The following is a 1,153,433-nucleotide window of genomic DNA, read 5'->3' as shown; positions in this document are numbered from 1 at the left end:
GACATTAATGGAGTAGATGCCAAATAAATGTAATTCACACGTCCATTAGGATTTCTTCGTTAATTATATTAATTTACAAATTTAAAACAACAATCATACTCATTCACACAAAATGAGTATTTTAAAAGTTGAAATAATCAAAGGGGGTCTCCATTCTGAGGACAGAATGTAATGGATTAACCTTATTTTCCGTCCCCACCAGAGGACAGTGTAATTAAGGACAAGAAATAACCTGCTATACTGCAGGCCCGTCCACAATGGACCCATCCAACCCTTTCGTAGGCATAATTTGTTTCCAAGCTAACTCGCCTGCTGGTATCCAGCAAAGCAGAATTGTTCTGCAGCTGTGATGCATGTGCTCTTCCCTGGGTCTGAGTCCTGTGTTGACCTCACAACATGGATTCTCAGTGGAACACATGGAAACATCAGGTGGGCACACTTTCAGGCCAACCCCTTGGCTGCCTGGCCTGGAACCATAGACGTAGCAGATTTGAAGGGACTCTCATATCCACTGACATTCACGGCAACATTTCACAGGCCACAACTGCTCCCAAGATCATCACAGTCTGTTTCTGAGGATAATGACCCAACCATTACTGCAACTGGGGCATCTCTAGTGTCTGCTGAGCCACTGACACATGAAACAGCCCCATTGAGGGGCAGCCTGGTCCCGGGAAAACCTTGGATTGGCCATTTCCACCACTTAGTAGCTGGGGGGTTTTGGACAAGATGATATGCCTCAATGTTGCTGAATGTGTAAAATGGGGATAATATATTATTATCTACTTCATGGAGTTATTTTGAGGATTGAAATGAGATCATCCCTTGAATGTTAATTCTTTTCCACTGTTTCGAATGTTTTTTAAGCCCTCAGTATTCAGGCAGCTGCAGCATGAAAATTTAAATCTAAAGGGAGGGAGGGAGGGAAGAGAAACCTAAACTTTAAGTTCTAGAGCTGACTGCTGCACAGATCTGCAGTCACCAACGGAAGAGGGACTTGCTGTAAGGCTAAAGGTCAGGATATAAATATATCAGGCAATATATGGGAAGTGAATAGGGCAAGTGACATTTGGAATCTTCTCCAGGAAGCCTTCCCTGGCTACACCTCTCCCTCAATATGTGGTTATGGGTCTTCCCTTCTGGGGCTTCCATTATCCTCATCACACTGAATGTCACATGTATCTTTGAGCCTCTGCACCCCTTAGTATACCAAGTACCTCCAGACAGACACTGGGTTTTGATCTCTGTACCCTAATGCATCTCCATGCCCAGAACTAAATAGGTTCACCCCCCAAAAAATTGTCATAATCTGGTCAAGATGTTAAGGTTCCATGGAATCTATACATGACTTCAGCAGTCCAGACAAGAGATTGTTGGAGGAATCCCAGCCCATCCTCATTAGGATGGACACAGAGGAAACAAGTCATTAACATGTACCAGCCACACTTTCTGGAAGAGAATGAGATCTATTTAGAGCAGGCAGTTTAACCCAACTCCCTTCACTAAGTTCATCAGTAGCCACAGGGAATGGGAAGGAAGGTCAGCAGTTGTTCCATAATTTAATCAATGCAAGAGCTCATCTTGGCAATTCATACTAAAGGAACAACCTGTTTATCAATGGTCTTTTGTTTGGATCTCATTACAGTTCAGTCTGAAAGTGAAATTTCCCTTTCATTCCTGTCTTCTGTTCCTCAGCATTTTGCCCTGCGCTGGAACAGCACTTCTCAAATTTTCATGTATCTAAGATCACCTTGAGATGTTACTAAAATGCTGATTCTGATTCAGGAGTTCTGGGATGGGACCTGAGATTCGGAGCTTCCATCAGACTTCCAGGCTAAGCGCTGCTGCCACAGGTCCAGGGAACACACTTTGAGTAGCAAGGGTTTAGAGATGTAATTTTCAGCCTCAGCTGTGCATTCAGATCACCTGGGAAGTTTTATTAAAGTGTCAGTTCCCAAATCCCACCTCAGACCATATAAATCAGAATATAGATGAGGTCTGAGTGGTATTTTGTAAAATGTTCTCTGGAGATTCCAGTTGGACATGGGATGCCAAGGTTGAGAACTGCTGGCCTAAATCAGTGGTTCTCAAAGTGTAGCCACCAGAACAGCAGTGGCTGTTCACCTGGGAACTTGTTAGAAATGCGCATTCTCAGTGAATAGATAAACAAATTGTGGTGTAGCCAATGAATAGAATATTATTCAGCAATAAAAAAGGAATGAAGTACTGAAACGTACTATAACATGGATGGACCTCAAGAATGTTACACTAAGTGAAAGAAGATAGATGCAAAAGATCACATATTGTATGATTCCAGATAGGCCAATTATAGAGACAGAAAGTAGATTAGTGCTTGTCAGGGGCCGAGAATGGCGAACAGGTACAAAGGATCTACCTGGAATGATGGGAACGTTCTAAAACTCGATTGTGGTGATGGTTGTATAAGTAGGTCAAGTTGTTAGAAATCACTGAATTGTACGCTTAAAACGGTTGAATTTTACAGTATGTAAAGTCTGTTTCAATGAAGCTGTTAAATTTAAAAAAAGAAAGAAAGAAAGAAATGCAAATTCTCTGGCCATTCCCAACCTACTTAATTAGAAGACTCTGGAATAGGGCCCCCAAATGTGGTAACTCTGAGATGGACTCCCACTTGAGAACTCCTGGTCTAGGGTGCTAGGGTCTTGAGATCTGCTTGCTGCTGAGGTAGGGGTCCTGGTAGGAGTTTTAGGGTAGAACCTCTAGGAAAGTGCTCTGGAGAATTGCAAAAATGGAAGCAAAACAGTATTCCAGAAACCGTGGAATAAAAAACTCAGTCATTGGAGGAAAGAGCCTGTGTTCCACATCTCAACTGCACTCCTTATGGCTGTGTGAACCTGGGAAAACCACTTCCCTTTTCTCAGCCCTGGTAGCCTAACATGTAAATGGGAGTAAAATAGATACCCATTAGGGTTGATGTGTAGATAGAACTGGAGGGCAAACATGAAAGCTCTTCAGAGTAATATACTCATATCAGGCATTGGTACAAGAAATATTGAGGAGAGTAATGGATATGGGTCCATTTTTCCTTCATATAAAATGCTATAATCCAGCCTCTTCTGAAAAGCTCATCCTGGAATTTTCTGTTGCATTGGGGAAGCTTTGTGTTGCTATATTTAAAAGGTTATTATTACAGTAAATGCATACTCTTCTGGATTCTTTCTTGACTCTAGGGTCTTACTTATTTAAGGCTGCTTACTTTCAAAGTCATATATATATGCTACTTGGAAAAAGCTTCAGGACAATGCCCTGGATTCAGTTTTCTTCCCTTTGTTATCACTAAAGCAGAAATAGTGTTTCTACTGGGGAAATTGACACCCTGAAAGAGTTCCCATCCTTATCTTGGAACCAAGGAATTATTCTTTGCACTTGCTGACCTAGTAAGTGGACTGAATGTTACAAGAGACCATGTGTTTGTTCCCCACAGCTGTCCCTTAGGTGTGCTAAGAGAATCTCAGCCTAGCCTGAATACAACAAGAAGCAAATGGAAATAGTCTTCAGTGGAATATATTTTAAGGTGACATATAGCACTTAATAGCAATTGGAGCTCAAGTCAAGACATAATCAACTAATCATTGGTAATTCAGATGTGAATCAGGCTAATTTCCAGACAAACAGCCCTTTAGATGGTCCCATCAAATTGCAGGCACAGGGCTTCCCTGGTGGTGCAGTGGTTGAGAATCCGCCTGCCGATGCAGGGGACAGGGGTTCGTGCCCCGGTTTGGGAAGATCCCACATGCCGCAGAGTGGCTGGGCCCGTGAGCCATGGCCGCTGAGCCTGCGTGTCCGGAGCCTGTGCTCCACAACGGGAAAGGCCACAACAGCGAGGGGCCCACGTACCGCAAAAAAAAAAAAAAAAAAAAATGCAGGTACAGATGTTTATGATGAGTAGCGTCTGGACTCAGGGAAAAAGGCAAAGAGCTGCACTGTGGGGCAGTCATACTAATCCTCAGTCATCTTCTGTTGCCCCTACACACTTCAGCCCACAAAAAGACAGAGCCACTGTCCTCTTTCCTGAAACCCTGCCATATCCTTTAAAGGCAGTCATTTCAACTGGCTTTATCTTTCGGTTGCTCATTAATGCTTAGTGATTCAAATAGAAAAAGTTTCATCCCAGCTAATATAATCTTGTTGGCCGTCTACAACACACTGTAAACCTCTTTAAGTGTCTTTATCTTGCCCACTGATGTGTCCTACCCAGAGAATACTACCCATCACAGTAGAGCACTGTGCATTTAACATGTTCTGTTAACAGTTAACATCCGCACTGCTCCTGGGAGTGGGAATTGTCGTTTGGCTGTATCAGGAAGTACGTGGTAGAATTGGGGCATGAACATAACATTTCAAACTCCAAAGCCCGTGCTTTACAGTTCGTCCCTCTTTGCTTCATTTCATATTTATATCTAGGAATGGGCAGCAAGTGTGATGCACTGGAACTTGACCCTCCAGTTCATCTCTTGGTTTCTGGGTTATCTGAGACAACAGAGGCTTAAAAGCCTTACATGTCCGTGCAGTGACAAGAGAACAAGTCCATGCTCCCCGCTTGCTGTTTTCTGAGGCAGCCCTGATTGTTTGAACCAAATCCATCTCTGCCAAAACCTCTGAGTCCATTTCTGCCCATAAGCTCTTTAAACAGCTTGCTCATCCTGTCTATAACAGTAAAAATCCCTGGTACAACAAGCGAGGAATTGCTTGAAATTCCAATTAAGCCAAGTCTTACCAAGGCCTTTTCCATTATCTCAGTAAGCTGCTTTTTACATTAAAAGGATCTCCTTAATTAATTCTTCTGGCTGGTCTGTGGACATGCAATGCCTTATTATGACCTGCAAATTCAAAAGCAAGAAAATAAAGTGTAGATAAGCAGGGCGCTGAGCTCCCATCATCAAATGAGAACAGCATCGTAACTCCCAGTAGCTGGTCATGGAAAGCTATTTCTCACATCTCAAGAAAGAAAGCACATCTCAAGAGAGGGGTGGGGAAGGCTCAGTAAAAGGGTCTCTGGGGTCTTTGGTCTGAACAATGGCATCTTCTGGAGGGCTGCTTGGATAGCTGTGTCATGCCCTTTTTTAAATGGGAAGCTGAAAAAGGAGAAGGATGGCACTTTCCCACATTTCTTGCCCAGCAGTGAATGCACATGAAGGGTTTGTTGCATGAATAAATGCACGGTGGTGACAGTTTCTGCATGCTGGGTACTGACATTGTACCATCAGATGCCCACCTGCCAGGGGACCTGTCACGTAGAGCACACCTTACTGAGGTACTTTTTATCTTGTGACTGCTCCGTTCTGCCAGTGCCCCAGCTATCCTAGTTGCAGAGGCCTGATCCCTTTCCAGGGAAACCCACAATAAAGATATTGAGGCAGTGGACCTCCTGCCCAGCTTAACCCAGTCTTGTCCAAAGCCACGTTGGGGTCTAAGAAAGGGGCATTACCCTTACAGGGCATATAGCACTTTCCCTGGTTCTATGTGGATTTTGTGTCTCTCTGCTCCTCTGATGTTTGTTTATTTCTCTCTTCGCTGCTGAGTTAGTCTCAACACAGGGTTATATATATATATATATATATATATATATATATATTTTTTTTTTTTTTTTTAAACTAAATACCCTGGGATCTACCACCAATCCCTAGACTGAAAAAAAAAAATTCTTCTCAGACTTTGCAATGTTTCCACTTCGTGTAGTTGTTGCTCTAGTGCTAGATTTGCCCAAACTCTAGCCTTCGATGTGAGAGCCGATGTCCCTCTAACCTAGAGACTTTCTCTGGGCAGAGGAGCCAAGGCAAGCAGTCTTGGATTTGGAGTTAAACAGGATCCCTGGGGACCAGGGGTCTGGCTGCACGTGGGTGCCTACGATGTCAAAAAGTGATGGTGACGCTATAGGAGAAGAGGCATCTCCACTGAGTCTGACAGCAGGTTTAGATTTTAGTAATGCCAGGATAAAGCTTTAATAAACTTGGCACCATACCCACCAATATGTCTACTTCCCCCAAAAGTGTCTGTTTCATTCTCTGTGGCAGCAGTACTGGGCCATGTAGACCTGGGCCAGGGTCCTCACTTTAGTGTTTATCACTCACTAAGCAGTGTGAGCAGGTGACCGACTATAGGGTCGAGTGGTTATAGTGACATCAGTTTCTCCTGATTGTGCACAGGACAGCCTCGATTTTGATGAGGAAGACAGTTTGAAAGTATGTCTAATTGCCTTTATTGAAAGGGATGAAAAGAAACAACTCTAGCAGATGAAGTGAGATGGCTTCTGGAAATTCTGTCTGCCTCTCAAGATTATGCCTGAGTTATTGTTTTGCATGACTGGAGGCTAGGGTTCTGCCTCCACCTTTCTCTCCAAGCCAATTCTTTCTCTCCATCCCCACGGATCTATTGTCTTAGGTCAAACAGGGGTCTTTTCTCATAGGGCCTATCACAGCAGCCCCCTGTCTCCCAGCTCCACGAAGCACTTAGAGCCATTTTTCTAAGATACAAAACTGATCATATCAGCCCTTGAAGGAAACCCTACCATGGTTCTCCATCTCCCTCTTCAGGATGAAGGGCGTGTGCCCACATCATGGAGCTGCAAGGGCTAGTGAGATGCCACTCAGCATGACGTAGGCCTCCACGGAGCTGACCACCAACACCTGCCCGCTCCCCAGCCCTTTTCTTCCACTTACCTCCTCCTCTAGACTGTGATGTTTTCTTAGTACATAGTGGCTTCCTCAGCATCTGTGTGGTTTCTGATTCCTAACCTGTTCTTAGTAAATGTTTTGAATGAACTCATCTACTCCCCCACCATTTAAGGAGAACTGCCTCAGGACAGGTAACGTCCTGGACACTGAAAATACAGCCACGAACCCAAGAGAGCTCCCTGCCCTCATGGAGTTGACCTAGACAATGGCAGAGGGCAGTTGCATATAAGTTATCCAGGATGGCCTCCCTGTTAAACAGAGACCTGAAAAAAGTGAGGAAAGGAGTCTTACAGATACCCGGTGAAAGAGCACTGCAAGCTCTTTCAGGGAGAGGGAGGGGACCGCGAGGGACCGGTGTGGCTAGAGGAGGGGAGCTGTGAGAGACAAGGATGCCATGGTGTCAGAGAGGAGTATAGGAGGCATGTGGACAAACTCAAGGTGTTTGGGTTTTATTGTCAATACGATGAAAAACCGCTGGAGGATAGTAAGCAAAGAAGTAACGTGACCTGACTTAGGTTTTCAAAGGACTGTGTAGGCTGCTATATGGAGATGAAGCAGATTGAAAGGGGGAAAGGACAGGAAAGGGGGGAGCAACTGGGAGACTACAGGATGTGGGTGGTTGTTGTGCAGGAGGTAAGGAATTGGATTCCGGGGACATCCTGAAGGTAAAGCAAACTGGATCTGCTTATTGACTGGATGAGTGGTATAAAGAGAGGAGTTGGGGAACAAGGAAGGATGGCTCCAAAGTCTTGGCCTGGATAACTGCAGTAACGGAATGGCCTCTTACCCCAGAATCTTTACTCTTGTCTCCCGCAGTCAGGATCGCATTACCTATGATCACATCTTCTTTATTTTGCTGGCTGACGCTACACATAATGTTGCCCAAAGCCCTCCTCACCCTGGACCACTGTCATAACCTCCCAGCCAACACAGCCAGCGGCGCCCATCCCTCCACCCGGTCTGCCTCCAGGGTGAACCAGATGCTGTGTTACCTCCAAAGGCTTGTGTCAAATTAGAATAAAAACAAACTCTTTGTCCTGGCCTAAGTCCACCACCACTTTTCATACCACTCAGCCGCTGCTGTCTCCTTTCCCTTCTCGTAATACCACTAACCACTGTCTCCTGAGGCTTGATACCTTCTGTTCCCGTGGTCTCCACACCTTTCTCTCAATACTTAAATTTAACCTCATCTTCCAGGTTCCATTTCTACTATTGCTTGCTCAGAGAAATTACTTTATTGGAAGGAGTACCCCGTTACTCCTTACATGTACCTCTAGAGCTCCTGTATGCATTTGTAACTAATGGCCTTACCAACTGGTTAGTTTATCTGTTTCCTGGCTACCCTCCCTGAGATGGACAGAGGGCACCTGTTTTGCTAAGCACTGTATCAGCAGCTTCCATAACGCCTGGCACCTAGTAGGGAGGCCATGACTAGAGGGTGAGTGGAAGATCATGGCTCACATTAAAATGTAATTATAAACACCAAAGACATAAGAAAAAATGAAATTTTACCCATGTCTCCAAATAAATTGCTGATATAATTTTGGTGCAAATCCTTCTGAAATCTTTCTTACCAGGATGCTTTCCCCACAAAGATGAAAACATACTGAATGTGAAGTTTCATAATTTTTAAAAATGTAGAATTAAATTGTGAGCACCATCACATGAAGAATATGCTAGCAATAATATACTAGTAATCGTATATTTCCATTAACGTACACATCGCATTTTGTACATTATGTGTAATATAGAAAATGTGATAGTATTCTTAATGTGTCGTATAACATTGTGTACCATAACTTAAAGTACAGATACTTTTAGATGTTTAATCTCTACTTCCCCGATTTTGGAGTTTATAAACAGTATTTCACAGAACAAACTTACCTAAGCACACATTTCTAGTTTTTACCTGGCGTATATACCTAAAAGTAGGTTAGTTTGATTATTCCATATTAGACTTTTACTTATTAATTTGTAGGAGTTTTTGTTTTAATTTTAAGATTAAAAACATAGACTCTTAGCCTGTATTATACACTGTCTTCAGTTTTCTGCTTCTATTATGATTTATAGTGAGTTTCTTTGCATATAACTTTTCTATTTTTATTTAGTAAAATCTATTAACGATATTCGTCATTTGCCTTTGATGTTATTCTTAGAGGGTTTCCCCAGCTTGATATTTAACATATATTTGCCATTGTTTAATTATATTCATGTTTTTATTTATCACTTAACTCATAATCCATCAGAAAATTTTTGGTGTGTATCATGGCGTGAACATCTAAATTATACTTTTCTGTAGTGGTGTACCAATTGCTTAATTTTTCTTTTAATCTTCTTCCAGTGACTAAAAAATATCATATGTATTATTCAGATGCTTTGTTGAATGTCTTGGGTTTCTGTTGATTGCCTGTTGTCGTCTTTTCTTATTTTACTGCATATTTTATATTATTTTATGATCCCTAAATAAAATGTAATATATGATAGTTCAAGTCTGTGAATTTGGGCAAGTTACTGAATCACAGTATTCTTGTCTGCAAAATGAAGATAATTATGTCTACCTCATAGTCTAGTTATGAGGATTACATTATATAATGCATATAAAGTGTTTATTTCCTTCAGTGAAAATTATGGCTTTGCTCAGAACAATTCTGCAGATCACTTACTAAATTTTTATAATACATATGATACTGGAAAGGGAGTTTTTTTTTTTTAAATCTTTTCCAAATGGTTACTTCTGAATGGTAGGATAAATCTTTAAACATGACTGTATGTAAACTAGCTTCCTTAGATTATTTCACTCTTTCTAAATTTGTTGAATAAATTCTTTTGATTTGCCAAGTAATCAGTCACCTCTTCCATTTTCCTATAGGTATGTTTGTCATATTTATTTCTCTTGGCTTCTTGCATTGACCTTAGCAATGCTAAATAAGAGCAATGCCCCTGAGACCCTTTGGGGCTCTAGTGGTGGTGTCACTAGTATGTCCCTTTAACATAATGATGGCTGTTGACTTCAAGCAGAGGGCTTATTCTTTTTTTAAATTATTTATTTATTTATTTTATTGGCTGCATCGGGTCTTAGTTGTGGCACTCAGGAGCTTTGTTGCGGCACGTGTACTTCTCTCTAATTGTGGTGCGTGAGCTCTCTAGGTGCAGTGCATTAGCTTAGTTGCCCCTAGGCATGTGGGATCTTAGTTCCCTGACTAGGGATTGAACCTGTGTCCCCTGCATTGGAAGGCAGATTCTTAACCACTAGACCACCAGGGAAGTCCCTGAGGGCTTATTCTTATCTTCCTAATGGTCTACATTAAAATAGTATATTTGATGCAAATCTTCATCAAATACCTTTTCTGCTTATCTTTCTGATAATCATATTGACCTTTATTTTCTCTATTAAAGTAATTACATATTAGGATTTCCAAAATTTTTAAATTCCTTTGACTTGTTGCTTTATTGGGATTAACACTTACATGTCTATAGTATATCATTTTAAACGTTTTGAAATATTTTATTTATGATTATACCCACACATATTCATAGTGAGATTAAGTTGCAAGTTTTCTTTTGGTGCTATCTTTTTTTCAAGTTTTGCATCAGTTTTACCCTAGCTTTATACTGCTCATTGGGAAATTTGCATTAATTTCTTATATGTTGACAGTTTAAATAGCATTGGATAAAATTCTTTCGAAGAATGATTTGGTTTAAACATTTATTTTGGAGGAAGTTCTTTTGACAACTTTTGTCATTTTCTAACATAGTTAATGGCCTATTTCCCATTTCTAACTTTTCATGAATAAGTGTTGGTAGTTTACATTTTTCTAGAAAGTCATGCATTTATCAATGAACTGCATGTTGTTAAGCTTATAATGACATTTTGCATCCCATTGTAATTATTTCACCCATTCTTATTCTGTGTGTATGTGCTACTTTGCATAATGTAATAAATTTTTGTGTTTTTATTTTTACCTTTTTTTTTTTTTTTTTTTTTTGTACTGCCAGAGACATATCCATCTTATTTCTCTTTTCTCGGAATCAGGTCATTAACTTTTTACTTTTATTACATCTTATTCTAATTCATTAATTTTTTGTGTTTTTTTGTTTTGTTTTGTTTTGTTTGCGTTACGGGGCCTCTCACTGTTGTGGCCTCTCTCGTTGCGGAGCACAGGCTCCGGACGTGCAGGCCCAACGGCCATGGCTCACGGGCCCAGCCGCTCCACGGCATGTGGGATCCTCCTGGACCAGGGCACGAACCCGTGTCCCCAGCATCGGCCGGTGGACTCTCAACCACTGCGCCACCAGGGAAGCCCTGGTTTTATTTTTATTACCTGTTTTCTATGCCTTTTCTAGGAAGGTCTCATTGTTCTTTGCTTCTATAATTGAATAAAAGTTTATTTCCGGGTTTCACTGGTGGCAAACCCAAGTGAATCTGATAATTCAGTTGTCTAATCTGTAGTTTCTCTTCCCTTCTGTGTTTCTTTTCTCAGCTTTCTTGAGGTATAAATGACAAATAAAATTGTAAGGTATTTAAAGTGCGCAACATGATAATTATGTATATATCTATAAATACACACACACACACACACACAGTGAAAGAATTCCCCCTGTCAATTTCATTAACACATTTAACACCATATATATTTACTTTTTTTTAAAAGTGAGAACATTTAAGTTTTACTCTCTTAACAAGTTTTCATTACACAATACAGTATTTTCAACTATAGTCACCATGTTATACATTAGATCCTCAGACCTTATTCATTTTATAACAGAAAGTTAGTACTCCTTTACTAACCTCTCCCTGTGCCCCCGACCTCCCAGCCCCTGGCAAACACTTTTCTACTCTCCCTTCTGTGATTTTTGTTTCAGGCTTGCTTATCTTTTGTAAATAGCTCATCTTCTAGTTTGCTGTTGTGTTTTGACCCTACCCAAGAGATTGCTCTTTAATCATTTGCATTATTTTTATAACTGATATATTTTGGCTTACTACAAATGTCTTACAATTCCTTACTGTCATCTTTCTTTTTCCTTCCTTCTTGATTTTTTTTTTCCTCTAAGTGATTTGGAAGTTGTAGCTTTCATGGGTAAATCAAAACTGTGCTGAAGCATTCTATACAATTAAATAAAAATCGATTTTATGCAGTTGATGGGCAAATGCCATGGCTGGGAATGTGACAGTGGCCTGGGATCTCCCCTCTGGGAGCTCCCTTTATTATCCACTGGAGTCTACACAATTGCTCCCCCCAGTACAGAGGGAAAGATGTTCTTCATTCTCAATCTCACTTCTTTACTGTCCTCCTGACACTCTGTTCTATCTTATGTGCCAAGTAATATAGATCCATCATTATTTTAACCTCCTATTTAAAAAAAAATTAAACCTACCCAAAAGTTGTAAGAATAATACAATGGACACCCACATACTGTTTACCTAGATTGGCAAAATGGTAACATTTTCCAAATTTACATCGTGTGTGTGTGTGTGTGGGCCAAATCATTTGATATGTGGTAGTTATAATGACCCTGCATCCCTAAATACTTTAGTACAAATTTCATAAGAACAAGGACTTTTTTAATATAACAACATCACAATGATCAAATAATGGAAATTTAATATGCCAAAATTTCTGTTACCAAATATACAACCTGTATTTGAATGTTACTAATCTTCCAGATAATGTCCTTTAGAGCAAAATAAAATATTTTTGCTTCTGGAGGACACCACCTTAGCCAGCTGACCAAAGCTACCATCATCAATATTGGGATAAAACCATTTTAAGAGTTCTCATCACAAGGAGAATTTTTTTTTCTTTTCTTTCTTTTCTTTTTACTGTATTGAAGATAGATGTTATCTGAACCTATTTTGATAATCATTTCACAATATATGTAAATCAGACCTTCATGTTGTATGCCTTAAACATATACAGTAATATATATCAATTATTTCTCAATGAAACTGAAAAAAAAAATAAACTCATATGTCTCTTGATATGAGGTATTGAAAAGGATGCAACATCAATCTATTCTTGCCAGAAATGCATAACCTGAATCTCATCATGAGGAAACATCAGATAAACCCAAGTTGAGTGAAATTCTACAAAACAGACCTGTAGTCTTAAAAAAATGCCAAGGTTAAGAAACACAAAGAAAGGGTTAGGAGCTAATTCAGACTAAAAGAGATGTTAAGGACCTGACAACTGTGTACAATATATTACCCTGGATGAGACTGGAATAAAATAGCTCTAAAGCAGGGGTTGGCAAACTATTTCTGTAAAGAGCCAGATAATAAATGTTTTAGGCTTTATGGACCATATGGTCTCTGTTGCATCTACTCAAGTCTGTGGTTGTAATGCAAAAGCAGCCATAGACAACATGTAAACAAATGGGGCATGGTTTTGTTCCAATAAAACTTTACTTATGAAAACAGATGGCAGGTGGGCTGTAGTTTGCAAACCCCTACTCTAAAGGGCATTATTGGGACAATCGGCAAATTTGAATATGGACAGAGAGCTAGATAATATTTTTATTTTATTTTATCAGTGTTAAATTTTCCAAAAATTGATAACTGTGTAATAGTTATGTGAAAGAATGTCCTTCTTCTCTTCAGATATACACACACAGATATAGAGGAAAAATTATGTATGGATAAATAGATTAGATTGATCAATAGATCTTTAATCTATATCCAAGTGCTAATCTAGGGTCATGACTTTAATGGGAAATGATTTCTCCCCTCTTCCTTCTTTTTTATGGCTTTGATGTTTTTGAAGAATCAAACTGGTTTTTTTTTTTAGACTATCCCTCAATTTGCATTTATCTTGGGATTAGATTCAAGCTATACATTTTTGGTACAACTACTTTAAAAGCAATATTCTGCTCTATTCAGCACATCAAACCAGGAGGCACATGATGCCAATTTATGCCCTTATCAGTGAGGTTAGTGTTGATCACTCGGTAAACAAGGGGTTTTCCAGGTTACTCCCTGTAAAAGTAATTTGGTTCCTCATTCTTATTATTTTAAAATTTATTCAAACAGCCTTCCTAGTGAGATCTGACAACTTCCTCTGTTCAGAGGAGCCATCATTTTTTGTATTTCATACACTTGCATAAAAGAACCATCTGCATGGTGTCGATGATCTTCAAACTCTATAGATGCTTGTGGAATCTTCTTGTAAGAGTTGACATTCGTTTCTGCCACATTAAAAATTCTTTCCATTATATTTTCACATAACAGTGCAACACAGAGGCCAGGCCTCTTCATCGTGTGGGTGGGCCCCTTGATGAGGCCCATATGCTTAAGAACACACTCTTCTATTTAAAGGTTATTATGTGAATAGCAAATAACTTCCACAGCTGGGTGTGAGGTGATGGCATTGATTCATAGAGCTTTCAGGGTTGCTATGATTTGCATTACTATAGTTGGAAGGTTTTATTAAAACTTATACATTATAGGGCTACCCTGGTGGCGCAGTGGTTGAGAGTCCGCCTGCGGATGCAGGGGACGCGGGTTCGTGCCCCGGTCCGGGAAGATCCCACATGCTGCGGAGCGGCTGGGCCCGTGAGCCATGGCCACTGAGCCTGCGCGTCCGGAGCCTCTGCTCCTCAACGGGAGAGGCCACAACAGGGAGAGGCCCGCGTACTGAAAAAAAAAAAAAAAAAAAAAAAGTTATACATTATAATAACCTAGTTTTTTTTAAATGAATATGGGTCTTAAGATATTGATGTACCAGCTATACAGCTAATTAAGAGTCCTGAAAATCAAAAATTTAAGTTAAAAATTTAAGTTAAACTTGGTTTAACCTTAAACCAAGTTTGAGGTTTTCAATGTTTTAAATGACTTTTAGAACCGAGAATGTATAGGTTTGGTTACGAATGTGGTCCACCAAAATGATTTTCTTTGCTTCAGCTGCACACCTCAGGGAGCACTAATAAGCAAGCTGGGATCCAGAGAGCTCAGGCACATGCAAATCTGTCATCATATCTCCTTAACAATTGGGAATCCTGGCACAGTGATGGACATATGATAAGTTGCATGTGAAATGAACAAATGAATACGCTCATTAAAAGAGAGGAAGTCTTAACTCCAAACAGAGCAATGGGGTTAGTAGTGTGGGTACAGCCTTCCTGAGGAATTAGGCAACATGATGTGCTTAGCTGTGATGGAAAAGGCCAAGCACCTTGCAAAGCCAGTGGGTTAAGAGAATTCTCAAGCTCAGCACATTGGAGTTGAAATAGGAAATCATTTGAGGTTCCTTCACCTTGATGGATGGGATCATGTAGTACATCTTGGCTTTGAAAACAAATATACCCAGAGGAGTGAAAGGGAGGTGACTACTGAAAGAGAGTAAACGCAGAAGTCACTGTCCTTCCAATTATCTTCAGAAGGGAGAAAGATTTATTGAAGGAGGTTTGTTCAGGATGATCAGTGGTTTCCTGTCCGGCTCTGGGTACCCAGCAGAAAATTTTCATTTTCTGTAGTGAATGGAGGATACCAATTTACCTCTTTTTCCAGAGGCTGCGCTTTGCTGGAGGGGCAGAGAGCGAGCACACCTAACTCAGGCTCTTCCATCATGATCTTCATACAGTGGGGTTTGATAACTTCTCCTCATGAAAATATCCTGCAGTGCATTGGCTTCCTACAGGAAGTTTTGGTGGTTGTTCCTCTCAGACATGGGCCAGCAGAACCCTTGGGCAGAAGTGAATGTGGAAGGAGTGGGCAAGGGTGCTGAGGTACAGCCAGAGCACACACAGTTACTTGTCCGGCTCTGAGATCTGTGGGACAGAATCATTGCTGATCACAGTTTAACCTGAGAAGCCCAGAGCCACTCCAACAGTAGCCAGGGAACCAAAGCTTCTAGCTGGAGCTGAGTTGTAAGATGAGGTTGGTGGGACAGGACGCAGTATAGCTGTTTCTTTTGCTCTCATTGGCCAGCCATGTGCTGACTAGCTTTCATCCCCAGAGCAATGCTCATTCCCAAATGCCCGCTCTGTTTCTGCAACCCACAGAGGCCCAACCCAAGTCTAGGCAGCCATCCTCACTGTGGTCTGACAGAAGGCGGGGACTTTCGGCAACTACTTGTGGTAGGAAACGAAAAAAGGTTTTTCCAGCTGATGTTCCTGGTGCTGATGGGGATTTCCACTCCCCTGGGAGCCTGCATCCCTTCCTCGTTCCTATCTACGCACCCACCTTCGCTGTTCTTCCTTCCTCAGAGACCCCGCTACGCTGTAAAAGTGGCCCTGGGTAGCTGCAGCTCTTCTCCATGTATGTGATTTGCTTCTAACCCAATTTTCCGTCTGAGTTAACAAGACCATGTGAGGTGAAGCAGTTTGACTGTGATCCCCAGTGAGCCTGGGACTGAGTCTACATTTAGCAGAAAACTCACCTCTTGCCTCCCAGGGCTGCTCGCAATAGCCACTGTGTCTCTGAGCCTTTCAGCTGCACTGGGATGTGGGTGAGATTAATATCTGCTTAAGCACCAGATGGGTGTTTGCCAACCCATATCACCTGCCACGCCATGCTGAAGAGTCCTTCATCCCTCCTAAGCCAGGACCATCAGTTCTTCCATCCATCCATCCATCCATCCATCCATCCATCAACTTTTGTAAGTTAGTAAGACAAAGTTTCCAGAGGGCATGCTTGTCCCTCACAGTGCAGTGGGAGGTGGTCTGTGGCTCAAGGCAGTTCATTCAGTTCGGCAGAAAACCTCTGGCAGAGACTGGAGTTAAGGGGACAAGGATTTCCCCTAGAAAGCAGGAATTTCAGACCCCGGAATAGTATGGAGAGCAGGAAAGCAAAGTAAGAAATGAGGCAAAGGTACAAATGCATTGCATTGGGAATATATGGTGGAGATCAGTAGAAGCTTGCACTCTACCACGGATAAAGCAACAATGCAGGGTTAGAGCAGTGAGACAAATCCAGTCCCTGTCTGCAAAGGCCTGGCCTGCTGAAACTCAGCTGGCTCTACTTAGGGCCCGGATGGCCTGGATGTGAAGGTTCCAAGCCTCGAGGACTCAGAGGGAGTGTGATTGCTGAGGTCAGAACCCAACACAAATATGCAAAGATAAGCGCAAAAGAGAGTCATCTGTTCCAGGGAGGGGAGAACAGACGGCAGGCAAGTGGTCCCGGCAAAAAGCTGAGATGGACCCAAGCATCCAGAGTGGACATTCAAGTAGAGGGTAGGCAGACAATTGGCAGATGGGTGGCAGCTGGTGTCCGGCATTCATACAGGTGGGCAGCCAGACGGTTCCCATTGTAAAGATAGCTGACAATGCGTTACTGTGGTCTACGTGAGGTCCAGGCATGTCACTGATGAGATCTGAGCTCAGCAGAGACTCACTCAGGTGAACTGAGAGGTGGCACCACAGGATGGCCAGGCATTCAGAGAGCATCGTGGAATCCCACCAAGTCCATGTATCCCTCACTATCCAAGTTGTCTGCTATCCAAACTTGAGTATTGAATAGAGTTGGGTGGGTAGGAATTCTTGTATCAGGGACCCAGACTTATGAAGACTGAGTTCCATAGAGTAGATTATCCTGAAACTGGAAAGACTGGGAAAGACCTCGATGCCAGGTTAGTGAATATAGATTTCCTAAATAAGTGCTACATGGCCTTTGCTGGTAAGGTCTCCGTCCTGTGAGAGGTCAGACAGGCTATAATGTCTGGCACCACTGGACAGTGTACCATTTAAGATTCCAGTTCCTTGTACACATGTCCCCCATCCTGTAAGAGGCTCTGTTTGTGACAGAGCAAACAACAAGGGCTGGGCGTAGCTGTGAGTCGAGCCATCACCAACTCTGTGGTCTCACGTGGCTCGGCCAAGCCTGGCTTCCACACAAACTCCTTGGCCTCACGTGGCCCTGTGGCTCCCCCTCTGCTCTCTTGCAGCTCCTCAAATGGGTCACACTCTCTCCTTCCACAGGGTCTTCATACTTGCTTTTCTATCTGCCTAAAACCATCCTCCCTCTCCCCTTCACCACCTGTGCATCCTTTAGACCTCAGCTCAACCATCCCTTCCTTTGGGGAGCCCCCTCTGACCTCCTGAGGAGACATACACTCCCTCTGAGAGCACCATGGTGAGCCCTTACTTGTGACACTGTAACCATATATCCATCCTTGTGACTGTCTGATTAGTGTACAGCCCCCTCCCTGACCTGTAATGTCACTTATTTCATTCACTCCAGCTTCCAGAACAGGACACGATCCCCTGTATGTGTCCAGTGAAGGGCTATTGAATGAATGAATGAATATCCTTGGGGAACACACAGCCTCAAGCTTATATTTACATACATGCACAATGTGGGCAATGGAAGTAACCTGCCAGCATGATTGTGGTGAGGGTTCAATCATAAAGCATCTATATATACCCTCCCAGGGTGCCTGGCACACGGTGGCACACCCCTTACCTTCCAATTCTTTTGTTCTGTTCTTCCCATTACCCAAGACAGATGAGGCCTCCTTCCCCCTGCCTGGGGCTCTAATCTGCACGTAGGCTTGAGAGAGACACAACCTGATAAGGGTACTGATTAGGGTGCCAAACTGACCTATAGCGTGGCCATGACAAGGCTTTATTTCTCTTTGTTTCTCTTAAGGCTCACTTTTCTCACCTGTGAAGTGGGGATTTTAATTATACTTGCCTCACAGGTTGTCATTGATGATACATGGCACAGTGCTTACAACAGTCTCTGACGTGAGATTCGGGAATTGGTGGTGGTTGTTACTCTATATATCTTTATATCTCTGTCACAGGGACCCAATTAGACACTCGTGGGAAAGGAATTCTTTGGAAAGACTCTTATCAGCAGCGCTGCCCTGCATATGGATTTAACGTCAGGTGACCTCTACAGGTCTGGAATTAGAATCAGGACAATTACTGAGCCTCCTCTGAGCAGGACGGGATTAAGCTCTGCCTTACTCCAGTGGAGATGGAATTTGCTTAAGCTCTGTCTTATGATAGGGCATGGTCACCTGCTCTGCAAGCTTCATGGTACATGGGTCCCAAAGACTTCAATGATTCTTCAGTATTACTAGGGTCAAAGAGGAATATTGAGAACAACTTAACCATATATACTATGCAATGAATGATAGGCAATTATACATAGCTATTTTGGGTGCGCACACACATACATACTCATCAAGCTATAATTAGTATGCTTTGGGATTCTGTATTATCTCTGATCATTCCCTCAACACCAAATTGAAGAGCTGCTTGATCTTCTTGGTCAAGTATCTCCAAAGGAAATCTCTCTTCCTTAGTGATGCTGTCTTCCTCTTCTCTGCTTCTCCCTAGTTCACTCACTTTTCCATTTTCACTATTGCAGATTAAAAAGATACTGTAGCTTTTGAAACCACCGGGACCAGAGCTCAGATGACTTCTGTGCCATTTTTGAAGTCTATAGCCTCTGGCTAGTTGTAAAGCTTTCTGAGCCCATTTCCTCCATTAGAGAACCAGAATAACAATAATCGCCCTAATAGTATTGGCATAAAGATTAAATGTCCTCATTAAGGTAAAACACCTTTAAACATGCGTGGCAAGAGGAAGCAACGTAAGTGATAATTCTCTGTTTTTTCTTCCATATTTTAGTGCACTTTGGACTCATCTCATATTTACTTCAGGGTTTTACACTAACTACAGAAAACTTTTCAACCGCCCTTTCTCAAAGTTTGGATTTTAATCTAGAATCTTCATCAGCCACGTAAAAAGCTCTCACTGCTGCTGCTCCTATTTTGCTATTCTTCAGAACTGTGCACTTCTTGAATTTGGGTACATCCCCTCTGCCTTAGTTCTAAATTGATCATTTGAAACAGATTTGCTTTCTCTTTTTCTCTCTGCATCATTTTGGGAGGAGGAGATTTTGGATTGCCATGGCTTTTTGTGGCAAGAGAACCACTTTCAAATTAAATGCCCATTAAAAATTTCCCTCTAGTTGGCAAAGTCATTGCAAATTTCAAAGATGGCCCTAAGTAATTTAACCATCTCTTGCATTGCCATAGTGATACAGACAGAGCAAGAAGTAGCTACTATTCATACTGTATTTGGACCTGAACCCTCTTGTGCTTAAAACTGAGAAGAGGGTCCATATGTTTGGCCTGGAGTGGCAGGGGCTTTGGAAATCAACCATTGTAGTTGGCTGGGGTGTGGATCCCTGGGCTGGTCAGGGTAGAGTGTTCATATAATTGAGAGTAATTATGTTGACAAAATGGGAAAGTGTAAGGGCACCTCGTAATTACAAACAGATGTGTTTGAAGAACGGCAACCAGTCTTTCAGGGGCCCCACAGACTGATGCTTCATCACGAACTCATATCCCCAGTGGGACAGAGAGGCTTCAGCACCTCTGATGACCCAAACATGGCAAGCCAGAGTGATTGAGCTATTTTCAAAGAAAACTGTACACCAGGAAATCAGATGAGGAAGGTAGTATAGTAATAAAAACATCAGTTTTGGAACCAAATGGTTTAGTTTAAATAGAAGATATACTACTTAATAGCTGGGGGATCTCACAGTAGCTATATGAACAATCTGTCTTGCTTTCCTTATCTCTAAAATGGGTAGAATAATACCCACCTTGTGGAGTTGTTAGTAGAACTTATACAGTATAGGTAAACTGTCTAACACATAACAGGCACACAACAGTTGCTAGTCCAACCAGCGTCATCTCTGTAGTCTCCTACCTGATCTCCCTGCTTCTATTCTGACCCCAGGATTTTCTGTTCTCTGGAGGAATTTTTTAAACGTAAGTCAGAACACACAACTGCTCAAAACTTTCTAATAGCTTCCCATTACACTTGGACTAAAATCCAGGATCTTCCTCCTGTAAGATCTGGGCCCAGCTCTGGGGGCTCTCCAACCTCCTCTGTTTCCACTTTCCCTCTTTCTAGTGCCTGCCACCCAAGATTTTCTCTTGGTTCTTTTTTTTTTTTTTTTTTTTTTTTTTGTGGTATGCGGGCCTCTCACTGTTGTGACCTCTCCCATTGCGGAGCACAGGCTGCGGACGCGCAGGCTCAGCGGCCATGGCTCACGGGCCCAGCTGCTCCGCGGCATGTGGGATCTTCCCGGACCGGGGCACGAACCCGTGTCTCCTGCATCAGCAGGTGGATTCTCAACCACTGCGCCACCAGGGAAGCCCTCTCTTGGTTCTTTAAGCACATAAAGTTTGTGCCACAGATGTTTGCATTCTTGGCTAATTCTCATCACTCATTTCCCAGCTTCAATATGGTAACTCAAAAGAGACTTTCCTCGACCACTGTCTTGGCTGTGTTTCCTAGAAATAGAGCCTGAGAGCAAGGTTTGGGAGCACACGCTTTGTTTAAAGTGTATACTTAGGAAAAACCTACAAAAGGGTGAGGGCAGCAGGGAGGGGAAGAGAAAAAGAGAACCAGGACATGGTCTGAGATGTGATCTTAGGTAATGTCTAGCTTGGCCTGATCTATGGGTTGTGATGGTCGTGGGGGATCTGGAGGGTAAATCATTCCTCATAGGTGGCTGGCCTTGAAGGAAGGAGCCAGGCTTTTGTACCACTGTATCAATCCATCACTGGCTGACTCCAAGGCATCTCCTACCAGCCAAGGACAATTTTCCTGAGAAGGTCTCACATTTAAGCCACTGGCCACAGGATTATCCTCCAGCTGGAGGCTATGTGCACTGGCTTGACAGTAGGATCTAGCAGGGCATCAGCTCATCTGCTGCAACCACCTGCCCCAGCATTGCCATCTACGCACTGTCACACAAACCTAGCTTAACTTTTGGCTTACATTTATTCTCTGATATTTTTCTTGCTTAATTACTCGTTGATTTTCTGTCTCCCTGACTAGAGCATAGGATCTTGAAAGCAGTTACATCGTCTCTTTTGTTCATAGATACATCTCTAGACTCTAGAACAAAGGCTGGTTTAATGAGTGACTGTTGATTGCCATCTACCTTCTCCTGGAATGGGGAAAAAAAATTGTGTTCAGACAAAGAATGTGTTAAAAGCAAAATGAGAAGACCAACTTGTCCATTGTCCTTGTCATGGTTACCTGCTCCCTGGAGTTCCTTTGTTTCTTTGGCCATTTTCATGTTCCATCAGTGAAAAGTAAAGTTGGCTGCTTTTTTTAAAAAAAGAAAAACATTCCACAGAAACTTGCTTATAAACCATGTTTTCTGAAACAATGATATGTGTCACCAGGGAGGCAAAGTCAGCTCTCAGCACTTATCCTGAAATATTTACAGAACAGATTTGAAGAAAGGGAAGGAAAGAGCTGTCCCCAGAAGCTTATTTCCATAGTTTATTTAATATGACTCACCCTCCCCCCGAAAATATTCCCCAACCAGTTAATTGCTACTGGGGCCAAATTTTATGGAGTAAGTATTTTCTGTGGATGAAGTGATTCTACCCCCAGATCATTCATGGGTATCAAAGCACAATCTGTTATGCGCGGTGCTGTTGTTGTCTCCCTCTCCCTTTTCGTCTTTGGGGAAAGGAGATTATGGCCAAATAGCAACATGTTAGAGGATTAATAGGATAATGAGATGTGTACTTCTGTCTCATGCTGTCTCTACACAAATCACACACACACAACCCCCGCTGAAAGATGATGGCTGCCAACAGCTTTTGTAGCAGCCTTTCTGAAAGTTCCAGCTTCCCATGGACCCTCTGGCCATCAAAAATTCAGATTGTCTAACAAATTCCGGACCATTTAAATAAGGAGCCAGAGGCATGAGGAAAATACGGCAATACAGTTGCATGTAGGAAGGCATGAGAAGAGAGCCATGAGGCCTGGGGCAGTGTAATGTAAAATAACTCAATGCTATTGCATGTAGAAGTCATGAGGCCTGGGACATTGTAATATAAAATAATACAATGCTATTTGGAGGCCTTGCAAAGCATCAAGCATTGTGCTAAGCAATTTCAAACATTATATCATTGGATCCTTTTCAAATGCTGTGAGATACACAGTATGTTTGTTTTACAGATAAGGAAACTGATATACATCTAGGGTACGCAAGCTATCCTATATCACACTGTTGGTTTGGTGGTTATTTATTGTTTTTGCCTGTCCAGCAATCATTTGCCATTATTCAGGTCATAGTACCCTGATTTGCCTTTGAAAATGCATTTTCCCAATTTTTTAGTACATGTTGTATGGAAATGGGGCTGACTCCATTTCACAACCTGGGTCTGGCTAAGCAGATTGTTCCATTATCCTGACCATTTTGTGAATTCAGTTTGGGCACATGTCCTTGGCCAGGCCAGTGAGACTGAGATCCTGCATTTTCCTGTATATGTTAGGAAACATAATAGCTCTTTCTTGTGATTGCTCGGGTAAGGTAAGTGTAGCTAATTGTGATGCTGATATGAAAGAAATTAGAGACGCATGATAAAGAGAGTCATATTCCGAGTGCCATAGTTTAAGCACCTGTGTTCCACCATTGCTGAAGTTGGTGCTACCCATGTGACTTTTTAGGAGGCCAACACTTTTCCTTTATTCCTTAAGACAGTTCAAGGTAGATTTCTCTCTTTAGCGGTTGGATGAGTGTTAAGATTGAATTAAATAAGTAATGGTTGACCTTGGATATTAACTAAAGAATGGCTGACCCCTCAATGCTTATGTACATAGCTGGAGAGCAAATACACTCCAAGGATCATGCAAGGGGAAAGGATTGGATATTTAATCTGCTTTTTCTATTGAACCTTTGACTATTTTAAACACAGTTCTTATTCAACTGGCCACAGAAGTAACCTAGAAGAGAAAGAATGAGACTAGGAATACAGATTGAAACACTAAAGAAACCTGAGCTTGGAATCAGTCAGTACCTGGTTCAAATCTCAGCTCTGATGCTACATATCAAATAGAGAATTACTGAACCTCTCTTCACTGTGGTTTTCTCATCAGTAAAATGTGATGATAAAACCTGTCTCACAGGGTTATTCTGAGAAATAAGGAGCTGTATTTATATAAAGCCCTTGGCCAGTGTAGCCACCCTATAAATATTAGTTCCCCATCCACCCTCAAGTGCAACCTATCTGACTCTGACTGCCGAAGCTTATAAATACCGACTTAGGGAAGTGGTTAGGAGCTCTGCACCATGTCCATCCACAAATAGTAGTTCCTGGACTTAGGACACGTTTGGGCTCATTCTCTAGGGATTTGAATAACTAAGTATATGTGTACTTTATAGAGTCTTTGAGAGAAGGCACGTTTCTAAACAAAATCACCCTAACTGATAGAAAAGTCTTGTTTCAGCCAAATAACTGAAGTGTCTTTGACACCTTGTCAAATAACTGATTTGACTGATTTGTCTCTCCCCTCTGAATAAAGGTTGTCTGGATGGATCAAGCCAAGGAGATTTCTTGACAACTTATAATAATAGCAGGACCATCCTTCATCTCCACACTGGCCCCTGAACAGGAAACAGGTGTGTACAAGGTCATCTGCACTCCAAAGCGTCCTTTAAAGTCAATGACACGTGGTAATGAAAAACTAGTTAGAGTTAGGGCATAGATAATGACTGGAAAAAAGTCTAGATAGATTTGTTTCCTGAATAAAGGGGTGATGGCTTTATCATCTTCCTGCTGTGGGTCTCTGGGTCCAGTCAAAGGCCATGTGCATAGCAGTGAAGAATAAAACTGAGAGGGGATGGATGGAGAGATGACCAGATCCCAGACCTGGCTGCAATTATTAGAGACCACTTAACCAACATGTATTTATTGAGAGCCCACTATGTACCAGGAAGTGTTCTAGGTGCTGGGATGCAGATAAAACTCCCATCCTCATAGAGCTTAAAATGGAATGTGAGGAGACAGACCAAATAATTAAAGTATGTAGTATGTTAGAACATGATGAGTACTGTGAACAAAACAATACGGCAAGGAAGGGGAATCAGAATGATAGACGCCAGAGTACAGGAGGCAAAAACTGCAGTTTAAAATGGTTTGCTGAAGACCTCAATGAAAAGGCGGTGTTTGGGGGGGGGGGGGGAAGGAAATGAAGAAAAAGATAAAATGCTGGATTTCTGGGAGAAGAGCCTTCCTCGAAGTAGAGGCCTGCCTAGTATGTTGGCAGACAGCAAGGAGTCCAGGGGCAGAGAAGACAGTAGGAGGTGGGGTCAGGTCGTGGGGAGCCTGGGATGGAAAGGGGAGAGGCTGGGATACTGGAAGCCTTTTTCTCCTTGGAAGAGAGGAAGACATAAGCCAGTTCTGAGCAGCTCTTACTTCCGTTTAATGAGTCCCTCTGTTGTCGCTGCTTTGAGAATAGACTCTGGAGGCACATGAAGTGGGGGAGTAAAACATGGGCAGGGAAACAAGGCAGGCAGTTATTACAGCAATGCAGGTGACCCACGAGAGTGACTTAAACAGAGAAGACAGCCTTGAGAGGATGAGGCGTGGCTGGTTTACAGAGCGTTTTAGACTGTGCTCAGCCTTCACCTATAGACAGGGGTAAAATAAGTGGTCATCCTGATGGAACAGACCCGAAAGAAAAGTTCTAGACTTGAATAAAATTGACAGTGTCTCTGGTCAAAAACCTTAAGGCCGTTTGGCAAAGGGGCCATGTTGGAATCCTAGGCAAGAGTACACGTTTATAATTCCTCCAGCCCTGGAAGTGAGGCAAAAAGGAAACGAAGGAGGTGGGGACATCTGTGAGCGAGGCATGGCCCAAGGCGGTGACTGGTGTTTGGGGGCGGGGGTGTTACAGAGCCCCCCTTGAATGTCCTCTGTGCATGGGATGTGGAAACAAGAAGCTTCACAGAGCCCCAGCGGGTGAGAATGGGTGTCAGCTGTGGAGCACCTCCGAGAAACAAGGTGGAAATGGGGTCTACAGAGAAGGGCAGTCTCCCCAAGTCTGTGGGCTGCACTTTGTGCTCTTCGGGAGGCGTTTCAGGTGGGGGAGGTGTGAATGGGGAGGACGGTGGATGCCAAGGGCTGGCCTCATCCCGGTTTTCTTTTTGTGGGAAATCAGAAGGAACATATAAAGTGGCTCCTTCTCCTCCGGAGAGTGATACTGATTGAAGATGATCCTCCCAAATTTCATTGCAGAAATGAAGAACGGCTCCCAGTGAGTGTGATTTTCTGCCTTCCTGACCCAGTGCTGAGGCAGGAGAAGGCTCATCCTTCATGCTGCTTCCTCCGTGCCAGAAGGCGGCACTCACCTCAGGGCACTGTGCCTCTTTCCCCTGGACGGAGTCCTGGATCTGACGAGTCAGAGCTCATTTTGTTAATCTTCCAAATCCTATCAGAGATCAACCCCTGGCAGAGGTCTGAGTCTGAACACGGAAGGAAATACAGGAGACAAGAGAGCGTGTACAGGGCTTCCCTGGTGGCGCAGTGGTTGAGAGTCCGCCTGCCGATGCAGGAGACACGGGTTCGTGCCCCGGTCCGGGAAGATCCCACATGCCGCGGAGTGGCTGAGCCCGTGAGCCATGGCCGCTGAGCCTGTGCGTCCGGAGCCTGTGCTCCGCAACGGGAGAGGCCACAACGGTGAGAGGCCCGCATACCGCCAAAAAAAAAAAAAAAGAGAGCGTGTACACACACTAACCATTTCCTCTCAACGAGGCATCATGCCAAGTGCTTCTCATGTGTCATCGTATATAACTTTCAAACACCCTCAGAAGCAGGGTCTGGAAGGTGACTTAATCAACAAACTGAAAACAGTTAAGTGACTTGCTCCAGGTCACCTCTACCCCAAGTTTCTCACCCCAACTTCATGATCTCCACGTTTCGGGATGCTGCTTCCTGTACAGGCTCTAGAAGAGGGATATTCAGCCTGTCCCTCTCTCTGACCATGCCACCGGGAAATGTCCCACATGAAGCCGTGCCACTTGGCTGCTGCTGTCCGTGAGTCTGCCTGGCACGAGCCTGCAGATTACAGAAGAGGGAATGAGGGGAGGCACTTAACGTTTTCCAAGCACATCGTTTCTGACAGGTTTTGTACTGTCTTTTACATACAAGATTTCATTTATCCCCCATCATAGCTGCTTGGGGAAAATACTACCTTCCACGAAGAAGCTCAGTGTTTACCCAGCTCACGGGTAGCTTTTCTGGGAGGCTGGGGCAGCCCCCAGTAGGTTTCCAAATTCCATGCTCATGGGTGCATGAGCCCTGGGGACAACTCTCTGATTCTTTTCATCAAGAGTCACAGAAATGAGGGCTTCCCTGGTGGCGCGGTGGTTGAGAGTCTGCCTGCCGATGCAGGGGACACGGGTTCGAGCCCCGGTCTGGGAGGACCCCACATGCCGCGGAGCAACTGGGCCCGTGAGCCACAACTACTGAGCCTGCGCGTCTGGAGCCTGTGCTCTGCAGCGAGGGGCCGCGGTAGTGACGGGCCCGTGCACTCTGATGAAGAGTGGCCCCCGCTTGCCACAACTGGAGAAAGCCCTCACGCAGAAACGAAGACCCAACACAGCCAAAAATGAATGAATGAATGAATTATTTTAAAAAAAGAGTCACAGAAATTAAATTCAGAAGATCAGACTTGTCAGAATTGCTGAGGTCAGAGTGTACCAAAGAGGCACTGTGGATGTTCTGCTCTCATGGGTAAGTGATCAACGGGGAGGGTGGATTGTAACCTGCTCCCCACTGTCATTATCAAGAGTGTTGAAGGGCCTGGGGCTCCAAAACCTGGCATTGCCACTCACTAGCTGTGTGACCTCATACCTGTTACCTGGCCTTTCTGTTTCCTCAGCCACGAACGATATTGGGTATACAAATTTGCTCCCTCCCAAGTTTCTTGTGAGGAAAAATGAGACACCGTTTAAGAGCGTTTAGTGCCATGCTTATCGTGTGCTGGATAAGTCCTAGCAGTAGTACTGGTTGCCGAATAGCTAGTACTTGTAACCAAAGCCTTTTCACTGTCAACAGCAGTTTGCTCTGCAGGGTCACGTTCACTTGAAATTATTTCGAGGCACCATTGCAAGGAAGAGATGAGAAGGAAAAATAGGAACAGGAGACAAAGGACAGGAAAGCTGGTGGACAATGCTTGAGAATGCTGGGGGGGACCACAGTACCATGTGTAGGAACACTTTAGCCCAAGGGGCCACTGGTGGTCAGGATCGCTTTCCCAGGAGGCAGTAGGGCCCCACGGAAGAGGGAATGAGCATCCAGACCTGGGCCAGTAGCGATAGGTAAAGGAGGAAAAAAGGGGCCTTATCTTACCTGCTAGGTCATTTTCTCATGAAAGTGTTACAAGCCCTGTGCTTGGCAGGGCTCAGGCATGGTTGGGGTGTGACTCCATCTTCACTTTTGCTTTATCAAAATTCCCAGCCATCTCCTGTCTGACCAGCCAGCCTTTCATTCCAGTGTGTGTGGTACAGACAGGCTGCCTAGATGTATTCATCATGCAAATGGTTGCAATTTTTCTGCTTGGCTTGCTTCAGTCCCAGCATCCCACCCACACATAGTCACACACTTCCATCCCTTCTGGGCAATCTTATTTTGCTCTGATGGCTTTAAGGATCATTATTTCTCGTGTGTTTTCTACTGAAAAAGACAAAGGAGAGAGTTGTAATCCTCAACTCAGGCTGTGGCTTCTAATTATCTTATTAAAACCATTTGGGTTCCTTAAGCCTTTTATGTTGGTGGTCCTAGGACAATCTTCCTAATTTGTGATGTCATTTTCAAGGATGTCTTAATACCTGCTGATGAATTCAAGGTGAGGGAACTTTGCTATAATTTTTTTTTTTTTAATCAAAACATGATTCTCACACACAAGTAGTCTTGGCTTTAAGAGGTCTGTGCAGGGAAAAGGGTCATTTTGGAGTGTTTGCTCTTCACAATGAAGACCCACCTCTAAATCTTCCTGTTTCATAGATTTAGGAAACAGGAAGACTTAGAGAAGTCAAGTTTATTTTAAAATATAATAATTATTTTAAATGCCTTTGTTGTTAGGCTGAAGGTAGCTTACCTGTTCATTTGTCAAATCTGTGATTCTTATTGCCAGCAGAATGAGAAACAGGTATAGGACAAGAGAGGACAGAAAACATTTATTTCAAAGGGGAAAATAAGGATCTTCTTCTAACATGATTACCAATGCTCCATCTCCCTGGTGGAAGATAATGCATTAGATATCTGAGTCATTGTATGGCAACCTCTTTGGATACAACAAGTTTTCAAAATTATCTAAGTAGTTGTGGGTTAAGGATAGGAAAGTCACATCATTAGAAGCTTCCATGATCCACAAAATAGACCACCCTGAGAAGAAGCCCAGCTACCTGCAGGATGTCACTAACCCCTTATCTGCCCTTTAAGATTACCATGTCTCCTCGTCTATGTAGCTTGGTTTCTTGTCCCATCAACCTCTTCTCTCTCAAAATATGTGCTCACATCATATCTAATCACGTCTTTGAGTTCCCCAAACCATCCTGCCCCTAACACTTCCAGATTGACTCTACCCATGCTCTCCACTCTCACCTCCTGCCTCAATGAGCCTCTACCCCTTGCCCACCTAGCACAGGGGTCCCCGACCCGCATGAGGAACCAGAGGTGAGCGGCAGGCAAGTGAGCGAAGCTTCATCTGTATCTACAGCCGCTCCCCATCACCCGCGTAACCACCTGAGCTCCGCCTCCTGTCAGATCAGCGGCGGCGTTAGATTCTCATAGGAACGCGAACCCTACTGTGAACCGCGCATGCGAGGGTTCTAGGTTGCGCGCTCCTTATGAGAATCTAATGCCGGATGATCTGAGGGGGAGCTGAGGCGGTGATGCTAGTGCTGGGGAGTGGCTGCAAATTCAGATTATGATTAGCAGAGAGGTTTGACTCACAGAGACCACAATAAATCAATTGCTTGCAGACTCATATCAAAACCCTCTCAGTGAGTGGCAAGTGAAAACAAGCTCAGGGCTCCCTCTGATTCTGCATTATGGTGAGTTGTGTAATTATTTCATTATATATTACAATGTAATAATAATAGAAATAAAGTGCACAATAAATGTAATGCACCTGAATCATCACAAAACTATCCCACCTCCCCCGCAGCCCCCCAGTCCATGGAAAAATGGTCTTCCACGAAACCGGTCCCTGGTGCCAAAGAGGTTGGGGACCGCTGACCTAGCAAATTCAGCAGAAATACCACCTTCTCTGTGAAACCTTTCCTGACCCCCCACAGGCAGCCTTATGTCCTTCCTCCTGCTGTTTCTACCTGGCTCCACTGAGTTTCAGTCATCGTCAATCAATGTCAACAAGTGGCAGAAAGAGTAGTATCACAAAATATCCTATCTTTATGTATCTTCAAGTACATATCATTTAGGCTTATGGGCTCCTGGGGATTTCTTTTGTACATAAGGAGAAACTGAGGAAGTGCACTGTTTTAGCCTCAAGAAGTTATATACCACAGGGAATACAAGTTAAAAATGTTCGTGTGCTGGGCAATCCTTATCTGTGGATTAACGATGATGAGTGAGGACGAAAAGAATTGTGTGAAAAACTGCCACACTGGACACAAATCAACACCAAAGCAGTGAATCCACTTAATTCAGTTCATTGCACAATTATCCATCTCCTACTAGGAGCAGGCACTGTACTGGCTACTTGTTTGGGGATCAACCCAAAGCTCCAAGATGAGGTCTGGACATCACAGAGATATAAATTGAATGAGATCATAGACAAGGCAACGATATATCCCCTGTGGGGTAAATGCTAATATTGGAGGGATTTTTTTTTTTTTTTCCTGATAGGTAGACCAGCGGCATTTCTTGTAGTTTCCATCCACTCTCCCTAGTTCTGCCTCCTGGTGGGACGCATAAAAAGTTCAAAGTTCTTTATAATACAACCGTATAACTTTTTTTTTTTTTTAATGAGCATTCTTAGGCTACTCTCTCCATTTTGCCTCAAGCCATCTCTTCTTTTATGAAACAACTGTCTTCCTGGGACTTCCATGGCGGTCCAGTGATAAGACTCTGTGCTTCCACTGCAGGGGGCATGGGTTCAATCTCTGGTCAGGAACTAAGCTCCCATAAGCCTCTCAGCATGGCTGAAAAACAGAAAAAGAAGAAACAACTCTCTTCCAATTGTTTCCTGTTCTGAAACGATGGCTTCTACATCCTGGCGAGTCTTTCCTTGACTCCCCCTGTCAGTATTGCTCTTAGAGTAGGCCGGCCAGCTCTAGACCCAGTGTGCAGCTGTGGTCTGAACCATGCTGCCATGTGTCACCAGCTACTTCCATAATCTATCTCCTGAAGACACTGGCAAATTTTTTGGAAAGTTTTGGATCGTGATTCAGCATATTAGATATCTACATATTAGACCCCTTTCCTATTCCTGTCATGCAGAAACTTGATTGGAATATCATCATTGCCTTTATAAGTCCATAATAATCATTTGAACAGGATAAAAACAATGTGCAGCCTCTGTCATGAAGCAGTGATTTCTACCCTGGAGTCACAGACCAGCGAGGGAGGTGGGGTATTCACATAAGGTTGCCAAGTTAGGACATTATTTACTTATTTTAAAAAGGAAAGAAAAGAAAGTACTGCCATCACCATCATTTTATAAGGGAAAGGACAGGAACACTCGCATCTCTACCACCATTAATGTTCTATATATCATGGTGCCACAGCCCACACTTAACCGATATTTGTGAATACATGGATTTAAATATATGTGTGTGACATGGTGTCCTGAGTCCTGCAAATACCCTGTCCTCCAGAATGCCTTAAGCCCTGACCCTACAATCTCGACACCCCACTGCCACCGACAGGATGGCACAACCCTTGCCCAGTACCTCCCATGCCCACAGCTGTGAAAACTCAGAGATACCTGCAGTCGTCCCAGGATGATGCATACCACTGAGGCTCCAGCTCCAAGGAGATTCATTTAATAAATCAGTAATAGCTCACCTTTCCTCAGCCCCTAACTGATAAGCCTAACTCTAGTCATCTTCATCTTCTCATCCTTCTTCAGCATTACCTGATACACTTCCCTAAAGCTCAACTCTCACTATAGCCTTCTCCAGCTCAAAGGTCTTTAATGATTTCCCATTAGGCACAGAAAAAGGCCGAGTCCTTAGACAAACATTAAAAGACTCTCATAATCTGACTTTAGTGTATCTTTTCAACCTTCCAGTAGTTTGTCTTCAACTCCCCTCTGGCCTTTTCAATATCTACTTTAGCTATTAGTAAGTGTCTCCTGTCCTCTGCCAGAGAATGAGCTGGGTGCCTCCCTGACCCCAGCACAAAGTCCTGCAAATGTTATCTCAAATTACAACTGTTAGATGAATGAGTAAGGTAGGCAGGCACAGATAAAAGAAGCTGTACCTTTACTCAATTACTCAGATGGTGACCTGCCCCAGCACCTAGCACCGTGTTAGGTACATCATAGGTATTCGATGCATAGAACTTGCATAAGGAAAGGATAGAAGGCAAGAAGGCAAGATGAAAGGGAGGGAGAGAGGGAGGAATGAGCTCAAGTGAGGTCAAGATTTAACTGCATTACAGTCCCATCAATTAAAATTTCTCTCTTGGACCAGAAGGCAACGGTGGGGTTGGATAATGCTGGGAGAGTGCGAGTGCTTCAGACTCTGTGAATCAATTCTGTCCACAAAGAGTTAGGGAAGGGAGACACAGTCTCCTGCCATAGGAAGTGGGAAGCACTGTCCTCAGCAAAGGAGAGAAAAACTGAAACTGAATGTCTGAAGTAAGGGCAAGTGTGGCAGAGATTTGATGCAGGTCAAGTGCATCGTGCCCCATGGCTTCCAGCTGGCCCTTATGCTCATCTGCTCTGTGTCCTGATCTTTTTCCAGATGCTGGCTCTGCTCACCAATAGTGGTCCTTGGCCATTATCAGAAAGTTGTTTGCAGGCCCCCAAAGGCAATAGTCACACAAAAACAACAGCTTTCCATAGATGTCTTTCCAGACCCTCTTCCCCAACCACTTTGGTGTTTTCTCAGCCAGCTTCTACTTGTCCGCTGCTCCATTTCTCCAGGACACCGAGTTTGTGACTTTCCTATGATCTTGTACCTTTTCCTTCTAGACCTTGACTGACCCAGCTCCTTCCACAAACTGTGGAAATTCTAATTACTGTAATAAATCCCCTATTCCACAGTGCTTTTAGTGATCTCCTTCATGGTTGAACCCTGACAATAGGAAATGAGGAAGCTTCCATGCTCGCAATCTTCTTTAGACAGGAAGCAGCCTGAGAAAGCTACTGTACTGTAAACATGAACTATTTCTTTTTTTTTTTTTTTTTTTTTTTTTTGCGGTATGCGGGCCTCTCACTGTTGTGGCTTCTCCCGTTGTGGAGCACAGGCTCCGGACGCACAGGCCTAGCGGCCATGGCTCACGGGCTTAGTTGCTCCGCGGCATGTGGGATCTTCCCGGACCAGGGCACGAACCCGTGTCTCCTGCATCGGCAGGCGGATTCTCAACCGCTGCGCCACCAGGGAAGCCCAACATGAACTATTTCTTATGTAAAAGAAGATGTATTAAAATGTTCCCAGGGTTGGTTTTAATCAAATATGGTACGACAGCAGACACAGAAATGACTGTCACGAGGGAAGAAGTTTATACTCACAGATCCCTAAAAGCTGAAGGCATGCCATGCCATGCAGGGCCTTATGGGAAAGGACCAGGGAAGGTCGGGAGGCAGAGAGGGCCGTGTATGATCCAGAGACAAAAACCCAATTAAGGGTTTTTGTAGGAAGGAATGGGTGAGGCAGGGTAGAATATGCTAGGTTTAGGATTAGATAGTTTGAATAATTTCAAGTGGACTCTAGGTTATAGGAGTAATTCCCAGTTTTCAAGTGTCTTTCCCCTGAGGTGAGTTAGGACAGAGGAATCATTGGCTTAGTGTGTGAGAGTTTAATAAAGGAAGTGGTTGGATGTGTGGGCTCTGGATTGATTGATATCAAAGGTGTACTATAAAGGGAGGTGTTTGCTATCTCTAGGAATTAGCTAGCCTTGGGAGGGGCATTCTCCTGCAGATGAAGGCCCCAAATGTCAGAGCATCAAGAATATAGAAAATAAGAAAATAAAGCCAATACAGGAAAGATGATTCAGATAGAACCAAGGGCCTAAACTACAAACCAAGACTGCAGGAGAACCAGATCTAACAAAGCTAAGATCGGAGGGAGCAAAACCAGGCCCTACTCAATATACATCCCTTGCCCCCAAAGGAGGGGGAGTTGTGACATGTGCCCAGCTAGATTTCAGATTTCTATGGAATAGTGATGTTTATATACCTCATATTTCCTCCCTTTGTGAACATGAGTTTCTCTAGTAGTTATTCTTTGCCTGTTCCATCATTGCATGTTAAATTGTATCTCTTCAATTCCTAGGTCATCAAATTGAGAAGAACCATACTAAAAGGACCTACCCCCAAGGAATGACACATCAGGGTAAGTTTCTCATACACTCTTGAACATGATTAAATGACAAGATCCTGGACTTCAAAGGTAAGTTTGATGCTATAATTGAATAAGACTTTTATGGTTCCTGGGGTGTAAGGGAGTATATTTCCATGTGGGAGGAATGTAAATAATCTGTGGCCACAAGATGAACTGTGGGTAACGAAAGATGGTGGTCATTTTTTGCCACCTCCTGAATCTAGAGGTGAGACCTATTCTTCTCCACTTGAATGTGGGCTGTCTTTGGACCTGCTTTGACCAGTAGAGTGTGGTGGAAGTGACCTTGCATATTTTGCAAGTCTGGACCTTAAGAGACGTGCAGCTTTTGTGCACTAGGAACAGTTTTTCTTGGATCCCAGCGGCTGCACTGTGAGAAGCTCAAGCAGTTAGAGTGTCTGGGTAGAGGACCAGCAAGCTCTCTAGTTGACAGCCCCTGGCAAGCTCCTAGCCAACAGTGCTAATAAACATCAGCCATTCGAGTGAGTCATCTTGGTTGTTCTGGCCTAGCCAAGCCTACAGGTGATAGTGTTACCGAACCAAAGTTGCGTCCACTGTCCGTACTCGCAGTAAAGCCAATCTACTAACATCATGTTGTAGTAAAGGAAAGAGCAGTGTTTGTTGCAGGGCACCAAGCAAGGAGTCCAGGCAGCTATTGCTTAAAAGGCCCAATCTCCCAAAGGCTTTCAGGGAAAGGTTTTTAAAGACAGGGTGAGGGAGGGGGATTGTGGGGTGTGTGATCAGCTGGTGAACATTCTTCTGATTGGTTGGTGGTGAGGTAATTGAGAGTCAACGTCATCAACCTTCTGGTTCCAACTGGTCTAGGGTCTCTGGCCTGTGGGCAGCATGCAGTTAACTTCTTCCACCTGGTGGGGCTTTCAGTGTCTGCCAAACAGCTCAAAGGACCTGGCTCAGAATATTATCTGTAGTCCTTGAGGAAGAACTAAAGGTTCTTGACTTTGCTTAATGGCTAAACTATTATTATTTTGTCTTGCTAGATTGTTTTCCTTTCCTTCTGCATTTTCTCACTTCTCTGATTAAATCTATTCATTGACTGAAGTTTTTCTACAGACAAAAGGCAGGCGGAGGACATGGGGGTGGGGTCTATTCTGGGAAAACCGCATAGAGTCCTGCTTGTTTAGCACAGCAGTCCCAGCCAAAAACATGAGGAGCAAAAGCACCCTAGCTAAGCCCACGTGATCTGCGGAATTGTGAGAGATAATAAATGGTGCTTATTATTTTTAAGTAAGCGTGTGTGTGTGTGTGTGTGTGTGTGTTGTGTGTGTGTAGAGGGGGCGTGGTTGGTACACGGCAATAGACAGCTGAAACAAGAGAACAGCAAACTTGGAAATGCCTCAACACATCTAGATTATGGAATCTAGCCTATGATCTCAGATTTTCCCAATGCACATGCTTCTAAGAGTCTACTTGCCTGTACCCCTCTCCAAAGAACCACCTTCCTCTAAAAGAAGGAGAGCCACAAATCAGGCATTTAGAAGGACACACTGAATCTTCTATCTGGACAAATCTTATCTGTCCTTTGGAAAGTTTTCGTCTCCTATTTCTTATGTTAGCACAGACAAAGAAATATTCTTAAGACCAAAAAAGTTAAAATTTCTTTGGAGATCGATGCTCCTGGATGGAGAAGTAACAAGCATTCTACGGGTTCTAGCCACTCTGTTCTCATTTTGCTTTTATACTGCTTCTGGCAAATCTACATATCATAAAAATATATCTCCACACTCTTATGACAAAACTTAAATTTCCCTTATAGATTGCTGCCTCTGAACAAAGAAGTAACGTGTTTTATCTGGTTCTGCCTGCTCTGTTTTCATTTTGCTATTGTATTGCTTTTGACAAACCTACATATTATAAAAAAGATATTTGTGTCTACTTGCCTGAAGCTTGTTAATATCTTTCCAGTGTTGCCTAAAACATGGTTAAGATTATGCAGGACAGTCATCTTGGCTTGGGATCCAAATTAGGGCAACGTAATTTGACTAGTGCCCTTGAGCTCTTAACATTGCTCAACCAGGTAAGGCAAATTGAGAGTCGTGAGACACACGTACAAGTAGCTGCCAGAATTAATGAATCAAAAATACAGGACAGACCATTAAATTTAAAATTCAGGTAAGCAATAAATAATTTTTTAGTACGAGTGTATCCTACACAAGTTTGGAAATACTTAAACTAAAACCATGTTTAACTGGATAGCCCATATTTTACCTGACAACCCTATCATAGGTCTCAGTAAGGTATAAGGATTCCAGGTATGTTTCCTATGGTTATACATCCTTTTAAAAATGTGTCTTTTTGTCTGCTTTTGTGGGATCCACAGTAATGTGGTTATACTTTAACACGAGGCACAGAAAAGGTGATATAGACTTCTGGGAACCCAGAGCAATGGGGAAGAGCCCTCTCATCTATTGGACACTTATAATACATCCAGTGTTTCACATGTTTTATTTCACATGAACCTATTGACAACCCCAGCAGATATGAGTGTCACTGCTTTGAGGACGTAGATACTCAGAGAGGACTTGCCCAGGGTCACGTGGCTGGTAGGTGAGGCTCAGCTCTCTGATCACAGCTACCTGGTTCCTAAGCCTGTGTGTCTCTAGCTCCACAATGTGCTGGTCTCTAGGGCGATACATCAGGAGACTGGAGGGTGTGAGGAGGGGCGGAGTTCTTGCTATTTTTCTGCTACTCTTGTGTACCCTTGTCGCATGGCATTTGAAAGGCTTGTTGGTAACTATATACTTTATTGAGGACAAATGAGGGTAAGAGATAACAGGGAAGGTGTGGCAAAGACATAAATGTGCTTCTTTTTTCATCTCTGAAGGAGGAATAAATCCTTATTCAGTGACTCAGTCCCCTAGCCACTTGCTCTTGTCACATACAGATGGTAGCAGATTCCTCTTCCATGGGATGGGAGCCTAGTGGCGGGATTGCTCGGCAGTAAACTTGCAGTTAAGTGATCCCTCTTCGGTCCCTCGGAGTCTGAGTGGAACAGAGTCTATTTTTACATGGAAGAGCCCCTTGGCACAAAGTAGATTTAGTACGACTCCTCTTCTGAAGCCTCAGAACACAACTCTCTGTCCCGAAATATTGCAGGAGGGAGGAAAGGGAGAAGAAAATGAGGACACAGGGCAATGTCAGGTTAAGTAATGGGTCCCTGTGCTGTGTAGTTCTGGCTTATGCTGCTTGGTAGGGAAGCAGTACCTTAGCAAGCCAAGTTTAGGAATTCAGTTATGAAAAGGTGGTGGGATATTATATCACCCACATGTAGAGGTTTCCTTTCCCAAAAGGAGCAGATCAAAATTCAGATCCAAAATTTCAGCAGATTGGTATATTTTCCATGGAAGACTGACGTCTCTTAGCCAGGTTAAGTAACTCCAAACTTGGCTTGTATTTTCCATCACTCTTCTGCTTATACTTGAGAGCTTGGAATAAACCAGTCAGCAATTATGCTACAGCTTGACCTAAATCATTTTCTGGAAGGACATTGACACGAAGGGAAACCAATGGCCCAAAGCCGAACTGAGCAAATGATTCACAAAATGCTTCTGTCTCTGCTGAAACATGTGGTCCTGATGCTGCTGGGAACTGGGATACAGAATAAGGGTCCTAGCTGGCCCTCAGCCATTCAGAGACACCATAAAGGATGTTTTCCTTCTAAGAGTCCACACAGGCTTACATCACTACCAGGATTAGGACTAGGGAATGCTCATAGTCGGCAAAACCCAGCAAATTCACTAACTGTACTTGTGTTTACATATTGATTCCCCCAGATAATTGTGGAAGTATCTCTTTCGCCTTCTGCAAATTATCTTTTTGTATCTTCTGTGTGTATTTCTGGGATGGAGCTGGGAGATTTCAATAGATTTTCAAAGAAATCCATGACCCCTTGGACAGAGAAGTTACAAGTTACCCTTTAGAGGTAACTTTACTCTTTAGAGGACCTATCTGAAGAATGATTTGATATTTTGGCTAGACCAGAAATTGCCTTTTATTGTTTGGTTTTAAGGCAGTTTTCAAGGTGCAGGTGACTTACTATCTTGAGCAGCAAATGTCTGCCAGATAAGTACAGTGTTGGGATCGGACAGGTCTTATCCCTAGAATCTTCTAATCCACTCTGGATGTGTGCATCAGTCTCCCTGGCTCATGTGTGAGTTGATCTAGACTGAATGGAACATGGTGAGCACATTAGCCCAGGTCAGTCACTGCCAGAAGATGATACAGCAAGCAGACCTAAGCAGGTCTATCTCATTCCAGAGCTATTCTTTCTGTTGCCTCTCCTTTGCTTCCTGGTTCATTGAAGATGAGTTTGTTCCATTACTGTTGAACTGGTCTTTACCACTTGCGCCTGAATTCTTTTGCTGAAGGCCTTCTCTTGCTCTGGAACCTATTTTGCTATCTTTGCTGTAAGTTGAAAGCATGGAAGGATTAACTCTCCCACCTCCGGATCCCCCAACTATGACTGCTGAAGTCAATAGATGAATACCCACCCTGTTGCTCTGCAGTGAGTGCTATGTGTGATCTACACTGTTTTCTAGCTTCCCGGTGAGGCCGTACCCAGGCTCTAACATTGCTAGCTGCCTTGCTAACTTATCCTTTCTTGGCTGCCTTACCTTCCTTGTGCCATTTCTCCATCCCCCTGGTGCTTCTTAGGGTATCTCTTGTATTGTTGGCTCACGGCCTGCTTTTGAGGGAAACCCCAAAAGTGTGGCTTCAGCTACTTGAAACTAGAGATGGAGGGACAGAAGAAATGTGGTATGTGGGGTGTGTGTGTGTGTGTGTGTGTGTGTGTGTGTGTGTGTGAGAGAGATGGGAAGTGTAGGAGCGGGTGATAGTCCAGAACAGGAACTTCCACCATTCCTGTTGATTTCTACTTTTTCATTTGTAAATGTGATAAAATGCACCTACCCAATGTACCTGTTGAAAGTATTAAATCACATGATGTGTGGAAAGCCAGTGCCTAGAGTGGGTACTCAATAAATGTTGAGCAATTGTAGAGTTAAATGGTCATGAACTTTGAGCTTGACATAAAGTAAACCCATGGATTTAAATTCTGGATCTGTCACTTACTAGGCTATATGAGTTTGGGTAAATTACTCCAAATCTCGATGCTTGTATCTATGCATTGGGTGTAAAGATATGCTCTCCACAAAGCCGTACTGAGGACTGAAGTAAGTACTATGTAAAAAGCAGCTACAGACAGAGCATTGTAAGTTCCCAGACCATGGGAGCACCTTTGCTTCTTTTTCCACTTCTTCAAGGACACAGACAGAGCCTTCTGGGCAGAGTGGTTTCCCAGCCTTCTTAGTCCTACTCTAACAGGAATTAAAATCATACTTGCAATTTCTCTGAGTGATTGATAGGCATTGAATGATGATTTTATCACTTGGTAGAGGGTGAAAGTCACTCAATGATTAGCAGGATTCCTCCATTAAAACCCACCACCCAAGACACACTCTAATTACCCACAAATTCCTGTTAGGCTTTATAGCGTAATTGCTATTCATGGTCCAATTAAGGGGCAATTGCCAGCCGAGAAAAAAAAAAATGTGCTTTATTGCTTCGATTTTGAAATTCGTGTATCTTGGAGCCTTAAACTACTCTTGGTCTATAGGGTTCGACATAGAACGATGCCCATGCTGCTGCAATGAGGCTTGTGGGACTCCCTCCCTGTGTCCAGCCTCCTGCAGGAGAGCTCTGTGGCCGACAGCAGAACTTCCACAGGCTCCGATGTTTTACATTTTAGAAGGCTGAGTGACAGATGGACAAGGGACTAACTTTTTCTTTCTTGAAAGAAAATCATCATGTCCTTTTAGAGTTTGAGCTACCAGGGCGGGTGGGGCTCTGCTGGGTTGGAGGCTGGCCCTTCCCCGAGGGAAGGCAGGCTGCCATTGCTTAGGAGAAAAGCAGGCACCACCCAGGGGCTGAGAATTCGGGTGGGTCTGGGTTCAAATTCCTGTTTTACCATTTCCTAATAGTATGACCTTTGGCAAGATAGCTCTCAAAATCCCAGTGTCCTCACCTACTATGAATAGGGATGATAATAACACTCACCCTTTACCAAAATTGTCAGACTTAGATGAGATAATACATGGAAAACACCTAGCACATGATAGGCTCTCAGTAAATACTATCATCACCATCACCATCACCACCACCAATACTACTACTCCAACTTCTACACGATTGTCCTCTTCTGAACATATAGGTCAGGAAGGGACGTACCTGCTGATAGTGGCAGTGGTACCTGGAAAAGCTTTACAAAGCTCTCCATGTTATTTAAGATGAAGCAAAATTAAATAATGTTCTTTACTGAGTACACCTCAGGGCATTCAATCCTCAAATTTATATTGTATATCTGAAAATAAAGGAGTTTTGAGGCAGCACAGAGCATAGTAGTTAAGGAAAAGACTTTGAAGTCAGAGACATCTGGGTGTAAATACCTGGTTCTGTACTATTGGCACCTTGATTCTCAGTCCCTATAAAATGGGAATGAGAGTGTTTTCTTCATAGATGGATGTGTGGTGATTAGATGAGATAATTTATGAAAAGTGCTTAATACAGTACATGTATTTAAGCATGCAGTAGAAGTTAATTCATCATTATAATTCTTATTTTTATTTTTAAGAAGAGATGGGATCATACTATTTCATGGAAGCTGCCCCAGAGCCTCTCTTCTATAAAATTACTGAATCCTAATTAGAGAACAAATATCTGTCCTGAAAGTTCCTCTCCGAAAACCTTGGTGCCATTATACAAAGTGAGGATAGATGGTGGGCAAGGAAAAACAAATTTCTCTGTATGATTCACACTTTCCAGTGGCTGCATTAGGACCCTGAGGGGGAGGGGCTGTTCGTTTGGTACTAATGATCAATCACATCTTCACGAGGAAGACACTTTTCTGAGGAAAAGCAGAATGGGATTCCCAAGTAGACAGAGATTTGGGGGAAACTTGGACCATGCCCAAGTAGGGACAGAGTGAAAATTTTGGCCTAATGATCAAACATCCCCCCGATCAACTAGGAACTGTCCCTTTGTAAGAAAGGACCCGGGCTTGCTGAACAGATTTTGTTCTGAGAGGCATCATGTTGGATGCCGTGTCCAACTTCCTGGAGTGGCCTTAGCTTCCAGCTGCCATCTTTAGAACGAACCTGAGGAATGTGGAACAAGCCCTGATCTCCAAACACTGCCAAGTCTGCAGGGCCATGGCCAAGGGGCTTTAACCCACCTGCAGGAGAATCCACCGAGCTTCTGTCCACATGCCCAAAGGAATATGCTTTAGCATTCCTTCATCTTCCAAAAGACAAAACCCAGATCCATAGATCTTACAGTTGAGAAACAGGTGGTTAAGCTGCCTTTCCTCTATTTTGCCAGAGAATTCATTTCATGCTGAAAGGAATGGATCATTTTGCTGAGAGCTCGGCCTGATGGTTCCCAGGTTCCCATTGGTGAAGCATTACCCATTCACACTCTGGCCCATATGTTTCCACTGCAAACTCCCCAGAGACTTATGGATATGACATTCATAGATTTTTCCATTTATGTTGCTTCCTCGTGCATAACAATGATCCACTGGCTTTCATTTCCATTAATGATCCTCTGAATGGGGGAAATGTTCCCTTGTCTTGTCACATGTCTGATGCTGCCTGATTTCAGAAGTTGAAACATGATGCTGACATAAAAAGGGTCACCCTCCACCACTTAGCAAGTCCTCATCCAAAAAGGAGGGTGTCAGAGAAAGGCAGGCTGGGGTAAGGTAAAGAGTGAGACCTTTGGAGTCAAATAGGTAAGAATTTGATTTAGAGCTCTGCCACTTTCTTGTTGTCTGGCCTTGAGAAAGTCATTTAACTGCTTTAAGCCTCAGTTTCCTTGACAGTATAATGGAACTAGTGCTTACAGATACTTGAAGATCACAGTAAGGCTTGTAATATTATTGTCACTCTCAGTAATAACATGAGATCCCTAGGAATTCTGAGTCAGATGCTCTATTCCACCCTGGCATCTCCAGAGGTGAACACATATCTGTAAATGCAAACATCTCCAAACTACTGAACTTATTTGTTTACATCTTTCTCTTTCCACTAGATTGTGGGTTTCTTATAGGCAGGAGCTATGTCTTTTTTTCATTTGTATCCCCACTAATCACTAATCAGTAAACATTTATTGAACTAATGGAAATGCCAGCTGTGTACTGAAGCTCAAACGGGGACGGTGGTCCCTGTCACGGTAAACAGTGCAGCCTTGAATGGATGCTGTCTTATGCTGGAAGGGCGGTAATCTCTGGGGAGAAGATGATAACCTATTCCAACATAGGCCCTGGGAGAAGGGGCAAAGCAGCTCTGAGAAGGGGGGACCCAATCCAGGCTCTGTTCCTGTGGAGATCCAGGACCTCCTCTAGGGTTCAAGGTTTCAGTCTGAGAGAAGGTGAGAGCAGAACTCCTAGGAGCTGAGCTGGGATAGACAAGATTGCTCATCACTTGGGGAAGGGAAGGAGAGAGAATGGATGAGACTCATGACTATGGATGCAATCTGAGATTGAGCTATTTTGCTGTGGCCCTTGTAGGAGTCTTGATATAAAATCCTTCACAGCAAATGAGTCTGCTGATGTTTGCAGATTCTTTTGGAACCTCGGGGGCCTCACAGTTCAAGTAGCCACCGTGCTCTGAGCAAGTCCCCAAGATGCTTGGCTGGAGCGAGAGGACAGGAGGCGACGCTGGGCCACAGTGCACACATGTGTACACACAAAAGGATGGGAAAGCCACGTGTTCACCTGTGCATCACATTCCAAGGGACAGAATCAAGTGTATGTGTGACCACAGGCTTCCCACAATTCTCCCCCATAGCACCCACGCAGAGAAGCTCTGCAGGTGGTGCCTGGCGCTCCCACAGACGCCCCCATCACTAAACTGCTGAGCTCCAGATGCGGCAGGGTACATGCCTTGGGGGTTACTTCCCAATGTCACAGTAGGAGATGGAAAGACCTGAGGGACAGGAGGAGGAAGGGAAATAGAGGTGGGCGGGAAGAGGAAAGAGAGGAAACGAAAGAAGGAAGGGATCCGTTATGAGTAAAATGACTTCCACAGTGTGTTGTGTCACGCGCAGCCTTGCCCTAAATAGGTTTCCATTCCCAAAGCCCAATGAAGAGGAATTTATCTTAAGTTCTCGTTAGTGCTTTGCACAGGGAGCCCCTGCTGGGAGTGCCTGTTTGCATCCAGAGCCAGCTGCCGTGCAGCTTAATCATGGGAGGATGCTTGGTAATCATGTCATTGCTGTCTTAACCCCCATTAGAGTTGATGGGGATTATTTCTTTGCAGCCAAGGGATTATTTCTTTGCAGCCACTGAATCATCCGAGGCTGCCACCTTTCCTCTGATGATGTACACAGCTTTGCCTAGCAAATCATTTTAAATGAGAGGGACATGAAGGGCATTGCCGGGAAAGGTGGGCCCCTGGGGAGTTAGCTCAGGCCATGTCCGGAGGCTCTGGCAGGTGGGACCCAGGGCCTGCCATCGCCTCCTTTGTTGCTGCCTCTGGAGCAGCCAGACACTGTCATCCAGTTATTGGGTCACATTCTATACAAGGAAATGAAGGGTAATAAAAATAGCACCTCACATTTGACACAGTGTTTTACAATTGCCCAAGTGCTTTTCATACCTGCCTTCTGACTCAGTCCTCACAATACTCTTCTCCGGGAAGCAGAAAAATATCCTGTTTGACAGAAAGAAGGCCCACATGGCAGAGTCACCTGCCTGACATCCCTCAGCAGGTTCCCCAAAACCCTGCCTCCTCATAGTTTGAAGGGAGGTTGGGGAGAGGCGCGTCCTGCTCCCACGGCAGGCTCCCTCCATGGCCCGAGCCCCTTTGCCATCTAGGCCAATCCACGGCTGTTCATCGCCCCTCCTAAATACCTCTGTCACCACCTGCCCCACTGGTCCTTCCCGGTGTAGACTGCTGGCGTCTCCCTGTCGCCCACAATCTTGTTGACCCCCGTCCACTCCCCATATCGCACACAGGAGAAAACGAGATGACAGGTGCTTTTCCTAAAACACAAATAGGAACATGTCACATTGCTACCCAGATTTCTCCCCTGGCTCCCAAGGACAACGTCCAGGGTTTGGCCAGCTCCACAGATCTGTTACTGGATCTCAGGTGTTGTCATGCATGCCCCCTGAATGCTCTGTGCTTCAGTGCTGCTGACCTATGACCTTTCTGAATGTACCTGGGAGGGCACGCTCCTCTGGGCCTCACTCATATGCTTGTGTTCCTGGCACTATAGTCATTGTAATAACTGTAAGAATAACAATGACAGTAAGTGTAATAAAGAGAAAGATGGTGATAATAATAAGCATATTTTATTGATAGTTGACCATCAGAGTTATTGAACTCACATATCTACTCAAAGTCCACCTTATATGGAAAATACAGTCTTCTTCTTATCATCCACACCTCAATTCAAATGTTATCTGCTCAGGGAGGCCTTTTCTGACAACCTTCTATAAAATCATCTGTCCTCCTTCATCTCTCCCTGTCCTGGCTATCCTGTTTGTACTTTGTCACAGCTTATCTCATTTATGCATCTACATGGTAGTGTCCTGTCCCCAGTCCCAATGCCACTAGCAGTGTGAACTCCTTGGGAACAGGGACAGGCTGTCAGGCTTACTCTCTATGGCCCTGTGCCTAGAACATGCCTGTGGCCATGGTGATCAGTGACTATGGACCACTTGGCTAACGAGGAATCTGAGGCTCATAGAACCTAATTAATTCATCTAAGGTCAACCGGCTACCAAGGGCAGAGCCAAGAGCTGATGCAGGGTTTTCTGACCTTAAAATCAGCTTCCAGTTTCAAGGTCGAGTGGTTCGAAACTTTCTCTAGCGTCCCAGGACTGTATGTCTCAGTACGCATGTGCACACAGGCTCACCATCACCAGTAATTACTCCTGTCTTGGCAGTACTCTGCCTCGTAACTGCCCATTCCTGTATCTCTAGATAATAAGCCACTGACACCAGGGGTTCTGTCTTGTTTATTGGGATATCTCTAGTTCTTGGCATCAAGACCAAGCGCCACTTTCCTGGGTACTTTTTCCTTAGTATTACTTTAGACTAGAGCTACTCAAAGGGTGGTCCCTCGACCCGCAGCACCAGCAACCTTGGAAACTTCTTAGACGTGCCGATTCTCAGACCTCATCCAGACCCACTGAATCAGAAACTCTGGGGATGGGTCTGGCCATCTGGGGTTTAAAAAGCCATCCAGGTGATTCTGACACATGCCAAACTTTGAGAATCGCTGCTTTAGACCAAGGACTGACGCTCTAAGTACACTTAACACAACTCTGGCTGAATCCCAGATTCCCTCAGGCCATGGGACGCTGTGGTCTCAGAATGGAAGGCAGTATAAGGTTCAATCATCCAGTGCCTGCAGGGAAGGTCAGCTCCTGCTTGCCCTGCCTCAGTGGGTGTAGACACACAGGCCCTTCCCTGGGCAGTGTCACGCTGACCTTCCGTAGGAACCTCATGCCCCATGGCAGGATCGCGGAGCAAAGGAACTCTCCCTGCCCCCAACACTCCCTCCCAGCATCTGCGTCTAGGGCACATCATTCCGCTCCTCCAGAGTTCTGGACACCCGCCTGGACCGTAGCGCCCCCTCGGTGGGATCTGTGGGACTTGACCTTGTACTCTGTAAGAAAGCAAAGCTGGCCCTCCTCTTTCAGATGCTGCCAAATGTCCCACCTGGCTTCATTCATTCCTCTGCTCCCTGCTAAGCTGGATTAATGCCAACACCCAGCTCCCACACAGTCCAAATTGGAATGCCGCATAGAGAGGATGGGATGGGGCTAACGGCTTCCTTCATGGTCAAGCACTTCAACTAGTTATTTCCAGAACTCTGTCCCCATTATGCAGGCCTGGGGGGCAGGTTTTCAGCGGGGGTGAGCGCTTCCCCTGTACCCTTAAGTGCTGCTACAGCCCCGCTCTCAGTGACAAGAAGCTCTCTGCCTTCCAAAATGGTTCACTTCATCCTCAGACAGCTCAGGCTATTAGAATGTCCTCATGTGACCACAGTCTACTTCTCTATAACTTCTTCCCACAGCCTCCCTGCCCTGCATGCCGCCTCCCTGCCCTGCACCACTGCCACTCATTCACTGCTGGCTCCCAAGCTCCCACCATTGCTCTAGGGATGCTTAGAGCATTCTGTGCTTTGATCCTCACTGAATATATTTTATCTTTAATGAAATGGAGGCCTAGAGAATCTGCACTGGTCGTACTGGACCACAGAAGCAGGCTGTAGTATTTCGAGGCCCGGGGAGTAGATGACAGTGCTGTAGGAGATGGAACAGGTCTCTATAGATGTGTCGGTGACTGCCTGCAGCTCCCCAGAAGCTTAGCTCTGAGCAGATGAATATTCCTACTTCAGAATAGCTGCATTTTATTTTTAGAGCATGCCCTGTAGAATAACAAGCTTGGAGGGACACGGGAAAGCATGTGAACCTTCTCAAATCACTGCAGACGCATTATGGGGGCATGAGAGAGAAAGCCTGTAAGGGGAGTAAGATGTCAAAGAGTGGGGAAATAAGGAGGGTGCTAACCCCTTATCCACGTGTGTGAGCTCCTGCAGTACCAGCCCTGTCTCCTTTGGCCATAAGGGACCACAGTCACCTGAGTAGTACCATGGCGAAGCAATCTGACTGGGCAGTACATCAGTAACGTCCCGCCCCATCAGTTCTTTAGGTTCAGAGACCATCTTAATTTCCATGGATGATATTGAAGTGTAGCTCCTTAAATACAGTATCTCTGGAAAATCAGTGTGAGTTCTGGAATCAGACAAATCAACATCTAAATCTTGGCCACCCATTGTCTCTAGAACATTGGACAGATTACCTAACCTACTTGAACCTCAAATTTCCCATCTTTAAAATGGATATTACAAATATATACCAAAGATCTATTTGGAAGATGAAAAGAAATAACATCTGTAAGGTGCTAGCAACTCTTTTCGTTAGTATCACGTGGCAGGCTAGACCTTTCCTGGTCTAACCCCTTTTGCCTCCATCTGTAGGATTCTCTATCACTGCCTTCCAGAGTCATGATGCTATTACCCTATTCTCCAGTCACATGATCTGGATTCAGGGTCCTGCTTCATTTCCTTCTACACTCATTTCCCAGTGTCTGGCCCCAGATGCATTTTTCCTGCCTCCTTTTGAATCCAGATCAAAGGGTCAAATACCTGGCAGTTCTACCATCTCCACCCAAGCACTTTGGGACCCACTCTTGTTTTGTAAACCTAGACTGGGCTCCGTCCACCTGCAACTGGGCAGGGCTTGCAATGACCCAAGTGCTATTGAAAAGAGAAAGCTTGAAGGTTTAAAGTAGCAAAAAGTCAGTGGAAAGGGAGCTGAAATATTTTCCGTTTGTAGGAATATGTATGCTGTTAAATTTTAAATCTCAAGAGTGAAGCATGATGCTACTTTGCAAAAGAGAGGTGGAGAAGCCAGGTTCCCACAGCAGTTTAGAGTTTGACTAGACCACCTGGCAGGCGGAAGCTGAGAAGGGAGCTGAGACATCAAAGCCCTCCGTGTAGCAGGAGGGCAAGGAGGGGGTGTCCTTGTGGGGCACAGACCTGAGACTCAAAACAAAACATCCACAGAGAACCAGGCTAGACCTGGAACCATAACATAAAGAGGATCCTCAGAGGGACCAGAGCAGGGAATGGGCGCCACACCTAAGCGGCCAAGAGCTTATTTGGAACAAGAGCTTATCTGCACATAATGACTGGGCTTTAGGGCTAGAGAGGAATTCTTGCAGCCCAGGTTTCTCCCCTGATTGCCGTTGTGAGCACTCACATCTCTGCTCCCACAGTACTATACACCTGTACCATGAAGTATGGGCTCTTGAAGACTTTACATCTTAGCCTGATCTTTTGATACCGCACCAGGCTGAGTTGCCACAGTCCTATGACGGGCGATGTGCAGCAGTGCAGTCAAGTCAGAGGGGCTAGGTGTCCAGCGTAATCAGACCTGGGCTTAAGGACAAAGCCCACCACTCACCCGCTGAATGACTTTGCAGTGAGTTCTTAGCATCTACAAACCTGTTTCCTCATTTGTAAAATGAGAAGGGAGCCATACCTTTGCTCACAGTGTTAGATCAAATGAGAGTATAAACAGAAATCACATAACACAGTCTCACATGTAGTGGGGTTATTAGATGATGCTTGTATCATTAATATATTCCTACCCATAGTTTGGGGATAGGAGTATCAAAGTTATGACATTTTGTACAGCTATGAGTCATTGGCTAGGGCCCCTCAGGCACTGTGCTCAGCTCCATGGGCAATAAATAGAACCAAAGCATGATTCATAAGCTCAAGGGATTTATGAATGAATAGAAGAGATAAAAGTAATGGTCATATAAGAAGTAAAGTGAAGGGCTTTCCTGGTGGCGCAGTGGTTAAAAATCTGCCTGCCAATGCAGGGGATAAGGGTTCGATCCCTGGTCTGGGAAGATCCCACATGTCGTGGAGCAACTAAGCCCGTGTGCCACAACTACTGAGCCTGTGCTCTAGAGCCCTCGAGCCACAACTACTAAGCCCACGTGCCACAACTACTGAAGCCCGCGTACCTAGAGCCTGTGCTCCACAACAAGAGAAGCCAGCGCAATGAGAAGCCTGTGTACCACAATGAAGAGTAGCCCCCGCTCGCTGCAACTAGAGAAAGCCCACACACAGCAACGAAGACCCAATGCAGCCAAAAATAAGTAAACAAACAAATAAATTTATAACAACAACAACAAAAAGAAATAAAGTGAGACCTAAAGAAAGAAATCTGAACATGCTGTGCCACTGGAGGAGGAAAAGTGACTTGTGTCTGTCCCAGGCACTATGTTAGAACTTTATAGACCTATTTTCCGTAATCGTCTGAACTCCATCGTGGGGTATGTAGGTCCACTACTATCCTTATTTAATAGTTGTGAGAAATGAGGCTCAGAAGGGCCAAATGACTTTCCAGGAAGCCCCAGCTAGCAGATGATGAGAGGAATTTTACACCGTTTTACATTCTCTTTCTGGAATACCTCCTTGACTCTAAGGAAAGAGAAAATAGAGGGGAAAGATGTTTACACTGCCCTTAGGAAAAAAGAGAACTATGTTATGCTGCAACTTTCTATTGGGTAATAGGGAAAATATAAGTAATTCTGCAAAAGAGAGATGGGGATCATGGGCATTTTTTTTTTCCTGAAATAACTGTGAAAACACAAGCACAGTTTTTTTCCATCAGCACTGAGTGTGAATAACGTGGGTTGTACTGGCAAAGTAACCCCATGCAGGATCTCTGATGGTTCAATAGGGAAACATCCAATGATGATTAACTGAAAACCAGCCCAGAATATCATCATGAGTCAATGGGCTATGGATCTTTTCCAAACTATGGCCTCAGAAGATAGATCATAGATTAAAAATAAAAACATAAAAAATAAATAATTTTTAAAAATTAAAAAACAAAGAAAGGAAACAACTTGGTTGTCAAGCATAAGTGATGCATCCTTGTAGGTGGACGGTGGAAAGAGAGGACATTTACGTAGCAGCTAACGTGCCAGACATTTTGCTTGGTGCACTCTGGATTTTACGCAAGAGAATATGCTGAGATGGGATCATAATTGACCGAGAGGAGGAAAGGTAGTACCGAGAGCCCTTGGTCTTGATGCAGTGAGGATATAACCATGGAGCTGCCAGGGGTCACCATATTGAGAGAGTTTGCTTGAAAGGGAAGCCCACACAGAGGTGAGGAGATGGGATGGAGAGATAGTAAGACTAGGTCCTGATGAAACTCTAATAGCCTCTGATTCCATATGCATGTGAAGTCAGATCCATCCCTAGATTCTGTGGTTGTGCAAGCCATTGCATCTTCTCTTTGGTTAAGCTAGTTTGAGTCAAAGTTACTATTACTTACCACTAAAGAGTCTTGACTAATATGGAAATGAAGTCATTCTGTATCTCCAGCAATAACGACAATGCAGGACATATAGTAGATGCTCAAAGACATTATCGGAATGAGTGAATAATACGCTTGATCCTTATAAGCAGTGACTCAGAGATTATTGTTACAGTGACAAATAGAAGTAAAACTCATCTCCTGATTTCTAGTTCAGTGCTTCTTCAACTTCTTTCCATGGACCTTTACTAATTTGAGGAAAACCTTATGCCTCTAATGCATATGGAGGAATGCTTCTTTTTTTAAAATTATCTTTCTGTTTTGCATGATTTAAAAAATTCTACATAAATACTACTTTTCCATCATAAAAGAGCTACCCACTCTACTGCATCCTTATTCTATTCTCAATTACAAATTGATATGTACCTAATAGACCTTCTTCTATGAATTTATATCAAGTTAATTATCAAGTTGATGATAATCTTTGAATTAAAAGTAACATTTTAATTGGCTTCAAAATAACACAGGAGCATAAGGGTGAGGTTCAGATGAAACAGAATAGACTGTGCTGATAACTGTCGAAGCAGCATGATGGGTGCATGGAGGTTTGTCACTTTATTCTCTCTACTTCGCATTTGTTTGACATATACAAATAAAATAATATTGTAAAATAAATATGTGTACAGTGTAAAGAATTGAAAAAAAAAGAAAGAAAAAATGAGAAAATAGAAACATCATCTATTACCCAGAATTTAATTAAGAGCATGTTCTTATATTTTTATGTCCTTCCAAATCTTTACATATGTGTAGACACACACACACTTGTTATTTTTAAAAATTTAACCAAAATTAGATAAAAGTATACATTTTTTTTTTACATTTTTAATTACTTTTTTTTCTGTTGTTAATGTGTTTATTTTATTATTTGGGAGAAGCAATGTCTACCTTTATGCTTCCATGTCAATATTCAATGTTCTTTGTCTTGATAATGTCCGTTCCATATCCAAATTTCTGTAACCGTCTTTAATAATTCATTTATTTGTTTATGAGCATCCATTACAGAACCAGGTATTATATCCAGTTTTTATGCCCTTTAAAACTCATGGGAGAAAAACACCCCTAGCTTTATTGTGATTTAATCCACATAACCTATAGTTCACCCGTTTAGAACATACAGTTCATTGTTTTTAGTATATTCATCAACTTGTACAACCATCACAACAATCTAATTTTATAACGTATTATCACCCCCCAAATTAGGAGTCACTCCCCCTTCCCCACTTGCCCCTCCCCAGCCCTCAGCTATTTTCTATCTCTATACATTTGCCTGTTCTGGACATTTCATATAAAAGAAATCATACAATTTGTTGTCTTTCTTAATTGGGCTTTCTTTCACTGGGCATAATGTTTTCAAGGGTTACCCATATTGGAGCACATGTCCGAACTTCACTCCATTTTATTGCCAAATAACATTCCGTTGTATGGATATAACATGTTTTGTTTATTCATTCATCAGCTTATGGTCATTTGAGTTGCTTCTACTTTTTAAGAATTTATGAATAAGTTTGCTATGAAATTTATTGTTCAAGTTTTTCTGTGGATTTGTGTTTTCTTTTGGGTGGAATTGTTGGGACTACGGCAACCCTACATTTAGCATTTTGAGGAATTGCCAAACTGCAGTCTAAATGGATGAAATATATGGTATGTGAATGCCATCTCAATAAAGCTGTTAAAAATGTTGACCATTCTCCTTCCAGGTTTGATAGTTTAACCCTCCTAGTAAGATTCCCTACTGAGCTATTTACTGAATATTCCAGGTGTTCAACAAGGCCTCTCCACACTGGTTGGTTGGAACTAGAAAGTTTCTTACCCCTGTGTGAGGTCTGACAATTTCTCAGTTTATAGGTAAGGTCTTTGATCATTCTTTGCCTGGCCTTGTGGGGGAATCATTGTATATATGAACAGACAAAGATTAAACAGAAACCTATGAAACTTATGAATATTTCCATTGCTTTTTCTTCATGTGACTTCTTCCTCTCTGGTATCTGCCCTGGAAGTTCTAGCTGCCTTGGCCTCCATGAATCTCTGTCCTCAGTGAAATGAAAACACATTTGTATGTTTGGGCTCTCCTTCTCTCCCACTGGAAAACCATTCTCTGGAAAGCAGCTCAGAAATGTAGGGTGTATAGGGCTCACCTCCTTTGTTTCTCTTCACTCAGAGATCACAATCTTGTCATACCCGTCAGAAACTATTCTTTCATATATATTTTGTCCAATTTTCTACTCATTTATGAAAGGAGAGTAATCTAGTATTTACTCAATCTTGGTTGGATATACTCTTTAGCCTTTTAGTCCCACCTCCCCAAATGGATTTTATGTAAATTTTACTAACAAAACTAATTGTTGGGCTTCCCTGGTGGCGCAGTGGTTGAGAGTCCGCCTGACGATGCAGGGGATGCGGGTTCGTGCCCCAGTCCGGGAGGATCCCAAGTGCCACGGACCGTCTGGGCCCGTGAGCCATGGCCACTGGGCCTGCGTGTCTGGAGCCCATGCTCCGCAACGGGAGAGGCCACAACAGTGAGAGGCCCATGTACCGCAAAAAAAAAAAAAAAAAAAAAAAAAAAACTAATTGTTAATTCTTTTCCTTCCATTTCAAATTACCAATAAGATTTCACAAAGTTACTAGAACTTGGATCATTATCATTCATAACCTTTTAACAAAGGAAGGAGCATACTGTGTAGTGACTGGCTTTCATGTGAACATTGGGTTAAGAGGCCTGATCAAACAGTGACAGATCTGCTCTGATTTTTAGATGTCCATTTGGGTTTCAGAGTTGCCTGCTTTTACTTAGAAAAAAAGGCACAAATTAGAATATTGTCCATGAATTTATTGAGAGAAGACAAAAGTGTATGTTGCTAAAACTGCTAACACTCTCTTGCTAACAGAAATCATGGCTGTAGGTTAATAGTTTGCACTTCTCTTTAGGGTGAATCTTTTCCCCACAATTACATAATGATAGACTATTTTGATCTGGAACCCAGCGTCTGCTGCCAGTGAGGTATATGAGGGTAGGACCACACATTATTCCTCCTTATCTCCCCAGTTCCTGGCTTTGTCCTGGCATAGGGTATGTGTGAAGTTATTGTAAACATTGAATGAATAAGTATTAAGGATGATATACATGCCCCAGACCTGCCTCCAAAATAGTCTCTCAGAGATCACTAGAAAGTTAAAAGTCACATTTTAACAAGCCCTATCTGAGAGGAGGAGGAAAAGGCGAAGATGAGGCACAGAGGTATGTGCACCCCAAGCCAACATACAAGTAACTTTCTCAGTCAACGGTTGGATTCTTTCCCCTGTGATCAGAGTTGTTGTGTTCCTATGAGGCCAGCTCAATGAAACCTAATCAATGTAGATGGAAGATCAGAAATCCTTTTGCCCCAGAAGTAAAATTTCTCTGGAAGTAAATACTCCTCCATAATTAACACTCAACATTGCTCTCTATTCTGCTCAAATTGGTCAGAAATATGGATTACAGGGGATTACCCTGGTGGTCTAGTGGTTAGGATTCATCACTTTCACTGCCACGGGCCGGGTTCAATCCCTGGTTGGGAAATGAGATCTCGCAAGCCATGTGGCATGGCCAACAAACAAATGCAGATTACAGCATGGGCTGTATAAACAATATCATGGTGAGTTCAACAAATGTGAAATACGGAGCTCCAAGACTGTCCATCTAGATAAACAATCAAGAAGCTGGCAAAAACTGTCAGAATTAACTTTTATAGAACTCTGGAATTTAGTAAAAAATTTACAGTAGCCAAGGAAAAGTTTAATGGAGATAGAAATTGATTCACTATGGTAAGAGAGAGCTGTGGCATTTTGCATCACCTATCTACCTTTCCCCACTCTCCAGAATGTCAGAAGCCATGAAAAAAGCAGTCTGAACACTTGGTTCATGTTGCAAGTACCATAGGAGCAATAAGTATCTTATTATTAAAAAAAGATTGTGGTTTTAGGATTCAACCTGGCTGGCAGCCTCCTTGATGATGGGCACAAAGGCTGACATTGGTTTTGCCTGGCTTGGAGCATTCCCAGGGCTGGGCAGCTTTTAGTGAAAGTACTTAAAGGCAAAAGTATTGAGTGCAGCATCTTGGGGCAAGGGAAAACAGCCAGAACAAGCACAATAGACAGACCAAAACTCCTAGGAAAGAAGAGGCTGGGAAATGAGATATATGAGGAGAAGAAGGGCTTTAAAAAGCTCCTGTGGCCACTGGCGAATCGAGAAGGTCAAACCCATTCCCACAGATAGATATATTCTTAGTAAGTAACTAAGTCTGAAAAGACTAACTTTTCACCTCTGGCTGATCTTCAGGCTCCACACAGCAGGAAGCGAAGGTTAAGGCAAAGTTGTTAATGTCCTGGCTAAGCATTGAAAAAGTGCGCCAACGCAGAGCCAATCTACAAAGATTGGGAGAATTTTCTTTTCTTGTCTCCAGGAATTTAAGAAAATTCTGTCAAAACACTGGTTGACTTCTAATTTCATAGAACAGAGATTTCAGTGACCACATATGGTAGAGAATATAGACTTTAGAAGAATAATTTAGAAGAGTCATTAACAAACAAACAACCCCCATCAAGCAAGAGCACAAACCCAGGGATAGAGAAGAGTATGTTTTCTAGAGTTGCCACAGTAAAATATTCAGAAGAATATTTTCAACAAAAAATGATAAGGCATGGGCTTCCCTGGTGGCGCAGTGGTTGAGAGTCCACCTGCCAATGCAGGGGACACGGGTTCGTGCCCCAGTCCGGGAGGATCCCACATGCTGTGGAGTGGCTAGCCCCGTGAGCCATGGCCGCTGAGCCTGTACATCCGGAGCCTGTGCTCTGCAACGGGAGAGGCCACAACAGTGAGAGGCCCGTGAACTGCAGAAAAAAAAAAAAAAAAAAATAAGGCATGCAGAGAAACAAGGGAATATGTCCCAGCCACAGGGGGAAAAAAATAAATTAATAGAAACCATCTCTGAGAAAGCAGACATTGGACTTACTAGACAAAGACTATATTAACTATGTTCAAAGAGCTGAAGAAGAACATGGACAAAGAACGAAAGGAAACTATGAAAATGATGTCCCATCAAGTAGAGAATATTAATAAAGAGACAGAAATTGTAAAAAGGAACTAAATAGAAATTCTAGAACTGAAAAGTACAATAACTGAAATTAAAAATTCAGTAAAGTGGTTCATATCAAATTTGACTATGAAGAAGATAGAATCAGCAAACTTTAAAGATAAGTTAATTGAGATTATACAATCTGAGGAGCATATGGAAAAAAAATGAGGAAAAATGTACAGAGGCTAACAGACTTGTAGGACAACATCAAGCAAATGAACATATACATAATGAAAGCCCCAGAGGGAGAGGGTAGAGAGAAAGGGGCAGAAGAATCTTTAAAGAAATATTGGCCAAAATATGATGAAAGATATGAACATACATGTTTAAGAAGCTCAAGGAATTGCAAACTAGATGAACTCAAAGATATCCACAATAACAGCAAGTATAGTAAATTTTCAAAAGCCAAAGATAGAGTTTTGAAAGCAGCAAGAAAGAAACAACTTGTTATGTATAAGGGAGCCTCAGTAAGATTAACAGTTAATTTCTCTTCAGAAACCATACAGTCCAGGAGGCAGTGGGATGTTATATTTAAAGTACTTAAATTAAAAACAAAAACAAAACATGTCAACAAAGAATTCTATATCCAGAAAAAAAATCCTCCAAAAATGAAGGAGAGATTAAAATAGTCTCTGATTTTTAAAAAATGGAGTTCATTACTAGTAGACCTGTCCAACAAAAAATGCTAAAAAAAAGGCTTCCCTGGTGGCACAGTGGTTGAGGGTCCGCCTGCCGATGCAGGGGACGTGGGTTTGTGCCCCGGTCCGGGAGGATCCCACATGCCGCGGAGCGGCTGGTCCCGTGAGCCATGGCTGCTGAGCCTGCGCGTCTGGAGCCTGTGCTCTGCAGCGGGAGAGGCCACAGTGGTGAGACACCCCACGTACCACAAAAAAAAAAAAAAAAAAAAAAAAAAAAAAGCTAAAAGTCTATTAGACTGAAGTAAAAGGACATTAGACAGTAAGGCAAAGCCATGTGAAGAAACAAAGGACATTGGCAAAGATAGCTACAGAGGTAAATATAAAAGCCAGTATTTTTGCATTTTAGTTTGCATTTCTTCTTTTTTCTCTCCTATACAATTTAAAGACAAAGGCATAAAACAATAATTATTAATGTTAATGGACAAAAAATGTTTATAGATGTAACTGGGACAATAACACATAAAGGGAGGAGGGATAAAGCTGTAAAGGAACACAGTTTTTGAATATTACTGAAACTAAGTTGGTATAAATTCAAATTTGACTGTTATAAAGTTAGATATTAATTGTAATCTCATGGTAACCACTAAGGGAAAAAAAACTAAAAATACACACAAGGAGAAGGAAATCAAAATGATGCACTAGAAAAAAATTTATAGATTATCAGGAAAGGCAATAATGGAGGAACATAGGCATATAAAAAGACATGATACACAAAGAAACAAATAGCAAAACTACAGAAGTCCTTTACCAGTAATTAGTGGTTGGCAGGAGCTGGGAGGAGAGAGGAATGAGAAATGACTACTTAATGGGTATGGGGTTTCCATTTCCTATGATGACAATGTTTTGGAACTAGGTAGAGGTGGTAGTTGCACCAACATTGTGATTGTACCAAATGCCACTGAATTATGCACTTTCAAATGGTGAAATTATCTTATGTGAATTTTACTTGGCTAAAAAAATCCTGATATGATACTTTTCCCCAACTCATATAGGTTCTAACTTTAAATCTTGAATTCATTTATTTCTGCTTCCATTTGGGCTAAAACATTTTGAAAAGCATAAAATAATCTGCACACATCATATAATCATATATATATGACTATGTATATATATGCAAATATTAAAATATATACATAAAACCATTGGATTGATATCATTTCCTTAATCTTATTCATAAATAAGTTACTTCACAGGTACAGCAGCACTCATTTTCCCCAGCATATAAAAGGCACATATATTTTCATACACTATCTTCATTTTTTATGGTTCCTCAGTGTCTACAAGATACAGTTTCTGCTTCTTACTATGCCCTTGAACATCTGGTCTGTGCCTTCCCTGGTTGTCACCTGTCATTGATTTATTCATGGTTCTGCTTCATCCCATGACACCACTGTAATTACTTAAACATAATGGACTGTGGGCATGCTAGTCTCTCTGCCTTAAATGCCTATAACCCCTCTAGATCAGGATGGAAACAGCGACGTAGCTGTCAAGATGTGGTTCAAGCCTTGGAGCCTTTGGGAAGACTATTCTATTCACACACTATATGAGGATACACTTCCATTTCCCTATGTTTCCAGCTCCTAGTTATTCAAAGAATGGTTCCCGGACTAGTGTATCAGCACCATGCGAGAGCTTGTTACAAATGCAGAATCTCAGGACCCATCCCAGACCTACTGACTCAGACCCTGCATATTATCGAGTATCCCATCTGATTTGTACGTACATTAAAGTGTGGGAAGCACACAGGGCAGACCTCTATTTTTATATTTACACCATTACATTTTTCTCTTTACTGGTCTGCATGAATTCCCAGACTGTTAAGCTCCTTGAGGATGAGAAATCTGTTTTATTTATCAGTGTATCCTCACATGCACAGTTCTGGGCTCCTACCTCCTCAGAAAATATTTGCAGAATTATTAGAGAAAGAATGGTTTCTACAGTCCCCTAAGAAGCACTTCTTTTCCCAATTCACTAGTGAATCACTTTGGGGGCTTTGGTAGAGAAAATGCTAGAGTTCAAGCTCAGCTATCTGTAGATTTTCATCATCAGGTTCTACCCAGCATCATGAAGCTAATAAAGCTAACAGTAATGAGAAGCACATGATGACAGAAGCTAGGCTTCTGCTATCCCAGAGCAGAGGATAATTTGACAATTCAGTGCTGCCGATTAGCCAAAATGCTTCCGTGGCCCATTTCTCATTATGGAAAGTAGCCCTGGGGGGGCATGTCACTGCACCTGGGTGACAGGGGTCCACATGGGAAAGTACGGCTCAACGTGTTTGCTGCTGGGCTTGGCAGTGAGTGACGAGGTGTTGGGAGCATTCCCCATTTAAAGGCTCCTCAAATCCTACACACTCTGCTCAAGCCTAAGTAAAGACACTGCTGGAAATGTACTTCTGCTACTCAAGGCTCAGTTCCTTCTCTCCCTTCATCACTTCTTGACTTTCCTAAAATGTCTGTTATCTCAATTAAAAAGATAATTGAGGCATAATACCTTCCTTCAAAAAGCACCCTGTGCAGAGTTAAAGAAGCTTGTCATAAATAATGGAAATATACTAAGTACTATAGTGGAAGTATATTCAAGGGGGCAGAGAGGTGGCAGTGAATCACCTTTGCAGGGAATGCACTAGAGCTGGGCATTAAACGAACTGTAGAAACGCAGTAGGTGGGTGAGTTAGGGAAGGATTCTCGTTTGCAAACACACAGGACCTGAAATGATACAGTGCATTCTAAAAACTGCAATTTGTTAAATAATGCTAAAAAGAAAGATAAAAGAAGTGTGGAACAGGAGGATCGAGGCAGGTAGAGGGTAGGCAAAATCAGGGTTAAGAAAGCCTCCTGTAACTTACAAAGCTGTTTGGACTCTGTTCTGTGTGGTGTTCCTCATACTTCTGTGATGTGAACCACAACAAGAAATAGGATTTGTATCATGATTCAGTAGACAATACGTAGAATTGGAGCAGAAGTTTCATTAAACCTCATTAAGTACCTAAATTCCTGTTATTTCCATTTTATCCTGTTTTATGTTTCAGATATTGGTTACGCTTTAATCTCAGTGTCTGTTCTTAAGAGAACCTGATCTGTGATAGTGAGTATCCTTGTCTTGCTCTAGATCTCAAAGGAAAGCTTTCAACATTTCATCACTAAATGGGATGTTTGTTATGCGTTTTGTAGATTTCCTTGTCAAATTAAGGAAGTCCTATTCACATTTCAGTAAGAGTTTTTAAAATGAATGTTAAATTCCGTCAAACATTATTGAGGTGATCATGTTTTTCTTCCCTCTATTAAGTTGTTAACATCTACATTAAATTGTTTGATTTTTCTAATGTTAAAAAAAAAACTTGTATTCAAGGAATAAACTTAATTTGGGCATGATGTACTATACTGTTTATATTTCTAGATTTGGTTTGCTACTTTTTGTTTAGAATTCTTTAAAATTTACATATAGAAAAATTTACTCTATTTGGTGTACAGCTCCATGAGTATTGATAAATGTATAGAGTCAAGCAGCCATGACCACAAGGCAAAAAATAAGACAATGTTCAAGTTTCCAGTTGTCTCATAAATATCATTTTTAAAGTTTCTTTGACTCAGTATTCAACTAAGTTCCATATTTTAAGTTCCTTTCCATTTTTCTCCATCCCCCTTACAATGTACTTGTTGAAGAAACAGGATTATTTATCTTGTAGAGCTTCGTACAAGCTGAATTTTGTTGATTACAGCCCTAAGGTTGTTCTTTAGCATCTGTTATTTAACATAATATGTTGTTCAACATATTGTTCTGTCTTTCATATTTTGCTAAATTGAATCTGGAAGGCTTGGTCAGGTTCAGGATTGATCTGAGTGAGGACAAGGGTAGTTTGCATATAGATTTGTGTATTTCATCAGGGTATATGGAATATTTGTTTGCCACTTTTTGTGATGTTAGCAGTAGTTAATGACCAGTGCTTCGATATATGAATTCACTATGTGTTACACAGTGATGATGTTCTAATTTTTTCATTTCTTCCTTATGCATTAGCTAGAATACTTCTGTAAAGAGAAACTGCCCCCTCTACTTTTTGGTGACCTAATAGTATGGGAAGATATGATAACATGCTGAATTCTTTACCTTTATTTTCAAGTTTCCAGTGGTCACCAAGGTTCTTTTTCAGTATCATATTGCACCTTACAGTTTTATACATATTTTATGTGTTTAAAGCATAGCAGAAATGAGTGCTAGTGATGCTTAAGTTGTACTACTTTTGCCAATAACAACTTACTTGGGTTGACTTCCAATTTGTTTACATATGACCCTCCCAGGAGATAGAGTTCTTTTTTTTTTTTTTAAATTAATTTATTTATTTATGGCTGTGTTGGGTGTTCGTTTCTGTGCGAGGGCTCTCTCTAGTTGTGGCATGTGGGGGCCACTCTTCATCGCGGTGCGCAGGCCTCTCACTATCGCGGCCTCTCTTGTTGCGGAGCACAGGCTCCAGACGCGCAGGCTCAGTAATTGTGGCTCACGGGCCCAGTTGCTCCGCGGCACGTGGGATCTTCCCAGACCAGGGCTCGAACCCATGTCCGCTGCATTGGCAGGCAGATTCTCAACCACTGCGCCACCAGGGAAGCCTGAGGTAGAGTACTTGTTATCCAGTATAAAAAGATATTCCATGATCATCTTACACTGCCCCAGACTTAGAGGCAGTCATTCTTAAAGAAGCTCTGGCTACTTTGGGTATGAAATGGCATTACAAGACTATAATCTGTGAGCCGTGAGTGTTCCTTGCTATTTGATTTGTTATGTTTTCAAGGCATTTTCAGGGAACAGAGCTAGAATACACACAGACACATATATATGTATTTATATATGTAATCTATGTATATACTTGTGTGTATGTGCATGTATATTTATTTCTATCTGCACACCTATCTATCTTATATATCTATATTGTGTAATAGATATAGAAATTATAGTTTGAATCTCAGTACTCCAGGACACAGGGATGATTGAATTAGAATATCATATAATTACTCATTCAATGAATCCCAAAATATACATACTCAATAGTCTCACAAACAGACAAATACAAATAACTAACAGCAACAATATGTTTACTGTAAAAAAAAAATTGAGATTTTTTTGTTGTTGCAGTATTTCTCTTTGAGAATATATCTCACTAGGATATTAGGGTAAAATGATTGGCATTTTTGAGTCAGTTGTAACAGTTCCACCCTGAATGATTAGCCACCAAATAGACAAACATTTAATTTCATTTTTCCATATCACTTCTCTCATTTTTTATTTTTAAAATTGGGGCATAGTTGTTTTACAATGTTGTGTTAGTTTCTACTGTATAGCGAAGTGAAGGTGAGTCCCCTGGGCTATACAGCATGTTCTCATTGCTTAACTATTTTATACATATTAGTGTATATATGTCAATTCCAATCTCCCAATTCATCCCACCGTCCCCCCTTTCCCCCCTTGGTGTCCGTACGTTTGCTCTCTACATCTGTGTCTCTATTTATGCCTTGCAAACCAGTTCATCAATTTTTCAAGTATCTGATTCCAAAATTAATCTTAAAAAAAGTACATTCAAAGATGTCTAGTTTCTAACTCTGTCCCTCCTTGAATATTTCTGCTTCATCCCCCAACTATATTTAAGCTCACACACACACACACGCACAATTTGGTATTCTCAATTTTCTTGTATAAGTGATAGCAAGCTATACACTCTTCTCTCCTTTATTATTAGTCAATAAGTTATTCTAGAGAACTCCCCAAATTATCAATAAGATATAGAGATATTCCTCATTACTTTTTTTTAACATCTTTATTGGAGTATAACTGTTTTACAATGGTGTGTTGGTTTCTGCTTTACAACAAAGTGAATCAGTTATACATATACATATGTTCCCGTATCTCTTCCCTCTTATGTCTCCCTCCCTCCCACCCTCCCTATCCCGCCCCTCTAGGTGGTCACAGAGCACCGAGCTGATCTCCCTGTGCCATGTGGCTGCTTGCCACTAGCTATCCACCCTACGTTTGGTAGTGTATATATGTCCATGCCACTCTGTCACTTCGTCACAGCTTACCCTTCCCCCTCCCCATATCCTTAAATCCATGCTCTAGTAGGTCTGTGTTTTATTCCCGTCCTACCCCTAGTCTCTTCATGACATTTTTTTTCTTAGATTCCATATATATATATATATATATATATATATATATATATATATGTGTTCGAATACGGTATTTGTTTTCCTCCTTCTGACTTAGTTCACTCTGTATGACAGACTCCAGGTCTATCTACCTCATGACAAATAACTCAGTTTCGTTTCTTTTTATGGCTGAGTAATATTCCATTGTTTATATGTGCCACATCTTCTTGATCCATTCATCTGTTGATGGACACTTAGGTTGCTTCCATGTCCTGGCTATTGTAAATAGAGCTGCAATGAACATTTTGGTACATGACTCTTTTTGAATTATGGTTTTCTCAGGGTATATGCCCAGTAGTGGGATTGCTGGGTCGTATGGTAGTTCTATTTGTAGTTTTTTTTAAGGAACCTCCATACTGTTCTACATAGTGGCTGTATCAATTTACATTCCCACCAGCAGTGCAGGAGGGTTCCCTTTTCTCCACACCCTCTCCAGCATTTATTGTTTCTAGATTTTTTGATGATGGCCATTTGGACTGGTGTGAGATGATATCTCATTGTAGTTTTGATTTGCATTTCTCTAATGATTAATGCTGTTGAGCATTCTTTCATGTGTTTGTTGGCAATCTGTATATCTTCTTTGGAGAAATGTCTGTTTAGGTCTTCTGCCCATTTTTGGATTGGGTTGTTTGTTTTTTTGTTATTGAGCTGCATGAGTTGCTTATAAATTTTGGAGATTAATCCTTTGTCAGTTGCTTCATTTGCAACTATTTTCTCCCATTCTGAGGGTTGTCTTTTGGTCTTGTTTATGGTATCCTTTGCTGTGCAAAAGCTTTTAAGTTTCATTAGGTCCCATTTGTTTATTTTTGTTTTTATTTCCATGTCTCTAGGAGGTGGGTCAAAAAGGATCTTGCTGGGCTTCCCTGGTGGTGCAGGGGTTGAGAGTCTGCCTGCCAATGCAGGGGACACGGGTTCGTGCCCCGGTCCGGGAGGATCCCACATGCCGTGGAGCGGCTGGGCCCGTGGGCCATGGCTGCTGAGCCTGCGCGTCCGGAGCCTGTGCTCCGCAATGGGAGAGGCCACAACAGTGAAAGAAAGAAAAAAAAAAAAAAGGATCTTGTTGTGATTTATGTCATAAAGTGTTCTGCCTATGTTTTCTCTAAGAGTTTGATAGTGTCTGGCCTTACATGTAGGTCTTTAACCCATTTTGAGTATATTTTTGTGTATGGTGTTAGGTAGTGTTCTAATTTCATACTTTTACATGTAACTGTCCAGTTTTCCCAGCACCACTTATTGAAGAGGCTGTCTTTTCTCCACTGTATATTCTTGCCTCCTTTATCAAAGGTAAGGTGAACATATGTGTGTGGGTTTATCTCTGGGCTTTCTATCCTGTTCCATTGATCTATATTTCTGTTTTTGTGCCAGTACCATACTGTCTTGATTACTGTAGAGTTGTAGTATAGTCTAAAGTCAGAGAGCCGGATTCCTCCAGCTCCATTTTTCATTCTCAAGATTGCTTTGGCTATTCGGGGTCTTTTGTGTTTCCATACAAATTGTGAAATGTTTTGTTCTAGTACTGTGAAAAATGCCAGTGGTAGTTTGATAGGGATTGCATTGAATCTGTAGATTGCTTTGGGTAGTAGAGTCATTTTCACAATGTTGATTCTTCCAATACAAGAACATGGTATTTCTCTCCATCTATTTGTATCATCTTTAATTTCCTTCACCAGTGTCTTATAATTTTCTGCATACAGGTCTTTTGTCTCCTTAGGTAGGTTTATTCCTAGATATTTTATTCTTTTTGTTGCAGTGGAAAATGGGAGTGTTTTCTTAATTTCACTCTCAGATTTTTCATCATTAGTGTATAAGAATGCCAGAGATTTCTGTGCATTAATTTTGTATCCTGCTACTTTACCAAATTCATTGATTAGCTTAGCTCTCATAGTTTTCTGGTAGCATCCTTAGGATTCTCTATGTATAGTATCATGTCATCTGCAAACAGTGACAGCTTTACTTCTTTTCCGATTTGGATTCCTTTTATTTCTTTTTCTTCCCTGATTGCTGTGGCTAGAACTTCCAAAACTATGTTGAATAAGAGTGGTGAGAGTGGGCAACCTTGTCTTGTTCCTGATCTTAGTGGAAATGGTTTCAGTTTTTCACCATTGAGGATGATGTTGGCTGTGGGTTTGTCATATATGGCCTTTATTATGTTGAGGAAAGTTCCCTCTATGCCTACTTTCTGCAGAGTTTTTATCATAAATAGGTGTTGAATTTTGTCAAAAGCTTTCTCTGCATCTATTGAGATGATCATATGGTTTTTCTCCTTCAGGTTGTTGATATGGTGTATCATGTTTATTGATTTGCGTATATTGAAGAATCCTTGCATTCCTGGAATAAACCCCACTTGATCATGGTGTAGGATCCTTTTAATGTGCTGTTGGATTCTGTTTGCTGGTATTTTGTTGAGGATTTTTGCATCTATGTTCATCAGTGATATTGGCCTGTAGTTTTCTTTTTTTGTGGTATGTGGTATCAGGGTTATGGAGGCCTCATAGAATGAGTTTGGGAGTGTTCCTCCCTCTGCTATCTTTTGCAAGAGTTTGAGGACAGGTGTTAGCTCTTCTATAAATGTTTGGTAGAATTCGCCTGTGAAGCCATCTGGTCCTGGGCTTTTGTTTGTTGAAAGATTTTTAATCAAAGTTTCAATTTCAGTGCTTGTGATTGGTCTGTTCATATTTTCTATTTCTTCCTGGTTCAGTCTCGGCAGGTTGTGCACTCTGAAAATTTGTCCATTTCTTCCAGGTTGTCCATTTTATTGTCTTACAGTTGCTTGTAGTAATTTCTAATAATCTTTTGTATTTCTGCAGTGTCAGTTGTTACGTCTCCTTTTTCATTTCTAATTCTATTGATTTGAGTCTTCTCCCTTTTTTTCTTGATGAGTCTGGCTAATGGTTTATCACTTTTGTTTATCTTCTCAAAGAACCAGCTTTTAGTTTTATTGATCTTTGCTATCGTTTCCTTCATTTCTTTTTCATTTATTTCTGATCTGATCTTTATGATTTCTTTCCTTCTGCTAAATTTGGGTTTTTTTTTGTTCTTTCTCTAATTGCTTTAGGTGCAAAGTTAGGTTGTTTATTCGAGATGTTTCCTGTTTCTTAAGGTAGGATTGTATTGCTTTAAACTTCTCTCTTAGAACTGCTTTTGCTGTATCCCACAGGTTTTGGGTCGTCGTGTCTCCATTGTCATTTGTTTCTAAGTACTTTTTGATTTCCTCTTTTATTTCTTCAGTGATCACTTCGTTATTAAGTAGTGTATTGTTTAGCCTCCATGTGTTGGAATTTTTTACAGATCTTTTCCTGTAATTGATACCTAGTCTCATAGCGTTGTGGTTGGAAAATATACTTGATATGATTTCAATTGTCTTACATTTACCAAGGCTAGATTTGTGACCCAAGATATGATCTCTCCTGGAGAATGTTCCATGAGCACTTGAGAAAAATGTGTATTCTGTTGTTTTTTGATGGAATGTCCTATATATATCAATTAATATCAATTAAGTCCATCAATTAGAGCTTGTGTTTCCTTATTTATTTTCATTTTTGATGATCTGTCCATTGGTGAAAGTGGGGTGTTAAAGTCCCCTACTGTGATTGTGTTACTGTCGATTTCCCCTTTTATGGCTGTTAGTATTTGCCTTATGTAGTGAGGTGCTCCTATGTTGGGTGCATAAATATTTACAATTGTTACAGCTTCTTCATGGATCGATCCCTTGATCATTATGTAGTATCCTTCTTTGTCTCTCGTAATAGTTTTTATTTTAAAGTCTATTTTGTCTGATATGAGAATTGGTACTTCAGCTTTCTTCTGATTCCCATTTGCATGGAATATCTTTTTCCATCCTCTCACTTTCAGTCTGTATGTGTCCCTAGGTCTGAAGTGGGTCTCTTGTAGACAGCATATATATGGGTCTTGTTTTTGTATCCATTCAGCCAGTCTGTGTCTTTTGGTGGGAGCATTTAATCCATTTAAATTTAAGGTAATTATCAATATGTATGTTCCTATTACCATTTACTTAATTGTTTCCGGTTTGTTCTTGTAGGTCTTTTCCTTCTCTTGTGTTTCTTGCCTAGAGAAGTTCCTTTAGCATTTGTTGTAGAGCTGGTTTGGTGGTGCTGAACTCTCTCAGCTTTTGCTTGTCTGTAAAGGTTTTAATTTCTCCATCAAATCTGAATGAGATCCTTGCTGGGTAGAGTAATCTGGTTGTAGGTGTTTCTGCTTCGTCACTTTAAATATGTCCTGCCACTCCCTTCTGTCTTGCAGAGTTTCTGCTGAAAGATCAGCTCTTAACCTTATGGGGATTCCCTTGTGTGTTATTTGTTGTTTTTCCCTTGCTGCTTTTAATATGTTATCTTTGTATTTAATTTTTGATAGTTTGATTAATATGTGTCTTGGCGTGTTTCTTCTTCGATTTATCCTGTATGGGACTCTCTGTGCTTCCTGGACTTGATTGACTATTTCCCTTCCCATATTAGGGAAGTTTTCAACGATAATCTCTTCAAATATTTTCTCAGGCCCTTTCTTTTTCTCTTCTTCTTCTGGGACCCCTGTAATTTGAATGTTGGTGTGTTTAATGTTGTCCCACAGGTCTCTGAGACTGTCCTCAGTTCTTTTCATTCTTTTTTCTTTATTCTGCTCTGCAGTAGTTATTTCCACTGTTTTATCTTCCAGGTCACTTATCCATTCTTTTGACTCAGTTATTCCTCTATTGATCCCATCTAGAGTATTTTAAATTTCATTTATTGTGTTGCTCATCATTGCTTGCTTCCTGTTTATTTCTTCTAGGTCCTTGTTAAATGTTTCCTTGCATTTTGTCTATTCTATTTCAAAGATTTTGGATCATCTCTACTATCATTATTCTGAATTCTTTTTCAGGTAGACTGCCTATTTCCTCTTCATTTGTTAGGTCTGGTGGGTTTTTACCTTGCTCCTTCATCTGCTGTGTGTTTTTCTGTCTTCTCATTTTGCTTACTGTGTTTGGCGTCTCCTCTTTGCTGGCTGCAGGTTCGTAGTTCCCGTTGTTTTTGGTGTCTGTCCCCAGTGGGTAAGGTTGGTTCAGTGGGTTGAGTAGGTTTCCTGGTTGGGGGGACTAGTGCCTGTGTTCTGGAGGATGAGGCTGGATCTTGTCTTTCTGGTGGGCAGGTCCACATCTGGTGGTGTGTTTTGGGATGTCGGTAGCCTTTTTATGATTTTAGGCAGCCTCTCTGCTAATGGATGGGGCTGTAGTCCTGTCTTGCTATTTGTTGGGCATAGGATGTCTAGCACTGTACGTTGCTGGTCATTGAGTGAAGCTGGGTCTTGGTGTTGAGATGGAGATCTCTGGGAGATTTTTGACGTTTGATATTACGTGGAGCTGGGAGATCTCTTGTGGACCAGTGTCCTGAAGTTGGTTCTCCCACCTCAGAGACACAGCTGTGGTGCCTGACTGGAGCACCAAGAGCCTTTAATCCACACGGTTCAGAATAAAAGGGAGAAAAAATAGAAAGGAAGAAAGGAAGGAAGGAAGGAAGGAAGAGAGGAAGAAAGGGAGGAAGAAATGAAGGAGGGAAGGGAGGAAGAAAGAAGGAATAAAGAAAGAAGATAAAGTAGGATAAAATTATTAGAATAAAAAATAATTAAGAACAAGAATCTTATATTTAAAAAAAAGAAACAGGAAAAACGGTTTGGTTAGAACCCTAGGACAAATGGTGAAAGCAAAGCTATACAGACAAAATCTCACACAGCAGCACACACATACACACTTACAAAAAGAGAAAAAGGGGAAAATAATAATATATCTTGCTCCCGAAGTCCACCTCCTCAACTTGGGATGATTCGCTGTCTATTCAGGTATTCCACAGATGCAGGGCACTTCAAATTGATTGTGGAGCTTTAATCCGCTGCTTCTGAGGCTGCTGGGAGAGACCTCCTCCTCTCCTCTTTGTTCGCACAGCTCCTGGGTTTCAGCTTTGGACTTGGCCCCGCCTCTGCGCGTAGGTTGTCGGAGGGCGTCTGCTCTTCGCTCAGACAGGACAGGGTTAAAGGAGCAGCTGATTCGAGGGCTCTGGCTCAGGCCAGCGGGAGGGAGGGGCACGGATGCGGGGCGAGCCTGCGGCGGCAGAGACCAGCGTGATGCTGCACCGGGCCGAGGAGTGCCACGCGTTCTCCCGGGGAAGCTCTCCCTGGATCCCGGGACTCCGGCAGTGGCGGGCTGCACAGGCTCCCGGGAGGGGAGGTGTGGAGAGTGACTTGTGTTCTCACACAGGCCTCTTGGTGGCGGCAGCAGCAACCCTAGCGTCCCACACCCGTCTCTGGTGTCCGCACCCACAGCTGCGGCTAGCGCCCGTTTCTGGAGCTCCTTTATGCGGCACACTTAATCCCCTCTCCTCGCGCACCAGGAAACAAAGAGGCAAGAAAAAGTCTCTTGTCTCTTCGGCAGCTCCGCGCCCGTTTCTGGAGCTCCTTTAAGCGGCGCGCTTAAACCCCTCTCGTCGCGCCCCAGGAAGCAAAGAGGGAAGAAAAGATCTCTTGCCTCTTCGGCAGCTCCAGACTTTTTCACGGACTCCCTCCCGGCTAGCCGTGGTGCACTAACCCCTTCTGGCTGTGTTCACGCAGCCAACCCCAGTCCTCTTCCGGCTTCTCACCGAAGCCCGCTCAGCTCCCAGCCCCCGCCCGTCCCGATGGGTGAGCAGACAAGCCTCTCGTGCTGGTGAGTGCTGGTTGGCACCGATCCTCTGTGCAGGAATCTCTCCGCTTTGCCCTCCACACCCCTGTTACTGCGCTCTCCTCCGTGGCTCTGAGGCTTCCCCCTCTGCCACCTGCTGTCTCCGCCCATGAAGGGGCTTCTAGTGTGTGGGAACCTTTCCTCCTTCACAGCTCCCTCCCACTGGTGCAGGTCCCATTCCTATTCTTTTGTCTCTGTTTATTCTTTTTTCTTTTGCCCTACCCAGGTACGTGGGGAGTTTCTTGCCTTTTGGGAGGTCTGAGGTCTTCTGCCAGCGTTCAGTGGGTGTTCTATAGGAGCAGTTCCACGTGTAGATGTATTTCTGATGTATCTGTGAGGAGGAAGGTGATCTCCACGTCTTACTCTTCCGCCATCTTCTCTCCGCTCCCCTCATTACTTTTCACAGCTGCTTAGTACTCCACTGTGGAATACTACAGTTTATTCATCCTTTCTCCTATCTGGAGACTGTTGGTCACCTGCATTGTTTCTAGTCTGTTGATATTTCAAATATTCCTGCAAAGAATGCTGAGAGCATATAACTTTTTATATTTTTGTCTGTGCATTTTGGTATCAGTTCCTAGAAGTGGAATTGCTGGGTCAAAGGGTAAATTACCATCTATGCCTTGACTGGGATTGGGGGAGTGAGGCAACTAGGGTGCAAAATTTGAAGGGTACTTGCTCACATGATCTTACAGGTACAAGCCCTGCCCCAAGAGGGACTGCCTCCTGGATTTTTGTGTCCTAAGCACCTTACTCACCTCAGGGTTGAGCCTTGAAACTGATGCCCATGGAGAGGAAGTGCTTGGTCAGTTCATGTAGTTAGTTGGTGGCAGAGCTGGAACTAATACAGGTTCTCTAATGCAGGTCTGGAATCCACCTCCCCCCACCCCCACCCAACACACACATTAGGCTGCCTTTACTTTTGCCACTGCTCCAAGGAAACACTCTCAAGACAGGGTGGCCAGCCCCTTAGCCTGGATAAGACCTTGAGCTTCAATTCTGCCAGACATGGCACAATAACCAGCAAGAGCCCTGTGAGACCTCACCCACAATTAGATAATCACACTGTTCAAATGGGAAAATGTTTACAAGGTGAATCAACAGTAAACAAGGGAAGAGTTTATCCTTTATCATGAAAATCAAGAAATTTTCTTTAAATGCTAATGAAATTATTAAGAAAAAAGCCATTATCAACAAACAGTGACTTTGCTAATTTATAAACGTCTCCTCCCGTTGATTGAAACGCATAGAAAATCCTCCAAGGAATGAAATAGTTTCACCTTTTAAGACAGTACGTGTTAAGGATTTGAAAGAAAGAGTTCTGCATTTCTTCTATATACTCTAAAACTTTGGGTTTTCGATAAAACAGGTAGACCCAACACTTTTTTTTTTTTTTTTTTTTTTTTTTTGCGCAGTACGCGGGCCTCTCACTGTTGTGGCCTCTCCTGTTGCGTAGCACAGGCTCCAGATGCGCAGGCTCAGCAGCCATGGCTCACGGGCCCAGCTGATCCACGGCATGTGGGATCCTCCTGGACCGGGGCACGAACCCGTGTCCCCTGCATCGGCAGGCGGACTCCCAACCACTGTGCCACCAGGGAAGCCCCGACATTTCTTATTTATCCAAGAGAGGTGAAAACGTTCACACACACATAAAACCTGTACTTAATGTTTACAGAATCTTTTTTACTAATCATAAAAAGTCTGAAAAAACAAAATGTCCTTCAAGGGGTGACTGGATAAACAAATTGTGGTACATAAATACCGTGGACTACTATGCAGGAATAAAAAGGAGTGAATTGTTGATATACATAACTTAGATAGATCTTGAATGCATTATACTGAGTGAAGGAAATCTAACTCGGAAGACTACATGCTATAGGATTCCATTTATATGACATTGTAGAAAAGGCAAAATTATTCAGGGAGAAAACAAACCAGTGGTTGCCAGGCAGGGGTTTAGTGGAGGGGTTGACAACAAAGAGACATGGGGAATTTTTTGAGGTGATAGAACTGTTTTATATCTTGTTTGTCACTGTAGTTACTGGAATATATTCATTTGTCAAAAATCATAGAATTACACACTAAAAAGAATAAATTTTTCTTCAAAACATACTTTGATAACTGCTTTTCCATATAACTGGTTTCTTTGTAATCCTAAGTATTTCATTACAATGTATTAAAAAATTGTTCTGAGAAGGGGTGTATAAGCTTCATCAGGCTATGAAAAGGGGTCCGTGAGGAAAAAAACAAAAGATTAAGAACCTCTGTTGTATGAGGTGTTACTCTTGGCTTCTGCCTTTGGTGGATCTGAGCTCCCATCCTGTCAACCCCAGTGTCAACCAGAAGCTCCACTCACCTCTCAGATGTTTGTCAGGGAAGCACAGATGGGGGAGGGGACAGGATTTCAGCATGTGTGCACGTGACAAGAGCAGAGTCTCTGTGGTCCCTGCCATGTAGTGCCCTGGCTCAACGCTGCCCTGCCTCCCACCTGCTCACAGAGCTCTACCTCCTGGTGGCCTCCCTCCTGACTCCTAGGAAAATGTCCATGCAGGGCATTTTGTTCTACACTTTCTGCTCCTATTTTCAGCCAGTGACTTGGTCCAATAACCTTCAATATCTTGTTTGGTCTTTGATGTCATTAAGACAAATCTTTCTGCATGTTCCCAGCCTTTTTATTTGTTGTTAGTGAAATAATTAGTTTGAAACACCCAACCTGTCATTGCATAATGACGTTTTAAGGAATTGGAGCTATCTGGTATTTTTCTCTTGAGTTAGTGCATGATATTTTATGTAAATGGACTCTTTATAGGAGCAAGGCTGTGTCATCCTTCCTTTTGAATGAATGGACACCAATGATAGAGAATGCAATAACTTCTCTGATGGATTGAATCTCAGATTTGCTGACCAAGTTCTGAATATTCATCCAACTTCATTTCTATTTGATGTTTCAGTCCTGAGTAGATACCATGACCCTTCAGAACAAAAAAAAAATTTAATAAATCATGGTTATAAATCTAAGATTGGACTTTTATATTTTATCTAACAATTATTTCTATGGTGACACCTAATTCTATTCATCTATGAGGTTCTTAATTACACTTCCAGTCCAATTAAGAAAGAAATAAAGGTAATTCTATGCCTCACAGGGCTTTTGTAAGCTGTAGAAATATGGTTTTGTGTTGTAGAGTAAGGTTGGGAGATTGAAGGAAGATCCTTTATCCAAGCATTCCTAAGACAGTTAGCATCATGACAATGAAGATTTAAATACAAAGAAAAATGTTCACATCTATGGTGTTATGTTGAGACTATAACGAGGCAGAGGAAATCAGGAAAAGGGAAACCAAGGCCTAGAGCCAGCCAGGAATCTTGAGGAGACAGATTTTCAATCACATTTTGAAGGAGAGCCTTCTAGCTGTCACAGTACCCAAAGACAGCATTGTCTCTGCTGTAGGTGACTCTGAGCTCTTCACCACCCAAGTGCTCTGTCCCAAGCTGCACACACACTTACTAGTGAGGTCTGGGAGGATATTCAGTATCATGAGGTACATTGGGCCAGTGACCTCAAGGGACCGCTCCAATGCTAAGAATTTGTGAATCTCTCACCCTGGAATGCTTGATTTTTTTTTAAATTGTCTAAAATAATCTAATTAGATATTAGATGATATCAGATTTTCTTTATTCCTTTTAAAGTACAGAGTTAAGTTAATCATACTACTTAGTTCTTGGTATATTATTTCTGCTGGCCTATGTAAAGCTCTCCTCTCATTTGATTATTAATTTAATTATTTAATCATTTCCTCTTATTTCCACACAGTCTGCTCTCATTTCTCTCACCTGCATTAGGCAAAATTCTAATATATTTACCGTATATCTTTCCATTACTATAAAAAACTGTATCCTTGCTAAACAGGCATTTGTTTTACAAAATGTATACTATTGTTTTACACACATGCATTTTCAATTTACACTAATGATATTGTGTAATATATCTAATTCTGTTTCTAACTTTTCATTAAGCACTCTGTCTTCATTATCCCTCCGTTTCAGCTCTATTTGGTTCATTGCTTCTGACTAATGTATAGCCCTCCATGATGTGAATCACACCACATTTGACCTAGCCACTCTCTACCTCCACAGATAAAGGAGCACCCTTATCTATGTCCTCTTACGGACTGGTAAATAAAGACTTTGGCATGTGTATTAGTCATGATTTCCTGAAAAACAGATCCAATAGAGTGTGTGTGTGTGTATATGTATAAATATATCAAGAAATTTATTGGGACTTTCGTGGTGGTCCAGTGGTAAAGAATCAGCCTTCCAATGCAGGGGACACAGGTTCGATCCCCGGTCAGGGGACTAAGATCCCACATGCCACAGGGCAACTAAGCCCCTGGGCCACAACTACTGATCTCATGCACCTCAACTAGAGAGCCTGCGTGCCACAAACCACAGAGCCCACATGCCCTGGAGCCCGCATGCCACAACTAGAGAGAAGCCCATGCACCACAACCAAAGATCCCACATGCGTCAACAAAGATCCCGCGTGCTGCAACTAACACGTGGCGCAGGCAAAAATAAATAAATGTTTTTTAAAAGCCTTAAAAATTTTTTTTAAAGAAATTTATTATAATGAATTGGTTGGCATGATTATGGAGGCTGAAAAGTCCCAAGTTCTGCAGGGTGAATCACAAACTGGAAACCCAGGAGAGCTAATGGTGTAGTTCCAGACTGAAAAGCTTCAGGCTTGAGACCCAGGACGAGTTGATGTTCAATTCTAGTTCAAAGGCAGAAAAAAGCTGATGTTCCAGTTTGAAGGCCAACAGACAAGAAAAATTCTCTTACCTCAGGAAAGAGCTAGGGTTTTTTTGTTCTATCCAGGCCTTCATCTGATTGGATGAGGGCCACTCACATTATGGAGGATAATCTCCTTTATTCAGTATATCAATTTAAATGTTAATCTCATCCACAAATACCCTTACAAACACAGCCAGAATGTATGACAAATATCTGGGCATCCCATAATCCAGTCAAGTTGACACATAAAATTAACTCTCACGGCATGTAAAACCAGGGGCATAAATGCTGGATCTTGGTACTGCCAGCTTACTCTCCTTGTTGGTAGCCCTAGTCTTCTCCCACTCACAATGAATCAAGGTTCTTACTCCCAGAGTTCTTAATCCCTGTTAATAACTTAGCACCATCCAGCTTTCTAATTTTCTAATCTACACGGTTTAAAGAGGTAGTCCACTGTTGTTTTAATTTGCATTTTTCATATTACTAATGAGTTTGAACAGCTTGTCTTATGCATGCTATCTGGTTTTTGCTTCTCTAATTGTTGCTTTAATATGCTTAAATTTCTAATGTGTCTAATTTATTACCCTCTTTCACTTGGTATTTATTTGTACTTTCTGATTTTTCTTGTTTAGTCTTGCCCGAGGTCTATCTTGTTAATCTTTTCAAAAAACAAATGTTGGGCTTTTAAAATCTTCTCTATTGCTTTTGTGTTTTATTTCCAAATTCCCCTCATCTAATATTCCTCTTTTTTTACCCTCTTTGAGAAGAGTGATGATGGTTTATTCTACATAAGATCCCCCTAAAAGCATAGTAAAGAGTGTGGCACATATTATAGACACAATATAAGTTTGTCAAATGACTGAATTAAAGAGAAAATACATCATCTTTGAGGTATTTTGATTTATTCTCTTTTTTAAAAATTGAGTTTTCTGCAGAGAAATGAGGGTAGAGTGACATAGGTATGACCAAAGGAGAGAAATAGGATGAGTTAAGGGGACAAACAGCTTATATTTAACTTGCCTCTCTACCAAGGTTTGATTATATCCACTGGATGCAAACATGCTTAGGAATGTGGGAAGTGAGGAGGGCAATTCTCTCTCCAAATACTATACCAAAGGATCAGCATACAGAGGTTTTTATAAAACTATTTTTTAGAGCAGTTTTAGGTTCACAGCAAAATTGAGGGGAAGGTATAGAAATTTTCCACATACCTCCTACCCTACACATGCATAGCCTCCCCCATTATCTATCAATATCTCCCACCAAAGTGATACATTTGTTACAATTATTGAGTCTAAATTGACACATCATTATCACCCGAAGTCCATAGTTTATAGGTCACACATGGTGTACATTTTATTTTATGGGTTTGGACAAAAGTATAATGATATATATACATCCTTATGGTATCATAAAGAAGAGTTTCACTGCCCTAAAAATCCTCTGTGGTTTGTATATTCATCCCTCCCTCCCCACAACCCCTGGCAAACACTGATATTTTTACTATTTCTATAGTTTTGCCTTTTCCAGAATGTTATACTGTTGGAATCATATAGTAAGTAGCCTTTTCAGATTGGCTTCTTTCACTTAGAAATATGCATTTAAGACTCATCCATAGTTTTTGTGGCTTGACAGCTTATTTGTTTTTAGCACTGAATAATATTCCCTTGTGGGTATAGCACAGTTTATCCATTCACTTAAACTGAAGGACATCTTGGTTGCTTCTAAGTTTTGGTAAATAAGAATAAAGCTGCTATAGATATCCATGTGCACGTTTTTGTGTGGACATAGATTTTCACCTTCTTTGGGTAAATACCAAGGAGTACAATTGCTGGATCATACAGTAAGAGTATGTTTAGTTTTGTAAGACACTGCCAAACTGTCTTCCAATGTGGCTGTACCATTTTGCATTCCCAGCAGCAATGGATGAGAGTTTCTCTTGTTCTACACCCTCACCAGCATTTGTTGTCAGTATTTTGGATTTGGGTCATCCTAGCAAGGGTATAGTGGTATCCTGTTGTTTTAATTGGAATTTCCCTCATGAAATATGATGTGGAACATCTTTTCAAGTGCTTATTTATCATTTGTATATCAGTTTAACAAATTTGGAAGAGAAATTTCTTTGCTGCTTCAAAAAATTCACTCATCAGGAATTGCTGTTTTACCAAGTGCAGTCTACATCCTATACAATCCTTAAAGCAATGGCTATTTCTTAAAGGTAATTGGAAAGAATAATTAGCTCCATGTTTATATCATCCAAATTTGAATTATTTCACAAAGGCAGGTGATTTATTTTGTAATTCATCAAATTTAAAGCACTCAAAGCATCAAGTGTTAAAGTGTTAAAGCCTTGCCATTTCTAGACATCTGAGCACTCTTGTATACATATTCAAACTTCAGAAGATGTATTGGCTATAGGAATGAATCATAATTGAGATGTTAATTCTTAGAAATCATAATAATTCTTTTACTTTAAAAACTTTGGGAATCAAATGAAATTTGGGAAAATTTTGACAATTTGAGCCCAGTTGCTGTAGTGATTTATCAACACTTTAACAAACTCATCCCTACTTACCTAAGTAATGTATAAAACTTGGCATTTTTCTTTCTAAATTAATCGGATGGTATTGATACATCACCTGAAGTTGGAATCCAAAGAGCAAATGGGAAGATGATTCAGTAAAAGATAAAGAACAGCAAAACATTTTCCCTATTATGGGGGTAATACAACAAGGCATCATTTCCCAGGGAAGGCATATTTTTCATAGTGCTAAACAAGGTGAATGTCTATCAGACCTCATAAGCTGAATGAAAAACTGCTAGTACCTCACTTCATCCCTGGCTCTTTACCTGAAAGTCATTGAAAGAGAAAATGAATTGACCTCCCTGTCTCCCCTTCAACGCAGACAGAGTCACACACACACACACACACACACACACACACACACACACACACACACACACACACACACCCTGATCAATGGAAAAGTGTTTGGGTCTATACTGAGGGTCAGCCCTGAGTTTTGCAGACACTGAATAACTGACCACAGGAAGTGAAATGTTTGTGGCTCTGGGATCAGGAACTCTAGCTTTCCATGCTCACATCCTCAGCAAAAACTAGCTTCTGATTGTCATGCTTTAGCTGTGCTGTTTAAATTAGTTGGACCCATGACCATGTGAGTGCAAGAGAACAGAGTGCTCTGGCAGCCCAGAAAACGTGCTGAACAGTGGCTATGGCCTAATCCATGATTGATGCCTAGAGGGTTAGTCTTTGGAAACAGATACCCATTTTGTCCTCAATAGTGATAAAATTAATCTCAGGTGACATGTATTTTGAATTGTAATTTTTTATTTTGTCATATTCATGAAAAGAAAATGCAAACTCACTTTGCATGTCCAGGTGGGAATAGGTCAAGCAGTTAGTAAAGACCTAGTCCCATAGCTATAGAACAGGAGCTAAGCAAGATTGTCTATAATTTTGAATAGAGACAATTTTGGGGTGCCCCAAAATTGACCAAAAAGAGAGAAACTAATAAATTCCTTATCTCAGAAAAGTAATGAAAACTCAAGAAAGATGGAAGCCATCGAAAGGACAATATTACCTTGAACATTCCATTTAAAAAATAAAAATGTGGCACACTACAGTATGTTTGCACAGTTATTGGACAATGGAGAATGTGGATGCAGTTGTATTCTGCTACATGGTTGTATGGTCTGTGCTGCATATAAAATTGCCACTCTGATGCTTAAGAAAGTCTCAAGTTCTTCTAAGTGAACCACAGGTCAGCCTACTGATCCATAAGCAAGGTCGGAGAGCGAGCAGGGATATCCACATCTGTGCTATGTCATAGACCACCAGCACCATACCCATATTAAAATAAAGATGACAAAAACAATAAATTCAACACACACACACACACACACACACACACACACACACAGAATGGAATATTACTCGGCCATAAAAAAGAATGAAATAATGCTATTTGCAGCAACATGGGTGGACCTAGAGATTGTCATACTGAGTGAAGTAAGTCAGACAGAGAAAGACAAATATCATATGATATCGCTTATATGTGGAATCTAAAACAATGGTAAATGACCTTATTTACAAAACAGAAATAGAGTCACAGATGTAGAAAACAAACTTACAGTTACCAGGGAGGAAAGAGGGGGAGGGGTAAATTGGGAGATTGGGATTGACATATACACACTTCTATATATAAAATAGATAACTAATAAGGACCTCTTGTATAGCACAGGGAACTCTACTCAATACTCTATAACGACCTATATGGGAAAAGAATCTAAAAAAGAATCTAACAAAGAGTTATACATATACACATATGTGTATATGTATGTATGTATGTATAACTGATTCACTTTGCTATACACCTGAAACTAACACAACATTGTATATCAACTATACTCCAATTAAAATTTAAAATAAATAAATAAATATATATATTGAATAGAGGAATTCTCCAAAATGTAAATCAGAATACCAGATATACTGATTATAAAAGTGGTGAGTATCAGAAATCTCAATATCATAAATACTAAAAGATGGAAACAAAGAGTATCCGTGTTCTTTTTTTTTTTTTAAATAAATTTATTTATTTTATTTTCATTTATTTTTGGCTGCATTAGGTCTTTGTTGCTTCGTGTGCTCTTTCTCTAGCTGCAGCCATTGGGGGCTACTCTTCGTTGCGGTGCACAGGCTTTTCATTGCGGTGGCTTCTCTTGTTGCAGAGCACGGGCTCTAGGCACACGCACGGGCTCAGTAGTTGTGGCTCGCGGCCTTAGTTGCTCTCCGCGGCATGTGGGATCTTCCCAGACCAGAGATCGAACCCATGTCCCCTGCACTGGCAGGAGGATTCTCATCCACTGCGCCAGCAGGGAAGCCCTGGGTGTGTTCTTGAAAAGTCCTTCCCACCTACAAGGACTTGTGCACAGGATAAAATCGACAAAGCATTTGTGAGTCTTCCTGAATAATGTGAAGTACCCTGTTAGTCATTTTATTATCATGGAAATCAAAGAAGCCTGCTTCTCCTTAACCTTTTACTAAATCCTCTTTGTCACATCTCTTGTGGTGATACTGACCACCTGGTTTTCCGGACGAAAACCTCTTTTAGTAGATGGCTTGCATTGTTTTTCAAGAACAGTTTAAAAGCTGAAACATCCCCTCCCATTTTCACATTCATTGACATGTCACTCTTTCAGAGATGCTCTCTAGTTTTCAAGATGAATAAAAAGAGTAACCAAGATGCACATTCTTAAAAATAATAATTACAATTAATTTTCTCATTTGAGAGAATCCATGACCCATGGATGAAATGAAATGAGAAAGGGACTGAGCAGTTTGGAGTCTTAGTGAAAACTTGAGTGATCTACCCCATGAGGTGCCCAAGGGTCCCTAATCCAGCAGAGCAGATGGGGGATCAGAAAAACGAGCACTGCTTAGACCCTTAAGCACTGGAGATTCTGGGCTACCTGAGAATTCTGCTCCTTTGGCTTGTCTGTTTCTTTTTGTGACACTGTGGCTCCAGGGTCCTTCAGCAATGTCTTCGGTCCTTTGGTACCTTGGATAAGTGTCGTCTGGTAATCTGTTTGAACTGATGAAGTACAGATAATATTTCAGCACCAGCAAATGAAAGATAGTATTTGGAATGGACAAAGGCAAGCGTTACTACAGCCAACTAACTCTTCAGCCTTTAGGGAAGTACTTCAACATTCTGAGCCTCGGTTCCCTGGTCTCTTAAATGAATACATAATACCTGCCTTGTAGATTATTGTCATTATTATTAAATGGGGATAAAAGAATACCTGGCAGGTCCATCATATAGCATAAATGCTCAGGTGAGGGTTGTGTTTCTGCCTTGTAAGCCCCCAGCCTGCCACTGCAGATCTTGCCTGGCCTCAGATCCTGAGAATGCTGCTCTGGGTGTTGTCTGCCACTTTCCTGCTTCAAGCTTGTAATTACTCATGGTGTGAATATGCTTCTATTGGGCCACACACCATGGAGATGGTGCACTCTTAAAATAGGTTTGGGAGTCACATAGCCTAGAGTTTAAAACCTGGATCCATTCAGTACTAGCTTCATGGCTTTAAGCAAGTGATTTAACCACTCTGAATCTTGTTTTTTTTCATATGAAAAAAGAAATAGGTGGACTTGGTACACGGTAAACATCAAATAAATATTGGCTATTTTGCATTATTAGTAGGAGAGGTAAATAATTGTTCAGTTTTTTTAAAGACTATTTTTTAGAGTGGTCTCAGTTTCACTCTAAAAAAATTGAAAGGAAGTTACAGCGAGTTCCCATATACTCCCTGCCGCTGCACAACTGTCCCTTCTATCAACATCTTGCACCAGAGTGGAACATTTGTTACAACAAATGAACCTACACTGATACATCATAATTGCCCAAAGCCCATAGTTTAGAGTTGACTCTTGGTGTTGGGTTTTGACTAATACATGATGAGATATATCCACCATTGTAGTATCGTATAGAAGAGTTTCGCTGCCCTAGAAATCCTCTGTGATCTGCATATTCATCTCTCCTTTCCCCCAGGCCCTGGCAACCACTGATCTTTTTACTGTCTCTAAAGTTTTGCCTTTTCCAGAGTGTCACATAGTTGGAACCATGCAGTATGTAGCCTTTTCAGACTGGCTTCTTTGACTTAGCAATATGCATTTAAAGTTCATCCATATTCTTGGTGGTTTGATAGCTCATTTTTTCAGCACTTGAGAAAAATTCCATTGTCTGGATGCACCACAGTTTATTCACTCACCTACTTAAGGACATCTTGGTTGTTTCGAAGTTTTGGCAGAGTTATAAATACAGCTCTATAAATTTCACATGCAGATTTTGAGTGGGTATAAATTTTAACTCCTTTGTGTTATATAAATACCAAGGAGCATGATCATTGCATGTTAATGGTAAGAGTATGTTTAGTTTTTCAAGAAACTGCAAAACTGTCTTCCAACATGGCTGTGCCATTTTGCATTCCCACCAGCAATGAGTGAGAGTTTCTGTTGTTCCACATCCTCACCAGTGTTCCGTGTTGTCAGTGTTTTGGAGATTGGCCATTCTAACAAGTATGTTGTGGCATCTCATTGTTGTCTTAATTTACAATTCCCTAATGACATATGATGTTGAACATCTTTTCAAATGCTTATTTACCATCTGTATATCTTCTTTGGTGAGATTTTTTTCAAGTTTTTTGCCCATTTTTAAGTTGGTTCTTCAGAGAGGTTAAGTCACTTGCTGAAGTCCATTAAGTTAATACATAACTGAGCCAGGGGTTTAAACTCAAGTCTCTGTGAATCCCAAACCCATTCTAGCAGCACACAATCTCCATGGTGTGTGGTCCAACAGAAGCACACATATACATGCTATGTCAATTATGTATGTATATGCATACATTATGAAATGGATAGATAAAAATATCATGCACATGTATATATATATCATATACTATTTACTACTTTATTGTTATCTCCTCCACTGAAATGTAAGTTCCATGAGGGGAGGGATCTTGCCTTGTTAACTACGCTACTCCCAGCACCTAGAGGACCACCTGGCCAAATGTGCAAGATGTACTTTATATTCTTCTAATAGTTCTTCTAATGGTTTTTTTTTTTTTAGGTGTTAGCCATAGCTGTTCTAGGCTTTTCTACAAATGCTTGCTGAGTAAATGAATGAATACATGGACATATAAATTAAGATATAATTTTGCAAATTACAGTGGCATAGATGCTATGTATGCTTCAGAGGGGGACAGTTTGTCCTATGACAGTACTCTGTTGATGTTTTGTCCTTCTCAGTGGTATTAAAAGTTACCTTATTGACCATGGAATATTCAAATGGCGTATGCAGGTCAGAGGCATTCATTCATGAAGAAGTCTGACTTTCCAGGGTAATGTGTGCTGTGTGCGGGGACAGAAGAAGAGGGAAGGTATTATTATAATGCAAAATAATCACCACCTTTTTTGAGAGATCAGCTTAAAAACTCTGTCAGAATGCTTGCTATTTTAGACTATATTGATGGACCTCCAATAACTCTAATTAAGTGTTTTCTTCCCTAAGAAGAAACAAGTGATCAATGACATTTTTCTAAGGTTTCTTGTGATTGTGTAGCAGAATGCATCTCTCAAATGCTGTAATTTGTGAGGATTCAATAGAAGAGTTAATGAGGGTTTGGAGGCATGCAAACTGAGTAATCATCATTTAGCTGACAAAAAAAGTGTTAACATATCTAAAAAGGCCTAAGGTTAATTGAAATTTGGCAAAATGAAAGCCCGGTTTAGGATATTGTCCTTGCCACAAATTGGAGTACACCAGATTTATTTCTTAACCCCCTATCAGTGTAACTCTGCTCATTGTGTCCTCCATTCACATGTCTTGGTTTATGTTTCCAAGAATATGCAGGAGATAAAATGGAAGAGGAAGCCAGAAGAGTTCTCTTAAAAACAGTTATAGGACTTAGCATAAATTTTTATTATAAAATAATATACACTCATAATACAAAATTTGTAAAAACACGAAACTTTAGAGAAAAAAGGAAGAAAAATGCAGATCTGTATACCAAAGCCACCAGATGCAAACATTTTTTATATTTTGTATATGCATACTCTTAGCATATTTTAGATTTTTCTGTATGTACTATTGTGAATCTTACTTTTTTTTTAACTAACTCAATGGATGGTCATCATGCTTATACATTGTGATGGTTAAATAATACATCAGAAGCAGATTCTAATTTAAGTGATCATTTCCTTATTACTGAGAATTTCTTTTCCACTTTTATTAATGCTTCATTGAACATTTTTGTGACTATTTGTTTCCAAATTCACTATAAGGTTCTTACATGACACTCCCACCAGTAGAGTATGTAGATCAAAGATTCCAAGCAAATTTAAAACTCTGTTCTCAAATTTCTGAAACTTTTCAAAAAGTTTGGACCATGTGCTTTTACCTCCTTTACTAGAAATGCAAATCAGTCCTCTCCAGCCTGAGTCTTTCATGGCATATATGTCACCACCCTGACCTTGAACTTAACCCTCTCCACAGTAGATGGGGCCTGGGCCAATATAAAAAGAATCTCTCTTTTTTTCTGCATTATATTTTTACTCTGAGAAACTCAAGTGCTTTAGACTTTTGTTCTGAAAAGTAAGTGGTGTTGGGACCAGAGGTGATGCCAGGAATGGCTGGAATCACATCACATGTAAGTCAAAGTCGGGGGAATGAGTATAAAGAAACCATGAGAGAAAATAGGGAGCTTGCAGAAGAAGTCAGTTTCACTGTGACAGGAAGTTGCGTGGCCCCTGGAACAAGAAGAGTGTGAGATAGAAGATCATGTTGGCCTAAAGGGTTTACGCTCCCATGAGGTCTGGCTGTACTTTCCTCTCTTCATATAAATTGACCTCCTATTTCCTTAAGCTTTTCTGAGTGTGTTTCTGCTCCTTGCAACAGAAAATTCCTAACAAAGCACATGTCAGTGCCAAAGGGGACAGCATTTTGTATATAACTGTTTCCAATTTCTCAAGAGCTTCCAGAGAAGCCAAATATACTGGATATGGGTTTATTGTTTCAGGTCTCACATCGACTTGAGTCACTTATTTGATCTCTTTCTATGTATAAACTAACACACACTCATACATATATTTTATGTATACATATATGTACTTATATATGTGTGAGCATGTATATATACGTGTAACACACATATATGCACGTACATGTATATATCAAAAGATATATATATGTGTGTGTGTGTGTGTGTGTGTGTTTTGGGACTGCTTTTTGGACAGTAAGACTCAACAAAGATTTGAAGAACAGTGTTGGTTTCCTGCAGGCATGACTCAATGCCATCCTCTAATCTCCCAAAACCTAAAGAGAGAAGAATATGGGAAGCAAATCTATAACTATCAGCTTGGGAAATTTACTGTAAAAGAATGTAGAGGATGTTTGTAGCAAACCTATAACCAACCTAGAGGAATTTAAAATTAGCTTCCCAGGAAAGAGTCAGGGAGGGTGATGTCATGACATTAAAATAATAAGCATGCCATAAACCATTAACATGCTATGCGGTAGTATTTCTGCATCTGAATTAGCAGACCAGTGCTAATTACAGGGAAGGAGGAACTTATCTGTTGTGATTCCACAGTGTGTTTGCATGTGTCAGGGACAGTCTCTGTGTCCTGTCATGTACAGTAGCCACAGCCATAGAGGAGATGAACGTACTTCTGCAAGGGACGTTGAGGCAAGGCTGGCTGGTACCTTCCCATCCCTCTGTTAGCAAGTGATAGAGCTGAGACGTGAGCCTGGGGCCACGCTGACCCCAGGGGCCATGCTCCTTTCTCTCCTCTATTGGACTTACACATGCTTCTATTTCCATTAAACCTGGAAACAGAAAATGTTTCTGTACTTAGGGTCTTTTTGGCCTTTTAGGCCAAACATATTTCGTAGGGCTTGTTTTTCTCTGGTCAAGGATTGAAACCTGTTCCTCACTCACCTTGTCATTATTCCCTCAACTCACCTCTTCCCAGACTTCCTAGCTTTTGAAATTACAGATTTTTGCAGAAGACATACAGATGGCCAAAAGGCACATGAAAAGATGCTTGATATCGCTAATTGTCAGAGAAATGCAAAGCAAAACTACAATGAGGTATCACCTCACACCAGTCAGAATGGCCATCATCAAACTGACTACAAATAATAAATGCTGGAGAGGGTGTGGAGAAAAGGGAACTCTCTTGCACTGTTGGTGGGAATGTAAATTGATACAGCCACTATGGAGAACAGTATGGAGGTTCCTTAAAAAACTAAAAATAGAACTACCATACAACTCAGCAATCCCACTACTGGGCATATACCCTGAGAAAACCATAATTCAAAAAGAGTCATGTACCACAATGTTCACTGCAGCTCTATTTACAATAGCCAGGACATGGAAGCAACCTAAATGTCCATCGACAGATGAATAAATAAAGATGTGGTATGTATATACAATGGAATATTACCCATAAACAAGAATTAAATAATGCCATTTGCAGCAACATGGATGGACGTGGAGTTAATAATACTAAGTGAAGTTAGACAGAGGAAGACAAATATATGATATTGCTTATATGTAGAATCTAAAAAAAATGATACAAATGAACTTATATACAAAACAGAAATAGATCCACAGACCTAGAAAACAAACTTATGGTTACCAATGGGGAAAGCAGGGAGAGAGATAAATTAGGAGTTGGGTATTAAACACATACACACTACTATGTATAAAATAGATAACCAACAAGGACCTAGTGTATAGCACAGGGAACTCTACTCAGTATTTTGTAATAACCTATAAAGGAAAAGAATCTGAAAAAAAAAAAGATATATATGTATGTACAACTGACTCACTTTGCTGGACACCTGAAACTAACACTACATTGTAAATCAATTATACTTCAATAAAAAAGAAATTACAGAATTTGGAGACTAAGATACATAATGACTAAGATAAAAGGCATACTCTTAAAATAGGAGTTTTATGAACCAGGTACACCTTAGGGCAACCTCATGCTGAAAGTGAGAGAAGTAAAGCAGAAGGACGAAGAAGAATAAGTCTTCCAATTGTGTTTCCTTGTTCAGGCTTCCCCTCCCTGCCCTAGGAGTTTCTTCCACTCCCCCAGATCCTGTGGCATGTTTTTCTAGTATCACTACTTAGCCTCATCCATTCATCTACCTCTGAGTTCAAGGGAAGATTCACATTACTGATTTTCCTTACCATGAAACTTTTATTCTCAGGTCCAGGTAAACTGATGTTCATCTTCAATTCCCCACATAATCTCCCAGGCACACTCATTCTATTCCATGTGCTCTACAAGACATACAGCTCCGCTGTGGGTGAAAGGGGTTATAGTTACTGAAATGAAATTTAAAAACCAAGAAGAAAAAAAAGAAATCTCTGCAGCCCTCCCTCACCCTATTTCCAAAGGGTCAGACTGCAACTTATCCTCCAAAGTATTCTCTTAGGCTTTATCTCACCCTGGAGCAAGTCTTAGATGGTGCTGTTCAGAGATACCAGAAAGAAATGGCTATCACTAATAACATTCTACTTTATTATACTTATGAACTCATTTATTCACTCAATGAGCAAACCTTTATTGAGTGACCTTTATGTACTGGGCTGGGCGCTGTGCAAGTTGTTTAGGGAAAAGATGCAGAATTTGTAAGATACAGATTCTGTCTGTTGCAGGAAGCATGAGAGTAAACAATCATAGAGCAGTGAGATAGAGCTTCTGGTGGCAACCCTAGAAGGGCACCCTCACTCTGCCCAAAGGGTATCAGAAGAGAGTTAGCCAAAGAAGATACTGTTGATTTAGCACTTGCAGAAATAAATGGAGAGGGCACGTGCAAAAGCGAGCGTGTCTGCAGAACCAGGGGAGATGGGGATGCGTGATTCTTTTAGCAATAGAGACTGGTGCCAGAGGTTGTGGGAGCAACCATGGGGAACAGCACAATGACCCACCATGCCCCAGGAAGCAGGGGGCCATGGCCACATCACAGAGGGCCTCCTAAGCAGTGGTAAGATCTTAAACTTGACCTCCCTAAAAACTAACAGAGGTGGGGCAGTACCAACACAGCTGCATCACTGCTGGCTGCTGTCAGGGATGTATCGTCCCTGGTCCAGGGCTCATTATAGGCAGCAGATGTTAAATTCCAGATCCTGCAAGCTCCAGGAGGGGGCTTTAAATTCCTGGTTTCAAGGAGGAAATAAGAGTTAGGAGAAAAGAGAAACCCTGTTTTGCTGTTTATTAACTGTGAGATTAGATACTTTGTTTACTTATTTGCATAATGAGGGTGAACTGGGCTACCTTCATGGGTAAATATCCTAGGGTATAAATCACCTTGCTCACCATCTTCGTGGAGATAAAGCTCGCTGTGATATTTACCAAGATCCCCTCATTGCTGCCTCGTACCCAGGCATTCCACTTTCACCACCTACATCAATTCTGAGCTTTGGAGTTGCAAAAGCCACATCTAGGGCAACAGGCTAAAGATTTAAGAGTCAGAGTCTGAAGGGAAGGCAAGAGTCAACTTTGGTATGTGTGGGTGCAAGGTCTGTGTCCTTCTATCCTATTCCATGTTTTGGGGCATGATGAGAAGCATCCCAGATGGTTTGGGGGAAGCCAAGGGTAGAAGGAGCTGGGCTTCTGATTCATTTCCCATGACTGCTATAATAAATGACCCCAAAGTCGGTGGCCTTAGAAAACAAAAAATAGAACTACCATACAACCCAGCAATCCCACTACTGGGCATATACCCTGAGAAAACCATAATTCAAAAAGAGACATGCACCACAATGTTCACTGAAGCACTATTTACAATAGCCAGGACATGGAAGCAACCTAAGTGTCCATCGACAGATGAATGGATAAAGAAGATGTGGCACATACATACAATGGAATATTAATCAGCCATAAAAAGAAATGAAATTGAGTTATTTGTAGTGAGGTGGATGGACCTAGAGACTGTCATACAGAGTGAAGTAAGTCAGAAAGAGAAAAACAAATACCGTATGCTAATGCATATATATGGAATCTAAAAAAAAAAGGTACTGATGAACCTAGTTGCAGGGCGGGAATAAAGAGGTAGACATAGAGAATGGACTTGATGACATGGGGTGGGAGGGGGAAGCTGGGGCGAAGTGAGAGTAGCATCGACATATATACACTAACGAATGTAAAATAGTTAGCTGGTGGGAAGCAGCAGCACAGCACAGGGAGATCAGCTTCGTGCTTTGCAGTGACCTAGAGAGGTGGGATAGGGAGGAGAGGAGGGAGGCTCAAGAGGGAGGGTGTATGGGGACATGTGTATGCATTTGGCTGATTCACTTTGTTGTGCAACAGAAACTAACAGTGTTGTGAAGCAATTATACTCCAATGAAGATCAATTTAAAAAATACACATTTATTTTCTTACAGTTCTTAGTAGGTCAAAATTAAAGGGATCATGCTTCCTCTGTGGACATCTGTTTCCTTGCCTTTGCCTAATTCTGGAGGCTGTCCATATTCCTTGGCTGGTGTCTTCTTCCATCCTCAAAGCCCATAGCGTAGCATCTTTAAATACTGCTCACTCTGCTATAGTCATGGCGTTGCCTTCTCTCTTCTGTCTCAGTAGTCAAATGTCCCTCTTATAAGGACACTGATCACATTTAGGGCCCAAGTGGATAATGCAGGATTACCTCCCCCATCTCAAGATCCTTAAATTAATCAATATCTACCAAGCTCTTTTTGCAGTTTAAGGTAACATATTCACAAGTTCCAGGGATTAGGACCTGGACATCTCTGGGGATCACTCTTCAGCCCTCCAGAGTTCCTCTAATGAGTAAATCCTGGAGCAGAGCAGGGACTAGGGTGAGGTGGACGAAGCACTCAGGGCCTGAGACTTAAGGAGTCCGTCACTTTCAGGATTATCCTGGGTGAGGGATCAGCTCCTGAAATGAGTGCGCCTTTCAGTTTTGTGCACCAGATGCCTTGCTCACCTTACCCTAGTCTGGATCCTGTCTTGGAGTGGCAGAACAGAGCTGGAGCAGAAATAGGTGGGGCTATGTCTAGGCAGCAGGCCTGAGACAGTCCAATAGAGTTCCTGCTGGTTCCGGGAGCTGGGGTGTGTTTGCCTGAATGACTGTGTGTGTGTGTGTGTGTCCTGGGTATGGGGTGTGTGTGTGTGTGTGTGTGTGTGTGTGTGTGTGTGTGTGTGTGTGTGTGTGTGTGTGTGGACACTGAGTAAGAGACAAGGAGGAAGAGATAGAGCAGTAGAATGATTCCCCTTGATCACAAGAGTAAGTAACACCCCAGAGTGGACTGGGTTTCATTCAGATGGAGCCAGTCTTGGAGTGGCCTTGCCTATTTGAGAATGGGATCCCAGGCCAGAGAGGGAATGAACTTGTCTGAGTTTGCCAGCATGGACACCACCGAGGACCAGATGAACACCCCCTGTAAGGTACCCCCTGGAAGGCAGCAGGGAAAAGTGATGAGAAGATCACTGACATCTATTAAAACAACTCCTGGGGACTGAGGCCTCGAAGAGGAAGTGAAATGCAGACATGACACATCGTGGACATACTTGCAGAAGGTCTTGTCTATAAGTTCCATTGAGCAACGATGTTTCTTTCCTCCTGGTACCCCACTAGGACCAGATGCTTTTTGTGTACCATTTGTTCTAGAGCTCCAGTCTCTCTGGGAAACTCAACGAAGAATAGCTCCTTCCCCAGTCCTGGGCCTGGCTGTCTTCCTCCACACCTCCTCCTTCTCTCCCTCATACACTTCAAGCCGGGAGGACAGTGACTCATGCTAATTATATAGTGACCAGAGAAGAAAAAAAAATACAGACTTCCCCCCCCACCATGAGCATCTGGGACTTTCTAATTATTTGTCCGCTATTTATAAATCACTCGGACAAGGAGGTCTTATCTCCTCCCACCACCATTTCCCCAAGTGAAATTTCCCTAGGGTGTATCCAGTTTTATCTAAATTGGTTGGACAGAAGAGCACAGCATATAAAATCCATACTGAAAGAGATAAGGTTTTCTCATTGTACTTGATATAAAAATAACCAACAAGCAAAATGAGCATGATAGGGAAAAATTAATTTACTTCCCTGCCTAATTAGTAGATGCAGGATAAATGTATCTGCGTAGCTCCCTAATTATAATAATACTTAGCAGTTACATGAAACTCTTCATCATCAGAAATACCACCCTCTTCTGACACTAAATAATTAATCTTCATCACTCCTATGTGAGCATCTTATCTGAGCAAGAGACGTTCCATGAGATTGGAGGAGAGCAGAAGATCAGGGTGAGGTGCTAAGTTCACCCCTTATCGTTAAGGCAGAAGCTGCTCCCTGTGTGCAGGTCCCCTGGCATCAGGACCTGGGGCGTCAGGGACAATCTGTCCACCTCAGACAGCTCAGCGCTCTGCCAGCTGCAGCAGGAAGTTCACCACCCAGTCCCAGAGTCTGCGGATTCCAGCCTGACTGACTGTGTAGCTAGAATCCTCCTCCCACAGTGAATGAGGCCACAGTGGATCCAAGCGGAGGGAGCTTCCGGGTGCCATGCTGGAGCAAGGAGCAGTCCCAGATGAGCCCCTCTGGGCGCCTTCAGTCTGTTAATGGGCTTTCTGCCCAGTTCCTGGTTTGATGTGCATTTGCTCAGCCCTACGTTTTCCTGTTTCTTGTGGTGGGATCCAACTCCTGGCACCTCTTGTGTCAACTCAAGAGTTCCTGCTAATGCCTGTGACTCTTACCTTCACCATGTAACAGAAAATTCTTTGCCTCCAAGCCCTGTGGCCTCACAGCCCCCGAGCCTTAGATCAGATACCTTCAGGAGATATAATTTCAGCCTCCAGTAGAGTCAGGTTTGCTGCTCCATCCTCCTGAGTTACAAGGGTGTTGCCTACTTGCCATCCTGGGGGGTGGACACAATCTTCTCCCCACCCCCATCTCCTGCCTTCCTCACCCTGCTCCTCCTCCCGCTGGGAGCTCTCAGCTTGCCCCTAGCCTGGACCATGCCAGCCAGGGCAGGAGCCTTTGTCCAGGACCAGGACTCAGGTCGTAGATGAAGCAGAAGTGTGCCGTGTCTCCCTGCCCCTCATGCTTGAAACTTGCCAGCAGCTGCAGAAGCCCCTATTGTCTCCAGACATTGGAAACACATTAGTATTATGAAAGAAAGAAAAAAAAAAAATCCAATACAATCATCATTGTGTTTGGTACTTAATAGACCCTCAGTGAAGTTTGTTTTAAAAACTACATTTCAACTGATTTGCTAAGGCCTTATTTTTTGTGACTTTCAGAAAAAAGGAAACACATAGCCAAGTGATGAAGAGTATCTACAACTATGAGATCTTGCCTTTATCCTGTAGACAGGGGTGGGGAAAGGGAGATCAAGAAAAACAATAATTACTTAAATTGCAGCTTCACTGTATTTTTGTTTTTTTCCTTTTATAAACATAATAGGCCATAAAATATCACTTACGTTTAAAATTTGTTAAAGCTTGAAGCTACTATAATGAGATAAGAATTATAAGTTCTAATTATGTGCTTTGAGGCAATGTAATTATGCAACGGTTTGGGGGGGAAAAATGAATGCAGCATAACAGTCTCCTTCTTTCTCGTTTTCTTAATTTTGGGCTTTATCTGTAACCAAGGAAGAAGATCTAACTCCTACCAATTATTCCTCCACAGTTCAGCTAACAATGTATTTCTGGTTCAATCATATGGGTACAGAAATGGGAGGAGGCAAAGAAATGAACACATTTTCTACGTCTTCTCACAATGTGCCTGTGAGGTGGTAACTCTTAATGCCACTTCTTAAATCAGAAATCTGACCCCATAGGTTCCGTCTGATGTCAAATGCCACTATCTATTTCTGTTTGTCACACACTGGGCTAGTTCAGAGCATCAGTCAGGGTGGGAAAGGTGACAGTAGAAGGTTCTGACAAAGGAAAGAGTCAGCAGGGCATGATGCTGCCAAGAAATCACTGAGGCACCAGCACGTGGGAGGGTCATCCTCATTCTTCAAGGAACCCAGGTCTGCAATGAGAGTGAAAGCTTTAGGAGGTCAGGTTTCCATTTGATACTAAAAGGAAACTGCTGGACCATCCGAGCTCTTGCTCTGGACTAGGCAGTTTTCTGGAGATGAATAAGCAAAGGAAAGGAATAGACTCCTCAGGGATGTAGTGGAAGAAATACAATCTGCAATCAGATAACCGCTTCTCTTGAGGTCATTTCCAACTCTGAGGTGCTCTGACTCTGTATTTGAACTCTCTGTGGCTCAAGGTCCTCATCCCCAAAGTGAGAGAAGTTGGATTAAAGCCTAAACAAATGCTTCCAGTTTTATAGATGTGTGTATGTGTGTGTCCTTAAGTGAAACCTACTCTTAAGTCAAACTTGTGAAGACTCCACATTGCACAGCTGTATTCAGCATGCTAACTACATTTTTTTGGAAGAAAGAATAAAGAGATTATATTTCCTGACCCATGATTGGTTGATTAATAAAAACAATGGGGGAGAACAGAATTGTTATCCTACTTAGACTGATAGAAAATGACAATCAGGGATGATGATTACTCAGAGGATGCCTATCTTATTTTCATAATAAAAATAGCCAACATATAATGTAACTTGTACCTTCCGCTTTCCAAGTGTATTCTATGCATTTCCCATATTTAATCTGCATGGCAAATTATTATTATTGATTATCCTTCCCATTACACAGAAGGAGAGAATGAAGCTCAGATAAGATGGGTGGTATACCCCAAATTCCCAGTCTTTCTGAAGCCCCTGCATTCTTCACTGCACCCCTCTGCCCAAGGATAATCAGAGAAACCAAAACTCAAAGAGTTAAAACGTGATCCATTCTCATAAGTTCATAAGAAATTATTTGTAAGTAATGTGGGCCTATAAACGAGGAGGCACAAGCCCTCTGTTGTCTCTGAGTCTGTGGTGTTCCGTGTGGCTTGGACATGGGAGCCCATGGCTTTGTAGGCTGCCTTTGTTAGTGATCATGCCGCAGAGCACCCACTAGAAATTATGCCAATCGCACTTCACACCCAGACCCCCTGTAAAGAAACCTCCACCTGGGTTCTTCCCACACAGCTTCCTTACTCATCCACAAAAGCAGCTTCTCTGAGATCCCCAGCACCACTATCTGTCCTCGGCTATACCACCTTAAAAGGTTAAAGACAAACACATTCTCTTTTTCAGAAAATTAATTCTGCTTCACACTGACATATGCTGTATTGACAAAGGACCGCAGGCCTTTCTCTCCCCCAAATTTTCAGAACAGAAGGTCTCTGTCCAAAATAGAAGTGTATGTTACACTGTTCCCATAAAATAAGGAGACAAGAAGAGTCTCAGAGCCACAAACATTCTATTTCCAAGTTCAGAGCAAACAAAAAATATGTCAGCCCAGAGGGGATGAATTTGGAGGGAAGGAGGAGTGAGACATGCAAACTTTATTCTATGTTTAAATCCCAACATATGGGCCATTCCTATTTGGGGATGACAAATACTGACTTCCATGTTTTGTAATTAATGATATAAAAAGAAGAGCTAAGCTACATTTGAAGGTCCCAGTGGACTGTCCGCCTACCAGTAGTGTGGAGACCCTGTGCCATCTTGCAGGTTAGATTTGAGGAAGTCAGTTGGCATTGCCCTGTTTGAGAACAGAGTGCAGATGAGAATCTGGACCAGGGTACTTATTTCTCCTGATAAATCTCATTTCCTGGGATCCACTTTTAACAACTTATTGTATCCCTGAGATGCAACCTGCCAGGATCCAGGGTTGTTGGGAGGCCCGTTGAAGGTGCTGGGCTGATGGACAGATGTTTCTGAAGGCTAGTGATGGGGACGTGGCACCTGAGCCCTAGTAAAGGAGAGCAGTGAGTGCTCTGTATGGGCCAGACTCAGGTCTCGGTAGATCTCTGGGCCATTCCCATTTGTCAGGCTAATTGGAAAAGCACTTGAGAAGTCAAATGAAATAAATCCTCTACTTCTTTCCCATGAATGGAAGTGGGCTAGTTCTCACAGTCCATGTACATGGTGCTACTAACACCAGGATCCATGTCCCTGAACCCCAGAGTGTAGCCCTTCTCTGTGCGCAAGCTGCATCCCTATTCCTCACTTTGGCTAGCCTTTGACCTAGACCATGTTCCTAATTACGATTGCAGACTATAGTTCTACAGTGATTCCCGGCTGCTCCAAAATTCCATAGCTAGATCTTTCATCCCAGAATGCTCATTTAGCAGTTCACCAACTGAGCTGTAGGAAATGTGTAGCTTCCTTTTTTATTTTTATTTTTTTCTCTAATGAGACATGATACATCAGTAGCTTGGAGTTGAAAACAGAATAGTCCACTCAGGGCTACCCACCAGCCTTGCTCAGAGTTCCGTCTAGGTTTCCAAAGTTTTGCATATGTCAGAATTTTCAGGTGGTGTGGGAAGTAACTTGTTTAGGTCCTTGTTTACCATGCTGCCTATGCTCAGACTCATGGCTCGCATTTGGTTTGGGGCTGTCAGTCCACACAGATGACCACAGTCTCCGGTTTCCCGTCCTCAGGCTCCTGGCTGTGCAGCTCTCCCTTAGCTCACTCAGGCACCTTTTTATGATACAGGAGACTTAGTGCCTGTAACCACATCACCTTGGACTTGAGAAACCATCCTTTCCCCAAGGCCATGTTACTCCTGGTGCAGAGGGCTGTTTTCCTTCTCTGGAAGCCTCCTGTGCTAGAAAAACTCCGAGCCCCTTTCAGGGCTGTCTGCAACTGACATGCCTGCAGCCATTTCCATTCTGAATTTTGATCACTTCCCTGGGCTCCATCTGAGGAAAGAGGCATAGTGTCACTTAGAATTTTATTTTGCATCCTATCAAAAGTAGCAGTTTACCCAAAAGTTTAGCTCAATACTCACTCCCCCACCAACATCTACTTTGCTCTGGCAAGTGGATTCTCTTTTTTACTGTATCTTTGAAATCATTGTTTCTAAAGGCATTCCAACAAATTTTAGTATTTAAATTTTCTTTCTGCTAGGACTTGGACAATTCACATATGAAATAAAGAATTCATGAGTGGCGTGTGTGTGTGTGTGTACTCATGAGCACGCATGTTTTATAATGTACTAATTAAATCTTTACCTCAACCGATCTTTTAAATATGATCATGTGGTTGCTCGCCTTTATTAATGTGGTAAATTATAGTAAATTATTTTCAAATGTTTAATCAAACTTTAATTCCTGGAATTAAAAAAAAAAGAACTTAGTTAAGAGTACATTTGCTTTTCTGTAACTCTGGATTTGGTTTAACAATGAGTGCTCAGGAATTTGGCTCCTATGTTCCTCAAGAGATTGCCCTTCCTTGCAAACCCCTTGTCAACTTTTGCTGTCGTTATACTGATCTCATAAAATGAACTAGGCAGAATTCCCTCTTATTCTATTATCTGGACAAGTTCATTAACATCTGTATCTTTTCTTTCACAAATACTTGGTAGAGTTCACTGGTCAAAGCCTTTCAGCCTGCAGTTGTTCTTGTGGTTGGGCTGTTGTCTGGTGGGAAGTGTATCTTCTAGAGTTTTAATTTCTTTAATAGATCTAGGAATTGGCAGTTTATTTATGTCTCTTTGTGTCAGGTTTGGTTAAGTAGTATTCTCTAGGAACTTATCTCACCAAAATTTTCAAAATTATACAGTGTCCTCTTATTATCTTTTAAAAGTGGCTATGGATTCTGTTGGGATGGTTTTCATTTCTAACAGTGGAGTTTATGCCATCTATCCATTTTTGCTTGTTCATTGCTTCCAGTAGTTTATCAATTACATTAGTCTTTTCAGATAACTTTGTGCCTTTGTTTACTTTCTGTAAAATGGATATGTTTTGGATTTTAGTAAGTTTGCTAGTTCTCATTGTGTCCTTCCTTCTACCATTTTTGGGTTTAATTTGATACTTTCTTTTAACTTCTTGAAATGAAGACCTTGCCTATATTCTACATGTTTAAGGTTATAAATTCACCTGGAATCACAGATCTAGCGAGGGATCACAAATTTAAATATATTTGCATATTATTTGCATAATACCATAAAAGCATACTTTATTACGATTCAGTTCATTATTTTTGTTTTTGTTCCAATTTCCAGTTTATATTTTATACTCTCTCTCTCCCTTTTTTTTTTCTGGTATTTGTATTAGTATTTTCTTTTCTACTGCATCTTTGAAATCATTGTTTCCAAAAGCATTTCAACAAATGGTAGTAGCATCTAAACTGCCTTTCCACTCAGTTTTGAAAATTTCAGTGATTTGGAATTTTTATTTATCCCAGCAATTGGTCAATTTTGGTTACTAGCCAATGTGTTCTTAAAAATAAATGTATATTTTATTGCTGTTGGATACATGGTTTTAATCAAATTTCTTGCTGATGTTTTTGTCTTCTTATTCTTTTTTTTTTTTTTTTGCGGTACGTGGGCCTCTCACTGTTGTGGCCTCTCCCATTGCGGAGCACAGGCTCCAGACATGCAGGCTCAATGGCCATGGCTCACGGGCCTAGCCGCTCCGCGGCATGTGGGATCTTCCCAGACCGGGGCACGAACCCGTGTCCCCTGGATCGGCAGGCGGATTCCCAACCACTGCGCCACCAGGGAAGCCCCTGTCTTCTTATTCTTATCGGTGATGAATGGTATGTTAATATCATCACATTCATCTTTCTGTAATTTTTTAATTTTAGTTCCTTCAATATTTGCTTTACATATTTTGAGGCTATTGTGGGTTGAATTGAGTCCCCTGGAAAGATACGTCGAATTTCCAACTCCTGAAACCTGTGAATATAAACTTATCTGGAAATAGAATCTTTGCATATATAAATTAAAATGAAGTCATACTGGATTAGGGTAGGCTCTAACCAAAAATGGCTGTTCTTATAAGAAGAGAAAGTGGAGACACAGGGAGGAAAATGCCATCTGAAGACACAGAGGCACACAGTGGCCCTATCATCACAACATCATGTGATGATAGAGGCAGAGATTGGAGAGATGCAGCTGCAAACCAAAGAATTCCAGGGATTGACCATCACTACCAGATGCTAGGAAAAGGCAAGGAAGGATTCTACCCAGAGTCTCAGAGGGAACATGGCCCTGCCAACACCTTGATTTCAGACTTCTAGCCTCCAGAATTGTGAGAGAACAAATTTCTGTTGTTTTAAGTCACTCACTTTGTTACAGCAGCCCTTGGAAAGTAATGGAGAGGGTATGTTATTAGATACATAGAAATTTAAAGTTTGTATAATTTCCTGGTGAATTAAAACTTCTATCATTATTGCATATTCCTGTTTATCCATGGTTTTTGCCTTAAAGTTTACTTTGATATTAATATTACTATTCCTTCTTTCTTTTTAGTACTTGCCTGGTGTTATCCTTTTGGATCTTTTAATTTTCAAACTTTGTGTATTCATTTGTCTCCTATATATATATCTTATAAGATTTTAAACTTAAAGCCCTTTAATCTTTGTCATTTAACTGAATTATTTAGTTTTCTTACATCCAGTGTCCATTTTTGTGTTTAAATCTATCATTTTCTTATATGCCACTTTACCATCTCATTTTTTTTCCTCTCCCTTCTTCCTTTTTTAGGAATTATCATTAATATTATTATTATTACTATTTACCATTTTCTGCATCCACTTGTCATTAACTTGTTACCCTAGAAAATCCATCATGCATCCTTGAGTAATTAAAGTTCAATGTACATCAGTACTTTTATCATTTATTAGACAAGGCAAAGGCATTATAAAACGCAGTATCTATTTTTAATCACCTTCTACCATACATGGTCTTTGTGTGTGTGTGTGTGTGTGTGTGTGGTACGCGGGCCTCGCACTGTTGTGGCCTCTCACGTTGTGGAGCACAGGCTCCGGAAGCACAGGCTCAGTGGCCATGGCTCATGGGCCCAGCCACTCCACGGCATGTGGGATCTTCCTGGACTGGGGCACGAACCCGTATCCCCTGCATTGGCAGGCGGACTCCCAACCACTGCACCACCAGGGAAGCCTTGGTCTTCTTTTAATTATTTGAATTCTATAGCTTTAACCCCCATAATACATTATTATTGTTTTAATATACTTAGCATTAATTTATCTTTTATCTACAGTTTTACCCTTTCCATTGCTTTTTTCCTTTATGCTCTCTTGAGCTTCTATATGGGATTATTTTTTCCTTCTTCCTGAAATATATGCTTCAGTATTAGATTTAGTGTGGGCCTGCTGGTGGTAAAGTCTCTAGGTTTTGTGCATTTGTATGAAAATATATTTATTTTTGTTTCATATCTGAAGGCTGTTTTGCATATAGAATTCTAAATTTACAGATTATTTTTTCTTTCAACACTTTGAATATATAATACAATTGTCTTTTCCATTATTTATGGTGAGAAATCACCTACTAGCCTTATTATTGCCATTTTTTATTAATATATCTGTCTACCCCTGGCTCAAGGCTTCTTTTAAGATATTTCTCTTTGTCTTTGGATTGTAGTTGTACTATTATGCATCTGTGTATGATTTTCAAATGCTTCTCCTGTTTAATATTCAGCTTCTTGACTATGTGGCTTTGTAATACTTTCCAGTTCATAGAAAACACTGAGCCATTATCTGTTAAAATATCTTCCATTTTCTTTTTCTCCTCTCTTCCTGGGAGTTGAATTACACATATGTTATATCTTTTCACCATACTTCATATGCCTTTAACTCTACTTTTCTGTATTTTCCTTGCTTTTACCTCTCCATTCTTCAGTATGAATATTTTTCAGATTTATGTTTCATTCACTAATCCCCTTTTAATTGTGACCAGTTGCCTGATAAGCCCTAAAATGAGTTTTAAAAATTCAGTTATTTAAGTTCTAGGTTTTGCATCTCCCCTATTGCCTCTTGAGATTAAAAGCCTTATTTGCAGTGAGAGTAGATCACAAAGTTCTACCTATAAGCACTGTTGGGCATCCATTACAGCTGGGTAAAGCAGACAGAAAAAATAAAATAAAAATCAAAAAAGAATCTAACTCTGTGTGCAGGGCAGGAATATGTGCTAGGCATAGCCCAAAAGCTAGAGGAGGTGCCAGATGGCTAGGAAGGGATATAATGTCTACCTAAGATTGATGCTTAGTCAAAACATCAGGTACCACCCCTCCACACACACACTTGCTGTCCTCCAACAGGCTAATAACTATAGAATGGAAATAACAGTGGAGTACTAACTGTGAAACTGCCAGAGACAAACTCCTTCCAGAGCACAGAGTAAAGGGAAGATACAAAGCCAAGACGGAAGCAAACATTGAGAAATAACTTCTGGAAAACAGCCAACAGTCTAAACCCAAGGAATCACCACAAAGGGACGAGGGACTGTTTAGGGGCAAAACTATTCTGTTACTTTATTGTATCGGTGGTTATGTGAATCTTTTTCTTTTCTTTTTTTTTTTTCTTTTTTCTTTTTGGCTGTGTTGGGTCTTTGTTGCTGCATGGGCTTTCTCTAGTTGCAGTGAGATGAGGCTACTCTTCGTTGTAGCATGCAGGCTTCTTGTTGTGGTGGCTTCTCTGGTTGTGCAGTACGGGCTCTAGGCACTCAGGCTTCAGTAGTTGCAGCACACAGGCTCAGTAGTTGTGGCTCGCGGGCTCTAGAGCACAGACTCAGCAGTTGTGGCTCATAAGCTTAGTTGCTTCGCTACATGTGGGATCTTCCCAGACCAGGGGTCGAACCCATGTCCCCTGCATTGGCAGATCGAACCCGTGTCCACTCCACTGTACCACCAAGGGAGTCCCGGTTATGTGAATCTATACATTGAAACATACACCAAGAAAAGGTCAGTTTTGCTGTATGGTAACTAAAAAAAAATTTTTTTTTAAAGAGGAACAGGAAATAAATATATTCTCTCACAAACAAACTCTGAGATAATACATTGCTAACAGATCTAATCAACAAAAAATATCAACAGAAATTCCTGAGGCAAAAAGAATATGATATCATTTGAAAATTTGGATCTAGAAATGAGGATCACTGGAAATAGACTATATCGTGGTGAAATAAAAGTCATAATTTTTATTTATTTTTAATTCCTGTAGAAGATAATTGATATCCTAAGGTAAATTTAATATAAATGTATTGTGTGTATATAACAAGTTTAAAAGTAAAATATATGATGACATGATCACAAAGGATGAAAGATTGGGAATATATGCTTGCATGATCTTTACACTTACTGTTATTTGAAGGTAGACTCAGATTATTTAAAAATATATATTGAAACTCTTGGGCCACCCCTAAAATATTTAAAGTGGTATAAATAATAAGTCACTAAAGGAAATAAAATTCCCAAGTAACCCAACAGAAGTTAGAAAAAGAAGAAAAATAAATAAAAAACAGATGGAAGAAATAGAAAAGAGCTAATAAGGGGGTAGGTATAAATCCAATACTATCTATAATCACATTGAAAGGAAATGTTATAAAAAAAATTATTTAGAAGACTGAGACTGTCATACTGAACACAAAGCAAGACCTGACTATTGCTATCTACAAGAAATTACATTAAATAAAAAATAGATGTTAAAAGTAAAAGGATGAAAAACTATATCATGCAAACACTGACCAAAATAAACTGAAGTAGCTATATTAATTTCACAGAAAGTACATTTCAAACAAAGAATATTTTCAGGGACAAAGATGAACATTAATTAATGATAAAATAGTTTATCTAAAAAGATACATTAATCCAAAAATAATGCATTTAACAAAGAGCTTCATAATACCTGAGGAAAAACTGGTAGAAGTAAAATGAGAGATAGAGCCATGATTAGAATCAGAAGCTTCAACACTTCTCTCTCAATTGATAGTACAAGTAGGCAGAAAAATCAGTAAATCCCAGCAATTCAAAATGTAATCTAAACTGACAAATGAATCTAACTGCATTACAAATGTAAAACATAACCACACTAAGGAATGGGAAAGAAAAGACTTACCTAATTATCTTTGTGAAACAGTGATTTCAACCAGGTATCATATCATAAGGCTAAGGACAAAAAGAACTGTACGTAAACACTATTGTGTTTGTAGTCTGATTGGTAAATGTATTTCTCACAGGAGTACAGGTTAGTTATGCTAAATTACTTTACATATACACTACACTTGGACAAAATCATATGTATTTATACAGTGAAAGCCAGGTTTTTCACTGTCAGAGAAAGATGTAACAAATAAGCAAAGAGGTAATGCTAGAATGAACCCATGATGTTGGATTGGAGTCAAATATATCAGTATGAACTTACATTTTTTAATGTATGTATGAATATATAGAAACAGAAATAAGAATATCTTGATCTCCAACTACCATTGTGGCCTCCTTGGAGAAATGGACCATTTTAAGGCTGGGACAAGATGAATATAAGATAAGCTTGGAGTATCTTTTGCTGCCAGAATTAAGGAAATGCTTAAAAAAGAAGAAACATAAAAGCATGGGGGCATGTCAGAAAGTCACAGGAACCAATCTGTAAGAGCTCCTGGTGACCAATGTGGGAATCATTTGAGCAACAAAGTGAAAATAATAGTATTGGGTTATAACCCAAAGAATCAATATATAAATGCATAACTGAATAAATAAATAAATGAGGTATATAAAGGGCAACTTGTCCTTACAGAAGAATCCCAGCTAAAAAACACAGAGGGCTTCCCTGGTGGCGCAGTGGTTGAGAGTCCGCCTGCCAATGCAGGGGATGCGGGTTCATGCCCCGGTCCGGGAAGATCCCACATGCCAGAGAGCAGCTAGGCCCGTGAACCATGGCTGCTGAGCCTGTGCGTCCAGAGCCTGTGCTCTGCAACGGGAGAGGCCACAACAGTGAGAGGCCTGCATACCGCAAAAAAAAAAAAAAAAAAAAAATACAGGAGAATAACAAATGAAAAGTCATCACTAGAATGCCACAGTAATAATTGCTCAAACAAAATCCACTGATAAATGCCAAATTTAGTAGAAGAAATATTAATGAGAAATAGGATATTTGCATGTCTTCAAAGTATCTCTCTTGAAATATGTTAACTACTATGATGATTTTATTTTTATTATTTTTTAACATCTTTATTGGAGTATAATTGCTTTACAATGGTGTGTTAGTTTCTGCTGTATAACAAAGTGAATCAGCTATACATATACATATGTCCCCATCTCTTCCCTCTTGCGTCTCCCTCCCTCCCACCCTCCCTATCCCACCCCTCTAGGTGGTCACAAAGCACCGAGCTGATCTCCCTGTGCTATGTGGCCGCTTCCCACTAGCTATCTATTTTACGTTTGGTAGTGTATATATGTCCATGCCACCCTCTCACTTTGTCCCAGCTTACCCTTCCCCCTCGCCATATCCTCAAGTCCATGTTCTAGTATGTCTGTGTCTTTATTCCCATCTTCTGTTCACAAATTCCTTGATATTTCTCCCAGGTGGTGAGGCATAATTCCTCACTTCTTAGGCATGGGTTGGATTTAGTGGATCTAACAAATAAAGTAAGGAAAGGGAAATAATAACTTTAAAGTACAGAAACCTGGCAGACACATCTTTAACCAAGTGATCAAGGTTAACATCACCTGTCATATTGATATTACATGCTCCTGATTATGATACAGTATAAAAGGGCCATCACCTCTCAAGTGTTCTTTCCAAAAATGTATAACTTCAGGCCAATCATGGGAACATATACAAATATAGATCAGGGAATGTTTTATAAAACACCTGACCAGTATGCTTCAGAAGTGTCAGGGTCACCAAGACAAAGAATAATTGATGACGCATCACCACTTAGATTAAGAGTACATGACAACTAAATGCAACGTACAATGCAAGGGTGGATCCTAGAATTTTTTAAAAAGTGGGAAAACTGAGGAAATGTAAATAAAGTCTATAGTTTAGTTCTTAGTACTTTTCTGACATTAATTTCTAAGTTTTGATCATTGTACCACGGTTATATAAGATGTTAACATGAGGAGAAACTGTGCAGGGTATACAGAAACTAGCTTTGCAACACTTCTCTATGTCTGAAATTATTTCAAAAAAATTAAAGAAAAAGTGATATGGAGTTAAATAAGATTCTACTTTGGAAAAAGATGGCCTACATAGCTGTCCTGTTTTGAATTATCACCAACCTTCAGTCAATCCTAGTGGTTTCCATGTCCTAAGACTATAGAAATTGTCTCCTCACTGTGAGTCACTTTGGTGTCATCCAGGTAGGGGTAGATTCGATTTGTTATTCCTTTGGCCCACCTGGACATAGTTTCGTTCCTGCAAATGCGAATCATAAGTCCTACCAATTTAAATATAAAAAGTTAGTCTTGCAATCGTTTTTTAAAAATTATTCATGCCATTTTGCTGGCTGTCTCACAAAAGGGTATTTTTTTTCCCTAACTTGTTTAATAGTTATTCTCTACAAAACATTTCACACACAGGTTAAGTCTCATTAAAACAATTTTGTTTTATAATACTATAAGGCAAAGCAGGATTTGTATATTAAATAGTGTATATATTTACATACTATATTGTATATTTTATTGTATATGTGTATACCTTTTGTTTTACTTGTGATTTATCCTACAATTAACAATTCCCAGTACATGTAGATAAATACAGTGGCCTTTTTTTTTTTTTTGGCTTCTTTCACTTAGTAAATTTTTCTCATGTCTGTTCATGACTTGATAGCTCATTTCTTTTTATCTTTGAATAATTTTCCATTTTAGGGTGTAACACAGTTTGTTCATACATTTCTTTTCAAAGACATCTTGGATGCTTCCAGTTTTGTTTTGTTTTAAACATCTTTATTGGAGTATAACTGTTTTACAATGGTGTGTTAGTTTCTGCTTTACAACAAAGTGAATCAGTTATACATATACATATGTTCCCATATCTCTTCACTCTTGGCGTCTCCCTCCCTCCCACCCTCCCTATCCCACCCCTCTAGTTGGTCACAAACCACCTAACTGATCTCCCTGTGCTATGCGGCTGCTTCCCACTAGCTATCTGTTTTACATTTGGTAGTGTATATATGTCCATGCCACTCTCTCACTTCGTCACAGCTTACCCTTCCCCCTCCCCATATCCTCAAGTGCATGCTCTAGTAGGTCTGTGTTTTATTCCCATCCTACCCCTAGTCTCTTCATGACATTTTTTTCCCTTAGATTCGATATATATATGTTAGCATATGGTATTTGTTTTTCTCCTTCTGACTTACTTCAATCTGTATGACAGACTCCAGGTCTATCCACCTCATTACAAATTACTCAGTTTCGTTTCTTTTTATGGATGAATAATATTCCATTGTATATATGTGCCACATCTTCTTGATCCATTCATCTGTTGATGGACACTTCGGTTGCTTCCATATCCTGGCTATTGTAAATAGAACTGCAATGAACATTTTGGTACATGACTCTTTTTGAATTATGGTTTTCTCAGGGTATATGCCCAGTAGTGGGATTGCGGGGTCGTATGGTAGTTCTATTTTTAGTTTTTTAAGGAATCCCCATACTGTTCTCCATAGTGGCTGTATCAATTTACATTCCCACCAGCAGTGCAAGAGGGTTCCCTTTTCTCCACACCCTCTCCAGCATTTATTGTTTGTAGCTTTTTTGATGATGGCCATTCTGACCAGTGTGAGGTGATATCTCATTGTAGTTTTGATTTGCATTTCTCTAATGATGAATGATGTTTAGCATTCTTTCATGTGTTTGTTGGCAATCTGTATATCTTCTTTGGAGAAATGTCTATTTAGGTCTTCTGCCCATTTTTAGATTGGGTTGTTTGTTTTTTAGTTATTGAGCTGCATGAGCTGCTTGTAAATCTTGGAGATTAATCCTTTGTCAGTTGCTTCATTTGCAACTATTTCCTCCCATTCTGAGGGTTGTCTTTTGGTCTTGTTTATGGTATCCTTTGCGGTGCAAAAGCTTTTAAGTTTCATTAGGTCCCATTTGTTTATTTTTGTTTTTATTTCCATTTCTCTAGGAGGTGGGTCAAAAAGGATCTTATGTGATTTATGTCATAGAGTGTTCTGCCTATGTTTTCCTCTAAGAGTTTGATAGTGTCTGGCCTTACATGTAGGTCTTTAATCCATTTTGAGTTTATTTTTGTGTATGGTGTTAGGGAGTGTTCTCATTTCATACTTTCACATGTACCTGTCCACTTTTCCCAGCACCACTTATTGAAGAGGCCGTTTTTTCTCCACTGTATATTCTTGCCTCCTTTCTCAAAGGTAAGGTGACCATATGTGTGTGGGTTTATCTCTGGGCTTTCGATCCTGTTCCACTGATCTATATTTCTGTTTTTGTGCCAGGACCATACTGTCTTAATTACTGTGGCTTCATAGTATAGTCTGAAGTCAGGAAGGCTGATTCCTCCAGCTCCATTTTTCGTTCTCAAGATTGCTTTGGCTATTCGGGGTCTCTTTTGTTTCCATACAAATTGTGAAATTTTTTGTTCTAGTTCTGTAAAAAATGCCAGTGGTAGTTTGATAGGGATTGCATTGAATCTGTAGATTGCTTTTGGTAGTAGAGCCATTTTCACAATGCTGATTCTTCCAATCCAAGAACATGGTATATTTCTCCACCTATTTGTATCATCTTTAATTTCTTTCATCAGTGTCTTATAGTGTTCTGAATACAGGTCTTTTGTCTCCTTAGGTAGGTTTATTCTGACGTATTTTATTCTTTTTCTTGCAATGGTAAATGGGAGTGTTTCCTTAATTTCTCTTTCAGATTTTTCATCATTAGTGTATAAGAATGCCAGAGATTTCTGTGCATTAATTTTGTATCCTGCAACTTTACCAAATTCATTGATTAGCTCTAGTAGTTTTCTGGTAGCATCCTTAGGATTCTCTATCTATAGTATCATGTCATCTGCAAACAGTGACAGCTTTACTTCTTCTTTTCCTATTTGGATTTCTTTTATTTCTTTTTTTTCTCTGATTTCTGTGGCTAGAACTTCCAAAACTATGTTGCATAAGAGTGGTGAGAGTGGGCAACCTTGTCTTCTTCCTGATCTTAGTGGAAATGGTTTCAGTTTTTCAACATTGAGAACGATGCTGGCTGTGGGTTTGTCACATATGGCCTTTATTATATTGAGGAAAGTTCCCTCTATGCCTACTTTCTGCAGAGTTTTTATCATAAATAGGTGTTGAATTTTGTCAAAAGCTTTCTCTGCATCTATTGAGATGATCATATGGTTTTTCGCCTTCAGGTTGTTGATATGGTGTATCATGTTTATTGATTTGCGTATATTGAAGAATCCTTGCATTCCTGGAATAAACCCCACTTGATCATGGTGTATGATCCTTTTAATGTGCTGTAGGATTCTGTTTGCTAGTATTTTGTTGATTTTTGCATCTATGTTCATCAGTGATATTGGCCTGTAGTTTTCTTTCTTTGTGACGTCTTTGTCTGGTTTTGGTATCATGGTGATGGTGGCCTCATAGAATGAGTTTGGAAGTGTTCCTCCCTCTGCTATCTTTTGGAAGAGTTTGAGAAGGATAGGTGTTAGCTCTTCTCTAAATGTTTGATAGAATTTGCCTGTGAAGCCATCTGGTCCTGGGCTTTTGTTTGTTGGAAGATTTTTAATCACAGTTTCAATTTCAGTGCTTGTGATTGGTCTGTTCATATTTTCTATTTCTTCCTGGTTCAGTCTCAGCAGGTTGTCCATTTTATTGGCATACAGTTGCTTGTAGTAATCTCTAATAATCTTTTGTGTTTCTGCAGTGTCAGCTGTTACGTCTCCTTTTTCATTTCTAATTCTGTTGATTTGAGTCTTCTCCCTGTTTTTCTTGATGAGTCTGGCTAATGGTTTATCAATTTTATTTATCTTCTCAAAGAACCAGCTTTTAGTTTTATTGATCTTTGCTGTCTTTTCATTTCTGATCTGATCTTTATGATTCCTTTCCTTCTGCTAAATTTGGGGGTTTTTTGTTCTTCTTTCTCTAATTGCTTAAGGTGAAAAGTTAGGTTGTTTATTCGAGATGTTTCCTGTTTCTTAAGGTACGATTGTATTGCTATAAACTTCCCTCTTAGAACTGATTTTGCTGCATCCCATAGGTTTTGGGTCATCATGTCTCCATTGTCATTTGTTTCTAAGTATTTTTTGATTTCCTCTTTGATTTCTTCAGTGATCACTTCGTTATTAAGTAGTGTATTGTTTAGCCTCCACGTGTTGGTATTTTTTACAAATCTTTTCCTGTAATTGATATCTAGTCTCATAGCGTTGTGGTCGGAAAAGATACTTGATACGATTTCAATTTTCTTAAATTTACCGAGGCTTGATTTGTGACCCAAGATATGATCTATCCTGGAGAATGTTCCATGAGCACTTGAGAAAAATGTGTATTCTGTTGTTTTTGGATGGAATGTCCTGTAAGTATCAATTAAGTCTATCTTGTGTAATGTATCATTTAAAGCTTGTGTTCCCTTATTTATTTTCATTTTGGATGATCTGTCCATTGGTGAAAGTGGGGTGTTAAAGTCCCCTACTATGACTGTGTTACTGTCGATTTCCCCTTTTATGGCTGTTAGTATTTGCCTTATGTATTGAGGTGCTCCTATGTTGGATGCATAAATATTTACAATAGTTATATCTTCTTCATGGATCGATCCCTTGATCATTATGTAGTGTCCTTCTTTGTCTCTTGTAATAATTTTTATTTTAAAGTCTATGTTATCTGATATGAGAATTGCTACTCCAGCTTTCTTCTGATTTCCATTTGCATGGAATATCTTTTTCCATCCCCTCACTTTCAGTCTGTATGTGTCCCTAGGTCTGAAGTGGTTCTCTTGTAGACAGCATATATATGGGTCTTGTTTTTGTATCCATTCAGCCAGTCTGTGTCTTTTGGTGGGAGCATTTAATCCATTTAAATTTAAGGTAATTATCGATACGTATTTTCCTATTACCATTTTCTTAATTGTTTCCGGTTTGTTCTTGTAGGTCTTTTCCTTCTCTTGTGTTTCTTGCCTAGAGAAGTTCCTTTAGCATTTGTTGTAGAGCTGGTTTGGTGGTGCTGAACGGTGTCAGCTTTTGCTTGTCTGTAAAGGTTTTAATTTCTCCATCAAATCTGAATGAGATCCTTGCAGGGTACAGTAATCTTGGTTGTAGGTTTTTTTCCTTCATCACTTTAAATATGTCCTGACACTCCCTTCTGGCTTGTGGAGTTTCTGCTGAAAGATCAGAGGTTAACCTTATGGGGATTCCCTTGTGTGTTATTTGTTGTTTTTCCCTTGCTGCTTTTAATATGTTTTCTTTGTATTTAATTTTTGACAGTTTGCTTAATATATGTCTTGGCATGTTTCTCCTTGGATTTATCCTGTATGGGACTCTCTCTGCTTCTTGGACTTGATTGACTATTTCCTTTCCTATATTAGGGAAGTTTTCAACTATAATCTTTTCAAATATTTTCTCAGTCCCTTTATTTTTCTCTTCTTCTTCTGGGACCGCCATAATTCAAATGTTGGTGTGTTTAATGTTGTCCCAGAGGTCTCTGAGACTGTCCTCAGTTCTTTTCATTCTTTTTTCTTTATTCTGCTCTGCAGTAGTTATTTCCACTGTTTTATCTTGAAGGTCACTTATCCGTCCTTCTGCCTCAGTTATTCTGCTATTGATCCCATCTAGAGTATTTTTCATTTCATTTATTGTGTTGCTCATCATTGCTTGCTTCCTCTTTATTTCTTCTAGGTCCTTGTTAAATGTTTCTTGCAATTTGTCTATTCTATTTCCAAGATTTTGAATCATCTTTACTATCATTATTCTGAATTCTTTTTCAGGTAGACTGCCTATTTCCTAGGTCTGGTGGGTTTTTACCTTGCTCCTTCATCTGCTGTGTGTTTTTCTGTCTTTTCACTTTGCTTACTATGTTTGGGGTCTCCTTTTTGCAGGCTGCAGGTTCGTAGTTCCCGTTGTTTTTGGTGGCTGTCCCCAGTGGCTAAGGATGATTCAGTGGGTTGAGTAGGTTTCCTGGTTGGCGGGACTAGTGCCTGTGTTGTGTTCTGTTGGATGAGGCTGGATCTTGTCTTTCTGGTGGGCAGGTCCACATCTGGTGGTGTGTTTTGGGATGTCGGTAGCCTTTTTATGATTTTAGGCAGCCTCTCTGCTAATAGATGGGGCTGTAGACCTGTCTTGCTATTTGTTGGGCATAGGGTGTCCAGCACTGTAGGTTGCTGGTCGTTGAGTGAAGCTGCATCTTGGTGTTGAGATGGAGATCTCTGGGAGATTTTTTCCATTTGATATTACATGGAGTTGGGAGGTCTCTTGTGGACCAGTGTCCTGAGGTTGGTTCTCCCACCTCAGAGACACAGTCCTGACAGCTGGCTGGAGCACCAAGAACCTTTAATCTACACAGCTTAGAACAATAGGGAGAAAAAATAGAAAGGAAAGGAAAGGGAAGAAACGAAGGGAGGAATGGAGGAAGAGAAGAAGGGAGGAAGGTGGGAGGAAGGAAGGAGGAAGGGAGGAAGACAGGAAGGAAGAAAGGAGGGAAGACGAAGGGAGAAAGGAAGAAAGAAAGAAGATAAAGTAGGATAAAATTAAGTTAGTAAAATAAAAAATAATTATTAAGAAGAAACATTTTATTAAAAAAAAAAACGTTTGGTCCAAACCCTAGGACAATTGGTGAAAGCAAAGCTATACAGACAAAATCTCACACAGCAGCACACACATACACACTCACAAAAAGAGAAAAAGGGGAAAATAATAATATATCTTGCTCCCAAAGTCCACCTCCTCAACTTGGAATATTTCCCTGTCTATTCAGGTTTTCCATAGATGCAGGGTATTTCAAGTTGATTGTGGAGCTTTAATCCGCTGCTTCTGAGGCTGCTGGGAGAGACCTCCTCCTCTCCTCTTTGTTTGCACAGCTCCTGGGAATCAGCTTTGGACTTGGCCCCGCCTCTGCGTGTAGGTCGTCCGAGGGCGTCTGCTCTTCTCTCAGACAGGACGGGGTTAAAGAAGCAGCTGATTCGCGGGCTCTGGCTCAGGCTGGGGGGAGGGAGGGGCATGGATGCGGGGTGAGCCCGCAGTGGCAGAGGCCGGCGTGATGCTGCATCAGCCCGAGGCACGCCGCGCGCTCTCCCGGGGAAGCTGTCCCTGGATCCCGGGACTCCAGCAGTGGCGGGCTGCACAGGCTCCTGGGAGAGGAGGTGTGGAGAGTGACCTGTGCTTGCACACAGGTCTCTTGGTGGCAGCAGCAGCAACCCTAGCGTCTCACACCTGTCTCTACTGTCTGTGCCGACACCTGCGTCTCGCGCCGGTTTCTGGAGCTCCTTTACAGGGCACGCTTAATCCCCTTTCCTCGCGCACCAGGAAACAAAGAGGCAAGAAAAAGTCTCTTGTCTCTGGCAGCTCCGTGCCCGTCTCTGGAGCTCCTTTAAGCAGCGCACTTAATCCCCTCTCCTTGCGCCCCAGGAAGGAAGGAGGGAAGAAAGGTCTCTTGCCTCTTTGGCAGCTCCAGATGTTTTCCCCGGACTCCCTCCAGGATAGTCGTGGTGCACTAACCCCTTCAGGCTGTGTTCACGCCGCCAACCCCAGTCCTCTCCGGCTTCTGACCAAAGCCTGAGCCTGAGCTCCCAGCCCCCATGAGTCCCGGCGGGTGAGCAGACAAGCCTCTTGGGCTGGTGAATGCTGGTCGGCACTGATCCTCTGTGCAGGAATCTCTCGGCTTTGCCCTCTGCACCCTGTTACTGCGCTCTCCTCCACGGCTCTGAAGCTTCCCCCTCTGCCACCCGCAGTCTCCACCCGTAAAGGGGCTTCTAGTGTGTGGGAACCTTTCCTCCTTCACAGCTCCCTCCCACTGGTGCCGTCCCTATTCTTTTGTCTCTGTTTTTTTCTTTTTTCTTTTGCCCTACCCAGGTACGTGGGGAGTTTCTTGCCTTTTGGGAGGTCTGAGGTCTTCTGCCAGCGTTCAGTGGGTGTTCTATAGGAGCAGTTCCATGTGTAGATGTATTTCTGATATATCTGTGGGGAGGAAGGTGATCTCCGCGTCTTACTCTTCCGTCATCTTCTCTCTGCCCTCATCAATGTTCTTTTAATACTCTCTGGATAATCAAATCACTTATGTAACAACAGCAACAAAAATAATAATATTGTTACCAAGAATCATTTCTTGAATTTCCACTAATATCCAGTTTTAGTTCTTATGTGTATTAAGATTACTCAGCCATAAAAAGAAACAGAATTCAGTTATTTGTAGTGAGGGGGATGGACCTAAAGTCTGTCATACAGAGTGAAGTAAGTCAGAAAGAAAAAAACAAATACCATATGCTAACACATATATATATGGAATCTAAAAAAAAAAAAAAAAAAAGTTTCTGAAAAACCTAGGGGCAGGACAGGAATAAAGACGCAGATGTAGAGAATGGACTTGAGGACATGGGGAGGGAGAAGGGTAAGCTGGAACGAAGTGAGAGAGTGGCATGGAAATATATACGCTACGAAATGTAAAATAGGTAACTAGTGGGAAGCAGCTGCATAGCAGAGGGAGATCAGCTCAGTGCTTTGTGACCACCTAGAGGGGTGGGATAGGGAGGGTGGGATAGGGAGATGCAAGAGGGAGGAGATATGGGGATATATGTATATGTATAGCTGATTCACTTTGTTATAAAGCAGAAATTAACACACCATTGTAAAGCAATTATACTCCAATAAAGATGTTAAAAAAAAATTTTAAACCCTTCAAAAAAAATGCTTTGTATCTCTGAGATTTGTAGATGAAAGAGAAATGCTACGATTTGTCCATAGTCTGGCAATCCTGGCTTCAAACCCTGACCTTATAGGGAACAGGTTCTAGGACTTTTAGCAAAGGTAATGAGCACAAAAAACCAGACAATTCATAAGAAACAGAAACTAGTAAATATAAGCAAAGACAGGAAAAAAAGTTCATATTTGCCAGTAATCAAAGAAATGCTCATTAAGGCAATCAGTACTTTTTTCATTTATGAAACTGGCAAAATATGAATAAGGTAAATATCTGATCCTAGGAAGAGTAATAAAAATGTTTTCTCTTGTATAATGAAGGTGACAGTGAAAATGAGTACAGAAAACATCAAGGAATAAAAATGACAACATTGTGTTAGGAAGCATAGTTTTTTAGTTCTTGACAGGATTAAATAAATTGTCCAGTATTTGGGGAAATAATTATTATATTAAATAGACTCCCATGTATGTAGTACTCATTGTAGTGGAAGATAGGAAAGCAATGTAGTGTTTCTGTAATAGTGGAATGGTTGAGTAAGTCACAGTTGATTCACTAAATTGAGTGTTACATACAACTGTTAAAATTATGTTTTCAAAAACCATATAGGAACTATGATATACATTAATTTTAACTGAAAAAAGGTAAAAAATATAATGAATACTTTGATATGACAAAGATACTTGCACATGAAACCTACCATGACATTGGGTATAGAACAATTAACCAGTGAAGCCCTTGAGCTGTGGCTTTTGGAGAGTCATTCAATGGTAGAATGAAAAAGACCCCAATGTTCTGCACAACGGGGATGTGTTTTCATATCAGCCTTTCTCTACTAATGTTACTGTAAAGCACTACTTTTATTCCAAAGCTTCAGCAGAATGCTGATGATGCCAGAGACCACACAGAGATAATGCTCTCAGTTTAAGGAGACAGAGTTGCTGTTTCATCCAGCCATTAACAGATGAGCAAGACACCAGCAAGTTATACTGCGTGTGGTAGGAGAGCCAAGTATTGTGGGCATGGCTAGAAAACAAAAAGGCTGAAGTTTGAGCAAAGATTAAGAACTGAAGGATAAAGACTTGAAAAAAGTGAAAAAATATAAAGCAACAACTCATAAAGGTTTATTTTCTTGATAGAGGTGTGATACTCATTATATGCTGATCAGGAATGTTTATTTACCTAGAAACATGAAAAAATTTCTAATTTAAATAATTTCATTATTTATTGGACTTTAAGAAAGGATTTGTTAAATTTGGAGAATGATGTCGCTTATAAAAATCTTTGATTTCTTAGATGTAAAACATGAATTTTCAATTCAAAAATAGTGTTTAACATAAGCAAATAAAGAACTTTACACTTCCAAAAAAACACAAAAACAAAAAAAACTTGAAGCAAAGCTGAGCAGTTCAGTGAAAATAATTCCAACACACTGCCCCAAAGGACATCTCCATTATATAGAAGAATATGAATCCAGATGAAACAGTATTTTTCATTAGTTACTCTGATTAGGAGTTAACACCTGTTTTGTAGTAAAGATGAAGCTGGTACCTGAGGATTATATCTATAGGTAGATACAAGTGAGATGCATCTCTGGAGAGTAAATTTCCTGAGTGAAAGGATTTGTTGTGTTTTGGATGGAGGTGATTTGAATTGTACAGACAGGGGAGAACTGTTGCATGTGTGTGCATATGTGTGTGTGAACATGAACATGTGTCTTCTTTTTAAGCATAGAATGCAGAAGACCAAGATGTGGGTTTGAAGAAGAATAAGCCTCTGCTTGAGCAGATGGGAGATTAGAACCACTACGTTTTGGCATATATGAAGGGTCATATATGGTGTTTTTCACCACATTTGGAAAAATTGGGGCATATTGATTTCAAAGGTTTGGAATGTAAACATCCCAACATACATAGCTTTTGTTTCAGTTATTTTGTTTCACTGCTTCACAACAAATACCCCTTACAAGAATAACACTTATTTTGCCCATAAATCTACAATTGGAGTAGAGCTTGGGAAAGTTTGGATCCTACAAGCACCACCTTGAAGTAGCTCCAAGGCTAAGGGCTGTAAACATCTTTATATGTCTGGTTTGGTGAAGGCTTCAGCTCAGTTTCCTCTCCACGTGGTCTGTCAACAGAGGCTAGTTTGGACTTTCTCAGAGAACAGTGTTTGCCTTGCCCAGAGAGTGAGTGTCCCAGAGAGAAAGAGAAATTCAGAGGGAGAAGGAGATTCAAAGAGCGAGAAAGATATTCAGAGGGAGAGAAATCCAGAGAGAGAGAGAGATTCAGAGAGAGCAAGAACAGAGAAGAGAAAACAAAGAGAAGACCAAGTCAGAGTCACATTGCTGTTTGTGACCTAGCCTGGGAAGTCATAGTATTACTTCTACTGCATTCTCTTAGGCTGGCCAAAAAGTTAATTAAGGCGGTTGTGAAACTCAGCTCCTGATGGAGGAGTGTCAGCACCACACTGTAAGAAAAATATGTGGGATCAGATAAATATTAGTGCTTCCATCTTTGAAAAATATCATCTACCACAGTTCATTCTCTGGCTTCCATAATTCCACCTCTCTTATATCCAAAATACACTCATTTCTCTCCCCCAAGATCCTCAAAGCCTCATCTCAGTAAGACATCGTTTCAAATTCAGGTTCTTAGCATTCAGATACTGTATAGTTGCCAATGAGGCTCCTCAGGTGAAATTTCTCAAGGACAGCTTTTCAAGTTAAATTTTTTTAGATCTGAAGATCTGTGAGCTAACAAGGCAAGTTATATGCCCTTTACACACCCAACATACAGTGGTAGAGCAGCCATCCGTTAACTGCTCTGGAGCTTCCTGTTCAAAGAAGAGAAAAAGGGAGGCACACAGTAGTAACTGCTCCAATTCTGAAATCCAGTTGGACAATGATATCAGTTACCAAATTAGAACCCTGTCCTACTGCCATGATTCTCCATGATTCTCTTTTCCACCCTCTGACCCACTGCTTTTGCCCTCTAAATCATCCTTTTTTCCATGAGAAGTGACAGGTGTTTGTATCTGTGTAGTTTACCCAGAGTACATCCTGACAGAGGTAATTTGAATATCCAAAGGTCTATTTTCATTCTGTATTATCTTTGGCTGTTTCAGTCCAAAGTGATAGAATTATTTTTACATTTTTGTGAATCTTTTATGAATCAATCTATGATCCTCTCTAATAGACAAAGAGCCACATCCACAAACCTGTTCAAGAACAGCTGTTGTTGTTTTTCCTACTTTAGACTTTTTAAGTCAGCTGTGTGGTATGGCCCTTATAGGGTCTTTTGTTTAATGGAAAGATTCTTTAAGTAATGCCTATTCTGATTGAATGACTCTCTAAGACACTACCTTATATCTTTCTGAGGACTTTATAAGGCATAATTTAGTCCCACCCTGGATTTTATTATTGCTCTGAAGCTTTTTTTTTTTTTTGAGCTAGGAAACTGAGAATGAGAGAGAGCTGTATTTTTAAACCCAGTAAGCCCTGGTCCCTTTATATTTAATAGTTATTTCTTCAGCTTGCCTCTCTCTTTTGCATTTTATTATAGGCAGATAAAAGAAGCCAGATAATACCTTTAATCCTTTGCCTGGAAAACTCTCTAGTGAGACCATATAGTTCATTAGGTACATTTTTTACTTTCCACATTATAACATATAACAGTGTTGCTAAACTTCCTTAAACTAGTTAAAGGATCCCCTTTCCTTCAGTTTTCAAGAGTATTTTCTTTCCTTTAAGTCTTCACCAGTAGCCTCTAAAAGGGCCACTATGCTTCTTGTAGGTTCTTCCAAATACTGTCTAATCACTTAGTCACAAAGCTACTATCATAGTTTTAGGTTTTGTTTATGGCAGCATACAACATCCAGGTCCCAATATGTGTACCAGTTAGCTAGTGCTGCATAACAAACCATCTGCAAACTTAGAGACTTAGAACAATAACATTTAATCGGGGCATGAATCTGCAATCTGTGCAGGGCTCAACAAATCCCACCCTCCACTCTCTCAGCTGGGCAACTCAAGGCCAGCAAGCTGGGATATACCATAGGCTTGCTCACTCTTAAGTCTGGCATAGGATTTTGGCTGTCAGCTGGGGCCTCAGCTTCTCTCCATGTAGTCTCTCAACATGGGCTAGTCTGAGTTTTCTCATGGCATGGTGACTGGCTTCCCACAGAACAAGCATCCCAAGAGAGAGGGGGGACAGACAGAAACTGTTTTGCCTTTTACAACCTGTCCTTGATTGTCATGCAATGTCACATCTTTCTACAATTTTATTAGTTGTGCTAGTCAGAAAGTTCTACCCAGGTTCAATGGAAAGGAAGATAGACTAAACCAGCTAATGCAAGGGTATCAATATTGCACTTTAAGATGAATGTGTGGAACGGAATATAAATTGGTGTAGCCATCTTTGGGAAATACAAAATGGGCAGTTGTTACTATAGATTCTGGGCTTAGTCATTCTGAATACATCATTTTGTATTCTTCATATACCATGTCATTATTATAACAATTCTTAAACCAGGTGGGCCCAATTAAGTAGAAAAAAATTCTAGTTTGGTCAAAATCCTTACTGAATGCTTAATCAGGGTTCACTTTGAATATGTAACATATTGTACTAAGAACGTAAAAATAAAGTTTGAAGAATGCTTTCATCAAAAGTTTGATAAAGGGATATATCATCCAGGTTTATGAGTCCCTCTTCTCTGGTAACTGTTCCTGAAACAGTGGGGAATCTTTCCCATCCCCATCAGCCATGTCTATATTATATTACTTGGCACCATCAGGCAGTTCTGATTGGTTAAGAACTGGGCACCACATCCATGATGAGCTGATCGGATTGTGAGCTGAATCATATTTATACTAACAGTTGGACAGAAATTTGGTGAACTCCTGATATCAAAGACTGGGTTAGATAAGCTGTAGCTTACCTACATGATGTTTGATTCACTACTTTTTTGGATTCCATGAGACAACAGAATATAATTCCAAAAGTTTCCATTCATACTTAAACTAGTTACAATCACTTAATGTTGTCTGAAACAAAATGATCTCTCTATATATATGTGTGCGTGTATACATATGTATATAAATACATGTAAAGCTATGTATATATATAATATGTATATCTATTTAATAACAGGTAGAAACCAAATATATAATTAAAACTGAGTAGTCCAAATCTTATTATAGACAGAAAAAACTACATGTGCATAAAGCTTTATCATTATTTGGAGGCTATCGAGTTGGCAAATTAATTGATATCCTGCCAGAGAGAGTGAGGTTCCTATAACTTTGGATAGCAAATCCAATCTAGAAATGCCTTAAATGGATTCATACTCCAACTACTGTCAAGTGACCAACAGTTGAACTGTGTGACTTCCTTGACAACTTCATTCATCCCCAGGAAATCTTTCCCTGTATTTTCTCAGCTGTGTTTCAAAATCAAGCCTGTTTTATTTAAGTAAACACCATTATCAAAAGGTACCATAACACCTGCTCTGACTTTTCTCATGGTTACTGGCAACTGAAAGGTTCACTGTACATTTTAGAGGCTCATCTCTTGTAGGGAATGACAATATTGCAGGCAGCTTATTTTGCTTTTAAATTTGACATTATTGTATAGTACCAAAGAGAGCATACACTTTGGAATTAGATGAAGGGTATAACATTAACCAGGTTTGTGACCTTTGCCAAAGTCCTTAAATGTTGTAGACTTCATATACATATGATATGATATTATCATTGTCAATATATCAAGGTTGGTGAGTGAATTAAATGCAATAAAAGGTGAAATAATCTAGCTAATACCTTTTGTAGTGTAATCACTCGCTAAATTTTAGGTTCATGATCCCTCTCCCTCCTTTCTTTGTTCTCTTCCTCACTGGTCCTAGAAACAAAAATCAGATTTGATTTTTCACCTTTGGAAGCACACTGTGACTTTGCTTTGCTTCCTTGACTTGGGGGTTGGGGGGTAGTGGGTTGGTAAACAGACATAGAATCTAGGAAATGATATAAAGGAGAAATGAACAAAAAGTTTATGAACTCAGAAGTAGAGAATATTTTAAATACCCAGAAAACTACAAAAAAAATGTCCATTTAAGTTAAAACTTATATAATGAATACGAGTTTTTCTGGTTAAGAGTGAGGCTGGATGAGGGTGGAACCCCTGTGAAGGATCTAGCTTCAATCCAGCTTTTAATCTCTGTGTAGATCAAAGATCTGGAGAGGCTTTACTGCATTGCTCTCTACTTCTTTAGAAAGAAAAAGCTAAGCAAACTTCTTTTTGATTAAAAAAATAAAAAAGAAAGGAAAAGGTCCAGTAGTAGTTAACTGTACTTCTACTTTAGCATGTATTTCATAAGTAAAGCATCTTTAATTTATATGTCTCTATTTTTAATCCAAGAAGACAGATTTTCATAGCATCTTTCTACTCATAGGGCACCCAAAGGGTTTTGTTTATAAAAATCAATAAGCCCAATGCTCTTTGGTGTTTTGGGTTTTTTTTAAACCAATCTATTTCATCTTTCACTGTCTGCTGAAGGAAACCATGTATCTTCCAGCAAGCAGTTGGATTTTGTCAATTCTTTGTGGTCCATTATCAGCCAGCCAAGATTCAAGGTCGCTGTTTTAGAGTATCTGCTTCCTGGCAGAGCTCCCTGTACCTGCCGATGGCTCTTTAAGTTGTAAATGGGATAAAACTATTTCGGGCTGTATGAAAGTCAATTTATCACCCTGCCCAATGCTCCCCATCTAGTCTTGCCTTGCGTCTGATTGTTTGGCATTTTCAGCAGGTGAATGGCACTCGTCAATTTCTCTGGTCTTCTCTGAAGGTAGGATTTTTCAGATGGTTGGGATTATCTACTATAAAGGAGTCAACTTCTGCCAAGGATTAGGTAACACAGTCACTTCCCTGAATGTCAGGTCACTAAGAAATAACACATTGATTTCCTTATTCAAACACATTGATATAAATTTCATAAATATGTATTAATATAATTAAAACTTCCCTGGGCTTTTGGTTCATTCCATGTTTTACCTTTTTATATCATTTTGACTGTTTTTTAATTTATTATTTCTGCTTCTATTTTTAATCACTGGATTGGCCTAGTCTAGTTTTTAATTAAAAGTTCAGTTTATTTGTTTCCAAAATTTCTTACTTTTCTAATACTTTATTTTAAGGCTATACATTATTCACTGTTTACTGTTATTTTAAAAAAATATCTAGGTGTTGCCTTTGCTATAAGTTTTGAACAGTAATTTCTAACTTTACATTTTCTCTAACTCAGTTCTCTATAACTGTGGGTTTTATGTATGCATATGTTTTACTTTTTAGTGAGTGCAATCATTCGCTTCTATTTTGTTAATTCTTAATTGTTTTGTGTTTTGTTTAATGGATATAGATTGCATTATATCAGCTTCTTGTAATTTGTTGAGATTTCCTTTGGGCCCTAATTCATAATCAATATTTGTGAATGTTTCATTTGTGTTTTTTAAAAAGCACAGTTTTGTGAAATTCAAAGTAACCTAGTTATTTGCTCAAATAAATTTATATTATTCTTCAAATTCACAAAACAATGTGCAATTTCTATTGAATTCAAATTCTGTTTGTTCAAACATTTTATTATTCAATATACTTACACTTATTTTGATCTACTTATCTGTTCTGTCATTTTTGAGAGAGGTGTAATAAACTCTCTCACTAGGTTTGTGGCTTTGTCAATTTGTCCTCCATGGCTAATCATATTTCTTTTATATATTTCAAGCAATGTTGCTGGGTACATAAATATTATTGAATATAATAATTTCATAGTGGATTGTTCCCTTTATCAGAATGAAAAAATATTTTTTATGCTTTTAAATCTTTTCATCTTGAATTCTGCTTGAACCTGCTTCCTTTATTTTGCTGGCATTTAAAAATCTGTTTCTACTACATGAATTTTATTCACTCATCTTGGTAATGATTATTCACATATTTGGGCATTCTCCATCCTTTCAGCAATTTATATTTATTCTGAGTTCTAATTACTCCTTCCTCCCACTTTTGAATTTTCGTGTATGTCTTTATTACATATTTTCCAGGGACTTTTTGTTGTTTCCCTTCCTCTAATGATCCGCAAGTTATTAATTCTATTTCCATTTTTCAAGTGTTTCCCCTAAGGTGTTAACACATGTACTTAAAGTATATTTGTCAAACAAAAGCTTGCTAGCATTAATCCATATCTATATCACCTTCCTCCCACCAACGTTTTAAATTCCTTATTCAAAAAGAAAAATAACCCCACATATCCTTTTATTTTCTCTACCGGATATGAGGTTTTGCATTGGTTGAATATGGTTTCTGTCTAACATGGTACAGATTTTTCTTAACTAGTTGGTGATTGTATTTCTGAATGTATTTTTGTATTTGAGAGTTACTTGGATTGATAGGGGACACTTGTGAGTCTATGTAGTGTTCCTAGGGGAGAGCTGGGATGTACCACATCTTCCTGTTGATTTTTGGGATAGTCCCACCATGTTGACATCAGTGCCCAAACTCACTGCTCCTGCCCTTAGTGAGGTTGATTTGTGGCTTTGCATATGCTGCACAGGATAGATGGATTGCATGGATGTCAAAAAGCTGCTGTAGCTGGGTGTTGCTAATTATACTGTCTGTGTAGGGACACTGGAGCCCCTTCTATTTCCAGAATCATCCATTATCAGGCTTGGAGAGAGTCTAGAAACACGTTCACCCGCGCGGCGCGCCTCAGGCCAGTGCAGCATCATGACGGCCTCTGCTGCTGCAGGCTTGCCCCGCATCCGTGCCCCTCCCTTCCCCCAGCCTGTGCCAGAGTCCCAGAATCAGCTGCTCCTTTACCCCATCCTGTCTGAGCGAAGGGCAGATGCCCTCAGACGACCTACACGCAGAGGCGGGGCCAAGTCCAAAGCTGAACCCCAGGAGCTGTGTAAACAAAGAGGAGAGGTGGAGGTCTCTCCCAGCAGCCTCAGAAGCAGCAGATTAAAGCTCCACAATCAACTTGAAGTGCCCTGCATCTGTGGAAAACCTGAATAGACAATGAATCATCCCAAGTTGAGGAGGTGGACTTTGGGAGCAAGATATATTATTATTTTCCCCTTTTTTACTTTTTGTGAGTGTGTATGTGTGTGCTGCTGTGTGAGATTTTGTCTGTATAGCTTTGCTTTCACCATTTGTCCTAGGGTTAGACCAACCCGTTTTTCTTTGTTTTTAATAGAAATTTTTCTTCTTAATAATTATTTTTTATTTTAATAACTATACTTCATCCTACTTTGTCTTCTCCCTTTCTTTCTTCCTTTCTTCCCTCCTTCCCTCCTTTCTTCCTTCCTTCCTCCCTTCTTTCCTCCCTTCCTTACTCCCTTTCTTCCTCTCCACCTTCCTTCCTTTCTTGCTTTCTTCCTTCCTTTATTCCTTCCTTCATCTCTTCCTTTCTTCCTTCCTCCCTTCCTTTCTTCCTTCGTTCCTTCCTTCCCTCCCTCCCTCCTTTCCTTCTTTCCTTCCTTTCCTCTATATTTCTTCTCCCTTTTATTTTGAACCGTGTGGATTAAAGGCTCTTGGTGCTCCAGCCAGGCACCACGGCTGTGTCTCTGAGGTGGGATAACAAACCTCAGGACACTGGTCCACAAGAGACCTCCCAGCTCCACGCAATATCAAACAGCAAAAATCTCCCAGAGATGTCTGTCTCAACACCAACACCAGCTTCACTCAACAACCAGCAACGAACAGTGCTGGACACCCTATCCCCAACAAAGAGCAAGACAGGTCTACAGACCCAGCCATTAGCAGAGAGGCTGCCTAAAATAATAATAAGGCTACCAACATTCACAAACACACCACCAGACGTGGACCTGCCCACCAGAAAGACAAGATCCAGTCTCATCCACCAGAACACAGGCACTAGTCCCCCCAACCAGGAAACCTACTCAACGGGAACTACGAACCTGCAGCCTACAAAAAGGAGACCCCAAACATAGTAAGCAAAGTGAAAAGACAGAAAAACACATAGCAGATGAAGGAGCAAGGTAAAAACACACCAGACCTAACAAATGAAGAGGAAATAGGCAGTCTACCTGAAAAAGAATTCAGAATAATGATAGTAAAGATGATTCAAAATCTTGGAAATAGAATAGACAAATTGCAAGAAACATTTAACAAGGACCTAGAAGAAATAAAGAGGAAGCAAGCAATGATGAGCAACACAATAAATGAAATGAAAAATACTCTAGATGGGATCAATAGCAGAATAACTGAGGCAGAAGGAGGGATAAGTGACCTTCAAGATAAAACAGTGGAAATAACTACTGCAGAGCAGAATAAAGAAAAAAGAATGAAAAGAACTGAGGACAGTCTCAGAGACCTCTGGGACAACATTAAACGCACCAACATTTGAATTATGGCGGTCCCAGAAGAAGAAGAGAAAAATAAAGGGACTGAGAAAATATTTGAAAAGATTATAGTTGAAAACTTCCCTAATATAGGAAAGGAAATAGTCAATCAAGTCCAAGAAGCAGAGAGAGTCCCATACAGGATAAATCCAAGGAGAAACATGCCAAGACATATATTAAGCAAACTGTCAAAAATTAAATACAAAGAAAACATATTAAAAGCAGCAAGGGAAAAACAACAAATAACACACAAGGGAATCCCGATAAGGTTAACCTCTGATCTTTCAGCAGAAACTCTACAAGCCAGAAGGGAGTGTCAGGACATATTTAAAGTGATGAAGGAAAAAAACCTACAACCAAGATTACTGTACCCTGCAAGGATCTCATTCAGATTTGATGGAGAAATTAAAACCTTTACAGACAAGCAAGAGCTGACACCGTTCAGCACCACCAAACCAGCTCTACAACAAATGCTAAAGGAACTTCTCTAGGCAAGAAACACAAGAGAAGGAAAAGACCTACAAGAACAAACCGGAAACAATTAAGAAAATGGTAATAGGAAAATACGTATCGATAATTACCTTAAATTTAAATGGATTAAATGCTCCCACCAAAAGACACAGACTGGCTGAATGGATACAAAAACAAGACCCATATATATGCTGTCTACAAGAGAACCACTTCAGACCTAGGGACACATACAGACTGAAAGTGAGGGGATGGAAAAAGATATTCCATGCAAATGGAAATCAGAAGAAAGCTGGAGTAGCAATTCTCATATCAGATAAAATAGACTTTAAAATAAAAATGATTACGAGAGACAAAGAAGGACACTACATAATGATCAAGGGATCGATCCATGAAGAAGATATAACTATTGTAAATATTTATGCATCCAACATAGGAGCACCTCAATACATAAGGCAAATACTAACAGCCATAAAAGGGGAAATCGACAGTAACACAATCATAGTAGGGGACTTTAACACCCCACTTTCACCAATGGACAGATCATCCAAAATGAAAATAAATAAGGGAACATAAGCTTTAAATGATACATTACACAAGATAGACTTAATTGATACTTACAGGACATTCCATCCAAAAACAACAGAATACACATTTTTCTCAAGTGCTCATGGAACATTCTCCAGGATAGATCATATCTTGGGTCACAAATCAAGCCTTGGTAAATTTAAGAAAATTGAAATCGTATCAAGTATCTTTTCCGACCACAACGCTATGAGACTAGATATCAATTACAGGAAAAGATTTGTAAAAAATACCAACACGTGGAGGCTAAACAATACACTACTTAATAACGAAGTGATCACTGAAGAAATCAAAGAGGAAATCAAAAAATACTTAGAAACAAATGACAATGGAGACACGACGACCCAAAACCTATGGGATGCAGCAAAAGCAGTTCTAAGAGGGAAGTTTATAGCAATACAATCATACCTTAAGAAACAGGAAACATCTCGAATAAACAACCCAACTTTTCACCTTAAGCAATTAGAGAAAGAAGAACAAAAACCCCCCAAATTTAGCAGAAGGAAAGGAATCATAAAGATCAGATCAGAAATGAAAAGACAGCAAAGATCAATAAAACTAAAAGCTGGTTCTTTGAGAAGATAAATAAAATTGATAAACCATTAGCCAGACTCATCAAGAAAAACAGGGAGAAGACTCAAATCAACAGAATTAGAAATGAAAAAGGAGACGTAACAGCTGACACTGCAGAAACACAAAAGATTAATAGAGATTACTACAAGCAACTGTATGCCAATAAAATGGACAACCTGCTGAGACTGAACCAGGAAGAAATAGAAAATATGAACAGACCAATCACAAGCACTGAAATTGAAACTGTGATTAAAAATCTTCCAACAAACAAAAGCCCAGGACCAGATGGCTTCACAGGCAAATTCTATCAAACATTTAGAGAAGAGCTACCACCTATCCTTCTCAAACTCTTCCAACAGATAGCAGAGGGAGGAACACTCCCAAACTCATTCTATGAGGCCACCATCACCCTGATACCAAAACCAGGCAATGACGTCACAAAGAAAGAAAACTACAGGCCAATATCACTGATGAACATAGATGCAAAAATCCTCAACAAAATATTAGCAAACAGAATCCAACAGCACATTAAAAGGATCATACACCATGATCAAGTGGGGTTTATTCCAGGAATGCAAGGATTCTTCAATATACGCAAATCAATAAACATGATACACCATATCAACAAACTGAAGGATAAAAACCATATGATCAACTCAATAGATGCAGAGAAAGCTTTTGACAAAATTCAACACCCATTTATGATAAAATCCCTCCAGAAAGTAGGCATAGAGGGAACTTTCCTCAACATAATAAAGGCCATATGTGACAAACCCACAGCCAGCATCGTTCTCAATAGTGAAAAACTGAAACCATTTCCACTAAGATCAGGAACAAGACAAGGTTGCCCACTCTCACCACTCTTATGCAACATAGTTTTGGAAGTTCTAGCCACAGCAATCAGAGAAAAAAAAGAAATAAAAGAAATCCAAATAGGAAAATAAGAAGTAAAGCTGTCACTGTTTGCAGATGACATGATACTATAGATAGAGAATCCTAAGGATGCTACCAGAAAACTACGAGAGCTAATCAATGAATTTGGTGAAGTAGCAGGATACAAAATTAATGCACAGAAATCTCTGACATTCTTATACACTAATGATGAAAAATCTGAAAGAGAAATTAAGGAAACACTCCCATTTACCATTGCAAGAAAAAGAATAAAATACGTCGGAATAAACCTACCTAAGGAGACAAAAGACCTGTATTCAGAACACTATAAGACAATGATGAAAGAAATTAAAGATGATACAAATAGATGGAGAGAAATACCATGTTCTTGTATTGGAAGAATCAACATTGTGAAAATGGCTCTACTACCCAAAGCAATCTACAGATTCAATGCGATCCCTTTCAAATTACCACTGGCATATTTTACAGAACTAGAACAACAAATTTCACAATTTGTATGGAGACACAAAAGACCCCGAATAGCCAAAGCAATCTTGAGAATGAAAAATGGAGCTGGAGGAATCAGGATCCCTGACTTCAGACTATACTACAAGGCTACAGTAATTAAGACAGTATGGTCCTGGCACAAAAACAGAAATATAGATCAATGGAACAGGATAGAAAGCCCAGAGATAAACCCACACACATATGGTCACCTTACCTTTGATAAAGGAGGCAAGAACATACAGTGGAGAAAAGACAGCCTCTTCAATAAGTGGTGCTGGGAAAACTGGACAGCTACATGTAAAGTATGAAATTAGAACACTCCCTAACACCACACACAAAAATAAACTCAAAATGGGTTAAAGATCTAAATGTAGGGCCAGACACTATCAAACTCTTAGAGGAAAACATAGGCAGAACAGTCTATGACATAAATCACAGCAAGATCCTTTTCGACCCACCTCCTAGAGAAAAGGAAATAAAAACAAAAATAAACAAATGGGACCTAATGAAACTTAAAAGCTTTTGCACAGCAAAGGAAACCATAAACAAGACCAAAAGACAAGCCTCAGAATGGGAGGAAATAGTTGCAAATGAAGCAACTGACAAAGGATTAATCTCCAAAATTTACAAGCAGCTCATGCAGCTCAATAACTAAAAAACAAACAACCCAATCCAAAAATGGGCAGAAGACCTAAATAGACATTTCTCCAAAGAAGATATACAGATTGCCAACAAACACATGAAAGAATGCTAAACATCATTCATCATTAGAGAAATGCAAATCAAAACTACAATGAGATATCATCTCACACCGGTCAGACTGGCCATCATCAAAAAGTCTAGAAACAATAAATGCTGGAGAGGGTGTGGAGAAAAGGGAACCCTCCTGCACTGCTGGTGGGAATGTAAATTGATACAGCCACTATGGAGAACAGTATGGGGATTCCTTAAAAAACTAAAATTAGAACTACCATACGACCCCGCAATCCCACTACTGGGCATATACCCTGAGAAAACCATAATTCAAAAAGAGTCATGTACCACAATGTTCATTGCAGCTCTATTTACAATAGCCAGGACATGGAAGCAACCTAAGTGTCCATCAACAGATGAATGGATAAAGAAGATGTGGCACATATATACAATGGAATATTACTCAGCCATAAAAAGAAATGAAACTGAGTTATTTGTAATGAGGTGGATAGACCTGGAGTCTGTCATCCAGTGTGAAGTAAGTCAGAAGGAGAAAAACAAATACCGTATGCTAACACATATATATGGACTCTAAGAAAAAATAAATGTCATGAAGAGATTAGTGATAGGACAGGAATAAAACACAGACCTACTAGAGCATGGACTTGAGGATATGGGAAGGAGGAAGGGTAAGCTGTGACAAAGTGAGAGAGTGGCAGGGACATATATACACTACCAAATGTAAATTAGATAGCTAGTGGGAAGCTGCCGCATAGCACAGGAAGGTCACCTCTGTGCTTTGTGACCACCTAGAGGGGTGGGATAGGGAGGGTGGGAGAGAGGGTGATGCAAGAGGGAAGAGATATGGGAACATATGTCTATGTATAACTGATTCACTTTGTTGTAAAGGAAAAACTAACACACTATTGTAAAACAGTTATACTCCAATAAAGGTGTTAAAAAAAAAAAAAAGAAAAAGAAACACGTTCACCATTTTAGCAATCTTCTTTTGCACCTGCTTTTGCTGGTGGTTTCTTTCTTTCCTTTTTTTTTCTTTTTTAATATAAGAGTAACAGTTTTATGTGTACAGGTTATTTGTTTACTTTCTACCAAAAATAACCCTTTATGCTTTCAGTGGCTTTTGGGATTTACTGTATTTCTTTTCCACTTTTTTGTTGTTGAGGTGTTACTGCTGCTGTTCTTGTTAGGTTTGGTTTAGTTGGTTTTTCATCTAATGTGAAGCCATTTATGGTGGGGGTGGGATAAGGGGGTGGCATAAAGCTCATCCTGCCATCTCGAAATATGGAAATTTCTTTTTTGCTAGGAAATTATCCATTTTTACCTGACTGTCATATTCATGGTGTTAAACTTAATAATTAAAAAAAAAAAAGATTTCCATGCTCAAAGAGTTCAAACTCCAATAATAAAACATTCCAGTTACTAAGAACCACTGAAATATGTGATGCTTGCCATAAAAAAAATAAAACTCTGCAAAAACACACTATGGGAATGGGACCATGGAGACTACCGAACACAGGAGTGTCACCTGAAGGATACATAGGTGTCTTGCAATAGACAAAGAGGCCAAAGGCACTTCAGATGGATGGAAGAATCTGTACAGTGCCACAGCCACCTGAGAGAAAGAGGTGATTTGGTGAACTGTAAATAGTTTCTCAGAGCAAATCTGTCAGAATCTTGGAGTGGGAGGAGGTGAGGCTGAAAAGGTGGATGAGAGCCCAATCACAAGGGAACTTTGTGTCCTTCCAAGGTGCTTAGCCTACAGATATGGAAGTGTTATAAACAGAGAAGGTCCAAAGTGCCCCAGAAAGGGGATAGCCCAGAAATTAGGAAAATAGAACCTTTCAAACTTCAAAAACAAACTTTCAAAAACAAAGGTCTGCAAAATGGAGCTCAAAGAGTGGATTAAAGAGATTCTCAGGAAGTAGAATTTTAGGACTTATTTAATAGAATATGAAAAGTAAGAGGGAGGAGTCCAGCTTTCTGCGTTGAGCATGTGCCAGGCCCGGACTGGAAAGAGAACTTCAAGGAGGTAAATATTTGGAGATAGATAGATGAAACACACTGTCATAGTCAAGATACTCATCTGTTGGTGGTTTATCTCTTCACCCCTCACCAGAGAGGTGACAGGGAGGGGACAAGTCTGACAACAGAGTCCTAGGAAATCCCAAACTTTAAATGTCAGGTGGAGGAAGAGAATCCTTGTAAGACTGACTCAGGAATAACCAGAACATACAGTGGATTTAACTCAGTGGTGTCTCAGGATCCAGGGCAGGACCAAATTCACAGTGAGTGAGTGGTCAGTTACTAAAATCAAAGGTAAAATAATATTCAAATAATGTTCATCTAATCAGAAACATAGGGACACTTGAAATGCTTTAATTTTGGGGGGTGGAGTGGGATGGGGAAGGAAGAATCTTAGTTAAATATTTATTAGTCTGACACACTCCCAGAATATTCAAGAATATGTCAGTCATTTGACTGCAGTCTTCTCTTTGGTAGTTTTGCTTCATAATTTATGTTTTTCTGTATAATAAAGGTATTTTTATTAACAGTCAAAAAATAAATAAAATAAATCTTCTAATTTGTTTGTATTGGGGCTTATCCCTCCCATGTCATTCCTAATGTTTTGTATTGTTCTAGCCTCTCTTTATCTCCTAAACTGACCACCTTGTTGGGAATTTATTTATTTTACTATTCTTGGAGGAAAAGGGATTTTGTTAATTGTTCTCTCTCACCATTTAGTTGCTTTCGATTCCTTCAATTTTTGTTCTTAATCTTGTATTGTTTAATTTTTAAAATTATTTAATTTTTTCTGTATTTTGTAGGCAAATAATGTATGTTTTATTGTTTATTAATAATAAAAAATGCCATTATAAATTTCCTATAGGTAAATGTGTTGTTGTATGATATATATTTTTAGTGTGTGGTTTTCTCCTTTTCATAAAGTTTTAATTTCAATTATGATATCCTTTTCGCTTCATAGATTATTTGAGAAGAGTGTTAGTTAATTTTTATTTAAGTTTGACAGTTTTTATAGATTTATGAGCAATGAAGGAGGCTAATAAGGTCTCAACTTTTTAAAATTTTGAATAGTATTTAATTTTGTAAATGCAAAACAATATAAAGTCTATATAAGAAAATTATCTTTGTATAAATCCATCAAATCTTTTATTTCATTATCTAAACCTTCTTTATCTATGTACATAGTCTACTTATCAGTTTTTTTCATCCTGATAAATTTTATTAATATCTTCCTCTGTTAGTTCATATTATCAAGTCGATCTTCTACAATATTTACTTTATGTACTTGTTTTCCATTTTGCTTTTTCATAAAGAAATATATTTTCATAATTCTTTACACGTAAGACCTTGTTTCTTCCTGTATGATGTGTTTGGCTTTACATTTAGCCTTGGCTACTTTCATTGTATTACACTGGTTTGATGTATCTTTGCTAGAGTATTTAATTTCAAATTTTTCCTTGGTAGCTTTCATTGAGCATACTACTTTAAAATAGTGTGCATGTGTATGTGTATTTATGTGTAATATTGTGAAAATCAACATCATGACAGAGGATATCAATTCATTTGTGTTTATTGTTCTGGCTAACATGTGGTCTTATTTCTTCCATTCTAATTTGTATTTTCTGTTTATTAAACTGTCTACTATTTGTTGTTATTTGTTCTTTTCTTTTCCTTATTTTTCCTGCCTTACACCATTTTCTCTTCCAACATCCCCATTAATTTTGAATATATATTTTTAAATTACCTTAAATATTACTCTCTCAAATATTAACTTGCCTTGTTTATCAATTAATATATCAATGGTTAATGATTATATAGTTCTAATAAAAGATTTTGTTCACTCATTACTACTTCTCCTTACCCCACCTTCACAAAAATGAAAATTTTGAAAAAGTTCAACATCCATTTCTGATAAAAACTCTCCAGAAAGTGGGCATAGAGGGAACATACATGCACATAATAAAGGCCCAATATGAAAAACCCACAGCTAACATCATACTCAATGATGAAAAGCTGAAAGCATTTCCTCTAAGATCAGGAACAATAATATAAGGATGCTCACTCTCACCACTTTCCTTCAACCTAGTTTTGGAAGTCCTAGTCACAGAAATCAGAAAAGAAAAATAAATAAATAAATAAATAAAAGGAATCCATATTGGAAAGGAAGAAGTAAAACTGTCACTGTTTGCAGATGACATGATACTATACATAGAGAATCCTGAAGATGCCACCAGAAAACTACTAGAGCCAATCAATGAATTCAGTAAAGTTGCAGGAAAAAAACTGAATACACAGAAATTGTTGCATTTCCATACACTAACAACAAACTGTCAGAAAGAGAAATTAAGGGAATGATCCCATTTACCATTGCATCAAAAAGAACAAAATACCTAGGAATAAACCTACCTTCTTATATCTTCCCTCACTCCACCAACAATATATCCTATGTATCTTCCCTCCTTCAGCTTCTCCCTCTCATGTCTCTCTTTCCCATTATCCTTCTCTCCATTAGACTTTTCCTCTTTCCTTCTTTTCTGTTATCCCATTTTTTATCCACCATTCCATATTTTCTATTTTCCATATCCTTCTTCCTTAGAGGGAGGTAGAAGTCAAAAGGGAGAAGAAAGCAGTGTAAAATTATCCAAGTTCTCCTGTTGTACACTTATCTTTTTAGAAAGGAATTTCACTGAGCTCCACCACTTGCCTTGAGAAATCAATGAACATAAACAACATTCCAGCAAAGATTCTACAGAATAATAGGAACAATGCATGGTTCAGAGTAACCCAGCCACAAGAAAGCCTGAGTTCGGCTGCAATTCTGCTACATCTACTGACTCTTGATCTTACTGGAAGTGCTACTCCATTAAGGAGTTTCTCAGAATGGAGCTCTTAAAATGAAAAGATTTCTCTCAAAATGCACAACTCCATGAAGAACAACCGAATACACAGGACTGAAATTCTGCAAGTTTCCTTGCAGAATTTAAAAATATAGTAAATACAAAGACTGTACAAGAAGCCAAATAGGGTAAACAAAAAGCCAAGATACGCTAAATTGAATGCTGACTGTTGGGAAGTTGCAGCCAAGTGTTACCTTTAATTGTGCAATCCCTTACAAATTTTAAATAACATTTGGCTTTTGGTCAAGGGATCAATCTGGGTTGAAGAGCTCAGTTTACCTTTTCATGCTTCCTATTTTTGCTATTTCCCAGCAGTTTGAAGAACTGTAGAAGTGTCATGCCTTGGAGAGGACTCTTGAGCAAGATACTAGATATGGCACATTCCTCAACTGTCTATGAAGGTTAGAAAAGGAAAATAACTGAAATGGATCATATTTTAATTTATATTTTGTGACCCAAGCCATACATGGAGGAAGAGAGAAGGATACCCATGACAGATTTTACCCATAATCACAGAGCAGAGAGTGAAGAGGAAATCAGGAGGATATGACAGACTAGAGCAAAGCAGTGTTGCAAGTAGACATTCAAGAAGGGAACTCGGTTTTGTAAAACAGGTAGTGGGAGATCAAGGGACAATTAGAATTAATTCTGCCGAAAAGTGTTCCCAAGTGGGTGGGTTTTCAGTCACATTAAATTTAAAGGTGGTGTTAGTGATTCCCACTGGGAGAGTTTTTAAGGGACCACTGGGAAGTCTAGCCAGGCATGATGAATATCTGGTCTCTAGCTTTGCCCTTGAAGATGAAACCATGTTTGTGAAGCATCACTTACACTTAGAATAAAATCTATACTCCTGACTATGACCCTTCATGACCTGTCCCTTTCTATTCTTCGAGCTTCATCCTATACCATTAAGACACTATTCATAACACTTCCACCCTATCGGCCTTCTTTCTGTTTCAAAAGCAGAGTAATCTGAAATCACATATTGATTCAATTGTTTGTATCTTCTCACACTCTCCTGGAGTTTAAACACCAATGATTTCCAATTTAACCTGAGCTCTCTCTTATGTCCACGATAAAGTGGTGAATAAAAACAGAACAGACCATTTTTCTGCCCTCATGCAGTTCACCTTCTAGTTCAGGAAAACAGAAAATGAACAAATAGGCAGATAAGATAATTCTAGATAGGGAAAAGAGTTAAGAAAATAAATTGGGGTAATGGAGTGGAAAGTGGTTAGGGAGAGCATCTTCTTTGGCTAAGGTGGTCAGAGAAACTCTCTTTGAGGAGATATTTTAACTGACACCTTACTGATGAGTATTTTTTAATTAGCTTCAGTGTGTGTTCAGTCATACTAAAGAGTTTCCATGTCAAAGACTGAACTGGCATCTTCCTCCCTACTCCGGATTCTTCTCCTGTTAAGTCTCAGTAATGTCACTATCCGATTCACCTCCCAACCAGAAATCTTCCATTCCTCCCTTTCCTTCACTTGCAACATTTACTTGTCTGCTAAATACTCTTGAGTCTACCTCCAAAATATCTCAGTGATCCCCAACATCTATTGTCAGGACATAGGACCACAGTACCTGGGCACCTGCTCAGTACCCTGTAAGCACCCCAAGGGCAGAAAACATTTCTACTTTCTTCACTACTGTATCGCTAGGGTCTTGTGTAGTGCCTGGCATAGGATAGGCTTCATTCATCATATCTTTCTTTTTGACCCAAAGAACAATCTGATAATGGAAATTACCTTTATTGGATTCTTGTATTCTATAGGATAAAATCTAAACAATTTATGAACAAACCCCAGCTTGTCCACCCTCACCTTAACAACAACTAGCTCCAGTTACTCTGAACTAGCTGTTTCTATGCATGCCCTACTCTTTCACAATCTGACTTCTTTTAATTCCTGCTGTGTTGAATGCCTAGTTCATATGAGGAAAAAAAAATTTATCTTGAGAATGCAGTTGAAATACAGTCTCCTTTATGGAGACCTTCTTGAATCCATAACTGTATTCCCATTATCTCTAGCTATACTAACACCTTTAACTGTGTATTGTCATTATCTTCTTGCAATGCTCTCTCACTTATTGTGAATTGCTCAAGACAAGAATTTTGATACCTCCCATTGCTAGCTGCCCAACAGTGCTAGGCACAAAAGTAGGTGTGCAATAAATGCTAACTGAAAAGAGAACGTAGGCTTTTGCTGCTTTGTTTCTAACAATGAAGGTCATAGACCATTGACCCAGTGGATCTATGCCTTTAATAAATCTTTGGCTAGAGAAACACTAATTATTAAAGCTAATAGGAATCAAAACAATCAGTCACATAGTATACCCAAAGGTGTCTTGAATATCTTCATTTGTATCTTGCTTATATGTATAGAGTGATTATATTTTTCCATCATTGAGATCAAAGAAAGGTTTCTCAGATCGTGTCATAATTAGCTCTGTTAATACACACACACACCAGCTGGCCTTAATTTATTTTGGATTTAATTTTTGATATCAAAGACCAAATATTTCCTATATTACATAAACCATTTCAAAGTAGATTTAAAAGATTAGAGTTAATTTGCTCACTTGTTTTTATGAAGCAAGTGTGACTCTGATTGTCAAATATGATGTTAAGGGCAAAAAACCAATAACATTATATTCTAATCTAACTTATGACAATCCATGCAAAACTATTTTTTTCAGACCTCCCTGGTGGCGCAGTGGTTAACAATCCACCAGCCAACACAGGGAACATGGATTCGATCCCTGTTCAAGGCACATCCCACATGCCGTGGAGCAACTAAGCCTATGTGCCACAAATACTGAGCCCGTGCACCACAACTGCTGAAGCCTGCGCGCCTAAAGCCCCTGCTCTGCAACAAGAGAAGCCACCGCAATGAGAAGCCCACGCACTGAAACAAAGAATAGCCTCCACTCACTGCAACTAGAGAAAGCCAGAGTGCAGCAACGAAGACACAATGCAGCCAAAAATAAATTCATTAATAATTTTTTTAAAATCTTTAAAAAACACTTTTTTTCAAGCTTACCTTAACCAACCTAATGCCTTATTTATCTACCATGAAAAAAAATGACTTATTCTCCAAATAGAAGGCTACTTTAAAACACACACACTATAATAATAAAAGTTAACTACGTGTATGCCAGTTTGTTCATCTCTAAAGTAGGACTAGACTAATACCTCATGCATATCCACCTTGGTTTTTTTAATGAGGGTTAAGAGAGTTAACATATGTAAAATATGTTAAAATAGGCCTTAGCACTTATTCAAAATGCTATATAAATTTTAGTAATAATTAATGGTAGCAGTAACACTAATCATAGTTGTAAACACTAATGTGTCTCATGCACTATTTGAATTCATTTACATATGCTAATTACACTGTTAATTATTTTACAAAATTATTTAATCCTTTCAGCAACTTATTGAGGTAGGTATTAATACATGCTCCTTTTCATAAAAGGGGGAAATGAGGCTAAAAGTGAATTAAAGGCACTTTCTGAATTAAAGACATGAAAAGGCACTTTCTCATAGTTAGAAAGTGCTAAAATGATCTCAACCCATGCAAGTCTCTTTCTGGAAGTTTTTGCTTGTCCATCCATTTGCATTGTCTCTCAGAACAGACAAGACTGGGCTTTTAGAACTGAACCTCCCATTCATTGAAACCTCATTATGCTTATTTGTTTTACTCTCCAAATAATTAATATTACATGATAATAACTCCTACAATTAGTAATATGTATGTTATATTTCACATGTATTTTATATATGTATCATATATAAACATAATTATTACAATAAATAACATGTAACAGAATAAATTGTAATTGTAAAATTTGTAAATAGATATTACATTAGATGGTGTAAAATTATAAATTAATTAAAACAATGAGATAAAGATGAAATAATCAATGTTTACATTTTAATATTTATTTTGCATATTAAATATACAAAAAAATTTTCGCACAGTAAATATTCTCATTAATAATAAAGTGTTAATAGTGACAATGTGTTTGAATATGCATCATTATTTCTGAATAATATTTATTTCACTCTTGGTGATATAGAAATTCCAAAGTCTGGTTCTAAGTTTAGTTCATTTTGATTCTTGGTTTAATGGCTATAGGATCTGAAAAAGATGGCTCACAAAAATTCATGAATCTAAATGAAAATATCATCATCGGCTGTGCATAGTTCATCAGAGTATCATTTTTCATTACAAATAGGGGTTAGTTTTTGCAGAAATTGGACTTTTATATTGAATATTTCCACAATTCTTGAAGTCAATCAGCAGTCCCTACCCACTAATGAGGAGCTATTTCACTTAGTTGTTTTAACACATTTGCTCTACACCCATTGAACTTCTATACTTGGAAAATTTCTGAACATGGAGAAATTCCAATTCTGAGTTTTGTATGTGTATGCCAATGTTCAGACATAATAGATTTTATGACTTTATTTCATTTCTTTAATTGGCTTATTAGCTATTTATTTTGTGTTTTTAGTGGTTGTTTTGGGGTTTACAACATGCATCTTTAACTTAGCACAATCCACCTACAAGTAACATTATACCTCTTCACATGTTGTGTAAGAACCTTATGCAGTCCAATTCTATTTTCCCTCTGCTGGCCTTTCTGATATTGTCATCATACATTCTACTTCTACACGTGTTATAAACTACATAAGACATTTGCTTTGCTTTAAATAGTCAATTATCTTATAAAGAGATTTTTATAAAAGAAAATTGTTTTATTTTTATCCATATATTTGACCATTTCCAGTGGTATTCATTATTTTATGTAGATCTGATTTGCATCTTATATAATTTTTTCCTTCTGTCAGAAGGACTTCCTTTAACATTTCTTATAGTGTAGGTCTGCTGCTCATAAATTCTTTCAGCTTCTTTATGCCCCCCAAAAGTCTTTATTGTACCTTCATCATTGCAGACTATCTTATTGGGCATGGAATTCTAGGTTGATGTTTGTTTGTTTGTTTTTTCAGTTCTTTAAAGATATTTCTCCACTGTCATCTGCCTTAAATTATTTATAAAGAGAAGTCTATTGTATTTTTTTCCTTCTTTTAAGGTTCATGTTTTTGTATCTTACCTAAGAAATAGTTGCCTGATGTAGGTCACTAAGATATAGGTGTAAACACTACACCTATATACATTTTGGAAGAAAACATGGGAGAAAATTTTGTGATTGGATTTCCTTTGCCTCTCAAGCAACTACTAGTCAGGTAAATTAGGCGAAGGTATTAGTAACACAAATATCTTTATCCAGAATATATAAAGAATATTTAAATCTAAATAAAACAAGCAAATATAAAAAGAAGAATTTTAAAAATCAGGCCAAAATATTAATAGAAATTTTACCAAAGAAGATATATAGTAAATAAGCAAGAGAAGTGATTAACAGTGTCATTAAACATTAGGAAGAGCTTCATCCACCAGAGGGCAGACAGCAGAAGCAAGAACAACAACAATCCTGAAGCCTGTGGAACAAAATCCACATTCACAGAAAGACAAGATGAAAAGGCAGAGGGCTATGTACCAGATGAAGGAACAAGATAAAACCCCAGAAAAACAACTGAATGAAATGGAGATAGGCAATCTTCCAGAAAAAGAATTCAGAATATGATAGTGAAGATGATCCAGGACCTTGGAAAAAGAATGGAGGCAAAGATCGAGAAGATGAAAGAAATGTTTAACAACAATCTAGAAGAATTAAAGAACAGAGATGAACAATACAATAACTGATATGAAAAATATACTAGAAGGAATCAATAGCAGAATAACAGAGTTAGAAGAACAGATAAGTGACCTAGAAGACAGACTAGTGGAATTGAATGCTGTGGAACAAATTAAAGAAAAAAGAATGAAGAGAAATGAAGACAGCCTAAGAGACATCTGGGACAACATCAAATGCAACAACATTCACATTATAGGGGTCCCAGAAGGAGAAGAGAGAGAAAAAGGACCAGAAAAAGTATTTGAGGAGATTACAGTCAAAAACTTTCCTAACATGGGAAAGGAAATACCCACCCAAGTCCAGAAAGTGCAGAGTCCCATAAAAGATAAACCCAAGGAGAAACACACAGAGACACAGAGTAATCAAATTGGCAAAAATTAAAGACAAAGAAAAAATATTGAAAGCAGAAAGGGAAAAACAACAAATAACATACAAGGAAACTCCCATAAGGTTAACAGCTGATTTCTCAGCAAAAACTCTACAAGCCAGAAGGGTGTAGCATGATACATTTAAAGTGATGAAAGGGAAGAACCTACAACCAAGATTACTGTACCCAGCAAGGATCTCATTCAGATTTGATGGAGAAATCAAAAGCTTTACAGACAAGCAAAAGCTAAGAGAATTCAGCACCACCAACCAGCTCTACAACAAATGCTAAAGGAACTTCTCTAAGAGGGAAACACAAGAGAAGAAAAGGACCTACAAAAACAAACCCAAAACAATAAAGAAAATGGTAATAGGAACATATATATCAATAATTACCTTAAACGTGAATGGATTAAATGCTCCAACCAAAAGACACAGGCTTCCTGAATGGATACAAAAACAAGACCCATATATATGCTGTTTACAAGAGACCCACTTCAGACCTAGGGACACATACAGACTGAAAAGTGAGGGGATGGAAAAAGATATTCCATGCAAATGGAAATCAAAAGAAAGCTGGAGTAGCAATACTCATATTGGATAAAATAGACTTTAAATAAATGATAAATATAAATATCTTTTATTTTAAAGATAAAATAAAAATAAACGTTACAACAGACAAGGAAGGACACTATGTAATGATCAAGGGATCAATCCAAGAAGAAGATATAACAATTATAAATATATATGCACCCAACATAGGAACACCTCAATACATAAGGCAACTGCTAACAGCTATAAAAGAGGAAATCGACAGTAACACAATAATAGTGGGGGACTTGAACACCTCACTTACACTAATGGACAGATCATCCAAACAGAAAATTAACAAGGAAACACAAGCTTTAAATGACACACTAGACCAGATAGCTTTAATTGATATTTATAGGACATTCCATCCAAACACAGCAGATTACACGTTCCACTCAAGTGCGCATGGAACATTCTCCAGGATAGATCACATCTTGGGTCACAAATCAAGCCTCAGTAAATTTAAGAAAATTGAAATCATATCGAGCTTCTTTTCTAACAACAGTGCTTTGAGATTAGAAATCAATTACAGGGAAAAAAACGTACAAAACACAAACACATGGAGGCTGAACACTATGTTACTAAATAACCAAGAGATCACTGAAGAAATCAAAGAGGAAATCAAAAAATACCTAGAGACAAATGACAATGAAAACACGATGATCCAAAACCTACGGGATGCAGAAAAAGCAGTTCTAAGAGGGAAGTTTATAGCGATACAAGCCTACCTCAAGAAACGAGAAAAATCTCAAATAAACAATCTAACCTTACACCTAAAGGAACTAGAGAAAGAAGAACAAACAAAACCCAAGGTTAGCAGAAGGAAAGAAATCATACAGATCAGAGCAGAAATAAATGAAATAGAAACAAAGAAAACAATAGCAAAAATCAATAAAACTAAAAGCTGGTTCTTTGAGAAGATAAACAAAATTGATAAACCATTAGCCAGACTCATCAAGAAAAAGAGAGGACTCATCAATAAAATTAGAAATGAAAAAGGAGAAGTTACAAGAGACACCGCAGAAATACAAAGCATCCTAAGAGACTACTACGAGCAACTCTATGCCAATAAAATGGACAACCTGGAAGAAATGGACAAATTCTTAGAAAGGTATAAGCTTCCAAGACAGAAACAGGAAGAAACAGAAAATATGAACAGACCAATCACAAATAATGAAATTGAAACTGTGATTAAAAATCTTCCAAGAAAGAAAAGTCCAGGACCAGATGGCTTCACAGGTGAATTCTATCAACCATTTAAAGAAGACCTATAACCCATCCTTCTCAAACTCTTCCAAAAAACTGCAGAGGAAGGAACCTCCCAAACTCATTCTATGAGGCCACCATCACCCTGATACCAAAACCAAGCAAAGATACTACAAAAAAATTACAGACCAATATCATTGATGAATATAGATGCAAAAATCCTCAACAAAATACTAGCAAACAGAATCCAACAACACATTAAAAGGATCATACACCATGATCAAGTCGGATTTATCCCAGAGATGCAAGGATTCTTCAATATACGCAAATCAATCAATGTGATACACCATATTAACAAATTAAAGAATAAAAACCATATGATCATCTCAATAGATGCAGGAAAAGCTTTTGACAAAATTCAACACCCATTTATGATAAAAACTCTCCAGGAAGTGGGCATAGAGGGAACCTACCTCAACATAATAGGGCCATATACAACAAACCCACAGCCAACATCATTCTCAATGGTGGAAAACTGAAAGCATTTCCTCTAAGATCAGGAATGAGACAAGGATGTCCACTCTCACCACTATTATTCAACATAGTTTTGGAAGTCCTAGCCACGGCAATCAGAGAAGAAAAAGAAATAAAAGAAAAAAAGAAGAAGTAAAAAAAAAGAAAAGAAGAAGTAATACTGTCACTGTTTGCAGATAACATGATACTATACATAGAGAATCCAAAGATCCCACCAGAAAACTACTAGAGCTAATCAATGAATTTGGCAAAGTTGGAGGATACTAAATTAATGCACAGAAATCTCCTGCATTCCTATACACTAATGATGAAAAATCTGAAAGAGAAATGAAGGAAACACTCCCATGTACCACTGCAACAAAAAGAATAAAATACCTATGAATAAACCTACTTAGGGAGACAAAAGACCTATATGCCGAAAACTATAAGACACTGATCAAGGAAATTAAAGATGATACCAACAGATGGAGAGATATACCATGTTCTTGGAGTGGAAGAATCAGTATTGTGAAAATGACTATACTACTGAAAGCAATCTACAGATTCAATGCAATCCCTATCAAATTACCAATGGCATTTTTACTGAACTAGAACAAAAAATCTTAAAATTTGTATGGAGACACAACAGACCCTGAAGAGCCAAAGCAGTCTTCAGGGGAAAAACAGAGCTGGAGGAATCAGACTCCCTGACTTCAGACTCTACTACAAAGCTACAGTAATCAAGACAATATGGTACTGGCACAAAAAGAGAAATATAGATCAATGAAACAGGATAGAAAACCCAGAGATAAGCCCACACACCTATGGTCAACTAATCTATGACAAAGGAGACAAGGATATACAGTGGAGAAAAGACAGCCTCTTCAATAAGTGGTACTGGGAAAACTGGACAGCTACATGTAAAAGAATGAAATCAGAACACTCCCTAACACCATACACAAAAATAAACTCAAAATGGATTAGAGACCTAAATGTAAGACTGGGCACTATAAAACTCTTAGAGGAAAGCATAGGAAGAACACTCTTTGACATATATCACAGCAAGATCTTTTGTGATCCACCTCCTAGAGGAATGGAAATAAAAACAAAAATAAACACATGGGATCTAATGAAACGTAAAAGCTTTTGCAAAGCAAAGGAAACTACAAACAAGACGAAAAGACAACCCTCAGAATGGGAGAAAATATTTGCAAATGAATCAACAAAGGATTAATCTCCAAAATATATAAACACCTCATGCAGCTCAATATTAAAAAAACAAACAACCCAATCCAAAAATGGGCAGAAGACCTAAATAGACATTTCTCCAAAGAAGACATACAGATGGCCAAGAAGCACATGAAAAGCTGTTCAACATCACTAATTATTAGAGAAATGCAAATCTAAACTACAGTGAGGTATCACCTCACACCAGTTAGAATGGGCATCATCATAAAATCTACAAACAACAAATCCTGGAGAGGGTATGGAGAAAAGGGAACCCTCTTGCACTGTTGGTGGGAATGTAAATTGATACAGCCACTATGTAGAACATTATGGAGGTTCCTTAAAGAACTAACAATAGAATTACCATATGACCCAGCAATCCCACTACTGGGCATATACCCAGAGAAAACCATAATTCAAAAAGACACATGCACCCCAATGTTCATTGCAGCACTACTTAACAATAGCCAGATCATGGAAGCATCCTAAATGCCCATCGACAGACAAATGGATAAAGAAGATGTGGTACGTATATACAATGGAATATTACTCGGCCATAAAAAGGAACAAAATTGGGTCATTTGTAGAGACGTGGATGGATCTAGAGACTGTCATACAGAGTGAAGGAAGTCAGAAAGAGAAAAAGAAATATCGTACATTAACACATATATGTGGAACCTAGAAAACAGTACAGATGAAACAGTTTGCAGAGCAGAAATTGAGACACAGATGTAGAGAAAAAACGAATGGACACCAAGAGGGGAAAGCGGCGGGAGGTGGGGGTGGTGGTGTGATGAATTGGGTGATTGGGATTGACCTGTATACACTGATGTGTATAAAATGGATGACTAATAAGAGAAAATAAATAAATAAAAAATAAAGCAAAACAAAAATACTGACTTTGCTCTAGGCAACACAGTTAAGATATTGCAGAACTGGGATGCAAATCCCATGTCATCTGGTGCCATATCCAGTGTGCTTTGCCCCCTATGTGTTATATATCCTTCATATGGTCAATTAAATTTACTAAGCTCAAATACATAATATAGTTCAATTAGACCCAAGATACCATTAACAGAAAAAAAAAGGAATATTAAAATTATGACCACAATGAGACACTGCTACTACACAGTCACTAAAAATGCTGAACTTAAAAAGAATTACAATACCACATGTTGCTGATATCTGGAATAACTGGCACTCTCATATGCGGCTAATGGAAATAACAAGTTGAGAAGTTCTTATAAAGTTAAATATGCACTTATAGTAGTAGACTCAGGAGTTCTACTCCGAGATATTTATCCAAAATAAAAGAAAACTTGTGTCCACACAAAAGCTTGCAGGCAAAAGTTTATAGAAGCTTTATCAAAAATAACCCCAAGCTGGGGACTTCCCTGGTGGTGCAGTGGTTAAGAATCTGCCTGCCAATGCAGGGGACAGGGGTTTGATCCCTGGTCCAGGAATATCCCACATGCTGTGGAGCAACTAAGCCCGTGCACCACAACTACTGAGCCTGTGCTCTAGAGCCTGTGAGCCACAGCTCCTGAAGCCCATGAGCCATAACAACTGAAGCCCGTGTGCCTAGAGCTCATGCTCTGCAACAAGAGAAGCCACCGCAAAGAGAAGCCCACATACCGCAACGAAGAATAGCCCCTGCTTGCCTCAACTAGAGAAAAACCTGCGCACAGCAACAAAGACCCAACACAGCCAAAATAATTAATTAATTAATTTTTTAAAAAACCCAAACTGGAAATAACTCAAGTTTCCATTCAAGTGGTAGATGCATAATCACATTGTGCCATATCCACATAATAAAAAGGAATGGACTAATGACTTGCAGTCAGATGAATATCTCTCAAAAGCATTATTTTAAATGAAAGAAGCCAATATGAAGAAATAATTTAAATGAAAATGATAAAACTTAATTTGTTGATATCAAACTCAAGAGAGAAAGAGAGTGTGTGATGAGGGGAATAAAATGAAGATCTAGTTTCTGAAATGTCTTCCAATTTGGGTCACATGTAATAAAGAGTGACTCCATTTTTGATGTTTGATTGCTGATTGCTTTTAAGCATCACCCCTCCTCTTCTCTTTCTGCCTCATCTGGGAAAGCAAATAAGAAAGCCCAGATGTAGTCTCAATTTGAACCAGTGGGAAGTTCATACCATGCAGCTCTGGCTTACAGGAAGCAACACTCATCCTGATCCTAAATCCTAACCACCATAAAAACCCTATGCCAATCTCCTTTCTCTGCTCTCTCAGTCCATTTTGGACCTGCTTGGGAAACCCACCTCGCTCTCGCCATAAATCTTCATTATGTGAGTAATAAATCTTTACATACTTTCTTGGTGTGTGTGTTTGGTGTTATCAGGTTTGATATTTGTACCAATTTTTTTGGTGGGTGGGGATTCCAGACCATTTCTGTGGGATTACCAAAATAAGACATTACAAATTCACAAATTAAAAAGCTCTTTGAATTCCAAGCATGTTTAAAACACACACACGCACACACACTCCTAAGAACATCAGTTAGCGTGCTGAAACAAAAACAAAAAAGAGAGAGAGATAGAAAGAGAAAATCTTAAAGGCAACAAGGGAAAAAACACAGCATTCAGAGGTATAATGATTTGAATTATCACTGCCTTCTCATCAAAAACTACAGAGTTCAGAAGACAGTGAAAACACATCTTCAAATTAATGAGAGAAAAATAATCTCAATCCAGAATTCTGTATCCTTAATTTTATATATCTTTAAGAGAGAGTGAAAAATAAATACATTTTTAGATAAAGGAAAATTAAGAAAATCCTTTGTCCCCAAACTATAAGAAATGCCACAACTATGAGGAGGGTGCTATTAGCATTTTGTGTTTAGAACACAAGGATGCACCTAAGCATTCTACAATGCACAAGACAGCCCAAAGCAATGAAAAATTATCCAGTCCAAAATGTCAAGAGCGGAAAAGCTGAGTATCACTAAGTTAAAATATTTGTGACAAGGTAGTTCTGACATAAGAATTGACAAATAGATCAATGAAATAGACCAAAGGCACCGAGTTAAGTTAGGTCATAGATCTAAATGTAAAAGTTCACCCTGAGTATATTTTAATGGAAAACACAGGAGAACCTATTTGTGATATATGAGTATCCTTAGGTTACAGAAAGTAATAACACCTAATGAAATTGATAAATTTGACTTCATTGTTATTTTAAAAAACACTGCTCATCAACACTAAAACTCTGTTTAGTTTATAGGGAAGCCCAGTCTGGAGGGAAATTAAACAGCACGCTTCTAAATATCCTATTGATCAAACAAAACAAAAGAGAAGGGGCTTCCCTGGTGGCGCAGTGGTTGAGAATCCACCTGCCGATGCAGGGGACACGGGTTCGTGCCCTGGTCCGGGAGGATCCCACATTCCGCGGAGCGGCTGGGCCCGTGAGCCATGGCCACTGGGCCTGCACGTCTGGAGCCTGTGCTCCGCAACGGGAGAGGCCACAACAGTGAGAGGCCCCCGTACCACAAAAAAAAAAAAAAAAGAGAACAATCGGAATATGTATTTAACTGAATGATAATGAAAATACATGTTTGGATCAGTGAGATACAGCTAAAGCAGTGCTTAAAGGGACATTTATGGCTTTAAACACCTGTATTAGAAAGAAGGAAGGTCTCAAATTATTGACCTAAACTTCAGCCTTATGAAACTAGAGAAATAGGAGAAAAGTAAATACAAAGAAAGCAGAAGAAAGGAAATAATATATTATATGGAAAATCAATGAAATAAAATACAGAAAAGCAAAGAAGAATATCCATAAAACCAAAAGTTCTTTCTTTGCAAATATAAACAAAATGGATAGGGCTTCCCTGGTGGCGCAGTGGTTGAGAATCCGCCTGCCGATGCAGGAGACACGGGTTCGTGCCCTGGTCCGGGAAGATCCCACATGCCGCGGAGCAACTAAGCCCGTGAGCCATGGCCGCTGAGCCTGTGCGTCCGGAGCCTGTGCTCCGCAACGGGAGAGGCCACAACAGTGAGAGGCCCGCATACCGCAAAAAAAAAAAAAAAAAAAAAAAAAAAAAAAAAAAAATGGATAAAGCCTTTACCTAAATGGCCAAACTAAAAAGAGAGAGGAGACAAATTATCAAAAATCAGGACTGAAAGAAAAACTATCACCACCAATCAAACTTTTAAAGTTTTTTAAAGGGAACATTATAAATTACCATATCAACAAATTAGACAACTTAGATGAAATAAAAATTGACACAAGTTATCAAAACTGACTCAAGGCACCTAGACCCCATGCTCCGCAACCAGAGAAGACACTGCAATGAGAAGCCCGCGCACCACGAGGAGTAGCCCCCGCTCACCACAACTAGAGAAAAGCCCACGTGCAGCAACGAAGACCCAGTGCAGCCAAAAATTAATTAATTAATGCCTATTAATTAATTTTTTAGAAAAAGAATATAACAGAGCAGAAACCAAAAAATTAAAAAAAAAAACTGACTCAAGGAGAAACAGAGATGAGGGAGATCATTGGTTCATATATAAAAAACAAGTGTATTTATATATTAACAAGGGACAATTTGAGTATTAAATTTTTTAAAAATCCTATTTACAGCAGCATTATAAAGAATAAAAATCCGTAGGAAAAAATGAACAATTTCTTGTACACTGAAAACTATAAACATCGCTGATAGAATTTGAAGGAGAGCTAAATAAAGTCATTCCATGTTTATAGATTGGAAGACTCAATATTGTGAATATGGTGATTCTACCCAAATCAATCTATGGATTCAATATAGTCCCCATAAAATCTAGCAGCCTTTTTGTGAAAAATTGGCAAGTTGATTGCAGAATTTATGTGGAAATGCAAAGGACCCAAAATTGCCAAAGCAGTTTAGAAAAAAATAAATCTTGGATGCATAAAATAGATTCTACTAAAATGGCCTAAATTGATACTGAATTTGTTCACACATACACATGTGTGTAACAAAGAGGCATACAAAAGAAAACAAATTCATGTCCAAACTGTGTGATTGAATAGGTGTTTGTTGAGAATCTAGTATGTGTCACTTATTCTTCTAGGTGCTAGAGTTACAGCAGTGAACCAAACAGGCAAGATCCTCAGAGCAAAGAGATGAAAGATAAATAACAGCTATGTCAGATTGTGATAAGAACAATGTAGAAAACTGAAGGGGAGCAAGAGAGACGGGATATTATTTAAATAGGATTGTCTGCGAAAGTCTCACTTATAAAGAGATATGTGAGAACAGAATTGAATAAAATGAGAAAAGGAGCCGTTGAAATATGTGTGTGTGGAAGGGAAGTATCCCAGGCAGAGAGAGAAGAGGAAAATTCCCAGTGGTGATAGTCTGCTTCCAGTGGCTGAAGAACAGGAAGAGATCCCAGCTGCTCAAGCCGAGCAAGCAAGGAACGTGCAGATAGGACATGAAGAGGGCATAATATACTTCCTAGAGTGTGGTTCAATCAACCTCTGAGAATGAGTTTCAGAGAACATAAAAAGTAACCTGGACACAATATTTAATTCAGGCAATCTAAATTCAATGGCTTTCAAAGCTGAAACCTACGAATTTCCATTGTGTTTGGCTTTATGAGAGTTAGGTTACTGGATAGGGGATCCTCACCTTGGATTTTATCAGAGAACTCAGGAGTATCCAGGCACTGCTCATAAGAAAGGAGCATCCTCGTCAAGAGTCCACAACTTCCTGGCCCCCTTGGAGTCTCTGACCGGTACGGGCGATGGTGAGATAAGCCCCCAAAGCTTTATGATACAGGCCATGAAGAATACCCAGACTTGTTTTATTGCTCCATTTTTTAAGTGGACTTTTTGCTTTACATGCAGTTAGCTTGCAGGGAGAAAATGCTTTAGGTATTTAACATAGCATTGTCCCCTTGGCAGTGCTGTTTCTCATTGTAAATAGTAATCCATTGGTATCTCTGTCTCTGTGAGTTTGGTTAATGTGAGTGCGATTATATTCTAGTATTTTGTTGGAAATTGTTTACCCAGCATCTATTCCCCTCTCCTAATCGTTCTGTTTTTATTCATGTGTTCTCCTTTTCCGAACACCTCATTCCGAGCTCTGCTCCAGGGGCTTGGGTCTAATTGGCTACTCACCATACAATTGCCCCTTGCATGGATTGTGTGGGAGAAGTATAGGAATGCAAGCCTAAGATAATACCCGCATTTATTGCTGGCACATAGTAATTAGTTCAGAAACAAGCAAGGGACCCACTTCAGTACAGTGGGACACAGGGGATGTATCTGGGAGGGGAGAGAAGTTATTTTTGAAAAGCTTCCTCAGTGGTAAAAAGAGTCACGAGAAATTGTTTCATTCCTTAGCTGGGTGTTGTCATATGCAGAAGCGGGGCTTGGAATTGCGTTAGCAAGTTTTCCTCCAATATCAAGTGGACACCAAGAGGAAAGCAAATCCAAGAGAATGGTAGAGATAGGAGCCACAGTCCTAACGAACAGAGCAGTTACCTGCCAATAAATCTGCTTCATATTAGCCAGTTTGAATTTTTTTTTTCTGTTTTCTGTTGCTGAAAGCATTCCAAAAGATACAGGCTCTGATAAAATCAAGTTTCTAGAATTGCAGAAGTGAGTGCTTCATGCTAGAACATAGTGACTCTACCATGTGATTCTGCCCTTGTGCAATTTTCTATGGTTGCCTCCCAACATGCCTAAATTAGCAAAACAAGGCTCAAGTGATAAAAAGTTTAAAGTCAATTCTGACAAGACTATGGGGAACCAGGCACAGTTGTACATTGCTTTGGGCACAGCAAATTGGTTCCATCTTTCTAAGGAGAAATCTGTTGCTATGTAATAAGACTTCTAAAATTGTTCACAGTTTTGACCCAGAAATTCTACTTCTGTATTTATATCCCAAAGAAATTCTCCTGGATACAATAAACAAAAATTTATGTACTCATAGAAATACAATTGAAAATAGAAAAAAAAAACTGGTAAATAATCCAATTACCAAGCAAATGGAGAGCTTGATAAATCTCAACATGAAGAAACACTATGTTGCCTTTCCAAATAAATATTAGGGCTATCTCCAACTAGGAATGAATATGAATAAAGTGGAATGAAAATAGTAGAAGACAAAGGGATAAGGACATATTATTTTCTAGGACATTAGCCCTCCTCCTATGCTCATAAACTATCAGATCAAATCATCTTCAGATGTGGGGAAGTTACTCCGCTATACACACACACACACACACACACACACACACACACACACACACACTCTCACAATAGAGTGTGGAGCACAGCAGATCAGCAAAAAATCACCTGAATGAATACGGTATTCATTGGTCATAAGTCTGGTGGATGTAAGCATGGCAATGGCTAGCATGTAACTGGTGGGGTTCCTTTGGATTGGGGGTCAAGGGAACAACTTGTCTGAGGAAGATATATTTAAGCTGAGATTTGAAGAATGAAAGAAGCCTTTAAAAGAGCTAGGAGAAGACATTGTATGTAGGGCCATCAACTAACGTGATGGCCTGAGGTGAGGAAGGTTTATCATGTTACAGGAACAGAAAAAGGACCAGTGTTGCAGAAGCATGTGCTGCTCCAGGATGAGACTGACACATGATGACCTTTGAGATGAGGTCAGGGGACATATCATGCAAGGCCTTCCCTGCCAAGGTAAAGAACTGGATTTATATTGAGTGTAATGGAAGCCACTAAATGGTTCTGAGCAGGGAAGGGGAATGATCAGATTCTTTTTTTTTTTTTTTTTCTGGGTTGCACCACGCAGCTTGTGGGATCTTTGTTTCCCGACCAGCGATTATTGAATGCTGACCATGACAATGAAAGCACCAAGTCCTAACTACTGGACTGCCAGGGAACTCCCAGATTCATTTTTTAAAGGGATCAATCACTCTTGTTGCTGTGAAGGGAGTGTGTTATGGGGGCCCATGTATGAAAGCAAGGAGATGGTGAGGAGGCCATGGTCCCAGTGAAACATGGTGGTTTAGACCAGAGTAGTAGCAATGATGCCTAGAGCAGCAGAGGTATGTTTTGGAGGTAGTATCAATAAGACATATGAATGGATTCAAGATGGGACAGAGCACAGGAGACTCACCAAGGCCAGATCCCAGGAATGTGGACTGGACTTCCTGCTACTTCACAACAGGTACAGAGCATGGAGTCTAGGGCACATTCCTAGTGAGTGATCCCATGTGATCTTCACATGGATAGGATGAGAAGCATAAACCAAGGTGTCAAGCTAACTGAGTCTGGAATTGGGGAGTCAAAGCCTGGATGAACAGGAAAATCATGGAGCCTCTGAGCCATGAGTAAGGACCTGCAGTCAGTTTGTCTGTGGTTCCTGCTGCAGTGAGCAGAGACACAGGTTGAGGAAATTTGTTTGTCCTTGGACTGAGGTCCTTGCTTCTGACTGCAACTCCCACCTTTGTGCTGAAAACTTCCAGATCCACACCTCTAGCCCAGATCTCTCTGAAGACCTGGATTAGACAACAGTTCTCCTGGACATCTTTATCTGGCTGCCCTACTGGCATCTGATAATCCACATGTACCAAAAAGAATTAGCATCTTCTCTTCTCTTACCCCCCACTATTCCTCCTGTGGACCCCACTTCATTGAACAGGGTTGTCTTGCACTGTTAGATTTGTTTGTTTGTTTGTTTCAAAGAATACTCATGTCTGATGAGCTTGTCAGTTAAGGCCATTGCTTATCTCTCTGTGAAGTCCTCCCTGATCTCAGGTCTTTTCTAGGAAGTAGTAGTCATTCTTTCCCATTTTCCATCATGAAAATTTACCTCTCTTTGTTACCCCACCACCACATGGTAATAGTTATCTGTAGACTCTCTCTACCAGCATCATTCATCTCTGTAGTCCCAGAACCTGATAAATGACTGAGATACATTAGATAGTAGATGTTCAGCACCTATTTGGTGAATTAATAGGTGTATGCAGATCTGTTCACTAGCAGACAAGGCCATGAGTCAGAAAAGAAACATCGGGCTTCCCTGGTGGCGCAGTGGTTGGGAGTCCGCCTGCCGATGCAGGGGACATGAGTTCGTTCCCCGGTCTGGGAAGATCCCACATGCCGCGGAGCAGCTGGGCCCGTGAGCCATGGCAGCTGAGCCTGCGCGTCCAGAGCCTGCGCTTCGCAACGGGAGAGGCCACAACAGTGAGAGGCCCGCATACCGCAAAAAAAAAAAAAAAAAAAAAAAAAAGAAAGAAAAGAAACATCATGTTGGGAATATCACACTGGCAGAATAGAGCATTCTGGGAATTGAGCTGCCCAAGAAGGATCTGGAAGAGGCACTTACTGCAGACTCCTTATCATGTGCTGTGTGCGTCCATCCCAGTGCACTTCTCAACTGGAGCAGAACTACAGATGTGTGCATGTCCTGCCAAAGCCAGGGCCCTGTGTTACAGAACTAAATACACACCTGGCCCAGGAGTCAGAGAAGCTGAAGGAAGCACCAGGGGAGGGTGAAGCAGTTGAAGGCCCAGCTGCAGCCTCACGCCCACAGGGTGAGTCAGCTGAGCAGCAGCAATGTCTGTGAGCTTCAGGATGTCCGCCTCTTCCTTTCTGCCTCCACATCTAAGCATCACCCTGTGGTTTACTCAGACCAAAAACACAGAGGAAAGGGGACTGAGGGAAGTGTAGTTCAGCCTAGCCAAGCTGACTCCTTGTTACAAAGCCACCACACCCAGAAAAGTTGATGCTGGAGTTAAAGAAGAGGATCTTAGAAGCTCTGAGTTTGCGTTACTCTTATCGGAGCTAGATTCCTGATGCATCTAAATGATGTTGGATTTCCTGAGACAATTCCACAGTTAACTCATCTCTCTTAATAAAAGGCAGTCAAATCCTGAGCCGCAGCTGTAACAGCCTCTATTGATCCTTTTAAACCGAGACACAGGCTCAAGGTGAAGTTGGACATAGCTCTTCCTCCCAAGATGGAAAATTGAAGGCCTGCCAGCCCTGGCTCAGAGAACAATCCAGTGCCCCAAAGACTGTGGAACAGGAATAGCAAGTCCAATCCTATCACTAGGTTTTGCTTTACTCTATGCACACTGAGGACTGCTTCATTGATTAATGATAGGTAGGTAGATGGATGGATGGATTCACATCTAATTATTTGTATAGCACATGGTATCTACAATATAAAAACAAAATAATTGCTCACAATTTCAACCATTCTAAGTTCAGAGTTTCACCTGAGTATCTTCACACAGAGACCATATGTGATAAAGTCAACAGTCCTCAGCAACATTCTGACAGAACTCACAACAATACATTTCACAGAGCTATTCCTTATGGTGTCCTTCAACTTAATCCAATGGTACCACACAAAACACAGTTTAATAAAGTGGTTTATAGGTGCCCAGTATGATGTACCTGAGCTGGAACAACATTTTAATATATTAAATGGTGTGTTACTGCTTTTCTTGATGGTATTTTTTATTCCCTGGCCCTCCCCAGTGAAACCTCAGAGAAAGGTTATTAGATCCTTTTAAAGCTTTAAAAACCCTAGTCCTGAGAGGACACACAACATCATAAAGAAAAAAAAAAAAAAAAGCACGTTGGGGCAGAACACGGCTCCACTCTCAGCCACATGCTAGACAAAGTTCCCCAGAGCACAGAGAGCAAACAGGCCGAGAGGGACAGGGCATGGAGCAGAGGTTGATAGAGTTGAGGTTGAGGTGACCAAACCTCAAGGGAATAAAGAGGCAGAAAAGGAAAAAGTTAATCAGTCTGAACAGGCTAGGACATGCTTCCGTTAACAAACAACCTCCAAATCACAGAAGCTTCAAATAGCAAAGGTTTATATCTATTTTTTATATATGCCTGTCAAGGGTTATTTGGAGAACTTTGCTCATTTCAGTTATTCAGAGACCCGGGCAGATGGAGCAGCTACCTTCTTGAATGTGGCCAGCTGCTTGTCCAAGGAAGAGAAATCACTGTTCTCAATCTGAAGATTAAATACTCCAGCCAACATCATCAAAAACTCTAGAAACAATAAATGCTGGAGAGGGTGTGGAGAAAAGGGAACACTCTTGCACTGCTGGTGGGAATGTAAATTGATACAGCCACTATGGAGAACAGTATGGAGGTTCCTTAAAAAACTACAAATAGAACTACCATACGACCCAGCAATCCCACTACTGGGCATATACCCTGAGGAAACCATAATTCAAAAAGAGTCATGTACCACAATGTTTATTGCAGCTCTATTTACGATAGCCAGGACATGGAAGCAACCTAAGTGTCCATCAACAGATGAATGGATAAAGAAGATGTGGCACATATATACAATGGAATATTACTCAGCCATAGGAAGAAATGAAACTGAGTTATTTGTAATGAGGTGGATAGACCTGGAGTCTGTCATACAGAGTGAAGTAAGTCAGAAAGATAAAAACAAATACCATATGCTAAAACATATATATGGAATCTAAAAAAAAAAAATGTCATGAAGAGATGAGTAGTAGGATGGGAATAAAACACAGACCTACTAGAGCATGGACTTGAGGATATGGGGAGGGGGAAGGATAAGCTGTGACGATGTGAGAGAGTGGCAGGGACATATACACACTACCAAATGTAAAATAGATAGCTAGTGGGAAGCTGCAGCATAGCACAGGGAGTTCACCTCTGTGCTTTGTGACCACCTAGAGGGCTGGGATAGGGAGGGTGGGAGGGAGGGTGACACAAGAGGGAAGAGTTATGGGAACATATGTATATGTATAACTGATTCACTTTGTTGTAAAGGAGAAACTAACACACTATTGTAAAACAGTTATACTCAAATAAAGATGTTAAAAAAAAAAAAAAAACCCAGCCAAGCTGATATATAGCCCATCTACTCAAAACCCACTGGCCAGAGGTGGCCATATGGCCCTGCCCAACCTCAAGGGTCCAGAGGTGCCATTCTGCATGTGCCTAGAAAGAGGAGTATCTGTGAGCAGCACTGATGAGAAACCCAGGCATCAAGAAATGCCCTGGCCACCATCTGAATGAGCAGCGTGAAAGCACATGCACTTCAAAAATTTATGGTATACCCATTCAGTGAGATACTGTACAGATTTTAAGTTAAGGTTTAGAATATTTAGTTATGGGAAAGGAAGACCCTCTCCTCTTTCTGCCTCTATGAAACCACGCCTTCATACTGCCTTCCGTCCTGACCCCACCAGCCTCTCCTTTGTTTTGCCCCCTTCATTGACTTTTCCTTCTCTTACCAACTGTAGAATTTCTTCCAGGGTCTCTGCTGATCTTTCATATACATACCCTATCCTCCAACACCAAGGCCAAGGCTGGTTTGAGAGCAATATTCTACCTTTGTATCCCAAGTCTAGACCTCTCCTCTCCAGATGAACAGATCTAACTGACTACTTAAGACCTTCAATTGGGTGTTTCACGGCATCTCAAATAATAACAAATGCCCAAAATGGATCTCTTGACTTTTCCATACTCACCTCCCCCAAAAGAAAGTGACTCGAATGTAGTCTTCTCCCAACCTGATGCACGTTAGTAACTATCGTATCCTTTTAGAAACCTTGAGGATATAACTGACCACTCACATCCAAGTCAGTAGCATAGATAGTTGATCTCCTCCCAAAGTATCTCTCAGAGGCATGTACTTTTCTCCATCTCTGATGGTACCGAGCCAGGCCAAGCTACTGTGGCATGTTGCCTGCACCACTGCAATAGCTTCCTATTTATCAGTCTCTCTGCTTCTGATGTGCCCCTTTACTATGTTCTCCACACAGCAGCCATGTCTTAAAACAATTTATAAGATTATATAATAAACACTCTTGCTTTAAATCCATTTGTGGCTTTTCAGCTTGATTTAAATGAAAATCCTCCCGTGGCTCACAAGGCCCTGGCCTCCCCCTCCAGCTTGACTGTGTATCCATCCACCTGGAACACTCTCCTGGCCGTCCCATTCTCAAACAGCTCTCAGGTGTCAGATCACCTGGCTACAGAAGCCCCGCTCTCGTCCTGCTAGGCTCTGGGCCATCACCTCATTCCCATCAGAATACTTGATGGTGAGGTCTAATCTTGTGTTTACGGGATGCTGTATCCTTTTACACACTGTCAGCTCCAGAAGGGAATGGAAACTGTTGATGCCACTGCATCCCCAGGCCTAAGAAGGGGCCTGTACAAAAGGAGGTGTTAATATTTGCTTTATGTATGAGTTATTAATGAATGCTACTAATCAGATTTCTAAATGGTACCATTCCATTATAATGGTCAAACATGAAGTACTAAATGAGTATGTATGGGTGTGGGGGTGTTGGGGGAGGTGGTGTGTGTGTGTGTGTGTGTGTGTGTGTGTGTGTGTGTGTGTGTGTGTGTAAAAAGATTGGAAGGATTTAAACCAAAATCTTAACATTGGTATTGCTGAGTAAGGTATGTGGATGATTTAAATTTTTTTTCTATTTCCCAAAGGTTCTACAATGCATATATTTTTTGAAGAATAAGAAAAATAAATTTTTTTAAAGGCCTCAAATTTAAATGGAAGTTTTCAGTAGGCAGGGGTGACCTAGCTGATCTCTTGAGGTCGTTGGTAAATGCTCTGGTTCCTGAGAATTCCTGTCTCAAGCAGAGACAAAATGAGCATATCCTTGAGTTTGGCCAATTGGTTGATTTTAATTTGCTCAGGAGTGAATCCACTTCGCCTCGCATTTCCTTCTTACTAAGGCAAAGAGGTGCTGGCCTCCTGCTTCTCTCTCATTTGGGCTTTTTCTTATCTCTTGCAGTAACTGAAGAAAGTTAACCCAGGATCAGAGGACAGAAAGGAGATAAAGCTTCGAGCTTAATTCAACCTGCATTTTAACAAGCTGGATACGCCCCCACCTGGGTGATTATAGACGCCTGCCAGTCCCGCCTGGCTTCCTCCCACTGAGCTCCCCAGATCTCCACCTGCAGGAGCTGTTCTGTCCTAATTCCCGGGGCAGTCAGATGGCAGGGCACCAAGTCTCCCTCCCTGAGGGCTGACCTAGAACACGGAGATTCAATGCTGATGGCCTGACTCCTTCTTCAGCAGGAAGTAGGGAAGGTGCCCTGAGGACCAGGTCAGCCCCAGCTTCACATTTCCAGTTTCATCATGGGCACTTACCCCCAGGTTAATTACACCAGGAATGTTTGAATTTCTCTGCCAGGCTGCCACATGGGACCATGTTACTTTTTTGAATGCTTGCTTCTTCTTGTAATATGCATAAACTTCTCCCTGTTCTTGACCAAATTAAAATTCTTTTCATGCTTAGGGCTCATTTCAAGAACCACCCCCATGGGAAGCTTCCTGGGTGCTCTCTTAGGTATCCTCCCAGTCCTTCTTGTATGCCCACCTCACTTTGTCCTGGACCAGTGGGGATAGCAGGCTTTCTCCCAGACACAGTAGCACTTGCACAGAAAAATCAGCCACCAACTAATAAAGAAACATCATGCCCCCGCCCCTGCCCAGCCTCGCACAAGATTGCTCTGCAATGTGCACAGCTCCTCTGTCATCTCCCTGGAGTTCCACTCCCTAACTCTCTACCCTCTTTCCAGTATTTGGAGTTATCTCGTTCCCAACATCAGCTTTGGCCTGTCGGATCTGGGGGATTGTTTGGACTTGGTGGATATGACTCCCAACTAGACACTCAGCGGTATTTGCTCTCCAGAGTTTGGAATTACACACTGGCTGACAGAAGCTCTCTGTTAAAACCAACATTCTCCCTCTCTCTCTTGGCCGGAGGGGGGAAATTTGGTACCTGGTGAATTTTATCTGTTTACATTTTTGATTCCTCCAACACACTGAGTTCCCCAAGGGCAAAGACCTGTCCCCATGGTTTGTGTATCCCATGCTGGGCAGAGAACTTTGCAGCTGACAGCAGAAGGCTAGGGAATATTTGGCTCCATTGAGGAGCAAAAGGGAGTTGACAGTCCCTAGAGTCCTCGAACCCAGAGGCTAGCCCTGAATCTCTGTATGGGACCTCGCACTCTGAGAGGTCATCTGCTTCACCACCATGACCCTGTGCAGGATGGAGCCCCTTTGCAGGGCCCTGCAGGGCCCTGTGCCTGGCCTCATGGAAGTGGACGTTTGTCTTGGTTCCAGTGCTAAGATACCATCCACCACAATGTATGCATGTGTATATGTGCGTGTGGTGTGCATGCGTGTGTGTGTGTGCGCACGCGCGCACACGCGCATCAGAAGGGTGGGACCTGAGGATGGAATCCCAGGTTTCCTGCCTCGACCCAAGTTATTGGGTGCCTGCATTATTTTATTTGTTTTTGTTTTTGGTTTTTTTGGTGGTACGTGGGCCTCTCACTGCTGTGGCCTCTCCCTTTGCGGAGCACAGGCTCCAGACGCGCAGGCTCAGCGGCCATGGTTCACAGGCCCAGCCGCTCCACGGCATGTGGGATCTTCCCAGACCGGGGCACGAACCCGTGTCCCCTGCATCCGCAGGCGGATCCTCAACCACTGCGCCACCAGGGAAGCCCGCCTGCATTATTTTAACCTGTACACACCTGTGGGCTCTCCCCTCACCTTTTCCCTCTAAATCCCCAATGTTAACTGCATTCCTGGAGCTAAAGATCATCATGCATGGACTTTTATTTTTTTAGCACCCTCATCCTCTTTACTAAGTTATTTTCAGTATTAAGCATATGATAATAATGACCAGAAATTTTTAAAAATATAGACAGTGAAAATTTTATATTGAATGTCAATTAATTACGAATTTCTGGAGATAAGAATAAAATAATCATTTGTTTCACTGTTTTAAACACAAACTCCAACTGAAGTAAACTGAATTCTGTTTGTCTTTAACATTACCTTTAATTTCTAATCAGTCATTTAAATGAAGGTGTATGAAGTAAACACAGGGGTTGGAGACATGAACTCTACCAGATACAAGCTTCAATGATTCCAAACTTTTTAAGAACTTACTCTTGAAATGGCCATGTGTAGCTAAGTCATCCCATGCAGGGGCCAACTGTATAACCCGTATTTGTGTAAACTAATTCCAATGTTAAATATAAAGTTTATTAATGTAGAAGTAATAAAAATTCAACAATTAGAGCAACTGCTTAGAACTTAGATCACAAAAATATCTTTCAGGGGAAGAAAATGTTATTACTGAAGTTTTTTAGAATTTCTGGAACATGAGAATATTATTGTTATGGACTGAATTGCATCCCCTCAAAATGCATATGTTGAAGTCCTAACCCACAGCACCTTGGAATATGACTATATTTGGAGATAGGACCTTTAAAGAGGTAATTAAGTTAAAATGAAAAATTTAGAGTGGGGCCCTAATTCAACCTTACTGGTGTCCTTATAAGAGGAAACGTGGACACACAAAGGAGACCCCAGGGATGTGTGCACACAGTGGAAAAGACCATGTGAGAACACAGCAAGAAGATACCATCTACAAACCAAGGGGGCGAGGCATCAGGCCAACCAACCCAGTCAACACCTTGATCTTGGACCTCCAGCCTCTAAAACTGTGAGAAAACAACTTTCTGTTGTTTAAGCCACCCAATCTGTGGTATTTGCTATGGCAGCTCTAGCAAACTAATACAGATATAAAGCAGATTAATATTTAGAAAGTTTCAGTATTGTTTCTAAATTCTCTGCAGGCCAGGCAGCCCCTTATTTCTACACCAAGGATGGACTAGGGCACCTGGCTGACAAGGGTGACTGAGCATCTTCTCCCTGCAGGGCTTGCCCAGGGTCCTTCCAGACCGAACTGACAGCTCTAGTGCCAGGCAATGCTCCTCCCCTACTGCAGGATACCATGATTCCCTGAGAAATCCTAAAAGATGACTGGCACATGCAGGTGTTCCAGGGTAGAAATCCACCACAGTCACAAGAGGCAAGGAAAGATGCTTCCCAGGAGACGCCAGTCCAAGGATCACGGTGGCTTGGAAGGCCGTTCTATGGAAGATGCAGGGACCCCAGGACCACAGGCAGACACTTGACAGATCAACAGAGGTCACAGAAGCAAAAACAGAATTTTCTACAGAGATATGTCATGTCTACATGGAGACATGGACTGATGTTGCAGAGAAAATGCCCATCTCTGCAATCACAGGAACACCTAGGGATTTCTCTCAGATCCAACCCTGGACAGGGACCGTGACAGGAGTGTTCTTTAGACACAGGTGGGTACTTCAGAAAATACATTCTTGCCTGGAGATCAAAGAGGCCCAGCAAATGTTTCTAAAGATGTCCTGCAGAGATGACCCCCAAAACTCGGGAAAATGACAACCCAATGTCAGATAAAGGAGCAGGGAGACCCCAGAAAGCAAGCCTCCTAGAGCCTCAATCTAGATGCCTGTCCCTGTACCTCCCCTCTTAGCCTAGTACCCAACTCCTCATCTGCCAAGAGATGGGGTGTGAGGCCTTCCAAGTTTCCCTGCCCTCTGCCAAAAGAGCTCAGGATGCAGACACAGCTTCTGGGTATATTTGGGGATGCTATCCTCATGCCACTGTGCATACATTGGAAGAAAGGAGCATTGTCACAGGGTGCGGTGCTGAGGACATTTTATGAAAAATAAAGGTTTACTGAGGACAGATAAAAGCCCAGCAAAGCACTCCAAGGTTAAAAGGGCCAGAGACACTTTGCAGCCTTCAACACATTCCCTGCTTTCTCTCCTAAGCAAGTTAATACTTCTCTAAAACTGAATAGGGTTAGGAATTGTAAGTAGTGACCGAAGTAAGGACTGGCTGCTGAGAAAAGCAAAGGACAGAAAGTTAAAGCCACAGTCGATCCAGGGGTGAGAGTTGGACGACAGGGTGAGCTCACAGCCTCTCTCTCTCTCCCTCTCTCTCTCTCTTTTTCTCTTATTCCCAATGCTATAGCCATTCGCATCCACACTCACCCACTCCCTCTCTCTCCCTGTCTCAAACCACCGCCCCCCACCCCCACCCCCGAGTACCCAACTGAGAGTCACTCTCTTATTTTCACTGTCTCTCTCTTTCTCCCTTTCCAGTGCTGCAGTAGCAATAACCACATTTACAGTCTTGGGTCACTATGCTTCCCCGGGGGGTCCCACTGCTGAGCTCTTCTTGGCTGGGAGTTGCTTGGGGGAGGCAAACAGCCCAAAGGGAGTGCAGACAGTTTGCAGTGATAGATCAGTAGCAATTTCTTTGCTGAGCGTGCTCCTTCAGAGCATCTGTGGGCAAGCTCGGGAGGGGCCGGGAGCGGCGGGGAGAGTGGGGTTTCAGCTGCAGTAAATGCTAAGTACTGGAAATTTCTATTCCGCTCCCCCTGGCCTCTATTCGTCCTACCTGCAGGGGTATATAAAGGGTGTGGTGGTGGGAGCAGTTACCCCTCTGGGGAGAAGGATTTTGTCACTGACACTGAGTTTGGGAACACAGTGGTAGTAAAAACCAGATCAACTTTCAGTCAATTTTAGTATTGTTTTTAAATTCCCTGAAGACCGCCTCCTCCCTTGCTACGTGCAGCCAGGGCAGACTTCCACATGACTCCACCTTCCATACCTGGGCATCACTGACCTTGCTCACTAGTAAACATAGCCAATCCTAGATCCTAAAATCCTAGTGGTCTTAGGATCAGACCACTTAGATTGGCACATCCTCGCACTAAGCTGTGAATCAATGAGGAACTGCAAAAATAGAGGTGTTGCATGAACAAAGGGAGAAGCTAAGAGCTCATCTTCCTCATAGTCTTATAAAAATCCTTCAGAAAAGCAAAAACACTTTAGGGCCAACAGAGATTTCTGGCGGACCCAGAGTTCTCACTATGGTAGCAAATGTGGTTTGGGGGGTAATGCTGGTTTTCAAACCTTCATAGATGTTCATCTACTTACTTCTAGACCATTTCACTTGGCTTTTCCCCTCAGGACCAATAAAGAAATCTGCCATATGCATCCTTAGGGTTTCACCCTGTTCCTCAGGGGGCCTGTCCTTTGCAAAAGAAATCATAAAAACAAAGAACTGGAGATGGTTGAAAGGACTCTGAAATAAAAGAAAGGAGATCCAGTTTCTAATCCTGGCTCTCCATTTCACTAACTGGGTGACTATGGGAATTGTCTGCTTTCCTCTTAGCTTCAAAGATATGGGGACATAAATACTTGCTTAAATCATCAGCAAGTGAGAAAATAATCGATGGAACATATTTAGAAATTTATACCAATTAACAAAATATGATACCAATTAACAAAATTACTATCATCATCACCATCATTGTCATCGTACAAGATTCAGAATATTAAAATTAGTATACTTTGAGAAACCAAACTCTAAATTTTCTGAATCCAATCTCCATAATATAGCCACGAGGAAAACTGAGCAAGAGAATTTAGTCCAAAACATGGAATATGGAGTCAGAAAGACAAGGACTCAAACCATGATCTATTAATTGTACAGTATCATAATATTACTACACTTGGCATCAGTTGCCAAATTTGTGTAAGAAACATAACTCTTTTTTCACGACAGTGACATAAAGAAGAGAAATTGGAGTAATTATATCTCTTGTTGTAGCATCCAGATTTTTCTCTTTCATGTAGTTTAGGTGGGATTGTTCCCAGTCCATCTACCAGAGATAGTCAGAGGCACCAAGCCTAAACCAATCACTGCTGTTTATATCCTACGTCATAATGACCGGATCAAGTATGGACATATAACCTGACTTGACCCAATGAACAGTGCATCCAAAACTTGCAGTGAGAAAGAGACCTTCCCCTTCTTCCTTCTGTCGTTTCTGGGAGGTTGATACTCTATAAGCTCGCAACTATGACTACCATCTTGCCACCTCAAATGGAGAGCCTACCTGAGTGTGGAGGTAATACAAGGAAAATGGAGCTGGGAGATGAGACATGTGTTTTGAATGATCTCACAGATTCAGCCATCCTAAGTCAGCTCTTCTCTGGTATTTTCAGCTGTATGTACTATTGCTTCCCATCTATTTAAAATTTAAGATATTTTAGATTGGATTTCTCTTAATTGCAACAGAAAGAGAAATAACTAATGAAGTAACTAGAATTAGAAGTAGACTGTTGAAAGGGATAACCGCTAATATAGTATTGGCTGTATCACTGGAAGATCATGGGAACCCCTCCATCACCTGATGGAAAGTTGTCTACTCGTATCATGCAGATGTGAACCATTCAAGCTCACTTATATCCTGGGAATTAGGCTATACACCTACACAGGCTAGAGGGTTAAGTGATCTCGTGAGAAAAAAAATAATAAATTGCAAGACATTAGCCTCTATGTCTCTCAGTCTTCAGTAAGGTTACATTTGTTTTGAATATCTTAGAGAAGAAACCAAAATGGAAACGATTAAGCTCAGGCATAAGAACACTGAAGGCTAAAGCTTAGGAGGCAGAAATCCCTAGTGAAAGCGTTATATTCAAGTAGTTACATGGAGAGAGGGCCAGGAGCAGCAGGTACAAGTTTGCAGTGGCTCAATTCCTAAGTCTGATGTTGCTCAACCTGCAGCCTCCATGCCTACTTGGGGTGGTGGGAGGAGGGGGGGTTCCCCAAACTTTTCCCTGCTCGGTTATCTGCTGAAGTGCTTTCTAGACAGGCCTTTTTCTAAATCCCAGTTGATGAAAGTTTTGTCTTCAAAATTACCACCTTAGCAGACACACATCATATAGACACACACCACTCTGGGGTCCACTCAGGACCCATGGAAACAGACCAAGACAAGTACAGGGAGCTCATTCCCTTTCAGGAATTCAGCCAGGGGGTCACCAGGGAATTGTGCTGAACTCCCATGTGCCACAAACATTCAGTCTAAATCACTGATGAATTTGAAATACAGGCAGTTGAAGTAAGTTTACTGAAGCATCCAGGGACAGGAGAAAACACATTCATCTTCCTTTCATCCCTGTTTAGCTTTGGAGGACTAAACCAGCTTTGTCCAAGACTGCAGGAGCCAGGCCTGGACTCCAGGTGCTCTTGATTGCTAGCTCAGTGCAGTTTGCATCGTGTTGTCATGAACTCCTGCTACAACTGTCTTTAATAACAATGCTTATGTAGGGTCATGCTGCTCCCCGTCAGGAAGAAGTTCCAATCACGCTCTCCAGGCAAGGAGGAGCCCGGGCTCGGGACCTGTGCTAAGTCTCTGGGTCAACAGTGGGGACTGGACATCAGGCCCAGTCAACTGATGTATCTGAAGCTGAGGGGACTACACAGGGAGAAATCAACCCCAGACCCCAATCCTGAAAGGCTCATCAAAAAAGGGAAATCTTGGGCTTCCCTGGTGGCGCAGTGGTTGAGAGTCCACCTACCGATGCAGGGGACGCGGGTTCGTGCCCCGGTCCGGGAAGATGCCACATGCCGCAGAGCGGCTGGGCCCGTGAGCCGTGGCCGCTGAGCCTGCGCATCTGGAGCCTGTGCTCCGCAGCGGGAGAGGCCACAGCAGTGAGAGGCCTGCATAAGGCAAAAAAAAAAAAAAAAAAAAAAAGGAAATCTCGCTGCTGATAGTAGTTTCTAGAGAAATCCGACAGGGGTCAGTGGATCCTTTGATGCTTTCATTCACTTTCATCTGTGAAGTGAAGGAGACGGATCAACAATGAGGGGGAGATGCTTCTAGGAGACCCCTTTGGTTACCATGGAAACAGCTGTGTGAAGCCGAGGAGTAGATAGCACACTTTAACTCAGTTTAAATGCAAATTCTACAGGTAATTAAGAGGCACACCACAGTAAGAACATTACAGGAGATATATAGTCACTAGAAAGCTAATAAATGCCGGCCTTGAAATGGATCTAATGAAAAATTTGACAGTTTGTCTCAGCAAGAGATTCCTCTCCATAAAACCTCCGCTGTTTCTATCTTCCCTCCAGTTTTGGAAACTGTCATTCTAGGGGTGTCTTTTTTTTTAAAATAATAAAAATCTAAGACTTGCAATGGTTTAAAAAAAAACACAAAAAAACCCTCTTCTCATAAGCAGGTGTCTCCTATCTTCCCCAGAGCCCTCACTGGAGCCTTTCATGAGCTGGAGTTCCGTCGACATTTCAGCTTCAATTTTCCTGTTGCTGCTGAAGAATCAATTGGTTTGACGGGGAAATTTTCTCTTCTTTTTGTTTTCCCTCAGACTTGTTCGTTGGTGTGAACATGCACGTGGGCTCCTCAATGAAGAGGCCCTAGATGTTCAGCTCACCTGTCCCAACAGCGCCTCCATAGTACCAGGCTTGGCAGGCTCATCTCAATAAGCTCAAGTGAGACAGGAGGAGAGGGTCCAATCAGGGCATACTGGGGCTGGGAATGGAAACTGTCCCGACTTGCTCCCCTCCAGATGAATGGTCTGAATTAGGGCTGAAATGGCAGCATGCCCGGCCTGTGTGGCTCTACTTGAAAAAAGCAGCAGCTCCTTAATTAGGGTTTCATTGCCTTTTGATGCCTACACACCTAATGAGGGCCACTTGACTCCAAGTGGAAGGGGCTGTGATTGCTGAGAGAACAGCTCTCGGCACGTCGGCTCCCACCCCTATGCCCGCTTTGCACAGGTGTGAGTCTTGCTTCTCCTGATGCCTCTCCCAGTGGAGACCTTGGCCAGTTTCTGCCCCACTGTTGTTAAATCCACATTTTAAATTTCATGTATTGGAGCTGGCCACTTTTAGAGTCAAATTGAAGAGGTTGGGTTTTTAGAGTTGAATATGTTGTAGGGATGGAGAGGAATGCTTTTTTTTTTTTTTTTTTAAACTCCCTGCTTAGCAATCTCATTATTTATATCTGCATAATTAAAATTAAAAAGGAATCACAGGAACTAAGAGCTGGAAGAGACATTGGAGTTTATCTAGCCTATGGTTTCTTAATTTGGGACCCATATATTAGTGTCAAGGTAATCATAAACACCTTGCGAAGGAGGAGGCTGCCTGCTGCTGATATCAGGAGCTAAAATCAATTTGTAACATTAAAAAAAAATTAAGAAGGTGAAGAACAATGCTATGTTATGACATTTAGTGCAAACAGGTGGTCCCTGCTTGTGAACTCTTGGATGAATGAATGACTCAGACCATGCGACTTTAGTCCTCTAAAGACACTTTTTGTCTAGTGCCATCTCATCGCTCCTCACCCCTATCAGGCAGAAAAATGAATAAATACATTAGTAAATGAAAAGAGAAAAGGAAAACAAAATGACAAATAAGCAAGAAAACTAAAAATATGGATTTTGCTTTGGCGTACCATGGATGCCCTTCTATGATCATGACAGTTTGGGACAAAACTCTTCTCATCCACAGGGCACACTGTGACTGGGAGAGTCCACATGACAAATTCATGGACGAAAGACCCTAAGTGAAATATTCAGAGCTGGCCCCAGCAAAGATGTTTCCTTCTCCCCAAGTACCAAACAATGTCTTGAATTGACAGATCTCACAACCGTGTGTACCTGAGGTTTCCCACCCCTGTTAGGCCACGGGTACTGGGAAAAGAAGCATCCTTTGATGGAGCTGCAAATGCACCCCAGGGGAATCAGAGCTCCCCCACTGGAGCCTCCAGTCTGTCTCCAACAACAGGGGGGCATGCTCACCACTACTACGCACCCCAGAGCCTGGCTTGGAATTTCTTTTCTCAACTTCCTGACCCTTTTCCTAATATGACCCCAAATACTTTAATCACCCTTGAAACAAATAAACAGTTCCCCATTTACTTGATATCTGTGTAATCCAAGAGGCATGAGCACATACTGAGTCTCCTGCTTCCTAGAGCCAGTCCCCTCTAGGGCATGGCTGTATAGTTCAGCCACCATCATCTGTGCAAGTAGTGGGATGCCTGCTTTAAAGATCCTTTTAGGAAGAAAAATGGACTGGTAATGCATCTGAAAGTGTAAAAAACGGTTCCAAGTAAGTAATGACAATGGAAGTTAAGGAATAATGACAACTTATGACAAGCCTTAATGACAGAGGAACATCCTAAACCCAGCCTGCCTGCAATCCAGTTCCAGGATGAGGAAGGAATAGCCAATAAAGGAGCTTTGATTTGGGAGGATGGGGGTGTGTGAAGGCTCTTACTTCCTTGCCCCCCAATGACCCACCAAGCCCTAATGGTAAAGGGCCTTGATGCAAAGCCAGGTAAAGCAAATGGAGAGAAAATGGACACTGTGTCATCTGTGCAGGTGAGAGGTAAGTTAACCTTTGAGAGATGAGTATGTTTCTAGGAATAGTAGATTAGAAACTAATGAAACTCCTAAACCTCATTCAAGCATAGATCTCTCAACCTCACCTCTACTTCAGTCTTGCCATCTGCCAGATGGGGATACTATTATTTGTCAGTTTGTTTTATGGACCAAATAAAATAACACAGGTAGAGACTTGATCCCAGTATCTAACACTCACTTAAGTACTCAATAGAGGGCAGTTCATCTCTTTCTCTGCTTAGATCTCTTGAAATACCCCACTAAAGAGCACTGGAAAGCAGTAATTGGGAAGGATTGCTTTTTTGACTAAGAAGATCCTCTCTGGAGGCTCCAATTATGTTGAGGGTTTTTATTTTTATGACAAAAATTAATTTTCAATTACCTCTATTTGAAGATAAACTGGTGAAAGAATTCTGAAGAGATGGCAGAAAAAGATGAAAAACAAGGAATCTATTCCCCCTAATGCTCATCATTATTACTGTTAAATCATCTAATTCAAGGAGTTTTCAACAGTAACAGCAGTAGCAGCAGCAATCACAGGGAATAACAAGGGCTCCCAGGAATGGAAGGCACATGACATCTTCCTTTCATCTACGCTGCTCCCACAGCATCAGAGGACTGTCTCTGTGTGCAACCACGCCCCATCGTTGTAGTTAAACCTGCCCCTGTACCTGGTCTGTGCTACCACTGACAGTCTAGGAGACCATCTAGAAACACCTGAGCCCCTGGGGCAGGTGTCAGAAGCAGCCCCCACCCCTCGTCCATCTGTGATCTGAGTAGAGTTCCCAGTGCAGCCAGACAGTGATGATGTCTCTGAGGCTTTCTCCTTGAGGCTTCCAGAACCATCTCTCCAGCCCCAGTCCTGGGAAGTACCCTATGCTTCCAGCCACACTAGATAGGAGAGTGAAAGCACTCAAGCTTCCACCTGCTACTTTATGCCATCTGTGTCAAGGTGAGGCACTGTCAGCCCTGAGGTGTAGGAGAAAGAGAAAAATGCACCTACTCCCACTCACTGCCTTCTCTTTTAGGCTGGGAACAAGCTTTCAAGCAGCTCCTTAAGACCACTAGGGAAGGATGAAGATCAGCACATCACACAGAGTACAAAATCCTGGCACTTGTCAACAAAATGTGAATGCATGGGCAATGCAACCAACCAAATAAAAATGGGATTGAAATAATTAGAATGTGGCTTTGCAGAGAACCAAATGCTGGCATAAAAGACAAACTTAAGAAAAATAGTTCACAGACAAGCCCCTCATCACTCTAAAGATCCCCATCCTTTGTGTTCCCTGGTATGGTGGGCAGGCCTCCATTAAAGCCCTGTTGTTCTGGGGATTTGTGCACATGTGTTTTCACTATTAAGATCCTAAACACCAACAATAACCTTAGTTATTGTAATGGACTGAATGTTTGTGTCCCAACAAAATTCCTATGTGGAAGCTAATTCAAGTGATGGTATTTAGAAGTGGGACCCTTGGGAGGTAAGTAGATTATGAGGGTGGAGCCCTCATGAATGAGATTAGTGTCAGTATAAGAGACCAGAGAGCTAGCTAGCTCTGCTCTCCACCATGTGAGGTTACAAGAAGATGGCCATCTGCAAAGCAGGAAGTGGGCCCTCACCAGACACAGGAACTGCTGATTCCTTACTCTTGGATGTTCTGGTCTCCAGAACTGTGAGAAATAATGTTTGTTGTTTACGCCACCCAGTCTACGGTAATTTGTTATAGCAGCCCAAAATAAGATAGTTATTTTTGAATCTCTAGCATCTGGTAGTGCCCCTAGTGGGTATGGATGTTTGGGACTGTTTATTGAGTAAATGAACAAATTCCTGACTAAATAAATGAGTGAGTTAGAAAATGAATGACAAGACAGAACATGGAAATCTAGCCGCCAAATTGTCAGTATTACCAAGGATGAATATCAAAAATTACAGATCTAATAGAAGAAAACTTTGTAGAACTGCCAAGAAAATACTAAAAAGATCTGAGGTAAGAAATGGAGAGGGAGCATCACATGCTAGACAAAGTTAATAATAAGAAAATATGCCAAGGCATATCCTAGGGGGAGGAGGGAAAAGCTTTCAATTTCAAAGATAAAGAAAGACTCCTGCAAGCTTTCAAGCCAAAAAGAAAAAAAAAATCTTACATGCCATTCTTCAAAAAGATCCTTTGACTTACAAGAATAAAACCCTGAGTGTTCCTAATTCAAAGAAGAAAATGGAGCAGCTGATCTTACAGACAGAGAAGGTTCTGAGAAGAGATTGTCTTTGTTTAGGCATAACCTGTTATCCCTGGGAATCATGGTCCTCTCCCACAGGACCTGCATCTTCAAAGGCTCCAGGCAGAGTGGCTGAGAACCAGCTGTCTCTGCCTTTGTGGGAGGAATGGGGGCCCCAAGGCACCTTGTCACAGCTCTGGAGTCTGGACTCCCAGTGAGTTGCCAGTTGCCCCAGGGAGGACAACGAGAGGAACCAGCACAGGGCCCATGACTGTGCAGAAACAGTTAACATCACAGGTCACCACTGTGATCCCTGCAAAGGCCTGTTTGCAAGGTGGGACCTTGACCAGTGTCTGGGAACTTAGATTTCAGGAAAGTTCCCACCATAACCAGGTAAGAGTGGCTCACCGTGCCTAAGCTGTTTGTGTGAACAATGTGGTGTGTGCTGAACAGCTGCTTTTCTTCTGGAAGTCTGGAATTTGGGTACAATCCAGGCAGAGCCTGCCTATGTGATCAGTAAAAAAATACTCTTTACTAAGTCTCTAATGAGCTTCTCTGGTTGGCAACTCTTCACACATGTTGCTTGGGGGATGAAGTGTATCCCGTTTGATTCCAATAGGCAAGGACTCTATAAGCTTGAGGCTGGTCTCTCCCAGACCTTGCCTTTTGTGCCTCTTCCCTTTGCTGAGTGTGCTTAGTTTCCTTTCCTCATAATAAATTATAGCCATGAGTAGAACTATGTGCTAGTCCTGAAGTCCTCCTAGCATATTCAGTCCCAAATGCCTGATCTATCTACTCTAATAGATATGAATTATCTATTCATATGAATTGATCTAATAATTGTCTCCATCCAGGCAAATATAAGAAACTTTTAGAGTAACTTTTCATGAAATTCTACAGGCAGGCAGACAGGCTGCAGAGCAGCACGGTAAGTGATAGGGGAACCAGGAAAAGGCAACCTCTGGGCCCCAGGGCTATTATGCAAGATAATTTGGCAAGAGCGAGACCTGGAGATGATTCCTGAATGCTCCACCAACACGTCAGACAGATGCTTAACATTCTTCTTGAGCACCCCGGTGTCCTGCCGGGTCCTTGCCCATTCCTGCTGGGATGATAAAGAGCTTTACTGACCCTCTAAAGCACAGACATTTTTTTTCCAGCTGTGCCATCTGCTTGTTTTTCTTTTTACAGGCAGGCCGCAGAAAGACGCATCTGTTGAGACATAGATGGGGCAGTGTATGTGTGTTGCAGGGGACCGTCTGTGTGTGTGTGTGTTCATCTGCTTATGTGATGGGCAGAGGAGTTGCAGGGCGGGTGTGGGAGGGGAAGAACATAGGAAGAGTTTTCTGAGACACATGGAGAGATTAAGCCTTGGATGTTGCCTGAAGTGCATGTACACCAGTGCCAAGAACGGTCAGCATCGGCCTGCTCCTGCCCCATCACCCCTGCTAGGACTTCCCTACTGGGTTAGCTTTGCTCCAGTTCTAAGAGAAAAACCAAGGGAAGACCCTGAAATCACCAGAAGTGGGATTCTGCATACTCATGCTTTTGCAGGTCAAAGCCGTGTGCCTCTGAGATGACAAAACACTGTTGCCCTTGGGATGGTCAAAGACACAAGTACCCAACTCTCTCTGTCGACCGGCCATTATAACTTGTTATTTTGTGAGAACAGCTGCTGTCAATATCTGCCCAACAATGGGTATTGAAGGACCATTTTATCTTAGAAATCTAATATTACAGATTCAAGAGACAGTCTATGCCCAGGGTTTGCCTGTATAATCTGAAGCATCTCTGAAACATTCAAATTATTGATTTATACAATAATAGGTACTCAATTATGGTAAGTGCTTTTCTATAGGTCTACAAGGAAAGGCAGTTCTTTTACCTTCTTTTAATTGACAACAAATATTACTGAACATTTACTGCATATCCAGGCCTCTTCTGCTGATCCTAGTCAGGCAGTTCTCCAAAGAACTGACACTCACAGAGTACTGTAATGGTTACAGCAATTAAGTGGAATGGTCATGGGTGGACCTCAAGTAAACCAGACTGCAGATCTGTGTTTTTTCCCCTAGAGCAGAATTTCTAAACCTCAGCACTGCTGACATTTTGGGCCAGATAATGCTTTGTGTGGGAACAGTCTGTGCCCTGTTGGATGTTTAGTAGCATTCCTGGCCTCTACCATGATATGACAGTAGTAGCATCTCTCTAGTTAAGACAATCAAAAATTTCCCAGACGTCACCAAGTATCCTCGAGGAGGGGAGGTAAGCTCTACCCTCCTCCCCTCTATCCCTACCTTACTGACAGCCCTCTAACAAGTCACCTCTAAAGCCTTGCTACTCCAAGTGTGTTCCAGGGACCAGCAGCTTGAGCATTAGTATCCCCTAAGAGCTTATTAAAAATGCAGAAACTCATGCCTCTTCTCAGTCCTACTGAATCAGAATGTGCATTTCAACAAGATCTCCGACGTGATCCCAGTGCACATTAAAGTTTGAGAAGTACTGTTCCAAGGTACCTTGTAGTCAGTTGTTCCCCCAGCTTTTCCTGGACAAATTCAGTCTCTGAAAGTGAGGTTCCTAGCAGAATGTGCATAGATTGAATTATACTGTTTCAATTCAAAGACTGAAAGATTTTTGTCAAAAGATCATAAATTTTTAAACTACCCTTGGTCACCACAGTATTCTTCTAAAAGTAACCACCCTGGGATAGGGTAAATAGGGCCCTAGGCTTTAATCAATGTATCCATGCATTTATTAATTATTGTCAAGAAAGTTTACTACACAGGGCACTATGCCCAGCATGAATCTCAGGTGCTGGATGCAGATATTTCTCTGCTTTTCTGTGGCCTCAGCCCATTGTTCACAGTCTACACATTTCTGAGAGTGCAATCTGGATTCATTGTATCTGCCGGAACCTTCCGTGCAGGAATCTTGACTTTGTCGATTAATCTGCTTGAAATGCACAGTAAGGGCCAGACAATAACCTTAAGGCCAATGACTGTCTGATTCACAAAGAGAAAGGTTTAGTCCACCATCCACTGCTCTAGAAAAGTGCTGGGGAGGGCTTGGGTTTGGAAATCAGGGCTGTTCTCTTTCCCCTACCAATAATTTGACAGCAACATGTTGAGCCTGGTAACTTCACTATCTATTAATGCCAGATTATTTTAAAATTTTAAAATGACACTTAAAGAGAAAGAAACAACGCCCGTAGCATCATAAGGCCACTGTTACCCTTTCTACAGCATTTAGGACAAAGATAAGGCTAGATGGTGTTCAGAATACAATTTACTCTCATAAAAAAATTAATATTTTCAGGCACAGCCCATGCTGTGGGCTTAGAAGTCCCCCTGACCACTACCAAATTTCCTGTCCAGAGCTCAGTTAAGAGTCAACAGAACTAAGACAAGAGACCATTCTCTCCCTGCCACGGACAGAAACTGAGTAGACTAAATTCTGAGGCTCTGGAACTTACAGGCCATAAGAGGAGCTGAAGACGAGAAAGAATTGCTGTCATGAACCGGAGGGATAGTGTGTGTCAGGGCCATGGGAGACAGAGCACCAGACAGGGAGGACTGCAAGGAAGGGAGATCCAGGGAAGGACGGGGCATTTCAGGGTGATGGCAGCGAAGGTTTCTGTCCCTTGGGAAGTTCAAGGCAGAATACAGACACAACACTCACCTTGCATGGCCATGCAAACATTTCACTACGTGAACTGGGCGTGGAGAAAAGGGAACCCTCCTACACTGTCAGTGGGAATGTAAATTGGTTCAGCCACTGTGGAGGTTTCTTAAAAAACTAAAATGAGAACTGCCGTACAACCCAGCAATCCCATTCCTGGGCATATATCTGGAAAAGACGAAAACTCTAATTCGACAAAATACCTGCACCCAATGTTCGTAGCAGCACTATTTACAATAGCCAAGACATGGAAGCAACCTAAGTGTCCATCAACAGATGAATGGATAAAGAAGATGTGGTACACCTATACAATGGAATATTACTCATCCATAAAAAAGAATGAAATAATGCCATTTGCAGCTACATGGATGGACCTAGAGATTATCATACTCAGTGAAGTAAGTCAGACAGAGAAAGCCGAATATATGATATCACTTATATGTGGAACCTAAAAAAAGGATACGAATGAACTTATTTACAAAACAGAAAGACTCACAGACATAGAAAACAAACTTATGGTTACCAAAGGGGAAAGGGTGGGGAGGGATAAACTGGGAGTTTGGGATTAACATATACACACTACTATATATAAAATAGATAACTAATAAGGACCTACTCTATAGCACAGTGAACTATACTCAGTATCCTATAATAACCTATAATGGAAAAGAATCTGGAAGAGAATATATACCTTTAGCATTTGAGCTAGACTTTCAGAGGTAGTTAGGAATGTGTTGGGTGGAGAAAAGGACAAAGGGCCTCTAGGCAGTAGAGGCAGCATATACAAAGGCACAGAGGTATGAGAAGAATATGGGGGCTGAGGAAGCAGTGAGTGACAATGAAGAGCTATAGCACAGGGCCTAGGGGAAACAGTGGGTGACATGTCTGTAAAGTACATATAGTTATGATATCCTAAATAATAAGTCACTCTGGGAGTAAAGCGAAGGATGAACTAGAGGCAGGGAGACAAATAGGATGCTATTCAAATAATCTCGGGGAGTGGGGGGGCCTGGGAAAAGACAGTGGCGAAGCAAGCTAAAGCTTCGAGAGACAGTTCTGACATTAGAGCAGTCTTCTCTATGACAGCAAGGTTACCAGTGGTTAAAGAGAAAGAGGAGGTGAGAATGCCCTGTAAGACTATTACATTGATTTAACTGAAATTTGACAAAAAAGGGGACGACAATCCACCCCCCACATATTAATAGGACTTTAGGTCTGCAAGTGGGAAAGTCTACGGGATTTTGCCTCAGTTAAGGCCGAGGCTGTTTGCCCGTTGGAATCTAGAACGTTCTTCTCAGTCAAGGAAGATGCCAAGATTTTGGAGAAACCAGCAAAGGAATGATTCATCTCTCCATAGAAGAGTGCTGGGTTCTGATATGCTATATGCTATTCCACCAGATCTGGGGACAATTGTCATAAAATGACTTTTTCTTTTTTTTTAGAATTGTCATGGGATATTTAATGTCAACTCTGTCCCCTCTTTATGCTTACGATGTCAACTAGGCCTGACATGGACTTCTTGGATGGTCAATATTTATGAAGTCAGGCCAAGACATCCAGCTGCAATGGCAAAGCAAGCTGAGCAGTGAGGGCAGGCTGGATTCCATTCCATTTGGGTCTTTTGTGCCACAGCTGTTGTCCTATCTACACGGTGGCTGCTGGCAAGTAGCATCCCCAAATACTCAGTTGCAAGGTTGTAAATTTCAGCGAGTCTATTCAATATTCATGTAATTACCCTGGAAAGCACATTTGACATTTCATAAATACAGCAGAATATTTACCATTTGTCTCTCTCTCTCTCTCTCTCTCTCTGCTACCTAAGCCTACATGGAGAAATAATCTGCAGGGATCCCTGCTGTCTGAAATGGCAGCAGTTATTGAATCCATAAATTTGATGGATCAAAGTCTTCCTTCTTCATGCCTTTCATAATTTACAAGTGGAAGTGAGACCACATAAATGAGGCAGCCTGATGTCCTTCTGCATGGAGCTTTGCCTGCATCTCCAGTCCCTTAGGTTTGGGTGTCTTCCCCAAAGTGAGATGCACAAACCCACAAGTCCCAAGCAGACTGGGGACTGGGCGTGAGGCCCCCAGATGCCCAGGCAGCAGTAGGCAGTGCTGATTACTGCCTGTGCTCCAGCCCCAGAGCCACTGAACCCAAATTCAATTTCCCAAGCTCTCTGGGACTGTGCAGATAGATCGAGAGGAGGTTGGTGCCCTGCACACAGCACCCCCACTGCACACACATGCTCAGGAATACAAACTGCAGCTCTCCAGCAGCTCACCTATGAGCATATCACTGACGGAAGAAAGACACCTTGTACTAACCAAGCCCAGCCTTCTGTGAGCCAGCGCCGAAGACAGGACTTCTGTATGACAAAAGCCCATCTCATGGTTGGCTGGTGGTGCTCCAAATGCAGACCGGCTCCTCTCCCCAGGCTGGGAAGTGGGTGTCTCTCCTCCACGCCTGACGTGGAGTGGTGACCTTCTCCACCACCAACAGGCTAATGAAGATCACAGAGTGCATGTCTGCAGCCTAGGTGTTCCCCAAAGGAAGCAACAGAAGTATTTTGTCATATGTGAGGCAATAAGATCAGCAGACCAGAGGGATATTTTCAGAGCTATGAACAACTATCCTGACTTGTTAAGTATTAGAGGTGAATTCTTACTATATAAAATGTGTAAAATATATATATATATGTAATATATAATATATATGTAATATATATGTAATATATATATACATACACACACATATATAATTTGTATATATGTGTGTGCTATGTATTAGATGTATATACATATATGTCTAATGTTGTGGGTGTGTCTAAGAATAAGCTGATGTATGCTTACACGTGTATGTTTACATATAAACATACACATGTATGTGAATGGTTATAAACATTAGTACTATCCACAGATGTGTATAAAATCATTGTGTATGTTGGTATTTATGATTATATGTTCTTGTATATATACGAAGATGTATGTGTACAGAAATACAAGTATGCATGCATATAAATGAGCATGTGTGCACGTGGGTCTAGGTACATATAGTTGAATAATAATTTATATTTTGTTTCAATTTATACATGGCTAAATATGTGGTGGGTGCTTAGTTTTTTACATATATTATCTGTTTATTTTCACATCACCACTGAAAGTCTATAATTATTTTCATTTTATTGAAGCAGAAAGTGAACATCAAAGATATAGAAAGATTTTGTCCAGTATCACAGAGGTAGCAAGAGGCGAAGTTGGGATTACATCTTAAATCCCTGGTCTGACACACTATAGATGCAGTGTACCCGATGCATGTGTGTGTGATATATATCATCCCCGTGCATGTTGTGTAGGGGTTTGTGTGTATGTGTGTATGTGCATGCATGTGTATGTGAAAGGCGTCCCCTGCACAGGGGTCTCCGTGTACAGAGAGCCCGTGACAACTGCATGCAGATAGGCTTCCCCTACATGCCCATGTAAACAAAACCACCTCTGATAATTTCTCTTTCTCAAAGCCCTTCCTTCACCAAGCAGTCTTCACAGGATGATCGTCCACCTATGGCCCCTTGGCCCTTTTAAGTGCTGCTACTGTAACAGAAAAAGCAGGAACCAGGTGTAGGGCCAGCTCCTTTGGCAAAGCCACCCTGACTCCTCCAGCACATCTGGAGGCCTGCAGAGCCAGGGTTAGGAGGGCCTGGGATGCCAAGGAATGAGCTCTGGTGACAGAGTAGCCCTGTCAGCTTGCTACTATTCATGAAGAAAGGGGCTAAGCCTCAGGTTAAACTGTGATTCCCACCCGAAAGTGGTTATGAGGTTCCAGGCAAGTCACTAATTGTAAACTGGGGACCACCGCATCTCCTACCCAAAGTGGCTGATAGGAGAAAGTGAGATAAGGGCAGAGTGTCTGGCATGAGGCCGTGCAGACGTGGTACTCTAAAAGCCAGTGTCCTGGGCTTCCCTGGTGGCACAGTGGTTGAGAGTCCGCCTGCTGATGCAGGGGACACGGGTTCGTGCCCCGGTCCGGGAAGATCCCACATGCCGCGAAGCAGCTGGGCCCGTGAGCCATGGCCGCTGAGCCTGTGCGTCCGGAGCCTGTGCTCCGCAACGGGAGAGGCCACAGCAGTGAGAGGCCCGCGTACCGCAAAAAAATTAAAAATAAATAAATAAATAAAAGCCAGTGTCCTTTCCTTGTGGGGGAGACGTTCTAAATGGCAGCAGTTCTCCCCAGCAGGCAGGAGGGTATTTTCCTATTAATCTGACTTCTTTGAAACTACTCCATTTCAAATGTGAGAATCCACTTCCCTGCCACCTGCCTCCACTCCCAGGTACAGATGATCGTAAGGGAGGGAGATTCCCAAACCGGCAGCCGATCCACAGGGACAAACTAGTGAGATTTGGGCTCCTGTGAATCTGAACTAAGGTGAGAGGTGCCAGCCTCCGGGGAACATTTGACTGGAGAACCCGTCCCCAGTTTATCTAGAGCAAGGCTGGGGATCCCATGCATGCTGCAGTGGAGGAAAGAAAGACAAAATGCAGCTGGAAGAAACAGAATCAAGACACCACTTGACTTCCCAGTTCTGTGCTTGTTCCTGGCTCCATGCCTTGCCTCGGGTTCCTTGAGCTAACTGTAATTGCCTTCCAGAAGAGCTCCCCTTCTGTTCCTGATATTTGGAGTGGGTTTCTGTCCCTTACTACTCAGTGATGCCTGAATTAAAAAAAAACAAACACGCAGTCATTTCTGAGGCACTAGGAGTTTTAGAACGTTTCTCCCATTCTCTCCTGCTGTTAGTGGAGACACGTCAGGTCTTGGCAGCCCTATGCTCTGTACCATCTATTTCATGGGCTTAGTGAATAAGAGGCTGTAGATAAACTTGAAAGGTCAAGATGCCCTCATATCACTGAGCAAGAAAAATGGCTATGAAAATTAAATATATAGTTAAGGATCCCAAATTTAAAATATTCTCAAAATCTACCCTCTTCATTTCTCCTGAAGATACAATAGCTGCATGCATGCTGTGTTCGAAAAAGACCTCATACCTGCAAAGATCATGGGTGACATACGACATACGTGTGAACGCAAGTGACAGCCAGTGTCTCCCTGTTCTATAATATATAAATAAGTTCTGCAGTTTAATACTGCCTCCACATTTTTTGTGACTTCCTGGAGGCTTCTGTGTTTATGTCACCTAATTTCTACTCTATTTTGATACCTTACCTCTTATTTCTGCCTTGGGCTGACCTCAACTTGGAACTCAGCCCCTGTTCCTTCATTTCTCACAAACACCATTTGTGCAGGCTGTTTGGCGGTACAGCCACTTTTCCTGAAGAGAAATGACAGCACTGCACAGCCAGCAGCCTAAAAGCGAGTGATAGACAGCTCAAGTGACAGACAGCTTGTCCTCTTCTCTTCTCAGCAGCCTTGAAACCTCCTCCTCACCTTCCACTATCTCCCTGGCAGCTCCGTGCTCCCTCCGTCCTCCCCCTCCTCTCCGGGTTCTGCCCTGCCCTGCATCTCCCCTCCCGCTTCTTGTTCATCTCTTCCATCCACACTTCCTGAAATTCCTCTGCTCCACAGTTCCCTCCCCTTGATGCACCCCAACCCACTCCAACAATCCCCAGGGCCTCCAATCATACTCAAAAGGCCCATTAAAGCTTCTTTTTTTTTTTGGCGGTACGCGTGCCTCTCAGGCTCAGCGGCCATGGCTCATGGGCCCAGCCGCTCTGCGGCATGTGGGATCTTCCCGGACCGGAGCACGAACCTGCGTCCCCTGTATCAGCAGGCAGACTCCCAACCACTGCGCCACCAGGGAAGTCCTAAAGCTTCTTTTTTTTTTTTTTTTTTTTCTTTTTGTGATATGCGGGCCTCTCACAGTTGTGGCTTCTCCCGTTGCGGAGCACAGGCTCTGAACGCGCAGGCTCAGTGGCCATGGCTCATGGGCCCAGCCACTCCACGGCATGTGGGATCTTCCCTGACCGGGGCACGAACCCGTGTCCCCTGCATCGGCAGGTGGATTCTCAACCACTGCGCCACCAGGGAAGCCCCTAAAGCTTCTTTTTAAACAAGCATATTCTCTCCCTGAGTGGAATTATGCTCCCAACATCCAAAATAACATTATTTCCCTCCCTCTTGCACAGGCAATTGAAGGAAACCAGACCCTCTTGAAGAGTTCTGGGACTCTCCTGTATAGCTCCATCCCCCGGCACTTCCCTCCTGAGAGCCTCCACGTGAACTTCTCCATGTTCCCCAGATCAAAACACAGGCCCTGCGTGGCCCAATTCCTTCCCACAGGCCTCTCTCTCTTCCTGGAATAACTGACCTTTTCAACTGTCAAATTCCCCCTCATCCTTCTAAGGGCAACCCAAATATCGCTTTCTCTGCGACTTTTCCCCAATTTCCTGGACCAAGAAGGAATTAGATGCTTCTTTCCCTGAGCTTCCTCAGACCTATGTTCTCATCTGCAGAACAACTGCCCCCCTCACCCCTGTATATCATAGCGCACTGTTTATCCTCATTTCCCTCTTACAGCTAGGTGAGCCTTTCATGGAGGAGCCAGGTCTCTTCCATCCCAGTATCTCTGCATATTTTGCAGCTGGCAAATTATTGCTGCTCTGAAAGTGTGATTTAAATGGAAGTATAAATGGACAGTAGGGGCTATGTATTTAGTGCTTACTCTATGACAGGCAGTGTTCTAAGCATCATACATGCACCATCTCATTTAACTACCTGTGTGTACTTCCTCATCAGGACACTATAAATATTATGGGGTATTTTACTTACATGTGAGCATCCCGAGGCTCATCAGTGTTAAAGGGCTTATGCAAGATCACTCAAGTAGAAAGTGCTGGAGCCGAAATCTGAACCCATCCATGCATGGCTCCTAACGATTACGCTGGACTCTAAGAAATGAACATTTTGTTTGAGGAAGTACAGGGGAAGGTGACAAAGGCGTTCCTTATAGACCATGAATTCAGATTCATTTAATCACTAGGGGGCTGTGTTGACACTGTCCTGGAATCAAAGTATACAAGGGAACTGTGCTTACTATAGCTGGAACTGTTGGGCTCTCTGGCGTCAAGCAGCTGTGGTGGGAATTCCTGATCCATCTTTCAACTGGGGTAGAAAGGATCTATTATAAATACTTAGGACTCCATAAAAGACAGCCATTTTTAATTTCACTGCTGTGTAACACAATGTGGGAGGAAGGCACACATACATGCCCACAGGTACACACATGCACATACACACAATAATTACATTAGGCCTGATAAGTGCTACAAGCCCTGCAGGCTCATGTGAGGCCACTAGTTTTATAGGAACTTGGGGTGTGCCTTGGCCATCCAGGCAAGTACCCTAGTGCTTTGGCTATAGCCATGGAACAGAAGGCACAACAAGGACACGGAACCATGACCGTGGCCCTTGGGCCCTGTTGGATTGGCCAGTTTGGGAGAAAGTGGACCCTTTCCCTAACGCTTTAATGTCATTTGAATTATGTTCTCTTCACCAAAAGAAGTGTCAGCCTCTTTGCTAAAATCAAACTCTAAAGGCCTCATAAAAAGATCCCAGCTCCATATGCCAATTCTGACACAAGGAAAATGAGAAACATGTGCAAATACAGTTTATTGGAGCCCATGGAAACAAAGGTTTACCACTCTCATTTGTTGTTAGAATCATCATATAGTAGCCTGTATAGATCTTCTATTATGAACACATGGGGAGAATATAAGTGTGTACATGAGAGTACATACAAGAAAGGGGATGCTTCTCTGGGTAAATTTGAGCATGTTTTTGAGGTTTTTCTAGAAAGTACTGATACTATGAATATCTGGCTGTATCAGTCAGCAATTGCTTCATAACAAACCACACCAAAATCAATAATTTAAATGACAACTGTGTCTTATTTCTCCGGAGTCAACAGGATGGCAGGGTGGTTAGCTGATCTCAGCTGGGCTTGTTCATGCATCTGTGGTCAGCCGGCCAGCTGGCTGAGACTTGCCAGTCTAGGATGGCCTCAGCTGCGATGACTCTGTCCTGCACCATATGGTTTTTCATCTTCCAGCTGGTTAGTCCAGGCTTGCTCTCATGGGGGCAGTAAGAGTCCATGAGACAAAGTGGAAGCATACAAGGCCTCCTGAGACTTGCAACTGACACACCATCACTTCTGCCACTTTCTTTTGGCCAAAACAAGCCCCAAGGCCAGCTCAGAATCCAGGGTAGGGAAGGGAGTGATGGGGAGTGATCTCTTGACGGGGAGAACTGCAGAGTCATGTTGCTGCAGAGCCACGTTACCATACTATTCACCGGGGACAGGGTGAGTGGGTTAACTACCATTTGCTGAGCATTTAAGATGCACTGTTACCCAGTTATATTATCCTCACTTTTTTGAGACTCAGAGAAGTTAAGTAACTTGGCTAAGACCACAGAGCTGGAAATTAGGAGAGATGAGGTTTGAAGCAAGTTTTGCCTGACTCTAAAGCCTGTGCTTTCTCCATTTTCCCAAAGGGACCTGATGGCACTCTACACTCTGCAATATTGATGTGAAGTGACTGTGCTTGGTTCTGGGTGTTTCTGAGGGATGTGTGACAGGAGGGGAGGATCAGGCCTAGGCTCTGGGGAACAGACAGTGTCCAAGCAAACAGACTGGCACAGCGGAAAGAAAAATGGTTTTAGAATTAGAAACCCCTGGGTCTTACCAGCTATAAATCTCTTTCCTCATTTGCAAGATGTGAAAGCAAATACTCCCTCACAAGGCTGTGTGAAGAATAGATATGCTCTGGAATACCTGGTTTCAGGTACAGGCTCCACCACTGGCTGGGTGTTTGACCTCAGGCCGCTCTGCTCCCTGAAGCCTCAGTCTCTTCAACTGTAGAAATGTGCATAATAAAGACCCTTGCTTCCTAGGGTTACTGTGAAGATTAAATGACTTAACATCTGCAAAACACTTAGAATACCTGGTAGCAGGTATGTAATCGTGGTATGTAATAATCAACATGCAAATATGCACATATACCTATGGTGAGAGAGTTAGAAGGGGTCAGACAATGTCAGTGAGCTAAGTCCTATAAAGGGCCTGGTGAAGGGCCAGCCTTAGAGTATCTCATAAATGATGCAGGCATCTTTAGGGTATGAGCTGACTGAAAGGGTGGACGATCCAAGTCGGATCTCGAGACAGATCCTGACCTCAAGCCCTCTTTAAGGAGGCAGTGCTTCTGCCTAGCTCAGGGAGCAGTGATGAGCTTTGGCTTCAAAGCTGTACAATGTGGACGGGCTTGGAGATACCTTGTCCCTCTGAGGGATATAACTGTCATGTTTCTTGGAGGTACACAGCTCAGGGGGCTGACTATGCATAGTGTTGAAAACTGGAAGAAATAAAGTATCATTAGGGAGGAGAAGTATCATTTCACATTCCTACATACACACTTACACATTTCTAACTGGGCACCTGATTTTATTTGAGGGGAAAAAAAATGGAAAGAGGCAATGTTATGGGCTGAAGTGTGCCCCGCCCACCAAATGCAGATGTTGAGGTCCTAAAACCCTAGCACTTCAGAAATGTAGCTGTATTTGGAGACAGGGCTTTTAAAGAGGTAATTAAGTTAAAATGAGGTCATATGGGTGAGCCCTATCCCAATATGAAGAGTATCCTTAGAGAAGAGGATGTTAGGACACAGATACACACTGAGGGAAGACCATGTGAGGACTCAGGGAGAAAATAGCTATCCACAAACAAGGAGAGAGGTCTCAGAAGAAACCAACCCCGCTGACACCTTGATCTCACTTCTAGCCTCCAGAACTGTGAGCAAATTAATTTCTGGTTTTTAAGCCACTCAGTCTGTGGTACTTTGTTATGGCAGCCCTAGCAAACTAATATGGTCAATCACTGGCCATGTTTCAGTGAAGAACCTGGAACTCCCAGGTGCAGCCTGCTTTTCCCAGGTTGGGAGAACTGTGGGTCCTTGACCAAAGGGGCAGAGGGTCTGTCCCAGAGAACTGTGGGGAAAACGCTGGGCTGCAGGCACATTTCCATCCACCTCCCCCTGTGCAGCCCTTCTGATGCAGCCACCCTGCTCCTGCCAGTAGAACCTTGTTTCTGGGCTCCTCCCCGGGTCTGTGCTTGTGGTCAGCCTTTGGCTTCAGCCTGTTCCATGGATTTTTCACTCCAGTACCAGTCCTGCCCCTCCCAACCCTGCCTTCCTTCTTTTCTCCTACTGGATACAGCAGATCGGACAGGGACAGACTGTGGGTTACTCCCTGGTCTGCCCCTCTCTGGCTTCTGGCCTGAATAAACATGAAGATGGAATGTTATGTGCACGTCCATAATACCTGCTGGTTCTGCGGGGTCCCTTGGCTTGTCACTCACTTCACATTAACATGAACAAGTTGACATTTTTAAGGTTAATGATCCAGTTGCATATAAGACAGGAGGGGTTTGAAATCAAACAGCTCCTATGAACTGGAAGCCTGTGAAACAGCCTTTATTATGCTGCTCAGGAGCCTCTGAGAAAACTAACTTGTCTTTTGGCACCAATACAACCATCTAGGACCCATGTCCTCCATCTAATTTGCACTTTGAAAAATTTTCCCCAAGTCTTCTCACTTCAGCAAGAGTCTCATGTTTTTTTAAAATGATGTATCTCGTGACCCAACTTGTTGCAGCTGCTGAAGGTGAGCTATAGGGACTTGCTGAAACTGATATAAATAAATTGCTCTACAAAGGATGGTCTGCAGTGGACAACAAAAAGGAATTATGCTGAGTTACGACAAAGATTTAAAAAAATACGTATTTTTGACCAATTACAATTAAAATTGGAATCTTTTCAATCACATTACAACAATACAAGCTGCAAATCATGTTTTCTCATTTCTCCTTAATGTTACGAGGTTGTGAAATGTGAGGGTCTCTTACACATGTCTCCCCACCCCTGCCATCTGTGGATAGCCAGTCGCCTTTCCTGTCTCTGAGGTGTGTCCTGAGTCAATGCAGCACCCCGATAATGAAATAACCATGCCGCACTGAGTTCTGTAAAAGGCCAAGTCATCCTATGCCTGGCCTCAGCTAACCATCTACTCTTTGTTAATGTAAAGGAGTATGCTGAATTTTACCTCCATATTTGATTTTCTACGCTCTCCTTATGTAAGTTGCTTTCCTAAATAAAATACACTACTTGTATTCTTTCACTTGCAATTGAAAGAGACCTAACTAATGCATTATGTATTTCGCTATATATAGTATACATATTTTTAATATATAGTTTGAGTTTTCTTCTCTAAAATGTGCCTCCATCCAACAATTCTACAATTATTCTCCTAAATTTTCACCTAGAATTTTTGTTTCCTAGGTAGTTTTTCTTTTGGCATATTGGGTTAGATATTAGTACCCTAGTAGTTTAAGATTTTCTCTAGAGCGGGAAGGCACTGGGCATGTTTTCAGGTCTGTATGACCCTCAATGCCCTGTACTCTATATTTCACATAAGAAAGGCTCAGGAAACATTTGTAGGGAAAAAAAGAAAGGAGGAGAGATGAAAGGAAGGAAGGGAGGAAGGAAGGAAGGAAAAGAAGGAGAAAGGGAGGGAAGGAAAGAGAAAAAAAGGAATAAATTAACTCAAGTTGAAAAGAAGGAAGGAAAGATGGAAACATGTCTCTAATCCTTTAGGAAAAAAAAAAACTATATTTTTCTATATTACCAAAGATGGTGATGTTAGTTCCTGAGTCTATCATAACCTTTATATTTGTTAAATTTGGGGGGCAGCCTCTACTGACGATGACTATTCTTCTATATTCTCACTTCTTTTTTCAAAAGTTCTAACATGAGAGTCGGGCATATTTGAATTTAAAATCCTAACTGTACACTTATTAGCCGGTTTGCCTTGGAAGAGTCGCCTAGCATCTCTGGGCTTGTTCCCGTCAACGTAAAATGCAGCTAACTTCATCACCCTTTAGAGGTTATCCATGAAACTCCAGTGGGATTATAGAGGCAAAGGGCTGATCCAAAGGATGCAGCAAAGACAAACCCATGGCAACTTTGTTCATTCTTCCTGACCCCCCCACCCCCACCCCAATATCTTTTGATGCCGATTCTAGCACAGACATTTCCAGAAAGAGAAAACATCAGAACCTGAGGAGGTTCCCGCACACCTCCCCACCCTCTCTCCTTTTTTAGGAGATGTTTATTGGAGCCTACGGTGTGGCCAGGTACCAAGCTGCTCCCTCCATGTCATGGATTGTCATCTAGGATTTACATTCCTTTAATTTTTCTGGATCACAGAGCTCCTTGAGGAACTGGTGAATGTTTTGGATCCTCACCTCAGGAAAAAATGGATATAAAACTTCTCAAACGATGTGCATGCAATTCAGGTATCAGAGACGCCCCATATGAGCTCATCCTTAGACCGCAGTTAAGGAAAGTCGTGGACATCAAGAGAACCTAGTCCCTGCATCTTCCATGTTTACAATAAAACACAAGCTTCCATGGCAGCAGTGTGTCCCATCAGCCCCCGACATCTGAACTGTAGGGCCTCATCCCACAAGATGAGTGCTAATGCCTGTGCTGGGCCTGGCAGAGAGGACCACCTGCTCTCCATCAGCCGGGACTGGATGGAGGATTCTGTCTGGGGCAGGCGGGGAAGGGAAGTGCCCAGGGAGTTTCACATGCCCTCTTTTTTGCTGACTCAGAACATTTTCAATTAGTCAGAGAAAATGCCAAGTGACTCTCTCTCTTAAGTGACTATCTTCTTTAAAGCCCACTACAACCTTGAGACGGAGGCTGTTGTTCTTTATTCAAGATTATGGATGTGCGGGGCTAAGAGAGAATGTGACTTGATCAAGGTGACATCAATGGAAGGACAAATCAGGAACCAAATCCATACCCAAGTCACCAAATTTGGTGGTGTAGCCAAAACCAGGTTGTGATGCATGTCCTAAGACTTCACCGCTGTGGAAACACCCCAACCAGCCTCTCCACTCTCAGGCATGCACCCTGCTGTCTGTTCTCCCTACCTCACTGGAACAAAAGCCACAGAACATGGTGGCTAGAGGGATGGGCTTCAGAGTCACACTCAAGCCCTAGTTATTTAACTTCTTTGGGCCTCAGTTTCCTACTTTTCTGAAAAGTAGGGATAATAAGGCCTACATTATTAAGTTGTTGTGATCGCTAGATGCAATGATGTATAGATCACTTAGCACAGTCCCCATAAAAGTGTAAGTGTTCAACATAGTTAAACCACCATCATCATCATTATCACCACTGTAGACCCCCCATGCTCCAAAGACCAATCATCCCAGCTTCTCGTGGTAATTGGCCACAAAGCATCATGAACCTCCACGGCTTCTCGCACCACAAGTTTAGGAAGGAGATGATCTTGCTCCAGGCTCCTGTCAGTGACCCCACACTGGCATATCAGCCCTTGAGACCGGGACCATCATGATCAGTTAGCAGGTTGCACGGCAATGGTTGGAAATCGGAATTCGCAATGTGGCAGAGAAGGCCATTCCTGGGAAACCAGAAATTGCACACACGAGTGAAACTGAGTTAAAAAAATCAGGAGGAGCAAGTAGGTATCAGAGACAAGATCTAGGTACTCAGACACACAGCAGCCAAGACAACAGCACAAACCTCCACAGCGACTGTAATGTGCAGTCCACTCCCTCGGCATCACGCATTATCTTAGAGACACAACTAACTGCAGCCCTGGGTCTGCAGAGCTTCTGAATCTTTCTTTTTCAGATGGATAAAATCCTTGGCAAAACAGAACGCAGGGGAAAGTTTTGAATCCATATTATCTCTGCCTTTACCACAACCACTTGATTCAACAGAACTGGTTTTGTGTGCTTACTCCTTGCCCTGGGGATAGAACATGAACAAGGGATGAGGGCCCTGCTCTCATGGACTTGCCCATTAGCGGGAGAGATGGATCGTCAACAGGCAGAAACATAAATAAGTAATAGAAGTTCAGCAGATGGTAAGCTCTACAGACAAAATATAACAGGCAAATGAGATGGAGAAGCCTACGGGAACAGGGGCTTGTTCAGAATGTGGAGGGAGTAGTATGTGGCCATTGGGAAGATGAAAACTATTGTTATCCAAATCCTGTGTGCATGGGATAAGGACACACAAAAAACAGGGCAGTGTGTGTGTGTGTGTGTTTGTGTTTGTGTGTGTGTGTGTGTGTGTGTGTGTGTGTGTAGGAGTTCCATAATTTATTGGTCAGAATCTATTAGTGTCATCAAGGGCGGCTCAGGAACAGAGCTTCTGGCTGGGGGGGGGGAAAGAGCCAGATAATGATGCCAAATTGCAGGCACCCCCTCCCAGGGGATGGAAGTACAAGCAAGCCAGCGACGGCCGGGCCGGCCCCTGCATTCAAAGATGCTGCTGCCACCGCTGCCCCTGCGGCTGCCTGGACTGCAGTTTCACGTGTATGGGGCTGGCTGGGAACCAAGGGACCCTTTTCGCATGAAAGCACAGTGGTCTATTCTGTTAGGTCATAAATAAAAGAGCATTGATCTCAGAAGATGGGCGTCTCTGGCTTTGGTGTGAGCAAAGTGCCTGAGGACAGATGACTGTAACTGCACAGGGTAACTGAGAATAGAGAAGGACGGCCACCTCAATCGACCAGGGAGTGTTCTGGAGAGGAGCAACTGGCAGCCTTCAGTGTGCTCCGGGAAGCGACATGAAAACAGCCAGGCCGCAACATCTGGTGAGGTCAGAGCCCAGTCCAGGTGCCTCAGAGCCTTTGTTCTTCCTCACTAATTATGCTCCTGCTGGTGTCACAGCTCAGAGAGGAGGTGCTAGGGCCATGGGCTCAGGAAGCACAGATTAACAAGTGCACATTCACATGCAGAAAAGCAATTAGGAGAGGCCAGCGGGCAACCCACTTGGCTTTCCACTTCCTCTCTCACTGTCTTCCCAGGATCTGGGACAGATTTTCCTGCTTCCTGTGAACTGAATCGCAGGCAGCTCCACGGATTCTCGAAAGATATGACAGAGGACACATGGACCCTTCCAGACCCCTCCCTTCTACGAGAGCAAGGATGCCACCTGGAGTGCATGGCTGAGATCCCAGGGAAGGGATTCAGAAAAGTGTGAGCTAACATTTATGGCTCACGGTGATTCTTTTCTAGGAAAAAATTTCACAAATTTCATGTTGTCTCAAAAGGGCCTGTGACCCTAAATATCTTAAAGAGTCATCGCCATCACAGATTCCCTGGGCCCAATGAGATCGAGAGCCTGTGAATCACCTCTCAGAGGAGGAATCTTTCTATTGAAGGCACGCGAAGTAAATAAGGGCAAAGGACACCAGCACTGGGCCAGCCACTGGGCCAGCTGCTTCACACCCGGTATTCACTCAATTGTTCCTTTAGCTGCAAGGTTGCATCATTTCCCCCAATTTACGGACGAGGGAACTTAGGCTCCAAGCAGTTGAGCAGGTTGCGGAGGATGGACCACACTATGACAGGATTTGGACCCAGAGTTTTCTGATTCCACACCTTGCTTTTCCCACCTCATCACAGTGATTCTTTCATATAACTGGTACAGAGGAGTTGGACCTCAGGGAATGACCACACCAACTCACCAGGTCCATTCAGGCCACCCCCAACTAGCTCACATGAATGTCTGTCCTCTCCTTAAAGGAATCTTTGGGCCTTGAAGTTCTAGCATGGGCTCCTGACTCACTGCGGGTCCTTTTGGAACCTGCAAGTGCCAGGATGGATCCATGAGTAATGATCTCTTGCTGGCATAAGATTTTAGCACAGGGAACCCAAAAAGCAGAGCTTTCATCCCATTCAAATCCCCATTTCACAGATGAGGAGTTGGGGGCAGAACTGGCAAATAACCTACCAAAGTCATACATGTTTCTGGTGCCTACTCTAGGCCAGGCTGGAAGGGAGATCCAGCCTTGAGCATGGCAAGAAGGGCTTCTTCCTTTTTGTATATCTTCCCTTCTCACACCACCTCTTGGCTCTGGGACAAGTCTAGAAGGCCTTGTCTCACAGTTCAGGTAGTTCAGGTGTTATCCCTACCCCTATTCCTAGGGTACTGTGGACAGAACATGGCTTTGAAGTCAAGTCAATCTGGATTGAATTCCTCCCTGCCAAGGCTGAGCTATGTGACCTTGGGCAAATGTCTTAATTTCTCTGAGATGTTGAGTCTCTTCCTATAGAAAATGGGGGGAAGATATTCATCTTACACAGTAGTTGTGTAATAGAGCATATAGAGCAACCAGTAGGTGCTCAATAAATGTTAAATATCTCTTCTTGTACTCCTGCATTACATGCAGCTGCAGCTGAGTCAGCAGGGCTGACCTGGACTCAGAGAGACTGCACTGCTGGCCCCAGGTGGAATTCCCAGCCCCTGGGCTGGTCACATGCTCTTCCTTTGCCAGTTGTTCGTTAAGAGGAACCAATTTCACACTTCCAGAGAGATCCATACTCCAAATTGTGTTTGTTTTAAAATAATGAATAGTGGCATTATTATCCCCACCGCTCTCCAGGGAGCTCTGGGCTGAATGTATTCCTTTTGCACTAGCAGAGCTTCACTGCAGCAGATAAACGGACCAGTGCCTGAGCTGAATGCACTGAAGAAAGGACAGCCCACCCCATCTCTCTCTCCCCACCCCCCACCCCCCAAGGAGGCTGCCTGCAACGCTTCTGCTGCCTGGGGAAGCAGTCAGTTTTCGGCAAGCTCCAAGAGCACTGGGCAGACAAAAAAGGAGGGGACAGCCAGGTCTCTGTCAACTCTGGCTTCTCCCTGACTCTCAGGTGACAGCCCACAGTGGATGGAAGTATTGAGGAAGCCCTAAAGGAACTGAAGGAAAAGCAAATAGTATCTTTCATAAAGCAAACCAACAAAAATGTTGCCTATGTGTTGAACACCAGAGAAACTCAAATTGCTCAAATGGACATTTAATCCCAGACAGGAAGTTGGGGAGAGGTAGAGAGAGACCGTAATAAATGACTACTCAACATGGTGTCCCTAATACTCTTGCAAATGAAAGATGTGGCTACAAACTTTAAGGATGACAAGACATAAAATTATACCACATGACTATAATTCTCATTACCACAGGAGCTCCACTACCATATTCAATACCAGGAAATGGGAGAGAGGGACATTAATTAAGAAGATAAGTAAGGAAATCTCATAAGGGTTTGCAAAAATGTTAATATTTCCTGTAGGTCTGGAAGAAAGGGAAAGCAATAGGGAGAAGGTCACAGCATTCAGGGTGCAGTTTGAACAAAGGCACAGAATCTGTAATGACCTAGCTGGGTGGGATGTGGGGGGAGTGGGAGGGAGATCCAAAAGGGAGGGGATATATGTACACATATAGCTGATTCATTTCGCTGTACAGCAGAAACTAACACAGCATTGTAAAGCAACTATACTCCAATTTTTTTTAAAAAAAGAGGAATACAGGTGCATTTAAGGATTAGGGAATTGCCAGGAAGAGTGCAATGCACAGTACTCTGGGAGGGAAATGTGGTAAGATTCATATGAAAAAGTAGACTAGTGCCACTGCTATATAAAAAATGGATAACCAGGGAGGACCTACTGTACAGCACAGGGAACTCTGCTCAATGTTATGTGGCAGCCTGGATGGGAGGGAAGTTTGGGTGAGAATGGATACATGCATATGTATGGCTGAATCGCTTTGCTGTTTACCTGAAACTATCACAACATTGTTAATCGGCTATACTCCAATATGAAATTTAAAGTTTTAAAAAATCAGCATTAAGGGGCTTTCCTGGTGGCTCAGTGGTTAAGAATCTGCCTGCCAATGCAGGGGACACGGGTTCGAGCCCTCTGGGAAGATCCCACATGCCGCGGAGCAACTAAGCCCATGTGCCACAACTACTGAGCCTGAACTCTAGAGCCTGCAAGCCACAACTACTGAGAGCCCGCGTGCCACAGCTACTGAAGCCTGCGCGCCTAGAGCCCCTGCTCCGCAACAAGAGAAGCCACTTCAATGAGAAGCCTGCGCACCGCAACAAAGACCCAACGCAGCCAAAAATAAATAAATAAAGTTTTTAAAAATCAACATTAAAAAAATATCTGACATCGCAGACTGATTTGAAACTATTGTGAAGCATAAAAATCTTCCAGCTTAAAAAAAAAAGTAGACTAGTGCCAAATTGGGAAGATTTGGGAATGCCAAACAAAGAAAAACATTATTATGTATGTGAGGGGAGTGTTTGAGAAGGCACTGACTTGCTCAGTCTGAGATGTGCTGGGGCACCAACTCCACTAGGTAACTTGGGTGTAGGACAGATTGGAGGACACCAAGGCTGGATGCAGAAGGTTGGTCAAACATAAAACAGTAAAGAGGGAAAATAACATAGACAGTGGGAGCGGGAGGAAGGGGCAGCTGCAAAAAATCATTATGAGGTTAGCATCAAAGCACACTGGCACCTAGACATCAAGGTGGGGTGGAGAAGGAGAAACCAAATACATCTCTATAATTTCTCGACTGTCTCTCTAGGAAGATGTTTATGCCATTCATCAAGATAGAGCAGGGTTATTGGCGGGGTATGTTTCAGTTATAAAATTAAGTTGCTACAGGACATCCAAATTGCTATCTGGATATCAATATCAAAAGATATTTGATATCTGGAAGAATGATCTGATCTGAGAAATCACAAGGTGATGGGTTTTTTAAAGGAGTGACAAGTGAGACAAGAGGTTGTAGTCTGGGGCCAGTTAAGGGTTTGAGAAGTCTGGCATAAAGTAGCTCTGGTTTGGGAATGGTTCTTTGGATGGCCCGATGAATACAATAGTGAATGTTGAGGGAGAAGTGAGGAAGGAGGGCTCTAGTAGTGAAACTGGTTTAGAATTAAGTAACCAGGGTTTTAGATGTGTCTTTTGCTAGATGCTGAAATACTCTGAGATAAAAGCAGAGGGAAGGAATAAATGTCCCTGGATTAAAAGGTAGAGTTGCCTGGAGGACCAAGCCCTTCTCAGTTTGGAGTTCACTCATCTCTCTGGATCCAGTTCGCTGTTCCTTGCTTTGGGAATGAGAATATATTAGTTTCCTATTGCTGCTAGAAAAAATTCCCTCGGGCTTCCCTGGTGGCGCAGTGGTTGAGAATCTGCCTGCCAATGCAGGGGACACGAGTTCGTGCCCCGGTCCGGGAAGATCCCACATGCCGCGGAGCAGCTGGGCCCGTGAGCCATGGCCGCTGAGCCTGTGCGTCCGGAGCCTCTCCCGCGACGGGAGAGGCCACAACAGTGAGAGGCCCGCGTACCGAAAAAAAAAAAAAAAAAAATCCCCTCAAACTTAGTGGATTAAAATAATACAAAATTATTATTTTACACTTCTGGAGGTCAGAAGTCTGCAATAAGTCTCATAGGGCCAAAATCAAGAAGTTGGTAGGGTTATATTCCCTCAGGAGCCTCTAGAGGAGAATCCATTTCCTTGCCTTTTCCAACTGGTAGAAACTACCTACATTCCTTGGGTCATGGCCCCTCTCCTCCATCTTCAAGGATAACACAAGTGGAATATTCGATTTGCACCATGGCCAAAGTGTGGAGTTTGGCAAATGTGTGGATACTCCATAGAAAATTAAAGACCCAGGCTCAGTGTGTATAGGTATTTTGTTTCCTGATGGCCGGCTTAATTCTGGTCCAAATGAGGGCTAACATTTTGAAAAGGAGGGTCATGTGGTCACAGACATGTTTGCGCAGCCAGGCCAGTCTGGGCTGCATAGCCATATGCTCTGCTGCTCACCAAACTTCAGCAGATCAATTACTCTCTCTGACCCCAGTTTACTTCCTCATATAATTAAGATGATAAATTCTAGTTTCCAGAATTTCCCTGAATGTGCAATTAGAGAACATATTTAAATCACCAGATACTTAGAAAGTGCTCAAGAAATCTTAGTTTTCCTCTTCATTCCAGCTTCCCTAACTAGCTTGGACTCAGTCTAGTTTTTTTTGCAAAATGTGCTGAAATGTTTTTATTCTCAGTAATTTCTTTAAACTTCAGGGTTGGATCTAAAGATTATTATTGTCTCCTTCAGTTGTCCCAGGGGGACAGCTGTGTTTTAATGGAATCACATTCTTCCACTGAGCCTGCCCTGAAGGGCTGTAACTGGGGGCAGCCATCAGCCCCTCATGCGACCTTAGGGAAGAAGGAGGGCATATGGTTCCCTTGGGAATCGGATGATGTGAGGCCAGCCTGAATTTGGCTTACTGTCAGCAAGTCTGCCACCGGCACCCATCCTCTCCCCACAGACCAAATGTGCCACAGTGGAAAAGGATTCCTACAGAACCATGCAGGCCCTTGGGTAAAAAGCTGATACCCTACAGTGTTCATTACAATGAGAGAAATTAGAGCTGGGAGGGTCCCACAGGCTATCCAGAACTTCCTTCTCCCCTTTCCTAAAAAGGGTCACTCCCACAAGCAGCCTGCAACGATAGCTTCTGAGAAATACACAGAATAACAAATTTTATCATGAAAAAGTCCATTTCAAGAAGTCCAGCTTCAGTCCTTTTCCCTGATTTGTTCCATCACTCTGCTGTTCAGCTGAGTCACCTGAAAGAGGTCAAAGTAGATGCTGGTGTGACTTCTGACTTATGAGGGCAGACATCTAGTCCCAGACCACAAAACTCAGAGAAAGATATAACTAAGCCACTGTTGCTTATGGAGAATCTAGCCCTCTAATACGCCTGGGGCTCCTGCTTTCCCCAACTTTCTGAGCATCAGAGAACATCAGGAGATGCTCTTAAGCAGCTGTTCTCACAGTGGGGTTCCCAGGCCTACAGCATCAGTCACTGGAGAATTTGCTCAAAATGCAAATTGTTGGGACCCAGTATAACCTAATGGTTTCAAAATCCTGAGGGAGAAGCCAAGCTGTGTTTTAACAAGCCTTCCAGATGATTCTTAGGCGCATCCAACTTTGAGAACCACTGGTCTAGAAATCCTAGCTCTTTGCAAAGCCGCTAGGACCCTGGGGGGTGGGGGCTGAAGTGAGGAAAGGGAAAAGTTGTCCAGGAAAGTACACAGAGAGAAAGATGAGACCTTATCGGTGACTTAGGACTGAATGACCCAGGACAGATCAGTGGCTAAACCTACCCTGAAGCTCACTGATCACAGCTCTAACCACAAAGATCTCAGAAAGGAGATAATGCTGACAGTCTGGTCCTAAGTCACAATTAATCTCTTAGCATACCTAGCACTCGGTTTGGGGATGATAATCATGACGCAAAATCACCCTTGTGAGGACCCTCACATTTTCTCAATACTGCATTAACCAGATCATAGAGGGGAAGATGGAAAATCCTAAGCAGCCTACCTGAGGTTTACTTGGCTTTTCCCTTTGACTGATATTTGTTTCAGTTCTTTCTGCCTCCATTTCTTTCAGTTTTAGCTAAGTCAAGAGACTACAATATCTTCATTTAAGAAACCAAGGGCCTTTTACCTATTTTATATCTTCTCTTACTTCCTTAATTAATTAAAATGAATATTATTCTTTTAATATCCACTATGTCCTTGGCATTTCACTACGCCAGTAACACACATTATCCCACGTAATGCCCAGACAACCCTGTAAGGTAGTTACTTTATTCAATTTTTTAATGAAGCAACTGAGGCTCCAGGAAGGTAAGTTATTTGAATAAGGAGCATACCTACTATAGAATGGAACTGTAAGTGATCCTGCCCCTCACAACTTCTCTCTCCAGATTTGGTTCCAAAACATGAGCTTAGTTTTTATATTGGGAAATTTATTATATGCACAAGGATAACTAAAGAAATCATGTAAGTATGTTGCATTCGATAGGAAAGCCTAGTTTATGCTGCAGTAACAAACACCTACATCTCAGTAGCTTTTAGCACATAAACTATAGTTCTCACTCACACAAAGTCCACTGACGGTCCAGAGATTCTCCAGGGCACCCCCTCACAGAAGGAAGACATCTAAGACTCAAGAGGTCTAAGCAGTCTCTGTCTCAACATGAAGCCAACATAACAGGAGAAGACAGTGCCAGAAAGACCATGTGGTATCTTTCTCTGCCTCAGACTGGAAGGGATGTGCATCACATTTCATTAGCTAAAATTGATGCCATGGGATTACCTACTGGCAAGGGGCTAAGAATTGCTGTGTTCCTATGTACCCAGGAAGAGGAAAAGGTTTGGTCAACACAGACGTAGTCTTTGGTAAATATGGTTTAAGGAAAACAATTAAATGATGATGTATATACCTACCACTCAAGAAACAAATAAGAGGAAGGAGTCAAGATGGGGTACTAGGAGGGTGTGGAATTCACGTCTCCTCACAACTAGGGCAACTACCAGGCACTGGTGGGTGACCACGGACACCTAAGGGGACGGGGTGGGGGAACCCCCAGAGACCAGGTAGGACGTGGGGCATGGGCGTGAAGGGGGAGGAGAAGTGGAGGCCGGAGGGGACTGGCACCCCTGAGGGGTGGCTGGGGGAGGGAAAGGGATCCCATGCCTGAAGGCGGAAATTGGGGAACCACTGGGAGGGCAGAGGATCACAAGGGAGCATGGTCAGGTTTCCCTTGCCCACCTGGACCCCCAGGAAGCTGTTGAGATCCCGGGCCTGATCCTCTGCCCACTGAGGCCCCCTTCAGGCACGCGGGTCCTGAAGGAGTGGGAGGGAGTGAAGGGGGAGCAAAAGTGAAGGCCGGACCTCCGGGACCAGCACCCCTGAGGGGTGGCTGTGGGAGGGGAGGAGTTCCTACGCCCAGTGGTAGCCACCCACGGTTAGGGGTCCAGCAGGGATGGGGGAGACCCTGGGGGAGATGGTGGGGGAGGGGCATGAAGGAAAGGAAGAGAACAGGGCCAGTGCTTTCCCTGTCCACTTAGGCACCGGGAAGGCTGCTGGGCTCCTGGGCCTAATCCTCTGCCCTCAGAGCCTCCCTCTTGCTGCACAGAGCCCAAGCCCCGCCCCTACACCCACACTCAGGGCCCCAACTCTACACTCAGGGACCCCCTCCAACTCTACACTCAGGGACCGCCTCCAACTAGCGGGGCCTAAACCCCACCCACACACCCTCACTCAGGGCCCTACCTCCAAACTCCGGAACTCCACTCTCCAGAGGTCCTCCTTTCCACGTGCTGCCTCTCCCTTTTCGATGCAGGTCCTAAGCAGAGGCCTCGCCCCACACTCAAACGTCACCCCCACCCCACCCACCAGAATCCCTCCTCACCCTAAACCCCGCCCCTGCCTAAGTTCCACCTCTTCCTAAACTTTGCCCATATAGCCAAGGGTTTTTCTTGTTCTTTGTTTTTTGGGGGGTTTTTTCTTCTCTTTTCTTTTTTCCTGTTTTAGATTAGGGTTCTGTTTTACCTTGTTAATTCATTGTTGTTGATACTTTTATATTTTTATTTTCCCTAATAAATCTTCTATTTTTCTAACTTTATTTTATTCTTTATACTTTGTTAGTGATCTCTCCTTTTGGCTTGTTCCCCCATCCCCCTTTTTTTTCATTTTTCTGTTGTGGTTTTATTTTACCTTGTTGCAGTTGTTTCAATTACAGTTTTATTTTTCCTAATATATTTTTTATCTTTCTAATTTTATTTTGTTTTTTATTCTTTGATATTGTACTGCTCCTTTTTTTCTTTCTTTCTTCCTTTTTTTTTTTTTTACCATGCCACAAAGCTTGTACAAGACCTGTACATATGCTGTCTACAAGAAACCCACTTCAGACCTACAGACACATACAGACTGAAAGTGAGGGGATGGAAAAAGATATTCCATGCAAATGGAAATAAAAGAAAGCTGGAGTAGCAATTCTCATATCAGACAATATAGACTTTGAAATAAAGACTATTACAAGAGACAAAGAAGGACACTACATAATGATCAAGGGATCAGTCCAAGAAGAAGATATAACAATTGTAAATATTTGTGCACCCAACATAGGAGCACCTGAATATATAAGGCAAATGCTAACAGCCATAAAAGGGGAAACCAACAGTAACATAATAATAGTAGGGGAGTTTACCACCCCACTTTCACCAATGGACAGATCATGCAAAATGAAAATAAATAAGGAAACACAAGCTTTAAATGACACATTAAACAAGAGGGACTTAATTGATATTTATAGGACATTCCATCCAAAAACAACAGAATACACTTTCTTCTCAAGTGCTCATGAAATATTCTCCAGGATAGATCATATCTGGTGTCACAAATCAAGCTTTGGTAAATTTAAGTGAGAGAGTGGCATGGACACATATACACTATGAAATGTAAAATAGATAGCTAGTGGGAAGCAGTGGCATAGCACTGGGAGATCAGCTGGGTGCTTTGTGACCACCTAGAGGGGTGGGATAAGGAGGGTGGGAGGGAGGTGCAAGAGAGAGGGGATATGGGGTTGTGCATATGCATATAGCTGATTCACTTTGTTATATAGCAGAAATTAACACAACACTGTAAAGCAATTATACTCCAATAAATATGTTTAAAAAAAGAAACAAATAGACTTTTACAGTATCATAGAAGTCCATATGAGCCCTACTCCATTTCATCAACCTACCACAGGAAAACACTACCTTAAATTTTGTGTTAACCATTCCCTTTCTCTTTTTTATAGATTCTAACACTTGTTAAAATATATACATAGAGAGAATGTCTCTTTTTGAACTTTATACACATAGAATCATAAAGCGTATATTCTTCAGTTTTGACTTAATATTATGTTTTTGAGATTTGTTCACACTGAAACCTATAACTCTAATTCATTTATTTTCTTTGCTTCCCAGTATTGTACTGTGTGAATAAGCCAATATTTATTTATCTGTTCTACTGTTGATGTACATATAGATTGTTTCCATTTATTTGTTATCATGAATGATACTGATACGAACATTTGTATATGTACCTTAGCATAAACTTTCTCAAATATTTTAGAGTATATATTGCTGAAATGATTTGCTAAGCTATAAGGTATTCTCACTTTCAATTTCACCAGAAAATGACAAACTGTTTACCCATAAATGGAGCTGAACAATAGCCAGTGTTGATGAGGATGTATATCAATGGAGATTCTCACCTACTTTCAACAGGAGCATATATTGATAAAACCACTTTGGAAAACAGGATAGAAATAGTTCCTTGACAAGAGGCAACATTGTTTGGGATAAAATGTTAGTGAATAAGGCATTCCATAAATCTATGGATGGTGATGCTGGCAAAAATATTAGGATATTAAGGCAAGTCCATATCTAAAGCAAAAGGCTTTCTACTGAGTACAAATACATTGATGATAGAAAGCCTACTCATCATGGAGGAGGTCATTGAAATTAACCCACCACTAGGTAGACAACTGATTCCCGTGTAGAATGTGGTTGTATTGGAAGCTCAATATTGGTCTCTATCATTAGCAGGTAGACACATAAAATAGAAGATGGATAAGTAAGTTTTGGTCAGGGGAAACCTACATTGTTTAGCCCACATATAATCTTTCATCCCTGCTACTCTGGTTACTTTATTCTTGAGTCCTGTGAACAAGTACTTTACTGACTGAGGGAAGTGGTCAACTACAGCCACGATTTTGTAATTTTGTCACCCTGATTATTAAAAGACCCCTCTACAAAGGATTACTTTGGTGTACATTCACACAAAGAAAACAAAGATCCTCCATTTTGAGAGAGCTTTCCATATACAAGGATACCTTAAAGATATTGGGGGTTTGGTTCCAGACCACTGCAATAAAGCAAATATCACAATAAAGCACGTTACACAAAGTTTCTGTTTTCCCAGTGCATGTAAAAGTCATGTTTACACTCTCCTGTAATGTATTATGCGTGCAATAGCATTTTGTCTAAAAAAACAATTTACACACCTTAACTAAGAAATAACCTATGGCTAAAAAAAAAGTTAGCCATCACCTGACAATGCAGGGTTGCCACAAAAGTTTAATTTGTAAAAAATGCAATACCTGCAAAGCACAATAATATGATGCCCAACAAAACAAAGCACACCTGCACATCTTTTCCAGACTCCTTGTACCTCCAAATTTCTAACCAATAGATATAACATTAGCCATTGCCCATGAAGCAGTGTACATCTATACCTCTATTTCTTCTTTCAAAGTGAGAAAACAAATTCAATGGCCAAAGATTTGCCCAATGAGAGAATATATTTTCCCTACCGTAATTTATGGCTACTCCGGATTGGGGTGATGAAAACTGGCTGATATGGGCACATTATCAGAACCATTTGTAAACCAGGAATAAAAACCTTTTTTTTAATTCCTCTTAGGTTGAAAACGTGAGTTTAAAGAAAGGTGTCAACACAAAACAGGTAAATGCCATGGAAATCTGAATTACTTCATTCAACTCACTTGATTTTTTCAGGACCTGGGGCAAAAGATTACAGTTTAGACACACAATAGATCACCTAAATCTTGGAGGAAAAGCTGGAGAGGGAATTCCTTTAGAAAATTAAGACATTCAAAAGTAACATATGCATGACTGGATGTATGCTCAGAAAATACCTGAGAAGACCCTAAACTTCCATCACTGGCTGATCTTTATGCTCAGTAAAAGCAGTTTGACTGTGTTGAAGGAGTGGCCCAACACAGAACCAATCCAGAAAGTCTAGGAGAAGTGGTATTGTTTTGTCATTTTTGTTTTATTTGTGGTTTCTGGCATTTGAGAAAATTTCTGTCAAAACACTGACAGAAGCTAAAAAAACAAGGACTTCAGGGACTACACACAACACAGAATATAGTTTGGGCAAAAATTGCCTGGAAAAGTCATTAAACAAATGGATACTTGCAGCCTCCAACAATCAAAAATAGAAAACCCTAGTAAAGGAAGAGAATCTGATTTCCAGTGTTACCACATTATAATATTGTTTAATATAAAATACTTAAATGTTCAGTTTTCAACAACAAAAATATATCACAGAGATAAAAAGAAACAGTAAAGGATGCCCCATTCAAAGAAAATAAATAAATAAATTGACAGAAGCCATCCCAGAGGAAGTTCAGATATTGGACTTACTAGGAAAAAGAAAAGTCATTTTAAAGTGACTTTCTTAAATATTATCAAAAAGCTAAGGAAACTATGTAGAAATAAAGGAACCAAATGGAAATTCTGGAGTTGGAAAGTACAATAACTGAAGTAAGAATTTCATTAGAGGGGTTGACAGTAGATTTTAGCAGACAGGAAAAAAAAAAAAGACTCAATGAACCTGTAATTGATTTTAACCAGTCTGAGGAGCAGAAAGAAAATAGAATAAATAAGTTAAGAGAACTTAAGGAATCTGTGGGGCACCATCAAGCAGACCAGGTTATGTATTAAGGGAGTCCCAGAAATAAAAGAGAGAAAGAAAGGAGGAGAACAAATATTTGAAAAAAATCGTAGCCAAAAACCTTCCAAATTTGATGAAAGATATTAATTTACAAACCCACAAAGTTTCATGATGTCTAAGTAGAACAAATTCACATAGATCTACACTGAGACAATTGTCATCAAATTGTCAAAGGACAAGACAAAAGGAATCTTGAAAACAACAAGAGAAAAACAATTTACCATGTACAAGAAATCCTTAATAAGAATAATAACCCATTTTACAAAAGAAAACATAGATGCCAGCAGGATGGCATATTCAAAGAACTGAAAGAAAAGCAAAACTTAAAACGAAGAATTCTAATCTGGCAAAATGATCTTTCAAAAATTAAGGAGAAATTAAGGCATTCCCATATAAATCAAAGCTGAGGAAAGACCCACCCTACATGACACACTAAAAAAGGCCTTCAGTTTGAAATGAAAGGACAGTAGACAGTAACTCAAAGTTGTACAATGAAACAAATATTTCTGTAAAAACTGTAATCAAAATACATAAACTATAGTCAAGATACACAAAGTAACTGAATTACAGAATCACTGTGACAAAAATGTTGACTACAAAAATTCAGCCTGGCGACACATGCTTTCACTGTTGCTTAACATCAGTCAAATTTTAGAAATGTTTGAGCTTTTGAAGAACTACTTTGTAAATTGACTAAAATGCCCTACAATGGTATTAATCATTTTAAAATGAATTTTCTAAATCTGCCATGCATTTTATTAAAAATCAGCTGTAAATCTTTAATCAGTATACTCAAAAAATGGGGTACCAAAAAAATCCAGCCTTTGTGCTTTCAGCAAATTGAGACTTGAAAGCAAAGCTTGCAAACAGGAAGGCATTTAAATTTAATCCTGCAAAAGTGAACATGAGGCTGAACAAATTAAACAAAGAGAATTCAAATGATGTTGAAGATTTACTTTTTAAATTCTGTAATTACTCTTTCAAATATCTCAACTGTGGGAAGAATCTTTTGATAGAGCTCCTATTTTTATTTCAGTAAATTGATATTCAATGCCAGAGAAGAATGAAATTGAAATGGTCTCTGGTTTTACAGTATCTACATTTGGTGAAACACTCTAAAGAATTTGATGTCCATTTCTCCAATGATTAATGATGTTGAGCATTCTTTCATGTGTTTGTTGGCAATCTGTATATCTTCTTTGGAGAAATGTCTATTTAGGTCTTCTGCCCATTTTTGGATTGGGTTGTTTGTTTTTTTGTTATTGAGCTGCATGAGCTGCTTGTAAATCTTGGAGATTAATCCTTTGTCAGTTGCTTCATTTGCAACTATTTTCTCCCATTCTGAGGGTTGTCTTTTGGTCTTGTTTATGGTTTCCTTTGCTGTGCAAAAGCTTTTAAGTTTCATTAGGTCCCATTTGTTTGTTTTTGTTTTTATTTCCTTTTCTCTAGGAGGTGGGTCAAAAAGGATCTTGCTGTGATTTATGTCATAGAGTGTTCTGCCTATGTTTTCCTCTAAGAGTTTGATAGTGTCTGGCCCTACATTTAGGTCTTTAATCCATTTTGAGTTTATTTTTGTGTATGGTGTTAGGGAGTGTTCTAATTTCATACTTTTACATGTACCTGTCCAGTTTTCCCAGGACCACTTACTGAAGAGGCTGTCTTTTCTCCACTGTATATTCTTGCCTCCTTTATCAAAGATAAGGTGACCATATGTGTGTGGGTTTATATCAGGGCTTTCTATCCTGTTCCATTGATCTATATCATCTCACAGCGGTCAGAATGGCCATCATCAAAAAATCTAGAAACAATAAATGCTGGAGAGGGTGTGGAGAAAAGGGAACCCTCTTGCACTGTTGGTGGGAATGTAAATTGATACAGCCACTATGGAGAACAGTATGGAGGTTCCTTAAAAAACTACAAATAGAATTACCATACAACCCAGCAATCCCATTACTGGGCATATACCCTGAGAAAACCATAATTCAAAAAGAGTCATGTACCAAAATGTTCATTGCAGCTCTATTTACAATAGCCAGGACATGGAAGCAACCTAAGTGTCCATCGACAGATGAATGGATAAAGAAGATGTGGCACATATATACAATGGAATATTACTCAGCCATAAAAGGAAACGAAATTGAGTTATTTGTAGTGAGGTGGATGGACCTGGAGTCTGTCATACAGAGTGAAGTAAGTCAGAAGGAGAAAAACAAATACCATATGCTAACACATATATATGGAATCTAAGGAAAAAAAAAAAAGGTCATGAAGAACCTAGGGGTAAGATGGGAATAAAGACACAGACCTACTAAGAGAATGGACTTGAGGATATGGGGAGGGGGAAGGGTAAGCTGGGACAAAGTGAGAGAGTGGCATGGACATACATATACACTACCAAACGTAAAATAGCTAGCTAGTGGGAAGCAGCCACACAGCACAGGGAGATCAGCTCGGTGCTTTGTGACCACCTAGAGGGGTAAGATAGGGAGGGTGGGAGGGAGGGAGATGCAAGAGGGAAGAGATATGGGAACAAATGTATATGTATAACTGATTCACTTTGTTATAAAGCAGAAACTAACATCATTGTAAAGCAATTATACTCCAATAAAGATGTTAAAAAAATAATTTGATGAGATTTTAGTTGTAAAAATATTTTTCAAAGAACAATAAACTTGGGCTTCCCTGGTGGCGCAGTGGTTGAGAATCCGCCTGCGGATACAGGGGACACGGGTTCGTGCCCCGGTCCGGGAAGATCCCACATGCCGTGGAACGGCTGGGCCCGTGAGCCACGGCCCCTGGGCCTGTGCGTCCAGAGCCTGTGCTCCGCAATGGGAGAGGCCACAGCAGTGAGAGGCCCGCGTACCACCAAAAAAAAAAAAACAGATATCAATTTTATTACAAAAAATAGAATTATGAATAACTTCCATTTAGACTACTAAATGTAAACATTATCTTTGTAATTACCAAGTATCTCAGCACTTATAAATACAATACTTTTTCATTTAAAAATATTATGGTCAACAGAGAATGATTAATTGAAATGTCATATCTTGAAAATTATTAATCATAACATGCAACCTGGAAATAAGTTTCAAACAGTTTTATTTGAAAAAATAAGATCACTATAAAAAATACAATCTTAAAAATACCAGTGAGGGGACTTCCCTGGTGGTGCAGTGGTTAAGAATCCGCCTGCCAATGCAGGGCTCATGGGTTCAATCCCTGGTCCGGGAAGATCAACTAAACCACATGCCACAGAACAACTAAAAGCAAGTACGTTACAACTACTGAGCCTGTGCTCTAGCACCTGAGAGCCACAACTACTGAGCCCACGAGCCACAACTACTGAAGCCTGTGCACCTAGAGCCTGTACTCCACAACAAGAGAAGCCACTGCAATGAGAAGCCCTAGCACTGGAACGAAGAGTAGCCCCCGCTCGCCACAACTAGAGAAAGTCCACGCACAGCAACAAAGACCCAATGCAACCAAAAATAAAAATAAATAAACAAATTTATTTAAAAAAAAATACCAGTGAGCTACACAGGCTACAAAATTGATTAAGATGCATGTGTATGCCAAGACTGCATTATTTTGTTTAATGTTTTTTTATTTCAGATAATCAATATAAATTTTTAAATGTTGTTTTAAGGTACATAGAAATATATCATTATTTTGCCTTAGAAATAATTATGGAAAGCTTTATTTAAAAGAACAATTTTATACATCTAAAAATAAATCAGTTGTTGATCAGTATAGAAATATTTCCAAATGATATAATTATAATTCAATAAATTATATGGTCAGCCTAGCCATCACCCTCCACGATTCCTGACCTTGAGCTAGTAGTCACAGGTGGCAAAGATGGATCATATGTTATCTCCATGACCAGCTAAACAAATACAAATAAACATAAAGTGTGAGAGAGAATACAGCTTGGGGGTTGAAAGAGTGGATCCTGGGGCCATGCCATTGGAATCTGTGGCCCCAGAACTGCCACTTACTAACTGTGTGACCTTGCTTCAATTTCCTCATCTGTAAATGAAAGTAACAGTCCCAGCCTTGTGACAATCAAATGTCAGTATATGTAAAGCACTTACAGCAGTGTATAGCACATTGTAAGAACATAGCCCTGCTGCTCTTAGTTTTGCAATCTAACTACATTGTTACAGCTTCACTACAGTTCTCTGCTATACTTAATTCCCTTTGCATTCATATTGATGCCCGTAAGTCCCTCGTTTCCAGAAACATGGGAGCCGCCACTATCCAGCAGCTTGAATTCCACTAACTTCCTTCCCTTCCTTATATCCCTAGGTGTTTTTCAGTTGCTCTCTTTGATCCCTTCCATATTTCAGCCTGCCTGTGGCAAACCAACCTCAATTCCTGACTTTCTCTTTGCTTGGCTTTGCCAAATCTGTGCCTCAACAGTGGCATATCAGCAGTGAGGAGACGCCTGAGCCCAATCTGCCAACAAATGAGACAGTGATGTGAATGAATCACAACTCCCAGGTGGGATTTTCAAAGGCTCAAAGGGAAATTATGATGGGTTTCTCCTGCCACTGATCCTCAAACTAGAAAACGACAGATTCTTGGATAGTATTGTCTTCAACAAGACTACCAGGTTCCAGTGCAGCAGTCCTCTTGTTTTGCTTGAATCCATGGGCTGCACTAATTACTGAGATGGCTTCATGTTTCATTATGCCAAAGAGCATCTTTTATTTGTTTGGATTTAGGATTCTAGCAAAAGGAAAACAAGAATGGCTTTTAGCTCAGGGATGCATTTGTAAAAAGATGAAGCAAACAAAAAGAGCAGAAAAATGACTGGCCAGCAGTTCCAAACAAATGCTTCCCTTTTAATAACATCTGCTGGTAAAATAGGATGGTAGTGTTTGGCTCTCAAGGCAAGAAGAGCTAAGTGTTTTTAGCCAAATTCTCATCTGAATTAGAGAGGTTAAGCTTTTCTGGGTGCCTAGACGTGAATTCTCATTCACTCTGCAAGTTCCCCAGGACCCTGGGTCTAGGTCATTGAATCACAATTGGCGCTCAATTTTATGAAGGCTAAGGCCCTAAAATAATAGAAGCTTAGAGTGTTTCTCCAGTTACAGAATTCTGGGAACTCCAGTAACAAATTCTTTCTTGTCTTTGCTACATTTTCCTGACATGATTGTTTTATCTGTGTTGAAATATATTCACCTTGTGGCTAAGAATTAGCAAACTTCTCTGCTCTCCCTTATGCTGGATCCCTGTTCTCCATTGGTGATGACCCTCCTACTCTCCCCTCCTAATACTTGGCTTGAAGCTCAAACTCTGGTCTTCCACCAACGTCAGGCATTGGCCATATTACTTTCTAGTTTCCTGTTCTGATGCTCCATCTCTTCGGTCCGTATATATGAATCCACCCAACTAGATTAGGATACAAAAGTCAGGAAAGTTTCTCTCTCTCATCTCCCAAAGGCCCCTTAAGCAAAGGGCCACAAGCAGGGCTGCCAAGTACTCTTTTTAACCTAATGTTTGGGGCTCAATCTGCCTTATACTCAACAAGCTAGACTAGTCAATCCTAGTCCTAGTAGCAAGCTTGCATGTAAGATCTCCCTTTTGCTTTGATCATTCCTTCAACAATCATTTCCTAAGAACCCACCTTGTGCCATGCTCTGAGGTAGAAGCTAAATGTATGGATATAAACGACACTGTCCCCGTTTGTACTAGTTTCGTTGGCTTCAGTATTTGCTTAAGCAATAGAAATTTATTTTCTCACAGTTCTGGAGGTCAGAAATTCGAAATCAGGATATAGCAGTGTTGGTTCCTTCTCGAGGCTCTGAAGGAAATCTGTTCCATGCCCCTCTCCTAGAATCTTCTTGTTGTTGGCAATCCTTGGCATTCCTTGACTTGCAAATTCATCACTTTAGTTTCTACCTATGTCATCACAGAGTCTTCTGCTCTGTGTGTCTTTATATGGTTTTCTTATAAGAATACCAGTTTTTAGATTTGGAGTCCATCCTAATCCAATATGACCTCATCTTAAGTTAACCAGTTATATCTGCAAAGACTATTTCCAAATAAGTCACATTCTGAGGATCCAAATGTATATGAATTTTGAGACAACACTATTCAACCTAGTACACTGTCCTTAAGGAGCTCACAGTCTAGTGGGAGACTGAGATAATTAAGGAAGAAATTACCACCCAGTTTGATGTGAGCTGTGATAGAGATAAAGTAGGATACTATAATAGCATGGAGGAGGAACATCCAACTAGCTTGGTATTAAGGAAAATTTCTCTTAATAGTTATATTCTTAAATGAGAATGGAAAGAAAAATAGAAATAGGATAAAACAGGACAATTTGGAAAGGTTATCAGGAAATACTAATGCCCCTATAGACAATGGTGATCATGTACCTAAAGTAGCACCAAATTTCAGGTTTGTCTAATGTTCACTAGTAATATTCAATAGTCCCAAAGCAATATAAATGAAGGCAGATGTTTGTATTTATCCAGCCTCATGGAATCATTTAGGGGCAGAGGGAGAAAGGAGATGAGGGTAATGGCCAGAATGCTCTATATAAAAAAAGGTGAATCTGAAAGCTCATTGATATGGGAGAACATAGAAAAGCAAAGGTCTGTTGTCTTAACAAACTGAAGGATTAAATGAAGGGCCTAAATTACAGAAGGCATAGAAGGTTAAGTTCAGAGAGTAGTAAGATCCAGAAATGGGAAGATCCCAGGGGCAAAGATGTCAGATGGATATTTCTGCATGTGACCAGGAGTGAAAGCAGATATTAGGGTAAAGCAAAGACCGTGGATCAGGTGGCCAAGTCACTCAAATTGTGATGAGTGACTAAACAGATGTTGAAAAGAGGGCAGGGGAAAGTTTTATTGCTGGGCATCATAAGCCTCAAACAATAACCATTGTAACTGCTAACATTTATTAAGCACTTTCTGTGAGCCAGGAACTAATACATATATAATAGTAACTTAATCCTCAAATGTCCCTATGGGGGATATACTGCTCTTCTCCCCAGTTTACAAATGAGCACTGAAAGGTCAAATAAACTTTCAGTAAGCAGTACAGCAGAATTTTCTTCCATGCCATCTGACTATTTGTTGTGCACATTTAACCCCTGCTGTAAATGAAAGGCCGGGTTTAAGTGAGTGTAGAGTGATAGTTAGAAGAGGTGCCTAGGAGGAAAAGGATGAAGAAACTGACTTCCTACCTTAAAATAAGCATCTGCTAAAAAGGATTACCAGAAATCAGTGTCTATGGGGATATGGAATCTTAGTTTTATCAGGTAGAGGGAAGATTCAGTCAGGGTGATAATGGCATGTGCTGATTTAACATTTAGTGAGATCTTAAAGGCCCCAGAGTTTGAGGAAAGACCACAGTGCAAAGGTGGATTTTGGAAACAGAGGAACTCTAAAATAACATGGGGTTAAGGAAAGGCTTGTGTTTTATGACAGAATAAAGAGTAGTGTGGACATGAGGCAGGATGGTTGGCTATTTTTAAGATTTCACATAAGACAACTTGGATGGTCAAGATCTTCAGGAAGCTTTCTGGACCCACTATCTACCTGCAAGCTCTGGAAGATAATCTATTTGTTTTTCAACAGTACTACACTATTTATTTTCTGTTGCATCCCTGTCTCTAATGAAACTGTTGTTTACATTAAACTACAAACTCCTTAAGGGCATACTGCCTACCTCCTTTTCATTTGCTCTGCCTGTGTTCAATGAAGAATCTGAGTTTTTATTTCAACCAGTGGTGTGCCTGAGCTATGGTCACCATACCAAGTACCTCTTGATACTCAAGAGGGATCTCAGGGTATCTTCGGCAGGATTTCTGACACTTATGGGTCAATAGGAAGGGCCAATTATTCCCAGAGTAACTTCCAAACCTAAGATTACGAACCCTCACAGTTCATCTACTTGAAATTAGTCTTCATAGGTAAAAGTGTAACATCAATTATGAATAAATATTAATTTAGAAAATGCAAACCCAGGGGCTCTCCTTTATTTATTAAAAGAGATAAAATATTTTTACATGACAATGAAAATGTAGGTTTTTGTGTTTTGTTACATACATAAATATTGTGTTCTATATCTCATTTTGTTTGAATAATATGACTCACAGAAACAGCAGTATTCAGAAAGCAATGATATGTTATATTCAAAGAAATGAAGGAAAACAATGGTCAAACTAAAAGTCTATACCCAGAAAAAGTATTCACTAATAAAGAAGGTAAAATAAAAATATTCTGAGACAAATAAAAACTAAAAATATGTCTCTAAGAAATCTTTAAAAACAAGATTAAAGAAAATCATTCTGGTAGATTTTAAAAAATGATCCAGGAGGGAAGAGAGGTGCAGAAACAAATGCAGAGTAATGAAAAAGAAAATATGTAGGTAAAATAAGTGCACTTTTATATTGACTATATAAAAAACCATAAGAGATGCTGTGAAGTGGCATCTAATAGTGATTCTGATTTGCATTTTCCTGGTAACTAATGATGTCAAGAATCTTTTCAGGTACTTATTGGCCATTTGTATATCTTATTTAGAGAAATATTTATTCAGATCCTTGCCCATTTTTTAATTGGGATATTTACTTTTTGTTGAATTGTAAAAGTTCTTTATATATTCTGGATATTAAATCCTTATCTATGATTTCCCAATATTTTTTCCCATTTGGGGGTTGTCTTTTCACTTTCTTGATACTATCCTTTCATTCAAAAAGGTTTTTAATTTTAATGAAGTCCAATTTATATATTTGTTCTCTTGTCATTCATGCTTTGAGTGTCATATCTAAGGAACTATTGCCTAATCCAAGACTGTAAAGAGTTATACCTGTTTACTTGTAAGAATTTTAGAAGTTTAGCTTTTATATTTTGGTCTTTGATCCATTTCAAGTTATTTTTTTATATGTTGTAAGGTAGTAGTCCAACTTTATTCTTTTGTGTGCAGTTATTGAGTTGGCCCAGCATCATTTGTTAAAAACAAAACAAACAACTGTCCTTTTCCCCATTAAATTGTCTTGGCAGCTTCATTGAAAATCAATTGACCACTAATATATGTGATTATTTATGGACTCCAAATTCTATTCCATGGATCTACATGTCTATCTTTGTATTAGTATCACCATAGAGACTTGATTACCATAGATTCGTAGTAAGTTTTGAAATTCAGAAATATGAGTCTTCCAACTTTGCTCACCACAGTCAAGATTATTTTGACTATTCTGGTCTCTTGCATTTCCATATGAATTTTAGGGTCATCTTGTTAATTTCTGCAAAGAGAGGCAGTTGGAATGTTGATAGGGATGTATGATACTGACTCTAGATAAATTTGAGGAATATTTCCATTTTAATGATATTAAATCTTCTAATCTATGAACAAAAGATGCCTTTCCATTTATTTAAGTCTTTTTCATTTTATTTTTTTTTGGGGGGGGGAGGTGGCAATATTTTGTAATTTTTTTTTTTTCTTGGCAGCACAATGGGGCTTTCGGGATCTTAGTTCCCTGATCAGGGATCGAAACCAGGCCCATAGCAGTGAAAGCACAGAGTCTTAACCACTGGACCGCCGGGGAATTCTCAATATTTTGTAGTTTTAAGTGTACTAGTTTTACTCTTCTTTGTTAGATTTAATCCTATTATTTAATATTTGTGATACTCTTGTAAATGGAATTGCTTTCTTAATTCCATTTTTGGAGTGTTATTTCCTACCATATAGGAATACAACTGATATTATGTATTGACTTTCTATCCTGCAATTTTGCTGAACTTGTTTATTAGTTCTAATAGGCATATTTCATTGATTGTTTAGACGTTTCTACATTTAAGACCATGTCATCAACAAAGATAGTTTTACTTCTTCCTTTCCAATTCGGATGCCATTTATTTAACCTTGCTAGAACCGTTAATACAATGATGAACAGAAGTAGCAAGAACATCCTTGCTTGCTCATGATTTCACAGGGAGAGCTTTCAGTCTTTCACTATTAAGTGTGATGTTCACCATCGGTTTTTCACAAATAACTTTTATCAGGTGGAGTTAATCCCCTTCTGTTCCTAGTTTGCTATATGTTTTTATGATGGAAGGGTGTTGCATTTTTTCAAATGCTTTTTATGCTTCTTTTGAGATGAGCTTGTGTTTTTTCACTTTCATTCTATTAGTATGGTGTATTACATTGATTTATTTGCATATTTGAACCAACCTTGCATTTTCTGGATTAAATGCCATTTGGTCATGGTGTACAATCCTTTTTAATATGCTGCTGGATTCAGTTTGCTCATTTTTTTTTTTTTTTTTTTTTTTTTTTTTTAGCGGTATGCGGGCCTCTCACTGTTGTGGCCTCTCCCATTGCGGAGCACAGGCTCCGGACGCGCAGGCTCAGCGGCCACGGCTCACGGGTCCAGCCGCTCCGCGGCACGTGGGATCTTCCCGGACCAGGGCACGAACCCGTGCCTCCTGCATCGGCAGGCGGACTCTCAACCACTGCGCCACCAGGGAAGCCCAGTTTGCTCATATTTTTAAAGAGGATTTTTACATATTTGTAAGGGATAGTATTCTTTACTTTGTTTTCTTGTATATATTTTATGATTTTGCTCTCAGGGCAATGCTGGCCTCATATAAGAAGTTAGGAAGTGTACCTTCCTCTTCTATTTTTATGAAGAGTTTGTGAAGAACTGGTATTAACTCATCTTTAAATGTTTGATAAAATTCACCAGTGAAGCCATGTGGTCCTAGGCTTTTCTTTGTGGTGAATTTTTTTGATTTCTAATTCAATCTTTATTTATTTATTTATTTATTTATTTATTTTATTTTTTTTTTTTTTTGCGGTATGCGGGCCTCTCACTGTTGTGGCCTCTCCCGTTGCGGAGCACAGGCTCCGTACGCACAGGCTCAGCGGCCATGGCTCACGGGCTTAGCTGCTCCGCGGCATGTGGGATCTTCCCGGACCAGGGCAGGAACCCGTGTCTCCTGCATCGGCAGGCGGATTCTCAACCACTGCGCCACCAGGGAAGCCCCAATCTTTATTTTTAGTCTATTAAGATTGTCTATTTTGTCTTGAATCATTTTTGATCATTTGTGTCATTCTAGGAATTTGTCTACTTCACCTAGGTTGGCATACAATTGTTTCTTTACAATCCCTTTTTTCTGTAAGGTTGTTAATAATGTCCCCTCTTTCATAGTAATGTTCCTTTTTTCATGGATGTATTAAAAGGTCATAAGAGCCAGCCTGAAGGGCTCCTATTAGCCAATTGTCAGATAAGCTGAGCACCAAAATATTTAAATGGAGTAAGAAATCATGAGGCATACTAATATAACTAAATAAATGAATAAATTAATAAATATGGGAAAACAGGAACTCTTCCTTACAGGAGCATTCCAACTAACTATAGACGGATGATAAAGTTAGAAAATCTTCATTGATCCTAAACCAGTGATTTAATGGGGAAAAGTATATTTATATGGTCTCAAAGTATTTCCCCACAAATTATTTATTATAAGAGGGGAAAATAGTAATTTCACAGTGGAGAAGCCTGGTAAACACTATATTACCAAGTGATCAAAGTTAATATCACTAATACTGAGGATATCTGGAATCACGTGATTCTTGATTTGATACACTGAAGAGAATACAACACTCCTGTTCTATTATTTCCAAACAACAAAAACAAGAACATGAAAATAACCACAAGGAGACATCAGACAAACACAAACTGATAGGCATTCTACAATGGGCTTGGACTCTTCAAAAACATCAAGGTCGGGCTTCCCTGGTGGCGCAGTGGTTAAGAATCTGCCTGCCAATGCAGGGGACACGGGTTCGAGCCCTGGTCTGGGAAGATCCCACATGCTGCGGAACAACTAGGCCCGTGAGCCACAACTACTGAGCCTGCGCGTCTGGAGCCTGTGCTCCGCAACACAAGAGGCCGTGACAGTGAGTGGCCCCCGCTCGCCGCAACTGGAGAAAGCCCTCGCACAGAAACGAAGACCCAACACAGCCAAAAATAAATAAATAAATTTAGAAACATCAAGGTCAACAAACATGAGGAAAACCTCAGGAACTATTCCATATTAAAGCAGAATGAAGATTCATGACTATGAAATGCATTGCAAGGTCTTCAATTAGATACTGGACTAGAGAAGAAAATTATATAAAGTTTATTGTGGAACAAGTGAACATGTCACTTAACCATTCTGTGTCTCATTTTCCTCAACTGCCAAATGGGGGTAAACCTATGCATCTCCTAAAGCTATTAGTGTATGAAGTGAGATATCATTGTAAAATATACGTTCAGACACCATAAATGTTTAATATATGCTTATTGAAAATTTCCTTATCTTCTATAACCCTCTTATTCCACTCCATGATTTATTTTTACCTAGTGGTTAGGCTCATCCTGACAATTTAATCTATATTTACCACTTAATTATAGCCTTAGGGTCACTTTTGCAACTGTCCTACCAGTGTCAGGTTGTAACAACTTTGCTTTTGGCTTTTCCTTCTAGATATTACCACAAGATGTGCAGCTCTGATACCACTGTTTCCAAATTGATCCAGATCCTCAGGCCACACCTTTTGATAATATTAGAATTGTACCTCCCTCTCCTACCTACCTAGAGTGTGTGTGTGTGTGAGTTTGTGTGCCTGCACACATTCAAGACTTCTGATATTAGGCAAATTTGTTCTCAAATGTCAAATGTCACTTTCTCATTAATATCCTCTCAAACTACATTTATTATTATGATTTTTTCTCTTTTTTTTTGGCCGTGAGGATCTTAGTTCCCTGACCAGGGATCAAACCCCGGCCCATGGCAGTGAAGGAGCCGAGTCTTAACCACTGGACTGCCAGGGAATTTCCCCTCAAACTGCATTTAAAAAGGCAATCCGCTACCACCTAGCAACCTCTAGCCATTTTAATTTTTCTTTATTCTCCCTCATAGTACTTTTCACGCTTCAACATACTATATGTGTTTACTTGGTTGTTTGGAGTATTTTCTGTCTCCCTTCGCTGGAATGTAACCTCCGTGAAGGCAAGCTATTTTGGCTGTATTTTCAGTGATATATCTTCAGCATCTACAACAGTGCCTGACGCTTGATAGATACCTGATAGCATTTGTGAATAAATGAAATTTTCTCATTTGTTGGGCAGGTGCACTTGTGCTGCCTTTGATGGAAACTGAGAGCCATCCACACGGCAGCCACTGAGGGAACCCACGTTCCTTCATTGTGCTGAACAGTATTTCTCAAACTGGGCTTCACAAATGAAAACTCAGAATTTCATGTGGAACTTAAAAGACTTGGCAAAAATTCTTTAAGGTCTTATTTGAGACAAAGAATTATAGATATAACAACAAACATTTGGGACTATGAGGAATATAAGGAAATGAAACATGCCAGAGGAGTTTCTGTCTTACAAAACTGGATTTGCTTGTTACCAAGAGAAAAGGGACCACAAGACAGTCTCCATTCTGATGCCAGGAACAAAAGGGAAATAGCAAGTAAAGCGATTTTAAATGTGGGTGATAGTCGGTGAGGAAGTCTCAAATTAGACCTGAAGATTGATGTAGGGTGTCACAACAATTTTCTAAATATTTCAAAATGAGCAATATCTAAATGCTTACTTGGAAAGAAAAATATGAAGAGCTGATTGTTTTTCAGGATAAGGAAACTTTCATTCATAATCTCACAATTAAACTCTTGTTGGGAGATTTCTCCCATTGCAGGAAGGTTCATGTATCATACATACATCACACAATTGGAACAGACTCACTTGAAGGATTGACATTCTGGTGATGCTTACACCAAGAATATTTACCCTTTTTCTCCCCATTTTCTACTTTATCTACAAGTCTCTGGAGAGCATTAGGCCCCCATTCTAATCTTTGATTTACAACAGCAGTATGACTCCAAATTAAACTCTGTACTGTGGTCCAGGAAAAAAATATACTGGAAATATAAGAAACTTCCTTATGTTTTCGAAGTCTTGGTGCGTGGGGCAGACACTGTGATTCTTACGTGATCATGTGAGCTGTTCACAAATGTGGAGAATAACAGGTTTAAAAATGGATAACTCAACTTTGGAGGTGCTAGCAACATGCACTGTGTGTTGCACCTTCCTTGGTGTTCTCTGTTGGGCAATATGTCTGGACTTAATGTGGGACAGGAAACAGAATCATGGGTAAACCATTTGCCAAGGGCAAAACTTGACCTTAAAATTTAATTTAATTACCTGCCCATTCTAATCCATTTCAGAGTCTCCTGGGTGGAGGAGCTGATCTGAGCTTCCACCTCTAATCAAGAGTGACCTCAAGAAAGGAAAGACAGGCCTGCTCTGAAAAGTCACAGACCTCCAGCCTCAAAAATGACAGAATACAACAAGATTAGTATTTTGGAGAATGTTAGAAGAGATCCAGTATTTCCCTGTGTTCACTTTGTCCATAGAAAGGGGAACTTTATTTAACCCCCCAGAAGGAGAAAATACTGGAGTAAATACTTTCCGCTCTTCTCTGCACTCTTGAATTTTCTTTCTGTATGCAATTAGAGTCCAGGACACTCACTGGCTTAGAGGGAGCACTGAGTTGGCTGCAATAATTGAATCATATCACCCCTGCTCTCACTTCCTGATACCTGGGTCTATTATATGGGCATTAATTGTTTTCTCATCTCATACACTGAAACCAGGGCGTGTCTCTGCCCCTCACCCCCTCTTCCTTCATAGCAGAGAAAACTGGTGCCCTTATTTTGGTTTTAATTAATTGGAACCTCTATATATAAGGTTTACAGGTGCATTCTGGAAACACATTAGTCATATAGATATTCATGCTTTTTGCTTTTGTTCTGTTAGAACTCCAGAGAGATGGAGAGAGTCTCTTAGTCACTCCCTCCCAACTTCAACAGAAGCAATTCCATAATTCAAGCTTTCAGAGATTCCAAATCAAATTTAGGTCGGCAACAGTATTTTAATTTAGAAACACATCCCCATAGATCAGCTTTGTCTTCTATCAAAGATAGAATGGGGAGAGTGGGGGAAGACCTAAGAAAGAGCTGGGAGAAGGGAAGGGGTGGGGCATCAGAAAACCTCCCTTTTTTAAGCTGGTGATGCTGCCTAGTCCCAGCTGGGCCAGCCCTGGAAGGAGGTGTGTGGGCTTGCTGTAGAATTAATTGAATTTCACAACTTGCCTCACATTCCTGCTGACACAAAGTGCCTTGCAAGGAGGGAAGCAACACAGGAGGCCAACACAATGGCAAGACCAAGGCTGGGCACTGCTGTGAATCTTCCTTTATGCAACTCCTGGCACAAAATAGCTTGCCTGTTAGCACCCCAGCCGACAGCTCCTACAGGAAGGGAAGAAGTGTGCCGTCTCTAAGATACAGGCTGCCCTCTGCTCCAAGATGAAGCCATCGACCTGCGGTAGCCCTTCCCCTCTCAGAACTATAGAGGCCTCACCTGTAGAGAAGGCATTCTGACTACATGAATTTTAAGTTCCTTCCAGCTGGGACACTCTATTTATCTAAGGATCTGAGGATCAACTCAAGACCTCCTTCAGCATCAGTCCCCCGTCACCATTGATGTGCAGAATCTGACTCAGGGCATAACCTTCCTCCTCATTTCTCCACCTAGATATGAACCAAGGGCAGGACACAGCACTGCACCAGACATCATATGAGTGTTTGCATAGGTTACCATATGCCATCTTTACAAAAATAATGTAAAAGCTGCATGAGGAGTCCTATTTTACTATTAAAGAGACAAAGGCTCAAAGAATTTAGGGGACTTACGCAATGCAAAAAAAATTGTAGGAAAAAGAGCTAGAATTAAAATTCAAACTATAAACTCCAAAGCCAGGGGCTGTTCCCACAGAAAAATTTTACCTACATGACACCTGAATTGTTTCTGTGACCGTTCCCATTACATCCTTACTAAATACATGTTTATTAATGAATGGCTGTCTAAAGGAAAATATGATTTATTAGGTTAAATATATTAAAGTGTTTGATCAGTGAGCAGAAACATTATTGCTAATAACATTTCTTGTGAACAAATTCTGACTTCTTCAAGTAATATTTCTAAGAATATTTTGCACGACCTTCATTTATTCATGGTTTCATGCATTTAAAAAATGGCACCTACAAGATGTTAGGCACTGTGGCAGGGGTGGGTCTAAAGAAGAAACAATCCCTGAATACATAGCACATACTGTTTTGTGGGAGGACAGCTTACATTAAACGAATATGAAGTCACAACAGGGATGTGTGCTGTGAGAGAAGTTTGCCCTGGGAGCTGACTGTGTACTGGAGAGTCAGGTCAAGCTTTCCTGCACGCCTGGTGGCTCAGCTGCGATTTACAGGACGTGCAGGCATTAACCAGGTGGAAGGGGCCAAGAGTAGAATCACTCTGCAGCAGACAGCATGTGCAGAGGTGCACATGAGGTAGGAAGGAGCAGGATCTTCTGCAGGAATGGAAAGAAAGCTGCCGAGGCTGAGGTGAGCCTGCGGGGATGCTTGAGGTCCACAGCTCACTAAGGAAGAGATGGTTTTCTAAGACTCATATCTGCAAACCTTGCTGCACTTGCACTCATCTCCACCTCCTTCAAGACCCTTTTCTGAGGAGCTCCTTCTTTTCAAGGCTGATCCCTTCATTCATGTTCTGCAGCTCACTCCCACCACCTTCAAGGGTGTCATGTTTTGTCACTTTCTCTGGGTTCAACCTCACTGATGTCCCTTTCCCTTCTGCAGGATTATTGTTAGTATGCAAAAGTACTTAATATCTTCTATCTTAAAAAACAACTGCATTGATACCCACATTCCCTTAGCATCTGCCATGATGCTTCTCTTTTTCTTTTTATAGAAAAAATTCTTTATAAAGTTGTCTTCATAAGCAGTTTCTCACGTCTCATTCTCAATCTCTCTCACACACACAGATGTGCAATTTTTAAATTAGTAAATATAACACACATTTACAAAAAGACAGAAACCAATGAATTGCCACACTGGTCAATAAAAGAAAAATAGAACAGTGTCAGCACCTTAGAAGCGCCCTCATTTGCTCTTCCTGGTTCTTCTCTAAACTCCAAAGTTAACTATTCTTAATTTTACTTAAGCACCTTTTAATTTTGCTTTGTAATTTTACCACCTATGCTTTCATCCTTAAATGCTATACTTTATCTTGCCTGATGTTTTATTTAATCTTATAACCATATGGTGTGAAGTAATTTGGATCTAGTTTCTTTGGATCAACATCACGTTTGTGAGAGTCATATTGCACAAAGCAATTTATACATTTTCATTGTCAAAAAGTCTTCCATCATATGAACATGCCTCTTTATCCCTTCTATTTTTGATAGACATTGGATTGTTTACAGTTTAGGGCTCTTATGAATAATGCTGCTATGAGCATCCTTGTACTTGTACATGTCTATTGGTACATAACAATTGATGTAAAAGTGAGAGATCACAGGCTTTATATATCTTCAGCTTGCATAGATAACTCACTAATAGTGTTTTCCAAAACACTTACACCAACTTACACTCCCACTAGTAGTCTATGAGAGGTTTTATTTTTTTTTGTCCCCGTCATATTTGTCAGCACTTAGAAATATTAGTCTTTTTGTTTCTTTTTCTCTTAGTTGTTCTGGTGAGAGGAATGTTGTATTAAATTGTGATTAAAATTATTACATTTTCTGATTAGTATCAAAAAGTTGAGCACTTTTATAAATATTATATTAATGGCCAATTGGACAGACATTTTGGTAAAATGTTTGTTCAGTTCTCTTGCCCAGTTTTCTATTGGGTAGTCTATTATTTTTTCTTAATGAAATAGTTATAGATTCTGTACACATGGTTTTATTGGTTATGTGGGCTTAAAATATCTTCTTGCACTCTTTAGCTTGCTTTTTTCCCTTTATTAATAGTCTTTTTTAAACAAAAGTGCTTAACTTTAATATAGTTTCATTTTTCAATTTTTTCCTCTACATTTACATATATTTATGTCATTCAGAAAGCTTTTCCTACACCAAGATAATGAGCATATTTTCATATACTATTTTCTGGAAGTTTCAGTGTTTTGCAATCCATATAGACTTTGAAAATCCATATTTACAGCCCCCTTGAAATTTATTTTTGTGTTAGGTACAAGACAGGAGTCAAATTTCATTTTTGTCCACTTGGATATACAACTGACTCAGCATTATTTATTATTTGCTGTATTTCTATTCCTACTGCTTTGTAATTCTTCCTTTTAAAACAAGTGACTATTTATGAGTAGGTATGAATCTGGGCTGTTTACCATTTCTGTGGTGTACTTGTATAATTTATAGAATATCATACTGCATTATATATGATATTTGCAACAAAATCCTTTACAGATATTTTTTATCAGATCAAGGTAATTCCCTTTTATTCCTTGGTTGCTAAAGACATCAAAGGTGAATGGATGTTAAATTTTATCAACATCTTTGCATCTTTTGCAATGGTAATATAATTGTTCTTTCTTATTTTGTTCCTGTGGTAAATCACATTATTTAATTTTTTAACATTTAAACCAATCATCCCACCAAAAATTAATCTAACACAGTCATGAAGCTTTACACTATATACAGATATATATAATTTTATATATATAATTATTTATATACTTTATACTATATATTTATACTTTATACTATATATATAATTGTACTATGTATATGTATAATGGGCTCTGTTTGCAAAAATGTGTTAGGCTTTCTGGCTCTATCTTCAGGCGTGAGATTGTCCTCTATTTTTCATTTATATAATGCACTTGTCAGATTGTGATATTAAGGTTATTCTGGTCACACAAAACAAAGAGAGTAGTGATCTTTATGTTCCTACTCTGAGGGAAAATGCTGTATTTTCCAAATCTCAGAAAGGAAACTTTCAATTTTCACCATTACTTTTTCCTGAATATTGGCAGAATCTTCCAAGGATATGTCATCTGGGTATATAGTTTGCTGGAAAATTTTAAATTCCAGATTCAACTTCTTTAACACTTACTCTTCAATCTTCTCCCTTCATCAATTTTAGTATTTTCTTTTTCTAGATATTTCTTTAGTCTACATTTTCAAATTTATTGTCAAAGTGCCATTCATCATATAATTTCACTATCTTGTGTCCTTAGCATCTAAACTGATATTTACTTTTCATTCCTAAGAATGAATATTTGAGTCCTCTTTCTTTTTTTCTTGTCAGGGCCTTAACAATTTTATTAGTCTTGTCAAGGAACAACTTTTACATTTTATCCCCTCCCTGCATGTTTTCAATTTCACTTATTTTCTATTTTTGTATCTTTATGGTTTCCTTCTCTAAGTTTTACCTGAGTTTAATTTATTTTACTTTTTCTAACTTTCTGAGATACATGCTTAGATCACTAATTTTTCAGCTTTTATTCTTTTATTATATTCACATTTAAGGTTACAGATTTTGCTCTAAGATTGTTTGCTTACATTCCAAAAATTTTGATAAAAATTTTCACTATTATTCAGTTCAAATATTTTCCAATTTTATTCAATATTTATCTTGATACATGGGTATTTAGAACAGTGCTCCTTAATTTTTAGACAAATGGGAATTTCCTGGTTATCTTTTTGTTATTGAGTTCTAGCTTAATATCACTGTGTTCAGTAAGCCTACTCTGTAGAATTTCAATCCTTTGAAATTTGTTGAAATTCCCTTTACCATCCAGCATGTGGTCAATGTTGGTAAATGTTCCATGTATACTTGAAAAAATAATGTTTATTCTGTGTTTGTTGGGTGCAATGTTCTATATATAACCTATTCTATCAAATTTGCTAATCATTTTATTCAAACCTTTTATATCCTTACTTCGTCTTTTATCATTTACTGAGAGAAGAGTGTTAAAATTTCTAGATTAGATTTAGATTAGTCTATTTCTCTTTGGACTTCTGTCAATCTTTGCATGAAATTCAAAGCTCTGTTATCAGGAGCATGTATATTGGAATTGATAATTAAGCTGTTAGCACTATGAAATGTCTCTAACTAGGTATCTCAGACCTAACCAATTTCTTGAACTCCGGACTTATACATCCAACTGCCCACTCAACAGCTCCAGTTGATGGTCTAGTGGGAATCTCAAATATTACATACCTGAAACAGAAGTCCCCATTTTCCCTCTTAAATTCACTCTTCCTCTAGATTTCCCTCTTTCGATAAATAGAACTATTCCTCCAGTTACTCAAATCATAAACTTAGAAATACTTCATGATTTCTCCTTTTGCCCCAAATTGGCTGGGCTAAATCAAGGTGTTGGCCAAGCTATATTCCTTCTGGAGGCTCTAGGGGAGAATTTGCTTCTGTCTTTTCCAGCTTTTAGGTACCACTTGCATTCCTTGGCTCGTGGTCCTTTCCTCCATTTTCAAATCCAATAGACTACTCAAATCTCTTTCCAACACTGACATTCCCTCTTATAAAGACTCTTGTGAACATAATGGGCCCATCCAGATAATCCAAGATAATCTTCCCGTCTCAAGACGCTTAACTTAATCACATATACAAGGTTCCATTTTCTATGTAAGGTATGGGAATTAGTTCCTGGGCATCTCTGGGGGTCCGTTATTCTGCCTACCACAGTGAGTGTGAAAACTAAGACTTAATATAAGAGCTAGGCAAATAAATTACTTTCTCCATGAACAAACATTTATAGAGGCTCTGCTGGGTTCATGACACCATGTGCTGTGAATAGCAACTCTAGAAGATGATTTGAAGTCTTTTCAGCTTTAAATTCACACCTCTCCAAACTTCCTCACAATTTGCTTCACCAAACAGAATGAGCAGATATCCTTCCTGGCTCAGGCTTAGATCAACATTGTTCCCTCCCTGCCTTCTCTCTCCTTTTTCCCATGCTCTGATTCCTCTCTTTCAATCATATGGTAGCACTGTCTGAAGAGTGTTACTTCGGAAAAGATAATGGGGGGTCTTAGATTCAAACATGTTAATATTGCTTATTGACCTTAAATCATATCAAGACTATCAACTTAGAGGCATTTGATATTTTTTACATAGAAATACAAAATTTTTTTTCTCTTCCCTTGTCTTCTGTAGAACTAGACTTATTTTCTTTATCTCCTTTGTAGGCTCAATATTCTCAATGTCATCATTGAAACTTTTAAAGCCTTGTTCCTTGATCCCTTTCTTTTCTCACTTTATCTTCTCTCTTTAAGCAGTAATATCTTTTCCCAATATTTAAATTAAATCTAGATGCAGAAGACTACAAAATTTGCTCTGATACTAACCAAGTTCTGATGTAATAGATCTGAGTAAAGAACTAGTTTTGAAAGTGAAAGAAGGTACTGTGGATTGTAACACTGGAATAACTGGCATAAACCTGACTGTCTGAAGCAAAATAGAACACATGTGGTCACCCCAGGTATAACAATCTCCTACTTGATTTCTCCACTTGGATGTCCCTAACACATCTCAGACTCAGTATCTTCAATTTTAAACTTACAATCTTCCCTGCCAATAAGCAATCTCTTCCATTGTTCCCTATCTCAGGGAATGGCATAAACATTCAGTTGCATAAAGAAGAAACCCAATTGTCATTCTTTACACCTGTTTCTCCCTGTCATCAACGTTTCTCTCCATCTTCATCACCACTAAGTCAAGGGGGCATCAATTATTATGTGCACCAGCCTTCATGTATCCATGCATTCATTCTTGTTTTCCTTAGAATCATTCTATACACAACAGCCAAGTTAATATTTTTAAAATGTAAAAAGATCATGTCAAACCAATCCCAATCTTACTCTCTGTAAAATTTTCTCCACTATTAAAATAAATACCAAAGCCTTTAAAAGGACTCCAAGCCATTTGTTGGTTCACTTATTTAACAGATATCTGTTGACTGCTTGCCCTATAGTAAGCATTAGTCAAGGCACTGGAGGTATAAAGCAAACACAGGTCCTCTTTTCACAGGCTGATTTTCTACTGGGGAGGCAAAAAAAAAAAGAGAGAGAGAGAGAGAGAGAGAGAAAGAGAAAGAAAAATAAAAAGACATATAAAATAACTCGAAGGTGTAATGACAAGAATGGAAACACACAAAGGAATGAGATATTTAAGGAAATAAGTGGATAGGTAAGAATGGGGGGGGAATCCAAGTATAGGTAAGAATGTGTACAAATATCCCATGTTGGAAAAGACTATGGGAAGTTGAAAGATGTAGTAGAATGTAGTACAAGAAAGGGAAAACAATGCAAAACATGGTAGGAGACATGAAGCCTTGGTCACGTGTAGCTTTGAAGGCCATGGGAGAACCACCTAAAATTTGAGGTAGGTAGAATAATGGAGTCTCAAAGAGGCCCTCAAACCAGTTCCCAAACTTGTGAATACGATATTACATGGAAAACGACCCCCACTTAGGACTTCTGACCTCCAGAAAAGTAAAAGAAAAGGTCTGTGCTGTTTTAAGTCACTAAGTTTGTGGTAATTTATTACAATAGCAATATGAAACTAAAATATCCAGACACCCAGGACTGTAAACTGATGTGTACTTTTTCATGCTCTGCAATCACAAGCAATCATTCTTTTTGGGAAAAACTTTCCAAGTGCCCAAATCCCTGAATGTTAACTGGGATTTCACCTTAGAAAACTAGGGAAATATTTACACATACATTTAGATTTTTTTAAAGCAAGCAAGAAAGGAAATTTTTATTCCACAAAAGTTACTGATTTGAATCATGTAGCCAGGCATTGCTAAATTAACAATAGAACCCGAGTCCCCTTATATCTCCATCAGTGCTCTTTTTTTTCAATTGGCCTTTATTTATTGAACTTGTGTACATGTCATCTACAAACAGTGACAGCTTTACTTCTTCTTCTCAATCTGGATTCTTTTTATTTCTTTTTCTTCTCTGATTGCTGTGGCTAAAACTTCCAAAACTATGTTGCATAAGAGTGGTGAGAGTGGACAACCTTGTCTTGTTCCTGATCTTAGTGGAAATGGTTTCAGTTTTTCACCATTGAGAACAATGCTGGCTGTGGGTTTGTCATATATGGCCTTTATTATGTTGAGGAAAGTTCCCTCTATGCCTACTTTCTGCAGAGTTTTTATCATAAATAGGTGTTGAATTTTGTCAAAAGCTTTCTCTGCATCTATTGAGATGATCATATGGTTTTTCTCCTTCAGGTTGTTGATATGGTGTATCATGTTTATTGATTTGCATATATTGAAGAATCCTTGCATTCCTGGAATAAACCCCACTTGATCGTGGTGCAGGATCCTTTTAATGTGCTGTTGGATTCTGTTTGCTGGTATTTTGTTGAGGATTTTTTGTATCTATGTTCATCAGTGATATTGGCCTGTAGTTTTCTTTTTTTGTGACATCTTTGTCTGGTTTTAGTATCAGGGTGATGGTGGCCTCGTAGAATGAGTTTGGGAGTGTTCCTCCTTCTGTTATGTTTTGGAAGAGTTTGAGAAGGATAGGTGTTAGCTCTTCTCTAAATGTTTGATAGGATTCGCCTATGAAGCCATCTGGTCCTGGGCTTTTGTTTGTTGAAAGATTTTTAATCAGAGTCTCAATTTCAGTGCTTGTGATTGGTCTGTTTATATTTTCTATTTCTTCCTGGTTCTGTCTCAGAAGGTTGTGCTTTTCTAAGAATTTGTCCATTTCTTCCAGGTTGTCCATTTCATTGGCATATAGTTGTTTGTAGTAATCTCTCATGATCCTTTGTATTTCTGCAGTGTCAGTTGTTACTTCTCCTTTTTCATTTCTAATTCTATTGACTTGAGTCTTCTCCCTTTTTCTCTTGATGAGTCTGGCTAATGGTTTATCAATTTTGTTTATCTTCTCAAAGAACCAGCTTTTAGTTTTATTGATCTTTGCTATTGTTCCCTTCATTTCTTTTTCATTTATTTCTGATCTGATCTTTATGATTTCTTTCCTTCTGCTAACTTTGGGGTTTTTTTGTTCTTCTTTCTCTAATTGAACTTGTGTATATTACTCTATATCAACTAAGCCCAATTCAATTTGAAAAGAATGTTTCATTCCTTTTTAGAGCTACTGATTTATAATTTATATTATAGAGCAAAAGTTAAAGGTTAAAAAGTATAGTTGATGAAAAAGATAAATTTCTACTCATTCGTTTATTCATTCATTTAATCCATAATCAATTTACTTATTTATTCATTAATCAATAAATTGAGTGGCTAGGATGTACCAGACACTGTTATAGAGATTGGATATGGTGTTGACTAGGAAAGACCAGAGGTCTATAATTACAGAATTTTCATTCTAGAAGTAGAAGACAATCAATAAAGACCCCAAATAAATAATAAAATGACAAGCACTGATAATGGCCATATTGTGAAAGAAAGTGCTGGAGGATAGAGTGGTCATAAGAGGCCCTATGTGGAGACAATATTTAAGCTTCCATCTGAGCAAAAAGAAGAATTCAGCCACAGGAGAAGAGCATTCAAGGTAGAGGGAATATCAAGTGCTATAAGGTGCTAAGTTATCACGTGGATTTAATATGCACTACAGAATGCAATGTACTGGGTAAGACAGACTTGGTTATAAATTATGGTTTTACTGGCAAATGGATATGTCATCATAAGCAAGTTACTAATCTGAGACTCAATTTCTTTATCTCTAAGATGGGATAATAAAACATACTCCATTGAGTTGTGGTAAAGATTAAATTAGATAAAATTTGTGGAAGTGCTTAGCATAGAGCAGAGAGGCAATGTGTTTTAGACTCTTTTTCTTTGAAAGAGAAGGCACATAATGCTTACTCTGGTACAATTCTTTATTTCAAAGACATGCTCTTAAAAGACTCAAAGGGACATAGGGGAGTGGAGCCAGAGGAGAAGACCCAAGGAAACCACAACCTATTTGCAGTGAGAAGAGAGATTAAATGCTGAGGTTAGGTGGCAGTCATTCATGGCTAAGGAACCATTTTCACTCCAGAAGAGACAGAACATCGGGATGTAAAATGGTGGCAGAGAACAGTGGGTTGTGCTGATCAGGTGGTCAGCATCACAGACAAAAAAATAATCTAGATAGCATCCAACTCTTGTTCATCAGCTTTAGAACAACATTTTCCAGTTGACTGTTTTCTCAAACCAGCTAATTAAAAATGTTTTTGCCCAGTGAGAGATCATGATTGACAAAACCATCTCTTAAAACTATAACTGTTAAACAGTGTGTTTCCTATATTCTAACATTTGCGCTTATAATGAATGGTCATCACTCTGTGAAATTATCTAAGCAAAACCTGTGTGTGTTGCAATGCCCTCTCTCTCCTCTCTGGGAAAATAAGCAACAAGCCCTCAGTAGTGAGCAGGCTGAGGTCAGCCATCGCAGAACTGAGGGTGAGAGCTTAATACCAAGAGCTCACAAGGGTACATGTCAAGCACACTTAGGAGGCACAGTAGATCCTAGGAGGAGTGCCCAGAGCAGATCCCTAGAGGAGGCAGAGAGACCCAGACTCCAAGGGAGCAATAAGGATATTATTAAACATCTGTCATGTGCCAGATTCTCCACAGGGGATTATTGAGAATGCAAAATTCAGCCAGAAATGCTATCTTTTTTTAAAGATCAGACTTCTTTATCTCATGATCGTTGCTCAACAAATACAATCTTTCATTCCTACCACTCACTGAAACTGACCTCCCCAATACCAGATAGAGTATTTACATCTCAGACTCCTACAAGTTCAAGTCCTTGACCTTCTTACCATCTTTCTCTCTCTTGAGTAATTATGATAAACAAAATACCATCTTCTTGCTGCTGTTTTTCTGTTCTGTACTGGTCTCTATTCTCAGGTCTTTGCCCTTGCCTGCCCCTGAGATATGTTGGTCTCCTGAGACTATTTTTGAGTCTCTTCCATTCTTTCTGCATGTTCCTTCTGGTAATTCCAACCCTGCCCATGGAACCAGCTACCAAGCAAATGTGGAACACTCTTTCTGGTAGAAATGTTTGTGCCAACTCAAAATTCACAGGCATGTTCTTGCCATACAGTTATTAGATTTTCACATGAAGAAGCTCATACACATGCACGACAGATATGTTTAGTAACTGGATGGCAAGATGGTTATTTACTATTCATTAAGTAGAAGTGGATCATCATAAAGGTCTTCATCCTCATCGTTTTCATGCTGAGTAGGCTGAGCAGGAGGAGGAAGAGGAGGGGTTGGTCGTGCTGTGTCAGGGGCAGCAGAAGTGGAAGAGGTGGAGGAGGTGTAAGGGAGGCGGGAGAGGCAGGCACACTTGGTGTAACTTTATGGAAATATACGGTAATTTCTGTCTGACTTTTTTTGCTTTTTTTATTTCTTCAAAACTGTTTCTATATGGTGCCAATCCTTCTTCCACCATTTGCTTTAGTTTCAATGCCCACATCATAGAAGGGTTCATGTCCTAAAAGAAGCCAAAAGAAACGTCTTTAATAATCGGAACCCTTCTGCCAGATTATCTAATGTCAGTTTGTTTTCTGGCGCTGCTTCTTCTACATCTTCCTCATCGTCTGGCACTGGTTCAGAAGCACTCATCTCCATCAAGCTGTCTTCTGTTAATTCCTCTGGTGTGGTGTCTATTAGCTTTCGAATTTCTCCAAGATCCGTATCTTGAAACACTTCCCCTCTCCCCTACTATTTTTGGCATATCCACAATCTCTTTCATGATTTCCTTGATTGGCTCAGTAGTTAATCCTGTGAAGTCGTGTACAACTTCTGGACACAGTTTTCTCCATCAGAAATTTATTGTTTCAGGCTTCATGGCTTTCGTGGCTTTTTCTGTAACAACGATGGCATCTTCATTGGTGTAATCCTTCCAGACTTTCACGATGTTCCCTCTACCAGGGTTCTCTTTTATGCAGTTGACAATCCTTCCCATACAGTACTATGTATAATGAGCCTAAAAGGTCCTTATGACCCCCTTATCTGAAGGCTGAATTAGAGACATTGTGTTTGGGGGCAAGTAGGCCACACTGACACCTTCGGTGTTGAATTCATGGAGCTCTGGGTGACCAGAGGCATTGTTCAGTATCAAAAGAACTATAAGAAGCACTCCCTTACTGACAAGATACTTCCTGACTTCAGGGACAAAGTATACATGGAACCAATCCAGAAAAGGCGTTCTTGTTGTCCAGGCCTTCTTGTTGTACAACCAAGGGTGGAAGCTGGTGTTTATCTTTTCCCTTCAAGGCTTGAGGGTTAGCAGCTTTATAGATAAAGGTAGTCCTGATTATAAACCCGACAGCATTTGCACAAAACAATGGGTTTAGTCTATCCCTTCCTGCCTTAAATCTTGGTACTTGCTTCTCTTCCTTACTGATAATAGCCTTTGTGGCATTTTTTTTTTTTTTTTTCCAGAATAGGGCACGTTTGTCTGCATTTAAAATCTGTTCAGGCAGATATCTTTTCTCCTCAGTAATTTTCTTAAAGGCATCTGGAAACTCGTCTCCTGCCTCCTGGTCAGCAGAAGCTGCTTCTCCTGTAATTTTGGCATTTTTTAAGTTAAACCTCTTTAGCAATTATCAAACCATCCTTTGCTGGCATTAAATTCCCTAGCTTTAGATCCCTTACCTTCTTCTTGCTTGAAGTTGTTATATAATGACTCTGATTTTTCTTGAATCGTATTAGAGTCTATAGGTGTGCATTTTTTACAGAAATCCTGCACCCACATAAAAGCTGCATATTCAGTATGAGATAAAAAGGTATTTCACAAAAAGTGCAAGATGTAGCTGCAGCGACAGCTTCACAAATTTCCTTTTCTCTTTTTACAATGGTCCTTTTGCTGGATTCATTTATCTTGAAATGGTGGGCAACCTCAGCTGCAGACCTCAATCTATGGTGCACATTAAGCTATTCAACTTTTTCTTGTAATGTCATGACTTTGCTTCTTGCGAGCACTTCTAGCATCACTAGTGGCACTTCTTATGGGTCCCATGGTGTTATTCAAGGTTTACGGTATTGCACTAAACACTATGAAAAATACACAAGAACTGCAAGGGATCACTTTTTATTATGACACACAATTTACTGGAGACAAACTGCTCACTCAAAGATAATTAGCATCACACAGTGTTTTAAGCGGACACTCACAACACTTAACCTCACAGCAGCAGCAAAAGGAGGTGGCTATGAGTTTACTACAGTAGGACAGTATTACTACAGTTAATTTTATGCAGTTATGAGTTAATGCTGCATCTTTACATGTTTACATATCTCTCAACTGCAAATGGCACCATGTATGGTCTGTAAGTGTGTGCACAAGTTTTGGTAAATGTTAATTTTTTATAATAGATTTGTGTATATTTTATGGTAGTAAGTGGTAAAAATAGACTAATATCGACATATATTTTATGCATTCAGGACATACCTAACTTTTTTCTTAATTTTTTCAGTATTTTTAGGCTACGCAGTTCATCTGTGAGTTTTTTCAGTTTGTCGCAAATCTCCAAAAAAAATTTCCAATATATTTATTGAAAAAAATCCAAGTGGACCCATGCAGTTCAAATTCCTGTTGTTCAAGGGTCAACCATATACATATATACACATATATATATTTATATATTTCATTCTTTTAGTTTTCCATTAAGTTGAGTGATATATGTCGTGCTTACATTTACATTTCAGTTCACAGAACACCAGGAGCCACATCTAGAAGTAAAAGGGAAGATGGTAGATCACTGGAGATGTGAGACTTTCAGATGGGTACAGTGAATAACAGGACATTGTGTTGCCCCTTCTGTCTCGTGAAGTTGCTGCTGTATGCAAGTTAAATAAAGACAGAAGTTGAGAATGAATGTTGAGTAGCAGAAAAGTAGGCTGTGCTAGTCTAACATCTGTTTGCTTTCAGACCTATTCTCTGACCAGAGTCCAGAAAGGAAGAAATGTGAGGGCATGGAAGCAGGATTAGCAAGAAGCAGAACCATGGACAGAGGAGAAAAGTTTTCAACAGTAGGAGGAGGACTGAAGAAAAATCCAGGGTTGTAATTTCGGTAACTCTGTCAGGGCTGTAGCAGACTGCCAACAACGAAAGGAGCAATGGTGAGTATTTCAGGTCAGCCAGAAGATTTAGCCCCCTCTCTAAAACTATGACAGACACTCTAAGACTAATAGATTGGCAACACCAGAAAGAAGCATGGTGCATGACATGATAAAACAGAGAAGGCTGAGCACAGCACGCTGTGGTCAGAGAGAGGAGTCATCACACTGGGGTGAAGAAAGCATGGACTTTGGAGTCAGGTAGATCTCGAGCTGAGTGTAGAAACAATCACTGTAGTGGCTTGCCTTATTTGTCTGGATCTTGACTTACAATTACATGAGAATATTGTGAGTTCAAATGAGGGTGTGAATACAGTGTCACTGCTGGCTCATGACATTTAAACAAAGGTGGGAGTTGGCTTGATTAGTAATGGCAGTGAGAGGACTGCCTTGGCAAGACAGAGGCCCCTTCCTCTTGAAACCCAGGCACTTAAGAACAAAGAGAGAGTGATGAGGAGCTAGAGGTGAAAAAGGGAGAAGCTGAAGAAGGATGTGGGCTGACAGAGGAGGATCAAAACAGCAATAACTAATGGAGAGAATTTCAGAAACAAAGTTAGTTTCATTTAAAGACAAACTGTAGCCCCAGGGTATGCACTGATGGAGTGCTACCAAATGATATCAAATTCACCAAAAATATCAAATTAAACACTTGGGATGGGAAAAAAAAAAAAGGAAACTCTCCTACTGTTTTGAAGGCAACTGGCTTCCTCATACTATTGAGTGAGCAGCTGCCAACCCAAGCATGTGAAATAGATGGGGGAAAAAAAGAAAGATCTGAAAAAGCAGCAGAGAGAATAACACTCAATAGTACTGGGCAGCCAGAAAGATGAAATACGCTTGATGAGCCTGGAACTCGGGAGGCGGCTGGCCTGGGATTTTCCCACTCTATGATGGAAGCTACATCCATGGCCAGAAGGATTCCTATGCACTGAAGTTGTGTTGTAGAGAATGTTATTAGTGCTAAGAAATAGGAAAATCCCCCAGAGCAACTACCCAGTCTTCACAAATGGTTCAACAAAAAGAATTTCAAACTCCCTTTCACACAGACATTGATCACACCCACTGTGCTCTTTGCAGTGATTCCACTACAAAGTCACAGCATTTGGCATACACAGAGCTCTGCCAATGGCAAACAGAGCTTCCACTGTTTGCCCTGGCCTGTACCCCTGTAGGGAGGAGGGAAGACTTCGAGAAAGCCACTGGCCTCAAGAGCACACTGTCTAGAAGGAAAACATGATCACATACACACACACACACACACACACACACACACACACACACACATAGATGAAAAAGTAGAAACTGACAGGACCACTGAAGAAAAAGGGAGATTACCATCTCCTGGTACATTTCAGGTTGCCTGGAGTTGCCCTTTGTAGACTCATCCTGAGAGGCTGTTTTCTTTGTTTGGTGTTTTATTTGTCTTCTCTCTAAACTCACTCCTTGCAATCTAGCGCTTCATGATTTTATCCATATGGCCCCTGCATCATCCACTCCATAAGCAGATTTTATATTGGTGGCTTGGGGCTCCATCCTGGACTGACATTGCAAATCACAGGTCCAGCACTATGTTAGCAAGGGAGGGCAAATTCTAAGTGAACTTTAAAAATCTTTCTTCAGCCAAGGCATGCACGGCTTATATAAACCACACCTCAGGACAGGACCCATAGTATCTTTTTCAGCCTTCTTTACCAGGTGCAAGATCGCTGTGCTTGCCTTTGTCTCATGCAATGTGCTGGCTCGGGACCCTCACCCCATGCAGAGTACATTTGGTTCCCATTACCCCCAGATGTCACACTCACTCCAGGCTGCTTATGCTTCCAGACATATTGCTCAGCAGGCCTGTGACTACAGCTCTGCTCACGACTGAGGGCTTCAGTTATGCTCTGGGCCCCTGAGAGGTTCCTCTTGCTTGTGAGCACAGCTCATCCATCACTGATGTGTTTAAAGCAAAAGGGAGGTTCACGGCATGAACTCCCAATGCAATTCTGATCTGTCATCTATGTCATCTCATTTAATCTCCATGATATTCTGGGAAGGTCAGGAACGCCATAAATTAAGAGACTAGATTTCATTTAAAAATTATTAGAATAAAAAAATCCACAGGCAGTCGGTTATGCCAAAAGAAGTAGGAGTTAATATCTATATTTTACCAGATGAATACATTGGCTCAAAAAGTTATGACCAAGACCAAGACTCTAGTAATAGAACAGAAATGTCACTCCGTATCTTTTGGGATCCAAGGCCTGTAGACAATGCTGCTTTAGTGGTTAAGGAGAGCTGGAGTTCCTTTCAGTCAAGTGCACAAGATTCTTTAAAAAAAAAAAAAACCAAATACATTTCCAGAAAGGCCAGTCCTCCAATGTAAAGCATTCTTCCCTCCAGTTATCAGTGAATTAATCCATCTACCCCCTCAATTCCAATAAATTTGCAACCTCTATTGAGTATTACTATGTACCAACCACTAGGTACTGAGAATGCAAGGGATGAATAAAATCTTGCCCTAACAGAAAAGATCCTACAGACTACTAAGAGAAAGAGATATCTTAATAAAAATATTCATTACCATCTATCCCTTAAAATTTTATGATGGCTAAATGACCAGGCTATATTAGAAGCACACAGAAGGATGTTATCAGTACTCCTTAAAAACAAAGAAAGGCTTCCTAGAGGAGTTGATATCTGAGTGGGTTCCTGAAAGATGTATAGAATTGCAAGAGGTGCAGAGGAGGAGGGCTGTGGGCATTCTGGGTTGAGGGAATAGCAGGTGCAGAGGCCAAAGTGTAAGACACACAATACTACTTTCAGGACTTGCAAGTGGTCTCTTTGTTCAGATCCCCTCCCCGCCCTCCTCCCCAGGTGCAAAGACTGAGCAGGTGTGGAGATGAATACGCATGGGTTGAGCAGTTTGGAACTGTCTCCCTTTCTACTGACCCCCCAGTTGAAGCTGCAGTTCAGGGGCCTTTAGGAATCAACAGGTCAGAAGCAGGTGAAGCACTGGGGCTGAAGGTGCCATGTTGCTTCTCTCCAGTCTCAGGCTTGTCTCATCCAAGAGCATTCCCTGAGCTACGTGGTGCCTGATATCTGACACTGAAACAGAAACACTCATTTCTCCCACGGCCCATCCCTGTCTCTACAGAGCATTCCAGTTACTGCCTTGTTATCCTCTTCCCAGGTAAGGCAGCCCACGCAGATGTGCCTTGTAAAGAATGATTTCACACTACCAAGCTGTCAAAACACAGTATTTTTATCCCAGAGACTTGCCATACAAACAGCATGCCAGCTGACCTGCTTTGCTCCAGGGCCAAAGGTGAGGGAAGAATGTGCAGGGGTTTGGCGGGGAGTGGGCACTGGCAGCTGACACATGCTGAAAGGAGGGTGGGTGATGAGAAGGGTTTGGGAAGGGAGCTGGAGGTAAGATGGGGCTGGAGCGGTGAGCGCAGTTTCTAAGCTGGCTGCATCTTCCTTCTGTTTCTCTGTTTGTCTTCAAATTCTTCCCATTATCTGACTTCACATCTAGCACATACTCCAATGCCTATGATGACTATTTCTAAATACCTATTTTTTTTTTTTTTGGTCACTTTTCTTTCAATCCAATTCAATGAACGTTTACCCAGCTCCATCCCCAATCCAGGAACTATGTTAAAACTTGCAGCTTAAAAGGAAATAAGGCATGAACTCCATTCTCATGGAGCTCACAATCTAACGAGGAAGAACACTGCACAAAACACCATATTAATAAAGAATTAAGCCCCGGGGACCGGGTGGGGGGGCTGTAGAAAAATGAGCCTGGAGGACCAGGGCAAGACTTAGAGGAGGTGCTTCCTGAACTGGATATTTAAAGATAAGCGGGAAGTGTATTTAGTATTAATAGCATTGTCGATAATGATAAATGCTCTCAATAGACCTGCCATGAAATGTTTATGGGCAATAACACTGTATTAACGTAAATATAACAACCGCTATAATATGAGGGGAAATTAATGGAACTATCATCAATTTGGGAAACTAATCCAATTCTCTAAATCTTTTACAGATCAAATAAACAAGAATAAATGGGTTTCAGGGAAACTGAATAATATAGTAAATAAAGTTTATTTGCCAGATGTATATATTCTGTACTCTACTATCTTTTTAAATGACCATAGGATATCAGGGCGGGGAAAAAACCATATTACAATCGAGACACACACTGACTCAATACAATCCAAAAGCTGAAATTATATTAAAATAAGACATAATTAAAATTAATACCTTTACAGGCCTTTGTATATGTCAATAAAACAAACAACATTCTGACAAATTTAACTAAGGACTGAAAGAGAAAATTCATCAACATTGGAAATGAGAAAGAGAGCCCAATGACAGATGCAACTAACTAATATTTTAAGGAGTTTTGTATCTAGGTTCATGAAGGTATTTGTCTGTTGTTCTCTATTTCAATAGATGTGTCTGGTTTGGGAATCTGGACAATGCTGGATTTATAAAATGAGGTAGGCAACATCTCCTCCCCCTCTGTTTTCTGTAAGGGTTGTATGAGACTGGACTGCTTTCTCCCTCGAATATCTGCTAGCATTCCTTGGTGAAACCATGTAAGGCTGGAATTTCTTTGTGTCTCCTGTAAGGAGCATAGGGTTGGATCTTGTTTTATTTTCAGTTGAAAAGTTCTGACTTTTAATTAGTGTTTAGTCCTTTTACAATCTTCTAGGTGACTATTCCTGTGGTTGGTTGACGTCTACGATCTTGCTATTTGTTTTCCATTTGGCAAGAGGAATAATTTAATTTTTTTCCATTTGTGTCTTCCGGTTTTGTTCTTCTTTTGTGCCTTTCTTGCCTTTTTTTTCTCGTTAGGGGGTGTTGGGGGGATTACTCGTATACAAGAATCTCTTTGGGGACTTCCCTGGCAGTCCAGTGATTAAGACTCTGCACTTCCAATGCAGGGGCCATGGGTTCGATCCCTGGTTGGGGAACTAAGATCTCGCATGCCGCGCAGCACAGCACAATTAAAATAAATAAATAAAAATCTCTTTTACTTCCTCTATTAACTTCTTAGCAAGACATCTTTTGTTATTTTGTTAGTAGTTGCTCCAGGGCTAACTAGCTGTATTTTTCACTTTCAATCTAGTTAGGTTAATATTGTACTACGTCACACCTGAGGGATCCACTACTGATGTTACAATGTTCCACTTCACTCTTCACACCTCCCACTTAGCATCTTTCAAACAGAGTAACTAAAGAACAGTATTATTTTATGTATACAATCCCCTTCTGTAGTGTCATGGTGTTTTTCTAAATACATGATAAATTCTACTTTATGATGGTACTTGTTTGATTTTAAAATCAGTTAATATTTATAGAGATTATTAGGAGGAAAAAATGTCTTTTATGTTTAAGTGTTTATTTTCCACTTCTGTTGCCTTTCTTTACTTCCTAGATATCTGAGTTTCTCTCTTATATCATTTCCTTTTTGGTTTCAGGATATTATTTAGGATTTCTTCTATTGCAGGCATATTGGCAAGAAATTCTCTCACCTTTTGTTCTACCATAAGATTTCTGTATTAAACTCTCACTTTTGAAAGTTGTTTTTAGCTTATATAGCCTTCCCGTGGAGAGACCCTGCCACCAAGACCCCAGCACTATAAAGAGGTCATTCCATTGCATTCTGGTCTTCTGTCTTCCTGATAAGAAGTCAGTGGTCAGTCTCATCTTTGTTACCATGTACACAACACACCTTTTTTCACTGGATGCTTTCAAGCTTGTATCTTTATCTTGGTCCCCAGTAGTTTGTCTATGATGTGAAATATAATAACTTATAATAAATAACTTATAATAAAAGTTATAAAATGTGATGAAAAACACTGACTTACAGGTACAAGAACCTCAATGAACTACAAGCAGGATAAATATAAGGAAAACCACTTCCATGCATATCATAATGTGTACATTACAATCCTAGTGCTTATTTATCTTACAACTAGAAGTTTGTAACTTTTGATTGCCTACACCCAAGTCTACCACCTCCAACCCCTGCCTCTGGTAACCACAAATCTGTTCTCTTTTTCTATGACTTTCTATGGGTTTATTGTTGGTGTTTTTTGGTTGGTTGGTTGGTTTTTTAGATTCCACATATTAGTCAATTTTACAGCAATTGTCTTTCTCTGCCTGACTTATTTCACTTAGCATAATGCCCTCAGGGTCCATCTGTGTTATCACAAATGGCAGGATTTCTTTCTTTCATAGATAGATAGAACATTTTCTTTTTCCATTCATCCATTGATGGACACTTAGGTTGTTTCTATGTCTTAGCTATTATAGATAATTCTGCTATGAACATGGGGTTGCAGATATCTCTTTGACAGAGTGATTTGGTTTCCTTTGGATATATTCCCAGAAATGGAATTGCTGGATCATATGGTAGTTCTATTTTTTAATTTTTTGAGGAACCTCCATACTGTTTTCTGTTTCCATATTGGTTGTACCAATTTACATTCCCACCAAGAGTGCACAAGGGTTTCCTTTTCTCCATGTCCTCGTTAGAGTTTACTATCTCTTGTCTTTTTGATGATAGCCATTCTAGCAGGCCTGAGGTGATATTTCATCATGGCTTTGATTTTCTTTGCTAATGGTGTTGAGTATCAATCTGGATGTGGAACCCAAAGCAATTGGAGTCAAAAAAGGAGTTGTGAATATTAGAAAGAAGGAAGCGTACTAACCAAAATGACTTTACAAGGGAATTAACGGGCCCCTTCTTTTCTTGGCAGTATAATTTAGTAATCAAGGTGCTGCACTCCAAAGTCAACACACCCTGATTAGAATCCTGGTTTGTCACTAACTTGCTCTGCCAGCTCGGTAACTCAACTCCTCTAAGTCTCAGTAGCAATGAGGTGTACAATTCACATAAAGCACTTGGCTCAGGGCCTAGCAACCAAGTAGGAGCTTAGTAAATGTGAGCTATTATCTTTTTTTTAATGCTTCTGCAATGAGATTTTATTTTGTGCATAACAAGAAAGTCTACAAAAAAACAAATATTGCAAAAAAGGAATGAAGCCTGAAGAATCTTAAAATTCAGAATTGGCTACAATCCTGTCTGTTGCAACCTCTTCCCTCTTGCTTGAACCCCTTTCCATCCAGGTTTCACCTTTCTGATGTCACTGAATCTGAAAGATAGCAGTAATTACAGAGGAAACACTGTGGAATTGCACAGAGAAGAAAATGCAGTCATCAACAGAGGCCTGATCAGAAACTGGGTCCCTTCTATGCCATCCCCTCTGCCAACTGGCCTGTGAACTAGGTGAAGGTATTGTCCTTGCTCACCTCCTTGTCCTCAGTACCTCGTCTGTGGCTTGGGTATCAATAAATTTTGTTCAGGAAAGCAAGGAGGGGAGGATGCATGGGAAGAAGGGAAGGAGGAGGGGCAAGTAGAAGAAGTTTGCACAGACCCGTTCGATCACGTTACTAGTGTTATTATATTGAATTCCTTTCCCTTTCTCCTTTGGTAGCAGTTCTTAAAATAACCTACACCTAAGATACATGAAACTGGGAAAGAAATCACATCAGAGGTAATCTGATTCTGCTCTGAGTTGGGAGCAATTGAGAGACTGTTCCAAGTTGGGGAAATTAAATGTGCTCTGTCAGATTTTACAGGTGTCGCTTTCGGATAGGCTCAGCTTTAAAGCAAGGCTTGTGGAAGTTTCTGGAAAGTGTTTAGGCTCAGATTTTCTCTCAGTCCTCCAGCATGAGGAGAACCACACCTCAGTGGGTCTGTTTCTTTGTTCCCCCCCTCCTTCACCATGCAGACGTATTGTGGCTGTCGAAGGGCCTTTCTATCAGAAGTCAGAGCGCTCGGCAATTACTCAAGGTGTTTGAGTTGTCTCATGATGACAGAATCATGCTGAACTGTTTAAATAAATTAGGTCATTGGGCAAAACTAAAGTTCATAGCAGATGAGGTTCCCAAGAAGGTGCTTAAAAAAAAAGTCACAGGCTTCGCTGTGGTGAAATGGATCCAGCCCTGTGCTCTGTTTTGCTAAGGTCTAAGAGTGTGTGTGTGTGTGTGTGTGTGTGTGTGTGTGTGTGTGTGTGAGAGAGAGAGAGAGAGAGAGAGAGAGAGAGAGAGAGAGACTAAGTTAGTGTGTATGGCAGGGAGTGGGAAGAGCAACAAGAAGAAGAGCAACAGCAGAAGATGCTAAACCTCTCCCTCCCTTTCTCGTCCATATTCTACGCACTGTTCTAGACCATTATGGTCAGGGCATGCCTAGTGTTACTCTCATGAACTGAAGCCTGCACTCAGCTGTGCTGAGAATGAAAACTCTTCCCTTGATGGTCTTACAATCCCTCGAATAAAACAGCTCCCAAACTGCTGGAATAGATCAAGTCCTGTTTAGACCCATTAGTGAGCCATAAAGAAGACAAAGATCCATGGGCATTGAACTGGTTAAACGAGTGTTCACTGAACCTGGAAACAGTTTGGACAAGCAGAAAGTAGTGCAAAGGAGGGGGAGCCTAGAGGTTGAACCTGAACAATGTGTGCTTGTGGGTGGGAGGTTGTGGGGAGTGAAGAGCAGGTGGGCTGCAGCAGAGCTCCAAGAAAGGGGGCAGCAAGAAAGACGCAGGTAAAGAAAGCCTGGTGGAGAAGGGGAGGCAGAGGAGAGAAGGACCGATCTGGGTTCCCAACTCTTTAGATTTTACAGTCACTCTGCATGTTGCAACATTTTATTCTTTAAACTTGTATGGCACAGTGACAAATGTTTCAGAAATGCACTTTCATTTAATTCTTTCCATAGCCCTGGATGGCAAGTATTATTACTCCCATTTTACAAATAAGGAAACAAAGAAGTTTGAAAGATGTTAAGAAACATATGTATGGTCTACCATAAAACTTGTGCTCACTTTCTTCTTTCTTTCTTTCTCCTTCCTTCCTTCCTTTTCTTTCTTTCTTTCTTTCCTTTCTTCCTTCCCTCCTTCCTTTTCTTTCTTTTCTTCCTCCCTTCCTCCCTTCTTTCCTTCTTTCTTTCTTTTCGTCCTTCCTCCCTTCTTTCCTTCTTTTCTTCCTTCCTTCCTTCTTTCCCTCTGTCTTTCTTTTTTCTTTTCTTTTCTTTTCTTTCTTTCTTTTCTTTCTTTCATCACAACCTCTGCCCTGGAAAATCCCTCCTGCTGGTAATCTGCTTCTCACTTGAGCAGCCTGACCCATTCTATGAAGAATGAATATTGACCTTGGGATCTATGAGATCCCTTCTTACTCTCAAGTTCTAAACATCTCAGAAGGAACAAGGGGAGAAGACCCATTAAAATGTATCACAAAAAGATACAAATGGAAGTTCACTCTTGTGCCCCACAAAACTGATTTGTGGTTTTCTCTATGCTAGAGCATGATCATTTGAATGCTGAAATTGTCCCTTCCAGTCCCACTTGGGTCAATAACTGTGTGAGTTTGCAGTTTCCTTAACATCTCCAAGCTGAAATTTCTACATCAGGCAAATGGGGATAATTGTGCTGACTTTAAAAACTATATTAAGGATCAAGTGAAATGACCTTTCCATTTCTTTGCATAAGGAAGGCAACAACCCCTTCCTCCCAAAGGCTGACCTCCAGGAATCTGGGTGGGTCTGTTGCTAACAAAAGAGCAGCCCCATTCTGGTGGATTCTGCTGGCCCAATTCTCTATAAGGTAGAAAAGAATTCACAAATACCTGCTATCCCTCAAGTCTCCAAGAGAGATGAACAGTTTTTGCAGGCACAATTCCAGTGAGATTGGATGACTGAGAGCTTATTCAGAATTCAGAGTCACCTTTGAGTTACTGGGCAATGCCCATGCACTCTGGGGTTGGTCCCCACTAGGAGTATCTCAGAATGGCAGACATCACAAAGAGCAAAGATGTTCAGAATACCCAGGTACTTACATCTGAAGGAGGAAGCCAGGCCAACGATGTCACAGGCCCTCACATACCACTAGAAGCCTAGCAACAGTTCAATCATAAATGAATCAGGAATGATCATTTGGAGTCATTTGCAGGTGGCAACCTCCACCCACATTCTGCCCCAGGTTGGGGATACACAGTTCTGTCCAACATCAATGGAGAATGTTATGGACTGAATGTTTGTGTCCCCCCAAACTCATACGTTGAAATGTTAACACTCTAACTCTCAATGAGTTGGTATTAGGAGGTGGAGCCTTTTGGAGGTGATTAAGTCATGAGGGTGGGACCCTCATAAATGGAATTAGTGCCCTTACAAAAGAGACCCCAAAGAGCTCTCTTGCCCCTTCTGCCATATGAAGATATGGTGGGAAGATGGCTATTTATGAACCAGGAAGTGGGTTCTAACCAGATACTGTAAATATATTTGTTAGAACCTGCTGGTACCTTGCTCTTGGACTTCCCAGTCTCCAGAACTGTGAGAAATAAATTTCTGTTGTTTATGAGTTGTGCATCTGTGCTCATTTGTTATAACAGCCCAAATTAAGATAGAGAACATCATTGCCTTTGGAAGAGGCAAAAGAACAGACAGTTTTAAACTCCAGCCATACTTTCTATACTCAGAACAGTGGAGCTGAAAAGAAATAACTTTGTGTGTGAAGAGGAGTTAAAGAAAGAAAGACGTCATCCAGAAATCTTTTCCTCTTGGAGTGTTTCCATTGACAGAAGTGTAGGAAGAGTGAGGCTGTGAAGAAGCAGGGAGGTGGGCTGGGGACTAGAGCAAGCAAGGAGACCCGCACAGAATGTTCAGCTATTAGACCCAGAAAACTGTGCATGTAAGACCAACGGAGGCAAGCCTTCACGAGAACTGCTGGAAAGCCTTATAAGAGCCCCTCTTTGCATCCTAAGAAGACTACTGTCCTCCCAATACTGAGGGGGATTGGTAGGGCTCAGGCTGTGGCAAGGGTAGGTCATGGTAACAGCTGTGTGCAGGAATTGCACTAACCTGGTACACATATTATCTCATTCAATTTCACACTAATAATGAGAAAAGGTGAAGAGGCTTCAGGTCAGAGAATGACCTGAAACCTGTAAGCATTGAATAAACATTATTTGAATGGATAAACAGAATTGTTCTTGGTTGGGGCTAAGGCTCAGACACTTGCCAGGTAACAGCTTAATTCTGTGCCCGAGTCCGAATTCACATGGAGGCTGGATCAGGACTTAGTGAGCCTGGGGACAAGTCCAGTTTGTGACTAAGATTAATGCTTAGTCTAGGGGCTGGGCTCCATCTGAGGCCAGGTTCAGATCAAACTGCAGACTTATCAGATTTGTGCTTCAGCATCTTCTTTCCACCACTTGGATCCTATCCTGCAGGCTTGGGACTCATTCCTATCCCCAAACCTTTCCCTCACTCACCTCTGTGTTGACTGTCAATATCACCATGCCCATGACCTTTCCCACATGTGTCCTTTCTCCTTGCAGACCATGGTCTGCCTGGGGTCCTGAGCATTATGCCCTGCCTCATGCCCAATATAAACACGGCTCTGCTCCAAAATGACAATGCCAGGATTACACAAGTTGCTACCGGGTGATACAGGATTCTGCCTCCTATACAGCCCATGCTATTCTCACATCCTCCGCAAGGAAATGTGTCCCAAGACATGTGACTTTGAACAACAAAACACAACCTTGGGGGTGGGGAAGAACCCACAACTAAGTCACAATTTAATTTCAGCTCAACTTAACTACAATTAAATTGCCAGATATTTAAAATGGACCAAAAAGGCATCACCTACCGGGATGGAGAGGGCAGCTGGAGGCACCAAGGGCTGGGCTTCCCACATCACTGGTTCCTTCCTCTGTTGGCTTCTTTCCATTTTCTTCCCTGAAGACACACAAACAGAAACCAAAGCTACCATGACCCAAATGTGTAACATACAGTGCAATTAGTAAAAGTGCATTTAGAACCAAATTGGTCCTCCACTGCTACTTTTCTGATAATGAGAGGGAGGAAAGCCTGTGAAAACAATTGCGAAGCAAATAGCAGGGACATGGCTTGAACTTCCCAGAGGAGGAAGGCTCTGAAGATGGGCTCAGTGTCCTGATCCAGGGCCATGTCTTGAAGAAGACACCTGTAAAACGTTCTTTCCACGGGGATTCCCTGGTGGCACAGTGGCTGAGAATCCGCCTGCCAATGCAGGGGACATGGGTTCACGCCCCGGTCCGGGAAGATCCCACATGCTGTGAAGCGGCTGGGCCTGTGAGCCATGGCCGCTGAGCCTGCGCATCCGGAGCCTGTGCTCCGCAACGGGAGAGGCCACAACAGTGAGAGGCCCGCGTACCGCAAAAAAAACACAAAAAACCAAAAACAACTTTCTTTCCAGAAAACAGAATTTCTGGAAGGCGGTTTGGCAATATGTAACCAAAGTCTTAAAAAAGTCTAAAACCATTGCTCTAGTCATTTCACTCCTAGGAATTTATTATAAGGAAACCACAGAAAATGTAAACCAAGATTTATTCCAACATTGATCCTAAGTGTGAAAACTTGAAAATAACTTAGAAAGAACAGAAATCTGAGAATAGTTCAGGAAATTATGATGGGAACAAACAATGGAAAATCATGCAACCATCAAAAACAATGTTTACAAAGAAGCCCTAGTAACATAGGGAGATGCTTCTAACAAAATTTTCAACCAATTACAACACATAAATCTGAAAATGCAATGTGAGCTCAGCTGTTTTATCTGCCAGTTGATATCTTCATCTAGCTTAAAAACTCACTGTAAATACATAAAAATTGTAAACAGTTGTTATTGCTAGATTTTGAGCTCTGAGTGAAACCGTTCTTTTGTTATTTTAAGTATCTTGCAAATGATTTGTAAAAGATATACAATGCTTTGATAATCTGAGGGGAAAAAAATGCTTCGTGTGGAATAAAAAATGCATCTACTCCACCGCCTCATCCCACCCTTCTTCCATACCAAGTAAGGCTGCTTTTGAGACAAAAGGCCCTGGCTTTTCTCTCTATTACCAATGCCCTCCCCAGCTCCCAGGAAGAAGATCTAGTGTCCCATAATGCAGATTCTCTTAGGTTCTCCAGTAACTGCTCTTTTCCTTTCACAGGGCCAGCTCAGCTGCTTATGCAAAGCCACTGACTGCACAGTTGTCAGAGCAAGCAAGATGAGGATCAGGTGGCAAAAATCCTCTTTTGAAAGTGGCCGTTATCTCAGAAAGGGAAATGAAGTCTGGGGCCACATGTCCAATCTCCTAATACCTTGCTACTCAAAGTGTAGTCCCTGGATCCGCACTATCAGCATTTGTCCAGGAGCTCGTCAGAAGTGCAAATTTCCGGGCCGCACCCCGGACATACTGAATAGGAATCTGCATTTTAACAAGATCGCCAGGTGATTCTGTGCACAATAAATTTTGAAAAGTGCTGTCTATAACATATGTTTATAGCAACCTGGTGTAACCAAATAAGCACAAGATCATGAGCTGGGATACCTGATCTTGTTACCTGCCTCAGGGGAGGAAAAAAACGTTTCCCTCTATCCATCTTAGGTTCATTGGCTGGCACCCTATAAAGTAGACTGCCAAAAGACAGAATAACAAGAGAAAAACAGAAGTTTATCAACATGTGCATCGCCCATGCACATGAGAATACCTAGAGATGAGTAACTCAAAGGGTTGGTTAGAACTTGAGCTTATATAGCACCTTAAAAAAAAGGACTTTGAGGGCTTCCCTGGTGGCGCAGTGGTTGAGAATCCGCCTGCCGATGCAGGGGACGCGGGTTCGTGCCCTGGTCCGGGAAGATCCCACATGCCGCGGGGCGACTAAGCCCGTGAGCCATGGCCGCTAGGCCTGCGCGTCCGGAGCCTGTGCTCCGCAACAGGAGAGGCCACAACAGTGAGAGGCCCGCATACCGCAAAAAAAAAAAAAAAAAAAGAGTCCTCCTGCTGATGTAGAGGTCGCCGGTTTGTGCCCCGGTCCGGAAGATCCCACATGTCGCGGAGCGGCTGGGCCTATGAGCCATGGCCACTGAGCCTGCGCGTCCGGAGCCTGTGCTCCGCAACGGGGGAGGCCACGACATTGTGAGGCCCGCCTAGCACACACACACACACACACACACACACACACACACACACACACACAAAAGGACTTTGAGCTTCTAGGGTTGGCAAGTTATGTAAAAGCAAACATGTGGGGAAACTAGTGGTAGTTAAGGGCTAGCTTTAGCAAGGTTTATGATCTAGATTCCTCTGGTGCTGTCCCTGGGCTGATAAGGGTCTAGAGTTGTCCCTCTTTTTTTTTTTTTTTTTGCGGTACGCGGGCCTCTCACTGTTATGGCCTCCCCCGTTGCGGAGCACAGGCTCCGGATGAGCAGGCTCAGCGGCCATGGCTCACGGGCCCAGCCACTCCGCGGCATGTGGGATCTTCCCGGACCGGGGCACGAACCCGTGTCCCCTGCACCGGCAGGCGGACTCTCAACCACTGCGCCACCAGGGAAGCCCTAGAGTTGTCCCTCCTGATTAACTTCTGTCCTTTCTGGTGGAGTGGGAACACCTTTACAAATGTATGGCCTGCTTTTAGGCAAATAGGGGAAATGCAGAGAGCTTTTTTTATGTCTGCTTCTTCTCAACTGCCTTCAGTTCAGAATGCCAAAGTGACTTATTTTGGGGTGGTATATTTTGCTACCCTTCACAGTTTTGTAACCAAAAAGTAGCCTGGCCTTAAAAAGCTTGATGCTTCTGACTAAAGGATATCTAAATTTCAGTTTCTATCTCTGAAAAATGGGAATAATAAAATCCCTCCATGATAGGCTTTGAGAGTATTGAACTGGGCAGCACAAAACTTCTAGTATACTGCCTACAACAATTAAGTATTAAATAATTTTTATCATCATTATTATGATTGTACATGACAGTTATAAGGATCAAATGAGATAATGAACAACCAAGGCTGCTACAGATGTAAGAGATTCTTAGGCAGATGTGAAGAGAAGTTATTTTTACAGATGTTAGGAAGCATTCTTATCCAGAGAGCCAACTGTGAAATGATTACTGGGAAAAAAGGCAGTTATAGGGTTACTGGAGAGTTTGGATTACTGGGGCCTGAGCTCACAGAGAGAACAAGGAGGGTAGGAGCCAGCAGAGTGGAATCAAGTTTCCATAGACTCACAGCTTCCCTCACTGTTCCCAGTTCCTTCCCACTCAGGGAGGAGAAGAAAAGATTCCCTTATTAGGAGAGTGAAGGGAGTTTCAGTGAATCCACGCTCTTACATCCCTGGCACCATTATCCAACAATCCACTCATCCCTGAGGCTGCTGGTGAGTAATCTTTGCAAATTTTTTTTCCGTTTTCAAATGTTAGGAGGCTCTGCCTTGATGCCCTTGAACGAGGCAGAAGAAAATGTCTAGGCATTACACAGGCCTCTTCAGCTCTCAAGCAAAGTGGCCAACTGCCTTAGACAGGGAAATTGACAGAGGAAAAGCTTTCAGAAATGGTTCAAATCAATTCAGCCTTGAAGAAAAGCATCAGGAAGATGTCCTTAGAAGGGGGATTTGAGCTTAAAAGTAAGAACAGAACTGGCCCAAGCTGGGAAAAGTGGACAAAGATAAACTAGGGGAGTGGATATGAAGATGGGTGTCAGGAAGTAGGGATAAAAACCTGGGGAAAGGGGTAACTAGTGTTCTCCCTTTAGACTTGGTTCTTGACAATTTGAATATAATTTCAATTGTATTAATCAGAATCCTGGCAGAGAAGTCAATAATGAAGCAAATTGACTCTAATAAACTTGGTTCTTAAAATTCCAAGTTCCTGACAATGCCACAGGGACCAGATGGGACCCAGTTTGGTTTTGCCCAGTGCTACACCCAAGGGATACTACAAACATGCACCTTTCCTGATCTTCCTCTGACATTGCACTTGGGTTCACACCTTCCTCTCGCTGCAAACAACCACGCTTTCTCTGGGCCTCCATCACACCCCTCTTACTGCTCTCCCTCTGATCACTGTCATGTGGCCATCCCCAAGCTGGCCTGGTGTCTCCTAGAGTTTCAGTACGTGTTTTCTCATAGGTCTTAAACTCAAATACCTAGTGGGTCAGGGAAGGAGAATGAATGTGTTAATGAATCAGGCATAATGGGGAGAGGTGTAGAGCATGGAAAACTGGAAATCAGATGTTCTGCTAAAAAGGATTCAGGTTTCTTTTTCTGAAACCATTGTGCAGGCAAGGTTTATCCATCCCTAACACTGGGCATTATCTCTCCCAATGTCCATCCCCAGCACTTAAGTCAGGATCCCACCACATATCAAAAAGGAAAAAAACGGTTGGATTTCTATTGAGGTCAGAGAGGTCCAGAGGAGCCGAACGGTGCATCCGGAGCTGTGGTGCAGGCATTTGTCTGATACTTCTCCACTCTCTTTGGACCTTTGGCTGGACTATTTCAGGCCCCCTCCTGCTTTTACTTTGATCTCAGTTGGGCCTCCTGGGCTTCCTGGCAATGGCGGTTGATCCAGGAACACCTACTCCCAAAGTCACATGCATGAAGATGGCCCCAGTGCTCTCCATCACATCCTTCTGGACTGTCATTTCAGCCAGTGGATGGTTTCATATAAGCTCAGTCTCACCTTACAGGGACAGTGTTCCACTTCAAGCAGAAGCCAGGCATCTGTCAGCTCCGCTTCTCAGCCGGGACCTTGTCAGACACCATGGTTATCTGCTCAGCCCATGTGTAAGCCCAGCCAGAAGTACAAGGGAATTAGGCTGACCTTCCCAACTCCTTCTCATGCTTTGTTTCTACACATCAGTCAGCCATGTCTGAGTGTCTCAGTATATCCCTTAGAATATCACTCTCAAAAGCATATGCTTCATCCTGCATTTCTTTCCTTATCCACCTGGCTGAGTCCTACTCATTTTTCAAAATCCCCCTCATTTTTTCACTCCTCTGGAAAGCCTTTCATCATCCCTTTACCCCCTTCTCCCACCCATGTTAGGTCTCTTCTCTGTGTCTGCATTTTCCTTTGAATCTTGCCAACAAAGAAGTACTAACCATGTTTTTCTTGTAATTAATAATTTCTTCTTTCTCTCTCACATATATTGGGAGCTCTCTAAAAGACAGAAGACTTGTCAATCACCTCTGTATCTTCATTCCAGTGTGTGACAAACATCTGGCACTAAGCAAACATATGTTGAATGAACGAATTAGTGGTTTGCATTATGTTCAGGATCCTACTACCACCACATAGATCATTTTGCATAAAAGTACCAAAATTAGTAAATAGTTTTGGGGAATTTATTTGCTACATAGAAATCATTCAATATATGCTGAACTCTTATTTGAACTAAAAAAAAATCACTCAAGAGAGTGAGGAAAGTGAATATAAATGTGACAAACCTGATCATAAGAGTCTTAATGATTTAATGAGTCAGAGAGTGGGTGAGTATATGACTGACTGCTTCATAGAACTCATGAGAAAGAGCCAGAGTTAGCTAGAGACCAATATTAGTAATTTAAGAAATGCTTATAAGATGCCTACTTTATACCAGGTGAAGTACTTAGTAACGCTGAGCTTATATGATGAACTACCACAGCATTCACCAAGCTGTAATTATGGTGAAAGTAAAGGAATGCTTACTTGGTCTGGATAATTTTTAAAACCTTTAGCATCCTGAAGGTAAAATTTGAGTTCAGGGCAATAAGATATCCTGGCAATGAATGACCCCTAGTTCCACCATAGGTCCTTTAAAGATAATTGTGAAAATTATTAGGACTAACCACAATTTTGTTGAGATTATATATATTATATATATACAATATATATACAGGAGGAGGAAGTATCTAAGCACTTAGGAAACTTTTAGTCAAAATGTTGAATTTGTTGCTACCTGGTCAGAGTCCTAAGGTCGCTGTTACAAAAATAGAATTGGGGCTTCCCTGGTGGCGCAGTGGTTGAGAGTCCGCCTGCCGATGCAGGGGACACGGGTTTGTGCCCCGGTCCGGGAGGATCCCACATGCCGCGGAGCGGCTGGGCCCGTGAGCCATGGCCGCTGAACCTGCGTGTCCGGAGTCTGTGCTCCGCAACGGGAGAGGCCACAACAGTGAGAGGCCTGCGTACCGCCAAAAAAAAAAAAAAAAAAAGGATGGAATTGATATTGCTCTAGTGTTGATTTTGTAACTTCTCTTAATCATCTGTCCACTTCTGCAAATGTCTGGAGAGGCAGCTTTTTAAAATAAAAATGGCAAGGGGCTTGGGAACCAAACTGAGTCTGCCCTTTATTTAAATGTTTGTAAGGTTGCACTAACTGGTTTTCCTCTTGGAACCTTGGTTTATTTACCCGAAACATGGGAGCAAAACTGTATACCCTGCAGAATTGAATGAGATAATAAAAGTCAAGTGGGCCTGGCCCAGTGACAAAGATTCTTTGGTTGACCAAACTTTATTCAGGTTCCTAAACCTTCTCTTGGGTCCATGTATGCACTTCCTTGTAAAATCCAGTTTTAGCAAGAACCCTGCTAAGTCAGTTTAGCAAGAATTCCCCCATCCTTGATATCCCATCACCCTCATCCTTGATAGTGGACCAAGTTCTTCATCCTGCATCATCCATCCCCCTGGTAATGTCTGATTACTCTAGCCTACCTTCCGCAAAAATCCTATTAGATCAGTTTAACCAGAATCTCCTTTACTCTTGATGTTTCTTCTTAGTAATTTTCCATCTAGTAACCCCACCCTGTTCCTTGGCTATAAGTTACCACCTGCCCATCTGTTTTCAGAGTTGAGCCCAGTCTCTCTCCTGCTTCTGTAAAACCCCATTCAAGTTGTTCCATGGCATTCATCCTCAGTAAAGTCTGCCCTACCATCTTTAACAAGTGTCATTGAATTTGTTTTCCTCTTACCACCAGTCCCTGGGAGTGGAAGCCTGACAAAGTTTCCCTTTTTCCTTTCCCCAGAATCAAGATCCCTGCTCCTCTGCTCTAAATTTCAGTTAGAAAGAAGTACCTGACAAAATCGTTTGGAGCAAAGGACCCAAGGGCAAAAATTCCTTGTCTCTCTTTGCACTTCTAAGGTCTCCAGATCTGCACAGTTTCTTGCTTGCACTAAATATGACTTGAATAAGAAGGGAAGGAGTCCTGGAGAGAACTGGAGATCCTGCAATTTTTGCTTTCATTTATGTAAAATGAAAATATTTGAAATGCCTGTGTAAATGTCCATTTTTTATTATTATAATCACATTCTTTATCTTCATTTTTTATTGCTACTTAATCAGCAATAGCTTGGAAAACTTCAGCTTTTAGTTTCTTTCTCTGCTAAGCAAGTAATGATCTGTAAACAAATACTTAAATAAGTGCTACTTAAAGGGACCTCTAAATCATTTTGTAATATAAAGAATTCTTTTATAGTGCAAATGATTCACCTTCTAATTTAGTTTTTGAGAGTAGGATATTCAGTAACTCCATTTACCTCTTCTGTTTAGAATTTAACTACACATGAAGGAGTAGGTATTAGCCTTCCATTGCTGCTGTAATAAATTACCACAGATTAGCAGCATAAAACAAGTTTTTTATTAGCTCACACTTCTAGAGGGCAGAAGTCGGGGAGGCCTCTTCTAGGTTCTAATTCTGGTTCTCACAAAGCAAAAGGGAGGTGTGACCTAGCTGGGGCCTTTTTGGGAGGTTCTGGAAAGACTCCACTCCCAAGTTCATTTAGGTTGTCAGCCAAATTCCATCCTGGCTGTCAGTTAGAGGTGCTCTCTGCTCCCAGAAGCCACCTAGATTCCTCTGCATCTCACATGATCCTCTGTATCTTCATATTAGCAGTGGTGCATCAATCCTTCTCACTTTTCCAGCTCTGAATTTTCCTTCTTTGTTCTCTTCTGTGCTTTACGGGGCTCATGCGATTAGATTAGCTCCACCCAAATAATCTTCCCTTTTCTCGGTCAAGTGTGCTATATAAGATAACATAGCCAAGGGAATAATATCTCTTCATGCTCACAGGTTCCAGGACTAGGGTGTAGAATCTTGAGTGTTTATCTAGAATTCTGCCCACCACAGGTACACCTCTACAGAAAAAAAGGTTTCCCACTCTGTTTCCTCTTTTGTCTTCTCTTGAATGTTCTTGAAGGGGATACCTCACATCACTTGACAAGAAAGACTGGGAGACTGAATAGAAGTGAGCACAGTATCACTGGCAGAGTGAGAAGTCAAATCAAAACAGAGATTGCTTGACAATTTTCTGAAGTTAACATCATTGAAAAACTGAAGCTTCTGAGATGGAGCCAAACCCAAGTTCTGAAGCATGTGGCTAAGACTGAGGAGGAATATACATAAACTCAAAAGTTTCCTTGTGTTAGAAAGAATAATCCTGTTGATTATTGAGAATTAATAATAATCCTGTTGAGCCTGATGATTTAACTAGATTCTTTGAGGTGCTAGATTATACATCTAATGCCTGGCAATACCCTCTGATTGCAGTAGGTACTCAATGTTTGTCCATCAACTATTAGATTAACAAAACCAGGACTAGAGTTAACAGATATGGAAAAGACTGATAAGTAAGAAAGTTCTTAATCAAAACTAGGTGTTTTTGTACCAGAACCATACAGTTGTGATTACTATAGTTTTGTAGTATAGTTTGAAATCGGGGGGCATGATACCTCCAGCTTTGCTCTTCTTTGTTAAGATTGCTTTTGTTATTTGGGATCTTCTATGCTTCCATACAAATTTTAGAATTATCTTTTTCCAGTTCTGTGAAAAACTCCATGGGTATTTTGATAGGGACTGCACTGAATCTGTAGCTTGCTTTGGGTACTAACCGGACATTTTAACAATATTAATTATTCCAATCCACTAGCATGAAATACTTTCTATTTATTTGTGTTGTCTTCAATTTTTTTCAACAATTTCTTATATTTTTCAGATTATAGGTCTTTCACCTCCTTGGTTAAATCTATTCTTAGGTATTTTAATTTTTTTGATGCAACTGTAAATAGGGTTAATTTCTTAAGTTCTGTTTCTGATAGATATGTGTCAAGTGCTGAAAATCATGTGATCATGTGACAGAGTTTGGTCAGATTGAGAGTTACAGCGGAGGCACTGTCCCTGTTATGCATGAGAAGTGCTCTATTGTCTCCTGGAAACTCTGGACTTCATCTGAGCCTGCTCTGGAAAGATGATGGAATTAAAACAGGAAGACTTAACCTAGAGACAGCAAGTAGGTTTATCTAAGGGATATATGAGCTCAATATTATTTAAAATATATAAAATTTGGTCTTACATAGGATTTGGGGTAAGACAGTGATTTGAGCACAGGAATCTAACTGCCTCTATCTCCATTAATTTCATTAGAAAGATTGATAGATAATCAAAATGGAGAAAAAAAAAATTTCAGGCCCGGGTTGCAGTCAAAAGTGAAAAATAAACTTGAAGGATTTCTAAATTATACCTTATTTTCATCCAGGGGAAAATAAAGAGGCATGCCTGAAACTCCAGAGAGGCATCAAGTAGGCTGGTAAAGCAGAGGCAATGAGAGAATTGATTCATAAACAAACTTCAAAATGTAAATTTGACAAAATTTTCTTGGCTGATTGGAATTTGCAGAGGCTAAGTGAAAGATGGGGGATCAGTTGTACAATTCTGTCTTGAATCTAGCACAAGAAGAAGAGCAAAGAAAGCCTCCTACACCCACAAAGGGAACACAGCCGTCCTCCTGAGACTGGAGCATGTCCCATGAGGGAGGTAAGAAAACCCTGATGGAGCTCCACTCCCCAGTCACCATGAGGATGAGGGGCAAGCCTGCAAGGCAGGACTGGCCTCAGGCAGCTCCTCCTCCTCCGTTCCTTTTTGACCTAAACAGGCAGTATTTGAAAGTAACTGAACTGAGTGCCCCCAGGCTCGTGATTTTGGAGAAAGCAGCCAGTGCAGCCAACCTGGGCTCTTCCCTGATAGAGTGAAGAACAACACAGCAAAAGGAACTCTCACTTGACCCCCCACTTGCTAAGTGTGCCCCAAATCAGGGCCTTTGCATGTGCTGTTCTCTCTTACTCAATGCTCTTCCCCAGGTATTTACACGGCTCCCCTTTTCAGTTCATCAAGGTCTCTGCACAAAGGCCACATCTTCAGGACACACTTCTCTGATCAATTCATTAAAAATATCCATCTCTTTATGTTTCATCTCCTTACCCAACTTTAGTCTCCTTCTTAGACACTACATTATGCATTTATATATTCATCTATTGTCTTTTCTGTAACACACTGAGTTCCAGTCCTCTATACCCCAATGCTTAAATCAGTGTTAGTTACAGAGATAATCAATAAACATGAGTTAGCTCGACCTTCTTTTTCTCATTCCCCATCCTCTCTCACAACTATAGAATCTCATTTCAGAAAATATGAGAATCAGGGTTTTTAGAACTGAAGGAGTCAAGCCATCCATGCTATTACAGGCACCACCACCTCCGCTTGTTCAATCCACATCAAGATTTCATGCTCTATCCACATCCTTCTTTGTGTCCTGACTGAATGGAGCTTCTCGAGCTCTGCATCCCTTTATACTGCCAGGAGGAAGCAGGAGTAATAGATTGCTCCCAGAACTGCCTGCCCCATCATTGAGCCTCCAGCTCAAGCTCCCCAGTAAGTGCCCAAGTGCAGCAGTAAGCTCTGCAGCCGATGGCTGGTATCATCATAGACACCAGGTAAGCTTTATGAGCCTCTAAGGCACTCAATACATAATAAATAACAATATACTGCCAGATGTTTACTGTATGACTGCCACTGTGATGAACTGTTCAGGAGGAAGTAACAACCATGAGCAAATAGAAAAGCAAACAAAGAAACAATCTGTTGTGCTGCACCTAAAAATAAATCTAGGAACACAGAGAGATTCATCAGGAGTTGAAATATTTTGTTGACAAAGCCACAGGGATAATAGGTGGGTTTAAATGTGCCTTTCTGTGCACAGCTTCCCTGGGGCATGCTAGCCCACCTTTCTCCAGCTCTCACAGTCACATGAAGGCAGAGCGGGCCACCTGGGGTTAGGGAGAAGGCATGCACTGATCCATTGCCATCCCTTGTGACCTGAGGCAATGACTCAGATGTTTTATGTCCGGGGAAGCTGGTTTCATTCCGACTCCTGAAGGCCAGGAGTTGGGTGATCAGACATGCGCAATAATGGGGTGTTTGGTCCTTTAACAGACCCTAGTCACTATATATATCCTGGGCTATAATTCCTTCTTTTTAAATTCCTGTACTTGTTAGAGGGACTTGAAGGGAGGCGCCACTATTTCATAGTTTTTGTCCCAGTAAAGAAATATTGCTGGATGTCTGAATGCATAATAGCAGCAAAACACACAGTGCCAAAGACTGAATTCTGTTAAAAACTGATGGATATACTGCATGTTTCCATTTATAGAATAACCTTGAAATGACCAAAAATTATAGTGATGTAGACCAAATCAGTGGTTGCCCAGGTTAGGGTTGAGGCGGGGTATGACTCTTCAGAGGTAGCGCGAAAGAGTTTCTTTATAGTGATGGAAGAGTTCCATATCTTCATTGTGGTGGTGGTAACACAAGTTCATACACGTGTGAAATTTCATAGTACTATACACCACCACCAAAAACAACAACAACAAAAACCTGATGAAAACCAAATAAGGTCTGTAGTTTAATTGATAGTATCATGCCACTACCAATGTCCTGGTTTTGAAATGCACTATGATATGTAAAATGTTATCGCTGGGGAAAGCACTATGATATGTAAAATGTGAACGCTGGGTGAAGCACATGCAGAAACTCTCTGTATTATTTTTGTAGCTTCCGTTCTTTTATGTGGAGTAACCATACTTCCCATGTCTCTCCTACTGCTGTGACCACTATACCTGGAGGAACTGTTTTAGGACTCTGAAAAGTAAGTAATAGCAAGTGGATCAGGAAAGAATACCAGAATTCCAAAGACCATCAAATTGGTGGTGAGTTTACATGCTTTTTCCTCCAGTATCCTTTGGCCTGAATTTAATTCAAATCAAAACCTAAAGGTGACCATCAGCTCAGAGAGACCTCCAGGCCCCCAGTTCTGGCTCTGGAGCTGGAAAGGGAACTCTGAAATCTCAAGAGAATGTGGAAGTTCCCAGGTTTTGTTTTTATTTGTTTGTTTATTTTCTTTCCTCTGGCATCTCATGCCCAGCCCCTAAGCAGTAACACAGTGATGGTTGCAAAGGCCTCTCCAGTCAGTGGGGTTGGGGTCCTAAGAGTGTGGAGTGAATCACCATTTTTTTTTTCATGTTCTCCTGCCACTTGACCTGAGACATAGATGCAGTCTTAGAAGATCAGGGGAGGGCGGGGCAAATTAAGCCACAGCACTTTGTCTTGAGGACAGAAAAGAAGAGTGCCAGGGGCCCTTTGGAATATGTTAAAAATGGATATATTGTACCTTGGAGATTGTGAAAAGGAAGTATTGATATATACTGAGAAAACAACCGTATTAGGTTGTTTAAGAACTAGTCTTCAAGCCACACACACGTGGATCTGATTCTACTGAGCACACAAAACATTTAGAGAACTGAAATAACACATAGATCATTGTCTAGGCCCCAGACTGACTGCAGGGTGGCACATATCTGGGGCAAATCTGAGTGGTACTGCAGGACACTGAACACTGAACTGAGATTGGATTCACAGTTCACAGAAGGCAAGCTGAAACTTGTACTCTGAAGCTATCCAGGTCAATTGACTACTAAAAGAACAATACCAACATTTTCCATAGAAGAAGTACATGACATAATATTCAAAATACCAGGAAACAATCCAAAGTTACTTCTCTTCTGAAAAACCAGGAAACTCTCAATCTGCACGGAAAAGGTAATTAACAGGTACAAATGCCAATATGACACTGATGCAGAACTACCTGATAAGGACTATTCAGCAGCTATTATGAAACAGTCCAAGAAGCAAAAATAAATATTCCAAAAAATGGATAAACAGAAAATCAGCAAAGAAATAGAATATATAAAGAAGAAACAAATAGAAATTTTAGAACTGAAAAATATAATAACCAAACTTAAAAACTCACTGGATAGGCTCAATAGCAACAACAGAGAGAAAAAAAAGATTCAAAATATTAAACAGAAACCCAGGGACCTGTGTGACAGTAACACAATATTTAACATTTATGTTATTGGAATTCTAGAAATGGAGGAGAAAAGGTACAATTTGAAAAAAGTATTGAAGAAGAAATGGTTGAAAACTTTCCAATTTCATCAAAAGACATAAACCTATAAAGCCAACATCAATGACACTTAACCAGGAAAAACCCAAACAACTCCATACTCACATACATCATAATCAAACTGCTAAAAATGAAAACAAAAAAAAACTTATAAAAGCATCAGAGAAAACCAACACATTACCTTTAAAGAAATTGATTTTGAATGACTACAGATCTCCCATCAGAAAGCATGAAGGCCAGAAAGCAACGCCACAACATTTTTAAACTGATGAAGGAAAGATCTATTGACCAAGAATTCTGTAGACAGTGAAAATATCCTCTGGATACAAAATGAAATAAAGACATTCACTCATGAAAGAAAATTAAAACAATTTGTTGTTAGCAGATTTGCACACAAGGAATTGTGGACCAAAGTTTTTCAGACAAAAGGGAACTGATACCAGAAGGAAACTTGGAACATCCTCAGAATGGGAGAAAATAGTTGCAAATGAAGCAACTGACAAAGGATTAATCTCCAAAATATACAAGCAACTCATGCAGCTCAATAACAAAAAAACAAACAACCCAATCCAAAAATGGGCAGAAGACCTAAACAGACATTTCTCCAAAGAAGATATACAGATTGCCAACAAACACATGAAAGAATGCTCAACATCATTAATCACTACAGAAATGCAAATCAAAACTACAATGATATCATCTCACACCTGTCAGAATGGCCATCACCAAAAACTCTAGAAACAATAAATGCTGGAGAGGGTGTGGAGAAAAGGGAACACTCTTGCACTGCTGGTGGGAATGTAAATTGATACAGCCACTATGGAGAACAGTATGGCGGTTCCTTAAAAAATTACAAATAGAACTACCATACGACCCAGCAATCCCATTACTGGGCATATACCCTGAGAAAACCATAATTCAAAAAGAGTCATGTACCAAAATGTTCATTGAAGCTCTATTTACAATAGCCAGGACATGGAAGCAACCTAAGTGTCCATCGACAGATGAATGGATAAAGAAGATGTGGCACATATATACAATGGAATATTACTCAGCCATAAAAGGAAACGAAATTGAGTTATTTGTAGTGAGGTGGATGGACCTGGAGTCTGTCATACAGAGTGAAGTAAGTCAGAAGGAGAAAAACAAATACCGTATGCTAACACACATATATGGAATCTAAGAAAAAAAAATGTCATGAAGAGCCTAGGGGTAGGATGGGAATAAAACACAGACATACTAGAGCATGGACTTGAGGATATGAGGAGTGGGAAGGGTAAGCTGTGACGAAGTGAGAGAGTGGCATGGACATATATATACTACCAAACGTAGGGTGGATACCTAGTGGGAAGCAGCCGCATAGCACAGGGAGATCAGCTCGGTGGTTTGTGACCACCTAGAAGAGTGGGATAGGGAGGGTGAGAGGGAGGGAGACGTAAGAGGGAAGAGATATGGGGACATTTGTATATGTATAACTGATTCACTGTTGTAAAGCAGAAACTAACACACCATTGTAAAGCAATTATACTCCAATAAAGATGTTTAAAAAATAAATAAATAAATAATAAAAGAATGAAGGAAGAGCCACATAAATGGTAAATAACTTGGGGGATGTGATAGACTATTCTTCTCAAAAATTTTAAAAATATACTCAGTTGTTGAAAATAAAAAATATATATATCATTGTGTGATGAGGTTTTTAATGTAATTACAATATGTAAGACAATTATAAAATAAGACAGAGACTAAAAGGACCTATATGATGATAAATTTCTAAATTCTACTTGATGAGGTAAAATTATTAGGAGTCAATGAAAGATAAAGTATGTGTATTGTGACTGTGAGACCAGCCACTAACAATCAATGTAAATAGATAAGTTAAAATGTAATAAAAATGTAAAATTCACCCAGTGAATGCAAGAAGGGAGAAACAGAAATGAAAAAATAGAGGAAACAGTCAGAAAACAGGCAACAAAATATTAGACCTAAATCTAAAACTATCAGTAATTACATGCATTGGTCTAAACACTGCAATTACATGAAAATATCAATAGTTTTGTTTGTTTGTTTGTTTTGCCATTTGCAGCAACATGGATGGACTTGGAGTACATTACGCTAAGTAAAATAAGTCAGACAGGGAAAGACATATACTGTATGATATCACATATATGGAATGTAAAAAATACAACAAAAATGCATATAACAAAAAAGAAGCAGACATATATATATATATATATATATATATATATATATATATATATATATAACAAACTAGTGTTTACCAGTAGGGAGACAGAAGGGGGAGGGGCAATATAGGAGTAGGCGATAAAGAGATAAAAACTATTATGTATGAAATAAACTACAAGGATATATTGTACAACACAGGGAATATAGTCAATATTTTATAATAACTATAAATGGAGTATAACCCTTAAAATTGTGAATCCATATATTGTACACCTGTAACATATAATACTGTACATCAGCTATACTTCAATTTTTAAAAATAACCCAATTATATGCTCTCTACAACAAACTCACTTCAAATGTAACAAAATAAGTAAATTAAAAATAAAAGGATGGGCAATTATGTCCCATGCAAAGGTTAATCCAAAGAGAGCTGAAGTGGCTATATTAATATCAGACAAAGAAGACTTCAGAGCACAGAAAATTACCAGGGATTAAGAGAATCATTACATATTAATCAATTATTCAATTCACAAAAAAAGAAATAACAATCCTACATGCATAGGAACAGAGCTTCAATATGCAAAAACTGACAGAAATTGAAAGAGAAATAGAAACATTCACAATTATATTTAGAGAATTCAACATACATCACTCAGTAATGGTTAGAAGTAGTAGACAGACTATTAACAAGGATATTGAGGAATTGAAAAAAGCCATCAACCAACTGATCTAATTGGTGTTTATAGAACACTCCACCCAACAACAGCAGAATGTACATTCTTTTAAAGTCCACATGGATCATTCACCAAGACTGTCAATATTCTGATCATAAAACAAACTTTAACAAATTCAAAATAATTAATTCCTGCAAATTATGTTCCCAGATCTTAATGGAATTAAATTAGAAATCAATAATGGATAACTGGAAAATCCTCAGACACCTGGATATCAAACAGCACACTTCTAAATAATCTGTGGGTCAAAGAGAAGTCCTGAAGTAAATTAGAAAAAAATTTGAACTTAAAGAAAATAAAAATACAAAGATATTAAGAGTTGTGGAGTGCAGTTTAAGCAGTGCATGCAGTGATAATCATAGCAAAAAATGCTTTTATTAGAATATAAGAAAGGTGTCAAATCAGTAATTCATGATTCTAAGTTAAGAACTGAGAAAAAGAAAAATGAAATAAAAACCTAAAACAGCATAAGGAACAAGATAATAAAGAGTAAACTTCAATAAAATTAAAAGCCAAAAAATAAAAATCAATGTAATCAAATGTTGTTTCTTTAAAAAGATGAATACAATTGATAAATCTCTATCAGACTGATAAAGCAAAAAGAGAGAAGACCCAAATTACCAATCGCAGAAATAAAAGAAGAAATTTCTTAAAGATACTATAGATATTAAAAGGATAATACGTGAATATTCTGCCCAACTCTGTGCAATCTAGTCCACAATTTATGTGAAATGGTGCAGTTCTTTGAAAACTTTACCCAAATTCACACAAGATGAAATAAACAGTCTTATAAATATTAAAGAAATGAAATTTTTGGTTTAAACATCTTCTGAAAAAGAAATCCCCAAGCCCAGATGGTTTCACAGGTGAATCATATCAGATATTTAAAGAAATAACACCAATTTGTACAAAATGTCTCGCAGATAATAGAAGAAAACATATCTGAAGTCACTTTATGAAACTTTTATCACCTTGTGCCAAAAGACTGTAGGAAAAAGGAAAACTACAGACCAATATCCTTCATGAAAAATTGCAAAAATCATAACAAAACAATACCAAACTACATGAAATGATATATTCACAGTCAACAATGCAACCAAGTGAGATTTATTCTAAGAGAATAAGGCTGTTTCAATATTTTAAAAACAATCAATGTGATCGACCATATTCAAAGTCGAAAGAAGAAAAAGTAAATTAACAGATCAACTGATGAAGGAAAAGAATTTGACAAAATTCTATATCCATTCATGATAAAACCTAGGACTATAAAGGAACTTCCTTAACATGATAAAGGGTATCAAAAAACAAAAATCGGGGCTTCCCTGGTGGCGCAGTGGTTGAGAATCCGCCTGCTGATGCAGGAGACACGGGTTCGTGCCCTGGTCCGGGAAGATCCCACATGCCGCAGAGCAACTAAGCCCGTGAGCCATGGCCGCTGAGCCTGTGCGTCCGGAGCCTGTGCTCCGCAACGGGAGAGGCCACAACAGTGAGAGGCCCGCATACCGAAAAAAAAAAAAAAAAATCGGGCTTCCCTGGTGGCGCAGTGGTTGGGAGTCCGCCTGCCAATGCAGGCGACATGGGTTCGTGCCCTGGTCCGGGAAGATCCCACATGCCGCGGAGCAGCTGGGCCCATGAGCCAGGGCCGCTGAGCCTGCACGTCCGGAGCCTGCACTCTGCAATGGGACAGGCCACAGCAGTGAGAGGCCCGCGTAAAACACACACACACACACACACACACACACACACACACAAATCATACAGCTAATATCATACTTACTTACTAGTGAAAGACTAAATGCTTTCTTCTTAAGATTGGGAAAGATAAGGATGTCATTCACATTACTTTTATTCAGCTTAGTACTGGAAGTTTCAACCAGTGCAACAAGCAAGAAACAGAAATTATTTTAAGAAATAGACTAGAAATGAAGAAATAAAACTGTCTCTATTCACAGATGAATGATTGTCTACATAGAAAATCCAAGAGGATAAAAAATTTTTTAAAAAACGAACATAAATCCTTCTAGAAATTATAATAAATAAGTTTAGCAAGTTTTCAGGACATAAGAATAATCAATCCTTTTTCTATATACTAACAATGTAAAATTAAAAACAGAAGTTAAATCAATACCATTTATAATAGTTCTAAGAAAATAATGAGATACTTTGGTATAAATAGTTTTTAAAAATCAAGTATAGGATTTATATACCAACAACTACAAATCACTGATGAAAGAAATTAGCAAAGACCTAAATAAATGGAGATATTCCCAATGTGATAATATTTGAAGGTGGGACCTTTGGGAGGTAATAAGGTCATGGAGGTGGAGCCCTCACAAATGGGATTAGTGCCTTTATAAGAAGTATGAGGGCTTCCCTGGTGGCACAGTGGTTGAGAATCCGCCTGCCGATGCAGGGAACACGGGTTCGTGCCCCATTCCGGGAAGATCCCACATGCCGTGGAGCAGCTGGGCCCGTGAGTCATGGCCACTGAGCCTGTGCGTCCGGAGCAACAGGAGAGGCCACAACAGTGAGAGGCCCGCGTATCACAAAAAAAAAAAAAAAAAAAAAAAAAGAAGTATGAGTTATACGATCTCTCGCTCAGCCTTGTAGGGATAGAGCAAGAAGATAGCTAATTACCAGCCAGGAAATGGGCTATCATCTAACACTGGATCTGCCAATACCTTAATCTTGGATTTCCCAGCTTCCAGCACTATGAGAAATAAAACTTTTTTGTTTAAGCCACTCAGTCTATGGTATGTTTATTATAGTAGCCCAACTAAGACACATGTTTATGGATTAGAAGATTCAACATAGTAAAGACATTAATTCTTCCCAACTTGATCTGTAAATGAATGTAATACTGACCAAAATTTAAGCAAAACATATTGTAGATTTAGACAAGCTGATTATAAAATTTATATGAAAAGGTAAAGAAACTTGAATAGCTATAACAATTTTGATCAAGTATAAAACGTTTGGAGAAATCACACTCTCCAAATTTAAGAATTGCTATAAATCTACAGTAATCAAGACATTGTGGTATTGGTGAAGGAATAAACACATATATCAGTGAAACAGAATAGAATGTCTAGAAATAGACCCTCACAAATATGGCCAATTGATATTTGACAAAGCTGCAAAAGTAACTGAAGAGAGAAAAGACAGCCTTTTTCAACAAATGGTGTTAGAACAATCTGATATACGTAGACAAAAAAATAAACCTTAACCTACATCTCATACCTTATACAAAAATTAATTCAGAATTGCTTATACATCTAAATATATAATGCAAAACTATAAATATTGTAGGAGAAAATCTTCGTAACCTAGGGCTATACAAAGAATTAGAATTCTCAGACATGATACCAAAAACCTGAGACATAAAAATTATATATTTTTGATAAATTGAACCATCAAATTTAACAACTTTTGCTCTGCACAAGGCACTATCAGAAGAATGAAAAAGCAAGCTACCAATTGGGGAATTATGTTTATAAGTCACATATCTGATAAAGGACTTCTGCCCATAATAATAAAGAACTTTCAAAACACACAGTGAGAAAATAAACAACACATTTTTTTCAAATGGGCAAAATATGTTGACAGACACTTCACCAAACATGTATGGATGGCAAATAATCACATGAAAAGATATTCAGCATGATTAGCTAGTGAATGCAAATTAAAACGATGATGCAACAAAACCGCCATCTATTGAATGTCTTAACTAAAATTTTCTGATGATACCAAGTGCTGGAGAAGGAGTGGAACAGATGGATCGCTCATACATTTCTGGTGGGAATATAAAATCATGCAGCCACTATAGAAAATTGGTCAGTAGTTTCTTCTAGAGTTAATCATGTACTTATTATGGCCCAGCAATTTCACTTCTAGACATTGAATCTAAAGAAGTGAAAACTTATGTTCATGTACACAAAACCTGTACATGGATATTTATAGCAGCTTTACTCTTAATCACCAAACACTGAAAATAACCCAAATATCTCTCAAATAGGGACTGAATAAGCAAGTGGTGCTACATCCACACCATGGAATATCCTTCAGCCATAATAAGGAACAACCATTAATACTAATTTAAAAAAGGATGATTCTCCAAAAGCATTATGCTGACTGATAGAAGCCAATTTCAAAAGGTTATATATCACATGATTTCATTCATTTGACATTCACAAAAAGGCAAAACTACTGTGTTGGAAAACAGATTAGTGGTTGCCAGAGGTTGTGAGTGGGTAGGAAATGTGAGTATAAAGACAAAACATAAGGAAGTTCTTTTTTTTTTTTTGAGTGATGGAATTGTTCCATATGCTGATTATTGTGGTGGTTACATAAATCTACATATGTATTAAAATTCATAGAAATGACATTAATCAGGACAGTGTGGTATTGGCAAAAGAACAGACAAATAAATCAATGGAACGGAATAGAGACCCCAGAAATTGACCTACACAAATAGAGCCTAACAAACTTTGACAAAGGAGCAAAGGAAATTTAATGGGGAAAAGATAGTCTTTTCAACAAATGGTGATGGAACAATGGGACATCCACATACAAAAAAAATTATCTTGACACAGACCTTACACTTTTCACAAAATTTAATTGAAAATGGACTATAGATTCAAATATAAATGCAAAATTATAAAACTTCTAGAAGTTAATATGGGAGAAAATCTAGGTGTCCTTGGGTTTAGCACTGACTTTGTAATACAGTATGAAAGCACACTCCATGGAAGAAAAAATTGATAAGCTGGACTTCATTAAAATGAAAAACATCTACCCTAAGAAATATACTTTTAAAAGAATGAAAAAACAAGGCACAGACTGGGACAAAATAGTTGCCAAATGCATATCTGATAAAGCACTACTATCCAAAATATATGAAGAGCTCTTAAAACTCAAAAATAAGAAAGCACACAGCTCAATTAAAATGGGTAAAGGGTCCAAACAAACATCTCACCAAAGAAGATAATCAAATGGCAAATAATCATATGAAAAGATGTAACACATCATATATCATTAGGTAATGGCAATTTAAAATAACAGTGATAGGGCTTCCCTGGTGGCGCAGTGGTTGAGAGTCCGCCTGCCGATGCAGGGGACACGGGTTCGTGCCCCGGTCCGGGAAGATCCCACATGTTGCGGAGCGTCTGGGCCCGTGAGCCATGGCCGCTGAGCCTGCACACCTGGAGCCTGTGCTCCGCAACGGGAGAGACCAGAACAGTGAGAGGCCCGTGTACCGCAAAAAAATAAATAAATAAATAAAATAAAATAAAATAACAGTGATAAATCACAACATACCAATTAGAATAGTTAACATCCAGAACACTGACAACATCATAAGCTAGTGAAGACTCAGCGCAACAGGAACTCTCAATCATTGCTTGTGGAAATGAAAAATGGTACAGCTGCTTTGGAAGAACAGTCTAGCAGTATCTTCCAAAGCTAAACACAGTCTTACCATACAATCCAGCAATATCTCTCCTTGTAGGTCCACACAAAAACCTACATAGAAATTTCATAACTGCCAAGCCTTGGAAGCAACCAAAATGTCCTTCAGTAGGTGAATGGATAAATAAACTGCTACATCCAGATAATTGAATATTATTTAGCACTGAAAAGAAATGAGCTATCAAGCCACAAAAAGACATGAAGGAACCTTAAATGCACATTACGAAGTGAAAGAAATCAGTCTGAAAGGGCCAGCTATATAATTCCAGCTATATGACGTTCTGAACTGGCAAAACTATAGTGACTAATAAGATCAATGGTTTATAGGGATTGAGAGGAAAGAAGAAGGGATGAATAGTTAGAGGGAAGGGGATGTTTAGGACAGTGAAGATATTCTGCATAATACAATGGTGGATATATGTTATTATACATTAGTTAAAACCCAACACCAAACATCAACTATAAAGAAAACTATGACCTTTGGGTGATTATGATGTGTCAATGGAGATTGATTGATTGTAACAAACTACCACTCTGGTGCAAGGTGTTGTTAGAAGGGGAGGCTGTGCACGGGGGTATATGGGAACTTCCTCTTGATTTTGCTGTGAACCTAAAACTACCCTAAAAAATAAAGTCTAGGAGTTACTCAGTTTTCCTGGGTCTCTCCCATGTATACAGGAGCTGAACATGTTATTAAACTTGTTTGTTTTTCTCCTGTTAAAAAGAAACAAACCCCCCCCCAAAAGTCTATTTAAAAAAGAACAGTTATTTACCTCCCAAACTAACAATGCCATAAGAGCAAATATTCATTTGGTGCTTACTGCGGATAGTGGAAATATATTGATATTGGTCAAAACCTATAGAACTATACAACACAGAGTCTTACTGTAAACTATGGGATTTAGTCAATAATAAGGTATCAATATGGGTTCATCAATTATAACAATTGTACCACATTAATATAAGTTGTTAATAACTGTGTACAGAATATGGGGTAGAAAGGTAATATATGGGAACTCTTTGTAATACCTGCTCAACTTTTCTGAAAAGCTCAAATTGCTCTAAAAAATATACTCCATTAGCTAAAAAGTCACAGAACTGTACACTGGAAGAAAAAAATCTATTTTACTGTATTGATCATTTAAAAAACTGAAAATAAAAGCAACCTAGATGTACAACAGGGGAAAGTTTATATGTGCCTATAGGCAAATCTGCTCAGTCATCATTCAACAAATATTTATTTAGAGCCTCATGTACTTGTGAAATTAAACATCTACTCAGAGTACTAGCTAGCATTTATTCTTCCTTTTCTTTCACTCAATTAGTGTCAATTAATCTCCATCTTGTGAGACTCTCCAGTCCTGTGGAGCTTTTTTCCATTTTTCATAGCTTAGATTTTCTGGGTGATCATTTTCTCCACTTTCTTGCCATTATCTTTGCCTCTCTTGTCCTTTTGCCAAACCCACCTGGCTACTATGAGACCATTCAACTACTTTCCTTCTTCACCTCTGGACATAGGACACTGAACACTGCTGGAGAAAACTCCTGAAGCACACCCTTGGGAGGGTGGTCATTGTAGCATCTCTGATTTCAAGGAAGTTCCCAGCACTACTCAGTATTGATGTTATATTTGTGTGTGAGAGATCTCCCATAACGGTAATTTTAAACCTTCTCCACTTTTCTTAAATATCTGACTCTACCACCCTGCTTTCCCTCAGCAGTTGGCATTTCACTAAAAATGCATTAGGAGTCAGCACATGAGATCTACCCGAAATTCCCACTACTAAACTGATAAATGTAGCCTCATCCAAAATCATCGTTCCTTCTTTCTGCCTATTAAAATGGAAGCCTTATCCTCCAGGTCTGCTCTTTCCTCCTGGGGACCTCATCCTATTAATTACTCCTCTCTCTGTTATCATTGAATTATTTTCAAAGTATCCCTTTCTACAAGATTTCTCCCAAAAGCATTTACAATTTATCAAATCTTTTCCAGTTTTGAAAAAAAAAATCCTGTTCAGATAAACATTAGAGCTTCTATCCTGTTCTCTCTTCTTATTGATAACCATCGACTGTCATTGAGATAATTCCCCACTTTTTTTTTTTTTTTTTTAAATTTTTTGTGGTATACGGGCCTCACTGTTGTGGCCTCTCCCGTTGCGGAGCACAGGCTCCGGACGCGCAGGCCCAGCGGCCATGGCTCACGGGCCCAGCCGCTCCGCGGCACGTGGGATCTTCCCAGACCGGGGCACGAACCCATGTCCCCTGCATCGGCAGGCGGATTCTCAACCACTGCGCCACCAGGGAAGCCCAATTCCCCACTTTTCACTCACTTCTCAATTCAAGTCATCCGATTCTTTTCCATAAAATAATGTACTGAAAAAGGTATTAATGAACTGTTTGGATGCCAAACCTAGTGGGCACTTTTAATCTTTATTTTCCTTGATCTCTTCTCAGCACTTAAAAATTTTCTTCCGTTGGCTTCTCTGATTTAATACTCTTATTCTATTGCTCATTTCTATTTGTTTGCTTGCTCCTTTATAACCTCTGTTGTCAACTTTTATTCTTTCATCTTTCACCTAAATGATGGTCTTCATACTCAATATATGGTCCCTGGACAAGCTCTTTTATTCCTATACATTCAATTAGGTATCTTAACTCCAGTGTAATTCTCTTTCCTGGATTTCAGTTTTATAATCAGTCAACCTCCTACCAGTCTCCTCTACTTATATTTCCAAAAGTGTCACAAAATTAAAATAAAAACTGAATTCATTATCCTCTCTTTTCCAGTAATCTGTCTTAATTTTCCATCCAATTAGAGCCAAGTCTGAATTCTCAGTCATCCCTAACATATTCCTCTCTTTAACTGCTCATATCCAATCAGTTCCTAAACCCTGTTGGTTTTACCACCTAAATATCTCTTGAATGCTATATATTTTTCTCCAATGTCAATCACAACGTAAGTAAACCCACCATCATATCTCATATGAATTATACATCTAGTCCTTTAACTTGTCTCTTGCCTTCAGTTTTGTCCACCTCTGGTGCCTTTTTTTATATAGCAACCAGAGTTATCTTTCTCAAGCAAGGTTCTAATTAAATCATCCTCCTGCTTAAAATACTTCAATGACTCCTCTTGTGTTTAAACTAAAATTTTGTCTCCTTAGCAGAGCTGACAATCTTCCACAATTTGACCCCATCCTGATTCAGCTCTCACCACTTCCCGTTCACACTCTACTTTCCAATCAATCTGAACTATGTGCACTTCCCAGAGCTCGCTGTTCTATCTCATGTCTCCAGGCCTTGGAGAATGGTGCCCCCACTCTCCCAACTCCATGGAATGCTCTGGAACTCTTTATTACCACACTAGCTTCTATTTATCCTTTATTACTCAGTTAAGATACCACCTTCTCTAGATATCTGTTTCTGGGATAAGTGCTGCCACAATACTCCACATTTATTTCTATCACATCCCTAGTCATGTTATGTTATAATCGTTGGTTACTTGCCTGATCTCATGCTAGTGGGACTTCTTGAGGGCAAATTTAAAATTCTGTGTCTTTTTTTTTTTTTTTTTTTTTTTTCTTTTTGCTGTGCCATGCGGCTTGTGGGAACTTAGTTCCCCAGCCAGGGATCAGGGATCGAACCTGTGCTCCCTGCGGTGGCAGTGCAGTCCTAACCACTGGGCCGCCAGGGAATTCCCAAAATTTTGTGTCTTACTGATCTCTGTGTTCTTGATGTCTAGATGTCTAACCCTGTAGACAACCAAGAAGTGTTTCAACAAAACAAGAAATGTTTAAAGAAGGAAGTTAGAAAATCAAGAAGGAGGGAAGGGAGGGAGGACTACTCATGTACATGCCCTCTAAGGTCCCAGCTATGTAAACTTGCAGAAATACTAACAGGTATTTTGTTCCTGGCATGGGATTATGGGTAATTCCTCCCTAGTTTTGAAACACTGTATTTAATGTTGTTACATTGCTTCTATAATTAAAACAAAACTAATTTGTGTTCTGCATATGCCTGACAGGGAGTGCTGCTGTGGCAGAGACTTCTCTGTGTTCCCCGAAAGTTATGTCTTCTTCATGGCACACAACCAAACTGGATTTCTTAGCCTCTCTCTGTGTTACTGTAGCCATGGGATCAAGTTCCAGCACAAAGAATGCAGTGCTGTGTGCCACTTCAATGCTTAGTCTCAAAATATCCTCCCACAGTGAATTCTGTTCTCTCTTCCTGTCTGGAAGGTGACCAGAAAGAACTTCAAGAACCTCAAAGAGGGAAGAACCACAAGATGGAAGAATCCTGGGTTCTTAAGTGATGGCCTGGAGAGCCACCCAACCAAAATCCCTCAAATGGACTTTACCTGAGTGAGAAATTTGTTTCTATTGCAGTAAATCACCAAGGTTTGACAATTTATGTATATACATACATACGGCAGTTAAGCTAAAGTAATACTCTTAGTAAAGAGTTTAATATGGTCCCAACTAGAATCTAACATGACCTTGATTTATAAATGGCTTGTTCTAGAGCACATGAAAAACTATCACCAAGCTTGACTCCTATAGCTCTGAAATGATGAAATTTTAAATTGGTTTTATATATATATATATATACACATATATATATATTCTACATGAACTGTTTGAGTTTAAGGAGATAATAGAGATGTTATTGGCTGTCCTCTCCATGTTTACACATGAGAATCCTGAGGTGCAGAAAGGGAAAAGGCTAGTCCGGTGTGGCTGAGTCATCTTGCTTTCAAGTCTCCTAACTCATATATGAGAATGTCCTGTTTGGAACAGCTGGGTCTCCATTGATAGTCCAGGACGACACACGTGCTCTGGGTGTCTAAATGCAGTCCTCTCCCTCAAACCCCCATGGGCATTCCTCCTGAAACTGCCCTTGTGTTTGAGAAGGATCACTTTCTCAGATAGAGGAGAACAGTTCTCTGACCAAGAGCATTCAAGCAGCTGCACTCCCCCAATAGAACCGTTAGAACAACCATTCTTCAACCCAGAATATTTCTGTAATCTTGGTGTCACAATGAACTTCCTAAATCAGATACAAAAAAAAAAAAGCATAAATTTTGAGGTAAGAATGAACTAATTTTGCTACATCACATTTAAGAATGCTTGTTCAACAAAGGATGCTGTAGATTTTGTTATCTGATGACAGCCTAAGAGAAGATGGTGGAAAAACAGAATCCCTCATCCACTTCTGGTAGAAGTGTAAAATGATATGTTATTTGGATCTATCTGATTGAGAGCTATCTGGGTATGCTTAGTGAAATTGCATATGTGCACATTCTATGATCCAGCAATACATGAAGAAAACTCCAGCATAGGTCTACAAGAGGACAGGTAAAATGGTGGAAGGGAGCCACTGCTAGAAGAATGAAAGCAAAATGTGAGGGATAAATACTGGACTGCACTGCAGCATTCACAAACACTGAAGATCTGCATAGAGCAACACAGTTAGTATTAAGAACAACATAAAACAAATCTGGAGGGAAAAAAGTATAAAACAAAGCAATGTTGATATGCATGTGCTATACATGTAAACTTAAATACATAGGAAACAGCATTAAATACATTTTTCTTTTTTATCAAGAAAGTTTTGGGGCATACAGATATATGCACAATATAACAAAAAGCCCATATACCTGCTACTCAGCTTAAGAAATAAAACATTACATTTAAAATTCTAAGGAATTTTAGCTAAGGACAATTCTCCAGAAAAGGGGCAACCGGGAATGTTATAAGTCAACATTCATGGCAGTTAAGGGATGCAGCAGGCTACCAACATTATCTATTACAATCTTATCATTTTTCAGAATGAATATATACCCCCCAAACATGTAGATTTCACATATTATGACAAGTGTTGAGAAAAAGAAATGAAGTTAGGGATGGGTAAAGTAAAAACTTAAATGCATATTACTAAATGAACAAAGTCATCAGGAAAGGCTACATACATGATTCCACGTATATGATATCTTGGAAAGGGCAAAACTATGGAGACAGAAAGAAGACCAGTGGTTGCCTAGGGAAAGGGGAAAGGGAGGGATAAACAGGCAGATAACAGAGGATTTTTAGGGCAGTGAAAATACTCTGCATGATACATACCATTGTCCATTTGTCCAAACCCATAAAATGTACAACACCAAGAGTGTTGTCAACTATGGACTTCAGGTGACTATGATGTGCCAGTGTAGGTTCATCAGTTATAACAAATGCACCACTCTGGTGACGGACGTTGATAATGAGGAAGACCACGAATGTGTGTGGGCAAGAGCTCTAAGGGGAAATCTCTGTAACCTCCTCTCAATTTTGCTGTGAATCTAAAACTGCTTTTAAAAAAAAATACAGTAAAAGCAAAAACAAAAACTCAAAGGGTTTTTTTACTGGATGATTGAATGTGAAGTTCAAGTCATGCACATCTCTCAGTCCAAGATACAGTAAAAGACTGATATAAATAAATACAGTGAGCAATAAATATACCATCTCTTCCCCAACAACACACTTAGCCTTTAAAAACATTGATTTGCCAAAACTGAGGAAGCCCTGTGAACAGTCAAGGTCTATAATTTAGGTGGTTTTTGTTGAGCTTTTGTAACTCTCTACTAGTAAGCCTGTGTTCAGGCATTCTTCAATTGTAGCTCTTAATTGCAAACTTTGGAACACTCCAAATTCGGGGTGAGTGATGCCAAATTCACTAAAACCCAATACATACTGATGGACTTCATTTTACTTCTCACTGTAGAATTATTTTCAACCTCAAATCTGCATTCTGAAGAAGCATAAGCTTTGTGTTCTGATTTATTTTTGCTTAATTTCACTGGCAAAGTGATGTTTTTCTATGCTGGCTATCTTGCAAGCAGAATAAGATGCATGTTACACAGTCCATCCACTTTGTCTCTTTTCCTGGCCATACAAATGCATTTTTACATTTCCATATTCTCCCCACTTATACTGCCACCTCCACCACCTCATTTGAAACATACAGATTAATCAGATACCAATCTAACTTTTATAAAGCTCGCCTAGAATCAAGTTAGGCAAGATGATGAAAGAGTTAGCAGGAATCTCTATCCCAATGGAGTATCTATCTATTCCAAAATTTAAAGGAAAAGAAAACCCAGAAACAATGTATAAAATTAAGCAGAATAATAAGCCCTACAGATGTCACTGCAGAAGCCATAATATGACAGATTGAGGCTTCAGAGGGAAGATTTGGCATCTCAGTGCTGTCTGAGAAACAGATCACTTGGCTTTGGGCCCAAGTGGGTCAAGGAGGGCCAGCGAGGCCCGGTTCAGCATCAGAATCATGGGAGGACTGTACCTGGTTGATAGGATGAAGAGAATGCCTGCACTGCCCCCACCCCAAGCCCCCAGAATCCTACGAAATGACAGCTTCTGTCTAGGACTTTGGGTGGGTAAAAATGTCTTCTAGGTCTCCCATGGAAATTTAATTCATAAGTTTATTTCATGTGTGGAAATAAAGGCAAAATTTTCTCTACTCAGGATGGTAATTCACAAATGAGAAAAACAAAAGTAAAATGTAGTTTCCAGCTGTTGAAAACTCTTAGGCTGTCTGGCAAAACTAAATGCAAAGCAATCCAGATTAACTATTATACAATTTGGGTGTATAAGAAAGATGTTTAGGGACTTCCCTGGTGGCACAGTGGTTAAGAATCCACCTTCCAATGCAGGGGACATGGGTTCAATCCCTGGTCCGGGAAAATCCCACATGCTGCGGAGCAACTGAGCCCATGTGCCACAACTACTGAGTCCCCGTGCTGCAGCTGCTGAAGCCCACATGCCTAGAGCCCATGCTCCACAAGAGAAGCCACTGCAATGAGAAGCCCATGCACTGCAATGAAGAGTAGCCCCTGCTTGCCACAACTAGAGAGAAAAGCCCGAGTGCAGCAACAAAGACCAAACGCAACCAAAAACTAAATAAATATATTTTTTAAAAATTTATTTTAAAAAAAAAAGATGTCTATAGACAAAAGACTCTCCTGAAGATGTGCTTACATAAAATAAGAGAATGATCCACCAGGAGGGAGAGTCAGAAGACAGCAAAAAGCAGATTAAGTCCAAAAAGGAAGCACAAAGGAAATATATGAAGAAAATCAATATGCTAAGAAAAGAGACAAATTACACAGAAAACAAAAATATAACAGAAAGGACTGACAAAAACAAAAACTGGTTCTTTAAAGAGTAAAAATATGATTAAAAATATTAATACTAACGAAGAAAAAAAAGAAAGAAAAAACTCCCAAAATCAGGAAGAGGAGGATATCACATTTAAAAGTAAAGATATTATGATCAATTTTTTGTAATAAATTTTATAATTTAGATGAAATAAACAAATCTTAGAAAAATCATAATTCACTAAAATTGACACAGGAATAAGAGAAAATATAAATAGTACTTTTCTATTAAGGAAATTGTATCCTTTTCCTCACAAAGGAAATGGTAGTCCCATATTACTTCATAGGGAAAGTCTGGAAAACTTTTAGGGTAGAATAACACCAAACTTATAGAAATCTTTCCAGAAAATGGAAAAAGAGGGAGCATCTGCCATTTCATTTTATGAAAACAGAATTAACTTGGTTTTAAAACAAAGTGAAGACATTATAAGAAAGGAAAAGTACTGGTCAATCCTACTTAAATGAAACCTTTAAAAGATAATATTTGCAAAAACACGCAGCAATACATAAAAATGGTAACATAAAATGTGGTTGGTTTATCATTACAAAATCAATGTAATATGACTCACTACCAGAACAAAGGAGAAAAACATTATTTCAATAGATGCCTAGGTATCATTTGATAAAATTCAAGCTCTACTGATGACAAAAATTAAAAACTACTAGCAAACCCAGAATATAAAGCTTTGCCTTAATCCTCAAAAAATAAAAACCTTATGATATTTAGCAACTAATATGTTCCCTCTTACTCCTTCTTTTCAACATTGTAGGACAAGGGAAAGAAAACACATGTATAAGGATCAAAAAGTAAGAAATAAAGCTGTAATTATTTTTAGATGATATCTAAATTACAAATATAATTTCCAATAGCAAATAATGAAAAATAGAACAGCAAAATAAAGTGCATGCTAATCATACAATGGAATATTATTCAGCTATAAAAATAAATGAACTAAGGCTTTACATAAAAAACTATTGTTGACTCTTACAAATATATCATTGAGTAGATAACCCAGACACAAAAGAAGGTCTGTATGACTTCACCTATAAAATTTCAAAAGCCTGCATGACTTATTGGTGATGGTAAAAACCTGGATAGTGGTCATATTCCAGGAGAAAAAGAATATAATAATTGAGACGGGATATGAGGGAGTCTTAGGGGTTTCTATTTACATTTTATTTCTTGGATAAGGTAGTGATCACACAAATGGATTCATTTATAATTAATCACTAGGCTATATTCTTATTTTTATACTTTTCTGTATTATAGTCAACTTTAATTTTTTTTAAGTTTACAATCCAACAAAGTACAGAACAATTTTTAGAATGCTACCTTTTGTGTAAGAAAGGATGGGAAATTAAGATCTATATACTTCTATTGTCTAACCTATCTAGATACACACACTTGCTTATATTTGAAAAAGAAACACTGAAAAAATAAACAAGAAGCAAAGTACAACTGTTAATTTTAAAAGAAGAAATAATTAAAACAAAAATTCTCACATTATACTTTTTATATGCTTTTGGTTTTGAACCAAGTAAATGTTTTCCGTATTCAAAAATAGACTTGAAAAAGTAATCCCCAAAATGAAAAATCAACTGAAACAGACTTACTCCTCCTGTTAGTATTAGAAACTTGCAAGAAATCATTGTTCTTATTCTACCAACCAAAACAAGCTTGTTATGCAATAAAATTATAGCTTTAAAAAATCCCATCAGAAACTTCAGAATGCAAATGCACTAAATTCCAGAAAAGGATAAACACATTACAGGATAAAAGAAACTGATGGCTCATGGAGAACTGTGAAGAGGAAAAATCCATCATGGATGAGGTTTAGGAGAACATACACTTTTAATACACCTGCCATGGCCCTGAGTGGGCTTGCATTACAATCTGAAATTCTGAGCTACCTCAGCTACAAAGTCTTCACCCACCAACTCTTTCCCATGGATCTTCACTGAATGCTCAGGAATAGCATGTGAAAGGCTGGATGCAGGGCAAGAGCTGAGAGAGATCCCAGTGAGGTGCATGGACCCTCCTCCAAGTGCAAGGCAAATACCCTCCAAAAGCAGAGGCAGGAAGGCAACTGAGAGAAACTGATCAATCAAAGCAAACTGGGTTTGCTACAACTGGACAGCTGAGGGCAGAGCAGGAGAGCTGAGGGAAATTACAGTTGGGTATTTATACATTCCTCTCTGAGTATCTGATAAAGTACACAAAAATTGGTAAAAGACAAGATGTGAAAAATGCTATTCATGCAACTTGACCTAACTGGTATTTATAGAACACCTCCCCTCAAAACCACAGTATACTTATTATTTTCAGTGGCATGTGGAAGAGTCACCAAGAGAGACCAATATTCTAGGTCATAAGACAAGTTTTGATTAATATGAAACAGTGGCATCATGCAGAGTATATTATCTGGCTAAAAGTATTTTAAATTAGAAAACAACATCATTAGGATAGCCAGAAAATCCCCAAATATTTGGAAATTTAGTAATACTGCTTTAAATAATTCATGAGTCAAAGAAAAAATCAGAAGAAAATTAAAAAGCATTTTGAAGTGAGTGATAATGAAAACCCAACATATCTAAATGTGTGGGTTATGGCTAAAGAGGTGCTTGGACAACATTAAATAGCTTTAAATGATTATATTAGTAAAGAAGGAAGGGCTGAAACCAATTATCTTAGCTTCTACTTTAAGAAGCTAAAAAAGATCAAATTACACCAAAAATAAGCAGAAGGAAAAATGAATATCAGTAGTCAATAAAACAGAAAAATGACAAATACAAAAAAATTGATGTCAGTACTTTGAAAACAGTAATAAAATTAATCAAAATCTAACAAGATTGGTTAAGATAAAAAGAAAACACAAATTGCCAACATCAGGAATGAAAGAGAGAACATCATTATAGATCTATTAACATTAAAGTGATATATATATGGAATCTAAAAAAAAAGAAATGGTTTTGAAGAACCTAGGGGCAGGACAGGAATAAAGACTTGAGGACACGGAGAGGGGCAAGGGTAAGCTGGGACGAAGTGAGAGAGTGGCACTGACATATATACACTACCACATGTAAAATAGATAGCTAGTGGGAAGCAACTGCATAGCACAGGGAGATCAGCTTGGTGCTTTGTGACCACCTAGAAGGGTGGGATAGGGAGGGTGGGAGGGAGACGCAAGAGGGAGGGGATAAGGGGATATATGTATACGTATAGCTGATTCACTTTGTTGTATAGCTGATTCACTTTGTTATACAGCAGCAACTAACACAACAATGTAAAGCAATTATACTCCAATAAAGTTGTTAAAAAAATAAAGTGACAATAAGGGAATAGTATGAAGAACTTTGACAATAAATTCTTTAACATAGCTTAAAAGAACAAACCCTTGAAAAGTAGAACTTAAGGTTAACAGAAGCAGAAATCGAAAATCTAAAAGTCACAATATCTACTAAAAATGAAATTTATAATAAAAAAAATCATTCCACAAAGAAAATTCCAAGTCCACCTGACTTCATAACAATTCAGTGAAACATTAAGAGAGATAATGCAAATTCTACACAAACTTTTTAGAATATACAGGAGAAAGGGGCAATTTCTTACACATTTCATTAAACTGACATAATACTGATATAAATATCTTACAAAAATATTAAAAGGAAAACAATTACAGATCAATATTCCTCATGAACATGGACACAAAATACTTAATAAAATATTAGCATACCTTTTCCAGCAGTCGATAAAAGGATAATAAATCATCAAAAGGAATTTATCTCAGGAATGAGAGGTTGTTTTAACATGTGAAAGTCAAGCAATGTAATTTACCACATCAAAAGAATGATGAGAAAAAGAAATGATCACCTCAGCAAATACAGTAAAGCATTTGATTGAATTTACCACTTCGTCATGATAATAACTCTCAGGAAACCAAGAACAGAAGAGAAATTCCTCATTCTGATAAAATACATTTATACAATGAAAACAAAAAACCCACTATTGCTAACACCATGCTTAAGTGTGAAATACTGAATGCCTTTCCACCAAGATCAGGAAGAAAACAAAAATATCTGCTCCTAATTTATATTCAACATTATACTGGAAGTCCAAGGAAGGAAGGGAGGCAGGTTAGGGGAAAGGGAAAATAAAGATCGGAAAAGAGGTAAAATTGTTACCTGTTATCATTTTCAGATAATGATTGTATATGTAGAAACCCCTATGGAATCTACTAAAAAAACTACTAGAAGCAAGAATTAAATATAATTCTAATAATAGCAAATCAAAATTGACAAGTAAAATTTATACAACAGTAATGCAATACCACCAACAATATCATAAACATATTTAGGAGGAAATTAACAAATAATATGCTGGTCTTTTATACTAAAAACTACAAAATATGGCAGAAAGTAATTAAAGACCAAAAAAAGAGATAGAAAGGTATAAAGATAAACAATAAAGGTATCTATCATATTCATATACTAGAAAATTCAACTTAGTTAAGATGTCAGTTCTTTCCAAATGATATAGATTCAATGCAATCCCAATCAAAGTCACATCAGTCTTTCATTATTTATTTATCTACTTACTTTAGAAATTGATATTATTCTAAAATCAATGCAGAAAACAAAGGACCTAGAATAACTAAAACAACGCTGAGAAAGAATAATACAGTTGGAGGATTTGCAATACCTAATTTGAAAACCACAGAAATCACCAGAGTGTGTTCTGGGGGTAAAGATAGACAAACAGATCAAAAGATTAGAAAGTCCAGAAATGGAGCCAATAAATTATTTGATTTTTGACAAAGTCACTGTAATAGGTATCTATTGCTGTGTAACAAATTGCCACAAAACTTAGCAACTCAAAGTAACAAACCTTTACTATCTCACAATTTTTGTAGGTTGGGAATCTAAGGCACAGCCTAGCTGGAATGCAATCAAGGTGTGGCTGGGACTATAACCCTCTCAAAGTGCTACTGGAAAAGGGTATGATTCAAGCTCACTCATGCGGCTGTGGCCAAGATTCAGTTCTTAGCAGGTTGTTGGACCGAGGACCTCAGTTCTTTAGCATTAGCTATTGGACTTCAGTTCTGACTACACTGACCTCTCCAAAGGGGAGCTTATAGCACTGCAACTTGCTTCAACAGTGCAAGTGAGGCGAGTGAGGGGGAGGGAGGAAGATAGGGAGGGAGGAAAGGGATGTTCAGTGCTCTTGCATCACTTCACTAATCATTCTGATATCATTTTTGTGATGTTTCTGTCCAATTTTTCTACTCTTTTTCATTAAGTTGTTAGTGCTCTTCATGTATAAAAAAAAGTCAAATTCATAGAAGCAGAGAGTAGAAAAGTGGTTGTAAGTGGCTGGAGGTGGGGGAAATAAGGAGAGCTTGGTTAAAGGGTACAACTTTCAGTTATAAGATGAATAAGGTCTGAAGATCTAATGTATAATATGGTGACTACATTAATAACACTGTATTGTATAATTGAAATTTACAAAGTGAGTAGAACTTAAGTGTTAACAACAACAGGTAAATATGTGAGGGAATGGAAGTGTTAATTAATTCGTTGTGGGGAGTCCTTTCACAATTTGCAAGTATATCAAAACATCACGTTATACACTTTAAATATCTAACAATTTTATTTATCAGTTATATGTCAATAAAAATTATTTTAAAAGTTAAAATATCACCTCTAAAAAATTAATAGTGTAGGTCTGTTTCTGGACTCTCTGTTCTCTTCCACTGATCCATCTATCTACCCTTATGCCAAAAATTCACTATCTTGATAAATGTAGCTTTATATTGTCTTGAAATCATAAAGTTTAATTCCTCTATATTTGCTCATATTTTTCAAGATTTTTGTGGCTGTAGAATCAGCTTCTAAATTTCTACAAAACACCAGCTGAGATTATGATTAGAATTACCTTAAGCTTACAGATCAATTCGGAAAAATTGACATCACAAAATGTGGAGACTTCTAATTAATAAACATCGTATATCTTGCCATCTATTTAGGCCTTCTTTAATTTCTTTCAGCTATGCATTAAAATTTTTAGTGCACGACTTTTATAACATCAGTTACTTTTAAATAAATTATCTTTTATCTTTATTGCATACACCATTTTCTAATTATTTGCTGCTATGATGTAAAAATCAAATTGTTTTTGTATATTGCTCAGGTATCCTGCTATCTTACTAAATTACTGTCTAAGTGGGTTTTTTATAGATCTCTCTGGATTTTTTAATGTAAAAATCATGTTGTCTATGAACACAGACAATTTAACTTTTTAATTTTACCAAGTATTTATGCCTTTTATTTTTTACTTCTTGCCTTATAGTGCTGGCTGGGACTGCCAGTACAATGCTAAATAGAAATGATACGATTAGACATCTCTGCCTTGATCTAAATCACAGGATGACAATGTATAACATTTTATTGTTGAGTATACTGTTAGGTGTAGTTTTTCATGACTTTTCTCATATTGAGGAATTTTTTTTCTATTTCTAGTTTTCTGAGATTTCACAACATGAATCGGTTTTAAATTTCATCAAATTATTTTTAGGCAACAATAACTACAATCAGGGAGAAGATATGTGCAAATCATGTATCTAAGAGCTTAATATCCAGAATATATAAAGAACTCCTTCAATTCAACAACAAAAAAACAAACAACCCGATTCAAAAATGGGCAGAGGACTTGGACAGTTCTCCAAAGATACACAAATGGCCAGCAAAAGCACATGGAAGGATTCTCAACATCACTAATCATTAAGGAAATACAAATCAGAACACAGTGAGATACCACCTCAAACCCATTTGGATGGCTATTATCAAAAAAATGGAAAATACGTGTTAGGGAGGTTGTGAAGAAATTGGAACCCTCATACATTGCTGGTGCCGATGTAAAACAGTGGACCCACTGTTATCAACATGCTATATTATTTCATTTGTTTTCACTTTACCCTGTCTTTTTTTGATCTTCTATTATTCTTTTCCTGTTTTTTTGTTTAAATCTTTTTCTTTTTTTAGTAATTGATTTTAATGTCTTTATTAGCGTTTTAGCTATACGTCTTTGTAATTCAATTTAGTGATTGTTCTAGAAATTACATTAAGAATCTTTAAAAGTTAATATTGAGAGGACTGGGGTTGGCTACGTGAACACAGCCTGAAGGGGTTAGTGTGCCACAGCTAGCCGGGACGGAGTCCAGGAGAAGTCTGGAGCTGCCAAAGAGGTAAGAGACCTTTTCTTCCCTATTTGTTTCCTGCGTCGTGAGAAGGGATTAAGTGCACCGCGTAAAGGAGCTCCAGAAATGGGTGCAGACCGCGGCTATCAGCGCAGACACCAGACATGGGCATGAGACGCTAAGGCTGCTGCTGCCGCCACCAAGAAGTCTGTGTGCGAGCACAGGTCACTCTCCACACCTCCCCTCCCGGGAGACTGTGCAGCCCGCCACTGCCAGGGTCCCAGGATCCAGGGACAACTTCCCCGGGAGAACGCGTGGCGCACCTCAGGCTGCTGCAACGTCATGCTGGCCTCTGCAGCCGCAGGCTTGCCTCACATCTGTACCCCTCCCTGCCCCCGGCCTGAGCCAGAGCCCCCAAGTCAGCTGCTCCTTTAACCCTGTCCTGTCTGAGTGAAGGGCAGACGCCCTCAGCCGACCTACGCGCAGAGGCGGGGCCAAGTCCAAACCTTAACCCCAGGAGTTGTGCGAACAAAGAGGAGAGGGGAAGGTCTCTCCCAGCAGCCTCAGAAGCAGTGGATTAAATCTCCACATTCACCTTGAAGTGTCCTGCATCTGTGGAATACCTGAATAGACAGCAAATCATCCCAAGTTGAGGAGGTGGACTTTGGGAGCAAGATATATTATTTTCCCCTTTTTCTCTTTTTGTGAGTGTGTATGTGTGTGCTGCTGTGTGAGATTTTGTCTGTATAGCTCTGCTTTCACCATTTGTCCTAGGGCTCTGACCGTCTCTTTTTTTTTTTTAACTTCTTAAAATTTTTCTTCTTAATAATTATTTTTTATTTTAATAACTTTATTGTATCTTCTTTCTTTCTTTCTTTCTTTCTTTCTTTCTTTCTTTCTTTCTTTCTTTCTTCCTTCCTTTCTTCCTTCCTTCCTTCCTTCCTTTCCTTTCTATTTTTTCTCCCTTTTACTCTGAGCCGTGTGGATAAAAGGCTTTTGGTGCTCCAGCCAGGCGTCAGGGCTGTGTCTCTGAGGTGGGAGAACCAACCTCAGGACACTGGTCCACAAGAGACCTCCCAGCTCCACACAATATCAAACGGCGAAAATCTCCCAGATATCTCCATCTCAACACCAAGACCCAGCTTCACTCAACGACCAGCAAGCTGCAGTGCTGGACACCATATGCCCAATAAGAAGCAAGACAGGACTACAGCCCCATCCATTAGCAGAGAGGCTGCCTAAAATCATAATAAGGCTACCGACACACCAAAACACACCACCAGATGTGGACCTGCCCACCAGAAAGACAAGATCCAGTCTCATCCACCAGAACACAGGCACTAGTCCACTCAACCAGGAAACCTACTCAACCCACTGAACCAACCTTAGCCACGGGGGACAGACACCAAAATCAACGGGAACTACGAACCTGCAGCCTGCAAAATGGAGACCCCAAACACAGTAAGCAAAATGAAAAGACAGAAAAACACATAGCAGATAAGGAGCAAGGTAAAAACCCACCAGACCTAACAAATGAAGAGGAAATAGGCAGTCTACCTGAAAAAGAACTCAGAATAATGATAGTAAAGATGATTCAAAATCTTGGAAATAGAATAGACAAAATGCAAGAAACATTTAACAAGGACCTAGAAGAGATAAAGGGGAAGCAAGCAATGATGAGCAACACAATAAATGAAATGAAAAATACTCTAGATGGGATCAATAGCAGAATAACTGCGGCAGAAGGACGGATAAGTGACCTGGAAGATAAAATAGTGGAAATAACTACTGCACAGCAGAATAAAGAAAAAAAGAATGAAAAGAACTGAGGACAGTCTCAGAGACCTCTGGGACAACATTAAACACACCAACATTTGAATTATAGGGGTCCCAGAAGAACAAGAGAAAAAGAAAGGGATTGAGAAAATATTTGAACAGATTACAGTTGAAAACTTCCTTAATATGGGAAAGGAAATAGTTAAACAAGTCCAGGAAGCACAGAGAGTCCCATACAGGATAAATCCAAGAAGAAACACGCCAAGACACATATTAATCAAACTGTCAAAAATTAAATACAAAGAAAACATAATAAAAGCAGCAAGGGAAAAACAACAAATAACACACAAGGGAATCCCCATAAGATTAACCTCTGATCTTTCAGCAGAAACTCTGCAAGCCAGAAGGCAGTGGCAGGACATATTTAAAGTGATGAAGGAGAAAAACCTACAACCAAGATTACCCTACCCAGCAAGGATCTCATTCAGATTTGATGGAGAAATTAAAACCTTTACAGACAAGCAAAAGCTGAGAGAGTTCAGCACCACCAAACCAATTTACAACAAATGCTAAAAGAACTTCTCTAGGCAAGAAACATAAGAGAAGGAAAAGACCTACAAGAACAAACTAGAAACAATTAAGTAAATGGTAATAGGAACATACATATCGATAATTATCTTAAACGTAAATGGATTAAATGATCCCACCAAAAGACACAGACTAGCTGAATGGATACAAAAACAAGAACCATATATATGCTCTCTACCAGAGACCCACTTCAGACCTAGGGACACATACAGACTGAAAGTGAGTGGATGGAAAAAGATATTCCATACAAATGGAAATCAGAAGAAAGCTGGAGTAGCAAATCTCATATCAGACAAAATAGACTTTAAAATAAAGACTATTACAAGAGACAAAGAAGGACACTACATAATGATCAAGGGATTGATCCATGATGAAGATATAAAAATTGTAAATATTTATGTACCCAACATAGGAGCACCTCAATACATAAGGCAAATACTAACAGCCAGAAAAGGGGAAATGGACAGTAACACAATCATAGTAGGGGACTTTAACACCCCACTTTCACCACTGGACAGATCATCCAAAATGAAAATAAATCAGGAAACACAAGTTTTAAATGATACATTAAACAAAATGGACTTAACTGATATTTATAGGACATTCCATCCAAAAACAACAGAATACACATTTTTCTCAAGTGCTCATAGAATATTCTCCATGATAGATCATATCTTGGCTCACAAATCTAGCCTTGGTAAATTTAAGAAAACTGAAATCGTATCAAGTATCTTTTCCGACCACAACGCTATGAGACTAGATATCAATTACAGGACGATCTGTAAAAAATACAGACATCTGGAGGCTAAACAATACACTACTTAAAAATGAAGTGATCACTGAAGAAATCAAAGAGGCAATCAAATCAAACCTAGAAACAAATGACAATAGAGACACGACAACCCAAAACCTATGCGATGCAGCAAAAGCAGTTCTAAGAGGGAAGCTTATAGCAATACAATCCTACCTTAAGAAACAGGAAACATCTCGAATAAACAACCTAACTTTGCACCTAAAGCAATTAGAGAAAGGAGAACAAAAAACCCCCAAAGTTAGCAGAAGAAATCATAAAGATTAAATCAGAAATAAATGAAAAAGAAATGAAAGAAACAATAGCAAAGATCAATAAAACTAAAAGCTGGTTCTTTGAGAAGATAAACAAAATTGATAAACCAGGGCTTCCCTGGTGGCGCAGTGGTTGAGAATCCGCCTGCCAATGCAGGGGACATGGTTCGAGCCCTGGTCTGGGAAGATCCCACATGCCGCGGAGCAACTGGGCCGGTGAGCCACAATTACTGAGCCTGCGCGTCTGGAGTCCATGCCCTGCAACAAGAGAGGCCACAATAGTGAGAGGCCCGCGCACCGCGATGAAGAGTGGCCCCCGCTTGCCACAACTAGACAAAGCCCTCGCACAGAGACGAAGACCCAACACAGCCATAAATAAATAAATAAATAAAGTTTTAAAAAAAATTGATAAACCATTAGCCAGACTCATCAAGAAAAAAAGGGAGAAGACTCAAATCAATAGAATTGGAAATGAAAAAGGAGAAGTAACAACTGACACTGCAGAAATACAAACGATCATGAGAGATAACTATAAGCAACTGTGTGCCAATAAAATGGACAACCTGGAAGAAATGGACAAATTTTTAGAAAAGCACAACCTGCCGAGACTGAACCAGGAAGAAACAGAAAATATGAACAGACCAATCACAAGCACTGAAATTGAAACTGCGATGAAATAACTTCCAACAAACAAAAGCCCAGGACCAGATGGCTTCACAGGCAAATTCTATCAAACATTTAGAGAAGAGCTAACATCTATCCTTCTCAAACTCTTGCAAAATATAGCAGAGGGAGGAACACTCCCAAACTCATTCTACGAGGCTACCATCACCCTGATACCAAAACCAGACAAGGATATCACAAAGAAAGAAAACTACAGGCCAATATCACTGATGAACATAGATGAAAAAATCCTCAACAAAATACCAGCAAACAGAATTCAACAGCACATTAAAAGGATCATACACCATGATCAAGTGGGGTTTATTCCAGGAACACAAGGATTCTTCAATATATGCAAATCAATCAACGTGATACACCATATCAACAAACTGAGGGAGAAAAACCATATGATCATCTCAATAGATGCAGAGAAAGCTTTCGACAAAATTCAACACCCATTTATGATAAAAACCCTGCAGAAAGTAGGCATAGAGGGAACTTTCCTCAACATAATAAAGGCCATATATGACAAACCCACAGCCAACATTGTCCTCAGTGGTGAAAAACTGAAACCATTTCCACTAAGATCTGGAACAAGACAAGGTTGCCCACTCTCACCACTATTATTCAACATAGTTTTGGAATTTCTAGCCACAGCAATCAGAGAAGAAAAAGAAATAAAAGGAATCCAAATCGGAAAAGAAGAAGTAAAGCTGTCACTGTTTGCAGATGACATGCTACTATACATAGAGAATCCTAAGGATGCTACCAGAAAACTACTAGAGCTAATCAATGAATTTGGTAAAGTTGCAGGATACAAAATTAATGCACAGAAATCTCTGGCATTCTTACACACTAATGATGAAAACTCTGAGAGTGAAATTAAGAAAACATTCCCATTTACCATTGCAACAAAAAGAATAAAATATCTAGGAATAAACCTACCTAAGGAGACAAAAGACCTGTATGCAGAAAATTATAAGACACTGATGAAAGAAATTAAAGATTATACAAATAGATGGAGAGATATACCATGTTCTTAGATTGGAAGAATCAACATTGTGAAAATGACTCTACTACCTAAAACAATCTACAGATTCAATGCAATCCCTATGAAACTACCACTGGCATTTTTTACAGAACTAGAACAAAAACATTCACAATTTGTATGGAAACAAAAGAGACCCCGAATAGCCAAAGCAATCTTGAGAATGAAAAATGAAGTGGGAGGAATCAGCTTCCCTGACTTCAACCTATACTACAAAGCTACAGTAATCAAGACAGTATGGTACTGGCACAAAAACAGAAATATAGGGCTTCCCTGGTGGCACAGTGGTTGAGAGTCCGCCTGCCGATGCAGGGGATACGGGTTCGTGCCCTGGTCCGGGAAGATCCCACGTGCTGCGGAGCAGCTGGGCCCGTGAGCCATGGCCGCTGGGCCTGAGCATTTGGAGCCTGTGCTCCGCGGCAGGAGAGGCCACAGCAGTGAGAGGCCTGTGTACAGCACAAAAAAAAAAAAAAAAAACCAGAATTATAGATCAATGGAACAGGATAGAAAGCCCTGATATAACCCCCACACACACATGGTCACCTTATCTTTGATAAAGGAGGCAAGAATATACAGTGGAGAAAAGACAGCCTCTTCAATAAGTGGTGCTGGGAAAACTGGACAGGTACATGTAAAAGTATGAAATTAGAACACTCCCTAACACCATACACAAAAATAAACTCAAAATAGATTAAAGACCTAAATGTAAGGCCAGGCACTATAAAACTCTTAGAGGAAAACATAGGCAGAACACTCTATGACATAAATCACAGCAAGATCCTTTTTGACCCACCTCCTAGAGAAAAGGAAATAAAAACAAAAACAAACAAATGGGACCTAATGAAACTTAAAAGCTTTTGCACAGCAAAGGAAACCATAAACAAGATGAAAAGACAACCCTCAGACTGGGAGAAAATACTTGCAAATGAAGCAACTGACAAAGGATTAATCTCCAAAATTCATAAGCAACTCGTGCAGCTCAGTAACAAAAAAAAACCCAATCCAAAAATGGGCAAAAGACCTAAACAGACATTTCTCCAAAGAAGATATAAAGATTGCCAACAAACACATGAAAGAATGCTCAACACCATTAATCATTAGAGAAATGCAAATCAAAACTACAATGAGATATCATCTCACACTGGTCAGACTGGCCATCATCAAAAAGTCTAGAAACAATAAATGCTGGAGAGGGTGTGGAGAAAAGGGAACCCTCTTGCACTGCTGGTGGGAATGTAAATTGATACAGCCACTATGGAGAACAGTATGGCGGTTCCTTAAAAAATTACAAATAGAACTACCATACGACCCAGCAATCCCACTACTGGGCATATACCCTGAGAAAACCATAATTCAAAAAGAGTCATGTACCAAAATGTTCATTGCAGTTCTATTTACAATAGCCAGGATATGGAAGCAACCTAAGTGTCCATCAACAGATGAATGGATAAAGAAGATGTGGCACATATATACAATGGAATATTACTCAGCCATAAAAGGAAATGAAACTGAGTTATTTGTAGTGAGGTGGATGGATCTGGAGTTTGTCATACAGAGTGAAGTAAGTCAGAAGGAGAAAAACAAATACTGTATGCTAACACATATATATGGAATCTAAGGGAAAAAAAGTGTCATGAAGAGACTAGGGGTAGGATGGGAATAAAACACAGACCTACAAGAACATGGACTTGAGGATATGGGGAGGGGGAAGGGTAAGCTGTGACGAATTGAGAGAGTGGCATGGACATATATACACTACCAAACGTAGGGTGGATAGCTAGTGGGAAGCAGCCTCATGGCACAGGGAGATCAGCTCGGTGGTTTGTGACCACCTAGAGGGAGGGATAGGGAGGGTGGGAGGGAGATGCAAGAGGGAAGAGATATGGGAACATATGTATATGTATAACTGATTCACTTTGTTGTAAAGCAGAAACTAACACACCATTGTAAAGCAATTATACTCCAATAAAGATGTTAAAAAGAAATACATAAATAAAAGGGAAAAAAAGTTAATATTATACCACTTTACCATAAATATATGAATCTTCCTATAGTATAGTTTCATTTTTTTCTTGTCCTTTGCAACTTTTTTGGTCATATCTATGTAATATAATACTGCATTATACACCTACACCTTTAATAATTGGTAAGGGACTGGGCAGTGATATTTGTTGCCATGTGAATTTCTTTTTTCTCCAAAAAAAATTCACCCAAAGGTTTTTGCATCAATTGGTGATATTTGCTTGAATAAATTTTTACATTAGAGGTTGAAAATTTGTGATTTTCAAATTCTACATTGATTAGTTGTCATTTTTGCACCCCGCCCTTTAGAAACATCTCTGCAGAAACTGAAAGCTAATGAATAAGAATTAGAAAATTATCATTTCAAAGATCTACATCTGCCAGGTCATTTGCCCTTTTGAAATGTCCTCTGTAATGTGAGAGTGCTAGGTATGAGGCCAGTCTGACTGGAGTTTCCTTTATCAGAGGAAGATGGCAGGTCCAGGCCTCCATGAAGTTCCAAGAGCCATTACTCAGGGGTCTCCCATGGAGCTGGTTCTGGAAAGGGCCCTTCCTAATGAATTAAGTCAGAAATAATTAATTTCCAATGGAGACATGTAGGCTTCTGGGTTGCAGCAGATTAAGGTGTGTCTCTCCATCTGATTAAATGCTTACCAACCATCTACTGTAAAAACAGATTTCATACCCAAAGGCATCTTTTTTTTTTTTTTTTTTTTTTTTTCATAAAGGCATCTTTTCTTTTCTGAGCTGATTATCTTCTTTCAAGCCAAGAAGAAATAATCCCAAACAAGCACTTTTGGGTAGACCTCAACAGATCCTATTTCATTTTATCTCTGCCTTACTTGCTTGGAATGGCCAATTCTCTCCTTAATAGAAATTCAGAGGAGTGGTCATTTTTCTTCTTAAAAAAATAGTTTCAGGTCAAAAAGGTCAACTCTTCTGAGAACCATCCAGCACCTTGTACCTCAGACACTTCAAGCCAGAATAACATCATTCCCAGGCATTCTTCTCAGTAGAAGGGCCTCACTGGGGCAGTGGGGCTCCAAACCCTGGATCTTTCACAAAAGCCACTGGCGAGGAAATTCTTTCAGTTGTATCTAACCCCATCTCTACTGTCTGGTTCTCAAATGTAACTCTACTCTTTCCAGTCATATAACTTGGGACAAGTGACTTAGTGCCTCATTGATTCATTTTTTTCTTATCTATGAGACAAAGAAAACAATAATAATATTACAAATGAGCATGAAAGGAGACGTTGTAGTTCCAGCATGGGTTCAGAGAAGACTGCTCCATGATTTTAGTTCCTTGTCCCTTTTTCTCTAATGCTCATTATAGCCCAGGTCTCACAGTAACCACACACAAGAGGAATCCCTCTCCCTACTTTATATTTAAGAACACTGAGGTTGGGCTTCCCTGCTGGCGCAGTGGTTGAGAGTCCGCCTGCCGATGCAGGGAACACGGGTTCATGCCCCAGTCTGGGAAGATTCCCACATGCCACAGAGCAGCTGGGCCCGTGAGCCATGGCCGCTGAGCCTGCGCGTCCAGAGCCTGTGCTCCGCAACGGGAGAGGCCACAACAGTGAGAGGCCCACGTACCGCACAAAAAAAAAGAACACTGAGGTTGAGAGAGATAATTGATTACAGTGACAAGAACTTAGCTGCCCTACCATCCTTCCTGATGCTTTTCCTGAGCCTCTCCTGGAATCTGCATTGATGACTCATTCCCTATTCATTCCAGACACAGGGATTTCCTAGAACTAGGGTTTTCAATGAGAAACGAAGACAGTTCTAGGGAAACTGGTTGGTTAAGCACCCTAAACCCCCACTCCTGGACTTAACTGCCATTTCTGTTGGATTTACTTTTTTCCTGCTGAAGAAATATCACTTTGACTCTACCAGTTATCCTAATGACATCCTGCTTCTGCCAGAACCTCTGGGACCCTCATATACAACATCCTGATACCATCCTTGTGTCTTCTTTATCCTCATCTCTCTTCTCACTTAATTTTAAGTTGTCTAAGCCAAAGAGAAAGATGGATATCATCCCTGCATTTTGGCAATCTCCAATCAGACTCAAAACTAACATATCTTGATCTCTGATCTTCTTGAAACTTTGCCAGGAGGTTTCTTTTGGGCATTATAGGTACCCATTAGCCCCAGTAATTCTCATCATCACCTTCCCAATAGGCCTTGGGCCCCTGGACACCCAGTGCCCTGCTCTAACTTGCCAGAATATCTCACCTTGGTCCTGGGTGTTCCCCATGTATTTGGTCTTGCAAGCTACAAATACATAGTCCTTTATGTAATTTGCTTAAATTTCCCAGTAAGCCCTGAAAAAAATTTTTTTAAAAACACATATATACACAAAGGGAAACAAAACAAAAGACAAAAACACTAGCAGTTCACTAAGTATGTGAGCCTTAGATCTCATAACACCTGCATTTATATCCCAGTTTCACCACTTTGTGTGATCTTAGACAAGGCACTTAATTCTTTGAGTCTGGTTCTCCTTGCTGTAAGATGGAGTAATAATTAAATGATTAGCTATCACTAATGGCACTTAGAACAGTAGCTGGCACACAGGAAGCACTTATTAACTGCTAGCTTCTTTTCTTCTCTTAAGCTAGGAATCATAGTTTATCTTCCCCAGGTCTTTCAGCCTGTGTTGAACACCCAGGCTTGTGGGCTTTAATGGATCACCCACAGGACTATAGGACCCTGAAGATGCTGACATGGTCTGTGTCTGCAGAGGCAGCACGTAAGTGCCATCTTGTAGGAGCCAGATTCTCGCCATCTTCTATGCAGGACACGTGGTAACCAAACACTTCTGGGAAGTAACCAGGGTCACTCTCAAGCCCACCTGAGTCCTCACTGACTAAACAGTGCTGAATGCACACATGGGCACTAATTGAATAAAGCTTTCTTGGAATCAATATGGCTTGACTCCAAACAAGATGACTATTTAAATAAGCAAAACAAAATGCTAACAACTGGCCTCTGCTGTTTGTCTCCTAATTATGAGCATATTTGGCTGACTCAGAACCAGTTTTATGTGCAGAAACCAAACAATCAGAAAGGTCTCATTACTAAAACCTGGGCATCCTTTTAATGCAAATCAAACACTGTGATATACACAGAATGACTACAAGCAAACAAAGCTGAACTTGTCTGCACACATATTTCCGGTTGCAAGGTCCCAACTGGGTTGAGTCTTGGGCTGCCTTTGCAAAGTGCCTTGTGCGAGGCAGGGGAAGCCAAGAGCACCATCTCCAGCCTACAGCTGTGGCACCCCTGTTGGTAATGGAGACAAAGCAAGAATATTGTTATTCACCCTTCTTATACCCTGGTCTCAAGTCTTTTTCACTCCGAAATTCTGCCCCTCTGCACATCTTCAGCCACTCACAGTCACACCACACCCTGAGGTCACATCATGATCATCATAAAGTTAAGAATATAAATATCCACCTACTTCTAGAAGGCCTACCACGGTCTACACTGTGCTAAGTGCTTCACATGCATTAGCACATTTAATTCCTGCTAGAAGCTTTTGACATAGGAACTATCATTATCTCTATTTTACAGATCAAGCAATTGAGTTGTAAGTTCACACAATTAATATCTAAGAGACAAGATTTATGCACAGGTGTGTCTACCGTCAAAGTATATACTTTTATCGGTTTCACACTGCTTCTTTGCTGCAATCTCTAATTTAATCTTTCAGTGTCTGACTACAGTTTCTCTCTTCATCTGACTCAGCAGAACTGCCCTAACTGAAGCCTCATGGAGAATTCCAGTCTCAGAATCCTGCTGTATCTTTCCAGACCATCAACCGCAGTCCAGCTTCACTTCCTTCCCTATCAACCTCCTTGCTGTTGTCAGTCATTTCAGCTACATGACTACAAGTCATTCCAACTTCCTCCACTCCCCTGATCCCTTAATCTTCCTCAGCAGTGATTCTGATGATGTCCAGACCTGGATTAGTACAACCACCTGTTTTTCTCTTGGCTGGCCTGGGGATGCAGAGTGCCACTGACTTGAATGGAGTACACAGGTATGAGCTCAGCTGTCTTGAGCTTCCTGCCTCACTCCAAATCCTTTATCCTGCTCAAGCTGACTCCCTTTCCTGTTCCCCGCAGCGAAGACCCTCAGTCTTGTCTTCATCGCCAGGCACTCCACTAGGCTCCTGCCCTCACTTTCCCTGCTGAGGAGTAAGTGGTCTGTATCACTGAGAAAATTGAGATCATTAAGCACGAACTCCTTCATCTTTGCTCTAAAATCCCCTTACCTGCCTTATTTCTGTCCCCCACCTGTCCCTCAGATTTCAAATATCCTGGTTTTCAGCAGGACCCCACTTTGTCAAAAATCTCCGTGGATCATGCCTTGCCATTAAGTGTCCTCTGTGTCTTTATGTTTATCATCAATCATTCCGTTCACTCCCAAGTCCCCTGCCATCTTCCCGTGGCCACCCTGGAAAGACTAAATCTATAATCTCCACTCCGTTCCCCATCTTAACTGAAATGTGCACCTTCTAATAGTGTTTATCACACCGTCCTTCTGAAACTTCCTCCTTCTGTGACTTTTGTGATAACACATTTGTAATCTTAGGGTGAGCTAGTTCCCCCCCTCCACTGAATAGATTTTATCTACATATATGACTACAAATACCATCTATAAGCTAATGATTCCAAAACCAATTTCCCAAGTCCAGACCTCCACTGAACACTGGAGATCTACACTTACATAGCAAAAATTATATGTCAAAGAGGAAATCCAACTTCCTCCTCCTAAAATTGCTTTTGTGATCTCCATTTTTGTTAATGGCATTAACATTAATCATATTGCCTAAGGTGAAAACTTAAGAATGACAATTTACTTTTTTTATCAGTTACTCCCATACATATGCCCAATTCAGTATTAAGTCTCATTGATTTAATCTCATTCATTCACCCTACAGTATTTATTTTAAATCCTCTGTGTGTGAAGTAAATAATTCCAGCTATAGCAATGCATGACTCCAGGGACATCCTATATTTTGTGTAACACAGTGACTCTGTGAGGTATTGGGCTACACAGGGGATATAAGGATAAGCAGTAAATGACAGTCTCTGCCTTCATGCATCTGAAAATCTAACGGAGGTGTCTGGGCATAAATACTTTAAGCAACAAATAAATAAAACACTGCAAAGATGATTCAGGAAATGATGACTGAGCCAGGAATTGAAGGAAGAGGAAAAGATAAAGAGTTGAATAGAAGAGGATAAATGGACTCAGGCAGAGACACGCAGGCAAATCCCCCGGGGCAGAAGCACCATGGAGCAACCTTGTTACTGAAAGGCCAGTGTGGCTGAAGCAGAAACTGGGAGAAAATAGTACAAAATGAGACTGAAGGTTAGGTGAGAAGCTGACCAAACAGAGCTTTAGACTACGTAACTAAATCATGTTTCTCTTCGAAGAGTACTGGCAAGACAATGGAGGCATCTATAGATTTGGGGCATGAAGTGTATGTGTGTGTGTGTGTTTAAGAGAGATACAGAGAGACAGAGAGAGAGAGACAGAGACAGATAGAGAGAGACAGAGAGAGGCAGAGAAAGACGGGGAATCTAATTTAAATTTTGAACAAACGACTCCAGCTACTCTGTGGCAACCACCTTGACAAGGAGCAAGAGTAGACATTGGAAAAAAAAAAAGCAAACTTTAGGGCTTCCCTGGTGGCGCAGTGGTTGAGAGTCCGCCTGCCAATGCAGGGGACGTGGGTTCGTGGCCCGGTCTGGGAAGAGCCCACATTCTGCGGAGCGGCTGGGCCCGTGAGCCATGGCCGCTGAGCCTGCGCATCCGGAGCCTTTGCTCCACAATGGGAGAGGCCCGTATACCGCAAAAAAAAAAAAAAAAAAAAAAAAAAGAGTAGACATTGGGAATGTTTAGGGAGCTATGGCAATAGCCATGACAGGAGAGATGTGATGGTGTCTCAGATCAGTGTGAGGGTAGTGGGACTGCAGAAAAGACATGTTTATGAGTTATTTGGGAGGTAAAATCAACAATACACAGTGATGTACAGAATATGAAAGATAAAGAAAAAGATTCCTATATAGTTTTCTGACTTTTATAATTGGATGGATCATGGTACCATTCACTGACTCAGAGAACAGGGGAAGGGGATTAAGAGTCTGGGGGATTGCTAAGGAGATCTTGATTTCATTTCGGGACATATTGGCTTGCAGAGACTTTCAGCCTTCCAAGAGAGATCATACAAGTATGAAACTCAGAGGGGAGATAAGGCTGGATATAAATGTGTGAGCTATCTGTAAAGATAATAACTGAAGTCATGGTATAAATGAAAATGCCCAGCGTAGTTTTCTGTCTTGGTAGATGATCCGGGGAGAAAACTTGAAAGATCTGAGAAGAGAGCATGTGACTCAGCTCTGAGACTAGCATTTACAGGTAGGGTAGAAGAGAATGAGCTCAGAAAATAGAGAAATGGGGCTTCCCTGGTGGCGCAGTGGTTGGGAGTCCGCCTGCCGATGCAGGGAACGCGGGTTCGTGCCCTGTCTGGGAGGATCCCACATGTCGCGGAGCAGCTGGGCCTGTGAGCCATGGCTGCTGAGCCTGCGCGTCCGGAGCCTGGGCTCCGCCACGGGAGAGATCACAACAGTGAGAGGTCTGTGTACCGAAGAAAAAAAAAAAAAAGAAAAAGAAAAGAGAGAAATGGCAAGAGAAGAGAAAAACCAGGAGTGTGCTGCCTCACAGAAGCTAAGGGCAGAAAGTGACTTTCAGAGCCAAAAGGTGCTAAGAGTTCAAGAAACATGATATACAGTAGAGCCACCTGGAGGTGCAATTATGGGAACAAAACCCACATTTGAATGGTTGAATGGTAGCTAGGAGACAGAAAAATAAAGACATTTTCTTTTGAGAAATTCAAAGAAAGAAGAGGGGAGCCAGAGGGAGTGTGAGACCAAGACACAACTTGTGCACAATTAAGAGCTAGTAGAAAAATCTAGTTACAGGAGGAATCTACATAAAAGGGAAAGGAAAGACAATCTACATTTTAATGCTCCTAGGGAAGCAGGAGTGGATGTGATCTAGTGTTCAGTAGGAGGTTTGGCCTTAGCTCCCAGATGGGAAAACTTCTCTGCTGTAGCAATTAAAAAGAGGGGGTGAGATTGGGGGCAGTGAGTTCCCTGGGTTTTCAATTTTGTCTCATATATCCCAGACATGGAGCTGAAGGAGCAGGCAACCTGGGAACACTAATAGGCACAGACAAAAGCAGCTTCAGTAAAACCCTGCTCTCTCTAAGCAAAGGACCAGGAAGTGGATAGTCTATCAAGACAGAAAACTATGGACAATAACTGCTCCACTATTATGAAACATAACAGAAAAAAATTGTGGCTCCACCTCTACCCATGCCAACAAAAGCAAAGTGGGGAGTCTAGACTTCTACCGTTGTCAGATTGTAACAAAGCACCTCTCCTCCCACCTGGGTGCTAACAGAAAAGGCCAAGTAGGGAACAAAAGAAAAATGTTACCCTTCTCCCTAATAACTGGGAGGTATTCAAGGAGACCTGGTAGAGAGTCAGGACTTTCAGGACTGCCCAACAGTAATGAGGCAACCCCCACCATGGTGTCAGTGCAGCTGAAACTTCTACCTTCACCCAAAAGTAACAGAGTCCTCCAATGTCAGATGTCATTGGAGGCCAAGTGCTGAACTTGAATTTCTACTCTTATATGAAAGTAGCCAGGCAGTGACTATACCTTCTCGTACCAGAGCAGTATCAGTGAGAGGAAGCCAGCTAAAGCAAAAGGTTTAAATAAAAACCAGAGCTTTATAGCATAATACAACAAATGTCTAGAGTTCCATTGAAAAGCATGCATTATACCAAGAACCAGGAAACTGTATGGAATAAGATGATCAATAGGTGCCCACACTGAGAAGACAGAGATGTTAGAATTATCTGACAAAGGTTTTAAAGCCAGTATCATTAAAAAATGCTTCAATGAGCTATTAGCACTGAGCTTGAAATAAACTTTTTTAAATGAGAAAAAGAAAAAGAAAGTCTCAGCCAAGAAATAGAAAATCTCAACAAAGAAATAGAAGATATAACTAAAAACCAAATGGAAATTTTAGAGCTGAGAAATACAATAACAAAGGTTAAAAAAAAAAAACAAACAAAGAAGCTTCAATGGTGCGCTAAACAGCAGAAAGTAGGGATCAGAGGAAATCAATGGACATAAAGATAGAACAATAACAATTACCCAATCTGAACAAAGGAAAGAAAATAGACTTCAATAAAAATGAACAGAGCCTCAAAGACCAGCAGGACATCATAAAAATATATAACATTCATGTCACTGCAGTCCCGGAAAAGAGAAGAAAAGACAGGATTGAAATAGTACTTGAAGAAATAATGGCTAAAAACTTTCAAAATTTCACAAAAGACATAAACCTATAGGTTCAAGAAGCTGACTGAATTTCAAACAGGATAAATCAAAGAAATCCAGATAAAGACACACCATAGTCAAACATATGAAAACTAAAGACAAAGAAAATATACTGGAATTAGCAAGAGACCAAGATCACCTTACCTAGAAAGGAAAACCAATTGGGATAACAGTGAGTTTCTCATCAGAAACCATGGAGGCCAAAAGGCCATATATTCAGCAAAAATATCCTTCAGGAAAGGGGACAAAATTGGGACAGTTTCAGATAAAATAAAACTAAGAGAATTTGTCATCAACAGATTTATACTAAAAGAATGACTAAGGAAGTTCTCTAAACAGAAAGAAGATAATAAAAGAAGGAATCCCGGGACATAAAGAAGGAAAAAAGAACATGTAAGCCCAATTATTGGCAACAGACTTCCCTTCTTCTCTTGAGTTTACTAACAGATGAAGCAGTTACAACAGTCTGATGTGGTTCTAAATGTATGGAAAGAAAATATTTAAGGTAAATATAGTATAAACAGGAAAAGTAGACTTTAAAATAAAGACTATTACAAGAGACAAAGAAGAACACTACATAATGACCAAGGGATCGACCCAAGAAGGAGATATAAAAATTGTAAATATTTATGCACCCAACATAGGAGCACCTCAATACATAAGGCAAATACTAACAGCCAGAAAAGGGGAAATCAACAGTAACAGATTCATAGTAGGGGACTTTAACACCCCACTTTCACCAATGGACAGATCATCCAAAATTAAAATAAATAAGGAAACACAAGTTTTAAATGATACATTAAGCAAGATGGACTTAACTGATATTTATAGGACATTCCATCCAAAACCAACAGAATACACATTTTTCTCAAGTGTTCATAGAACATTCTCCACGATAGATCATATATTGGGTCACAAATCTAGCCTTGGTAAATTTAAGAAAATTGAAATCGTATCAAGTATCTTTTCTGACCACAACGCTATGAGACTAGATATCAATTACTGGAAAAGATGTGTAAAAAATACAAACACCTGGAGGCTAAACAATACACTACTTAATAACGAAGTGATCCCTGAAGAAATCAAAGAGGCAATCAAAACATACCTAGAAACAAATGACAATGGAGACACGACGACCCAAATCAACGCAATGCAGCAAAAACAGATCTAAGAGGGAAGTTTAGAGCAATACAATCCTACCTTAAGAAACAGGAAACATCCCGAATAAACAACCTAAAGAAATTAGAGAAAGAAGAACAAAAAACCCCCCAAAGTTAGCAGAAGGAAAGAAATCAGAAAGATCAGATCAGAAATAAATGAAAAAGAAATGAAAGAAACAATAGCAAAGATCAATAAAACTAAAAGCTGGTGCTTTGAGAAGATAAACAAAATTTATAAACCATTAGCCAGACTCATCAAGAAAAAAAGGGAGAAGACTCAAATCAATAGAATTAGAAATGAAAAAGAAGGAACAGCTGACACTGCAGAAATACAAAAGATCAAGAGAGATAACTACAAGCAACTGTATGCCAATAAAATGGACAACCTGGAAGAAATGGACAAATTCTTAGAAATGCACAACCTGCCGAGACTGAATCAGGAAGAAATACAAAATATGAACAGACCAATCACAAGCACTGAAATTGAAACTGTGATGAAATATCTTCCAACAAACAAAAGCCCAGGACCAGACGGCTTCACAGGCAAAGTCTATCAAACATTTAGAGAAGAGCTAACACCTATCCTTCTCAAACTCTACAAAATATAGCAGAGGGAGGAACACTCCCAAACTCATTCTACGAGGCTACCATCACCCTGATACCAAAACCAGACAAGGATGTCACAAAGAAAGAAAACTACAGGCCAATATCACTGATGAACACAGATGAAAAAATCCTCAACAAAATACTAGCAAACAGAATCCAACAGCACATTAAAAGGTTCATACACCATGATCAAGTGGGGTTTATTCCAAGAACACAAGGATTCTTCAATATATGCGATACACCATATCAACAAACTGAGGGAGAAAAACCATATGATCATCTCAATAGATGCAGAGAAAGCTTTCGACAAAATTCAACACCCATTTATGATAAAAACCCTGCAGAAAGTAGGCATAGAGGGAACTTTCTTGAACATAATAAAGGCCATACATGACAAACCCACAGCCAACATCGTCCTCAATGGTGAATAACTGAAACCATTTCAACTAAGATCAGGAACAAGACAAGGATGTCCACCCTTGCCGCTATTATTCAACATAGTTTTGGAAATCCTAGCCATGGCAATCAGAGAAGAAAAAGAAATAAAAGGAATACCAATTGGAAAAGAAGGAAAACTGTCACTGTTTGCAGATGACATGATACTATAGATAGAGAATCCTAAAGATGACACCAGAAAACTACTAGAGCTAATCAATGAATTTGGTAAAGTTGCAGGATACAAAATTAATGCACAGAAATCTCTTGCATTCCTATACGCTAATGATGAAAAATCTGAAAGAGAAATGAAGGAAACACTCCCATTTACCACTGCAAAAAAAAAGAATAAAATACCTAGGAGTAAATCTACCTAGGGAGACAAAAGACCTGTATGCTGAAAACTATAAGACACTGTTGAAAGAAATTAAAGATGATACCAACAGATGGAGAGATACATCATGTTCTTGGATTGGAAGAATCAATATTGTGAAAATGACTATACTACCCAAAGCAATCTACAGATTCGATGCAATCACTGTCAAATTACCAACGGCATTTTTTACTGAACTAGAACAAAACAATCTTAAAATTTGTATGGAGACACAAAAGATTCTGAATAGCCAAAGCAGTCTTGAGAACGAAAAATGGAGCGGGAGGAATCAGGTTCCCTGACTTTAGACTATACCACAAAGCTACAGTAATCAAGACAACATGGTACTGGCACAAAAACAGTAATATAGATCTATGGAACAGGATACAAAGCCCAGAGACAAACCCACGCACCTATGGTCAACTCATGTATGACAAAGGAGGCAAGGATATACAATTGAGAAAAGACAGCCTCTTCAATAAGTGGTACTGGGAAAACTGGACAGCTACATGTAAAAGAATGAAATGTGAACACTCCCTAACACCATACACAAAAATAAACTCAAAATGGATTAGAGACCTAAATGTAAGACCGGACACTATAGAACTCTTAGAGGAAAACATAGGAAGAACACTCTTTGACATATATCACAGCAAGATCTTTTGTGATCCACCTCCTAGAGGAATGGAAATAAAAACAAAAACACATGGGATCTAATGAAACGTAAAAGCTTTTGCAAAGCAAAGGAAACTACAAACAAGATGAAAAGACAACCCTCAGAATGGGAAAAAATATTTGCAAATGAATCAACGAACAAATGATTAATGTCCAAAATATATAAACAGCTCATGCAGCTCATTATTAAAAAAAAAAAAACCCAATCCAAAAATGTTCAGAAGACCTAAATAGACATTCCTCCAAAGATGAAATACAGATGCCCAAGAAGCACATGAAAAGCTGCTCAACATCACTAATTATTAGAGAAGTGCAAATCAAAACTACAGTGAGGTATCACCTCACACCAGTTAGAATGGGCATCATCAGAAAATCTACAAACAACAAATGCTGGAGAAGGTGTGGAGAAAAGGGAACCCTCCTGCACTGTTGGTGGGAATGTATATTGATACAGCCACTATGGAGTAGAGTATGGAGGTTCTTTAAAAAACTAACAATAGAATTACCATATGACCCAGCAATCCCACTGCTGGGCATATACCCAGAGAAAACCATAACTCAAAAAGACACATGCACCCCAATGTTCATTGCAGCACTATTTACAATAGCCAGGTCAGGGAAGCAACCTAAATGCCCATCAACAGACGAATGGATAAAGAAGATGTGGTACATATATACAATGGAATATTACTCAGTCATAAAAAGGAATGAAATTGGGTCATTTGTGGAGACGTGGATGGATCTAGAGACTGTCATACAGAGTGAAGTAAGTCAGAAAGAGAAAAACAAATATCGCATATTAATGCATTAGTGTGGAACCTAGAAAAATGGTACAGATGAACCATTCTGCAGGGCAGAAATTGAGACACAGATATAGAGAACAAATGCATGGACACCAAGGGGGAAAAGCAGAGGCGGATGGGGGTGGTGGTGTGATGAATTGGGAGATTGGGATTGATATGTCTACACTGATGTGTATAAAATGGATGAATAATAAGAACCTGCTGTATAAAAAAATTAATTTAATTAATTTTTAAAAATTAACCCAAAAAATGCTGTATAAAAATGGAATTGCAACTTGAAAAAAAGCTCCCATAATCCATAGGAAATCAGGAAAAAGAAAAAGGAAACAAAGAAATGGAAAAGAGAGAGAGAAGAAAGAGAAAAAGAAATGACGGAATTAAGCCCTAGCAAACATATAATTATAATAAAGGACAAATACTTGCATAATAGATTTTAAAATATAACCCAATAATATGCTGTTTATTTTTCTTAAGCTACCAAAATAATGATGTAGGCAAGTTGAAGGGAAAAGAATGGAAAAGTTATATCATGTATACATTAATCAAAGGAAAGCAGGTGTGCATATATTACTATCAGATAAAGTAGATTCAGAGCAAAGAAATTTATTACCAGAGACAGACAGGGACATAATATGATTTAGAAAGGATCAATCCACCAGGAATACATAGAAATCCTAAAGGTATATGTGTATTCACAAAAAAATACAGCTGCAACATATGTGAAGAAAAACTGATAGAATTGAAAGGAAAAACAGACAAATCCACAATTATAGTTGTAGACTCTAATATGCCCCTCTCCACAATCAATACAACAACTAAACAAAAAAATCAGCAAGGAAATGGAAGAACCTAAAAACATGGTCAATCAAGATTTAATCAACATGTATAGAACACCTCTCCCAACAACAGCAGAATGCACATTATTTTCAAGTTCCTGTAAAACATATATCAAGATAGACCATAAAAATATCTTGGGCTATAAAATAATCTTTGACACATTTTTAAAAATTAAAACCATACAGTGTGTTCTTTGACTATAATGGAGTCAAACTAGAAATCGATGACGTAAATATAACAAGAAAATCTCCAAACACTTCGAAACTAAATAATATACTTCTAAATAAACCAAAGATCCAAGAGAAAATCTCTAGCGATATTTTTTAAAAATTCATTGAATTGGAAAATCAAAATTAGTGAGACACAGAGAAAGCAGTGCTAAGAGAAAAAAATTAACACTAAATACATACACTAGAAGGAGGAAAAATCTCAGAACAATATAAGTCTCCACCTCAAGAACCCAGAGGGGGAAAAAAACCCACAACAGGGCTTCCCTGGTGGCACAGTGTTTGAGAATTTGCCTGCCAATGCAGGGGACATGGGTTCGTGCCCTGGTCTGGGAAGATCCCACATGCCACAGAGCAACTAGGCCCATGAGCCAAAACTACTGAGCCTGCGCATCTGGAGCCTGTGCCCTGCAACAAGAGAGGCCACAATAGTGAAAGGCCCGTGCACCGCAATGAAGAGTGGCCCCCGCACCACAATGAAGAGTGGCCCCCACTTGCCGCAACTAGAGAAAGCCGTCACACGAAACGAAGACCCACACAGCCAAAAATAAATAAATAAATAATCCTTAAAAAGAAAAGCAACCCACAACAATCAACAGGAAGGAAACAACAAAGAAAATAACAGAAATAAATAACATTGCATACAGCAAAACATAATCAATGAAACCAAGATCTGGTTCTTTGAGAGGATCAATAAAACTGACAAATCTCCATGAAGAGATAAGTGGTAGGACGGGAATAAAACACAGACCTACTACAGCATGGACTTGAGGATATGGGGAGGGGGAAGGGTAAGTTGTGACGAAGTGAGAGAGTGGCAGGGACATATATACACTACCAAATGTAAATTAGATAGCTAGTGGGAAGCAGTTGCATAGCACAGGGAGATCAGCTCAGTGCTTTGTGACCACCTAGAGGGGTGGGAAAGGGAGGGTGGGAGGGAGGGAGATGCAAGAGGGAAGAGATATGGGAACATATGTATATGTATAACTGATTCACTTTGTTGTAAAGGAGAAACTAACACACTATTGTAAAACAGTTATAGTCCAATAAAGATGTTAAAAAAAAAACTGACAAATCTCTAGCAACACTGACAAAAATGAAAAGACACAAATTACCAATATCAGGAATAAAACCAAAGATATCACTACAGACCCTGTCGACTTCAAAAGGATAAAAAGGGAATAATATAAATAATTCTACAAAACATAATTTGACAACTTCGGTGTAATGGATCAATTCCTCAAAAAGCAAAAATTATTATAATTCATCCAATTTGAAACATAATTTTAATGGACAATTAATGAAACTGAATTATTTTTGGCTGCCTTGGGTCTTCGTTGCTGTGTGCAGGCTTTCTCTAGATGTGGCAAGCGGGGGCTACTCTTCATTGCAGTGTGCGGGCTTCTCATTGGGGTGGCTTCTCTTGTTGCAGAGCATGGGGTCTAGGTGCATGGGCTTCAGTAGTTGTGGCACGTGGGCTCAGTAGTGTGGCTTGCAGGCTCTAGAGCGCAGGCTCAGTAGTTGTGGCACACAGGCTTAGTTGCACCATGGCATGTGGGAACTTCCCCGACCAGAGCTCGAACTTGTGTCCCCTGCATTGGCAGGCAGATTCTTAACCACTGAGCCACCAGGGAAGTCCTGAAATTGATTTTTTAATTTAACAATCACCCCCCAAAAATGCAGACCCAGAAGATTTCACTGATGAATTCTATCAAATATTTAAGATGAATTAATACCCATTGTACACAATCACTCTCAGAAAGCAGTACTAATTAATTTTATGAAGCTACTGTTACCTGATACCAAGACAAAACAGAGAGAGAACCAAAACCAAAACCAAAACCAAAACACAAAAACCTACAGGTATATTTATCTCTTAAAGATAGATACAAAAAAATCCTTAAAAATATATTAGTATATAAAATTCAGCAATGTATAGAAAGAATTATACTATTACGAGTGAGGTTTTTCCTGGGATTTAAGGATAGATCAGTATTTGAAAATTAATCAATGCAATCTACCATATTAAATAGTTAAAGGGGGAAAAAAATCATGCAGTCATATGAGTCAAGGCAGAAAAAGCATTTGGTTAAATTCAACACCCGTGACAAAAAAACTCAGGCAGGAGATTGGCCAAGGTGGTAGAAAGACCCTAGCCCACCTCCTCCCAGGAACACACCAAAATTGAGACAGGAAGACAAGAGCACAACCATTTTGGAAAAGGGGAATGGCCTTGGGCAAAACAGGCTTTGCAAGCTAAAGAGCAAAGGCCTTGAGGGCCTGAGTCCCAGAGACAAAAACCATGCTTGCAGGAATAAAAGATTAACTTTATCTCTGCTACACTCACAAGTATACTCAGTTGCCAAGAGACAGGTTCAACTACAAATTTTAACCTTATCTGGTCCTGTGCTTTCTTGCAGAAAATTTTCATGCATTTCTTTTTGCTCACAGAAATGCCCCCTATTCCTGATAGCCACTATGGAGCCACCTGTGGCTGATCACAGGCGTGTGAGGATTTGGGGAAATTATCAGTGATCATGACACAAACCCTCCCCCTCTAGTTATAAAAGCAACTCGTCCCTTTTACTTGGAGAGCTAGCACTTTTTTTTTTCTGCCTTCTCTTTTGTGCATCTGCTATCTCTTTTAATAAAAAACTTTGCTTGCCTAAGAGTCTTGTGGAAGTGATATTTACTTCTACGAGGTTGCTGTTCAAGAATCTGGAAAGGGCCCCGCAACATAACCACAACTATCTGCAAAAACAGACATCAATGAAAAAGACCAGAATCTACCGGAAAAGATCTTTTATAACTAAAGACACAAAGGACTCACAATGAGACCAGCAGGAAGGGTGGACTCCAGATATAATCAAGTCCCATATCCCCAGGCGGGCGACCCACAAACTGGAGAATAATTATAGTGCAGAGGTTCTCCCACAGGAATGAGAATTCTGAGCCCCACGCTGGGCTCCCCAGCCTGGGAGTCCTGCACCGTCAAGACGAGCCCCCAGAGCATTTGGCTTTGAAGGCCAGCGGGGCTTAATTTTGGGAGCCCCACAGGGGCCAGGGTTGGGGGGGATAAGGGGGTGTAAATAGAGACTTCACTCTTAAAGGGCGCACACAAAACCTCACGTGCACCAGGACCCAGGACAAAAGCAGTAATTTGATAGGCGCCTCGGCTGGACCTACCTGCTGGTCCAGGAGAGTCTCCCAGAAGAAAGAGGGGGTGGCTCACGCTGGAGACAAAGACGCTAGCGGCAGCCATACTTCCGCGTGAAAGCCGGTGCTGGCTGCTCTTTCGTGAGCTCCTCCCTCTAGCTCATTAGCGCTAACACCTGGCGCCACCGAACAGCCTGTAGGCGCCAGTGCCGGGACGCCTCAGGCCAAACAACTAACTGGGCAGAGACACAGCCCTAGCCATCAGCTGACGGGCTGCCTAAAGACTTTCTGGCCTGGCCACCTTGGGACACGCCCCTAGATACAGCCCAGCCTACCAGAGGGCCAAGAGTCAACTCCGCCCACCAGTGGGCGGGCAACAGCCCCAAAGTTTTCTGGATCCTAACTCCAACCACCTGTGAGCCAGCACTAGCCCCAGGGTTCCCTGGTGTTTTGCAGTCAGCCCCCTCACGACTAGGGTCCACTAACCAGCAGCCAGCAGCATCCCCACAAGGTAGGACCTAGCAACCAAACCGGACTAGGGGCCACCCAAGCCTACCAGACCACCCACATAGTCAGCCTGTCACAACAGAAGGCCGCCCTCAGCCCTCTTAGGGGGAATCCCTAGAGCATATAGCTTGGTGATGAGAGTGAATGGGCTGCTAGGCCGCATAGGACACCTCCTACAGAAGGCCACTTCTTCAAGGTCAAGAAACATAACTAACATATCACATACATAAAAATACAAAAACACTCAGGAAAACAGGGATAGAAACTTTTCCCCCTTGATAAAGAACATCTACCAAAAACATCTGCACCTAACATTATACCTAATGGTAAAAAAAAATAAACCAGGAACAAAGAAAGAATGCCCATACAGATGGCAGTTTCTTATAAAACCAACATATAGCTATCATAGCAACTGCAACCCAGCAATTGCACTCCTGGATTTTTATCCCATAAAAATGAATACTTACGTTCACATTAGAATCTGTACGTGTGTGTCTGTATAGCAGGTTTATTTGTAACAGGCAAAAACTGGGAGCACTCAGATTTCCTTCAATGGGTGAATAGTTAAAATAACAGTGGTATATCCATTGCTGAGTCATGAACTCAGCAATAAAATGTATCAAATACTAATACACAAAACAACTTGGAAGAATCTCTAGAGAATTATGCTGAGTGATGAAAGCCAATCCCCAAAAGTTACATACAGCATTATTCCATATATGTAACGTTCTTGAAATGACAAAATTGTGGAAATGGAGAAAAGATTAGTGGTTGCCAGGAGCTAAGAATAGGCATAGGAAAGTGGATGTGGCTAGCCATCAGCTGAAGGGCTGCCTAAAGACTTTCTGGCCTGGCCACCTTGGGACACGCCCTAGATACAGCCCAGCCTACCAGCTACCAATAGCTGTTGCCTATTGTTCTCTTCAAGAACAATATGAAGAGTCCTGTGATGGTGAAAATGTGTTCTATTTTGGCTGTACTGATGTCTGTATCATGGGTGTGATGTTGTACTATAGTTTTGCAACATGTCACCATTAGAGGAAACTGACTAAAGCGTCATTGGATCTCTTTGTATTATTTCTAACAACTATAGTCTATAATTATATGAAAAAAATTTTCTTTAATTTAAAAAATGTTGAGTGAGGGGAGAGAAGGCATGTTCATGCATTTCTTTTTTGTTTTAACATCTTTATTGGAGTATAATTGCTTTACAATGGTGTGTTAGTTTCTGCTTTATAACAAAGTGAATCAGTTATACATATACATATGTTCCCATATGTCTTCCCTCTTGCATCTCCCTCCCTCCCACCCTCCCTATCCCACCCCTCTAGGTGTTCAGAAACCATGTATTTCTAAAATGTGAAGAGTTTCTGGGGAAAATGAAGATTGAATTGGTCAAATGATCCTAGTAGAATTTTCAAGTCTCCTTGAGACTGGTGATCCTGAATTTATAGGGGCAGCAATCTGCTCTGCTGTGCACCTTACGTCACCTGTGCTCCACTGTCTGGGTGTAGGAATAGAGAAAACAGGTGGTTGGGTTTATTCAGGGTACAGGTGTCACTGAACAGGTGCAACAATAATAAGAAATGAAGGGTAATGTTTCTCAAATCCATCTCTGTCCTTTCCATCCTCCCCTGCTGCTGCCTCAGCTCAGAATCCTTTTCTCACTCTCTGAACTATGGCCAGCACCTCCTCAGGATCCTGCTACCTTTTGTTCCCATCTTACCACTTCATCCACTGCTAGAGAGAGCCTTAGGAAAAAGTCAACACCCCCAGGGTTGACTTTTCACTGCTTAACTTCCCTGGTGGCTCCTCATTACCTGGGAAGCACTTTATCAGAAGTGCAAACTGCTTTGGCCCTTCAGAGCTTATCCCTGACTTCCTCTTCCAGGCCCTCCACCAGTTTCCAGTTCCCAGCCACAAAGAACTCAGCATCCCCACATCCATGATAGCTAAAGTGACCACATAATTTACCCCTCTAATTGAAGTGTATTAGTAACTCTGTTAGAACAATAAGCATAAACTGGGACAGCCTCTGGCAGATGAGGATGTGAGGTCATCCTCATCATAGTCTCACCACAGGTTACTTTGAAATCTCTGTAGGAATTTCTATGAATCTCTCCATCCCCAGAAGAAGGTGGTGCCCTGCAAGTACTTCTGTTTGGTAAATGTTTACCACCTCTCCTGGCCCTTGTCAAAAATATAAGTAGAATTAAAATGATACAAGGTGGGAAATAAAATAATAAATTGATTTAAAGTGTTTTAAGGTGCTGACTTTGTCTTGAACATGGTAAAAATATGTACTTATATCTTTAGGGTAATTCCTTTAAGAATTTAGAGGATATAAGAATGTATAACCAACATGCTAGCAGAGACAAAGATATTGAATGACAAAGCATTATTTTGACTACAAAGTAGGCCAAAAAAGAAGGTAATTAACATAGAACAAGAGGGACAAATAGAAAAATAAATAAATAAGATTGTAGATCTAACCCAAATGAATCAGCAAGTACATTGAATGCAAATGGACTAATTACTACAAGTAAAGATTTTAAGAAATATACCAAATTAAACACAGACACCCCCCCCCCCCACACACACACACATTTACACAGAACTTTAATCTGCTTACAGATGTCACACCTTAAATATAAACACACAGAAAAGTTGAAAGTAAGGAATGGAGAGGTGTCAATTTTCCCCAGATTTATTTCTGGATTCAATGCAGTTTCAATCAAAATGTTAAGAAAATGTTAAGGCAGTGGGATCTTAGTGAAAATGGACAGATAGGCCATCAGAACAGAATATGAAGACAGGCCAACACCTACAAGCTCACTTGATTTATGATAAACATGACAGTGCAATGATGATGGCAACGGGACTTTTTTCCAATGCATGGTGCTGGAATAATCAAATATCTGTGTTTTTTGTTTGTTTGTTTGTTTGTTTGTTTGTTTGTTTTTTTCTCTGTACGCGGGCCTCTCACTGCTGTGGCCTCTCCCGTTGCAGAGCACAGGCTCCGGACGCGCAGGCTCAGCGGCCATGGCTCGCGGGCCCAGCCGCTCCGCGGCATGTGGGATCTTCCCGCACCGGGGCACGAACCCGTGTCCCCTGAATCGGCAGGCGGACTCTCAACCACTGCGCCACCAGGGAAGCCCTATCTGTGTTTTTTAAAATGTATTTTAAAACATTTAAAATACATTTCTCGAAAGTTAAGTCCAGGAGGATTGTAGATGTAAATGTGAAAACCAAACCGTCCCTGGCCTGGGTTAGGTAAAGCTTTCAGAAACAGGACAAGCTGAGCACTGAGGGTAAGAGAAAAGTTGATACATGAACTTACATTTAAATTAAGAACTTCCGTTCAACAAAAGAGGCATTTCACAAAAGCAGATCTTCAGACAAGCGTATGTAAAGGCTCAGTCTCATTAGTCAACAGGAACATGCAAATGAAATCCACAGTTTGGCATACTACATTCCCACTAGAATGACTGCAATTAAAATATCTGAAAGTACTAGTGTTGGTGAGGATTTACAATACTTGCAACTCTCGAACGTCACAGGTAAAGTGCGGAAATCAGCACAACTGTCTCTGAAAACTTTTTAGCAGTATCTACATAAAGTCCAACTGATGCATATCTTTGAACCAGCACTCCAACAGAAAGGCATACATAAATTTGCCTAAAATCATGAACAAAAAAATGTTCATAGGGACACTGTTCGTAATAATATCAAATGAAAACAAACCAAAAGTCAACAGTAGACTACATAAATTGTGATATTCAGGTAATTAAATCCTCTATAGCAATGAAAATGAACTTCACATAGAAAGGTAGAGAAATCTCTAAAGCCAATGTTGAATGAAAAAAAAAAAAAAAAAAAAAAGCCAGGCCTAAAAAAGGTTAATTGATTCTATCTCTACGTATTTCAAAAATATATGAAATTAATCAGTGGCTATAGAACTGGGAGGCACGGTTACCTTTGGGGTTCCAGAGGTGTCCTTTGGGAAGGTGGTAACGTTCTATTCCTGTTCTGGCCGGTGGCTACACAAGAGTGCTCACCTTGTTAAAAATGAATCAAGCTGTACACTTATGATTTGTGTACTTTTCTGGTGTATCTTATAATTTTTAAAAAATGTATATTTTCAAACTGCGTCCTTGTAGTCAGTTGAGCCCTTTGTGACCATATTTCCTATACTAACGATGTTCATCACTGATTAAGTACTTGCTATGTACTAGCCAATCATGCTGGTACTAGATGTTTTATTCCAAGTTTTATTATTTCATCCTTTGAGATGGGATTGCTGCCCTCAGTGTATAGATTTCACAGATGTGGAAGCTGATACTCAGGGGGGTTAAGTGACTTACTCATGGTCATATAGCAAGAAAATAGCAGCATTTGACTTCAAAACCATGCCTTTCTGATTGCAATTCACTGCGTCCTCTGTAGTTCCCCACCTCAGCATTATTTGGAAATCCATTCAGAAGAGTGGTCTCCAACAACTAGAGTTTTGAGGGATACAGTCACTCTGCCTCAGCTGTGAAAAGGGAAACGAGTGTTTTCTCCACAAACGTCACATACTCCACTCTGCCTAGCTCACCCACAAGCTTGCAATCCGTGATGGCTGAGCCCCAGATCTGGGAAGGTGGCCCTCTGCCTGACAGTATCTCACGTCTACATCTTCTGAACACGCGGGGCAATCTAGGGTGGAAAGAACACAGCTTCTATCTAGGCTGACAGACTAGCTGGACCACTTTGAGCAAACCACTTAATTATTCTGAGTCTCTTTTACCTCATTTGTCAAAAAGACATTTCTTGATTTTCCAAGGTAAGAAATGAGTTAATTCTCCTAGAACATGATAGGCATATATTCCACGTGACTCCCCTTTTACCTCCTCAGGATCCTGAATATTAAATATCTTTTATTTCTCCCCCTTACCATAGCCATTCATCCTCCTCCACCCTGCTCTGTGCCCCAGGAGGATGGCTAGTGTGAACTGTCTTGGTGGGCTCCCTGCCCTCTGCTCTTGGGATTAGCAGATTAGGAGGTGGCAGGACCAATGAAGTCAGAGTATGTGTTCCCCACTCTGGCTCCTTGTGGGGTCACCCCTTGGAGATGGACTCAGGCAGCCCATTCCACACCTCCTCTCTCCCAGTTAGAAGACATGCTTTCTCCCCCTGTCTTTTCAGGCCATGAGGGGGTAAGAGTATGCTGCTCCTTCTAACTACAGCTTTCTCCACTCTCCTTGTGGCTTTCACGACACGCGTACATCTTCCTGAATGGTCCCCCTCCTCAAATTCCTCAGCTTCAATGTGCCCTCTCTTTCCTCCTGGGCAGGATCCTTACTGATCTGGTAGCCTGCTTTTCTCCTGAATCGAGAGGCACCTTCTACCTGAGGTAACATAGCTTGTCCAGATGCTGATCAAAGAAGATTCATCCACCGTGAGCTTCACACCTAAGGTAGTGGCAGAAACTGAAAAGCAGGTACAGACGGAGTAAATGTAAAATGATGTCAGCACCCATACTCATGCATCTATTTTTTTCATAAGACACAAGGGAGTTAGGTCCTACCTCAGAAGAAAAGAGCCATCACCCCCAGGAAGCCCCTGAAGATCTGGGGTTTTATGGAATACGTGACTATGAACCTCACCCCTGAAACTATATTCCCCAGGACTCAGTGCCTCTACAGCTTTGGAGGCTGGTGTTTCCCACAGCCTGCTTCTTCTCTCATCTGCATTTCATTATGAGCACATATAGAAGTCAGGGCACTGACTGAACAGCTCCCAGTCAATTCATGCCACTCTAGGTGAGCCAGGCTGCTTTTCATTTGCTTTCTGGGAACCATCACAGTTATTACCTGAGCGGGTCTCGGGAACAGGTGAAGGCTGCAGCCACTGTCAGCTCCCAGTGGGACAGGGCTGGGGCATAGGGCAAGTGTCCCAGTCCTAGGGGTGAAAATGGAAATGTTGCTTTTCTTTGACTTGGAAGGCAACTTTGCCTGCTGCCCAAGCTGAATGGAAGTGTTCCATATGTGAACACTATGAATGAGATGCTTGGCTCAGCTCCGAGGCTGAGCAGTTCCCACTGAGAAGTGGCATGATGTAGGTATGCAAATCACCCCCAAGAGCTGCCATTTATGAGACTTTATTTGTGCAGATGCTTTATCACTGATCCTCACAACCGATCAGGACTCAGGACCCATTTTACAGGTGAAAGGACACAACAGGGGCTTGGAATGATAGTGATGGGACCGAGGATACTCATCTGGTGAGTGACAAAGACCAGAATTCAAGCCAGATCCATTTGATCCTCAGTTTGTACTCATATGAGTGTTAAGCCAGGCTGCCTTCCATAGAGGTTCATTTGGCTCTACCTTAATGCAGAAGAAAGTAATCTGACCTCCATGAAGCAAAGGTAAGCGTGGCCTTGCTTGCCAGCCTCTGCGTAAGTTCGACAGGAGACTCAGGTATCAGAAGAGGGGAGCTTATGAACTGGAAAAACTTCATTCTAGCCGTGTTAGGTCACAGACAGCTCTACACATTTAGTCTCCTCACCTTAAATCCAGAGCTGAAAAGTCCAGAAACAAAATGAAAATCCAGGTCTTGCTTATTTTAGTGACACTCAGCAGTTGCCTAGTTTGAGGTCTAAGGGACACCGATCCCTTCTCTCTGTTCCATCCCCCAAGGAGCCAGGCATAGGCAAATACATGTTGATATGTCCCAGGCCCTGTGCTAATGGTTTCAATGTAAAGTGTTAATATTTGATCATGAGTAACAGCATGGGCTCTGCACTCAGATTGCCTGGATGTCACATCCCTGCTCCACCAGATAAGCAAGTCACTGAACTCTGAGCGTCATTTTCCTCGGTAGCTATAATGGGCGATAATAACAGGAACAAATGAGATGATACGGAGAAAGCTTTGGCACGTAGCGAACACTCAAAAACTTCCAGCTATCCATATGATTACTAACTATGGAATTCTCACAAAAGACAATGAGACAGATACTATCATCATCAATATATGAATAAAGCAGCGAGACTCAAAGAAGTTAAAAACAGCAACAACAACAAAAAAAACCCCACTGTACTCAAGATGTCACAACTAATATGTGCCAGAAGTAGGATTCCAGCCCACTCTTGGCCAGTTTCAATAGCTGTTCCATTGCCTTGTCTGTACCACCTTCCTATGCACCAGGATTACAGCATCAGCATCGCCCCATGGCCCCTGCATCCTGCAGTTTCAAGTGTGCCCCGCCAGTGGGACTTCTCAGCCTCTGGGTTAAAGTCCCAAGGGTCCTAGACACAGTGTATTTCCCACACTCTTTCCTCTGGCTACAGTTCTGTAATTCTTTCCCCCCTCAGATGGGTACCAACTTGCCATCACACCTAAACACTGGCATTGTGAGAGTGGGACACAAGGGCTTGCCTGAATTCCATCTCTTACAGGCAGTGTCTTAGAGTTTTTATAATTTTTAAGAATATCCTAGAAGATATGGACCCTGTTTCTGAAAAGCATGCACACATACACAAAGTAACTCAACAATGTGACAAACAGTTTTTAGAAGGCTGTCAGGCACCTCTGAGATCTATCCAGGGACTTCAGGGGAGGAATTCCTGCTCTGGGGAGAATCCTAAAGTGCCTTAGAGCACAAGTCAGCCCTGGAGCTTCCCTTGGCCTGGTATACAGTTTGCTTTCTGTAGAAGGAGGGGCTTTGGGGAGAAGAGATACCCTCGGGAAGCAGCCCATCTTCTGAGTGAATCTGGCAGACTCTGGTTCCCTGCCTGGTTAAGGGCTCTTTAAAGGAACAGGTACCTGGCCTAGACTCAGTGGGTAGGAATAACCGTTAGCCCAGGCTAGCCATGTCCACAGCAGGGGTGCAAAAGCAGATACTCACCAACACACCTGACGCCACTGGAGAGGAAGCAGCAGATGCAGAAGTTGAGGGGACTTGTGGGGCCGGCTCCCCCATACCTTGGAACAGAGAAGGCCAGCACGGGTCCAGCGGCTGAGAGACAGCGGGTGTGCTTCCTACCGAGGGAGAGCCAGATGCACTGGCAGGAATGTGTGCTCGAGACTCAGACGAGGAAATAGGCATCCCGGCACTATCACTTACCAGCTTGGGGACCATGCCTTTTTGAGTCTCACCTTCCCTTTCCACAAATTTTGGATAATAATTTTTACTTCGCAGCGCTGATCTGAGAATGAAAAGGCATTTGTATGCAAAGGGTAGAGTACAGTCCCTGAAACACTATACAGGCAGACCTCGTTTTATTGTATTTCACTTAACTTTATTGCACTTTGCAGATATTGCATTGGCTATCAATTAAAAGTTTGTGGCATCCCTGTGTCAAACACGTCTGTTGGCACCATTTTCCCAACAGCATTTGCTTACTTCGCGTCTCTGTGTCATATTTTGGTAATTCTCACAATATTTCAAATTTTGTCATGATTATTGTATTTGTTAGAGTGATCTGTGATCAGTGATCTTTGATGTCACTATTGCACTTTGATGTTATGACTCCCTGAAGGCTCAGATGATGGTTAGCATTTTTTAGCAATAAAGTATTTTTAATTAAGGTATGTACATTGCTTTCTTAGACAAAATACTATTGCACATTTAGTAGACTATAGTGTAAACATAACTTTTATATGCAATGGGAAATTCGTGTGACTTGTTTTATTGTGATAGTCACTTTAGTGCAGTGGTCTGGAACCAAACCTGCAGTATCTCTGAGGTCTGCCTATACCTCATGTCTATTCTTATATGGAAACAATTAGATGCCTTGGAGAATGCTTGAGATTTCTTTGCATATTTCAAGGATTTGGGTTGGAAATCCGAAGGATTTCAGAATAATGGTTTGGTTACAGTTCACTGCACACTGGGCCACTTGGCCAGAGAGAGGCCACTTTGCAGGAAATGCGTCTCCCTCCACAGCAGCTGATTGTAGAACACCACTTGGCTGATGGTTGCACTGAGACTGTGCACTGGGCAGAAAAGCTCTGAAATAGCCTCGTTCTTCCCTGGACTCTGTTTCCTAGATCTGAGGAGCAGGACCTGCTTCCATCACCTAAGTGCATTGCTGTGTGCTTTTAAACTCTATATGCCTGTGCCTGCAATGGTGAGTGTGTGTGCATGGACCTCAGTGTCCATGCATGAGCATGTGTATATGTGTACATGTGCCTGTGTACCCTTATTGTGTTTGTTGATAAGTCTCAGGTGGCTATTTTGTTTCCCTCTGAGCTTGGATACCTGGTTGTCCCTAGCAACTGTATGCTTGAATCTGCCAGCAACTGAGCCCTCCCAGAGACACATTTGATTGTTCACCCTGGTGTTCCCTCTTCCAGATCCTGGCCATTGACCATTGCAAATTTCTGTAGCAGGAGTTTTTTTCTTGCTGTGGAGAGACCCTCTCCTTTCTCTGGAGCTCAGCACCCAATATCAAGTTCCGAGGTCAGAAAATGAAAGCTAGAGGGAGGGTCTGACATCATTGACAATTGTCCCTTCCTCCCCTGTAGGAGGTGACTATTAGCTCACCTGATTTATCTGGAACGTGTGCACTTCTCTCATAAATAATCCCTCTGACTATATATCAATGGGAGGGGAAAAAAGACAATAATTAAAGTTATTGGCACAGGAAATTGTCACCTATCTGAAGTTTCCTGGTATGAAGGGTAAGAGTAATAAGGATCAAGCATAATTTCATTTATTAAAAGCAACTAATGGTATGAAATAAAATAATATTTCCTTTTTTTTTTGGTACACGGGCCTCTCACCGTTGTGGCCTCTCCCATTGCGGAACACAGGCTCCGGATGCGCAGGCTCAGCGGCCATGGCTCATGGGCCCAGCAGCTCCACGGCATGTGGGATCTTCCCGGACCGGGCACGAACCCGTGTCCCCTGCATCGGCAGGTGGACTCTCAACCACTGCGCCACCAGGGAAGCCCTAAAATAATATTTTAGATGTAAAACATGTCACATTAGGAACAGAAATTCTGTCTCTTTTATTGTGTTCATAACCAGGGAAGGTCAGTTAAAATATTTTGAAATTTTATCTAATCTTGTGTTGCCAAAGCTAGGAGAGCAAAACAAAGCTTTTGTTAAGACATAGATGCTAATTCATGAGCGCTCACCTGTGGGAGTGAAAGGTGAGTTTCTCTAGAAAGTTTCCTGCAATGAAGGCAGAGGCCCGTGAGTAAGTAACCCGTTAGTCTTGGAAGCATTGTCACACAGAGACCCAGGTTCTCCATGGGACCTTACCCACCCCTATGATGATAAAATGAGAAGGCACAGACCAGAGGAACGGAATATTCCTTCCATGTGTTCATGGCCTTTAGGGTCAGTGGTCTTTTCTTCCTTGATGTGTCCTTTGTCTTCTTTCAGCGCTTGAAAAGACAAGATTAAGTATGGAATTCATTTCACCTTGGCAAGATTTAGAAGGATCTAGAATTTAGGAACTGGGCAGCTTTTTCTTAAGAAAATAGAACCCTTTGGGATTCCTGTCCAGATCCATCTGTCTGTCCAGATGACCTGGGAATGCCTGAGGGTTCTCTGCCTCCCTGCCCCCAGCCTTTGGAGCCTGCACCCAACACTGGAGAAGCCTCTCATTGGTGTGGGGACAGAAGGTCAAGGGCCAGACAGGTTCCTTTCAGTGCCTAAAAGTTGAAAACTTGATCATGAAGACCAAACTCCTCAGGTCAGTCCTCTTTGGCCCAAGGCTGGCAGTGGAGCTGTTTCTCTTGCAAAGGCCTAAAAGTCAGAGGGGAACCTTGTGATGCAAAAGATAGGTCTGGAGAGCATATGAATCTGGAGGTCCAGGGCCCAGGCTGGTGATCCTGGGGCCGTAGACATGACTGGGCATATGGATGTTCACTGGAAAATGGTACCCACAGACCTTCTGAGGGCCAAATATTGAGAAGCCAAGCTGTGGGTCCTCAAAGAATGACAGACCCTTAGGCTGAAGGCCAAAGCACAAGGAAGCAACTTCTCCAAGGTCAGAGTGGATGTAGAGATGAGAGAAGAAACAAAGCCACCCAACTCTTAAAAGGATGTTCATTCGACAAGGCCATGGGAACACTTCTCTATGGAGTGTGGCCCAATTTTCTCCAAGGAGTTTTCCAAGAAGTCACATATCACAGGAAGCTGTTAGGTTAACCAAAGATTAGGATGACTTCTCAGCCTGCTCTCACATTGCTCCTCAGTCGGTGTGGGGGTGCTCTGTATACACACTGGATGAGGAGGGCATGCCTCCACCCCTAGGCGTGTCTGAGACCCATTTGGCCTACGAAGTTTCACTCACAACAGTCCACGCCAATGGGACAGAATCCAGCTGCTGCCCAGGAACAAGCAGATAGCCTTTCTTCCCCCACAGAAGAAGAGGATAGGTAGCAAAGTCAAGTTTTATTATTAAACAACTTTAATCCAAATGCTGATTATTATTTGCAGTGTCTGAAGGCACAAAATATACCTAAAATGTATGGAATAGTCTAAACAGAGTTATAAATCCAAAGAGCAAAGCGTGAAAAAAAGATACATTCTGAGCTGACACAGAAATCTGAGTTGGGAAGAATTTTTTTCTAGAGAATTTCCTTGAATATCAATCATTTCCCCTCATGCCAAGGATAGGAAATTTTTAAAAATAACATAAACATGGCAAAGAATGACACCATGAGGTGTTAATGTTTTTTTATCAGCAAAATACCTTTCCCTCAAAGATCCACTTGCTCTCATCCTCTCTCTCTCTCTCTCTCTCTCTCTCTCACACACACACACACACACACACACACACACACACACACACACACACACACAGACACACACACACACAATCTCTCACCTCTCTCTGACACCCATTCAAAGCAAACTGTCCAAGAAGATACCCATGGTACACCCCAGAAGACAGGTCATTTCAGGGAGAAAAACAAAAACAAAACCGAAAAAAACCAGACTTGGGTGTGAGATAAGGCAGTGAGACCAGAATTTGGTTAAAAAAATAGAGAAATATATATGAAAACTTGACCATCCAGGGCAGGACCCCTCAAAGTGCTGATGGAAAGAAAACGAAGCCCATCCTCCCTCAGGGTAAACATTGCCCACCTAAGCTTCCCCATCTGCGTGCACCCAGGTCTGGGCTCTACACGCTGTGATTGGAGAAATGTCAATGGATCTCCTTGGTAGCATGAATATCAGGCCATTCTCAGAATCCACAGATAAATAACATAATTATAAACACTCTCCTCCCCAGAGTGTTTTTCGCTGACTGTGTGATGCAGCCGCTCCTTACTGCTCAATCATATCACGCAGGACTCTGGGAAAGAAATCAATCCCAAGCTAGTTATCACCCTATAAATACATCTCTGGAGTAACTCCACAGTGCTATAGGAGAGGCAATCAATAGGACTTTGTATTTCTCCACGACCACTGATCCGAGCTCTTAGCCCCCTGATTACTGCTGGGAAAGGGAGCCCCACCCTTTTTGGTGCCAGATGTAGGCTGCGTTCACCACATTCTGGCAGGTTAGAAAAGCAGAATCACCTTTGTCTTCAGAAGAAGAGCTTGAAGGTACAGCTCACAGTACTCGAATTACTCTGCCCCTAGTGTTTTGCTTTGTTTTTGTTTTTTCCCCTCTCTAGTTCTATAGTTTAATTGCCCCAAAAAGGGCAATGGAGGGAGGCAGGGCTGTCAGGTTGTCTTCGGCTTAAGAAACAGAGTTTCCTAGCAGGTTCACCAGCTCAAGGATAGTACTGTGGATCTCAGAGACTATATGATGCCATCAGCCAGGAGGGCCCCTGCTATGGGCTACATCACAGCTTGAGGGTTTCTGGTCTGGAGAAGGTGGCAAGGCAGGGTATGAGGGCTCAGGCTGGGCTCCGGCCCTGTTTGGCAGACTGCCTGCAGTGTTTAAGACCCAGAGACATTCTTTTACTTTTGCGGCTACTTCCCTGGGAGCTGGGAATTACTTGTCTCCACATCACACAAAGTTACGCTGTTCTTTCTCTCAGAGCTAAGGCTTCCTCTTACCTGATCCAGCATGATCCCTTTGATCTACTCTGGGCACTCCCATCACCTAGAGCACTAGTCTGCTCACCTGGGGTACCTCCCTCCACTCCTCCAACAGGATCCTTTGACCTGAAACCACGGGTCTCACATCCAAGGGAATATCCTCCCCCTACCTGGCTTCTCATCCCCCCACCTCACCTGATCCACACATCACACCTCACATCTCCCTATCCCCACAGGCAAGGCCAAGCCCACCTCTGCCCAGTCTCCAGAGGAAATGATGGGACCTACCCTCCTTCTCCCAGATTCCATCACTTGTTGATTCTTCCAGTTAGGAAAAGAAAGTAAAACACAAGGCCAACAGGATAACCCTAGAGCATGTCGGCCTCAGAGCCCTCAGAGTCGGTTGCATTGGCCTGGGTGCTTCTCTTGGGTCCACAGCACACTGTGACATGCAGTAGGGTGACCAACAGGACTGTCCTGTGTCCTGGGAGCCTCCTCAGTCCCAGGCTGACTGGCACAGTTGATCTCCCTACAGCACAGGGACCCAGGGGTCGGACCAGTGCTGACTTGAGGCTCACCCTTTATCTACCCAAGAGGACTAAGGGGAACGAAGGGCCAGGAGCGGAGGAACATGGCAGGAAACCATGGGACAGGGCAGCAAGCAGCAATTGGGGCTCCTCTAAAGGGACTGGCTGCTTACCTTCCTCTCTCCGCCAGCAGGTGACATCCTTATCTGATCGCCCCTCCTGCCCTCGCCCTCAGAAAGGCCCAGGAACAGGGGGCTTCTTTGGCACTTCAGAATGATCACAAGTAATTTGCCTTTTTATTCATATAGAACAAAATTTACAAAGTCATTCATACAGTTTTTGTGTGGTTTTTTTTTTTTACTGACTTCGAAAATTGGGAATATTCAAAATACACTTTTACCCCACTCCATTCTGTCATTATTTACACATATATACAAGAAAAATGAAAGAGTCTCTGTGTGTGTGTGCACGTGTGTGTGTGTGGCTTGTGTTGTTGTTTTCTGGTATTAAAAAGCTCTGCTGGTCGGGTGGGTGGATGGGGGCAGGAGGGCAGGCGGCGCGATCAGATGGAGGTGCCGTGGGAGGTGTCCAAGGCCTCCGGAAGGACGCCTCCAGGCACGGGCTGGAAGGACATGGGGATGGGGGTCTTCACGGGGCTCTGGCGGAACAGCCCCCCGTTGGGCGACCTGTGTTTGCACTGCATGGAGGGCATGGTGGCCGAACTGCTCAGTGGCAGAGGCAGGTTGCTGCTGGGCCCTGACGAGAGTGTCCGGCCAGTGCCGTGGCTGCTTTGCTCCGGCAAGAAGGTGCTGACCGAGAGCTGTGTGTTCTGATACTCCCGCGCTGGCTCCAAGGCCTGGCTGGGAGCCAGGCCCCCCATCTCCAGGGCCGAGAGCTCAATGGACGCTGGGGAAATCTGCTTGTGAGCAATGTCTTCATCCATGAGGCTGTTCATGCGCCGATGGACCTGCTCCAGATTCACTTCTTTGTCCTGCAGGGAAAGCACAGGAGGGTCAGGCCAAGCCCTAACAGGAGCCCCGACTGGCTTTCTGAAAACTCTGGGAGGCTGGAGACCCCAGGCCTGTTCAGCCTGCTGGGCACTGGGTGAGCATGCCCCCATTTCCTCCCACCTCCCCTTAACTGCATGGCCAGCCTTGTTACCTGGGGTACCAGTAGCCTGGGACACTGCCCCCAGGTAGCAAAGACCCAGCAAGCACCTGCCCCCAACCCCTGCCCGTGCTCTGCTTAGAACAACTGTCACACCCAGAGGCAAGCCTTGGGAGAAGATGCTTTGAACAACTGGCGGAAACAGCAGAAGGATTCCCATGGGAATAAAAGGGAACTGGTCCTTGAGCTCCTAACGTGCCCCATGGATTTGCCATTTAGTGCTCACAACGCTCAAAAGACCTGGTGGGATCAACCCCACCTTACGCAAAAGGAGGCTTGGGTTCAGGAAGCTCAATGGCCTCCCAGATTCATAACCCCAGTGAGCGGTACAGGCAGCACAGGAAGCCTGGAGCATTCAAAATCTCCAGAGATACCAGGGAGGGGGCGTGTCCCCATCTGGAGTCTCATGGGGCTGGGGTCCTGGATGAGGATGGCGGGGTGGGATGGTGAGGGGAGAGACTTCCTCGGGGTCAGCTGACTTTTCTGTTATCATGAGGGTTTGAGGCTGCCGAGATAGGTGACCCTCACACACCTGACTCTTTCTCCACATGGTGCACGGCGTCAAGGAGGTTGTTTTGTTTGTTCAATTATCTATTTGCTTAAGAAAAGAAGCAGAACAAATATCACTGATATTTTGTCTACAGTGTCAGAATAAATCAAAGAGGCCAAACTACTTGAAATCTCCTTAAAGAAAAAGACCATGTAATCTACTTCCTCAGTTTCTTCCCAGTGACCTGGGGTACAAAACCAGGTGTCCCTGGAAGAGCCATGCCAGCCCCTCGGTGAAGTGTTAGAAGCTGCAGTCCTATCTTCAGGAGTATTAGTGCGGATGTGTCAGGCAAGGTTATGCCCACTGCTCACGCTTCCCTGTTGTCAAACTGCATGAGTAATACCAAGTCAAAGCTCTGCTCCAAGACACAGCATCACAGGCTGTCTCATGTCAACATCCACATAGCAGAGCAAGAAACCTGTCTCCTGCCCACCTTGCAGGGTTGTTAGAAATACCACGAAACGTAAAAGCCCTGAATGTACTTTCAAAAGAAAACAGGAGACACACAAATCCAAGGGCCATTCCACTGGCTGCTTTGGGCTCCTCTGAGGCTACTGGGAGAGGATATTCCCCAGCAAGAGGCAACCCTAAATAACTGGCGTGAGCTCCCCTCTCATAGGAGAGTACATGGGGTTGGTTAAGTTTCATCCCATTAAGTCTCATCCCAGCCTTTCTCAGGCAAGGAAGCTGTCTCTGCAGACCACTCCATTCTCCCAGTGCACCCTGGCGTGGAGAAGGCAGGACCACTGCTCTCTCCACAACTTAGGGCTTGGCTTCTGGCGGGACACCTGCTATCTTCCCCAGAACCTTTCCCAGAACAAGAAGACTGACAATACCCATACAACAATGAGGAACTCATTCGAGGCCAAGAGGAAACCTGAGGATAAGAAATCCAACTGGTTTGAGGGTGGAAGGCAATATGGGAAGTGGGTCATGTCATAATGGAAGCCACATCAGAAATCGTTGACATGGCCCCATGGGCAGAGCCAAGCTTCCAGCGATCTGAAGCCGAAGCTCAGCAGAGCTCAGCTCACCGTTGCTGGGAGACTAGCTCCAAGTTAGGGACACCTCTGGGTGGCAAGTATGACGGGTGAAATTGGGGGAAGTGGCTAGAGAGTACCAGGCCTTTACTTAGACTAAACATGGTGCATACAATGTCTTTCGCTGACTCCTTCAACAGTCTGTAAAATGTTTAGCAAACTAAATCCAAGTTCTCTTCTTAATTAAGTTACAGCAAGCATGGTTGATCCAGCTCTGTGCAACCTTGCTCTTTTCCCTGTATCATTTATATGCTTTGTTTCTATTCTTGAATATTAAACTATTTTTAATAGTTGTTAAACTGGTATATTAGGCACTGGCTGTTTTACTGCTATCAAGCATCAATTCTCCCTTCCCAAGAAGACCATGATTTATTTTCCTTGGGGGAATCACTTCTTCCCCACTAGATAACAGTTTGGCAGTGCCATGACTACCTGTAGCCAAAAGGCAGGACCATGACCCAGGTGAGGACAAGACAACTGGATCTGAATCCTGAACAAAGAGATAAAAGAGATAGAAGATGGCTGACAGTCCATCATGACAGCGGTAGTGCTTCAAGAAACTTTCTCCTCTGTGACCACCTCCTGGATTTTGCCTCCCAGCGCTCCAAACAAGCCTTGACTTCTGCTTATCACCCAGTATGCTTCTCCAGCCTTCTCATGGCTGCTGTGAGCTCCTGATAAGCTGCTGATGCACTCTTTCATGTGTGTCAGCCAAAGTCAGTGCCACAGCTGTGTTGGTAAATACTTGTATCTATGGGCTATTTTCATTTCAAAATACACGAAGGACAGAAGACAGGTACCAGAAAGCCTGTAGAAATAAGTAGTTTAAGAGTAGACTAATATGGAGTGGGAGGTGAGTGTCTTGGTCACAGCTGTGTTCACTCTGGATTCTGGCAGTTGAAGGAGAGGGCTTGGCCCCCTTTTTCATAGTCAATGGAACACTTGACCAGGACAAGTGTTCAGATGCTCCCCGTGTTTTGGGGGTCGACAGGTAGAGAGTGAGAACTTCCTGCCAAAGAAGGCCAGAGGGAGACAGAGAGTTGAGAGTAGGAGCAAAGTGAAAGGAGCCCTCTTACCTAATGCCAGGGAAACAGACATAAGGAAAGCTTTGTGGGAAGACTGACCAACCAAAATCTCCTGGAGAAATGGGAGCAAAAGAGGTCTCACCCTTCTGATGAAATCCTTCACCAGTGAAGGACAAGGGAGAGGAGGTTTGGGGGCAGTATTATAAAAGTGATAGGGCACAGGCATAATTATATAATAATCTAGCATAATTATCACAGCTCTGAGGGGTTGGCCAGGTAATATCAAAGCATCTAGAATAAAGACCAGCCCAGAGTGTGGATGTGGAGACAATCCGATACCCTAGAGAGCAGATTTTTGGAGGAAAGAACTTGAATAAATAGCATATTTTTTTTGTTTTTTTTAACATCTTTTTTCCCACTTATTATTAGCACTTTACATGAGGTGGAGAAAAAGGAGGATGAAATTTGCAGCCAAAGGTTGAGATTTGAGTCTGGCTTCTGCTAAGACACACAATCTATCTGGGCCTCCATTCTCTCCCCTATAACATGGCAGTTGTACTAAAATCTGCTTCCTAGGAGCCGGGTAAAGATCAGGGAACATGGTGAATATAAAAGCAAATGTTGTGATAACTGTACAAATATTTAACAATGTTAATAATATTTGCTGCTATTGATAAGACTGAAAAATAATTCCCTAATCTTGCATGCCCGACTCCTGAGGCTTTTCTGAGTTTCTTTTTTTATTTTGATTGTATCATTCCCTGTCATTAAAAAAAAAATTTTATTGTAATTTTTTATACAGTAGGTTCTTATTAGTTAACTATTTTATACATATTAGTGTATATATGTCAATCCCAATCTCCCAGCTCATCACACCACCACCCCACCACCACTTTCCCCCCTTGGCGTCCATACGTTTGTTCTCTACATCTGTGTCTCTATTTCTGCCTTGCGAGCCAGTTCACTGGTACCATTTTTCTAGAGTCCACATATATGAGTTCATATACGATATTTGTTTTTCTCTTTCTGACTTACTTCACTCTGTATGACAGTCTCTAGGTCCATCCACATCTCTACAAATGTCCCAATTTTGTTCCTTTTTAGGCTGAGTAATATTCCATTGTATATATGTACCACATTTTCTTTATCTATTCATCTGTCGATGGACATTTAGGTTGTTTCCATGACCTGGCTACTGTAAATAGTGCTGCAATGAATACTATGGTGCATGTGGCTTTTTGAATTGTGGTTTTCTCTGGATATATGCCCAGGAGTGGGATTGCTGGGTCATATGATAATTCTATTTTTAGTTTTTTAAAGAACCTCCATACTCTACTCCATAGTGGCTGTATCAATATACATTCCCACCAACAGTGCAAGAGGGTTCCCTTTTCTCCACACCTTCTCCAGCATTTGTTGTTTGTAGATTTTCTGATGATGCCCATTCTAACTGGTGTGAGGTGATACCTCACTGTAGTTTTGATTTGCATTTCTCTAATAATTAGTGATGTTGAGCAGCTTTTCATGTGCCTCTTGGCCATCTGAATGTCTTCTTTGGAGAAATGTCTATTTAGATCTTCTGCCCATTCTTGGATTGGGTTGTTTGTGTTTTTAATATTGAGCTGCATGAGCTGTTTATATGTTTTGGAGATTAATCGTTTATCCATTGATTTGTTTGCAAATATTTTCTCCCATTCTGAGGCTTGTCTTTTCATCTTGTTTGTAGTTTCCTTTGCTTTGCAAAAGCTTTTACGTTTCATTAGTTCCCATTTGTTAATTTTGGTTTTTATTTCCATTCCTCTAGGAAGTGGATCAAAAAAGATCTTGCTCTGATTTATGTCAAAGAGTGTTCTTCCTAAGTTTTCCTCTAAGAATTTTATAGTGTCTGGTCTTACCTTTAGGCCTCTAATCCATTTTGAGTTTATTTTTGTGTATGGTGTTAGGGATTGTTCTAAGTTCATTCTTTTACATGTAGCTGTCCAGTTTTCCCAGCACCACTTATTGAAGAGGCTGTCTTTTCTCCATTGTATATCCTTGCCTCCTTTGTTATACATGAGTTGACCATAGGTGCGTGGGTTTATCTCCGGGCTTTGTATCCTGTTCCATTGATCTATATTTCTGTTTTTGTGCCAGTACCATACTGTCTTGATTACTGTAGCTCTGTAGTATAGGCTGAAGTCAGGGAGTCTGATTCCTCCTGCTCCGTTTTTTTTCCCTCAAGACTGCTTTGCTATTCTGGGCCTTTTGTGTCTCCATACAAATTTTAAGATTTTTTTGTTCTAGTTCAGTAAAAAATGCCATTGGTAATTTGATAGGGATTGCATCGAATCTGTAGATTGCTTTGGGTAGTATAGTCATTTTCACAATATTGATTCTTCCAATTCAAGAACATGATGTATCTCTCCATCTGTTGGTATCATCTTTAATTTCTTTCAACAGTGTCTTATAGTTGTCAGCATACAGGTCTTTTGTCTCCCTAGGTAGGTTTATTCCTAGGTATTTTATTCTTTTTGTTGCAATGGTAAATGGGAGTGTTTCCCTCATTTCTCTTTCAGATTTTTCATCATTAGTGTATAGGAATGCAAGAGATTTCTGTGCATTAATTTTGTATCCTGCAACTTTACCAAATTCATTGATTAGCTCTAGTAGTTTTCTGGTAGCATCTTTAGGATTCTCTATGTATAGCATCATGTCATCTGCAAACAGTGACAGTTTTACTTCTTCTTTTCCATTTGTATTCCTTTTATTTCTTTTTCTTCTCTGATTGCCATGGCTAGGACTTCTAAAACTATGTTGATTAATAGTGGCAAGAGTGGACATCCTTGTCTTGTTCCTGATCTTAGAGGAAATGCTTTCAGTTTTTCACCACTAAGAATGATGTCTGCTGTGGGTTTGTCATCTATGGCCTTTATTATGTTGAGGTAGATTCCCTCTATGCCTACTTTCTGCAGGGTTTTTATCGTAAATGGGTGTTGAATTTTGTCAAAAGCTTTTTCTCCATCTATTAAGATGATTCCATGGTTTTTATTCTTCAGTTTGTTCATATGGTGTATCACATTGATTTGCATATATTGAAGAATTCTTGCATCCCTGGGATAAATCCCACTTGATCATGGTGTATAATCCTTTTAATATGCTGTTGGATTCTGTTTGCTAGTATTTTGTTGAGGATTTTTGCATCTATATTCATCAGTCTGTAATTTTCTTTTATTGTAGTATCTTTGTCTGGTTTCGGTATCAGCATGATGGTGGCTTCATAGAATGAGTTTGGGAGTGTTCCCTCCCCTGAAAGTTTTTGGAAGAGTTTGAGAAGGATGGATGTTAGCTCTCCTCTAAATGTTTGATACAATTCACCTGTGACGCCATCTGGTCCTGGACTTTTGTTTGTTGGAAGATTTTTAATCACAGTTTCAACTGCATTACTTGTGATTAGTCTCCTCATATTTTCTATTTCTTCCTGGTTCAGTCTTGGAAGGTTATACCTTTCTAAGAATTTGTCCATTTCTTCCAGGTTGTCCATTTTATTGGCATAGAGTTGCTTGTAGTAGTCTCTTATGATGCTTTGTATTTCTGTGGTGTCCGTTGTAATTTCTCCTTTTTCATTTCTAGTTTTATTGATTTGAGTCCTCTCCCTCTTTTTCTTGATGAGTCTGGCTAAAGGTTTACCAATTTTGTTTATCTTCTCAAAGAACCAGCTTTTAGTTTTATTGATTTTTGCTATTGTTTTGTTTCTATTTCATTTATTTCTGCTCTGATCTTTATGATTTCTTCCCTTCTGCTAACTTGGGGTTTTCTTTGTTCTTTCTCTAGTTCCTTTAGGTGTAAGGTTAGATTGAGATTTTTCTTGTTCCTTGAGGTAGCCTTCTTTGCTATAAACTTCCTTCTTAGAACTGGTTTTGCTGCATCCCATAGATTTTGGATCGTTGTGTTTTCATTGTTATTTGTGTTTGTCTCTAGGTATTTTTAAATTTCCTCTTTGATTTCTTCAGTGACCTCTTGGTTATTTAGTACCATATTGTTTAGCCTCCATGTTTTTGTGTTTTTTACGGTTTTTTCCCTGTAATTCATTTCTAATCTCACAGAGTTGTGGTCAGAAAAGATGCTTGATATGATTTCAGATTTCTTAAATTTACCAAGGCTTGATTTGTGACCCAAGATGTGAATCCTGGAGAATGTTCCATGTGCACTTGAGAAGAAAGTGTAATCTGCTGTTTTTGGATGGAATGTCCTATAAATATCAATTAAATCTATCTGGACTATTGTGTCATTTAAAGCTTGTGTTAGCTTATTAATTTTCTGTCTGGATGTTCTGTCCATTGGTATAAGTAAGATGTTAGAGTTCCTCACATTTACTGTGTTACTGTCAATTTCCTCTTTTATAGCTGTTAGCATTTGTCTTAGGTATTGAGGTGCTCCTATTTTGCGTGCATATATATTTAAATTGTTTTATCTTCTTCTTGGATTGATCCCTTTATATCATTACGTAGTGTCCTTTCTTGTCTCGTGTAACATTCTTTATTTTAAAGTCTATTTTATCTGATATGAGTATTGCTACTCCAGCTTTCTTTTGATTTCCATTTTCATGGAATACCTTTTTCCACCTCTTCACTTTCAGTCTGTATGTGTCCCTAGATCTGAAGTGGGTCTCTTGTAGACAGCCTATAGATGGATCTTGTTTTTGTATCCATTCAACAACCCTGTGCCTTTTGGTTGGAGCATTTAATCCATTCACATTTAAGGTGATTATTGATATGCATGTTCCTATTACCATTTTCTTAATTGCTTGGGGTTTGTTTTTGTAGGTCCTTTTCTTCTCCTGTGTTTCCGACTTAGAGAAGTTCCTTTAGCATTTGTTGTAGAGCTGGTTTGGTGGTGCTGAATTCTCTTAGCTTTTGCTTGTCTGTAAAGCTTTTGATTTCTCCATTGAATCTGAATGAGATCCTTGCCAGGTAGAGTAATCTTGGTTGTAGGTTCTTTCATCACTTTAAATATATTGTGTCACTCCCTTCTGGCTTGTAGAGTTTCTGCTGAGAAATCAGCTGTTAACCTTATGGGAGTTCCCATGTATGTTGTCATTTTTCCCTTCTTGCTTTTAATAATTTTTCTTTGTCTTTAATTTTTGTCAATTTGATTACTTGATTTGATTACTTCATGGACTTGGGTGGCTATTTCCTTTCCCATGTTAGGGAAGTTTTTGACTATAATCTCTTCAAATATTTTCTCTGGTCCTTTCTCTCTCTCTTCTCCTTCTGGGACTCCTATAATGAGAATGTTGGTGCACTTAATGTTGTCCCAGAGGTCTCTTAGGCTGTCTTCATTTCTTTTCATTGTTTTTTCTTTATTCTGTTCCATAGCAGTGAATTCCACCATTCTGTCTTCCAGGTCACCTCTCTGTTCTTCTGCCTCAGTTATTCTGCTATTGATTCCTTCTAGTGTATTTTTCACTTCAGTTATTGCATTGTTCATCTCTGTTTGTCTTTAATTCTTCTAGGTCTTTGTTAAACATTTCTTGCATCTTCTCCATCTTTGCCTCAATTCTTTTCCGAGGTCCTGGATCATCTTCATTATCATTATTCTGAATTCTTTTTCTGTAAGGTTGCTTATCTCCACTTCATTTAGTTGTTTTTTGGGGGTTTCATCTTGTTCCTTCATCTGGTACATAGTCCTCTGCCTTTTCATTTTGTCTATTTTTTTGTGAATGTGGTTTTCATTCCACAGGCTGCAGGACTGTAGTTCTTCTTGCTTCTGCTGTCTGCCCTCTGGTGGATGAGGCTATCTAAGAGGCTTGTGAAAGCTTCCTGATGGGATGAACTGGGGATGGGTAGAGGTGGGTGTTGCTCTGGTGGGCAGAGCTCAGTAAAACTTTAACCTGCTTGTCTGCTAATGGGTGGGGCTGGGTTCCCTCCCTGTTGGTCATTTGGCCGGAGGCAACCTAGCACTGGAGCCTACCCAGCTCTTTGGTGTGGTTAATGGCAGCCTCCAGGAGGGCTCACGCTAAGGAGTACTTCCCAGAACTTGCACTGCCAGTGTCCTTGTCCCTGTGGTGAGCCACAGCCACCCCCCACCTCTGCAGGAGACCCTCTAACACTAGCAGATAGGTCTGGTTCATTCTCCTGTGGGGTCACTCCTCCTTCCCCTGGGTCCTGATGCACACACTACTTTGTATGTGCCCTCCAAGAGTGGTGTCTCTGTTTCCCCTAGTCCTGTCAAGTTCTTGACATGAAATCCTGCTAGCCTTCAAAATCTGATTCTCTGGGAATTCCTACTCCCGTTGCTGGACCCCCAGCTTGGGAAGCCTGATGTGGGGCTCAGAACCTTCACTGCAGTGGGTGGACTTCTGTGGTATAATTGTTGTCCAGTTTGTGAGTCACCCACCCAGTGGTTATGCGATTTGATTTTATTGTGTTTGCGCCCCTCATACCATCTCATTGCAGCTTCTCCTTTGTCTTTGGATGTGGGGTATCTTTTTCAGTGAGTTCCAGTGTCTTCCTGTCAATGATTGTTCAGCAGTTAGTTGTGATTCTGGTGTTCTCGCAAGAGGGAGTGAGAGCACGTCCTTCTACTCTGCCATCTTGAACCAATCTAAGATGGCTTTCTTAAGTGCAGTCTTTTCCCAAGATGGTTGCCTGCTCTCCTCCGCCTGGAAGTCCTCTCTCTCTGATCTCTTCCTTGAATAAATAGCATTTTTAAATCCATATTTTTTCTTGCCTCCAGTTAAGGACAAATGAATCAGTCCAAGAAGGGCTGCAAAGCTGTGCAGTGGGTCTCATCTTCCACTGAGGTTATTCATTAGCCTGTAACCTCTCCTCATCGGGACACAGAGAAAATGTCCATAGCCATTGAAGAAACTTTCCAAGGAGACCTTCCTACTCCAAATGGCAGTCAAGAAACCCATCCTCTCCACACCAGTGGGACCTCATTCTATTCAAAATCTATTACTGCTGGTCGATCCAACACAAAATCAAACCTGGGAAAAAGAGGATGCCATCATAAGCTTCCTACATTGGTTGTTTAACCGCATAAGAAAATGAGTAGAACTAAGCCAAATACCTCCTTATCCTCTCTGAAAAACACATGCAGCCCATTTCTGAGTCTCCCAATATGTCACATTAGGTGTCTATTTAGGGGGCCAGAGCTGAAGTGCAGAGGATTGGAAAAAACCACCTTCTTTGGAAACTCTGTCTTGGATCAGATTGAGCACACATCAGTCATTTCTGGTGGCCCCCTGTCCAAGGAAGTAGGAGGCAGACATAATCCACCTGCTCAAGAAAAGAGGCAGGAGTGATTTGAATAATTATCTATATTTTAGACAAAATGGGGCATTCTATTATGTTATGCAAATTCAAATAATGGACTTTTTAATGTATACTACATCAGTCTACATCCTCATTATATCAAGGTTTCAGTGTTCAACCAGGTAATGACAGCTGTGGAAAGAGACTTGGAAGCTTGCTGCTGCATTCATTAATTTACTGTAAGTAACTGACCTAGTTAAACAGCCCTGAATATGACATAAAATTCATTGATGGTGTTTATCCATGAATCGGCTGAATTCCAGTTCTGTGTTTCTTACCTCATATTAAACATGACAACATATGCAACAACAAAGGTTACTGGAGACCCTCTTCCAGCTATTGTCTTGCAGAGAGATAAAGTTCTGTAACTGAGCCTCTGTTCACCAACATGGAAATAAGACACTGTACTGGAAAACAGTAATTAACTAAACTATCATCTTTGCAACAGCCCGTTCCAGGTGGGACTCATTAGAACTGAGTTTGTTTGGAGTCCAATGGCTCCTACTTTAAGTTAGGCAGGAACAAAATGGAATGAGGGGGCTTCCCTGGTGGCGCAGTGGTTGAGAGTCTGCCTGCCGATGCAGGGGATACGGGTTTGTGCTCCAGTACGGGAAGATCCCACATGCCACGGAGCGGCTGGGCCCGTGAGCCATGGCTGCTGGGTCTGTGCGTCCGGAGCCTGTGCTCCGCAACAGGAGAGGCCACAACAGTGAGAGGCCCATGTACCACAAAAAAAAAAAAAAAAAAAAAAAAAAGGAATGAGGGACTTCCCACCTGACAGGGATGGTTGTAGGAGGTAATCTTCTATTACCGCAGACCAACCAGGTAGTAAATAAGACCCAACTGGCTGGGAGAAACACCATCAACATGATCTTCTAAAGTGTTGCTCCAAAGAATTGCTCCAACCCAAAGGGCTGGCCTGGGGATCTGAGAGTAACAGTCGGGTATGAGCAAAGAAGCTGAACTTTAAGCCAATGAAGTGGTCTCAGGGGAGGAGATGGGCAGTATTTCAGAACGTTAGAGAAAGAGTTCTGATGAGCTTATTTGCAGATTTTGTAGGGGCAGACAAGGAAAGGAGGGAGCTTACAGACACCTCCCATCATACGTGGTAGCAGCAGGTACACATGGGGTGGAGAGATTTGCTCACGGTTACACAATTCTATGGTAAGTGGAGCACCAGGATGAGAGCTTGTGTCTACCCGGTTCCAAAACCTGAGCTCTTTTCCATTCATTTTCCCCTTGGAATGATGGTGTAGACCACTGGTTTTCGACTTTGACAGGATATCAGAAGCACATGAGGAGCTTCTAGAAATTACATTTGTCCAGATCTGCCTAATATGACCCTTTGGGGAATGGGGCCCAAGCATCTGTATTTCTAAAAAGCTCCAGAATGAATCACCTCTGATGTGCAGCCAGAATTGAAAGCCATTGATCCAGCTGCAATAGTTCCACAACAATTTAACATTAATAACATTTTCTTTATAGGATCCTAGACTGGTTCATTCATTCAATAAACACTTTCGAGCTTCTACTACCAGAGGAGCTAATGTTCTTCGTGAAGCATCCATCTTGGTCCCTGGCACATAGAAGGTGCTCAATAGTTTGTATTCATCACCCCTTAATAGGTCCCACCATTCCAGAAACTGAGCAAAGTGATAGGAATGCAGAGGTGGAGAAGAGCCAGCGGACTCAAAGCAGAGATAGGCAGATAAACCACTAGTGGCAATTTGGAATCCCACCCAACACTCAATCCTGAGTGTTTACACGGGGAGGTAAGAAGGCCCATGGAGATAGGCAAGGGAGGTTTTACAGAGTGGGGTGACATCTGAGCTGGTTTTGAGCTACACGCTGGTGTATGGTAAGTGTTCAGTGCCTTCTTACTGAAAGGCCCTGAGTGAAGGGCTGAAACACGCACTCACTGTCTTTACCCTCATGCCCAGGGATCTGATATCAGCATTGTAGCCATTGGGCCAGGATCCGTTTTCAGCAGAAGCTCTGAACCCCTCCGGCTTAGGACTAACCCTAATCCTAACCCCTCTGGGGTTCAGAGGATGTAAATGCCTAGCTAGGAGCCAGGATCCTGGCTCAGGCAAAGGATCACTGGTCTACACTCTTCATCCGCAAACCATCTGGAAAAGCTAAGTAGGAACCCCTGCTCCTGCACACTCCTGATATAAGGCCCAGTGGCAGACACATCATTCCTCTCCCAGTTCTGCCCCTGCTATTTCTGAGTCCCGTTTCTCCAGGGATAGGGATACCTTCCTCAAATGTTGTTGAAGAGAATCAGGGGAGTTAAGAAGATAACATGGGAACCTGAGAATCATGTTGGGGGCCTTGGAAAAAAACAAAAAAAGACCCGGGTTCAGCTCTGAATCCATGGGGTGGGGCTTGTGAATCCATAATTCTAACAGTGCTGCAGAGGCAGATTCCAGGCCTGGTTTGGGAAGGCTTCTTAATCTCTCCCCATCTGAGAAGCAACAACAGTGGTGGTGGTGATGACTATGACAATGACAACGACCAGACCAGCTGCCATGTTGTGAGCTGGCCTATGGAGAGGGCCATGTGCAAAGATGTCAATGATGGCCTCTGGCCAACAGCCAGTGAGGACATGAGGCCCTTCAGTCCAATGGCCCATAAGGAACTGAATCCTGACCACAAAAACAACCATGTGAGTGAGCTTGGAAGTGGATCTGTCCCCAGTATAGCCTTCAGATGAGACCCCCAGCCCTGGTCAATAACTTGATTGCATCCTTGTGAGAGACCTTGAGACAGAAGACCCAGCTAAGCTATGCTTCCATTTCTGACCCAAACTCTGAAATAATAAATATTTTACGTTTTAAGAAAAAAAAAGAAGATAACATGTACTTTTCCTGGCACAGAGAAGGTGCCCTAAGATGTGACTCCTTCCTGCAGCCCTTTCTGCCCATCACAAGGTCCTTGGGAGGAAGCAGCCCCTTGGCCACCATTCAACAAAAGCGTTCCCATGGGTCAGCTGCTACTTAGGGCAATTTACACACCGTCCCTTGTTGAACCTCAGAGTGACACTGTGGGGTCAGCATAAATGAAGAGGGCAAAGGTGCAGGAGAGAAAGTCTCTACGTGGAGTTGAAGAAGCGCTGGAGGATGGAGGCAGGGAAAGGTGTACATTTGAGGGGAGTGTCCTTAGCAACAAATCTCCCATGGAGCACAGGAGTGTGTTGTGGGCGTTTGCAGACAGAAGCTGGACCACTGGCCAGAACAGAGGGGCTTGGCTGCTGCTTCACCCCTGCTGCCTGGCCACCCCGGCCTCTGTCAGCCCCTGACAGAGGACGCAGAGACTGGGGAAGGGCAGGCAAGGCAGGAAGCAACAAGAATTCCAAGCTCCCAGCCTAGTGACAAACGATTCATCCCTCACTTCTCATGTCATCTCCCATTTGTGCAGTTCTCATCTTTATTTCATGAATATTTTATTCTCAGAGCAATGGCTCCACTTTCCCCATAAATCCAGAGGGTGGCTCTTTACTGCAACTGTGGAGCGGGATGCACTCACCTGCATTGGGTAACTACATAATCGTCTGATTCCTTAGAAAAAATATGACCTCAAATCCACATGAATATTAAGAGTTTGAACGCACATTACTACTCTTCCCTAAGTAGGTGTCTAAACTCTGAAGACGTCGCAGCATAAGCTGTTAAATACGACTTAGGACTACACCCAAAGACAGGCTTCTGGCTCTTAAGAAATACGGACAATGGCCCCAAATGAAGCATTCTCAGCTCAAGCAGACACTCTCACCTAATTGCAAATGCTGCTCCATAAAATACAGGCAACCAGTAATACAAAGCCGTTCTGGATTAAATACCATCATTATTTGTCAAAGGTTTTCAATACATGCTTCTAAAATCTGTTGTTTCAACCCCTTTCCTGGCTCCTATTCCCTATGTGATGAGGTATAAACCCCTTGGCCTGGCATCTCAGTCCTTCAGAGCAAGTCTCTGCTTTGCACTCCACCCTCCTCTACTCCCATCTCCTTGCTGATGCCCCAGAGCTCCAGGAGATGTGATGACTTTGTCTACCCTGTGCTGGTCACCCTGCCCCAAAGCAAGCTCCAGTCTCCTCCAGCTCAAGGATTAGTACCAATCCTTCAACACTCAGTTCCAACAAGCCCAAGCCCCAGGAACTCTTCACTAACCAGTATCCCTACCCTCTGTGACCCCACCATGTCCCAGCTGGGCTGGGTGCCCCTGAGCCCTTGATGGAAACTGTGGCTCATTCTAGGGTGGCCATGATCAACGGATGACGGAGACCACTTGCCTGACCTCTCTGCCATGTATGCCCATGTAGAGCTAAGCCACCTAAGGACAGGAACTATGTCCTTACAGGCATACTGACTAATGAAATAAGGAAAGGAAGGGAGAAATTTCATTTGAAAAGCAGAAACCTATAAAAACAGGAAAAAGATGGAAGAGTTCTTCCTTTTACCGTGTAACACCCAAAAGGGCTGGAGGAAAGGCAGCTACTGTGTTTTATTCAACCCGCCTCTACATCAACTCTCATTCCTATCCAGAAGCAGGCCGGCATCCCCAGGCAGAGAGTTCCACATTTTCTAAGCAGGAATACTGTATTTCATTCTCTTGTGCCTGAGATCCTGGGCTTATGTAGAAGCCAAAAAGGAAGCTAGGAGGCTTTCCAGACAAGAAGGGAGCTGTTCCTCTCAGCAAGGTCATCCCTTGGTCTCCTGGTCTTTCTCTCTTTTTGCCTCTGTCTTCTATGTCTCTCCAGTGATTCCCCCACAACTCTCTCACACACATACACAGCCCCTTTAACAATTCATTCTGGGCTGTCCAGGCTGGACCGGGCGTTAGATACTGAACCAGGGGATGTGAAGAGACAATGACTGGAAGCAACAAGGATGGACCCACAAGGGACAATCTGGGTCTGAGCCTGTGTCCCCTGGTCTCCACACTGCCCGCAGCAGTCCAGAATGGTGTCTCCATGACAGTGCAATGCTCACCCAGCTGGAAAAGCTGTCCTCCTCCCTTAATCAAAGGGACATTTGTATAGAGGGACATTTGCCATAAACTTCATTGAAGATTTTCCAGTAGCAAAAGAAGCTTGGCAATCTTGAGAAACAAAAATGGAGCTGGAGGAATCAGGCTCCCTGACTTCAGACTATACTACAAAGCTACAGTTATCAAGACAGTATGGTACTGGCACAAAAACAGAAATATAGATCAAAGGAACAGGATAGAAAGCCCAGAGATAAACCTAGGCACATACGGTCACCTTATCTTTGATAAAGGAGGCAAGAATATACAGTGGAGAAAAGACAGCCTCTTCAATAAGTGGTGTTGGGACAACTGGACAGCTACATGTAAAAGAATGAAATTAGAACACTCCCTAACACCACACACAAAAATAAACTCAAAATAGATTAAAGACCTAAATGTAAGGCCAGACACCAACAAACTCTTAGAGGAAAACATAGGCAGAACATTCTATGACATAAATCACAGCAAGACCCACCTCCTAGAGAAATGGAAATAAAAACAAAAATAAACAAATGGGACCTAATGAAACTTAAAAGCTTTTGCACAGCAAAGGAAACCATAAACCAGACCATAAACCCTCAGAATGGGAGAAAATATTTGCAAATGAAGCAACTGACAAAGAATTAATCTCCAAAACATACAAGCAACTCATGTAGCTCAATAACAAAAAAAAACAAACAACCCAATCCAAAAATGGGCAGAAGACCTAAACAGACATTTCTCCAAAGAAGTTATACCAACAAACACATTGCCAACAAACACATGAAAGAATGCTCAACATCATTCATCATTAGAGAACTGCAAATCAAAACTACAATGAGATATCATCTCACACCGGTCAGATTGGCCATCATTAAAAAATCTAGAAACAGGGCTTCCCTGGTGGCGCAGTGGTTGAGAATCCGCCTGCCAATTCAGGGAGCACGGGTTTGTGCCCCGGTCCGGGAAGATCCCACATGCCGTGGAGCGGCGGGGCCCGTGAGCCATGGCCGCTGAGCCTGCACGTCCGGAGCCTGTGCTCCGCAACGGGAGAGGCCACAGCAGTGAGAGGCCCGCGTACCACAAAAAAAAAAAAAAAAAAAAAAAAATCTAGAAACAATAAATGTTGGAGAGGGTGTGGAGAAAAGGGAACCCTCTTGCACTGTTGGTGGAAATGTAAATTGATACAGCCACTATGGAGAACAGTATGGAGGTTCCTTAAAAAACTACAAATAGAATTACCATATGACCCAGCCATCCCACTACAGGGCATATACCCTGAGAAAACCGTAATTCAGAAAGAGTCATGTACCAAAATGTTCATTGCAGCTCTATTTACAATAGCCAGGACATGGAAGCAACCTAAGTGTCCATCGACAGATGAATGGACAAAGATGTGGCACATATATACATACAATGGAATATTACTCAACCATAAAAAGGAATGAAACTGAGTTATTTGTAGTGAGGTGTATGGACCTAGAGACTGTCATACACAGTGAAGTAAGTCAGAAAGAGAAAAACAAATAGTGTATATTAACACATATATGTGGAATCTAAAAAAAAAAAAAAAGAAAAAAAATAGTCAGAAGAACCTAGGAGCAAGACGGGAATAAAGATGCAGACCAACTAGAGAATAGACTTGAGGATATGGGGTAGGGGAAGGGTAAGCTGGGACAAAGTGAGAGAGTGGCATGGACATATATACACTACCAAACGTAAAATAGATAGCTAGTGGGAAGCAGCCGCATAGCACAAGGAGATCAGCTTTGTGCTTTGTGACCACCTAGAGGGGTGGGATAAGGAGGGTGGGAGGGAGGGAGACACAAGAGGGAAGACATATGGGGACATATGTATATGTACAACTGATTCACTTTGTTATAAAGCAGAAACTAACAAACCATTGTAAAGCAATTATACTCCAATAAAGATGTTTAAAAAAAAAAAAGCAGCTTGGGACAGGACCATTAACTGTTCCTGTCAGTGGGTTTTCCTCAAATCTCTTCCTTCCTCCTCTCATATGGCCCAGGGGTGACAGGAAACCCCTGAGTCTGTGGGAGGCTCTGGCCTTGCATGGCCTTACATGAAGGTATACAGATAGCATGAGAGGAAGATGGAGGTCCTCAGAATATTTCAGACATGCTGAGTCAAACAGCAAGCTCTTTCCAGCAAAATCTAAGTGTGATGACAGAGAGCTCACTGCCTGGTATGAATGGAGGGTCAGTCCTCACTCCCAGTCATGTCAGGGGCTCTGTTACAGACTGATATTTGTGGCTGCTGTCAGCCAGCCTTTCTAGGCTGCAGAGATGGTGGCCATATGGGGATGCTGCCTCTTGAATGCTGGTTCTGGTCACTTTAGTGCTTCTTGTTTGAAATTTACCCCTGTTTGTAGCAGCATAATCTTTAAGTGGAGCTATGATTCAAGAATTAGCTGAGGTGTATGTATCAGGTAGTGACAGCCCTACAGTGCAGTGGCTGGGCTTGTGCTACAGTGCCTGTGTGCAGGTTTCGACCAGGAGAGCATCATTACCAAATGACGCTCCTCGCCACCCTTCCCTAGAGGCACGGGCTCCAGGAGAACTTCATGAAGACTCTACAGACAAGAAAAAAAAAAAAATCGAGCTTGAAGATGAGTGAAACCCAAAGAGCAGGAAGTGTGGAGGGCAGAATCAGCTTGTAGTTGGTACCCACGGGGAAGGAAATGTGCCCGGAACCTAGAGTCAGAACAGAGCCACAGTGGTCCCTGTGCTGGGTGTGCCTGGAGGGACTTGGGCAAGACTGGGCCCTGCAAAGAGGAGGAAGAGAGGGAGAATGGATGATGGGGGGCGGGGGCCGGTCCTCCCTCCCATGCTGGGAAAGCAGGGCCCATGACCCTTGATGAACCAAAGAGAACCAGGAAGGAATGCGGTTTCCTCTCTTACCCTAGAGCTGGTCTCTCCAGGTCAGGGTGGAGGCACATGGGCGGGGCAGGGTAGGGAAGGCGCTGTTCATGCTGTACCCGCTCTATAGATAAATACACGACTTTAGTGGCCATTGCTGGCGCCTTGGCACTTGCTCAAGTGTGAAAACATTCTTTACATTTGTTATCTGGCTTTCAAGGCAAAATAAAACAATGATACCATCCCCCCTAAAAAACATTGCTGTCTCCAGACAAGTAGCTTGGGTAAATACTAACTGGAAGAAAACCGCCCGCCAAGTGGCCCAGGGGGACTCTCCTGCCTCTAGGCTGCAGAAAGGAGAAGTAGGGCCCAGGGCACGGACCTCTTTGGGGGTCTCCTGGTGGCACTGGTTGCTGTTCCACCATAACTCCAGGGCGGCCACCAGGCAGGCAAGGAGGAGGCCAATGGCCAAGATGCAGAAGACCCCGGCGAAGCTGTGCAGCTTGAGGGACTTGCCATCCGCCTGGGCGCTGGCATGGCTGGTAAGGTCGCAGCGGCCCGTGTGCGGCCACCACTTCTGCTTGAGCACATCCAGGTCCCCAGTGTCCTGAAGCTCCAGGATCCTGCAAGATACAATCCACATGAGCCACAGCCCTGGCCTCACTGACACAGCCATGGGGGCCCTGGCCCCTTCCCCACCATGCCGGCCCCTCCACAGACAATGCTGAACCATCACAGTGGCTCTCTGCCTCAGCTTTTCCCTCCTAATCCATTCTCCACTCTGCAGGCAAAGCACCCTTCTCAAAACACTCCTCAGATTTTGTCACTTCCCTCCTCAAAGCCTTGATGTCCTCTCCCACCCTGTCCCCACTGCCCATGGATGAAGTCCAACAGCAAAGCACATAAGGACCCTTGACATGGGATCCTGGGGCAAGCTCTGAGGATAAAATCAGGAAACACAGAAATGCATGATGCAATCACTCAGATTGTGGACCCACAGAAAGGCTTTCTTTCAAACGTCAATAACTATATCCCAAGTCTCTCCCGCTAGGATTCATCAAATCATTCATTCATTCATTGATTTGAGGAGCATCTGCATTGTGCCAAGTATGATGTTCAACACTGCTGAGAGTAGGGTCCAGAGCAGGGGTCCCCAACCCCTGGGCCATGGACTGGTAGTGGTCCGTGGCCTGTTAGGAACCCGGCCCCGTAGCGGGAGGTTAGTGCGAGGTGAGTGAGTGAAGCTTCACCTGTATTTACAGCCGCTCCCCATCGCTCGCAGTACCACCTGAGCTCTGCCTCCTGTCAGCATTACGGTGAGTCGTGTAATTATTTCATTAAATATTACAATGGAATAATAATAGAAATAAAGTGCACAATAAGTAATGCACTTGAATCATCCCGAAACCGTCCCCGCCAACCCTGGTCCATGGAAAACTTGTCTTCCATGAAACTGGTCCCTGATGCCAAAAAGGTTGGGGAGTGCTGGTCTAGAGATACTTACCCGGACACTGAAACAATTAGAGCAATCAACGTGGAGTCAGAAGCTGTGATCAATACAATGGAATGAAAGTAGAAGTGCTAAGAAAGGCACCCATTGGGAGGGTGGCCTGGACTGGAGGGTGAGGGGAGACCTCATCAAGGGGGTGAAAGGTAAGCATAAAATAGCTCACAGGGGTTTAGCACACCTATGTGCCAGGAAATCGCCTAAGTGCTTGACAGTGTTTAATTCTCATGTCAACCCTTTGAGAAGGCTACTTCCATGGTCCCATTTTTATAGAGAAGGATATTGAGGCACAGAGAGGTGAAATATCTTGCCAAGGTCATTTTGTGGTTGGCAAGGACGGCATTCAACAAGGAAGAGGAAGAGCCTTCCTGAGACTTGTCTAGGGTGAGTGTATGAGAAGCTAAAATGTGGCAAGTGAGGCTGTAGATGGTGGGTGAGAAGGAGGAGGAGGATGTGAGTTGAAGTGAATGAAACAGACAGAGCCAAGAATGTGGGCTCTGAGAAGGTATGAGAGGGAGCCTGGCTTTTATCCTGCTCACAGAGGTGGGGCAACCCCCACTGCTCCCGTATTCCCCAGGTCGGTGTCTGGATGGCAGTTCTCCTTTGTTGTAGTATTTCATGGACTCTTTCTGTAATCCAGGGGTCTGGACAGTGAACCCGTGGTAGCTGGCGGCCCCCGGGCTCCTTACACCGAAGTTTTTTTATTTGTGGAGGCGGGACTCTTTTGGCCTGGTTCATGGTCATCTGTTCAGTTGACAACACCCACGGTGGCCTCTCTGAGCCCTCTGGGTATGCACAGTTCAAGAGCAGTGGTTCTTGATGGTCAGTAGAAGCTCATGGCCAACTGGCCACTTGAGCAGACTCTGCCCTGGACCTGCATTGCAGGCCAGCTGTGACCACAGGCTGAAGCTGAGCTCAGTAACAATCATGGGCTGTGACTGTGGAGAGGGAGGGAGACAGCCCAGAGGGGGTGCCCTGCCCTGTCAGCATCTAGGGGCCAGCGTAGTGTGGCATCTCGTCGGCTGGGTACAGCCTGGCTCTGTGCAAAGAAGCTGCACCAATCCCAGCTGGGTGTCCTCGGGCAAGTGACTCGCCCCTACTAAGCTTGGCTTCCTCATCATTGCAAGATTGACCCATGATTACCGCTAGCTGAGTAGATTCTTTGGCTCTCCATGGCTTCCCCTGAGCAAGCACAGCAGCTGGCACAACTTGAGCCATCAATGGATATTTGTTGCATCGATAATGTACGAATGTATGAAGTGAATCATGAAAACTAACCTGAACTAAAATGGCTGTGGTGAGATAATGAGATAATGTCGGCTAAGTGGCCAGGGCACAAGTCAGTACAAAAGACTTGGAACTCAGCTTGGTCACTGAGATAAAGGCATGATTTACACAGGAATTTGGGGTCGCACTTGGTATGCCACAGGTCTCTTCTGTGGCACATGCCGTGATTAACTGGGCAGCTGCAGGGTCCCACTACCTCCAAGTGGCTCTGGACGTGTTAGGGAAGCTGCATGTCTGTACGTCCACTGGCTCATGCTGAGTGGCCGTTATGTAAATGTCTACTGGCAGTTCCGAGTAGGCTGGGCCTCCTGGCAGTTACAGGAACCCCAGGGCTAGGTATGCAGGACCTCAGGGCCTTCAAGAGGGACTCGTGGTTAGGCTACTGGCTCACCATGGAGAAGCAGCAGAGTTTTTTATCTATTGTCACAGATTCTGCTCTGATGGACACCAGTCAAACCCAGACTCTGCCATCACACTAGCCATGTTAGGAAACCTCTCAACTTTAGCTTTTGTATCACTAAAATCTGAGATCATAACAAAAGGGAGAAAGGCTGGGACCTGGGACTCTTTCCCGGAGTTCTTGCACTTGTACCTGGACAAATGTCTGCTGGAGCAACACAACACAAAGAAACTGTAACGGACTGAAAATAACTGCATGCATGTGCAGTCGGGGCAATTATGAAGAGTAAGATACAAAAGGGCCACAAACCAACTGCTTCTAAGTTTCAGGGAGCAAAAAAACTGCACACGATCCCTGCACACAGCACCACCATGGGGGTGGGCAGACCACCTAAGCCAGCCCTCCAGCCAGACCCACCTATCCACCCCCACCCTTACCCCATTTAAGGTACAAGCTTGCCCCCCTCCCCACCCTTGGGGAGTGAACAAGGGACCTTTGTCTTGTTTTTGCTCCCTCCTGCTATAGCAGAGTCCCAGTAAAGCCTTGCCTGAATTCCTTGTCTGGCCTCTTATCAATTTCTATTGATTCAAGAGTCCAAGGACCCAGGTCGGTAACAAAAGCACCTACCTCACAGAATTATCACAACCAAATGAAAAGCGGGAACACATGGGTCCACTCAGCTCAAGAGCTAGCCAGCAAGAAGAGCTCCATAAAGCTGGTCAGTATAGCACCCCACTCTGGCGCCATACTGACCAGCAGCCCTATCCATCCAGTATTGACACAAGCTGCCTTTTGTTGAGGACACAGTAGGGACTGATCATTTTACATTGTTTTAAACCTCACAATAGCCTGCAAAGTAGTTCTTATGTTTACAGATGGAAGCCCTGAGGCTCAGAATCTACATGGCTTGACACCAGTTGCAATTAGCAAGTGGCATAGCTGCTCTTCCGAGCTGGGTCATGCTGACCTGGGAGGCCATGCTCTACCCAGAACACCAGGCTGCTAAGTGCAGTCAGCCTCCTCTCTGAGAGTCAGCTCCAGCCTAGGGGATGGTGAGACTCCAACAAGAGCCGGGCCAGAGGGCCGGATTCCCACTCTTCTGCTCATTAACTGCAGGAGGCTTCATTCTGCTGACGCTTCCCTTCTTCCTGCTCCTTATAATTGTATGCATTTTTATGCCCAATATTATTCCAGGAAGAATGTAAGGCAATTTATAGGAAAACACAGAATAAAATAAAAACAAACAAGCCAATCCAAAAGAAAATTTAAATATGTAAGCAACAGAGGAAACATAAAACAAGTCACGGGCACAAAATGACTCCTGCAATGAGGCTAAACTAATGCACACCATAATAACCTCTACTCCTGCCTATGAGTAAGCCAGAATGATAATAGCCACTTCCTGAAGCCAGCTGTTCTGTTTTCCAGACAGATATAATTGCAGGTGCTTTCCTTTAGTCAATAGTCATGGAGGCTGCTACATAGTAGATGCTCTATAAATGGCTATTAAGTTGCTAAACATTTGCTGAATGCCTACTCTGCATGCCATGGTCCATAAAAGGGCTATGGCACTCAACCACAGTCCCCCCCACACACATACGTTGTAGCCTGAAGACCCAGTCCTCTGCCAAAACGAGGGAACATATCTGTATTCAAGGAAATAACTTGAGTCCCTGGGACTCAGGAAAGGAAGGCTACAGCAGTTCCAGATAAGACTGGGATCTGCTATTTACACAGGATTCTTTTTCTGTCAATGGCATGGGGCATTGCTTCCTGGACCTGCCCCCTTCTTCCTCTCAGGCATGACCCAGTTAGGGGCAGCCCACAGTTCTGCATGCATCATATAATGGAGCCTCTTAAAGAACCGTTGGCGGCAGAAAGTCAGAAACCTGAAGCCTTGAGTGTTCCCCCCAAGTAGGTACCCATGTGTCCAGGCAGGGGAGGTGGGGACGCTTCCAGCCCAGGAAAAGCTAAAACACAGACACCAATGACAATACTTCAGGAGGCCAGCACAGCCTACTGGGGACATTTACTTACAGTCATAGAGCATGTGGCCTTCTGATGGAAGCAAAGGGTAATTAATCACTTCCTGCCAGAATAACACAGGAAACTGGACTAGCCACTTTCATTCATGTTCGTTCAAAGATCCAACCAAGAACCAGGCTCTCTCCTCTCTCCAGTGTGTCAGTGTTCACTTCAGCAGACTTTCAGGGGATCTCTGAGCAGTTTGAGTGCACGGGGACCCTAAGCTTTCCACACTGGGGACCCTGTGCTTCTGTGAGCACTGTGTTGGGGCACATTAGCTGTCTCGGTGGTGCCGATGCTGCTGCGTTGGTCCCATAAGCTCCCTTAGCATCTGTTACCAACCTGTGAGAGAGGTGCTCACAGGTTGATGGCCCGGGGAATGCCCTGAGCATCCTGTCTCAGAAAACCAAGTAGGATAAACCTCAAGAACACCACTGTCTTATATACCCTGGAGAGAAGCCATCCCTTCTTCACGCCTTTAATCCAAGCAATCGATAAATCACTACTCCTCCTTCTCTTGTGTCATCCCTCCCTGCTCCAGGGAGCAAAGGGAGGCATGGAATGTATACTTGATTAAATTCTACAGAAAACCCCAAAGCCTCATTGAATTTAATTAGTTCTACCCCTTTTCCCAGTTTTGCAAACAAGCCACTGAATGAATGGGTTGCAGGCCCTCCTCCTAGGCCTCTCCCTGATGGGTTTAGGCTCAGGTGCTCGTGATCAGAAGGGCCCCATCAACATCTGGGAGGAGGGAGGTGGTAGGGCTCAGAGACCCGCTAGCAACATGGGCACAGCACTGGGGCTCAGGGGGCCTGCCTTCTCCTCCCGACTCTGCCAGTAGCTGGCTGAGCTGCCCTCAGCACACATTACCCCCTCTGGGCTTCAGGTTGGGAAACGAACGATCTTTAACAATTCTCACCCCTCCAGGTGGATGCTCCCCAGGGCTGGAAAGCACGTGTTCATCAGGTAACAGGGTGCTGGCCCTAAGCCTCAGCGCATGCCGGCCTTTTCACCTGGACGCTCTGCCACAGTCTGGATTCTGGTGGACCAAGGCAGAGCTCTAGTCCTGCTCCTTCACCCACCAGGATGTCACCCCACAGACATGGGCGAGTGGTGGGCTTAGACATCCTTGCGACAAGAGCCCCTGTTTAGCAGGCTGGCTGCTGGGAAAAGGCTATTGAGCTCACCCACGCTGTTCACCTCCATCCTCTCTGTGAGGCCAGGTATCCTGGGCAAGGACTAAGGTAAGTTCCTGTGGGGAAGCAAGAAATGGGAGTGGGTCGATGAGGGACTATCTTCCTCAAGGGGGCCGACCGGGTGTCCACACTGAGCATTTGGAAACGCAATCATGCCCAGGAGTCCAGAGAAGATCAAGTTCAAAGGATGGACGTGCACCAGAAAATCACCTGGGAAGCTAAAGAGGCCAGTGCAAACTAGACACACATATTCATTTCTGGTGGACAGGGTCCACGTGTCTTTGCTTAGGCCAGAACACTCCTGTCTACACAGTGTTTCCCCCGACTCTCCCCCAACATGCCCCGTCGCTAGCATTAATTACCAGGAGCTGATCTGGAAAGGATGGGGAGGAGGTGGGCAGTGAGGGCCAGGTCCCTGTCCTGCCCCAGTGGGTAGCATCTGCTCCCTCAGCCCCTGTGCAGGTGAATGTGGAGTCAACCTGCTTCTCCGGCCCCAGTTTTTCATGTCTCCACACTGACTCTTCCCACCCTGCACTTATCTTAAGAAGTTATTATTGGGCCTTTGCCAGATCCAGTTAATCTTTCATTTAATTTTAAATTACTAGGCCCGTCTGGCTAACTCCTACTCTACCTTCAGGCCTCAGGTGTCACCTCCTCTGGGAAGTCCTCCCTGGTCTTCTGGGTCTGGTCAGATGCCCTTCTTTGTCCTCCTCCACCCCCAGAGTATCCTCTCTGTCTCACTGACTGCCCTGTGCTGACGTCGCCTACTCACACCACAGCTCCCACTGAGACTATGCAGCTTCATGGGAAGGTTACACATACTTCCTCTTTTTTATCCCAGGACCTGGCACGGGACTAGTTGGGGACAGGGGTGGAGAGCAGCATGTACTGGTACATAGTCGGCACTGAGGAAAACATGATGAATAAACAAGTTTGTGTTGGCTCTCACCTCCTGAAGGCTGATTACACCCCAACTGGAGCACGGGGGCTGCCAGCGTGTTCTCAGTGACCGAGCCTACCTCTGAGAGAAGAGGTCCCTGTAGGGGCTGCCGTGCTGCAGGGCGATCCCATAGCCCTTGCTGCTAACGCTGTTGCCGGTGACAGTCACGGAGCAGTCGTCATCTGTCAGGGCTGCGTACTCCACCACGGCCACATCCCACAGAAAGGCGTAGTTCCCCTTCTTTGCCTGAAACACCAAAATCACCATGAAGTCAGGCAGACCCGGCCTCCCGTATTATTTTCGAGCAGTGAGGCCTCTCGGTGGTGGGATTTGAGGGACCCTTCTAAATGGCCCTCCTGCCCAACGAGCCGGCACAGCAAACTCTCTTATTTTCTGGTCTGCGGATTCCACCCCTGGTAAATGCTGCTCACTGTGGTTAGACATAGAAGGATGTCATGATGCATCTAGGAGGCCCCAGTGCTGTGCATCTCACAGAGAGGTGGGCAAGATAAGCTATACGTGGCCTCTGAGCTAGCTTCCTGGGCACAGTGGCATGGGCCTGTTTCTCAGAGTAGTGAGCTCACCTTGGAGAGTGCAGAAAGTCTGACCCCAGGGAATTGAGATGTTCTGACCGGAGATTTAGGGGGATGCATAATAGTATCCATTTAATATTTCTACTTAGAACTTGACTGAGCCCTGCTTCAGGCGAACATGGGAGACGGCCCTGGGATCAGTGCCCCTGAGCAGCTGCGACTAAATATCTAAGTCATGAACTTGCTATGCCTGGGGAAGAAGCCATAAAGGATAGGGTCCTAATTGTTATGGTGCCAAGCTAGGATTCTGCCACTTCCCTTTCACTGCCCACACAAGAGCGTGCACACACAAACTCACATGCACATACCTACGCATACACATATTTATATTCACACACATATATATGCATACGTGTGCACAAACACACGCACATGCATCTACATGGAGGAGGTTTCTGTTGTCAGTGTTTCTATATCCATGCAATGGTGGCAAATTATTCCATCAGAATTTGCCTGTGGCCACAGCTGAAGTCCCACTCCATCACACCCATCCATAGCAGACATTCAGTTCTATCTTGAGCCATAATCCTGACTTGGCCTGGAGTTTAGGCACTCAGAAGTAATGTGAGCTGTTTTGATTTTTGGAAGAAGATGCAAACTAGACATTGTCACTCGGCCAGCTTAAAATACAGCATGATGTTCTTAATGCAGCCAAGAGCCTGGTTTTAATTCTCTAGTGAACATACAGACACCTCATGCTTTATTCTCTCCTACCACAGCTCACACTAGATGCTGGAGGACCCCAGTCTGGGGCAGTGGCAGGGCTGAAACATCACAGGTAACAAGAAGCCAAGCTGGCAAGCTACAAGCTTTGTGGCACTGTCAGCAGGGATGTTATTCCCTTTTCCTGCCTTTATTCAGTTGTCTTTGTGTCCACTGAGAATCTCCGGAGAATACCATAGCTGCTTAGATGAAGCTCATCACAATATTTCTTCTTTTGGGACCCTAGGTGCCCATGGGCCAAGCTGGTTTATTTTCTCATCAGGAGTTTTCCATCCGAAGGATTTGTGGGTAGAGCACAGCCTCCCCCTGCCCGGAATAGACTGCTCCTAGCCATTCACACAATTTTACCCGACGACCTTGTAAGAAATGACATAGACCATACCACCCATTGACATTCACCTCGGGGAACAATCCAAATATTACCTCAGAGCCTCTTTCCTTGGCCAAGTCAATTTCAGGAGTCCCGAAAGGGCGTTGACCCAGGTTGCAAAATTACACTCATCTCTCTCCCTCCACATGGTAAGATAACAGTCTCTGAAATTTTTTCCTGCTGGCAAACACGTTTTCTCATGAAAAGATATAAATTTTCCACCTCTTAGTAACCAAGTTTCTAAGCAAAATGTTGACTTATGACCTAATATCTGGCTTCTGTCCGACTCTGGAGCATTTCATACCCGTGCTTGCAATTCAACATGACAATCAGACATTGTTATTTGCACAATTTCAAAAGGGCATGTCATGTTGAAGAAAGAATTAAGACCAAGTTCATTCCTACGTTTCAAGTGATGTTCCAAGAAGGAGAAAGAAATAAGCTGGCCCACCTCGAGTGGAAACTGGCTCTGACAAAAGCCTGGCATGGCCATTTTAATGCGGCACTTGGATCCATCAAGCCACAGGCATCTGTGGCTCCAGTTTGGGTTAAGTGACAGGTGAGCACAGATCCATGAAGGAAGCTGCATTTATAGTCCCGCTGCCTAAGCTGAGAAGGCAGAAAACATATGGAAGGCATGCTGGCAATGTCTCAGCTGCAAATCCCTGCTAACCAGGAAGGCAGTCAGGAAAAGAGGAGAAAATAGAAGTTCTCCTTCTTGAGTTGCTGAATGACCCCAGGCACTCAATCTCCCTATTTGTAAACAGGGACTACATTTACTACCATACTTCTTATGTCTGCTTCAAGAAGCATACAGCTGCTCCCTAATCTACCTGACGATGCCAGAACAGGGAAGACCTGGAGAGGCTGGCTGATATGCCACCTCTTACATGGGGGCTAACTCAGAAACTGCAATTGCAATGGAGCTCTAGCCTTATAAAATACTCCCCATCCCCCAAATCCCTTCCTCACTTCCTCAGCATCCCACGGCTTCCTGGGTCCTCTTCTCTTAGCCTCATGCTGAGTAAAATGCACCACCAAAACCTTCCCTGGGCTTCCCAAATTCATCAGTTTCCAGCACAACTTCCTGGACCTTACAGATGTCTCCCCAATCTTCCTGGTATGTCGCAGCCCCTGTATGAGACAGAAAGCTTCTTAGGTAGGACCATACTCTCAGGAACACTTCAGATGCCAGTATCAGAAGCCCAAACATGCCATCCACCATGGCTATACCCCCTCTATATAGACCGTCTTCTTGCTCCAGGCAGAATGAATGCCCCATAACCTCCCCACAGTTATAAATCTTCTTTATAGGATCAGAACCAATTTTCCATGCAGCCCCTAATAATTATATGTCCACTTTCTTTTTTTTTTTTTTTTTTTTTTTTTGTGGTACGCGGGCCTCTCTCACTGCTGTGGCCTTTCCCGTTGCGGAGCACAGGCTCCGGGCGCACAGGCTCAGCAGCCATGGCTCACGGGCCTAGCTGCTCCACGGCATGTGGGATCTTCCCAGACCGGGGTACGAACCCATGTCCCCTGCATCGGCAGGCGGACTCTCAACCACTGTGCCACCAGGGAAGCCCAACTCTTCCTTATAGGATCAGAACCAATTTTCCATGCAGCCCCTAATAATTATGTGTCCACCTTCTTATTCTGTGCTGCTTATCCAAAAGTTCTGGCTTCTCCATATGTGGGGGATGCCAGATACATCAAAAATCTGCCTCCAAGAGATCCAAGAATTTCCTCTCTTCCTCTCCCCTCCTGTCATAGGCTCATCCTCTGCCTTTCTTGAGTCTGAGCATCTCTCCCATTTTGTTCTTGGTCCAGCTCCTTCCTCTGTAGCTCAGCCTCTTGCCTCGTCTCTACTTCCATTGAGAAGGCATTTCTACACCTCTCCCTCTACCCTCTGCCCCCTCAACTCTATGCCAGAGATCTCGCACACTTTGGGACATCTGTCATTTCCTATTTATATTAACTACGTCTTTTTGCTGAGGATTTTTTTCCAGTCTCTTGGGAAGACAGACTATTGGCAGGAATCTAGCCTCTTCTCAACTGTGTGCCATTGGCTGCTCCTCACAGAGAAAGAAGGGTGAACCAGACACCTTCCTGCAGGGAACTGGGAATGCTTTGGCTAAATGGCACAACAGAGCTCTAGAGTGGCTATTTTGCCACGGTTCATACCAACTCATCCTTTCTTATGTCTCCCAGTCCTGTCCTTTCCCTACTTCCCAGGGGGCTGAGGGGAGTTAAGGAGGATGTTATGTGAGATCAGGAGCAATAGGCAGTGAACTGTTTACAAATAGATTATTGACATTTATTTCATAAAGTCTAAAAGATGAAAGTGGTACCATAGATTTGTGTTCTGCATTAAAACAAAACAAGAACAACTACTGGATTTCACCTCTTTAATGAGTTAAATTACCTTGATCTGGCTGGCCCATTTATAATATTAAATGTATTCCTAACTTCTAATCATTGACTTACTATGCATCAATGCCTTGGAATGCAGCTGTTGGAAAGTTAGGCTGGAGACAAGGCTGGTAGACTCAGCCAAGCCTTCCCCAAGCCTTTGGCTCTGTGCAGAAGGCTCTATGCAGAAGGTGGACACAGTGACCCAGAGAGCCCTTCAGAGCTGGCTCTGGGGTCCTGGGACTCCAGCCCAAGACACTTCCAGGAGCTATGAAGGCATTTTTAGCTCATCTAAGACAGTGGAGGTTTGACAGTTAACATAGCCTAGGGATATAATTTCCCACTTCCACAGTTTGTTTTTAATTGATCATATCCAATGTTAGTGAGGTTGTGACAAAGTGGGTGTGATCCTTCGTGGCCATAGGCATCACAGAATGACACAATGCTTCGGAAAGTAATGCAGCATCCATAACATGAACATCTAAAACTGCTCATATCCTTTGCCCTAGCAAATTAAGAATTTAACCTAAAAAGTAAACCAGGGCTTCCCTGGTGGCGCAGTGGTTGAGAATCCACCTGCCGATGCAGGGGACGCGGGTTCGTGCCCCGGTCCGGGAAGATCCCATATGCTGCGGAGCGGCTGGACCCGTGAGCCATGGCCGCTGAGCCTGCGCGTCCGGAGCCTGTGCTCTGCAACGGGAGAGGCCACAACAGTGAGAGGCCTGCGTACCACAAAAAAAAAAAAAAAAAAAAAAAAAAAATAGTAAACCAAACGTATCTGTGTATCTTAATGACATGACAGGCATTTTAAATCTAATGTTGACTATAAAGTAAGCATGGGACAGTTTAAATATTTAATTTAGGAAAATAATTTAATAAATTATGGTTCACTAATACAATATGGTTTTATGCAACTGATAGTAATTATAAAGACTATGCAGAAACATAGAAATGTATATATACATATTATATATATGTATATACACATAGAAATATATACATATTATATATGTAAATTAGTAGAAAACAATGGGATGGATACACTATTATTACTGTTCTGTATACATGTGAAATGTAATACGCCAAAAGATGAACAGGAATATTACATAATGGAGTGGGATTAGTGATGATTCTTAGGATAAGTTGATTAAAATATTTTCTTTAATCTTGTTACACAGTCTATGCTATCACACACTACATAGGTACCAGATCCGATCTCTGTACCAGATTCAATCTCCATTGCCTCGTGTGCTCTTGGCTCCTAAAGGCGCTTTTGCCCATCAACAGAGCACAAAGGTCTGTCAGAGCTCTCCGGTTTCCCAGGGCACTGGCTCCCTGACACTACTCAAACACCTGGGAAAGTCTCCCTTACATCCCTGGCCTGCATCTAAACATGTGGCTTCATTTCACCCTCTCCTTTTCCTTAAAAAAAAAAAAAGAAAAGAAAAGAAAGGAAAAGGCATTTGGTTCACACATAAAAGAAGAGATGTGAGGACTTTGGGGAAAGGAGGAAAGAACAGCTTTGACATCACATAAAATGTCAAAGGAAATGTCCAGTTGGCATCTCAGGATGCCAGGAGAGCAGCAAGTAGACAGACCACTCCTAGTTTGTCTCCCAGGAAACATCTTAGCAAACAGAATCCAAGCCCATTCCTGAAGCCCACTTCCTCCCAAGTCCACCCACATGCTGGTGCACTGCTACAAATGGAAAGGGATTGAGACCACGGGGCTGTCTGACCCCAGCGCTTAGAGCATCCTCCCTAACGTTTGGGGGAACACGATCAGCCTACTTTGCTAGAGGAAGGCTGGGCACCATAAACAGAGTCACAAGTCAGCTGGGATATTGGATGGCTCATCGCCGTTGCTCCACACTGGTAATAAAATGAGATTGCATTGCCCTTCATTGCACCACTGATATGGCCCTTCCCAGAACTCACTTGGAGCACAAACTTTCCAAGACAACAGCCTTGGAGGCAAGGACTTCATCATGCTCTTCTACTCCATCCTAACTGCTTTTGGAAAGGGACAAGCAACCACACTATCCCCCCAAACAAGAATGCAGGTACTACAAACATCAAACACAAATACTATCAGAAAAGAAGTGCTAAAGGAAATCAGGTGTTGGCATTGCCAGGTACAGGGTAGGTGTGACATACCTGCTGGATGCTGGGTTGTCAGATACATGATTCCTTTTCTATCCATGGTATAATTCTGAGGGGCTGAACATTCATCCCATTTTACAGATGAAGAAACTGAGACTCAGAAAAATAAAGTAACTTGTCCCAAAGAAATCGAGATGGTGAGTAGTGGAGCCAGGTCAATCTGGAGAAAGACAGTCATTGCCATATTCCCATGGGTTCTATCACCAACAGCATTCCCCCGGGAAGTGCTCAGAGGGTAAGGGCACCATAGCAGTTTCCCCAGCCCTCTCTTCATGAGTCCAAGCATGGCAGAGGGGAGAGCACAGGTTTCTTTGGCTCCAGTGACTGTCCTCCTCCAGCTTTACAGAGGTGGTTCGTGGAACAGCTGAAATGAGGGGAGAGGGAGGACACAGGGGCCTGCGCTGTCTGTGGATGGGGATGTTAGGGTATCAGGGACACCTTGGAAACCTGATGCAGCCTCATGGGCATTAACCATCCAAGTGACACGCTCATCCTCTCTCCTTGCATCCACCTTTCACCCCAGCAAAGCAGAGGTCAGCATCCCAAATCTTAGCTCCTACGCTCATGTTCACAAAATGGCCACACATCACCACAGGTATCCTGAATCCTGGCTACAGTGATACATTATTATGCACTACGCCAAATCAAAAGATGCAACAGTTAAGACCCAGACTATCTACGGAGAAAAGGACAGTTCTACAGTCTGCTGGTAGGAGTGTGTGCCGGCATGATATTTCTGGAATGGCAGCTCGGTGGGGAGAATCAAATGCTTTTAAAATGTGCATATGTAGCAATTCAACCGTTAGGAAATCATTCTAAGGAATTATCCCCTTTCAGAGAAGATGTTTGTACAAAGATTCTCAGGGCAATATTGTTTAAACTAGCAAGAACAGGAAACCATCTAAATGCTCGACAATTGAGAATCAGCTAGGTAAATGATGTATTAGATGATGGAATATTATGTTACCGCTACTATGGTGTTTTAAAAGAGCATTCCCTGCTAAGGGAAATAACTGTCCATGATGAAGAAGAGCCAACCTGGTTTCTGGACTCCAACCGTATAGATACGAATCCCAAATCCACTGCTTGCTGGCTGTGTGAGTGCCGACAAGATGCTTAACATCTCTGAACCTCAGTTCCCCTGGATGTAAAATGGTCCATACTTCAGAGAGTTCTGATGACAATTAAACCCCTCAGTAAATGTAACATGCTTAGGGTTTTGCCTGGCATGTGGTGAGCACTAAATAAATGATAACCAGTATTATATTGTTTAGTGAAAAAGAACCTGTTACAAGAGAGCATTTACATTGCAATATCTTTTAAAAATTATTATGCAAGAACTCTATGAAGAGTCAAAACCAAGTACCAAATACTATCTTTGGGTGATGCCATCATGGGTGACTCCTGCTGGTTTCTTTCAGTCTCCTGGGCCCCGATGTTTTCTGCAACTCAGCAAGCATTTCTTCTGTGACTGCAGCTGCCCAAGAGGGAAGTTTTAGTGATTCAGCCTCCTTCACAGACCACAGTGTAGTGAAAAGAGGATTCTGAATTAAGACAGACACGCTGCCACATTCCAGCTCTCTGGTGAACCTATAGACTTGGGGCTTGAAATGAACCTATATAGACTTGGGGCTTGAGGATGAAATTACAGGACACGATGCACTGTGCCTGGCACACAGTGAGGACCCAACACAAGTTCCTTCTTCTCTGTCTGGCATTCCCCAGCTCGATTCAGAAGATCAATACCTCAGCTGTCATTGAAACATCTTTCCTCCCACCCACCCCCTCCTGCCAACCATTCCTCCACCTTGACCAAGTCAGCAACATGCTGTGCGTGGGGTGTGTGTGTGTGTGTGAGTGTGTGTACGCGTGTGCCCATGAGGATGTGTGTGCATGAATGCATGCATGTGTGGAAGTGTGCGTGTGTGAGCACCACAGCCCCCAGAGAAGCAGAAGAGAGGTGAACTCAGGTACGAAGCACCTGGAGACCACACGAGGTTCAGGAAAAGGAGACCTTCAGCTGGAAAGAAGGAGCCTACATCTCTTCGGTCACTCAGAACAGTAGAAAGAGGCTTCCAAAATGATGTGAAAATGTAAGGCAGACAATCAACAGGACCCTCGGAAGTGTTCACATGCCCTCCTCAGCAGGCTGTAAGGAAACCTGCCAAGCGAGGAGCGAAAGAGAATGACCCTTCACCTTGATCAGCCCCTGGACCAGCACAAGCACGCAAAGCCAGGTGGGCTCAGTGCGGGCGGCGGCGGCTGGGCTCTCCCACGGTTAGTGCAACAGCTGCTTTCCTGAAGCGTCCACAGCGTACAAAATCACTTTGGCTCCTGGCTTCAGAATAGAGTGAACAAGATGGAGCTGACAATGAGATAAACCAACTAAAGGGGTGGCAAGGACATCTGGTAGGGGGATGTCGTGTGTGTGTGTGTGTGTGTGTGTGTGTGTGTGTGTGTGTGTGTGTGTGTGTGTGTGTGTGTGTGTATGGCCACGAGCACAGGCCTGAGTCCTGAAGTTTTGTCATGGTGGTTGGTCCCAGGGAGGCCGCCCATTACCTGGGCAAGAGGACAGAGATGACAGAGACACCCCAAGGCTACAGCAGCAGAGAACAGTTCCTGACGGCCAGGCAGTAGGTCTGCAAAACTATTTCTGCAAATGATTACCTGCCCTATCCTGGTACTCCTGTGTCCTAGAGGAACAGAGTCAACAGTGAGAAGCACAGCAAGTGGTATAGAGCGGCAAGTCATTTTCCAGGCCACCAATGCCATTACCTTCTCTTTGATTAATTTCCTTTACAGAATCTTCAACTTCATTTCACAGAAAGTATGGCAAGTTATGTGGGTTGAGAGCAAGGGTCTGGAGACGGGGAGACCAGGTCTTCCCCTAGTGTCCTTGGCCAGCCACCTGAACCCTCTGAGCCTGAGTAACCTCTTCTAGAAGACAGGAGTAGTGAGCCCCGCCCACCGCTTAGGCTTATCACAGGAAGAGACAACACAGAAAGTGTCTGATGCATTGAAGGAACTCAAACAATAAGACACTATCCTTATGATCTTGATAATCATCACCGGCATCATCCTTATAGCTTTAAGTTCAGATCCTAATTGAGATGCAGTTGCCTTGGGGAAAATAACACTTGAAATTGTCCTCAGTCATCTGGCCTGGTAATGTAGAAAGTCTATTAGACGGGGTCACAGTCTTGGCCCAGTTACTGACTCACTACTGATTAGTAAAAATGGAAGATGAGCCCAGACAGTTCTTAAGATCTTCTCCAGCTTTAACATCCTCCAAGTCTATAATATAGACCAGTTGTTCTCAAAGAATGTTCCCTAGACCAGCAGTCTCAGCATCACTGGAGAAATAGAAATTCTCAGGCTCTATTCCAGACCCAGTGAAAAGAAGACCCAGGGAGTGGAGCCCAACAATCTGTCTTAATAATCTCTCCAGGTGCCCCTGATGTGTGCTAAAGTTGGGATTCAATGATAGAGACCTCTCTGTCAATGAATTTCTGATCTTCTCTTCAGAGTAGGTTTAGGAAGGAAAAGAGTATTACGGCTCTAGGATCTTGAGTTGGGGCAGCAGATGGAGGAGGGAATAGCATAGGGTTGAGACCAGGGCTATTGAAAACAAACATTAAAGGAAAGTCACACTTTACATCTTCTTCCTGAATGTCACTCTACTTGGTGCTTTCCCATCCATTCTCCTATTAGAAAGTTCAGGCTGAACTTCCACAGTACAAACTGTGTCCATTTTCCAAGGAAATGGAGACTCAAAAAGGACTTTGCCCAAGACCCCAGAAGCAGCTATTCCAGCAGAGCTTGAATGTCTCCCCAGGTCTCCTTGACTGCGAATGGCCTTTCCTTCTCCCACATCAAAAGTTCAACATCAGTAGCCCCGAAGAGCCACACAGAGCTCCCTGAGCAGCTGGCTGCTATCACACTGCCAGATTCTGGACAAGCTTTGCTAATGATGTCTGCCTCCAGCACCTGACCTTATGGAGGCTTCAGAGCTGCTTTCCCTTTTAGAACCTCTGGCACTCTGGGGAGAAAGAATCTTATTTAGTGAACCAAGTATTGTCTCAGTGGGAGAAGCTTTCTCACATCTCCAAGGGAGAAGAAGCTGGTTTGGTACAATGGAAAAAAGAAAAGCCCTAATTTGAAAGAATCAATGGCTCCTTCCTCCAAAGTCTGAAACTGTATACCGTCAGCAAAGCTAGGGGCCACAAACAACTTTCTCAGCAGGGCAAAGGGACACATTGATTTCCAATGATTTGTCAAAACTTTAAATTGTCCAAAGACCATGATAAACAACAATCTAATCTGAGTTATTCCATGGGAAAGATTAAGAATGATCTAAAAAAAGGGTAATTTGGTTTGCTTATATACAAGGTAGATTAGGAAGAGACAAGAATACAGAATGAGAAATACCCATGTAGGAAAGGGAAGCAACCTAAGAATACATGAACCCAGGAATCACAGAGGACAGGCATCCATGTGGTCAAACATTCCATGAAGAAGCACAGGGATAGGGCTTAGCAGATACTCCCAGCACACGTGCACATGCGTGCGCGCACACACACACACACACACACACACACGCCCACACGGAAGGATGTGAGCCCCTTGGCCATGCGTGTCCTTTTCACCGCCCTAGCATGATGTCTGGCATACAGTTAGTGCTGAATAAATATGTATAAAGTGATGAATGCAGAAGTGAAGGGCTGAATACTAGAATGTGAGAAGCCTGAGGACTTGAATCAAAGCACGCTGGGCTGGCTATGTCCTGTTTGCCCCTCCAAGTCTGCCTTCCACCCTTTTCCATCCTGTGCTCTCCTTCAGAGTCTGATTTCATGGATAGTATCAATGGTTACCTTTGGTCTCTGGCTAAGAGTCACTTCCTAAGATTCAGGAATAAATCAAATACTGGTACTATTAAAACAACAATCATACCAATAAGCACTATTCATTCAAGCGTATGTTCTCAAACTTGAGAGGGAATGAGAAACCCCTGGAGGGCATGTTCAAATACAGATGATTAACCTCTCCCCAACTTGCCTCCTCCAGCTTCTGATTCATTAGGTCTAAAGTAGGGCCCACAAGTTTCATTTCTAACATGTTCCTGGATGATGCTGATGCTACTGGTCCAGAGACCAGCCCTGGAGTACTGTGTTAAAATACACTCTACAAGGCATTGCACACACCCATTCACATCGCCTCTACTCTTTACAGTAAATCTGAGAAGACCCGGTATGATTATTCCTATTTTTCAGATGAGATAACTTTGTTTAGGAGTAAAGTTTTTTTTTTTTTTAATACATCTTTATTGGAGTATAATTGCTTTACAATGCTGTGTTAGTTTCTGTTGTACAACAAAGTGAATCAGCCTTGCCCAAGATCTCACCTCTGGCACAAGATGGGTACAAGAATCAAACCCAATTCTTTTTTTTTTTACTTTTTATTTTATATTGGAGTAGAGTTGATTAACAATGTTGTGTTAGTTTCAGGTGTACACCAAAGTGATTCAGTTATACATGTACATGTATCTGTTTTTTTTTCAAATTATTTTCCCATTTAGGTTGTTACATAATATTGAGCAGAGTTCTCTGTGCTATATAGTAGGTCCTTCTTGGTTATCCATTTAAAATATAGCATGTCAATCCCAAACTCCCTAACTATCCCTCCCCGCTGCCCCTACCCCCCCTCCCTGGTAACCGTAAGTTCATTCTCTAAGTCTGTGAGTCTGTTTCTCAAACCCAATTCTTGTTAACTCAAATCCCACACTTTAGTCACTACACTATGTGGCCTTAACTGAGCACTTGACTCCATTGAGACAAAGTTCAAGTGAGACTCATGAAACTACACCCTGAGGCCAGTGTAGCTTTGCCATCTGCAACCAGATCCTCTCAGTGTTTCTTTAGCCATAAAGGGTTGTTGGAAACTAGCAACCTGGACTATGCAGGAAAGAGAAAGAAGCAGTAAAGTTGCATGTGATCACGATTCATATTAAAGACTATCCCTTAATGTGTTCAGAGACCATCCCTGTGGGGCTTATGTTGAAGAGCCTCATTTTCTAATCCCATTTGTAGCTAAGGACTCCTTTATGGCCTTTGCTAAAATATCAGCCTTGAGAGAGAGAGAAAGAGCTCTCACAATAGCCTTTCACTCTTTGAGGAGCCACAAAAGAAGTCATGTCCTGATCCAGATGGACTCCCATCCTTCACAGAACAAGTTCTGAGCTCTACCTGTCAGGATGTACAGCTCTGTAAAGTCAAAGAATCTGAAAGATGCGCCACTAGAGGGGCCTGCAGGGTCACGGCCCTGATAGACGCCCACCTCATGGTCCAGGGATGCTGAACACTCACTAGAAAGTGTAGTGATGCCTACTCATCACTTCCCGACATAACCAACGGAGGTCTGAGATCCGAGCTGCATTGATAGGTTCAAAGCCTTTCAATGTGAAGATTCTTAAAATATCAGAAATACCAAATTTCACTGCTGAGCATTTTCTTTACCAGGCTCCTCACCATTCCTGTTTCCTTTATCTGACCCTTAGGAGGCGTGCTTTTTTGAGTTCTTACTGTTCTTATAACTCTTCCTGATTTGAGTTAATCCACCTCTCATCTCTCTCTCTCTCTCTCTGCTTCTCTGCCTTTGTCCACCTGTTTGTGTGTTTGTGTTTTACACACACACGTGGTAAAATTTTTAAATGTAGGGTTCAAGGCCAATCTTAATACCTCTATGTTGGAGAGTAAAGGGACTCTTTATTAGAGGTTCCCATCCCAGTGGAAACAACTACTTATACCCAAATAGGTTTTTTTGTTGTTTTTAAAATTGAGGTAGAGTTGATTTGCAATATCGTGGTAGTTTCGGGTGTACAGCATAGTGATTTTGTTTTCTGTTTAGTTTTTCAAGATTATATTCCATTACAGGTTACTACAAGATATTGGGTAAAATTCCTTGTGCTATACAGTAAATCCTTGCTGCTTATGTATTTTATGTATAGTAGTTTGTATCTGTTAATCCCATACTCTTAATTTGTCCCTCCCTGACTCCCTCTCCCCTTTGGCAACCATATGTTTGTTTATGTCTGTGACTCTGTCTCTGTTTTGTATATACATTCATTTGTATTGTTTCTTACATACCACATATAAGTGGTATCATACAGTACTTGTCTCTCTCTGACTTATTTCACTAAGCGTAATATTCTCTAGGTCCCTCCATGTTGCTACAATTGGCAATATTTCATTTTTTATAGCTGAGTAATATTCCATTCTATATATATATATATATCTCACATCATCTTAAACAGTCATCTGTTGATGGGCACTCAGGTTGATTCCATGTCTTGACTAGTGTAAATACTGCTGCTATGAACACTGGGGTGCATGCATCTCTTCAACTTAGAGTTTTCGTTTTTTCTGGGTGTATACTCAGGGGTGAAATTTCTGGATCATATGGTAGTGCTAATTTTAGTTTTAAAGAAACATGCATACTGTTTTCCATAGTGACTGCACCAGTTTACATTCCCACCAACAGTGTTCAAGGGTTCCTTTTTCTCTTCATCCTCTTCAATATTTCTCACTTGTAGACTTTTTGATGATGGCTATTTTGACAGCTGTGAGGTGACATCTTATTGTTTTGATTAGCATTTCTCTAATAATTGGCAATGTAAAGCATCATTTCATGTGCCTATTGGCCATCTGCATGTCTTCTTTGGAAAAAAATGTCTATTTAGATCTTCTGCCCATTTTTTGATCGGGTTGTTTGTTTTTTAAATATTGAGTTGTATGAGCTGTTTGTATATTTTGGATCTTAATCCCTTGTCAGTCACAAATATTTTCTTATTGATGGTGACAATGATGATGGTGATAGTAATAATAATAAACACATGGAAGGTAGAAAGAGTGCGATAATCTTCAGGCAAATTGTTTAACCACTCTGAGTTTTACATTCCTTATTTTCAAAATGTAATATATCACAAAATGCCCTCAATGGTAAAGATAAAATGTATGAACACAATAGCACGCATAATAATTTCTTAATAAATGTTATTTAACTTCCCCTCTTTCTCCCTGCTTGTTCCTGGATAAACAACATTATACCAACAAAATGGAAATAAAAATAAGCTAAACAGGGCTTCCCTGGTGGCACAGTGCGGGTTCGTGCCCCAGTCTGGGAGGATCCCACATGGGGCGGAGTGGCTGGGCCACTGAGCCTGTGCTCTGCAATGGGAAAGGCCACAGCAGTGAGAGGCCCGCGTACCACACACACACACACACACACACACACACACACACACACAAAAAAAAAAGCTAAACAAAAACTGCCAACGATCTGATTGACACAATAAATCAAAATTGTTCTCACCAGCTACTGCTTCTTGATTTTAATGTAATCAAGGAACAAAAAAATTCAGTTCAAAATACAAAAACTTAAGTCATAAAACCCAAAGCCATAATACTCAGTGGAACAAAAAGAATGGAATCAGCCCACAATTATAGACAGCACTAAGGTGAAGTGTATCAGACTTGGGTAAAAAGCAAATTATGGGGCAGAGGAAATCTAAAGAACAAAATCAGATTTAGGGGAAGTGAACGTCCTCCCACGCTTCTAATGAGGAGTCAGAAAGAGAAAAACAAATACCGTATGCTAATACATATATATGGAATCTTAAGAAAAAAAAAAAAGGTCATGAAGAACCTAGGGGTAAGACGGGAATAAAGACACAGACCTACTAGAGAACGGACTTGAGGATATCGAGAGGGGGAAGGGTAAGCTGGGACGAAGTGAGAGAGTGGCAAGGACATATATACACTACCAAACGTGAAATAGCTAGCTAGTGGGAAGCAGCCACATGGCACAGGGAGATCAGCTAGGTGCTTTGTGACCACCTAGAGGGGTGGGATAGGGAGGGTGGGAGGGAGGGAGATGCAAGAGGGAAGAGATATGGGAACATATGTATATTTATAACTGATTCACTTTGTTATAAAGGAGAAACTAACACACCACTGTAAAGCAATTATACTCCAATAAAGATGTTAAAAAAAAAAGAAAATAATCAAAGTTAGCATGATGGCACAGATATTGGTTTGATTCCAAAGCTTACCCTACCAAATTATAAACATCACAAAAGAAAGTAACTGAAGAATTCATAACAAGATTTGCTTGGCAATGCTCAAAACCCAAAGCAAAGTAATTTAATAAGGGAGGCACAGTGGGGGCTTTCCTTGACCTTAGCTCTGTATTATCCCAAACCAATCATCATCAAACAAAATTAAGCTGTAGGGCATTATGAAGGGGCCAATGTAGTCAACTGCATGGAAACCTGCTCCAGGAGACTGACTAAGCCTCCTGCCCTCCCCGCCCTTCCTCATCCCTTCTTGCCCCCTCTGCAACTAGATTCCAGCAATCCTGCCCATTCTTCTTGAAGAAAGATGCACATGGATGCATTTCTGAATACTCTCATTTCTTACTCACTGAACATTTATTTTGTTTGATTTTTGAAAGGATAAAAGGTTTTGCATGTCCATGTTCATTGCCCTGTGCCTACCTCTGCTCTGGGCCCTGGGGACAAACAAATGAATAAGAGACAGGCCCAACACTATGGAGGCTCAGAGTCTAGTCAGGATGTGACAGAGCAGGGCACTGAGGATGGGGGTGACATCTGATGAATCTGTACTCTGGGATGCATAGGGTGTTAAGGGAGCCCCTGGCCCTGCCCTGAGAAACAAGAAGCTCCAGCAGGGGGTCAGGAAGAGTGAAGCTTCTGCTGAGGCTGGAGAGATAATCAAGAATCATCCTGGCCAACAAAGAAAAGGAAGGCTTTCCAAGCAGCACGTACCCAGGTATATAAAGGTGAGGAGAGGGGAAGGAACTGCTCAGGTTACCTGTGATGAACGCACTAGGTAAGTGGCAGCAGAAGCTGAGGCTTCATTTTGATCATATGCATCTCTTTCATTTTTGCACAGTGTCACCAGGCGCTTGAGTGAGGAAAAATACTGAGTTCAAACCCTGGGTCCGATATTGACTCAAGCTTGATTTTCAGCAAGTCCCTTGCCCTCCTTAATCTCTAGTTTCCTAACTAATAAACGAGTTGTCTAGAAGCACAGCTGAGCTAATTAATGCACGGGACAAACTTATCCCCACCCCTGATCCATCCGAGGGCTCTCTAACAGTAGACGTTGCAATTAAATTAACCTCCTGATTGTCCAAACATTGATGCAAGACCCCAAAGGAAGGAAGGAAAACTCTGGGCAAAGTAACACAAATCTTTTTTTTTTTTTTTTTTTTTTTTTTTGCGGTATGCGGGCCTCTCACTGTTGTGGCCTCTCCCGTTGCGGAGCACAGGCTCCGGACGCACAGGCTCAGCGGCCATGGCTCACGGGCTCAGTTGCTCCGCGGCATGTGGGATCTTCCCGGACCAGGGCACGAACCCGTGTCTCCTGCATCGGCAGGCGGATTCTCAACCACTGCGCCACCAGGGAAGCCCCAAATCTTTTATTTTTGAAATCACATACTGTCCCAAACCAGCCTTCATCTTCACTTCGACCTTACACCAAGTCTAACTCAATTTTATCAGGAAAGTATCAAGCCCACTCTTACATATTAACTGAGCTCACCACTAGTAAATGAATTGACTAATAAAAGAATGAATGAATAAAAACCCATATATTTCAAACATCAAATCACTGCATAAATACACATTTGAGGAAGGGGTTGTTAGGTGCATCTATTTTATTATTAAACAAAGGCAGGTGTCTAAACATTATCTTATTCAGTTTCCTCAAACTGCCAAAATTCATGAATTTTGCCTAATGTAGGCCAAGGAAAAAGCGAGTTGAAAAGAAAGAGATTTCTTCTCCACTCCAGTCCCTGGAATAATAAAGCAAATAAAGTCAAAATTCATATGTACCGGGCTTCCCTGGTGGCGCAGTGGTTGAGAGTCCGCCTGCCGACGCAGGGGACACGGGTTCATGCCCCGGTCCGGGAAGATCCCACATGCCGCAGAGTGGCTGGGCCCGTGAGTCACGGCTGCTGAGCCTGTGCGTCCGGAGCCTGTGCTCCGCAACGGGAGAGGCCACAACAGTGAGAGGCCCGCGTACCGCGCAAAAAAAAAAAAAAATTCATATGTACCTATATAAAGAGAAAGAGAAATTTTAAAAAATCCCTATAAAGGATTTGAGAAAAGTAGAAAAATACCATTTTATTAAAAGGTTTTCCTACTAAAGATAAATCCACAAGGATTTAATGAAAAAACAAAAACAAAAAACAACACTGAAGCCTGAGTATTCTGTTGATCCCAAAGATAGAATGTAATTTATTCAAAGCCCTGCTTTTGGCAATACTCAGGAATATTTTGTTGAGAGCTTTAAATGTGTATATCCTTTTCTGACACCATATTTCTACTTTTGAGAATTTGACCTGAAGAAATAAATATAGTAACTGAAAAACCATGAGGCATGAAGATGTTCATTATAATGTTATTTGTATTTGTGAAAAATTGGAATCGACCCAAATGACAATCAAGAAGAAAATGTTTAATTTTACATCTATTTGATAAATATTAAGTAGCCACTAAAATGATTTTTAAAGTTTTACAACAGTGTTAAAAACGTACAGGATAAAACATATTTTCTCTAACATCATAATTACGTAAAACTTTTGAAGAGATTCAAAAAACACTCCCCAGAAATACCCACAAGAATTCCTAGAGCCTTATTTAGGTGGTGAAAAAAATATGTTTAACTGGTTCTTTTCTGCTTATTTTTAGAAATAGTCTAAACTTTTTAAAATGGTGACATATATTTATTTAAATGACATACACATTTAAATTATAAATGTATAACCTAAGATTTCCTCTCAAAACCTCTTATTTTGAACCTTGTCATGGATTGGGGGCTATTTAACCTGAGTGCCCTTGGAGTTGGGTTGGACCACAGATTTAAAGCATGTGAGGAAGGCTCAGGTATATTACAGGGTCAAGACAGCCAGAACTCAGCCTGAGACCCAGAGAAGGGGTTCTGTAGACAGCAATTGTTAAACAGGGAAAACACCACTACCGTCATTCTCCTACAAGGAAACTATACATTTAGTAGAAATAAAAATGAAGTTTTGTTCACATGGCATTCCACTGTCTTTTCTGCCTCTCTGGTTTCCCTTATTTTTCTGAGTATTTTATTTCCTGCTTGTCAGTTTTCTCTCACATTCTCACATTTGATCTTCAAAACTGAAAAGGAATTGAGGCATTTGGATTGTAAAATGTAGGTACATGACAGGACTACCTTCGGAAGCTTTCCTCAACTTCACTAAGCAGAATAAATCCCCAATTTCTGTTCTCATACCCTTTTACACACTAAATCACAGCCATTTGTTGTCCTCCAGAACTCAATAGGGATACCTGAAGAAAAAGACTGAGTCCGATGCTTTATATTTTGAGCTGATGATAATGAAAGCACAATATATAAAAATTCATGGAATTCAGCTAAAACAGTGCTTAGAGGGAAATGTATAGCTTTAAATACTTATATTAGGAAAGAAAACAGGAGTAAAATCAATGATCTAAGTTTCAACATTAAGAAGTGAGGAAAAAAAAAGCGAGAAAAGCTAAGAGCAAATTGAAACCAAAGTAAAGAAAAAAATTAAAAAGCTGAAATCAATAAGATATAACAACAATCTAGAAAATCAATAATATCAAAAGTTGATGTTTTAAAAGGAAAAACTATGTTCACGTATTACAAAACTCAATAGTGTAAAGATATCAGTCTTCCCCCAAATGATGTTTAGATTCAATGTAATAGCTATCAAAATCTCAAGCTTTCCTGAGGAAATTGACAAGATGATTATAAAATTTAAACAGAAGTGCAAAAGCTCTAGAATTGGTCAAATAATCTTGTAAGAGAAGAACAAAGTTGAAAGCACTACCTGATTTAAGGAATTATTATAAAGCTGTAGTGATCAAGACTTTTTTTATTGGCATAAGAATACATATATAGATAATGGAATGGAATAGAGAATCCAGAAACAACCAACACATATATGTCCAGTTGATTGTCAATTAAAGCACCTAGTCATTTGTTAATTAAATACAAGTATTTTAAATAAATGGTGCTAGGTCAATTGGATAGACACATGGGGAAAAAAAGTGAATCTGGACTACTTCTTTATTCCATATACAAAAACTAATTTGAGAATGCAATGTAGACATAAATGTAAAACTTCTAGAAGAAAACTTGGAACTTTGAGGTAGGCAAAACTTTCTTAGGACACAAGAATTATTAACCGCAAAAGAAAAGAAAAATTGATATATGGGGCTTTATCAAAATTAAAATTTTCTACTCTCCACAAGACATCATTAAGAAAATGAATGGGCAAATTACAGAGTGGGAATTATATCTGAAGCACTTATATTTGATCAAGGACTTATATCCAGAATATATTTTTTAAAACTCATCTAAATCAACAATGAAAAGACAAAGTGCCCAGTAAAAATTTAAAAAGGACTTGAGCACACCCCTCTCCAAGGAAGCAACATGGATGCCCAATAAGCACATTAAGGTGCTGGACATTATTAGCCACCGAAGGAATACAACTTAAAACAACGAGATAAACTCACAGCCACTTAATTGTTTACTGTCCCAAAGGCTGACAACACTAAATGTTGGTTAGGATGTCCAGCAACTGGAACTTACAAGCACATAAGTAGGATATCACTAGTGGGATTGTAAAATAGAATAATCACATTGGAGGTGGTCAGGAGGTTTTTTGTTTTTTTTTGTAGTACACGGGCCTCTCACTGTTGTGGCCTCTCCCATTGCAGAGCACAGGCTCCGGATGCACAGGCTCAGCGGCCATGGCTCACGGGCTCAGCTGCTCCGTGGCATGTGGGATCTTCCCGGACCGGGGCACGAACCCGTGTCCCCTGCATCGGCAGGCGGATTCTCAACCACTGCACCACCAGGGAAGCCCAGTCAGGAGGTTTTTTACAGAGGTAAACATACATCTGCCCTATGACCCAGAAAATTCACTCTATCATATTTAGCAAAGAGAAATGGAAACATATATCCACAAAATTTTGTACAAAAATGATCATACTGCCTTATTCCTAATAGCTCTAAATTGGCAACAAGTGAAATGTATGTCAACTGGAGAATGGATAAACAAATTAAGGTTTGTTAATATAATGGAATACTACTCAAAGGAAAAAAAAGAAGAAAGAACTCAGTACTGATATCTACAGCTTCATAGTTAAATCTCATAGATACTTGTTGGGTGAAAGAAACTAAACACAAATATACATATTTTATATTATTCAATTTATATGAATTCCAAGAACAGTAAATTTAACTTCTGGTACCAGAAATTCATAAGTGGTCGCTTCTGAGGTTAGGGAAAGATGTTTCTAGAAAGTGACATGAGAAAACTTTTCAAGGTGATGGAAATGTTCTACACAGTTGGCCCTCTGTATCTGTGGGTTCTGCACCGAGAATTCAACCAACTGTGGATGAAAAATATAAAAAACAATTCCAGAAAATTCCAAACAGAAAAACCTGAATTTGTTGTGTGCATGCTGGCACTGATTTGTGTAGCATTTACATTGTATTTACAACTATTTGCATAACATTTACATTGTATCAGGTATTGTAAGTAATTTTATAATGATTGATGATTATTTAAAGTATACAGAAGGCTGCTTATAGGTTATATGCAAATACTCCACCATTTTATATAAGGAATTTGAGCATCCATGGATTTTGGTATCTGCAGTGTCCTGGAACCAATCCCCCTCAAATACTGAGGGATGACTCTATCTTCTTTTGGGTGGTGATTACACAGTTGTACATAATAGTCTAAACCCATGAAATAAACATTTAATATAAGTGCATTTTATTGTTTGTCAACTATGCCTCATAAAAAGACTAAGTGTTATTTGTCTTTATATTTTTATTATGTTCTTTTCCTAATATACAGTAGGTGCTAATCTACTCAATGTCAACCCTGTACTGCACTGGACACTTTCCATTTTTGCATTGGTAAACTCAACTCATCTGGGCAGGCTTGTCTCAGTCTCACTGATAGCTTAGAGATGTGAATTCTCGTGACCAAAGCCACAGATTAAATTTGATTGAAAGTGGAACTTAAATTCACATATCCAAGCTCTTTGGAGGAAGCTATTCAAATTACATTTGTTGAATGGATGAATAAGTGAATAAATGAGGGAATAAAAAGAAGAGACCATCCAACTTGCAAAAAGGATATAGTGCCTTTTGACTATTTACTATAGCTAGGACAAGGAAGCAACCTAAATGTCCATCAACAGAGGAATGGATAAAGAAGATGTGGTACATATATACAATGGAATATTACTCAGCCTTAAAAAAGAATCAAATAATGCTATTTGCAGCAACATGGATGGATCTAGAGATTGTCACACTGAGTGAAGTAAGTCAGACAGAGAAAGACAAATATATGGCATCACTTATATGTGGCATCTAAAAAAAAAGGGTACGAGTGAACTTATCTACAAAACAGAAATAGAGTTACAGGTAGAAAACAAAGTTATAGTTACTGGGGGTAAAATGGGGCGAGGGATAAATTGGGAGACTGGGATTGACATATACATACTACTATGTATAAAATAGATAACTAATAAGGACCTACTGTATAGCATAGAGACTCTACTCAATACTCTGTAATGGTCTATATGGGAGAAGAATCTATAAAAAACTGTTTATATATATATATATGTATAACGGATTCACTTTGCTGTACATCTGAAACTAACACAACACTGTAAATCAACTATACTCCAATAAAAACTTTTTTTAAAAAAGGATATAGTGCCTTTTGAGCAAGAATGAAAGAATAGAGATGAGTGCTTCCCTGGTGGTGCAGTGGTTGAGAGTCTGCCTGCCGGTGCAGGGGACACAGGTTCGTGCCCTGGTCCGGGAGGATCCCACATGCCACAGAGCGGCTGGGCCTGTGAGCCATGGCCGCTGAGCCTGCACGTCTGGAGCCTGTGCTCCGCAATGGGAGAGACCACAACAGTGAGAGGCCCGCGTACCGCGCAAAAAAAAAAAAAAAAAAAAAAGAATAGAGATGAATGATTATCCAACGTCTGTGAGTGTCTGAGAAAGAAGGAGGCATGTAGAATCCCCAATGACTTAGCAGCAGAAAAAGGACAAAATATGTGCCTTGGAGCATGCCTACAAAGCCCACTGCTGCTACAGAGAACAGCATTGTTGGTTTCCACTGCACAGGGCTGCCTAGTTTGTACCAGTCCTTTTTCTGGGGGGTCAGACCTGCATCAAAGGATCCCTTTCATCAACTTGACCAGACCTTCCGGATCACTGAACCCAGCATCCCCAAGATAGAAAGGAGTACCATCCCACGTAAGCCTCTTCCCACTCCCCAGTAAAGACTTCCAGTACGCCATGGAAGCAGGATCCTTCCTCACTTTGCTCCCTCCAAATGGAGGGCACTTTGGGGCATCAGAGTTCCTGATCCTCCCATGGAAGACAGTAGTCCTTCTGGGGACCACCTTTTCTGCCACAAAGTATGGTTCCTGGCACTCAGCAGGGAGCGTGTACAATGAGAGTGTCCCTTGTCACAGAGCAGAGAGCCAGGGCAAGGAATGAAGGCAGGTGCTGACTGGTGATACCCACACTCAATCCGGCGCCAGGGCAAGCATTAGATCAGTGTGGAAATAAATAAGATTTGTGGGTCCGTTTTCTTCCTGCATTTGCATTCACACTTTATGACCTCAGCGCTATTTACTGAGTGGAAAAAACAACCTTCTGTTACAACTGCTTGACTGCAAAGTGACTTCCATCTGAAAAATACTATCTCCAGCCACAGGGTCTGAAACAGGCTACTTGTCTATTTATTCAAAGAGCCCAATGAGCTGTGAAGATTGACATTTAAACTATTAAACTGTATTCTATTTGACAATGTTATTAAATATTAGGTTTGATTTATGGAAAGACTTAATAAATTGGCAGCCTGGGTTAGCCCTGACACTGCACAGACATTGGGTTATGCTGGATGTTACTTCATAGAGTTGATCAAGCTAAAGAAATATTTTAAAAATCTTACCAACAACATTAAAGTCAGATTTCATGTGACAAAGTTATTATCATACAAATTCGAACCACTTGCCAGCTCAATTTTGCATCCCAGAGTTTCTCTGATATTTTTAATAATTGGGAAATCAAAAGATAAAATCACAGACTTAAATAACCTTTGCTATGTCACATGGAAAGAGAGCTAAGGCTTTTAAACATGGGAGCCAAGCATATATCTTGCTACTTTGGTGTAAAAGAGGAAGAGAAATAGAAGCACAAGTAAACAGTATGCAAGGGGGTGCAGACACATTGGGTATAGAAATGGGGATATAACCCCATGGGAAGAGGCAAGGTTGAAGTGAGACATGACTGCGCCATGGCTTACTCACGTCCACGTGACCTTGAACAAGCCACTTAATCTCCCTGAGGGTCAGTCCCATTTCTACATGATGGAGACAATAATAATCAAGTAGTTCTGTTTAGGATGAATAGAACAATATATGTAGATCATTTGGCAGAGTGCCTGGTACATAGTGACTGCTCAGTAGACTTCAGGGGGGAATTAGGCCAGGTCAGGAGTGAGGCTGGGTCCCAGTGTAGTGAGACCAAAGACTGTGGGCCATCAAAGGCAGGCCTGAAAAGAACAAGAAAGGACAAAGCCTGTATGCTACTAGATGGTACGGAACTTAGGTAATGGCATAGAGCTAGATGATGTATCCCTGTATGTGCCGACGTGCTATTAGATGACATAAAGCCAGAGGAGGAACTAACTGCTAGATGTGCTTATGTACTCTAGTAGGTAGTTTTATAGAGCTTAGATGATAAGCTACTGGATAGGTCTATAAGTTATCAGATGGCATTGACCGATGGGCAGTATCCCTGGAGCACCCATGGCTCTGGGCTAGGGATCCTCAAAACTTTTTCTACAAAGGGCCAGGTAAGAAATATTTTAGGCTTTGGAGACCACATGGTCTCTGCCACAACTACTCAACTCTACTGAAGTAGCAGAAAAGCAGCCACAGACAGTATGTAAATGACCGAGTGTGTGTTCCAATAAAACTTTATTTGTAAAAGCAGGTGGTGGGCCAGATTTAGCCCATGGACCATAGTTTGTGGACCTCAGGCCTGACAAGTACAGGTGGCTGAGAGAAATGAAGGCAGCCTCTCTACTCTCCAAGGACCAGCAGGACCTCTTTCCTAAGAGGCGGGTATCAAGAGACAAGGGACTATAAAGCTATTTACCTCATCCCTCCCATCAAGGAATTCACAGAGGGTAACCTACTCACTGATGGCAACAACTACACCCTTGATTTATGTGTGTCTGCTCAGTCAGACAACAAACAGATGATTCATTCGGGGACAATTCAGTATTTATTGAGAATTACTGGGCACCAGGCAGGTTTGCTCTAAAAACTGCACACTGTGGGCTTTTAATAAATAAATAAAACTTCCCCCCGCTTCCAAATCCCTTTCTGCTTTCTTTGCCAGGGCCCAGAAAGGGCTGCCCCCTCCTTATCTGGGTGATGGCTGGCCTGAAGGAGTAGGTCACAGCAGTGGGGGCAACCATGACATAATTCCTTTCTCTGGTTCTGATACTGTGCAAAAGTGATCACCTCTTGCTAAGCAATTTCCCACCTAAATTGGTTTCAAGTCATTAAAAGCTGCAGCACTCCCAAGGAAAAAAAATAATAGCAGCTCTCTGAGGTTACTTTCAACACCAAGCTCCTTGACTTTAGCAGCAATTAGACATTGTTCCACTACCAAGCACTCTCTGGAAATGGAGCCAGGGTCACCAAAGAGTAACTGGAAATTAGAAGTTGGAGCATCCTCCTCTTGCTAAAGTAGTTTCCTCTGATATCCTCGGGGGCATCCAGTCCTCACCTTTGCCAGGCTGCCTGCATTGCACCCACGCAGGTTCTGTCTGGGATACGGAGAAGCCCCTCCTCCCTGAATATCAAGATCATGTCCATATTTCCCAATATGCTGGATTTTTCCTTACAGTTTCTGGATTCAGGATATGGCCCTCACTCAGGGCACAGCCATCCCCAGTCTGGTGTGCTTCGGGCTGGGGATTCATAAGGTATTTGAAGTCAAAACCTGGGGCGTGAGGAGCAGTCCCACAGGGGACAGGAAGAGATTCAGATAAGCATGTAAGTACAGTAGCCACCCAAACAGGCACATGCAGAAGGAAGGTTTGAGAGTGGAGTCTGAGCTCTCCTTGCAGTAAAAAATGTAGTGCACTCCACTTTCTGACAGTACTATAAACTCACTTAAATGACACTAGTTATAAAACCCTTAACATTTGCCTAGTGATGACAGTCAGTTTCTTTTCTTAAAGATCCAAGTGCAAGAGGGAGATTTGTGACCCCAAAGCTGGCTTGGGGTTTATAAAATGAATGTGTCATAAAAGCAACACATCCTCTGTACTGGAAAAAGGTTAGATTCTGTACCACGAAGCTTTAGGCATTTATAAAGAACCCCTTATTTGCATCTTCCACCACTTATTTTTTTTAACATTGTTTTATTCATGCGTAAGACCCTAAATATCACCAGAGGGTGATGATTTCTAAGGTGCCAACTATGGACTAGGAGTAAACAGGATGATGGGGAGATATTTCTCTAACGACCCATTTCCAGATTTATCGCACTCCAGAGGGTGTTATCGGTGGCGTTGGCCTTCTTGAGGAACACCAGGAGTAGGCCTGCACCTGGGCACCCGCAAGGAGAGAAGCAGCTGCTGTGTCTTAAATCAAACTCTGCCTGGCTGGCCTGGAACTATCCATTTGAAAGAGTAGGTAGGTGCAAAGAATGAGATTAATCACAACCCTTGGTTCAGGACACACGTCCTTTTGTCTAGGAATGGCCCTCTTTTAAAATTCACTTATTAATTATTTATTTTAATGAGAAATGAAAAATTAAAAAAAAAAAAAAGGAAAGACTGTGACTATAAGCTAACACTGACCCTGACTTAGAGCCAACAATACGCTTCTCTCCTTCTTCTTGCTCTGTCTCTCCCATCTGTAGTAACCCTGACCCTGAGTCTTATATTTTATCATTACCTTGGATGTGTGTATGCCTGTGTTTAAAAGGGTGTTATGTTGAATGTTATTTTCTATTAGTTGACCTGTATGAAATTGCCTTTAATGCTCTTTTACTCAATATTATTCAGCTAAGATTCATCCATACTATTACATGAAGCTGTGGTTCATTCATTTCATTGCAGGTCTTATTTTTTAACTTGTTAATGCTCATTTGGATTGTTTCCAGGGTCCTGGCTCTATAAGCAATGGTCTTTCTTATCTCTGAGGTGCTGCAGAAGTTTGTTTTGGGTGGATGTATAGGAGTGGAATTGCTGAGTCATAGGGTATGCAAATGTTCCATTTGCATCCATGACAAACTTGTTTCCAAAGTGACTGTACTGAGTACACTACCACCAGCAATTAACCCCGTTACTCCGATCCTTTCTACCACCTCTCATTTGGGGCAAGTCTAATTGAGGTCAAGTGAGTGATATATCTTTATGGTCTTGATTTTCCTTTTCTGGAAACAGTAATGACTTTGAACATCTCTTCATATGATTATCGGCCATATGTGGTACCTCTTCTGTGAAAGTCCTGTACAAGTCTTTAGCCCATTTTTCTATTAAATTGTTTGAGTTTTTCTTATTAATTTGTAAAAGTTCTTCATATAATATCCATATAGGATATTAATCCTATATTGACTGTATGCATTGTAAATGTCCACTCGTAGTGTGTGACTTGCCTTTTTATTTTCTTTCAAGTGCCTTGTAATGAATAGAAGTTTGATAAAGTCAAAAGCTGCTATCTTTTCTTTTATAAGTTCTTTTTGTAGCCTTGTTGCAATGAATCTTCATAAGCATCCAGTTTGGATGGGAGTATTGGCTCTCTGTGAGAGACAAGGAAATCAGAGAAGGGAAACTCGAAGGCCATTTGGCCCAAGCCTTATATTCATAAAAGGTCTTAAATCAACTTTGTGTTCATTATCTCCAAATGAGGTCACCTACAGCCACAAAGATCCACTGTCAGGGATGAAAGAAGACCCAGCAGCTCAAGGTGAGAGCGCCATATTTCTCTGTGCACGAGGACGTAAGAGGTTTTTTTTTTTTTTTTTTTTTTTTAACATCTTTATTTGAGTATAACTGTTTTACAATAGTGTGTTAGTTTCTCCTTTACAACAAAGTGAATCAGTTATACATATACATATGTTCCCATATCTCTTCCCTCTTGTGTCACCCTCCCTCCCACCCTCCCTATCCCAGCTGCAGCATAGCACAGGGAGTTCACCTCTGTGCTTTGTGACCACCTAGAGGGGTGGGATAGGGAGTGTAAGAGGTTTTAATAAACCTTGTGAGCATGGGAATAGCACATTTATGTTGCATTCTATTATTTTTGTCAAGATATCACTTGGTTAAATATAAACATTCCAAATCTACCGTAACGTGTACTTTTAAATGTTTTAAGTGTGTAAAGGGAACCCGAAACAGGAAGTTGCCCAGGCCTCTCTCAACACTGAGAGGTTCCCGACAGGAAGAGCGGTGTGCTCAATTTTACGTCATTGGTGAGCTGTGGGACTGGGATTCACACCCAAACGTGCCAGGCCCCAGAGCCCAGACACTCTCTGCTGCTCCACTTGCTAAATGACAGGGAGAAACCACCCCAAGCTAACTGCCCTGTGAGCACACGTGCCCCGGGGGCTCCCATGCCACACAAAGCACTGCCTTCACGGGCCAGGGCCTATTGCTTCTGAAGCAGGACTCAGGCTCTGCCTCTCTCCTTGGACCCATTTGGGGCTCTCCTGAGAGGGGCTGGCAAACTGCTGAGGACTCTTCTAATCATGAAGAGCAAGGTGGCGGGCCCTAGTGGCCCCTAAGCTTTCTGCAGACTGCCCCCTTATATCCACTGCCCTCTGCAGTAAGGCTAAGGGATGGCCAAATGGCTGGGGATGTAGGACACGGGTACGTGAATACGTGTGTGCATTAGTGCGTGTGAGTAGTGGGAGCGTGTGCATGAGTGACTTTGTGTGAGAGCCCGTAAGAAGATTCTGCAGAGGTAGAATTGATGGGTAGGGAAAGGTCGGACACACTGAGGCAGGCTGGACAGGTGTATGCATGTATGTGTGTATGTGTGTGTGAATGCATGTGTGTGAAGGTTCCGCAGAGGTGGTGGGGTAGGCTGAATAGGGAACAGAAGGGAAGAGATGCTGAGTGAGACAGGTTGGACAGCTGGTCTACCCAGAGAGGCAGTAGCGCTGACCACGGTGCACATCTTTCTTGCATCATTCACTAATGACCAAGAGATAGTAGCCTCTGCATGTGAGGGTCATCGGGAAGAAGGTGCCACCACCAGCAACGTCCTGATGACGCCTGCCTTCACCCCACCACCTTCCTCCTCATGGACCTTCAAGGGTTCTGCAGCATGTGGCAGATAAATACCAAACCCCTCAGTCTGGAACCCCAGGCATCAAAATTAACGAGGAGTGTGACCCACGGCTCTGATTCTCATCTGTATAATGGGATAATCATGATTATTAATTCGGGTCACTGTGGAAATTCACTGTAATAAATGAGAAAAGTCTAACCCACTGCTGAAGAATGTATTAGCCTTTTTCTGCCCTTCCTCCTCCCGTTCAGCCTCCATCCCGGGCTTGCGGTCCTTACCGCCATCTCCCAAGCACACCTCTGCTCCACAGCGAGATCTTGCAGTGTGTCAACCCTCCCCTGAACCCTGTCTCCCTACTGCCTCTATACCTCTCACCTGGTCTTCTGCATCTGCTTTAGCCAAGTGTTCTCACCTGGGGTGGGGAGACCCCTCTGTGCCACCATCCTCTGAGCCCAGGAGGAGGGAGGTCCATGCCTTGGGCTTAACCTGTCTGCTCTTCCCTGACCCTTTGGAAATTTAGAAAGGCCATAAGGACCAGCCCCTTTGCTTCTCCGGCCCAAAATGGGCGTCTACCTAAAGAATGTGTGCCTCTTTACCTGATACCCACATGCTTATGAGAAGTGTCTATCTAGGCTACTAACATGGATCGCCTTGCAGGTGACAGGGATACTCAAAGGAGATGCCTCTGGGAAGGTATCCCCTACCCCAAGGATGACAGTCCCCATGGCCCCGTCACAGCACACACATGCCCAGGTGGTCAGCTCTCGCCTACCTTCCTGATGCCTTCTGAAGGGCTGGACACGCAGTTGTCAGCCCCTCCATTCTTGCTGATGGTCCGCCAGAGCTCAGCAAACGTGCTGTCTTGCTCTAGAGGGTTGGTGCCCTTGGCTCGGAAGTACTCGTATACAGCAGAATCCCGGACAGTGCCGTAAGACATCTCCACTTGTTTGGACAGGTCCTGGAACGTCCTGAAATACAAAATGGCCATGAAACATGGGTACATGTTGCAACTTGCAGGGACACACATGGGCTACAAGGCCCTCCTGAGGTCGGAGCCTGGCTGTGGCCACTGTCCACATCCTTCACTGCCAACCCCCAGCAGTATGAATCCCTCAGTCTGGAGCACCACTTGCCAGGGCCTCATTCTATCCCAGTTACGTTTCCTCAGTGTAGATTAATTCAGTAATGTCACTGAACACCTAAAACCAGGTTTTGTGCTGAGCCTGAAGGACAAAAGGATGAGAAAGACATGTTTCCTGCCCTCAAGGAGCTTAGAGTCTAGCTGTAGAAACATACAGACAGACAGTCACAATATGAAAGAGTCAGGGCAACATGGGAGGCTGTACACTGAAGGTCTCCAACTCAAATTCCTGCAGAAGCACAGGAAAGAGAAACACGTTGGCAAGACTGACGATGGTGACTGGTCTCTGACACTCAGAGATGGCGTGCGGCAGACACACACTCAGAGGTTGTGTCAGTGAAGAGGCATGTTCCCTCCAAAGCTTGCAGCTGTTTTGGAGTTCCACCCAATTGCTGCCTTTTAAGAATCTCCGCCCAGTTTGTTTTTCAATAAAGAAAGAAATCTGGGTTTGTACATGAAATCTCTTGACTCTGAAGTGTTGACAATTATTCAAAAGGTGATGAGGATAAAACAAAGCACTTCTGAGAGCCTCAGTCTGTTGTACATGGAGGAGAAGCAAGTAGCTCAGGCCAGGTGCATGATGCAGGGAGGGGGTACATCAGGTAGGTCCATCAGCTGTCCAGGAGCAGATGTCTGAGCTGGGGGCAGAGGAACAGTGCCTTCCTTGGGGTAGAAGGAAGAGTCACATCAGGAAGGACCAACTGGCATAAAGTTTTCACTTGTCCCGAGATGAGCAGTACCTGACTCTGTGTGCTGAGAGGACAGAACTGCAAAAAACAAAAAGCTCAATGGTGAGCCAGCCTCTCTCTCCAGGCTCCAACCTGATCCCTCTTTATTTATTTCTCTTCTGGGAATCTGCCTCTCCTTTTAATCAACCAGAATCATCATCCCCACATCTCACTGAGTCACCGTTCCCACAAAGAGATCCAGTCGTTTCCACCTGATCTACACAACCCTCCATCTTCTGATCTCATCTTCCCCTGTTGCTCCTGCATCCACAGCACCCCAAAGCCAAGGCTGAAATGAGAAATCCCATACAGTCCCCATTTATGGCACTCCATAAATGGCACTCCATGGTTTCATGGAGCTCCCTCTTCCTGGAATAGCTTTATCTTGCTCATCCACCTGATACACTTCTGCAAACACCCTGAAGTTCCAGCTGCCGCCTTTCCCTGCGGGAAGATATCGCCATCCCCCGCCTCCCTGACCATCTCTATCCCCTGCATGGCTTCTATGGCAGTTAAGATCTCACTGTGATTGCAGGGAGCAGCACAGCAGAATGGGTAAAGCAGGGGCTCTGGAGTCCAACTACCTGCCTTGCCTCTCAGCTCCACCAGCACTAACACTATGGGCCTGGGCAAGTTAGCTGACCTCTCTGTGCCTCAGTTCCCAAATGTTTCAAAGAATAGGGCTAGAAGCAGAGCCTGTAGCAGAGGCTGCTGTGAAGATGAAATGAGGTGATATGTGTTCAACTCTTAGAGCAGTGAATGATGTAAACTCAGTGCCCAGTAACTAGTAGCAATACTTCTGTGTTATTATTATATGGCTGGGTCCTCAGCAGATGGAGCCAAAGTAGCCCAGTATTTGCATCCTCAGCACTAGATCCAGGCCAGTTGGCAGCCTACACAGCCTGCACACAGAGGAACCAGCAATGGATGCTTCCTCCTGTTTTGGAGACACACTCCACGGAATTCCTTCAGGCCCTGCTACATGGCCCAGAAACAGAGCTCAGTATTCGTTTCAATACGTTACAGATGAAAGAAAACGCAAAATAACAAATTTGATGAAGAAATCTTTCTAATTATTGTTCATTATTTATATCTAATTGAAGCAAGATATTCCTTTGCTTAAAGGGCCCCAAGGGTTGTAACTCTGTCGTAATCTGCCTGTAATGAAAGGAAGAGGATCGTTTTTCCCTGCAGTTTTAATTTTTCTCATGGTAAATACACACAAACACAAGGCTTTGATGAATGGGAAACATCAGGATGAATTACACAGTTGAGTCTAAATACTGAACTGCTCTAAATTAACTGCAGTTTCCGTGAGTCTGGAAAGAATGTGTAACTGCCAAGGAGTTCAGCACTACTGTTTCATCCCCATGTTTGAAATGTAGATTTCCTCTCTCCTCTTGGTATTTATTCACAACGGAGCTCCTGGCCAGAGGCTCAGGGAGCATCTCTGGAATGTAAGCAGGCGGCCCAAATGTTAATGGCTTCATGTCCATTTCTGTCCCCTTAGAGGTCATTGTCCCCATCCCAAAACACCACCACCATCTTTGCTGTGCCAGCCCCCTGGCCTCCATCCATCACCTCCTGTTAGCCATGAGTCTGTGTAAAGGGATCTTTCCCATCTTAAATGCACATTGCCTCTTTCAAGGAAGGTCTCCAAACTCATTAACACACAGTAAGTGCTACCGTCATATTTCAGAGTGACTAAACCTAAGGCTCTTTGGAATCTGGCGGGAGGGCCCGACTACTCATGGGCCAAAGCTGCCATCTCCCTGGGGCGCTCATCCTCTTGTCCGAGTGCTCAGTTTTGGAACGGACATGGAAGGAGGAATAAAGAACAGCCAGCCATCCAGGCTCCAAGCCATCAGTCAGTAGAAGACAGATGTTCACATCAGATAAGATGCCCATCCAAACAAGCAAGGGAGGCTTAGCCTGGAGAAGGCTGCACTAGCAGCACACTTAATTTAGCATGTTTCCCAAAATAGTCTCTTCAGCAACAACTGCTAGCAAGTGTCCAAGCACCCTCACCACAGAGATGGAGGAGATCTTCCTGTCACAGGTGGTGTCTCTATAAACCAAACTCATGCATGATGCAGCTGGCTGAAGTCATTCAACCAGGTGTCTCATCCACAGTTAGCTAGCTAGCTAGCTAGTTAGTTAGTTGGTACGAGGTAAGGCACAGAGGCACACAGGCAAGGAGTGGATGGTGGGCCTCATCAAGGGGTTCATAGTGATGGGTGATGAGTGGTCAGAGAAGTAAACCAACGGTACACTAAACAATGTGAGAGGGACTAAAGCAGAGTTCCGCATGAGGGGTCCTGGAAGCACACAGGAGAAGCACCTAGCCTGTTGGCCAGAGATGAAGAAAGGATTTCTAGAAAAGGAAGCCTGCCTGGGTCTGGATTGACTAATTAAGTGTCCTGTGCAGGCATGCACACTTAGCAGCTGACACCCAGCTCTGTGCTCGGCTGCCTATCTCCTTACTTCACCTTTTAGTAACAATGAGTGTTACAATCCTCCCATGGCAAAGCTTAGCCTCTCTTCCATGCTCTCCACTGAGCCAGTATCTTTTACTCAATTGAACCCTATTGAAACTGGGTTTGGGACCAATAGGAGCTGCTTCTCTGCATCTCTTGGGCTGGATGGCTGATTTTGGGGATCTTCCCTAGCTGAAAGCATAGCTGACTGCTGTGAGCACATCAGCATCAGACTGTCTCACAAAAGAACTTTGTAAGCATCCCTTGCCTCTGAGAGCAGTTTCCTCCAATTAAACAGGCACCTTCTGGAAGTCCCACAATGTCTCCTGCAGCTGTGGCCAAGGACAGTCTACCCAGCCCGGCACCACCTCCCTCCCTCCCCGTACCTTTCTCCATAAATCAATCTTACTATTTCCCAGGTACATTTTCATTAACAAAGAGATACATTTGTTTGCAGCATGAGAAAAATCAATAACACAGAATGTATAAATACATCTTTGCATGTTACAGAAATACTTACATTGGCAATGAAGATAAATACACTTGCAACAAGAGGAGAATCAATATACAGTATATGTAAAACAGATTTCAACAACTGTGGGGTTGCCATCATCACGGGTCTGATGAATCTAAATTCCAAAGCCCTGTTATTCTTGCTTAAGGAGAAAAGGAATGGAAATTCCCTGATGGGCCAGTGGTTAGGACTCTGTGCTTCCACTGCAGGGAGCACGGCTTCCATCCCTGGTCAGGGAACTAAGATCACACATACTACGATGCAGCCAAAAAGAAAAAAAGAGAGAGTGAGAGAAAAGAAAATAGTGGAGTACCCCAAAAGTTACAGGCAGGCTTTTAAAAAAAATAATTAATTAATTTTATTTATTTATTTTTGGCTGAGTTGGGTCTTCGTTGCTGTGCATGGGCTTTCTCTAGCTGCGGCGAGCGGGGGCTACTCTGTGTTGCAGTGTGCAGGCTTCTCATTGCGGTGGTTTCTCCTGTTGCAGGGCACGGGCTCTAGGCGCACCGGCTTCACTAGTTGCGGCTCGTGGGCTCAGTAGTTGTGGCGCACGGGCTTAGTGGCTTCTGTGGCATGCGGGATCTTCCCGGATCAGGGCTCGAACCCGTGTCCGGTGCATCGGCAGGCGGATTCTTAACCACTGTGCCACCAGGGAAGCCCCCTCACTTTTCTCTCTCGTGTCTGACTCGACAAGAATGGTGCTGTGCCAATCAGTTGGGATTGCCTGGTCAGGTTTCCACAGCCTCCTTCCGGGACGTTAGGGTACAAGAGCTGCCCATTTCCCTGCCCTTCCTGAGCTTCTTCCCAGGGTTCCCCTGTGCTTCCAGTCTCTCTAATCTTTCTCCCATGCTGTGGCTCCAATCCAGGGCTCTGCCACATTTCCCATTCTCTCCACCCCAGACCTGGGTTCTTCAAGGCGAACAGGACCTCAGGTGAAGGCTGAGACACTCCAAGATGCTTCTCAACCTTGGGCCCTGAAAGGCATCTCAGGGTCTTCATTCTTTCCTTCATCCAATGAAAAAAAAATTCTATTTCCTGAGCACCTACTTCTGTCAAGCACTGTTCTAGGTCTAAGGATACGAGCAACGCAAAGTTCCCACTCTTGCGGAGTCTGCATGATGGAGGTGGGAGAGAGAAACAAACATATGAGCAACAAACAAAAGAACAAATAATTACAAAATGCTGGGGTCAGCAAATTTTCTGGGAAGGGACAGAGAGCATGTAGGTAGGCAATAAGGGCCACATACCACTCTGTTGCATATTCCTTGATTTTGTGTTTTGGGGTGTTTTTTTTTTTTTTAGAACATTGTAAAATGTTTCAAAAAAAGACAAAACAATCTTAGCTTGCAGGCTGCAGGAAAATAGGCTGCTGGCCAGATGTGGCCTGTGGAGACATAGTCAGCCGACTGCCGATGTCATGTTTCCAGTGATGAAAAGTGCTACAAAGAGTAGTAATAAAGCAAAGTAAGGGTTACAGAAAATAATGGAGGAAGTGATTATATGAAGTATGCAGGGGGGTGTTTTAGCCATTGGAGCTGACATTGAGGGTGTGTGTTTCTTCACCACTTTTTCTTGACCTGGTCTGGGAAGAGGTGAGAGTAGAGACTGCTGAGGGCAGGGCTCAGACCTGGAGACGCTTGCCTTCCAAGGAGCAGAGGCCGGCAGGCTCGAAGCTCATCAGCCTCTCTCCCCTGGAATGGCCCCCTTAACATGGACCAGGGACCCCCCCTGGGAGGCTGGGGCAGGTGATGCTGGATATTACACGGGGCTCCTTTGTATCCACAGGCTGTCATCTGAGTGACTGCAGATCAGAATCCCAGCTCAGGAAACTGTCAGGTTAACACTATGAGGACACGTAGTGACCCACCGGGATGAGGGTCACGTGGCAGGAAAATGCCTCTTTGTAGGACACAGGAGGCCAGGAAGCCCTTCTTCAAAAGTATGGCCCACGTGCCAGTCACAGAGGGCCCGGTGGGTACTGGGTACCCAGCTGATGTGTGCTCATCCCCTCCCTCAATCTTCCCTCCACATTCTTTTCCCTCCAAATCCCATTTCTTTGATTACTATTGAAATTCAAAGATGCCCAAAGTACGCTAAGGAAAAAAAAAAAACACCTCAATGCATTTGTATGTAGTATATTTCCACTCTTATAAAGAGTAACCATTAATAAATATATGTAAATATAGGGACAAAAACAGGAGGAATGTGAACTGAACAGTAGTGAGACTTCCACTTTTTATAGATGTATTTCTGTAAAATTTGCATTTTTCATTATGTTGTAAACACAAGTGTGATCTGAATGATTTCACAAATCCTTCAGCTGCCCAAGTGTCAGTTCTGGGCCCTGGGAATTTAGCTCTGTGCTATTCCGTCTCCTCCATGTCCACCCCTTCCACCAACCGCCCCTGCAGCCAAGATCCACTTGGAAGAAAGAGGCCTCTCTCCTGCCCCATTACACTCATGCCCCGCTGACTGTAGGGGGAGGGCTCCAAGGGGCTGTGATAGTTGGATCTTCCGTCCCTGGAGCAAGACAAACATGCCCGTATTAACCCCAAGGGGGCTGAGCCATCCAGGAGGGCATCCAGGGCCTGTCAGGACCAAGGTTCCCTCACCAAAGCAGGCTGGAATTTCCCTTACTTGCACATTTTCTGCTTGGATTCAGCCCAGCTCAGGTGCCCTTGGCTGCCAAAGCAGATGGGGGTGGCCAGACATGAGTTTCTGAAAGAAGGGCATATGTGTCACATGTTTGTGATTTGCTAAATGCAGTCTAGACCCTGGAAGTGAGCAAGGCTCAGTAATAGGTGCTGAAGGATCACCTCAGTCAGGCCAGATAACTCTGGGCCAGATACCGAGCCCAGGCCCTGGCACGTGGCAGAGGCTGAATATCCACATCTTTCACTGGGTCTAATCCGGGGACCTCCAATACCATTGGCAAAGGGTGCTCAGCCCGTGGAGACTTCTGCACTCTGGTTTTACCTCCTCCAGCCTCTTCTCAGACTACCCTGCTGTCGAGTGTTAGCCTGGTGGATGTCCTGCTCTCTTAGGCCTCAGAGCCTTCACTCAGGCTCACTGTCTGTTCCCCATGCAGTTCCCTGCCTTCATGTGACTAAAACCCACCCTCCTTCCAGGAATCAGCTCAGCTGTCATCTCCAGTAGAAAAAGTGGATTGCCGGCCCCGGGCCCATGCCCCCTCTATGTGCTCCCCGCTTAGCCTATCCTAAGCCTATCCTACCTCCTGGACTTCATGGGGCTATTGACATGCCTGTTTCCCCCACCTTGACAGTGGGCTCCCTCAGGGCTGGATTCTGTGTACATCTCTGGATCCCTGTCACCCTTCATATGGTCTGATAGACAGTGTGTGCTGAGTTCATGCTTTCTGGGAGAATCAAGTCTAGTTTAAAAACAACTCTGTGTTTACAGCTGAATATGGCTGGAGAAAATCCAAATTGGAGACTTAGCACAGTGGTGGGTCTAACTTTAGAATCATGACCACTAACCTCAAGTGACCCCTAATGCTGCCTGGCGATCTAAATTCTCCTGTTCGGGCTTCCCTGGTGGCGCAGTGGTTGAGAGTCCGCCTGCTGACACAGGGGACACAGGTTCGTGCCCTGGTCCGGGAAGATCCCACATGCCGCGGAGAGGCTTGGCCCGTGAGCCATGGCCGCTGGGCCTGTGCGTCTGGAGCCTGTGCTCCGCAACGGGAGAGGCCACAACAGTGAGAGGCGCGCGTACCGCAATAAAAAAAAAAAAAAATTCTCCTGTTCAACTCACCCTCCCACTCTCTTAGATGACTCTCAGACAAAGACCCTACTTCCAATTTCCTAAGAGAGTAGAAGCAATCAGTAGAGAAAGTTGCCTCTCTATAAAGAACTTCCTTTTCAAAAACCATCAAATACCTGCTTTTCAAAACACTGGCTCTGTCTTTGCTTCTATTTATTTCTAACTCTGTTTGTCTCCTGGATCCCAGACTTTCTTGCTTTCTCAAGTACACTTCCCTTCCAGTTGTCATCTTTATCTCCCACATCATGAAATTGCTTCTCCCTACAGGTCATTTCCATCAGCATACAAACACATACGTCTTCTAACTTAAAAAAAAATATATCCTGCTTTGAGTTCCCATCCTCCTCCAACCACTCTCCAGTTCTTCTAGGGAGCTGTCTATGGTCACTGCTTCCGTTACTCTCTTCCCATTTCTCATGAACCTAGCTTAAGTTTTCATCCCACCACTCAACTGAAGCTGCTTCTGTCAAGGTCATTAATGATCTCTCAAACACAGTGGCCCATTCCCAGCCTTCACTTTACTCCCACCCACCAGCATTTATTTGACAAACTTGATCAATCTGTCCCTCCCTCACTTGGCTGCTGGGACAGCACTCTTTCTTAGTTCTCCCACCTTGCAGGCACCTCCCTATCCATCTCCTTTCTAGTTCTTGTTCTCTTTTCAGACTCTGAATCTTGGGGTGTCCCGGGTTCAATCCACAGATTCCTTCTCTTCTCTGGTGATCCCCCCTTCACCACCATCTGGTCAAGTCAATTGGCTGTAGACACATCTATACACTGATGACTCCAATGGACCACCCCAGCCCCGATCCACCCCACTGACTTTAGGCAGCTGCCCCCTGACATCTCCATTTGGATGGCTATTAGGTCCCTACACCAACCATGTTCAAATCCAAGTTCTTGAATCGCAAACCCCCAAACCTACCACCAAAACTGCTCTACTTTTAGTTCATCCATCTCAATCAAATGTTGCTCTATTTTTGACATGCTGTAGCCAAAAGCCATGGGGTCACTACTGATTCCTCTCTCTTGCACATTTTACATACAATCTCAGCACGTTTGATATCTTCTGCCATCAAGATAGATGCAGAATCACATTGCTTCTCATCACATTCATGATGAACCACTCTGTGTCTTACCTGGATATTGAGATCATCTCCCCAGTGGTTTTCTTGCTTCCACCTTTAACTCTATAGTCTGTCACTTGGGGGACAAGTAGGGTATCCTTTCAAAATCTAAGTCAGATCACGTGACCTCATTGCTAGAAACCCTCCAATTGCTTCTCACCTCTCCAAGAAAACACACCCAATCCTCACACGGCCTGAAAGGTCACACACAATCTGGACTCAATACCTCTGCTCTCACCACACTGGCTGCTCTGCTTTCCTGCCTTGGGGGTCCTGCAGCTGTTTTTCTCCACGTGATATACTCTTCCCTCACATCTCTAATTGGCTCATTCCCTCAGTGCTTTGGGAACATCAAATATCACCTTCTCCATGAGACCTTTGTTGACAACCCTCTATAAAATATCACCCTCTTTAAATTATGTGATAAAAGCAAAGAAATGTATAACAGGCTGTTTCATGGCAGTTCTCCCCCTAGAATGGGACTTGTCTGGTTTATTGCAATGTCACCAGTGCCTACACCTGCATGACCAATCATCCTAGTTTGCACAGGACAGAGAGGTTTCCTGGGATACGGGACTCTCAGTACTAAAACCAGGGAAGTTCCAGCCAAATTGTGGTAATATCCCCCCCTACCTACAACAGTGTCTGGCACATAGTAGATGCTCTAATAAACATGGGTTATTATGTGCATGAATAATATATTAACGAATTAGCCTTTTTCTCACTTTCCCATTATCTAGGTGGGATATTCTGTTGGAAAGGTCTTGGGTTGACCAGTGTCCTTTCAGGACAAGCGTGGGCTGGTCATCTGCAGAGAAGCAAGCACACTGATGGCTTGGGGAGTTTGAATGGAAGAGCTGTAGCCTTGGGCCAGGAGGTGCAGCACAGACCTACATGGTCAGAGCCAGGCCAGGAACAAATCACCAAGAAGCCCAGGGATCAGGCTGGGTTCTCCACGGGCTTCCTTCTCAGGGTCTGGAAGCTTCAGGATCAAGCTTCCTTATGGATCTGATGGAAATCAGCACTGGCTGAGAGTCTCCTCCTGGGTCTGAGTCCCCAGCAGCTGCTGTCTGCCTCCCTAGCTCCCATGACCCTCCTACTCGGCGGGAGCCCCACACAAACAGCTCCACCAGGCGGCAATACCACCACGCCAAGAACACGACTGGGTCCCAGCTCTCCGCACCCACAAATATTTGCTGCCACAAATCCATACAAAAGCAGGATGCACCATTAACCTTTAATATATCAGTGCTAGGGCTCTTAATCCATTATGAGGCTGTCATAAATGTGACTGAAATGCAAATCATAGCAGCAGCCCTCCGGGAGGGTGTGATGGTGCCTTCACCGTCTCCTGGCACAGCCTGCATCCTCTGTGCTCCGGAGAAACAGCCTGAGTTTCCTCTCTCCCTGCTGGCTTTTGTTTTTCACCCTTTTCCTCTCCCTCTGCTCCTTCTTTCCAGATGTCTGACTGAGCCCCTCTATCATGTCAGCTTCCCCGGCATGCAGTCACTTGATATGCTAGAAGAAAGCTATAATAATGCTCACTTCCAGACACTGTGCTAAGACTTCATTGGTACTGCTTCATTTAACCTTGGCCACAATTTCATGAAGTTATTATTATCCCTCCATTTTACAGATGAAGAAATCAAGGCTCAAGGAGATTAAGCAACTATGGAAGGCCACAGAAGCAGCAAGTAGAAGAGCCATCTCCCCACTCAGGACTGGCTTGATCCAAAAACCCACACATTCGATCACCATCCTACAGTGATGTTACGCAGCCCATAGCTAAGTGTGGAGGATTAACAAGTAAGCAGACGATCGAAAATATCGTGCAGAATATATTGCTAGAAATAAGCTCAGAGTCATTAGAACACGGTGTTGAACCTATCCCAGCTTGGCAGATGAGAGATTGAGGGTGGGGATAAGGAGACAGGGTTAGCAGGAAAGGCGGGGCTTAAGTTGAGACTTCAGGAGAAAGCGGAAATTGACATTGGAGGGGGAATAAAAGATGTTCTGTGCAAAGGTGGTAGTATTTTCAAACCATGGATGTCTTGAGAGCAAAACCTCCTGGGAACTACTAATGGCTTACTACAAGGGAGCAGAAATGGTAAGTAACCAAGCAGCACTAAGGATAGGATTGAGGAAATAATTATTCATAAAATACTTATAGGCTAGTACAATGGGATGGAAAAGCAAAAATGATGGTGTTCCCTGGACAATTACAGGGTCCAAGAATGTGGGAGATGAGCAGGTGGGCACGTCCTGTACAATGGGCAGTAGGGAAGGTACTGCAGAAAGCTATCACACGTGTTTTAGAAGGCAGGGCTGAGGAGTCACAGTGAGCCCACATGCTCGCACTTGAGTGTGCATGAACGCCTGTGCACATGTGTTCAGGGCCTGGGTGTGTGCATGTATGTGTGTGTATGGAAGGACTCCAGGGCAGAAAGAAGAGAGGAAAGAGGGAGAGGGGTATGGCTGGAGGGCTGGGACACTCAGATTAAGGGATGTCATTTGCTATGACAAATGTTAAAATAAACGAGCAGCTATGGGTTCTTCGGTAAGCGGAATGGTGACCTCATAGGAGGCAGATTTGTATGACGGGGAAACCAACCAAAGCATCCAGTGCAGGGATCATAGCACATGACACATTTTGCCCACTTGAGTGTGTTTATGGGCCTGGGCAGTTAGCACTCCTTGAGCAAGAAATCAGAGACTCAGGCCCTTGCCATGTGAGGAAGCTGGAGAGAAAATACTAGCGCATGTGAGTCTGTTATTGAACAACACAAACCCAGCTGTAATTAAACGTGAAGCTACAAGATGCTAGCTGTTCTGAATCAGTCTGCAGAATAATCACTTAACAAGGATATGGACGCCGATGGAGAGGTTAGAGAAGGGAGTTGGGAGGACAGAGGTATGTTCTGACACTGATGAGTCTTGTTTAGTTCAGGGATGGAGGGGGCCCTACTTTGTGCCAGGTGCTACATGAGGGTCAGCTCATTTCATCTACAGAAACACACTTCGTGACAAGTTATTCGACCCCTTCCTAGATGAGGAAATGATGACGTTTTTAGGGCTAGTCCCATGCCAGAGCCAGGTTGAACTTGCTGGTCTGTCTCATCCCAAGCTTTCCCAGGCCCGTATCTCTGAGATGACTGAGAGGTCTTCCCAAAGCAGCTCCAACTGGGGGTGATGTCCCTGCTGTGGGCCATTCAGTTGTAGCTGGTTTTCTCTTGGACGAAAGGCTCTTCTAGCACCATTAGCAATGCCAGGTGCCAGCCACATCACCCCAGAAGTCCCACCAGCCAAACGGCCTTGATCTGACACTCTTTCTGGCTAGTAACAGAGGCTGTCTGCTTCACTCCCCAGGCAGGCACCGTCGGAAGCTGCCTGTGCCCGAGCAGAGGAACACCGCCTACAGCTGCAGCACCGGGATGCTGGCAGAACTACACATGGTCCTGCTTTTTGTTCTCTAAGATAATTATTCATGCCATCAACATCTTAGGGTTTGGGCCAAACACTCAGGACAACTCTGCAGTGTCCAACAGGAGACCGTCTGATGGGAAGCAAAACACCTAGCTGTGGAACACTAGATAAAGCACCCCAGAGAAATTTCTGGAAAAGTTTCTGCAGCATGGTGGACAAAGAGAAGGATTCCGGCACTTCGTGGGGGCATCCAAATATATGCAAGCCTTCCTTGTGCTATCTCCTCTTTTACTGGATCCTCCTAATAGCTCTGGATGGAAGTTATCACAGAATGAAGTTCTCAGGACCCTGTGAGGTGAACTAACTTCTGCAAGAATGAGAGACTTACGCCAACTTACCCAAGACCATGTAGCATCAGCACTAGAGCTGTGCATGTACATCTGCCTGTTCTGGCTGCAAAGCCTGCCTCTACACCTTGACGCGGTACCTCCTGAGGAACAGGAGCAAGTTGGGGAAGCAACATGGGCTAGTTTGGTGAGCCTGGGAGGTGTGGGACCTGGGTTCTGGGCTCTGCCTAGAGAACACGGCACCTCCCTGCTCTGAGGGGCACCCGTCCTGGGGTGACAGTGCAGGGCAGGGGTCCAGGGCTTCAGTGCTGGAGTCAGACTGTGGTTGTGAGTATCACACTACACTGCTAGCTCTACGGCCTTGGATAAGATGCTCAACCTCTCTGTGCCTCGGTTTCCTCATCTACACAACAGGGCTACTCACAAGATTGAGTGAATTCAGGAAAAGCTTTGAGAATAGTGCTGGACCCTGGAACATACTTGATCAATGGTTGCTTCAGTTTCCCTAACTATTCATTGAGAAAACTAGGCTGTGTCATGGTTATAAACTGCCAGTCCTCAGGACAGGTCCAGGAGTGGCTGGATTGGTCCAGCGTAGTGTTTGTGTTAAATTTGAATGCTTTTAACGTGGGCATGTGATTTCTGGGTCATCACAAGCTCCGGTGCTCTTAGACCCTCACAGACACCCTCTACCCAGCCCTGTAAACATTCGTGATTGAAACCCCTGGACAGGATGCTCTCTTAGATCTCCCCACACCGTGATATCTCATAAATCTATGGCCTGGGCTGGGACTCAAAACCTCATCTTATTTAGGATTCTCTCTTCTGACAAAGCAGCAGAGCCATGGACTGTTTTCTCTGAAAACTGGAATCTCATTTTTCAGTGTCTGCTGGGGCTCAGAGCTACCGAGGGGAGGACCCCACAAAGAACAGGCTTCTAGCAATTAAAATCCAGTTTGTCCAGATGCCAGGAGACTTGCCCCTATGGGAAGCTGGCAGCCGCCTCCCCAGAAGCAGGGGTCTCGGGCGCTTGTCTCCAAGTCACACCAAGGCTGTGACCACAACCTACCTAATGGGGCAAAGCAAATTAACCATCTTCAAAGGCATCTGCTCCGGTCTCTGTGGGCTCCTGACTCTTAGCAGCATAATATTGTCCGCATAGTGCCTAGGGATGAAAGAAAAATGCACAAAAACCAGCCACAAACCCAAAGCAACGCCAACCCCTTCCTTGACGTAGCAGGGAGGGTTGATGGTAAATTTTAGGAAGATGCTGGCTGTCACCTTCAAGAGAAATGAGCATTCCATGGGAACCTTCAAAGGACTGGTTGTTCAAAGATGGGGTGCCCTGTGTCTGCCACCCATCCAGATTGCTGTGTCTGTCAAAATCAAGGCTCTGCCTCAAATGTCCCCCTCCTGCCATGTTCACAGGCCATCCACATTCAGAGCCACCTCCCGTGTCTCCTGGGATTCAGAACCTGGAACACCAGGGCCAGGCTGTTCCTGGATCTTTATACCCAGATCACAAGAGTCACTAAGTAGACAGTGCACTTCCATTTGATTGAGTGGATGAAGGATGTATAAGCACACATCTCTGCTGCCTCAGCCATGTTTTTCTCTCCCTTTCTTCTCTTCTGGAGGCTCTGCAATAGTCGCTTGACCTTGATGTGCAGTAGAACAGGAACACAGAAGTCAGGTCTCAGTTAGGAGCTCCTAGCTGGGAGTCAAAGATCATAGCAGATGTGCAGTAGAACAGGAACACAGAAGTCAGGTCTCAGTAAGGAGCTTCTAGCTGGGAGTCAAAGATCACAGCCTGAGAGCTCACATGTAAGAGCCTTCAGCAAGAAGAATCATACTGTGTAAAGAACACCTACTATGTGTCAGGCACCTGTCAAATCCTCATGAAACCCAAGACAGCTAAATATGAACATCTCAATTTTCCTATGAGGAAGCCAAGGCATATGAAATAGGTGACTTATGTGGTCCTGCAGCCAGTAGGGGTGTGAGCAAAGATTTCCTAGCGGTGTCTGACTCCAAAATGCTCTTCACTTGGAATTAGAGGATTACTTTGAGGCTACACTTTGACTTAAAATCTATGTTTTCAGTTTTTTAATCTCTTGTAATGTCTGAAGGTATTCATGTTTTATCATCCTGCAAGGGCTGAGGAAGCATTTCAAAGCCCCAGCCAACCTTAGCTGTGCTTGGGGACCCAAGGGATGAGTTCTGTCTCTTTACTGAGAGCCGAGCTTGAAACTGTAGCCGTAGCTGTGGGTACCTTGGAGATGGTGGTGGCAGAGATAATAGAACCTGAGGTTTCATTTCCCCAAAGGAAATGAAACTCAGGAGGGCACGATAGGTCCCCTCTCAACTTGGAGATTTTCCTTTCAGCTTTTCAGCATGAATATCTTACTAAGTGCTGTATGCCAGTGAAGAGCATTGGCTTTGGTTCAAACAAGCTTAGATTTGAACCCAGGCCCTGCTACATACCAGTTGTGTGAACTGGTTTTCTGCCTCGGTTTCCTCATCTGCAATAATAGTTCAATATGGTAACAAAGAAATGATAAAATTTATGTAAAGCACTTAGGCAAATTCTAGCACATTACTGTATAACTCCCTCTTTCTCCAGTAAATGATATGCATTGATGCTGTCATTCCAATTATTATTAGTGTTGTTGCTGAAGTATATTCCCTTACAGAGTCAGGAAAATAGGTATGACTGATATTTCAGTAGACTCCTCTATTATACACTCCAGTTTCCTTTCCATACAAGAAAACTCCAGCAGCCCCAGGGTCATACCTGGGCAGTGACCAGCCCAAGACATGCACTCAAAGCCCTGGGGCTCAGGATGAAGGATGTCAACACACAGATCCAAAGGTCTCTAAAGAGCCATCTAGTCCACACTCCTACCTTTCCCCTGCTTCTTCCCATGGTCGTAAAGGGTTAACATGGTAATGAAAGCATGAGATCCTAGTTCTTACGATATTAATTAAAGTGAAAACTACAGATGGTGTTTAATAACAACTTCATCCCAGCAGGCGCCAGGCACTTTACCTAAATCAAAAATATCATAAAGTTGGCATGAGAATCACAGAGCTTGGCCCTGGCACATCTAGCCAGGGACACATGACCTCACCTGGAGTGAAAGTAACAAACCATCTCTATTACTTACACAGATGTGGCCTTAAATGGCTTGACAGTCTGATTCTACCCTACCACCTCCTGGAGCCAAAAATAAAGGAGTATTGATTGCAAAGATTAATAACGGAGTTCAAGAAGGAAAATGATGCAAAACACCTTTTTCTCTCCCTTCATGATATAAACGCCTGCCACCCCTGCAACCTAATTTTGTCACCCAGCACACGGGAGTGTATTAATTAAAGTGACACCAAGGACAGGAAAATCTGAGCTCTGGGGGTGTGACTGGAAATACATAAATATGCATCTCCAGGCTGTCTCAGGAAGAGAGGCACGTTGCCAGGCAAGATCAGCATAATTCCACCGAGGGGAGAGGGGAGAGGAGTGCACACAGCTCACCCCTGGAGGTCACGGCTCTCGTTCTCCCAAATAGCTCCCCAAACCAGACAAAGAAACTAGACCAAGAGTAACTATCTGATATCCCACCTCCTTTGTAGAGAACTAGGCCATCACTTTTGTAAACATCCCTTGATATGACCTGGGGAGTAGCTCATATTTAATGGATAGTTATTATGTGCTCAATTTTCACAATATACTGAGACAGAGTGGTGTCATTTTGGATGAGGAAACTGAGGCCCAGTATGGCTAGTCAATGGCTCAGCAGAATTCAAGACCATGTTTGACTAAAATCACCGCCCTGCACTGTTCTGATCAAACAGGAGGTATCAGAGGCCAGGGTACAATGAGAAGGCTTTGTCCAGGGGACCAGTCCTGGGATAGTCCTTCTGAGGGGACATCCCTCCAGGGTCAGAGCTTCCCTCCGCAAGACCATGGGCTGCTGTTTCTGCTCCCAACAGCAGAGGCTACACTGGGACTTGAACTTCCCAGCCAGGGAAGCTCTTCTCCCCAGGGAGGGGCAGGTACTAGCAACTCTCCATGGACAAGTATGAGATTTAGTTGGGGTTAACTTGTAAGGCATGAGGAGATGGTGGATGATTTTAGAGACTCCATGTTTGCATTGCATTACTTAGGTCAATTTCACTGTAGTCAGTAAATCAGTTTTAATAGTCGTCTGTGCTGTATGCCCTGATTTCAGATACTATAGGAGATGTGACCTCACCTCATCCTGGGCTCCCTTACTATAATTACCTGTTGGGCATCTCCACCTGAACATCCATGAGCATCTAAAACTTATCTAGTCCCAACTGCTCCTCCCCTGTACACTTCACATCAGGTCAGGCATCACCAGCCACCCAGGCCCTGGAGCCAGGACCTGGGCTGTCCTGCTTCCTCACTTCAGCCTTCCTCCCATCTGTCATATCCCAACAGGCATGTTCAAGCTGACCTCTTCAATCTTTCTCATTTCCCTCCTCCTCCAACAGCACTGCTGCCCTAGTTCAGGAAAATACAGAGAATGTTCACCGGGCTGTAAGGAGATGAGAACTAAGCAGAAGCAGAGAGGAGCAGACAGAATGAGCTTAGTCTCATTAAGAGCAGGAAAGTAGGGCTTCCCTGGTGGCAGAGTGGTTGAGAATCCGCCTGCCGATGCAGAGGACACGGGTTCGTGCCCCGGTCCGGGAAGATCCCACATGCCGCGGAGCGGCTGGACCCGTGCGCCATGGCCGCTGAGCCTGCGCATCTGGAGCCTGTGCTCCGCAATAGGAGAGGCCACAACAGTGAGAGGCCCGCGTACCGCAAAAAAAAAGAGCAGGAAAGTAGAGTAGATTCCACCCCTGGCATCCTTCTGTGATCCCCATGTTACAGGGGCAGGCATCCTGATATGCAACACTTCTTCTTTAACCAAAGTCTTGTATTATATATCTCATATTAACTTGCTTGTTCCCCTAATAAGCTGTTATTTTAAAAAAGAAGAAGAAAGGCAAATAAGAGAAGATTATTGAGTGCTCACTATGTACAGAGCACTGTTCTGAGTATTTGCAGAACCCTTTCAGGTAGGGTCTATTATTGTTCTCAATTTACAGAAGGCGAGTCCGGGGCCCAGAAGGTTAATTAAGTTGCCCAAAGTCATGCCTCCATTAAATATTGGGTCCCAGGTGTGAGTTCAGGCAATATGGCTCTCTAGCCTGCATTCCTTCCATGCTTTAAGCTCCATGAGAACATTCCACAGGTCTGCCTTCTTCCCCAGTAGGTCCCAGAACTGAGCACAGTGCCTGGAACATAGTAGGTAATCAATAAAGATCTGGTGAGTGGATGAGTCCAGACTGTCCTGCTGCAGTGCGTGTCATCACTGTAAGCCCTGATGACGGTTCCTGCTCCTGGCTCCACTGTCTGACTTGGCTTCCCTCCCCTACAAGAAATGGCACCTCCTCCTTCTCCACCTCTCCATCCATTCAGGCTGAGCCAGTGCTCTCAGCGGGAGGGCGCCCACCATCCCCACAGTCCCCCGAGCAACAGGCAAAGGCGAGCTCCCCAACGATCACACACATCTCACCAGCTGAGTTCTCCCCATGTCCAGAGGAAAGGCCCATGCCAAGATACTGTATGTTTTGACCACTGTTATTATGATATAAAGCACATCAGCCACGTGAGGGCATCAGGCACACGTGCACGTCCCACAGCTTGTCAGACGCAGGAGTCAGGAATGTTCTGACGCAGAGGCGCCGGGAGGAATCCTAAGGAGGGAAATGCACCAACAGCCCTGCCCTTCTCAGCCAAAAGCAGAGAGGGGAGCAGAAGAAGGCAGGCAATGCACAAAGAGATCAGATTCCCTTCCCTTCGGTGTGAGCAACAGAGTATGTGGCTCTGGTGTGTGTGTGTGTGTGTGTGTGTGTGTGTGTGTGTGTGTGTGTGTGTGTGTGTGTGTGTGTGTGTGTGTGTGTGTGTGTGTGTGTGTGTGTGTACCTGTGTGGCCACCTCTGAGTGGGTGTGTGCGAGCTGATGTGTGTCCTCCCAACGTGGAGCTCTGCAGTGGAGGGAAGAAAACGTGTATTTTCTTGACCCTAATCTGAAGCCTGCTTTGCTTAGTGGGCTGGGTCAAGAGAAGCCACTTCTGAGATGTTCTGCTACTGTGTCAGACCAGGGTAGCAGCTAAGTTGTTGACAGGCTTGCAAACTGTTAGAATGAGAAGGAACTTTAGAAATCTTGTAAAATCCCTGCATTTTATAGAAAAAGAAAGTGAGGCCCAGTAAGGACACTCTCCCAAGGACACACAGCTGTTGAGTTTGCCAGGACTCCCAGAACCCTATGCAGGAGACTTTGCACAGTGCCCTAGGGGCTGCTATAAAACCTGCCACTGCTTTAAGGTAGACCTTATCCCACATTTCAGCAGCAGAGTAAGACAAGGCTCCTAAGAAAGGCCACCAATATTCTCACTCAATGTGGCACATCCAAGTCGCATTGGTCAATGCCTTCTCAACTGCTCAGGACTTTTCCTGTGAGTCCAGAAGCCAAGTCATGACAATGCCAGTGTGCTCTGAGGGGTCCAGAGCTTGGGAGGCCAGAGGGAAAAGCAGTGACCCAGGGGACACATGGGAAACCACAGAGGCTTTGCACTGATGAAGTTGGGTGTTTGGAAAGCATCATCCAAGTTAAGAATCCCCTTGATTCCCCCAGAGGATGACACAGGGCTAATCACGGGATTCCCCACTCCAGGCCTGAGCAAGCATGAGGCCCTAACCAAGTTCGACTCCATGTCCCTCGCCAAGGGGTATTTCATGGCCATAACCTGAAGCCAGGACATGGTCTTCTCCTATGGCTCTAGGTGGGAGGGTGGGGTGAGTAGAAGTGGAGGATGGTGGGAAGTCTATTGATTAAGGACCACTATGTGCCAGTGTAGAGCCCTTTGCTGATGGCATCTCTTTCCACAATCACAGAACTCTAGGGAAGTCAGTGCTATCTCACAGAGGAGGGAACTGGGGTTCTGAGGAGACTCCCAGTGCTTCTCTAGGGGATGTGAGGAAAGACATGAAAGGCAAATGAGTTCCAATGTGGACAAGTCAGCTGCAGAATATAAAAATCAAAACACATCCACATACAACCATGCTCACACTTTCCTGAGCCTCTAGCTTCACTCTTCCTCCACTCCTCTACCCCTCTGGTATGGCTCCTAACCCATTTTCCATGCCAGGCTTCTTCCTGCATCTCCAGTTTGACCACCCAGCCTTACCCCTCATGGCATCCTACCTCAGCCCTGCTTCGTGTGTCCTGATTTTACCCATCCTTAGATCAAGCTGTCTAAAACAGGACTGCAGACTCCCACCTCCTAGAACATATTCTGCTGTGATTTGGCTTATAGTGAGAGATACTGGCAAAATTGTGTCATAAAAAATGGATTTTGGGGGCTTCCCTGGTGGCGCAGTGGTTGAGAGTCCGCCTGCTGATGCAGGGGATACGGGTTCGTGCCCCGGTCTGTGAGGATCCCACATGCCGCGGAGCGGCTGGGCCCGTGAGCCATGGCCGCTGGGCCTGTGCGTCCGGAGCTTGCGCTCCGCAACGGCAGAGGCCGCGACAGTGAGAGGCCCGCGTACTGAAAAAAAAAAAAAAAAAACAAGACCAAAAAAAAGGTTTTTGTTTCCTGTAAAAATGTGATGAAAATATTTTTATCAAGTTAGCTAATCATATTCTCTATCACATCTTTTTTTTAGGAAATAAATATTTTCGATTTTTTTAAAAAACAAAGTTTATTAGTAAAATACATTTGGGAAATGCTGAACACTGTGGCTCCCTCCTGGAGATTTACGATGCATAATAACATACTGAAGACTCTGAGAAGTCCTCTAAAAGATAACTGTTAACTTTATTTAGCCCAGCTTTTTCAATGTCAGGAAAATAAAGTTACTATGAATTCACTTTGGGAAATGTTGGTGTATAGACTATCCAAAGACCAGAAGGTTCCAAAATGGGAATCAAATGCTGAGTCAGAATCGAGACTTGTATCAGAAACAGAGCATGCGGGACATTTTTCCCCCCTTTACAAGCCCTTGTATTTCCATCTTGAGATTAACTGAAGAAACCCTGCTCCTTGAGAAAGGGAGACGACTAAGGATGACACCTCAGAGAAAGAGCCAAAAACAATATCAGAAGTTAAGGACCTAAGCACAAAATAACATAAATATATAGTCTTTTGGGGTCTAAAGACAAAACTGAGGACAACTGAGAGCACAAAAGGCACATGTGAATCCCCTGCAACTTCACTTTCTGCTCTCACCCATCAGTCAAGGGGGTCTCGCATCTCTCTGGATCAGTAGACCACCACTTCCTGGAAACTGCTGTATCCCTGGACATCCATGTTGATAATGCCCTGTTTTACCTTTTCTCTTTCATCTTTGATTGCAAAGCCTCTGTCACCTCCTCTATTTCCTCTGTCTTATCTCACCCACTTATAGATTGTTTGCTGTTTCTCCCTCACCCCTCAAGCCCTCTTACTCTCATGGGGTTATAGCAAGTGCCTCCATGATGCCAAAATATGGCCCTTCCACTCTGAGAACTCCATCAATCAAACTTCTTCCAAAACCAGCTGTTCCTCTTGACTTCTCTATTTCCTCTGAGGACACTGTCATCATTTAATCCCCTAAACACAAAGCCTTAGGACTATTTACTAATCCTTCCTTTTTCTCCATTTGCCATATTTAACCAATAGAATTCTACTGCCATCCCTCTTTTTTTAAAATTCCCGCTGCTACCCTTTTAGTTCAGTTTCTTTCCCAGTCACCCAATTTTTGTAGTATTCTTGTCACAGGCCTCCATTATCCCAATCTCTCACTGCTTGAGTCCAGCTACAAATTCCTCTCAGATCTCTCTTCTTAATCTATAAATCCATTTTTAAAACCTGGCTTATGCTAAAAATTGTTACTCTTCTTTCCCACATCTCTACCTGTCCTACTTGATGAGATTTCCTTTCTGCTCCCTTCCATGAACCCTTCCACGAACACTTCCACACTGGATGTGTGAGTTGGCCCTTTTCTCTGCGCCTCTTCTCTGGCTCATTTGCCCAATAATTACCAAACTGTGGGCTAGTCTGTTCTTCCCCCATATCTACCTAGAGGAAAAAAATCAGCATCTTTCTCCATTTGATTCTAGAAGTCCCTCGGAAAGCCTCCCACAGACCAGGTACCCAGGAAATGGATATTAAGTAGAAATCAAATAAAAGAGAACAGTTTTAGCATACTCTGCTGCACAGCTCAAAGTTCAAGAAATACAAATTATAAAAGTCCTATTCCACAGATTGATGGCTTATAAAAGCTTATACGTTATATCTCATAAGACATTTTATAATACTCCAGGAATTAGCACACTGATTGATCAAGATGACTATCCTATAAAATTAACTGCAGTTATTTTTCCTCATTTTAAAAATGAGGAAACAGGATTCTGAGTGGTTAAGGGTTATTCCAAATCACAGAGCTGGTATTGTATAGAACCCTATCATCTATCCTTTTTGCTACACCAGTTATCACAAGAGAAGTTAGGAGATGACACTGTAGATTTTTTTCAAGTGCCACATAAATCCATCCACAGTAGAGATAAATGGATTACCTACCATGACACAGCCAGTGTATGTCCATAAGAAGCTCAATCATTATTAATGTAAATCATAACCAAAGACACACTAGATCCTTCATCCCAAGAGGGGATAAATGTAGAGACAAACTCTATTCATGGAGTTTGAACTCAAGACATGTAGAGAATCGTTCTGCCTAAACTGATATACTCCATTGGAGTTCACTGAAAATTATCTTTTAAAGCTCATTTCTGGGTTCATGTTCAATGTTCTATTAATGGCCTTACAGCTGTTTCAGAGAAGATAAGACACCGTCCATCAGGCTCAATGCTGCTGTTTTGTGTCATTTCCTCTTAGGAAAACTATCTCAGGGAAAGTTTTCAGAAATTATTCACACTATGGGAGGGTCCAGAAAGGATCTAATGTCAGTGTCTACTCTGGGGCAGCACATCCACGAGAGCCTGGCGAGGAGGGAGTGATGAGGTACATTAGGGCTAGCAACTGACCAGCATGGACAGTCTGGAATGTAACTGCCCTCCTTCCCCTCCACCCCAGTTTCTCCCCGGTTCGGGGACAATGAAGAACTCAACCTGGGGCAAAATAATACAGAAAGAGCTCGACCTTAGAGCAGGGACGCATGGCCACTACTCTCGGGGAAGGCTGCTTTGAGGAATCACATTGTATGTGTGTCATTTAGGGGGCTCCCTGACCCGGTCCTGCAGACTATGGCTCAAGATCCTTAAGGGAGATGCCTGAGAAAATGACAAAGCAAGTTAATTAAAATGTGTTTATGTGGTAGAAAATCAGCCCCATCTCTCTTTCCATCTTTATCTCTCCCAAACAGAGGGAGGTCATAAACACAATGAAGCCAGCATTCAAACTTCAGGGATAACAAGAATAATGTCCTCTCACTGTCCAGCAGGGCCCCTGGTATATAAATGCTGTACAGCCTGGTATGACACTAACCCGCAAAGGCAAAATTGGATGTGTCAGCTTCAGGTGTGCATGAGAGAGACAGGATTGGTTCTTGACCTGTGAGGCAAAGTCAGAGGCCAGGGATGGAGTCTGTGTCAGGGGACCACAGGCAGGAACTGTGAACATTCCAGGTAGCCCAAGAGAGCTGGGAACTGCAGGGAAAGAGACAATTAGGAAGTGAAGGTACACAGCTAGGCCCCAAGTTCAGAATTCTGGGCTTGGTCAAAGAGCAGTTGGAAAATTCTGCTTCCTGCCCTGCCTCTCCCCACGTGGTTTTTCACTAAAAACGCTGTGCAGTGCCACGGGGACAGCTAAGCAGGGGGGTTTTCATAGCAGCAAAGAACACAGGTATAATCTGAGTCCCTGCTCATGGAAGGGAGGTCTGCCAGACCTTCAGGGGATATGGTTGGTGCCCTGCCTAGATCCCTTTTTGCAAGGACGTACCCACCCCTCCTGTGAGTGTTGGATGCTAATGGCAAAGGAGCTTTGCCCTCCACGGAGGGGAGCTCCCTCCCCTACAGATTACCCCCTCCTATCCCCTCTGCAGGGGGCAGCTCACAGCCCAAAACTGAATGATGTGGGGCTGCAAAAGGCCAGCCCTTTTGCCTGAGGATAGGACCGTCTCTGTGGGGCAGCTCCTACCAGAGTTCTTGTAGGATCAGTCTGGAGCTAGTTTCTGGCTGATATCGCATCCTTTCTTAGCAAATTTTCCCTGCCTGACTCTATTTCTCTCATTCTGCTTCTCTTGAGATTCTCCCCTCTCACCCCCGATCCCTTAAAACATTTGTGGAAGGTTCCTTGGCTCAGGCTCTGTTTGTAGGGATCCCAACTAGGGGCAAGAGGCCTGGAGCTTTGGGGTCAAATACACCATAAGGAAGATGCACACTCCAGCAAGCCTCTCCCAGCCTCAGGCTGGCAGATGGAAGCTGAGAGGCACATACTTCCGAGTTACAAAGCTATGAGGCACGGATCTGAGAACGTTGTAAGCACCCATTAAATCCTGGAGGTCTGACTTGATCGATAAAACTCCATATTTTCATATGGCGGGCTCTCTACACACCTGAATTTCTGCTCTCCCCTAAGTCCTCGGGAGCCAGGCTCTGCAAGGACAATTAATTTCACTTCTTCACCAGATTCAAGCACAATTAGTCACTGAGTTTGCCATTAGTTAATGGCAGCCAGAACTATCAGAACCATCATTTTTCTGTTTGGGGAAGGAATAAAATAAACAAGGCCCAAGAGAAAACCTGATCCACAGTGGCTGCTGGTTGCAGACAAGCTGAGAAACCAATTCTTCAGCCCCCATGTTTGGACTGCACATTCCAAGCTGTGCTGATGATTTTGGACTGTGTGACTTTGATCATCTCAGAGCAGGACTTTCTGACCCACTCCGCCCAAAACAGTCAGGGTCACTCACTGTTAAGCCTGGAAGCTATTTCTAGAACAAATTCTCATAAGCCAAAATGTTCAACAGGACAAGAGATCAAGTGGGACCAGGACAGGTAAGTTTTAATTAAGACCAAGGTCAGGTGTGATGGCTGCAGGCAGACCAAGACTCCCTAGGCAGCCAGTCTTCCCAGCACAAAGTGGCTAGCAAGTAGGAGGAAGAGAGTCTGCTTGCCTGAGTCACCCTTGTGACTTGGAGGTGGCGGGAAAATGGGGATCAGAGATCAGTATGTTTCTGAATGCCTCAAGAATCAGAGATTTAAAAAGAGGGAAATAAAAGAGAGGCCGTAATCCCAATGGAGGACCTACCATGTGCTAGGTGCATTCATATAGTGATCTCTATTAACCTTTTCAACAGGCTTACGGAGAAGGAATTCATTTTTCTAGCTAATAGCCCAAGGAAACAGAGCTGAGAAGATACCAACCTATATCAGTTGAGTACCAAAGTCAAGGTGGTTTCCACCCACCACGGTTCTACTCTCAATATTTTTCTGGTATCTGAGTTGGATAGGGCCTTCCCTGGAGAGAATGGAGTTTTCAGTCTGAACCTGAGTCTCCCCTAGGAAGTAAGTGTTTATGAGCTGAGCCATGAATGAAAAGTAGAATGTTGGAGGTAAATAACCTGCAAGAACATTTCAGGGAGTAGGAATAGCATGAGTGACGATGGGTAATGAATGAACAGTAAGGTCCTACTGTACAGCACAGAGAACTATATTCAATATCTTATGATAAACCATAATGGAAAAAAATAGTTAAAAAAAGAATATATGTGTGTGTGTGTGTGTGTGTGTGTGTGTGTGTGTATGTATGTATGTATGTATAACTGAATCATTTTCCTGTACAGCAGTAATTAAAACAACACTGTAAATCAACTATACTTCAATTAAAAATAAAAAAAGGACATGATGCATTTTGCAGATTGGTGAGATTAGACAGAAGTGAGCTCATAGAGCTGCATCTTGAGATACACACAAAAGATAAGAAACTCCAAAGAGTGATGGTGCCAGAGCCCCCTCAGACACCAAAACACCACACTGGAGTCTATAGAAGGGCTTTAAAATAGGAAATGTGCAGGCAGCATGCTGTTTCTCATTCTTTAGTTACATGGCACTCAGAAGCCAAGAATCCTGTTTCTCCACCACCAGCCCCCTGCCCCCCAACTTTAAGTTGGCCAGAGCTGAGGCAAGGCCTGGGATGGGCTTCCTAGCAAGAGTGGGGTTGTCACTAATGAGCCTTTCAACTGAGGCCTCAGTGGTGCAGGAGGTTCAGGGCCCTGTTGGGTGCCAGTCCACCCCAGGAGGAAACCTCAACTTGGATGATTCAGCAGAGAAGCATTTTTTCTTACTGATGTCCTGAAGGGAAATATCAAAGAGTGGACATAATGCACTCATTTTTACTTCTCCACCAGCCTCCTTCAAACATGTTCAAAGACAATTATGGCCCCAGGCTTCCCTTTTGCCCTTTCTCAAGCCCTAAGAGCAGAAATCGTAAACTGGGAAGAGTGGACTTCTAGAAGGATCAATACCCAGACATGAGCTTCTTTTTTCTTTTTTGGTGGTACACGGGCCTCTCACTGTTGTGGCCTCTCCCGTTGCGAGCACAGGCTCCGGACGTGCAGGCCCAGTGGCCATGGCTCACGGGCCCAGCCGCTCTGTGGCACGTGGGATCTTCCCGGACCAGGGCACGAACCCGTGTCCCCTGCATCTGCAGGTGGATTCTCAACCACTGCACCACCAGGGAAGCCCTATGAGCTTCTTTGACAGGTTGTGTCCATGGAGAGGTCTCATCACCTCAAATGGTCTTCCCATCTTTATACTCTGGTTCCTTTGTCCACCTGAATCTCACCTTTAATCTCATTTTCTCTAGTCTTCTTAGAGACTAGACCCCTTGATCAGTCCCTCGTTCTCTTACCCCTGGTTACTCTCACTCTAGAAGCACAACCAGGTCTGCCTTATCCGAAAACAATAACTACAATATCCAAATCTCCCTGGACAGTTCCTCTCCCAACCCCAACCCTACACCACCACCTCTGCAAGCTACGGCCTTCTCTCCCTTGCCTCTTACTGTTAAAATTCTCAGCAACAATATATCCTCACTTCTTCAAGTTTGGTTTATACTCCTTGAAATTTAAATTACACCCTCAGCATGCAACTAAATTTCTCTATCTATGGATAAAGGAGAGGGAGTTATACTCAGCTAAGTCCCACCCTATATGTTAACATGCATCATTATAGGTAATCTACACCTGCCATAAGAGAAAACAGGCTCTCAAAGAGTGCTGATGACCTAATTTGTCATTTAACCCAGGGTTTGTTCTAGTCTCTCGCGCCCCATCACATCTAGAGACAGGACATCTTCCTGGTGGCAAGAGGCCTAACTGCCATGGCAGCGATTCTCAGTGGTGGGGGGGGCATAGTTTCAACCCCCCACCCACGGGATTCTGAAATCAGCCCTGGACCAACCGCCTCCCCTCCCCTGCTGCATCCCCACAATGCTTGCTCCTTGGAACACCATGCCAATCCAGCTCCTCGGGCCTCCCCCGCACCTCCTAAACCAGATCTCTCTTCTCTTCCTTGGCCATACCCTACATGCAACTCCTGTCCAAGGTCTGTCCATGCCCTCCTGGTTATACAATCTACAGTATCTCCACTGAGAATTTGTTAACGTCCACAATGATGAGTGCACTTCCTGGCAGGGAGCTCTGAAAGCTCTGGGTTTAGCAGTCTTTACTTGTCTCAGACCAGTAGGTATACATTGCCAGCTGTTCCTCAACCCATCCTAGGGGGATCTGGGAAGGTCTCCTGGAGGAGGTAACAAATGAACTGAGTGTTCAGGGGCAGATAGAGACATAAGTTCCCTGGAGAAGCAGGAGAGCAGATTCTTCCAGGCAGAAGGAGGAGGATGCAGAACAGGGGATGCAGAGCCAGGAAGCCCCCTGTCTGCTAGGGAAATGTGTCACTGGTGGGGGTAGGGAAGTGCAAGAGGCAAAAATGTTTCCAGAAATGACAGCTAGCTGAAAAGAAAATGAAAGAGAATCTAACAAGGCAGCAAGTGTCCCTGAATTAATTTCAGGATACAAAGGCAATCCACCTGCCAGAGTCACTGCGGTGACATTAACATACTCCAGTCCCTGTCACTGAGGCAGCCCCACTCCCTGTAAGGAGTAGCATGAGAGTGTTGAGCAGGCAATGACAGTGATGGCCTAGGGAGGGGGTAGTGGGTCAGTGTGGGTGGTTATAGAAGGAGTCACGTGGCTCTGGGAGCGCAGCTTGGGTTCTACTGCATCTGCCCTAACCTTGACCACATCAGGCCACATGGTGGCCTACACCACCAACCCGTTCCTCCTTTCTCTGCCCAAGCCTGGTCCTCTGGCCATTCCACAGAGGTCCTGGAACTCCCAATAATATTGCAGGGTCACTGTGAGAGTAAGTGTGCACGGAGTGGGAGGAGGGTGCAGAGTATGACAAGGAAACTAGGCAGCAGGGAGCTCCAGAAAGGCCAAGCTTAATACCTTTCACCCTCCTCTTCAGGCCATGCCCCACCAGCACGCACATTCTGCCTGTCACTCTCCGCTGTATCTTCTTCCACTGGTGCTTCTTCCACTAGAGCTGCCCCCTGGTGATAATACCCTCATTCCTTCCTTAGCCCAGGAACTCACAACTTCTCTCTCCAATATGTTCACACAAATGCACCTCCCAAATGTGTCACCATGATCACAGCTGACTCCTGATTGAAACCCTCACTCTCCAAGTCATTAACTGTAAAAATTCTTGATCTCATGTGCAGGGCCCTCCATCCAAGAACGTGGCCCAACCTCAGGTCCAAATTTATTCCCCTGGCTGCCCTATGAGCCCCGTTCTCCACCTAATCTGAACCCAAGAAGAGAGAAAAGGAGCACTTAAGGAATTATCTGGATACCTCCTTGGGGTCCAGCAGTGCATCCAACACTTCCAAATGCATTAGCTTCTTAAAAAAAAATGCAAACAACCCTCATAAAGCAGATATTAGTATTTTCATTTATTTCTGGAAAAAGAAAAAAGAAAGAAAACTAGAACCAGTAATGTTACATTGTGCAAGGTTTATTAATTTCCAGAGCAAGGACTCAGGCCCTTGACTGACAGCCTCCACAGCTTTGCTCCTTTCACTCCAACCTGATGCTTCCCCAGAATACTCTCTAAATTCCCACCTCTGCTTTTACCCAACATGCATTGCCTCTTTACCTGGAATGCCCGGCTCACCATCACTTTCTAAATCTTACACCTCCTTCACAACCCAGCTCCTTTCCTGCCACCTCAGCTGAAGATAATTATTTCCTCCACAGTGCCTTTGGCCCACGCATCTGACACATCGCTCTGGGTTGTTTTGCTGGCATTTCTGCTTCTCTCTTATTTCCCATGTCAAACAACAATGTCTCTAATGAAGGGTCCTTTCCAAGGACGACAGTATATGCCCCCACTCCACCCACACATTGTCAGCACAGTGTTTAGGCAGAGCTGATGCTCAACTAGAGTTGAATGAATGTCAGGGTTCCCCAGGCAATTCATTCAAAAGCACCCTCTCAGTGTACTTCCTGGAAGAGCTTACACACTAGCAAACACGGCAAGAGAGTCCCATCCCCTCCCTTATCATGGTCTGGAGTATTTTTTACGTGAAAGCAGCAGCAGAGAGCAACAGGTCCTGGATGATGAGGACACGAAAGACAGACTTACCTTCTCAGAACCAGCAGGCTTCTCTGTAGCAAGAGACAAGGGTCCCAACCAAGGCCTTGAAGATGTGGGGAAATGGTAATGAGTCAATATAAGAAGGCTATGGGAGGAAGCTCAGGACCACAGAGCTTTCATGAGCTGTCAGGTAACAGTGGGCAAGGCTCTTAATTTCCCAGATCCTCTATTTCCTCTTCAGTGAAATGGGAATAATACGGCACCCACCTCCCAGAGAGTTGGGACAATAATGAGATTATGAGACATAATGACATTATGTTTATAACACATTTACTAGAGGGTTCAGCACATAGTGGTTGTACAGCATTTATGGACTATGGTCGGTAGAATGAGTGTCCAACAACAGGCTCTGAAAAAATAAGCAAGTAAATAAATAAATAAAATAAAAAGCCCTGAATTGTAGAGTGTGCCGATTTCTATGGTATGATACGCCCACCATGGCCAATTTCAAACTAAAAACATGATGTCACCAAACTACGACTGAGTCGACTCCAGCATACCACAGCTTGTAGCTCACAAAAAAAAAAAAAAAAAGTTAATTCCATGTGCCACTCTCTCCACCTCCCTGTAAATAAAGACAGACTTCTCTGCTAGGTGAAAAAGGAAACAACCACGACTTCCAATTGGGGTATGGAGAGAAGACTGAGACCTCATGCACCCCCAACAGAGGCTGAGCATGCACTGAGCCTGCCTGCATGCCCTCAGCAGCACAGACTTGACTGGGTGGGGTGCCTGGGGTGTGGCCAAGCTCATGGAATGGAGGCACCTGGAAAGAATCACAAGCTTGCCTGTTCTGAGAATTCTCTTCAAATGCACAAGAGCCTCCTTTTGGCATCCATCTCCAGGGAAGATGGCTCATGGCTATACAACTTTTCAGTTGTGGTCATTTCTCAATTTCCAAGGATATGAAGAACATCCTACATTTTCCTTCATGATTAATTTCTGTTTCATTTCTCAGTTTGCCTCAACCAGTCTGGTAAAGCAACCTCTTCTTATAATCAGTACTTAAGTGATACTCAGTTCTTATGGCAACATGTCAGACTAGTAGCCCTCACATCCAGCTCACGACCACTCCCAAATAAACAGCAATTCCAACAGAGATCCTGTTTATCTCTGCCTGAAACCTACTCAACAGCAGAGACCTCACTTTATAGAAAATTCTAGATGCTTGCTGTAAACATGGAGAAGGAAAATAGGGAAACAAAATTTCACTGGACGAAAGTGAAAATGAGCTTCTAAAGAGATGTTTTTAGGGTTGTGTGAGTACCAGAGTAGACAGGGTGAGCGCCAAGTCTCTCTCAATAACAATACACAAATCTGATTGAAGAGGTGATCTCTAGACCTTAAGAGAGGAATTTTTGAAATTTTTGATCTGACAAAGAAAGTATGAGCGAATTGTCACAATATTGTTTTAGAGCCCTTAGTGAAGACTTGACATGGGGCATAGCAAGTGTCCTGAGGACTGGTAATCTGAGACACGGTGTTGCGGACCTTACAAAGCCATGATATCTACTCTAAAGCAAACATCTTTCCTCCTTTCCTCCTCACGAGCAGCAGAAAATTGCCATGCAATCCTTGGGATTCCAGCTTTTTATGGTCATTGGTCATGAACAAATGCTTGAAACACAGCACTGAAGATGTCTAGTAAAATCTGACAGGAGAAAAAATTAAAAACTTAAACAGTCCTACAAGTATTAGAGAAACTAAACCCATATTTTGAAACCTTCCTGCATTAAAAATTCTTGGCCCAGCTAGCTTCACTGGTGTGCCACCAAATACTGAAGAACTAAATATTTCCAGTCTTCAACAGACTCTTTCAGATAATAGCCAATGAAAGTTTCTTCCTGTAATCAAGTGTCTAAATGCTCATTAAACCTATTTCCTCTTACTGGACACAATGGAAAACTACGTTTTCTAGACTTCCTGGCAGTTAGACTGGGGCCACGAGCTAGATTCAAATTAATGGCATATATTATGTATAAAAATTCTAGACCAGACCATAAAACCTGAGCCCATATACTCTTTCCCCTTCCATGGCAACCTCAGGAACCACACATTTAAGATGAGAGGCTTATAGTATGGCCAGATTTTGGACCCTTAAGCATCCCCATGCCAAAAGGAGTCTCCTGAACTATTCTAGACTATAATGCATCCAAAATGAATTGTATTAAGACATTTCGGCATTTAACTGTTATCACAATATAGCACAGATTAACCTGACAGATACTCATACCCCTAACTCAAATGATGAAACTAGCATAACTTTCACAACAAAATCTGACAAAGATAGTAGGAGAATGGAAATTAGAGGCCAAACTTAATTACAAATATAGATGTAAAAATCCTAAATAAAATATCAGGAAAATGAATACAGCAATATATATTTTAAAAGATAAACACTGTAACTTAATTGGGTTTCTTTTAGAAATGCAAAGTTGGTTTAAGAAATATCAGTGTAATTTACCATGTTAACATAATAAAGCAGAAAAAAAAACCCTATGATCGTCTTCATAGATGTAGAAAAAGCATTTAATAAAAATGTAATATCCATTCATCTTAAGAAAAAACAAAAGCTCTTAGCTTCATACGAATGAGGGAATTTCTTAATCATAGTTACCTGGAAAACATATCAAACATCCTTCTAAATGGCAAAATACTGAAAGCTTCCCTTTTGAGACAAGAAACAAGATGAGTAGTATTAGTGAACTCAGGCTGCCATAACAAGATAACAAAAACTGGTGGTTTAAACAACAGAAATATGTTTTCTCACAGTTTTGGAGGCTGGAAGTCTGAGATCACGGTTGAGTTCTTGGGGGGGACAATTCAGTCCATAACGCTCCATCCCTGGCCTGCCAAAATCATGTCCTTATTGCAGTCCAAATACATTGATTCCACCCCAGTAGCCCCCAAAGTCTTAACTCACTTCAACATCAATTCTAAAGTCCAAAGTCTCATCTAAATATCTAAATCAGATGTGATAATTGAGATACAACTCATCCTGAGGCAAAATTTGTCTCCAGCTGTGAATCTATGAAATCAGACACGTTATGTGTTTCCAAAACATAAATGGTAGGACAGGCATAGGATAGACACTCCTATTCCAAAGGGAGAAACTGGAAGGAAGTAAGGCATGACGGGTCCCAAACAAGTTCAAAACCTAGCTAAGGTAAATTCCATTAGATCTTAAGGCTGGAGAATTATTCTCTTTGGTCAAATACCCTGCCTTCCACTGGGTTGCCACCCTCAAGGCTCTGTAGGGCCACTCCTCCCCCTTGGCTCTCTGAGGACCCTGCACATGAGGCTCTCTGGAGAGGGCAGCTCCACCCCTGAGGCACTGGGCAGAGTGATCTTAACCCACTGAAACCAGAGAGGTGGACCCCACCCTTTGAAATCAGGGCAAAACCAAATTTTCCCCTGGGCCTATGGTGGGAGTGGCAGCCCTGAAGATATCTGAATCACCTTCCTGGAAATTCTTCCCTTTTCTTGAAGAATAGCATATGTTCACAGCCAAATAAATCTATGGTCCAGGTCTACTGAATCCAAAGGTTCAAGTGACTTCCTGCCCTCCATCCCACTTTCTCTGATTCCTTTAGTTCAAACTGGAAATGTCTTTGTTGGTGTTAATCCCACTCTACTCCCGGATTTTGCAGAGATGGCTGATTAAGTCCACGAGGCACACCTGGGTTCTCTTTATTAAATAATTGCTTTTTATTAAATGGCCGTTCAGCCAAACCATTAGTGTTCTCTTCAGAACACGATTTCTCATTTTTTGCAATATGGATAGGCTGAGAATTTCCCAAATATTCAACTTCTGGTTCCTTTTTGCTTAACAATTCCTCCTTTAGTTCATCTCTCCTTTCACCTTTTGCAGTAATGAGTCAGGAGAAAGCAAGCTGCTCCTCTGACACTTAGAAATCTCCTCAGCTAAATATCTAATTTCCTTGTCTGTGACTTCTACCTTCCACAAAACACTAGAACATATTCAAGTTCTTTGCCACTTTATAGCAAGGATTGTACTTCTTACAGTTTCCAGTAACATGATCCTATTTCCATCAGAGACCTCACCAGAATTTCCCTCAAAATCCATATTACTAGCACACACCTTAAAACCCTCCAGTCTTTATCCATTACCAGCTCCAAAGCTGCTTCCACACGTTTAGGTATCTGTTACAGTAGCACCCCACTTTAGCACCAACATCTGTATTAGTCAACTCAGACTACCGAAACAAAATATCACAGACTGGATGGTTTGAAAAACAGAAATATATTTTCTCACAATTCTGGAGGCTGGAGGTCCAAGATCAGGGTGCCAGCATGGTCAGGTTCTGCTGAGAGATCTCCTCTGGTTTGCAGACGGCCACCTTCTCACTGTGTCCTCACATGTCAGAGAGATAGAGAGAGAGAGAAATCTCTCTTCCTCTTCTTATAAGGCCACAGTCCTATCAGATTAGAGCCCCATCCTCATGATCTCATTTATCCTACTAACTCCTAGAGACCCTATCTCCAGATACAGTCACATTGGAGGTTAGGGCTTCAACATATGAATTTTGGGGAGACACATTTCAGTCCACAGCATCCACTAACATTGTTTCTATTCAACATTATGTTGGAGGTCCTATTTAGTGCATTAAATGAAAGAATAATGAAACTCTAAGGAATTGAACAAATAAACAAAATCCTGATTTTTCACAAATGATATGATTGTATACATAGAAATTCTAAAAGACTCTATAGTTAAATTACTAGAATTATGACTGCTCTGAGAAGCAGTTACATTTAAAATAAATAAACTAAATAAATTATTTTTCTACATATTAGCAACATAAATATTCAAGATAAAGTTAAAAATTATAAGATACCATTTAAAATGGCATCAAAATTTCAAATACCAAGTAATAAATCTAACAAAAGGTGTTTATGTCTTTGTCACAAAAACATTATTGAGAGAAATTAAATTGAAAGAAAGAATATTTATATAAATGGAGAGACTACCATTTACATGAGTTGGAATATCCAATATTGAAGAAAAAAATTAAAATAAATAAATAATAAATGGAAAGAGAGATATACTATGCTCATGAATAGAAAGACTCATGCCAAAAAGGGGCCAATTATCTCAAAATTTATCTACAAATATATTATAATTTTGTTTTGGGGAAATATAAGAAGCTTATTTTAAAATGTTTTGAAAGAATTATGCTTCAAGGCAGTTCTGGAGAAGAAAAACAAAGATGAGTGTGGCAATTACAAAAGTATACAGTGCATAGGGGCAGACAAATAGACCATTCAAAGAGAAAGAAAGCCCAGACAGGGTCTCAAGGACATACAAAGCCTGTTTATGTGATAAAAGAGGCACTGGCAACAGTGGCGCTTGTCAAAACCCATAGTACTTTATAGGAGAAAGAGTGGTAGAATATAAATTATATAAATTGTGATACAGGAATCTAACTGTAATACAAATGTATCACATAACCTCTGAAAGGTATGGGGAAGAATAAGTTTACCCAGGTAACTTCGGCAAACAATGTTTTACTGAACACTACCTTATGTCCTTAGCCTTTGGTGTAAGGCTAAGGACTAAAGGTAGTGTTCATAACTATTGTGTTCTAGTTAGTAAATTTGTCTCTCGTGGAATAATGAGATCAATTCTGAAACCGGTTCATGTATTCACTGGTATTGAAAAAATAAGTAAATGAATGATAGATAGTGGGACCCAGGTTTCTGACTGTTGGAGAGGGAAATTACAGAGAAGCAAAGGGAGAAAACTAGAATGTAACATGTGACACTGAATTAGAAGCAGAGACAACACTATGAATTCATGTGTAACTTAGTGAAGATACAGATGAACAGATAAAGAAACAATTATAGACACATGGGTTAGTGAACAGATAGATAGGTGATAGATAGAGAGATAGACAGATAGATAATTTCCTAGCTCTAACCTCTGAGAGGGTCTAGAAGCAGTGATGCCCCAGTAGCAATAAGCATAGCTAGACCCCGCATGTTAGATTCCAATACCATTCTTAAACAAAAGAAGTCAGGCTCCTTGGATAAATGGCTGATTCTAGGGCTGGGGCAGGATATCGTGGAAAAGATGATTGTGAAAAATCCGGTAGTGTCAGAAAGCAAAGAAGTGCTAAAATATAAAAGAATAGGGGTATGCCACAGGAGCCAACCCAAAACAGCTCCCAATGGCCAAAGCTAAAATAATTTGAGTAACAGAATAAATGCAGTAGTATTGGATTATCATTTGAAGCATAAAATATTCATGAGTCCATACTAATATAAATTAATAACTGAATAAATAAATAAATAGGGAGAGAAGGGATAAATTTCCCTTAGAGAAAAACTCCAAATAGCTCATGTAGATATTCGCTCCTCCAGAAAGTGGAACTTATCCCCTCAACCCTGAGTGTGGGCTGTGCTTAATGACTTGCTTCTCAAGGACAGAGTACAGAAAAGATGAAAATGTAACTTCACATTAGATAAACCTGGCAAACACTACCTTGGCCAGGTGAACAAGGCTAACATCACCAGTCATGAATAATGTCCATAGAATGTAAACCTGATATGATGTCATGAGAAGGACATTTCTTCTCTATGGTCTTCCTCACAAAAACTCACAGAAAAAAAAAAAAAAAAAGCAAGCAAACCCCGACTGAGGAACATTCTACAAATTATCTGTTATACAATAATAAAACACTCCTCAAAAATTGCCAAGGTCATGAAAAACAAGGAAAGTCTGAATAACAGTCACAGACGAAGGAGACATGATAAATAAGTGTAACATGGGATCCTGGATGAAAGATGATCCCGGAAAAGATGAACGACACTGGGGAAAACTGGTGAAATCCAAACAAACTGTGGCATTTAGTTAATAGTAATTTAAATAGTAATAGTAAATGCTGGATTTTAGTCATGACAAATATACCATCATAATATGAGATGTTACCATAGGTGAAACTGGGTGAGAAGTATACAGAAATTCTCTGTACTATTTGCTCAACTTTTCTGTAAATATCAACTATTCTAAAATAAAATGTTTGTTTAAAAGAATCACAGTGGAAAGTATGGGTTTTTTCAATAAATGGTGCTGTAAAAATAGTTTATTCACATAGGTTAAATGGTATTCTCAAAAACAAATTCAAGATGAATAAAAAATCTATATGTGAAAAATCAATGTCGTACAATGTTTAATACAAATTATATGACTTGGAGTGGGTATGATATATTAAAATAACACACAAACAGAACAAACCCTAAAGGGATAACTGATAAACTTGACTATGTTAATACTAAAATCTTCTTCACAAAAGATACTGTAAAAAAAATAAAATATAAGCCCAGACAGGAAGAAAATAGTTGTATACACATAACAGATAAATGTAAGCTTAGTAAGAATAAAACTAATAATCCAATTGAATAAAAGCAAAAGCAAGAAGTATGAAAAGGAAATGTGCAAAAAAATAAGCTTGAGTGGAAATAAACTTACGAAAAAATGCTTAGTCTCACTTGTAATCAGGAAACTGCAAATTAATATAGTCATAAAATATCATGTCAGACTCATAAGATCTTCAAAAGTGAAAAGTGTGAAATCATCAAATATTCAGAACATTGACAAACAATGGGTATTTTCTTTCACAGTTATTGAGAATGCAAATTTGCAAAACCACATTAGAGAGCAATTTGACAATATCTAATAAAATCAAACAGGCCTGTACCAATGAGCCAGAAATTCTAGTTCAAGGTCTATATTCCAAGAAACATATCCATGTGTTCACAAAACACATATAAAAATGCACAAGGCAGGGCTGTCAATACTGGCAAAATATTGGAAATAATCCAATGTCAGTAGGGAGATAAGTAAATATACATGCTTATATAATTAAAATATACTCCACTATATAGTATCTAAATAAATGGACTAGACCTTTATGTATAAAATATTGACTGTAGGGACTTTCCTGGTGGTGCAGTGGTTAAGAATCCACTTGCCAGTGCAGGGGAAAACGAGTTCGATCCCTGGTTGGGGAAGATCCCACATGCCATGGAGCAACTAAGCCCGCGTGCCACAACTACTGAGCCTACGAGCCACAACTAGTGAAGCCGGTGCACCTAGAGCCCGTGCTCCACAACAAGAGAAGCCACTGCAATGAGAAGCCCGCACACTGCAACTAGAGAAAGCCTGCGCCCAGCAATGAAGACCCAATGCAGCCAAAAATAAATTAATTAAAAAAAATATTGATTGTAAAGTGCAATACATAGAAGACCTTCTACTGTATATAGATTATATGCTACAGTACTACCTATATACATTTGAAGGTATCAAAATATTACACTGAATATTTTAAACATATAAATATATTAAGATATTAAAAGAAATAGTAAATATATTAAAATAATCCTGTATTTTATTTATAGATGCATATTATATAGAGTAAAATTTTATTTATATATATGTAAACTCAACACACTCTGAATTCATGTCAGAAAATGCCTCTGGGTAGAATAAAAGGTAATGAAACTGGGAACAGGTTCAAATGTGTGTTCAGCTATGTCTATAAGATTTTATTTCAAAAACATAATTTGAAGCAAATTGATTAAGTAACATTTGCTACATGTGGGTGGTGGGGCAAAAGTCTTTGTTATATTATTTTTAATTTTTTTTCACAATTTAAATGTTTTGTACAAAACCCAAGATAACTAATGAGATGTAAACTATGCTACAAATATTGAGCAAACCCTGAATTCATGTACTTATAGAACTAATATTTGTAAATTCTGGGTTATGGTTGTTACAGAAAAGGAATGCAAATGTCATATTTTTTTACCATGCATGTAAATACAATAACTAGTAAAAAAAAAAAAAGAAAGTAATGCTCAGGGAAATGGGGAGAATATCTGTGTATGGTATTTCTCTTTTTTCCATAGTAGAGATTCAAATAATTGAAGCAGGTGGTTATAAAGTATTTGGATTCCTTCAGTTTTTCAGATATGATTTTATAACTACAAAGAATAATTCAGGAACTAATATTTCCTGCTATAAATAAATATTTATCAAATTTCAGCAGTATCTTTAGTTCTACTTTTTTCATTTTTCTTCAAAGTCAAGAAAAAATAAATGTAAAAATGTAATGATTTCACTAAAAATAAATTTGATCATATGATCCCATTGTTTCCTAGATTACCTCTCTATATCCATAAGTATGCAGAGCCAGACACCTAAAATTATTTTCTCCAAATGGAAATACTGATCATTTTAGGGGGAAGGGGAAGAATTTTGGTGATTGTTAGTATTTTTTACTTGAATTTTTATGGTAAGAATAAGAAATATTTATAAAAAAGAATACAACCACTATTATTTTAAGACTCATGAAGCAATGACAATGAAGTACCACATGCCAGAAGAGGACAGTGTGACAAGGAATTTTAAAGAAAGGAATACCAGCTAAACTGGAGAAGTTCAAGAACAATTCAAGGAAGAACAGACTAACCAGACCTGGAAGAGTAAAGTGTCACAAAGAACAGAAGGATGGAATGTGTGTTGGGTAGCGGGGGAAACTAACTTGAAAAAGACTGGTTCACTGACAGTGAAATGACTGTATTCAAAAATACAGGAATATTTAAATACAAAAATATTTAAATATTAAACATTTAAATATTAAAATACCATGTAGGAAATATAGTAATGATATAATTTCAATAGAGGTAGTTGGCCATTAATATTGATATGTGTAAAGTCCTGGGAAAGCATAGAAAAATGGGATCATTCAGAGTCTGGTAGATCACAGAAGGATTCACAGAGGCTGGAGTACTTGAGCAGATTCTCAAATAGAAAAAATTATGAATTTTCCAGGAAGATGAGGGCTAATATTCCATGATGGAAAAAAAATGCAAAAGGACAGAAAGGAGACAACTTGTGATTAAAACGTGTGTGAGGAGAAATGGAGAAGGGTGAGGCTGCAAAGGCAGGCAAGGATAACATTCTTGCCTTCGGTGCTTTCTGGAAGAGCTTATATCTAGCAGAAAATCACTCACAGACTCTTTCTTGGAGCGGGGTGGAAATGGGAAAGAACATGATCAAATTTGTCTTTTAAAAAGATGGTCAGGGGCTTCCCTGGTGGCGCAGTGGTTGAGAGTCCGCCTGCCGATGCAGGGGACGTGGGTTCGTGCCCCGGTCCGGGAAGATCCCACATGCCGCGGAGCGGCTGGGCCCGTGAGCCATGGCTGCTGAGCCTGCGTGTCCGGAGACCGTGCTCCGCAACGGGAGAGGCCACAACAGTGAGAGGCCCGCGTACCGCAAAAAAAAAAAAAAAAAAAAAAAAAAAAAAAAAAAAAAAAAAGATGGTCAGAAGGAAATGGATGAAAGAAAAGCAGAAAAGATGGGTTTAAACACTTCCAAAGGCTGGGAGGAAGACATCCAGGCTTGTGAGCCCCTTCTCTAACAGTACAGTGAAGAGGGGAAGATTTTGAGAAATAATAATGAGGCAGACAATCTATAGGTGGCAAATGATTTCCTGTGGGAAATGGGGACAGGCTGGGTTAAGGATGACCTAGTGACCTGGTGGATGGTGATGTTCTTCAACTAATGAATAATGTTGGTGGGATAGTTTGGGGGCTGAGCTAATGAGCTCAGGGTTGAACAAGTTGACTTTAAATGCCTGGCCTGGACTGGGGCCACAGATGTCACATCTCCTGCATTTGGTGGTAATTGAAGCCTTCAGGATGGATGAGATTGGCTGTGAAGGTCAGGAGAGTGAGCAGAGCAGTGAGCTGAATGTGTAAAGCTTGGAAATATACCCAGTCAGGCATCCCCTAGACTGTCCTGTATATAAGTGGCTGATTATTTTTAGGTAGCCTGTCAGATTTCATTTATCCAGCTTGCTGGTTTCAGCACTTTGTTCCATGTTATTGCTACCATTTAGAGTCTTGATTCTATTAGTCAACATATTAACCATCCTAAGATGTTTCCGCTGAAAATGGTTTCTAGCTAGCACGCACTAGTCTCCCAACTTCCTAGTAAAATAACCATAGAAAGGATACAATGTCACATGATCACTCAAAATTTAACAACTCTCTAAAATAGAAAATGTGCTGTTCCTTTGCAAACATTTCTGGAACTGGTACAGAAAGCCTAAGAAGAAAACAGCCAGAAGTGAAAAGGCAACAGGATGAGATGTAAAGGAAAATGGTTTATAAAATAAAGGATTGCAAGTGAAAAATTGTAATTGCTTAAATAAAATCCATGTTGACAGTAGAGAACACAGAATAAATTGTATGAATGACACACTTCAAAAGGTGGCTCTGCATCCAGAGTAAAAGAATAAAGAAATGGAAGGAAAATGAAAATAAATTGATAATAGCTGCAGAGGCAAAAGCCCAGAGCACCACCCTCAGAATAGAGTAGTTGCTAAGATACATGTAAAAAGTATTGTAGAAGTAATAGCCAAAGTTTCACATTAAAAAAAATCCTCAAATACAACAAAACAGCACAATATAGGAGAAGGAAAGTTGAAAGAGTTTATCCCATTCAAAGGGAAACCAGTGAAAAGAAACCTACACTACTTGTACACATACTAACAAAAATCTGTCAAAAATACCCTACAATTCAAGCTTAAGAATGGAAAGCAGGACAGATCCAAAGGAAGAAAAATAAAGCTGGTCATTCATCTCATGTGGGATCTACATGCTAGAGAATATAAACTTGGATCCAATGAGTTATCCTTCATACCTAAAGAACCAGAAATGAAACATATCTGCAGAAATAAAGGAGTTTTGAAAAGAAAATGCCTAGAGTCTGTTGTTAAAACACCTACCAAAACCATCAACCAATCAGGAGTTAAACTGACACTAAGAACATCAACCAATCAAGGGTTAAATTGACATTAAAAACTTAAATATAGGAAAACCGTATATAAGATGATTTTCAGATTTTCCAAAAAAATTATCAGCAGGAACAATACTCTACCTTTCAAAATTATCTTAAAGAGAAAGATTTTAATAAACCATACCTATTTGAACTGCCATGAATTAAATCTGCAATAAAATAAGTATATATTGAAATATGCGGTCTTGTATTTTTGTACTTTGATTTGTGCATTTGTCTTTAATGAATATGTATTTTTAATAATCAACTTTGTATAAAACATATTATTTGTCCTTGAAATTTTATATCATCTGGGAAATTGATCAGTATGTCTTTGATATCTTAATGTTAAGACTTTGATGATTGTTGAACACAGTGGTTCCAAGGTCAGAACTTTATGCCTCTCGACTAGGCAAGCATCTGCCAAGTTAAATCAAATATTATTTAATTAATGGTTTGGGACATTTTTTAAACCAATTACAAATCTATTTAACTATAAACCGCATTTTCCCTCTTATTCACAAGATTACTATGTAAGCACACCAAATGTATTGCTTAAATCAATATATAATATGTTTATACCATTATTTTATTTTGCCAGTCTAATACGCCTATCGGAAACAAACAAAAACGAATTGAAAGAGGTTAGCCTAACCCAATGTGATTTGTTCTTGGGGAATTGGTACCACCTCCTAGGCATCACTTTTTTGTCTCTAAGTATTTACAAATCTCTTTTCAATTAAATCACTCATAAATTTTGCCATGGTTGCACATCAAATTCACTAGCATATCAAATAAAAAATTCAACTGCTTTTCAAAAGGTTAGATATTTAAACATCATCAATAATCTGACACTATTCTCATTTTTAAATATTATAAGCAGTGCACTTGCATATATCTCTGCAATTTTCTAATGTCTTGGGATGGTTATCCAATTGAATCTGGAAGCAAGATTTAAAAGGCATCAGGGAAAAATGATTTATTTACTTATCGAGGACCAACTGAATGCCAACACCAGGCTGGATCTTATAAAGGTCAATTTAATTAACTGATATAACACACCATTGAACTGGTAGGTTTTTGTCTATTTTGGAGATGAGAAACCTAAGGCTCTGACCCATGAAGTGACCATCTAAAATCACACAGACAGCAAGCCACTATGCTAGCACAATGTTCGAATCCCATGGTTTTTATATTGCAGCAGTGATTCTGCTTCACTTTATCATCCATTCCTACCACCCAGTGTTCCTTAAGCACTGGCATTCTCTTTCCTTGTGACAGTTTTAAAATCAAAACTAGAGCTTAGAAATTAATTCTGCCTAAACTTTACATTTGTTTTCTTCAGCATTTTTCCCAATTTAAGCTAATTCTGTAACTTGGCCCTACCTGCATGTGTTTTCTTATTCTTTTTTAAAAATTTATTTATTTTGACTTATTTATTTTTGGCTGTGTTGGGTCTTCATTGCTGCATGCGGGCCTTCTCTAGTTGCAGCAAGGGGGGGCTACTCTTCGTTGCAGTGCGTGGGCTTCTCATTGCAGTGGCTTCTCTTGTTGTGGAGCACGGGCTTTAGTAGTTGTGGCTCACGGGCTCAGTAATTGTGGCTCGCGGGCTCTAGAGCGCAGGCTCTTTAGTTATGGCGCACAGGCATAGCTGCTACACAGCATGTGGGATCTTCCCGGATCAGGGATCAAACCCATGTCCCCTGCATCGGCAGGTGGATTCTTAACTACTGCACCACCAGGGAAGTCTCATGTGTTTTCAAGTAGATGTGCCTGTTTTGTTTTATTACCCTGTGCACTATCTCTCAACTTCTGTACTTGTCTTTTAGCCATCTGACCCCATGGGAGATGCCCTGGGCATCGGCTTGCTGTCCCTTCCTCACTGGGATCATTTGTGATTAGACAACTACCATTTTATTATTTAAAGACCTTCCCTTCTGAAATTTCTTGTAATCTGAGATAACTGCCAAGTTATGTGTAGCTCTTTTTCTATTTCAGGTCTATTATAATAAATTTCAATAAGACAGTTTCTCTTTCCCCAAAACTTCTCACTACTTGCATTATCAACACATTATTTTCTTTCTATAATAATTAAAATGTGAACAGATCCACATGGCTCCAAATTTGCCATAAATATGCTGGTTGTTTTCCAAGACACTTGACCTGGGCTTGTTAGCAGTTACTGAACACCAAGAACACCCAGGTTGGCTGGAAGTTGGATGGTTCCATAGTCACTGAACACCAAGAGTAATGACCAACTCATTGAAACTACTTCGTTTCCACTTCAGAGGATACTGGAATCAGGGTCCCAAAGCACACTGGGTGGTCTCACTTCAAATTATCACTGTATCCCTCTTGCTCTCAGTAGCACTTGACACAGCCTCACTGGTACCCAAATGTCCCACATGATACTATACAAGCCCAATGAGGAACTCATTCTCAGCAACAGATATTCTTCTCCCTGGTTTCACCAGCAGCCCCATTTTTGCTACTTTCTCTCTACATTCAACCATTTCTTCCTCCAGCTTTCAAATGCTCATTTTTGTTATTATTTATTTTCCTACTGACTCTAGGTTACCTGAGTCTGTCAAGTTCTCTTGTCCATTCATTCATGTACCTGTCCAACCCTACTAAGTTCTAGCTAAGTACAAAGTCTTTTACTTAGGATGGAGAATCCTAATATGACTCTTTCTACCCTCAAAGAGCTCATGGTCTAATAAAGGAGATAACTTATAATTGAACAGTAATAATTCAATTTAATAAGTCTGATGATCGAAACACAAAGAGAACAAAGAAATCAACAGTTAAAATTCAATTTAAGAAGTTCTATATGGAAATGAAATAAGGGAAGGAAAACCATACAAGATTAAAAAAAAAAACCCTGCATCTTAAAAAAGTTCAACTCTTACACTAGCTAATTACTGGAAGTACATATATCGAGATACCCACCACAACTAGCAATTTGAGGCAAAACGGAATATACATGTAGTTATAAAGTTGAGTCTGGAAGGGTGGCTAAGGTCAAGTGAAGATTCTGTGCTAACGAAGCTGAATATTGTTAACCTGAAATGTATGGGGAACCACTGGAAATTTAAAAGCAAGGAACTGACTTGATCAGAATTTATTTTACAAAGATATTTCTGCTGGCTATACAGAGAAAGGTTTGAAGGAGTTCTTCAGGAAAGAAAAAAGAAAGTCAGAAGGCTGCTGTAATAAACTAAGCAGTCATCAGGACCTGGATATGGCAGAAAGAATACATAAATGACACCTATTTGAGAAATTTAGGAGGTAGAATGGATATGATCTACTTACAGAATAGTCTGGAGAGTATGGAACAGGTAGGTTTTTAGAATGACCCCAGTTTCTGCTTAGTTAAAAATAATACTCAAAAAGGGAGAGGATAGGGTGAATAGAGAACAAGGAATTTTTAGTACAGTAAAGCTGTTTTGTATGCTACTATGATACTGGATATGCATCATTATACATTTATCAAAATCTATGTAATGCACAATACATGAATGAGCCCTAGGTAAACTATGACCTTCAGTTAATAATCATGTAACAATGTCAGCTCACCAAATGTACCACATTACTGCAAAATAGTAATAATAGGGGAAATTAGCAGGGTGGGTGTATGGAAACTCTCCATACTTTCCACTCAATTTCCCTATGAACCTAAAGCCATTCAAAAAACTAGTCTATTTTTTTAGAAAAAATAGAAGGTGTGAGAAATACCAGTTGAGGTCTCCCAGCACCTTGGGCATGCGACTTTAAGGTAGCCATAGAGAAGGATCATCTTCTTGAACAGTCTACACAGTAAGCTTGAGGAAGCCCTATCTCTACACTTCCTTAGGATTCCAACATGTGCTTCAGAGGACTGGATTCCAAGCCTTTCACGTTTCTTTCACAGCATGATGATGTAGTTCTAGATGCGACAGGAGAGAAGTGGGCGTGCATCCCATCACAGGAGTGGCACATTCTGTTTGCCCCTTATGAACCCAGCTTTCCTGAATTATATCAATTTTGCTCATATATTATACATTCATAAGCCTGAGCCTGAACACAAATTCTACAGCCAGTTTGTGCCTATGGATGATTTATCACAGCCATAAAAATCTGGAGCTTTTCAATTCATGAATCTCATGGTTCCAATGTGAAACAGTACACAGACTGCAAGCTGCATTTCATGTGATTCTAATGGATCCATGAAAACAGCAGCAATAGAGGAATAAAAAGGATGATTCAAAAAAATCAAAAAATGTGGAAAATCTCCAATGTGACCTTTAGAAAAAGGTGTTCTAGCAACACTTTGTCCAGCAGGAGACCAACATGTATACCCAATAGAAGGCTTTGCCCTCAAGATAAAAATAATCAGAGAAAAACAAAAAGCAAAGCCAACTCCTTCTTTGAATACAGATCTATAAGTGGTGTGTGACCCGAAAAACAAGGTGCACAGAATACATGACTTCAGAGTTTAGGAGTGACATTCCTGATTCCCAGCTATTGCAGACACACTTCTAGGGATATGCAGCTCATCACCTCCCAAGGTCATTTACTAAACTTCAGACAGGTCTGACGCCAGGAAGGGACTTTTTGTTGTTGAGCTAAACCCTATATCTTGAATTGTTCTACCCAAGGTTCCTCATTTTCTATATATGAACCAAAAAGAACAAGTCTTCCTTCAAAACTTAAGGCATCCATTTAACATATATTGGGCATACATAGTGAGCGGTATGGACTGAATGTTGTATGTCACCCAGCCCTCCCCAAATTCACAAGTCGAAGCCCTTACCTCTGATGTGATGGTATTTCGAGGTGAGCCTTTGGGAGGTAATTAGGTTTAGATAAGGTCATGAGGGTGGAACCCCCATGACGGTATTAGTGACCTTATAAGAAGAAGAAGAAAGACCAGTGCTCCCTCTCTCTCCACCATGTGAGGACCCAGCAGAGAGAAGGAGGCCATCTGCAAGCCAGGAAAAGGACTCTCACCAAGAACCAAATTTGCTGGCACCGGGATCTTGGACTTCCCAGCCCCCAGAACTATGAGAAATAAATTCCTGTTGTTTAAGCCATCCAGTCTATGGTATTTTGTTATGGCAGCTGAGTTGCGCCAGGCATTGTGCTAAGCATTGGTTATACAATGGAGGACAAACAAACTCAGTCCCTGGATCCATGGAGTTTATTATCTAGAAGGACGGATGCATTATAACAAAAAGTAAACACATAAACTCATGTGACAACTACTAAGAAAGACAAGTACTAAAGTATATGAAGGAGAAAAATAGAAAAGGGTGATTTAAATTGAGGAATATCCAGGAAGGCCACTGTGAGGAGGTGACATTTGAGTAGAGACTTGAGAAATGAGTCAGTGTTGGCTGGGTCAAAAGCACAGAAGAGTGTTCCAAAAATAACTAGCTTAGTGAAGGCCACAGAGCAGAAAACTAACTGTGATCTTTGAGGAACATAGCCAGGGAAGCAAGAGCACTGAGAAATGAGATTAAATACAGTTTGACAGAGGGCATGCAGAATGCCCCTACAGCTTTGTAGAAAGTCTTGAAATCAAGTAGTGCTGGTCTTCCAACTTTGTTCTTTTTCAAAATTCTGTTCCCCATTCTACAGCCTTTGAATATATATATAATCTTTTCCAGTTCTATTTTTTAAAAGACTGCTGGGATTTTAATGGGGATTGCCTTGACTCTATAGCTCAGTTAGGACGATTTGCCATCTCAATGTATTGAGTATTCCGATCCATGAATATTGGATATCTCTCCATTTATTTAGATCTTTAATTTCTCTTGGTGACATTTTCCACTAAATTTTCTGCTAAAGGTATAACTTATTCATTTTTTAAAAAAAGTATTCCTAAGAATTTATACTTTTGGTACTATTATAATTTTTTAAAATTTGTTTTCCAGTTGCTGGTTATTAGTATGTAAAAGTACAATTGATTTTTGTATAGGGACTTTGTTTCTGGCAGCCTATGAAGATTTATTTATTAGATTTAATTTTATTAGAAGACTTTTAGGATTTTTCACAAAGCTAATCATGTCATCAGAAAACAGACAGTGTTACTTCTCCCTCTCAAGTCTGTACACCTTTCATTTCTTTTATTGCTTGTTGGTCAGACAAGGACCCACAATATGATGTTGGGGAAAAAGCATCACTAAGTATGTTGTTAGTAGTCAGTTTTCTGTACTGTTATCAGGGTGTGGAAATTTCTTTTTATGTATTTATTTATTAATCATGAATGGGTGGTTAATTTTGTCAGATGCTTTTCTGTATCATTTGAGATGATCATGTGAATTTTGTCCTTTATTTTGTTAATGTGGTGAATCACATTAATTGGTTCTCAAATACTGAAACAAGCTTGTATCCCAGGGATAAGACTATACCGGAATATGATGTATTATCCTGTTTATATATTGCTAGATTCAATCTCCTACCATTTTGTTGAGGATGTTTACATCTAAGTTCATGGGGGATATTGGGCAGTGATTTTCTTTTCTTGTAATATCCTTTTTGGGTTTTGGTATCAGAATTATGCCAGTTTCATTAAATGAATTAAAAAACATTTTCTCCTCTATTTTCTGAAAAAGTTTATGATTAGTGTCATTTATTTGAGTGTTGGGCTAGAACTCACCAGTGATGTCATCTGGGTCTGGAATTTCATTTGTAGTGAGGCTTACAAATCCAATATATTTAATAGATAATTAATATTCAGATTTTCTGTCTCTTTTAAAATCAGTTTTTATAAGGTGTGTTTTTAAAGAAATGTATCCATTTCATTTAAGTTGTTGAATTTACTGGCATAAAGTTGTTCATAATATTGTCTTATTATTCATTAAATGTCTAAAAGATTTATAGTAAAATCCCCACTTTCATTCATGATATTAATAATTTCAGTTTTCTCTCATTTTTCTTGATTATTCTTGTTTGGGGTTTATTAACTTTATTAAACTTATCAAACAACCAACTTTTGACTTTGCTAATTTTCTATGTTGTTATACATAATCTATGTCTTTCTTTAAAATTACTTTGAGTTTAGCCTGTTCTTTTTTTTTTAATCTTTTCTGAGAGGGAAACTAAGAATCTCAAATTTAAGCATTTTCTGTCCCTTATATAGGCATTTAAAGCTATAAACCTTCCTTTAAGCATTATTTTACCTGCATTCCACAAATTTTGATATATCGTGTTTTCATTATTACTTACTTAGAAATATTTTTTATATTTCTTTTATGACTTTTTTTCTTTGACCCATAGGTTTAGAATTATGTTATTTAAATTTCAGTGGGGATTTTCTAGATTTTTTTTTCTTTCTACTTTAACTCAATTATAGTGATAGAACATACTTGGTAAGATTTTATTCTTTTGAACTTGATTGAGAATTAACTCTATGGCCCAATGAATCATGCATCTTGGTGGATGCATACTTGAAAAGAATGTATATTCTGCAATTGTTAGGTATAGTGTCCTATAAATATCAATTACATCAAGTTGGTTTATAGCATTTTTTAGATCTTCTATAGCCTTGTTAGTCTTTTGCTTACTTGTTATGTGAATTTCTAAGAGAATGAAATTAAAATTTGGACTATATTAGATTTTTCTATTTCTCCCATTAGATTTGTCAAATTTTATATCATAAACTTTGATGCTTCATTATAAAGTACAAACATATTTAGAATTGCCTTTTTGGTGAAATTGTTTCTTATATCATTATGTAAGGTCCCCCTTTAACCCTTGTAATACTCTATGGCATAAATTCTACTTTGCCTAATGTTGAGATAGCCTCACAAGCTTTCTTATGCTTATTATTTGCATGATATATCTTTTCCCTTCTTTCTCAAACTATCTGTGCCTTTATGTTTAAAATGCTTGTAAACAGCATATTTTTCCAGTTTTATAGTTGGTAATGATGGGAGGTCTAGTCAGATAACCGTTATTCCATCATGGCATGTAGAGTAAGTCCCACATTCTTTTTCTTGGTACCATTAATATGCACCATCTTTCTTTTTCAGTTTGTGGTGCCCTGAAGGCAGGAACTGATGTATAGCTCTATTAAAATGCATTTGTTAGTTGAAGCCAATCGCTTCAGGCTATTAGAATTTCATAGATCATTTTTGTCTAATTGGAGGCAGTGCTTTTCAAACTTTAATGTGAATAAAAATCATTTGGAGACCTACTTAGATATAAATTCTGATTCATGAGATCTGAGATAAGGCCTGGGATTTATGCCAGCAATGTTGGTCTGTGTGCCACACTTTGAATAGCACGGATGTGTAAGACTTGCTAGCTCACAAAGAGTCATCCAGGTCTTCTATGTCACAGGGCACTAACTTGAATGACTTGATGTTGAAAGGTGAGTATGTGAAAGTGTGAAGCTGGCAGTTGTAATAAAACAGAGGATGGTGGGACCAGAGGCAACCTGAAGAGTGCTAGCACCACCAAAGTCATTCAGATTTAAATATTTAAAATACTGTGCTACCAAAAAACCCCATAAACTTGGGAAGTAAATTCAGGTCACATCCAACTGTTTATGATTCCTGTTCAATGTCTTTATCCATAAGTTAATTTTAAAAATGGAATCGTCACATCCAAATTGATGATGATCCATGTATAAAAAGCCTTTAAGTTCAGTTTGCAAAGAGCAATTGATCCACCTTGGGTTTGGCCATGACTTCTTAGATACAACACCAATAGCATCATCAATTAAAAATATGTTAAGTTGGCTTTATTTGGCCTAATATATATCTAGTGCTGCCCTGCTCATATTTTTTCCCATTTTATCCACAAAGATATCTTAAAAATTATATACATGGGTCTTCATAAAATCCATACATCTCTCTCTCTTTTTATATACATATATAAAATAAATCTATACATTATAAAATTTGTAAATATATGTATATACATACATACATATGTATTTATTTATCATAAGGCTTTCACTCATCAATATGTATTTATGGTTCCTCCATGTTCTTCCATGGCCTGACAGTTCCTTTCTTTTTAGCACTGAATAATATTCCATTACCTGGATGTACTCCAGTTTACTTATACTTTACCTCTTTAAGGACATCTTAGTTGTTGCCACATTTTGACAATTTAGGAGAACTGCTATAAAAAATTCACATGCAGGTTTTCATGTGGATATGGAGAAAGAGGAATGGGAGGGAGGAGGAGGAAGGATTAAACTAGAGGGAGGAAGAGGGAGGAAGAGGAAGGACAGAAAGCATAGGAGGGAGAGGAGGAAGAGACAGGAAAGGGAAGGAGGAAGGGGAAGACGATCGAAACGGTAGGGGGGAGAGAAAGAGGGGAGTACAGAGAACAGAGTAAGAAGGGGAAGACAGGTAAAGAAAGAGGAGAGGAGAAAGAGAAGGTGAATGGGGTATACTTATACTTCTCTGTAGCATTACATACAAGAAGAGCAAGGGAACAAATTCTATAGAATTCAGGCAATGGAGCAACTTCTATAGAATAGTAAGGGGAGAAGTTGTGACACAAGAATACTACACCCAGATAAGTTTAATTCATGTGTAAATACAACAGAAAAAGATTCACAGATATGTTGTCACAGAAAATACACCACTCTTGCTAGATATATTGCTCAAAGAGCTATTCTAGTTGAATAAAAATGCATTAAAATAAAGAAATGAATGATGGCTAAATCATAGAATAAAGAGGAATTCAACAAGCATTGAAACATTTTGAAAACAGAATTCAGTCCAAATAATGACTATAAATATGGATGAGATAAAACAAAAGAATGCAAATGCCAAATATGTATCTTAGAGAAACTGTAGAAGATTTAAAAACATAACAAAAGAAAAAAATCAGAGTAAACTGAGTCTAAAATCTCAGATTCTATCAACCAAAAAACTGATTGAGTAGGTGGCAGAAGAGGAAAAAAAGATATTCCACTATCCTCTTGCATAGGAAGAGATATGAATATATGGTTTCAATCTTGATTCTGAAAGAGAAATAGCAGTGCATGCAAATTTAAGCCTAAAGGAAACCACTGGAGGTTAAAAGAGGATGCTTGATTTCTAGTGGGGGGAAGGTGGTGGGAGAAACACAGTAATAACAATGGTAAATGAATGTTAAACTTTATGAAAATAATAAAGAATGCATAGAAATCATGTAAACATGATAGCAGTAAGAACAAATGTATTTATATCGTAATACCTGTCAATTGTGTTTCAACAAATTAGATAGTCTACCTAGATAAAATGGACAAATTTCTATAAATGCACAACCTACTAAGACTGAATCATGAAGAAACAGAATATCTGAATATACTTATAACTAAAGGAGATCTAATCAGGATCTAATCAGAAAAGCCCAGGACCAGATAGCTTCACTGTGGAATTCTACAATTTAAAGAAGAATAAACACCAGGACTTCCCTGGTGGATTGGTGGTTAAGAATCCACCTGCCAATGCAGGGAATACAGGTTTGATCCCTGGTCTGAGAAGATCCCACATGCCATGGAGCAACTAAGCCTGTGTGCCACAACTACTGAGCCTTTGTTCTAGAGCCCACGAGCCACAACTACTGAAGCCAGCGTGCTGTGCTCCACAACAAGAGAAGCCACCACAATGAGAAGCCCGCGCACTGCAATGCAGAGTAGCTCCCACTCTCTGCAAGTAGAGAAAGCCCACGTGCAACAAAGAAGACCCAATGCAGCCAAATAAATAAATAATTTTTAAAAAGAAGAAGAAACACCAATCTTCATCAAACTCTTACCAAAAAAATTCAAGAGGAGGGAATACTTCCTAATTCATTTTGCGAGGCCAGCATTATGTTGATACTAAAGTCCAAAAAAGACACTACAAAAAAAGAAAACTACAAACCAATATTCCTAATGAATGTTGATGCAAAACTTCTCAGTGAAATACTTGTAAACTGAATTCAACAGCATAATAAAAGGATTATGTACCATGACCAAGAAGGATTTATTCCTGGAATGCAAGAATTGTTCAACATAAAAAATTTTATCAATGTAATATAGCACATTAACAGAATGAAGATACAAACCACATTATCATCTCAATGCAGGAAAAGCATTTGAAAAAATCCAGCACCCTTTCATAATAAAAACTCAACAGGCGAGGAATAAAAGGAAACAACCATAACATAACAATGGTTGAGAAACCCAATGCTAACGTCATACTCAATGGTGAAAGACTGAAAGACTTTTCTCTAAAATTAGGAACAAGACAAGGATATCTCCTTTTACCACATAGCACTCAACATAGTACTAGAAATCATAGACAATTAGCTAAGAAAAAGAAATAATTGGAAATAAATTGGAAAGGAAGAAGTAAAAGTATCTTCATTGTCAGACAACATGACCTTATATGTAGAAAATGCTAAAATTAGACAGACACATATGCACACACACACACACACACAAAACCATTAGAACTGGGCTTCCCTGGTGGAGCAGCGGTTGAGAGTCTGCCTGCCGATGCAGGGGACACGGGTTCGTTCCCGGACACAGGTCCAGGAAGATCCCACGTGCCACGGAGTGGCTGGGCCCGTGAGCCATGGCTGCTGAGCCTGCGCATCCGGAGCCTGTGCTCCGCAACGGGAGAGGCCACAACAGTGAGAGGCCCTCATACCGCAAAAAAAAAAGAAAAAAAAAAAAAAACTATTAGAACTAACAAATTAATTAAGCAATGTTTCAGGATACAAAAATCAATGCACAAAACCCAGCTGCATTTCTATACATTCACAATGAACAGTCTGAAAGGGAAATTACAAAAACAATTCCAATTACAATAATATCAAAAAGAATAAAATACTGAAGAAAAAAACCAAAAAGGCAAAAGGCATGTACACCAAAAACTAAAAATTTTGGAAAAAAAATTTAAAACACAAATTGGAAGGCTTAATATTGTTATAATGTCAATACTACCTAAAGCAATCTATAAATTCAATGCAACCTCCATCAAAATTCCAATGATGTTTTCTGCAGAAATAGAAAAATCCACCCCAAAATTCATATGGAATCTCAAGGGACGCCAAATAGCCAAAACAATCTTGATGAAGAACAAAGTTGGAGATCTCAAACTTCTGAATTTAAAATGTACTACAAGCCACAGTAATCAAAACAGTGAGGAACTGGCATGATGACAGACATACAAACAAATGGAATAGAATAGACAACATAGAGATACTGTCCCATAAATGGTCAAATGATTTTCAACAATGGTGTCAAGATTTCTTAGTTATGACAACAAAAGCAAAGGCAATGACAACAACAAAGAAATAGATAATTTGGACTTCATCAAAATTAAGAAAAAGAAATTATGTATCCAAGGACACTATCAGCAGAAAGAAAAGGCAACCCATGGAATGGGAGAAAGTATTTGCAAATCACATATCTTGTAAGGGATTAATATCCAGAATATAAAAATCTCCTACAACTTAGTAACAAACAAACAAAAACAACTCAGTTAAAAATGGGCAAAGGACTTGAATAGAAATTTCTATAAAGAAGATATGTAAATGGAAAATAAACACATGAAAATAGGCTCAACATCTCTAATCATGAGGGAAATACAAATCAAAACCAAAATGAGATCACTTCATACCCATTAGGATAGCTATTACAAAAATAAAAACAAAAAGCCAAAACAAAAACAAGTGTTGGTGAGGATTTAAAGAAATTGGAATCCTTGTGTCTTGCTGGTGGGAATGTGAAATGGTACAGCTACTGTGGAATATGGTAAGGTAGTTCCTCAAAATTATTAAACATAAAATTTCCATATGATCCAACAATTCCACTTCTGACTATATACCCCAAAATACTGAAAGCAGGGACTTGAACAGCTATTTTTATACCTATATTTATAGCAGCATTATTAGATAATAACCAAAAGATGGAAGCAACCCATGTTCCTGGACAGATGAACAGATCAATAAAATGTGGCATATACATACAATGAAATGTTATTCATCCTTAAAAAGCAAGGAAATTCTGACACATATGACAAAATGGTGAACCTTGAAGACATGCTAAGTGAAATAAACCAGTCATAAAAAGACAAAAATTGTATTACTTCACTTATATGAGATACCTAGAGAGTCATATTTATAGAGACAGAAAATAGAATGGTGGTTTCCAGGGTCTGGGGAAGAGGGGAATAAAGAATATTGTATATATATTTGCAAAATGACGTGATCTAGAGATAGTAGTGATATTTGCAGAATACTGTGATTATACTTAATGACACTGAATTGTACACTTAAAATGATTAAAATGATAAAATTTATGCTATGTATATTTTACCACAATTTTAAAAACAAAAATAAAAAAAAAAACATGCATTTTAATAATATATTCTAATATCTAGGTAAATTTGTTTTTTTAAAAAAGTGAAGTTTATTCAGGAAGTAAAATACCAAAAAATAACAATTTAAAAACGAACTTTAAAAGACTATCCATTGAATAAATTGGAAAAAAAACTATCTCCTAAAAAGGAAGGGACCTGACAGCTTCAAAAATGAGTTGTTGGGGCAAGGGTGCAGTGGAACAGAATAATATAAGTGCAAAGTTTTTGTATACTATTAAAATAAGGTAGTATTAATCCAAGGTAAATTGCTATAAACTAAGATATTAATTGTAATGCCTAGGGTAACCACTAAGAATATAACTCAAAAAATATATAGTAAAAGAAACAATAAGGTAATTAAAATGGTATGCAAAACATATCTACTTAACACACAATAAGGCAGTAATGGAGAAAAAGAACAACAAAAAAGATGTAAGACATATAAAATGAATAGCAAAATGGCAGAAGTGAAGTCTTCTTTATCACTAATTACATTAAATATAAATGGATTAAACTTTCTGATTAAAATGTAGACATTGGTAGATTGAATTAAAAACCACAATTCAACTATTTGCTATGTAGAAGCTACTCGCTTTAGATTCAGAGACAGATAGATTGAAATGATATAAAAGGATAGAAAAAATATTCTGTACAAACGATAATCAAAAGAGAACTGGAGTGGCTATGCTAATGATCAGAAAAAGTAGACTTTAAAACAAAAATTTTACGAGAAACAAAGAACATTATATAATGATAAAACAGCCATCAATAAGAATATATAACAATTACAATTATAAACATATACACATGTAACACATGAAGAGAAATTGATAAAATTGAAGGGATAAAGAGGCAAGTCTACAAAAATAGTTGGAGACTTCAATATCCCACTTTCAGTAATTGATAGAACAACAAGGCAGAAGATCAACAAGTAAATGAAAACATGAACAACACTATAAACAAACTAGACTTGATGAAACAGACAATATGAATTGCCCTATAGCTATGAAAAATTTAATTCACAATTTAAAAGCTCCAAAAATATGAAATCTCCACGCCTGGATGGTTTCCCTGGAGAATAATGCCAAACACTTAAAGACGAATTAACAGTAATTTTACATAATCTCTTCCAAAAAATAGAAGATGATTTCCTAAATCACCTTATGAGGCCAGTGTTACCCTGATATCAAAACCAGACAAAGACACAACAAATAAAAGTACAAACCAATATTTCTTCCAAGTTTAGATGCAAAAATCCTCAACTAGAATATCAGCAAACGGAATTCAACAGTATATGAAAAGAATCATAGACCATAACAAAGTGAGATTCATTCAAGATATACATTTGAAAAAACAATCAATTTAATCTACCATATTAATAAGTTAAAGAAGAAAAAGCATACAATTATGGCATGTAATGTAAATAAAGCAGTTGGCAAAATCCAGTACCCATTCATGATAAATATTCTCAGCAAATAATGATCTTTTGGCTTAAAGCACTTATAACTATAATTAATGCAATTCCTGTCAAAACCACAGAATTTTTTTATATAGCCATAGACAAACTTATTCTAAAATTTGTATGGAAAATGCAGGCCCCAGAATAGTTAAAACAATCTTGACAAAGAACAATAAAAATGGGAGGAATCACTGTGCTCAGTATTAAGGCTTACTGTGCAGCCACAGTAATCAAGACAGTGTGCTACTGGCAAAGGAATCAGCACATAGATCAATGGAATGAATAGAGAACCCAGAAATAGACCCACATAAATATGTTCAACTGATTTCGGACAAACTTAAATAGCAATTAAATTAATGAGTGGTGCTATAGCAATTGGACATCCATAGCCAAAAAAAAAAAAACCTCAAACTTCACATCTTATACAAAAATTAACTCAAAACTGATTGTGGACCAAAATGTAAAACTAAAAAACTTTTAGAAAAACAAGCAAACAAACAAACAAACAATCCCTGATTATCTTCAGGGTCTAGGGCTAGGCAAAGAGTTAGACTTGATACCGAAAGCATGATCCACAAAAGAATAAATTTATAAATTAGACCTCATAAGAATTAAAAACTACTCTTTGTGAAAGACCTTGATAAGAGGTTGATAAAACAAACTTCAGAGTGGGGGAAAATATTTGCAAACCACACATCTGGCAAGAAACCAGTGTCTAAAATATATAAAGAACTTTCAAAACTCAACATTAACAATCCAGTGAGAAAATGGGCAAAACACATGAAGAGGTATTTCATGTGTTTTCTGAGAATACACAGATAGCAATAAGCACATGAAAAGGTATTCAATATAATTAGTCGTTAGGGAAACACAAAATCACAATGCGCTATCTCACCATGCCTATCAGGATAGTAAAATAAAAAATAGTGACAACACTAAATATTGGCAAAGGTGCAAAGAAACTGGATCATTCCTACATTACTAGTAATGTAAAATGGTACAGTCACTAGAAAGCAGTTTGATCGTTTTTTAATAAAACATGCTATTACCACAGATGCAGCAATTACATTCTTGGATATGTATCACATATTAATAAAAACATGTTCACACAAAAACCTACACACAAATGTTCACAGTGGCTTTATTCATAATTGCCCAAAACTGGAAACAACCCAGATGTCCTTCAATGGGTGGATTGTTAAATAAACTGTGTTACATTGGCTTCTACCAAGCAAAAAGAAGCAATGAACTATTAACACACATAACAATTTGAATGAATCTCCACAGAATTATACTGAAAGAAAAAGTCAATCCCAAAAGTGTGATTCAATTTATTTAACATATTTGAAGCAACAAAATTTTAGAGATGGAGAACACATTAGTGTTTTCCAGGTGTTAAGAACAGGACGTGGAGGGGAAGAAGTGCAAAGGAGGTGAGTGTGGTTATAAAAGAACAATACAAATCTACACATACAATAAGATTGTGTAGAATCAAATGCACACACACACACACACACACTCTTACACACACAGTAATGAGGGCAAGTACAAATGAGAAATCTGAATAGAATCAGTCAAGTGTATCAACATTAATATCCTGGTTTTGCAAAATGTTACCATTGGGGCAAACTTGTTAAAAGATATTATGAGATCTCGCTGCATTACTAATTATAATTGCATGTGAATCTATAATTATCTCAATAAAATGTCAATTAAAATGAAGACTAGATAATGTCATCCTGAATTTTGAATCCTAATCAAGAATCTGACCTCTTTCAAATAGGCAGTTGGGAGCTATAGAAGCTGGTTGAGTATGGATGACTTGATTATAGGGCTATGGATCAAAAGAATCAATATGATGATAGTAAGTATGATGAATTAAAGGAGAAATTACTGAAGGCAGGGACACAGAAAACCATAAGAGGTGATACTGAAGAGAGTTTTGCACCCAAGGAAGTATGGACTAGATCTTTGCCTTTGGTCAGTTCAGGGATGACATATCCAACAGACATTCACTTTGTCCAAGCTCTTTTGTAATTCACACAGTATGTGAGAATCTGACTATAAAGCAAAGGCATTTCCAAGTTATTTCACTATGTTGAACGAATTCTTTTATGCCATATTTTTAACATTTTGGTTAAAATGAAACATTTTTAGTCCTTGGTTTCAATAATTTTACAATTTTGTAACTGTAAGTGACATAAATTTTCTAATCACTGTGATAACTGGCATGTTTTTAAAAATAAATTTTAGATGTTTGAAGATTGGAAAAATATATTAGACTTGTGGTTTTAACTAATTTTAATTAAATGTTTCAAAATTTTGATTAAATAAGTTTGTAATCAATATTGAAAGGTCTGAGGACTTTTAATTTGTTAATTTTTAATGTTTTGATTTAATAGTCTTATAAGCAGAATTTAAATGTTCAAAGAAATATTATTTAAGGAATTTATACATTGCTTAATTGTGCATGAAATAAAATACAACAGGAGTGATGCTCCTCATGCATTAAAGATTACTGTCATCAAACTGCAGATCTGGAATCTAAGTCCTTCTCTGCCTCCTTGACACCAGGCTGCCCTGGCTAGGTTTGCATCCTCTCTTTACAGCCTTCTGGAAGGAGTAATGGATCTTACCTTATGGGGTTATCCATCCTGGACACTGTGAGGAAGGCAGCAAGATTGGCTGTGTAGGAAGAGCACACAATGAGGGTGAAGAGCCACCAGCTGCCCATCACGATTCGCATGGCCATGGAGTTCGCTGAGGATTCACCACCTGCAGGAGGCAGGAAAAGGGGATTGGTCCTGGGCTTCTGCTCTTGCTTGCATCTCTGGAGAAATTCTCTGCCCTGCGGCCAGGCATAGGGAACCACCCCTGGCGGTGAGCTGGGGATCAGGAAAGTGACTGCCAGCTGGTTATGGTGGGCTCTGACAATTCTGGGGAAAAAATGCTAGGACCACCAATCTTGGAAAGGGATGGCAGACCACAAAATATGGAAAAGCTAGGATTGGCATTTTTAGTGACAGGATGTTTGTCAAAATGTCAACAGTAGAGTTCTGAATATCAAAATCTTCTAGTTAGAAGATTCTACCTCACTGTGTTGAGAACTTTCAGGGCTGCAACCCTATGCAATGTCCCTTTCCATTTTAAATTCACATGGAACAGTCTCAGGAATTCTGTAAATGTAAAATTACCTCCTACCTGGAGGATTTCCTGGCTTTCTTTTAAGAAATGAGATGTACCATATCACTATTATTACTCAGCCCTCACTAGATGACCTTTGTTTCTCCCTATGATTTTCAGAAATCACTGCATGTGTCTTGCAGTCAGAAGCTGCCTCTTTGAGGCCAATTGTTTCTCCTTGGTCCCTTAGGTGGTAACAGAAGAAAACTCCTCACTGACTATTCTTATATAACCTCTCAAGCAAATAATACATACATTTGCCATGCTGCAAATAAGGCTAGGACTCACATTAGGAACTCTGCAGTTTGTTGTTTCCAGTCAAAACCGCACAATCCTGTAACTCCCCAAGTGCTATCCAGACGTCTCAGAGACAGGAGACTTTGTATCTCAAGAATGGCTGGAGTACCGCTTAGATGATTGCAAAACAATTTTGACTTTTTACCCCATTAAGACTTCAAATTTAAACAAGATAGAGTTTCATCTGACAACCCTGTCTGCATAACAATCAATCTAATGTGGGAGTTAAGGAAAGTGCAAAGCAGAACTCGGAGGTTAATTTTATCTAAAGTGGAAAATCAGGACTTGAAGTTAAGCTCCATGTTGTCATTTCATTTAGTTCCTACCTGGTATTACTCATAGAGAAACTGGGAGCAGCATGATATTAGGACTACCTTAGAGATTAAATAAAATTGCATTTAAAATGACTTTGGCAAAATGCGTTCAAGAACTTTGCCAATGGACAAGTTCTTCCAAGCCCCTGGGGCTCTTCCAACATTGAGAAACCAGGAGGGTACCTTGCTGTACAAAGGCTCCGTAGACGATCCAGATGGCACTGTTTAAGGTGGCAGAAGCAGATGGCCGCGGCTGGGCAGCACTCTGAGCCCTCACGGCCTGTATCCGGTTCAACACAAATATCAGCACGCCAACCACAGGGATGGCTGCTGCAATGCAGGCCCACACGGCAAAATCAAAAGGAGCAAAAAGGGAGAAGATGCTGATTTTCTCCTCGGGCTTCTTGATGAGGATCCCCACTGAGTAGTCCATGTACCGCTTGCTGAAGTCCACTACGCTCTCCCTCTCCGGGGTGATGGTGATGGCGGAGATGGCTAGGTCTGCTCTCTGAAAGGCAAACCCATCTCATCAGACAGCAGTCCTCAGTTTACCACTAGGTTCTACCCTGGGTCAAGGCCTGTCCTCTGCCCTTTGGGTTTCAGTTCAGAGGAAATGGATTCGAGAGTTGACACCTCGTGACTTTGAATGTTGTAAGGAAAATCCAGCACTAAGGTGTCTGTTATTACCTCTTTCACCTTACAAATTTCTCTCCCAAACCCTAAAAACTCCTGGAAACCACTTCTGGAGGAAAGACTCTATAACCATCTTCATTCCTGTGTGAATTACAGTTTTTCTTCACTTTCTTAACAGTCCCCTTAGTGAACTATCTCCTTTCTTTTGCTGGTATTTCCCTCTTACCGCCCACCCCCATCCCCACCCCAACTCCCTTCTATCTTCTTCTGGCCTTATCTACATCCTTCCTATACTTCAAGGCCACAGGAACACTCCATTTTTCCATCAAACCTCTCCAAATGCCATTAGCCCTCTCTTTTCTAAAATACTTTAGAAGTTATATGGTGAGTATACAACTACCTTGAATCTCATTAGTGTATCAGGCCTAGATTGTTTTATATGCAGACTCTATGTCAGAGAGTAACATCCTCCAAGAAAATAGGGGTCATCCACTTCCTTTGATCTTCTGCCTGCCTTAACTCATGGCTTCTCAGACATATGGGCTGCTTCGTCCTTTAGTAAAGCCATGCTATGAAGGAGCTCTCTGGGCATCCTGTGCTGCGACCTCAAAAGTACCTCCCAAGATTTTTGCTTTCCAAGATGAGCTTAATTTAAAAATAGACAAAGAGGGCTTCCCTGGTGGCACAGTGGTTAAGAATTTGCCTGCCAATGCAGGGGACACGGGTTCGAGGCCTGGTCCGGGAAGATCCCACATGCCATGGAGCAACTAAGCCCGTGTGCCACAACTACTGAGCCTGCGCTGTAGAGCCCGCAAGCCACAACTCCTGAAGTCCAGGTGCCTAGAGCCTGTGCTCTGAAACAAGAGAAGCCACCACAATGAGAAGCCCGTGCACTGCAACGAAGAGTAGCCCCCCCTCGCCACAACTAGAGAAAGCCCACGAGCAGCGACAAAGACCCAAAACAGCCAAAAATAAATAAATAAAATAAATAAATTTAAAATACCTTAAAAAAATAGACAAAGACCCATTAATAGTCTCATGCTCTACTAACTGAGCTAGTTGGGCACCCAAGACCCCATTAAGATGGAACTAGATTGTGAGGTTAAAGCTGCCAAGACTGGTGGAGACTAGGATCCTTATGCCTAGGTGGATGTTACCATAAGAGCATTAAAATGTACAGTGATCATCTCTATCTTGGCTCTGGTGTCTCTTAAGTAGGAGGCATCGTCAGAACTAGGTTTATTTTGGAATGACCAGTTGCGACAGCTGATCCAAACTACATATTCAAATTGGGGAAAACTATATAGAAGGATTTTATCAGGTCCAATATGCGGGCTAGAAGGGCAAATATACTGACTACTAAACTGTGAAATCCAACAACATACCTAGAGTAAAGAGAAAAAATGGTGGAGGTGGCCATGCCAGAGATCTCAGACTTGCCACATTTGCATCTCTGGTTCTTGCTTCTCTTCTCAGAAACCCACGATCCAGGGAGGTTTTCTGGTTTTCTTGGTTTATTTGTTTGTCTGTTTTGTTTTTGTTTTGTTTAAGTTTGGAGCATATTTAATGACAGAGAAAGAAATCGAGGGGATCAGGACAGGTTAACAACATAGGATGGAGGGAAACTAATTTATGAAACCAGGTCCAGAGGAGGCACAAGAGAGTTGACTCGGGATGCTGGTAGAGGGGTGAGCTGTAACAGGAGGAAAAACACTCCCCCTACCCTGAAACTGGAGGTGAGGGCACATGTCTGCAGATATGAACTTCATAGGAAGTTGAAGTAGAATCTCTTGCCCAGATGTCTCCATTTCTTTCCCTAATATAAGAGCACTTTGTTTTCTAATTTTTTTTTTTTTTTTTTTGGTATGCGGGCCTCTCACTGCTGTGGCCTCTCCCGTTGCGGAGCACAGGCTCCGGACGCGCAGGCCTAGCGGCCATGGCTCACGGGCCCAGTCGCTCCGCGGCATGTGGGATCTTCCCGGACCAGGGCACGAACCCGTGTCCCCTGCATCGGCAGGCGGATTCTCAACCACTGCGCCACCAGGGAAGCCCTGTTTTCTAATTTAAGATAGAAGATTATTAGGTTGCTTGAGGAGAAAGATAAAGTTTTGAAATAGTCTCTAAGGAATGTAGCCAAGGGACCCACTAAAGGACATGTTAAGGAACCGTCCCGAAGGCCCAGTTGAGTTGGGAGGCCACACATTGTTCATACATCCATCTGGACGAATTTGTGATTTTCTCCTCTAGCTGCATACAGCAAGCTGGATGTCAGAGTCAGAGGGTAGATAATAGAACCAGGTCAGGGTTTCAATGTAACTAGAAATCAAGAATAATTTAGGAGAATCATACAGGATGAAGGGAACAGGGGTTTATCTGGACAACCACAGAGGATGCACCAGGAAAGGATGCAGTATCAGAAGGGCACAGAAATCTTAGAGAAGAATGAACCTCAAATACATGTGCCAAGTGAAAAGGGCCAGACACAAAAGACCACATATGGTATACGACTCGGTTTATAGTAAATGTTTGCAAAAGCAAATCTATAGAGCTAGAAAGTAGATTAAAGTTTGCCTCCGGCTGGGGTTGGGAATGGGATTAACTGTAAATGAATATGAGGGATCTCACTGGGGTGATGGAAGTACTGTAAAACTAGGTATGGTGAAGATTGAACAACTCACTAGATTTCCTAGAAATCACGGAATGATACATCTGCAATGGGTGAATTTTATATATAACTTTTTCCACAATAAAGTTGTTGTGTGTGTTTTTTTTGTTGGTTGGTTTTTTAAGCTTAGGAGAAACCGGAGAGAATACAAGAGAATACAAGCCTTGTGTCTGCATTCATGGGTTATAAAGCAGAAGACCTGTGTTTTAGGCCAGAAAGAGTCAGAAGGACGACAGGATTTAGTCATGGAGTGGGACAGTGACAGGGACATGCAAGATGCTAACAGGATGCACGGGGGCAGGTCCTCAAAGGTCACTGGAGGTGAAGGGGTCAAAGCACTCGAAGTCCAGGGTGGCCTGTAGGAATGTCAGAAATGTCATCAAGATTGATGGCAACAGTAATACTGGAGAGGGAGGGCTTGAGCAGATCCACCAATGTAAATGGTTGTCAGGAAATGACCTAGAGGTCATAAGGCAGAAGGGTCAAGGATGGGGACACAGCAAATTGGCCTCACACCATGAATCTAAATGAGGACCCAGGTTCTACAGGAAGGAGGAAGATTAATGATTTGAAATTAATCTGAGGAGCTGGGGAATGCCGTATCACTTATACGTAGCAATGCAGACACACCCCCACACTCATTCACCTACACACATGCATGTGGACACACACGATATACACGCCCACCTGTGGGCCTTGAAGAAGAGAATAAGCATGCACCAGTTCCCCCCAACAACCCCTCGTGAGAATTGGGCTCCTACTGCAGCCCAAATGTGGGAGTGGATTTCATGAAGTGTGGATTACAGAACAGGCACAGTGGACACGTTTCAAAGGAATGAGAGCAATGGGTACAGAAGGAAAACACAAAGTGCCAGGGAATTAGAAAATAAACGAGCAAAAATGGGTATAGCAGGGAGGAGGGGGGTGGAGGAAAAGAGATCCTTAGTGTGTGAAGAGTGGTAACTGTGGTCTGTCTAGCTGGTCCCAAGGTTCCAACTTCATAATGGGCCCAATTTAGACATCACCCCAGAGGCAGACTGGGGTACCCCTCCGCATGGACCTGCTTTGGGGACCTACCTTGCTGATGAGCTCCCCGATCATCCCGTTCCAGGAGGTGTTATGGAGCTGGTGACCGTACCTGCCATCGGGGGCCTGGTAAATCTCATATTTGAAGCCCAGAGCCTTGGCCAATGCATCCAGGACATCGATGGAGAACCCTTTGTAGCGCTTGGGCTGTCCAAGGATGTTCTCAGCCACCATCACAAAAGGCTCTTCCTGAGGACAACAAAATGAATGTTCTTCAACTAAATCACAGGTTCATTAACACACATCTTGCCAGGGTATTATTAGAGAGACCAATCTGATGAACCATAATTTCAGAACGTTTGTGGACATGTGCATTGTATTTAGCCAATTTAGGCCTGGAGTCTGAACCTCTCTGCCCTTTTCTAAAGCAGTTTGTGGACACTCAGGATACAGGGTACAGGAAAATCCCTCCAGCCAGCATACTGATGGAGGAACAGATTTATTTGTCCTGTGTCATACCAGACTCGGCCCAGAGCCCCATCTCCCAGAATAGCAGGGCTTGTTTTCATTCCTTCATTTGTAACATTGAGGACTCTGTCCTTTGGAAATGCCATAATTCTTCAGGATCCACAAAAGAAATGTGGATCCCTCTCATCCAGGATATTAAATGACAACAGAGCTCTGTGATACTGGATTGAGGGAAGACAGTAATACATCTATCAGATTGTACTAGAAAATGGATGCTGAGTCACAGGACAAAGCCACACTGCACGTCAGGGACAGGATAGTATTAAACCCCACGGTCTGAAAGTTCAAAGCCAGGCCATGTGCACATTCCCACATTTTGTGCTGTGTCACATGTGCTCTTGTAGGGCACGTGATCATCTGGAAAACACCTCAGGCTTCCCCACCACCACCCTGTGAAACTGAACAAGAAGGGGCCTTTTGGCAGCAGCTCCAGAGACTACATCTCATTAATTTAAATTTGGGGGGAAATAAGGTATAATGTTTATTCCTGGTGGACATATGGGGAATGCGGAGACGTGGCTGCCAAAGGCTTCTAGAGCCAAGAGACGCCAGTGCTGCTGGGACAGAGGGGAATGTTTGCACCATGTCTTACCAGCTAATAAGAGATAAATCTAAAATGTCTCCTACAGTTCTAAAGAGATGAAGAAAGAAATGGAAAGGAAGATGCTTCTAAGGTATCTTAAATATGTAAAAGTCTGATTCCAGGACAACCATGCAGAGATATTGCAACAAATGGTCTTCATTATGAACTTTGTGTCACATGGGCCCATCAGCGGTATTGGGTTCTGGAAGGATGTGTCCTCCCAACATCCTTCTGGGGACTCTAGCTACCAGCAAGGCTCTCCTAAGGACCACCAGTAGGTCAAGATCATTTACATCCAAGAACAAGTAGAGTTGTTATGCCCACTCTGGAGCTCAGGACTGGATCTGGATTAGTGGTCCTTCTCTAGAGCAGTCCAGTGACCTCCCATGGAAGGTCTCAGAGGCTTGGGGCAGAATCTCCAATCTCACTCTTCCTTCACTATTCATAAAATTGTTTGAGTGAAAGGCCTTTTGAAAGCTCAAGCCACTACTTAAGATCCCCTTCTCTCTAAACCCAGCATCAAGCCAAACAGAGAGAAGCCTCTGACTCAAAGCCTGAATGGCAGACATCCCCCATATGCCCATGATCCTACCAAGACAGTCACCACTTTGAGAGTCAGTCCTTGGAGGCGACTGCCCATGGGCCTCTCCTGCAGGCTGCCATTCAGGCCCTTCTCCGAGTCCCACGTCGCCAGCTGTGAAGGAAAAAGGGAGTGTGAGGGACAGAACGGGCACCTGTGCAAACCTTAGGAATCGACTCCTAAACTGGGCTCCTGAATCAGGCAGACAGGTAGACAACAACCCTAGGAGTTTCCCAGAGAGCTAGAGGCATCTTACAACCTTAGAAAGAATAAAGGTGAGACAGATAGAGCTCCACTTCCTCCAGCAGCTCATCTGGAGCTTGAGGACTTGCCTCATCCTTGAAATGAAACCAATTGGTAGGAACTTGTTTCTGGAATGAACATTTATGTCCAATTTTATTGTCCACCTACTGAGGCCATGTCAATGTGTCTCGCACAAAGTGCCCTCTTTCTTTAATACTCCTTTGACTTGCCCGGGCCAGAAGGTCCTTGAGATCAGCTGCTTTCATCACCAGAGCAGGATGATATCAGAAGTGAAGCAGGTAACGAAGACCCCAATTTACAGTTGTCTTACACCCTGATGCCAATTGCAAACAGGACCAAGAGCTCACTGTCTTCACTGTAGTGCAAACTTCATAATTTTCCCTGATAGGCAGGTAGAGGCCAAGAATACATGTGCTCTGGGTCTGCCACATCCTCCTGAGCCTGCAGGATCTGTCCAATAGATGCATTTAAGACCATCTAAGACCATCTAAGATGGTCAAGGAGACCCTATCTTGGCTCAGAAACAACTGGAGACACAGATGCTCTTGGGACTGCTTCCCTTCCCTGCATCCCTGCAGGGCCTGAGCAACAACGATGAACCCTTTGTCCAAACAGTGATTCTTAATCATTAATTGGTGAGATGTAAAAAGATACAGATGTTGGCCCCATCTAAAGCCAACATAATTAGGGTCTCAGCACTTGGACATGAGGAATGTTAATGCTTCCCCAGCGATCCTCGTTGAAAACCTCTGCTCTTCTAGATCACTGGGCCTCTGATGTAGCTGCACATTAGAGTCTCTTAAGAGGGCTTTTAAAACGAACTAAAGCCTGCCCCCCTGCCCGAGAGTCTGATTTAACTGGTCAGTAGTGGACTGGATATGGGTCGTTTAGCTCCCCAGGTGATTCTAATGCACAGCCAGGATTGTGAACCACTGCTACAGATGAAAGCAGTGATCTTCAAACCTTAATATGCAGACAAATCACCCAGGGATTTTGCATGCACTTTCTGATTCTGGGACCTGAGATTATGCCTGTCTAACAAGCTCCCATGTGCTGCTGTTGCTGATCCATGGACCATCAGTTCAGTACCAAGGGGTTAAAATTCAGACTGTCACAGGTAGCACCTACCCTTCGCCAGGGAAAACCCACAAGACCTAGTTAGGCTGAGCAAAAGAACTACCCCTCTGTGGAAAAGTGCCACCAGGTGCCCTAAAGGAGCCACCAATAGTGCCGCTTACAGACACTTCTACTCTCCCAGCATTTCCCATAGCCCTGATATCTGCAGCAAGGTCGGCACCCTGAGCCTTGACTATGAGGCCACAGTTCCAGAATCTGTGGGGCCGCTCTACCTGGAAGATACTAGAACCCTGAGGCCTAAAGCAGGAACATCAGAATGAGATATGTTGTTCTAGAACAAGTTTAAAGGAACCTGGAACCTCCTGCCATCACTTCCAACATGATACAAGCTAAAACCCACTTCACCCTAAGTCAGAAGGAGAAAAACAAATACCGTATGCTAACACATATATATGGACTCTTAAGAAAAAAAAATGTCACGAAGAGATTAGTGGTAGGATGGGAATAAAACAGAGACCTACTAGAGCAGGGACTTGAGGATCTGGGGAGGGGGAAGGGTAAGCGGTGACGAAGTGAGAGAGTGGCAGGGACATATATACACTACCAAATGTAAATTAGATAGCTAGTGGGAAGCTGCCGCATAGCACAGGGAGATCACCTCTGTGCTTTGTGACCACCTAGAGGGGTGGGACAGGGAGGGTGGGAGAGAGGGTGACACAAGAGGGAAGAGATATGGGAACATATGTATATGTATAACTGATTCACTTTGTTGTAAAGGAAAAACTAACACTATTGTAAAACAGTTATACTCCAACAAAGATGTTAAAAAAAGAAAAAAAAAAAAAACACTTCACCCTAGATAATAGGATGACTGGAAGTGAGGAATAAATCACTTGGTTAAGAGCACAGTCACATACTCTAAGGAAACTCCCTACAGCCACCACTCATTAATTTGAGGGGCACTGCAGTAAAGAACAAAGTTAAGATCTATCCAAAGTCCTGTTCAAGGACATCAAAGATGCCACACTCTTGGAACTGGTATAGTGAGAAGGAAACTTCACGGCTATTTCTCTGTGGGGTCTCAGGAAATAGCCCTGGGACTTGGGATCAATTCCTGAAGCCGGATTCCAATGCTGGTCAAAGGGAAAAGACAGACTCAGACAAACGGAGTCAAGGTGTTGACTCCCTGCATTCTTTGGACACTTCGATATCAGACTCGGGGGACTCATGGTGTGTATTTGGGCAGTCTGCATCTCATCCCCATAACTGTTTAGCCCAGGCATTGGGGCTGCTTAACTCTATGTGTGATCTGCTGCACCCCCTGGGTTGGCTGGTGTTATGAAGGTCCCCTTTACTACCTCAACGACTTACAGAGTCATAATGGAAGCAAAGATCACGTATCAGCTCCAGGGACTGGATATTCTGCTCTGTACCAGGACTTGAATTCATAACACCTGCTGCTCAACCTCCTTGGCACTGGTGAAGGGGCATCTCGACTTTGTGCTGCCCTGGTTTGGATGAGCACCTGGAATGAGGCTCTGCTTGGCATTGATCAACCGACTTTACCTGTCTTTCTATTGGGATTGTAATCAGTCATGGGAATGGAAGCAGGAGAAACAGTTGGGATAAAGCCCTGTCCTTCTAGGGTTTTAGCTCAGCTGTGAGAAGTGCTCTGCCTCTCCATCTCTGCCCTCACCATCCCCTGCTTCCAGCCCGCTGTCTGGCTCAAGGCAGCAGCACCTCTGCCCCGAAGGACTGCAACAGCCTCCCCACTGTTACCCCAACCTCTCTCTCTTAACAGCCCTCCTCCATTGTGCTGATATTTATCATAAACTCAAATACAAACTATGTTAATTAAAATTTTCTAATTACTTCCTATTTCTTAAAGAATAAAGGTTAACACTTTTAAACTTGGCCCAAATGAAAAGGCCTTCCTGATCGAGACCCAGCCTTGACTGTCAGCTTCAGTTCACTCCAACCCCACCAAATTCCTCACCTTTCTCAAGCGCATGGTGTTCCCTCCTGACTCTTTACATCCAGTTTCTTCTCCCTGGAATGTCATCTCTCTCTGGCTGGGTCTGGTGAACTCTTACTCAATTTCTCAAAAAAATAAGCTCTTACTTCAGGGTAGTTTTAGATTCACAGAAAAGTCGCAGAGGTTATGCAGAGACCGTCCATATACCCCACACCCAGTTTCCCCTGTTAAGATGTTACATTGGTATGATTAGTATGATACATTCCTCCCAAGTAATGAAATGTTTAGTTCAATCTCCACCATTGATACAAAGCTGCAGTAGAAATGATCTTCAGTGTCTTCCATTCTAGACCTAAGTCTGTGATTCTGCTGTGCTATTTGGGTTTCTTACCCTGTTCCCTGGGATCCAAACCCTGTCTTCATAAACTGTCTAGAGTCTTGGGCACTTGGATTGGACCTTGCCTTGCTTATTCCCATCTCAGAGTTTCTAACCTTGCCTTGAATGCCATTTCTCCTCTAGACGATCAGCTCCCTATTACTGGTATGGTTTGGGAACTCGGAGGTATTAAATTAGCATATGTTTATGAGCCAATATATCTACGTTCTAGGTGTGTTTCCACCACTTACCTGAGTGACCTCAGCACATTTTACAGCACAGTAGTTAAATTACAAGAGGCAACAAATATTTTTGAATAAATTAAACTTCACTGAGATTCCATTTTCCTATCTATAAAACGGAATAAAAATACCTTCCCTGCCTACCATGTTGAGGGGCTGTTCAAAGGAAAAAACAGTTTTGAAATAATATGTAATAAAATAACTTAAATAATAATCACAGAGTAAAGAATCAAGATATTAAAAGGTGTGTACCATGCGACCTTAATTATGTCTTTTTTTAAAGGCAGTGGTTAAAACGGGAGGAAATGTGTTTAAATGTAATATTTGGATTTATCTTGGTGGTAGAATTATGAATAACCATGATTACTTTTTTTATGCTTTCCTATGTTTTTAACAGGTTTGTCATTACTTTCACAAAAAGGAAAATACGCTTTTGATAAAAATAGCTAGCACAGGTGATAAGGCAAAATCCTATCACATGCACTTGTATGACTGAGGGCTGAATGGAAGGAAGCAATCAGAGTCAAATTATCTATCGGTAGGTCAAGGCCAGTCTACGAGTCAGAACTTAATATTGAATACATCAGTTCTCTGATTGCAAGGAGCTATGGCCGAGGTGCCCATCTCCTAGAAGAGGCACATTGCAAGGTCTTCCAGGACAGCATCTCACATTCTAAGACACCTCCAAGGTTGTGTAGGGCCCCATGAGCCTGTTTGGGTTTGGAGCCAGGGCAGTGGCCCCTCCTGGGGCCCAGCCCCATGAAGACAGGCAGTCTTCCTCCACTAAGGAAGAGGGGCGGGTGGCATCAAACCCTATTAGTTACTATTCAGACCATCCAAAGGCAAAGTCATTTAAATCAAAGTGCAACTTCTTGAGAGAAAGAAAAAAAACTCCTCCAACCTGTCATTATTATTCCTATTTCTTTTGTCTGAAAGTACTTAGGGCTTAAAGGTTTTTTAGTTTATTGTTTTTCAATACTCACTTCTCTCTCCCTGGCCTTCAGGCATCCTGTAGTCTAACAAAGAAAGAAAATATGCTTCAAAGAGAAACCAAAATTCTGCCTTCAAACACATCAGAGTAACCATGTTCCAGGATCTGGGAGCCTTGAGTTGGTCAGGAAAGTGTATTATTCCCTCACATCAGCCTGAAGCCAAGTGCCCTAGGCTGAGTGAATCTCCCTATTTCCACAAAGCCTTGGCTCTTGTCCAAATCTTAAGACCAGAGTGGTAAACCTTCATTTGAGTGAGGCTGTCCCTCTGAGCACTCAATATGTAAGACCAGAGCAGAGAAAATCACAATCCTTTTCAAACAAAATCTTTTGTTTAAAAGACTGAAGTGGAATTTTTAAAAAATAAAATAAAGCCTTTAAATGGATTCCCAAACTTGCCGCCCATCAAGATTAGGAGAGACTGTGTTCTGCCTCCCTCCTGAGGACAGCTGGGGCTCCCGGACCAGAATGCTGGAGAAAAAATTTCAGATAATAAAAGCCAAATGAGGCTGATAGGCTTGATAAATGGGAAGCCAGAAAAACCTTTCACCCAAAGAAGCCCTGACACTTAGTCATACAGCTGCAGACCATTTCATTTGTACATAAGTGCATCTACTCTGACTTCCTCTTGTATTTTGCAGACAGAATTTTGTTTATGGGATCAATGAATTTATGGCCACAGAAACCCACTTTTGACTGCTGACCTGTCAGGATCAGTGCCTGAAAAACTAATTTCCAGCACTGTTAAACAAAACGAGAACTGCCGCTATTTGATAAGACAGCTATGGTTTTCATTCATTGCCAAGATCTGCTCTACCCAGACCGGAAGCGTGGATGGAGCCAGAGGTTACAGCACAATCATCACTTGAAAGGGGATAAATGGTTTCCAAATCTGATGATGACAAACAACTGTTCAAGAGATCAGCCAATTGGAGAATAAATTTCATAAACCATTGGTCTCAGGAAAATATATTTCCTGAGTCAATCAGGGTGTTCTTCATGTCTGCGTTTGAGTTGTGAGATGGAGGGGGGGTTGGGGACTTTGTGGCCTGTCCTTATTAAATGCAGGACTATTAACCCTAAATGGGACAGACCTCCTTTGGAAGATTGGTCTTTGTGGTCTGTCATCTAGTTATAGACGTGTCGTTAAGTGCTGGTTCTCTTTTCATGGCAGGGGCGCAGAGGCGAAGGAGAGAAGAGGCAATCCAACTGCTGTGCAGCCCAGAACATGACCAGCTTCATACACTGAGCCTTGCCAATTCCTTGGGAGGGAAGAGGAAGGGAAGAAGGAAGGTAGGTTTGCTTACCCCCAAAGCTTATACTTAGCTATATCCAACAAGACAATAGATCAATAACCTCTATCGTCACATTTCGCAACCGAGTGAGCAATACTTTGGTGGTAAGCTTGTCTCAAGAGAGCACTGGAGGCTGGAAGTGAAGTTTTTATGACCATGCCAGTCAGATCTCACAGCTGTAGCTGGAGCTCCATCTGAGCTGTATCCTCATTGACCAGTGATCGCCATCAGCCGAGTGCAGGCATCTTCGGCTGGCATACAGGATTCAGTATGATGGCACATGGGTTTATCATCATGTCAGTACGTGGGCTTTTCTGAAATAATCAGCCCTCTATTAGCTTTTATTCCTTGGCCCATTTTTATTGGAAAACAAAACTGTCTGGTGTATGTTTCAAAGAATCAGAGCCTTGGGTGGGGGTGGGGTGAAGGGGGAACCCACATCTTGAATCAGCATGCACTGGGGGATTCAGCCAGCACTGACTTCAGTCAGGAAATTGCACATTTTAAACTTTGACTAAATGCAAGGGCAACATGCTTAGACACAAACAGGGCATCTTGGGAGCAGAGTGCAAGCATCTGAGGATAGGATATTAATATTTGTAGCCAGGGTTCCTGAAGGAAGCCCTACTTTGAGAATTCATTTTGGGAATTCCAGTATATCAGGGTTACTAAGGGCAGGCTTTGTAGAGCATGAACCATAGGAGATGACCATCGGATTAGATATATCTACGGAGAAAGGGGCCAGGACCACGCTTGAGGCTCCAGATGTGCTCTATATGAGAGGGGAGGGGACTCACTCTGAGACATGGGATAAATGAAAATCTCAGCCCAGGAGCATTTGCACAGGGAATTAAGCATGTGGTGAAAGTTGTACTTTCTGAAAACAAGCCCCAGCAGAACTTAGGCTAAATGTCCAAAGGGAAGAGCCCTTAGAAAGTGAAAGAAAAGTGAAATAGGCTGGAGAGATATCACATATGGGGGCTTCATGAAAAACCTTTAGCAAGGATGAGAGAAAGATACTCCCCCAGTGGTATTACAGAGGAGGACGAGGAAAACTAGAAGTGCCCTTGACCCTGGCAACCAGGTCATTCATGATGGAGGCCACAGGCAGGCCCAAACTCTAGCCTCTCCTTTCTGGGAGCACAGAGGGCTCCCTGGGCCCACGCTGACTGACTCTAGTGCTGCCAGCAATGCAGTTCTTCCGTCACATTCACAGGGAGGATGGAGGCAGTTCCACTTCTGCTTAAGATACAGAAAGCAAGATGATGTTGCTCTCATTGTAACAAACAAACAAACAAACAAAAAGTCAGAGCATCAATAAAACTATATTTTAAAAATTATCCTCTGAGAAACCTGTGGTCCTAAGACCCTCTGATGAACTGAATGTCAAAGGACGAGAAGCCCCTCCAAGGAGAGACAGCACATAAGAAATATTTCATCTTTGGCAGAAAATGGGACAAAAGAGGTGGTAGTTATATGAGTGGATAAGAAGAAAATAACTGAAGTTTTACCAAATTCTTAAAGGCCATGTGTAGGCCAGCATGAGAGTGATGCTCCCTGGGAGCCCAGACTCGAGCGAGGGAGGCCCCCAGGGGGGCCACACCCACTCATCAGCTCTTTCCACCAAGCTTCCACTGGGTGGAGTACAAGAAAGAAAAACAACAGAGCATCCAAAAGTTATGGGACAATATCAGATACATGTACATCCGACATAGGACTTGTGTCTGATTTATGTGAAGAAACCTTACAACTCAATTACAGGAAGGCAAACAACTCAATTTTTAAAAATAGAGAAAGAGCTTATTTTTCCAAAAAATATATATGGATGGATAATATGCATATGAAAACTCAACATCAGGAGTCATCACGGAAATGCAAAACAAGACCACATGGACATCCACTATACCTCACTAGAATGACTAGAATCAAAGGCTGATGTTACTGAGTGCTGATGAGGATCTGGAATGCAAAAGGTGCAGCCGCCTGGAAGACAGTTTGGCAATTTCCTAGAAAGTTAAACATACACTGAGCATACCTTTCAACAATTCCACTTCTAGTTATTTATGTAAGTAAAATATAAAATATGTCCAACGCAAAGGTCAGGATGTGGCTGTTCGTAGAAGCTTTATTCATAACAGCCCCAAAGTGGAAACACTCACCTGTCAACCATGGTGACTGGTGAATGGATAAACAAAGTGGGGTATACTTATACAATGGAATACTACTCAGCAATAAAAAGCAACCAGCTACAGACACAGGCAACAGCACGGTTAAAGCTCAAAAGCATTACACCAAGGGAATGAAGCCAGACACAAAAGACCACAGACTTTATGATTCCATTTATATGACTTCCTTGAAAAGGCATTATTCTAGGTCCTGAAGATAGAGCAGTGGTGGCCTGCAGCCAGGAATGGGAGGAGGGTATCAAATGCAAAGTAAAAGGAAGGCTGTTTGGGGGTAATGGAAGTGTTCTATATTTTGAGTGTTCTTGTGATTATACTACCATTTACATTTGCCAGAGCTGATCACACTGTACACCTAAACCAGTGAATCTACTGCAGATAATCTGAATAACCCTGACTTGTTTTATACACACATGCACATCTTGATAATGATTTGGAAAAGGATGGAGCCATGTGCTAGCGAGGTGGGCTAGTGGCACTAACTTGTCATGTGACCCAACTATGACCTTTTGGCAAGGATGGTAAGAGGGGAGGATTCCCAAAATAACATGATGAGCAGTGTTAGGACACTCATGTAATTGTGCCTGAACTAGTTAGAACTAGATGGATATCAAGTGGCCAAGAAATCATTTATCTATCTAGAAGAATTGAATTCATCTTTATAAAGGTTTAGGAAGAATATTAGGGCAGTTTTACCTTCAAATGGTTCCTTGGTTTGTGGGTTTGTGTGGGAGAAAAAATAGATTACATAACATTATATATAGTATGATCCAATTTTTTCATGCTTATTTCATTTTGTGAGATGGTGCATGTGCATACCTAAGACACAAAAGGGTAGTTATAAGTGGCTATTTCTGGAATTAGGTAGAGCGATGAGATTGCACGGAATGCTCATCTCTTGCCCAATACAATCCTGTAATGTTTGAATTATTTTACTGAGAGGAAACATTGTTTCTGTAATCAGAAGAAAAACAATAAGCTATTTTCATTTTGAAGCTGTATCGCAATATGGCTTATAACTGTAATGTTGATTTCATATCTCTCTTCTAATTGTTTTAGGCTTATTGGTTTTGTCTCTCTAAATAAACTGCAAGTTCTACAAGAGGCAATATCCATAGTGAAACAAGCCAGGATGGAATTTGTTTCTCCCACCTGTGTGCTGGACGACCTCTGGCAAGTTACTTGAATTGGTCATATTCTTTTTCTGGGCTCAAGTGTGCACATCTGTTATTGGTTATTAATAGGCATTAGTTAGTGTTATTGACAATACTTTTTTTTCAGGTCTTTACTATGCTCAGGTCCATGCTAGCAGCTTAAGAAATTCTTGCCAGTGTGAATTGACTAGAATTAATGGGGCTATACACTTTATTTTTTTATTTTATTTTATTTTTTTGCGGTACACGGGCCTCTCACTGCTGTGGCCTCTCCCGTTGCGGAGCACAGGCTCCGGACGCACAGGCTCAGCGGCCATGGCTCACGGGCCCAGCCGCTCCGCGGCATGTGGGAACCTCCCAGACCGGGTCACGAACCTGTATCCCCTGTATCGGCAGGCGGACTCTCAACCACTGCGCCATCAGGGAAGCCCCGGCACTATACACTTTATACATCAGTCTGAAGTACAATAAGATACCTTCTGACAGCCAGTAGTATGAGTCTTTGCACTGAAAAAGGAGCAGGTGTCTCTCATTATACTCTGTCTAAATTCTGGGCTATCTCTTTTCCCTAGAACACTCTCCTTGTCCTTTGTTTTCTGACTCTGAGTCATCCTTTGAAGATCATTCTAGAGATCCTTCCTTGCACCTTTCACCAAGAGTACGTCTCCCGTTGGCAAATCCCAATCCATAGCACTACAGCCTTGATCCTGTGAAAATGCTTTTTACGATATATTATAATTGCATGTCTATTATTCACAAATATACCCTATCTCTCTAAAAGCAGGGACTCTCTTTTCTTCATTTTGATTCCCTCAATAAAATTTTATTAGAAAAATTAATAAAATTTATCATCCCCTGGGCACTTTCTCATTAACTGGGCTGAAATTTCATGCTTTTCTCAAACTCTAACTCCCAGGATACATCCCATATCTGAAGCTCTGTAAACGGCTTTCTCACTCACTTCTGATTTATTTATAATGGTTGAGAGTGCCTGAGCTGGATTTTCTCTTTTGCATGATTTTGTTTTGTATACTTACTTTTAAGACTTCTAATCATGGGAAAATGTTGGTAAAGTGAATGATTCAAAAGGCATTTTGTGAAAACCCGCTTTTTATGTCTTTAGCTCTAGACTCTCATTGCACAAAGTGTGGTCTGTGGACCAGGACATCACATTTCCTGGAAATTTGTTTAAATCAAAGAATCTTGGCTGTATCCCATGTCTCTTGAGTCACTATCCGCATTTTAACAAGATTCCCAGGTCACGTGTGGGCACAGAAAAATTTAAGAAGCATATTCCTCGATCATGCCACCATGATTTCTGGCCTAGAATCTTTATGAGGTGCTTTACCTATCACTCAATGCCTCTTATCCACCTGCTATCTAATCCCCACTCAGCAGCCAGAATTGTCTTTCCTTTCCTTTTTAAAAAATATTATTTATTTACTTGGTTGCATTGGGTCTTAGCTGCAGCAGGCGGGCTCCTTAGTTGTGGCATGCAAACTCTTAGTTGCAGCATGCATGTGGGATCTAGTTCCCTGACCAGGGATCGAACCTGGCACCCTGCAATTGGAACTCAGAGTCTTATCCACTGTGCCACCAGGGAAGTCCCTTTCCTTTCCTTTTCCAATAAAAATTGTTTTATTTCACTCTCTTAAAATTCTCAAGTGATTTTCTGTTAAACTTGGATTTAAAGGTATACATCCTTTTCATGGCTTATAAGACTTTCCAGGACCTGCCCCAGGCCTGCCCTTCTACCTCAGCCCTTGCCATGCTTTCCATCTTGCTTACTAAGTTCCACCAAAACACATCACCTTTCAATTACTCTCTCAAGCCAAGGTATTTCCTGCCTTGGCAACTCTGTGTATACTCTTCACTTTCCTGATAATTCTTATCTCTGTCCTTCACATCTCATGTTTGGCTCTTTCTCATCTGGCAGTCTTACCTTTATCCTCTTGATAAAGTCAAGCTCACTCTTCCTAAGTACTCAATATTCTTAAGTTCAGAACTTTGTTATTTTCTTTATAGTTCTCAAATATTGTAATTGTTAAAACCACCCTCCATGACAGAATTTTTTTTTTTTTTTTTTCGGTACGCAGGTCTCTCACTGTTGTGGCTTCTCTCGTTGCGGAGCACAGGCTCCGGACACGTAGGCTCAGTGGCCATGGCTCACAGCCTAGCCGCTCCACGGCATGTGGGATCTTCCCAGACCAGGGCACGAACCCGTGTCCCCTGCATCGGGAGGCAGACTCTCAACCACTGTGCCACCAGGGAAGCCCCAGAAATTTTTTTTTGTTTCTATCTGCTCCACTCTTTTTCTGTTTAGCTCACCATCCGATACCCAACCTCTGAGACATTTCTAGCATACAGAAGGCACTTAATAAGTATTTGTTGAATAAGCAAATAAATCAATGAACTAGTCCAAGGGGTCAGCAAAGTTTTCCATAAAGGACCAGGAAGTACATATTTTAGGCTCGTTGGGTAATATGGTCCCTGGGGTCAGCTACTCATTGAGTGTGTGTGGCTTGATTCCAAAAAATTTAACTTACAAAATAAATGACAAGCTAGATTTGATCCAAAACCCATAGTCTGCAGATCCTTAATAGTTAATATCTTTAAAAAATTTTTTTAATAGATCTTTATTGGAGTACAATTGCTTCACCATACTGTGTTAGTTTCTGTTTGTTGCACAACAAAAAGAATCAGCTATATGCATACACATGTCTCCATATCTCTTCCCTCTTGAGTCTCCCTCCCTCCCACCCTCCCTATCCCACCCCTCTAGGTCATCACAAAGCACCGAGCCGATCTCCCTGTGCTATGCTGCCGCTTCCCACTAGGTAGCTATTTTATATTAGGTGTGTATATATGTCGATGCTACTCTCACTTCGCCTCAGCTTCCCCCTCCCACCCCATGTCCTCAAGTCCATTATCTATGTCTACCCCTTTATTCCTGCCTGGCAACTAGGTTCATCAGTACCATTTTTTTTTTAGATTCCATGTATATGGGTTAGCATACGTTATTTGTTTTTCTCTTTCTGACTTACTTCACTCTGTATGACAGACTCTGGGTCCATCCACCTCACTACAAGTAACTCAATTTCATTGCTTTTTATGGCTGAGTAATATTCCATTGTATACATGTGCCACATCTTATTTATCCATTCATCTGTCGATGGACACTTAGGTTGCTTCCATGTCCTGGTTATCGTAAATAGTGCTGCAATGAACATTGTGGTACATGTCTCTTTTTGAATTATGGTTTTCTCAGGGTATATGTCCAGTAGTGGGATTGCTGGGTCATATGGTAGTTCTGTTTTTAGTTTTTTTAAGGAAACTCCATACTGTTTTCCATAGTGGTTGTATCAATCTACATTCCCACTAACAGTGCAGGAGGGTTCCCTTTTCACCACACCCTTTCCAGCATTTATTGTTTCCAGATTTTTTGATAGTGGCCATTCTAACTGGCATGAGGTGATAACTCACTGTAGTTTTGATTTGCATTTCTCTAATAATTAGTGATGTTAAGTATCTTTTCATGTGCCTCTTGGCCATCTGTATGTCTGCCTTGGTGAAATGTCTATTTAGGTCTTCTCCCCATTTTGTAACTGGATTGTTTGTTTTTTTGATATTGACCTCCATGAGCTGTTTATATATTTTGGAGATTAATCCTTTGTCTGTTTCATTTGCAAATATTTTCTCCCATTCTGAAGGCTTTTTTGTCTTGTTTATGGTTTCCTTTGCTGTGAAAAAGCTTTTACGTTTAATTAGTCCCATTTGTTTATTTTTGTTTTTATTTCCGTTACTCTAGGAGATGAGTCAAAAAAGATCTTGCTGTAGTTTATGTCAAAGAGTGTTTTTTCCTATGTTTTCCTCTAAGAGTTTTATAGTGTCTGGTCTTACATTTAATTCTTTAATCCATTTGCAGTTTATTTTTGTGTATGGTGTTAGATAGTGTTCTAATTTCATTCTTTTACATGTAGCTGTCCAGTTTCCCAGCACCACTTATTGAAGAGACTATCTTTTCTCCATTGTATGTTCTTGCCTTTGTCGTAAATCAGGTGCCCATATGTGCATGGGTTTATCTCTGGGCATTCTATCTTGTATCATTGATCTATATTTCTGTTTTTGTGCCAGCACCATAATGTCTTGATTACTGTAGCTTTGTGGTATAGTTTGAAGTCAGGGAGCCTGATTCCTCCAACTCCATTTTTCTTTCTATTGTTCTTTCCATCTAAAATGTTTGCCTCTCCAGCTGAACTCTTCAAAACACTACACTTCTTTCAAGGTTTAATTTGTCATTTTAAAAACCTGTTTAACTGTCATGTTTTCCAGACATCCTATTTTATCCCTCCAACCAGAAGTGGCAGATCCTCCTGCATCCTTAAAGCGTTCTGCTTGCCCCTTTTTCATGGCATGGATCACATTCAGATTTCCCTGACAGTTCCTGCAGCAGGCTGTATTTTCTAAAGATGGATGTGACAATGTTTCCCATCCCACATTCTCTTCTATAATATGACTTCACCACCCCCTATCAAGAAGTGACGTTTAATTCCCTTCTCTCTTAAAATCTGGTCTGAATCTGATGCTGCATGTCTTTGAGTCTAGGTCAGAAACTTCTGCTTGACTCTTAGGATGCTCGCTCTAGGAAAGGGATTTTCAGCCTCAACAACATTGACATTTGAGGCCAGATAGTTCTTTGTTACGGGGGGTGGGGTGTCTGTCCTGTGCATTGTAAGATGTTTAGCAGCATCCCTGACCTCTATCAACTAGATGCCAGTAGCATCCCCTCCCCCAGGATGACCACCAGAAATATCTCCAGACATTGCCAAATATTCCCCCCTGGGACAGAATCACCTCCCATTTAGAACCTCTTATCTAGGAGAAGCCTGCTGCCGTGCAAAAAGTTCGACAGCCCTGAGACTACCATGCTGGAATAATCACATGCAGGTATTCTAGTCAACAGTCCCAGATGAATCCAGTCTTCCAACCTCCTCTGCCAAAGCACTAGACATGTGAGTGAGGCCATCTTAGGCCCTTAAGAGCAGCCCATCAGGAAGCTGAGTACCAGCAAGTGATCTCGGTTAATGTCAAAAGAATCACCAAACCAAGCCCTGATCAAATTTCTGACATGCAGAATACATGAGATATAATAATATCATTGTCTAAAATAGCAAATTTGGGGACATTTGTTATGCAGCAGTAATATCTCAAATAGCATTTGGTACCTGGAAGTATGGTGGCATTACTATAAGGAAAATATAAAATATGTGGAATTGGCTTTGGGACTGTGTAGCAGGAGGAACCTAGAAGGACCTTAAGGAGGCTTTTAGTAGAAGCAAAATGAGCCTTGAGGAGACTGGTTGTGAGAGTTTAAAGGAAGGTGAGGAAAAATACTGGGTTGGCCAAAAAGTTCATTTGGGTTGTTCCATAAGATGTTGTGAAAAACCTGAATGAACTTTTTGGCCAACCCAGTATTACTGGGAGCTAGAAGGAAGAGTACCCTTGTTATATAATGGCAGAAAATTAAGCAAAACAGTCGCCTGCAGTAATATGGAAAATAACAATCTACTTAATAAACAGATAGATTTGGCTAAGAGAATGTCAGGCAGAATTTGAAGTGTCTTTTCTCTTAGCTGTATATCATAATGTAAACATAGACACATAGATAGTTCACAGATGGACTAAAGAAGAGATTTTGTTTTCAAGCAAAATTTAGAGAAAATATATAGAAGTCATGATTTGTTGGATTCAAAAATAAAAACTATTTCTCAACCCGAGTCTCTTCTAGCAGAAAATCCCAAAATGAAAGAAGTCCTTGATGCAAAGAAATCTCATAAGTTACCTGGAAAATATGGACCCATGAGGTCAAGGGTGCAACAGTAAAACCTTTCCTTAAGATCTCAGAAATGCTTAAGGTAGTGTCTTGTAGACCTTTCAGAGAAACAAATGGCATTTTCTGCAATCTGAAAGGTATGTATCACAGGCCCTCTGTGGTAAACAATAAAGTTTCTAAAACTCCATAGCAAACTGTTAGGGAAGTTGAGGTAGAAAAGAACCTGTCTCAAATAAATTTGTAGGCGTGGTTTTCATCTAATATAGTGAAACAACCAATAAACTTTATAAAACACCCACACAATTCTTTTAAAGAATTGCAATGGCAGAAGCACAGCCAGGGGACATAGAAGCACAGACTAAATGGGACACAGAAGATGCAAAATGGAAAGAGCCTTTTAGACCTCTAAACTTCTATGGGCAAGAAGCAGCTGAGAAAACTATTAAGCTTAAAATGGAGTATATATTTTTATGGAAAAGTAAGGATGAATCAGAAGGCAGAATTGAGAACTCAGAGGATTGATCAGACAGAATCATTCCCAGGAAGCCGTTAACAGGTCCTAATCAAGATGCTACTAATGTGAGCCCCCGTGGATATCAAAATTGCTATGGACCAGTAATCACTATGTGCCTCCAGATAGGAGATACTGCCCTCCCTTAGGGATGGAAGTCTTTCTTGCAGTTATCCTATCACCTTCTTATCTTCATATATTGAGTGTGGGGAGGCCAGAAAACTTACCTCTTTAGATTGAGGTCTTCAGATTGGGAAGACTTATACCTGGAAAGCTGCATGCAAGAATCTGTACCCAAAGAGCTTTATCCTCACCCTGACCTGATGTCAATGAAAGACCCTGGACTTTGAGCCAATGCCATAATGTGCTGAGACTCTGGGGTCCTTGAGGGAAGGAATGGGAGTATTTCTCATTTGGGAGGGGTGAGGATAGCTGTGTCCAGAGGAAAGATCACAGAAGATTTTATCTTCGAAGGGTAGGAACAAAGTCATCTATCTCATATGCTCTTCTAGGATGTGGCCTTGCCGCTTCCCCATCAATATGTGAAGCCTAATTCCTCCTTTTCCCCTTGAGTTGTGACTGGTTTCTCTTGGAATTTATAAGTTGTGGTAGAAGTGACACTGATTTCTGAGGCTACATTCTAAGTGATCATGCAACATCCACTTGGTTCTCTTGTGACACTTGCTCTGGGGGAAGTCAGTCACCCTGTAAGAAATCCAACAGTCCTGAGACTACCATGCTGTATGTGTGTTCCCTAGAAGATAGTCTTAGATGAGCTCAGCCTTCCCTCTCCACTGCCAAGGTACCTGACATAACAGTGTAGTCCTCTTGGACTCTCCAAACCAGTCCATCTGCCAGCTGAGTACAACTAAGAAATCTCAGTTGTTTCCACAAGGAGCAAAAAAATTCCCAGCCAAGCCCTGCTCCACATCCTGACCTGCAGGATCGGTGAGATATAATAAAATGATTGCTGTTGAAGCAACTAAATTTGGGGGTAGTTTGTTACACATCAATAGTAACAGTTTCCCCTGCATTTGTCCTCGTGCTCATCTTTTTTTTTTTTTTTTTTCGCCACACCACGAGGCTTGCGGGGTCTTACTTCCCCAACCAGGGATTGAATCCGTGGCCACAGCAGTGAAAGTGTGGAGTCCTAACCACTGGACCACCAGGGAGTTCCCTCCTTGTGCTCATCTTAAAGGCATCGGCTGATTTATTTCTCTCTGTATTCTTCACGTGTCTAAAGTAATGCCTCCCAAACATCAAGTGGACTTTTTTTACTCTACAAAGCATCATCCTACAATACATCTCATTTGAGTTCCACCAAGACTTTGTCAGTTAAGCAGGACAGGAATTAGCATTCTCAACTTTGCCAGTGGAGAAACTGCCACTCCGAGAATTAACATGACTTGTTGTGTGTCTACTAAATATCAAGAGTTTAGGGAGGCAGTAAACTCAAGACTTCTGAATCCCAGCCCACTGGACTTTTCTTGTAAAATGTTCCCTCTGCACAGAGTAGGGCCTTCATAAGCATCTCCTTATTTCATAAAGGAAGAAAGAAAGGACACACGTCTCCAAGGCTGTTAATTTCCATGGTGATGGAATCTCCTCTGACTCCAGGGCTATGGATGAGGGGCAGAACACAGACACTTTCCTGAGGTCAGCATTCTCCCGTTCTCCCAACATTTTATTGACATTCTGGGAGCCAGATCATTATTCTGGTGCAATCTGGAAACTTCACAGCCTCAGATCTCCTTTCTCCTATCTTTTCCTCTTACCCTCACAATTTAGAGGTCTCTCCAACTGCATAGAAGGCAAATGAGCTCTAATTCCCCTCAGCACCAGAGTCAAAGAATTAATATCACCCAGAAACTATATATAAGGGTGATAATAAGAGAGCTAAAACCTACCCCTGAAAGTGGTTGCTTTATGCAGTAGGAATCAAGAGATAGAGATTTTAAAAGCATTTTATGTTATGGGGGATAGAAGAAGACTTGAGCTGGCTACAGGGACAGTTTAGGAGAAGAAAGATGGTTCTTCTCATTTTTCATTTTCCCTTTCATAGTCCACAATCAGAAGGGAAATTATATTTGCTTCCAGCCCCAGGGGTTTTTCTTTAGATTATACATGTAACTCGGATCTGAAGGTAACCAAATAAAGCATCTTTATTTCTACAACAGTAAAACCAGAAATGATCAGTACACTACTTTGTAAGAGGACTCTGGCTCTGATGAGCTTTAAGGCTACGAGCAGGGAAATGAATCATAGGAATAAAGGGTACCTAGCCATCTTGACTGTGTGCATCAGAAGGTCAGCATCTGAAAGTATTTACCTCTTTGTGGCCTCCAAAGCCCTGGGCTCAAATACTCAGGGGAGATATTTGTAACTGAACTGAAATAAATGGAATGGAGTAAAATGTTCACATGACTCCTTATTGATTGAGAGGCAGTACAGTGCAGTACAATGTAGTAGGGTTGAAAAACTGACAAATCAAGAGTAAGACTGCCTGAAATATATCATATGACCTTAGCCAATTAATTTGAATATTCTATGTCCCATAGTCATCACCTAAAAATTGGGGGTAAGAATTTTTTATATTGACTCTTTCCCCTAGTGAAAGCAGGCGTGAAAAAAGAGGGCTGAGAGCTACAAAACGGAACAAAAAGTTAATGCTGCATTAATAAAACTAAAGCAATTATTATCTTTGGCAGAATGAGTTTGGACAGACTTGAATTTGAACCCTATCTCAGTCATGCTAATTATGACCTTGATCAAGCTACTTAACCCTTTTCAGCCTCAAGCCTTCTTTAAAATAGAGAATATAATAGCACTGATGGTAGGTTCTTTTGAGTTTTAAAATCCACCAATGATCTGATCACTTTCAAATTTTTCTTCCTAGATCAGGTTTCTTCCCTGGGCTCCAGATTCCAATGTTGGGGTTCCAACTTAACATCTCCATATGAATACTTAATAGACAACTCAGAGTCAAACATCTCTAAAACATAACTTTTGATCCCCAAACTCCTGAAATATGCATCATACACTAGTCTTTTATTTTCCTCCCCTTAATTACAAGCACCATCATCCACTTAGTTGCTTAAGCCAAAGACATCAGAGTCAGCTTTGATTTCACCTCCCACATAAAAGCTATCTGCTTCTGAAATATGTCCTGAAACTGAACCATCTCTGTTGCTGCCTCCCAAGTCCCGGCCAACAGTATCATTTAGATCACTGAAACTGCTTTGTAACTGGTATCCCTAATAATACTATTTCCATGCCAGCCTCATGCGATTACAGGCAATTACTGTTCATCAGATTATCAGTTATGTTTCCTTAAATTTCTCAAGTCTTATTTCAGGGAGGTTGGGGCTACCTCTAGGGAATATCTTCTCCATGCAGTGATTCAGGGATCCAGGCAACATCTATCCAGTGATAATCTCTTATCAACATGTGACCTCCATGACACAAAGAGGAGATGAAAAGGAAAGCATACAAACTCTTATGCGCTCTGGACCAAAAGTAAGAATCCCTTTTGCAAACATTCCCATTTGTTAGAACTCAGGCACATGGCCTTATGACTAGCATATGGCTTTTATGCGGGAGGGGAAATCAAAGATGACTCTGAAGTCTTTGCGAAAGCATCTCACTCTGTGTGAACAAAAAATAAACTTGTATTAAGCCTCTGACAACAGCACAGTCTAGCTTATCCTGACTGTAGTCCATCCTTCACATAGCAGGCAGAGTGACATTTCAGAAACATCAATGATTTCATATCACTCCTTCATTTGAAATGCTCCCTTAGCTCCCAATTAAAATAAGATCCAAAATCCTAAGCACGACCTATGCCATTCTCCACGATCTGATCCCTATTACTTCTCTAATAACATACTATCACTTCCTCCTAGTTACCTAAAACAGCCACACTGGTCTTCTTTCTCCTTCTCAAACATTCTACAACTATTCCTAGTTTAGAGCCTTTGTACATGTTCCTCTTCTAGAAACATTTTTACTGTAGAACTATTCTGAGTTGGCTTCTTTGCATCATTTTCAGTTGGTCCCCATTTTCTCTAAAGAGATTCCTTGTCAATCTCAGCAGATTCCCCTGCTGAGTCCCTCTCTATCTATTTTCCTGTTTCATTTCCAAATAGTATATGTGACCATATAAAATTATCCAACTTATTTTATTATGTAATTGCTAAAAATTTTATATAGGTATAGTCTATCTTCCCTCACTGGAATATAAGCTACATGAGGACAGAATACTTTTGACACATTTTCAGCAGTGCCCTCAGCACTTATTAAAATGCCTGGCACAGAGCAGGCACTCAATAAAAGCTAATGATTAATACTATCATCATATCCAATAATGCAGATATGCATGCCTATGTCTATAGTTAGTTGAATTCCAACAGAAACATCTATCCCAGTGCAGACAAATGACTAGAGTGTGGATCTGGAAGAATCCTAATATAAGATCATATGGTATGTTCCCTCACCCCCAAATTCAGGGAAGACTCAGCTATGCTCAGAAGCACACGACTCTTCTGACTCATTATCAGGTAAGAATTTAAGCATCTGATGACCTGTCATGATTGGTTGAAAGGTATGATACTCTAGTGTCAAAAACAGGGCATCTGCCCCAGCCTCATTGACAGAAAGCCTTGCATCATAAAACACTTGTAAAAAGTGAAAAGAAAGAAAACCAGTAATCATACGGAAAAAATAAAAACAAATACTTCCACAGTATTACCTAACAAGCATGGAAATATGTTTCATCTAATAACATAAAAAGACAAAGTTGTAGTGATATACTATTTCTTGCTTATAAAAATATTTTTTAAAAGTAAAATACCTCGTTGATGATACAGTGAAATGAGCACCATCATAATACAGGGTAAATTGATACTCTGTGGAAGGTACTTGACAGTCTGCCTCAAGAGCTTAACAAATATACCTCTTGACTAGTCATTTCAATTCTAGGGGACTTTCATAGGGAAGCAACTCTATGCATTAATGACAAAAAAAATCGTTCACATAGATGATCATCAGATAATTAAATACAATGGTGAAAACAAACAAAAAAGGACACTTTAAAATCCAATTGCATGAGAATTGTTAAGTAGTTATGGTCCACCCCCAGATATAATATAATGCAGTGCTAAAAACGATTATTAGAGATGGTAATAACATTAGAAAATATCATGACCCTAAATGTTGGGTAGTGATAATCAGAAGGGGACTCTTGTAACCATTGAAGAACTGTTTAGTCAGTAGAAATAGAATATATGTATTGTGCCCGTGGGTTGAGGGGAGGCCCTGGAGAAAAGGACACGAGATGAAGGCAGATTCTGGGTGTTTACACTCTTACAATCTCAAGAGAGAAGGGAGTCAAGAGTGGATCAGAATCCAACTAAATGGAGCAGAAAGTCTGTTTAAGTCTGAATTGCAAAAGCACCTCTTTTGGTTGCCCTGGTTACAGGCCTCTTTCTCTTGGCAATGGTATTATAAATGGGCCAAGTCACATGCAAATGAAGTAAGCAGTATTAGGGAACAGCAGGGTTGACTCTAAGATGTTCTGCTTTGGGGTAGGTCTGGGGAAGAATTTGGGAAGAGTATGTGCAGGAAACAAAAGGTGACATTAAGAAGAGACAATGTCACAGTCAAAATAACAATGAACTGCTGCCAAAGCTTGAAAACATCAGATCTTCTGTCACTCCCACCAAGGTGGTCCCATCACAGCAGGGAGTCCACAGGCCTTTACTTGTTCAGTCTGTGGTTTTGGGGGTCAGTACAGGTCAAAGGCAGGGAATCAAGATTACACGATTTTATAAGGAAACAAGAAAGATATATGATAAATATATTCTTATTGTTATATATGTGTATATATGAAAATATACACCATGTATATGGTATATAGTATGGGGATCTATAGTACCTGATAGATAGATAGATAGGTACAAAACTTAATAATGATTTCTTTTAAGTAATGAAATTACTTTCTTTAGAATTCAGTGCATTTAAAAACCTTTCTAAAATGAGCTTGCCTTCCTTTTATAATGAGAGAAATAAACTGTAATATGAAATTAAGCCATGCTTTTACACAAGAAGGCTCAGTGTTCCCTGGCAGAGAAGCCCAGGGGTATTTCCATGCCAGTGACCAGCTGAAAGCCATCATCCTCCTATTTATGCTAATCAGCCTATTCTGGCCAAGACAGAGCCACATCGGCCTTCCCAAAATGGCCTTTCTTTAATCCACATTATTTAATGAAGCTTGGAATAGACAAACTGTAGAAAGAGTCATTGTGCCCCTTGAGCATATCTTCATGATCCTTGTAATTGGTACAAGACCAAAGCACACACAATCCCAACCCTCAGGCCCTTTATGAGTTAGAACTGTTGGGAAACACATCCCGGGACCAGCCCTGAGCTCATGTTCTTGGAGACACACTCCAGCTGGAGAAAGACCAGAAATCTTGACCCACACTTGGAGGGTAAAATGTGGAGACATGTCTGGCCACCTTCTCCAAGGCTGGGAAGGCCTTGGAGGTGATCTCACGCCATGGTCTCCCCACTTCCTGGGCATTACTACTTTAGTGAAAGAATGTTAAGCCCCAAGACAATATGTGTATGCTTATTTATGAAAAATATACATATATACTAACATACTGCATATATTATAAAAAATAGGTAAAGTAGAATTTTACAAGTGGAGATACAGATGTTACCAATTATTGTTAAATGTCCTGCCAGACTTGGTAGATCATATTTTCATTAGGGAATATTTCAAGATCCAATATACACTTAAGGAAAGCTTCATTATTAACCACTATAAATTTAATTTGATATCTTAAATAATTCTACTGATAACTTGGAATTTTTTTTTTTTTTTTCCTGTACGCAGGCCTCCCACTGCTGTGGCCTCTCAGGTTGCGGAGCACAGGCTCCAGACGCACAGGCTCAGCGGCCATGGCTCACGGGCCTAGCCGCTCCGCGGCACGTGGGATCCTCCCAGACCAGGGCTCGAACCCGCATCCCCTGCATCGGCAGGCGGACTCTCAACCACTGCGCCACCAGGGAAGCCCACTTGGAATTTTTTTAACCAGTTTCCTACAACATCAGTACATGTTGTCATTGTTTTTATCTTATAATATAGCTGACAAGGAGCTCACACTAAAATTTGGAGAAATGTCCACTTTGCTGTTTTCATGTTGTTTATCTAATTTGTATTGCCTTCAATCTGAAAATGATTAATAGGTAGCCTTTTAAGCCATTTTCCCCCATTCTCTAAGGATCATTTTACTTAAAACTCAATATTATCTATAAATCCCTTAACAGGCAGATATGAATTATAATACATTATAATTTATTGAAATCAAATTAAAACTTGGGCATTCAGGACAACCATCTGTGTTCTAAAATCCCTACTTTTCCCTCGGGGTACCCCACATTCTACACATCAGTACTGCTTGGAGTGTGATCTGTGGACCAATGCCAGCCCTCAAGCTATTTCTAGTCCTTAATGAGATAAGCAGAGAAGTCAAAAGTAAGTGTATAAACACATCTAGCAATTTGACAGATCACCCTTTGTAGTCTAATTTAACACAAAGAGGGAGAGACTTATGTTTGTAGGTCTTTTATTTCATTTTATCTTTTTAGAAACTCATTTTATGGTACTTCATGAAAACATTGGTTAGTGGCAGATTGAAAATAAAAATACGTGGTCCTTCTTTGCAGACAGCTGAGAAGCTCTGCCATAGGTGACACGTAGACAGAGTGAGGGCGCTGTCAGGCACACAGGTAAGAAGACCAGGACCAAAGTCTGAACGATTTGGATGGTAATGCTACAACAAGCTACTTTTAGATTCAGACAGTTTATTACGTCTATAGACAGAGAAAGGAAAAGTGGCTAAATGTACTAGCTTCCTGGGTCCTTTTACCACACACCAAAAATGACAGCACTGAAACAAAAGGGTCTAGACGACTGTAACACAAATGGTGGGATACTCCGTTGCTATGGAGTCAATTCGAGATTCAGCTAAGCAGTTTTCTAGCCCACAGCTATACTCTGTATTCAGAAAGCCTCCCAACTCATCAGAACCTGAGCAGCAATGAGAAACTCTCTCAGGACAGCCCCCCAGGAGAAATAGGGAGGGGATGGGAGATGACAATAGCGAACTCCTCACAGGCCTCCTCTCCTCTCAGGTTCCAGGAGGATCACAAGGTGTTCCACCAACACTCACAGTAGCTGCAGTTCAAGCCTTTGCCTACATGGCCCTTCCGGATACACGCAAGGCTGTCAGAGCATCATGGCAGAACCACTCCCCTACAAGCACCATTGTCAATCTATGTCGTAAATACTGTAAAGCTTCATTTTCTTCTTAAGTTTTAGGAAATAAAAACCTACAAAAAACCGTTATACTTTTATCCTCTGTCACCCGATGGTCCATTTAACTCATGAGATCACTCATCTAGTGAAATCCCCATATGATGTCAGAATCCACATAACAGCAGCCTAAATGACTACTTAGGCACTCAACTGATGGAGGGGAAGGGGCTCACTTCCATCCCAGGTGTCATTTTTGAAATATGGGCAATTCACTGAGTTATTTCTTCTATTGACTCATCAATATATCCATTAACTAAATAAACATTTATTGAAGCCTGTCACATGCCAGAACCTGACAGGCAGGGGTCACAAAGATGGATGAGATATAGCCCCATCTCATCCGTCTTAGAGAAATCTATGATCTAGAAGGGAGAAAGGAACAATGACAGAAAGTAATTAAAATCATGGGTTACATATGAGAGGGTTTGTAGACTGTACTGTGGAAAGACAGAGGGAAGAACGGCCCTCTGAGCCTGGAAGCCTAGGGAAACCTATGACAAAGAGAGTGAGATATAATATTAAAGGGTGAATAGGATTCCTTCAAACAAAGAACAGAAGGGTCATTGCTGGTTAAAGGAAGAGCATATGCAACATAGTAGAGGTGAAAGAGAGCATGCCATGCCCAGAGATTGCCCCTTCCCCCCCAAAATGTCCCCTTTCCTCGAGTTCCATCCAGTAGGCCAAGAAAGAGACAGCAAGGCATACTGGAGAGAGGTCCGTCTTGGGAGTCGAACTTAGGCTCAATTTCTAGTGTCTCCCCTTTAGACACTGCGATCTTGGGCAAGTAACTTAACCTCTTTGATTCTGTTTCTCCACTTGCAAAATAATGAATTCTTACCTTAAAGAGTTTTTACAGGATTAGGGTAGGATGCATGTAAAATGACTGGCTTATTGGAAGTTCTTACTTTTCACCATTGTTATGATTTTTCTTAAAGCACTTGGGATGTTTTTGCATCAGTCTCATCTCTAGCACAGGACAGCCCTCCTGGTATTTGAAGCAGCCTAACGGGCCGCCTGGGGGGTTTTTAGTCTTTCTTCTCAACAGCTCCCCTCCTACAGTTCCTGATTGAAGCATGCTTCTGAGTCACCCTCTTCCAAACACAATCCAGTTTTACTTCATCTGTGGGTAGAGGGGCAGCTAGAAAGGGGTCCAGGGCTCCAAGCCTGGTCTGACCTTGGCAGGTGTTTCAATGATCTGTTGTACCAAAACACACTACACCAAAACCAAGTGGCTGGAAACAGCTACAATGAGCATCCAAGTGTGCATAGCAAAAGCTGAGTGGCTTCCTGATGTTCTGGAACTTCTGCAACATCGCTTCTGCCATATTTTATTGGTCAAAGCATGACACTGGCCAGCCCAGATTCCCAGGGTAGAGCAAGAGACTCTCTGTCTGGAAGGAGAAGCAACGGAGGCAAGTGCCAAGGAGCACACATGCAGAACGCAGGGATCTGTCACCGTGAGAGAACCTAATGGAGCCGTTCTCACTTGTCAGCTCTGACGTGGCACGTCTGCTCAGGGACACCTGTGCAGTGAGCCCAGAAGGCAAAACAGACCTGAAAACACACATGATGGGGGCCCCGACACCCGGGCCCCTCCCAGGACCCAGTACCTGGTGATGTGGACAGAAAGATCTGATACAAACTTACACAGGTCTCTCCCCTGGTCCTGGGCATCAGTCATCTCATCTTAAAATGAGGGGGTAGCATCCTGACCTCTCAGAGCCCTTCCATCACCACAAGGACTTACTGAGACCCTGCCATGCACGGGACACTAGTGGAAGAAGCTCCGAAACAACCCTCATCATGGTGATCTCTCTCCCACTCTCTCCATCCCTCTCTCATCCCCTACCTACATGTATATATGGGCATCCAGCCATGTGTCCATCTGTCCTGTACACTGAGGTAGCCATCATTTCTTTATTGATTAAATCAACAACTATATAAGTTATGCCAGGCTCTGCTCTGAGCACTGTACAAATATGAGCTCCTCCAGTCCTCATGACAACCTAATGAGGTAGGCACCATTACCAACCCCAAGTACAATGGGAAAGAGAGGCAGGGAGTCGTTTTCAAGCTTTAAGGGCAGGTGGCTGCACTTTTTGATCAAATATGCTCGTAGTCTGCTGGCTACTTGTACACAGGGATCTAGCTGTTGGAATGTGCCCTGAGCTACGTGCAGGACCTAAGATGTGAAAAACATACGGACCCCACAGAGGAGAGCCCGGAGGCTCAGAGCTCACCTATTCAGCAGATGCTTCTACCTCCCTATCAAGGCTCTGCTGTCCCCGCTCCCTGGGAAGCGCCAGCCCTCACTTAGGAATGCCTCCCTGCTCATTCTCTGTGGGTGAGAAAAAGACACTTGCCCATGGCCCAGCCAGAACGCGATCCCAAAAGAGCCACAAGAAAGCAAGCTGGCCCTGGTACTGCTGTGCTGAGGACAGTGTCCAGGATGCAGAGAGGAGCCGATGCCCACCGTGAACAAAGGAAATCCCCCCATCTGTTTTCTGGGGGGGGGGGTATACCCAGAAAAACAAACATAATGGTCTCTGATCAGGGGAGTGAGGAGGGGTTACCAAGCCTGGGTTGTCTTAAAAACTTTCAAAGCATCTCTGGGGTAGTGGCTGACCTTGATGTTGAAGGAGGGAGAGGGGGAGGGGGCTGAATTTAGACAGAGTTCAGCAACAGCTTGAAGGTGTGGCAGCGCCTGCTGGGGACACTGACTAGTGGGTGCAAGAGGTGGAGCTGGACCAGGGGCTGTTACAGAGGTGGAGCTGGACCAGGGGCTGTTACAGAGGTGGAGCTGGACCAGGCGCTGTTACAGAGGTGGAGATGGACCAGGGGCTGTGTACGGAGGTAGAGCTGGATCAGGGGCTGTGTACAGAGGTGGAGCTCAACCAGGTTCAAATTCTAGCTGCACTCCAAACATACTGTGTTAACCTGAGCAAATTAGATCTCCAAGCCTCAGTTTTCCCATCTGCAAGCTGGGGACCATCCTCTTAACTGTGGTAAGACGGCATGATAAGGCTGCTAAAAAGTGTCTAGTACGTTTTTGGAGTTCAGTAAAGTCTGTAGCATACCTCGAGGCTGGGAGGTATTCTAAAGGCGGAATGGAAGCTCCATCCAGACCAAGAAGGCCCAGTAGGCGGGGACTCACTTATAACACCATTCCCTTTAGTACATCCTTGAACGTGTACCAACATAGGGAGCAGGGAATAGAGTGAATCTCTGCACTCACACTCCTTGATTAATTTTGCATGTGCTACTTCCTAGCTGTATCATTTTGGGCATGTTCTACAGCCTCTTTGTACCTCACATTTTTTATCAGTGAAGTGAGTAGGTGTTTCAATCATGTTTTGCTGCATTATCAAACAACTGCAAAACTTAGTAGCTTAAGATAAAAAGCATTTTCAATCATTTTATTTCTCTGCTCACACCTTTGCAATTTGGATAGAGTTCAGCATTCACTCGTCTCTGCTCCACGTTGCATCAGTCGGGGAAGCTCACAGGGGCAGCAGGGCCTACTTCCAGGATGGCTTTGCTCATCTGGCTGGCAAGGTGCTGGGGCTATCAGCTGGGATCTCAGCAGGGGCTATTGGCTGGGGCCTCAGTTTCCCTCCACATAGCTTCTTCTCATTGCTGAGGATGGCGGCTTCAGGGTAGTCAGATGTCTTACATGGCAGCTGGCTTCCCCCAGAGCATAAAATAAAGGCCAAGAGGTGTCATAAGATTGAGACCCAGAATGGTCCCAGTGTCAGTTCTGCCACATCCTATTGATTAAAGCAAGTCATAGGCCAGCCCAGGTTCAAAGGGAGGAGATTACAAAAGGGTGTGAATACCTGGAAGCGTGATTCATTGAGGACCACCAGAATCACAGCTCACCACAGTGCCCTCTCCCTCGTAAGGCTACTGAGAGGATTAAGTGCACGTGTGAATCGATGGCACTGGCTGAGTCACGAGTGACCTGCTCGTACTGAGGTGGGAGAATGGAGTGGTCAAAGCGAGGGAATACAGACACACTGCTGGGGTACCCCTGTCACTGGCAATGTGACCCAGGACAAGCTACTTTACCCCTATGTACCTCAACGTCCTCCTCTATAAAATATAGGTGATAACAGCACTTGCCTCTAGAATTGTTGGGAGGATTAGACAAGTGGATGTTTGTAAAGTATTTAAGACACCCTTTAACAACACTGAGCAACACTGAAGTTTAAACACTAGTGTTTAACAACACGAAGCTGCCTGACACATAGTACGCACTGTAGAGGGCTTGCTGCTTTTGTAATACTAATCCAAGCCCACTCCAATCTCTGAGCCTTTCCCTGGATCCTATCAGTAGCATCAGCACTTCCCAGTATGCAGAGTGACTTCTACAGAGCCACTGTCTTCTGCCTCATCCTTGAATGGTAGTCAAGGTCACCGAGTGCTCGTCATGCTTCTGCCACCCTGTTGCTCTCTGCCAGGCAGCCCACTCTGATGGGATTTGCTGCTGGTTCCTGGACCAGCCCTTAGCCTGCTGCGTCCTTACGTCCCCAGGACCTGGTCAAACAGCTGAAGGCATCTGCTCTTGGCGAAAGACCTGGAGCCCCAGACAAGACAATCCCCGTCACTCTGTCTTCCTGCAAAGGAGAGCGCTTGTGCTTCTTCGCCTTCGTGAACAACCAACCCTCCCTTGGAATACGTCTCCCTAACTTTTCCGTGATTAATCACTGCATAGAAACAACCCTCCATAACCAGAGAGAACTGTCCTCCTGGGTGGTAAAAGGCGATTTGCACAGTGACAGAAGAATAATATTTTTTATCCAATCCATAATTAGGTCTTGGAGAAACAAATTAAATGAAAGCAATATTATGTTTCTTTAAAGCATGAATACTGATCTACATAATGATGTACATTTAATGGTTTTAATTTCCAAGGGAAACTATTTTTAAATGAGTTTGGAAAATGTATTTTTCCCTTCAATTCTATGTCTATAAAGCTAAGTCCCCAGCCCTGGTGCTGCATCACCCCAGCCTGCAATCCTAGCTAACTAGTGATGACTTTTTTTTTTTTTTTTATGGTACGCGGGCCTCTCACTGTTGTGGCCTCTCCCGTTGCGGAGCACAGGCTCCGGACGCGCAGGCCCAGCAGCCATGGCTCACGGGCCCAGCCGCTCCGCGGCACGTGGGATCTTCCCGGACCGGGGCACGAACCCGTGTCCCCTGCATCGGCAGGCGGACTCTCAACCACTGCGCCACCAAGGAAGCCCTAGTGATGACATTTTAAACAATACAGCAAAAGCATTCCACCTCTGAGGGCACCCTGACATGCAGGTAAAGAGCACAAGAAAGAAATGGTCCCCAAACATGGGGAGGGGAAGGGTAAGCTGGGATGAAGTGAGAGACTGGCATGGACATATATACGCTACCAAATGTAAAACAGATAAGCTAGTGGGAAGCAGCCGCATAGCACAGGGAGATAAGCTCGGTGCTTTGTGACCACCTAGAGGGGTGGGATGGGGAGGGTGGAAGGGAGACGCAAGAGGGAGGCAATATGGGGATATATGTATACGTATAGCTGATTTACTTTGTTATACAGCAGAAACTAACACACCATTGTAGAGCATTTATACTCCAATAAAGATGTTAAAAAAAAAAAAAAAAAGAAAAGAAATGGTCCCCAAAGCAAGGTGCATGGGAACTTGCTCACTTGCCTCACAACACGCCTACCTCCTCCGATTCCCAGGCCTAAGCCATCTCGGTGGGACCCTTGATAGTAACAACCGTTGTTGCTATGAATATATAACATGGCTTTCCGACATCCGTTTTGGCAGGAGCCCTGTAGCTTATCTCCTTAGGAGGTAGTGTCACAATAGGAAAGCTGGAGTCAACACGGCCTGTCTGACTTAAGTTAGTTCAGTCACAAATAAGATACATGGAAAGTGTTGACTTTCCGTTGTTTTTTACCTACACAGATGACAATTTCACACGGTTCAGCTTTATGAAATGCCTACATGTGGCAAGTGCTCAATAGATGTCAGGTATTGTTATTATTAATATTATTGTTGCTGTTACTAATTGCATGATTGGGCAACTCATCTGTAAATGGAGAGCTGGGAAAAGCAGATGGAATTGTATGAGAGAGAGGTGCTTAGTACCCTGCCCAGCACACCAGCCAATTTCAAAACAATTTTGTTCACTGCCCTTGCCAGTTTTCGGTTTGCTTCATTCATTTGCTGCCAGGAAAACAGAATTAACTCAACAAGCCATAGGCGCCTTGCAGGCCTTTATCTTTAAGCCTGCCCACATCTTGGAAGAGCAGTTGAGGCTGGGCACACTCATTGTATTAGCTAGGGAGACAGAAGTCAACAGTAAGTTTGTATGTGCAATACTCTCTATGGTTTCTCAAGCACAACCTCCCCAATTTTCCCATTTTCTCTCTCCTAAGAACTCCATGAAGTTATCCCTGGATTTCCTGTGTGGTAGCCGTTCTGCTTGGCAGTAGCAATTTGAGGGTTATTGATCTTCCGGGGCAGGGAAAGCTGCATCTTATGGATACCAAGCCCCAGGAAGGCCATCAAACTCCACCTGTGGCAGCAATGTTCTCAGCTGAAAGCACAGGCAGAAGGTCTTTCTTCAACATGGGCAGTTTTGCCCACTGACCACTGACACCCATGAGCTGTGGCTTTGGGCCCACAGCATTGAAAATACAACAATAACGCCTCTAGCCTGGAGTTAAACCTCCTGCCCTTTGGATCCTTAATAAAATCTTGGCCAAATCTTCAATGGATAAAGAAAGAGACTCTGAGGTCAGATGAATGAATGAAAAGTAACTTTCTATGCATATCCTAGAAGGACAGGGGGCTTGCCAACCTCCAGGCACCTACTATACACTCTTTCAGTTTGTCCTCTCAAAGATGCCCGAGACCAGCTTTAGAATCCTCGTCGACCCCCAAGAAGCCAATCTGTTGGCTCCTGGTCCTGCATCAAGTGGAAGGTCCATGTTTCAAACACTAATGGTTTTATCTCCAGAGTGTTATAGATCACACCCCCAAACCAAGCGTCTTTGAGGACAGCTTGTTTAGGCTTCAGCACAGTTAGGGATGTGTGGAGATGAAGAATTGACTCCTGTTCTGTGCAGTTTTTGATCATACATTCAAACAGATATTTACTGAGCCCTTTCTTTGCAGGTGCCGTGCTGGGGACGGGGGAGCCAGGGCTGAACAGAGGATGTGGTCCCCACTCTCACAGTGGGCGCCCACAGTGTACACGGGTAACAGGCGCACAAATTAGCATATATGTTGATGTCATTGTCCCACGCGAGTAAGTGTGTGGCACCCAACCCAACCCAGGGTCGTCAGGGGAGCCTCTTTTTTTTTTTAATTGAAGTATAGTTGATTAACAATATTGTGTTAGTTTCAGGTGTACAGCAAAGTGATTCGGTTAGATATATGTCTTTTTTTCAATTCTTTTCTATTATAAGTTATTACAAGATATTGAATATAGTTCCTTGTGCTATACAGTAAATCCTTGTTGTTTATCTGTTTTATATGTAGTAGTTTGTATCTGTTAAAACCATACTCCTAATTTATCCCTCCCCTGCTTCCCCTTTGGTGACCATAAGTTTGTTCTCTATGTCTGTGAGTCTGTTTCTGTTTTGTAAATAAATTCATTTATATAATTTTTTAGATTCCACATATAAGTGATATCATATGATATCTGTCTTTAGGGGAGCCCTGTTAAAGCGAGGCAGTGACAATACGTTCTAAAGGGTAGATGTTAGCCAGCCAAAGGGAGGAATGTAGGATGGAGGCCAGGAGACAGATAATCCTGATGTGGGTCCCCAACAGGTCTGCGTCTAATATCACTCTCTGAAATCCTTGGGATCCACGTTGCCCTGGTCCACCTGTCCACCAGATACTCTTTGTGCCACCCCCATTTACTCCCCCAAACACACACACCCTTTCAAAGTCCCCTTCAGCAGCTCACTTGAATGTTTCAAGCTGAATTCTGCAATTCAGAAGAGGTGAGGCTACCACAAGAACAGAGAACAAAAGAAATGCTTAAAGACGGGGAAACATTTTTATCGGCCTACTTGAAATGTAGTTTGCTCCTCTCCAATACGTTGAAGACATTGAAAAGCCTTTCCAAATATCTCAAACATCTGCTGAGTGGGCCAAACGCCCCCTCCCTTTCGCTCCACCCACCATCTCTGTATCCATCAAGCCTCATATTTAGCGACACTCAATTACAGCATGTATAATCCTGCACCACGTTCCTCAATCAAGAGCCCGTGCTGTGGCAGTCTTTTCCCCACTGTCCTCTGGGTGTGCATGGTGATGCCACAAAATGCATGTGCGTGATAATTAAATTTGGCATAATTACTTTTCCAGATGATCACTCACACTCCATTGTTCCAAAAGTATTAATCCTCAGAGCCTTCCTTATGCAGTCTGTTTCCTGGATCTATATGAGATTTCAAAGAATGTAATTTACAGTAACCACAATCCCTAATGCACACTTTAATATACCCTTTCTTTGTTGCAGTCATTTCCTGGTAAAATCCTGCCAAATTAGAATTCTCCTAGGATGATGAGCTACCTGTCCACGGATGCTGGCTGCACTGTCACAGACACTCCACTGCAAGTCCCTCCCCGGATGTGCCCTGATGCAGGGACTGTGCCTCAATCGGCTTCCTCTCTCTAGTTAGGCCCCGGACTACTCCACGGGCCAGGGAGAGGGAATAGATCACTTGCTCCCTTCCTGCTGAACCAAAAAAGTGACTGACTGGGGCTTTGCCAGGACAGAGAGAGGGTGGTGGGGAGGAAAAGGGAACCCCCAGTCCTGATGTTGTAAAAACGCATGGCAGTCAGGTTGGAGCCAGTGGGAGGACTGAGTGCCTGCTATGAACCAGGTGATGTGCCAGGTGCCTGATAAAATCTTAGCTCACTGATTAAGCAGAATGATCCCAGGAGACGGCTTCTCTACCCCGCTTTAACACATGAGCTCCCTGAGCAGCCTCAGCGTTTAAACCTAGACTAAAGTCACACAGCTAGCATGGGGCAGGGCTAGATTTGCAACTACCATGTATCTATGGGGCTAGAAATCTCATGCTCTTTCTGGAAACTTGGAAACCACAGCAGACCACAGAGTACCTGGGGAGAGGGGGTGGGTGGACAGCAAACTGGCAAAGACCTTCTGTGGCCCGAGCAAGAGGTGCTGCCCTTCTTCAAAAATCAAGACGACTTTCGGGATGACAGGAGGGACGCTAGAATCTTGGTCTCTGTCGTCAATGACCCCACACCAGCTGTCCCCTCCCCAGCCCACCCCCCGCTGCAGCCACTAAGCCCCTCTCCTCTGTGTGCCTACCCCATCACGTTGTCTGTTCCACTCCTTGAAAAAAAGGATGCTATGGCTACCTGGTCAGGGATGCCCACTGAGATGACAGTTCTTGGCTACATTTTCTCTTATGAAGAAGAGAAGCAGCCACGATAAACCTTTGCAAGACTGTGTGAGGGGAAGATCTGGGGACGCCCACTTGCCTTCCCTCTCACTGAAGGCCCCCTGGTGGACTAACGTCTGACACTCCATTTTCCCATTATGCCCTGACAACGCACCCCTACCCCATCACCTTCTGATTTACATACTGCAACTTATCTCATAAAACATTTCCCAAATGCTAGGTTGATTTCTCATAATAGTACCAATTTATCTGGTTAAGTAAACACCACCCACAGATATCACAAACATGGGTCTCATTTATAACACACATTTTTACCTTATTTACTGGAAATGGATAGCAAAAATGGCAATCACAAGGAGATGTGGGTATTCCTGCAATTTAAAACAGCATCCCCTGCATTAGTTAGAGTCTTCAGTATTTAGACAGATTTGAATATGTATAACATTTATTAACTATAACATTAGCTCTGACATTTCAATTTAATCAGTGTTACTGCAGACAAGTAAAGTAATTCTCTCATACTCATACATAAACAGTATTATCTTTTCATTTCCAAAAGGTAGCATTTTGTGATCTAAGACGCTCGGAGAATAATTTCATCTCTGTGTGGGGCCGCAGATGAGGAAAATCCAGCAAAGTCTCTGTGAGACTGAATTTGAAGATTAAATCACACATGAATTACAGAGGAGGCCACAGAGAAGACCTCTGGAGACGGCTGGGTGCTTCCACATTAGTTCACAATAGAAGTTAAATAAATATGTTTTCTGCCCACAGAAATCCAGTTTGTTCAGGAGTAGGCCAATGAGGCTCTGAAATGGTGAGCCCTTCTACGAAGGGTGAGGGGTGGTGGTCCTTAAACGCTCAAGAAATCCTTCCTGGACCAAGGCGCGGCATGTTTAATAATCAGAGAGATGCACTGTCTTTCTACACTGCTGGGCACTGCCCTGCAAAGTGATGGTTCTAAAAGGGCATCACAGAGTGGCCCAATGAGAGTCATTTTTGGTAGGGGGATATCTGGCAAATCCACACACCACACAGCCTCAGAAATAAATGCAGGCCTTTTGCCTGGCCCTACACGGCAATTTTTGGCAGGATCACAAGCCCTCCACGAGACCCTATAGAGATAGAGAGAGCACGCAGAGGTAAAGAAGGGTTCCCTGGTCCCCTTAAGAGTCAGCCTTCTGTCAGCCACCTGCCTTTCTCCACACCCGGAGAAATCCTTAGGATTTACGTAGGATTTATGTAGGTAATCCGTAGACACCATATGGTCCAGAGCAAGCTACAGCCCAGGACATGATGGGTAGACAGAGGCGGATGAATGTCCAACCTGTGCTATGGGGGAACACTGGAAAACACACTTAGACTTTATTCCCGCATCTACTCCAACTCGGTTCTGAATCTACTCCAACTAGGTTAGCAAACCCGTGTCCTCGAGTGAGTCCTCCCCCACCTATGCTAGGTCAGCACCCTCGCTCCACTCACATAAAGCAGCTAGAGTCTGCTCTCATTGTAGCTTACACCTCTGGTTAATGTTGAACCCAAGCACAACTCAAGGAGAAGAGAAGAGGAAAATTGAAAACAAAAATCAGAATCACTAAATTCAAAATACTACTTGTCTGAAGGTGAGACTTTTATAATTCTAAAATACGAAGGGTCATCGGACTGTATAGTACAAAAATACAGCAAGGATTTGGTCCCAAAGAGGACAAAGCAAGTGGTTAGATGGTCTTTTTGAGGATGTCCAGTGTACCTTTATACGTGGTATTTATTCAGAGCTTATGATGTTCCAGGTGCTGTACAAAGCAATTGAAATATGTCTCACTTAAAACAATCTCATACTTTCGTAGTATTATTATGATGATCTCAATTCTCAACCTGATGAAACTGAGGCTCAGAGACGTTAAACAACTAGTGCTTGGTCACACCGCAATAAAGTGGGACCTGGTGTTTGCCTCCAAATCCCATATGTGAAACCCTCCAGGAGGCATGAGAAATGATCATGGTTACCCCGTGGTGTTCTGCATGCAGAGGGAGATTTAACTAAAGGGGATCATTTAGGTCTCAGGGACCTTCTGTTGCTCTAGCAAATTGGTCAAATTGCTAAGGAGGGGCCCTAGCTATGTGCTTCCATGCCCCTTTGTAAAATTTGCAAAAGTAACTGAAAATTTGCAAAACTTAACTGAAATCCATTAAGACCACTGTTTCACTCCAAATCCCTTTAGCCACACTTTCTCTTATGTCTACTACTGTTGGAGCAGCTGGTAGAAACTTGGGGAAGCTAAATTTTAGTATGTCTGGTTTGAGTTTAGTGGGACACATTTTCACGGTCTAAGGCTACTTCTGGGCGTAGTTAACCTACTGCCAGCTCTCCCAGGGGGCAATCCAGGATTTCTTTAAGCCACCCTGTGGGCGAACTCACCTGGCCTCATGCCACCAAGGTGCGCAGGTGAGGTCGTGTCATGGCAATATACATCCTGCAGCCCCTGGCACCAGAAGTATTGTGGCAGTGGAGGAGAAACAGGGTTTGAAATAAACCAAGTCAAAAGCTAGCCATGGAAAAATCTTCCAAATCTTATAACTCACATGTGGAAACCCAAATTTGACAATAATCTTAAATTTATAAGACCTTATTAATGATGAGAATCTGCATAAAACTTTTCTAACTGCTAATTAAAAAACCTTTCAATCAACCATACTAGAGGAGAGATTTAATTATCTTTCTATTCTTGCCATAGAAAATTAAATTTAAAGAGTTGGTCATATGAAGAGAGGGTCAAACAGTAGTCAAAAAAAGACAGGGGAGGGCTTCCCTGGTGGCGCAGTGGTTGAGAATCCGCCTGCCGATGCAGGAGACACGGGTTCGTGCCCTGGTCCGGGAAGATCCCACATGCCGCGGAGCAACTAGCCCGTGAGCCATGGCCGCTAGGCCTGTGCGTCCGGAGCCTGGGCTCCGCAACGGGAGAGGCCACAACAGTGAGAGGCCCGCATACCGCAAAACAAACAAACAAACAAACAAACAAAAAAAGACAGGGGAAATGTTTATAGACCATGTACCAGGCAGTTTATGTGCATGTGTGTATATGTGTGTATGTGTGATTTGTTGTATTTGTCATCTTTTTCATGTTTTTTTAATGATTTGTGTTATGATTTATATTCTCAGTAAATATATATTCACTTTCATGTCTGATTTTATATTCACAATTTCATATTCTTTTCCTTAAAGAGTGCTCTGAAATTGCATACACTTCCTGTCTCACAAAACCTGGATCCAACCTGCCTGCAAAGCTAACCAGAAGTGAAGGATCTTCTCCTTCACAGCGTAAAGATCTATCTATGCCCGTTTCCTCTGTAATCAAATTCACATACATGATTGGCAATCCCAAAGAGCATTTGGATTTTTTTTTTTTTTTTTTTTTTTTTGCGATACGCGGGCCTCTCACTGTTGTGGCCTCTCCCGTTGCGGAGCACAGGCTCCGGACGCGCAGGCTCAGCGACCATGGCTCACGGGCCCAGCCGCTCCGCGGCATGTGGGATCTTCCCGGACCGGGGCACGAACCCGTGTCTCCTGCATCGGCAGGCGGACTCTCAACCACTGCGCCACCAGGGAAGCCCGAGCATTTGGATCTTTTAGAGAACAAGGCCCCAGGACTTGGTATCTGAAGTTGGACTTCTCATGGGCAGCTCTTTATCTTATTGTAAAGGTTGTAACTAACATTACCCTTTTTTGCTTTGCCTGCTAGGAAATATTGAGCCAAATAATGTGTGCAATGTACCAACTCATATAAGTCACACTTCTATGAGCCCATTTCCTTTCTCACCATCATCCCCAACACCCTAGCTTTATGGCTTTCTTGCCCTTCATTATCAAATTCCACCAGTTATTTTTTCTTATCTTTTGTGGTTTGTTTAGCTGCTTCAAATTCTTTATTGAATCAGATTCATTAAAAATTCAAAGTTAAAAGGGATATCTACAAACAAAGAACAGGCTTATTTTTATATGGGGAAATCAACTTTATATAGAAATGCATACAGAGACAAACAGGACCCAGAAGTCCTGAGTCAGTTACATTTTGCTGGAGTTTTCAGCTTGTGGTTAATCATCCCATTGGCAAGAATTGTTGAGTGAGGGAGATGGAAAGGGATCAAGGTGGAATTCAGGGGAAGGGCATAAGCATTTCTTTAGTTATCTCTTCATATGCTTGATGGCTGATATTTTCTTCCACCCTTATGTTTTTACTTCCCAAATGTAGCCTCTATTCCACCTGTCAATATTTCTTTTGGCTGGCGGCACCCATCCTGTGCCAAGGCACAATCATTTGGGAGAAATTAGCAAGCCGTGAGGTACTTGTTGAGAACACTCTGCTTGCAGATGGCTATGACTAGTGCTGTAGTTGTAACCACCATATAAGCACATCAGACACATTGGGCCTTTAGTTGCGTTTTGTAGGTAAAGAATCCTTTTTGTTAAGGCTTGGAAAGCAGGTGACAAGAGTTAAGAAGTACATAGTAATCCCAAACAGAACAGGAAATACACACACCAGGGACCTTGACAAAGAGATTTATCACCTTCCTAGGAAATCCTAGGCTAAAATCCATTAAAGCCAATGAGAGTTGAGAATGTTTTGCCCTTAACCAAACCCTGAGAAAGTACAGAAAATGTGAATTATTCAATAAGTGGTGTTCGAACAACTAGGCGACAATCTGAAAAAATATTAAGTGGGATCCATTCTTCACACAAGGCACACAATACACGAAGATGAATTCCAAAAGGATCATAGCTTCAAAGGGATCAAATTGAAACTATAAAAAATACTAGAAGAAAACACGGAAAAATTATTTTAAAATCTAGGGCCCATAAAAGGAAAAGAAATGGTAAATGGACTACATAAACACCTTCCATGTGGTAGAAAACAATAATGATGACAATAATAATGACAATAAGTAAAGTAAAAAGATAACAATATTCTAGAGGAAATATTGCAGTGCACAGCACAAAGGGCAATAATCTCCCTGATGTATAAAAACACCTACAAATCAACAAGAAAGAGACACATCAAAACCCAATTTTTAACATGGAGAAGTTACATGAATAGTAGCTAACAAGGAAGGAAAAACAAGTGGATCTAAAACATTTAGAAAGATACACAGCCTCATGCAGCATAACATAAATGTAAATTCCAATTATTCTGTGTTACAATTTTTTACCTATCATATTGGCAAACATATCAAAGTTTGGTAAGACACAGTCCTAACAAGACTATAGGAAATTGGTAGCTCCATATATTGTTGGTGGTTGTAGAAACTGACATGACCCCTATGGAGGGCAACTTGGCAAATACTTAGCAATACTACACACATACACATCCTTTTAATCAGAAGTTCTATTTCTAGTTATTTATCTTAAAAGCTATTCTCACACACCTGTGAAATAATATACGTTCAGTGTTATTCATTCAATGATGTTTTCAATAGCAAAAGATTAGAAATAGCTTAAATGTCCCTCAACTGGGTACTAGTAAAATAAATCATGCTCCATTCACTCACAGGAAAGTACTGCAGTTGTAAACAGACAAATAAAAAACCTGTAGTCATGTACCCGTAAAAAGTGAATCATGAAGTACTTTCTGAATTATTAACTAAAAGAATATCAGTGAATAAAGGAAGGGGTTAAGGTCTATATATTCTTATTTGTTTGTATGTGGTTTAAAAAAAGATAGGCAGGAAAGTAACAATATTAGATATCTATTCAGGCAGGAAGGAAATGAGAAGTAAACACACAGAAGCCACGTTACTTGTCAAAGAGGGGGAACGGAGGGTGGAGAGGAGAATTTTCAGTCTATACTGTTCTAATACTTAAAAAGTTTTTTTGAATCATGTGAATTATTACATAATTAACCTATAAATTAAAAAAATTCTTACGTGATGAACTTTAAAAATGATATTGCCTGAGTTCTATACCATCAGAAAAACAGCCAAATACTTTCTGTTGGTGGCATCATTAGCGAGGTGGCCAGTTAGAAGCTGTGAGCTGAGAGCCTTGGGTGTGCATCCTGACCTTGGCACTGACCCCCTCCACGATCCTGCCAAATTACTCAATACCCCTGGGCCTTGCGCGTTGGAGGAGATGGTGGGTAAGGCCTCTGTTGCTCTGAGAGAAGCTATAGAAAGTTAGCAAGCAGACTTGGATGCCATAGGCCCAAGAATGAGCACTTAACATGTGTGTACGAAATACAATTAATCCTCAAGTCTATCCTGTTTTACAAATAAGAAAAGTGAGGCTTAGATCAGTTTCATGATTTCCTCAATGAAGGTCATGGAACAGAGAATTGACAGAAGATAAAATACAAAAGGTTAATAAATACATAAATAAGAAAGGCTGCCCCCACCCCCCACCCCTTCACTTATGAGGAAAATAGAAACACACCTTTACAAGACAATGCTGTGGTCCTGGCTGGGGCAGAGCTAAGGTCACCTATGCAGAGCATGGGCATGACTTATGGCACCAAGTGGCTGCAAGGAAGTGACAGGAGGTGAGACGACTCCCGGAGGCCAGACCGCCAGATGGAGGTCTTCTACCAAGCATGATGGCCAGAACCTCAGCTCAGGCTGTCACACGTGGATCCTCCCACACAAACAAGCAAGCACTACAGGTTACCAGAGAGCACAGGGAGCACCAGCCCTGGCAGAAGGGGTCCTGGGGGTGCTGGAGAAAGCCGAGACCCCAGGCTCGTGGGATGAGCCCACATCCAGCACACCTTTCCATCCTGTGAGGCGGGAGGGAAACCCAGTGAGGCTTATGGACAGGGAGCAGGGCATGGAGGGATGCGGTGATGAACAGGTGTTTCAGGGACGAAAGGTGCAGGCGCCAAGGGGAGCCAAGGTGAGAGGGCAGAGGATGACAGCTGGCAACGTTACTCCAGGGCCAGCCTGTCAAGAACCGTAAATACGGAAAAAAACATAGTGTGCTTCTCTTCTCCGCTAGTCACTACAGGCCCCTGGGATACTGCCATGAACACAAAAAGATGCAATTCCTGACCTCAGGAAGCTCACTTTCTAGTGGATGGGAAGGACCCATAAGAGATCATTTCAGGGCATGCGGACAAGCATGCCACGTGTGCCAGACTGACGTTTTGGATTTTAACTGACAGTAAGAAACCAAACATTCCCAGCAGAAAGAAAGACCTCAGCAATGAACTTTAGAAGGACGCTGGAGATGAAGAAAATGAAAGTTCCTCAAAGCTGGGCCGTGACAGATAGTAACTGGGGAGAGTGTGAAGCAGTACAATATCCCCAGGAAATAACAGTATTTAAAGGGATGCAGAGGAGAAAAAAGCGCCTGAGAAGTCTGAGAGGGAGCTGTCTATTTAAACAGAAACATTCTTATGTTGTCATTTTTCAAAATATTTTCAGGGAAGTACAATACCGCTCTTTCTTCCTGCTGTTCACGTGACCAAGCTGCTGGTCACGTGGGAGGAAAGTTGGGTGGCAAAGCTGGCATGCCTTTCACGTGAGGGAAATGTGCACCTAGAAAGGCCCTGGCCCGGGGACGCCTTGTCTCATTTGTTGGTGTTTCTCGCTCTACAAAGGCCTCCAGGCAAGCAAGGAAAACACATCAAATGGAAACAAGACTCAGTTTTTATTTCCCTGCCTTACCCTGTCAGAAAAATCTAAAACCTGCCCTGGGGACGTGAAATCTCTCTTCCCCAGTGGGAGCCTCTTCAGTTCTCCTGCCAGAGTTTCATCACTGCCCCTCGGCTCAGGCACCGCTTAAGCCCCTACTCTGTGCCAAGCCCAGTGCTCCCAGCAGACACCACTCCCAGATGTTTCAGAAGGATGGAGCCCGAGAGGATGATAAACTGCTTGGCAAATCCAAAAAAAAAAAAAAAAAAAAAAAACCAAACCACAGGCTGAACTGCTCCTCTCCCTGTGCAGCCCCTGCTTTTCTGTTTTAATTAAAACATGTTGAATACCAGAAAAGATCGGACAGCGTTTGACAGCGTTATCCACTCTACAAGCAGAAATGTGATGAGGTTAATTACATCGTCTAAAGAGGTCCTAACTGCCCCTTCCAGGCATGTTCTGCTCTCAGTTTGCCCCTGAGAGAGCAGTCAATAATAGCAGCTAATCTCATACAACAGACACTGGCAAGGCAGCCGCTGAGATGAGGATGGAAAGAGAAACAGGAGAGTGAAATGCAGAAGTGGTGTGCGGCTCCCGTGGTCCTTTGCATCGGGACTTGGTTGGCTACAGCCTGTGGGTGATGGAAAGATGCCTGCGGGGACCAGGAAGGGAGAGCTGACTGGGGCCAGGAGCAGCCTTGGACAAATTCACACTTTATCTACTTTCCACAGGCATGAGCCCAGATGGTGTGCTCTGTTACAACTCAGGTGGTGCCAGGTCTGGACTGGATGGAACAAAAGGAGAAAAGCAGCTCTACTTTGTGTCACTGCACAGAGTTGGGAGGACAGTGCAGGCCCCTCACTTGTACCCAGCCCGAGGGTTTCAGAGCAAATCTTCTATATAAGAAAGGAGGGTCTGCTAGACCCCTGTCCACTCACTGCTTTGCTCCCTTGGATGCTGCAGCCCAAATGGACTCAAAGCCAAGGCCACCAGCAGCTGGGATTCTGCAACACGCTGACCTTCAATGGCCAACAGATCCCGACAGACCCACAAACCAAGGTGTGCTTGGAGGAGGTCGTCGGGGAGGGCTTGAGGGGGGAGAACCGGCGAGCACTGCGGTTACAGAGAGGACGCGAGCCTGCTTCTCAACCTACACCATCGGGCCAAGGTCCTGTCTCTCCCAGCTACTATTCGTGGGACCTTGAGCACATTACTCAACCTCCATCAACCTCAGTTCCCCCACTGGTAAAATGTGGACCATAATCCCTCCTAGAGGGTAGCTGGCAGGACAGAGAGGTGATATGCGCAAGGTGCCTGGCACACGGCAAGCCCGATGTGAAATGAGCTATTATCAATGACACTCATGAGCCGACTTCCCCAACACCCAGTCTGGAGGCAGACCCTCTGGGTCAGGCCCTATCTTCACCCCTGTTAAGCTGTGATTCTGGCTGAGTTATACCTCCTTGTGCCTCTCTTTTATAAACTGGAGGCCGGCATCAGTTCCTAAGTCACAGAGGTATTATGAGGATTATATTAGTTATCAGATATAAAGTGCTTCCAATAATTTCTGGCATGTAGTTAAGTGCTTAATAAAGATTGGTTGCTGTGATGATTTCCAGAGTATGTGGTCTTGTCAAGAGACATGGAAGCCCTGCTTGGCCCAGCAGGTGGTTCCACGGGTGTGCGTAGAAACCCAGGCGGAAAGGGAAGTAAATGATTCTCTGTATCACAGGAAGTGTTTCCCCCAATCCCCGCAGAGTAGCAGGAGACTCTTTCTGGCTCCCCAACCAGAAGGCGAGATGAAAACGTGGGTGCTCCGAGGATTAAGAGCCAGCATTTGAATCTCTGCTCTCAGGTTAAGTGTGAAGGCAGCAGAACCCAAATTTTAAAAAATCAATATCAAATCAAGGATGATTTTTCCTCCGCTAGAAAGAAACTAAAGTTAATTCCCCTGGACTCCCGAGCCATAATATCATTTGGGAAAGAACATTTCCCTTCAAATATTGAGACACCTCTTTATGCTTCCACTGTGCCACGTAAGAACTTCTGGCACCAACAAAAGTTAATTCTTTGTCCTCTGAAATCCATACCGTTATGTTTTTATAGTGTATCTCTGACAAATGAAGAATCTTTGCTTTTGTAAAATGTGGAATAAATTTTGTAAAATTGATGACATAAGCTATAGGAGAGTGGTGTTCGACCAGTATAAACATGTAGTTCAGAGGTGAAAATGGTGTGACATAGTTAGTAGGCAGGTTATTAAGCTTCACTTTCTAGCCAGAGGGTTTGGCTCAGGGAATGCTGATTCAGTCATTGAAGCCTCTTGAGTAAAACCTGTATTTAATGAACATCTACTACATGCCTGGCCTTGTGGTAGGCATTATACACAAAGGATTTATTTAATAAGTCTGTAAAGTAAATACCATTGTCTCCATTTTCCAGCAAAGAAATATAGACTTATTGTGCATTAAAACTAGTTCAAAGTAGTTTTCACACAGTCACTAACTGGTTGGGCCTGGATTTGAACTCTAAAATATCTGGTCTCAGAAGCCATGATCTTAATTAGTCACTAAGCCCCTGACAAGGTCTTCTAGACCTTGCTGGTTATTAAGGAGGTCAGGAATTCTCAATAGTTCAGCATTGGTTTGACCTCTTTTGTTAGTCCTTTGTCTCAAAATTAATCTTCCTCAAGGCACAAATAAAAGTTTAATTATAATGAATCCAAATTAATATTCTTTTAAGAATTTCATGACATTCCTAAGCTGACACTCCTAAAAGCCAGCCAGGTCTGGGAGCCACAATAGTTAGCACAAAATGATAATGACAGCAACAATATTAATTCCTACACTTAACAACTAATCTTCAGACCAGAACCACACATACACACACACACACACACGCATACACACACACAAGTCTGAATCTATAGCATAAGATATCATGTCAAGGAAGTGCTTGAATTATTGACAATCAATGTCTTTCACAAGGAGTCTGTGGGACGGACAGTATTATTGTCTATTGACAGCTCGAAGACAGAATTTTGTCATTCATTCAACAAATGTTGATTGAGCATGCCAGGCCCTGTGCTAAACCTTGGGGACCCAGCAGTAAACAAAACAAGCACAAATCACAGCTTTCCTGTATGCTATAGTCTAGTGGAGAGAGACAGACAAAAAGCAAAACAAGTCAAAATAAAGAACGTGCTATATAATGTGACAGTTAATTTTATGTGTCAACTTGACTGGGCAACAGGGTGGCCAGATATTTGGTCAATTATTCTGGGGGTTTCTTTTTGTTTGTTTGTTTGTTTGTTTTTGTTTTGTTTTGTTTTTGCGATACGCGGGCCTCTCACTGTTGTGGCCTCTCCCGTTGCGGAGCACAGGCTCCCGGACGTGCAGGCTCAGCGGCCATGGCTCACGGGCCCAGCCGCTCCGCGGCATGTGGGATCTTCCCGGACCGGGGCACGAACCCGTGTCCCCTGCATCGGCAGGCGGATTCTCAACCACTGCGCCACCAGGGAAGCCCTGGGGGTTTCTTTGGGGGTGTTTTAGATGAGGTTTACATTTATGTCTAGAGACTGAGTGAAGCAGATTGTCCTCCCCAATGTGGGTGGGCCTCATCAACTGAAGGCTTGACTCAAATAAAAAGGCTGACCTGACTCTCCCCAAGTAGGAGAGAAGTCCTCCTGTTAACTGCCTTCAGACTGGGAGGTCAGCTTTTTCCTGCTTTCGAGATCAAAATAAAACATTGGCTCTTCCTGGGTCTTCACCTGCCAGCCTTCGGACTGGAATCACACCAATCAGCTCTCCTGGGTCTCCAGCTGGCCACTCACCCTGCAGATCTTGGGACTTTGTCAGCCTCCATAATCATGTAAGCCAATTCATATATATATATATTCATGGAGAGCCCTAGTGGACTAATACAAATGTTTATATGAGAAGAGGGATAGAGAGGCTTAAAATTTTAAGTAAAGGGGACCCAAAAAAGCCTCACTGAAAAGGAGATATTTGAGTGAACATCTGAAAGATTTGAAGAAATAAGCCAAGTGAATATCATGGAGAAGAGCATTCCAGGCTGAGAGAACAGCAAGTGCAAAGGCCCTGGGGTAGGTGCATGCCCGGTAGGCATAGAGAGCAGCAAGGAGGCCACGATAGCTGCAGGTGGAGTTAGGGAAGTCAAGGATGATAGATTGCATTGGCCTTGGGACCTACTCTAGAAATGATTCATGTAAACGTCAGTGTGTTTGTGTGTGCATGTCCAATCCTTCCATAAGGGATTTTGGGCACCTTAAAAAATTCATTGCAATAAACTAGTGTACACTGACATAATATCAAAAGGAGGAAGGAAATAAATAAGGATGGAAATAAACTGGAGCCAGACCTAACTAGAAATCAAAGATGTTCTCCATATCTCCAACTGGTGACCCTCTCTTTTGCTGTCAGCCTCCTAGGAGCCAGCAGGAGGACAGAAACACTGTTAGTGACCAAATTCCTCACCTCCAAAAGATACTTGCAAACAAAGTGCTCTCTGGGATTACAAAGGTTCTTGGCATTATAATCAGAAAAGACTATCTTCTGGGGGATCATAAACCCAGGCTGTGTAAAACAAAGTGACTGACAACATCATTAGCAGTAGCCTCACAATGAATGCAGCTAGAAGTTTCCCAGACCCTGTTTCTTAGGTAGCAAACTGCAAGGTACTCAAAGCAGTTCTGAGGAGGATGCTGGGAGGGCTGGGCGTTTCAGCGTGTTAGACATGTAGACTGTAGACATGTTAGACATGTAGACTGACTTTACAATGTATTCTATCAAGAAGAGAGGTGAGGCCTCTTGTTCTTCACGTAATCGTCGCTGAATGGGGTTTCTTGAAGCTGAATTATAGACAGAAAGAGCTATGGTGAGCCTGGGGCTGTCCGGAACTACCCAGCAAACTCCACGGATGCAGCTCTCTGTTTGCCAGTTGAGTAGGGACCTCTGAGACTTAGTAGGAAACAGAGCCAGGGAGAGGTGACATCTTTTGGAGAATCTACGGATCCTTATAGGAATGCATCCCACCTGTGTCATGAGGTGAGCTGAGAATTACTCCCGGTGGGGTCAAGAATCACCTCAGAAGACTGCTGTGAATCTGCTTCAAAACATGGACAAATGGGCAGTCAGGGACTGATCCAATGTTTCCTTTCATCTAGCATGGCCAGAATCATTTTACTCTGAGAAAACATAAAGCCATTGCCACCAGACACTTGTTTGAGCCAGAATAAAACCTCCCAAGAGCACGCAGCAAACAGCAGGCTTTGAGCAAGGATAGCCACACCAGGACGCACCTAGGAAACCACATTGTGTGTGTGTGTGTGTGTGTGTGTGTGTGTGTGTGTGTGTGTGTGTGTGTGTGTGTGTGTGTGGAAGGGGCTAGTTGAGGTCAGGGACACCCCAGCATCAGGGGGGCCAAGGGCCTTTTAAGAACGTGCACATGCGATATTCAATTTCTGTGCAGCTTCCTGTGTGGCGCTGGGATACGACTGCCTTCCATCCTGTCAAAACTTCAGTAACATCTGCTACAGGTGAAAAAAGATCTGGGGGACATCTAGCAAAGATAATATAAATTTTAGGAAGCCTGAAGAAATGTGGACCTTCCTTGGAATAATCATTTTGGAGGGTTTACTGTCTGACCAGGAATCTTCCAGTTCAAGATGATAAAAGCATGTCAGCTGTATGTGAAATAATTTTTGATTCTCATCTCAATAGCTGGATTCATGCTTATCTATTATTATATGTATAAACATATATCAAACAAGAGATTTGACTATATAAGCCAATCCTCAAGCCCATAAACCTATATACATACTCCACAGCACCCACCTCAGATGTGGCCACAAAGGCTGATGGGTAAAGAGCAACTTCTAGAGAGGGAATCAGAAGCCACAGAGGACATGGGTCAAGGAAGTTTCCCCCAGAGAGTAGAACTGGCCTCTGCTCAGGGAAATTTGTCCACTGCCAGGGAAGAAGAGCTCACAAGGGCTTTCTAGGAATTCTGCATCGCTTTGAATGACTGCTGCGTCTCTCCCTTTCTTCTTTCTCCTGAGTGGGAGTGTTTACTGCACTTATCCTGTCCCGATTCCAGGACCGTGTATGATGTGGTTTGGGGAGAGTGAAGCAGACAACCAGAGGTATTGCTTTGCTTGTTTTAGCTCCTAAGAGGCAGAACCACAAAGAACCTCATCATAAGCTGATAGAATCCAGAACCCATGGCCTTTGGACCAGATCCAGAGCTGGACCAGATTTGGGGGTTGTCTCCTTTGAGCATGGAGAGTGTATGTTCCACGTGCGGGGAGAAAGAAGAAACACTGTATGGGCTAAGTGTGGCAGTGTACAGTGGATGGTAACCGGATTCTCTTTCTTCTCTCTCTCAGCCCACAGTTGGACTGTATTTCCAGCCTCCCTTCCATTTCAGCCTGGCCGTGTGATGGAGTTCTGCTCAATGAGATGTGACAGGGGACGGACACTTCTAAGCCTGGCAATGATTCTTCAAGGGACCCCCCATGCCCTCCCCTGCAGATGGGATCATTTCACCTAGCATTGCTTTGGAATCAGTCACTCAGTCTGGGGCACAGCACACAACTGGGAGGAGCAGACCCCCCCCTCTCTCTCTCACACACACACACACACACACACACACACACACACACACACACTCCTTGTGGATTTTATATGAAAGAGAAATAAACTTGAGTGCAGTTCAGAGGCTTTTAAACTCAAGGGCTAAATACTCAGGTAAGGAATGCCTTATGCTGCTCTCTGAACACCCCTGATCCTTCACTAAAACTCTGCTACTGCAACAGCCCCGTGTTGGGGTCACTTCTGTAAATCAAAGGAAAAGAGTTCAGATCCACAGTGGTTCAGAGCAACACCGAGGAAGGAGACTCACAGGCAGAGATAAAATGATGAGGAGATGAATTCCCTGGAGGCAGTAGAGCAACGACGAGAAAGACGGTGACTGGGAGAAGCGAGCTCCTCTGAGATGTCCAGAGCAGGGGGTGCAGTTACCACCATAATGTGGATGAAAACTCAGCCATCTGTACATATGGACAGAAGCATGACCTCCAGAGTCTGAGGCTTGTGGGCTGAAATGAACTAAGCTATCTCCACTGGTCCCCAGGGACAGGGATGGTGACTTCCTTTTTCTGTGTTCCTGATGTCTGGTGCTTCAGCAAATGAACCCCATTGGACGTTATGACAAAGCCCCCAGTAATAAATGGTTTGTACCCAACTTTCTACCACAACGACCACCACCATCCCCAAGACTTCCAAACCCTGGAATCAAATCAGGAAATGTGGGCTTCCCTGGTGGCGCAGTGGTTGAGAGTCCGCCTGCCGATGCAAGGGACGCGGGTTCGTGCCGCGGAGCGGCTAGGCCCGTGAGCCATGGCCGCTGAGCCTGTGCGTCCGGAGCCTGTGCTCCGCAACGGGAGAGGCCACAACAGTGAGAGGCCCGCGTACTGCAAAAAAAAAAAGTCAGGAAATGTGTCTGGCTCAGGGTAAGGCTGAAGACAGATTAGCTCCCCTTCAATAGAAGGAAAAGGGAAAATGGTCACAAAGTACATCAACAAGGTGCACATACACATGCAATACATCACATTCACATCACACGCACACTCACAACCTCTAGCCCAACTACATACATCATGCTATGCAAAATGAAATGTTTTTTTTCATAAATTATTCCCCCAAGCAATCATCTTTCCCAGATTACAGAGGCAGTGAGTCCCGACTCCCAGATAGAAAGCTGCCTATATCAACAGCCAGCCTAAATGACACAGTATCTGTTTTTAATGCTTTTTACATCATTTGCCGAACACTCATTCTGCACCTTCAGTGTGCCAAACATCCCATTAGGCACTTGAGAAACTGTGTGTAGGGGCTGTCATCCTCATCCTTAAAGGATTCTGCAACCAGAATGCAGTGGCCACCTCCCGGGCACTGTAGCCGGTGGTCATTCTAGCTCTCAGATCCAAGACGACCCCTTCCCTGCAGAGTCAGTCCACCTGAGGTTGACGTGACCATCCTGCCTCTTTCCCAACGACTGAATGGCCCACCCACCAGCAGACAAGCCGGACTCCAGGGGAAGGTGGGGACGTCCCAGGGCAGCCTGGGGGCAGTAACCCACAAAGGCGGAGGCGGCACCTTCCCCCAAAGCCCTCCCCAGCCTGCCGCCTCACCAAGGGGCTTATTTCCATTGGCGATCTCAGCAGTGCACCTCCACATTTAGATAAGTGGCACTAAAATAAAATGGACTGTAATTATTGCTATAGATTACAGTAATTACAGAGGGGGAACGGGCTGATTAGATAAGCACGCCCACCCCCACCCCCCACCAGGACCCAGCTGACATGAGGGAGATTTGTGCAGAGGGCGATGAACCTGCTGTGAGCATTCGATGTCACTTAGGCCTCCCGGCGCCCAGGCAGCAAAGGGCAGGGCGGCTGACTGGGGGGCGCCCTGATAGGGCGGTGGGAGGGAGAAGGTTTCAACCTTGTAAATAAACCAGCCACGAGAGAACAAAGCCTCTCGCCAGCTTTCCTGGGGGGTCACAACCAGACAACCCCACTGCCCCTATGAGGGGCAGAGTCATATAGCTGGGCTTCCCGCTGTGGCCCGTGACTCAGGGACTGAGTCCTCCTGCTATGGAAAGCCTTTCCCCTCTACCTCCCAGCTCTGGTCGGCCTTCTGCCATCGGGGCCACACAGGCCTGCCTGGAGCACAGCATCTACCAAGGATGGCCAGGATACTAGCAAGTGACTTAGACTCTCTTGGAGCCTCGCTGTCCTCCTTGGGGGATGAAGAGACCACTCCCATCCATATAACGTTGTAGTAAGATCACAGACATAGAGCGTCCAGGACAGACTCTGCCTGGCAAGGAGGAGGGCCTGGTCAATGTGACTGCTCCTTCCCCTGCCCTGGACACTTCCAGCCCCCAATGGACCTGCTGGTGCTCCTATCCTCATGCCCAGCCTGGCCCCTACAACTGAACAATGCTGACCTTGGTAGAAGGACTTAGCCTACAACTGCCTTGGCCGTGAAATGTGCATTGCTCTCTGAGTCACGGCTCTGCTGTCTACCTGGACCCCATTCATAAAAGGTCCCATGGGTAAGGTTACCACCAGAGCAGCTCTTGGCTTGTCCTTGGACCGGGTACCCACATCAGTGCTAGCCTCCAGTGTCTAGGCACCCCTCCCTCTCACTCATCTCTCCTAATGTTATTATGGCCCTATTTTGAATCCTGGGGTGGGATAACTGGGAGCTGAAGTCAGGAACATCTCTTGCCCAGACAACCCTATTTCCCTTCCCAGAGCCTTCCCGGCTTCAGTGACACCTACCACTACCTGGACACCCAGGGCCACACATTTGTCTGAACCACGGATGGAGCCAGGCACATGCCCAGCCAAGGGCGCTGCCCCACCAGCCGGATCTCCACCATCTCCCAGACCAGACCATCCCTCAGCCAGTCTCAATAGGTGTGTTACTGCCACGGCGCCGCTCTTCCCCGATGCTCTGTCCAATTGATGCCCGTCCGCCGGGGGCCCATGCGGCCAGGCAGTCCCCACTAAAGCTGCTTCCTATGCAGACACTTCCGCTCCTGGGTCTGAGCAGGGTCCCTGCGGCTCCCAGAATCCAGTCCAAAATCACTCCCCAGGGTTGGCTCTTTGTTACGCTCTTTGCTTTCATCTCCTATTTCCCTGCAAAATACCTGTCACATCTTAAGTATCTGCTTCCTCATCAGTCACCGTCAGGAGGCTATAAACTTCATGAAAAAAAAAAAGTTATTTTGCCTTTTAATTACCCCTTAGCAGAGTGTCTGACACATGGTAGACACCAATTAAGAGCTGATGAATGAATGAAAAAAATAAGAAAGTACTGATGCCTAGAAGCTTGCCAGCCTTTTTTTTACTTTCTTGATTTACTCCTTCTCTGTGGGGGGAAACTTTCCTTATGGAATATGGTCAGGGGCAGGGGGTGCCATGAATCTGGCCAGAAGAGGCAGGTGCTTAGTGCACTGCTAGATAAGGACATGGGCCCAGCAAGTCAGGAAGGAGGCCTGGAAGCACTGGAAAACCTTACCTGTGTCTGGCTTATTATACCCCCTGGAGACACAGTCTTGGTCAATGTAAGTGAGCTAGCGGATTCAAGATTCCAAATGGTCTCCTCTTACCTTACAGTCAGTCACTCCTGCAAGAGCTGAAACCCCAAGACTTGACATGAGGGCTTGTACAGCTTGGCTTCAGCTGCTAGATTATTATCTCTGCTCCTTACATTTACCAAGAAAAGCCGAATCTAAATGAAATGCTTTTCTGAAAATCTGCAAGTTGCTACCAGGCCAGATTTTGTTTCCAGGCTCCACAGTTTGCCTGTTGGTCCCTGCCCTCTGGATAGAAAACCAAAGTGCAGATGTATCCATAAACGAAGAGCATCAGCCATTTGGCTACATCACCCCAACAATCAAGCTCTCACTCCCATGTCCCACTGCCACAATCTGACCCAGAAGCATCTCTAGTGACATAGAACCTCAGGAGGATAACCACTCAAGTGGAAAATCTTGGGATTCTGCTTCCCATGGAGGCAGGGCCCACCCAAGGTGGCCTCTCTATATACCCTCCACATCCACCCAACATCCCTACTGGTCTCTCTTAAAGCCAATATCTGATGAGATGAAAGCAGGGTAAGTCTGATCTGGGTCCTTCTGTACCATGTAATGCTCATGATTAGATTTCACTGGTGGGGGGGGCAGGCAAGGTCACTTTCCTTCAGGTCCTAAATATACTGCTGAGTTTGCCCCCATACCCCTCCTCTGTCTTGAGGACCAGGTGTTCCCCAGTAATGGGTAAGCTGAGGCAATGACTAGCGGGTCCCTGCGTGCCTTTTCTTACCATGCCATCCTCAGAGAGATCATGAGTTGAAAACTACTAGCCATGGGCACTTCTTGGAGGAACCACCTGATCCCTGGAGTATGGGGGCACCTCTTAGAGGATGCCTGGTCTCCTGCCCTTGGTCCTGTATCACAATCCTTATCACCACATCCTCAAAGTCCCCCTCAGCCATGCAGGCTCCTTCCTATACCAGCTCCTCCCCGCTCTCAGCAGATACAGTCAATCCTAGCCACAGAAGACAAAGTCCCCCACTGAAACCTAGCTGCCCTAACTCAGTGTGCCCCCGGGCCTGATAAGCTCCCTTTACTTTAAGAGGCAAAACCGTTGAAACCTCCAGAGCCGCTCCTGCCTCCAAGAAAGCCCAGACTCTCACCTGGACTAGTGTCGGAGTCAGGCTCTCAGGCTGAGGCCCTGGGAGCCCTAGGGTAGAGACATGAACTGCGAAGTCAAAGATCTTTGAAGCGGCACTAACTTCCCTTAATCCCCAGAATTCTCTAAGGTTTGTCTCACCTTGGCGTCTTTGTCCTTTCCTCTCCTCTCCCTGGCTCCTCAGGTGGCTTTCTCCCTCTCAACGTTCAGGTTTCAATTTGTGTATTACCTCCTCGGAAAGAACTCTACAGAACACAGCCCTACCAACAGCACCGCCTATTTCCCCATCAGAACCCCTCCCGTTCCCTTCTTAGAACTCACCAGGACCTTCAATTACTACGTGTTCTTTCTATGGTGTGTCTCCCTGATGTCCCCTCTCAAGCAACGAGCACAGTGTCTGGCCCACAGTAAGGTCAGTAAGGACGTGTTGACTGATCACGTGAATTTATGCTCTGTTGAAAGGCAAACACTATTTGTATCTAAATATAAATCACCTACTGGAAGATTTCTTCAGTTCTGAGTATCTGGGAAGCCTCACTTCTCCTGGGGTACCTGATTTGTCTTTGCCTTAGGGCAGCCTGGCACTTTGACCAGGACTTGTTTCCTTCTTCACTGTGACCAGTAGGAGGCGCCCAGGCACATAAGGAGCATCTGGAGCTAACCTCTAGCAACTGATCACATTCTTAGCAAATGAGTCACTGAGCACCGACCACAGGAGCCTGGAGGGCTCTGGCTGCTTTAGAGGCCCCAGCCCAAGTCAGGACTCCTCTGGCAAACAGAACTGGGCTAGAGAATGCAGGGCGGGGAGGTAGAGTGGGTACATGCAATTCATAAACTCATCTTTCCATTGTCTTCAGCTTACACCCCTGCCCTCATTTTTCTCTTTGGCCTGATTTCCCCAGTTTCTTGATTAGGGGGAAAAAAAAAAAGAAAAAGAAAAAGAAAAAAAAAACTTCAGTTGTACATTAAGTATTTCTGTAAACTGCCACTAGTCCCTTTTTGGAATGAGGCAGGATATAAATAAATAAATAAAAATAAATAAATAAGTTCCATCTTCCCCCAGGGTGCCCCACTCCACTTGGATTTAGGTCATCCACGTGTCTATTTGTGATCTATTTTCGAATTGCTGGATTCTGACTGTGTAAGCAGAAATCACAGGGCTGGCTCTGGGATGGAGACACCTGCCTAAGCTGCCAATCCATGGAGCCCCGCAGCCCAAGTACAAGCTGAGAGCAGCTCAGAGGCCTGGGGAAGATGCTGGACCTTCCATGGAGGGACTGTCAGCACGCCGGACCTGGGCAGCCCCTTCAACAGTCACATCTCTTCCTGGGCCTCAGCTTGAACTTATGGGAAATGGGGGGTTTGGACAAAGAGCATCTCTGAGGGTGGAAAGGGGATTTCGCAGAGCTCCTCGTGCAGGGTCTGGGATAACATATGGTCCCCGGTATCTACAGCCCTTTCTCTTGCACGGGTGGTCTTTAGATGCTGTGTTCTAGGCTCAGCCTTACCTGCTCTTTGCCACAATTAAAGCAGCAGACACTCTCAAGGTTCAGAACAGAGCAGAGAGACGGAGCTGATGTCAGACCTGCCCATAAAGTGGATGATCCCCAAGCCACCCACACAATTCTGGGGCCTCATGGTCGGGATGAAAAGAGGTACAGAGCAGAGGTGTAGCGATACCCCAGGCTCCAGCCTCAGCCGATCCTAAACATCCCCACACCGTGGCAGAATGATCTCACAAAATGCAGACCTTCCCAGTACCCTCAGAATACAGTCTGAACACACAAGTGCAGGTTGAGGGTCTGAGTGATTTGGCCCCTGCTCTCTCCCGCTTCACGTACCCTAAGAGCCCCCCGTTCTTTGACAGCAGCACCCGCCTTTCTCACGCCTCAGGGCATTCACATCTGCTCCTCCATCTGCAGGGAGCCCTCTCCCTTTTCCACTCCTTACCCTGACCCTGCTTCAGGCCTCAGCTTAGATGTTACTTTGTCTGGAAGCTTTCCTTGCTGCTGCCCCCCACCCCCTAGCCGGGCTGGGACCCCTGCTGCGTATTCTCCTGTAACACCCTATCCTCCCCCAGTCACAGCACTCAGAGCATCACTGAACGTGTCCGCTGGATGGGGTAAGGGCCGGCCACCACACTGGAGAGAGGGCAAGGCTATGTCTCCTTTTGTCCCCTGTCATTTCCCTGGCACCAAAGCCCATAACTGGCAGATACCAGGAACTCAATAAATACAGATTGAGCAGAAGATGATTAAATGAGATGACACTCAGTCTGCCAAGCACCAGCAGTTTGTCACTAGGCAATTGTCCTCAGGGGACCTGGCTCTATAACCAGGGGCCATTCTGGGCCTTGCAAAAGGGAAATTGGCAAAAAAACAAACAAGGTCTACATCTGTGAGGAGATGGTGGGACAGAGAAATCATGGCGGGGATTCAGAGCTGGGCAGAAAGGAAGCTCTGTCATAGGAAATGGGCTAGGTGGGCAGAGGTGGGGCAACAGGCGGGATGATGTAGGGAGGGTTCAAGCCCCATTAGGACAGGGGACTAGGACACACTGGGGTCACTGGCTTTGCACCTGACCCTATCCTGGGTCAGATCAGGAGGTACCTAGCAGGGGGTGGCTCTTGGTCCAATCTGCTTTCTGGCTTGGTCAGGCACACCTGGGGATGGATACCATCCTGCTCGATAAGTAGCCATGCAGAGGTAGAGGACAGAGGTGGCTGCTGATAGACACCAGGCTTTAAAAGAGTCAGTTGGGCTTCCCTGGTGGCGCAGTGGTTAAGAATCCGCCTGCCAATGCAAGGGACATGGGTTCTAGCCCTGGCCCGGGAAGATCCCACAAGCTGCAGAGCAACTAAGCGTGTGTGCCACAACTACGGATCCTGAGCTCCAGAGCCCGTGAACCACAACTACTGAAGCCTGCACGCCTAGAGCCCGTGCTCCACAAGAGAAGCCCCAGCAATGAGAAGCCCGCGCACCGCAACGAGGAGTAGCCCCTGCTTATCTCAACTAGAGAAAGCCCATGCTCAGCAATGAAGACCCAACACAGCCAAAAATAAATATTAGTTAATTAATTGATTAATTTAAAAAATAAAAATAAATAAAAGAGTCAGGTACCTTGTTGTTGTAGGGACATCCAACTGGTAATTCCTCCTCTTCAAACCCGTAATTTCTACCCTCACCCACTGCCCAGAAGAAGCCCTCATCAGGGGCTGCACAGAGTCCTCTGTGTCCCAGATCCTGCTCTCCTGTTAGGGGAGCTTTCCAAGATGCCAGCCACATCCCATCACTGTGGGAAGCAGAGATGAGAAACTCACTGGCTCCTGGTCTTCCTGAGGGAATGGGGGTGACACACTCTACTGTCCCCCTTAATCAGCTCCCCTTCTAATCCTGACTTTCTCAAAGACAACAAGGGACCTTCACCCCCAGGGACTCCAAACCACAGTGGTCAGAGCACACCTGTTTGGGAGTGATACCTGAGTGGGGAGACAGATGCTAATGAGCAGAACACAAGTGTCCCCAGACGAGTGTGGCAAGAAGCCCATGGAAGAAGTGAGGTCGCAGAACAGACCAGGTCAGCCCCCAAACACAGCAGGGGACCGAACAAGAGAAAGGCCATGCGACGGTTTCCAGCCAGACCTCAGCCAGGAGAGATGCCCCAAGAAGAGGTGGAGTGAAGGAGCTGAGGGCAGAACCCCCGCAAGTCACAACGAGGATAACGTGGACCTCAAGGTGATTTTCAGAAAGCCCCTTCACATTTTGAATCCTGAGAAGTACAGAGACACACACACCCAGGACAAAGTGAGAACTCTCTCATGGAGAGAGTTCCCAGGACTCCATGAGAACATCACTGAATTGGATGGAGGTCCAGGATTGCCCCCAGCCCCAATTCTTCCCCAAGCGTATTTTAACAGGGAGCTAGTGGTCCTGAAAGATGGGTAACAACAAGAAAGGAAGCAAATAATGAATGTATGAGCAGAATTTCCCCCAAAATGGATTAAGAGAGGGAGAAGCAGGCATGGGAAGAAAGGATCATCAGAAAGAGCAGATAAAGAAAATGTAAAATCCATTACCAGGAATTATCTCTCAGGGAGAGAAAAAAAAAGAAAGATGAAGAGTTCAGACAAATGTTCTCCCCAGTCTCAGAGAAATTACAGATAACATGGTCTCTCTAAGGAAAAAGAAAGCTAGGATGAGAGATGAGAGTTCAAAGAGGAGATTATAAAACAACAAACGGAGATAAAGAACAAACAGTGGAGCTGAGGAAAGAGAAGCCAGGAGACCCTGTCTGGGGGCTCGGCGGGAGGGCTAGAGGGGAGGGTCCAGCTGTTCAGTTAGGGGGAGGGTGGCAGCACTAGCTGGAGGGGAGCAGCCTAGTCCCTGAAGCCTAGGCAGCAAAGTTGCTGCCGGGCAGAAGAGCAGATCAGAGAAGCGCATTTACAGGCTAGGGCATAACTAAAGTTCTCTGTCCACTCCCTGCCAAATCGTGGAGCAGGGCTTTCCCCCAATCTTCCTTCCACCGGCCTGGGACTTCAGCTGCCCTGGAACCGCTGCCCACCCCTCTGGACCATCATGTTCCCACTATCAGTGCCACCAGAGAGCCATCTTGTTCTGTGAAGTCCCTGAGGACGGCAGCAGCAGCAGCAGGAGAAACAAGCTGTAGCTGTCACTTCTGAAAGGCATACAGCAGTGTCCCTGTTTCTGGATGATGCCACAGGACTCAGGGCCTCAAATGAATCTTGTACTGATATTTCCACCAGCGGACGGAGCCCTGGTGAGGTGCCTTTCAATATTTTTAAAATGATTTTTCCTCTTGGCTGTACTTCATAATCAGCCATCAGACACTGGAAGCCAGCATTCTCTTTCTTGCTGCAATGGTTTGTTCTCTGGCAGGATGCAAGGTTTATGACTCTGGGATCCAGCTCATGATCCAAGCTGAGCGCTGTGGAAGGCCTCGGGCCCCTGGCCTCCTCTGCCATATTCTCACAGCACGGACTGAATAAAGCAACCGCGGCAGCTCTGTCTGCGCGCCCAGATTCACAGGGCAAGTTCAAAGGCAGGGACATTCCAGGTCTTCTCAAAGGAGGTTGTCTTCTTCCCCGTAAGTTGAAGCCCTCCTTGATACCCCAATGGAACAATGGAAATAACACCCTGGAGTTCTACAGGGTGAGCCACAGGGATCCTGGGTCTGATTCCCCTTCCAACAAAACTATACCAGAGCGCACGGCTCGTGAGACAGTGGAGCGGCAAAGCAGAGGGTGATGGAGGCCCTCACCTTATCAGAAAGACAGCAGTGAGGATGATGCAAAATGTCTGATTTAGTCAGATGCCTGCTTCGGGGCTCTGGCACACCTGTCCCACTCCAGCCAAGCACTGGGCAAGTAAGAGAACTAGCCATGGTCAATGGTGAGTCAAGATGTCCAGGTCTCTGGAGGCCCAGCCACAGAGAAGTCCCACCATCTCCAGGACTGTCAAAGTGGTTCTTTCTTTTTATCACCTTCAAATGAAACATTTGTTAATGGATAATATGCCCCATATGCTGAGTCTACAATGGAGGAAATCTGTATCCATATCTCTAGGGAGATGCAGACAGGAACTCAACATACCCAGTTTTGGTCCTCAACAAGCACTGAGACTGGGGTCCCAAAAATGGAGTACGTGCATGCCATCCTGGGTTCCAAGGCCATCAAGCCACCAAGCACCCACAGGACCTGATACAGTCTGGATCCAAATACGCACTGATCACAACAGAAAAGAAAGCACTGTGCTTCATGTCATTTGTGTGGTACGGTCTTAAATCTGTCTCCATCTTTAGGACTACGGTTTCAGGAACTACTGAATACCTCAGAATCTGGAAGAGGCTCAGAAACCTAGAATGGGAAGGAACCTCGGAGGCCAGCTACTCAAAAATCCCACTGACAACAGAAACCCCCACCATAGTATCTGGAATCTGGACTCTGCTTGAATACCTCCAGGGATGGGGCACTCCCTACCTCACAAAGCAGCTCATGATGTCTTCTGACAGCTCTGTTAGAAGCTTACTTTTGTTGCAAGCTGTCTCCCTATAATCTCTTCCTTCCGGAATGACACAGAGCACACCCTCATACCTCTATATGACGTACTGTCCTAGGACTACTTCAAGGGTCATATGTGCTTTTAGAAGGCAAGGCCTCAATTATCAATGGCACCTAGTCCACCTAAGCAGCCCTCAAATCCCATCTCTTTCCTACAATTCTTTCGAGTCCTTCAATCCTTTCCAAGCCTCCCTGCCAGAGCCTTGGTCCATACTCTCAACATCTCTCTCCTAAACTATTTCAATGGCCTCCTCACCATCCTTCATGCCTCCAATCTCTCTTCCTCACAGCCCCTCATCACATGGAATTATCCTTCTAAAAAGAAACCTAACTATGCCGCCATCACCCCTTTTAACATCCTTCGATGGTTCCCCATTGCCTTTGGACAAACCCCACATTTCTCAGTAGGGATGTTCATAATGGATAGCTAGCTATTCTAGAACGTGTAACCTATATGGAACTCAGGGGATGTGCCAGGCAAAGCCTACGGTATCTCATTTAAGCCTTTAAGCTCCACTTCTAACCCCATTTAACAAGTGAAGAAAAAAAGGCCTTTATCAAGTCTCTAAGCAGTTTTCTCAAGATTAAATGTCTGCAAGTGCCAGATGTTAGATCCCAGTGTTTCTTGCATAGGTACCCACTCGCTGTAGTTCAGTACCTGAGGATGGGCCTTGGCAATCTCTCCAGGACCATATTCCATCTTCCTCTCCCCAGAGGTTCTATGATCTGGCTACACTACACTCACTGCCTCAAGCAGAAGCAACTATTGGCAGTTCCTTACACAAATCTTTGGGCCACACACTGTGGAGACGTGGCCTGGCTTCCCTGCTAGAAATCCTTAGCCTGCCACCCACCTGGCAGCTCCTGTCCATCCAGCAGCTCAGGTGACTGCTCCTCAATCATGAACCAAGACTAAGCAATTCTTCTTCTGGAGTCTCTTACCCCAGCTACTGTCATATGCTGGGCCCCGTGTGTTCACTCCTCTGTCACCACTCCGGATGTTAAGCCCTTGGAGAACATGTCTATATCTTATTCGTAACTTGATTCACAGAATCTAGCACAGGCCTGGAAGAAGGTCAGTCAAGATGTGAATGAAGGAGTCAGGTCCTGCTTTTGGACCACCAGCTGTCACATGAGGTCCTCCAACATCTACAATGCAAGGCCCCACCTTTCAGCATGCTTGGTATGCTGCTTTTTATTAAATGTATACACTGTATAAAGTGTCCAGACACCCCATAAATGGTAGCTATTGCTACTATTGTAAAGAAAAAGTTCCAGGAAAATAATGAAGAGTATATGAAAAAATAGAAGTGCTATGATAGTGGGGGACAGCCAATAGTATGAGGAAAAATGCACTGGCCTTTTAGGTTAAATGACTTAACCCAGCATTTTCTAAAGTGAATTCTATCGAGAACTCCTTAAATAGTATGAGGTCCTGTGAGGACTAACATCAACAATAACAACACATGAAATCCTCTGGTCAATGAACATTGGAAGAAAAAATGGCAACAACAAAAATTAAACATTTCTTTACTACAAACTTTTACTATGCTAATATGTGTTGTGAATGATCGTAAGATATATTTGACATACAGCGTTTCCCATACTTAGTATTCCTCAGGGCTCTTCCTCTGGGAAGCATCTCCTGGAAATATGGTTACTCACTACACACTTTTGGAAAAGCGAAATTAATCTCACAGTCAGGGCATGTGTTTCAATTGATTGTTTTTACCCAATGAAGGCTGCAGATTTTCCTCTGATGAGGTTATTTTGTTAGGCTTTACCAGCCTGCCATAATGATTTTTTTGGTATGAATATATATCAATCCCAATCTCCCAATTCATCTCACCACCACCACGCCCCTCAACTTCCCCCGTTGGTGTCCATACATTTGTTCCCTACATCTGTGTCTCTCTTTCTGCCTTGCAAACCAGTTTACCTGTACCATTTTTCTAGATTCCACATGTATGCGTTAACATACGATATTAGTTTTTCTCTTTCTGACTTACTTCACTCTGTATGACAGTCTCTAGGTCCAGCCACGTCTCTACAAATGACCCAATGTAATTCCTTTTTATGGCTGAGAAATAAACCATTCTATATATGTACCACATCTTCTTTATCCATTCACCAGTTGATGGGCATTTAGGTTGCTTCCATGACCTGGCTCTTGTAAATAGTGCTGCAATGAACATTATGGTGCATGTGGCTTTTTGAAATGTGGTTTTCTCTGGGTATATGCCCAGGAGTGGGATTGCTGGGTCATATGATAATTCTGTTTTTAGATTTTTAAGGAACCTCCATACTGTTCTCCATAGTGGCTGTATCAATTTACATTCCCACCAATAGTGCAGGGTTCCCTTTTCTCCACACCCTCTAAAGCATTTGTTGTTTGTAGATTTTCTGATGATGCCCATTCTGACTGGTGTGAGGTGATACCTCATTGTAGTTTTGATTTGCTTTTCTCTAATAATTAGTGATGTTGAGCAGCTTTTCACGTGCCTCTTGGCCATCTGTATGTCTTCTTTGGAGAAATGTCTATTTAGGTCTTCTGCCCATTGTTGGATTGGGTTGTTTGTTTTTTTCAATACTCAGCTGCATGAGCTGTTTATATATTTTGGAGAATAATCCTTTGTCCATTGATTCATTTGCAAATATTTTCTCCCATTCTGAAGGTTGTCTTTTCGTCTTCTTTATAGTTTCCTCTGCTGTGAAAAAGCTTTTAAGTTTCATTAGGTCCCATTTGTTTACTTTTGTTTTTATTTCCATTACTCTAGGAGGTGGATCAAAAAAGATCTTGCTGTGATTTATGTCAAAGAGTGTTCTTCCTATGTTTTCCTCTAAGAGTTTTATAGTGTCCAGTCTTACATTTAGGTCTTAAATCCATTTTGAGTTTATTTTTGTGTGTGGTGTTAGGGAGTGTTCTGATTTCATTCTTTTACAAGTAGCTGTCCAGTTTTTGCAGCACCACTTATTGAAGAAACTGCCTTTTCTCCATTGTATATCCTTGCCCTCTTTGTCATAGATTAGTTGACCATGGATGTGTGGGTTTACCGCTGGACTTTCTATCCTGTTCCATTGATCTATATTTCCGTTTTTGTGCCAGTACCATATTGTCTTGATTACTGTAGCTTTGTAGTATAGTCTAAAGTCAGGGAGTCTGATGCCTCCAGCTCCTTTTTTTTCCATCAAGATTGCTCTGGCTCTTTGGAGTATTTTGTGTCTCCATACAAATTTTAAGATTTTTTTGTTCTAGTTATGTAAAAAATGCCATTGGTAATTTGATAGGGATTGCATTGAATCTGTAGATTTCTTTGGGTAGTATAGTCATTTTCACAATACTGATTCTTCCAGTCCAAGAACATGGTATATCTCTCCAACTATTTGTGTCATCTTTGATTTATTTCATCAGTGTCTTATAGTTTTCTGAGTACAGGTCTTTTACCTCCTTAGGTATGTTTATTCCTACGTACTTTATTCTTTTTGTTGCAATGGTAAATGGATTTTTTCCTTAATTTCTCTTTCTGATCTTTCTTTCTTAGTGTATGGGAATGCAAGAGATTTCTGTGCATTCATTTTGTATCCTGAAACTGTACTGAATTCACTGACTAGCTCTAGTAGTTTTTTGATGGCATCTTTAGGATTATCTGTGTATAGTATCATGTCACCTGCAAACAGTGACAGCTTTACTTCTTCTTCTCCGATTTGTATTCCTTTTATTTCTTTTTCTTCTCTGATTGCCATGGCTAGGACTTCCAAAACTATGTTGAACACTAGTGGCGAGACTGGACTTCCTTGTCTTGTTTCTGATCTTAGAGGAAATGCTTTGTTTTTCACCATTGAGAATGATGTCTGCTGGGTGTCTGTCATCTATGGCCTTTATTATGTTGAGGTAGCTTCCCTCTATGCCCACTTTCTGGAGAGTTTTTTTATCATAAATGGGTGTTGAATTTTGTCAAAAGCTTTTTCTGCATCTATTGAGATGATCATATGGATTTTCTTCTTCAGTTTGTTCATATGGCATATCACATTGATTGATTTGCATATATTGAAGAATCTCTGCATCCCTGGGATAAATCCCACTTGATCATGGGATCATGATCATTAATGTGTTGTTGGATTCTGTTTGCTAGTATTTCGTTGAGGATTTTTGCATCTATATTCATCAGTGATATTGGTCTGTAATTTTCTTTTTTTGTAGTATCTTTGTCTGGTTTTGGTATCAGGGTGATGGTGGCCTCATAGAACGAGTTTGGGAGTGTTCCTTCCTCTGCAATTTTTTGGAAGAGTTTGAAAAGGATGGGTGTTAGCACTTCTCTAAATGTTTGATAGAATTCACCTGTGAAGCCATCTGGTCCTGGACTTTTGTTTGTTGGAAGATTTTTAATCACCATTTTAATTTCATTACTTGTGATTGGTCTGTTCATATTTTCTATTTCTTCCTGGTTCTGTCTTGGAAGATTATACCTTTCTAAGAATTTGTCCATTTCTTCCAGGTTGTCCATTTTATTGGCATAGAGTTGCTTGTAGTAGTCTCTTAGGATGCTTTGTATTTCTGCAGTGTCCACTGTAACTTTTACTTTTTCATTTCTAATTTTATTGATTTGAGTCCTCTCCCTCTTTTTCTTGATGAGTCTGGCTAAAGGTTTATCAATTTTGTTTATCTTCTCAAAGAACCAGATTTTAGTTTTATTGATCTTTGCTATTGTGTTCTTTGTTTCTATTTCATTTACTTCTGCTCTGATTTTTACGATTTCTTTCCTTCTACTAACTTTGGGTTTTGTTTGTTCTTCTTCCTCTAGTTCTTTTAGGTGTAAAGTTAGATTATTTGAGATTTTTCTTGTTTTTTGAGGTAGGACTGTATTGCTATAAACTTCCCTCTTGAAAACAGTTTTGCTGCATCCCATAGGTTTTGGATCAATGTGTTTTCATTGTCATTTGTCTAGGTATTTTTTGATTTCCTCTTTGATTTCTTCAGTGATCTCTTGTTATTTAATAATGTATTGTTTGGCCTCCATGTGTCTGTGTTTTTTACGTTTTTTTTCCCTATAATTAATTTCTAATCTCATAGCATTGTGGTCAGAAAAGATGCTTGATATGATTTCAATTTTCTTAAATTTACTGAGGCTTGATTTTTCACCCAAGATGTGATCTACCCTGGAGAATGTTCCATGTGCACTTGAGAAAAAAGTGTAATCTGCTGTTTTCAGATGGAATGTCCTATAAATATCAATTAATTCTATCTGGTCTATTGTGTCATTTAAAGCTTGTGTTTCCTTATTAATTTTCTGCCTGGATGATCTGTCCATTGGTGTAAGTGGAGTGTTAAAGTTTTCCACTGTTATTGTGTTACTGTCGATTTCCTCTTTTACAGCTGTTAGCAGTTGCCTTATGTATTGGCGTGCTCCTATGTTGGGTGCATATATAATTGTTATATCTTCTCCTTGGATTGATCCCTTGATCATTATGTAGTGTCCTTCCTTGTCTCTTGTAACATTCTTTATTTTAAAGTCGATTTTATCTGATATAAGTATTGCTATTCCAGCTTTCTTTTGATTTCGGTTTGCATGGAATATCTTTTTCCATCCCTACACTTTCAGTTTGTATGTGTCCCTAGATCTGAAGTGGGTCTCCTGTAGACAGCATATAGATGGGTCTTGTTTTTGTATCCATTCAGCAAGCCTGTGTCTTTTGGTTGGAGCATTTAATCCATCCACATTTAAGGGGATTATCGATATGTATGTTCCTATGACCATTTTCTTAATTGTTTTGGGTTTGTTTTTGTAGGTCCTTTTCTTCTCTTGTTTTTCCCACTTAGAGAAGTTCCTTTAGCATTTGTTGTAGAGCTGGTTTGGTGGTGCTGAATTCTCTTATCTTTTGCTTGTTTGTAAAGCTTTTGATTTCTCAATGAATCTGAATGAGACCCTTGCCAGGTAGAGTAATCTTGGTTGTACTTCATCCCTTTCATCACTTTAAATGTATCATGCCACTCCCTTCTGGCCTGTAGAGTTTCTGCTGAGAAATCAGCTGTTAAACTTATGGGAGTTCCCTTGTATGTCATTTATTGTTTTTCCCTTGCTGCATTTAATAATTTTTCTTTGTCTTTAATTTTTGTCAATTTGATTATTATGTGTCTTGGTGTGCTTCTCCTTGGGTTTATCCTGCCTGTGACTCTCAGAGCTTCCTGGACTCGGGTGCTATTTTCTTTCCCATGTTAGGGAAGTTTTCGACTATAATCTCTTCAAATATTTTCTCGGGTCCTTTCTCTCTCTCTTTTCCTTCTGGGACCCCTATAATGTGAATGTTGGTGCATTTAATGTTTTCCCAGAGGTCTCTTAGGCTGTCTTCATTTCTTTTCATTCTTTTTTCTTTATTCTGTTCCACGGCAGTGAATTCCACCATTCTGTCTTCCAGGTCACTTATCTGTTCTTCTGCCTCAGTTATTCTGCTATTGATTCCTTCTAGTGTATTTTTCATTTCAGTTATTGTATTGTTCATCTCTGTTTGTTCTTTAATTGTTCTTGCTGTTTGTTCTTTAATTCTTCTAGGTCTTTGTTAAACATTTCTTGCATCTTCTCGATCTTTGCCTCCATTGTTTTTCTGAGGTCCTGGATCATTTTCACTGTCATTATTCTGAATTCTTTTTCTGGAAGATTACCTATCTCCACTTCATTTAGTTGTTTTTTGGGGGTTTCATCTTGTTCCTTCATCTGGTACATAGGCCTCTGCCTGTTCATTTTGTCTATCTTTCTGTGAATGTGGTTTTCGTTCCACAGGCTGCAGGATTGTAGTTCTTCTTGCTTCTGCTGTCTGCCATCTGGTGGCTGAGGCTATCTAAGAGGCTTGTGCAAGCTTCCTGATGGGAGGAACTGGGGGTGGGTAGAGCTGGATGTTGCTCTTGTGGGCAGAGCTCAGCAAAACTTTAATCTGCTTTTCTGCTAGTGGGTGGGGCTGGGTTCCCTCCCTGTTGGTTGTTTGGCTGGAGGCAACCGAGTGCTGGAGCCTACCTGGTTCTTTGGTGTGCCTAATGGTGGACTCCGGGAGGGCTCATGCCAAGAAGTACTTCGCAGAACCTGTGCTGCCAGAGTCTTGTCCCCGTGGTGAGCCACAGCCATCCCGCAACTGTGCAGGAGACCCTCCAACACTAGCAGATAGCTCTGGTTCAGTCTCTTATAGGCCACTGCTCCTTCCCCTGGTTCCTGATGCACAAACTACTTCATGTGTGTCCTCCAAGACTGGAGTCTCTGCTTCCCCCAGTCCTGTCAAATTCCTGAAATCAAATTCCATTAGACTTCAAAATCTGATTCTCTGGGAATTTCTCCTCCCATTGCCAGACCCCCAGGTTGGGAAGCCTGATGTGTGGCTCAGAACCTTCACTCCAGCAAGTGGACTTCTGTAGTATAATTGTTCTCCAGTTTGTGAGTCACCCACCCAGCGGTTAAGAGATTTGATTTTATTGTGATTGCGCCCCTCCTACCATCTCACTGTGGCTTCTCCTTTGTCTTTGGATGTGGGGTATCTTTTTCAGTGAGTTCCAGTGTCTTCCTGTCAATGATTGTTCAGCAGTTAGTTGTGATTCTGGTGCTCTCACAAGAGGGAGTGAGAGCACATCCTTCTACTCCACCATCTTGAACCAATCTCTCTAATGATTTAAATATCAACTCTGTCACCCATCATTTTAGCTACTTAATATGATCAGTAACCTAATCATTTACATGATTTATAATATCATAGGACAAGAACAAGCATGATTTTTCTATCGCTGAGACTGAATCTCTGTGCATCAGTGCTTATAGAGAAAACGTTTCAGGCAGCAAATGTTTTCAAGATCAGGCTCATAATAAAGTCAATAATGAGTTTCATAAGTGTATTTCTAACCATGTCTCTCCATGACAGCCAATGACATAACACCAAAAATATTGGATGAAATGGGTCTCCATGGAGGAAAGCAATTCTCAATAGAGGAAGCTCGTCTGATGCCAGCATTATCGGATTATAAACCTTAGAGTGTCCAAAGGACTGACAGATTGAATAGCTTTCAGGTAATCTACTAAAAGTATTGTTTCTTTGATGGGGATTAAGCAGTGGCAAGTTCAAAGTTCTACTTCTAAACAAGTGCCTGGGGTACAGCCAGTACTCACCACTGGGTGCCAATATAGCCACGTGCTAGGAAAGGCAGCTGAGCCAGAGGTAAGACATTGCATTTGCCTGCTGTCATCATGAGACAACATAGCCATGCCCTTGAGGTCAAAGGCTCATGGAGAAGTGTAAAGCTGGCTTGCTTCCAAATGATTGCTTTCCCTGCCCCTAAAGAGATAGCAAATTCAGTGTGGATTATTTACCAACCCCTTGCACTACTTACCTAAGTCTCTGGTTTAAAATGGCACATGGCACATTTCCCCCCAAATTCTAACTAAATTTTTTTTTTTTTGCGGCACACGGGCCTCTCACTGTCGTGGCCTCTCCCGCTGAGGAGCACAGGCTCCAGACGCGCAGGCCCAGCAGCCACGGCTCATGGGCCCAGCTGCTCCGCAGCACACGGGATCCTCCCGGACCGAGCCACGAACCCGCGTCCCCCGCATCATCAGGCGGACCCCCGACCACTGCGCCACCAGGGAAGCCCTAACTAAAATATTTATGAATACAGATAAATGATTTTTTTTAATCAAAGAAGAAAAGATGAAGACAATTTGGCAATTATCCTATTGTAAATATTGGGGGAATTTCCATTGAATATAAGGTTGATGGATATGGATTGAGAAATATAACTACCTATGTTTTCTGGCAAAAGAAAGGACAGTCTGGCCCTTCTAAAATGGCATAGGCAGATATTGTAACATCACCCTTCCCTTCCTTGCTTGCTCTTGAGATTGGCACCCAGGGTCTAAGCTAACCTGAAGAGTGCACAGTAATTCCATGAGCATGTGGTTCCTGCTCTTAGGCAGCCAGACAAATTTCCCATCTTCCCAAACATATGACAGTAAAGGTTCTTGAAAGGTGATCTGCAGAACATTAGTCTTATAAAATGTATCACAAAGAGCCTCATCTAGCCCCATCACAAGGAGCTACAGAGCCATCAAAGCCTCAAAGAGGCCATTCAGTAAAGAATCCTTTATGGTTTTGTTTCACTATTTCTTAAATGCTTTTGAATAATTTTATTTTTCACTTAATGTCTAACACCCATTTGGAAGAACTACTGTTCCTTGAAACATATTTTCAGAAAATGTTCTAAATCCATCCAGGAAAAACAGTTTCCAGAGAACTACAGAGCAAGAAGTGGAGAAGTATGGGGACAGGCAAGGACACACTGAATTCTGGGAAATGTAGTCCCCCCCAGCAAAGCACACTGGGCTGAGACAGATTTAGAAAGAAGCTTAGTCCTACAGCAGGGATTGAAGTTGCTCACCGGGTAATATATTTAGAGTGCCAGAGAAAGTGACCATGGATAAAACAACGTACAGGGCTTCCCTGGTGGCGCAGTGGTTGAGAGTTTGTCTGCCGATGCAGCGGACACGGGTTCATGCCCCGGTCCGGGAAGATTCCACATGCCACGGAGCAGCTGGGCCCGTGAGCCATGGCTGCTGAGCCTGCACGTCTGGAGCCTGCGCTCCACAACAGGAGAGGCCACAACAGTGAGAGGCCCGCATACCGCAAAAAAAAAAAAACCAACAACAACGTACAATGTGGTAAACAACACAACCTGCAATATAATTCAGAGGACTTTTTTTTTTATGAAACTTACAAAGAACTAAAAGAAAACAGACTAAGATGAAAGTCACAGGAAGAGACAGAATAATAATAAGCTGAGCTTAAGAGGCAGTTGGTGAGCTAAGGAAAGAAGGGGTGCCAATAGAACCAAACTTCTAATTCCAATATTCAAATCTACATTGGAATGGACAAAGAGAAGACTGAATTGGTGAGATGACGCCTCCTCTCCCTGACTATGTGAGGGCAATGACAGAAATAGCAATGGCAAGGGGTGAAACATATGGAGAGGACCAAGGATGGGGAGCAAGGCCAGAATTACAGAAGATTCTTAGAAAATACAAATCTGCAAATACACAAAAACTTTAACAGAACCAAATGAAGATACAAATGAAGGTATATTTTTTAAATTTTAGAAGAATCAATTGAAAAATCAAAGGAAACTACAGTACTTGAAACAAAATTATTTCAAATAAATCTAAATATTTTCTGGTAAAATAGATATTTTAATTGAACAAAGAGTACATATTACAACAAATTCTTACAGAAAAAAAGTGATGTTGACTAAAATCAGATTATTTCGGATTTTTCCTTTCTTACACTAAAAACAGAGAAAAAGGAGTAAATGTCTCCAGCTTATGTAATAACACAAGAAAAGTGGATTCCAGGTTAAGAATGGTATTGCTGGATATAAAGGTCCAGAAATTAATAAAAAGTGACATACTTGGAATAACTGCATAAATATAAAATCCAGCAGGTTGGAAAAATAGCATGAATATACAATCCAGCCACCTGAAAGAAATAACAGAGTTCAGAAACCAAGATAGTCAAATCATGCTACAAAGGCAATGATGCTGAACACTGAAATAATTTAAGCACATAGTTTACATGTGTTAATTCTGAGTTTTGGATTTCTGATAATTAAATGCCAACCTGTCACTTTCCTCTCAAAAGTAGATAGAATATCAAGAAGCAATACTAAGTTCCCTTGTTTGGAACACAAGAATGCAAGGTATTAGATAGTAGTAGAAACATCCCTGGACCACTGGGTACCACAGAAAAGCAGAGGAGGATTATAAAGGAAGAAAGAGAAAAAAAGCAGTCTGTGAGTGAGGCACGGCAGAGGAGAAAACAAATGAGGTAACTCTATAGATAAATTTTCCAAGACTTCAAGAAGATGAATGAACTTGGATTGAAAGTGCCACAGGATGAAATACAGGGAAATAAGAAAATGTAAGAATTGATATTATAATGAAATTGTAAAATATCCTAAACAAAGAAAAAAATTCAAACTATTTCCTGAGAGAAAGAGCCAATAACCCATCACAATTATTTGACATCAGACTTCTTAACAGCAACACCAGATTCACGAGAGAGTGGAGTAATATTTTTTTAAGGTGTTTGCAGTAAAGATACATTAGACCTGGAATTTTATACCCAGCCAAATTGCCTTTCCAATGTCATAAAATAATTGTCAGACATACAAGGTCTCATTTGGCTTATCATACAAAGTCCCATTTTAAAAAGACTTCATGAGAAAGTACTCAAATAAAAAAAGGAACATATCTAGCAGATGTTGTAGGAGATTCATGAAGTAGGGGTGAAAAAAATTACCTGTAAAGTTTCCTTCTGTCTTTAAAAGACTAAAAGCACCCCCAGAAAGAGAAGATAAAGTAGCTCCATAACTAACCAAACTGAAAAGTCTAGAAATAGCAAGATGATGTGGGTGATGGTAAACATTAATAGTACAGAGCAGCTACATTTCTAAAAGGAAAAAAAAAAACTTTTTAAAATGAAGAAAAAGTTGGATAATTTAAATCAAATATTCAAATCATAGAAAAATTCAAATTTCTTATCACTGTAAATAGTATTCCCAGTTTAAAAACAATGATTTGGGGAAAATCTGCTGTGTGTTATTTACAAATTGTGCTCTAAGGACACAGAGAGGATAAAAGTAAAAGGGTAAGAAAAAATGTGTGAAATTATGTTAATAAAAATTTTTAAATAGCGACTTTTTGCCTTAAACATTAAGGCAAAAAGTATAAAGAATATAGTGAGTCACTAAGAATGTCAAAAAGTTGAATCAAAAGGTTATTATATGTCTAAACATATATGTATGAATAATCAGCCTCACAATGTATAAAGCAAACATACAGAATTGCAAAGAGAAATGTAAAACTCTAGCAATGTAGTAATTATATCTGAGCAGCTTTCTTAATCATTGGTCAAGCACACAATCGCCAAAGATACAGAAGCTGTGAACAACATGATTTAATGAACATATAATTATGCACTGGACAACTGATTACATACTAAAGATGAATAAACTATGTTCTTGACCAAAAGTTAACAGGTTAATAACAAAAAGATAAATAAGGTATTCCTGTGTATGAAAGAAAAATTAATTAATTCTAAATAACTCAGAGATCATAGAAAAATTCATAGTGGATAGTTCAAAACCACCTAGAACTAAATTAATTAATAATACAACCACCACATAGCAAAGTTTATAGAATGTGGCAAAAGTGGTAATTTGTGGAATCCTTATATTAGAAGAGCAGCAAGACCTAAAAATTTAGAAAGAGGATAATAATAATTCCAAAAACATATAAGAAAGGAGATAATAAAGATAAGAACAGAAGTGAACAAAATATTTATTTACTAAAAAATTATTTATATGTAAGTATTTGCCAGGCACTGCTTTAAGTGTTTTATAATTAGTAACTCATCTAGTCATCATAACAATCATACCATGTAGGCAAAGGTGCAAACCAAAAGACAAAGAGTTTAAATGATTTACACAAGATCACATGGCCAGCAACTGCTGCAGCCAGGATCTGGTTACAAGGTCTGGGCTTCTGCGCTCTGTTAAAACAGAAACAATCAAACAGAGATAAAAGTGAATTTTTTTAAAGAAAGAATAACAAAATAGGCTTCTGGGATTATTGATTTTTCCAGAAAAAGAGAGAGAGAAGGTACAAACAAATATTATGAATGAAAAAGTGACATAATTACCAACATAGCAGAGATTAAAAAATAAGAGAATATTAGTAATTCCTTTATGCTAGTAACTTTTAAAAGTTAAAAACCATATTGGTTAAAACTAATATATAAATGGCTTAAGAAGAAATAAAACACAAAAATTCCTATAGCGGGCTTCCCTGGTGGCGCAGTGGTTGAGAGTCCGCCTGCCGATGCAGGGGACGCGGGTTTGTGCCCCGGTCCAGGAGGATCCCACATGCCGCGGAGCGGCTGGGCCCGTGAGCCATGGCCGCTGAGCCTGCCCGTCCGGAGCCTGTGCTCCGCAACGGGAGAGGCCACAGCAGTGAGAGGGCCTGCGTACCACCAAAAAAAAAAAAAAAAATTCCTATAGCTTTTAAACAAATTTTAAAGCAGTAGTTTGTACACATGTCAATCCCAAACTCCCAATCTATCCCTCCCCCCCACTCTTCCCCTCTGGTTACCATAAGTTCATACACACTACTATATTTAAAATAGATAACCAACAAGGACCTACTGTATAGCACGGAACTCTGCTCAATATTCTGTAATAACCTAAATGGGAAAAGAATTTGAAAAAGAATAGATACATGTATAACTAAATCACTATGCTGTACACCTGAAAGTAACACAACATTGTTAATCAACTATGCTCCAATAAAAAATTTAATTTTTTTTTATTTTTAAAAATAAAAAAAATAAAACAGTAGTTAAATTTTTCCACAAATAAGTTCTTGACAGCTTTATAAGCAATTTCTAGTAAATTTATAAAGAAATGTCCTTTTAGAAATTATAAGAAGAAGGAGCAGGTCCTAACTCAACTCATGACCCACTCTAAATTTGATCCCAAAAGAAACAAAAATAGTACAAGCAGGAAATTTTACTGGACCATTTCATTCATAAATATAGATGCAAAATATTCAGATGAAAATACCTGAAACAAATTCTGAACAACTAAATACAAAAGCATATAAAGTAGATTAAATACATTAACAAAGAAAACCCATATTCACCTCACAGAGGCGGAAAAAGCTTTTCCTAATACTCAATATCTATTCATGATGAAAATCATGATATAATAAGAATAGGAGGAAACTTCTTTAATCTGATGAAAGGTAACTACAAAGTATACTTAACAGACATAATCCTAAATGGGGAAATAGTAAAGCAATTACTTTAAAATCAGAAAGATGAAAGGATGCTCATCATTACCAAATCTATTCAACATGATACTAGAGGTTCTATCTAGTGTTTACAATAAGAGAAAGGAAAAAAGAGACCTAAAGATTTTAAAGGAGAAAATGAGTCATTATTTTTAGATTACATATTTATGTGTACATAAAACAAACAAAAATGATCTTGAGAAAAATCTTTAGCTATAAGAGATGAATTTAGCAAAATGAATTAAAAAATCTATTTAATATAAAGTCAATTGTATGTACACCAAATAATTTTTAAAAATCTTTAAAGAATGTTTACAACAACATAGCAGATAAATCTAACAAGATATGTGAAAGATCCGTATTGAGAAAATTATAACAATTACTGAAAGTGATTAAAGAACTAAAAAAAGTGAACAGTTAACTCAAGAACAAGGAAAGACAGACATAATATGGTAAAGATATCAATTTGGGCTTCCCTGGTGGCGCAGTGGTTGAGAGTCCGCTTGCTGATGCAGGGGACACGGGTTCGTGCCCCTGTCCGGGAAGATCCCACATGCCGCAGAGCGGCTGGGCCCGTGAGCCATGGCCACTGAGCCTGCGCGTCCGGAGCCTGTGGTCCGCAATGGGAGAGGCCACAACAGTGAGAGGCCCGTGTACCGCAAAAAAAAAAAAAAAAAAAAAAAAAAAAAAAAGATATCAATTTTCCCAAACTGATCTATATAAGCAAAGAAATGCTAATCAAAATATTAGCAATATTTCCCAAGGAACTTGGAAAAATAAAGAACTAAGAATAGCTAAGCCACTTCTGAAGAAGAATTGGGAGAGGGGAACCCAACTTAATAGATAGTATATTTCATATATTTATAATTATATATTATAATTATATTATAATGTATTATATTATTATTATAATAGTTCAGTATTGGTACAGGGATAGGTCATTGACCAACATATTGTCTAATAAACCCCATATTGGTCAAAAAATTAACAATCCTCAAAAATATCCCAGCAGGTATTTTGTGAAATTGACAATCTGATTTGAAAGAAATTATATTATTCTAAAAATTTAAAAGATCTAATATAGACAAAATAATTTTCACCAAGAAAAACAAAGGTGGAGAATTTATATTGCCTGGTTTCAAGATTTACTGTAAAGCTTCAGTAATAAAGATTTGTATTAGCATAAAAATAGATGTATAAAAAAATGAAACAGAGCCCAGAAAATAGATCCATATACACATGCTCAATTGATTTTCAGCAAAAAATCCCAAAGTAATTCATTAAGGCAGCTATTTCAATAATTAGATATCATGTAAATAAATAATAACCTTGATGCCTACCTCATACCATATGCAAAATAATAATTCAAAATGGATCCTGAAAACTAAAACCTAAAACTACAGAACTTCTAGAAGGAAACATGGGAGACAATATTTGTAACTTTGTGGTAGACAGAGATTTTTTATATATATAGGAAACAAAAGGCATTGACCATAAAATAATTTTTGATAAACTGGATGCCATAACCATTAAAGGCTTAAAACCTTTGAAAGACACCATTAAGGAAATAAAAAGGCAAACCATGGACTGGGAGAAAATATTAATAATAATATATCCAACAAATAATTGATATCTAGAATATTAAAGAAATCATACAACTCAATAAAAGAAAAAAACGCAACCCAATGTTTTAAATGGGAAAAGGATTGGAATAAACATTTCAGAAAAGAACATACTAGGGTTTGCAAATACACATACAAAATGGTACTCCATGTCATTCTCTAGTCATTATAGAAGAGAAATTTGAAAACACAAAGAGATACCACTACTATGCACCCACTAGGGTGACAAAAATTTAATACACACAACAAGTGTTGGCAAGAATGTGGGGCAACTAGAACCTTCATACATTGCTGGCGGTATTGCAAAATGGTACAGATGATTTGGAGAACAGTTTGTCAATTTCTTGTAAAGCTAGACACACACTCGCCATGCCCTTAGAAATTTACTCAAGAGAAATGAAAGCGTAAGTCCACATCACGTAAGGAATGGTATATGAATGTTCTTAGTAGCTTTACTCGTGATCCAAAATTGGAAAGAACCTAAATGTCCATAAAATTGTGCTTATATTCATATAATAAATATAATACAATTCATTAAAAAAAGCAACAAACCACTCATACATAAAACAACATAGAAAAACTCAAAAACATTAGGCTAAGTAAAAGAAAGTTGATATACAAGATGACTATGTACTTTAATGTGCCAGAATAGATAAAACTAATCTATAGTGACAGATATCAGGTCATCATTTGTATACAATGGAGAGGGGCTCTGAATTCCAAGGGGCATGGGAGAATTTTGAGGAGTCATGGAAATATTCTATCCCTTAAATAGACTGGTGATTATCTGAATACATTTAACATTACTCATCCAATTGTGCTGTTAAACGGGTGCACTCTATTACTTGTAAATTACATCTCAGCAAAGTTCTTTTTTTTAAAGCTTTTGCTAGAAAATAAAAGAAAATATTTTTACCTTGGATTGATACAAAAAGTACTAATTTTAAAAGTAAGAGAGAGAAATCTTGCTTTATTAGGATTAAGTATTATTTGAAAGACACCTTAAAGAGATGGAGGAATAAAACATGATACAAATCGTGAAGATAACTGCATGACTTGAAACCAAAAAGTTATAACCTCCAGGAACACATGAAGAACTCTTATTAATCAATGAGAAAGAGAGAAATTATTCAATAATCAATGATAAAGAGAGCAAAAAATGAGCAAAAGAAGTAAACATTATCAGGAAAAATGTATGCTAAATTAACATGTGAAGAAAACTCAATCTTCATAGTGATCAAGGATATGCAAATCAAGATTGTTTTCTTGACTGGCAAAGATAAGAAGTCCAAAATATAGTAAGGGGTAAAGAAGACATGGATCAGTGGAATATCACACACATCACTGGGGGCATGAGTTAATATAACCACTCTGGAAAACAAAATGATACTATATGTTGATTTTTAAGTTGATTATTCACAACCCAGCAATTCCATCTCTGTACATAGTCAAGAGAAACTCTTGTACATGAGCACTTGTATAAGTCAAATAGTGTTAATGACAGTAATGTTTATAATAACAATAATAAAAACCTGTAAATAAATCGTGTCTAAATCCAGGGAAGTAGATAAATCATATACTCAGAAAATAAAATATTGTACACCCATGAAAATTAAACAACTTTGTTACACAGAACAAACGTTATTAACATAATGATGAAATTAAAATTTAGTCCCAGGAGAATATTTACAACATGGTATCCTTATTTAAAGTTCAAAATCGTTTAAACTAAACAATGCTTCGAACAGGAAGAGTGTGGCATGTAAATAAATATGTGATAGAATCATAAAAATAAGGGAACGTACCATGATAAATAACTATAAAACTTATTAAAATGTATAGAATAACTGTTTTCAGGCTTTTATATATCAACCAGTACACGACTACATTTGAGATAATGAAAAAAACATGAGAAGAACCCAATAGTCACACTAGATCTTCTTACCTAAAGACATTTTTCGATCCATTTTGCATATATATCAAACAAAAGCACGGATTAGGAGTCTCAGTAGGTGGAGGGAATGGTTTGTGAGACAAATTTGTGAAGCATGTTGAGAGAGGAAGAGCTGCAGTGAAAAAGTACAAAATATCTCTGCAAGAATTGCATGCATCTTCTTGAATGTCTCCTAGGATATGTATCCAGCCCGCAAAGAATCTATGAGGATGTGATTGACCTGCTAGGAGGATGGAGAAATAAGCAGGTATTTCAGAGTCTCAGGATGCTGGAGCTATGTTAAACTTTAGGCTCAGCAAACTGTAAACATCTTGATGAATATCAATCACTTTCAGTTGAGACCCCAAGAAGCTGTGTCCTAAGAGTAAGAATTCTATTTTAAGAGTGAGGGAAAGATTACAATCATCAGAGGAAGATAATACAAGCCAGACCCTTCAACATATCTCACATAATGTAAGTGGAGAGATTCCTTAAAAGTCACAACTTAACAAAAGTGACTCAAGAAATAATATAAAATCGAAATATATTCATTGCATGTGTATGTGTGGTCAACATGAGTTTGCTTCACTAGTGGAATCTCCCAAACATTTAAGAATGAAGTTACACCCATGTCACCAGTTCTTCCAGAGACAGAAACAAGGCAAACACTTTCTATCTCATTTTAAGAACCTCAGCCCTTGATAATCTTGATACTAAAACCTAACAAGGACATTATCACACAGGATAATTACAAACTCTCCATGAACTTAAAGAAATTATCAACAGGGCTTCCCTGGTGGCGCAGTGGTTGAGAATCTGCCTGCTAATGCAAGGGACACGGGTTCGATCCCTGGTCTGGGAGGATCCCACATGCTGCGGAGCAGCTAGGCCCGTGAGCCACAACTACTGAGCCTGCGCGTCTGGAGCCTGTGCTCCGCAACAAGAGATGCCGCGATAGTGAGAGGCCCGTGCACCGCGATGAAGAGTGGCCCCCGCTTGCCACAACTAGACAAAGCCCTCACACAGAAACGAAGACTCAACACAGCCAAAAGTAAAATAAATAAATAAATAAATAAAAGAAATGCATTTCCATTAAAAAAAAGAAATTATCAACAAAATATTAGCAGATTAAATGTGGTGATATACGAAAAAGGATAAGGAATTATGACCTAGCAGGGCTTATCTGAGCAATGAAAAATTGCTTAACTTTCAAAAATCAATCAAAGTGAAAGTTTCTGAACAAGATGGTGCAGACTCATTTCTCCCTCCTCCTCCCTGTTAAGTACAGCTATACACCCTGGAAATAATGCAAGAGGCAACCAAAGGAGAACTTTGAAAGATAGAAAGGGGGCAAACTGGTCAAAGAACCCAGGACTGGAGGAACAGCAGAGTGATAGAGTGCCGTATGGTCCCCAAACAACAGAAGAAAGCAAAGCCTTGAATTGGGAACTACCATCTAGCAACAGAAGGTGGCCCATGTAGGCTCATTCTTTGCCCAGCCAGCCCAGCCCAAGAACACTAGAAAGGGAGATCCATCAAGAACCTGTCTGGCAACAAATGGCCTGGTCTAGAAACTACTCTCCTTTTGCACCAGCCTGATCCACCAAAAGACACCAGGCAGCTGGGCAGCACTAGGAAGGAGGTCTCACCACATGCATATAGCCCAGGCATTCCTTTTGTTGCTGTGGGCACAAGACTCTATTCCCCTGTCAAGAGACACTGAGGCAGCTTGGCAGGATCAACAAGGGAGATTCCACCACGTCAAGTGCTCAGTACATGAAGCCTCTTTTTCCCCATAGGCCTGAGAATGCCCCCCATCACCAAGAGCCACCAGGTGGCCTTAGCAAGGTGCATCCTGCCACAACCTGGACTCAGCCAGGGAAGTGCTCTCCATTCCCCACAGGCAGGGTGGTCTGGCCTCAGGTGCCCAGCCTGGGAAGTGCTCCTCATCTTAACAGGCCAGAGATTCTCTTCCTTCAGCCAGAGGTACCAGGTGGGGTCCATCCTGGAGAAACCCCTTCACCTTCCTCAGGAAGCATGAAGAGGGAGCTATAGGCGCCCAATGGCACCAGGTAAACCAAGCAGACCAAATCAGCAGCACAAAATAGCACCAGCTCTTAAAATTAAGTAGTCATTGTAAGCACAGCAGACAAAAATAGGCCAGACATGTATGCTTAAACTAAACAGGATAAATCCCTAGTAAAACAAAAGACTTAAATAGAACACAGTCTCCTAAGATAATTACCATGAGGTTCAGTATATAATAAAAATTACTCAGGCTTCCCTGGAGGCGCAGTGGTTAAGAATCTGCTTGCCAGTGCAAGGGACATGGGTTCAAGCCCTGGTCCAGGAAGATACCACATGCTGCGGAGCAACTAAGCCCGTGTGCCACAACTACTGAGCCTGCACTCTAGAGCCTGCAAGCCACAACTACTGAGCCCGCGTGCTGCAACTACTGAAGCCCATGCACCCTAGAGCCTGTGCTCTGCAACAACAGAAGCCACTGCAACAATAAGGCCACGCACTGCAACAAAGAGTAGCCCCCGCTCTCCGCAGCTAGAGAAAGCCTGAGCACAGCAACGAAGACCCAACGCGGCCAAAAATAAATAAATAAAATCAAAAAAAAATTTTTTTGGGGGGGTGAAGTAGAAAAGAATAGCTTTATTGCTTTACCAGGCAAAGGGGGCCACAGCAGGCCCATGCCCTCAAAACTGTGTGTCCCAACCTGGAGGGGGTAGTGTGGAGTTTTATAGCAATGGTTCAAAGAGAAGGGCATGATCAGCTGGTGGACGTTCTTCTGACTGGTTGGTGGGTAGGTAAGCAGGAGTTAGCATCATCAGCCTTCTGGTTCCAACTGGTCTGGGGTCTACGTGCTTGCTTGTGGGCAGCATAAAATTAACTTCTCCCACCTGGTGGGGGTTTCAGTATGATTTTAGATGCTATCCATTCCAAGGTAGTCTCCCAACCAGGTGTTAGTGTCCAAAAAGTTCTCACAAAGAATCGGCACAGAAGACATCCCCAGTGGTGTTGATTATGAGCAGGAGTTGGTCTAGTGTAAGTTGGGAATAAAGGGTCAGCACCTGGTTTCAGGACTTAATGAAGCTCAGCTTCTTGATGTCTCATTGATCAGTGAGAGCCAAAGTGACAGGTAACAAGTGGATTTATTTATAGGGAAACACACTCCACAGACAGAGTGTGGGCCATCTCAGAAGGTGAGAAAGGCCAAAATAAATAAATTTATTTTAAAAAAATTACTCATCATATCAAGAACCAGGAAAATCACAACTCAGATTTAAAAAAATAGACAATCAACTGATGCAAAGACCAAGACAATCAGATGTTAGAATTATCTGATGAGGATTTTAAATTTCATTATAAAAATGCTTCAACAAGCAATTACAAATTCTCTTGAAACAAATGAAAAAATAGAAAATCTCAGCAAAGAGAAAGTATAAAATAGAACTAAATGGAAATTATGGAACTGCAAATTAACAAAAATAAAAAACTCACTGGATGGGATTATTTTAGAGTTTAAAGGACAGAGGATAGAATCAGTGAACTGGCAAATAGAACAATAAAATTTACATAACATGAGACTGAAAAAAACATGAATAGGGCCTCAGGGCCTTGTGGAATAATAATAAAATATTTAACATTAATTTCATTGGAATACCAGAAAGAGAGGAGAAAGAGTGTGGGGATGAAAGAGTATTTGGATAAATAATGGCCGGCAGTTTATCAAATTCAGTGAAAGAATTAAACTTTGAGATGCAAGAATCTAGGAAGCCCAAACAGGGTAAATTCAAAGAAATCCATAACACAATACATCATAATACAACTTCTGAAAAACAAACACAGGAAAAACAAGACCTTGAAAGCACACTGAGAGAAACTAGCCAGAAGAAAACCAAATTAAATGACAGCAGATTCCTAATCTGAAACCATGGAGGGCAGTAGAAATGGCACAACACGTTTCCAGTGCTGAAAGAAAAGAATTCTCAACCACAAATTCTGTATCTGGCAAAACTATCTTTCAGGAATGAAAAACAAATAAAGGCATTACCAGATGAAGAAAATGCAAAGAATTTGTGGCTAACAGACTGATCCTTAAATATTGGCTAAAGGAAGTTTATTAAACAGAAAAGAAATGGTAAAAGGATTCTTGGAGGATCAGAAATAATAAAGAACAACGAAAGAGTAGAAATATGAGAATATACAATAGATTGACCTCCTCATGAGTTTTTTATATATCATATTTGATGATTGAAACAGAAATTATAACACTAATACTCAAGACAATGAAATTTAAAAGTGAAGAAAGTAAAGAGACCCAAATGGAAGTAAGATTTCCGTATGTCACTCAAAGTGGTAAAATGTTGACTGATAGACTGATAAGTCACATATGTATATCGTAATACCGAGAGCAACCACACACACACACACACACACACACACACACACACACACACCACCACACCACACCACACACACACAAATGAAACAGAGGAAATCTGAAAGTGAGTCAGATTCATGCATGGGATCAATGTCTACCATTGAAAGAAACAATAAAGGGTATATTGGATCTTGGGATCTCTCTGTATTTTTTATTACAACTGAATGTGGATCTACATTAATCTCAAAATAAAAGTTTAACTTAAAAAAAGAATATTACGAAAAGAAAGAGAAATTAGGAGGTACCAACCTTTCCAAATACTGGAACATACTGTAAAATAATAATATTCAAAACAGCAAGGTATAGTATTAATATAAAATAGAGAATTAATAAGCTAGCATCAAAAAGGAAAAAAATAAATCAATGCAATTTACTGCATTAAGAGTAAAAAGTGAAAATATAAGTTATATAATTATCTCAATAGGTGTAAAAGAGTCTTTGACTAAGTGTAAAAATGCCTTTCACTAATACCCCTTTTGACAAAGCTGTTAGCAAACTAGAAGTTCAAGGGAATTTTCTCAATCTGAAAAAAGAACACTTACCAAGCACATTGGGACTTCCCTGGTAGTCCAGTGGTTAAGAATCTGCCGTCCTGGGACTTCCCTAGTGGCGCAGTGGTTAAGAATCCACCTGCCAATGCAGGGGACATGGGTTCGTGCCCTGTTCCAGGAAGATCCCACATGCTGCGAAGCAACTAAGCCTGTGCACCACAACTACTGTGCCTGCGCTCTAGAGCCTGCGAACCACAACTAGTTAGCCCAGGTGCCACAACTACTGAAGCCCCTGCACATAGAAACCATGCTCTGCAACGAGAAGCCACCAACCACAATGAGAAGCCCACACACCTCAATGAAGAGTAGCCCCTGCCCGCCACAACTAAAGAAAGCCCACGTGCATCAACGAAGACCCAACACAGGCAAAAATAAAAATTAACTAATTAATTAATTAATTAATTTTAAAAAAAGGAATCCACCTGTGGGTTCAATCCCTGGTCGGGGAACTGCAGCGGGGCTACTAAGCCCAAGTGCCCTGGAGCCCATGCACCACTACTAGAGAGAAGCCGCAACGAAGAACACGTATGCAGCAACTAAGACCCGATGCAGCCAAATAAATAAATAAAATATCTTTTTAAAAAATGGTGCATTATAAAAAGTTATCCTCTGAGATTAAGAACAAGATAAGGATACCCACTATCATTACCTCTATTCAACTTAAATTAATGACCCTAAGTAGTGCAATAAGTAAAGAGAAAGGAATAAAGGGCATAAAAATTTAAGAAGAAAAAGAACTCTCATTTTTCATAGATGATATGATTGTGTGTATAGAAAATCTTAAAGAATCTTCAGGCAAACTATTAGAATAAGACAATAACTAGAGTTCACTAGAAACAAGTTTCATATACAAACCAACTATATTTCTATATACACACAATGAACAAGTAGAAAAATAAATTTAATATATACTATATTAATTATCATAAATGTCAATATCTGGGGGCAAAAATCAAACAAAGGTTATTATAATCTCTACAGTGAAAGCTACAAAGCTCTCTTGAGAGACATTAAAGACCTAAATAAATTCAGGGGATACTATGTTCATGAGTTGGATTACTGAATATTAGTAAGATGTTAATTCTCCCTAAATTGATCTAGAGCCCATGCAATTTCAGTCAAAATCCTAAATTTATAAGAAAATGCAAAGGGCCAAAAGTAGCCAAGTCTATCTTTTCTGCCCATTCCTTCCTACAAACCACAATAAAGGCTCTTGTTCACATTTTACCCTGCTGCTTCTGCCTCCTGACTCAGCCTGGTGCGTCCCTATGTGTCCCCGTATGGTGTGGTGTGCCCCCTTCTCTTAGGAATTGTAACAAACTATCTTTTCAATAGCAGGGATCTCCTGACCTGTTGGCCTCACCATACCTGTATAATAAAACCTATATTTTAAAACACAATAAAATGAATGAACTAAAACTATATACGATGATAATAATAGTAAATCTCACAAACATGATGTTATGCAAAAGAAGGCCATTATAAAAGAGGCCAGAATAAGTGCGTTAGACATCAGTAGTGTTTCCGTTCATGAGTGTAATGACCAGAAGGGGGCATGAGGGAGCCCTCTGGGGACACTGGTGATGTTCTGTTTCTTGTAGGTGTTGATTGCATGGGTGTGTTCAGAAAATTCACTGTGATTTATTCATGATTTAGGCACTTTTCTATATGAGTGTTACACTTTAGTTTATGTTAGAAAAACCACTAGGAGTCAGCCACAACTATATTCAGAATAAAATAAGAACATTCCAAAACTGGAAAGAATAAAAATAAATTATCTAACACTTTATATCATAAGTTTAAAAATTAATGATGAAAAGAATACTAGCAGCAAGGAGACAAGAAGGAAAAACAATCAATTAGAGTAACATAAAATGCAACAAAATTGGTTAAATAAATCAGAACTAGTTCTTTGAAGAAATCAATTTAAAAAACTTCAGTCAAGTCTAATCAAGAAATAAAGGAAGACAACACAAAAACACAATAGTATCAATGAAGAGAAAGATGTTTCAACAGGTAGATATTTTTAAATTATTTACAAATACTATATTGAGCTTTAAAGAAACATTTGAAAATGCCAGTGTTTTCTAAGATTTTCTGTACAGCAGGTTACTAAAAATGACTTGAGGAAATGTAGGAACCAGAAAATAAATTTTTCAAGATATCTAAGTAATAGCTCCAAGACCAACATCTAGCCCACATAATTTTACAGTTGAATTTTTTTCCAACTTTCAAGAGCTCTGTACATACAAGGGCAAAAGAATGAGCAATTAATTCCTCATCCACATCATGAAGGGAGTAAACCATAATACAAGCTGAACACAAGCATCTGAGAGAGAAACTATTGGTCACGGTCACATATGCATCTAGGTGGAAAACTTCAACTGCAATAACAAAAAAGCAAAACAACCATTATATAAAAACAGAAAGCCAGGGCCAACTCCTGGGAAAGTTCTCCCCACCTATAAAAAGGAAACACAGAAAAGAATACCCCCTTCTTCCCTGTGCTGCGGTCCTTCTGGGTATGGCAGTTGGAACTGCCACAGCCATCCTAAAACTATGAGGAGAGCTCAGACTCCGCCCTGTGGAGAGCCAAGAAGAAAGATGAAAAAGACCAGAGCCTTTGATCTGGGCACTGATCATCTGAAGTGGCCAACCCTGGAGCCACCCTAGCTCCAGGCCTCTTTTCAGCTGAGATAATAAGTCTTCCTTATTCCTTAAGCCACTCAAAGTGAGCATTGTAACTTGCAGACAAGTACATTCTAATAATATACAAAGATGAATTACATTTAAGCAGAGGAAGAAAAGAGAGAAAAGAGTCTTAGAATTTTTTTAAAATCACTGAGGAAATGCATACAATTTAGTAGAACGTATGATAAATACGACATTCAAGTCCATGGGGGAAAGGAAGGATTACTGGATAAATGACAGAAGGAGCCAGTACTAAAAAATATAAAAGATAGGCCATAACCTCACAATTTACCCCAAATCTAATCCCAAGTAGATGGCAGATTTCATTGAAATAAAATCAAACCATAAAAATACTAGAAGAAAGTATGGATGAAGAGTATCTACTTTGCATACTGGGTATGGCTTTCCAAAAAAATATAAACACATACATTTTTAAATGTCTCTATGTGAAAATATTTTAATTCAGAAGCAAAGGACAGGGACTTCCCTGGTGGCGCAGTGGTTAAGAATCCACCTGCCAATGCAGGGGACACGGGTTCGAGCCCTGGTCTGGGAAGATCCCACATGCTGTGGAGCAACAAACTATTGTTGTTGTACCTGTGTACCACGACTATTGAGCCTACGCTGTAGAGCTCACGAGCCACAACTACTGAGGCCCACGCATCTAGAGCCTGTGCTCTGCTACAAGAGAAGCCACTGCAATGAGAAGCCCGCGCACCGCAACAAAGAGTTGCGCACCCTTGCTCACTGCAACTAGAGAAAGCCCATGTGCAGCAATGAAGACCCAACACAGCCATAAATAAATAAATAAATAAGCAAGCAAGCAAAGGATATATGAGAACAACATATTTGACACAAATAACTATCAATTCCCTTCCAAAAGACAGGTTATATGAGTTGACAAGAAAAATTTCACTCCTGATATAAAAAAGCAAAGGACCTGAGGTATAATTTACAAAATGTGAAATATATATGACCAATGATCACATTTTTAAATGTACAATCTCCTAAAAATGCAAATTTAGTAGCATTTTTTTCATACTGTTACCAAACTAGCAAAAATGTTTAATATATCACTCAATTTTTGAGTATAGGATATAACAGAGACTTCCATATATTACTGATGGATGTGTAAATTATTAAATCTTTCTATAATCAATTTGAAAATATGTACGTATCAAGTACATCAAGAACCTAAAATTATTATTCATGGCTTGGTAACTCCACTTACTAAAAAAAGTTAAAGAAATATAGATGTAATAAAAGTATATGTATTTTGGATATCTGTCACAATACTATTCTAAAATAATACGGTGAAAATGCCTAAAGATACATCATATGGAAAGATAAAATTAACGATGGCTCCCTATAAGTTGAGTAATGTGTTTCCACTAAAAATAGTTGTAAAGAATAGTTAAAGAAGTGAGAAAATACTCCCAAGACAGAATTAAGTGGAGAAGTCAGGATGTAAAATTTATGTACAATAAATAGCAATTCGATTAGTATACATATTACTATCTCTATGTGCAGGATGATGGGAAAAAGAAAAAAATAAAAATAAGTAAAATGCACCAGAAATGCTAACAGTATCTATTTCTTGGTTCAGAGATTATAGCTGACTTTTATATTCTTCTTTTCATTTATCTGTATTTTCTAAACATTCTACCCTAAATGAGCATGTATCGATGCTATCTTCAAAACGAAGAAATGTCACTTAAAATGAAATATTTAATCGTATCTTTTCTTTATCCCTTTACTCAGATGAAGCAGCAGTGTTTGTTTTGGGTCTCAGCTCTATCCAAAGGGTTCCGCACAAGGGTTTGGAAGGGTTGACATTTTACTTGGGAAATACGCTGCAGGAATGCTAATCCACGAAGAGACTGAAGTTTATTTCTCTTCTGTGACTCCCTGTGCATGGCCGGAGTCTCTATCAGAGCAGCTTAATAGACACTGCACAATTTTCAGGCTGGCTCCTCCCAGCCCACCACCACTCACTGCCCACTGCCCCTTCCCCATTACTGAACCCACTGCGAGGCTCCTGGCACTGCGGCAGGAACCACCAGGTAAAGGATCCCACCTGGGCTCTAAGAGGCAGCTCCTGCTTCATTACCAGAGCTCTCTTGTCCGCTGGCTGATACCCCTTCCTCCTGGCCTCACTGCTTGGAGTTCCTGGACCCTGGGTCTGTGGGACAATTTGTAACACAGTGCAGCAGACCTGGGTAAGAATGTTAATGATGCACTTCCAAGCCTGGGGAGGGCTGGGGTCCTATAGCATGACAATCACTCCATGATGAGCAATTATTACCTGTGAATTATTTTCACAGCAGCCACAAGGCCCTGCTGGGGCCATGACATCAAGAGAGGCATTTGATTCTTGTCCAAGCCAGCTTTTATGAAGAATCAAAATTGACAGAGAAGAGAGAAGAAAAGTCTTAAACTAGTAAAGGAGAAGGAAGGCCTCCCATCTCCCTGGGTAACTGCTGGAACAGGGAGGCTGGGCCAAGGGCACTGGTGGAACTTCATGTCAGCAGGCTCTAGAGCAATGGGTAAGGACTATGGGGCCCTAACGCTGGCCGGAGGAGTGAGGTGGGCGCCAGCGGAAAACAGGCTGAGGGGAGTGCGGGAGTCACAGAACTGCATCATCCTAAATTCAGAAACGATGTTCCAGGCCCTTTGCCACGCATCCCCCCACACCCACCCCAGGAAACCTGGCTTCCAGTCCCAGCGCAGCCACCTGCTTGTTGGTACCACCTAACTGAGTCTCCCCAGGCTCTGGGCCTCAGTTTCCCAAATGGAGCTGCACAGAACACCATGGAGAGGCTGGGGACCAGGGATACCGTTCGGGTGAAGCTCGAGACCCCCTGCCCCAATTCCCCACCATCGTAACCACTGCATGTCTGCTTCCATGACGGTTTAATATATTTGGGTTGCAGTAAGGTACTGCTGCAACAGATTTTCTAGGACTAGAGAAAAGCTGGAAAACCACTGGGCTGAATCCTTTCTTAGTCTCTTGGTCCTAACTCAATTCTACTCCATGGAAAGCAGCATAAAATAGTCCCTTTCTCTCTCTCATCACACCGGGGTGTCCTTTGTCCTGGAATGTCAAAGCATAAAGCAGCTTCACAGCTTTCCAGATGCTTCCCGCCCACCTCCCTACCCTCCTGCCCAAGGAGACAGGCTAACCTCCACCGAGCTAGTGAATTAGGTGGATGGTGCCCGTGGGAAATGAGGTTCAAAGGGCCTTCAGGCATCTGGAAATTTTCCCAGAGTTTCACTGTACCAGGGAACCTCGTTAGTGGAAAGGAATAATTCCCCCACAATGGAATCTTTAGGACAGAGAAGGGCAGACATCCTCAGCAATCATGTCATGGAAGAATGTTTCTGCTGGGCTGTGGTTCACGTTACATTCCAGGCAAGTCATGCTTGTGGAGAAGACGATAACCATATTTTCCTTCCTCCATTCATCGTATCAAAACAGTCCTAAAAACAAAATCTCATCAGAGGTGAAGCCCCCAACTCCCTCTCAGCCCTTGGTCTTTATAAGGAGCGGAATCTGCCCCCAGGCATGGAAGGGGGGATGGGCACTGCCCACCATGCAAAGCCCTGCTCCTGTCTCTGGCCTCAGGCTTTGGCACACGGGTGTGGAGAGAAGCTGCCTATCCAGGGCACCTGCAGGCAGAAAGCCATGCTCTAAGCCTCCCTGTGCCTCTGCTCTTGTGGGATCTGGGGTAGATACTCAGAGAAGGTGTATAGATAGCTCCAACCGCCCGAAGCTGATGGCCCAGGCCACACGGGAGAGCGCTCACTGCCAAGTGCTGCATGAGGGTCATTACTCTGGCTGACCACGAGGTTCCTATTGTTTGCACCTTCCATCTGAGAACATGAAAATTCAAAAAAAAGGGAAGTGGCTGCAAAAGCTCAGGAGACCAGAGCCAGGAGCATCACAAAGGCCACCATGTCAGGGAGACCACGTGCTGTGATGCATCTTTGTCCATAGTAGGTGCTCAGTGGTCCCTCCTTGGCTCCCTCTTGTCCCGTGCTTTAAACAACTTTCCCTGCCCCCACCTCTGGAAACTTTCCTACACGTGGTCTCCACCAATCCCATCCCAGCTCACGTCATAAGCTGAGGACATCTGCAAGGACAAACCCATGGGACCCTCCTTTGGAGACTTCCGTCCGAACAAAGAGCAAGCCAAAGAGAAAAGTGTAGGGCTCCAATAGGAACAAGCATGGGTCCCCAGGACAAATATTAAGCCAAGTCCTGTGGGAGCTGGACAAGACTTTCCAGCAAAGCCTGCCCCTGGCGGGGTTGCTTGGTAATCACCCATGCCGGACAGCTCCAAGCGGAACACAAAGATGATTAATATTTTGCCTGGAGTTACACAGCAAGCGGGTGACAGAGACCTTTGATTTTGCCATCCCACACTCCCTCAACAAGAACACGCTTCCTGGATGAGATAATTTAATAAGTATTTGTCCAGCACCCTGCAGTGAAAGGTGATCACCCACTCCTTCCATCCTCTGGAGGGGCTGAGTAATCTAGACTCTTGATGCCTCTTAATCTAAAATGTCTGGGTGACTCACTCTCCCCGAGAGTTCCCTCCAGGGTATTCACTTTAATAAAACATCCATTTGCTCCTTAATTTAAACGATTCCTCTAGATTTAAATCTCAAAGAAACTACTTGGTTTTTGTTTTTTTTTTTTTTTTTTTTTTTGCCGTATGCGGGCCTCTCACTGTTGTGGCCTCTCCCGTTGCGGATCACAGGCTCCGGACGCACAGGCTCAGCGGCCATGGCTCACGGGCTTAGTTGCTCCGCGGCATGTGGGATCTTCCCGGACCAGGGCACGAACCCGTGTCTCCTGCATCGGCAGGCGGATTCTCAACCACTGCGCCACCAGGGAAGCCCGGTTTTTGTTTTTGTGTCTGTGTTTGTTTACTGTTGTTTTTCAATATAGATAGATAGATAGACGATATATTCATATATTGATACCTATCATCTTTTCAGGGACCCCCTGACACTGCTCCACCATGAGAGCATCCTGCCGTCAGTGCAGCTGGCTCCTCTATCCACAGAGAGATGCAGCTGAGGGGGCCTCCTCAGAGCTGCCCTTGCCTCCTAAGGATGACTGACCTTTGCACTGCCTTTTGTGTGTCTCTGAACCCTAACCCTACCATCACATCTGCTGCCCACCCTTAACTTTATTTTTAGGTTGCCCCAATTTCCCAGCCCTACCCCTCCCAGCCCCATCTTCCACCAGGAACCACAGCTCAGCTGTGCCTTTAAATGCTCTCCTAGACCCATGCCACTCTGTCCCAATGCGCTCTCCTTGCTTCATCCTGAACCCCCCCAGGCCTTGCTTTAAGGCACCCTGGGCCTGAATAGCAAACATTTGCTATGGTAAATCCCATTCCCTGCTTTCCAGATAACTTCTCCTTAACAGAGATAAGCTGCCAGGCAGACAGATAACAACTGGGATATGCAGTTATTAGGGCAAATTTTAAAATGACAAATGATTACATTTAAAAATAAAGCCCACTTGAAAATCAGCTTCCCTTCCAACTCAATCACATTCAGACCTCCTGCTCAGCAGCTCCTTACACCGAGAGATTCCAGCTCCCATTGGCTTCAGGGTATTGGAGGAGCGTTGCCATGGCAACACGGAAGGCCTAGACACCTGAAATGGGAAGTGGAGGACACAGTACCTCCCCTCTCTCAGGCACCTGGAGTGGCCAGCATGACCCCAGTCAGCTGCCGAGGCAGGGAGCCCTACGGCCAACATTCCCACCCAATGGGGGGACCTTGGGGTTAGAGCTGAGCTAAAAGAAAGTGAAGGGGGGTAGCAAAGGAGCCAGCAGGCAGGGCCTGATTTTCTAGAACCTCAGAGGAAGACTTGGGGATGAAGGCAAGTACTGTGGCAAATATGAATGGTCACTGAGGCAGGCAGCTCCTTTCATACCAGAGTGACTGAAAGGGCTCCCTGGTCCTGGTTTCCCCTTGCCAGGTGGGAGTCCCAACACAGGCCAGTTTCTATTGTGGCCATGAATGACCCAGACCAACGCTGACCACCCATCCCCAGGCTCCCACCCACTAAACCTCACAGCTTTGGGCATCCCTAACAGACATCACAGGTCATCTCTGACACCCTTGACATTGCAGGCCACACCCTGGCTTCCCAAGGTTTCACACCATAGTCACTAAACCCCTTTCTGATGCCACAAACAATCTTCTGAGCTCCCAAATGTCATCAAAGCTTGGGTGTCACCATCGCCTCACAACCAATTATTGAACTTCTTATTATTTGACCAACTCATGACTATACTTTCTGTCACAGAACGGGCTGAAAGTCCACCATCTCCACATCACAAATGGACCCCCAGTCAACCCAGCCTCTCCCTAGCAAGCCAGGCCACCTCCCCATGTTTTAACTGATGAGGGCTCCCCCGTGCTTTCTAGCTCTCACACCCTCCATGACTTCACACATGCATCCTTCCATCTGGTCCTCAAGGAGTACAGCCAGAGAGTGCCTTCATCCAGATTCTCAGTACCCCAACATCATGTAACCCCTTCCTGCCCCTCTGCTGCCCCCAGCCAATGCTAGAGGCCAGGCTAGAGGGCTCTCTATTAGAGGTTTAGCCCACCTGCTGAGAACTCACCATGTCCTTCATCTCCAGTACACTATCATTCATAGAGACGTCTCCTCTCAAATGTATAGAAATGTGTGTGTGTGTGTGTGTGTGTGTGTGTGTGTGTGTGTGTGTGTGTATGTGTGAGAGAGAGAGAGAGACTGCAGGAGCCTCTGCCTGAGTCCATGCCAACCAGCTCATGCTTTAGTGCTTTCCTGATTAGACAGAGCCCTGTGACCCCTTTACATCATGGGTGCTCCCATATCTGGCTCCAACAAGCATGTGGTCTTCCTGTGCAGGCCACTCGTGGGAGAGCATCCCTGGAGAGCCAGCAACTGCGCTTACCTGCACCCCTGCTATTGGCTCCACACCTACTCATAAGCACCGCATCTGAGGTCCCTTGCTGGATAACTGTTCCATCCCCTTGCTTGCCACACTGACCTCTTGGTCCTAACACCTTATTTGACTCTTGACTTCACAGGCCTCCCCTTCAGTTTGGGGAGTTCCAACTCTGGGTAAAGGCGACCTCACCAGACCTCAATTCTGAAAATCCCCCCCATGGGGTGGGGAAGAAAGAGACAAAATATCACTGAAAAGAGTCCCCAGGCCTGCCACTTGCATCAGCACCAAAGGCCACCCTGAACTCTGCGGCTCACCTGTCTCTCACTTGTGTCTCCAGCGGGCGCCTGCACTGCCTGCTTCTCACGCTCCGCGGAGCTCATTTTCTGGCCATGGCTTTGCCTCACTCTTGGATCGGGGACGCTCTCTGGCCATAACCTCTGCCTCCTGCCTCAGTAACAGTCACACCTGTCCCCGACGTTGGGCTGATTTCAGTCACTCCAGGAAAACACATCACCCCTTCCGGCCTTGTCCAGGACCACAAGGCTGGTCCTCCAGGCCCAAGCAGCAGGACCCACTGGCACCAGATGCCCCTGCTGTACTCAGAGCTCAATTAGTGGCACTTTCTGTCCGAAACCCCTTGGAGCCTCCTCCCCACCATGCCCCACGAACACCAGCATCAACAGCAGCATCTGCAGAGAAAGACTGGAGAGGGGACTTCCGTGCCGGTTAACATCTGCTTGGAACACAGGCCCAACGCGTGGCAGTAGGAAAAGCAGGAGATGCGCGCCCCGATGCTTACCTTCCGCATGTCTTTGCCAAAGGTCTCGCTGTAGGTCGTGCCCAGGATTTCAAACTGCACGTAGGGGTTTGAGCTGTCTTCCCGAAACTCCATCACCCCTGTGAGACCAGTGATGTGGCCCTGCGAGAGAGAAGGAAAAACCATGAGAGGGTAGGGCAAACGTGGACGGGTAGGGGATGGAATCCCAAAGGCAAGGAAGAAAAAGGAAGTGGTCGCCAACATCTGGGAAACAATGGATGCATTGCAGTAAGGCAAGAGGTGCTGGCAGTCCTGGGGCCTCGGAGCAGGGTCAACACTTCTCAGGCCCTTGCTCACAAGGGAAGCTCCTAGGCTTGTCCCCATCATTCATGCCAATGATATGATTAGAGCATCTGCTTTATGCCACACACCGTGCCAGTCCTTAGATTAGAGAGGGGCAGCTTTTGTCCCTACCCTCCTGGAGCTTACAGTCTTTCACTGCAACCTGCTCTAGGGGCTCACCTCAGCCTGAGCCAAGAGGGAAGGCCAAGGTCAGCGAGAGCCATCTCACACAGGTGGTGGAAAGGGGCAGGGCAGCGAGCGTGAGCGTTGGAGGCTAAAACCCAGCTCAAGTCCTGGCTTTGCCACCTTGGGCAAGTCATCTCCCAGCTCCCAGCTTCGGCCTGGAGTTCATTAGACCCACATCACAGAGCCTGCAAGGGCCGAAGGAGAAAATGTGTACAAAGCGTGGTGTCTGGCACACACCGGATGTAGGGGCGTGCCAGCCCTGTGCCTCTCTCTGGTCGCTCTGTGGGCTCTGGAGTAGCAGATGGCAGAGGGGCTGAGTGAGCCTGTGCTGAGCCCTTCTCTTTTTTCAAGCCTGGGGTGGGGGATCACATCCAGCCTTGATCTCCCACAGACTGTAAGTGGGGAGAGTCCCAGAGATGAGCTGGCCCCAAAGAGGCCCCCGCTCGGGCTTGGGCTGCAGCAGATTCAAACCAACATCAGACTTCCATTCACTGCTATGGAAACCATGCAGAATTTACTGTGACTAAGACTCCTGGCACTATAGATTTCCCTAAATGTCTTTTTGAAGCCTCTCAAAGCCAATTCACTCTAACACATCTTCTGTGGATTACCCAGTTCACTTCAGATCCAGTCTTTTGATGGATTTACTGTCACACCTAAGCATATAGGACACATGATGTCCTACACGCTAAGGTATGACACGAAATCCACCAAGTCATAGGTATGCCGATGTACGCACAGGGATGCACACACACATGCACCCACACACACAAGGTGAGGTCCTGCTGAGTAGCACGTGCACTGCCAACTGAGACAAACTCTCCTGGGGACAGCGGCAGCCTGCAGAGTGGGGTATCTGGCAGGCATGAGCAAGCTGGTTGCCTCCATTTTTCTACTTAACTTGTGATCTTGGGCAAGTTACATAACCTCTCTGATACTAATCTCCTTATATAAAATGAAGATAATAATAACACGTATCCATGAACCCCAGCTCACCAGCACACAAATACCGGGACAGGAAGCGTGGCAAGGGGAGAGGCCTGGGAGGGACCTGGCTGGGTGACCACAGAAAGAGCTCAGCCTCCTGGAGTGGGAAGAGGGTGGGGGTGTGAGAAGGGGCTTGTCTTTGGCCTTGGCCTGGAGGGTACCCCTTGCACACACCTTTTTGATCGTGTCCAGCATGGACCTCCCTCCGTTCCACGGCTTGGTGGACTTGCGGATGCAGTTGAGGCTTGCCATGCTATGCCACTTCCGATCCTCCAGCTTCCTGTGGAAGGCGTTGGCCAACATCAGGACACTGTCGTATAGGTAGAGGTTAGAGATCTGCAAAGACAAAGATGGTGAAACCCTTTCCACTGGTGCATTTCCAGGGACAGGGAGAAACCAGTAGAGGACTAGAGTGACCCACGATGCTAACGCTGAGAAGTGGGGTCCAATACCTAGGCCATGATTTTTCGGCTTCCAGTTGGTCATCCAAGCACCCAGCCAGGTGCTGGAGTCCTGAGTAGAATCAGACCTGGCCCTGCTTCAGGAACTAGAGTAGGAGGTGGATCTGTACATCAACAGAACCAGTGCGATCAGAGCCATGACTGAGGCTTGGACACAGCTCTGTGTAAGACTGGAGGGGGGGGGGGCGTCACACTTAGGTAACAAAGGATGGAGGGAAGGATGGGTAGAAAGCTCAGTCTGGAAGGATTAGGATAAAGGGTGGGCAGCGTCGTAGAGAGGGCACCACATGTGAAGAGGCATGGAGGTGCAAAGAAGCTGGGCCAGGTAGAGGAGGTTCCACCAGCATTTTTGGCAAAGGACGAGATAGTAAAGATTTTAGACTTTGTGGGCCTTATCAGTCTCTTTTGCAACTGCTCAACCATGCTGTTCTAGCAGGAAAGCTGTTCCAAATGGTACAGACACAGAGGATATGCCAAGAAAAGTTTATTTAGAAAATAGACAGTGGGCCACAGCTGGCTGACCCCTGGGTTAGAGGGACTGAAAACAGTTCAAGATGTCTGCATCAAGGGGATAGTATGGAGGCAGGGATCATGACCTTGTGGGTCATGCTAAAGAGGAACAACATAGGTGGCTTTAGGATCTGTGCCTGAAATCAGATATGTGCCTTAGAAAGACCACTCTGGTCCCTGGACAAGCCTAGGGTAGATGGCGGCCTGAGTGACACTGGCAGCTTGTGTGAGATTCTGGAGGCCACGGAGCCTGCGCTGCAGTGACATCACTGCTGGCTAGGGGATGCATTTGGAATTTGCAACCATGAGCCTCTGAGAATTACTCCTTTGCTTAGCTGTCCACAGTAGAGCTGGATCTTAGAGGAGACACAGTCCCTCTCAGAACTCTCGAGAGCACGGTAGTAAGGGAAAGTTTGTAATAACAGTGAGAAAAGCGGCACCACAGTGGTGAGATGCAGGGCTGGGACAGGTCTGGGCCACCCTCATGACTGTGGTTAAGACCCGGATGGGTGTGAGCCTGGACTCCAGGGGTCACAAGAGCTCTTGGTGGGGAGGAGAGCAGCCCTGCTTCCCGAGGTTACCACCACCGCACCCCACCCCGCTCCTCCAAGGGGTTGTCACGGAGCACGAAGTGGCGTCGGGGGAAGTAACACCCACCCTCGGTCAGGTCTGTGACCCCTCACGGGTAACTGTTGCACAAACAACCATTAGCCAAAGTGGGTCAAGGGGATGATTCTCTGCACACCTCAGCAGCAAGGTGTCTGCTAAAAATATTTCAGAAAAACAAAATCGCCGGATATACACAGGAGAATGTGTTGGCCTCACAGGACTCCTGGGAGGATCAAATAGGATCCTTGGGCTGTGGGAAGAATTCCAGCCGCCTCCCACTGCTCCCCAGTATGTCCCTCACGCTCTCAACACCTCCATATCTTGTTCTCAGCCTGCAATTCCCTTCCCCACAAGTCTTAGATGGGATACCCCCAAAAAGCAGAGGCCCAGACAGGAACTTGGGTGTTAGGAACTGTCCTCTGCAACTGATATCAGAGGTGGCTTAAAGGAGCTGGTCCAGAGTATCACACACATCTGCTCCATCGTGCCCTTTCCCCAACTCATGCTAACCTCTGGGGGTCATCTCTGCTGTGACATGTCTGAGCAGAGCTGACCTCTTCCTCCATGGATGTCCCTGTGCTTGACCATTCCTGCACAGCCCTGTCCTTTCCACCCTCAACTGGTGTCCTTGCAGTGGGTACAGGGATTTTGTCACTAAGGCCTGCATGTCTGACGCCTCTCCATTCGGTAGGTGGAAGATGGCCAGGAGCATGCCTGGTGTGACCGACCACTGCTGATTTAAACAAGGTCCTCGGGCCACAGGGAAGCAGGCAGGTCAGTGCCTAGTGACCTTTTTCAGGGTCCTGCGCTACACAGGTGCTTACCTGACAGCAGAGAGAAGTCACTCCCACCACCGGGAATTCACCCCCTGTCCTGCAGGGAACAGACAGGACAGAACACTGTCTCCCACTCCTTGAACCCTGGGGGATCACTGCCTTGATGAGAAAGACAAACCCACTCCCTGCTCTTGTCAGCCCCCAGCTCTCAGGAGCCTCTACCACTGCAAAATTATTTCTGACATGTGTACCTCCCCTCTGAAATACAAACCAATAATGGAGGTGTTCTAAGAGGACGTAAGCCACTTAGAGTTGGCTTGGTCTTATTTTTTACTTTATTTCTTCCAAAAGTATAACTCAAAGCTGAGAGTCCTTGATGATGTGAAGATTTCTCTTCTCAAGACGTTTGTGGATCTCCCGGCCACCCACTCACAGCCAATACTATTCAACCAGCTGGGACCCTTTGACCCACATTCCCGCCTATACGTTCATTCACACACACACGAGGCAACACCTCCCCTGCAGTGGCCCAGACTAGCGCCCAGTGGAATTTCCTATTTTCCCTCCAGCACTTCTAGTCACAATAAATTAAAGTACTTAATTACATAAGTGATTCATATGATACAAACGTATGAATGCAGAAAGGTCTGTCATGAAGAGGAAAAAACAGGATGTGACTCAGAAGGGCCAAAGGAAGAACAGGTTTGAGCAATGCTCTTTTCCAGGTCTATATATTTTCACTACCTCTAGAACTCAGCACCAACCAAGACACACGGTTGGTGCTTAATGCATGTTTGATGGATGGATGCATGGTGGATGCGTGGATGAGTCTGGATGGATGGGTATGTGGGGGTGAGTGGGGAAGATGGGTGGATGGATGGATGGATGATGGATCTCTGCTAAGAATGTACACATTGATCTTGGTTCACAAAAAGAGAAAACATACAAAATAGCACGAAAAAGAGATTTTCTGCCTCTAACTTTGACTTGAGAGGGTAACTCCTTTGTTCAAACAAAAATCTGGTTCTCCTTTATAGCTTGCTCAGAACGTCTGCTTGAGCCTTCTTGAGTCAACTCGGAGTTGTTTCCATCTCTCCACTCACTCCTGCCCCTTCTCTTGTAGGGTGCTGTCTCAATACTTCTCCCTGCCTTGGCAGAAGCTAACAGTCCAGTACCGACCTGTGGCTACACGGTCTGCTCACCAACCCCAGCATCCTCACTTAGGTGACTTGCCAGGTCCACTGGTGGGTATACAAAGGGAGGGATGCTACCCTCACAGTCTGGCTGTCCAGAGAAGGGACTTTTAGGGGAAGAGATCAAGAACATATATAGAGTAAAAAGGCAGCCTCTGCTTGGGGCTCCCTCCAGGTCCTGACAAACGTAAGAAAAGCCTTTCCTCATGGTGGGTGGGTGAAGACCAGTGTCCCAGTGTCCCGGCTTGGTAAAGCCAGGACCCTGAGCCAAGAGGAGAAGTGTAGAAGGACAGAGGCTCTCAGCTGCATGGACCCTCACTCATTGCTGGTCTCGAGGGGCAAAGAGCCCAAGCTGGAGCTACAGGTCACAGGGTCAGAGAAGGGGCCCTGGCCTGAAAGAGTCCTTGCTTCTCTCCCTCACATCTCAGATGAGGTCCCGCACAGAGTTCACTAGCAAGAGACAGACAAGCAGAGCAGACACTGTCACCTCATCCCTCTGCTGGCAGAAGCCCTGGGCTCTGGCTGGCCTAGGAACACTGAAGCGCTAAAGTGACAAAAGACTGTAAAAAGCATTTCAGGTAAGAGCAGACTTGAGAAGCTAAAGAGAGGCCAGGTGTTGAGGCCAAGGGCTTGGCAGAGGAAAGACCCAGATGCACAACAAAAGACCTGGGACCAGGTCAGAGATGCTAGATGGAGTAAAGTCAGAGGCAGACAAGAGCCAGAGCTGGGAGAGGCTTTCCTGGGAGCCTGTGGCCTCCATTCTAAGTGGATACACAGCTGCAAGGGGCCCAGCTGGTTCAGTTAGCCACCCTAGAGATGCATGCTGGGGTCCCCTTTTGCTGTCATACAGTACAACTCTTACTCTCCCATGTGGGGAGCTTAGCTGGGGCCCTGGGAGGGTGAGCGAGAGCTTTGGATTCATCACAACCTGGGCCAGCTCCACTCACTGCTGAACCCCCAGAGTGGACAGCAGCACATGGGTACAGCACATGCCTGATAAACGCTCACTGTATGGGTGAACTGAACCTCCTCTTGAACTTACTTGCGAGGTGATGTTGAACAAGTCACTTAAAGCTCTTGCCTTATCTTGATGACAATAAAATACAGTGCGATCAAGTGGCCCTGGAGAGGTGCAGTGGGGCAGCCCTGATTTACCCGCCCTGTGAAATGCAGACGGTGATAACCCTGGATGCCTAGTACCATCCTGAGCTCTTTGCATGCATTTCTGTTTTGGGGGGTAACAGGGACAGAAAGGAATGGAAGGGGAAATGAAGGACCCAAGCAGGCTCCTGACTTCAATGTGGATGAGCTGAGAGCGTGTCCAGGGGTATCTCTGGCGGCTGGGGCCCAGCGTGGGTCTTGCACACAGAAGTATGGGGACTATCGTGAAAAGCAGTTTCTATCTTCCACCACCACTCACCCTCTCCTCCAATGCCCCTTGGTCCGAAAGCTTTTCAAGGGCAAGCAGGGGTCATATCTGGTTTCTGTAGCTTCTGGGTCAAAAGACTGAACAAGGATCAGCCCTGAGTCTCACATCCCCAGCGCTGCCTGAAATCTGCTCACCTGAGAGCATGTCCCTGGCTTCCTCCTGGCCCGGCAGCAAGGTCACGACTGCCATAGCCCCCCTGGGCCTGATCCGGGCCTTTCAGGTCTGCATGTTCTGAAGTGCTGCAGAGCTGCCCTTTGAGGAAAAGGCCACTTCTCTGCTCCCGGGGTGTTCTATAAAAGCTGCCAATACAGGAAGGCCCAGAGTGAGGGCGTCTACAATACCCTGACCCAGGTTCCTGAAAGGGAAGTGGCTTGGCCCACTTCAAAGGCCTGACATTTGCAACGCAGGGCTGGCTCAGCCACGGGAGCCTGGGGCGCAGCCAGTCCTGCAGCAAGACCACCGGGTGTACAGGGGAGAGGAGAAGGCAGGCAGGATGTGACTAGGGGCAGCTGCAGCCCAGTACCTGTGGGAGGTGCCATGCCCTGAACACTGTCACCGGCTGTCCGTCCCCTTCCCAGGCTTAGGGGTTTCACCCCTGGGGAAGCTTCCTAACATCCTCTCTACAGGGTCACTTCCCACGGCCACCGCATAGTTCAGGTGCCCTCATTTCTCCCTGGGGAGATGGTAACCCCTGGTTACCTCGTCTCCCAGCCCAGGCCCTCCAATTCCACCTTGCACCAAGTTGTCGTTCTCAGATGCACATCCTGCCCTGTCACAACTCCAAGGGCTGCACCCCAAGCCTCGGTGCCCTGCAGCTGCCCTCCTTGATGATTGATTTCCAAACACTTCTGGCCTCTCACCCCTTGACACAGTCACTGAATTCAGCCCCTGCTCTCCTTGGCTTCTTGGCCTTTGCATATGCCATTCTCCATAACTGGAACGTGCTACTAAATGGAGATTAAAATTCTCAATTTATTTGGAGTTTGTGAGAATTCGGAGAGACAACATTTGTGAAACGTCTAACATAGGAACTGGCCTATAATAAGTGCTTAAGGGATGTTTGTGGAATTAATGGATGTTGAATAAATAGTCTTAAATCTGCTCTTAGGAAAAAACACCGATGTAAACAGATGTCAAAGTGTCTGGAAAGAGGATGCCTCTTAGAATAGGAGTGACGGAAGGACAGAAGCCACCCTGGGAAAGGAAACAGGACCTCCACATGGGTATATTCCATGTGGAACTGCCCATCTGTAGTCAGAATCTGGGTTATGTGCTCCCATGAGATGGGGGCATCCTGGCAAGGCTTGCATTTCCAAAGTCAATACCTACATAAGAGGCAGGTCCTCAGGAGTTGAGGAAGATGGCAGAAGAGTAAGATGCGGAGATCACCTTCCTCCCCACAGATACATCAGAAATACATCTACACGTGGAACTGCTCCTATAGAACACCCACGGAATGCTGGCAGAAGACCTCAGACCTCCCAAAAGTCAAGAAACTCCCCACATACCTGGGTAGGGCAAAAGAAAAAAGAAAAAACAGAGACAAAAGAATAGGAACTGGGACCTGCACCAGTGGGAAGGAGCTGTAAAGGAGGAAAGGTTTCCACACACTAGAAGCCCCTTCAAGAGCAGAGACTGCAGGTGGCAGAGGGGGAAGCCTCAGAGCCACAGAAGAGAGCGCAGTAACAGGGGTGCGGAGGGCAAAGCAGAGAGACTCCCACACAGAGGATCGGTGCCGACCAGCACTCACCAGCCCGAGAGGCTTGTCTGCTCACTCGCCGGGGCAGGCGAGGGCTGGGAGCTGAGGCTCAGGCTTTGATCAAATTGGAAATCATAAAGATCAGATCAGAAATAAATGAAAAAGAAATGAAGGAAACGATAGCAAAGATCAATAAAACTAAAAGCTGGTTCTTTGAGAAGATAAACAAAATTGATAAACCATTAGCCAGACTCATCAAGAAAAAAGGGAGAAGACTCAAATCAATAGAATTAGAAATGAAAAAGGAGAAGTAACAACTGACACTGCAGAAATACAAAGGATCATGAGAGATTACCACAAGCAACTCTATGCCAACGAAATGGACAACCTGGAAGAAATGGACAAATTCTTAGAAATGCACAACCTGACAAGACTGAATCAGGAAGAAATAGAAAATATGAACAGACCAATCACAAGCACTGAAATTGAAACTGTGATTAAAAATCTTCCAACAAACATAAGCCCAAGACCAGATGGCTTCACAGGCGAATTCTATCTAACATTTAGAGAAGAGCTAACACCTATCCTTCTCAAACTCTTCCAAAACATAGCAGAAGGAGGAATACTCCCAAACTCATTCTTTGAGGCCACCATCACCCTGATACCAAAACCAGACAAAGACGTCACAAAGAAAGAAAACTACAGGCCAATATCACTGATGAACATAGATGCAAAAATCCTCAACAAAATACTAGCAAACAGAATCCGACAGCACATTAAAAGGATCATACACCATGATCAAGTGGGGTTTATCCCAGGAATGCAAGGATTCTTCAATATACGCAAATCAATCAACGTGACACACCATGTTAACAAACTGAAGGATAAAAACCATATGATCAACTCAATAGATGCAGAGAAAGCTTTTGACAAATTCAACACCCATTTATGATAAAAAAACCCTGCAGAAAGTAGGCATAGAGGGAACTTTCCTCAACATAATAAAGGCCATATATGACAAACCCACAGCCAACATCGTCCTCAGTGGTGAAAAACTGAAACCATTTCCACTAAGATCAGGAACAAGACAAGGTGGCCCACTCTCACCACTATTATTCAACATAGTTTTGGAAGTTATAGCCACAGCAATCAGAGAAGAAAAAGAAATAAAAGGAATCCAAATTGGAAAAGAAGAAGTAAAGCTGTCACTGTTTGCAGATGACATGATACTCTACATAGAGAATCCTAAAGAAATCCAGAAAACTACTAGAGCTAATCAATGAATTTGGTAAAGTAGCAGGATACAAAATTAATGCACAGAAATCTCTGGCATTCTTATACACTAATGATGAAAAATCTGAAAGTGAAATTAAGAAAACACTCCCATTTACCACTGCAACGAAAAGAATAAAATATCTAGGAATAAACCTACCTAAGGAGACAAAAGACCTGTATGCAGAAAATTATAAGACACTGATGAAAGAAATTAAAGATGATACAAATAGATGGAGAGATATACCATGTTCTTGGATTGGAAGAATCAACATTGTGAAAATGACTCTACCACCCAAAGCAATCTACACATTCAATGCAATCCCTATCAAACTACCACTGGCATTCTTCACAGAACTAGGACAAAAAATTTCACAATTTGTATGGAAACACAAAAGACCCCGAATAGCCAAAGCAATCTTGAGAACAAAAAATGGAGCTGGAGGAATCAGGCTCTCTGACTTCAGACTATACTACAAAGCTACAGTAATCAAGACAGTATGGTACTGGCACAAAAACAGAAATATAGATCAATGGAATAGGATAGAAAGCCCAGAGATAAACCCACACACATATGGTCACCTTATCTTTGATAAAGGAGGCAAGAATATACAGTGGAGAAAAGACAGCCTCTTCAATAAGTGGTGCTGGGAAAACTGGACAGTTACATGTAAAGGTATGAAATTAGAACACTCCCTAACACCATACACAAAAATAAACTCAAAATGGATTCAAGATCTAAATGCAAGGCCTGACACTATCAAACTCTTAGAGGAAAACATAGGCAGAACACTCTATGACATAAATCACAGCAAGATCCTTTTTGACCCACCTCCTAGAGAAATGGAAATAAAAACAAAAATAAACAAATGGGACCTAATGAAACTTAAAAGCTTTTGCACAGCAAAGGAAACCATAAACAAGACCAAAAGACAACCCTAAGAATGGGAGAAAATAGTTGCGAATGAAGCAACTGACAAAGGATTAATCTCCAAGATTCACAAGCAGCTCATGAAGCTCAATAACAAAAAAACAAACAACCCAATCCAAAAATGGGCAGAAGATCTAAATAAATATTTCTCCAAAGAAGATACACAGATTGCCAACAAACACATGAAAGAATGCTCAACATCATTAATCATTACAGAAATGCAAATCAAAACTACAATGAGATCATCTCACACCGGTCAGAATGGCCATCATCAAGAAATCTAGAAACAATAAATGCTGGAGAGGGTGTGGAGAAAAGGGAACACTCTTGCACTGTTGGTGGAAATGTAAAATGATACAGCCACTATGGAGAACAGTATGGAGGTTCCTTAAAAAACTACAAATAGAACTACCATATGACCCAGCAATCCCACTACTGGGCATATACCCTGAGAAAACCATAATTCAAAAAGAGTCATGTACCAAAATGTTTATTGCAACTCTATTTACGATAGCCAGGACATGGAAGCAACCTAAGTGTCCATCAACAGATGAATGGATAAGGAAGATGTGGCACATATATACAATGGAATATTACCAGCCATAAAAAGAAATGAAACTGAGTTATTTGTAATGAGGTGGATAGACCTGGAATCTGTCATACAGAGTGAAGTAAGTCAGAAGGATAAAAACAAATACCGTATGCTAACACATATATATGGAATCTAAAAAAAAAAAAAAAAAAAAGTCATGAAGAGATTAGTGGTAGGATGGGAATAAAACACAGACCTACTAGAGCATGGACTTGAGGATATGGGGAGGGGGAAGGGTAAGCTGTGACGATGTGAGAGAGTAGCAGGGACATATACACACTACCAAATGTAAATTAGATAGCTAGTGGGAAGCTACAGCATAGCACAGGGAGTGCACCTCTGTACTTAGTGACCACCTAGAGGGGTGGGATAGGGAGGGTGGGAGGGAGGGTGACAAAAGAGGGAAGAGTTATGGGAACATATGTATATGTATAACTGATTCACTTTGTTGTAAAAGAGAAACTAACACACTATTGTAAAACAGTTATACTCAAATAAAGATGTTAAAAAAAAAAAAAAAAAGAGTCATATACCAAAATGTTCATTGCAGCTCGATTTACAATAGGCAGGAGATGGAAGCAACCTAAGTGTCCATCATCGGATGAATGGATAAAGAAGATGTGGCACATATATACAATGGAATATTACTCAACCATAAAAAGAAACGAAATTGAGATATCTGTAGTGAGGTGGATGGACCTAGAGACTGTCATACAGAGTGAAGTAAGTTAGAAAGAGAAAAACAAATACTGTATGCTAACACATATATATGGAATCTAAGAAAAAAAAAAGGTCATGAAGAACCTAGGCGTAAGACGGGAGTAAAGACACAGACCTACTAGGAATGGACTTGAGGATATGGGGAAGGGGAAAGGTAAGCTGGGACAAAGTGAGAGAGTGGCTTGTATATAGATACACTACCAAACGTAAAATAGATAGCTAGTGGGAAGCAGCCGCATAGCACAGGGAGATCAGCTAGGTGCTTTGTGACCACCTAGAGGGGTGGGATAGGGAGGGTGGGAGGGAGGGAGACGGAAGAGGGACGAGATATGGGAACATATGTATATATACAACTGATTCACTTTGTTATAAAGCAGAAACTAACACACCATTGTAAAGCAATTATACTCCAATAAAGATGTTAAAAAAAAGAAAAAAAAAAAAGAGGCAGGTCCTCACATCTGTAGGAAATGGAAGAGAGAATTCAGCCATGAGCTCTTGACTGCGGCTTCAGCTCTTGAAAAACCCAGGCAGACATTCCTGGCTGCTGGATAATTAAAGACCAATCACATGAAGCCAGAGGACCAAGGATGGAAAGATAACATTTTTTTGAACAGTTAACACCCAGAATCCCCATTACATCAGTAACTATATTTTATTTAGGAAAATACCTGTGTCAGCAGGAGCAAAGGTTATCAGTAAAATTGTTAAGTTGATCTTCATGAGAAAATGAGGAGAATTTACTTTGGAGTGAAGATCCAGAGGGAGAAAAGAGAGGGTGGATAGGGAAAGGGAAGCCAGCAAGATGTGGAGAAAGGATGAGGCCCTGGGTGGAGGGGGTGGGGCTGTGGAGAAGCACACATGCCTTCTCCAGGGAAGACTTCAAACCTTAGAAGCTGTTTGTGCAGCTGCAATGCGAAAGTCCCACCTCAACCTCCACCGTATGTGACACCATCTCTGAGACTTGGATTTGTTGTCTTGTTGAAACCAGGAAAGGCATTGATTTTCCATCTGGATCGGTACTGGGTGGGGTAGAGGCAGCCCCATCAGAAGCTCAGATGATTTGTTTACTTCCTTACTGAGTCCCTAGCGGCAGGATTAGGGCCAGGAGTAATGAAAATAGAAGTCCCCTGTGAAATGTGCTGAGCTCTTCAGAAGACCTGTATGCGTCCAATCCTATCTGGACCTCAGGGGCCTGAGACCTATGCCCACCCCCATCAGGCTGGAAGGGAGAGGCCCCGGAGGATGACGGCCCTGCTAGGTCACTGGCTGTCTGCCTTCCCAGTGCTCTGTGCACGTTTCTCCACAGTAAATCTGAGAATTGAGGCAAGTCATATTAGGGTGCTCCAGCCTTGCCTCCCTTGCACTCCGGGGGCCCAGGGAACTGTTGTGCATCCACATTATCAAGGTATAAATCATCCTGGAAGGCAAAGGAAGATGAATGGAAGGCCAGGGTCACAGCCACACAGGCCAGCTGCATCTTGCCACCAGACCATTATCCACCCAACACCAAAGCTAAAAATGTGGGAAATGTGTTCATTAAGAAAGGCTGCATTTCCTCCAGGCTTCTAAAGAGCCCAGTTTTCTCCTGCCTCCATCATTAATCAAGCAAAGTAATTAATCAGTCAAAGTGCAGGGAGACCTCACAGAGGCAAACAGCAGGAACTGACCTCTGACCAGATCCTCAGACAGGCTCTAGCCATCCAGCGAAGTCAGACAAGCAGCCGGCAGAGGGTCCAGCTGGGAGGACAAGCTGACGCTCAGATGTCACAGCTTGAGAAATCCATCTCCAGGCGAGAGCTCTCTGCCAACCTGCTGCCAGCCCACCCGTCCTGAGAGAGGGCGCCACGGCCAGGCCTGAGGAGGGAGCGATGGTGGCAGGGGGCCAAGAGGATGGGGATCTCTGCTCATGTTGAATCCAAGAAGGGGGGAGGGGGGAAAGTTGTGGAGGAGCATTTGTTATAGCCGAGGCTCTGTGGACTCCAGTTGTACACATGGCCACCGACGGCCAGAACTAAACCAGCTGCACCCAAGCAGACCACCTGTTCAACTGGCCCTGACAAAGGTATCGATGATCACGCTTCCCCAGTCTGGCCCCTACATGTTCCATCTGGGTCTTTAGGGTGAAGAAAACCAGAGAAAGTGACATGAAGTCCAAGGTAGCTCTGATGTGAGGAGGCTCAGTGTTGTTCCAGAGGAAAGAATTCTACAGGCAGGTTGACAAAAAACTTGTAAGCTGGGGAAGAGTCCAGGAAGTCTTAAAGAAACAGGGATGTAAGGGGCGGGGTGAAATGCTTTAACAGATTGAGCGAGGAAGGAGTGATTCCATCTATCAAGCCATTCCACAATTTAAAAATACATAAAGAAGAGAAATTCCAACCTCAGGGAGCATTTTATAATAACACCACATTAGCCCCTGCAGCCTAATTCAAGGATAAGGCTTCACAGTGACCAGACAACACAGCTTCTCTCATTCACCTGTCCCGCCTTGGAAACACATCTGAATAGAAATGGGGTAACAATGTGACAATGTGTCGGTTAGGTCAATTATAGCCCTGAAGTTACCAGGCAATGCAGTTCTGGACACCAAGGATGCTTCTCTGACCAAGGCTACCCATGAAATCTGAGCAAAGTCTCGGGGGTCCTTAAGGTCTGGTTGTCACTTTTATTACTGGTTGAGTAAGACAGGCCCTAAACTAACTTGTCGAGAAAACAAGAATCAGAAACACCCAAATAAGACAGTGCTTTGTAGGGAAAAATAAACAACAGCACTGCACACTGGCAAAGGCAATACTTTTGGAGCCACTAGAAGCCACTTATTTAAGTACTTTTCTTCCAAAAGATGTTCTCTTTACTAAATAGGAACCAAAGTCATTTGCTATAACAGTGCCTGGTTGGCTCTGGAGCACAGAAAGCCCTGACCACAGGCCTAATACAAGAAGATGGAGCTTCTGAGGCCAGCTCAGTACAGAAGCGGAGAGATGAATGATCCTGTAAAAATTCCCTGTTTTTGATGGTCCACTTGAAAACTTCTAATCCAGAATTATCATCCCAAGAGCAGCCATCTGGGGGAGGAACTAAAGATGGACTTGAGGGTTCCATTTCCAAAAGGATTTTCATTAATTTTATCAAGACAAAGTTAATAATCCACAACATCAATGCTGTTTTTTTTTCTTCCTTCAGTTGCTTGTGCTAAACATGTTAGAATCTTCTCCATAAATCTCACAGCTAGAGGCTAGTAGAAATTAGTTTGCCTTCTACACCGTCATTAAGAAAGAAAGAAGTTGTAATAGCTACTGAGGAAACTTGAAGGGAATGGCTTGTAAATGAGATGAATCTGCCCAAATGGTTGTTGGGTTGGATGAGTAAATAAATCCACGTCTGCCTCTCGTCATAGCCCACACAAGGAAGGAGATGCAATGAATGGAGACAGATTGCTTTAATAACGTATTTTATTTATGGATCTATAAAGAGACTTCTAGAGACAGTTTAACTTATGTTAAGACCTGCATTCTTAAAAGATCCACCCCATCAGTCCTTATCGAGAGTCTCCAAGGAGCAGGGTCTTGTCTGAAGAGCTAAGCGGGTCGCAAAGACAAGGCCTCTCCTCTCCCACACAAGGCAGTGATGATTGAGTTCCTGTGTGACTGATGTGGACAGTAAGTGGTGCTGGATGCCGGTGATCATGGGCTGGACAGGTGGGAAGTGCTCTCCCACCCACTGTGAGGCTTTCCAAGAGCATGCTCAAGAAGGGAGCGGACTACAACATACAAAAAATAACGAGGCCGTGTTCAGCCTTTCCGTGGAAACACTGAACACACCTGGCTCCCTCTTCCAGAGCAGTATTGTTAATAGCTCACCCTTGTTCAAATTGCTTTCTATATGTTCTCCCCTTGAATTTTCATTATGACTCTGAGAGGTAGGTAGTGTTCTAATCTCCAGTTTACACAAAAGGAAACAGAGGCACAGAATGACAAATAATAATAAACAGTTAGTAACTAGAGTTACTGGAATTTGAATCCAAGCAAGCTGGCTCCTGTACTGTTGCTGCTGTTGTTACTACTTCTACTATTGCCAGTGCTGCTTTTGCTTCTGCTACTACTGCTACTATTACTACTACTACTACCACTATTATTACTACTGCTGCTGCTATCATTACTACTGCTACTGCTACTATTACTAACACTACTACAGGTACTACGGTTGCTACTGTGACTTCTGCTACTATTACTGCTACTGCTGCTATTACTACTACTATTACTGCTACCACTATTGCTATTACTACTACTGCTGCTATCACTACTACTGCTACTATTATTACTACTACTACCACTACCGCTACTATTACTACTACTGCCGCTATCACTACTACTGCTACCACTACTATTATTAACACTACTATAGGTACTACTGTTGCCACTGTGACTACTGCTACTAATACTGCTACTGCTGCTACTGCTACTATTACTACTAGTAGTACTGATACCGCTATTACTACCACTGCCACCGCTACTATTACTAACACTACTACAGGTACTACAGTTGCTACTGTGACTTCTGCTACTATCACTGTTACTGCTGCTACTGTTACTATTACTTCTATTACTGCTGCTACTACTTGGGCTGCTATTACCGCTGCTACTATTACTATACTACTGCTACTACTACTAACACTACTATAGCCACTGCTACTGCTGCTGTGACTACTGCTACTATTACTGCTAGTGCTGCTACTGTTACTATTACTGCTAGTGCTGCTACTGTTACTATTACTGCTGCTGCTACTACTCCTTCTGCTACTATTACTGCTGCTACTATTACTGCTGCCATCACTACTATTGCTACCGCTACTACTACTAACACGATTATAGCCACTGCTGCTGCTACTGTGACTACTGCTACTATTACTGCTACTGCTGTTACTGTTACTACTGCTGCTACTGCTGCTACAAGATCTCTATGATGTCACTCTTAAATCTTGCACTTTATGTAGTGCCTGGGTCTCAGAAGGAACAAAGAGAGGTAGGGTGGCCAGGATTCTAGGTTCGATACTGCACTGACCTCACTTGATGATGACTAGCCACCCACCTCAGAGCCATGGCTTTGTTCATCCTCCTAATGGGTGTGTGTCATTTCAGAAAGCCCTCTACTGCGTTCCTGGCTGCTACCATCAGTCTCCTTTTCTCTCTTGGCCTCCAGGACAGATTCTTTGTATCCAATGTGTTTGATGTGCAACCAAAGAGCTCACCTGAGCCTTTTGCCCAGGGCAAAAATGAGTAATCAAGACCTAGACAGGAAGTACTTTCTCCTCTCCCTCCACCTCATCAGGGCAGCACGTGCTGGTGTAACAGGAAGCAGCCCTCCTTTCTCCTGGAGTAGAAGGAGTGCAGTATGGTAAAGCAAGAACTGAGAAAAATGGATGGGGGATATGGGGCGGGGCGCAGCAGGGCTGGTGCACGTTTGGAGGAGGATGAAGCCCTTTGAGGAGAGAGAACCTGGGGAGATCTTCCTAGGAGTGAGGCCCTCCTGGGGTCTGGCCCCCACAGAGAGTGGCCAGCACTTCCCTGTCCTGCCCCTGGTGGGGATGAGCACACACTGTCTGGGCCACATGGTCGCACTGCACTTGCATCCACATGGAGAGGGGGGTGGTAAATACAGAGGCACCATGAGAGCCCCTCACCTCTTCTTCCAAACTCCAGAAGAGAGGAAGGCAGAACAGGTCATGGCAGGATCCAAAACCACAAATCCTTGCATTAAGCACCTTCCACGTCTGGTCCATATGCCCAGGGCTCTCAAGTCCATGGCCCTGTGGAGGACTTTGGTCCACTCTCTCGGTCAACCCTTCACCACTTTAGAAAGACCCCAGACTTTGTGATGGCTCCCTGGAGCCATGGGCTTTGGGGAAGAGGGAGTGACTCCAGCTAAAATCCCAGTGTCTTCTGTGTTTCCCTAGCAACCAAGAACATATTTCTAGCATTTGCCGTCTGTTGGAGTGTGCTTCCTCTCCCCACGCCCCCCACCCTTATAAGATTATAGACTGAATTTGGTACCTTGGCAAATCACACATGTACCCAGCCTACCCTAGAGATTCTAATAACCCCCCTCCACAAAATATGCGCCCCCTGATTAGATGATACCAAGATGTTCTGGGGTGGCACTGATACCCAGGTGGCAGACACAGCCCATTTCTGCCCTACAATCCTTACGCCTGTCTAAGTAAAGAAGGTGTGACTAATTTCAAATGCTGAGTGGCAAGCATATCCCATGCACAAACTTCTGAGCACTTTTCATAAATCCAACTGGGAGAAATTTCCAAGTGTCAAATGAAAATTTTCTTGGGTGCTATATTCCTAGTGGAGATGCCGGGCTACCAACAGACAGTCTCCACAGTGCTTCACTGTTACCCCCCACATCCAGGGAGAAAACCACCTCTCACAACAGGTGCCCAGCTCTACATCCTCCTCCCAGGCCCAAGAGGAGCTAACCCTGATTGAGCCTATGTCAAGAGAGTGGCAGAATAACTCACCATACACCCCGCACTTCTCATCCTGGAAGGAATGCAACAGGTGAGCAAGTGATGCTCCTACCCTTTTGCCCCTCCCTGATCAGCTGGGAATCCAGCATGTTCTGGTTGACCTAAGCCTCAGCATTCAGGAGATGAACCGGGACAGCTCCCAGTTGTTTCCATATTATTGACTTTCTACACGGAAGAACTTAAAACAGGTTCAAAATGATGACTCCCCGCAGGAAGGCTCTACCCCCAGTCCTGCCAGATGAAATCATGCCCCACAAAACAGTCATCACAGAAGCCTAAGACACAGGACTCTCCTTACTCCCTAAGCATGCAACTTTTTTTTTTTTTTTTTTGCGGTACGCGGGCCTCTCACTGTTGTGGCCTCTCCTGTTGCGGAGCACAGGCTCCGGACGTGCAGGCTCAGTGGCCATGGCTCACGGGCCTAGCTGCTCCACGGCATGTGGGATCTTCCCGGACCGGGCCACGAACCCGTGTCCCCCGCATCAGCAGGCGGACTCTCAACCACTGCGCCACCAGGGAAGCTCTAGCATGCAACTTTTAAATATTAGAGGCACCCAGTGAGCTCATATGTCCTGTCTGCTGACAATGGCCATAACTGCCTGCTAATGTGCTTAGAGGCACTGCCCAGTTGACTGGTTTCAATTTCAGCAAATGACAGAGTTCTAGTTATTAAAGTTGGTGAGCAAGGGCACTCAGCCAGAGCTGAGGCATATCGTTGACCATGACAGGCCAAGTGTATGGGTGAGACTCCCTCCTGGAGGGAGCTTGGGAGACAAGCACTGACCTGCAGCATTTGGAGGTAGCCTTCCTGGGGGTCGCAGAGCAGGGAAGAGATGCGGTGGTTGTTCCTCATGCATTTCTGGTTGTCCTTTGCAGATGGGAAGATCTGCCGGACCACGGTCATCCTGCCAAGGGCGCTGTGGACCAGATCCAGGATCTCTGGGTCACTGATTTCCTGGGAAGATAACCGGAAATGTTTACCATTGACTCATGAACTCATGATCTCTGCAAAAGACTTACCAGTAGTTGTCTAAGTCTACAGCCTAAATAGCTGATGCCAAAGGGGTTATGAATTTGGGCCCAAGGTCAAAGAATTCATTTGTTGCTTATTTACAAATAATACTTGCTTACCCTAAAATGCAAACAGGATTATTCAACACCTTCCCTGAAGGACAGGAAAAGATATCTGCAGCTAAACCACCAATGCACTGGCTTCCACGGAGTCAAACTCAAAAAGAACCAGTGCTGTCAAATGTCACAACAGGCGTTAGCTGGAATTAAAGGCTAAATTTCCTGTTGGGAGTCATCTATCTGATTTAGACAAGGAAAACGGGTTTTCTCTGGCATAGATGACCAAAATGCAATGAGTTTCCCCTAATTCTTTAATAAAAAAATTAGATTTTTTAAAAAAGATTTGCATACAAGTTTAAAAAATGTCCACTCATTCATTGCACAAAATCTACCCAACAGCTCCTCTGTGATTTGTTCTGTTGAGCACTGGGCATATAGCAGTGAATGAGTCAGGCTTAATCCCGTCTGATGAAACTCAAGGTTTCATCATAGGATGAAATATGCTGAGTGATGTCATATGGAAATCTAGGGGCAAAGGAAACCCATTGTGCTTCCACATGAAACCATTTGCTAAGCTCTTTACATACATTTTCTCAGTTGGTACTCACAACAACGCTAGGAATTCTATGAGGAAGATCCTATCATTATCCTATTTAAAACGAGCACTCTCAAGCATAGGAATAGCCAAGGGAGCAGGCTAAGGCGAGCTCCTTCCAGGATGAGCCTTGTGTGAGGAATTAGCGCTGAAGCTGAACCTGAAGGATGACCTTGTTAGGCAAAGTGCTGGCGCGGGGGGGGGGGGGGGGGGGGGCAGTGCAGAGCTGAGTTGTTGGCCATGCTCCTGAAGATGTGGGCAACAGGTGGCACCCTGTGGTACCCTATTCCGGTACAGGTAGTGGAGGGAGGGGCAGGGCCACTGGCAGGGGGGAGGGATGGTCAAAGGCAGCGTGGGATCTGTGTCCTGGGCCAGATGTGGGTGTGGGGGTTCAGTAAATCCTGCTAAATCATCCTCACTAGAGACAATGAGAAGCCCTTGAAAGATTTTATGCACCAAAAGGCCACAATCAGATTTACATTTTAGAAAATCTCTGGTTGCTATATGGAGCGAGGATTAGAGAGGAACAAAACAGCTCCATGTCTGAGATCAACACAGGAACTACAAGAAATGGACATTCACCAAGGGTTTTGGCGGTGGGAGAGAGTCAGATTAAGAAAGCCCTGGTTCGCTGGTTCTAAGAAGCGACTCCATCAGTGTTGGTTGCAAGCCAAAATTTTAACTGTGAACAACTGCGTTTTAAAATTGGTCTTAAGTCTTCCTCCTTGCAGATGACAGTCTAGAGTTGAGACAATGAGATGGTATAAATGGACCTAATGAGGTTAGAAATGAGTGATCAGGGGTTTCAAAATCACTTAAACAAGAACATAACATGTTTAAGGGTATAAGGGTAAACAAAGTATTTCAGGAATGTCCTAGGTACTCAATATGAGTGTGTAGACTGGTCAGTTGTAGCCATATGCTAGATCTGGGAGAAAGGAAGAAATTAAGAACTGCATCCTTTTAGAATGATCAGTAATTCCCAAGTATGCAGAACTGCAGGCATTTCAAAAGAATTAAAGTGCTATTACCTACTGAATCTGGGTTTAAGCCACTTAAACTTTGTATTTCAGACAGAAGTCTGTTTAAGGGACAATGATCTTGCTGGACTGGGACCAACTGACAATCAATGGTGAGGAAACTGCAGAATGTTCATATAGGACCACCAAGTGAGACGGGCCCAGGACCCAGTGGGCTTCAGGAAACGAAGCAGAGAATGTAGCTGGAATGAGCCTGGACGTTTGTGCTCTGCTCTTAGCTGTCCTGCTAATGGACGCCTTGCCCCAAGCACAGGATAGTAGGATGAGAGAAATCATATTCTGATCTAATAGTAAGTAGGACTGTAAGAAAGAGCAATGAGCAGAGTGGTCAGCTTTACTTGGAGAAGGAATATAGAGGCCTTTGAGGTGGGGGAGAGGGGTTTTTTTTTTTTTTTTAACCTAGAAAAATCATGAGGTCATGAAGAATGTAATTTGAATTATGCATAAGGGGGTTTATCAAAGCCAGCACACCATGGAAAGGAAATGGATATGTTACAAACCTTTTGTTTTTCTCACTTACTCTTCATAGCAGAGGTCACCATAGAAGTTCTTTTATTAAACCTCTCCTGCACCCTCAACTTCCCGATGGGAGAGTCAGTGGCACTGAACCCTCCCTACTGCGCCCCAAGAAGAATCCTGGAAATTGTAGGGGACCTGGCTGATGGGGGAACACAGTACCTTCCTAATAGGTGTAACCCTCACCTTCCCTGGCCATATGCAGCAGTCCCTGGCATGAATGGCTAAAGAAGCCAGGGCAGCCAGGACGTAATCAAGGGGGCTGGGTCCCTGTCCCAAGTAGCCCTGATCTCCAGACTATTCCTTTTCAATTCTGCCTACCCAGGACAGAGATGAGAATTTGGTACAGCTTCTTCCAACCCATTAGCTGCTATAAGCCTTCCTCAGAGTAAGGATCAGCTGGATTTCTGCAGACCTCCCATCTCCCGTGGCCCAGTTCTCACCCACTCACTCGGGGTTGAAACACATAGTGTTGTCTGCCAAAGCACTCCTACCCACCTCCCCACACTTCTGGGCCTATCCTTAGTATCTAGTACAGAGATAGCTGCAATCACATTCTAAGAATCCATGGAAGCAACTCCCCTGGATCGCTTGGAGGCAAGAAGAAGGGTCACTTCTTCTCCTAGGAATGTATCCTTCCCTTGGAGACTTCCAAGACTGCATCATCAATCAGTTCCGGCAGCTTCATTCCAGGCCCTCTCCTGTCCTGTTGGCCCCACCATGTCCCTTCAGTACCAATGGGCTGCACACAGGTATTTGCTCCCACTCTGCTCACTGCTGTCAGGCAGGCACTGCCTCCGGGCTGCACACCAGGTCAGCCTCTGGACCACTGTGAACAGGACCAAACTCCGGGCCTTCCTAAGGGTGCAGAGGGCAATGCAAGCAGCCTATCGACACAACCCACATGGAGAACAAACTTCCCCTCTGCCCCAGTTGAACATTCCTTCCAGACAGTGCTGCTGATGAGCAGAAGAAACAAGACAAGTGTATATGCTGTGTGATCTCCATTGACCTCACCAAAGTCATCAAGGCAGCAATGAAACAGTAACACATCATACCCAGAAGCTCACTGAAGTGCTGAAGGGCACAGGCTCAAAATAAATCTTGCTTGTTTGATTACTTTTTAAGTTTGCCTTGTGAAATATATCTTAATGCACAAACATAACATAAAGTATGAATAATAAAATGATTTCAGTGTATCTTCCATCAAAAAATAACCTGCATCTTGGTTGGACGCCTCCTCCCCAAATGCTTACCGTTTCCTCCTCACCAGGAGCTGCCTTTGTCTTGCTATAACTTATACATGTAACCTAAATAATATATATCTTAGCCTTGTAGGTTTTGTTCACCTTTGTGTAAGCTAAACAGTCTGCATGCCTCTTACAACTGTGTTTTAACACAGTGGTTCTCAAACTTTGTTGTGTATCAGGATCACCTGGGCAATTGGCAAAATTACAGAGGTACAGTCCAGTCCCTTTCCCACAAGCAAGGCTTCTGTGTCTCCACTGGCTCTCCAGACAATTCCAGGACTCACCAATGTCTAAAAACCCACTGGGTTTAACATTAAGTTTTTGTGATCTATTCATGGTGATGGAGGCAGCTCTAGTTTATTCATTTTCACAGCTGTACTATTGTGCTGTGTGATTCTGCCACAATGTATTCACCCTATTGTGATTACCATTTGAATGTTTTTGCTTCTTTGCTATTAGGAACAAAGCTTCTATGTACATTTTTCCTGCCTGTGTGTCTTGGTACACACACTTTTAAGAATTTCTCTATATACCTAGAATTAGAATTCCTCCATGGGAGAATATGTACGTGTTCAAGTTTACTAGGTAATACCAAATTTCCAAAGTGATTTGTATCCACTTATAATTGTGTGTGGTGAAGAGAGTTCCTGTTGCTCTGCATCGTTCCCTGCTCCTAATATCCTATGACTTCCTAATATTTGCCAGTCTGGTGAGAATGAACTGGTACATCACTGGACTTTAATTTCCACTTCCCTAATGTTGAATAGAGTTAAATATCTTTCATAAATTCATGAATCATTTGTGTTTCCTTTCTTATATCTGTGTTTTTGTCCAATTTCCTGGGCTGGATATCTTGCATATTGATTTGTGGGACTTTTTTCTTTAGTTCTGGATATTAAGCTTTTGTCACATTCTGCAAATATCTTCTCCAGCTTCCAGAATGTTAGGTAGAACTAGCCTATAAATTCATCTAAACTGGTGTTTTCTTTGTAGAAGGATTTTTATTCCTAATTAAATTTCCTTATTTTTATAGGAATATTGATTGTTTTGTCTTCCTTGCCCTAAGTCACTTTTTTCTAAAAATTCAGCCATGTTGTCCAAATTTTCCAATTAATGGCATAAGTTGTTCACAATGTTGCTCTACTTCTTCTATTCTTTCCAGTGCATCTAAAGTTGTGTGCCATCATCCATTTCTAATAATCTGTATTTGTGTCTTCTCTCTTACTTTGATCCTAGAAGTTTGTGTATTTTATGAATTCTCTTTAAAAAGTAAGTTTTGGCTTAACTGATACTCTTTTATGTGTTGGTTTTCTATTTCATTAATGTCTACTCATCTTTATTATTTTTATTTTTCTATTTTCTTTGGATTTATTAAGTGGTTATTTTTCAAACATCTTTTCATATGAAGCTTAGGAAAGCTTTTGTCTTTCCTAATGAAGTATTTAAGACTCTATATCTACACCCAAACATTGCTTTGGTTGTGTCCCAGAAGTTATCACATGTATTAACTGTATCATTATTTCTAAAATTCCTTTTTGATTTATTTTTGACTCATGAGTAGTTTACTAGAGATTTTTTTTCCAAAATTTTCCAAACATGAGGTTATTATTTTTTTTAGTAATCTTCATATTGATTTCACTTCAAATGCATTGTAACCCAAGAATGTGGACCGTGCGATACAAATCCTTTAAAATTTATTGAGCCTCATTTTGTGACAGTTTGCAAGAACGTTTCATGCATGTTCACTGTCCAATTGTTGTTGATTTCAATGGTCTGTTTTTAGGTCCAATTAGATGAGGAATTTTTCTATTTCTCTTTGTATTCAGCCTATATTTTCAAAAACCATACTGTCTTTTATTAATTACATGTAAGTTTAGAATTACAACCCCTTGCTCAACTGAACCTTTTATCATTATTTAGATATCCTCTTTATTTCTAGTAATGCACCTTGCCTTATAGTCTACTGTTATTAACATATCTACACCAGTTTTATCTTGGTTAGAATCTGCCTGCTTTTTTCTCATTACTTTGCTGTCAGTCTTCCTCTGTCTCACATTTTAGGTGGGACTGCTGTAAGCAAAATATACTTGATTTTTTATATCCATCCTAGACATTTGAGTAGAAATCTTAATCCATTTACATTGGATTATGATTATATATATATATATGGATTAATTTTATCATATTATTTACATATTTTACCATTTCTTTTTTCTTCCTTCTTTTTAGCTTCCTCTTGGAATGATTTTTTCCTATTTTCATTTTCTTACCCTCTTTTAGAAGTTATACTATCCATTATTCTCTCATTGGATATCAGATATTTTAATATGCATAAAAGTGTAAAATTAATCAATATTTTTTACTCTCTTCTTCAATCTTTATCTCTAATCATCATTTCAACTAATGTGATAATGATATCTAGTATTTTAATTATATCTTTCTTTGTGCCCTCTTATCACATAACTTCCATTGTTTTATACAGTTAATATTTATCTACTTAACCAATATTTATCAATATATTTGTTAAACATTCTTCTGTGGACCTCAAACCTTCCATCTGAGATCATTTTTCTCCCCCTGAAGTATATCATTTAGGATTTCCTTTAATGTGGGTTTGCTGGTGATAAACTAAGTTTCTGTTTATTGGAAAATATCTTTTATTTAGCTCATTCTTGAAATAGAAAATTCTAAGTTGAACACTATTTTTCATAGCACAGTGAAGATAATATTACACCGTATTCTTGCTTCTATTTTTGTCCAGTGTATTAGTTTCCTATGGTTGCAACAACAAATTAACACAAACTTAGTGGCTTGGAACAACAGCATTTTATTCTGTCACAGTTCCACAGGCCAGAAGTCCAAAAATCAGTCTCACTGGGCTGGTATCAGAATGTTGGCAAGGATATACTCCTTCCAGAGGCTCTAAAGGGGAGAATCTGTTCCTTGCCTCTTACAGTTTCTCGTGGTTGCCAGCACTTCTTTGCTTGTAGCCACATCACTCCAATCTCTTCTTCCCTGGTCACATTGCCTTCTCTTCTTCTGTATAGTTAAATATCCCTTTGCCTCCCTCTTAAAAGGACACCTGGGATTGTATTTAGGGTACACTTGGATAACCCAAGGTAATCTCCCCATTTCAAAACTGTTAACTTAATCATGTTACAAAACTGCTATATAAGGTAACACTCACTATTTCCAGGGACTAGGCCCTGGATATCTTTGTGGACCATTATTCAGGCCACAACCTCCAGTTATTAGGAATCAGTTTAACTGTCATTCCTTTGAAGATGACCTGTGTTTTCTCTCTGGATGCTCTTCAGACTTTTTATAGTCTCTGGTGTTCTGCAGTCACACTATGAGGTGTGGATTTCTTATTTTTATTCTGCTCCTGATCCTTGGGCTTCCTAGATCTGGGGTTTAGTTTCTTTCAATAATTTTGGAGAGGTCTAAACCATAATATCCTTTAATGTTATTTTTCCCTGTCATCTCCTATTTCCTTCTGGAAATCCAACCCACAGTATGTTAGATCGTATTCTATCTTTTATGTTTATTAACCTCTCTTTCATATTTTCCATCTCTTTGTTTCTCTGGGCTACATCCCAAATAATCTCTTCATATTTTCCACTTCACTAATTCTTTCTCTATGTGTCCACTTTGATTTTTTTTTTAGCTTCAATTATTAGGTTTTTAATTTCCTGAAGCTGTTTCTTTCTTAATTCTGCTTCTTTTTAAAATGTGTTTTTATTCCTTGCTCATATTTTCCAGCATCTCTTTACTTTTGAAACATATCTAAGTGTATTTATTTCATACTCTATGTCAGATAATTCTAATATCTAAAGTCACTTCAGATCTGATGAAGCTGTCCCCCCCTTTTTTTTTTCCTGGGATTTCACTCATGATGGCTTTTCTTCCTCTCTCACCTTCCCTCCTTCCCTTCCTTCCTTCGACCCTCCCTCCCTCCCTCCCTCTCTCTCTTTCTTTCTCACATGCAATCTTATTCTCCTAGAACTTCCTTAGGAATTCTTTGAAGTTTGACGCAATTGCCATTACTTCGGAAAATATTTATGCTTGTTTCTACCACCTAGTTAGGATCACGCCCAATCTATAACCACATAATTTAACATGAGATTTTCCTCTGTGCTTTGTTAGGCACCATAGGTGGTGTGACTTGGATCACAAGCCTGCATGAGAGTTATCACTTCTCAAGAAAATATCCCTCCTCTAGGCAACTCCAAGTCAAGGCAGGAAATTTCTCTTCCTATTCCCTTCTGCACAGTGGGTTTTCTTCTCATCAACCCTTATACTGAGGATGTAAGTCTCCAGCTGTATGTGGAAATCTCTCATTTGCTTGGTCCTTACACTGGACCTCATGTGTTCTACATCCCACACAGCCAGAAGAACAAAAGCTCAAGGTCTCCACAGCGTGACCAATAGATTTAAGGCAAAACCTAATTTGAAGCTCAACTATTTCCCAGAGTTTCCATTTTCACTTTATATTTGGCTCTTGTGGACATTACTCTTGACTGTTCTGTGACCTATTTTTAAAATACATTACTTCCACCTTTTTTAGTTCTTTTCCTTTTGGGAGTGTCATTCAAGATAATTATTCTTCTGTAAAGACATACTACTCAACCTTGTATATAGAATTTTAATTCTTTAAGGCATGGCCCTGCCTTTTTCTTGGGATACCTATCCATCTCCCAAATCCCTCTCTATGTGTCTTGGCTGTGTGATTGACTAAACCTCAGTTCTTATGCTACAATTTCCATTTGCTTCATTTGCCTGCCTTCTCCAAAGTTCACTGTCATTAATATTAAAAGGAGGCCTAGTTCTGAGGGCCCCAAGAGAAGCACGTGCAACCTTTTCCATTTGGTTAAATCCCAACTGTATTGAATCATCTCACTATTATAGGTGGAAGAAGGTAAATATTTGGCAGGTTCCACCTTATTTATTTTCTGTTACTCCAGAAATATGCCCCCTGAATTTCTGTTACCTTCCTCTCCTGCAATCTAGAAGGCTCCACTATAAATCCTCTCTCAATACTGCTCACTCAAGAGATTATCTTTGTGAGAGATGATGCTGTCTTGGACTAAAGTGGTTCCAAATGGATCATCTTTAAAGATGGTAAAATGTAGGAAATGGAGCACATATTTATTGTGGAATTAAAACAGAGAGATAGCAAACTACTGCTGGAACTACCTTCTTTTTCAATGGAAGAATTATAAGCAAAATGTTACAATATTTTTGGTAACAAAAATATTGTAACAACTAAAAGAAGTAGTGAAGAAATCAGGGATGGCGTTCCCAGTAACATTACATTACAGCCAGTAATTAATAACATTACAGCCAGTCATCAGGGGGGAAAAAAGACTCTTTTGAGTCTTGTAGCATACCTATAGAAAGATTTCTATGAAGACAATAAAATGTGAGACTTGCATCATGCACTGAATAATAAAAATATTTGCTGTCTCTAAATTTGTACTGGGAATACACACTGAAGCTTAGGTGATCTTTATTTTGGCTCAATTAAATTATTAGGAAACCTCTATAAATCTCCACTTACAAAGAGTTAAAACTGAAGAAAAATTAGAAAAATTCTAAAGAAAATCCAATCCTCACAACCTCCCAGACAGGACATGCTTATTAATTCACTGATCAAAACCAAAACTGTCCTTCTTAAAGAGCACAAAAAGGAACAGAATGGGAACTGATAGTCAACACTCAGAGGTAACATGTGTCTTCAGCCAGTGTCTCTGGCTGGCTTCAGGGGGGCCCACCTTTCCCCCCAAATTATACAAGTACGTGTGCATTTTCCCGTGGAGAAAAGCCCATAGGTTTCCAAAGAAGCCTTTGACTCCAAAAAGGTGATGAACAACTGATATGGAAGCTAGTAAGGGTTTTTCAAGTCTTCCTTGCTGCCAACTGTGAGGATATAAACGATGATGACAATACTGACAGAATACTTTGGAGACAGAGGAGTTTCAGTATCTGTCAGACTTAGCTGTTTCTTCCTCACGTCCATTCAGGCCTCTGATGTAAAATCAACAACGAAGACAACAAAAATAGAATCCAAGAAGCAATGGAATTTGTATGGTGAGCTACTCTGCAGGAATAAAAAAGACTGAATAAATCTACAGTACTACGTTCTTACCTGTACAGCTGTAGATAACAGAGCGAAGGAAAACAGAAAAAGAAAGGAAGACACTGAAGAGCAAGTTACAGAATGACAGATCAAACAGTAGAAATGTATGTAATGGGACAATACAAACGTAACTGTGAAGGACACGCACTGACCTCAGGAGAGTGGCTGCCACTGGGCAACAAACAGATCTGCTGCCTTCCTGACCGTCTCGCCGCCCTTCTTCTGTGCTGGCACAGCCCTCATGTGAACAGGTGCCCTGCCCTCCACCATGGGATTCCAAGTCGGGGTGACCCCCTGTGCCCAGAACCAGAGGTACATCCTGCTTGGTCTGAGCCAACCTGCGTGGGCCTACTACTTTCAGAAGTTTTAGGGAGGGTATGTGAACTCCATTTCTGATTGCTGAGATGTGAGGGGGGTTTTCTCTTTGAGGGATTCTGAGGTTTGCTCAGTATTAAGAAGCCCTAGAAGAGACAGCAACTTTCTGCCTCTGGAGGTCTGAATCACAGGGAGATTCCTTGTGAGGGCAGGCCCAGCACACTGAGGACCACAGACCAAACAGGGGCCCTGAGGGTACTAGTCAGCCTCTGAATCACTTTGCCCTGTAACCATATGACATATCTCTGAGCCTTCTCTAAGGTGAGATAATAAAATCTCGGTCCACTTAAGGAAATTAGATTCAGATTTTTCTGTAATTTATAGCCAACATCAATCTGTCTGGTACAGAATTTAATGGGATTGGTAAGTGGGTACAGAACAGACTCCAAGGTAACTGGGTATAGAACAGACTCCAAATTTGTCTGAAATGGTCAATTTCTTAAAAATTAAGATCTCAAATAATACAAAATTTGAATGGTGGACATGTAGGTGTTTGTTATATCGTGCTCTGTATCTTTTAAACTTCTTAAAAATATTTTATTTAAAACAGAGGGAGAATCACTACAGAAGTCTCACTTCGAGTCTGAATAGCAAAGAGGATAAATTTTTATAATGAGGCAAAATCTTTGAAATAGCAAAATGATAAGGATCTCCTTTTTCTAAATATACATTTTGGCAAACGAGATGCGAACCTTATACACAAGTTAAGTTTTTGTCTGATCTTTAAGACTTCAGTAAAATTTCTGAACCTTCTGATATCAGGGGAAACTATTATTAAATATTTATTTAGAGTTCTAAACTTACATAGGGCTGTGCAGTCATTTCCTTTTATTCCTTAGAAAGACCTAGATCTATCAAACATCTGTGTGATACCAGCATTATTCCATCTCTGGAAAAATAATAAAGTTTATTTTCCTCATAAAAATGATGGTGTCAGTAATTTAAAGTTGATGATCATAGAGAAACTTCACAGACAAGGCTGGCTTGAGAGAAGCTGAGAAAATAGGAGGATTCAATAAAGCTGTGATGAAAGAATTACTCCCAGCGAAGTCAACAGGCTTTTCAGAATGCCTGCTGTATTCGGGTCCCTATGGAGCGCTTAAGGCAAGGCACGCTAAGGCTCCAAGGAGACAAAGACATCCTGGTGAGGAAGAGAGGGCAGGAAGAAGCTGCCAAAACTTGTGCTGGTTCCATTTGCAGGACAGAAGGCAGAGAAGAAGGGCACTTTCTGAGAGGTTGTTTTAATCAGAGACATACCATGTCTCATTATTCGTCCCCTAAGAACTCATGGGGCATGCATGAGTCTCCCTATTTTACATAGTATATAGAAAATTGCCATAGAGGATCCCCTTTGCTCCTCCCAGTGTGGCCCATGGACCAAAAGAATCAGCATCACTGCCAGCTTGTTAGAAATGCAGACTCTCAGACTCCTCCCAGATCTATCTAACCAGAATTTGCATTTTGACACCAGCCCCAGGTGATTCATAGGCATGTTATGTTTGAGAAGCTCTGGGCTAAGATATTATACAGTGAAGTGAAGAGGCTGTAGGATCTGGAATCAGATGGGTTTGAGTTCCTTCCATGGCTTCTCCTCTTCCTGGCTTTGTAACTTGGACAAGGCACTTAATTTCTTTGAGTGTCATCAGTTCATGGGACAACAGTACTTCTAGCACAAAGGGATCCAACACTTCTAGCACAAAGTTTTGCAGCAAGTACCGCTTATCCTTCTAACTCAAAAACTAAAGCTCTTTCTACAACCTTAGAAGGCCAACAGAAGACCCGCATCAGCCTGGCCTCCAAGCAAGCCAGAGCAGCCCTTTTCCTGCCCTTCCTGTCACCCCATTGCTCCTGCAGCCTCTTCTTCACCCCTAAAGGAGCCCATAGCTGACCACCCCAATTTGCTTTGAGTTCTTTCCTGCTCCCCATCTCCAAGAGACCCCAGCATATACCTGACTCGCTGAACTCAAGCACTCCATCATTTTCTTTAAAATGGCCCACTGATTGAAAATTTGTATGGCTTCTTTTATTTTTATAAATGGCACAAACAGTTTCCGATCACAAGCCCACACTCTTCCAGCCCCTTTATACTAGGGTTGCCGAGGGTACAGGTGGCAGGGCTCTCCCCCAACCCACCTCCTCCATCACAGCCCATTCCCATGAATTGTCCAGTCAGACCAGCCAGCAATAAGCAGCTGAACTTGTTCCCTAAAGACCTGCAGCTGCCTGTGGCCAGAGGGCTGGACGGATGTCCCCTCAGTCTCTCTGTGAAGTTCTGGGAAACCCTCCCCAGGCCTGTTCGTTTACCAGGAGAATCTTCCGTCTTGCCTGAGAATGTTAAATTTGCCCAGAGCTTTGCATTTTTAGTGGCTCTTTTATTCTATTTCATTTAATTGAGTTTTTACTTCATCACATTTTACTCTATTTTATTTGGCCACGAGCACAAGGTGGATATCTGCCCTCCAATGAGCCAGGGGACATACACATGTCCCCAGCATTTACTGGGGACAGTCCCTAAAGCTCCTCTGATTGGCTGGCTATTTACGGATGACAGCTTGAGTGGGTTATCGGTGAGAGTCATCCACCCTTTCTCTCCTCTCCTTTCCTTCCTGTCTCTGATTTTCACTTTCTCCTCTCCTATTTCCACTGTCTCCTCTGTCTCTCCCTCTTCATCCTCTCCCCCTCTTTTCCCTCCATCTTCAGCCTTCCTGCTTCCTCCAACCTTGCAAGTTCTGAATTCTTACAGCCCCATGTCACCCACCTCTACTCATAGTTTCCCTTAATTCCAGTGAACTTAGAAAACCCTAAGGTAAGTCAAAACAATTCCCAGAAGTGGTTCAGTGTTTGCTAATCTTACCCTCTCTTTCTCAGATGTGATAGTCCTGAAATATGCTCTAAGTTGGACCTGAAATGTATATTTCTGTAGGTCTGGACCTGGGCATTAAAAGCACTAAAATAACTGTAGGGACAGGCTAAAAATAGTTTGGTCTGCCATTTGGAGAGCAGGACAAATCAAAGTCTGCCCAGTTCAATAACCCAGGGCAGAGTCTGAGTAGAAATTTTCCATGTAACAGGGACTCTGCAGTCACAGGCAGAGAAGTGGTCCTTCATGCAATCCTATGCCTCCAGCAGGGCAGAACTCACCCCGGAAAGGGGGTCTCACGAGCCACATAAAGAAACTCCATTTATTCAGATCCTCTGGTCCTTCGCTGTGTACCCACAACTCTGATCCAGATCCGGGGCACTATGAATTCTCAGTGTTCCCTGCACTGGAGGAAACTGCAGGTGTTTGTCTATAACTGCATCTTTGCTAGAGCTGGAACTAGAACTTGCTCCTCCAGGACAGGGCATAGATCTCTCATATTCTGCTGCCTTCCTAGCGCTGAGCACCAAGCCTAGCAAATACTTATGAAGGAAGGAAGTAAAGGAATGAGGGAGGAAGAAGAGAGAAGAAAAGAGGGAGGGAAGAAGAGAGAGAAAGGGAGGGATGGAAGGAAGGAGTTCTTCAGAATTCCACACACACAAAAAATGAGGACCTCAAAAATTTTAACTTTTAAAGCTCTGACCTACGTAACTATCTCTATAACACAAAGCCAATGCTTTCACTCTGTTGTTAAACTTTTAAAAGCTGGTTGAGGCTTCAATTTGCAGCTTACTCCCCAGGCAGATATTCAAAAAGAAAAAAAATAAATATAATAGCGGCTGATCTTTCACAGCATTCATTTGCTAGCTGGCTACAAACCACTTTAATTATTCTGTTTGCAATATCTATTTGTTCACCTCAGAAGAATATTTAATTCTACTTTTATTTGTGTACAACTATCCCTACCACTAGGAAATGAGACCTTATGTTTCACATTAACACCTCATGGTTTTTTTTAACCCCAAGGAGCTGACAGAAAATTATAATTTTTAATTGCACTTATAATTTAAAATCTAGAAATATTACCAAAAACAAATTCCAAAGATGATTTTAAAATAAAATTGCATGGCACAGAGCCCTAGAATGGATGGCTCTGAAGTTTATAGGCCTGTATTTAACATACCAAAGCCCTTACATCTGAACTGGATCCAACTGCGTAGACCCAAGTGTAAAAATCTGAAAATATAAATTCAGAAGACTAGAGATATACAGCATGGTAGTTAAGTGTATAGATGCTGACCTTGATGGATTAATACAGGTTGAACTTACTTCTCACCTTAAGTAACTAAAAAACAAACAAAACATATGAAACGATAGTTCTCAGACGTGGGACAACAGACATAGCTGAAAAATGATACTCAAGAAGAAAGAAATAAATGAAATAATCCTGAGTTTACTGCTCCAACAGACTTTCCAGGTTGCTGCAGAGGAAGGGGAAACCTAGGCAGAACTTGATGGTCTCCATGAGTGGAAGAGAGAGTTTGGGGTTTGAGAAGGCCAAGGAAGCAGAATTCCAGAGAAGAGAGAGCTACACAGTAAAAGTCCTCTAGAAATGTGTAGAAAGTTCCCTTTGAGTCTTGAGCTGAGTATAGATTAGCATATGTGCATGAGGAAACTACCAGGGAAAGGACCACCTGAAAGGCTGGGGTTTAACAATCCTCAAAAATTGGTCAAATGGCAACAGACTAAGGACTGGTTTTGTCCTGCTTAACAAAGCTTCTAAGCAAGTCTTGAAAAATCAAAATGCTCCAAAGTAACTTAACTGAGTCCCAGGGGGGAAAAGAAGTGTTTAAAGGAATAAAAAGGATTCAAGCAACAAACCATGTAAAATTTACAAAGTCTGGTATCTACTCAAAAATTACTAGGCATGAAAAGAAACAGGAAAATACAACCCATAATGAGGAAAAAATCAGTCAATAGAAACAGGCCCAGAAATAATACAGATGGTAGAATTAGTAGAACAGGACATTAAAACAGAAATTGTAAATATTATAAATACACACCATATGTTCCAGAAGACAGAGGAAAATTTGTGTATGATAGGGAGAAAAATAAAAGACACAAACTGAATTTCTACAAATAAAAATGCAGTGTCTGAGATGAAAAGTACTCTAGATGAAATCAACAGGAATTTAGACACTGTAGAAGAAAAATAAGTGAACTTGCAAGTGTGGAAACAAAAAGCCTCCAAAATGAATCATAGGAAGAAAAAAAAAAAGACTGGAAAGAATCAACAGAGCACTAATATTGAGCAGTGGAACAACTTCAAGTAACTTAATATACATGTCATTTAAGTCCATGAAGAAGAGAGAAATGGCGGGACAGAAAAAAATATAAGAAATAATTCAAAATATGTTTCAAATTAAAATGTTTAAAGATATGATATCAATTCTACAAAACCCTGTCAAAAAAACTGAAGATAAGTAAACACACCCCATCCAGGAGGCTGGTGGTACCCTGATAACAAAACCAGACAAAGGATTTACAAGACAAGAAAACTACAGACTAACATCCCTTGTGAACATAGAGACAAAACTTCTTTAAAATATCTTAGCTAATACTTTAGCTAAAATACTTTAGCTAACTTTAAATCCAACAATTCAAAAAAAACCCCAAAGCATCAAGATCAAGTGAGGTTTATTCCAGTCCTGTGAGGTTGGTTTCACATTTGCAAAGGAATCTCCTTAGTTCTCTGTATTCACAGAAGTTTGAAAAAGAAAAAGAAAAGAGAAAGAATGTGATTATTTCAATAGATGCACAAAAAGCATTTGACAAAATCCAACTTCCAATTATTTTTAAAACCCTCAGGAATAAAAGTAAAACTTCTTTAACTTAATCAAGGGTATCTATGATCAACATGCATCTAACATAATTAATGGTGAAAAGCTGAATATTTTTCCCTAAGGTCAGGAAAAAGACAAAGACATCCACTCTTTTGGGCCTCTCCCTGCTGTGGCCTCTCCCGTTGCGGAGCACAGGCTCCGGACGCGCAGGCCTAGCGGCCATGGCTCACGGGCTTAGTTGCTCCGCGGCATGTGGGATCTTCCCGGACCAGGGCACGAACCCGTGACCCCTGCATCGGCAGGCGGATTCTCAACCACTGCGCCACCAGGGAAGCCCCATCCACTCTTATTACGTCCATTCAGCACTGTACTGGAGGTTCTAGCCAGTACAATAGAGCAAGAAAAAGAAATAAAGGAGACCCAGATTGGAAAGGAAGAAGTATAAACTGTCTTTATTCACAGATGGCATGACTGTCTATATAGAAAATCCCAGGAAATCTACAAAAGAACGCCAGTAGAACTAAGTGAGTTTAGAAAGGTTGGGGGATACAAGGTTAGTACTCAGAAATCAATTGTATTTTCTGCATGATAGCAACAAACAATTGCAAATTTAAATTGAAAAAGCAACATCATCTACAACTGTATCAAAATATTAGATTAGATATGTAAGGATGAAGTTAACAACAAGATTTTGTACACTTAACACTTCAAAACATTGCTAAAAATAATTCAGAAGGATATAATAAATTTTTTAAAATATACCTTGTTTATGGATCAGAAGACTTAATATTGTGAGGATCTTAACTGTCCCTCAAAGTATCTCTAGATTCAACACAATTGAAATTAATACTCTGTAAGTCTTTTTCTAGAAACTGGCAAGTTAATTCTAAAATGTATGTGAACAACCTCTAGGTCCATCCATGTTGCTGCAAATGGCATTATTTCATTCTTTTCTATGGCTGAGTAATACTGTCATACTAAGTAAAGTAAGTCAGACAGAGAAAGACAAATATATGATATCGCTTATATGTGGAATCTAAAAGAAGGGTACAAACGAACTAATCCACAAAGCAGAAATAAAGTTACAGATGTAGAAAACAAACTTATGGTTACCAGGTAAAGAGGAGAGAGGGATAAATTGGGAGATCGCAATTGACATATATACACTACTATACATAAAATAGATAACTAATAAGGACCTACTGTATAGCACAGGAAACTCTACCCAATCCTCTGTAATGGCCTATATGGGAAAAAGAAACTAAAAAAGAGTGCATATATGTATATGTATAACTGATTCATTTTGCTGTACACCTGAAACTAACACAACATTGGAAATCAACTGTACACCAATAAAAATTTTTTAAAAATAAAATGTGTGTGGAAATGCAGGCCAGAACTAGGCTGAAATATATGCACACACTTGAGAGTGAGTTCCTCCTTGAATTTTGTGCCTCATTTGCCTCACCCTAGTCCCAGCCCTGTGAAAATGTGGAGAACCTAAAAGGGTAGAAGCACATTTTTCAAAAAGAAAAAGGTGGAGAACTTATTCCACTTGATTTCAGGATTAACTATAAAGCTGCAGTATAAAGACAGGGTGGCACTGGTGTGAAGATAAACATTAAGGCCAATGGGACAGAATAAAGAGTCCAGGAAAAGACCCAAATACTGAAGGCCAATTGATTTTCAGCAAAGGATTCAAAGGGGAAAGGATACTATTTCCAACAAATGGTGCAGAAGCAATTAAATATCCATGTGTAAAAATAAAATAAAATTATTGAACTCAACCCTTACCTCACACCATATACTAACATTAACCATCAATATACACAACAGTATAAATGAATCTCAAAATCACTGTGCCACGTGAAATAAGCTGGAAAAAAAAGAATAATCTGTACTTTATTAATCCATTGATATAAAATTCTAGAAAATACAAAGTAATCTGTAGTGACAAAGCAGACTAGAGGTTGCCTGAGATCAGCTGGAGAGAGAAATTTACTACAGAGGGGCATGAAGAAACTCTCATGGGTAATATAAATGTGCATTATCATGACTGTGGTGATAGTTTTACAAGTAAATATGTCAAAACTCCAAATTGTGACTCGTCAAATTACATAGTATTTTTAATGTCAATTATACTTTAAAAAGTTTGCAAAATAATAAGAGTATAAGCAAGTGAGCTAGAATGCCTGGGTTCAAAGCCAGAGCACCCTACATACACTACCACTCACCTGACTCACACCCTAAAATATCCATCTCCCCTTCCCAGCTTTAAATGCTTTCCAGGAGCTTGCTCTTGGGCTAGTCATTTGCCCTTTTTGTACATCAGTTTGGTCAGCAATATCTGTCAGCCCCACCTTCAAAATCTGAGCACATCTCACCTCCTATGCTCATATCACCCCAGACCAAGCCACCATCATCTCTAATTAAAGGCCTTAATTTTTAAAGTTTTTTTCACCCCAACCCCCTGCCAGTGTATTTTCAATACAGAAGTCAGGGTGGGCCTTCTAAAGCATAATTCAGATCACATGACTTGTCAGCTCAAAATGTCCCAGTGGCTCCTCAGCTCGCTCAGAGTAAAATTCAAAGTCCTTGTAGAAAGAGATGCAGCAGAATCTCTTCACACCCTCCCTCACATATTGCCACTTTCTACTCCAAGTCATTGGAGTAGATAACTTTCCATAATTTCATGCCCCATTGTCACCACACTTTCTAGTCCTAGTTGCTGTGACTGCTTCTCAACTGGGGTATGCACCCCTCCCAGGGCTGTGTCATGTGAGCTGAGATATAAAAATCTAATGGATGATAGAGCCCTTCCTCCTGAAGCCAATATTTGTGGGAGGAAATGGCATTTTATATTAAACTGACCCATTACGCTAAACTGGAATTTCCCTTGGAGGCACCAAGCTTTAATGATATGAAATTCCATAGTGAAGTGCCTGGTGCATATGCAGATGGGCCAAGGGAAATGACTGAGAATCAATTTCTTGACTCCAAACATTTTCACCCACAAGGAAGATATAAAAAGGCCAGAAGAGTCAAAATTGAAGGAAAGAGGATTTAGTAAGGAACACTTCTTTGAGGGGAAAAGAGAATTTGGATATGCTTCCACTCTGTGTAAGAGGAAGGAGGGTGCCCACCCTTTCCCTGAAAGTCTTCTTCGAGGGGTTTCACATGGGGGTCATCAAAGACACCCACAGAATAGAGCCAGAGCCTTGAACAAGCAGGATTCTTTCGGTTTAATCATAAAAGCTACTTAATGTTGTTTTTCCATTGGCCTTTTGACCCTGTTCATTCCCTTCTATTGGATGAAAATTAGGCAAAGTTTCATGACTTTTCGGTTCACTAACCAAGGTTAATAGAAAATTCTATTTAAGTTGCAAAACCAAGTTTTGACGCAGATATTTAAATAATCTAATCCAATAGAATAAGTGGAATATTTACTTGCTTTGGCACATAAATTTTGACCCTTAAAAGACATAAATCAATAATGTATCTCCCATTAAGGTAGGGCTGGGATGGTTCAAATGCAGTACTATGTGGAAATAGCACAGGCTTTGAAATGAGATCAACTTGAGCTTAAAATTCCAGCTTGTCTTTATACCTTAGACCTTTTCAGAGCCTCGATTTTATTATCTGTACTCTGGTCTTAACAATGTATCTCTTAGAGAGTTGTTGTAAAGATCCAGTCATATAACAAAAGACATACATTTGCACAAAGGACAGAAGCAACCAAGTCACAAAATTAGAAATAGGCATGATCAACCAATAAATGTTCAAAGTGTTTGACTTGACTAATAAGCAAAGAAATGCAAATTAAAACAAGGCAGTGTGAACTTTTTTCATCCAAAATATTGGTAAAAATGAAAAAACAATATATATTTGTTTATGTAGATTATATTCATGTTCACAAGACATAATTAGGGGTGGGATGAGACAGGCACTCTGAAAAAAGGAGCTCAGTTCTTTGGGAGCTCCCATACCCTGAAACAATATTTTTACTATCATAAGAAATAAGAGAGACGTCAGCAGATCTAGGTATAATGATGTTGATCGCAGTATTATTTGCAATAGCATTAACTAACCTACGTTTCCAAAAATGGTGAAGATTTACATAACTTATGATTCCTCCAAGTGACAGACTACTGCAAGGCCATTAAATATTACCCCAAATGCTATTTACTGAGCTGATAAAATGTTAATGATATATTATTAATTGAAAACAGTAGGACATAACACTAAACCAAACAGGAAAACCTCAATTTGGCAAAACAAGCTACATATATAAGGCTGTTAGAAAAGATAATTTTATTGATTTTTTATATTGATTTTTTTTGTATTTTGTTTTACTATTGTAGGAGAATCAGAAAGAATCAGAACAATTTTTCTGCACTTTCCTTCTATCCCTGTCACCCCACTCTGCCATGAACCTGCCCACACATACCCACACAGAGGTCAGCAATACCTTATGCTCTAGGAAGCTGTTCTTCCTAGAACAGCTGTTCTTGTGCTGTTCTTCCTCCCGAGATATTTTCTTTCAGTACAGGTGAACTGACAATGATGGCTGGATGGAAAGCCCTCTGTGGCTTGGAGAGTGGAGGTGGTCAAAGTGGCCTGAGCCAGGAAGCTTCCAGAAGATATAGAGGTGACAGAAGAAAGGCTTGTGGTCTACCTATCCCTGATCCACATTAGTCACAGGGTGAGATATCAGAGAGAAATGGCTGGTGGCCATTTAGGAAGGCTGGGTCCCAAGCATGGGGTGTCTCAGGCTCAGAGAAAAAGATCACCATCCCTAAGCAAGTGAACTGGAACTTCCGAGTTCTCCGAGTGTCCATGGAGACCTTTCTATGATTGACCTTGACAGTGCAAAACCCAGGGACATTTACACAACTTCCTGAGGACAAGGAGGAAGCTATCCTTTTATAATGGCTTCAAATTTCTTGCAATCTCTTTAAATGGGATTTCATGAGCAGATGTCATTTGTTTTGTCTATAAAGCATCCAAAGCAGGGCCTGGCACACAGTAGGTACTCAACAATGTGAGTCTCCTTGCTTCTGAGGACAAACCACCTGGCTCACTGTTTTTGCAATGCCCCACAGCAAACAAGCAGAGATCTGAGGGTAGGGAGGAGGTTGTTTAGAACTCCCTGGCCTCACAAGGTGGGCTCTTCAGCAATTCTTGACCAGGAGGCCAACTCTACACCTGGCTAGGAGTAGTGCCAGACACGATGGAGGCAGCATCTGGTCCTCAGTCTCTCATTGCCATGGTAACTGACAAGCCAGTCTCCCAGACTGTAGGAAACTATGTCACAGTTCTGATCACTGACAATTAAAGGGTTCCCTCCCCTTTCTGAAACTGCACAATACTCACTTTGGATTCTTCAACCAGCTCTAAGACACAGGCTGCCTCAGTGCACATACCCTCTGGCTTGAGACAGTGGTAAAAAGAACCAAAGCTGAGTCTACTGTCTCTATGAGCCCTCACACATGATTTAAGACACCTCAAAGAAGCTCTGGTGGCTTGAATTTTCTCCTGCCTCCATTTCTGCTTTCATGTTCCAGTTTTGAAAGGACTCTCCCTGGGAGCTCCTACAGGAGCTGCACATGAAAGCAGCAGCCTTGTCTTTGCATATGTGTGTGTGTGTGTGTGTGTGTGTGTGTGCGTGCGCGTGTGTGTGTGTGGCGTGTGTACACACACGCTTGCTTCTCACTTTTCTGTGTGGTGCCTGATGATTATCCAGCCTGGCAAAGGAGTTGTAATAACAGGGTAGAAGGCACAGATAATAGGGTCTTTCTGGCACAAGCAACGAGTTCATCTGAATCTACCAGAATCCATTTGTGGGAAGAGAGATGGATAGGAATGCAGAAAGGTAGAGACGCTAACCTTTACTTTTCAGATATATTTAATGCAAGTGGTAATTAAAGCTATTTTTATAACTCCCTAAGTGTCAGCACTCCCTTTCCCAAGCATTCTTCTGTCAAAACTCTGCAAAATAACAATATACTTGTTGGAAACAATTGACTCACGTCTAAAACATGGAGTCTGATTCCACAGCAATGGGGTCTGGCTCAGCCGTTCTGTCTGCAGGGAGTTAACTTTCTTGCAAATTGCAGAGGATCTGGAGTGGCTCCTAGAATCATTGCCTAGCTGTAGTTTAATAATCCAGGCACACATTTCCTACCCATGATAATATAAGCTCTGTGAGGGTGAGAAGCATATCTCTCTAATTCTCATAAGCACCCACAGTGCCTCATAGGTGTTTGGTACATGGATGCTAAATGAATGAGAGATGGTCAAGAGTTACAGATCCAGGAAGGGAAATAGGACATAGAGGAAGAAGTTAAGGACCACTGAAGAATCACAGCCTGAGTTCTCTGGGGTATTGGAAGAAGGAAAGTTTACGGAAGAAATCAATAGGTATTGCAAAGTAGGGAGAGGGTAATTTGATCTGAGTCTTAAAGGATGCATAGGAGTTTGAAAGACAGAGATAGGGAGAACTAGGGTCTAGGCAAGCTAAAACACAGTTATAAATGCTGCAATTCAAGTTCATCCAGGCAATGAACCAAGCTATGTCCTCAACCCCCTGCACTTCTCATAAAGACATGCATTGACCTGTTATCAAGTCCTTAAATCTGGATGCTTCCTTGATTAAGCTCCAAAAACAAACTTGCCCACAGAACATTAGTTGATTGTTAATAAGAAGAGCTATCTTTTAAGAGTTCCTGCTCTATGCCAGACCCTGTGAAGTGTCATTTCTGGTGAGTTATCTAATTTAGTCTTCATAAATTTCCCATGAGGTGTTTATCACAAACCCTATTGAGTACATGAGGACAATAAAGTTGAAGGAAGGAAGTAAAACAATTTGCCGAAGTCAAAGAAGTGGTCAGCACTGGAGTCAAATCCTATCCATGGTGTGTTCCCAAAGGTTGATCTAAAACACAATGGTACCTTGCTGCTTTCTCAATACTGCTGCCCAAAGGCACTATCTGTGTAGCCCCAAGTACCCCACATGGGGCTTTGAAAAGGGCTGAAGAATGATATTACACAACAAAAATTTCTTCATCTATCTGTAACCATAAGTGTTAACTCTCATAGATTCCTTTTGGGCTGAGAAAGGAAAATAGATATATTCTGATTAAAAAATGGAAGTACATTTCCAGTAAACATGGTTTGTTCCTTTCAGATACTACTCATGTGACATTCATTAGCTTATTTGTGTGGGCTTTTCCAGGATTCTTTCACCTTTTCCATAGGAAATTTTATTTTATTTTTAAAATTTATTTTAATTAAAAAAATTTTTTTTGGCTGCATTGGGTCTTCGTTGCTGTGCGCGGGCTTTCTCTAGTTGCAGCGAGAGGGGGCTTACTCTTCATTGTGGTGCATGGGCTTCCCACTGCGGTGGCTTCTCTTCTTGCAGAGCATGGGTTCTAGGCGCATGGGTTTCAGGAGTCGTGGCACGTGGGCTCAGTAGTTGTGGCTCACGGGCTCTACAGCGCAGGCTCAGTAGTTGTGGTGCCCAGGCTCAGGTGCTCCGCGGCATGTGGGATATTCCCAGATCAGGGCTCAAACCCGCGTCCCCTGCATTGGCAGGTGGATTCTTAACCACTGCACCACCAGGGAATTCCCACAGGAAATTTTAAAAATAAGGTGCTGATATGGAAAATAACAAAAAGGGAAGAAATTTAATAATAAATAATAAAAATTTTGTAATAAGACTTTCCACACAAGATTATATTACTACTTGAAGATTATTTTTAAGAAGTCAAATATTGCTGGAATTCAGTCATGTATTTAGCATTTAATTAGTGCTGAGTGTGAAAAGGAAAGGTGAGAGAGAGGCAGTGTGGCATAGGGAATATATTTCTTTTCTTTATATAAATTTATTTATCTATTTTCTTATGTTTTTATTTTTGGCTGCTTTGGGTCTTCGTTGCTGCTCATGGTCTTTCTCTAGTTGTGGTGAGGGGGAGCTACTCTTTGTTGCAGTGGCTTCTCTTGTTGCGGAGCATGCGCTCTAGGCATGTGGGCTTCACTAGTTGTGGCTCATGGGCTCTGTAGTGCAGGCTCAGTAGTTGTAACACATGGGCTTAGTTGCTCTGTGGCATGTGGTATCTGCCCAGACCAGGGCTTGCACCTGTGTCCCCTGCATTGGCAAGCGGATTCTTGTTCTTTTTAAAAAAAATTTATTTGGTCTTTGTTTTAATTTTTGAATTTTATCTTATTTACTTTTTATACAGCAGGTTATTATTAGTCATCAGTTTTACACACATCAGTGTATACATGTTAGTCCCAATCGCCCAATTCATCACACCACCATCCCCACCCCCCACGGCTTTTCCTACTTGGTGTCCATACGTTTGTTCTCTACATCTGTGTCTCTACTTCTGCCCTGCAACCAGTTCATTTGTACCATTTTTCTAGGTTCCACATACACGCGTTAATATACGATATTTGCTTTTCTCTTTCTGACTTACATCACTCTATATGACAGTCTCTAGGTCCATTCATGTCTCTACAAATGACCCAATTTCATTCCTTTTTATGGCTGAGTAATATTCCATTGTATATATGTGCCACATCTTCTTTATCCATTCGTCTGTCGATGGGCATTTAGGTTGCTTCCATGACCTGGCTATTGTAAATAGTGCTGCAATGAACATTGCAGTGCATGTGTCTTTTTGAATTATGGTTTTCTCAGGGTGTATGCCCAGTAGTGGGACTGCTGGATCATATGGTAATTCTATTTTTAGTTTTTTAAGGAAGCTCCACTGTTCTCCATAGTGGCTGTATAAATTCACATTCCCACCAACAGTGCCATAGAGTTCCCTTTTCACCACACCCTCTCCAGCATTTTTTGTTTATAGATTTTCTGATGATGCCCATTCTAACTGGTGTGAGGTGATGACTCATTGTAGTTTTGATTTGCATTTCTCTAATAATTAGTGATGTTGAGCAGCTTTTCATGTGCTTCTTGGCAATCTGTATGTCTTCTGTGGAGAAATGACTATTTAGGTCTTCTGCCCATTTTTGGATTGAGTTGTTTGTTTTTTTAATATTGAGCTGCAAGAGCTGTTTATATATTTTGGACACAATCCTTTGTCTGTTGATTCGTTTGCAAATATTTTCTCCCATTCTGAGGGTTGTCTTTTGGTCTTGTTTATGGTTTCCTTTGCTGTGCAAAAGCTTTTAAGTTTCACTAGGTCCCATTTGTTTATTTTTGTTTTTATTTCCATTACTCTAGGAGGTGGATCAAAAAAGATCTTGCTGTGATTTATGTCAAAGAGGGTTCTTCCTATGTTTTCCTCTAAGAGTTTTATAGTGTCCGGTCTTACATTTAGGTCTTAAATCCATTTTGAGTTTATTTTTGTGTATGGTGTTAGGGAGTGTCCTAATTTCATTCTTTTACATGTAGCTGTCCAGTTTTCCCAGCACCATTTATTAAAGAGACTGTCTTTTCTCCATTGTATATCCTTGCCTCCTTTGTCATAGATTAATTGACCATAGGTGCGTGGGTTTATCTCTGGGCTTTCTATCTTGCTCCATTAATCTATGTTTCTGTATTTGTGCCAGTACCATATTATCTTGATTACTGTAGCTTTGTAGTATAGTCTGAAGTCAGGGAGTCTGATTCTTTCAGCTCTGTTTTATTCCCTCAAGACTGCTTTGGCTATTCGGGGTCTTATGTGTCTCCATACAAATTTTAACATTTTTTGTTCTAGTTCCATTAAAAACGGCACCGGTAATTTGATAGGGATTGCATTGAATCTGTAGATTGCTTCGGGTAGTATAGTCATTTTCACAGTATTGATTCTTCCAATCCAAGAACATGGTATATCTCTCCATCTGTTGGTATCATCTTTAATTTCTTTCAACAGTGTCTTATAGTTTTCTGCATACAGGTCTTTTGTTTCCCTAGGTAGGTTTATTCCTAGATATTTTATTCTTTTGTTGCAATGGTAAATGGGAGTGTTTCCTTAATTTCTCTTTCAGATTTTTCATCATTAGTATATAGGAATGCAAGAGAATTCTGTGCATTAATTCTGTATCCTGCAACTTGACCAAATTCATTGATTAGCTCTTGTAGTTTTCTGGTGGCATCTTTAGGATTCTCTATGTATAATATCATGTCATCTGCAAACAGTGACAGTTTTACTTCTTCTTTTCCAATTTGTATTCCGTTTAATTTTTTTCTTCTCTGACTGCCGTGGCTAAGACTTCCAAAACGATGTTGAATAATAGTGGTGAGAGTGGACATCCTTGTCTTGTTCCTGATCTTAGAGGAAATGCTTTCAGTTTTTCACCATTGAGAATGATGTTTGCTGTGGGTTTGTCATATATGGCCTTTATTATGTTCAGGTAGGTTCCCTCTATGCCCACTTTCTGGAGAGTTTTTATCATAAATGGGTGTTGAATTTGTCAAAAGCTTTTTCTGCATCTATTGAGATGATCATATGGTTTTTATTCTTCAATTTGTTAATATGGTGTATCACATTGATTGATGTGCGTATATTGAAGAATCCTTGCATCCCAGGGATATATCCCACTGGATCATGGTGTATGATCCTTTTAGTGTGTTTTTGGATTCTGTTTGCTAGTATTTTGTTGAGGATGTTTGCATATTTTGTTGAGGATGTTTGCATCTATATTCATCAGTGATATTGGCCTGTAATTTTCTTTATTTGTGGTATCTTTGTCTGGCTTTGGTATCAGGGTAATGGTGGCCTCATAGAATGTGTTTGGGAGTGTTCCTTCCTCTGCATTTTTTTTTTTTTTTGTGATACGCAGGCCTCTCACTGCCGTGGCCTCTCCCGTTGCGGAGCACAGGTTCTGGACGCGCAGGCTCAGCGGCCATGGCTCATTGGCCCAGCTGCTCCACGGCATGTGGGATATTCCTGGACCAGGGCACGAACCCATGTCCCCTGCATCAGCATGCAGATTCGCAACCACTTCGCCACCAGGGAAGCCCACTCTGCAATTTTTTGGAAGAGTTTGAGAATGATGGGTGTTAGCTCTTCTCTAAATATTTGATAGAACTCACCTGTGAAGCCATATGGTCCTGGACTTTTGTTTGTTGGAAGATTTTTTTTTTTTTTTTTTTTTGTGGTACGCGGGCCTCTCACTGTTGTGGCCTCTCCCATTGCGGAGCACAGGCTCCGGACGCGCAGGCTCAGCTGCCATCGCTCACGGGCCCAGCCGCTCTGCGGCATGTGGGATCTTCCCGGACCAGGGCACGAACACGTGTCCCTTGCATCGGCAGGCGGATTCTCAACCACTGCGCCACCAGGGAAGCCCTGTTGGAAGATTTTTAATCACAGTTTCAATTTCATTACTTGTGCTTGGTCTGTTCATATTTTCTGTTTCTTCCTGGTTCAGTCTTGGAAGGTTATACCTTTCTAAGAATTTGTCCATTTCTTCCAGGTTGTCCATTTTATTGGCATAGAGTTGCTTGTAGTAGTCTCTTAGGATGCTTTGTTATTTCTGCGATGTCTATTGTAACTTCTCCTTTTTCATTTCTAATTTTATTGATTTGAGTCCTCTCCCTCTTTTTCTTGATGAGTCTGGCTAAAGGCTTATCAATTTTTTTTATCTTCTCAAAAAACCAGCTTTTAGTTTTATTGATCTTTGCTATTGTTTTCTTTGTTCCTATTTCATTTATTTCTGCTCTGATCTTTATGATTTCTTTCCTTCTACTAACTTTGGGTTTTGTTTGTTCTTCTTTCTCTAGCTCCTTTAGGTGTAAGGTTAGATTGTTTACTTGAGATTTTTCTTGTTTCTTGAGGTAGGCTTGTATAGCTATAAACTTCCCTCTTAGAACTGCTTTTGCTGCATCCCATAGGTTTTGGATTGTCATGTTTTCATTGTCATTTGTCTCCAGGTATTTTTTGATTTCCTCTTTGATTTCTTCAGTGATCTCTTGGATATTTTGCTTAGCGTCCATGTTGTTTGTGTTTTTTACGTTTTTTTCCCTGTAATTCATTTCTAATCTCATAGCATTGTGGTCAGAAAAGATGCTTGATATGATTCCAATTTTCTTAAATTTACTGAGGCTTGATTTGTGACCCAAGATATGATGTATCCTGGAGAATGTTCTGTACGCACTTGAGAAGAAAGTGTAATCTGCTGGTTTTGGATGGAATGTCCTATAAATATCAATTATATCTATCTGGTCTATTGTGTCATTTACAACTTGTGTTTCCTTATTTATTTTCATTTTGGTTGATCTGTCCATTGGTGTAAGTGAGGTGTTAAAGTCTCCCACTATTATTGTGTTACTGTCGATTTCCTCTTTTATAGCTGTTAGCAGCTGCCTTATGTATTGAGGTGCTCCTATGTTGGGTGCATATATATTTATAATTGTTCTATTGTCTTCTTGGATTGATCCCTTGATCATTATGTAGTGTCCTTCCTTGTCTCTTGTAACATTCTTTATTTTAAAGTCTATTTTATCTGATATGTCTATTGCTACTCCAGCTTTCTTTTGATTTCCATTTGCACGGAATATCTTTATCCATCACTTCACTTTCAGTCTGTATGTGTCCCTAGATCTGAAGTGGGTCTCTTGTAGACTGTATATATATGGGTTTTTTTTTTGTATCCATTCAGCAAGCCTGTGTCTTTTGGTTGGAGCATTTAATCCATTCACGTCTAAGGTAATTTTCGATATGTATGTTCCTATGACCATTTTCTTAATTGTTTTGGGTTTGTTTTTGTAGGTCCTTTTCTTCTCTTGTGTTTCCCACTTAGAGAAGTTCCTTTAGCATTTGCTGTAGAGCTGGTTTGGTGGTGCTGAATTCTCTTAGCTTTTGCTTATCTGTAAAGCTTTTGATTTCTCCATCGAATCTGAATGAGATCCCTGCCGGGTAGAGTAATCTTGGCTGTAGGTTCTTCCCTTTCATCCCTTTAAGTATATCATGCCACTCCCTCTGGCTTGTATAGTTTCTACTGAGAAATCAGCTGTTAACCTTATGGGGCTTCCCATGTATGTTATTTTTCATTTTTCCCTTGCTGCTTTCAATAATTTTTCTTTGTCTTTAATTTTTGCCAATTTGATTACTATGTGTTGCCGCGTGTTTCTCCTTGGGTTTATCCTGTATGGGACTCACTGCGCTTCCTGGACTTGCGTGGCTATTTCCTTTCCCATGTTAGGGAAATTTTCAACTATAATCTCTTCAAATATTTTCTCGGGTCCTTTCTCTCTCTCTTCTCCTTCTGGAAACCCTATAATGTGAATGTTGTTGCGTTTAATGTTGTCCCACAGGTCTCTTAGGCTGTATTCATTTCTTTTCATTCTTTTTTCTTTATTCTGTTCCATAGCAGTGAATTCCACCATTCTGTCTTCCAGATCACTTATCCGTTCTTCTGCCTCAGTTATTCTGCTATTGATTCCTTCTAGTGTGGTTTTCATTTCAGTTATTGTAATGTTCATCTCTGTTTGTTTGTTCTTTAATTCTTCTAGGTCTTTGTTAAACATTTTTTGCATCTTCTCGATCTTTGCCTTCTTTATTTTTCTGACGTCCTGTATCATGTTCACTATCATTATTCTGAATTCTTTTTCTGGAAGGTTGACTATCTCCACTTCATTTAGTTGTTTTTCTGGGGTTTTATCTTGTTCCTTTATCTGGTACATAGTCCTCTGCTTTTTCATCTTGTCTATCTTTCTGTGAATGTGGTTTTTGTTCCACAGGCTGCAGGATTGCAGTTCTTCTTGCTTCTGCTGTCTGCCTTCTGGTGGATGAAGCTATCTAAGAGGCTTGTGCAAGTTTCCTGATGGGAGGGACTGGTGGTGGGTAGAGCTGACTGTTGCTCTGGTGGGAAGAACTTAATAAAACTTTAATCTGCTTGACTGCTGATAGGTGGGGCTGGATTCCCTCCCTGTTGGTTGTTTGGCCTGAGGCAAGCCAACACTGGAGCCTACCTGGGCTCTTTGGTGGGGCTAATGGCAGACTGTGGGAGGGCTCACGCCAGGGAGTACTTCCCAGAACTTTTGCTGTCAGTGTCCTTTTCCCCATGGTGAGCCACAGCCACCCCCGGGCAGGTGGATTCTTAAACAATGCGCCACTAGGGAAGTCCAGGGAACATGTTTCTTAAATTTGGAGTCACTCACACCTAAGTTCAAATCCTGATTCTACCACTTACTAAGTGATACTGGTCTGTTTCCTTATCTGTAAAATGGAATGATATAAGTTGAAGTACCTGGCAACTTGTCCTCCAACCCTTTCCCAATATTCACCCCCAAGGTCACCACATCCTCAAGGCAGCAGCATCTCACACCAATGAGCTCTCCCTTCTCTTTGTAATAATTTCTTAATTTGGCTTCCAGGACTCCACCCTCTCCTAACCATATCAATACTCATATTAAATTATCGAAGCACTTTAATTAAAATGCAGTGTCAAGAGATATGGGGACATATGTATATGTATAACTGATTTACTTTGTTATAAAGCAGAAACTAACACACCATTGTAAAGCAATTATACTCCAATAAAGATGTTGAAAAAATTTTTTAAACACAAAAACCCCACAGTGTCCTAATGAATAAAATAGCAAGATCCAAATAGGAATGGCCTTCAAGAAACATACTTTAAAGAAACAAATAAGTTAAAAGGAAAAGAATGCAAAAAACTATATTAGGCTAACTCTAGTCAAAATAAATCTCCAATAGCTTCAGTAATATCAGATAAAGTATATTTCAGAGCAGAGGACATTTCAGAGCAGAGGGACAAAGAAGGTCATTCTGTAATGATAACAGATCAATTAATGAAAAGGACATAAAAATCCTAAACATTTATGCCTCTTATAACAAAGCTTCAAAATATATTAAGCAACAACTGATAAAACTGCAAGGAGAAGTAGGCAAACTCAAAAGTAAAGTTGAATATTTTGATATCCCACTCTTAATAATTGATAGAACAAACAGACAAAATATAATCACCAATACAGAAGACATAAACAGCACTATCAACAAAATTGACCCAATTGACATTTCTAGAACATTCCTCACAACAACAGATTACACATCCTTTGCAAGTGTACAAAAAAAATTTATCAGCAAAGACAATATATTGGACTATCAAATAAGTCTCAATAAATTTAAGAGGATTCAAGTAATATTCAAGAATTCAAGTAATTCAACTATGGTCTCTGACCACAATGGAGCTAAATTAAAAATCAATAAGAGAAAGATCCCTGAAAAATCTTCAAATATTTAGAGACTATTATAATACACATCTAAACAACCCATGGGTCAAAGAAGAAATCAAAAGGTAATATAGAAAGTATTTTGAACTGAATAACAATGAAAATACAGCATATCAAAATTTGGGAGATGCCATTAAATCACTTAAAGGAAGTTTAAAGCAGTAAAGAAAAATAAAGTTCTCAAATCAATGATTTCAGCTTCCCCCCCAAGGAAGCTATAGATATACATGGCAAATAAACACCTGAAAAGATGCTCAGTATCGTTAGTCATTAGGGAAATGAAAACTACAACCATAATGAGGTGACATTACACACCACTACAGTGGCTAATATCAAAAATCCTGATCAAACCAGGTACTGAAGAAGATGTGGAACAACTGGAAGTTTCTTAAAGAAGTCAACGTACATCTGCCATGCAACATTGCAATTCCACTTGTAAATGTGTAGCCAAGAAAAATGAAAGCCTTTGTCCATACAAAGACTTGTATATGAAGGTTCACAGCAGCCTTATTTGTGATCAGCAAAAATCTCGAACAACCCAAATGCCCGTCAAGGGGTAAATGTATGTTCAAATTGTGGTGTAGTCATACAACTGAACATGCCTCATCAATAAAAAGAACTAGCGTTGTATATTGCAATATGGGTAAATCTCAAAATAATTATCTGGAGGGAAACAGCCATGGCAAAATAGAAGAAAAGAAGAGTATGTACTCTGATTCCACTTACATAACACTCTAGAAAATACAAATAATCTGTAGAGCCAGAAACAGACTACCTGGGGAGTGGGAAAGGCAGGACATGGGTGGGGATTACAAAGGGGCATGAAGACACTGTTGGGGTGATGTATATGTTCACCATCTTCATTGTGGTTACAGTTTCAGAGGTGTATACATATGGCAAAGAAAAATTGTACATTTAAATATGTGTGTTTATTGTATGCGAATTAAACCTCAATACAGTGGTTAATTTTTAAGTAAAAAATAGATTTGAAAAGTGATGCTCAAAAACAGTGCCTGGCTCCATCTAATGCCTGATAAACAGCAGCTCCTACTCTTCATTCTGGGCTCTCAGTGGGCTACAGCGCTGGCTAAGATGTGGCCCCTGTCCTCAAGGACTCCTCAGCGGGGCTGGGGAGAGAAACAAGCGAAGCGATTACAATAAACATAATTGTTTTGGAGTGTTGCTAAATGAAATTTGCAGACGGTAAATGGTACAGGGACTTAATATCCAAACAGAATTGGAATCTTCAAAATGAAAGGAAGAAAAAAAATTAAATCTTTACCCTCCCTCTCTTCCTCTGTGCCACAAATAGAGATTTCTTAAAGCTGTTTGATTCAGCATGCATATCATAGTCTATTTATTCTTGTTTTCCTCAATTAGTATATTAGCATTTCTCTCCCCTACATTATGCATGTGTAGCCTAATCTCACTTTCATTTGCTTTAACTCAGTGTGTGTTTGGGGGTAGGGATGGTTTGCAAGTCTAGAGTGATGTTCTCTGGACTGTTGACGGGAGTAGTCTCCTCTGGGGCAGGCCAAGGTCTGTACCCAGAGGGTCCTTATGCTATGTTTGTTGGTGGCAAACCAGTGAAGGTGATAAGGTGGGGGCCGGGGCCTGAGGGGCAACAACAGGAGAACACTCTGGGCAGAGGGGGCTATGAAGAGGTCCAGACACTGGGATGACCCTGCGCTTGGGGTGGGGCAGAGATGTCTTATGATACAGGCACAGCAGCTCTAGATGACAAGCAATGGTAGGAACTGAGACCAGAGAGAGCTCTGAAGTCAGCTCATGAACAGCCTCATAGACCACGTGGAGGAATCTGAACTCTATGTTATGGACCCTGGCAGCCCACCACCTGCCAAAGACCTATTCCAGCATACAGGTGAGCAGATGTCGAGAGAAAAAGCACTTGAGTGTGTCTGAAACACAAATGCATGTGGCAGCCAGAGTGCACCACTTCATCCTTGGAAAGCACAGTATGCATTAGAGATGGAAGATGCCTGCAGGAGACACTCGTTTCTTGCTGTTTAACTTATCCACCCTCTTTGATCACAGAATCCTTTTGCCACAAAGCACCTACGAATTAGCAGAACATGTGCTCCCCCGAGCCCAGTGTGGAGACTGCTGCAGGAAGCCTGGCCAGTGCTTCCCCTGCCCTCCTCCCTGGCTGCTCCACCACCTGCCAATGGCCTGTCCAGGGCACAGGGGAGCCTGTGTGCCCGAGAGGAAGAGCTTGTACCCCACAGGACTTGAAATGCAGGCACAGGAAAAGGAGATGCAATGGAACATGAGGTGCTGACAGCGGTGGCTCATGAAGCAGGATCACAGCTTTCTGAGCTCCTGAAGGATTGGGAGGTTATAAATGCCTCTTCCTCTACATGTAGGCAATTAAACAAGCAGAGTCAAGGTGAGGAAGCAGGAGGCAGATGCAGAGCAGGAGGCAGATACAGAGCAGGAGGCTTAACCCAGCACCTCCTCTGTGTGTGAGCCCCTCATGCTGGAGGCTCTAGGGAGCTTGATAGAAAGGAGGTCCAGCCCTCATTTATAGGCTGTTCTGGAAGCCAGGCACATGCATCAAGGCCCCAACACAGCATAACTGGGGTGAGGAGTACAGGACGCCAGGAGAAGGAATAACCCTACTGGGAAATGCAGGAAGACCTTTTGGCAGAGGCAATGTTTAGCAAACTCTTGCAGGAAAGGTAAGTCCTTGATAGTCAGAGACAGGCATTCCAGGAATAAAGGAAAGTCCTAGCAAAGGTCCAGATCCAAGAGAGGAAAATAAACAGAGGAAACAACAAGTCACCCACTGCTTGCACGGATGAGCCATGGGAGAGTGGGCAGAGGGTAAGAAATAAAAAAGCATGGAAAAGTGTGATGGGGTGATCCTGGAGCAGGTTCTAAGGCAGGGAGCAGCATGTGGGCTTTTCTCCATTGGCTAGGGAGCCAACAAATAGGATGGAGACACCGGTCCCTGGGATTGGAGCACTGGGTGAGAACCAGGTTAGGGGGAGGGTCAGAGTTCAGAGAGAGACGCACTGAGCTGGAGGTGGTCATGAGGCTTCCAAGTGGCTGAGTCCAGAAGGCATCTGGATCCGTGGGTCTGGAGCTCAGAGAACAAAGGTATGGGATGTGGGGGGCATGGACAAAGGCTGGCAAGGAGGCAGGGTGTGAGGGCCTGCTGGATGTGACTCCTCCCTCCTAGAGCCCACCTCCCCCTGGTCCCCTGCTGAGCCACAGAACACATCTCAGAGCATCACTTGCTGACAAAACCTAAGTGCCAGGGTTACGCATGTGCTTCTGCATTTCTTGAACCATTTCCATCAAAGCTTACTTTTGTTTCTATGTCTGGAGGAATTAGTCTAACCATGAGAGCTGTCCAGTAACAAACGGAGTGCTTCAAGTTCCCTTCACAGATGGTTCTGGAAGAGGCTGGAGAGATAGACATATTCCATAAAAGAATTTCCTCCAAAAAGTTCCCAAGAGGCCAGGCTATGAGGCAGATGTGTCCTGCCTGGACACAGAGCCTCTCAAGGAGGGCATTCTCCACTGCGTCCTGACTCCACCCAGCACTGAGGACACCTGTACATCACTGGGCCAGAGCCACGTGGACACGAAGCTCTCCAGACCAGCTGATAAAGAGGTTCTGAGAGCCAAAGTTAAGTCTGACTGGTCCTGAACTGGCAGCTTCCAATGAATGACCCAGAGCTGTCCCGTCCATCCCTGAGCCTCCCATCTTAATTGTTGCCTTTGTCTTTTCTCGGAGGCTGGCTGGGAAGTACTATTGAAAGCAACTTGTTCTACCCTATCCTAAGTACATAGACTTGCCTTCAACCAAACCTTTTAGAGAATCTACTCTTTGCATGGGGTATTGGGGATTCAGTGGTGAGCTGGATTCTGACCACGTCCTCAAGGGACTCACGGCCTAGTGGCCCCCTTGACTAATGTTCAAATTTGCTTTCCACACATTCTTTTGAATCCCCCATCCTCCTCCAAATTAACGTGTAATTTAACCAATCAATAAAAATAGAGTTTACACTCAAAAGCACACCTGCTTGCCAGTGTCCCCACAGTGGAGCCCAGAGACCTGTAGAAATTGTCAGTGAGGCTCACATACTCACAAACCTTTCTCTGTATCCAATTACCCCTTCTCCAAATAACACAGGCTTGTAACATGCAACACCAATATTCACTGGTGAAGAGGTAGATATATTAAGAAAACCACTGCAAGAAGAAAGCAAACAAAAATATGTGCCCTTGAATGTTTATCTTGAATCCAGGAATATATATTAAGAAAGTCAAATACAGAGAGAGAAACTGGAGGACAGAGCCTGTAAGGAATGAGGGAAGCAGGGGGTGGAGCCGGAGGACTGCCTTGGAGAAAAACGTGGTAGGAAGAGGCACAGACCTGAGCTCATCTGATGGACTGAACTTCCTCCAGAGAAGTGGGAAGCAGCTCAGGAAGAGGGAAGATGGGGCCCCGGTGTCGATGCTGGATTCTGGAGACCATGTTGGAGCTACCAAATGCCTGCTCCTCTTTTTATCCTATTTTATTTTTTCCTAGCCATTACATATGATAAATGGAAAAGCAACTGGGAAAATATTTGTCTGTGGCTCTTTGAATAAAGCCTTGAAATCTAACTGTCATAAGAATAACAGGACTTGTTCCCGATGGGGCCATGCTGTAATAGGAAACAGCAGTTCTGAATATGACTAGCTCCTAAGGATAAGTCAATTTAGAGAACATCTTAGCCATTAACCAGAGGCCACACTGGGGTCTAAGGGTCAAAGCTTTACAAAAGGACCCACCTTTAGATCGCAGGCTTCAGGAATGTCCATGAGCTGACACCAAGGCCAGCCCAAGAGTGTCCCTGTCAGTATGCATACCTGAGCCCTACTGACTGACCTTATTGAATTAGACCCTGACCATAGGTTAAGGATCGTTGTCAGGGCCACACGCATGATGGTGTCCTTTGGTAGAAAGGGCTCTGGAACCAGACAGTCATCATACAGAATCCCAAATGCACCATTCAATTGCTATATGACCCTGAGCAAGTGATTTAACCTCTTGAGCCTCCCTTTTCCCATCTGCAAAATGAGGATGGTAATAACTGACATACAGGGTTGTTGATGAGGATAAGGATGTTAACAAACACAAAATGCCCTGACAAGTGCTTGGCCTCCCCAAAGGAAAGGAAACCAAGAAAGAGGGAGGTCACTTCTGGAGGAGGACACACTTATCCCAGGGACAGTCACATGATCGGTGTGCCGGCTCACAGTGCGGTGCACTGATGACTGGGGTGGAACACAGCCATCCTCTTGGGTGAGGCTGTTCCAGTGTGGCTCTGACAGGTGCGCCCACATCTGACGCCTCCCAGTGGCACTAAGTCAGTCCTGGGTTCCAGCCGCCCTGGCAATGCCCTGGGGGCACTTCACATTGGCTAGTGTTAACCCCAGCCCTCGAAAAGGGAATAAGAGGGACAGACAAGAGGGACCTGGGAGTGGGTCGGGATGCTGGGGAGTAAAAAGGAAATAAGTTAGAAATGTAAAAACAGAGCACTTTTTGAAGACTGGCAATAGAGAAACACTGGCTATCCAATTCGGAGGAGCCGCCCTAAAATAAAGCCAGCACTAGATATTTGCCTTAAGTGGTACATAGAATGCATCCTTCCCGCAAAACAAAAGAAACCTATAAAGACGATGGCAAAGCCCAGAGGATCAAACTTCCCAGGGACCATGGGTGACTCTGAAGAAAGGGGAGGTGGCTGTCATGTCCCTTCTCCTAATCACCAGCACAACCATCTGCAACCCGAGGGAAAGGGACAGTTACCTCGCATGTCTCCCACTGGCCCGTGTAGACGTGGCGCTAATAAGATATGAATTTATGGACAAACCTCGAAAAGTGGGCCTTGCAAGCAGTTACTATCTGATACTACCTGTAAAATTATAAAATCAGCCACCCCAAGCTCTTTCAGCCATAGTAGCACTGAGCTGATGAAGAAACACACATCATAAAAGCATAAATTCCCTGCACAATAAACCTTGCATCTTCTAGTATGTGGCCATTAGAAATCGATCAGTTAATTTAGGAGCAACGGAAGGCCACCGGGTTGATGAAAGCCCGTGCTAGGAAGCACTTTCTAGAGTCAGCTGTGTTAATAGCTGGCTAGGGTCACCAGGCTGCCCTGGTGGGTGCTTCCTGAATGGATGTGCGGGCAGAGGGTATGGCATCACAGGCCACTCCCGTGTAATGTTTGCAGCGTGGAGGTGGCCAGGACAAGTTACGGTGTAATTGGTGGAGAGCAGACCAGGCTGCAGTGAAACCTTGGTGTGCCCATTCCTCCCAGGACCCAAACCAGTGGAATGGCCAGTCATGGGAGAGATTTCCCATTTACCCCCTTTAAATGGTTCCACTGAACTGTGCCCTGACCAGCTGCATGGGGGGTATGCACACACATACACATACACACACACACCTATACACATACACATATACTCATACACATACTGACATGCACACACACATCCACACTCTCACAAATATATAGTTACACACTCACACCCATGTACTCTTATATACACACCTTCACACAGAGTCACATAACACACATACCTTCAACCTCCTGCAGGAAATGCAGCCTCCATCCCCTCTGCATTCCTTTGCCCACCCCCTCTGCACCCCATTTTCTAACCCGCCTTCATCTCTCCGGTCTCTGACCCCTGACTGGCGACCTCCCCTCACCCTGTACATCTAATGCCTGACACCACTTCTCATTGACTCTTGACTTCCTCCTGGACTCAGATCTCCACTCTTCCCCTGGTTTCCACCTGCTCCGGGTGAGTATCTTGGCAAGTTCTGTCTACCTCTCTCACCTGTTGTCTTGCACGGTGGAGCCCTGGAATCTATTCCAGCACCAAGGATCACTCTGTACTCTCCCAAGGGGCGGGGGCTCAGTGAAGGCCATGCCCCTCACCATTCTGGGGCTCTTACCTCATTCACAAAGACCCAGTGGCTGTCCTTGGAAGCCAGGTTGGTCTCCACGGCCTGCAGAGAGAGAGAGAGAGAAAAAAAAAACATGACCAGAAGCAAGCCAGAAGCTGGCAGATGCACAGGATGACTGCCGAGACGGAGTCTGATAAACATTGCTTCTGGAAAATTTTTTCCGCACAAAACACGCTGACCCCTGGGGCCAGCTCTGGCTGCTTTAGCTACAAGACACATCATTTGAACATGGACATCTGATTTCCTGTTGTTCTTCAGAGCTCTCATGCGCCAGTCCAGTTCCAGTAGGCGTCACAGGGCCATGGGCGGGGACATCCCTCCCCTCTCTCCTCTTGGAGAATGCCTGCAAACACCTTTCTGGAGGGGTGCTCAGGGAGGAATGTCTCATCACTGCCTGAGGCTAGAGAATCAGGAATCTGGAACAAGGGATTTACAGCAGCTTGTCCAACCTAGCTAAACAACACCCAGGAAGATGGCAGCTTACAGCTGGGGCTCTGAGCTGCCTTCAGCTCTAAAGAGCCCATCAAGGACCCTAGAACTGGCTCTTTTTTGCTCTGGGGCAGTGACCCCCCCACCTCCATCATTCTCTCTTAGTGCATTTTGTTCTATTTCTTTATAGCACTTGCCATGTCTGTACTTGAATCATTATCAGCTTATTTATTTTTTATTATCTATCTCCTTCACCAAGCTGGGGGTCTCCATGAGGTCAGGGGCCACATCTGTGGCTGTCACATTTGTGTCTCAAAACCTTACACTATAACCAGCACACAGTAGGTGTTCAATATATAAATGAATACTGTTGTTGAAGATATGAATGAAGTATATATAGGAGGGCGAAGCAGATAGGACCCAGTTACTTATTTTGTTTCTCATGTTTTCATGAGTGCTCTTTCCCTTTTTTAATTGGAAATCCAACAGATTGAAAAAGAGGAGGAACTGATAGTTTTCAAGCCTGTCCTGTAAGAATACTCACAGTTAACACAAGCCAAATACTGTTGAGTGCCAGGCACTATTCCAGGCCATCTATGAACCTGGGAGAGAGCTCAGATTGTAGTCCTCTTTTATTTTTACTTTTCTTGGTATTTTTTAATGTAGTTTTTGTCACTCTTTTTATTTGGAAAAATACAGAAAAATTAAAATGTTCAAAATTATCCCATAAACCTGCCCCATTTTTTAATGCACTAAAGTAGTGAAAACACCCCATGTATCTCTCCAAATTCATCCCCCAGAGATCGTTCCAAATGGCCCCTTCCAGAAGTTTTCAGTTACACCTGCAGGTATGTGTCTACATACACTTATCAGACAGATGTTTTTATTAAAATGGGATCATGAAATACACATCAGGTTACAACTGTCATTATTGACAGTGTATCAAAAGTATCTTCCCTCTTCAGTACACAGAGATCTGATTCATTCTTCTTAACAGATGAGTTACAGAGTGGTAAGGAGCCTCCCTGCTCCAGTAACCCAGGGGGCTGGGGGTCTGTGCTACACCTTGGGGGGTTGACTACTGGGCCACCCTGCATGATAGGGGGCACTCCAGACTGGAAGCCGTCATAGCATGGGACAGTGAAGACTGATGGCCAGTGACAGTCACCAGGGACAGTGCAGGTGTGCAAGAGAGGCTGGAATTGCTCTTTGCAGCCTCTGAGAGTTGATTTAGGACCAAGGGCTCCTGTACTCAGGGGAGCAGAGAAGCTCCCGACTTTCCAAGGAGTTCAAGATGGAATGGGTTGCTGCAGGAGCAACAAGATCTTATTGTGGAAGTGCCTGCATGGAAGGCAGATAGCGGGGCCATATATGTATGTAAGTATCAACATGGAGGTTGACCACAGGTGAGGGGTAACACACCGTCATGCACTGGCATTCTGCAGCCATGAGTCTCAAGTCTGGCTGCATGTAAGAACCTCCTAGGGAGCTTTTAAGAATGCAGATCCTGGGCCGCACTCCTTGGATTCCTAAATCACTGGGAATAGTCATGGGCCTGACATGCTGTGTTGTTTCAGAGCTCTGAACCCTGACTCTTAGCCTCTGGAGCTGAGAGCTCTACTCCAGAATGTATAGTTCTGTGAATCTGAAGTTATAGGTGCACCTGTACAGGTGAGAGGTCCTCCAGTGTCCCTGCAGGAGCCAGCAGTGCAGAGGACCTGACTCAGTTGCCAGGACATCCCAGGAAGCAGGTGGGAGCCCTGGCTACATTAAGGCATCTTCCCGCCTGGTCGCATCCTCATGCGTGGAAGATAATGATGGAAAGAACTGATCAGAAAGCCCCACAGGACAACTGGCCAACTTTCCTGTCCTACTTTCCCTCACCAATTAGCAATTAGCTAATTTGTTAAGCCTCTTTTCCCCACACGGAGATAAACAGCACTTGGCTACAGCCTTTTCCAGAGGGTGCAACTCCCACAGAAGCTGAGATAGATGGTGAGGAGAAGCGACTGCAGATTTAGCAAGAACACCCCTCCCCCCTGATGGCTGGAGAGCTGCCAGCTCTGTGGGCAGAGCCCTAAATGTTCCCAGCCCAGTGGACATGTCCCCTTCTAAGTGCCATCCTTTCCCTGTTCCTCCCCAGCCATGTCTGAGGCAGGTGGAGGCCCCCAAGACCTCCCTTTCATCTCAGAGCCAGCAAGGTAAGGAGGGGGCAGGCAAGCACAGGACAGTCGAATCCCAGGTCTGCCTCTGCTTGGCTGAGAGCTCCTGGGTGAGCTATTCCACCTCTCTGAGAGGCAGTCCCACACATACAGGGTGTTGGGAGGCCAGCAGTACTACTGACACTCTGCCCTGGTCCCCCTCAAAGCCCATTAGGAATTTGGAGCCCAGTGGCTCCCCGTATGCATTCATTGCCAATGGCAGGCACTGTGGCCAGCTGTCCGAACCTTCCTTGGCACTCGGGAAAATGTACACCCTCATCAAGGACTGAGGGTGCCATATATCCAAACCCCAGCTGCCCTGTTCCCTGATGGGGACTGCTCAGAGTGTGAGCTCAGCTGTTTCCAGATCCCTTCTGCGGGGCTAGCCCACACGACCTCGCTCATGCACCCTCGCTGGCTGCTTTCACGTCCCTGTTCCACGTTCCCACTCCCCAGCCAGGTTTTTTTTTTTTTTAATTCCCCTGGGAACACTTCTTACTAAATCATTGTCGCACACACTCTTGCCCCAAAGTCTGCTTCGGGGGACCCATCCTGAGACAAACACCTCCTATCTTAAAGTTATTGTGAGAATTAAATGAAATTACAGGTGAAGCTTCCAGCCCAGAAAGAAGCTCACTATGGATGATCAGTGACCACGAAGGCCCTCCCTACTCCTTCCACTCACATCTCCTGCATGGCTGTCCTTCGATGGTCTCTTTTGAATGTGGAGAAGTGGGTAATCTCTCATGCGTTCCTTCTTTCAGTCAACAGACGGCACCAGACACACACAGCAGCTGCCCTAACTCTCCTGCATACGGGTGTGAGCCAGGAGTCTCATCCGTGTCTCTGTGGAGCCAACAGACCAATAACAAACACGCAGGTATGGTCGGCACTGCCTCCTCTATGAGTCCATAGACCCTTCAGGACAACAGAGTGGGGCCTCCCCTCATCCTAGCCACGCTGCGGGTTTACCACTGCAAAACACCGCTGGCATCTGCAGAGGAGTGGTGGACCAACTAGACAAATAAGGGCAGCCCTTCGTTCCATGGGTAGGCAGGGAGTGCAGCTGGTCTTCTGCTCCGTCTGGGCTCCTGGTCACTTGCTCACTGCAGGGAGGGAGGCTGGTTTCCTGCAACCGGGCTTCTGTCCTGGAACGGGGCACCATGGCTGTGAAACTCCCCACTAAATAATGCAGTGGCGGGTGGTAGAGTCCTGAGCAACTTCAGGAGCTCTGCACAGACCCTGAAAACTAGGTCTCAATGAACCCAAGGGATGCCCGCAGTGGCGCAATGCCTCGGCACAGCACAGGCAGCCCTGCTTAGGTCATTGCTGTGAGTCCCTGAAAGGCTATGCCAGACCATCAGAACCCAAAGGCCTGACTCCTGGGGTCCCTCAATAGAGTGGCAAGTGGAGAACTTTAGAAGAAGAACTGAGGAGGCAGGAGCTTCTAAAGAATCATGCTGACTCCTGTTTTAGCCCCTTTTGAATAGGAGACCCAAAATGCTTCAGGTGGCATGTAGCCCAGGCTAAGAGCTGGGATGGTGGACAGAGACAGCCAGTGGGAAGGGACATCACTTGCAGAGGCAGAACTGGATATCTGCCCTTGTTCTGACACCCACATACCACCCTTTTGAGAGATAAGTGCACTGTCATAGGTAGACCCCTGTTAAAGGAAGCGGAAGGCAGCTGTTCTTCCCACACCCACACCTGGAGGAGGGAATGTGTCCCCTCGTCCGTGAGCAGCAGCCCCTGTCCGAACCTCAGGGTGCCTTTTCCTATGACCGGTCGCATCTATGGAGCCAGAGGATAAGTGATGCAGGACACACCATCCCTGCCGGTTTGCCAGGCGCCAGGGGACATTTAGATGCTGTCCTGAACACCCAGCCTCCTTGATCCCACAGTTTCCATAGGGTAGTAGAGGCAGACCAAACCCCAGCTCCTGGCTCCCAAAATGACAGCAGCCCCTAGCACTGCCAAGAATGGGATGTGTGGGGCAGTTCGCCTGGAAGGGGCTGGGACCACGTGGAAGTGAGGATCAGTGCTAATATGCAAACATCTGGATGGAAGCAGAGAAGACAGGAGTTCTGAGGGATCAGAGGAAGCATCTCCAGCCTGTTCCCTTTCCTCTATGTTCTCAGTCTTTCATGCAGAACCAAGTTGCAGCCATTTCCAAGGGTGACAAGAGCCTGCTTTTATCAAGCACCAGCCAGATACTTCAGTACAACCCGTCCACTTGACAAGCCACAGGTCTCGCTTGGTTCTCAACACCCTAAGGAGCCAGGTAGGTTCTCATCCCCATTTCACAGCCGAGGAACTAAGATCTAGATCTAGACTCGGATCTTGCACAAGCCCCTCTGTTAGTAGAGACTGGATTTGAACTCAGGTCCATGTGTCCCCAAAGCCTATGTTCTTCTCCCTTGATAATGCGGCTTCCTAAAAGGCCTGGACAGCCGTCACAGCAAATGTATGAGCCTTTGAGCCTGGCCCTCTGACTATGGGAACAAAATCTAAGAAAATGGTCTTACTAGCCACGGTGCCTTCCTTCCCAGGTTAACTTATCCTCCTAAGTATGAGACCATTGTACCACTTGCCATTCTCAAGTCTGAGGCTGTTTCACTTGATCTTGGCCTCAAGGAATAGTAAATGGAGTGGAAAAAACCTCCACATGAAAGCCTTCCAGCAACATCGCTGAGGATTTATTTTACAAAGTGCAAATGCCACTGACTATTCATGTACACGTTAATTGTTGGCCACTTATCCAGCATCCCCCACCCCCCGACACTGGCAGCCTGAGATAATGAAAGCTTGTCAACGACTAGCATCTTTTTAAAACCCCAACTCTAACATTTCAGAACATTCCCCCCATGGAGCCTGGGGCCTGGCATTTTCCCAGGAAAGATATTGAGCTAACTTTAAAAGACCCACTGCTGCCTTTGCAACAACATGCTATTTAGGAACAATTCTCTCTGTGCAATGTCACCCCTCTGAAGCACGAGGGAGTGCAATGCCCCCGATTTGCAAAGAAGGGGAGTAGCTGATGGAGAGACTATGGACAATTTCAGGAGCCCATTTATAAGGAAATCAGCAAAGCAGCCACCATGAGGCCCGAGTTCCAACAGATATGCCCAGAACCACCACGAGGAACCCCATAAAAGGCAGTTATCACTAGGTCAGGGCACACCATGCTTCCCAGGGGCTGCCTTCTTGGGAAACGGGCCTGAACTTCTGGCTCAGATACTTTCTGGCCCTCCGTACTCCAGCCTTTTCTCTAGAACCTCTTGGAGCCTTCCTTTTATCAGAACTGCCTTAAGGATCTCCCCCAGTCTCCCCTGGCTCCTACTTCTGGCTCCATCCTTACTCCTAGAGCTGATTGGGGAATCTTGGGCCCTATGTGGGTCTCTTTTCCAGTTTCCTCTCCCAGACCCTTCCCAATAGATGGCACCTCCTGACCAAGTGTGAGGTTTCTGTTCTCACCTCACCCTTCGTTCTGCTAGAGCTTCCTTGAAGCCCAGGGCCCTCACCCTTGGTAGGAGCAGGAAAGTCAGCCACCTGAGCACATGTGTGTGTGTGTGTCGGGGGACAGAAGGGGACTTTGCTGGAGGATGGTGGAGACAAGGAAATCACCCCAGCTACACAAGGCCATCTGGAGAAGGTGTGGCAGAATTAATCTTGCATAGCTTCCAAACATAATTATGGGACAATAAGAGGGTGTTCTTGCTGAGGGAGAGCTGAGCCTGTGGCCTGGGAGTTCAGGGAACGCTCTGGCTGGGAGAGGCTGGATGGAGGTGAGGGTTGCTTGCAGGCTGAGTCCAATCACTGACACTCACTGAACAACTCTGCCACCTGACCCGGAGCTAAGCCCTCTGCACATGAAACCTCCCTGAGTCTCACAACAGCCCACTGACAGAGGTTCTGAGCCTACAGATGGGGAAACTTACCCAAAGTCTCCCAACAAGTCAGTGCAACCGAGGCAGCATAATCAAGCCTTTCAGATGCCAGATCCCACGCACTTTTGAGTGTATCATGCTGACTCGGGGACCAAACAAAGACAATCTCATTCTTGGCACTTGTTGTAGATGTTTAATGAAAAGCCAAGAGCTGAGCTGGAAGACGATGCAGACAGTGGTGAGGCTTGGTGTGTGGAGCCACAGGGACTTCTGTGAAGTCAGGTCCTGGATGCTGGAGTTTCCTGCCACCACCCCTCCCCAGAACCCCTGGGTCAGGTGGTCCTCTGGTTGCCAAAGGGTTTCTGTATATGGAGAGCAGCTTCCAGTCCATCACCAAGAGGTGAGCTCCTCACGGGCCGAGGTCTGGTGCAGTTACCATGCAACCCTGACAGACAGTGAACTTCAGAAGATGTCTATGGAAGAAATGAATGGTGGGTTCACAAGCCTGCATATTTCCCTGGTGCTCAGTATGAGGAAGGTCAAGGGCATAAATAGGAAGCCCAGTACAGTGCAAAAAGGGATACTGACATACAGGCAGCCATCACTCTGCACAGTAGGTACTGAACTAATGGAAACCCACGCATGAGGGGTCTGTGTCCTGGCTTCCCACGACATCGATACGCACTTAAATTCCAGTTAACACTGTGTTGTGCAAAGTAAGTCCTGCCTGTATTTGAAAGTAGCATCCTTTTTCTACACATCTGTGAGAACCTGAGAATGAAGTGAAGCGAATGTGAAAGGTGGATACATGCAAGATATCGTGACCTTTAGAAGCTGATGCCAACATGATCAAATTTTAGAACTTTTTTGTGGGAATGTAATCATTTCTTCATTTGTGCCGAGTTCTTTTATTTTTATTTTTTTGGCTGTGTGGGTCTTCATTGCTGCTCACAGGCTTCCTCTAGTTGTCCGAGTGGGGGCTACTCTTCATTGCAGTGTGTGGTCCCCTCACTGTGGTGTCTTCTCTTGTTGCGGAGCACGGGCTCTAGGCATGCAGGCTTCAGTAGTTGTGGCGCATGGGCTTAGCTGCTCCATGACATGTGGGATCTTCCTGGACCAGGGCTCAAACCCGTGTCCCCTGCGTTGGCAGGAGGATTCTTAAACACTGCGCCACCAGGGAAGTCCTGTGCTGAGTTCTGAACCTCCTGATGAAAGTTCCCATCTATCCTGCTTAGCAACACAATAAGTTCTGGACTAGTTTGGTCCATCGATGGCATTTAAAAAGATATTACCATCACACCTGAGAGAGCGTGTTGTTCATGAGATTTGTTTCTTACACTTGCTTTGATCTCAAAAAAACCATTATGTTGCTACTGGGGGAAAAAAAAGAAAGCATAATTGACTAAGTACATGTAAAAATCTGATGGATCTAAACAATTTCTAGTCAATCATGAGACCTCCCTGCCCTCAGTCCCCACTGTTTACCAAGTTTGAGATAAACAGCTCTTCCAAACCACCTTCCCACTTTGTACAGAGGGCAGAAGGGCCAGCTCACGGCCTCTGGGGGATGAAGATTCATTACAGATCATTTGGGGATCCTTCAGAAGAAACAGAGACAGGTTCCAGGGCTGTACAGGCAGTGCAATTGACTGTAATAAAAAGTAAGAATATGCTACATGTGGACAATTTATGAGGAAGCGTTAATATCAGCAGAAAAATGAAATGGAGTCTGCTTGCAGGCACAATCTGTTTAATAAGATCAACTTGGAGAAGTGAAGCCAGGCAGTGCTGATGAGTAGAAACTGATGGATACTTGGATTTTAATCAATGGTCCATAACTTCCCTGCCACCTGGAAGGCAGAGAAGCCAAATAAGGCCCTCTATGTTCTCACTCTCACAGACACCCAAGCTGTTCTGATGGGAGGGAATGGGAGCCAGCTTTTCTGTCAATCTTATTTGATGGAAGAGAAAGGTATATCTGGCCCTTGGCCACATGGAGGCTACCACACAATCATTTGGGGAGACTGGGGTGTACAATAGAACAAATGGCTTCTGAGTTTATTTACACCTGCTTTGGTTTGGTGAGAGCAGCCGCCAGTCTCTGCAGTGGGCTGTGAACAGTCTCACCACGTGGTCCCCGAGGGGGCAGGGGATGCTGCTCTTGGGTGGCAGGTGGCTACGCTGAACCATTTCTCATATACTCTGCTGTCCAGCTCCAGCTTCAAGCGATTTTCAGATATAAGCAAATAAAAGTCTAAAACTGATTAGAAATGTTTTTTTCTCCCTCCCACGGGTATTTGCACGTTCATACTGGAGCCTGAGCTGGCGCTGTGAGCATCCAAACAGTGGCTCTGGGGACCCACAGCATCAGATGCTGCTGAAGGAGGGGGTGGGGACTGTTTGGGGCAAAAAAAAGTCCCTCCTAGTGCCACTGGGTCACATAATGCCTCAGAGGCCTGCCCCCATGTGTGGCTGTCAGCCCCAGAGACCAAGACCCACAGCGGGACATCCACTGGGAGAATAACTACACTCTCTCTGCTGCTCAATTAAAGCATCATCGTTCATGGTTAATACCGCGACCCCTTCAAATTGTGCCAGGCAAGCCATTTCTGTACACGTATCTAATTCCTTTTCTCAACCTAAGTTGTTTTTAAAAGATGGAAGCGTTTGAATTCTTTTTAAGGCAATAATGTTGAAAGTAGCAATTCTTTACCAAGCTGATAAGAGCTGCTGGGTGTAATTTGTTTTTTTTTGTTGTTGTTGTTGTTTTTTGCGGTACGTGGGCCTCTCACTGCTGTGGCCTCTCCCGTCGTGGAGCACAGTCTCCGGACGCACAGGGTCAGCGGCCATGGCTCACGGGCCCAGCCGCTCCATGGCACGTGGGATCCTCCCAGACCGGGGCACGAATCCGTGTCCCCTGAATCGGCAGGCGGACTCTCAACCACTGTGCCACCAGGGAAGCCCTGTATTCTTTTTTATGAGCCTGACTTTTGGGAGAATGAAATAGGAAGAAAAATCTCTTCTTATCAGTTCTGGAGACAAGAACTGCTTCTTTCTCTGAGTGCTGGGGAGGAGTTCCCTGGCTCAGGAATTGTCAGGAAACAAGTCACTGATTTGTGACCCAGGAAAGTCAGGGAGACACCCTGTGCTGGGGTGGGGACAGGGGGCTGGGGAGCTGGGGTATAAACAGCTGCTCATCTTGGGGCTAACTTGGACTCTGGATCCCCTGAAAATGATTCAGAGTCCATGGGTGGGGCTCCGAGGTCTTGGGGAGTAAGGAAGAAAGGATGTGGCAAACTCAGTGAAAAGAAAAGAGGGAGGAGGAATTCACAATGTAAATTCTCACCAAACACAAAGCCTCTGTACAGTTGGGGCCCAGACGTGGGCATGGCCAGGAGCTTAGTTTTTATGCAAAGTCCTCTGAGCCCAACAGTAAAGCCACTGTCACTCTGTACTGTGCTGCAGAGTAGATACAGAAGCCAAATACTCCTGTGCTTCATCCTCGGGGGTGTGGCCCACCTGCCCCACCCTCCACCTTTACTGCACAAAGGACCTGGAAAGGCCCTACCCATGGGGTCGCATCATTTGGAGAAAAAAAACCTCTCTGAACACAAGGCTTCCAAGCTCAGTGCCTGGAGTGGAAAAAACAATGAATCTGCCACCAATCACATCCTGCAACCTTCCTTGATCTGAGGCACCCCACTGGTTTCATCTACTGATCTTGGTATTAGGCATGACCTTGACCCCCACGGCAATTTTAAATTTTAAGCTCTCCAAACATTCTTATTCCTGTGGGTGTGTGCATACACAAATATATATACACACACACACATAAATAACTGTACTTCATTCACTTTGTGGGAGAAAACGGGGCAAAAATAAAAATAATATTAATGAATCAACAAACAAAAATGCCCAGCACAGTCATTATTGTAGCTCTCAAAAATTCTTGCCTCAAATCCACACTCGTCTTTCCATGATTTTTCATACGGCCTCCAAGGTGCTTATTCTAAAATGTAAACCTCAATCTACATTGCCGCTAATTCTTGCAACAATCATGGAAGGTGATCATTTATGATCCCCTATTAATAGAACAAGAAAGTGAAGCTTACAAACTAGTATATAACTACATGGTCAGCCCTTTGGAGTCACAGACAGGAATAGTATCATCTGTGCCCAGGTGGGAGAGCCCAAGTGTACAGCTCAAATCATGACGGCACGAGACAGCCTGTCCCCATGTCTGGACTAGCCATCTGTCCCCACCAGACTCCAAGGACAGGGAAGTTCATGAGGGGCTCAGCCCATCCCCTGGTGGTCATTCAGTGTGGGCGTGATGCATCTTAACTCTGTCCTCCCTGGTACCAGTTGGCCATGGCCCAGGGAAGGGCCAAGTGCTGGCTAGTGTCCAGCTGGCAGCAAAGGGCCCAGGGGAAGGGCCATCGGCACAAAGCAAGAGGCTTCAGGCTAGAAAGGGACCCACCCATAGGTTTCCTGAGGAAAGAGCAAGGCATGATGCAGGCCCCAGGGAGGAGAGCAGGATTCTCTGACTTCTCCACTTCATGGATTAATGAGATGGAAAAGTCAAAGAAGCAGGTGTCACCCTCTGGAAAATCCATGAGCAGGTGGGAGGGAGACAACAGCAGAACGCACCCACCCATTTAACAAGCATGTCCTGGGCTCCTACTAGGTGCCGGGTGCTATGAAGGATACTGCACATGGAGATGAGGCAGTCTTGGGCCCCACCCTTGAATAAATCCAGCTGACTGGGAGAGACAAAGCCACAAAGAGAGAGAATTCCACCAGACCAAGGGAGAAAGTGCAGTGATAGAGAAGCTTTCAGTGAATCAGGAACCAGATACCAACTCTTGCCTGGCAAGTAGAAGCCCCCTGCTGGGGGTGGGTAGTGGTGGGATGGGAAGGTCTTCCAGTCTAAGGAGACAGCATGTATAATCCTGGAGGTGAAAAGGGGCACTCAGTTTGCTAAGAATGGTGGTTGAGTCACATCTTCACATCTTATGAATAAGGATTTGGTTCTAAGGTTATTAGATGAGGCAAAAATCAATTATAATCAAAATTAGCCATGGAGATTTCTTAGCTCATGGATATAGTACACAAAATATAATTTGTATAAAGAACCCTGTAGCCGATCCTCTAACCTTTATTAATCAATGTTTTTCCATGGTGGTCCTTAATTAAAGCTTCAATTTCTTCCCTGAGTGTACTGACTAACTCATCACCCACCTGCCCAGACCTGGAATGCCATGCACCCTACCCTGCCCTGTCACGCCAGTGCACTATCCAAATGGCCAGACCAGAACCTCTTCTTGCCTTGCAAGTTAGGATGGTATATATATGGTCAGATCTGCATTCCAGAGAGATCAGACTGGCCATGTGGAGAAGCCTTTGAGACCACACACCCATTCTTTCCAGCAGGTTCTTTCTCACTATGTCAAGCTTCACTGTGCCCAGGGCCTGTTGGTGAGGCAGTCTATGGCACTGTTTGGCCCAAGTACCTATCAGCTGGACCATCCCCACTGGTGGTCATGCTGTGGCTTAAAATCAGGGATGTAAGGTCAGTAGCATGAAGTGTGAGTTATGGACTGAAATACTGCCAGGTCCCAATCAGCAGGGCCTTATGCTATGCAGTGGAGCCTGGCTTTTACCCTGTGAATTGGGAGCTTCCAGGTTGTGTTCTATGGAATGGAAAAGGCTCAGGAGATGCTAAGTTCTCCTGTAAAAAAAAAAGTCTATGCTGAGAAAGTTTGAGATATACTGTATTTATATCCCTACCTTGAAGAATCACAAAAGGACACTAACAGAAATGTCCTTGGAATGTTATGGGCTGAATTGTGGCCCTCCATATTCATATGTGGAAGCCCCAAACCCCAGGACCTCAGAATGTAATTGTATTTAGAGGCAAGGTCTTTAAAGAGTTAAGTTAAAATGAGGCCATTAAGATGGGCCTAATCCAATTTGACTGGTGTCCTTATAACAAGAGTAAGAAACATGAGTGATGCAAGCTCACAGAGAAAAGGCCATGTGAGGACAAAGAAAGAAGGCAACCATCTACAATCCAGGAAGGGAGGCCTCAGGAGAAACCAACCCTGCTGACACCTTAATCTTGGACTTCAAGCCTCCAGAACTGTGAGACAATATTATGAAAACACTGTTCCCTATTAAGCCAAGTAGTAGACTGTGATTATAGTATTTTCTTGGTTATACAACTGCTTTTCTTGCATTAGCAATTACTTTTATTTGTATTTAAACAAGTTCTATAATATATTTGTCCAAATGCTCAGCCATACAAAAGCATCTCTCAGTTCCCTTTCACCCCAGAGACAGCCTCTCAGAGCCCTCTCTCCCCTGCTCCTGTATGGACCCCTGCTCTCCAGCTGGATGACCAGGGACTGCCCTGAGACTTTCCTATCTGTTCTGCTGGCTGGATTCTCTATACTTGTTATTACTTACTTCTATCTTTTTAGTTTTTATTTTCTTTTTCTGAAGCTCATCCTACAGCATCTTCCTAAGAAAAGGTGCATGGGCTGTAAATTTTTGGGTCTATGCATGTACAGAAATTTCTTAAAAAAATTTTTCTATCACATTGATTGATTGTTTCACTTAGACATAATAGGTAGGGTGGTACTAACTTATCCACAAAAATAGTGCTTCTCTAGTATCTTCTTGCATCCATTATTACTCCTAAGCATCCCAATGTCATTCTGATTCATGTGCCCTTTATGTCACCTGCCCATCTTCCTCCTCCCCTCCTCCTCCTTCTTTTCTTCTTTCTCCCACTCACTCTCTCTCTCTCTCTGCATCCCTTCTCTCTCCCTGGTGCTCTGAAACTTGCCATTGAAGTAGCCTGATGTGGGTGTTCTTTTCCTTTATTTTGGCTAAGAGATAAATGGTTGATAGGACTTTTTAGTCTGAAGACACATTCCTTTTGTTCCAAAACATTTTCTTGTTTATTTCTTTGATATGTGCCTTGTCTCCATTTTTATCTGTTCTTTCTCTAGGATTTCTGTTAGAATATTGAACTTTCTAGACTAAACCATTCATTTTTGTCAAGTTTACTCTCCAATTTTATACCTCTTTACTTTTGATCTTACTTTCCTCAACTCTAATACTTCTATTGGACTTTTAAAAATTCAGTTAATTTATTTTTTTGCCTTCAGTTGCTATTTTGTGCTCTCTGTTCTTCTACATAGTATCCTGTTCATGTCTTAAGCAAAAACTATTTTTAATCTCTTTAAGATTATCAGGGATATGGTTTTTGATGTTTTCTTCTGTTCCCTAAACTAAGTTTGGCCCTGGATTCCTTTTTCATATTTGTTTTGTACTCTCTCTTTCATATAAGAGACATTCCTCCAATGCATAATAATACCTGGTTGTTCTTTCATGTTTAAAGTGGGACATCTGCAGCATCATGGATGCAACTAGAGATTATCATACTAAATGAAGTAAGTAAGAAAGACAAAGACAAATACCATATGATATCACTTACATGTGGAATCTAAAATATGACACAAATGAACCTATCTACGAAACAGAAACAGAATCACGGGCATAGAGAACAGACTGGTTTTTGCTAAGGGGGAGAGGGTTGGGGGGAGGGATGGAGTGAGAGGTTGGGGTTAGCAGATGTAAGCTTTTATGCAAAGAATGGATAAACAACAAGGTTCTACTGTATAGCACAGAGAACTACATTCAGTATGTTTGATAAACCATAATGGAAAAGAGTATTTAAAAAGAATGTATATATATGTATAACTGAATTACTATGCTGTACAGCAGAAATTAACACAACATTGTAAATCAACTATACTTCAATAAAAAAAAATAAAGTGGGGCATTCAAAAGCTCACTGAAGGGCATGAATGTGGCGTGTGGATGGATGGATTGGTGGGCTTCCCTGCTTTTGCATTGGAAGATACCTCTCTCCTCCACAATTTCAGCTCCTGGAGGTGTTTTCTCTAGCTCAGGTTCTCCCGAAAAGATTCTTCCAATAACCTGCCTGAAGGGTATCTTCCAGCTGCTGGCATTCTGAAATCAGGAAAAGGAAGTAAAGGTCCTACTACTCGCCATGCAAATCTCTGCTTAATTTCTGCTGGTTTCTGCCACCTGCCTCATCCTACTTTCTGGGGTCTCTGGGTTCTAAGGCTCTCAAGCAGGTAGAACCAACTCACTTCCCATGAGCATCTTTATCATCAGGCACTGAGGTTGTAACATCCTTACCTCAGCTGAATCAGTTACCCTTCTCCTCCACCCACTCTCTACTTTCCAAAAACTAGCCCCAAGATCTCGCCAACTGTTGTCTCCTCCCATGTAGTCTTTGACCTTGTGGGTTTTTAACATTTAACTTTACTGTCATTTTAAAATAGTTTGAGGGAAAGAGGGATTAAACACGGGCAACAAATCAGAATTGTCTCATCAATCGGAAATCAATAAAACTGAAGTCAGTCAGAGGTTAGTAGGTCCATTGTATGCTCAAGATAACTAGAGTAGGCTTTTGTTGTTGGCAATGGAGCACACTGACCGATCCAAGAAGGTTGTAGGAGGGCACAGTAGGGATAAGCATGGCCTGTGCCAGGACTGATGAAAAAGGGCAAGTTGCAGGCAAAACTAGAATTAAAAGGAACATCTTTTTTTTCTGCAGTTAGCCTGGAAAGCTAGCTGAGAACCCAAACTCCAAAACTGCTCACAAAGAACTTACTTTCATAAGCTTTGGGAGGGTAAGACTGCCTACCCAGACTTTGTGATGAGAGAGGGACAGCTCTCTTCTCTGCTCTTATCTACAGCCCCTGGAGGCTGTCTGGGGCAGTGTGTTCTTTGGGCGATCATGCAACTGAAAAGGTACAATTTCATAGAGAATTCTTGATCAAACCCACAAGCACATTTTGGGCTCATGTTCTGTTTATCACTCCTAGAGGGGAAGGATGTCAGATTCTTATCCAACAACTTCATTTCACAGCCCATTTAAATAACCATACATCAGGAAACCCAAGGTAAGGAGACGATTAGCAACCTCAGGAATGACATGATATCAATCGGATGTGTCTGAGATTTGGGGATTTATAATAGCCTGTTCAAAGGAATAGTTCAAACATACTGGCTCACTTTTATCAACACATCTCTCTAGAAGAATGAAAGATTTAAGAATCTGTAGAATTCAGGAATCTGGACTCCTTCAACATAAATCCAGGCTGAGGGTTTCCTAGGCATGTCCTTGACGCCGAAGGCAACAAGGGAAGCCATGGACGATGTCTCTACCCCAATCAGACCAGTTCTGTTGGGAAGAGAGGTATGAAGGACAGATGTGCACGCAGCCTGTGGATGGATGAGCTGTCTCGAGGGGCCTCCGACAGGGAGACGTGAGAGTAGACGTGGGAAAGGCTTCTTGGAGGGACTGGCCTGGAAAGGTGAGAAAGTTTGGATAGACTCAAAGCAAGAAAGAAGCCGTAGGTAGGAAGAGTGAAGATGAGCAAAACAGTGAAGGCAACAGAGTGCAAAACATGCCCCTGTCCTCAAAAATAACAATAAAGATACAGACAAATGGCTCTGAGTTCAAAGTGCCCATAGTATGCCCCAAAATAGTGGCTTGGGGTACCTCTACTGACAGAGACAGAAAACATAAGAAAACCACAGCAGAGATAATCGTTCACCTGGAGCATGTTCAACCGAAAGGATGTACCACCAGGCCAGGGATGGGTCCAAGCTAGAGTCTGGAAAATACCTCTGAGAGTCTAGATTCATATGTGCGGCCCCTCCACCATGCATACTTCGGGGTGTGCGTATGTTTCCCTCTGGGGCTAAGATTTCTGCAAAGCCTAAACTTAGGGCTTCTTTTCTGTCTCTAGTACACAGTACACTGTATTTACATTAACAAAATCATATGTTCTTCTCAGAAAAAACCATTTCACACATCACTTTCTGCACAAGTATGATGAAAAGTATTTCTTTTTTTTTTTCTGAATCCTTTTCTAGCAAAATATTTGTGTGTCTTTTAGAGCAGAAAATGCAGTTAGTATAGACAGGGCACTGAGAAGCCCATCCTGGCCTGGATATACACAGGCAGATGGGAGGCCAGTGAGGCTGACTGCGGTCACGGGCCAGGCCTGGGCCCAAGTGCTAGGCAGCCTACCTGTTGCAGGAGGGCCCGGTGGGAAGGGGTTGTGCAGAGGCTCCTGTAACTCCAGGATCTGATTGGCGAACACTGGTCTCCGCCCACAACTAAGTCCTGGGGACCGTGGTTCAGATAAAGCCACCGTGGAACTTTAAGGCTTCCCGAGTCTTTCTGGCTATTTTCACAAAGATGAATTCTAAAGTGAGTTCATGTCATGGAGAAAAAGGCTGGGTGTAGACATCAGAGAAGTGAGTTTCCCAAAGCCTAGAGGAACTGCATCTGACACTGAGTGCGTGCCAATCACATGCTGGGTCCTGGCCAAGCACTGTACATAGATGACCTCACGGGATCCTTACAACAGCCGTCCCTCCAGGCGGTACCATCATCCCTATTATTAAAGGTGAGACAGTTGATGTCACGTGACCCACCCTAGTTCACACAGGAAATAAGAGACGGAGCCAGGAGAGGATCCTGAGTCTGCTGGCGGCCAAAGACCCCTCAGTCGCTTCCCAGAGGAAACCGAGGCAGGGTGAGAAGCCCCGGAAGAAGGCTGGAGAGCCTCAGAGGTGGAGTTCTGACCTTGGAATCACAAATATCCTTCCACAAACCTGCCTCATTGTGGGAGCACAGCGAGCTCTGAGAAGGATGCATGGGGTTTCCCAACCTCTAGACAGAGGCAGCCAGGAGAGCCAATGAGCGCAGAGTGTCAGCCTGGTTCCCCACGTGCCCAAGAGCTGCTTTAGAGTGACCAAAAAGTGGCCGTCTGCCAGGCCCAGTATGGACAGACCACAACTCAGCACATCTGCCTACTAACACTGGCCCAGAGCTGCTGGGACACCAGACGCTATTCATCTTGGCCAATTATACACAAAGCAATATCGATGCACCAGGGACTGTACTAAGTATGTTCCATGTATCGATTCCCTTAATTCCCTCAGCAATCCTACGACATAGGTACTATTATTTACTCGTATTATAGATGAGTAAACTGAAGCACAGAGTATTTCTTTAACTTGTCCAAGGTAGCAGAGCTAGACAGCAGTAGAGGCCCAAATCCGAACCCAGCAACCTGGTGCCAAAGCCCAGACTTTAACCATTCTGTACACCACATCTCCTATACCAAGAACTGCTCTGAGTTTTGGCATGCCTGATAAATACTCACAAAGGCCCGTTAGATGCCAAAGCCACTGTGTGAGCTGGGGATATGAACATAACTGAGGTCATGCCTACCTTTCAGGATCCCACCATCTTTAACACAGACACATAACCAGGTATAATGAGATAGGGGCTCTATGGAGGGGAAGGATGCACAGGGCATTAGGGGAGCATACTGAAGGGCACCTAACTCAACCTCAAGGAGTCGGGGAAAGTTTCTTGGAACAGATGATGCTGGAGCTACATCTTAAAAAGGAAGCAGAAGCGAGCCAGCAAGATAACCTAAGAAACACCACTTTTTAATTCTTCTAAAGCTTTTAAGCTCTTCCTTGTGCCAAGTCAAATCCCTAGGAAGCTCCGAGTCTGGGTGATATCATTTTGGCTTTTCACAGAAAAGTCTGCACTGAACTGGAATATCACATTGTTTATGCCTTTGGCTTTCAACCAAGGCTGATATAAGAAGCAGCCATATGCATCACATTTGCATTGTTTGTAGAACTGCGAGCAAAGACAGTATCCATTATGTTGTTCTATGTCCCTTATCTAGAGACGCATGTGATAAATGTCTCCCAAAGAACTAAACTAAAAAAAATAAGAAACAGAAGCCTCTTTCCCAATGGATCGGTGTTGTTCTTTGTAGTCAGCATTGAAGGCTATGCATTCTGTCAGCTTCTGTTGTTGCCTCGCCTACCACGAAGCTCAGAACTGAGGTCAATATTAAAAGCTTCCCTTAGCCTAGGTTTTCTGGCCTAAAGGTCCCATTGCCCTTGGTTATTTGGCTCTTAACATTGTTTTAATGGATTGAGGGGTTTATATTGTTTTGTAACTAGATTTTAGTTATCAGTACTATGGTGACACAGCGCAGCATACGGAAAACAGCTGGATAGGCTTGCTTGCTTGACACTCAGAGCCACCCTACTCCCCAACTCATTGATACCTACAGATGAGTACAGATCTGCAGTCAAATAGGAAAGGGTCAAAACAGCTCCCATCTGCCACTTGGGGGATGGGTCCTCTCAGAACAGAAGAAAGAGTTGTGCTTCACACTTCTCCAGGCATGACCCCCTCCAGGACTTCAAGAAAGCTCTGAAGACATGTTCTTTGGGAACTCCAAGCATCAGGGCCAGATGCCGAGAGGCATTTGAGCTAACTCTGGTGAAGGGAGGTGCACTGCCATCTTTCAGAATATGTATGTGTCGGCGTGTGTGTCTGTGTCCCTGTGCATGCCCGAATCCACCCTAACTCTCATGCTCCGTCTTGGCATGACCAGTGCTTTTTTATCCCCATCCACAAAGTGACGTTGCTATGAAGCATTATGTACATACAAGCATCGCTATGATGCATCCGACATACAGCACCTGACATACAGCACCTGACATACAGCAGGCAATTTACAAAGGTTATCTCATCGTCATTTGCTCTCTCCATGCTAGAGTATGGTCTCTGTGAGGGTGAGGACTGTGAATATCTTACTCTCTCAATCTCAGTGCCTAATGCATATCCTGGCCCTAGGAGCTACCAGACAGATGCTCAGTCTTAGAATACAACACTCACTGGATAAATATTGCTTAAATGAATCAGTGATGACAAACAACAGATTCGAACAGCTGACATGATATAAAGCCAAGTTGCAATTTTACTCCTCCTTTTACTCAGGTGTGCAAAGATAACATAGCCTCTTTATTTTCCAGAACATTCTTCACAAGTCTCCATCCCCACCCTTGGGCACCAGGAAAACAGACCTGTCCATACACTGTGTCTCAGTCACTTTAGGTTTAGATGGTCTCCTTGGTAGATGCTCTGTCTTCCAGATATCCTCCCCTTGCTCCTGTTCCTTTTTCCCGTGGAGAGGTTTCACGACCTCATGTTACGGAGCACTATCCTCTGACCCAGCTGTTCTGGTCTGGTCTGCTCCTTCACTCCATGCGCTGGTCTTGCTGGCAGGGTTGGTGGGTGGTTTCCTGACTAGGTGAGGTCCTGGTGGTCCTGCCTGGCTGATTTGGCTCCCATGATACTTGGACCCTGGTCAAGTTTCTTCCGTGTCCTCCCTTTGACCACAGCTTGTATGGTCCTCATGCAACCCCTATACGAATAACATTCCATCCCTCTCCATGGCAGTGCTAAACCCAGCTGTCTTCTATTTTCCCCATTCAGAAATGTTCAGATCCCTTACCTATTCAACATACTTCCTGGCCTGGCACTCGGTAGATGGATGGGTGACCAGACCAAACCCATAGTGTATGTACCTTGCGTCTTATGTGTACGTTTCTTAGAGACTGTTCCTCACTCATCTGCTTCCCACCTGCTAGGATTGTCCTGGACACATAAGAGGTACCACAAGGTCTGTTAAACTGAAGTGAGCTGCATTGAACTAAGTACAACTGAAATGATTTGCATTGGATACTGATCACTCCTTATTTCTGAGTTTATGTTAAGGAAAACTAAATCTTTTGAAAACTAGCTTGTAGAATCCATTCAAGAGAAGAACTTGACTCTAGTTTGAGAGAAAAAGCTGACATTCAATATTTTTATTGAGCTATTTTGATGTTCAATTTAAAGTATTTGTTTAAAAGACAGTGTGCTTTAAAATGACATTCATAAAATCTCTTCTGGTACTAGTTTTAAAGATTGGTTTAATAAGTTAATTTTAATTCACATTTGTTTTGCCAATCAATGGAGTTTAATCTTATAAATTAGAACAAAGATTTGGTTTTCTAGAAGTGGCCATTCCCCAACTTTACTGATGTGAACCAGCCCAGCCTTGGAGAGTGGTTTCATTTTGAGAAATGAAAGCAAGCCCACATCCTGCTCTGCTTTGCGCAAACCCTCCTTCAGTTTCCTCTCTCTACTTGAGACCAATGGTTCTCAACCTGATGAGAAGCTTAAAAAAATTCTGTGTCTAGGCTCCACCCTTCACAATTCTGACTTAATTATTCTGGAAGGGGCCTGAGCAAGCCTTAGCACTTTGAGAGAAGAATAAGAATGCTAGAGACAGACTACGAACGATAAGAAGTGAAAACTGCCCAACAGAGACACAAAGTCAAAATGTAGAGTGTGGTAAGGGGTCATTTGCTGTAGGGTCAAAGAGTAGTACCCTCTGATTGGCCCCTGTGGCATCAGGAAACCAAAACTGATATTCAAAATACTCACCTGTATTCACAAGAAAAGTCTCCTTGGTCTTTGTATATAACAAAGCAGCTGTGGGGAGGGGCACTGCCCACCCCCCTCATTCACCATTGTCCTGCTTATCTCCCCCCACTTCAGCCCAGGGATTAACCTGACTGCATTGTCATCGCCCATTGTTCATGAGCATCTCCTCTCTAAACTGTGAGAGCTTCTATGGCAAGGGCTGAGTCTCGTTAATGTTTGTAACCCCATTTCCTAGCCCAGTGGTTCTCAACCAGCGGCAATGTAGCCCCCCCATCCACAGGAACATTTGGGAATATCAGGAGACTTTTGGTTGTCACAACTCAGAGAGCGGGTGCTACTGGCATCTAGTGGGTAGAAATCATGCTGCTAGACATCCTACAATACACAGAGAAATCCCCCACCAGAAAGAATTATCCAGCCCAAAGTGTCAGTACCTAGGGGGAGAAACTCTGATTTAGTCTAACACTTGACACAGTTGACACTAAATATCAGAAAGCTATTGCCCTCAAGAACTTTCTGCTTGGGGTGGGAAGGGATAAATTAGGAGTTTGGGATTTACAGACACACACCACCATATATAAAATAGATAAACAACAAGTATCTACTGTCTAGCACAGGCAACTATATTCAATATCTTATAATAACCTGTAATGGAAAAGAATCTGAAAAAGAATGTGTGTGTGTGTATGTGTGCATGTGTGTATAACTGAATCACTTTGCTGTACACCTGAAACTAACACAACATTGTAAGTCAACTATACTTCAATTTAAAACAAAAGAAATTTCTTTTTCCCACATCATCCAGATAAGGACATCATGATTTATAAATGTCTAGACTCCTCATAGCAGATTTGTTAGCTATCTGCCCTCAATCTGACAAGCTTTTAAATTAATATATTAATCAGCAGAGTTCTTTCAGGAGGTCTGAATGCCTCCGTTCCAATGACAGTTCCAAAGCTCTTGACAGAAGAGATGTAGGTGGGAAAGACTGGCTCCCTAGGACCAGTTCTCCAGGAAAGTCCACATAAATTAAGGAGGAAGATATCTGGACACATATATCTATAATTAGGGCTGAATACTGAAGGGGAGCTTCCAGCCACACCCATGACACCCCTATTGGATCACCAGCATCTAAATGCTCCAGTGGGATTAAACTCCATCCTCTACACTTGCCTTGCCTCTCAATACAGTATTCTCCAATTGTTCATATTATCATTCAAGTTTATAATAACAATGAGATAAACAGTTATTTTTATTTGAGCACTTACTATGCACTACGCGATGTGCTCAGAATTTTATATGGCTTAACTCCTGGAATGCTCACAGCAACTCTGTGGGTAGTTTCTATCATTATGTCTATTATACAGATGAGAAAAATGAGGCTCAAACATATGATAATACACCACTATACAACACAGACAGGATTTCACCTCAGGGATAGTGAGTAAACATACTGAAAGTGTACAAAAGCCTCTCTAATTCTAATCAGCAGAATTCAGAAAGCCAAACAACTGTCAACAACCCAGTCCTCTATGAGACACCACCTATAACAACAGAGCAACAGATAGGAAATAGGCCAGAAACCAGTTCTGTTAGCCCCTAGCTGGACCACTGAAGATAGTCACCTTAACCCTGGATGCAAAAAGCTTTAAAAAATTAAAGCATGTTAATGCCAGCAATAAAATAATCTCTCATATTGGACCCAAAGAAATCACACAGAAATACATTATGTAAAATCCCTTTTTAAAATTAATTTCCTCAAAAACCAAAAATTAATCGAACATATTTGAGCACACTTATTCAAATCTGCCAAGGGCTGGTTATTTGAAGAATGGACAGTGACAGTTGTGGCCCCCTGGAAAGCTGGGCTTTACCAATGGCTGTGCCCTCCAGCCAACCTTCTACAGATGGTCATTGCTCAGCCCCCGTTCCAACCTGGCACCCGGTCTGTAGAATCACCTCTCAGTCAACTCCCCTGAACTGCCTCAGGGAACCATAATCCTCACCTGAGTCAGCAACTAAGTCAAGTCTATGCCTTCCCACCTCACCCTACCCAAGGAGGTCTTGTTGGGCCCCATGATGCAGACTGAGATTTCCCTCTTATTGGTTCACAGAAAAGATAACACTTGTGTTACTTCTCTATGGATGCTGCAACAAATTACCCCAAATTCAGCAGCTCAAACAACACAAATGTATTATAGTGGAGTTCTATAGATTAGAAGTCTAATACGGGTCTCACTGGTCTAAAATCAAGGTGTCAGCAGGGCTGTATTCCCTTCTGGAGACTCCAGGATAGAACCCATTCCCTTTGCCCTTTCCAACTTCCAGAAGCTGCTTTCATTCCTTGGCTTGCAGTACCTTCCTCCATCTTCAAAATCAGCAACATTGCATCTCCCTGCGCCTTTCTTCAGTAATCACATCTTCCTCTGACTCTTCTGTCTCCCTGTCCAGTTTTAAGGACCATTGTGATTACATCAACCCATCTGGATAATCCAGGATAATCTCCCTATTGTAAAGTCAGCTGATTAGCAACCTTAATGCCATCTACAACCTTAATTCTCCTTTGCCATGTAACTTAATATATTCACAGGTTCCAGGGGTTAGGATATGGACTTGGGGGGAGCTGGGGAGGCATTATTCTGCCTACCATACCACCTCTAGGATAGGGTAGCAAACTGTCAGAGGACTTTGGCCCACAGGATATTTTCTTAATTGAATTTGAAAGCCTTTCTATGGGACACACCCTTTCCAGTTTGCTCAGTCCCTACCACTCTTGATTGTCTTTCTCCACCCTCTGCCCTCATTTACATTATCTGCCTGAATCAAGGAGGAATTTGGGTTTTCCAACCCAAGTCTAATAAAAAGTCAAGAGAGAGCCAGTCTTGCTTGGCTTAGGCTCTTCTCTTAGGAGTGATCTTAGGAATGGACCCCAAGAATCCTTGGCACCATGCCATCTGCAGTGCTCTCAAAAGCTATTGGAGTGAATAACAAATGCAGATCCTGGGGTACACACACACTGATGTGATTTCCAAAAAAGAAATTGGAGAAGCATTCATTTCTACTGATGTCTGGGTGATATATATATATATATATATATATATATATAGATATAGATATATAGATATATATAGATATAGATATAGATATGCAGGGAAATCTCAGTCTGCATATATATGCAGATATATATATATATATATGGAATGATTTATCCAAATTTTATAGACCCTAGACTTTACCCAGCTGAAACGCAGTTACTGATTCCACAATAACTCATTGATTGCTTTAAATTTAAAGGGGCACTGGGAGAACTCTGGCTGCCTGAACTGTTTAGATCTTGTCCTCTGTGAAGGGTTCTGTTATACTTCTGGATGACCTGGACACAAAGCACGGCAGGTCCATGGGAAAAACATGGCGCCAGTGGAGGAGACAGAGCCAGAGCCGGGCTGGAGGGTTGGAGAAGGGCGCCAGCCAGAACCAAGGATGGCAGATCAAGGCAGAGGCTCAGGTACCAAAGGGAAGAGCTTCGGAAACAGCAGCTCTAGCAATGAGAGCTTCTGTGGAAGGGTGGTTATAAACTAAGACTGACAGAGGCAGGAACCCTGGTAGGGAATAAGAATTGCCCTCCTTGAGGAAGGCAAGGCAGGGCAGGTAGAGAAAAAATTTATTAAGGACCCACACATGTCAGGTACGTTACATCAACCTATGACATTTATTCATGTATATTTCTAACCTTGGGAGGACTGTTGGGTCTTAATAATCAGTAAGGTATAGGTTCAATTCCCAACTGTACCATATGCTAGCTGGGTGTCCTTGGGTAAGTTAATTAACCTTTCTGACCCTCAGCTTCTCATTTGTATTTAGAAATTATAAATATACATACATATATAATTTGTATTTAGAAATTATTATATATGTATATATAAATTATAGTATACCTCACGGAGCATGCACCTTTTAAAGTGTGTTTTCAAAGAGTATTTAATAGCATGGGGAAATGTTCATTAACAACATTAAAAGGAAAAAAAGTAGATGACAAATACCAATACAATTCTGACTTTGTAAAAAGAATATATATACTTTGAATCTATCTGCACATATACATATGAAAGAATATATATAACAATATTAATGATGGTTATTTTCATGGTGGGAATTCAGATGATTTAATTTTTAAATATACTTTTCACATTTTCCAAATTGCCCACAACGAACATGACATACTTTGAAATATTTTTCTGGATTTGCATTTTTATTGCAAAAGTGATCCATATTCAGTGTAGGAAATTAAACTTTGTCACCACTGGGAATAGCTTGTTATGAGTCCTTCCAGATATTTCTTTTATGCATATCTAAATACATAAGTACAGGGTATGTATTTCACAGGCCACAAATTTAGATGTGCAAAAGAGGGCAGCTTTAGTTTTCTGTCAATGAATTTTGTTTCGAGTTCCCATTCCACCTAGTGGCAGAAACTTCATTTTAAGCAACGGAGAGTAAGCTCGGGCAAATAAGGGTTCTCTCCGTGGATTTCACTTACCTACCTGTTCTCCTCCCTGGACTTGCACCTTCATCCTGGGGGGCTGACAAGGTATCCAGGTGTGTGGGAGTGTCTGGTGCTCACTTATCAGCCAATCTTGTTAGTGTAACTAGTCGAGGTAGACTTTTTGCCTGGCCTTGGTCTGTAGAATGTACCCCAGCTGACAGACTCTAAGACCTCGTTTCCCAAATCTACTTACCGACCATGTCTAACACTTGGGGCACCCCCTTTCTCAACTGGGAGCCCTCTTCTGGTCTAACAGCTCTGTGCTCTCCATTTCTCAAAACCCCTCTCAAGAGGCCACATGGAAAACTTCTGGATGTTCTTCCACTCATCCCTGGGAGGGGCTTTCTCAGGCTCTCTCTCAGGCTCTGAGAGAAATTTCTAGTCTTCTAATGCTGCAGCAACCTGGCTCCGGGGACATTTTGAGGGCCACCACCCCCACTGAGCTCTGGTGTGGTCTCAGATCACCAACCTTCTTCACCCAGGGAGAGCCCCAAAGACAAAGAGTCCCTCTCAGACGTCCCTCACCACCCCCCATGCTCCGAGATTAACCTCTGCTCAGATTCTCTCCTCTCCGGGGCCAGTGCGATCTGTGACCTTTAACTCCTCTGTGTGAGATGGACAGCGTGCTTGGGTATCTGAGGGGTATGACGTAAATCCGATGTTGGGAATCCTTTGCCTCAGCCTGGAGACTACACAAGTCTTCACTTCTAAACAGTATCTCTATCGTGGAGTCCAGAAGTCTATTTTAAAATCCCAAAGCTGTAATCTAACTTCGGTTCTGTGGCCTCATGTTCTGCACTAGCATGACAATTCCTCTCTTACAGCAGGAGCAAGAAAGGACCTAATTGCTGCCTGAAGTTGGAGGGGTCAGTGGGCTTGGCATAGAAAGGACAGAAAAACACATCTGTGAATGTCTTAAAATATTAACTTACTGTATTTGTGTCTTTGGGTGTGTGAGATACATAGTATAATAACAGTATCACAGTGGGATCAGACAACACATACTTCCACGGTGTTCTTTTATTCACTGAGCAATAGGTCTTGGAGTTATCGAGCTAATACATTCTTTTTAACAGTTGAGTGATAGTCTATTGTCCTATTTGGTTATCTAATCCTCTGTTTCAAAAAGAGAGTACTATCCAATTTTTCACTATTATAATGCTGCAATGCACATGCTTATTCATATCTTTTTTTCAACTGATCAACTATTTCTGGAGGATAAACTGCTGGAGGCCAGTTTTTTTTATGTCAAAGGATACTGCTAGATAACCTCCCACCAGCAAAATATATATGGGAATATTATAGGTTAAAAATTCAATTCCATGTAAAAATGATACTTTATTTAATAAATAAGTGTAATAAAAAATACTTGAATAAATCAGGATAAGTTAAAGATATCTAAGACATATACCATATACAAAATGATACACTAGACAGACTAAAGCTCTAAATAGGAAAGAAAAAAAATGGCTAAACCAAGTGGTACGAAATACCAGAAACATGAGTATTACCTCACCTTAGAATGAGGAAGAACTTCTTAAGAAAGATAGTTTTTAATACAGTAAAAGATACCACAAACAAAGCCAAGAGATAAATCAAAGATTAGAAAATATATTTATAAGCATATGACAAGAAACTGGTTAATGTCACAAAACAAGGATCTCCTTTAGAACTGATAAGAAAAAAAAGAGGGCAAAGATTGCAAAAAGCAACACAAAGAAGAAACTGGAAAGGTAGATTGCAAACAATGGCCACACAATTTCCCCTTCACATCGGGAGGTGGAGTCTAATTCTCCACCCCTCAGCCCAGTCTGGATTGGCCATGTGCCTTGCTTTGGCCAGTGGAAAATTAACAAATATAATGCAAGCAAAGAAAAGTGCTTAATATTCGGGCTTGCCCTGTCTTGCTGCTCTGAGGAACCCTGTGACAACCACCCTGTGAACAGGTCCAGGCTAGCCTGGTAAATGATGACAGACACATGGCCCACGGACCCCCCTCACCCTAGCCAACAGCCAGACAACTACCATGCACCAGAGCCACTTAACTGACCAGTAGCTAACCACAGACCCATGAGGGAGCTGAAGCAAGACTAGTAGCAGAACTTCCCAGTTGAACCCAGCCCAAATTGCTGACCATAAGCTGGATAAACAGCTGTTGCTTTAGACCAGGGGTCCCCAACCCCCGGGCCGCGTACCTGTTAGGAACTGGGCCTCATAGCAGGAGGTGAGCGGCAGGCAAGCGTGCAAAGCTGCATCTGCCGCTCCCCATGGCTCCCCATCACTTGCGCTACCGCCTGAACCGTCCCCCCACACCCCAGTCCATGGAAAGACTGTCCTCCATGAAACTGGTCCCTGGTGCCAAAAAGGTTGGGGACCGCTGCTTTAGACCATTAAGTTTTGGGTTGGTTTGTTATGCAACAAAAGCTAACAGAAACAGCTAATAAATAAAAACATGTTCAAACTCACAAGCAGCACATTTAAACAAAACATCATTTTTTACCCATCAAATTGACAAAAATGATAATCGATTCAGGCAAGGATGTGAAGACATAAATACTTTCATTCATTGCTGACAAGAGTGTAAACTGCTGGAAACTTATTTGAACAGTAATGTGAAAATACCGATTAACAATGAAAATACATATATACCTTTGACCATTTTGGGGGGTTTTATCTTACAGAAATTTAAAAATGTAAAAAGATATTTATTGGAGCATTGTCTGGATTGGTGGGGATGGAGGAGAAATCACCAAAGAAATAAGAAAAGAAGAAAGGAAGGAAAGGGTAAAGGAAAAAGAGAAAGAAGGACAGAAAGAAGAAAAGAAACCCTGAGAAAACGTGTATACCTCTCAAAAGGAAAATGTTTAATAAAATGTAGTCCATGCATATTATAGATTATCATATAAATATTAAAGGAATGAATTAGAGATATATCTACTAATATGGAGGGATTAATTTGATTTACTGTTTTTTTTTTTTTTTTTTTTTTCAGTATGCCAGCCTCTCACTGTGGTGGCCTCTCCCGTTGCGGAGCACAGGCTCCAGACGCGTAGGCCCAGCGGCCATGGCTCATGGGCCCAGCCGCTCCACGGCATGTGGGATCTTCCCGGACATGAACCCGTGTCCCCTGCATTGGCAGGCGGACTCTCAACCACTGCACCATGAGGGAAGCCCGACTGTTGAATTTTTAAAGCAACTTATAATGTATATAATATAATCCTATTTTTCTAAAATAAAAGATGTATGTGCATGTGTTTTAGCAGAATAATATTGACATGTTTTCATATCACTAATTCCACTTATCCAGTGGCCCTCCTAAAGACTCGGAAATAACACATGCCATAGCAGATTACAGAAATACCAGTTAATTCATGGCTTTGAGTCTCAAATTCTGAAGTCTTTGTCTAAACCATAACTCCTAAACGTCCTGTGTACACCTATCAGTAAAACCTTTGAAGCAGGTACCCCATTATATATGTACTTAGCTACTTGAAATTTATGTACATGAATTACTGTAGAGTATAAAACATATAAAATATAACTATAAAGGGGAGAGCCAAAAGAGGATATAAACTATTTGTAATCAGTGATATTATTATATACAATTCATTGAGCACAAAATCTTTTTGCTATGACTAAAAATATATGTCCTCAATCATAAACAATTTTTAGTGAAAGCAGAGTAACCGGAAATGCTATTTTTTTAAAACAATCTTGGTTTAACCCTGCATGATACAGTAATTCAAAGACCTGGTTCCAGTTTCCATTTATTTCAATGCTTGATTTTAATGGTAACTGTAGCTGAAAGAGGTGAATTTCAGAATTTCATGGGTCCAAATTAAAGAAGTTCATCTTTGGTGGCTTTGGTTTCTCAATCAAATATGTCAAAAGCTCACTGGAACATTTTCATCCACCCAAAGATGTTAATCAGTGCTCCCTGCAAAGGCTTCAGAATGTAATGTTAATTCCATGTTTTTAGGGGGTTAATTACTATTTGTGGGTGACATATGCTGTTTGCAGCAACAACAGCAAAATAATAGAAATATTTCCAAACATTCACTTTCAAAATGCCTTCCAAGAGCAAGCGTTCCTTTCAAAAAGCAATTGCTTTCTCATGAATTGTTAAACACTATCTTCCATTGAAGGAACAAATTAAGTATGTTTAATTTCTCAAAAATACCTGCCAGGTACCATTTGACTAATATTTTCATCTCAAACAAAGGTCGGTAAACTTGAATGTCTGTCTTTCTGTGAAAGAAAAGGTATCTTAACATCTATTTCAACGAGTCTTTTAAGCACTTTGCCATGAAATAATCATTGAAGCTCTGGGTGGTAAAAAAAGATTTCAAAATGTCTCCCCATTTCATTACAAAGTACTGTAAAGAATCTACCGTTTAAAAGTCTTGTTTTTATCAAAGCAATCAGCTAATGGTACCCATGGCACGTTACATGGGATGTGCTGTGATACCCTGAAGACAGACGGACGGGAGTGGTCCCCACTCCAAACACTCCTCACTGTCCACTCCAGTCGGCCCAAGTGCCAACTCATATCACAAATTAGGAAAGCTTAGTTCCTTTCCTTTTTGATTTAAAAAAAAAAAAAAAAGAGAGAGAAACAGATGTTTTAATATTTTCCTCTCATAACCCGGGGATCAATTGTGCAACCCACTCTGGAGATGACTGCCCTAAATAAGCCATTTGGAAAAACACCTTCTATGCCACAAGGAGACAAAAACACATTGCTAGGGCAATTAGCGAGAGCATGAGGCACTTGAGAATAGAGTCAATAGGGTCTCTGAAAGCTGTGGTGTCTCCGCTCCCTGGGTCCTGGCCCACAGCCCAAGGCCAGGTCTCGGGAGTGGGTGTTGAGGGAAGCCCCAGACAGTCTTGGGTGGTTCTGAATGAAGAGGAGCTGGTCTTCCCTTTTGTTGGGAGGCTATGATGCCAAGAAGCCTAGTGTTCCCAGGCATCTAGGAAGAAGGATGTGGGGCCCCTGATGGAACCCTGATCACACTCCGCAGTGTGATGCTTAGAGCTGCCTGGTGACCTGAGAGTCTTGGACGAGGGCAATCATAGGTGCTGATGAGAAAGACACAGTACAATTGCCAAAAACTAAAGACGTGGAAATGCGAATAGAGCAGGAGAGATGACAGCCAGTAAATTCAAGAAGGAATAGTGTATAGCTCAGAAGAAGGGAGACAGATGATGACCCCGGACCAGAGCAGTCCCCACCATCAATCACCACCATTTCCACCACCAATCAGAGAGACTCCATGGGGAGGGAAGAGAGGAAATTCATCATGGCTATGACTGCTCTCTCCACCCCCAGGCAGAAAGGGAAGCTCAAGGTAAACATTAAGTTCACCCACAGACATCAAAAGTTACATTGTTTCCACTTCTGAATTTATGGTTTGAGGTAAGCACCCACTATGCATGTTGTACATTATACAGAGATGTGCAAGGATACACTCCAGGCTATGAACAGGGGGTTAATTCAGCAGGCTGGGATCGGAGGGTGGCATAGGGTGGAGGAGGAATCACTAATTTATGCTTCTTTACATCGTTTTACTTGATCTGGTGGCCATTTGTAACTTAGGTAATTCAGATAAAATATAACATAAAATATACATGTAGAGCGATTACCGGCTCGCTGGCTGGTTTTGTGAGTAAAGCTGTGGTCACAGACTCCTGTAGAACAACCAGCCCCTGTCCTGGGGGGTTGTGGTTTGCCCCCAGGCCGCCACAGAGCAGTCCTGCATGGAAAGCCTTGTGACATTTCTACGGGATGCTGTGCCACAGGAAAGGACACAAAAAGCAGGACCAGTCAGCTTCACAGAATGTTCTCAAGACTGCTTAGCACGGGGCTTCCCTGGTGGCACAGTGGTTGAGAGTCTGCCTGCTGATGCAGGGGACACGGGTTCGTGCCCCAGTCCAGGACGATCCCACATGGGTCCGTGAGCCATGGCCACTGGGCCTGCGCATCCGGAGCCTGTGCTCCGCAACAGGAGAGGCCACAGCAGTGAGAGGCCCACGTACCGCAAAAAAAAAAAAAGAAATAAAAATGCTTAGCATGGAAGAGGCCCACCATGTCTCCAAAGGAGAGAGGGAAACTTGAAGACATGACAAAAGTATACAAAAGTCCTGTTATGGAGGCCTTATTTCCCTCTGAAGGGAAAGAAAAGAGGTTCAAGAATCCCAATGCACCAAACAGCCTCCTTCGACCTGTTCTTGTTTGTTCTGCCTATCGCCCAGACATCAAGGGAGAGCACCTTGGACATGCTGCAAAAGAACTGGGAGAATGTTAAATAATGCTAAGGATGATGAATACCTGTATTAGAAGTCAGCTAAGCTGGAAAAAATTTGAAAATGACATTGCTTTACTGGGTTAAAGGAGAATCTGGCATAGGAAGAAAGGAAGTTGTCCTAATTACAGTGTGGTACCCTGGATAGAATCCTGGAGCAGGAAAGGGACATCAGTGGAAAAATTGGTGAAATCCAAATAAAGTCCGGGGTTTCATTAATGGTAATGCACCAAGGTTAGTTTCTTAGTTTTGACAAATGTACTATAATAAAGTAAGATTTGATTAAAGGAGATTGTTAACATTAGGGGAAACTGGGTGAGGGGATATATGAAAACTCTCTGTACTATGTTTAACAATCAAAAATTATTCCAAAATAGAGTTTATTTTTTAAAAAAGAGAAGTTGTCAAGGATAAAAAGGGAAAGACCCAGAAGAGAAAGATGAGGAGGAGGTAGCTGAAGATAAGTTAATCCACTAGTTGGTTCTAGTGAAGGTTTTCCTCGAAAGGAATAAACTACCCAATATACATCTCACTTGTTTAAAAAAAAATTGACTATTGAAATCACAAGGATACGTAAGATCATTTTTTGCACAGTAAAGCTACTATTAAGATAACCCTGTATTTCAGTGAGATTTGCAATAGCCATTAACCTTGTATAGTACAGTATGGGGCTGTACGTTGGCACAGAAGTTTAAAGCAGGTCGTGTATAATACAAATTATATATGGGTTGGTAGTTTTGCTTTTGATACACAGCTTATATTAAATCATTGCTCTGTGAACTGAATAAATTATTTTTTATAATTTTTAAAAAGTTTCAACTGTCTTGTCGACATTCTGAATGCTTGGAAGTATATATATATTTTTTAATTAAATAAAAATGTATTTTAAGGACAAAAAGAAATGTAAACATAATAACCCTCCCCCCAAATACCCTGACCATTCTGAAAGATAGTATGGTATTTTATTGTTGTTTTAATTTACATTTTTTGTTATTATTTTTATAATAAGGAAAAGGTATACAGAAAGAAACTTTAAGCCCATACAGAAATACACAAACTGGAAAGGAGTGAAACCATGTGGACACCATAGCTAAATCTGGGCATAAAGGACAAAGGAAAAGCCTTCACTGTGAGAAAAGAAGAGATGCTTGAGAGGGAGAGAGAGAGATACCAGTCTTTCCTTGGTATCAGGGTGTGGTAGTTTTAAATAGGCTTTAAAATATTTATGATGAAAATAACTATTATTAAAATAATAATATTTATAAAAAGTTCAAAAAAGTTTTCATTGAAAATTCCTCTCTATCCCCCAATCTCATTTCCCAGAAGTAACTGCTGATAGCTGCATACTTTTGGGCAGCTTTCCAGACTCTTTCTACGCATATATAAAAATAGAGAGATGATGCTAATGGAAATAGGATCATATTCTACATACTACTGTATAATTTGCTTCTTTTTTTCATGAAGCAATAGATCATGGACATTTTTCTACCCTTTGTGTATACAGGTCTAATTCATTCTTTTGAAAAGCTGCATCATATTCCATTTTATGGATGAACCTTAAATTACTTACCCAGCCTCTTATTGATTTTCACTTACAGTGTTTTCAGTTTCTTGCTGTTATAGATGGAGCTGCCACATTGTTTGTGCTCTGATGAGCATAATCTTTACAAGCCCTCTGAGCTACTATCCTGGCACCTCCAAAGACAAACTCTGTGTTTTGGGATGGATTATTTCACCTCCCTGAAATGCAGTGCCCTCGTTTTAATTGGAGATAATATCTGCTTTATAGGGAGGTGTATGGATTAAATCAGTGTATATTAATGAGTGAAATTATATGAAAATGTCTAGTAGTTTCCCTGATATGTGTGTGTCTACAGATGGAGGTGGGGAGGGAGAGAAACAGAGAGAGCGAGATGGATGTATTAAAGATGGAAGGACAGATGGATGGATGGATGGACGGATAGAAAAACAAGTGGATAGATACGTGGTAGGTAAGGATGCCTAGCAGGACCTGCTCCTCACTAACAGGGCATAAGGGAAATTTTATAAGTTAGTGATCAATAAATTTAACACTCTTCCTTGTCTACTCACAGAAATAGGGAGCAGACAAAACACAGAAGCAATGGGAGAGTTAGATCCTCTAAGGTAACTGCTTGAGCAGCGTACCTGGAAGTGACAGTAGCCTGACTCAGAGAGAGGAGGAAGCAGTGGAGGAGATGGCATTACGCTGGACCTAAGGAGAAGTGGCTCAGGTAACAGGAGTGGCAAGAACATTGAGAAAATGTGTCCCTGTCATTTTAATAGCAGGGTAGCCAGGGAGGGTCAAGCTCTACAGAATCGCAGATGAAATGTAGCCCAGCCTTTGGCCAGAGACATTGTAAAATACCCAGAGAAAAGCAAAACTAAGATTCTTAAAAATGATACAGGGGCTTCCCTGGTGGCGCAGTGGTTAGGGAGTCCGCCTGCCGATGCAGGGGACACAGGTTCGTGCCCCGGTCCGGGAGGATCCCACGTGCTGCGGAGCGGCTGGGCCCGTGAGCCATGGCCACTGAGCCTGCATGTCCGGAGCCTGTGCTCCGCAACGGGAGAGGCCGCAGCAGTGAGAGGCCCGCATACCACAAAAAAAAAAAAAAAGATACAGCTACAGATGTGGAAGGTTCTCAGAATCCAAAGTTGACCAGACTATAATAAGTAATCCTGGCAAGGAGCAGAAGGAGAGAATATCACAAAGGCCTAGGAGGCAACAAAATATTTAAAATCAGAAGCATAGCTTTGTAGTTACCTTTGATTCATCCTCTAATTCAATCTGTTCCCAAATCCCATAAACCTTATGTCCAATACAACCCTTCCACGAGAGTGATCATCTTAAACCTGTTTTTGATGAAGTCAGGCCTTCTAGTCCTCTGTGGTTTACAGAAGAAAGTCTAAAGTCCAGGATCCTCCCAAATCTGGTCCCAGCCTGACGTGCACCACTCCCCTCTACATACCCTACACTCTGATCGCACCACCACTCAGGAGTCCCCTCCCGTGGCAGCGACGGCCTGACCCGTACCCTGGGCCCGGAGTATACATAGTGGACACCTGGAGTTTTAGGTACCTGTTGGCACCCCCATTCTATTTGGAAATGGTCCCGATATGATGGCGTCTGGTTCCGGTTGGATACCACTCACAAGACCCCACTTCATACCTGGCCATGGCAGGTTTACATCCTCCTGTTCACAGTGACTAGCCCAGAGGATAGGAACACAACCCAGGCCAGGCCAAAGCCAGCCTTTCTAAGAGAGGTGACAGATGAACGTGGGGACAGACTCAGACTCTATTTGCCTTGGGATCAGAGCCATTAAAATGTGGGCTGAGGCTGCCAGCCCACCTCCTGCCCACGACGGAGGAAAACTGGGCTCTGAGCTCCATAAGGGCAGGGTTTCCCCTCTGGCACATAGTGCCTGCATATTTGTTGAATGAATAACTGAATGTGACGGGATCAATTTAGATCAGCAGGCATATAACAGGACAGGCAGAGCCAGTGTGCAGAGAAAGTTCTGAACGTGTGCCCTTTGGTCCTCTTAATTAAGTCCACTCACATGCTCCATGTCTGCCTTTCTGCTTATACTAACTTGAGCTGGGCTTCTGTCACATACAACCAAGAGACCGTTCCCTATGCATGCTCAAAAGTTCCAGTCTCTCCAGATTTGTTTCACATACTAGTTCTGTGATGCAGTCTTCCCAGATGCTCCCAGGTCAAGGTACCCTCTATACCTTCCAACTCCAATTGTATGTTATGTAAACCTTCTAGTAACATTTATTATTTGTCTATCTTGATTTAAGACTGCTTACACAGCTGCAGCAGACACCATTGGTGCCCCACCTAGAAGCACCCCAGGATCCCTTTTAGTGGTCCAGCAGCTATGACCCTGCCCCAGAGGCTACAGGTGCTGGGCTAACGCTCTCACAATGTCCCTAGAGCTACTGAAGCCCAGGCGTGCCTGAGAGTTTACCCACAGAGCCAACATCCCCATCCCACAGCCAATGTGCTGAAGAACAAAAGATGGGCCTCTCACCTCAGGGCAACACTCTGAAGCACCGTTCATGCTCGAGAGTCCGGCTGAAGCTAGATTTCTCCTGAAACCACATTCTTGAGTAGCTCCACACCTTCCTCTACCCCAAGTCCCTCACTCCTTTCCGAGCGTCTCCCTTCTTCAATAAATAAAGTGCTCACGCGTCTCCCTGCCAGTCTCTGCTTCTAAGAAATCCAATCTGAGGTAACATCCCAACGTCCCAACAAATCTCTTAAAAGCCAGATGTATGTCAATTCTCCCTTCTATCTCCTGTAGTTCAGTGCCTTCCCGGCACTCTAAAAACAAACAGAAGGGGGTTGTATGAATGAAGGAGTGAGGGAGCAACTGCATGGAGTTAATAATTTTTACTAAACAAGGAGGAATAAATGTTATGACACAAACCTGTGAACATAGCATAAAGAAGCCAAACTTCTAGAACAAGCCAAAACTATTCAGAGAACAACAAAAATGGCATATTTTTTTTAGCTCAATCCAGAGGAAAATCTAGACACAGAAATTTGAAAATCTTTTTTTTTTTTTTAAATGATCCTCCTTCAACATTTCTTAAATCCCCCCACTCAAGTAAATTGCCAACTCATCTAAATTCCCCAATTCATCTTTGATGAAATGGGCACTTAGAAATCAATCCCAATATTCCTGCAATGCCTTCAGTACCTATACAAAAACCTGTTTTTTAAGATTTGTCTTCCTCCAAGCTCACCTTCCTCTCCAAAAAAAAGAAAAAACGAGTCTTCTACCACCAACAAAACAAATCAAAGAAAACCCTGGGAACAGGGCCTCACAAACTGACTCAGTTCTGTGGGCTCCCTGGTATGCATTTTTTTCCTCCACTGATCTGGACTATCACCTTGGGAGAACTGTACAGTTTCTAGGATATTTCATGAGAGGAAACTTCCCGACTAATATAACTAAAAAGGCTTCCTCGGTGTGCAGAATCCACGGGCTCTGGGGTACTCCGGGCTTCCCAACATTAAGTTCTATCAAGTACCCCTCCCTCCTCTGCTTCAGCCCCTGACGGGTTAAGCATTTAATCACTTCACAGCCTCTCTTTCAGGTCCACTGGCAGTATGCTTGAAGGCACAGGCGTAACCAGCACATGCACACTCACAGAAACCTTCACACAGAGACATCACACTTTCTGGTTTTAATATTCACTGGCTTCATCTCTGCCCAGAGTTCCTAATTCTCACTGTGGAACAATGTTTTCCTATTAAACAGTTTCCCCTAAGCCTCATTACCTCTCCATGGTAGAAAATCACTGTGGTGCTTTGGCTGTCTTTGTGGGGAAGAAAGTTAATTTACAAAAGAGGGCAAAATAATTTCCAAATAACAAATCCTTCTGAACCTTGGAATTTGGCACTTCACAACCAAGTCAGATAGAAGGAGAGGCTATGGCTGCTCCACAAACTACAGGGAGTAGCTGAAACTGACCTGAAATTAACAAGTGCACAAAATGGAGGAAAGAAGGGGAGCCAGTGGGAAACCCTGGCCCGGGAAAGCCATGCCATAAAATGCCATTAAAGAAGACCATAATCTGATGGCACTCTCAGAATAGGTGGGTGACAACAAGAGAGGGCAGGATGTTCAATTAAATATAAACTCTAACAGAAAGAACTGCAAATCAATGGCAGCCAATTATTGCATCAAACAAGTATAAACATCATCTCTCCTTATCCTGTGCCCTACCTATTTAATGAACTGAGAGTAACTTACAGTAATGGGAAATCTTCCAAAATTAAATCTACATGAAAATTTAAGGTGTAAATATAGGAAATAAAAATGATCCTCTTAGCAGCACTCTAGGCATGCAAAAAATCCTTATACCTTTTATTTTAAAAGGAATTAATTAATGAAATACAGATAGTTGACCTTTGATATATTTGAAAAAGCTTTCCCCCAATTGACAACATTACTGTACATGTGGTTCCTCTGATAAACTGTGTGCTCCTAGTATAAGCAGAAAATAACAAAATTGCATGATATGTTTCCCTACACCAGCTTCCCAGGTCCTCACAAGCTTGCTGAACTGTGTTAAACCCCCTAAATGCAGATCAAGATAGTAAATTACATTAACAAGTGTTGAAGTCATGTGAACTCAAACACTTACTAATCATGTGATCTAGAATAAATCACTTAATCTCTCTGAGCCACAGTTCCCCACCGTGTTGTTGTGAAAGTTAATGAGGTCATGGATGTAAAGTGTCAAACCCATTGCAGGCGCCTGTCAAACATTAGTTTTTCTCCTTTCTAGTACCTGCTCTGAAATAGGTGTAAAGGATTGGAGTCCACGGGTCCAGGAATACTAAATACTCTGGCACATGCGTGTCAGCTTGGCCCCATTCCCTGGGCAGAGCATGCGTGTGATGGAGTGAAGAGGACCACTGACACCCACTTAGTGACTCACACCTTCAGATGATGAGCTGCTGGGACTTGAAGGAGAGACTCCATCTCCCTGTCCCTTGGATGGTGCTCACTCAGCGGGAACTGGGGCAACGGAAGCTTTTCTGACCTTGCCCCAGAGTCCTAGCCCCCAGGGACGAGAGGTCAGCACCAAGGTGGCAAACCTCTAGCCATAGGAGTAAGTACCAAGAACTTTCATGCAAAGGCCTCTTTTCGGAGTAAAACTGGTGAAATCTGTGGAGAAGGGTCTGACAGGCTCCCTACCTGGCCCCCTGCCTAGGAGAGTCTCTGCAGTCAAATCAGGAACAGCAAGGCCTGGGAACAGGAACTCATTAAGGGTATTGCTCTATTGAAAGACACAGGGCAGAGTGAAAGACAGAAAAATGTTTCCAGGCCTCCAGTCTTGTCTGGGATAAGAAACAAAGAGAGCTCTAGCCAGCTATGAAAAGGGTCCAGTGGGTCAGACAGGTTTCTATCAACAGACAAGTGGAGGCTTCAGGACACCATGATTCATTCATTCACTCAGTCTGTCTCTACGGAGCATCTTATGTGCCCAACACTTTGCCTCTGTCTGCCAAAGGCATGGTGGACAGTGCAGCTGGCCTCTCCCTGAGTGCTGCAGTGGGTACCTCTCCTTCTCACTCCCCAACACCCATATGCTGCCAGACCCCCACAGAAGCTCCTCCAGCTCAGCTTCCACAAGAGGGCCTGATGGCCAGATACCAGCCATTGTGGGCTCCCCAGCCCTGTCTAATTCATAGTATAGTAACAGAATTGGGATCTGACATGAGCGACAGTTTCTTGTGAGTGTGACTGGCTTGAGTCACCTCCAGGCACCCTGGCAGAGTCTCAATTCTGTCCCTCGAAGTGGAGGACTGTAGTCCAGATATGGTTGCTCAGGATCCATGATGCTCAAGCTACTAAGCAGCCTCACTAGTCAGCAAGAGATCTTGTACTTTCTCCCTTCAACATCCTATATGCCCATGTTCCATTATCCACATATTTTTCTTATTTTCATTTTAACCAAAATAATTTCCCAAATCAGATCATATGCTACTGTCTCAAATGGTCTGTGCCTACCTGGCAAATCCTGGGCTCCAGAGGTCCAGACAAAGGGCCTTACAACTGGGTACCACTGACCACCTGAGCCTTTAGTTGGCTATGCCAACTGCTTTCCAGAACAATTCCTACTCCAGCAAGCTCCTTCTAGCCCAAACTTCCCCAACACTCTTCTCTGGATACTCTTGAGCTGCCGATGGCTAGTCCTTTGAAAATTCAGGAAGATGTTTGCAAGTTCAGTATATTACATAATGTCATATATTAAGAAAGTATAAAATACATATTCAGGATTTCTCTTTTCAAATGGGAGCAGGTGGGGATTAAATGCAGTTTTGACCCCTAGGGACCATCTTAGCCTGATTTGTGCTCATGTGCGTGGTCTGATTACCATATGCTTCTCAAACATTCAGTAGTAGCACAAGAACAGCCCCTTCGGAGCCCAGCATTCTACAAACTCTAATTAAAAGAGGCCAACTGAGCTGAATTGAAAATGCCCTTCTTCATATTGATGAGATCAGTGCAGGAATGAGGTAGGAATGAAAAGCATCAATTTGAAGTGGGTCCAGGAAGCTACCACCACCACTGGGTTTTTTTAGTGCAAGCAACAGAAATTAATTCTAATTAAAGTTAAGGAATTATTGGAAGGAGTCTGGGAGTTCACAGAATCACTGCCAAAAGCTGGAAAATAAAGCTGGGATATAAGATAGCTCCAGGGGGTTGGAGAATAAATTAGAGAAACAACCTTAGAGCAGGAACGTTGTAACCAGACTGTCCCTTAGTCCCATGCCCCCAGATGAACGAACTCTAGCTGGGCCTTTGGTCCTCAAATTTCCAAAGCTCCACAAGAAAGTATGTCACTGGCCACGTTAGATCTTGGTGTTCCCTCTGGTTGTACTAGGGAGGGAGAAGAAATATTAGGTCTCTTTGGCATCCTGTTTAGTGGGAAAATCTCCCCAGACTATAAACAGAGGCAAGAGTCATCTCTCCAAAAGGAAATCAGAGAGCTGTGGGAAGGAGGAGAGCGTGAATATACCCCCAGTGAAAATGAAGATAAGTATGTCCCTTTGAAATCATGTGGCAACTCTGGAAATCATATTTACGCCCACTCCAGGGTTTGATGTTCTTACTGTTTGTTTTTGTTGCCTTTTGTTTTTTTAGTGGGTTTCCTGAATTAATTCTGTAAGTCTGTAATTGTTTTTCACTGTGGCCACTGCAGTTTTGCTTGATTAGATCAGTGGTCAGCTGATGTCTGTACGGAAATTCCTTTTTTTTAAATTTAATTTTATTTATTTTTTATATATCAGGTTCTTATCAGTTATCCATTTTTTTGTTTGTTTGTTTAGAAATTCCTTAAATGCCTGGAACCAATAAGTTTCCCAGGCTTTATTGAGAGGCTCCATGTATTGGGGCATGCCTTCTAATTGAACGTTCAGGCAGACAGTTTACAACTCTGCCTTAGCCTTTACTTCCTGCTTGCACAGAGCCTCAAGGTTAGCAAGAGGTGAGAGTTTAGGCTTTCTCAAGTCTTCCCTGGGTATCACACAGCCCTGGACATGTTCACAGCCTTGGGCATGCATGTAGCCCAGAGATTCTCAAGAATATGTTAGAGCTTTGCAAAGCATCCTATGGACATATTATTTTCCATATCTTCATTAAAAATTTTTCTGGTGAAAAACACAAAAAAGATAAGGATGTCCTAACACCCAGAGCCCTTGTGGAAGGATGACACCCTGCCTTGGACATCCTACCTCCCAGCCAGGGTTGGCCTGGCAAGACCCCAAGTCTTCTGTGCAGACTCTCTCCCTGCATTCATCCTAAAGGTGAGCCATGCTTCCCAAGTTAACCCTTCCCCAGGGCTTGGGAGACAAGGGGTTAATGGAAAGGCAGCAAGACTTGGGATGTCTTGTCTGTCTCATCAAATGAACCTGCCAGTCAGAGGTGCTTCTGCAAACCCAGCTGTCATCTGCCACAGTGAGACCAGCTGGAAGCAGGGACCTTTCCCCAAACTGAGCTACTTTTAGTTAAAATGAGAATGAAACGTGTGAAAGTACTTCTAAGGGAGGTCAGGAAATGTGCTAGCTAGTTAGGTTGGTGATGGCAGAACCCAGAAAGTAGACAACAAAGGTAAACCTCACAGAGCTGGGGCCATCGTCTTCTAGAAACCCCACCTGATACCCAGCTGAGTCAGGTCACCCAGGGCTGCTCCGGGATCCCACACAGCTCCTTCATGGACACTGTTACAGTCTGCATTTTACTTCCTTGGGCAACTACTTATTGGCAAAGGTCTCTCTCAATGGAGCACAATCTTCAAAAGCACTGGGACCAAGTCTGGTCTTATGTGTGCTCCCACAAATGTCAGCAGCATTTAGCATCTGGTACTTAGAAGCGGGAACTCATTACATCTGTGTTGTGTTAGGCACTGAATGAATAAATGAATGAATGCACTAAGCCTGACTCTCTTGTTTTCCACAGCCCAATTATTCATGTAATATCACTCCTACCTCATGGTGGCTAAGGTTCTGTAGAAGATACTGGCTTTATTCAGTAATGCAGCAGTGATTCTAAACATGGATTGAGGAGTGGGGGCATGGAAAGCATGTGTGCCCAGAAGAGCAAATCAGATTCTGGTATGCACACACTGAGCCTGTGTGCATACACTAAGTAAAACCATATCTGTCTGCTGCTCCAAGGCCCCTTGGTGACCCCTGTGATGTTAATTTTATGTGTCAACTTGACTGGGCCATGGGGTGCCTAGACATTTGGTCAAACATTATTCTAGGTGTGTTTGTGAGGGTGTTTCTGGATGAGATGAACATTTCAATCAGGAGACTGAGTAAAGCAGATTGCCCTCCATACTGTGGGTGGGCCTCATCCAATCAGTTGAAGACCTGGATAGAACAACAAGACTGAATAAGAGGGAACTCCTCCTGCCCAACCGTTGAGCTAGGACATCAGCTGCCTTCGGACTCCAATGGAAACATCAGCTTTCCTTGGGTTTCCAGCTTGTTGGCTCTCAGACTAGAACTTACACATCAGTTCCTCCTGGGTCTCAGGCCTTTGGACTCAGACTGGAATTACACCACTGGCTCTCCTGGGTCTCCAGCTGATTGACTGCAGATCTTGGGACATCTCAGCTTCCATAATTGTGTGATTGTGTGAGCCAATTCCTCATAATATATCTCTTCATATATTATAGGTATATGTAATACATATATATATCTTATTGGTCTGTGTCTCTGGAGCACCTTAATACAATACCCCTCTAACACCTCTTCACTGTCCTGGCCACACTATACCCTCCCCTGGGAAGCTCAAGGCCTCCCCATGTTCTGGAAGATGAAAGGGGTAAGACATGGCAGAGCAGGAAGTCAGCCTCCAGGACACAGCCCGATGCTGTAACAGAATCTGCTTTGAGGTATGTAGGTCAATGAGTTGACGAGTGCATCCACCACTATAATCATTATGTAGCACATATTCATCACCTCTGCCCTTCCTAGCCAATCTCCCACCCCACTTCATCCCAGGAAACCACTGACCTGCTTTATATCACCATGGATCAGATTAGTCTTTTCTAGGGATTCATATACATGCAATCATACATATGGTACTCTTTTTAAAATCTGATATCTGTTGCTCAGCATAATGTTTTTGAGATTCACCTTTGTCTCTGCAGTTATCAATAAGCTGTTTTCTTTTATTACTGCTCAGTTTTCTATTACCTGAATACATCATAATTTCTTTATTCACCTGCTGATGGGCACTTGGATTATTTCCAGTTTTTTCTATTAAGATTAAAGCTCTTCTAAACATTCACATCCAAGTCTTTGTGTGGGAATATATCTTCTTTTCTTCCAGGTAAATATTTAGGCACCAAATAGTAGGCTTATAAGGTAAATTTATGCATAACTTTATAAGAAAGGGACAGACTATCTTCTGAAGTGACTATAGCACCTTCCATTCCCAGAGCAAAGTTTGAGTATCACTCTGCCCCCACAGACAGGTGAAGAGGTGTTCACGTGGGACTTGCAGGCTCTGCAGGCTGGAAAAGGTGACGGTATCACAGTGGGACAGGAATTCCCAGCCAGGTCTGGAGGGCCCTCCGTGCTGAAGCCTTCTCTAGCCCTCAAGTCTGAACTCCTCTCTGTCCCTCCAGTGCTCGCAGTGACATGTGTCCACACAGCACTGGCCACACGAAGGTAGAGAGAGCACCATATGCTCTACCAGCCCAGGGCTCAAGGGCAGAGCTCCATTTTATCTACCTGGGTGTCTCTCCTCCTGACCCCCACCCCTGAGAAGCTTTCCTCATGCCTGGCATTACCATTTGCTGGTACATGTGTGATGAACAACTGCATGAATGAATAAATGAATGGAGCCTGGGTTAATCACGTGCCTGCCTCACTCAATTGGAACACTGATTTCTCCACTTGGATGCACAATTTTGAGCACTGACCTCTCTCAGGGAATACATTTCCTTCAGTCTTTTGAGAAGAACACTAAGCCTGATGGCTTGGGGAGGGAGAGGGGGCTTCTGCAGAGTTCGCTACCAGCGCTTGCCTTCTCCCTGAGGACTAACAGAGGGAGGTCCCCCTGGTGGGGTCTTTCATCTTTTGCACACACAGGCTGGCACACAGCTCTCGTATGTGGTTGTCCTGGTCCTGGGAGTGAGGGCTCCAGAGCTGGGTCTCATGCATCTCAGGAGTGGTCCCCACCTTGGTTAGTGGCAGGGTCATTCTAAGCCCAGATTTTCTCCTCTGAAAAGAGCAGTGGTAATAATACATTCACAGCATTGCTCTGAGGGTAGAATGAGATAATGTATATGAAATTGCTTTCAAAACACTAAATTGCTCCCCAAATATAAGTCCCTATTGTCATGTGGCATTTGGCTCGCCTCACCCTGCCTGCATGCCCCCCTAGCCGGTACCACCAGACTCATCAGCTGTGCTGAGCAAGTACTCATGTATCTGTCAGTCTCAAAAAGCTATGAACAGACCCACCATCAGCACCCACAGTGACCTTGTATGATGAGCACAGTGAGAGCCAGACCAGGTAAGGGGGCATTCATCACTGGGGCTCTGAGGTGATAGGAAGCAGGGTTACAAAGCCTCAGGACCTATGGGTTACACTTTCCTTCCTTCCTTCCATCTTTCCTCCCTCCCATCTTCCCTCCCTTCCTTCCTTTCCCTGTGTTCCTTACTTCTTTGGCCACAAAGCTACTTAGGATCTTGGAGGCTGGGCATGGATCCTCCTCCCTACAGGTCTCTCCAAGTTTCCACTTTGCTTCTCCACTTAGGAGACAACCTGAAACTGCCAGTCTCTAAAATCAGAAAAAAGCCCCAGCTTAGCAAAGTGGTACTGCTGAACGCAAGGCAAAACTCCATGATTACTCAAAAGCTCCACTCAAAGTTGATGCCCAGGGAAGTTGTATTGCCCTGAGCCAAATCAGCTCCCCAAATGGGGAGAAAGGGAAGAATATACCATTGCAGTGTTGCTCCCAGTACAGTCTGGACCTCCAGGCACACAGGGAGCTCTGAGCAGGAATCCCAGAAGGCAAGATGGCGGCTCTGGAGAAACCATTGTGCATCAGGGGTCACCCTGACTCTAGGGAGGCTGGGTGTCTCAAACACTAAGGAGGGCTATGTCAACCTCATGCCTAGTTAGTATGAAAGGGCCTAGTCCCAGAGGGTGGCCACAGTTCTGCTAAGCACATGGTAACAAGAAAGGGAGCCCAAGATCAGTGAACCCATCCCCCTCCCAGGTCAGCAAGGGGACCTCACAAGTGCCTGGGAGAAAAGAGTCAATAGAGGGCTTCCCTGGTGGCGCAGTGGTTGAGAGTCCGCCTGCCGATGCAGGGGTCACGGGTTCGTGCCCCGGTCCGGGAAGATCCCACATGCCGTGGAGCGGCTGGGCCCGTGAGCCATGGCCGCTGAGCCTGCACGTCTGGAGCCTGTGCTCCACAATGGGAGAGCCCACAACAGTGAGAGGCCCGCGTACCACACACACACACACAAAAAAAGAGTCAATAGAAGCTGGGAGAGGGGCCGAAGTCTCACCTGACTTCAGCAGCTAAACAGAACAAGATTGGCAGATGCAAGTTGAGGAATGGCCAAGTCAGAATTGGCCATCCTGAATTGGGAGGCTGAAGTTCCTTGCTCAATATGTATTTATGATGCTGTTTTATCTGGACACACTGATCACTGGGCACCAGAACCACAGTCTATGAACTCTAAGCTCTTTTGTGGTGAGGACAGAGGACACTGAACACACTGCTCAGGCTTGGGAGGTCCTGAACTTAGAGAGGGATTTAGGAATTGATGGAACCACTCCGTAATAGCCTGCCAGATTCCCTTTTCCTCCCAATTCCCTACACCCAAATTCAGTTCAATGCACAAATTGTGAAGCCCCTACTCTGGGACAAGCTAGCAATATAATGATGAGTACGAACTTGGTTCCTAATCTTGAGGTATTCACAGTTTATAAGAAAAATAGGCACATAAGCAGATAATTTTAAAATACTGTGCTAAGTACTCCACTGGGGATAAAAAACAGGTTCTGTGTCAGCCTTCCAACCCAGCCAGGAGAGTCTGGAAAAATGGTCTGTGCTGCTGATACCTGAGCTTACCTGAGCGAGGAATTGCTTCTCCTCTATTCATTTCTCCTGCTGTAAATGTATCGTGGATTCTGGAACATGTTCCTAAAGGCAGTTGAAGCCTAGAGTCTGTGGCATTCTTCATGTGGAATGAGCTACATCTTCCAGACACAAAATGATTCTTCTGACTTTTTCCTCCACATGCAGCTGGGTCCTAAGCCCCATGGATACCACTGCTGAATTTTCTCCCCACTCCACCCCTTCCTTCTCTTGTACACTGCCACTGCTTTAGTCCATGTACTGGCCATCACTTCTCTGCACAATTTATATGGCAATAATAGTACAAAGGAGGAGGAGGAAACAGCTATACTGGAGTAAAGTTTTATATAATATTAAAATTAAGCTACTATTAATCTGAACTACATTGTTTTAAGTTAGGATATTAATTGTAATCCCCAGGGCAACCACTAAGAAAATAACTCAAAAATATAAAAAAGATACAAACAAGAGAATAAAGAGGTTACACTAGAAAATATCTATTAATGCACATTGTCATTAGGAAGAATAGAGGGATAAATGCATAAGGATTATAGAAAACAAATGGCAAAATGAAAGATGAAAATTACACTTTATCAGTAATTATATTAAATGTAAATAGCTTAAACAGTTCCAATCAAAGGTAGAGATCAGCATATACAAATCTTTGAAAAGATCCAACCAGATGCAGTCTACAAGAAACAAACTTTAGATTCAAAGATAGAGGTGTGGCCAAGGTGGAAGACTAGGAAGTCCCTGAACTCACTTCCTCCCCATAGGCACACCAAAATTACAACTATTTACACAGCAACTATCTATGAGAAGGACCTGAAGATTAGCAGAGATTTGCTACATCTAAAGATACTAAGAAGGAACCACAGGGAGACAGGTAGGAGGGGTGAAGATGTGGTACAGTCAAGACCCACAACCCCAGGTGGTGACCCACAAGTGGGAGGATAATCACTATGGAAGAGGTTCCCCCCAGAGAGCAAGAGTCCAAGGCCCACATCAGGCTCCCCAGTGTGGAGCACTAGGAGGTGAACCCCAAGAATGTCTGGCTTTGAAGGCCAGTGGGACTGACATATAGGAGAGATAAAGAGCGGTAGGAAACAGAGACTCCACTCTTAAAAGATGCAAACAAAATCTCACACACTCCAAGTCTCAGTGCAGAGGCAGTAATCTGAAAGGCGACTGGGTTAGACCCACTTGATGATACTGGAGAGCCTCTAGAGAGACAGGAGGCACCTGGAACTCCCTCTGGGGAAAGAGATGCTGGTAGCATCTATTTCTTGGAAATCCTTCTACCATGAGGATACTAGTGCTGGCAAATGCCATTTTGGAGTCTTCCCTCTAGCCTGTTAGTGCTGGGGGCTTACCTGCCCACTAGTGAACTGAGCAGCCAGCCACATGGGGACTTGAGTCCACCCACCATCAGGCTGGCACCAGCCCTGGGACCCCCCCAGGCTGCACAGCCAGCCACACTGAGACCCAGCCTCATCCATCAGCAGGCCAGTAGCCACTGCACAAGGCAGGGCCTAGGAGCCAAACTGGCCAGGGGCCAGTCCCACCTACCAGTGCACCCACTGTTGTTGACTCTGCCATAAAATAAGGGCCCACACAGCCCACACAGGGGGCATTCCTGGCTCTGGTGACCAGATGAGGGTGAGCTGCTGGGCCCCACAGGAAATCTCCTAATAAGGCCATTTCTCCAAGATCAGAAAATGTAACTGACCTACCTAATACATAAAAATCAACACTGAGAATTAGGCAAAATGAGGAGACAGAGGAATATGTTCCAAATGAAGGAACAAGACAAATCCCCAGAAGAAGAACTAAGCAAAGTGGAGATAAGCAATCTACCTGATAAAGAGTTCAAGGTAATGATTATAAAGATGCTCAGTGAACTTGGGAGAAGAATGAATGAACATAGTGACAAGTTTAACAAAGAGTTAGAAAATATGAAGAAGAACCAAACAGAGATGAAGAAAAAAATACACTAGAAGGAATCAAAAGTAAATTAGATGATATAGAGGAACATTATCAGTGAACTGGAAGACAGAGTAGTGGAAATCACGCAAGCTGAAGAGAAAAAATAAAACAATTTTTTAATGAGGAAAGTTTAAGAAACTTCTGGGCAACATCAAGTGTACTAACATTTTCATTACAGGGGTCCCAAAAGGAAAGGAGAGAGAGAAAGAGGCAAAAAAAAAAATCTGAAAAAATACGTAATAGATGAAAACTTCCCTAAACTGGGAAAGGAAACAGACACCCAGGTCCAGGAAGCACAGAGAGTCCCAAATAAAATGAATTGAAAGAGGTCCACACCAAGACACATTATAATTAAAATGGCAAAAATTAAAGAGAGACTCGTAAAAGCAGGAAGGGAAAAGCAGTTAGTTGTGTGCAAGGGAACTCCCATAAGATTAAGCTGACTTTTCAGCAGAAACTTTGCAGGCCAGAAGGGAGTGACACAATGTATTCAAAGTGATAAAAGGAAAAAAACCTACAACAAAAAGTCTCTACCCAGCAAGGCTATCATTCAGATTTGAAGAAGAAATAGAGTTTTACAGACAAGCAAAGGCTAAAAATGTTTAGCACCATTAAACTGGCTTAACATAAAATGTTTAAGGAACGTCCCCTGAGTGAAAAAGAAAAGACCACAACTAGAAATATAAAACTTATGAAAAAAAATCTCATTGGTAAAGGCAAACATTCAGTAAAGTTAGTTATCAACCACTTATGTGTTCAACAATACATTCAAAGGATCATACCATGATCAAGTGGGATTTATCCCAAGGATGCAAGGATGATTCAACATCCACAAATCAATCAATGTGATATACCACACATTAACAAACTGAAGAGTAAAAATCATATTATCACCTCAACAGATGCAGCAAAAGCTTTTAACAAATTCCATATCCATCTATGACAAAAACTCTCAATAAAGTGGCTATAGATCGAAAATCCCTCAACATTTTATTATGTTGAGGCCATATATGACAAACTTACAGCCAACATCATGCTCAATGGTTAAAAGACAAAAGCATGTCCTCTAAGATCAAGAAAGAGACAAGAATACCCACTCTCCCTGCTTTTAGTCAGCATAGTATTGGAAGTCCTAGCCATAGCAAGTCAGACACACACACACACAAAAGAAATAAAAGGAATCCAAATTGGAAAGGAAGAAGTAAAACTGTCACTGTTTCCAAATGGCATGAAACTACATACATACACACACATATACACACATATATGTAACAGTTCTATATATATAATATATATAGAGAGAGACACCAGAAAAGACTATTAGGATTAATAAATAAATTCAGTAAAGATGCAAAATTAATATATAGAATTCTGTTGCATTTCTAGACACTAACAATGAACTATCAGAAAGTGAAATTAAGAAAACAATCTCATGTACAATTACATCAAAAATAATAAAATACTTGGGAATAAATCTAAGGCAGTAAAAGATCTGTACTCAGAAAACTATAAGATGCTGATGAAAGAAATAGGAGATGACACAAACAAATGGAACAATATACTGTGCTCATGGATTGGAAGAATATTGTTTAAATGACCATACTACCCAAGACAATATACAGAATCAATGCAATCCCTGTCAAAATACCCACACTTATATGAAAAATTAATCTATGACAAAGGAGGCAAGAATATACAAGGGGGAAAAGACAGCCTTTTCAGTAAATGGTGCTGGGAAACTGGATAGCTACATGTGGACTACTTTCTCTGGACTACTTTCTCACACCATATAAAAAAATCAACTCAAAACGGATTAACGAATTACACGGAAGACCTGACACCAAAGAGCTCCAAGAATAAAACACTCTTTGGCATCAGTCTTAGCAATATTTTTTTTAAATATGTCTCCTCGAGGGCTTTCCTGGTGGCGCAGTGGTTGAGAATCCGCCTGCCAATGCAGGGGACACGGGTTCGTGACCCGGTCCGGGAAGATCCCACATGCCGCGGAGCGGCTGAGCCCGTGAGCCATGGCCACTGAGCCTGTGCTTCCGGAGCCTGCGCTCCGCAACGGGAGAGGCCACCAACAGTGTGAGGCCCGCATACCGGAAAAAAAAAAAAAAAAAAATGTCTCCTCGAGGAAACAAAATCAAAAATAAACAAATGGGACTACTCAAACTGAAAACTTTTGCACAGCAAAGGAAACTATCAACAAATGAAAAGGCAGCTTACCATGAGGAGATATTTGCAAATAATATATCTAATAATATCCAAAATATAACCAAAAAAGGACTCATTCAGAATACATATTATAAATAATTCTACAAATCAAAAAGAAAAAGACCAACAACCCATTGGAAAAGTACAGTGGGCAAAAGAGCTGATCAGGTCCTTTACAAAAGAGGATATCCAAGTGGCCAGTAAGAATGTGAAAAGATGCTCAACATATTTAGTCACTGGGGAAATAAAAATTAAAACCACAGTGACACACCACTGCATTCCCTTCAGTAGACCTAAAATTAAAAAGACTAAGAGTTGGTGAGAATGCAAATATCTGAAACTTTCATACCTTGCTGGTGGGAGTGAAAAATGCTACAATCACTTTAAGAAAATGTTTGGCTGTATCTTCTAAAGCTAAATATGGACGTACTTTATAATCCTGCAATTCCATTCCTATATATATGTATGAGAGAAATGGACACCACTAAAAGCATGAACAGGAACATTAACAGCAGATGTATTAATACTACCACAAAATTAGAAATAATACATATGTCCATCAACTGGGGAATGGATAAATAAATTGTGATACATGCATACAATGGAACACTACACAGCAACAAACCCATGGAAGACATAACAACATGGGAAAATCTCTAAGACATTATGTTGCATGACAGAAACCACACATAACAAGAGTACTCCTTATATGATTCCATTTATATGAAGTTCAGAGAAAACTAACTGATGGTGATAAAAAGCAGTGGTAACCTCCCAGTGAGAAACAGATGAGAACTGACTGAGACTAGAGCACCATGGAAACTTCTGGAATACCATTATGTTCTATATCTTGATCTGGGTGGTAGTTACATAAGAGTGTACATATATACAATTAAACCAAGCTCTACAGTTAAAATTAACATTTTTTTGCACTTTACCAAACCATGATTTAAAGAAATTTTAATCACATCATCAAAGATAAAATTAAAATAGATTGAATAAGAGCAAAATAAAATAAAAATTATATTAAGAAAAACTGCACCCAGAACTCCAGACTGAGTCTGCCCCAGCACACATCACGTCTATGTCGCCATGTCCTGTAGATCTCAAGCTGCTGTCTCAATAAAAGCAGCCAAGGATTTCCTGAGCATTTTTTACTGACCTAAAATATTAATGGCTCATAGTGAATTTTCAGTCAACTAAAATTCCTGACTCTCTTTTTTTCCCATGCACAGCTAGGACCTATTGTCCTCATTCTGCCCTTATGCATGTTTAAAAATTTGTTAGTGTTATTATTATCACTTGTTACTGCAAATTATAACAACCCTAATGAAAATCAAATGCAGTTGGGAAGAGGAAATTTTCCCATAGGCTTGCCATCCCACGAATCATCAAGTTCTAGGGCCCTCCAGTTCCTGTCCACTTATATATTTAATTTTTATGCACTTATAATCACCTCATTAGATACAATTTTGTTATTCTTTTAATAAACATACTGTTATATCATAAATATTTCCCATCGTCTTTATCATCTTTATTGGCTGCAGAATAGTCTATTGTGTGGCTACACCCATAATTTACTTAGCTAGTCTCTGCAATGAACTTTTAAGTTGTTTCCAGTTTTTCAGTGTGATAAATAACACCACAATAAAATCCTTATATATTCGTTTGTCTCATTTAAATTATACTTTTAGGCAAAATTCTTAGAAGTGAGATCACTGGGTCAAATGTATGATTCTAGGTACGTTTTGCAAAATGGTTCCTAATGGACATGGTCACCAAAAATGTATAAAGATAACAGTTTTATCACTAACTTGACAGGAGTATTATAACTTTTAATCAAATACAGTTGATTTTAGATGATTTTATGGATTTTGTCTCATTTTGCAATTATATGAGTACTCCAGTAGTTGTCCATTTTTGCCATGTTAGTTTTTGAAATTCTGGTATTTAGCACAGGGTCAGGCTCGGTGAAGGAGCTCAGTAAACATCTTTTGAGTGAACTGAACTTTATCTCTTCTGATGTTAGTGTTCACGCATGCCTTTTGTCCATTTTAAAATCAGGATTCTACTTTTTGTCTCATTAATTTGAATGAGGCAAGGTAAATATTTCCAACTTGTCATATTTGTAACAAAAGCTATTCCTTCCATCATTTCTTTCTTTTTCGTCTATAATTGCTATGAAGTTGTATCTATTTATATTTTTTTAATAGAAGTATAGTTGATTTACAATATTGTATTAGTTTCAGGTGTACCATTTAAAATTTAGAAAATTATCTGAAAAATTTTGTGGTCTATTTTTTGCTAGTTTTCCATGATTTAAAAAATATTTAATTCCTTAATAGGACTATTATTTATTTTTGGCTCATTATGAGGTGTGTGGCTATTTTTTCCCTAATAACTAATAAATTCTGTCAACATCTTTTATTAAACAATCCTTCCTTTCTCCATGGTGTTTGATTTCTCCTTTATTGGTTACATAAATTACTTTATATAATAGAATCTTTTTTAGCTGTAAATCTCTGTGTTGCACTGGTATCTCTCTGATTTAATTGTTATTGGTTTATATGTCCTAAAATCTGTTAATACTGGTCCTCTTCATTATTTCCTGTTCCCTGAGTATTTTTTATTAACCATCCTTCTCCTTCCAGAGTAATTTTCTCATGATTTTGTAAAAGTCCAATAAGAAAATTGATTGGGATTTTGATAGAGATTGAGCTACAATTATAAATTGAGAATAGGCTTTTTTATATTTAGCCAAAGACTCCATCCAGGAATACAGTAAGTCTCCTTGATTATTCTTCCCTATTTCTTTCAATGAAATATGGTGAAAGACCAAAGAACATGGGCTCTGGAGTCATATTATCTAGGTTTGAATCCCAGCTTGGCTACAAACAGATATAGATATATAGATATAGATAGATATAATCAGTCAGTGCTGCTAAGAGACAACCATAAAATCTAGCTCAGCAGCACACAACATTGAGGACACATTTCTCACACTGGCAGGTTTCTAGGTCAGCTGCATGGCCCTGCTCTGTGTGTCTCATTCTTGGATCCAGGCATGAGGGCAGTTAGCACCTGGGGCATGTTCTCATCTGCATGTGGTCAGAAGCATAGCAACAGGTGGAAACATGCCTTGCCACTGAAGGCCTAGGCTCATAACTTGCACACTCACATTTGCCTGTATGTCATTGGCCAAAGCAAATCTGTGGCCAGGTCCAGCATCAATGGTACATGGAACTAAATGTATCAATGAATATTTAGGAAAGGGAATGAATATTTTGTTGTACAATAATCTAGTCCACCATGCCATATGACCTAGGCAAGTTCACTTAAAGCCCCAGTCTCAGTTTCCTTCTTTTGTAAAACCTTGCTCATCTCATGGGGCTGCCATGAGGACTAAATGGAATAATGTCTGAAAACCACTCAGCATTGCACTTGATGCAAGAGCACAATAAATGTCCAATATTATGATTGTTTTTAATTCTAGAGCAGATACTGCAGTTAACCTTTTGAACCCAGGTGGAGACGTTCCATTTTTCCATATCAGATTTCATCCTTTTATCTCTGACACATTGTTCCAGTCATTGGAGGTATTTGGAATCATCGTCTATCAAGTAAATAAATTCTGAGAGTGCTACACTAAGTAGGTTCCCATATATTACCTGGCTGGCTTATGCGGTGCTGATGAAATAACTTTCCCTGTTGACTTGCTATAATTTGCATGTTCAATCACTGTGCCACTGCTCTTCACAGGTGGTGGATGAGTTCAGCGAGGCAGGACAATCCTGAAGTCCTCTTTCGATTGACAGAAATCAGTGAATCAATAACCTCTGGGTACCTGCGTTTAAAGTTAACATATCCACCTAACTGTCCTGCTTAAAAGTCCGTGTTTCTCCATTTTCTTTACAAGGGCTGATTGACAGCCAAGCTCTCTCATAGACCATCTGAATTTGTGTTCTCCAAAAAAGACAATAGCAATTTTTTCCCCTATAAAATATATTTCGCCACATGAAAAGTTAACATATTTATATGTCTTTTCTTTACTATTCTTCCAAAATCTATCTATCCAAAATGGTGTGCCATATGTTCTAGGAAGCCTTGAGAGAGCTCACCTAAGGTTCAGGGGTCCTCTTTGCCTCTGTTTACTTGTCAGCTGACTGCTGAGTTAAGCAAATGTTGTCTAATAGCTGCTAATGCCTCTGTGTTGTGTGTCTTCTCTTTCTTAGAATCCTAACATATTTGTGTTATTCTCTTCCTTTTTTTCCTCATTAATGTAAAAGCATTTATTTCTCTAATTTGATTATCAGGTTTTTGTTCTATTTTCAACTGAAAATAAAATGACCAGAGATCAAACTGTGATCATTTCCTGCAGCAATTAATCTGTCTTTAAGGCCGTGTTCTGCTGAGCACTTTGATCCCCGTTAATCATGACTCGAGACCGTGTTCCATCAATACAGTGTGATTGCCAGAGTGGCTCGCAGTCAACTGTTTAGAATCACTGCCCCGGGAACGGGGATGCCTCCAGACTGGGTGAAGGCAGTCTGTGCTAATGCTCACGTGACTCGCGCCTGGTTCTCTGCAAAGAAGGCAGGCCCCTTAGCAGCTCCTACTGACCTTAAAGGAAGGTTCCAGATTCTGGCTCCTCCCAGAACTCACCAGTGGGACAAACTACTGCTTCCTTGTCTTATAAAACCTGACCCACCCAGCTAGCCCCTTGCTGCCTCAGACACTCGCATGTGTGTGCAACCAACAGGTGGAGTGATCACATCCCAGGTGACACCCAGGAAACACAGCCCTCCTGTCCCTAGAGCAGCCTGAGGAGAAACAGCAGCTTCTCTCTCAGCCAGAGCCCATCTCTCCTAATCTCTGTGTACGTTTTTTGCAAATGTCTACCTTCAGGCCTGATGGTCTTCAAAAGCCCCAGATGACAGGTAAAAACAGAAACACAGAGTTACTGAGGACCCAGGAAAATATAACACATTGCCACAGATTTGCTCCAGCCATAACGGGACTGATCTGTATGCTCTGCAACCATAAATGATCTGAAATCATCAAAGGAACCATCTCCCTCCCCTGGTCCACATGGAAGGCACTGAGGGAGGACTCATTTCTACAGGGGCACTGGCCCCTGGATTCCAAAGTAGTCTTTTCCCACCGACAAAGTCCAGCTCCCAGGGGAGACGTGAAACCCACGAAGCCTGTGTAGCAACCAGTGATGCGGAAATCCTGGAACATACTCTGCTTACACATCTGATGTGGGGGTCCAGCCCCCTCCACTGAAAATGCAGTTAGTGTCTATACGGTAGGTGTGATATAATTTGAAGATGACTAGAGTATTTTTTAATGCTTAGAATTGTGACTGGTACGTGGTAGAGATTCAGTAAATATTTTTCTTGCATCCTACAGCCTATTGTGGTCAAACTGCAGATGCCGGAGGAGCACAGACTCTGTCCCAGTTGGGTCATACAGGGAGGAGGGAGAGGAACAGGCAGGGAGGAGCCCACGACCCCGAGGGCTGACCCCAAGGATGCACACCCCACCTAAAGGCACCCCAGTGCATATTGCAAAAACCACTATGCCAGTGACCCAAACACATTTCTGAGCTGCCCAGAGGCAGTAAGTTTTCAACTCTGAGGAGAGAAACATCTGGAAAACAAGGGAATGAATATAGCTGTAGAACATTTCTAGCAACATAAAGGGAGCAGATCATGTGCACCTGCTGAACCTAGACACTCACCCTCTTGCATGTACACACTCAAGGCTGCCCCCTCAGGACCCAATGCCATCAAGGGGTCTCCGTCACTTCCCTGGATTATATCACAAGTCCCAGTTCCCATGCAGAAATGCCAGGCCAACAAACATGTGGTAAATACCCACAATTCCATAAAGACCCTCCACCGAAAGTGAAATCCCAACCCATATTTACACAGAGTGCCAAGGCTTGGACCCCAGTATGCCATCATGGACCATGCCCAGGAGCCTAGGAAGACACCTGGCCCATCCAATCAATGCACTGGAGGGTGAGCAGGTATGATAACAGTCAGCCATTTCAGGGCCCACAAGAGGGTACCCATGTCAGGTTGGACCAGAAGGCCCAAAGGGCCAGGGAACTCATTCGCCTCTCTGAAAGCATTTTGCTAACCTTCCAGGACTCCCCAAGTAGCTGAGGTTATCCTTGTAGTTCTTGCTCTCCGTAAAAAGTAAAGCCACCAACAAGTGATGCAGGGATGGGCATCTTCCCAGGCCATGTAGCATCTATCCCACTCACTCTGTGATCAAAGAAAAATGGCTGAAGACACATCCCTGGGCTTCAGGCTCAACACCATGCAGCTGCCAGGGCTGCTCTATTAGCCTCTGACCGTCTGCCAGACTAAAGGACCCAGAACGGTCACAAGATGTGCTGGCCAAAGTCTAAAAATGTGTTGCATCTACTTATGAACATTTTCTCGAAAGGAACTGGGATGGCTTATCGTAAAGAATGTATTTAATCAACTGGTACAACATAAATAAAGCATAATAAATTAGAACGAGGGAAAGGGAGAATATAATCGTGCAAGCCTAAGAATTAATAGTCTTGACCCTTCTGGCAGTGAGAGCAAAAAAAGGAAATACATCCAGTTACATGGATCATGATGCCAGGGAGGAGGAAGCAAATGCTCACTGAATTCTGAAAAATATCCCTACAAATGGTGTAATGGGCAATTTCTTCAAGGGAAAAAGCAAATGCTCACTGGACATCGACTACATGCTGGGAATGCGATGAGACCCTTGATGTACGGGGCCACCCCAGCTCGAAGGGGCCAAGAAAAATATGATCCAGCGTGGAAGGGGTGGTGAGCAACGTGCTGACCAAGTCCAGCTCTGATTCACCCCCTGGCCACCCTGTGCAGGACACAACCTGCCCAGCTGTATGTGGCGGCCTTGTTATGCACATCTTCCCTGCATCTTCACCATGACTCTGCAAGGACATGGTTCTACCTCACAGATAAAGAAACTGGGACTCAGAATCTTTAAATGTCTCGGCCAAGTTCAAGTCAGTGAGTGACACTTGCATTCTCTGACTCCCATATCCAGCTTCTTTCTACTATATACCAATAACAGTGTCAGCCACAGACACTGGCAAATTCCATACTGCTTTGTTGCCTGTAAGACCCTTGACAAAAACTGCCACTTTTATGTAGGGAACTCTAAGTCTGGGGACATAATGAAGGCCTAGTGCAGAGCTTTGTGGTGGTCCGGCTTCCCCCAAGGATAGAACTGAGGACCAAAGGTGAAAATGTACAGAGGGAGACCTGTGTGAGACTTAGGCTCTGCATCCGTCTCTCCCCACATCCCAGAATGCTCATCAGCATCACATGGAGAGCCCTCTCCACCACCACACATCTGTGTCGCCAAGAGTGGGACCCACGTGTGCTGATGTTTCAAAGGGCCCCAAATTTCTATATGAAGAGACAAGGGTGTATTAGCCTGTTAGAGCTGTGTAACAACCTACCATTGACCGGGTGGCTTAAACAACAGAAACGTATTCTCTCACAGTTCTGGAGGCCAGAAGTCCAAGATAAAGGTGTCAGCAGGGTTACCTTCATTCTGAGAGCCGTGAGGGAAAAAGCTCTTCCAGGACTCTCTCCTTGGCTTATAGATGGATGTCTTCTCCCTGTATCTTCACATGATCTTTCCTCTGTCTGCCTCTGTGTCCAAATTTCTCCTTTTTATAAGGACACCAGTCATATGGGATCAGGGCTCACCCTAATGACCTTGTCTTAACTTCATCATCTATAAATACCCTATTTCCAAATAAGCGCACATGCTGACGTACTGGGGTTAAGACTCCAACAGATCTTTTATTGGTGTGGGTGGGGATTCAGTCCATAACAGAAGGCTATAGCCCAGACAGGTGTGGTCTGTGACAAGGGCTGGTCCACAGGGATCAGGAAGGGTCAGAAGGCCAAGCAGAGAACTGGCCCCCCGCCAGGTTCCAGGTCTATCCACTGCTGCTCCAAGCCACCTTCATCCATTGCCAAAACAACATCAAGAGCCTCCTGGCTGGTCTTCACTCATCCACAGTTGCCATCCCCATCTGGGCTCCACACAGCAGCCAGAATGAACTTTTCAATCAAACACAGATCTGATAACAACAGTCACTGTTTAAGAGCCCTCAGAAAGCTGCCCATTAGTTTCAGAAGAGAGACCAAAGCCACTCCATCCTTATTACTTTCCAAATACCACCCTGGGTCCTGAAACACACTCCCCTTCCGCCCTTCCCTACCTGGGACTCACAGTTAAGTTCCTCTCAACCGCCAGATCCCAGCTCGAAAATTTTTCCCTCCAGGGTCTCCTGTATCAGACCACAGCCCCCAGCACAACAACATCAAGTCTGTTCTGCTCCCACTGAAATCCCCCCCAACCCCCCCCCCCGCCAATCAGCACCTAGAACACTGCCCATCACATGGTGGCGGTTCCATATTTGTTAAGTGAAGACCAAGTGTGACAGTGATTCATTTAAATGTATTATCCTGGATTACTGTCTCTCTTTTTGTGAATGCTTGTTAAATCCTTGCTAGGCTTCAGGCACTGCACTAGAAGCTTGAGATACAAAGAAAACTTTTATTTCCATATAATAGATGAGGAAGCTGAATTTCTGAGACCGGAAATGACCGTCCAAGGTCACACAGCGAATGCAATCTGACTCCTGATTCTGAGTTCTCGACCACAAAGCTCCACTGGCTCCCCAGGCTGGGTATTATCCAGGGCAGGCCTGATTTCTTCCTTCTGCACCTCACCTCTGGGTGTTTCCTGGCCAGCAGAGAGACCTCCCTGCTCCTTCTCCACAGAAATACCCTCATGTTCCCACCCAGAAGTTATGGGGCTAAAGGCTGATAAGAGAGCAATAATGAAAACAGGCAAGAGTGCTGGCCGTGCCCCAAGCAGGGTCAGAAGAGGGATCTGCCTGCTGAACACGTTGTAATGAACTGAACCTTGGATCTGGAGCTCCCAAATGAGGCATCTGATCCTGCTTCTGCTACTCTGGGGGGCAGGAACTTGGGAGAGTCACATGGCTTCTCTGGACCCTTTCCTTCTCTGAAAAATGTGAGGGAATACTGAAGCCCATTTCACAGCGAGGACTCTGGAAATCACAAATGCCTTGCTGGATGCCGGCCACTGCAGGCACCCAGGCAATGACAGCTGTCTCTCCCTTCCACCAGGGTGACTTGTAGCTTGGGGAGCCCCAGTGTAAAGGGGCCACTGGCTCCCACTAAGGCTGTGGGACAAAGAGCTGTATGAGGATAAATCTCATATACTCACTACTCTGTACTCAGCCAATGAGCACAGAGTATTGAGAACTGACCAATAGGCTGCAGGTTCCAGTCCAACCCCTGGAAGACACGACCACCGGTAACCCAACGAGATGCATGTGGTCACTCCACACCCTCATCTCTGCAAGCACCACCTTCGGTCAGACGCACAGCTGAAAAGGCAAGACCTGTTTGATTGTGCTCTATTGTACATGTGGAAATGTGCAGGCAATGGCCATGGACTGCAGTCACTCCAGGGAAAAGCCCTTGAGGATTAGGAGCCTTTGTAGAAAGAAACCTGGCAGCACCTGGCTGCTAACTGCACAAGGGCTTCATTGCCTGTCCAGCCTTAAATGGGAGCATGGCAGCCACTGGGAACCTTGGCAAAGGACTTCACGTCTGTCTCCTTCAAATAGTGCCAAAGGTCCTTTAAGCTCTGCCTCCTTGCCTGGGGTCCCTGGCAGGCTGGTGGCCTTATGGCCAGATGTGCACATTTGGAAGTGTTGTCTAAAAGACCTGGCCTTCTCTTCCTTTACTGTCACTTTTTGTGTTTTCCCACCCCACTGCCCCTTTGATCCTGGTGTTTGTTCAAGGAGTGCTTCATTCACCAAACACACAGAGTCCCGACTGTGTGACAGCTGCCACTGCAGGTATGGAGGAGGGTGTGATAGGGGCAAGACAGACATAGACCCTTTTGTCACAGCCTGGCAGGAGAGAGACAATCAACGTAGCACCAAACTAGTATATGATATAATGTCAGTTCAGGACAAATACTATGGAGTGAAGCAGGGAAGGGCCAGAGGGGAGCAGAGAGGATGCTGTTTTAGACATGGTGGTCAGAGGCAGCCTCTCTGATGAGGCAGCATCGTTCAGAGGGACCAGCAGGATTAAGGAGGTGAACCTGAGGCTATCTGGGGGAAAAGGGATCCAGTTAGAGGCGGTAGCCAGTGCCAAGGCACTGAGAGGGGAGCCTGCTTGACATGTTTGAGGACCAAAAAGGAGGTGCCAGGTGACACAGGGGGTAGACGCTGGATATGAGGCCAGAGGGAGCAACAGTCATTTCATGAGGGCCTTTGAGGTGACGAACAGGACTTTGGATCTTATTCTAAGTGAGAACAAAAACCACTGAAAGCATTTTGAACAAAAATAATCTGAGTTATACTTACGAGGGTCATTATGGGTACTCTATGGAAATTTGTCTCTAGAGGTCAAAGGTGAGGAGTCCTGCAGCTGTGGTTAATTAGGTAGGAACAAGGGTGGCACAGGCAGTGTTCTTGGCAGGGGAGGGGACTCCTGGTGAGTCCAGTCCTTGACAGATGTCTGATTTGAGACAAGTTGGGGGGGCTTCTCCAAGCCTCAGCATCTGCCTCTGGACAACCCCAGGATCACATGGGTTCCGAGTAAGAACGTAATGAGATAACATACGTAAGGGGCTTTGCACAGTGCCTGCCTCTTATCAGGACTTTCGTTCTTCCTCCACTATCATCTCTATTCTGGGGGGAGAACGTCTCCCCACAGTGGCTGTTACAGCTGGAAAAGATACTCCCTCAGGGGAGGCCCAAGTTTCTCAGCAAGAGCAACCTATGGGCAAAACACAGGAAAACTCAAAAAAATTTCTTAAATCAGGACCTAAAAAAACCATTATAAAAAAGACAACCTTCCAGTTGTATGGCTCCCTAAAAACACTTTAGAAACACACGTGACGTTCTCTCGAGGCCCTCTGCTGTTGATCCAATTAGCCATTTTGGGGCCTGGAAACAAGACAGAACTCCAGAGACTGGTGGCCCCCAGAGAGGCAGGGAGCTACCCAAGTGGGAGCAGATGCTGGCCCTGACCTGGATGCAGGCCTCCAGGGGAGCAGGTGGGCAGGCCCTCTTGTGCCCCCACCACCTTGTCTGCAGTGAGTGTGACTGGACAACCTCTGTTGAGTTGATAAGTGAGGAAATGGGGTCTCTCCCCAAAGTGCTGGTTGGCCCTGGGCCTGGGGTAGGACTCAGTTCAAACCAGGAAGGCTGGGGGAGCCACATGCAGAAGTCAGGGACGGGAAGATGGGAGCAGGGTGCGTGTGAAAGTTCACTGGGTGAGACTGTGCCCTGCAGTGACTCCTGAGTTCACAGTACTGCATAGCCTCAGAGAGGAGCCCAGCTAATTTTCACAGCTGGCTTATGAGATGGACAGGGCAGAAATGATTATTCCATTTTAGAGGAGAGAGAATCTGTTCCCCTCTGTGCTGACAGACAGGATATGAAGCCTTGAATGGAACCTGCTTCCAAAATGACCAAGGAGAGGGCACCTTCAAGATGGTGGAGGAGTAAGATGTGGAGATCACCTTTCTCCCCACAAATGCATCAAAAATACATCTACATGTGGAACAACTCCTACAGAACACCTACTGAATGCTGGCAGAAGACCTCAGACTTCCCAAAAGACACCAGAGGGCAACCTACATGCAGAGGCTGGACCAAATCCAAAGCAGAACCCCAGGAGCTGTGCTAACAAAGAACAGAAAGGGAAATTTCTCCCAGAAGCCTCAGGAGCAGTGGGGTTAAATCTCCACAATCAATTTGATGTACCCTGCATCTGTGGAATACCTGAATAGACAATGAATCACCCCAAAATTGAGGTGGCAGATTTGGGGAGCAACTGTAGACTTGGGGTTTGCTTTCTGTGTCTAATTTGTTTCTGGTTTTATGTTTATCTTAGTTTCGTATTTATAGCTTATCATCATTGGTAGATTTGTTTGCTGATTTGGTTGCACTGTTCCTTTATATATATATATATATATTTCTTTTTTCCTTTTTCTCTTTTTGTGAGTATGTACGTGTATGCTTCTTTGTGTGATTTTGTCTGTATAGGTTTCTTTTTACCATTTGTCCTAGGGTTCTATCTGTCCGTTTTCTTTTTCTTTTTTTGTTTTTTAGTAAAGTTTTTGTTTGTTGTTTTTTGTTTTATAAATTTATTTATTTTTGGCTGAGTTGGGTCTTTGTTGCTGGGTACCAGCTCTCTCTCGTTGTGGTGAGTGGGGGCTACTCTTTGTTGTGGTGCACGGGCTTCTCACTGCCATGGCTTCTCTTGTTGCAGAGCACAAGGCTCTAGGCACGTGGGTTTCAATAGTTGTGGCACACAGGCTCAGTAGTTGTGGCTCGCAGGTTCTACAGGGCAGGTTCAGTACTTGTAGCACACAGGCTTAGTTCCTCCGCAGCATGTGGGATCTTCCCGGACCAGGGCTCGAACCCGTGTCACCTGCATTGGCAGGTGGATTCGTAACAACTGCACCACCAGGGAAGCCCTTTAGTATAGTTTTTAATGCTTGATATCATTGGTGGATTTGTTTATTGGTTTGGTTGCTCTCTTCTTTCTTTTTTATTACTTTTTATTTTAATGACTTTTAAAAAAATTTCTATCTTTTTTTTTTCTCCCTTTTCTTCTGAGCCCTGTGGCTGACAGGGTCTTGGTGCTCCGGCCAGGTGTCATGCCTGAGCCTCTGAGGTGGGAGATCCGAGTTCAGGACACTGGTCCACCAGAGACCTCCCGGCCCCACCTAATATCACTCAGCAAGAGCTCTCCCAGAGATCTCCGTCTCAACGCTAATACCCAGCTCCACTCAATGACAAGCAAGCTCCAGTGCTGGACACTCCATGCCACACAACTAGCAAGACAGGAACACAACCTCACCCATTAGCAGAGAGGCTGCCTGAAATCATAATAATTTCACAGACACCCCAAAACACACCACCGGATGTGGTCCTGCCCACCAGAAACACAAGATCCAGCCTCAACCACCAGAACACAGGCACCAGTCCCCTCTACCAGGAAGCCTACACAACCCACTGAACCAACCTTACCCACTGGGGACAGACACCAAAAACAATGGGAACTACAAACCTGCAGCCTGTGAAAAGCAGACCCCAAACACAGTAAATTAAGCAAAATGAGAAGACAGGGAAATACACAGCAGGTGAAGGAGTAAGGTAAAAACCCACCAGATCATACAAATGAACAGGAAATAGGCAGTCTACCTGGAAAAGAATTCAGAGTAATGAAGGTAAAGATGATCCAAAATCTTAGAAACAGAATGGAGAAAATACAAGAAAGGTTTAACAAGGACCTAGAAGAACTAAAGAGCAAACAAACAATGATGAACAACACAATAAATGAAATTTAAAATTCTCTAGAAGTAATCAATAGCAGAATAACTGAGGCAGAAGAACGGATAAGTAACCTGGAAGATAAAATAGTGGAAATAACTACCACAGAGCAGAATAAAGAAAAAAGAATGAAAGGAACTGAGGACAGTCTCAGAGACCTCTGGGACAACATTAAACACAGCAACATTTGAATTATAGGGGTCCCAGAAGAAGAAGAGAAAAAGAAAGGGACTGAGAAAATGTTTGAGGAGGCTATAGTTGAAATCTTCCCTAATATGGAAAAGAAAATAGTCAAACAAGACCAGGAAGCGCAGAGAGTGCCATACAGGAAATATCCAAGGAGAAACATGCCAAGACATGTATTAATCAGACTATCAAAAATTAAATAAAAAGAAAAAATATTAAAGGTAGAAAGGGAAAAGCAACAAATAACATACAAGGGAATCCCGTAAGGTTGACAGCTGATTTTCCAGCAGAAACTCTGCAAGCCAGAAGGGTGTGGCAGGACATATTTAAAGTGATAAAAGGGAAAAACCTACAACCAAGAGTATTCTACCCAGCAAGGATCTCATTCAGATTCGATGGAGAAATTAAAACCTTTACAGACAAGCAAAAGCTAAGAGAATTCAGCACCACCAAACCAGCTTTACAACAAGTGCTAAAAGAACTTCTCTAGGCAGGAAACACAAGAGAAGGAAAAGATCTACAACAATAAACTGTAAACAATTAGAAAATGGTAATAGGAACATACATATTGATAATTACCTTAAATGTAAATGGATTAAATGCTCTAACCAAAAGACAGAGACTGGCTGAATGGATACAAAAATAAGACCCGTGTATATACTGTCTACAAGAGATCCACTTCAGACCTAGGGACACATACAGACTGAAAGTGAGGGAATGGAAAAAGATACTCCATGCAAATGGAAATCAAAAGAAAGCTGCAGTAGCAAGTCTCATATCAGACAAAATAGACTTTAAAATAGACTATTACAGGAGACAAAGAAGGACACTACATAATGATCAAGGGATCAATCCAAGAAGATATAACACTTGTAAATATTTATGCACCAAACATAGGAGCACCTCAATACATAAGGCAAATGCTAAAAGCCATAAAAGGGGAAATAGAGAGTAACAAAATAATAGTAGGGGACTTTAACACCCCACTTTCACCAATGGACAGATCACCCAAAGTGAAAATAAATAATAAAACACAAGCTTTAAATGATACATTAAACAAGATTGACGAAATCGATATTTATAGGACATTCCATCCAAAAAAAACAGAATGCACTTTCTTCTCAAATGCTCATGGAACATTCTCCAAGACAGATCATATCTTGGGTCACAAATCAAGCATTGGTAAATTTAAGAAAATTGAAATCGTATCAAGTATCTTTTCCAATCACAAGGCAATGAGACTAGCTATCAATAACAGGAAAGAAACTGTAAAAAAAATACAAACACATGGAGGCTAAACAATACACTAGTAAATAACCAAGAGATACTGAAGAAATCAGAGGAAATCCAAAAATACCTAGAAACAAATGACAATGAAAACACGACAACCCAAAACCTGTGGGATGAAGTAAAAGCAGTTCTAAGAGGGAAGTTTATAGCAATACAATCCTACATCAAGAAACAAGAAATATCTCAAATAAACAACCTAACCTTACACCTAAAGCAATTAGAGAAAGAGGAAGAAAAAAACCACAAAGCTAGCAGAAGGAAAGAAATCATAAAGATCAGATCAGAAATAAATGAAAAAGAAATGAAGGAAATGATAGCAAAGATCAATAAAACTAAAAGCTGGTTCTTTGAGAAGATAAACAAAATTGATAAACCATTAGCCAGACTCATCAAGAAAAAAAGGGAGAAGACTCAAATCAATAGAATCAGAAATGAAAAAGGAGAAGTAACACCTGACACTGCAGAAATACAAAGGATCATGAGAGATCACCACAAGCAACTCTATGCCAATAAAATGGACAACTTGGAAGAAATGGACAAATTCTTAGAAATGCACAACCTGCCGAGACTGAACCAGGAAGAAATAGAAAATATGAACAGACCAATCACAAGCACTGAAACTGAAACTGTGATTAAAAATCTTCCAACAGGGGGCTTCCCTGGTGCTGCAGTGGTTGAGAATCTGCCTGCCAATGCAGGGGACACGGGTTTGTGACCCGGTCCAGGAAGATCCCACATGCCGCAGAGCGGCTGGACCCGTGAGCCAAGGCCGCTGAGCCTGTGCGTCCGAGCCTGTGCTCTGCAATGGGAGAGGCCACAACAGTGCAAGGCCCGCATACCAAAAACAAAAAACAAAAAACAAAAAACAAAACAAAATAAAATCTTCCAACAAACAAAAGCCCAGGACCAGATGGCTTCACAGGCGAATTCTATCAAACATTTAGAGAAGAGCTAACACCTATCCTTCTCAAACTCTTCCAAAATATAGCAGAGGGAGGAACACTCCCAAACTCATTCTATAAGGCCACCATCACCCTGATACCAAAACCAGACAAAGATGTCACAAAGCAAGGAAAGTACAGGCCAATATCACTGATGAACATAGATGCAGAAATCCTCAACAAAATACTAGCAAACAGAATCCAAGAGCACATTAAAAGGATTATACACCATGTTCAAGTGGGGTTTATGCCAGGAATGCAAGGATTCTTCAATATATGCAATCAATCAATGTGATAAACCATATTAACAAATTAAAGGATAAAAACCATATGATCATCTCATCAGATGCAGAAAAAGCTTTCAACAAAATTCAACAGCCATTTATGATAAAGACTCTCCAGAGTGTAGGCACAGGGGGAACCTACATCAACAAAAACCCACAGCCAACATCTTTCTCAATGGTTAAAAACTGAAACCATTTCCACTAAGATCAGGGACAAGACAAGGTTGCCCACTCTCATCACTATTATTCAACATAGTTTTGGAAGTTTTAGCCACAGCAATCAGAGAATAAAAAGAAATAAAAGGAATCCCAACTGGAAAAGATGAAGTAAAACTGTCACTGTTTGCAGATGACATGATACTATACATAGAGAATCCTAAACATGATACCAGAAAACTACTAGGACTAATCAATGAATGTGGTAAATAGCAGGATACAAAATTAATGCACAAAAATCTCTTGCATTCCTATATAGACTAATGATGAAAAATCTGAAAAAGAAATTAAGGAAACACTCCTACTTACCACTGCAACAAAAAGAATAAAATACCTAGGAATAAACCTACATAGGGAGACAAAAGACCTGTATGCAGAAGACTATAAGACACTGATGAAAGAAATTAAAGATGATACAAGCAGATGGAGAGATATACCATGCTCTTGGACTGGAAGAATCAACACTGTGAAAATGAATATACTACCCAAAGCAATCTACAGATCCAATGCAATCCCTATCAAACTAGCAATGGCATTTTTCACAGAACTAGAACAAAAAATTTCACAATTTGTATGGAAACACAAAAGACCCCGAACAGCCAAAGCAATCTTGAGAAAGAAAAACAGAGCTGGAGGAATCAGGCTCCCTGATTTCAGACTCTACTACAAAGCTAGAGTAACCAAGACAGTCTGGTACTGGCACAAAAACTATAGATCAATGGAAGAGGATAGAAAGCCCAGAGATAAACCCACACACATATGGTCACCTTATCTTTGATAAAGGAGGCAAGAATATACAATGGAGAAAAAACGGCCTCTTCAATAAGTGGTGCTGGGAAAACTGGACAGCTATATGTAAAAGAATAAAATTAGAACACTCCCTAACACCATACACAAAAATGAACTCAAAATGGATTCAAGACCTAAATTTAAGGCCAGACACTATAAAACTCTTTGAGGAAAATATAGGCAGAACACTCTATGACATAAATCACAGCAAGATCCTTTTTGACCCACTTCCTAGAGAAAGGGAAATAAAAACAAAAATAAACACATAGGTCTTAATGAAACTTAAAAGCTTTTGCACAGCAAAGGAAACCATAAGCAAGATTAAAGCACAACCCTCAGAACGGGGGAAAATAGTTGCAAACGAAGCAACTGACAAAGGATTAATCTCCAAAATATGCAAGCAGCTCATGCAGCTCAATATCAGAAAAGCAAACAACCCAATCCAAAAATGGGCAGAAGACCTAAATAGACATTTCTCCAAAGAAGATATACAGATTGCCAACAAACACATGCTCAACATCACTAATCATCAGAGAAATGCAAATCAAAACTACAGTGAGGTATCACCTCACACCAGTCAGAATGGCCACCGTCAAAAAAGCTACAAACAATAAATGCTGGAGAGGGTGTGGAGAAAAGGGAACCCTCTTGCATTGTTGGTGGGAATGTAAATTGATACAGCCACTACGGCGAACAGTATGGAGGTTCCTTAAAAAACTAAAAATAGAACTACCATGACCCAGCAATCCCACTACTGGGCATATACCCTGAGAAAACCAGAATTCAAAAAGAGTCACGTACCACAACGTTCACTGAAGCTCTATTTACAACAGCCAGGACATGGAAGCAACCTAAGTGTCCATCAACACATGAATGGATTAAGAAGATGTGGCACATATATACAATGGAATACTACTCAGCCATTAAAAAAAACAAAATTGAGTTATTTGTAGTGAGGTGGATGGAACTAGAGACTGTCATACAGAATGAAGTAAGTCAGAAAGAGAAAAACAAATACCATATGCAGACACATACATATGGAATCTAAAAAAAGTGGTTCTGAAGAACCTAGGGGCAGGACAGGAATAAAGATGCAGATGTAGAGAATGGACTTGAGGACACAGGGAGGGGGTAGGGTAAGCTGGGATGATATGAGAGAGTTGCATGGACATATATACACTACCAAATGTAAAATAGATAGGTAGTGGAAAGCAGCTGCATAGCACAAGGAGATCAGCTTGGTGCTTTTTGCCCACCTAGAGGGGTGGGAGGGAGATGTAAGACGGAGGGGAGATGGGGATATATGTATACATATAGCTGATTCACTTTGTTATATAGCAGAAACTAAGACACCACTGTAAAGCAATTATACTCCAATATATATGTTAAAAGAAAAATGACCAAGGAGTCCCAGTTGCCCAACTTCTCCTGGGCCAGTGGGTCACATCCTCGGCTGTCAGACTGGAACGGGCCTCTGGACCCTGTGGATTATCAGCAGGAACTGGCCGGGCCAAGAAAGGCCCCACGGAATCTCTACAGCAGTGCTCAGCTCCTCCTCAAGGCCATGCTCCATTGCTTTCCTGGCCGAGTCCCCATCTACGGGAGGTGGTGGGGGAGGACCAAGACTCGTCATTGAGGCCAAGGCCTTGGGAAGTGCTTAGAGAAGAGTTCCTTCTCTGCATCCTGCAGTGCACAACATTGTTCTCTCCTGTGGCCCCAGGGCTCGTAACCCTCAGCATGCCCAAACTGAGCTTCTCCCCACACCTGTCACTTCTCCTCCCCTCCCTTCCCCTCTTGACTCCTGGGGTCAGGCTCTCTCCTCCATAGCCGACCGCCCCCATCTGGCCATGGGATTCCAGGAAAGTTGCCCCAATCCAGCCCTCCTCACCACCTGCCTCCATGACATTTCAGCATCCTCATCACCTCTCCCTGACCACAGACAGAGGCCCTAGCACATCCTCTGGCCTCCTCCTGCCCCGCTAATCTCACTATGTGTGTGCTGCCAGCAACTCTGCCACAAGGCTCCTAACAGATACCCTTTGTTCCTGGTTCCCCATCCCGGTGGCCACAGAAAGATCTGGAAGAGACACAAGGGTTCTCTTCCTTCCTGTGGACTCACCACACCCCGCCCAGCCTGAGGAGCTCCTTGAAGCCCAAACCTGCAGGGATCTAGTATCTATCTACCACCTGGCTGCCCGGGGCCAAGGCATGAGCTACACCAAGAACAAAGCCCCATGCTGAAGGGTCCTGGGGAAAAGCATGCTCCCCCAACTGCTGTACTTCCTCTCCAGCAGCTGCAGGCAGCAGGGATGAACTAGGTCCAGAACCCACAGCTGGGGGCTGGGTGTGTGTGACAGGACCTCTGTGAAAAGCTTGCAAAAGCCCTGGTCCAGTCCAGAGCCCAGGAAGAACATCAGAGCCAGATGGCCCTCAGAAGGTGTCAGACCTATGACATTACAGGCAGTGAAAGTGACACCCAGAAAGGGGAAGGGAAGTGTCCTCCATCAGCAACAGGCTCAGGACCACTCATGCTCCCTGACAAAGAATACCCCCCAATCATAGCACCCCTGCCTGGGGTCCCAGAGGCCAGACATGGAGCATCCGGGTGCCTAACAGGAGTCCCAGCAAAGAGGTCTCTTGCTCTTAACACCCTGAATTGAATTCAGTTCACCTTAATTCACACCCTCCTGGGTGCTAAGCACTAGGTGAAGCTTCATCCTTCACACCAGGGTTTCTCAAACTCAGCTCTACTGACATTCTGGTCTAGATCATGCTTCGTGGTGGGGGGTTGGCCTCTGCAATGTAAAACATTGAGCAGCATCCCAGGGCTCAACGCACTAGATGCCACAGCCCTCCATCCCCCTCGTCGAGACAATCAAAAACGTCTGCAGACATTGCCTAATGCCCCCTGGAGGACACAATCATCTTGAGTTGAGAACCACTGGTACACACCATTTAATCCTTACGCTAGCAATAGATATTTCTATCCCAAGCTGCAAGTGAGAAAGCTGAGACTCAGAGAGGTTTCGTGGCAGAGCACATGTGTGAATCCAGGGCTTTCTGATTTAAAGTGCAGGGCACTTTCCATTATATAACTCTATCTCCTGATGCAAAGAGCAACAGTAAATCCCTGCCTTCTTCAGTCTCCCCTCCTATAAGCAAGAGGAAAATATCTGAATTCCATCAATAAAATATAAGTAACCTCCGTGTATGGACCTAGACTATGGCGTTCAGAGGTCAGAGGTAGGGCTCACTGCATGGTACAGGGAGCTCATGGGGTGGCCCACCTGGTAGGAGCCACTCTCAGCAAAGAATGAACATTCCCAAGGTCCCGGGATGGCTGTTCAGTGCCTGTGGAGCCCCTGAAATGCTACCTCCACAGTCCCCACCTGGTTGAGCAGGTGTTTCTGTCTGTGCCCACCGTGCTCCTCCATTCCATCCATCTTTCTATCTGCAGGACCTAAACCAGTGCCTGGAGGAGGTCCCATCTCCAGACACAGCCCCACCTGACCTCCCAGACCTGGCTGCCTGGCCCACGGGGAAAGGCAAAAGTAGGACAAGTCAGCTGCCGTCTGCCTGTCTCACCCACTGTCAGGTTCACCAAGGGAAAAGGTCAAGGTCTGGTCTCTTGGTACAAATCCTGACAAATTCTGAACAAATGGTTTCACCTTTCAAAGCCTTCATTTACTCCCTCAGAGAACAAAAATAATAATACCGGTCTCACAGGGAAAGAATGGAAATAGAACCATACGTTGGAGGCTAAATGCCCAGCACAGTGTCTGCTGCATTCAAGGTGCTCAATAAATCATTCATTTAATGAAATTATGAAACATTAAGAACGACCAGAAGAAAAGCTTTGCATGCCTCCCAGGTGACTCTGAACTCACAGATAGATTGGCTGGATACCTATATGTATGCTAAGAAGTCCATGATAAGTCAGGCTCCCGTATTTGAGGCAGCCCCAATTTAATAGAGAACAACCTTAAAGGTAATGAAGTTGTCTCAGACTGCCGTGGTCTTAAAGGCAATCTCCTGCAGAGAGCAAGCCCAGAATATTTCCAAATGAGATGGGGAGGGCCCTTGGTGGGCGACAAAGCAGTCAGTCTAAGAGAAAAATAATAATAATACAGGTTGCTGTCCAAGGCATTTGCCTGTGCATTCTGCTGGGAAAATAGCATTAGCTGCAGAGACGGGCAGGACAGGGGCTTCAGCTGGGGGGAGCCTCGGGGAGATACAACATGTGGAAAAGCTCGGCATCACTGCCAAATCCCGCCCGTAATATCAACACACTCCACTTGCCAGCCACACTGGAGGAAGGGAAAGGTGTGAGCAAGCAGAAAGAAGCATGTCAGGGCTTCCCTGGTGGCGCAGTGGTTGAGAATCCGCCTGCCGATGCAGGGGACATGGGTTCGTGCCCCGGTCCGGGAAGATCCCACATGCTGCAGAGCGGCTGGGCCCATGAGCCATGGCCGCTGAGCCTGTGCGTCCGGAGCCTGTGCTCCGCAATGGGAGAGGCCACAACAGTGAGAGGCCCGCGTACCACAAAAAAAAAAAAAAAAAAAAAAAAAAAAAAAGAAGCATGTCAGCACCAGGCCCATGGAGGTGAGGGAGTGGGCAGGGATGCTGGGGCTTTCTGAAACTTGCCCTGGCCCCTGGTCAACTCGGCCAGCATCTGCACCTAAGTCTAACATATATGGAATATCATATATTCAACAAGTGTTTGCTGAGCACGAAGACCAAAGAATCACTCTAGTACTGAAGATAGAGCAAAGGACAACACAGGTAAAGCTTTCTTCTCTCTCAGCTCTCATGTGAGTGGGAAAGTGAACAACAGACCCATTTGGTCAGTTTCAACGGAGCCAGGATTCTGCCCACTCCCCTGCTCAGTACCCTGGCCCAGAGTAGCTCCATCCCAGCACGGTGGCATCTCCCAGCCACGGGTGCTTATTCCTAGGTGAGGACTGCCAGCCTGAGATCCAGAGTGGGCCAGAACTTCTCTCCCTGCCCCACCCTAACTGTTTCTCCCATCCAGGTCTGTCTTGGGAGAGCAGGGGTGCACTCCAGCAGAGGACATAGCAGCCACTCAATGCTCAGACCTCAGAATTGTCCCCAGCCTGCCAGCTCCCCAGACCAGCAGCCAGAGTGGTCTTTCTAATTAAAGCCCACACCGAATGGAGTCACTGTCCCCATCTTTTAAAGGCCCACTCCTGAGGAACAGGCACTCCCTCTCAGCCTTACCTTACTCACGGGAGGCTTTACCTGCCTCCCTCTCCACCTCACCTCCCTCCCTCCCAGCCTCAACTCTGTCAAATGTTACAGAGAGGGCCAGGAAATGGGAACAAGCTCTGGATTGGAAATACGAAAACATACATGTCTATGCTCTCGGCCATGACAAAGGTAGTTTCAGGGTAGGGAGAGTGTCACACTGCAGTGGGTTGAAAGTAGACAAACAGAGAGAAAATAGAGATGAGAGAAACAGGAAAGTCACTACAAGGGAGTGTGGAAAATTTCATGGGCTTTTTTTCTCGGAAGATTCTAGAACAAGTTTCTAGGGAGGCAGCGATGAATGCCCGGAGAGACAGCAACTGATAACGCTGGAGAGAGATGTGCAAAGGGGAAAGGCAAAATCCTAGTGAGGGGAAAGGGGGTGGATCCAGAGCCCAGGGGAGGAAGTGGCTTTTGCAAGGTGAAGGGACACTTACTTCCTCTAGAGTGACAGGGTGGGGTCATGAGCCAAAGGGTGCAGATGCAGGTGGGCCTATAAATTTGGAGATAGGAAATGAGGGGCCTCCCAACCAATGGCTGAGAAGTAGGAAAGGAGGAGGATGGGGGTTTGAGAACAGAAGACAAAGTATGAAATATGGGTTTGGGGAGGAAGAGCAAAAACTGTGATTTGTGATGAATACTGCAAAGCAAAACCAGCTGCCTAGTTCTGTGACTCTCTACAGCAACACTCAGTTTTTCTGTGCAGGATGCCAAGGTGGTGGCCAGGCTCAGGTCCTGTTGGAGTTTTGCCTGAAGAATATCCCAAAGGAAAGGGATCAAAGAAATTGGGCAGGCAAGGGAGGGATTATTCTAGAACAAAATTCTGAAGCTTAACTCAGAAGATATGAAGACAAGGGCTTTGTAATAAAAAAAATTGTGGGGTTGGAGGTCTCACTAAGGTCGAAGAATATTTCAGTGGAAGAACTGGTTGGAGAATAGTATATCGAGGTTGTGATTTCAGATACAGTGTGGTTATCACTAGTGGGCATGTCTAGAGTGGTATATCCACGAAAGCAGAAGGCTCGGGTAAGGGGAGAAGATGGAGATGAAGAGATTAAGGAAATAAAAGGCCAAGATGTGAAAGTCATTAGGAATGAGCCAGATTTGGGATGGAGAGAGAGCCAGAGGGTTCAGTGAATGGTAGGAAAGGGGTGTGAAGGGGTGTGAGTTGAACATGAGGATAGGGAGAGGGTGGTGGAGGCAATGGCGTGAGTTAGAAAGAGCTGGGTATTGGCGGAAGAAAGAAAAGAAATGGTTTGCAGGTGGTGATGTGAAATAAGGAAGATACCTCCTAGGAAGCATGGAATGTAAGGGGAATAAGACCTTCAACTTGACAGGTTGTCCCAAGAGGACAACCAGGTATGAACCAAGGTAAGTAAGAAAAGAGAAGAAAAGGAGGTCAGAGGGTTTGCTGGCCCCAGGGCAGCAGTTACAGATGGAGAGAGGAAGTGATAGCAGGCAGAGGTTGTGCAGGTTCTGGGGCAGCTTTGACTGAGGTAAGCAGGGTTGATTGTAGTTGACAGATGCGTAGCAGGGAAGGGACCCAGTTCTGGAGCTGAGGTCTCTAATTCTCTAGTAGATGGTGTGGTTAATCCCAGGACACTACCTCACTTGGCTATTCTCTGCACACAAGTCTTTCTTTATGCATTAGAAAATGTTTCCAAAGCATAGACATGTATATTAATCAAGGAGTACTGGGGAAGCAATTAATACTGGAAACCCACTGGTCCCAGAAGAAGTTATTTGTGTCCCATTAATCCTCCCACAATCTGCAGAGAAAATATTACTGCTCCCAATTTACACCTGAGGGAAAGGTTCAGAGAAATTAGGTACCACACCCAGGGCCTACAACTTGTAAGTAATAGAAGAAGAGCATCATTTAGCTTTACTGCAGCAGACTTGTGGCTAATTGCTTTTCCATGCATTGTTTTATTTAATCCTCATGACAAAATTATAAAGCAAATTACATTATGTACTCATTTTATAGATGATGGAATTGTGACTTGAAGAGTAATGAGTCCTGCCCAAAGTCAAAGGCAGGCACCCCCTTCTGCCGTTGCAGATGATGTGTCCTTGCATGGCAGCCCGCCCATAGGAGTCCTGTTCCAAGCTCTGTCAGGCATCTGCCCCATCAAGAGACCAGCTTATATACAGAGCAGGTGCCCCTGCCACAGAGATGGACACCACATCTTTTAACCAGGTTGGACTCTGGCCCTGCTGAGCCATCCCCCGTGATGAATCAGCTAATCAGACATGTACCGGGTCAGGGACTGAAAGCTGTTTCAATTTTTCAAACACAACAAACAACAGGAAAGAAAAATGAGCAAACTGGACCCAGAAAGGGCCTCGACCCAATGCCCTCAAATAGCTCCTCCAGTCAAGAAACAGGCCCTCCATCTGGGCTTACAGATGCTTTGCACTGACGCACAGCATGGCAGCCTGGTCTGCTGCGGCAGGTATGAGGATTGCGGTGACAGCATCTGTGAGCAGGCAGAGGTAATGTAGGGTGGTTTCCAGTGGCAGAAGTTGACTAGGATTGAAATGGCCTGAAGTCCAGCCAATAACTGTCAATAACTGCAATCTCTGCACCAGACATCCCTGACCTTGAATCACACACCTAGAATCAGAGACTGAGGACCACACAGAGCCCCAGCTGCCCACTCCTGTGTAACTATAAAACCGACTAAATCCAAGAGATAATGGGAGACTCTGGAATGGAGAAATAGAAGTCTGTCCTGGCCAGAGCACCAGGCATGCTCTTCATTTATTGGTGAACCACTGGATGCTCTGCACACTTGTGTGCAGTTGTGACAGTGGACCAAATGCTGAGGTCACCCTGATGGTCACCCTACAGTCTAGGAACCATGGCTGGAACCTTATCTTCAGCTGCCCAGGCAGGATTAGGAAAAGCAGGCTTTGGTTTTAAAGAGAGAGCCTTCTACTGACAAGTCCCCTACTTTTTAATGCAGTTTAAAGGTTCTTAGAGCAATAAAAAAGCACTTCATGTGTGAGGTTTATTAAGAAGAGAAAATGGTATCTTCAGTCCAAATGCCACTGGGCTTACATTTTTAAACATTTCTGCTAGCCCAACCCAGGACTGGCTGAAACATATGCAAATGTAAAATTAACCTTTACAGACCCTGTCTGGTTTCACAAACTTACCATAAATGTTTTCAAAGGCACATATTTGTGTTTTATATTCTTTTCATTTATTTCATGTTAAACTTGGGGGTTTTATGTTACAAAGTGATTTTCCAGAAGTAGAATCCTGCACCCATACAAAATAACACTGTGTCCATGGGAAACTGAAGCTTCACTTACGACAACTCAATGTAGAGGCATCATCTAGGGACAAAGTAATTCTACGGTATCAAGAGCCAACTCTTTGATTTGCCATCTATCAGCTATCCTGTACTCTTATTCTGTTTCTAGATAGAAGTGTCCTACGAGCATCCATCTAGCAGAGCAGTCCCCAACTAGCGAGCAGCTGGACAGTCTCACCCCATCTGTTGGCTCTGTCTCAGTTTCCAGAGACTTTCCCACCATGGCTACACTGTTTAAGGGTCTCCAGCCTTAGGTGTGAGGGAAGGTTGCAAAACCCCACTTAAAGGGCTCCATAAAAACTACATAAGGGAGAAAACATTCTCCAGCTGAGTTAGAAGCACACACCTGGTGATAAAGCACTGATGGGACATGACAGAGCAATCATACCCCACCATGATTCTCCCCTTGAATGTAGCCATAAAACCTGGCCAGATGCATGGACCAGCTACTGCAGGAATCTGAAGAGTAAATAATCATAGGCAGATAAGGGAAGAGGACAAGAATTTGAAACACCATGAAACTGGCTTTAAATTTACCAAGTTTTTAATCCTCTGTTCCTCTTACCACTTGACCCTAGAGGTAGGTACAGCAATGAAACTATGCAGCAAGTCAAGATCACAAAGGTCACATCTATCTGGCTGAAAGACCTTTTCAAAGGGGAACCTGCAGGAACAGGAAAATACTGGTGATGTCACAGAGAGGGAGCAGCTCAGGAAAACAGCCCTATCAAGTTGTTTATGAACTCCTGGGCTCACTCCTGACCTGCTCATGCATGGATAGGATCCTAATCAGGATATAAAAAACTCTGAGAACAGAATTTAAAGGCAGATTACCATCTAAGTTCCAGACTGGCCACTGCAGCGGAGCACACATGGTGCAAAGCTTTGAAAACTGAACTGACATTGGAAACAGTCTACAGGGAAGACACCAGAACTTGTGGCTTTAACCAAATCTGCTAAACATCAACATCCTCCATAGGATGTAAATGAGACCAAGAGTCTTATAACATAATATTCAAAATATCCAAGATAAAAACCAAAAATACTCACAATAAAAAGAATGAGCAAAATCTCAACTCACAGGGAAAAGATAATCAACAGACATCGACCCCAAGATAACAGATGTTGGAATTTTCTTGCATAAGCTATTTTTAAAAAGTGTTCTCAAAAATGTTCCAACAAGCAATCATGAATACCCTGAAAATAAATGGGAAAATTAAAAGTCTCAGTAAAGAAACAGAAGAGATAAAGAAAGACAAACCAAATAGAAATGTTAAGCTGAAATATATAATAACTTAAAAAAAAAAAAACTCATTGGATCAGCTGAATAACAGAATGAAGATACAGAGGAAAGAGTAAATGAACTTGAAGTCACATCAATAGAAATTATACAATTAAAACAAGAGAAAGAAATAAGAATTTTTAAAAATAAACAGATCCTTAGGGATCTGTGAAACAAAAACATATTTTGAATATTTATGAAAGAGTCTCAAAATGAGAGGAGAAAGAAAAAATAACATTTGAAGAAATAATCACTGGAAACTTGCCAAATTTGTTGAAAGACAAAAACCTATAGATCCAAGAAGTTCAACTAATCCAAAACAGGATAAACCTAAAGAAATGTATGTTAAGACACATCATAATCAAACTGCTAAAAACTAGAGATAAAATAAAAATCTTGAAGGCAGGACTTCCCTAGTGGTGCAGTGGTTAAGAATTCGTCTGCCAATGTAGGGGACACAGGTTTGAGCCCTTGTCCAGGAATATCCCACATGCTGCGGAGCACCTAAGCCCATGCGCCACAACTACTGAGCCTGCGCTCTAGAGCTTGCCAGCCACAACTACTGAGCCCACATGCTGCAATACTGAAGCCTGTGTGCCTAGAGCCCGTGCTCTGCAGCAAGAGAAGCCACCACAACAGAGTAGCCCCCACTTGCCACAACTAAAGAACACACTTTGCAACAAAGCACAACTTTGTTGCTGCACATGCAGCAACAAAGACCCAAAGCAGCCAAAAATAAATAAATAAATAAAATCAATTAATTAAAAAAAAATCTTGAAGGCAGTTAAACCCATGTAAATAAGAGACTATTCTCCTCTTGAGTTCTCTAAAATATGTTTGATGGCTAAAAGGAAAAATCAAAACATAGTCCAGTGGGGGTTTTGATGTACGTAGATATAATATATAAGACAACTAAAACATAAATTGGGGAGAGAAAAAGGAACTAAATTGTGGTAAGATTTAAATATTCGCTTGAAGTTGTAAAATACTGATTCAAAGTACACTGTGAAAAACTACAGATACATATATTGTCTCCAAGGAAGTTATTACAAAAGATAATCAAAGGAATATAATCAAAATCACAATACATATACCCAAAAGAAACACTAAAAAAATGTTCAAATAACACAGAAGAAGGCAAAAAAGAAGAAAGAGAGGAATAAAAAAGAGGAATGAAACAGAAAACAAATAAAAAAACAGAAGACCTAAATCTAAACATATCAACAAATGCACTAAATATAAATACCCTAAACATACCAATCAAAAGACAGATGGTCAGAATGATTTTTAAAAAACACACAAAGTGATTATGTGTTACCTACAAAACACTCACTTCAAATATAATGTCATAGGTAGATTAAAGATAAAAGGGTGGAAAACATATCATGCAAACACTAATCAAAAGAAACTTGGAGCAGATATATTAATATCAAAGGAGACATAAAAACAAAGAAAATTACTATGGATAATAACAAAAGGGTCAGTTTCCCAAGAAAATATAACAATCTTAAATTGTTATATAAAAAATTATATATTCAAATATACAGAAAAGAAATTTAAATACACAGAAGAAAACCTGGAGGAATTAAAATGAGAAATAAATTCATAATTATAGGGATTCCAACACAACTTTCTTAGTAATTGATGTGATTAGTAGACAGAAAATCAGCAAAAATATAGAAGAACTAGACAACACCATCAGCCTACTAGATCTTGTTGACATTTATAGACCACTTCACACAACCACATCAGAATATACTTTATTATCTACTACACATGGAACATTCCCTACAAAAGATTTTTATTTACTGTATCATAAAACAAATCTTTAAAAGTTTTAAATAATTGAATCATAAAAAGTAGGTTTTCTGGTCATAATGGAATTAAACTAGAATTCAGTAACAGAAAAATTACAAGAAAATCTCCAAACACTTGAAAACACACTTATAAATAATCCATGGGTCAAAGAGAAAATCTAAAGAAAATCAGAAAATATTTTCAAGAAAACAAAACTGAAAGTACAGCATTTTACAATTTGTGAGATGCAAGTAAAGCAGTACTTAGAGGAAAGTATTGTAGTATTGAAATACTTATATTATAAAAGAAGAAAGAACTCAAAGCAATAATCTAAGTTTTCATCAAAAGAGACTTGAAATAGAAGAGCATATTAAGCCCAAAGCAAGCATAAGGAAAGAAATAAGAAGATGGAAATCAAATAAATTGAAAATATAAAAACAATAGATAAAATAAATGGAACCAAAACTGGTTCTTTGAAAAGATAACAAAACTGAGAAATCTTTAGAAAGACTAACAAAGAAAACAGAGAGAATACATAAATTACCAATGTCAGGAACGTAAGAGGAGCCATGACTACGGACTCCACAGATATTTAAAGGAAAATAAAGGAATATGATAAATAACTCTACACACATAAATTCAGCAGTTTAGATGGCACAGACCAACTCACTGGAAAACAGAAATACCACAATTCATGCAAAATGCAATCAATAACCTGAACAGTACTATAAGTACTAAATAAATTTAACAAATAGTTAAAAGCCTTCAAAAAAGAAAACTGCAGTCCTACATGATCTTACTGGACAATTCTACTGAACATTTAATAAAAAAATAAATCTTCTTTTCCAGAAGATAGAAGAGAAAGTTATATTCCCTACTCTTTTATAATGTCAGCACTTACCAAAGCCAAAAACAGTGCAGAAATTTTAAAAAAACCCCTGCAGATCAATATTTCTCATGAACATAGACACAAAAATCCTCAAGAAACTATTAAATATTATCAAATTGAATCTAGCAATATATATAAAAAGAATAATAAACGTGACTATGTGAGAGCTATCTCAGAAATGCAAGCCTAATTCATTATTTAAAAGTAAATTATTCTTCATATTGAAAGACTGAAACTTTCCCCCTAAAATCAAGAAAAGGCAACGATGACCACTTTCAGCATTCCTATTATACATTGTATTAGAAGTCACAGCCAGTACAATAAAGTAAGGAAAATAAATTAAAGCACATCGATTGGAAAGGAAGAAATAAAACTGACCTATTCACAACCAACAAGATTGTTTATGTATAGCAAGTCCTAATTAATCTACAGAACAATTTCTAGAATCAAAAATTAAGTTTATCAAGGTTGCAGAATACAAGGTCCACCCACAAAAATCAATTGTATTTCGATATACTAGCCATGTAGAGTTGAAAACAAAATTTTAAAACAGTTCTATTTACAGTAGCTCCAAAATAAGAAATTAGTTATAAAGCTAACATAAATTGTGAAGCACCTGTACAAAATTTGGAGAGAGGAAATCACAGACCTAACTAAATGGAAGAACAAACCATGTTTACAGATTGGAAGACTCAACATAGCAATAATATCAGTTCTCCTCCAAATTGGTCTATAGATTTAAGGTAATTCTGATCAAAATCCAAGGAGGATTTTTAAAATATAAAGAAGTGGTTTCTAAAATGTAAATTGAATGGCAAAGGAATTAGAATAGCTAAAACAATTTTTAAAAAGAAGTTGAAAGAATCACTCTATCCAACTTTAAGAATTATAGTGATCAAGACAACATATTGGTGAAAGGGCAGACAAATAGATCAGTGGAATAGAGTCCTGAAATAGACCCAAAAACATATGGCAAATTGATTTTAATGGTGCAAAAGCAATTCAATGCTTAAAGGATAGTCTTTTCAACAAATGTTGTTGCAACAACTAGACATTCATATACCAAAAAAAACAAAAAAAAACACAAAAAAACCTTGTACTAAGCCTCAAAACTATACTAACATTAACTCAAAATGGATCAGCCATTCTGGAAAAGTTTGGCAGTTTTAATAAGTTAAATATGCACTAACCAGATGCCCCAGCAAACTCACTCCTGGGTGTTTACCCTAGAGTAATAAAACCTTCACAAAAAATCATGTACACAAATGTTTTTAACAGCACTATTCATAATCACCTAAAACTGGAAAAAAAAAATGTCCTCCAGCAGATGAATGGATAAACATGCCATGGTATATCCAGTAAAATCCTACTCTGCAATAAAATGAGCAAACTATTTGTGCACACATGGATGAATCCCAAAGGCATTAATCTGAGTGAAAGAAGCCAGTCTCAGAAGGCTACATTACCAGGCTTCCCTGGTGGTGCAGTGGTTGGGAGTCTGCCTGCTAGTGCAGGGGATGCGGGTTTGAGCCCTGGTCTGGGAGGATCCCATGTGCTGCGGAGCGGCTGGGCCCATGAGCCACAACTACTGAGCCTGCACATCCGGAGCCTGTGCTCCGCAGCAGGGGAGGCTGCGATAGTGAGAGGCCTGCGCACCGCGATGAGGAGTGGCCCCCACTTGCCACAACTAGAGAAAGCCCTCGCACAGAAGTGAAGACCCAACACAGCCAAAAATAAATAAATTAATTTTTAAAAAAAAAGGCTACATTACCAACTCATTTTATTTAAAGAACAGTCTTAAAATTATAAAATGATCATGATGGAGAACAGATCGGGTGTTCGGGGTGGAGAAATGGTGGAACTATAAAGGAGTGGCAGGAAGGAGTTTTTGATGGAACTGTTGTGTATCTTGATTAGGGTGGTGACGTCACAAATCTCTACATGTTAATATTCAGAGAACTGTAAACGAAACAAACAACAACACAATGACACAAACTAGATGGGACTCCGTGGCAGCACCCAATCAGTCTCCAAGGTCTTGGGTGAAAGCTTCTTAAGTTAAAAACTTAAAACAAAACAAAAAACGCACTGGAAACCAGAAGACACAGAAGGATAATAAAAGCATTAAAGGAGCAGATGTGGGCCCCCTCCTGAGACTGGAGAACTGTTCAGCCACTTTCCCCTGAATTTGGTGAGCTCTTATAGCACTGGTCCTCAAACTTGCCTGTACACAGTGTCCGAAGAGGTTTCCTAAAGAAATTTGGCCTTGCGACAGAAGAGCATGTGTTAACAAATGCAGAAATTCTGCTTCAGTAATGTCTGTGATTCTTCCATACAGCTTAGCATCCAACCATCTAGAAAGTTCCCTTATGTGGGATATACATCTGACAATTGGCTTGATTGTTGAAACTGCAGCTACCTCAAATATATTAGTTTGCTAGGGCCGCTGTAACAGTAAGCACAAACTGACTGGTTTAAAATAAATATATTCTCTCACAGTTCTGGAGGCTAGAAGTCCAAAATCAAGGTGTTGACAAGGCCAGGCTCTCTCCAAAGCCTCCAAGGAAGGATCCTGCCTTGCCTCTTCCAGTTTCTGGTAGCCCCATGCACTCTTTAGCTTGTGGCCACATCACTCTACTCTTTGCCTCCATCTTCATACAGCCGTCTTCTTTCTGTGTGTCATCATATGACATTTTCCTCCGTATGTGTGTCTGTGTCTGAATCTCCCCCTTCTTATGAATAATCCAGTCATATTGGATTAGGGCCCACCCTAATTAGACTTTGTTTTAATTTGATCACATTTGGAAAGACCCTATTTCCAAATAAGGTCACATTGACAGGTATGGGGAATTAGGACTTCAACATACCTTTTGGCAGGATACAATTTAACCTATAATATCAAGATTTCATAGAATATAGGAAATGAAAGGTACAGTAATAGCACTGGCATTAGTTTGTTTGATGTACTAATAGCAGTTGATTCTAAAGAAGTTCACTGGCATTAAGTCTCTGTTCTCCTTATCTTGAATTGCCTTTTTGAGTTCCTGGGAAAAAGAGCCTCCCCTTGAGTTGTATGTTTTTATATAATGCAGTCTGCACCACTATTTAAAGTTTTCAAACCAGCTCTCACAGATGTAAAATTTAATGATTTTTTTTTTTTTTTTTTTTTGCACTTGCATTTCTCCTGTGTTTCGACTTCCCAAGTCTCAGCAAAATTCTTGTTTAACCGTCTGGCCTTTTCATAAAATTATCATGGTAGTTACTGGGTCTGGGAGGGGTATAAACAAATCTCACTCCCCTCATAACCCCCCAGACTCAGCTACATGTTTTAGGAGGAAGGAGTCATATTTATTGCTGTGTTCTTTTGTTTAAAGGGACTATGTTGAATTATGCATACATTAAAAGACTGTGAAATTTAACATTTTTAGTATACAGAAACAAAAGTGGCATTTCAAAACCATGGCTGGCAAGGATCATTGTATCTTCCTCCATTGGTTCATTTATTCACTCAATAAATATTCACTGAGCACATACTATCTTCCACACCCCATGTATTGTGCTGGGGTACAAAGACAAATAGGGCAGAGCCATAAAACTGATAAAAATTCAGTTTTAAGTGTTCTCATGGGGTTAGCACAAGGTTCCTTGGGATCTACGGGCTGCCTCTAATTCTTCCCGGAGAGTGAGGGGTGACTGCCCTCCAACTAGTTTAATTCATTTCACCATATCCATGGCAAACCCATACGGACAAAGATGTCTTCTCCTCCTCCTAGCTCCTCTGCTTAATGCAGCCCAGAACCTCCAGGGCAACCAGAGACACCTTACACACTCATTTAGCAAATGCAAGTGCACAACTACAATATGCCAAGTGCTGTGTCAGGCAGTGGAGTTAAGTGATGGTAGAGAGCCACAGGGTACCTGTGCTCCCTGAGCCTTCATCTACTCGAGACTTGCTCCTAGGAAGCCAGGGAGCTGGAAGAATGGGGAGCCCTTAGCATATCAGCTGGCTGGGAGAGCCCATGAGGCAGCCAACAGATGCTCATCCAGATATAGCCCTGATGTTCTGAGAACCTGTCAGCTTCTTATTCAAAAGCAAGAAGCATTTTTAACTCTCTGGCACTTGTGCCCCACTTAGAATATTACTTCAGTCACTAATCAGGGGAGCCCAACTGCTCTGGACTCCTAAGAGCTCAGGTGGCTTCTCAAAGCTACCAGTGCCACCAGCAGCCAACAGGACACAGAGCTGGAGCCCCAGGTCGGCCTGGCCACCTTCCCAATCTTCATCATGCCCAGGTACACGAGGGAAGCTGCCCTCACAGAAACCAAATGCGAAGGTGGCTTTCTTTTTATAAGGCTTTGGAAACCAAGAGTCAATGAGTATCTGAAAACATATTCAAACATTGGCAAACATGGAGCTGTACATGATAACAAGATACCACTTGACGCCATCTGACAGAAAACTATAAGACACTGATGAAAGAAATTAAAGATGATACAGATGGAGAGATATACCATGTTCTTTTTTTTTTTTTTTAACATCTTTATTGGAGTACAACTGTTTCACAATAGTGTGTTAGTTTTTCCTTTACAACAAAGTGAATCAGTTATACATATACATATGTTCCCATATCTTTTCCCTCTTGCATCACCCTCTCTCCCACCCTCCCTATCCCACCCCTCTAGGTGGTCACAAAGCACAGAGGTGTTCTCCCTGTGCTATGCGGCAGCTTCCCACTAGCTATCTAATTTACATTTGATAGTGTATATATGTCCCTGCCACTTGGTAGGATGGGAATAAAACACAGACTTACTAGAGTATACCATGTTCTTAAATTGGAAGAATCAACATTGTGAAAATGACTCGACTACCCAAAGCAATCTACAGATCCAATGCAATCCCTATCAAACTACCAATAGCATTTTTCACAGAACTAGAACAAAACATTTCACAATTTATATGGAAACACAAAAGACCCCGAACAGCCAAAGCAATCTTGAGAAAGAAAAACAGAGCTGGAGGAATCAGGCTCCCTGATTTCAGACTCTACTACAAAGCTAGAGTAACCAAGACAGTCTGGTACTGGCACAAAAACAGAAATATAGATCAATGGAACAGGATAGAAAGCCCAGAGATAAACCCACACACATATGGTCACCTTATCTTTGATAAAGGAGGCAAGAATATACAGTGGAGAAAAGACAGCCTCTTCAATAAGTGGTGCTGGGAAAACTGGACAGCTACATGAAAAAGAATGAAATTAAAACACTCCCTAACACCATACACAAAAATAAACTCAAAATGGATTCAAGACCTAAATTCAAGGCCAGACACCATAAAACTCTTAGAGGAAAACATGGGCAGAACACTCTACGACATAAATCACAGCAAGATCCTTTTTGACCCACCTCCTAGAGAAAGGGAAATAAAAACAAAAATAAACACATGGGACTTAATGAAACTTAAAAAGCTTTTGCACAGTAAAGGAAACCATAAGCAAGACGAAAACACAACCCTCAGAATGGGAGAAAATAGTTGCAAATGAAGCCACTGACAAAGGATTAATCTCCAAAATTTACAAGCAGCTCATGCAGCTCAATATCAAAGAAACAAACAACCCAATTCAAAAATGGGCAGAAGACCTAAATAAACATTTCTCCAAAGAAGATATACAGATTGCCAACAAACACATGAAAGAATGCTCAACATCACTAATCATTAGAGAAATGCAAATCAAAACTACAGTGAGGTATCACCTCATACTGGTCAGAATGGCCATCATCAAAAAAGCTACAAACAATAAATGCTGGAGAGGGTGTGGAGAAAAGGGAACCCTCTTGCACTGTTGGTGGGAATGTAAATTGATACAGCCACTATGTAGAACAGTATGGAGGTTCCTTAAAAAACTAAAAATAGAACTACCATGACCCAGCAATCCCACTACTGGGCATATACCCTGAGAAAACCATAATTCAAAAAGAGTCATGTACCACAACGTTCACTGAAGGCCTATTTACAACAGCCAGGACATGGAAGCAACCTAAGTGTCCACTGACAGATGAATGGATAAAGAAGATGTGGCATATATATACAATGGAATATTACTCAGCCATAAAAAGAAATGAAATTGAGTTATTTGTAGTGAGGTGGATGGACCTAGAGTCTGTCATACAGAGTGAAGTCAGAAAGAGAGAAACAAATACTGTATGCTAACACATATATATGGAATCTAAAAAAAGAAAAAAAAAGGATATGAAGAACCTTGGGGCAGGAAAGGAATAAAGATGCAGACGTAGAGAATGGACTTGGGGAGAGGTGGAGGGGGAAGGGTAAGCTGGGATAAAGTGAGAGAGTGGCATGGACTTATATACACTACCAAATGTGAAATAGATAGCTAGTGGGAAGCAGCCACATAGCACAGGGAGATCAGCTCAGTGCTTTGTGACCACCTAGAGGGGTGGGATAGGGAGGGAGGGAGGGAGACACAAGAGGGAGGAGATATGGGGATATATGTATATGTATAGCCGTCACTATGTTATAAAGCAGAAACTAACACACCATTGTAAATCAATTTTACTCCAATAAAGATGTTAAAAAAATTTTTTAATATAAAAAAAGATAAAGCCACCTGACAGGCAAAGACTTTAAAGCCTGACAATATCAACCAAGTATTAGCCAGCATTTGTCAATACCCAGGGAACCTCCAACATGCTTGCAGCCTATCACAAGGGAAAAAAGAGAGCCACAGGCTGTGTCCATCACAGCACTGCTTGTGACATCAAAACATTAGAAACTCCCCAACATCCAGCAGTATGGGCACAAGAAGGTAAGCTATTCATACAAGGAAAATAATCATCATTAAAATGAGACAATTCTGTATATATTCAGAATCGTTAGATCCCAACGACATACTGCTGAGTAAAAATAAGGCAAGTTACAGAATATTATGTACACTATGATACCATATTCCATCATTTGAAACACAGAAAACACTTCTATCTCTTGTTAATGGATATGTAGTTAAAATGTAGAAAAAAAATAACTGCCAAATCAAATGCTACACTTAGGACAATGCTGCCTTCAATGAAGGAGAAAGGGAAAAGAACTTGCAGAGAGAAACAAAGGAGGTTTTAACTATATATAGTATTTTTCATTTAACTATTTGGCAGAAACATATCATATCATAATGTTTAAATGTATTAACTCTAAAGGTGAGTGATAAAAATGGCCAGGTGTCAGGCACTGATCTATGCTTTGCATACATTACATCATTTAACCCTCATTACAACTCTGAGGGAAATGTATTATTTACCTCCATTTCCCAGTGGGGAAACTGATGCAGTGAGAGGATGCCTCAGGTTACCCACCCAGGATCCAAACCCAGGCCATGTGGATCCATATCTGTGCTCCTAACCACTCTAGAATCCTATCTCTGTGGAATGGACATGGAGGCACATTGCAGCTCTTCCTGATGTTTATGTATGTTCAAACAATGTAATTACAGAAAAAGAGGGGGAAGTACTACAAGAAAGAGATCTCCAAAGCCCCTGTGTGATGGTTCATTTTGTTTCAACCTGGCTGGCCACAGTGGCCAGATATTTGATCAGACATTATCCTGGATGTTTCTGTGAGGATGTTTTACATTTAAATCAATGGATGAGATTTACATTTAAATCAATGGACTCTTAGTAAGGCAGACTGTCCTCCAGAAGGTGGATGGGCCTCATCCAATCAGTTGAAGGCCTGGATAGAATGAAAGGCTGACCTACCTCAGCAAGAGAGAATTCTGCCAGCAGGCTGCCTTTGGACATCATCTGCAACATCGACTCATCCCTGGGTCTCCAGCTTGCCAGCCCACCCTGCAGATTTTAGACTTGCCAGCACCCCATAGTTGTGTGAACCAATTCCTCCTTAAAATCTTCCCCTCTCTCCCCCCCACATATATATATAGATGATAGACAGATATAAATAAATATATCTCTCTCCCATTGGTGCTGCTTCCCTGACTAATGCACCTTCCCTCCAGCTCTTGCCCTACGGCGACTGCTGATGGACAGATGGAACAAGGCCTGTCTGGGTTGCTCCTATTCCCTCCTGTTTGGAGTCTTGAGAGAAAGAACCACAAGAAGCCACTAATTATCAGAACATCATACTCCAAGGTAGCTATTGTTAATCCCATTTTATGGGAAGAAAACTGAGGCTCAGAAAAGCTAAAGAACTTCCCAACAGCTCCCACCAGGAAAGGGACAAAGTGTTTTTATGCTCAAATCTCACATCTTTCCCTAAAGCATATGGCAAGGGCCAAGATAGTGGGTGCACCTTGGCTCTGCCAGCAATCAAACATAAATGGGATAAATGCCAGGGAACCTAAGAGTAATTGAGCAATTGAGCAGACACTGAATTAAGACAATATACAGGAGTGTATAATTATGGGGCATAACTCATGTTATGCTATGGAGAAACAGATGATGAGGGCTTCCACGACAGCAAGCAAGAGAAATATTGGAATACAAGGTCCTGTCTGATCTAAGAAAACCCTAAATAAATGAAGGTCCATACCATCCTTATGGAGAGGAATATATAGTATTATGTAGATGTAAAATCTTTTCCAATTTATCTGCATATTTAATGCAATTCTACTCAAGGGTCCAACAGGATTTTTATGGACCCCAACAGGCTGATTCTAAAATTTACATGAAAGAATAAAGAATAGCCAATACACTTATGAGAAAGAAAACTGATGAGGAGAGGCTCGTTTTACCAGATATCAAGAATTATTATGAAGCTATAGCAATTACGACATTGTGGTACTACTGCAGTAGCAGATATATTAACCAGAAGAAAATACAAATCCCTGAAACAGATATTATACGTATATGGAAATGTTCTAGATGACACACGTGGCAGGTCAGGTCCTTCAGGACACAAGGGACTATTCAACAGATGGAGTTAGACTGGGAAAATAAGTGAATTTCAATCCCTAACTCAATTCAAACATAAAAATTAACTGTAGTTGGATTAAGAACTTAATGACAACAGCCAACTTTAATATTTTTATATCGGTAAATATCTTTCTGATCTAGGGATAGAAAAGGATTTCTTAAACCCCCTCAAAAAAAAACTATAGAAAATAAATGGGTGATAAATTTCGACTATATCCAAATTTAGAACTCCTGATTATCAATGGAAACTTTCAATAACATAAAAAAAGCCAAATAAGAAAATAATATTTGTAATGATTATAACAATGGATGAATATATCAATAACATATAAAGAACTACAAACCAGTAAGAATCATCAAAACCAATAGAAAAATGAGCAAAAGACAAAAATGAGCAGTTCACAGAAAAGGAAACTCCTGCGAACAATAAAGCTGTAAGATTCTTATTCTCCTTTGTGATCAGGAAATGCAAATGAAGACCATAATAAAATACGGTTTTACACACATCCTGTCAACACAGATTAAGAAGTCTCTGCCTGTTGCAGAGTATGTGAACCAAGAGCATCTCCTACACGTTGCTAGTAGGAGGATAAATTGATACAGTCAATTAGAAAATAATTTGTAATTTTCTTGTAAAATTGAACATTCAGTCCCGGACAATTCAACAATGCCACTCCAGGAGACACTTGCACATGTATAGCAGGTAACATGCATAAGAATGTTCACAGCAGCACAGTTCATAATAGCAAAATCTTGGCATCCTGCCTAATGCCCATCAACAGGAGAATGGATTAAAAAGGAGACACCATTCTCAACAGCATCCCATTGTAATATTATATAGTACTCAAAATGCTAATACATAACTAATTCTGGCTACACGTAGTAATAATGAGAATATGTCATAAACCAGGGATTACAATTAATCCAATTCTGTGGTCTAAAATATAAATGAAAAAAGTGGGAAAAAAAATCTTTGAAAGGACACCTATCTTCCCTGGTCAGACAAATGCTGTGATCTCATCCTTGCAAAGGGCATAAATGTTTATGGCAGAAGAATTTTTTTAACAAGTCCTTCCTGACATTCCTCAAGCCAATGCTGTAAATGAAATAACTACACCAGCATCCCACAGTGAGATAAATTGGGATTTAAGTGTCAGAGGATGGGGGCTTAACTACAGCCATTTTTATTTATGCATGCATCCAGGCAGAGCAAAAAGAGAATTCTATAGTCCTGATGATAAAAGTTAACAGGAACATCAAGCTACAGAATTTGGGAAGGAAATGGCTTCTAAATCAGTCTGTCTGCTGGAACCAATTACCTGAGATAAGCCAGGCCACGCTGCTAAAGATGGATAATCAGGAGTTTATTGGACAAATGAACTAGCAATGATAAAAGAGGTAACCTCGTTGCCAAGAAGGTAGGTAAATATAGTTGGAACAAAGGAAAAGGCTGTTGTTAGATTCGTTTCCCAAACATTGCTTATGCTCCTCCCCTGCAAAGGCTTTCTCACATTTCTAAAGAATTTTGAAGAACCAGGGACATGGACACATTATCCAGAAGTTTCCTAACCCAACCTAAGCTGTGGTCTGTAAGCTGCCTTAATTCTCTGTTTCAAACACCAGAAGCGGGCTTCCCTGGTGGCGCAGTGGTTGAGAGTCCGCCTGCCGATGCAGGGGACACGGGTTCGTGCCCTGGTCCGGGAAGATCCCACATGCCGCAGAGCGGCTGGGCCCGTGAGCCATGGCCTCTGAGCCTGCACGTCCGGAGCCTCTCCTCCGGGAGAGGCCACAACAGTGAGAGGCCTGCGTACCACACACACACAAAAACCAAACAAACACCAGAAGCAACAAAAAGGGGATAACCCCCAAAAGCTGGGTCATAATTATTAGCAGATGAATGAACAGGGAGGTTACAAGGCCAAAAACCTGTGTCTCAATGGTGTCTGAAGATCAAGACAAAAATGCTACTCCCTCTTTCCACTTCCTTGACTGCAAATAGTGAATTAAAACCAACAATTACCTCATTCAGGTTTGCATATCAGGCAGAGTAAGATCCAAAACAAAAAGACCCAGGCTACTGTCAAACACCCACTTAGAAACAAACTCAGTTCATTTCATGGCTTAAACTTTCCTGTAGGAAGCCATCCCTGATTGCCCCTGGAAGCCCTGAAGGACCTATTACCCAAGTGACAATAGTATTACTACCATCCCTATTGTGGCGCTTAGAGACTGAATAGTCATTAGAACGGGTAACACGATGCTGTTCATTCATTAGACGAATATCACTGAATACTGCTACGCGCCAGACAGCATGCTGCGCACTAGGGATGTGGCAGTAAACAAACACAAACGTGGCATCTGCTTTCTTTGGGCCCACTTGTTGTCAAGGGAGAGACCCTTCATCAGACAGTCATAAAACTGTAAGCTTGATTACAATCTGAACCAAGGGCTATGAAGGGCAGGCAAGGTGCTGAGGGACCAGATCATGTTGGCAGGGATAGGAGTGGGGTTAGGAAGTGCAGTTTAACTTGATGTATGCAAAATGAAAACGAAGTACCCGTGCGTGTATGTGTGTGTATGTCTGTCTGTGTGTGTGTGTGCGTGCGTACATGCACATGTACGTGTTTGAGTGGAGAAGCCAAAAGGCAGAGGAAACGTGTGCAAAATTGGGTGGTAGATGGACCACGAAGGTCACGTTTAAGACTCTGGTCTTAACCTTAAATTTGATGGAAATCTTAAAAGGAATCTGGGGTAAGAAAGAGTAGGTGCAGGAGACTATCTCTGCATTTTGTTTTTTGAAAAATAATCACTCTGGATGAAGATTAGAGGTGTTGAAAGTGAATATGTGAAGAAAAGTCAATAGTCTATTGCAATAAGAAACAATGAGAGATATCTGGGACTGATATTCCGGCCCCATTGTGAGCTAAAATAATGAAAATCTTTTTGGGATTCAGGGATGAGAAGCTGAAGCCAATACTTTGCAATGATGAAATAACTCATCAATTTATCACTTGTGATCATCTGAAATAAAATGTCTTCTAGACTGGGAACTCCATGAGGTCAGGGATTTTTCTCAGTTTTTTTTTTCCTCCACTATATCCTAACACCTAGAATAATACCTAGTAAATAATAGATGCTTATTAAATATTTGTTGGATGGCTAGATAGAAGGTAAACCTTTGGGGAACTAAGGCTAAAATCCCAAAGAGCAGTATGAAAGGCATAAAGGATGAATGACAATGGAGTGAGGCAGAGAGGCAGTTACTAACTGTACCGTATGAATGAAAGCGAAAGAAAAACTCAGATCTCTGAACTTTAGGCCCTATAGGTGCTGAATTATATTAGTTGCATTTAAAATCTCACCAAGGGGGGGCTTCCCTGGTGGTGCAGTGGTTAGGAGTCCGCCTGCCAATGCATGGGACACGGGTTCAAGCCCTGGTCCAGGAAGATCCCACAACTTAGCTGCGGAGCAGCTAAGCCCATGTGCCACAACTACTGCGCCTGCGCTCTACAGCCTGTGAGCCACAACTACTGAAGCCTGCATGCTGCAACTACTGAAGCCCACAAGCCTAGAGCCCACGCTCGGCAACAAGAGAAGCCACCGCAGTGAGAAACCCACGCACCTCAACAAAGAGTAGCTCCCACTAGCTGCAACCAGAGAAAGCCCACGCGCAGCAACAAAGACCCAAGGCAGGCAAAAATAAACAAATTAATTAATTAATTAATTTAAAAATCTCACCAAGGGGCTTCCCTGGTGGCGCAGTAGTTAAGAATCCGCCTACCAATGCAGGGGATACGGGTTCGAGCCCTGGTCTGGGAAGATTCCACATGCTGCAGAGCAACTAAGCCCGTGCACCACAACTACTGAAGCTCACGCGCCTAGAGCCCGTGCTCCGCAACAAGAAAAGCCACCACAAGGAGAAGCCCACATGCTGCAATGAAGAGTAGCGCCCGCTCACCGCAACTAGAGAAAGCACGCGTGCAGCAACAAAGACCCAACACAGCCAAAAATAAATAAATAAATAAAATTTATTTTAAAAAATCTCACCAAATGTCTTATGGTGAAGTGGGGGCATTGACTGGGAACAAACAAGGAGCTGATAACTGAAATGAATATTAATGGGAGACTTTAAGACAACTCAATGTGCCCTTACCCCCAACCCACTCTGCCTCCCGTATCGGCTGAAACAGCTTCTCCTCCCTTCCCTGTTAGCACAACCCTCCTTTATTTGAAGACCCAAAACTCCTTTGATTTCAGCTTCTACTTTGAAACAAGGAGCTCATTTTCATCATGTTCTAACAACTCCAAAACACAACACATATGCACGTGCATGCGTGCACACACACACACACACACACACACACACACACACACACATCACTGTCTCTATATCTATAACTAGAGTATTATCCCAGCATCTCTTGGAGGACAATTACAAAGTCAAGCACGGGAGGAGAAGCCTTGATCACACACAAATATAGCAGGACTTAGGTAATTTACAGCAGGAATGGATGTATAGGTATGGACCGGACCCCAAGAGGGTTAGACCAAGGAGAGAGAAACATAATCTCAAACCAGACTGAGTTCATTGATATGGAGGCACTCACCAGACTTCTTAAGTTCAGTGTCCTAGCTCAAGCAGCTGGGAATGGTTCTGATTGTTTGCTCAGCTTTTTTTTTTAAATAAATTTATTTATTTTTGGCTGCGTTGGGTCTTCATTGCCATGCGTGGGCTTTCTCTAGTTGCGGCAAGCAGGCTTCTCATTGCGGTGGCTTCCCTTGTTGCGGAGCACGGGCTCTAGGCACACGGGCTTCGGTAGTTGTGGCACGTGGGCTTAGTAGTTGCGGCTCCTGGGCTCTAGAGCACAGGCTCAGTAGTTGTGGAACATGGGCTTAGCTGCTCTGCTGCATGTGGGATCTTCCCGGACCAGGGCTTGAACGCGTGTCCCCTGCACTGGCAGGCGGATTCTTAACCACTGTGACACCAGGGAAGCCCTGTTTGCTCAGCTATTTAACAGGAATCTAAACTCAACAATGATCTATTCTAAATGAAGTTGAGATGCCAGAACTTCTTTGGCATAACGTAGATGAAGTAGCCCAAAGACCAGAGAATACCGACATCCCTTTATGTTATCTCCCTCTGCTTTACCCTTAAGCACACTCCAACAAGCCACGCCACGCCCTTCACCAAGTGCTGATAAATACGAAGGTGAGGAGAGCACCAGCATTGTGTCTAAACATTTCAGTGCCTGACGTCTATAAGCTATAAAGTTCTGGTTCAAATGCAGTCATGAAACTGGATGCCTGATTTTAACACAGATGAGCAGAGGCCAAGTGGCAGCATCCAAACACCAGAGGGAAGGTGAGCCTGGTGACTGGAAGAAGCAGCAGGATCAGATTATCACCGGAATGTTCTTACCCACAGGGAGAGCTGACTGTGATTAACTGACTCTGAGGTCCCCAAAACAAAAGTAGACAGGTGATCCACCAAGATCTTACTTAATTTGTATAACGGGGGTGGGTGGGGAAAGAGGCCTTATTTAAGCCATAAAAATGGAGGCACAGACTGTTTTCATCCAATGTCCAAACCCTGAGCCCCTTGGATGACCCTGTACTCTTTTTGTTCCCCCCATGGGACTAGTAAACCATTTATTATATTATGGTTTTTAGCAATGAATGGTGCATATGTCTTTGTGTGTGTGTGTGTGTGTGTGTTTAGTTGGTTTTTTATTTAACATCTTTATTGGAGTATAATTGCTTTACCATGTTGTGTTAGTTTCTGCTGTATAACAAAGTGAATCAGCTATACATATACATATACCCCCATGTCTCCTCCCTCTTGCGTCTCCCTCCCACCCTCCCTCTAGGTGGTCACAAAGCACCGAGCTGATCTCCCTGTGCTATGCGGCTGCTTCCCACTAGCTATCTATTTTACATTTGGTAGTGTAGTGTATATGCGTCCATGCAACTCTCTCACTTCGTCCCACCTTACCCTTCCCCCTCCCCGTGTCCTCAAGTTGTGGCACATATATGCAATGGAATGTTACTCAGCCATAAAAAGAGATGAAATTGAGTTATTTGTAGTGAGGTGCATGGACCTAGAGTCTGTCATACAGAGTGAAGTAAGTCAGAAAGAGAAAAACAAATACCATATGCTAACACATATATATGGAATCTAAAAAAAAAATCGTTCTGAAGAACGTAGGGGCAGGACAGGAATAACGATGCAGACGTAGAGAATGGACCCTGTACTCTTTAAATGAGAGGAGGACCTGAACTCTTCCTGGAGCATCACAATTAAGTATTGTGAATATTCTTCTTCGCCTTTCTTAAAGAGACCTGAAACTATTTATCAAGATAACTTTGCACTGGAGGAAAGGAAATTCCATGACCTACTGGGTATTATCGAATGCTCAATCTTGGCTATTCCTAATTCCTAGAAACCAGGAACATTGCTGGGGCCTATCAGTCAGCGTGGGGGCTAATGGACATCAAACAAAAAATTGGGTTTTGACCCAAGTCAGCCTTACGGAATGTCCAAGGGACCCCAGACCATTTCCTAAGTGAATGTTTGGAATAGATAGCTTTAGCAATATGATAAACTTCCTAACTGTCTGAAAACCGACTAAGGGCTAATAAGGCAGAAAGAGAAAAGTGGAAACCATTTTCCTCTCCCTGCTGAAATAAAACAAAAACACTGGGCTTCCCTGGTGGCGCAGTGGTTGAGAGTCCGCCTGCCGATCCAGGGGACGCGGGTTCGTGCCCCGGTCCGGGAAGATCCCACGTGCCGCAGAGCGGCTGGGCCCGTGAGCCGTGGCCGCTGAGCCTGCGCGTCCGGAGCCTGTGCTCCGCAACGGGAGAGGCCACAGCGGTGAGAGGCCCGCGTACAGCAAAAAAAAAAAAAAAAAAACAAAAAACAAAAACACTGCTACATCCCCAGGGAAATCAGAGAAATTAGCATCATCATTAAATATTTGAAAGGTGCAAAGCAGAAGATTCCAATCACATCCCATGTAACTTTCTAGGTTGACAGATGCAAAAGATAATGAGTCATAAGGAGTGACAGTGTATTATCATCAACTTAATCAAGTGGTGACTCCAATTGTGTCTGCTGCTCCTGATATGGTCTCTTTATTGGATCAAATCAATATAGACCCTAGCAACTGGTCCACAGTTATTGATCTGCCGAATATTTTTTTCCTCTATCCCAACAAACAAAAAACCACGAGAAACAATTAGCTTTCTCCAGTAGGGACAGCAATAAACCTTCACTGTCCTACCCGAGGGCCATATAAATTTTCTGTCTCTGAGTTACACAGTCTATGAGAATATGACTATCTGACCATCTAATAGAACATCATGCTAGTCTAATACACTGATGACTTCATGCTGATAAGACGTGGTGAGCATAAATCAGCAGGTACCAAGTGCCTTAGTAAGACACACATATACATGGTAGAAAATAACTTCTATAATAGTATAGGAACTTGCCAAACTCGGTCAAGTTCTTTGGAGTTCCAGTGTTCTGGGTTCTTTATGCTCTAGAAGATAAAGAACAAGATGCTGCTCCTTGTATACCATGTCATTAATAAAGAGGCACAACACAAGGTGGACATCTTCGGATTTTAGAGGCAATAGATATCACATGTTATTTATTTATTTATTTATTTATTTATTTATTTATTTATTTTTGGCCACACATCACGGCTTGTGGGATCTTAGTTCCCCAACCAGGGATCAAACCCGGGCCCTCGGCAGTGAAGGCGCAGAGTCCTAACCACTAGACCACCAGGGAGTTCCCAATAGATACCACATTTAGGTGTGCTGCTCCCATCCACTCAGTGGATGGCCATCCCCCTCAGCCATGGGGACACACACTTCTCATGAGCTCCTTTACGCCACGAGCCATAACTAAACCCTGGCATCAGAAACCTCTGCCTGAAACACACCAAAGATGACCCAGCTTGGTCAGAGTTCTGTGAGCACCCGTGGTGGATGCGAGCGAGGCAGCGACTCACTCTCTGGCTTCCTACAACTCTGTGCAAAGAGATAAGACAGGCCTGTGAGAAGCAGCCAGCACTACAAAACAGACGGCATCCCGCGCCAAAACGTCTGGGGAAACTGTATCCAGTTACACGTGCAGCATTCTCAGCACAGCATGACAACCCGTCTCTCACTCCAACAAGTCTAGTTTCTTTATTACAGCTCCGCGGCCAAGCGCAAACAGCTGGCTTTGGTACACGGCATATGACTGCAGGTGCCCAGGCCTCCATCTGGGCCGAGCCTCTGTCTCCCGGAGCTGCTGGGTGACAAAGGCTATACCTTCCGAGCCCGTGGAGCCCACCAGCTCTGGACAGCCAGCCAGAATTCTGGGGTCACAGACACACCGCCAAAATTGGCCTTTCACTGAGAGGGGCAGCCCCGTCTCCCAGCCCCGTCAAAGGCTAGTACGTATTCCACTGTTTCCACCAGCCACAGACCCAGGGTTCCGACATCATCCACACAACGCTGTCCTCGCCTTCCTCAGGAGGCAATCAGATAGTTTCTGCCCTCGGGAAACCCCAAGAGAGCATGCACACCCAGCCCTCAATGGCCCTCTTCCAAAAGATACTCCAGATGCAGAGTGAGGAGTTTGCAAACCCCAAATCAGGATGCACGATCACGAGACCTAATACTGGATGCCAGACCATAAGGACAATGAAGGACATGGTGGCTCTTTTCAGACATGAAGGTGTCTGTGATGAAGGTGGAGCCTTCTCACTCCTGTGAGGGTGCAGAGGGAGGGACACGGGCAGCTTGAGCCAAAGGCCTGGATGCGCCCCCGAAGCCCACCTGGGACACATCCAGACCCGACTTGGCTTCTGCCCTGCAGAGGAGTCTGGGCACCCCAGTGCTGACCATGGCAAGCTCTGCCTCGCCCCTGCATCCCGGATGCCCTCTGCACAGACACCGTGTCCCCTTGATGTGACAGTGCTTCCACAGGCTCCACAACAGCAAGCCCCCCGAGGCCTCAGCCCCTTAACCCAAACCCCAGGAAGCCCGCCATCCCCGTCATGGAGAAGACAGCAAACTCGGGCTCCTAGAGGACTTGGGAGCACAAGATGCTTCCCCTTTCCTTTCCCAGGACCCCAATCCCACTCCAATCTGCTTACTCCATCCCGGCGTCTCTCACCGTCCACATGGATGGAACACCCTGGCCAGGCCCTTGTCAGATTGTTCACTTGCTCCTCCCAGAAACCTCCGGCTGCATGCAGGTACGTGACTAGCACAAGCCACACCCTCTTGTGGTAGCTGATAAGTAGATCCGGGTTCAAATAGAGAACTGTCTGACTGTAAGCCAGGGCCAAAAGAAGGCAGAGACACATCTATCTGGTCAGGGCCACAGGCCATGCTGGGCAGGGATGCCGAGGGTCAGGGGCCCGAGCACAGCACCCTAGTGGCGGTGACCCACTCACTGACAAGCCCCCACTCCCCAGCACTGCCGGCTCCATCCTAGTGATTACAGAGGGAAACAGTGATCCCAAAACCCACCAGAGGCTTGGAAATGCCCAACTCCAAATAAATTAGCTCTCCTCTAGCTGTCCTATCACAGGGGAAAACGTGACAGACATCATACATCACCTAAAACCAAATTCAATTTGTACCCATTTATAACACAAACATGTCTCAGGTGTAACATCAAGGGAGCTCATTTTGTATTCTGCCCACTCACCTCTGAGGGCTGGCAATGCACTGGCAGAGGCGAGACAGCACAGATCCACTTATGAGCAAACTTGTTCCAATGTGGGAGAAAAATTGGTTGACTTTAGATGGCAGGAGGCGGGGAAACCCCTCGCTCATTTGTAAAGTGCCAGACAGGAGGCAGGACGGAGTCTGCACAGGAGAGGAACAAAAGCTGAGTGGGCCGCTCCGAGCCCCTGTGACTGACAAGATGGCTCCCGGCCACTGACAGGCGGACAGACTAGCCCAGCTCGAGATAAGCAGCCCACCCACCACTCGGCTCCAGCCCTCAGGGGCCCTGGGTGGTCCTGGGTGCAGCCTGTGGGACCCAGGGGAACTGAGCTGAACTGAATTCAAATCTCTGCCCCGTGACCCTGTTAAAGTGTCTTGACTTTTCTAAGCCTCTGTTTCCAGCCTATTAAAATGAAGTCAAGTCTGTGAAGGTGACTATGGATCAGAGGAAGTAACAGATGCAGGAAAAAGAGTAGGAAGTGCTTTGTCATCCATCATCAACTCCATCCCCCGCATTTGTACAATCCTAAAGCATCATGCCACTTCAGCCAGCACTATAGGCCCCCAGCGTGCAACGCCAGCAAGGCAGCCAGGCCTCCACGGGGAGGCCACTCTGCTCCGCTCTGGAAGCAGCATCCTGCTGGCTTCTCATGGGTTTGGTGACAGGGACAGCTAACTCTGGGGTCTTTTGTTAAAGAAATTATGTTTACTGAAGTATAAATGGGCAAACAGAAAGTGCAAAAATCCTAAAGACTGGCAAATTTTCATAGATGAACACACAGAGATGGGAAAATTGAATATTAGCAGCCCCACTAGAACTCCCAGGAACCACTTTGCAAGATGTTTTCGCCTTCTGATTCTCAAACATGCTTAACTTAACCCTCGACCAGCCTGCCTGGGAGGGGGATCAAAGTGTCTGAAAGCTGCTCTACAATTCGAAGAACATGTCCATGATCAGAGCTTGGATGGAATCCACCTGTAATCGTGGGGTTTGATTTGAGTCCTTGATGTCCAAAATAGAGGTCAGCCAAATTAAGAAAAGGTATTTTCTCTCCTTCTTTCTGAGCCTCTCTGGGTTTCCTACTGAGAATCTCAGGAGAGACTTCTTGATGGGCAGGAGGCTTCTGACTGCAGCTCTGCCTTACGCTGTGTGACGGGCAGCCTCAAGGATGCTCTGATGATGAGGTGCTTTGATGAGCAGGCACCTTCCCTGATAAGGAGGGATTCACTGAGCAAATTTCTTTCCCCCAAAAACACTGATGGCACTCTGAGATGTCTTGTTGTGTTCTTCTGCTTGTTGTTTGTTTTCCTTACTCTTCTGCCTAAATTTTTCAATAGACTTTATTTTTTAGAGAAGTTTTAGGTTCACAGCAAAATTGAGCAGAAAGTAGAGTTCCCACTGACCGCCTGCCCCTACGCATGCATGGCCTCCCCCATTATCAACATCCCATACCCTAGTGGTCCACCTGCTACAACGGATGAGCCTGCACTGACACATCATTAGCACCCAAAGTCCATAGTTTAAATCATAGTTGATGTCTGTTTCAAAGCTGCAAAACTTTCCCATTCCCCCCTGTGGCATATTCTCTAAGTGAAGCCCAGAGCCAGGGGCTTCTCAGACCAGAGGATAAGGCTGGTCTCCCCGATTTTCTAGTTTTCTACCAGCCGTCTTAAAAAGAAGCAGGTGAAATTAATTTTAATAGCAGATTTTATTTAGCCCAATATATCCAAAATATTATCATTTCAACATGTAATCAATATAAAAATTATTAATAGGATATTTTACAGTCATACTAAGTCTTCAACTGGTGCGTCTTTTACATTTACAGCACATCTCAGTGTTAAATTTTTTTTTTTTTTTTTTTTGCGGTACGTGGGCCTCTCACTGTTGTGGCCTCTTCCGTTGCGGAGCACAGGCTCCGGACGCGCAGGCTCAGCGGCCATGGCTCACAGGCCCAGCCGCTCCGCGGCATGTGGGATCTTCCCGGACTGGGGCACAAAGCCGTGTCCCCTGCACCGGCAGGCGGACTCTCAACCACTACGCCACCAGGGAAGCCCTCAGTGTTAAATTTTCATCAGAAATACTTGATCCAAACTTAGATTTCATAAAATGTACCTTTAGAAAAGTAGATTCACGCAATCAAGTTGTTCCCAACACACTTAAAATTTTTCTAATGCTTGAATTGGTGTCGGTGTTAAAATGTAAGTTAATTAAAATTAAATATTATTAAAATTCCAGGTCCTCAGTCACACTGCCACATTTCACATGCTGAACAGCCACATGTGGCTGGTGGCTCCTGTGTTGGCCAGGGCAGGACCACAGGGCAAGGCGGGGGAGTCCCACAGTTTATCTGGTGCTGGCTTTGGCCCACGATGACCATTATCCCCCGTGATGCCAAAGTCAATTAAAGGTGGAAAAGCAAGGGCAGCTCTGAAGTTCTTTTTTTCCCAAAGTCTCCTTGAATGGTTAGTCCAAGGCCACTAGTCTAGTGGGGAATGAGTGGTCTGGCTAACGCCTTTTCCAAGACCTGCAAGATGGTTAAGAGATGAGGATCTAAAGCAAGGTCACAGGGTGAGGAGGCCCATAGATTTTAACCACTGCCCCCTGGGCAGACCAACTCCAGCTCTCCCGACCTCCCATCCAGCCCTGGGCTGGTCCCCTTATCCCCGTGCACTGCCACCACCTACTGTGTTTCAGGATCTCCCCTGCTCTGAGGGACGTGGTCAAGAGTCCCAACTCCCCACCCACTAACAGCTGACCAAGGGTGAAAAGTGTGCCCAAAGTAAGGCTGGAGAAACCAATCGAAGCAGAACAATAGCTACACCGAAACCCACAGCAGCCATGCCAATGGCTGCCTGGCCTGCCAATTCAGTGTCCGGCGCTCTGCGGTAAATACTCCAGCCTGTATCACCTCATTGAACTCTGACAACCCCGCAAGCTAAGTGCTATGATGATCTTGTTTTGCAAGGGTGCCCTTGACCTCTCACTGCCTCGGCCCAGCCCATCTATTCTGGCTCTGCCCCTGAGTCTGCTTTCCTCCTAGACTATCTCTCTAAACGACCTGCTCCATGCCTGCTGCTGCTAGAGACCCAGCCACCCGGCCAGGGCCCCCTCTTGAACACCATTTCTTTAGTACCATCTGCTTACTGAAAACCCCTGCAGGCCAGTATCGCACCAACCCTGCACACCCCAAATGCCCAAGGCTGGGCTCACCATCTCCCCCTGGCCAAACACATTCTTCCTTCTGCCTTCTTAGTCTCCGTGAGTCATGTACAACTTACACCGCCACACAAGAAGCACTGAGACCTCACCCCAGCCTCTGTCTTATGACTCGTCTGTCTCCTATCTCCCTACGTTCAATTACATCAACCCTACACATGACCCAAGTTAGTCCCCTCCCACCCCTGTGCTGCACATGACAAGGACCTCACCAGCTTTTACTTAGGCTACAGCAAAAGACACACAAGTTCACAGACAAAAAAGTAATAATCACAACCACATCTGAATGCCTAGCACATAACAAGCATGTACATATTAACTGTGCTGAATTAATGCCTTCCTCTTTTTCCACTTCATTCTATCCTCCATGACCCCTATGAACTGAGGCCAGCCATTTATGTCTCCAGAGGGTGCAGATGGTATAAAAGCTGTCAGATTTCCCTATCGAGGGCCCCCACCCTCCAACAGAGGATGGTGAGAAGGAGGTGGGTGTCCACACTCTGACATCCCACAAGCCATGGGAGGCAAAGCAACCGCTAGACTGGGTAACCTGGGATGAGACCACCCAGCTCCCAGATTGGTGGGCAGAGACTAGACCTGGTTAGCATCCTGCAGAACCACCTTCCTGCTCCCTCTTCGCCACCCCTTTTCCACGATCACCCAGTTGTCTGGTGGGAACGACCCATTTACACACCTCCGAAGTGACGAAGAGAAGCAGGATAATGAGGTAGCCAGCCCTGGGCCCCCAGGCAGCGAGATCACTGTGTGCAGGATGGGGTGCACGGACCTCTCTGTCGCTCTCATTTGTCACACATCAAGTGAGAGAAGATCTATATTTCCCCTAGGCAGCATGCCTACAACTTCAATTGGCCCAAAATACGCTTGGTTAAATTTACTTGTGTGATGCTCTAAGTGGTACACGGTGTTCTATAAGAAGGCGTTGCAAGAAACCTCAGCACGAGCTGGCAGGGACCAGGAATCCGCAAGGTGAGCACATCCGAGCCAGGTGCAGGGCTCCTCCCAGTAAATGATGTCCCCCGTTCTGAGCCCCGTTTCTCTGGCTGGCTGCAGCCCAGATGTCCTTGTGGCCGCCATGCTGCTTCCCAGTGGCCTCAGAGTGCCCTGCTGAGCCAGAGCGCATCTCCCTCCTGCCCCTGGTGGCTTCCTCTCCGAGTACCCAGCCCTGCCTCATCACTCACTGCTAGTCCCAACATGCAGGGGGCTATCGGTTCCCCAGCACAGGGAGTCAATGGAAGGAGAAAGATCCTTAGCCCCATCTGCCAAGACGTAAACAAGGAAAGCACCCAAAGAGTACATGAGCCCAGGCATCCTAAGATATCACCAGATACCCAGGGGTCTTTATGCCAGGATAAGTCCAGGAAAGCAGGCCTGGGGAGTCTGCAACATCAATTCCAATGAGCAGAAACCGGAAACAGCACCAGTGGCTTGAAATTGCCTTAAACACACAGCATGTGATGCGAAGGGCTCAAGATGGAGAAATGCATCCCCCACGTGGCCAGCACTATTTGGAGAACGGCTGCCCTGATGGAAGGAGATGGCCACAAAGCAGTGTACTCTGGACCTGGACAGGGTTAGACTCAAATCCTGTCTCCCTGTGATCAGCCCTGTGACCTGGGCACACAGTTCCACTTGCTGAGCTGCAGCTCCCTCAGCTATAGGCTGGGAATAGTAATGGGACCACCTCTCCATTCAGGAGGGAACAGGTCATAAAATGCATATAAAGCATTTAGTGCCTGGCACAGAGTATAGGTCCTCAAAAATAGGGATTATAGCAGTTTCCCTGTGTCTGGGCCGAGTGATTGTGCAGCCAGCCCTAAAGGGGAGACAGCTGGATCCCAACGCATTGCTCACTGACGGTGCCACTGGGTCACTGGCTCTGACAACGAGACCAAGCGATCTTCTCATTAGATTAATTTTCCCCCTTGTAGCTTCCCTGCAGTCAGAGTCACAGTCATGGGACCCACCAACCGGGCACTAATTATACATGCCAAGTTCTTTCCAAATGGTATTCATTTGGTCCCCACCACAACCCTGAGAGAGGATCCGATCTCTCCTCATTTTACAGAGGAAACAGACCCTTAGAGAGGGTAAGCATCTCCCCCAGGGGTCCCACACACAGCCCGGAAGTGGCAGGGTTGGATTTCGAATGGAGAGCAGAATTCGATGCCTGTGCTCTGTACCGTGTCAGCAAGGGTAGCCCATGCTACTCAGCCAAGGTGAATCTCCTAGCCAGCCGACACTGAGTTCCTAACTACGAATAGCCCAGTCTCCCCACTTCAGTTAAACTGGAACCGTGCCTCTGGCCCATTCGCTCCCCAGGGCCCCAATATAACTGAATTTCAGGTTTGTCAAACTGAAAGCCAGGCCCCTGGCCTGGGGAACATGCATCTAAGCCTTCTGCCTCAAGGTCTAGCCCTCTGCTCCCCGAAGCAGGCAGCCAGCACCCCTCCCCAGGCCACACTGCTACCCAGCTCTCCCCTGACACTCCCAGGCTTGCAAATGCGTTGCTGACACACCCATATAAGCCCAGAGAACTGACAACAATCAGCTCAAATTAACATATGTGCCACATCTATACTGCTGCGTAATTTATATACATTTCACACTGTTTGTGGGGGATATACGCACCACACCACAAGCTATTTGCATATAGATGCCGGGCTGTAGACAGATGCTTGTATTCAGTGGGTAATAGCTGATATACACACATACACACATTGCTCTTACCAAAGCTGAAACGTTCGCTTTGCCGCCACTTGAAGTGCACTGATCCTTCAACAGTTTGTTAATTTGTAAACTTTACAATATTGAATTGTCCATTTCTGAACACAGAAATGATTTTCAACGGCTTGATGCACTGTGGCTGCCAAGTCTCAGGGAAAAGGAGGATAAGGGTGTCGAGAAGGTTTACTTCGGAGAAGTTAGGAGTCAGGCTTGCTTTTGTTGAAATCACTCACATTAAAATGGTTGTCAAAGAGGACGTCATCCTCCCAATCCAGTCTGCAGTCTACCACCAAGTCACCAGCCTCTAGGACAAAAACCTGACATTTATTTATCAGACACACACTCAGTTTCTACCCTCTGCCAGAGATCATACGCTGTGCTAAGTACAGGGGACCCAGAAGCCTAACCCAGATGGTGAGAAAGCAGCCCAGACCTAGCACGGAGCCCGGCACACAGTCGGTGCTTAATAAATGGCAATGACTATGATGGTTGAGAAGAGGTTCGTGCTCGTGGTGGCAAGTCCAGCCCTAATGTGGAGATGGACACAGCCAGCGTCTGAATGACAGGTCAGCACAGGCTGGTTCTGTGATTTGAGAAAATAAATGACACTTTCCCAACCCCACACTCCTGGTCCATAAGCAGGAAGACTAATGCCTCCACCCTCATGGAGCTGCTCTGAAGATCATGTCTAACGTGTTCTGGGCTGTATCTGGCCCACAGAGGGACAGGGGGTGACAGGAAAAAAAGAGCTCCACGCAGCGGTAGCAGCCTGCCTTGAGAGTTTTTAGGGTAAAATCCCAGCTTCCCTTATCTGATTATTTTTTTACTGAGGTAAAATACACATAACATAAAATTAGCCATTTGGCCACATTAAAGTGCACAAGTAAATGACATTCGGTACATTCACAATGTCTGGCAACTATCACCTCTATCTAGTTTCAGAATATTTTTATCACCACAAGAGGAAATCCTGTACCTATTAGCAATCACTCTCCTTGTCTCCCTTCCCCCAGCCCTGGCAACCACTAAACTGCTTTCTGTCTCCACGAATTTGCCTATTCTGGACACTGCATATAAATGGAGTCATACAACAAATCATATTTGTCATTTTATGTCTGGTTTCTTTCGCCTAGCATGTTTTCCAGTTTCATCCAAGTTGTAGCATCTATCAGTACTTCATTCCTTTTTATGGCTGAATAATATCTCATTGTGTGGACAAAGCACGTTCTATTTATCCGTTCAGCAGCTGACCGACATTCTGGGTGTTTCCACTTTTTGTCTATTATGAATAGCGCTAATATAAACCCTTGTCTGATTTTAAAGGATGGGGACAACAGTGCTTCAATTTCAGGGTGTTGTGTTCATTAACTCAGATCATCGTATCATCCTTAAGGGATCTGGACCTGCTCCTCCCAATGTCCCTTGAAGACCAAGATTTCTTCTGGTAAAGCCAGCATCTGATGGCTTTTCCATTCATACACACCTTCTTTTGCCTACACATCAGGCACCTCCTTGTGTTCTCTCAACTCAAGTTTCCTAATTGATTTATTGATGGAAAATCCACCCCCACGTTATTACAATAGTCATTACAGAAACTGTTCATCATTAACTATTATCAGCATGAACTTCTTGTTGGCTGCATATAGATGAGGAAAGAGAATAAACATTGGGTGAGTGCCGAGTTCATACCAGGCTCTGTGCTGGCTCCTTTATCTGACTTGATCCTCACAGCCACCCTTTGAGGTAGGAGTTAACGTCCCCTGTCACATGGATGAGAAAATTCAAGCTCAAAGAGATGCAGTGACTTGTCTCAAATTACACAGCTAATGAGAGGCTGACTGATGATCATTCAGCCCCCAGGTGCATTTGGCTCCAAAGCTGCCCCCTGTGTGACAAGGCAATGCTTCCTTGATAGTATAATTATTAACATTGGGCCGTCTTAGCGTGCTCCTGCTTTTCTCCGATGGCATCCGTTTGCTTCCTGCCCCATCAAACTAAGTACCACTGCCTTTCTAGGAATAAACAAAGCTCCCATCCTTGTATGCTGGGTTTGGGAGAAACGCGACCCCCATCATTTGGGGAAGGTAATGAAATTTTATACACTCTGCAAGGTTATGGAATTGGGATCCTGCACCAAGGGACTCAAAGCCCCGGTGTCTGGTGTGTCCTACGTTACTGTCTGACTGAAGGCGAGCCAGTCTGCTGAACTGGCCTTCACATCCCTGCCAGCAAAAATGGACAGCTGTTGTCTGTCCTAGGAACTGTGAGAAGTGTCTTTAGATATTGTTATCTTTAGCTATTCGTTTGCATATTCACATGGAAGAGCTGGGCTTGAATCCAGGGAAGGGGAGCGAGTGATACTTAGTACTTACCAGAGAGAAGGCAAGCAGAAAAGCCAGGGCTCCCCTTGGCACCAGCCCTCAGCCAATGCCCAGGGTCCTGGGGCATCCCTTTTCTGGTAGAAGGAATTCAGAGGCTATGGAAAGGGGATGTTATCCACTCACATGACAGCTCTGTAGCTAAATAATGGTTGCCTCATCATAAGCAAAACATCCACACTTTTTAGAAAGTGTCCTAGGTCTTTGAGTAGGAGACTTCCAAACCGGAAGAGTCAAAGGTCCAAAAATCATGTGAATTCTCGGCAGTGAGAGGCAGGAAAGCGGCTGCTTTAGGCTCCCACCTTAAGTCCTTACAAACAGTCCTCCTGGGACAAGTCCTCAGACCTCTTCTTTTCTTCTCAACCTTCACTCCCTCCCTCACCTGAGGGTCTCATCTGGTGTCCTGGTTTTTTTTTTTTTTTTTTTTGCGGTATGCTGGCCTCTCACTGCTGTGGCCTCCCCCATCGCGGAACACAGGCTCCGGACGCGCAGGCCCAGCGGCCACGGCTCACGGGCCCAGCCGCACCGCGGCATGCGGGATCCTCCCGGACCAGGGCACGAACCCGTGTCCCCTGCATCGGCAGGCGGACTCTCAACCACTGCGCCACCAGGGAAGCCCTGGTGTCCTGGTTTTTTAAGTCTGTGTGATGGTGTCAAGGCTGTACCTGCAGCCCTGACCTCCCCTCCAACCCCAGCGTGGCAGACTTAACTGCCTCCTTGAAACCTCCAAATGGATGTCCCAGGTGTACCTCAAATTTAGCGTGTCCAAAACCAAACTCCTGGTTTTCACATCCCCCCACATCCACTCTTCTGCAGTCCTCCACACCCCAGGAGACGGCCACTCCATTCTTGTTGCTCAAATCAAAATCAACGGCCCCATCCTTGATTCCTATTCCTCTCAACCCACATCCACACTATCGTCAAATGCTGACAATCTGCCTTCAAAATACACCCCAGAATCAGACCACTTTCCAAGTTTCCCACTTCTGCCCCTTCTGTAAGAGGTCAAAGCCCCTTACACCTCTTGCCTGGACTGTTTCAGGCATGTCCTACAAGGCTTTCCTAACTCCTCTGTCCCACTATGGTCTGTTCTTCACATCGGATCTGCTCAAAACCCTCCAACGGCTTCTATCGTGGAGTAAAATCCAATTGCCTTACCAAGCTCACAAGGCCCTACCTGACCTGTTGCCATGCTGCTTCTCTGACCACAGCTCCACACTCAACTGCGTCCAGTTCTTGAGCATGCCAAAGACCCCTGCTCAGTCTTTGCACTTACAGTTCTCTCTGCTTGAAGGCTCTTCCCCCAACATCCCAGAGCCTCACTCTCCCACCTCCTTTGAACCTCTGCTCAAATGACCCCACATCCGATAGGCCTCCCTTCTCCTCCACTCTGTAGTAGAACCCTCACCCTTCTCTTTCCTCCTTATGCATCTTTATTTTCCTTCATCCTATGTATCCTTACCAGATGTATTTTTTATTTATGTGGTTATCTGACTATTACCTGTCTCACTTCACTAGAATGTAAGCTTCATGATAAATGGGGCTTGGTCTGGTTCACCACCATATCTCACTGGCTGGCATGTAGTAGGTGCTTATTAAATATTTATAGGAGGGAGGGAAGAGGGGAGGGAATGAGTGATGGAGGGAATTTTAAACCCTTAACAAAATTATGGAATCAGAATTGTCTTTAGATATTGGCATCTTTACCAATAATGGAAATTCAAGGCCAGAAATTCAAGCTGGGCTAAATTCATCCAGCTAGAAAGTGGAAAAGCCAGAATGTGTGCCCAGGCTGTGAGGCTCTACAACCTTTGCTCTTTGCTCAACAATGAATTGCCTCTCTAGGCCACATTTTTTGTAGAAATTGAAATCGCTGTCCTGAGTCAAGCAGAGCTGAAGACAGATACCATTTCTAAGAAAAATGTGAAAAATAAATGTTATGGTAACAAATTGCCCATGATCTAATTATCATCATCAAACATTTAGTGAGGGTCCATGAGCACATGGTGCCCTGCTTGGCAGGCTCCTCAGAAGGAGAGAGAAAACTAGAACAGCAGACAATGGGAGGCCCATTAATATGAATGATGCTTCAGCCTCTGTTCTGTCCATGGGTGGGGAAGAAAGCAGAGAGCCAAGGCAGGCTAGAAATTAGGTGTAGATGAGATGCGAACTGGACTTCACTTTAAAAGACCCAATCTAGGCCTCTGTGGAAATCTCCTGAAGCTTTTGTAAAAGGACCACAGCCTTACACTACAGAAGTGTGAACCCTCAGACAGTCTGGAGCAGCACCCAGACAGGTAGGCATTACTGCTTCCTTCTCACGGCTCCAGGTTGATGGGTTCCTCACGCCCCCAGTGAGCTCTCTCTATCAGGGCCCAGGTCTCCAGGCTGGACTAGCCACCGGACAAGCAAGAATGTTAGCTCTGCCCCATCGCTTGCTGGAGGTACCACAAGATGGAAATGGTAATCATCTCCTTTCAGAGCAACACGTTCCAAATTCCCATCATCTTGGCTCCAGTTAATATGTGCTAACAGCATTCCTGCTGACTTTGATATCGCCCTGTATCACCTCACCCCCATTTAGCCTGGTGTCTCTCCTATAGAAAATATGGATTTTATGTCTACATTTGGATTCATGGGAAGAAAGTTTTCAGGGAACAGTGCTATTCAAATTTACAACTTCAGAATTATAAATCTGCTTATATTAAGTAAGCTTACCCTTCAGAGTAATCAAACAGAAAGCCCAAGGCTCCTGCTGTGTGTGTTAATATTTGATTTTTTTTAACGAGGTACTTAAACGTGTGCTAACACAGCTAATGGCATCAAGGTAGCAGATGTCCTTTTGAGTCACCCAGGAAAAGGAAACACTTTAATGCTGAACTGAGTTTTAAATTCTATGGATGTGTGTGAGTGTGTATGTGTAAAATATGGGATATATAAATATCTTTAAACAGAATCTGTATTTTATAATCAATTAATGAATTAAGGGAGGCTTTGCACAGGGCAAAGAGAAGGACACTAAAATTTACTGCCCAGCTACTAATGGTAGGCATTCTGCTGAGCGCTTCACAGTCTCCATCTCACTGACTCCTCACAGAATTATGCTGGATATCACCGTCTTCATTTTAAAGGTGAGGAAAATAAAGGCTCCAAGAGGCTCGATAACTTGCCCACAGTCGCTCAAATTATAAATGGCAAAGCCAGGATTAAAATCCATTTCTGACAAGTTCCAGCACAAACATTCTTCCCACAATAACACACTGCTGGGCTTCCCTGGTGGCACAGTGGTTGAGAGTCCGCCTGCTGATGCGGGGGACGCGGGTTCGTGCCCCAGTCTGGGAAGATCCCACATGTCGCGGAGTGGCTGGGCCCGTGAGCCATGGCCACTGAGCCTGCGAGTCCGGAGCCTGTGCTCCGCAATGGGAGAGGCCACAACAGAGAGAGGTCTGCATACCGGAAAAAAAAAAAAAAAAAACAATAACATACTGCTTCCCAGGAAATGGCTGAAGTTCCACTTCCTGGTAAGGAGTTCTCCCCTGGGCTCCCAAAGCATTTGGAAGGTCCCTGGTAATCCCACTCATTATGCAGTTTTGCGATTGTCTGTATTCTCTTTGGCCTCCCTTACTGAACGTCAGTTTCTGAATCAAGGATCTTGTCTACCTTTTCACTTTTGTATCCCCATATCGTGCCTGGATGTAAGGACAGGTGGGCAAGTGGGAGGATGGATGGATGCATGGATGGAATCAGAGGGGACTTCATTGAGTCTAGGTTCTAGCGTTCAGGAATATGGTCATTTGTGCTAGAGACTTTGGGGGCTAGGCTGTCTTGGGCCAGGGCCTCTCTCCCTGGCCAATCAAAGGGCAGCAGCTATACCCACCCTCTCACCAGCCCCTTTTATTTTATCTACTTTCTTCTAATAGGCCTGCTATCCCTCCATCACAGCTGGTGGTGAGATTTTATCTAACAGCCCTGGGATGGATTTCTGTGGAAAGGAAAGAAAAATTTCTGTTAACAGATGCTATTCTTATTCATAGAGGTTTCTAATCCCCTCCCTTAGTCATGCTGAATTATTTGCTTCAATGATGTCCTACAGGATTGAGCTCCAAAGGTTGATTAATTGTATGCTGCCCCAAAAAGGGTCCCCGCGTGTCTATTTTAAATTTGCAGCCTTTAAATTTCATCAAGTACCCTCCTGACTATGAAAGCACTGAGGGTGGGAGTGTGCTATGCAGGACCCAGCCCCATGTGAATGCCCTCGGGTCCCAGGCAAGTGTCCCCAGTCGGGTGTCCAGAGTCCAGTAGGTCGATGAGGTGTCCCGGGGGTCCCCTCTCAGGGCTGAACTTTCTGTGCGTAAAACAACTATTTTACTGAGCACACACTAGGTGCTAGGCTTTGGGCTAGGCAGGCACCAGGTGTGCCCTAATGAACAAAATAGATACAGTCTGGGAGGGAGACAATGAGCATAAATAAATAAATAAGTTTACAATGTAACATAAATATATAAATATTAATAAGTAGATACTTATAAGCTGAGATACACACTCCAATGAAAATAGCAGTGGTTTTGATAGAATAACATGGGCTGGCAAAATATGAGGAAATACCAGAAAACTGATATCGTCAGACAAATGGAGTGGAAGCCTCAGGCTGAAGCTTTGGGGAGCTTCCCGCAGTCCACCCCAAGTGGCCCTGGGTGTGACCCCAAAGGGCGAGGCTGTGGGGACACCTCGCCAAATATAATTAGTTTCGGTTAAAGAAAGGGCGGGACTTCCCTGGTGGTCCAGTGGTTAGGACTCCAGGCTCTCACTGCCGAGGGCCAGGTTCAACCCCTGGTCGGGGAACTATAATCCCACAAGCTGTGTGGTGGCCAAAAAAAAAAAAAAAAAAAAAAAAAAAAAAAAAAAAAAGATGAAAGAAAGAAAGAAAGAAAAATGAAAAGAAAAGAAAGGGGAGGTGATCAGCCTGGAACCCTGGGGAGGGAAGAGCCAAGAGGCAGAAGTTGACAGCACCCATGCAAGTGCTATCAGGGAAAGGGTGCCCAGGGCCCCCCTACTTGCGCCTGCCAGGCCTGGGGCAGGTGGATCCTGGGTGAGGGCCCAGACCAGTGATGCTCCCACTGTGAGACAGGGCTCCCTGGGCAGGCAAGAGGTGTGCATTCCCAGGCAGTCTGGCCTGGGGTCACACAGGGCTTTCCTTAGCTGGAATTTTCCTTGGTGTGAGCTTGTCCTGGGAAGGGAGTCCCTCTAAACATGCTGACAAAATCAAGCTTCTAAGGATTCAACCCAAAGACCCAATCCTGCACTTTGGTGATGAATCTCCCAAGGAACTCTGGCCCCGGAAGTCTTGGAAAGGGGCTACCAGCACTCTGACCGCATCCCTGTCACCTCCAGCCCCAAGAAAGCCTAGCCAGAGGTCCAGAGCCAGTTCTCCTGACACTCCTGTGGCCAGCAGAGGCCGACGGAAAGTGATCCTGTCTGGCCTGCCAGTCCCAGGGGTCTTGGGAACCAAGGGCTTTGGTCCAACCTCGTGAGCCCTTCTTTTTTATCATTTTTTGGCTATGCGGCGCGGCTTGCGGGGATCTTAGTTCCCAGGCCAGGGATCGAACCCACGCCCTCAGCAGTGAAAGCACGGAGTCCTGACCACTGGACCACCAGGGAATTCCCCCTGTGAGCCCTTCTTAAAATACCACAACCAGGTGGGAGTATCCAGCAGCTGAGCAACAGGGGGCCCTCTGCTGCTGTCCTCTTGGTGGGAGAGGAACGGCCTGGAGGAGCTTGGAGTCCAGGAGGACCTCTGGCCTTACAGGGGCAGTGAGGATGGCTGGAACCCACACTCATGATGTAGGGAACCCAGACGCCAGGCCCAGGGCTCCTGTAGCCTGGAGGGAACCCTCTGCTCTCCCATGCTCTGCCACTTCCTGTTTAGTAAGTAGTTCAAACAATGTAGGCTACATTACAAATCAAAATAAGCAACACTACATTTTATAATTAGCTACAACTTGACAAATTAATTAGTACAGCAGCACAGTGTGTTCCCTGAAGCATCACTTACTATATTTTGCTTAGAAAATCTATGTCACAAGTTACATATGTATTATTAAAAGTACTTGTGCAATCAGAGTGAATTCTAAAGGTGTCCTTTTGACACCACTTTCTGGGATAGAACAAGGGGCTCAAGGCGTTTAGAAATATCATCAAATCCACCATCCAAGCTTTGAACCACAAAAGTGTTTGGAAAGATTTACTTCTTTCCCTGGAGGGGGAACACAGGCTGTCACCAGCCGAGATCTGGCCTATGGAAAAGAGTTATTAACAATTAATTACTTGAGGTGGTGTGAAGGGAGATATGCTGGGCCTCAGGAGCATAATGATCAAGGGCTGATTCAGACTGAGGGGCTGGAATCTGACTTGGTCATCTATTAGCGGTGCCATGGTATTAGGCAGGTTTCTCATCCAGAAGTTGATACGGTTATAATACTACCTACCTTGCAAGGTTACTGTGAGGGCTGATATGTGACTTCATGCCAAATGCTTGGACCAGGGCCTGGTCCGTAGGAAGAGGCCAATAAAAGTCGTCATTATTATTGCAAGATGCACTTAAACTGGAAGGGTCAAGAGGGTACTGTCTTAGGAAGCCTTTCAGGCTGGTGGCCTAGATGCCCCATCGTTTCCTCCAGGGATAGTCCAGGGCGTGTTCTCAGCCTTATTTGTTCAGAAACTCCGAAATTGTTTCTCTTTGAGGAATCACCAAGCTCACTGAAATGGATTTACCCCCCAAAAGGCCAATGAATGAATGGCAGTGAGAGCTCTAACCAGTGGTGTGCTGGTAAGTGTTTAACAACCAGCTCTCAGGTGGTGGGAGGGGAGAGGGGGAAGCCCTGAGTTGGAGGATTTGCCATGCTATAAATACTCCCACCATGACCAATTTCAAGCTATCAACATGATGTCACTGAACACAGCAGAGCTGGGAAGAGATGTACACGATCAGCTCTCACGAGCAGGTACAAGCTGGTCTAGCACAACACCAGCGAAACTGAGCCTGGGATTGAAATCTTGCATCCATGAGACAAGGTGCATTCTTTTTCTGGAGGCAAATCCCCTGGGCTGCTGAATCAGAATTAGCAGGTAGCTAATGGGACAAGTGGAGTTAGCCAAATGCACCATTATCTGCAGAGCTGACCGTCTTGCCGATAAGCCTGCAAGTCCATTAGCTTTCAGGTGCTGTGCTCACACTGGTGATGACACTGCCAGTGAAACCATGCCTCTTGCAGGTACAGGGGTCCCCCCACCGCACTTGTGTTGTGGTTAGATGGATATGGCCAACTCCCCTTTGCCTTTGCTTCTGGAGGGACCAACCTCCACTTCTCAGTGCTTCTGAATATCCCATTCTGTCGTGACACAGAAGCCATTCCTCTCTAAGGGAGCCATTCCATGCTTTCTGTGCAGGTCTATGCAGATCTATCTGTGTTGGCTGAAGCGATTACTCTCAGAGGATGGTCTTATTGCTATTATTTCCTAGGTCTTGGAATAGAGAGTCACCTTGCAACAGCCCTTATCTTCTCTTCAACAGGCTAAATTCGTAACCCCCGATCCCATTCTAAGCCAATGTTATCCTTGTGATGACAAACCAAGCAATCAGAAAATCCCATACATTTTGTTTTCTAAACAAAAATTCTGAAACCCACCCCTACTTCCTGTCTACCACCACCTCCTTCCCTTAGGTCCTCATCATCTTCTGCCAAGACTATTCCACTGTCCCCTAGCTAAGTGTCCCACTTTTCTTCAGTCTAACACCTTCCATTCCTTCCCTCCTTTACACAACTAGAAAGGGAATTCACAATGCAAAACTGACCCTGTCATTCCCCCCTCCCAACCTCCCTCTGGTCATCTTCCCCTGTTCCCCTAAACCCTACCCTCAACCCTGGCAGTTCAAGATGATACGATAGACCCTATGCTGTCTTTACACATGCAGTTCCTTCCATTCAAAATTATCTTCCCCACCCCAGCTGGACTACCTTGGACAGCTCCTCTTAACCCTTCAAAACCCTTTTTCTGAGTTTTTCCACTCAATGTTAATAGATCATTATGAGGAACACCTTACTCTCTTCCCTCATGCTTTATCCCAGATGCTAATGAAGAAATGTCATCCTTTCAGTGTAGAAGAAAACGCTACCATTCTTCCTTTCACCTTTCACAGGCTCCTCCCTTTAGGAAGGTGAAGGTGTTATTTGCTTGAGGAAAGGGCAAGGGTGAGCAGAAGGGTGAAGACCGAGGCCCATGACAGGTGCCCGAATGGTCAGATCTGTAGACTGTCTCCATGCGTAAGGCTCAACAGATGCATTTGAGGAGAAACAGCAGAAAACCCATGTTGGCTTCAGCTCCAAAACAGGTCTTAATGCAGCAGTAAAACAGATATTTTAATCCCTATCTGACTCTTACGTACATCTCTCCATGGTCCAGAACTCACAGAAGAGTCAAGTATGAATAATTGGCCCCTAGAAGCCAGAACGTGTGTCAGAAAGAGACTTGTACTCAAAGTGGTAATTATCTGCTAATTTGTTGGTCTCCCCCGGTGGACTGTGAGCCCCTGGAAGGCAAAGGCTGAGTCTTTTCTCCACTGAATGCAATGCATTCTAGAAGCACTGAGTATCCATCCTACTTCGGTGGCGTGTCAACTGCTGTTGGACCTGAACACTTTGAAAGAGCAGGTCCAAGATGGTCTCTGGGCTGCAGGACCCAAGCCTTCTGCAGTGCATGGTGGGGATGCACCCACCATGGAGGGACCCGGATGCTACTCACAGCCCACCTGCTCTGTGGCTCTGCCCCGCTCTGCCCCCTCCTCTCTTACTTGCTTCCTTTTACTCTTGCTCCTCTCACTCTGCCTCTTTCTTGCTCCCTGCCTGTGTGACCTGTGATGTGACTGCTCGTTGGTGCCAGGGTGCCAACCACCCCTGGATCACAGAGAAAGGGGCACTTCATTTGCACGGAGACCTCCTAGAACACTTCAGACCAGCGGTGTTTAGGACAGAGCCACTGAAATCTACTCGTACAAACAAACTAACCTGGGGTGTCAGTGGTGGGGCAAGGCCTCGAGCCTCCTGCACGGCCTGAAGTCTTGCAAACAACACAGCCACAGAGCAGAACCCTCATCTGCCTTCACCATTACCACCACCAGGGACTCAGAGAGAAACACACAGGCCTTTGAGGTGCCAGGCTACGAGCCACACCCTGTACCGTGACCTGTGGGAAAGAGGCTGACCTTATTTAGAAACCTCCCTGGCCAGTGCTATTTATGGGGTGGCATCTGAAATAGAGTAGAAGAGGGAGAACTGACAGTTTGCTTTCTTCCCTGGTGAGGCCAGCCACGGGACCCATCTGAAGCAGCCTGCCTTTCCCAAAGAGTCACACAAGCTTTGTTGTCTTCAGGAAGCTTGAGGAGGTGCTGCCTGCTGGAGCCCCAGTGAACCCCTAATTCGGTTTCCACCACTTTTCACTGTAAGTGCTAACACGCCGTCCCTCACCACAGATACCTGGCCTCCCCCTGCATGCCACAGGGGGACCGACCTGTCAGGCCCTCCCACCTGGGTAGCTGAACCCTCCCCTCTGATTCCAGCCACATCCTGGGGACCTATCCAAGGAGACCAAGCAAAGCCAACCATCTTGTCCAGTGGCAGCCCCTCTGAGCAGGCTCGGCCAAGAGACAGGTCCAGATCCACCGGCTCCTCAAACAGCCCAGCCATGCAATGGGGAAACCATGAGGGTACCAGGGGGGCTCGTGAGGGCTCCAGACCATCCTATAAAGGGCTACGTCAGCATAGTGGCTGGCCTAGTCCTAACCCCTTCTTTCCAGATGACTGTTTCCAAACCCTCAGGACAGAGAGGAGGCTTGTTCGTATGCCTGGAGTCTTTCCTCCCCCAGAGGAGGTCAGCCTGGCCTGGCAGTCAGGCCTCTGGGCTCCCAGACACCACATTCATAACCCACACAGCTTCCAGAAGAGTGGGAGCCTCCCTAAGAAACAGAGTTCCCTCTGCAACTGGGGCCAGCAGTGCCTAAAGGAAGTTGGGGAGGGAAAAGGGCCTTGACTGGAGAGATAAAGCCCCGGCTGCCCCGGCCCCCAGGACCAACAGGTAAGCAGAGGTCCCTGCGCAGCTGGAAGGTCTGGTCAGTGGTCCAAGAAGCTTCTAGGAGCCTGGAGGTTTGAAAGTACCGCCAAGAGGTACTTTCAAAGCTGGAGATGCTGCCAACACTGGAGCAGCAGGCTAATGGCAAACTCAAGTTCTACAGGGCTGCTTCCAAAGAACTCGATGGAAATCTGCCAGGAGCAGGAGGTGGTCCTGCCATTCCTGCACCATCCAAGCTGCACTCTGAGCATCTTCCTCTTCCTCTTCATCTCTGAGCAGCTCAGAAAGCCCAAGATGCCAGAGAAAAGACTTCCTGAGAGGCCATCAAAAATGTCTATTCTACCAGCGGGAGCAGAGTTAAACACCCTCCTCCCCCACACAAACATACCTGAAACTCCCAACCAGGAAGTGCTCTCCCTCAGCCCTGAGCCCTCCATCCCTGGAACCCAGCAGAGCTCTCAGACTCTCTCCTCTCTAAGCACCCATTTCTGTACTCCATCGGACTATTAAACAATCAAGACCATGGGCTTCCCTGGTGGCGCAGTGGTTGAGAGTCCGCCTGCCGATGCAGGGGACACAGGTTCGTGCTCCGGTCCGGGAGGATCCCACATGCTGCGGAGCGGCTGGGCCCGTGAGCCACGGCCACTGAACCTGCACGTCCGGAGCCTGTGCTCTGCAATGGGAGGCCCATGTACGAAAAAAAAAAAAAATCAAGACCAGAAACAAGTAAAGCTCTCCCTCTCCATTCCAACGGAATTAAATCAGCATAAGGAAAACCTTCCTGACAGCTGGGGGTTGGGACCTGGCACTGAGGATGTCAGGAAGCCCAAAGCCTCCACTGGGAGAGTGTCCTGAAGTCTCTCCTGCAGGCCTCTTGCCCACGGCCTGCTGACCCCTGCCCTCATTACCGGCTGGACAGGCCTAGAGGCACAGGAAAGGGCGCAGGTGGCCCGGCTGCAGGCTATGGGTGACCTACCTCGGCTCTGCATCCAGCTGGAGCTTCAATTTGATCCCTGGCAAATTCACAGCTCGGCTGAATTCAATCAAACCCCCTCTGGAACTGTACACTGCATCGTAAATAACCTGACTACCAGATTTTTGACCACTCTTCCAAAAACAGTTTCTTCTCATCCTCCACTTCTGATCTCCCAAAGTCAGCTCCGACACTGAATTTCACCAATCTATAAAAACTTGTACTTTCTGGAACTTTTAATAGCTGGATCTTTACCAACAAGGTAAATTATCCCATGTGCTATGAGCCTATGGATTCTAAATTTCAGAGAATTAATGCATGATGATAGAAAATGAAAATAAAATATTTAATACGATTATTGAAAGACTTAACAATCATCATGTACATGTATTCTATATTAAGAAAGCAAGTAGTATATTATTATACTATACCAGTTTACATCTCCTCAATAGACCACGAAAGAAATATCAGCTATTTTATCAGACTCCAGTACACAAACACTGCTTAAGATAATAAGGTTGTCAAGGTCAAGAGCTGAACTATGCTGTGTTAAATTCTCAACCCCAGCTCCTTGGCAAGTGCCAGGCTCGTAATATGTGCCATAGAAATGTTTGCTGAATGAAGGGGTGAAGGAATTAATGGCATTCCAGTGCATCCGATGTTTAATTTTCAAATTTCAGGCAAACATCCACACAGCCTGCCTCCTTCCCCTACTCAATAATCACAGCACATAAACTTAGAAACCTGCACTGGCCTAACCATTTCTGACATGCCAATGAGTGTTAACTCTGGATATATTTTAATTGCCAGTCCTCCTGAAGAGCCAGGAAGGCCTGAAACATTGCTGATCTACAGAAGACACATGATTTGCTTAGAAATGAAGAACTAGGCATTCACACAAGCAATTCTATCTTTCCATCCTCCTTCTCTCAATTGCATATTCACTGACAGTGTATGACAGACCACCCAGTTTCCCCCCCCCCCGGGGTCCCGAGACCTTACCTCCCATAGACAACCTTATTCGAAAAAAGAAAACCTACTAATCACATCACAGAGGTGCTATTATCAGGTCCACAAGGGAATTCCCAACAGATTAAGAACAGGATCTACCACACTGGGTGTTAGTGGATGAAATGAGTTAATACAAATAAAGCTCCTAGAACAGTAACTGGCATGAGAAGTCAGATAACTCAGTAAATATTATCTATGCTGAAATAATTTCTATTAGACTGTAGATTCCATGAAAACAAGTGTTTGTAAGTCCTTTTTCCCAGTGTTGAGAGCCTGGCACATAGCAGTTGCCCAATAAACATTCGCGGTGACTGGCCCCAAGCTTCAGACGAAGGGGAATAAAGCTGTATAGGAGGAGAAGCATGTAGGGCTCCTGGGACAATCTTGGAGGGAAAAGACAAGAGGCAGGGATGGAGGGAGGGAGAGAAGAGAGAGCAAGATGGAAGAAGGAAGGCTAGGTACCAAGTGACGGCTGACCATCTCTGCCCCCTCACCCCCAGCAAATCTTAAGGAAAGTCTACCAATCTCATGACTGATTAGTGTGATGATTGTTGACTGGTGGGAGAATTGTTCCAGTTGTTGTTGGAATCAGAAGAGGGCTAAGGTTCCCACCAGGAATATGTGGTGCAGAGGAGCGGCTGGCTCAGAGAAAAGGAAGCCTGCAGACCGGAAGACCTTTAGAGATACACCACTATCTCTGGGTGAGCTCTGGACTTCCACTGGCCATGGACTTGGGCAGGGGTTTCAGGGTGATTTCACCTTGGTCTCAAGGCACAGAGTGGCCAGTGAGTTCTGGGCTATAGTCAACATGACCACATCAGGTAGACAGTTAAGAATTTCTTCATTCTCTTCTCAAAGTTTAATCCCCCAAAGAGTTGGTCTGATAGAGATCATACATAATAGTTAAACCCTAAACTCACCTTGATCCATCTGGATTACTCGCGCCATGTGAGCAGAGGAGGAAGGAGGGCTTATCTTGACAAGTGATACTGTCAAGGAAGAAAATGCTGGGTGTTCATTTCTGGACAATTACTACCTCCATATAACTCCCAATTACTGATCTCGTGTATGCAGGCTCTTTATATATGTAAATGCATTGAATCCCTGCAATAATGCTGCAAATCATTAAGCCCACTGCACAAAGAAGACATGGAGCCTCAGTGAGGTCCAATCACTGCTGAGGCCCATGTGATCAGCAAGAGGTCAAGTGGGGACGCCACCCAGGTCTGTAGGTTTGATGGCAAAGGGCACGTCCTATCCCCACTCAAACTCAAGATGGGCCACCGGAACAGTGGTTGCAAAACTTCCCTACTGCTCACTACCATGTACTCTGAGCATCATGACAAAGGACTGCCTTAAAACTAATTAGCTGCTCATATTCAAAACTAATTAGTTTTCATTCAGTTCACTGAAGCCTCACCCTCAGTGATTAAAATACCAAACCTGAATTCATCATCAAACACGACTCCCCAGCAGGAAACCCACTCGTCTAAACAACTCAGCCTCCTGAGCTACCTGGGTCCTGATGGAAGAAGGGATTATGGCCGTAGGCTGAACAGTAGTCATCCACAAGCGTGGAGCAGAGCCAAGCCCTGAGTCCACGGAGCGAGCCAGGTGCATGTTATTAAAACATAAGCTGAAAATCACTTATTCTGCATTAGGTGATTAATAGTGCTGGCCCTTTCCTGGGACATGAAGGCAGCCCTGAGAAATGATGCAATTACCCCCGTGAATGGAGATGTTAAGGGACTACCAGGGCTAGGTGTACAATTTCATGGTTAATTAGGACTTTGGGGGAGGGGGTAGCACCGCTATATTACCCAGCCTAAACAGAGTTCCTAACCCTGCTCCTCTCCTTGCCTTTAAACTGTGATGAAGTCAACTTTAAGGACTGAGGCAATCAAAGAAGCTCTGGGCTAAGGAGAACACAGCCGTGATTGCTGGAGATGGTTTTCACCAATATCCTGGATTAGCTAAGTCCTGGCGGCCATTCATCCACACACGAGCCACCTGGATGCCCTCGCGGTACGGCAGAGGCACTGCAGATGTGGTTTCCAGAGAGAAAAATGACTTTTAATCAAGACTGGGAAATGCAATTACATGTGCAATTAGATAAAAACAGCCACAAAACCACAAGCAAGGGAGCTCACTGTAATACTGGACCTCCTTTCTTCGAGGCTAGCAAGAACTTAGGCATTAACTATGCTGATGCAGGCATCTGGATTTTTGTTCTCAGGCTGACCGGAACTTCCCAGGAGGAAAATAATGGCTGCTTCGTCCTCATTGGAAACACCCCATGTGGCAATGCAGGGCTGCATGCCCTTTGTCAGTTCTTGCTTTTTGCTTTCCTGGCCCTGACCTCAAGCTTATCATCCTGGCAGACAAATGAACACATGTGTAGGTTTTTCTCACTTTTGGAAACAAACTCCAAATGCCTAGTGAGGAAGATAAACTATTCCGAGGCTCCAGGATCAAAGGTCACCAGTTAAGGGCTCTAATTTGCATGCATTTCAAGTTCTTAGGCATATTAAGCAGAGTGCCATATATATATACACACACACACACACATATATATATATTTAAATAGAAACACTGACTTCTTTGACCTCTGAAGGATCACTTGAGGGCCCGTTTTAGGCAAAAGTAGGGCAGACAGGCAGCTATGGCCTGGGATTCTGAGTATATTAACACAATTACTTCCTTTGGAGCTTTGCAAAGCCTTACAGGAGCCTCCGGGGGAGAAGGTATAGAATCCCCAACCACTGCAACCTAATATTCTAAGTTAGAGAGACTGCCAGCTAGGACCCTCCTGTCCCAGAGGCAGAAGCACATAATAAGACTTGGAAATAAAACCACATCAGGGAAAATTGAGGCTAGGCCAGTGGCATGGGTTCAAAACCCAATGCCTGGCATCCATGGCAGAGCTTCTGGCTGATGCTAATGGCCTCTCCCCTCCTGATGGAAGAGTCTGGGTGAGTGGTTGTGTGTAGAAATGCCATCTGGCAGGTGGGGTGGAAGGAGAGCTGCAAATTGTGCGGCTCCAGGTGGCCTAAAGCCACGTTAGCTTTTTATTCCTGACACATCACACTGAAGATTGACCTAGTTTGTAATGTCAATAATAATAATAATAATAATACGGAATTCTGCAGGACATGTAAAAAGTTCACAAGTTTTAGAGCCCTGCAGACTTGGGTATGCATCTTTTATTCCTTCTCTTTTCTGAGGCTCAGTTTCCTTCTCAGTAAAATGGAAATAGTAACTCACTTCTCCCACAAAATTAGTATGAGAATTGAAAATGGAAAAAAAAAAAGCTCTTCTATATATCAAGCCTTGTGCCAGACATCTTATATATGTTGCCTTATTCTCAGTCCTTCCATGAACTTGGCATTACCATTGTCCCCATTTTCCAGATGGGACACTGAGGTTCAAAGAAGTTAAGCAACTTGGTCCAAAAGTCATTAGCTAGTAAACAGCAGAGCTGAGATGTAAACTCAGTGTGTTGACAACAGGTCCTGGGAGTATCACAGCCACACAGCAGCCCCTCATTCAGCGGTCACAGCCTCACCGCCCCACCCCCATCCTACCTCCACCCTCACCCACTGACTTTGATTGGAACATTGGGATAGAGATGCAGTCTCTTATACATTGCACTGATTCATATCAAATTTTATTCTGTTCAATCTGACCGATATTTTTCACCTATAAAATTTCCTTCATAAAGACATTATTCCTGAATAAAGAAGACTGTGGGAGAAGGGCTATTGTGTGGCCCAGTAAAAGCCTGGTCTAATAGTAAAGGTGAGGGACTAAACCAGAAGATGGAAAGCAAGTCTGGTATTAAAAACCAACGACAGGGACTTCCCTGGTGGTGCAGTAGTTAAGAATCCACCTGACAATGCAGGGGACACGGGTTCGAGCCCTGGTCCAGGAAGATCCCACATGCCACGGAGCAACTAAGCCCGTGCGTCACAACTACTGAGCCTGTGCTCTAGAGCCCACGAGCCACAACTACTGAAGCCCATGTGCCTAGAGCCTGTGCTCCGCAACAAAGAGAAGCCACTGCAAGGAGAAGCCTGCATACCGCCCCTGCTTGCTGCAACTAGAGAAAGGCCGTGCACAGCAATGAACACCAAATGCAGACAAAATTAATTAATTAATTAATGTAATTTAATTAAAAAAAAAAAAAAACCAACGACAGACATACTTGGTCCCTGAACAAGGCAGAGGCTGTTTCCCACTGGCACTAAGACAATCCAGCCATTTAGTAGCAGTGGGGACCCATGAGAATCAGGGTAGCCCCAGAAGTCATGCATTTTTCCAAACCACTGGGCCTGTTGGTGGGTATGGCTGCATTGCTTCGCTTTGACTACCACTGGGATGAGACTCCATCCCACGAGTCTTAACTTGTCCAAACCCTTAAGAAACTACAACACTCTTCTTGAGACATACTTGGGCCCTTCCCACGGCTCAACTTCCCTTTCTCCTTGTAACCCCCTCAAGCCCGTCATACTGTTGCCAGTTTCTCTGTTACGCAATGTCCATGTCGCCCCTTACATTACATAGAATGTCCACGTTGCCCCCTACATGGCTGGTTTTTAAAAGGGAGAATCTCTTCCTACTCTTCCCATGGAGCAAGGGCACATGTGTTGAGCACTGGCCAGAATTCAATCTCAAACTGTCTGCTTGTCCAATTCTGCCAAAACATGGCAGGCAGTGGGGAAATGACAGGCTCTGCACACATGAAAATCTGGGTGCATTCTCACAAGAAAGCCAGGTGTGCTTCCACAAATGACACACATCCAAGGATCACTGGAAAACCAAGTCAATAAATTTGGGAGGGGTGACAGGTTGGTAGTGACACTTTATAAGTCTGTATCTCTGATTATTTACTTAAAGCTCTTAAAACTTAAGCACAGATGGCTATCATCAAAAAGACAATAAATAGTAAGTATTGGCAAGGATGTGCAGAAAAGGGAACACTCGTGCACTGCTGGTGGCACTGTAAATTGGTGCAGCCATTATGGAAAACAGTATGTATTGGCAGTTTCCTTAAAAAATTAAAAATAGAAATACCTTATGATCCAGCAATTCCCCTTCTGGGTATTTACCCCAAAAAACCAAACGACTAATTCGAAATATACATGCACCCGCGTGTTCACTGCAGCATTATCTACAATAGCCAAGACATAGAAGCAAGCTAAGTGTCCATCAATAGATGAATGGATAAGGAAGAAATGGCATACACACACACACACACACACACACACACACACACACACACACACACACAGAGGAATATTACTCAGCCATGAAGAAAAAAAGAAATCTTGCCATTTGCGACAACATGAATAGATCTGGAGGGTGTTACACTAAGTGAAATAAGTCAGACAGAGAAAGATAAATATCATGTGATCTCACTTATGTGTGGAATCTGAAAAGCAAAACAAATTAACAAACAAAACAAAATGAAAACAGACTAGATACAGAGACCAAATGGGTTCTAGCAGAGGGGAGGGGGTACAGAGTTGGATGAAATAGGAGAAAGGAATTAAGAGGTACAAACTGGGCTTCGCTGGTGGAGCAGTGGTTGAGAGTCCGCCTGCCGATGCAGGGGACACGGGTTCGTGCCCCGGTCCAGGAGGATCCCACATGCCGCGGAGTGGCTGGGCCCATGACCCATGGCCGCTGAGCCTGCGTGTCCGGAGCCTGTGCTCCACAACGGGAGAGGCCACAACGAGAGGCCCGCGTACCGCAAAAAAAAAAAAAACAACAACAAAAAGAGGTACAAACTTCCAGCTATAAAATATATATACAGATGTAATATACAGCATAAGGGATACGGTCAATAATATTGTTATAACTTTAAATGGGGACATATGGTTACTAGACTTATAGTGGTGATCATTTCATAATGTATTTAAATGTCAAGTCACTATGTTGTACACCTGAAACTAACATAATATTGTACACCAACTATATTTCACTAGATAATAAAGTTTACTCAAAAAATTTTTTACATGAAGCACAGAAATTCTCAACTGGTAAAATTAATTTAGAATTTACAATATCTTTTCTTGAGTAGGACTCAACATCACAAAGATTTGGATTCTCCCTAAGTTAATTTATAAATTTAAAGCAATAACAAATAAATGTCAATACGTTATTTTTCTGGTACTGAACAAGCTGATTTTAAAGTTCAAAAGGAAAAATGAACAAAGAGGAGAGCTATGGAAAAAAAAAAAAACTAAAGTTAAAGAATAGTAGGCGGTTTAGAGAGACCTAATCCTCCCAGGTATGAAAATGTACTTATTAGATAACATCAATAATTAAAACAGTTTGGTACAAACGTGTGAAAGATCATCAGAAAGATCAGTGAAACAGAACAGAAATTCTAGAAATACACTCAAATATATGCAGGATTTTAGTATACTAAATTTATAAAAAATATATAAATTTATATTATAAATTGGGCATTGCAAATCAATGAGGAAAAGATAAATGTTTCAATGAATGGTATTGAGACTCCATACCAAGCAAAATTCTAAAAGGATCTTAGATTTAAATGTTCAAAATGGAACTATAATAGAACGTCTAAGAAAAATGGAGAAAATCCTTTATAACTTTGTATTGAGGTATATTTTGTTGTGAACTAAATTTCAGAAGCCATAAAAGATCGATAGTTTTACTACATATAAATCAAAAACTTCTTCATGAAAAAAAGCAAAGAAACAACAACAAACTGGGTTCAGTATTTTCAACTCATGCAAAGATCAAGGGATAAAATCCCTAATTATAAAGAGCTCCCCAAAACCAATAGAAAAATAAGCAAGGCACATGATTAACAGAAAATGAAATACAGATAACTCCTGAGCATGTGAGAAGATGCTTAATCTCACTCACAAGAGAAATGCAAATTAAAACTATGCTCTCATACTATTTTTGTCCATTCAATTGGCAACAATCCAGAAGTCTGATAACGTATTCTGTTGACAAAACTATGGGAAAGCAGGCATGTTTATACATTGCTCGTGGGAGTATAAATCGGCACAACCCTTTTGGAAGGGAATTTTGCAATAGCTATCAAAATTACAAGTGCAAAAATCTTTTTACTCTGCAATTCCACTTTTAGAACTTTATCTGATACTTGGAAAAATGCAAACTGACCTAATTACAACATTATTCTTTGCAGCACTATTTTTCACAGCAAAAGATTGGATAGAGCCCAAATGCTCTCATTAGGAAGCTGGTTAAATAGGTAATGGCACATCCATACAATAAAATACTGTGCAGCTAGGAAAAAGAGACAATTCTTAATATACTACTACAGAAATATCTCTAAGATGTGTTACCAAGTGAAAAAACTAAAGGTATACAGAGTATGTCCCCATTTGCATAGAGGTGGGGAAATGCGAATTTATAGTTATATCTGCTTATAGTTCTTAATGAAAATCTAGAAGGATCCCCCAAAACGAATAATGTGTTTATCTGAGGCACTGGGAAGGAATGGAGCTGAATGGGGCTTAGGAGAATTTTCTCTCTACACCTTTTTACCCCTAGTTTTTGAGTCATGGTAATGTACTGTCTATTAAAAAATTAAATAAATATGTTAATTTTTTTCAAAAGATAAATGCTAGTGGTATAGATCACAGAGACCACAAAAATAAAGTGAAACTCTAGAACTACAGAGATAGAAGACATAAAAGAGAAGAATGATAGGAAAGGAAATGAGCAAGATTCTGTAGGACTAAAATGGAAGTGGCCAAGGGCAAATAATTGGGATCGTGAAGGAATAACGCATAAGAAATAAGCAACCTAACATCTTTGAACTTCAGTAGTTCCCTCTTATCCTTGGTTTCAGTTCCCTGTGGTCAACCACGGCCCAGAATTATTAAATGGAAAATTCCAGAAATAAATAATTCATAAGTTTTATTTTTAAGTAATTTTATTTATTTATTGGCTGCGTTGGGTCTTCGTTGTTGCACGTGGGCTTTCTGTCTAGTTGCGGCGAGTGGGGGCTACTCTTTGTTGCGGCATGCAGGCTTCTCATTGTGGTGGCTTCTCGTTGCGGAGCATGGGCTCTAGGCACGCAGGCTTCAGTAATTGTGGCTTGTGGGCTCTAGAGAGCAGGCTCAGTAGCTGAGGCACACAGGCTTAGTTGCTCTGTGACATGTGGGATCTTCCCGGACCATGATCGAACCTGTTTCCCCTGCATTAGCAGGCGGATTCTTAACCACTGTGCCACCAGGGAAGTCCCAATTCATAAGTTTTAAATTGTATGTCATTCTGAGTGGCGTCAGAACGTCCCACCATCCTGCGGGAGACATGAATCATCCCTTTGTCCAGCATATCGCCCTGTTAGTCACTTACTAGCCATCTCCATTAACAGATCATCACAGTATCATAGCGTTTGTGTTCAAGTCACCCTTATTTTACTTAATAATGACCCCCAAATGCAACAGTAGTGATGCAGGCAATTCAGATATGCCAAAGAGAAGCCATAAATTGCTTCCTTTAAGTGAAAAGGTAAAAGGTCTCAACTTAATAAGGAAAGAAAAAAATCATATGCTGAGTTTGCTAAGATCTACAGTAAGAATCAATCTTCTATCCATGAAATTGGTAAGAAGGAAAAAGAAGTTCATGCTAGTTTTGCTTTCACAACTCAAACTACAAAAGTTATAGCCACAGTGCATGATAAGGGCTTGGTTAGGATGGAAAAGGCATTAAATGTGTACAATAAGATATTCTGAGAGAGAGAGAGAGCACATTCACATAACTTCTGTTGCATGCAGTATATTGTTACAATCGTTCTATTTTATCATTAGTTGTTAATCTCTTACTGTGCCTAATTTATAAATTAAACTTTAGCATAGGTGTGTATCTACAGGTAAAAATATAGTATATTCAGGATTCAGTACTATCTGTGGCTTCAGGCATCCACTGGGGATCTTGGAATGTATCCCCCATGAAAAAGGGGGCTATTATAATCATATACATTATATAAAACTCATATGTATGCAAACATTTATATAAATTTCATAATTTAAAACATTTTCATGAGCAATAAATGCCCTTTGTCCCCAGCAATTGTACATTTAGAACTCTCTTTTAAGGAAATCACTAAGAACGTGCTCAAAGACTTTGGTACAAAGCTGCACCTCACAAACAAATGTTTGACAATAGGTGATTCATTAAATAAATCATGGCCTCCCATAAAACAGAATGCCAAGCAGGCCCCAAATTTATGCCACAGAATGTTTAATGATACCAAAAGATGTTTACTCTCTGCTGGCAAAGATATACACTAAAGTATTCACTGCAGTTATCTCTAGGACTGGGATTATGGATGACTTCTATTCTTTTTGCATATTAATATTTTCTAATTTTTCTACAATGAATATGTATTACTTGTATAATAAAAAACCAATAAAAGTTATTAAAAAGGAAAACAAAGAAAAACCCCAGCATAGTTGGTTGATACCCAAGAGCACCACCCTAATGGACATCACTTATCTAGCTTCTCGACTCTAATAATTTTTAAATTACACTATGGTGAAATCCAAAAGCTCTCCTCGGGGCTGCAGACGGCAGGCAGGGTTTGAGGCTCTGCTGCACACTCTGGCCCTCCCATCCCTACACACACACATATTCAAACACACACTTAAGAGTACAGCTCCACTTTTTCACGTTTTACAAATAGGGCTTCTGCCTAAGATTTAACTTAGTAGGTGAAAAGACAGAGGAATACTAGCCCACGAAGCTCTGTCCTGACACCTAGTCCAAGCACCAAGAAACCATTCAACTCTCAATACCCCAGAACTGTCTTCTCAAAACTCAGATCATGAGTCTGAAAAGCTTTTATCCCAGGCAGATGACAGCATGAGTGAAGTCCCAGAGGTGCGATTCAACAGGACTCACAGGGAGGCAGAGTGTGGGCTTGTCTGTCTGCTTGAGAGAGAAATGGGGGGGAGGGGGAAGAGGAGGTAGCAAGGTGAAACCAGAGTGGGCACCTGAGAAGCAGAGACATACCAAGGAAGGGGGTCAGAGCCCCCCACTCACTTCAGCAGGTGCCAGAGCACAGTGTGGGTTGGTCTTTGAGAATATACTGAGCTGCATCTGCCATCAAAGACGACTTGATGCTGGAGGTTAAGACTTGGCCTGGTCTTTCCCCAACTCTAAAAGTAGGTTAAGACCAGCATCCCACTGACTCTTCTTGAAGGCGAGGGCCCCTCACTTATCCACAGCTTTTTCCTTATGAGTGTGAAGGAGGGAGCAGCATGCCCTGCAAAGGCTGAAGTACTTCTCACTTTGGTCCCTGGCTGCATAAAGTGGCTGACCTGTATCTAGTTCTGAAAAGTCATCAGTCTAATAATAATATAATAGCAGTCATCATTTATCATGTTTTCACTGTTGGCTAGGCACTGCAATGACATAAACAATTTCATTTAAACCTAACAGCAAGGCTCTGAAGTAGTCTGGGAGACTCGCTGTAAAAATGGTCCCACTTCTCCACTCTTTCCTGTATCCATGCTCTGTGTCATGTGACCTCTCCCATCAAGATGTGGAGTCTATATTTCATCACTTGACTTGGGGCAGATATTTTGACTTTCAGCCAAAGATGTGCAACAGAGATGAGGCTGTGGCAATTCTAAGCCTAGGCCTCCAGAGCCCTTGCACACTCATTTTCTTGCAATCCAGCCTCTTTCATGAGAACAAGCCCGGAAACAAGAACAAGAACATCCTCCTGGAGGATGAGAGGCCACTTGGAGAAGAGCCATCCCAACCAAAGCCAGCCAACCCTGCACCTGACCACAGACATAAGTGATCCAAGATCAGCCAAGCCAGGCCCAGATCATCAAAACCACCCGGTAGACCTGTAGATTCATGAGAAATATTACATGGCTGTCATTTTTACCTGCTAAGTTTGGGGACAGTTTGCTATACTGACTTGCTACGGCAATAAATTAACTGGAAGCAGGTGAGTAGTACTGTGGTTGCCAAACTCAACCTGAGAAAGGAGAAACTTTCCTGTCATAGACTGAATATGTACCTGCCCCCATACCCCATACCCCCCACCCCCCACCCCCACCCCCCAGCCCTGAACTCGTGTTGAAACCGTTACCCACCCCTGCTGTGCTGCTATCTGGAACTGGGGCCTTTGAAAGGTAATTAGCATGAGATGAAGTCCTGAGGGCAGGGCCCTAGTCTGATGGGATTATTGCCTTTATGAGAAGAAATAACAGAGCTCACTCTCTTGCTCTCTTTCTCTCTCTCTCTCTCCTCACTCTTCCTCTGCCACGAGAGCACACAGCAAGAAGGTGGCTGCCTGCAAGGCAGGAAGAGGCCTTTCACTAGAATCCGACCATGCTTGCACCCTGACATAGGACTTGCAGCTTCCAGAACTCTGAGAAAATTAATTTCTGTTGTTTAAGCCCCATTTTGTTATGGCAGCCAAAGGAGATTAAGGCAAGATCTCACAGCTAATAGGTAACAGAGTGAGAACCCAAAGCCTGTGCCCTTGAAAAACAGTTCATGGCTTCCTTCCCAGCCTCGGGGCTGTGACCAGAGCAGACGGACTCTGCTTCCAGGGAATTCATCAGCCACACCCACTGGGCTGCCCTCTGTCCTGAGCCATCCTGGAATCCTAAATGTTGAGGCACATGGAATTCCAAAGCTGGAAACAAACTTGGAGGGCTTTAGCTCCAACTCCCCGGTGACACAGATGATGCTGCTGAAAACCAGATGATCCAAAAGAATTGTCCAAGGTCAGACTATATATAACGGCAAAGAAAAGACTGGAGTAAAGGTCTCCTAGCCCCCAGAGGAGTGCTCATTGGTCCACACAGGGCTGCTCTGTCTCTCCAAGCATAGTAAGAGCAAGAAAGGGCTGTTCTTCGGCAAGTCTCTTCTTGCTCCTACCCCAGTGCACCAAGGGTCCCAGTCTTGAGTTCCAGGAACCAAAACTCCTAGGAGCTGCTTATGAATTCCTATCTCATCTTCCCCCTTCCCCAAGCCCTTCTCCACAAATCAGCCTGCTAAGCCACACAGCCAACACAGCATGGGCAGATGGTAGGGCCTGGGTTCCTAGCGGACATGAGGCTGCTTCAGCCCACCAGCATCATAAAGGCAGCAGCAGCGTATGCCCATGTAGGAGCCCCTGGGTCATCCTTAGAGCTTCTCCAAGGCCACACAAGGATCTTGTAGCAGAGGCTATAGCTTATGGAGGAGGTTTGGCTGTTGCCATGCATATGGTGGCCAGGCAGCTACTTCTAAGAGCTTGTACACCACACAGTAATCAGGAGACCCTAGGGCTTGGAGACCATCTGCTATGCAAAGACAGAGCCTCATTTCAGATGCCACAAAGCATCAAGGACGCTGTGTGCTTCCCTTGGAGCTGGAGCACTGCCCCAGCCTTTAGGTTGTGGTGAAACTCTTAGGGAAGATGGAGTTCGTTCAGTACACAGGCAAAGGGCTGCAGTCTCTGGGGCTCTGGGGACCTCTGATGAACACGGCATGGTTGTGGCCCTCAAGGAAGCCTCAGTCAAGTAGTGGGTGTCCTACAGAGGTTTATACAGTTGCAGGAGTGCAGAGAAGATAATTGATTCTGGTCTGGAAGGAGAGAGGACAGGAAGGGCTTAAAGAAAGCTTTTCAGAGGACAGGACCTTTGAGCTGAGCCTTCAAGAAGCTCTTTCCCATGATCACTTCTCTGGAGGTTGCCCAGAAGTCATCTAGGATTCAAGTCAGGAATGAAGCAGATGAGAACTCTGTCTCCTGTGTTACCTCCTAGACGTGCCATGCTCTCCAGCATCTGAGCTCACCTTCTTCTGCAATAGCCAACAAGATGGCTGAGATCCCCACCCTACTTACTGTGGCTATACTGCTTAAAAGCAAGCCATGGCTTCCCTTTTTTCTTCAATGATATTATAGCCCTCCATATGGTCTACAAGATCCTGAAGGCTTGCCCTCGCCCTCTTCATCAGCCTTTTTGCCTGTTCACTCTTGCCCTCCCTCACTGGGCTCCAGGCACCCTGGCTTTCCTTCAGCCCCGAGCCACATCCCACCCACACAGGCCTTGGCACACACGCTGCTTCCCCTGAGTTTAGGTATCATCTCAAGGGTCACTTCATCAGGGGAGTCTTCCTTGGCCCTTTAGTTCAGGTCAGCGTCCTCAGATTTACTCTCTCATAGAACCACATCCCTTTCACAGTACTTTAATGCATCTTGAAGTTATATTCCTGTTGATGTAATTTTTTAGTTAACATCTGTCTTGCCCACTAGTCAGTAAACCCCATGAGAATAGAAATCATGTCTGCTTTTGCTTACACTTGTATGCTCAATATCTAACAGTACCAGGAACACGGTATACACTCAACAAGTATCTGTTGACTGAATGGATAGATGAATGAGGACTGCAAGAATTCTAACTGGGAGTTTTGCTCTTGGGAATGGAGAATCCACGGTGTCTTAGGTTGGGTGTCCCCAGACACAGATCCTGGGACAAAAATGTGAGTACAAGTCTGTTTATTTAGGGAGTGAAGCCAGGAAAAATTGATCTAGGAGTGGGGGAGATAGGGAAAGAAGAAAGGAAGAAAGGAGGGAAGGTAGGAAGGAAGAAAGGAAAAAGGGATGGAGGGAGGGAGGAAGCACCAGGTTGTGTACAGGAGATCCCTGGACTAGCTGGCTGGGGGGGATGGGGGAGGGAGGAAGGGAGAAGGAGAGGCTGGATGCTCACCTGTGTGCATGACAGGACAGGTAAGAGAAACTGAGGAACCAGCTCATTGCTGCTTGGTTTTCTACTTGATTTGTGGTGATTCCAGTCACCACAAAGGTTCTAGCCACGCGGATACGGGAGTTATCGGGTCCAACCTCCCTGTTTCACTACCACTGGTTTCCCGTTAGCACGTGATTTCAGCTCCTCCAGGACAAGAATCTTTTTAGGTAAGTCTCAGGCCCTACCGGTGGCTACATGTAATACCAAAACTGGCTGATTACACTGAAAGGTCCAACTCATTCCCTCCAAAGGAAGAAGTGGCACCTTGTATGGAGACCATGACCCACAGATGGAGGCTCCAAGCACCCACCTGCCTCAATTTCCTGAGCCCATCATATTTATGCAAAATGACAGAAACCAACGTCTGCCAGAGGGTGTTCAAGACCCAGAAAGCAAGTCAAGATTTTATGCCTGAGCACTTCTCCTCCATCAAACTTGTTAATCTGCAAGCACCACACCCTCAGTCCAATGCCCAGCCAATGCTGTCGTGAGCACCTGCTGTGTCTGAGCACTGGGAACATAGCTGTGAAGGCAGATGAGGTCCCTGCCCTTGAGGAGGTTATAATCCAGGGGAGGAGACATGCATCAATCAACCAACCACCCAAATGCATGTTCAATTACAACCTGGGAAGGAAAGGTACTCGGCTCTAGGAGAGCATAACATGGGGGTGTGAGGGGACTAACCTTATCTAGAGGCCCAGGACACCTCCCTGAGAAAAGGACAGAGACGGAGGATGTAGGAGTTAATGAGGAGAAGGAATGGGCAGGGGGAAAGCATGCACAGCAGAGGGAACAGCATGTGCAAAGCCCTTTGCTAGGAGGATCAGGACCACGTGGATGGGTGGATGCTGAAGGCAGGTGTGGTCTGAGATAAGGCAGGCAGAGGAGGCAGGTGTGGCCATCCAGGTCCTGAGTCCCACTGTGCAGGATAATGTCAAGGGGATCCACTTCTAGGGGAGCTGACAACATCACGGGTGAGAGAGACCTGCTGGTCACACCCTAAAAGAGAGGTGGGAAAGATGCAGTGGGAGTCTGACAAAAGGGAAAAGAACTGGCCTTTCCTGAGCACCTCCTATTCTTCAGGCATTGTGCCATATGCAAAGGTTTCACTTATGAAATCCTTAGATTCATTCATTCACTTAGTTCAACAAATAGCTATACAGCCACAGCTACTCTTTAGGACCAAATAAACAGCAAGGGTAATTTTTTACCAAAATCATCCTACAAAAAAAACAGTGAGTGTACTTACACTCAAATCCCTGAGAAACCCTCTCCTATTAAAGGGCAACTCTCTCACTGACTTTATTTTAACCAATAAAGTGCCATTTGGGGAAAAGACATTAGCCTGAAATGACCTCAATCAATGCTAGTTTGGGATGCTTATGAGAGGTTTCCTGACGGAACTGTTAAAAAAGGAGGCAAAGCTATTTAACACCTATTTAATAATTATTCCTGCGTATGACCTGAGAATTGTAAGCTGGGGATGTTATTCTAAATGAGCCTTTTACAAATCACTTTAAAAAGCAATACCATGAGTAGTCACACTGCGGAGAGCATGAATATACCTACAGAACAAAAGAAAAAACACTCCACTAATATTATGCAAATAAGTGCAGGTGGCTTGGGATAGAGTCTCCAGTGACAGCATTTTATACAGATCCACAAAATACTGGACCTCAAACAACTCTGATGGAAGTGGAGATTTTGTGCCCTGAAAACTAGGTTAGTCGCTGCCTATCGTGGCTCAGGCTATGAAAGAAGCACGGCTGCCAAAGAAGAGGCCTTGAATAAAATTACTCCATGAAATGCAAGAGACGGAAGAAAGCAGTATTTCTAAATTATCATACTATTTTATGTAACATGTGAGTTTAATAAATACGTACGTGTCACTAAATTAATAAATCCAGTGCTATAAATAGACATCTGACTCTTTCATCTACCTCCCGAAGAGTTTATATGTTCAATTTCAAGTTGACCCTCTCCCCTAAATATAGGATCTTCCCCCTGGGAAAATGCAAAAAGCACTTTTTGGGGGGAGCTATTTTGTATTCCAGCGTTTATGGGAACTAGCTACAGGGGGCAGAGTGGAAGCTTGCCCAATTCTACGCGCCAGATAGAAATGGCCTGACCCCGCCAGCCAGAGCACTCCATACACGTACCCAAACTTTGTAGATAACATATCCCTGTTTTATTGATGAGGGATCAGATATGAAGAGGCCCTGGAGGCTGACTGGCTCATGAACACACGCAAAAGGGCAAACCAGGACTGCAGCTGGATCTGCCCAATGCTTCTCATGTCCCTAGGTGTCAGACTCACCACCACAGCAGGGCCCTGGCCTCGGGGCCCGCCTTCCTGTTTTGGCTCAGGAGTTCAGGGTGAGCAGAACCCCCTGCTGTGGTTTCCATCCCCCTCCCACCACCCAAGAGCACAGCACCCAGACCAGGTTCAAGACCCCCAGCCTCCAGGTCACAGGCAACTGCCCCACGTCCGGCAGCCCCTTCAGTTCCGTGGATTCTCCATGGGCTGACATGCGAATCTGTCCCCCATCCACTGGCAGCTCCTTCCTTTACAGATGCCAAAGCCCTCTGCACAGACACCTCCTAACAGAGCTGGGAAGGGAGTGAGCTGAGCGCTCACCTCCAGCCACCAGGAGATCAGTGAACTCAGAACTGCACCCTTCCCAAAGCCCCCAAGGGAGGGGCAGAGAAGCTCCCCACTCTGCAGGGCCCCCCCCATCTCCCCTGATGCCGGCACCATCCTTCCTGTGGCTTCATGCCCGCTGGCCTGTGTGGTACTGGGTCATCCTCGTGCCCACTGCTCCCTCCTCTCCCTGCCGCCTCCTGAAAGTGGACTCTAAGGGCCTCATTCACAGCCTGCCAGAGTTTGGGACTCTCCATTCTGAATGCCTGGGGGCATCTTCACTATGTAGAGGTCCCAACGGCAGCTCATGAGAACTAAACACTAACAACCACTTCCCCCGTGAGTTAGGTCCATTGAGCAGCAGGGCCAGGCTAAGCATCCCCCAGGCAAGAAGCCCAGGTGATGCCTCTGACTCTTCCCTTTCCCTGTTCCCTTCTGCAGGAAGGACACCCCATCCCAGGATCGCTTCTTTTGGGGACTTCCTTTCTGTCCTGAAAGCATCCACCTCACATTTGACACCAGCCTTCTAAATGGTGGCCCTGCCAGCTGGCTCTCCCCCTCCAATCTGTCCTGCTCCTGTTGCCAGATTCATATTCCTCAAAGCCCAGCCAGGGTTTCATCAGATGCCGACAGGGCCCCCTGCCACTTAGCAAGGAGGGCAAAGCCTTCCATTGTCATTCCAGATGGTCACTGGTCCCCTCAGGCCCCTCATGACCATTATCTAGGACCTCCCTGCCTCCCATGGTCCCCGCCTGCTTCTGTCCCTCATGCCACCTTCAAAGTGCCATCAGCACTGCATTTAAAACCTGGTATCGCTGTCACCCCTCAGGCTCAGCCAAGGCCCCTCCTCCAGAATCTGTCCCTAAGGGCTCCCATTCCTCAAGTACAAGATGCTCGCCCTCCCTTCCCTATAGCATCACGGCATCCGGGAGAGCTTCCAGCAGGCGAAGCCACAACCCTAGCTCTTCTACATGCTGCGGTGAGCTAGTCAACTTTTCTCTCCAGTTCCTCCATCTGTACAATGAGAGGCTATTAACATTCTAGTTCAGGGAGGATGAAGTTTTATTGTGCTTTTCACCTGAGCCACCCAGCCCTTGGGTGAACTAGATAAAGGAGAACACAGAGGTGGATGTGAAACACCATGACAGGAACCTGAGAAAGACCAGAGAGACCAGCAAATGCTTCCTGAAGATCTACGGTGCCCAGACTCTAAAGAGGTTATTTCAAAACTGGACAAGTATGCAACGATGTAATGTACATCTTATCCTCAGGATCATGTTTTCATAAAAATGAACTGGAAAAGCATCCAACAGTACTAGACTGGTTAAATCAATTACAAGTGTCCAATAATTTATTTAACCAGTCCTCTATGGTAAGAAATACCTTGCAGCTCTTAGAAATGAAAATATAAGTGAGTATATATGTATAAGATTTCCATGCTATATTGTGAAGTGATCAGATTAAAAAAGAAAAAGTATTAACCATTCCATGATTCTAAAATATAGGGTATAGTTTGCATAGAGTAAAATCTAGAACAGGGGTCAGAAAACTACAATTTGTGGGCCTGTTTTTATAAATAAAGTTTTATTAGAAAACACCCCACATTCATTTATTTATGAATTTTCTGTGGCTAATTTCAGGCTACAAGGGTAAAGTTGAATAGTTTTGACAGAGACCATATGAGCTGCAACAACATTTACTATGTGGCCCTTTAAGAAAGAGGTTGTGGGCTTCCCTGGTGGTGCAGTGGTTGAGAGTCCGCCTGCGGATGCAGGGGACACAGGTTCGTGCCCCAGTCCGGGAAGATCCCACATGCCGCGGAGCAGCTGGGCCCGTGAGCCATGGCCACTGAGCCTGCACGTCCGGAGCCTGTGCTCCATGATGGGAGAGGCCACAGCAGTGAGAGGCCCGTGTACCACAAAAAAAAAAAAAAAAAAAAAAAAGAAAGAAAGAGTTTGTTAAGCCTGGTCTAGAAGAATAGATATCAGATGTTAATATCAAAATGTTAATGATGTCTATTTTCAAGGTAGTAGGGTAATTTTAATTTTGTTTTTTTTATTTATGCCTAGCTACATATTTATATCTTTTCTACCATTATAATGTACAATCTTCTAGAAAGCACATAATTAATAAAAATAATCTATTGGCATATTTACATTAAAAATAATTTCATTAATGCTCACAGTGATTTTCCCCATTTTACAGCTGAGGAACCAAGTCTGAGAAAGTTCTAGCAATGTGTCCAAAGTCACACAGCAAGTGGTACATGTGAGACCCCAGCCTGGGTCTGTCTGACACAAAGACCTTCTCAAGACCTCAGTGGAAGGAAGGTCCCCAGGCTCCTTTCCTGAGAAGACAGGGACAGAGGGCCCCTCGCCAAGGAGAGGCACCACCATAACCCACGGCCCCTCCTCCCTGCCTGGACAGGAAGCATGGCACCGAGTGAGGCATCAGAGCTCTGCATGTGGTCACTGAGTCCACAGTTCCCACCTCAGCCTGCTGGGCCAGCTGTAATGCGTACCAATCTATCCCGGGACACAGAAGAACAGAGATCAGCAAGCAAATCTGGCCAGGCTGGAGTCAGAGACCAAATCAAAACCTTCCCTGCCTGCTTCCCACCAACTCCTCCGCCTCCCACCTCCCCATCCAGGGGCGTCCACTCTATGCTCTAGCCAATTAGAAGGCTTTGCACTTCTCCACTCAGGGTATTTTGTGCTTCTGAGCATTATGCACGTGAGGTTGGTTCCCTCTGCGTGAAAAGTCCTTCCCCCCACCCCAAGCCACCTGACAAATGCCTATTCATTCTTTAAAAAGAAAGATCACAAACTAGAAACTCCCTGGCCACATGAAGGCAGCAGATGTGTTTTCTCAGACCAATGTGGCCTTATAAAAATAAAGACATTTGATATAAAAAATTTTTTGAGATTCCCAGTCTTTCCAGACCAAGCGGAGAACCTAGTAACACGCATCCCACATTCCCAAACGGCAACCACAGGCTGTGGCTGAGTAGCAGCTGTTTTCTTTGCATGGGGTACATGCTTCTCGGCCGGCCAGGGACCCCGCCAGTGCCACCACCCAGCCTCCCCTGCTGGCCTCTGTAGGCATCTATCTAGGACTGCAATTCCTGCATTAGATACTCTAGCACAGTGGTTCTCAAAGTGTGCTCCTCGGCCCAGCAGCATCAGCATTACCTGGAAACTTGTTAGAAATGCCAATTCTAGGGCCCCATCCTAGACCTACTAAATCAGAAACACCAGGGATGGGGCCCAGAAATCTGGATACTACCAAGCATTCTGGGAGATTCTGATGACCACTCAAAGGTGAGACTCTCTGCTCTAGCACTGTGGGATCTCACCCAAGCAGCCGGCCAGCCTTCTCTACCCCCGACCTCCATCCTTCTATCCTCAGTTCCAGCAACGTTCAGTCCTGTGCCAGCTCCTGACCACACTCAATACCCTTCTGTTGCATGCACTCCCCTGCCCTGTGGCCCCAGGCTGTTTACCTGTCTGACTGTCTTCATACCCACTGAGGTCCTCTTGAGCAAGGGCTATTTTTGATCCCTCCCTCCCCAGCACCTAGCACAGAGCCAAGTCCCCAGTCAGGGACTCAGGGGCTTCTACAGCCCTGAAGCAACTCACTTGGTGATCAATTATGTCCCCCTAATTTGTTGAAGCAAGAGTGACCGTGAGGCAGCCTCAGCCCTCCTCTGACATGACAAGGATGTCAAGCATCAAATGCTGGCAGCTCCAGAAGCAGCAATATTTCAGCAGAGATGAAGTAATTCCTATTCACGGCATCTGTTAATCACTCAAGATCCTTCTAGATGCGAGGGGCTATAGAATGAAAGGTGTTATTAATGAAACCGTACAGACTAGGAGGCAGTTCTGAATAGCAACCCTCCTTCCTAACAATGCCTTCCCCTGCAAGTTAATCCCCTCCCATTATTTTAAATTCTTCAAGTGCTGGGGAAGTCATGTAGGTTGTTTTCCCGAATAGTCACTTCACTGACAAGCATTTTCTAATTGACAGAACATTCTGAAAAGACAGATTAAAGAGGGGGGAGACAAATACTAAGATGGTGCAATTTCCCACACACAGCAGGAGGCTAAGTTGACTGAAATGTAAGATTTGGAAGAAAAGTTATTCATCAAACCCCTCAACCATGCAGCCCCCTCCCAGAGAGAAGATTTCAGAGATGTTCCTCCATGGGGAGCTCTGATGCAAAGATGTGCCCAGAGGGGCCGCCACAGGCCTCTCACAAGCTCAAACCCAAGCCAAGAGAATCCAATGGCAATGATGAAAATTGTTACTAATAGTTGAGCAGCTAATATGTGTCTGGAACTTTCCAATAGGCTGTATGCCAAGAGGGGTTATACTTATCATCCCTGAAAGGATAATAGATAATGGATTTATCCCCATTTTCTAAAAGAGGAGACTGAGGAACACACTCAAGTTCACAACTTGTAAGTGGCAGAGCTGAGGTCAAATCCAAGTTTGCTTAATCATGAAGCTCTGCGTGTTCTTTCCTGTCATGGGGATACCTCCACTCCTTTAAGGACACGTGCGTTGGCGTGACTGCAGAGTGGCAATGGACTCAGATGGCCAACACCCTGAGCCACAGCCCAGACCCCACGGGGGCTGCCCTTAGGCACAAGCTCCCCATAGGTACAAGCAGGGCCTGGGGCTCTCTGTGGGCTGTCACCCCTGCCCAGGTGCCCCTGGTGCTGCAGAGCCTTGGGTCAGAGCTAACCTATCAATCACCTTTCTTTTAATATCACGTGGAGCTGATGGATTTCCCCCTGATGGCCCTCAAACCATGCATGCTTTGAACAGCTAATGAGCCATGCAGGATGGCTCCACACCTAATGTTTTCAAATTTCCCCGAGTGAGATAACGCCACAGACAAGGGAGTATATACACTGAGCCGTCCCTAGCACTTGATAAGGTGTTAATAAACCTTAGCAAATGCTGATTAGAGGCGCTCCAGCAGCACAGAGCCCCGGTTCTGCACACACGCTAGAGGGTTGGCCAGTTAAGCCTGGGGAGCTTCTCAATTTGGAAGTGATCCCAAGTCAGCAGCAGGAAGCATCTCCCGTGCCTTAGAGCTGCCCGGCAGGTAGGGCCTGCCCCGTGGCGTCAAGCCCGAGTTCAGTGCCCAGGGACAGCGTGGGCAGGAAGTGCTTCACAGACCGCACCCCACAAGGCTGGAGAAGTTGACACACATCCCTCCTTCCCCGGATAACCTTTAGGTATCAGGCATATAGGAATGGAGTCAAAACTTTCTCCAACATACTTACCTTTGTAGCTGGTATAAAAACTCTTGAGATAAGAGGTTTCAAAATGGTCAAGGGGAATGTAGTAGGTGTTGCTGGTTCCCCCACCCAGATCCTTTCTACCAGCTGGTGTACCCAGTGGCTGTGCATGCAGACTCTGCCTCATCCAGAAATGCCTGGGAGGTCACCTCCCCCCTCTGCAGGTGGCCTGCAGCCAGACAATAAATGACTGTGATGGGACACCCAAGTCCAGCCCTTTTGCCTCAAGTTGGTATAACCTCGTGGTACAATTCCCACTCCTTTTGGGATCAGGCTGAGGCCAGACGTCAGCTTTACCAAGCTTCTTCCCCTGCCCTATCCTGCTTCCTTCACACTCTGAAGGACCTCACCTGAGAGCTGCCCCGGGATACATCACCCGTGCAATGCCAGGCTCTGCTTCCAAGGAACCAGACTCAAGCAGGAGGAAAGAAGATGGGTGAGAGCTACTAATGTTTGAGCACCGTTAAGTGCAGGGCACTATTAGACATTTCCACACTGTTTCACTAACTTTCCTCAGTAAACTTGTGAGGTATAGAATCATGGCACCATTCACAGGTAAGAAAGCTGAGGCTCTGAATGGGAAGGTGACTTGGCCAAGGTCACACGAAGCCTAAATGGCAGAGGCAAGATATGAACCTGGACTGGTTGATGCTGAAAACAAAGCAAGTCTGTTTCCATGACACCACGTTGCTTCCCCCTGTTTACCACATGTGGCGTCAGAAGGAGAGGGAACAGAGCTTAATAAAGATAGAGATCTGAAAAGATACATAAGGCTGAAAGCTGACAGACCAGCAAGAAGAAAGAAAACCTCCCCACACTGAGCTGAGAGGCTCAAATCACCACTCTGTAAGCTCCAGTCACCCCCGGCAGAGCCTACACTATTGGTTGGCAAGAAACTGATCGCTTGCCACCTCTCTGCTTCCCAGTTGTAAGGCATATTCTACATTTTAATTTAGGATGTCTATTTCACTGGCCAATAGATTGAGACAAACGTTCCTTTGGGCTCCAGCCTACAGGAGCTCACAATTTCCATAGAGGTAAAAAGGCTCCTGCCAGGGACAGTGCCTTCTGATACAGTCACACATACTCCAGCTAAATTAAAGCATGCTCTGTGATGAGCATCTCTGGAGAGGTAATCTGCACAAATGGTGCCACCCAAGGATACTGTCATTCCTAAGAAGGCAGGGAGCCTACGTCCAAGCCAACAGTGCGATGCCACCCCTGTAAGGTATTAATTGCTGTCCCAGTGATCTCACAGCTGATAGGTGTTGAGGGAAGCCTCTTTCTCAGCGTGTCACCTTTCTGCATCCACAGACCCCGCTCTAGTGTCCAGCAAGTCCTGGTTCCGACAGCCACAGTCAGAAACTCCAATCAGGTCTGCACTCGTTTTGCCTCTGGCTTGATTTGATCTAACAATTTCCTGAGGATGCCGTGGCGAGGGGGAGTGTATGTGCACAACTGGGGAAGCTTGGGTGGTGGAGGATCAGGGAAGGGGCAAAGGCTGGAGGATGTATGTGTTTATGTACTTGTGGCTCCCAAATGAGAGCTATAGGCAGGAAGTGGCTCCGCCCACGTGGCCAGGTTTGCAGCCCCGCCTGCCGCTGTAGACACAGTCACGGCTGCCGAGTACACTCAGCCTAGATATGGGCAGAATTCTAAGTAGGCCCTAGCTTTCAGGAAGCAGGTACTGCTCCAGACCACAAAGCCAGGCCTTTGAGAGTGCTACAAGTGAGAGCACTTCCCTCCCTGACATCCTCAACAGCCAAAAGGTTTCATCAGTTGGACCAAACTCTCATTTCCCATTTTCAGTGGGCAAAATGCCCAGGAAATTATGAAGCAAGCAAGCCCCGCATCATCTTCATTTCCTGTTGGCCAGAGCACTCCTCTACACCTCAACTGAGATCTGATGGAGCAATGAGAGCACTGGATGGATAAAAGAAGTGAACCACTTGCTCTGGAACATAGAGAAACAGGGACACCCACGAGGAAACTCCTAAGTCACTGTGGGTTTTGGTATGATATCTGCTCTCAGCTTTGGAGCTAGAGGGACCATCTTTCAGGTCTATGGAATGGAAATACAGTTATGAGCCCAAGGAACACAGATGCACCCCATGCTTATCTCCTTATTATTTCCCCTCAGAGTTCAGGTAAGTTTTGGGATATTCAATAATTCTCTCCTGGCTGGGCTAACCAGAGGAATAACAAGCATCCAGGCTTGGAAGAAAGCACTGGGGTGGAGAGGGTGGGGGTGGTCAGTGCCAGCGTCTCCTGGAGCAGCAGAAAACTAACATGAACCCCTGGCGGGAGCAGAGCTGCACTTCATGGTTCACACGCTTTACCCGGCCCTACCTCTACCAGAGAGTGTCCTTCCAGACCCAAATCTTTCACAAGGGAAGCTGTTCCTCCCAGCACAGCCCCTGGAGTCTTCTGCTCCAATTAGGATAATTGTTTCAAACTCTGGCCTGGCCAGGCTCCCCATCCTACCTGCTCCCACAGTCTGCCAAAAACCCTCGCCAGGAGCCCTCACCCCTTTCGGTGTCTGGACGGGAACAAGGTAAAGGAAATCCCAAAAGATGCTCAAGCTCCCTTTTCTCCACAGTGGACATTCAGAAGTTTCCATCAGCCTTCTCAGAACCCCCAGAGCAGCAAGGAAAAAAGGCAACTCCGGTGACATGACCACTTCCCGCACCCATGCCTCTACCCACCCACTCATCTGCGCACTGAGTGATGGCTCATCAAACATTCATTGACTGTGCCAGGCCTTGAACTAGGCACTGATAATATAGAAATGAAGAGAACTGATCAGATTTTGTTCTTACCTTGGAGGAGCTCTCAGGTTAACAGAGCGGACCCCATAGTGAAGGAAGTGTCTGGGAAGGGCTGAGAACCACCACATGCCCCTCCCTGTTCACCCAAAGCATCACCCAGGCATCAGCATCCCCCGGGACCAATTTCTGCACCTTGCCCCTCCATTCTAAGCTGGGAGGTTGCAGGCGAAGTTGAAAACCCAAGGTGGCCTCTAGGTGTGTGGCCCTCAGTTTATCTACTTCACACATTGAGTCAACTTGTGTGAATGTCTGAGATCGCTTGGCCTGATTTTGACATGTGCACAAGAAGAACTGCTTAGGAATAAACTCAAGTGGAGTATCTTCCCTACAGGCCCATGCAGGCACAGCTGGCCCAGGCCCAGCCTGTTCTGAGCAAGATCCTCCCTGAGAGAGTAGAGCCACTGGCCCATTGTCCAGAAATGATAAGCAGAGATCTAGTGTGGCTCAGAATGCCTGCCTGGTGTAAGTGCCCAGAATTCAGATGCAGTAGCTGGTGGCACATGGACTCAGGGCTCTGCTCTCCCAGCCAGGCTGTGGCAACTCAGCAACTTACTGAGGCTCAGGTCCCTCGTGCATGAAACGGGGTCCACAATACTCTCTCAGGTATTTGGTCATGGCGAGCAAGATGCTCCAGAAATGGTAACTCAGACAACGGCCTTGAAAAGCAACGCTTTTCTTCAAATCCAAGTCATTTCCTTACTCTAGTTTACCCCATTCCATTAAATTCATACGTCTTGCTTTCGACTAACAAAGACTGACACCATTCTTTTTACAGGTCATGACAAACATTTTCTGAGCACCTAGAATGTGCTGGGTTCTGAGCTACCTGTGTGCTTAGGGAGGTGGTGGGCAGGTGGGACAAGGACCCTGCCCTTGAGGAGTTCATAGTCTACCTGGAGAGACGGAGGTACTCGTAAATGATCCAGAATGTTAATATAAGATGGTAGCTGGTGAAGAGAGGGAAGCCCAGATTTCCATGAGGGGAGCCTCCCCAGCCAGTGGGACAGGTGCCCAGGACGGCAACCTGGAGGAGACAGCACTTGAGTGAATGGTGAAGGACATGAAGGAATAGTGAGGCGAGAGGGGGTGGAAGGCAGAGGGCAGTGAGGAGGACAGGGCTATGGGTCATTTGGTGCTGCTGGCAGGGAAGGGGAAGGGAAGAGGAATGGTTGGCAGCTCTTTGTGGATCCCACAGGGGCTAAAGGATCAGGACATGACTCTGGGACACTGGAGAACTGTGGAAGGGTCATATGGAGGGAAGTGACAAGCTAAGTTTTCTATTTTAGACTTTCAACTTTAAGAGAGTGTCTGCAACAATCCATATCTCAGTCAACTTCCCCCCCAAAAATCTATGACAACTCAGACTAAGATGAAAATGGCAAACGAAGATTTATCACTAACCAAGGGCCCGATGCCAGGAGAAACTTCTGCAATTTGTAACATCTAAGTTGCTAAAAGAAGACTCATGGGCAAGACAATGCCTGGCCATTTTTCAGGCCAGTAGATTTTTTTTTTTTCTCAGATAATAACAGTTATTTCCTCATGGTATCCAGAGGAATCAATAGCCTCTCTCTCTGTCTCTCTCTCTATTGAGTAAAGAAATACATGTCTGTTGTTTCAGGAAATATACGTATGTGTTTTTTTGTTTGTTTGTTTTGTTTTGTTTTGCAGTACGCGGGCCTCTCACTGCTGTGGCCTTTCCCGTTGCGGAGCTCAGGCTCCGGATGCGCAGGCTCAGCGGCCATGGCTCACGGGCCTAGCCGCTCGGCGGCACGTGGGATCTTCCAGGACTGGGCCTCAACCCCGTGTCCCCTGCATTGGCAGGCGGACTCTCAACCACTGCGCCACCAGGGAAGCCCTATACATATGTTTTAAAAATAGCATAGGTCATTAAAGACCTATAGAAGTAAAACACTAATAGAAGTAAAATAAGATGTAGTCATTCCAAACTCCTAAGGGAAATAACCACCTATGGAAGCCCAAACCACATATCAAAATATAAAATCAGAAGAAACAGCAAAAAAACAAAAAAATAAAATAAAATAAATAAGACCAATACATATCTTTTAGGATGACAAACAGAAATCACTTCTCAAGCTGAGTCAAGAAATAAAATCCAACTACATGAGGAGCCACACCTAACACAAAGAAGCTCAGATCTGACTAACATAGTGAGTTTTTTACCTTACTACTGTGTATTTTTGTTCATGTGTTTTCATCCTTCTATCCCGTACTTTTTCATGGTCTCAGATGTCAGTCTATACCAAGAAGATATGTTCACTGCTTTGCCAGTGTAGGGGAGCAAGTGACCTACTTGCCCTCATTTCACCCACACTACTGCATCCTGGGAAATGTACAGATTCCTGTACAGCACACCTTGTATCTACAGAATGGAGGTGAGATGGAGAGAAAGGTTACACTATGAGCACATGTATGAGTCTGCCTGGATGTGTACAGAGTCTCTATTTTGCTAATCATTTTATTCAGAATTTATTTCACTTACTGAAATCTCTGGGGGTGTTAATGTCTCTTCCTAAATCCCTCAACAAGCAAAGATTTTTCCATTACTAGTAAGTTACAAATGGGAAATATGAATGGGCTGTTGCTCTGTGTTTATTCCTTATGCTCCAGACTCACAAAGTCACACATCTGGATAAGCAGGGAAAATTCCATGAGTTAGCTGGATGTTTCCAAATACTATGGCTTTGGTATTGGGTAGATGAAAACATAGAATTTTTAAAAACTTCCTCTCACCTCTGTCCCATCTGGAACTTGCGATCTGGGGCTACTTGAGACTCCTCCTCCATGAATCGTTCCCTGCTCCCTGCAGACAGAATCACATCCTCTATTTTCTGTCTCCATGTCTCCATCTACACAGACCTCCATTAAAGCATGTATTGTGTGACTAGGATTGGTGATTTGTGTCGGTTAAGGATGATGGAGTCCGTCCCCACCCTGATGTGGCCAGGGGCTGAGCTGTCACCACCTATAGACTGGGAGCTCCTATGGCCCTCTGAGGATGTATACTGGGAGATAGATGTCAGGTTGGGAGGCTGGTGAATGAATGGATGGAAAGCAGACAAATCACGGATGGGAAGAAACCTCGGCTTCAGACCCCACACACCTCTGCATGGACATTAAGTTACAAGGACAACGGTCCACTTGGCCTGGCCTTCAAGGCAAGGCCCAGGAACTTCGGTTCCTAAGCTGACCAGGAAGGTCCCTCTGAGGCTGCCCAGGGTGCTTACAGGAGCCAAAATCCCACAGCAAGCCTGGTGGCTTTAATGCCCCAGGGTTCCCTAAGACACAGATTTAAGAGGGACCTGGCAATGCCAGGGCAGGCATTCACCTCTCCCTTGGCAGGCCTGACCCTGAGCACCCACAGGCCATCTCCGAGGAAATGCAACAGGCCTTGATTTTCAACTTTGCATCTAGAAAAGGGCTGCGATCACACTGCTTATCTATTCCAAAGACCAGGAGCAGATGACTCCATGGATATGCTTAGCAAAGCCCTGAAACGAATTTAATAGGTCACACGTGGATCCCTTCCTGCCTCGGCTTCTTGCCTCCTTCTAGTTTCCTGCTAAAATGCACAGCTGCTTCTTCACTGCAAAAAACCTGAAGTGTAAAATCTGTAAATCAGAAACGTCCTCTCGCGGACGGTCAGCAGCTGGCCGCCCTGGGCACACTCGGGAGGTGGAGCGGGTTTTCCCTGCAGCTGCAGCAGCTTCTCCACACACCCTCTCCTGGCTCTGCTTCCCTCTCCCTCCCTCCTCTTCTCCTTATCCTATAAATCAGGGACTCACCCTCTTTTCAAAAGTCGTTATGTTCCTTAAAGCGTTGTCTCTTGTCCTCCATCTCCCCTGAACAAGGAATAAGACACGGGATCGATGTGCGCGCAGGTGGCTCTGCCAACAACCGCATGCATCCCTTCCACTATTCACGGAGCCGCGAGCACGACTCAAGGGCCCGGCCCAACTGGGCGATGGGAGCTGCGCACGCACGAGGGCTCGGGGGCCACGCACGCGCACGAGGGCTCGGGGGCCGCGCACGCGCACGAGGGCTCGGGAGCTGCGCACGCACGAGGGCTCGGGGGCCACGCACGCGCACGAGGGCTCGGGAGACACGCACACGCACGAGGGCTCCGGAACCACGCACGCGCACGAGGGCTCGGGAGCGGCAGACACATGCCTAACCCAGCCTTTTCCACAGAGCCCAAGTCCCCCACCCCTGCTCCCTGGGCTTTGCCGCTAGACCACCCCGCACCATTAGCCTTCTCCCAGCCCCCCAGCATCGGTGGCAGTGAGGGGAGCCTGCAAGGCATTCCTCACTGATACAGACATGCCCGGAAGCCTGCCTGGACCAGGCTCTGTGTCAGGAGCTGTACGGACTCAGGGCCACCTTCAGGGGAGCCCAACAGGCGTGAGCACCGACCACTCCCAAGGCGGAGCTGCCCCCAGGGTACCACAGCCCCAGGAAACTGAGTGACAGACCAGCAGTTGTGGTTCCCTTCACATGGCACGAAGGGACTTTTGCTTCGTACTCAATGCGCCGTGCTCCCTCACCGGGTCACAGCAGATGTTTCAGAGAAGTGAGTGTGGGGACGTGGACCCTGTCACTTCCAGGAAACCCCATTATCAGCCTCAATGACTTGAACCAAATCACAGGGACTGACTGGCGCGCCTGGTGAATCACTCAGCCCTGTTTCAGCAAATGGCCTGGATGGGGGCTGATTACCCTTTGAACACAGTTCTGAAAAGGAATTTCTAAGTCGGCCTCACTCTCTCTGAGGGAGGCTGAATGCTCCAGACGGCAGCGGGGTGGGGCGGGGGTGCTGGGGCTCCGCACTACTGATAATTTAATCACCCGTTTTTCTCTGGGGCTTATTCCACGGCTCAGCCAAATCAAGGGCTCGGGGCACTGGGCTGGAGGGAATAAAGGCAGTCATGAGACCAGGAAGTGAGGGAGAAGGAAGATGGGAAAGAAATCAGGGTCCACTTTATGCACAGCTGTCTCAGGCCACATCTGTCTCCTCAAAGGGGAAGGAGTGGGACAGCCCAGAGTCTGAATCCCAGCACCACCCCTGGGGGCCCGGCTTTGACCAAGCCTCTGTTCAATCTCTCTGAGCCTCTGTTTCCTCCTCTGTATATGGCAATATAGGGCACCACCATCACGGGTTGGTGTCAGGATCAAATGACTTAATGATTCAAAGTGCCCGGCACATATTGGGCCCTCCATAAATGGTCACCTCCCCCCTCAACTTAAAACTCATAGAGAGGGCTTCCCTGGTGGCACAGTGGTTGAGGGTCTTCCTGCCGACGCAGGGGATGCGGGTTCGTGCCCGGTCCAGGAAGCTCCCACATGCCGCGGAGCTGCTGGGCCCGTGAGCCACGGCCGCTGAGCCTGCGCGTCCAGAGCCTGTGCTCCGCAATGGGAGAGGCCACAGCAGTGAGAGGCCCGCGTACCGCAAAAACAAAAAACAACTCATAGAGAAAATTAACTCCTGCTCTGTTTAACGTGTGTGTTATTTCGTTTCTGTATATTTTGGCCAATCACCCTGGAAGTGGGTGCTGGGGGCAGAAGATAAGAAGCAAAGGAGTATGAAAGGACTGGACAGTAAAAAGTAAACCCGAAAGGGAACAGTGTCCCAAAGTCCAAGTGAGGAAGTGTTCCGAGTACAAGGTAGTGATTGGCAGGGCCAGAGACAGTGAGAAGTGGGGTCAGATGAAGCCCAGGGAACGAGCTGGGCTTGGGCCCATGGAGGTCACTGGTGACCATATAGGAGCAGTGCTGGGCTGGAGGGCATCACCTGATTGGAAAGTATCTGAGTCTGGGTCCCCAGAAGCAAACTCTGAGACAAGGACTTAAATGCAAGGGGTTAGTTTGGGAGGCACAGAGGAAACCGGCAGGGAGTAGAAAGTGATACAGGGAAGGGAAGGCAGCCAGTAATGGGGTTATCAGGAAGCTTCCACATAACGGCTGGAGCTTCCTCCTGCAGGGAACGCCTGAACACAGTGTGTTCACGCCGCCTGTGGAACAGGGGACAGGGTATCTATACACCAACTCCCATCCATCTTCAGTGGAGGGCTGTTCCCAGGTGTGCTAATTCCCCGGCACTTCCTGCCTGCTGTGAGTGAAAGCAGAGCATGACCTTTGAGGTTCCAGAAAAATACCCTGGGCACAGAGAGGCAGATGGAGGCAGATTCCACTGAAATAGGAGGGTCTGAGGAGTGTGGACCAATCACTGCCAGCACCTGCCCCAGGAGGCCTCTGGGAGAGAATGTGGGGAACATGAAGTGCAAATAGCAAGTACAGCTGACTATTTTGAAGAGTTTCTGCATAAAGGGGAGCAGAGAAATGAGGCTGGAGATGAATGGGGGGTGAAGAGAGGGTTATGCAAAGACGGGAAAAATTAAATTATAGTGTATTTGAGAACTAGTGAATATGATCTGTTTTAAAGGAGACATTAAACCTAAATGGGAAAAGAATCTGAAAAAGAATAGATATATACATGCAAAACTAAATCACTGCTGTACACCTGAAACTAGCACAACACTGTAAATCAACTATACTCCAATGAAACATTTTTTTTAAATTTTTTAAAATGCTTGTAAAGCTGAATAAAGTATTGGGAACAAGAAAAAAAAGGAGACACTAAAGATTCAAGAGTTCCACTCTTGAGCAGGTGACAGGGAATGGTTTCCAGTTTCCAAGGAAAGGGGTCACCTTTATCAGGGCCCCACAGTGTTCACACACAGCATCAGGACAGAGGCCAAGGCTCCTGGGTACCAGTGATGGAGGCTGGTGGGTGTAGCCCTGGTCCACAGATCATCTCTGTCCTCATCGCTCCTGTTTCCTCAGTAATTTAAAAAGCAAGGTCACGATGTTTATCACAGTTTTACTGACAACTGCCAAAACGTGGAAGCAATCAAGATGTCTTTCAGTAGGTGAATGGATAAATAAGCTGTAGTACATCCAGACAATGGAATATTATTCAGCACTAAAAAGAAATGAGCTATCAAACCACGAAAAGACATGGAGAAACATTAAATGCATAGTACTAAGTGAAAGAAGCCAATCTGAAAAGGCTACATACCATATGATTCCAACTATATGACATCCTGGAAAAGGCAAAACCATGAAGACAATAGATCAGTGGTTGTCGGGGGTTAGGGGAGGAGGTGGGGAATGAACAGAGCAGAGAGGATGTTTAGGGGAGTGAGACTACTCTGTATGACACTGTAATGGTGGACACACATCATTATACATTTGTCCAAACCCATCATGTGCAACACCAAGCATGAACCCCAATGTCACCTATGGACTTTAGTTAATAATAATGTACCAATACTGGATCATCAGTTGTAACAAATGTACCCCATTACTGCAGGATATTAATAGGGGACGTTGGGAAGGAGAGTGAGGGGTATATGGAACACAATACTTTCTGCAGAACTTCTCTGTAAATCTAAATCTGCTCTGAAAAGTAGTCTATTCATTTTTTTAAAAGAAAGAAAAAGTCAGCCAAAAATAAGTATAGAAGAAAAACTTTTGGAAAGTGGAAGAGGACACTTGTGAAATATTCTTCTACAGCGTGGGAGAATGAAGGGCCTAGGGGGAGAGGCAGGAAGGGTCTATCTGAGGTGGGCAGCCAGATCTCAGAGGCCAGCTGCAGCCTGGTCATGTGTTTCCCTCCAAGCACATCCGACTGCCCGGGTGCAGCTGCAGGTGCAGAAGGGAGAGGGAGTTGGATTTACCCAGAATGGGGTTGCAAGCCTGCTTCTTGAATGTTCTCCTCTGCCCCCATTCTCATCTCTCACCTGGGCCACTGTAAGAGCCTCTCACGAGTCCCCCTCCGGTGAGACTCCATCCTCAACATGACTGCCAGAGGCAGCTTCAAAGAAAACTCACCCTAGGAAATCACGCTCCCTCTTCACAACCTCTGCTGGTGCCCCGTTGCCTACAGGACAAACACCAGGCTCCTAAGATGACACACAAGGAAGCCTTTAGCCCCCCGGGCCCACCCTGGCTCTCCTACCTCTTCTCCCTATCCTCCTCCACGCCCTCTGCTCCTGCCATGCAGGGTTTCCCAAGCCGTGACTCTACCTTTGCTCACACCGTCCCTTCTGCTTGCTGTCCTGCCCTCTTCCTCCACTTTTATCCTGGACACCCAGCTCACCTGTCCCCTCCTGTGTGGTGCTTCCTCAGCACACTTAGGGAGACTCAAGGAAGCAGTCTGGGCTCTCTCACGGTTCTGGAATCCTGTTTTCATTCCCGCCTTTATGCCTGTGCCATGGAAGGGCTTGTCTGCCTTTCCGCTCCACTAAACAGGAGCTTTTGGGGCATGGACACGTTATTCCTCTTGTCACCATCCCCACTCCCAGCACAAAGCCAGACACACGGCGGGGGCTCGGGAAAGTCTGTGTAATGCTGAGTGAATGGGTGAATGTGAATGGACGGAAAAACCACCTGGCCCAGCTCCCACCTGAACGTGGAATGTAAGGCAGCATTTTCTCCTTCCCTTGGACATGATACTCTCGAGCAGAATCGTTTCTCGAGCATTACTTGCTGGGAGATAGATGTCATCTCTGAGAAGGGCACGGGGCTGCGGTGGGGCTCGGTCTGGAGCCGGCCGGATGCAGGGGAGCTGCTGCTGTCTCCACCTTCCCAGAGCTGGCGTCATTCTGCTCCCATCTCTATGCCCTGTGCTCTTGTGAGGCCGCAGTAAAGCTCACTGAAGGTTTGCACAGTCGGTGCTTAATTACTGCCAGCTAATTCCCTTCCTTGCTGTAATGGGACAATTCTTGTCAAGAAGTCTGCTCCTTAAATCTCATTTCAGAAGCAGACATCCCCCCAGGGGATAAGGACAGCTACCACTTATACTGCTTTCTCAAGTGATAGTGAAAGGCCATCCCACCTTCAGCTCCAAGTCTCTTGGCCATTCTGAGAAACGAAGGGGCTGTCCGTAAATCACAAGGAATATAAGTTATGTCGTATCTTCATCACTGGGAAGAAGAATGATAAATCTGCCACCATTAGCTTCAGGAATCAGGTCACCTTGATCAACACTAGCAATGACCTCCACTCAACACCTCACTCCCGTGCAGACCAAATCCAACTCAGCTCACACTAAGCTGTGCTTCTGCTTTTCCAGTTATGAGTCCCTAAAACAGCACTGCTTTCTAGGATTGTGCCAGAACCCACGAGAAGCTCTCCCAGTGAACTTGGGCCAGCAGCCCCAGGGGAGGGGATCAGGCTCTTCTCCTGAGTCTGGAGTCCCACTGTTAGACCCTGGAGGCCAGCCTGGGTCTAGGTATTGGGCATTCATTCCACAAAGATGTCCTGAGTGCCTCCTGTGGGTCAAAGGGTCAGACCTTGGCATGGATGGGGGTGGGATGAAGAGGGGGAAAGGGGACAAGTACTGAATAGACAAGCACTGAATATTCACAGCATGTTCCTGCTAGTTGCTCATGTGCAAAGTAATCAAGGGAGCTAGGGAGGAGTCATGCACACAGACAAAGTAATCAAGGGAAGTACAGGGAGCTGAAGGAGCACAGAGGCTAGGTGCCTTGCTAAGCTGGGAGCATCAGGGAAGACTTCCCAGAAGAGGTGATGGCTGACTTGTGCCTTAAAAATTAAAAAGGCCTCACACCCACTACTAGGTTGGCTTCTATTAAAAAAAGAAGGACATCCCTGGCAGTCCAGTGGTTAAGACTCTGTGCTCCCAATGCAGGGGCCATGGGTTCGATCTCTGGTTGGTGAACTAAGATCCCATATGCCACATGGTGCGGCCAAAAAAAAAAAAAAAGAAAATGACAAAAACAAAATAAGTGTTGATGAGGACGTAGAGAAATTGAAACCCGTGTGCATTGCAGTGGGAATGTAAAATTGTACAGTCACTATGGAAGACAGTATGGCAGTTCCTCAAAAAATTAAAAATAGAATTACCATATGATCCAGCAATTCCATTTCTAGGTATATGTCCAGAAGGATTTAAAGCAGGATCTCAAAGAGAACATATACCCACGTTCATAGCAGCATTACTCCAGAAGCCCAAAGCTGGAAGCAACCCAAATTCCCTTCACTGGATGAATGGATAAACAAAACGTGGTCTATACGTACAGTGGAATATTATTCAGCCTTAAAAATGAGGGAAATTCTGACACCGGCTTCAATATGGATGAACCATGAAGACATTGTACCAAGTGGAATCAGCCAGTTTCAAAAAGACAAATACTGCATGACTCCACTTATATGAGGTACTTAAGTAGTCAAAATCATAGAGACAGAAAGGAGACCAGTGGTTTCCAGGGGCTGCAGGGAGTGGGGGATGGGGAATTTGTGTTTAATGGGTACAGAGTTCCAGTTTGGGAAGATTAAAAAGTCCTGGACATGGATGGTGGTGATGGTTGCATAATAATGCGCTGAACTGGCACTGAACTGCACGTGAAGATGGTTTAAATGGTGACTTTTATTTTATGTATATTTTACCACAATTTTTAAAAATAAATAAATAAAAATGAAGGGGAGTCTCCAGGGGAGAGCATTTCAGGAAAGAGCACTGTGATAAGCCTCTCTTGCTGCTTCTAAGGGCCTCAAGGTTGGGAGGGTAGGAACACTGCAGGGACAGCTGGGGAGACAGCCAGGCTGCCAACGAGCCTCCAGGGTCCTCAGTTTGTCCTGCTGGGCTTTCAGGGCTCACCCAGCTCTGCAACGTGCTCTGATCCACCCACATCTGCCTGCCCGTGAGGTTCTGCCCTGTTCTGCCCATTCCACAGGCCCCACCATGCCATCCCCCAAAAGACAGTGCACCCCCCAAGGATAAGAAGTTACAATGGGACCAGCAGACGCAGGCAGACAAGTGTGAGGAAACGGTGGAACCAAGAGTACAAGTAGAAACACCCCTAGAGCAGGGTCAGGAGAGGATGGCTGGTTGGGCCCATGAGAGCTACACTCTCCAGGAGTTAAAGGTAACCCCCTGCCTGCCCTGATCACCCATCTTTTCTCTGTCACATCCCCTGCTCTGTTTATTCACTTATTTATGTGCTGTCTGTCTCCTTCTAGTAGCATATAGTTCCAGGAGGGCCAGGGTCTTATCTGACATTTTTGGTCAGGTACCCAGATTCAGCACTGGGCAAAAAGAGTCAAAATATTTGTAGAGTAAATGAATGAATAGATATTATCTGCCAGGCACTTTTACGCTCATCATCTCATTTGATCAGGAAATGGCTTTGAGATAGGAATTACCATCCCCACTTTACAGATGAGGAAAGTAAGCCCCTGGAGACTGAGTGCCAGGCACACAGTGAGACAGACAGGGCTGGGATTCAAAGCCACATCTGTGTGAGGGTCCTGCAGAGCCCTCAGGGGGACATAAGAAGCAAATAAAACAGTATGCATGTGTCTGTGTGTATGTGCTCACCAGGCACCAGCCCAGTGCCCCTAGGCCTGGACATGGCTCCACCCCACAGGCCTGAGAGCTCTTGGAGGAGAAGGCCCTTGTCTTTTTCATATGTTTGTGACCAAGACATTCCATAGGGCCTTCAACTGAGCTTCAGTAAAAGTCTGCTGCACTAACTGCAAATCCAAGAGCTGTCTCCATGTGAGCAATCGTTTTAAGTTCCTGTGCTTTTTTTATGTCAGGGGGAACAGGACACCTGAGACTTGCAGAGACTAGCTTAGCAATAGCTTAGAGGTAAACAATGAATGTATTGAAATGGAGGGCGTGGGGCCTGGAACCAACACAAGCTCCTGATGCTCTACGCACTTCCTGTCTGGGCCTCCCCACCCTGCCTCCTATGTCACCTCTGTATTTGGAAGATGGAAAGTATGTGTGTGAGTGGGTGTATGTGTCTGTGTGTGTCTGGGTGGGTGGAGTCTTCTATGTGAGTCTGGGGGTGTCTGTGCATGTGTGTGTGCGTGTGTGTGTGTGTGTGTGTGTGTGTGTATGTGTCTGTCTGTCTGTCTATTTCCTGCTTCCCCCTCCAGAATGTTAATTCCTCACAAGAGAGAGACCAGGTCCCCTCCTTCTCTTTTTCTCATCGGCCACTTTCTGAGTGTCCAATAAGCGCAATTTGTTAATTAACTAATTTGTCAATTAACAGCAGGTGAGCTCAGGGCTCACCCTTCCCCTGGATCCCTGTCCACAGGGCCTCCCAGCATCACAGTGATGAGGGCTCAGCCAGCCCAGACAGCAGAAGGCAGATAGCCCCCACTCCTCCACCGCTCACCCTCCCACCCCATCTGCCTCAGCTCCCTCCACCCTCCTGGACCACTGACACCCCGCCCTGAAAAGGAAGCCCAAGTTTTCAAGGGTCCGCTCAGGCCTGCAGCACAGCCGCCAGCTTCCATTCAGGCCCCTGCAGAGGCTGGTCCTCCCCACCCCTTCGCCCTCCATCGGCTCATGCAGGGCACGTTGTGTGATCAGTGCAGAAGGAGGAACTGTCTGCAGAGCCCCCAACACTGGCTGCCTGTGTCCTCACCAACAACCGCGGACTGTTCCAGCCCCACAAACGCTTCCGTGGCTTTGTCTCCATTAAAGGCACAATCTTGCTCAACCAACTAATGAAGCACCTTCTCTCCTGCAATTCTAAAATTTCTCCAGAGCCAAATGTAAAGTGTATACAATTGCACAGCCCATGGTTTGATAAAGGAAGGCTTACATCTTTAATAATTCTCAATGAAAGAACATCCTGGGAAAGAATTAATTAAAAGACAACAATGAGATAAAAGGCAAATAAAAAGGAAAAAAGAGAGAGAGAGATCACAACTGTTGATTCAGAACTAAATAAATATCCTCCACTTGAGATCCTTAAATACTTTTCTTAGAGTCCAGATATACTTGTTTAGCATGCAAATGAATTCTAGCATTAAATATGCCAGAAAAAATGAGCAACTGTGCTTTAACTAACTTGGTATCTCCCTGCTTAAAGAACAGCAGACATGTCCTAGGGAGCACTGGAATTCTAGCTCTGAAGCAGTGATTCTGCTTCTCCAGCACAAATTTGGGGTCGTTGGAAAGGAGCTCAACGAAAAGCGGGTTGTTGAGGGCAGCCACAGTCTAGACTTCAGTTCCTGGGGAAATGGAATTGACATACTCTCCCCTATTCCTCCTCCTAAGTAAAATTAAAATCCCCAAACATTATACACAAAACAAACATAAGAAGAATCTGAACAATGAAGAGAAGGCAGACCAGTGAGGGACCTCAGAACCCAAGGAATGTGGTGATAATGTGATCCCTGGGTTTTCTTTCTATCTCATATATTCCAGTTTTGGAGTTGAATAGTTGGCAACCCAGAAACACCAACAGGCATAGGCCAAAAAAAAAAACAACACACAAAGCCTGCTCTCTCTAGCCAAAGGTCCAGGAAAGAGGCAGTTTAAAAAGACAGAAAACTTCTGGACAGTAAGCACTCTATTCCAGCCAAACACCACAGAAAAAAAGTGTGTTCCCAACCACACTCTGACCAGCAAAAGCACAGCTGAGACCCTAGAGGTCCACCTTCACCAGGCCATAACAGGGCTCCCTTTCCCCTACCTGGGTGATGTCACAGGAAGCTCAGTGGGGAGTCAGGGCTTTCACCACCACAGAGATAAAGAGGTTACCCCTGTGGGTTTAGTGCAGGTAAGGAATAGTAATGGGGCACTCCTATTTCTCCCAGCCAGGGTGGGATCAGTGAGGCCTTAGTGGGGAGCCTAAACTCCCACATCTGCCCAGCGATAACATGCAAGCTCACCTCCAGTGTCAACAGAGGCCAAGAGAAGAATCAGGACTTTACTCTCACTTGGCAGTACTGAGAAAGCAAGCTTTTCCCTAGAGTCAGAAGAAACCAGAGAAAGCAGAAGGCTGACCTAAGACCCAGAGCCTCATAGTAAAATAGCCAAAGATGTCCAGGATTCAAGTGAAAAATCACTGTTCTTACTAAGATCCAGGAAGAACTCAAACTGAATGAAAAAATACAAGCAAGAGATCCAACACTGAGATCATGAAAATAATGAGCACAATCCGGCAAAGATTTAAAGCAGCCATCATTAAAAACAAAATGCTTCAATGGAAAATTGCAAATATACTTGAAACAAATGAAAAAAATAGAAAGTCTCAGCAAAGACATATAAGATATCACAAAGAACCAAATGGAATTTGAGATCTGAAAACTGCAGTAACTGAAAATAAAGCTCAGTGGAGGGTTCAACAGCAGAATGAGGGAACAAAGGGAAGAGTCAGTGAACTGAATGGTAGAACAATAGAAATTACCCAATCTAAACAACAGAGAGAAAATGGACTGGAAAAAAATAAAAAGGAACAGAGCATCAGGGACTTGTGAGACTATTAAAAAATATATCTAACATTTATTTGTGTTATCTCAGTCCTAGAAGGAGAGGAGAAAGAGGGTGGGGCTGAAAAAGTACTTGAAGAATTAATGGCTGAAAACTTTTCAAATTGGGCAGAAGACATAAATATACAGATTTAAGAAGCTGAGTGAACCCCAAATAGGAAAAGCCCAAATAAATCCATGTCAAGATACATCTTAGTCAAACTTCTAAAAACTAAAGACAAAGAAAAAATTATTTAAGGCAGAAAGAGATAAACAGCACCCTACTACAGGTGAAACTCAATTTGAATGAGAGTAGATGTCTCATCAGAACCGTGGAGGCCATAAGGAAGTGTCACAAAATGTTTCAAGTGCTGGAAGAAAAGACCTGTTGCACAGAACCCTATGCCAATAAAAATATCTTTCAGGAATTATGGGAATATAAAGATATTCTCACATAAAGAACCTCTAAAAGAATTTGTTGCCAGCAGACCTACTCTAAGAACGGCTAAAGGAAGTTCTCTGAACAGAAAGAAAATGATAAAAGAAGGTACATTAGAATATCACAAAGGAGGAAAGAATACGGTAAGCAAAAATGTGGGCAAACACAATATACTTTCTTCTACTAAGCATTATAAATTATGTTGAACCTTGAAGAAAAATTATAACACTGCCTGATGTGTTTCTAAATGTATGTAAACATGTAAGATAAGATAATTATAAATTACATTACATAAGTGGGAAAACAATTTTTTTAAAAAGAGAGGTAGGGTTTCAACACTTCATGTGAACAGGTAAAATGTCAACACCAGTATATTGAGACAAGATTTTGTGTGTGTGGAGAGAGAGAGAGAATCATACTTATAGAAATTACTTCAAAAGCTAGGCAAAGATACACTTAAAACCTCTACAGATTAATCAAAATGGAATTCTAAAAATAGCTCAAGTAATGAAGTGGAAGGGAGAAAAAAGGAAATAGAGAAACAAAAAATAGAAAAACAAAGAAAAAAAATAAATTAAATGGCAGGCTTAAGCTTTAATATATCAATAATGACATTAAATGTAAATGGCCTAAATATGACAACTGAAAGAGAAAGATTGGCAGAGTGGATTAAAAACCATGTGCACCTATATGCTGTCTACAAAAACAAACTCAGTTTTGTTGTAGGAACATTATTTCAATATAACAATACAGAGGTTGAAAGGGAAAGAATGGAAAAAGCTATATTATGACAGCATTAATCAAAAGAAAGCAAGAGTGACAATATTAATATCAGATAAAGCAGACTTCAGAGTAAAGAAAGTCAACAGAGACAGAAGGGACATTACATAATGATAAAAGAGTCAATCCACATAGCAATCCTTGATGTTTATGCACCAAACAACAGAGCTGCAAAATGTGTAAAGAAAAAGTGATAGAACTGAAAAGATAAATATTCAAATCCACAGTTATAGTTGGAGACTTCAGTGCATATCTCTCAACAATTGATAGAATGATTAGCTAGAAAATCATCAAGGATACAGAAATACTTAACAGTACAATCAACCAACAGAATCTGAAACATATCTATAAAACACTCCACTCAACAACAGGAGAATACACATTCTTTTCAAGTGCCCAGAGCACACATACCAAGATAGACCATATCTTGGGCCATAAAACAAATGTCAACAAATTTTTAAAAATTGAAATCTTACAGAGTGCATTCTCTGACAATAGAATCAAACTAGAAATTAATAACAGTAAAATATCTAAACATTTGGAAACCAAACAACATACTACAAAGTAGTCTGTAGGTCAAAGAGGAAGTTGCCAAAAACTACATTTAACTGAATGAAAATGAAAATACAACATACTTCAGCTGGGACACAGCTAAAGTAATAATGAGAAGAAATTTTATAAAGCTAAAAGCACACAGTAGAAAAGAGGAAAAGCCTCAAATCAATAAACTAAGCTCCCACCTCAAGAATCTAGAAAAAGAAGAGCAAAATAAACCCAAAAGAAGCAGGAGGAAGAAAATATTAAAGATAAAACCCAAAGTCAATGAGATTAAAAACAAAGAAGTCGAAAAGATAAATAAAAAAGTTTGTTCTTCGAAAAGATCAATAAAATTGACAAAACTCTAGTGAGACTGACAAAGAAAGAAAAGACACAATTACCAATATCAGTAATGAAACTGGGATATCACTAAGATCTGCAGACAACAAAAGGATAATAAGGGAATATTGTGAACAACTCTAGTTGACAACTTAGATGAAATGGATCAATTCCTCAAAAAACACAAACCACACAACTTATCCATTATGAAATAGATAATCTGAATAGCCCTATCACTATTAAGGAAATTGAATTCACAATTTTAAAACTCCCCCCAAATAAATCTCCAGACCCAGATGGTTTCACTGAAGAATTCTATCAATTGTTTAAAAATGAATTAAAACTAATTTTATACAATCTCTTCCAAAAAATAGAATAGGAGGAAATACTTGTCTCAATTAATTTTATGAAGCTATCATTACTTGATACCAAACCAAAGACTGTAAAAAAGAAGAAAAGATTAGATTAATATCACTGCTGCATATAGATGCATAAATCCTTACCAAAATGCTAGCAGATGGATTCCAGTAATATATAAAAAGGATTATACAACATGACAAAGTAGGGCTTATTCCAGTGATGCAAAATGTTTCAATATCTGAAAATCAATCAATTTAATAACCTACCACATTAACAGACTGAAGAAGAAAAACCACATGATCATATCCATCAATGCAGAAAAAGTATTTTACAACTTTCCATGTCCACTCATGACAAAAACTCTCCAGAAAAGGAATAGAGGGGACTTCCTCACTTGGCAAAGAACATCTACCACAAAACCTACTGCTAACATCACACTTAATGGCAAAATAAAACTGAATGCTTTCCTCTTTCATTTGTTCCTCATTTGGTAGGGAACAAAGTTAGAATATCTGTTCTTACCACTCATGCAACATAGTACTGGAAATTTCAGTCAGTGTAATAAAGCAAAGAATGGAAATAAAAGGTCTAAAGACAGAAGGGGAAGAAAGCTTCTCCCATTTGCAGATGACCTCATTGTTAAGAAAATCACAAGGAATCTAGAAAAAAATGGTTAAGAAATAATAAATGAGTTTAGCAAGGCCACACGATATAAGATATACATACAAAAATCAATTATATTTTTATAGACTAGCAATGAACATATGGTCACTGAGAGTGAAATAAAATACTATTTATTATTGCCAAAAAATGAAATATCTAAGTGTAAATCTAAAAAGAAAGAAAGAAAGAAAGAAAAATATGTATATGACTTACACGTAGAAAACTACACTGTTGAAAGAAATTAAAGGAAAGACATCTAAATAAATGGAGAGACACAGCACTTTTATAGACTGGCAGACTCAACACAGTAAAGATATCAATTGTACCCAAATTGATGTACAGGTTTAAATAATTCCTGTCAAAACCCCAGCAAGATTTTCTCTGATATAGGCAAGATTAATCTAAAATTTATTTGGAAAGACAAAAGAAGTAGAATAGCTAAAACAACTGTGAAGGGCGAAAAAAAACAGAGTGGGAAGAATTGGTCTACTCAATTTCAAGACATTATATAGCTACAGAAATCAAGACTGTGATGGTATTGGTAGAGAGAGAAACACACAGATCAATGGAACAGGATAGAGAACCCAGAAATAGACCCACACAAATACACCAAATGGATCTTTAGCAAAGGTGCAAAGTAATTTAATGGAGGAAGAACAGTCTTTTTAACAAATAGTGCTAGAGCAATTGGACATCCACTGGCCAAACAAATAATAAATAAATAAATAACCTCAAACTTATGCTCACACTTAATACAACAATTAACTCCAAATAGGTAACAGACTTAAACATAAAACCTGAAACTATAAAACTTGTAGAAAAAAAATAGGAGAAAGTCTTCAGGATATAGATGTGGACAAAGAGTTCTTAGACTTGACACCAAAAGCATGATCCATAAAATTAAAAATTGATAAATTGGACTTCATCAAAATTAAATACTTTCTTTCTGCAAAAGATCCAGGGGTGTTTCTCTCAAACAACAAAAGGATAAAAAGACATACTACAGACTGGGAGAAAATATTTGCCAACCACATACCTGTCAAAGGCCCACTACCTAGAATATTAAGAACTCACAAAACTCAACAGTAAAAAAAAAAAATCCAATTAGAAAATGAGCAAAAGACATAAAGAGACATTTCACTGAAGAGGGTATACAGATGGCAAACAAGTAGATGAAACGATGTTTAACATCTTAGTCACAGGGAGACACAAGTTAAAACCACAGTGATCTATTACCACACTCCTATCGGAACAGCTAAAATAAAAAATAATTTAAAAAAATTAGTGACAGGGCTTCCCTGGTGGCGCAGTGGTTGAGAATCCGCCTGCCGATGCAGGGGTCACGGGTTCGTGCCCCGGTCCGGGAAGATCCCACATGCCGCGGAGCAACTAAGCCCGTGAGCCATGGCCGCTGAGCCTGTGCGTCCGGAGCCTGTGCTCCGCAACGGGAGAGGCCACAACAGTGAGAGGCCCGCATACCGCAAAAAAAAAAAAAAAAAAAAAAAAAATTAGTGACAACATTAAATATGCATGAAGACAAGGAGAAATTAGATCATTCATGCATTGCTGGTGGGAATATAAAATGGTACAGACACTCTGGAAAACAGTTTCTTCAAAATAAAACAAAACAAAACACGCAACTACTATATGACCCAGAAATTGCACTCCTGAATATTTATCCCAGAAAAGTGAAAGCATGCTCACACAGAAACCTACACCTGAATGTTTTTAGAAGCATTATTCCTAATAGCCAAAAACTTGGGGGGAAACATGTGTCTTTTTTTTAATAGTCCAAGCTAACTCTTCTCCACCACCACTATTTTTCCTAAATTTTTTTTTAAATTTTTACCTTTTGACCCCCTTCACTCATTTCTCCCACCCCACACCCCCGCCTCTGGCAACTACCAATCTGTTCCCTGTATCTATAAGCTTGTGTTTTTTGTTTGTTTCACTTTGTTTTGTTGTGTGTGTGTGTATTTTGGATTCTACATATAAGAGAGGTCATACAGTATTTGTCTTTCTCTGACTTATTTCACTTAGCATAATGCCCTTGAGGTCCATCCATATTGTCACAAATGGCAAGATTTCATTCTTTTAATGGCTGAATATTATCCCATTTTGTGTGTGTGTGTGTGTGTGTGTGTGTGTGTGTATGTATACCACAATTTCTTAATCCATTAATCCACTGATGGACACTTCAGGTGTTTCCATTTCTTAGCTATTGTAAATAATGTTGCAATGAACATGTGGGTGCATATATCTTTTAGAATTCGTGTTTTTGTTTTCTTTGGAGAAATACCCAGAAGTGGAATTGCTGGATCATATGGTAACTCTGTTTTTAATTTTTTTAGAAACCTCCATACTGTTTTCCATAGTGACTGCACCAATTTACATTCCAACAGTTCACAAGGGTTCCCTTTTCTCCACACACTCACCAACACTTGCTATTTTTTGTCTTTTTGATGATAGCCATTCTAACAGATGTGTGGTGGTATCTAATTGCATTTTCCTGTTGATTAATAATGTTGAGCATCTTTTCATGTACACCATCTGTATGTCTTCTTTAGATAGATGTCTATTCAGAACTTCTGCCAATTTTTAATTGGATTGTTTGCTCTTTTTACTGTTGAGTTGTATTAGTTCTTTATATTTTTTGGATATTAGTCCTGTAACAGATATAGGTTTTGCAAATATTTTCAATAGGTTGCCTTTTCATTTTGTTGATGGTTTCCATGGCTGTGCAGAAGCTTTTCATTTAACGTTCTCCCACTTGTTTATTTTTGCTTTTGTTGCTTTTACTTTTGCTGTCAGATTCAAAACATCATTGCCAAGGCTTATGTCAAGCAACATTCCCACCAGCAATGTATTAAAAACAGATGTCTTTTAATGAGCAACTAATTAAACAAACTGTGATATATTATGCCATGGAATCCTGCTCAACAATAAAAGGAATGAACTATGAGTACATGCTACAACCTGGATGAATCTTCAGAGGATCACATTAAATGAAAAAATTTAATTTCATAGGCTACATGTTGTATAAGTCCATTTACATAACATTCTTGAAATGGCAAATTACAGAAATGGAGAACAGATTACTGGTTGCTAGGGGTTCCGGAGGGGTGAGGTATGAGAGAGGTGGACGCAGATATAAAAGGTAACATGAGGAATCCTTGTGGTGACAGAAATGTTCCTGTATCTTGACTGTATTGATGTTAATATCCTGGTTGTGATATTGTATTATAATTTTGCAAGATGTTACCACTGGGGGAAGCTGGATAAAGTTACATTGGGTCTCTGAATTATTCATTACATCTGCAAGTAATGTAAATCTCTACTTATCTCAAAATAAAAAGTTTAATTTAAAAAAAGCTGAGGGCAGAGAAAAGTCCAGCATTCAGGATGCCAACCAGCATCTCCAAAGGTCACTTACATGAGTTCCAGAAACTGCAGACACAAGCAGCCCAGTTCCTGAGGCTGAGTAGCTCATGGCACTGGAGGAAGAGAGAACAGGAGCAGGATTATCCTCCCAGAAGACCACTTCTGTGAGGCACCCAGACGGCAGCAGAGATGCTCCATGGCATCCATTATGGCCACTGTCCTTTGCTGTCCATCACAGCACCCTGCCTTGAGAGGCTGGGATCATGAAAGGAAGATGATGGCAGAACCACCCAGTTCCAATGGCACAGCTCTGGATCATGAAAACACTGGCTGGATAATGACAGTGAAGCTGGGTCACTCTGGAAGGTACCTTCTAGGCCAGCCATAGACTCTGAACATGCCAAGTTGAAAGGGTGCCAAGCAAGCCTCTCTTGTCCAGGGTACTTTCCCTAGGTTTACAAGATATTTTGGGGGAAAGGATTCAGTGGTCAGATTAGTTTTGGAACCATTGCATTTTGCATGCCCTTCTTGACAATTCGTAGTGCACACTAGCATGCTGAAGGCACTGAAAAGTCCTACCATAAACAATCTACCAACATTCCATAGTTTGATTGGCCAGAGAAATCTATTGCCATGCAACTTCCTTTTTGATTACAAAAAGCATGCTTTGAAAAATGATGATCTACTCCTAACTTCCACTAGATTCAAGAGACCCAAAGAATGGTTGCTGGCCTCTGCTTGGACACATGTGGCAGTGAGGAGCTCACCACCTCACTAAGCAGTCCCTTCTACCAGGGGATAATACAAGTGGCCATGGTTCAAAGAGCAAAGGCTCTAGAGAAATGCAATCATGTACCTGACTTTGGCTATGGGGCCTTGGGCAAATTGTATAAATGCTTTATTTCCCCATCTGTAAACTGGAGCTAATAATGTCTGCTTCACACAGTGGCCATGAGGATTACTTAATTACAACAATAATGTCAACCTTTGTTGATCACTTACTGTGGGCCAAGTACTGCACCAGTGGTCTCCACCACCCTAAAAGCAGACATCTCCATCATAAGAGGATGAAGCAGACACTCAGAGATGGTGAGGAGTTCCCCAACATTACTATCAGCACTGGTAGGTGGTTTTACTGGAGTCTAAACCCAGACCCATCCAATACCAATGTCTGCGCTCTTAAACAGGGCAAATGCAAAGCACCCATTACACAGTGGATTCTCAGCAAATATTTTGTCCCTTCTAACTTACTAAAGCCCTTTTAAGAACGCAGTGCCTGGATTTAAGCTTTGCACCTGGGTGTCCCCTGGTCATCCCAATGACACCAGGGTTCTCACTGGTTAATGGTGCCTCAACCCCACTGAGCCTCTGTGCAGCCTCCCATGGCCACCCCCAGGAAGCCTGGGCTGCCTGACCCACACCAGCCTTTGTCCCATGATATGGAGCTCACAAAAGCAGTTGTCCTGATGCTCCAGAAACCAAAGGGCCAGTTTGAGACTATAAAAAATAGTGCCAAATGAACAGTCCGGCAGATCTTTCTTTGTGGAAGTACGGCTTCATCAGTTCAGGCCGCTATAACAAAATCACATAGACCGGGTGCCTTAAACAACAAACATTTGTTTCTCTTTATTAGTTCTGGAGGCTAGGAAGTGCAAGATCAAGGTGCCAGCAGGTTCAGTTGCTGATGAGGGCTCTCTTCCCTGTTTGTAGAGGGATTCCTTCTTGCTATACCCTCACATGGCAAAACAGGGAGCTCTGATCTCTTCCTCTTCTTCTAAGAACACTAATCCCAACAAGGGGTTCCACCCTCATGATCTCATCTCAACTTAATTACCTCCCCACCTCCAAATACCACATTTGGGTTAAGACTTCAACACATGATGGGGTGCGGGGGACAGATACAAACATTCAGTCCATAGCAGAGTGTTTCTGAAGGGAGCATTCTCAGGAGTGAAGTCAACAGGGATGAGAATTTTGTATTATAATAGACATCGCTAAATATTTTTTACCAATTTACCCTCTTGCCAACAGTTTGTGAAAGGGAACATTGGCCTACAACTACTTTGTAGAAATAGAAAAATGTCCAAGATATATTGCTAAATTTAAAAAACAAACAAACAAATGCATACTGTGACCCAACCTTAAAAAAGAAAAAAGAATACGCTATAATTACATGACAATATATATGCGGAGAAAGATGGGCAGATACACACTGAATCCTTGATGATGATTATCTTTGTAGGGTGAGCAACAAGCCTTGTTCACTTGTAATCATGTAGGGATTGATCATGGTTGAAGTTGATACAACTGTCTCTTAAGTTTGTAAGCAGAAGAAAAATATTCAAGGCACTTTTCAAGAAAAAGAGAAAGTGATAAGGAGCTAAATGTGAAACAAAACAAACAAAAAATTCCAGATATGAAGAAAATGCAATGGAGCAGCAATTTTCCAGCATGGCTTATCATCAGAAACCATCTCTTTCTTTTCAACAAAATGAATTTAGATGAAAATATTACGTGCGAGAGCAGTTTCTTGACCCAGTTTTGCTGACCATGGCACCTCTATTCCGGCAGCGTCCAGGTCTCCACTCACACCCCCGTGTCAATGTAGTTACTAGACTACTGTCCCCGTATGAAAGAAGTGCATGCTTACTATTAAAACTATGATTTTTAAAGCACCCATATTCATTCCACCCTCAAACAATCATAGTTACCGTTTCTGTTTAACTTCCTTCCAGATGTAGTTCAATGCAAAGATCCCTAGGATCTCTTACATAGTTATAACATGATGATGTGTACAATCTTGCGGCTTGCTTTTCCCCTCATAGTCTGCGTGTTCATCTAATGCAAGTGGGCAAACATTCATGGAACGATACTCGATCACTTGGCTATTCCATAGTCTCCTTAACCACTCTCCTAACGTTGGCTCTTTAGATTGTCACAATTTTTTATTCAGCTGTTTTGAACTATATTGTGCAGAAAGCTTTCTGTGTAATTAGGATAATCCCTTAGGAGAGATTCCTAGAAATGGAATTACCAAGTAAAGGGTTTAAACATTTTTATGGTTCCAGATATTCATTACTAAATTATCTTCCAGAAAGTCTTCACCAGTATACAATAGAAAAGGCAAGCGTTCATTTTACCAAAGTCTCGCCAGCGCTGGGTATTCTTTGAGTGGTGAGAAATGGCATCCTGTCTTAATTTGCTTTGCTTTGATTACAGCTGAGGTTTTAGTGGTTTTCCATATGTTTGTTAACAAGACGCATTTCCTCTTGTGATTTGTTTGATAATGTTCTTTGCACATTTATCCACTGAGAATGATCAGTATCATATTTAAGTTTCCCTAAGCCCTCTCTGTCACCCTTCTGTTATGACTCCCCTATTTGTTGACTGCCTTTGGTGCCCACTTGAAATAACACTAGTTATGAAATTTTAGATTTATAGAGCACTCATCACAAGCAACCTCTGGTTTGATTGTTCACAACAGTCCGATTCGTAGGACAGATGGGATTTGTAATCCCCACCTTACGGAGAAGAAAGCAGAGGTCCAATGTGATTAGATTTCCAGGGCTACATGACCACTAAATAGCAGGGCTGGGACCAGAATGTGTCCTTCAATTTCAGGGCGCAAGATAGTGCAAAGGTTATGAGTCCAGGTATGTAAACCAGCTCTACCCTGACCATCTGTACCGCCTTGAATGGGCAGACCTCTCCAAGCCCCAGGAATGATAGCAGCGATTTCCTCCCGGGGCAGGTGAGGGGGCAGATGAGAATGATAGATGTGCAAAGCTGAGCACAGTGCCTGGCTCACTGTAACTGCTCCATAAATCATTAATGCCATAAACACTTGCTGATGCCTTTGGGGCCACTCTCCTGGGTCCTGGGAATGAACCATGGGAATGCAGAAGTTCAGAGTCTGGCAGGGAAAATAGACAGACTGCCAATCCACGTGGAAGGCCTCACAGACGCATGTACAAGGCACTGAGTGGGCATGACCCAGACTCCTTGTCCCCTCACCAAGACAGAATCCATCACCCAAGGTCAAATTCAACATTCTGATCTTTCTCGTTTGGGCAGTCTGGCTCTTTCAGCCCAGTGTCACCCATGAGGGGTCATCAGACCAAACAGAATGACTCTCATAAATTTTCCCACGTCCCATCCATCAAGCCCTCCCTCCATTTCTCTGCCCTCAGCAGGAAGAGCCTACGTTTTTCCTGAACATGTGCTTCTGTGATCTCTGCCCAGAGGCCCAACCACCCATCCTCAGGGTCTGACCACTTCTGAGTCTGCAGAGAGCTGCCCTTCTGGGGTCTCAATAAACAGGGGCCACTAGTGGCTGGAGGTAGCACAGAACAGCCACTGGTGTCCCCGAGGCCCCACGCTGTGCCTGACTCCCGGGTTGCTGAGAGGGGTGCTTGGGACCCACCTTCAGCACCCTCATGGGACTGAGCTCTATCTAATCTGGTCAGTTATTCTGACTCCGCAGGGACTCTGGTGCAAGGAAAGAAGCCAGAGCGTGGAAATTGGCATGAAGGGAGGTGCAGAAACAGCGCAGCACTGAGGAAACCACATGAGCTCTCAGTTAAAGAGATCCTGGTTCACCAGATGACTTTGGACAAGTGACAGTCTCTCCCTGCTTCAACGCCTTATCTCTGAAGTCAGAATTCAAACAGATCTTGCTTCAAAGGTCAATCATGCACATTATTGCAATCATGTATATAACTGAGTCCCCGACTCTCCCAACAGCATTCAGGCATTCAGCATTCAGAGTGATAAGAGTTGCCAATTACTGAGCACTTCCTGTGTGCAGTACTGTACTTCAAGCATGTCTCCTAAATTCATCTCACTATACTCTTAGCATAACCTCATTCAATCATTGAGGCAAATATTTACTGGGCATTTTTCTAGGTGCTGGAGATGCATTAGTGAATGAAACAGATACATGTCCCTCCTCTGGTGAAACTTACATTCCAGTGAGGAAAAGAGAAAATAAACAATAAATAAAATGTATATTAAGTTACAGGGTCATGAGTGTTTAGGAAAACAGTAAAGCAGAGAGGAGGGATAGCAAATGTCTAGCTGGTGGTTAAAATTTTAGGAGGTTGGTCAGGGAAGGCTTCCCTGGAAAGGTGACAGTGGCAGTTTGGATTACTGGTAATATTCACAGCCCTACTTGCTTTGGCAAGTGGGATGTTAACAGACATGACGTAAGCTAAAGCTTGAAATATGCACATACAGGCACTTGCGTTCTTATACTTTGGCCATGGCCAAAGGACAGTATCTTAAGGATAGAGAGCTGCTCCTCTAAGCTCTGCCCCAGCCAAGATGCCAGGAAGCGAATCCACAGGAGGAAGAAAACCTACCCAGCCCAGCCTGGATGAGTCACCCCAGCCAGCCTGCAGGGGTGCATGAGAAGCTGAATGCCAGTGAAATTTGCTGGGTTGTTTGTTATGTAACATGATGTTGTCATATTGGTGACTGATAGAGAGACTTTGGGGTAAAGACCCTAAGGAAGGGGGAGAAGGAGAAATGTGACTCTCTGGGGGAAGACTGTGTCCGCTGTGCCAGGCAGAGAGGAGAAGTGAAGAGATCATACCAGGAATATTCAAGGGACAGCAAAGAGGCCTGGGTGGCCGTAATGGAGGGAACAAGAAAGAGGGCAGGAGGAAACGAGGTCAAAGAGATGATGCGTGGCTAGATCATGTAAGACGTTAGAAATAGGATGACCGTGTAATTTATCATCCAAACCAGAACATGTTTTTAAAATTGAACTATCATTTGCATATAGTAAAATACATTCTTTTTCGTGTACAATTCTGAGTTTGATCATCTTAGACCATCGTGTAACCAACCCCCTATTGATATAGAGCAGTTCCATCACCCACAAAAATTCCTTGGCCTCTTAGGGCCAATTCAGCTAGCAGCCCTGGCAAATACCACTCAGTTTCCTGCCCTGTACTTTGGCCTGTTTCAGAGCACCATTAAATGGAATCATGAGTATCAGGCCTTTTGAGTCTGGCTTCTTTCACTCAGCACATGCTTTTGAGAATCATCCCAAGTTTCTGTGTGTGTCAGTATTTTGCTCCTTTTCGATGCTGAATAATATTCCACTGTATGGATGTACCACAGTTTGTTATCCATTCACCACCTGAAGGACATATAGTTTACTTCCAGTTTGGGCTATCATGAATAAAGCCACTACAAGCACTGGCATACAGCAAACTTGGACAATTCTGAGAGTGAATAATTCTTTTGGGCAAAGAGGTATAAATGGGGACCATTCCATGAAGATGGGGAAGTGTGTTCACCTGACTTAGGTCAAGGTAGGGACTTTGGCTGTTCCCCTGGAAAGATGGGAAGCTATGGGAAGATTCTGAGCAGAGAAATGACGTGATCAGCTGCCATGTTAGCAGGATCATTCTGGCTATGGGGCCAAGGACAAAAGCAGGAAGGCCAATCACGAGGCTATTGTCATAATGATGGTGGGACAGACCAGGGAGGTGGCCATGGCAGTGGTGAGGAGTAATCAGATTCCAGATATACCACAGGGAGAGCTGAAAGAATTGTTGATGGGTTAATTATGAGGTGTGAGAGAAAGAAGCATCAAAAACAACACCAGATTTTTGACCCGAGCAAGTAAAGGTTGCTTCGCCCACTTTATAGAGGAGAACACTGCAGGCTTAGAACGGAAAAGACATTTGCTCATGACCACACATCAAGGCAGCAGAGCCAGGACTGGTGTTCCAGCAGCCAGCTACTCGGCGTCACCACACCATTTGCCTTATGTCAAAAGGAGGAAGCAAAAGTTCTCCTCCTAAGGAGAAATCGCATGTTGGGAGTCCTCCAGACACAATTCCATTCCGACAGCACAAATGTGCCCCCTCCAGGAGAGGTCCTGCCAGGGGTGAGTTGCCAAGAGGCCCCAAGGGAGGGAGCTGGATCTTCCCCTGGGCTGTTTGCAACCAGAATATGAAGCCTGGGGAAGGGCTGGGGAGCAGGGATACGAAGTGAGGACAGGCAAACAGTAGGGCCTGGGGGCCCTGACCACACCCCACACTCGTCAGCCCACTGAGTCTGTGCATTGCAGGAGGATGGCTGAGCGAGACGCCGTGTGGGCATTGGCTGCCACTCTGCTTTCCGAGGTCGTCCACGGCAACCCGGTTCCTTCTGGGACTAGAGGTCCGAGCTGGCACTGAATTCCCTTTGGGGCCCAGGGGGGGAATTCTGGTTCCCTCAGTAGTTCTGTGTGACCCTGTGACAGAGGCCACAGCCCCCTGCCTACCCATAGGCATCAACTCAGGGCCTACAGCTAGATTCACAATTTGACCACTAAGGAGATTCTACCACACCCCCCAAACCATGGGCTGCCATCCTAGCTCATGTGTCCGGGCGCCCGAGGGCAAGCGTCAGCCCCGGGAGCTGGGAGACGCTGGGGATGAGCAATGACATTGCAGACAGGAGCGGGAGGTAGGGGGGGGGCGGGGGGGGGGTTCCCACTGCTGGCCAAGCGCCACCTTTCTGGTGGGTGGAGGGACAGGCCCCGCCCCTTCATTTCACTGTATCTCACATTTTGGCCCACACAAAGTTCCTAAGAAAGGATATGCCCTGCAGCCCAAGGGTAGCAAAGCAGAGGGCAGTCACCCTGCTACACAGCCACCTCCTTCTACCTCAGCCATGTCACTGAGACAGAAAAAATCAGTACTTATCACTGTCAAGCCGAGCCCTGCACACTGGGAAATAAGTTAGCCGTCCAATGACAGACGCTAGACGGACACATCCCTCAGTGTTCCCACTCACTACCTCTAGACGCCTATCACAGATTGCTCCTCTCAAACGTCAGAAGGACAGGTCCCTCTGCTGTCTTTCTTTCGTAAGCACGGCTTCTGGTACGGCCCTCAGAGTCTATTCCAACCACACACACACACACACACACACACACACACATGCACACACGCACACGCACGCACGCTCCAGTCTGTGCAGAGGTAGGTGGGGGCCCCTTCCACTAGGTATGGCACCGTCCCATTTGCCTGCTTCACTTTTTTCAAGATCACAGAGTTGACAAAAGCAGGGTCTGGGAGACACATGGACCAGGGTTCAAATCCCAAACCTGTCACTCTCTGGCTGTGAACTTGGTGCAGGTCACTTAATCCCCAAGCCTCAGCTTCCTCACCTGTAAGATGTCTCGAGCTATAAGAAATAAACGTGCTCATGTGTAAATGTGCCCAGTAGATAGGAAGACCTCAGTCCTCTAGAAAAGCTACCAGGTAGCCTAGCTCAGAACCTGCGGTGTACCTGCAGGCTATGCCCATCCCACACCTGCAAAGCTCCTCAGTGCTGCGGGGAAGGTCTTAGCAAGTGCAAGGGTGTTGAGGCCTCTCACACCTGTATCCTTTAACCTATGGAGGGCACAGCTCACAACCACTTGCTTGGCCGGGGGCCTGGAGTCCCCTCCCAGGGTACAGGTCCCTGCTACAAGGACAGCCCAGACAAGGGTATGCCCACCATGTGCAATGTGTCCCAAGGCCCAAGGTTCAGCCTTAGCTGGCGGCAGACTGGCAGATAGGGAGGACCAGAGAACAGCTCATGCCATGCATCTGAGGGATCCTCAGCAGACTTAATGCCAAGAGCCATCCATGCTTCCTCTGATGGGACCCAGCCTATCCCCCCACCCCAGCCCCCCAGAACAGAGGGGCTCTGCCTCTGCCCCTTCAGTTTCAGACACACGCCTGCACCCAAGTTCCCACCATACTCCGATTCGGCTGAAATTCAGCCCCGATGCCTTGCTCCCATGACCCTCCAGAGCCCGACAAGGCTCATTGGGCCTTTCCATGCAGCTGGCAGTCAGACAGCACACTGGAAGGCAGGTCTAGGGACATGAGGCAGGGAGGACAGGAGGGCAAAAGCCGCAAGTGAGAACTGGGAAACCAGCAAGACCTACAGCCAGTGGCAGGGCTGCGGCGAGTCCCGGGCCCCCATGCACCTCCACTTGCTGCTGAGATGAATTTGCCTGACGCATCAATCCACCCACTTCTGACTTCATGACTTATTCACATAATTACACCTGAGTTTTAAAAAATACTGATCTACAGCTGCTCTAACATCTGGATAAGGGTATCACTGCATTCCTTCCCAGGAAGTTGAGGAACACTTTGAATTTAATGGGCTATGTTATTTTTTGTTTTTTGTGGTTTTAAAAAATATTTATTTATTTATTTTGGCTGCGCCAGGTCTTCATTGCAGCATGCGGGATCCTTAGCTATGCATGCACACTCCTCAGTTGCGGCATGCGTGTGGGATCCAGTTCCCCAACCAGGGATCGAACCCAGGCCCCCTGCATTGCGAGTGCAGAGTCTTAGCCACTGGACCACCAGGGAAGTCCCTGGGCTGTGTTTTTACAAAAAGTGTTACCCTTCTTCAAATACCTGGGAAGAAAGCCGAATGATACGGGCACTGGGGTAGCTTTCATTTGCTCAAGGGGACAATGAGGGAAGGGACAGTCACTTCCAAGTCACGGTCATTTCCCCGGGGGGCACAGTGTGTACCCATTGTCCAGGTGAGAAAACTGAGACCCAGAGGTATCGACGGCTCGGCCCAAGGCCCCACAGTTACTTAGTGAAGAGTTAATCAGGAGCACGTCCTCGCTACCGCCCGCAGCCTTGTTTGCCTCACCACACCATGCTGTCTTCCAAGAACATTACAAATTTGCTCACTGTTCTTGCCTCCTGCTGCTTGCACTCTATTCTCAAGCTTGAGATATACCCTTCTTAGGCGCACAGCTAGAGTACGTTGAGAACATTTTTCTTCAAGGAAAGCAGAGTACGAGGGGCCGCTGCCCCTTACCAGTGGTGTCCTTGGCATATGGAGCCCTCATTCCCTATTCGGCAAGCATTTAGTAAGACCCTTTTGCATGCCAGGCACCAGGCTGGCACTCTGGGGGGAAAGGTGGCCATACCACCCTCTATAGCACAGATTAGAATCTAGTGGGCAAGACTCACATTAGTCAAATAATTATGTGACTGATACATCACCGCAGAGTGAAACATGCACTCTGCAGGAAAAGCCCGGGGTGCCATGTGCATATCTAACAGACCTGGGTATGGTAGGGCACCCAGGAAAAGCTGCCCCAAGGAGCAATGACTGGGCTGAAATGGAAAGGATGACAGGAGTTAGTGAGGTGTGCAAAGTGGACACAAGAGCAGCAGGGGCTACTCCAGGGAGAGGAAGCCAGTGTGAGAAGATTCTGGAAAGGCGAGTCTTCTCATTTGTAAAAGGAGGGTGATGATACCACCACAGGGCATGGTAGCCAAGACCAAGATGATGCTGTTCAGGAGGCTGGCACCCTGACTCTTTTGACCCTGGAAATTTCCCATCAGCCACAATCCAAGGAGGAAAATAAAACCTGACACATGAAGATTTTCACTGAAACACTGTCCAAAAAATCTGACTGAAGAATTGGAAAAAGTTACAATGTCCAATAACAGGAAACATTAGGTAGGTTATGGAACATCAATTCTTTCTCTCAATCCAATCATTTAAAATGATCATTAGGAGGTCTTTGCAGCAACACAGGAAATGTTTATGCCAGGATGTTAGGTCAAAAAAAAAAAAAGCAGAACACAAAATTGCATCTAGATTATGAGTGACTCTTTATGAAATAGGTGTGCATGTGGTTAGAGAAGAATACAGAAAATGAAAAAGGGAACTGGGCTAGGCAGTAAGGTTATGAAATTCATCCTGATATTTTCAGAATGCCTTAAAAATGAGCAAAATAGGTGTTAGACTATGAAGAAGGACTTGCATTCAGGTGTGAGAATGGGAAGAGGGGCCTGCCTTCGGGAATGGGGATGGGAGGGGGGAGACTTAAGTTCAAGTTCAAGTTCTATTCCTGGGTGGCACACACTTGGGCCAAGTCCTTCACCTCTGATTCCTGCTCCATGAGGTGAGGGTGGGGGTGTTTCAGTGAGGTCAAAGGACACGTCTAGGGAAGCACTGGAACAGGATGGAAAGTTCAAGTGGCAGAGTGGAGGTGGAGCAGTTCTGCAGCTGGGCAAAAGCTCCAAGATGAGGTCATAGGAGTTGTTTGCTAAGATGGATGGAGAAGGTAAAGGCACTCAGAGGGAAAGAGAAAAATGAACTGACGATGACAAGGAGGAGGTTAGGGGAGGGGTGAGGTCAGAGAACCCAGACACCTGTGTGGGCTGAGGCCACACCTGCCTACAGAAAACCCAAAGTAGACACAAATGGATTATTGCACTACAGGCCCAGGAACAGGAGGTTTTCACTGTGCAGACACAGCAGGAACGTTAAGGACTTGAACCCAGATGTTACTCCTGGTGCTGTCTGAGTATGACTCTTATTGCCTTAGGTAGCCCCTGACACTGGTGGTGATGCAGCCAGGGGCTTATAGGCCATCAGCCTGCAGTTACCACTCCTCCAGTCTGCTGGGAATCTCCTTCCTCCAAGCAGCCAAAACACCAAACTTCAAGGGCGTGTCCATGAGCCTCCAGACGGGCCCCCAAGCAGCTCACCACCTACCTGTATCCTCTCCAGGGCCTCACATTCCCCCTGCGTGCTTGCTGCTCTGAAAGGGAACCCAGGAGTGGGCTGCAGCCCTGCACCCCTGCACCAGCCCAAAGAGCTATTCTGCCCAAGAGCGCTGACAGCAGAAGTGTGTCATGAGAAGATCCACAGCTACCATGACCTCGATCTGAAAGGTGTCCCTTGAAAGTGTCCAACATACAAGCAGCGCAAGTGTTAGAAGCAAATCCTGAGTCAGGCTGCCAGCCCGAACCCTAGCCAGGTTAGCAATCATGTCAGTTTTTCCACATAAAATGGAAATACACTTTGTTTACATCTCTACCTTATACGATTGAGGGGATTCAATGAGACAAGACACAGAAAGTGCTCAGAAAGTGCCTGGCCTGTGGTAAGCCTCTACAAGTATTAGCTGTTATTATTACTGCCTGCTTGGAAAGGAGCTGTTATCCTTCTGTTGTCCTCTGGCACTGGAAACTTCCATGAGAAAAGGCGTGTACACACACACACACACACACACACACACACACATCTGCATGCACACACACACACGGGTGATATTTGGGAACCCAGCTCCATCTCTGTCTAACTCTCCACAGAGTTATTTACATTTTCTCATTTGCCTTTCTTCTAGTCTTTCTGATTTCCCACAGTCTTTGATTTGTCTGTCCTGTGTTCAACAGGGGAGGTCTTTGATCACTTTCAAAATTCCGTCAGCACTTTTTGGAAGAGGCCCACGCATCAGAGGGCCCACAGGTGCCTGTGAGTCTGGCAGTTTTTGTGTTTGATCACTCGGTCTCCCTGAGTTATTTCAGGGCAGCCCTTGCTTCAGCTGGCTTTCATCCATTCCCACCCTGGCCGGCTTCCCCCTCGGAGCCCGTTCCCTCCCTGCACAGCATCATCTGAGTTTGCTCCTCTCCCAAGCCCTGAATGCCCGCCCAAGTTCAAAATTCCAAACATTCATTCCACTTTCCCTTCATTGCCCTTTGCTTCTGCTTTTCTCCTGACCCTTTTATAAGCAAACACTCTTCCAGCCATGGTTAGAGACTGGATATCTATCACGACATGCATTTGCCTTCCTGTTTATCTTGCTTTAAGGTGTCTTCCCTCATCTGTAAGTCAAAACAGCCATTCCCTAAATTCCAGCAAGGCCTCTGCTTAGCAGCTAAGCAGTGAACGAAGGGAAAAAGGAGCAAATGGAAGCGCAAAGAGAAAGAGAAACTACATGTTCAGGGATGATCACTCACCCCAGCACTGCCAGGCGTGAGCACGGCTCACAAAGCTCTCAGCAAAGGGCTCGGGTGCCCGACACACAGAGCCTCACTGACCTGCCCCAGGGTAGGGGCCTCTGTCATCAGGCCCAGGGGCCATGGCCACCCTCGGGGTCACAGTGGCCAAGCCATGCCAACTCCCTCGCACACACAACTCCACAGAAGAACAGCAGCGCCCACTACTCTGTGTCCCGATGCCAGATGGCCCTTCAGCCCCAGCTGCAAGAAGTAAGGCCTGGACATCATATGATGGTCCCACACCCAGATGTCCATCAGATCACCTGGGGAGATTTTTAAGCATCTGATCGACTGGTCACAACCCTACAGATCCCTCCTAATGATCTAGAGCGGGGTCTGGGCCTCAAAGCTGTCTGAAAGCTCCTTAGATGCCTCTATTGTACAGGCCAGGGTGAGACCACTGCACTTCCAAAAGCTGGGACGCAGGAACCAGGAGGCTGGGATCCAAATCCTGCTTCCACAATCCACCTCCAGCAAGTTACCCCACCTCACTAGGCCTCGGTGTCCTCAGTTATAAAAGGGAGGATCAAAATAGCACTCCTGGTATATAAAGTAGAAAAGGCATGTAAAGAGCCTAGCACAATGTCAGCACTCAATAAACACTAAGTACTCCCGTTTTTCTTTCATCCTGGGGTCATATCCCATCCCAATTCTCTCCCTGTCCACCAGGAGGCCTCTGTAAAGGGCTTTGCAGAGGGAATTGGAAAGGCCCCTGGGTCTGTCTCTGGGGTTGGGCTGACTGCCCCAGGCAGTAGGGAAGATGGTGTGGGTCACAAGTGCTTGTCACAGGACTACTGAAGCACCCCCACTAGAGCCACGAGCTACTGGGAAGGAGGACAGCATTCCTAGAGAGAACAAGGGGTAGGCGGGGCACCAGGGGGACTTCCAGTCTCTACCACCCACAAGCCCAGGGTTCAAGGCAATTCTCCTCAGGTCACTGTTCGACAGGTATTCCAGGACAAGGCTCTCATGACTCATTCTTCCTCCCTCTCCCCAGCTGACACTCATACTTTTCATCTGAACAAGACTCTGAAAGAGTCAGTCAGATGGGGTGGGCACCTCAATAGCCCCAGAAGACCCTCAGACTCCGAGTGTCCATGTGTGTCAACTTAAATGAAGAATCAACGTTAATAATCAGGTTTAACAACCAAATAAAATTCTTCATTCATTCATTCATTTGCTTACTCAGTAAACTGCAACTGTCCAGTTGTTGTCCTCTGGCGATGGAAACTTCCACTACTCCTATACCAGGCATAATGCTGGATGTGGGGAATGCAGAAACAAATACAGCCCACTGTATCAGTAAGCTCTTGCCACACTAATGCCAGGTAACAAACCACCCAAAATTCAGTGGCTCCAATAAAGATGTTAAAAAAAAAAAAAAAAAAAAAAAAAAAAAAACTCAGTAGCTAAAATCAACCGTGATATATTTTTACAGATGTGTGGGTTGGTTGGGGCAGATCTTTTTCTCCCTGCAGGTCTGTGGGTCAGTCAGCTCAGTGGCTCTGATCTGACCCTTATGTTTCTCATCCCCCTGGGACTAGTGGATTACCCAGGGCTTATTCTTTCTCCTCTTAAAGGTGAAGGTGGTAGCAACTCAGGAGGAGAGGTGGACACACCCTACATCTCTTGTACCCAGGCTCAGAACCAGCACCTTGTCACCCCTGCTAACATGCTATTGGCCAAAGCAAGACACAGGGCCAAACCAAGCCAAAGCATGAGAAAGTATACTCCACCCACCAGGAGGCCACAGCAAGGGCGTGATGAAGAACTGGGGGTAACTATTCAACTGGCCACACCCAGCCTCTGCCCTTCAAGAGTTCCTCTTGGCCAGCACAGAGAGTTCAATGTATCAAGAATAATTGCAGCACAATGTGTTTTTGCCCCAGTCATTGGGGCCATTGGGGACCCAGAGTCTTTTCTAGCCAGAAGGGAATGTCCTCTCTCTCATTCCCCCTACATACATGTCCTGTAAATTAGGCCCAGCAGTTTTGACCCCGTTTGACATGTGGGGAAGAGGCAACTTAGAGGGATAAAGGGGCTTGCCCAAGACACACTCAGTTGCCTCAGTTCTCCACTATTATTTGAAAAAGGAAGTAGATGTAGTGTGCATAGCTTCCCAGGCTAATAGAAACCAGAGGTGAGCTGGTCAATAAGTCATGCTCTTTAAGGAGGTCCAAAAAATCCAAACTGATGCGAAGAAGCACTCATGAACTGGCACAGCCTTAATCTGCAGGAAGGTACCATTTTTTGGAAAGAAAATGCACACTTCTGGAGGACTTCCATGTTCTGAGCATACTGCAGATACTGTCTCACTGAATTCTCAGGGGAACCCTGCAAGATGCTGTGAGGTGCTGGCTCCATTTGATGGATGAGGAAATGGACAATCATAGCAACTAGAGTCCTTTGCTCTGAGTCCCACAGCTGGTGGGTGGCAGAGACAAGGCTGCAGGTAGACACCTTCTGTTTGAAGACCTGAGTTGCCACTCAATGCCTTAGATGACAACACAGGAGTCATCCATGTTGGCCCAGGTGAGGATAAAGCACAGGCGAGGCCAACAAGGAACAGATGGGCTCGCAGAGAATCCCCATGCCATGTCTATAGGATAAGGGGTGGCTCAGTTCTCACCAACAACCTCCTGGGATGGACCTCATTGGCCAGCCTGCGGGATATGCATTCTCTTCCCAGCTCCTCAAGCAAACATCTGTTTTTCTCAAAGCTGTGAATGTCACATCAAAAATTTCCAATTACCTTCCCCTTGGTTTTATTCAGCATCACTGTATTGGAGGCATAATTAGTCTGAGATGAAAACCTGTATTGTTCCCTTCTCCTCGGCAATGAAATAGGTTTCCAAATGTGCCAACAGAGAGGATTCTTCTCCAAAAATGACAAACAGCAAGTGAAGGATGAAAGCAGGAGTGAAATACAGATTGATGACAACTGTGGCTGAGTTAGGATGGGGGTGGGGGATGTGATGGTGGAATCTGCCAAGGAGCTCCAGCTCCAAATCTCACCTCCTCCTCGTCTTCTAATGAGGATGGGCCTTTTCTGCAACATAAAAGTGACGCTGATGAAGATGAAAGGCCAATTTCCACTGATATGTTTCCCAATGATACATCATGAGAACGAGGCGCCTTGGGGGGTTGCTGAGTATGGAGGTGTCTGAGCATTCTTCTCCCCAAGGCTGGCAATACCCAGAGCCTGGGGGCCTTGGCCGAGGTGTGGAGGCTTCCCATTGGCCAGGGTTACCCAGAAATGGGGGGAAATAAAGACAGACACAAATTTTACATGAGTAGAAAATACTGCTAGAAGTTGGGTGTTCAAGGAACCAAGACTCAGAGGTTCTCATTGACCCCAAGTCTTGCAAGAGACGAGACATTTAGCCTCTGATTTGTCCAGTACTTGTCCAAGCAAATCTTCAAGGGTCCTATTAGTACAATACGGGCAATGATATCCATTCTGCTCCCACTCTTGCCTTCTTATAGGCTCGCCCCACAAAGCAGCCAGAGGGATCACTAAATGGAAGACAGGTCATGTTATTGTCCTAGAAAAACCCTCCAGTGACTTCTCTTCACACTTAAAATAAAACCCACTTCCTCACCTGGGCCGCAGAGCCCAGGAGGTGCTCCGTCACCCACCTCTCTCACCTCACCATGTCACTCTCTCCCCACCTCTCACTAACTCCAGCCACTCAACCATTCTTGTTCTGTTCTTCCAACCAGTCGGCCTTTATTCCCACTTTGGGACCTTGGCAATGGCAAAGGTCTCCCTTACAAGAGCAAAGGCCCTCATGGGCCTGATTCCATCAAGCAGGTCTTAGCTCAGAAGTCGAAAGCGGCCCCCAGTCACTGCATATCACGTCATCCTATTCTGGGTTCCTTCTTATAGATATCATGTGGTATCATCTTGCCTCTTGCCTCTTCCTCTCGCACCTAGAACGTAAGCTCTGTAGTTGTGGGGACCTCACCTGTCTTATTACCCACCACGCCCTAGCACCTTGCAGAGTTGCAGAGCATCTGACACACAGGAAGGGATCAATAAATACTGATGGACTCAAGACCAGTAGGGAAGCTGGTGGGGCTTGGCTTACAAAGAGGACCACAAGATGAATACATACTACCTTCAGATAACTGAGGGACTGACATAGGGGAAAGAGTAAAATTGTTATGTGGCCCAGAACATGTATCTAAGACTAATGAGAAGCCATGGGACAGATTTTGCCCAACATTAAGTAGGAGCTTTCTCACCGTTGAGCTGCCCAATAACAGAATGGGTTTCCTCAGTTAGATGGCGAGTTCCCCATCTCTGGAGGTGTGTAAGCAGAGGCCACTGTTCGTGCCCATGAAGTCAAGAGATAAGCATCCTTCTAAGTTCCTGAGTCCACAGCCATCATCAACATCCACTTTGGTATCTTCTGTCTTTGTCTTATTCTCCCATCCAGATTATAATCCCCTGAGCAAGGGCAGAGTATCTTTCTCCAGCACAGCCCCACAGGCCATGGCGACAGATGGAGCACACATGTCCACCAGACATGGAGTGGAGTAAAACGTGCCTGATTCCCTTTAAGGTGAAAGCAGGAGGCTCCAGGCAGGGCTATCTCCGTGGGGCCCCATGTGGAGATGGGCACCTTCCTGGCAGGGCTGAGCTTGTGGCCTGTGCCTTCGTCCAGGGACATAAGCCTGGAGAGTGGACAGGCGAGGAGGTGAAAGAGGAAAAGGTGGCAGTCAGAGAACACCACAACCTGCACTCTGATTGCTTGTCCCCCCTGGGAGGGGCTGACATGATTTCCAGCCCCAGACAAGGAACCAAGGCTCAGGGAAGCCAGACTTCTGGTCCAGTCCTACAGTGGGTCTAGGTGATGCTGAGAGTTGAGCTCAGATCTGAAGGATGCCATGACCTGCAATCTTGACATCCTGACCCCCAATGGGACAGACACTTTCCTCCCCATTTTAGACCTATCCAGTTGGAAACATTCTCAACTCATTCTGCCTTTTCCTCTCCCCTGTCTCCGGAGAAATTGAGGCCCCTTCAATCCCCCAAGTCAAGCCCCAATTGGAACTACATTCGGTTCCCTATTGTTTCATCCAGACTCATGCCTGTTCAGAGGGAAGCTGATAGAAAAGTACATTCACATGCTCCCTCCTCCCAGCCCTGTGCAGGCACAGAGCTCTCTGTGCGTGCCACACCTCCTTCCCATCACCTGGGACAGGTACTCACATGGAGGCACTCAGCGCCGATTTGCCAAATAACCACATGTCAGGACAAGTCATGTCAGAATACTCTTCCCCCCACAGCCCACTAACAGGGACCCAGTATCAGCCACTGTGTCTCCTCCAGTTCCTCGGGCTTCCTGGGCTGGTTTGTGGGCTTTTGCAGGAAAAAAAAAAAAAGGGGCAGAAAGGAGGAGTGAGGAAGAGAAGCAAGAGCACATGTGGACTATGAAAGGTGACATATCCAGAGTCTGGGGAGACGGTGGCTTTTAAGAGACAAAGGAGGAAAGAGAAAGAAAATGAAGATCCTCAGAAGTGTTGAGTGATGAACTGGATCTTCTGACAGTCTTCAAAGGATTCAGTCAAGAACAGTTAAGCACATCATTATGTTTCCTGTTTGGTTTGTTTTTCTTTTCTAATGTGGCTTTACATAGAGGCTGGGACATGGGGCACCACCAGTTTTATCTGGATTACAAATGAATGAAATGCTTGTCTCCAGTGATAGTAACTCTGACTTACTACGTTAGCCATATTTAGAATTGGTCACACAAAGAAACATGGCTCCTTATTCATATCATAGTAAAGTGTATTACCCTCCCCACCACAGAAAGGAAAGACATTCGGTGAAAATTCTGAAACTGTAAATGTCTATTTTTGTACTCAACTATGAAAGAATTTGTGAATATATGTAAATATGTTAAATAAATTTTATTGGTCATGTTAAAATATTTTTTAAGCAGATGAATGAGTAAATAAATAAATGAGAACCCCAAATCCATTGTTTAGCTCACAAAGTCATAAGTCTCTCCTGCCTGTGTGAGAAATGATAACAGTCAGTAATTCCTCGGTAAAGATCTGCCCTGTGCTAGGCACCCTTTTACATGTATTAACTCCTTTAGTCTTGACAGCCATCTATGAGGTAGGTAATCACATTACCTGCATTTTGCAGGTGAGAAAAGTGAAACATTCACTTTGGATCCCATAGTTAGTGCTGGAGCCAGAATTCCAACTCAGGAGGATGGTTCCAGCCCCATGTGTTTAGCTACTCTATGAATCTGTGCAAAGATCCAACTTGCTTGCTGAGCCAGCTACCCCACTACACAGGGTCAGCCCCATCCCAGCTGCTCCTGTCAGAAGTAGCCTGTGAGCTGTTGCCCTGAGAGGCCAAAACATGTGCATATCTTGTAACAGCTGAGGGTTAAATGGCAGAAAAATCAACCAAATGCAGTTGTCACCTTCTTGGCTGTAATTGATAAGTGCTTACAAAATTTTATTTCACAGAAACACAATAAGGGCATGAAAAATAGGTATTTGGAAAGCACTGAGCCTCAGATGTTGAGGCTGAGGCATGTCTGCAATACCTCTACCCCCGGAATCTGTCATGCAAACGCCCAAGAGCAATAATGCTGCTCTTCATCCCTTCTCCTCACTAGAGCACTCAGGGAGGAGCCCCAGGGGTGACAGGCTGGAAGGAGCAGGGTTGGAACCTCAAGCAAATTTAGCTTGTCTTAGAAGCCACGAGGCTGGAGACTGCTTATGGGAGGATGGTACCCACAAGCAGAGGGCTTCTCAAGGGCTGAGAATGTGTCTCACTCATCTTTCTATTTCTGGAGATCAGTGCCAGGTCTGACACACATGCAAAAGTCAACATGCAAAAGTTCTTGTGGGTTTGACTTGAATTAATAAGTTGAATTGAATGGGCTTCTCTGTTTCACAGAGTAAAGAGCATGAAAGTTGCAAGACAGACCAGGTGGCCAGGGTTGTGGCTCACCGAGAGGACGTGGGGCATAACCCCCTACTCCTTAAGTGTGGGCTGCATGCTGTGGCATCTTTCCAAAAAGGACAGTATAGGAAAAGGGAAACAAAAAATAACTTCGTGGTGAAGACACTTGACAAACACAACCTCAGCCAGGTGGTCAAGGTCAACATCAACAGTGATCACTTATACTGATAGCACATTCTTTGATGTGACACATTCTTTGATGAGAATGGCACTCTTCCTCTCCCAGTCTAATCATGAGAAAACATCATACAAATCCCAGCTGGGGGACATTCTACATCATACCTGGCCAGTGCCCCTCAAAATCGTTAAGGTCATCAACAGCAAGGAAAGTCTGATAAACTAACACAACCAAGAGGAGTCTAAATGATGACTAAAGCAATGTGGTGTCCTGAATGGGTTCCTAGAGCAGAAAAAGCACAGAAGGAAATCTGAATAAAGCATGGACTTTAGTTAATAAAAATGCATCAGTAATGGTTCATTAATTGTGACAAATGTACAAAACGAATGGAAGATGCTCATAATAGGGGAAACTAGGTGTGGGGTATATGAGAACTCTCTGTACAATCTTCGCTGTTTTTCTGTAAATCAAAAACTATTCTAAAATTAAAAGTTTATTTTTAAGGACTGGAGCCTCATCCTGAGTTCTAGACTTCCAAAATAGTCCTCAAAAGTGTTCCCTTTTCCCGAATTATCCCTGCCTTCATCAGTGCTACGTCAACGCTCACCCAAATATCGCCACCACACTTCCTCCCTGGCCCCAGGCCCCCACCCAATCCACCCTGTTCCCTGAGGCACGCCCATGTTGCAATGGCTCCCCTATCTTCAGGGTTGATTCCTGCCCCTAGCACTGCATCTGGGGTCCTTTCACAGCCTTGCTTCTTACTCTTCCTTTACATGCCTATTGCTCTTTCCCCCAAAAGCTATCTCACCAGCTTCCATGTCCTTCTCTCGCTCCAACGCCTGGGATGTCCTCTGCCCACTGTTTACCCAGGCTGACTCATGCCTGTCCTTCAAGACTCAGCTTATACATTGCTTCCTACAGAAAGCCTACTTTTGCCCCAGGGGGGGATATGTTGGCTTTGGTGGACACCCCAATCATACCTACACTTAAATCTATTCTCTATTGTTGATGATTGCCTACTTTGAAGACAGGCACAGTGCTCTCACTCAGGTATTTCTAGCTCCAATCTTCACCAAATGTTTATTTAACAATGAGTTAATCACTAGGGGAAAAGGTGGGGTAAAAAAATAGTAGGCAGCATTCCAGGACTTTTGTTCCTGGGCTTTAAATTACAGATTCTATGCTTCAGAGACCCATCAACCTTGCTAGAGTCCTATGTAACCACATTCCATTATATGGCAAATGTAATGGTTACTAGATTTAATTATAGCAGGATAATTAATGTCAAGGTATTGCCAGTTTGGACATAAATATTAAATATCACCTCAATGTAACTATTCTCTAATGCTGTGATGACTGGGCTTGGAAATACCAGTTTCTGATGAGAGGTACCTTTACCATGGGGGAAGCAATGCCAAGTAGGACTTCTGCTTTGCCAACTGCCACTGACCTCCAGGAAGCATGCCTCTGCCCTGGCTTGAGGCTGAGCTCCTGGCACTCCTAACCCTGAGATGGGCTCCATCTCTTACACATGCAGGCACAGACCACCATACCTGGGCTTCCTCTGGCTAAACCAAGGACCTTAGACAGAGGAATTTCTCAAGGGATCTCTCTAGGACCCTTGGGAGGTTCCCAAGTCACACATCCTTTCATGACCTCAACTTACCTCCATAACAAGAAGTAAGAGCAACCATGAGGAATGAGGGACTCTCAGAAGCTATGTCAAGGCAGAGACAGTACAGCCAGCTCAGGGAGGAGGTGTCCCACCTGCTGCAGACCAGGAAGGCCTCACCTTGGGCCTCCAACCCTCTGCCATGCCCTCTCCTCCAGCCACTCACAAGCCTGGCTCTGGCTCCATCCTCAGTGTGATTGTGATTTCATTCTGTGCCTTAACAAAAAACATTGTCTCCTGTCAGTTGACTTCTGGCTACTCTCAAATGCTAGGACCATGAATGTTCACACCACAAAAGCCAAACACAGGATGCAATGTGCCACCCTGGCCCCTCTCTCTCCCTGGATCCAGCCCTGACTCGGGAAGAGACAAGCCCAAGCTCCCTCCTGGCTTGCTGGAACATTTATAAATACTAGAGCCCTGAGCAGCCATGTAATAAATCCTACCACCCTAAGGCCACCATGCTGTGAGGAAGCTCAAACTAGTATATTCAGAGAGACATGTGAAGAGGGAGAGATGTCCAGCCAGCCTCCAGCTTCTCCTTCCCCTCACTCTTCCAGATCCAGCCATTGTCTGACTGGAACAGCAGGACAGACCCAATCCAAAATCACCCAGCTGAGCCCTTATCAACTTTCTGACCCAAGGAAAACATGAGATAAAATAAAATACTCTTTGTTTTAAGCCACTGAGCTTCGGGGTGGTTCATCACACAGCAATAGATAACCAGAACAAAGGTCCAACATCAGAGCTACTGCAGTGAACCAACAGTCCTCGGATCTTCTTCCAGCAGCCAAAATTGGCTTCAGCTTCTCAGAGTGGCCCCAGTCCCACTGTGGGACAGAGAATGACGCGCCAATGTCCTGGTCCCCCTGCTCAAACAACTCCGTGAAACGTTTACTCATACCCTACAATCGCCAAGGCCTGGGATTCCCAGGCCCCATTAACCCCACACGGCAAGGACTCCTTGCCCCTACCTCACTCCCACCCACCAACCAGAAATGAAATAAAAATCACCTCTGAGCACTCTATGACTGAGCTGAGACCTCACGTTACAAGACAAAGATGGTGCCAAAGGCTGTAGTTCTGATGGGAAGCACAAACTGCACTGTCATCCACATCATCATTACCACCATTTGCCCACAGCCACCAGCCATAACGCCAGTGCTGGGATTCTAACCCCAAATGCACCAACTCCAAAGGCCATGCCCATTCTAACTGCTCCGGCTCTTCTTCCCTCAAGCCAGCTCCATGGCTCTTCACCCTGAATTGCTTTAGAAATATTCCACTGGAGGGCTTCCCTGGTGGCGCAGTGGTTGAGAATCTGCCTGCCGATGCAGGAGACACGGGTTCGTGCCCTGGTCCGGGAAGATCCCACATGCCGCGGAGCAACTAAGCCCGTGAGCCATGGCCACTAGGCCTGTGCGTCCGGAGCCTGTGCCCCGCAACGGGAGAGGCCACAACAGTGAGAGGCCCACATACCGCAAAAAAAAAAAGAAATATTCCACTGGAGACCCCAGACCCCCCAATACAGCCCGGCAGTGCCTCAGTCCCTGCATCTGGAAAATGAGAGTGGTGACAACAGCCTGGTCTGGGCAGAGTGTCAGATCTGAGGGACCCTGTGTCGTGGGAGGGGGCAGGGTGCAGTCGCTTACTAATCACCTGCTCTAGGTCAGGCAATGCTGGGCACTTCCCACACGTCTCATGTAAACTTCACCAAGCCCTGGGGGTGAGCAGGGATTAGCTTCCTATTTTACCAGTGACCCCAGATTCAGAGAATGAGCTCAGCTGCGTAACTCCCAAGCCCTTGCTCTTTCTGTTGCCCCCAATGTTCCCCAACCTTGAGGACAGGTCATACCTGCCACATGGCAAGGCCCCTCTGTCTGACCATGTTGAAGAAGCGGGGTCATTCACTGTACATTCACTTAGAGGGATTAATGGGCCCAGGATATATTTGCTTTGCCTTCCCTGGGGCAGGCAGCCATTCTGGGCATGGCTCCATCCTCAGAAGAAGAGACACCAGACAACTGGACGGGAACACACAGTCCCAGGGTCGGAATTCTCCCTGCTCAGCCTCTTCCTGGCTCTGGAGCCCAGCCGGGCACCCAGCTAGCTTATTATACAACTTCCCTTCTTTTTGAAGCTAAAACTAGCCAGATTTGAAAGGACACCTCCCCTCAAAGAAAGAAAAAGTCATGATTTTTAAAAATTGGCCACTGAATTAAATGTGCAAATAGTGTTCCCCATCACAAAGAGAAAGTCTTTTTTCCCCCACCTTTTATTTGCCCCTGAGGTTTCCCATTATGCCTAGGCTATTGCCATGGCCCTGATGGGACTGACCCCATGGGGTTTGAACACATGGAGAGCCCCAGTGGGGTGTGGAAGGGGGTTGGGGGAAGCAGGCGGATAAATGTGGGACCCAAGAGCAAACTGACCCGCATTACACACACACACGTACACATGCACACAAACATACAACAGCAGCCCGGATTTGTTTTCATATTGGCACAAGTGCAAACAAGCAGAGGCCAACAGGTGGGGAGGCCTGCACTGGCTCAGTAGCAGTCCTGCCTGACTCCCATTAGGTGACTGAGGAAAGGTTAGTCATGGTTGGGTCTGAGTTCCCTGGTGAAGGATAGAGGAAAAATGTTTCTGCAAAGAGCATGTCCTCTCGGCCTTTCCAGAAGGAGAGTCCTTGGAACAGCAAGGCAGGCCAATTTGCACACACATTAATAAAATGCAAAGTTCTTTAGGTTGATTACTTGCTCCTCACGGAAGCTGTCGTAGTGGCTGCCAGGAGGCTGCACTCCCCGCTGAGAACTTGCTTGGTGAGACACAAAGCACGGGCCTAATTCCCACACCAAGGGCCCATGCAGAGAGCCCCAAACGAGCTCCTGTGCCCTCCCAGAAAGCAGTGATTTGTGCTCCGACCCTGGACACCTCCCCACATTCACCTCCCACCACCCTTCCCCTGGCTCATCCTGCGCCAGGCACACCCTCCTCCTCATAGATCCTCCAGTGTGTGCCAAGCTCAGTCCAGCCTCAGGACCCTTGCACATGCTTTCCAACTGCTGAAATCAGTCTGCAGTCAGATCTTGCTTGATGGGCTCCATCACATCCTTCTGTTTACTCCACGAAAACCTCCTCCTTGGCAGCACCATCCCTCATCACTGCAACGAAAACAGTGTCCCAACGACCCACTCTCTTCTTACCTTGTCTTATTTTCTTCAAGGAGGTTGTCACTAACTGAATTACTTTGGGTTTATTCATTTATTTGCTTAGTGTCTGCCCACTGCCTCCACTAGAATGTGAGCTCTTTGAAGTCAGGGACCATATCTGTCTCAGCCCCTCTGTATCCCCAGTACCAAGAATGGCCTGATCCATACTGGCTGCTGGATTAACATTTAATCCATTTCAAGATAAGCAGACTGAGACCTGGAGAGGCACTAGAGTCATATAGAGCACAGCATCCCAGGGGAGCCTGGTCCGGGCCGGGCTCAGGCATTTACCTGGGCTGTAGGCTCACTTTTCATGTTTTTCTAAACCATGTCCCACTTGCAGGAAGGGACCAACCTCACCTATCAGTTGCTTCCCAGTGCTCAGAAAGAGCTGTATGGAGTAGATGCTCAGAGACTCACCAAGTACATCAGCCAGGCTTTTAAGAAATTGGCCAGTTCCCGGTATCATACTCAGGAGCACCCAGGGCCATGGAAAGCTACCAGACTCAAGAACAGGACACTGCCAGCCCCAGGATAAGCAACTAGCAGCAGCACTGTGGAGTATTATTAGGGGCCAAACCAATACCAATGATAACCTCTGTCTCCACACACTTAGTTCGCATTTAACGTAGACTTTGAGCAATGCTGTATAATAAGCCCAAGAACTTCCTGCAAATAAATACAAAGAAGGATCCTAAGGCAGGTCAGCAACATCCTGACACCAATTGGCAAGGGCAAGAATAATAACAGATGCACAGAAAGTGGGGTACCTTGAGGATCCAGGAGTGAAACAGGAACTCTTAGGAACACTATGCTAAGGATGATTGTTGCTTCCTAGTGAGAAAGAACTGGGAAAGGAGAATGGACTCACTTCATTCTATGCCCATATTTTAATATGCTGAAGTTGACAGTATATAAGAGATAAGTCAGACATTGTCACTCAGCAGTCTGAAAAGTCTTATCAGCCCTGCCACAGGCAGAGTTGGCCAACAGAGAGCTGAAAAATTTAGTAATTAGTTGCCGACATTTAAGAATTAAGAGATTTCACAGTAAAGTCCAGATTTCTGCCTCCTGTTGAGACACAGGAAGCAGCAGCGGCACCAGGCCTTCACGCGGGAACCTCACTGAAGCCTGACCATCCCCCCTCCAGGGAATGATGTGCCCTCCAGGTGCCCACAGGTGCTACACTCTCAGCTCTTCTCACAGCCCACCTGCTCTACACTTTAATATACCTGCCTGGAGGTCAAGGGCATTCAGGTTTGTGATTTGTGTTATATCTGCTGGCATTCCAAAGGGTGGCTTTAGCCATTCTTACTTAACCCTTTGGTTGTCTTCAAAATCCACATGGGACAGAATTAGCCAAGAGTGGTTCTTGTGGTTGCCTGGGTTGAAGGGACCCACTTGATTACTGCAGAACCGCAAGAAAAGAGCTGATGCACAGCGCCTTCCCCCATGCTGTCAGCATGGCGCTCTCTCCAGTCGGGGGCTCACCGGCGGGCACCCAATTCTCTCGCTCATAGCTCTTCCTGAGTGTGAATTTTCTCTCCAGTTAAGCTTGGCCACTCTTTGGGGGCGGGGCCTGTACCTTTCTCCCGCAAAGCACCCACTGTGAGGGGTCTGGGGGCAGGTCCCACTCTATCTTGATGGTGGCCAACCACCCGACAGTCCAGAAGGAGCTCAAAGGCTGCTCAAAGCACTGCTCCTCTGAGCCACTGACACTTCCACCCTTGACCCCAATAGCTCAGGTTGGTTCTACAATCTCAGCCAAGCACCATCCAAAGACACGGGGAAGGTATTATTATCCCAGTTAGCAGACCAGTAAACAGGCTCAGAAAGATGGCACCAATTGTGAGCTGGGATCTCACTGTGTGCCTATTTGTTTCAATGTCCCTTCCTCTGTGCTATCAGCATCCCTAGCTCCTGAAGATGCACCATCGTGTCCCCAGCTGACCATCTAAAAGCCTCAGATTTCCTCCGGGAAGAAGGGACTAGGTGGGTACAAGAGTAAGGAGGAAAAAAAGGGTACACACTTGGGTCTTCTGCCATGGCTCTTGTTACTGAAATTAAAGTGCTTCTAGTCCTGAATCTCCCTATGGAGAGATTCATGGTAGGAACCCAACACCTTCCCTCACTGCCTGCCAGTGTACCGGGGCTTTGTATATGGGGTTGGGGGATGCACGCAGGTTTCCCCTAGTAAATGTTTCCTTCAATGTTCTACTTGCATCTGCTTCTTTCTCTCACACCTTCACACTGGTCTCCCCCAGCATCTCCTTTCTCCCCAACCTCCAGGGCTCCAACTGTGAACCACAACACTTGTTCCTTGCTTTCTCCCTGACATCACTCATGGATGCAGATACTGAAGACTCACGGGTAACACACCAGGGGGAGGGATATGCCACTCCACTCCCACATAGCAAACAGCTGAGAAATGAGTATTAGACCCACCTATTAATGGCCCATCAACCATGCCCATGTCTCTCCTTCAGTCAATCGACCCAGCAGCAGGTCTCTATCAGAATCCCTAATGTCAACCACCAGCACATTTCAAAATTTGGAATGTTGACCTTGCCCAGAGTCACAAAAGATTTTATTCCTCTCATTGCCTCAGGGCCTCATATCCTTAAATTTTCTAAGACTCATCCATCTCCCCGTTGACACAATAGTGCTAGCCATGTGCTAGGCACTGTGAAGGAGGAAACAGGGAGATCTGCACCCCAGAATGTTCCCTATGCTTAATTCTTAGAGTAACATTGTGAGTCAAGTATCATTAACTCCTTTGTACAGATAGGGAAGCAAAGCTCAGAAAGATGCACAGTAAGGAATGGGACAGAAGCTGGACCATGTCTGTTTGGAACTCTGTTCTTTCCCCATTCCACTGACCGCACTATAGAAGGGTTAAAGTAAAATGTCCTCAGGCTTTCTGGTGACCAGAGTGTCCCCTGAAAGATGCTCTTCCAGTTACCAAGGAGAGGCACAGGCAGCCTGTCCATCCCCTCACACTCTCGGCAGGTGTGTTGGCAAAGACAGGACCGCAATGGGGCGAGCAGAATCCCTCGTTCCCCAGATGAACTCTCAGAGGTATCCAGTCCACCTTCTAGAACCCTACCCCACCTGCTCCTCAATGGCGATTATCATCAAGCCCACCATTTGCCAAATTATAGGAGGAAAATGGGCTTCCCTTTGATCTGTCAAAGGCAGCAAGCTTCCTCCTTCTCCCAGTGGCATATAGTCGAAAAGGTCTGGGCTGTGAGTCAAGGAGTTCTGAATTCCCATCCCAGCCCTGTCACTCTATCTGTAGGAGCACAAGCAAATCCCTAAACCCCCCAGGTTCCAGAGCTCTGTGACAGCCCTTCCTTTCCAGCACTGCTGAGGAGATTCGGTGAGTTCATGGGTCTAAATAAGCGAGTTTGATAAAGGCCTGTTTTCCATCTCTCCTGCTGTTCCACATCCCCCACCTTGCCACTCTCACCCCAAAGTTGACCAAGGTCAAAACAAAGTCCAAGAGGACCTTCAAGATGGTGGGGGAGTAAGACGTAGAGATCACCTCCCTTCCCACAAATACATCAGAAATACACCTACATGTGGAACAACTCCTACAGAACACCTACCGAACACTGGCAGAAGACTTCAGACTTCCTAAAAGGCAAGAAACTCCTCACGTACCTGGGTAGGGCAAAAGAAAAAAAGGAAAAACAGAGACAAAAGAATAGGGATGAGACCTGCACCTCAGGAGGGAGCAGTGAAGGAGGAAAAGTCTCCACACGCTAGGAAGCCCCTTCACTGGCGGAGACCGGGGGGTAGGTCCGGGGGAAGCTTTGGAGTCATGGAGGAGAGCGCAGCAACAGAGGTGCAGAGGGCAAAGCGGAGAGATTCCCACACAGAGGATCGGTGCCGACCGCATTCACCAGCCCGAGAGGCTTGTCTGCTCACCCGCCAGGGCAGGCAGGGGCTGGGAGCTGAGGCTCCAGATTCAGAGGTCAGATCCCAGAGAGACGGCTGGGGTTGGCTGCGTGAACATGGCCTGAAGGGGGCTAGTGCACCACAGCTAGCTGGGAAGGAGTCTGGGAAAAAGTCTGGAACTGCCTAAGAGGCAAGTGACCATTGTTTCGGGGTGCACAAGGAGAGGGGATTCAGAGCACCATCTAAACGAGCTCCAGAGACGGGCACGAGCCGCATTTATCAGCGCAGACCCCAGAGATGGGCATGGGACGCTAAGGTTGCTGCTGCAGCCACCAAGAAGCCTGTGTGCAAGCACAAGTCACTAACCACACCTCCCCTCCCGGGAGCCTGTGCAGCCCACCACTGCCAGGGTCCCGTGATCCAGGGACAACTTCCCCAGGAGAACACACAGCGCACCTCAGGCTGCTACAATGCCACGTCGGCCTCTGCTGCCACAGGCTCACCCCACATTCCATATCCCTCCCTCTCCACAGCCTGAGTGAGCCAGAGCCCCCAAATCAGCTGCTCCTTTAACCCCCTCCTGTCTGGGCAAGGAACAGATGCCCTCAGGCAACCTACATGCAGAGGTGGGGCCAAATACAAAGCGAACCCCGGGGAGCTGTGCAAACAAAGACCAGAAAGGGAAATCTCTCCCAGCAGCCTCAGGAGCAGCGGATAAATCCGCACAATCAACTTGATGTACCCTGCATCTGTGGAATACCTGAACAAACAACGAATCATCCGAAAATTGAGGTGATGGACTTTGAGAGCAACTGTAGACTTGGGGTTTGCTTTCTGTGTCTGATTTGTTTCTGGTTTTATGTTTAACTGAGTTTAGTATTTAGAACTTATTATCATTGGTAGATTTGTTTATTGATTTGGTTGCTCTCTTCCTTTTTATATATTTTTTTTCCTTTTTCTCATTTTGTGAGTGTGTATGTGTATGCTTCTTTGTTTGATTTTGTCTGTATAGGTTTACTTTTACTATTTGTTCCAGGGTTCTATCTGTCCATTTTTTGGTTTTTGTTGTGTTTTTTTTTTTTTAGTATATTTTTTAGTGCTTGATATCATCGGTGGATTTGTTTATTGGTTTGGTTGCTCTCTTCTTTCTTTGTTTTTTTTATTACTTTTTTTAAATTTTAATAATTTTTTTATTTTAATAACTTTTTTTTCTGTCTTTTCCTTTCCTCCCTTTTCTTCTGAGCCGTGTGGTTGACAGGATCTTGGTGCTCCAGCCGGGTGTCAGGCCTGAGCCTCTGAGATGGGAGAGTCGAGTTCAGGACATTGGTCCACCAGAGACCTCCCAGGCCCACATAATATCAATAGGCAAGAGCTCTCCCAGAGATCTCCATCTCAACGCTAAGACCCAACTCCACTCAATGACCAGCAAGCACCACTGCTGGACACCCCATGACAAACAACGGGCAAGACAGGAACACAACACCACCCATTAACATAGAGACTGCCTAAAATCATAATAAGTTCACAGACACCCCAAAACACACCACTGGACATGGTCCTGCCCACCAGGAAAACAAGATCGAGCCTCATCCACCAGAACACAAGCAACAGTCCCCTCCACCAGGAAGCCTACAAAACCCACTGAACCAACCTTAGCCACTGGGAGCAGACACAAAAAACGAGAACTATGAACCTGCAGCGCGAAAAGAAGACCCCAAACACAGTAAATTAAGCAAAATGAGAAGACAGAGAAATACACAGCAGAGAAAGGAGCAAGGTAAAAACCCACCAGACCAAACAAATGAAGAGGAAATAGGCAGGCGACCTGAAAAAGAATTCAGAGTAATGATAGGAAAGAAGATCCAAAATCTTGGAAAGAGAATGGAGAAAATACAAGGAAGGTTTTAACAAGGACCTAGAAGAACTAAAGAGCAAACAAACAGTGATGAACAACACAATAAATGAAATTAAAAATTGTCTAGAAGGAATCAATAGCAGAATAACTCAGGCAGAAGAATGGATAAGTGACCTGGAGGATAAAATAGTAGAAATAACTACTGCAGAGCAGAAAAAGGAAAAAAGAATGAAAAGAATTGAGGACAGTCTCAGAGACCTCTGGGACAACATTAAACGCACCAACATTCGAATTATAGGGGTCCCAGAAGAAGAAGAGGAAAAGAAAGGGCCTGAGAAAATATTTGAAGAGATTATAGTTGAAAACTTCCCTAATATGGAAAAGGAAATAGTCAATCAAGTCCAGGAAGCACAGAGTGTTCCATACAGGATAAATCCAAGGAGAAATATGCCAAGACACAAATTAATCAAACTATCAAAAATTAAATACAAAGAAAAAATATTAAAAGAAGCAGGGAAAAGCAACAAATAACATATAAGGGAATCCCCATAAGGTTAACAGCTGATCTTTCAGCAGAAACTCTGCAAGCCAGAAGGGAGTGGCAGGACATATTTAAAGTGATGAAAGGGAAAAACCTACAACCAAGATTACTCTGCCCAGCAAGGATCTTTAACACCCCACTTTTACCAACGGACAAATCATCCAAAATGAAAATAAATAAGGAAACACAAGCTTTAAATGACACATTAAACAAGAGGGACTTAACTGATATTTATAGGACATTCCATCCAAAAACAACAGAACAAACTTTCTTCTCAAGTGCTCATGGCACATTCTCCAGAATAGATCATATCTTGGGTCACAAATCAAGCCTTGGTAAATTTAAGAAAATTGAAATCATATCAGGCATTTTTTCCAACTACAACACTATGAGACTACATATCAATTACAGGAAAAGAACTGTAAAAAATACAAACACATGGAGGCTAAACAATATGCTACTAAATAACCAAGAGATCACTGAAGAAGTCAAAGAGGAAATCAAGAAATACCTAGAACCTAATGACAATGAAACCACGATGACCCAAAACCTAGGTGATGCAGCAAAAGCAGTCCTAAGAAGAAAGTTTACAGCAATACAATTCAACCTCAAAAAACAATAAAAATATCAAATAAACAATTTAACCTTACACCTAAAGCAATTAGAGAAAAAAGAACAAAAAACCCCACAAAGTTAGCAGAAGGAAAGAAATCACAAAGATCAGATCAGAAATAAATGAAAAAGAAATGAAGGAAACGGTAGCAAAGATCAATAAAATTAAAACCTGGTTCTTTGAGAAGATAAACAAAATTGATAAACCACCCTCCAGACTCATCAAAAAAAAAAAAAAAAAGAGAGAAGACTCAAATCAACAGAATTAGAAACACGAAAAAGGAAAAGTAACAACTGACACTGCAGAAATACGAAGGATCTTGAGAGATTACTACATGCAACTATATGCCAGTAAAATGGACAACCTGGAAGAAATGGACAATTTCTTAGAAAAGCACAGCCTTCCGAGACTGAACCAGGAAGAACTAGAAAATATAAACAGACTGATCACAAGCACTGATATTGAAACTGTGATTAAATATCTTCCAACAAACAGAAGACCAGGACCAGATGGCTTTACAGGCGAATTCTATCAAACATTTAGAGAAGAGCTAAAACCTATCCTTCTCAAACTCTTCCAAACTATAGCAGAGGGAGGAACACTCCCAAACTCATTCTACGAGGCCACCATCACCCTGATACCAAAACCAGACAAAGATGTCACAAAAAAAGAAAACTACAGGCCAATATCGCTGATGAACATAGATGCAAAAATCCTCAACAAAATACTAGCAAACAGAATCCAACAGCACATTAAAAGGATCATACACCATGATCAAGTGGAGTTTCTCCCAGGAATACAAGGATTCTTCAATATATGCAAATCAATCAATGTGATAAACTACATTAACAAAATGAAGGATAAAAACCATAAGATCGGGCTTCCCTGGTGGCGCAGTGGTTGAGAGTCCGCCTGCCGATGCAGGAGACACGGGTTCGTGCCCTGGTCCGGGAGGATCCCACATGCCGCAGAGCAACTGGGCCCGTGAGCCATGGCCGCTGGGCCTGTGCGTCCGGAGCCTGTGCTCCGCAACGGGAGAGGCCACAACAGTGAGAGGCCCGCATACCGAAAAAAAAAAAAAAAAAAAAAAACCATAAGATCATCTCAATAGATGCAGAAAAAGCTTTCAACAAAATTCAACACCACTTATGATTAAAAAACCCTCCAGAGGGTAGGCATAGAGGGAACTTACCTCAACATAATAAAGGCCATATATGACAAACCCTCAGCCAACATCGTTCTCAATGGTGAAAAACTGAAAACATTTCCACTAAGATCAGGGACAAGACATGTTTGCCCACTCTTTCCACTATTATTCAACATAGTTTTGGAAGTTTTAGCCAGCAATCAGAGAAGAAGAAGAAATGAAAGGAATCCAAATCAGAAAAGAAGAAGTAAAATTGCTGCTGTTTGCAGATAACATGATACTATACATAGAGAATCCTAAAGTAGCTACCATAAAACTACTAGAGCTAATTCATGAATTTGGTAAAGTAGCAGGATACAAAATTAATGCACAGAAATTTCTTGCATTCCTGTACACTAATGATGAAAAACCTGAAAGAGAAATTAAGGAAGCACTCCCATTTACCATTGCAACAAAAAGAATAAAATACCTAGGAATAAACCTCCCTAAGGAGACAAAAGACCTGTATGCAGAAGACTATAAGACATTGATGAAAGAAATTAAAGATGATACAAACAGATGGAGAGATATACCATGTTCTTGGATTGGAAGAATCAACATTGTGAAAATGTCTATACTACCCAAAGCAATCTACAGATTCAATGCAATCCCTATCAAACTACCACTGGCATTTTTCACAGAACTAGAACAAAACATTTCACAATTTGTATGGAGACACAAAAGACCCCGAATAGCCAAACCAATCTTGAGAAAGAAAAATGGAGCTGGAGGAATCAGGCTCCCTGACTTCAGACAATACTACAAAGCTACAGTAATCAAGACAGTATGGTACTGGCACAAAAACAGAAATATAGATCAATGGAACAGGATAGAAAGCCCAGAGATAAACCCACACACATATGGTCACCTTATCTTTGATAAAGGAGGCAAGAATATACAATGGAGAAAAGACAGCCTCTACAATAAGTGGTGCTGGGAAGACTGGACAGCTACATGTAAAAGAATGAAATTAGAACACTCCTTAACACCATACTCAAAATAAACTCAAAATGGATTAAAGACCTGAATGTAAGGCCAGACACTCTAAAACTCTTAGAGGAAAACAAGGCAGAACACTCTATGACATAAATCACAGCAAGGTCCTTTTTGACCCACCTCCTAGAGAAAGGGAAATAAAAACAGTAATAAATAAATTGGACCTAATGAAATTTAAAAGCTTTTGCATAGCAAGGGAAACCATAAACAAGATGAAAATACAACCCTCAGAATGGGAGAAAATATTTGCAAACAAAGTAACTGACAAAGGATTAATCTCCAAAATAAACAAGCAGCTCATGCAGCTCAATATCAAAAAAACAAACAACCCAAACCAAAAATGGGCAGAAGACCTAAATAGATATTTCTCCAAAGAAGATATACAGATTACCAACAAACACATGAAAGAATGCTCAACATCACTAGTCATTAGAGGAATGCAAATCAAAACTACAATGAGGGGACTTCCCTGGTGGCAAAGTGGTTAAGAATCCTCCTGCCAATGCAGGGGACATGGGTTCAAACCCTGGTCCAGGAAGATCCCACATGCCATGGGGCAACTAAGCCCATGCACCACAACTACTGAGTCTGCGCTCTAGAGTCTGCGAGCCACAACTATTGAGCACGCGAGCCACAACTATTGAGCCCACGTGCCACAACTACTGAAGCCCGTGCACATAGAGCCTGTGCTCCGCAACAAGAAAAGCCACTGCAAGGAAAAGCCCATGCACCACAACGAAGAGTAGCCCCTGCTCACCACAACTAGAGAAAGCCCGCACGCAGCAACGAAGACCCAATGCAGCCAAAAATAAAAAAATAAATTTACTTAAAAAAATAAAAACAAAAACTACAATGAGGTATCACCTCACGCTGGTCAGGATGGCCATCATAAAAAGTCTACAAACAATAAATGCTGGAGAGGGTGTGGAGAAAAGGAAACCCTCCTGCACTGTTGGTGGGAATATAAATTGATACAGCCACTATGGAGAACAGTACGGAGGTTCCTTAAAAAACTACAAATAGAACTACCATACGACCTAGCAATCCCACTACTGGGCATATACCCTGAGAAAACCATAATTCAAAGGAGTCATCTACCACAATGTTCATTGCAGCACTATCTACAATAGCCAGGACATGTAGGCAACCTAAGTGTCCATCGACAGATGAATGGATAAAGAAGATGTGGCACATATATACAATGGAACATTACTCAGCCATAAAAAAGCGAAATTGAGTTATATGTAGTGAGGTAGATGGACCTAGTGTCTGTCATACAGAGTGAAGTAAGTCAGAAAGAGAAAAACCAATACTGTATGCTAACACGTATATATGGAATCTTAAAAAAAAAAAAAAAGGTTCTGAAGAACGTAGGGGCAGGACAGGAATAAAGACACAGACGTAGACAATGGACTTGAGGATACGGGGAGGGGGAAGGGTAAGCTGGGATGAAGTAAGAGAGTGGCATGGACATATATACACTACCAAATGTAAAATAGCTAGTGGGAAGCAGCTGCACAGCACAGGGAGATCAGCTGGGTGCTTTGTGACCACCTAGAGGGGTGGGATAGGAAGGGTGGGAGGGAGATACAAGAGGGAGGGGATATGGGGATATATGTATACATATAGCTAATTCACTTTGTTATATAGCAGACACTAACACACTGCTGTAAAGCAATTATATTTCAATAAAGGTGTCAAAAAAAAAAAAAAGTTCAAGAAAGGAAGCATATGGCCCCTGTCACCCACAGACCTTCCTCCCAGGAAGCCCATCTGGGAACGGTAGACAGATTACAAAGTGGCCTCATCCACTTTGGCCCCATCCAAACTCACCATCCTTTACTGTTTCCACTCCCTTTGCAATGTAGCCTTGCAGTTCTCTCAAGAGGAATTTCCCCAGCGTCTCCTTTGCCTGGCCCTTAAATCCAGGCTCCTGGCTTGCTCTGCCCAAGAGATCATGGCAGAAGCCATGATGCAGCAGGTCTGAACCTAGGCCTCGAGCAGCCCTGAGCACTTACATTTGCTCTCTTGAAATTCTGCTGGTGCCCAATGAATAAGTGTGGGCTAGCAACTGGTGATGAGAGACCCGAGGCCTGGTCACCAGTCACCCCAACTCGCAGCCAGCCCACCACCATCCTAACCAGCCAACCCCAGCTGAACGGCCAGTTGACCACAGACAAATGAGCAAGCCCAGACAAGATCAGTCACATCTGACCCAGCTCTGCTGACCAGGAGACTCATTAGTATGAGTATTATTGTTTCACGACACTGAGTTTGGGGATGGCTTGTGACGCTGCACCAGCTAACTGATGCAGAGGCCTTCTATTCTCCAAGCCGACTGGCAGCTTGGACACAAAAGGCAGACGACCAAGGCCAAGTTCCTGATGGAACCAAGCAAGGGCCCCATTTGATAGCACGCAGAGGATGGCACCAGATATGGGCGGCACAGCACAGACAGCTTCTCTGAGATGAATCCGCGCCAAACCGGATCTCCGCGCCAAACCGGATCACCTCGCCTCAGCTCTGCTTCTAACATCCCAGCCTTCCAGTGGCTTCCCACAGTGCTGAGGAAAATCTGCTCCTTTCCCACTGGGCTCCCCACCCAGCCCTTCAATCAACACAGGGCTGACTCACCACCTCAGGGGAAGCCTCCCCAAGCTGAACACCCTTAGGGATCCAGAAGCAGAAAGGGTAATTGCATCATTCCACTGCTACAGGCTGTTTCCCTTTGTAAATGCCTATTTCCCATGTCTGCCCCTCCCCAGCCCCAGGGGCTACCTGCTAATAAGCCACAGAGACCCCTGCAGGCAGGAACTGACACTCTGCTGGCTATTTAATGGTCCACAGAGGAAGAAAAGAACACCAGGTATCTCCAGAGGCCCATGCTTGAGGTTCAAGATCCCTCTCTTCAACCCCAGAAAGGAGCAGACAGGCCTCCCAGACAGCTGAGTAAGGCTTCCCTGAGCACCAGGAATGGTGTGGCAGATTCAAACTGCAACTTGAAATAGAAACAGCACTCAAACAGCAAAGGAACTCCAGAAGGTCCAGCCACATTCAAGCATTTCCCTGGAGGAGGGCTTGGATGCTCCTTTGAAATTTAAAAACCAAACTTTTCATTCTTTCAAAACAATCTCTTATTCAGGTGCCCCTGCTTGGCCTGAACCTTAAGAATGTGTTTACTCTGTGCCCACTGCGTAACTGAGTGTCCAGAGAATATGTGCCTGGAGCAGGAGTCAGGGCTCCTGGGAGTCAGCCTTGCATCCATCCCTGTGAAAACCATCATCCACAGCCTCCGAAAAGGCCATTAACAAAGATGAATATGTCCCAGTCCCAGCTCCTGGCCTCACATGCTCCTAGGTTCCATGGGGAGAAAGACAAACACGCTCACAGCACAGTGGGGGCTGGCTGTGGGCCCTGCGGTGAGGGTGGCAATGGAGGTATGCCCAGGGTGCTGCAGTGCCCTGCGAGCCCTCAATGGCTTTCCCAGGATGTGTTGCAGCAAAAATAGAAATGAAGTTTTCCCTCTCCTGAGAACAAGGAAAATAAAGGGAACAGTGAACAGGCTAAAGAAGAAACATAACCTGGCCTGAAAGAGTTAATCACTCCTAGCTGTTTTATTTTTTTTAACTGTTACTAATCTGTAACTAGATTTGTACTTCACAAAGCTAACCTATTACTCTTTAGCACTATGTGAATTACATCCTGCACCCCCTTGTAGCAAATCACCCCTTGTAGCATTTGCATATCAGAAAAAAAGGTTGCAGGAAGATAACCCAGAGACAAACTGACCCAATTACTGGGCTGCCTGATGCCAGCTGTGACTGTTTTGAAATAATGCAGGAAGATGAAGAATGCAAGACCTTCACTACTCTGATGCTTATCACATACCCTGGACTGCAAGCCCCACATATAAAATCTTCTCTGATTCCCGAAGGAGTAGGGTGGCACAGTCCTTGAGGCGCTAGCCTTCTGTGTCTTTCCCTTCTGCCTGGCAGAAAAATAAAGCCATCTCTCTCTTCCTCCAAAATCTGTCTCCATATTTCTATTTGGCATCAGTGCACAGAGAAGTCGAGATTTCAGCAACAGGTGCACAGGGTTCAGAAGGATGAAAGGAATGTGGGAACAGAGAAGGAAGGAGACGGTGGCCTGGACACAGGCCCTGGGGGGACAGCTGTCTGTTCCCTTCCCCATCTCAGCCAGGCCCCGAATTCCAGCTGCCTTGAGCATCGCAGAGCTCCAAACCTGCCAGAACAAACTCTACTGAATATCTCTTCCTCCTGAGCTCATTTCTAAGAATTTCTAAAGAGAAAAAAAAGAATTTCTCAGACTCGTTGTACTTTTGCTGAACTCCTAAGGCTTTAAAATCTGTAAACAGTAGGATATAATTAAATGCAAATGCGGGGCCACATTTAAAAATTAATCTTCTATAATTAATTAATAATTTTAAACATTCTGATAAATGATACTTAAATGGCACAGAATTATCCTAGCTCTGAGTGATAAAGTCATCTGCTGAAGATTTACCATGTTGGAGTGAGAAATATTCGCATGTATCATGTGGGACAACAGAACATTACAATCACTTAATTTACCTTTGCTATGAATGTATTTAAAAGCACAGTCTTTATATTCAAATTGTAGGAGCAAACTCACTCACTGCAGCAAACTCTGAGAAGCAACTGATTCGGAGCCAGGCGTTAACCCTGGCTGTGCTTCTTATAAAGATTAAATTGGCCTCCAGCCACATCCCTTGCCTGGGAAGCCAGTCCAGGCTGGGGTGGGGAGAGATGCTTGGAAGTGGCCCTGTCCACCTTTGTCCCTTCACATTCACCCACTCCTCCCAGGCTGGGTGAACGATGACCCCCGCTCCCAGAGCAATGGGGAGCTGTCCTACGAACAGGCTGCTCCATTGCTGTTCTTTCTCTCATCCTTCTCGGTACAGAAAGAGATCCCTGGTATCATTCTAACCGCAGAGGCAAAAGCCATCAGCTGCAACTGTCACTCGGTGCTGCTATTTCTTTCCCAACATTGCAATGCCTTCCCCAGACTGCTCTGCTATCAGCAGTGCCTTTCAGGGGGTGTGTGTGTGTGTGTGTGTGTGTGTGTGTGTGTGTGTCTGTGTGTGTCTGTGTGTGTCTGTGTGTGCGCGCACGCATGTGTATGTATCAGTGCCTCTTGGGCTGTGCTAGTCTGAGGGTCTGCTTGTACCAGAGTATGTGGCTGGTTGGCAGTATCACTGTATCAGCCTGTATCTGTGTGTGCGTCCGTGTGTGTGTGTGTGTGTGTGTGTCCAGTCTCCCACACCTGCCTGCACTGTTGCTTATTGCCAGCCCTCCCCCAACCCACTCACCTCCCTGCACACTGCTCTCCCCCTGTGGTACCACGTGCCACCCGCAGGAAGAGCTCACCCCATTCGCTAACCGAGGAACCAAGACCAGGACAAAGGCAGGGTTCTGAAGCAAACTTAAGCCTTCCAAAGAGCAGAAGTTTTAAGACCAAAGCCCTTGCTGATGGGCTGGCTGAGGATCTGATGACCAACCAAAATAAGCCAACTGAGGAATATACAAGAAAACGTAGCTTTCTATTGGAAGTAAGAAATAAAATATCCATTCATCATTCACTCAACAGCCACTGTGGGCCAACACTTGTGCTGCTCTTGGAAGATAAAACAGTGGACACCACACAGTCCCTGCCCTTGAGGGAGGTCACATTCCCGTGGGAGGGTCAGGCTGCACAGGGCTGGACGGCACTCGGACTGCAGGGCGGGGGCAGGGTACGGTGTCTGCCTCATGAACTGTCAGCAAACAGTGGCAATTCTTCTCCATAAATGCTTAAAAGAGCTTAATTTTTCTACTTTTTCCAGTAAAACAAAACAGACTGGGAGGGAGAAGAGAGAAAGAAATAAAGAGGATACAAAAGGAAAGAGGAAAGCCCAAGTACAGCTAGAGACAGAAGCACAGAAATAACGAATGAGAGCTGAAAGGACAAAGTCCTGGAGTCCCCCCTCTCTGCACACGCCCAGAGGAGGCTCTGGTGGATGAGAGCCCTGGGGCGCCCCCTCTCGGCCGCCACGGTGAGTGCCCAGCAGGACCACGGCCACGGTGTAGCCACAAGGTTCGACATCATGGTAGGTCCCCAGGAGAAGGCACCACCACTGTGTTCCCAGCCAGTACTTGATATGGTTCCTGGTCCACAGTAGACACCCAATCTGTACTGGCTGCATGGAAGACTGGGTGGGTGGATGGACAGATAGACTGAAGGACTGATGCATGAACACACAAATGGATGGATAGACAGACAGATGGACACACAGACACATGGACAGCTGATGAACTGATGGATAGACTCTCCTTCAGGAAGATGAGATGAAGCCCGGGGCCAAAATGGACTGTGGACTGGAGGGCTCCCCATCAAACCTGACCTGGAGAAGAAATAACAGTGAGACGTACACACCCCTCAACAGCTGGGGCTGTGGTTTTGGAGGCCACTATAGACTATTAACCTCGAAGACCCTGAAAAGAACAAACCAAGAACAAACCGGTCCCGAAGTTTGGATTCCCCACCCCCGGGATAGGGAACCCCTTCCTGCTGCCATCCCAGCCTCAGCCCCACCACTCCCCACGCTGCACACCCACTGCAGCAACCTCACCACACACATCCCTGAAGATCCTAGGGCTCTCCAGACCCCTGTCTCCAGCCCCACCTTGACCATGAGGTTAATCAAAGTTCATCCCTATAGACCCAGACCCAGTGTCACCTACTCCAGGGAGGGTCCCTGACCCCTTGGCCACCCCATCTCTCCCGGACCAGAGGACATGGCTCCATCCTCGGTGCTCTCACAGGACCTGGTCCACACCTCTGCTTTTATAGGTGAAGGGGTTTGTTTACACCTCTGTCTTCCCCGCCAAGCTGGGAGCCCCAAGAGAGCAGAGACAGTAGCCTTAGTGCCCGGCACAGAACTTAGCACAGCACTCGGGCTCATTAAATGCTGGACAAATGAAAGAAGGAACTCCTGAACAGAGGGGAGGTGGCTCCATCAGCCTGGAGCAAGACCCCTGGCCTCGGCCCCTCTCAGCAGCTGTCACCTTGATCACTTCAGGACTTCCACAGCCCCGGAGTGAGTGAGGAGAGGACACTGACATTCCCACCTCCCCTGGCTGGTTTGGGCTGACAGGCTACATGAGTATAGCATCATAGATGGCTGTCACCATCCACTAAATCCCCACTTGGCAGACAATGGTCCAGAGAAGAACCAAGGCCCAGCTCAGGATAGGATGAGTCCAGCTCAGTCCCAATTAGGGGTGACTGGAAGGTGCCACCTCCCCTCACTCCGAGAGTCCCAGTGTCGAGACCATGCAAGGCTTCCCTCCATGGCCTGTGCCCTCACAGCCCCCCAAGGGCAGCACCCTGGGGGGCTCCAAGTCTGGAACCAGGAGACGGGAGTTCTGTCACCCCTGACCCCAGTCTCCCCAAGGGGAGCCTTTTAAAGATACTGCATTGATGCTGTGATAATATTAACACTGTGATAAAAAAGGTCTCAGAGGAGGCAATGTGGATTCAAGACTGAGTGATAAAAGCTGAGGGGAGCTTAAGGCGGGGCCCGTTATATGAGCCCACAGGGCCCCCCCAGGCAGACCCCAGTGCCTCAGCCTGAGGCACACCCCTCTTCTCACCCACCATCTAGGTTAGACTCCCCAAGCCCACAACCCCTGGCAAGGGCAGCCCCTTGCAAAGTGGGATCACATAGAGGCCAGCGGTGCATGGGCCCCCAGGCCGAGCCCCCCCACACACCCCCAGTGACTGAGTGGACCTCCCAGCACAGCATATGAACAGCCTGGCAGGTCCCAGACAGCCATGTCCGTGTCATATAGAATTTGTCATTAACGACAGAGAGAGCACCGGCCTTCCCAACAGATTCACATGCAGCAAAATGTAAACGATTCAAGCAGAACTATCTTCCTCCCTCACTCCCATCAGCCAGGCTTTTTGAGTGAGGAAGGGGAGGAGGTACAGCTAGGAGGACAACATAACACAATCCTCCTGGAACTTGTCCACACCAGGCCTGATCGGACACAATATCTACATGTCATCAATAGCGGTGGCGCTCTAAGGCCATTCACTTCCCCACACCAATGTTTTGTGTTTCACAAAATTCAGGACATGTCCTGGCAGTGGGTCACCCTTGCGAACATCCTCTGTCCTTGTCACAACAAAGAAGAGGCTGGATTACTCTGCTCAAAAAGCCCAAGCAATGCCTGTGTGCAGTGAACAAAGGTTTTGTTCTGGGATTGGCATCTCCAAGTCTCTCCTGGAGGACCTGCTGGGCTAGCCAGCCATACAGGACACGTTCACCTCCAGAATCCAGGCTCCTTCCCCTACCGAGCTTAACAGATGCAGTAAAATTCTTTGAGCATAAGCACCCTAAAAATATTTGCCAGACACTGGACAGAGGCAACTGAATTATACCTTCCCCCATGAAACCAGCATGGCCCTGTTTTACCCAGTACAGTAACTCCTATGCTTGTCTTTTCCATACAGGCAGACCTCAGAGATATCGTCAGTTTGGTTCCAGACCACCGCAATAAAGCGAATAGCGCAATAAAGCTAGTCGCATGAATTTTTTGGTTTCCCAGTACATATAAAAGTTATGTTTACGCTATAGTGTAGTCTGTTAAATGTGCAATAGCATTATGTCTAAAGAAACAAACTACATATCCTAATTAAAAAATACTTTATTGCTAAAAACTACTAAGCATCATCTGACAACAGAGGGTTGCCACAAACCTTCAACTGGTGAGACACTGTATCTGGGAAGCATAATAAGGCGAGATGGGCCTGTAACATGGCACAGAGGGGCTCTGGAGTGGGTCATTCTGGACTTGAGTCCTGTTCAAACCCCGGGTGGCTGCTTGCATGACCTTAAGCAAGGCATTTAACTTCTTCAGCTCCGGCTGCCTCATTTTCAAAGTGTTAGGATTAGAGAAGACACACAGAGGGACAGGTCCATGGCGGGCACCCAGGAAATGATGGTACCCTCCCTCCTCCTGATCGCAGGCACGTGGGACCAGAAACCAAGACTCCGAACAAGCTGGAGCTGGAAGCAATGAAGCCCAGGTCCTGTCCTCCCCTACAGTCTCTGGCCACCCCTCCCAGGGTCTTGTCATTCTTGCCCGACACTAAGAGCAGCCACTCCAGGGGGACTTCCCTGGCGGTCCAGTGGTTAGGACTCCGCGATTCCACCGCCGGGGGCCCGGGTTTGATCCCTCGTCGGGGAACTATGAGGTTGCATAGCGAGGTGCAGCCAAAAAAAAGAGCAGTCACTCCAGAGGCAACCCCAGCTCCGCAGCACCCGGCAAAGCAAAGGCTTTGCAAACACGGTCTGGGAGATCAAGAAGGCAACCGGCCAAAGCCAAGCCAAGTGTATCCAACACTGCAGGAATTTGCATAATTAACCACTTGGAAATAATTCCTTTAGGCCAGTCTTGGTTATGTGTTAAATTCTTGCAGGGCCTAGAAACAGGGCAAGAGCTGAATTCATCTAGAAGGGAAATGATGAATGTGAACAGTGAACAAGTTCGGATGCTTCTCGAGAATCTATGTGTCCGTCACCGCCTCCATCCCTACTTTCAGATGAAGACACTGAGGTTACAGAGGTGAGGCAAATGACCCAAGGTCACACACAGAGGAAGTAGGGGAGCTGGACTCAACCCCAAAGTTGCTTACATCCAAAACCAACGTTCAGCAGAGCAGTAGCCAGGAGGAAAGGAAGCAAGGAGAGGAGGCGAGGGATTGGACAGGAGAGGGGAGGGGAGGGGCCCGGCGACACTTAGCAGACACCAGCCCCAGAGCAGACTCCACCAGCCTTTTAGCAAGGAGAAAAGCTTTCCTAGGAGCAGACACTGGCACGGACACTGCTGGGAACATTCTGAGAAAGCCTTGGACACGTTAGTGCTGCTAATCCTAGCCTGCCCATTACTGGCCTGAATGACTTCATACAGAGAAATGTGTTCTGGTGAAAACGCCGAGCATCGCCCGGACCTCACAGCCTGGCGGACCACCAGCACGATCCGGGGCCTGATTAGCCCAGAGCGGCAGGGCTGCTGGCCAACTTCACCAAATTAAGTGTTCCCAAATTTTAAGTTCTCCAGCAGTGGGGCTCGTGCTGGCTGCTGATGCATGAGGTAGCATTTCGAGTAATAATTAATTAGAGAAGAGAGTAGAATAAGCAAGCAAAGGACATCAAATGGAATTAGTATAATTCTGCCTTTCATTTCATTTTACATTCAATCAGAGAGGGCCAACAAAGTGCCCGGGGCTGGAAAGAAAATTTCTGGGAGCATTCAGCCACCCCCTGACTCCTTCCATGCACCGCTGCTGCCAGGTACACCATACATGCAGCCTGTCCCCAGGCCGGAGAGGGACCTGACAACTCCAGGTTGTCACCTCTTTGCCATTAGACCACCAGGGCACACCCCTCATCAGCTCATACAGTACTTCTAGTTTTCTGTTCCCAAATTCATGGATTCTTTGTTAAACTGGTGGGTCTGACCCTTAATAAAGTTGTTTAGAAAAAAACTCATTGATTATCCCAGGCACCAAAAAAATAAGCACGTACACCAAGTATCATTTGGTGACATGCAAACAACACCTGCTCCGGGTGCTAACATATCCCAAAGCAGAGCTGCCCACATCTGCCGAGAGCTGGAAATTTATTTTATCCCTAGAGGCTTACATCTGTCAACAAAGAGAGGAAAATTAAAAGGAAAAAAACAACAAGCAACGGCCTCAATTTTGCTGCAAAAATCCCTGGCAGTGACTAATAACCAGGTTTCCCACTAGCCGCCCCCAGCCTCTCAGAGTCTGGGCAGGTGTTGGGTCACCTGTCAGGGACCAGTCAGGAGTCAAGTTGTGCTGGGGTCTCCTCCTTCGTGGTATGTGCTGTGGGCCCAGCACCCAGGGATCCCCACATCCGTTTCAGCCATGCCCGAGCAGACAGTGCCTGCAGGCCACCTGAGCGACCCCCAGGGAGCCCTGGGCAGCGCTCCTGGGCCCCAGGCCCCACCACCTACCTCATTGATGAAGGAGTGTGCCCCCAGTGGACTCAGCAGCAGGATGGCGCGGCGCAGTGTGTCTCGGTAGCGGTTCAGCTCCTCTGTCTTCATCGTGGTGAAGAGGCTGGTGAACACGTGGCTAACGTTCTTGTCCACCTTTTGTAAAGAGACATCAAGGCCCAGCCGCGAGGCCTGGTCCAGAAAGCTTTGGAGCCCACGGATATCTGAGCAGTGGAGAAGACGAGGGGGGAGAGAAACATCTTTAAGCGGGAAGGGACCTTGGAGGCCATCTAACTCCAATGCTACCCTCTCCTCCCATATGGGCCTTGAGCAAGGACGCAAGTCTGCCTCCATGGTCCAACGAACAAAGGCTGGAAGACATGTATTTAGTCCCAATCTCCCTCAGCAGCATCCAGCCCCTGGGTAAGTTTCTCCCACCATAGGGAGCACTTCCTGCCATCCAACAGGTCCTGTGGCCACAAGTGTCCTGCATGATAAGCTCCTTTTCTCTCCCTATTGCTTTCCCCCAATGGGAGTGAAGGTTCTGGCAGTTCTGTCCTGGTTGCTACATGTGGCGGTGGTCCCTAACCCTGGACCCCTGTTCCCTCCACCTGGCTCTGCTCCCCAGGGCTATGACTCCTTGACCCTTAGTGGTGAGCTAAGGCCACTGTCTGCCCTGGTCAGAGCAGGCCCAGCCTCAGTCCCTGCCCCAATCCTGTAACTGAACAGCCTACACCCTCACAGCCTCCCTGAGGCTTGGGACTCTGTCTTGTTCCAGGGACTTAATTTTCCTGAATGAGCTGTCCTCCTCCACCCTCTTTCCAGCTGGGGTGATCTCACACCAAGTCCAATGAGAACTCTGCATCCTGACTGGTTCAGGGGTGAGCAGGTGGTCCAGGATGGTCCTAGACTGACCACCGTCCTGACACTTTGGTGGAGCACCTGGGAGAGAGGTCTGCTCTTTCCCCTGTGGTCACCAAGGGGTCAGGATGCAAGCCCAGGGCAGGAGGGGAGCATGGGAAGCTGGAATAAATTACCAGGGAGCAGGAGCCCATAAGGAGCTTGGGGCCCAGCTACCTCAAATATTAGTGCAAACCTACTCTTGTAATGGCCGGGGCTGCTGAACATTTTTTTTTTAACTAGGGCCCAAATCTCTCGGCGGCAGCCCTGCATGAGCCATCTGGCTTCTCCTAAAGGAGATCTGGAGCCAGCAAGCACGTCCAAGAGTGGGGCACAGTCCCGATGATGTCATTTAAACTCTGGGTCCACCTATGAAGCCTGTTTCTCCTGGATTTTTCAGTTTCATGAGCCAAAGAATACCCTTTCCTGCCTAAGCCAGCTTGAGCTGGATTTCTGTCACTTGCAGCCCAGAGTCTCAATACATAGCCCACTTTTTCAAGTCTGGGATGTTTCCTTCATCTGGTCCATATCTGTGTTCCAGCTCCCAAAGGCAGGCCCCACACCTGAGCCACCCCCTCCAAAGGACACTGGGCCAGTCCACATCGCACACATTGTACTCCCTCAGTGCCTGGGATGTCTGTGGGCTGCCCCGGCATGCCCTGGCCCATCCAGTCACCCAAAATCAAATTCAAAGGATACGGTGTTAATTCAACCCGATTGTTTTCCCCAACCAGTTCCTCTTCCAAACTTTCACTTCATGCCCACTCTGCAAATTTCATGAATTCTACACGTACCAGCCAGCATGCAAGCTACTACAGTGGTTCCTTCACTGCCCATCTTGCTGGGAGGTTGGCTCACCAGTAAGTCTAGTCCCAGCTGGATATGACAAGAGCAGCGATGGAAAAGCAAGCACGGTGCCAGGGAGACCAGAGCACCAGTCATAACTGGGGTGCTGGGGGGAATGTGCACAGAGTCCCTCTTCCCACGATGGGGGGAAGCCCTGGAATAGGGTCTGAGTACCTGTTGTAGACTCAGACACTTAGAACTTAGTATAGTTCCTTAGTAGAGTTCCATCTACTTTGTGCCTCAGTGTTTTTGTCTGTAAACTGGGGATGAAAGTTCTTGACTACCATTTTCATAGGACTGTGAGGAACCACAGTTCTTGAAGGTATCACCTGCTTGCATCTCAGAGGCCTGCACCCGGGAGGCACGGAGAGCCGACATCCTAATGGTCCATCGGAGGGCACAGCAGTGCCCAAATGAGGACCCCTGGGCCTCTACCAGAGATTGCAAATGTGAGACTGATATTCAAGTCCATGTGTTCAAGTCCAGCCATGACCTCAGCCAGCTTGGTCTATCGGCAACCTGGCCCCTGGAGCACAAACATGCACCCAGAGCTGCCTGCCTGACAAAGCACAGAGGTCTCAGTGTTGCTCTGCCCACTGATCCAGACAGGAAGCGGTGCCAGGAAGCAGGACGGACCCTCTGCACCAAGCCCCAGGACTCCCCCAAAGGTGGCCAGTGGAAGACCACACAGTGCCTTGCACCTGCCCTGGTACCAGGGGCTCCCAACACACAGGCCCTGGGTTGTCAACACCCCTTGGATCCCCAGAGAGGCCATGCAGTCCCCATCAGCTTGCTTGGACCCCTAGAGGTCTGCAGCCTTAAAGCCTCTTGAAAGAAAAATTTGAAGAGGTTCTTCAGAGCTTCTTCACCTATCAGAGGGAACGGCAGGCAAATGGGCAGAGATGGCTCAAGGAGAAGAAGTCTAGCAGGGGGAGGGGACCCCCACCTAGGAAAACTCAGGGCTGGTGTCAACACTGGCCCCTCCCTCTCCTGACCACGGCATAACTCACGCCTGCCAAGGGCAAGCTTGAGAACATCTCAGCACCGAGCAGACACCCATGCCTAAATCAGCAGTGCGCTCCTGTGCCGGGCATGCAACAGCTTGCAGCCAAATGGCCCATGATGGTTTCCCCTCAATCTGGGCTGTCACTAGCCACCTGTAGCTATTCAAATTTAAACTGAATTTCATTAAAATTAAACAAAATCACACGCTTAGTTCTTCAGTCACACTAGCCACATTTTAAGTACTCAGAGGTCGCGTCTGGCTGGCGGCAACCATATTGAACAGCACAACTATAGATCATATATGATGGATCATCACAGAAAGTTCCAGAACAGGGTCTGCCTGAGAAAGTGTCTTTTAACCTGTGCAGTATAAATGATGGTCCCAAATATGGGAGATGAGCTGCATTCAGGCCTCCCTATTACCATGCCTCTTGCCCTGTCACTTTGAAGACCATTCCAGTTCCTACTCCAGGTTCAACCACGCGACCTGCTTTGACCCATGAGACCGTTGTGACTTGGTATAAGCGGAGATTTGAGGAAGTGTGCATTTCTGTTTCCACTCCTGGACCCTGCCACCACCGTGAGAACAGCCCTGGACTAGCCTCCAGAAGGATGCAGACACGTGGAGAAGAATCCGGCGGACCAGGCAGCCACCACCGGCTACATGTCAGCTGAATTCAGATACACCAGTGAGCCCAGAGCAGAGCTTCCTGGTTGATCGATAGACTCACACACACACACACACACACACACACACACACACACACACACGACTGTTGTTCTAAGCCACTAATTTTGGAGATGGTTTGTTTCTCAGCAATAACTAACTGATAAACCAAGTTCATCAGATGCATTATATCTAATACACCTCAGGAAAAGTTCACTGAAAGAGCAAGGCCTGTATCTTTAAAAGTCACCCACACACACAGCTTCCCCACATGGGGCCGAGTGTGAGCCAGTCCTGGGGTGAGGACACTGGTAGCCTCTGCAGCGCTATCCCTTCACCTGGACACCCATGTCCTCACTGCCCGTGGCCTTGGCTCTGACCCACATCTGAGCACAGCTGATGGAACAGGGATAAAGGCAGCGCTCTGAGACCCACCATCTACCAGTTCCCACTCCACTTCTGGTGCCTTTCAAGGCCATTACAAGTATTTAAAGTGGCAGAGACTGGCACATCTGCAGAGCCATGCTTTACGTGAGCACTCGTGCAAAGAGAGCTCCAGAGTGGCTCTGTGTGTGTGCCCATGGGTCCACCCGTCTGGTAGGGGTCCAGGAACCTCACGCATCACACCAGCATGGCCGGTCCTCACAGGCTGGGGAAGAAGTCCCCTTCAGTCTCTTCCTTGAGGTCCCCCTACCTAAATCCATCTCAAGCCATAGGACCGTTTCACTTCCTCAGGGACCAAGAGGTGCCATGGTGGGTGGCAACTGTCTCGGGACCCACAAGGACTCACGAGGACATGCATACACAGAGCACACAAGCCCTCAGAGCTCCTGCACATGCTCAGCTGCTGCGTTTCTGCCTTCTGTTCGGGCAGCCCCTGGCGGAACTGAGCCATCAGAGAGAGTTTAAGCTCCCTGTCAGTGGCTGGCTCCCCACACCTGGAAGAAGTGACGCAGGCTGAAGGCAGTGCTCCTGAGGGACCACGGCCCCAGGAGCCCCAGCAAGCTCCAGCCGCCTGCTCCCACTTGGCTGAAAAGGTCAGCCCTCAGCCCCTGAAGGTCTCATTCAGTTGCACTTGAGGAGAGCTGGGGGGCAGAGTAACAGTCGAGAGCACAAGCTAACTTTGCCGCCATCCTGCTGTTCCCCAGGAATGGGGCCAAGGAAGTCCACTTCTCCAGCAAAAAGCCCTTCCTTCCTCAAGAGACTGAGTTTGTAACACCACCCTACCTTCATCCCCCAAGAAAGCCAGCTGTCCACCGTTGCTCCCCAGAGAGGGAGCACTCTCCAAGAAGTTAGGCTAAAGACAGGGATGGGGCTGCTCTCGGGGTAGCAGGGTGGGCATCCCAGGAGCCCTTTGGCCCCCCACAGAGTTGTGGACCTTGGCCCAGGCCCTTCCACTGGGAGCTCTCTGTGCAGACTGGCCAGCCCAGTGCACCTTTACTGATGCAGCTCCCCCAAGCAGACCCACCTCCACTAGAGAGGGAGACGAGGGGGCCACAGTGGGCGTCACATCAGCCACAGCCCAGAAAGGGCAGGAGAAGGCAAACGGCCCACAACTCTCCAAGGTGGCAGCGGGGAGGATGCAGGGGACATGAAGCATGAACAAGGGCATCAGCCACCCACAGGGATGACAGCGAGAGGCTCCCAGGAGAGACACCCTGCTCCCCAGAGAAAGGAAGCAGTTCAGGGAACAGGGCAAGTGCATTCCTGCGAGGAATCTGATGTGACGACACCCCAGGACGGGCCTCAGCTGCCTTGGCCCACCCTCTGGGCTCTCAAAGGACCTGGTCATCAGAAATCTTTGCAATACCAGAGTCGTCCTGTTGACATTCATTCAACTCTCCTTCCCTCCAATATTCACGGAGAGCTTTCTCTGTGTTGGTCCCTCTCCTAGGGGCTGGGGAGCAAGAATGAATGAGCCCACGGTGTTCCCACTAGCACGGGACTTACATTTCAGGGGCTGGAGAAGAGACTGGAAACAAATAGACAATAGATAATTTCCAACAGTGGTGTGAGCACTGAAGAAAGTAGAGACTGGGTTGCAGGAAACTGCAGAGGGTCGGGGTGGGAGAGGCCCCTGCGAAGAGTGAAAAGGAGCCAGCCCTGGAAACCACCCGGGAAAGACCACTCCTGACCGAAGAAACAGCATGTGGAAAGTTCCAGAATGAGGCATCTGGGATACCGAATGAAGAAGGGCCTTGCTCACCGCACAACGGGGACCAGGAACAGGGAGGACTGGAACTGTGGGGCTGCCAGGGAAGGAAGCTGGGGCCCCACCACCAGCAGTGGAGGACGTGAGCACATGCATCCCCAGTGCCCGAGCCCTGGGCCTCCTCTGCCCCATCTCTCCTCCCCTCCACAGACCAGCTTCCGAATGCTGGGCCCAGGCACCCTCTGGCACTTCCCAGCACTCACCTCTCTGCCACGCACACCACGCTGCTCTGAAGCTCTTGCCAAAGCCGTCAACAAACAGAGACCCTCCTCTCTCTTCATTTTCCATGGGGTCTCCGGAGCACCCAGCCTGTGACCACTCATCCTTGAAGTCCTTTCTCCCCGCCCTGGGCTTCCAGACACACACATGTGCTCTTGCCTCTTTCCTGATCCCTCCCCTCATGCACTCCTGCTCACATCCCCACATTCCTGGGCTTCCCTCTGGCATCACCCATCAGCCAGGCTTGGAGAACATCAACACCAGACACCCAGGCTGGCCAAGGGCTCTCCACTTCTCCTAAACACCCCATCATGAGCCCATCTCCATGATCCCTTCCCAGGTTCAGGCACCATCACCTCCTCCTGGGGACTTCTGCCACAGTCTCCTATGAGGTCGCCCTGACCCTGGGGTCCTCCCAGCCAATGCCTTCCTCCGCCAGGATGTTTTCAGAATTCATATCTGCTCACGATATAGCCCTCCTCTAAAACCTTCCATGAATAACACATTTCTTTTAAAGTTGCCAAGAAATTAATATTTGCAAAAGAATCCATCAATCACAAACAAACAATAAGCCTTCCAGAGACTTAATTACTGTATATAAATAAACTCCATACATCTTAGCCTGATACATAAGAGACTCTCGGGTTTTAACAGCTTTTTTAATTTTTGCTTTTGTATCACCATCACCTCCTTCCACCACAACCACCAGAAACCATGCACCCAAACCCCAGTAAAAAAAAAAGCTCTTTGGGGGTTCCCGGTGGCGAAGTGGTTGAGAATCCACCTGCCAATGCAGGGGACACGGGTTCGTGCCCCGGTCCGGGAAGATCCCACATGCCGTGGAGTGGCTGGGCCCGTGAGCCATGGCCACGGAGCCTGTGCGTCCAGAGTCTGTGCTCCGCAATGGGAGAGGCCACAACAGTGAGAGGCCCACGTACCAAAAAAAAAAAAAAAAAGCTCTTTGCCTTTCCCTGGACACCCCCCTACACACACACCCCCACACACACACCATACATGCACTCATACTCTCAACCTAGATGCTCCCAATTTGAAATTTAAGGAGCCCTACCTTTCCATCAGACTTAACTGAAATCATACCTCCCCCCAGGCCATCTCAGATCCTCAAGTCAGAATTCATGCCTCCCTGAAGTCTCATAGCTCAAGGACCTGGGAAGAAGAAACTAGGTCTTTCTCATTTCTTTGTCCAAGCCCAAGGCTCAAGTGACTAGCACAGAGTCAAAGACAGCTAAAGTCAGCGGAATCAAACTGAATCAAAGAAAAAAACAGGCAGGCTGAAGCCCAGGGTGATTTCAGCAACCACACAACTGTCCTGTATCTGATGCAGGCACAGCCCTACTAAGCAAGAAAGCTGTAACTATCCCACTACTCCTTCTGAAAAAAGAATCATATAGTCATGGGTATTTAAAATACTGTCTAAAAAGTAACTGAAATGAAAGAACACATTTCTAATTGCTTCCCATACTATCTTCCATTTCCAAGAAATGTCCAAGCTCTGAGAGTACTTGTAAAGAATATTTTACCATCTGTAATATATATGTATATGTATGAAGGCTGCCACCTCACACCCAGAAGTTCAAAGTTAGAAGTGTTTGGGGATTATTGGCAAATTTTCCAAAAGCTGAAACACAATTTTCATTCTACTGACTTTTTTTTTTTTTTAACTCCTTTCTTATCTGGCCCCCAAATACATGGTTCGAATTTCTTCCCAGCTAGAGTTTACCCAAATTCGAGTTCATTTCCAAGACCTCTGCCCAGGGTCCTCTTCTCCTTAATTGCTCACTCCCCTCCACAGCACCAACTCAAAATGCCACCATCCTTGTCATTCATAGAACAGCTACAGAACTGGGGTGTGATGGAGGCTGGGTCTGCAGGGGAGGATGCAGCCACTGTTTCCAAGAAAAGAGATCACAAAGACCTACCTGCTGCCAATCAAAAGTGATACCCCTTCCTTCTCTCTGCTCAGAACCCATTTGGTGCCTCACCTCCTAGAACTCAGCTGCCCAGCTGTGCATTCCCTCCCTCTTCCTCAAATATTTCCTGAGCACTGCTCTGGGAACAGCAGAATCTGAAAAATTCACAGCCCAGTCCTCAAGGAGCTCTCAGTCCTGCACATAAGACTGAGCCCAAAGCAAAGAGTGGCTTCGCCCTGCCACTCACTGAGCACCTCCCATGTGCCAGCATGTGTTTGTGTAGTCTCCATTTGCAGACTACATTTCTTGGATGCATTACCAATCCATGTTGGTGTGATAAAGGGCATCTCTGTGTGAGTGAGGTGGTCACAAAGCAGGCCCATGGGAGTTCAACAAAGAGAGGAGCAAAAATGCACAGATGCAATGCATCCAGCCGGCTCTCAGTAAAGCAGGATGCAGGCCTCTCCCTGTCATGAGATGACAAGGTCCCCCAGAGCAAATGCCCCCCCCAGGGCCCAGGCAGGGGCTGGCTTCAGGTGAGCAGGAAGACCCTCAGGGGCTGTCCCACCTTCTTTAGCCAGTGCAGTGCCACTGTTCTATATTTCTTGGCAAGGTTCTCATCTGGGAAGGAGGCCTCCGTCTCCTGGACACAATCTCAGCTGCCCAGCTGGCCCTGGGCGTCCTCCAGAGGGACCTCCCATCCCCAACTCCCCCCACCCCCAAAAAACCATGCTCTCTGTAGTAATCATGTCTTTTATCAATACTTTTGGTATTCTGATGGCATCTGGAGCTCTGCTGGCCCTGGAGGACTGCCCCTCAGAGGGATAATCAATTCCCAGAGATAGTAAACAACTCGCCCCAGAGCACCCCCGTTCACATGCAAACCAACCAATCCAGGGCCTGCACCCTCAACCACCTCCTCTATGGGACTCGCACACGTTGAGCCACTATCCACCCTCTCCAACCACCCCAGAACCAGGTACCAGACAACTCGGGACACCCCTGTGCCCCACAGCCTGCCAAAATGATTCACACCAGCCACTCCTAAGCCTGCTTACCCCACCTCACCCATTCTTTCCTGCAGAAATCACTTGAGCGGCTCTTGCCCGTAATTTCCCTTCTCCTTCTGCCTCCCTGATCAACCCTGGTGCTTCCCCCAGTGGCCACCCAAGGCATGGTGCGCCTCGTCCACCTGGGAATTGTCACAAACTATCTTTTCAATGGAAGTTGTCTCCTGATCTACTGGCCTTGTCATACCTAAGTAACAATAGACCATCCTCTGCATGGTGACCTGGGATGCAGCTCAGGGAGGGGTACACAGAAGTAGCCCCATTGGCCACACTCCCCTCCCCCTCCCCCGGGGGTCACAGAATAAGCACAGGCATGGGTTCGAATCCCACCCTTCACTAGCCCAGTGACCTTGGGCAGCCATTTCTCTGAGCCCATTTCTTCTGCAAACGGAGCTAATTCCACCTTCCTCCTAGGAGCACTATGATCCTTCACCGAGTGGCATATGTTACTGCCAGCACAGTGCAAAACAGATGTTCAGTGGCCGTCAGCTCCCTTCTAACCTTCTCATCAGCACTGGAAACGCCCCCCAAAAGGTTCCCAAATGAACAAAGCATCTCTCTTGTCCTAGAGGCTCATCAAGAAGGGAGATGCCATCCTGATAATCGGATGACACAACAGAAGACTAAAAAGGTCAGCTCTCCCTTCTGTGATAATGGAAGTTCCAAAGTTGTAAAGTGGCTGAAGGGGAAGGTCTGTCATTGAAAACTCTCTGAGAAAGAGACCAAATTTCTGCCCATAATAGGGGCCAATAATATCCAGGAGCCTTCTGTTCAAACAGGTCTCAGAACAAGCCACGAAACTATACATGAGCAGATTCTGTAAAGGAGAAAGGGTCATCTGGGTAATTCCTTGTGAGCACATTTACATGGTGTGTGCACATACATATGTCATTTCAGACACAGGAGTCCATGCATGAGCCCTACTCACACCCACTGCCTGGAGCCCTGGCAAAGGAGGGCATAGCGTGATCATAACATGCTCACTTCTCCCCAGATTCTGTTCCTTTCCATTTAAAAAGCAAACCCAAGGGGAAAACATTTTAAATAATCAGGCTGGCAGATCAAGATTAAAAACAATTTAAAATAAACGTCTACCCTGGCACTTTGGAAAAAACATATCATGCTGCATTAAGTGCTTTGAATTAAGTAAATTATACCAAGTAACTAATTTACATAATGATCAAAATTTGCATTTTACACATGTTATGATGAAAATAGGTTTATAAAAGAATTTTTCACCAACTTCTGTTCCGAGTTGGGTTCCAGTATTTGGATAAAATTCTGCAGTGCTGATCTGCTACTGTCTTTCATGTTTCAAATCTCTTGCTCCTTCAATATATATTTTTTTTAATCTAGCAGTTCCCTTATTCCCACTGCAATAAATAGTCCCTTTGATTTGCAATTCCCTTCCATCAACTGAGAGAGATCATATTTTTAAAGAATCCATAATACACAAATGATTCTTCGAATTTTCACAAATAAAGTTTGATGTTTCTGTCACCTTTCACTTACTAGGTATTTGGTATTGATTTTAGCAATTCTTCCTCCAAGATTTGTAGGATTGGCTTAAAGTCCTGCAGCTTTGTTTGCCATCTTTTCAGGATGAGGCATCAGAATGGCATTTCTCAACAGGCTTGCAACAACAGGCCCCTCAGAAAAGAAGCAAGACCCCACTGGACATACTCGACATGCCCGGAGGAGGCTGGGCACGAGGTCCTTAGGGAGACTGACCACCGGCCCAAGAGGCCACCCTGCGCCTTTCAGTCCTTGGTGCCCAGCAAGCGGGCCCAGAGCCAGAACTCCCTCTCCTGGAGCTGCTGGATCCTTAGATGCTTCCTTTATTCTCTCCTTCTCCACAGCCTGTGAGGAAGGGACAACCTTCCCATTTCACAGATGAGAAAACGGAAGCCAGAGAAGTTGAGTCCCTCCATCAACACCACACAGCCAGCAAGAGGAACAACCCACAATCATGCGTTGAGAAATTTCTGGATGTTTTTCTGGACTTCTTTCTAATTTAAGTAAGATCCTGAAGCAAATCTAGAAAAGTAATTTTCAAGTGTTTACCCAAAACAGCCATGTTTGAATTTCCAAGGGGCCCCAGAGGTGATGATTTTGCTTTTTGATAATGCCACAGACAAATGCCCTCCCTCCATGGCATGGCGGGAACAATGCCATGTGGTGAGGAAGATGGAATCATGCTCACTGCACTTGCTTACTAAGGGCTAGTGTGGTGCCAGCACCATGCTAAGCATTTTGCACATACTGTCTTATTTAGTCCCCATGACACCCTGATGTCTGGTCCAAAGTCATCCAGCCCTTTGGAGGCAGGACTAGGGTTCAAATCCAGTGCTCTGATGCTGGAGTCAGAGCTCTTTACCCACATTTGCCAATCAGCCAAAGGCACCTGGGAAGGGATGGGAAGGAGGCAGGTCAGAGCTCCCCACCGCATGCACATGCTAAGCCAGGGACCTGTCACACACACTTCATCTGAGCCTCACACACCCCTAGGGAATGGCCAGATCATGCCTATTTCACAGATTAGCCCCCGGCTCAGAACAGAGCTGATTCAACCCCAGAGTCATATACTGTCAGAGGCTCTGGTCTGTGTCACATCAAGGCATGGGACTTGCTGATGGTGGCCAGGGTTTCCCCCAGACCCCTGCCCAGGCCTACAGAATGGTCATCTCAAGCACACAGGGCTCCAGACAGACCACACAGCATGCTGGTCGAATGCGGGAGTCTAGCCTTTAAGAATGGCAAGAAGATGGAAATGTGACACATGCTATTACCAGCTGTTAATTTGCAATCAGTTTTAATAACTGACATTACACAGTGAAATGCAGCATCTTCATTAATTCCGTAAATTATCGCTGTGGGAAAAGCCCACACTCCCGGAAACGGCAGCTCGACTGGGCTGACTTGGAAGCAACCCTGGGCCAGGTTCCCCATCTTCAGACCTGCCCCGGGGGGTGCCCAGGGATGCCGCCTGCTGACCCCAATCCTTGCTGCCCCAGGACCAGCAGCAGCCTCCCACTTCCCAACGTCAAGGGTATGGGACTGGCCCCCGACTCAGGCTTTCTGCAAGTGTCTGGTGCCCACTGTGCCATAACCTTTGTGGAGGTTATCGAGAGACGGATCAGACAAGGAGCTCAATGGAAACAGACACGCAAGCAATGCTTGAAGATGTACTAGGACCCACGAGAAGTGGGAAGCAGTCTGTTTCCCCAGGCAGTGTCAAGCGAGGAAAGATCTCCAGGAAACCTTCAGAGAGCTCAGCCCAGGAGCTGGAGCCTGTGGGTCCAAGTGGCCTTTTCTAAGTGGACAAGAGAGGGAAGTGTACTCCAGACCAAGAGAACATCAGGATCAAGGGCCTCGTGGAACCCAGCAGCCCACCTGGAGGACTTGCTGATGGCTCTATTTGGCCATCAGGGACACAGGGCTTGATGTGCCCCTGAGGAGGATGGCCACAGTGGCATTCTTGGGACTGACCAGAAAGCAGCAGAAGGAAGAGCATCATAGTGGTCTTTGGGTCAGCTGAGACCAGGGCTGTGGCCACAGCCCCACCAAGGGACCGAGGGGCAGCAAATTTGGTTGCTCTGGAGGCAGCCTGGTGCCCCATTGTGCGTCTCAGTGTCCCCCACGGCCGGAGCCAGGAGGCCTGAGCAGCTGCTGCCCAACTCCTGGGGGGGCCTTTCCAAAGCAGGGCTCTGGCTCCCGGGTAGGAGAGAGTCGAAGAGCCTCAGTTGCCACCTCTGTAAAATGGGCAGGGTGATGCCTCCTAGGCGGTAGGACCTCGTAGGGAGCAAGCGGGATGATGGATGCAAGCACCTGGGCCACAGTCCAAGTGTTGGGGGGGCTTGGAAAGATGGGCCTGCCTCACTAGTGACACCGCCGTCTCCATGCCACCTCCAGCGTCACCCCGCCCCTCTGCTCCCCCCCCAGCCCTGGCACAGGAAACCTCTGTCTTCACAGCTCTCTGTTGACCTCATGACAAATGTTCTTCTACTTACGCATTTAATTTACATAATTACTCTCTGATATTTACTCGGATTTAATTTGTTTCCTCTGGAACTTGCCTTTGAAGAGGCAGTGCCAACCAGAGACAGGAGTGAAACACAGCAAGGGGCTCACAGATGTCACCGCCCCTCTCCGGGGGCCTCCAAATGCCGCCTCTGCAGAAGGACCGGGCTCTGCCCGCACACAGGCACCATGCACGGACCCTCACACCTCCTGGTGTCAGATGGGGGGCCAGGCTGGGGAGGATCACTGCCCGTGAAGACCTCACAGTGGAGAGAGAGGTGCGTAAACACCAATCCCAGGAACGACTCTTTATGCCAGGCCCAGAGGGAAGTGTGGGCAGTGCCAGGTGGAAGGACGGCTGGAGTCCTCTGCTCAGGAGTGATGGGGAAGTGGTGGAGCTGGGCGTCAGACCGAGCTGGAGTCCGGAGGCAGTGGATGGCCTGATGGCATTGCCAGGACCCTCTTTGGTGCAGCAGAGTGGGGTTCCCAGGGGTGTCGTGTAAATGAGGCTGGAGTCGAGGTCTGGGCAGACCACAGAGGGCAGCATGGACACACCATGGCGTGGAAGAAAGGGTTTGATTTTGAAAAATCCGTTTGGCAGTTCTGCAGGAAGGGGCGTGACCTGGAGGGCAAAGGGCCATAGGCCATCAAAATCTCAAGGCCATGGCCCAAACACAAACACGAGCAGGAGCACTGAGGTGGAGAGGAGGGCCAGAGGCTCAGAGAAAGAAGGTGAGGGAGGAATTAAACATGAGGGACGCCGGGTTATGCTTGCCAGGCTGGTGGGTGGGGAACCAAGAAGAGAAATATAGGAGGGGCATGGGGGACGGGGGCTCAGTCCTGAGTGGCCTCAGCCACTCAGCCCCAGGCTCCTGCGCTGGGAGCACAGCAGCACCTCTCCTCCTTCACCTCGGCTCCAGGACGCTGATGGGGATGGGTCCGCCCAGGCTCTGCTATGCTGTGAGTCTCACTCACCCCTAGTTCTGAGCCTCTTTCCTCCTAGTTCCTGGGCGCTGCTGTTCCCGGTCGCTGGGCTGGAGCCTCCCCCAGATTTTGTCCTTTACAACTCATTGATTTTTGTGCACACACACATACTCACTCGCATACACTTACAAGTTCACACTCATACACTTACACGTTCACACACGCTTGTGCTCACACACTCACATCCACACCCACATTCTCACATTCATACTCACACCTTCACACACACTCGCTCACACACACTCACCTGTACCCTCACCCTCACATTCACCCCCACACACTCACTCACACAGTAGCGTGCTGGAGCCAGCCTGTACCATCTCATGAGAGGACGTGGTTAAATTTTCAGGAATTTTGCAAGCCAGTTATCAAACACAGCCACTATAAATTAAATTATATAAACGTATAATTAAACAAATTACATTACTAACAAAATTGACAAATACACAAAGCTCATCACTTCCTAATTATTTTGCTACATTTTACTCTTACCTACGTTCATGGAGCTGTTCATGTCTGTTGTATCTGAAATACCACTTCATGGTGCATCGTCCCTTCCCAACTCCACATTCAGTGATATCATGACACTCAAAATCAGTCACCATGGGAGTATTTACACCCCAGAAACCAGCAAAACTATAAAGCAGGGCTTTCTGTTTCCCTGGAGAGCCAGGTGTTAAACACTTACTAGCACACCAGGGCTTACAATGCTGCGCACATTCACGCTCTCTCACACACGCACACCTGCGCCCATGCTTAGCCACTCGCACGCACACTCACACCCGCGCTAACACACTCACACAGCGCCACTCAAGTCACATACACACTCACACTGACACACACAATGCTCCCTCACTCTCTTACACACACGCCAGCGTTCCATTTCCCTTAACATCACACAGACGCTCAGAAACCACAGCCATGCCCGGAAAGGAGACCAGAACCGTGCCCTCTGCTCACCCTGGCCTCCCCCCACCCTCCCCTGGGCCTGGGAGCTGACTCCCCCCAGAAGGCGTCTGTGCTTCAGCCTCCCCGCACCACCGGGAGGGCACCTCACGCTGGTAATAAAAGCAAGACAACGGCAGAGATCAGTCATAATAGGGTCGGTTGTCCACAAAGACGAGGAGCTCTGCAAGTCTGGTTTTTTGTTTGTTTGTTTGTTTTTTCAGTATGCGGGCCTCTCACTGCCGTGGCCTCTCCCGCTGCGGAGCACAGGCTCCGGACGCGCAGGCCCAGCGGCCATGGCTCACGGGCCCAGCCACTCCGCGGCATGTGGGATCCTCCCGGACCGGGACACGAACCCGTGACCCCTGCATCGGCAGGCGGATTCTCAACCACTGCGCCACCAGGGAAGCCCCTCTGCAAGTCTGGATGAGATTTCTGGACGCCCTGGCCCAGGCAGCCCGGCCATTCTGGAAGCAAACACAGGTGGCCAAGGGCTTCTGTGGCCCCGTGCAGCCCTGCTAAACCCCCAAATTAAACCCACACCTATACTAATTAAGAGCCAGGATCTGCAAGCCTAATAGAACTGCTGGCCCATCTGTCACAAGCTAGTGAACTCCCGCCAGAACACCTTGGGCCAGATTACAAATGGGATTCAGGGTTGGGGGCCAGGGGAGGCAGGGTATTATCCTGAAATATAATTTGAACTTTCCTTCCAAAATACCATCCTCGGGCTGATCCATCACAGGCCCACCCCTGCCCACACCTGCCACAAGCGAGGCCTGGACCGTGGCACCTTCCATCACCAGCCAGTGGTCAGGGATTCTGAGTATCTGATTCACCGTTGCACATCCTGTCCTCCAAGCATGGCAGCTCAATAAAGCGTCATGGGGAAAATGTGTGAATTAACTAATGAAAGGCAATTCTCTGTCCAGGGGAGGAAGTCCATGTCCAAGAAGAGCCTCCTGGCTGAAGCAGAAGCCCGCACTGGAGCTGGGTCATGCAACTGGAGAGGAGGGGCTGGCAGGGCTGCCACTGCCGGCTGGCCTGGAGCACACACCTCTGTCCACCATGCATTCCCCAGGAGCAGCGACTGTGGGGGACATCCTGGCAGTGCACCCGGCACTATGCCCTGTGCCCATTCCTGTGCTCTCCCTAGCTCACCTACCACCCCAGCAACCCCAGGAGGGCAGGTCTATCATCATCCCCATTTTACAGATAGTAAGACTGAGACTCAAGAATGCTAAGTGCTAGAGCCACCATTCCAAAGCCTCTGCCCTTAGCCTCTCTGCTTTATGGGGACGTGGCTGCCACACAGAACCTCCTCATTATTGTTAGCCCCCTTTGCCTTCTAGGAAAACCAACAGTTAAAATAAACCCACACTCTGCCCAGTATCCCCCTCCCAGGCCAGCACCATGGGCTGTCCAGGGCACTGAAGGCTGGGGACCGCCCTACCATGGCCCTGGGACTGAGCTGCCCCAGCCTGCAGCCGACGGCTCAGTGCCCACATTATCGAGCTCCACGGCTCTGGGTGGGCAGCCGGCCTGCCATTCTCCACAGCAGCAACCACGCAGCCTCTGCTCCGGGCACCAAAAGGGCTCTTTCATAGCCCACAGCTGCCTTTTCCCCCAACTTCACAAGAGCAATGGGAGATGCAGATTCTGATTCTGGGTCAGAGTTTTCTCCGCGATCCTAGTGATTTCCAGTTTAGAGGGAAATGAGCACCCCAGAAATCATTTAGAATTAACCCTACCATCCTGGAGCAGCAATAAAACTCCATGAGGAATGAAATATAGGCAGTACATCGCAAGCCCTGTCACTGGGAGAAAAGAGAGATGCAATTGTCTATTGGCTGGCTCGTGTTCCCAGGCAGGTGGAAGTATCAAAGCTCTGGCAGAAGCTCCCCCTCTGCATCCCCACTCGCCTGCCTTTTCCTGTGACTACATGCATCAGCATAAGGGAGGGACAGGTTGACGGTCCTCAGGGCTCTCTTGTGGGAGGGCGGGTGGAGAGTGCCGGAGGGGGAAAGTCATGAATCGCAGGCGAGGCTCCACTGTGTGCCCCTCAAGGAAGGTCTGAGGATCCGCTGCACAGATCGCAGGCCTGGGGAGGAGGGGACTGAGGATCGCTCAAAGCATTCAAGAGTGACCAAGTCTGCCGATGGGTAGGACGAAGCCCACAGACACCCAGGGGTCCAGTCCACACTCTGAACTCACGCTCCTCCTAGAAGCCAGGAAGTCAGGACTTAGAGGTCACCATGCACATGCTGAACTGCCAACTCCTTTACGATGAGGCAGAATCAGGAGTTCAGAGATCAGGACCAGCATAGGATCCCAGAAGGAAAGGGAGAGAGGGGATCTCAGATGATGGTATTACTGTCACAGTTTCTGCAGCCATGGGGGAGAGCAGCTGCCAGGGGATGGGGGTGGGGAGCTCCATTTATCTGGGACTCGGGAGTCAGCACCCCATTCTCTCCAGAGTCCCGAGCAGCCTCTTCTCTCCCCTAGATGACATCATCCAGTCCTGGGGCTTCAAATACCATCCACACCTGAATTACGTGTTACCACCCTGGACTCTGCCAGGATTTCCAGACTCATCTATCCACTCGGAAATAGGCCTTTCAAACTTAACACACCCAAAAAGGAACTCCTGATTCTCAATCGCCCATTAGCTCTGCTCCCCTTTCGAATAAACAACATCACCAACCCTCCAGTGCTCAGGCCCCAAGCCTGGGAGTCTTCCTGGAGACTTCCCTCTTCCTCACTCTTCACCTATTATCCACCAGAGACTTGAAACCCAACCTCTCCCTGCCATTGCCACCACCATCTCTAACAGAGGCTATTCTGACAGCCTACCTGGCCTCCCTGCCTCCACCCTCACCCTCCTGCAATCTGCCCACCACATGGCAGAGACGGTGATTTTTCTAAACGTGATGCGGACATGTCTCTGCCCTGCTTAAAACCCCACCAGCCTCACAGCACGCTCAGCATAAAATCCCAACTCCTCACTCAGGACCTAAGAGGCTCCACATGACACAGCCCCTGACTTGATCTCCAACCCAATTTCTTTCTCTCCTCTCCTTCCCACCCTCCAGCCACACAGCCCTTGTCCTCCTTTTTGAACACTCCAAGTTCACTGCCACCTCAGGGATTTCACACCTACTGTTCCCTCTGTTGGAAAGCTCTTCCCAGATTTTACCTTACTGACTCCTTCAGTGCATTGTGTTATGGATCCAAATGTGACCTCCTCAAAGGGACCTTCCTTGAGCTGCCGGGTGGCCCCGCTCCACCCCTACCTGTGAGTCTCTGCCACATCCCCTACCCTTTTCTTCATAATACTCCTCACACCTCCTGAAATGATCATCTTCATTGATCAGTCCTCACGTCTTATCTTCCACTGTGTCCCCAGGGCCCGGAGCAGTGCCTGGCACATAGCAGGCAGTTACCAATGTTAACTAATGGCCCAAGTAAAACTTAGGGGCAGCACGCTAGAGCGGGGCAAGCCCAAGTCTGGAACAAGCCTGCTCTGGGTCTGAAATCAACTCAGCTCAGCCCCTCATAGCCATGTGACCTTGGCTTCACTTCAAATCTTCACATCTTTCTAAGCAGCAATTTCCTCATCTATATGATGATAATAATAAAACCCCCTTTGCACAGTGGATGCCAGGATTCCATGAGATAGCAGGTTGTAAGGTGCTTCGAGTGAACTTAGCAAACAGTCAATATTTTTATTAATAGCAGTAGCAGCAGATGTGAAAATACCTGCGTGAAAGTGGGAACCAGAAAAATGATACATGAGCAGGGGGAAAGGAAAGAAATGTACATACACTGGGCGTCCCATGCCCCAGGCACTCTGCTGGCTCAGGAGGCCACAGAGATGCACAAGCATCAGCAGTGCCCTGGAACAGCTGGTGGGCTGGGGCAGAAGCCAGACTTGGAAACACTGGGTCAAGTGGCAAAATTAAGAACTATATTAGAGGCACATGTAAATGCTACAGAAGCAGAGTGAAGGCCTCGCCGTCATGAAGATGTGGAGGAAAGCAAGACCAAAGAGGGAGTGGACACCCAGCTTGGCGTCTGCCTCTTCTTCTGGGAACAGCCCTGCTCTTGTTCCAGGGGATGTCTCCTTACCCTACTCCAATCTTGCAGTTCTCGTGGGGCTGCCTTCCAGAGTCCCCTGTTCCCCACACACTGGATTCAGGAGAGGGCACATGATCCAGGCCAGGCCAACAGAGCTACTCCCTGACTTTTTTCCAGCTGGAGCTAGGAGAAGAGGGTTACGCCCTCTAGTGACAAAGCACATCGTGTAAACTCAGGCGGTGAGAGCTGCCATGTTTCTTGCCGTATGGAGGAAGCAAGGCTGAGGGAATTAGCCAATATGCAGGTGGAGACACAAAGGGGAAAGGTGGGGATAAACCTTAGCCAGATATAAAGGAACTAGCTTATGTGATTGTTGGGGGGTGGCAAGTCTGAAATAGGTAGGGCAGACCGCAGGCTGGAAACTCTCAGGCAGATGATGCTGCCGTTTGGAGGCAGAATTTCTTCTTCCTCGGGGAAGGTTTTGGTCTTAGGCCTTTTTCCACTGATTGGACGAGCCCCACCCAGATTATCCAGGCTAATCTCCTTTATTTAAGGTCAACTGATTGCAGATGTTAACTCCATCTACAAAATACCTTCAAAGCAACACCTAGATTAGTGTTTGATTGAATAACTGAGTACTATTGCCTCTGCCAAGGTGACACATAAAACCAACCATGGCAGAAGTGAGGAAGAGGCAGTAGGGGCAGTAAATACTGATGACACTTTCAAGACTCCTGCTCCGAGGGAAGATGAGAGCTTGAAGGAGAGGCAGGATGGCAGGGGAAGGAGAGGGGGTTTCCTTGCCCTGTAGGGATGAGGGAATTGAACGGGAGGGAACTGAAGCAAGAGACTGAAATAACAAGAAACTGAGAAACTGATCTGAGAGACAAGGCCCCTGAATGGAGCAGAGAGGATGAGAACTGGGGGCGGGGCGGGGCGGGGGGTTGGTTCTCTCATTATCCACTGCTTCGGGGCCACCCACGGTCAAGATCCACACAAGCAGTTCGGCATGGACACCAAACAACCAAATGGATGCTGGCTGCCAAATGGGAGGGACCAGAGTGAGAATCTGCTCCAAATCCTCGCCACGCCCTGTAAGGAGGTGTAGCCAGTCACCCTGATTTCATAGATAAGGAAATGGATAGAAGCCCAGAGACATTTAGTAACTCACTTGGGGCGCAACTGCTAGGAAGCAAGGCTGTGGACCTTGACGCGGGAAGAAAGGAGGAGAGGATGGGGGCAGATTCTACGTACCGCACCCCACGTCTTGCTGGGAATCCTAGAAGCCCACACACAGCAGCCCTAGACCCTTCACCTTCTCTCCTGCTGAGCTGGAAAAAAGGACACAGGCCAAGGGCTCTGGAGTCTGAAATTTCTGTCAAAGAGGAAGCGCTCAGCACAGCTCAGGACAGGGCCTCACGCCCTGCAGGCTCCCACTATGGGACAACACAGATGCACAGGGGGTCCTTCAAGGAACCCCGTGTCGCAGTTCAGGAAGAGGACCACAACCTGCCATGTTCCACCCTTTATCTCCTCAAGGCACCGCTGATGGTGTCCACCTGCAGAACATCCCCATAGGCAGCTCAGAGCCGGGGGCATGTGCCTGTGACTGAAGTTCTTAGGGCACTTCATCCCCATGGAAGACAGCAGAGGAAAAGTCCAGAGAGTGAAAGTGAGGTTATCCTAAGGATAAGCTGAAATCTGCCCAATGTATAAATGCAAGTCGACAGCAGGCAGTCAATGAAGACATCCATGTTCACCCTCTCCACGATTATCACTTGTTAGGGGTAGTACCCCAGGACCACCTGCTGCTGACAGGGCTCATGGGGCTGCTGCATACCAACCATCAGGGCAGCTGTCTCCGTCTCTTGCTCTGACTCCCAGCTGTACTTCCAGGCTGGCTAGGCGTCTGCCCCAGAGGGATGCCGTAACCCCTGAAGCATGGACCAGAAGAGCCTAAATAGTAACAGTTACCCCAAGGAGCCTGTCCAAACAGAGAGCATTTGGGACTTTCTACAATGTCATGTCTCATCATGTCACCCCCATTTATCCACTGAGCTAAATTAAATGCAGCCTCACCAGTCTTCCTTCTGCCAGACTTGTCCCCTGTTCATAAGACTCAAGGCCCCCTGGTCCCTACAGAGAATAATTCCTATTCCTCGGCCTGAGCTGAGTCTGAGTGCCAAGGAGCAAGGACCAAGGATAAAGCTTGGCCTTGGGAATCGAACAGCCCTGGGCCTCAGTCTTGGCTTCACCATCCATTGGCTGATGTGCCTCTAACCCTCTCTGGATTAGTCTGTGCCTCAGTCTCCCTACCAGCAAATCCATTGACTAAAATAAAAAGGGGAATTACATCCACAGTGTGGGGTTATTGTGAGAATTTAGTGAACGATGTCAGACATATTGCCCAGTAAATGGCAGCTACTGCGACCAACATCAGAGATTCCCTAACCCAGACTCACCCACCTCCTGACCGCTGAAGAAGCCATGGACGTGACCGCCCCTACTGCCACCTGCACCCCACTCCCGACCTTTCCAAAGTCTTTCCGTCCTGTAGGATTCAGTTCCAGGCCCACCCAAAAGGGCTCCTGGACAGAAAGAAGCACCTATGTGAAGTGACAGAGGTACGAAAAAGACGGGAAACTACATTGAGGGGTGTGCTGCACAGCCATGGGGCAAGGAGGTGGGGGGAGCCAGGAGACACAGCTGAGGAGTTTGTGTGGCAAATGCAAAGCAGAAAGCAGGGCCATCTGTCTCCCAGTCAGGCTGTGAGCCATGAGAGGACAGAGGAGGGGTGACCCTGTGCTAGCCACAAGCCACATAGGGCCACTAAGCACTTAAAACGTGGCTAGTCCAGTTGAGAAAGGCTGTAAGTGTAAAATAGATGTCAAATGTCAAAGACTTAGTTCAAAACAAAGAATAGAAAATATGTGATTAATAATTTTTATGTTAATTATATGTTGGAGTGACAATAATTGACTAAATAAATGAACTGACCTACATAAAATAAATTAACTTCACCCGGATCTCTTTACTTTCTAAATTTTAAATTATACATGTGGTTCACATTATATTTCTGTTAGACATTGCTGGGCCATAGCTTTGTTTGCCCAAACATGCCTGGCATGCTTGGGGGAGAGGCAGGGTGCCAAAGGGGTTAAGTCAGCCAGGGTTCAACATCGGGCTCCACCCCTTGACACCAGACACTTTGCTAAACCTCTCTCTGCCTCAGTTCTTCACCTATATGGAGATAATAATTGTAGCAAGTTCATAGGATGCTTGCGAGAATTAATTATCTCATGCAAAGCAGGTAAATCAGGACTTAACATGTGGCAAGTACTGAATTGGCTCTTACTACCATCATCCTCACAGCCACGTCACCATCATCATCATCACCACCATCACCATCGCCATCATCATACTCACATCTTCATCATCACCACCACCATCATCGCCACTACCACCATCATTACCACAATCATCACCACCACCATCATCATACCCACACCTTCATCATCATCATCACCACCACCACCATCACCATCATCATACTCACATCTTCATCATCATCATCACCACCATCACCATCACCACCACCATCATACCCACATCTTCATCATCATCATCACCACCACCACCACCACCATCATCTTACTCACATCTTCATCATCATCATCATCACCATCATCACCATCACCACCACCATCATCATACCCACATCTTCAGCATCATCACCACAATCACCATCATCATACTCACGTCTTCATCATCACCACTATCATTGTCACCATTAGCATCACCACTATCATCGTCACCATTATCATATCATCATCATCATCATCACGTGGGTCAAAGCACACTTGTCCACCCCGTATCTTTAAGACACTAATCTTTAAGCTGGGGGATTGGGCTAGGTTGACTCTGATTTCCATACAGAGGAACCATCATGTATGAGCTATGGCCAGTCTTGCCAAAGTCTCTGGTTGAGGACGAAGGAGCCCTGTAAGTGCTCACTCTGTGCCTGTCCTCCCTCCCTGCTGAGTGCACTTGTCCAAAGCACACATTCCATCTCAACCACGTGGAATTCCCAGCTCAGCTCAGTCCACACCACCTACTTGGCCCCTTCTCTCCCAGCTGTCATGTTTCCTGAATGCCAACCTGGCCATGGCTGCTCTCAAGTAACTCTTTAGGAACAATGCCATCAACAGATGACACAACCAGGCCAACAGGAAGGACGTTTACTGGGCTGGAGCCAGCAGCCTGCTAGAGGTCACCATGCTCCAGCCTGAGTGTCTGCCCACAGCTCTGCTCCACACGTGCTGGGCAGAGAGAAGCTCATCGGTAGCCATCCCCAGCAAAAGCCATCCATATGCACTGAGGGTCTACTATATGCCAGGAACCATGTCCCCAGAACAAATCTTCTAGGTGGGAATAAGCACCCTCATTTTTTAGATCAGTAGCCTGAGGCTCAGAGAGGTGAAGTAACTGGCCCAGGGTCACACAGGGCATAAGTAGGGGAAGCAGGGAATAGAATCTAGGGGAACCCAGCTCAAAAACTGTTCTCCTATCATGATGTAGCCCACTGTCAGAGTACACACTCAGCCCATGGGGACTCAAAGCATCCTTATTCTTAGAAGCCAAAAACCTTCATCGATCTCTCGACATCTGTTTGAAAGTTCCTCTCAATACTCAAGAACCAGGGAGTTATTGTTAAGAAGTGTTAGCCCAGCTGGCTCTCGGGGAAGCTGTGCATCCATCCCAGGCCTCCTACCTCTCAGCTGTCACTGCTAGCAACGACAGACAGGTTGACTGTAAAACCTGAAAGAAGCCACAACCATGCAAAAACCACCTCACCCTTGACCCAGTGACCCAGAGAACCTGGTATCAGCCACGCTGTTTGGAGTAAGAGATGTTATGAGAAACTAAACTGATCCCAAGAGTATCAAGTGGGAAAATGAGCAAATTCTGGGCCCTGGTCTGACATCCTAGCACATTCAGAGGGCTCAGAAAATGTGGGGATTTTTATGCTGGGATTTCTGAAGGCTCATGGGGTGGGTGGCCCAAGGGAGGGTTGGGACACTTGGAGAAATGACTCAGTCTGAGAAGCTGAGCCAGGACAGGGAGCTGCAGGAAGGGACACTCTGGGCCAGATGGTGGGGCAGGTGGTTGACATGTGTCATCCCACTGAGTGCTCCTGGTTCCCAGGAGAAATACCCTAATCCCATTGTACAGAGGAGAACACTGAGGCTTGGAGAGTATGTCAAGCCAGGAAATAACCTCAGCAACTGAGGCTAGAGCTGTGAGGGCCTGAGGGAGTCTCCAGGAGGGCTTGTCTTTTCATCAGTCAGATCTTGCCTTCCCAAATATACTGCAGAACTCAGACACATCTCCCTTGTTCGAAGGAGGCAGCGATGACCTGCTGGCTGCTTTGCTCACACAACAAGGCTTGCAAGCAGATGATGGTGGTCATGAAGGAAGTGGATCACGGAGAGGGCTGGGGGTGGAGGAATTGATAAGAACATCTCTATCCATTTGGAAACCAAGAGGAAAATCAAACAAAAATTACATCCAGCTTCTTCGTCCTAAAACCAAATCAATAAAGAAGGCAGAAAAACAAGTGTGTTTTATTTTCTACGAGCTTCCAATTGCCACACTCTGTCCAAATGCTGGCAATCACACAGGAATGCTCACGACGGCTAGCTGAAACCCAGCCTGTTCTGGGGGACTGCAAGACATGTAACCCTCAGTGAGGCTTGGGACCAGATGTATTTTGGGGGTTCAATTTTACTCCTAATTCTTTTTTTTTTTTTTTTTTTTTTTTTTTCTGTGGTACACAGGCCTCTCACTGTTGTGGCCTCTCCCGTTGCGGAGCACAGGCTCCGGACGCGCAGGCCCAGCGGCCGTGGCTCACGGGCCCAGCCGCTCCGCGGCATGTGGGATCCTCCCAGACCGGGGCACCAACCCGTGTCCCCTGCATCGGCAGGCAGATTCTCAACCACTGCGCCACAAGGGAAGCCCCACTCCTAATTCATATTAAATATTAAATAAATGGATGTGTTTGGGTGTTAGCAATTTATCCAGATGGATTCCTGTGTCCTGGGCAGCAAGGTCCAGGGAGTAAAGGGGAAGAGGGTGTGGCCATACAGTGAGGAACTGCCAGGAACCGAGAGAGGAAAAAGGTAAAATCACGGGGCCTTCAACACCGTGTCCCTGCTGAGGCCAGGGAACCCTCACCCTTCCCAGACCCAGGAGGGGACACTGGTGTATCTGCAGCCCTACGACCAAAAGAGCCGTCAGCCAGCTGCCAACCACAGCCCCTTCAAGGGGGCCGTGAAAATGGGAGCGTCCACGAGGCTGGGCAGGACGGGCCCATCCTGCACACCCTCCTCAGCATTCCTCTCAACTGTCCTGGCAGGCACAGCACATTTAGGGTCTCTTCCTGCTTCCTGAGGGGGAGGCTTTTCCAAGGGCCCTGGGATACCGGCCGGTGTACCTGGCTGGGTGTGAGCTGGCATCCTCCCCAGCTGCTCCCTCCTCTGCCTTCGGACTGGGTCCATGCAGCCTGCAGGACAGTCATTGTGTGACCAAGAGGCAGCCAGGGTCCAGCAGCAAGGGTGCAGGCATGGGCCAGCATGTGAAGTCTCAGCCTCTGACCCCTTATCCATGTCTCACATCGGTGCACTGACCTTTCAGTCTAGATGCTACGTTCCTGCCTCTCAAGTCTTCACCACTGGCTTAAAGCTAACTGATGTGTCAACAGAGCATCTTTAAGACATGAAGGGGCTTCCCTGGTGGCGCAGTGGTTGAGAATCCGCCTGCCGATGCAGGGGACACGGGTTCGTGCCCCGGTCCGGGAAGATCCCACATGCCGCGGAGCGGCTGGGCCCGTGAGCCATGGCCGCTGAGCCTGTGCGTCCGGAGCCTGTGCTCCGCAACGGGAGAGGCCACAACAGTGAGAGGCCCGCGTACCACAAAAACCAAAAAAAAAAAAAAGACATGAAGGCTGAAAGGTGCTGTAGGCGCAGCCAGGAAGTCCCAGGCCAGCCAGGTCTGCCCGAACCTCACGGAGTTCCCAGAGGAGGCCCAGGCTGCTCCGTGCGGGGCAGTGGGCTGCGGGGAGAAGGATTCACTCTCCACTCCCATAGGTCTGAGGTCTTCCCAGAGTGCATGTGGAATGTGGATGGGGATTAGGAGGGAAGTGGACTCTGCATTAAGAGGGAGGGGATTGCTGCCTTCCTAAGACATGCCTGGTCAGCCCACAGGCCAGACGGCTCCCTCTGGGGCCCTGGGCTCCCTCTGGGCTTCCAGCCCCAGCCCCAGCCCTGATCTGACTTGCCCCCCAACTCCACGCATCTGCCGGCACACTTTCTCAGTCTGCCTTTGTGGCTGAGACTTCCATTTCCTACTAGAGGCCGACTTTATCTCCTCATCGGCTCCTTCTCACCCTTGGGCTCCGAGGCCATCAGGTCCCTGCCCTGCCAGGAAGCCAAGCACCCGGGAAGCGCACACCCTCTGCTGGGCGAGTGGCGGCTCCAAGCCAGCACCTGTCTGCCCCGCACTTCATGCCTTCCTCCTCCACACTTCTTAACCTGCACCTCCACCCCACGGGTGGGCACCCTTTCATAGACCAGGGGATTGAGGCTCAGAGTGGTGAAGGGATGGGCCCCACATGCCTCAGCCTGGAGTAGCAGAATCTGAACTCACAACCAGGCGGGCAGGCGCTAATGCCGTGCTTCCCTCACACACGGGGTAGAGCTTCTGCACGTTGCTGGACCCAATCCCAGGACAGCTCGGCAGGCAGAGAGAGCCAGATGCTGCCCCCTGGACCCAGAGCTCCATCCTAGCTTTCTTCTGTCATCAGGGCCTTCCTGCATAATAGCTCAACAGCATCTAAGCAAAGGCCTTTTCCTCCCCATCACCCAGACTCATCCTCACCCCCTCCAGGACCCAGGGGAGCCCCCCCCCCGTCTCCCCAGCCCCCGAACACCCATTTGCATGTGCTGGCAGAGCAGACAGCTTCACACAAAACCCTCACCCGCCCGCTGACGCACAGCCGGCCAACTCCACGTCCAAACACACGCTGTGCCTTTCTGCTTTTGAAAAGATGCCCCCCCCGCCCAGGATCCTTCTCTTCTACAGGAAACCCTCCATTTCTGAAGACTGAATTTGCAGAATTGGGAATGGAAATTGGGTTCGAGCTACTCTATGCCTTACCTAAAGAAAGTTCCCGAAGACAGAAAAGATTGGTAGGTTTATGTTCTGGTGATAAAGCTCTTTCCTCTGGGGTGCCCAACTCTGTTTTGGTTTTGAGTGATGTATAACACCTACACAGTTTGCTGGTTACCTGGTTCCTGCCACACCTGCAGGACTCATTCTGGAGAGGGAGAAGGGAGCCACACCTGCTGAGTCTCTGCTGGTGTCAGGGACAGTGCGGGCCACCTGTCTGTGGCCTCATGTAATTTTTTTTCTAGGGAAGTATGACCGTCCCCACTGAATGCCGGAGGGGCTGCAGAGCAGAGAGGGTGGAGAGCGGCCCCCGGATCTGGCTGGTGAGCAGTTGTCCACACAGCCTTGCCCGTCCCCTTGCATCACACACAGAGTCCACCTCGGAAGGCGCTGGTGCACAGGAGAGCGTCTCGGCCAGAGGCCTCTGCACCACTGGTCCTGCTCAGCCCAGCTGACCCCAGTCCCTGGAACCCAGGAGGGGGCTGGCTGGCGAGGCAAACCCCAGCAGCACTTTCGCAGACACACCAGGCCAGGCAGAGCGGGAGGGGCCTTGTGAGCTCAGCGAACAGATTACCTGCTTCAATTATTTTATCTAACGATGACATTTGTACTGTAAAAGTCAGCACAAAAATCAATGAGTTGTAAAGGACAAAATCTGGGGGAGGCTCCAGCCCAGCGACCTGGAACAGCAGCCCAGGAACTAGGAGGAAAGAGGCTCAGAACTGGGGGTGAATGAAACTCTCAGCATAGCAGAGCCTGGGCGGACCCATCCCCATCAGCATCCCAGAGCAGAAGAGAGAAAGCCATGCCGAAGCCCAGCCCTGGACCCCCCCCCAGCTTGGGACACATATGCACCGAGTGGCACCTGTGTTCCAGGCAGCCTGCTCTACACCGGCAGGGAGGACAGTCCCTGCTCTCGCCCAGCACAGTGGAGAGGCTGATGTGTAATTAAATTGATAATGGCACAACGAAATAGTTACGTTACAATTAAACGAGGGCAAAGTATATAGCTTGTCAGGAGGGTCAGGGAGGGCTTCCAGAGAAATGACTTTAAGCTGAGGCCTGGAGGAGGAGTTTACCAGAGGGGCACATGCAGGAACAGCACTGGGGCAGATGGAAGAGCAGGAACAAAAGACTGGGAGCTTGGTTTCCTCAAGGACCTGAGAGAAGCCGCCTCCTCCAATCCACTGGACCCCGCGACTACTCAGCCCTTCCCTTGGGGCCCTGAGGGGTAGAGGATGATGCTGGGGGCCTGACTTCCTCCTGCACGTCAGCGGCCTGGGGAGGCCATATGGGCAGTGGTAAAGCATGTCTGTGCGTGCTCCCAGCCCAGAAGGCAGGCCTGGGATCCAAAGCCAGGGAGAGGTGCAAAGAACGGTGGACAGAAGCAAAGGAGTGGTGGAAATCCACGGAGCCCAGCAACAGTGAGGCTGCCCTCAGCCGACCTACTATGTGCTCCCAAAGGCAGCCTGGGTACCTGGCAGGACTAACAGCCATAGAGCAGCCATGAGGGTTTCCCTTGGCCCCGGCTATACCCACTAGAAGGAAAACTAATTCTGTGATCCTGGAGGTTTGCTCTCAGAGCACACTGCTTACTCTCTTTTATTATATCCTGGGGGTGAGCACGGGGAGGGCAAGGAGCACCACAAAGAAGCAGAACTGAGACAAGGTGAAACGGGGTGGTCACGTCAGAGCAGCAGCAGGGTGCTGCCGTGCTCGGGTTCAGGCTTCGTTGAAGAAATGCCTAAACAGTCCTTCTCCTGCATGAAGGAGCAGGCCCAGGCTAGACCACGGAGGAGGGGGAAAGAAAACACTTGGGCTCTGCAGGACCAAGGGGCAGGAATGCAGCACTGTTTCCTGGCTTCCTGGAGAGAGCGGGCTGGGGGAAGAGAGGAGACGCAGAGCATCAAGATAGAGCGTGACAGCAGGGGCTAAGGATCAAGCCCCAGGGGCTGAGGAGGCTATCTATGCCTGGAACAATTTACAAAGGGGGAGATCCAATATGGAGCTCTGGTTAGGTTTAGAATTAAGACTGCGTCTGAGGCTAAGGATTAGGCCTGGGGTCAGTTTGGGGGTCAGGGTTAGGATGAGGGTGGGGTCTGGGACGAAGATTAGAGCTGGGGTTGAGATCAGGGCGAGGGGTCATCCCTTCTCTTAGTCCCAAATGTTAAGTGGGTCTGTCCCATAGACCATTTTGCATTGGGGTACATCAGAGGAGGGAGCACGGGGCCGTTCCTGCTGCAGGACCAGGTGGGGGGTGAGTAGCTGGCGGTCTCGGGAAGTGACACACGAGCAGAAACTGACACGCAGCACGACTTGGGATTCAAGAGGTGAGATTCACCTCCTGCTCACACCCCCAGAAATCCTGTGCAGAGCAGCGGTCCTCACCACATTCAGATGAGGCCCGCATCCTGTTGACTGGACATTAGAGCAAAGGAAGATGGCAGAATGCTGAAGACACAGGAAAACGTGCCACGGCTCATTATGTCTAAGCTAACTGTGGAGTAAATGCGATCCACGGATCGGCCTCCGTAATGTGAGATCTGTCGTTGTCAGCAGTCCTTTCTGTCACTGTCATCATCTTAGCACGATTTAATGAGCCTCGGGTCCAGCTTTACTGGTACTTTACTATGTTTTTTCACTTAGTGTTCAAGAGAACTCTTTAAGGTCTATATTACTGTCCCATTCTGCAGATGAGAACACTGAGGCTTGGAGAGGACAAGTAACTTAGTGCAGTCCCACAAGTGGGACGTGTCAAAGCAGGACCTGCAGGCAGGACAGCCCAATTGCTGGCCCACAGTAGAAGTTGGCTTGGCTGACATTTAAAGTTTAGATAGAAACAAATTACTCTATCTTTGCTTCCCCAAACCAGGTTATCTGTGACCAAGATGCAGTTTCCTTTGGTTACCACAGTCATACTTGACTTTTTGCTGGGCAGTTTCTATTTCCACGCTGTTTGTGGCAGGATTGGTTTTTGCCCTGTGCCCAGTACCTCCTCCCCTTCCAGTTAAGCCTGAGCCAGGCCCCAAACCCAAAGTCCAAATTCTCAGGCTCAGAACCTTCCTGCCTTTGTGTTTGGGAAGCTACAGGTGTCTCCACCCACCTGCTGCAGCAAGAAGGCTGGGCTCTGTTGGCAGGGAGGCTCAGTGAACAGCACCCACCCCCCCAGCCCAGAAAAGGCCCAGCCAAGTGGAGCAGGAGAAAACTACCTCTCCCTCCCTGTGGCACTGCAAGTTTCCCCATAAGCCCCAGCACCATCTTGTCAGGGAGCCCAAAGGTCATCCCACAATGTGAATGATGGTTGATTGGGTAGCCACCCTGGGATTTCCAACGAGAAAGAACAAAGGGCCTGGCACTGGAAGTGTGTCCAGCTACTGGCAGGAGGCAGCCTGCTTGCCAGTCGGGATCTGGCCAGACCCTCCCTCCTCCTGCCTTTCTGGGGATGGGCAGGGGGCAGAAAGGGCCACAGGCAGCCTGAAGGCCTTTGTACAGGCCCTGCCCAGAAAGAGTGCCTGTCTTCTAGAAGGAACCATGGAGCTAGTTGCAGAGAAAATGCCTTCCCCCTCTGGAAGATATTCAGGCATCTCCCTGAGGTGCAGAGGATAGATCCCAGAGGTCACACACATCCCTGCACCCGGCTCTTTCCAAGGAGTTCAGAACCAGGCAAATGGACCTAAGGTCCTGTTGGGAGAGAGAAGTATCTGCAGGGGTTGCAGGCGGGAGGGCTTCCCTGAGGCATTCTCCAACTCCGGCCAACCTGCTGGACCTGGACGGTCCCACCTAGTCTTCACCAAGGCCAGGCAGGGTCCATGGTGTTGTCCATTTTACAGATGAGGAAACTAAGGTTCTGATGTCTTCTCTGCCTCCCAACCACTGAGGGGTCAGCCCTCCAAAGCCTATTCCTGAGCCTCTGCCTTCTGGACACAAAAGAGGGCTGGCTGGACACTGGGCTTGGTTTGGGCCAGCTATGGCCCAGGCATCCTGCCTGAGAATCTCTAGAGTCTCATGAGACAGAAGACAGTGTCCTCAAGGGAAGGAAAGAATCAGGGCTGAACACTTGGGACTGGAGGTAAGTGCCAGGCCAGGCCCACAGTGGGTTCTCAGAGAAGGAAGGTGTGACAAGAAGCCACACAAGCCCCATAGCTTCTGAGCTCACAGTTCAAGCTCAAGAGCTGACTGAGTGTAATGAGGGTAGGAAAAGAAGGGAGCAGTCAGGGAAGGCTGCCTGGAGGAGGCAGACATAGGCATCAGTGGTTTGAAATCCTTCATAGTCAAGAGGGCAGCCTAAATAGGTCCAGACTCTACAAGAGGCACCAAAGGGCAAAGTCAGCCTGTACATGGATGGACCTTCATTTCCTTGCCTCGGGCAGTGCCGTGCCTGGAGAGAAAGAGCACAGGCCTTTGAATCCAAGACAAATCTTCCCCCTAGCATATGGGTTGTGTGGCCTTGGTCAGGGACTGAACCACTCCAAGCCTCAGTTTCCACCTCTGAAAAATGAGCACACTGACGTCTATCTCACCAGGCTGGTGTGCAGAGCTAGTTAGACAATGCAGGTTAGATAAAGTGAGTTGCCCCTGCCCTCATCCATGGCACCAAGACAGGTGGGCCCTGCCTCAGTTGAAGGCTGTTATTCCCTTGGGTGCATCTGAGCCCTGGGATGCCCTCAAGGTTCAGGACACCTCACCTCTGGCCCCAAGATAATCACCAGCACTCAATGAGCCTGCTGTTCACACTCCACCTGCTGAGTTGGCATCCCCTGCCCTGCAAGGTATGGGAGAATGCCCAGCCAACTGCCCTCCCTCACCTGTCCCAGCCCCGAGGCAGCCCCAGCCAATCCAGGGCACAGCAGCAGGTGAGGCACTGCTGGTAGGGAGAAAACACACAGAGACACACAGAAATACTCATTCACATAGTCAAACACACACACGTGATATATGAAAACATGAGCCTCTATTAGATCTTCTTCTAACCCCATCCACTACCCCTGAGGGATGGGGCAGAGGACCTGGGGGAAGGTGTACATCAGAGGGAGGGGACATGGGAGGCAGCACCATTCAAAGTCCATAGGCCCAGAGAGAGTGAATCGGACTTTACGAATTCAGCTGGGACTGCAGGGAAGGGAGGTCAAACCTGAAGGGGGAGCACAGGCCCACAGCTCCAGCTGGCCCCTTGCTTCCAACCCTAACATGCCCCCTGCATGGATGCATGGGGCTGCTGAGGCATCCAGGCATTTCGGGGAGGCTGCCGGACGTGGGCTGCGACATTGGAGGGGGCTTCTATGCAATGATCCAGGCCAACTCAGGACCAGGCCAAGAGCTAGACTCGATGGCAATAAGGGCTTGGGTCAGACCTATGGATTCAGTCATAGCAAATGGGCTGCAAGTGACCTCTGGAATCATTGTTGTGAGAAAGCCAAGTACCCAGGTATGCAGTGATGCTGGGCTTGGACAGATGGAGGAAAACACAAGCACTCTTGGGCTTGTCGAGCCATCCTGCAGCCCCAGGGACGCTGGCAGAGGCTTAACAACAAGCTCTTGGAAAGTAAATAAATAAATAAATCAACCAACCCCTGAGTTGTAGTATTTGCAGATTTCCTTGGTGAAGATACATCCAACAGGGTCAATTTCAAGCTACCAAAGTGACTTCACTGAGCATGGAGTTAGGAAGCCAGCCAATGACAGCTACTTCCAGCACACCTCTGCCCCTGGGACACCCCCATGTGCCTCGTTCCATTTCGGAGGTGTGGAGGGCAAGCCACCCAGGAGAAAATGGGAGTGGAAACCAAAGACAGACCTCAGGGAATGCTAACAGGGCAGCTGGTAAGGCTTCCTGAGTCCAGCAAGTTAGAGGAACCATAAAATTCTTCCAGATATTTCCCATCAGCAATCCAGACTGGGATTTCCGGAACATGGGCCCTCCCAAGCCAAGGAAAGGCCCCCATTCTAGAGGCAAGAACCAAATTCTACAAGAGGAACTGCTAGCAGGAGCCTCGTCCCAAGAGATCTGCTGCTGAAACAGGACAGTGGCCATTCATGTGATTCTGCCTGGGGCTCTGAGAACTCTGCTTCTTCAACATATAGTCACCTCCTTTGTCCTGTTGCCCAGGGAGTGAGAGGAGGCAGGAGAAGGGCCCATGCAAGTTCCAAATCAGCACTGCCAGGGGCTTGCAGCGGCCAGGCGTCTCCCACCACGCTAGCTCTCCCAGGAAGTCTCCAGGCATGCCTAGCACTCCAGGGAATCAAGGGGCCAGAGGGGACGAGGATGTCCAAGACAGCCCCGGGGACTGTGCAGCTCTGGCCCGGCCCCCAGGGTTGGGTCCCTGCAGCTGCAGATGTCACCCCTGCCATCACTCCCACCCCATCCGGCAGCTGCCTGCTGTGGTCCTGATCCAGGCTCTACCACCCATCATCCGTGGGTCCCTGGGATGGGCCTGCTCATCTCCGGGAGGATACAAGCCTCTGCTCCTCAAGGGACAGGCGAACCACACAGAAGCAATCTGCCAAGGGCCCTCAGATGAGCAAACCTGGCTGCTGTCACACAGGCACACACACTCCCAGTGCCAGAGGACAACAACCGATACATTTGGCTGACAAAGGAGGAAGAGTCCTGCCCGAGGATGTGTCAGAGCAGAAGAGGAGCTATTTTGGTCCACGTTCTAAAAGCTGAATGGGCGGCTGGACCCATGCTCCCCATCTATCTACAGCAGAATGCCGAATGGTTTTAAATAGCGCGTTTACTCACAGGCTTTCCTCTACACACTAGAGAAATGTTTACCCTCTGTACTTCCTACCCCCAGTAATCAAATACTCCTGATTTTCCTGCCTTCAGCCCTTCCATTTGGTGTGTCTTCCCTTGGAGGCGGTGGTTCTCACACTTAGCTGCATGTTAGAATCACCAGGAAGCTTTGAATAATCTCTATAACCTGTACCAGTTACATCAGAGCATCTGCAGGCGGGACCCAGACATCAGTAGTTGTTTTTTTTTTTTTTTTTTTTTTTTGTGGTACGCAGGCCTCTCACTGTTGCGGCCTCTCCCATTGCGGAGCACAGGCTCCAGACACGCAGGCTCAGCGGCCATGGCTCACGGGCCCAGCCGCTCCGCAGCATGTGGGATCTTTCCAGACCGGGGCACGAACCCGTGTCCCCTGCATCGGCAGGCGGACTCTCAACCACTGCGCCACCAGGGAAGCCCCATCAGTAGTTTTTTAAACTTCTCAAGTGATTCCACGTGCAACCACTATGGAAAGTGTGCTTTGTCCCTGCCAGGACAGCAAGAGTTTAAATTAAAGCAATACTACGCATTCCCCTCATACTCCAAGGAATGACCCAGGGAAGGGACCTGGGGCAGATCTGAGGCCATCTGCCTTGAGCCCAGGGATTGGGTCTGCAAGCCTGGAACTTGAAAGGAAAGGAAAACCCCAACATCAAGGCCAATTCTCAGTCACTTCTGAGGGTCAGGCCTCTCTGTGTCTCACTCACAGCGGTTTAGTCAATTAAGAAATTATTGAAGGAAGAGAGATAAATTAGGAGATGGTGAATCAATTAGGTTAGCTACTAATTAGCTTTATATCTGTTAATGGAAGGATGACTCTGAAGGGTGAAGTTGTACCAAGATTCAGACATTCAAAACCTGAAAAACGTGGGTATAGGAATAGAGGACAGTCTAAACTGGGGTGGGAGTGCAGCAATGCAGGAAAATGCCACATTGTAGACTGTGTAGACTGTCCAAAGTCTTTTCAAGTTTCTTTAAGAGAGTCTTTTTTAAGACCAAAAATGTGGAGATATATGAATAACCTATTTTAGAAGACTTTTAAGTCCAGGCCAGTGTATGGTCATTAAAACCTTGAGATTGTAATTTTACCTAAACCACTGGCATCCAAAGTTTCCAAAGCATGATACATATTAAACACTTCAGAAAGTAAATGCTGCAAGAAAATGCTCCCTCCAATGATTTCAGTAAAGCACCGAGAATTATAACCTCCGTGTGACATGCCAGGCACTCTCCTAAATGCTTTACACACGGTATTTTATTTCATCCTTAACCCTATGATGTGGGTGGGTTTTTTTTTTTCAAACAGCTTTATTGAGATATAATTTACATGCCACAGAGTTCATCCATTTTTAAGTGTGCAATTCAATGGTTTTTATTATATTCAGAGTTGTGCAACCATCATCACAATCTAATTTTAGGAGATTCCCCCATCTCAAAAAGGTACCTCATGTCCATTAGCTGTCACTCCCAGCTGTGGTCTGAATGTCTGTGTCCCCCCCAAATTCTTTGTTGAAATCTTAATGTGATGGTACTGGGAGGTGCTTAGGTCATGAGGGTGGAGCCCTTCTAATGAGATCAGCGCACTTATTAAAAAAAAAAGAAAAAAAAGAAAAAAAAAATACCATAAAGCTCCCCACCCACTTCCATCATATGAGGACACAGTCAGAAATCATCAGTCTGCAACCCAGAAAAGGGCTTTCACAAAAAGAATAATAATAATTAATTAATTAATTTAAAAAATAATAATTTTTAAAAAAATTTTAAAAATAATAATAAAAAATATTTTTAAAGCAAAGGGCCTTCACCAGACACTGAACCTGCTAGTGCCATGATCCTGGACTTCCCAGCCTCCAGAGCTGTGAGAAATTAATGTTTTTTTTATTTATGAGCCACCCTACCTATGGTATTTTTTATAACCACCCAGACAGACTGAGAGATTTCCTATACCCCTCACACACACCCCACCCCAGTCCCTGACAACCACTTTCTATCTCTATGGATTTGGCTATTCTGTAAATTTCATATAAAGGGAATCGTACAATATGTGGTCTTTCCTGACTGTCTTCTTTCACTTAACATAATGTCTTCAAGTCTCATCCAAGTTTCAGCACTTCATTCCTTTTTGTGGCTGCATAATATTCCATTGCATGGGGATACAGTAGGTGCTACTTTACCCTCATTTTGCAGGTGGGGAGTGACTCCCCAAGGTCAGAGGACGACTATGTGCAGAGCCAGGCAGTCTGCCTTCAGAGTCCACACTTAAGCTTCTATTAACAACCTACCATAAAGTACTGGCCTATTTAATCCCATGGTATGAATCATTTCCTTATAAAAAATAATAGGACTATATTATATGCATGTAATTTTGCAGAATTATCCAGGGATAAAAGTAAGCTGTCCAGGAAACTCAAATGGTAGTTTCCTGTTCTCATTAATATTTGCTCATCACTTATCCATTCATCCTGCCATCTGCTCCTCTCTCTAGCAGCAAGTAACAACAGCACCTAAGATTATAGAAAAGTTAAAGCACAAAACCTAAAATAAAAACCAAACAATATTCCTTGCATAACTAGAGGAAAGAATACTATTATACGATCTCATTTTACTTTTTATTATGGAACATTTCAAACATTCAAAAGAGTGGAATGAACTTCCATGCATCTATCACTCAGCTTCAACTCTCATCAACCATACCTCACCCACCCCCAAATTATTGTGAAGAAAATCTCCAACATCGTATTTTTCACATGTAAACATTTCAATTGTATCTCTAATAAGACAAGGGTTAAAAGAAAAAAACCCATAAACACAGTACTCTGGGTACACCTAAGAAACTGAAGGATCCCTTAATATCTTCCAATATCTAGTCAGTATTAAAATTTCTCAAGAGTCTCATATAAGTTTTTTTAAAACAAATTTTTCAAATCAGGATCCTGATGAAGTCCATTACATACAGCCAACTGTTTGATGCATCTTTTTAGTCACTTTAGTCTATACTTTGCGCCTCTTGTTTCCTTTTCTCCCCCAAAATAGCCAGTGTTCCACAGGACCTTTGAGAAGCATGAAAAGTTCTAGAGAGATATGTGTGTGAATGTGTGGATGTGGGTGTGTATACATATGTATAGATTCAGCTGTAAATATAGATATAGATGTAGATGCAAATGTAGATAGAGATGTAAATATAGATTAAATGTCGCCAAGTGCTGATATGGTTGTTCTCTATGTATTTCTCTCCCCCTTTTCTCACTCACTCACTTCCCAAGGAACATATCTTCTATTCTCCTACCTTCATCAAAACAGGAAAAAAAAAAAAGACTTAAGGAAATGCCAACCTAAGTTTGAGAAGATTCAGGGCTAGTTTTTCATTGTTTACTTCAGAGACGCTAATAGGTCCAGCCCGGGGGAAGGTCAGAGTGAAAAACTAAAAAAGCAAACTGGGGAGAGAGGGAGAGGATCAGACAAAACCTTCTATGAAGCGGGACCAGGAGGGGTGGGAGGGAGGCTCAAGAGGAACGGGATATGGGGATATATGTATACGTATAGCTGATTCACTTTGTTTTACAGCAGAAACTAACACACCACTGTAAAGCAATTATACTCCAATAAAGATGTGAAAAAAAAAAAAAAGAGGGACCAGGAGAGACAGGCAGAGACGCAGAGGTGCCCATAAAGATGGAATACCCCTCCCCAGCGACCCACCACCCGAGAGCCCTCCGCCATCCTGCACTCTCGAAAGAGTCCCAGCCAGAGGGTAAGGGCCTGGGGTACCCTGCATGGGGATGGGGGACACAAGGCGGGGACAGGGGGCCCTGCCCAAGGTAGAAATGAACTATTATCAGGGACAGTGGTGGCTACACTGCCACTGTTACACGTGAGCATGACCTGACATGGAGATGGAGCTGGACACCATCTTAACCACATAGATTAAGCACCTTCTCTGGAGATACAGAGATAAGCAAATGATGACTACAGATGGACAGATCAAGGCACCAATCGCATAGATGGACAGACGGATGCACAGACACTTCCCCGTTTGCTGCCCACACATACACACGTGTAGGCCTGCACAGGCAAACGTACGCACATGCACAAACGAGCTGCTAGATGTGGATGAAACTAGAGACAGGCGCCAAGCACGCCAGGCCAGGGTGGGGGATGTGCCTGGAGCCATTTCCTGTCAAGGGACGCCCACCCCCTTAACTCTGGGCCTTGATTCAAGCTATTCACTCTGCCACGAACACCCCTCACTCTGCCCTGCTCTCTCCACCTCAGACTCCAGGGGGCGTTTCCAGACCCTGCCCTTTCCCTTCCACCAGTTGTTACCCGCTGCGCTGTCTGGAACTGTCAAGGATGGTCTTCATTCTGTCCACAAATGAATACGTGAATGACTTTAGACATGTCAACCCAGGACACCCTAATAAGAACTAATGGCTCAATTGTCAGCAACGAAGGTTCTAGAAATTTTCCGGGCTTTGGGGTCAAGCAGACCTGGTTCCTACACCAGTGCTATTTCCTAGGCCTCAGTTTCCTCACCTGTAAAACAAGGTGATGCTGTTGCCCTGAGGGTGAAATCACACAGAGAATAAGAGGTTTCTAGCATGGTGTTTTCCCCAGAGTAGGTGTTCAATCAATGTCTCGTGAAGACCAGTCCAGAATCCAATCTACCAAACACTCCCCAGCTATTGTGCCAGAGAGACGCAACCTCAGAGAGAGCAAAGAGCTGCGGCCGCGAGGAATACAAACCCCACCTCCCTGAATGTCCCCACGTGCTCTGCGCATCAGCAGCAAAGGCAGCGAGGCTGCCTGGCAAGGCCACAGTTCACAGTGATGCTGCACCAGAACAAAGGCGCCCCAGCTCAGGCCCGCAGTCTGGCCCAGGAGCTGCCTCCTTGCCTTTGCCTGGAGAGCAGGCTTGTAACCGAGGTGAGCCCCCTGGGAGGCCTTCAAGGTTGGTGGGACAGGGCAGGGCTGCTGCAATCTCCACGACCCACAAGACCCACCTTCCTGCCTTTATCCGACCTTGGACTTGCATGACCCAAAGAGCAGACACACGATCGGGATGCTGCCTCAGGCCCTCCCTAGCTAATGGCCTTTGCAACCCTCCTCTGCCCTGGTTGAAGCCACCTGACACCTCCAACACACATATGCACACAAATGTACACAAACGCACCCCTCTGCAGGACCCAGAACCGCCCCTGTGGGGATTCGAGGGACCTCAGCCCACCTGGACCTCTCCAGCACATCTTCCTGGTGTGGAGCATAACACAGTGGCAGGAGCCTGAGTGCTTTGCCACTAACTAGCTGTGCGATCTTAGGGACATTCTGTAACTCTCCTGAGTCTTAGTTCATCATCTGTAAGATGAAAACAATCATTTCTGCCTCAATGCAGAACAGACTAGACATGAGAAAAACACTTGTTGAATGAATGCGCAGATGAACAAATAATCTACCCAAGAGCCTGGCACTAAAACTAAGGACTGTGAGTTTGCTTCCCCATGCTGGCCTGGTGTAGACATTGTGTGACAATGCTGCTAAGTGAGCTCTGGGGGGTGCCCACATTGCCCCCACTTCCCGGGACAGGACGCTCACCCTGGCCTCCTCTGCCTAACTCCCATCCTAGTATGCACACTGCTGTCCAGCTCCTGAACTTGGCCTCTGACTTGTGCCTGACTGCTTCAGCCTTCTTCGATAGGAGCTGGTACCTTGAATGTGACCATGACCTTGGTTCACAGACTGCTCTCTGCTAGTGTCTCCACCAGCATGGACATCTATGAGCCCCTCCCCAAACACTACCACCACTCGGGTACTGTGTACACCATTTCTTCTTAAGTGAACCCTAGTCAAACCTGCTGCCAACCCTATCCGCCCCACCCCCAGGCTGCTCTGACTGTCCTGTGACCAGGGCTACGCTGCCACATCTGTGGAGCTGCCCTGCCCCGCACCTGCTCATGGCATGCTGGCAGTCCTGGAGGTCATGACCATGACACTTAGAAATGGCAGGGAAAGGACAGCCTGCAGATCTCTCCAGTGCCGAGCTCATCAGCGGCCAGCTGGTTAATGGTGCTGGAGAAGCCAGATGAGGCTCATCTCACTTATAACACACGCCTCCTGAGCAGCAGACCCCATACCCTCTCACTGACTCAAGGACATCACTCGACCTGTTGTCCCTTCTCTCTTGTTTGTGGCACGCTCTCTGCAGGGGCATTCCATCAGGACACAAGCACACTGCCACGGCTCCCATCTTAATGAAAACGTCCCTCCCTTGACACCAACACCCCTCCATGACTTTGTTCCCCTTTATAATGAGACTTCTATCAAAAGCTGCCTGTACCTGCTGGCTCTACTCCCTCTCTTCCCATTCTCTCTTGAACCCACTTCCAACAGCTTTGGCTCCATCATCCCACTGCAACAGCTCCTGTCAAGGACCTCAAATGCCTTTCCGCTGTAAATCCAATGGGCAGCACTTAGCCCTCATCTTCCCTGACCCACCAGCACCACTGGATGAGGCTCATCCCACCTTCCCCCAAGAGCGCCATCTCTTCCGGGTTCTCCTCCCACTTTGTTGGCGGCTCCTTCTTGGTCTCCCTTGCTGGGTCTCGGTTGCATCATCTGACACACACATTTACTTAAGTATTTGTTTATTTTCCACCTCTCGCCCCTAGCATGGAAGCTCCATGAGGTCAAGTTCATTGTCATGTCCCTATTGCCTAGAGCTGTGCCTGGCCCATCGTCAGGTGGCACATTGGTGGATGAGCCCATTTGGGGAGAATGGACCCCACCATTCTTGAGGACTAGCAATTGCCAAGTCCTGGGCCAGATGCTGGGGATACAGAGGTGGGCAAAGCATGGTTCCCACCCTCAAATACCACACCCCAGGTGGGGGTAGGAGGACATAAGGATATAGAAAAAAATGAATACTATAGCACAGTAATAAAAGCATAATATTAGTCATGCAAAGAAGAAGAAGAAGGGGCAGGGGGAGGGGAGGGGAGGGGAGGGGAGGGGAGGGGAGGGGAGGGGAGGGGAGGGGAGGGGAGGGGAGGGGAGGAGGAAGAGAAGGAGGGGAAGGGGAAAGGGAAGGAGAAGAAGAGGAGGAAGGAGATGAAGGGAAACAGCACAGGGGAGCATATATCTAATATTACCTAGAAGAACAGAGAAGATGTTCTCTGAGCTGGGTCCTGAAGGCCTATTAAATTTACTAGGGTACAAGGTGAAAGGAAAGCATCCTCTGACAGGAAGAGCAGCATGTGCAAAAGCACTGAGGCTCATAAAGTTGGGGTCACTAGCAACGAGCAGTCCATGCATGTTCTGAGAACTAAAGCAATCCAGTGTTGCTGAAGATTAACTGCAAAGATGGGAGAGTAAGAAAAGATGATATTGGAAAGCAAAGGACAGCTCAGGCTAGGAAAATTCTGAGATGCCATGCTGCAAAGCTTGAACTTGATCCTGAGTTAACAGAGAGCCACCAAAATTATCAGACTGGGATTCGACTGATCAGATTCATGTTCTCAAATCCCCTTTGGTGACTGTGGATGAGAAGCAGAAATATTGGTTGAAGGAACTTTGACAGGTCACTATCATACTAACCTAGGTAAGAAATGATGAAGGTCTGTAATGGGGGGATGGAGAAAGCATAGATTCAAGGAGGCTCAGAAGAGTGGGTGATCAAGGGGCTGAGAGCTGTGTGAGAAAGCAGGGACTATCCCCCCGGTGACAGTGGTGCCACCAGCCACGATAAGAGGGGACCAGATGTGGTGGAGAAGCAGAGAGTTCAGACACTGCGCCCCTGAGGCAGCCCCAGCACACAGCCCGGCTTCTGTCATGTCACTGCCCCGCATTTCACCCCTAAAGCAGCAAAGACCAGCAGCACCCAGGGTCTCCCACCCTCCCTGAGGGGAGAGAGGTAAGCATAACCACGAGGAACAAGTGCTTCCGAGACGGAAAGAAAACCCACGGAAGGAAATAGCTGTGTCTGCTCCTGGAGAACTTACTTGCCTTTGACACTCAGCGAGAAGGGTTATTTAGACCAATTACAGTACATTGTCTTTTCCCTACTCCCTCCAATTAGGGCTGCTTTCTGAGCCAGCCCCATGGGAAAAGCCTGCCCGACATCCAACTTATTTCTCTGTTGGCTTCAGGCAGGTGTGTGTGTGTGTGTGTGTGTGTGTGTGTATGTGTGTGTGTGTGAGAGTGTGTGTGAGTGAGAGAGAGACAGAGACAGAGGCAGAGACAGAGAGAGAGAGAGACAGAGAGAGAGAGAGAGAGAGGGTGCGCGATTGGAAGGGGGGAGCCCAGTCCATCACTGTGAAGAGAGCGCCAAGCTACTCTCTCTGAAGAGACAGCCACAGCCTTGAGGGCCATAACGGGTGAGGTGAGTTTTCAAGGAGGAGGCCTGTGGCTTCCTGTAGACCTCTGTGCTAATATTTTTCTTCAGAAATCAGGTCATCTCCACAAAAACCAAATCTCCACGGTCCATTGCCCAAATGACAAGATCACCAAGCGACCAGTTCTCCTAGAGGCCAACTGACCAGAGGCCAAATCGCAAAATCACGTGTCTCTCAAACACCAGTTGGTGTTACTAAGGGTTTTTTCTAAGTTTTCTGTTTATCTTGCTCCTCCCCCACCTACCCATTTGCACATAAAACTGAGGCAGAGGAAGAGGCAGGGGGAGAATACAGGGCAGAGGCAAGGACTGGGGTAAAAGCAAAACTGGGGAAGTATCTCCAGTCTTTTAGCAAATAGACTATTCAGTGAGTTGCTCTAAGGACAAATTGGACTGATTTTTGGCAAATCGGCACAGGGCTACTGGTGAGGACGCCAAGGCTGCTCCCATCCACGCCCCAGAATCATGCGCATGGGCCGTTCCGCTGCTTGTGGTGGGTCTCAGGAAGGGTTTCAGCCAACAGCCAAGAGGACAAACCCAAGAGAGACCACACTTCTACATGCCGGCCTCCAGCTGACCAGCACATGGCTTGCTCCTCAGGACCGTGGTCTCACACGGTGAACCAGAGGCTCCTTCAATTAAGCAGCCCCTTGGTCCACACTTCGGAGCATAGGAGCCACAGCCAGGCCTTCCTAGGCCTCTCTGACTTTCTGTTTTCTCTTCCCCCTCCCCCATTCCACTTTTTTCTCAGCAGACCATTCCTCCCTAGCATCCCAGCTTAATTCTGAGTGGGACCATCTATCCCAGAGGCCCTCAAAATCAGTGTCATGACCAGGGAACCCTTCGTTAAGTGTTCTGATGGGGAGGAGAACCTTCTCTGCGACTTTGAACTGAGGGCCTTGACCTTGGGCGGGCAGGACTGCAGAGGCTGCAGAGTCTGATTGATCTTCAAGCTTGCCTCTAGCCCCACTCTCCTCAGGCTGGTGGTCCAGGGTCCCAGCCTGGCCTGAGCAAAGGATGTGATGGAAAGTACAGGGGTTCCGGAGATCAGATCAAGCTGGGCACGTGCCAGCCTCCAGCAGCTCTATCCCCTCCCCCTCCATCCTTCTCCTCCCTGTCCTGAGATCCAGCAGAACATTTATTTCTCCAAATCCAATCAGGCTCCCCCTGATGATATGCCAGGCGTCCTCACCAGGTCACCTCCTCTGATTCTCACCACAGCCCAAGCAGGAAGTCACTTCCATCCCCAGATTTCAAGAGAGGAAACTCCAGCTCAGAAAGTTTCCCTTCCTTGTCCAAGGTCACATAATTTGCAAACGGAGAGCCACAATGTAATTTTGGATTTTACTGGCTCTAACAGGTGATGGGATTTTGTGGGACCCCAAGGCCCCTTTTTCTCCTTGGGTCCCCCACTTACTGCACCAACTGGCCATAGGACAGTGTCCTTCCATCTATGGGAATGTCTTTATGAAGCAGGGAGCCACAGCTCACACAAGTTCTGCCCTGTCCCACAACCACCAGTCACGACAGCCACAGATGATCCTCCTGGCCCAAACCAGTGAGTCAGGTCTAAATAAATGTTGGCTAGGATTTCAGCCACCTTAATCAAGAGACATCTGACAGTGAAAAGTCACCCTCCCCAGGTGACCACGAGGAAGCCCATCTTTCCCCCCAAAAGCCAACCTTCTGCAAAGGGAGAGGGAAAAGGGGCTCACATCCACCTCCAGACAAACCCCTGCACATGGGCAGAGAGAATCCCAGGCTCTGGGTCCAGAAAGACTCCCAGAGAGGTCATCAACCTGCTTAAAGGCCTGGAGCACCAGAAAGAAAGTGGAGCTCCAATGGCCTAAAACAGAGGCACAGCCAAGAGGGTGGGACACGCTGGGGCAGGGCAGAGCAGGGCTGAACAAAGGAGGGGCATCCTAGGTGGTGGCTACGGGTGAGGTGACCTGCCAACAAGCCTGTGAGAGGGAGCCTCCAGCTGGTGCAAGGGAAGGAGACCCAGGGAACGTGGTGGGAGAGCACCACACCACGGGGTCCTGCAGGAATCACCTCGATTACTCCTCTCCTCAACTCCAATAGCAGGTGCCCCTCTGCCCGTTTTCCTGACAAATGACACAGAGTCCCCAGGTGATCAAATGCTTCCCAGGGCCATGCTTAGGCATGTATAAGGGTCTTACTCTCTGTTAGGAAAGTGACTCTGGGATCCCTGAGACTCTGAGGTTATCCTCAGAGTGCCCCATACTGACCTTGTTCCAAACATAATCAGAACCTGTGGTCTGCTGAGGGCAGGGATCAGGTGAAGGGCAAGGACCATTTGAGGGACCAAGGTTACCAGACCCATGGGCTCCCTGCCGAGCTGGGCTGGGGCAAAGGTATGGGCACTGGGGAGCCTTGTGGGAGAAAGCCCATGTGTACGTACTCAGTCCCAAGCCTCCCTCACGCTCTCCAGGGGCTCATCCACAAAAGGCCCCATCTTCTTGTGAGCTGCAGGCAGGAACAAGGTAGCTGCCAGAGCCTTCTCTACCATCTGAGGACAGGCCCTGGAATTGGGTGGTGAAAGTCCTCTGAGAATAAGACACAAAGAGCAACGGGTGCACCCAGGGCCCCCCCAGCACCCTCCTGAGATGGGGTGGAGGGAACCCAGGGCCAGACCAGAGAGGCCACAGGACCTGAGGGACCAGGTAAGCTCAGGGCGGGCTAACCTGGAGGGTCCAAGGTAATGCTCAGCATCAGGGTGCGCAGTGCGGGGTCCTCACTTGGATGCTGGCTGAGTGGAGGGTAGCTAGGCCCAGACCCTGAGGCTCCCTCAGACATAAAGGCCATGGGCAGGACAATCTTCAAGGCTCAGGCTTGACACCCAGCAGGCTCCTGACCAGCCTTCTGGTCCAGGACAGGAAAGCGAAGGTTTCTGCACATGGCCCATCTCCTGGGGCCTCCCATGGTAAACGGAGACCCCGTTCTCATGGTTGCAGAAAGACCTAGCACTGGGACAGAGTGACCTCTGCCACTCAGAAAGCCAGGTAAGAAGCACCTTCCGGTGTACACAGACCTGAATCCAGAGAGGGAGGCAACAGCTCAGAGCCCAGCTGGGAGAAGGGAACACAGACCTCTCTGGAAGTGAGCTGACTTATAGAGAGACAAGGAGGAGAGAGTCAGGGTGGGTCCAGGAGAGGCTGAGCACTGGACACCTGCACCCACGGACATGAGGGGGTTGGTGAACTAAAGTCATGGGTCTACCCTTCCTTGGAACATGGGCCCTTTAAGCATTTGGTGAAAACTACAGACTTTTCCCAGAGAAAAAGGAGACACATGCGCATGCACACATACACACTTTTCCATACAATTTCAAGGAGCTTAGGGATTCTGTGAACCCAGGAAGTGAACCTCTGAATGAGAGGAAGTCATATATTTTTTGTGCAGTAAATAAGAACAAGATTATTGATCACTTATTGGTACTTATCTTCTTGCTTCCTTATTTCTTCATTTTCTGTCTCCTATGCTAGACTATAAGCTCCGTGAGGGTAGAGATCTTGACTCTGTCATTCTCTTCATTCCCCAGTACCTAGGATGCATGCAGATGGCACATGATAGACACCTACTGGATAAGTAAATGGCTTTAGAATCTGCTATGTCCTCGCTCCCACTGCTCAGCAAACAGGCGTGGGGCAAACCACAAAGAAGTGGACTTCTTTATGAATCTGACTCAGAAACTTCAGACTCCTCCCACCAGGACTAGACCCTGGCATCAATTCCACAGGAACCTCCACAGACGCAGACAGCCTGGAGCTGAGAGCTCAGCTCTTCAGGTTGGGAGTGTGAGGTGAGACGGTGGGGGCATGCAGAATTCCAGGGTCTGCAGGCGCTTCCCAGAAGCCCTGCCCTGAGGACATTGCCCACCAGCCCTGGAGAGCAGCCAGCAAACTAGCCTGTGTACCTCTGCCCCTGGGCCGTGAAGATGGGAGGCAGCAGCAGGCAGGGGTGAGGGGGCCTCCACTCTGCTGGCCATTGATCTCCACTAATGAATTGCTTTGTGGAAAGGAACAAACTGCTCCACAGTGAGACTGGCCAAGGCCGCCCCAGCGCGGCAGCCTGGTGTCTCGGGCATGCTAATTACCGTGCTGTCTGAGTACATCTGATCAGCTTCTCCCCACCGCTGTTCCATAACTGGCAAGCTAATCTGTCCCTAGCTGATGGCTTTTGAGCAGGCTAGAGACTTACTAATCAACCCTAATACAGACCGTTGATAAAGGAAGAAACTTATAACACTGAGATTAAAAACCATGATGTCAGCTTCTAGAAGACCACGATTCACTTAGCTTCTTTTGTAGTCCATTTCAAGGACTATCGGTTGAAATCACTCATTGCATTCAGGGCCCCTGATACAATCCTGACTGTTCCACCCCTTCTATCCCATGTGTGACAGAATTCCAGCAAGCCAGCATGACTCACTTATGTGGTAGATGTTACACAGATGGATTCTCAAACTAACACGTCTTTGGAAACCATAAGGAAAAGTTTGAATGAATTCAGGCACGATGGTTTCTTTGGCGTGGAAACAGAACCCCTGTGACAGGCAGCATGGTATGTGGAAAAGGCAATGAAATTCTTAACAGCTTTATTGAGGTATAATTGGCATGCAATAAATTGCAAATATTGAAGTGCATGATTTCAACATATGTATCGCCACAATCACCACAATCAGGGTAACGACCATATTTCGTGACCCCCCCAAAGTTTCCTTGTGTCCTTTGTGGCCCCTGCCACCCACCCCAGTCCCCAGGAAACCACTGAACTGCTTCTCTCACTACAGATTAGTTTGCATGCTCTAGAGTTTTACATAAATGTAATCATTCGGTGTGTATTCTTTTCTGTCTGACTTCTTTCACTAGTACTTTGAAATTCATCCATGCTGTTACTGTACCAATAATTGATCCCATTTTATTGCTGAAGAGTATCCCATTGTATAGTTGTGTTTATCATCCATACCACAATGCGTTCATCCATTCACCCGCTGACAAACATTTCAGCTGTCTTCTGGTTTTGGTATTACAAATTAAGTTGCTATATGTTTTTGAGTGGATATATGCTTTCATTTCTCTTGGGTAAATACCCAGGAGTAGAATGGCTAATATGGTAGGTGTATGTTTACCTATTTAAGAAACTATCAAACTGTTCTCCATAGTGGTTGTGTCATTTTACATTCCTACCAGCAGCATTTACAATAGCCAAGACATGGAAGTAACCTAAATGTCCATCGACAGATGAATGGATAAAGAAGATGTGGTATATATATACAATGGAATATTACTGAGCTGTTAAAAAGAATGAAATAATGCCCTTTGCAGCAACATGGATGGACCTGGAGACCTTTATCATACTAGGTGAAGTCAGACAGAGAAAGACAAATATCATATGATATTACTTACATGTGGAATCTTTAAAAAAATGATACAAATGAACTTATTTACAAAACAGAAACACTCATAGACTTAAAGAACAAACTTATGGTTACCAGGGAAAAGGGTCGGGGGAGGGATATACTGGGATTTGGGACTGACATGTACACACTACTATATTTAAAATAGATAACCAACAGGGACCTACTGAATAGCACAGGGAACTCTGCTCAATATTCTGTAATAACCTAAATGGGAAAAGAATTTGGAAAAGAATAGATACATGTATATGTATGACTGAATCACTTTGCTGTACACCTGAAACTATCACAACATTGTTAATCAAATATACTCCAATATAAAATTTTTAATTTCTTAATTAAAAAAATAAAAATAGGGCTTCCCTGGTGGCACAGTGGTTGAGGGTCCGCCTGCCGATGCAGGGGATGTAGGTTCGTGCCCCGGTCCGGGAAGATCCCACATGCCGCGGAGCGGCTGGGCCCATGAGTCATGGCCATTGAGCCTGCGTGTCTGGAGCCTGTGCTCCGCAACGGGAGAGGCCACAACAGTGAGAGGCCCGTGTACCGCAAAAAATTAAAGAAAGAAAGAAAGAAAAGAAAGGAAGGAAGGAAGGAAGGAAGGAAGGAAGGAAGGAAGGAAGGAAGGAAGGAAGGAAGGAAGGAAGGAAGGAAGGAAGGAAGGAAGGAAGGAGAAAGAAAGAAGGAAAGAAAGAAAGAAAGAAAGAAAGAAAGAAAGAAAGAAAGAAAGAAAGAAAGAAAGAAAGAAAGAAAGAAAGAAAGAAAGAAAGAAAGAAAGAAAGAAAGAGAAAAAGAAAGAAAGAAAGAAAGAAAGGAAGAAAGAAAGAATCCCAGTTGCTCTGTTACCTCACTGACACTTTGTATTGTCTGTCTGGCCATTCTAGTAGGTAGGCAGTAGCTTTTCACTGTGGTTCTAATTTGCATTCCCCTAATCCCTAACTAGTAAGCATCTTTCCATGTGCCTATCTGTCATACATATATCTTCTTTGGTGAAGTGACTATTCAAATACTTCGCCTATTTTTCATTGTGGTGTTCATTATTATTGAGTTTTAAGAGTTCTTTATAGTCTATATGTGATTCCTTTATCAGACATGTAACTTGTAAATATTTTGTCCCAGTCTGTGGCTTGTCTTTTTATTCTCTTAACAGTGTCTTTCACAGAGCTTCATTCTTAAAGTGGTCTTAATTTTAATTAAATCCAGTTTATCATTTTTTTTCTTTTATGTATTGTGCTTTTGGTGTTGTACACAAGAAATCTTTGCCTAACCTAAGGTCACAAAAATTTTCTACTGTGCTTTATAGATGCTTTATAATTTTTGTTTTTTCACAGTCTGTGATCCATTTTTTACTTATGTTTTATATACAGTACAGGTATAGATTGAAGATTATGTCTTTGCACACAGATATTTACTTGTTCTAGCACCATTTGCTGAAAGCGCTCTTCTTTCTTCATGGACTTGCCTTTGCACCTCTGTTGAAAATCAATCATCTACACATGTCGGGGTCTATTTTGGGGTTCTCTATTCTGTTCCAGTAGTCTGTTTGTCTATGTTTACACCAAAACCACATTGTCTTGACTATTATAGTTTTTCATGTTTTGAGGTCATTTAGTTAGTCCTCCAGGTTTATTCTTCCTTTTCAAAGTTGTTTTGGCTATTCCAGGTACTTTGCATTTTCGTATGAACTTTAACATCAGTTTGTCAAAAAGCCCTGGTGTGTAGCACTTGCTGATTTCCATGGTGTAAATACTCCCACATGGTCAATTTCTAGCTACTAAAGTGCTGTCACTGAACACGGAGCTGGGAAGAAGTGGCCCAGCGGCTCTCGTGAGCCCGTGCACGTTGGCTGCAGGTCACCACACACACCCCTCCCCGCACTGCCTCCGTCCCCACAGCAGATGTGGAGGCCCAAGAAGTCTCACTGTGCTGGTGCCGTGCCCTCTGCGGTGTCAGGAGAGGCTGGAGCAGCACCCACGGCCACTGGCTGGCTTTGTGGCCAGGGCCTCTGACCACAGAGGCTGTCACCAAGGCACAAGGGAGGTCCAAGGTGGGCCGCTGGGGAGGAAAGCTTCTCCCCCAGTTCCTGTCTCCGGGCACCAAGGTGCCCCCTGATGCGCCATACCATCCTGCAGGTCTGGAGCACACCTGACACTCGCTTTGATGTCTTTCCCGCACAGGCTGGCTAACTGGAAGTCCTCAGGAAGATTTCACCTTGAGCTGCCCTAGGCCCTCCAGTGAAATCCTGCGTCGCTTTGAAGGAAGCAAATTTATTGATCTTTCTTGGTAACTATTAGCAAGATTCACAGCTGGCAGCAGACTACATTCATCTGTGCCTCTGACTTTAATTACCACAGGCACCCGAGGTGTGTGCGTGCTTGCATGTGTGTGTGTAAGCCTCCAGATCTCTGGTCTTTTTATTTCTGGACTTCTGACCCATGTCAAACAACAAGCGTCAGCTCAGTGCCTTCTCCATGCTCCCAGATCCCACACGGTGGCCTCTCTGGGAAATCCCCGTGTTCCTACTGGGCGGTCCTGGCTCCAGGACCATCTCTCCCATTTACCCCTTTAACCCTGGGTGTTCTGGTGCCTTCCTAAAGTTGTTAGGCTGGGTTGCTTCCATGTCACCTGTCTCACCTCTGGTAGTAGATAAATTCCCTCCCCTGAAGGACGGGGAGTGGACTGTGTTTCCCTGACTGCGCCCCAACTGATAAATCCTGTGTAGCCAGGATTTACAGAGTCTTAGGGGAATGATGAGAGAAGAGGTTGGAGAAGGAGTGGGGCACGGAACAGACCTTGAGGCCCATGGGCTCCCTGAAGGGATTTGAACTTCACCTGGAGGAGAAGGAGCGCCATTGCTGGGCTCTAAGCAAGGCTCTGAGTTTAAGGAAGGTGACTTTGGTGACAATGAAGAATGAGTGGATGCCTTCCAAAAGGTATTATATGCAAATACACGCCACACACACACACACACACACACACACACACACACAGAGGTTCCCAAGAGACTACACTTTTCTTTCATTACCCTCAGAAAGCAAAGTAGACAAAAGGTGGGAACAACCCAAATGTCCATCAACAGATGAATGGATTAACAAAATGTGGTGTATAGACATACACTGGAATATTATCCAGCCTTACAAAAGAAGGAAATTCTGAGACATTCTATGATATGAGTGAGCCTTGAAGACTTTGTGTTGTAAGTCAGTCACAAAAAGACAAACACTGTATGATCTCACTTATGTGAGGTCCCTAGAGCAGTCAAATTCATAGAGGGAGGGAGAAGGGTTGTGGCCAGGGGCCGGGGGAGGGGGCACTGGGGAGTTAGAATCTAATGGGTACAGAGTTCCAGCTTCGCAAAATGAAAAGAGTTCCAAATACGGATGGCGGTGATGGTTCCACAGCAATGGGAATGTGCTAAATGCCACTGCATTTGCACGCTGAAAATGGCTAAAATGGTAAACTTTATGTTGTATAGATTTTACCACAATTGAAAAAAGCAAAACAGCAAAGTGGGACATTCCCAGTGTACAAGCAGACTGCAGTACGTGTCACAAGGACCCCCAGGTGACATCCCTTCATAGCTACATTTGCGGCAATGCCACAGAGCCACGGAGGTCTCCAGCAACAAGGTCTGTACAGGCCACACAATGAGGGCACACCCTCCAGAGCAGCCCTCTGAGTTCCGGCCCTAAGGCTGTGCTGTGTTCATGTCCAGGAGGTGTGCGTCAGGAGGGTCTGGAGGATGGGAGGCAAGGGGTGGGGGATGAAGAGAGGGTGGGACAGCCAGAAAAGGCCTCCCAGCCCCCTGGGCCTCCTCCCACTACAGCATCTTCTGACCCAGGGGCCCTCAGGGTGCCAACTGTCCCACCCTTCCCCTCCCTCCTCACGCCAGGGGAACACACACATCTGTCGCTTGGAGCAGTGGGGAGGAGAGTAAGGGTTTGAGACTTAAATTGCCACCGGCAGCTGTAACCCCTCCCAGCCTCAGCTTCCTAGACTAGCTGGTGTACGTGTGCCAAACTTGCTGATTGGCTGTGCAGACTGAGAAAAGGGTGGTGAAGGCGCCTGGCACAGGGTAACTGCACCAGAAGTGTTCTATCCCCTTTCTTTTGGAGAAACAATGCAAGGCACATCACTGTTTATGGTCCCTAAGCGAAGCTCAACCAAACGGCCTTTAGCCTGTAGGCCCCGGGGAGATGAGGCAGAGATCTTCCATGGGGACCTTTGGTTAAAAATGACTTGTCACCCAAAGATGCTCCCCCCATCCCAGGTAGACAAGGGACAGGGACCCTTCCTGCCACAGTGACCCCGGGGGCTCCCTGGGGGATGGAAGCAGTCCCTTCTAGCTCAGACCAGCTCTGACAGCTGGAAAGTTCCTGATTTCCTGTACCACCTCCCCCTTAGTCCAAGTCCAACCCTGGTACCACTTAGAGCAGGCTGGAGTCTTTGGCTCACATCAGCCCTTCCCCCAGTCCCAGGCCCGTCAGCTGCTCCTCCAGGGACCACCCACGTCGGCTTGGCTCCATCCCACCAGTGAGGCGTAACCCCTTCCAAACAGGACACACCACAGGACCACCCATTCCCACAGCCCACCCCCACTGAGCTGCAGCTGACTCAATTCTCAAATAGTTTCTCATAAGAGCTGCTGCTGACCTAAGAGGGCCCCTACTCCACCTCATCTGCTTCTCTGATTGAGGGTTTTGTCCCTGATTTTCTGCCTAATCACACTTTTTCTCAGCAACACGGCATCCAAGAAACTACCTTCCTCCAAACCAACAAAAAAAAAGGAAAAAAAAAAAAAAAAAAAACAGGGACCGGAATAGGGTCCGTTCTCCAAAATACTTCTCTTCCTGCCTGCCTTAGTTTGCTACCTGGCACCTTAGCTCTACCTTTCTAGCTTCCTAACTGGAAAACACAGGGCCCACTGCAACTCAGCAACTCTACTTTCTAGCAACCCAGCCCAGAGAAATACTTCGGCATGTGCACAAAGCTGTGCCTTCAAGGGCGTGCATTCTAGCGTTGCTTGTAAGAGCAAAATCACCAGAAACCACCCAATGAGGAAATGGATCCATAAACCCCACCCTGCCGAATGTCGTGCAGCGGGTAAGGAGAACAAGGTAGAACCAAGGGGACGGACATGGTGTGAAGGCTCCGAAGCAACTCAAGTAAGAAGCACAGCACAAAGCAAAAGCTTCCACTTTTGAAAAGCTCCACGTATGTGCACATGAATGTCTGTACACGGGAAGTGTGATGAGCCCAGGCAAGGCCTTTACTTAGTTAGCTCTAGAGAGGAATTCAGGGGAGGGAGCATTAAAGGCACCTGTTGTTCTCACCTTAACTGCCTAAGTTGTTTACCTTTTTTTTTACAAGACATATTCATTTTGTGTTATTACTTATACAATAAAAATGTCAAAGAAGAATCAACAAAGTAAAGAAAGCAGAGTGATTTACCCTCCCATGTTTCCCCACTGCCTTTAGAATACTCAGCCTCTCCACCACCTGGGCCAGGTCCATGTCCCAGTCCCTGACCCCAGACACTAGATCCAGCCAGACAGAACTTCCTCCAGCTCTCTCACCCCTGGGCCCCCATATCTGCCCACCTTGCCCTCCCCTCTGCTCGGCCCTCCTCACTCCATCAGGACTGAACTCCACTCTCAAAGGCCTTCCCAGGCTCTGCCGGGCAGGCCGAGCTCCCTGCCGCAGCTCCAGTGGCCGTCGCGGCACGGCCTCCATCACGACCCTCTTCCCCAATGAAGGCAGTTACCCTCGGGGCCAAGGGGACAAAAGCCATGCCTGCCACGCTCACCTCCAATTCCCCAGCACAGCACCTGGAACTCGGTGGGTGTCTGGCTGATGGAACTGGACTGATTAGATACAGGAGGCCTTGCTCAGTGGGCAACAAGAATCCACAGACTCCATGAAGACCAGCCTAAAGGAAGCTCAGGCAGGGGCAGTCCGACCCGCCCTCCGGGAATGGCGAGCTCTAGCCTGAGACCACCCTCCATAGTCAGAGGACCGTGAGTGACAGTCAAACAAAACCCACCTCCGCATTTGCTTTAAAGTTGAGCCGGGATTACTATTACACTCTGTCTTCCGTGTCCCCTGCATAGACCAGGTTCCTCCGGGGGAATTCTTTGAAGTGCTGGAGAAGCCTGGTCCCTCTAAGGAGCAAGCTGCCCTGGAGGATGTGGACGCCCTGTAAGCCACGGCTTCCTTCCCCACCTCCTGCCTGCCAGGAGAGCACCCTCACGGTGCTCCTTACCACCCTCCAGCGCAGCCACTGTGGCCCCGTCTTCATTTTCTGACTGCCGCTGCCTCATTAGAACACTCTGCAAACCCTCTCTAGATGTGTGCAGGAAATAAACAAACAAGCAAACAGGCAAACAAGGCGTCCCAAAACAGTTAAACCAAAAGTCACGACAGCATGCCAGGCCCACGTGGAGGTCCCTGCCCTGGACCAGGAGGCTTGGGGTGAGGAGCAGACAAGCCCTCACAGGTACCAGGTCAGCAAGGGATTGGATAAACAGAGGCCTGGAGAAGAGACATGATGGCACTTATAGGGAACGTGGCCATGTCAGTGTGACCCCCTCCATCTTCTGCTTTCAAGTGAACTTGTCACCACTCTCAGAGCCTCCAGTGGGAAACAGGGGGTGGGCAGCAGCCCCCCAAATCAAAACTGCCAGACTTCTTACAATGGAGAACGGGCCACACAATGTACAAGCAACTTCAATCTTGTCACATTCCAGGGTGACACAACCAAAGAGAACAGGCTCCTGTTCCTAAGCATCTCACTAGACAGGAGAGTTCCCACGGAAGGGCAAGCCTTGATGGCACAACACACACCTTGCATCAGAAGAGGGGAAACCCTGCCATAGACATGATGAATTAACCACTCAGATGCTCCCGGCCAGGTCGCCTGAGACTGTGTGTGATGCAGCCCCTGTCCACCCCTTCCCACTCACACCTTCCATCACTTCCAGCTCTCAGCGTAAGCGGCTAGGCCTCCAAGCATTCCTCTAGAACATGCCGTGCTATTTTACACCCTGATGTTTTGCACACAGGTTTCCCCTACCTGGGATCTCCCTCCCCCTTCCTCTACCTGACGAAGCCCTCATTGCTCCCAGCTAATTCAGAACCCACCGCCTCCCAAAGCAGAGTTGAGGGGGGCTGGGGGGACAGTTTAGGCTTCAGGGCTCTGCAATCACAGGCCAGCACTTGCGGCGCTGTCCTGGGTACTGAAGAGTAGGCAGACAAATGAGAAATGGACTGGTACCACAAGGAGCTCAATTGCTCTCAGATCCATCATTTCATTTTATTTCAACCTCCCAAGAACCCTCTGAGGTAGACATTTTTATTATCCCCATTACCAAAATGAGAAAACCAGGGATGAGAAAGATCTGTCAATGGGCCCAGAGATAAGTGAGAAAAAAGGCTGAGGCAGGAATGGAACCCAAGTTCCCCAACGTGTTCACCCACAAAACCTCAGCGGCCACTATTAACCTCACACTGTGATATAAACATGTATTTTGTGTTTATTCCTCCTGTGAAGCTATGGGGAGAGCTTTCTCAAGGGCTGGGCCCATCTGAACTCTCATCGGGCCCTACCCCTGGGTACACAAGTGCTCCCTCCACACTTGCCAAGAAGGAAGGTGTAGACAGAAACACAGCAGCCTAAACACACTAGTTCACTTGTGGGAGTGGAGGAGAGTGAGGGTTTTTTGGGGGTTTTTTTTTTTTGGCGGTACACGGGCCTCTCACTGTTGTGGCCTCTCCCGTTGCAGAGCACAGGCTCCGGACACACAGGCTCACGGGCCCAGCCGCTCCATGGCATGTGGGATCTTCCCGGACCGGGGCACGAACCCACGTCCCCTGCATCAGCAGGCGGGCTCTCAACCACTGTGCCACCAGGGAAGCCCAAGAGTGAGGTTTTGACTGATCTTTGGACTGCATAGAAATCACATGTTACTGCCATAATTAGGAATTTCATATAAAGAAACAAATGCTTCCTGGAAGAATAAGTAGGCAATGAAGCACCCCAAAATATAGATTCATTCACTCATATGTCGAGTATTTACTGAGCACCTACTATGTTCCAGGTGCTATTCTAAGTGCTGGGTACGCAGCATCACTTAATAAAACATAAAACTCACATTCTCACTGGGGGAAGACAAACATCAAAAAGTAAGTAAATGGCAGGTAAATTCAATGAAAAAAATAATTCACGGAAGAGGGAAGAGGGTATCAAGAGGAAAAGGAGTCCCATTTTTTAATGAGTTGGCGAGGGAAGGCTTTTGGGGGCAGAAGTGCCCCAAGTGTTCCCACACAACACTTCACAGGGAACCATCTTAGGGTATTCCCGGAGCCTTTGTGCCTCCCAAGACTCCCAAGGAGAAGGATGTTCCTAAAGCTGCTCATAGATGCTGTCTAAACACATCTAGACCAGCAAGACCCATGGCTCCCCTCCCCCACGGCCCAGCTGCTGAGTGACCAGGAAAGGAAACCCACTTCCCAAGTCTCCAAAAAGGCTTCTTCAGAGCTGGGTGGCATCCACTGAGATTCCCTTTGTGAGAAGCAAAGGACAACTTTTAAAGCATAAGGCTCTCAACCTGCTATAGTGCTGAGAATGTGCATGGCCAGGATCCACCAGCAGCCTAGGAAAGAAGCACTATGATACCCATCTTACAGATCAGGAAAACCAAGGCTCTGAAGGGTACCCATAGCTTGCCCAGGATGCAGTAAGCAATGGAGCAGGGACTTGAATGCCATTCTTTTCTGATGCTGGAGTCTGTGCTCATAACCACCCAAATGTCACCTCTCAAGGAGGTGCCAGGTGTCGCTTGGCAAGGGAAGAGGAGCCATCTCTGGCCAATGAGCAGACAGTCAGAGCTCTCATCCCGGCTGGAGATGGTTTCAGCCCGAGTGCCAGCCACAGCTGCCAGAGGGCTTCCCTGGCTCCCCGCACCCCTCCCCTCCCCTGCCTTCCACTCCCCCCCATGCTTTCCCTGTCTTCTGGTCAGACACACTGACACTCCAGATCCCTGAGAACACTCCTAGGAATAGAGGATGCTACACGCAGGCTCCAGGCATACAGAATTGCTCTCAGGGCCTATGGCTTTCCAGCCAGTGCTGAAGTGACTGGGGCTACAAGGAAGTTAGCTATGATGTTCTCTCTTCACAGCAAAGGCATTTCTATACCTGGCAATGCTCTGCACCTTGACTAGGATGGTTATGCTAGTGCATACATTTGTCAAAACCCGTTAACCAGTACACATCTAATAAGTGTATTTTATTGCATGTCGATTATGCCTCAACATAGTTCATTTCAAAAAATGAAGGAACTCTCCTGACATTGCTGGATCCTATTAGGAAAGAGCCCTGCTCTCCCTGATGGGAGAGTAGGAGATGGTTCAACTGAGACAACGAAAAGGACGTAATATTTCATTTCACTGGGCATTGCGGGGAGGATCAGGATCCCACTTGGGTCAACAGTCCTCCCAGATGTTTGGGGCCCCAGCTTGTGGGTGCCCTTCCTGGCATTCCAGTATTTAACAACAAAACCTGTTCCCTCTTGTATCCTGGGGCTGCAGAGGTCTGGAAAAGCAGGGTCGGCAGGAGAGGGATATCAACAGGGCCACATCTGTCTTCCAAGGGGGCACCGTGGCACGACATGGGAAGAGGAGGGTGTAGGCCTGGCCAAGTTCTTGCTGTGGCGACTCCCTCGGGCCCCAGCTGCACGATGGGCTGTGCGTGGGGGCCAGGGCAGCCTCGCCTTCCTGTCCTTCATCCACGCCTGCATCAGGCATCTCCTCATGTCCTCAGACGCACCATGGAATCTGATGGAAGGGTGAGGGAACTCCAGAGTTACTGAACTTTAACCTTCCAGCAAGTGCTACAATTAACGTGCCCCAAAGTACAGTCGCTTTATAATTAGATGGGAGAACAAACACAAAACACTCCTCTCAGTAAAGTTATTGTCGAACTTCTTGGTAGGTTTCCTAGCAATTAAGCTCACTTATTCATTTCATCTGGAAAAAGTATTTATTACTTCAATTTAATGCCATAATGATACAATGTGTGTTATTTTTTAATAGATCTTTACTGGAGTATAATTGCTTCACAATACTGTGTTAGTTTCTGTTGTACAACAAAGTGAATGAGCCACATGCATACACATGTCCCCACATCCCCTCCCTCTTAGGCCTCCCTCCCATCCTCCCCATCCCACCCCTCTAGGTCACCGCAAAGCACTGAGCTGATCTCCCTGTGCTGTGCTGCTACATCCCACCAGCCAACTATTTTACATACGGTAAAATATATGTCGATGCTACTCTCACTTCACCCCAGCTTCCCCCTCCCACCCCATGTCCTCAAGTCCATTCTCTATGTCTACATCTTTATTCCTGCCCTGCAACTAGGTTCATCACTACCATCTTTTTTCTTTTGAGAGCGCTCATCATCGCGGTTCAGTCATCTGACCTCTATGCCGGGGGCAAGAAAGGAGAGGTCGTTGGCACAAAGCATTGGTTAAGATAGCATTTGTCCAGTAATTCTCTTTCTTCTGGGGAGTTTCATGTCAGGAGGACTCAAGGGTGAGGACCAACAGCCGACAGATGTTTGCCACGAGAAACTGTCAGGCTGTCCAGCTGAGAAGGTGCAATGGCTCACCAGAGCTACCTGGGACCATGCAGTGAGCCTGCAGGGATGCCCAGCAGCTCAGCCCTGCTGCCAGGGAGGCCTGGAGTGTCCCCTGCAGGTGAGAGAGCTGACCCTTCCACAAGCACCAAGAATATAACTAAAATGTGTTCTGGGCCACAGCAGAGATGAACCAGCTCAGAGGCTAAGGGAGAACGGGCAGTAAAGGGGCCACCACTGGGTGCCGTTCCTGAGCGAGGAAATCTTCCTGAGTACTTAGCATGTGCTAGGCACTGTGCTAAGCTCTTGGCGTGTATTAATGCATTTAACCCACACATCAAGCACACTGGGCGGAAATGATTATTTATCCCCAATTGACAAATGAGGAAACTGTTGCACAGAGAGGTTGAGTGACTTCTCCAATGTCACACAGCTATAGAGACAGAGCCGGGATTCAACTGAAGCAGACTGCTCCTGAGTCCTTGCTCCTAACCATTATACTCAAGAGTAATCCTGAGGAGGGGCAAACAGCCAAAGCTCTTTTACCAAGACTCTACCAAGCCCTGAGCCCACACCCAGCCATGAGAGGGAATACTGACCACTGCCACTCCTGGTTCCCACACATGATTTGTTATTATCATATAGACCACCTGCCATGTACCAGGAATTCTGCTGGGGGTTTTACTCTGTAGCTCAGAAATTACCATCCCTGTTCCTTAGGTGAGAAAGCAGAAGCTCAGAAAAGTCACCATGGGCAGTCAGTAGGAGGGAGGGATGGTAACCTCCACTCTTTTTTATTTGCTTACTTATTTTTGTACTTGAAACAAAACTTAAAAGATCTTTTAAAATATGCAGTAAAAAATATATCTCCCATCCCCGTCCCAAGTCATTGTGTTTCCCTCCCTAACACAGCACTCCTCTATGACTGTATGTGTACTCAGATACACACACATGTGAGCTTGCTTTGACCCAGAGCAATACTGACACCACTGTTCTCACTTTGCTACTGTGAGCTAACAGTACCATTTGTTGGAACTATGGCCTCTTAATACATAAAGAACCATAGTTTTCCATTATATATATGTATCATAATATACTTAACCATTAAGGTTGTTGGAAAGTCTGCAGTTACCAACAGTGCTACAATAAATCCTTGTGCATTAAGAAGAGTCTACCTGAGGTGTTTGTTCCCCACAGCTTTGCCACGAGGACCAAGAGGCTGTGAGCAGAGCTGTGCTACCCGGGCTTTGGGAATCAGACCTGGCCAGCCCCCCGACTCACCAGCCATATGACCTAGAGCACATCCCTTTACTTCTCTGAGCCACCGTTTCCTCATGTGTAAAACAAGGATAGTATACACCCACCTGGAAAGGTTGCCATAAGGATGATGTGAGCTGGAGCACTTAAGGCACTTACACAGTGCCCTGCTCAGAGTGACGGCTGGAGAGACATGAGCTGTTACTCACTGATACCTGGGCCACCTGGGTTACCTGGGGATTTCAGGCCTTGCCTCTGGCTTGGACTCTGGGTCTGGGATTTGTCCTCAGTCAGATCACAGCTCTTCTCTGTGCGTTAGTTTCTTCCCTTTCGTAGACAGCCAATGAGTCTGGACACAGGCAACTGAAGAACCAGAGCCCTCTGGAGATGGAGACCCCACGTCTATCCTCAGGTCTCTGGACTGGGCGTGAAGAATAGGACCCAAAGGCACCACCTGAGGTAGTGAGCTATGGCTCCCAAAGATTTCTGGGGACTCTGAGCTCATCAGTGAGGCCTCTAAGGCCTGCCTGACCCAGAGCTCCAGCCTCACCCATGGCCACTGCCCACAACCCAGCCATATGATCTTTCCCCTCTCCATTGCCCCCAGGCCTTCCAGCATGCTCTTCCCTCTTCCTGGGACACGCTTCCTCCCCTCCTCCCCCAGTGCTCTCTGCTTGCCTATCTCCTACTAGTCCTTTAGACCCTTGCTTACATACCACCTCTTCCTGGAAGCCCTCCCAAGCCACCATGCCACAGGCTGTGCAATCACCACCAAGAATAAGATCGGCTCCGTGGCCAGAGCAGAGCAGAGTCAGCGAGGAATATCAAGCCATGGCTACAGGGAGAGATGGTCTAGCACTGGGATCCAGGCACACCCAGGGGCAGGACCTAGCTACGGACATCCAGGCAGGAGGACAACATTTGTTCTCAGTGCAGAGAGTGAGGTTTCAGCAGGAAAATATCTTTATGCCATTTGGATAGGGAAGGGCCTCTTAAATGAGACAGGAAACAGAGCTACTTGTCTAAAGATGAATAAATTTGAAAACAATACAATACAGAACTTCTGTGAATTAAGACAACTAACTGAAAGAAGGTATTTAACATCCCTAACTTACAAAAGAAAAGGCTCAGTCTTAAAAATAGGCAAAAATTTAAAACTACATACAGGTGTTTAGAAGAACAAACAAAAATAGTGCATAAAGATATGAAAAGATTCTCAACCTCATCTTTTATCACAGCAATATAAATTAAAATCACAGCAAGATACCATTTCACATGAAAATCTTAAAAGTAAAAACATTACCAGGTGTTGGTGAAGTTGGGGAGCTTCGAGAATGCTCATATATAGCAGAGAGCAGTGAAAATAGGTAGAAATTCTTCGGAAAGCAATTTGGAATGATATACTAAAGTGAAACATGCAAACCCAATAGTCCAGCAATTCTGCTCCTTTGAGATAGACCCTTAAAAAATTCTTGCACACGAACACCATAATCTTATCAGTATATTTGTAATAGCAAAAACATGGAAACAAATGCCCAGAGTAACACAATGGATAATAAATCAGGTGATACTTTGCAGCAGTAAAAATGATCGAATATACCCATCTGCATCAAATGAACAGATCTCAAAAACCTAATATTGAATAAACAAGAAAGCAATCACGAAAGTGTACAGAAGTGTTACTCCAGATATTTAAGGTTCACAAAGAGGCCAAACTAAGCAATATGTATCTTAGGATCCATACTTTTATGATAAACTATAAAGAAAAGCAAGGAACTGGTTAGAACACAATCAAGATAGTGTTTATGTCCCCTAGGTAGGAGAGGACACGATATGAACTGGACACACAAGGGCTCCTACACATTTTTAAACTGGTCTGGGTTCATGGGAGTTCACTTTATCACCATTCTTTTAACTTGACATATACATTGTAAACGTGTAACTCTTAAACTTTTAAAAATAATTTTAAAGCAAGCACGAATAGGAAATGGCCACAGATTTAGAGCTTTAAGCTTTTGTTTCTGTGGAATCCCAGCTCCCAACCCCATTCCAGGCCTGCAAGCTGGCCCAGAGGCCAAGAGGGACCACCACACCCCAGAGATGCTGTGGAGGAAAGAGCCCTGGGGTCCTGACTTCACATCCCAGCCCTGTGCAACTTTAGCCAAGATACTCCACCCGTCTGTTTTTTCATGTAAAAAGAGGACCTAGCAAAAGAGTTGTGCATGGTAGGGACTCAGTGAATATTTGTTGAACGAATGAGTCAGTGATTTCTAAGATCCCAATCGTAAATACACCCCTCATCCAAATGTGTTCACAAGGGAGAAATTGTGCCTGTAGCTCCTAGCACATCCTCCCCAAGACACACATGAATATCCCAGAATTTGAAGTGGCAAGTCAGAAAGTCATCTCTTCTGTTCAATCCAAACTTTTGGTATTTTAATGTTACAGATTTTCTCTCCCAAATGTCAGCTTCTCTTTCATTTCCCCTTTCGCTGTCACAACAAGCATACAAGTATTTTTGATGGAATTTTACCAAATGGCACATCTTGCACTTTGTAAACCTTAAACACACAAACTCCTCTCCCACCACTCTGCCAAACTCTCTCTTAGAACGTGTTTTTGCCTCTCTGACCCTTGACTCTTGACTCAGATGCCCAGTCCTCAGGCTCCACCCAGGGAAGGATATTCCTTTGGTTTAAAGGGAGGCTGAGGGGCAAATGAGGAAGGATCAGTCCTCACCTTGCAAAGGTGGGATCTTACATATGACATTCATTAGCAAGTGACTGACTGCACAAAGCTAGGGCATGCCAAGTCCATTCCACACACCCCATCCTTGGCATTAACTCTGCCTGGCTGGGGCTAGGAGAAGAAGGTTGGAGCCTAGCAAGCCCCAGATTACAGAAATAGGATGGTGCCTTGGCTAAGTGCATGGGCATCGAAGTCACAAAGAATCTCTCTGAGCCTCACACTCCTCACCTGTAAAAGGCAGCAATAATCCCACCTCAGAGAGTTATTAAATGGCTTTAATAAAATAATATATGTAAAGATACTTGCAGATCAGCATCCAAAAAAAAAGTCGCTATATCCTCAAACCACTTCTGTTTGACTTTGGAAGGAATGAAACAGTCTTTACACTCAATTTGCTTTTTAATTGGGCTCACTGCAGCTAGTGTTACAGTGGTCGGGTGGAGGAAGGGCCCTGGGGAGTTGTGGAGGCACCATTTGTCTTAAGAATATCAGCAATATAAATCCACCCACGGCCCTCGGAGAGGCCAATGCCAGCCAAGCTGAGGGAGCACCCACACCCCGAATTCTTGGGGCTGCATCAAACAGCATGTGGACTTCTACCGCCTTGGCTCATCTAACATGTTACAAATGGGCCAGAGGTTGGGCTGTGCCTGAGGGGCGTGGCCAAAACAAGCAACAGTGGTGAACGTTTTATAGAGAATGTTTGGGGTAGAAACCCAGCCTCAAAAGTTGTCAAATCAGGGGGCAAATGACCAGGGCAGGCAAAGGCAGGAGGTTCTGCATAGTACCCAATGAAAGAGCACTGGCGGGCTTCCCCGGTGGCGCAGTGGTTAAGAATCCGCCTGCCAAAGCAGGGGACATGGGTTCGAGCCCTGGTCCGGGAAGATCCCACATGCCACAGAGCAACTAAGCTTGTGCGCCACAACTACTGAGCCCGCGTGCCTAGAGCCCGTGCTCTGCAACAAGAGAAGCCACTGCAATGAGAAGCTCGCGCACCGCAATGAAGAGTAGCCCTCGCTCACCGCAACTAGAGAAAGCCCATGCACAGCAACAAGACCCAATGCAGCCAAAAATAAATAAATAAAATAAATTTATATTTTTTTAAAAAAAAAAGAGCACTGGCCTCCAGAAAGGCTAACGCCAAATGGATCAGCACCTTGGACAGAGACAGCCAAGCGTAAGGCAGCTCTGAAATGCTTGAATCTCCCCTACCTTCCAGATCAGAATCTGCAAACAGGGCAGGCTGTTGCCAGCTCGTCCCCGCAACATGATGCTTCATGGAGCAATCACAGCACTTTTATTGCTGAGCCTACATGCTTCCTCAGAATCCTTCCCAACACAGCATTCGAGGCTCAACCAATTGCTTGCGGTGGTCCACCAGAGGAAAGCTACTGGGTACCCTGTGTCTTTATAGAATAACTAATAAAGGCCAGTTTCGTTGAAAACTCACTTCAACCCTACCAAAGGTAGCAAAGGTCTCCGTGTCAGAAAAAAGGGGCACACCTTTTGGTTTGATTGTAGGGTCTGGGTGGGAGAGGAGAGGGGCAGAGGAGTGTGCCTACAGAATGAAACATCTGTTTCCTAGCTCACCTCCCCTACCTCAGAGGTCAGACATTCAGTGCCCTTGTCTTTCCCCCCATTTCTCCTTTGTCTTGTGTGAACATTGTTTGAAAAGTCCATGTCCACATAAACGAGTTGGTTCATTCACACAGTGACAATTTCTTAGGGCCTACTCTGTGCCAGCCACCATGCTAAGCAGCAGAGACACAGCAGGGAAAAGCACATGGCCCACTGTCTTGGAGCTTAGAGCCTGGGTGGGAGTAACTGTTCATCAAGGATTAGCCCTCATGAGTGTGGTGCCACAAGCTGAGAGCAGGCTGAAGGAAGGAGATGTGTGTCTGTGAGAGCATGTAACCAAGGAACCAGCTCTATGGGAAAGGGGGGAGTCTGCAGAAAAGTGGAGAGCAGGCACCCTTCCTTGGGGACTTGATCCTTGAGCCAAGTGGGGGTAAGGGATGTAAGAAGAAGAAAACACAGAATTTGAGCAAGTGCCATTAGGTGTCACTCGGTCTTCAACAATTATAGGAGCCCAGATGGGACAGGTAGGCTGGAGAGCTGATACCTGCTTCCTATGGCTGAGGTTCCGACCAAAGCCACCTTAAGGGCTTAGGAAGAACCAAGGCTTGAAGAGCTTCTATAGGTCAGAGCAAAAGGAGAGCAAAGAAACCAGGAGCAGTGAGGTGGGAAGGGTCTACAGACACTGGACCAGAGCATCCTTCAGCCCTGGCAGTGTCCACACCTCCCTACAGGATGCAGCCTCAGAGCAGACCCAACATCGGGGGTTGAACCACCAACACAAAGGGTTGTCAGGGGAAGGCTAGGCTACTGAGAGGTGCTATGACACGGTCTCAAACTCCTTCCCAGAGTCAGGGATTGAGCGGGGGTTGGAAGGAGAGGCCAAGTCCCGGACAGAGTCCAATTCAAGGGCCTGGAGCCTCCGGCTGCCTTCTCCCCATCACCACCTCATCTTAATTTCAGCACAGTGACTGTCTGCTCTTTCAGTTCCTTCTGGAAGACTCTAAACAGCATATTTGCTCAAGAGCTGAGGACAACATTCTGGTCTTAGAGAAGCAGAGTATTTAGGCAAAGGCAAACATATGCTGGTTTCTCTTCTTAGTTACATTCTTGGCAAAGGCATTATTTCACCAAGAGAGAAAAACAGGACTTTCGAGGGTCCACCCCTTTCTACCCTGGCCCCAGCTATGCAGCTGCTGGCCCTTACCAGTCCCCCACACCCTTTAAAGACCCGTAATGTGGGTGGCTGTGGCTATAAAAGGGTAGCATGGGGATCCTTGTGAGGGAATTGCTCTGCATCTGACTGTGGTGGTCACATGAATCCACATGTGATAAAATTGCACAGAAGTGAATACACACACCCAAGTGCATGTCAACTGGTGAATGTGAGCAAAGCCTATGGACTGTGTCAAGATCAAATCCCACTTGTGATATGGTATGACAGGCGAGATGTTGGAGCACACAGAATCTCTGAATTGTTTCTCATAATTGCATGTGAATCTCAATTAACTCAAAATAAAAAGGTTTTTTTTAAAAAAACTCATAAGGTGGAAACCATTTTATCTTGAGACTAGAAATGGTCTGTTTTCACAAAGCAGTCATAGAAAACCTAAAGCTATTTCTTCAAAGCCCACTGTTCTAGTTTCCTCACAAGCAAATTATGATTTTTTTTTCATATGGGAGGCGTTCACAGAAGCCATGACCAGCCATGTCCAGTGTCCCCAGACCCACACAACCCCAGCCTGGCTCCATGACAGTCAGGCTGTCCCTCCCCCTGACCTTTGCCCCAGCCAGAAACCCTGAAACTGAGGGCAGATCAGGGCAGAGGGAGACAAGGAGCTGGGAGAGCAGCCAGTGAGAGGGGAACACTTTGCAGAGGAGGATTCCAGGAGGAGCCATGCTGGCCAGCCTCCACCACTGCCTGCGTGCAGCCCTTCGGATCCCTGCCAGTGGTTTATTAATATTTTATTGAAAACTCAAAGATGATTCCAACTTCAGCTGTCGTGATAAGGTGTTGTTGCTAGGCAACTTTAGCACCTGTCTACAGATCTGTTTTCAGAGTTCTTCCCCCACTCACAAAGCTCGAGGTTCAGTCCTACCACCCAGAGGCCCACTTGGCTCAGACCACCAACCGCTGTCCACACCCATCCCACTCCAAAGCGCTCAGCCTCCATGAGCGATGGTCCAGCTCGCAGGTCTCCCAGTGCCTGGCCATGCCCCCACCAGAGCCCCAGAGCAGCCCCTGCCCCCAACTCACCATACTCGCTGTCGTAGAACATGACAAACTTCTGCCAGCGCAGCTCTGTCACCAGCTTGAGCATGACATCATTGAGGCGCACGGGAGGTCTGGAGGCCAGCGTGTAGGCCTCACCGTCAGGGCTGGGGTTCAAATGGCAGGCGGTACGCGGAGAGCCCCCTGAGTTGCGCTGGACAAAGAGGTGTGGGATGTGCATCGCGTCTGTGAGGGACTGCAGGGCGTTGGCAGACGCACAACCGGTGGATGTGACCAAGGCCAAAATCCCCTGGGTCATGAGGTCACAGGCTGGAAAGAGAGGGGAGAGAGAGGGTGGGGTCAGCATGGGGGTGATGCTGCCCTGGCTTCAACTGGCACAGCTCATGCCAGGAAGCTCATTCCCAGGGTTCCAAAAAAACACTGCCTCCCTCCAGGGACCAAGAACCCATGTCAGGCCAGGCCAGAGGCTCTCACAGGCACAGTCTGTGGTGCCCTAGTGATGCTGCCAGCTAGATGTTCTTGTGTCCATTCAACAGATGAGAAAGCAGAGGTCAGGAGAGGCAAAATCATTTGTCGCAGGCTACTCAAGCGGGGAGAGTAGAACAGGGATACAACCCACATCTGCCTGAGACAGCCATCAGTGCTACTAAATTAGCCATCCTGTTTCCCACTTGAGCTGTGAGCCCCTTAAGAGCTGTGAGCTCGTTTTGTTGATCCACGTATTCCCAAGGCCACGCCACAGGCCAAGAATACACTGTGTACTCTACAATTGTTGGCTGAACTGAACTGATTGGGGCTGAGGGGAATGCATAACATCGGAAAGCCAGGGAGACACTTAACTCCGAGGATCCAGATTGTAGGCAAAACCCCCCAGAAACCCTAGGTCTTCTGCCCAAGTCCATTTGATTCATATCATAAAAATACTAGGTCAGGGCTTCCCTGGTGGCGCAGTGGTTGAGAGTCCGCCTGCCGATGCAGGGGACACGGGTTCGTGCCCCGGTCCGGGAAGATCCCACATGCCGCGAAGCGGCTGGGCCCGTGAGCCACGGCCGCTGGGCCTGCGTGTCCGGAGCCTGTGCTCCGCAACGGGAGAGGCCACAACAGTGAGAGGCCCGAGTACTACAAAAAAAAAAAAAGAAATACTAGTTCAAACCCCAGAGGAAATATTTGATTCCAGAAGCCCAGGATTATTCAAAAGCCACTTGACAATAACAAAGAAAGATGCTCATGCAGCTGGGGCGCTGACCACAGGTGTTTAGGAGGAACGCGACCAGGCGCCAGCAGCTGTTTCTAGGGTAGCTGCGCTCAGGGATCACCTTTTGAAGTCATCCAGCAACCATGAGTTCCAGTAACCCCTTTTAGCCACACACTTAGACCTTTTTGGAACATCAGACCAATTAATAGAAAGATGCACCTCCCAACACTGCAACCCACTGCACCAGTTTTGAAGGAAACACTTATTAATAATGCTTTATGTGACGGCAGGAATGTGGGAAAGCAGATGCAGTTTCAAAACACAGCCTGTGAATGTCAGCAGGCCGTCTGCTGCAGACAGCAGACTTTTTTTTTAAAAAAAAAAACATCTTTATTGGAGTATAATTGCTTTACAATGGTGTGTTAGTTTCTGCTTTATAACAAAGTGAATCGGGTGGACCTAGAGTCTGACAGCAGACTTTTGAACAACTTTGACAATGCGGTTCTTTCGGTTGAAAGCACCTGGGTTTATCTAATGCCTCAGACCCGGCTGGGAGGAGGAGACGGAGACCAGGGAGAGGAAATCCAAGGAGTAAGGCAGTGGGAGGCTGGGAAGGTGCGGGAAGAGGAAGACACCTCCAAGCTTTCAAATACCAAAGGCCAGCTGCTCATCACGCACACGGACACTCACCTTGCACATTCATGGGCTTCGGCAGGAGGACAACTCAAATGCCCACAACTCTCCCTGCTGAACCCTCAGCCTCCAAACACAAGGCAGGACGAGGGGGTGGTTAAACAAGAGATTCTCTGCAGTCTCTCTTGAAGATCATGCAGCCACCTAAATGCTCTGGCCCCTCGCATTCAGGCTCCATGCGGCCAAGTTCACTCCTGAATTGAAATCCAACCATGTCATGCTACTGTTTAAAGCCCTTTGGTGGCTCCCAAGACCATTGCGGACAGAGTCAAACCCCTTGGGGCAGTCTTGCAGGCTCCTCACACGCCCCAGCCCGCTCTGTTACAGACCACGGCCCACCTTTCGGCCCCTGGAACCCATCACATCTCCTGTGGCCTCCTGAACCTTCACACCCACTCTCGCTTCAAGACTCAGACTCTACAACCCCAGACTAAGGACCCTTTATCAAGTGCTTCATCTGCATCCCACACTTGCCCTATTATGACACTGCATCGCGTGTATAACTGTCTCTCTCTCCCACTTGACCTCAAGCTCCAAGGGGACAAAGGCCACGCCCATTCTGCTCACAATCCTTTTCCAGACACACAATGTGCCTGGCACACAGCAGTCAGTAAAGACTGATACAATAATACCGTAAGCCTTGACATTTTCATGCCCTCTGGTCAATAATTCCACTTTGGGAATCCATCCAAGCTGTAAAAATGGCTTTAGATCCAAAAACATTCAGAGGATACTTATCCAGACTCTTGATATATTGCTAACGATCTAAAAGACGCAAAGAGGTGAGTGACATAAAAGTGTTCCATTTGTTAAAAGCACACACAGCCTTTAAAACTATTTATGAAGATATTACAGTAAGATGGGAAAGCGACTGTCATAAAAAAGTTACGTGAAAGTAATACAAAATTGTATGTATTTTATGATACCAATTAAATACAACTTAACACGCATGAAAGAAAGATCAGAAGGAAATATTGCAGAATGTTAAAAGTGACTGCATTTTAGAAGAGGTCTAGACGTGGTTTTCTACATTTTGCCAAAATTTCATGTCGTGAACAGGTCATTCCTTTACAAAAGGAAAATAATCCTCCAACAATGGATAAGTATGAAGCTATGTAGGAGGAGGGACTATTTTGTGAGAATTTTCTCTGGGCCAAAAACTCTGTCGAGTACTCTATATACATGAGTTCACATTATTCTCATGACATCCCTGTACAGCAGCCATCACTGTGTCTATTTTCCAGATAACAAGATGTGAAGCCGCACAACCGATAAGGGCTGGACTAAGATGGCTGCTCGTCTAAAAATGCTCCTGAGGGGTGACTAAGTGACAAAACCAGGGCACGACATTTTACGCTCATCAGGATTACAACTAGGTAGAAGGCATGCTTATGAAAAAGGCAAGAGAAAACACCAAAAGCCAAGGTCTCTGATGATAAATGGATTTTTCTTTCTTCTCTTGTACATATTCTCTTTAATGCTGATACACTGCATTTATACGTTTAAAAAGTAATCTTACAAAACACACTGTACATCACTGGGGTGTAAAGCTGCCCAGGAACTCCAGCCCTTGGTCCCAGCCCAAGACACCCACTGCACCATCACTGGGTCTTGACTCTCTGTCGTCCACCCCACCTGGCTCCCTCGCAGGGACTTCCCGACTTCTGATGGCAAGCCCCATCCCCATTCCACATATGCTGAGTTATTAAGTCACTAAACCTCCCTGAGGCTCAGTTTCCCCATTTGGGCACACATTCCACTGCTCACCATGGATGGATTTGTCTCTTCCCTCCTGTGTGCTTCATGCATACACACAGCACACCCGCTAAGCACAAAGCCCTGCAATGAGCACTGGGGAGGGGGAGGGGCCAAGAGCAGGATGAACACAGGCCCCATCTGAGGAGCTTAGGATCTACCAAGGAGCCAGACCCCACAACTTGGCCTGTGAGGAAGGAAAGGGGAAGCTCCCTGGGACCCAGAAGAGGATGAACTCATGTGGGGTCAGCATCAGGGCCTGAAAGGAAGAAAAGGATTTAGACCAGGAGAGATGGGGGGAGCAGTGTGAGTTAGGGGTGCAGTGGGACAAAGACACAGGGGCTGGGCAGTGAGAACGTGCTCAGGGAACAGGTCCCCTGGCCCCAGCCCCGGTGGCAGCCAGAGACACCAACTTCTTGACTGGGCCTGGGCTCACCAGGGCAGCAGAAGGTGCGCTAGAGTCTCACAGACCAAAGTTCCAGTTTGGGCTCCTCTGGCCGGTGGCCGTGTGGCCATGGGCATGTCTCCTTCCTGAGCCCCCGTTTTCTATTAATGGAAGATATGAACCTCTACCCAGCAGAGTTATGGGAGCACTGACTTAGAACGTGGGCCACAAATGCCAATCCCGTGCCATGCACAAGAAAGATGCTAAATATTAATACACGTCAGTTTCCTGCCCCACTCCTTGGGCATCCCCGGCTCCCCATCAATGTCCCCACCCAAATCATGCCCAGGATCCCAAGAAATAGCAGTTACAGCAGAGAATGACCTCACTCCTGCTGTTGACCAACCCTCCCCGTGGAGGTGGGCACCCTGACCCACCCCTGTACGGACACCTGCAGCACCACGGAAGCTCCTCAGTGCCTCGACCTCCTCCTAGGTGAGCAGGGTGGGTCACTAAGGCTGGAAGCCTCTCCCAGGCACTAATGGAGAAGCCTGATACAAGTCAATTTCTAATCCACTGTGAATGGCCTGCTAATTGGGGCACTGTTGAAATGATGGCTATTTAGAGGCTCCTAACATAAAAATAACAAGATCAAAATACATCAGATCAAAGCCACACCAGCTATTAGCTTAAACAAGGTTGTGTGCTCATTCCTAGGACAGGACATCCCACAACTCACAGCCCAGTTGTAGAAGAGACACCGAACCCCCAGTGCTGGCGTCTGATGGCTTGGATCTGAATCCAGGCCCTGCCATGTACATGCTGTGGGACCTCGGGCGAGGGGCTGACCCTCTCTGAGCCTCTGTGCTTTTTCTGTCAGAGAAAGATGACGGCACCCACTTCACAGAGCTGTAGTGCATATGCTCTGAAAGGTCTCTGTATGTGAAGAACCATTTGGCACTGCCTGATGCATAGTAAGAATGTAGAAGTCACCTCTGGCTCCAGCTTACAGGTGCTTCTGCGGCTCACTAGAAGAGAACAGCCTTTGTTATAATTCTTTGTCTCCAATATCATATCGTCATAAAGCTGATCTCTCTCTTGATGATAACAATGCAGGCTTGATGGATTGATATGAGCTCCCCAAGAATGGCTCATCAGCTGCGAAAGTAAGAAGTAGAGATGAACGTAATGAGCAGCTTCGAGACCCTTTACCCAAGCTCAGTGGCCTAGGAGACCAGAGGTCTCCGGGCCACGTGATGGATTCCCAGGAATCGGGAAGAAGCAGGCGGTTCAGACTCAGGGTTGGGCCCAGGCGAGAGGATCCATGGAGCTCAGCCAGCATTCCCAGACAGCCCCACAGTCACATCCCTGCCGGCTTCCCCTGAGATGTCAGCGTCCTGCTGATCCAGGATTCTCCAGACACAGGACTCTCAGGGTAGGATGGGCCAGGTGTAGCACTGACAAGCAGGGTCTCCCTAATTCTCACCCCAGGTGAGCTTTCTGATCCCCTGGTGAGAAAACTGAAGCACAGAGAGGGCTGACCACTTGGCTAGGGCCATACAGCCAGAGAGTGAATGGCAACGAGAGCATCAGAACCAGACCACCAGGTACCTCTACAGCCAGTCCCAGGAAGAGAAGGTGGCCGGCAGAGGACAGAGGCCAGGATTCCATGGCTGACTCTACCCAGCCCTTCCCTGGATGGAAACTCCTGGGGCAGCTCCACACTTAACGCAGGCCCTAGAGAAGGAGCCAGCAAGCAAGAACAAGGCCTCCCTCTGCTAAAGGCAAATCCTTGGTGCACCATGTCACTTGGGGCCTCAGGTGGGTGTTGGAGATAAAGAGAGGTGCCCCCCAGACATTGACATCACCCTGGGAACCACTACTGATCCATGCCCAGTCTTCTCCATCCCCATGGGCATTCCTGGAAAATTCTCAGGCCAAGACTGTGGGAAGCAACACCCCAGGAGGCTTGTGCTAGAAGAGACGCACAATTCCTGGTGCCGTCACCTAATAATGATGCTGACCACGGCCATCTCAGCCCTTCCCTCCACCATGTGCCCTGAATGCATGGTGCCCCGAGCACATCCACACCTGTTCCTCCTGGAAGACTTGACGTGGTCCCCAAATAGGTGAGACTGCCCATGCAGAACCTGCTTCTCTGAGGCTACAAACCCTTTCAACCTCATGTGCTAACTGCCCTCTGGGTAGTCCCTTAAAGAGTGACAGGATTTCTCCAGATGGACAAGGCAAGAGAGGGCACTCCACCCGAGTGGAAGCAGCCTAGTAGAGGTGCCTTCATGTCGGAGAAGCTGGGCAAGTCTCTGCTGGTAACAGCAGACAGTAGAAGGGAGAGCTGGCTCCGGGCAGCCCTGGGCTCAGCCCTGCCCTCCAGAAGTAATGATCTCTTTCCGACGGGGTCCAGCAGGCCAGCCCCAGGCCCTCCAGCACCTCTGCCTGCCCCACAATCCGGGCTCCATGTACCACCTCGCTACTCCAACAATGTGAACAGCCAGGAGCAGTCACCCTGCCCCAAGCTACCCTCATTATCTGTGCCCTTCCTTTCCTCCTTTAAGCTGGCACCAACTTTATTAATATTTGAATTCTAGTGGTTAATGCTTTAAATTAAGGTAGCATTTATAAATACTTTATAGCTGATGAATAATTGACCAAATTTAGTATTGTCGTAACTCATAGTAAATTACTGATCTATGGGGAATAACTATTTTTCATGTTTTATTAAGACATTTAAAAGGTAAACAAAAACCACGAAATAGGGGGAAACAGGTGGCAGTACCATACAAAGGTGAGCGCTAGAGCTCGGGCCCAGCAGGACCCTGACCCCCATCGCCTCTCAACATCGAAGGCCCCCAAAGAGGAGAGTCACTGAGGCCTCGCATCCCTCCTGAGCACAGGACAAACTTGACAAGCAACTTGTCCTACAGACCTTTTGCATCCCACCAGCATCCTCCTGCCTTCACTCCTGACTCCTTGCTCAGTTTGGTTTCTGTCTATCGATACAGTTGCTCTGCTGCAAACTCCCTCTCTGCTCTCTCTCCTTACATAGGACGGCTGGGAAACCCCAACCCAGGGTCAACCGTGGTGGGTCCACCTGCCCACACCCACTTCTCCATGTCTGTGAGCAAACAGCGGAGAGTCAGAGAGACCCACACACCCAGCAACGTGGGGACCCAAAGTGGGAAAGCTGTGTCACCATCCTCAACAGGGCTCCTCACCCCGCCATGTTCACTTATATCCTCTCCACCACCTGCCTCGCTCATTCTCCTCAAACCTTCTGGGCTTCTCCCCGAAGTTCAACTAATGACCTTGCTTCATTTTTCATAGATTAAAAACAGAAGCCATCATCATAAGGAACTCACCCAGTTCTTATCATCAGATCTACACACCTATCTGCGTGTGTGCTGAAAGCTGAGGAAGAAAGCTTCTCCCACCTCAGGCTGGCCCCTGCTTACGAGCTCTGGTGGCTCCCATGACTTGCCGTCTCCCAGACCCAGACCCAGATCCATCACTATGTCCTCTCTGTGGAATCATCAACCTTTCTTGGTATATCTAACCCATCCCTTTGAAAGTTACACCTCGGTTCTGTTGACGGTTCCTGTAATCGCTCCAGCCCACAGCCCTCGCTGGGCTCCTGAACCCCAACCAGGGCGTCTCCCACAGTGAGTCCACTGGCAACTCAAAATTGGTGTATCAACACCAAGCTCTCTGGGGTGTGATCCTGTCCCTCTTGGTCTCCCAATCTCCGTAAAGGGGCACTCCCACCCACCCAGTTGTTCTTGAACCTTCTCTCTAACTGACCCTCTGCACCCAAGCCATCACCAAGTCCTGACGGTTTTATCTCCAAAATGTATCTTGGATCTGTCAACTTTTCTCCAACTCCAATGCCATCACCTTGGTCTAAACCACTACTATCTCCCCACTGGACCTCCACACACCCAACCTCCCCCAGATCCATATGCCACCCATTCAGTCCACTGCAGTAGACTGGCCTTCATAGATTAAAATGCCAACCAGACTGTGCTGTCCTTGCTTAAAATCTGCATTAGCTTCCCGTCAGCCTTAAAATAAAGTCCACACCCCAACAGGGCCCTGCGCCATCACACCTGTGCCCTGTGTTCCAGGTAGCTGGCTTTTGTGCAGTAACTCGGATGCTCAAACTCTTGCCCCCTTGTGGGTTTCCTCACGTACTCGCCCTTGGCCTACCACACTCCTCCCACTTCTGTCTGGCTATCTCTCCTCATTCTGTATTTTTTGGGGTAACTGTGACTCCCTGAAGAGAATTTTCCATGAGCCCAATCTTCCCTCACGGTACGCCGCCTGCAGACCACCCACTGATGTCTGCAATCGTGGACTGTTTTGTCCCATTCTCTGAACCATGAGCCCGTAAGCAGAAGCACCTGTGTACTGCACACCCTCCTAGCCTCTGGCCCAGCCCCCAGCATGGCCTAGCAGAGGAACAGACTACTTAATACTCTTAACAACTCCATAAGACAAGCACTATTGGTGTCCATATTTCATGGGTGAGGCAGAGCTTTCAAACTTGCCAAGGTCCCCAGATGCTCAGGTCCTCCCCAGAGTGAAGCTACATCCCACAATGTGGAGAAGGGGAGTTTCTTAAAGCTGACCCTCCACTCTAAGGCGGGTTTCACCAAGAGCTTAGAGGGTACCAAGGGGACAGTGGAGAGGAAAGCTGGCTGGGCCCAAGGCCTTGGCTAGGCAGCAGCGCTTGGGCGGGTACCTCTCCTGCAGCATCTCCCATGCCCCTCTGGCCTCACGGTCAGCCCAGCCCAAGGAGGGGAACAGAAGCATGGCCAAAGGGTCCCACTGGATGTTGGACTGTAGCCCAGGGCAGGGGGGCAGCTGGTGCAGGCAGGATGCACAGAGCCAACCAGTAGGGTGGGGAAGGGCCGGCGGCTCCATGCCAATCTCTGGGGCCTCATCCTTATGCCAATTAATAAATCAAAACGGATTCCCTGCTCCCGCAGATTGGAAACACAGGGAACACTGGGTGAGATCGTGCTGGCTTATTTATAGCTCTCTGGCTCCTCGTTAATGACTTTTACTGCTCCACCAAGGGAACACCAGGCTCCCAGGCCGGGATTCACCGGAAGCCTACACTGTGAAAGTTAAATCAGGACGGGGATGAGTCCTGGGAGATTGAGAGAACCTCAAAAGCGGCCAAGCACGGGGGCGGGGGGGCCTCCTGCAGCATCTCTGCCCCGAGGCCAGACATCTCTTCCTGGGCTCCCCTCACCGTGTATCTGTGCTTGCACTCACTCATTCCTTCACCCAAAATCCTCTGATCATCACTGTATCAGGTCCTGTGCCTAGAGACACAGAAGGCTGTGAGACTCATTCCTTTTTCTTAGGAATTCCTAAGGGAACCTTAGGAATTCAGCATAAAGTCAAATAATACACACTCAAGAGAAGTGTGCTAGAATCTTGCGGGAAAAGGAATGATTAATTTTGCCTAGCAAGGTGATGTCAAGGAAAAGTTCCACAGAGAAAGAGGCATTTGGGATGGGTCTTGGAGGATGAGTGGGAGTTTGAAAGTCATAGTAGGGGCCAGGCACCATTCGGGGCCCATCCAACTAATCACTGAGCCCCACAGCCTCCCAGGGAAGTGGGTTCTGCTACCCCATTTTAGACAGGAGGCATAGGAGCAGAGACCCGAGGTTGGGGTATTGCCTGAAGTCACAGGGGAGCCTGACTTGAAACCCTGAGCTGCCCCTGACCTCAAAGTTGAGCACATGGGCCCAGAAGGCAGGCAGGCCCACTGCTACAGCTGTGTGCCCTCAAGCAAGTCACTTAACCTCTCTGAGCCTCAATTCCTTACTTGTAAATGGGTTAAGAACAGTCCCCACCTCTAGGACTCTTATGAGGATTAAATGAGCACAGTGAACCAGAGGTCACGTCTGGATATATATGGACAGGCCAGACCACGGAGCCTGACCTCAGTCCTCCCCGCATCCCCAGGGTGCCCAAGGCCAGCTCCGTGCCTGCCTCTCCCCTCCCTCCACCTGCATTTGTCTCTGAAAAGCCAAGGCCATCCAGACACCAGGCGCCAGCCTGGTGCTCCTTCCAGGGCCCGCTGGCCCTCTCAGATGGGGAACAGAGACACCACGAGGCTTCAGGTTCTCCCTTTGCATCTCAACCCATGTCTGACTTTTTCTACCTTCCTCTGATATCTCTCTTATTCTCTCTGTTGTTTCCCACTTTCTAAGTCTCAGCTCTCTGTCAGAGAGAGAGCGAGTATATGTGTATGCAAATCTCACTCTCTCCCTCACCAGCCTATGCCCTCTCTCCCAGTAGGACTGACCGTCCCAAAGGGACAGAGCCTTGGCACCCAGTCTTCATCCGGGGCTTGAAAGCTGACCCATGGATGCCCACCTGTAGGCCTTCAGCTCTCTGGTCCTCCCCGCCCAGGGGATTAGTGTAGCAGGAACAAGTGTCACCTCTGGGCCATGACCCCTTCCAGGAAAATGTGGAGGGCGCGGAAACATCCGCATCCTGCCAAGCTCCAGCGCTGAGCTCCAGCTCCAAGACTTCGCACTAATCCTGCAGTTTGGCCTGACAGCAGGCTTCCAGAAGGCAACTCCCAGGCTCCAAGGTGCAAAGCAGGGGTCCTTGAGGCCAGGCTATGTCAGGCTCAAATCTCTGCACCTGCACTCCCCTGCTAGAAATGCACATCGCTGTCCCCTCATCATCCCAGACCCAGTTCAAGTGCCTCTTCCTCTCCAGAGGCCTTCTTCAACCAGTTAGAACAGCACAGGCCTTGCGCCTGCTGTATCCCTACCACATGCACGATTACAGCTCAGTGTCACTGTTTGTTCAGGGGTCTCTGTCACCTTCTGGACTGAGCCCCCTAAAGACCTCTCTGCCCCTAGCACCCAGGCTGGGATGGACACTCAGCTGCCTCAGCGGAGCAGGCAACAATAGGATAATGCAGGGCGAGCACAGTGCCGGCCTTGGTCCACCACCATCACCAGGCAGCCCCAGACGGTTGCTATCACCAGGCAAACCTTAAGGCCATAGGTTGTCACCATCCTACGGGGCTGTCTTTAGGATAAGCATCCACAGGGACACCCACACACACCTCAGTCCCCCTCCAACAGCCTGGGCAGGTCAGGCATAGGTAGATCCAGCCCTCTGTGCCACTCCCTGGCCTGTCACCTGGTTGGAACCATGCCTGAAGCCCTCCCAAAGTGGGCAGGGATGGCCCACTCCCCAGGGAAGGATACCACCCCTAAACCCCCATCTTCTGGGCTCTACTGGCCCAGAGGAGCCCCCAGTCCATCCTGCCGCCTTCCTTGGTTCCATGACTGGAGAGCCACACCCAGTCTCCAGATGTGAGCCTTGAGCTCAACACTGCCAGCTGCCAGATGTCCCTCAAATGAGGGATTTGGGCTGCCGAGCCCTCTTCGGGGGCCACCCCTCCACAGCTCAGCCCCTTTCCTCACTCTGCCTCACCTAGTTGCTGGCCTCCCTGGCTGTCACCAGCCCCCATGCTTTGAAGCCAGGAAGATAAGCAGCGAGGGGCAGCCCCCTCACGCCTTCCGCACTCCTCTGTGCCCTCATCACACGGCACCTATAGGGTGAGGGCAGGAGGCAGGAAACTGGGCAACACCGGGGAGGTGGTGGTGGCAGATGGAGCTGGTTACGCCACCCAGGTCCTGCCGCGTTCTTCACATCCTTGTCATGGTCTTTGCATGAAGAAGTCCAAGCAGGCTTCTTGTCCACATTTACTGGTCCGAACCCACAGCTGACTGTGAACAGAAAGCTGGCAGGAAAGTGGTCCCACAAACTCCTGATGTGCCTCTTATATGTGAACTTCTGTCCATCCAGCCCTCTGATACTCCTCCCGGGAGGCAACAATCTTGAAACCCAAGCCACATCCTGTCACTTAGCATCCAGCCAGAGCTGGACACTCGTCAGACGTCAGTGTCTAATTTTTTTTAATGGGAGGAGGGCAGGGAGGGATGGGTCACAGCACCCACATTACACAGAAGACATGAAAAGAAGCCTCTGGCACAAAATACGTCTTGAATCAATTCTAAGATGCTAATTCCTTCCCCTTGGGAAGCATCTATTCATTCATCATTCATTCACTTATCAAGCACTTAGCACACTCCTTCCCAACCTATTTTATTTATTTTATTTTTTTAGATAAATCTATTAATTTTATTTATTTATATTTGGCTGCGTTGGGTCTTTGTTGCTGCGTGCAGGCTTTTCTCTAGTTGCAGAGAACAGGGGCTACTCTTTGTTGCAGTGTGCGGGCTTCTCATTGCGGTGGCTTCTCTTGTTGCGGAGCACGGGCTCTAGGCACGTGGGCTTCAGTAGTTGTGGCACGCAGGCTCAGTAGTTGTGGCACACGGGCTCCAGAGCATAGGCTCAGTAGTTGTGGCGCACGAGCTTAGTTGCTCTGCAGCATGTGGGATCTTCCCGGACCAGGGCTCGAACCCGTGTCCCCTGCAGGCAGATTCTTTTTTTTTTTTAATTAAAATTTACTTTTTTAAAACATCTTTATTGGAGTATAATTGCTTTACAATGTTGTTAGTTGCTGCTGTATAACAGAGTGAATCAGCTATACGTATACATATATCCTCATATCCCCTCCCTCTTGTGTCTCCCTCCCTCCCACCCTCCCTATCCCACCCCTCTAGGTGGTCACAAAGCCCTGAGCTGATCTCCCTGTGCTATGCGGCTGCTTCCCACTAGCTATCTATTTTACATTTGGTAGTGTATATATGTCCATGCCACTCTCTCACTTTGTCCCAGCTTACCCTTCCCCCTCCCCGTGTCCTCAAGTCCATTCTCTACGTCTGCATCTGTATTCCTGTCCTGGCAAGCAGATTCTTAACCACTGCACCACCAGGGAAGCCCCCAGCCTCTTTTAAACTGAAAGCCACATTAGTGCAGAGGACATCCGATGACATATAGGGGAAGGTGGCAGGCCACTGTCCAGCCCTCTGGGGCTAAAACAGAAAGAAATGAAGCACTGTTTCCCTGGTAGAGAGATGAACAGCGCGGTGGTAAGAGGACAGGTTCTGGCGCCGAACTGTCTGGACTCAAATCACTGCTCTTTTCTTACAGCTACATGGGGCTTTGGGCAAGCCACACCCTCTCCAGGCCCCACCTTAAAAATGGGATTACAACAGTGATTTCAGATATGATAAATGCATTTAATCAACAAACCAAACAAAACAACAACGAAATATAGTGCTCAAGGCCAGCCTCTGCCCACCTGTGCACATGCCTAGCAGGGTGCCAGCTGCAGCTCTGCTGGTGGTGGGGGGGCTCACACCCAGCCTGGGTGCCTGCCAAAGCCTGCAGCTGCTTTGCTCATTCACCCCAAGGCCCTGCCCGCCCTTGAGTTCTAACAGCTCATCATCATCCTAACAGCCATAATGACAACACCCAGCCTCCAGAATTGTAGAGACGGGGCCACTTTTAGAGAATGAGTCTAGAGGAGACAGCTGCCCCTACTCCCAGCGGCCCCCACCTGAGGGACTCTCAAGAACAGAAAAGGAGATGGGGGGGTGCTGGCCTGGCCCCCAAAGGCAGCCTTCTCGGCTGGACAAGCTCTACAGACTGAGGAAATAAAAGCAAAACCCTCAGGACATGGGCTGTGGCTTGTGTGGCCCTGGCCATTCAGGCCAGCCCTGCTGATGGCTCACTCCTGAGACCTGCATGAAAAGAGTCCGGCTGCTCCAGGGACATTACCCATCTCAGTTCCCAGGTGCTTTGGAGCAGACCAGGAGAGAAGTCAGAAATCTCCTGCAGCCAGCAGGGATGAGAAGGGATCTTTGCCAGTGATAATGAAATTTTTCATAGTAGCAGATGCTTGGAGAAAATTCAAAAACAATTCGACAAAATTCACAAACCAGAGAGGAACTTAAGAGAAATGTGATCGGTGGGGGTCAGTGTTCCCATTGGCACCTTTCTAACCACAAGAAGACCAATTGGGAGCGAGGTCCTCCCCACCAGGTAGTCAAATTGCCCCCGAGAGCCCATCCCAAATCTCTCCGATCACCTACTATGTGCCCAGCTGGGGCCCATGCTGGGAACACAGAGATGATGCAGATCTGGCCCCAGGTCCCAGAAACATCATCTGGAGGGGGACTCGGCACATGGGCCAGACGAGGCTCGGTGTCCACTGAGGGATGTCAGGCAGGAGGAGTGTGAGCTGGTGGTCATGTGTCCTGGAGTGGCAAAGGGCTTCACAAAGGGCAGGGCTGCTGATGCTGGGCCAAAACATAGATTAAAAAGGGGACCAAGAGGGGCTTCCTTGGTGGCACAGTGGTTGAGAGTCTGCCTGCCGATGCAGGGGATGTGGGTTCGTGCCCCGGTCCGGGAAGATCCCACATGCCGCGGAGCGGCTGGGCCCGTGAGCCACAACTACTGAGCCTACGCGTCCGGAGCCTGTGGTCTGCAACGGGAGAGGCCACAACAGTGAGAGGCCTGTGTACCGCAAAAAAAAATAAAGGGGGGATCAAGAGAAAGAGGGCAACCAGGCTGGTGGCCTGGTGAGAGGCAAGGCCCACACGTGGCTTTTGTGGATCTGCCAGGAATGGGCCACCCATCCCGGGGTGAGGGGGACCCAAGGAGGTGGGTTCACAGTGGACGTCTTGCCTGCTCAGCTGAAGAGCATTGTTTTGACCCCATGAGCACCAGGGAGCCTTGGAGGCTCCCCTCCTGAGCACAGGCGAGGCCTAGCTTTGGAAAAGTGGCCCCAGTGAGAACACAGCAAGAGGACAGGAGGCTTAAGCTGACTCCTCCTGCTCCTCATCCTGGTAGGACCTGGGTCAGTGAGTGCCAGGACAGGGGGCAGAGAGGACAGTCAGGGCCACTGGAGGTCAGGGGACAGAGTCAGCTAGAAGCACAGAGTCAGGGACAAAGAGATGGGCAGACCTAGAAGCCCAGGCCCCACCCCAGAGCCAGCAGGAGGCGAGGAGGGGCACCTATCGCCTAGCGGCACGCGCTACACTTACAAACCATCCCCTGGCATCTTCTACAGGCCTAGGAGGGCATAGCCCCCCTTTTCGGAAGGAACAGTTCAGGTTTGGTGGCATGAGGTCTGACCCGCCCCGCAACCCCCACCCCCAGGGAATGAGCTTCATTAGACGGAGAACTCAGGCTTCTGAGACGCACAAGCTGCCGGCCTCAAGCCTGGGCCGAAGGCCCACAGGGGCAGGACGGGACAAGAGCCGGTGCCTCCCAGCCCTGCGGGGAATGAGGTCAGTCCTTCAGCCCTCCATCAACATCTGGGTAGCCCCTGGAGGCTTGAGAGAGCTTGGTGAGGCCTGAGTGCCAGGGAAGAAGCTGGCGGAGGAGAGCAGATCAGGGTTAAAAGGAAAAGCAGCGCCCTCACCTAGCTCTGCCCTCATGGAAATCTCGTGGAGGTCACACGCATCACAGGCCAGGATGAGCACAGACACACTGGCACACCTGGCAGCCAGCGGGCAGGACTGCCTCAGGCCTGCGTGCTGAAGGGGATGAGAGGCCTCTGAAGGATGCACCCTAGGAGAGGCACCCTGGGAACGTAGGGCATCAGAGCTAAGGGAGACCCAACATGCAGGGCCTGTCACCGGGACTGTTCACGTCCAAGACCTCTGATGGGGGCAGACAGTGTAATCGTGAGCAAAGCTGTGTCACAAAACTCTCCAAGTCAGACTGGGCACCAGCAGCACATGAGCCTTTCCCTAGAGGCCAGCTTGAGGGCGGCAGGCATCCCCTTCCTCATCACCGGGCACCAGCACCTCAGTCAAGCAGGAGGCAGCAATGGCAGGTACACGCACAGAACGACACCATCACAGGTGGAGGCACTTGTGAGGCTGCCTCACCCCCCAGGGCAAGCTCAGCTGGGCACAGGCCCCCTGGGTGAGCTCCTGCTGGCCAGGAGAGGAGCCCGGGGACTCAGGTTCCCATGCAGCAGGCCTGCTTCTGGAGGGCACCATGGTGCATCAAACCAGGGCCGGGAGGCTCGGAGGATAAATGAGAATCACGCCCACACACAAATAAAAACAGCACAATATGCTGCTTATTGTGATTTGCACTCCCCCAAGGCATTTTCTTGCTGTGAAAGAGGTGCCCTGTGGATGGCTGGACCTCGAAGGCATGGTAGGTTGAAGTGGTACCCAGCTCCAGCCCCGCCCCAGGTGTGGGAGGCAGCGCCCCCATCGCTCTTCTGCCCAGACACCTTCCCTGGAGAAGACAAGGGGACACGGGGCAGGAGGACACGGTCACCAGTGTCCACACCAGAAGAGAAATGGGGAAGATGGGGGCGCTGAGGGCTTGGTCCCTCCGAATGCCACACCCAGCAAACATGCATGCACACCACTCTGCACAGAGAAGGAGGTCCCATGTCAGCACTGGCAGCTGCCCAAGCCTCACTCCAAGCCCCTGAGCCTCGCCGGGCAGGGATGACTCCAGGCAGTTCTGCAGATACCTGAACTCCGTGGCCTGCCTCAGTGCTGTGTCTCCTCCCTGCGGGGGCCTACACTTCATCGAAGGGCAGCTCGGCTCAGCCCTTTGGGCAAGTGCACTCCCTCCCATAGGCCCATGCGAGCAGGCAGCCCCCAGAGGCCTGCGTCTGCTCTCCAAGATGTGGCTGAGGTGGCCTGGACAGCAAGCTACAATCACATGCTGCGTCTCATCCCAGAGACACGGTGATACTGTGGGCAGAACAGGCCAAGGGAGAGACCTAACTTATTGAGCAAATAAGTTCCACATGACAGCTTCTTCCTTATCTCGTTTGATCTGCCTGACAATTCTCAGATAAGATTACTGACTGTGTTTTTCAGACAAAAAAACTGAGGCTCAGAGAGGCAAGTCCTCTGCCCAAAGTCACACAGCAGGAAGACAACAGAGGCTGAGTTCCAACTCAAGTAAGTCTAACTTTGCAGATCCTCCTCTTCCCACTCTCCCAAGTGATACAGGTGAAGACCAAGGACGAGGAGGCGACAGACTCATGTTGAAAGTCAAATGATAAAAGGAAAGAAGAAGAACTTTCCTGCTCTCATTCCCACTAACTGGGCTCTATTCCTCCCCTACCCACCTCCTACCGAACCCCGAGAATTCCTACCCTCTCCAGCGCCCCCCGCCCCAACACTCCCAACATACACAGACTCACAAATCTCTTTCCTGCATCTATTTAAACCACGATAGCATCAGGCTGAGTAAGCCTAAGTGCCAGCACCTATCTGGGCAGAGCCTTACTAGAGACAGGCATCACTCCCCACCCTGGCCCACTCCTCCTCTTTCTGAGAGAGCTGCTTACACTGCCTCACAGTTAACCAGAAGACACTCCCTAAGCCTCAGAGCCTAGGCTGGACAGAAGAAGGCACGAGGAGGGGTGGGTACTGAGACACTGCAGCCCACCCCGGTCAGACCCATGGCCACCCTGCCCCACCAGCCCTGCCCTGGGCCTCCCAGCACAGCTTCTTCTGCTCTGACAGGGCCACGTGGAGACGGGGTATGACGGGGTACAGGGGACACGCAAACAGACACCGCCCATTCACAAAGACCCCAGCCCCAGGTGGCACCACACCCCCTGCACCTCCATCATGCCCCAGGGGCCCCGACCCACCCTGAGGAGGCAACCAGCTGACATCTTTAGTGCACCCAGGGTTCACCCCCTCTACACAGCCGCCCAGAGCAGCACAACTCTTTTACCTTCAACGGTTGACTTCTCAAGTGTTTGTAATAGGATGTAATACCAAGGGAAGCAGTACTCTGGGTTGAGAATTACGAATATTTATAGTGTTTAAGCATAATCGTATTCAGATGAGGACTATATATATATTGCTCACTGCAATTCACAGTCTCCTTAGAGCACATCATTTTTCAGGGAAGGTGGACTGATGCCCGAAGTTGGCCTGGATACAGCAGGGTCTGGAAGGCACCTTAAGAGGTACTGGTACAACCACCCTCTAAGCCGGGAGGCTTAGAGGTCCCACACCTCTTTGAGGGTGGAACCTTTTTTAAGTTCAAAACTGGTCCCTACTTGAGGTAGTTGTTCTATGAGTACCCACTGGCTGAGGGCATTCAGCATGAGCCCATGAATCTTCAGTAAATGAACATGCACGTGGTTATACCAACCAGAGCAACACTGCGTTGGTGTGTGGCCAGGGTTAGGCTGGGAGCACTCATGGAGTCACGTCTCCTTTCTATAGAGCTGGGACCCCCAGGGAGCCACTACAGGGAGCTTTGGAATTTGACAGGCCTGGTTCAGTTAACAGCTGCCTGATGAAGATGTCAAGACCTGCGGATGGGTAGGTGGGCTGATGGGGCACAGGGCACAGCCACCAAGAGAGAGAAGAGGGTGAGGACGAGAGAGAAGAATCCCATCACAGGCATCCCAGAAGACGCACAAAGCCACACACTGGGGAAGAGGGGACCGGTCTGCTCCTACCCACCCATCCTTGGCCACCAGACACAACACCCCCCCACACTTACACAGACACACACCACACACACACACCACATACACACACATACCACACACAAAACATATGACACTCACCACACACACCCACTCTGTACACACACACTGTATCACAGCACATACCACACACCACATACCATACACACAGCACACTGACTACACATGCACACACGCGCACATACGCACACACCCCTCACTCATATGTAAAGCTATGGAAAAGCCACCTTCCTGAGCTGACACTCCCTGGAGCGGCGGACAGAGCCCACCCAGCACAGCCTCCTGCCTCTGTGCTCCCAGAGGAGCAGGGGTGTTTGCAACAGCAGGAGCCACCCTGACAGGTGCCTCAAGTCCTGGCCCAGCCTCTTCTCTCCCGCCCTCCACCAGGAGCTCAGGGAGAAGCCCCACCAGAGAAGCAGCGGGACCTCACCTCTCCCGCAACCCCTTACCCAGACGCAGTCCCTCCCCAAGCTCCACAGCTTGCAGCGCTAATGAGGAAACTGAGAAACCAAAGGTCACCTGGAGACAAGTGCAGAGAATCACCAGGCTTCAGCCCTGCCATCATCTCAGATTTGATGCATGTGCCCCGCCCATCCAGGCTTCAGGGGCCACAGTTCCTCCTTTTCTGCACTGTCACACACCTGGCGCAGGAGCCACCTGGGGTGTTTATGCAGCTCTTGGAAACAGCCCCAGACACACACAAATCTGCCAGAAGAAGGGGGTGGTCTCCAGGATGTGCATCTGCCAGGCCTGGGTACAGCCATAGCAGGTCCCTCTCCCAGTTCGGGTGAGGCCTGGGACAGATCCCAGGGGAAAAAGAAGTTGGGAGAAGGTACAGTCAGGAAAAAGAGGTCATAGGACAACGGCAGCTGGAGCCACCGATCCACTCCATGGGGCCCTTTTTCTGGGATGGAGGGTGGGCCCTGGACACCTAGGGGAGTCCACAGGTCCAGCACTAAGGCCCCAGGGGCCACCCTAAGAACTCCTGCAGAGCCAAATGGACAGTAGCAGAGCACGCAGCCTTCGAGGAGAGTAGAAAGGAGGTCCCAGCAACAAGAGGCAGGGAGCAGAGGCTCCCTGAAAGCAGAGCTCATGGTCCTTCTTTCATCTCCCTGCCTCTTTGGTACATTTCTCACCCAAGGCATCTTTCTAAAATGCTCCCCTGCTTAAGACCCTCAAGGATTCCCACCCCTATGGGACCAGCCCCTAGAAGGCCTGGCCCAACACTCCCATGAGCTGAGCCTCATACAGCTTTCCACTCCGTTCCCCAGCGCCTGCCCCACCACTCACACTGCATCTCACAGATGACTTCCTGCTCCCTGCTGCCCTTCTTCCTGCCTCTGAGCCCTTGTCCACGCCGGCGCTCTGTCTAGAAGAGCATCAGCCCAAGTCCCACTCGTGAATTCCCTGCTTGGTCCCCAAGACACAGCTCGAGCACGGATCATCTCCCAAAGCCAGCCAGTGCTCCTGTGGTGGGCATGCTCCGCTCCATCACAGGCCCTTGGTGCTTTCTCCCCACCCCTAGACTGTGAGCCAGGATCCCGGGGCCCAGCCTGGTGCCTGGCACGTGGTAGATCAAAAATGAATGCAGAGGGAATGAGTGATTGAATGATGACAACAGAAGGCTGGCTGGATGGGTGGGTGGGTGGATGGGTGAATGAGTAGGCGGATGGGTAGATGCGTAAATAGGTGGTGGGTAGGTGGATGGGTGAGTAGAAGTGAAGGGAAATGCAGACAACCAGGGGAAGGCTGACCTTGCTCTGACCTTGGGCCCCTGCCCTCACTCCATGCTGCCAGATCACAAAGGCACTTGGAAGGATTAAGCCTCCTTGATACAATTGGAGCGGCTGGAAATAGCTCCGTGCAGCCTGCGGCCACTGCCTCCCAACAATTGGCCTCAATCAACACCCACCTGTCCCTGCTGCCAGTTAATTCCACCTGACACCCTGGCTAGGCAACTCGGAGCCACGAGGTGTCAGCCCCAAACGAGGGATCGTAGGGGCTGGGCCTACTCAGCCAAGGCCAAAGCAAAGTCACCTTCCTGGATCCCCAATGTCTAATAGGGACAACAGTGCCAATGAGCTACAGGCAGAGCAGAGCTTGGAGATCCCAGGAGACCACACACCTCCAAGGGAGCTGGGTCAACCTCAGGAAATGGACATGTGGGTCCCCTTCTGCCTCAGCTACTCTCCTAGATAGTTCATGGCTCTAGAGAGTTGGTGCCCGGAGGAGGGACTTTTAAGGGCTTCATGCATTGAATGAGGAGTCTCTTCAACACCAAAAAATGACAGTGGCGTCTTGGTCATTACTCACGGGAGTGAGGAAGAGGGGTACATTCCCTCCATATCCTCGACCCACCCAGAGGTACCCCAAACAAGGGTGGGACGTATGATGCCACTGGGTGGGCAACCCAGTGGGGAGGGGCTACTTTGGCCCAGAAAGGGGCTCTCTGTCCTCCAAATAAAGACTATCTGAAGCTCAGAAAGGTTTTCCATGTGATCTCTTCTGGGCCTTCTACTTTGTGACCCCTCCTTCCCAGCTCGCTGGCCCCTCAATCTTCCAGCCATATACCTTCCATGCCTCCACGGTACCCCCGGTCACTCAGTCCCAGCAGTGCATGGGGCCAACATGACCAGTGCCCCTCCTCCTGGGGCAGAACGGAGGCCCCGCAAAACACCAAGGGTCATGCAAGGAGAGTGCAGCGTTCAGAGTAAAGACACGGGAGCCAGGCTGCCCCCTCTCCCAGAAGCCTCACCCTTTCCAGAAGCCACTTGGTCACATGATATACCAAAAAAGGGCAGCAGACAGAGCTCATACAGCTTCACCTAGTCAACTCTGAGTGAGCCACCATCAGCACCAAGCCAGAGCAAGGAAATACGCATTCCCTTCTATCTCCACACCTGAAATACTCACTGTTCCCAGAACAACCTCACCTTTCAAGATTTTGTACTTTTGCGTGCCTTGTTACCTCCATCTGCAGAACTCTCCCCTGGCCACTATAAACTCCTACTCATACTTTAAGAATGTGCTCAACTACCACATCCTCCAGGAAGTCTTCCCTGATTTCTCCCAGGTCCCTCCTCTGTATTCCCAGAATTCCGTCCCCCTCTGGTCTGTGAGTTCCTCCAGGTAGGGTCATATCTAAGCCATCTATTCATCTCCCTGCCCAGGACTGGCAGGAAGGAGCCCTGGCAGATGGGTTCCTTTCACAGATGGTATGTGAATGATGCACTGTCACCTCTGCCCTGCAGTGTGGACAGTGATGGGCCCCAGGTGGCCCTGCATCTGTCCAAGCTGCCACCCCAGGTTCCCTGAGACTTTGCTGAGCACAGGGCTCTTTCCAAGGTCTCTAAACACAACCCTGGCTTCGGCAAACCTGGAAACCTGTGGTGATGGCTGGGGACAGAGGAAATGCTGCCTGCCTAGCCAGGTTTCCAGAAGGGGCCTGTGATGCACATTTTGCAAAAGGCAGGAAGCACACATGTCAGAAAATTGTCCACTATCAATTTCAAATTCCAAATGGAAATGGTTGGTTTGCTGAAGTCCCTGCTAATTTGCCTGAACATCTGAAGAGAGTGTCTCCTGGGAGCACAGCAAAGGGATCCAGGTCTGGTTCCTGGAAAGTCAGAGATGCTCTTTTGACCTCCCCCCACCACCTCCAAGTACTCAGGGCACAGCCCTTCTGCCTGGGAAGCAGGGACCAGTCATTCTGCACCAGGACAGAGGCTCTGGCTCAATGGCTTCTGAACCAGCAGCACCACCTGTAACCCAATTCCAGCCCCACTGTGTGAAGTCCCGTGCCCTAAGCCAGGAGCAGGCTGAGCCTCAGTGGGCACAGGGGTCCTAGTGCTTAACCATTGTCTCACACCACAAGCGCCCACCGAGAGACCATCTCCCAGGTAGTGGTCTGAGAAATGCCTCACCCGAAGCTTTGTATGAAGAGCACAATTGGGTCATGGTGTCTCTAAGGACCCCAGTTTTCCCACTTAACAAATGGGAAGAATACTTGCTATCAGGGGAAGTAGCAGAGGGTAAGCAGCTATCATAAACCAGCCATGGAGGTCATGCGACACCTAACGTTGAGCTGGTACCTCTTCTGTGCCCACCCACTGCGTTTGCAGACCCAGTGTCTTCATTTACTCCTCGGCCAAAGCCCTCCACAGTAATCTGCATTTGCCCGTCTGTCTCCCCAGGAAAACAGGCCCTCTGTTACCATGATTCCCCACGGCAGGCCCCCAGAACACATTCAACAAGTGCTTGTGGGGTGGGGGATGGAGTGAGGCTGGGTCCCGGACTGATGACCTTCCCACGCATCCTCACTGACATTTCTTCTCCCTCCTGAGGACTGGGCTGCTCTATCCTCCCTGCACTTGGGGATTAGAGAGGGGAAGGAGAGATAGAAAAAGGGCTCATGGGAACCCTGAATCCTAGCTCCCCTATTCTGTAAAAATGGAGCAATTGGGAAGCCAGGGAAGGGCCCCAGAGTAACAAAGCAGCCATCATAATGAAGCCAAGAGAAAAGGAAAGCTGAGCAGCTCCAATCCTGGAAGCCCCGCTACACTGAGGGTTCTCTAGCTGGCGCTCCCTGAGCATCACTATATGCCTCACTTTTCCAGTCTCTATAATGGGGACAAAGTTGATGTGAAAACTCAATTTTTCAAGAGCCCAGGGCCTTAGCAATACCAGCTTCCTCCCCTGCTCCCTGTCTGGCCCAAACCCGAAACTACCATCACCACCATCCTGACAAATCGGGCCGGCCTCTGAAGGAGAGAGACACTGAGAAGCAGCTGGAATAAGAGGAGGGAGAAAATCTAGAAAAGAGAAGTAGAGAACGCTATATAGTACAAATGCCAATTTTTAAGTTTTTCCTCAAAGAATAGGGAATGCTTAGCGGGGTTCAGAGTGAGGCCTCCTTTTCAGCATATTAGCAATTTGTATTTTTTCACCGTCTGTCTTCTCCGCAATCCTTCGCGGGGAGGGGAAGTCTATAAATATTTTTTTTAAGGAACGACTGAATTTTTATTAACTCAGCTAAATGAGTGCTTTGCATATGAATGGAAACTGATTAGCCCGACACTTTCCCACAGCAGCGTGGCCCGCAACTCCAAGCTTTCCAGAGTTAAAAAGTTGAAGCGGCCACATGTTTGGGGCTGCTCTAATAAAAAAAATCATGCAGCGTTTATTATTAATGCTCGGCTCTGATAAATATCCTCATCTAAAATTCTTCACTTGCAGGAACCCTTCAGTATTATTTCTCAGGTTGACTAGAGGGAGCACTTCAGCCCGACCTTTGCAGAAGCCACGGAGTCTCTGTCGGTGGCCTGGGGGACACGAAGCAAGACCAACGTAAGTGGTAGGCAGGAGTATTTGAGTGAGAGCTGAGCAGCCCTGGGCATCTCGAGAGGGAAATCTGTCAGCCTCAGAGGGGGCTCTTGGCTCTGCTGTCACAAACTCTTCCAGGCTCGCTACTGAGAAGACTGGGCCCTCAGATTAAAAACCCAGATGAGATGGCTGGGGAGCAAGGGGCTGGGTTTCTGTAATCCAGGGGCATTTGCTAACTGACATCTATCCCCGCACCCCGCTGACCAATGTCATGCGGTGGTGGTGTGGCCGCCATTCTCTGAGTGCACCGTGCTGTCACTCCTACCTGCTCAGCGCTGGAGGGCCGGGAGTCACAGCGACCTCCTTCTCCAGCAAACCACCCTCCCCTGAGGGAGCCACCTTACCCAGAAGTGCTGGTCCACTCCCTGCCTGAGGGCAGCTCACAGCCAGTGACCTACAGTCATGGTGGTAGAGAAGGTGGTCTCCTCCTTACCCCCAGAGGGGACAATCCTATGTCCCAGAGTCCCCAGCTGGGGACAGGCTAGACTTCGATGACACCACATTCTTGCTTGGCTCTTTCTCTTCCTCTAACCTGCTTCCCCCAACAGACCACACGCCCCAACCCCTATCCCGGGCTCTGCTCCCAGGAAGCCTGAGCGGAGTCTGTGCGCCCCTCCCTGCAAAGTCACTCCTGCTCTCTGGAAGGCTGGCCACCGTGGATGCCATTGCCAGAACTTCCTGTCCTCCAGCTCCCTTTGGGATTTGGCCAAGGGGGACTCAGGCAGGAAATGAGAGGGCGGAGGGGGTGGGAGAGGTGGGGGGTTCTCCCCTGTTCCCTCCTTGCTGGGTTGGCCATGGCTGCCTCCGTGCTTTAGCCACTGTCCCCTCTCTTGGCTCCCTCAGTAATAGGAAGATGACATCTCCTGGCAGCACTGACCCAGGTGCTTCAACAAATCTCAGCTGGCCCACACTTTTGTAAAGATTCAGTTCATTAGCCTCGCTCCGATTACCCTTTGAGTGTACCCTCCGTTTCCTGCCAGCCCTTAATTGGTCCAGAAGTGATGCTCCAGCCTCCCTTGCCCTCCCCAGTGTGAGGTGCGGGGTTTCATCAGAGGCAGCCCCAGAAACAGAAGTATGTGGCTCTCAGGGTTATTGAGACTCTCCCAATCCAGCACCTCTGCTCCCACCTAATTTACCGTACAAGGAGAGCCACTTCCCACACTATATAATGGGCCCTCCTCCCCCAGTGGAACCGTAAGAATGAAAGCCAAGCAAAGGAAATGGTTTTTCCAAAATCCCCAAGTGTGCGTCCAGACACACAGAAGTGCCTGCACCTTCAGCTCCTTAGTAACTAACAACATATGAAGATGCAATGTGAAGCAATAGATTAAAATTTCATGCCTTTGGCTTCAAAAATCTATAAAAACTAAGTTTCTTGGAAGAAAAGAGAAAACCTTTTTCTCCAAGCAACACAAAAAGCAAGCCGTGGCGCAAGCCCTCCCCTGGCTGGTATCTGGGTGTAAATCTTTAATTTCATTTGCCGATCTTGTCCTCTGACCCCAGCAGTATTCCATAAATATTTAGGCAGCAAGCAGCAGGCCTGTTTTCCACTTTGGGATGCTCATGGTGGGACTGGGAGGATGAGAAAGCAGCCTCCGTGGTCGAGCCGCTCCCGGCCCAGCAGCAAAATACAACAGGCACTCTGGAGGCCCAGGGAGCTCCGGGCTTCCCTAATGAGCCGACATGCTGCGGGGAAAATCTGGCTCTCTACCTGCAGCTGCACTGAGGCCAGCCCAATCAATAGCAGGAGAGAAACCTCGAAGGGAAGGAGGTGCAGCGGAGACGAAAACCAGCTCCACAGATGGACATGCATCCAGATAGACTTTGCAGAAAGGACCTGGAGCTGCCGGGCCAGCACTCTCAGCCTCCTACCCCTAAGTCCGGACCCTCACACACCCCATGCACTTGCACACACATACCCTTCCCCAAAATCTGGGCCTTCCAGAAGGCACTTCCCAAATCCCCAGTTCTCCACCCACTGCCAAATGTAATTGTAAATTCACCTGGGGCTCCCACCCTGCTGAGGGCAGACGTCCCTCAACTCCTACCCAGGCTGATCTGCCTCTACCTGGTGGTGGGGGCCAGAGGCCGGGGCTCAGAATAAGGCAGACCTTGGTTTGAATTCTATCGTGGCCATTTGCAAGCTGTATGGTCTTCAGCAAGATGTTTCAGCAGCTAAACTAAGCTATAATTTACATATCACGATATTCACCCATTTTAAGCATGCAGTTCTTTGAGTTTTAGCAAACGCATCCAGTTGTACAACCATCACCACTATCCAGTTTTAGAACACTTCCATCACCCCCCAAAAGTCCCCTCCTGCCTGTTTGCAGTCAACCCTTGCTTCCACCTCTAACCCTAGGCAACCATGAATCTGCTTTCTATTTCCACAGTCTGGCCCTTTTCAAGAAATTTCACATAAATGGAATCATACAACATGTAGCCTTTTGTGCCTGGTTTCTTTCACTTAGAATAACGTTTTTGAGGTTCATCCATGCTGTACTGCGTGTCAGTGTTTCATTCTATTTTTATTACCGAGTTGTATTCCCCTGAAATAGATACGCCCAGTTTTGTTTATGTGTTCACCAGCTGATGGACATTTGGGCTGTTTCCAGTTTGGAGCTATCATAAACAATGCTGCTATGACCACTCTTGTACAAGTTTTTGCATGGACTTCTGCTTTCACTTGTGTTAATTCCTAGGCGGAATTGCTGAATAACACAGTTAAGTATATGTGCATCTTTTTAAGAAACTGTCAAACTGTTTTCCCTAACAGCTGTACCATTTTACATTCCCACCAGCAGTATATGAGGGTTCCAGTTGCTCCACATCCTCCCAACACTTGTTAATGTCTGTCTTTATTTATCATAGCCATCCTAGTAGCCATCTTGTGTTTTGTGAAGTATATCTTGTGTTTTGATTTATATTTCCTTAAGGACTACTGATGTTGAGCATCTTTTCGTGTGTTTATTTGTAATCTGTACATCTTCTTTGGTGAAGTATTTATTTAAATCTTTTGCCCATCATGGTTTATCTTCTTATTATTGAGTGGGAAGAGTTCTTTATATATTCTGGATGCAAATCCATTCCCAGATATGTGATTGGCAAGTATTTCCTCTTAGGCAGTATTTCAACCTCTCAACGTCTTCATCTGCAAGATGAAGTTTGCCATAACACCTTGCCATGCTGCAGTGAAGAGCAGGGGTGATGTGTATGAAGTGCCCAGCCTGAGGCCTGCCACACACTAGGCCTGCAATAACTGGAACCACCACCATCACCAAGGCCTCTGGATGTCAAGGTCCAGTCTTTGCCTGTGGCTTGAAGCGCCCAGTAGGGGCCTGGTGCAGAGGAGGACCTCAGTCAGTTTGAGCACCCACCCATGCTGGCATCCCCTTGCATATTCCCTCCAGGACCCCATCCACCCTCAGCAGCACCAGCCCTGGTCCTTGCAAAGTGCAGGGCAATGGGCAAGACCCCATGTGAGCACCAGGAAGGGAGCCTGTGATGGGATATTAGCAGGGGAAGAACAACAAGAAGTCCTGGCAGAGGGGACAGCATGAGCACAGCACAGAAAACGACAAAGTGCACGTCACTTTCTGGGAGCCCAAGACAGAGTTACACGCCCTATGCAGGGCATGTGGCCAGCCCGGCTATCAGGGTCACCAGGAGGGCAGGAGAGGGGATGGCACTCTGGAGAGTCAGGCCATCCTAGAGCCCCTGGGGCATCTCTGCTGACATGGTGACTGGCAAGATGCATTCATGAGAATGTTTACTTCCAAGTGTTGCCAGGATGGCACAGTCTACCGCTTCTGCATTCTTCCCCCTGGCCTCTGAAGGAGCCCATAGCCCAGGTAGAACCAGAGGGAAACCCTCTGTGCCAGGGGCTGTGTCAGGACACTGTGTCATCCTCTCACTACAATCATGTCAGGAGGTGACATTACTCCATGTTATGGGCTGAGTTGTTTCCCCAAAAGCCATAGGTTGAGGTCCTAACCCCCAGCAACTCAGAGTGTGATTGTATTTGAAGAGAGGGCCTTTAAATTAAGTTAAAATGAGATCATTAGGGTGGGCTGTAATCCAATATGACCAGTGCCCTTGTATGAAGGGGAGATTAGGACACAGACACACAACAGAAGGAGGACCATGTGAGGACACAGCAAGGGGACATCCATCTACAAGCCAAGGAGACAGGCCTCAGGAGATACCATCCCTGCCAACACCCTGATCTCTGTCTTCCAGCCCCCAGGACTGTGAGACAATAAATTTCTGTTGTTTAAGCCCCCCAGTCTCTGGTACTTCGTTACAGCAGCCCTAGCAAACTAATACAGTTGACCCTTGAATGACATGGTTTGAACTGCGTAGGTCCACTTATACGTTTGTTTGTTCCAAATAAATACGTACTACAATACTACACGACCCAGGGTTGGTTGAATCTGCGGATGTAGAAACTTGGATACAGAGGAACCGAGGATACAGAGGAATCCTCTGTATATGTGGACACAGAGGGCTGATAATAAATAATACACAAATTTCTGACTGTGTGGCGGGTCAATGCCCCTTACCCCCGTGTGGTTCAAGGGTCAACTGTATATCCCATTTCCAGACAATGAGATTGAGGCTCAGACAGTGGCACTGTGCCTGCGGCCCACAGCTGGGAAGAGGCAAGCCCAGGCTGTCTGGCTTCAGATCCCTAGATTTCCATCCTGTCACCCCCAGCATACACCCCAACTAGGACACAGAACCATGCCTGGCACACAGAGGGGCTTGGGGACCCTCTGAGGGATGGGAGCTGAGCACCCTCTCCCCCTGCACCGAGCCCCACACTGGAGGAGCAGGAGGCACCCAGTGGAAAGAACAGAGAAGGCAGCACATCTGTGAGAAGATGGGAAGCAGGCTCTGAGCAAGATCTTAGGAACTGGGTGTGCGAGACTGGAGGGAGGATGTGCCCCAGGGCCCTAGCTCCTCACAGAGAAACCACCAGCTGTGCTCCAGGGCCCTGGGGCAGAGCCAGGACCCACGAGAAGCAGATGTTAGCTCCAGAGGAGGAAAGACCAACTGCCTGCCTATGGGTTGAGCTCCCTGTTGGAGGGGCCGCACACAGACCCAGAAGCCGAGGAGGGAATCTCCATGGCGCCCTCCAGCTCTGGGGCTGTGCCCGCTTGGGATTCCCTACCAGCAAGGCAGCAGCCAGAATACTCTGGCATCCCAGCCACAGCATCAAGGACGCCACCAAGCTGTGGCTCACCCTCCCCAGGCCTTCATCCTCCAGAGGTGAGAAGATGGGAGCCCCAGACCAGCCTCAAGGAGCCCAAAGCACAGAGCGGCAGGAGGGCCAGAAGCAAAGCAGCATCCCACCACAGGGAAAGGCATGGAAGGTATTCTTCCTTCCATTAAGCACCCCCAAACACCGCTTCCCAGGCCAAGTCAGGCCTCTCGGGCCCCCGAGGTCCTGCAGCCCGAGTGGACACTGTATCTTACAGATCCACATCAGCAGACAGTCTGATGCTGAAGTTCCGGCAACAGGGCCACACAGAACACCATCAACCTGCGCCCCTTCCCTGATGGACAACCAGGGTCCCCAGGCCTTGGCCAGCCCACACTCCCCTTATGCAGGGCTCTTCATCACTATCTGACCATCGGGGAGTTAATAGCACTGACTGAACCCCAGATAAAGTTTGCATAGTTATTTCCACTTTTTGTTCAATTTATTGCAATATCAATAGATCTTTAATTTTCTCATCACTGAGTAATGGGAATGAATCTCAATTCCACAATATAATTAATTAGTTATGAGTGTTCAAGTGCAAGTTCCTACTCAAAGTCTTGCTGGGACAAACTCTCGGCCACTGACCCGGGGAGACCAGCGCTAGCAGGCAGATGTCCTGTAGGGAACTTCAGGGGACACGGCCCAGCCTGGCCTGAGAAGGAGGAGGAGACTCCCCAACCCGACCCAACCTGGCCAGAGCCCATAGAGGGTATGAACAGATCTTCAGGAAGTGCTTCCTGTGTGCTGATGCCCATGCTAGACCCCTGGACACAGGGAACAAGCAGCCCCCATCCTCAGGTAGGGCCCTGTGTCAAGGGCTCACATGGAGACAACAGAGGCATGACACAGGCAGAAATAACATGCACTAATTCAATTACACAAATCTTTGTTGAGCATCTACTATGTGCCAAGCCCTGTGCCAGATTCTGGAGACACAGTGGAGTCTGATGGAGGCAATGACCCTACCTGGCAGGGGTTGGGGGTTTCTAAAAGCAGGAACTAAGCTTTGAAGGCTGAGCTGTGTTCAACCAGTAAAGAATAGAGTCAGGCATCCCAGGCAGAAGGAACAGCATGTACAAGGACCCGGGGACAGGACGACAGCACTGGTCCAGGGAACTGCAGTTTACTTTTTAGATCACACAGGGAATATCTGGGGCAAGAGCTCCATATGACGCTGAGAAGGGCATGAGGGGACAAGGCGACTTCCTCCCCACCCCTACATGGTCACTGAGAGCCTCGGGGAGCCAGGCCACAGGTCAGCCAAGCAGAGGCCTGACACACTTCCACTTCCAGGAGGGAACGGGGGCAGGGGTGGGGAGGGGCAGCATGGCAGACTCTGGAGCTGCCTGCCTGCCAGAGGAGGGATGCCTCATGGGAAGCCTCACCCTACAGGCCCTGGCTCAGCCTCACTTGGATCACTTCTGCAAGTCCATATGGGTAAGACAGCTGACAAAGTGCAGGGCTGGAACCTGGGAGGCTCCCGAGTATTGGAAGTGGCCCATGCCAGCCCCAAGACCTCGGCACCAGCTCCAGACCCCCTCTCCAAGAGGTCTTCTCCAGGATCAAATCTCCTCGCTGCCCTGCCTCCCATAAATAATCAGAGCTCTTCATAAGCCCAATACAGGGCTAAGTGCTTTACAGAGCTGAACTCACCCCATCCTCTCCGAGTGATGCCACCCCAGGTCACAGGTGAGCGAGCTCAGGAACAGATAGGTGACTTGCCCATAGTCACAACGGTAAGTGGCAGGGTGGGGATCTGACCCTGATAGCTGGTGGACATGGACATGGCCTCTCCATCAGCCCTGCACACACCCGCCACTGGCACAGCCTGAGAACAGGCTCAAGCTCCCTGTGCCTCATCTCTAAGACGAAGCTCGTAAGGGTGCCGACTTCCCAGAGCAAAGGTGAGGATGTCAGTTCCAGGGACAGTGCACATCACCTGTCACTCTTGCCGCTGCTGCTGTGGTGGAGGTTGTGGTTCAGAGCAGAAAACCTGGCGCAGATGCGGTGCCATCAGGAACGGGCACCACCCCCCAAGGAAAAAGAGAAGGTCTGGCTCGACAGACCAGAGCTCAGTGGGGCAGGTCTCCACTGGGGGAGGCCGGGATGGGGCCAGGTGTCCTCAGACCCTTTACCGGCTCCGATACTCCAGAGCCCCACCAAAGGCCAGGGAACAGAACGCTGCCAGCCTCTGCCCACCCTTCCACACGCATCCACATGGCCCCCATGCCATGGGGCCTGCTGGGTACTGTGTGCCAGGTGCCAGCGGGCGCTCAGCTCTACACACCACCCCGTGAGCCAGGCAACGTTAACCCCATTTAACAGATGAGGAACCTGAGGCTCAGAGAAGTAAAGTAACAAAAAATAATAATGAAAAGAGCTAACACTTGTTGAGCAGTTGCTCTATGCCAGGCCCTGGAGAAAGAGCGTCGATTGCATTATCTCCCTTAATTCTCAAAAGTAGCGGGATTATTGCTGCCAGTTTGCAGATGAGGAAACCCAGGCGTGGAAGTGAAAGTTGCCTACCAAAGTGCCACATCTAGTCACTATCAGATGTGGGATCCCCACCCTTGAGCCTGATGACGGCCACTCTCCTTTCACTCATGGTCCCCAGCATGCCAGGATGGACAGGGGCCGCAATGTCTTGTAGGATGTGTAGTCCAACCTTCCCTCACTGCCATTGCTCTGCACATGCGTACACATACACACAGCTCCTCCCTTCCTCACCATGTCTCTATTTCCAAATTGGGGGCATAATCTGGCTGAGCATTGGATGGTGTCAGGACAGGGAACTTTTCTAAACCAACCCCACTTTCTACCAACGCCATCTTCTCCCGGCTCCCCACAAGAGGCAGTGGCTATATGGGAACCCTCAGCAGTGTCAGTAATCCCATCAGATTGGCGGGCGGAGGAGCAGGGGGCCAGCTGCATGTCCAAGGCCAGGCTCGAGGCTCAGCAGAGCCAAGCCAACCTCTGGCCTCTCAGAGGCCTAGGCAGGCACCAGAACAAGAACTATTGCCTGGTAAAGAGACACGGGGATTCGATGCTGCAGCCCTGATTTCTCTGACTGCTACCGATTAAATCGGGGATAATGTCCCTGATGTAGGAACGAGATTCGATGCAGCTTAAAATCTGCTCAGACACGGCACCATTATGCGAAGCAGAGCGGCTGCAAGGGGGCTGCGCCGCCTCATTTATCATCCCCGGCAACAGAACCACAGCCAGCCGGGCCACCACACTCTCCAGCGGGAAACAGGAGGGGCAGCAAGGCCCACAGCACCTTCTTCCACTCCTGGATGGACAGACGGACAGAGGGCAGCCATGGCCCCCTCCCTCCTCCCACAGGCCCAGAGGCAGCCACAATGAAAGGCTGTGTTCAAGACATCATTTCCCAGAGCCTGGGCTGAGCTAGTACTCGAATATCCTCAGAGATGTAAAGTATGTGGGTTAAACTAAGGAGCTATATATGTATCTTTCATCCCCTAATTAACTGTGGTTTAATGAATTTCTCAGCGCAGTGCTGCCAGAATAGCCTTGCAGAGCAAAAGATTTTTTCCCCTCCGTTTCAGGTAAATATTTAAACACCCCAAATGACAGGGGGCACCGGAGCCCACAATTGGAGGTTTGATGCTACCCACGGTAATTAGACCCCTGTCTCATTGATTCTGCATTTTCGTTTCTCCCTTTCTCTTCCCAAGGCAATGGCAGGTACCTTAGGCACTGGGACCCTGGGCTGGCACAAGGCCTGGGGCTCCTGGCAGATCAACGGGCCTATGTCCAGCTCCCCACACCTGGAAGCTCCCCTCCCAGGCTCGTGGAGACTGGCTCCACCCAGAAGGGAGTGGGAGATGTTACCCACAGGCCGTTCCTGGGGATGGCACAGAAATCCCTCAGGGCAACGGGGCCCACGACATGGCCTAGTGTCCTGGGAGATCAGGATGCTGCCCATCCAGGGGCTCACATCCCAGGACCCACCCTCCCCTCTGACAGTCAACTATTCCCAAGGCTCATTATTACTATTATCATGACTCCTATTATCATTAACTTTACTCCATTACTCATAGCTAATATGTAGGCTTAAGGCACCATTATCTGGAGGCCAGGCCCAGCTAGAGCCATCCCACCCCTAGGCCTCTCTGGTTTGGGTTCAGGGTCAGCCCTGGGGTGGGGGTGGGGGGGCAGAGTACCCTCTCCCCTCACCTCTCCTCACTGGCCCTGCCGCTTCCCACCCCCTCTGACCAAGGCCACTCAGGCAAAGCCAAAGACCCCTGGGAAGCCACGTGCCCACTTGGGCTCCCTAAGGGGCCGGTAGGGACACCTTCCTCGCTCTCCCAGGGCCTCTCTGGTGCCGGGGATGGTGTGTTTGGAAAGTAAGAAAAGCCGTGGCCTGTCAGAGCTTCAGCCACCTCCAGAAGAAACAAGCAGGGGAGCTCCTGACGATGACTCCAGCTGGCTCTCAGTGCCCCAAACCCGGCCACCTGTGGGCCAGCTCACAGGGCAGTGACGTGTGACCCTGGGAGGAGCCTGAGGGTCCACCCAGTCACACAAGGCCACAGAGCCCAGAGTCCCCTTCGCTGACTTCCCCCACTGGCCACCCAGCACCCCTCGTTCCAGCCCACTGCCCCTGCCTCCTCCAGCCCTGTCCTGCCTCCCAGGGGTGCCGGGTCACCACTGCCCAGGGCCCCTGCCCACCGTGTGCACCCTGCACAAGAGCACCCCCTCAGCTTCCTGACACCCACCCGAACGCTTATTCCAGGCCTTGGGGTCCTCCCCAAAACCACCTCACCGAGGGCCACACCAAAGCTTTGCCCCACCCAGGACCTCCCCCCAGCCAGTCCTGGCTCCTGACTGCCCCTCCACACCCAGCTCACACGGCCACCAGCAGTAGCCAGTGTGATGGGTCCACCTGTTCAGAGCCCTTTCCCAGCTCACCAAGCCCATGACAGCCTTGGGTCACTAAATAAGGCCTCACAACAGCCCCTGAGGGTGACTGATGGCCCCTCTGCACAGATGAGGACTCACCTCTCCAATGCAGACAGGCCCATCTACTTTACAGTGCCTGGCACTATGCCTGGTACACTGTGAGTGTCAATAAATACTTGTTGTCTAGATGACTGCATCGATGGAGGGACGGATAGACAGACAGACAGATGGATGAGTGAGTGATAGATGAGTGAGGGGCTCGGTGGGTAGGAGGGTAGGTGGATGTATGCATGAATGGATGGACAGATGGATGGGTAGAAGGGTATAAGAATACAGGTATGGACAAGTAGACAGATGGATGAACAGATAAGCTCTCAAACAATCACCAAAAAGAGACCCCAACCAGCCCCCCAAATCCAAAGGGTTGGCTGGACACTGTCTTCAACAGGACAGGAAGAGAGGCCCTAGGGCTTCGATAAGGGGCCACAACAGCCAGGTCTGCCCCCTGGGGGTCCCTCCAAAGCGGGGGGGAAACCATGATGGAAGAGGCAGGAGGTAGAGCCTGAGGTCGACAAGGGGAGGTGATGGAAGCAGAGGCACTAGGCAGAGCAGAGACCAGCACCAGCTGGGCCCCAAGAGGCCCCAGGGAGCACCGAGCCATGAGCTGGGATGGTGCAGAACTCCGCCCTCGAGGAGGCCTGGCAGAGTCTGAAGGAATCAATGTGGACCCCACACCAGCCCTCTGAACACTGAGTGTGAGTTGGTAGCTGTGTCTATCGGTCACCAGGTCCTCCAAGCAGGCCTGGAATGTGGTTCTGACCACCCTGACAGCCAAATTCCACCAGAACCTGGAGATGGGCAATCAATGAGTCCTGCCCTGGAGGCTGTGGCGTGGCTGAGCAGGGGACAGGCATTGGCCCAGAGCCCAGGTGAGGTCAGTGCTAACCTGGCCAGGGAGGGGGTGGCAGGTCCCAGAAAGAGCTGACCTCCTCCTCTGAGCAGAACAGGAGGCCGAGGAGGCTTGGGCCTCAACCTGGACCCCATTTTTAGACCCTGAGAAATGAACCTTTGGACCCAGGGACCGCCAATAGCGGGGTGCTCACCCCTCCCACTGCTCCCTGCATCCCCCCCGACTGTACAGAATCCCCATCCTTGCTTATTCAACTCCTTCCCCAAAACCCACAAGCAAAGCAGGGAGACAGCACAGAAGGAGTGGTTTCAGATGCAAAGGCACTGTCTAATGAGATGGCTTCTGCCAGAGACCGGTCACCTTCACCCACCTTCACTCCCCCTCCCCCTCTGCGTGCTGAGGCCTCACCCCAGACAGGTGGCCACATTCAGGCAGATCTGCAGAACCAAACTGGGAGGAGGAAGGCAGGGGAGGGGGTGCTGCCTGGAGCGGCTGAGACAATAAGAACAATATGACATGAATCAACCAAAAATACCCAGGAACTTTGTTTGGAATTAGCAGACTTGGAAGAAAGCTCTACCTTCTGTGCAGGTCATATAACCTGGGATAAATCTGTTTCTCAATCAGATTGTCTCTGGGTGTGACAATCTCCACCTTCCAGCTGTCGTCAGGATCGAAGGAGCCAGAGAAAGCACAAAAGCTCATGGGCCCAGGCACAGGGAAATGGAGCCATACCGACCTTCACTTTCCAGGAGAGAATGGCCTCCCTGACACCTGCCCTCTCTACAGGAGGGGCCAAAACCTCTAGGGGGCTGAGGCCTGCAGTTACTTTGGGGCAGGGCAGCCCACAGGGGCCTCCAAGAAACCCTCCTGTCCGCAAATACTTCCTCTTCTGACTGCCATGATGCCATCAAATGGAGAGAGGGTCCCATACTAAGGCTTCCCCTATTCTTTAGGAGGTAGGGGTTTCCAGGGTGACCCTTCCTGACAGCAGGACCTGTGCACTGGGGTTAGGGCTGGGAGGCAGAAAAGGGTCCAGCATTTGGCCACCATGGGCCAGCTGGGGTCACCACAGACCCTATACCTTCAAGGCCTCCACTCCCCTACTGGAGTTGACTCAGATCCTTCCCCACATTCATGCCGCCCCACCCTGTCCAGTCTCTGACATCAGATGAAACTACCTGAACACCCATCCACCCCTCTCCAACCAGGAGGAGAGAGCTGTTCCGAGCCTCAGTGCTTTAGCCCAGGCAGTCCCCTCTACCTGGAACTCCTTTGCCTCAACCACTGCTTTGCAGAGCTAACGCCTTTTTAAAATTCAGGTTTACCCCAGGCGTCCCCTCCTTGAGAAAGTCTCCCACTGCTACCCAGTTACTGGGCCTCCAGGTCCTCTTATGCATGTTTACTTATATGTGTGTCTCCCCCACAACAGACCCTTCCAATCCACAGTTACTGGACAGGGGCCAGCTCACAGAGAGCCTCATCGGCGTTTGATGAATGGATGCACGAAGGGATGGGTGAAGAGGTCCGACAAGAACGCCACATGAAGGAAATGCAAAGGTAGAAGCCAGTATGGACACTGTCTCCAAGGGCCAAGATTCCCTCCACGCAGAAGAGGCTCCACCAGACCGTGAATGTGGCACATTTCCCTCTGTTCAGGGCATTCAGGGCAGCCCTACGTGGAGGCAAAGGGGTAGATGAGTTGACCTCTTCAGCATCCCCTCAGCATTAAGCTTTCCCCTGCTGCTGCCTTTGAGCAGCCCCCTTGTTTCCACACTTACATTCTCAGTGCACAGTCTTCCAGAAGAGTGGTGTGGGAAGGCCTCGGCACTGGAGTGTCTTCTGGGCATTGGGAAATGCTCTCAGTGGGCAGGAGGGTGCCAAGCCCCCGACTTTCTCTACAGATCCAGCCCTCGTGCAAGCGTGCTGTATCTCGGTTCCCCATCACGACACTCAGCAGGCTTGCCCGAGAAGTATGTTAAAATTGTGTGTGTTTTACAGATATAGAGAACAAACTAGTGGTTATCAGTGGGGAGAGGGAAGGGGAGGGGGTCAAGACAGGAGTAGAGGATTAAGAGGCACAAACTACTATGTATAAAATAAATAAGATACAAGGATATATTGTACAGCCCAGGGAAGACAGCCAGTATTTTATAACTTGAAATGGAGTATAATCTATAAAAATATTGAATCATTATGTTGTACACCTGAAGCTAACATAATATTGTAAATCAACCATACATCAATTTTTTTTTAAAAAAAGAGCGCTTGAAAACTGTGTGTATTTTTATACACAATATGACAAAATTAAGCCAAATTACCCAGTCTCATAGTTGCTACCAATCCCTGCACCTATGGCTTCCAGGCCCCTCACCTCTGCCAGGAGCTGGTGCCTCCAGGCCTTGCAGGGCCACTACCCAGCTGTTCCTGGAAAATCCTAGATTTGCACCCTTCTGCTCACCTCCCCAGAATGTCAGGCCCCAGACGGAGTGGCCTTCGGGTCTGCAGTCAAGGGTGGGCACCACCACCTGAATCTACTCAATCCACTGCCAGGAAGGGCAACGCAGGAGTGCCTCCTCCAAAGGCCTCACACTTTGGAATTTGTCTGCCAATCACTGCCTGTAAGAGTCAGAGAAAGGACGGGCCAGCGGCTGGAATGAAACCACCTTCAATCACCCAGCTGCCTCTAGGGTCACTCAAGGTATCACCAGGGATCAGGGAGATGGATACCTGGCACGGACACAGAGGGCTCCCACACACCTGTGCGGCTGGGAGGCGTCTCAGGGCCAGGTATCTGCGGGGGCTTCTCTAGGTCCAGCTGGGCCAAGGGCTGTCCTGGGAAGCTCTGCGAACACAAACTTCCCAGGGGAATAGTCTGATGAGTGCTCTCCTTACCTAAACGAGGTGTCTCAATCAAGACCTGAAGCAGCACCTGCATCTCGGTATGTTGTTTCATGTCTCTTCACCACTGCTCTAGGAGGTACATGTGAGTGTCGTTTTATACACGGGGAGACTGAGGCTCTGGCCTCACCTGAGGTGACCCTGCTACTGAGTGCCAGAGCAGGCGTAGAGCCTGGGTCCAGCTGGGTCCCAGGCCCACAGAGGCTCTCCCCTCCATCCCACAGGCCTCTAAAGTAGTGATGGACCCAAGAGGAAGCAGGGGGATGCCAGTCTTCCCTCCAGCCAGAAACACTGGACTTGGCAGAGAAGAGCTTCGTTACTTCAGCCTCAGGCTGCCCAACTCCACCACATCTACACAGACCCTGGTTGAGTGGTACCTTCCCCGAGGGCCTGCCTGGAACATCCACACCCGCTGGGCAGTTCTGGTGCCGCCCCCACTATGTGTCCTCCCACCCCAGCACTCCTGGTACCCCTCCATCAGAACGCCCAGCACACTGCACACACAGGATTATCGATGGGGCTGGGTGAAGGGATCCACAAGGTGCGTGAATAAATGGATGAACAAACGAATATGTGGTTTGGCACCAACTCTAATTTGGTGTGCAAATTCTTTACGTCTCCGAGAACAAAGAGAAAACACGTCTCCCCGCTCACAAGCGACATTCAGTGACTTCCATTTTCCCAGACCAAAGACACTCAGAATCCGTCATCTGTGTTGGTAGCCAAGTGACACCATCTGACACCTACCGTGGCCAGACGGCGGAAGGACGTATTTACTTAGTTTGTGCTCCCTGAGATAGCATTACCGTCTCCAGGGGGCCTCCGGCTACATGTGAAATATTGGTGCCTCCATGACAATTTCATGCTGAATTTGCTAAGTCTCCGATCAGAGTCATAAATGTAAAGGAGGACTGTTTCTCTGGGCCTTCACCACATCTTTCATCCAGAAAATAAGTGGTGATAATATGTGTAATAATGTTTACTGACAGGACAGGGGGCTCTGTACAGATAACTCTTTTATGACACAAAGTACTTAACTAAAATGGAAAATGGCATTACTCATGTTAAATTTAAAATGAGCATTTTGTCCCAGATTGCTAGAAACCCAGTAAAATGTCATTAGCTATCTGAGGTTACAATGAAATCCACAAAGGGTTACTCTTTGGTAATTACATTTACTGTAGCTATAGAAACAAGGGATGTCAGACTTAGCCGGCTGACAGCTCTGTCCTTTCCCCCAAGGATGGCTTATCTGCATGTTGCCATCTCCAGGGACGAAACTCCAAATCTTGCCATCTCGGCAGCCTGCTCTTGGGAAAACTGTTGTCCCCACAGGCACCAGGCTGGAGCTCCAGGACACGAGCTGCTGTGATTCTTGATCGGAAAATGATGATTAAGGACGTGCTCTTCCTGTGGTTTCTGCATTGAAATGTGCTTCCTGAATGTGTGCTGGGAAGTTATGCTTCCTGGGACCATCCTTCTGTGGAGGATGCATTATCTGTGGCCAGAGCGCTTCTGTGCAAAGCATGTACCCACCACAGAGCCCTGCACTCACTGCCATGTCCCGCCCAACCTTCACAGCCCCATCTCCAAGGACCAGAAACACGCCCACCCAAAAAGAGGCCTCAGACTCCACTAGCCTTCTCGGACCCCTGTGGCATAGGGGGACAGACAGGCCAGGTCCGAGGACACAGGAAAGCAGGAATGGGAGGACAGACAAGGGAACCTAAGAGATGGAGGCTGCTTCAGCCTCAGTGGCAAACGGGGCTGATACCCCTATCAGCCAACCAGAAGGGCCAGTACCTCTGTCTCCACCTATAACTGACAATGCTTCCCTCATCTCACGTGCGTGACGCCAACAGCTTTCCTCACCACCGGGTGGCCCAGCACCTTCCGTCTCCACCTGCAACAAGCAAGGCCTCCCTCACCAGCTCTGCCGCAAGCCACCAGCTTTCCTCATTGCTCACTGACATGGACACCTTCCTTTCCACCTGTCAGAGCCAGCACCTTCCTTCACCACCTACACCTACAACCAAGAGCTTTCCTCTCTACCTGATACCAGCCAACACCCTCCTCCGCCACCTGTGGCAGCCATCACCTTCCCGGACCACCTATGGGTGTGGCAGCAAAAACCAGCACTTGCCCTCAGCACCTGTGACAGCCAACCTCTTCCTTCACCATCTTTGACAAACATCTTCTCTCACCACCTCCGTGTGGCAGCCAACCCCTGCCCTCACCCCCTGGGACAGCAGATACCTGCCCTTACCACCTGGAAGTACCAGAACTTTCCCCAGTCATCTTCCTCTAAGCCAGTGGTTCTCAAAGCACACTCCCTAGACCAACAACATCAGCACTCCCTTGGAAACTTGTCAGAATTCAATTTATTGTTAATTCTCAGGCCCCACCCAAACCTAATGAATCAGAAACTTTTGAAGTAGGGCCCTGCAATTTGTTTTTTAGCAAGATTTCCAGGTGATTCTGATGCACATGAAATTTGAGAACCACGGTGGCTGTTCTTTAGAATCGCCTTGGGAGCCTGCAAAAACCCTGACACCCAGGTGGTACCCCCAGAACGCAGGGGTCCTGGTGTCACTGATTTTCCAAGCTCCCAGGTAATTCTAATGTGCAGCTGGGGCTGTGAGTCACGCTCTGGCCCTGTATGCTTCTCTGGAAGAGCCCAACAAGGTCCAGTTGGGCTTCTGGCAGAGGCACCCACTACCTGAGACTGGCCATCACCTGTCTGATGTCCAGCAGCCCCCCTCCCCTAGGGGGACCAGAGTTGCTAGCAGCCGTCCTGGCCAGACCCAAGCCTGCTACACCAACCCAACCAGGGATCCCTGGGCTGCAGAGACCAACACTGGCCATGCCTGCCAAGGCGCTGCTCAGGACCTCACTGACAGACACTGCATTGACAAGGGAGAGCCTCAAGGACATGGGAAGCCCAGAGGAGGACTGGCTTACAGGGCGGGCCGCATGGGAACCCACTGTGGACAAGCCCTGCACGAGCCTGGCCCTGAAGCCCCAGGCCAGGCCTGCCTTTGGTAGCCAAGTTCTCTCCCTCTCCGTGGGCCCTCCACTCACCTGAGTGTCACCCCACTGTGGCTCCTGCCCTCTACTCCCTGAGGAATCGCAATTATTTGAGAAATGCCTGGAAGACAGCAAGCCAAAATAAAACCCTGGTTGGGTTAGGGTGTGTGGTAAAGGTATATTTTTTCTTTCCTTTCTTTTTAAAAGATTCTGTCATATAATTTTATTGCATTTATACTTTTTTTTTTCTTTTTTTTGGCCCTGCTACATGGCTTGCAGAATCTTAGTTCCCCGACCAGGGACTGAACCTGGGCCCCAGCTGTGAAAGGTACCAAGTCCTAACCACTGGACCGCTAGGGAATTCCCAATACTTTAAAATTAATAATTAAAATAATTGTCTCCATACCTCACACCCTAGATCAATGCCCCCTTCAGGGACACCTTCCTTGGCCTCTCCACACTTGGGATGCCTTGGCCAAGCTCCCTTGCAGCCCATGTGCACACCTGGCCGGGCTCCGAGCACCCATGGCTCAGGAGGCCCTCCTTCTGCTGTCACCAGCTTTCTTGCCCAGTGCCAGCCTTGGGCCTCAGAGGGGTCCCGGACTGCCCCCTAGGAATCCTGGGGTGCCTTAGCACTGTGCCTGTAAGAGTTCAGTTTGATCCTGTCAGGCAGAGGCCCTGGATATCGCAGCTGGAGAGACTGGCTGTGTCCACTCACCTGTGTTGGGCTGGGTCAGCAGTGGATGGACAACCTGAGAGGAGTCCGAGGGCCTCACCTCGGCTGCCCACCCCAGCACACACTTCGTCTCAGCTCCTTACACCCTACCCACCACCAGGATGCACAGGACAGCCAGTTACCAGAGCTCCCGGAGAGGAAACAAGGATCGTTCAGATCACAACCTGCCTCTGCGTTTCCTTCAAAAGCCCGCGTGTAACAGACACCATCCAGCTCCTCAGAAGGTGACAAAGCTCTCCTAGGCCACGGGTGTGTCAGTGTGAATTGTGTCTGTCTGTCTTGCTTAGGACAGTCCTGGGTAGAGAAACAACTCCATGACCTCCCATCCAACCCCTCCCACCCCTGGGGGCTCTGCCAGCTCTCCTTTCCCTTCTTGGCAGCCTGAGACCACTGTGTCTGGCCAGGGCAGGGGCTAGGCTCCCACCAGGAATGGCCCAGCTAGCTGCCATAGATATTTAATTTGCCAAATTATGTAAGTATCATCACATCCCCGTGACTGCAATTAAATTCACCTTGTTGCCAAGAGAGTCCACAAGTGATGACAGACAAGCCCAATCTCCATTCCAGGGGATCAGCCCCTGAACAAATATTTAATTCATGAGATCCTTTGGGACTTCAATAAGTAACTGCGAGTAGTACCAGACGGAGGTTAAGTGGCACTGTTGTAGAAGCGCACATGGTCACAGCCTGACCTGGTGAGCTGCTCATTCTATTTGCACCTCCTGATCCACCCTCCCACGTGCCCTGCAAGGCTGGCCTCCAGGGACTCCACTCCTGGGCTTCCTTGCTTCCTGGTTTCTACTTGGCTTTACATGCCGGGAGGCAACAGCAGGCCATCAGAGAGTTGAGCTGGGCGCGGATTTGCAGTGGCTGTGTTCCTGCATCTAGGACACAGCTCTCATCGGGCAGCCCCTCTCTGCCTGCTGCACCCTTCTCTCAGGCACAGTAACCCTGCCCCTGCCCCTGCCCCTTCAGGCCCAGGGATGGTGCAGCTCCCCTCTCGTCCCTGATTGCTTCCCTATCCCTGTTTGGTTCCTCTTCATCTAACCTGCTCAGTGACCCTTGGGAATATGTAGTCTGTTTCTTGCCCGACACTGACTTCACGTGGAGAATCTATACCTATAGGCTTTGGTGTAGGGTTGGATTTCAGCAAAGTATTGCACAGTCCTCTGAGGTGGGCTGGGTGCCAGTACAATCAAGTGGATTCAGAGACTGAATTAACCAGATCCAAAGTAGGATGATTCATAACAACCAGCATAGTGTCTCTAGTGATATGCCTCAGGGCTCTATCCTAAGACCTCTTTATTCAACATTTTTATGAGGGATTTGGCAGAGGACATTAATTGCTACTGATCCCACTGAAGAGATAATTAGTCTACCAAATCAAAGTGTTTGGGATCTAAAATGGTCTCAGCCACATGGAACAATGGGCCGTATTCAGCAAAACAGAGACAGATGGAGGCTTGGAGGTTTAGAAGGCCAAAGGCATAAGAAGAGGTGAAGACTCAGTGAGAAGCTTATGAAAGAAAGACTTGGGTTCAGCCGTCACATTAGTGACAGGTGAATTAACAGTACGACACCAAGGATAAGGAGGGAATAGGCCAGATGTCAACTGAGAGCTCAGTTCCATCCTGGACTCTAATTCAGTAGGGACAGTGGTACTGTGGGGAAGGCTTGGAAGCAGACAGCCAGACCAAGTGTACAGGACACAGAAACTCACCACGGGGCATGGCTGAGGGGACCAGAGAGAGCCCGGGAAGAGGCAGGCCAAGTGAGAAGGTGACATGAGAGCCGGCTCCAGACAGCTAAAGGGATTATCTCCGGGAAGATAAAGAACAGGGGAGCAGTGCCAAGGACTTTCTCCACCTGATCCAATTAAAATCGTCTGCAATCACCAGAAAAAGAACATCAGCACCAACAGCCCTGAGCAAAAAAAAGGACCCACCCTCAAATCACACGCTTCCTACCACCAACGAGGGTGCTGGGGTGGGTGTCCCACTCCAGCCTTACAACCCAGCTTTCTACCTGAAAGCGTCTACTAAATCCCTCAGCAAAATAGGAAGGAACAACAGAAAAAACACAAAGATGAGTAAATAGGTAAAAATAAAATCAAATCTCTATGAGCCAATTTTAAAAAGAGAAAGCAGTACAATTTCAGAGGCATGGCCAACCCTAAAATAGACTCACACATGGAGCACAAGAAGATTTTAGAAAAATGCTACCAGTTGTTTTCAAAGAGGAAAAAAAATATATTACATCAATTGAATAATAGAGCTCAAAACGAAACTAATATTTCTATGATTCTAATAAACCCACTGTTGGAAGCAGTAAAAAACAGAATTGGTACTGCCAAAAAATTGTACCAGTAAAACAAAAAGCACATTGGAGGGATCTTAGTATTAGTATTGTATAAGTCAGTTTAAGCTAAGATACGCTGTCATAACAAGCGACTCCAAAATCTCAGTGGCTTAAATTGACAAAAGGTTATTTTCCCCTCATACTACATGTGCACTGCAGGTTGACTGCAGCTCCTTTCTGTGACATCTTGATCCAGGCTGAGGGAGCAGCCCCCATCTCTCATGGCAGATGGAACAACAAACATGCCAAAATCATGTGATGGCTCTTAAAGCTTCTGTTCAAAAGAGGCTTATGTCATGCTCACCCCGATTTCATTGGCCCCAGCAAGTCAGGTGGCCAGGAACGACATCATCAGAGAAGCCCATAAATTCTCCCACAGTGGATATTTTGAACAACACAACAGTCTACCACACAAAACCAGGATACCAAGTGAATAAGTGGAGAAGATGACAAATATAAGAGAAAATGCTGGAAGAACCCAATGGCAAGAGCTCTGATTCCCCAAGAAGACATAAGGAACAGATCGTAGCTATCTTCATAAGCCCAACAAAAGAGTTCCTGGAACTGAACCAAAAACAGATTAAAAATCAAAAGGACACACACCCTATCTAAGGAAAAGTTTACACACAGAAAGGAATGTTAAGTTTCATGACTTTACTCAGTCAATTTCAAAGAAAAAGAGAGTGGGATATTCTGATAAGGAAATGGTGCCACCACAGTGGTCTCATGCAGGTAAGTGCTGACAGGCGCTGACCCCACAGAGGCAAGTCTGTCACAGGTGCTCCACAGCTATGCCCTCAAAGCCTCAGGAGAATGCATAAGATGTGGATTTGCTTCCTTTGATGAGCCCAGCCCCCTGCTCAGGGCAGATAGCCCAGGATGACCTCTTTGCAAACTGTCAGCTCAAGCGTTTATCCCAAAAGTGTAAAGACAGGACTGGCTGGTCCCAGACCTCTGCAGTCTTTTTCTCCCTTCTCCCTCATAAATCTGCATGTGCCCATGTTCACTGAGGACAGTCTAGTGTCCATCCTTCCTCATCTGCGTCTGTAAACTATTTGCATGCAGAAAACAAAATGTCTCTGAATCATTAAAGAATATGAAAATCATATAAATCTATAATTATGTATAAAAGTATATACCTAAAAATTTTAATTTAAAAGAAAATCAGGGGAAACTTGGGCACCACCACCAAGAAGGAAAAAATCTGAAAGCTTCAAAGTGGAAAAAAAGTTAATTTTTTCAAACGTACTTAATCAAGCATGGAGTCCAGATGGAATTGCATCTCTAATAGTGCACATCTGTGGGGGGAGGGAGGCACATACGGGGGAGGAGACAAGAAGAGAGAGAGAAGGGGGCAAAGGTAAGAAGAAGAAGAGGATGGAAAGAGGCCAGTAAGGAAAGCGCAGGGAGCAGAGGAGCCAGGGAGAGGCCGCGTCCTGACCTCTTTCCAGAGCTGAGACCCATCCAGGAGGGTCACCCCCATGGAGACAGATGTGGGAAGCTCCCAATCACCTGGCTCACGGAAAAGCCGGCTGAAATTGGACTCCTTGCAGGGATTTCTCATTGGAGGAGCACGTGAGAGCCCAGCCAGTGGTTTCTCCCTGTGACTTAATTCGCTGGCATGTATTCAGCCAAAAATCAATCACTCCTGAGTTTGGTTGGTATGACTCAGTTTCCACTTGGTCCTAAGACAGCCATGAGCCTGCCCCCACCCATGGGAACCCGGTGAAATTGTCATCTGGGCAACGACCACCCTTCCTTTCCTAGGCCTTGTTCTCTGCTCTGTCTTCACCAGGGAAATTCAGGCAGTGTCCACATGGCTTCTTGCCACTTTAGAGCCAGCATTTCTAAACACTGACTATGTGCCAGGCACTAAGCTATACACTGTGGATATTACTTTGTGATAATCTTTTTAACAATCCTTACAGCCAACGGGTACCACCATCACCCTCATTTTAGAAATGAGGGAAGTGAGGCTCAGATAAGTTAGGTAACTTTCCCAAGGTCACACAGCAAGCGACAGATCTAGATTTAGAAGCCGGGTCTGCCTCTGAGGCCTGTACTCTCCCCCCAAGTGCCCCACTGCCCTCCTCCACAGAGCTTCTTTAATGGTCCCTGCAGTGCACTTCTGCCTGGACCCCAGTCAAGTCTTCAGAGTTCACAGTCTCAGCAGGGACACAGACACACTGAAATGAACTGCATGAATGCCAGCTGACATGGCAGAAGGCTCAAGGTGGGGGCCGGGAAGGGCTGTAAGGAGCTGGGCCAGTAGAATAAGTGAGTGAGTAGAGGTGGAAGCTACACCTCCAGAAAACAGAAAGTCCCCGGTCAGCCCTGCTTTCCCCAGCGTCTGCTTGGGAATGTGTGATAACCACGATAACAGACAGGAACAGTTATGGAAAGCGAGCCCCCCAGAGGAGGCCCCTACAGCCAGACTCCACAATTAAGGGCCTGTGCTCACTGGCAGCTCTGGAGCTGACAAGACAGACAGTTCCTTCACTCTAGATGCAGGAAATGTTTTGTGTTTTCTGCTTTCACTTTAATTTGGAGCTAAACAAAGACCCAGCAGGTGGGAGATGGAGTGCTGCCTAGGGAGCCCGCTCCATCCTAAACACGTGTTTCCAAAACCAGAGGAAAGGCAGGGAAAGGCAGGGGCTGGGGCCGCAGAGGACGTGGCTGCTGCCCTGGGACACGGCCTGGGACCTTGGAGCCCACTTCCCAGGGAACAAAACACTCAGCCACGTGGGACAAGCCCCACAACAGCTCCGTGCTTGCTGGCTTCCTCCTCACACCCCGGGAGGTGATGTGAGCGGTATCCCAATTTTGTGGATGAGGGATCAGGCTCAGACAGGTTACATGATTTGCAATTAACAGGACTGAGTCAAGTTCCCATCTGCCGTGCCTGAGCCCAAAGCTCTACCTCCACAGGCCTAGCAGGACCCTAGGAGACAGGGAAGCCACACAGGATCTGCCTGCCTGGGAAAGGGGTGGGGTTCAAAGCTGGCCACAGATTGTCCATTCCACGGTGAGGATGAGATGTGAAAAGCACTAGCAGTGAAACTGATACTGGGAAAGTGCTCACTAATTGTCATTTCTCAGAAGACGGAAAGCTCCATGAGGATAGGGACTTCTTCTACTCTGCCCAGCTGGGACCCTAGTGCCTGAAGGGTACACCTGATGACACCTGCCAGGAGAAGCTCCATCAACCATCAGGAGTCCACACCCCATGCACCTGCATCAGGCTTCATCTGACCAAGTCCAGGCCAGGGCACTTTCTGAATTTTCCTTTTCCAACCTCTGGGCTGGATGAAATAAAGCTCTGATGGAGCAGGTGGGAATAAGGGGGAAGGCACAAAGGAGGGGAAAGGCAGAGCAAGACAGAGGCAGCTCACTGCCCGAAAGGCCAGATCCTGCCAGATTCAACAGAACCCCAGGTCACCCACCCTTGAAGGCCCGGGGCAGGTTCACATAGGTAGCACATAGGGACATATATGCATCCAGGCAGCCACCAGCATCAAATCAGCCCTGCTCCCCAGTTCAACCCCCAGAGGCCACAACACAGCTGCTGTGCTCATCACTGCATCTCTGGAGACCAGCCCAGGGCCTGGCACAGAGTAGACATTTCATAAATATTTGTTACAGAACATTACTGCCCAAAGAGCCTACTACGTGTCAGGCACTGTTCCGGGAGCTTCACATTGCATGACCAGTTTTCCAAACCTTTGGAAGTACTGTTCCAGTCTCTGTAGGTGGCAAAACTGAGGCTCAGAGAGGAAGCAATGTGCCCAGAGTAACACAGCTAAGAGGTGACAGCAGTGAGTCTGGCCTCAAAGCCTGTGCCCTTTCCACTGCCCCACATGGCATCCAGGAGGAAAGAGAAGGTGAAAAGGGCTCTTCTGGAGCAGAAAGCAGTTAATCTCCCCTGAGCAGCCTCCCTGAGCCCTGTTCCTACTGACCCCAGGGCAGCCAGAGCAGCAACTCAAAACCTCTGTATTTAAATTTGCCCCAGGGCAAAGCCAAGTCTCCCGAGATTCTTGTTCCACCCACGCACTGGGCAGACTCTGGGGGGTCGGAAGGGGACTTTGTACCATCAGTCACCCTAAGGAGCTTGGGTCCTTCAGCCCAGGCCCCTGATCCATACCACAGGGCCAAGGCCCAGCAGCACAGCAGCCTCCTGGGTCCCCACACCCTGCCCCCCTCCCTTGGGCATCAAGTTTGCAGAAAGAGGAGGCGGAGCCGTGATGGTACTGCACCCATGGCTCCGCCCTCAAAAGTTGGCTGTCGGAGGTCCTTCACTCATTGTGTGTTATCTTGCATAGGAGGGGCTGTCCCTGATAACAAGAGAGCTAGGAGAGGTTAAATAACTTGCCTAAACATCACACAGCTGGTGAGCAACACGCAAACCCAGGGACCTTCGTTAAACACAAAGCCGTAAGCACAACACACACTGCCTCTCTAGGAGCCCTAATTTCCAACCCCATTCCTCCAGACTCCTGCACTGTCCACACAACTGCGGGTTGGCTCCTTTCGCCCAAAGCCACAGAGACCTGGCAACAGACAGCCCAAGAGCCAGAAACACCCCCGGGGCTAGTGGCCTCACCCCAGCAGCAGGCACCCCACAAGCCCCATTCCCAGATCCCGTTCCCAAGCCCATGCCTCCTGCCCTCCCGTGGGGAGCTGAGCAGCAGCATAGGCTGCATTTGTGGGAAACCGGGACTCAGCGCGCAGAGAGGGAGTCACTTTATTCTGGAGAAAACATCTTTGTTCTGCGAGTGAAGGGGAGCCATTTCCAACAATTTAATGCTCTGTTCGCGGGCCCGGGTGCTGGGGTTGCAGCGCGAGGCTTGTTCTTCGAGGCAGAGCGGCACATAATGAGGCTTCTCACTGCCGCTCCCTGCCATCCTGCCAAAAATCAGAGCAGTTATTTATCCATTAATCTGACATTACACCCCCTGCATTTTATCTGCTTAAATAAACTTGGTGGTTAGAGTGTGTGCCTGGCGGAGAAACTCCCGCATTCAATTTCTTAGGTACCAATGTGAGCATCGCTGCCATTATAAACTCGCCTTTGACACCCTGCAGCCTCGGCGATCCTAGCTGGGAAATGGAGAGGCCAGAAGCCAGGATCCAGCCTCTCCCAGCTCATCCAGATCCAGGCCCCTGTTCTCCAGAGACTGTCTGTCTGAGGCCCCAGCGTGCAGCCACAGGCCCTGAGTCACATGCTGGTGGCCTTTCTCCCAGCAGAATAAGCCATCTCTTTCCACTAACATCTAGAGACCGCGGCGAACAGTGGGAAAACCTAGGGCCCCGTTGCCTGGGCTGGAATCCTGGCTGGGCCACTTACTGGCTGGGGGACCTTGAGATGTCACTTCACCTCTTTGTGCCTCAGTTTCCCCACCTCATTCCCAGGGTCGTTGTGAGAACTAAATGAGTTACTATTTGTAAAGTGTTCAGGACAGTGCCTGGCACATATTAAGTGCTCAGTAAAAACTGGTTTAAAATATACATAATTTTGAAAATCTAGGGCAACTGTTTGTAAGTAGGGCTTTAGAAATAGGCTAGACCACGGGGTCCTAAATGTGTCCTGCAAGAAGAGAGAAGGTGAGCAGAGCACCGCCCAGCTCCTCCACCCCACCCACTCCACCTACTTCACTCAATTAAGGATAGAAAGGGTCCGAGAACATTTCACTTGAACTAAGGGTCCCACTGCTTGAAAATGTTTGAAAGCCTTTCTTTTTTTTTTTTTTTTTTTTTTTTTTTTTAAGCCGTGGCTTGCATTTTAAAGAGAAGCAAACTGAAAGCCAGAGGGGGAAAAGGACTTGTCCAGGGCCCTCAGCAAGTTCATGGCAGAGCTGGGAGCAGAACCCAGACCTTTGTCCCCCAGGTCCTTTTTTGTTTGTAACGTGTGACTTCAGGATGCATTCACCTCACTTTCAGTAAGGTTCTCACCAGCCTCTCTACCTAATGCCAGGTCAGGCTAACCCACAAATGATACCAGCTGGGCACCCTCCTCTCCCACCCCAGTGGCTGCAATGCCAGCCCCCCCCCCACAACCCGCACTGGCAGATAAACCCCCGGGACCCTCAGACTTCAACCTTCCCCCACTCTGGAGGCTGGCAACCCCTTGCCCATTTGTCCTTCTTTTGTACTTTCCTTTCCTCCTCTGGGTCTCTGCAGCATCTCCTTGGCCTGGAAACTTTCTGAAACCGTCTGCCTCTCCTCCCTGTATCTTGTCTGCCCCTTGGAACGCTGCACCCCTGCTCCCAGGGCTGGAGTCTGTACCCTGCCTCACCAGCTAGAGACCAACCCAGGGCTGGGTGACCCTTGACCTTCACTGCCCTCACCACCACCCTGCAGTTTCGGATGCAGGCTCCTTGAATGCATCGCTGCCCAGCTCACACCCAGCCTGAGCTCATCACACCCCTCTAGGGGCTGTCCCCACCCCAGGGCCAGTCCCTGAACACCTCCCAGAGGGCTGGCTGCTCTGCCTGGAGAATGAGACTTCCACAATCTTCTCACTCATGCGAGCCTGGCCCAATGCCCCACACTGACTGTCAAGGTGGGCGGGGAGCGAAGCGGTGAGTCTGTAACCAGAGAGAGCTGTGTCCCACGCAGGAGCCGCTCTGCCCAGGCAGCTGCAGGCCCAGCCCCTGCCTCCTTCAGAGCAACAGAGAGGCAGGCATGCGGGCAGACAGACGCCCGACACAGAGACCTCCCACACGCTCGCCCGCCGCGTCACTACTGTCCCTTCCTCCTCTGCCCACAGACTTGGAAGCCCCTCCACCTACGCTCAACAGCACCCTTTGCCAGCCAGAAGCTCCCAAGGGAGGATGGCTATTTCCTAACCCCCAGGAAGCCCCCTGAACATTGCCATCTGCCATCAAGGCCTGGGACCAACCAGGTAGGACCTGCACTTGCCCAGCCCCTGTCTTCCAAGCCACATTTAAGCAAGAAAAGTGCCATGAGCAAGGAGAAGCTCCCTGGCCACACAATGGGGACGGAATGGGGCTCCAGGTGGCCAGCCTGGCCTGGGCCTTCACCCTGCCCAGCCCCCAGTAAATGTGAGTTCCTGACACTCCTACCTAGGACAATCTCATCTTAAAGAATTACCCTCACTAGCCTCCTACTCCACTTTCCTGACTGTTCCCTCTTTTGATCTGTGTGCTGCCCTCAGTTTCATGCTCACGCTTGACCGATGCTGCTACTGGGAAAGTGGTCTGTGTCCTGGATCACATCAGCTTCTGATCATTTCAGCAAGTTCCAGGTCAAACCACCTAATAATCTGTGCCAGGCACTGTGCTGAGAGCTTTAGAGTCTAAGACATAATTAGGTACACGCCTCCCATTCTACAGATGAAGACACTGAGGCTTGCCCAGGGCACAAAGCTTCTAAGTGGCCCAGCCTGGATTTAAATGCAGACGTGTCTGAATCCAGAGCTCCAAGTGTTACCACCAACCCTGCCACGTGGCTGGCGGGCCCACAGATCTGTTCTTGCCCTGTGAATGAAATCAGATACTGAGTCCCACTCCTGCAACCTTGGAGGATGGAGGGAGGAGAGCTGGGCCCCATAGGCCATGTTTTCTGTAAGGTTCTGATCCAGGGGTCTGTCTTCCTTCAGTGCCACTAAGACTCACCTGTCGTTGGCAGAGAGGAAATCAACATTTTACAGCAATAAGAGGCTGTTCCTGGTTAGACGTCAAACAAATCAATCCTCTCCAACAGTTAATTTTCATTCTGCAACTTTCCCCAGTGACAAAGGCAAGTAATGACCCTTCGGGTCTGCAGAGTCACTGAGCAGCAGCCCAGCCTCCCAAGCCCCTGGCTCCTCACAGCCCTGGCTCAGCCCCCCCCTTCTGTGCCTGCCCCTCGTCTGCTTGCCCCCCAGACCCAGCCCACAGAGATGCCTCTCTATCGAGGAAAGCCCCAAGCTGCCCCCTGGGGTACGCAGACAAGAAACAGATCCTTCAGAGCTCAGGAACAGGCACTGATGACCCCCTAGCCAACAGTCCCCACCCCATCCTCGCTGATCTCCACCCCTCGCCACACCATCAACAATATCGGCCCATCATCACTTACTCTCCAACACACCTATGATGCCAGGACCTGCCATCAAGCCTGCAATGCACAGCACCAATGACCCCAACAGAAAGGTCCTCAAGCACACCCCTCCCACTCCCCAAACCCCATCATGGGGAATCCACACACAGGGCACTCCTGTGTGCCATCAACAACCCAAACCACCATATCTGGTCCCCAAAGGCACCTCCCAGATTCCCAGCACTTCCACGCAGCTGAGGAGACCCCAGACTCTGCACCTGCCCCTGGTCCTGCCTGAATCTTGCCCAAGGCTTTCCCCGTCCCTGTGTGAGTTGGCGGCAGGATTAATGCAGCAGGGACAGAAAGACAGATCCTTTCTGAGGGAAGGGCCTTTGCCCCACTCTCCCAATCCCAGGTCTCTGATGGGGTGTCAGCTCAGCTCGGAGCCTTCCAGCCAAGCTCTCCACAGCCAGCTTTGTGGCCTGCTAAGAGAGATGGGGAAAGGCCCACTCGTCCCTGGACTGTGGCTCCACGGTGAGCTCCAAAGCCAAATGCGGCAGCTTTCACTGGCTCAGGAAACCCCCTCTCCCCACTGTGCCCTGGGGCTCACAACCAGGACAGAGCCGAAGTCCACAGAACCTTCTCATGAGCCCCACCCCCTTTCTAGCAGGGCTGTGACACCAGGGAGTGGTAGACCCCCTCCCTCCAATTCCCAGAAATGCTCCAAACCTGGGGGGATTCCAAACCTGGGGGGACTCCTCTCCTAGCCCCACAGAGCTACTGGCCTCAAGAACAACAGTAACTACCACTTAGTGAGTGTCCCCGTGTGCCTACATGGTGCCAGCCAGGCTCTCTGGCCACCACAGTCCATGTCAGCCTTACGTCACTGCATGGATTCCGACTCTGGGACAGTGCACAGCAAGAAGCATTTATTGAATAAATGAACGGATAGAGGGCTTTCCACCTGTTCTCTCATGAAATATCTCAGCCACCTGACAAGCTGGGTAATATTAACCCAAACAACCTGAGGATAGCCATCCACTAGCAGACCCATATTCAAACACAGGTCTGTCCTACTCCAGAGCCGCTGCTCAGCTCTGACCCACAGAGAGCCCCATTCAACAACGATGACATGAGGAGAGGCTACTCACTGCAGCCCCACCCTGCTCAGGACAGGCCTCCGGAGATCTGTGCCCATCTCTTCCTGACACCAAACCACAGCTCCAGGAAGTGCAGGCAGCAGCCCCTGCATCTCCCTGGCAACCCAGGAGCTTTTGTTCTTGAAGAATGGAGCCGATTCATCCCCCCAGGGTGAAGAGCAGAGGCTGCCAGCAGGGGAGCAGGGTTGAGACCCCCATCTGCAGCCTGGAGCAACCTGGGCTAGGCTGATGCAAGTGGGGAGGGGGGCCGGGCCAGGCTTCGCGCCCACCACGCCCTCCAGCTGGAACTCCGCAACCACAGCTCAGCAGTGAGACAGCAAAACCACGAAAGCCTTATTCCTGCTCCCCTGCAACCTCGCCAGCCTCTTCCCCCTTCCACCAAACCCCCATAGGACCCTGGGCTCCAAACACACAGGCCACTGGCTTCACCCAGTCCCATGCTCTCTCCATGCCTTTGCAACCCTGTCCCTCAGACTGCAGAGCCCCTTCCTTCTTTGCCCTTTGCTAGGGATTTCTTATCTTTTTTTTTTTTTTTTTTTTTTTTTTTTGTGATACGCCGGCCTCCCACCCCTGTGGTCTCTCCCGTTTCAGAGCACCGGCTCCAGACGCGCAGGCCCAGCGGCCATGGGTCACGGGCCCAGCTGCTCCACGGCATGTGGGATCCTCCCGGACCGGGGCACGAACCCGCGTCCCCTGCGTCGGCAGGCGGACTCTCAACCACTGCGCCACCAGGGAAGCCCAAGGGATTTCTTATCTTTGAACCAAGGGTTCAAATGTTCCCCCCCTTGCGATTCTCCCTGAGCAGAACACATCACCGCTCCCGTGTACCCCACAGCCCTGTGCTCGCCTGTGTCACACACAGTTCCTCTCACTCAGAGGCATCCCTTTCGTGGGGTAATGACTGTCTCGCCACTAGACAGTGAGCTCCTGGAGGCAGGGAGCAGGACCCTTCTCCCCTGAGCACCCCCAGCTCAGGAAAGCATCACAGGGACCCTGAACGTCATTCCCCAGTGGGACAGCACAGAGCATCCACTGTAGACTGTTGCTGTCACCAACGCCCAATCACTCCCCAGTGCCACTGAGCCAGGCCTGGCAGGTGACCTGCTCTGGCCAATGAAATGCAAGCAGTTGTGATATGCGTTCATTCCAGGCAGAAGTTTCTGAGCTGATCTGGCTTCTCTACCGATATCGCCAACAGTGGTTTGGAAAGTGGCTCTTGCCCAGCCTGGTTCCTGGAGTGAATAAGATGACAACAGGCTAGCAGCGCCCCAGGGCCAGCCTATGAGGGACATGTGGTCTGAGCAGGAAATAAGTCACCAAGATTTGCAGGCTGCTTGTTACTGTCACTTTCTGGCAAAGCAAGGAGAGAAGGAACAAATGCTTCCCATACCTGCCCAGGAAAGTACAGGTGTCAGGATTCTGCAGGACGCCACTAACATGGCATGGCTTTTGAAGTACGCCGACTCTGACTGTGTTTCAGAGGCCCTTGAGGACCACATGACAATCCGAAAAAGGAAGAGAAACTGTAGGACGTGATAGAAAGACTGAGGCTTACAGGCAGATAGACTTGGGTTCAAATCCAAGGTAAGACATATCTGTGACCTTGGAGAAGTCCCTTCACCTCTGTGAACCTCATTTTCCTTATCATAAAATAGATGCAACCATACCTATCCCCCGAGGGCATTCTTAAAGGATCAAGAGTACAAACACTGCATGTAAAGTGCCTAGCACTTGGCGAGCCCTTCATTGCTCACAGCTGCCAGTTCTTTTGATTGACTCGAAGATGCCTGGTGGGTAGGGACCAGGATGAGCCAGGCTGAGCCCTAAGCCCTGGCATGGGAAGGCTCGGGTACCATCCAGCCACCGTGAGACAGGCTGTATCTGAGATAACGCCACCTGTCACTCACACGGAGCAGAGAGTGGCCCCAGGTTGCTGGTGTGCTGGGCTCACTGAGGTCACCAGCTAATGCTCCAAGTTATGCCCCCCAACGCCTCCTCCCACACACAAAGACAAATGGCAGCATTCTGAGAAGTCCCATTTCTGGCTCCTCTGGGGCACCTGAACCCAGGCCTCCACTGACCCCTTGCTGATTAAGAGTCTTCTTGTCCTCATCCTCACATCTCTCCTGGTCCTCTGTCCTTCCTCTCTTCCTCCCTGGCCACGGACGGCCCTTTCCTCAGGCCCCATCTAAGACTGATTTCTCTGTCCTTTAGTCCCAAACAGAAGACACTTTTGAGGCAGGTTGACAGCAGCTTCTTGGAGACAGGGGTACCTCCTGTTTGCTTCCTGCTGTCCCTCTAAGCCTTCAGACTTGTTTTATTTAGGGGCATAACAGGGGTGACTCCTCATGAACAAGGGGTCCCATAAGAGCCAGAAACTGCACATCTCAGAAGGCAGTCCACAAACCAAAGCCCCCCCAGCTCCTTTCTGGCGAGGGTCTGACTCTGTCATGCCTAGATACTTGGGACTAATGAGGAAATGCCCATCAGAGAGTCACACTGTGCAAAGACACAAAGCAAAGCTCATTTTGCACAAAGACATGGGAACCACATTTGCTGATCACCTCCTAGATGCTAGGCACCATGCTGGGTACCTTACATGTGCGCCCCATGAAAACCCTCCAAGATGCCTCCCATTATTCCATTTTACTGTGCATACAGGCACTAATACTCCCTAAGGGGAGAGGACCCAGGGGGCTCACATGTAAGTCTTCTAACGCCAGATCTCAAGGTCCTTCCCACAACCTCTTCACAAAACTCACCATCCTCTTCCTGTAAGGGCTGAACAAATCTACCCTGATTTGTAGCTCTTCCTGGAAAAGCATTTATAATTGCAGTCAATGAAACATGTTTTAAATGAACTTAATTCTTCATAGTTTGGAAACATGAAACATCTGCTTTGTCTCAGCAACTGTATCTCCTGATTAAAACAACTATAAACCACTTCCCCCACCTCTTCAGATCATGGGTTTCTAGAAGGCAGGGGCTATAAATTATTCCATCCAATACCCACAGGAGCCTGGCAAAGAGTATTGATCAGTAGCAAGTTAAATAATTAAATCATCCCTTCTCACCTTATTCCAACAATTGTCTCTTCTCCACCATCCCTTACATCTTTATCCATTCTATTCTCTCGATCATTAAATAAAACCCAATTATCACTATTAAAAATAATAACATTTGGACTTCTGCTTCTGACCAAGATGGAGGAACAGGGACCAGATTTACCCTCACTCCTGAAACAAACAAAAATGGGGGTAAAATATATTAAAAAATGGTTTTTAAGATACTGGATATGAGACAACAAAAGACAGTGATCCCTGAGAGATTAAAGTAAGGTGAGTTCTATGGACATCTTCCTGTCCCAAGAGAGTTTCCAGGGTGACACAGCGGTTGGGCACACAAGAAGAGTCCAGCAGATGCCCTGAATTAAGGATTTGAAGCTGAGAGTTCAGGGAGACAAAGACAGCCAGAGTTCACAGGACAGAGTACCAGAAAGTAGAGAGATGTACACAGACAGAGAAATCAGAATTTTCAGAAGGTCCCACTTAAGTATTTAGCAGAGTAAATCTTTTCCAACACCAGGAAAAGAACCATCCAAAAATATTTGAGGGACTAGTGCCTGACATTTACACAGGGATAAGAACAGTGCCTATTTCCAATCAGACTAGAAAACCTCATGATTCACAAAATGCTGGGGAGATTACACACAAAGGTTCTGCCTTAGCAGTAATAGCTGTAGTCCTGCCTGACAAAGCAAGACTCAAAAGGATCAAACTGTTTCCAAGTAACTTAACTGCACCCCAGAATAACATTCAAGAATACTTCTAGGAATATAAAAATATCCATCACAATGCATGTAATCCAACAAAACTCATGAGGTAGGTAAAGAAGCAGAAAAATGCAAACCATATGCAGAGAAAATAAATCAGTCAAAACCAAACCAGAACTGGTACAGATGTCAGAATTAGCAAACAAAGATATTAAAACAGTCATTTTTACTATATGCCGAATGTTCAAAAGTTAAGGAGGGACATGAAAGAATTAAAATAAGGTGCAAATTAGACTTTTAGAGAGAAAAACTACAATTTATGAGATTAAAAAATGAATTACAGAGCTTCCCTGGTGGCGCAGTGGTTAAGAATCCGCCTGCCAATGCAGTGGACATGGGTTTGAGCCCTGGTCCAAGAAGATCCCACATGCTGTGGATCTAAGCCCATGTGCCACAACTACTGAGCCTGCACTCTAGAGCCTGCAAGCCACAATTACTGAGCCCACATGCTGCAACTACCAAAGCCCACACGCCTAGAGCCTGTGCTCTACAACAAGAGAAGCCACCGCAATGAGAAGCCCGGGCACTGCAACAAAGAGTAGCCCCCGCTTGTCACAACTAGAGAAAGCCCACATGCAGCGACAAAGGCCCAACATAGCCAAAAAAAATTTTTTTTAATTTTAATGAATTACATTAATGTTGGATTAGATATAGTAGAAAAAAAAGATTAGTGAACTTAAAGACATAGTAAAATAAAGTATTGAAAATGAAATAGAGAGTTTTATCTTATACTGCTGAGAACGGCCATCATCAAAAACTCTACAAAAAATAAATGATGGAGAGGGTTTGGAGAAAAAGGAACCCTCCTATACTGTTGGTGGGAATGTAAATTGGTGCAGCCACTATGGAAAACAGTATGGAGGTCCCTTAAAAAACTAAAAATAGAGTTACCATATGACCCAGCAATCCCACTCCTGGGCATATATCTGGGGAAAATTATAATTCAAAAAGATACATGCACACCAATGTTCATAGCAGCACTATTTACAATAGCCAAGACATGGAAGCAACCTAAATGCCCATCGACAGATGAATGGATAAAGAAAATGTGGTACACATATACAATGGAATATTACTCAGCCATAAAAAATAATGAAATAATGCCATTTGCCACAGCACAGATGGACCTAGTGATTATCATACTAAGTGAAGTCAGTCAGAAAGGGACAAATATCATATGAAATCACTTATATGTGGAATCAAAAAAATGATACAAATGAACTTACTTACAAAACAGAAATAGTCTCACAGACATCAAAAACAAACTTATGGTTACCAAAGGGGAAGGGGAGGAGGAGGGATTAATTAGGAGTTTGGAAATAGAATATACACACTACTATATATAAAATAGGTAACCAACAAGGACCTACTGTACAGCACAGGGAACTACACTCAATATCTTATTATAACCTATAATGGAAAAGAATCTAAAAAAGAATATATAGATAATAGATAGATAGGTAGATAACTGAAGCACTTTGCTGTACCCCTAAAACTAACACAACATTGTAAATCAACTATATTTCAATAAAATTTTTTCTTAAAAAGAAGCAAAAAAAAGGAACTAAAGAAAAAAGAGGAAAGAAAGAAGAGAAGGAGGGAGAAAGGGGAGCAGGGAAGAGAGGGAGGGAGGAAGAGAGAGAGGGAAGGAGGGAAGGAAGGAAGGAGGGAGGATGGGAAGAAGGAGAAAGGAGAGAAAGAAAAAAGAAAGGGAAAGAAAGAAAAGAATATTACTGAGCTGAGGGACAACTTCAAGCAGTCTAATATATGTGTGACTGGGGTCCTAGAGGAGCAGAAAAGAGAGAGAAGAGGAGAAGAGGAGAGGAGTGGGATAAGAAAAGAAAAAAAATTATAGAAATAGTTCATGAACATTTTCCAAATTTTATAAAAACTATAATCACACAGATACAAGGAACTTAAGAAATCCCAAAGCACAAGAAACATGAAGAAGAAAACTACATCAAGACACATCATAATGTTCAAAACCAGGATAAAGAGAAAATCTTAAAAGCAGCCTAAGAAATAAGGTGTGTTATGTACAGAGGAACAAGGATAAAGATGACAGTAAATTTCTTACCAGAAACAATGGAAAAGAGAAAACAGTGGAGCAAATCTAAGGTACTGAAAAAGAAAAACTATCAACCTAGATTTTTAGACCCATCAAAAATAGCTTTCAAAAAAAATGAAGGTGGAACAAAAATGGCAGAATTGGCAGCTCTAAGCTCTCATCTTTCTATAGAAACATCAAAATCATCATCAACATCATCATCATCGTCATCATCACAAGAATAAACTGCCAGAACCAACTTTGTCAGAAATCTGCAAAACAGTCAAAGGCTTACAGCAAGCAACAGAACACTTAACCACAAAAAAAGGCAACTTGAAAACAGTAGAAAAGCACTGTAACATTTTTACTTGCCCTTGCTCCACTCCCCCTCCAACATGGCACATTACCACAATAAAAAAATAAAATTACAGTGAAATTAAGACACTCCTAGATAAACAAAAGCTGAGGGAGTTTGTTACCACTAGACCTTCCTTATAAGAAATGCTAAAGGGAGTCTTTTGGGTTGAAATGAAAGGACACTAGACAATAACTCAAAACTGTTATGAATGAATAATGATCTCCTAAGTGACTACTACAGACTGAATTATGTCCCCCCAAAATTCATATGTTGCAGCCCTTCCACCCAGTATGACTGTATTTGGAGTTAGGAAATCAGGCAAGGTTAAATTAGGTCATATGTGTGGACTCCGATCCAATAGAATTAATGTCCTTATAAGTAGAGACATCAGAAAACTAGCTCTCTCTATCTCTCTACTGTGTGAGGACAGAGTGAGAAGGCAGCCTCCTGAAACCTAGGAAGAGAGTCCTCACCAGGAATCAGATCTGCTGGAAACTTGATGTTGGACTTCCCCAACCTCCAGAACTGTGAAAAAATAATTTCTGTTGTTGAAGTCTATGATATTTTGTTATGGCAGCCCAATTTGACTAAGTCAGTGATCTGTGGGAACCACTGAAAGACAGAGAGAATTTTAAAGGCAGTAAAAGAGAAGCATCTAATCACGTCCAAGAGATCACCAATATATTGGTTTACTGTAGATGTTGTTAACAGAATACCATAAACTGAGTGGTTTAAACAACAGACATTTATTGTCTCACAGTTCTGGAGGACAGAAGTCTGAAATCGAGGCTGGTCCTTTCTTTTTTTTTTTTTAATTTTTATTGGAGTATAGTTGATTTACCATATTGTGTTAGTTGCAGGTGTACAGCAAAGTGAATCAGTTATACATATACATATAGCCACTCTTTTTTAGATTCTTTCCCATAGAGGTCATTACAGAGTATTGAGTAGAATTCCCTGTGCTTTACAGTAGGTCCTTATCAGTTACCTATTTTATATATAGTACTGTGTATATGTCAATCCCAATCTCCCAGTTTATCCCTATCCCCAGCCTTTCCCCAATAGCCAGGACATGCAAGCAACCAAAATGTCCATTGACAGAGGAATGGATAAAGAAGATACGGTATATATATTTGATGGAATATTATTCAGCCATAAAAGAGAACGAAATAATGCCATTTGCAGCAACATGGATGGACCTAGAGATTGTCACACTGAGTGAAGAAAGTGAGAAAAAGACAAATATCATATGACATCGCTTATATGTGGAATCTTAAAAAAATGGTACAAATGAACGTATCTACAAAACAGAGATTTATGGTTATCACCAGGTTGGTCCCTTCCAAGCACTGTGAGGGAAGGATCTGTTTCAGGCCTCTCTCCTTAGCTTGTATATGGCTGTCTTCTCCTTGTGTCTCTTCATATAGTCTTCCCTGTATGTGTGTCTAGCTCTGTGTTCCAATTTCTCCTTTTTATCAGAATAGCAGTCATATTGGTTTAAGGCCCACCCTAATGATCTCATCTTAACTAATTACACATGCAGTGATCCTACTTCCAAATAAGGTCACATTCTGAGATACTATGGGCTAGGCCTTTAGTATGAATTTGGGGGGGGGGTGACAATTCAACCCATAACACTCAGCAAGATTAACAGCCAGTTTCTCATCAGAAAGGAAGGAGGCCAGAAGGCTGTGGAGATGACATGTTTAAAGTTCTGGGGAAAAAAAAGCTTTCAACTAAAAATTCTACATCCAGTAAAACTTCCCTTCAAAAGTGAGAGACAGGGCTTCCCTGGTGGCACAGTGGTTGAGAATCCGCCTATCAATGCTGGGGACACAGGTTCGAGCCCTGATCCAGGAAGACCCCACACGCTGCAGAGCAACTCAGCCCATGAGCCACAAGTACTGAGCCTGTGCTCTAGAGCCCACAAGCCACAACTACTGAAGCCTGAGCGCCTACAGCCCGTGCTCCGCAATAAGAGAAGCCACTGCAATGAGAAGCCCGCACACCACAAAGAAGAGTAGCCCCCGCTCACTGCAACTAGAGAAAAGCCCGCGCGCGGCAACGAAGACCCAATGCAGCCAAAAATAAATAAATAAATAATTTTTTTTTTTAAAGAGAGATTATGCTAAATGAAATAAACCAGTCATCGAAGGACAAATACTATATGATTCTACTTATATAAGGTGTGTGGAATAGTTAAATTCATAGAAGCAGGAAGTAGAACGGTTATCACCAGGGGAAGGGGAGAAGGAGAATAAGGAGTTATTGCTCAATGGGTATAGAGATTCAGTTTGGGAAGATAAAAAAAGTTCTGGAGATGGAGGGTGGTGATTGCACAAGATGAATATACTTAATGCCACTGTAATGTACATTTAAATATGGTTAAAATGATAAATTCTATGTTATATATATATTACCACAATAAAAAAATGAAAGTGAAATTAAGACATTTCCAGATAAACAAAAGATAAGGGAGATTGTTACCACTAGAACTTCCCTATAAGAAATGCTAAAGGGAGTCCTTCAGGTTGAAATGAAAGGACACTAGAGAGTGATTCAAAACTGTATGAAGAAATCATAATCTCCAGTAAAGGTAACTATATGGGCAAATATAGAAGTCACTGTTATTGTATTCTAAGTCCATTTTTTAAATTTCCTAAATGATTTAAAAGACAAATGCATTTTTTAAATTTTATATCTATGTTAATGGACACACAATGTATAAAGATGTGACTTGTGATAATGATATAAAGGGCGATGGAGTTGTACAGGAGCCTAGATGCACTCTTCAATTGCTATTGAACTCAAGTTAGAATCAATTCAAACTAGGTTGCTATAAATTTAGGAGGTTAAATGTAATCCTCATGGTAACCACAAAGGAACTATCTAAGAAATATACCCAAAAGGAAATGAAAGAGGAATCAAATAGCTTGCTACCAAAAAAAAATTCAAATATATACCCCAAAAAAGCAGTAATAAAGAAATAAGGGGGAAAAGCTATTAGACATACAGAAAACAAATAGCAAAATGGCAGAATAAGTCAACCCTTAACACTAATTACTTTAAATATAAATGAGTTGAGCTCTCCAATCAAAGGTAGAGACTGGAAGAATGGATTTTTAAAAATATTAATTCAACTATATGCTGTCTATTAAAAACTCACTTTAAATCCAAAGACATAAGTAGGCTGTTAGTGAAAGGTTGGAAAAACTTATTCCCTGAACATAGTAACCGAAGGAAAATTGGAATGGCTATCCTAATACCAGGAAAAAATAGACTTTAAGTCAAAAGTGTTACAAGCGACAATGAAGGACATTATATATTTATAAAAGAGTGAATTCAATGACCTCAGATTCTATTTAAAAATTTGTTTTAAAAAGAGCAGACTTGCAGTTTCCTGTTCTGCAAATAAGAAGCTTAGAAGTCATCACTTTGTCCAAAAAAAAAAACAACAAGTAAAAAGTATAACAGACTGAAAAATCAACAACTCTTCCTGGATCCATAAGAGAGAAGAGTACACAGGGAAAAATCACTGTCTATCCAAGACTGGATAGACAGGTGAATATAGGTAGCTGCGGTTTACTGGAGCAGAGACTCGTGAGTGGAAACTTCTGTGGGAACCAGTGGTGGGAAGGAAAATCGGAATTGTAGCTGATGAATTACTAGAGGTTCATTGTGGGCAACTCTGAGAGTTAAAACTCCAGGGGATCCAGTAATAGGAGGGATCCCACAGTCCTATGAGATCTGCCTCCAGGGGCTCAACCAGATTCCCACAGTAAATATCAGAGAAAAGAACACAGGGGCTCCTGGTATCCCAGGTCAGAGTCCAAGGAAAGGGCAGAGTCACAGCAGAGGGGCGTGGGGGTAGGTGCTAGAGCAGGGCTGGATGGGCACACTGTGCTTCAGAAGAACGAAGGGGACCTGTGGTCACTCAGGTGGGCTCTGCCCCAAGCGGCAGGGTGGCCAGGGACAGCCTTGCCATCCTCAGGCCTCACTGTCATGATAAGCCACAGGGACAACAGCAGTGGGGTCACTGGAGGGTACAGTAATGCACACCCCTGCCTGCACCCAGCTCCACGTGGGCCCCGTTGGCCTCACACTCCACCCGTCAACAATTCTCCCTCCATAGTGAGGTGACATCAGGACAGGCGAGAGAGGGGCTGTCCTGCTGGTCAGAGACCTTTGCCTCTGCCCCTCCCAGGTTGGATGAGGGTCGAGGGCGCTCCTGCAAACACCACCCCCAGCACCGGCACTGTCAAACTCAGTAGCCCGGTGAGGCGCTGCGTCCCCAGAGCCAGGGCACTGCTGCCATCAGGACGACGCGTGGGCCAGACACCATCTCCCACTCAGTCTCAGGCTGCCAGGGAGGGAGTTCCTGGGTGGCGCCTTCAGCACCGCCCTGTATGTGATGCTCACAGAGAAGCCCTGTGGTGACACACTCGCCCGAACCAAGTGTGACATTCTTAATGATCTGCAAAGGAGATTCGCAGGGAGACGTCAGACACAGAAAGAAAGGGGCCGCTTCTAATAAACAAGCTGTTTCAATGTCCAGGCCCTGAGCCCCTGACGAACAGGTCAGCGAAACGGGAAACCTGCACCATACAATCAGGTCAGGCCTGGGGGCTCTGCAGGCCAAGCAGGAGACAGAGGGCAGTGTGGGGTGGGCAGCGTAAAGCAGGCAGCTGCTTCCTGACCCTCAGAGAGACCCAGCACCGGGCCCCAGCACTTGGCTTCAGTAAGAATAATCACAAGTCAGCTAACACATGCGCAGTACTCACTGCCTGCCAACACTGCTCTGAGATAGGTAGGTGCAGCTGTAGGTACAGATGTAGATCTAGATTAATATATACATTACATGTTAATATATATAAATGTAGCTATAGGCACAGATTAGACATATATGCAGATAGAGATAGACGCAGAGGTATATAAAGGTATAGATGTATGTACATAGGCTCAATCTCAATCCTCAGCACAATCCAGGGAATATATATTTAATCTCCCCATTTTACAGATGAGGAGACAACGATAGTGGAGAGCTTGGACCACCACTGGGCAGTGACCCTGGGAACCTGGCCGTCATCAAGGACCTAGGAAAAATGCCTTGGGGAGCAGCCTGTGTACTCCCATCTCTGGATGGGCGAGGGATGGAGATGGAGGCAGTCACCAAGACTCTACCATCAGGGAAAAAATTCCCAGCTTTCCCCAGGCTATCTTTCCCTCTCCTGCCTTTTCACCGGTTTGGAGAAACTACCGTGGGCTCCACAAGGCCCCAGCTCCCTCCCACGAGTGAGGCCACAGGAATCGGGAGTGGGAATTTGCAGTAGGACTGCCCTCCACAAAGGGCAGGGAGGGAATGCTTCTCAGCAGCTCAGCATATGGTTAAGATCCTGGAATTGGATCAGACTCAGGATGAAATCACCACTCTACCAGACACCAGATACGTGACCAAGACACCGGACTTATAACCTTATAACCTCTTTTCCTCATCTGTGAAGTAGGGATGACAGCAGTACCTACACCACGTGATGGAATTAACAAAAGCTCTGCGCTCAGGGCCTGGCACCCCACAAATGCTCCATCAGTGTTACCTACCCTCCCTTGTCAGTGAGGAGCCATCAGTGCCCACACAGAGGACCAGAGGGGAAAAATTAGGGCCCTCGGGATCCTGCACCCCTGCCCCTAGCAGGAAACCCACTGGTTTGGGCTACCACTGCCTGGGCACCTACAAGGTCCCAGGTCCTAGGTCACAGACACAAACAACCATGTGTGTCTGCTGAGTCAAACCCTGTTTCTGTAGATCATGCCTCCTGCTCTCGGGAGAGCCCCAGGCCGGTGGGGGAGGCAGACACATGACATAGGGCTCTGACTCCTGCTGGTGCAGTGGGAAATTAGGGAAAAGGACAGGTGGACCACTCTGTCTGGTGACTGGAAGGATCCACAGACAGAACCCTCAAGGATGAGAGGGTGAGATGCACGAGACAGGCCTGGAGGCATGGAAGTAGCCAATATACCTGGGGCACAGGAGGCCTGGTGGGGAAGGAGGCTCAGTGAGGGTGGAGAGGAACCAAGGCCAGACAGAAGCAGATATGCCACACGAGAAGCTCGGATTGTAAAGGTCACCAAATTCTCCAAGGTATTCCCGAAGGAGTAGGTCAGAGCATTCACGAATTCACCCCTAACTGAAAAGTAGGTGCCCACCCCAAAGCAAGAGATAACTAAGGAAAAGTCCAGAGCACTGTGTAGGGGCCCCAAATAATTTATCAATTAATTAAAGGTAGCTGCTGCTACTGGTTTATCAAGTGCCTTCTGCAATGAGAAAAAATGCACATGAATGACTATACTTCCGTTCGGCCCAGCCCCCTGTTCAAATGGGCTGTCTGCACTCTGCCAGGACCCAAGAGAACAGAGAGGAGGCTCATCCTGAGGACGTGATACTCAGGCAGACCTCTGACCATCAGCTGGGCCATCAGAGAGACCACAGGACAAAGAAGGCCATCCCCCTCCACGAGGTGCACCCCACCAGGGCGATCACACCTCCTGCTTTGCCCTACACAGCTACGATGCACTTGTTGTTTGGCATAATTATTAATAGCACCAACTTTCAGAGGTTTTCCAGTTTGGATGAGATCTCATGAGATCAACCTAAATTCTGAGCCCTGTGTTTCTCGCTCAGAACTCCTACTGTCCTGGGATTTTCCTGGGATTTTGTGAGGTTACCTAGACACCCGAGTCAGAAAGGGGCTGGGATCCAGATCCATAGAAGATGTACACGCAGACTCCGGGAAACTCCTCCTTGGTCAGTACCTTGGCTGGGGCGTGCTCAGAACTGCCAGGGTCGCATCTTCCAGCTCTGACATGCGCTCCATGAAGGCCCAGTGCCACCCTCCAGAGCTCCTCAGTCCCTTCTACGTTCTGCCTCCAGCAAAGGTGCTGGTTGCTGAGTCACACCATTGCCTCCTGGGAAGAAGACCCCCACAGCAGTGCTCTCAGCTGCCCAAAGATGCTCTGACAGATGCCAAGCTGTGCACAGCAGAACCTGAGTGTGTGCAAGAGGACAGGACTCTCCCTTCTGATCACGGGCTGCCTTCCCTACAGGTCAGAATCTCACCACTGATGTACCTGCTCGCCATGCCATAGCTGAGTTCAGCAGCAAACACCAAGAGACCCCAATGTCTCCTGGACAAGAACCCCCTCAGCTGGAAGGAGCAGGCACAGCCCACCAAGAACATGTTCAAGGAGCTTGAGAGAGCCCATTGTATCCAGTCAGGACTCTCTAAGGGCAATAATGGTGTCTTTCGTTTGGAGAGCGTGAGCTCATTTACATTTTTGATCAGGGAGGTTCCCTGTAGCAACGTTCGGCCCAAGACCCCACAAAGGAGGCTTTTCTGGGGCACTGTGTTTCTAGAACGTGATCACCATTCTCTCTAGAAACTTGCTCCTGAACTGAGTCAGAAATTGGAAACGAGATAGAACCTCATTAGGACCCAGAAGTCCTACTGAACACCCACACCAGCCCTTCAGGTACATTCTAGGAGAAAAGCATCTTGGTTGGTAGCCTCCCCAAAATGGCACCTCGGTCATCAGACTCTCAAGCTTCACCGCAACCATTACCACTACAAGCCCCAAGGTGGCAGCACTCAAATTGCCAGATAACTTTGTCAGGGTCCTTCTCTGAGCCATCACTGATGGCTATGCCGGCCTCATGAATGGCAGGCAGTGCAGGTGCCAGGACGCCCCAGACAAGCTCCAGGGTGATGGCTGCAGGAGAGCGGCAAAACTTGCCCAGCTCCTCGCCCCCCTGTTCAGCAGCAGGAACTGGTCTTACACACACCTCATGTCACTTATGTCTGCCCCAGCTTAGAGGTGAACAAAAATATGCTCTGCCCCATAGCTCTTATCACACTGGGGCCCAAGAGCCCACTGCCATCAGAACTACAAGCTTGACAGGTGGACTCATAAGTCCATGTCACTCAAGGTCAACAGATAGACCAATGGACCCCACCAGGCCGACTGGAGAAGCACAGTCCCTGAGGGCCAAAGCACCCTCAACCCTCAAACTGTCTGACAAGACCAATCAGCTCCCAGGAGCACCAGCCCCAGTCACAATGGGAGACTTTACACTGCAATATGGGGAGCAATCGGGAGTTTTGATCAAAGGAGTGATGCGATATTAGTTGTTTGTATCAGCATCACGCTGGCTGCCATTAAGAACAGACTTCAGGAACAAGGGCAGAGGCAGGGAGACCGTTCCAATAATCCGAGTGAGAGACAGTGGTGGCTGAGACCAGAGCAGCAGCCATCAGGGTGGTAAGTGGGGCAAGATGGAAGGATGGGCTGCTCGGGCAAGGGGAACAGAGGAGAATGAGGGGACCTCATGATGTGGGCCTGAGCACCTGGAATTATGGACAGATGAAGAAGACTCGGGGAGCCTGCTTGGGCTGAAGAACTGAGCTTGGCTGCGGACATGCTCATCGGAGAAACCATCCAAGAGGACAAATGAGTCTGGAGTGGAGAATAGTGGCTGGCTGTACTTGGGAGTCATTGGTACGTACGTGGCATTTAAAGGTATGAGAAAGGTCAAAATCACCGGAGAAGGGAGTGTCACTGGAAAAGAGAAGAGGTTCAAAGCCTGAGGCTGGGACACTGCAATGTGTAGAGGTCAGGGAGGTGAGAAGAACCCAGCAACAGAACCGGGAAGGCTGGCCAGAGAGCTGGGAGGAAACAGCCCACTACCCCTGCTCTCCAGCCCTGTGGAAAGTGGGCAGGGGTGGCGTCCAGTGTTCCAAAGGTTACTGATGGGTCAGGTAAGAGGGGAACTGAGATGACTGCATCACTGGACCGAGCAACGTGGACTCTGAGAGGGGCAGTTCTGATAGAGACTTGAGGGCTCACCCCTGACTGCAGTGGATTCAGGAGCAAATGGAGGGAAGGCACTGGAGCAGAGAGCATAGATGGTGCTGTGAAGGGGCGGGGAAGCGAAGCAGTAATGGAGAGGGAGTGTGGCCAAGCTAGAGATTTTTTAAGGAAGGAGGAGATAGCAGTCTATGCATAAGCTGATGGAAAAGATCAACAGAGAAGGAAACTCAACAACAAAGGAGAGAAGAGAGATCTGCTGGGACAGCCGTCTTGAGTGAGCAAGAGGGGACCCAGCGTACAGCCCAAGGGGAGGGGTGCCTCAGGTGAGGACATGGACTTGTCCGGAGGGACCCAGAGCATTGTCTGGCATGCAGACTGGTGGTAAAGCTAACTTGGTGGTGAGGAAGAGAGTGTTCTCTTCCCCTGGCTTCTATTTCTCAATGAAATGTAGAGGAAGCAAGTCTTTTGCTAGTGGAGGGTGGGCAGCACAGATGAGGGAAGGTGTTAGTGATATGAAAAGAGACAAGAAGGCAAAGAGAATGGAGAAATGCAATACATGGAGTAAGTGTCCCCTTACACCATGGATTTAAAGTGAGACTGGTCAGCATGGATGTTCATTTTTCTCCATCAGAAGCAGCAGCAGGTTGGGGTGATACTGTAGCTCACATCTGAGCTTGTCTTGCTCACCTGTATCTCTTGCACCCAACAGCATTCTCTTGGCACTCAGTAAACGTTTAAGAGGAGGAATGGTGAGAGAAGGTGACATACCAATGAGATGTACACTGTGCCCACCTGGCCCCAAAGCCAGAGAGATCTGGCAAGTATCCTATTCATCCAGATTGTAGAGGGCCATTTCAATCAGTTGATTCCAACTCATTTCCCCATTTCTCCTGCAGAGGGTGCTCCTGATTCCTTGCTCCTGCTGTTTCCATGGAGGTTCATGGAGTGGGGATCAGCCTAGCCCTGGCAAGCCCTGCTGCCCTGTACTGTCTGCTCCACCAGCTCCGTATTAATCACAGCACTTTCCACACCATGGCCGTAGCCACAGCCGTCTCCCTCGCCCTCATACACCCTTCAAGACACCTGAGAACCAACATTCAGTCCCCATGGCTTGCCATGAAAGGGGATCTTTAGCAAAACTCTGCAGCAAGAAGGGAAAATGCTTATGATATAATATAAGAGAAGCCAAGCGATGCCAAAGAGATCACCACTGCGGTTACACCTGTGCACAGCGTCTGTCTGTGGATAACTTCTAGAAGGAGCCACAGAAAAATTTAAACCATTTGCTTGTTAAAATGGTGAGACTGTGGGTTACTCCCTTGTTTTCTTTATGAATTGTGAAATTGTTATTGCTATCTTGGTTATACAATAAATAAGAAGCATAATTTTTAAAATTGATTATTCTATCACTGTATTCTAGCCAGGCATAAATATAAAATAAGGTTAAAAAGGAGAACCCATTCACAGGAGCATCAAAGAGTTATAACTACTTGGGAGTAAATTCAACTAAAGATATGCATGACCCACTTAAGAAAACTACCAAACTTTATTGTGAGTTGTAAAAGATGACTTGAATAAATAGAGAAAATAACTGCTCCCAGATGGGAAGACTTTATGTTATAAAGATGTCAACTTTCCCCAAAGCTAATTTATAAATTTAATTTGATTCCAATCAAAATCTCAAAAGGATTCCTTCAAGGAACTAAATAAAATTATTCTAAAATCATTTGAAAATAAACAGATGAGAACAGTAAATACAATTACATAAAGGGAAAAATGAGAGGAAACTAAATATAAAAATATATTATAAAGCAAAATAATTTAAAATACTATAGATCTGGCACAAATATAGAAATGTGGATCTGAATTTAAAAATCCAGACCTAATTGCACGAAGAATTTAATGTATTACAAAGTAGGGCTCACCAAACAATGGAGAAAGGAATTCTTGGTTGATAAATTATGCTGTGATAACTGGTAATTTTGAGGAAAAGTAATTAATTCAGAAACACACTTTACCTCACACACCAAAAAATACACTCTGGAGAGATTAGAGAATCAAACGGAGAAGTCAAATGAGAAGAAACAAAAAAAAACTTAGCAAGAAATATTTGACTGTTCTTTGGAGGGAGTGATAACTTCTCAAGTTTCATACTGGTAAAAGAAAGTACAAATGAAATAAGAACAGATTCAAAAATATAAAAGTACAAAAGCTCTGTGGGAAAGGAACAAGATAACTAAAATAGAAATAGTCTAGGAAAAATATTTGTAGCAATGTGTCAGGCAGAGTGTTGATAACTATAATACAAGGAGTTCACACAAATCGTTCTGAAAACTTCAAGATGCCAACAGATGAATGGGCTGAACAGGAAATCCACATACGAAGAGGTATCTTTAGTAAACACACATGAAGAGAAAGGCTCTATCCCTCTATTAATCAAATGGGAAGTCATTTCTCATCTATTAAAATAGCAACAAAGAAAAACAAAGGTTTGTCATTGCAACACCGAACGTTTCTTGAGTTACAGTCAAACTCATCTTCTCACGTATTGATGGGAAATTATCCTTTTTGAAGACAACTTGGCATTACCACTGCAAGTACCATGAAAATGCACACACTCTTTGATCCAATAATCTCACTTTTTTCCCTGAGAAAATAATTCATGAGATGGAAAAGCCTACTTTAAGAAGATGGTCAAAATGTAAAATAGATAGCTAATGGGAAGCAGCCGCATAGCACAGGGAGATCAGATCCAAGAGGGAAGAGATAAGGGGATATATGTATATGTATAACTGATTCACTTTGTTACAAAGCAGAAACTAACGCACCATTAGTAAAGCAATTATACTCCAATAAAGATGTTAAAAAAAAAAGATGGTCAACATTACATGATTTATAATATTCAAAAACTGAAAACAATCTCAACAATCTCAACCTCTAACAAAGGGGGATGTTTAAGCAAATTAAAGAACATTAACTTAATGGTCAATTTATGCAGCCATTGAAATGATAATTATGAAAACTCTGTAGCTATAGTGGAAAATGTTTACAGTATAATGAAGGAAGCTGTAACCAAAACTGTAGTTGTGCTGTGATTAAAAATATGCCTGTGGACCAAGGACTGGAAGGGAATATAGAAAATGAAAATAGAACCATGGGGTTTGGTTCCATTATTTCCATTCCAATGTAATAGCATTCTTGTATATTACATTACAACTCAGACAAAGGACTCTCTTGGGCTCTGTGGTCAGCCTAACCTGCCGCTTGCCCCTGAGCTCCAGAAACCCTGTGCTGGGGCTGAGAGGTCCTGATGCCCCCTGGCCATTCTCAGGGTCCCACCCAGGTCTGGCCTGCCCCGGCTCTGTGGGTGCCCCAGACTTGTGCTGCGCTTCTGCTGGGATGCCTGAAACACCCCACTTACTTCCTTGGAAAAATCACATCTTTCAGGATTCATTCCATGGCTTACATGTCCACGAGGCTTCCTCAGCTCCCCCACAGTACCCCATATAAACTCCACCTTCACAGCACCCGCAACAACTCTTCAGGACAGAGTTGCCAGTGTATCCTTGTCCTGCTCCTGCTTAGCTTGGGGGTTCTCTTGAGGGTGGTGATTTTGTCCAGTTTGCCTTTGTACTCCCAGCTGTGAGCTCCTACCAGGTACAGAGCGGACATCAATAAAGACTTGCTCATCTTTCACATACCACTGGCCTCCCATCTTCTACCGAACCTTGGTGGGGTGGGTGGGGCAGGGTACGTGGAAAAGTACATAGGAGGAGGGAGCAGCATCTGGCCTTATAGAAGCTCACAGATTAGCTGGAAAGGAAGGGTAGTTCACACTTATGAGGCACTGTGGGGTAGTGTCTATGCTTTATCCCACTCCATCCTCATCCAACCCTGTAAGGGGGAACTCTCATCACCTCCACTTTACAGATGCCCGGACAGATGCCCAGGATGGAAACAAATCTGTTGATCCAAAGGTTGTGCCTTTGCCCTGTAACCTCACTCAGCCTGTCTGTCCCCCAGGGGACCTGCAGGACAGGGATTGGCTTTCCACATGAGCAATAAGAATAACACTTTGCTAAAGCAGATTGTGAGGTCTTAGCAGAAAGCCAGCAGAATATCCAGGCTTATCCCTTCCCCTTACACCAAGGCCCATGCACAGTCAGAGGCCACCAACCACACTCCCTGCCTCAAAGAGACTGCTTCTCACTGACACTCTCCAAGCATCAATGGCCACCCCAACTGGACCATGGGACAGAGCCATGGGCTGGAGAGTCTTGAGGGCAAGAAATGATGGCACCACTAAATCACATCTGCCTGGGCTGTCCAAGCCTTTGCCTGGACCCACTCAGATGGGATATGTAGTGGGTTCGGTAGTTCCCCCCAAAAAAAAATCTTGCCCACGGAACATGAGAATGTAACCTATTATTGGAAATAAGATGATCGAAAATGTAATTAGTTAGGATGAGGTCCCACTGGATTAGGGTGGGCCCTAAATCCTTACAAGACCTGATGTCCTTATAAGGAGATGAGGGGACACCCAGAGACACACAAAGGGAAGATCTCATGAAGATGGAGACAGAGGCCGGAAAAATGTGCCTACAAGTCATGGAATTCCAAGGACTGCTGGAAGCCACCAGAAGCTAGGAAGGGATAAGGAAGAGTTATTCTCTAGAGTCTTCACAGGGAGCATGGCCCTGCTGACAGCTTAATTTCAGACTTCTAGCCTCCGAAACTGGAAGTAGAATACATTTTTGGTGTTTTAAGCCATGCAGCTTGCGGTAATTTGATACAGAAACCCTAGGAAACTGGACGGAACACCTCCCAAGTCCACCTGGAAACAGCCTTTCCTCACATGGAATTCTCTAGAGGCTCCATCCTCTGGCCTGGTCCTGCCCTTGGGGCCACACACACTGGCCTCTTCAAGGTCCCACCAGAGCCATCAAACACTTATGAATGAAGCTCTAGTAACTATGGGGTAGGAGGGGCAGAGCCCCTGAGGCCCTGGGACTCCGGGCTGCATCCCAGTGGAGCCAGCCATTCCCCACCTTCACCTGTAGAATGAGCTGAGAGTCCAGAGTGGGGCCCCAGGAGCCTGGGCCAGGAGGAAGAGACAGGACAAGACAGACCCACAGCATCGTGGAGCAGCAGGAAGAGCAGGAGCTTTGGAAGCAGGAAGAGTGAGTTCAAATTCCACCTCCAGCATTTACCAGCTGGGCGATCTTAATTAAGTCGCTGAAAATGAGCAATCCTAGGAGAGTAGTGAGCATGGCATAGTCCGTTCTGCAGAGCTAACACGTGTCTGCAGGCCCTGCAAGTTCCTTCCGCGCTCCAAGGAAGGCAAAGAAAATACATCCTTATTCGAAAAGTAAAATAAACCCCTCACAGGAACAGAAAAGAAACAGCTGGGCCAGGCCCCCATGGGGACCAAGCCACAGGTCACAGATAAGCTCAGAGGCACACGGGCCTATGACCCACGACTCCCAGCTTGGCCCTGCTGCCCCGGGGCCCTGGCCGACTCTGGCTGAGGGTGGCTCATTGACTTTCTGCTTCAGGTTGCACTGGAGAAAAACCCAAAATCAATCATCCCCATCTATCTATCTCTGCCAGTGACATCCTTCATTTCCATTCATTTTCCTTCCTGTTGTGCTAATGGTGTGTGGCTAAGCCACAGTATAAAAGAAGATATAAAATTATACAACATTATCTTTCCCCTGAGCCTGCGCACATGTGTTTTTCTCTCCAGCTCTGCTGACTCTTTAAAGACAGAAGTAGGTACAAATCTCACCCAGTTTAGACCCATTTCTCAAGGGGCTCACTGGTCCAGTAGATGGCCCTTCAGACACAGAGTATCATTCCAACTTTGTAGCCCAAATCTTCTGAGGAAAGGGGCAGCAGACACCCAAGAGGCCTCAGAAGGGGAGCGCTAACACGTCAGCCGCTTGCCTTGCTTCTGAGCTGTGTTTGCCTGAACCATCAGCATCACTGGTCCCAAGGGATGACAATCGTCACTAATAACTGACTCCACGGTCTCCTTCTACCATCAGGCTCTTCCCCCTTCTTAAGGCCTCAGTGCTATTAAACAAAGCAACTGTTCACAGCCTTTGGATAACAGTTATTCTGGTTCAAGTGAATATATTCTGGAGTCTTAGGTTGTTCTGTACCTGAGGGAGCCTCTTAAGCCATCAAGGCTGCTCTCACACCCCCAGGAATGAGCTGACTCAGGGCGTACTTCACCACCTCTCTCCTGAGTCACTCACCCTGCCAGCCCTGACTCCACTTCCCACCATTCCGGCTCCTGGCCCGGCACTTGTTTCTCTGTTCAAGGCCCCACCTCACTCTGCACAACTCCATATCTTTGACCTTGCACTTCTCTCCTTGCCCTGGCATCTGATGCGGACCACGCCCAGTGGGCAGATCACAGACACAAAGAGCAGTGCCTGTGACCAAGTTCTTCCCTGGGACTCACTCCACAGGGACAAACACACCTCCTCAGGAGACACATCTGCAGCAAGAGGCGATGATCTTCACCCTGCAGAGGCATTTCTGTGGATGAGGAGATGGGGAAAAAAGAGGAACCACGGATAGTTCTGATGTGTCCTCAAGGGTTTGGGAAGCTCTATGGGTTGTCTCTCATGAGTGAAAACTTCTAACACTTCTTTGAGAATATGACGCAATTAATGAAACCTTTACCCACCTCCCCAAATGTGTACACTCACATCTAATGACATCCACCTACAATCCCAAGTGGCCAAGGACCCTTTGATACCCAACCATGAATTGCACTGAAAGATGTTTATGTGCCTTTTTTTTTTTTTTTTTTTTTTTGCGGTACGCGGGCCTCTCACTGCCGTGGACTCTCCCATTGCGGAGCACAGGCTCCGGACGCGTAGGCTCAGCGACCATGGCTCACAGGCCCAGCCGCTCCGCGGAATGTGGGATCCTCCCGGACCAGGGCACGAACCCGTGTCCCCTGCATCGACAGGCGGACTCTCAACCACTGCGTCACCAGGGAAGCCCCTTATGTGCCTTTTGATATGATGCAAGATGAAGCATATAGCACCCCGATAATGTATTCTCACCACAAGTTCTGACATGGATCACGCTCACCTCCAAACCTAACATCCAGTTTATAGGCAATACAAGAGGCAGATGAACAAGTTAAATAATACTATGAGGAAGCAACCAGCTAAATCCAGTAGAGGACACCTTCTACAGGACAAATGGCCCATGCTCTACAACAAGTCAATGTCACAGGAAAGAAACAGGGGGATTGTTCTAGACCCTGGCTACTCAGAGTGTATTCCATGGACCACCAACAGCAGCATCACTTAAGTTTGTTAGAGGGCTTTCCTGGTGGCGCAGTGGTTGAGTCCACCTGCTGATGCAGGGGACACGGGTTCGTGCCCCGGTCCGGGAAGATCCCACATGCCGCGGGGCAGCTGGGCTCATGAGCCATGGCCGCTGAGCCTGCGCGTCCGGAGCCTGTGCTCCGCAACGGGAGAGGCCACAACAGTGAGAGGCCTGCGTACCGCAAAAAAAAAAAAAAAAAAAAAGAGTTTGTTAGAAATGCAGAAGTTCAGGCCCCCACTCCAGTCCCCAAATCAGAGTCTGTATTTTAGCAAGAACTCCAAGTGATTTGTATGCACACATGAAAATCTGACAAGCAATGGTCTAAGAAGAAATTTAGGAGAAATAACAACGGATGGCAATACACAGTCCTTGATTGAATCCTGACTTGAACTTATCAGCTGCAAGAGATATTTTGGGGACATCTAGGGAAATCTGAATATGAATTGTTAGATTATAATAAGAAATTATGATTATTCTGCCAGGCACACTAATGGTGTTGCGATTGTGTAGGAAAATGTCCTGAAATTTTTAGGGATACATACTTAAGTATTTAGGAGTGAAATGTCATGTCTGTAATTTACTTCAAAATATTTCACCAAGAAAAAATAGAAGACGAAGCTGATATATAGCAAAATGTTAATAACTGTTAAATCTAGGCGATGGACATGTGGGTGTCCATTATACTATTCTACTACTTTTCTGTATGTATGAAAAATTTGTGTAATAAAAATCAGAAATAAAAGGAAAGAAGGGGCTTCCCTTGGTGGCACAGTGGTTAAGAATCCACCTGCCAAGGCAGGGGACACGGGTTTGAGCCCTGGTGCAGGAAGATCCCACATGTCGCGGAGCAACTAAGTCTGTGCACCACAACTACTGAGCCTGCGCTCTAGAGCCCGCGAGCCACAACTACTGAGCCCATGTGCCACAACTACTGAAGCCCACATGCCTAGAGCCTGTGCTCCACAACAAGAGAAGCCACTGCAATGAGAAGCCTGAGCACCGCAACAAAGAGTGGCCCCGCTCGCCACAACTAGAGAAAGCCTGAGCGCAGCAACAAAGACCCAATGCAGCCAAAAATAAATAAATAAAATAAATAAATTTTTTTAAAGGAAAGAAGCTTTTACTTCATTAAAGAGATTTTCTAAACAAAAAGTAGAGTACTCCTCAGGGAGGAGTCAGCTGAAATGATTTCTCCACTTGGCAGGGATTAGGCTCTACAGGTAGGCAGTGAGTGGAGGAGGGGTAGGCAAGGGGAGAACACACATTGCTTCAACACCTACTACCTACTAGGCACAAGAGTAGATGCTATTTGTTTTCCTCATTTATCTTAACATCACCCCATGAGTTTGGTCTTATTTGCCCCATTTTACAGATGAGGAAACTAAGCTGCCTAATGGACAGCACATCACCCCACATCGCACAGCTGGGTAAGGACAGGGGTCTGGATTTCAGTGACAGCCTCAGTTCTCTCCAACACACCAGCAGCCCATCTGGTTCCACAGGGAGCTATTTGAGAAGTCTCACGTGAACTCTCTTCTGGGCACCCCAAAGCTGGCAGGAGTGGGGATGAGGCTCATCCTGAGCTGTTTCCACCCACACCGGTGCCTTTCTGGACACCCCCTCCTAGACCTGCCTGTGCAAGTTATCGCCACCCTAGCTGACCTCACAGCTGCTGACCTTTTAAAGACCCAACACAGTTTCCCTTTTTAGTCTCAGATCATTACTTCTCATTACACTGCCCTTTCCCATCTCCAACATTTCCTCCCCCTCGAGCTGGATGCTCACACAGTGTACGTACCGGCTGTGCCAGGAGAAGACACAATGTCAAGTTTCTCCACCACTCTTCCTCAGCAGACTGTTGGGACCCCTGACCCGGGTGGTGACCCTCTCTGCTCTTTCCTCACTCAGAAGAGGTGCTGAGAGGGTCTCGAGGGTCCAGTCCCCAGCTCACTCCACTGCACTTCTCTGTACGACCTACTTGACCTGCCCCTTCAATAACCAGCTTCAAAATGCACTCCACCCCTTGTCATACCACATGATCTTCCTGGGGAGCCCAGAAGCTGCATGTTTAAGATGCACCAAGATAAAGGGAGGGCACAAGCAAGGACCTGATTAAGAGGAGGAAGACATAAGCAGAAAGGATTCCATTCCTACACCTGAATAAATGCTCCATGTGTCTCACCCTCAGTTGCCACATTTGGCTCCCCATGAAGTCTGGCCCTTCCCTACCCCCAGCTCTGCAGCTGGGGTCTCAAAGAGGATCCCACTTGCTCATGGGTCCCTGACATGGACCCAGAAAGCACCTGCTAAGCCCTACTGAACTCTGCCTCTGTCTGCTTCCCCCAGTCCAGAGGGCATGGCAGCTGCCAAGGCTGTAGACAGAGGCTCCCAAAGGCAGGAGGACAAATGGAGAGGAAACTAACACTCTGCCATATCTATGATCTCAATCACTCACCAGCAGTCCTGCAAACTACATTAACTATTGTCTCCATTTTGCAGATGAGAAAATTAAGGCTCAAAGGACAAAGTATCCTGTCATTGCCAACAGCATGAGAAGCAGAGATCAGAACCCAGACTGGTATACTCAAAAGCCACACTTTGTCAATGACCAGGGTGTAAGGTGTCCTCAGCCCTGAAACTCACAGATTTAAACATGGGTTACAGGAGCATTTTAAAGTCACTGGATGGCATTGTCCCCATCTGTGATAGTTAATTTTATGTGTCAACATGGCTACGTTATGGTAGCCAGCTGTTTTGTCAAACACACCAGTCCAGATGTTGTGTAAAGGTGTTTTTAGAAATGATTAACATTTAAATCAGTAGACTTTGAGTAAAGCAGACCATCCTCCATAATGTGGGTGGGCATCATCTAATCAGTTGAAGGTCTTAAGAGGAAGACTGAGGTCCCCCCCGCAAAGAAGAAGGAATTCTGCCTACAGACTGCCTTCAGATCCAAGACTGCAACATTCTCCCCTGGATCTCTAGCCTGCTGTCCTACTCTGCAGATTTTGGACTTGCCAGCACCCACAATCATGTGAGTCAATTTCTTAAAAGAAATAAGTAACTCTCACTCTTGCTCTTGCTTTGGATGGATGGATGGATGGATGGAGAAGAGAGAAAGAGAGAGAGAGAGAGAAATAAGCATGCCTATTGGTTCCGTTTATCAGGAGAACCCTGACTAATACACCATTCCCTGGAAGAGGCCCTCCTCAAGATCCTGTCACTGGTCAGGAGTATGGGGGTACTGAGAGGCAAGCAGAGAAGCAGGACCTATGCCTGTCCTGAGATACGCCCTGTAAATCTTTCTTTATTTCTCTTAAAGTAACTGGAAGCAACATGGCTAAGGATTGATCCTGGCTTTATGACTGTGTAAAACTCAAAAGAAAGAGCTGTTAGGGGCTTCCCTGGTGGCGCAGTGGTTGAGAGTCTGCCTGCCGATGCAGGGGACACGGGTTCATGCCCCGGTCCGGGAAGATCCCACATGCCGTGGAGCGGCTGGGCCCATGAGCCATGGCCGCCGAGCCTGCGCGTCCGGAGCCTGTGCTCCGCAACGGGAGAGGCCACAACAGTGAGAGGCCAGCGTACTGAAAAAAAAAAAAAAAAAGAAAGAAAGAAAGAAAAAGCTGTTACTTTATAAGCATGTGATTCTCAGCCCTCATTCCCCACCCCTAATTCCCTCCTGCCCTAGGAAGCAACAGAATATCTAACATCCACAGCAGACGCCCCAGAGGCTGTAGGAGCAGAAGGGGAAGTGCTGTCACAGCTGCTCAGTTCAGCCCCTCTGTGTAGAGAGAAGTGGGTGGGGTCTTCATCAGTCCCAGGTATCAGCACGCAGAAACCATGGGAATTGGGAATTCCAGGGAGGTCCTTCCCCAGGGCCAGACCACTGTAGCTCCCCAGGGACTTCAGCAAGGAGACTCATACAGCATCTTGGATCCTCTGAGAAGGATCCTTTCTATACTTTGCCTCTAATCTTCACAACAATCCTATAAAGTAAGCAACACTGTCCCCATTTACAGTTGAGGAGCCTGAGGCTCAAAAGTTGTCACAGTTCTCTTTCCTTGCAACAAGATGGTTGGAAGCCAGGGTTACGAATGAGTGTTTTGATTTCAAAAAATGCATGCTCTTGTGTTCCAGCCCAAATCCTGCCACCAACCTTTATATGGTGATCAGCGCCCCAATTTACCTGACAACATTTAGAAATTCCCCTTCCTCAGATGTCTCCCAGCCATGGAAAACGCTGACTCCACCTGACATGTGAATGCAGAGATGAGAAACTGCCTGCAGGGAACATCCCATCAAGACTCTTCAAGCAAATCTTTAGGCAAACTGGGCTCCCAGCTTCTTCTCCAAACTAGAATGGATGAGTCCTCCACCCCAGCTGGTCCAGCTTAGGTCCCCCTCCTGCTAGAGCCCCAGACCCCAGCTGGCCCCTGCTCTGGCCTTGGCTCCCACAAGAGTTGTGAGTGTTAATGGGCCCTGGTGGCTTGTCTAGGGCTCTCCTGAGCCAAGGCCAATGGAGAAGGCTCTTTCCATGGGTTTCCTTTCCCAGTCACTTCCTCTCACTGATTTACAATTGTTCCTAATCACATTTGGCTCTCTCTTATCTGCTTCAAGGAGACATCCAAATCCCAGGGAGAAACAAAGGAGCTATCTGGAAACTCTCAAATATAAAGTTGTGGTGACCTGGGCTCAGAAACCACAGGGTCTCTAAGGTGGTTAAAACCCCTATGTCTGGGCTCAATTCCCTCAATTCTCTCCCTCCTGCCCTTGCCACGAGTCTGGCTTCCAGAAGCCAACAGCCAAAGCAGTGAAGAAGAAAAGAAAAAGCCACCTTTTTTTCATGGTCAAGGTCTGGTGTGTTCTCAGATGAGCCTCTTGGATGTAAACATGGGCTAGAGGAGCATTTCTAAGCCACCAGATGACACCGTCCCCAACTGGTGGCTAATTTTATGTGTCAACTTGGGTAGGCCATGGTGGTCAACTGTTTGGTCAAACACTAGTCTAGATGTACTTCCCAGGCTAGAAAACAAGGGCCCCCCCTGACACAGAGATCCAGAGTCCTGAGGATATGTAGCATGAAATAAACAGTAAAAGCTCCAGAGAGACAGCAAGGTACCAAGGGCAGTCTGGACTGTGGAGTCGAATAGTTCTACCTCGGAATTGCTTAAGATAATGACACTGCCCTGGAGCTGTCCAAGGTGCTGACCTAACCTCCTGAAGTGTGCTGTGATCAAAGCGAGGATGGAAAGAACCACCATTCTTTAACCCCACACCTGGTTGCCACCTTGATGTGAAGCCTACTGTCCAAAATTCAGGTACCAGTTCTGCCCTCACCTCCTGCCACCCTACCCTTCTTGCCTGCTCTCCCCAGACACTTAACTTTCCAGCTTGACCCTGCCTTAGAAACACCTTATCTTTAGTTAGCTTCATGGACCTATGAACTGAGCCCACCTCTAAGGGCCCACCTGGGCCCCTCCACCCTCAGACCTGAATTAAGGCCCACCAGACTCTGAGGTGAGGCCCTGACACTTGGGAGCATCCCCAGAGACACCTCCAGAAAATGCAGATATTTGATTCAAACAGGCCATTGCCTCTGTACATTCTGACAAGCTGGGGAGTCTATGCCCAAATGTATTGGTGGAATAAGAACACAAAACAGCTGGCCTCCAAGGGACTTTGTGTCACTCTTCACAAGTCATAAACCCTCCTGTAGGATGGTACTGATTAAAGAGAAATCTGCTGTGCTGGAAAAGGAGAATGTATTAGGTTCGGTAGTAAGTGTATAAAATAAACTTAGTTAGAGGGTTTCTAAATATACAATTATTTGGTTATTTATTTTTGGAAATAGTCTATACTTTATGTTAATAGGAAGATCGTATAGTAAATCAGTGGATTTAGGAGAACCTGTCTTAGAACTTAGGATTTATAAAGTCGTAGGGGAGGTAAAGGGGGAAGCTTCGGAGCATTAATTTCTTTGAGACCACAGAGTAAGGTGAGTCCTAAACACAGCTAGATTTGACAAAGTGAAAAAAGGGTCTGCTGAGACTAAAGCCTGCAGACTCTATTCTCAGTCAGCCATCAAGGGGCCTCCTCCTCGTGCTAATGAATGATAATTAACAAAGTCATAGTAAATGAAGTAACCAGCAACATTTAGTGCTGTAAAAACTACCCTGGGTGAGGTATTGGGGTGGAGTTTAGAGGGAATGAGTAAAGGACAAAGAAAGAGGACATAGGGAATTCCCTGGCGGTCCAGTGGCTAGGACTCTGCGCTTCCACTGCAGGGAGCACAGGTTCAATCCCTGGTCCAGGAACTAAGATCCCGCAAGCAGCGTGGTGTGGCCCCCAAAAAATGGGGTTCGGGGGGCGGGCATAAGTGTGTGGGCCAAAGTGATCCATAGAAGAAATCAACTGAGCCTGTGTTCTAGAGAGTTCTGGGAATGGTACCTGCCTGTTGTGTCTCTTAAGGGCACGGTTTCAAAGAATTGTAAAGAACTGGAGGAGTCCACACTGCATCATCTTCTACCTGGAAAGAAACCTGGAGAGGAGGGGATAGCATTTGTTTCCCTGGCCACTCTTATGAGAGTCTCGAATTACTAGCAGCTCAACCTCTGGCCTCCATGGTTAATGTCATCAAAGAACCCCACCCCAAGGGAAGTCCAGTAAGTGGAGTGAAGTCAATATGCTTCAATACTTAAACACAGCTGTGCAATGTGCCCACAAAGGTTACACTGAAGTTCCTCCTCCTACAAAGACCCCTTGCTGGGAGAGAGCCCACCCCCTCCAGTACATCCTGGAAGCCAGTGCCTCAATGAGTTCAGCCCCTGGAGCTCTAAACCCTGCCCTCCATCCCACCCCTGCAATGTGCACACATCCAGGACTGAGCCAACTCCACTCTATCTCCTCGCCCCCATCTTCTCAGAACTCAGAGCCAGGTCTGTTCGAGCTTATCACCACCCCCTCAGGTCCAAGGAGGATGACCTGAGGCCACCTGCCAGGGTCAGCAGCCTCAGCTCCACCACCTGTGTGGCTTCTCATTGCTCCTGTCATCACCTGAGCCAGAAATACCCCATCCTACTCTCCTGCTGGATCTGCCCTGTCCCAGAGCTATATAGTGGCAGTCCTCACACCCACCTCCCCCCATCCCCAAACCCAGATCCTTCTAACCAGGCCCACAGCCACTAGTGGATTTAAGAGATATAGCCCAATGCCCCAAATCTTTCCCTGAACTTCTCAATGGACTGAACCCCAAGGTTCTGCTCAGGACAGAACCACAAGGGTTCTTTATACACTTGGACCTGGCGCCTCCCCATCCCCCAGCACTCTCTCCAGGGCCAGCATCTGCAGTAGGTGTTTCCTAGCCCCGGGTGGGGCAGAGTGGTAGGAACAGGACTCCATCAGCTCTCAGCCTGTGCCCCACCCCACCAATGAGCCTTGAGTCCCGAGGACCCCAATCACAGTTTAATGTATCAGCCCAGCAGTGCTCTGGCAGGGGACTCAGGTGTCTGAGCATTGGAGAGAAGGGCATATATAGGTCCAGACTCCAGGCATCCCCCTGCCTGGTCTGTGGTTTCTGCAAAGAGGCTGGAAATCCTAGAAGAGGAAGTTGATCCCACTCAGGCCCAGCCAGAAACACCTGAAGCCCTTCTGTCACCTTGTCCCAGAGACTCAGGTGCACTCCAGTCTGCTGGAGACTGAAATGTCCCCACATTTATTTTTGGAGCTTCCAAAAAGCCAAAGTCGGAGGAACTTACAACTTGGCCAGCTTTGCTAACACTGTGCAGCGCTCTGCACAGTAATAGCGTGTTATCTCTGAGCTCAGATCTCTCCAGCCCAGACAGCAGAGGGTACAGGAAGGTGAGCATGATAGATTTCTAGCCAATCCATCCTGAAAGAGCCTCATGCGTCAGATGGAGGAGCGAGCGGAGGAGGTGGGGAAGAGCAGGAAGTGAGGGCACAGGAGGACGAGGAGGAGAAAGTGGCTTAGGAGGGACAGCATAACGTTTTCTGAGCACCTCCTCTGTGCCAGCCTGGGAGCCAAGGCATCATATATTGATATCTTGTTCAATCCCCCAAAAGCCTGTTAGGCAAGTGTTATTCTGTCTTTACAAATGAGGAAACCAAGGCTCAGAAAGTTTAAGTGTCCTTTAAATCACACAGCCTGTAAGTGCAAACTCAGACTGTCAGATGTGAAAGATACTCCTCTCTCCACTGCATCATGCAGTTTCCAACAGGCAATAGGGGAAACCTGGGGCAGCTGGGAGACCTGGTCACAGCAGATAAGTGTCACCCACATGTTTGTTCCCATAAGGTTCTACCATATCATGCGTGGGGTGCTACCCACACCCATAACAAAACTTCCCTCCATCAAAGCCTGAGAGTGTTACTGGTTCCCGAGAGGACCATCCCCCACCCCCAGGCAGGGAGGGCAAATACCCAGACCACATTTTTTTTTTTTTTTGGCGGTACGCGGGCTTCTCACCTATGTGGCCTCTCCCGTTGCAGAGCACAGGCTCCGGACGCGCAGGCTCAGCGGCCACGGCTCACGGGCCCAGCCGCTCCGCGGCATGTGGGATCCTCCCGGACTGGGGCGCGAACCCGCGTCCCCTGCATCGGCAGGCGGACTCGCAACCACTGCGCCACCAGGGAAGCCCCAGACCACATTTTTATGACCCAACAGAAGAGAAGAGTCAGGGGCTTCCTGGCTCCTAAGAACACTGGGCCACCAGAGAGAAGAAAGGTACCATGATCCTTCCCTCTCTCTCTCTCTCTCTCCCTGTCTCTCCTTCCCTCCAACCTGAGCTCAGCGTTCAGAAGCTAAAGCAAAAACCCACTGGCAGCACCACAGTCTGTTTAAACTAGCTGGTTTCGAAACCCTTGGGTCCACAGTTCCGAGGGTCCCTAGTGGCTCAGCCCAGGGTGCCTGCCCCACAGGGATAGAAGCGGGGAGCCTAGCTTCTCCCCTGGGGCTGGCTTCTACTTCCCAGCACTTGTAATCTGAGCAAAGTGCCTCCTGGCTGAGTGCCACCATGCAGGCTCTTTCTGCTGACACGGACACTTTCGTAAAGTTCAGACCACCGTGGCTACTGTTAAGTTAAATGTGGGTGAAAACAAAGCAAAGCTATCTCCTAATGTTTCCAGGTGGTTAAGCCCAGATGACACCAGAGTCATTTCACTTTCAAAACAGAAATTGCCCCAACCTAGAAAAATGACTCTCCATGGCGGTGCTGAGGAGCGAATGGAGGAAATACACTTTTTGGTCCCCCGTCCCGCCCTAAACATGCTGTCCCTTTCTCTGCTGGAGCTGAGGACAAGAGTGCCCACTCGTCACTTCCCAAGAAGCAGCTCACCCTTCATTAGTCAGCAAAAGGCAAGTGATTGCTTTCCTTTCCTTCCAAGCTGCTCCCCCAGAGAGGGATTTCTCTCCTTCTACCTCTGACAAAGGATGCAGAGGCCTTGGTCCAGCCTCGCCACAGTCCATGGAGGTGGAGCTGCCTTAGACCTCCGGCCACAGAGGCTAGGCTGGGCCTGGAGGCAGCAGGATGGGAAGAGCTGATGGTACAGACAGGGCGGTGGGAGGAAGGTCCATATCTTGGCTCCATCACTTACAAGCCCTGCAACTTGGGCAAGATGCTTCACCTCTCTGCCCCTCCCATTTCCTCACCTGCGAGCCACCATTGCTCACATCTCACAGGGTGACTAGGGAGACTGAGCCTCTTATTAATGGTTATGTGCTGTCAGGGTTTCTGCCTGCCCCACCCTCGGGGTGCCATTCACCTAGACTGAAGCAAAGGTGCCCAGGGCTGCACCCCCTGTGGGAGGAGGCTGTGTGCAAATGAATCCCAGTAATAATATCCGCAGTGGTCCACCCACTTTGGCATCACATTTGGAAAAGCAATGGGACGTCAAAGCATCTCTGTAGGACAGGAAACCAGGAAAGAAGATGCCAAACTCAGGGGCTCTTTCCTTGCTACCACAAGAGCATGTCCTGTGGAAAAGACCAGGGCTGGGGGTGGGCAGCGAGGTGAGGGCACAAGAACCTGGGGCTTGGCGGGCTCTCTTTAACTCCCCTGCCATTAATAATACAGGAATTATACTGACAGCTGCCATCACCCAGCACTACCCATGAGTCAGGCACATCTTCTCAGCTAATCCTCATGACAACCTTGAAACTTTGACAGATGAGGGTGCTGACGTTCTGAGAGGCTCCACAGCTGGCCCAACTCACTCAGCCAGGAGGTGGTGGGGCTGGAATTGGAGTCCAATCCCTTGAGCCTTACGCATCTCTCGAGCACATGAGCTGAGCAAAGGGGTGTTTATGTAATGAACAGAGGAGAATCTCTGGGATCCCCTGTTCAGGTTCCCTGTCTCCTAATCTCACAGTGTGACACAGGAGCAGGAAGAGCCACCCAGGAGCCTCCCTTCCCAGGTCTCCATAGCAGGAGGTCTCCCCTCTAGAGGTGCAGTGCAGCATGACCTGGCACGGCATGCAGTGGTGGCCCAGGACTGGGTGGCATCCTGGATCTTGACCCCTCCCCTCGGCCCAGTAGCCAAGGCTCCCCCAATCCTGACCCCCCCCCCCCCCCCGCTCCAGTTTCCAAGCTCCAGAACTTTAGTGCCGAAGCCCAGGAAATTCACGGGACAGGAACAGCCGTCCCCTGGCTGGGGAGCAGGTGAGAGCTGGGCTGTCCCCCAACTGGAGCATCTGCTGCCCCCGCACCCCCAGCCCACAGACTCACACTCCAGGTGGCTGGCTCCCTGCTGGACAGCCAGGCCTGCCAAGGCTTGTTGCTTCTGTTAAACTTGATGCTATTACAACAAAACCCCTGTATTTCTCGCAAACCATTTTCCCCTTTGCAATCTCATAAATTAATTCCCTCCTTTCGAGCTGACTGGCTTCCTGCTAATCTAACCACTAACCTATCACCAACCATAAACTAAATGATCCGTAAACATTCTCCCATCTCTAGCCTAATGCACTAACATTACTTTTCTGTTTTTCCTGCTTTATCTTTCTTTGCTCAGGCCAGCTCAGGTCCAGCTTCCTCTCTCCTTCCTCCTAAACATGGGGGCTTCCTGCCCTTCACTTCTGAGGCTCCATTCCCTGTCCCTCCCCCGGACTCTTTCACCAAGAGGTGGGGCTGGCTGCTTCAACTGGTGCCCAGGGTCTGAACTGATGAGGGATGACTCCTCCAGCCTGAAACCCACCATAAAATAAGCTAGGGTTGTCCTGCCCTAATGTCAGAAGCTCCAGATGAGGGTGAGTGGCATGGAGGTGGCTCCGATCCCTGAGACCAGGGCTCCTCCCACCCCTTAGGCTCCCGTGTCAAGCAGCCATCTGCTCTCCCAAGCCCTCAGGATGGGATCAGCTCTGTCTAGAAGATATCAGAGCAACCCATGACCTGGCCTAGAGGCAGGGACAAGGAAACTTCAGGAGTTCTAGGGTTGCTTCCTGCTGGCTGGGAAATCATGACACAGGGCCCTTGGAATGAAAGTGACTGTGGGCTGCAGGGAGCACCTGCAGCTTATCAGGGGAAGACCCCTGAGAAAGTGGCTCTGAAAGCTGTATCTCTTATGAAGCCACCTTGGCTCTTGGGCAGTCCCTTCTCCCAGCACTTGTCACAGGTATGTCAGCTGTCTGACTCTCTGTGCTGAGCCAGTATACAGGGCTGCCATTCCAGAGCCGTGCCCAGTCCCCTAAGACCTCGTGCAGGAGCATCAGAAAGGCCACATAATCAACAGAGGAATGGATAAAGAAGATGTAGTGCACATATACAATGGAATATTACTCAGCCATAAAAAAGAAGATAATGCCATTTGCAGCAACACAGATGGACCTAGAGATTGTCATACTGAGTGAAGTAAGTCAGACACAGAAAGACAAATATCATATGATATCACTTATATGTGGAATCTTTAAAAAAGGGTACAAATGAACTTATTTATAAAACAGAAGTAGAATCACGGATGTAGAAAACAAACTTATGGTTACCAGGGGATAAGGTAGGGGAGAGATAAATTGGGAGACTGGGACTGACATATACACACTACTATATATAAAATAGACAACTAATAAGAACCTGCTGTATATCACAGGGAACTCTACTCAATACTCTGTAATGGCCTATATGGGAAAAGAATCTTTTTTTAAAAAAGTGGTTAAATGTATACGTATAACTGATTCACTTTGCTGTACACCTGAAACTCAAGAGAACATTGTAAATCAACTATACTCCAATACAAAATTTAAAATTTTTTTAAAAATGTTTTAACAGAGAGGCCAGGTGGGTGTGAAGCCCAAACAGAGGACCCAGGGCCCCATCGCTGAGTCACCAAGCCCCTTGTGTTCATTTATACCATAGGAAACGCTCGCCGAGACCTGCCCTCTGCTTGGGCCTACAGTCAGGACCCTCCACCCAATCTGTCTTTCCCAGGACTGACCTTCTGCCCCAGACCCCACTGTGACGTCTCCAGTTCAGAGCCCCCAGCCTCTGCTGGACCTCCAGGCTCTGCCCCTGTCAAACAGCACGACCTTGGGCCAGTCACCCACCCTCCTCCAGCTTCAATCTCCTCTGTGAGGCCCATATCTCTTCAACCATCCTAAGAATGAAATGGGAAATGTAAACAAAGCGTTTAGCACAGTTCCTGGTTGGGATTCCATAAAACAAAGATCATGCTCTCCCTTCAGCCTTTGTCCTCCAGGCTCCACATCACAGCTCTCACCTTGTCACCCAGGCCAGGCACAGCCGCATCCCAGGCAGCACTCTCCAGGTTCCAGATGACCACACCCACCAGGCAAGGATGGCTGGGGCCACAGGGCAGAGAGCAACTCTCAAGGCAGAAACATGGTCTGGTGGCCCAGTACAGAGTACAGGGCTGCTTCCCCAAATGGGTCTGAGACTGAGTACCTTCTCTCAGAATCCCTTCAGCTTCTTTGAGTCCCACAGGGAACCTGGATTTCTGCATATCTGGCTGCAGCTTAATACTATATTACTTAGCCTCATCATGCATCTGATCTACCTCCTACCCAGCAACTCCCATTAACCCATTCACCTGTAGATCCATGCATCCATTCACCCTACCCCTCATCCACCCATCCTCCCACCCACCTATATATATACCCCCGCCTATCCATCTTTTCATTCATCACCCTATTTATCTCCCTCCAGTCATCCACCCAACCATCGACCTGCTACACTCCATCAATCCACCCATCCACCCAGCCAACTTCATCTTCCAATCCATCCACTCATCTGCTTATCCAACTCTGATTCCCATCAATCCACCATCTACACATCCTCCCACTGACTACCCAGCCAGCCGTAAACTCAACCAACCATTCATACATACATACATACATCCACCCATCTTTCTAAGTCCTATCTATCAATTCCATCCACCCATCCATCTAGCCCCCATGCATCTATCCATTTACACATCCGCCCATCCACAATTATCCACACATCTACACATCTAGCCAAACTCCATTCCCCTGCTCTTCTCCTAAGACTAAGCAAGTGTGTCTTAGAATGCAACATGGGGGGCTAGCACTGGCCACAGACCCAGCCTGTGGCACCCCGTCCACTCTGGTCCATACTGGGAACCTCTGTTCAGCCAACACCTCCCACAGCCTTCAGGCACTGCACTCTTGGAAGTCTTTCCTGATGCCCCAGACAGACTCTGTACCTCCAGAATGTTCTGGAAGGATCTCACTTCACTCACTCTCCATCCCCACCACACACCTAGAAGCTGGGACTGCCAGCTGCTTCATGCCAGGGACTTTGCAGCCTGGACTTTTGCAAGCGAGTCCAATCATAAGGCACAGCCCTCCGGGGTCTCTAGAGCTGCAGTGGCCCCATACAGCAGGCCCAGCTTGGCCTCGGAGGCTCTGCACACTCCCCAAACCAAGTGAAAGAGCCTTTCCCCAACACTGGACCCAGAGGCCCTTCAAAAGTGCCCCTAGCCAAGTTGGAATCGCATAGGCAAGACCTCCAGGCTTGGCAGAGCCAGACCCAATGGAAGACAGGCGTGTGGAGCCCAGCCTAGAAGGACCCAGCAGTGAGTTCGTGGAACTTGAGTGCTCCTGGACCCCAGCCCTCCCAGCTCCCAGGGCTGACGCCCATCTTTATGGGCGTCAGTCACAAATGTAAAAACCCCAAACCAACCCATTCAGCTTCCAGATAAGGTCCCCATCTTGGTCTGGTGTAGTTTTGTCTGAGACAGGGACAGGCTGGAGTTTGGAACCACCTATTCCCAGCCAGTGCTTCTCAACTACAAAGTACACAGGAGTCACTAGAACTATCCATGATGAAATGCAAATCCCCTGGCCTTTCCTCAAGAGACTCAGCAGGGGTGGTGGAGGCAGGGAGATGTACACAAGTCCAGCCTTGGTGATTCCGATATAGGTGGCCCCAGGGCCACTCGTGAAAAAACACAACACATCTAAATCCCCAGAAAACAGAGTCCCCACCCCTCATCTCCATGCAAAAGGCAGACCCCCGCCTTCCGCCAGCCCACCCTAGGCCCATTTTCAGGGCCTCTGGGCTCAGCCCACGTGAGCATAGCTGCCCCTCTGTTCTGACTGCCTCATCCCCTGATTCTAAACACTGGGCTTGCATCTCACTGCTAGGACCAGACGGTGCCTTGTCCCACAGCGCTCAGACCCCTGAACACAGAACCTTCCCCACCCAGGCCTGCATGCTCCTGCTGGCTAGGCCAGCCCACCCACAAGACCCCTACATCCACTCTGAACAAGACAGACTCCATGGAGGAGAGGAACGCAGTGAGTGGATGCTCTGTGGGCCTGTGAATTTCTGCGAGTGTTATGAATGACCCAAGGCGAAAGCATTTGTAAAAATGATGACAAATAGCTTGACAGTGTTTTCAGTTACCCATAATTACATCTCACCTTCTGAAAATGGATTCTCCACACTGGTGTTTTTCTTGGGAGCACCCACCTGGCATTCTCACAGCCTGCCTCTGCTGGGATGGCAAAGAGAGGTCGGGGGGCTGCATACAACAAGCACCTTGTGCCTGGGGAGCTCAGCCAGTGCCCCTGGCTGGGTCATGAGGGCAAGTGGGCCCCCTTCTCTGGCTCTGAGTTAGGGAGTAGGAGGCCAAAGGACACCACCCAAGTTGTGTCAGTTTGGCTCATACAGTCTGCAAAGCCAGCCTGGGCTTCCCAAGTGGAAAGAAAAGGCCTCAGGTGCTTGTGGCACCTCACCCCACCGCTGAGCTGCCCTTCAGAGACATGAGAAGAGCCATGGCCCACCTCAGTGCAGGCAAGTACTAGCAATGACTCAGCACCTGAGTGCTGGTGCCAAGTGTGGCCTCTCTGCCCCCACTGCCATAGACGCCAGTGCCCACTTGGGAAGGGTGAAGAACCCAAGGACAGAGGAGCCCTGAACAGACACTCACCAGACCTTTCTGGTGGTCTTAGCCTCCTTCCAGCCTCCCCTGCAGCAAGGGACCCAGGCCTCTCTCTTAGACCGTGAGGCCCAGCCTTTCACTATTCTTTTAATAGATTCTGACCCCTCTTTCCAGCTGCCCCTATTATTCCTGAGCTAGTGTAGGGGGCTGGTTCTCCCCATGTTACAAGTCAACACAGCCAAGCACAGGTAGGATCCTCAGGGTGAGAGAGGCAGGGGGCAGGGGCTTTGGGCCCAAGGGATGCACAGGAGTTAGGCAGACGGCCCCCATGCTCTCCACCAAAGTCCCTCTTGGTAACAGAACAAGGCTGACCCCAGAAATCATGTCTCACTCTGGCTTTTATTCCCCATACTGCATTGAACTCAGACATGCTCACGGCCACAGCTGCCACGCAACAGCTATGCCAAGGCTGGAAAATGCCCCCACTGTCCCCAATCAAGCTCTGTGCTCTGCTCCAGAGGTTACTCCCAGCCCTCTGGTCTCCTCCTGCCAGGGCCAGCCCAGAGCCACGCAGCACAAGTTGACAGAGTGGGCAAACCTCACATGGCTGCCACTCCAGCTGTGGAAACCCCACTTCCGGTGTCCTAGGGATGTGCTGGGGCCGAAGGAAAAGAAAGCCCAACCAGGTCAGGCCCAAAGTCCTGCCCGTCCACCTCCTGCTGGGACCCATCTGAGCCAAGGTGCTGGGCCTGAGGTCATGGGCAGAAGGAGAGAATGCAGGAGAGGAAAGCACTGCTCTTCCTGAGACCCCATCACAGACAGGACAAAGTGCTAGACACTCTCATCCACTCACTCATTCATTCATTTATTCAACTGAGCAACTACTATGTACCAGGCACGTGGGATTCATCTGAGAACCAACGAGATTTAGAACCCTATCCTCATGGAGTTTGCATTCTAGCAGGAGAAAGTGTATTAAAAAATAAACAAGTGGGCTTCCCTGGTGGCGCAGTGGTTGAGAGTCCGCCTGCCGATGCAGGGGACGCGGGTTCGTGTCCCGGTCCGGGAAGATCCCACATGCCGCGGAGCGGCTGGGCCCGTGAGCCATGGCTGCTGAGCCTGCGCGTCCGGAGCCTGTGCTCTGCAACGGGAGAGGCCACAACAGTGAGAGGCCCATGTACCACAAAAAAATAAAATAAAATAAAATAAAAAAATAAACAAGTATGTTATGTATATAAGGAACACAGAGTAGGTTACAGGTGATGAGTGTTCTATGGAAAAAGCAGGGAAAGGAAGATTTGGCAATGGGCTTTAATTTAAAATAGGGGGTTAGGGTAGGTCTCATCGAGGTGACATGTGAACAAGTACTCAGAGAAGGCGGGAGGGGAAGCCATGTGGGTGTAGAAAGAGCACTTCACGCAGACGGTTCGGGGAGTGCAAAGGCCCTGAGGCTGAACCATGCCTGGGGCGCTCAAGGAGCAGGGAGGAGGCCAGCGTGGCTGGGGCAGAAGCAGCACAGGGAGAGAGGGAGGAGACGAGGCCCAAGAGGTAACAGGGGACCCGGACACAAGGGGCTCCGATCATGAGGGGCCCCATAGGCTTGAACTCTAAGAGAAACAGAGAGCCATGGCAGGTTATAAGCAGAAGAGCGACAGGATGTGCCTTTGTTTCATAAGGCTCACCCTGACAGCAATGCCAGGAATAGAGGCACAGACACTAGACTGACATATCAGCCTTACAAAAGCTCACCACAACCCGCAGGGTGACACAGCAACAGAAGCCAAAGCTTAGAAAGGTTAAGAAGGTGATCCCAGGTCACTCAGCAAGGATTGCAGAGCTGGGAATCCAATCTGGGGCTCCAGCCTGTTGCCTCCAGGACCCTGCAAAGACTGCACCTACCACCAACTGGCCGGCTTGCCCCGCACATTCCCCATGGCAACCGCTGCCCTGGGCAGGAGGGAATAAGGAGCCTGACGGAGGGGAGCTCTGGGCCAGCCCCAGGGAGTGAGGAGGAGTGCGTGGGAAGACTGGCTGGGATATGCCACCCACCATCCTTCATTCCACTCTCTCCAGGCCCCGTGGACCTCTGGAAGCGGACCTCACCTCTCCCCTCCTCCCACTGATAAGGCACCCAATCTGCCATAAGGAACAAACTTGAGCTGTGACACTGGGCAACGAGCTTCCATTTACCCATCTATAAAATGCCCAGGGTAACAGCTCCCTCAGAGGTCGCCTGAGTGAATCTGGGAGATGGGGGCTCTCCATGTCTACAGAACTTGCTGACAAGGACCAGTGAGAGTGGCAAAGACGCTGCTGATAGCTCTCAGGAGGACTTGCTGGGATTGGTGCCCAGGGTGCTACAGGTTCTGGCCCTCTCCATCCCCCAAGCACCCTTGTACTCTACCAAACTCCCTCTTAGGGTCAGCTATTAAAGCATGAACTGCAGTACGAAGCAGCTGTACCAGGAACTCCCTCACTCCCTTGGTGACAGAACCAGCAGTAATGAAATAATAAAAATGCAATTCCATATTTAAACTGCACTCCTCACTGTCACCTAGCCACTCACCCCGCAGGCACAGAGCATCCTGGGGCCTCCCCTCAGGCCTGGGCCCCTCAGCCCACTGACACAACGCATCTGGCGGCCGTGGGAGAAACAGAGCGTGCAGAGCGTGAAAATTCAATGTATAGATTACTGTAAAGTAAGCTTATGAGCACAAACTTCCAGACAAGCCCTGCTGGGAATGATATTCCATTTCATTTGGCTCTGGCTCTGAGATGAATCACTAAGCGAATGAGGACGGCAGAGTCTCTGGGAAAAGCCCTTCTGAGCAGGAATGAAGAGAGAGGAGACACCCAGGCCACCTCCTGAGAGAGCACTGTGGATTCCTGAACTTGGGTGGCCGAGGCAGGGCAAGGGGAGGAAGGGGGACAGAACAGGCATTTTAAAACACACACTGAGGGCTTCCCTGGTGGCGCAGTGGTTGAGAATCCGCCTGCCAATGCAGGGACACACAGGTTCGTGCCCCGGTCCGGGAAGATCCCACATGCCGCGGAGCGGCTGGGCCCGTGAGCCATGGCCGCTGAGCCTGCGTGTCCGGAGCCTGTGCTCCGCAACGGGAGAGGCCACGGCAGTGAGAGGCCCGTGTACCAAAAAAACAAAATAAAACAAAAAACACACTGACAACCTGAATGAAGCTTGAAAACATTATGCTAAGTGAATAAGCCAGCCACAAAAGGACAAACACTTATATGACTCCACTTACATGAGGTACCAAGAGTAGTCAGATTCATAGAGACAGAAAGTAGAATGGTGGCTGCCAGGGGCTGGGGGGGGTGGGAGATGGGCAGTTGTTTATCTGGTAGGGAGCTGCAGTTTCAGATGGTAAGAGAAGTCCTGGAGATGGATGGTGGTGATAGTTGTACAACACTGTGAGTGTACTTTTTTTTTTTTTTGCGGTACGCGGGCCTCTCACTGTTGTGGCCTCTCCCGTTGCGGAGCACGGGCTCCGGACGCGCAGGCTCAGCGGCCACGGCTCACGGGCCCAGCCGCTCCGCGGCACGTGGGATCTTCCCGGACCGGGGCACAAACCCGTGTCCCCTGCATCGGCAGGCGGACTCGCAACCACTGCGCCACCAGGGAAGCCCTGTGAGTGTACTTAATGCCACTGAACTTTACACTTAAAGATGGTTGAAATGATAAAACTTGTTATGTACATTTTACCACCATAATCATACATACACACACATATCCTCTTAGCACTCTCCCTTAGAAAAATAATCCCAACGGTGGACAATGTACAAGAGGTTCACTGCAGCATTTTGGATTATAGTAAAATGTTGGGAAGAAAAGGGAAATAGGTGAGTCATTTAAGGTATAGCCACTTGAAGAAATATCATGCAGTCATTAAAATGATGATTACAAGGGACTTTTAATGACCGGGAAATGATGACCGTATCATGGTAATTATATGGAAAGGTGTGCAACATTATAAGGTCCTTCTGGAACAAGGTCATCCACAAAAAAGGAACAGAGATTGGATCAAAATGTTGTCCTAAGGACACACTCAGCCTCTCCTTCCCAACACAAAACACTTCAAATGACATGAAAAGTAATTTTTTAAAATCTGTTTCAGTGCTAGGAAACAAGAATGGAATTCTTCATAGAGCAGAAATCATGAGGAATTCCTGAACGGCGGAAGGCTAATGTATTCAGATTGGAAATAGCACCAAACATGCCCAGGAGAGGGCTGCCACGAAGGCAGCAGCTTCAAGCAGGCAGCCGAGGAAATGGGGACACAGAAGAAGCCCCAGATCAAATGTAAGGGTGGCTGATGGTAGGTGCCCCTTCCCCACAACGTCAAGCAGTGACCCGCCCACAGGGGCAAAGAGTAGGAGTACTTGATTCCTAAGTACAGGTGGCTCTAAAGTGGCACCAACACCCAAGAGGAAAGTGGAACCCCACACCCCCAAACACTAGAATCTGGTGCCACCAACATAGCAGTCCAGGGAACCGACCCAGCCGTTGCTGGGGACGGGTACGGCCTCACAGACATGCCAACGGGAAATTTCAAACACAAAGACAAATAAGTACACAACTCAGAATCACTCCCCTACATTTAAGAAGATCTACGCATCGAAAGAGGCACACCAAACTCATCAACTACAAGAACTAACACCTGAGTACACAGAGATACTAGGACAAACAGAATGACGCTTTAGAATAAGAACCTTCAGAGCGATGGGTCTCAGAGGCTACTGCATCCGTTAAAGAAGAATGAACTAGATCTGGGAACCAAGCACTTCATGCTAAAGTATAAAAAGGGGTTTGAAGAGCAGCACAGAACTGATGAAGATAAATTTAGCAACCTGGAAACAGAGACAGGAATTCTCCCAGATGGCGGCACAAAAACCCAGAGATTGAAAGGATAAAAGTCAAGTAAAGGGAAACGGAGGATAAACTCCAACCACCGTCTAAAAGGAGTTCCAAAGAGAGACCTGAGAGAATACAGGAAATTAGTAAGATAAACAAATCCAGAAAGACACAAATCCTCAAATTGAAAGAACTCACCACATGCAAAGGAGGATTATGTAAAAAGACAATATTTAGGCACACAGTGGTGAAATTTAAGAACCCAAGGGAAGAAGAAAAAGTGCCAAATTCTTTCAGGGAAAAAATGACACAGATTTCCTACAGTGGAACAGAAGTCAGAGTGACTGATGGAGACTTGAGAGCCGGGCGGCCTGGGTGTGAACTTTGGCCTCTCTTTCCTAGCGGTGGAGCCCCTCCTCACTCTGCTTCACTCTCCCCATCTCTTGGGTGAGGAACAGTGCCTACCTCACAGAGGTTGACATCAGAGTTAGGTGGGTTGACATTTGTGAAGCCCTGGCACAAAGCACCCGTCGTGTAAGATTTAGCCCTTACAGTTATGAGAACTTCAGATGTACACAAGTCAATGAAACAGTGTCTCAGACGTGCTTAGGTGGAAACGGTATGAACCTTGAATTCTCTACTCAGCCTTCGGGAAGGGAACAAGCAATTTCAGATGTGTGAGGACACAAAAAGTTTATCACCCACATACCCTCTGGGAAAGAATTACCACGTGGTGTGTTCCAGCCACCATGAAAATGAATCCAACACAGAACAGATGAAGGGTCACCAGGGGCTGGGGGGACGCGGGGAATGGGGGAATGGGGAATGACCATGCATAATGGGTACAGAGTTTCTTTCTGGGGCGATGAAAATGTTCTGGAATTAGATAATGGTGATGGTTGTACAACATTTTGAATGCACACTGGAAGTCACTGAATGGTACATTTTAAATGGTTAAAAATCATGAACTTGATATTATGTGAATTTTACCTCAACAACAAATGAATCCAAGAACAAGACGTGGAATACAAAAGCAGCAGTGAGAAAAATTTTAAATTAACTGTTAAAACCATCTATTGGCTATCATTAAGCGCTAAAACTTGGAACTAAAATCCCAGCTGGTCTCACCTTGAGTGGTGATAAAGTTTGGGTGCGGACGCGGTGAAAGCATGTTAAAGTTCTTGATTTGTTCCGGGACATAATGGAAACACTGATTATATGATAAGAAACAAATATGAACCTAAATATATCTGTAAAACATAAAAGTAATCACTAGAAAACAAAAATATCATATATTATTTGAAATCTTAGTAGATGGTTCTCCACTGGGAACAGAAAGGACATTTTTGGTTGTTACAGTAATGGGCAGGGCTCTACTGGAGTGTCCAGGGCCGAGAATGCTAAATGTCCATCAATGTAGGGAAGAGGGCCACATCCCAAGGGACAGTCCCACCCAAAATGATAGCAGCACGCCCACTGAGAACATTGCTTTAAGGAACAAAAACCGGGACAAAGAAAACCCAGTAACACGACAAAAGGCAGGAAAAAAAATTGTACAAGAAAGCAGAGCAAGTGAGAAACAATAAAATGGCAAGAAAAATGTCCAAGCATATCAGCAATCTCATTAAGTGTAATTAGATTAATTTCCCCTAATAAATATCTCAATTAATGGAGATTTTTAAAAATTTTTTACAAAAAGTTACAAAGCTAAATACCTAGGAAGGTTAAAAATAATAGGATGAGAAAGGCAATACCAAACAAAAGATAATCCAGAAAAAGAAGGTGTTTATCAGACAAAATGGAATTCAAGGTGAAAGTGCTCAAAGGAAAAGACAGGGAAATTTCATATTGATAAAAGATAGCAAGCCACACCAAAAATACAACAGTCGTGGCAAGTTATGATCTTTACAACACAACTTCAAAACAGATAAAGCAAAATTTGACAATAGTTAAAGAGGAAACCAACCAATCCACAATCCTAAAGGTGACAACATTTTTATTTCAGATTCAGTAGGAAAAAAATAATAATATGGAAGATATGCATATTTTGCCTACAAATTTACCCAATAATATTTATTTTATTAAGTACTTGATCATGTTCCAGGTTCTGTTTTAAAGTTTTTCATGTATCAAGCAATTTAATCCTTACACAATGCTATAATGTAGATACTATGATTATGACCATTTTATACATGAGAAAACTGATGTCCAGCCACTTGCCACCATTATGCAGCCAGTAGGAGGTGGGCCGAGACTCAGGCCCAGGCACTCGCCCCAGAGTTGGCTCTCAATCCCCACTTCTGCACCCTTCTCATGGCACCCAACAGAGACAGCACCGTCCTTTCCATACACACCCAACTCACCATAGTAGAAATCTCAGTGAAATCCTAAAGGAGAAAACTATTCAGAAATTTATTTTATCTGGACTTTCCTGGTGGCACAGTGGTTAAGAATCCGCCTGCCAGTGCAGGAGACATGGGTTTGAGCCCTGGTCCGGGAAGATCCCACATGCCTCAGAGCAACTAAGCCTGTGCACCACAACTATGGAGCCTGCGCTCTGGTGCCCGCTAGCCACAACCACTGAGCCCACATACCACAACTACTGAAGTCCATGCACCTAGAGCCCGTGCTCCGCAGCAAGAGAAGCCACCGCAATGAGAAGCCTGCACACTGCAACGAAGAGTAGCCCCAGCTCGCCGCAGCTAGAGAAAGCCCACATGCAGCAACGAAGACCCAACACAGTCAAAAATAAATAAATAAATAAAATAAGTTTATTCTAAAAAAAAGAAAGAAATTTATTGTATCTTAACTAAGTCTTATGCAATCAGATTAGGGATTAACAATACAAAGAAACTGTCCCAATCTAGCTACTTAGAAAACAAAATATTCTTTTTTATAACTTGTGGCTGAAAAGAACATGACAACAGAAATTCCAAGCTATTTAGAAATGAATTTTAATTGGGCCACCTGTTAGGTTTGACCAAAATATTACTCTTGGTAAAAACCCTTCATAATTCTTAGTAAATTAGGGATTGAAAGGAACTACCATAACCTGATAAAAAGACATCTCCTGGAAACCTACAGCAAAAGTCATACTTAATCATGAAATTTTAGGATATTCTATAGCTATCAATATTTAGCATTGTCCTAGACAATGTGATAACACCTGAAAAAGAAATAAGCATAAATGTTGAAAAGGAAGAGACAAAGTTGGCATGATTTCTAGAAAATATGAGCATCAACCTATAAGCTCCAAGAGAATCTACTCATAAACTATTAGAACTCATAGGAGAGTTCAGCAAAACTCCTGGATATAAGATCACTATGCAAAAATCAATAGCTTTCGTGTATACCAGCACTCCCAATTAGAAAATGTAATCCAAAAGAAAGCTCATTCATGTTAGAAAAAAAAAATCTATAAAATTCCTGGGGGTAAACCTAATAAGAAATGTGCAAGACCTATACGAAGAAAAATGTAAAACTTTACTAAAAGCATTAAAAGACTCTGAATAAATGAAGAGACACAGTATATTCCTGGATGGTAACTATCAGTATATGAAGATGACAGCTCTTGCTTTGTTAATCTATATATTCAAAGCATCCAGTGACAGACACACCTTTTCATTTGTAAATGCTAACACCAGCGTGTGACAAGTAGCTAATAATTGTGTATAAGAATTGCATTCATTTTCCAAGCATTCATTTAATTAATCAAATGTTTGAAAGTTTTAAGAAGGGTAAAATGGTCTGAGCCATATGGGCAAACTCAGAAATCAGAGGAAAAAATTAATGAAATAGTAGAAGGCAGTTCAAATAGACCATGAGAGTAAAATTAAAATCTAGGGCCACAAAGTCACCCAATGGCATAAAAGAAAGAGAAGAATGACTGGCCATTAGAAGAGCAGTGAAGGAGCATTATCGGACCAAGCAAATGGCAGTCCTAGGCTCCAGTAATCAGTGAGCTGAAAGATCCATGGATGCACATAACATAGGAGGTATGCACCATTTCAGGTTAAATTATAGGCAAGAATGAAGCACATGCCAGATTACCCAACAGGCAACCAGCAGAGCAGCAGCCCCAAAATAAGAACACATTTTTTAACAAATCTGATTTCAAAGTTAGTTATCCTGAGAAAACTAACATGATTATTGGACATTCTTATATTTATGTTATAGTTTGGGCTGGTTTTATTTTGAGTTAGATATGGAGGTAGGGCAGCCTAAAATCCCTGTGCTCAGAGATTCCAAGGGTCTCACAGAAACCCTGGTTATACACTAGTTATCTATACCCAGTTACTCTGTCCACTGCAAGAGACCCCATCCTTTGGCAAAATCACTCGATGCAACTAGAGAAAGCCCGTGCGCACCAATGAAGACCCAATGCAGCCAAAAATAAGTAAATAAAATAAATTTTAAAAATAATAATAATAATAAAATTTTAACCATGCCTGCTGTTCAGCCAAGCACACATGCAATTTTGGAATCTACCTAGATAAATACTCATAAACATGTATAAGAATTTCAATCACAGTATGGTTTGCAATCGTGAAAAATCAGAAGTACCCTACATCTACTAACAGGGAAACATGTTGTGAGATTCTGTTTAAAATGTGGCGGATTTATATAAAATAGCATAGCAAGCTCTCCAAGACATATAGGTGACTGAAAATTATCAAGATGCGATGTAATACGTGCAGTCAGCATTAATCAAAACACACAAAGCAAAACTGTATTTCATTTTGTGTATTCATAAATGTAAACACAGAAAGTTCTGGAAGGACAGAGCAACCTGATTTCAGTTTTCCTTCTACAGAGGGAAATGGGACTTCTATAGTCAGTTTTTCTTTTCTTTTTTTTTTAAAATCTGGGGTATAGTTGTTTTAAAATGATTTGTTAGTTTCTACTGTAAAGAGAAGTAAAGTAGTTTTTCTTATAATTAGTTCTTAAATCTTTGATAATGAGAGATTTTTTTTTTATAATGTTTTAAAGAAAAGGAAGTGTTGAGGTTGAAGACAAAACAAGCAAGTCGTATGAGCTCAACCTTGTGAAGAGAGGAGTTTGCAAGACTAGAGGCTGGAAGATGTGAACAATGGTTCTCTGCATGGTTGCATTCCTAGCAACGTTTATCTACTTTCTTGTGCTTTTCAGGATGTCCTAATTTTTCTGTGATACTTTTACAAACAGAAATTTCAGGAAACCTTTGATGTCTGATGCCTCACTGCTCCCACTGGGAGAGAGTCCCCATAATTCTCTCATATTCTGAGAACCGGTGCAGGGTCAAGAGGGAGCCCCAAACCCTGTGCACCTAGCAATACCCCTGCTGCCCATGCCAGCCCCTCAGACTCACCATTCCCGCAAGCCAAAGAATCACTGGATCCGGGGACTTTTGTTCTGCTTACAGCCCTCTCCAGGACGCCAGATCATCCCTCGCCCCCAGGTCCCTACCTGTCGTTGGGCCCAGAACCTCCCAGTACTGCCAGGTCCTTGTAGGAGAATGCGTCGAGGGCCCGGGATTCGGGGACTGAACTTGGGACCTGCCAGGGCACGAGGATTGAGCACCCGTCTTCAGAAGCCCTGCCTCCCTGGGATAGGTGGTCAAATCCAGGAAGCTCCAACTGAGAGGAAGAAGCAGGGGTACAGGTCCTCAGCAAACATCTGATGGCATCTTCTTCCACGTGTGCAGGCAGAGGCCAGGATCCCTTCCCACCTTCTGAAGGGAAATGATAAGGTGGCCGCCTGGCTTGCCTGCCCTCGCCAGCCCTGCCAGCCTATGGCACACACACCGCCCGCTGCAGACTCCACAAGGCTGCTGAGCCTGGCCTGCCCCCACCATGTCTCTGCCCCAACCATGTCAGGACTTCCGGGACCCTCTGAGGCAAGAGAACATACTGTGGTTTCAAAGGACCACCGGCCCCTAACAAGCCCACGTGGCTGGAGGGCAAGTACCCTCAACGTGTCACAGTGAAAACCAGGAGGAGGGAAGAAACACAGCCTGTGGGCCACTTTCCCTGGGAAGGACTTTGGGCAAGAGACCCCCTGCCTTTGCGTCAGAGGATGGGAGCAGGCTAGGGGGAGCGGGGAGTGAATCCCGCCTCCGGCAATCAGAGAATGGCCCAAATGCCCTCCAACACCCATATGCCACTTTCTGCCCCCATCCACTACACTACGCCACTGACCCCTGACCAGCCATCTGGCAGAACCGGGAAGTCCCAGCTGCAGAGACCTAGGGGACAGAGCCCTGCTGGGGACTCTACCAGGGAGCATTCCAGTCTCCTCCCTGCCCACACTTTGGACAACTCAAGATTCAACTGCAAGGACCTGGCGCCTTGATCTTCCTGCAGAAGCTGGAAGGAGCCTCCTGCAAGGCAAACCAGGCCACATCATGGCTTAGCAGGTGCATCACTGGGGGCTCCTCCCTGCCACAGGACTCAATCCAACCTCCGACAGGGAACCCACGCCCGGACCTCTCCCCACATTTCCACTAGGCATTCTGGCCTCTGGCTCCCACGCTGGGCACTCCTGAGCTGGGCAGGAAGCACATCCAGAGCCACCAGACACAACCTCCTTCCCAGGTAAGTCACTACACATCCGAGCCTGAGCAGTTCCATGGATGGCCAGGATGGGTGGCTCCAAAGCTCAGCTGCCATGGCAGTGCCCCCCTGCCCCACACCCCCAGCGAAGTGAGCAAAGTGCCCACAGCACCATTTGAAGCTGCACGGCCAAGGGCAACCCCATGCTGGATATTCCCACCAGCGGCCCCAGCCAAGCAGGGCTGGAGGGGAACAGAGACCTCTAGTCTCCCCACAGTGTTACCTTAGGACCCTGGGAGCAGGTAGAACAGAAAGAGCCCAGAACTTGGGGTCAGCAGACCTGAGTTCCCAACTCAGCTGTCACTTCCATCCCAGCTCTGGGGCAGATACTGAGAGTCTCTGTGTCTCAGTTTCCTCGCAGACTTGTCCTGAGAAATAAATGCATTAGTGCTTGTAATGCACCTGGCATAAAATAGGTAAAGCAAGGCTGCCACCTCTTCTCCAGAGAGAAGGGTATCAGGACCACTGTCACTGTTGCATCTTATTGGTACACTGTGGCAGGCAGAGCTGAATCAGACACAGGTCCACTGCCTAGGACACTGGCTATCTTGTCAGACAGAAACTGACTGCAGGGCACAGATCAGATGGCGGCTGGGGGAGCCCAGGGCAGGCGTGCAACACTAGAGCTGCCTGCAAATGTCAGAACGTGCCGGGTCCAGATCGTTCACTTCAGAGATGGAAAAACCACAGCTCAGGGAGGAGGGAACTTCCCTGAGGTCACACAGCCAGCCAGTGACAGCCTGGGACATGGAGTTGGCTGTCCCTGGCCTTCCCCACCCTCATGGCTGAACTGGCTCCTTCACAGCCCTCCTCTACCCTTCTGGAATCAAGGTCGACTTCCTGCCCCAGGAGGGGAGGCTGCTGAGGTGAAGGATGAGTAAGAATAGCCCGTGGAGAGGAGAGGGAGGCCTTCCAGGAAGAGAAAACAAGATGAACAGAGGCCAGGAAGACACAAGAAGCAGGAGTGATGAGGGCTTTGGGAGGCTGGGTTGGGGATCCTCTTCTGTTCTCCTTCAAATCCACGTGTGAAGGACAATGGAACGTGCCCCAAATCCCTCTCTGGGAGTGAAGGGCCCCTAGGATGCTGCTTTCAGATGCTCTTCGCCGTCAGCTCCCGATGTGGATTTCCCCAGCTGATGAGAAACCCTGCTCCCAAGTCACATCCCGTTCCTAGAGCAGCTGTCGCCCCTGGGGCTGAGCAGCGTGGGGCGTGAAGGGCCCAGCCCCCTGACACCATGTCAAAACTCCTCTGAAAGGTCATTGCATCTCATCTTCAGAGTTCCCAGGGTATGTGCAGGGCCTTCCCCAAGGATGACCTCACTCCTTGTCTTGTCCCCCTGCCCAGGCCTGACTCTGTCCCCGTCCTTTCCTTCCCCAGGTATGGGTCCCAAGAGCTCCTGCTAATAAACCAACTAAAAGTCAAAGTCTGTATATATTCTGGAAATTAATCCCTGATCGGATATATGATTGGCAAATATTTTCTCCCATTCCGTAGGGTGACTTCTCACTCTGTTGATTGTTTCCTTTGCTGTGCAGAAAATTTTTAGTTTGATGTCCTCCCACTTGTCTATTTTGTTGTTGTTGTTGTTACCTGTGCTTTTGGTGTCATATTTATAAAATTGTTGTCAAGACCTAAGTCGGAAGCTTTTCCCCTATGTTTTTTCCTAAGAGTCTTACAGTTCCAGGTCTTTCATCTAAGTCTTTAATACATCTTGAGTTGATCTGGTGATTTTTGTGTCTTGCATAAGATCCTGGTCCAATTTCATTCTCTTGCATGTGATATCCAGTTTTCCCAGCACCATTTGTTGAAGAGACTATCCTTTCTCCATTCTGTATTCTTGGCACCTCTGTCAAAGATCAATTGATTGTATATGTGTGGATTTATTTCTAGACCCTCTACGTTTTTCCATTGGCCTGTGTGTCTCAATAGCAAACAAACAAACAAAATCCACTAATAATCCAATCAAAAATAGGCTGAGGACTTGAATAGACATTTCTCCAAAGAAGGCAAACAAATGGCCAACAGGTACATGAAAAAATGCTCAGCATCATCAATCATCAGGTAAATGCAAATCAAAACTACAATGAGATATCACAACTTCCAGGATGGCCATTATCGAAAAAAAAGCAAAAAAACCAGACAAGTGTTGGTGAAGATATGGAGAAACTGGAACCCATGTCCACTTTTAGTGGGGATGAAAATGGTACAGTTGCTAGAGAAAACAATATAGCACTTCCTCAAACAATTAAAAATATAACTACCATATGATCCAGCAATTCCACTGCTGGATATTTATCCAAAAGAACTGAAATCAAAATATTGAAGAGAAATTAGCAAATCCATGTTCATTGCAGCATTATTCACAACAGCCAAGACCTAAAAGCAATCTAAATATTCATCAGTGGATAGATGAATGGATAAATAAAATGTGGTATAACTGCACAATGGAATACTATTCAGCCTTAAAGAAGAAGGAAATCCTGCAATATGTGACAACATGGATGAACGTTGAAGACATTATGATAAGTGAAATAAGCCAGTCACAGAAGGACCAATAAGGCATAATTCCATTTATATAAAATATGTAAAACAGTCAAACTCATAGAGACAGAGAACAGAATGGTGGTTGCCAGGGGCTGGGAGGGAGGGAAAATGGGGAGTTGCTGTTCAGGGGTATAAAGTTTCAGTTATGCAAGATGAATAAGCTCTAGAGATCTGCTGTACACCATTTTGCCTGTATTTAACAACACTGTATTGTGCATTTAAAAATCTGTTGAGGGTAGATCCCATGCTAAGTGTTCTTACCACAATAAATAAAAATTTAAATTTTTTTTTAATATTTAAAGTTGTTTCCCAGGTACCTGCCTCATCCCTGCTGGGGTTTTCTCCCCTGCCTTCCAACACTGAATCCCAAAGTGCTGCCTCCAGCACAGCCTTCTCCTCTGTACGTCTCACCCAGAAGGATCCACAGGCACCCCAAACTCCGGTCAAGACTGACCTCACTGCCTTCCCCTGCTCCTCCCTGACTGTCCATCTCAAGTGTGGCCTCCCCTGAAGGCCTAAGGCCAGACTTGGGCTTCACCCTGATCCCCTCCTTCCCTCACGCCAATACAACATGCTCCTGCCTTTGCTTTCATGAAATCCCTCCTCACTTCTCCCCTTGGCTGCATCATTGGTGTCTCCAGCACACCTTCCACAACGATGATCTCCCAGAAACACAAACCACCTCATCACATCACCCCAGCTTCAAACCACCCCCCTCACCTCCTCTCTGCTATCAGGCTTAACTCTGGTTCCTCTCTTTGGGAGACCCACTCACCACTCAAATCAACAGTCTCATCTCCTACCAGATCTTCCCTCATGCCAGTGATCAGCAAACCACTAGGCACTCCCTGTATATCCCATACAGCTTCCTGCCTCTGCTTAGAATGCCATGCCCCACTAACATCTCCTATCCTTAACCTTAGACAACCTGGTCAACTCCTATTCACACTTCAAAACCCCAACAAAAGTGTCCTCCAGAGCCTTCCCTGACTTCACTAGAGAGCAAACATTCCCCCTAGTCTATGCTGCTTCTATGATAACCTCCCATTTATTCCATGAACTGTAATGATTTGTTTCCACATATAACCTCCCTCCCCCACCAGGCTGGGAGCATGTTGAGGGAAGAAACTGCACTGGAGTCATTCTGGAATCCCCTGCATTTAGCACAGAGCCTGCCATGCAGTGAGCTCTCAATAGATGTTTGTTGAGACTATAACTGAAGGAGTAAGTGAATAAATCCACTACCGCATTGGATGCCAGCCACCTCCTCCTCCTTTCCCCTCCCCTGCCTTCCCTCCCCTCCACTCCTCTTTTCTCATGTTGCGCTCAGCCCATCCAGGGCAGGACCCTCACCTCCTGCATCACGCAGGGCAAAAGCTGCTTCCCCCACCCCTTGGCCTCATGGCACCCGGCCCCTCCTGGCCCTTCTAGACCATCCATCTGCTTGACTAATGAAAAGAACAACCTGTGTTCCTTTTCCAGGGAACGCGCCTGCCTTAAACTACTCTGAAGAGCACAGCACCTGCTCACATATCAATTAAAATTATAATTAGGCGGTGAGAATATATAATTAAAATAACATGTTCCATCTCCCTCATTTATTGCTGCTGCTGGCTGTCAGGAGGAAGTCAACCAGTTCCCCAGAATGGGATGGGGGGCAGGGATCACTCCCGTCTCTGAACATACCATGCTTCCCCTCCTGGTGTCTCTACTGGCGTAGGAAGCAAATTCCCGAGGCTGCCCTACCCAACCCGAGTGAGAAGGGTTTTCTGTCACTTGTTTGGTCCTTACACACTCCCTGCACATTATGTATGGTTCATGTCACAGGTCAGACTTTTTCAGGCTTCCATGCCTTTGTACATGGAGTACTGTCTGCCTAGAATGCCCTTCTCCTACGACATGTACAAAAAACTCCCATTCATCCTTCAAAAGCCAATTCTGATTTTCATCTGTGCTCGGTTATGGGGACACAGTGGGGAAGATGCAGTCCCTACTTCAAGGCACCCCAGTGCTGAGCATGATGATCCCCATGTTCCAGAGAAGTAAACTGAGGCTCCCTCATCCCACATCATGTCTAGGAGGCTGAGGGGGTGTTGGGTCTGCAGAGCCTCCCATGCCCTCAGTCCCTCCCCACATCAGTGGCTGCCAGGACGCTTTCTCCATAACACAGGCCTGCAAAATCCACTGCCATCCGCAGGCTAGCCAGAGGCACTGCCAGGTAAATCTGTCAGGTGGAGTGTCTTGCTAACAAGAACAGGAGTGTGGCTTTGCCATTGGATGGTGCTTGGCAGAGATTTTCCCAGCCAGGAGCAGTGCCCAGCATCCAGCACACCCCACTGCAATATTTATGAAGTCCTACTTTGGCAGAGCATGGGGAAAATCACTCCTTGCCTTTTTAAGATTAAATTCACTTTGACTTTTGCTGCTGTAACCATTAACACCTAAGTGTGTGAGCTACCGTCAGCTCCATCAGGCTGATTTATGGGCAGCTGGGCCTTGCCTGGTCCCTGTGGCTGCTTCAGGACACCGAGGCAGGGAGAGACTCACAGTTATTGAGTGCCTCACAGGTGCAGGGCGCTCTGTGGGGTACTTTACATATGCTGCCTTGGCATTTCCAAAATGGGTTTTGCGAAGCAGTGATTACGCAAGATGCTATTGGGTGCTCTGCCAAAGAAAGTTCCATGTTCAACTGAGCCTGCAAATGCTGAGTTCACAAAAGTGAAAGGGCTCCTTGACTGCAGGACTTCTCAGAGCCTTAAGTATGCCAATGCGCATGGTGATGTCTCCAAGAGAAGCATCTAGCTGGGTCACATGTTGTGCCTCCCACAACATTTTGCAGAACTAGTTGTGCAGAACTCAATTTGGAGCATGCTGTTACTATATTTCATTCCTCAACAGCCCAGGAAAGTCGAGCGGTCCCCATCTTAGAAATAAAGACACAGACTCATGAGGTCTCTCCCATTCACCGCTGTATCCCCAGAACCCAGTACAGAGACAAACGCATGGCAGGCCCTTGACACACAATTAGGAACTGCAGTTCAGGAAAAGATGCCAAGTGAGAGGAACATGCAGGAGAGCTGGGCCAGCCTTCTGGAACTTTCTGACTCCCAGCTCCGTGCACTTTCCATGGTCACTTCTCCAAGATGACAGGAGGGCCCCTCCCCACTCTGACCGCCCCAGAGAACCGTGAAGATAATATGGGATGGGATGTCCGGGGCCCTGGCCTGATCCTGGCCCAGGGCAAACCCTTTCGGGGGGCCTCCCGAAGTTCTGTTGAGCACGGTTTCTGTGTGTGTGCCTCACCAGCCAGTAAAGGGGCAGGAATCCAGTGGTCATGTGAACATCACACCTACTGATCACAAATGTCGGCCCTGAATGGAGCCAGGGAGGTCCCAAGAGTCCCCGCCTCCAAACTGAGAAGTCAAGGGGTGCAATCCAGGTGCCCCGGGAAATGTGCGGGTAAACAGCCAACATCCGCTAAGAGGGAACAGGGGCTGCCACTGAGGGGAAGAATGCAGGGGGGAGGAGCTACTGGTTTTCTAACCCTGTGGAAGTCATCAACTCTTTCAACTATCTGCATGTATAATTTTGATGAAAATAAAAATTAGGGAGGGAGAGAAGGAGGAAGGATAGGAAGGAAGGAGGGAGGGAAAAAAAAAAGTGGCCAAGAACTCCTTGCCTACTGGAGCTTTCAAGGCAGCCAGAGCCTGCAGAGGCATCAGAGCAGAGCTGCTGGGGTGAGGACTGGAGACCAGAGGGGCTGCCTGGAGGAGGTGGCCCTGGAAGAATGCATGGAGGATGCCCACGAAGGAAGGGAAAGGCTGAGCTCTCTGCCCGCCTAGTTCAGGCCCCTCGTATCTGAGGACCATAGGTGGACCCCCCTACTCCCCTCAACTCCAGGCCTCTCCCATCCAGCCCCTAGAGCTGACAAATCCAGTCCAGCTCCTCCAATACTGTAAACTCTTGGAGGGCTTCCACGCTCTTGAGCTCCTCAGGCTCTGCAAGCTCTCACTGCCCACCTCACACTCCTGCCCTTACTTCCCCCAGGGCTCTCCTACTTTTGCCTCTCAGCCTTTGCACATGCTGTTCCCCATCCCTTCCCTGGCAAAGTCCTCTTTATCCTTCAGGCCTGACTTAAGACATCACCTCCTGCAGGGACTGTCCCTGATCCCCCAGGTCCATCTTTCAACATGAGCCCTTCCAACACAAGAAAAAAGGGAGCAAGGTGACCTGGGGACAGAGAGTAAATCCTACTGCTGACACAGAGATCCCGATACGACAGGCTGGCAGATCCCCCAGGGCCTCCACTGCCCGACTAAACAAGCCAGAAGGACCACAGCCACCCCTGTGGCTGATGGCCCGTGTCAGCTGCATCCCCTCACGCAGCCAGGGCTCTGGGCACTCACACTGCACCCCTCCTACCAACACGTTATCCCTGCTCAGGGTAAAACTGCAGCCAGTGTGGATGAGCAGTTCTCTGCTGTAGGGCTCCCAGTCCTCAGTCCGCCCTCAGCCCAGGCATCCCCTTTCTTACAGTTTCCAGAAGTACAGAACTCCTCGCCAGTTGTAAACACCAGACACACTGCAAGAGGCCACGTGTCACGAAATCTCACTCACATCTCACAACAAGTGGGTCCAGCATTTACGTCTGTGGAGTTGGAACCTCCAGCAGTGGGGCAGCGCCCCTCTTCCCCACCCTTGCCCACCCAGAGAGTGGGGCACTGGGCTGAGGTTCTGAGCTGGGTCTGGCTTCGAAGGCATGGTTCTGGGATTCTGTAACAGGGGGCTTGGCTTGGAGGGTCTGGGCTGAGTGAGAGGCATCTGGACCTCCCAAGCTGGCTCATCCTGCTTACTCCTGAACCCTTGAGGGGATTCTGGTCTTTTCCCATGGGCCTGTTAAGAGACCCTTAGCTGACGGGGCTCCAAACACAGTGCCCATGGACTCAGGGAACAGGGACAAGAAGAAAGCGCTAGAGAAGGAAGGGGTCTCACTGCCCTCACGCTGGAGGGCATATCTCCCTGAGACTGTGGTAGGAGCACCACTGCACACTCTGCCTGCTGCAGCCAGCATCAGGAACAGAGAGGGCAGCAACTTATGAAGGCCACACAGTACTTCCGGATGATCCCAGGTGCTGATTCCAGTAGTGCGTCAGCTCCAGGCCAGGGGAGCCAAGAATGGTGAATCCCATTGCCTCTAGTGCAGACAAACACACACACATACACACACAAACACACACATACAGCTCCCGACTGGATCCTCAGCCAATGGCCATCAGGACCCAGGAGTCTTTTCTGGCTACTCCACTGGCCTGAGTAGGGCAGCCTCACCCAGTTGAGAGGTAGGCTGACCTAAGACTGGGCCTTAGTAGATACTCAAGGGGGTCCTGAGACAGGGCTGGGGCCCCAGGACACAGTGAAGAGGGCAGGGCTGAGGGTGCCCTGGGTCTGAAGAACAGGAGATTTGGCCTGGCCCAGCCCACCCTCCAGGAAGCCCTTGCTAGGGGCACCTGAGTCAGACCTCCTCAGCATTTAGAGATCATCGACAGAGAGGGAGCCCTGTGAGCTGTGAGGCCTGCCTGGCCAGCCAACCAATAGAAGCGCTGACTACTGAAAAGGTCTTATTTCAGAGTCATGTAGATAAATGCTTGTTTCTCTGGAAAGCACCAGCTCTTTAAGGATAAAGATCATGGCCTTCCTTGCTGTGTATCCCCAAGTTTAGGGCCGAGCCCACAGTAGACACTCGTGAATGAATGAATGAATGAACAAACATTTCCTTTCCAATATCCTGACTGAAGAATCAACAGAGAAATTTATACAGCATAGGAATGTTCTCTCTGTTGCTGTCAGAGCAACACTGATTAGCCCTGTACATCACTTGTGCTCTGAAAACCTTGTTCCAGAGACAGGGAGACGCTCAGAATTCCATCCAGGAATTTGGGCTGGGTCTTCTGTAGACATTTATTTACCTTCTTCTGACATAACACAACCACGCAATACTCACCTGAAGCTACCTCATAGCTAATTTTCTGAATTACTATATATAAAATAAATCATTTTACAAAAAAATCTGTATCTATAGCGTATGGAACAAACGGAGATTTCAGAGCCCATAAACTCACAGAGATGGTATGTTACTGGGAGAATATGGGCTGTATAATTAAAACAATTTAAATCTGATTTGTGGGCTTTACTGCCTACCACCATCTCACTAATGGAAAGAAAACCAATATCCTGAGTTGTTTTTTTTTTTTTTTTTTGCGGTACACGGGCTTCTCGCTGTCGTGGCCTCTCCCATTGCAGAGCACAGGCTCTGACGCGTAGGCTCAGCGACCATGGCTCACGGGCCCAGCGCTCCACGGCATGTGGGATCTTCCCGGACCGGGGCATGAACCCGCGTCCCCTGCGTCGGCAGGCGGACTCCCAACCACTGCGCCACCAGGGGAACCCCTGAGTTTTTTTAAATGACTGTAAAACTGTGAATTAGAACACACACGTACCACCGCTCCACTGTTTCACATTACTGATGAGATGAAATACTCCTTGCAGAGAAATATTCCTTATGGAGAACGTAAGCCTACTTCAGCTCAGAGCTGCTAGGTGTATGCATCATCTTTCCTGAGCTGGGAAAGGAAGTGGTCCCCATGTCAGCCAATGTGAGGGAGGGCTCTTTCAGGAGACCCCAGTCTCAGAGTGAGTGACACCTGGCTCTCCTTGTCCTCTCTCTACTGAACTCCAGAGCTCAGTGTCTGAGGAGAGAGAACCAAGGGGCCTGGGACAGGGGGATGGACCAAATGACAGTTCACAGACCAGCCAGGAACACCTCCTAGTGGAACAGAAGTGTGCATTTCTTTTTTTTTTTTTTTTTTGCGGTACCCGGGCCTCTCACTGTTGCGGCCTCTCCCGTTGCAGACCACAGGCTCTGGACACGTAGGCTCAGCGGCCATGGCTCACGAGCCCAGTCGCTCCGCGGCATGTGGGATCTTCCCAGACCGGGGCACAAACCCGTGTCCCCTGCATCGGCAGGCGGACTCTCAACCACTGTGCCACCAGGGAAGCCCAGAAGTGCACATTTCTGAACACGGTCTAAACTGGAGGAGCACACCCAGAGCTGAAATGAAAGAAATCTATGGTGATGAGCGCCTCCATTAGCTCACCTACTGGGAGGCAGGAAGGAGTCTGGGTGGCTCACATTTCTTCCTCGACCCCCCACCCCACCTGCTTTCTCTGGCTGAAGTTAATAATTTTAAAGTAATTAAGTCCAGCAAACCATAACCGATTAAGTAAGGACTGCTGGTGGCCAGCAGAGCTGAGCAGCCTCACCTCTGCCTGAGCCCCTGTTTGGAGGGCAGCTGGGAGGGGGGCCTGATCCCAGGTCCAGCCCCGGGGGGCCTGACCACCACGTGGCAGAGATAAACCTCTCTGAGCAGGCAGCAACCTAATGAGACTGTCAGGGGACTTCTTAACGAGATTAGGTAGGGCCCGGGCTCTGCCGCACAGCACAGCGTGTGGAGGGTTTCTATTCAATTAGCCATTCAGTGTGGGGCAGATACTGCCCAGGAAGATGTGGGAGCCTCTGCCGATAAGGCAGCCCCCTGCCGGCACTCCTAGTTCTGCCAGGACCGGCCCAGCCTCGCAGGGTCCTCGGGAGCCTGAGACAGTGTCCCCACCGGACAGACGGGTGAGCAGAGCTGGCCCTCTGCTTTGCTGGGGCAAGCCAGGTCTCTGGCTGCCAACCCAGGGCCCCTTCCCCTCCCCCTTGGAACCTGGGTGAGCTCCAGGGGTGGCCACAAGTGGGCCATCTGGAAGAAGGGGACAGAGATCCCTGCCCAAAACAGTTGTGTGTGGGGATAGGAAAGACCCCCCTCACCCCGGGTGGAAAAGGCTGAGTCTGGGGCCAAGGCTACAGGTTGTGTCTACATATAAAGTGGGGGCCAAGTGTATAAGGCCAAGACCCACTGCCCTGTCCCCTCCTGCAAATAGAGTTTGACAGCACGCACAGTAAGGGGCAGGACTGAGGACACCCCAGGACCTGCAGGAGGCCACAGGGCAGTGAGGTCCACCTCCCGGGGACCAGGCCCTGCCTCCCTTCGGGACTTGGGGGTGCAAAGGAAGGTCCAGGTCACACCACGCCCACAGGAACCTTCAGGACACCCAGTAGGGAGAGGGCTCAGGCCCCAGGTCCCCTGCCCCCTTCCCATCCCCCAGTCTCTGCCCCACCAGGCTGGCTCCCACCCTTCCCTCACTACCCCAAATGCCACCCACAGCTCAGCTCACCCTGCCCCATGCCTGAAACACAGGCTTCCCTGACTCAAAGCCTCCTGGCCTTTGGGCTAGCACAAGTGCCCCTCACCCAGAAAGCCTTCCGACCCTGCCTGGCCCCCATCCTGTCTGCTTCCCGCCACCCATAGGCACATCACAGAGCTCAGAGCCTGGCTCTTACCCTCCTAGTCCTGCCCTCCCCACAGAGCTTTCGAGTAAGCCAGGTCTGAGGTCTCCTGGAGCCCACTGTGTGGGAACGTCCTGTCACCAGGTGTGGCCCCAGGGCTTCCAGCCCAGTTCCAGTCCCGAGTGTCCTGTGGGCAGAGAAGCCCCACGCTGAGCAGCTGTTCCCACTTCCGGGGTGACACCACCCACCCAGGTCTGCTCTGCCCCTTCATCCTCAGCTTGGGGCTGGGGCAGCGCCAGTCCTGGCCAATCAGGGCACCCCACTCCACTGGCACCAGGACTGATTCCAGGTGGAGCCTGTCCCCATGCCAGGCCAAACAGCAGCAATCCTGGGACACCTGTGAGACTCTTGTTAAACAGTCCCCCTCTTCCCGTGGGGACGGACCAGGGGGCTGGGCTGATTAGACATCAGCCTACAATAGCCTGGGGGCTCTGAGTGGATGGGGCTGCCTGGAAAGGAAGCCCGCCCAAGGGAAGGCAGGCACAGGGTGTGGAAAAGGAGGCGGTGTCCCGAGGACATCATTTGGGCCCCTGGATCCAGCCATGCCTGAAGTTACCCAACGTCAGGCCTTTTCTATTACACGGCCTGATCAATATCCCTATTTGCTTAGGCCAGTACGAGTATTCCTGACACCCACCTGACTGATATAGAGCATGATTTCACACACTCGGCAGGATTCCCTGATGTGAGGCTGCTAGGCGGTGGTATTTTCAGATGGTCCAACATAGCAGTCCCACACACACCTGGGGGCAACAACTTCCTCCCAGGCCATGAGAGGCAGAAACTCTCCACATACCTCACAGTGCTGTGCTCAGCCACCTTGTCACAGTCCCAGCGGGGTCCTCCAGGCACACCCCTGGCAGGCCACCTGACAGGCTCCCCCAGGGAGGGGCTCAGTCCGTCTGCAGGGGTATGTCTGGGAGCGCGCCAGGACACACAGCCATGCACTCCCGTGTGTGTTTGCAGACCCACACGTGTACATGCCATCAGTACAGTCAGACAGCCACTCAACAAACACTTGCTCCAGCCCTGCATGTGCTGGGAGTCCTGAGATGCAGAGCTCACGGACCTCACAGGCAGCCACTGAGACACAAGGGGAGACATGCAGGATGGCATGGCAGCCAAGAGAAGACCTCGCCCCAGCTAAGGGAGCAGAGCAGTCAGGGAAGGCCTCCTGAAGGGCATCCCAGAGGCAAGGTTGGAGCAGAGCACACATGTAGTCCCATCTAGCTGCACCCCGCCATCCAGAAGCTCCCCTGGAGCACTCGCCGGTACTGATCAGTGGGTGCTGATACCCATCACAGACCCGCCATCTTCCCTTTCACGAAGTCCATTTTCTTGGCAGGTGCTAAGGAGCCTGACACAGTCGGTCCTCTGAGCCACGCTCAGGCTTCTCCTGATGAGGTTTCCATCATTAACAACTAAGAGCTTCAAAGCCCCTTCAGCCCCAGCTCACCGGAAGGGTTCTAACTCCTGCTTCCTCCAAAGCCAACGTGTCAGGGGTGGCGGCTACATCCTCGAAAATGGGCGCTGCTCACCAGCTCCCGCAGGGGTGCTGGGGGCGGGTGGGCTGGCAGTGCCCTCCCCTCCAAGCTCAAGCTGCCAGGCTCACTGGCCCCATACCTGCAGCCGCTCTTCCCTCTCCCAGCCCTTTTCCCTGCCCAAGTTTGGAAGAGGCAGTGGCTAGGACAACGTCATCCCCATTTCATACATGTGGAGACTGAGGCCACATGTCGGGGTGCGGCTCCCGAGCCCAGCAGAGGATTCCCAGGTGAGAGACGAGGATGGAAACCCAGGTCCTGGCCCATGCCCAACACCCAGACAGCAGTCAGCCCACACAGCCCCCAAGGGCCAGCACCTGGAGCCCAAGGGGAATGTCTACTTCCCCTGGGCAGCCTCCCTTCCCTCACCACCCACTCCAATCCGCACAGGCACATCTCAGAGTGGATGGACAGGCCAACGGCCCTGAGCCCCTGCCAGAGCAGCTCAGGCAGGGAAACGCCTTCCAGAAACGGGTCCTCCAAAACGATTTCCCGCTCTAGCCCATGAGCGTGAGAAACCCCTCCACTGTGACTGTACCCTTTGTGCTGGGCCTTGGAATCCCCCATGGAAGTGGCCACTGCCAGGGAGAGGCTGTGGTATTTGCTTCTAGCATTTCTTGCCAGGAGAAAGATCTGCACATTTAGAAGCTGACCAGGAGGGAACAGCTGGCTTAAGTAGGACTCAGGTGGCAGGACAGGGCTGCTATAAATGCATCAAGCCTCCAGGCCCCACATGACATGGGACTCCGAGTGGTTCTGAGCATGAAGGCAGGACCACAAGCTTGAGGGGGCCGCAAAGAGCAGAGGTCTCGTGTGTCCATCTGTTCTGTCATCCATCCAGAGGCTTTTCCTGAGCACCCATGACCAGCTGCACACCAGGCTTGGCTCTGGGAACTCAGCTATAGATGAGACAGACACTTCCCTGCCCTCACAGACCTGACGCTCCTCACAAATAAATTAATAACACAATTGCAGGTGAGGAAGCATGCAAAGAAGGAAAAGAAGGCTTTGATAGAGAATAAGAGGGGCCCTACTTGGAACCAAGGGCAGCCTCTCTGAGGAGGTGAGATCTGAGGAATAGCTGAGGCTGAGAAGGAGCCTATCATGAAAAGAGCCTTCCTGCTGGAGGGAACAGCATGTGCAAAGGCCCTGGGGTGGGAGCATGCTTCAACTGTTGGAGACACAGGAAGAAAGTCAATTTGGCTGAAGCAAAGAGGTCAAGAGGAGTGGCAGCAGTGAGGCAAGTGAGCTCAGCCCTTGTTGTACTTGAGGGCTTGCAGGCTCTAGCAAGGAGTCTGGATCTTATTCTTAGTACTGCAGGGAGCCACTGAAGGGTTGCAGCAGAAGAGGGAGGTGACTGGATTGATTTTTCTGATAGCTCTGGCTGCTACGTGGAAGGCCTGGAAGGGAGGGAAGAGGTAGGTAACAGTGAGTAAGTGACCACAGGGATCCAGGCTGAGGCTGGGGAGATGGTGGTAGAGGTGGAGAGAACTGGACAAAGGCTGAGATAAAGGGAGGGTCATGTGCATAGTGGGAGGGCAGGCAAGGAACAAGGGGAATGCTGGCTCAGCTACCAATCCTTCGCATTTCTGAAGCAATCCCTGCTTCGCCCTGCTCTCCATATGATCCCCGTGCTCCCTGGGGTGGTCCAGAGATGATGCTCATACAGCCCTGGGCACAGGTGTCAGGAGACACTGGGTATTGATAGACACCTCTGCTTTTTAACAGGCCATCACCAGGAGCCTATAGCAGACCACAGCTGCCAAGCTCACTGCATTCCTCCCCTTGGTGAGGTTCCTGGGCTGGCTCCCAGTGGCAGCTGGAACTGCGGCTCCTTCTGCCAAACGCACCCAGGCAGCGTGGACATCTGGGAGAGCCTCCTAATATGCACACATGTACGTGCACAGACACACACACCCATGCACACACCTGCACACCCATATACTGGCACACACGGGGACGCACACACACACACACACACAGGAAGGGGTGCTCGGCCCAGATTCCAGGGCATGCCAGAGGACCCAACCCCCGCTGCTGGACAGTCCCCCATCCTCGGCACTGCCCAACACACCACCCTCCCCCGGAGGCATGGCCACCCCCTGCCTGTCCCTTGAGGAACACTGGCCATAGGTGCCCTGTGCAGCCAAGCTCTGCGCTGTGGGTCGCGCAGGGTCATGCCTCAGCCCTCAGAAGCCTTTATCCAGGATGTAGGCAAAGCCCCAAGCCAGCCCTGAGCTGAGGCTCCAGCCTGGGGCCCCGTGACAGGGAGAGATGCTCCCCCAGAGCTCTAGGCTTGGGCTGGCAGCCTACAGGACTTGGGGGCAGGCCACTGGATTGTTTGGACTACCAGAGCCCGGAAGGGAGGGAGGGAGGGAGAGGCGAGAGAGGGCAGGTGCCCTGGGAACCACCCAGGACTAAGAAGGAGCAGCATCTGATGTCTGCGGCCATGACAGTGCAGACAGCAAGGGTCCAAGGGCCGAGCCAAGTCAGGGCCTCCTCAGCGCTCGGCCCCGACCTCCTGAGATGGATACCACAGAGACGAGCAGCAGGGGCCTCGCCCAGTGCCCAGTTTAGGTCTCAGAGCTTTGAGTCCCGAGCCCAGACCAGGGCCCAGAGTATGGCCCCTCCCTCCCTCGCAGGTCTCTGGGTGCTCAGACAGAAGGATGGAAGAAAGCCCCCAGTCCCGGTTCAGGAACAGAGCCAGGGCAAGACCCAAAGCCTCTGCCTTTGTACCAAGCAGGAGGGGCTGTGTGGGAATGGGAGAGCACGGAGATAGCCTGCCAGGCCAGGCCCAGGCCGAGTCTGCAGGGCCTCAGGCCACATCAGGGAGGGCACATGGCCAGGCTGAGCCAAGAGCTCCAGCCAAGGGGTGGGGGTGGGGATGGTGTCCAGCCAGCAGGGATCGTGTCTCTGCCCTGACCTGGGGTTTGGGAGCACCCAGGCAGGGCCCAGAGACCAAGGGGTGTCATGTACCCTTGGCAGGTGAACAGGCGAACAGAGCAAATGGTGGCCAGGACACAGAGAGAACCAATGCCTACTTAGTGTACTGTGTGTCACCACCCACACCCTCAGTGTGCCTCTGCTGGGTGCCCCAGTGGGCAGCTGCGTGCCAACGGCCTCCTTCCTGCCAGGCGTAAGTCACCTCTCTATATCCATCACCACAACCCCAAGGTAGCCCACTTCACAGGTATTCAAACTGAGGCTTGGAGAAGACGAGTGACCTCTCAAGACCACACAGCTAATCAGTCACAGAGCTGGGATTTGAACCCGTACCTGCCTGAGCCCTTTCCACCAAAAAGAGCAAGTTATGGGTACTATGGCCAGCTGCTCAGGGGCTGGGCCAGGCTGGCTGGATTCGGGCCACTCTGTGCACTCAGAACAGCAAGGCTGCAGCAAGATTGCAATTCCGTGCAGCGACGGTCTACAGGTTCCCAGAGCCCCAGCCCACACTGATGGCTCCAGGCAGCCTCCACGTAAACCACGTCATTGATAGCAACCTGCCTACATGCTCTCCTGGGACACCAGCAAGGCCAGGATCAACTCCAAGCCACCCTAAATAGGGCAGGGGTTGGGAAAGCCCGCCCAGCCCAGGTCAGAAAGTGGAAGGAGGCCAAGAGCCCCTTGGGACCACTCAGGCTGGTACTATAACAACCATCCCAACCTCTGTGCTTGGTCCTTGGCATTGGAGTACATTTCCTCAACTGACCATCACGGTGTCCTCTGTGTCGTCACTCCCATCTTCCAGTCGAGGAAACTGAGGTAACCTGCCCAGAGTCGGACAGCAGAGCAGGGACGGGAACTCCAGTCTGTGCGTGAGATCAACAGGACTCCTTCTGCACCCAATTCGGCTTGTAGGCACCATGCCTAATCTCACGCAGAGGCATGGGAGGGCCAGGCTGAGCTCTGGCTGGGAACAGGCACAGGGCAGGCAGAGACAGAGCTACAGTGTCTAGCTGCCTCTGGTGGGTCTGGCGAAGAACTAATGTAAGGGAAGTAAACCAGGCAGACAGGACTAGCCAGAGCCACATACTCCAGATCTGGCTCGAGGAGGAGGTGCAGCCTGGAATAAGGACTTCCCTGGGCCCCAACTGACAGCCCCTGGCTTCACCCACTGGGAGCCTGCCCTGCCCAGATTGGGGCCAGAGGGCCATCTAACCACCTCCCAGCTACCCTGCCTATGCTTCAGGCCCAGAAGGGAGAACCCTGGGTCTTTCTCTCCCAACCTGTGGCCATCAGCCAGGAAACTGGATGTTTACAGGCTGGAAGGAAGGTCTTAGGAGAACCCAATTGATGGGATATTGGACACAGACCCAACTGCCTTCCTGGGCCCCATGCCTGTCAGAGAGGCCAGACTCCAGAGAAGGGAGCTGTCACAGGCCAGCGCATGGCAGAGATGAGTCTCCACTCCAGCCCAATGCCTTAGCGAAAGAGAGAGAGCTGCTGCTGTGGGGGAAGGGAGGGGTGAGGAGAGCACTGGGAGGAGGCAGGGGGTGTCTGCAGAAGAAACAGGGACACAGGGAGTCCTGCTGAGTCCACAGGAGACACAGACTTGCTTAAGTCCAGCTGTGGGGGCCACTGGTGCTGGTGCCACAATAGCCAATCTTCACCTCATTCCTTAGGAAGCACTGAGCCCAAGTCTTCTTGGGAGAGCTGGGCCCATCCAGGCCCTAGTTCACAGAGGACAAGGTTGGTAGACACAGACTGGCTCTCTTCTGAGAACCTGGCGGGGCTGGAAACCCAGGCTTCCGGATGTCCCCCTACACCAAAGGGCTGCCTGGTGCTTTCTGGAGCAGAGAGACAAGTAAATGAGTGGGCAAAGAGGAACTGATGGGAGCCATGGATTTGGTCCAACCAGGATCCAATACCTAAAATTCTATTTGTTTTTTGTTTGTTTGTTTCTTTTGTTTTTGTTGTTGCTTTAATGAGTCACCAAGGAAATGGGAGGGTTGTTTTGACATGAGCTGAGTAGTAGATATTTGTGTCATTCACCAACTATTTCCAGTTCTCTCTCTCTTTCCAGGCACATAGTATGTCTGTGCTTCCTGGATCCCTAACAACTGGCTGGAACCACATGACTAGTTCTGGTCAATAAATTATAAGGAGAAATGACATGTGTCACATCCAGGTGGAGACCCCTAGAGCTCTCTTTCCCTCTGGCACAGCAACTAGCAATATTCAAGCTGAGCCAAGCTCCAAGCTGACATGTAGCATGAGCAGGAGATAAGTTTGTGTTATGTTAAGCCACTAGACTTGGAGAGTGGTTGTTATGATGGCATAACTTAGTCTATCCTGACTGATACAAAGGGAACCACAGAACAAAACCAAAGGGTAGGAACAAATAGGCACTTCCCTGCGTGGCCAAGTCTAAAAAGATTCATATCCAGGTTATCAGATTGGGTTAGAAATGGTTTGGGAATAAGCAGTACAGACTCAATGTTCCAAGTTTTTAGGTGACAGAATCTTCTGGGTAGTGTAAAGGCCAAGTAAAGAGAGAAGCTGGCTGATATAGGGGCCTAGGCAAGGGGATTTTTGACCTGGCAACTACAAGAATTTGGAAGGAGTCTGTCTGCCCTCACAAGATGTGGCTTTCAGTGTTAAGGGATAGCCTTAGCTATCCTCCAAGAGAAACCTGGACAAATGGCCGCAACGTGCTGCTCTAGACAGGAAGGTTGTTAAAGTTCCCATGTCACCAGGAATGGGAATAGCAGCAGCTTGGAGGCAGCATGAGGAAAAGTGTCTCACAAGACCCATGGCCTCCAACCCACACGCCTGGCACGAGATGCCCATCTGTTCACTGCCAGGTAAGTCCAACCTCCCAATCTGGGGGCAAGGCTACGGCAATAGGGATACTAACAGGGAGCCTCTGGAACCCATTAAATATGAGGATGTGGGGAGGGCAGAAGCAGGCTATGAGGAGAGAGTGTGTGTGTTTGGACACATAACAGTGACCCTAGAATGAAGGACAGCTCTGAAGCCTGGTAGTCCAGCTGAGGGAAGATGGCAGTTATTCTTTTACATAGACACAGGTTTGTGAGAAATCCAGAGAGGGGACTAGATGGTTCCCTGTCCCCAGCCCAACTTTAGTGAGTGGCCATCAGCACCTGCAGCCATGGCCACAGCCATCTTCTGGCTTGAAACATCCCTGGCAGAAGACCCTGTGTGTCAGCTGAGAAAGACTGACCTTTGTAGGGATCCCACCTACAAAGGGTACTTTGCAGGGACCCTCACCTTGTGCTCTAGGTGAGTGGGATGGAGGGAGGGGAGAGGAGGGGGGTCTGAAGAACCTGGCCTGGAAGAAATGGAGGTCATGGACCTGCACGGTGGCACAGACTTACAGTCTAGCTATTCACAAAGCAGATTCCTCTAAGGAATCTAAGGAACCTAACCTAACCTAATCTAAGGAATTCCTCTAAGGTTCTAAGGAACCTCCTTAGGCACAAGCAGCTTGCAGGCCCCAGGAAGGAAGTCAGTGTGTCATTGGAGAGCACAGGGAAGTCTGTAGAGGCCTGCAGACTTAGTGTGCCACCTCCACAGCGAGTCTGAAAGACAGGGAAACATGGCCATATGCCCCAAGAGACAAGAGGATGCTACCCAGTAAGCAAAAGTGCAGCCAACCGAGCAGAAGAAAGGGAAGGTCACGATGTGCACTGCCTACAACAGGCACCTGCCAGGTGTGCCAAGACGGTAGCAGAAAAATGGCCCACAAACACATGCACATCCTAATCCCTGGAACGGTGAATATGCTAGGCTACATGGCAAAAGAGAAGCAAGGCTGCAATGGAATTAAGGTTGCAAATGGAATTAATCAACTGATTTGAAGACGGGAGATAGGCCTGGATTATCCCAGTGGGCCCAATGCAATCACAAGGGTCCTGGGAGGAGGGAGACAGAAGAACCAGAGGAGTGGGTGTGAGGACAGAAGTGACTTGCTGTGAGAAGGACCCCACCCATCATCGCTAGCTTTAAAGATGGAGGAAGGAGGCCAGGAGTTAAGGAAGGCAGGCAGCCTCTGGAAGCTGAAAAGGCAAGGAAATGGATTCTCTCCTAGAGCCTCCGGAAGAAATCAGCACTGCCATCACTTTGATTTTAACCCAGAGAGAACCAACCACATCAGGCTTCTGACCTGCAGAACTGTAAGATAACACATTTCCGTTTTGTCGTTGTTGCTGTTGTTTGTTTGTTGTTTGTTGTTTGTTCTGGCCGCACCACACAGGCTTGTGGGATCTTAGTTCCCCAACCAGGAATTGAACCCGGGCCCTCAGCAGTGAAAGTGCCAAGCCCTACCTGCTGGACCACCAGGGAATTCCCTACATTCCCATTTTTAACCAGCAAAGTTGTGGTAAAATTTGTTTCAGCACCAAGAGAAAAATTATGCAGCTGAGTGAATGGGAATGATAGTGTGGGCCTGCAAGCATCTCTAATGACTCTAACATCACACTCAGAGAAACGCTGACAGTATCTCCCTGGCAGGGACCTATAACGCCGTTATCAGGGAGAACAGTGGGTCTGCCAGCAGAGGCTGCAAAAATACAGCCTCAGCGGGACCTGTAATTCTGAAGGGAAGTCAAGGAAGACACCAGAGGCATCAAAGCTCAAGGAGGGAAACCATCTAGCAGATGTCATAGAGTACAAGGGGCAGGGTGACCACCTAGGAGTGACCAGTATAATATAAGCAAGACCATCAGACGGACACCACCAAGCTCACTGTGCTTTATTTTCCTCTTATTTCATTGTTTCATTGTTGTATTCTGTGAACACCAAGCTGCACTTGGGTGATTTTTACCTCGTCTTCCTAAAACACTTCTGTGCTTATTGTAACTAAAAGGAATAATGCATCACATATATTCCTTTTTTCTTCCTCTTCCCTAAATTGTTATCTTTCCACTCTGTGACAGATATTATCTACAGCATAACCAATAACTCAAGTCTTTTACTTACAGTAAAAGATAATACTGTGAACGGAAGAGACTCATGTTCAGGCAGTTCTTTTATGCATTTATGCATTTATGTAAGCCTCTCCTTGAGCAGGTACTTTAAAGCAACATGAAATTTTTTTATTTAACAAATTAATATCTCTACTAGTATCTAGAAGACAATTTTTCACACTTATTGTTAATATGGACTTTGCCAACTAAATCTAAGATACAACCTTTTAGAGATTTATATACCATTTCTGTGTTATCATTTGCTAAATCCTCACCAAATGCATATTTTATTAAAAAGTGATCCAATCTTTTACATAAACTGACCAACTGCCTTAAAAGGTAGCTTGTAAGAAGCTTGTATGGATACAAAATCAGCCTGAAGAAACTGCAGGTATAAATCTTAGGACCAACAAGCCAAAGTAGAGTTTCTAGTTCTCTTCATTAAATACTTAGGCATATCTCAACATAAATGTTTGCATTTTTTAAAAAAAGTTGTTTTGGATATTGAAAATATATGCAGCCATTGAAAGTAATGTTTACAAATAGTTCATAGTGATTTCAAAAAAAGCCAATAATATGTTAAATGAAAAAAAATTTTTTTTAAAAAAATATATATATACACACACAGCTGAACAGAATAGGAACTCTCAGCACTTATGAAATTCAGTGCATGAAAAAAGACTAGAAGGAAAGAACAGTGGTAGAATTCCAAACCATTTTGTTCTGTCTCTTGATGCTTTCCTGTACCTTCCACGTTTTATATAATGAGCGTGCGTTGCCCTTTTCCTTTTTTACATTTTTAAATTAATTCATGCTCATTGTAGCAAAGCATTTCTTTTATAATCAGGAGGGGAAAAGTTAAGCAAAAAGCTGAAAATGAAAAGGTCAGTTAGGGTCCGCTCTCAAGGAATTCCCTAGCTTAAGCAATGGTGCAGCTGAAAATAACAGCCTCAGGAGAAGCTGAGATGGAGTCACAGTTGGTCAAGAAATGGAGAGGGAATTCCTGTTTACTGAACACCTACTGCAGGCCTTCTGCAGACAATTCATATATGTCTCATCTCATTTAATCTTCACAATAATTCCAGGAGGCAGGTACTGTGATTGTTCTCTTTCAAAAGATATGTGAACAGAAGCTCAGAACGGGGCCAGGCCTCTCCCAAAATCACACTGCACATGAGGCAAGCAAGATTTGAACCCAGTTTCTTGGGCTCCAAGGACTAAGATCTTATTCCTGCATGGTGCTACCTCTCAAGCCAAAACGGGGCAGCATCACTTCAAGCCCAATTCCACCTCAGGGGTGGGGGGGGGTTGTCATCGGGAGCTCGCCCAGTCCATGATGGAGACTGAACCCCAGTCTGCCTTCGCCCTCATCCTTGGCCACGCCCCAGCCAAGAAGTCCTTTCCTTTCCCATCCGAGCTGTATCTACCACCCATGTCCTGCTGCTGTGACTGTCCAAGCCCAGGAGAGAGATGAGATATCTATCAAGCAGGGCTAAGCCATGGGATGGACAGCACCCCACAGAGCACAGAAGGAAGGACACCCAGCCAGCTGTGCGCCTGCTGCGCCAAGCCTCAGGCCACGGAGAAGGAGCCTCTGTGACTGGCTCTGTACTCCCTGAGGCTCTCAAGGAGTCCCATCCCAGGGATGGGATGAGCTCCTCCCATCCCTGGTAACATCCCAGGGCTTCAAAAGGTCATGGGATAACAATGTGAATTTCTGCCCCCGCAGCTGATCAGTTGAAAGCATGCTAACTTTAACCCGCACATGCCCTCTGGGCAGAGGGTAGCCCAACACCACCTGGTCAGTATTCCTCTACCTGGACAACTGTCAGCCATCAGCTTCCAATTCTCTAGTTCTGGATGTACACACACACTCACTCACACCCTTCCAAGACTGTGTCAGCCTGCCATGCTTGGAGCCTGAGACATTCTTCCAGTTATAAAAATAGAGAAACTGAGACCCAGAGAAGGCCCCTGGGTGGAGCCCTGTGTCTCCAGAACAAAGTTGCATTAGGGCTTGAAGGCTGAACGGCCCATAGCTCTGTTTTATTTGGCTTGTACTGTGTTGTTCAAATTGTTTGACTAGTCGAGAACAGTTAGAAGTCAGGTTTTACTTTAAAGTCCAGATTTGGGGTTCCTCTTTAAAAAAAAAAAAATCAGCCCATTTATAACACTAGGATTTTCATTCCCAAATGGTAAAGTCAGCTGAAGCTATGAAACAGCTGCTCCTTTTGACAGAGATGACCTCTCCAGACCCCACACTCCAGGTTCTTCCAAGCCCAGCTGGCCAGTTCACCCATGTGTGTTACCTGCCTGAGACTGTAACCCTAGGCAAGAGCATTACCTTCCGTCTCTGGGGACCTGCTGCTGGAAGAGAGCGGGGGAGGGGGGCCAATGGGCATCATTTGGAGCAAAATGAATGAGCATGGAATACTCAACACAGCGGAGGGGAAGTCAATGGAAACAAGGTATGTCAACAGAGAAGGTGGAAGAGCTAAACTGCCATGGCGAACTCAGGCGGCATCCCTATCACATGTGAGCTCCCTGGGGCAGGAAATAGGTGCTACCCAGCTGTGTCCTCAGCTCCCAAGCACAAAGAATGAATGTCCACAGAGACAAGTGTATGGGGACAGTGCCAAGGGAGCATGAGGCATTGTGAAAATTGTGGCATGTAACTGGAAAAGCCTGTGTCACCACGGATTCCCACCCCAGCTAGGGTCATTCCTGCCTAAGGAGGTCCCACCCTCCCCTGGCTAGAGCCCACTCCAAGCACATGCAACAGCTGTGATGAGGGCATACTGGAAAAAAAAAAGTCCAAGGGCAGGGCATGCAGGGGCAGGGACTGCAGGTAGGACATGATCAGACAGCAAAGAAGGACAGCGATTCCTTCCCTCGTACCTCAATGAACATCAGACATCTGCCAGGGCTGGGAGTGGCAGCTCCCCTGACAGACAACACCAGCCTCACCCCACTCACCACCACCCCCAAAACACATCCAGACCTCCAGGTTTTCACAACTACCTCAAGACATCCTTGGACTTTCAGGCCCCAGAGCTGGGCCTTCTCCCTCCTCTGCAAGAATAGCAGACTCCCCAAAACCTCCTTCCAGCATCAAGTTCTCCCCAGCACCAGTTCTGACCTTCTGGACCCAGACCAGAGCCTTCACTGAGTCACCCTATCCTTGGAGATACAAGAAAACCAGCAGCCAACATATAACCTAGAGCCTGAGGAGGGCTCTGGGCCCAGGGGCGGGGGGGAGGGTAACTTGCCTGGAGCCCTCAGCCAGCCCACCTCCTCCCTACACCGACCCACTGTCCTGTCTGTTCCTCCTGGGAGGAATCCGGCCACCAGCTGTGGCCTCTGTCCTCAATACTCCTGGGCGAGGGCCTCAGAGTCAAAGCCTTGGATATATGGAACTAGGAGAAACCATGGATATGGGGGCAGAGGAGAGGAAAGGGGCCCTGGGCCAGGCAGATATCAGGGGCAGTGAGAGCCTTCGTCTCTGATGAGGAAGCAGGCATCGTGGGAGAGATACCTGAGGCCCAGGGCCCAGGCTCAAGCCAGGTGGGAGGTGAACGAATGAGAGAGGAGGGAAGAGCAGAGGGGGCTTCTGCGCTTAGCCTCGCACTTGTTGCCTCTGCCTGCAGACCGAGTTTGCGGACTAGGGCGGCCCAGGCTCGGGCTTAGGATTTCCCCGCAGCCTGGCCTGGCCCAACTCCGCTGCTTTTCTGGTCAAACAGCGCCCACCTTCGGCCCAGGAGGGGACGCCTCCGCCCACGGCGGGGACCGCGAGGGAGAACGGCTCCTCCAAACCCGGAGGAGGAGCGCGGCCGGCCGAGAAACGCCAGCCGAGGCACAAAGGGGCCTCGAGGGGAGAGACGCTGCGCATTCACGGGCTTGGGCGCCACACGCTCCTCACTCCCTGGTTGATAGCGAAGAAGACACTGGCCCATCCAGGTCAGAGGAGGTGCACCAACACAGGTACCCTGCTCGCAGACACACCCACCCACACTCACACACAGACAGCCCTGAGCCACACACGCCTGCGCGGCTCATAGACGCGCCCACCCAGTTGGAAAGGAGCCGCACAAGCCCGAGACACGGTCCGCAAGGAGCCCAGCTCCCCGCTCACAAGCTCTCTGCTCCAGCCCCACAGCGCAAGGCACTCCCGCACCACTGCTTTGGTGGGCCAGGGAGGGAGCACGCACCGTGACTGCCAGGCACACAGGGAACCCTGCGTGCCTCAGCCCTTCTCGACCCTGCAGGGCTCCAGCGCTGCTGGCAGGCCCCCGCCCTGTTAACCCTGGGCATGGCAGCCGGCCACTCACCTTCCTGCACGGCCTGGAAAGGATTGTTGGCCTCGATGACCTTGATGGAGTAGGTGATCTTCTCGCTCTGCAGGATGTCATCGTTGAGGCTCAGGTCGGATACGGCCAGCTGGAACACCCTGTCGTCCTTGGCCGCGTTCTCCTCGAAGATGGCACCTGGAGGAGAGGAGGGGTCAAGACTAGGCCTAGAGAGGGGCTCTTCCCCACCCCACCCCTACCCCAGCCTTGGCCCTGGTCATGGTGCTGGCAGGACTGCAGGTTGCCAGGTGGCAGGACTTCTGGGCTGCGGTTCCAGCCTGATAGGATAGTTTAAGGCTCTCCTCAGTCCCCCAACACAGAAATATGCCCCCCAAATATTCCAACACAGTCGACATGAGTTACACATGCACATGGCACATGCTGCCACCAGGTCACACAAGTGTCTCACAACCAAACCACCTCATGTATCAACCATGCCCCACATAATGGACTGAACCAAGATGTTGTGACCTCAGGCAGCACCTAAGTGCCCTGACATGGCCCCATGAGTCCTATCCCAGGAGCCACAAAGTTCCCCTGCAGGCAAGTGTACCCAGCCCCAATCCCAAAATGGAACAATGATTTCCTTCTGCCCTGCACACCACCCTCTGCCAAGAGCTAAGCAAGCAGGTCCACAGTGGCTCTCCTATGCCAGGGAGCTTCTTTACGCAGGGGCCTTTGATAACCGATGACAGGCAAACAGGCAGCTCAGTCCCAGCCTGGCTCCCTGGGCTCTGCCTCCTGCTTTCCATCCCTCCCCACTTCTCCTGCCGTGTACATTGGGAGGGGGCGGGGGGGTAGGAGGATGTCCCTAGACCCTTTGCCTTCTAACCCAGCAGGGCTGAGTAGCCCAGAAAGAGCCGCTCTCAAAAGGGCTTTCTAGAAACATGAACAGCTCCTCTGGGGCGGCCTCCGGCTGGCCCTTTGCGATCTTAGCACCGTCGTGGCTGACTCTCAGCGCTTGAAGCCGAGATCGGTGGGACTCACCGAACCTGGCCCTGCAGCCTGGACAACTCCGGAGTCCTCCCCCCTCACTAGGCCCTGAGGGTCACCACAGTCCCAGGGCTGGGCCCAGTGATCCCCCGAACTGGGGGCTGGGCAGGAGGAGGGAGGTCCCGTTCCACGCTACACCCAGAGCCGCAGCAATGCTGACCGAGAGACCCAAGCGCCCACCCCCAACCTCCACCACCGTTGGGAAGCAGGTTTGGTCCCGGCCCCTGACCCCTGCAGGGGGATTGCAGCGCACCAAGCCCAGGCCTAGTCCCTGACCACCCATCACACCCCTGCCTCGCCTGTCCCATCATCCCTGCCTTCTCACACCTCCCAACACCCCCCCCCACCCTCTCTGGGCTCGCTGGTCTTTCCCAACTTCCGAAAAGCGACTGCAGAGGGCTCCCCAAAAGCAACCGCTGTCAGTCCCCCAGCCCGGACCAACTTTCGGGGATTTCTTCCCTGCTGCTACCAACTCCCACACACTCCCCATCGGCGACGCGCCCCCTCCTCCTCTCCTCTATCTCGTCTTCTCTCCTCTGCCGGTTCTCTCCCTCCATCAGTCTCTTCCCGCTCAGCGCGCGCACACACACTCCCCACACACACCACACCACGGCCCAGGCTTCTTCCCTGATTCCCACCACCCAGACCATGTGCCGGCCCCCAAGACTTGGGCCACAGGAAACTCTGGGACTGTCCAGGATTGGGCTGCTGTCGCCACAGCCAGATACGCACACACACACACACACACACACACACACACACACACACACATACAGAGAGGTACACAGACACACACCAGAGAAACAGGCAGACACTGTGTCCACTCTAACAGGCTGACAGTCATGCACGCACCAACACAGGCTCCGATGGCCCCATACACCCCAAAGCCCTCTCGCAGTGACACCAACACGGAGCCACAGGCGCACACAGAGACACACGCTGACAACACCCACCCACCCACATTCACACACGGTTCCGGTCGGGCCTCTTCAATCCTGCCCTGCCAACTTGGCGAGACCCCGGGCCCTGCCCGCCTTCGGCCCCCGCTGCTCTGAGCTGCGCCTAAGGGCTGGCCCTACCCCGCCGACGGCCACGCCAGGGGCGCGGGTCTGGACTTGCGCCTAGCCCCAGATTTCCCGCAGCCGCGGCCCTAAGTGTCGGCAGAGGCCGCGGGGCCCCGCAGGGGGGACTGGAGCCCCGGGGAGCAGCGGGAGCCCACGGGAGCGCGGCGCGGCCCGTGCACATCTCCTCCGCGGGGCGGCGCGGAGCGGCCCTTCGGGGGAGCACCGCCCGCCAAGCCCCTCGGCCCAGGGAACAACCAAGTTTGGACGCCGCGCACCCCCCGTGCCGCTGGGGCCCCCGCCCAGCCTCGGCCCCGCGCCCGCCGCGCTCACCGATGTGGATGATGGAGTCGGCCCGCACCGACACGCACTGGCATATCCAGGGGAGAAGCCACAGCGTCAGCGCTTCCATGTCCCCCGGGCGCGCGGCTCATCCGCCCGGGCCCGGGGCGAGGCCGAGGGCAGCGCGGAGCGGGGAGGCGCCGGTCCGGGTTTAGTCCCGGGCCGCTCCCCGGGAGAGCCAAGCCCGCCCGTGCGTCTTTCCCCGCGCGCCCGCCCCTGCGCCCGCCCCAGTCCAGCCCAGCCCAGCGCGGTAGGGCTCCCGCTCCCGCTCCGCTGGTGGCTGCGGCGGCGCTGGCGGCCCGAGCCCAGGCCGGCGCGGCGGGGGCGGCCGGCGGCGGCGGCGCTCCCTGCGGCTCGGGAGGCTTCAGAGGCGGCGGAGGCGGTGGCGGCGGTGGCGGCGGGAGCCGGGCCGGCGCGGCGGCTCCGGGCTCGCTGTGTGTCTGAGCCCCGGCGAGGAGCCGAACTGCGGAGGACGCCCCCTCCCCTCCCCCTCCCCCTCGACTCCGCTCCCCTCCCCTCCCTGCCCGCCTCCCTCCCCTCCGCCCTCCTCTCGACCACGTGACTGCGGAGCCTCTGCCTCGCAGCGCGGCGCTCTCCCGCTCGCGGCTCGGAGGGGGCGCCGAGTGCTCAGCGCTTCCAGCCCGAGGGACGCTCGGAGGCCAGTAGGGCGATGGGGACCGGCCGGGCTGCGGCGCGCAGAGACTTGGCGGCCCTGGGCCTCGTGCCCCCCGTTCGCCAGGGACCGGAGGATGGAGAAGGGTCGGCCTCCGACTGCCCTCGAAGGTTCCCGGAGCCCCCTGACGCCCGCCGACCTCAGCCACCTTGCGTCTTGGGCCATGACCCCCTCCCTGGGCAGAGAGCCTCTCGCGGAGCCGGGCCAGGGGTAGCCGGAGAGAGACCGGGCGGGGCACTGAGCCAGGCACCGAGACGCAAGGGGAGCCAAAAGGGAGCTGCCGCGGCCAAACGTCGCGGAGCAGAGCCGCGGCCGCGGGCTCCAATCCTAGCTGGCCCCACCGACATTGGCGGGCGCCCATCCCCCACCCGGCGGCCCCGGGCTCAGCCGGGAGTCGGGCAGGCGGCTCGCGCTCTGAAGCCCAATTCATGGCCGGAAACCGGCGCATCCGTGACCGCGGCGCCTGGACGTGAGGAGCCTTCTAAGCGGACGGCGTGCTCAGACTCCGACTCTGCACGGAGCCTTTACGCGCGAGCCCAGGGCGAAGAGGCTGCCCCTCGCGGCCAGCGCAGAGCGGGGCTCTCTCCACGGCTCCGGGAATGCCTCCGGCCAGCCACTACCAGATGTAGCGTTAAGCTGTTTGGGCTCCAGCCTGGGTGGAGGTGGCAGGCCTGACGCGTAGCCACCCTGCCCACCCCCCAACAAGTTACAGACTGGGCTCCACGTGGCACACCCAAGATTTCAGGAAGACAGCTGAGCCTTCCCGGACCGGGATTCCGCGGAAGCGCGGTCCGGGCGCGCCTGGCAGAGCCTAGTGCAAGGGGCCACTTCCGCGAGCCCGGGAGCGCCCCTTGGCCCTGTCGTTGGCCCGCGCCCCAAGGCCCCTGCCTTGATCAGGGCCGCGCAGGGCGTGAGGGATTCAGAGAGACTCAGCAACAGACCTTACCTGGAACTCCCCGCTCAGAGAGGCAGACACCTAAACAGATCATTAAAAGATGTGGCAAGGACCCTGAATAAGCTATGTATGCACAGGCGCGTTCTGGGCTGTGACCCAGCCTGGTAGGAAGAGCCAGGGGATAGTTTCCTGGAGGAGGTGACAGTTCTAAAGGCTGAGTGGAGGTTACCAAGGGAGAAGGAAGGAAGGCTTCCAGGCATTGAATGCTGGTTGGCGAGCCAAGATAGGAAGGAAAAGAATTGTGTGAGTGTGTCTGTGTGTGTGTGTGCGCGCGCGCGCATATGTGTGTGTCCCAAGCTGCCTGCCACAGAAGTCACTGGCGAATTTTAGTTTGGAAAGGTGTGGGAGGAAGCTGTGCAGAGGGGGACAGTGCAGGCTTGGAGAACAGTGAGGCAGCCCTTGCAGTGGCTGGTGGGGCCACAGGGGGAACCTAGGGGAGAGGAGAAGCTGGGTTGGAGAAACAACAGGGAACCACATGGGCTGGCAAGGTGACTTCCAGGATGAAGGGGCCATGGGCAAGAGGAGAGGAATGACCACGCCTGAAGGAGGCTGGGCTGTCCAGCTGGGTGTGGTGCCCACACAGAGGCACTTCCTCAAGAAATCCATCTTAGGGGCCTTGAATTGTAAAACACACCCCTCCCGGGCTCTACAAACCACCCCCATGCCTCCATTCTCACTCCCTGGAAATTCTACCGTTCACTGGCTGAAAAGTTGTAGAAAGAAGGGAAATAAAGAATGGGTTTTATTATGTAACAGTTTGGTTCCTATGGAGATTGTCTCCTCCTGGGAAGGATGGTGGTATGTTCACCCTGTAGGGGCTCAAATTTGAAGTCAAGAGCCACAGGGTCAGGGATCGCCAAACACACTTGTTTGGACCCCTGTAGTATGTTAGTAAAGTAGACGTGTGATATTTCTAACCCAGTTAGAAGTTTTTCTTGATATTTATTATGCTAGGTAGTGGCAGCATGATTACAGTGAGACAAGTCTCAAGCCCCCCTTCCAAATATTAAGAAGTCAACCTAGAAACACACATAGTTTGGAGGAGAGTTCTATCAGTTTCTAATCTGGATGATGAGGTCCCTCTAGTTTGGGACCTGAGGGCTATGACACAGGTTGGCATTCCCCTGGAAGCTACTCTCCTGGGTACCACCTTCCCCTCCATTTCTGACAGTGTGGGTCCTTCACCATCCCAAGATGCTCATCTCTTAATGCTCATCCTCTTATACTTCCAAGCCATGCCAGTTTTCCCTACCAGGCTGGAATGGCCTAGATACACCTTGACTGGCCAGGAAGGATACTCTGCACAGGTCCCATTTCTACGAGAGCTGGGAGGCAAACCCAGAGATCATTGGGGCCCTATGCCTGTTTACCTCTAGGCAAGACTATCTTAATCCTCTCTGCCACCTGAAGTTGGAATTACCAGCTTCCAAGGACATTGGCTTATTGGGGCTTTATCAGATTCATCAAAACCTTAATTACTTATTGATCCTAGCCAGCCCAGTCCCTTTAGACCCTGATAACCTCTGGGGCTGTAAAAGCTGCCTCCCCCAATCCAGGCTCCCAGGCAAGCAACTCTACCTGATGAACAAGTTCACCCTGACTCTAATAACCTGGCTGGAAAAGAGAGATTAGCAATCTCTGGGTCATATGATACAAACCCATTTTACAGAGGGGAAAACTGAGGCTCAGAGAAAGGAGTAACTTACCCAAGGCACCAGGTGAGTTGCTGCACCCAGGACTCAGTCCTCTTGGTTTGCTCCTCACTACACAAAGATGTATTCACGGAAATTAAAACTGGGTCAATAAATCCTTCATTTGCACAGAGTTCAGCCAACACAGGTAATTGCTTTTTCTAAAGAGATCTTCAGTTATACTAATTATAACCATATTTATTTAGCATTTACCATTTGCAGGCACTGCACTCAGCACCCTACATTTTACTAGGAGACGATATTCCCATTTTCCACTTGGGAAAGGAGGGTGCAAAGAGATAAACTGGGCCCATCAGCACTTTCAACTAGAATACTACTGGAAGCCAGTAGTTTGCCACCAAACCTGCAGGTGAAATGTCAAGACAAAGAGAATATGGTGGTCCACTATGAAGTCACGATCGTCGTCACTTAAAGCTTCATCATTCCATAAAGCAGACCTCTTCTTTCTCTGTCATCTTGTTTCTCACCCCAGTCAATAACTGGACTGAAGAAGCACCAGCTGGAATCCTGACCCTCATAGGAGCCTGTTGCCCTGGCACATTCCGTGGGGAGCTGTCTACTCCATGTAGAACTACCACTACCCAGCCCCTGAAGAGATGCCCCCTCTCCAATCATGTTCCTTTAAGCAAGCCCCCAGATTAAACAAGATACTGTACCATGAAAGATCGCCTTCCTCCCTCACCAGCATAGGGCCCACCTGGGATTTCTAAGATAATTCAGCCCACACATGCATGAAGGTTGCTACTGGCAAGACACACCAAGGCCCAACCTGGAGGATTCTCTGCAGGCCATGGCACAGAAGACCAGCTCTCCTGAGAACACAAGGAAGAGGGCAACCCAAGTCCCAGGGTCGATCCCCCACCGCTACCAGGGAGAAGTCAACCAGCATCTTAGAAGAAGCGAGGCTTAATGCCCTGAAGCTTCAATTCTGGGCTGGACCCTCCCTACCCATGGGCTCCAAGGAACCCACAGTTGGCCAGAATCTGAGCTCAAAAAATCCTACTGCTACTTTCCTCTATTAACCCACTGGGTTTTTCTTTAAAAAAGAAAAAAGAAAGAAAGAAAAAACATTTATTGGTTACTTCATCCTTTCCTTCAGTCTCGGCATTTGGTCTTCTGTTGTATGTTCATTTTCCATCTCTACTTTGTCTTCCTTACCCCTTCTTGCCAACCTCTTTCATCTCATTTTTACTGTTTCTCAGCTTGTATTTATTTTATTTGATCTTCTTTTATATTATTAAGTTTTTTATTTTATTTTTACTCTGGTTAGCCCCATGGGTTTTTACTTTTAATTTCCCAGGGTAGCAGTCTTTTGCATCGCTCTTTCCATTATTCAAGGCTTTCTATTCATTTAGTCTTGGGTTTTCTCCACGTTGGGGGTTGGGCCAGTGAGACTGAAGGTGTCCTCCCTGCACCCACCTTTCAGGAGCTTCCAGGGCAGGACCCACTAGTACATCCTGGCCCCCTGCCCACACCCAGCCTTCACACCCTTTCCAGGTACCCTTTCCAGGGCACTGCCAATGGCACATGCAGGTGCCACATCTGGCAGCCCTGTTGAGGAGGCTTCTGTTTGCTGGAACCACACCCCACAGACTAATGAGGAGGAAGGAAATCACACACAACATGTCCTTCCTAGAGAGGAGCATCTCACTTTTGCAGGGCAGGGGCCCCTCTTTTTCACCATTATATGTTCCATAAACTGGGGCCCAGTTTGGAGTGTGCAGTCCGCTTAGAACCAAGATAGTCCAAAAAGTTACCAGTGTGAAAAGTTGCTTCCTTCACAAAAACAAGCTGGAACCTCAGAGGTCTGGTCCCTGGACCCAGGCTTTCCAGGCAGGGTGGGTGGCAGGACCAAACACCAGCTCAGGCCCATCTGGAGCTCTCATGCTGATGTCCAGCACTCCCCTTGGCCCCTTGGAGTTCAGCAAGGTCCCTCCCTTCCGTAGGTCCCTCTGAAGGGTAGAAGAGGCAGGTTGCAGTTTGCAGAAAGGCATTACCAAACGCCAAAGGACAGCAAGAGGGCAGAAGGCCCGGTTCCCAGGAGGGACCCTGAGCAGTCATCTCAGGCCCAGACATCCCAGGGCAGCCTGTGTCCCAGCCTCCTCCTAAAGCAGTGATCCTCCAGGTGTGTGTCCCCCAGCCTGAATCCAGGGTGTTCTTTAGAGAAAGTTCTGGCTTCCAAGGCTCTAGACCCACCCCCACTTCCTTCAGGCTTGACCTGTGTGCTCCAAGTCCATTGTGTGCAAGGAAAGGGTTCTCCTGCTGAGAGTCTAAAGTTTGAAAACCTCAGCATTGACAGTCTCTCCTGAGCCCAAGGGCTGGTCCAAGCCCTTCCCAGTTTGCATGCTGGGATCCCTGGTTCCCCACTACAAGGCCTGAGGAGGCTTCTCCTTTCTGTCCCTAGCCCCTGGGCCCTGCAACTCTGCCTTTTTCACTTGCGGGAGCTCCTGATTCCCCAGGAAGGACCAAGTAGCAGGGAACCAAAACCTAGCCTGCCTTTTTCCAAAGAAAAACTCAGGCCTCCACACCCTCATCAGCCACTGCCAAGGCTTCAGACCCAGGACATGGTCCCCCTCTGCCCCTGCCGTCTGCTGCAGTGGGTCCCTCAGTGGGCTCTACAGAGGGTGAGTTGAACCCGTGAGCTGAGTTAAGGAAGATAATGCACTTTCCAAGCAGAGAGAAGAGCAAGAGGAAAAGTATGCAGGCAGAAGCATGTAAAGGAACACAGAGGGAAGAGCAGAAAGATGTGAAGGAGGAGCTGGTGGAGGGGCCAGGATGGAAGTTGCCAGAATAGTCCTGGTGGGAGAGGCTGAGGCCAGTCTCACTACTTTTCATGTCTCTACAGAGAAGGGGCCTGATGTGGCCCTGGGCAGCCAGAGACATGTCAACATGCATGTCCTCAGTGGCCATCTTAGGGAAGCAAGAGGGCCACTGATCCACAATGGACAGTCAAGACAGAGGGGTGAAGCCCTTGTTCCCCTGGCCACCAGGGAGCTCACAGGAGGCTGACCCATCCTGACTCTGCACACAACACTCTGTGCCAGTCCTATGTCCTCTGCACTCATGCAGGATGGGACTGCAGGTATCCATAGGTGAGGTGGGGCCCCCGGGCCTACTGGACCCCAGACCTGGCGTGCTCCCGTCTGTGATGGGACATCCAAGTGTCACCCCTCCCACTGGGCTGGCAGCTGCACACCACAGGCACTCTGAAATGAATGTGAGAGGCTCAACCCACCCCACTGCATCCCATCCCAAGTCAGGTATAGCCCTGCTGCTCTTACCAGCGTGGGCCTGTAGCCTCTCAAAGCCAAGCTTCCCCTTTCCCAAGGGGCAGGGATTGGGGGAACTACGTATGGCTGGAGCCCTGGCTCATCTGGCAGATAACCTCTTCCCCAGACCCAGGCCTCCATCTAGAAGCAAACCCTAATGAATCAGATCACCCTGCTCACGGTGAGCATTTCCGTGAGCAATTTTTCTTGCCTGTAAACCTCTTCTTTTATGTGGTGATGAAATGAAATTGTGACTGATTTTCTGTCTGGGTGTCATGGCGCATTTAGCACGCTGTAACCCCGAAGGATGAAGGTGCTACCTCCTGGGGATGCTTCTGAGGACTCGGCTTGGAGCAGGGACTGCCCAGTGCTCCTTCGGATGAGGCAGGGAGAAGGCACAGGCCCTGGATCCACCGCTGATATGCTGAGCAACCTTGGGCAGGGTCCGTAAATTCCCAGACGTTCATCCGGAAAATAGAGAGGGAGACCCAGCGTGTTGGTGGGGGGAAACATGACAGGGAGTAGGAGAGAGCAGAAGCCCCAAGGGGAGACTCCAGGAGAGGAAGGGAACTCGCATGTTCTGAACTTGCCAAGTGCCCGGCCTGGGTACAGCAGCCACGCACACACCTCACTGCAGAGAAGCAGCAATGTCAGAAAAAGAATCAGTTGGAGATGGGGCTAAGGGTCTACTTGCCTCACAGGTTCACTGTAACTGTCTCCAGAACCAGGAGAGATTAATGATAAAAGGGGATTGGAGGGAGAAGCTGCCCTAGGAGATGGGAACAGCTCCAGAGATCAGAGGGGAGGGGCAGGGCTCAACCACAGAGAGGCCCAGTCCTCCAGTCACCTGCTCATATGGTTGGTGATCAGTACAAGACCCTCTAGAATAGGGTTCACATCCCCAATCTACAGGTGAGATCACTGAGGCTCAGCACAGCAAAATCCCTGGAGAGTTAATGGCTGTGATAGGCTGAAAGTTGGTCCCCCCAAAGATATTGATGCCACAATCCTCAGAACCTGTAAATGTGACCTTGTTCTTTTTTTTTTAATAAACCTTGCATTTTTATTTATTTATTTTATTCAATTATTTATTTTTGGCTGCATTGGGTCTTCGTTGCTGCACGCAGGCTTTCTCTACTTGCGGCGAGCGGGGGCTACTCTTTGTTGCAGCACGCGGGCTTCTCATTGCAGTGGCTTGTCTTGTTGCGGAGCACAGGCTCTAGGCGTGCTGGCTTCAGTAGCTGTGGCACGTGGGCTCAGCAGTTCTGGCTCGCAGGCTAAGAGTGCAGGCTCAGTAGTTGTGGCGCACGGGCTTAGTTGCTCCGCAGCTTGTGGAGCTGGAGCAGGGCTCAAATCCGTGTCCCCTGTATTGGCAGGCGGATTCTTAACCACTGTGCCACCAGGAAAGTCCCATGACCTTGTTATTTAAAACTTTTTTTCAGATGTGGTTAAATTAAGGACTCAGGATGAGGAGATTGTCCTGGATTGTCTGGGTGAGCCCTGAATTCCATCACGTGTCCTTATGAAAGAGAAGCAGGGGTGGACACACAGACAGAAAGCAATGTGACCATGGAGATAGGGATTGGAGTGATGCAGCCACAAGCCAAGAAATGCCAGCAGCCACCAGAACGTGGAAGAGGCAAGGACAGATTCTCCACTAGTGTCTCTGGAGGGAACATGGGCCCAGCCAGATTTCAGACTCCTGGCCTCTAGAATCGTGACAATAAACTTCTGTTGTTTTAAGACACCTCATCTGGGATAATTTGATACGGCAGCCACAGGGAAGGAACAAATGACATTGGCTGAATGTAAATTAGATGGCTAGTGGGAAGCTGCCGCATAGCACAGGGAGATCACCTCTGTGCTTTGTGACCACCTAGAGGGGTGGGATAGGGAGGGTGGGAGAGAGGGTGATGCAAGAGGGAAGAGATATGGGAACATATGTCTATGTATAACTGATTCACTTTGTTGTAAAGGAAAAACTAACACACTATTGTAAAACAGTTATACTCCAATAAAGATGTTAAAAAAAAAAAAATGACATTGGCTGAAGCTTTGCTCCTGGGTAATAAAAAGGCAAGCACCTCAGAAGGAGAAAGACATTACTTTTCCCCTTCCCCTTTCTTCCTTCAGATCTGGAATGTAAACAGCAGATCCAAAAGACAGACTGCCATCTTGTGACCTTGAGAAGCCAAGCAGGAAACTGACAGCCTCATCCCAGAATGGCAGAGCTGCCATATGACAGGGGTGAGCTTTTTCAACCCTGGACACACAAGACAGTTAAGTCCTCAACTAGTTAAACTACTGGAGTAAAGTTTTCAGTTATTCGTAACACAAATCCTAACTGATAACCACCAACCTGAAATAACAACTGCTTACATGATAATGTTTTTCTTTCTGTCCTTTTCTCTATTCAGGTATAATTTTTACATACAAGAAGACAAAGTATCACACCTGAAATTATTTTATTTTTTAGTGCTTGTTTATTGTCTGTCTCCCCCCATAGAAGATAAGCCCCACATGAAGGATAGTGTAATCTCATTATGATTTTATTCCCTGTATCCAGAACAATGTCTGGCATGTCTAGATGTCCAATAAATGTTAGTTAAATCAATGAATTAATTAATGAGTGAATGAACATTTTAATGTGAGCCCTTCTGCTGGCCATGAAATTACTTTCTGAAACCTTGAATTTTTTGCTGAATACAGCTCTCTCCCATGCATCCATCATGCTTTACTTAACCAGTCACTTGCTGGTGGACATTTTTTAATGCTACTGTAAAAAATACTCTTACATGCATTCCAGGTCTTATGCAATTATTTTTTACGATAAATGCCTAAAAAGGTTATGCATAATTTAAATCTCTTAGTACATATTTCCAAAATTGCCTTCCAAAGCAGTTTTTAAAACCAATTAACATTTCCACTAGAAATTTATGACAGTGTTTCTCTACACCTCCACCAACATTAGGCATTATTCATTTCTAATGTTTCTTCATTTTGGTACATGAACAGTTACGTCTTGCAGTTGTTTTAATATGCATTCCTGATCACTGGGGTCACAGATTGTTCTTTCACCAGCTTGGGGCTTTTTGGCAGGTCTTTTCAGGCCCCAGGCTCCTGCAGGGGGATGGGGGAGGTGGAGGGGTGGCCTTGAAGCCTGCATCTGCCATCAACTACTGGAGGTATGTGAACACAGACGGTGAAGGTGGGGTCCCCCTGGCTAGTGTTCAAGGCCTTCCAGGAATTGTGGGGGAGGAAAGCCAAGGGCTAGACCCCTGGAGTCCCTGAGATTCCAGGACTGGAATCATGGAGCTGGGGCCTTTCTTTACTGGAAGCTGGGCCACTCCCCTGGTCCCCTGCTAAGGGCCATGGTGGGAAAGACACGTGTTCTGGTGTGAGACCTAGAGCCTGATAGTGGGAACTTAGGAAGCCATAGGTGGGGACAGGACTGCGCTTGGGGGCTGACAAGGGCTACGGTAAGCTGATGCCAGACCTAGAGAGACCTAGAAGGCTGTTAAGGATTTCTGAGAAGCCTAAGCAGAGTTAGAAGAAGGAGAAAGGGGTAGGTATTCCAGGAAGCATAAGCAAAAAGCACCAAGCAGGTTCAAGAATGAGGTGTGAGGGCTTCCCTGGTGGCGCAGTGGTTGAGAGTCCACCTGCCGATGCAGGGGACACAGGTTCGTGGCCTGGTCCGGAAAGATCCCACATGCCGCGGAGCGGCTAGGCCCGTGAGCCATGGCTGCTGAGCCTGCGCGTCCAGAGCCTGTGCTCCGCAATGGGAGAGGCCACAACTGGGAGATGCCCGCATACCACACACACACACAAAAAAAACAGAATGAGGTGTGCTCATGCCCAGATCAGCCCTGTCTTCAGGACCACATAGCTAGCCACAGCCTGGAGCAGAGACGCCCCCATGCATATCCTCATGGCCACACTCTCCCTCAGTTGGTCACGAGCCCAGAAAAGCACCAGGCCACAGCCCAGGCCAGCCTACTCCCTAAGGAAGGCCATTATGGAGGTTGTTAAAACATCTCCTGCCCCTCACCCTGCAAGCCTGCAACACAGCACTGTTACCCCATTTCACAGATGTGGAGATTGTGCACCAACTGAAGAGCATCGTCTAGTACCTCCAGGCTGCACAGGGATAGAGAAAGAGCCACAAGTGCCCCGAGGGTTGAGAGCGTCCTGAAGGAGGAGCCCCGGGCCAGGCAGAAAGGGGGCCACCTCCCTGCTCCCGTGCCCACCATGCCAGACCAGAGGGGATGGACCCAGGGACTCAGCGCCAAGCTTCCCAGGCTGGACCTACTGTCCCGAGCGGGGGCAGCCATGATGCAATGCTGCCCCCTGCCGGCGGCCAGGGAACAGGCCCAGCTGCAACTGCGATGAGGCCCCCAGGAGACAGGACCTGGCTCTGGGCCATACGGTCGCCTTGACCTGGGTGGGGATTGTTGGGGAAGCTGTGCTGGGCGGTAGCGAAGTCCGAAGCCAGAGAGATTCAGATCTCAGTGAAAATAACAATAACGGCCATCATTTACTATGAGCCAGGTACTGCTCTAATGCTTTACATACATTGTTAACTCATTTACTCTTAACTCACTTCTTAATAGGGGAGGCACACTAATTATTCCCATTTTACAGAGGAGGAAACTGAGGTACTAAAAGGTTATGTAACTTGCTCAACTAGGAAGCGGCAGAATGCCCCAACAAGGTCTCACTTTCTGCAATTTCTAGAGGCTAACCCGCATGTCTCAGCCACAGCTGCGAAAGAGCAGACAGGTGTCCTGTAGCCCCAGTTATGAGCCATTCTTTCCTTGGGCCACATGGAAGGACTGAGGCCCTGGATTTCACATGAGCCTGGGACTTCTCTGAGCCTTCCCACGGAGTTTAAAAGGCTGGAATCTCAGAAGACTCCAGAATTTAAGGGAATGACACGAGTCATCCTTGTCCTAGGTCACCCAAGATCCAGATGGAAAAGAGTCCTGTGGGCCTTTGTGAAGAACACCTGTGTGCAGTGTCTGTCCTCCCAGCCGCAGACAGCTCTGGCCCTCCTATTCTCACCCTGATTACTGCAAAAGTTTCAAGCTCAGTCCTCTCCCAACCATATGTCAAATTATGACATCCTGCTTAAAACCCTTTACTACAACTCAACAACAACAAAACAAACAGCTGGATTTAAAAATGGGCAAAGGATTTAAACAGATGTTTCTTCAAAGAAGATACACAAATGCCCAATAAAATAAAGATGTAAATAGATGCTCAATGTCTTTAGTTATTAGGGATATGCAAATCAAAATCATAATGAGGTACAACCTCACACCTACAAGGATCAAAATATTATTTTTAAAAAAAGCGTTGGCGAAGATGTGAAGAAATTGGAACTTTTGTGTACTGTTGGTGGGAATGTAAAATGGTATAGCCACTATGGAAAACAGTATAGCATATTCTCAAAAAATTAAAAATAGTATTACCACACATGCAAAAATAAATTCTCTAACCCGTATGGTGATGGGTGTTAACTAGATTTATTGTTGTGATCATCTCGTAATATATACAAATATCAAACCACTATGTTGTACACCTGAAACTAATATAATGTTATATGTCAATTCTACCTCAATTTACAAAAAAACTAGCAATATATGGACTAAAAAAATTACATATGGTCTAGCAATTCTGCTTCTGGGTATATACCCCAAATAATTGAAAGCAGGATCTTAAAGAGATATTAGTATAGGCATCTTCACAGCATTCGCAATAGCCAAAAGGTGGAAGCTAACTGAGTGTCCATCAAAAGGTGAACAGATAAATAAAATGTGGTGTATACATATGATGGAATATAATTCGGCCTTATAAAGGAAGGAAATTCTGACATATGCTATAACATGGATGAATCCTGAGGACATAAACTGTATGAATAAAACAGCCCCCAAAAGACAAACACTCTATGACTCCTCTCCTATGAGGTGTCTAAAGTAGTTGGATTCAAGGGATGGAAGGTAGAACGGTGGTTGCCAGGCTCTGGGGGAGGGAGGATAGGTACAGAGTTTCAGTTAGGGAAGATTTTTAAAGTCCTGGGTAAGAAATTCCCTGGTGGTCCAGTGGTTAAGACTCAGTACCTTCATTGCTGTGGGCCCAGGTTCAATCCCTGGTCAGGGAACTAAGATCTTGCAAGCTGTATGGTGCAGCCAAAAAAAAAAAAAATTAAAAGTTTGGGTAAATGTACAGTTCTGTGATGTCTCTTTTACTCAACATTTATTCAAAAATTAATTTTGTTTAACTTTTTTACTTTTAATCATATAAAATGCTGTTTAATGTAGATAAATATGGAACACATAATATAAATATCTAAATAGTATTTCAGTCTAGTATATATAGGTAACGTGGGTGTTACGAACTAAAAATCCTGCTAAGTTATATATTTCTTACCACTAATAAACATAATAGTTGCTTCTTTTTTTTCCTGTCTTTATTTATTTATTTTATTGGAGTATAGTTGATTTACAATGTTGTGTTAGTTTCACGTGTGCAGCAGTGATTCATTTATACATATACATATATATCTTTTTCAGATTCTTTTCCATTATAGGTTATTACAAGATATTGAGTCTAGTTCCCTGTGCTATAAGGTAGGTCCTTGTTGATTAGCTATTTTATACATACATAGTAGTGTGTATAAGTTAATCCCAAACTCCTAAGTTATCCCTCCCACCTCCCATCCTCTTTGGTAACCACAAGTTTTCTTTCTATGTTTTTGAGTAATAGCAACGTATTTTTAAAGCTCTGGCGCTGGATGGTTGAACAACAGTGTGAGTATATTTAATGCCATTAAATATACTCACTTAAAAACGGTTAAGATGGTAAGTTTTACGTTATGTGTATTGTACTGCAATTAAAGATTAAAATTAAAATTAATGAAACAAATCCTCTTCTGGCCCCTCTGACTGGTAAGCAAAGGTCAGACTCCTCCAGCTGCATTGAACATCCGCAGAACTGGCACCCAGTAAGGACTCCTGCCCTGGGGACTATACCAACCCTCAGGGCTGCAGTCCTGACAGAGTTAGTGGGAGGGGCGGTAGATAAGCCTCTGACAGCGTCGGCTTTAAGGGGAAGCCCCGCCCCGCCCTGGCTCTGGCTTGCTTTCTCCTTCTCTAAATTCCACTTGGAAAACCAGAAGGCAGAGGCTCTGGGAGCTCCGCAGGGCCTCTTCTCCTGGGGTCGTCATGGGGCGACAGAGACCTCTGGGCTCACCTGCAAGCTGGTGGTAGGAGGAGTCTCCAGGCTAACCACCTGAGGTTGCCTGGGGTCCCAGCCTCCTGCCACTTCCCCTAGCAAGTACTGGGGCCCAGCAGGCTAGACTGACAACTCCTGGAGTCCAAGGCAAGCACCGTCGGGGAGGAACTGAGGGCCCAGGGAGGAGCAACCCGCAGCCTGTGAAGTAAAACCTGCAGGGGGAGTCACCCAGGTAAAGAGCTCTGTGGGGTCCCAGCCTGGGGCTTTTGAAGGCTGGGGAGGAGTTTCTTGGAAGAAGAGACAGAGGCCAGTGTGGCTGGACTGAGCGGAACAGGCAAGGTGGGCTGCTGGCAGGAGGAGGGGCTTGAGGTCTGGCTGAGGATTGGGGCTTTTCCCCAAATAGCCGCTGAGAGATTTCCTGTTTGTTAGCAGAGTGACAGGAACAGACTTGTCTTTAAAGATCCCTCTCTTGGGCTTCCCTGGTGGCGCAGTGGTTGAGGGTCCGCCTGCCGTTGCACAGGACGCGGGTTCGCGCCCCGGTCCGGGAAAGTCCCACGTGCGGCAGAGCGGCTGGGCCCGTGAGCCATGGTCGCTGAGCCTGCGCGTCCGGAGCCTGTGCTCCGCAACGGGAGAGGCCGCAGCAGTGAGAGGCCCGCGTACCGCAAAAAACAAACAAACAAACAAAAAAAACGATCCCTCTCTTGAATCAGAGGAAGTAGGAAATGGAAGCAAAGAACAGGAATCAGGGACAGTGTCAGCAGCGGCCTGGACTAGGGGAAGGGAGGGAGATGCAGAGGGAGGATAATGCATTTTGGAGTTGGGATCCAGGGACGCGGGATGAGCTGACTGCATGTGGGGGTGAGGAGGAAAGAGGGAGCAGACAGAGCCCCAGGGTTCTGGTCTGAGCAGGTGGGGAGATGGAGCTGCTGATGCATGGACATGGGGGAGGGGGTGGGAAGAGAGGCCCAGAAGGCAGTTTGGGGCCAATTAACACTTAGACCCTCATAAGATTAGATCAACTCTGATCTACTTTCCTAATGAAGTCCCTGGGAGAAACTGCTTCCCAGGGGATTTTGAGCAAGGCTGAACATCTTCTGACTCCAGGTGACTAAAAATTCTCTTGTTCCTAGTGAAGTGGACTGTTTATACTGGGGTTGGGCCTGGATATCATGTTCCAGCCAGCCTCAGTCTTGGGGAGAGGCATTCAAGGACAGGAACATAAAGGCAGCAGCAAATGAGACCGTCAAGTCTACCTGGTGATGGCAGCCCTTCATCTGCCAGTCTATCCCTGGGCCACTATGTGTGCAGGCAGAGAAGCCGAGCCTGCCAAACTGTGTGCCCCATGAAAGTGTCCGTCTCTCTGCTGCCAGCACTGTGGTGATGGGTGTGGACAGTGCAGCCAGCCTGTCTGGGTCTGTCATCCCAGCCCTGGGTCCTGCTCCCTGCATGGCTTTGTGTCATAGTGTTACCACCTCCCAGGCCAAGGCTGGAGCCCCTCTCCTCTGGTCTACTCTGGAAATTAGAAACAGTTAAGATCTTAGGAAGTTCTTGCCCATCCGTCCCTACGTGGGATCAGTATTCTTCTGGCCTCCAGAGAGTGAGGCACACGTGCACGCGCGCGCGCGCACACACACACACACACACAGACGTGCACAGTGACATTAAACAAGGTCTTATGGGGTGGGATCAGAAGAGGAACAGACATGGGAGAGGTAACAAGAGGAGGAAAAGGGGATTGGAGGCACAGCCGACATGTGACACATGTCCCACATTTCTGAGTTCTTTTCCCACCTATACCTGAAGACATCCCGAGAAGAACATGCTAGAATCATTCCCACAGTGCAGATGGGAGACAGATAGGCCTTGAGAGACACAATGCCTTATCCAGGATGGAGAACAGGTACGAGTGAGGAGACGAGTCTGAAGCCCAGGTCTGTCTCCTGAAAGCTGCCCACAGACCCCACCCCCACCCCCTCCGGGGGCAGTGGAGAGGGCTGCGGGTGTGACTGTGTGAGATATGGGCTTGCGTGGAGAAGAGGGTGAACAGTCCGCCACCCAGAGCGCTGTGTGGAGAGCTGTTGTCTGAGGAGGGGACTCAAGTAAGGGGGCCCCCGGGAGTGAAGTCACTTCCTTGACAACAAACTCCAACAGAGCTCAGAAGCCTTTAACCAGGCACCCACATTCTAGTGACAGCCCCAGCTCATAGAGAAAGATGTTCTCCTGCTGTGGCCCGACTTCCCGGGGCTTCTGCTTCAGGAAACCCTGGAGTGAGAGGTTTTTCAGATGCTGTAGACGTTGGTTCAATCCTCAAAACCAACACCTCTGGTCATTTACCAGGAGGTCACCTAAGGTAACATAAGGTGGCCTAGAGCAGGCCAATCCAGGCCCAGCCGCCTCTGGGAGCCCACCCTGAGCAGGTCCACATCCCTTCATCTCCATGTGGAGGAAAGAAGGGGGACTTGATGGGAGGGTCCCCCCTGGGCAGGAACTGGTTGGTGTACACTTGGTAACTTGGTGGTCCTGTCATGGTCACACCGAGGACAGGGCTGGCATGGGAGAGAGAGGATTCCTGAGGTGCCAATGTGAATCCAAGGCCCTCGGGTTGTCAGCTTTTTTTCTGTCCCTGGTGGAGGTCTGTGCGGAGTGGCAGGCGTGTGTCTGGGGTGCAGATGTCTGGTGGGTCTGAGGACCAGCACAGACAGCTGGACAAGGCTCTGAGACTTTCTGCCTGGCTGCTGGGCACTGATTTCTCAGGGCTCCACACAGGAGATCAGACAGGAGCCAGTCCACAGAGCCCCCTGTTCCATCTCCCTGCAGGAGGGGCAGGTGCCCCACACCAGCAGCAGAGCCCAGGGCAGGATCAGGGTGAGTGCCAGAGAGGAGACTCCGGGTCCCAGAGCCACCCTGGTCCTCCCCTGGGCTCCCTCCTAGAGCCCTGCTCCCAGAGGAATCTGGACCCCATCTCCTCTCCCACCTGCCCTACTGCCCAGTCCCTGCTTTGTCCAGATGCAATGTCATTGTCCACATATTTGTAGCAATCTCAGAAAGACTGATAGGAGCTACTTCATGTTAAGTCAAGGGTGTTTCTGCCTTTTTCTACAGATTTTCCTGTTTTAACTCCATCCCCAGGTGTCCCTGTTTGCCTGACAATCCTGATCCCTCCCGCCCTGGGATCAGCCTCTGTGTTCTCATCCCTAGAATGGCGTATTTTTATAACAATCACAGGGATGATGCAGTTAATACAGGAAGGAGCTCTCAATACTGTGCTACAAACTGCCCTGAGATCCTAACACATTTAATCATTGTCCACATCCAATTCTACTGGTGACGCCAGAACCTTTATTCTGCTGAGGGCACTCCTGCCCCATCTCCTGCCACAAGTCCCTGAGGCTTGGGGATTTGGTCTCAGCTCCAGCCCCAGCCCTCCTGGTGGTCCACGGTGCCTCCTCTGACTCGTGTCTCTACTCCGTTCCACCCCAGGGGCAAATGTGTCCACAGGGGACAGGAATGGGACTCTCATGGTGTGGAGTATCCAGGCAGGCAGGCTGGAGAAGCTGGTGGGCAACCTGGTACCTGCCTTCCTGCACAGCGACCCCTCCGACCTCCCTGCCTTTCTGGGCACCTACAGGGCCCTTGCAACTACCCAGCAGGTGCTGGACCTTCTGCCCCTCCTGGGACATTGGTGACTCAGCCACCTACTAGCTGTGAGACGTGGGAATGTCACTCCACCTCTCTGAGACTCATCTGCCCCTCTGCACACTAGGATAAAGAGAGGACCAGCCCCCTAGGGTGACTGCATGGACTAAGTGGGTCCTTCGTGGAAAGTCCTTTCTGGGGACCTGGCCCCATGGAATGGTCTGCTGGAGGGGCTGTGGTTGTGCTACATTGTCACTGTCCTTCTCCCCATGAGGGAGCCTCTGCCTCATTTGCCACTGTGCCGGTGGCCTTGGCTGAACTGTTTTCCCATTTAAATGTTGATGTGTGATTCAATTTGGAGTGAGAGCAGAGATCCCAGGGGGTGAGCAATGGCGCCCAGAACACTCAGATATGTGTGATGGGGCTGATTGGGCTCATTCATTCTTCAAATATAGAGGAAGGCCCACTAGGTGCAGGCATTTTTCTAGGAACAACTATCATTTAATGCATCGAGCAGACAGCAGCCCTTCCCTCCAGGGCTTCCATTCTCCCTGGGGTCACACTGTCACACTGGCCATCACACCCAGGTGTCCTCAGCACAGTCCATGTGACGCCTTCCTGGCCTCCTCTAGGTCCGGATGCATCCTCCCTTACTCTCTTGAGGATGGCGGACACCTGCACCAACTGAAAATGTGAGTGGGCTTTGATTCAAGAGGGAGGGACTCCAGTCCCCAAAGAGCTATGTAGAGATGTAGGGTCTGTGGATGGGCAGGAGCTGGCAGAACCCCGGATCTCACACATTGCAAAGGTGGAAGGAAAGGCCAGGCCTCTGAGTTTGCTGCCCACCTGACTGCTCCCAGGGCCGTGTCCTCCATCCTGGGCACCTGGCTACACCATTACCATGAGGATTTTCACCAGCCCCCAGAATTTCCCTGTCTGAAGATGCTCTTGGCTTACCTAGAGCTCAGCATGCCTGGCTCAGACCTAGAGCACCGTGCCCGCCTCCTTCTGGCACAGCTGGAGCACCTGGAGCCCACTGAGGTAGGGAGTGATGGTGAGGAGGACTCAGGGTGGGTGATGGAAACAAGTGGGGAAGGGGAGTGGCTGGGCCACACAAAATAGAGGCTTCAGAGGCTAGAACTGGGCCAGGAGCAATGAGGAGGCTCAGATCACTACTCTCCTGGACTGCAGTCCTGGAAGACTTCCTGGGGGTGGCATGTTGGACTGAGACTTCATTGATTGGCCATGAGAGGTTTCTTGTCTTTGGGAGGCCCGTGGAAAAGCAATCCTACTGATGGTATTTTCTTTTCTTGGAGCTACAGCACAGGCTCCAAAACGAGCTCTGGAAACACCTTGAGACCTAGAGCCACCTGCACCTCTGCTGCCCGCTACAGCTCCAGAGCCAGAGCAAGCTCAAGCCACAGCTCTCATTTAAGTTCAAAGACAAGATCACATGAATATGCCAGCTCCAATTCCACAACCAGGACATGCTTATGCCCTAGCTCTCATTTAATCTCAAAAGGGAGAAAAAGTATCTACAAAGGCTCCAATTTCTGATCCAGAGAAGGTTCCAGCAACAGCTCTCCTCCCACTTCAGAGCCTGAATCATCACAGAAACCTGTCCTAGTGCTTCCTCTACAACTTCAGCCAGTTTCCTCAACAGCCTCAGTTCAGAGCTGAAGCCACCTTAGTGAGGGCACTGCCCCTGGCTCTGGAGCCCATCGTGCTTTGGCACCAGCTGTGGCCCTGGAGTGTATCCAGCTCCAGTTCTAGATTAGAGACCACAGCAGACCCAGTTCTTCTAGTTACTCAGGTGCTAGAGCCAGTTCCTCCCTTAAGATCCCTGGAGCTGCTGCCAGGTCAGCCACTAGCACAAGCACATGCAGAGCCTTCAGGGCCGAACTAGGAGCTGGCCCAGTGCCTACAGCAGCACTGGAGCCTTCCTTCCCCTCCCCTCTAATTCCATTTTCTTTAGTATTGGGGGGTTTTATTACAGATACGAAATTGTTTATTCTATGGTATAAAGTTCACCTAAAATTTAATTCTTTGATTATTTTAAATTGTACATGTAAGTGGCACTAAGTACATTCACAATGTTACATAACCCCGTCTAATGTCTATTCCAGAACATTTCATCAAAGGGAAATGCTGTATGTATTAGTCACTCCTCATTCCCCTCACCTTCAGTGCTGGGATGCCCAAATATTCCTTATATCTCTGGATTTATCAATCCCTGATTTTTCGTATCAGTGGTAACATGTAACTTGTGGCCTGTTGTGTCCGGCCAAGTATGTATGAGGAGACTGATTAAAGTTTGATTCTGGGTTACATAAAAAATGTTAAAAATTTAAGGTGGCCACTGAGTTAAGAGGCATGGCTTTGGATGTGTTTGATCCAGGGGAATTTCTGAGTGGAGCTTGTGTGAGGAGAAAGGGTTTTAACAAAACATAGCAGGTGCTCAAAGAAGCTTCAGGAAAGTCAGAGTCTCAGTCCAGGGAGCTCAGGACTGAGCACAGGCCCCACCCATCCCTCAGGCTCCTCCAGCAGTGATCTACTGCCCACCCCTGGTCCAGCCCCCAGGGCTGGCATCCCTCCCATTCAGCTTCTGCACAGGAAGGGGCTCTGCCTTTTCCCCCAAACCACAAATGGGTGGGGGCATTATGGGCCACCTTGTCCATCAAAGTCAAGTCAGGGGCCCTGTTTGGGAAAAGCAACTTAGGAACTTGTTTGGAAACAAGCAATTTCTTTTTTAATTAATTAATTTATGTATTTATCTTTGTCTGCATTGGGTCTTCGCTGTTACGCATGGGCTTTCTCTAGTTGCAGCGAGCAGGCGCTACTCTTCGTTGTGGTACGCGGGCTTCTCACTGCGGTGGCTTCTCTTGTTGCGGCGCACGGGCTTCAGTAGTTGTGGCATGCGGGCCCAGCAGTTGTGGCTCGCAGGCTTAGTTGCTCCGCGGCATGTGAGATCTTCCCGGACCAGGGCTGGAACCCCTGTCCCCTGAGTTGGCAGGTGGATTCTTAACCACTGCACCACCAGGGAAGTCCACAGCGATTTTTAGAAGGTGGCTGCTCTAATCTACAGACCCTAGACTTCAGCTGCAACGCTGAACCTACTCACTTCAGACTGGCCCCCCTCACAATCCGAATTGGCTCTGGCCAATCTATCCTGTTACTCTTTGTCCTGAATGCAGTGGTTTCTGTATACTGACAGACTCCTTGGTTTGTCTCAAGTTGGAAGTCAAGAAGAGATTCTGTTAGCAACCAAGGACCTGTGTTCAGTCCTGAATGGCAGGTTTCTTCTCCAATTCCAGGGCTTGTCCCAAAACTGTGCTCCTAAGTGTATAGTTATACCACTCCTTAGATTGTCTAATTGTTGAGTATATTGTACAGTGTTAAATACATTGCTCCCTTAAAGCTGTCTTATCCATTTATCTTTCAAAAATCTGAACATATGGCCAGCATATACCTGAGCTCATTTTTGGTAAAATTTAAATGTCAGTAAAATAGTATACCCATTTTAAAAAAAAGTAAAGTCAGGGGGAGTCCCACGGTCTGAGTTATTGAGTGAGTCTATGGTCAGCGACTTCTCTTTTCTCTGCCCAGAGATGGAGCCCACCTAAAGCAGAGAACAAAAGTCCTCACAGGGAGGAAATTCTAAGCTCTCCCTTGAAGAGGAAAGACTGAAGCCCCTGATTAAACTTGGAGTAGATGAAGCAGAGATCAGAGGACCAAAGGGAAGGGCTGCCTGGGCTGAGGCTCTACTATAATGGTTAGGAGAACAGGCTCTGTGTTGGTTTGCAAGAAGTGGCCAGGAATCATCCCATCAAAGTCTCCAAATTCACCTCCAGAGAACATCTTCACTAAAGAACCCAAAATATCACTTGATCACCTGGAGTCTGTGGAAGCATGAAATGCTGTCTAGCCCGTGAACGAGGAGAAGGGTTGAAGATGGGGTGTCCCACAGAGTTCAGGGCAGTGCAGGTTGTCTGCCTTAGCAAGGAGGGCCCACTATCATTGGATGCCCATATTTCCCTAATATAGCAGAAAAACCAGAATACCACAGGCACAGGCAAGAGGGAGATTTATTCCTTTCTCATGAATGTAAACTGTTCATACTGACCCTTAACTGCACACCTTGGTAGTCAGCCCATATTTTTCTGCCCCAGCATTTTTAGGTGGTGTCCAACCTCAAGGCTGCCTGTCTTTTGGTACAAAGTGGCTGCTGGAGCACCAGCATTGACCAGCCACCAAGTCTTCATTTCTGAGGCAGGAGGGAGGAAAATGAAGGGCGAAAGGGCCAATTCAACTGTGTCTGCTCTATCTAAACAGCCTCCCACAAGTCCATGTAATCTTTTGGCTCACTTCTAATCTGCCTGAAGTTCATCTGGCTGCTTTCAGCTGCAAGAGAGGTTAGGAACTCAGCTGTTGAGTTTGGCCAATTTCTGTCCTCAATTAGACTATTTTTCTCTTCTTAAGGAAAATATAATGAAAACCACATGGTGACAGCAAGGGCTGTTTCCCTACAATAAACACCAGGATGAAAGGGAAGGAGATGGAGTGATTTTCAGATGAATTAGACATTCATTTCCCCACCATGGACTCTTTCCCTGGTGTCTTTTTATTCCCAGAGAAATTAGAAACATGGTTCCTTACCAGGATATTTGAGTGGGAAAGATTCTTTCAATTCCTAGGCAGGTGATTGGATCCACTGAGTAGCTTCTTTCTGCCTGTACCTTGTAAGTAGCTCTGAGAACACCTTCTGTTCTCTAATGAGGTGGGCAGAATAGGAGGGTGGTGGAGGCTTTTGGGCAAGTGTTCCAAAGGTTGCATCAAAATTGAATTGCTGGGACTTCCCTCATGGCACAGTGGTTAAGAATCTACCTGCCAATGCAGGGGACACAGGTTTGAGCCCCGGTCTGGAAAGATCCCACATACCACGGAGCAACTAAGCCCATGAGCCACAACTACTGAACCCGTGAGCCACAACTACTGAACCGTGTGTCACAACTACTGAAGCCCACATGCCTAGAGCCTGTGCTCTGCAACAAGAGAAGCCACTGCAATGAGAAGCCCACGCAGCGCAATGAAGAGTGGCCCCTGCTCACCGCAACTAGAGAAAAGCCCGCACACAACAATGAAGACCCATTGCAGCCAAAAATAAATAAATAATAATTTTTTTAAAAAAATTGAATTGCTGTCTTCAAGGAATACACTGATTGGACACAAGCCTTTTGACATTAAGAACACTTGCACTAGGACTTCCCTGGTGGCACAGTGTTAAGAATCCACCTGCCAATGCAGGGGACACACATTCCATCCCTGGTCCAGGAAGATCCCACATGCCATGGAACAACCAAGCCCCTGCACCACAACTACTGAGCCTGTGGTCTAGAGTCCACGAGCCACAACTACTGAAGCTCATGAGCCACAATACTGAAGCCTGTGCGCCTAGAGCCCGTGCTCCACAACAGGAGAAGCCACCGCAATGAGAGGGCTGCACATCACAACGAAGAGTGGCCCCCGCTCGCTGCAACTAGAGAAAGCCATGTGCAGCCAAAAATAAATAAGTTAATTAATTTTTTAAAAAAGACTTGCACTATCATGGAGAGTATTAATAGTAAAAATAATACACACCATATAAAACTCCATGTGGTCAAATGTATTATTGATTTAAAGTTGATGGAAGAAAAAGATCATTTTGAAGTTTTTTGATATCAATATTTGACTCAGATCAGTTGACCAAGTACAAGTAATGATCACTAAAGAAATCTTACAACGAGAGCACTTATAGTCAGTCATTAAGATGTGATGTGAACAAAAAACCTGTCGTTTATTTTTTAAAAATTTGATCCCAACTAAAATACTTTTAGTTAACTGAAAATAAACATAGATAAACTATAAATAATTTACTGTGCTGTATTTTCAAAATAGGATCAAAACAATTAAAATGTCTGATTGAAATCTTCCCTGTAAAATACTTTCTCAATGCTATTTTTCAAATACTGTTATAATTCTGATTGCAATGTTTATTGAGGTCAGAATAAAAAATTCTGAGGAATCAAAGTTCTCTGAGGTCAAATGACTGGGTCAGAAGAGCAGGGTTAATTTAGAGGATGAAACTAGAAAGGCAAAACTGAGTTTTGTCATTTTAAAAAAATATTTATTTATTTATTTTTGGCTGCATTGGGTCTTCATTGCTGCGTGCGGGCTTTCTCTAGTTGCAGTAAGCAGGAGATACTCTTTGTTGTGCTGTGCGGGCCTCTCACTGCGATGGCTTCTCATGTTGCGGATCACTGGCTCTAGGCGAGCAGGCTTCAGTCATGTGGCTCACGGGCTCAGTAGTTCTGGCTCGCGGGCTCTAGAACACAGGCTCAGTAGTTGTGGCGCACGGCTTAGTTGCTCTGCGGCATGTGGGATCTTCCCCGACCAGGGCTCGAACCCATGTCCCCTGCACTGGAAGGCAGATTCTTAACCCCTGCGCCACCAGGGAAGTCCCTGTCATTTTTTTTTTTAATGTAAGTTTATTTATTTATTTATTTATGGCTTCGTTGGGTCTTTGTTGCTGCACTTGTTGCTGCACAGGCTTTCCCTAGTTGCAGCGAGCAGGGGCCACTCTTCACTGTGGTGTGTGGGCCTCTCACGGCCGTGGCCTCTCTTGTTGTGGAGCCCAGGCTCTAGGCCTGTGCGCTTCAGCAGCCGTGGCACACGGGCTCAGCAGTTGCAGCTCACAGGCTCTAGAGCACAGGCTCAGCAGTTGTGGTACACGGGCCCGGTGGCTCTGTGGCACGTGGGATCTTCCAGACCAGGGATCAAACCCATGTCCTCTGCATTGGCAGGTGGACTCCCACACACTGTGCCACCAGGGAAATCCTGTCCCTGTCATTTTAAATGTACTTGATTGCTGCCTATTTAAGTTGATGCTATGATGAAAATTTTGGGGTGTATATTAGTTTATGCTGAATTACCAAACAACTCCCCAAATTTCAGCAGCACATCACTCCACATTTCACACATCACAGTTCATGTTGGGGAGACTGTACTCCTTCACGTGGTCAATCAGGAACCCAGAGTCTTCCATCCTGGGGCTCCTCCCTCCCTAGGACCTCATCCCCATCTGCATCCATCAGCAGAAGGGGCAAGAACCTGGAGAAATGCATGTGGGAGGAGATAATGGGCCAGGTCTGGAAGGACACACATCAGTTCCTCTCCTGCTCCATTGGTAAGGACGTGGTCCTATGTTTATAAAGGAGGGTGGAAAATCTTCCAGCTGTGCACCCCAAAGAGGGGAATGGATTTTCATGGACAATTCACACTGTCAGCAACAGCAAGTAATTCACTGAGATTTATTGTGTTTTCAAATTATTATTGAGTATTTACCATATGCAAAGCACTGTGCTGCGGGTGGCCTGAGAATTGACTGAACCTCATCTTGGTCTGAGAGAAGCTCTGAATCCACAGGAGAAATGACATGGAATTGAAGGCCTGCCATCTGAGGAGAAAAGGATAAAGAGAATGTTCTCTGGAAGTTCAGGGAATGATTCTAGATTTGGAAGCTGCCTGGAGATTATAGGATTTGGACTCCACTTGCAGAGAAGAACAAGATACGGTTGTGGAGAAAGCTGAAAGCAGGAGCTATAGAAGCAGGTCCTTTAAGGAGAAGGTATCATAAAGAATATCATGCAGCCATTAAATTTGTATTTTCTAAAACATTAAATGGATGGAATAATTATTCATATTAAGTGAAAAAGTGACCGGTAATATGGTAATATAAGGTAATCCTTTTCTTTTTAACTCTATATAAGTTTGGGTGAATTTATACAGATACATCAAGTGACAGTTTCCAATTTTTTAAAATATTTTATTGTTATATAAACAGAAAAATGCCATAAACTTCTTTGGTTGGATAGACTAATTTCTCCTTATCAGGCATGCAGCGCTGGGATGCAGACAAGTGAACGCCAGCACGTTCTCCCATGGGACCCTGCAAGTCCCATGAGGCAGCAACCTCCTCTCTATTCTCTGCTGTGGACCCTGGGCCTGACACAGGGGCTCAGTCAACACTCTCTGAAATACTGCACTTGGGAAGTGGCCTATTGTGTCGTAGTCAAGACAATGACTTTCACTAGAAGGCTCCCCCAAAACTTTGATTCTTGCAGAATGTGGTTTGCTCTAACAGGACTGTGGAGCCCTGCAGCAGCCATGCCATATCTCATACGGCCACCAGAGGGCAGTGTGTCTATGACAAACACGCTGCTCCCATTCAAAAGGGGTCCTTTCCAAGTTAGCCTTCATCTGAACATGTTTTATAAAGTTACAGGATTTCTTTAAAGTATATCCATTTTCTTTTCTTCTTTAAACTCATTTTGAAGTTATTGAAAATCCACTGCAAATAACAAATGTAAGGTGACCAACTGACTGGGAGTTAGCTGTCCCTTACTATGCTTAAAGACATGTAAAATTATGGGTCCAACCCCCCATCTCTGTCCTTTGTTTCTTCCTCTCTCCCTCCATCCTCTATAAACATCTATCAGTGTAAAACATCTTTTGACAATCTATGTAACGTATTAGTGATATTCTTCAGTCATGTTGCCTCTTTTTTGTGATATGAATCTTTGCAGGGCAGGCAGTCTGTTCATAAGGCAGTGGAAACGTCCCTGAATCCCTAGGAGATGATGTGAAGGTGGGGAGTAGGTCTCAGTGGGAGTCGGTAAAGTGGGAGCTCTGTTCAGCATAGCCAAGGTCGGCTCCACACTCTCTCCTAGCCCCAAAGCACTGAGTAAGCTTTCCCCTGTGGGACTTTGCTAAAATCATGTATATCCTGAAGAAGCATCATGGCCAGAATAATGAACAATGGTTACAATAATGTGGGAGAGAAAAAAGGTTATGTATTTTCAGTTCTTACCTTTATGTCTCAGATTCATTTGTGAGTTAACTTTTATAAATGGTGTTTGCAGAGGTCCAGCCTCATTCCTCTACACGTGGATGCCACATTCTCCCAGCACCCTTTGTGGAAAAGTCGGTCTTTCCCCCTTGAATAATCTTGACTGTTTAGGGGTCTATTTGGTGTAAAGAGAATTTTAGGATGGGGTTTTCAGTGTAGGAGGGGGTTTTCGACTTAGAATGGGGTTTTGATAGGGGTTGCATTGGAATTGTAAATTGAAATGGGTAATATTGAGATCTTATCAGTGATAAGTCTTCGTATCCATGAAAATGGGATTTGTGTCATTTACTCTCTTTCCAAAAGTTTGGCAAGTTTCATTGTGAAAGTCTTTGCCTCCCTGGTCAGGTAAATTACTAAATAATTTATTCTTTCTGATTTTATTGTAAATAAAATCATTTTCTTAATTTCCTTCTCAGATTGATCATATTAGTATACAAAATTGCAAATGATTTTTAATGTTGACTTTGTATCCTGTTACTTTGCTGAATTCACTTATTAGATCTAATATCATTTTTGTGTCATCCTTAAGATTCCTACATATGAAATCACGTTCTGTGAGAACAGGGCTAATTCTACTTCCTCCTTTCAACTTTGGATGTCAGTGATTAATTCCTTCCTTCATTTATTTATTGATTTGTCTTTCCTAACTGCTGTGGCTAAAACTACTCCTACTATGTTGCTTCTTTTGTGGGAAAACCCAGCATGCTTACATGCTTCCTGATGCCAAAGGAAAAGTTTTCAGTCTTTCACTGTTGAGTATTATGATGGCTGCAGGTTTTACACATATGGCACTGATTACGTGGTGGTAATTACCTTCAAAGCTAGTGTGTTGAGGGTTTTTTTGTTTTTTTTTTTTGCGGTACACGGGCCTCTCACCACTGTGGCCTCTCCCGTCGCGGAGCACAGGTTCCGGACACGCAGGCTCAGTGGCCATGGCTCACGGGCCCAGCCGCTCCGCGACATGTGGGATCCTCCCAGACCGGGGCACGAACCCGCGTCCCCTGCATCAGCAGGCGGACTCCCAACCACTGCGCCACCAGGGAATCCCTGTGTTGAGTGTTTTGAGTGTTTTTTATCATGAAAGTGTGTTGAATTTTTTCAACTGCTTTTTCTGCATTAATTGAGGCGATGCTATGTTTTTCCCTTCTTTCCATTAATGTGGTTCATTACACCAATGCATTTTTCTTAGGTTGAAGCATTCTTGCATTCCAGGAATGAACCCACTTGTTCGTATTATATGAATAGATATAAATTATTATTATGTCAGTACATATGTGTGTGCTCCCAGCCTCAGCTCAGGCTTCATGAACCCTGGAAGGGCGGCAGGTGATGGCTAGGACACAACGCTGAATCACAGAGGTTTATGACTCTAATTGGTCCTGATGATTGGTATTACTAACGCATGACTGTTGTTTCACACACTCAATGACTGTCTGACTTAGACCTGCACTCACCCATCTCCTGCCTCTGTGTCTCTCACACTCCACTCCTTCCTTCTGGATTTCACTCACTCCTTCCTTAAATACATCCTTCCTCACTCTCAGTGAGAGCCTGAGAGAGGCAAACTCTCTTAGTCTTTTTTATCTGAAAAGGTTCTTATTTTGCTTTATTCTTGAGAGATAGTTTAGAATGAAATCTATACAGACGTTTCTGTGACATTTCCCTTGGCCTCAGAAGAGGTCGTTCCCTTGTGTTCGCCCTCAATTGTGACTGGTCTGCTGTTTGGTCTCACTGTTGTCTGCCTTCCCTCCTCTGTGATAATCTCTTCAATTGTCTTTAATATTCTACAGTCCATTACTGTAGGGCAAGGTTCGAGTTTATTTTTATTTTTCCTGCTCGGGACTGGAATGTGGAGATCCATGCTTACCAAAATTCTAAACACTTCAAATCCTGTCTCTCCACCACTTGTTCCATTTCTCATCCTAAAATTCCATGTACATTAGACTCTCTCTATATATGTACCTTATGTGCCTCACTGTACTTGCCCTCTTTTTTTTTTTTTTTCCATCACTTTATCTCCTGTAACATTCTGGGTCACTGGTTCTCTCTTCAACCCTGGTTAATCTGCTGTCTAATCCACCCAGTAGAGTTCTAATTTCCATGGCACTGTGTGTTTTTAGTTTTAGAAATTTTTTTATCTTGTTTAGTTTCTCTAATTTTCCTGTTATGTTTTCATAGTATCTTACTCACTTATGGTTCCAATACGATTTTTTAGGCCTTTAACCAATTTACAGAAATTTCTGTAATTGTTTAATCAAGTTATTCTATTTCATGAAGGTTTTGGGGTTCTAATCCTCCCATTTGTAGTGTCTGCTGCCACTTGTTCGTGGTGAGATCGGGGCATGTTTTGGTGACAGTGGATCCTTGCTGGCTTGGGGGTTTTAATGTATGCATACAGTTGTTTTGTCATGTTCAGGACATTTCTACCTATGGCCATTTTTGTTAAGTGTTATTTTGGTTTTTAATCAGAAAAGGATACTGAGTTTTCTCCAACGCATTTTCAGGCTCTCTGGAGACGAACATATAGAATTCTTCTTAAATATCATTTCCTTCCTCTTCTTCCCCACAGAAAGGCTTCACTTATCACCCCAGTTGAAACAAAACGTCCCCCAATCCTTGCCTCCACCCCCTTCCTCTGTTTACTTCTATCCACAGCACTTACAATCAGACACTGGCTGCAAGAATCGCAGGCTGTCTTATTCCATTTGGACGGCTATAACAAATACCATAGACTGGGTGACATATAAACAACAGAAGTTTATTTCTCACAGTTTTAGATGCTGGGAAGTCCAAGATCAAGGTGCCTACAGATTCCCTGTCTGGTGAGGGCCCACTTTCCTGTTCACAGGTAGCCATATTTTTGCTGTGTCCTCACGTGTTCAGAAGAGGTGAGGGGGCTCTCTCAGGCCTCCGGGCTCTTCCTTCTGACCCAATCACCTCCCAAAGGACCCACCTCCTTATAGCGTCACCTTAGGGGTTAAGATTTCAACATATGAAGTTGGGGGACATAAATATTCAGTCCACAGCACAGGCCTAGTAATATCTCCTCTGGGGATTCTCTTTCTTCCTCACCCACAGCCCAGACAACAAAGCTTCCTCAATGAGTTGAATGTTTTCTAGTCAACTTCTACTAGGGGCAGTCCACCAACAGACCTGGCTGTGTGTGTGTCTGTGTGTGTAAGTCTGTGTGTCTGTGTGTGTCTGTGTTTGTTCGTCTCTGTGTGTGTCTCTCTGTGTCTGTGTGTATCTGTGTGTGTGTCTCTCTGTGTGTGTCTCCATCCCTGATCCCTGCCTCCTCTCACATCAGAAAGCAGTAAATCTCAGTCACTCACATGATTGCCTGGACCAATAGCAGGACCCCCACCCAGGCAGCTTGAAACACTGGATCACAAACTTGCACCTGGTTTTCGCTTCCCTCCTCACTCCCAGGGCCTTTTCCGTTCTCTCTTCTGATCTTGGCCAGGTCATCACATGTCTGGATGTTTGTAGCACAAGAGTGTTTGGATTGCCTGGTCTACATCTGCCTGGACCAGCAGCTGTCACATCCCTAGCGGTTACAATCCTCCTTGTTAGCAATGAGGACATACCTAGGCCTTGAACAAACAGTAGTCTCTTGTTGTTTTTAATGTATTTTTAAAATGCTTTCTGTACATAATAAATAATTCTGCTTCCCGGGACTTCCCTGGTGGTGCAGTGGTTGAGAGTCCGCCTGCCGATGCAGGGGACACGGGTTTGTGCCCCGGTCCGGGAGGATCCCACGTGCCGTGGAGCAGCTGGGCCCCTGAGCCATGGCCGCTGAGCCTGCGCGTCCGGAGCCTGTGCTCCGCGACGGGAGAGGCCACAACAGTGAGAGGCCCGCAAACCCCCCCCCCCCAAAAAAAAGAAAGATAGATATATATATATACTAATTCCCCATTTTTTTCTTTTGAAGTATCCTCTTTAAAACAAAATAAATTTAAGAATTCTGAATAGATGGCAGTATTCATGGCAGCATAGCCTTATCTTCCAGAATCCCCACGTAAACACAGAGCAATAAGATATTAAAACCATACCCATGGGTAATATTCACAACAAGAGTAGCTGACAAGCTATCCTCCTGTTACCACAAAATACAAGTGGGTGGACAACAGCCAAGAGACCTGCCCAACGTCACCGCGAGTGCGGCGAAAGTCGAAGGAAGCAACAGTGCGGCTGGACGCCTGAGGGCCCGGCGCATGCTCAGTACAGGAGCAGAGTGAGCCTGCACCTCCCCCTTCCCAGAAGGGCCCCCGCATGCGCAGTGCAGGGGCCCAAGGAAGCTCCACAGCAGAGCCTAGAGGTTGTGCGGAGCAGGAGGCTGTCCCGGACGTGCGGCTGAGCCAGTCGGGGAGGGTCTTGGTTCCCTCCACCAGCGAGTGAGGAAGAGGTCTAAGGTAAGACATGAAACTCTTTGAATTCTCACACTGAGGTGCCAGGACCCCATGGGGACTGGACCCCACAGTGGACATCAACCATAAGGAGTGAATCAAAATGAAGTGAGGTGGGAACAATTAAGACGAAGGACAGCGAAGCTCCAACTCAGGGCTAGAACCAGGAGAGGCAGGAAAGACACTGACCTTTGGCACAAAATTTCAGGGGCACCAACAACTCAGAAATCAAGATAAATGAGATTTTAATGCAATAATTTTTCAAAAAGCAAATTTAATGCCAAAAATCCTTGAGGAGCAAAACATCAAATTTTAAATAAAGATAGAATTAGTAACGGTCTGACGCTGGACCATCCTGGAGCCTTGAGGCAAAAGGGAAAATCAGTATTACTGATCCTGTCTTTATTACACTGTTTCAGTGGAGTGTTCCAGAGCCCTCCTTGAGGAATCTACTAAAGAAGCAGCTTCAGAAACCAAAATACCTAAAAAGACATTGCAGTAAGGATTAGTGTATGCAGTAAATATATAGTTATTTGTAGAATTAAGATTAAATGAGGGTTAAAAAGAGATTTTACTTTGTAATTGATACGGTTTGGGGTCTTTGGCCTCTTTAATCAATAGAAATGGATAAGACGCCCACAGGAGGAATTGAGGCATGGCTTTATTGGGACTTGTGCTGAGGGAGCGAAAACAAGGAACAGGTGCCCTTGTTTGCTGTCTGAGGAAGGCAGGCTGGTCCCTTAAATGGGATAATGGCGGGCACGGATCGGTGGGTCAGGCCAGAGGGCTGGCTTAGGTGGTCTGCCCACCCGCTTGGTGGTGGTGTGTGCAGGCATCACGCACACTTCCCTGCTTTTGCTCCTGGCACCTCAGAAGTGGCAGTTGGTTTGTGGCCTTTTTGTATCTTACTGTTCATAATTGCGCATGCATGCAGCTCTTTTTAGTCCCTTAGAGGGTTTTTGTGTGTGTTCTGTTGTTCAAGGAGACGTTTGTCCAGGTGCAAGTGCAAGTGCTCAGGTAGAGGGACCCAGGTCCCAGCCTATCTCATAATGGCTTTATGTTCTGAGAATGTGGATATGGTACAAACACAAAATGGGGAAGGGAGAGGAGAGAATTGAAATATCACGCAAAAAAAGAAGTTTTGCCTGTTTTCAGAAGTCACAACTGGTTCTCAGATTTTTCCTAGGCTATCATAGGGTGTTTTTTTTTTGAGGTATAGTTGATGTATAACATTGCTAGTTTCAGATGTACAGCCTAAGGATTCAGTATTTGTATATATTGTGAAATAATCACCACAATAAGTCTAGGATGACAGGGTAGCAATTCATCCTCTTGATAATGGTTAAATACATGAAAAGAAAGAAGCATCAAACTGCCTTTCCCCTGTGAACTGTTCCACTGGGTGACCAAATAGTCGATGAAGGGAAGTGTGTCTTTATAAAATTAAGCCAGCTGATAAATGAGAAAGAGATGATGTAATTAGAATACCATCATTTTTCACCCCAAGTGGATTAATGGATGTGAGCATTGAACATCATCTCTGCTAACATCTCAGAAAAAGACAGACACTCTGACATTATGTGTCCCTTGATGAAAGGGCACATCAATACCTAGCGTCTCATCCAAAATCTTGATCCTGAGTCTGGTCAGTCCTCTAAATGCACTTGAAAATCTGCAGGAAATGTAGAGAACAGAGTGATGTGTTGAACTGCATCCTAGAACACAGTCTGTAAAATACATACTGGAAACTTCCATGGGGGGAAGGGCTCAGGTTCTTCCATGGATACAGTGTAAGAAAGAGAAAGGGATGCAGAAAACTTAGAGACTAAAAGAGATTTTAAAGGCATCAACAAAATGAGCAAGCCTCATCTGCAGGGCCTAGGGAGGACACTCTGGTGATAAAACCTATAAAGAAACTCAAGGAGAGTAATGAGTATAAAAATCAGGACAGAGAATACTTTTGGAAGTAGGGAGGTGGTTGGAATTGGGAAGGGGCACAGGGAGGGTATTCTGGAGTGGAAGAAAAATTATAGTTTCTTGGCGTGGATGGTGGTTACAAGGGTTGGTTTGTTTTTTTGTGTTTTTTGAGGTATAGTTGATTTATAATATTATACTAGTTTCCCGTGTAAAACATAGTGATTTAAAACTTTACATATTATACTCCATTTAAAGTCATTTAAAATGCTGGCTATATTCCCTGTCTTGCAGATATGTCCTTGTAGCTTGCTTGCTTACTTATTTATCTGTTACTTAAATTTCAAAATCTTTATGCTGACTGAAAGCAGCCAGATACAGAAAGATATCATTTGTATAAAATGCAGTGTTATCTTTAGTGGAAACAAAGCAGATTAGTGGTTGCCTGGGAATGGGAGGGAGGGAGGTGTAGATTACAAAGGGGCATGAGGAAACTTTTGGGGGTGATGGGTATGTTTTTTACCTTAATTAGGCTGCTGCTTTTCTGGGTATATATATTTGTCAAAGCTCACTGAACTGTACACTTTAAATATGTGCAGTTTTTTGTACCTCATTTGTACATCCATGAAGCTGTGAATAAAGCAGCACAGAGCGAATGATTATGAGCAGTGTTTCCCAGTTACGTTGATAGTAAGAAGTTCCTGGTGCTATGGAAAGTCCATCCTCCTGGTCCCACTTCTGAGTCCACTATGAAGCACCAGGTGATTTATGCTTTCAATAAGGGTCCCGGGAATTCTCATGCTCAGGGAAGTGGAGAAACACTGGTATGAAGTGGGTGGTAACTGAGAAGGAGGTTTCCCTCATCTTGACCAAACCATCATCAGGTGAAGCCAAATGAAGCTGCCACCAACAACAAGCCAGGGGAACACAAGTTTGTGATTTCCTAGTTTCACACAAGTACCTGATGGTTATCTACCGTATAACAAGGGTTTGTCACCAGTGTCTCTCTCCCTGAAGGAGCTTTCTCAGCCCCCAGCATCTTATATCATTGGATTAATTGGGAGAAAGCCATGCTGATGGGTGAAATGGCGCCTCCATGAGAATTCGTGTGATTGCAATTATCCAATCAACATCCTGTCTCCTAGAAAAGAAACATGAACACCTGTGCTTAGCGTTTCATCTTGAAGGGTATTTGCTGGTGTCTGTAGTGAAAGAGATGCATTTAATGCTAGGTTAAGCACGCTACCATTTTTTAATATTTATATGAAAGTAGTGGTGTGATTGGAACTCACTAAAAACGCTCTCTTTGTTATGACTCAGTAAGGTCAGGGATGTTTTTTGCGATTCACTGAGCATTGCAGTTCCTCAGATGTGAGTTTTCTGTCATGCACTTTGTCAGTTTTTCTGTTCTTTTTCTTAATTTGTGGTATTCTCTGTATGTTATTGATTTTAACTCTTTTTCTCTTATCTATGTTGAAAATATATTCTTCCATTTATCACTTACTATAACCTCATTTCTGGTGTCTTTTTTTCCTTTATGGCAGCTGTGCTTCATTTTTTTCAGTAAAATCTTGAACTTTTTTCTTTATATAGCAATATTGAAATTACACAAAGATGCATTCACCCTAGGAATTGAAAGCAAAATTTTAAACATTGGAAATGGAGGACGAATTTAATATGGATAATGTAAAACAGCCAGTTGGAAAGCAAATGCTGTGCTTAATAGGTACAACTTAAGGCTGGTTTTTGGAAAAGAATTGTTCTTCTATTTGGAAATAAATGAACTCTGTCAAGTCAATAAGAAATTAGCTTATTATGAAAAAGACAAGAAATAGTGTACAAAAAAAAGAATTCTAAAAGAGATAATGAACAACTCCATGCCTATATTCTTGACATGTTAGGCTATATACATAATTTTCTGGAAAACAAAAGTAACCAAAGTGCCATCTAGAAAGAACAGAAACTCCCAACAGACCACTTTCTTAAAAGAATTTTAAAAGTTAGTCACACATTCACCTAGAGATGCACTGAAAGCTGATTCCCTGGAGCTGTTGGAAAGGTTGCAATTATTTTATTTGACAAAGGTCACTTTACCCTAGCCCCAGCCTCCATAAAACCCCCCATGACAATACAGGGGCCTTACATAAGTTTAAAACATGTAAAATTCCTAACAACACGTAGCTTATTTATTTTATACATAGTAGTTTCTGTCTGTTAATCCTTTACCGCATCCTGTCCCCCACTTCCATCTCTCCACTAAAAACAACCAGTTTATTCTCTATATCTGTGAGTCTGTGTCTGTTTTGTTATATACATTCATGTATTTTTTAGATTCCACATATAAATGATAACATACAGTATTTGTCTTTTTCTGTCTGACTTCTTTCCCTAAGCATAGTATCCATCAGGTCCATCCATGTTGTTGAAAATAGCAGAATTTCATTCTTTTTTATGGCTGAATAGTATTCCCTTTTAAATAGAAATATATCTATTTTATCCATTCATCTGTTGCTGGACACAGATTGCATCTTATCTTGCCTGTTGTAAATAATGCAGCTGTGAACATTGGGGCACATGTATCTTTTCAAATTTGTGTTTTCTTCAAATATACATTCAGGAGTTTAGTTTACGGTGAATCACCAAACCACTTCCCAAATTTCAGCAGCGTATCCCTCCGTATTTCCCAAATCACAGTGCTGGGTGGGCATTCACTTTGGGGAGACTGCACTCCTTCACGTGGTCAATCAGGAACCCAGAGTCTCCCATCCAGGGCCTCCTCCATCCCTAGGACCTCATCCCCATCTGCATCCATCAGCAGAAGGGGCAAGAACGTGGAGAGATGCATGTGGGAGGTGATAATGGGCCAGGTCTGGAAGGACACACATCAGTTCCTCTCCTGCTCCATTGGCAAGGACATGGTCCTGTGGCTGCACAAGAGGCTGGAAAGTCTTCCAGTTGTGCACCCCACGGAGGGGAATGGATTTTCATGGACAATTAATGTTGTCACTGCTACAGTAAAATAATATCTCTTTAGGAAAATTTAAAATGTGAGAAATCCCCTAAGGAAAGAACATAGAAAATGGACCTGGTGTGGCTAACAGGGACCCAAAATAAAATGGAGCCAGGCAGTCATGACAGACCTGGGTTTCAGTAACATGCTCTGAGTTCTTAGAAAACCACAAGCAAAAACTCTAAAGGACTTCTGATTCTGCTAAGGGTCCCACCTGGAAAAGCGCCAAAGGTGAAGCTCCAGTGACAGCCAGTCATCGCAAACTGTGGTCCAGCTGCGAGGACTTGTGGTCGCACTGCAAAGGGCCATCCAATCCCTTTACAAGTCTCCCAACTGCGCATTCTGTAGATTTTGCCTTTAAAAATGCTTCACTCCATTCACGCCCCGGGGAACCTACTTACAGTTACAGGCAAAAGCTCCGTATCCCCAGATTGCAAACCTTGCCAACAATAAACCAGTCTTTTGCCTCAAGATAACCCCGATTCTTTTCAGAGATTTATTTCAAATTTTAGGATGACTTCAGCAACAGTGAGTAACTCATTTGGATCTCTTGCGTTTTCAAATCTTTATTGAGTCTTAGCCCTACGCCAATCACTGTGTGGAGAGCAGACTGAGAATTGATTGAGCAGTATCTTGGTCTGGGCGAAGCTTTGAATCCACAGGAGAGATGACATGGTATGAAGACCTGCCATCCTAGGAGACAAGGACAAAGAGAATATTCTCTGGAAGTTCAGGGAATGATTCTAGATTTGGAAGCTGCCTGGAGATGATAGGATTTGGACTCCACTTGCAGAGAAGAACAAGATACCAGGAGCTATAGATGCAGGTCCTTTAAATACAAGGTGTCATAAGGAATATCATGCAGCCATTAAATTCATAAATTCTGCAACTTTAAATGGGCAGAACAATTACTCATATTAAGTGAAAAAGTGACCGGTAATATAAGGTAATCCCATTTTTTTAACTCTATGTAAATTTGGATGAAATTATACAAATATGTTGAGTGACACTTTTCCAGTTTTCCACAATGTTTTATTGTTAACATAAACAGAAAAGTGCCATAAACTTCTTTGGTTGGATAGACTAATTTCTCCTCACCAGACACGCAGCGCTGGGATGCAGACAAGTGAACGCCAGCACGTTCTCACCTTCTCCCTGCAGGTCCCATGAGGCAGCGACCTCCTCTCTATTCTCTGCTGTGGACCCTGGGCCTGACACAAGGGCTCAGTCAACACTCTCTGAAATACTGCACCTGGGAAGTGGCCTATTGTGTCGTAGTCAAGACAATGGCTTTCACTAGAAGGCTCCCCCAAAACATTGAATCGTACAGAATTTGGTTTGCTCTAACGGCAAGATGGTGAAAGTGTGTAAGTTTGAGAGTTGCCTGCTTTTGCTGACAAAACCATGGAGCCCTGAATTACTCATGCCATATCTCACGAGGCCACCAGAGGGCGGTGTGTAGCTGCTTATGACAAACACACTGCTCCCATTCAAAAGTGGTCCTTTCCAAATTAGCCTTCATCTGAACATGTTTTATTTATATTATTTTCCCATCTTTATTGGCGTGTAAATGCTCTACAATGTTGTGTTAGTTTCTGCTGTACAACAAAGTGAATCAGCTATACGTATACATATAACCCCATATCCCCTCCCTCTTGAGCCTCCCTCCCATCCTCTCTATCCCACCCCTCTAGGTGGTCACAAAGCATCAAGCTGATCTCCCTGTGCTATGCAGCAGCTTCCCACTAGCCATCCATCTTACACTTGGTAGTGTATATATGTCAATGCTACTCTCTCACTTCATCCCAGCTTGCCCTTCCCACCCTGTGCCCTCAAGTCCGTTCTCTACGTCTTTGTCTTTAATTCCTGACCTGCCACTAGGTTCATCAGTACCGTTTTTTAAAATTTCATATATATGCGTTAGCATACGGTATTTGTTTTTCTCTTTCTGACTTACTTCACTCTGTATGACAGATTCTAGGTCCGTCCACCTCACTACAAATAACGCAATTTCATTCGTTTTTATGGCTGAGTAATATTCCATCGTGTATATGTGCCACATCTTCTGTACCCATTCATCTGTTGATGGACATTTAGGTTGCCAGAACATGTTTTATAAACTTGGAGGGTTTCTTAATAAACTTGCCTCTCTTCTCCAATCTCATTTGGAAACTAGTGACAATCCACTACAAGTAATAAATATGAGAGCCACTGACTGGAAGTTGTTCCTTGTGACACATTATAAGCATTTAAAATTATCTGTCCAACCCCCCATCTCTATCCACCTGTCCCCTTCTTTCTCCCTCCAACCATCATAAACATCTATATGTGTAAAACATCTTTCGACAATCTATGTAACTTAGAGAGATTTTTCAATTATGTTGCCTCTTCTTTGTGATGTGAATCTTTGGGTGGCAAGTGGTCTGCTCGTAAGACAGTGAGAATGTCCCTGGTGCCCTAGGAGACAATGTGAAAGTGGGGAGTAGGTCTCAGTGGGAGTTGGTCAAAGCAGGAGATCTGCTCAGCATAGCTAAGGTCAGATCCACACTGTCTCCTAACCCCAAAGCACTGAGTCTGCTTTCCTCCCAGGGAACTTTGTTAAAATCCTGTATATCCTGAAGGAGCATCAGGGCCAGTATAATGAACAGTGTTTGTAATAATTGTGGGAGAGACATAGGTTATGTTTTCAGGTCTCACCTTTATTATGAGTTAACTTTTATAAATGGTGTTTGCAGGGGTCCAGCCTCATTCCTCTGCACATGGATATCATGTTCTCCCAGCACATTTTGTGGAAAAATCTGTCTTTCCCCCATTAAATGATCTGCTACTCTTGTCAAAAATTATTTGACCATATACATAAGGGCTTGTTTCTGGGCTCTGAAGTCTATTCCATTGATTCGATAGTTCTGTCTTTATGCCAAGTACCAAACTGTTTTGATTATTGTAGCTTTGTAGTAAGTTTTGAAATCAGGGAGTATGCATCCTCCCACATTGTTTTTCTTGCTCAAAGTTGGTGGACTCTTTAGGGGTCTATTAGGTGTAAAGTATTTTAGGATGGGCTTTTTGATTTAGGGTTGGTTTTGAAGGGATTGCATGGAATTGTAACTTGCAGTGGGTAATATTGAGATTTTAGCAGTAAATTTTACAATCTATGAAAATGGGATTTGTGTCATTTATGCTCTTTCCAAAAGTTTGGCAAATTTCATCATGTAACTCTTCACCTCCTCGGTTAAGTTAATTACTAAGTAGTTTATTTTTTCTGGCACATAATAACTGGAATCGTTTTCTTAATTTCCTTTTCAAATTGATCATATTTGCTTATAGAAATAGGGATGATATTCAGTGTTGACTTTGTATCCTGTTACTTTGCTGAATTTATTTATTATTTATAACATTATTTTTGTGGCATCCTTAGAATTTCTAAATATGACATCATGTCATGTGTGAACAGAGATAATGCTAGTACCTCTTTTCAGATTTGAATGTAAGTGATCTATGCATCGATTCATGTACTTATTGACCTGTCTTTCCTAACTGCTGTGGCTAAAACCACCACTTTCATGTTGCTTAGAGGTGGTAAAACCCAGCATGCTTACAGGCTTCCTGATGTCAAAGTAAAAGTTTTCAGAATTTCACCATTGACTATGATGTTGGCTGTGGGTATTACATATGTGGCATTAATTATGTTGTGGTAATTACCTTCAAAACTAGTCGGTTGAGTGTTTTTTTTTAAATTTATTTTTATTTATTTTTGGTTGCATTGGGTCTTCATTGCTGCACATGGGCTTTCTCTAGTTGTGATGAGTGGGGGCTACTCTTTAGGTGTGTGGGCTTCTCATTGCAGTGGCTTCTCTTTGTTGCAGAGTACAGGCTCGAGGTATGCGGCTTCAGTAGTTGTGGCACGTGGACTCAGTAGTTGGGGCTTGCAGGCTCTAGAATGCAGGCTCAGTGGTTGTGGTGCATGGGCTTAGTAGCTCCGTGGCATGTGGGATCTTCCCAGACCGGGGCTTGAACCCATGTCCCCTGCATTGGCAGGCGGATTCTCAACCACTGCGCCACCAGGGAAGTCCTGTTACTGTTTTTTATCATGAAAGTGTGTTGAATTTTTTCAACTGCTTTTTCTGCATTAATTGAGGCGATGCTATGTTTTTCCCTTCTTTCCATTAATGTGGTTCATTACACCAATGCATTTTCCTAGGTTGAAGCATTCTTGCATTCCAGGAATGAACCCACTTGTTTGTATTATATGAATAGATATAAATTATTATTATGTCAGTACATATGTGTGCGCTCCCAGCCTCAGCTCAGGCTTCGTGAACCCTGGAAGGGTGGCAGGTGATGGCTAGGACACAACGCTGAATCACAGAGGTTTATGACTCTAATTAGTCCTGATGATTGGTATTACTAACGCATGACTGTTTCACACACTCAATGACTGTCTGACTTAGACCTGCACTCACCCATCTCCTGCCTCTGTGTCTCTCACACTCCTCCACTCCTTCCTTCTGGATTTCACTCACTCCTTCCTTAAATACATCCTTCCTCACTCTCAGTGAGAGCCTGAGAGAGGCAAACTCTCTTAGTCTTTTTTATCTGAAAAGGTTCTTATTTTGCTTTATTCTTGAGTGATAGTTTAGAATGAAATCTATACAGACGTTTCTGTGACATTTCCCTTGGCCTCAGAAGAGGTCGTTCCCTTGTGTTTGCCCTCAATTGTGACTGGTCTGCTGTTTGGTCTCACTGTCGTCTGCCTTCCCTCCTCTGTGATAATCTCTTCAATTGTCTTCAATATTCTACAGTCCATTACTGTAGGGCAAGGTTCGAGTTTATTTTTATTTTTCCTGCTCGGGACTGGAATGTGGAGATCCATGCTTACCAAAATTCTAAACACTTCAAATCCTGTCTCTCCACCACTTGTTCCATTTCTCATCCTAAAATTCCATGTACATTAGACTCTATATATATACCTTATGTGCCTCATTGTACTTGCCCTCTTTTTTTTTTTTCCCATCACTTTATCTCCTGTAACATTCTGGGTCACTGGTTCTCTCTTCAACCCTGGTTAATCTGCTGTCTAATCCACCCAGTAGAGTTCTAATTTCCATGGCACTGTGTGTTTTTAGTTTTAGAAATTTTTTTATCTTGTTTTGTTTCTCTAATTTTCCTGTTATGTTTTCATAGTATCTTACTCACTTATGGTTCCAATACGATTTTTTAGGCCTTTAACCAATTTACAGAAATTTCTGTAATTGTTTAATCAAGTTATTCTATTTCATGAAGGTTTTGGGGTTCTAATCCTCCCATTTGTAGTGTCTGCTGCCACTTGTTCGTGGTGAGATCGGGGCATGTTTTGGTGACAGTGGATCCTTGCTGGCTTGGGGGTTTTAATGTATGTATACGGTTTTTTTGTCATGTTCAGCACATTTCTACCTATGGCCATTTTTGTTAAGTGTTATTTTGGTTTTTAATCAGAAAAGGATACTGAGTTTTCTCCAATGCATTCTCAGGCCCTCTGGAGACGAACATATAGAATTCTTCTTAAATATCATTTCCTTCCTCTTCTTCCCCACAGAAAGCCTTCACTTATCACCCCAGTTGAAACAAAACATCCCCCAATCCTCGCCTCCACCCCCTTCCTCTGTTTACTTCTATCCACAGCACTTACAATCAGACACTGGCTGCAAGAATCGCAGGCTGTCTTATTCGGTTTGGATGGCTATAACAAATACCATAGACTGGGTGACATATAAACAACAGAAATTTAGTTCTCACAGTTTTAGATGCTGGGAAGTCCAAGATCAAGGTGCCTGCAGATTCCCTGTCTTGTGAGGGCCCACTTTCTGGTTCACAGGTGGCCATATTTTCTCTGCGTCCTCACATGTCAGAAGAGGCGAGGGGGCTCTCTCAGGCCTCTTTTACAAGGGCATTCATCCCATTCATGAAGGTTCTGCCTTCTAACCTAATCATCTCCCATATATAGGCACTACCTCCTAATACCTTCACCTTAGTATTGTCACCTTAGGGGTTAAGATGTCAACATATGAATATGAGGGACATAAATATTCAGGCCATGACACAGGCCTAGTAATATCCCCTCAGGGGATTCTCTTTCTTCCTCACCCACAGCCCAGGCAGCAAAGCTTCTTCAACGAGTTGAATGTTTTCTAGTCAACCTTGTATTAGGGGCAGTCCACCAACAGACCTGGCTGTGTGTGTGTGTGTCTGTCTGTCTGTGTGTCTGTGTCTGCTTATGTGTCATTGTCAGTGTGTGTGAGTGTCTGTGTTTTTGTGTGTGTGCATGTGTCTACGTGCGAGTGTCTGTGTGTGTGTGTGTTTCAGTGTGTGTGTCTGTATGTCTCTGTGTGTGTGTGTCTGTGTTTGTTCGTCTCTGTGTGTGTCTCTCTGTGTCTGTATGTCTCTGTGTGTGTATGTGTGTCTCCATCCCTGATCCCTGCCTCCTCTCACATCAGAAGGCAGTAAAACTCAGTCGCTCACGTGATTGCCTGGACCAATAGCAGGACCCCCACCCAGGCAGCTTGAAACACTGGATCACAAACTTGCACCTGGTTTTCGCTTCCCTCCTCACTCCCAGGGCCTTTTCCGTTCTCTCTTCTGATCTTGGCCAGGTCATCACATGTCTGGCTGTTTGTAGCACAAGGGTGTTTGGATTGCCTGGTCTACACCTTGCCTGGACCAGCAGCTGTCACATCCCTAGCGGTTACAATCCTCCTTGTTAGCAATGAGGACCTAGGCCTTGAACAAACAGTAGTCTCTTGTTGTTGTTGGTTTTAATGTACTTTTAAAATGCTTTCTGTACATAAAAAATAATTCTGGTTCCCCATTTTTTTTAAAGTATCCTTTTTAAAACAAAATAAATTTCAGAATTCTGGAAAGATGGCAGTATTCATGGAAGCATAGCCTTATCTTCCAGAATCCCCACGTAAACACAGAGCAATAAGATATTAAAACCATACCCATGGGTAATATTCACAACAAGAGTAGCTGACAAGCTATCCTCCTGTTACCACAAAATACAAGTGGGTGGACAAGAGCCAGGAGACCTGCCCAACGTCACCGCGAGTGCGGAGAAAGTCGAAGGAAGCAACAGTGCGGCTGGACGCCTGAGGGCCCGGCGCATGCTCAGTACAGGAGCAGAGTGAGCCTGCACCTCCCCCTTCCCAGGAGGGCTCCCGCATGCGTAGTGCAGGGGCCCAGTGAGGCTCCACAGCACAGTCAGTCCCAGACCTGCAGCTGAGCCAACCGGGGAGGGACTTGGTTCCCTCCACCAGCGAGTGAGGCAGAGGTCTAAGGTAAGACATGAAACTCTTTGAATTCTCACCCTGAGGTGCCAGGACCCCATGGGGACTGGACCCCACAGTGGACATCAGCCATAAGGAGTGGAATCAAAATTAAGTGGGATGGGAACCTAAAAACAGAAGACAGAGAAGCTCCAACTCAAAGGTAGAACCAGGAGAAACAGGAAGGGTACTGGCCTCGTGTACAAAATTTTGGGGAACACCAAACAACTCCTAAACCAAGAGATTATGAGATATAATCTTGATTTATTATGAAATAAATGAGATTTTAATGCTAAATTTTTTCAAAAAGAAAATGTAATGCCAAAAATGCTTGATGAGCAAAATACCTAACTTTTAGTTAAAGATAAAATCATTCACATTCTGATGCTGAGCCACACTGGAGCCTTAAGCAAAAGGAAAAATCAGTAATACTGATCCTGTCTCTATTACACTGTTTCAGTAGAGTGTTCCAGAGCCCTCCTTGAGGAATCTACTAAAGAACCAGATTCAGAAACCACGGTTATTAGAAACATTGTAGTAAGGATTCATGTGAGCAGAAAATATGTAGTTATTTGTAAAATTAAGATTAAAGGAGGGTAAAAAGAGATTATAGTATGTAATTGATGCAAATTTGGGTCCTTGGACTGGTTAATCAACAGAAATAGATAAGACACCACAGTAGAAATTTAGGCAAGGCTTTACTGGGACTCATGCTGCAGCACGAGGGAGCGAAAACAAGGAACAGGTGCCCTTGTTTGCTGTCTGAGGAAGGCAGGCTGGTCCCTTAAATGGGATAATGGCGGGCACGGATCGGTGGGTCAGGCCAGAGGGCTGGCTTAGGTGGTCTGCCCACCCGCTTGGTGGTGGTGTGTGCAGGCATCACGCACAGTTCCCTGCTTTTGCTCCTGGCACCTCAGAAGTGGCAGTTGGTTTGTGGCCTTTTTGTATCTTACTGTTCATAATTGCGCATGCATGCAGCTCTTTTTAGTCCCTTAGAGGGTTTTTGTGTGTGTTCTGTTGCTCAAGGAGACGTTTGTCCAGGTGCAAGTGCAAGTGCTCAGGTAGAGGGACCCAGGTCCCAGCCTATCTCATAATGGCTTTATGTTCTGAGAATGTGGATGTGGTACAAACACAAAATGGGGAAGGGAGAGGAGAGAATTGAAATAGCATGCAAAAAAAGTTGTGCCTGTTTTCAGAAGTCACAACTAGTTCTGATATATTTTTCCTAGGATATCATAGTGGGTTTTTTTGAGGTACAGTTAACATGTAACATTGTTAGTTTCAGATGTGCAATGTAATGTTTCATTATTTGTATATATTGTGAAATAATCACCACAATAAGTCTAGTTTAGATCTGTCACCATGCATAGGTACAAAAACTTTTCCCTTGTGATGAGAACTTTTAAGGTCTCAGCAGCTTTCAAATATGCAGTATAGTATTAATGACTATGGTCGCCATGCTCTTTCTTACATCTCCATGACTTTTTACTATTACAATTGGAACTTAGTACCTTTTCACCTCCACCCATTTCACCCCACCCACTTCCTGCCTTGGCAACTCTAATCTGTTCTCTGTAACTGTGAGCCTGAAATTTCTTTTTGCACATATAAGTGAGATCTTGCAGTATTTGCCTTTCTCTACCTGAATTATTTCACTTAGCATAATGTCCTCAAGGTCCTTCCACATTGTCACATGGCAAGATTTCATTCTTTCATTTGGCTAAATATTATTCCATTGTCTATACCATACTTTCTTTATCCTTTCATCCCTCATTGGACCCTTAGGTTGTTTCCATATCTTGGCTGTTGTAAATAATGTTGCAGTGAGCGTGGGGGTGCATCTATCTTTTCCAAGTTAGTGTTTTCCTTTTCTTCAGATAAATACCAGAAGTGTAATTGCTGTGTCTTGTGGTAGTTCTAGTTTTAATTTTTTGAGTAAACTCCATACTGTTTTCCATACTGGCTGCACCAATTTATATTCGTACCAACAGTGCACGAGGGTTCCCTTGTCTCAACATCCTCTCCAATGTTTGTTATTTCTTGTCTTTTTTGATAATAGCCATTCTATTAGGTATGAGGTGATATCTCATTATGATTTTGATTAGCATTTCCCTGATGATTTAGTGACGTTGGGCATCTTTTCGTTTACCTACTGGCCACTTGCATATCTTCTTTGGAAAAATGTTTATTCAGATCTTCTGCCCATTTTTTAATCAGAGTGCTCATTTATTTGCTATTGAGGTGTATGAGTTCTTTATATATTTTGTATATTAATTGCTTATCAGATACATGATTTGCACATATTTTCTCCCATTCAAAGGATACCTTTTCATTTTGTTGATGGTTTCCTATGCCTTGCAGAAGCTTTTTAGTTTGATGTCGTCCCACTTGTTTATTTTTGCCTTTGTTTCCTTTGCTTTTGGAGTCAGATCCAAAAAACACCATCACCAAGACTGAGGTCAAGGAGCTTACTGCCTGTGTTTTTCTAGGAGCTTTATAGTTTCAGGTCTTACATTCAAGGCTTTAATCCATTTTGAGTTAATTTTTGTGTATGGTGTAAGATAGTGGTACAGTTTCATTCTTTTATATGTGGCTATCCAGTTTCCCCATCATCATTTACTGAAGAGATTGTCCTTCCCCATTGTATATTCTTAGCCATTTGTAGTAAATTGACCATATGTATGGGTTTATTTCTGGGCTTTCTATTCTGTTCCATTCACCAGTGTGTTTGTTTTTATGCCAATACCATACTGTTTTGATAATTATAGTTTTGTAATATAGTTTGAAATTAGGAAGTGTCATGCCTCCCTCTTTGTCCTTCCTACTCAAGATTGCTTTGGCTGGGCTTCCCTGGTGATGCAGTGGTTCAGAATCTGCCTGCCAATGCAGGGGACACAGGTTTGAGCGCTGATCTGGGAAGATCCCACATGCTGTGGAGCAACTAAGCCCATGCTCCACAACTACTGAGCCTGTGCTCTAGAGCCCATGCGCCACAACTGCTGTAGCCTGCATGTGCCCTAGAGGCTGTGCCCCGCAGCAAGAGAAGCCACCGCAATGAGAAGCCCACGCACTGCAATGACAAGTAGCCCCTGCCCACTGCAACTAGAGAAAGCCCATGGGTATCAATGAAGACCCAACAGAGCCAGAAATTAATTAATTAATTAATTTTTTTAAAAAGAAGTTTGTTTTGACTGTTGGGTGTCCTTTGTGGTCCACACAAATTTTAGGATTGTTCATTCTATTCCTGTGAAAAATGCCATTGGAATTTTGATAAGGATTGCATTAAATCTATAGTTTGCTTTGGGAAACTTAGACATTTTACCTAATTCTTCGAATTCATGAGGATAAAATATCTTCCCATTTAGTTTTATCTTCTTCAATTTCTTTCATCAGTGTTGTATATGGTATTATGGATATTGTTAATCTGAACTTGTGTGTGCATCAGTTGAGATGAAACAAATGCCTAAATAGATATTCTAATTCAGTTATTCCCTGTGTCCTTGAGAACCAGATTTCCCAGTGTGGAAGAAAGGAGATACAGATGTCACAGAAGAACTTAAGTAAAACCTTAAAGTTCTCAGTTTGAATTGGATGTATCTGTGTAAACTATCAGAATATTTTCTCCTATATGTAATACCTAGCTCTTCCCACTGAAAAGACCTAGAAACAATGATCAAACCAGAAAGAAGGAGGATTCCTAACATTCTAAAGTTCAGTATTTAATATTCAGTATTATTTCCTACTAAAAGAAACCAAGGCTTCTTAGATAAATGACTGATTCTAGTCCTGGGCAGGAAATATACAAGATGAGCTTGAAACATCTTGCTAAGCTAGATATCAAGAAGCATTCAGACTACTAGGGTCACGTCAAAAGGACTTAAGAGTTAGCTTGGGGCTTCCCTGGTGGTGCAGTGGTTGAGAGTCCACCTGCCGATGCAGGGGACGAGGGTTCGTGCCCCGGTCCGGGAGGATCCCACATGCCACGGAGCAGCTGGGCCCGTGAGCCATGGCCACTAGGCCTGCGTGTCCAGAGCCTGTGCTCTGCAGCAGTAGAGGCCGCAGCAGTGAGAGGCCCACGTACTGCAAAAAAAAAAAAAAAAAACAGTTAGCTTGAAGGTGTTCCAACTGGTAAAAGATGAGACACTTTATATATATATATATATATATATATATATATATATATATATATATATATATATAAAAACTTATTTATTTTTGGCTGCTGCGTGAGGGCTTTCTCTAGATGCGGTGAGTGTGCTGGCTTCTCACTGCAGTGGCTTCTCTTGTTGCGGAGCTTGGGCTCTAGGTATGCAGGCTTCAGTAGTTGTGGCTCACGGGCTCTAGAGAGCAGGCTCAGTAGTTGTGGTGCATGGACTTAGTTGCTTCATGGCATGTGGGATCTTCCCAGACCAGGGCTTGAACCAGTGACCCTGCATTGGCAGGTGGATTCTTAACCACTGCGCCGCCAGGGAAGTCCGATGAGACAGTTTGAACATCAACACATATAATTGCAATGTATTGAAATCCATCAAATATGTTTTAATTCTTCACCATGTTTTTAAAAAATTAATATATCATTTTGGAGGATGACAGGGTAGCAGTTCATCCTCTTGATAATGGATAAATATATGAAAAATAAGAAACATCTAACCTGCCTTTCCTCTGTGAACTGTTCCACTGGGTGATCAAATAGTCGATGAAGGGAAGTGTGTCTTTATAAAATTAAGCCAGCCAATATGAGAAAGACATGATGTGATTAGAATAACATCATTTTTCACCCCAAGTGGATTAATGGATGTGAGCGTTGGACATCATCTCTGCTAACAACTCAAAAACAGACGCCCTGACATTATGTGTCCCTTGATGAAAGAGCACATCAATACCTAGCGTCTCATCCAAAATCTTGATCCAGAGTCTGATCAATCCTCTGAATACACTTGAAAATCTGCAGGAAATGTAGAGAACAGAGTGATGTGTTGAACTGCATCCTAGAACACAGTCTGTAAAATACATACTGGAAAGTTCCATGGGGGGAAGGGCTCAGGTTCTTCCATGGATACAGTGTAAGAAAGAGAAAGGGATGCAGAAAACTTAGAGACTAAAAGAGATTTTAAAGGCATCAACAAAATGAGCAAGCCTCATCTACAGGGCCTAGGGAGGACACTCTGGTGATAAAAAACTATAAAGAAACTCAAGGAGAATAATGAGTATAAAAATCAGGACAGGGCTTCCCTGGTGGCACAGTGGTTGAGAGTTTGCCTGCCGATGCAGGGGACACGGGTTCATGCCCCGGTCCGGGAGGATCCCACATGATGTGGAGCGGCTGGGCCCCTGAGCCATGGCCGCTGAGCCTGCGCATCCGGAGCCTGTGCTCCGCAATGCGAGAGGCCACAACAGTGAGAGGCCCACATACCGAAAAAAAAAAAAATCAGGACAGAGAATACTTTTGGAAGTAGGGAGGTGGTTGAGATTAGGAAGGGGCACAGGGAGGGTATTCTGGAGTGGAAGAAAAATTACAGTTTCTTGGCATGGATGGTGGTTACAAGGGTGTTTTTTTGTTTTGTTTTGAGGTATAGTTGATTATAATATTATACTAGGTTCCCGTGTAAAACATAGTGATTCAAAACTTTACAGGTTATAGTCCATTTAAAGTCATTTAAAATATTGGCTATATTCCCTGTCTTGCAAAATATGTCCTTGTAGCTTGCTCGCTTATGTATTTATGTTATTTAAATCTCAAAATATTTATGCTGACTGAAAGCAGCCAGATACAGAAAGATGTCATTTGTATAAAATGCAGTGTTGGGCCTCTCTGGTGGCACAGTGGTTAAGAATCTGCCTGCCAATGCAGGGGACACGGGTTAGATCCCTGGCCCAGAATATCCCACATGCCACGGAGCAACTAAGCCTGTGCACCACAACTACAGGGCCTGCACTGTAGAGCCCGTGAGCCACAACTACTGAAGCCTGTGCGCCTAGAATCCGTGCTCTGTAACAAGGGAAGCCACTGCAATGAGAAGCCCCCATACCGCAATGAAGAGTAGCCCTTGCTCGCTGCAACTAGAGAAAGCCTGCACACAGCAACGAAGACCCAAGACAGCCAAAGATAAAAACAAATAAATAAATATTTTTTCAAATGCAGTTATCTTTATTTTTACTTTATTGGAGTATAATTGCTTTACAATAGTGAGTCAGTTTCTGCTGTATAGCAAAGTGAATCAACTGTACATATACATATATCCCCATATCTCCTCCCTCTTGCATCTCCTTCCCACTCTCCTATCCCACCCTTCTAGGTGGACACAAAGCACCGAGCTGATCTCCCTGTGCTATGTGGCTGTTTTCCACTAGCTATCTATTTTATGTTTGTTAGGGTATATGTCCATACCACTCTCTCACTTTGTCCCAGCTTACCCTTGCCCCTCCCCATGTCCTCAAGTCCATTCTCTATGTCTGTGTCTTTATTCCTGTCCTGTCCCTAGGTTCTTCAGAACCATTTTTTAAAATTCCATAGATATGTGTTAGCATACAGTATTTGTTTTTCTCTTTCTGACTTCACTCTATATGACAGTCTCTAGGTCCATCCACCTCACTACAAATGACTCAATTTCATTTCTTTTTATGGCTGAGTAATATTCCGTTGTATATATGTGCCACATCTTCTTTATCCATTCATCTGTCGATGGACCCTTAGATTGCTTCCATGTCCTGGCTATTGTAAATACAGCTGCAGTGAACATTTTGGTACATGACTCTTTTTTTTTTTTTTTTTTTTTTTTTTTTTTTGTGGTACGCGGGCCTCTCACTGCTGTGGCCTCTCCCATTGCGGAGCGCAGGCTCCGGACACGCAGGCTCAGTGGCCATGGCCCACGGGCCCAGCCGCTCCGCGGCATGTGGGATCTTCCCGGACCGGGGCACGAACCCGTGTCCCCTGCATCGGCAGGCGGACTCTCAACCACTGCGCCACCAGGGAAGCCCTGCATGACTCTTTTTGAATTATGGTTTTCTCAGGGTATATGCCCAGTAGTGGGATTGGTGGGTCATATGGTAGTTCTATTTTTAGTTTTTTAAGGGACCTTCATACTGTTCTCCCTAATGGCTGTATGAATTTACATTCCCACCAACAGTGCAAGAGGGTTCCCTTTTCTCCACACCCTCTCCAGCATTCATTGTTTCTAGATTTTTTGATGATGGCCATTCTGACCAGTGTGAGGTGATACCTCACTGTAGTTTTGATTTGCATTTCTCTAATGATTAGTGATGTTGAGCATCCTTTCATGTGTTTGTTGGCAATCTGTATATCTTCTTTGGAGAAATGTCTGTTTGGGTCTTCTGCCCATTTTTGGATTGGGTTGTTTTTTTGATATTGAGCTGCATGAGCTGCTTGTAAATTTTGGAGATTAATCCTTTGTCAGTTGAATCATTTGCAACTATTTTCTCCCATTCTGAGGGTTGTCTTTTCATCTTGCTTATGGTTTCCTTTGCTGTGAAAAAGCTTTTAAGTTTCATTAGGTCCCATTTGTTTACTTTTGTTTTTATTTCCATTTCTCTAGGAGGTGGGTCAAAAGGATCTTGCTGTGATTTATGTCATAGTGTTCTGCCTATGTTTTCCTCTAAGAGTTTGATAGTGTCTGGCCTTACATTTAGGCCTTTAATCCATTTTGAGTTTATTTTTGTGTAGGGTGTTAGGGAATGTTCTAATTTCATTCTTTTACATGTAGCTGTGCAGTTTTCCCAGCAACACTTATTGAAGAGATTGTCTTTTCTCCATTGTATATTCTTGCCTCCTTTATCAAAAATAAGGTGACCATATGTGTGTGGGTTTATCTCTGGGCTTTCTATCCTGTTCCATTGATCTATATTTCTGTTTTTGTGCTAGTACCATACTGTCTTGATTACTGTAGCTTTGTAGTATAGTCTGAAGTCAGGGACCCTGATTCCTCCAGCTCCATTTTTCTTTCTCAAGATTGCTTTCGCTATTCAGGGTCCTTTGTGTTTCCATACAAATAGTGAATTTTTTTGTTCTAGTTTTGTGAAAAATGCCATTGGTATTTTGATAGTTACTGCATTGAATTTGTAGATTGCTCTGGGTAGTATAGTAATTTTCACAGTATTGATTCTTCCAATCCAAGAACATGGTATATCTCTCCATCTGTTTGTATCATTTTAATTTCTTTCATCAGTGTCTTACGGTTTTCTACATACAGGTCTTTGGTCTCCTTAGGTAGGTTTATTCCTAGGTATTTTATTCTTTTTGTTGTAATGGTAAATGGGAGTGTTTCCTTAATTTCTCTTTCAGAGTTTTCATCATTAGTGTATAGGAATGCAAGAGATTTCTGTGCATTAATTTTGTATCCTGCGACCTTTACCAAATTCATGGATTAGCTCTAGTAGTTTCCTGGTAGCATCTTTAGGATTTTCTATGTATAGTGTCATGTCACCTGCAGAGAGTGACAGTTTTACTTCTTTTCTGATTTGGATTCCTTTTACTTCTTTTTCTTCTCTGATTGCTATGGCTAAAACTTCCAAAACTATGTTGAATAATAGTGCTGAAGGCTTCCCTGGTGGCGCAGTGGTTGAGAATCCACCTGCCAATGCAGGGGACACAGGTTCGTGCCCCGGTCCGGGAAGATCACACATGCTGCGGAGCGGCTAGGCCTGTAAACCATGGCCACTGAGCCTGCGCATCTGGAGCCTGTGCTCCGCAATGGGAGAGGCCACAACCGTGAGAGGCCCGCGTAACGCAAAAAAAAATAATAATAATAATGATAATAATGGTAAGAGTGGACAACCTTGTCTTGTTCCTGATCTTAGTGGAAATCTTTTCAGTTTTTCACCATTGAGAACTATGTTGGCTGTGGATTTCTCATATATGGCCTTTATTATGTTGAGGTAAGTTCCCTCTATGCCTACTTTCTGGAGGGTTTTTATCATAAATGGGTGTTGAATTTTGGTGAAAGGTTTTTCTCCAACTATTGAGATGATATGGTTTTTCTCCTTCAATTTGTTAATATGGTTTATCACGTTGATTGATTTTCATATATTGAAGAATCCTTGCAATCCTGGGATAAACTCCACTTGATCATGGTGTATGATCATTTTAATGTGCTGTTGGATTCTGTTTGGTAGTATTTTGTTGAGGATTTTTACATCTTTGTTCATCAGTGATACTGGCCAGTGGTTTTCTTTCTTTGTGACATCTTTGTCTGGTTTTGGTATCAGGGTGATGGTGGCCTTGTAGAATGAGTTTGGGAGTGTTCCTCCCTCTGCTATATTTTGGAAGAGTTTGAAAAGCATAGGTGTTAGCTCTTCTCTAAATGTCTGATAGAATTCGCCTGTGAAGCCATCTGGTCCTGGGCTTTTATTTGTTGGAAGATTTTTAATCAGAGTCTCAATTTCAGTGCTTGTGATTGGTCTGTTTGTATTTTCTATTTCTTCCTGGTTCAGTCTCGGAAGGTTGTGCTTTTCTAAGAATTTGTCCATTTCTTCCAGGTTGTCCATCTTATTGGCATATAGTTGCTTATAGTAATCTCTCATGATCCTTTGTATTTCTGCAGTGTCAGTTGTTACTTCTCCTTTTCCTTTCTAATTCTATGGATTTGCATCCTCTGCCATTTTTTTCCTGATGAGTCTGGCTAATGGTTTATCAATTTTGTTTATCTTCTCAAAGAACCAGCTTTTAGTTTTACTGATCATTGCTATTGTTCCCTTCATTTCTTTTTCATTTATTTCTGATCCAGTCTTTATGATTTCTTTCCTTCTGCTAACTTTGGGTTTTTTTTGTTCTGTCTCTAATTGCTCTAGGTTTAAGGTTAGGTTGTTTATTTGAGTTGTTTCTTGTTTCTTGAGTTAGGATTGTATTCCTATAAACTTCCCTCTTAGAACTGCTTTTGCTACATCCCATAGGTTTGGGGTCATCGTGTTTTCATTGTCATTTGTTTCTAGGTATTTTTTTATTTCCTCTTTGATTTCTTCAGTGATCTCTTGGTTGTTTAGTAGTGTATTGTTTAGCCTCCATGTGTTTGTATTTTTTACAGACTTTGTCCTGTAATTGATATCTAGTCTCATAGCATTGTGGTCGGAAAAGATACACGATATGATTTCAGTTTTCTTAAATTTACCAAGGCTTGATTTGTGACCCAAGATACAATGTGTCCTGGAGAATGTTCCATGAGCACTTGAGAAGAAAGTGTAGTCTGCTGTTTTTGGATGGAATGTCCTATAAATATCAATTAAGTCCATTTTGTTTAATGTATCATTTAAAGCTTGTGTTGCCTTATTTATTTTCATTTTGGATGATCTGTCCATTGGTGAAAGTGGGGTGTTAAAGTCCCCTACTATGATTGTGTTACTGTCAATTTCCCTGTCTATGGCTATTAGCTTTTGCCTTATGTATTGAGGTGCTGCTATGTTGGGTGCATAAATATTTACAATTGTTATATCTTCTTCTTGGATTGATTCCTTGATCATTATGTAGTGTCCTTCTTTGTCTCTTGTAATAGTCTTTATTTTAAAGTCTATGTTGTCTGATATGAGAATTGCTACTCCAGCTTTCTTTTGATTTCCATTTTCATGGAATATCTTTTTCTATCCCCTCACTTTCAGTCTGTATGTGTCCCTAGGTCTGAAGTGGACATCTTGTAGACAGCATATATACAGGTCTTGTTTTTGTATCCATTCAGCCAGTCTATGTCTTTGGTTGGAGCGTTTAATCCATTTACATTTAAGGTAGTTATTGACATATATGTTACTATTGCCATTTTCTTAATTGTTTTGGATTTGTTATTTAATGTAAGTGTTTTCCTTCTCTTGTGTTTCCTGCCTAGAGAAGTTCTTTTAGCATTTGTTGTAGAGCTGGTTTGGTGGTGTTGAATTCTCTTAGCTTTTGCTTGTCTGTAAAGGTTTTAATTTCTCTGTCAAATCTGAATGATATCCTTGCTGGGTAGAGTAATCTTGGTTGTAGGTTTTTCCCTTTCATCACTTTAAAATATGTCCTGCCACTCTCTTCTGGCTTGCAGAGTTTCTGCTGAAAGTTCAGCTGTAAACCTTATGGGGATTCTGTTATATGTTAATTTTTGCTTTTCCCTTGCTGCTTTTACGATTTTTTCTTTGTATTTAACTTTTGATAGTTTGATTAATATGTGTCTTGGCATGTTTCCTCTTGGATTCATCCTGTATGGGACTCTGTGCTTCCTGGACTTAATTAACTATTTCCTTTCCCATATTAGGTAAGTTTTCAACTATAATCTCTTCAAATATTTTCTCAGTCCCTTTCTCTCTCTCTTCTAATGGGACCCGTATAATTCAAATGTTGGTATGTTTAATGTTGTCCCATAGGTCTCTGAGATTGTTCTCAATCATTTTCATTCTTTTATCTTTATTCTGCTCTGTGGTAGTTATTTCCACTATTTTATCTTCCAGGTCACTTATCCATTCTTCTGCCTCAGTTATTCTGCTATTGATTCCTTCTAGAGAATTTTAAATTTCATTTATTATGGTGTTCATCACTGTTTGTTTGCTCTTTAGTTCTTCCAGGTCCTTGTTAAACGTTTCTTGTATTTTCTCCATTCTATTTCCAAGATTTTGGACCATCTTTACTATCATTACTCTGAATTCTTTTTCAGGTAGACTGCCTATTTCTCTTCATTTGTTTGGTCTGGTGTGTTTTTACCTTGCTCCTTCATCTGCTGTGTGTTTCTGTGCCTTCTTATTTTGCTTAATTTACTTGTTTGGGGTCTCCTTTTGCAGGCTGCAGGTTTGTAGTTTCCTTTGTTTTTGGTGTCTGCTCCCAGTGGGTAAGGTTTGTTCAGTGGGTTCTGTAGGCTTCCTGGTGGAGGGGACTTGTGCTTGTGTTCTGGTGGATGAGACTGGATCCTGTCTTTCTGGTGGTCAGGAGCACTTCCGGTGGTGTGTTTTGGGGTGTCTGTGAACCTATGAGTTGAGGCAGCCTCCCTGCTAATGGGTGGGGTTATGTTCCTGTCTTGCTAGTTGTTTGGCATAGGACGTCCAGCACTGTAGCTTGCTGGTTGTTGAGTGGAGCTGGGTCTTAGCTTTGAGATGGAGATCTCTGGGATAGCTTTTGCCGTTTGATATTACATGAGGCAGGGAGGTCTCTGGTGGACCAGTGTCCTGAACTCAGCTCTCCCACCTCAGAGGCTCCGGCCTGACCCAGCCGGAGCACCAAGACCCTGTCAGCCACACAGCTCAGAAGAAAAGGGAGGAAAAAAAAAGAAAGAAAAAAAAAGAAAATAAATAAATATAATAAAATTAAGTTATTAAAATAGAAAAAATGTTAAAAAGTAGTAAAAAAAGAAAAGAAGGAAGAGAGCAACCAAACCAGAAAACAAATCCATGAATGATAATAAGCACTAAAAACTATACTAAAAAAAAGGAAAAAAAACAGGACTGTTAGAACCCTAGAACAGATGGCAAAAGCAAATCTATACGGACAAAATCACACAAAGAAGCATACACATACACACAAAAAGAGAAAAAGGAAAAATATTTTTTTTAAAAAAAAGGAAGAGAGCAACCAAATCAATAAACAAATCTACCAATGATAATAAGCTCTAAATACTGAACTAAGATAAACATAAAACCAGAAACAAATTAGATACAGAAAGCAAACCCCAAGTCTACAGTTGTTCCCAAAGTCCACCTCCTCAATTTTGTGATGATTCATTGTCTATTCAGGTATTCCACAGATGCAGGGTACATGAAGTTGATTGTGGAGATTTAATCCACTGCTCCTGAGGCTTTTGGGAAGTCTGAGGTCTTCTGCCAGCATTCAGTAGGTGTTCTGTAGGAGTTGTTCCACATGTAGATGTAGTTTTGATGTATTTGTGGGGAGGAAGGTGATCTCCACATCTTATTCCTCTACCATCTTGAAGGTGCCCCCTGCAATGTTATCTTTAGTGGAAAAAAAGCAGATTAGTGGTTGCCTAGGGATGGGAGGGAGGGAAGTGTGAATTACAGAGGGGCATGAGAAAATTTTGGAGGGTGATGGGTATATTTTTTATCTTCTTTAAGCGGATGCTTTTCTGGGTATTTATGTCAAAACTCATTGAACTGTGCACTGTAAATATGTGCAGTTTTTTGTATCTCATTTGTACATCTGTGAATCTGTGAATAAAGCAGCACAGAGTGAATGATTATTAGCAGTGTTTCCTGGTCTTTGCTGATAGTAAGAAGCCCCTGGTGCTGTGGAAAGTCCATCCTAGTGGCCCCACTTCTGAGTCCTCCATGAAGCACCAGGAGAATTGTGCTTTCAGCAAGGGTCCCAGGAATTCTCATGCTTAGGCAAATGGAGAAACACTGGTATGAAGTGGGTGGTAACTGAGAAGGAGGTTTCCCTCATCTTGACCAAACCATCATCAGGTGAAGCCAAAAGAAACTACTACCAATAACAGCCAGGGGAACACAAATCTTTGACTTCTTAGTGTTTCACACAAGTACATGATGTTAACACCCATATAACAAGGGTTTCTCTCCACCTTCTCCTTGAAGGAACTTTCCCAGCCCCCCACCCTCTTCTCTCATTGGATTAATTGGGAGAAAGCTAAGCTGATGGGTGCAATGACTATCCATGAGAATCCATGTTATTGCAATTATCCAATCAAGAGCCCATTTCCTATTAAAGAAACAGGAAGGTCTGTGCTTAGCATTTCATCTTCAAGGGTATTTGCTGGTTTCTGTGGAGAAGAGGTACATTTAATGTTAGGTAAAGCATGTTACAGTTTTTTAATATTTATATAAAAGTAGTGATATGATTGGAAGTTATTAAAAATGCTCTTTTTCTTATTACTTGGTCAGGGATGTCTTTTGAGATTCAGTGAGCATTGCAATTCCTCAGATGTGACTTTTTTGTTATACCGTTTATCAGCTTTTCTATTTTTTTCTTCATTTGTGATATTCTTTGTATGTAACTGATTTTACCTCTTTGTCTTAGCTATATTTAAAAGATATTCTTCCACCTATCACTTACTATAACCTTGTTTCTGGTCTCTTTTTTCCTTTATGGCAGCTGTGTTTCTTTTTCTTTTTTTTCATTAAAAACTTGAACTTTTTATTTAGCAAGATTGAAATGACACAAAGCATGCATTCAACCTAAGAATTGAAAGCAAAATTTTAGACATTGGAAATGGAGGAGAAATTTAATATGGAAAACCTAAAAAAACCAATTGGAAAGCAAACCTCATGCTTGATGGGTACAACTATAAATGCTGGTTCTTGGCAAAGGAAAGTATTGTTTCTATTTGGACATAGATGAACCCTGTCAAGAAAATAAAAGATTAATTTATTATAAGACAAAGAATACTCTACCAAAAAAAGAATTATAGGGCTTCCCGGGTGGCACAGTGGTTGAGAATCCACCTGCCAATGCAGGGGACACGGGTTCGTGCCCTGTTCCGGGAAGATCCCACATGCCGTGGAGCGGCTGGGCACGTGAGCCATGGCCACTGAGCCTGTGTGTCTGGAGCCTGTGCTCCGCAACGAGAGAGGCCACAACAGTGAGAGACTTGCATACTGCAAAAAAAAAAAAAAAAAAAAAAAAAAAAGAATTATAAATAAGGTAATGAACAACTTCATACTTGTATACCTGACATGTTAGGCTATGTGGATAATTTTCTGGAAAACAAAAGTGACTAAAATTAATCTAGAAAGGACTGAGACTTCAAACAGACCACTTCCTTAAAAGAATTTTAAAAGTTGGTCACAAGTTCACCTAGAGATGAACTGAAAGCTGATTCTTTTGAGCTGTTGGAAAGTTTGCAATTATGTGACAAAGGTAGCTTTACCCTAGCCATGGCATCTATACAAATACCCACAACAAAACTGGGGTATTGATTAAGTGAAAAACATAAATGTAAAAATTCCTAACAACATATAGTTTATTTTATACATAGTAGTTTGTGTCTCTTAATCCTTTTCACCATCTTGTCCCTCCCCCCTCTCCCCACTAGTAACAGCTAGTTTATTCTCTATATGAGTGAGTCTGTTTGTGTTTTGTTATATACATTCGTTTGTTTCATTTTTTTAGATCCCACGTACAGGTGATAACATACGGTATTTGTCTTTCTCTGTCTGACTTATTTTACTAAGCATAACATCTTCCAGGTGTATCCATACTGTTGCAAATGGCAAAATTTCATTCTTTTTTATGGCTGAGTAGCATTCCATTATATATATATTTATATGTATATAAATTTATATTTATATTTTTACATATATATTTTATCCATTCATCTCTTGCTGGACACTTAGATTGCTTCCATATCTTAGCTATTGTAAATAATGCTGCTCTAAACATTGGGATGCATATATCTTTTCAAATTGATGTTTTTATTTCCTACAAGAGTTTCTTTTTCTACGTATCCTTGCCAACATTTGTTATTTTTTGTCCTTTCGATGATAGCCATTTGACAGGTGGGCAGTAAGATCTCATTGTGGTTTTGATTTGCATTTCTCTTAGGATTAACAATGTTGAACAGCTTTTCATGTGCCTGTTGGCCACCTGTATGTCTTCTTTGGAAAAATGTCTATTCACATCTTCTACGTACTTTTTAATTGGGTTTTATGGTTTCTTGACCTTAAATTGTATGAGGTGTTTATATATGTTGGATATTAACCCCTTATTGGTCATATCATTTGCAAATATTTTCTCCAATTCAGTAATCTGTCTTTTTATTTTGTAGATGGTTTCCTTTGCTGTGCAAAAGCTTTTAGGTTTAATTAGCTCCCATTTATTTTTGCTTTTGTTTCCTTTGCCTTAGGAGACAAATTTTTTAAAATTGCTACAATTTATGTCAAAGAGTGTTCTGCCTGCTTTCTTCTAGGAGTTTTATGGTCTCTGGTATTACAGTTAGGTCTTTAATTCATTTTGAGCTTATTTTTGTATATGGTATGAGAAAATGTTCTAATCATTCTTTTACATGTAGCTGTCCAGTTTTCCCAGTGCCTCTTTTGTCATAGATTAACTGACCATATATTTATGAGTTTATTTCTGGACAGTCTATTCTGTTCTATTGATCTATGTATCTGTTTTTGTGCCAGTACCATACTGTTTTGATTACTGTAGTTTTGTAGTATAGTCTAAAGACTGGGAACATGATACCTCCATTTCTGTTCTTCTCTCTTGAGATTGCTTTGGATATTTGGGGTCTTTGTTTCCATAAATTTCAGAAGTGTTTGTTCTAGTTCTCTGTTTTGATGTTTTGATAGCGATTGGATTGAATCTGTAGGTTGACTTGAGTAGTATGATCATTTTTACAATATTAATTCTACATTCTTACAATCCATGAACACAATATATCTTTCCATCTGTTTGTGTGGTCTTCAATTTTTTTCGTCAGTGTCTTATACTTTTCTGAGTAGAGGTCTTTTTTTTTTTTTTTTTTTTTGTGTGGTACGCGGGCCTCTCACCGCTGCGGCCTCTCCCATTGCGGAGCGCAGGCTCCGGACGCGCAGGCTCAGCGGCCATGGCCCACGGGCCCAGCCGCTCCGCGGCATGCGGGATCCTCCCGGACCGGGGCACGAACCCATGTCCCCTGCATCGGCAGGCGGACTCTCAACCACTGCGCCACCAGGGAAGCCCTGAGTAGAGGTCTTTTATCTCCTTATATTTATTCCTAGGTATTTTATTCTTTTTGATGTGATGGCAAATGGGATTGTCCTCTTAATTTCTCTGATAGTTTGTTCTTAGTATACAGAAATGCAACAGATTTCTGTATATTAATTTTGTATCTTGAAAGTTTACTGAATTGATTGATGAGCTCTAGTAGTTTTTTGGTGGCATCTTTAGGATATTCTATGTATAGTATTGTGTCGTTTGCAAACAGTAACAGGTTTATTTCTTCCATTCCATTTTAGATTCCTTTAATTCTTTTTCTGGTGTGATTGCTATGGCTAGGACTTCTAATACTATGTTGAATAGAAGTGGCAAGAGTGGGCATCCTTGTCTTGTTACTGATCTTAGAGGAAATGTTTTCAGCTTTTTACTGTTGAGTATGATATTAGCTGTGGGCTTATCATATATGGCTTTTATTATGTTTAGGTATGTTCCCTCTCTGCCTACTTTCTGGAGAGTTTTTATCATAAGTGGATGTTGAATTTTGTCAAAAGCTTTTTCTGAATTTATTGAAGTGAACATATGATTTTAATTCTTCAGTTTGTTAATGTGGTATATATCACATCGATCTGCAGGTATTGAACCATACAAGGTTATTCTTTTCGTAATAATTCACTAAGCTTCCCATTTGTTTTGTGTCATTTTCTATACATTGGATGTTTGATACAGACTAAGAACTTCTAACTCCAACACCCAAGGCTACAGCCCACAGAGGCAGAGTCTGTCAGGTAGAAAAAAGGAAAGCTCCAGGGATCTCTAGTTAAGGCAAGGTTGGGAAATGGGTCCCCTGCTACCCGTACTGGAGACTCACTGCAGGGGGCACTGTAGGCACACTGGAATCAAGGAAAGGACTGCAGTTTTTTTTTTTTTTTTTTTTTTTTTTTTTTTTTTTTTTTTTTTTTGTGGTACGCGGGCCTCTCACTGTTGTGGCCTCTCCCGTTGCGGAGCACAGGCTCCGGACGCGCAGGCTCAGCGGCCATGGCTCACGGGCCCAGCCGCTCCGCGGCATGTGGGATCTTCCCGGACCGGGGCACGAACCCGTGTCCCCTGCATTGGCAGGCGGATTCTCAACCACTGCGCCACCAGGGAAGCCCCAAGGACTGCAGTTTTTTGACCTGACTCCTGGGAAGCCCAGAGGCCTCTCCAGTCCAACTCAGAACCAGAGAGCAGACAGTGAGGAGGGCGTCAGAGATCTGAGCCCCACAGCTGGTTGACGTAAGCCCCAGGGTCGGACAGGCAGGCCTGGGCACATGGCCCTGAGCACCCAGAGAACTGGCCTGCAGCCAGGCACAGGAGGGTGGAAATCTGCAGTTTGCTGAGCCCCAGCCAACAATCTGGTCCAGGAGGAGGCGGCCCACCCCCTGCGGCTGGCTGACTGCCAAGCTCTGCTTGTCCCGGTGGCTCCTTTGATTGGGCTGATGCCGATGGCAGTTGCCAACCTCTCGGACTTCCCCTGCAACCCGCTCAGGCGGACCCCAGCCTGACTTGGGCTCTGGAGCTGTTTGTGCTGGTTGCGGTCAGCCTCGCCACCCCCCAAGTTCCCCCACACCCACATCTTCCAGGCTCGGAGGAAGGGCCAGCCGATCCAGAGAGGGTGGTGGTGCAGGGACAGAGGAGGTCAAAATTGGAGCTGATGGTCTCCCCTAGGGACTGTGGGGAGTGGGAGAGGTGGATCTTCCCTTGACTGAAGGCTGGGAGCATGAGGCCATGGGTTTGAATGGGGGCCGAGGTGCCAGCACCTCCTAAGGCCCCCAGGGGAAGGAGCAGAGCAGGGCAAGGTCCAGGGAGGTGGTGCCTACGCCAGGATGTCACTCTGTCTACCTAATTAACCACGCGGTGACACCTGCAAATCCTGGCCCTGTGCCGCCGGCCCCAGGGTGCTGACGAGACTCCAGGAAAGGTCAGACAAGGACAAGGTTAGGCAGGCATGGGGCCTAAGATGGCTGTCAGCACCTGCCAGCATCAGCCTCCTCTCCAGGTATCCCTTGGGAGGCTTGCTCCTCCTGGGGCCTCCGATTCCACCCCTGGGTGAAGAGAGCTAAGTGGAGGGGACATCCAGCTGGCTGGGGTCAGCAACGCAGTTTCCTCCGCGAACTAGCCAGTGTAGAGATGCACGCAGGGACTGGAGCCCTGGACTTGGAGTCTGCCAAGGGCAGTCTCCTGCCCTCCTTACTGCTCCTTGTCAGCTTTGAGCTGGTCTTGTGGGTAGAAGGGCGAGTCAGCCCAGCTTCACTGCCTTCGGGTGCTGACAGGAGGGAAGGACACACCAGTGTCTGCAGTGAGAACAGAAGGGGCAGTAGATGGAGCAGGGGAACCATAGGAGGGGAAGTGACAGATGGCACTTGAGGCATGGGAATCATAGGACAGCTGGCAGAGGACTGATGCACACATGCTCCTGAGGGCTGGTCACCACTACTCAGATGTGTCCTGAGTTCCCTGTGTGTCCATCCCTAAGGGACCTGAGAGGTTCCTTGTTCTGTGAAGCCTGCAAAGACCTAAGGAGCATGGGCAGGGCAGATGGAGTAAAACACAGGAGCAAAGGCTTCTGGGGACCAAAGTGTGAGCACACCAAGACCCAAAGTAAGTACAGTTCTGATCAGTTTGGATCACTTGTAGATGAGAGGAGAGAGAAGTTTGAGAGGTGATGAAAACAAACCATGGGAGTCCTTGAATGCCATGGGGAGATGCTCAGACTCCAGAGGGGATGGGCAGCCATGGTCAGTTGCGAGGTTGGGCAAGGCAGTTTCAGAGCTAGGTTACAGACTGATGTATCTGGAAGCTGGGGAAATGATTTACCTAAGGGTGAGCCTAGAGACTGGTTTGGCACCAGCACAAGAGCCCTAGTGGAACATGAGAAGGACCTGAATGAGGTGGTGGAGATGGAAAAGCAGGGGGTCAGTGTGACAGATGCTGTGGAGGCCAGCATCACAAAGACTAATATGGAAGAGATATGGGTTAGGCTTATTTATTTAATCATGTGGACAAGCCCATTGAGGCTGCAAGGAGTGGGGAAAGGGATGTCTTCTATAAGGGCAGAAATGAAGCAGAACCAGGCCTCATGGGAACAAGGCTCAGATCTGGGAAGCATTAAGATCAGAGGAGGCTCCTCTTTTTATGTGTGGTCCTTGTCTCTCCTTTCTGAGACTCTTCCCTGTTCTCCATGGTTCCAGGTTTCTGTTCCCTGTGACTTCATTCTGCAGTGGTCCAGGGTTGCCTTGGCACCAATTCTAACGTCTTATCTCTGTGACCTGAAAGTTCCAGTGCTGCACAGTTATGAATAGTTTGGGATCTTGACATGGGAATACTTGTCCAGCATTGAACTACATGTGTGTTGGGTCATGTATCTACTCTTGGGTGAGGTCACCAGGGCTGCCCCTTCTTGAGCTTTGGCAAAGCAGATTAGATCAGAAGTTGAACGACATGTCTGGTAGAAATGCTGAAGAGAAGCAATCAAAAGCAATAGCAGGGACAGTCTATTCTTATTGAAATACATTGCTGCATCTCACTGAAAGGAAAATATGAGAGGGAGCATTTGATGAAGTTCAACACCAGGTCATAACTTAAAAAAAATCGACATCAGAGATTGTTGTCAATGGGAAAATGTTAAAGTTCCTTTAAAGCTGGAAATATATAAAGGATGACCACAATCACTACCTCTATTCAATATTACGTTGGTGATCCTAGCCAATGTAGTAAGAGAAGAAAAAGAAAATTAATGTATAAAAAATGGAAAGGTAGAAACAAAACTGTCATTACACAAGTGATATCATTGTCTAATAGAAACCAAAGAAACCTATAGACAAACTCTTATGTTAATAAAAGATTATCTAAAAATCAATCACACTTCTATACCTCAACAGCAGTTAGAATAAAATCTTTAAAATAATGTATTTTCATTAGGAACAAAAAACCCACAAGATATACATGGAAAAATCTTACACAAGATGTACAACACCAGTATGAAAAAAATTTGAAGCCTCTTGTAATACATCAAAGACCTAAGTAAATACAGGAGTGTACTATGTTCTTAGGAAAACTCAAGATTGAAAGAGGTTAATTTTTCCCAAAATGACTATTCATAGAGTCAATATGTTTCTAAACAAAGCCACAATGGGGTCTTACGAGGAACTTGACAAGTAGATTCTGAAATTTATCTGGAAAAGCAAAGGCCTAAGAAGAGTCAGTTAGCCAAGACATAGGGAGGAGGAGGATGAAGGACCTGCTTTACCAGGATCAATAGTTATTATAAAGCTACTGTATTTAATAATAGACTAATGGAACAGAATAGAGAACCTAGAAAGCCTCAGGAGAATATGAAACCTTGATATATGACAAAGGTGATGATGAAGACTATATTCGTTTCCAGTGGCTGCTGCAACAAATTACCAAAGACTACGTGGCTTAAAGCAACACAGATTGATTATCACATCATTCTGGAGGTCAGAATTCTAAAATGTGTCCACGGGGCTTTGTTCCTTTTAGAAAGAAGCTCTAGAGAAGAATGTATTGTTATTCCTTTTCCAATTTCTAAAGACACCTGCATTCCTTGGCTTGTGACCCCTTCCTCTGTCTTCAGAGTATATAACTCCATCTCTGACCTCTGCTTCTTTCCTTGTATTTCTCTAAGTCTACTCCTCCCTCTTATGAAGATCCTTCTGATTACATTGGGTTCACCCACATAATCGAAGTTAATCTCCCATTCTCAAGATCCTTAACTTAATGAATACCTGCAAATTCCCTTTTGCCATAAAAGGTAACACATTCTCAGGTTCCAAGGATTAGGAAGGTGGACATCTTTGGGGAACCATTATTCACCCTACCACAAAGACCAATAGGGAATGAAGACATATAAAGCTAGGACAATTTGTTTTTCATATGGAAAAAATGAAATTGATATTTGTAACACAAAAATCAATTCCAAATCAAACACTTAAATGTGAAAGCAAAGTTTAATACTTTTAGAAGGTAATACAGATGAATGTCTTTATCAACTTGGGTAGAGAATAGTTTACTAAACAATATTTTAAAATTCTGGGAGTCCCCTGGTGGTCCAGTAGTTAGAACTGGGCACTTTCACTGCCATAGCCCCAGGTTCAATCCCTGGTCAGGGAACTAAGTTCCTGCAAGCCACACGGTGCAGCCAAAAAAAAAAATTTTTCTAATCATGGAGGAAAAGATTAATAATGCAACTACATTAAAATCAAAAACTTCTCTTTGTTGAAAGACACTATAAAAAAAGTGAAGTCAAGCCACAAACTAGGAGAACATATTTACAACATATATAACCAACAAAGGAATAGTATTGAGAATAAATAATTATAACAATCAATAAGGAAATGATAACCTAATAGAAAAATGGATGAAAGACCAGTGGTCCATAAATATGCTCCAGCTTATTAGTAATGAAGAAAGCGGAAGATGACAATGAGATATCATTTTATATCCACCAAATTAGATAAATTTTTTAATCTGATAGTTCAAAGTGTTGGGGAAAATATGGAGCAATGGGGGCACCTTTAACTGCAGGTGGGAGTATAAATTGGTACAACCACTTTGGAAAACAATTTGACAGTATTTTGCAAAACAGAATATGACTACATTCTATGAGCCGTATATTCCACTCCTTTGTATATACCCTAGAGAAACTCTTGCACAGGTGCACAAGAAGATATTTGCAAGATGGATCCTAACAGCATTCTTTGAAATTAAAAAAAAAAATACTGAGAACAACATGGATGGGCTAATGCATAAGTAAATTGTGGGGGGAAAAATCACGTAGAATGTTATCCAGCTGTGAAAATGGATGATCAACAACTACGTGCAGAAATAAAGATGAATCTTGGAAACATAAAGTGATTAGGAGGAAAAAAGAAAGCCTAAGAAGACAACACAGTATAAGAGACCATTTTTTAAATCTCAAAAACAGACAAGTGGAGCAACATGTTGTTTAGAGATACCTCCATATTAGGTAACACTATTTTTAAAAGTATGTGAATGATAAATACAAAATTCAAGGCAGGAGTTATCTCTGAGGGAGTAGCAGGGAGGGAGTAGTTGACTTGAAGGGCAAGCTGCTCCAAAGTAGGGGTCATGTTCTAGTTCAGAAATTTGGGGTGGGTTTGCAGGTATTCATTTTATTATTATTATTATTATTTACATATCATATTTTTAAAAAGATAAGTCCTGGTTCATTAAAAGTAAATACTTAGGTTAAGCAAAATATATTACTAATAAGCAAGCCAGCAACTGGGAGAATAGATTCACAATACATTTGACAAAAGAACACCTACATATCAATAAGAAAATGACAAACAACTCAATTTAAAAATGGGCAAAAGATTTGAACAGACACTACATAAAGGGGCATCCAATTGGTCAATAAGCATTTGAAAAAGTGCTCAACCTCATCATTCATGTGAAAAATGCAAATTAAAACCTCAGTGAGATAGCACTACATACCAGACAGGGCAGCTAAAATATAAAAGTCTGACAGTATTAAGTGCTAACAAGGATATGGAGCGTGCTTCATTTTCAGAGGGAGAGTAAATAATTTTATCCACTTCAGAAAACGGTTGGACATTATCTACTAAAGCTAAACATATGCTCAACCCTATGAATCAGCAATTTCACTCCTAGGTATTTACCCAAGAGAAATGAGTGCATGTCCACAAATATGTAGGAAAATGTTCATGACAGCCTTATTCATAATAGCCCCAGACTGGAAATGACCTTCATGTTCATCAACAAGGTATATAAATGTTGGTATATTTGTACAATAAAAACAACAAATAACTGATACAACATGGATGAATTTTCGACGTTATGTGGAGCAAAAGCAGTCAAAGACACACATGCTGTGTATTTACATATGTATGAAGTTCAAGAACAGGTTAATTAATCTATGATGATAGAAGTCAGAGTAGTGGTTACCTCATGGTACCTAGGAAATGCATGAGGGAACCTCTGGGATGATGGATGTTCTAGATCTGAGTGGTGGTTACATGGTGTATACATATGCACATTTTATAGCATTGTACAATTAAGATTTGTGTAGTGTACTTTATATAGGTCATACCATTAAAAATATTTTTTTCTAGTGTCCCCTTTCAACCAGGTTTCTCCTCCCCAGCATGCCCTGTATAAGAATTTTGGAACCTTTGACATTTTGCCTGAGGAAAGCCACTTGAATCACAGTGAGCAAAGACAGCAAAGAAACTGAATATTATTAGGGGCACAATATGGCTCACAAGATAAACAAGAAACCAGTTGACACAGTTGAGAGGAATGTATTTTGTTGATGGAATGGAGATAAGTAGGACAGGAAAGCTGACTGCCCCATGATTCATTTGTTTATTCAACAAATTTTTTTTTTTTTTTTTTTTTTTTGCGGTACACTGCCTCTCACTGTTGTGGCCTCTCCCATTGCGGAGCACAGGCTCCGGACGCGCAGGCTCAGCGGCCATGGCTCACGGGCCCAGCCGCTCCGCGGCATGTGGGATCATCCCGGACCAGGGCACGAACCCGTGTCCCCACTCTCAACCACTGCACCACCAGGGAAGCCCCAACGAATACTTTTTGAACTCTGCCATGTGCAGACATAGTGCAAAGTTCTCCTCTAAGGATCAGGCCATCTTGTTTATCCCTTAGCAACAGAACTAGCTTCATCTTCCCCTTCATGGTTTGTTTCCCTCTGTACCTGCCTCATTCTGTCAACTTTTCACCCTCTTCTCTGTGTACTTTTTATGCTCCTGAGTTTAACTTGCTTGGATTCAACCTTGGGCTATGAATCTTTCCCACTTAGGCTGTTCCTAATAAGGGTCTGTCTCAGTCAGCTATAGCTGTGTCACAGAGTACACTCAAAGTTAGTAGCTTAAAACAACAGTCCTTTTGTCAATTATGATTCTGTGGGTCAGAAATTTGAGCTGGGCTCAGTGGGCATGGCTTCTTCTCCACATGGTGTCATCTGGAATGGCTCAACTAGGGCTTCCCTTTTCTTAACAATGCCTGCTTATTAGGCATTACTTTAATAAATCATCTCCTTTCCCATTGAGGTCTTGTGAAACTTTCACATAATCGCTGCCACAATCCCTAAAACAAACATAAAATCACGCTCAACCAGGGCCTTAGGCTTTGCATCAGCATCAGGTGTCCACTGTGTGTCTAAGAAACCTTGGTTAAGAAAACACACATAGGTATTATCCATTCTGTAATTAGGAGACTAAGATTCTTTATTTTATTTCTTTCACGAAAGAAAAAAGAAAACTTTACTTTGGGAGAACCCATGAGTGGACAATTAAGTCAGTCTCCTCTCTTGACACTGTTCCCCAGTACACCCAGCTTCTTCCTGGATATCTCATTGAGGCTACATCTTCAGAAAACCAAAGTATTAGTAAAAAAAAATGTAGATGGAGCAAAACAGAAATAAATGTCAAATACTGCACAGATAAAATACATCAGTCAGTCTTCTAACACAGCAGATTATTTCCGGAAACATCCATGGAGCTCAGCAGGACATAACTGCCTTTCAGACACAGGGAGCATTGCTGGTACAGGACAGGCTTAGAGAATTGGGTTGCAGCACTGAGTTAGCCCTTATCTGCTAACTGTGATCCTGGCCTTCTCCAGGCTGCAGTTCCTGCCAGTGTGACAATTACTGAGGGAGTGCACAGGAAGCCCCTAGCACCATACGTAGCACCTTGTAGATATGCAGTAGATGTTGGCTTTTACTGGGACTACTGGAGCAGCCCAGCCCTGCAAACTGCTGGCCATGTCCAACCACTTTATCGACTGTCATGGAACCAGGCCCTGGTAGGCTCTCCCCACTCGGCACTGCCTCTTCCAAAGGAGTTGTTCATTTTCCTACCACATGAGGCTATATACACCTGTGGCTCATCCCTCGTGGGTACAGCACTGGTGGGTCATTTTACCATGTAGAAGATTTGATTAAAACATCATTGTATTAATTTGATGTAGCATGTAGGGGAGCTACACACTACATGATAAATAACTCATTAACTTCTAAGCAAGCCCTAAAGTTAACCTTCGTTGCTTTTTACCGTCATATTGCCTTGAAAATTAAGAGTTAGCTTGTTCACACTTTATAAGGTCTTCAAGCATAGACTTAGAACCCCATAACTGAAACATCAGTTTTCCCGGAAGTATCTAAATATTGAAGGCTGTTCCAGGCACATCCTAGGTGCTCAGTAAAGGTTAGAAGTTTATATTAAAACGTCCCTCAAAATGTCATCCTAGGTTGGAGACGCAAGGTGAGGTAGTCATTGGAAAATTAACAGGTGCTTTAAAAAGATGATTTACTTTATTCCGTTTTAGTTTCTCTTGAATGTGGTTTTGCTCTGTCACTCCTAAAACCCTAAGAATAAATGCTGTATTTAATATTAGCCCACTTAAGCTGTTTCTGGCTGGCCATGGTAGATTGTGCAGTAATTCATGCTCACCGTTTCAGAAACTGTTCAGTGATCCAGAGGTTAAAGGCAGGAAGTGGTTTATTCAGTGTCTGGCATAGATATAGGGAATGTTCAGTGTAGGTGAATTATTTTTATGAAAACTGTGCTTACATTTTCCCCTTTAATGACAGCAACAGAAAACAGAAAAAGTTGGAGTAGCACTATGTGCTTAAGTAATGTTTGATTTGTACTGTTTTATTTTCCATGATGTGCTGTATGGCTAGAGTACTGACAACTACAGTACTAAAACCCTGAATGTTTATTTTTGTTTCTCAGTTTAGTCACCAGAAATTATTTGGTGACACATGGCTAATCATGCTCAAGTACTTCAGAAACAGTTCCCTGGTCTAAAGGTTCAGCTCAGGATGTGGGTTCCACCCTGAAGACAGTCCCAGCTACCACTCACTTTACTTTATAATTTAAGTTTTATCTCTGTCAAAGTAATATATGTATGTACCTTAAAAAGTCCGAAGATTACAATGAAGATGCTTACAATGAAATATAACAGTTCCCTTGGCTTTCCTCCAATGCACCCTCATCCCCGTTCCCCAGAAGTACCCACATCCTGCTCTTTCAGCTGTTTCTTCTGCCTGTTACTTCCTTATTTCTTTTTGTTAAGTTTTTTTTTTAATATTTATTTATTTATTTGGCTGTGCCAGGTCTTAGTTGCAGCATGCGAACTCTTAGTTGTGGCATGCATGCGGGATCTAGTTCCCCGACCAGGGATCAAACCCGGGCCCCCTGCATTGGGAGAGCAGAGTCTTAGCCACTGGACCACCAGGGAAGTCACACCTCCTTATTTCTAAACAATATGCTTGTACTGCTATTTCTTGGTATTTTCATCAACTAGCCACCCTGGAAGACTCACAGATTCCCTCTCCTATGGCCCCCACCCCATATTTACCCTTCCAACATACCTATATCACAAGTTTTGGTGAAATCAGTATTCAATATTCATAATAACAATTGTGTGAATATTACTCCCAGATGAGCTATATATAATATACCTTGATTACATTTCTTTTCTTGTGCAACTTTGGTTACCTCTAACTTAATAATTTGCTTAGTTTTCTAAGTACCTGTCTTTAATTCATCCCAAATTGCCAACTGACATATAAATCGCTTCTCAGCACATTCAAACTAATGAGGTATCCAGCAGCCTAATTTTTTTTTTCTTAACTATGTCCCTCCTGGAGTCCTACTGCTTCTAATTACTCTCTTCCTTGGAACTTTAAATGGTTTCTTCTTTGCTGTAAGAAATCAGAATTTATTTTAGAAATTGGATGAGATAAAAATAAAAAGTTATTTTAAGCTAGTTTCATCAGGACCCTGAGCATTCAAACATAAATAAGTCGTGCTTCCTGCCCTCAATAAACTCAGTCTGGATGGGGAAACCCATGAAACAGAAAGATGCAGAGACCCTTGCAGGGGATACAATGAGAGGTCACCCCAGGTGGGACAGCGTGGGTGCTTACCTTTGGAATCAGGCAGTTGTGGGTTTGAATCCTGATTCTGGCCCCTGTGGGACCTCAGGTAACCAAGCTGACCTCCCAGAGCCTCAGTTTATTTCTCAATGAAATACAGATACCACTCACCCTTCCAGGATGTTGGAGAGATTATATCAGAGAAGAGACATGTGAAAGCACCTAGTACCACGTTGGATCCGTAGCAGTCACAAAAAAACTCTCTAAATAAAATCCAAGGTTCACATACCTTAGGATTTGTGCCAACATTAATTTCATATGGCAATCATCCTCCCCAAAACCACCATACAAACTTTGGGCTTTTACAGTTTTGTAACTAGGGGAGTAAAAAGCTCAATTTTACTGGAAGGTAAAACCTTTCTTTCAGTTCATCACCATTTCAGAGCTGGACTCAAGTTTTGTGTGTCAGACATTCTGGCGGTGGTTTTGAGAAAAATCGCCCCAGTAAAAATTCTGATGTTTCATATTCTAAGAGAATTATAAGGTTTCAAATCAGCCATCAGGGAGTATTACTTGAAAGCTGAAAAGTGCGACTGTCCTATGGTGTCATCCTCAGCTTGGCTCTTCATCGCAGGGTCAGGTTTCTGCTGCTCACAGGCCTGCTTTCCCTCCCAAAGTCTTGATCGTTTATCAGCAAATAGGGGTCCCATTCTCATCACATCCTTGAACAGAGTTGTTTTGAGTTACTTCTGCTCTTGATGTTTTAAAACACTTTAAATACCTTAAACAGACTATTATTTGGAAATCGACTCTGTTTTCAATAGTATTTGCTTTTTTCCAGGGATCAAGACACATTTTAGATTTTAGAGGATCAAGACATTCATTAAAAAGATCTAAAAATCATTCCCAGTTTTGCATTAAGCTATTCATATGATGCTGGTTGAAATATACAACACCTGTTAACCTCTTAAGGACTCTTAGTTGCATGTAACATGTTTATTATATTTACTGCCTACGTCTGGCACTAAATAATGATAACTTGTCCCCACAAAGGTCAAGTTTCCACTGAGCTATTTGGACTATTTTAACTAAGTTGAGGGTGGTTTGCTGGGATGCTTTTGAATGTAACCAGATCACCATTTAGGCTCAATATTTAGAATCCTCTGCAGATAGCTACTAGGTAGCAGTGGCAAAAATACCAGCTTTATGTCTGTTCATTTGACTTTCTGGCCTTTCAAATTTATTTTTAATACATATGAAATGAATAAATATGTTCTTATTTAAAAGAAATCCAAATCGATACTGATTAAACAAAGTTCACCTTGACATCTCCCCTCACCTCATCTTCCAACATAAAAATCATTGTTATCAGTTTGATAAGTAGCCTTCCAGAATTTTTCTGTCTATGCACTCATAAGCATATCTAGATATCATATAAATATGTACTTTAACTGATTATGATGCACACTGTACATATTACCGTGCAACTTAAATATCCCCCTAACAATATGACTTTGAGATCATGTCAGAAGAATGATCTCTTTCTTTCCACAGATATATGGTATTTCAGAGATTTGCCTATGTCATGTTTATGACACATAATCCTTTTTAAAGTTTGACTGTTGGGGCTTCCCTAGTGGTGCAGTGGTTAAGAATCTACCAGCCAATGCAGGGGACACAGGTTGGAGCCCTGGTCCGGGAAGATCCCACATGCTGTGGAGCAACTAAGCCTGTGCGCCGCAACTACTGAGCCTGCGTGCTAGAGCCAGTGAGCCACAGCTACTGAAGCCCACGAGCCTAGAGCCCGTGCTCCGTAACAAGAAAAGTCACCCTGATGAGAAGACCGTGCACCACAATGAAGAGTAGCCACCGCTCGCCACAACTAGAGAAAGCCTGCACACAGCAATGAAGACCCAACGTAGCCAAGAATAAAATAAATTAATTTTTTAAAAAAGTTTCACTGTTATTACCTGTGGACAAGCAAATCCCTCAGGGCAAAAGTGATCGTGAGTGCTGGGTTCTTCCTTCTCACCTCTTTGTTAAGCTAAGTAATGTTTCATTAGCCTGTTAGTTCTTCAATGCTTTTCTTTTTTTTTTTTTTTTTTTTTTTGCGGTATGCGGGCTTCTCACTGTTGTGGCCTCTCCCATTGCGGAGCACAGGCTCCGGAAGCGCAGGCCCAGCGGCCATGGCTCACGGGCTTAGTTGCTCCGCGGCATGTGGGATCTTCCCGGACCAGGGCACGAACCCGTGTCTCCTGCATCGGCAGGCGGATTCTCAACCACTGCGCCACCAGGGAAGCCCCAATGCTTTTCTTAAAAGGTTTAAAAGAATTTTTTTTGCCAGCATTTTAATTTGTCCTCAGCAGGATGGTTGGTTTGAACTCTTCTGTTGGCTGTTCAGTTTTTAAAAATTCTTATCTACTATATTGCTAAACTATCTTTTTATTTCTAACAAATTCTCTATGGATTTATTTGGATGTTGTATTAGACAATCATATCTGGAAGTGGTTTCAGGCTTTCTTTATTTTCAACTTTTATGTCTGTAATTACTTGTCATCACACTAGCTAGGACCTCTAAATAATGTTAAATAGAAGTACTGACATTGGAAATCCTTATTTTGTTACTGACTTTAAAGAAAGTGCTTCTAGGATTTTACTATTAAGATACATTTCTGTAGATTTATACTAGATACCTTTGATTGTTTCAAGGAACTTCCCTTCTATTCCTACCTTGCTAAAAGATATTTTTTTCTTTGAATATTTTTGAATTTGTTTGTTAATATTGAATCTTCAAATAAAATAATTCTTTCAGCTAGTCTTTCGATTTATTTTACTTTGAATATTTATCTTTGAATGTTATTTGAATTTAATTAAATGCTTTTTGTGCATCCACTGAGAAGATCCCATGGTTTTTGTCATTTATTAATGTGATGAGTTACAGATACTGATTTTCCTAATGTTAATTTACCATTGCTTTCCTGTGATAGATCCAATTGGACATGTTCTGTATTTTTTTAATAAATTGCTGGACTCAATTTGCTAACATGTTTTAAAGGAATTTAATAGTGTCTATGGTTTTGAGTGGGAGAAGCCTGCAATTTCCTTTTCCTTGCTGTCCTTGTCTATTTTGTTATCAGTGTTATATGGACTTCATCGAGTATTTAGGCAAGTTTCCTCTTTTTCAGTGCACTAGAAGAATTTGTGTAAAATTGGAATTGTTTATTGCTTGAAAATTTAGTGGAAATAACTTACAAAACCATGAACTTTCTGTTATATATGTTATGGAATTTTTTTCTTAATGTTGATTTCTTTAGAAGTTATAAAACTCTTCTGCTTTTCATTTCTTTTTGTGTGTTTTGTTCACTTAATTTTTCTGATTTCATAATGTCTCTTAAGTTATCAATTTCATTAGCATGTATCTATTCAGAGTATTCAGTCAGTGTCTTTTAAATCACTGTCTCTGTACTTTTGTACTTTTATAGTTAATTTTTTTTTTCTTTTCTTTTTTTTTTTGTGGTATGCAGGCCTCTCACTGTTGTGGGCTCTCCCGTTGCGGAGCACAGGCTCCAGACGCCCAGGCTCAGCAGCCATGGCTCACGGGCCCAGCCACTCCACGGCATGTGGGATCTTCCCGGACCAGGTCACGAACCCGTGTCCCCTGCATCAGCAGGTGGATTCTCAACCACTGTGCCACCAGGGAAGCCCCTATAGTTAATTTTAAAATGTATACTTTATTTCTTCCCTCTTGGTCTGTATCCCCAAAGTTAGGTTACCTTCTTCAAAGAATCCATTTTTGGCCAATTAAAAATTGTTTTTCTATTAACTTCTTTCTTTTTTTTTTCACTTTAAAATGGTTAAACTGATACTTCTATTTTATGCATGTTTTCCTAAAATTAAAAAAGAAACTATCAAGAAAGTAAAAAGACAGCCCACAAAATGGAAAAAAAAAATTTGCAAATCATATATCTGATTAGGGTCTAGTATCCAGAATGTATAAAGAGCTGTTACAACACAACAACAACAAAAAAAGAATAACCCAGTTTCAAAAATAGGCAAAGCATTTCAATAGACAGTTCTCCAATGAAGATACGCAAATGGCCAACAATCACATGAAAATATTCATGTACAAGATTCTTGTATATGAATGCAAGAGATTTTGTGCATCAATTTTGTATCCTGCTACTTTACCAAATTCATGGATTAGCGCTAGTAGCTTTCTGGTAGCATCTTTAGGATTCTCTATGTATAGTATCATGTCATCTGCAAACAGTGACAGCTTTACTTCTTCTTTTCCGATTTGGATTCCTTTTATTTCTTTTTCTTCTCTGATTTCTGTGGCTAAAACTTCCAAATCTTGATTAATAGTGGTGAGAGTGGACAACCTTGTCTTGGTCCTGATCTTAGAGGAAATGGTTTCAGTTTTTCACCATTGAGAACAAGGTTGGCTGTGGGTTTCTCATATATGTATGGCCTTTATTATGTTGAGGTAAGTTCCCTCTATGTGTACTTTCTGGAGGGCTTTCTTCATAAATGGGTGTTGAATTTTGTCAAAAGCTTTTTCTCCATCTGTTGAGATGATCATATGGTTTATCTCCTTCAATTTGTTAATATGGTTTATCACATTGATTGATTTGCATATATTGAGGAATCCTTGCATTCCTGAGATAAACCCCACTTGATCATGGTGTATGATCCTTTTAATGTGCTGTTGGATTCTGTTTGCTAGTATTGTGTCGAGGATTTTTGCATCTATGTTCATCAGTGATATTGGCCTGTAGTTTTCTTTCTTTGCGACATCTTTGTCTGGTTTTGGTATCAGAGTGATGGTGGCCTTGTAGAATGAGTTTGGGAGTGTTCCTCCCACTGCTATATTTTGGAAGAGTTTGAAAAGCATAGGTGTTAGCTCTTCTCTAAATGTTTGATAGAATTCGCCTGTGAAGCCATTTGGTCCTGGGCTTTTGTTTGTTGGAAGATTTTTAATCACTCTCAATTTCAGTGCTTGTGATTGGTCTGTTTATATTTTCTATTTTTTCCTGGTTCAGTCTCGGAAGGTTGTGCTTTTCTAAGAATTTGTTCATTACTTCCAGGTTGTCCATCTTATTGGCATATAGTTGCTTATAGTAATCTCTCATGATCCTTTGTATTTCTGCAGTGTCAGTTGTTACTTCTTTTCATTTCTAATTCTATGGATTTGCATCCTCTGCCATTTTTTCCTGATGAGTCTGGCTAATGGTTTATCAATTTTGTTTATCTTCTCAAAGAACCAGCTTTTAGTTTTACTGATCTTTGCTATTGTTCCCTTCATTTCTTTTTCATTTATTTCTGATCCAGTCTTTATGATTTCTTTCCTTCTGCTAACTTTGGGGTTTTTTTGTTCTATCTCTGATTGCTCTAGGTTTAAGGTTAGGTTGTTTATTTGAGTTGTTTCTTGTTTCTTGAGTTAGGATTGTATTGCTATAAACTTCCCTCTTAGAACTGCTTTTGCTACATCCAATAGGTTTGGGGTCATCGTGTTTTCATTGTCATTTGTTTCTAGGTACTTTTTTATTTCCTCTTTGATTTCTTCAGTGATCTCGTGGTTGTTTAGTAGTGTATTGTTTAGCCTCCATGTGTTTGTATTTTTTACAGACTTTGTCCTGTAATTGATATCTAGTCTCATAGCATTGTGGTCGGAAAAGATACACGATATGATTTCAGTTTTCTTAAATTTACCAAGGCTTGATTTGTGACCCAAGATACAATGTATCCTGGAGAATGTTCCATGAGCACTTGAGAAGAAAGTGTAGTCTGCTGTTTCTGGATGGAATGTCCTATAAATATCAATTAAGTCCATTTTGTTTAATGTATCATTTAAAGCTTGTGTTGCCTTATTTTCATTTTGGATGATCTGTCCATTGGTGAAAGTGGGGTGTTAAAGTCCCCTACTATGATTGTGTTACTGTCAATTTCCCTTTCTATGGCGGTTAGCACATTGCCTTATGTATTGAGGTGCTGCTATGTTGGGTGCATAAATATTTACAATTGTTATATCTTCTTCTTGGATTGATCCCTTGATCATTATGTAGTGTCCTTCTTTGTCTCTTGTAATAGTCTTTATTTTAAAGTCTATGTTGTCTGATATGAGAATTACCACTCCAGATTTCTTTTGATTTCCATTTGCACGGAATATATTTTTCTATCCCCTCACTTTCAGTCTTTATGTGTCTCTAGGTCTGAAGTGGGTGTCTCATAGACAGCATATATACAGGTCTTGTTTTTGTATCCATTCAGCCAGTCTGTGTCTTTTGGTTGGAGCATTTAATCCATTTACACTTAAGGTAGTTACTGATATGCATGTTCCTATTACCACTTTCTTAATTGTTTTGGGTTTGTTATTGTGTTTTCCTTCTCTTGTGTTTCCTGCCTAGAGAAGTTCCTTTAGCATTTGTTGTAGAGCTGGTTTGGTGGTGTTGAATTCTCTTAGCTTTAGCTTGTCTGTAAAGGTTTTAATTTCTCTGTCAAATCTGAATGATATCCTTGCTGGGTAGAGTAATCTTGGTTGTAGATTTTTCCCTTTCATCACTTTAAATATGTCCTGCTACTCCCTTCTGGCTTTCAGAGTTTCTGCTGAAAGTTCAGCTGTTAATCTTATGGGGATTCTGTTATATGTTAATTGTTGCTTTTCCCTTGCTGCTTTTAATATTTTTCTTTTGTATTTAATTTTCGATAGTTTGATTAATATGTGTCTTGGCATGTTTCTCCTTGGATTTATCCTGTATGGGCCTCTCTGTGCTTCCTGGACTTGACTATTTCCTTTCCCATATTAGGGAAGTTTTCAACTATAATCTCTTCAAATATTTTCTCAGTCCCTTTCTTTCTCTCTTCTTCTTCTGGGACCCCTATAATTCAAATGTTGGTGAATTTAATGTTGTCCTAGAGGTCTCTAAGACTGTCCTCAATTCTTTTCATTATTTTATCTTTATTCTGCTCTGTGGTATTTATTTCCACTATTTTATCTTCCAGGTCACTTACCTGTTCTTCTGCCTCAGTTATTCTGCTATTGATTTCTTCTAGAAAATTTTAAATTTCTTTTATTGTGGTGTTCATCATTGTTTGTTTGCTCTTTAGTTCTTCCAGGTCCTTGCTAAACGTTTCTTGTATTTTCTCCATTCTATTTCCAAGATTTTGGATCATCTTTACTGTCATTACTCTGGATTCCTTTTCAGGTAGACTGCCTATTTCCTCTTCATTTGTTTGGTCTTGGGGGTTTTTACCTTGCTCCTTCATCTGCTGTGTGTTTCTCTGTCTTCTCATTTTGCTTAACTTACTGTGTTTGGGGTCTCCTTTTTGCAGGCTGCAGGTTCGTAGTTCCTGTTGTTTTTGGTGTCTGCCCCCATTGGGTAAGGTTGGTTCAGTGGGTTGTGTAGGCTTTCTGGTGGAGGGGACAGGTGCCTGTGTTCTGGTGGATGAGGCTGGATCTTGTCTTTCTGGTGGGCAGGACAATGTCCGGTGGTGTGTTTTGGGGTGTCTGTGAACTTATTATGATTTGAGGCAGCCTCTCTGCTAATGAGTTGGAGTTGTGTCTTGCTAGTTGTTTGGCACAGGGTGTCCAGCACTGTAGCTTGCTGTTGTTGAGTGGAGCTGGGTCTTTGCATTGAGGTGGATATCTCTGGGAGAGGTTTCGCCGTTTGATATTACGTGGAGCCGCGAGGTCTCTGGTGAACCAGTGTCCTGAACCTCTCCCACCTCAGAGGCACAGGCCTGACACCCAGCTGGAGCACCATGACCCTATCAGTCACATGGCTCAGAAGAAAAGGGAGAAAAAAAGAAAGAAAGAAAAAAGTAAAATAAAGTTAGTAAAATAAAAAATAAAAAGAAATTATTAAAAATTAAAAAGTTAAAAATAAAAAAGAGCAACCAAACCAAAAAACAAATCCACCAATGATAAATGCTAAAAACTATACTCAAAAAACAAAGAAATGGACAGACAGAACCCTAGGACAAATGGTAAAAGCCAAGCTATACAGACAAAATTACATAAAGAAGCGTACACATACACACTCACAAAAAGAGAAAAAGGAAAAATATATATATATCCCAAGTCTACAGTTGCTCCCAAAGTCCACCACCTCAATTTTGGGATGATTCATTGTCTATTCAGGTATTCCACAGATTCAGGGTACATCAAGTTGATTGTGGAGATTTAATCTGCTGCTTCTGAGGCTGCTGAGAGAGATTTCCCTTTCTCTTCTTTGTTTGCACAGCTCCTGGGGTTCAGCTTTGGATTTGGCCCCACCTCTGCATGTAGGTCGCCTGAGGCCATCTGTTCTTCGCTCAGACAGGACGGGGTTAAAGGAGCAGCTGATTAGGGGGCTCTGCCTCACTGAGGCTGGGGGGAGGGAGGGCCACAGAGTGCTGGGCGAGCCTGCGGTGGCAGAGGCCAGTATGACATTGCAACAGCCTGAGGTGTGTCTCTCTGTTCTCCCGGGGAAGTTGTCCCTGGATCACGCGACCCTGGCAGTGGTGGGCTGCACAGGCTCCAGGGAGGGGAGGTGTGGAGAGTGACCTGTGCTTGCAACATAGGCTTCTTGGTGGCTGCAGCAGCAGCCTTTGCATCTCATGCCTGTCTCTGGGGTCCGTGCTGATAGCCGCAGCTCACTCACGTCTCTGGAGCTCGTTTAGGCGGTGCTGTAAAATCCCTCCCCTTGCACACCCCGAAACAATGGTCTCTTGACTCTTAGGCAGTTCCAGACTTTTCCCGGACTCCCTCCTGTCTAGCTGTGGCGCAGTAGCCCCCTTCAGGCTGTGTTCATGCAGCCAACCCCAGTCCTCTCCCTGGGATCTGACCTCCGAAGCCCGAGCCTCAGCTCCCAGCCCCTGCCCGCCCTGGCAGGTGAGCAGACAATCCTCTCAGGCTGGTGAATGCTGGTCGGCACCGATCCTCTGTGCGGGAATCTCTCCGCTTTGCCCTCTGCACCCCTGTTGCTGCGCTCTCCTCCGTGGCTCCGAAGCTACCCCTTCCGCCCCCCTCCCCTGTCTCCTCCAGTGAAGGGGCTTCCTAGTGTGTGGAAACTTTTCCTTCTTCACAGCTGCCTCCCAGAGGTGCAGGTCCCGTCCCTATTCTTTTGTCTCTGTTTTTTCTTTTTTCTTTTGCCCTACCCAGGTACGTGGGTAGTTTCTTGCCTTTTGGGAAGTCTGAGGTCTTCTGCCAGCGTTCAGTAGGTGTTCTGTAGGGGGTGTTCCACTTGTAGATGTACTTCTGATGTATTTGTGGGGAGGAAGGTGATCTCCACATCTTACTCCTCTGCCATCTTGGAGCGTTTTAGCCCAAGCAGTCAGGAAGCCAGGCACCTTTAGCCTCAGTTTGTCAGTTGGGGAAAAAAGGGGAGGTGAAGACTCACTATCCTCTTCCTCTAGCTGGAACTGCTTCGCCCCAGGGGCTGTCTCCCGGGCACAGCACACCAGAGCCTAATGCCTGTTAACTTCTTTCTGCTTACCAAAGGTTTATTCTATTGCTGTTCTATCTTTAAAGTGGAAAGTTTGTCCTTTAGAGTTTTCAGCCATTCTGTTTTTCTAATATAAACATTTAAGGTTAAACATTTATCCTTAGTATTGTTTTGCTGCATCTTATAACTTTTGATATTTTATTTTTGTCATCATTTAGTTCTATTTTTGAAAAATTTCCATCATAATTTCTCTAACCCATAAGTTATCAAGAGGTTTGTTTTAAACTTTCTAAACAAAGAGGGGTTTTTTTGGTTTTTTGTTTTGTTTTGTTTTTGAGGTACACGGGCCTCTCTCTGTTGTGGCCTCTCCCATTGCAGAGCACAGGCTCTGGACGCGCAGGCTCAGCGGCCATGGCTTACGGGCCTAGCTGCTCCGCGGTATGTGGGATCTTCCCGGACTGGGGCACGAACCTGTATCCCCTGCATTGGCAGGCGGACTCTCAACCACTGCACCACCAGGGAAGCCCTAAACAAAGAGTTTTTCATTTATCTGTATTGTCTCCCAAACGAATTGTTGTGAATGTTTTCACCTTAGACTTGTTTTGCCAGTTCTACAAATTTGTATCAATTGATTCATGCTATATGTAAACTTTTTTTGTTAGGCTTCTTCCACTCAGCATTATAAATATGAGATTTATCTACATTGTTGATTGAAAGAGTAGGTCATTCCTCTTTATTGCTAAATTCTGTTGCATAAATAAATCACAATATGTTTATCCATTACCTGTTGATGGATGTTTGTGTTGTTTCGTGTTTGGCTATTGTTAATAAAATGGCTATGAACATTTTTTCACAAATTTTTCTGTTGAATGTTTTCATTTCTCCTGGACAACATGGAAATGCTGAGTTGAAAGAGAAATGTATTTTTAATTTTACAGTCACATCCCAAAACTTTTCCAAAGTGGTGTTATGACTTTACATTCCCACCAGCAACATTAACAAAGTTCCAATTGCTCATTTGTGCCAACATTTAGTTATAGTTGGTTGAATTTTGGCTGTTCTGTTGAGTAGTATCTTGTAATTTAAATGTGCATTTCCATGATTACTAATGATGTTGAGTGCTTTTAACTGTGTTTAATTATTCATACATCATCCTTTGTGAAGTACCTATTCATTTAAAAATTGGACTGTTTGCTTTCTTTTTGAGTTGTAGTTCTTTCTGTATTCTGGATACAAGTCCTTCATCAAGCATATGATTTGTGAATATTTTCTCCTAGTCTAAAACTTGCCTTTTCATTTTCTTAATGGTGTACCTTTATGAACAGGCGTTTTTTAATGAATTAATTTTTGGTTATTGATTTCTGTTGTCAAAAAAATTCTTGCCAATCCCCAAATCATGATGGTGTTCTTTCATGCTTTCTTCTAAAAGCTTTATAGTTTTAGCTTTTACACTTGGATCTAGGAACCATCTGGAGTTAATTTTTGTGTTTGGTATGAGGTGGGGGGGGTATCAAGATTTTGTTTTAAATGGATATCTAGTTGTTTGAGAACCATTTGTTAAAAAGTACTTTCTACATTAAATTGCTTTGCTGCCTCTGCCACAAATCAGTTGCTGATATATATGTGCTTCTGTTTGTAGGCTCTCTTTGCTGTACTGATCTATTTGCCCTTATGCTAATATCACATGGTTTTGACTACTATAGTTTTATAGTGAAACTTGAAGTTCAGTAGTGTACATCCTTTGTTATTCTTTTTTTTTTTTTTTGCTGTACGCGGGCCTCTCACTGTTGTGGCCTCTCCCGTTGCGGAGCACAGGCTCCGGATGCGCAGGCTCAGCGGCCATGGCTCACAGGCCCAGCCGCTCCGCGGCATGTGGGATCTTCCTGGACCGGGGCACGAACACGTGTCCCCTGCATCGGCAGGCAGACTCTCAACCACTGCGCCACCAGGGAAGCCCCTTTGTTATTCTTCAAGATTATTTTGACTACTTTAGGTCCTTTGCATTTTCATGTGAATTTTAGGTCAGTTTGACAAGTCTTCTTAAAAACAAGTATTGAGTTTGGACACCTCTGCCTTTTTCTCAATATTAGAAGTATTATACATTATATTACTGTACTTTTTTAATATGCTTTTTCTTATTAAGGTGGTTCCCATCTATTTCTAGTTTGCCAAGAGTTGGGGGGTTTTAAAATCATGAATGGGGGTGCATTTGGTCAAATACTTTTTCTGTATCTAAAGAGCTGATATTATTTGTCCTTTATTTTGTTAATATGGTTTATTGTCTTAATTTTCATGTTAAAACAACCTTGTACTCCTTTGATAAACCCCACTTGTGACGTGTTATACTTTTTATATAATAATGGATTTTATTTTCTAGTATTTTGTTAAAGCTTTTGCATTTGTGTGTGTGTGTGTGTGTGTGTGGTACACGGGCCTCTCACTGCTGCGGCCCCTCCCATTGCAGAGCACAGGCTCCGGACGTGCAGGCTCAGCGGCCATGGCTCACGGGCCCAGCTGCTCCGCGGCATGTGGGATCCTCCCAGACCGGGGCACGAATCCGTGTCCCCTGCATTGGCAGGCGGATTCCCAACCACTGCGCCACCAGGGAAGCCCGCTTTTGCATCTTTATTCATAAAATGTGGTCTGTAGGGTTTTTTTTTTCTTTCTCTTTCCTGTTTATTTTTTCCATTGTCTGCCTTTAGTATTAGGGATATATGGGTAAGACCCATAAAGTGATTTGAGAAGTATTCAATTCTCTGCTTTCTAAGTCTATTTAAGATTGATACTCTTTCTTAAATGTTTTATGATACACTAGTGTTCTTCTGGGACAGGACTTTTATTTGTAAGATTTTAAAATATAAATTATTTTTATAGATAGAGGGCAAATCAGGTTTCCTATTTCTTCAGTCAGTCTTGGTAAGTTTTGTTTTTCAAGGAATTTGCTCATTTCACTTGTAAAACTTACTGGCTTAAGTTGTTCATAAGTCTTTATCATCCTTTTAAAGGTCTGCAGTATCTATAGTGATATTCCATCTTTCATTCCTGGCATTGGTAATTTGTGACTTCTTTTTCTGATTAGTCTTGCTTAGTGTTTATCAATTCTATTAACTTTTCAAACAACAAAATTTTGGCTTTGGTAAAATTTCTCCATTGCTTGTCTTTTTTATTTTATTGAGTTCTGCTCTTTGGACTTCTTTCCTTCAACAACTTACTTGGGTTTAATTGCTCATCTTTTTCAAGCTTTTTCCAGTAATTAGCTTCTTTAAGCTAATTTTCCTCTAAGCACTGCTTTATCTGCATCCAACAAATTTTTTTTGTATTTTGTCGTTTAGTTCAAATTTTTTTCTAGTTTTCCTTTGTGATTTGTTGTTTAGAAGTGTATTTACTTTTCAAATATTATGTTCTAGATATTGTACTGTATTGCCTTCTGATAGAATTCCTTGTGGTCAAGGTTTCAGTCATCTGAAATTCACTGAGACCACCATCGTGTGGTCTGTCTTGGTAAAAGTTTCACATGCATTGGAAAAACTGTTCAGTGTAAATGTCCCACAAATGTCAGTTAGGTCACGGTAGTTATTGTCATTCAGATCTTCTTTTCTTACAGATTTGTAAAATATATCAATTCCTGAGAGGTATTAAAATATCAAACTGTTACTGTATTTCTCCTGTGGAAAAAGAATGTTGCCTGCCCTCAGCCACTGCAGACCCCCTCTCCCCACCACCACGAAGGCATACCCTGAGGGGAATTCAGGATGGAGAAAAACAGTTAAGATTCTGTGATCTGGATACTGGCCCTAGGTAGTTAAGATGCACATCTAAGGAATGATTTGTGAGCCCAGACTCTTGCATCTTCCCATACACAGAAAAGCACTATAACCATTAGCCTGAAGTTTTTGTGATCAGCAGTAATTTTTCAATGTTTGACTACATGTTCTTTTCAGCAAAAACTCCTATGTATTCTGGCTCCACCCTCACCTCTTTGGAGGAGGTTCCTCAGAGCTATATGAGAAGCTCTCGGGCTATAGTCCTCAGTAAGGTCCCCAAATAAAACTTAACTCACAACTTTTAGGTTTTCTTCAGTAGACACTCCCTTTCAGTTTTTGCCGTGCATTTTAAAAGTTCTACTGCTAGGTGCATTGCATAGCCATAATTGTTATTTCTTACTGATACAGGTTTTTCCCTTTCCCTAATCATTATGAAATGCTTTTTAGACTTGTTAATATTCCTTTGTCTTAAACGTCTACTTTGCCTGATTTTTTTTTTTTTTTTTTTTTTTTGCGGTATGTGGGCCTCTCACTGTTGTGGCCTCTCCCGTTGCGGAGCACAGGCTCCAGACGCGCAGGCCTAGTGGCCATGGCTCACGGGCTTAGTTGCTCCGCGGCATGTGGGATCTTCCCGGACCAGGGCACGAACCCGTGTCTCCTGCATCGGCAGGCGGATTCTCAACCACTGCGCCACCAGGGAAGCCCTACTTTGCCTGATTTTAATCACTCCAATTTTCTTATGATTAATTCTTGCACAATGTATCTTTTCCCATCCACCTTCTTTGAAATTTGTATATTTGTGTTTATTGTGTGACTCTCCATTTTTCAATTTGACAATCTCTGCCATTTAATTAGTGTTAAAATAATTCAAAATAATTACTGGTATCATTAGATTTAGTGAACAACCTTGGCTTGTTCCTGTCTTAGGAGGAAAGCAGTTTTTGCTTTTTACTTACATGTGTTTTCTATTTTTCTCATCAGCTTTTTGTTACTGCTACTCTTTCCCTACCTTTGGTTAATCAAATATTTTCCAGTGTTTGGGCTTGAGCTGTTATCTTTTTGCATTACTTTTTACTGGATGCTTTAGGCATTATGACAGGCATCTTTAATTGACTTCAATCTACTAAGTATTACACTACTTTACATTAAGATTTCTGAGCCTTGTAACAGTATAGTTCTATTTACCCATAGTCTCCGTTATACAACTCTGGTAGACAGGTCCTTTTAATCTAGGTGGTGTACAGGTATGGTTTTCTAGTTTTGCTCCTTGAGCCAGTGCAAGGCCTTTGGAGTATTCAAATTGCAAACACAGAAGCTAAGGAAATAGAGGTTTGACCAAAACACTCAACAATATCTATTCAATTTTTTTCTTCAGTTTAAAGACTTTCTGTATGAAATTATTTATCTATGCATCCAGTATCAGGATATCAATTAACTGTCAGTGAATTGTGCATACTTCTTCTGGTCCTTGCTTCTAATGTAAGGAAAAATCTTGTTTGAAACATCTTAATGATTACTTAAGTTTATTCCATTTTTCCCCTGCTTTATTAGTCACTATCAAAATATTGTTTTGAAACAATTTTAGAGATTTGCCTTTTAAGTAACCCAAACCCAATACCCACAGTGATATGAAAAGGTATTATCCCAGGTGTGTAAAATTGTTCTTCACAACATTTTAATTTCCTGATGGAGTGAAAACAAAATTGTTTGATAAAAGTACTGTTTACCAAGACCTGTTTGAAACACTGAATGCTTCACATGTACCACCTTAATCTTCACAACACTGAGGTTAAGTACTATCCCCCATTTCTGGCTGAGTAAACAGAATAAAAGTTCAGGAATTTATTCAAAGTCCATAAACATCACTAATATTCAAAATTTATGCATTTTTAAATGATCTTTCTATATCCTTCGCCTGCACTCTTAAACAGGTTATATACTATCTCTATGTGGGTATGAGGGGAAAGTAGATGGGAACTTCCAGGACAGATCCTTTCATCTAGGTTTGTAGTTAAAAGCACTGCGGAGAGGTTGAGGAACCCAGATGAGTAAATACAGGAAACGTAAAGGCTGTGAACTAAAGAAAACTGAAAAACTAAAAAGCAGCTCTAAAAACTCAAACACAAAGAAGTCTTGGGTCATATTCAGAGGAGCAAAAGGATTAAAGCAACTTAATAAACACACCGAGGGCATGACTACTCAACCAGAAAACTACCATCCCTAATAAGTGAGTTGCTCAGTTGACATCACATTCAGATGAGTATTATTAAAAACATGGGGAGATACATAGTGTTTAACAAAAATTGGTTAAATTTTTATGTGCATATTCAAAGTGTGAAACTCACTTAAGTGACACATCATGTTTCCCATTAGTTGGCTATATCAAGTTCGTGAGACGTCTTCCTCCAAAATAGTTCAATAGATTTATGTTAAAGACAACATGTGTATTGAAAGTAGCAATTTTATTTGAGTTAAAATTATTTACAAAAACCCAAAGACATACTTCATGAAACTGGTACAAACTATTTTTTTTCCTGCCGTTGGCTTTTGCTCCAAAGATCACAGCTGAGAAATACTGTATAAAATAAAAATAGGATTGGATTCAAAAAAGTACTCTACCTTCTAATTTCCAATTGGTAGTATTTACAGAAATATTTACAATGGAAAAAAAGGTTACTTTAAAACTTTAGTTAATTTGCAAGTCAGCCTCAAGTACCCTAAAATGCAGAGTTCTCTGAGGGTTAAAGACACACAAATGCACTGCGGTTGGTGAGGTGATTTCTCCCCCACCACTCCCCACCAAAATCTGCATCTCTATCAGTGCTTGACAATTAGTTATTATTTAAAAAAACAAAACAAAACAAAAAAACTGTTAAACACTGAGGTAAATCAATTCTCAAATGATTACCAGTGTAACAGAAAAATGTAGTTCGCCCTGATTGTTCTTATCCAAATGTTTTATAATACCCCTTACCATCTGCCACAAGTTGGTTTGATCACTAAAAATCTCTTCCTAAAAATCTCTTCCTAAATCCAATGAGTAATAAATATCAGTGTATTTTAAAATAATTTAACTAATTCAATTTTATGGATATCATTTACCAATAAGCTTTTAAAATAGTTTGCTAAGCTAGCTTTTATACTCAGGGCAAATACAACCTCAATCTTTCCCAAGTTACACTGGCATACTATGCTCTTAAAAGGTGATGGGTGGGGTTTGGGGTGGGTAGGAGGAAGAAGAAAACAATTTGACTGGAATCAGTTACTTCCTTATAGATTTCCCAACAATCTGCATTATCAAAAATAGGAAGACAATAAAAGGCAGCCACTGCATTAAAAAACATTACAGGTGGCACTGATCCAAGAGCCCCAATTTGTCACTTTATACAAGGAAATAACAAAGTCTAAATAAGTAAAAATTAGACTTTCAGCTATTTTCCCCAATACACACCAAAATAATATTTTTATGGCTTCAAGTTTTACAAATCCAATGAAGAAACATTAACTACCTGAAAGGTATTTTAATGTATTAAATGAAATCTCTGGAAAGCCTGTATTCAGGCCTGATCAAGAAAAAAGAAAAAAATGTATTAACCAGTGGTCTGAACAATAATTAATATAATAAAAATTTGCAGTGTTGTGAAATTAAATACATAAAATGTGTTTTGTGTGTTCCAAACAACACACTGTTCTATGAACTAAAAGAATCTGAATGAAAAAAAGGATCTTCTCTAAACCAACAATTTAAGGCTTTGCGTTTATGCATTTGATCCTGTCACTCTTATAGAAGAATATACATGTTACCTGGAAACATGAATTCTACATTGGTGTTTTAGCTTACTTATATTTACTGTACTGAACATTAGAAAATATATCTAGAGAGTTCTCTCTCAAAACTTAATCATGTTTCAAGAGCCTCCCTGAACATTAAGGGTAAACTACCCTGGGTTTGTCTATTTTGCTTCATCCTTTTTAACAGGGCACATCATCTTATATTCCCTCAAACTGTTATTTGTTTTCTTGCATCTATAGCTATGTCTCATTATGATATGATAATGAATATGGTCATGGTCTCAAAGGTGAAAAATAGTTTTGACAACCCAAACCAAATCAAGAATAAAAAAATATACTATTAATCCCCTTGTGTCTTTGGATTCCATCTAATTTTAAATATAGACAGTAGTTCAGGGAACAACAACAAAAAAAATTCACAAAATTATTAAAAGCTTTATTTACGATCGGAATCATTCAACAAAAAAGCAAAAGCAAATGAGCCTGAAAAAGGAACTAAGCTGTTGTCTAGAATGTCCCCAGAACATTCGATACCTCAGTAGCTAAGCTGCCTTTGCACCTGGCTGGCATGACAACAGTGGCTCAACATACACAGCAGTTGCACTAACAGCAGCACAAATTTTCCCCTTAAAACTTGCCCAGAATAAAAGCAAGAAAACAAGGGGAGAGTATAAATTCTGCCAAAGTGTGTTTAAATACTGTGTGGAACTGTTAACAGCCTGAACCTTTTCCCTCATTTTTGATAGTTGCAGATTGATGCAGTAACTGTCACTTAGCAAATGCAGAATGCATGACGAAGAAGAAATCAGGTGACCTTAAAAATCCACATATGAATGATACTGATGAATGTTCTTGGTATATCTTCAAGGACTTCTTTCGTGACTTTTCTTTGTCTAAGAATAGCTCCAGCATTACCGAGCACCTGAAGCAAAGGTAAAGCAGCTAGCAATGTTCCAAGTATTCAATCACTCTAGAGATAGATTTCTGGCCTGTGGTTCCAACAGCACACTGAAAAGAGGAGGATTGGAAGTCGGGTGGGGGTGGGGGGGGGCAGGAAGTAACAATTAGTATTTATCAAATTTTCAAAAGTATTGAATCAAAGCTTAAATTCTTTAGCTTTACAAAACCAAACAAACACTATGAATCAAAACAAACAGACTAAATTGTGGCTTTGATAATATAGTATCAATATATTTGGCCATAATAATTCAGTTATCTTAAAGAAATAGAACACAATTATTAAAAGAGAATCTTTTTTGCGGTACGCGGGCCTCTCACCGTTGTGGCCTCACCCGTTGCGAAGCACAGGCTCTGGACGTGCAGGCTCAGCGGCCATGCCTCACGAGCCTAGCCGCTCCATGGCATGTGGGATCTTTCTGGACCGGGGCATGAACCCGTGTCCCCTGCATCGGCAGGTGGACTCTCAACCACTGCGCCACCAGGGAAGTCCAAAAAAGAATCATTTTTTTTTGCTTTTATTCACTATGGCCAAATATTTGTATTTCTACTGTTATTAATGTATCATATTTAAAACTACAGAAGCTGCAATAGAAGCCACTTACAGTAAGATTCATGAAGCTCAGGAATTTTTTGAGCATCTCTGTCATTATTGAAAAGTCCCCTTCTGGCAGATACTCACGCACAGTGGTCACATTGATCTGAGGAAACATGGAAACACTGATCAGGCGACAGAAAACATGAGCTTGAACCCTGCACTGTGTTGTTGGTTTTGGCACACACAACCTATTTCAAACTTCTACAAGGTCCTTGAACTCCTTGTAGATAGTAGTTCAAGGACCTATGTGATTTCCTTTTTCACACTCCTTAATTCTGTAAGCGTGTGTCCATTCCCTACTCTATCCCATTCTCAGAAAGAAAGGAAAAAAGGTAAAGCTGACAAAGGCTACAAAGAAACGCGTGCATATTTACTTTTGTAAATGCACAGAAAGATGCTTGAAATAACAAAATGCACTGTTGAATGTGTGTGTTGGGGGGGGCGGAGCTGTAAGAAGAGTGTTGGGGCAGGGGGAGAGATGTAAAGGAGAGGGAAGGAGTACAGACTTAGAATGTATCCAAAAAGCTGCTTAGGAATACAAAGGAAATTCTTAGTGTTCCTATGTAGGCTAGGAATTAACTGTATATCTTTCCAAAGATAATGCAGTATCATCTATGAGAAGGAAAATGTAGGCAATGCCAGGAGAGAAGATTAAAACGTTTCCCTCCATTATTACCAAGAAGCAGCCAAACTATATATAAACCAATTTGTTGTAAGAAAAATATATGGCCTGCTTAAAAAAACTGTTTAATTTCAATATAGTTTTTAAATGCTTTAAAGGTTCATAAAGAATAAAAGGAAAAGCTCTTTTAAGGAGGCTCACCTATAATAAAAAGCACATAGAAAAAAATGTTGTCCTGAGATTTGGGCCACAAGATGGGGAGGAAGTGGGAAACTTCTGATTTGATTTTTGTTGATGGAGGCAGGGGAGGAAAGAGTACATTATTATCTCGTAGGAAATTTGCAACCAATCCCCTCCTTCCCACTTTCACTGCTACTGAGTTAGATCTTGGAGCTAAAATCTTTAAAATACTTATATTTTTAAAATATACTGAAAAGTGGAGAGTAATATTATAAGGGCAATAGCTATGGTAACTAACTGCAGACATAAAGGAACGCTGGATTTAATAACATCTTTAACCAGTTTCTAGGAAAGGGACATGATAGCACAGTGGTGGGAAGAATTGCGGCTATGTTGTCTGAAGAGTGCTCAATAGAAAAGTGTATTTCTATCATTCAGAATAAATGATTAGATCCTAGATTTTGAGTGAAAGCCCTCAACAACCCAAATCAAATCCTTTTCTATCAACACATTACAGAATACATAATAAGTAGCTGAGGCATAGGAAGGAGAGCCTGAGCATTTATTTTTAATTTTTTTATTTTTGGCTGTGCTGCACGGCATGTGGGATCTTAGTTTCCTGACCAGGGATCGAACCCTTGTCCCCTGCACTGAAAGGCGGATTCTTTACCACTGGACCACCAGGGAAGTCCCTGAGCATTTATTTTTAAATAGCGTGCAGCAGGTATAAAAAGAAAAGGTGTGAAATGGCATGGCCTATTAGGGAAATTTAGAAAAAGTACCCACAGGGTATGACAGATTTTAATACTGGATCAACTATACTTCAATAAAATAAAATTTAAAATAAAAAAAATTGGAGAAGCATTTAAGTTTGGAGTCTTACAGCAGTAAACAAAGTCATCATTCCCTAAATGATGGTGAGTCAGGAAAGATTGATGAGAGAGAAGTTACATGATCAGATGTGCTCTTAAGGAAGTCAGATATGGTGGCAGTGTGCAGGATTTCAGGAATGGAGAGTGTCAAGAGAGCAGCAAGGACAGAAAGACCAGAGAGAAGACTGACCATTGCAATGCACCAAGATGTACAGTGGGTAATGGAAAATGACACCAGAGTCTCCTGGGCTTCCTAAGCATGTTGTCCTTTACAATAAAGCAGCACTTAACTGCATATAACCACCTGCTTTCTTGTCTCTCCTCCACTTAAACACTGGGCAAACCAGTTTCTTTTACATTTTGTGGCATTAGCTAGCTCTTTGGGGTTAATCATAATGATTCCCAAGGCAACAAAGGCATCCTGGGCTCTATGAATTCACAATATTGTTTACCACCTAAGGATCTTATGATCTCTTTAGAGATAGGAGAGAGACAAATAGGAAATTATTAACATGGGAAAGATGGCCCTAAATAAATCACATCTGATAATGTTAATTTTAAGAATGATTATTTAAGAAAGAACATGCTTGAAACCAGGTGTATACAAAATACAATACCTAAAAATCTTTAAATTTAAATAGCATACCCATTGTTTTTTTCTTTTGGGGGGGAGGGGGGAGTCTTCCTCCTTCCCTTTGCTTGGTATGTGTTTCTCATTTGTCCTTAAATCTCTAGATTTTAAGGAAATAAGGAAAAGAGCTGAGCTGAAGAGATTCAGTAAAGGGAATAAAAATTTGCAGGGCCTCCAGAGCCACAGTGAGAACTCTGGTCTTGATCCTGAAAGCAGCTGTGCCAGCAAGGGCCGCAACGAAGTGGGCTACTGTACATTTAGATCTGAGCTTGTCTACAATATAAATATGGAAGAGATGAACAAGAAGCATTCAGAAAAACACACAGGACTTAAGACAGATACAGGGCAATGCAGAAAACTCAATGGCAAAATTGAGGAAATAAGGGTAGGCTGATAAAAGCCCTTCATATCATAATTATGTTCTTCTAATCCTCCAGTCTCAGAAAAGAGAAACTAACCATCCCACTATACAACACATCTCCACTCTTGCATCCTGAATGCCCTTGCTTATAAGGGAAAAAAACCACCTCCCTTTTATTGTAAAATTTGGCTCTTCTACTGGGCCTTTCTGTTAAAAAAAAAAAAAGAAAAAAGAAAAGAAAAAAATCCACATGTCCCCGATTTTAAAGCAGACTGTCTGAATAGCCAGAACTGTCCACTTTTGCGCTGATTCAGCCCAACTGTGTAGACACTCACATGCTTCTCGTAGTTAAATCATGATGATCTAAATCTCACATAGTATTCCCATTTTCCCGGCCAGTGAGTAGATCAAACAAAAGCATGTGAGCTAACGTTGGCCAAGGTAAAGGGAAGTCTACTTTTTGCAGTGGGTGTGGAGAGATCCTACAGAAAAGAAACCATTGCTCTTAGAGAGAAACAAAGAGGCCACATTCTTCTGCTGGACATTATTTAACTAGATGAGACACATAGCCACCAGAGTCAGCATAGAGCCATGAAGAGAGCTAGCAAAAGATAAGACAACATGCAGAGGACAGCAGAGTTTAAAAATAGAAATTATGAGTCCTTGATGGTATCACTGAGGCTAGACTTTTCCACGTTAAGTCAGTTGAGCGCAGGTTTTATATGATGTTCTTTTACTTCAACCAAAGACATGTGAAATCGATTCCTCCCCATCAATCTGGAACTTACTCATCAAACCCAATATACTCTTATTTTGAAATGCACCTTCTAAAGTTCACCAAATGTATGTTTTTAGCATGAGGGGAAATTAATAACTAAGTTAATTAGGTAATGATGTGAAGTGGTCGCAATGGAATCCTTTTAAGATACATGAAACAACATTGAACTTACTGGACTCTCCTGGCAGAGACACCCGAGAAGTAGTGCTGTGTATGAGGCCACAATGCAATCCTCCATGTGTTTGCCAGCATGCTGAAGGGCTGAAAGTATTAAAACAGAAAACTGTAACAGTACATCCAAAAAAAAGCCCACAAGAAAACAAACAAACGCCCCCAGGAAACCAACAACTGTCATCTTTTCTTCAAAACTGCTGAACATCAATAAATGGTGCTAGGAAGATGGGATATCCACACAAATTAACAAAAAAATAACACAAATGGAAGAGGGACCTTAATGTAAAAGCTAAAACCATAAAACTTTTAGAAGAAAACAGAGGACTAAATCTTTGTGACCTTGGGTTAGGAAATGGTTTCTTACACACAACACCAAAACCACAAGTGACAACATAAAAAACAGGTTAAGTTAGACTTCATCAAATTTAAAGCTTCACCATCAAAAAAGTGAAGACAACTCACAGAATTTATCTGCAAATCATGTACTTGATAAGAGTCAAGTCTCTAAAATACACAGAATTCTTACAACTCAACAACAACAAAAAAAGACAACCCAATTTTAAATATGGGCAAAATTTCAAAACTCTGAAAACCTTTAGAGGTCATATTATTTGGCTGCTTCTCTTCACAGATGAGTAGAACCAGGGAGAAAAAGCAAACCTTCCCCACACTGCACATATACCTTCCTCACTAGGAAGCCAATGAAGAAGAACTATGAAAAAGCAAAGCTTGTCTGCACTGAACTAGAGAGGCCATAAGATAGCAAGATTATGACAACACATGAATTAAAAGAAAGCCTTGCAGGAAAAAAACCACATTACTTTTTTTTAATACACCAGTCAAAATAAATTTACCTTTATTGAGGTCAAGTTCTTCATCGTCCTCCTCCTTCTTATGTTTCTCTTCTGTACCATCAGTCTTTTCAGTTGATACCCACTGTATTTCTCCACTTGTTTCTTGCCACTCTCCACTCTTATCATGCTGAGTGGTGGGAGCATCTTTGATCAATTCGTCTGTTTTACTTTCTGCCAACTGTGCTGCTCGCTCTCGCTCAAGGAATAGCTGATAAACATCATTTTGGAAGATCATTAAAAGGGACCACCAACCAACATGTATGTACCCAAATATAAGGCTCTATTTGCTTTTAAAACATCACTAACCCTAAAAAGCATGTTGTTTGGTAAAAAGGGTATCACTAAAAGCCTTCACTCTACATCCAACTGAAGGCCAAAACAAAAATATAAATGCCACTGGGGTTCAATCAAGTGAATTATCTACTGATGATGCATACATTGTTTTTAAGAGTGAAAGTCTCAACTCCTTCCCTTAATTTAGATAATAACAGGAAATTCAAGCAAAAACTACAAATTAAAGGTTAAAATGAAAAGAGTTAAAAATTCTTTAAACCTAAGCAGCCTGGATAAATTAACTGGAAGGAAGGAAGGACACTGAATAAAGCTACATAGTACTGGGGAAAAGCAACATAGCTTCTTTAAAAGAAATTTAAAGAAATAAACAAGGGGGCTTCCCTGGTGGCGCAGTGGTTGAGCGTCCGCCTGCCGATGCAGGGGACGCGGGTTCGTGCCCCGGTCCGGGAGGATCCCACGTGCCGCGGAGCGGCTGGGCCCATGAGCCGTGGCCGCTGAGCCTGTGTGTCCGGAGCCTGTGCTCCGCAACGGGAGAGGCCCGCATACCGGAAAAAAAAAAAAAAAAAAAAAAAAGAAATAAACAAGAACCAGTGAAAGTAAAAGGCCAGTTTTCAGAGACTCAGACCTGAATCTCAACTAGTATTATTAACAACAGAAGTACAGGGTGTGGAGAAAAGGGAACCCTCTTGCACTGTTGGTGGGAATGTAAATTGATAAAGCCACTATGGAGAACAGTATGGAGGTTCCTTAAAAAACTAAAAATAGAACTACCATATGACCCAGCAATCCCACTACTGAGCATATACCCTGAGAAAACCATAATTCAAAAAGAGTCATGTACCAAAATGTTCATTGCAGCTCTATTTACAACAGCCAGGACATGGAAGCAACCTAAGTGTCCATCGACAGATGAAGAATGGATAAAGATGTGGCACATATATGCAATGGAATATTACTCAGCCATAAAAAGAAACGAAATTGAGTTATCTGAAGTGAGGTGAATGGACCTAGAGTCTGTCATACAGAGTGAAGTAAGTCAGAAAGAGAAAAACAAATACTGTATGCTAACACATATGTATGGAATCTAAGAAAAAAAAAAAGGTCATGAAGAACCTAGGGGCAAGATGGAAGTAAAGACACAGACCTACTAGAGCATGGACTTGAGGATATGGGGAGGAGGAAGGGTAAGCTGTGATAAAGTGAGAGAGTGGCATGGACATATATACACTACCAAACGTAGGGTGGATAGCTAGTGGGAAGCAGCCACATAGCACAGGGAGATCAGCTAGGTGGTTTGTGACCACCTAGAGGGGTGGGATAGGGAGGGTGGGAGGAAGGGAGACGCAAGAGGGAAGAGATATGAGAACATATGTATATGTATAACTGATTCACTTTGTTATGAAGCAGAAACACACCATCGTAAAGCAATTATACTCCAATAAAGATGTTTAAAAAAAAGTACAGTGCTCACTTCAGCAGCACACATACTAAAATTGGAACAATATAGAGATTAGCATGACACCTGCACAAGGATGACACACAAATTCATGAAGTGTTCCATACTTTTTACAACTAGAGATTATCATACTAAGTGAAGTAAGTCACAAAGAGAAAAACAAATACCATATGATACCACTTATATGTGGAATCTAAAATATGACACAAGTGAACCTATCTACAAAGCAGAAACAGACTCACAGATACAGCGAACAGACTTGTTGCCAAGGGGGAGGGGAGTGGGGAAGGGATGGACTGGGAGTTTACGGTTAGTAGAGGCAAACTATTACATATAGAATGGACAGATAACAAGGTCCTACTGTACAGGACAGGGAACTGTAGTCAGTGTTCTGGAATAAACCATAATGGAAAAGAATATGAAAAAGAATGTATATGTGTAACTGAGTCACTCTGCTGTACAGCAGAAATTAACACAATGTTTTAAATCAACTATACTTCAATTAAAGACAAACGAACAATGGAAGTACAATTGTCAATGGAAGTATACCCCAAAAAGTCTAAAAGGGAACACACACTAAAATCTTTTGCCTTCACTTACTTCCCTGTGCTGATACAGTGTTGAATATACAGAAAGCATTTCATATATTTGCTGATATGATTTGGAGAAAATCCCAAGTTACTAATGACAGCTACCTGAAAACTAAATGCCAAGTAGATCTCAAAAACTTGCTGAGTATATACAAGAGTGGTATGTAAACTTTAATACCCTTAAGAAAATAAAATTTAAGCTTTATATAAAGCAGTATTTCTTAAAATTGGGTTCAAGGATCCCTAGGGGAATGCAAGATCCTTTCAGGGAGTCGGTGAGGTCAAAACTGCATTCATAAGAATATTAAAAGGTCAACTGACTTCTTTCATTCTCTCATGACAGTATGGTGGAGTGTTCCAGAATCTACATGCTATGTGATTAAGTTATGGCTCCAATGGTTAATAGAATGAGTGCCTGTATTTTACACTTTTCTCTGTTTTGATTTCTAATTTAGTAAATATCAATAGATAAAGCACACATAAACAAAAGTTCTTTGGAGTTCCCAATAATTGTTAAGAGTATAGAGAAGTCCTGAGATCAAAATGTTTGAAAAGAGAATGATGGGCTTCTAGTTATGACTGAGGAAAAGATCCAAGTTGTTGAAGATTACTTCCTGAAGACACAGTTCAAGCACTTCTAGTTTCAAAAAGGCCAAAAAGATAAAAGGTTAGCAAAGGCTTCAGAAAAAAATGAAAAGAATGGTTCACTATCACTTGTGAACATGTGCAAATTGTCATTTAAGAAAATTACAAAGGTAGCTAGGAACTGGCAAAAAGTAAAAACTGTAATGCCCAGCACTGTCAAAAACTCACATACAGTTTGGGGGGGGAGTATAAATCGAGGGGAGAGGGAGTGTTTGGTTTTTGGGGTGGAGCGAGTTGGAGACATCAATTTTAAAACACATATTCTGACACAATTCCTAAGCCAGGAAATTATACTTTGAAAAGTATGTCCCAATATTTAGTTGCACACAGTCCTGGGCACAGATCAGACCAGTAAGTAAATGCTGGAGGACTTGAACCAGGACAGCGCTAGAACTTAATTCCTAATTTGTTTTTAATAATCTACCTTTGATTCATAAACAAATATGCCTTGTTTCTGCTTTTTGCTAACAATGTCTAACAAGTGATTATAGTAGTTGAAAACAGTCAGCAGAGAAGTAATGTTATACATTCTAACCCAGTGTACCTCTCACAGAACTGGAGAGAGTGAGAGAAAGGGGGAGGGGAGGTAGGGGGGAGAGAGAAGATGCAACTGATCAAGAAATTGGACAGATGCAACAACTGAAAGCGTTAGGTTTTAAATTGTTGCTTACCTGCACTAACGCCTGAACTGCGTGAACTTGTCCAGCTATCCTTAAACTATCATCTCCTTCTCCACTACAGAAGGAAGAATCAAAAGAACACGATGTTTCCATGTTGACAAGACAGTGCCGATTCCGAGCACTATACTCCACTAGATTTATCAGTAGACCTAAACCCTATAAAAATTAAAACATGCATGTTACCACAGGGGAGAATTAAAAGCAAATGAATATACATAACTCTTACTGGCAGCCAGAAAACTAATCAGTGCTCTACCATCTACAAAGTGGTTAAAAACCAGTATATGATCTTCCCAAAGATTTCACCACTTTTAAAAGTCACCACTTTTAGTTCTTATACTTTTTATTTTTACACAGGGCCCTTCATAGCTCTCTTTTGTACAATAAGAGGTATATTCTTAAGGAATCAATTGAAACCCACAACATATTAAACAACTGGTTCTTAAATCCAATACTAAGATGAAGTTTTTATTATCTTAATAGATCAAGTACTCATTTCTGAAACAGTCACACTTCAACTCACCAGCACTCGAATATCAAATCTCTGCTCCTGAGGTAGGTACTTTGGAACCTGAAGCACACAGTTCATTGCTGTGCCAATCAAGCCATCCTGTTCTCCTGTTTTGGTGCTGCCCCATTCTAAAATGGAGAATGGGAAGAGTATGAAAGTTGTTACTGAAAAAAAGTATAGCTATTCCTTTATTAAAATACATTGTTGACTCTAATATTTCTGAGCCAAGCTACCAAGCTGGTTCTAAAAATATCAACTCCTAAAAGCAGTTAAATCTATACATGAATAAGTGAATTACATGATGGCAATTTAAAAATCACTACATCAAGACAAGAAACAAGGGAGGGGCTTCCCTGGTGGCGCAGTGGTTGGGAATCCGCCTGCCAATGCAGGGGACACGGGTTCGAGCCCTGGACCAGGACGATCCCACATGCCATAGAGCAACTAAGCCCATGTGCCACAACTGCTGAGCCCACATGCCATAGCCACTGGGGCCCGTGTGCCGGGAGCCCATGCTCCACAACAAGAGAGGCCACCACAATGAGAAGCCCACACACTGCAACCAAGCGTAGCCCATGCTCACCGCAACTAGAGAGAGCCCATACACAACAACGAAGACACAACACAGCCAAAATAAATAAACACACAAAAGAGTAAAAAAAACCCAAGGGGATTAACTTTTTTTTTAACATAATACAATCTATCATTGAGAATATATGTAGAAAATATGACTTACCATTATCATTAGTTAAATTGAGCAACACCCCAATGATGGCCCTCATGCAGTCTTCCACTGCTTTGCCCACGTGATTAGTTACATTCTGGTGAGGCAGAGGCTTACTGTCAGGTAAGCATATACTGTTCTCAGCACGGTTATACTGCTTAATCAATTCTTCACAATGCTGTAATGCTCTTAAAGAGAAGACAAAATACAGACTATTATGCTAAACTAAAATAGTTACACTAAGAATTTCTACTTACTTTGACCTTAATATTTTAAATCTGTCATAAGGACTACCCTGGTGGTCCAGTGGGTAAGACTCCACGCTCCCAATGCAGGGGGCCCAGGTTCAATCCCTGGTCCGGGGACTAGATCCCGCATGCATGCCACAACTAAAGATCCTGCATGCCAGTACTATGACCCAACACAGCCAATAAATAAATAAATAAATATTTTTAAAAACACACAAAGAAAAAAGATAAATTTGTCATAAATGCTGCCAAATTAATTTTTTTCTACCCCAAAAGTTATATCAACTATTCAGTCATGTACCAAACATGTCTGATATCATAGCAGGTGCTCAATTTTATTTTGGGAAAACCTGATAATATAAATTTTTCTAAGCAAAGTTAAAATTATAAAGTCAATGCAGAAGTTTATAACTATACTACCTACAGCTGTCCCCCATTTTACCAATCTCTCCAACATAACAGACCTACCACTACCCCACTCCAAACAAGGTAAAACCTTTAAAAGCTAACACTGGACACTTCTGAATTTCATTTAGATGTTTTTCCTTTAGAATGTAAGCTCTTAGCAAGTAAAGCATATTATTTATATTAACATTGCATAATAACCTTGCATAAATGGATGTTAAATACTTCATAAACATCAGAGCGAATCATTTTTTTTTAACATGAGGTCATTTAACTGACATGTCTCCTGGCAGACATACAAGGGTACCAGATACATACATCCAAGGACTCTCAAGATGCTACCCAAAATAACAAGGAAATGTAATTTTTAAGTGGATCTAGTATTTCTGAAGACTCTTTAAATCACTAAGTCCATTAACTTAAAAAAGTCTATGAGAGAATGAGATAAGCTGACTCTGTCAGTTGATTCTTCATGTATTATATACCACACAAAACCCTTAAAGAAAACTGTACTATATCTAATCCCCCTCTAGCTGCTCCTTAAAACACATCCTCTAGTTAGGAAGGTGTTCGTGTCTAGCCTAAAATAATTTGTTTAGATGTTTGGGGATGTTCGCCAGAATTACCATGCTGTTACTGTTAACTGCCTTAAGTAGCACTGAGCTAAATCTGTTGGGAGGTGAGAGGAGAACAGTAAGGGTATACCATTTAATCGTTCAATATGCTATCCCTGCATTTATCAGGGTTCTACTGAAAGTTTAAAAAAGTCTTTCACAAACATCCAATTCTGACGTCTACTGCCACTTCTAAGACATCTGACACAAGTTCCTTAATCGCAAAGGTTCCTAACCTCCTTTTAGAATTCCATTTGTCAGGGGTCATGAAGTATACAGGAGACGTTTTAAAAATAAGAAATAGATTTAACTTCCAAGAATACTCATTGGTGAGGGAGGATAAAACATGGTAACAAAACAACTAGAACACATGCCTTAAGGATACTAACTGATACAAAATTTAAAGAGATGGAGGGGAAACCTACAGATTAAAAACAAGTCTTTTGGGAACTAGAGACTATTAGAAATTTGAGACTATGGGAAATTTGAATACTGACTGGATTTATGATAATATTAAGCAATTAATAATTTTTAAGAGATGAAAATGGTATTATGGTTAATTTTTTAGAGTCCTCTTTTAGAGATTGTATACTCAAGTATTTATGGATGAAATTATATGAAATTTGTAATTTGCTCCAAAATAATGTAGAGGGGGGAATGGATAGCGTTATACATGGAAACAAGACTGGCCAATGTTTGATGATTATTCAAGCTGCATGAAGTGTACATTGGGTGGGGTTTATCAAACTACTGTCTACTTTTGTCTCTGTTTGAAATTCTCCAAAATAAGAAGTTAAAAAACAGATAAACTTGAGTCAGGCTGTAGTGGACCTTTGATACTATACTAAGGACTTTGAACATACATCCAAAGACAAGGGATCACAGAGATTAGTAGGAGTTTGGGATTATTTTTAAAAAACAGAAATCTGGGGAAAGTTAACCCCCTGTGGTATTATGTTGGAGAGGCTAGAGGCCAGAGTACCAGGGCAGAGGTATCAAAAACTAAAACAGACATATTAGGAAGAAGCTGCTGTAATAAGCTAGAACCAGGACTGGAGACATACTTGGAAATTTTACACACACTGAGTGACAGCATTAACCTAATGTCAAGAAAGTTGGTAAAATAAAAAAAAAATTTAAAAAAATAAAAAAATTAAAAAATTTAAAAAAAAAAGTAAAAAAAAATAAAAAAAATTAAAAAAAATAAAATAAAAAAAAATTAAAAAAAAAATAAAAAAAAATAAATTAAAAAAAGTAAAAAAAATTAAAAAAAATTAAAAAAAATAAAATAAAATAAAATAAAAATAAAAATAAATAAAAAAAATTAAAAAAAAATAAAAAAATAAAAAAAAAAAAAAAAAAAAGAAAGTTGGGTGGAGAGTACAAAATGGAGGAAGCTTTGTATAGATCTTGGAAAACAGGTATAAATAAACAGTAGAAGGCAGCTAGTAAACTTCATTTACAATAAAAATAAGGACTAATGCTTAGTGTTTACTATATGCCAAGCATTGTTCTAAACTTTACATATATATATAAAAACTCCTTAATATATATTGTATATAATATATATTATATACAATATACAAAAGATATCTTAAAATCTTTTTTAGAATTAAAATATTATTTAAAATATATATCATATATAATTTAACATACATTAACATATACTAATTCTTTTTATTCCAACAACAACATTGCATAGGTAGATACAATTATTACTCCCCTTCTGAGGAACCTGTAAGTATTCTTGCCCAAGGTTATAGGGCTGAAGTTCTGAAACTGGGATCCAAACTCAAGTTATTCTGGCATCAGAATCTGTACTCCTCTAACTTCTGTACTATATTGCACCGCTTCTGGTTCACAGAACTTGACAGAAAGAGGTACTTTATGGAGGAAGGTGATACAATGGCACTTCCTTTATGGTCAATCCAAATGCTTTAAATAAATAGCATGACATTTCAGAAAAACTTACTTAGCTGATGAAACAATGAGTTGTGAATCTTTATATGCTATCAAGTAGCTTTGATTCTCTGGATTATGCACCGTTACCTAAAAGGGAAAATTTTGAAGTTTTGTGGCAATCCATAACATTCATTCATTCATTCACACACAACACACAGTGCTCTAAAAGACAAAGATGAGGCATAATTAGCCCTTGTCATCTAAGGGAATAACAACCCACATGTTCTAAATTTAAAATAATAGAGCTATGGCTTTATTATAAAATCTAAACACCAGTGTTATAATTGCCTGCTCATAATTAATATATTCTGTACTATACATTCACTGTAATGAACTACCAAGCACTTTAAATGTCAGAAAAGAGCAATCACTAACTTAATAAACAAACTAATATTTTAAACTACTTAAGTAGATTCATTTAGAATTTTTTAAAATTACATGTTATCAAATATTTATCAAATTGAAAAGGAACAATTTCAATTTCATCTGTGCCAGGAACTTTTCATTCCTGATTATAGATTATTTTCCCATAGATGTTTCATAAAGTACCTAGCTAATCCAATCTGGTCAACACACAGTCTATGCATCCTGAAATTCACTGGCAGAATAAATTCTAATCTACACTGAACTGGGTTAAGTCATTCATAAAAGTCAAAGAACAAATAGACTGCATTACAGTTACAATTTCAATTTGGATTAACAAAAGTGAAACTCTAGGGATATGTAATATAAACTATGACAGTCTTACATACAGTCACATTTAAGATTAAATTTTCTCCAAATAGTTGTCCATACTTACACTTTCTAAGACTCGTAAACATCTCTCTGCTCCCCATAATGAGGCTACTAGTTTCTCTTCATCCTCATCTTTACTTAAATGATCCACACATTCTTTCACTAGGAGAAAAGAAATGGACATAAATTAGCATGTCTCACCACTTCAATACTTACCCCCTTTAATAACATTAAAAGCCATCTGTACACATGCTATGAATATGCTGGAACCTCTCCAAAGACTGTTTATTCTAAGTTTTATACTGTGAGATGCTGAAATTTATGAGAATCTAATTTATTATAATTATTTTATTTCCATAATTCCCCAATATCAAACTGTTAATGGCCTTCCCTTTAAAAGTTGAGATTTTCAAGATGCTACTAAAAGGAACAGATCTTTTCAAACTGATGCAATTATTCTTTGAAGTGTGTAAATAGAATATTTTCCATAGGCTTTAAATAATATATAAAAATGTTATACGTGTGTGTATATCATACCTTTATCTACAATATGATCCAGACCACCCAAAAGCCGTAGTTCTTCTTTAAACCAGTCTCCGGCTCGTTTAGAAGTAAGGGACAGTAATGTCTCCATAGCTAAATGCCCAGTCTGAAAATCAAAAGCACCATTAATGAATACTGACTCTTAGCAATAACTCTGAGGCAACACTTCTAGAGACTGCTTTTTTTTTTTTTAAAGCATACTGCATGCTACCAGCCAACAGTAATACAGTAAATGCTTTTTTAAATAAAATTAAACTAATTTAAATTCTTAAGCTGAAGAAATGTTTTTAACCATTGGGTTGTTTTCAGAGAAAATCCATTATTTAAAGTAGTCTATCACTTGCCAGTTCAATAAAATATATACTGGTACCATCATATAAAGACTCCAGGGCAAATCGAAGGGTACATGTATTTTAACTACCGATCAATATATTGGATTAATTTACCACAAAGGCTGTAAAAAGTAATACTCTAGGAACAAGGTGTGGGTGTGTCTAAATTTCTATCTTGGTAAAAAGTGGTATCTTATTGCTTTGCATTTTTCTAATTATAGCAAATGAGCTTGTTTTCACATATTCATCAGTTAACTGTATTTCTTCTACTATAAGTACCCTGTCAAATATTCTTTCCTTATTTTCTTGCAGAGTTGCTTGTCTTTTTCCTGTTGTTCTATACATTTTCTTATCTATTTTGAACAAAAATCCTTTGTTACCTTTAGGGTTTCAGAGTCACCAGTTTTAAACTGTATACTACAGGGTTATTAGCAGCTTAGATATACATAATGTGGCCACCACGACAAAATTATATATAAATAATGATTCAGGGCTACCACTAGAGGAAGCATAGAACAGTCAGAGCCATATTTATAAACCAGTTTAGGTTTTTCCTTCTCTTTATTTGCCTTTAATTATTAATCTTACTTTTTATTGTATTTCTTTTAAAAAACATAAAACCACCCCCCAGCAGTGGGCAACTTGGTTCCTGTTGCAATAAAGGAACTTTAGTATAACAAAAGAAATGCTTTAATTAACAAGGCTGAAAAGACCTGGGTATCTTCCCAAAGCTTTTTCCTTTGAAAGATGCAAGTTTACATTAAGTCTCCCTGGCCTATTTGGAACTGAATATAAATTAGATATTCAGAAACGCAAAAAACAGACCTTTACCAGCTAAAATCTTCCTATTACTGATTTAGAAGAGATTTTATTCTGTACCTTATAGATTTTACTCTATACTTTAAAAAGAACAAGGTTGATATCCAAGGTGACAAAAATATAACTAGAATTCAACACTACAAAAACAGGTTAAATTTTGCTCAATTCTCATTCTAAGTTCCTGAAAGAGTAATGTAATGAGATTGGTACAGGTAGGTTAGCACATGAGTCACAGAAGTGAAACTGAAGACTAATGAGGCTTTCTTTGCTTAGGAAGATTTGACGTTAATATAGCAGACTCATAAGATTTTATGCAAAAAAGGGACTTCACTGTTTCTACAGGCATAGGACTGTTTGATATTTTAGGCTATATTCAGTACATAATAAGCTAGTATTTTAAAACGGCCTACAATTCAAACATTTTATTTGAAACTGGAATAGTCCTCAAAGAGTTAAAGCACAACCAAATCACTAATCAGAATGCTATTCAGCAATTGCAAGCTCTCAGTTATTTGAATTATATTTTAATATTATAATATTAATGTTTTAAAGTATCTTTCCATGGCACATCAGGAGAAGCAATGTATTTCAAGGAAGAGGTTGAGCAATTAACAAAACAAACAAAATTAATGTGTAGGAGATAGTCACTGTACAAAACAATGTCTATTGTTAAAATTTAAAACAAACACAATATCCAAGAATAGCTGAAGTTGGGGTGGTGGGGAGGCAGGCATCCTAATATTAGCAACTGTGTGTTCTGGTTTTAATCATGTGAGTTAACTACTTAACACAATATAACAAAGTTATTATCTGGTATTTACCATCCTAATAAATTCCACAAACGATGGAGAAAATTCAATGAACAAGTTTCCCATCATGTTATTTAAGAGCGAATGCCTGGAAAGAAGCCAAATGTTCAACAACATGGGAGATGAAATAATAATAATAACTTTTTAAAGCTGTATTTATTCCATTATGCAGCAAATAAAAATTATAGGTTCAAATTTATTTTATAGCATTAGTGTATGTTGTAAAATTGTTAAAAGTAAATAAAAATTATGAATATATTTTAAAAGCAGTATACAAATAGTTTGGTGAGGTAGAAGGATTGTTTAGCCACACTCTGAGCATAACAGCTATTTTCTAATTTTAATAAGTGAAAGTACTGAATACGTGTCAATTCTGTATCCTGCTTTTTAATGTTAACTTGCTTTACCCCTCAACCCTCCACTCTACCTGAATCTATTACCTACTCTACCTTAACTAAACAGAGCAATAACCCTAAGTTCGTATGTGGGTAGCACAAAGCATTCTGTAATTTTCTGAGGCAAATGTCTTCAGTCGTCAGTTTAGTGGACAGTAGAAAAATCAATGTTTATATAGTTCGGATGTTGGAAATATCTGAAAGTCAGGTATATATAAATAATCTTATTTTTTCAAAATGACAAGGCCAATTCATCTTCTACTGGCCCACTAGTCTTTGGGGATTCTACAAGTTAAAAAAAGCCAGAGGAAAGTAGAACTAAAATCAACCGAAGGCAACAGTCATCCTGAACTTAGGGAGTTGTATTGAGCATAAGGGTAGCCATTGGCCATGACCCTGAGTATGAGGGACATTGCTCGACAGAAGGGCAGGTGCCTAGGAATCTTCCGAGTCTTGGTCCCTTGCAGCAGTTAATCAGACATCGTGAGATACTATGGAATAAATGAATGCTCATTGAAACTGGCTCTTTCTGAAGATCCTTTAAATCTTTATTCCTGAAACCCACAGAGGGTTAAAAATTCAAGTTCCTAACAGCCTAAATGTAGTCTCTACACTGGAAAAAAATTTTTTTCAAAAGGAAAGGATTAGGCAAAACAAAAAATTTACTGGGAAAAAAAATCTAAACACCAATGGGCCAAGTTTAGGAATTTCAGGCAGGGAACAGAATTATGCTCAGAGCTAAACCTTAGAAGAATTTGCCAAATTGTAAACCAAGAGGTTAAATGATTTCTCCAAAGTCACACAGCTGCTGTGACAAATTAAAAACTTTCTGAAAGTAATTTTCATTTTACAATAGAAGGAAGGAACCCACCGTTATATTTTCTAGATCAAGGTGCTTGTTGTGTACAGTTTCACAGAGCCTTCGAATTTTTTCTTTTATTTTGTTCATGTCTTTTTCATTCAGCAGCTTAGCTGAAGAAGCATCTTGTTCCAGTTCTAGAAGTCGAATCATTAGATCTAGGCTAGCTCTATCAAGATCCATGTTCAAACGATCTCTACTCAGTATGTACATGAGGGCAGCTGTACAAAGGGACAGATTCTTCAACGGACACCCCCCAAAAAAAAAAAAAAAGTTAATGTAAGCAATTAGTGACAATTTCAGGAAACAAGACTATTTTGACATTTGTTCACATGTTGGAAACCTTGAAAATGTTTTATTTGGTGAAAACCTCCCTCTTAAAATATTCTAGGGAAATGTGAATTAAATAAATACATAAATAAAGCACCACTGCTTAAGATTTTCCTTTCTACAGACCTTCCCTATATGAACACCCCAGAGCTAGAAGCTTAATTTAAGTGGAATTACATGTTTTTGGCCATTCTGTGCTAAATGAAGCATTTATAAAACATTTTTTCAGCTATATAATCCTATTTTACAATACACTTCACTCTTTGTCCTTTATGATATAGTAAAGTCAAATTTCCGTTTAAAATCAATAATGTAGGGACTTCACTAGTGGCGCAGTGGTTAAGAATCTGCCTGCCAGTGTAGGGCACACGGATTCGAGCCCTGGTCTGGGAGGATCCCACATGCCGCGGAGCAACTAAGCCCGTGTGCCACAACTACTGAGCCTGTGCATAACTACTGAAGCCCGCGCGCCTAGAGCCCATGCTCCACAACAAGAGAAGCCATCGCAAATGAGAAGCCCGCGCACCACAAGGAAGAGGAACCCCCGCTCGCCGCAACTGGAGAAAGCCTAAGCGCAGCAACGAAGACCCAACACAGCCAAAAAATAAAAATAAAAAAGCCAAAATCAATAATGTAAATGTGTTTTAAAATCTGTATCAGAAACTTAGCTATTTTTTTCCTGTAAAAATAAACACAGCTGGGTTTGTGTCAATACATAAAACTAGAACGCTCAAATAAACATATTTAGACTCATTTCTTTAAAATAAACCTATCAGGTCTGGTTGAATCAAGTCATTAAAAAAAAACCATTAATATAATGTGCTCTCAAAATCATTCAGATCTGGTAGTTAGCACACTCTGCTTATAATAAAATCTACAAGTACTGAAGGTGATATAGGTAAGCATTAATATAACAAAGAGGTCTATGTTCGAATATTCCAACATTTGAGATATTACTTTCTTTCCCCCCTACATATGTATTTATTTTTATTGAAGTATAGTTGATCTTACACTTATTTCAATGCACAGAAACACAATTAACTATCTGAAGATTTAAACTTTGAATCCCCAAAATTAAGACTAGGTGACTAATTAAATGCTTACAGAGCAAAATATTTTTGGAAATAAGGATGTCACAGTACAGGCCTTAAGAGATCCACCACCCCTAAGAACACACATTAATGCCTTAGTCCTCTCATAACTGCATAAGAAAGCAAATTAATTCTTAGTTCTCTTCTCCCTCATTGTTTTGTACCTGCTACAACTTGGTAATGTAGTTATCCTCACTCGGGGTTAAGTATACTGCTTTCAGTTTCAGAAGACTCAGTATTAGATTATGTCACCTAATCTGCACTTGGAACATAATTTCCCTGAACAAAAATATAATAAAGCCATCTCAAAATATCACTATTGATGATTAATAATGATTTTTTTCTAACTTTGAAAATGTTAAACCTGACTTTTATATGTAAATATGATTTATTTTTAAGTGTCAAAGTCATAATGAAAATGAGGATATGATTCCTTTTAACAGTGGGATTCAACATCCAGACAAAATGCTAAAAAAATTAATATCAAAACTTTTTTTCATGCTATTATTATCAAAAACTAGTAAATGTTTTTTTTTCCAGTACTTTCTGATTTGAGGAAATCAGTACTTACAGAATTAAATATCCAGTATGGCATGGTATGTTAGCTACCAGTATCCAGTATGGTATGGTATGTTATGTTATACAACGGTTAATATAATAGGATATACTGACAAGTTAAGGAGGAAAAATGTCATGAGAAGATAATCTTAAATGATTTATTAAGAAAAAATTCTGGCATTAAGCTCTAAATATTTAGCACATAAAACTAACTCAAACCCTTAATGAGAAATATTTACAGATGAATATCCAATGAAGGTTGGGTTTTTTTTTTTCCCTATTTTGGTCATGTCACACAACTTGTGGGATCTTAGTTCCCTGACCAGTGATCAAACCCAGGCCCCTGGCATTGGAAGCTCAGTGTCCTAACCACTGGACCACCAGGGAATTCCCGAAGGTATTTCTCAGTAGCCAAATAAACTAGAATTCTAAAATAATGCTTCTCAATCCCAGAAACTTAAATACCTGATGATGCTGGGAATCATCCAAGGTTTTAAAGACCATTGCTACCATTCCATGTGCTCGCAGGTGCATTCGAAAACTGGGCATGGCACATTTAGTAGCCAAGCTAATAACACTAGAAGAAAATAGACTAGGTTAAGAGGGCTGAAGTTTTTTTATTTGCGTAATACCAAAATAAGCAAAAGGGTACTCGGGTGGGGGTGGGGTGTATGTGTGTCAAAGCATTGCCCATGCAGATCACAATATTAAAAACACGGGCAAAACAAGTTATTAAAAATTTACTGATGTGATCAGGTATGCTATATAAAAAATACGAATAACCCATGATCACCTTCAGTGTTTTCCTTACATTACTACTACCATTAAATGAAAAGCAAAAAATCTCAGCTACCTTTCATAATGCTTCTGATCCATAAAGATTATAAATATCTAATTGAACATATTCTAAATGACTGGATAACTCAATCAAACCAAGATATTCAATCCATTATAGTATGTAAAAATGATCCAAATCAAAACATGCTTAAATTAAATCAGATCTATCACTTGCATGTGTAAAATCTCGGGCTAAAAGTACTTAAAAGATTCTTTGGCATAACACTCTTTTAAGCATCTGGCAACTGAAGCCTATGCTGTGCTAAAATGCTGTATCATCCAGCTTTCCTTTGTGCATGTAGAATCAAGTCCCTTAAAAGAAATCAATCACTTTTAACATCACTGGCTATAACCTACACCTATGATAACAAAAATCACAAATGTTTGGCGCTAATGAGCTAGAAAATTTTAATGAGAAAGCATGCACACAATTTTCAAATATAAAAATAAGTTCTTACCTAAGGCAACGTGTGTTTAGAGGCTGAGTGCTCTTTAAGCCACTTAACAAGTACTCAATGTCATCAGTGAACTCTTGATTTTCACCAAATTCCACCACATCATTGAAGTGCTTCACGTGCTGAACAACAGTATACAACTGCCAAGAAAAAATATGTCCACCTCTTTTGTAACTATGAAGTAGCATATTTAAATATTTAAAGCACTTGCTATGCTTTATTTAAAAGTATATAAAATAGTTTATTAGATGGCAACCAAAAGAAATGTTTTAAAAACATGGGTAGTAGTAGGACAAGATAAGTTTGTGGCTCAAAACTGAGTATCAGTGTACTGATATGTGTTCAAGACATTAAAAGGCTAAATTACATACGAAATTCTATCCACGTGCAGTAAAACTGTATATGGCTGCTTACTTCTTTGTCTTCTTTTCTGCATTTCAGTGCAGTAACTATATCTTGGTAGGGCTGAGTAGGTATTGTCACAGTTTTTATCACTTTGGGTGGTGGTGCAGGAGCCTTAAAAACTCCATCATCTTTTTGATTTTGCTCCTTTGAAGACAGCCTCACCTATTAATAAAGGTATTAAATTAGTTGTTCTAAATAAATATATAAAAATAGTAACATCTCATCTACTTGGCAAATTTAGCTTAAGAGTAATAAAACCCCTATTCTCCCCCTCAAAGGTAGGAGGAGGCCTCTGAAAGGTCACAAGGGATACTTTAAAATTCCGTGCACTACAAGATAAGACTCATGTGTGTTTTATTCTCGCAAGAACCACTCAGGAACTTATTCTGGTCTTTTTAACCTTACATTTCATACAATTTGTTATCCATCTCCAGGACTATTACAAGGAATAAAGAACCACCATTACATACATAAATAGCATTGATAAGCAGCTCAGGACAAACAGGAAAACTACAACAAATAGACAACAGAATTTTTAAAGTACAGGATTCCATAGTTTTGGGTAGGGGGAAAAAGCCATAAGAGTATGGTATATAATTACTATTATACACAATAATGGTTTAATACTAGTGAAAGAAGTTTAATATATCAAGAAGACAGGGAACTGTACATTACATTTTAGAATGATCTCTATCCCTATTTTTTGTTGTTGTCTATAAAGAACCCATTCCTTGATAGCTCCAGATGACAGAGGTGTCACCATTAATCTGTAAGTATTAATGCATAGTCCTACCAGTTATTCTGAAAAAAATAATTTGGTAAGAATCTTTTTCAAATGTGTTTTGAATTGAAAGGTATTACTGGAATGCAGGAAAAAGTTCTGCTCTGAAAAACAATCACTCAAAGACACTTTAAGATCAATGTAGGATATAATTTATAATATAGCTCTTAATCATTAATACAAACGTGAAATATGTAATTTATAATATAGCTCTTAACAGTTAATACAAACTTCAAATAATTTGCCCTTAAACACTAAATACTATAATTCCATAAAATGTCAGGAGTGAAAAAAGTAGTCCAATATTTTTTAAGGCTTTCATTTATAACCGAGCAACACCAGAATTTCTGTTATCCTGTCCACAATCCTTACTCTTCCAATGAGTTAAACTAAAGCAACTAAATTTTAGTGAGGAAGTTGAAAATAAACTGTTAAACAGAAAAGCCAGAGACTTTCAAATTATGAATGAAGACAGCAACGGCTTAATTTAAAATTCATTACACAAACATGAAATTTAAAAGTACAGTTCACTTACTGTGACACTCTGAGGTTTTACTACTGGTGGCCCAGGTAGTTCTTCTGAATCTGGATGATTCCAATGCCTGGCATTATATACAGCTTTTGTAGGAGACTAGAGAAATGAGAAAAAGATCAACTGTTTCCATCTTACTTTTCATCCTTATAAAATTACCTCATTTTAAAACTAAAACTAAAAATCATAAAGAGTAATTTAAATATAAAACATATATCCTAGACAGAGCAGGACAGACAATATCTGGCTTATACTCCCACCACGCTCCCATGCCAATGGCAGACATGGAGTCACAGTGCTGTCCTGACACAAAATCGACAATCAGTGTTCTGGACAATTATTACCAACCAAGAAAAGAAAGTAAACCTCTTGCCCGGCTTATATTAACTTATATTAACTAATCAATATAGTTAAATTCAACCTGTTCTTTATTCCTCATACTGCTGATTCATGCCCCACATTCTTCCAACAATGAAAATAAGGCAGGTTATGACAAGGGATAAAAGTCCTTATTCATTTAAGTGAAACTGGTGAGGCCAGATGAGTGCTGTTATTCAAGTTTTCGGGTTTTATAAAGGTAAATATGATAACAAAAGGTAACAAAAGGTAAATATGTATAACACATATTACATAACACACTGGAATCTAAAGCAGTACTATATACCAAAATACATGCAAATGTATAAAAATTCACACCAGGTGGGATAAAGATGTAAATTGCCCCACCCCAGTTCAGATTAGTTTGCTGCCAAATCAATATACTATAAACTTAATGAAAAAAAACTTTCAGCTTTAACACTTTGAATTTCAGAATTGAGGATAAATAACTATGAGCCTGCATGATCAAATCCATAGGATTAAATCTGTATAAAAGGAACAAATCCTCACTTTCAAAAGGGGACTGATTAAACAGACTGACATTTTCTCTGTTACAAAAGTGATGTTAAGGGCTTCCCTGGTGGCGCAGTGGTTGAGAGTCTGCCTGCCGATGCAGGGAACACGGGTTCGTGCCCCGGTCCGGGAAGATCCCACATGCTGCGGAGCGGCTGGGCCTGTGAGCCATGGCCGCTGAGCCTGCGCGTCCGGAGCCTGTGCTCCGCAACGGGAGAGGCCACAACAGTGAGAGGCCCGCGTACCGCAAAATAAATAAATAAATTAAAAAAAAAAAAAAAAAAGTGATGTTAAATTATGTCCTTTAAACTTCAAATAAATAATCTCATTAGAAATTTTTTGTTTTTAAGAGTGTAATTAATTAATGATCTTCATACTTTCAGTACTACATAAAAAAATAAAGAGTACAAGAGAAACATACTTCAAGACTGGCCAAAAATCTGCATTAAAAAATTAACCATCTTCCCTTACTAGCTGCAGTGAAATAACATAATTGGAATTAAGCATCATAAAAAGTTATCTTTTCATACAAATATTTTCTTCAAAATAACCATGCTGTGACAAAGACAACAGTGTAAGCACCACAAGAACTGGTTTTTCAAAAGGTAAAGTTTAAACTGACTCACATATTAAATTTATCAGAAAATCTTAACACTAAAAGGAATCTACTGTGAAACTTACATAAAGCAGAAAGTCTCATTTGTATTGTGTATATGAACGTATTATTCTTATGTATCAGGTTAGCATAAAGTAATGCAGCATTAGTAACTAAAGCAATTTATGCACTCATGCAGTGACTTGATCGGGCCCCCTAAGGCACAACCATACAGAGCAGACTGAACATAAATTTTTAAACCTAGCTCTATTCCTTACTATTTTTCTCTCAAACATTATCTATATAATCTACATGCCTGCGAACTGTTAGATCCCTCATTTATGCAACCTCTAATCCCCAAAGCACAGCCATAAGCTCAGGAAGATAACAGACTTTTGAAAGGAATAGGTGCCTCAAGGCTTAAGCACTTTACTTATTTTTAAAAAGCATTGATTTCAGGTAACAAACAATCTTTTGGATAACAAAAAGGTTATCTGGTTCCACAGGTAACAAAATAGCACAATCAGGTCAATGTTCTAAATTAAACAGATCCTGGAGATTGGGACTGACATATACACACTACTATATATAAAACAGATAACTAATAAGGACCTACTAGATAGCACAGGGAACTCTACTCAATACTCTGTAATGGCTTATATGGGAAAAGAATCTAAAAAAGAGTGGATATATGTATATGTATAACTGATTCACTTTCCTGTACACCTGAAACTAACACTGTAAATCAACTATACTCCAATAAAATTTTTTAAAAGATTAATACCAAAAAATATATATAAATTAAACAGACCCCCTTCCAGTTAATTGTGAGTGGCAATATATACCTAACAGTTATAAAGGAGACACAGGAACCAGATGGTCCAGATAAATAGTGAACTCTACTACTGCTTGTTACTAAACATCTTTCTCATCTATAAAATGGGGTTAATAACAGTATCCACTGTAAAGGGTTGCTGTGAGGATTAAATGAGTATATGTAAAACACATATTAGAGTGCCTGAAACAATATGTGCTATACAAGTTTTATTGCTGATAATTCAAGTTACAATAATTGTTATGTGATGATGTGCAATTCTGAGTTCAGCATCTTCATAAAAAGAATTGGAGTATGTGGTCTACCCACACAACAGAAGACTGCAATGAAAGGGATAACTGACATGAACACACTCTGTTAACAAATATGATAAAAAGTAGACTGGGATATACTGTTCTAATTCATCTCAAAAGTAACTGAATGATATGCCTGATAAATATAGAGGCAAAAATCCTCGACAATACACTAGAAAACTAAATTCAAAAGCACATTAAGAGGACCATACACCATAACAATGTAGGATGTATCCCTGGGATATAAGGATGGTTCAACATATGAAAACCAACCAATGTAATACACCGCCTTAACAGAATGAAGGACAAAAATCACATAATCATCTCAATTGGTGCAGAAAAAGTATTTAACAAAATTCAACTCTCTTTCATGAAAAATCACTCAACAACAGGAACAGAAGGAAATTACCACAACATAGAGGTCATATTTTAAAAGCCTGCTGCTAACATCATACTCAACAGTGAAAAACTGAAAGCTTTTCCTCTAAGATCAGGAACAAGGCAGGGATGCCGATGCTCACTGATTCTACATACTAGCAAAAGCAATTAGGCAAGAAAAAGAAATAAAAGGCATCCAAACCAGAAAGAAAGAAGTAAAATTTTCTCTATTCACAGATATAATCTTGTATATAGAAAACCATAAAGATTCCATCAAAAAATACCCGTGAGAATAAATGTATTCAAAAAAGCTGTATGATACAAAACTCATTTGCATTTCTATACACCAACAAAAAACAATCAAAAGAGGAAATGAAGAAAATTCCATTCACAGTAACATCAAAAAGAATAAAATACTTAGGAATAAACTTAACCAGGGAGGCAAAAGATTTGTACACTGACAACTACAAAATGTTGAAAATAAAGGCACAAAGAAATGGAAAGACATCCTTTGTTCATGGATTAGATGACTTAATACTGTTAAAATGGTCATACTACCCAAAATGATCTACAAATTCAATGCCGTTCCTGTCAAAATCCCAGTAATAATTTTTACAGAAATAGACAGAATGAACCTAAACTTCATATGGAATTCCAAAGGACCCTGAATAGCCAAAACAATCTTGAGAAAGAACAAAAAAGCCAAAGGCCCCACACTTGCTGATTTCAAAACATTACAAAGCTACAGTAATCAAAACAGTAGGGTACTGACATAAAGACAAATATACAGACCAACAGTACAGAATAGAACGCCTAGGAATAAATCTGCATATATATGGTCAAATGATCTTCACCAATGGAGACAGTCTCTTCAATAAACGGTGCTTGGAAAACTGGATATCCACATGCAAAAGAATGAAACTGGACCTGTATCTTATACCGTACACAAAAATCAACTCAAAATATATTAAAGACATAAACATAAGACCTGAGCTAAAAACTCCTATTAGAAAACATGGGAGAAAAAAATACATAACACTGGTCTTGGCAATGACTTCTTGCCAAGAAGCACAAGCAACAAAAGCAAGCATAGACAGGTAAGACTATATCATAAAAAGCTTCTGCACAGCAAAGAAAACAATCAAGAGTGAAAAATGCAACCTACGGAATGGAAGAAAATATTTGCAAACCATATATCTGATAAGGGATTATTATCCAAAATATATAAGGAACTCCTATAAGTCAACAGCAAAAACAAACAAAACAAAAAACAAAACAACAACAAAAAACCCTGACTAAAAAATGGGCAAAGGACTTGAACAGAAATTTCCCCAAAGAAGAAATGGCCAAATAGGTATACAAAAAGATGATCAACATCACTAATCATAAGAGAAATGCAAATCAAAATCACAATGAAATATCACCTTGCACCCCTTAGGATGGCCACTAGCAAAAGAACAGAAAATAACAAGTGTTGGCAAGGACGCAGAGAAATTGGAACCCTCATGCAGTGTTGGTGTGAATTTAAAAAATGAAGCCATTATGGAAAACAGTATGAAGGTTCCTCAAAGAATTAAAAGTAGAACTACCACATGATCCTGCAATCCCACTTTCAGGTATTTATTCAAAAGAATTAAGAGCAGGATCTCAAAAAGATATTTGCACTCCCATGTTCAATGCAGTTATTTTTCACAACAGCCAAGAGGTAGAAACAACCTAACTATCCATCAATAGATGAATAAAGAAAATGTTACATATCCATACAACAGAATATTATTCAGCCATAAAAGAGAAGGAAATCCTATCATATGCTATAACATGAACCTTCAGGATGTTTCCCTAAATGAAATAAGCCAGTCACAGAAAGACTTTAAAACTGCATGATTCCACTTATGAGATATCTAGTCAAACTCATAAAAACAGAAATGGTGGTTGCCAGGGGCTATAGGGAGACCGAAGTAAGAAGTTACTATTCAATGGGCATAGAGTTTCAGTCATGCAAGATGAAAAAATTCTAGAGATCTGTGGTTCAATATTGTGCTTACAGTTAACAATACTGTACATTTAAAATGTTCCTAAGAGGGTAGACTTCATGTTGTGTTTTCTACCACAATAAAAAAAAAAAAACTTTGAAAAGGCTTTGAAGCTTAAAAGTATACAGAATAACTGCAAAAGTTATATTCAAAAGACACATTCAATGAACATTTTGTTTACTCTGTTGAACTAGGCAGCTTAGTAAATACTATTATTTTAAAAGTTTTAACAAGGTTTTGCCATTTTAATGCTAATGATTAATCTAAAAGAAAGTGAATCCAATGAGAACTGTTCCTCGACTATTAATTATTTCAAAGTTTTACAAGGTCAATATAGAGTTTACTGTCAGCAGCAGGAGGAGATGAAGATACACCCTACTATCTAAAAATTAAAATAAAAAATAACATCTGGATGTGGCTAATACACACACATGGGGCGGGGGGGTGGCAGAGGTTAAGTTATGACAACACTGACCGACTCTGAGCTCTTCACATCATTCCAAATGGTATAACAATTCCACATGCACCTAAGTGAATTGTATATGGAAACCATACAACACTACTATGTCACATAATAATGTCACTCAGTGAAAGTGACTGTGTACAGTATCTGCAAATATACCAGATAGCAATCAACTTTTCATGGAAAATGAAAATCACTCCTATCATTTAGCAACCTAGCTAAGTTTTAACTTGGTCGTTCTGATTACACCACCAGGCTTATCTTTAATTCTTGCTAATTTTTTTCTGTTTTAAAAAGCAGATGCACCATATTAACCAGATTCCTTAACTTTTCTGTGTTAAAAGATTTGTGGATTCTGTTTCCTCTGAAATGTAATGGGAAGAATACTTAGGACAAAAAAAGCAGAAAGCTCTTAAGACTACTCTAACATTCTAAAGATTTGCAATCATTGTAGCACGTTTCAGTCCTAGTAATCTTAAACATACTATTCCTTTCTTTCAGTTCTTCAGGGTCATGACAAACAAGGAGAACCTCAAATGTAACACTGTATTACAGCTAAGGAAAAAATATGCCAGTGACAAACCCATAGAGCATTTATCCATGAGAGAGAATCCAGTATCTACAGAAACAATGGATAAAAATTGGTTTTTACAATTATAATGCCAAGGCTGTGGTTAACAGATTGGCTTGTTAAATCACAATTATAAAGCAGAGGTAAGAAAAGTTACTTCATGAAAAGCCAAGAAGAAATTACAGTATTATGTTTTCCTTTATTGAGCTGGCTCTCAAAAGGGAAAACAATTTGAATAACTGCTCTTAAGCCATATGAATTTTTTAGCAGTACCAAACTTATTTCTGAGTTTTAAGGAGTACTGTGTATACTGTGTACTAAAAGAGAACAAATATAGTAAGCTGATTAGAATTCATCCAGCCTTAACCACACAAGGATGTCATAACTGAATTGCACTCTCACCAGTAATTCAATCAATCAGCACGTTCTAAAACTAAATGAGTTCTGAAAAAGCGAAGTGCCACAACGCACCACTGTGCGTGTGTTTGTGCGCGTGCGCAGTACTTTAGTGGCAATTCAAAAAGGGGGGAAATTAATCTGGATTTGGCTTTTTAAAAATATTGGTTTTTTTTTTTTTCTAAAGATGGGCAGTAGAAGCAGAGGGAATTTGAAGAAGAAAGTTTTACAAAGATTAGGGTACCTTTTAGCTCTTTAGAACTTTCTTTTAAGCATAATCATATAATCTCAAATTGTCTTAAACTATGACCAAAAAAGTCTTAAAGTGAATTTTCATAATTTGTTAAAATATTCAGGGCATTAAATTATTTGAGGAAAAACTGCAGCTATCCCTAAACTAAAACCAAGAATGTCTGTACTGCTAAGAACTAGATATTTAAAATGTTAAGATAGAGCAGTATGCAGAGAATATAATCCAAAGGTACACGGGAGAAGTAGAGCTGAAAATCTTTCTTTTCTGCCTGATTCAATTAAGTGCTACAGATAAACCTTTCAAAGATACAGCTGCTATTTTTATGAAGAAACTGTCAATTTCTATCCACAAGAAAAACAATACACCTACTACTCAGTTGTTTTAACTTCAAAAGTATTTATATCAATATTATAAAACTTTATAAAAGCAAGCATTGCCACATCAGAATATCACTTCAAAATAGCATAACCTGAACATAAGCTCTAAAAAAAGTCCAGGTAACAAAGCATAAAATCCAATACTTGGCCCTTTGTGAAAACTAATACAACTAAGCCTACAACTCAACAATTGTTAAATTAAAAGATACTAGAATGAGCCATGATGAAAAATCAGCTGAAATAAGCATCAGTTTTACAACTAAAAATATCACTAAATATAGAATGGACCAGTTGTATTAGGGAGATGATTTATCAAATTTAGAAACACGAAAAGAGAAGCTGAAAATATCTTGAGACACCTATAGGTAGACGAAGAATGTTCATTATCCCTTTCGTTTTCCTCTTAAGAGTATTTAGCTGGACACATGCTTGCCCTGATTTTCCAACATCTCTTGCTACTTGTGTGGGCACGTGACCAGGTTCTAGTCAATGAATGAACAGAAGCAGGGTACACCTTCTGGGTCCTGGCCTTCTAGGGATGCTTCTTTGCCTCCCCTTCCCGTTCTTACTATTTGTACTCTTCAATACTCTAGAGATGGTAGAACACCACTCACAGAGGAAGAGGTCCCTGACAATACAGCAACTTGAAAATAGTCCAGAGATAAACACCCAAGGTCTGATACGCCACAGAAAAATAAGCTACCTATTAAAAACTAACTTGAGATTTCTTTTACAGTAGTTGAGGCAAATGCTACGACTGAACTTAGGACTAAATAATGATAGGGATGTGCTGAATATATAAGATTTTGCCAACACTGGATTTGTATATACATAACCTACACACATATAACCTTAAAAGAAACAATTTGAAGGATATAAAGAACATTTAAGAGAAGGAGGAAAAAACCAAGGATAAACACAATCTAAAACCAACTTTTTTTTAAAAAATGTAAACATATATATTCTGAGGAAGATCTATGAACTCACATGGTACAATTTCCAAGCGTTATTACTAAATAAAAATTTAGATAGAGAGCAAAGTGCAAAAGTGCACATACAGATGCTACCTTTTATATGAGAAAGGGGGAAATTAAGAAAATTTGTGCTTGTCTTTATAAAAAGAAATACAGAAAGGATAAAGCAGAGAAGTCAGTTCCCTACCAGGGGTGAGTGATGGGCTAGAACATCACTCAATGAAGTGACCGTTCATTGAACTTACCTTTTTGTATAGTACTGACTTATGGAAGCATGCTAATGTTGTGCATATTCAATCAAATAAATTAAATAAATGAGAATGAAAGGGGAAAATAACCTAAAAGTGAAAGCAAACCAGAACACATAAACCTACTCATAATTCAAATGAATAGCAAATACAATGAAGGGAAGACAGAAAGAAAAGACAGGCAGACAGAACTAATCTAAATAACTTATGAACACAGTATTTGACTTTATACCTTAGGTCAGCGGCAGTGTAGGGTAGGGCAAGTGCAGGATTACAAATAAATCCTAAACACAGAAGTAGAGTTATTTATTGTAGTGGAATGGACAAAGCAATTCTCAAACTATTTTAGATGTATTATAGGTTGGAGTAAAAGTGTTGATATTGCTGGGAGTCAGGGTTAATTAAGACAGAAGGCAAGAAAGAACTCTGTAGGGATGGACTAATATTGAAGTTAGTGTGAACTCATGATTTCTAGAACAGATACTTGCCTATGCAGGAATCCATATGCATATACATGAATGTTTCCTATCTCCATCTACTACTAAAAGGGCCAAGAAGTGATGACCACATCTACTGCCCAGATCTTGGTCTAGAGTACCATTCCCCACTAAAGGGAATGGAGACTTCTCAGAGAATGGGCTTAATTCCAGGGCTGGAGTAGAGCAGGTACAATACGAATCTAAAAAACTGTGTTATGTCAATAAGTAAGAAAATGCCCATAGAATGATGGGGGTATGTCACAGTGACAGAACAGCCAGACTAGCCAAATCAGGACAAATGTACCTCCAAAATAAATAATGAATTTTGAACCATTAAAAAGAAGAGGCAGGGATTCATGAGTCCATACTGATAAAAGAAAAATAAAACAACCAAACAAAAATAAATAAATAAACGGGGAGAATTGACTTAATGAATATTTTGCAAGCGGCACAGCAAACACTGAATCAGGAAAGCATCATGTATATTAAATCTAAGAGCATGAAGAACAAGGTATTTGAATAGTCTCTTCAAAGACTGCTTTTTAGTTGCATGGGGAAGAAAATAATTATACAGCAGAGGAAGACAACCCCTTAACTGGGTGATCATAATTAACATTCTCCAGAGGTGGCACGCTGAAAAGAATACATCATCACTTACACAGTATCCCAGCCTAGAATGAATAACCTGAATACAATCATGAAGAAACTTCAGATTAAACCAAAATGAGCAGCTTTTTTTAAAAAGGGGGATCAGGGGATGTCAATGTCATAAAAGACAAAGAAAGACTACAGAAATGTTCCTGGTTAAAAGAGACTAAAGACACAGCTAAACAGCTAAATGAATGACAGCTAAATGAAATACCTCACTCTAGACTGGATCCTGTAGCAGAGACAAGAAAATGCTACAAAGGACATTACACTGTGTCAAGTGACAAAACTGACACAACAGATTAGGTAAAAATACTGGAACAATGTTAAATTTACTAAAGATGATTACTGTGATGTGGACATGTAACTGATTAGGAAGTACACACTGTATTTAGGGTAAAGGGCTAATTTTATATATATATATATATAAAAAATATATATATGAACTTACCCTTAAATATTCAGAAAAAATACATATGTATGAATATATATACATACAAACACATGGAAAGAACAAATGAAAAAGTGAATATTAAGATAATATTTGTAAGGAACGTTTGTTGTACTATTTTATTTTTGTAACTCTTCTGTAATTTTTAAATTATTTCCAAGTACAAACTATTTTTTAATTATTTCCAGATTAAAAATATTAAAAATCTTTTAAAATTCTCAGAAAACCTGTAAAATAGAAAAAGTATAAATCATCATTGTATCAGTGAGTTAATATTTTAATTGCCATGAAACAACTAAATCAAATTCAGACAACAGTAAAAGAAAGTAAGAAATCAAAGAGTAATAAAAAGACGAATTCAAGTTTAATACAGGCAATCCTACAAAATGGGAAGGAATAAAGATATTCTTCATTTATGTTCTTAAATCAAATGTTAATTAAATAGCCCATCAATAACAAATGAAATAGCAATACTTCTTAGCTGAGGCACAGAAAAAGATGAAAACATAACCCATACCTGGTCCACGGGTAGTAAGAGTTTTCTGTTTTTAATGTTCCCTCCTAAAAAGCAAATGGGCCACTGATAATCTTCTTTGCCCTGGTTTCTAAGAAGCTCAAAGTTGTATTTGTGGTAGGTCCCCAGGAAATCCATCAAGACAAAAAGGCTTGAATTTTGGCTTCAACTCATCTATTCCTTACTTTTTCTTAACACAGTTTCCTCATTTATTTTCAATCTGGTTCTACCAAATTTGTCTCTGTTCACTATAAGAACAGACCCAGAAACAAGACAGATGACAGAATTAGGAGACAAAGACACTGAAAATAACTGTAAGTATATTCCACATATGTAAGAAAGTAGGGAAAACAACTGAGTACGTTTAAGTAGACAAGAAAGATATAAAATACACCCAAACTAAACTTTCAGAGATGGGATTAACAGCTGATTATAGATGCTGTAGAAGAACCTGAAAATGGGCAACAGAAACTATCTCAGCTATCTCCAAATGAAACCAAGACTGAAAAAATTAAAAAGATGGAAAGAATGTCAGCACACCCTGGGACAGGTTCACCCAGCCCAATAAATGTATGAGAAAGTAAAAATTAACACCCTTCACAGATAGTACTTTGCCCTGAACCTCTCAAACACTGTTTCATTTAAATTTTACCCAAACTCCCCAGTTCCCCCCAAATCCTACAAAAACTTTTCTTTGGTAAGATGCCCCTTGGTTTCTCTGCTGTGCACTACCCTTTATAGCAATAAGTCAGTAAGCCTTATTCTGTCAGACTACAGGTTGTACGTGTTGATTTTAGGCTGATACAAGCAAGACAAGTATAATAAGAGTCCCCAGAGGGGGACAGAGAGCCAAAAACTATTTGAAGAACACTGGCTAAAATTTTCCCCAATTTGATGTTTACCAATTTTCAAACATAAAAAAGCCAAACATTTATTAGTATATGAAGATTCTTTGCTGAAAGATACTTCCAAAAGTCCTAGAAATAAACATTTATGAACACCTTCTGTATCTCAGACACTAAGAATTTAAAGGTGAAAAAATATATGGTCACCATCCCCAAAAAACTCCCAATATTTTACATCTAATGTTAATTTATGGTCATCATTAGCATAAAGTCATAAGACTATCAATAAAAGAAAGTTCAGCAAAGAGTTTTCTGGATGTCAGAATCCCAATGAACTCTAAATAAAATGTACTACAAACTTGAAAATCAAATTCCAAACTATAAACAACCTAATACACACACACACACACACACACACACACACACACACACACACACACACTCTCTCTCTCTCTCTCTCTCTCTCTCTCTCTCTCTCTCTCTCCCTCTCTCTCATTTTCTCTCTCTCTCCCTCTGTCAAATGTCTGTTCGAGTTCCCATGCTCTTGATTAACCCATGGCTACATTTTCTCATTTCAAACTTCATTTTCTGGGAAATAAGTTATAGTGAAATATTTTGAACTTTCAAACTTTAAAGGAACCTGAAATACAGAAAATAAAAAGATTAATGGTGCTTTTATTCCTTATTAACATCCTTCCAGAATACAATATTACAGGAAAAAAACCCACCAGAATTAGATCTCAAAAAGAAAATAACTTACACTTACCTACATCTTTATAGAATACAGATCAATGATTTAAGTACCTGGTTCAATGTTTAAGTTAAATACTATCTGTATAAAAGGAAGACAGATACTCCTGCTTTGGAACAAACACAATGAGTATGAAATACTAAGACTACTCAAAAGGTTCCGTGGGTGAAAAACATTCTACCTCACTTTCTAAGACACTTACTTATCTTTCTCCTTTTTATATCCCCAGTACCTAGTACCGTGAAATGCAGGTATTATGTAAAAACAATGACAAAGAAAAGACAACTAAAACTGACCCTCTTCCATACCCAGGCTCAGCCAGAACACACTCAGCTTCAACAACTCTTTGACTCACCAATATGCTTTTTACTTTTACACTTTGGCCAGCATCCCTCATCAGCAGACCAATGGCTAGAGTCTCTCTTTTTTTCGGGCTTCACATTTATCTGTGTCTCAGGTTTCTAGTCCATGAGACTATAGTGAATCTCATACTGCTATCTCGATGACTGGATCCCAGGATGGTCAATGAATCCCCAGACACAGAACAAAGGTAACCATGGGTAAAACAATTTGACAGAAAAATAAGCTGCTTCATCAGAGTGAGTTCTAATTGCTGGAGAAGGATACTATAAAGGAACATCTGTTCTTGGGTGAGAGGTAGAACTACCTGTCCTTTAAAATCTCTTCAATTCTCAGATTCTGTTTTTAAGTTGACAACCTATATATATAAACTCATTTTATAAAACAAAAAATGAGTTTATAAAACTATAAAAACTAAACTTTAAAACTGCAGCTTTATACAATTTTAACTTTTGAATACAGCTAAATATATAACCATAATTTATACTGATAAGTTTTAATTCAACTGCCCATAAACCCACTATCCTATGTCATATTGAATGACAGGACCAAAGAGGAAAAAAATAAGTCCAGAATGTTCCTTTGAGAGTCAAACAAAAGACAGTACCAGGGCTTCCCTGGTGGTGCAGTAGTTGAGAGTCCGCCTGCCGATGCAGGGGACATAGGTTCGTGCCCCGGTCCGGGAAGATCCCACATGCCACGGAGCGGCTGGGCCCGTGAGCCATGGCGGCTGGGCCCGTGAGCCATGGCCGCTGAGCCTGCGCGTCCGGAACCTGTGCTCTGCAACGGGAGAGGCCACAACAGTGAGAGGCCCCGCGTACCGCAAAAAACAAAACAAAAAAAGACAGTACCAAATGGGCCCAGCATTAAACCACAGGGAAATGATGAAAGTGAAGGTATAAATATTTGAGAACTGAAACTGAGATTGACATTATGGTTAGTTTCATCAATGACCCAGCAAATAGTCTTAACGGGCAAAATAAGATGGCCAAAGCCCAAGGTAAAATATAACCCTCCAAGCACTGAAGGTTAGTTGGGATGATTATACAGATAATCCCTTAGGAAGAGAGCAAACTGGCAGCAGCTGAATGGAAAGCTAGAAATCAAACAAAAAGCAAGGCAGGCAGAAAAAATGATCTAAGTTTATCAGCACATACGGGGTTGGCCAAAAAGCTCCTTCAGTTTTTAAGTAAAAATAAAAGACACATTTTTCATTTTCCCCAACAACTTTATTGAACAACGTATTCACTGTTTTGTTCCACTACCTTCTGCCATTCTTCAGGCAATTTCATAATTCCATCTTCCCATAACTTTTTATCTTTCTGAGCAAAGAACTGTTCCAGGTGCTTTTACAGCCTTCCAGGGAATTGAAAATTTTTTCCATTAAGAGAATTTTTTAAAGACCAAAATAAATGGAAATCCGAAGGTGCAATGTCTGGTGAATATGGCGGATGAAACAGAACTTCTCAGCCAAGCTACAGTTTTTGCCTGGTCATCAAAGAAACATGCAGTCTTGTGTTATCCTGACGGAAGATTATGCATTTTCTGTTGACTAATTCCGGATGCTTTTCGTCCAGTGCTGCTTTCAGTTGGTCTAACTGGGAGCAGTGCTTGTTGGAATTAATCGTTTGGTTTTCCAGAAGGAGTTCATAATAGAGGACTCCCTTCCAATCCCACTGTATATACAACATCACCTTCTTTGGATGAAGACCAGTCTTTGGTGTGGTTGGTGGTGGTTCGCTTGCCCCACAATCTCTTCCATTCCACATTATTGTACAGTATTCACTTTTCATCACCCATCACAGTGTTACAAACGGAACGTTTTCGTTACAATAAGTAGAGAATCGCATGCGGAAATATGGTCAAGAAGGCTTTTTTTGCTTAACTTATGTGGAACCCAAACATCAAAGCAATTACATAACCAAGCTAGTGAAAATGATTTTCAATGCTTGATTTGGATATTTTGAGTAATGTCGGCTATCTCTCACGTGGTATAACGTTGATTGTTCTCAATTAATGTCTCAATTTGATCACTATCAACTTCAACTGGTCTACCCAACCGTGGAGCATTGTCCAGCAAGAAATCTCCAGCACAAAACTTTGCAAACCATTTTTGACACATTCGCTCAGTCACAGCACCTTCTCCATACAATGCACAAATCTTTTTGTGCGCTTCAGTTGCATTTTTACCTTTCTTGAAATAATAAAGCACAATATGCCGAAAATGTTGTTTTCTTCCATCTTCAATATTAAAATGGCTACATAAAAATTCACCAATTTTGATGTTTTTTTAATGCACGCTGATATGACAGCTGTCGCATACAATCTAACAAAATTGTTTCAAATGAAGTTAATGACAACTAAGCACTACTAGAGCCATATTATGGAAAAAAAACTGAACGTACATTTTAGCCAACCCAGTATATGGCAACTACAAATAACGGGATTCAGGGAAACTGTAGCCAGTGATCAGAAATAAGACGGCACTGAAAGAAAAAAAAAAACGTTTAAATTATCAAATGATCAGGACTTCCCTGGTGGTGCAGTGGTTAAGAATCTGCCTGCCAATGCAGGGGACAAAGGTTCGAGCCCTGGTCCAGGAAGATCCCACATACCGCGGAGCAACTGGGCCCATGCACCACAACTACTGAGCCTGCACTCTAGAACCTGCACGCCACAACTACTAAAGCCTGTGTGCCTAGAGCCTGTGCTCTGCAACAAGTGAAGCCACCACAATGAGAAACCCATGCACCGCAACGAAGAGTAGCCCCCGCTGGCTGCAACTAGAGAAAGCCCACGCGCAGCAATGAAGACCCAACACAGCCAAACATAAATAAATATTTATTTTTTAAAAAATTATCGGGGCTTCCCTGGTGGCGCAGTGGTTGAGAGTCTGCCTGCCGATGCAGGGGACACAGGTTCGTGCCCCGGTCCGGGAAGATCCCACATGCCGCAAAGCGGCTAGGCCCGTGAGCCATGGCCACTGAGCCTGCGCATCCGGAGCCTGTGCCCCGCAACAGGAGAGGCCGCAACAGTGAGAGGCCTGCGTACCGCAAAAAGAAAAAAAAAAAAAAAAAAAAAAAAAAAAGATAAAACCACATAGAGAAACAGGTACTTAAAACCAGGTATGTTTCAACCTAATCCCTCAAACTCTATCTTTACTTTTCTCCCTTGCAAGTGACAACTTTTCTGAGTAATCATTTCAAATATGTTCTTACCAGAAGTTTACTTTACCTTCTCATCTTCTTTCTGCCACGTGTTCACCCAGCCAGCCCTCAATTCTGTTATGAACAGAATTCTCTATATACCTGGTGAGGTGTTCGGAAAAATTCTCACAGCCAGCAAGCTTCAAAAGTTAATGTGTTTTGTTTTTGGCTGCACCACACGGCTTGTGAGGTCTTAGTTCCCTGACCAGGGATCGAACCTGGGACTCCAGCCATGGAAGTGCAGAATCCTAACCACTGGACCACCAGGGAATTCCCAAGTTAATGTTTTCTAACATGGGAAGATAGAGGGAAGAGGGACCTCTTGGCTGGTGGCACTAAAGCTGAGGAGATGGCCTGTGTGGTCAGGAAATTGGCTATATACAAGAGGACTGAGCAAATACATAAATGTATTGAGGATACTGGGAACCAGATTCCTCACTGTTGGCAAAGAGAAGTAAAATGTGCAAAGTGGGAAGGCTAGAATAAAACGTGGTGTTGAACTAGAATTGGAGGTATCAGTGTGAACTCATGGTTCTAAATATACATAGATATATGAAATAAGTATGTGTCTGTGTGGTAGCGGGGAAGGGGGGGGTGAAGGAGAGAGGAAGAAAATGCATATATTCACGTGTTTCCTTGCTCTGTTAACTCAAAGAAGGCCTAGAAGCAATGACACCCCAGAAGAAATGACCATACTTTGCGACCAAATTTTATTTTTAAAGATCATTCTCCACTAAAAGAAAACAGGGGTCCTTGGAGCAATGGTTGATTCCACAACTGGGAATGTGCCTCATGAGCCTTGAACAACTTTGTGTGTCATTAGTAAGGAAATGCAAAATGGTGGGCCATGTTAAAAGCCAGTTTGAAAAAACATGAACAGGCCAAGTCTAAGAAAATCTGAGTATCGAAATAATAATAGTACTATCATTTAAATAAATAACAGTAACAAATGACTGAATAAAACAGAAATCCATGTTCATACTGACATAAAGAAATTTATAAATACTTAAGTGAATATATAATAATGAATATATAATGTATATACTACATAATGAATATATAAATACATATATTCTTTTTTTTTTTTTTTGGTGGTATGTGGGCCTCTCACTGTTGTGGCCTCTCCCTTTGCGGAGCACAGGCTCTGGACACGCAGGCTCAGCGGCCATGGCTCACGGGCCCAGCTGCTCCGCGGCATGTGGGATCTTCCCGGACTGGGGCATGAACCCGTGTCCCCTGCATCCGCAGGCGGATTCTCAACCACTGCACCACCAGGGAAGCCCCATATATTCTTTTATGTACATGAAGGAGAGGAAAAAAAATCTACCTTACCAGTAGAAGGCCAACTACTAACAACTAGAGAAGGCAGGATGTAATTAGAAAAAAAAATTCAACAACCATCATAGTGAAGATTGATTCAGGCAAAAATCAATGCTAAAACTAGTGGGTAAAAGTTTGATAAGGAGTTGAGGAACCTGACAGACCTCAAGGGATAGTTAACATCAATAGCAATGGTACAAAGTGACACTGTGCGCCACCTGGTATGATGCAGTAAGAACAGAGCACCTCTTCTGAGGTATTTCCACCAAATACACAAAACCTAAATCTAATCGGGAGGAAACATCAGACAAGCACAAACTGAGGGACATTCAACAAATAACTGATTTTAACTCTTCAAAGATGTCAAAGCCATGGAAAGACTAGGAAAGACACAGATATTCCAGACTGAAGGAGGGTGGAGACTTGTGACAACTAAATACAACATGTGATTCTGGATTGGATCATGGGTTCTTTCTTTGGGAGATGAGGGGGAGGGGGAGTAATGTGTGATTTGTTCTGCTATAAAGGCCATTAATGAGACAATTGGCAAAACTGAATGGGATCTGTGGATTAGACTGAATTATTATATCAATGTTATTATTAGCTTCCTGGTTTTGATGGGTATACTATAGCTATAGAGTAGAGTACTCTTGTTTCCAGAAAGTAAAGACTAAGGTATTTGGGAGTAATCAGCATTAAGTCTACAGCTTACTCTCAAATCATACATACACAACACATACCTCCAATGAGAGGGGAGCCCATTTTGACCCCCATAGGACATTTAGTAATGTCCAAGACATTTCTGGTTGAAATGGAGGCGCACGGAGCAGGGGAAAACAGGACTAGCATCTGGTGGGTAGAGGCCAGCGACGTTGTTAAATATCCTCCAATGTACAGGGCTACCCTCCACAACAGCTTTATTCAATCCAAAACATGAGCTAAGAAAACCTGATAGGTAAGGAGGAAAATTTGCCATTACAAGACGTGGGCCACCTCTCTACCACTCAGAAATGAGGTCATTAGTGCCTTTAATCAAAATGCAGAAGACCCAGATACTCCCACTGACCTATCAGCTACAGGAGGGTATTTCTATTATAATGGAGAAATGGAACAACTGCTGAGTACATTTCCTATGCCCACCTACCTAGTGACCCCTGCCTTTCCTTTTTCTCTGGAGATTTGGGTGATAACCTACATAAAACTCCTTGGAGAACTGAGCTTATCCTTTTTATATCGAAAACATGAATCCTGATTTCTCATATATGAAACAAATCTATTCTTTCTACTCTGTTAATCTATAAATGCTTAAAACTTTGATCCCATTTATTTCCTGTATTCCTTTATACTCATCAAAACTCAATAGTTAAATTTCCACTATTTCTGTTTCTCAATGGTTCTCTCCTTTTAAACAACTAAGTAGTCTTTTAGCTGTCTTGAAGACAAATGGATGACCTATTTCTTTTAAGAGCTAGGGATTTTATACTGCTTAACTTCTTGCTGCTCTCTTCCTGAAGGAGGCTTCTAAATTCTTTACCTAGATATTTTCATAAGGATACATAACTTCCATGGGATCTAAAGCATTTTTATTACTTTTTATTAAAGTACTATAACACTCTGGATCAAAGTCTCATTTTTGAATCTTACTGATCCACCTAAATAGTAGTAGTATCTAAGTGAAAAAATTCTGACACAATTCCACTTAAAGAGGGTCTTGGGCAAACCTTTCAATAGGAGGTTAAAAAGGAAATTAAAACATTTCCTGAAGCCTCTTTGGGGATTAAATCAGGACTATTGTTTTAAGGCAGGCTTTACTTACATTACATCTTTTAAATGAGTTCAATCTCATAGCTCTTTTGGTTTCATAAATTAATAATGATTTTCTTAATTTTCCTCTGACACTATCCATCAACAGTAAATAGGTCTTCTGCCTACTTGGTTGCATGACCTGATTTACTTTAGGCCGGAGAGATTCCTTCATAATCGGGTCAAGTACATGTACACTGCTGCCTCCTAAGTAGTGTTAGTAGGAAAGAAATATATCCAATATTAAGTTTAAAACTAAGTTTAAAAAAAGAACATAAATAAGTACAAATGAACTTGAATACTGAATTAACATACACAAGATAAAAATTACTTCAGAACTTTTGAACACATTACCATGACTTCATCCTTAGTGAAATAATCTAAAGACAAAAAGAACTGGAAAGATATTTTAACTTCACTTAGTGTATTTACTGTTCATAATAATATTGGTGTTATAATTTTAAAAGTAATGTATGCTGGAGAATAAAGCAAGAAAGCTAAGTACCAAATTCTGAAATGTTAAATTTGAAATGAAACTATCAGTATGAACTCAGTTTATTTTTCAACGTATTTCATAGCTCTGTCCAGTGAAAGAGCATAGAAGCAATGAACACACCCAGCACTTAGTTCTGGGTTTCTAAGTACTAATCCCCACAAAAAGAACCTAGGATCCTTGGATGGGTCCATGATTGAAAGCACAAGATAAGTCCGGTCATCTTTTGTGCAGAAATCAAAAGAAAAGCTCAAAGATGATGGGTCTTTATCAGAAGGACACAAGAAATGGCTTGAAATGGTTTACTCTGGCCAAATCTATTATAAATACATTTAATAAGTAAAAATTATTGAGTCTATAGTGATAGGAGTTTGGGGTTGGGATGGGGAGAAAGAAAACTCCTTTTTACAAAATTCCAGTCATTAAGTGTACAAGAAATCGAAATTAGAAAACTCACCATTCTGTAACTGTCAGTGTTAATAACTGATGCAGGCAAAGATCAACAATGGATGCTAAAATGATGAGGTGAAACAATAAAGAGGAACAGAATATTCACGTGCTGCCAGAGTACCACCCAGAAGCTTACTAATTAAATTATAAAAGGAAAAACATACTTTTATTTTGGGGAGATCCAGTGGTCACAACCTTCAATAGGTGGTCAAACAATTTTGAGTGGAATAACCAGGTATTACATACCTTCCGACGTGATGCAACATAAACAATATTACTTTGAGGCATTCTTGCCAAAATATGTTTAACCTCAACCTAATCAGAGACTTACTTCCAGTGTTCTATGACACCATACTACTTTAATATAGTGGAGTAACAACTTACATCATCAGGAAACAATCAGATAAATTCTGAATGTGAAACATTCTACAAGACAGATATCCTGAGCTCTCAAAAAAAAACAAAACGCTAGTGCCATGGGGAATTTTTAAAAGATGAGGGGACTGCTCAAGATTAAAGAGACATAACAAGTAAATGATTATAGTTTGGGGAGAAAAACAGCATTTTTTTTGGAGACAGCTGAGGAAAACTGAATATGGACTGGACATAGGATTATATCAAAGAATTACTAATTTTCTTAAGTATTATAATCATATAACCACAGTTAGGTATGAGATTGTCTTTTTTCTTAAGAAATGCATGCTATCTCAACTTACTTTCAAATGCAACAGGAAAAAATGTTATATAATACACACACGAAGAGAATAGAAAAGGGGGAAGAGGAAGGGGACTGTGTGTAATTATGACGATTTGGTGAGGGGTGGGGATCAATCTAGATAGAGGAATATAGTTATTCATCACATTGCTTTTTTACACTTTCTGTATATTTTAACTTTTTTATAATAAAAAGTTGAGGTGGGAGAAATAAAGTAGAATGCTTTAAAGGACTCAGGAAACTCTTCCAAGGTGTCTACAAAGACAAAACCATTTTCACAATAATAATACGTTGTTTGCCTTTTTCACTTTGTTATTTGTAGGGATGGTGCAAAAGCAATGCTGGGTAAAGCTGTTGGTGTCTTAGCATGAATCAAGGTAGGGGCTCAGAACTGTATATAAGTAGTCATATTCTTCACTGCTACATACTCCATAGTTAAAAAATAAAATGCCAGTTTCACATAAGAAAAAAGCCCTTGATAAAGGAGTGAAAATTACTGATTAAATTGTAACCCTAAGTGCACTAAATGGTCTATGTGACAAAACCAGTGTGCCTAAAACACTTCTGTTGCATATAAAGTGTGGTTGTATAAAAAAAAAAAAAACACTACTGGCTCAAGTTTCAAGCTGAACTAGCCACATTTTTTCTGAACACCATTCTTTACTTAAAAGACTAACAAACTATGCTTATACAGACTTGGGTGTTAGGCAGACATTTTCTCAAAAATGAACAAAGTAGGCCTGTCATTGCCAGTCGTTTTCCCTGAAGTATTTTCTGCCAATGAAAAAATTTCAACTTTTAAGTAAAAACTAAAATTCTGGAGAACTGTGAACTTGATAGCTTCCCAATACTTAAAAGACTTCTGATGAGTTTGGCAGTGATATTAATGATATTTTTGATACTGTATAATGAAGTGTGTCACCATTGAAAGATTTAGATAAATCAGTCTAACCAGTATTTTCCAAATGACCAATATATAATGTTACAAAGCATGCATGTTTAAAAAATCCATTCAAAGGCAAGACAGACCAACAGATTTTAATGTAACATTATGCAAGGTTCACTGGCACGGTTTTAGACTCCAAGTTACAACTAATCTTTAAAAAGCTCCTGGGGTAGGGACTTTCCTCGTGGTCCAGTGGGTAAGACTCTGCGCTCCCAATGCAGGGGGTGCCTGGGTTCGATCCCTGGTTGGGGAACTAGATCCCACATGCTACAACTAAGACCCGGTGCAGCCAAATAAATAAATAAATAAATAATATTTTAAAAGAAAAGAAAAAAACTCCCGGGGCTTCCCTGGTGGCGCAGTGGTTAAGAATCCACCTGCCAATGCAGGGGATATGGGTTCAAGCCCTGGTCTGGGAAGATCCCACATGCCGCGGAGCAACTAAGCCCGTGTGCCAAAACTACTGAGCCTGCGCTCTAGAGCCCACAAGCCACAACTACTGAAGCCTGCGCGCCTAGAGCCCATGCTCTGCAACAAAGAGAAGCCATCGCAGTAAGAAGCCCACGCACCGCAACGAAGAGTAGCCCCCACTCGCCGCAACTAGAAAAAGCCTGTGCACAGCAACGAAGACCCAACACAGCCATAAATAAATAAATAAATAAATTTATTTATTTATAAAAGAAACTCCCATTTTTTTTCAATTTTGGTGTAATGTCAAAGAAGAATGTCCATAATTATCTGAAAAAGCTACTTAAAATACAACTACTTATCTATGTGAGGCTGGATTTTCTTCACATTTTTCAACTAAAACATAATGAAAAATACTGAATACAGAGCGTATAAGAATCTAGCTGTTTTAAAAAAAATTTTATTGAAGTATAGTTGGTTTACAATGTTAGGTTATTTCTGCTGTACAGCAAAATGACTCAGTTATATATATTCTTTGTCATATTCTTTTCCATTATGGCTTATCACAGGATACTGAATAGAGTTCCCTGTGCTATACAGTAGGACCTTGTTTATCCATCCTAATACTAGTTTGTATCTGCTAATCCCAAAGAATCTAGCTGTCTTTTACTATGCCAAACTTTATAAAGAGATCTGCAAAAAATGTACAACAATGCTACCCTTCTCACTACTTTTTTTAAGAAAATAATTCTCGCTAAAATGTTATATTAACACGTAATGGGTTACTGTTAAGTGAATTATTAATAAGTATCTTTGAAATATGTTTTCACTTCCAATTTGATAAATATAGCATATATAATCAAAAACTTTCTGGGATTCTTAATAAAATTTTTAAGAATGTGAAGTAGTCCTGAGACCAAAAAATGTATAACTTTTACACCAGAATCAACACATGCCATACACAATTTTATAAACCAAAACCTCACCTAAGCATTAAGGGCTATAGCCATTACACCACACTACCCTGGCCCCTGGCTCCAGAGCAAGTTAGCTCTTTTGAAATGAGCATTAAGCATTTTTTTTTCTGGTGGGGGATAAGCACCTGGGGCCGCAAAAGTATAACAAAATCACTCTGGGGCTTCCCTGGTGGCGCAGTGGTTGAGAGTCCGCCTGCCGATGCAGCGGACACGGGTTCGTGCCCCGGTCTGGGAAGATCCCACATGCCGCGGAGGGGCTGGGCCCGTGAGCCATGGCCACTGAGCCTGCGCGTCCGGAGCCTGTGCTCCGCGACGGGAGAGGCCACAACAGTGAGAGGCCCACGTACCGCGAAAAAAAAAATCACTCTGAAAAGATTCCTACCTGGTTGTTTACAGAGGTAAAAGAATAAAAATAAAATGAGGGCAGATAATATGGACACACTCATTCTTTAGTTGCTTAGAAGTAGTTCAATCTACAAAAAAAGTCAACAACTTCTAACTGCAATTTTCAATAACAAAACTGTTTAACACTATACAAGCTATTTAAGTAAAGGAATTTTTTTTTTTAAAAAAGGTAAAGTGGGCTTCCCTGGTGGCGCAGTGGTTGAGAGTCCGCCTGCCGATGCAGGGGACGCGGGTTCGTGCCCCGGTCCGGGAAGATCCCACGTGCCGCGGAGCAGCTGGGCCCGTGAGCCATGGATGCTGAGCCTGCGCGTCCGGAGCCTGTGCTCCGCAACGGGAGAGGCCACGGCAGTGAGAGGCCCGCGTACCGCAAAAAAAAAAATAAATAAATAAAAAAAAATAAATAAAAAAGGTAAAGTCAAGCAAATTATTCTCAATACCTATGCTGGACCATATTAAAATGACTTATATAATGCATAAGAATGAAGTTGGACCCTTAACTTACACTATATACAGAAATTAACTCAAAATGGATCAATGACCTAAATGTAAAACCTAAAACTATAAAACCTCGAAGAAAACATAGGGAAAAGGTACGTGACATCCAATTTGACAATGATTTCTTAGATATGACACCAAAAGCACAGGTAACAAAAGAAAAAAATAGATAAACTGGACTTCACTGATATTAAAGCACACTACCAAGAAAGTAAAGAGACAATTCACAGTATAGGAACATATATGTACAAATTATGTATCTAATAAGACATTAATATATAAAGAACTCCTATAACTCAACAATAAAAAACCAAACAACTTGATTCAAAAATTGGCACTGAACAGACATTTCTCCAAAAAAGAAATACAAATGTCCAGCAAGTATATGAAAAGATGCTCAACATCAATAATTAGGAAAATGTAAATCAAACCACAATGAGATACCATTTCCCACACATTAGGATAGCTATTATCAAAATAAAAAAACCAAAAACCCAGAATATAAATGTTGGTGAGGATGTGGAAACATTGGAAACCTTGTGCATTGCTAATATGAATATAAAAATGGTGCAGTCAAGGTGGAAAACACTTCGGCAGTTAAACAAAGACCTACCATATGTCCCCCAAATTCCACTCTTAAGTATCCGAATCAATTGAAAGCAGGGACTCAAATAGCCAAAAAGTGAGAACCACCCAAGTGTCCATCTACAGATGAATGGATAAACAAAATTTGGTATTCAGCCGTAAAAAAGAAACATTCTGATATATGTTACAACAGGGATGGACCTTGACAACATAATGCTTAGTGAAGTAAGCCAGACACAGATAGACAAACATTGTATGACTCCACTTATATGAGGCACCTAGAATAGGCAAATTTATACAGACAGAAAGTAAAACTGTGTTTACCAGAGGCTGGGCAGGTCAAGGTGGAGTTATTGTTTAATGTGTACAGTGTTTTTGTTAGAGATGATGAAAAAGTTTTGGTTATAGGTAACAGTGACGGTTATACAACACTATGAATGTATTTAATGTCACTGAATTGTACACTTGCATATAATAAAGACTATGTTATATATGTTTTACCACACTTCAAAAAATGATTACAATGCTTTTAAAAAATAATTTACATATATCCTTTGAAAGACAAAATTTAATTGCCATGATGTTTGTTAGTAATTTTTAAATAAAAAAATTAAGAGTTGAGCCCTCCAACAATAATACAAATCACTGATAGTGCTTTACTTACCCGTTTGGGGCCACTAAAAATCTTTCTGGTGTTTTCCTTTGATTTATCTCCTTGTTTATTTGGGGGCTTCTTCACATTTTCAGGCACACCAGGCAAATCCTCTGTAAAATCCAAGTTTTCTGAAATGGTAATCAAAACTAGCTAGCTTTCTATTATTTCAAATTATCTACCAGACAACCTATGAACATTTTGAGGAGAAAGAGGCATATTGTGGGGAGAAAAAAAAATGGAATAAAAGCACCACAGAGTTGACAAAATACTCCAATGATATTAAGTCTCATTCTCCCGTGCTCACTCCCTGCTTGTCCCCTACTCTAAAAGAAAATCAGAAACCTAGTTGCTGTGTATGTGCTCCAGTTTTACTGGCAAAATCAATTCTTTTCCAGAATAATTTGTTCCTCAAAGTTCATATAACTGCTAGTTATCTATCAACATTAACACAGACATGGTATAGTTTAAACACACACACACCCCCCCCATCAGGTGATATGTACCTATAACATTTTTCTAGAATTTAAGTACATTGAATCACGTTGGCCTTCAAAGAATGCCTGCTTACATCTGAAGAGGCCACATTTTTTAAAAAACCCCCAAAAAGGATATAGTTATCCTTGGCAAAAGATACAGAATGACCTAGTACAATGTAGTTCAGTGGTCTGTGGTACTCCCACAAAACTAACCAAAGGATTACACTAATTTCCAAATGGTTATATTTTTCTCTAGCCTAAACAAAGAGACAAAAAAGAAAAATCTAGGAAGGGAACTTCCCTGGTGATCCAGTGGCTAAGACTCCATGCTCCCAGTGCAAGGGGTCCAGGTTCGATCCCTGGTCAGGGAACTAGATCCCATGTGCATGCTGCAACTAAGAGTTCGCATGCCACAGCTAAAGATTCCGCATGCCACAGGTAAAGATCCCGCATGCCGCAGCTAAAGAGCCTGAAAGCAGCAACGAGGATCCCGTGTATGGCAACTAAGACCCGGCACAGCCTAAATAAATAAATAAATATTTTTTTAAAAAATAGGAAGACTTTTCTCTATCCCATTCCTTAAAAATGTTTGCTGTTTCATACACTGTATGAAGACTCAGATTCCAACTTTGGATATATCAATCAAACAGTCTCTAATTTTTAAACATTATTTGGTATCAACATGACATTTTTCAAAGGGAGTCTAATGATTTAGGATAACTTGCTATCAAGGTTAGGATAAGAGCTAAGAAGGCTGTAGCAGGACTGGAACTCAGGTTTCAGTACATAATTACTAACCATCTTCCTGAGAAAGCAAATGTAAAGCTGTCTACCCAGTCAAATCTTAAGTGACTAGCAAGGCTACAGCAAACTTCAGTTCTTCAGAAGCAATTCAACACAATGTTGAATTCTGAAAATACTCCTTTATTTTTTTGCAGTGGGGAGTAAGGCGGGCTCCTAGGGGCTACTCCTGAAATTCTAGTTTTAGCAATTCTAATCTAGCAAACCTATTTTTAGGCCAAATGAAGCAAAATGGTAGGTAGCCTCAATATGAGACACTCTATAAGAGAATCTATATGTAAGAATACTATGGGATCTTTAGTTGCAGCCTGTGGGCTCTTAGCTGAGGCATGAGGGATCTAGTTCCCTGACCAGGGATCAGAACCGAGGTCCCCTGCATTGGGAGCATGGAGTTTTTTTTTTTTGTTTTTTTTTTTTTAAATTTATTTATTTTTGGCTGCATTGGGTCTTCACTGCTGTGCACAGGCTTTCCCTAGTTGCGGTGAGCAGGGGATACTCTTAACTGCTGTGCGTGGGCTTCTCATGGCGGTAGTTTCTCTTCTTGCGGAGCACAGGCTCTACGCACACGGGTTTCAGTGGTTGTGGCTCGCGAGCTCTAGAGCACAGGCTCAGTAGCTGTGGCACACAGGCTTAGCTGCTCCGCGGCATGTGGTATCTTCCTGCACCAGGGCTCGAACCTGTATCCCCTGCATTAGCAGGTGGATTCTTAACCAACTGCGCTACCAGGGAAGTCCCGGGAGCGTGGTGTCTTCTTAAACACTGGACCACCAGGGGAAGTCCCTACTATGATATCTCTAATTCACCATAATGACTCTTGCTCTATGACCCTAAAAGGACAAAAGCTCTATTTAACAAGTAAACTGATACAGGAAAACTGTATTTGGTTAAATACAAATAAATATAGCCCCTGTATCCCAGAGGCTTTCACATACTCTTCCTTGCTCAACAGTCAATCCACTTCACAAAGCCCTTTTCAAGTAGTGACTTACTCATAGCAAAGCTAACCTATTTCTTCTGTTTGTCTCTCAGTGGAGACTATGAACTCCTCAAGGACTTCAAGTCATTACTGGTCCTACTATCTTAAGGGACAAATTAATTTTTCACTGATAAGAATGTATAAATACTTAACTAGCACTTTTTAATTTTATTAAGTCATCTTACAAGGATGATTCTTAAGATTTAATCTTAATTTCATAAATTTAAGATTTCTTTAGAATGTTTTTTAACACTTATTGATTGATTAGGCTTTTTTATTTTAATTTTCTAATATTTCCCTCATTACAACCACCTAATATCAATATAGTTCTAAATGACCAAAATCTATCCTTACGTCTCCATTGCATTTAGTTTTTCAAAACTGAAACATCAAGATGTTCAGTATCCCTATACACACACACACACACACACACATATTAAAATTCTCAAGTGCTAATGGTAGAATTAAAATACAAACATGAAAAGACTCCCCAATTTACAAACTGGTTCCTTACAAGGTGGGACTTTATTAACATTTAAATGCTGTTATCTTTGGATAGGGTAATCTTTGACACTAAACAGGTACTCCTATTAAATGTAGTAACAAGCTAAAACTGAGTATCCAGGAGGAAACTAAGTAGCTGTTACTTACGCCTGAAAAACACGTTTACTTGTAGTTTTTTTTAAAGTCTTACCTGCATTATTAGTACTAGACTGACTGTCCTGGGAATTATCACTGCTTTCTGGAGGAGGCTGCAAGGAGGGTGATGGAGCCATTTTAGATCTTTTTTTGTTTGTCTTTCTTTCCACTTGACAGTCATCATCTTCATCATCTTCACTTTCACTGAGATCATCAAAGCCAAAATACTTAATTTTGTAATTAGAACTCCCAGAACCTCCTTCATCACCTCCTGTCTCATCATGATCTTCAAAACCAAAAAATTCAAGTTTAACATCTTTTTTAGATTTAGTATTACTAGGTCGAAATCTAGTAGTGGTCTTAGACGTTGCAATATCTGCTTTTTTTCTTAGCCGGCCAGCTTCTCCCAAATCTGCAGGAGTTGATGCAGTGAACTCATCCATGCTGCGTTCCATAGTATCCTGTATGGTAACATTACAAACTGACAAGCAAGATGGATGTAAAACAGTATAATCTCTAGTCCGTCCAACCGTCCCTCTAAAACTGGTCCCACAACTTACACTGCCTTTCTTTGCCTGATTCAGGCCATCTTTACTCGATTCACTGTTTGCTTTGGCTAAGCCCTGACTGGCGCCGTCCATTAGCTTATCAAAATTTGATGCTCCTTGTGCGGATTTTGCTTTATTGGCCCTACAATACGTCCTACAGTTGCTTGGCCTAAGAACACTTTGCATGATGTCTTCCTCAATGGCTTCATTTAGATTTTCCAACCGATTTTTAAAATCCTCATCCTTCATCTCCAAAAGAGGATCACTATCCAAACTTAAAATACAATCTTCTGATCTGCTATCTTCAAAGTCATTATCCCATTCATACAAACCAGTTCTTACAGATCCCTTGATTGAAGATGTTTCTGATGGAGATTCTGACCTTCTTCCAAGCTGGGAGTTCCAAGTATCATTTGTTTCTTTGATTTCATCAGCTTTGTATCCAGAAGCCACTGTAGTTTCTGCATTGGGTTTCTTAGTACTGTCTTCAGCATTTTTGTAAATATGGTGACTATTTTTTTCATGGTCTTCACTAAAGTTCTCCACTTTATCTATAAAAATGAAAAATAAGTCAAAGAATAAAAATATGAGTGACAGCAATGTAAAAGTTAACAAATAAAAGGGACATTTGGTTAATTAATAGTACAATTAATTGTGAAATAATTGCAATAATTTTAAATTGTGAAAAAAATAAATGTTTACATATCTGGTAATTCCCCTTCCAGTATACAGCTCTCATGTCTTCCAGTGACCTCTCCCTAGGCATCCAAGTCCCTTAAAATTGTTACCCTAAACTCAAGAGAATTCAGCAGTGTTAAACAACAGGATCAATTCAGAATGACATATAAATAACTCAGCCAAACCTTCTAAGACATACTATGTATGGATTTTTCAAATAAAAATGTTTAACCACTGTAAAGTAATTATACTCCGATAAAGATGTTTTTAAAAAGTTTTAAAATTATTTAATAGAACCTAAACAATGTAACACAATTAATGAAAACATTCTGGCAGTGTCTATGTCTCTGGGGTAGGGTTGCCCATATGGCATGCCAGCTCTGTCTAGAAACCTGTTCCAGGGTCAGGTTTCTTTAGCTATTTCTTCTTTCCATTCTTTTTTCTAATCCTAAAAGCCATACAACTTCAAGGCTCTTTTTTTTAAAAAAAAAAAAAACAGTGGCTCTGATGCCTAAATTACATGGCTACAGTGGCTATTTATCCATATCAGCCAGTGGTAAATCTTAAATTGCCTATTCATTTTGTACTTGGGGAATTCATTTTTGCTGTCTTTAATTTTATCATAAGAAATATTTTTAAAATTTTTCTAAATGAGATGGAAATGTGATTCAAACTGGTACTACAATTAATTCTCCAAGCACTTGTTAGTAGAAAAAGTTGGGTTAAATGTTTATGCCAAATAATAAAATTACCAAAAACAAAACAAAAAAACACCTACATTTAAGAAAAGTCATTTACAAATCTCAATTAACAAACTATCAAATAAAAGCAAAGGGATGCTTTACGTGAATTCACTGTACAATTTTTAATGCTACCCAATGGGTGGTAAATGTAATTTATATTTACTTACCTCTACAAGGCAACTAATTTATAGGTATACCTGTTTTATCATTGGATATTTCCCAGCCAAAGGCAAGGAACTATAGTTTTCATAATCTCAGAAGTACCAAATCACTAAGTATACAATACTGAAAAGCTAAGAATTAAAAGCTGACTCTGACATCTGATACTTTCTTAAAGGGGCAGAAGCAAAGCCAAGTTTAAAACCAAATCTGAAGAAATGATACCAGTGCTCTTATAACAAGTGGAAAGAGCACTAGTAGCTGAATTTGGAGACTTGTGTTGCCCTAACCAACTAGCCCTACAGAGCTCAGGCAAGACCCTTAACTTTGGGCGTTTTCCTGAGGGCTTCAATTTCCTCCTGTTCGCAAAAGGAAAGCCACTGACCCATACTACTTTACAGCATTATTAAAGGAATTATTTGCTAAAAAATACCTATGGGAGTGCTTTGTATGCTTAGCCACACAGACGTCTATGAGATGTCATTAAATGTTATACCACACCACTTTTATAGTTACACAGCATTCTATTGTCTTAATGTCACAAAATTTATTTAAGCTATTTCTAATTGTTTTATGTAATAAACATCCTTCTGACTTAAAAAAAAAGGTTATGTTACAGTAAACTTTATTATCCATGAATTTAAAATTTACTACTTCAAGTTTTACTTACCACTCCCATTTCCCCTAAAGTCAGAGAATATGTGTTGTTTTAACAGTTACTATTCTCATGGGCTGCCTTTCATATGTAAATCTAACTCTGTTGTGAGTATACCTTATAAATTTAAATGCAAAGAGTAATAAAGAGCCTTAGAGAAAGAAGTATTGTCACTAAAAGTTATGTCACTAGTAAATACAATTTATTCATGTATTCAATTATATAGCATAAACAATCCTACAAATGAATTATTAAAGTATATTATATAATTTTTAAACTTCAGAAATACATTGCACCGATAAAAACTAATTTAAACAAAAAGTTCTGCACAAGAAAAGCTATCTAAGTTTTCCACAACAGTATTCTGATATATAAAATAAATGCCTTCTACAGTCCATCATTTAGGTCTTCAAGAAATATTCTTAACTATATGAAACAGAAGAGAAAGCAAGGCTATCTTGTCCTAAAATGCAAAATAGCAATTACTTTCAAATGCCCTCCTTCCTCAAACATCCCAGCTTCCTTGTCAGATAAACTCACTTTATATCTCAAAACATCAAGGGCAGGGAGGGGAAATAAAAATGAGTTGGTTTTTTTTTTCTTTTAAAATGGCTTTTATTGAGACACTTTTAGGGTTTCTGCAACATTTCTACTTGGAAATCTTTATTTCCAGTTCTTAGGTGGCTAAACTCTTTTCTGTATGCCAACAAGGCTCACTCACACCACCTTAGAAAGGAAGCATACTCATCTATCTTTGCTCAAATGTCCAACCTGGTACGCCCCCGCACCTCTTTTTTTTTTTAAACAGAGAAGATAAATATCAGTATTTACTCTGTTTTAATCTAAACCAGCTATATAAACAGAAATGTATTTCTAGCAAAGATAACAGTTTAGGAGTTAAATGGATGAGTGCCAGCTCTGCCACTTAGTGGCTAAAATGACCTTAGGCAAGTCACCTTAACTTGGGACAGGGACTTGCCTGGTGGTCCAGTGGTTAAGAATCCACCTTCCAATGCAGGGGACTCGGGTTCAATCCGTGGTCAGGGAACTAAGATCCCACATGCTGCGGGGCAACTAAGCCGCACACGCAACTACTGAGCACACAGGCCAAAACTAGAGAGCCCACGCGCCAAAACAAGAGAGCCCACGCACCACAACTACAGAGCCCATGCACTCTGGAGCCCACGCACCACAACAAGGAGCCCACAGGCCAGAGCAGAGGATCCCACGTGCCGCAACTAAAACCTGACGCAGCCAAAAATAAGATAAAATAAACATTTAAAAAAAAGAAGTTGGGACAATTTCTTCATCTGAAAAAATGAGCTAATAAAATCTGTCTCAAGGGCAAGCTGAACAGATAAAAGATAATGTATCTAAGGATATATGCAGGTTACAGAACATCACACAAATGCAAATTATCATAGCTGTTACAACTCTGCCACAATATAAAATATATTTTTAATAATCTTTTGGTGAGACATTTCTTAGTGGAATTTAACCTGTATGTTCATCAATATTCCCTTAGGTCCTGTGTCTATCAGCTTCAAGCAAGGAATCCAAAACTACATTCTAAGGCCTACTGTTCTTCCTCAGCCTAAGGGGTGAAGATTGGATAAGTAGAAAGTTTTCAGCAGAAGACAGCCTAGCACCATCTGCAAAGATACTTAATAAATGCTTTTCAATATCACTAGATTTTAGTATCACTGGATAGGTACTCAATCTTTTGTATATTGGGTATTACATAAGGGAGGGAATTTAGCATAATAACGGCTAAGTGGAATTTGAGAAACATGGTATTGAACCACACAGCTAAGACAGTAACTAGATGTGTAAAAATCTGGCAAGTCGTATTTCCTCTCTAAGCTTCATTCTGCTTATCTAAAAAACAGTACGCAACCTCACATTAAAGATTAATTAAATGCCGATTATTCCCTTAAGATTCTTAATTTTGAAAGGAAATAGATGATTCCCTTAAAAATAAAAACACATCAGTACTTGCAATAATGTGCGTATATATGGTTTTATACAGGAAAATAATCAGGTAGGATAATTTAAGGCTTCCATACATAAAGTGAACTCTGACGTATTTAAAAAGTGGGAAGGGAGGTTTGATCAGAGATTTATGAATGATTTCATGGGTTCTGCAAATTTTGTGACACTGTGTGAAAAAAAATGCCTGGGCACACATTTTTCAGGGAGAGTATCTATAATTTTAGCAGGTTTTCAAACACTCCAAAATATATTTTTTAATTGGTAAATGACAAGAGAAGGAGCAAAATATCTGTGGAAAATCAGTATATGTTAACTGCAGAATTTCAAATCTCTATGGGAAGGATTATTCAATAATGTGTACTGGAACATCTTTTATCTTTAACCATAAAGCAAAAGAAATTTCATCAAAATTAAATGTCCATTAAAAAACCACTATTTAGGGAATTCCCTGGCAGTCCAGTGGTTAAGACTCCACACTTCCACTGCAGGGGACACAGGTTCGATCCCTGGTCAGGGAACAAAGATCCCGCACGCTTCAGTGCAGCCAAAAAAAAAAAAAAAAAGAAGAAAGAAAAGATTAAAACACCCCCCCCCCAAAAAAAAATGCCATTTAAGAGAACTACCATGAGAGAGAGAGAGAGAGAGAGAGAGAGAGAGAGAGAGAGAGAGAGAGAGTGAGAGAGTGTGTGTGTGTGTGTGTGTGTGTGTGTGTGTGTGTGTGTGTGTGTGTGTGTGTGTGTGGCTGGGGCAGGGTGGGGGGTTGATTACAACTATGTAAAGAATGTCCCAGCTCACTAAGATACCCAATAAAAATTTAAAATAGAAAAATGATCAAGAGACTTGACCAGTCACTTGATAAAAAAGGATATTCAATAAACATATAAAATATAAATATATTAAAAGGCACTGACATTCATTGTCAGATACAACTGAAACCATAATGAGATGCTACTAAACAACCACCGAAAGAGTTAAAATTCACAATGCCAAGTATTGCGGAGGAGGTAAAGCAACTTCAACTGCTCAGAATGGAAATGGGAACAACCACTCTGGCATTATGTACAAAAGCTAAACATAACAGTTATCCTATGACCCAGAAATTCCACTTCAAAGAACTTACCTAAAAGAAAGGTATGCATACTTGCACTAAATGACTTATTAAACTTAACCATATGAAACTTCCACTTTTAAAATAATCAAGTATTAGCAATTCCACGTGGTTCAACATAAGGGAAGTACACTTATGACATCATTCCAAAACAAAGAAATATAAATATCCATTAAGAATACAATCAATAGTGGTCTATTAATACAAAGAAATACTGCAGAGCAATAAAAATAAATAAAACTACATTTCTGTAGGAGTATATCTTAGTACAATCACTACAGAGAGCAATTTGATAATACTTTTTAAAATTAAAAATGTACATATGAAAGAAACAGATTGACCGTGAAGCAAGGTGTTTTATTTACTCTACAAATAACTCTCCATGAGTATGAATAACATAAGTAACAAGGAAACTCACTACAACATTGTTTCCTGATTTCTGCTTTCATAAACAATACAAATACCTATCAATAAAGAATTAATTAAATTATCATACAACCACATGCCTGAATATTACATAGCTGCTAAAAAGAATGAGGCAGGTCTACAGATATGGTTGCCCTTAGGGAACGGGATGACAGAAGGATAAAGGGAAAGTCTTCCATACCTCTTGAATTTTATATTGTCTATAAATAGTCTATTCAAAAGGCTTAAAAGTAAAAATTAACCAAAAAAAACAAAAAAAAGGTAAAAATTAACAAATGTACATATTAAGTACCTTAAACTGTAACAGTGATCCTACAGTTGTCTTTTTTTGGAGTGCTGAGCTGTTAAAGAATTATATTTATGTATGAAATACAGTGTCTGGAACTTGCTTCAAAATAATCCACTGTTGAAAGGGAGTCGGTGGTAATAAAAATGAAATGACTATGAATTGACATTTACTGAAGCTGGATACACACACACACCTGCATAACTGTATGCTAGTCTGTATATACAAACAGCATATATACTACCTTCACCCTTCTTAGAAGAAAGTGAAGATATTTCCTTTCACTTTTCACTAAACCCCTCATTATATAGATAAAGAAAAGGCAGCCCAGAGAGGCCAATGACAAAGGCTGCCAATTAAACCAATGACCAAGAGATCTCATAAAAAGAACCATACCAAATTCTAATACACATTACACTATCTCTAGTGGTGACTGCTGAAAATTGAAATACTAAAGCAGATAAACCATCTTAACCCACATTAATGTAAGAGGTCTAGATGAGATGAAGAGGTTAAAATCTAATGTGTTGGGTAAATTGCAATGAGTATCACCTGAAATGCTAAATACTAAATTTAAACAAAAACCTTTGACTTCTAAGGAGACTGTAGAGATGATAGAGAAGTGGCTTTGGAGACCATGACCCATGAAATACGGTTGAGGTAACGAGAAAAGTTTAATTGGAGGGGGGGGGATGTGCCACCATTACATAGCAAGCTGCCTCTAATCTGAGTGGCTGTCATGCAAAGAGAGAACAAACTTATTCAATGTGTAGAAATCACTCAAATTCATACAAACTAAAAGGACTGATGAGCATTAAAGGTCAATTAGAGGGACTTCCCTGGTGGTCCAGTGGTTAAGACTCCGCGCTCCCAACGCAGGAGGACGGGGTTCAATCCTTGGTCAGGTCCTGCATGCCTCAACTAAGGGCCCACAGGACGCAACTAAAAGATCCTGCATGCCGCAACTAAAGATCCCACAAGCTGTAATGTAGATCCTGTGTGCCACAACTAAGACCCGGCACAGCTACATAAATAAATATAAATAAAAATAAATAAATAAATATTTTCTTTAACAAATCAATTAGAGCTGTCCAATGAAGGGGATGCCTAGGGAGGAGTGTACTCCCTTGTCATAAAACAAGTATTTGAGGGCTTCCCTGGTGGCGCAGTGGTTGAAAGTCTGCCTGCCGATGCAGGGGACACGGGTTCATGCCCCAGTCTGGGAAGATCCCACATGCCGCGGAGCGGCTGGGCCCATGAGCCATAGCCGCTGAGCCTGCGCTCCGCAACGGGAGAGGCCACAACAGTGAGAGGCCCACGTACCGGAAAAAAAAAAAAAAAAAAAAAAAGTATTTGATAAAGTGGGACTTCATCAAAACCAGTAACTTCTGCTCTGCAAAAAACACTGTTAAAAGAATACAAAGACAAGCACAGAGTCAGAGAAAATGTCTACAATAAATATGTCTAATACAATACTTGTACCCAGAATAAAGAACTCTTAAAATTCAGTGAGAAAATAAACAACCCGATTAAAACTGAGCAAAAAAATGTGAGCGGACTTCACCAAAGAAACTATACTGTTACCAAATAAGTACATGAAAAATGATCATTAGTCATGAAGGAAACGCAAAAGGATGATTTCCTAAATATACTAAGAATTCAAGGATTCCCTGGTGGTACAGTGATTAAGAATCCGCCTGCCAGTGCAGGGGACAAGGGTTCGAGCCCTGGTCCAAGAAGATCCCACATGCCACGGGGCAGCTAATCCCGTGCACCACAACTACTGAGCCTGCGAGCCACCACTACTGAGCCTGTGTGCCACAACTACTGAAGCCTGCATGCCACAACTACTGAAGCCCGCGTGCCTAGAGCCTGCCTCCGCAACAAGAGAAGTCACCGCAATGAGAAGCCCACGCACCGCAATGAAGAGTAGCCCCCTTTCGCCGCAACTAGAGAAAGCCTGCACGCAGCAATGATGACCCAGCGCAGACAAAAATAAACTAATTAATTAATTTAAAAGATTTTTATGAAAAAAAATATATATACTAAGGATTCTTACACATCGATAAGTCCAATGAACGTCCCAGCAGGAAAAAGCAGGTAGAGACACATAAAAGCAATCAATAGAAAAAGAAATAGAATGAATTAATAACTTATGAAAAGACACTCAATTACATTCACAATTAAAAATCAGAGTATACAATGTTATATAACAATTATACCTCAATAAAGCTGGAAAAAGAAAGTAAAACAATTGAACTATATTTATACTTACTAAGGCCTCAGTATGTGCCTAGTACTGTCCTAAATACTTTCCATCTATTAATTCATTTGATCTCTTAGCAACCATCTGATGTAGGTACTATTACAAGTTCACAAGCCTTTATCCACAATTCTAACATCTAAAAAGCTCTGAAAACAAAGTTTTCTCATAATGCATTTTGAAGCAAAACCTGATCTCACCTAAGTGAGGCTACTGATAGTATTTTCTTTTTCTGAAGAAACAGCTGTCTTGATTAGAGTGCTGCCTAGCCCCTGAAGGGTGTTAATGAAAAATACATACTTTTGAAATTCCAAATAATCCCAATTTCAAGACAAATCTGGCCCCAAAGTTTTCAGATAAGAAAATGTGATGCTGTATCCCATTCTGCAGATGAGGGACGGTAGATTTCAGTTAGTAGACAGTTGACAGCCACATAGTTAAGTGGTGTTTATTGTCTGAAAAATAAAGCAACTTTTTAAAGAAAACAAAAACACTGGAAGCAACCCAAAGGTCTGACATCTACAAGGAACTGGTTAAGAAATTACAAAACATAGGGGAAATTGACACACCATGCAGCAGTATTTTTAAATAAAAACGGGAGGGAGGCCAGAAAGAAAACTTTCATATACTGACATAGAATTATTCCCAAGATATATTAAGTGAAAAAGCAAGGTACAAAAACAGCATGTTATCATTTTGTAGATCTAAATACACACACATATATGTAACTGTTTGTACTGTTTGTAGGTGCACAGCATATGTCAGAAAGGGTAACAAAATTATGAATGGTCGATCACTCCAAGAAGAGCTGGGACAACTGGAGAAAAGGGGCTGGGAAGCTTTTAACCACTATCATTTTGTACCATGTGCGGATAGATTTTTTTAATTTAAAATTTTAAAACATAAAGATGTATATATTCTAAAGCAGAAAAAATTAAACCCCCAAAGTAAACAATACATTTTTTTTCTACTTTCAGCTAGACGAAGTCCAAAGTTCGACAGAATGATATGCTAGAAAAAAAAGCCACACTGTTAGTGGGAAATTTGGCAATATCAATTGAATATTTAAATGTATATGCTCTTTCAATTCTAGATGTTTCAACTTCTAGAAACATCTTCTGCCACTATACTGACAACATGACTCTCAAAAACATAAGTAGAATGATGTTCCAAGTAGCATTTATTTGTAATAGCAAATGACTAGAAACAGCCAAACTACCCCTAAGAGACTAAAGTATGGTACATCTATATAATGGAAAACCATGAAGCTGCTAAAAAAGAAAGGTAGATTTATAAATACTGATGTGTACATCTTAAAGATTTTTCCGTGTGTTTTAAGGCACTATACACACACAGTATACACAGATAAATATCATGCTCCCATTTATGTGTTTGTTTTTAAGGATATACAGATTTACATGCTGTGCATATTAAAGATTATGAAAGTATATGTAAGAAATTGTTAACAGCACTTGCTTCTGTGAAAGGGAACTGATTTTTCACTGTCAACAAAGGTATGTGGCTATCTATCAAGGGCACTTAAAAAGTCACAGGAAAAACATGGCACATCATCCTCACTGGATCAGTTTTACTCAAAGATTTGGAAGGTAAAAAGTACTTAAAAAGTTAAGCATTTCAAGTGGTGATTTAAAATGTTTTTATATTTTATAAAGCACACCTATCAAACACAAAGCCCACATGTAATTTTAAAGATAAAACAGTAAATATAAAACAACTTCAGGGACTTCCCTGGTGGTCCAGTGATTAAGAATCTATGCTTCCACCGCAGGAGGCACAGGTTCGATCCCTAGTCAGGGAACTTAACATCCTGCATGCTACACAGCATGGCAAAAAAACTTTCAAAAGCAGCATTCAGCTGGGCCCACTACACAGAGCAGACCAAGTCAACTCAACTTCCCCTCAGTCCCCATCAACAACAGCCCATGGAGAGCCTTACTGCCCACTGCCATTGTCCACCCACACACCAAGAAGCTTGTCTGCTCCTGTGGCCTCCTGCTCAAGCTGCCTAACTTTGCCCACCCTTGCAGAAGAACAGGGAACACACCCACATACCCAAGCCAATCCTCAAACAGTAGGCCACCCTGACAATTAACTCTTCAAACTAGATACACAGACCCCTGGAGTTACACAAAGACCTTCCAAAACATATACAGGCACAATTAAGTTTTAGGGACATTCATTTTTCTAAATCCCCATCTTCCTCATGTACTCTGGTCCAAAAACTGACCTACCAACCCATCTGGGATTAATCATTCTTCTCCCACATTACAAATAATGGCATATCCCTCACCTACCCCTAATCTATAATACACTGCTGCTACTCTGGTATGACCCATAAAGAAATAATGGGATACATTATTAGCTTCTGTGCTTAATAACTGAGTTAACTCTAATGTCTAGGTAACAAATCCTTTGCATGTCAGGTGGTTCCTACCATAGCAAGTACATTACAATACATAGCAAATTAAATACATAGCAAATACATCTCTCCATTCTTATTTTTGTCAATATGGTATCTCAATATTTACATGTATTAAAAAATAGGAATAGGTTGATGCCAAAGATTTCATAATTCTAGCAATAATATTCATCCACATATACATGAGCTAACTGAAAAAAGGTGCCACACATATCATTAAGAGGTGTATTTCCAATAAATTTTGCCTTTAAGACTCATAGCAATCACATTTGATCAATTATACACTAATAATTGTGGTCATAACTTAATCTGGAAGAATTTTTAAATACTTAAAGCATCAGAATCACAGAAAATTCTTAAAAGTTTACATTTAAATTTATACACATATTTTTGTACAAAGAATTATGAAAAGATGACCGTTAAAAGACATATTCAGGGACTTCGCTGGTGGCGCAGTGGTTAAGAATCTGCCTGCCAATGCAGGGGACACAGGTTCGAGCCCTGGTCCGGGAAGATCCCACATGCCGCAGAGCAACTAAGCCCATGTGCCACGTCTACTGAGCCTGCACTCTAGAGCCTACGAGCCACAACTACTGAGCCCACATGCCACAACTACTGAAGCCCGTGCACCCTAGGGTCCGCGTGCCGCAACAAGAGAAGCCACCGCAATGAGAAGCCTGTGCACCGCAACAAAGAGTAGCCCCCGCTCGCCGCACTAGAGAAAGCCCGCGTGCAGCAACAAAGACCCAAAGCAACCCCAAAAAAACACATATTCATTAGGATCGAATTCTAAAGGGAAAGTGGGACAGAAATACAATTTCAAAAAGGATAAAGGGTGCTGTAAATCTTCTGGCTATTAAAGAAAAACTTGTTTTTTTTTTTAATGTATGAAAGTGAACAGCAAATACTTAATGTATTTGTAAGCAAGAAGGTGATTACAATAAAAGACAGGATAGTAATTACTTTGAGGTGAAGGAGGGGACACAAGGAAGAGCTTCTGGAGTGGCTGGCACTCTTCTGTTCCTTGATGTGGGTGATGGTTACAACAGTGTTGCTCTTATAATAATTCACTAAGCAAAACATGTATTTCTAGATATTTTATTATATTGTGTGATTTTCTGTATCTGTGTTTTATTTTACAATAAAAAGTTAAAGAAATCACTATGATACCTATTGTATGTCAGTGTTATTTTAAAATGCCAATATTTACAGGAAATTATATTTATTATTTTACAGAAAATGTATATCCTTTGCAAGCATTTCAATATTTTCGTGACCAGCAATCCACACCTAGGTACTTGCTCCAAGAGGAATGTGGACATAACTCTACACAAAAACCTAAATGGAATTGTAAGCAACTTCATTCATAATTGCCAAAAACTGAAAATCTAAATGTCCTTCAACTAGTGAATGGACTGTGGTACGTACAATGGAATACTAGTCAACAATAAAAATACTGATACAGTGCTCGCTTCAGCAGCAAATATACTAAAATTGGAACAATACAGAGAAGATTAGCATGGCCCCTGTGCAAGGATGACACGCAAATTCGTGAAGCGTTCCATATTTTTGGCATGGATATATATACACTATCAAACATAAAATAGCTAGCTGGTGGGAAGGAGCCGCAAAGCACAGGGAGATCAGCTCAGTGCTTTGTGACCACCTAGAGGGGTGGGATAGGGAGGGTGGGAGGGAGGGAGATGCAACAGGGAAGAGATATGGGGACATTATGTATATGTATAACTGATTCACTTTGTTATAAAGCAGAAACTAACACACCATTGTAAAGCAATTATACTTCAATATAGACGTTAAAAAAAAAAACTGATACATGCAACAACGTGGAATACTCTTACAAGCATTATGCTAAATGAAAAAAGCCAGACTGAAATTGCTACACACTCTGTGAGCTCAGGTATATGAAATTTTGGAAAAAAACAAGGCTGCAGGGACAGAAAACAAATCAGTAGATGCCAGGGCTGGTGGTGGGAGAAGGGACCCACCACAAAGGAGCATGAAAGAACTTTTGACATGAGGGAAGTAGTCTCTACCTTGATAATGATTACCTAATTGTGTACATTTCCACAGTTTGTTTTTTTTTTTTAGATATTGCACCAGTTATCTTCTATTTGCCCTTCCAGATCTACTCTCCACTCTGATCTCAGCCCTGGGAGGCTGACCTGTAACAAAGTTTCCTTACCCTCAGGCTTCCATCGGGTTCCATCTGAGGAGCCTCAGGACAGAGGAGGGAAGGAGCAGAGTTAAGTTCAAATACTTTATCCTCAAGCACCCTCCTTATGAGGCCCCTTCAACAGAAGGATACTGCTCTTCTTAAGGTAGCCTCTAAGCGACTCAATTAATCCCTTGTCCCTGTGAAACTGGGTGATAATAGCTTCACTGCAGCTAACCCAGGCTAGGCTTTCCCTAACATTCCTCCCACACCTTTGTAAATAGCCTAAAACCCTCCTGGTTTGAGCCTAACTCGGGCATGCCAGGTTTCCAAGTGCAACCTTGACTGATAAATCAAAATGAAAACATATGAGAGGGCAAACACATCTTGTCATCTACCTCCTCCTGTACTCTAACACTCAAAATGTACCTGTACTTCTTTCCCATCTCCTAATCCAACAACCCACTGCCCCCACCTCCCTGTACCTTTTAAGTCCAGAGTATTCAGGCCTCAGTGACCAGCAAACTCACACACAGCTGCGGGTCATGACCTGTCACTTCCTTGCCCTAACTGAAACCTGACTAAGGATGCTACTTCTCCTGCAGTGCCCTTTAGTATCTCAGAGAAGATGGCTTGCCTTTTATAAAACTATTACTACTCCCCACTCTTATAAAAGCCCATTCCTTTGAGGCTTGTGCCACCTAGCTAGTTACCCTCTAATATTCCTCATATTTGTCATCTAACAACCTCTTATTCTTCATTAAAGGATTTTACACGAAGATTTATAATCTACCCCTCCATGCCACTTTCGCTATCATCCTGAATTCCACCAAATTCCAACCCCCTGACCTCCCAGTTCCTAATCTTCTCCCATCAACAGTCTTCTACATTCCCTCTGAGCCACCAGTTCAGTTTCATCCAGGAACTTGTCATGTCCTAAAATGCTTCAACTTTCAAATATTAAAATCAGATAACCCATATTTTAATCACTACCAACTATCAAACTTGCTTGTTCCAGTAATCCTATTCTTGACTTTTATGTAATAAGACTCAGTATACTGACCTCTCTTCTCTGCTTTCTCCTACCCACCCACCCTGTCCAGTTAGTAAACTTTAAACTGCACAGTCCATCATTTCAGTCACTCTCTGGTTGATAACCTAAATTCTTTCTTCTCTGTTCATTCCATATCTACTCAGACAAAATGCCAGTCCAGGGTAATTCTCATTATTCTATCCAATATTCTGTATTCTGTGCAGGTTCTGCCTAATAGGGCCTACTGAAGTAGAGGGGGAAACACACAATACTCAATGGGGAGATTAGCAACCATGAGTTTTCAGTGATACAAACTTCAACTAAGGCATCAATAATGTCCAGAAATTCTACTTTCTCCCTAGACAGCTCCCTCCTTTTCCACTTTCTGCAACATCTATTTGAACCCTTTGCTCCTCCCCTCCAGCCACCACATACCCATCCTTTTTTCTTTCTCCCTTTCAGAGATGACTTCTTTTGCCACTTTAAGGAAAGAAAGAAAGAAGAAAAACTTTTGTTCATAAACCACCTTATCTTCCATCTTCCCATTAAACTCACATTTTCACCCACCTTTCCTCCCTAGCCAAGAAATGCAGCATCCCTTCTCCTAAGACCACTCTCCCCCTGGGTTTTGGATCCTACACTTCAAGGCTCCCTTGTGTAATACCTTCCAGAACCCCTCATTTATCTCTAGCTGCCCCTTTTCTTCTCTCCTTCAAACATCTTTAACAAGTTGTGTACACTTGCCAACCCCATTTCCTCGCTGTGTACTCACTGCTCAGACCACTTCTATACAAGCTGTAAAATCCAATGCCTGCTTTGTAGTCCTCATTTTCATTTATTTTACAGCAGGAATTCCAATTCAGCAGATCCTTCATGAAACACTTTTCTGTTGGATTCTATAAAATATCACTCACATGATTTTCCTTCAGGTACTCTAGCTTCACCTACTCAATTTCCTTATCTAGTTTTTCTTCCTCTTCTCTCCATCCATTAAGTATTGCAAGTCCTTCACAGTTCAGTACTTTTCCTTACATTCTCTGTAATGACTTCTAATCCTGTACTTTCAAATAATATTTATATGCTGAGTTGCAAATTTATCATCTCTAACCAAGACTTCTTATCTAAGTTCCATACCAGCAGATCCTGCTGCCTCTTGAACATATCTCACAAATATCTTAAACTCAATGTATCCAAAACCGAACTCACGAACTTCCCCTCAAAAATGTCCCCTTATCTCAATGAATGATACTACAACGTACTCAGTTTCTCACATTAGATACCTGGGATTCATTCTTGATGTCTCCTTCCTTATGGCCCATATCACCAAGAAAGGTTCACTTTTATCCTTTCCCAGTGCACCAGCAGGTCTCAAGTCAAATGTCAGTCTTGCCCCCAGGCCTCACTCAGACCAGGTAAATTAGCCTATATTTCACAGCATCCTATATTTTTCTGTCATTTTCAGCAGAAAATGTTTGTCTTTATTCAATCGGTCTTATTCTTTATTCAATCCATCTTGCCCACTAGAATGTGAAAAAGCAAGATCTTGTTCATGGACATACACCCAACACCCAGCATACAGAAGACACTGAAATTATAGCTGGATGGTTGGAAGGAAGGCATCTCCACAACTACATATGAAAAGTTCATCCTCCTCTACCACCAGAGGTCTGGAAAAGTTGAGGACTATTTCCTAAAGAGTCAGGGGCTGAACCATAAAAATATACAGTGCATCTTCTTGTTCTAAATTCTAAGAATATGGAACACATGTTGAAAATGCTCTGAAAGACAACAAGCATTACAAAAAAGTGTTGCCATTGTTTTAGAAATAGTTATTTATCATAACCAGCAGAAGTCAACAGTTCCATCCCTAGAGGGCAGAGACTATGCTTACTGTTTTCTTGTACCAGTTCACAGCTGGTATTCAACCTGAATCTGAGAAGAAACTTATTAGTGATTACCTGCACTTGTGTCACTGCTCAAACCCTGAGAATGAACCTCCTTTCACAAAGAAACTCCTTTACAAGAAACTAAAGCTCTACTTTAAAACAAAATGTATTTACTTGAAATTACAGTGTCTCTCAGAATTTGCATATTGTTAAATTTCCATACAGAACAAAAAATTAACAAATAGAAGATACCTATTAACTATAAAAATAAGGTCAGCTTTCTTCAGTAAGTATTATAGGTAGTTTGGCCTCTATTCTTATTAAAAAGAAAATTACTTAAACAGAGGCAAGAGATAATCCATAATTTGTTGTCAAACTTATTTCCAACATCAAGAGAATACTCATTGTACAGTGACAGTCTGTTATTTTAAATATAAAGCTTTAAATATGATAAAATTAAGTTCACTCACATCAGAATATAGCAGCACTGTACGAAAAGAACACTTTGGATGTTTCTCAGATCTTCCACTTAATAGTTCAAGTTATTCAACTTCTCTGAACTATGCTTTACCCCCTCTAAAATGGGAATAAAGCCTGCCTTAAATAGTTGTGATTAAAGAGCAACTGATATATAAAGGGCTTAGCACAAAGTAACAACAGGCATCTTCTCCTCTTCTTTTTTTTTTTTTTCTTTTTTGGCCAGCTTTGCAGCTTGCAGGAGCTGTTTCCCAACTAGGGATCGAACCAGTGCCCCCTGCAGTGGAAGCGCAGAGTCTTAACCACTGGACCACCAGGGAAGTCCCTTATCCTCTTCTCTTAAAAGAAGCTGATTTCAGGTACGACAAGTATATTCTATATGACAAATACATTCAATATCTAAATGAAGGCAGGTAACTCTTGCTGATGCTGTACTTGCAGAATTCTTTAGTAATCCTTATTAATCACCTGTACTTTATCCAATGAGTAGATGACAATCTCCTCTCAGGTCACAAGTTCCTGGCCTACTTTAAGCTCTGAGGACGAGAACAATTCATTTCCCTTTCTAAAAACCATCTTCAGTTCTAAATCAAAGTTGCTAATTTCCTGACAATAACAGCCCTCTAACTTATACAAATACTCAGTACAGCTTTAAGCAAATGGAAAAAATTTTATTGGCTACAAAGACAGTCATGCAAATTAAGAGCCTATGCCATAGTTATCTCAATATTTGGCAGGATATGTAGACTGAATCCCAGCTGGCTAGCAAGGAAAGTGTGCCAAGTAGAAATACAAGTCTTTACACACTTTATTCTGGAGCCCAGATAAAAAAACCTGTAGCAGAAAGCACAAAGATGGAAAATAGAAGTAGCTGCATATAAAAGGCAAGAGAAGCTTTTACCCCTAATGCACTGGATTCCAAACTTTGTAAGAATACTCCAAGATCTCTCCAAAGGTCAAAGTTTTAGGCCCTGCTAAAAGTCTTTCTTTTTTTTTTTTTTTTTTTTTTTTTGCGGTACGCGGGCCTCTCACTGTTGTGGCCTCTCCCATTGCGGAGCACAGGCTCCAGACGCACAGGCTCAGCGGCCACGGCTCACGGGCCCAGCCGCTCCGCGGCATGTGGGATCCTCCCAGACCGGCGCACGAACCGGTGTCCCCTGCATCGGCAGGCAGGTGAACTCTCAACCGCTGCGCCACCAGGGAAGCCCTAAAAGTCATTTTTAAGTGTCACACTTGTTTGAGGATTCACTGGCTTTAATGATAACTGCAACTAAATTATCTACAGATAAAATAACAAATCCTGAAGCTGCTTTAAAATAATCCAGGAGAGGGACTTCCCTAGTGGCACAGGGGCCAAGAATCCGCCTGCCAATGCAGGGTACACAGGTTTGAGCCCTTGTCTGGGAAAATCCCACATGCCGCAGAGCAAATAAGCCCGTGCACCACAACTACTGAGCCTGCGCACCTAGAGCCCGTGCTCCACAACAGAAGAAGCCACTGCTATGAGAAGCCCACGGACTGCAATGAAGAGTAGCCCCCGCTCACCCAACTAGAGAAAGCCTATGCTCAGCAACAAAGACCCAACGTAGCCAAAAATAAATAAAATAAAATAAAATAAATTTTAAAAACAAAATCCAGGAGGCAGAGAGAGTAGTGCGTACAATAGATGGAACAAGATTTGCCACATACTGACAACTGTTGAAGCCAGAAAACAGGTACATGATGTTCTTTTTAACATTCTATTTTTGTGTGTCTGAAAGTTCCACACTAAAAAGTTTTTTTTCTTAAATCAAGGTTAGGATGTTTTAGCAACTCAGTCCTTCCCTGCAGTTCTCATTCAGTTTGTAATCTTGCTTCTGGTTCCCTTACCCACCAATCACCTATTTGGAAAATAGCAACCATCATATTTTATCATGACCTCATTCTGGGTTTCCTCTTCAAATAAGCCACAATCTTAAAAAGCACTATCTGGTATAAAATGTTGAAAACAAAGAATTTTAATAGTACCTAAATATTAACCATATACTCCCCCATAAAGAGATCTACTTTAAAACTTAATGCCAGGAGAAATGATATAATAAGTCTGAGCTTGGATAAGTCCTTTTCACTGATGTGATATAACTCAGCAGCAAAAATGGTATGAATGAGCAGGAACATTCCACTGGAAGGATACCAAAGAAACTGAGTTGTGCACTTTGAACAGAATAATCATAAAATGTCCTGTACATGACCTGCAAAGAATTTCTGAGACAGAAATAGGTATACAGCACTTTTATCTGAAGTCCAAAATTTTATCATTCTCAAAAGATCTCCAATTCAAAAAAGGTTTAGGAACCACTCTAGATTTAGAGACTCCTTTTATCAAAACCTTAGGTTTGAATTTCTAAACTTCAACTAAAATCAGAAGGTTTTCTTAATGACAGCAAAGGCAACGATAATCAGAGACATAATGCAAGCAAAGAGTCTAGGCACAGAGAAATGCCCAAATTTTAGAGAAGACAGGCAAAAAAGGAAGCTCATAATGTATAGAAGTATTCTCTCAGAACTATAACCAACGTATAAACATGAACTTATAATGGGTTTATAAGAACAATAACTTTTACATCTTAGGGATAGGATAAGACCATGAGAATTAAAAGCCCTCCTTCAAAGTTCCCTTCTTATCCTGCAGCAAGCTACCAGGGTTGCTGCAGCTCTGGATCGGCGACGGAGAGCAGAAAGTAAGAAATATTTATAGTGCTACACCATTCATTCCCTTCCTACTAAGGGTGCCTTGTGAAGAAAGAAGAGGAACAAGATGTTCTTGAACATCTATTTTCTCTATTTTAGTATATATTTTCCCCTCACAAACCCATTATAATGGACTTTGGATTCCCAGTCAGTCCACAGTATCAGCACCAGAACTACAATTTAGCTACATTATACTGGGAAGCTAATACCTCATTTCTACAGAAAATTATGTTTCCAGTTCCCAGTGAACAACTTCAAATGGCACTCTGGATATATATAGATGTAACATGAGCAAAACTATATAAGCAATTGCTGTCTATGAATATTTCACTTCCAAGTTCCTGTTCCCCCTGTACCTAAACATTTATCCTATTGATGATACCCTCTGCCTGCCAGTGATGCCCCCCTCTCCTCCAAAGACAGCACTTGGGGAAGCTTGTGTCTGCGCACCTTGACCAGTTTCACCACTTACACAGCCTCATCTTCCCTCCTCCAGCCTATCTGTCCCATACTGAGGACTAGAACACTGGATAACTGACTGGAACAGCATTCCCAGAGCCTGGCACAGTGGAGGACACAGAGTAGGTGCGCGTTTTGAAAAAAATCAATAAATGAATCTCATTCCAATTCTGCCACTACTTAAACTTGGACTGTTACTTAATCTTTTTGAGTCTCATCTATAAAACAAGGAAAGCTGAATTAAAGCTCATTTTGGCTCAATGGTTCTATGATTAGAATACATTTTTAGGAGCTCATCTGGGAAACAGCTTTTATGCTCTGTTTTCTAATGAAAATTTAACCTAACCTTAATTTATGAACAATGCTTCAGGAGAAATGTAGGCAAAGGATAAGAAGAGCCAAATCAGAATTAACCAGGAGGACCAAAGGAATGACAGTAACAGCTGGCTCATCCTCTCATCCAAGGGTGAGAAAAAGAGTGAAAAATGTTCAGGGTTTTTTGTAACACCATGCAAGGCAAAGTATTTGAGGTGCCTTATAGTAAGCCCCCAAAGGACAAATTCCTCTCCAGAATTCAGAAATAGGAAAGTTTTGTCTTTACCTCCTTTAAAATATGAGCTCTCTGTAACCTTTTTTTTTAAGGCTGCGCAGCATGCGGGATCTTAGTTCCCTGACCAGTGATCGAACCCGAGCCCCCTGCAATGGAAACGCGGAGTCTTAATCACTGGACTGCCAGGGAAGTCCCTATGTAACCTTTTATTATCACTAAAATTTGCCAGGAAGTCAAGAACTAAGGTTTGTTTTAGACCACAGTGTGATCCTTATCCTATTGCTGATAAGGCACACAGGCTGTCTCCCTTGCCATCTCCAATCTAAGCTCTTCAGTCTTTTAGTTAATTGCACTTTTTATCATTTATTATTGTAAGTCTTAAATCCTTTACAAAAACGAGTTAGGGGTACAACTGATAAAATACATTGTTTTAAGAACAAACACTAGATGCCAGGTTTACAAATTAACATTTTAAAAATACAACTGGTTTTGTGGATGAAAATCTATTAATACAAGTTGCTACTGGCACCAGACTCCAAACTAATTTCAATTTGCTAAATTCTTTGTTTCCACTCCATACTTGCTTAATCTTCCTAGTTTTGGAAGAAAGTCTAACACTCCTAAACTTAATCCTCATTGTAAATGCTCATCTCAGTTTCATTATCAGTAACAATCCAAATCATCCACAGTGACAGAAATGAGATACTGTGCAATCCCAACACAACAAAAAGAGATGTTTCTTACTGCAACTGGAGTTAAGGATTAATGAAAGATCACTCCCCAAATGTACTGTGAGTACAGTCTAGAAACACTAATTTCCAAGTTGCTTAAGTAAAATTTCAACTCCTAATTGGTTTCTTTAATTTCTTAAATCTCTTCTACAAAATTATCTTTGGTCTCCATTAATTATTAATGCAGAAAAAACCCCCAAGAGGTGTAATATTTCAGAATCTAAATCAAAATCATTTAACTAAATGGCTTACACAAAGCTCTCCTGGCTCAGCATAAAGAAAATCAAAACTTACCTGAAGTAATTAATTTAGCACAGCTACTTCTGCTTGCATCATCATCTAAGACACGGTTTGTGCTCTTTTCTTTCCCAAGCAAAGTATCCTCCAAACGTAAGCATTTATCAGATACAACACTGTCTTCACCCATCACGTGACTAATTTTGCTATTAGTTTCAAGTACAGAAGTGACATCTTCCAGCTGAGCAGCTTCACTAGATTCTGAATATGAGGAACCTTTACCCTGGGCTAAATTCTTTGAAGAAACTGGTAGAGACTCATCGTCACTGTCAAATCCAAAAGGATCCCCAGTATCTTCTTCTTCCATCTTAGGTTTCTTCGGAATTTCTTGGATATCCGGTTTGAAATTGGGCCTCTTCTGTCCTAATTTAGCCATAAATGTGGTCTCTCCCCACTTTGTGCTAAGGGTGGTCCGTTTGTTGGAAAAGACTTCATCAAACTTTGAACTGCCATTTCCTCCTTTCCTACTGTATGTTTTCCCAAATCTGGATGTCATTTTGACACCTGTTTCATATTCTCTGTGAAAAAAAAAAGTAAGAAAATATATAATCACCAAATATTTAACAAGTAAATATGGCTTTTCTCCCCATATGGCTTTTCCACATTCAAGGTACAAATCTTTAAAAACAGTTAAATAAATAAGGGGAGGGAGTATAAAGAGAGGGGCTCATTTTTTACTCTACATACTTCTGTTAATCTTTTTTTACAAGTACATATTCATATGCTACTTTCAGAATAAGAAAGCCTAACAACTAACCAACTTATGATACAGCATTCACAAAACCAACTTATCGTGGAACACTGATTTCTTTAAAAGTTTCAAATTAATCTACTTACTATTTGCATATCACTTTTACCATAAAAAATAATCTGAATAGGCTAATTACCCTTAATATAAAATCTTAAGCACAAAATGTTTTTTTCAGGATTTTAGAGATGTCAAATAATTGACTAAATATAGTTCTTTGAAATTTTAGAGCACTTACTCATATAAGGGGGAAAAAGTCAGAAAAATGGTGCTATTTTCCCACATATTAGAACCTGCAGCTTTTAACCCATCCTTAAAAACCTGATTTTTGGCCTAATGTAATATGAACTATGACTTGAAAAATATTCCTTACTTGTTCATCTCCCTTAGTGCAAGAAACCATATTTCTTCTACCTTCCTTGTCTCCATAGTGCTGTGCTCATTTGCTGGAGCTAGTGAACTCCAGCATATTACACTGACTGGTCCATGGATTATTAAAAGAAGCAATAGAAACATGTAACCTTATTTTCCTCTTTGCTTGAAGATAGGATAAATTGATTCATCTGATTTATCTACATACTAAGTACTAGGACAAAAATTTCAGGACAGTAAATCAGGAGTCAAACATTTTAAAAACAAGTTAAAATACTTCTTAAACACTATCAATCCTCATCCATTTCTTACACAATACAACAATCAGAATGATATTTTGACCTATACTTTTGAATGTTTTAATCTGTAGTTTATGTTTCCCTTTATCAACTTAAATTCTCCCAATTTGTAGGGAATCCCTATAAACTCAGTTTGATATATGTATGTGTGTGTCCATATATATATTCAGTAAAGGAATTTCCCCTCTAATATTTTGGTTAGAAACCAATTCTAATTGGACAAAATCATACTTAATTTAGTCATCATACACATCTGCTTTAAGAGAAAATAATACGTAATTTGTTTGAAGACCTTTTAAGGTGTCACAAAACTTTTTCCTTTGGGAAATCTATTTCCCCTTCTACTGTAGATTTACACTAAAAAATCTTGTCTTTCTTGTTAAGTATAGCTAAAAAAACTAAGTATATTTGGCAGCTACAAGAAACACAAAATAAGTCATTTCTTTTCGTTCCTCCTCGGATGTAAAGCCCTGATCTACAGATCTACATTTACACATACACCAACAAAGCTGGAATGTTTTGGATACACTAACACGGTAATTACCTAAAAATGCTGACTAAAGGCCAAACCAAAAATCTAGACTTGGGCTACTTTAGGCCCATACCAGAAAAACTCATGGCAAAAGTGGTCCGAGAACCATAAAGCATTCACTGTTACAACTTGAAAATCTGGAGATGAACATTTGATATTAAGGAGTGAATTATTTTAAGTTACAAGAAAATCATGCTTACGTTTTTTTAAAAAAAAAAACCCATGTCTTTGACAAATATATACTGAAATACTGATGCAATTATGTCAGTGACTCTCTAATTTTAAAGGGTGTGGAATGGAAAAGTGCATAGATGAGAAAAATTTGGTTTACAGTTAATAACTGTTGAATCTGAAAGATGAATACATGGGAGTTCATTATACAATATCCCCTACCTTTGACTTGACTGTCTTTACAGTTTTCCACGTCTTTTTTTTTTTAAAGTCACTAGACAAACTATTGTGATGGCATTATCCAGGCCTCGAGTGTAAAGTACACAGAAATTCAAAAACAAGTGTGTAGACGTATGTGACATTATATTTTCAGTATACTTCAAGAACACAGGCTATCTTGCTCAGGCTTCAAGCTCCAAAGATTACCCTAACCAAAAAGGAAAGAATGATTCACAAGTAAGTCTTTTCTGTCGGTGGGCCTTTGCCCTAGCCCAAAGCCAGGTCGAATTTTCTGGGAAGTGCGCTGAGATAAAAAGTCCTCACACTTAACCCCCAACCAAATCCAGCGTCTTTCAGATCTCCAAGGGCTTAGGGGCTCCCACGACGGAATGAAAGACGGAAAAGCCAAACCTCATCACCCAGAAATCCTCACCTGGGGGCGGCGGTGCGCGAGAAGGTGGCGGGGAGAGGCGGCCCCCCTCCCGCTGGAAGCTCACGCAACTTTTCTCCTCCCCACCCCCACCTCCCAGGAAAGGGATGTTGCTTCCGACGCCCCGGAAGCCTCTGCCACCGAATCCCCAGGGCAGTGGCGGCCAGGGGCGGAGGAAAGACGGCAAAAAATTCCGGCCTGAAACCAACGCACTTGACCGCGCCTGGGGAGGGAACTAAATCAGCCGTAGCCCAGAAAGAACTCAGAATAAAGGAGAAAAGAGTTCTTCAGACCGTTCCCCTGCCCAACTTCCTCAGAGGCCGGGTGGGTGAGATACAGAGACTTCCATCACCCGCTCCCGGACCCCTGCCTCCCCCACCCCTCGGCAAGCTCCGGGCCTAGGCAGCCACCCGAGACCTCACTTACCCTCGGCGCCTGGCGGGTGCTTTAGCCTCGGGCCGCCTCCGCCTCTCCCGCTCCCCACAGCCCACGGCCGAGCGCCAGAGCCCCGCGCGGGAGAACGGGGCCGGCTGGTGAGCGAAGAGAGGCAAAGGGCTCCGCCACCGTCAGAACCCGCGACTCCGCTCTCGGTAAATAGGAAACCCGGTGGAGGCGGGGGGAGGAGCGGCGGCACCGCAACTTCCCTCCCCGCCTCGAGCGCCGCCGGCCGGGCCCGGGCCTAGGCCTCCCTGGCTGCTGCCGCCGCCGCCGCCGCCGCCGCCGGAGTTGGTACCAGAGCCCGCTACGTGCCCCCGATGGGCCGCCGCCGTCTCCTGCGCCGCCGCTTCCGTCGGTGAATGGTCAGCGCTAGAGTTTGAACAGGGCCCTGAACCATCTCAACGCCATTTGCGCTCCCGGCCCCCACCTCCTTCCTCCAACAGCGGCTCGCTCCGTCACTCCGCTTCCCACAGGCCCCGCGCGGCCGCCCGACCCCGCAGCCAATCGCGCGGCTGCTTACTCAAACCGCCGCGCAGGCGCCGCGCCCCGCATGCTCCGGCGCCCGCCATTGGGCCGACCGCGGGGCCGGACGGGAGTTGTAGTCCGAGTCCGCGAGGTCGCGGTGCCGAGAGGTCGGCGCGGGAGCTGGCAGCGGCAGGAGAGGTTGCGGCGGACCCGGACTGCTCGGGCTCAGGAGCCAGTTCCAGCTGCTGGCCCTGCCGGGAGACGCAGGTGCCACGGGGGAGGCCGGGGGCGCAGTGCAGACAGCTGTGTCAATCGTTTCCCCTCCAGGGACTCGCCGGTGTCTGGGGACGGTGGGTTGTACAGCTGCGCCGGGCCTGCTCCTCTTGGGATCCGGGAGGCTGGGAGCTCGCGGCTCCGTGCGACCCTCGACCCGTCCTGGCCGGTGCTGTCCCTGCGCAGTTAATGACAGCGGGAACTGGGAGGCCCGGGGAGCTGGGCACCCGATCCACGGCCGCCTCCTGGAGCGATGTCAGCTCGGCTCTTTATTGTGCCACCTGTATCCCTTGGTCCCTACCTTCGTAGTTCTTTCTCCCTCTGTCCGTCCCGAACCCGTTAAAAGTGACCCCTGAGAATATTGGATGGTATTAAGGAATTATCGTTAACCTTGTTGGGTGTGATGACAGTCATGTGGTTATGTGAAGGAGAGAAAGGAAAAATAAAAGACGAAATACTAAAAGTTTTGACAGATAAAATGATCCGGTGTCTGGGATTTATTTTAAAATAACTCCTACAAAAACTAATGGAAGGAGAATAAAACAAGCCAGTGGGGTGTTTTTCATTGCTGATGCTGTGTTATACACGGGCTCATTCCAATATCTCTACCTATATATCTGAAAGTTTCCATAATAAAAAATTTAATGAACCAGTGATTGCCTCTGGGGAGGACAGGGAGGTGGCAGATGATGGGAGATCATTTATTTTTCTTTATACACCATTTTGTGCTGTTCGAAGTTTTTTCCGT

General features: G+C 43.8%; 2 protein-coding genes and 4 non-coding genes across 11 annotated transcripts; 3 read left to right on the top strand and 3 right to left on the bottom strand.

Annotated features, from left to right (window-relative positions):
* Positions 1–310,481: 310,481 nt before the first annotated feature.
* GRID1 (glutamate ionotropic receptor delta type subunit 1) lies at positions 310,482–990,137 on the bottom strand. 3 transcript variants are annotated; one of them, XM_067025227.1, is made up of 17 exons: positions 988,208–988,440; positions 985,803–985,958; positions 858,566–858,850; positions 792,421–792,626; positions 583,075–583,128; positions 544,980–545,150; positions 527,643–527,804; positions 525,996–526,115; positions 434,419–434,520; positions 432,767–432,964; positions 428,575–428,899; positions 427,234–427,372; positions 368,436–368,631; positions 339,027–339,193; positions 331,975–332,215; positions 331,635–331,716; positions 310,507–313,618 (listed from the first exon to the last, which is right to left on the bottom strand). In XM_067025227.1, exons 1-16 carry the CDS (start codon positions 988,284–988,286, stop codon positions 331,636–331,638), a joined length of 2,682 nt encoding a protein of 893 aa, XP_066881328.1. In that variant the 5' UTR covers positions 988,287–988,440; the 3' UTR covers positions 310,507–313,618; position 331,635. The 3 variants fall into 3 exon arrangements, with proteins under 3 accessions (XP_066881327.1, XP_058909899.1, XP_066881328.1); XM_067025226.1 differs by lacking the exons at positions 331,635–331,716; positions 988,208–988,440 and adding an exon at positions 989,836–990,137 and having other exon boundaries at positions 310,482–313,618; XM_059053916.2 differs by lacking the exon at positions 331,635–331,716 and having other exon boundaries at positions 310,482–313,618.
* TRNAA-CGC (transfer RNA alanine (anticodon CGC)) lies at positions 756,736–756,808 on the bottom strand. Its single transcript has one exon. It is a non-coding gene; the product is annotated as a tRNA-Ala (tRNA).
* Positions 990,138–1,000,912: 10,775 nt separating the features above from the next.
* TRNAE-UUC (transfer RNA glutamic acid (anticodon UUC)) lies at positions 1,000,913–1,000,985 on the top strand. Its single transcript has one exon. It is a non-coding gene; the product is annotated as a tRNA-Glu (tRNA).
* Positions 1,000,986–1,076,177: 75,192 nt separating this feature from the next.
* On the bottom strand, positions 1,076,178–1,152,443 carry WAPL (WAPL cohesin release factor). 4 transcript variants are annotated; one of them, XM_067025225.1, is made up of 20 exons: positions 1,151,936–1,152,417; positions 1,151,083–1,151,287; positions 1,148,736–1,149,256; positions 1,127,160–1,128,203; positions 1,124,222–1,124,322; positions 1,099,403–1,099,498; positions 1,098,096–1,098,248; positions 1,097,685–1,097,821; positions 1,096,855–1,096,966; positions 1,094,423–1,094,650; positions 1,091,191–1,091,302; positions 1,090,718–1,090,815; positions 1,089,929–1,090,005; positions 1,086,702–1,086,877; positions 1,085,978–1,086,093; positions 1,085,446–1,085,610; positions 1,081,790–1,081,997; positions 1,080,934–1,081,022; positions 1,077,325–1,077,420; positions 1,076,178–1,076,770 (listed from the first exon to the last, which is right to left on the bottom strand). In XM_067025225.1, exons 3-20 carry the CDS (start codon positions 1,149,232–1,149,234, stop codon positions 1,076,705–1,076,707), a joined length of 3,573 nt encoding a protein of 1,190 aa, XP_066881326.1. In that variant the 5' UTR covers positions 1,149,235–1,149,256; positions 1,151,083–1,151,287; positions 1,151,936–1,152,417; the 3' UTR covers positions 1,076,178–1,076,704. The 4 variants fall into 4 exon arrangements, with proteins under 4 accessions (XP_066881326.1, XP_058909898.1, XP_058909894.1 ...); XM_059053915.2 differs by lacking the exon at positions 1,151,083–1,151,287 and having other exon boundaries at positions 1,151,936–1,152,443; XM_059053911.2 differs by lacking the exon at positions 1,151,083–1,151,287 and having other exon boundaries at positions 1,124,222–1,124,340; positions 1,151,936–1,152,409.
* LOC131751650 (U6 spliceosomal RNA) lies at positions 1,083,547–1,083,650 on the top strand. The gene has a single exon (XR_009334227.1). It is a non-coding gene; the product is annotated as a U6 spliceosomal RNA (small nuclear RNA).
* LOC131751752 (U6 spliceosomal RNA) lies at positions 1,139,871–1,139,973 on the top strand. Its single transcript, XR_009334310.1, has one exon. It is a non-coding gene; the product is annotated as a U6 spliceosomal RNA (small nuclear RNA).
* Positions 1,152,444–1,153,433: the final 990 nt, after the last annotated feature.

Source organism: Kogia breviceps, chromosome 2 (genome assembly GCF_026419965.1).
Source record: "Kogia breviceps isolate mKogBre1 chromosome 2, mKogBre1 haplotype 1, whole genome shotgun sequence".
Lineage (NCBI taxonomy): Eukaryota > Metazoa > Chordata > Mammalia > Artiodactyla > Physeteridae > Kogia > Kogia breviceps.
Note: the sequence above shows the minus strand (reverse complement) of the source record. Positions and strands in the feature narration are given on the sequence as shown.

Excerpts from the sequence above, each read along its gene's own strand:
- GRID1 (XM_059053916.2), bottom strand. The coding sequence starts at position 988,286 with ATGGAAGCGCTGACGCTGTGGCTTCTCCCCTGGATATGCCAGTGCGTG. Across the intron at positions 858,851-985,802 it reads TTTCCAGGCCGTGCAGGAAG|CCTGTGACCTCATGACCCAG; the intron begins GTGAGTGGCCGG and ends CTCTCTTTCCAG. Across the intron at positions 526,116-527,642 it reads TGCTGGACACGATCAAAAAG|GGCCACATCACTGGTCTCAC; the intron begins GTGTGTGCAAGG and ends TCTCTCTCGCAG.
- WAPL (XM_059053911.2), bottom strand. The coding sequence starts at position 1,149,234 with ATGACATCCAGATTTGGGAAAACATACAGTAGGAAAGGAGGAAATGGC. Across the intron at positions 1,091,303-1,094,422 it reads TTGATCTAGAAAATATAACG|ACTGGGCATTTAGCTATGGA; the intron begins GTGGGTTCCTTC and ends TTTGATTTTCAG. Across the intron at positions 1,076,771-1,077,324 it reads TGAGCTTCATGAATCTTACT|TGTGCTGTTGGAACCACAGG; the intron begins GTAAGTGGCTTC and ends TCCTCTTTTCAG.